Source organism: Odocoileus virginianus, chromosome 1, assembly GCF_023699985.2.
Source record: "Odocoileus virginianus isolate 20LAN1187 ecotype Illinois chromosome 1, Ovbor_1.2, whole genome shotgun sequence".
In the NCBI taxonomy this organism is placed as follows: domain Eukaryota; kingdom Metazoa; phylum Chordata; class Mammalia; order Artiodactyla; family Cervidae; genus Odocoileus; species Odocoileus virginianus.
Window position 1 is genome coordinate 338,569 of NC_069674.1, and position 1,128,542 is coordinate 1,467,110.

General features: G+C 52.9%; 6 protein-coding genes, 7 long non-coding RNA genes, 1 other non-coding gene and 1 pseudogene across 28 annotated transcripts; 6 read left to right on the forward strand and 9 right to left on the reverse strand.

The window, feature by feature from the left end:
* The first annotated feature begins 340 nt into the window (after positions 1–340).
* ESYT2 (extended synaptotagmin 2) lies at positions 341–80,168 on the forward strand. 4 transcript variants are annotated; one of them, XM_070478383.1, is made up of 25 exons: positions 20,849–21,047; positions 23,289–23,415; positions 32,928–32,969; positions 34,168–34,302; positions 36,566–36,642; positions 40,398–40,470; positions 40,688–40,777; positions 48,517–48,572; positions 52,581–52,701; positions 54,630–54,806; positions 55,668–55,750; positions 57,181–57,229; positions 58,275–58,364; positions 58,761–58,856; positions 60,333–60,434; positions 63,643–63,705; positions 67,287–67,361; positions 68,141–68,227; positions 71,657–71,806; positions 72,887–73,272; positions 74,192–74,290; positions 75,629–75,760; positions 76,707–76,812; positions 77,130–77,179; positions 77,273–80,168. In XM_070478383.1, the coding sequence occupies exons 4-25, from the start codon at positions 34,180–34,182 to the stop codon at positions 77,316–77,318; spliced, it is 2,331 nt and encodes a 776-aa protein (XP_070334484.1). In that variant the 5' UTR covers positions 20,849–21,047; positions 23,289–23,415; positions 32,928–32,969; positions 34,168–34,179; the 3' UTR covers positions 77,319–80,168. The 4 variants fall into 4 exon arrangements, with proteins under 4 accessions (XP_070334382.1, XP_070334430.1, XP_020741841.1 ...); XM_070478281.1 differs by lacking the exons at positions 20,849–21,047; positions 23,289–23,415 and adding an exon at positions 341–877; XM_070478329.1 differs by lacking the exons at positions 20,849–21,047; positions 23,289–23,415; positions 60,333–60,434 and adding an exon at positions 351–877.
* Positions 74,802–83,462, reverse strand: LOC139038917 (uncharacterized). Its single transcript, XR_011492042.1, has 2 exons — positions 82,878–83,462; positions 74,802–76,582 (listed from the first exon to the last, which is right to left on the reverse strand). It is a non-coding gene; the product is annotated as an uncharacterized lncRNA (long non-coding RNA).
* A 16,805-nt stretch (positions 83,463–100,267) lies between these two features.
* NCAPG2 (non-SMC condensin II complex subunit G2) lies at positions 100,268–166,391 on the forward strand. Of its 4 annotated transcripts, none has more exons than XM_020886176.2 (29): positions 100,268–100,349; positions 101,800–101,917; positions 102,402–102,521; positions 106,134–106,322; positions 106,672–106,786; positions 108,142–108,296; positions 109,613–109,747; positions 112,915–113,009; positions 114,218–114,287; positions 116,809–116,895; positions 119,594–119,689; positions 120,299–120,424; positions 132,505–132,684; positions 134,050–134,202; positions 137,775–137,997; positions 138,710–138,813; positions 144,500–144,673; positions 146,407–146,477; positions 147,333–147,486; positions 147,572–147,745; positions 148,398–148,514; positions 148,598–148,738; positions 149,147–149,246; positions 151,711–151,898; positions 152,770–152,910; positions 154,320–154,423; positions 155,176–155,276; positions 157,374–157,473; positions 166,024–166,391. In XM_020886176.2, exons 3-29 carry the CDS (start codon positions 102,444–102,446, stop codon positions 166,073–166,075), a joined length of 3,423 nt encoding a protein of 1,140 aa, XP_020741835.2. In that variant the 5' UTR covers positions 100,268–100,349; positions 101,800–101,917; positions 102,402–102,443; the 3' UTR covers positions 166,076–166,391. The 4 variants fall into 4 exon arrangements, with proteins under 4 accessions (XP_020741835.2, XP_020741837.2, XP_020741838.2 ...); XM_020886177.2 differs by lacking the exon at positions 100,268–100,349 and adding an exon at positions 100,735–101,556; XM_020886178.2 differs by lacking the exon at positions 152,770–152,910.
* On the reverse strand, positions 161,730–161,848 carry LOC139036658 (5S ribosomal RNA; annotated as a pseudogene).
* A 7,885-nt stretch (positions 166,392–174,276) lies between the features above and the next one.
* Positions 174,277–781,154, forward strand: PTPRN2 (protein tyrosine phosphatase receptor type N2). 6 transcript variants are annotated; one of them, XM_070478762.1, is made up of 23 exons: positions 174,277–174,362; positions 237,088–237,138; positions 316,393–316,506; positions 368,098–368,200; positions 377,613–377,772; positions 388,274–388,631; positions 402,296–402,493; positions 403,798–403,838; positions 404,921–405,300; positions 417,780–417,866; positions 420,776–420,855; positions 537,069–537,133; positions 668,801–669,013; positions 691,548–691,742; positions 719,220–719,367; positions 732,869–732,942; positions 741,674–741,751; positions 756,059–756,178; positions 757,228–757,394; positions 761,955–762,008; positions 764,862–764,926; positions 776,472–776,545; positions 779,447–781,154. In XM_070478762.1, the coding sequence occupies exons 3-23, from the start codon at positions 316,428–316,430 to the stop codon at positions 779,516–779,518; spliced, it is 2,811 nt and encodes a 936-aa protein (XP_070334863.1). In that variant the 5' UTR covers positions 174,277–174,362; positions 237,088–237,138; positions 316,393–316,427; the 3' UTR covers positions 779,519–781,154. The 6 variants fall into 6 exon arrangements, with proteins under 6 accessions (XP_070334863.1, XP_070334740.1, XP_070334793.1 ...); XM_070478639.1 differs by lacking the exon at positions 174,277–174,362 and adding an exon at positions 174,700–174,898; XM_070478692.1 differs by lacking the exon at positions 174,277–174,362 and adding an exon at positions 174,700–174,898 and having other exon boundaries at positions 402,299–402,493.
* LOC139034225 (uncharacterized) lies at positions 297,183–297,836 on the forward strand. Its single transcript, XR_011486705.1, has 2 exons — positions 297,183–297,244; positions 297,514–297,836. It is a non-coding gene; the product is annotated as an uncharacterized lncRNA (long non-coding RNA).
* LOC139038997 (uncharacterized) lies at positions 306,205–311,367 on the reverse strand. The gene is made up of 3 exons (XR_011492102.1): positions 310,077–311,367; positions 308,321–309,352; positions 306,205–308,176 (listed from the first exon to the last, which is right to left on the reverse strand). It is a non-coding gene; the product is annotated as an uncharacterized lncRNA (long non-coding RNA).
* Positions 665,682–668,778, reverse strand: LOC139039051 (uncharacterized). The gene is made up of 3 exons (XR_011492183.1): positions 668,518–668,778; positions 668,186–668,377; positions 665,682–667,645 (listed from the first exon to the last, which is right to left on the reverse strand). It is a non-coding gene; the product is annotated as an uncharacterized lncRNA (long non-coding RNA).
* Positions 781,155–830,683: 49,529 nt separating the features above from the next.
* On the reverse strand, positions 830,684–836,217 carry LOC139038957 (collagen alpha-1(III) chain-like). The gene is made up of 11 exons (XM_070478638.1): positions 836,043–836,217; positions 835,733–835,939; positions 835,127–835,268; positions 834,761–834,957; positions 834,105–834,329; positions 833,774–833,984; positions 832,807–832,972; positions 832,580–832,710; positions 832,385–832,468; positions 832,115–832,252; positions 830,684–831,983 (listed from the first exon to the last, which is right to left on the reverse strand). The coding sequence occupies exons 1-11, from the start codon at positions 836,215–836,217 to the stop codon at positions 830,684–830,686; spliced, it is 2,976 nt and encodes a 991-aa protein (XP_070334739.1).
* Positions 835,611–890,098, reverse strand: DNAJB6 (DnaJ heat shock protein family (Hsp40) member B6). 2 transcript variants are annotated; one of them, XM_070478964.1, is made up of 10 exons: positions 889,947–890,098; positions 868,580–868,670; positions 867,621–867,730; positions 865,899–865,958; positions 865,052–865,162; positions 856,199–856,327; positions 854,737–854,881; positions 854,242–854,312; positions 840,254–840,433; positions 835,611–836,705 (listed from the first exon to the last, which is right to left on the reverse strand). In XM_070478964.1, the coding sequence occupies exons 2-10, from the start codon at positions 868,642–868,644 to the stop codon at positions 836,623–836,625; spliced, it is 954 nt and encodes a 317-aa protein (XP_070335065.1). In that variant the 5' UTR covers positions 868,645–868,670; positions 889,947–890,098; the 3' UTR covers positions 835,611–836,622. The 2 variants fall into 2 exon arrangements, with proteins under 2 accessions (XP_070335065.1, XP_070335036.1); XM_070478935.1 differs by having other exon boundaries at positions 856,199–856,330; positions 889,947–890,097.
* A 6,787-nt stretch (positions 890,099–896,885) lies between these two features.
* Positions 896,886–897,008, forward strand: LOC139036653 (U6atac minor spliceosomal RNA). The gene has a single exon (XR_011489478.1). It is a non-coding gene; the product is annotated as a U6atac minor spliceosomal RNA (small nuclear RNA).
* Positions 897,009–909,370: 12,362 nt separating this feature from the next.
* Positions 909,371–911,081, reverse strand: LOC139034313 (uncharacterized). Its single transcript, XR_011486711.1, has 2 exons — positions 910,813–911,081; positions 909,371–910,588 (listed from the first exon to the last, which is right to left on the reverse strand). It is a non-coding gene; the product is annotated as an uncharacterized lncRNA (long non-coding RNA).
* Positions 911,082–936,850: 25,769 nt separating this feature from the next.
* On the reverse strand, positions 936,851–1,051,963 carry UBE3C (ubiquitin protein ligase E3C). 2 transcript variants are annotated; one of them, XM_020888733.2, is made up of 23 exons: positions 1,051,566–1,051,963; positions 1,026,626–1,026,679; positions 1,022,276–1,022,350; positions 1,021,699–1,021,845; positions 1,017,058–1,017,173; positions 1,009,988–1,010,145; positions 1,006,878–1,007,031; positions 1,006,241–1,006,461; positions 1,005,595–1,005,752; positions 1,001,550–1,001,737; positions 994,144–994,230; positions 989,797–989,954; positions 989,412–989,644; positions 979,440–979,544; positions 978,258–978,345; positions 977,977–978,071; positions 977,000–977,132; positions 968,589–968,836; positions 956,906–957,118; positions 949,923–950,111; positions 949,761–949,827; positions 943,999–944,129; positions 936,851–938,169 (listed from the first exon to the last, which is right to left on the reverse strand). In XM_020888733.2, the coding sequence occupies exons 1-23, from the start codon at positions 1,051,629–1,051,631 to the stop codon at positions 937,999–938,001; spliced, it is 3,255 nt and encodes a 1,084-aa protein (XP_020744392.2). In that variant the 5' UTR covers positions 1,051,632–1,051,963; the 3' UTR covers positions 936,851–937,998. The 2 variants fall into 2 exon arrangements, with proteins under 2 accessions (XP_020744392.2, XP_020744391.2); XM_020888732.2 differs by having other exon boundaries at positions 977,977–978,074.
* Positions 1,051,964–1,064,319: 12,356 nt separating this feature from the next.
* On the reverse strand, positions 1,064,320–1,067,292 carry LOC139034318 (uncharacterized). Of its 2 annotated transcripts, none has more exons than XR_011486733.1 (3): positions 1,067,183–1,067,292; positions 1,064,813–1,064,899; positions 1,064,320–1,064,715 (listed from the first exon to the last, which is right to left on the reverse strand). It is a non-coding gene; the product is annotated as an uncharacterized lncRNA (long non-coding RNA). The 2 variants fall into 2 exon arrangements; XR_011486724.1 differs by lacking the exon at positions 1,067,183–1,067,292 and adding an exon at positions 1,065,602–1,065,802.
* Positions 1,067,293–1,085,242: 17,950 nt separating this feature from the next.
* On the forward strand, positions 1,085,243–1,088,259 carry LOC110134333 (uncharacterized). The gene is made up of 3 exons (XR_002313017.2): positions 1,085,243–1,085,435; positions 1,085,656–1,085,767; positions 1,088,051–1,088,259. It is a non-coding gene; the product is annotated as an uncharacterized lncRNA (long non-coding RNA).
* The last annotated feature ends 40,283 nt before the right edge of the window (positions 1,088,260–1,128,542 follow it).

The window sequence follows — 1,128,542 nt, forward strand, 5'->3', positions numbered from 1 at the left end:
TCGCCTCGCCCGTCCGTGATGGCGTCACAAAGCACCGCCCACTCCACCTCAGTCGCATTCTCTCAAGCCTGTGAGGCGACACCCACGCCCGGCCCGGCCACACCGCGTCAGAGGCGCCCCGCCCGCCCGCGATGACGTCAGAAAGCACCGCCCACTCCGCCTCAGGGGCACTCTCTCAAGCCTGTGAGGTGACATCCACGCCGGGCCCGGCCACCCCGTGTTAGAGACGCCCCGCCCGCCCATGCGATGAAGCCACACCTCAGCCAGCCCCGCCCACCCCGCCTCCGCGGCGCTGGCGGGCCCTGTGGGATGACTTCCCACGCGGGCCGGGCCCACCACGCGTTGGGGCGCACCCAGGCCCGGGGACCACGCCCGGCTGCCGCAGTGGAACACCTCGGCTCCTCGCCGCCTCCGCCACCACCGCGCCCTGCGTGCTGACGTCACACGGCGCCGCGAGCGGAAGCGCGGGCGGGCTGGGCGGCTGCGCCGGCCCCTCAGAGGGGCGCTGCAGCGCGGGCTGAGGCGCCTCGGCCGGGAGCCGAGTGGATCGCTACGCGGCGGGGCCATGAGCGGCTCCAGGGCTCCGGGCCCCGAGGCGGGCGCCTCCGGGGCAGAGCCCCCAGGGGCGGCGCTGAGCGTGGACGTGGCAGGGCTGCTGGCACAGCTGGCGCGCAGCTTCGCGCTGTTGCTGCCGGTGTACGCGCTGGGCTACCTGGGCCTGAGCTTCAGCTGGGTGCTACTGGCTCTCGGGCTGCTCGTGTGGTGCCGCAGGAGCCGCGGCCTTAAGGCCACCCGCCTGTGCCGCGCGCTGGCGCTACTGGAGGACGAGGAGCGCGCCGTGCGCCTCGGGGTGCGCGCCTGCGACCTGCCGGCCTGGGTGAGTGGGCGCCGCAGACCCCTGCCCGCCCCCGGCCCTGACCCGCCCTCCCGCCTGTGCCGGTCAGGGTCAGGGGCCCCGGGCCCCCTCTGACCCCGCCTTCCCACTCGGTCTGGGAGGTCCTCGCTTACCTCGACTCTGGCCCAGGTCAGACCAGGGATGCCCGCCCGTCACGGTCCTGGCCCTGACCCCGCCTGCCCGCTCGGGAGTGCCGAACCGCCCCTACCTGGCCCGGGTCGGGTCCCCACCCTCCCTGACCCCGCCTGACCGCTGGGTCAGGGGTCCCCGCCCGTCACTACCCCGCCCGGGTCGGGGTTCCCACCCGCCCCGTCAGGGGTTCCTGCCTGTCCTCGCCCCGCCCGACTGGACCCCGCCCGAGTCGTGGTCCCTGCCCGCCGCGACCCCGGCCCTGACCCCGCCCGCCCGCCGGGTCAGGGGTTCCTACCTGTCCTCTTCCCGCCCGAGTCGGGGTACCTGCTCTTCGCGACCCCCGCCCTGATCCCGGTCGCCTGTTGGGTCAGAAGTCCGGGCTCGTCCCCGCCCCTCCCGGGTCTGGGGTCACCTCACTCCCCGACCCCGCCCACGTGGGGCGTTCTGAGCCCCGGGCTCCGGCGTCTGTCCGAGCCGTGTAAATCGGGGGTCTCCAACGCTGTCGCCGGGCCCCCACCCCTCCGGCCCACTGTCGGCCCGCAGACCCCGCGGGTGGGCGCCTTCACCTCTCCGCGCGGGCGGGTTCCGAGCACTGGTGAGGCGAGCCCCGCGCGCTCCTCCCGCGGCCACGTCTCCAGGCCTCCCCGCGCGGTGCCGCGACTCCCGCCGCTGGAATGTGAGCTCGGGGCGCCTGGTGCGCTCCGCGGGCCTGAACGCCGCTCCCTTCTCCGCTGCGGAGAAGGCGGCCAGCGGTGAGCGGGGAAGGGTGGTTTCCTCCTCCCCTGAGACGCCTCAGCCATTTCTTTTTTGTCTCTGACACAGTTGAGCAGTGGGGGTCCTCCAAAAGATCCTCTGATGTTAGGATAATTGAAGGTTTGTTTCACTTCTTTGGAATTAACGTTATAAGCTGAGTAACTTTTATGTAGGGTAGACTTGAATCCGAGGTGAATTTTAGGTGGGTGGGGGCAGGAAGTTTTGGAAGAGTTGCACTAATGGAAAGAGTCCTGGTACTGATTATTTTTACATCCAGCAATTCTCGTCATAATTTATGCAATGTGGAAACTAATGGGGTTGGCTCCCTCCTGCTTTCTTAACCATAAGTTGGTGTCACAGTTTCAGGTAACAGGAAATAGTGCTTATTTTAAGATAAATGATGTTCATGTTAGGCTTGATGTAAAACTTCATGGGGAAATGGCCAGCCAGTGACTTTGAAAAGGATCGTTTTCTCTGAGCGGAGAAAAGGACTTGGAGTGTGATCCCTGTTTCCAGTCATAAGACATTTGTCATAGAGTACATGACACAGGCAGACAGGTTGGAAAGCTGGAATGCCCAGGGTCGGGAGAAACCTAACCTAATGGCTACTACCTGTAACGACAAACAGCAATTGTAATAAGAATCTCACAGTCAGGGACTTTGGGAATTTAAAATTCTGTCAATACATGGTGGATGTGTGCACAGTAGTATTTGGAAGAATCAGAATAAGTAGTGTGGTGTAGCTTTTCGCCAGAAGCAGAAAAGAGGAGTGAAGTGTAGAAACCAGGCATGAAAAGCCAAGAACAGAGGTACACTTGTTGGCAAGGCAGAAGGACTTTCAAGTGGCATCTTGTGTCTTATGTTACACCGAATTAAATGATTACAGAAAGTAACCAAAAACAGTGAGTAGGGACATTACCCGAACAGCAGACATCGACATTACCCGAACAGCAGGGTCAAGAGTCACAGGAATTGGGGGTGTTGACATTCATAGATACTTGGTTATGGAGCAGTTGACTAACATAAAAATTTGCTTATGAAAGTTGTGAAATGCATGCTATTTTAACAGTTAACAGGTATGTTTGTTACCATATTGAAGGACATGACAATTTTTTTTTTTTCTATCAGAAGAAAAGGGTAATTAGCCAAAGATTCCTTTCTTGGATTTTCCTCTGTGTGACTTAAACTGATGAACCTTAGTGTTCATCTCATACAATATGGAATTTCTGTTTTTCACACAGCTTTTCACTTGTTCATCAAATTTGTATTTGTGCTCACATTACACATACATACACTTAAACACACTTGTATTGCTTAGAAAACTGCTGTGAGAATTCACACAGGACATGATCGTGATCATATCCAAGAAAAGCCTAGGAGTCCGAGGTTTGAGTAAGATGTTTTAATACCTTTTTTATTGTAATACCCGTGTGTTATTTTCCTAATAAAGCCAGTGAATTACACTGCCTAGAAGTGGACCTGCTGTTCTCTTATAGCTAGAGAACAAATCAGCAATAGAAATCGTTCATATGTAAGAAGAGTTACGGTTTCTGTATTAGTAGTTCTTTGATTTTTATTGTACAAACTTAGGTTCGGGTTGGTATTTTGCTTTGAACAAGATGTGTTTGTGCAGATTTCATAGTGTGTCATTGACAGCTGTGATTCACAGCAGGGTAGAAGCAGAGGAAAACATGAAGTAATGTGGTACTCACTTCTTAGCTTTACTTTTGAATATGTTTACTCACAATTTTTCTTCTTTTTATTTAGTAAAGTAAAAATTTATGCTGACTGTAAAATGAGATGATAAATATTAATACTTTAAGAAAAATATATATACTATTTCAAATCAAGGCTATTAGGAGGATATGAAAAATGGCTCTCATTTAACATGTGGCAATTCTGTAAGACTTTGATCTTAGAGCTTTAATGTGAACCACAGTACTATTCATTTCTTTACTCTTTTTTTTCCATCAACAGGGAAATCACCTGATAAGTCTGAGTTGACAGATTGAGGACTGGCCTTTTTGTTGTCCCTGTGGTCGTCCCTTGTTAATGAGCCCTGTAAAATTAGACTATGGGTGAAGAAAATTATTGAGGAGTTTTTTTTTTTCCCATTTATTTTTATTAGTTGGAGGCTAATTACTTTACAATATTGTAGTGGTTTTTGCCACACATTGACATGAATCAGCCATGGATTTACATGTGTTCCCCATCCCAATCCCCCCTCCCGCCTCCCTCTCCATCCCATCCCTCTGGGTCTTCCCAGTGCACCAGCCCCGAGCACTTGTCTCATGCATTCGACTTGGGCTGGTGATCTGTTTCACCCTTGATAGAATACTTGTTTGAATGCTGTTCTTTCTGAACATCCCACCCTCGCCTTCTCCCACAAAGTCTAAAAGTCTGTTCTGTACATCTGTGTCTCTTTTTCTGTTTTGCATATAGGGTTATCGTTACCATCTTTTTAAATTCCATATATATGCGTTAGTATACTGTATTGGTCTTTATCTTTCTGGCTTACTTCACTGTATAATGGGCTCCAGTTTAATCCATCTCATTAGAACTGATTCAAATGAATTCTTTTTAATGGCTGAGTAATATTCCATAGTGTATATGTACCACAGCTTCCTATCCAATTGTCTGCTGATGGGCATCTAGGTTGCTTCCATGTCCTGGCTATTATAAACAGTGCTGCGATGAACATTGGGGTGCACGTGTCTCTTTCAGATCTGGTTACCTCGGTGTGTATGCCCAGGAGTGGGATTGCTGGGTCATATGGCAGTTCTATCTTGAGGAGTTTTTAATAGAGATGCGTAAAGATGGTTTTCCACTACGATTTTTATTTGAAAAATTAGAACTTGGTGTGAAGTCTGCCCTTTTTCTGTTTTCACTGCTGCCAATTAATGTTGATTTTATGGCTGCAAATAAGTAGAAACCCAAACCTGCCATAAATGACAATTGGTCTTCTATTCCTCTTAAACCTTGATGATTGAGATTTAAAACATAGTCAGTGTATGTGTTCTGCTGTTTTTACTATATGCACTAGCTTCTCTTTAGGGAGAGCTTTCTTCCCGTGGTTCTTCTGGTAAGTTCAGGAGAATTTTAAGTCTAGCCAAAATTTATTATGTAGACTAAAAACCAGATAAGCAAAAGAAAAGAACACACTTTGGTCTTATGTAAAGGAAGGGGAAATACTTTTATTCTCAGTGTTAATCATTGGCTTATACTATTAAAACATTTTGTGAAGACTCGTAACAGACTTGTAGCTACATCAGGACCCAGAGTTGAGCTGTTTTAAACTGCAGTTGCAACTTTAGATCCTAGAGCAATCAAATGCTTGAAGAAATGTTAGAACCTCCTCAAAGCTGTGACAGAGACATGGTTACTCTTTGGGTTTCTTATATGCACCTGCTACTGCTATAGTCACCCTCACCTTGCTGTTATGCTATCTAAGTGCTTCACGAAGTTAGAGCAGAAGGCCCCACGGTTGCCGGACATAAAGTAGTAAATACCTGTTTTTTAGTTCAAGCTGACAGATGGATTTAAATTCAGGATCTATGCATACATCAGGCTGTGTGCTCTGGTTTTTCTGCTTCAGGTGAATATTAGCCTCACTTTATATTTCAAGATTGGAAAATGTAGAGCTAGGACTAAATTATAAATAATTAAAACAGATACAGGAATTGAAAATATATGTAATATATTTATATTAAATTATATTTAGTTAATATATGTTATGTTAAGTTATATTAAATATGTGTGTAAAATATAGATCTTGGTCCTGTGAAGAAACAATTATGAACAACTGGCTAGTGACTTAGTGTTCTACTTAGGCCTGGTGAACCTCTTAGTATATTCTTTGAGTTTTCATGATTTCTACATTGGTTGCAGCATTTAACTTTGAATGATATCACATATTGAAAATAGATTAAGAACAACTGAACGGTAGACGTTAAATGAGTGAATTTTATGGTATGCGAATTACTTGTCAATAGTGCTGCTGAAAAATATTATAGACATTAAATTTCTTTTAAAAATAAGTGAAACAGGTGATTAGTTATAGTACAGAGTAAGCCACACAAACCACCTTGCTTATGGAATTCCAGCTAAAGCTGTTACAACTTTCAAAAATTATTGTTTCAATGTAAATTTGGAGTAATTTATAAAGAATATTTAATGAAAGAGGAGGGCTTACGAATGAAAAAAGTAACTCCATAAATATTTTTACCTTAAACCTAATGTTACTTTCGACTCCTTATGGCTCAGTGGTAAAGAATCCTCCTGCCAATACAGGGATATGGGTTTGAGCCCTGGTTCTTAAAGATCCCCTGGAGAAGGAAATGGCAACCCACTCCAGTATTCTTGCCCATGGACAGAGAATCTGACACAACTGAACAACAGATGTTACTTTAAGCGTTGATGCTGCATTGACTAAACGATCAAATAAAGATTTCGCTTCAAAGGTATAAATAGCCTAAATGTGTGTGTTGTGTGTAGGAGGTTGTGTGTGAGTTATTCTAAACTCTTAACTTTAATTCAAGGTAATGATACGTAATTACAGTGTGTGTTTGGGAAATTTAGCTGATAAATTGGTTTGTTTTTTGTAAGATATATTCTATCACAGAGCTTCCCTGGTGGCTCAGACTGTAAAGAATTTGTCTGCAGTGCAGGAGACCCAGGTTCAATTCCTGGGTTGTGAAGATTCCCTGGGGAAGGAAATAGCAACCCACTCCCAGTATTCTTGCCTGGGAAATCCCATGGACGGAGGAGCCTGGCGGGGAACAGCCCATGGGATGGCAAAGAGTCAGACATGTCTGAGCAACTAACACTTATTCTATCATAGCATGATTTTATTTTTTTAAGGCCCACTATTTTTTTTAATTTTAATTAACTTATTTATTTGGGCCACCACCATGTGGCATGCAGTATCTTAGTTTCTCTACCAGTGGAAGTGAGAAGTTTTTGTATACATATAATTTTTTACGTTTATTTAATGTATTGTTTGGCCGTGTTGGGTCTTCACTGTTGCATGGGCTTTTCTCCTGTTGCAGCGAGCGAGGGCTGCTCTCTAGTTGCTGTGCTCTCCCTTCTTATCGTGGTGGCTTCTCTTGCTGATCATGTGTTCTAGGGCACTCGGGCTTTAGTAGTTGGCAGCGTGAGGGCTCAGCAGTTGCAGTTCACGGGCTCTAGAGCACAGGCTCAGTAGTTGGGGTACAGGGGCTTGGTTGCTCCACAGCATGTGGGATCTTCCTGGACCGGGGATCTAACCCCTGTGTCCTGCATTGGCAGGTGGATTCTTCACTACTGAGCCACTAGGGAAGTCCTGGAAATGTGAAGTCTTAACCACTGGACCACTAGGGAATTCCTCATAGCATGATTTTAGAGTGAACGTACTATTTGTAGACTCTTGCATTTTGTTATGTTTTATTAATTTATTATCTTTTTTGGTTTCCATGACAACACTGTCAGATGAAGTTTCCTTCTTCATTTAAAGATCTAAGCACCCACTATCTACAGTCGTGTTAGAGGTCACCTTCCCTTCCTGTGTGTACTTACTTCCAGGTAGCTACGAGGTGGGGTGTGATGGCTGAAGAGTGCCCTAGTGGGTCACAAAGTGGTTAGAAGTGGGGGATGTGCATATAGACACCCTAAAGGACGCTAAAGAATAAGTGGGAACAGCATAATCGGGTGTGTCTCAGGGTGGAGGTGCCAAGTGTCAGAGCCCAGTAGGACAGCACTGTGGATACCTGGGCTCTTCCTTGGTGGAGGCTGGGGGGGGAGTTGTAAGTAAGGTGGGAATTGTCAGATGGGCCCAGGGGTGAGGAGCGGAGGTGCTCAAACTGGGGCCTGGGCCACCTGTCAGGGCAGCACTCCCATGTCTCAGGGAGACTGGGCGATGTGTTCAGAGCCAGGCTTGTGAGGTCAGAACAGGGAACCCTGCGCCGTGCCGGAGATCGCCTGCCCTGGCTGCAGAATGCTTAGCGCTGCACTGCTGCTGGGTTGCTCAGCACTTGGAGGGCCCTGGAGGTGCCCGTCCACCTTCCCTCAAACACTGTTCTCTTTTACTCTTAAGGATCTTATTGTGCTGTAAACACTGAGTCACCTTGTGTTCTTCTGGAACTGGGAGGGGCATAGTTCTTGTATAAATAGTGTCCGTAGTTGTCTTGCATGGAATCATTTTTCCATTTAACATGTTTAATTCACAAGGTTTCTCATGGTCTTTCTCCCTGTCAGTAGTTTTGCTTCATTTTTTTCCCTACTTAACTGTTTTTTTAAAAAAGTCAAACTTTTTAAAAGGAAACCATCTATTTTGGTGAATTTTTCCTAGAGTAGATGATATTTTAAGTAACAAGCCTAGCTTAAGTACAGAAATCAAAAATGAGCTTTTATTGATTCATCTGTTGACTGAGCCAGTATTTATTAAACCTTTGCTATGTTCCATGCATTGTGCTAGGTGATAAGTAAGACAAGGCCTTAAACTCAGAAACTTATAGCTAGTAATAACACAAGTCTAGAAATAATCCTAATTTTAGTTATAGTATGCACTGGTAGTTTTTTTTTTTAATAAAAATAATACATATTTATTTTTTTATATCAAAAAAAGTGTATTAAAACATTATTCATATGGAAAAAGGCAAACCTGTATTAGGTCTTTCAGTTGTTGAAATGATATGTACATTTTTTAAAATGCTCTGCATTTTAGAGCATTTTTTCCTTTTGTTTAAGTAATAACCCATTTCTTTAAATCAGTGTATTGTATTGTAAAAAGATTTTATTGATAAGGATTAAACGCTTTTTTCTAGGGTTTGTAAAAGTAGCTCGCTGTGCATATAACTTCAATTTTATGTTGTCCTGCCTTTGCCTATTTTGGGAAAGGCCGTCTTGTGATTACTCATAGTGGACACCTGAGACCCGCAGTTCAATATCTGTGTGTATTGAATGGATTATAGCAGGATGTGCAGAGGAAGACATCAGAGTGATGGCACTGTCAGCAGCAGTGACTTCATTTTTTAAAGAACATCGTTGTACCTGGTGACTATACTTGAGAATTGGTGATAACCGCACAAATGGCAGATGTGGAAATACTAATATGAAAGTGTTTATTATGCTTTCTTTTTTATTATTTGCAAAAATGTCATTGAAGTTGAGCTTGAAGTTTGTTTCTTTGTTTAGTCACTTAGTGAGCTTTATTTTTCTACTTTTAATGAATATGCAGTCATGTATTTCTTATATTATGGCTGGGTGCTCAGTGGCTCAGTCATGTCTGACTCTTTGTGACCCCGTGGACGGTAGCCTGCCAGGCTTCTCTGTCCATGGGATTTCCCAGGCAAGAGTACTGAAGTGGGCTGCCCTTTCCTCCTCCAGGGGATCTTCCTGACCCAGGGATCAAACCTGTGTCTCTTGTGTCTCTTGCATTGGCAGGCAGATTCTTTACCACTAAGCCATCAAGGAAGCTCTTTATATTATGGCTGCTGCTGCTGCTAAGTCTCTTCAGTCGTGTCCGACTCTATGCAACCCCATAGACTACAGCCCACCAGGCTCCCCCGTCCCTGGGATTCTCCAGGCAAGAACACGAGTGGGTTGCCATTTCCTTCTCCAATGCATGAAAGTGAAAAGTGAAAGTGAAGTCACTCAGTTGTGTCCAACTCTTGGCGACCCCATGGACTGCAGCCTACCAGGCTTCTCCATCTATGAGATTTTCCAGGCAACAGTACTGGAGTGGGGTGCCATTGCTAGACAAGTTTTAAAAACATATTTTTCTGTATGAGAACGCATACTCATTGTAGAACATTTCAAACTTTGGAGAAGAATAAAAGGAAAAGAGTTACCTACCGTCCTACTAACCAGTGATAGCCATTATTAATGTTTTGGTGATTTTATGAATCTTTAGTATTGACATGATTGGAGGTACATGGATGTATGTGTGTGTTGTATTTGCCTTCATTAAGCATTATGCTGTGAACATGTCATTATTCTTCAGAAACATGACTGGTTTTTGCAGTAGTGTCTTGTTTATGGGAGTGCCATGCTTTATTTAAATTATGTCTGATGTACAGATTCCAAAAATGAGATTGTTACTGAAGGTTAAGAAAAGGTAAAACTAGAGTTTGAGATATTTAATTTTCTACCTTTTCAAGTTATGAAAGATGGTTTGCGTGAGCCATTCATCTAATCTGTCCAGGATATATGAACTATTTTTGAACTCCTAAGAGTAGCATAGTAATTTTATAAGCAGAAGTCTAGCTTTAGAGGGCAGTGTTTGTTTTTGAATGGTGTGATGTTAAAATAAGCACAGTAGATTTATCCAGATCCCCTCTTATGTAAATAACCTTTAGAAGAAGAGAGTGCTCCCACGCAGGCACTCTTCGAAGGGCTTTTCTTCCTCTGTGCTGTGTTGGCAAGTGAGAGTTGGGTAAGCCAAGTCATTGCTTTTTGTAGCACCATGTAGGGATGGTTGTTTGGAAATGGCTGAGAGGGCTCACTGCATTGTCCTTGATCTTGTCTGAAAATAACCAGCTGTGTGACTGGCGTCGTCAGTGTTACCTGGCAGCCCTTGGGCACTGAGTGTTGTGGGTCACCCTCAGGGACCTGTATCACATGTGATGGCGTTGCTGCTCGGGCACACACTCGAGAAGCAGGCTCGGTCTGACCCATGTGGGCTCCTGTCTGAGACCCACCCACTCCCAGCTCTGTGCTCTCTGACAAGTCAGCACACCTTTCAGAACCTTAGTTTCCTCATCATTAGGTGGGCACTGACACGAGCCCCGGCTTGTGTGTTGTGATCCTGAGGCTGGAATGAGGAAAGCCCAGGGCTGGCAGGATGGCTGGAGGTCCCCTGGGGTTAGGGATCCCGTGCTGATGCCTCCTTTGAACTGTCTGCTGTTAACCACCAGCTTTGTGCTGCCTGAGGTGCTTCTCTCACCTTGCTGGAGTAGGCAAATGACAGAGCTCCTCTCTGTTTCTGTTTCACTGTGGTTGTTTGTGTTGTTGCTAAGGGTTTATCTACCATAATGCTTTGTTGTCAGTCGCACTTGAACATATTCCTTGTATTTTCTTTCTCTTTTTTCTCTGAACGTCCTAAAGTAATATCCAAGGAGCCTGTGTTATTACCCCTCATCCTCACTGCCTCTTCCTTAAAACAAATTCTGTCCTACTGCTGTTCAGTCTCTCAGTCGTGTCCAGCTCTTTGCGACCCCATGAACACTGCAGGATGCCAGGCTTCCCTGTCCTTCACCATCTCCTGGAGTTTTCTCAGACTCATTCCACTGAGTTGGTGATGCCTCCAGCCATCTTGTCCTCTCTTGTCCCTGTCTCCTCCTGCCTGAGGTTGTGGTTACTTTCGCTTTGCTTGCAGCAGCTGCCCTGACATAGTAGATAACCTTAGCTAGTTCCATTAGGAGACTGTCATGTAAAATTTGTAAGTTCATGTACTCATTTCCTTCCTCTTGTGAATAAGTGTTGGTTGGGGACTAAAGTGGAGGTTTGAAACTGCATATCAATAACCTCAGATACGCAGATGACACCACCCTGATGGCAGAAAGTGAAGAGGAACTTGGTGAAGATGAAAGAGGAGAGTGATAAAACTGGCTTAAAACTCAACATTCAAAAAACTAAGATCATGACATCTGGTCCTGTCAGTTCGTGGCAAATAGATGGGGGAAAAATGAAAACAGTGACAGACTTTATTTTCTTGTGTTCCAAAATCACTATGGACAGTGACTGCAGCCATGAAATTAAAAGATGCTTGCTGTTTGGAAGAAAAGCTATGACAAACCTAGACAGTGTATTAAAAAGCAAAGAGACATCTGAGACCTTTGCTGACAAAGGTCCATCCAGTCAAAGCTATGGTTTTTCCAGTAGTCGTGTGTGGAGGTAAGAGTTTGGCCATAAAGAAGGCTGAGTGGCGAAGAATTGATGCTTTTGAACTGTGGTGTTGGAGAAGACTCTTGAGAGTCCCTTGGACTGCAAGGAGATCCAACCAATCCATCCTAAAGGAGATCAGTCCTGGGTGTTCATTGGAAAGACTGATGCTGAAGCTGAAACTCCAGTACTTAGACTACCTGATGCAAAGAGCCGACTCATTGGAAAAGACCCTGCTGCTCGGAAAGATTGAAGGCAGAAGGAGAAGGGGATGACAGAGGATGAGACGGTTGAATGGCATCACTGAGTCAGTGAATGAGTTTGAGCAAGTTCCAGGAGATGGTGAAAGACAGGAAGCCTGGCGTGTTGCAGTCCATGGGGTCCTAAAGAGTTGGACACGACTGAGCTGAACAACAACAACAAAGTTTTGGGTCAGCTGTAGTAGTTTTATTTAACCTGTGTTGAGTGTAGGGTTGCTTCCTTCTGCTTCCATCCGGTGGGTTATGTTTTGGGCTGCTTAGAGTATGGTGGATCTGCAGAAGATAAATCCAGTGATGTGGAAAAACAACATCTTCCAGCTTGCTTTGTGGCATAAATTCTACCCTGGAGCACATGTGAGATACTGGGTTTATGAGTCTGCCACTCATATTCTGAGATACCAGCATCAGATCAAAGCTACTCATCTGGGCGATGCTCTTACTTCCTGTTTTATCACAGAACTGCTTCATATTTGTTAAACCATTCAGTTAAGTGTGCTTGGTCTTGTAATTGTGTGTAGGATCAGGAGTTTGAAGACAGGGACTTTTTGTCTGCTGTAGCAGCCAACAGTTTGCAAGGAGTTTGCACAGAAAACCTAGTGAGTGGTTGAAACAGTGAACTATTGCTTGTTTTACAAGGACTCTCTACACTCAATTATAAATTGTCGTGTAATGCCTACGTTGCCAATATACGTATTTGCGGTGAGCTGCCTACTGAGATCATTAATTTATTTCATTTGTGCTATAAACATTTGAATGCATAGCAAGTGAACACATAAGATCTATTAATGCTAAATTAATGTGAGTACCAGATTTTTTATACCAAAAGGTCAAATATAATATGTAACAAAAATGAAAATAATTTTTAATTTTTTTTTTCACATACATAGATTTTGAAATCTATTTGGAGCTGTTAGAAAGTGTTGATTTTACTTAATAGCTTGAATCTGATTGTGGTTTTACACTGGGGGAATGAAAGTGTGACCACTGCTGTGTGTGTGTGAGGGATGGTCTTAGTGGGACTTACCTGGGGGCTGTTTCATCATGGATGGGCACGAGGGGAAGGGAGCAGTCCCGTTGGCTTGCTGCCGGGAGGAAAGCTCTGCAAACTGGTGGCTTAAAACAGCACAGATTTATCATTTACAGTTCTGGGGGCCAAAAGTCTGGAAGCAGTTCCTGACAGCTGAAACCAGGGAATCGACAGGGCCATGCTCCTTCTGCAGGCCCTTCCCAGCTTCTGGACCTGGTGTTCCTGGGTGTGTGGCTCCTCACCCTCACCGCCGGCCACTGCTCCAATCATCACATACTTTCTGTTTTCTGTCTGTGTCTGTTCCGCCTCTGCTCCCACCTGAGAGGACATGTGTGATTGCATCGTGACCCACACAGGATGCAGGACAGCTCCTCGACTCAAGAGCCTTAACTTATCACATCTGCTAAATCTTTTTTTTTGTCTCATGAGGAATCACGAGTTGCAGGAGTGAACTGTGGCCGTCTCCTGCGGGGCCACCAGCGCCCCTGTGTCTTGGACCCTCAGGAGGAGGGCAGCTGAGTGCAGTGGCGGTGGTTCAGCGTTGTCTCATCTGTTCCGAAAGGCCTTTCCCTCAGCTGGGCCTCTCGGTCCAGATTCATGTCGTGTCTTGGGTTCAGTGCTGTGACTGTTCTGTTAGCTGCCATTCCCCTGGTGCCTGAGAATTACATGTGGCCTTGTGGGGGCAGGCGAGGGAGAGGAGCTAAGTGCTTGGATGCAGCGCGGCCCAGGTGGCCACAGTGTTTGGGTCGGGAGCTGAGGAGCAGAGCAGGGCCTCCCGCTGCTGGCGTTTGGGCCAGATCTGAATGACGCCAGGAGAACACCGAAACATTTAAAGCAGTGGCATGTCCCAACTTGAAAACTGGATGTGTAGCAAGATAAACCTGGCAGTAATGTCCAAGGAGACTGAGGGGACAGAGTGGGGACCAGCTCCAAGCCTGAGGAAGGAAGGAGCACCTGGCCCTGATGGCTCACTGGAGGGAGGGATACAGGGCCGGGCTGGCGGAGGGAAGGCGGCTCCTGCTGAGCCTGTGGGGGAGGGCACGTGCTGACCCTCACCAGTAACCGTTCAGTAGGAACAGAAGTTTGGAGGCCTAGGGATAAGGCTTGGAGATGGTTAATCTTATAAACATCTAGTTTAAGAACCCTAAAGGAGTTCTTAGAAGAGTTGTCCAACAACAGCCAGTGGCTGGTAAGGGAAACCTGGGAGCATAGCCGGATACCTCAGTTTGCAGGCGCTGGGTGCTTGAGATCATGCTTGAAGTGGAGAAATGGAGGAAGTGAGTGTAGACAGTGTAAAAAGACCAGAGGGTCCAGGACAGGCCTTTGCGCCCCAGAGGAAATCGGGAGGTGAAAAGTGAGGAAAGGGAATTCCCTGGCTGTCCGGTCGTTAGGAGTCCGTGCTTTCACTGCCATGGCCCAGGCTCAGTCCCAGCTCAAGGAACTAAAATAGCACAAGCCACGCAGCATGGCCAGAAACAAGGAGGGACATGGTTCATCCATCAGTGCTCACTATGTGCAGCTTCTCTTCCAAGCACTCTGCATAGAGGAAGTCAGTTAAGGCCCACAGTGCACCTGTTTCCCCATCATAAGGATGAGGGGACAGGCCACACTGGCACTTATATTGGGTCTGCGACAGACTTTAAACTGGGAAGTCTGTGAGTTCTCTGCCCTCTCTTGATGGTGGTGAGGAAGAAATGGGATTAGACATCACATCATCTAGTCATTTACTAATGTGGGCAAGAATCCCTTGGAAGAAATGGAATAACCTTCATAGTCAACAAGAGTCCAAAGTGCAGTACTGGGTGCAGTCTCAAAAACAGAACGATCATGGTTCATTTCCAAGGCAAACCACTCAGCATCACAGTGATCCAAGTCTGTGCCCCGACCACCGATGCCAAAGAAGCTGAAGTTGATCAGTTCTAAGACCTTCTAGAACTGACAACAAAGAAAGAGGTCCTTTTCATCATAGGGGACTGGAATGCAAAGTAGGAAGTCAAGAGACACCTGGAGTAACAGGCTAAATTTGGTCTTAGAGTACAAAATGAAGCAGAGCAAAGGCTAACAGAGTTTTGCCAAGAGAACACACTGGTCATAGCAAACACCATTTTCCAACAACACAAGAGATGACTCTACACATGGACATCACCAGATGGTCAGTACCGAAATCAGACTGTATTTTTTGCAGCCGAAGATGGAGAAGCTCTATATAGTCAGCAAAAGCAAGACCTGGAACTGACTGTGGTTCAGATCATGAGCTCCTTATTGCAAAATTCAGGCTAAGATTGAAGACAGTAGGGAAAACCACTAGACCTAAATCAAATCCCTTGGAGTTGGTGGTGACAGTGGAGGTGACAAATAGATTCAAGGGATTAGGTCTGGTAAACAAGAGTGCCTGAAGAACCATGGACAGAGGTTCACAATGTTGTATAGGAGTCAGTGACCAAAACAATCCTGTTACTGATCCAGGCTCACTCTGCTCTGCCGGGGTCTAGCCCCAGCAGGATCCAAGGGAACCCTCAGGATGAACGGCGTCGGCGAATGAGAGAGAGTGAGACAAAGCTCGAGGGCTAAGTCTGAAGTTTATTTTTGCACGGCCCCTTTATACCCTTAACAACATCTTTTTGGGGAAGTGCATATTGCTTATACACAGGTCATCTCAAAACATTACAGCAACTTGACCTTCAACAGAAACTGGATGTCACCCATGTACTTTTTCGTTCACAAGAGTTATCATTTGGCCTTCAGGCCTGCTAACATTTTATGGCTTGCACCTGGTATGACTTAAGCAACTTCAGTAGCCAACCCTGTTTTTCTTATAATTAATCTATTTTCTTTCTAATAAGCGTCATCTCTTTGGGAACTAGATAGGATTACATTTTTACAGAACAGAAATGCGAAGGACTGCAGAAACAGCAGATATGGCACAAAACAGGCTCTTAGTCTAAAAGTTAACTACCTGCAAGAAGTCGCCAGCTAATCTCTATCTAAACTATTTTCTATTAGGCACATTTGTGGCTATCATATTTGTGAAGCTTTTCTCACCCCGCGAAGGGGCCTATGCTTAATAGTTTCTTTTGTTAGCGTACTGTGCTTAGGATGTTTAGAACAATCAAGAGCATTTTTTGCAATGAGAGCACATATTTATCACACAAGCCAGAATGCCAGCAAAAGGGTTTGAATTGAAGCGTTTCCTTCATCCCTGGCCCCTTCATAGGGTACCAGCGTCCAGGAGATTTATTAATTAGGGTTTTAAGTTGGTCTTTATTCAGTAAAAGAGGAGCAGGAGAGCTCTCAGCAGGCAACACAAGAACCCGCAGCAGGGCAAACAAGAACAACAGCAGAAAGGCGGGGAGGATACAGGGTGGGGTAGAGGCTGAGGCCAACCTGGAGGGTCCCTTATCCTAGACGGCCTTGCCTGTCAGGTTCTTTCCTCGTGACCTCATCATGGATGGGGTCCCGGACGGCCTTGCCTGCCCGGTATTTTCTTCATGACCTCGTCACGGGCGGGACCTCCCATAACAGCTCCCGGCACTGCTCACTGCATGACAGGCCAATGAATCTAAGAGACGAGGGATTGAGGCAAGGAAGAGACTTTATTCAGAGAGCCTGCTGACCAAGAAGATGACAGGCTAGCGCCTCAAAATAACCATCTTATCGGGTCTGGATGCCAGGTTCTACCATAGATCAGAGATGGGGGAAGGTAAGGAAGCAAAATAAAAAGGCCATTAATCTTGCAACCATCTTCTAGAATGGCACACCTTAGGCAAAGAATGTGTTAATTTCTTCCTTTGTGCCATCTGCAGGTGGACAGGGTTCTGAACAGAGGCGCTTCAGTTTAATAGGCAGAGGGGCAAGATTCTCTGAGGCAGGTCTTTCTGTATTATTATAGTAACAGAAGCTAACAGAAGGCAAGTCAAAGAAACAGTTCCAACATGGAGTCAGAATTGGCTGCTTCTCTGCAACTGTCCCGAAGAAAAAGAAATGCAAGAAGGCAAAGTGGTTGTCCGAGGAAGCTTTACAAATAGCTGAGGAAGGAAGAGAAGCAAAAAGCAAGGGAGAGAGGGAAAGAACACCTAACTGAATGCAGACTTCCAAAGAATAGCAAGAAGAGAGAAGAAATCCTTTTTAAGTAAGTAATGCAAAGAAATAGGATGGGAAAGACTAGAGATCTCTTCAAGAATATTGGAAATATCAAGGGAACATTTCATACAAGGGTGGGCGTGATCTGTAAGGACCTAATAGAAACAGAAGAGGTTAAAAGAGGTGGCGGGAATACACAGAACTATAAAAAAGAGGTCTTAATGACCTGGATAGCCACAATGGTGTGGTCACTCACCTAGAGCCAGACATCCTTGAGTATGAAGTCAAGTGTGTCTTAGGAAACATTACTACAAACAAGGCTAGTGGAGGTCATGGAATTTTAGCTGAGCTATTTCAAATCCTAAAAGATGATGCTGTTAAAGTTCTGTACTCAATATGTCAGCACATTTGAAAGACTCGCCAGTCGCCACAGGACTAGAAAAGGTCAGTTTTCATTCTAATCTCAAAGAAGGGCAGTACCCTACCGTACAGTTGTGCTCATTTCACATGCTGGTGAGGTTATGCTCAAAATCCTTCAAGCTAGACTTCAGCAGTGTGTGAACCAAGAACCCTCACATGTACAGGCTGGATTTAGAAAAGGCAAAGGAGCCAGAGATCAAATTGCCAACATTCTTTGGATCATAGAGTCCAAGAATACTGGAGTGGGTAGCCTTTCCCTTCTCCAGTGGATCTTCCCAACCCAGGAATCGAGCCAGGATCTCCTGAATTGCAGGCAGATTCTTTACCAATTGAGCCATGAGGGAAGCCCAGGTCATAGAGAAAGCATGGGAATTCCAGAAAAAACGTCTGATTCGTTGACTAAGCTGAAGCCTTTGACTGTGTGGATCATGATAAACTGGTAAACTCTTCAAGAGATGGGGATACCAGACCACCTGACCTGCCTCCTGAGAAACCTGTAGCAGCGGGTCAAGAAGCAACAGTTAGAACTGGACATGGAACAACAGACTGGTTCCAAATTGGGAAATGAGTACATCAAGGCTGTATGTTGTCACCTTGCTAATTTAATGTCTATGCAAAGTACATCATGGGAAATGAAAGCCTGGCTGAATCACAAGCTGGAGTCAAGATTGCCAGGAGAAATATCAAGTCTCAGTTATGCAGATGTTACCACTCTAAATGACAGAAAGGAAGAGGAACTGAAGAGCATCTTGAGGGTGAAAAAGGAGAGTGAAAAAGTTGGCTTAAAATTCAACGTTCAGAAAGGTAAGATCATGGCATCTGGTCCCATCACTTCATGGCAAATAGATGGGGAAAACGTGGAAGCAGTGACAGACCCATGAAGTTACTGCACCCATGAAATTAAAAGAAACTTGCTCCTTGGAAGAAAAGCTGTGACAAACCTAGACAGCACATTGAAAAGCAGAGACATCACTTTGCCAACAAAGGTCCATCTAGTCAAAGCAGTGGTTTTTCCAGTAGTCATGTATGGATGTGAGAGTTGGACAATAAGGAAGGTTGAGCACTGAAGAACTGATGCTTTCAAATTGTGATACTGGAGAAGACTCTTGAGAGTCCCTTGGGCTGCATTGATATCAAACCAGTCAATCCTAAAGGAAATCAGTCCTGAATATTCATTGGAAAGATTGATGCTGAAGCTCTGATACTTTGGCCACATAACGTGAAGAGCCGACTCGTTGGAAAAGACCCTGATGCTGAGAAAGATTGAAGGCAAAAGAAGAGGGCGACAGAGGATGAAACGGTTAGATAGCAACACTCACTCAATGGACATGAATCTGAGCAAACTCTAGGAGTTAGTGAAAGACAGGGAAGCCTGATGTAATGCAGTCCATGGAGTTGAAAAAGTCGGACAAGAGTTAGCAACTGAACAACAACAATCTAGTCATTTTGATGTTAAACATGTCTGCTTTTCAAAGAGGAGGAGACTCAGGCCTGGGGGTTCAGCTGTCACCACAGTCACAAGAATGAGAGGCTGTGTTCCTGCAACCACGCCTTCTGCACCCCCCCTGGGCCCGGAGAGCAGCCTCATTGCACTGGGGCCCGCTCACTGCTTATGCAGCGTTAGTCTCCTGAGGGTTGTCCTAAGTAGCAGGAGAGACTAGGAGCATTTTTAGTCTCTATAATTGTGACTTCTATAAATGGAAGAAGATACCTTCTTCCATTTCCACATTGTTGTGGGGGATCATTTTCTTTCTACCTGAAAAACTCACATTAATACTTCCTTTAATGCAAGTTGCACAGCAACAGGTTTTCTCAACTTACTTGAGAAAAATCAAGCGATACAGTTCCCATATCCCCCCTGCAGGCAGTTTCTTGAGTTAGCATCTTGTATGAGTGTGCTTACATTTGTTGCAATTATTGAAACAGTGTGATACATTATTAAGTAATGTATCCTAGTTTATATTAGGAGGCTCTACTCTAGTCTTCCTCCCTCCCCATCCCTGAACTTCTTGGTGGCCACTTATCTTTTTACCTTTTCCAGTACATCAGGGAGTTGGAATCATACACTGTGTAGTGTTTTCACTTTGGCGTCTCTCTCTCAGCGCGACATGTGTTTAAGATTTCTTCTCATTTTTTCCTTGATGGTTCATTTCTTTTATTCTTATTGCAGTAGGTTTCAAGTAACATAAAATTATTCAGGGTGATTAATATCTTCACAGTGTTGTGCAACCATCACCTCTATCTGGTTCCCCAAGTTTTCATCACCCCAGAAGAAAGCCTGTACCCCTTAGCAGTCATGCTGCATTTCACCCTCCCCGTGGCCGTTCCATCACATATATTTCTGTCTTTATAATTTTACCTTTTCTTAATGTTTCATATAAGTGGAATCATACAATATGTGAACTTTTGTATCTTTCACTTAGCATAACATTTTTAAGATCTTTCCCTATAGCATACTTCTTATTTTATGGCTGAATAATGTTCCACTGTACAGGTATGCCCCACTTTGTTTATCCTTTCATCCTTTGAAGAACTTTTTGGGTTGTTTCTGTCTTTTGGCTATTATGAGTTGTGTTCTGAACATTGATGTTCACATTTTTGTTTGAATACTTGTATTCAGTTTTAGAGGATATATACCTAGAAGTGGAATTGATGGGTTTAACTTTTGGAGGAACTGCTAAACTGCTTTCCATAATGATGGGAATATTTTATAGTCTCATCAGCAATGCAATAAGGTTCTAATTCCTGCACCTGCCTGCAAACACGTATTATTTTCTGTTTTTGATTGCAAGTCATCATAGTGTGTGAACTGGGGTGTCACTGTGGATAAATCCGCATTCTCTGGTGACTGATGTCACCTTCCCATGCGCACTTCCTCCCAGCTGCACGTGGTGAGATTGTCTCTCTCATAACATGAAATGGCCGTGGTGGGACAGTGTGCCCTGGCAGTCAGTAGTCCCAGGAACTGGCTATGAACCCATGCCGGCTCTGCCACTGCTCTGAGCAGTCTTCGTTCCCCTCCTCCGAAGATCTGCATCCCAACCGCTAAAGGCCAAGGGGACAGACCGCCTCAGCCCAGCAGGTTTGAGTTGGCCTGAGGGCGGGTGGCAGGGAAGAGTGTTCTCTGATCTGGACCCACCTGCACTCCGGGTTCCGTACAGTGGAGGTTGTACCGGAACCTGTAACAGAAGACCTGCCCTGCTGACCAGGTCCCTTCCAGTCCCTCTCAAGAGTCCAGGCTGTGCTTTCTCAGTGCAGGACACCTGCCAGAAGCTCTCGTTTGCTTTTTATAGGCTGGCTTCTTGCCCTCAGCAGCTCAGGAATTTGGCAGATGCCTGAAGGGAAACTTAGTTGGCCTCTCCTCCACCCGCCCCCCCGCCACCTCCCCACCGGGTCTGGGCCCTCAGAGTGTCGCTCAGCCGACCTGAACTCCAGTTCCTGTCTCCCTGGTCCCGTGAGGTTTCTGTCAGCTCCTCTGGCTTCCCAGCTGCCTTCCTCTGGGTCTGTCAACCTCTGGTACCACGGCGGCGGGGGACAGCCACCGCAGAGTGCCGCCTCACCGCCCTGCGGGCCTTCTGCCCGAGTTCCCAGCCTTCACACCTCGAGGGCCCTGTGTCCTCAGGTAGGTGTGAGTCGGGTCTCTTCTGGTTTTCTCATGTTCTCAGCAGATGGGTTGCTGCAAGGTGCTCTGATCATCATATCTGGAAGCCAGTGTTATTTTTAGGGAAGAAATAGATGTGAAGTCTAGTATATTTCCACGTGAAAGTTGGAAGAACAGACACTTTCTGTTGGGAGGTAGGTTTAGAAGAAAGAGGGCAGAGGTTGAGTTTTAAGTGTGTGATTTGTTTCAAAATATTTCTCTGGGTAATATTTTAAATTCAGGTGGGTTTCATGGTTTTGGGGGTTTGTTGTAATTGTTGTTTTCAGGAAAATACTGCACAAGGTGTGAGGTAAATTTTAAGCAGTGAGGCTTGACATAAACAGCTGTAGAGAAATTCCATTCAGAGCTTCACTTGTTTTACTTGTGAAATGCCACCCAGCAGGTCTGGGAAACTCTTGGAAATACCTGTTTAGCTTGACCATTTAGTGAACTTATATCTTTATGAGTGGTGAGTCCTGTCTCATGCATTTTATACTTTGTAGCTTCAGGACAAAGACAGCCTGAAAACACTGGGAGTATTCTAAATAGCGGAGAAAAGAGTTTTGAAAAATGGATTTTAGAACTTTTCACTACAGCCCCTCCTGTGTAAGGAGGGGCCGGGAACCTGGCCCCCTGGAACAGTTTGGCCCAGCACTGCCTTGGGGACCCCAGGACCCAGCCTGGCGCTGGAGCTGCGTCGGAGGCCAGCCTTGGCATGCCCACCTGTGCTCCGTGGCCTCTGGCTAGTGGCCACTTCTGGGACTCGGAGTCTTCACCTGTGGGGAGGAGGCACAGTGATTCATCTGTCAGGTTCCTTCACAGCCTTAGAGATACAACAGCAAACGAGCCAGGAGTCGGGCCTGCAGAGAGGGGCAGCGGCGAGCAGGGCAGTGCAGATGAGGGGAGAGGCTGCTCTCAGGTGGGCAGCGGGCGTTACCTGCTGAGGAGGCGGTGGCGAGAAGTGGTGAGGGACGGAGCAGCTGGCCATCAGGAAGTGCGAGAGTTGGTTGTTATGTACACAGTGAATCCTATGACAGGGCAATTTATTCTCATACTTTTATGGCCTCAGAAAGTATTTTGCTTCTGGTGTATATACAGGTTTTTAACTTCAGGAATCATCTGGGGGCCCCAGTGGCGGGACTCTGCTCTTCCTTCACCAGTGAGTGGACCAGGTGTCCTTTAAGGCCAAAACATCACCAGTGTGTCCTCATTTGTTGCTTAGTCCACTAACAGCTCTGAGTTAAGCTACTGGTTTGCCTTGGGACTCTGCAGTCACTTATTTGGTTTTGTTATCATTTGGGGAAATAGTTGATCCACATGAGTAATACTACGTGATCCACGGTCAGTTGGAACTGAGGATACTGTAAATTACTGACTGACGGTAAATTATATGCAGATTTTTGGCTGGGCAGAGGGTCAGCTCCTCTAACCCCTAAGTTGTTCAGGAGTCAGCTGTATGCGGTCCAGTTTTTTTTGTTATATTCACAAGATTGTGTAACCCTCATTAGAATCTACTTTTAGAAAGTTCTTGTCCACAAACACTGGCACTCACTCTCCATTCCCTCTGCATTCCTATGCCAGCCTCGGGCAGCCGCTCGTCTCCCTTCTGCCTCAAGGCTTCCCTTTTCTGAGGTCCCATGCACGTGGAATCAGACAGTGTGCGGTCTTCGTGGCCTTGACAGCCTGTGTGATAGATGATAGGGATTGGTAGATAGGTGATAGAAAATGAGAGAGGTGACGTGATTGATAGATACGATGCTGATGGGTTGATAGATAAACGGAGATTAACAGAGATACCCATCCATTCCCTCTTGTGGTGATGTACTCTACTTGTATAATATGTAACCACTGGGGAAGTCTGGGTGAAGTGCACGTAGGGGCTTTCTTTTGTAATGTTGCTCTTTGGCAATATCTGTAATTATTTCAAAAGAAAAAACTTTTGAGAGTGATCTTATGATCTAGTTATTGGTTTCTATATAATTATGCATTTATAGTGAACTAGTGGGTTTTTCTAGGAAAAATTGGAGAAAGTTTGGGATTTGATCAAGAGATATATAAAAATTTTTGTAGCTTTTTTCCCCTGAGATTTCTTGTTATTGTTATTTTTTTCCCTGAGATTCTTGTATGGAAAACAAAGAATGATAAGGTAAACTATAGTATTTCTCCCTGGGTTATCACTGTAACACCAAAACTGAAGGGTTTCTTTTTTATTTTTGTTTTCAGGTATTTCTGTATTGCATGATCACAGTGAATTACAGACAAGCACTGAGGGACGTCCTGGAACTTTGGTCTCAAACATCCAATAACGATTAATGATTATATTCAGGAAAAAGTCTCTGAGTGTTTTCAGGTGCCTGATTCTCTATTGTTTCTCCGTTGCATACAAATAAAGGAATAAAAGGAGAAAACAATAAGATTTTAGGTTCATAAATTTCTCTGACTTTATGATCATAACTTTTGAGATATTTGTGTCAGTGTGAGAGAATAAAATTAAGCTTTCAGAAATATCATATAAGTATATTTCTTTACTGTAAATCAAAAGATTTATTCATGGCTTTTCTGAATTTGCTTTTGAAAAAACAAAACCAAAACAAACACCTCTCCCCCCAAAAACTCCCACACATTTTTCCAGTATAATTTCTCACAGCTCTAAGATTTTGCTACACTTATTACAATGGTGGTTTTCCCCCAGGATAATTGTGTAAATATCTACAAAATTGGAATACTGCCGAAAGTCACTCTATGTTAATGTTTAATTACAGGGTTGCTTTTTCTCCTTAGAAGAGTATTTAAAAATTTAATAAATATTACATAGTACTAAGCCTGTTTCTTGAAAATGAAAAATTTATAGTAAAATTTCAAACATAAGGTGACTTATCTGATTCCATGTAGATGTTCAGTATACCCGTCTGTTCTGTAATCTGTAAATGTAACCCCAGCGTCACAGCATCACATTCTCATAGGTTCTTTCTTGCCTCCCTCCTTCCCTCCCTTCTTTGCCTTTTCCTCTCCTTTCCTTTCCTAACAGACAGCGCTGGGTTGGTCCCACGTGGTGCACAGAGTGTGTCAGTTAATACAGCACAGTGATCACCTCTCTGTCTGCTTGCCCACTCCAGTCAAGACGTAAGCTGGTGAATTTGAATGGTGGCTTTCGAGTTGAATTTAAAATAAAAAGCAACCATATCGTCTTATGTGTTTAGCAAAGGAGATGACAAGACATGTTTCCTGCTGTTGGACTCCTTCTAATTTGTGAGATATATCTCACTCCAAAACCTCAACTTTAAACCAAGGTTGTCAAGTCATTTCCTTGTGTAAGGTTTCTTTTTAGTTACAGAAAGAATATGTAAGTGACTTTAGAATTTTATTAAAATATGCTTCAAGTCTTTGAAAAATATCACAAACATGTATCTATATGTAAGGCATTAAACCTCTTGGCATTAGTATTTTGATGAAGGGGATGTCTGATTGTTCTCCTAGGTGGAAGTTACGATGCATCCCTGTTTTGTTTTATTTTGTTTTGTTTTGCTTTTGCTTGTTTTCTTGTATCCCTGTTTTGACTCAGCCATTGATTCTGAGTCCTGGTTTAAATCCTCTTAATCACTCTATGCATGCACTGAAACTTAAGTCCCCTTCAAAAATAAATGGATAGATAAATAGTGTATCTAACATAGCAGATACATGAAATTATAGGAAGCCTCATAGTAACATTCTCTTCAGTGAATTAGAAGAATTGGTTTTCACATAATTTGGACAGCTTTCTTAATTATAGAAACCATGCTAGGATAAACCTAGCTTTCTTTTTCTTTTGGCCATGCCATGTGGCACACAGGATTTTAGTTCCCTGACCAGGGATTGAACCCGTGGCCCCTGCAGTGGAAGCACAGAGTCCTAACCACTGGACCACTGGGAAATTCCCCAGGCCAAGCTTTTTAATTTTTATTTTACTGTTTACTGATCTACAAAAATAGGTAGTGGTCAGTAATCAAAGTTTACATAAGGCTCATCAAACCACCAAGAAAATTGTAATTGTGGATGTTGAAAAATATTAACTGCTGTATTTACTGTGTGACTGTGTGATTGATTGCCTACTTTTCTGTGCACTAGACATAGATGAACCGAATTATTTTTTTACCCTCCAAAGGAGTAATTTGGCCCTGCTGCTACCATTTGACAGAGGTTCTGAGAGACATTCCTCCCCCATGTTTTTAGCCTTGAATACTTTATTCTTTATGGAAGTAGCTATTAGGAGAAAGTGTCCTGGTATTTTAGAAAAAAATATTATTAAGACTTCTTGACCCTATTTTTCCAATTTCCATGCACACTGAATCTCTGGAGAAGATGGGAGGCAGCAGATTGGAACTGGGAGTTGTGAGGCTTTATAGACAGAGATGGTTTAATAACCCATGTGCGAGATGGATAAAGAAGTTTTAATATAAAAAAGTTAGAGGCCACACATTTAGCTGATGCCAATTTGTGTTTGAGCATGTCATTTTCTCCTGACATGCTCACCAGCCAGTCTTGAGGATGCTCAGAGTCCCCCTCGGCAGTACTGGGAAGAGCTGGCATGGGCCTGCAAGATGCCGATGCCGTTTAAACTTTGTTCAGACCCTCTTATTTGGAAGTTCTCTCCAGTGTCAGTATTTGTTAGTGTCTCTGATGCTTTTTTCACATCATAATTACATAGCATAAAGAGATTTTGAGGGACTTTTTTCCAGGCCGCATACAGATGCTCCCAGGGCATCGTCGCTGCAGGCCAGTCACATGTGGTTTTCTGAGTCTGTCCTGATTGGAAAGCACTGGTGTAGAGACCTGTAGGTGTCTGATTGACCCAGGGTCCAGAGAGGGAGAACAGTTTCTGACCTTCTCTTGGACTGGTGTTCATCTTTCCCCATCATTGATAACATCTCCCAGATCCTGGCTTCTCCAGGCAGTCCTGGCTTGATTGACCAGTTTACTGTTTGAAGTTTAATGACATTTCATTTCTAAATTGATCATTTTATCCATTATCTTTTGTATTTTACTTAAAGATGTTAAATCAGTAATGCTTTGGTGTAGTAGATATGCCGTCTTTACTTGGATTTCCCAGACATCGACTGCCTTCTTTTAGGTGTTTAAAATAAAGGCATGAGTTACTTTCCACCGCGGTTTCAGTGCTAATGGTGCTAGCCGGGTTTCAGCAGGGCTCCCTGCAGCCCCAGGAGGCGCCTGCTGCACTGTGTGTAGTTGTCTTGGGCTGAGCAGAGATGTCTCCATGAGTGCCGACCATCAGCAGGGTCACCCAGAAGAGAGTTCTCTGTTTAGCTTCCGTTCCAAACATTATCTCATATTCCGAAATGGGGGAAATATGATTTAAGTAGAAGATGTTAGCTGTGTGTAAATTGGTTCCATCCTTTCTGCCTCAGGGAGGACTTTACAGTCATCAAGGTCTGGGCCTCTTCCCTCTAACTCACTTGTTCCCCTGGGACTTTGAACAGCTTATACTTGGAGACTCTGTGTTTCCTCATCTGTTAGGTGGTGCATGGGCTGCTGGCAAAATTGTGAGGATTAAAAAAAGGCATTGTTTGTAGGGTTCTGGCATACAGTCAGTGCTGTGTCTTTGTGTTTTGGATTTATTTTTCCTAAGCAAGCAGCTTTGATAATATCAACATCATATTAGAATCAAAAATATGCCTTTGTTCTTTTTGAAGAAAAGACTAAAGAGATTTCTTAGTGTCAACTCCTAAGTAAAGTCAAAATTTCAGTGCTCCTACAATGGTTATTTCTAGTTTGTAAAGATACTATGAATAATAAATATGAAAACATGTTTCATAATTAGATGTATAGAGATTTGAGTGGATTTTTTTCTTGTTCTTTGGGTTTTCTTAAATGGTTTAGAACCAAATGACATGTGTTTCATTATTCCTCTAGGCTTTGGGGACACATTTTCTATTTTCCCTGTACATCTTTACCTATCTCTGTGAGGTTTTTGCTACTTTAAATTGTTCTGTGGAACATAAACAAATGTCTGTGAGTATGTATTAGTGAGAAGCAGATTTTTGACTTAGTAAACAGAATTAAAATGTGGTAACAGGTTTATTTTCTTCAATTTTGAAATATTCTTTTTCTTTGGCACTTTGAAACAATCTCTTATAAATTAAAAACCATAGAATTGTTGAGTGTCTTGGGATTCTCTACCAAGAGATGGCTTGATTTTCAAATTCTTCTTATATAAACTTTGGTGATGTAAGTCAGTTCTCTTGCCTTGAAAGCTTACTTGTGCAGATGGTTTCTCTGCCCTCTCCTCTGGTAGTGCCAGAATAGAGTTCCTCAAATATTAATCTTATGTAATTTTTCTCCTGAAAACTCCCAGGTTGACCCATTGCCAGTAGAACAAAATCCACACTCCTTTGTGTGGCACAGAAGGCACACTTGGCTGGTCCTGCCCTGATTTTCCAGCCTCAGCACCCACCGTTCTTTCCTTCTCTCGGTCCTGCCAGAGTAAATTATTTGCTCCATTATTTTTGCTTAGTATGTTCTTTCTTTTGCATGGCAGACCCCAGCTATTCCCATCAAACCCATGTCACACACTATCTTCCTAAATCTCTCATGGACTCTTAGAGGCAGCATCAAACTCTCCCCAGCCCCACACTGTCCTTCCCTCCTAGGCTGGTGGTCACACCTGTCCTCACCAATGTGAGCCTCCCAGGGACACGACCACACCCAATTCTGCATTATGTCCCTGGCCCTGGGCACAGCGCCAGATCCAACTAACTGAAAAGTAGCTTCTTCAGCCTGTTTTTCTAAAAGAACAGCCTGTATGTTTGCGGTAGATTAAGGAGTAGCACAGTGAGGAAATGCAGTAGCAGAGTGAGAACTTACACCAGGCGCCCTGTGCTCCCTGCTGTGCATGGTGGTGAGCAGAGAAGTTCTCTTGTTAGGTGACTCGGGACTGGTGTGTTTTGCCTGAGGTGTGTGATGGGATACATAGGAGCTGCTGGTTTGTTAGCAGGAAGGCTTGAGGCATATCAGTGAACTTGAAGAAATCACATTATGTTAGAGAAGGCAGATGTTTTATTTTTGAATAGTTTTGCAGGAGTTAGCGTATTTGATCATTAAGGTTTTTGTTTCAACAGAATTATACTTTAGCTTTAAAACTTGAGGATTCAGAAAATTTTTTTTTAAATCAGATTTAGAGTAGGTTACTTGTGTTATAAGAAAGTCTTGTTTCTACGTATTCTCGCTGATATAATCAATAAGTTCAAAATCAGTTTACAAAAACTCTTGTCACACAGTTTGAGTGTGTGACGCAGTTACTTATTACAGAAAGTACTACTTTCTGTGTTAGAAAATTCTTGGTTTTAACCTTGAGTTAAGCTAATAACTAGAAAAGTAGTTTATGCTTCTTACAAGCAGTTCAAATGTATAGAAATAGAGGAAAATGTGAAAGCCTCATTCTGCTCCTTGTTATACTAGTTTTGATGTGTATTTTTGCAAAATTTTTCTGTACACTTACAAACATGTGCAACATATATAAAAGTATATGTTTATATGTACACAGACAAACATACCAGTGTTTTTAAGAATATATGGCCTCTAGTTACTACATTTTCATTAACTGGAAAGTTTGGCAATACTTTATTACCAAACATAGTAAGTTCTTGTAATGCTTCCATTGAAAGTACAAGTTCACTGAATGATATGTGCACAGGTGAATTCGGTCCACTGTACTGACTTGCTCCTTGGAAGAAAAACTGACCAACCTAGACAGTGTCTTAAAAAGCAGAGACATGACTTTGCCAACAAAGGTCCATCTAGTCAAAGCTATGGTTTTTCCAGTAGTCATGTATGAATGTGAGAGTTGGACTATAAAAGAAAGCTGAACGCCGAAGAATTGATGCTTTTGAACTGTGGTGTTGGAGAAGACTCTTGAGAATCCCCTGGACAGCAAGGAGATCCAACCAGTCCATCCTAAAGGAGATCAGTCCTGACTATTCATTGAAAGGACTGATGCTGAAGCTGAAACTCCAATACTTTGGCCACCTGATGCGAAGAACTGACTCATTGGAAAAGACCCTGATGCTGGAAAAGATTGAAGGTGGAGGAGAAGGGGACGACAGAGGATGAGATGGTTGAATGGCATCCCCGACTCAATGTACATGGATTTGAGCAAGTTCCAGGAGTTGGTGATGAACAGGGAGGACTGGCGTGCTGCAGTCAACGGGGTGGCAAAGAGGCGGACACGACTGAGTGACTGAAGTGAACTGGCTGGCAGACAGAGGGGCTGACAAGGGCCCAGTTGGTAAATGAAGTCCCTCATTTGGTCTGTGAAGGAGTTCTCTGATGCTGGGAAAGTAGAAAGGAGCCATGTAAGTGTCTTGAGGATTTGAAGAGTTGGACGGGGAGGCAGGAGCTGTGGCTCTGCCCTGTCGTGCGGTGACTGTGGGACAGCTGGCCGTGCCCCAGACGGGAGCAGGGCCGGGTGGGCGCAGACGGGGCAGCTCACTTCCACCTTGGGCTCTTCTCCTGCGCTTGTCTATCCTCTCTTGTCCCCTTCCTTGGGAACAGTGTTTTTAAGTTTCTGTTGATTTTTATTTTAAGACTTTATACATTAAAACTTTATTATATACAACTCCCCCCTCCACCCCACCCCCCTGAATGAATGGTAGCCAGTTGTACCTGCTTTTCTGTGTATTTTCACTGAAAACAAAAGTTGGGAGTTACCCCACAGAGTTACTCCAGCAGCTCTGGCAGCCCCCACCTGCACCGCTCCTCGCTCCCGTAGCCCTGCAGCCCCCGTGTGTGGGCCCGTCTGTCCCAGCCGGCCGCTCGGGGCGGTGGTGGCTGCCCCCGGCATGCCGCACAAGCATTGTTTTTCTAGGCCAGATCCTGAGAAATGGGATTGCCAGTTCACAGGGTGGATGGATGCACACGGAATTTTGTCATTACTACTTCCTTATTATTTTGTGTTCATGGACACTAACTCTTTCCTGTGGCAAGCTTGAATGTTAAGTAAAACCAGTCTCAAATTGCTCTGTCTGAGTCTTGGGTGGAACACTAGGTCTGGTAATAGTATTTTATTGTGAACTGCTGTCTGGTTTTCTGAACTTTGCCATCAGCTGTTTCAAGATTTGTACAACCTCTGGTGTGTAGATTCTTGTTGTTTGGTCACTCAGTCATGTCTGACTCTTTGCCACTCCATGGACTGCAGCACGCCAGGCTTTCCTGTCCTTCACCATCTCTCAGAGTTTGCTCAAACTCAAGTCCATGGAGTCAGTGATGCCATCCAACCATCTCATCCTTTGCCAACCTCTTCTCCTCCAGCCTTCAGTCTTTCCCAGTGTCAAGGTCTTTTCCAATGAGTCACCTCTTTGCATCAGGTGGGCAAAATATTGGAGCTTCAGCTTCAGCATCAGTCTTTCGAATGAATATTCAGGATTGACCTCCTTTAGGATGGACTGATTGGATCTCCTTGCAGTCCAAGGGACTCTCAAGAGTCTTCTCCAACACTACAGTTTGAAAGCATCAGCTCTTCGGCACTCAGCCTTTATGGTCCAACTCTAGATAAATCGCCGTTAAACACATAGTTTCTACTTCTGGCTACCACTCAGGATCTCGTACATTTTAAGGCATGAAATCAGACTTTCAGGTTCTGCTCTTTGATGGGGGTGTGTTCTCCTGAGGGTTCGGCGGGCTCTATGAATGGTGATCTCTATGCACTTGCGACTTCCCTTGGTAGCAGAGTGGCCAAGAGCACAAGCAGACAATCTGGTTTTTCATCCCCATTCTGTCACTGGTAGCTGCCGTGTAAATTTGGGATAGTAATAGTCCCAGTTTATAGATGTATTGTAAGAATTAACTCAGGGAGTATGTCTGACTAACAGCGCAGCACCTGCTGCACAGATAGCAGTTTATAGTCAGTGGTAGTTCAGTCTGGTGCTCAGTAGCTCAGTTGTGTCCAACTCTCTGTGACCCATAGACTGTAGCCCGCTAGGCCTCTCTGTCCATGGGATTCTCCAGGCAAGAATACTGGATTGGGTTGCCATGCCTGCCTCCAGGGGATCTTCCCGACCCAGGGATCGAACCCCCAACTCTTCCATCACCTGCATTGGCAGGCAGATTCTTTACCACTGGCACCACCTGGGAAGCCCAAATGGTAGTTACTCGTATCATTTTATACAAAAATGGTTGGATCCCATCACTGACTCGATGGACATGAGTTTGAGCAAACTCCGGGAGATGGTAAAGGACAGGGAAGCCTGAATCTCTGCTGCAGCCCGTGAGGTCACAGAGCTGGACCTGACTGGGCGACTGAAGAGCAACAGCACACAAGAACAGTGTATGGTTGAGTCGCGTTGCCCTCCTCGGGCCTCCGGGACCTGGTTCAGGGGAGGTTTATGACACGTGCATCGGCCAGCCCTCAGCCTCTGCCTTTCCTCACTTTCTGCTCCTCCGGATCTTTCACCTGAGAGACCTGGAAGAGACCTTGCCCTCATCGCCCCCCCAAGCCCCCTCCCCTCATGCCAGATCTAAATCTCTTGCAACCTAGTCTGGCTGGTCTGGCGAGCCCTCAGCTCTCCCCAGCCCCCACGCCTCCTGCCTCTGGGGGCGTGCAGTCCTTCTGGTGCTCCGGTTCCCCTCAGGTAGAAATGGCTCCCCTGCACCAACAGGACCTCCAGATACGAGCAGCATTGCCAGCATCCTGTCCTAAATCTCTGCTTCTGAAGCATCATCTTTCTCAACTCTTGAGCCTCTTCCTTAATTCTGAAAGGTTGCCATCTTTTTGGTTTTGTTCCAGAATGGGTTCAAGCTAAAATTTAATTTAGAAAAACTTGTTGCAGGCACGCCAGCCCACCCTTGGGATTCACGCAGATTAAAGGCTTCCCATCCTGCAGCGTGAAGGGGCAAGTCTTCTTGGGCGTGTGGGCGCAGAGAAGGTGGAGCTGTGTGGCCGTGTCAGATGTGGAGACGGTGGTCTCACCAGCCAGAATCTGGCTGCTCACAGCCCCGTGCCCTGGTTTGTGCTCGGGGACCAAGCCTGAGAGGTGGAATTGGTCCTCAGGGAAGCATCTTCTTGGGCACACACCCCAGAGTCATGTTTCCTGAGCAGCTGCTCTCAGCCGGAGGAGGGATGGGGCTTCGCTCTTAGTGTGTTACTGAGAGAAGTTGGTGTGGCCGTGTGGGGCCCTCCCCCACCCCCACGCCCCCAGCCTCCAGGCCCCAGGACAAAACTGCCATGCTCCAGTCTGTACTTCAGTCTGTCTTTGGGCCCCAGAGCAGTTTTCAGAATGTTCATGTGACCAGTGTGTTCTTTCTTGGAGGGGCGTGGAAGCATTTCTCAGAGAACTCCCTGCTCAAAACTGCTTTAGCCTTTTTTCTGCAGGGGTTGTTTTAATGACAAAGAAAGCTCTTTCTCAGCTATTTCTCAGTAGGGTTTTTTTTTTTTCCTACCTCTCCACTTATTTTCTCCAGTATACAGGCCCCATCGTGGAGAACTGTAATTATAATCCTCCTTTGGGAGACTCTGTGGAGAGGGGCCAATTAAGGAACATTGTGTGCCGGCTCCTTTGGGCCAAAAGGGGAAGAGAAAGGTGGGCGTCTGAGGCTCTGAGCCTGGAGGCCTACGGAGGGTGAGGGCGCTAAGGGATGAGCTTGAGGTTTCGGGCTCTGTGGGCGCTCCTGAGGCCAGCGGGGAGGTGGGCAGGGGTTTCAGAGTGTCCTCAGGACGTGAGGGCTTGGGTCACACGCTTCCGTGGAAGGTTCCCCGGCACAGGGTGAAAGAGCCGCAGACAGAGTGGATATACAGTAAGAATACTAACTGGCTTTTGTGACATTTTACTTAGAGTTGTCAGGAGTCACTAAGTCGTGTGTGTGTTTTTCTCTTAGGTTCATTTTCCAGACACTGAGAGAGCAGAATGGCTAAATAAGGTAAGAGAAGAGTACACGAAACACCAGATGTCAGTGGGAATTGGCGGGTGAGACGCTGCCTCTCCATAGTTGGGGATTTGGGTGTGGGTGATATGTGAGCACGTCGGGGCCACGCAGGTGGCTTCTGCTCTCTAAACAGCTGGGACATTGCCGTGCAAACTGTGCCTTTGACACAGGAAGCTGGTGATGGTCTCACAGCTGGACATTCGGCCCTGTGTCTCCTCACTTTGATGATAGTCGTAAGTGAAAATTATAGAGCATTCTTATGAAGAAGGGAATAACTCCCAAGAAATCTAGCCTTTTTAAAAAGGTTATGTTTCTAAATCATACTTAGAAGTAGATCTCTTTTATCTCTGTATTTTATATACCCTTAGAATTGTATAGTAAAAACTAATGTAGGTAATGATTACCCATAATATAATCACTGGAAATTAGTCCATCCTTAAAGACACTCATTAATGTTTGTTAAGAACAACACAGTTTTAGAAAGTTTTTAGCACTGAGTTGAAACTACAGGATTATCTGACTGTTTGTACATACCAAGTTGCTTCAGTCATGTCCAACTCTTTGACCCTATGGACTGTAACCCACCAGGCTCCTCTGTCCATGGGATTCTCCAGGCAAGAATATTTGAGTGGGTCGCTGTGCCCTACTAAAGGGGATCTTCCTGACCGAAGGATCGAACCCTCGTCTCCTGTGGCTCCTGCATTGCAGGCAGATTGTTTACTGATGAGCCACTGGGGAAGCCCCTTTCTGACTTTTTAGTAATGATTAAATGTGATGATATGCATAAGCAAAATATTTAACTAGAATAACTAATTCCTGCAACATACTGGTTGGTTAATCAATAATTTATTGTTATAATACATTTTTAAATTTTAGATGCTGTTTTTGCATAACAAAAAAGGACACCCCCCTCCACTTTCGCCTTTCAAAAATTCTGGTAAACTGTATAAGCATGATTTTTCATGATGATTTAGGACTGTACTATTTGTTTGAGTGAGTAAAAGTCACTCAGTCATGTCCGAGTATTTGTGACCCCATAGACTACACAGTCCATGGCATTCTCCAGGCCAGAATACTGGAGTGGGTAGCCTTTCCCTTCTGCAGGGGATCTTCCCAACCCAGGTCTCCCGCATTGCAGGCAGATTCTTTACCAGCTGAGCCATGTTTAACCTGAGCTTCTTCTCTTTTCCAGACTGTAAAACACATGTGGCCTTTTATTTGCCAGTTTATAGAGAAGTTGTTTCGAGAAACCATAGAGCCAGCCGTGCGGGGCGCACACACCCACCTCAGCACCTTCAGCTTCACGAGGGTGGACATGGGGCAGCAGGTTTGTTTCTCCTCAAGCTTTCTTACCTGTGCACCGCTGGAGAGAACGTTAAGCTGCGTCACATTGTTTTCTAGCCAAGCTATGTTCTGGAAGGCTGGCTGTGTGCGCAGGCCCTCCCCGGGTCTCCTGTCTCGGGGTCTCTCCGCCTCTGTCCACTGTGGTGTCTCTGCCAGTCCAGGTCCATCTGTGGGCCCCTCAGCCGCACGTTCTCCCACCACAGTTACCTTTGTACAGTTCCCACCGTCTGTCGTGCTGGAGAGGGGGTTTGCTGTGGAACTCACTAACGATTGACATAAGCTGGAAGGCGCCCCCACCCCACCCGCATGTTTAAAAGCAGCACCTCGGGGCTCCAGCGCTGGGCTCGCAGCACCGCATTAGTGACACAGGTGGTGGGAAAGGTGGGCTTTGTTCTTGGCATCGAGTTATATACAGAGGACCGTCACTAATTCCAGCACTGCTGGAAGCCTCGGGGCCACCGTAACAGCAACTTTCCCTTTTTGTTTTTTTAAGTCAGTGTTTACAATAACTAGCAACAGTTGAAGGTAGCATTTTTTCTATTGAGGGATAATTGACACATGAGGTTATATTAATTTCAAGGTAACATTGTTTTTATGCCTAATAAGACTTCAGAGTTCAACAGGACTTTTCTTTAGTTTATTTTTTGGCCACACTGTGACCCTGCAGGATCCTAGCTCGCCAGCCAGGGGTCAGCGGCCGCAGAGCCGGACGACCACCTTCCCCACTCGCACGCCGAGTCCTAATGCCGGTGGTGCTTCAGGGGGCGGGGCCGAGGACCGTCATGCCGTCTGTGCCCCTGCCCCGGCTCTGACACTCCCAGGTGTCGATGCTGTTCCTCCTCCACGTCCGTCTTTGTGCAGAGACACAGGTGTGTGTGTCCTGCCCAGCTGTGTCATGCAGGCTGTTTGCTCTCTCGGCTGAGTGTCTGCAGCACGCTACCATTTTGGGTGCGGTCCCTGTTCAGCTCATGGGGCCAGTGCAGGACTCCGTGGGATACTGCCTCTCATTTCCACTTTACCTCAGTCTCCTAAAAGGAACACAGCAAGTGGGAATGCACACGTAGAAGCCAGAATGCCACATGAATATGAAGTGGGGGTTCCAAGGTTTTCTGTGAAGGGCGGATGGCGAATAACATGTGTATTGATGCCTACATACGGTTTTCAGAGGCATGTCCTCCTGCCCTGCCCCCTTCTTTTCCAGCCCTTTAAAAGAACAGTCTCTCTTAGCCCACAGGCCGTGTCCTACAGTCAGGTAAGCTCACATTCGTGCAAATTTGGAATTCTTGCTCCAGCCGAGTTTGTCTCGGGAAGAATTACTTTCATGTTTGTGTGTCTGCTTTGAGCTTGTAATGCTGACAATGGGTAGGAATGTTGAGAGCAGTGCAGGTTTGGTAAGAGAGCTCAGTGTCACAGGGCGCTTGGACTTCTCGTAGGAATAGGGGACCCAGGCGTCTGATGCAGGGGCCAGAGGGGCACGGGAGCCTGAGCGGAGACCCTGCGACCTGGGATGGTGGCAGCGTGGGCCCGGAGTCTGTCTGCTCCTGCGGCCAGCTGGGGGGTCAGACTTCAGGACAGCCGCAGCGTCAGAGTGAGCGTGGGGGCCCGGTGGTACTTCAGCCTGAGTGTTTCATGTCCAGCTGTCATGCTGAGAACTTTCTTAGAAGGGGTCTCAAATCAGTAAATTGGGAAAAGATTCTGAAATGATGTTGAAATATAGTATTTATTATTGTCTGCCTTTTCTTTTTATAGTCATTTGATTCTCACCTTGTTGCCTGTATTATCTGTTGAAAATATAGTTAATATTTTTGATTCACTCAAAAAGTCCCATTTTTATGAGAATATTAAAAAATAGAAAGTTGTGACGTAAAGATAAAACAAGAAGAACTTCTGTTTTAGAAAGGGCATTACGGGTGGACTAGAGGGAATGGGTCCGAGTCTGCTGGAGGAGACAAGGACTGAGGGCCCTTGGGCGGGAGGGAAGCCGGGTCCCAGCCCCGAGCCCCTGCTGAGCTAGGCAGTGCTCCGTGACCTGCTGGTCCCGCGTCCTGGGGGCCCTCCTGAGTGTCTTACAGATGAGGGCGCTCAGGGCCAGAGGCCAGCGGCACACGGCGGGTAAGACGACAACGAAATGAAGCGGAGTGTCCCCGCCCGGGCCTGGGACCCAGGCTCGTTTTCTCGGCTGCTGGGTCACAGGCTTGGTGTTCTTTACCCTTCCTGTGTTTTAAAGAAGCCAATTCTTATTTCAGCCCCTTAGGATCAATGGTGTTAAGGTGTATACTGAAAATGTCGACAAAAGGCAGATTATTTTGGACCTTCAGATTAGGTAAGTTTGTGTGTTTGTCATAGTTAATGATGTGTGATGTCACTTAGCTATGCCCATAAAGTAGAGAATATAATGAGCACATATCTTACTGCTATTTGATGGAATTGGACTAGCTTCTTGTTGAGGACCTAAACTTAGCTACTTCTGGTTTTAGTTCCTGATAGCTTAGATAACTGCCATTTGTAGAACATGTTTAAAGAAATTTAAGGCACTACAAGATAACTGCAGGCCCATATCACTTGTGAACATTGATGCCATAATCCTCAAGAAAATGCTCACAAACTGAATTCAGCAACATAGTGAAAGGATTATACATCATGACCAAGTAAGATTTATTTCCAGAATATAGGATGGTTCATTTTAAGTGATCAATGTAATACTCCAATGTTAACAAGAATGAAGGGGAAAATCACCTAATCATCTCAGTTGATGCCAAAAAAGCATTTGTTGAAATTCAGCACTTTCATGATAAAAACACTTAAGGCACAGACAGAAACAATGTCAGCATGATGGACTTGTTTATTGAACTTGGAATACTTGGCATGTATTCCCAGCAAGCAGCATGCTCAGTGGTGAAAAACTGAAACCTTTCCTCTGAGATCAGGAACTTGACAAGGACACCGCTTTCACCACTGTTGTTCAGCATGGTCCTGGAAGTTCTTTCAGAGCAATTAGGTATGAAAAAAACAAAATGCATACATTGTTGGAAAGGAAGTAGTAGTAAAGTAGAAGGATACAAAATCAATGCAAAAAAAAATGTATAGTTGCATTCTATACATTAACAATAAACAAGTCCAAAAAGGAAATTAAGAAAATTGCATTTAAAACAGAAGAATAAAATACTTAGAAATTAACTGAAGCAGTGAAAGACTTGTACAATGAACACTACATAACATTGATGTAAAAAATTAAAGAAGACGTAAATACATAGAGATGCAGCCCATGTTTGTGGTTTAGAAGACTTAATATTGTTAAAAGCCAACACTAAAAATAATCTATAGAATCAGTGCAATCATATATATGCATATAATCATATATATGGTGAAGGATTGAGATCCAGAATATATAAAGAACTGCTACAACTCAAAAACAACAACAAAAAACAAATAACCTGATTCAGAAATGAGCGAGGGACTTGAGTGGACATTTCTCCAGAGAAGACAGACTAGTGGACAAAGGCACATGAAAGGGTGCTCAGCGTCTCTGTTAAAACCACCGTGAGACATCGCCTCACACCCACCAGGGTAGCAGCCATCAAAACCAGAACGGATTAGTGAGAATGTGCAGAGATCGGAACCCCTGTACACTGATGGTGGGAATACAAAAGGTACGGTTGCTATAGAAACAGAACAGTACCTCCTTAAAAAAAAGAAATAACTGAATGACCCAGCACTTCTACTTCTGGGTACATGCCCAGAAGAACTGAAAACAAAATCCCAAAGGGATAATTGTATACTCCAGTTCATAGCAGCTTTCTTCACGATAGCTAAAACATGGAAGCAACCCAGGTGTTCACTGACTGTTGGACGGGTAAGAAGGCATATTATGTGCATACAGGGGAGCGTCCTTCAGGCTGTACAGAGAAGGAATCCCGCAGTGGGCAGTGTCCAGCAAGCTACGGTGTGATGGACGGACAGTACGGACATCATGCTAAATGAAGTAGGACAGTCACAAGGAGACAGACTGTGTGTGACTCCTCCCATGTGAGACCTCAAGGAGTAGATCCACAGAGACAGCGAGCAGGATGCAGGCTGCTGAGGAGGAGGGGAGGAGGATGGAAGTCCCTGAGTGATGGGCGTAGAGTTTCAGTTTTGCAGGATGAAGAGAGTTCTGGAAATGATGGTGGTGATGGTTGCACAGCAGTCTGAATGTGCTTAATGCCACCGCCATGCACTTCAGAATGAGTGAGATGGTTGCTATGTATATTTTACCACAATAAAAAATAATTGGGAAAAAATTGATTAGGGGTCTGCCAAGTGCTTTCCCTGGTGGTAACAGGCTTCTCTGGCTCTTGTCTTTGTCCTTCAAGAACCTGCTCACGGCTTCGTGAGGCCCCTTCCCAGCTGTGTGCCAGCTACTGACTGACACACCCAGCAGGGTTGGTTTTGTTTTGATTAAGGGTCATTTTTTTTTATCGTGTCATCTTTGAGTTTCTAAAGTGTATTAATGTAGTAAATGAACAGAGTCCGTACCAATTGCCTTTATTTTAGAAAGAAGCATAGAGTGTTATGATGATGTAATATGAGAAAACTCTGCATCTTCAACACATTTGGCACCACTGCAGATACTGCTGTCATGAGTGGAGCGAAAGAGGTGGCCCTGTGTTTGTCTTGGGGTCAGGGGGTCAGCTGTACCTGGCAAGGCTGTCCACAAGGCCGAGGGTGAGCTTCCACGGGTGGGAACATTGTTCTCTTATTCCAGCACTGAGGGAGCCCTTCATACACGTTTGTTAAACAAACACTGAAATGAATCTGTTACCTGATGCCATTTTGAAGACTGCAGTCTGGCACTTGTGGTTTCAGCAGACATAGCAGCATATGCAAGTTATGCAGCTCAGATATTTATGTCTCTGAAACAGTCTGCATTCTACTTTTTCCTATGTTCCAGACAAGAACTGTAACTAGATTACTGCCTGTAGAGTTGGGGAAGGAGTAATTGAGAGATAATAGAACATAAAATGATCACGTCTTAGGGTATGTGGAGAAAACTTGTCATTCGCCATCTGCCTCTACAAGGATGAGGTCACCAGCCACTGTGGTCGCTGCCCTTCCACACCCCTGAAAGGAGTTCAGGGCGGAGACCAGGAATGAGGCCCTCTGTGCTCTGGGAAAACTGGCAGAACTGTCTTTCAGGCAGTTCGATATTTTCAAGAGATGATTTTATGAGCCCAGTTTCTTTCATCTTCTCATAGCTAGAAAAGTTCTACAATCATTAACGAAGATGTCTGCTCCTTGTGACTACTAGCAACCTTCTGCCAAAATGTGTCCTTGATTGCATGCGCCTCCTTCACCAAAATATAGGTAGTGACTTTTATGGCAGGAGTGTGACTGTTGGCAGACTTTCATCCCAGATGCCTTCTGTTGATATTTTGCTCATGTGCTTGGACACTCTCTGTTGTGGTTATCAGATTCCTCCCGATGCTCCAGGGCAGGAGCAAGATGATCCGCTTCCAGAATCAAGGGTGGGCATCAAACCATTCAGGTTCCACAAAAACATCGTGAGCCTGCCACGTTTTTATAAAGATAGGTGAAGCCTTACATGCAATGTCACACAGTGTTCATGGGTGTTCACATTAACGATTGAAGTGACAGTCGCTGAGTAAAATTGATGCCTCAAACAGGTGTAACGTCTCTGAGGGCCTGAGCACTGCTAGTTTTTCACAGTGGGGGAGCATGGGCACATTTATTTATGGTGAAATATGATCTAAGCATTGTATATGTTTTAAACAAACAGTTATTTATGAGACAAATGAAAACTATACTCCATCACGAGACTGCTCCAGGAGCTGCCCTTTGAGAAGTGACATTTGTACCAAAACCACTGGCCAGGCGGCCAGCCTCACCCGCCATGTGGCGGTGCTGACTCTGGTGGCCGTGGCTGCTGTAGCCCAGGTCCTGGGACTCTGGCCCAGCCGGCCTGCAGGTCACAGCTTGCCTGCAGCCCAGTGTTGGTGACTTCACTAGCACTGTGTTCAGAATCCATAGCTTGGGTCTGTGGTGATGAAGAGAATGTAATCAGAACTTTTTCTTTGCTAGTTTTGTAGGGAATTGTGAGATCGATCTGGAGATCAAGCGATATTTTTGTAGAGCTGGTGTGCAGAGTATACAGGTAAGGTTTTTTTAAGTTTTATTTTCAGATTCTCTGCGCTCTATTCAGAAAGAAAATTGTGAAGTTCTCATTAACTCAGAATTTCTTTGAAGTTAAAGAGAGAAGCCTGAAGTCATATGCTCAGGAATCACTGTCAGGATCTTGCATCCTCCCTTTGAGTCAGTAAGAGCCTGTGAAATTATTTCCATTAATGTTTTGTTTTCCCATTTGAATTTAGATTCATGGTACAATGCGGGTGATCCTGGAACCATTGATTGGAGACATGCCCTTAGTAGGAGCTTTGTCTATCTTCTTCCTTAGGAAGCCAGTAAGTCAAGGTTTATTTCATTTTCTTCTTCCCATTCACTGACAAGAATGCATACATACCAAAGAACAGAGTGAAGAAAAAAAGCTTATCTCACTTTATTCCCTCTGAGGCATGAATCCTGTATGTTTTCATCTCTTATGCTTTAACATCTCTTGATAGACCACTTTTTCCTCATTATAAAACTAAATACATTTGGGAATTCCCTGGTGGTCCAGTGGTTAAGACTCAATACTTCCACTGCAGGGGATGAGGGTTTTATCCCTGTTCAGGGAGCTAGATCCTGCATGCCACACTGTCAAAAAATAAAAATAGTGTTATAATATTAATTGCCAAATGAGATTTCAGTACTCAGAAAAGCAGGATGTGGCTATGAGAGGTTGAGAGTCACTGGCACCCTTATATGGTAGATGACAGCCCCTACGCACACTCTTCAGAGAAAAGGGGCTTCTCGGTCACTTTCACCTGGAAGTATGAGAGCACAGTGCCCGGCCATCTGCCAAGTCCCTCCCCACCCCAGTGAAAAACAAAGGTCCTGGGATTTTGACTGGATGGTTTAGACGCGTGGAAATCTTCACAATGTGGAACTTTTGTACATTGTTTTGCTTGTTGGTTTGTTTAGATTAGTTTTGATAATGTGCTACTTGCTTTAAAAAAAACAAAACTGCAAGTTTCTGAAGTGCTGCCCTCGTGGAGCACATGGAGGCAGGACGGATGTACTGTCCCATTTCAGGTTCAGTGATGGACGCAGGCCTCCCAGCCTCACTGCCCACTCTCGGTTCCTCCTGTTCTCTGACCTGTGTTGTTTGATCAAACTGCCATCTCCCACCACCAGTCTCCACAGGGGATGGTCCCAGGACTCCCACAGCCAAGTTCCACAGATGCTCAGGTTCCTTAGTAAATGGCGCAGTGTTTGCTCCTAACCTCTGCACAGCCTCTAGCATCCTTTAAATCATCTCCACATCAGTAGTAACACCTAATACAGTGTAACTTCTGTGTAAATAGTTGCAATGTAAATGATATATAAATGGTTGCCTTAGTGCAGCAGATTCAAGTTTTGCTTTTTGGAACTTTCTGGAATATTCTTTCTTTCTGAATACTTTTGCTCCATGATTGGTTAAATCTGAGGAGATGGAGCTGGAACCCTTGGACACTGAGGCCCAACTGTTTTTGATTTCTGTAAGCCTCAGTTTCCCCATCAGTAACTTGAGTATGGTAATACCTCCCTTAAAAGATTAGATGTGACAACTAAATGTCAGTGGGTAGAAACACTCAGTATATTCCCTGGCGTACAGAAGTCTTCACGTGTTTCAAAGTAAAATATGTTCCTACATGGAGGCTTAGCATGCCGGCGGGGCCCTGACAGTGACAGCAGAGCTCGGGGTTTGGTGCGTCGGGATGAGGTTCTGGCAGGAGCCAGCGAGACCCCCAGTCTGCCCCCGGACGCGCCCCAGATGGGCGGCCGCCCCTCCTGCTGACTCGGTACTGTTGACATCGCCTCTGGGCTATATTCCTGAGGGTGTTTCAGCATCCTTAGGCCACATTTAGGTTCGTCTCAGGAGTGTGGATTAGACTAGACTGAAGCAGGAGGCCTTTTCTAGAACTTCTCCAGGAGGTGGTCTGGGCTCACTCTGCAAGTATTTTTCTCAGGGGTCCTCCCTGGTAGCAAAGCACATGTCTTCTGAGTCTGTAATCCACAGACTGAGTTTCTTCATCTATAAAATGGAATTAATATCTTCCTTTAAGAGTGATTGTGAAAAGAAATTGAATCCATCTAGCTAGGGCTCCAGCAGTTGAGGTTGTTATTGTTCAGTTGCTCAGTCAGGTCCGGCTCTTTGCGACCCCATGGACTGCAGCACATCATGCCTCCCTGTCCATCACCAACTCCCAGAGCTTACTCAAACTTGTGGCCATCGAGCCGGTGATGCCGTCCAACCATCTCGTCCTCTGTCGTCCCCTTCTCCTCCCACCTTCAATCTTTCCCAGCATCAGGGTCTTTTCAAATGAGTCAGCTCTTCGCATCAGGGGCTAAAGTATTGGAGCTTCAACTTCAGCATCAGTCCTTGCAATGAATATTCAGGACTAATTTCCTTTAGGATGGACTGGTTGGATCTCCTTGCAGTCCAAGGGACTCTCAAGAGTCTTCTCCAAACCACAGTTCAAAAGCTTCGGTGCTCTGCCTTCTTTATGGTCCAACTGACATGAATACATGACCACTGGAAAAACCATAGCTTTGACTAGATGGACCTTTGTCAGCAAAGTGATGTCTCTGCTTTTTAGTACACTGTCTACATTTGTCATAGCTTTTCTTCCAAGGAGCAAGCAGTTGAGGTACATTAAGCAAAGAAGGAGGAGGAAGGGGGGACTTTAAAAACAGAGTGAGCATGTCCTGCTGTCTCGTGGAACCCATGCAGGGGCTGCATCCGAGGACCAGGAACAGGATGACTGTGGCACGTGACCACTGTGGCTGCCGTCCTCTCTCAGGCCTATTCTGCCTGCTTCATTCTCTCTCCCCAAGACCGTGACCTCTGGTCCTTCAGGCCACAGGCCAGAGTCCCAGCTGCCATGGCCCCAAGGAGGAGCGAGCCTCCCCCCTCCCTTTGTCCTGGCCTGCCCCCTTCTAGCTGCATCAGGCACAGGTCCTTGGCCCTGAGACCAGGAGTGGAGAGGACACAGCGTTTGAAGGAGGGTCCGGTGGGCTGATCCTGCCGCCCTCTGCGGGAGGCAGCAGTGAGGTGATGAGGCAGAAACTGGCAGGCAGGTCCTCAGAGCCCACTGCACTGAGGAGGGCCCAGAATGGGGCCCCTGGGGAGTTTGGGGGTATTCATCCTGCCAGATGTTCTCTGAGTTTCTTGGAGGGGGGTTGATGTCCTGCATTATTTTGGAGCTACTTCCACACCTCCAGGGTGCTGGTGCTCTTGGCGGCCCCTCCCCGTGCCCCGGAAGGGTCTGACGCGCTCTCAGTGCCCTGCACCTGTGTGGTGCAGAGGGCGTTCTGTCCTGGCCTCTGCGTGGGGGCTGCCTTTCCTGTCCTTTTCTGTCTCCGGCTCTCACAGGTCTTGCTCTGGCTCTCCTGCCCAGGGTGGCCCTTGTCCCCTCAGCTGTCTGTGCATTCAGGAGTGACACTCTTCCCAGTGTGCTTCATCACAAGTGGCAGCTGGAAGTCTCAGGGCTCTTAAAGCATAAGAAAAACATTTCTTGACCTTTATCACCAGCCCAGATCAGCAAATTCAAAAGCTCTGGGGAAGGGCGGAGCCACCAGTCTGTCTGTAACAAACTTCCTGTGTAGGAGGCTGGCATGCAGTCAGCGCTGAAATGAGCAGTGTCTGTGGGTTCGAATTCTGCTGGACCCACAGGCCCTCAGAGGCTGCTCAGGGGAGGCCTGACTGAGGCTGCCCTGCTCCTGTACCTGCTCAGGCTGCTGGGTCTCCAGGTGCAGAGGGGTCTCCCTCCAAGCCCCGTCCCGCCGCCTCCCTCACTTCTACTTCTCAGCCCTCAGAAAGAGGTAGTTTCCTGTCTTTTGGAAACACTTCCCACTGGCTCTTCAGTTTCCCCAAAGGAGATCCATCCAGACTGGGGGCTGATGCGGAGGGCACTGATTTTCGTTGCTTTCCTCGACCTGCCCCTACGGCTGGCTGGACTTTGCCCTCTCGCATACCTGGACACCTGTTCACTCACACACTCAGTCTCGTCCTCAAGCGCAGAGTCACTCACACTCCTCTCCCTCCACAGCCGTCCAGCTTGGCTCTTGTGTCCTCTGGCCTCCCCTGTGCTCAGGGACAGGCCAGCTCCCCCTTCAGGGCCTCGAACAAGCGTGCCTAGAGCTTTCCTTCTTGCATTCATATCTCCTCAAACTCAGCTGAGTCTGTCCTTCTGTGAATTCTGTCCCCGTCCCCCTAGTATTACTCTGTTTCTGTGAACTTGGGTAGCATTCAGGTACATCACATCATCTTGACAAATGTCCTGCGAGTAGGTGCTCTGTTACTGCCGAGTTTACAATCTGGTTTTAGTCCCTTAAGGTGATTGCCCTTTGGGAGGGCCATTGAGAGTTTCTTTGACCTTCTGATTCAGCAAGATGCCCCACGTTCATGTTAACAGTTTTTGCCCCAGACCCAAAATCAGCCATTTCTTCAAAGTCTCCTGTTGCCTTTAGTGGAAGAAGCATCTAGAGATCACAGTCATGGTCTAGGGCATCCATGGGGCTTCCCTCTTAGCTCAGTCAGTAAAGAATCTGCTTGCAAGACAGGAGACCTGGGTTTGATTCCTGGGTTGGGAAGATCCCCTGGAGGAGGGCATGGCTACCCACTCCAGTATAATTGCCTGGAGAATCCCAAGGACAGAGGAGACTGGCGGGCTACAGTCTATGGTGTCGCAAGAGTCGGGCACGACTGAGCAACTAAACCACCAGGGAGTGTGATGGAGGTTAGTTTCTCAGGACTTTATTAAAGTCGTTGCTTTTGAGTTTGGGTTTGTCCAAAGGAATCTTGACCTTTCAGTTCATACGTAAAACTGCTCACTCCCGAGCTTTTTCACTCCAGTGTATGTAAGTAATAGAGGTCATAGAGTTTCACTTAGCATCTTCTACAGTATAAAGCACAAGTAATTGCATTATGTGCAGTATCCATCTTGACAGGAGAAGCAGTGTTTTAATCAGTACTTTTTACCTGTCCACATCTGTTTAATGGAATCTCAGCCAACTATATTGAAATTATTCTAAGATAAATACCCACTAGAAAAATGAGCAAAAAAATACAAAAGTCGACAAAATGGATGGAACATGTGCCACTAATATCAGGAAAAAAGTGAAAGTGAAAGTCGCATGGTCATGTCCAACTCTTTGCGACCCCATGGACTGTCCAGTCCAGGGAATGCTCCAGGCCAGAATACTGGTGTGGGTAGCCATTCCCTTCTCCAAAATCAGGAAAATGTTGTTTGAAATAGTGATAGAGTAACCATTCTTTAACTGCCAAATAGACTGATTTTTAACATCTGTGTTTGGTGTGGCTGTAAAGAACGTACATTTTATACAATTTTGATGGAAATGTAAATTGGCACAATATTAGAGCAATTAGGTAGTGACGTGACTTAGCAACTGAACACCAAGGTAGTATATATCAGCATAAAGAAGTGAACATATATTTTTGACAAGAGCTTCCCCTTTTTGAATGCTAGTCTCTGTAAGAACATGTGTGTAAAAAGATATTCACTGAATCATTTTGTTCTTGTTCTTCAGTTGCTGTCGTGTCTGACTCTGCAATCCTATGAACTGCAGCACAGCAGGCTTCCCTGTCCCTCACTATCTCCCTGAGCTGGCTCAAACTCATGTCCATTGAGTTGATGATGCCATCCAACATTTCATCCTCTGTCACCCCCTTCTCCTCCTGCCCTCTCAAACTTTTCCAGCATCAGGGTCTTTTTCAGTGAATCAGCTCTTCACAACACGTGGCCGAAGTATCGGAGCTTCAGCTTCAGCATCAGTCCTTCCAATGAATATTGAGAGTTGATTTCCTTTAGGATGGACTGGTTGGATCTCCTTGCAGTCCAAGGGACTCTCAAGAGTCTTCTCCAACACCGTAGTTCAAAAGCATCAATTCTTTGATCTTCAGCCTTCTTTATGGTCCAACTCTCACATCCATACATGACTACTGAAAAAACCATAGCTTTGCATATACAGACCATTGTTGGCAAAGTGATGTCTCTGCTTTTTAATATGCTGTCTAGGTTTGTCATAGCTATTCTTCCAAGGAGCAAGTGTCTTTTAATTTCATGGCCGCAGTCACTGTCCACATTGATTTTGGAACCCAAGAAAATGAAATCTGACACTGTTTCCACTTTTTCCCCATCTGTTTGCCATGAAGTATGGGACCGGATGCCATGATCTTAGTTTTCTGAATGTTGAGTTTTAAGTCAGCTTTTTCACTCTCCTCTTTCACCTTCACCAAGAGGCTCTTTAGTCCCCCTTTACGTTCTGCCATTAAGGTGGTGTCATCTGCATATCTGAGATTGTTGATATTTCTCCTTGCAATCTTGATTCCATCTTGTGATTCATCCAGCCTGGCATTTCCCATGATGTACTCTGTGTATAAGTTAAATAAGCAGGATGACAATATATAACTTTGACGTACTCTTATACAGGTTTCTCATGAGACAGGTGAGGTGGTCTGGTATTCACATCTCTTTAAGAATATTCCAGTTTGTTGTGATCCACACAGCCAAAGGCTTTAGTGTAGTCAATGAAGCAGAAGTAAATGTTTTTTTAGAATTCCTTTGCTTTTTGTATGATCCAGCATATATTGGTGATTTGATCTCTGGTTCCTCTTCCTTTTCTAAATCCATCTTGTACATCTGGAGGTTCTCGGTTCATGTACTGCTGAAACCTAGCTTGAAGGATTTTGTACATAATCATGCTAGCGTGTGAAATGAATGCAATTGTACAGTAACTTGAGCATTCTTTGGCATTGCCTTTCTTTGGAATTGGAGTGAAAACTGACCTTTTCGAGTCCTGTGGCCACTGCTGAGTGTTCCAAATTTGCTGGTATAATGAGTGCAGCATTTTAACAGCATCATCTTTTAGGATTTGAAATAGCTCAGCTGGAATTCCATCACCTCCACTAGCTTTTTTCATAGTAGTGCTTCCTAAGGCCCACTCAGGATGTCTGACTCTAGGTGAGTGATCACACCATCGTGGTTTTCTGAGCCATTTAGAGCTTTTTTGTATAGTTCTCCTGTGTATTCTTGCCACCTCTTCTTAATCTCTTCTGCTTCTGTTAGATCCTTGCCATTTTTGTCCTTTATTGTGCCCATCTTTGCATAAAATGTTCCCTTGGTATCCCCGATTTTATAGAGATCTCTAGCCTTTTCCATTCTATTGTTTTCCTCTATTTCTTTGCATTGATCACTTAAGAAGGCTTTCTTATCTCTCCTAGCTGTTCTCTGGAGCTGTGCATTCAGTTGGGTATATCTTTTCCTTTCTCCTTTGCCTTTTGTTTCTCTTCTTTTCTCAGCTATTTGTAAGGCCTGCTCAGACAACCACTCTGCCTTCTTGCCTTTCTTTTTCTTGGGGGTGGTTTTGGTTATAACCTCCTGTACAGTGTTACGAACCTCCGTCTATAGTTCTTCAGGCACTCTCTCTACCAGGTCTAGTCCCTTGAATCTATTTGTCACTTCCACTATATAATCATAAAGGATTTGATTTAGGCCATACCTGAATGGCCTAGTGGTTTTCCCTACTTTCTTCAGTTTGAGCCTGAATTTTGCAGTAAGGAGCTCATGATCTGAGCCACAGTCAGCTCCCAGTCTTGTTTTTGCTGACTGTTTAGAGCTGCTCCATCTTTGGCTGCAAAGAATATAATCAATCTGATTTTGGTGTTGACCATCTGGTTAGGTAGATGTGTAGAGTCATATCTTGTGTTGTTGGAAGAGGGTGTTTGCTATGACCATTACTTACAATAAAAGAGAAACTGCAAATATTCTAAGTGCTCATCAATAGGATGGTGGGTATATAAATAATTATGATTTTACTGGAGAAACTTATGACATCAAAAAACATAAGAACAGGCAAGCTATTGGTACCAATAAGGGACAACAACTTTGATATTTTATACAGTGAAAATCAAGGTATAGGACAGCATTGTGTACTGAGTAACCCATTTCATTTATAAAGAAACAGACTTGTATAATTTGATAATGATAATTAGAAGTAGTTTGCATACTTACCATCTTTGCCCTTTTTTTAAAAACAGCTTTTAGAAATTAACTGGACAGGACTGACTAATCTTCTCGACATTCCTGGATTGAAGTAAGTACTCTGTTGTGCCCTGTGGCCAGCTAGCTGATAGCATGTGCGTCGGCAGTGTCATGAGACAGCCCAGCGGCTGAGTGCCGTCTCCCAGGCAGCGTCCGTGCCTTCCAGGCAGGGCGCTCGGGCTGCAGCTGCACGCCAGCCCTGTCAGGACCAGATGGAGCTGTTTCATTTGTCAGAAGGTGTCTTTCCAGTTTTGGTGTTTTAATATCCCAGAAAAATAAAGAAAACTTTAAAAAGTTTTCAAACTGGTATGTTTCAAGACAAGCCCTTCCTGGCTGCGTTCAAGCTGTGCTGCCCTGTCCCTTTCTGCCTTCTCTGCCTTGATGCACTCCTCCTGGGGGGGTGGAGTCAGCCCGGACCTGAGGCTGCGGGTGCCACTGGGAGTCTCCACTGTTCCGTGTGCTCCAGTGTCTGAACCCTGAGGACTCCTTCCAGATGAGCTGTGGAGCCTTTGGTGCACGTCCCTCCTGTGAGGGCGGTTAGGCTTCCTAGTCAGGCTGCAGGTCGTCTGTCCTCCAAGATGGAAGGCAGCAGTGGCAGACCGTTAGTCACCACCAAGCAGGAAAGCTGCTTCTCCTGCTTTCACCACTGCATTTGAAGGTTAAAGTGCCTTAAGTGTTGGTTACAGTTACATGTGTTCCTAGTGGACACTTTGTTAATCTGTGGGGTTCTTTTCCCTAAAATAGCTTAGAAAATTGAATTATGAAAGCTTTGGTTTAGTCTGCTTTTTTTTTTTTCTATTCCTTTGTATTTATTATGTCCTTGAAGTGGCCATTAGAAAGAATTTTATTTTGTTTCATTATCAGGAAAAAATGAAGATTTTAATAAGCTAAGGCATAGTTGTAATAATAAGTCTCTTTTAGGCACTGTGGTTTATTGGATATAGAAAAGCACCATTACCTTTAAAAGATTCTTGGAAAGGACAGCTTTAAAAGAATTTGTGTAAAAGGCTTTGTTAGTATTCTTGCTTTCAAGAACAAACCCTGCTCACTTGGTCTTTATTAAGCGAGTAAAGTTTTTGAGAGACAGTCCATTCATCCAACAAGCGGGTGGGGAGCGCCTGCTCTGGGTGCTGGGTGTGGCCTGCAGCCCTGTCAGGCGGCCAGACAGGGCCAGGTGCTGATGTCCAAAGGACGGCTCCTGACCCGGCTTTGCTGTTTGGCTTTGTTGCTCGGCAGGCTCTTGCCATGAAGTAGCAGCTTCTGGCTTCTATTCTGCATGCATGCTTAGCAGCCCCAGTAGAAGATTCCAGCAAATGTCCCTCTAGTTCCAGCAGAAGTTCCAGAGTTGACCTCTGTTTGTCCACCTTTCCTTGCACAAATTCTTCTGGTTCTGATGATCAGGTCTGGGTCTCGTGCCCACCCTGAGAGGAGGCAGAGAATTGCTTGAAACAGTTGCAATGAAGGACAGGAAGTCCCCCAAAGGAGGGACTCCAGGAGTTGGACGAAAGGGTGCTGGTTAGTGGCGAAAACAGCAAGTCCCTGCTGTCCTTCAGTGCAGAACAGAATGTGCGTTCTGCTTCCCTCCCCTCAGCACCGTGACCCGTGCTGTCGGGCATCTCCTCTGCAGGTGGCGCTGTGGCAGAGAGCCGGCGGGCGCTGCTGGAGGCGTCCCAAAGCACTGGAAAGGGAGAGACACACGTACACAAGGGCACACAGATACACACGTGCAGATGCAGCTTCGTTTCATTTCGTGGTTTTATATGAGGACAGACTCTGTGTGGTATACCTTCTAGCTATTGTTTTATATATAGATTTTTATACACATATAAAACATAGTCATATATAGGTATGTATAGGATTGCATATATTGTTAAGAATATATATGTATATATATTAGAAATGCAGGTGGAAATAGACACCATGCAAAAATGAGGCCATGGTATAAAAGAAATATAGTAAAATACTCCTTTAAAATTACATATATTTATATGACATATAATTTATACATAATTATATGAATTTCATGTGATAAAATACATGTCTGTGTACTTAACATAAAACTTGGGCCACTGTTTTGTGAAGATTTTATCAAGTAACAGCTGTGGCAGACCTTATCTTATAAAAGTAAATATTTAGGGGGGATCGGGATGGGGAATACATGTAAAACCATAGCTGATTCTTGTCAATGTATGACAAAAACCACTACAATATTGTAAAGTAATTAGCCTCCAACTAATTAAAAAAAAAGTAAATATTTAATAACTTTGAACCCAGCATAATGAAATCTTGCCCCAAGCTTTACTAAATGAACATCTGCCTGCTCCCTGCATTGACTGCGGAACAGAAGCCAAGGTGTGAGAAGGTAGCAGGACGCCTGAGCCATTTCACCTTACCTCGCGTGTTCACGCTCCCTGCCACTGTTCAGTGACGAGCCCTAACCCAAGTGTGAGGGGTGAAGACTGTAGGTGATGCGCAGGGCTGGGTCAGGAAGACCGGGAGGGCGGAAGGCGAGAGGAAGCCGTGCTGTGTGCTGAGCCCTGCCGCAGTCAGGACGGGGGGAGCAGCAGCTCACGGATGTGCAGCCCCGCTCGGGAGCCGTCAGTGGAGGTGCCAGCTGGGCCTTCTGCTGGCGGCATAGGCATCAGCGGGAGGTGAGGCGCCGCCCACCACCGGGGTGGCTAACAGGTTCCTGAAGCACTTACGTCAGCAGTGAGGGGCCTTCTGTCTCAGGAGATTTTTCAATATAAACAAAACTCGTGCTTCTGCAGGGAATTGCCTGAAGCAAGGGTGTGCTGGGTGCTAAAGCTTTGAGGGGCCACTTTGTCATCAGCTTGGTGAGCACTGATCCAGTGTCTGCCAGCTTACGCCCTCCGAGTCCCTCTGGAGTGCAGACGCTGGTTAACTGGCCTCTTCAGAAGAGCAGAGTTATCTGGGGAGTGTGGTTCCCGTGTTGAACTGAGAGGGCTGGCACTGAGCCTCCACATCTTGGTTGGCATTTGGACCCCAGCCTGCAGCGAGGCTCAGTCATCTCTCAGGGTGTGGTAGGACTGTCCCTGTGTCCCAGGGGATGTTCCGGCTGTGGTTCGTTTACGTCTGTCATGTGTGTAATGCTGACATCTAAAAAGTACAGGCAGGAAGTAAGGTTCTTCTAGGACTCTGCGGTTCTGGCTAAAGGTGCTTGTGCATAGCCGTGCAGCTCAGGTTCTGTGCCCTCAGAAGTGGTGTTGCAGAGACTCTTGACTCTCCATTTACACACATTTGCAAAGAACAGACAAAAAGTATATTGAAAGTACATTAATCACCAGCTCAGGTTGGATGCATGAGACTAGTGCTCAGGGCTGGTGCACTGGGAAGACCCAGAGGGGTCGGGTGGAGAGGGAGGTGGGAGAGGGGATCGGGATGGGGAATACATGTAAATCCATGGCTGATTCATGTCAATGTATGGCAAAAACCACTATAATATTGTAAAGCAATTAGCCTCCAACTAATAAAAATAAATGAAAAAAAAAAAGAAAGTACCTTAGTTTCTTTAGCCCCCACAACTTTATTCCTGCTACTGAATTCTCTGTGCAGTGGCATATACTATTTCAAATTGATTACAGTATTCAGTACCTAATAAAGTGTAAAGAAGAATGAACTGTAAATTCTTTTATTTCATTGGGAGCTCTGCATATATAACAAGAAAGATGAATTTAATGTAATGTGAAATGAGTAAATGCTTGTTTTCATATTCTCTGCACTTTTATGTGTGTTTGAAATATTTTATGTTAAAATAAGAAATGTAATTAAGTGTATATTCAGTGTTAAATCAATGATAAAGGTATGTGGAAATGTATGAGGGTGATTTAGGACATTGAGAAGTGTAGTCAGAACATTGCCTTGTGTTCTCAGAATAAGTCCCACACAGTTGTCAGCACAGCAGCATAAGCACTGTGTTGGGGGAACCGGCTCTGACCTGTTGGTAGGATGTTGCATCGTGTTTGTGCCAAGTTCACTGTTACAGGTGGTGACTCACATGAAGTGTCTGATCATTCTTTTTTTTTAACCTCCCACCTAACAGTGGTTTATCAGATACTATCATTTTGGATATAATATCAAACTATCTGGTGCTTCCCAATCGAATCACAGTCCCTCTTGTCAGCGAAGTTCAAATCGCTCAGCTGCGGTTTCCTGTACCAAAGGTAAGCATGTGTTCATCAACACTTAAAACAGACTGAAGTAACTGGTCACCTGGGTAACAGAAGTAACGCCTGGGTGCTGTGACTTCCTGCGTTTCTCCTAACAACGACCTAGCCATGTGGATCTTGATGCTGTAAAAGCTGTCTGTCCTGCCTGTCCTTAGGAGGTTGGGTAAGGGCCGTCTGGCCTAAAGCTTTCAGGGACTTAGGGCAGTTCTTACACCCCAGAGGTACTCACAGGGATTTAATTCTGCAGATGTCACTGCAAGCTGCAAAGGGCCGTGGTGACAACTTGTTCACTGCCTCAGAAAGCATTTTCTGCTTGTGTGTACGAGGTACATTCTAGCCTGACCTGGGCACCTTGTGCCAGGCTCCCATCAGGTGTGAGGAGCAGTCGTCTGTGGAGTCCTCCAGGTGCGGATGCGCCAGGCGCACCGGGGATGTTACGCGCCCCCAGACGGAGTGAGCGGGCAGGGCTGGGCTGAGTCACGGCCTGAGGGTTGGCGGCAGCTTCACTCTGGGGGCGCATTCCTCAGTGTCTTCATTTGTAGGTTGGGGTGGCGCCTCACACACAGAGGTGGCCACACATCTTGGAGGCACCTTCATCTGAGTAAACTAAACAACTTCAGCCCGAAACCACAAGAGCCTGCCAGCCACGGGTGTGGAATCCTGTCCCAGGCCCAGAGCACGTTCTCGGAGGGCAGCTCCTACTGGTTTGCGTCCCGCCTGTGTGGTCTTACCGACCATGGGCTCCAGAGGTGGAGTGGGCAGCCTGTCACGTGGTGTCTGGTCTCAGTTCAGACTTTGTTTCATGAAGTAGAAGTAGCCAGCCTTTACCTCTGCCTGTTACCCTTCTAGGAAGCTCAATCTTAGTAAGAGTGCACAGACCAACAAGCATTCATGAGCAATCCTACTGTTCTCAAAGTAACAGCAGCCCAGTCCTCACATCCCAGTTAGTCATATTGCTGGCATTCAGCAGTTGTGATGGGACACAGCTGAGGTGGGGATGTCTTTCTTCCTTCACTTAGCATCCTCAGCTTGGGGAACACGGGCTGCCTTTGCACATAGGAATCCTTGTGCTCCTGGGCCCTGGGCTCTGTTCTCTGAGCACTGGGAACCGTCTGAGCCTGCCCGGGTCCACCCTCCATGCTGCTCAAATATGTGGCCACAGTGTCTAAGCATTAAATCTGTGAAAACGTAAACGGGAGGTTGGTGACATTTTTTTTCTGGTAATGATTTTTAAAAGTATATCTGTAAAAGTATGTCTTCCTATGCTAATTGGTTGAGGAACAGCACCTGGTAACTTTTTATAAAGTGTTTATGGTATAGAATGCTGCCTTCTCAAAAGGTAACTTTACCAGTTGTGTTTACCTTGAAAGAAATATGGGTGGATATTTTTTATCAATTAAGCAACATTTTAGGGAAAGAGAACTATGTTGTCTGTAAGTGTATGTATCTCAGAGTTTCAGTCTTCTATCCATAAAATAGGTTTATTGACAGTATTGCATAGGATTATTCTAAAAATGCAGCGCAGTCACTGGTGCGTGTGAAGGACTCAGGAAGAGTCTCCTGCATCCCAGGGTGCTGGTTTCCAGTGTAGGTACTGCCCTGGTCCTACCAGGACTCAGCGCTGTTCTGGCCATGAGGCCCTGTGTCGTCTGCCTGCCTCCTGCCCTCTGCCCTGCCCAAGCCGGGGCCCTGGGGCACAGAGTGGCTCTGGGCCTCCTCCCTCCCAGGAGGGTCGCAGCTCACACCAGCTCCTCCGTCTCTGGCCTCCGGTCGGACCCTTGGGGCCCGTGGTGTTGCCCCCGAGGCACTCGTGTTTACCTTCTTTGCTCAGGGGAGAGGATCTGTCTTGTCCCCAAGCCAGCCTTTGCTCCAGGTCTGCGGGTGAACCGGTGAATAGTCTGCTCTGTCTTCCTTCTTTCTAGGGTGTCCTGAGAATACACTTTATTGAAGCTCAGGATCTTCAGGGAAAAGACACTTACCTTAAGGGACTTGTCAAGGGGAAGTCAGACCCCTACGGAGTGATTCGAGTTGGCAACCAGATCTTCCAAAGCAAGGTCATCAAGGAGAACCTCAGTCCGAAGTGGAACGAGGTGTATGAGGTGAGGGGGTGGGTGCGGTGCATCTTTCCCCAGGTTCTGCTCCTGCTCCTGGTGAGTGCTTAGTGTGAGGTGAGGGGGTGGGTGCCGTCCTTCCCCAGGCTCTGCTCCCGCCCCTGCCCTGTGGCAAGTGCTTAGTTCAGTGCAAAGAGTTTCGCTTTGATTCTCGATCTTTAAAAATACTTCACTTTGTATCCCTTCCTCACACACAATTTTAAACCTTAATCACTTTAAGCTATCTCAGTAAATAAGCGGCCGCTAACACACAAGCGTACTTCACGATGAGGTTAGTTGTATACTGTATTTTAGTTTTCATTTAGTGCATCTGGACACTTCTTCATGTCCCAAGCACAGCCACTCAGGCGAGATGACGCCCTCATGTATACACGAGGGACCTGGCCTTTGGACTCAGCACTGTAACCAGTGCCTTTTGGGTATCGTGGGGCCATATTTAGTGAACTTGGCCAAGGTGCCCCCAGAGAATGCCCCTCAGAGTGAACAACTGCATCACAGGGCGTGCGGCTTGGAAAGAACTGGAAGGGGGTACGGCCTTTACCCCACCAGCTTCTGGTCCTCCCTGCCCTGTCTGTTGCCGGATCCCAACTTCTGAGTGGTGGTGAGGGGCCAGCCCTGACCGGGGCTGCTGCAGGAGTGGAGAGATGTCCGCGCCGGTAGCCCCGATAACTGGAAGCAAGCGCAGTGCCACGTGCAAGGGAGTTCCCAGGGGCTCCCAGCATCAGCCATGTATCGGGTCTGATGGTGGGGTCTGGATGTGGAGCAGCTGCTGGAGCCGGTGTCAGCTGCGATTACGACTCAGAACAGATGCTCATAAGGGTGAGACAGCCGTGCACTGGTACCTTCCAGGCTCTGGTCTATGAACATCCCGGACAGGAATTGGAGATCGAGCTCTTTGACGAAGACCCAGACAAGGATGACTTCCTCGGAAGGTAAGTCCTCCGTGACCAGGAGTGTGGACTTTTCCTCTTTGATCGTCACTCTTAAATGTGTAACATCAGAGCAGGTTTATTACACGTTACATGTGTATTAAAATGGCTTTTCGATGTTAGGTTTGTTTCACCTTAGACCTCTTAAAACACGTTTTGTTCCTAAAACAAATTTTACATTTAAGTAAGAAAAGGAAAGCTAAGTTAAACAGGACTTGAAATTCACGTTCTTGGCTGTGCTGCCTCATTTAAGCGTTCAGCTGCCAGCTGCAGCCTCCGCGCAGCCCAGCTTCCCAGCCTTGCGCCCGGCAGGCTGCTGGGCTCCTGGCTCTAGAAATGGGTTTGTGAACTTCCTATTTGTTATTGGCCTGTGGGGGTGGGGATAGGTTGTAATTTACATTGTGCCTATGTATTGGAAAAATACTGATTTGTTTACTTAAATTGAACAATGTGTACAGCTGAAAAAATATGAACTATCAAAAAAACACACTTTAGCCTAATCTTACTATATAACTGAATTTCTTGTTGCAAAAAAGATACAAGGGTAAATGACACTGAACAGGTCTGGTTTCATCAAGGATGGCCTGTGTGTTAGGCTGTGACCTCAGAATTCATTTGTGAGACCGTTTATCAAAGGGCAACCAAAAGGTTGTAAGCAAGCAACGAACAGATGAGATTTGCACTAAAGCCTCTGTTAGATTCGGGCATCAGTGGCTGAGACTGGGGGCTGGCTGGGCCCCGGGCGTCTGTAATGGAGCAGGGAACGCAGGGCAGCGCACAGGGACACAGAGGAGGACGGGCGTGCGATCATCCCGCCCTGCTCCACTCGTCTCTGGCTCTGGGCTGCCTTACGCTTCCCAACAGAGCAGGACTATTGAGGGAAATGGGACGGGCTGTCGGGATCATGCCAGGAACGAGGCAGAGGCCCTAGAGGTGCCGGTCGGAGCTGAGGAAGCAGGGCTAGAAAGGCAGTCAGCGCCTGATTTAGCTCACAGCGACGAAGCCCGAGCCGGAGTGGCGGGTCATTGCTCAGAGAGAGCACGTCCACCCACCCTGGTCGAATGCGCCCGCCCGCGTGCCCCAGGCTCCTCTGTAGACAACGCCCGCCCCCGGCTCTCCCCTGTAGACACGCCCCGCCACCCGGGTTTCCCAGTAGACATGCCCACATGCCCGGGGCTCCTCCAGACCACTGCCTGTGGGGAGACCCAGCGTTGCCAGCCCTAACTTCAGCCATGCCGCGCTGCGTGTTCCCTGCTCCCTTCACACCCGGGTGGAAGCTTGACGAAGCTTGGAGGATGAAGCTTGTTTCTTGATAAACTATAGCATTCTGTTGCTTTTCTGGAGTACTTTTTCATAGAGTAATACTTAAGTTTATTTCAATTTTCAGAAGTGGTTTTCTGTGTTCTAAAGTTGTTGTATTGTTATTTCTATAGTCTTATGATTGATCTTATTGAAGTTGAAAAGGAGCGCCTTTTAGATGAAGTAAGTTTCCTTTGAGTACTGTTCTGTTTCATGAGTGTTGATGCAGAGTGCCCGCTGCCGCCATCCCGGATGGTCTGAGAACTTAACAGCCGCTCACAGACGTTGAGAACTTAGGCCTTCCAGTACCAGCAAAGTGAAAATACATCAGCACCTACCAGAAACACAAAATTCCCAAGTATCCAAACACACACCCACTTTGTTTCAGGCAGGCATGGTCTGCTTCGGAGTCAGGGCAGAGTCTGGTAGAAGCTCCCGAGAATCGGGCATTAAAAGGTAGTTGGGACTCATAGCAGAGCGACGCAGTGCAGTTGGTGAGACATTGTCCCAGGAAAGACACCCACAAACGCATCATGAACTGGCAGACACAGACGCTGCTTCAAGCAAGATGCTGCTCTCAGAGTAAAGAGGAAGTTTGTGATGGCTGCTGAAAGATGGGTAAGATTTGGATGAGTAAGGCGCAGTTAGCCGAAGCTCTGCCGAGAGCTGTGTCAGCCGCACACGGCGCGCAGTGGACAGGCGTCTGCAGTCGGCCCTGCTGTCCTGTGCTCCTGTGCTGTGTGGCGCGGCGGGCCCAGCAGACACGCCCTGCACTCGGACGTCCCTTCTAACGCTGAGTGTTGGTGACCGTCCTCCATTAACAGTTTGATGGCTTTTAAGCTGAAACAAGTGTAAACTAATTATTGTTATATAGTCATGAGGAAAAGCACACTTGTTAGCATGGCTGATAATGAAATTCAGTACTTGGGATCCATGTTATATTTTTTCCTGGCCCCTAAATTCCATGGATATCCATACGTAGACTCCTGGTAGTGCTGGGTGGTACGAGAGGATGTTTGAATCCTTGCCTGTCAGACAGGGCTGGCACTGGGAGTCAGTGAGTTAACACACAGAGCGGCCCCCGCTGTCGGCCTGTGGGGCCAGCCGCTCGCTCTCAGGCCTGGAGCTAAAAGTGGCAGGACTCGGGCCTTTCAGGTTTGTAGAGGCTGCTCTGCTTGTGTGTCCGATCCGGGAGGGCTGTGGCTGACCGGTTTGACTTTCTCCACAGTGGTTCACCCTGGATGAGGTGCCCAGAGGGAAGCTGCACTTGAAGCTGGAGTGGCTCACGCTCATGCCTGACGCGTCGAACCTCGAGCAGGTGCTGGAGGGGCCCCACAGCAGCGCACAGTCCTGGGCACTGAGATCGGTGCCTGAAACTGCGCTGCTGCTCACTTTCCAAATTCACAGCAGCGCCCTGACCCTGTGCTGTGAGTCACTGCGGTGGCGTAGGCGCAGATGAGAGCCAGCGGGAGTGTGCAGGCGTCCGCAGACTCGCGGAGGTCTCGGGTCTTGTGCTCGGGCGCCCTTCAGGGACTTGGGGAGCCTCGGGTCACCTGAGCACTTTGGTCTGAGTGGAATCTCATGTTCATTCTCTATACTGTGTATACGGGGCGCCTGTTTCTCCATCTTTGTTTTCTTGAGCAGTATAGACATAACTAGACGGAAACAGGAAGCTTGGAAGCCCACCTGCTGAGGCTTTTCCCTTTGGCTGTAGGTGCTGACAGACATCAGAGCTGACAAAGACCAAGCCAATGACGGGCTGTCCTCCTCGCTGCTCATCTTGTACTTGGACTCGGCCCGGAACCTTCCGGTAGGTGCTGGTTTCCTGGCAGCAGCCCCTGCTGGGTTTAGCCGTGTGCTCTCTGCTCGTTGCTGTGTTAGCCTGTCCCCGTGGCCCAGGGGAGCAGCGGTGGAGAGGGGCACAGGTGCGTTCCCTTCATGGACGTAGTCTTACGTCTCCATCTTACTGGCTTACCCAGGGTGGTCAGAATTAGCTGACGTGTTTCAGCGCACAGGAAAAGAATACACTTAGTAGTCAGGAAAGAAAACACCCTGTGGAGAGGTGCTAATTACTGAAATTCGTGCCTGCAGATGAAAATCAAATCCCTTTGGCATCGCCCCGGCCGTGGCACGGCGGGGTGAGGGGCCGCATGGCGGCAGGGATGCCCTGCACACAGCTTCTAGCCCCAGGCACGCACTGCTCATTGTGGCTGGCAGCATTCAGCCCTTAGAAACACTGTGGAGAACAGTTTCATAGACGGTGACCCGCGCAAGGAGAGGAGGCGGCATGCCAGCCCTGCGGTGGCGCGGCCTCCACGCTGAGGGCACTGCCTTGTCATCGGAGCTCACCGTGTCGACAGCATGTTTTAGAGCCCGTCTGCCTGTTCAACAGATGGCCTGTCTGCTCCATTTCATCGTGTTGGAGGCAGTTTTGTTGAAAGAAAGACTGCTGTCTCCAGAGACAGGGTGTTTCCTCCTGAGATGTGATAATCAGTGCCCAGTCACCTGAGAGCCCCATGCGTGCCCCCGGGTGCATCCTTGGTGTGGGTGGGTGCCTAGGTATCCCACCTGACCATGCTCACACCACCCTGTTCCTTTACCTTGTGAAATGCACACCCTAATTCTGTTCAGCACCTCTCTAGGGTTTAAATGGTACATTACTTGGGCTTTGCTCAAAAGCAAACTCGATGTATTTTGTGCATCTCTGTTTTATTTAAAATTTTTAACAATTAAAATCTGATTGATCATCTGTTTTTTTCATTTTGCAAAGATGTTAACTGAACTGTGTTTATGAATGTATATAATTGTACCCTTTCTTTCAGTGAAGATTTAACCTTTCTGCAGAATTACTTGTACGGTAGAACTTTTTATTTTTAACCACAATTTAAGTTTTAAAGCCTTTTATAATGCCTGATGGGAGTGAATTTGTTGTATATTTTAGAATAGAGGAAAGTAGTGCTGAACTGGCTTCTCTTTAGAACTGTGTGTTTTGTCACATTAAATTAAAATGGAATAATGTCACATAAGCAAGAGACAGAAAAGTGAATGTATTAACCTGCTATTAAAAGGGCACTTTGTGCATGAAGTGTGCTCTGGCCATCAGAGGCAGAGGATCTTGAGCAGACCGCCGCCCTGTGGGCCTGTTTGTACGGGAGTGTGCGGCGTCCCCACGTCTCCGTGCGGTTCTCTGACTCTGCCTGTTGCATCCTGGGTTTAGTGCTTCTGTGCCTCCATTGACCACAATCCACCATTCTTTGCTTTCTCCTCCCATTTCCACTTTCCCAAGAGTATCTACGAGGGAAACTTTGGGTGTGGCTACTTAAAAGAGAGGCGAGCGTCGGGACTAGTGTTTTGTGAAAATACTGCCTCAGTCTATAGAGCACTATTTGTGAGTTCTCAGTGTTCTTCCTTCTTGTGTTTGGTGGAGACTGCTAGAATGTGGACTGGAGATTAATGCCGTCTGCTCAGTGCCGGAATGACGTGCATGCCTTTCAGTTTTGCATGATTTCAGTTCCTGTGAGTGTTGCTTTCGTGCCTGTTTTGTGAAACGTAACTCTGCTGTAACTGACGCTGGTGACTGCATCTGGTACCGAGGTGGGCCAACCCCATGAGCCATGGAGGAGCCTTGGGCTCTGACGCCGCTCCTGGCCCTGAAAATTTTTTTTTAAAAAATCATCTGAGGAAACAGTGAAGCCATAATGATTAAAATGGATTTTCTTACGGTTCATCTCAATGTGAGATATAAATATTTCTTTGCAAGCTTTCAGAAATCTTCCTTAAATCTGCTTTCTCCTCCTGACCAGACACAAGGGGTATCAGAGCTTGGCTTTCCGTAAAGTCCCCGTGGCCCTGGGAACAGTGGGTGAGACAGAAACTCACTGCTGCCTGAAGACGTGCCTTCTCCCCCGTGTACCCGGAGCTCCTGGGGGGAAGAAGTGTATATTGACTTTGCGATTCGCTGCTTTTAAGGAGCTTCAAGAATTCCTGGGGTGGGTAGTTGAGCATTCTGACCTTTATCTGGGAAGTGGTTTTCATCCCCTGTGTTTCCTGAGTCCGTGCTCTGGAGCCCAGGTTCCTGGCACTGTTCTGGTCCTTTTAGCAGAGTTATTTTCACTTGCTTTGGGCTCAGAGAAAGCTGATGGCTTAGTCCTTAGTCTAGAAACTAATTATTGATTTAACTCAATAACTAGTAAGATTCTTAAAGCTCATTTGTTTCATTTTCATTTGTTTTCATTTTTATTTCAGCATGCATACTCAGTTTATTCTTATTTTTAAAAAGAAGGGGCGGGGAGCAAAACTGAAAGAAGTGGCATTTTGTCCCATTTGATGGATGAAGACAGTCAAGCCAAACCCCTGAAGGGTGGGTGAGCTGCTGTCTCCTCGCAGCCCCCGGCCCCTGACCAGCTGCTGGGGGGTCAGGAGGAGGCGGTTGTGCCTCTGGCTGCTGCTTCCGGTCACTCCCAGGAGTGTCCTGGTGGGGGCCTGTGCTGGAAGCTGCCGCCCGTGCCAGCTGAGCTGGCTGCACAGTTACTGTTTTCTGTAACTGCTCCTTTTATAGGAAATGCTTCTGACCTTGTGTCGGGATTTTTTAAATTGCTTTGTTATACTTAGCTAAGGTGTTGATTTACCCAAACTAACTTTCCTCCTGAGTTATCAAAACCACATACTCTGCTTGATGATTCAAATATAGGTGTCACCAAAAAGTTCTGCAAAGCGAATCTGGATAGATTGATCACTTCCCCCCTCTGGTTTTCAGTATGTTGTAGATCTGTCCCTTTGTCAGCTGTCCCCAAAGGCTGAGCCTGTTGCTATTTCCAGTGGAGGTTTTGGGTGGCTGCCAGCCCCACACTCTGGTACCTTCTGCTGCTCGAAACGCTCCTCCTGTTCAGCCCCGTGAGTGTGCTTCCACCCTTGGTCCCGTCTGGAAACCTCAGCACACAGGCTTTCCTTCCGAGCTGGGAAGGGCCTCTTTATCCTGCGGCCCCAGCACTTGGACCTCCTCTGGCCAGAGGAACAAGAGGGTGTTTTCTGGCCCCCAGAGGCCTCCGTGACCACATGCATCTCCTGAGCACTTTCCAAGGGCTCTGCGTGCAGAGCTCATTGCGTCTCAGGCCAGCGGGATCCCTTCTCAGATGAGGTGCTGAGAGTAGAGACCAGGGTTGCCTCTAGGAAGCCACCGAGCCAGGATGATCTGAACTCAGCCGTGTGACCCAGAGCGCACATTCTCCACCCTCCTGTCTAGTCCATCCTCGTATAAAGTGAACTTGTTACCACTTCATTAAGTCTGAGTTCATAGTGCTGTACATGGAGTTTATCTGAGAGGGCAGTGTTTGTACTAATGTCCACTCCATCCATAGAGATGCTGGGTGTGGTGCTCCTCGGCACTCTGTTAAAAGTAATTTCAGCTCTCACTTGAAAACAGCGCAGGTGACTGTTTGTGGTGAGTCGCCCCAGTGCCAGCAGTGCAGTGATGTCCAGGGGCTTCACGTTGGGCCCCCACCGAGCTCTGTCCACCTGCTCTATCACACTCCAGGCCTGGGCAGCCTCCCATGCCCTCACGTGGCTCCTCTTGCTCACTTAACCCACACCACAGCCTCTCTCCTTGCATCACGTCAGCTGATGCACGCTGCAGTAACACGCATGCAGTAAGGTCATGTCCGTATAGAAGGAGCTAGCTGCAGGGCGGGTTCGTGATGTCTTCAGGCAGCTCTCCTCAACCTCAGGGCTGTAGTTCCCAGCCCGGCCCAGGGGATCTGCTGGACCCACTGTTCCAGGGTGCTTCATAAAGAATAACACTGAATTTGAAGTTAATTCCAACTCAGGTGATAAAATCTTTCATCTTAAATGTTAATCCTCAAAGGATCTTGCAAAACAACTCTATCTTGCCTTTTTGAGGGCAATAAAGTAATGAGTTTTTAAAATCAATAAAAGTAGGACATAAAACCCGTAATAATAATAATAATAGAATAGTAGAACTTTAAAGCGAGGGGGAGCTTTTGAGATGATCTGATCAGCTTCTGCATTGTATGCTTATAGAAGAGTGGGGAACGAGGTAGATCAGGTCCCATCTTTGCTGTGATTTTTTTTCCACGAGAAGATAAAGTTCAGAAGGAAGAAAGGTAGCATTTGCTGTTCCAGGATATGACTGGTTTGAGAGCAGTTGGGGCGTCTCTGGCCCATTGATTTGTACTTTAGATGAAACCTTAAGCTTAATTATGGTTGAAATTTTATGATTTTTTTTCAAGGGACAAATCCTAGGCTTTGTTCAAGCTAAGGATAGTAAACAGAACCCTTTCCTCAGGTGTCATTTTTGGATTTTTCAAATCCCAAAGACAAGAGGGATGGGAGTAAAAGAACAGTGATATAGAGGCTGATCTGTTGTGATATTTACAGAATAAAAAGGTTTAGTCTAAGAAAATCTTGGGCATAAAGAATACTTTTACAGCTAATATTTACTGTTTCTTTGTGTAATTCTTGGTGGGTTTTGTTTAAAAAAGTTTTTGTTCTCATAAGTTTTCATGTCATTAACCTTAACATAAACTCCTCATTGCATGTTTATTAACCCTTGGTATATTCATTTTCTTCTGACTTGAAAGAGTAACCCATTAGAATTTAACCCTGATGTCTTGAAGAAGGCTGCAATTCAGAAAGCTTTAAAGGTAAACTAATAGTTTTCCCTTCAAAAGTTGATGAAAACGTATTGAAAGAGATGATGCTTTAACCCGTATAGGTTTATTGACAGATTCTTCACAAAGTAATAGAGTCATAATTACTTGTTTAGTTGAAAAGAGGCTACTTTCATTGTTAAAGAATTTAGTAGTTAGAAGAATTTAGATCAACTTTGATGATAAATTTGTAAGGTATCAATGTGGTAAATTAGACTTCTGTACTGTTGGCCTTAGACAGCAGTATCTAAGGTGCTTTTAAATCATCTGTACTTTAATTCTATTTGAGTTTGTGAAATGGTGAAATAGAAGTTCTGTTCAAAATCATAACCAATTTCTAGATTATGATTAAAATGTGTGCTCAGTGCACTGTGACTTTCCATTTAAAAAATCACCTCTTCCAATATGCTGCATCAGGGCCATCTCTGAGTCGGTGACCTCGGGCTTTTGGTGCTGCTCGTTTGGGTGACAGATCTTTCGAGAAGCTTTAAATTTCATTAAATGAGGTATATTGAAAACTAAGCTCCACTTCTTAAAACAACATGAGCATGTATTTTCTGGCTAAATTAAAAATGTTTTATTATTTTTTTTCTGATTTCTTTGAGGCCTTATTGTAAGCTTAACTATTTAGGGGGATACGTGAGGAGTTCGGTGTTGTTGTTTTAATTCTGTGCAAAGGAATCAACAGTGGGTTTTGATCAGTTTCATCCAGAAGAATAAGTTAAACTTCAAAAGAGGAAGACTAGCATTCTGCTTTGATACAGGATTTAGAAAGCCCTTAGCACACCCCACTCTGAGGAGGGGAGGTGGATCTCCTTTGGAGTACTAGTCGGTTAATGGGGTAGTTCCTCAGAACGCTGGGAGGGAACATCTCCACAGCCTTGGCCCACCACTTCTTTGGTAAGGGAAGATTATTGACCCGCAGAGGGTGATGGCTAGAATGAAGGCTCTCCAGTTAGACTAGACTATCTGGGCTGCCCAGCCAGCCTCGCGTCAGTGGGCCCTGCAATAGGCAGCAGAGTCCTCCCGGCTTTGTTCCTCAGAGCAGAGGTGACGTTCTCGTCCCTGTGGGAGTGCTGAGTTTGTTAACTGAGATCGGTGCATTTAAAGTGCCCAGTGTAGCTAGCAGAATACGTATATTTTTAATTGCTATTGTGTTTTATCTTATTTAAGCCTAACAACTCGGTTCTGGAAATGGTTTTACGCCCATGAAAACTGAGGTTCAAATAAATGAAATACACGTAGATCTTAGTAATCAACCAGAGAAAAGCTAAGATTTAAATTCAAGACAGTCTGACCTTAAAAGCTCGTATTTTCATTATACCCCATGTGTCTGTCTTGTGCTCAAGCATTTTGAGTGTTGCGTCCTGATAGAAGACTTAGTCACTGATTTAACCTTGTTTCATAGCATCCAGAATATCATCCATTTCAGGACAGTCAGCCCTCGGTGTCCGCGGATTTTGTATCCATGAGTTCAACCAATCTAGGATCGAAAATACCCTGGAAAAATCTAGAGAAAGCTCCAAATAGCAGAATTTACATTGTGTTTAGAGCTATTTACATAGCATTTACACACTTTATTAGGTATTATATATAATCTGGAGATGACGTAAATTATACAGAGGATAATACTAGGTCATTTTATAAGTGAAATTTGAGCATCTTTGAATTTGGCATCCTGACAGGGTCTTGGAATCAACCCCCCAGCAGATACTGAAGAATGACTCTATACCATTATTTTATATACGACTGAGAAAGAAAACATGGACTTTCCTGCTGGCCCAGTGGTAAAAACCCACTTGCCAATACAGGAGACTGTAGTTTCATTCCCTGGGTCAGGAAGATCCCCTGGAGAAGGAAATGGCAGCCCATTCCTGTATTCCTGCCTGGAAAATCCCATGGACAGAGGAGACTGGCAGGCTACAGTCCATGGGGTTGCAAATGAGTCGGACACGACTTGATAACTAGATAACAACAACAGCAAAGAAAGAAAATAAGGTGCCAGTTAAGGTTTGATAGCATTTATTTTACACTTACTGAAAGAATTTTTAGACTTAAGATAAACATTTTTTAGGATGCCATTCACACACACACAAAAGGAAAATAAAAGCAAAATAAATTGGGGAAGGCAGTGATAGCTACCATTCTGCTATAGTCTGCCCCAAAGCAGGCACTTAAAGTCATCCATTGTAAATTTCATTTTGTTTTCAGAGATGTTAGAAAGTTTAGACAAGGGACTGGGGGTATGTATTTAAATTGATAAGCTACAGTAAATAGGAATGAATGGCTACTTTTTCAGAGAGTAAGTGTATAAAGTTAGCTTCTGTATCAAAAATGCCAAAGTAGCAGTAGCTTAAGTAAGACAGAAGTGTATTTCCCTTGGATGTCACAGAATGCTGACTTGTGGCTTTGTGGTGCTCCATACCTCCAGCCAAAAGGGGCACACAGCAAAAGCAAGACCCCTAGACCATTATGGGGCCACACCTACCCGAAAGGAGATTCAGAAACAGAATCCGTGTCACACAGGATGTGTGCTCAGCTACAGCCCCAGGGCTCTCATGTTAAGGGAAGAAGAAGTGGATTCAGGGGGAAATTAGTATTCTCCCGCAGTAGTCTGTCACCTTGGTTTTTTTTTTTTTTTAACAGTGTTTATTTCATTTTGCAGAATTAATTCACATCAAAAAGATGAACCAGAAACTAGATTATCACAGTAGGTTTGGGCTAGTGATATTTTATTCCAATAATCATAAATTTGACACCTCTGTCATTGCTGCAGTGTTGAGGATTGACTCTAAAATTATTTAACTTAAAAACATTTTGTGACTTTATTCTAATTAATTATCACTAACACAAATATTTAACTGCATCTTCTTGTGGGGCTAAGTTATAAATAAACCTCATATATGTTGCTTTTTACCGTGTATTCTTCTATCAGCTGTCTGTACTAAAGTATGCTTCTTACCATTTTAACTTACGCCTGAATTTTTCTCATTGCATTTGTATCTGCTTAAATGCAATTTAGATTGATAACTATTCTTCCAGTCAAAATTATTTAGCAGCTGGTAAGCAAGATTTGATGATTGCTACATGTTCAAACAGAAGATACTAAATTAAAAATGTAAAAACATGCCTCTGACACATTAGTATTTTTAAGATTCCAACCAAAAAAACTGTCCTGAATCACATGCTCTCACATTTGTCCTTCCTGTGCTGTTCTCTTTCCATTTGTTTCACTTTATTCACTTTGTTACCTGAGTTTTCAGAGCTGGAATTAACATGAAAGATTTTCAGAAGATTCCATTCTTCCAGGGTTGCTTGCTTTAAACATAAAAGACCTTAACATTTTAAAATTGTTTGCAAATACAAGTTTCATTGATTTATGTAGATACAATTATGGCTTTGGGGTGTGCTTAGCAATTAATTGTTTTCCACTTAAATTGTGTCTAGATACTCCCTGTAGCTGAAGTATCAGAAGTAAATAGAAATGACTGTTAATAGAAGCAGTAATTCCATTTTTAGTAATCCCTATTTCAAGACATGTTTATTGATTTTATCTATTTTTTCTTTTTGGATAGTCTGGGAAGAAAATAAACAGCAACCCAAATCCTCTTGTCCAAATGTCAGTTGGTCACAAGGCCCAGGAGAGCAAGGTAAGGTGGCGACTCTTGACTGGCCCCTGTGACCTTGTGGCCAGGAGGGGGAGGGTGCAGGTATGGAGACTGTTGACTTCCATGTTTTTGTTTTGTATTCTCAAATCAGTCATTTGATAATGAGCTACTTAATTTGGAATAAAATATATTCACTTAAAAATAACATGAAAAAGACATGAATATGTTAATTATGCTTTTGCTTGATTTCATGGGTAGATGACATGGGGCAAGTTTCTAAGTTTCTTTTGAATGCACTATTAATATTTTGTTTAAAATGCAACAGTGTACTTAAAATTCAAGAAATGTGAATTGAATAGAAGACATTGCTGTTGCTGTAACAAGTGCTGCTTTCAGGAAACATTTTGGGAATTCCTCCCTTTTTTTGACTGCTAACCATTAATTTAGGAAACTTCCTGACGAGCAGCACCCCACAGCCAGGGGAGTGGGGGCTGTCCGTGCAGGTGACACGCTGTGGTGGGGCCAGGGCCTGGGCTGGGGGCTGCTGGCAGTCCTCTCCCGACACACGGCAGCTGGCATAGTTGACGTCTAGTAGCACAGCCCAGCTCGAGAAGGGGTAGGCTGCCCACTCCAGTGTTCTTGCCTGAAGAATCCCAGGACAGAGGAGCCTGGCGGGCTACAGTCCATGGGGTCGCAGAGAGTCGGAGACGACCGAGCACAGCACAGCCCAGAAAACAGGTGTCATCTCCGCTTCCACACACCGTGCTGGCAGCACTTGTCCTCACAGACATCTTGGACCTGATTCAGGATATTGTTTTCAGATTCGGTACAAAACCAACGAACCTGTATGGGAGGAAAATTTCACCTTCTTCATTCACAATCCCAAGCGCCAGGAGCTCGAAGTAGAGGTAATTTATTTGCATGTTTACATAGATGTGTTTATATCTCCACATCACAGAGCACGCAGAGAACTGCCACCAGGGACCCACCAACGAGACATGTTGCTGTTGCAAGTGTTAGCAGCAGGGCAGGAGGAGTTAGTTCTTAATTCTCAGCTTTTGGCTGATTGTTCCTGGTGTCTAGAACTGCAGTTGGCATTCGTATGTCGGCGTCACTGTCAGCCTTGCTGTGCGTGCTTGCTCTGTAGCTTCTCTGTGGACATCCAGGGCACTGCTGCGTGCTGGCTGCTCCCAGCCAGGGCACTTCCCTCCTCCCTTGCCTCACTGCCCGCCCGGCCTCGGCCTTGGTGGGCACTTTTGCCTCCTTCAGGTCCTGAGGCACAGCCTTCATGTTTCTCTGTTGCTAAGTCTGATGCTGGAGGAAGTTTCTTTCTACTTCTGCTGGTTTGCTGTAGGTTTTTGTCATGAGTGGATGTTGAATATTGTCAAAGACTTTTCTATGATGTTTGAGATGATCTTGTGGTTTTTCCTTTTGAAGTTTGTAAATATGGTGAAACGCAGTACTGATTTTCAAATCTTAAATTTTGTAAACCTGTATTGATTTTCAAGATTTAATATTAGAAAGCCTTGCAAGCAAACTTTTTTTGGGGAATAACCCTGCTTACTTATGATGTAGTATCCTTAAACTCAATTTAACTTGCTAAAATTGTACTAAGAATTTTTGCATCATAAATAAGAATAAAGGTGTGTTGTGCAACACAGACAAATAGAGCCATTATTTTGTAATAACTTTAAATGGAGTCTAGTCTATAAAATTACTGAATCACTTTTGTACACCTGAAAATAATGTTATAAACTATACTTCAATTTTAAGAAAAGAATAAGATGGGATAATAATTTTAAAAGATAATTTTTGCACTACAACCCAGGGATTGAACCCTTGTCTCTTGCATTCCAGAAAGATTCTTTACCCACTGAGCCACATGGGAAGCCCACTCATAATCTTTAGTAACTGGACCTTGAATTTACAACAGTAACTTTTTTTTTAATAGTCTTTTTTTTTTCCATTTATTTTTATTAGTTGGAGGCTAATTACTTTACAACATTGCAGTGGTTTTTGTCATACATTGAAATGAATTAGCCATGGATTTACATGTATTCCCCATCCTGGTCCCCCCTCCCACCTCCCCTCTCCACCCGATCCCTCTGGGTCTTCCCAGTGCACCAGGCCCAAGCACTTGTCTCATGCATCCAACCTGGGCTGGTGATCTGTTTCACCCTAGATAATATACGTGTTTCGATGCTGTTCTCTTGAAACATCCCACCCTCGCCTCCTCCCACAGAGTCCACAAGTCTGTTCTATACATCTGAGTCTCTTTTTCTGTTTTGCATATAGGGTTATCATTACCATCTTTCTAAATTCCATATATATGTGTTAGTATACTGTAATGGTCTTTATCTTTCTGGCTTACTTCACTCTGTATAATGGGCTCCAGTTTCATCCATCTCATTAGAACTGATTCAAATGAATTCTTTTTAATGGCTGAGTAATATTCCATGGTGTATATGTACCACAGCTTCCTCATCCATTCGTCTGCTGATGGGCATCTGGGTTGCTTCCATGTCCTGGCTATTATAAACAGTGCTGCGATGAACATTGGGGATCACGTGTCTCTTTCAGATCTGGTTTCCTCGGTGTGTATGCCCAGAAGTGGGATTGCTGGGTCATATGGCAGTTCTATTTCCAGCTTTTTAAGAAATCTCCACACTGTTTTCCATAGTGGCTGTCCTAGTTTGCATTCCCACCAACAGTGTAAGAGGGTTCCCTTTTCTCCACACTCTCTCCAGCATTTATTGCTTGTAGACTTTTGGATAGCAGCCATCCTGACTGGTGTGTAATGGTACCTCATTGTGGTTTTGATTTGCATTTCTCTGATAATGAGTGATGTTGAGCATCTTTTCATGTGTTTTTTTGCCATCTGTATGTCTTCCTTGGAGAAATGTCTGTTTAGTTCTTTGGCCCATTTTTTTATTGGGTCATTTATTTTCATGGAGTTGAGCTGGAGGAGTTGCTTATATATTTTTGAGATTAATCCTTTGTCTGTTGCTTTGTTTGTTATTATTTTCTCCCAATCTGAGGGCTCTCTTTTCACCTTGCTTATAGTTTCCTTTGTTGTGCAAAAGCTTTTAAGTTTCATTAGGTCCCATTTGTTTATTTTTGCTTTTGTTTCTAAAATTCTGGGATGTGGGTCATAGAGGATCCTGCTGTGATTTATGTCGGAGAGTGTTTTGCCTATGTTCTCCTCTAGGAGTTTTATAGTTTCTGGTCTTACATTTAGATCTTTAATCCATTTTGAGTTTATTTTTGTGTATGGTGTTAGAAAGTGTTCTAGTTTCATTCTTTTACAAGTGGTTGACCAGTTTCCCAGCACCACTTGTTAAAGAGGTTGTCTTTTTTCCATTGTATATCCTTGCCTCCTTTGTCGAAGATAAGGTGACCATAGGTTCGTGGATTTATCTCTGGGCTTTCTATTCTGTTCCATTGATCTATATTTCTGTCTTTGTGCCAGTACCATACTCTCTTGATGACTGTGGCTTTGTAGTACAGTCTGAAGTCAGGCAGGTTGAGTCCTTCAGTTCCATTCTTCTTTCTCAAGGTTACTTTGGCTATTCGAGGTTTTTTGAATTTCCATACAAATTGTGAAATTATTTGTTCTAGTTCTGTGAAAAATACCACAACAGTAACTTTTAAAGTTCTGTAAACTTAGTTATTTCATTTAAAAATGCTTTTGTGTTTACCGTTTAAAAAATAAGCAATCAGGCTTTTAGGTTTTCATGTGTAGTTAACTTATTTGATCATTTTTTGTATAGTCTATGAAACCATACTCTTTTTGTTTAAACAATCTGTAGCATGACAATCTAACAGGAATAATTCCTGCTGTAGAGCTAGAGCTGAAAGTTATTATTCAGCAGCCAGATACTGCCATGCCTTTAGAGCAGGTATTGTAGATTTTGAATAGAAAGCTTAAAGGAAACTTAGAAGTGTGTCTCCTCCATAAGCGAATGTCTATGTTTGTCCAGCAGAAACTTGGCACGGCACCGGGAATGTGTATTGCCACCGTTTTCACAGGATTTAAGACATCTCTTTCTAATGTTCAGATTTGTGTGGACTGCTGCCTCTGGCTCAGGGTTCTTGTAGTGGATTCTTTGGACAAGACTTTCCACCTTTTATTCTCATTATGACTGTGATGAGGAGATGACCGGCCCTGTGACACCACTTGTTATAGTGTTGTATCTCCCTGAGGAGCTCTCCTCCTGCCTCATTTATGGACACATGACTGAGAAGGGGAAGGCTGAGATGTGTTTTTGACACCCGGGTTTTGGGCCTCCTGCATTTTCTGTCTCTGTCCCGCACTGAGCCGTCTGTGTGTTTGGCAGGTGAGAGATGAGCAGCACCAGTGTTCCCTGGGGAACCTCAGGATCCCTCTCAGCCAGCTGCTCGCCCGCGAGGACATGACCCTAAACCAGCGGTTCCAGCTCAGCAACTCAGGTCCCAACAGCTCGCTGAAGATGAAGCTCGCCCTCAGGGTACTGAGTCTCCAGAGTGGTTGGGGTGGGGGGGTCCCGGGTGGCTGTGTAGCTCAGGGGAGCAGTGAGCAAGGCTTGTGCTCAGACGCCAATGGCAGCAGTGTTTCCAGGCTGTTGAGCAGGCCGGAACTGTTCCTCACACTTTCAGATGAATCCAACCAGTCTTTTTTTGTTGTTTTTTTGATCCTTTGGCCCAGAAAGTATTGCTATCTGGATCAATAAAGTTTTCTGCTACTGTTAAATTTTCAAAAGTCATTCAGAAGGGAGAATTTAATAAAATTCTGCAAGATGGTAGAAATCACAGGAAAAATAAATTTTGTCCAAAATAGACAATGATTCATTTGTAAGTACCTAAGGAAATGCTGAAAATAAAACTGGCAAACATATGGGAAAGTGCTAAAACTCTCTAATTTTTAAAATGCAAATTAAAATGAAGAACCAGCTTCTTAAAAAATTCAGTAGTCTGTGGAGGGTGTGGTAGAAACAGTCTCCTTGGGCCTGGTCACAGCCTTTCCAGGTGGGACCACAGTGTCTCCAGGTGTAAATCATAGAGCTCTTCCTCTGGAAGCCCGACTCCTGGAGCAGCACAGCACTGGGGGTGTTGGCTGCAGCTTCACTTGGTAACGGTGGGGACCGGCTGTCGGTATGACCCCCGACATAGGCTGTGCAGCGGACGTGTGCACACACAGAGCAGGTGTGGAAGGAGCACGCGGGGCGGGGCTGCTTGCACGTAGACTCTCGGAGTCCAGCAGCCTCTCCTTCCGTGATCGCTGGTGAGATGGCAGGATGGGGGTCGGTGGAGGAGGAGTTTATGACCTGGCTCTTCCTCCACGAAGCTGCCCCCACCGTGCCAAGAGTGGCCACCAGCAGAGGCCAGAGCGTGTGGCCCTGTTGGGTGGCCTGCACACTCTTGTTTTACACTTCCTGTGACGTGGTAGGATACCTAAATAGGTAGACTGCTTTGAACGTCGTGTGCCAGGGTTTAAAGAAACTTTGCAAATGAGGATCCCTAAAGCTGTTCACACGTGAGCCTGTGACCAGCGTCAGCGGTTTTCATCCCGTGTCTGTTTTCACCCCAAGGTGCTCCACCTTGAGAAGCAGGAGAGGCCTCCAGACCACCAGCACTCGGCTCAAGTAAAACGGCCCTCTGTGTCCAAGGAAGGGAGGAAAGTCTCCGTCAGGCCTCAGATGTCTGCGTCGCCGGGCTCGGTTGACAGCGGCACGGCCCCATCCACGCCGGTTGCTGGGAGTGGCGAGAGGCCTGGCGTGGAGGAGCGAGGCCCGCCCGCGGAGGCCGGCCTGCAGGGCCCGAGGGACCTCGGCCGGAGCTCCTCCAGCCTCCAGGCGGGCCCCGCCGGCTCCCCCAGCCACATCTCCGTCAAGGAGCCCACCCCAAGCATCGCCTCAGACATCTCGCTGCCCATTGCCACGCAGGAGCTGCGGCAGAGGCTGCGCCAGCTTGAGAAGTAACTAGACGTGCCCGCGCTCTTGTGGAACCGGCACAGGGCCCACAGGCTGTGGGTGGGGAATGCAGTCTTAAGCAGACGGTTTCAGGCAGTCTGCCCCCTTCACTCCCTGAGCCTCTGGCTTTCAGAGTAAACCTGCTATTTTCTGGTGCCTAGTGTTTGGCTCACTTAAAGCTTAAGAACAGTGCGGTGATCCTCAGGTCATGAGGGAAGCGTCTAGAGTGAACCTGTTGGACCTTAGCCCAGGTCATGGAAAGGCCTGGTGGCAGTGGGGCGTGTTTGTTGTTTGAGGACAGCCCTGCTCTTTCATGCTGGGTCCACACCCACCACACCGCCCAGCACTTTGTCTGGGGATGTTTGTGTGGATTCCTCACTCACGCCAGTGCATCACAGGTGTGTCCATGGCTCCCTTAGATAAGGACAGGGTCTGCAGTTATCCTGAGCCTCAGATGTGAGCCTTTTCCTCTCGGCAGGAGGAGAGACTTGCCCTTTGAAGCAGCTTCCTCTGCTGCCCTGCCGTGCTCAGTGTGAGGTGGGCAGGCAGTGCAGAGAGCTCTCTGCTTCAGCCTGAGACGGGCCGGGGCTGTGACCTCATCAGACGACCCACGAGACTAGGGCCGGGGGCTCCGAGAAAGGAGCACAGATTCGGGCAGTGCCCGGGTAGACGAGGCCTCAGAAGGACAGTGTTGATGTCTGTACGGAGAGCCCCTGTCTTGATTTTACTTTGGGCCCCAGTTTTTAGAAGTTGGGCTATATTGAACCCTTGAGTGGAATGTGAACCCTGCTGGTCCATTTGTGCCCAGAAGTTCAGACAGGGTTCCCATTTGTGGGTTTTTTGCCGCCACCTCACGTGAGGGAAAGGACGTGCTCACAGGCTCTGAGCCGTCTGCAGAGCTCACTCTCCGCTGTGTTTCCCCAGTGGAACCACCCTGGGACAGTCCCCACTGGGGCAGATCCAGCTGACCATCCGGCACAGCTCGCAGAGGAACAAGCTGGTGGTGGTCGTGCACTCCTGCAGGTGAGCGTCCTCACGGAGCAGAGCAGGCAGGCGGGGCTCTGAGTAGGGACTGTGGTCCTGGTTTGTTTGCTCTAATACTCCCTTAAACTGCCATGTTGTAGTTTATAAAACGTTCCCTGTTACTGAGCCTTTAGAACATGATAACAGGCGTATTTTTCTGTTTTTGAAGTGTCTTTGGGGATTCAGTTTCCAGAGTAGGTGACAGTCCAGAAGACCCAGGCAGGTCTGTGGGATCCTGGCAGGAGCAGCCGCAGTCTCTCGGGAAGAGCAGAGCAGAGCAGGGCGGCGGGTCCTCACTCAGTGAGCACGGCACGGGGCAGCAGGGCTGCTGCAGCTTGTGTCTGGTTATCAGTGCGGATGGCGTAGAGCTGTCTGATACATGTGACTTGTCGGTCTCACTAGTAGCTCTGATGTAAATAGGTGGTACAAAACTTTGGATGTTCTAAAAAAGTGTCGGAAACAGGGAAGAAAAATTAGTAATGTTTAGAAACATGATTATGTGAACATGTAGGTCAGTTCAACATGTGTTTATTTACTGAGCACCGCCTGTGTTCCTGCTGCTGAGGCGCTTCCTGGGACAGCTTCCAGAGCAGCAGGCTGGCCAGAGGACCCTCCTCTGGGCTTCCGGGCTCCTCGAGATGAGTGAGCAGTTGGAAGTGGCTGCTGAGGGACACTTGAGCCTGGGACACTGTAGGTTTGAGCAGTGTGGCTACACCGACATGGAAGATTTTTTTTTCAGTGCTAAATATCACCACCCTACACCACTTGCCGTTGGCTGACTCCGCGGATACAGAACCACATAGGTCCTTAACCTCCGTGTAGTTCAAGATCAGCTGTAATTAAAAACTAGGTGTGTTTGGCCCAGTTGTTGGGACAAGAGCAGCGAGGAAGAGGTGGGCATGTGTCTGTGACGGAAGGGTTCAGTGGGGCAGAGGGCGGAGGAGGGCGTCTTCGGCCTGAGCAGAGGCCAGGGAGCGGTCCTGAGGACTGCAGCTGCACAGCCTCCCGGGAGGCTGACTGTTCCCCCCCTCTCCGGGGCCTCCCGGGAGGCCGGCTGCATCCCTCCCTGGGAGGGCCGGTGAAGCGGTGTGGAGGGCGATGCCGTGGTTTCCCTGTTGGCAGCAGAGCAGGGAGTCAGAGCGTCCCCCGGACTCTGGGCTGAGGAGGTGGGGTCGAGGCCACCTTCGCGGCCACTGGAAGCCGTGAGCACTGGAGAGGACGGTCGCCTCCCTGAGCTCTTGGCGCCAGGATAAATGCATAGTGGGGGAAGGTTCTCGTGTGGTGCTCACAGGCATAGTTCTAGACCCTAACCCAGTGGTCTCCGGTCTGTGTTACAAGAAATCTCATCGCCTTCTCTGAGGATGGCTCCGATCCCTACGTCCGCCTGTATTTGTTACCAGACAAGAGGAGGTCAGGAAGGAGGAAAACACACGTGTCAAAGAAAACGCTGAATCCTGTGTTTGATCAGAGGTACGGTCCACACCGCCCTTTGAGGAAGGCCTGGTGGCGCCTGTGGGGAGACTGTGAGCGAAAAACACCTTCCTGTGAGCAGTCGGGGGCTTGCTGATAGATTTGAGTATCACATGGATCCCCAGGCCACACCCAAGCAGTCTTGGCCTGCACATGTGTGGCTGGACCCCAGTCCTCGTGGCTCAGACACCACTGACATCTGGGGCAACGACAAGCTGAATGGTGTTGATGTCCACTGATTCAGTTTACATTCCATCGTTGAAGGTACTAGTTGCTTACTGTGCTTTCTGGCCAGTGACTTCATTTAAACTGAGGCCAGAAACCAATGAAGTAAGCACCAGTCTTGGTCAGCCACAGCCTCTACAAGTTTGGGGACCCACCTGCAAACCTGAGGTTCAGGCTGCTCACTCTGGGAAGACTGGCCTATCCACGTGTCCCTGCGAGGCCTCCGACCTTGTCCTCTGCTTTGCCAGCCTGCGAGCCTCCAGCAGCCTCTGGCCTCAGCCACCAGGAGCTGCCTGCAGATGCCTCCTCCACGAGGCTGCCTTGAGGATGCTGGTCTTCCTTCACTCAGGGCTGTGAGCTCTCACTCCTTGGTCTGCAGGTGACAGACTGGCCTGGACTGCCCAGGTGTCTCACACCACAGCCCAGGTTTTTCCCCAGGAATCAGGCGTTGTGTACACACCAGGGAGCCACAGAGTCAGCTTCACATGTTTAGGGTTCCAGTCTCCTGTTGTGTTTGGAAAATAATGGCGGGGGGGTGGGGGGGGACTGAGTCTTCCTGAAGGGCCAGGTCTAAACATGTAGCCGAAGAGATCACTTCTACAACAAAGAAACAAAGATCATGTTTGGAGTGGACTCATAAACAGAAATGTCATTTTTTAGTTACAGTAAAACAGCAAAATTATGGAGAAGTGTAGGATGATCCTCCTTTTTTCCACTTCAGCTTTGATTTCAGTGTCTCACTGCCAGACGTGCAGAGAAGAACCTTGGATGTGGCCGTGAAGAACAGTGGCGGCTTCCTGTCCAAAGACAAAGGGCTTCTTGGCAAAGTAGGTTAAAAAAGTTCTGCATTTTGTAAAAATTAAACACTTGACCCAGAGTGCACATTTTAGACTGGATTTATGTACGTGGATAGTCCACGTCAGCTAAGCTGCCGTGAGTGGCTTGTGAGTCGGTACCGATGTGAATTACCTCCACCGACACTGCATGATAAGCTGCTATCAAGGCTGCTGGCTACAGGAAGGGCCTCTGGGGTATAATCGACTACAGGTCATGGGTGGATCTTAAGGGGAGAAAAATTGAAAAGCCAGACACCCAAAATGCAAGTTGCCAGAACCCACTTCTAGAGGTGTTTTCTAACCCACAGGTACTGGTTGGCCTGGCATCTGAAGAGCTCGCCAAAGGCTGGACCCAGTGGTGAGTGTCCCCCACAGACAGACACAGAGCCCGTGAGTCCACTCAGGAGCACGGCCCCCGTGACCACTTGTCTGCTGTCTTCCTGTGTCTCAGGTACGACCTCACAGAAGATGGGACGAGGCCCCACGTGGTGACGTAGGCCGCACATCAGGAAGCCGTCGATGCAGCTGCCCGCCCTGCCCCAGCACCCTACACACACACCCCGCAGACACACCCAGCTGCCCCGCACCGACACACCCCTCCCCACCGCCCGCACCGCACCCATGCTCTTTTTATAACTTCACGTACTTGGTCACTGGCCCCCTGACGGTTTTATAAAATGTTGATATTTTAGGCGTATTTCGCCAATATTAGTATTAAGTTTTGTATGTTTAAATTTCCTCTAGTATTTCACCAGTTGTTACGGCGTGTGTAGCATATCAGCCAGCTGTTGTGTGTGTAAAGCTGTATGTCGGCTGTCTCTCCTAGGAAGCCGATGTATGGACCTGCTTATTATTGCCTTGTTTTGTATATCACTGAGGTGTACTATGCTATATAAAGAGACTATTTTTTATGATCTCTACATGCTGGTTTGAAATTCAGAGAAAATGGATCAAGGAAATATATATATTTTTTTCTTCTAAAACTTATTAAATTCTTATTACAAATAATCATTTTTGTCTTTGCAGGAAAAAGTTCTCAGTGACCTATTTTGTGGTGTTTCTTTTTAAAAAGAAAAGCTGAAAGATTAGTAAATGCTAGTATATTTCTGCTCATTATGAATGGTAAAAGAATGTATGCAAAATATTTACACTTTCATAAATATAAAGATGTATTATAAGGAGTCAGTTGTAGTGCTTATAAGGAAAAATGTTGTATAACTGAGCAATATAAAATATCACAAGAATTGTCACGGTTCATAGTGCACTAATCTGAAATTTCTCACATAAAGTAGAATGTCTTAAGTTTATTTTTAGTTGCTTGTTATAACTTATTCATGAAACAGTATAGATACATAATCCTTTTCCTGAAATATAATACTTCAATGTTAGCAGGTAGTCTGTTGTGGAATTTTCAGTGTTTTCTCAGCTGCAAAAGAAAGACTTAACTCAGGTTGTCTCTGCAGAGGCTGTGAGACAGGTCGGGGTGAGCAGATAGGACATGACGTGGGAAGCCGCCGCTGGCACACACGTGTCGGTGTGACGCACACGGGGCGGGGCTGGCGCGCGCGTGTTGGTGTGACACGCATGGGGCGAAGCCGGCGCCTCCACCGCGGGGACTCGGGGGTCTGGACACGGCGGCAGCAGGCTGTCAGTAACCTCCTACTGGGTTTCTTCACCTCATGCCGTGACTGACCTCAGTATTGGGATGTTGTTATACAACTTTTATTTGGGAGTATTGTTTCTTCTTAGATTAGGAAAAGCATGTTTTATATCCATGTATATAAAGGTCCCAAGCCTCTTGGGAGGTGAGATTCCATAGCCGTGCAGCAGCTATGCATGCCCTGAACACGGTGCACGTGTGCAGAAAGCTTTAAATATTCTAAGCTGCGGGATGCAGATGACTTCCTTAGCCATGAGGACATCCTCCAGCCCTGTGCAAATACCGGGGGAAAGGCGGCTCTGAGCTTAGAGACCTCACCGTGCGTCCCACGTGATTCCTGGACGCTCGCGCGGCCTGACTGCCCAAGTGCCTGTGGACGCTGCCTCTGCTCTGCCTCTCCTGCCCTCGGGGCTCAGCTCTGGCCGGTCATACTTTGACCCCGGGGGCGGGGGGGAGCCCGGAGCTTCGCGGCACGTTTCTCGCAGCCGTGCAGACCCAGTGCCCTCGCAGCTTCCTGGGCCGTAAAGCGGTGAAGCCCCAGCAGAGACCACCTCCTCCATCAGCGCGGGAGGCGTTGCGAACCTGGTGGCACGCACAGGAAACTGACTGGTGTTTCAGCAGCAGAAGAACAGGTCATCACTAAATCCACGGCCTGCCCATGGTTTTAGGTTTATTGGAGACTTTTTAAAAGTTGGGTTTGTTGTGGGAGTTCCCTGGCGGTCCAGTGGTAAGAGCCGGATGCTTTCACTGCCAGGGACCTGGGTTTAACCTCTGGTCAGGAACTGAGATCCCACACACCATGAGGTACCCGCTGCTCCCCCCAAAAATCAGGTTTTTTGAAGGGCTTCTGGCATAATTTGTAAAAGAAGGGAAACACTCACTGAAATTTAGCACACCTGTGATTCCTGCCAACATCCCCAGTATTTGGGTTTTGTAGCCATGTACTTCACCTATTCAACATGTTTTACTTGATGAAATGCTTTATGTAAGCAATTAGGCAAAATAAATGACACGAAAGGTGCAAAACCCAAAAAACGCCAGTTAGCAGCACGATGCCCACCTTTGTGTGGACAGTGGGGCCTGGACAGACCCAGCAGCCAGCACCATTCTCTGCAAAGGGAAGGGATGACTCTAAGGCCGGGACTCTGCCTTTATGGCCGACGGGTGTTCAGAGGAAAGCTCTTGTGTCCGGTGGGGCAGCTGAGAGTTGGCTTTAGGCCAGACCCCCAGCTCCATGATCCTGGCAATGGACAGTCTGTTCTCAGAACCTTCATTGCCAGTTTTGAATAACTGCTTCATTTGGGAAAAGGGAACTTCAACTTTTCTACCTTGACCCAAGCCAATGGAGGGAAAATTAACGTTGCTTATTTTGAATTGTTACTTCATTGCTTATCCTGTGCCTTAAAGTGTGAAGTGTGAGGCCTTGCTTCAGGTTAAAACAGAAGACGCCTCGCAGCCGAGTTCACCACAGTTTATTCCTCATCAAGGGTCAGCCCTCCTTTGTCAGGAACTGAAGCCAAATGCAAATAGTGGTTGTTGCTTTAACGCCATTCTAGCTGGACCAACCCCTGCAGACGGAACACAGCAGAGGGTTTTTTGGTTTTGTTTTTTATTGTAAAATGCCCTTTTTCCTCAGCTAATTTTACATGGCAGTGCGTGTGTTTATTCAATAAAACTGTCTGTGTCATCTCGCTTGTGATTTATCCTTCCTGTCTTTTGAAGTCAGATTCCCAGTGTGGAGCCAGGCGATCTGAAAGGTGTGTGCAGCATAGTACTTGCATTTGTTACTTGTGAATTCTTTTGTTTTCAAAACTATATCAGATCACTGATATTACTTCTTAGTTTCCATCTTAATTTGACTCTTCTCTGCCTCTCTAACTCTGAGTTTTGAAAACAGCTCTTCTGAAAGATAATCATGAATAGAAAAAAACAAGTCTTTAAAACCAGAGCGCTGAGGAGTTGTGAAGAGGGTCTGGTTTGAACAAAAGGGAAACCACTAGAGGCAGTGTGACTGAGTCCAGGCTCACTCTGCTCACCACTGGATGGGCCAGTAAATCCGGGAGATGACGCGTTGAGGCCAGTAATACGACTTCATCGACTTTATTCAGAGAGCTGGCTGACCTAAAGATGGCAGGCTAACGTCTCAAAATAATCATCTGGACCAGGCTTGGATGCCAGGTTCTGTTATGTATCAGACGTGGTGAGGTGAGAAACAAAGTAAAAAGACCATTTAATTTTTGCCAATAGCTCCTAGAACAGCAAGCCTCAGACGGGGGGGAAGGGTTAGTTTCATTTCCTTACAGCCATTTCACAGGTGGTGTGAAAAGGAGTATTTCCTGCCGTATCAATAAACAAGGATGAGCTAACAAGGGTTAGCAATCTGTCATTTCAGACCCCAAAGGTGAATTTTGAGCAGGTACCACTCCCTGGAATGTCACAGTCATTCACAGGTTGAGAGGGGTGGGGGGCAGTTTATCTCCCAGTGAGCTAAACAAAGTCACTTTAGCCCTGTTCCTGGCACACAGCTGATGAAAATATCTGTTGAATAAAGGATGTATAAACTTGGCAGACCTTAAATAACAATAACATGAACTTATCCTAACAAGTTTCCATGTAAAAAAAAGATAGCAATTGACAGTTCTCAATTATGGCTAAAGAGAAAGATAGGATGGACACAGTAAAGAATACTGTTGCGACAAAAGCCACTAGTATAATTATCTGAGAAGTAATTGAACCAGGAAGTCTGTTTTTGTGTTAATCAGGAAATCCTGGGCAATACAACAAGGACAGAAATAGGTTATAAATTTTGTCTTGGGAAAGAAGGTCGTTTTCAAATATGAGATTGTCAACGTGAAAAACCTAAGCAAGTCGTATGAAAACTCTTGAACAAGTATTTCATAAAGGACCAGTTATAAAAACATAGAAATGTCTGTGTCTTATACAAAAATAGGTACTAGAAAACAGCATGGAAAACATCCGACAGCAGGCCTGGCGCCACACTAGAGGTGAGACCTGCTCCAGATCAGGAGCGGGCGCAGTTGGGCTCCACTCCGCGGAACCCATCCCGGAGCACTGCCGCTCCGTGGTCCTGGGGGACCGTGTCGAAAACAGTCAGTGGCGGCTCTGTGACGCTGCAGCTCCCTGGGGTGGTGAGGCCAGTTGAGACCAACAGGAGACTGACCGAAAAATCTTAAAACCTGGGAGATAGATATAAAAGAGGGCTTCGGAAACCTCTCGCGTCCCTGGGCGTCTAGGAAGGCGTGCTCGTGCGCAGGCGCATGAGTGAGGCTAGGCCGGTCACCTCCAGCTGTGCTGAGGCTCCGTCAGCGGGGGTGAGGGCCGAGCAGGACCACGTGATGGGGCACACACCAGCTCTTACCAAGCACCCGGAAAGTGAACGTCGCTCAGTCGTGCCTCTGCGACCCCACGGACGACACAGTCTATGGGATTCTCCAGGCCAGAATACTCGAGTGGGTAGCCGTTCCCTTCTGCAGGGAATCCTCCCCACCCAGGGATCGAACACAGGTCTCCCGCATTGCGGGCGGATTCTCTACCAGCTGAGCTATCAGGGAACCCCAAGAATACTGGGCCAGGAGTCCGAAGTATTAAAGAAACCTGACCAAATTGGCTAACAGTGCAGACTTAAGAGGCAGAATGTGACAAAGAATATGGCTTCTAGAGAATTTATCCAAGAAGGCTACTAAGTGAAAAATACCTGAGTCTAGGGGAGGTCTCTTAACTTAAACAACGTGGCCACACTGTATTATTTCAAATTTTCAACAACAGCAGCAGACATACCGAGAAATATAAGCCACTATATATACTATAAGCCACACACAGAGGAAAAAACAGTCATCAAATGTGCCCCCCAGGAAGCCCAGGTGTAAGCAGACACAGAGCTTAAATCAGGTATTAGGTACGTATGTTCAAAGAAAACTATCCAAAGAATTCACAGAAAGTGAAGTGTGGTTTTCAGCAAAATAGAGAATAGCAGGAAAGAGAAATTATCAAAAGAATAAAATAAGAGTCCTGGAGTATAAAATACAGTACATGAAATGTAAATGTCACTGAAGTTCAACGACAGACTTGCGTTCTCAGGAGAGTCAGAAACTGGAGGCTGAGTCGCAGACCATGTCCTCTCCTCTGAGCACCAAAAGCAGGATGGAGCACGAACAGGCCACTCAGTGGAGCCCCAGAGGGGAGGGAGGAAGGGGACCGGGAAGAACACTGAGCGAGAAGATGGGAAACACGCCCGGGTTTGCTGGGCACGTCGCACATTGAAGAAGCTCAGCAAAGCCTCCCGCAGGAGGAAGCCAGAGGCCCCAGCAGGCGCGGCTCGGCCGAGCCGTAAGGAGGGGAGGGAGGGAGGGGGCCGGGCCCCAGCGTCTCTTCTCACCGTCACACTGCGCTGCGAGGGCCTCCCGGGCACGGACGTCGGCTTCCGCCATCGCCTCAGGAGTCGGCCCCCTGTTTCTACCGGAGTGGCCGGGCCGAGAGCGGAGACCCAGTTAGACCCGCCCGCGCGGCCCCGCACGCGTCTCGCCGTCGGCTGAGCGGACCCCGGGGCAGCAGCGACTGCAGCCGTGCCTGGCGAGCGAGCAGGACGCAGGGGCCGCGTCGCGGGGTCCGTGGGAAGGCGTCTGGCGTGCACGGGCCGGGGGGCAGCCGCCACGCACCCAGCTCTGCGCCGGCTGCAGGCCCCCGCGCAGCGGCCCGACGGGCGCCATCTGCTGCCCGCGGCCTGCCTAGGCCCGTGGGCCGGGACCTCCGAGGGCCGCGCCCCCGCGGCCCCGCCCGGCCTGGCTGAGAGGCGGAGAACTGCTCCCTGCGGCACAGACAGGCCATGGTTTGTAACTGCTGCTTTGGTTCATTGCGGTGTAAGATAGAGAGATGTGCAGAAGCCCTAATGGCTGTGCCCTGAATTTTCACAGACTGGCTGCCGTGAGCCCACATGTGGTGACCAACAGCACCCAGGTGCCCCCCCCCCGCCCCAGGTGCCCTTCGGCGCCCCCCACCCTCCCGCAGCGCCTCCCTACACTCGCCCTGCAGAGGGGCCTCGTCAGACCCTGCGCTCCACGTCTGTCTGGCTTCTTCCGGGCGACGTGTCGCTTGCAGCGGACAACGTGACGTCTCTCGCTCGAGTCAGTCGGGGGAGAGTAGGCGGCTGACAGCAGCGGCTGCAGCGGGGACTGCTGCTCCGTCGTCGCGGACTTTGTCACGGCCGCGCCAAGGAGCAGGGGTCACAGCCCCGCCACCGAGGCGCCCTAGGGCCAGGCCTGCAGCGGGGTGGGGGCACTCCAGGTCCCTTGCCCCCGGAAACCTCTGGTGACTTGGGATGCCTGGCCTGGCCCGCGGGCCCTCCACGAGCTCCCTGCATGCCCTGGGCCACACGCCCTGGGCAGTGCCTGCCTTCTGAGGCCTGGTGGATTCTACTTGAAGTAACTGCAGACGAGGATCTACGGACCAGGCCGGACAGCACCACGGCAACCCCAGGAGGGCTTCCTGCGCCAGCCAGGACGCAGTTGCAGGCCACACATCTCCGCGCTCAGGCTCCAGGCTGGTCCCGGTCCCCAGTCCCATGCGGGACAGTCGCACACAAGACACATGCTTTTCTAGAAGCTTCTCTACAATACAAAGTGTGGGGGAGGCTGGTCCTCACAGGTTCTGGGTCATTTCACTGCTGCCAACTGCAGGACTGGGTTTGTCCCGAAGGTAAAAAGCAAGCTGTTCACAGCAGTTTTCTAACTAAGCAGAGAAGTAAAGGCGCAGCCCTCTGTTCTGTGTGCAAGCCCGCCTCCATGTGATGGAGACGGGTTTTCTTTTGCTGGACTCTTCTTTTTCTTTTCACACTAAGATTTCATATCAAATAACCCAAGATTTCCTTTCACTTGTCTGCAATTTTGCAAGCTGCCTCAATTCAGCTTGAGAGGCTGAGCTCTTTATTGGTGAACACTTTAGCATAACTTAAATGAAACATAACACCAAGAGCTTCTTAGATCATTTTTTATGCAACAGTTTTCCCAAAATCTTGCCCGGATTGTCCCTCATGCCCTTCAAGTGTGTGAATGCCCCCAACACGAGGAGCCAGATCTATCTGTTCTTTAAAGAGTACAGAAAATGGCTTTGGGGAAATTTGGTTGTATACCCACATTGCCCTTCTTTGAAAGTGTAAACCTCTGAAGTGTCTCGTTGACTTTTTCCAAACGTAAAAGGCCAGCTGCTTGTAGTGCTACCCACCGCTTGGTAACGTTTAATCAGCCCACTGCACACAGGACAGCACGCGGGGCCTGAGGGAGCGGCCCGTGGCCACGGACCAGATGTGCATGTCTGCCTGTGTCTGCGTGCACGAGCACGTGGGGATTGCCAGTGCACGCACGAGTGGACACATGTGTGTTGTGTGTGCATGCTGACTGTGCACACACCTGCCTCGTATGTTTACACGTGTGTGCACGCAAGTATATGCATGTGTGCTTGTGTTGCATGTGTGTATGGTGTGTGCATATGTATGCACTTTGTATGCGTGTGTATAAGTATGCATGAGCATGTTTGGCTCTTCCAAGACATTCTCCTCAAACCCAGGGTTTCAGTCTGGATCCTCTTGAGAGTGGAGCCTAAGGCAAGACCTGTGTGCGTGTGGTTGTTTGGTAATGTGGGGCTGAGAGCGAGACTTCCCTTCTCTTCTGGTCTCTGAAAAGATAAGTTTGCATGAGAGAGTGATCACCTGTTTCTTAAAACTTTGGTGAAATTTGCCTATAAAAATTTCTGAGCCTGATGCCTTTCAGGAAGAATTGGATTACCATTCATTTTAACATTTGGTATTAGCTTATTTTCAATTTCTCATCAAATCAGTTTTGCAGACTATCTACCTCATGCTTCCCAATTTATTGGAAAACAATTTCTTTTGAATCTCTGTTGTGTTTGTAGTTGCAACTCCTTTTAATTTCCTAATTTCTGTGTACCTTCTACCTTTTTCTTGATTAGAATTGCTAGAAATCCATTTATCTTATTAGTTTTGTGAAGAAGAAAAAAAGAAAGTAAAAGTGTTAATCGCTCAGTTGTGTCTGACTCTTTGCAACCCCATGGACTATAGCCCACCCAGGCTCCCCGGTTCATGGGATTCTCCAGGCAAGGATACTGGAGTGTGTAGCATTCCTTTCTCCAGGGGGTCTTACTGACCCAGGGACTGAGCCTGGCTCTCCTGCATTACAGATGGATTCTTCACTATCTGAGCCACCAAGGAAGCAGATTAGTTTTGTAAAGATATTATTTTATTATGTCAATTGTTTTCTTTATATTAAATTCTGCTCTTGCCTCCCTTCTGTCTACCTTGGTTTACAGAGTTGAACATCAAACTTATTTTCCATCCTTCTTTTAGGACAATTAAATTCATCTAATGCTAGAAGTTTTACCCTACATACTGCTCTGCTTCCCCCCACCCCCAGTTTGGCTAAACACATGCTTTCATCTAGATCTAGATGTTTTCTAACTTCCATTGAGATTTACTCTTTATTCCTTGAGTTACACAGAACATTTTAAGTTTCCAAGCATGCTTCCCCCACCTTCTGGTTTTGGTTATGAATTTAATTGCACTGATGTCAGAGAAGATCCTCTTCATGAATCACTGCCTTGTCGTGGTAAACAGGCTTGGGTAACTCAATGACGCTATCAGCCATGCCGTGCAGGGCTACCCAAGATGGACGGGTCATAGTGAAGAGTTCTGACAAAACGTGCTCCACTGGAGGAGGTAATGGCGAACCACTCCAGTATTCTTGCCTCAAGAACCCCATGAACAGTATAAAAAGATGTAACACCGGAAGATAAGCCCCTCAGGTTGGAAGCTGTCCATATGCTACTGGGGAAGAGTGGAAGGTGGTTGCTAATAGCTCCAGAAATAATGAAGAGCCTGGGCCAAAGCAGAAATGACGCCCAGTCGTGGATGTGTCTGGTGGTGAAAGTACAGTCTGAAACTGTAAAGAACAATATTGCATAGGAACCTGGAATGTTAGACCCATGAATCAAGGTAAATAGGACATGGTCAAGCAGAAGATGGCAAGAGTGAATGAACATCAACATCTTAGGAATCAATGACCTACAATAGACAGGAATGGACAATTTTAATTAGGATGACCATTATAACTACTACTATGGGCAATAAACCTTAGAAGAAATGAAGTAGCCTTCATAGTCAACCAAAGAGTCTGAAATCTAGTACTTGGCTGCAAAAATGACAGAATGATCTTGATTGATTTCCAAAGCAAACCATTTAGCATCACAGAAATTCAAGTCTATGCCCCAACCACTAATACTGAAGAAGCTGAAATTGACCAGTTCTATGAAGACCTATAAGACCTTCTAGAATTGACACCAAAAAAAGATGTCCTTTTCATCACAGGGGACTGGAATGCAAAAGAAGAAAGTCAAGAGATACCTGGAATAACAGACAAGTTTGGCCTTGGAATACAAAATACAGCAGGGCAGAGGCTAACAGTTTTGTCAAGAGAACACACCAGTCATGGCAAACACCCTCTTCCAACGACACAAGAGATGACTCTACACATGGACATCACCAGATGGTCAATACCAAAATCAGATTGATTATATTCTTTGCAGTCAATGATGAAGAAACTCTATATAGTCAGCAGAAATAAGACCTGGAGCTGACTCTGACTCAGATTACCAGCTCCTTATTGCAAAATTCAGGCTTAAATTGAAGAAAGTAGGGGAAATCCCTAGACCATTCACATATGACCTAAATCAAATCGCTTATGATTATACAGTGGCGCTAACAAATAGATTCAAGGGATTAGATCTGGTAGACAGAGTGCCTGAAGAACTATGGACAGAGGTCTGTAACATTGTACGGGGGGTGGTGACCAAAGCCATCCCAAAGAAAAACAAATGCAAAAAGGCAAAGTGGTTGTCTGAGGAGGCCTTACAAATAGCTGAGAAAAGAAGAGAAGCAAAAGGCAAAGGAGAAAGGGAAAGATTTACCCATCTAAATGCAGAGGTCCAAAGAATAGCAAGGAGAGATAAGAAGGCCTTCTTAAATGAATGATGCAAAGAAATAGAGGAAAACATAGAATGGGAAAGACTAGAGATCTCTTCAAGAAAATTGGAGATATCAAGGGAAAATTTCATGCAAGGATGGGCACAATAAATAAAGAAACAGTATAGACATAACAGAAGTAGAAGAGATTAAGCAAAGATGGTGAGAATACACAGAAGAACTGTACAAAAAAGGTCTTAATGATCCAGATAACCACAATGGTATGATCACTCACCTAGAGCCGGACAGCCTGGAGTGTGAAGTTAAGTGGCCCTTAGGAAGCATCACTACAAACAAAGCTAGTGGAGGTGATGGAATTCCAGCTGAGCTATTTCAAATCCTAAAAGATGATGCTATGAAAGTGCTGCACTCAATATGCCAGCAAATTTGGAAAAGTCAGCAGTGGCCACAGGAGTGGAAAAGTTGAGTTTTCATTCCAATCCCAAAGAAAGGCAATGCCAAAGAATGTTCAGACTACTTGACAATTGCGCTCATTTCACATGCTAGCAAGGTAAGGCTCAAAATCCTTCAAGTCAGGTTTCAACAGTAGGTGAGCCAAGAACTTTCAGATGTATTAGCTAGATTTAGAAAAGACAGGGGAACCAAGGATCAGATTGCCAACATTTGTTGGATTTTAGAGAAAGCAAAGGAATTTCAGAAATATATCTATTTCTGCTTCATTGACTACACTAAAGCCTTTGACTGTGTGGATCACAACAAACTGTGGAAAATTCTTGAAGAGATGTGAATACCAGATCACCTTACCTGCCTCCTGAGAAACCTGTATGTGGGTCAAGAAGCAATAGTTAGAATCTTACATGAAACAACTGATTGGTTCAAAATTTGGAAAGAATTACAACAAGGCTGTATATTATCACCCTTTTTACTTAACTTCTATGCAGAGAACATCATGGGAAATGCTAGACTGGATGAATCACAAGGTGGAATCAAGACTGCAGAGAGAAATATCAACAACCTCAGATATGCAGATGATAACACTCTAATGGTGGAAAGTGAAGAGAAACTAAAGAGCCTCTTGAGAGGGAAAAAGGAGAGTGAAAAAGCTGGCTTGAAACTCAACATTCAAAAAACTAAGATCATGGTATCTGGTTCCATCACTTCAAGGCAAATAGGAGGGGAAAAAAGTGGAAACAGTGACATTTTATATCTTGGGCTCCAGAGTTACTGCAAATGGTGACTGCAGCCATGAAATTAAAAGATTATTGCTCCTTAGAAGAAAAGCTATGACAAACCTGGACAGCGTATTAAAAAGCAGAAACAAACTTTGCCAACAGAGGTCTGTATAGTGAAAGCTACAGTTTTTCTAGTAATCATGTGTGGATGTGAGTGTTGGACCATAAAGAAGGCTGAGCACTGAAGAACTGATGCTTTTGAACTGTGGTGTTGGAGAAGATGCTTGAGAGTCCCTTGGACAACAAGGGGATCAAACCAGTCAATCCTAAAGGAAATCAGTCCTGAATACTCATTGGAAGGACTGATGCTGAAGCTGAAACTCCAATACTTTGGCCACCTGATGTGAAGAGCTGAGATACTGGAAAAGACCCTGATGCTGAGAAAGACTGAGAGGAAGAGGAGAAGGGGATGACAGAGGATGAGGTGGTTAGAAAACATTACTGACTCAATGGACATTAATTTGAGGAAACTCCGGGAAGGACAGAGGAGTCAAGACTATTTAGAGAAATATCAACAACCTCAGATATACTGAAGCTGAAGCTCCAATATTTTGACCACCTGATGGGAAGACGCGACTCACTGGAAAAGACCCTGAGGCTGGGAAAGACTGAGGGCAAAAGGAGAAGGGGGAGGCAGAGGATGAGATGGTTGGATGGCATCACCGACTCAATGGACATGAATCTGAACAAACTTCAGGAGACAGTGAAGGACGTGCTGTGCTGCAGTCCATGGATCACAGGCAGACACGGCTTGGTGACTGAACAACAGCATAGATGTCTCCACGGTGTTGATTCTTGGAGGGAGTTGAGCTCATCTCCCCATCCTCATCTTTGCCTCCTGGCCCATGGTCCAGGGTGGAACTTAAAGGAGATTCTGAGACCCACTCCTTGAGGAGAACTAGGATCTTGAGATAACAGCTCCTGTGACCAAGTGAGAGGGGCCTTGAGGCGGCTGCTGGTCAGGGTCTGGGGCTGGGGCTGCTGCAGCAGAAGCACCAGCTTTTGAACCTTTTGGCTTCTTTTCCTGGGCAGGTGGGTCTGCCGGGCACTTGGCTGCAAGCAGAGGGCCCAGACCTGGTATCAGTCCTCCGTGGGGCACGCCCAGCCCACTTGATGGCAAATAGAAGGGGAAGAAAGTGGGAAGAGTGACAGATTTTATTTTCTTGGACTCCAAAATGACTGCGGACAGTGACTGCAGCCATGAAATTAAAAGACACTTGCTCCTTGGAAGGAAAGCTATGACCAACCCAGACAGCGTATGAAAAAGGAGGGCCTGCACTCCGGCTGTAGCTGCCTGTCTGTGGCCTGCACACCCGTGGCCCCGGGACCTCATTCTGCATTCCTGTTCCAATCTTGCTCCATGGGTGCAGGATGCATTTTTGGTCTCCTCTGTTTATGTCATCTCCTGCAGCGGCTGGGGCAGGAGTAGTGAGCAAAGCACGCATCCACGTCACCCTGGCCCAGAGTCCTCATGTCTGCGTCGTCCTGAGACAGTCGGGCGGCTGGTGACACCTCCTCACCGTCAGGAGCCGTGGTCACACCAGGTGGCGCTGTGGTCAGGGCGATACCTTGCAGCTTTCGAAGGTTCAGGAAGGAGCTGTTTCATTCATTTCTACGTGTGTTCTAGAGACAGAAGGAGCCGGTAATTGTGACAGCTCTGCCTTCCATTTTCCACGTGAAGAGACAGGCTCTCAAAGAAAATGATTTGCCCGAGATCTTGTTAATTACAAGAACCGAGTACGTCCAGCCAGCATTTTTACAGGTGTCTCGGGATGGCAAACTTGCCTGACAAGGAATCTCCTTCTAAAGTAGAGATCCTGCCAAATCTGAATACAACAAAATACTTATAATGAAGTCATTCTTATGAAATTAGATGAGTTGATGGTCAGTTATTATTTTACTCAACTATCTCAATATCACAAAAACCTTTGAATTTAATTATTCAGTAATTTAATTATTGAATTAAATTTAATTCATCTCTTGAATTTAATTATTCAGTAACAGCCAATAATTATAGTTTCCTTACTCTTTCACGAATGGAATTACAGGAAAATATCCACTACATGTAAGAAAAAGTTTATGGTGTAAAGTGACTTAACATGATAGACAGTTGATGTTAATTTGGACAAGACAAGACTAAAGTCTGAGCTGTGTACTGTAGGTACTCAGCATGTATGTTCCTGAAAAAGGCTGTGAAAGGCAAGCCTCACTTTCCTGCACACAGAACAGTGTTGAGGGCCCTGCTCTTGACTAGGAGGTCCAGACCGCATGTTTCATAGACACTGCTGGCCATGTGTGAGTGATGGCAGGAAGAAGGCCCTGCAGGGACCACTGTGCACAGGGGCCCCTTTCCTACATCCTGGGAACTGCCACTTGCTCTGTCTGCTGCCCTATTCGAGGAACAGACACTAAAGGCTGCGTTGCATGGGATTCCTAGGAAAGGTCCAGAACAGACAGATCCACAGTGGTGCTATGCCAGCTCCCGTTCCTGTCTTCCCAACAAGCTCCCCTAGGACCATGTGCACACAGGACCCCCAAGAGACCTGTTTCCACCTCCAAAGAGCCTGACCGGGCCAGTCTGAGGAGGCCCAGGCTGGGCGGTAAGGACTCCTGGGTGATCCTGGTGTGTCTCGAGGTGAGAGTTCCTGTTGCTGAGTGCAGCCGCTTTCCGGAAGCTTCCTGCGCATCCCACTGCCTCTGAGCACTGCCCAGGAGTGTGGGCCTGATAGATGCTTCCACACCAGCCCTGCGCTCCCACCCCACTTAACTCGGATATGAATCCCCAGCTAGGTATGTCTGTGTTGGTACTCAGCCTGCTGAGATTTGTTTATAACAGTTTGATTAACATATAATTCATAGCTGTAAAATTTACCCTTTTAAAGGATACAATTCAGTGGTTTTTAGTATGTTCACAAGGCTGTGAATACATTACAGCCTATTCCAGGTGGTTTTCATCACATGAAAGGCACCCTGCAGTCATTGTCTGCCTCTGCCATCCCCTAAGCTACCTTTGCCTGTGGATCTGCCTGTTGCCGACATTTCCTATCAGTGGAATCACACAGGGTGTGTCTCTTGTGTCTGCTTCTTTCACCGGGCATCGTGTCTTCAAGCTCGTGCACATTACAGCCTGAGTTGGAGCTCCGCTCCCTCTAGGGCTGAGGAATGTGCCGCCGCACGGACGGGCCACCGTGTTCGCCTGTTTGTCGCTGGAGGACGTCGGCTTGTGTCCGGTTTCGTCCTGCTGGTGCTCTCTGACAGGGCAGTGATCACGACAGGGATCGGAAGTCTGGTTTGGGAGGATTCGGACAGGGGGCAGTACCCCCTGGGCGATGCTCGCTCACAGTGGGCTCAGCACTATAGGTTCTACACTTGTGCCACTCAAGTTGCCTCTTTCCCCATCTTTTCTGCCAGCAACTTCTACCCATTAGGATCACCTGGGGATTCTGACACTAGTTAAACACACGAGTGCTCACTGGGCCTCCCTCCCATTGTCTGAGTTCATTGGTCTGTACAGGTATAGGTTCATGTTCTCATTAGCAGCTCAGGAAATTCTAACCTGCAGCGTGGCTAAGGGTGATTTGCTCTGGGCATATATCTCACACTCCTCGGAGCTCAGCGGGGCTCTCCTGGAAGGAGCTGCTCCGGCCCCAGGAGCCCTGAGGAAGATGAAGGCAGATCACTCCCCTTTCCCATCTTGTTCCAAGGTCATCATAGAAGGTTCAGTTCAGTTCAGTCACTCAGTCTTTTCTGACTCTTTTCGACCCCATGGACTGCAGCACGCCAGGCTTCCCTGTCCATCACCACCTCCTGGGCCTTGCTCAAACTCATGGCCATCGAGCTGGTGATGCCATCCAACCATCTCATCCTCTATCATCCCCTTCTCCTCTGCCTTCAATCTTTCCCAGAATCAGCAAGCTTTCTAATGTGTCAGTTCTTCCCATCAAGTGGCCAAAGTGTTGGACCTTCAGCTTCAGCATCATTTCTTCCAATAAATATTCAGGACTGATTTTCTTTAATAAGAAAAGATCTCTTTGCAGTCCAAGGGACGCTCAAGAGTTTTCTTCAACACCACAGCTGAAAAGCATCAATTCTTCAGTGTTCCGCTTTCTTTATGGTCCAACTCTCAACATCCACACATGACTACTGGAAAAACCATAGCTTTGACTACACAGACATTTGTCGGCAATTAATGTTTCTGCTTTTCAATATGCTGTCTAGGTTGGTCATAGTTTCTCTCCCAAGGAGCAAGTGTCTTTTAATTTCATGGCTGCAGTCAGCACGTGCAGTGATTTTGGAGCCCAAGAAAATAAAATCTGTCACTGTTTCCATTGTTTCCCCATCTATTTGCCATGAAGTGATGGGACCAGATGCCATGATCTTAGTTTTCTGAATGTTGAGTTTTAAGTCAACTTTTTCACTCTCCTCTATCACTTTGATCAAGAGGCTCTTCAGTTCCTCTTCGCTTTTTGCCACATGGGTGGTGTCATCTGCCTCTCTGAGGTTATTGATATTTATCTGAGGTTTCGTTCTAAACATGATTTTGCTCCTCTTACTGTCTTATTGGGGCTTCTCCTTTGCCCTTGACAGGGATATTTTTTCTTTTTTTTGGTGGGATCCAACATTCTCCTGTCAATGGTTGTTCAGTGATTAGTTTCAAATTTGGAGTTCTCATAGGAGAAGATGAGCCCACATCCTTCTACTCTGCCATCTTGAGAGGCAGATGCGTGTGCAGATACCTTTGGGGACCATCTGGAAGAGTCTTATGTCTAGGAGTGGTGGCACCTGCAGAAGGGCCCCTGTCTTCACACTGCCCCCCCCTCCCCGGTGTTGCCCTGAGGTCCTCCAGTCTTGGGTGCAGTCCCCAGGCAGAGCAAGGATGGTCCTTGAGCTTCCAGTTACTTCTGCTTTACCTTTCATTGTTGTTGAATCCACCCCCATGCACATTTCCCAAGTTCAGACTTTTACTGCCCAGAAAGTAGAGTGTCAGACCACAAAAAGGACAGGCTTCTGCAGGGCCTCCTCCCCAGGCAGTGGGCGTGGCTTCAGAACCACCTCCTTTGATCACTTTCTGCCCTAGGGATTGAGCACCCCCTACCAGGAGAGTGGACTGGGATGGAAAGAGGGAGGAAGCGGAGCAGGGTTCCACGTCGGGCAGAGAGGGGGGTATGGGGTGTGTGGGACTTGTGGGTGTGTGTGGGTATGTGTGTGGGGTTCGGTGTGTGGGTGTGGGGGGTATGGGGATGTGGAGTGTGTGGGGGTGTGTGTGCTGTTTGTGGGTGTGGGGTATGTGTGAGATGTGTGGGTGTGGGGTGTGTGGGGTGTGGGGTTTGGGGGATGTGGGGTGTGTTTGTGTGAGGTGTGGGTTTGTGTGGGTTGTGTGCATGTGTGTCTGGGGATGTGGAGTGTGTGGGGCTGTGTGTGGGATGTGTGTGTATGTGTCATGTGTGGGGGGGTGTGTGGGCATTTGTGGGTTTTGGGGGCGTGGGAGCTGGGTATGTGGGTGTGGGGTGTATGGGTGTGTGTGTGGGTGTGTGTGGGGATGTGTGGGGTTTGGGGCCTGGGGAGTATGTATGTGGGTGTGTGGAGGGGGTGTGGGTGTGGGGTGCGTGAGGTGTGTGGGGGTGTAGGAGTTGTGTGGGGGTGTGTGGGGAGATGTGAGGGATGTGTAGGGTATGTGTGGGTGTGTGTGTGGGGTGTGTGTGTGAGGCGTGTGGGTGTGTGTAGGGTGTGAGGTGTGTGAGTGTGGGGTGTGTGAGGTGTGTGGGGTTTGAGGTGTGTGGGTGTGGGGTGTGTGGGGTGTGAGGTGTGTGGATGTGGGTGTGTGGGAGTGTGGCTGTGGGGTGTGTGTGGGTGAGGTGTGTGGGGGTGTGTGGTGTGTGTGGGTTTCAGGTGTGTGGGGGTTGTGTGTGTGCAGGTGTTGTGTGGACGTGTGGGGGAGTGTGGGGTGTGTGGGTGTGGAGTGTGTGGGTGTGTGTAGGGTGTGAGGTGTGTGAGTGTGGGGTGTGTGAGTGTGAGGTGTTTGGGTGTGGGGTGTGAGGTGTGTGTGGGTGTCGGGTGTGTGAGGATTGTGTGTGTGCGGGTGTGGGCGTGGGTGGGGTGTGTGTGGGGTGAGGGGTGTGAGGTGTGTGTGCGTGTGGTGTATGTGGGGTGGGTGGGTGTGGGGGTTGTGTATGTGCGGGTGTTGTGTGGGGGTGTGGGGAGTGTGGGGTGTGGATATGGAAAGGCCTGGGGTGTGTGGGTGTGTGGAGCAGCGTGGCCCAAAGGGCCCACAGCCCCGAAGCTGCTGTGGTAGGAGGTGGGCGCGGCCCCGGGCAGGTGAGGAGCCTTGTGACAGGGGCGTGGCATCCGGGGACTTCAGGGGCGGGGGCTGAGCGGAAAGGGGGAGGCGGGGTGGGGCTGCTCCCGAGGAGAAGTGGGCGGGGCCGCGCCCACTCCTGGGGACCGCCCGGACGCCCCGGGCCTCCAGTGAGCCCCTCGCAAGCTTCTTGACAGACCAGGACCACCCGCTGCCTCCCCAGATGGCCAGTTAGTCCAGGGTCCGCTCTGGACAATTCAGCCTGAGGAGTGGCAGCTGCAGGCCTGTCCTCACAGGCGCAGTGAAAGGACTTCAGACGTCGGGGTGGGTGCTAGAAGGGCTAGTCCAGGGCCTCGCGGGACAGGGGCTGGCGTTTGGGGTGCCGCTTTGTGTGGTGACCGCTGGAACTGGGCAGGGGGCGCAGGGGGCTCAGAGCACCCGCACCACAGATGGGCCCTCGCAGCAACGCCCAAAGCCTCAGGACACAAAGGGTGGGCTAATGCTGGAGCCCCGGGGACGGTCCTCCTCCAGGTCTTGATTCCAGGTGGAGGACAGGCCTGGGGTGAGTCCAGGGGGTCTTTATTCCTTTGTCCTGGTGGTCTCAGTGGGCCCACGGCCAGGATCTTAGAGATGCATTCTTTGTTCCTCAGCAGTTTGAGAACAGTTCCTCAGACCTTCTCAGTGTTCAATCTGATCTGGCTGAGGAGTGAGTGAATGAAATCTGCAGATCCCCAAGGTGTGGGAAAAACATATAAAGCAAGCAAAAGAAGCTTTTATCTAAAAAACTGTAGTGGCAAAAGTGCCTTCAAACAGAGTAGCTGATATAATTAATAGTAATTCAATGTATCTGGGTTAACGTTTTTCGGAAACTGGTAAAGAAATAATTTCAAGTGACTGGGTTCAAATTCTTTTGAAATACAGATGGTTTCCAAGTCTTTACTTCCAACGAAAATTGAAGGAAAGTCCAATCAAATTGTTAGCTGATACAAGTTAAATTAAAAGAAATTGATCAGTATGTGATTTTTGGCATTTAAGTAAAATATGTTCATTGCTAGGGTATGAACATGTTTTAGTTAAATGCTATTGTATTTGACTATGGTACATTGCTATCCATTGGTGTTTCATTTCTGTTTTTTTTTTTAGTGTAAAAAAGTTTTCTCAGTATTTACAGCAATAAACATAAATAATCAGAATACAACTTATTAGAAAAGTCTTAACCATAGTATTTGATTTAGGTCATACCTGAATGATCTAATGGTTTTCCCTACTTTCTTCATTTTACGTCTGAATTTGGCAATAAGGAGTTCATGATGTGAGCCACAGTCAGCTCCCAGTCTTGTTTTTCCTGACTGTATAGAGCTTCTCCATCTTTGGCTGCAAAAATATAATCGATCTGATTTTGGTGTTGACCATCTGGTGATGTCCATGTGTAGAGTCTTCTCTTGTGTTGTTGGAAGAGGGTGTTTGCTATGATCAGTGCGTTCTCTTGGCAAAACTCTATTAGCCTTTGCCCTGCTTCATTCTGTACTCCCAGGCCAAATTTGCCTGTTACTCCAGATGTTTCCTGACTTCCTACTTTTGCATTCCAGTCCCCTATAATGAAAAGGACATCTTTTTTGGGTATTAGTTCTAAAAGGTCTTGTAGGTCTTCATAGAACCATTTGACTTCAGCTTCTTTGACATTAGTGGTTAGGACATAGACTTGGATTACTGTGATATTGAATGGTTTGCCTTGGAAACGAAGAGAGATCATTCTCTCATTTTTGAGATTGCATCCAAGTACTGCATTTCAGACTTTTTTGTTGACCATGATGGCTATCCATTACTTCTAAGGGATTCCTGCCCACATTAGTAGATATAATGGTCATCTGAGTTAAATTCACCCATTCCTGTCCATTTTAGTTCACTGATTCCTAGAATGTCGACATTCACTCTTGTCATCTCCTGTTTGACCATTTCCAATTTGCCTTGATTCATGGACCTAACATTCCAGGTTCCTATGCAATATTGCTCTTTACAGCATCGGACCTTGCTTCTTATCACCAGTCCCATCCACAACTGGGTATTGTTTTTTCTTTGGCTCCATCCCTTCATTCTTTCTGGAATTATTTCTCCACTGATCTCCAATAGCATATTGGGCACCTACCAACCTGGGGATTTCCTCTTTCAGTATCCTATCATTTTGCCTTTTCATACTGTTCATGGGGCTCCCAAGGCAAGAATACTGAAGTGGTGTGCCATTCCCATCATCCTGAAAGATGATGCTGTGAAAGTGCTGCACTCAATATGCCAGCAAATTTGGAAAACACAGCAGTGGCCACAGGACTGGAAAAGGTCAGGTTCCATTCCAATCCCAAAGAAAGGAAATGCCAAAAATGCTCAAACTACCGCACAATTGCACTCACCTCACATGCTAGTAAAGTAATGCTCAAAATTTTCCAAGCCAGGCTTCAGCAATACGTGAACTGTGAACTTCCAGATGTTCAAGCTGGTTTAATAAAAGGCAGAGGAATCAGAGATCAAATTGCCAACATCTGCTGGATCATCGAAAAAGCAAGAGAATTCCAGAAAAACATCTATTTCTGCTTTATTGACTATGCCAAAGCCTTTGACTGTGAGGATCACAATAAACTGTGGAAAATTCTGAAAGAGATGGGAATACCAGACCACCTGACCTGCCTCTTGAGAAACCTATATGCAGGTCAGGAAGCAACAGTTAGAACTGGACATGGACCAACAGACTGGTTCCAAATGTGAAAAGGCATACATCAAGGCTGTATATTGTCACCCTGCTTATTTAACTTATATGCAGAGTGCATCATGAGAAATGCTGGGCTGGAGGAAGCACAAGCTGGCATCAAGTTTGCCAGCAGAAATATCAATAACCTCAGATATGCAGACGACACCACCCTTATGGCAGAAAGTGAAGAGGAACTAAAAAGCCTCTTGATGAAAGTGAAAGAGGAGAGTGAAAAAGTTGGCTTAAAGCTCAACATTCAGAAAACTAAGATCATGGCATCTGGTCCCATCACTTCATGGGAAATAGATGGGGAAACAGTGGAAACAGTGTCAGAGTGATTGCAGCCATGAAATTAAAAGCCGCTAAGTCTTTGGAAGGAAAGTTATGACCAACCTAGATAACATATTAAAAAGCAGAGACATTACTTTGCCAACAAAGGTCTGTCTAGTCAAGGCTATGGTTTTTCCAATAGTCATGTATGGATGTGAGAGTTGGACTGTGAAGAAAGGTGAGTGCTGAAGAATTGATGCTTTTGAACTGTGGTGTTGGAGAAGACTCTTGAGAGTCCCTTGGACTGCAAGGAGATCCAACCAGTCCATCCTAAAGGAGATCAGTCATGGGTGTTCCCTGGAAGGACTGATGCTGAAGCTGAAACTCCAATACTTTGGCCACCTCATGTGAAGAGTTGACTGATTGGAAAAGACCCTGATGCTGGGAGGGATTGGGGGGCAGGAGGAGAAGGGGTCGACAGAGGATGAGATGGCTGGATGGCATCACTGACTCGATGGACATGAGTTGGGTAAACTCCGGGAGTAGGTGATGGACAGGGAGGCCTGGCGTGCTGCGATTCATGGGGTCGCAAAGAGTCGGACACGACTGAGCGACTAAACTGAACTGAAACATAGTATTAAGAAGTGTGTTTCAACAAAAGTTTAGTTTTATATGTAATACCACATTTACAATCAATTTATATATGACTTTGATACATTTGTAGGCTTCCCTGGTGGCTCAGATGATAAAGAATCTGCATACAATTCAGGAGACCCAGGTTCCATCCCTGGGTAGGGAAGACACCCTGGAGAAGGGCATGGCTACCCACTGCAGTATTCTTTTTTTTTTTTTTTCTGGAAATTATTCTTTTTTTTTTCTTTTTTTTTCCATTTATTTTTATTAGTTGGAGGCTAATTACTTTACATCATTACAGTAGTTTTTGTCATACATTGAAATGAATTAGCCATGGATTTACACGTATTCCCCATCCCGGTCCCCCCTCCCACCTCCCTCTCCACCCGATCCCTCTGGGTCTTCCCAGTGCACCAGGCCTGAGCACTTGTCTCATGCATCCAACCTGGGCTGGTGATCTGTTTCACCCTAGATAATATACATGTTTCGATGCTGTTCTCTTGAAACATCCCACCCTCACCTTCTCCCAGAGTCCACAAGTCTGTTCTATAACATCTGAGTCTCTTTTTCTGTTTTGCATACAGGGTTATCATTACCATCTTTCTAAATTCCATATATATGTGTTAGTATACTGTAATGGTCTTTATCTTTCTGGCTTACTTCACTCTGTATAATGGGCTTCAGTTTCATCCATCTCATTAGAACTGATTCAAATGAATTCTTCTTAATGGCTGAGTAATATTCCATGGTGTATATGTACCACAGCTTCCTCATCCATTCGTCTGCTGATGGGCATCTGGGTTGCTTCCATGTCCTGGCTATTATAAACAGTGCTGCGATGAACATTGGGGTGCACTGTCTCTTTCAGATCTGGTTTCCTCGGTGTGTATGCCCAGAAGTGGGATTGTTGGGTCATATGGCAGTTCTATTTCCAGCTTTTTAAGAAATCTCCACACTGTTTTCCATAGTGGCTGTACTAATTTGCATTCCCACCAACATCACTGCAGTATTCTTGCCTGAAGAATCCCACTGACAGAGGAGCCTGGCGGGCTACAGTCCATGGGGTCACAGAGAGTCGGACAGGACTGAACCACTAACACTTTCACTTTCATTCTTTGATATATTTGTATTCCAATTAATATGTTTGTAAATCTAGAGGATTTTGATCACAAGATAGTAAGTATATGTGTATACATTTATTTATAAATATATTTTCCTGGACACATGGTCCATAGAAATTGCATGGCACAAACAGATACTGCATTAAGGACACAATTATGTGGGAAACGTAGAGTTCACCCAGACCCGGAGTTCAGTTCCTAGTGTTCAGACGTCACTGGATGCATATAAAGGGTGATGTCACAGCTTTATTCTGAGTCAGTCTTTATGTCAGAAGTTGTATCTGTGTCAATCACTTAAGCCAAGACAAATTTTGATGTCAAGCTAAAAAACGTCACGATCCGAACTCTTGTGGAGAAGCGTGGCGGGCGCAGAGGCGCGAGCGACCTTGGAGGAGGTGCCATGGGGGCGGGGCCTGATGTGGGCGGGGCGGGGCGGGGCGGGCGCGCGCCCTCCGGCGGCCCCGCCCACGCCCAGTTATCGCGAGAGCGGCGAGTGCTGACGCGCGGGCGGGCGGGGCGCGTCGGGGGAGTCGGCGGGCGGGTTTGAATCTGGTCAGAACGCGGGAAACGGTGGGTCCCGGGGAAGAGGGGAGAGCTGCGGGGTCGGCGGGCGGAGGGCTGGGGGCGGGGGACCGGGAGACGGCGGGCTCGGTCGGGTCGGCTTCCTAGCACCGCAGCCTCCGCGTGGGCCGCGATCTGAGCCCGCGGCCCGGCCGGGGCTCTGAGGTGGCCGGGAAGGCGGGCGCCGGGCTTGGAGCTCGCCACACTCTGCGCCTGTTCCCCCGGGACTGAGTTCAGAGGTCCCGCAACCTGGGCTGGGCTGACCCCGGGCAGAAGCCTCTGAGCCCGGACCGGGGGCTGACACTGGGGAGGGTCCCCTGAGCCCGCACCGGGGGCTGATCCCGGGCAGGGTCCCCTGAGCCCCGGACCAGGGGCTGATCCCGGGCAGGGCCCCTGAGCCCTGGACCAGAGACTGATCTCAGAGATCAGTTCTCTGAGCCTTGTGACCTGGGAAAACTGTCCTCAGGTGTCTCTCCTAGTTCTGAGATGAATGGTTGGCTCGAGGTGACGGGTTTTCTGCGGTGACAACGTGACAGGAGCCTTTCTTAAATGCTCATCCTAATTCAGTGCCAGACCTCCTGTGCACAGAGCACCCTGCCATTGGGACGGTAGTTTCATGTCGAGGTGATCTCTCCTAGAAGTTAGCTCTGGTTGGAGGGGCGAGGCCTTGTGCACATAGTAGTGGTTGGTCTCTTTGAGAGAGACTGAGAGAAGTTGGAAAATTAATTACCCTTAAATAACTACAATGACAGTGCCAGAGAGCAAATGGGGGCTATGGCAGTGAATCTGGTCGTCTACTGGAAGTGGATTACTGTGGAAATTACATTTGGAAATAGAGCAAACCAGAAAAGCTACTGGAATCACAAATAAGCAAGGCCCCCATTTTAACCTTTTTTGGAATATTGTTCATTTAAACTCTTGAACTGAAACTAGTCATCATCATGCATCAAGCTTGTTGCTGGCGGCTCTCCTGCCTGCTTGGCAGGTCAGAAGTCAGGCCCATCTCTCAGCCATCTGAGTTCAGGGCTGAGGCGGCCACACTTTAGTGTTACTTATGTGGAGAAGTTATTTCCTGTTCTTGTTGTTTGATTTAAATGCTAAGATCTTGGGGTTCTGCATTTAAGATGACTCTGTCCTGGTAATTGTTGCCGTTGGTACCAGTAATTTTCCCTGTTGCTCTACTTGTGACTGCAGGAGGTTTTCATTTATTTTTAAGGTAAGTGTCCTGCTACATGTATGTTTCATCATTTTGCAGTTGCTTCATGATGTCTTTCCAATCAGGTGCTGCAAGCACTAGGCGGTGTAAATGGAAAATAGGATTTTTAGAGGAGACAGAGCGCCTGAGCTCTCGTCCCGCGAGGTTGGGAGGGCTGCACCTGCTGCGCACACTAACAAGCCCCCAGGGGCCCCACGGCCACACTGCAATGCAAGGCGGCTGACAGGGGTTCTCTTGATGCAGGACTGGTGCTTGAGGAAGGAGAGTCCTCAGGCGTTAGCAGCCGGGCTCAGTCTGATCTTCGCTGAGCTGCCTCAGACCTGAAGGAGCATCTTGTGAAGGTCCTAGAAAGGGAGAGAAGGTGAGCCTTCGAGAGCTGTTGGATTTCTCTTTCCTTAGTTGGTAGCTTCATTAACAATCAATGAAAACATGATGTTATATTGATACTGTTCTCAGTGACGAAAAGCAGAAGTTATTTTTATTTATTTTTAATATTATTTTTATTTATTTTTAATTATTTTTTATCGAAGTATAGTTGATTTACAATGTTGTGTTAGTTTCTGCTGCACAGAATCAATTGTACACTTATCCACTCTTAGTCTGTTTCCCATGTATGTCATTGCAGTGTTGAGTAGAGCCCCCAGTGCTATAATTAGGCTCTTACTAGTTGCCTTTTTATATACAGTAGTGTGTATATGTCAATCCCTTTCCTCCTTGGTAACAAAGTTATTTTTTAGATGTTATAGCTTGTTTACATCAGAATATTGTTAGAAACTGTCTATCACAGGTAGTGTATGGATTTTCTTGCAGTTTTGGATACTAACTATGATTGTGTGTTTTACTAGTGTTGCAGAATAAATGCCATATGAAAAACAGTTTGATCTGCTATGGAAAAACGTGAGACATTCATACAAGCAGTGTCTAAGGAGCTGATTGGAAAATTTTTGCAATTCATTCAACTTGATGTAAGTTTTATGTTTAGCTTTATTGTGATTTTGACTGTTAATATAAGACGTTTTGCTAAAATCATTATATCCACAAGTCAAATATAGTCATTTCAGTGAATCCGTACGGACCAAGGTGTATTTAAAAACGTAAAGCAAAACTATACACAAATAGATCTGCCTATGGGCAGCTACTCACAAACAATGTTTCCTGTTTGCTTTAAGAGGGTTGTTGTGAGGATGCTAAGTGGCGTAACACAAGATGTTTATAATTACTTACTTAAATATTTATTGATTTCTTGTTCTGTGCATGGCATTTTGAGGAAGATATCCTTTTTTATCCTTAGATTATTTACAGTGTTGTGATGAATCCAGGTGTGTAAATGCAGCAGGGTCAGGGAGGCCTGGCGTGCTGCGATTCATGGGGTCGCAAAGAGTTGGACATGATTAAGCGACTGAACTGAACTGAACTGAAGGGCTAAACTGGGGCAGAGGTGGAGAGGGACCCAAGTTTAGACATGGGATGTTCCCCATCCCAATGAAAAGGCTGTGGAGCCGAGGATCTAAAAGGTGAAATGAGTTAAGCAGTCAGACAGGGGTATGGAGAAGGACTGCTCTAACCAACAGGGTTAATTCTGAAGACTGGAGAAGCACCTTGTGCTTAAACTTAGAGATGCCTGGTGTGAAAACACCAGCTGAGGAAGAAGGCAAGAGGTGACACCTGGAATGAGGCCTCACCCACTCTGAGGGGTTGAGGCTGTCCTGAGAGGAACAGGGACTTCTAAGCAGAGAGTGACCTGTGTGCAAAAGGATGAAAGAGGGAGAGAAAGACAGAAAGAGGACTCGCCTTTTGGGAATATTCCTTTGAACACGAAGAATAGATTGAAGGGAGCTGGATGCTGGAGAGTGAGGGAGAGACACAGGTCGAGTCTGGGCATGGACGTGGGAGGGCGTCAGCCCGGGTGCGCTGCCAGTGACCGGCTGTGGGCCGGGAAGGAGCCCGGGTTCCTGAGTCCACGTCTGTTCAGCGAGGTCCTAAGTAGGAAGAGGGCAGGCTTGAGGGAGGAGATGGCTCATGTGGGACGTGCTGAGAGGCTCCAGGACGCACGCGTGAGAGGCGTGCAGGAGGAGGTGGAGAGGCAGGCCTGGAGCTAGGAGCAGCTCTGGGCTGGAGGCAGGCTTGGGGGCATCAGCTCCGGCTGGGATGCGTGGGATCATCTACGCAGTATAATAGGAGAAAGGCCTAGGACTGACTTTGGAAGACCCCAGCTTTAGGGCCCCGACTCTAAAGTACTGTGACCTCAGGGCACGTGACACATACCTCACTTGTTCTGATCATGCAGTGAAAATCAAAGTAGTGACAGCTAAGAATTGCATGGAGATTGCGGGAGAGAATTCTGGACAAAAGTAGTGGGAAAGACAAAGACCCCTGGACCACTCAGATGGGTCCCGCGGAGAGGAGGCTGGTGGGCTGGGGTGGAGAGGTGGCCTTGCTTGTCTGTCCTTCCTCGAGAGTCTCTTTGCTCCAGAGTTCTGTGGCGCCCCCCTGCCCCACCCCCACCTGCCGTGACTGACAGTCTGGAAGCTGCAGGCAGCTGCTATGCAGCCTGTCCTTCCCTTGCCCTAGTTTGTACGTATGGAGGGGCTACTTGTGTAAGCATGTCATGACCTCCTTGGTGAGGCACGTGGTGTTGATTTGTGTCATTGCTGGTTCATTGGTATTCCCACTTTTATAATTAACAAGTGGTCTGTAGGGAAATGGGCTTCCCAGGTGGCACAGCGGTAAAGAGCCCACCTGCCAGTGCAGGAGAGACAGGAGACGTGGGCTCGATCCCTGGGTCGGGAAGCTCCCCTGGAGGAGGAGATGACAACCCACTCCAGTGTTCTTGCCTGGGAAATCCCATGGACAGAGGAGCTTGGTGGGTTGCTGTCTATGGGGTCCCAAACACTAAGCGACCAACCATGCACGCATGCTGGGGAGAAGTAGATTGAGGCTAGGTAAATTTTCTCCTCATCCAACTTCTGCCCATTGGAAGAAAACAAAAAGATGAAATACCACTGTCTCCCACCAGACTGAAAATACTATGTGTTGGGGAGATGTGGAATATTTGAAAATTTCATCCCTGCTGGGGATGTGGAAACCGCTACACCATTTAGAGTAATAAATATATATTCAACTGATAATGTTGAATGTTTACAGACTCTTCAGTTGGCAATCCATTTTTTATTTAGTCCTTAAATAAGAGCCATGTGAAACAATGTTCTTGGCAGTGTTTTTGTGAAATAGCCAAAACCCAGAAACAACTAAATAGTGATCAACAGAAGAATGGATAAATGTATTTTGTTATGTTTATGCAATGGAAAACTCTACAGAAGTAAAAACAAAACTGTATGGAAATGAAATGAAACTAAACGAACTATCATGACATGCAGTGTATGGATGAGCATCACTAAATAATGTTGGGCAAGAGAAGCAAGATATGAAAGAGCGGACACCTTGTGACCCAATTCTCTACCAAGTGGAAAATAGATCTATTTACAGGGCATGGTTTAGGGATGCAGATGGTGGTGAAGTTATCAAGAAAAGCAAGGCAGTAATTACCATAAATGCTAAAGAAACTGGGGAGGGGAGGAGGCAGCCCTGGAGGGGTGGTGGAGACACGTGGCTTTGTTTATTTACCTGCAGTCACACTTAGTGTGCTTTTCCATATGTGTATGTCACAATATCTTTAAAATATATTGATAGTTGGTGTTTCTTGCCTGAATCAGTTATTACTCTCATCACTACAAAATTGTAATTTTCCAGTCCCAAATTGCTGCTGTATTTATTTACTGCTATTAATAGCATGCCAATGCCATTAGTTAATTATTGATTAGTTATTGGCTGTGTGTGCATGCGCAGTTGCTTCAGTTGTGTCTGACTTTTTGTGATGCTGTGAACTGTAGCCTGCCAGGCTCCTCTGTCCATGGGATTCTCCAGGCAAGAATACTGGAGTGGGTTGTAATGCCCTCCTCCAGGGAATCTTCCTGACCCTGGGATCGAACCCATGTCGCCTGCATCTCCTGCACTGTATGCGGATTCTTTACTGCTGAGCCGTTGGGGATGCCCAATTATTAGCTACTATTTATTATCAGTATGGTCTCATGGGTTTTTATTTTATTCAAAGAGTTATAATCCCTTACTGTGGCTGTTGTGGTGCTCAGGTTGTACCAGGTTGGATACAGGGACGAAGTCAGGGCCCAAAACTGGACGGAGACCAGAAGCTCAGCTTGCAGTCCTTGGCATGGCTGTATTATTACTGTTGTGGCTCTTTCTGTTACTTGAGCTCTGGCATGCACTTGTGACCAGATTTCAGGCCTGGAGATGGAGGATGTCGGGGGGGACTGATGTCGGGGGCAGTTTTGCTAGGGGGTGAAGAGGAGTATACCAGGACTGACTGGGGCAGAGGATCTGCTGCTTTCTGTCTGATCATTCCTGTCCTCTGCCTCTTAGGACTGGATTTCAAAAACTACAGCCCAACTCTTGAATTTGAAACTTAGCTATTAGCACTTAAACTTCTTCTGATGCCATTATAAAGAAGATAGAACTGTTTTCTTGTATTTGAAATGTGACAGTTGCTGTTTATTTTGCAGAAGGATACTTGTGACCCGTTCAACCTAAATGAGTTGATAGATGAATTATCAAGGAAGCAGAAAGAAGAACTATGGCAAAGGCTCAAGAATTTGCTAGTAGACGTGTTGCTGGAGAGCCCAGTGGAGGGGTGGCAGACAGCAAAAGCCTCCAGTGAAGACAGTATGAAAGTAGAGCAGGGTTCAAAGATGGTAACCCTCGTCCTTCAAAAATAAATTTCCTTTTTCTTATTAAAAAAGTAATTGTTTATTGTGTATAATTGAATTTTATATTGTTAAAATTAAAGTCAGAAACACTAGAGTACCAGAAGCCTATTTAATGTAGTTATACCTTTTTCAGTCCTACCGTTATTTACGTGGTATTCAGGGTTGCTCTTTTCAAACTGCTGACCTGTGTTCAGCTTTAATTAACTTTTTAGAATAAGTGTCAAATGTGGCTTTATTTTAATAAATTTAGTAAGTTTTACATTTAAAATTAAATTTTAAGTTGATTTTAACTTACTTGTGCTTTGATTTTTTTTTTTTTTTTTTTAATTTATAGCATGGAAACATAGAAATAATCCATGCAGTTACATCTGTGATTCTTGCTTCTGTGTCGGTAATAAATGAAAGAGAGAACTATGAAGCCTTATTGGAGTGTGCTGTTATATTAAATGGTAAGTTGACTTTGCAATAACGTGGGGATGTGAACAAGTGCTGTGTCTGAGTGACACTCAGTAAAAGGAAGCCCCCAGCAGTGGAGAAGCAGAGCTCTTGTACTTCAGCTGGAAAAAACGAGCAAAGGAGCACTCTTATGGGCTGTCCTGTGTAATTATTTCATGTGAGCCACATATAAATGTTTCAGATGGTGAAAATGTGCATTACTGGACAACTGATTGCTATTTAGAGGTTTTTTAGAAATGTCTTATTTGAACCTTCAGGACCAATAAGAGCTGATAAAGGGGAAGCAGTCATTGCAAGTTCCTCAGCTGGTGATTTACTGCCCGACAGTTCAAGGTTGCCCAGTACTGTGACACTGCATTTTTCTCTTTAATTGTATCATGAATGTGACCTGGGGAATAGTTGTTGACTCCTCCTACTCGAATATTCCTAAGTCGGTACTCTTCTAATTTTAACTAAACTGTGAAGTGATAGTTATTAATTTAGTAGGAACACTAGTCTGAATTTATGAGAAGATCTGATCATATAATATTTGAATGAAATTATAGCTATAAGAGATGCAAAGATAGCTTTGAGTGATTTTTTTTCAAGAAAAACCTCACAGGTCCCCTCACCTTCCACTGTGTGAATCTGATTAGTTCCCTAATCAGAGCCACTTGGCTTATGTATTGGTTTAGTATGCTCTTTTATTCAGAATTCTTATGTTGAATTACTGTCTTATTAAGATTACCCAGTCAGTATGAAAGGAGCTGCCAGATGCTTGTGGGTGCTACCACCAGTTCATTCTCAGTCTCCAAACATGCTTTATAAAATTCCCCATTAATTCAGGAATTTTACTTTAGAGTAATGGCTGTCAGATGTCTGGATTATAGTTACGAGCACACTGTCAGTATTTTAATTTAGTTCTTGAGCTCTTTTGTTAATAGCACTACAGCTTTTCTATTCATTATAATAGTTGCTTTTACTATTTTTCACCAATGAGCCAGAACTTGAGGCCAACAAGCTGAGGGGTAGTTGTGGGGTAGCTGGTCACTCGGCCTGCCCTGGCTCAGCTGTTTAGTGTTGCCACGGGTGTCCCTGCACTCGGGTTTGGAGCCTCTCGTCGTTCGGAGTTTGGACAATAGGACCTGTTGGTCTTCTAAAATTCCCTGTTCTATTGGGCCTGCTCTTACAATAGTGGTGGGACAGTTTTAGTTAACATTGCTTATATGGTATAAATGTGTGGACGTCTTGGTGAGTTAAACTGATGTCTGCTGGGCGCACCTTGTGAGTCACATGCTCTCCCAGGTTGGGTCTGGACTAGCCCCGTTTCACTGCATGCACTCACTGTGCAGTGCCTGCTCTGTTGCAGGAATTTTGTACGCGCTGCCAGAGGGTGAGCGAGCGCTGCAGGGCTCCATCCAGGACCTGTGCGTGAAGTGGTGGGAGAGAGGCCTGCTCGCCAAGGAGAACATGGGCAAGACTGCCTTCGTCATGCTGCTGAGGAGGAGTCTCAGGACGAAAACAGTGCGTTCCCTTTCTAAAGTACACACTGTGCTTTGCTGAGAAGTACACGCATTTATACCAGTTAGGAGTTATGTCTCCTTGCGAGAGGCCTGGCCCAGTGGCTCCCAGTCGGGGTTTTTCACAGGGTGGTTCTCAGAGGTGGGCGGTTAGGGTGGGCAGAACTCACGTGTGTGCATTGTGCACAGACTCTCTCCCTGTCTTCCTTGGTGTGTGACCTGTGGAAGGCTGTCCCCTCGACGGGAACTGCCCTAGGGAGAACCAAGGGGACGGGGTGTCAGGGAGAGCCTGCTGACCCGAGTTGGTGGGCAGGAGGGCGGCCCAGGCCTGTGGAAGCTTCGGCGGGCCAGCAGGAAGCAAGGTGAGCGCAGGATATAATGCATCTTTCAGTCTTTGGCATGCAACTCAGAGATCCAGAAAAAGAACAGCTTTCTCCTCTGATCAAACAACAGCAGATATTTATGTTCATCTTAGAAAACTGGGCAAATGAAGAAAAGGGAAAATGAAAAAAAAAAAAACAAAAGTCATCAGTAATTCCACTGCCAAGGTGACCCTTGTGAATTGAGGGATCTTTGGGGGTTTCTCTTTGCCCTCCCCCTACACCTTTGCTGACTTGTCGCAGATTCCTACAAGTGAAATTTGTAGGTCAGTGGATTTGAACTTGGAGCTCTCGGTACAGATTGCCAGCAGCTTTCGACGTACCTTGCAGCTGATCCCGTTCTTACCTCCTGTGGGACAGACTGTCCCGCGGTGGCCTCCAAGGAGCAGTCAATTTCACAGCATAAAAGAATCTTTTTGACTGCATCCTCAGCTCGCACTCTGACTCCCTGCTGGCCACAGGAGTGATTGAAAAATTGTTTGTGTCAGAACTCATCCAAAGCCTTGGTTTGCCTTTTTAAAATCCATTTTCCCTGCCATTCTTGTTCACCTTTAAAATCAAGACTTTATTTAGACGTCTGCACTTGTGCCGTTTACCACAGTAGCCACCAGCCACACGGCCGATTACATTTCCAGTTAAGAACGTTAAAAGTCTCTTTCCTGGCGGCACAGTCCTGTAGTGGTCGCCTCGTACCCTGCTGTGGCTCAGGCTCTGCACGTTCAGCACAGGTTCACCTCCTCGTTGTCAGCATCTCTGCTTGCTTTTGCCTAGGTTTTAGGATAATGCTCTCTGGAGCTTCATTTGCAAATTTTAAAATGTTTTCTTTTGTCATTTTTTTCTTTTTTGATGACATAAAATAGTCTCATAGTTAATTTGAAATGTGACCTTACCCATTATTTTAAAAAAAAATTAGTTGATTTTCTTTTCCTGTCATCCCCAGGGTGCAGACATATGTCGGCTGTGGCGTATCCATCAGGCTTTATATTGCTTTGATTATCATTTGGAAGAAAGTAGAGAAATTAAAGACATGCTGCTTGAGTGCTTCATAAATGTCAATTACATCAAAAAAGAAGAGGCAAGTGGTTTTTCATCTTGGTGTGTTTGTGAACTGCTTTTTAAAAAACTAATTTATTTTCTGACTGTTCTGAGTCTTCGTGGCTGCATGCAGGGGCTATTCTTTGTTGCAATGTGTGGGCTTCTCAGAGCTTCTCTTATTGTGGATCATGGTCTAAGTTGGTGTGCAGCATGTGGGGTTTTCCTGGACCAGGGATCGAACCCATGTTCCCTGTGTTGGTAGGCGGATTCTTAACCACTGGAGCACCAGGAAAGTCCTGTGAGCTGCTTTTTGATGGAAGTTTTTCCTAAATTCTTGAGTTTGCTATTTGCATCATGTTCAGTGTTTTAATAAAAGAATCAGCTTAACTGTCAAGTGCTATTATATTTATTGCAATTCATATTTACTGCATGGCAGTGTTAAGCAAACATTTTACAAGTCATTGTGTATTTCATCATTAAAGGAGATGGTAATAGGTGGCTGTGTGAATCCTGGGGGAATCATGATTGCATTTTAAATTAAAAATGACTAAAAATAAGGTTGAGAAGGCACTTCCCCATGGATCACATCTGACCCTCTGCCCTAATTCCAGGTTAATTGGCATATAACTCAGAGCTGTCATCACAGGATTCTTGGTTTTTTCATACCCATCCAGTAAATCCAAAGCGAGGCTCCTGGCCCAGTGCTCCACTGGCCGGCAGTCATTACTGCCACACTTGGCTACTGAGCACATGAAATGTGGCCAATCCAGCTGTGTTCTTAAATGTAAAATACATAGGCATTTGAAACTTGATATGGAAAAAGAATGTTAAATATCACATTAATAATTTTTGTGTATTTATTACATATTTAAATGACACTTTGGATATATTAGATTACTTAAATACATTATTAAAGTTAATTTAACCTTTTTTACTTTTATTAATATGGCTATTGGAGAATTAAAATTACAGAGTGGCTTGCCTAGCTCTCTTGGACATGCTCATCTGTTATCTTTAGAGTTTTCTGTACTTGTTTTATTTTTTTAAGAAGTGCTGAGAACATGAGCCTCTCAATAATTTGTTGTAATTTTGGGTAGAGTTTTAGATGTAGAAAATAATTATTATGTATTTGTTTTGGTTCCCCTGGCCCTGTTGCTGCTCGGACTCTCTCTGGTTGCGGTGGGTGGGGCTGCTCCCCAGTGTTGGCGCGCAGGACTGTCGCTTCGGCGGCTGCTGCTCCGGGGCAGCTCCGGGGCACAGGCTCAGAGGTTGTGGTGCACGGGCTTGGTTGCCCCATGGCATGGGGTCTTCCTGGACCAGGGATCAGGCTGTGTCTCCCACATTGACAGCCGGATTCGTTACCACTGAGCCTCCAGGGAATCCCCTCTGTGGTTTTTTTGTTCATTGTTTTGTCACTCAGACACGTCTGACCCCTTGTGACCCCACGGACTGCAGCACGCCAGGCTTCCGTGTCCTTCAGTGTCTCCCAGAGTTTGCTCAAACTTATGTCCATTGAGTCAGTGATACCATCTAACCGTCTTATCTCATCCTCTGTCACCCCCTTCTCCTCCTGCCTTCAATCTTTCCCAGCATCAGGGCCTTTTCCAGTGAGTTGGCTGTCCGCGTTAGGTGGCCAAATTATGGGATCTTCAGCATCAGTCCTCCCAATGAATATTCAGGGTTATTCCTTTAAGATTGACTGGTAGTCTTTTTAGATTGACTGTATTTCCATGTTGGAATGCAAAGCACATTGTTTTTGATATAGAATATAGCCCTGTTTCTGACTGCTTGTGGCCTGGCAGACATGATTTGAGGCAAAAGGGGGCAGCGGTCACCCGTCCCTGAAGGAGGTGTGGGGAAGGACTTCCCAGAGGAGGAGGGCCCCCTGAGGAACTTGCTCAGGCCTCACACTCACGGTGGGGCATGGCACGGTTTGACCCCAGCGTGCCTGCTCCCCATGCACCCTCTCACTGGTGACACCGAAGGGCTGGACCTGATTGCTGCCCACACTGGCTGAAACATGCAGCTCTGGGGGTCAGAAAGGCTGTGTTCAGACCCTGGTGTCCACTGAACAGGTGGCAGGTCGCCTTGATCATATGCCGTTCAGCCTTAGCTCCTTCTGTAGCGCAGGAGCAGCGGCCGCCGTCTCCCAGGGTCCCCTCGGGGGCACACGGGGCCTTTCACAGGGCCCTTGGCACCCGCCTGACAGGAGATACGCTGACTGCTGTTGCTGCTCTGACGTTGTCATTGTTGGAGGGTCCCTGGGCCTCTGCCCTGGGCGTCCAGGGTGGGTGTGAAGTTTGGGAGAGTAAAGTATAGAGTGGATTCAGACACCCTTTATATAGACTTACACATGTGTGTGTTAGTCGCTTAGTTGTGTCCAACTCCTTGCAACCCCATTGACTGTAGCCCGCTGGGCTCCTCTGTCCATGGAAATATACATAGCAGTGGGCAAATGGCACTTGTTTAACACACACACGCACACACATATATGCAAATATAGATGTAAGTGGTCTTTCCCAGGTGCCTCAAGTGGAAAAGAATCTGCCTGCTAGTGCAAGAGATGTGGGTTCTATCCCTGGGATGGAAAGATCTCCTGGAGGAGGAAATAGCAGCCATTCCAGTATTTTTCTGTGGGAAATCCCATGGACAGAGCAGCCTGGCGGACTGTAGTCTGTGGAGTTGCAAAGACTTGGACATGATTTAGCGAATGAGCACTTAGAGATAAATATATATGTGTGTTAAAGCTCCCTCTTTTTAGAATTTGTGTTCTCTTTTGAATTTAAGATAGCTGAACCTAGTTTCCTAATCAGTTATTAATTTGGTCGGGTCAGTTTCCAGTCATTCTAGGTAAATGATAAACCTCTTCTGGACTCTACTGGCAACTTATTTCCAGTAAACACTTTTTAAAAAACTTGCCTGTCAAAGCATGATGGCCCTGCCATTTGCCTCAGAGTGTGTGGCCCCCCGCCTGTCCTGCTGCCCAGCTTGGCCCCTCCCAGGCCCCAGTGCTGTCCCCACACAGGACTCCCCTTGACCTGCCGCGCCCGCCCGCAGTTCCGAGTTAGAAGTGTGGGCGCTTCCTTTGTCGGGAGTAGCGAACTTCGGTACTAGTTACTACACTTTCAAAGAACTGTTTGTTTTCAGTTACTGGGAACTTTTTATTTGGTTGCAATTTTAACATTACATCCTATTTTTTATTTATAGGGAAGAAGATTTCTTAGTTCTCTCTTCAATTGGAATATAAATTTCATTAAAATGATTCATGGGACCATTAAAAACCAGTTACAGGGATTACCAAAGTGAGTATTAAAAACAATTAATATTTTGTGCTTAGTCTGGTTTTGAAAGTTTCTATTTGGCCTGACTTTGATCAGGTCAACTTTTAGGGGCTTCCCTGGTGGCTCAGATGGTAAAGAATCTGCCTGCAGTGCAGGAGACCTGGGTTCGATCCCTGTGTCGGGAAGATCCCCTGGAGAAGGGAATGACTACCCTCTCCAGTATTCTTGCCTGGAGAGTCCCATGGACAGAGGAGCCTGCTGGGCTGTAGTCTGTGGGGTCACAGAGTCACACATGACTGAGTGACTAACATGACAATGATGATGATTAGAAGCTTTAGAAATTCTCTCTTATTATTTATTATGTACTGTTGTATTACTGAATACTTATTTTCCTTGCTACAGGAAACCATTCTTTTTCAGTAGTGACATTGAAATTACGACTTTACTTTGTGGTAGTTCTTTACATGGACTGTTCACCAGTTCCATCTCAGCCTCAGCCATAGTAAAGTTCATGTGGCTAGCACGTCTGATCCTTTGGGTGCGTGTACACACTGCAGTCTCCCGAAGGCGGAGCCCTTGAGGAGGCGCTCTCTGCCGATTCCCCAGCCTGGCAGCGTTCGGAGCTGTTTGCCGCATTCGAGGTCAAGTCCTTAACCTGCTCTGGAATTTTCAAATCTTCTATCCCGTCAGGCGGCTGTGTGAGAACTGAGTTGGGACTCCATGCTGGATCTCTGATTGTTCACTGGAATGCTGCCTCCTCTTCCCTCATTTGCACAATATTTGGGTTGAATCAGCAGATTTTCGTCATTATGAGTCTAAGTCATCCCTGGTATTTTAGGATTCCCTGTACCTGAGCTAATTAGTCTCGAATGACTCCAAGTTAAAGTGTATTTATATTTCAACTTTTTATATTTATAGTGTGTATTTGAAATAAATTTATCTCTAAAGTTTTTTACTTAAGAATTTGGTTCTGGGCATATGTGTCATAGTTTCGCAGAAAATAGTAAAGTTCTGGGGAAGCAGTGACTGAGAAGGAAGAAGTTGTTTGACATTTCAGTCCTTCTCCAGACTAGTTTCTGCTTGCTGCTCTAGGCAGACAACCTGTCTCTACTTTGCAAAGCACTATTGTAAAACAGTGTCTTCTTCCCTGGCAGAGGAGAGTACCTGAAATGATACATGTGAAATATATAACTCTTCAAACTTGTGTTAAATTTTTTTTTTTTTTTCAGATCTTTGATGGTACACATTGCGGAAATTTATTTCAGAGCTTGGAAAAAGGCTTCAGGGAAAATAATGGAGGTATTTCCTTTCTGTTTTATGAAATGTTAGCACATTTTTATTGTGTTCTGGTTTCTAAGTAAGTAGCCACAATAAGGCTGTTTGAAACCCTTGTTTGTGCCTGCCTGTCAAGCCAAAGCTCACAGTGAGCATCCCCATGACAGAGGCGTGGTGTCGTCCACACCTACTCAGGTCACGTCCACACCAGGCACCGCCTCACGATGTCCCTCACTCACCACGATGTGCGGTTTGAGTGGAACCAACGCTTTTGCCCATTTTGGCAGCTCTGGGCCTGTAGTGTCCGACCATGTATATCTGCCGGGCCTTTAGAACGTGGCCAGTCCAAACTGAGATAGGCTGTAAATGTAAGAAACTAGACAGTCTGGAAAAAGACGAATGCGAAACGTCTCATGGATATTTTAAAAAGAATACTGATTGCATGTTGTAATGATAGTGTATTGGGTAATTGGGCTAAACAAAATATTATTAAAGTAAGTTTGCCTTTTTTTCCTCGTTTTTAGTGTGACCACTGGAAAGTTTAAAATTGCATTTGTGGCTGATGTTGTGTTTCTGTTGGCCAGTGCTCCTTGGGAGACTCAGGCCATCTCTTCAGCAACATAATTTGAGAATTTAAAGACATTTGTTTGAATCAGGCTTGGAACCTTTAATGACTAGCACCTACCTTCTGGCTGTGTAATTCACAATTAAACATTCATAGGCTCTTTTGGAAAAAAAAGAAAGTGTTTGATATCCCTTATGTTTTTTTTCATACTAGGTTCTTAGATGTGTTTTTTTCCTTCTGAGAGCAAAATTTTTACTCTGAGTCATAAAGGGGTCTTTTCTCCTGGGGGAGCAGGCCCTGGATTGGTGTCAGGGCAGAGGGGAGGCTAACCACCTGATGTTTGTAGTTTATTTCTGTTCACTCTGCTCTCTTGCCCAGCTTGAGCTTCAGTTAAATATGCTGTGAGTTATCACTGATGTCTGCTTCTAGGAAACAAAAACTTACCATTCCTGTTCTCCTGTAGACAACTTCTACAATAGTTTTTCAATGTATAATTTTTGGGGAAGTGGCAGAACCAGGATGTTCTTATGCATTTTTTGCATTGCTCTGTACTCCTTGAAACTGTTCGTAGGAAGGAGTATTTGTTCCCCTTTTCTCTAGCAGTGATTTAAAACATAGGAGTTTGTGATTTAAAATGCAATTGTCTAGTTCTGGACCAAATTAGTATCAGAAATTTGTGCTTCTCAGTTTTACTCCCTTCCCTCTGTCCCTTCAAGTTTTTAAAGCAAATTCCAGATGTGACACCTCACTCTTGTGTACTTCAGGATGCATCATCTCTAAAAGGTCTGGTTATACAGTGCCATCATCATGCTTACTTTGTGACCCCTATGGGCCAGTAGTCCTCCAGGCTCCTCTGTCCATGGGATTCTCCAGGCAAGATTACTGGAGTGGGTTGCAATTTCCTTTTCCAGGGGATCTTCCTGACCCAGAGATCGAAGCCAGGTCTCCTGCATTGTGGGCAGATTCTTTACCATCTGAGCCACCAGGGAAGCCCAATACTAATATTTAAACTTCTCTGCTTTGTTTAAAAAATATCTTCATTTTGAAGCCAGGATCCAACAAGTCTCCCAGTGGCATTTGCTTGTTACGTCATTTAAAGCCTTCCTCTGAAATGACAACCCACTCCAATATTCTTGCCTGGAGACTCCCGTGGATGGAGGAGCCTCGTGGGCTACAGCCCACGGGGTTGCAAAGAGTCGGATACGACTGAACGACTTCACTTTCACTTTCTCTTTGAAAAAATCTCTGCTGTTGACATGTTGGCAAACCTGGTCAGTTGCAGAATGCCCGTGTTCTGGTGGTTAGCTCTCAAGGGTCAACTTCTGTGACCCAGACGCCTAGCTGGTGGTGGGGTGAACCTCCTGTGTGATCACAGGTTGGGCAGCGTCGTTCCCGCGGGAGTCACGCTGAGACCGAGGGGTAGCTTCAGGGAGCATTCTCAGTTAATGGAGATGAGGTGAATGTTAGTAACGAGTCTCCCTCATGTCTTTCCCTACTGCCGTGGAGTCCTGGGAACTGCCTGTACAGCCCCTCACTGGGGTACCTCCAAGACATCTGTTTCTGTCAGTTTGGAATCCTGGCCCCCATCCTAGAGGTAGTTCAGTGTGAGTTCTTGGGTGGGGGGTGGGGTAAGCTCTTGGAAGAGATTCAGTTTTCTGAGATTATCAGATGAGTCAGGAGGGGTACTCCCAGGCCCACCTTTGTCTCTGAGCCCTGTCTGGCTTGATCCAGGCTCGAGTGCCATGCAATTTGGCGCAAATGTGATATTTCTCCACATAAGATAAAAGAAAAGTTCTCTCTGTTATGTGCATTCTAAGAGGTGTAAACAAAATGGAAAAGCTCTGATGACAGGACCCTTTCCCCTCATGAATGGGAAGATGAGCTGATCAGACTGTCCTCTTGCGCTGTGACTTCTTCTCCACCTGTCCTGCTCTTCTGCTGGGATGCACTCACCCATGCTCTCCCGCCTGGCTGTTTCAGGCCATCGAGAACGACTGCATCCAGGACTTCATGTACCATGGCGTCCACCTTCCTCGGAGGTCTCCGGTGCACCCTAGAGTGCGCAAGGTGAGCCACACTCTTTCAGCACTTTTGAAAATTGTGTCTCATATTTTTGTTTTTAGAGAGTTGTTTCTGTGAAATTTTGTTAAGCTTTCACAGGCATCAGTTAAAGGAATTTTTCAGAATCTTGACATTTGGAATTCTGGGAGATCTACCTTGACACCAAAGTTTTGATTAGGAAAGCAAACATCTGTTGTTAAGACATCGGAACTTTATTCAGACAACCTTTAACTACATTCTTGGACATAAAAATGTCTAGAACCATCACTTTCTTACTGCCACTACTGCTGTTTTCAAAGAAGAGACTATTTGAGATTATTTTTATTGTTTACTTTCATATATTACATTTCCACTTTGTAGTCTGCAAACCATATTGAATAAATGTTTTGATAGTTTCTCTTGATACAATTTTGTTTTTAAAAGGTAGTCTCAGAATTTGGGTATGAGTTTTATCCTCATGTTGTAGATGATCTGACTGAATAAGTCTCTGCTGTTGGTGTGGTTGTTGTCCTGACAGGAGTCTGATAAGCAGAGTTCCTGCAGGAGGACTTGGAAGCTCTGGTCGGCTGTGTGGGGCTGTGTCTAACCCCGGGTGAGGCCTCTGTGCTCTCTGCTGGTTTGGGCAGCTGCATGTCAGGAAGCTAGAGGAATAAAGATGAGGTGCCTGCTACTGTTTGTATAGTGGAGTCATTATTTGTAGGTGTGAATATTCTAATTATATTAAGTTTGAATGGATAAAAGATGTTTCTTACTATTGGTGATTTAGTTTGCATTATCCAAAGATAAAGAACCAGAGATGAAAATACATCCATGTGCTTTCTCCACCCTCCACCCCACCCAGCACACACAGTTCCTGGCACTTCGTAAATTGTAGATAGTTTGGGTCATTTGTTTCCTATGTATGATTTAATGTTCAGATTCTGCTTGATTGCAAGGAATGGTGTCGTGTTAAGCTGTACATATTTGTGATGTGGTTGCTTCACTGTTGCTACCAAATAACTGAAGAGTTTCTCATGCCTGGTTTTCTGTTGTGTTAGCAAATAGTGAAGATAAGTATGGGTATCGCTGTTTTTTAGCTCTGTGGGAATGCACAGCAAGAGCTGAACGGTGGACGTTAGGTCTCACTGCTCAGGTGAGGTGTGCTCTTGGGCTCCGAGTCATTGTTCCTCCTGCTCATAACGTGTTATAGCTTTGTCCTTGAATCCTGTTTTTGATAAATAGAAAATTTACCTGATAAGTCACTTTATTGATATGTTGAAAGAAGCTTCAGAAAATACCTTAGAAGTCACTCGACAGTAAGAAATCCACATATTGTTGGTGAAGATCTTCTGAAATTAGATAGTAGTAATGGTTGCACAACTCTGTGTATACTAAAACCCACTGAATTACACACTTTGTAAGAGTGACTTATGGTCTATGAATTGTATCTCAATACAGTTGTTTAAAAACTTTCTATGAAGCAAGTATACCATTAATACCAAATTAACATTGTACACAGAAAACAAATGACAGATTGAAATCTCCTAAATGAAAAATTAACAGCCAGAAAAAGAAAATCCCTAGATTGTAGTTATATTGTTGTTGTTGTTGAGTCACTAAGTCGTGTCTGACTCTGCAACTCCATGAACTCCAGTTCTGCAGGCTTCCCTGCCCTTTATTACCTCCCGGAGTTTGCTCAAACTCATGTCCATCGAATTGGTGATTTGTAGTTCTTTTAGGGTAAAGTTGGTTGACATTCACTTAAAGTCTGTTGTTTTATAGCCTAATTTATAAAAAATTTCTGTTTTTCACTAACATAGCTTTGGCTCAGAGTTGTGAATTAAGGACAAAAGGCAACACTGATTGTTGTTGCGGACAAGAATCTGAAGAGCTGCAGGAAGGTCCTTGCTGGTTAAAGCAGTGTGTTTTCTGATTACCCATGACTCTGGGGGATGGACCTGACATCCAGGTTTCTCCTGGGAAGGATCACTGGGCAGTGACACCCCTTTGAGATGCAGTCGCCCCTCGCGGTCTGCAGGCAATCGGGCAGCAAACCCATGGATGCTCCAGAGCCTCTCTGAACACTTTCCATCATCTCTGAATCGCTTATACCCAGTGCAGTGTAAGTGCTTGTAAGAGGCTGTAAATCTGATGTGGTTATTACATACACAGTTGCCAGCAAGTGACAATTTCAAGCTTTGCTTTGAAACTTCAGGAATTTTTTTCCCTCAGATACTTTCTATCCACGCTTGGTGGAATCTGCAGATGCAGAACCCATGGATGTGAAGGGCTGACTCTACGTGCCATTCTGAATGCCCAAAAGAGGTTCTCAGAACAAGACAGTTGTAGCCAGTGCACTTTAGAGCCAGAATGGACTATAGGAGCAATCAGGCTGGCTCCTTTGCCATTTGACCCTGAAGATCAGAGGTGTGTCTTCTATGAGGTTTTCTGGCTACTGGTAGAAGAGTGGAAGTTGGAACCTGAACTTCTGTACGGCCCAAGGCCGTGGGTCTGTCTCTCCACCACAGGTGGCTTTGTGAGGTTGCCGTGTTCTGTGCTGTCAGCGTGTCTTTTTGTTGTGGTTCCCGTTAGGAAGAACTGTGCATCCAAGACTTGTGAATGGAGGGGCAGCCTGTGCTCCCTGTTGTTTCCTCAAAGTAGGATCGTAAGTGCTTTTTTGAAAACACCAATGTTACTGTTCTTTTCTTCTTTTCTTGGCCCTTAGGTGCTGAGTTACTTTCACCATCAAAAGGAAGTTCGGCAGGGAGTGGAAGAGATGCTTTACAAGCTGTACAAGCCCATCCTTTGGAGAGGATTAAAGGTGTGCCTCTAACTGTTCGTGTTCAGGATGCTGAGTATGCCGTGGGGCTTAGCATCTTCTGATTCAGAATTGCAGTAAAATAAGACTCGAGGCTGGGCCTGTGTGAGATTCTGAATGAATACTTGATGCTTTTATTGAAAGCATTTCCTAAACTGGGAATCTGAATGTATTTAGTGCCGGATGCACAGCTGGGAGGAGGGTCTTCGAGCTCAGGAAGCCAGCAGGGGTGGTGTGTGCAGAGCTGGGCGGAGCCCTCCTGGCCCTGAGGGCCTCCTGCAGCGCCTGGGGACCGCATGTGGGGGGTCGGACGAGCATGCGGGTCCTTTCAACGCAGGTGACTCTGCTCTGGGGGCAGGACAAGACGGCCACTGGTTCTTCATGACACAGTGGACTTAGGTAGGGAAACGCCTCTGTCGACATGGAGCTGGAAGTTTGGTTTCATTTAAGGAAGCTCTCACAAGTTCGATTAGTTTAAATGTCACAGTTATCTTTAGTATGTGAATAGGAATCTGTCTGTGTTGAGACACTAGAAGCATTGCTTGAGGGATTCTGTGCTGACGCCTCTGACCGTCAGCTCTTTGGATTCTGAAACTCCTCTCCCCATTCCAGGCCAGAAACTCGGAAGTCCGGTCCAATGCTGCACTGCTGTTTGTTGAAGCGTTTCCTATCCGGCATCCAGGATTTAATGCCATTGAGATGGACAGCGAGATTCAGAAACAGTTCGAAGAACTCTACGTATGTATTCTTGTGGCCGGGCTCCCAGCCTGCAGCCAAGCCTGGGCCTGGGTGTCCCTGTGACTGCCCCGTGCGGCCTCCAGAGGGCAGTCTTTCCAGATCCTGCCGTTTTTCCAGGAACCTGGCTTTTCCCCATGCCTCCTGTGGCAGCGAGGACTCGCAGGGTCTGTTTCCTCTTCCTCTCCGTCTCTTTTGGAACCTGCCGTTGTTTACTGTGTGTAGTTTGAAGTGTCTCATGTGTTGCCCCAGCAGAGAGGCCGTGTCACAGTGGTCGGGACGGAGCCCGGGGCTGGTCCCTCTGTCTGATAGCTCTGTACCTTGTGGCAAGTTGGGCACTGACTCTTCTGTCTTCATCTGGGTGGCGGGCGTGGTGGTAGCACCTGTGTAAAGTGGGGCAGTGTCATGAACACACACACTAGTTAGCTTTTAAGGCAAGTAATGCCTCTGGCAGTGGGTTTTTTCCGATCTAGTGAGACGTTAGGACATCAGGATGTGACATTTATTTCTGAGGGGTAATCTCCGATCTTTCACCTGGTAGGACAGTGTGAGCCTCTGCTGATTTCTCCACAGCCCCTGGCATTTGCAGGGTCTCCTGACACAAGCTAAGAGATACTACCTATTGGCCTAGTTAGTAGAATAACATTTTAGGAAGGGATAGCAAAAATGGCATGATAGTGAAGGTTACCCATAGCTGTCCTAAAATACTTGCTTTGGTTTGTTTGTTTTCTGACCCACTAAAAAACATATCAGACATGCAGAAAGTTGAAACAGTAGTATAATTATGATGTCCTGCTTAACCTCTTCACATTTACTCACTTGTGCATTCACATTTCACCCACGGATACCGCCCACACACGCAAAGACACTCACCCCCCTGAAGTGAACCAGCAGCAGTGTTTTGCCAGGTGTGCCTCATCCACACTTGTGTTTATTTAAAAGTCCCTTTGGGGATCATGGTTACTTTTGTGGACAAATGTTGCTGGGCAAACCACAACTAGATTTTGGAAGCTTTTAGCCATAAGACCATGAAAAACTTATGCTCTTTTTAGTTCAGGTGTCCAATCTGTGAAGCACTTGTGTCTACCTGAAGCATTGAAGATTCTACACTTGAATGCAGAGATGGAGTGTGTGCTGGAGGTCTAGCACCACCCCTCTTACATGGGATCTGCCACAGGTGCTTGGCCCCGGCGATGGGCCTGACCGTTGATGAGGAAGGTGTCGTCCCAGCCCACAGATGGGAAGGCAGTTTTCATGGTTGTTTAGAGTGTGGAGTCATGCAATTTGTTTGAATCGCAGTTCCCAATTAATGTCTGATTTTTCTCAAATTAACCTCTTTCAAGTCCTGTTTCTTCTTTAATACTGGAGAAAATATTTTATCAGATTGTGATAAGGTTCCAGTGAAAAATTGTATATAAAGCATTTAGCTCAATCCCTAGTGCTAAGGTGACAGTGGTTATAACTGTCCCAAAGGACATTACAGTCTGTAAAATGATGTAACCATCCCACAGAGTCCACTGTAACATCAGTTCAGTTCAGTTGCTCGGCAGTATCTGACTCTTTGTGACCCCATGGACTGCAGCACATCAGGTTTTCCTGTCCATCATCAACTCCCGGAGCTTAACATAGTGCCCCTGTATCATAGACAGTCTGTATTCAGGTTAATCATTATGAACTTTGTATTTGCTTTATTAACTATTTAAAAAGTAAAAATTAATACTTCCTATTTTCTTTGAATTTAAGGAATGAAAAACATTAAAGGAATTTCAAGTCAGTTAAATTTGTTTTTCAGAACTATAAGTATTAAATTCTAAATAACTCCTTTAAGTTTAAAAAAAAACTAGATTGTAGAGAACATTGATTTTTACATTTTTTTTTCTTTTCAGTTTAGTTCAGTTACTCAGTCGTGTCTGACTCTTTGTGACCCCATGGACTGCAGCTCGCCAGGCTACCCTGTCCATCAACATGTCCCAGAGCTTGCTCAGGGTGGATGGCTGGGGTTGATTGTCAACACCATTGAGTCAGTGATGCCATCCACCCATCTCATCCTCTGTTGGCCCCTTCTCCTCCTGCCTTCAACCTTTCCCAGCATCAGGTTCTTTTCCAGTGAGTCAGTTCTTCCCATCAGGTGGCCAAAGTATTGGAGCTTCCGCTTCAGCATCAGTTCTTCCAGTGAATATTCAGGACTGATCTCCTTTAGGATGGACTGGTTGGATCTCCTTGCAGTCCAAGGGACTCTCAAGAGTCTTCTCCAACACCACAGTTCAAAAGCATCAATTCTTCAGTGCTCAGCTTTCTTGATGGTCCAACTTTCACATCCATACATGACCACTGGAAAAACCATAGCTTTGACTGTGTGGACCTTTGTCAGCAAAGTAATGTCTCTGTTTTTTAATATGCTGTCTAGGTTGATCATAGCTTTTCTTCCAAGGAGGAAGCACTTTTTTTTTTTTTTAAACTTTCATGGCTGCAGTCACCATCTGCAGTAATTTTGGAGCCCAAGAAAATAAAGTCTGTCACTATTTCCCTTGTTTCCCCACCTATTTGCCATGAAGTGATGGGACTGAATGCCATGATCTTAATTTCTTGAATGTTGAGTTTTAAGCCAGCTTTTTTACTCTCTTCTTTCACTTTCATCAAGAGACTCTTTAGTTCTTCACTTTCTGCCATAGGGTAGTGTCAGCTGCATATCTGAGGTTATTGATATTTCTCCTAGCAATCTTGATTCCAGCTTGTACTTCAACCAGCCTGGCATTTCACATGATGTGATCTGCATGTAAATTAAATAAACAGGGTGACAAGATACAACCTTGAAGTACTCCTTTCCCACTTTGGAAACAGTCTGTTATTCCATGTCCAGTTTTAACTGTTGCTTCTTTGCCTGCATACAGATTTCTCAGGAGGCAGGTCAGGTGGTCTGGTATCCCCATCCCTTGAAGAATTTTCCACAGTTTGTTGTGCTCCACAGAGTCAGAGGCTTTAGTGTAGCCAATAAGAAAGAAGTAGATGTTTTTCTGGAACTCTCTTGCTTTTTCTGTGATCCAACAAATATTGGCAATTTGATGTCTGGTTCCTCTCCCTTTTCTAAATCCAGCTTGAACATCTGGAAGTTCTCGGTTCATGTACTGTTGAAGCCTGGCTTGGAGAATTTTGAGCATTACTTTGTTAGCACGTGAAAGGAATGCAATTGTGTGGTAGTTTGAGCATTCTTTGGCATTGCCTTTCTTTAGGATTGGAATGAAAACTAACCTTATCCAGTCCTGTGACCACTGCTGAGTTTTTCACATTTGCTGGCATATTGAGTGCAGCACTTTCACAGCATCATCTTTTAGGATTTGAAATAGCTCAGCTGGAATTCCATCACCTCCACTAGCTTTGTTGGTAGTGATGCTTCCTAAGGCCCACTTGACTTTGCACTCCAGGATGTCTGGTTCTAGGTGAGTGATCATAGCATTGTGATTATCTGGGTCGTGAAGATCTTTTTTCTAGAGTTCTTCTGTGTATTCTTGCCACCTCTTCTTAATATCTTCTGCTTCTGTTAGATCCATACCATTTCTGTCCTTTATTGTGCTCATCTTTGCATGAAACGTTCCCTTGGTATCTAATTTTCTTGATGATATATCTAATCATTCCCATTCTATTGTTTTCGTATATTTCTTTGCATTGTTCACTTAGGAAGGCTTTCTTATCTCTCCTTGCTATTCTCTGAAACTCTACATTCAGATGGATATATATTTCCTTTGCTCCTTTGCCTTTAGCTTCTCTTCTTTTCTCAGCTATTTGTAAGGCCTCCTCAGACAACCATTTTGCCTTTTTGCATTTCTTTTTCTTGGAAATGGTTTTGATCACAGCCTTCATACAATGTCACAAACCTCTGTCCATAGTTCTTCTGGCACTCTGTCTTATCAGATCCAATCCCTTGAATCTATTTGTCACTTCTACTGTAAAATCATAAGGGATTTGATTTAGGTCATACCTGAATAATCTAGTGGTTTTTCCCTACTGTCTTCAATTTAAGTGTGAATTTGGCAATAAGGAGTTCATGATCTGAGCCACAGTCAGCTCCAGGTCTTGTTTTTGCTGTCTGTATAGAGTTCTCCATCTTCTGCTGCAAAGAATATTATCAATCTGATTTTGGTATTGACTGACTAGTGATGTCCATGTGTAGAGCCATCTCTTATGTTGTTGGAAGAGAGTGTTTGCTATGACTAGTGCAATCTCTTGGCAAAACTCTGTTAGCCTTTGCCCTGCTTCATTTTGTACTCCAACACCAAACTTGCCTGTTACTCCAGGTATCTCTTGACTTCCTACTTTTGCATTCCAGTCACCTGTGAGGAAAAGGACATCTTTTTGGGGTGGTAGTTCTAGGAGGTCTTATAGGTCTTCATAGAACCATTCAACTTCAGCTTCTTTGACATTAGTGGTTAGGACATAGACTTGGATTACTGTGATATTGAATGGTTTGCCTTGGAAATGAACAGAGATCATTCTGTCGATTTTGAGTCTGCACCCAAGTACTGCATTTTGGACTCTTTTGTTGACTATGAAGGCTACTCCATTGCTTCTAAGGGATTCCTGCCCACAGTAGTAGATACAATGGTCATCTGAGTTAAATTCACCCATTCTGGTCCATGTTAGTTCATGATTCCTAAAATGTCGATGTTCAGTCTTGTCATCTCTTGTTGGACCACTTCCAGTTTACCTTGATTCATGGACCTAACATTCTAGGTTCCTATGCAGTATTGTTCTTTATAGCATCTAACTTTACTTCCATCACCAGTCACATCCACAACTGGGTGTTGTTTTTGCTTTGGCTCCGGCTCTGTTCTTTCTGGAGTTATTTCTCCACTCTTCTCCAGTAGCATATTGGGCACCTACCGACCTGGGGAGTCCATCTTTCAGTGTCCTATCTTTTTGCCTTTTCATACTGTTCATGGGGTTCTCAAGGCAAGAATGTTGAAGTGGTTTGCCATTCCCTTCTCCAGTGGACCACATTTTATCATAACTCTCTACCATGAGCCATCCATCTCGTGTGGCCCTACCTTGTATGGCTCATAGTTTCATTGAGTTAGACAAGGCTGTGATCCATGTGATCAGTTTGGTTAATTTTCTGTGATTGTGTTTTTCATTTTGTCTGCCCTTTAATGGATAAGTGTAAGAGGCTTTGAAAGCTTCCTGATGGGAGGGATTGGCTGTGGGCAATCTGGGTCTTACTCTTATGGCCATGCTCAGTAAGTCTTTAATCCAATTTTCTGTTGATGGGGGGGGGGGGGGGGGCTGTGTTCCCTCCCTGTAGTTTGTCCTGAGGCCAAACTATGGTAGGGGTAGTGGTGACCTCCTTCAAAAGGACTTATGCCAGCATGTCCTGGGGCTCCCAGGACGGTTGTGTTCAGTGCCCCTGTGGTGTTGGAAAAGACTCTTCAGAGTCCCTTGCACTGCAAGGAGATAAAACCTGTCAGTCCTAAAGGAAATCAGTCCTGAATATTTGTTGGAAGGACTGATGCTGCAGCTGAAGCTCCAATACTTTGGCTACCTGATAGGCAGAACTGACTCATTGGAAAAGACCCTGATCCTGGGAAAGACTGAAGGCAGGAGGAAAAGGAGACGACAGATGATGAGATGGTTGGATCGCATCACTGACTCGATGGACATGAGTTTATGCAAGCTCTGGGAGATGGTGATGGATAGGGAAGCCTGGTGTGCTGCAGTCCATGGGATCACAAAGAGTCGGACATGACTGAGCCACTGAACTAAACTGACCCCGTGGCAGGCCACTGTTGACCCAGGCCTCCGTCGGAGACTCCTGGACACTCACAGGCAAGTCTTGCTCATTCTCTTGTGGGGTCACCGCTCCGTTCTCCTGGGTCCTGATGCATACAAGGTTTTGTTTGTGCCCTCCAAGAGTCTGTTTCCCCAGTCCTGTGGAAGTTTCTGCAATCAAATCCCACTGGCCTTCCAAGTCAAATTCCCTGGGGGTTGTCAGTTCCTTTGCCCAATCCCCAGGTTGGGGAATCTGTTTGGGCCCTAGAACTTTTGTAGCAGTGCAAGAACTTCTTTGATATAATTGTTCTCCAGTTTGTGGGTCGTATGACCCCTGGCTCTGTGGTAGGGCTAATGGTGACCTCCTGCATGTGGGTTTATACCACACGCCGTGCCTCCCAGGCCTGCTGCAGTCAGAGCCCCTGACCCCTCAGCAGACCACTGCAGACCCGTGCCTCTGCAGGAAACACTCAGACACTCAAAGGCACTTCTGGCTTCATGGAAGCCCACGAATGCTGGAGTGGGTAGTGTATCCCTTCTTCAGTAGATCTTCCCGACCCAGGAATCAAATCGGGTCTCCTGCATTGCAGGTGGATTCTTTACCAGCTGAGCTACCAGGGAAGTCCTATGGTTTTTTCTTAGTGGAGATGGGTTTATGTTTTTCAAGAAGCAAAACTTGGTCAACAGTCTTATAGAAATGAGATGTCACTGTCAAAACAGATATTTTAGAGACCTTTGAAAATTAAAACTGGCAATAATGGAATCTTGTTTGGGATGAAAATGGATAGGGACAGGCTTTTGTGTGAGCAGAGTACCCTGTGATGGCCTCAGATCCCTTTTGGGAGTGAAGTGAGTGCATTGGGGGAGGTGGTGGTGAATAGCAGCCATGAGAGCTGAGTCTCCTTGGGCCTTGCTTTGCTGTGGATGTCCTTGGGGAGGCAGGTGCCTCTGACCAAATCCTAAAATATCCTTTATTTTTCTGTGACACTTTATAGTTCAGCCAGGTAGAGAATTTTGTATTCAGAATCATTTTATTCCAGGACTGCCAAAATATTTTGTATGTTTTCTAGCGTTGAGGGCTTCTGAAGTTTTAAGGAAGATTTTCTTTATCTTTTGATTTTTTTTTATACCACTATAACATGATATTCAGTGTGCTGGTTGCATGTTAGACAAAGGAAATTTTCTTAATAATCTTTTTCTTTTCTTCTTTCCAATGTCCATTTGTTCCTAACTCCTTTTAAGAAGTAGTGCAGTGTCATGGTTAAGTTAATAACAGAGCTGGTTAAGAGCAGGAGTTCTTTCTGTGGAGGACGAGACAATAGTGGTTTTAGGCTGGCCATGTGGTCCAGCCACTCCACCTGCTGCTTGGCAGGAAGGCAGCCGATTGGTTTATTCCAATGAAACTGACCTACAGATACCGAGATGTGAATTCAATGTGATATTTACATGTTGCAGAAAATTATTCATTTTTTCCAACCACTTGGAAGTAAAAAACCATTGTCATGTCCTGTGGGCCACGCAGAGACAGGCATGGGCCTCTCTGGCCTGTGGGTCAGCGGTGAGCTCATGACCCTCTGGGTCAGGGCCTGAGTCGGGGGGTGGGGGGTCTAGGAGGTGAGGGAGGGCTTGATGGAGATGACAGAGGAGGCCCCTGTGCGTGTCTGTGGTCCCTGAAGGGTAGTGGCTCTCTATGTAGAAGCCGCATTACATGTTAAGTGCTGTTGTCCTGGTGGTCGATTGAGTCCCTGATGTGGGCTGTGTGCCAGAAGGTGATTACCTGGAATTATTGTTGAAGAGTAATGCTGTTAGTAATCCATACAGAACAAAAGCTATGCAACTTGTGAGTTCCTGATGTTCCTGTTTTTTATTTTGTCTCCCTTGCTGTTTGTTTTTCTCAAGTGACCTATCATCTTCACTCTGCATCCTTGTTGTGGAGAAAGGGTTGGCTGGAGGAGGTGGCCGGCTCGGAGTTTCGCTGGTGGTGTGGTGCTGGCCTCCGTGGGCGTCTTCCCTGCCTGCTGCGCTGGTCGTGCTTTTGCGTCGGTGGATGGGCTGGGCGCTGGTGGAGTCCCCGCGGCCTCGGCGTGGGCAGCAGGCAGGCTGGCCCCCAGGGCAGGGATGGAGGGTGTCCTGCTGCACATGCTCCGCTCTTCCTGCCTGTGCTGCTTGCAGAGCTCCTGCCTGCTCTCTGTGTGCCTGCTCCCTCAGCGTCTGTCTCCACTCTTCCCAGCAGCTTGTTCACTCCCACGCCGCCTGCCCCGCAGTGTCTGCCAAGGCCTGGCCCGGCTCGGCTGGTCTGAGCTCTGTGGACACAGTGCTACCCGCTCACAGCCCTGCTCTGGGGGAGCGGACCCCCCCCCCCCCCCCAGACCAGTGTTTGCAGCACTGCCTGCTCTGGCTCTCGTCATCCGGGAGGAGAGGAGGAAGGAAGTGCTTACTCATCCTAGTTCAGCCTTTTTCTGGTCTGATTATGCAGTGAGCATCATTTTTGCTTTTAAACTTTGGAGTAGAAAGTTCCGCATATAGCAGTAGAGGGCCTTGTGCAGGGGACCCCTGTGCCCTCAGATGGTGCTGACCCGGCCCACTTGGTTTCTTCTCCCGTTTTAAGCGGATCTGAGCCACAAAGCATTTGTACTTCACAAAGCCACAAAGCATTAAGTACTTCAATGAATGTGTTTGCTGCTCAGTCATGTCCAACTTTTTGCAACTCTAATAGCTTCTGGTGAATCATGTCGGGTCGTGATCTCCAAAGATTTAACTTTGCGAACAGGGAGCAGACTTGATCACTCAAGAGCGTTTGTGTAGCAGAATTTTATTAGAGTGAAAGAGGGCAGAGAAAGCCTCTGACACAAATATCAGAAGGGGGATGGGAGAGTGCCCCTGGAGCTAGTCTAAACAAGGCCTCACATACTCTAACCAGACCCACTCCCATAACTACATCTTAAATTAACAAGATTAGAATTAACAATACAAAGGTCTTACCAGATCCACTCCCATAAGTCTTAAGATAACAAGATTAGTCAGAAGGTTCTTGTTAAAAAGGAGAAGCATGTCCTCAAACAAGATACATTGTTGTTACATAATCCTTAGTATATAAGGGCCTCATTACTTCATGGCAAATAGATGGGGAAACAATGGAAACAGTGGCTGACTTTATTTTTCTGGGCTCCCAAAATCACTGCAGATGGTGACTGCAGCCATAAAATTAAAAGACGCTTACTCTTTGGAAGGAAAGTTATGACCATCCTAGACAGCATATTAAAAAGCAGAGACATTACTTGCCCAACAAAGGTCCATCTAGTCAAGGCTATTGTTTTTCCAATAGTCATGTATGGATGTGAGAGTCAGACTATAAGGAAAGCTGAGCGCCGAAGAACTGATGCTTTTAAACTGTGGTGTTGGAGAAGACTCTTGAGAGTCCCTTGGACTGCATGGAGATCCAACCAGTCCATCCTAAAGGAGATCAGTCCTGGGTGTTCATTGGAAGGACTGATGTTGAAGCTGAAACTCCAGTACTTTGGCCACCTGATGTGAAGAACTGAGTCATCGGACAAGACCCTGATGCTGGGAAAGACTGAAGGCAGGAAAAGGGGATGACAGAGGATGATATGGTTGGATGGCATCACCGACTCGACGGACCTGAGTTTGAGCAAGCTCTGGGAGACAGTGAAGGACAGTGAAGCCTGGCATGCTGCAGTCCATGGGGTTGCAAAGAATCAGACACAACTGAACAACTGAACTGACCGCATCCTTAGTACAGAGCTTAAGATGAGTTGCTTTGTTGTGTGATCATTAGCTCTTATGTGACGGAGACAAAGCACAAAGACGAAGGTTTGTCCTTTTCTCCTTGAGAGCCCCAGATCCCTTTCTCCTCCTCCAGGGCCCTGGACCCCTTCCTCCGTGAGGGCCCTGGACTCCTTATCAACCTACCTAAGATTAGCTCTCTCGACCCCATGGACGGTAGCCCACCAGTGTCCTCTGCCCAGGAGAGTCCCCAGGCAAGAAGACTGGAGCGGGTGGCCGTCCCTTCTCCTGGGGACCTTCCCGACCCGGGGTGGAGCCCGGCCCTCCTGCAGGCGGACCCTTCGCCGCTGAGCCCAGGGAAGCCCCTTTACTGCGGCAGCTGTTCTTCAAAGTCAGGGGCGCTTTTCTTTAAAACACAACCCTGCCATTGGCACAATGCAAGCAAGGTGAATTGCGATTCCTTGATTTGATCAGATATTCAAGGTACTGTTTTTCAGCGACATTTCAGTGATTTTTTTCCCCCAGTTTTGTTTGAATCTGTGTCTGGGCGAGACCTACCTTGTGACTGGCTGGTGTGTTCATCTCTTGGACAACCAGCTTCTGCTCCAGCAGTCACGCCGTCTCCCTCTCTCTTTGTTTTTCTTCTTTTTTGCTGGCTTCTGTTGTTGAGGAAACACAGCTATTTTCTCATTTCCCATAGAACCTCTCCTACTTGTCATTCATATGTTCCTCTGCCCTTTAAATCTCCTGTAAGTTGGTTAAATATGGAGTAGGTTAGGGTCACGCCTCCTCTGTTAGGTGCTCGGTGGGATCCATGTATGTGGATCAGGGGTGCGTAACCTCCGGTCCCCACCTATGTTGTTGGCCGCCACCTTGCCCACTGCTTGGACAGTTGATCACAAGCGGGTTCACTGTATTCTGGGCTTAGTGTGTTATGGCATTTTGGAAGTTCATGAGAGTAGTCAATACTCTGTGTTTCACAAGAATAACCAAAGTCCCTGTGTCTCCCTCTGTGTGGCAGTGTGGTGTTGGAGACCCTGCAATCACAGAGTCACAGGCAGGGTCGGCAGGCAAGGCACCACGTGTGTCTCGATCAGTTCAGTTCAGTCACTTGGTCGTGTCCGACTGTTTGCCACCACATGGACTGCAGCACACACATCTCCCTGTCCATCACCAGCTCCCAGAGCTTGCTCAAACTCACATCCATTGAGTTGGTGATGCCGTCCAACCACCTCATCCTCTGTCATCCCCTTCTCCTCCTGCCCTCAATCTTTCCCAGCATCAGGGTCTTTCCCAGTGAATCAGTTCTTTGCATCAGGTGGCCACAGTATTGGAGCTTCAGCTTCACCATCAGTCCTTCCAATGAATATTCAGGACTGATTTCCTTAAGATGGACTGGTTGGATCTCCTTGCAGTCCAAGGGACTCTTAAGAGTCTCCTCCAACACCACAGTTCAGAAGCATCAATTCTTTGGTGCTCAGCTATTTTTATGGTCCAAATCTCACATCCATACATGACTACTTGAAAAACTATAGCTTTGACTAGATAGAACCTTATTGGTAAAGTAATGTCTTCGCTTTTTAATATTCTGTCTAGGTTTGTCATAACTTTTCTTTCAAGGAGCAAGTGTCTTAATTTCATGGCTGCAGTCACCATCTCCCATGATTTTGGAGCCTAAGAAAATAAAGTCTGTCACTGTTTCCGTTGTTTCCCCATCTATTTGCCGTTAAGTGATGGGACCGGATACCATGATGTTAATTTTTTGAATGTTGAGTTTTGAGCCAGCTTTTTCACTCTCCTGTTTCACTTTCACCTTCATCAAGAGGCTCTTTTGTTCCTCTTCACTTTCTGCCATAATGGTTGTGTCATCTGTATTTCTGAGTTTATGGATGTTTCTCCCGGCAATCTTGATTCCAGCTTGTGCTTCATCCAGTCCAGCATTTCTCATGATGTACTCTGCATATAAATTAAATAAGCAGGGTGACAATATACAGCCTTGATGTATTCCTGTCTAGATGGTTTTCTGTAAACACTCGACTATAGGAAGCACACGTGACTGGAGGTGTGCTGTGTGTGTGTGACTGTGCGAGAATGACATGTGACTGGAGGTCCCTGGGTTTGCCTGTATGACTGTGCAGGAATGGCATGTGACTGGAGGCCCCCAGGTGTGTGTGTGTGACTGTGGGAATGACACGTGACTGGAGGTCCCCAGGTGTGTGTGTGTGACTGCAGGAATGACACATGACGAGGTCCCTGGGTTTGCCTGTGTGACTGTGCGTGAATGGCACATGACTGGAGGTCCCTGGGTGTGTGTGTGTGTGACTGCAGGAACGACACGTGACTGGAGGTCCCTGGGTGTGTGTGTGTGTGACTGTGGGAATGACACGTGACTGGAGGTCCCCGGGTGTGTGTGTGTGACTGCAGGAACGACACGTGACTGGAGGTCCCCAGGTCTGCATGTCTCTGGACTTGAAATGGCTGTTGGGTTGTGACTGCCATTGTGCCCACGAGTAAAACCAATGTGGAAAACCGTGAACTAATTTAAGATAATTCAGCCTTTTTCCCTTTTGTACTTACAGAGCCTTTTAGAAGATCCTTACCCGATGGTCCGTTCTGCAGGGATCCTTGGTGTTTGTAAAATAACCTCCAAATACTGGGAGATGATGCCTCCGACCATTCTTATTGATCTCCTCAAGAAGGTAACCGAGGAGCTGGCATTTGATTTGAGCTCTGCTGATGTGCGCTGTTCTGTCTTTAAGGTAAGCTTTTAAATTATATAAGGAGTAACTGTTTATCATAGAATAGTTCTAACTTATAGAGAAAAAAAAATTTAAAAATCACCCAAGCCCTACTCCATAAGTATAGCATTATTCACATTTTTGTTGTATATCCAAAGTCACTTGTGAAGAAAACAGAATAAAAGGGTTACCCAAAAAAGAAGTCTACTTGAAATAATACTAGTTTGTCATGTATGTTAGCAGAGGGGGCATAGTGTTTTAGAACAGGAGCTGCATGTATTTAAAATTTTTTAATGTTATTATATATCAGAATGAATTTTTTGTATACTGTAGGTACTTTGCACAAGAACCTACAAGAACATTCTTTGTCCATCACCCATTTCAGCAGTTCTCAGAACACATCCACACTTGTTTCATTGTAGCTGCTTCTGTCATCTCTCACACACAGTTACTTTGAAGCAAACCTAGGACATTTATCAGCTCATCTGTAATCATTTCAGTGTGATGTTTAAAATACATAGTCTTTTAGTGATGTCCTTGGTAGGTCCTCCTGGAGAAGGAAATAGCAACCCACTCCAGTATTCTTGCCTGGAAAATCCCATGGACAGAGGATCCTGGCAGGCCACAGTCCATGGGATCACAAAGAGTCGGACATGACTGAGTGATGTCATTTTCACTTTGGTAGGTTCTGTGCTTAAGACTCTGTGCTTTCACTGGAGGGGGTGCGGGTTTCATCCCGGGTCCGGGAAGTAAGATCCCACATGCTGTGCAAACAGCCAAAAAAATAAATAAAAAATAAAGTCTCTTAAAAATACGCATCTTTTTCCTAAAAACTGGAAAGAGAACGTGGTGCAGCATGTCAGCTCTCCAGACACGTGTCTGGTCTGAGCCTGGGCCGCTCCCTCGGATGCCTGTCTGAGGTGAGGGGACGGCCGTGGGGGAGCACGGGTCTGAGACGTGGGGGGCGCTGTGCCCCCCGTTTCCGTGCAGCATTGAGTCAGGACATACAGGGGAGCAGTGGGCTGTGAGGAGGACTGGAAGGACTCAGACCCTGGCTTTGGGACCTCCCACCAGAGCCTCCTGTTTCTTTCAACTCCAGTAAAACCCTTTAACGTTTAGCTCGGAAAGCTCTGGAAATTATTTCATAACTGCTTCAGTCTTGGTTGAATGAAGCAATGGATGAATTCACCATCAAGCACTGAAACCAGATTAATTCATTCAATGAATGCTTTTCTATGAAATTGTGTTGGCAAAAGTATCATTTTCTGTGGATATATTTGTTTTACTGATGATTTTAGTAAAGAGAGAACTGAATTTTTCTTACCTGAACTTTTCCTTGTTTATGTTCCAATTTTGAACTGTTTTTGTCTTTCTTGTTTCCCGTAGTGTCTACCGATAATTTTGGATAATAAATTGAGCCACCCATTATTAGAACAGCTTTTGCCAGCATTAAAATACTGTCTCCATGACAATTCAGAGAAAGTGAGGGTGGCTTTTGTTGATATGCTGCTGAAAGTTAAGGCTGTGAGGGCTGCTAAGGTAAGGTGACTAGAGGTTTGTTATTTAGTACATGAAATAAACAAGTTTATTTATTTTTATCAACAAAAGGACAAAACAAAAGTTTTGGTTCCAAGAGTTTCAGTGACCACATTTTAAACTAACTGATGTCTGGGATATTCTACCAGTTGTGTCATAAAATATAATTTGTTTTGTCGCTGTGTGCTGTCTTTTTGAAACACATTAATATAAGCAGTCCCCACCTTAAATTATAGTTTTATCATATACCTGAAAATTTTTGTCGCAATATTTAAACGCTTGGCACACAGTAAGCACTTAAAATATTACTTGAGCATGTCGAATATGAGATCCCCATCCTACAACATCTTACAGAGGGAAGGAGGGTTTGTTGATTTGTGTGCATTTTGGTGTAAACCACTGAGGTGAGTGTTTTCTCTTAAGTCTTATTCTGTTCAGCTTTTGGCTACAAATGTCACTTATGAGGTTGCTAACTACATTATTATTTGGTAATAATAATAAGAGTTTTCTTCCCCTACACAAGAATTCTCTGATATGTGCTTTAAAGTGGTCTTTTGTCAGGGCTCAGGGTTTGGGAACAAGCTGACATGTCTGTCAGTGGGGGGTCAGTTCCCATCCCTGGGGTGTGTTCATGCTGTGAAATGCTGCCACGTGGCCATGACTAGGGGCACGCTTTCGTGGAAAGACCACTAAGTTAGACAGAGGGAGTGCAGATGAGTGGTGGGGTGCTGCCGGCTCTGAGAACAGGGACATACCTGTGTATTTGCTTAGAGCCGCTTCACATATATCCCTGGAGGAAAACAGGAAGTGGACACCAGTTTCTGAGGCAAGGGGAGGGGATTGGGTGTCTGGAGATGGGGTGCTGGGGAGGATTTGCCCCTCCCAAGGGTGCACATTATTTTATGCTTTTCGAATTTTGAACTGGATTTTTTTTAATGAGAAAGGGCTATTTTACTTGGCTTCCGTGGTCTCACTGCCTTGGTGTGTGGTCTGTTTCCGGACTGTGCCTGTCCATCCTCGGCCAGGGCCACAGCCCGAGCTCCTGCAGATCTGCGGACCGTCCTGGTGTGTGTGCCCTCCGGCTCTTCCTTCAGAGTTCATGGTGCTCTGGGCTTTTGTACTTGTGTATGGAGTCTAGGATCAGGTTGTTGCTTCAACAGAAAGGCTGGCTGCAGTGTCGACTGGATTGCTGTTAACAGCTTATTGAAAGTGTGGTTCTGAGCCTGAAGTGGGAGTTGTGGTGTAGTGTTTTGTTTGAAGTGCACATCCGTTTGCAGAGGACCACTGAGGGGATGGCTGGTGAGATGGCAGAGATGTCCTGAGTCCCCAGGAGAGCAGGGGAGGGGCCAGGTGAGACCTGGACAACATGTCTGTGCCCAGAGAGTCTGGGGCCTGGGGAAGGAGGAGGAACAGAGGAGGAAGCATAATGCTTTAGTGAGACGCTTCTTGTGCCTTAATGCTTAGCTTGCCCAGGCAAGGCGGAGAGTGATTTAGCTGTAAGATCTCTGGAAGGTTTTGTTACGGGCACACAAGTCAGTTCTCTGAAAATCCAGATCACAGATGGACAGGCCAGTGGAGAGGTATCTAGGAGGAGCGGGTGGGTGTCCACCGGCCCAGGTTGGAGCGCACGCGCACAGGCGACACAGGCAGAGCCCGTGCTGCCAGCCTGCCGTCCTGACTGCTGTGTACAGTGAGGGGCATCCTGCCTTCACGACCCGTGAGTCCTGGAGGCGCTGCCCCGGAGGGCCAGGCGAAGGCTCTGGGCACAGACGCCGAAAGGTGGTGAGTAATTAACGCTAATTAGACAGTCAGGTCCTGAGGCCCCAGGCAGTCACCGCTTCTTAATTAGGCTTCTGTCTGTGTTTTCCATCCTCAGGGCTGGTGATTTCAAGTTGTTTACTGTTTGTTTTGAAATTCTGCAGTTTTTATGTTGTATAGCTGAGATTTAGGCCAAATAAACAGTATACTAATATTGAAATATCTTTATTAAAAAACCAATCTGGGATTTCTTAATATGCAATTATTTTTAACTTTAGAAATGAAACACCGGTTAGCAATTTTGTTTATGGTCTTGTCTGCTGTTAATGTCACCTGTGGGTAATATGTTTGGACTAAAAATAAGATCTCAGGTAAGTGAAGAATCCTGAATTAATCCGAACTGTTCTATTTCAGGAAAAGTAAATCAAAGAAAAATAGGTTAATATGGGGCTTTTCTGGAAAGGCAGACTTGCAGGGAATGTTTGCTGCAAGAATCACCCAGCCCTGGAACCTTGGCATTCGGTGTTTGTGCCAGCTGCTTGTGTCCGTTCAAGGTGGTCTGGTCTCCATGAGTGTGCAGGAACCAGCCCTTTCAGTGTGAAAACCCTGTTTTCAGCGCTGCCCCGTGGTCAGGGTTTCCTGGGTGTCTTGGTTGGTTTCAGCAGGTTTGGGTGAACTCTGCGGTCCTGAGGCTGAAGGGCCCTGCTCTCCCGAGCACCCAGCTTCCCTCTTCACATCTGGTGCTGTGCCAGCTGCTCTGGATTGACACTCTGCTGATGGCGTGGCTGTCGGGCGGCTCCTGTCTTTCCTGCAGTAACTTTCAGAAATACCAAGTGTGTGCATGGAAGTGTCCCAGGGGCGTGTGGGGAGTGGTGGTAGGGTTGATGCTCAGACATCCCCTCCAGGGGAGGTGGAGTGTGTCCGTCTGGAAGTGCAGGGTCCTCAGGCCTGCAGGATGCACTGAGGTGTTGCGGGAGTGTGGAAGGCACTGGGCAGGCAGCGCATGGAAGCCTGTCCCTGGGGAGGGGCCTTTGTGTTTATGACTTGGAAACCTGAAGATACGTGCTGATGAGGAAGATCCACCAAAAGTCCTGGAAAGGGGACTGTCGTGGGAGCCAGTTCCTTGAGAAATGTTCGTGTCTCTATGCTGCTCCCGTTACACAGATGAGTGTGCCTGCACAAGTGACAGACAGGCTCTGACTGCCCCCATGCCCACTTCCCATAGAACTCTGTTTTATGTCTATTATTCTGTGGCGTTTCTCGTTGTTTTAAATGCTTGTCGAGGAGTTTGGCCCTTTTCTATGGGCGGTGGACAACTTTGATGCTTTTGAGCTGAGGGCAGCAGGCAGTTCTGTGTGCATGTGTGTGCAGCAGCTGTAGGTGGTGGAGGAGGCACGTGGGCACCCGGTCAGCACTCGGGAGACAGCAGGAGAGGTGCCCATGGGCTGCCTGTGTCTGAGGCGGGAGACCAGGTGCTCGCTTTAGCCTTCTGTGCCAAACCTGTTGCACATGTTTAAATCCACTTTTCACGTTGATGGCCTGAAAATTGTGTTGTTTCAGGAAACTTTAAAATTATTAGGCTGATAATCATAATTGTCATTTGGGCGTCCACTGCTGCCCTGTTGGATTATAATCAAGTCCGGCAGCCTCGTGCTTAGCTGCCATGCATGTCAGTCTCCTTCAAATATGGGCTTGATTTCTCTGCAGAAGAGTCCCAGGTCCTGGTGGAGTCATTTGAAATGAGTTTTCTAGAATATGAAAATTAGCTCCTTTTTGATTGTGCTCTTGGTTTTCTTTTGCACCTGTGCCGTGTACAGTTTTGGAAAATATGCCCCATGGAGCACATTCTGGCGCGTCTGGAGTCGGACTCCCGACCGGTGTGCCGGCGCCTGGTGGGGCTCATCTTCAACTCCTTCCTGCCGGTGAACCAGCCGGAGGCCGTGTGGTGTGAGCGCTGCGTGGCGCTGCTGCAGATGAACCACGCAGCCGCGCGCAGGTTCTACCAGTACGCGCACGAGCACACGGCCTGCACCAACATAGGTATGCGTGGCCCTGCCCTGCGCCCCGCCCCCACGCCCCAGGACCTCCACACCCTGCACCCTTGCCCCCACACCCCAGGCCGCACCCCATACCCCCACACCCTGCACCCCCACAGCCCTGCACCCCCAGGCCCCACCTCACATCGCCCCCTATGCCCCACCCCCACACCACATATACCCCACACCCCCAGGCCGCACCCCATGCCCCCACACCCTGCACCCCCACAGCCCTGCACCCCCAGGCCCCACCTCACATCGCCCCCTATGCCCCACCCCCACACCACATATACCCCACACCCCCAGGCCGCAACCCATGCCCCCACACCCTGCACCCCCAGGCCCCCCACACCCCACAACGTGTATACCCCATACTGTGTGCCCCAACACCCCCACACGCTGAACCCCTCCCCTACACCCCGCGCCCCTGCCCCTATGCCCCCAGGCTCCCCCACACACACACCCCACGGCCCCGTGCTCCCGCCCCGCCGTGCCCGGCCCCTCACCCCAGCGCCTAGTCTGGCTCCCGCCTGCCCCACACGTTCGCCTCGCGCCCAGCGCAGTTTGGGCCATGACTGAGAACGTACAGTGTACGTACACATACCAGTGCAGTTCTTAATGAGGTCCCATAAAATAACACTGTAATTATTTGGGGTTATAATTTCACTGTTAGAAAATTTTGTTGAAGAAACACATGATTGTCTTACGCGCTTTAGCAAAACTGATCCACGTGATCCGCCACTGCCTGAACGCCTGCATCGGGAGAGCCCTGAGCGCCTGCAGGGAGGACGCGGAGGAGCCGGGGAAGGAGAACACTAGCGTGAGTCTGAGGCGGGCGCCCAGCGCCTGCTCAGGGTGGAGCCTGGCGGGCGGCTCCCCATGCTTAGAGGGACGGGTGGCAAGGCAGAGGCTCTGCTTCCACGAAATGTTACCTTGGCAGTGTTTTATTTTTCATTTATTCCTTTAGTTCTTATACAGCAACTAATTATTTTGGAGAATCACAAGTAATTTTTTGGAGCAACCTCCTGTGTGATCTTTGTAGTTCACTGTGGAGTCTAAGTAGGATCTAATACAAAGGAAATGCTATTATTGGTCACACCCTTTTCCCAGGTTTCTTTACCTTAAGCGTCTGTGGGGTGGCACACCCGGATGGGCCTGTTGGCCACCGTGTTTTACGCTAGATGGCTGGTGGGGCCCCTAAGGATTTGTTTACTGCTCCTGCCCGAAGATTCTACTAGAAACGTCGTCAGCTTAAATCTCAGGATACAAGCTTTATTGAGAATTGTTTAAAGTAATTTATCCAGGAGACTGTATAACTGATATTTCTTCAGAATCTGAAGTTATTGATTATATTATTAAAAAAGGAACATTTAAGACTTAGATACTTATTACTTACAAACAGTATCTTAAGCTTATAAATAAACTGTCATGCTTATGTACCTCTAAAGCAGGGTCCCCAGCCGGACTGGCCTGTCTGTGGCGTGTAAGGAGCCAGGCTGCATGGCGGAAAGTGGGCATCGGGTACTTACAGATGCTCCCCATTGCTGGCATTACTGCCTGAGTGCCCCCTCCTGCAGCTCATCAGCGGCACTAGACTCTCATCAGAGTGCGAACCCGACTGTGACCTGTGCATGTGGGGGCTCCAGGTTGCCCACTCCTCATGAGAATCTCATGCCTGATGAGCTGTGGCTGAAGCAGTGATGCTAACGCTGGGGGGCAGCTGCAAATACAGTGTCAGTAGTTGAGGTTGTACTGCACAGAGACCATAGTGAACAGCTACTTGCAGATGCATATCAAAACCTTATCAAGTGAGTGGCAAGTGACAAGCTGCATCTGGTGGCAGGTTTTTAAGTCAGAATCCCACACTTATTTTAGTCCATGCCTGGCCTGCCCATTATTTTACTCACCACTTCTGTCCGTGCCTCTTTCTCGTTGTGCCCAGTTTTGGTAAGCCCATAAGCTTACTCCAGCCAAAATGAGTACAAAGCCAAATGTCACAGAGCTGCTGTGAAAATGGGGAAAGGCCGCACGGTGAGACAGCAGAAGCCTCTAAGACTGCCAACAAAAAGAAATGTGCATTTAAAAGAACATACCGAGTCCTAGTTAAGTCATGAGTTCATAGCAACAGGTGATTCACATTTTCCAAGCCTGGTTTGTATAACATGTGGCGACCAGCTATCCAATGAAGCCAGGAAACCATCAAAACTGCTTCACTACATGGAGAACAAGCACCCTGCATTAAAAGACAAGCCTTTGAAGTTTTTCAAAAGGAAAAAACGTGAACATGAAGAACAGAAGCCGTTACTGAAGGGCTACCACTTGATCAAATGTGTCTGCACTGAGAGTATCATTCTTACTGGCTAACTGCATTGCTAAACTTAAGATGCCCTTTACTATTGGTGAAGAGTTGATCTTGCCTGCTGCTAAGGCCATTTGTTGTGAACTTTTAGGAGACACTGTAGTTCAAAAGGTGGCACGTGGTCCTCTTTTGGCTAGCACCATAGCTAGATGAATTGATGAAACAGAGGGTAGTGAGGCACAGCGTTAGAGAGGACTGAATCACCGTAGTGTGCGGTCTAGGTTGATGAGCCTGCTGATGTTAGTAAGGCAGCAGTGCTTGTTTTCCATGACATATTTTTCAGGAGGATGTGCATGAGGCCATGTGCACTTTTGTTGCCAACCAACAGCGCAGCTGCAGAACTATTCAAGTCTTTGAATGACTACATGCCAGGGAAATTGAACTGGTCATTTTGTATCGGCGTATACACGAATGGAGCAGCTGCCAAGACTGGGCGGCCTTCTGGTTTCACTGCTCGGGTCAGAGAGGTCGCTTCTGAGTGTGTCTGTGCACGGTGTCATCTGTAGAGAAATGCTGGCCAGCTGAGAAATGGCACCTGAGCTTCACGTTGAGGGCATGATTAAAATTACCAACCACATTTAAGTGCATGCCTTTAACTCACATCTGCACAGGTTTGTGAGGAAACGGATGCAGAGCACACACGTCTTCTCTCATACACAAGCACTGCTACCTTTCGAGCTGGCTTTCGAAAGGTAGATCGCTGGCCAGAGTTTTCGAGTTATAAGAGCTGCTCCAGAGATTTCTTTTAGAAAAACAATCATGGCTGGCAGCACATTTTAGTGACACAGAATGGGTTGGGAAACTTGCTTCCTTCTGTGACGTGGTCAGCCTGCTCGGTGAGCTCCATCTGCCGCTTCAGGGAGACGGCAGCTGTGCTCCAGTCGGAAGGTGAAGTGGCGAGCGAGCTGTGAGGGCTGTGAGTGAGCACTGCGGTTCTTGACATTAGCAGAGATTCTGAAAGAGGCTGAGCTGGGCTGTCTTTCTTGGTTCACATACTGTTGAAGCCTCTCAGAGAATTTTGAGCATTACTTTGATAGTGTGTGAGAGGAGTGCAATTGTACAGTAGTTCGAACATGTCCAATCTACTCCGTAATCCCATTTTGGTTGCTGTCTCTGGAAAACCCTGCTTCATAAAGATAGGATGTTGGAAATGGAAGTGGGCCTTAGGAAGCGTCACTGCAAACAAAGCTAGTGGAGGTGATGGAATTCCAGTTGAGCTATTTCAGTTCCTAAAAGATGATGCTGTGAAAGTGCTGCACTCAATATGCCAGCAAATTTGGAAAACTCAGTGGCGGCCACAGGACTGGAAAAGGTCAGTTTTCATTCCAATCCCAAAGAAAGGCAATGCCAAAGAATGTTTAAACTACTACTGTACAATTGCACTCCTCTCACATGCTAGTAAAGTAATGCTCAAAATTCTCCAAGCGAGGCTTCAACAGTACGTGAACCGAAAACTTCCAGATGTTCAAGCTGCATTTAGAAAAGTCAGAGGAACCAGAGATCAAATTGCCGACCTCTTTGGATCATAGAAAAAGCAAGAGGGTTAAAGAAAGACAGCCCCTTTTGCTTTATTGACTACACCAAAGCCTTTGACTTTGTGGATCACAGCAAACTGGAAAATTTTTAGAGATGTGAATACCAGACCACCTTACCTGCCTCCTGAGAAATCTGTATCCAGGTCAAGAAGCAGCAGTTATAACCGAACAGGAAACAACAGACTGGTTCCAAATTGGGGAAAGGAGTACATCAGCACTGTATATTGTCACCCTGCTTATTTAGCTTATATGCAGAGTATATCATGTGAAATGCTGGGCTGGATGAAGCACAAGCTGGAATCAAGATTGCTGGGAGAAATATCAGTAACCTCAAATACACATATGACACCACCCTATGGCAGAAAGCGAAGAACTAAAGAGCCTCTTGATGAAAGTGAAAGAGGAGAGTGAAAAGCTGGCTTAAAACTCAGTATTCAGAAAACTAAGATCATGGCATCCGGTCCCCTCACTTCATGGCAAATAGATGGGGAAACAATGGAAACAGTGACTGACTTTATTTTCTTGGGCTCCAAAGTCACTGCAGATGGTGACTGCAGTCATGAATTAAAAGATGCTTGCTCCTTGGAAGGAAAGCTATGACCAACCTAGACAGCATATTAAAAATCAGAAACATTACTTTGCCAACAAAGGTCCGTCTAAGTCAAAGCTATGATTTTTCCAGTGGTCATGTATGTATGTGAGAGTTGGACCATAAAGAAAGCTGAGATACCATAAGTGCCGAAAAATTGATGCTTTTGAACTGTGGTGTTGGAGAAGACTCTTGAGAGTCCCTTGGACTGCAAGGAGATCCAACCAGTCCATCCTAAAGGAGATCAGTCCTGGGTGTTCATTGGAAGGACTGATGCTGAAGCTGAAGCTCAAGCTCCAATACTTTGGCACTTGATGTGAAGAACTGACTCACTGGAAAAGACCCTGATGCTGGGAAACATTGAAGGCAGGAGGAGAAGGAGACGACAGAGGATGAGATGGTTGGATGGCATCCCTGACTCGATGGCCATGAGTTTGAGCAAGCTCTGGGAGTTGGTGATGGACAGGGAGGCCTGGCATGCTGCAGTCCATGGGGTTGCAAAGAGTCGGACACGACTGAGTGACTGAACTGAACTGAACTGATTATAACTGGTAGTAGAAAAGAAATACAATTTGCCATCTGGATGTTGTCATTATAAGAATATATGATGGCTGAAAGCAAAAGTTTCTGAGTTTATTCTTTAATTTTTTTCCCATTACTGTCTACTGAAAATCTCTGCTAAATTTCTATTTAATGAAATCTTAGGAACTTAGCATATTTTTGTAAAGGATAAGTGGCGCCTTTCTCAAGGGACTTTAATGATAAGATTACTATGCCTAATGTTAGAATGTAAAAACTAAAATACAGATTGAAATTTTGTTAATTTGTTATTTTTGTCATTCACATAGTATTTTCTAACCCTTTAGTAGTTTTACTGTTTTTTTAAATTTAGCCATAAGTCGTTCCAAGTGTTAAGAGCCTATTGAAAAATCTCCTTTTGTATAGCAACTATTCTTGTTTTTTCTGTACACCCTCTTTTGTTGTTCAGTCACTCAGTCATGTCCGACTCTTTGTGACTCCATGGACTGCAGCATGCCAGGCTTTCCTGTCCTTCACCATCTCCTGGAGCTTACCCAGACTCACATCCTTTGAGTCAGTGATGCCATCCAACCTTCTCATCTTCTGCCGCTGCCTTCTCCTGCCTTCAATCTTTCCCAGCATCAGGGTCTTTTCCGATCAGTCAGCTCTTTGCATCAGGTGGCCAAAGTATTGGAGCTTCAGCTTTAGCATCAGTACTTCCAAGGAATATTCAGGACTGATCTCCTTTAGGATTGACTGGTTTGATCTCCTTGCAGCCCAAGGGACTCTCAAGAGTCTTCTCCAACACCACAGTTCAAAAGTATTAATTCTTTGGTGCTCAGCCTTCTTTATAGTCCAACTCTCACATCCGTATATGACTACTGGGAAAACCGTGGCTTTGACTAGATGGAGCTTTGTTGGCAAAGTAATGTCTCTGCGTTTTAATATACCGTCATGGTTTGTCATAGCATTTCTTCCAAGGAGCAAGCATCTTTTAATTTCATGGCTGACAAAGCATGGTCCACTGAAGACGGGAATGGCAATTCAGCATTCTTGCCTTGAGAACCCCATGAACAGTAATGAAAAGGCACCCTCTTTAGTTTATTTGCTCCCTGTGTCTTTTCCCATTCCATTTGCACAAAAATCCCAGCACTTGAAATGAATCATCCTTTGCAGTTCAAGGTGGTGATGGAGTGTGGGCCCCCACCCTGCACAGACACGAAGGATTCACTAGAAACCCTCAGGACATAGCAGTGCTGTCATCCCTGCCCACCGAGCTTGGAAGGTGCTTATACGTCTGCTACTTGAAACCAAGCTAGAGCAGCCCCTGGTTGAGGGGGGCGGGTCCCCTCAAACATCACACCGCAGTCTTGGGGATCCTGCCTGCCTGTCCTTTGCATTTCTGTTTTAGGGCTGGAATTCTGAGATGTGCTTTTGAAGACAGTGCTGTTCTTTAATAGTTGCTGTGGTTCATTATTTCACAGTGCAGTGATTTGTGTCTTAGGCTCTGGACCAGACGCTGTCAGTGAGCGATGCTGCGTCCATGGCGGGGCTGCTGGAGATCGTGGTGATTCTCTGGAGGAGCATTCACAGGAGCCTGGAGAATAACAAGGAGGCCCGAGTGTACACTGTCGACAAGTTTGCCTCAGTGCTGCCACAGTACATGCGCGTGTTCACGGTAAGACGGCCGCCCCGAGGAGCGGAGCAGCCCCGTGCGCAGGGCTGAGCCAGCTGCCCTGGGACCTGCGGCGCTCGCCCTGCGTGGCGGGGCCGGGCGGCCTCCAGCCTCTGCCCCGGTGTGTGTGCAGGCCGCTCTGGTCTTCTGTTGCTAATGGCCTGCGACCCGGTTTTAGAATCTAGTTTGATTTGCGGGGAACTGAGAGAGGAGTTGGTGGACATCCAGGATGCACAGCAGCCTGTTGTGGGGGCCTCTGACGGCACCCCGTAAGCACCTGTTTCTGAAGCCTCTGAGTTGTGTCTGTGTTACTGGGGCAGACGGACCATGTGTGTATCTTCTGCTTAAGTGAAGGAAACCTCCTCTGAACAAAGGCCGTATTTTGGAAGTAATGGAAATAAAACTACTCTATAAAAGTGCAGGTTTGTTTCCAATTACAGAGAAAGCATGACTTAAATATGGAGCGGTCATAGGTCTTAGGAATCATTCTTCTCTTGGTAAAGTTTACTTTTGGTTCTTCTACAACTGCTTGTGTGACCTTAGACCTTTTAGCTTTTGGAGCTGTATTTCTGTGACTGTTAGGTCTCCAAGCTCCATTCTGCCCCTGAAGTGCCAATGGGACCTGTCTGTGAAAGTGAAGGATGAAGGCTGCCCCATCGTTAGGACATTTAAAGGCTCAGACAGTCACACTGGGCTGAGAATGGAGGCGGTCGGATCCTGGATGAGATGATGGAAGATCAGTGTGCCCTGGGTATGTCTGGGAGAAGGCAGGTGGTTCATTAAGTGTTTTAGTCCCAAGTGATTCTGGCCAAAGAGTGTCTGTACCCCCAGCCCCTCCAAGATCCTTGAGGTCTTCCTGTCAGTGGGTAAACTGTCTGTGAGCCATGCATAGAATGGAATCGGGATCGCTAGTCTGTTGTGACATTAAGAAGACACTTTGTGTATTGGGAGTTGGGGGTGAGGGTGGGTTCCCTGTGCCTGAATGCAGATTAGTTACAGATGGGACTGTGAGTTTGCTCCTGTTTATTTTTCAGAAAAATTGTTGTTTCTCTTCCTTTTAGGATCCATCTTCTTTGGTTGTGTCGCCATCTAGGGGTATTTCTTACTAGTGATCTGGGTGGCGTCTGACCTGTCGGCCCTGTTACTGTGACAGGGACGGCTGTGGTGAGGTGGCTGCCGTGTGCAAAGTGCCGCCGGGGGGCCTGCGTGGTTTCCTCATGGGGTCCCTGCCAACCCCACCCAGCGAACAGCCCTTCTCCCTGCTGGCCCCTGCTGGGTGGGCCCTGCTGGGACTTGGCCCTGGCCGTTGCACTGCCCTGCCTTCCGAAGGTATTCTTATTAAGAACTTTTCTGACTAGCTTCATTTTCTTGAGTTTTATACTCAGGACACACCGAGCGCATAGGGTTGTTGTTTTTTTCCTTTTGTCAGTATTCTTTCTAGAATACAAATCAGTGCCTTGACAGCAAGGGGTGTTGTCTGTTCTGGCCACCACTGTGTCCCCAGGGTCTCCTGGTACACGGTGGGTGTTTAGTAAGTATTTGCCCAAATGACACGTCACAGAAAGTAATGAAGCCTCCTGTGAAAGTCTGAGAAGACCCAGCACATCTGGAGCCTCGCGGGGTTAGGTCCTGTTGTGTGCCGTTCCTACCCAGCAGCTCTGAAGCGGGTCCCTGAGGGCAGGGGGCCCTCAGGCCGCAGTGCTCACGTTCCCGTCTCTGTCTCTTCCTGCCCCCAGGACGACCGCTGCAGGACCCCTCTGTGCGTGCTGGCGTCCCTGATGCCTGCCCCGGCCGTGCCCGTCTTCAGGTGCTTCCCCCCCCGCCCTCTGGTCTCCCCAGCACTCCCCGCTGCCGCCCCCAGGAGGGAGGGCAGGGCAGGCTTCCAGGGCCCGGGGCGCTGAGCGCCAGGACTCATCCAAGTGCAGGTGAGGACGCGAGGTCTGAGCTGAGCCGCCGTGGAGCTGCGGCCACACGGGGCTCTGAGCGCCTGGGACGCAGCATTGAGCTGGGATGAGCTGTGAGCGCAGGGTGCACACTGACTCTGGGTCTGGTGTGGAAAGAGAGCTGTGATGTGTTCGCTCCGTGGTTTTCTACATTGCATCTCAGACAGTGTGTGGGTGGGCTGGGCTGATGTGTTATTGAAGTCAGTCCTCCTTTTAGATACGGCTGTTAGAGCCTTTAAGATGACATGCTGGCCTGTTGTTGCGGCTCAATGGCTGTTTTGGGCAGTGTTGCTTTAGAGTGTTCGTTAGTAACTCAGTAAAAATTACTCATTTTCAATTCATATGTATTCAAAAATGAATGTTTTGATGCTAAACAAATTATTTCCCCCAAATGAGAAATCTTTACAGTCTGGCAGAAGCAGCGCATGAACAAAAGACTAGGGTCTGTGTGTGTAGCGGGGGCCTGGCACCTCGCGTCATGGTGCATGGGCTTGAGTCCCCGACGCTGCTGGGGTCGCCGTTTTGTCCTGTAACTTTTACCCCAAGAGTGATGGTGGGAAACAGCGGGTTTTTCCTGCAGTGGAGGGTGTCTGCCTGCTCCCGTGATGGGAAGGGTTTGTGTCCCTCAGCTTTTAGCTTCTCCCTTTTCCCCACCTTTTAGGAAAGTGAACAGTTGTTACTGAGATACAGGTGTGATTTTGTCTATGTGGCCCTTTCAGCTGTGGTGTGATTTCCACACTGAGGAACCAAGAGGAGGGAACCGCTGACAGGACCTACTGCATCCTGCTGGACTGCCTCTGCTCCTGGGGCCACGTGGGGCACATCCTGGAGCTGGTCTGTGACTGGCTGCCCGAGGAGCCGCCTCAGAGCAAGGTATGGGTCTTCATGCTGCGCTCCGCCAGGGACGACTTGCCGGGGCTCATGGCTCTCCTCCCGCTTGTCTCTCCCTGCCCCTCAGGGTAACTTGGCCTCCAAGCGGAAAGTGCGGGTCCAGGACCCCTGTCCGGTCAAACCTGGGCTGGCACTGGTCTATGTGGAGTATTTGCTAACCCACCCCAAGAACCGCGAGTGCCTCCTCTCTGCGCCCCAGAAGAAGCTGAACTGTCTTTTGAAAGCACTTGAAGTATCCAAGGTAATTTTGTAGAACAAACACGGCACCGTGGAAGTTGACTGATGAACTCAGATGCAAGTTTTCCATGGTTACACTGTCATTTTTCACCTGGGGGCGGGAGGGAACCGGGTGCCCATTTCTGGGCCCTGCTTTTTCTACCAAGTGTGTTCAGAGCCCAGTGTCCCGTCTGCCTCCGCAGATGAGCCTTTCTGCCAGAACGGGCCATGGGCAGGAGGCTGCCTGCCACCCTGGTTCTCCTGCTCACGGCCGTGGGGGCTCCAGCCCCCCGAGTTTGGGGCAGGGTGTCCCAGGCTCTTTGGTGCAGTCCTGTGGGTTCTTTCCCCATCTCGGCTCTCTCCTGCAGCCAGCCCCAGCTGCTGCTGCCCGGTTCTGTCGTGCCAGAGGCCCCCACGTGCCAACAGCGGGCGGGGCGGGCAGGGGTGTGGGAGGCACGAGACGGCGGAGCTCTTTCTGGGGGTCCAGGGCTCCAGGGGCAGCGCCCTTGAAGAGCTGTCTCCTTGCTGCTTTGTGGGAGGCCTGGCAGAGGGAGGAGGCGCGGGCTTCTCAGGATGCCCCACGGCGTTGTACCTGCCCAGCGCTCCTTGCCACGGTGTCCTCACCTCCCGTGCGGGCTGCTCGGTTGGAGCCCGGCCTGAGGAGTCCTGTTCCGCAGGGGGATCTGGAGTCCATTCTGCAGTCGTCAGATGGCAGCCCTCCGCGCCTGAGTGAGGGTACCGCCCTGCGGGCCTTCAGCCTCTACTGTCGGCTGAGCATCCATCTTCAGCACAAGGTGTGTCTGCGGCTTGGGGTGGGACATGGGATGAGCGGGCCCGGGGCTCCACAGCTGACCTGTCTTCTCTTGTTTTTGGGCAGTTCTGCTCAGAAGGCAAACTTTACCTGTCCACTTTGGAAGACACCGGGTCATGGTTAGAAAGCAAAGTTTTATCTTTCATTCACGATCAAGACGAAGAATACCTGAAGCTTCACAGGGTGGTTTATCAGCAGATTATCCAGGTTAGGCGTCTGGGACGTGGAGACCCTGCTCCACTTTGTGAGGGCCTTCCGTATCTCATTTCCGATCTGAACTGTGACTTCAATCAGTAATGCTGCTTTCTTGAGCACCTACGCTAGCATCTGAGTGTCCAGAGTTTATCTTTTGCGAAGCACAAACTGTGTAATTTTGATGTAATTTTACACTGTACAGGTAACAGGTATTCAGTGCTGTTTTTGGAGTTACAGAAAATGTGTTTCTAGACTTCCTATGGAAAGAAAAATGAGAATTGATGTATCTTTATGGAAACCCCTCTGTGAACACCTCTGTGATTCACCTGGCAGCCCCTTAGGTATTAGGAGCTGTGCCAGCTGCGTGTGGCCCCTCTGACCTCTGTGAGGAGGTCACAGTAGCGCGTCTTTCTCTTCCAGACCTACCTGACTGTGTGTAAGGATGTCATCATGGTTGGCCTTGGCGACTGCAAGTTTCAGACACAGCTTCTACAGTGGAGCCTTGGACTCATGCAAACAGGTACCTGGTTTGTCAAAGGACTAGTTAAGAGCTACTCACAATAAGAAGCAGTCCCTCCCTTCGCTGGACTCTCGCTTTTAAGTGACAGACGTGTAACACCAACTAGTTTACGTCAGAAGAGGATTTAGCAGGCCGAGGCAACCAGAAAGTTCACGGTGCTTTTGGTACTGGACGTGACGAGTGCAGCATTTCTGGCGGGGTCTTAGGCTTCTCCTCTGGGGACTCTGTGGTTGTGAATGACTGCGCTGCGTGGTCACCCGTCAGGCATCCGTGGGCAGCGCTCACAGAAGAGTGCTCGCCGTCTGCCTGTGAGTCAGGAGTTGTTCAGTGGCCCCTCGCCCTGGGACCCCTGGGAGGTTGCCGTCACCCTGGGGATGGGCTGACAGTGTGGCCCTGGTGACTGACACCGTGGTGTCCACACCTGCCTTGGAGGAGGTGCCAGGTGGTGTGTGCTGAGAGAGTGCGTGGGGAGTTGGCTGCCCTCAGGCTGTTCGGGCGGAGGGTTATCTGGAGCCCCCCGGGATCCGAGCGGGTTCTTGCAGCCCCTCGTCCGGTGGCGGGAGGAGTGTGGGGCCCAGGCCGTCCCCTCGGCCTAGGGCCAGGCTCTGGCTGGGAGCTGCGCTGCTGTGAGCCCCGCCCTGCCGCCTCGCCAGCTGCTGCCACGTGGCCCTTACTTTTCAGCTGGGGCTGCTCATGCTCCTTCTGAGAGCCAGAGAGGCTTGGGAAGGAGGGGTTCAAACGGCTCTAACTCAGATATTTGCTAGAAGAGACTGAAAATGGTATTACCATTTAGCAAATCCAACAGTAAGTTTGCATTAGTCTTCTGGGGCCTTGTGTGGTCTTGAGCATCGCCGTGCAGACCTCAGAGATGGCTTGGCCTCAGACCCCACAGCTTCTTCCTCCCTATGCTGCTGTCCCTGCGGTTGGGGGCTGGCCTGCAGCGGAGCTGGGTGGCAGTAGCTTTGCTCTGCTCTCTTGATTATACATTTCTTTATCTGTAACTAAAGGGGCGTCAGCAGAATTAATACATTATTTGTTTAAAATACCCACAGAGGCTAAATATTAAATAGAAGAAACTTTTTTGTTTTAAGATCTAACTTTTTGCTTTGTTCAGTTCATTATAAGTCTCACTTTCATCTTAAATTTAGGGTCTTACCTGGTGGTCCAGTGGCTGACTCCATGCTGCCAATGTAGGAAGCCCAGGTTCAGTCCCTGGCCAGGGAACTGGATACCACATGCCACAGCAAAGACCCAGCACAGCCAAAAAACAAACAAATATTTTAAAATAAGTAAACCTAAGCCTAATTGTTGAAACATTAAAAATGATTTGCATTTGGGTAACTCAGTTTATCATCTAGTAATTATTTTCCCCTAAGGATTGAATCTGGGCTTCCCAGGTGGCACTAGTGGTAAGGAACCCTCCTGCCAGTACAGGAGATGTAAGAGATACGGGTTCGATCCCTGGGTCGGGAAGATCCCCTGGAGGAGGGCATGACAACCCACTTCAGTATTCTTGCCTAAAGAATCCCATGAACAGTTTATTATCTGGGGTGAAACAGATCACCAGCCCTGGTGGGATGCATGAGACAAGTGCTCGGGCCTGGTGCACTGGGAAGACCCAGAGGGATCGGGTGGAGAGGGAGGTGGGAGGGGGGACCGGGATGGGGAATACATGTAAATCCATGGCTAATTCATTTCAATGTATGACAAAAACCACTGCAATGTTGTAAAGTAATTAGCCTCCAACTAATAAAAATAAATGGAAAAAAAAGAATCCCATGAACAGAGAAGCCTGCAGGCTACAGTCCAGGGGGTCACAAAGAGTCAGACACAACTGACGTGACTTAGCAGCACACAAGGATTGAATCTATTTTTAACACTTCTGAAATTCTAATTAGCTCCTTGGAAATTTTTATATCTCCAATGTAGGTGGGTTTATTACATAGAGTTGTCTGTTCCCCTCGAGTATAAGGCCCTAAGCTGCTAACCTTACCTTTGGACCAAGCTAAAATGACTTTTGTATTTAGATATTTTAATAATCAGCATTTTCCAGGAGAGAATGTGCTGTGAGCTCATTTTTTTAGAGTTTTGTTACAAATAGAAATAGGTCTTTGGTCATGAAGCTCTTGGGCCTTGCCTGTCATACGCGTCATCAGTGTCACCGTCATGTGAGAATGCACACACGTCCTGCACCTGGTGCTGCGGGAAAGCACCCGGTGCTGCGGGAACCGCACTGTCCCTGGGAGCCGAGTGTGCACGCCCTATTTTTGAGGACAGTGGCTTTGTGTCTAATAAAAGGAGCAAGTTGTATGGATGTCAGATTTTATATTAATCTGATCAACTTGGTACTGGCTCACCAGTAACTCTCCTTTAAGTTACCGTAATATGTGTCTTAAGTGAAAAATGTGATAATTTCAACCAAATTTTGTGATTAAACAACAGATTTTCCCAACTTTGTTTCCAGTGAAGGGATTCTTTTATGTTTCATTGCTTCTCGGCATTCTGAAAGAGATAACTGGAAGTTCCTTGACACGGAAAACAGACTCGGAGGAAGAGGTCGCCGTGGTATTTGACATGGTCCAGAAAGTATTTCAGCGAATGCTGGAGTGCATGGCGTGGAGCTTCAAGAAGCAGCCTGAGGAGGGCTTGCAGGTGTGGGCGCCTCCCCCGGCAGGGTCAGAACAGGAGGGGCAGCACCCAGCTGGTGGCCCAGGGTATGGGGCCAGGCCGTTGGCCTTGCTGGGGAGGTGCCGCGCAGCAGGAGGCGGCTGCCACGGGCCCCTTCCCACTGGTGCTGCCCCTCTCCCTGGGGAGGCGTACTCCGGGGAGGGAGGCCAGGGGGCCAGGAGCCCGCCTCTGAGCCCTGGTTTGGGGAACGTGTTGGCGGTTCGGGTTAGCAGGCCACTGGCCCAAGAGCTCCTCTGCTCGGCAGGACAGAAGCAGAGAACTAATTGCAGTAGCTTGTGAGTACTCAGCTGCTAGGAGTGAAGATTTTAAAAATTTGCTTCATTGGGAGGATGTTTATGAATTATTGCAACTTTCCCTTTTATTCTACCTTTAGCTTGTAGAGGTAATTGACGGTCATTGGCCATATTTTCTGTAGCCTAGCTCATATTTGAGTTAATTTGAAAAAGTCCTGTTTTTGATGAGTCGGTTCAGGTGTCTGTGATCTATTCATGTAATTTGTGCCAGAATTTTTTTTCCTCACTATTGTCTGTGCAGCTTTGTTCGGAACACGTGGCCTCATAGTGGGTGTCTTCCCGTAATGTCAGTGATAGTTCTTCATCTTTATTAGTAATGTTATTGATGCTCCTGTTCTCAGGGTTTTTCTCTGCTCTGGGGTAGAGTGTGTTCAAAGTACTGCCCAGGGCCTTCGGGCTGTGTGTCGTCTTCAGCAGCAGAGAGGAGAGCGTGGGCAGCAGGGGCGTTAGGTGGGACGGGCCTTGGCCTGGGGAAACAGGAGGAGGCCTTGTTCCTGACGGTGAGTGTTAAGGACTAACGGTGACTGATGTGTTCCTCGTAGCTCCTTTACTCCGTTCAGACTCCTCTGCACGAATTCATCGGCACGGTGCAATGCTGGCACGTGGACACGCCTGTTCACCGCGGCGTGTTCTCCACCCTGATCGCTGCGTCTGTGGTTGAGATAAGCCACCAGCTCCGGAAGGTGCATTGTCCCGAAACTGCTGTGTCTCATTTTGACTACTGAAGAGGGTGTTTTCTGCTGGCAGCACATTTTTGCCTTTTTCTAGGTATTTTTCAGGGCTCAGGTACCATGGGAGATCCGCTTCTCCCATAGCTGCCCCTCACGGTTCCGTGGCTTCAGTCACGTGACCATGGGGGCGCAGAACATGCGAAGGACATTGTCAGTCTTTATTAAAACCACGCTGGTCCTTCCTTGTTTTTGCCGTGTGTTAGAGATTTCCATGAGTTGATCCGTTTCTTAGGATGCCCTCTCCTGACAGGCGGAATCGGCCGTGCTCAGCAGCGAGCAGGACGTGTGAGTGCCCTTGGGCTGTTTCTGGAGTAGCTCACGTCTCTGACTGCTGTGTGACACATAAGCCTGACTTTTTCTTTTAAGCACAGGAAGTTTGAACCTGTAGTATCAGTTTAGACAGATAGTTTGCTCCTAGTCCATAAAGGACTGGCTGTTTCCTGGCAGGAGCTTGTTTCATATGGGTGGTCTGCTTGGCTCAAGGCTGACATAATCAGGATGATAACTCAGGTCACAATGAGGAGCATGGAGTCCTGAAGCTAGTGTGTGAGGGTGTGCAACAGTGCCTCAAGGCAGTGAGCAGTGGTGTTTTCTCTCAGTTTGGAAAGGTGACATCTGACAGGAAATATCACTGAAATATATAAGTGCAAACATAAAATTTGTGCAAATTTTGTATTATGAAATCACAAATATAAAAGAAGTTGATAAAATTATAAGACATTAATAGAATTTCAGGCCCTCCTGAAAGCTTGAAGGGAGATCATTTAGGTTTAGGAGTGTGATTCCTGGCCTATACACAGCCTAAGAGCTGGAAGTTACTCAGGCCTATGAGTTACATAGCTGACAGCTGTGAGTCCATCAGTGGCTTGTGGGCCACTGTGGCCCATTTATTTTCATTTTTTTCCTGTGGCTGCTTTGTGCCTTAACAGCAGAATTGAGTAGTTGTGGCTGAGATCATTATGCCCACAAAGTTGAAAATGTTTACTATTTAATATTTACTATTTTACTGCTTTATAGGAAAAGTTTGAGTTGAGAAAACCTGATTTGGGCTAATAAGAATAACAGTTAAATTTGTTTAGTGTAGAAATACATTGTTGACAAAAGAAGATAATCAAAGGGTGTTTGACAGAGGGCTTGTCAAGTGACATGTGTCATTTTTCTTCTGTCCAATTGATTGACCCCACTGTGTACAGTAATAGGTGAATCATAATAATGATAGGCCTTGCAAAAGTTAACAGAAATCATTATTTTGAGTTTCTGGAAGGCCTTTCACAAGTTTGGAAGAAAGTTCAGAGAAGTATAAAATGAGCTATTAGCCCAGTCTCAGTCTTAATTCGTGTTACTAACTTGGCTTTTTTTAGGTTTCTGATATGGAAGAGCTTACCCCGCCAGAGGGTCTTTCAGCCCTTCCACCATTTTCAAGGTGTCTAATAGGAATAATAATAAAATCTCCGAATGTGGTCAGGTAATCCTTTTCTCTTTGCTGTCTTCTTACTCCTATGGCTGTAAGCTCTCAGTAGCTTTAGCTCTGTTCCTTTTACTCTCAGATATTAGCATTATACAAAGAGAAGTTGTAACTTCCTGAGAGATGCGTTCATCCAGATAGTCTCTGGTTATGCTTATTATAACTCCAGTTCATTTAGAGGGAAACATTTAAAGTGTTACTGTGCACTGCAGTGCTTCTGACAGTGGATACTTGTTTAAGCATCGTATGGTTTTCATTAGGCACACGCTCATTTCTCCACGCATGTATCACCTGACCTGATTCCAGGGTGTCTTGTACATGCAGCACTGATGCGCCACAGGAGGGAGAGTCCTCCAGACATCTGATACCTGTGGAACTTCAGTAGTAGATATGTTTGCTGCAGACTTCAAAAGCATCATTTCAACAGCTGTGAATTATCTTTCAATAGCACATTAAATCTTTTTTGTGATATTATGAGTATGCAGAGGCCTTCATTCACTTACCAGAACATCTCTGTTCTCTTTCTAGCAGCATCATCTGATTTTATTGTCTCACCTGTATGATTTGGCATGCTTACAGTGAAGAGTGTGGGAAGAGTTTAATCGATTTCCCATGTTACTGAAACATGGTATTTCCCATTCCCTGAAAACTGGAATTCATGGTGGTTGATGAATCTTGGCTATTATTTGTTTTTCTATAAAGTATTAAGATATATTATTGAGTAACTGCAGTTGTTTTTTACTTTTTTGCAGGTCATTTTTAGATGAATTGAAGGCATGTGTCATTTCTGAGGATATTGAAGGCATCGTTTGTCTCACAGCAGTTGTGCACCTTATCTTGGTTATTAATAAAGGTTGGTTAAGTTTCCTCTTGTATTGTTTGGGATACTGCTCAGTGTCTCTTACATAGATCCGTTTTGGAATGTTTGGGAACAAGTACCCTGCCGGTCAGGCTCTCAAGGTGCTTTCTCCCAGCTTTCCACATTCCACACGTGCTGTCTGCCTGGGCGTCTGCTGTGTAGCTGCCCTGTACCAGCATGAGTCACAGAGGTTTCCTAACTCAGCTCCTGTCCACTCTTCCCAGGACCCATTATGTCTCCCCTGTACCGAATTTCTATTGATTTGTCATTTATTGCCTTTGTCATGTATGTTTAAAAATCAGAATCATTTTGCCAATGATAGTGTGTTTTGGCATTAATATTTAACGTATCTGTGGTTTGCTTAGTTTTAACTGTGTGTATTCTGAGTATCTCAGCCAGCTGAAATAGTATTGGAAAAATAATCAGAGACACTTCTGAGATACTTACCAAAGTGTAAAATACAGTAATAACCTTGCAGTGTCTACTGTTCTGTTTCTACATTTTTTAACGAGTGTTACCAGACCACCTGACCTGCAAACCTGTATGCAGGTCAGGAAGCAACAGTAAGAACTGGACATGGAACAACAGACTGGTTCCAAATAGGAAAAGGAGTACGTCAAGGCTGTATATTGTCACCCTGCTTATTTAACTTATATGCAGAGTACATCATGAGAAACGCTGGGCTGGAGGAAGCACAAGCTGGAATCAAGGAGAAATATCAATAACCCCAGATATGCAGATGACACCACCCTTATGGCAGAAAGTGAAAAGGAACTAAAAAGCCTCTTGATGAAAGTGAAAGAGGAAAGTGAAAAAGTTGGCTTAAAGCTCAACATTCAGAAAACTAAGATCATGGCATCTTGTCCCCTCACTTCATGGCAAATAGATGGGGAAACAGTGGAAACAGTGGCTGTCTTTATTTTTTGGGGCTCCAAAATCACTGCAGATGGTGATTGCAGCCATGAAATTAAAAGACGCTTACTCTTTGGAAGGAAAGTTATGATCAACCTGACAGCATATTAAAAAACAGAGACATTACTTTGCCAACAAAGGTCTGTCTTAATCAAGGCTATGGTTTTTCCAGTAGTCATGTATGGATGTGAGAGTTGGACTATAAAGAAAACTGAGCGCCGAAGAATTGATGCTTTTGAACTGTGATGTTGGAGAAGACTCTTGAGAGTCCCTTGGACTGCAAGGAGATCCAACCAGTCCATCCTAAAGGAGATCAGTCCTGGGTGTTCATTGGAAGGACTGATGCTGAAGCTGTAACTCCAATACTCTGGCCATCTCTGATGCGAAGAGCTGAGTCATTTGAAAAGACCCTGATGTTGGGAAAGATTGAGGGCAGGAGGAGAAGGGGACAACAGAGGATGAGATGGTTGGATGGCATCACTGACTCGATGGACATGGGTTTGGGTAGACTCTGGGAGTTGGTGATGGACAGGGAGGCCTGGCGTGCTGTGGTTCATGGGGTTGCAAAGAGTCGGACACGACTGAGCAACTGAACTAACGTTGAAATTATTTTCTAAGGTATTATGCATAGGGGGCTCCTCGCAAAACAAGTTATCCCCATAAGCATGAATGCATAGTATGGCTGCAGATTTGTGGCAGGAATTTGTAGCTAGTGTGACCCCAGCCAGGCATCTGGAAAGACTTGCCTGAGGACATGTCTCCTGGGGGCCAATCAGCAAGGTGAGGGATGTTCTCCACGTGGAGGATGTGAGGATGGTGGTTGGCGAGTGAATGAGCACCTAGTACTTAATAGGTACTTAAACATTTGCCAAGCAGATGATAACCCTGCAATGTGTTAGTTTCATTGCTGTTGAAGGTGCTGATGATCAGGTTTGATGGCATGGGCAACAATATGGGATCATGCCTTTGGGAAATACCTCAGATGTGAGGAAGTGTTTTTGTAATCCCTCACTGGATCTTCTAACATCCCTTTAAAGGAATTATTTCTGTTCCATTGGTCAGTGATGCACTAACTTAGGCGAGGATAGGAGGCTTTGTCTTAACTAAAATTGTACCTGCATTGAAAAAGTACGTGTGCTTTTTGATTGGTTGTGTTCAATGTTTTTCTGTGTTTAACAGGTAAACATAAGAGTTCAAAAGTGAAGGATGTTGCAGCTACTATTGATAGAAAACTAAAGGCATTCATGGAAATTACTTTGGAGGAGGATAGCTTGGAAAGGTAAAGCACTGGATATACACCAACTGTGATTATATGAACTCTTACTAGGTATCCCTTAACATGTATTAGATCTCGCTTTCGTTTCTGCTAGTTGCAGCCAGGTAGAGAACTGGGATTGAAGGGACAGAAATGTTTCTGTTGGCAAGACCCCTTGAACATGTTTTAATTGCTTCCCCATTCTGTCTTTAAAAACAAAAACAAAACTGTTATTTGTGAGATTCTGCCCTAAAAAAGTAAGGGCATACAAACTCACTTTATATGGTTTTAAACCTAAGCAGATTATATTTGGTGGTTTGTTATATTTAAGAAACCATGGATATTCATAGTCTATAATTATCTGTTTACAAGTATACATGTTGGGAATGGGAAAGACCCCTCCAGAGACTGAAGAAATGTGCATTGTTTTCTGCTGTCTGGGTGGCCCATTGCTGCCACATGGACCACTGTCTAAGAACGTGTTCATTGCTCTGTTTCCCAGGTGTTTCTGTTGCTATTCACTGTTTTTGACATGCTATGCAGGTTCCTGTAGACTCTTTTCTGAATTGTGTCTGACTTTCAGACCAGCCACAGAAGCAGTGCTTTCCTTCTGTATTCCGAACACCATATGGTTAGGTGTTACAGGGCTTTGAACCAGGTAATTAGTTTTATATAAGCCTGGGAAATAAACCACTTTCCAGATCTACTTTCTCCTTAGAAGAAAGGCTTTCAAAATCCAAAACTGCTAACTCCTAACAAAGATAGTCTTTTCTTCTTCTTGCCAATCTGTAGATCTTTCTTTACTTTTCTTACCTTACAGCATTAGCTCAGGCTTCCAGTACATTATCGAAAGGGAGTGGTGAAAGGACCTACTTGTCTTATCCAAGGTCTTAGTGGGAAAGCTTCCTGTTTCTCACCATTAAGCACAATGTTAGCTGTAGACATTCTTTATCAAGTTGAGGATGTTCCTGTCTGTTCCCGATTTACAAATAGTTCTTATCATAGTGGGTGTTGGATCTTGTCAAAAACCTTTTCTGCATCTACTTACAGGATCATATCATTTTTCTTCTTGAGCCTGTTGATGTGACAGGTTACAGTAGTTGATTTCCAGATACTAAACCAGCTTTGCATACCTGGGATAAATCCCAGTTGGTTATGGTACATAATTTTTTTAATATACTGTTGAGTTTATGTTTTATTGAATGTTTTTGCATCTGTGGGGTTTCCCTGATAGCTCGGTAGGTAAAGAATCTACCTGCAATGCAGGAGACCCCAGTTCGATTCCTGGGTCGGGAAGGTCCCCTGGAGAAGGGGTAGGCTACCCACTCCAGTATTCTTGGGCTTCCCTTGTGGCTCACCTGGTAAAGAATCCACCCGCAATGCCTGAGACCTGGGTTTGATCCCTGAGTTGGGAAGATCCCCTGGAGAAGGAAAAGGCTACCCATTCCAGTATTCTGGCCTGGAGAATTCCATGGACTGTATAGTTAATGGGATTGCAAAGAGTCGGAAACGACTGAGCAACTTTCACTTTTTGCATCTATACTCATGAGAGAGATCATTTTGTAGTTATCTTTCCTTATCTTTGTCTGGCTTTGCTACTAGGGAAATGCTAGCCTCATAGAATGAGTTAGAAAGTATTCCTTCCCTTCTTTCTTCTGAAAGAGACTGTAAATAATTGGTAAAATTCTTCCTCAAACATTTGGTAGAATTAATTCATCAGTGAATCCATCTGGGTCTGATGCTTTGGAAGGTTATTAATTATTTATTCAATTTTTTAAGACCCTGGTCTGATTCCTGGGTCAGGAAGGTCCACTGGAGAAGGGATTGGCTACCCACTCCAGTATTCTTGGGTTTCCCTGATGACTCAGCTGGTAAAGAATCTGCCTGCAGTGTGGCAGCCCTAGGTTCAGTCCCTGGGCTGGAGAGATCCCTGGAGAAGGGAATGTCTACCCGCTCGAGTATTCTGGCCTGGAGAATTCCATGGACTGTACAGTCCATGGTGTCGCAAAGAGTCAGACACGACTGAGTGACTTTCACTTTCACTTTCTGTTCAGATTGTCTGTTTCTTCTTGAAATGGTTTTGGCAGACTGTGCCTTTCAGGAATTTGGTCCATCTCATCTAGGTTGTCAACTTTGTGGGCATAGTATTCCTTAATTGTCTTTTATAATGTCCATGGGATCTGTAGTGATGTCCCCTCTTTCATTTCTGATATTAGTAATTTGTATCCTCTTTTTTTTTTCCCCAACCTGACTAGAGGCTTGTTGGGCTTTCCAGGTGGCTCAGTGGTAAAGAATCTTTCTGCCAAGCAGGAGACCTGGGTTCCATTCTGGGTGGGGATAGTCCCCTGGGGAAGGGAATGGCCACCCACTCCAGTATTCTTGCCTGGGAAATCCCATGGACAGAGGAGCCTGGTGGGCTTCAGACCATTGGGTCACAAAAGAGTCAGACACAGCTTAGCCACTAAACAATAACAAAGAGGGTTATTGATTGTATTGAGCTTCAAAAGAACCAGATTTTAGTTTCTTTGATGTCCTCTATTGATTTCTTTTTTAAAATTTTTTTGCTTTCTGTCCTAATTTTTATTATTTCTTTTCTTTTGCCTGCTTTGGATTTAATTTGATCTTTTTTTTCTGGCTTCCTAAGGTAGAAGCCTAATTACTGATTTTGGATGTTCTTTCTTTTCTAATATATTCAGTCAGTGCTATAAATTATTACGCATTAAGCATTACTTTTGCTGCATGGCACAACTTTTTTTTTTCCCCCACAAATTTCTATGTTACATTTTCACTTAGTTAAAAATATTTTGAAATTTCTCTTGAAATTTCTTCTTTGCCCCATGTGTTCTTTAGAAGTGTATTATTTAATCTTTCAATTTTCCAGTTATTTTTCTGTTATTGATCTCTAGTTTAATTCCATGTTATCTGAGAGAAGACACTGTATGGATTTCTATTCTTTTAACTTTATTAAGGTGTGTTTCATGACCTAATATGTGATCTATCTTGGTGAATGTTCCATATGAACTTGAGAAGAATGCGTGTTTTACTGTTGTTGGGTGAAGGCATGTCTAAATGGCAGTTATATCCTGTTGGTTGATGGTGGTGAGTTCATCTCTGTCTTTACTGATATTCTGCTTGCTGGATCTGTCTGTCTGTTTTTGATAGAGGGGTTTTGCTTTATATATTTTGTTATCCTGATATTAGGAGCATATGAACTACTATATCTTCTTGATGAATTGACCCTTTTACTTCTAAGAGAGGTCCATCTGTTTCTCTAGCAATGCTTTTCTCCATAGAATCCATTTTGTTAGGTATTAAGACGGCTCCCCAGCCTCCTTTGGTGAGCATATTCAGTGTTAGTGGTGTTTTAGTCTGGAGGCAGAAACCCCAGTGACAGGACAGCCTGAGCACCAGGTCGAGTTCCTGTCAGGTGTTGGTATATGGGTGGGGGCTGGTGAGGGTTGTAGTGAACTCTGAGGTGTGAGTGCCGTGCTCCCACTGGGGAGGACTCACAGCCTGAGGCTGACCCTCACCCCCAGGAGGGAGTGGTCCTGAGGCCTCTTGGGGGGCTGCTGCCCACCTAGTCCCTGGGAGCTCAGGGGCCTCCTGCACACGGCGGTGCTGCGAGCTGCCAAGCCAAGCGAGCCTTGCTGCGTCTGTGTGCCCCAGGGGGTCAGCAGCTGCTGTGGAGGGCCGGGGCCTGCAGCGCTGCCTCTGCTGTCCTGTCCGGCCTCCCGGCGAAGGCGGGGCCTTGTGGGCAGCCCTCCAGTGGCCCTGCTGACCCGCCTGGCACCATGCCTCTGTGATGGCAGCCGGGCACTGGGGGAGGGGGGGGCTTCAGCATCCTTGGTCATGAGCCAAGCACACATGTTCAGCTACATGCTTTATGCTGGAGACTGTTGACTGTTTCCTGTGAAGTTTAAGAAGGATCTTGGAGGGAGAAACCAGCAGACTCTAGGTTTTATTAACCTGTTTTATTTCTGCATCTGTGGAGAAGAGGAACGTGAGCTTCTGATCTGGAGGAAACTGAGGAGTGTGTGTGTTTCTGAAAACACCGTCGCCATTTAGTTGCTAACTTGTGTCCGATTCCTTTGCGACCCCATGGACTGTGGCCCAGCAGGTGCCTCTGTCCATGGGATTTCCCGGGTAAGAACACTGGAGTGGGTTGCCGTTTCGTTCTCCAGGGGGTCTTGCTGACCCAGGGTTCACACCCATCTCTCTTGCATTGGCAGGCAGATTCTTTACCATTGAGCCGCCTGGGGAGCCAGGAGAGGGAGGCAAAAAGCCTGCAGCACCCAGTATTCCCAGCTGATCCCCCATCCAAGTGCTAAGCAGGCCCGAGCCTGCTTAGCTTCCGAGATCAGACAAGATCAGGCGCATTCAGGGTGGTATGGCTGTTGACAACTGGGCAGTGTGAATATCCAACGAGGTTGTCAGAATTACAAACCAGATAATAAGTAATTGTTGCGGCACATAGTCATAACCTCAGAAATGCGAGCACCTAACAGGGTTTCTTTGTTAGAAATGCCGTCTGTGAGGGGCGTTTTTGGAGTAGTGTGGCATGAACTGCTCTGGGGGACTTTTGCACTTGCACCGGGGCCCAAGGTGAGCTCTTGGGTTGTGTTACTGGTTATTACTGACAGAAGAAAGGCCCTGGAAGTTCAGAACTTGCTCTATGGAAAGGAAAGAATATTCATAGAATTTAAAAACAGCCATGTAATATTTGGAGGGCTAATGGCTGTGTCCTTGACAAGAATCATGAGTGTTAAGTCACGAATCGGTTGAACTCAGTGACTAAACAACACAGTGTAATGTTTTGTTTATTCATTGTTTCTAGAACTACATGCAGTTTCCTCTGCTGAGCTGATACACAGATGGAAAGAAAGAATTCTTCCCTTTAAGGAGGAAACATCCTAAAAAGGCAAATAGGTAGAGACTGAAATACTGGCTTCCTTCTTAAATGTTCAAGAAGCAGACTGTAGGAAAACCAGTGTTTGAGGGAAAAGAAGAACCTAAAAACCAAAACATAAAGATCAATCTAATGGAAGATATGCAATGAAGATTTAAGACTATATTTTAAAATATTATTTATTTTTGTCAGCATAGAGACATTACCTTCAAGGCTCTAGGAGCCCTTTGGTCCAGTTAGAATGTAAGGCAGTGGGTGTTGATTGGGAATGAGTGTTTCCTGAGCAGACACCCCGGCCATCTCTGCAGGAGGGTCAGTGTTTTGTCGGGCGCTGTCTCCTTGCACTTTCCAAGTCTCCGCTGCCGGGAGAGCCAGGCGGGAGGGACGCCCCAGGCGCCCGCGTGTCCTGGGAGCAGACGCCTGTGCGCTGCTGTGCTGGCAGTTTCCGCGGGCTCCGAGCTGCCCACCCCCTGCTGCCTCCACCCCCGCGGCATCCGCGGGCGCAGACGGCCGTGGCGGCGCGTGTGCGGGGGCGGAGCCATGAGAGAAGCGGGCAGGCAGCCATCGGTGGGGCAGCAGTGCCGGGCTGACGCCCGGACGCCCGTAGGAGCCTTTAGAGAGCAGGTCAGCGGCTGCCCGGACTAGAAGCCCTTCACTGGAGACACAGCTGATGGACCAGAGCCTCAGCTCCTCGGGGCCCAGATGGCCTCCGTGCAGGGCGACCCGGGGCAGCACAGACACTGCTGCGGAGGAGGGTCCCAGGCGAGGCAGCCGTGCAACCACCGTTGGGGGAGAATTTTCACGGCAGGCTAAAGACACATGCACTTGTAAAGATGCTTTTTTTGTTGTTTCTGTAACTAAACTTTAGGTGGGACTGGTGAAAAAAATGACCTTAACACAAGTCCACGTTCCCAATACACAGTGAGGCCAAGCAGTACTGAAATGTCAGAGTATAGAGCAGAGAAAGGATTACTGCAGGGCCACGCAAGGAGATGGGTGGCTCATGCCTTAAAAATCCCAAACTCCTCAAAACCTTTCAGGAAAGCCCTTTTCTAGAAAAGGTGACGGGGGGTGTGGTTGGTTGTGGCAGACCTCTTGGTGTCAGATCCTTTGTCCTTGAGGTCGGGTCATGGTCAGCTAACAAGATTCCTGTAAATCTCCACCACACAAATGTTCTTCTCTGCTCTGACAAGAAAGGGCACGGCCTCAGGACACACACGTCTCTCTCTGAGGTCGCAGTCCTGGCTGAGGAGCAGGCTCAGCTGGTGGCCCCCCCAGGGCCAGGCATCCCCAGACCCTGCTCAGCTCTCGTCCCCAAGAGAGCCAGGCTCCCGGGACCCCACTGACACTCGGACTCCTCAGGGGGCAGAAACGGGCGGCAGGGGTCAGTTCCTGCAGACTGCGTCCATGCAGACCACCACCGCCGTTGAGATGCAGACACAGGTGTGGGGTGAGGCTCACCACTGCATTAAGGTCTGGGCCACGGCCAGCGGGTGGCCTTGGCGAGGGCTCTGGAGCCCTGCAATAGCCCTGGGCCCCAGATAACCTGCTGGCCCAAGGCGGAGTGAGCTGGGGGCATCAGGGAGAAGGCCAGGGTCCACCGCTCACCTCACTTGCCTCCCGACAGCCACCATCAACAGCTGGTTGAATTGGTACTAATGGTCACTCACGGACAGGTGGTCCCTTAAGGGAATCACTGCGGTGCCAACCGGTGGCTGAGCAGGACCACCCACAGCTGGTCATTGACAGTTGATTGCTGTGGGCAAGCCACTGTGGCACTGACTAGTGGCTGAGTGGGACGACCAGTGGTCACGTGCTGAGTTGCCTGGTGATGGCGGTGGGTAATGACACACAGCAGTGACTTTGTGCCAAGGGCAGAGCTCCACCACAATATCACACCTAAGTATGAACAGAATTTCTGAATTTTGAGACAAAGAAACATCTTAAAAACTTTTCTGTGTTGGCCTCTGCGTGGCCCCCTCACGAAAACTGGGACATGGGAGTCTTACACGAGACGTGGCCCCGCTGTGGGAAGGCACAGGCTCCGCTGCTGGTGGGCAGGGGGCTCTGAGCTGTGTCAGTGACACCGTGTGTTGGCTACAGGTTGACTTCCTTCAGTGCGTGAAGTTAGATACACTGCACTGTAGGCTGTTGGACAGCACAGGTCTGAGCTATGTGAGTCCATGTGTGCGCAGGTATGTCCAGTGGTGAGTGCTCTGGGACTGCACTGTCCTAGCTGGCTGAATCTGTGGATGTGGGGAGCCACGTTCTCAGAGGGCTAAGTTATACTCAGACTTTCCACTTCGCCAAGGGTTGGCATCCTAAACCCCTGCGTTGTTCAAGGGCCACCTGATTTCTCTTGATCTCTCTGAACGTGGCTACTAGAAAGTGTCCAGTTACCCTGAGCATGTGTTGCTACTAGACAGGGCAGGACTCGGGCAGGCCCAAGTGCCTGTGACAGCTCTGGGCTGAAGATGGAATAAGCTGAGAGGCTGTGGTGGGGCCTGGATCACACCTTGTCTCAGTAGGAACGCAGAGGTTGGCTGGCCCACACCCTCTGAAGGAGCTTGGGGGAGGGAGAAGCAAGGGGAAGGGCTGACAAGCTGCCTCGCATCTGTGAGCCCCCAGCAAGCATCACTGGGGACGGGTTCAGGGGTGGGAAGTGAGGGGTGTGCAGGTCGTGAGCGATTGAGGACGTGGTGTGCGTCATGTGCTGTTGGGGAAGCGGGCCTCATTCACCGGCGCTCAGTGGGCCGCTGACCATGGCTGTGGGAGGGGCACACAGACCGCACCGCTCCGCGAGCCTGTGTTAATCGTGAGCAGGTCCTCCTGGGGCCAGGGCACGGCCTCGTGCGGGAAGGAGGCAGTGCACCGGCGAGCATGGGCCTGCGAGGGTGCTCTGTCTGTCTGTCCTGGGGCGAGTGTGGGCCCGCGAGGGTACTCTGTCTGTCCTGGGGCGAGTGCGCGCCCTGTGAAGGTATTCTGTCTGTCTGTCTGTCCTGGGGTGAGCACGGGCCCGCGAGGGTACTCTGTCTGTCTGTCTGTCCTGGGGTGAGCATGGGCCCATGAGGGTGCTCTGTCTGTCTGTCCTGGGGCAAGGGTGGGCCCCGTGAGGGTGCTCTTGTCTGTCTGTCCTGGGGCAAGTATGGGCCCCATGAGGGTATTCTGTCTGTCCGTCTGTCCTGGAGTGAGCACGGGCCCACGAGGGTACTCTGTCTGTCTGTCTTGGGGCGAGCATGGGCCCGTGAGGGTGCTCTGTCTGTCTGTCTGTCCTGGGGTGAGCATGGGCCCGTGAGGGTGCTCTCTCTGTCCGTCTCTCCTGGGGTGAGCGCGGGCCCGTGAGGGTGCTTTGTTTGTCTATCTGTCATGGGGCAAGCGCGGGCCCACGAGGGTACTCTCTCTGTCCTGGGGCGAGCGCGGGCCCTGTGAGGGTGCTCTCTCCGTCCGTCTGTCCTGGGGCGGGGCAGCTCCTGGCCGGCGGCCCTGTCCTGGTGCCACGTCGCCCTGAGTCTCTGTGACACGGCACTTACTCCACTTACATGAGGGACAGCAGCTACTTCAGTTCTCTCCTTGTTCTGTTGCAAAACATTTTTATAGTTATTTTGTGGAAGTGTAAGTTTGTGCAGTTTGGTCACTTTTCTGTAGCTAACTCTCTCTCTGTGTTTCAGGTTTCTCTACGAATCATCATCAAGAACTTTGGGAGCACTTTTGAATTCATAACCAAGCCAACGTCTTGATCATGTAAAAACAGAGGAAAAAGACTTTACAGAAAGTGAGATGAATGTGTATTTTTCTAGTTTTTTAATGTTAATAACCCATATAATAGAGAAGAGGTGGGGCTTCTTTTGGGGTGGGTGTGAGTAGAAAACTCAAAAATGCTTAACATTTTTGTGGCGTGCCTACACAAAGGATACATTTAATGTACCAGGCTCTAGGTGTCAATGGTGCAGAAACCCACAGTGCATGGAAAAAATGTTTTCTAGCAAACCTGATTGTTATAAAAATGACTTTTATATATAATATTGCTTGGAAACGATGAGTAGCAAAGTGGTGACAACACCTGTTTGTGTACTTGATTCATAAATACAAGTGCGCGTTTTCCCCTCCAGCGACAAGGACTGGGCCTGGGTCTCCGCCAGGGGCAGCTGTGAGACCCCCAGCGGGGCCGAGTGGGTGTGGGGAGAAGGCCACTTGGGGGCCTGCTGCAGCCGTGCCCCCTGCCCCCGGGCGTGGACTGGGTCATGAGGCTGTGCGCACAGCGCGCAGACCCGGTCATCCAGCCCAAGGCCGAGCCCCCTTTGCTTCCCGAGAGCCTCCCCACTGACTTCATCTCAGCACCCCTGTGACCAGGGCCTCCGTGCTCCGGTCCCAGCAGTGGTGGCTCCAGGCAAGGCCGGCGCCTTCATCCTGGGTGCTGCATTAAATGCACACACGTTTGGTCTCAGCCCCAGCAGGAAGGGAAGCAGTGCCGATTGCGCAGGGCCTCTGCCCCTCCAAGAACGCCCTGCGGTACAGCCACAGCGCTGAGGGGAGGCCTCATGGTGGGGCATCTGCGGCTGCGGCGGGCTGCTTGTCGCAGCTAACTCTGAACGTGAGACCCTACACGTAGTGAACACTACATTCATGTGTGACGACAGCGTGTGGGTGAGCAGGACGAGAACACTGAATACTACACTCACGTGTGATGACAGTGTGTGCGTGAACAGGACGAGAACACTGAATACTACACTCAACGTGTAACGACAGTGTGTGTGTGAACAAGACGAGAATACTGAACACTACACTCACGTGTGACGACAGTATGTGTATGAACAGGATGAGAACACTGAACACTACACTCAAGTGTGATGACAGTATGTGCGTGAACAGGACGAGAACACTGAACACCACACTCTTGTGACAACAGTATGTGCGTGAACAGGACGAGAACACTGAACACTACACTCATGTGTGACGACAGTATGTGCGTGAACAGGACGAGAACACTGAAGACTACACTCACGTATGACAACAGTATGTGCGTGAACAGGACGAGAACACTGAACACTCACGTGTGATGACAATATGTGGGTGAACAGGACAGGAACATTGAACACTCACGTGTGACGACAATATGTGGGTGAGCAGGACGAGAACACTGAACACTACACTCACGTGTGACGACAGCATGTTTGTGAACAGGATGAGAACACTGAACACTACACTCATGAGTGACAACAGTATGTGCATGAACAGGATGAGAACACTGAACACTATACTTAAGTGTGACGACAGTATGTTTGTGAACAGGATGAGAACACTGAACACTACACTCACGTGTGATGACAGTATGTGTGTGAACAGGACCAGAACACTGAACACTACACTCACGTGTGACAGTATGTGGGTGAACAGGATGAGAACACTGAACACTACACTCACGAGTGACAGTATGTGGGTGAACAGGATGAGAACACTGAACACTACACTCACGTGTGACGACAGTATGTACGTGAACAGGACGAGAACACTGAACACTACACTCACGTGTGACGACAGTATGTGCGTGAACAGGACGAGAACACTGAACACTACACTCACGTGTGACGACAGTATGTGTGTGAACAGGATGAGAACTCTGAACACTACACTCACATGTGACGACAGTATGTGCCTAAACAGGATGAGAACACTGAACACTCACGTGTGACGACAGTATGTGCGTGAACAGGATGAGAATACAACACTACACTCACGTTTGATGACAGTATGTGGGTGAACAGGATGAGAACACTGAACACTACACTCACCCGTTTGACGACAGTATGTGCGTGAACAGGATGAGAACACGTTCTGAACACTACACTCACGTGTGACAACAGTATGTGCGTGAACAGGATGAGAACACTGAACACTACACTCATGTGTGACAACATATGTGCATGAACAGGACGGGAACACTGAACACTACACTCATGTGTGACAACAGTATGTGCGTGAACAGGACGAGAACACTGAACACTACACTCACGTGTGATGACAGTATGTGTGTGAACAGGACCAGAACACTGAACACTACACTCATGTGTGACAGTATGTGGGTGAGCAGGACGGGAACACAACACTACACTCACGTGTGACAACAGTATGTGGGTGAACAGGACGAGAACCCTGAACACTACACTCACATGTGACAGTGTGTGGGTGAACAGGTTGGGATGAAGATACTTCCTGCTGGTCCACCCAGCTCGTTTCCTGCCCGCCCACTCACAGAAGGCTTCCGATGCGTCATCACAGTTGCAGTAAAGGTAGGTCCCTTAATGGGGGGTATCGCCACTACCAGTGAGGAAGCCCTTCTTCCTGCATCCATGTCCGGGTCTCCGGAATCCTCTGAGTGCCCAGCCCTCCCATGGTCACCCCAATTGCTCTGAGCCTTGGGGTGCAGCTCCTGCCTCCCCACTCTGGGCTGTTCCCTAGTGCCGGCAGCACTCTGGGACACAGCTGAACCCTAGGCAGGACGAGGGTGCACTCGGCGGCAGGCAGTGGTGGCCCGTCCTGAGCTGAACTGGGAAGCCTCTGCAGCAGTGGGATGGGGAGCGCTGCCCCCACCTCAAGGGGCTCTGAGGGTGTCACAGGCTGGCAGCTGTGGGCCCGTTGGAGGTGTCTCTCCTGGGGGTCTGGCAGCCCACCTTCCCTCCTGGTGGAACCAGGACCATCTGATGACTCACAGTTGGTTCATGGTTCAGACAGACCCAGGCTGTGTTTGTGCGATAAAAACAGGCCAGCTGAAAGTGGCCGATGGCAGTTCTGATGGAATCAGTCAACAGTTTGAATTTCATCATGGCTGAGGAGAGTGAGGGCCAAACTAAGACAAGTAACTTGGGTCGTCTGTCACTCCCGTTTCAGGAACCTACCAACACATGGGCTGTCTGCTCCCTGGAAGCCTGCTCTGCAGCTGTTGCTTTGGAGCGCGGGTCCTGGTTGAGTAGCAGCCCAGCGGGCGTGCCAGCCTAGTGCACTGGGCAGCTGCTGACATGAGGGAAGGCCCCGTCAGCTGAGGGCCTGGGGTCCATGAAGGAGCCTGCCTCCTGGAGGCTCCCACGCTACCATCCTGGTGCATCCCCTGCAGCGGCCATGCTTTCAGAACAGAGAACGGGAGGCCCAGCTCCCCATCCCGACAGCTTTCTGGACCCAGTGAGGTGTCATGGTTAGGCTGGTCAGCTCGAACAAGTTCAGAGTGCTGACTGACGGGCTTGCCAGCCGTCTCCTCTGTCTCCACGCATCAGTGCCAAGGCCGCAGAGCCAGGGTCTAAGCCCCACTCGTGGGGGGAGTCCCCCTCTGCTTCCTCCTCGGGTAGGCAGGAGACCCCGAAGGGACACCTGGCTCATGGGCCTTGAAAATGTTGGGAGAGTCATTCCTTGACCCGTGTCTGCAACTGTGTTCTAACTGTGCAGTGCGGGACTGGATCACACACAGGCCCCGGCAGGTGTGTCAGCGGGAAAGGCACAAGACTGGGTCCGCGCGGGAGACGCCCACCTCACCTGAGAGTGTGAAGCGAGCACACGTTTGGGTGTGCGCAGCACACACTGGACAGATCGCGCGTGTGTGCCGCTGGCAGCACTGACGTTTGTTCACACACACATGTCCTCGATGGCACCCACGTGTGTCCTTGCTCCTATGTGCACACTTGCCCCTATGTGTCAGGGCATGGGCTTCCTATCGTGACCACCTCCCCAGCGGCAACCCAGAAAGGGCTAGCGCAGCCATCCCGCTCGTGGGGAGTCGGGCTGCCTCGGAGCTGGCCCTGTTCCCTCACGAGGTTCCCTCTCCCCCTCCCTCCTCAGGGCCCGTCTGCCCCGGGAGTTTCCTCTGTCCTGCCCCCGGTGGCAGAGTGCAGCCGGGTGCCAGGAGAAGCAGGGCCCAGCACGGTCTACCCTGCTCGGACCCCCGCCCTCCTGTGGTTCCTAGCCTCTCCCCGTGGGCTGTGACTGCAGCTTCCCTGCGGTCCCTCCTGTGCCTCCGGTCCCCGCTCCATTTCGGGGGCCTTGCCCTCTGACTGTTGCTGGGACTGTCAGTCCTAGAGCTGGCCCCGGGATGAAGCAGGGCCTGTTTCTGGAAACCACCGTTCGCAGCACCCAGGCAAACAAGACAGGAAGGAACAGTTCCGGGCCCTCCCTGGAGCCCGTGTAGCCACACGGAGGGGAGTGCCACAGCCCCAGACGCCAACAGCTCCGCGGGGTGTGGGCTCAGAGCGCCAGGCTCCCCTGGGTCCTTCACCACGGCCTGCCGACGCGTGCCCTCGGATTTGCTGCTGACGGAGACCTGTCCATGGGACAGGTGGACCTAGGCCCCTTGGTGTCTCGAGGACGTCACTGGACAGTTTGAGTGGTAAAGACTCTGCCTGCAGTGCGGGAGGCCTGGGTTCAATCCCTGGGTTGGGAAGATCCCCTGGAGATGGGAAAGGCTACCCACTCCAGTGTTCCTGCCTGGAGAATCCCACAGTCCACGGGGCCGCAAAGAGTCGGACACGACAGCGTGGCTCTCTCGCTCATGCTTCAGAACCACTTACCACCTGTCACCAACACGCTCTACCTTCTACCCGCTCTGGTCTTGCTCTTGCCTTCTCCGTGTTTCTGTCAGCGAGTGTGTCACAGCCGGCTCTCCGGACGTCAGAACAGCTGTGCCCCTGGCCCCCGGCCCCCGGCGGTGCTGGGGTGCTCCGCGGGGCTGAGGGATGGCCCCCTGAGCCTTTAACACCAGGGGTGCGTCCAGCGGGGAAGGGTGCACAGGGCTGAAGCAGGCCCAGCTGCAGAGGATCGCGAGGGAACTGCCGCCCCGAGAAGCCCACTCTCCACGCTCTCTCCAGCTGCTGGGCTGCCTTTGGGGGACGCACGGGAGGAGGGAACGATGCTAGGACCATGGTGGACGCGTCCTGTGGGGGATGGGCACCCCGGCGGGCGGACGGTACCCTCGGGGGGCTGCCCCGAGGCCACCGGGTCAAAGACAGGATGGGACTTAGGCCCAGCCTGCTGGGCCTGGGGGACAGAGGCGCTGCCTCTGGGCACAGGAGTGGGGCTGCGGGAGGAGGCGGACGGGCCCTGCATTCAACCCCGTCCGCGGGGCCGGTCCAGCCGTCGGCCACCCCAGTGCCCGCACAGCCCCGCCTCGTCTGGGCCAGGAGGCTGGGGGGAGGGCCACGGGCACAGCAGACCCGGGGCCAAGCCAGGGAGCCTAGGACGCTGAGGGCCGAGGGGGCAGCATGTGAGGACACACAGCCACACGCATACACGCACACACCTCACCGATGACACAGACACACGCATACACCTCTGATGACACACACAGACACACATGCACACAACTCACTGATAACACAGACACATACGCACGCATACACCTCACTGATTACACAGACACACATGCACAACCTCTGATCACATGCACACACCTCACTGATTACACAGACACGCATGCACACACCTCTGATGACACACACAGACATGCACTCACACACCTCACTGATTACACAGACACATACGCACACATACACCTCACTGATTACACAGACACGCACGCACACACCTCACTGATTACAGACATGCACGCACACACCTCTGATGACACACACAGACATGCACGCACACACCTCACTGATTACACAGACACACATGCACACACCTCTGATCACACACACAGGCATGCATGCACACACCTCACTGATTACACACACATGCACACACCTCACTGATTACACAGATATGCATGCACACACCTCACTGATTACAGACACACATGCACACACCTCACTGATTACACAGACACGCACACACCTCACTGATTACACAGACATGCACGCACACACCTCTGATGACACACACATACATGCACGCACACACCTCACTGATTACACACACATGCACACACCTCACTGATAACACAGACACGCATGCACACACCTCACTGATTACAGACACATACACACGCACACACCTCACTGATTACAGACACATACACACGCACACACCTCACTGATTACACAGACACACATGCACACACCTCACTGATTACACAGACACGCATGCACACACCTCACTGATTACAGACACATACACACGCACACACCTCACTGATTACACAGACACACATGCACACACCTCTGATGACACACAGACATGCACGCATACACCTCACTGATTACACAGACATGCATGCACACACCTCACTGATTACACAGACATGCACGCACACACCTCTGATGACACACAGACATGCACGCATACACCTCACTGATTACACAGACATGCATGCACACACCTCACTGATTACACAGACATGCACGCACACACCTCTGATGACACACACAGACATGCACGCACACACCTCACTGATTACAGACACATACACACGCACACACCTCACTGATTACACAGACACACATGCACACACCTCACTGATTACACAGACACGCACGCACACACCTCACTGATTACAGACACATACACACGCACACACCTCACTGATTACACAGACATGCACGCACACACCTCACTGATTACAGACACATACACACGCACACACCTCACTGATTACACAGACACGCACGCACACACCTAACTGATTACACAGATATGCATGCACACACCTCACTGATTACAGACACACATGCACACACCTCACTGATTACACAGACACGCACACACCTCACTGATTACACAGACATGCACGCACACACCTCACTGATTACAGACACACATGCACACACCTCACTGATTACAGACACGTACACATGCACACAACTCACTGATTACACAGACACACATGCACACAGCCCACCTCTCTCTCACATACACACACATGCATGCACACAGCCTCTCACACACACAACCCACCTCTCTCTCACACACACACACATGCACACTTCTCTGACACACACACACGCTTGTACACAGCCCACCTGTCACACACACACACACACGCGCGCATGCACCAGCCCAACTCTCTCTCTCACACAGACACACATATGTACATACCTCACTTCTCACACACATATGCACACACCTCGCTTCTCTCTCAGATACACACATGCAGACACACAGAGCTCACTTTTGACACACACAGACACACACACACCTCATTTCTGACACATACAGACACGCATGTACACACACATTTCACTTCTGACACACAGACATGCACGTAATGCACACACCTCATTTCTGACACACACAGGCACATATGCGCACACACACCTCACTCCTGACACACAGACACACACATACACACACATCTCACTTCTAACACACAAAGACACGCACACAGCTCACCTCTTTCTCACACACACATACACACACGCACGCACCTCACTTCTCTCTGACACAGACACATATGCACTCACACAGCCCACTTCTCTCTTATACAAACACACACATGCATGCACACAGCCCACCTCTCTCACACACACACATGCACGCTCAAAGTCAACCTCTCTGACACACACACACAGTCCACCTTTCTCTCACACACACACAAAGATGCATACACACAGCCCACCTCTCTCTCACACAGAGACACACACACACACACCTTACCTCTCACACACACGCACGCACACAACTCACTTCTCTCTGACACGCACATACGCACACACACAGCCCACCTCTCTCTCATACACACAGGCAGACACACAACTCACTTCTCTCTGACGCACACACACTCTCACACACACCTCCCTTCTCTGTGACACACAAACACACACATACACACACAGCCCCCGTCCGCTGAAGGATCCCCACGTGCGGTGCCCAGGTCTTTAGAGAGAAAAAGTCTCCTGGGGAGGAACACACGGTCCCCAGCGCCCCGCCCGGACCCCGACAGCGGCCAATGGAGGGCAGGGTGCAGGGAGGAGGGAAGGGCCTCCGGAGGCTCCACCTCGGCCCGGGTTCCTGCCGTGGAATCCCGACCTGGCGTACCTGCGCTCAGGGCCGGAGTGGCTTCCGGGTCCGCGGGCCCGTCCCCGCTGACCGCCAGGTTAGGCTCCCATGGCCTCTCAGTCCCAGGCTGAGGACCCCCACAACCCCTACACGGCGCCCCTCCCCTTTCCAGGCAGGCCTGTGCTGCCCGCGCTGCAGGCGCCCCGACGCAGGCCCCGGCGTGGGGTATGAGGGGCACGGGGGCGCCTGCAGGCCCGGAGACGTAGCGAGGAGGCACAGGCGGCCCGGAGATCGGAGCTAGTCTCAGGGACCCCTTCTCTAGCGGGGGTCCGGGAGCGCTGGGGGCGGGCGGGCGCGGGGAGGGGCCGTGCGCGTCGGGGCGGGACCAGGCGTGTCGGGGGCGGGACCAAGCACGGAGGGGCGGGGCCGGGCGTGCCGGGGGCGGGGCCGGCGGCGCTGTCCGGTGCTGAAGCCGCGGCAGCGCCGGGAGCGCGGGGAGGAGCGGCCGCCATGGACTGAGCGCCGCCGACATGGGGCCGCCGCTCGCGCTCCTGCTGCTGCTGCTGCTGCCGCGCGCCCCGCCCGCCGCCCCCGCGCCCGCGCCCCGCGCCCGGCCGCTCCCGGGGCTGCTCGGTGAGTGGGGTCGGGGTCGGGGTCGCGGTGGGGGAGGGGCGCCGTGCGGCTGAGGGGAGCGGGGGAGGGGCGCCTGAGTGGGCGCGGGCGCGCTCTAGGGGGAGGGGGTGGGGAGGGGTGGAGAAGAGGTGTGGGGGCGAGGGGGCGCCCCCGCGTGTCCGTGTCGCGTGTCCCCCCCGCGCGGCCTCCCCCGCGCCTCGCGATCGCGCGGGCGTCCCCCCGCCCCGAGGGGAGTGGGGGGCGGCGGGGCGCGGGGAGGGCCGGGCCGCCGCCCCGCGGCCTGCGACGCGCGCCCGCCTTGCTGTTGAGGAGGGTCGGTAGAGGAGGGTCGGATGAAGAGGGTCGGTTGAGGCGGGTCCGCCGGCGCCGGCCCCCGGCCCCTGAGGAGCGCCTGCCGCGGGGCTGCGGGCTGAGCCGGCCGGGGCCTCGCCCTGCCGCCCCCCGGGAGCCGCTGTCCCAGAGACCAGGGACTGCCGACACAGGTGGGCACGGCCACCCCAGGTCCCGGGCCCCGAGAGCCGCCCTGGCTTTCCTGGGCGCACACGCAGCCCCGGCCTAAGGACAGCGAGCACCGGGAAGGCCAGAGCCACCCGAGCGGAGGTCCTCGCCTGCTCGGGGAGGTCCTGGGGGGAACAGCGCGTCTGGTCCCCGCACCTGGCGTCCCGTCGTCCAGCCACTTCCCCCCGAGCCACCCAGGGCCCTGCTGGGCCTGCCCCGCTGAGCCCCACCCGGGAGGCTCGGGGGCGGCTCACTCTCCCTTCACCTCCAGGACCTTGCCCCAGAGCTGCCACAGAGGCCTGGCTGTGTGCTGGTCAGCTTTCGCTGGCCTGTGCTCCTTCCTTCATCTGGCCGGAACTGGCATGTCACCTCCTGTGAGAGCTGTTTGCTCAGCTCTCCAGACACCGCCCTCCACACACACAGTCAGGGAGATCCAGGGTCAGCTGACACTGGCCACTTGGTGTTCCAGGCAGGGCAGTTTCCATGGGATGAAGGCGAGGCTGGTCCTCGACTATTCTCTTTCCATTGTAACTGCCCGATCAACGCAAGCTGAAAATCTCTACGACTTTCAGAAATGGTAGAGAAAGGAGGAAGGAGGGGGTGGCTCAGGGAGGGAGCAAAAGAAAAGCCAAGGCAGACGCAAGTGAAGAGAAGGGAATCTCTAAGCTGCCTGGGACAGTGCGGCCTGACACGGCAGTGGTGTTCTGGCTACCAGCAAAGTTGACTTGTATCATTAAGGGAAGCCTTTTTCCTCCTCTGTTCTTGATGTGGTTCTAGGGAGCCTCCCGAACGCAGTCTTGGTGTGGGTCAACCTTAGGGGCCCAGACCTTATTGAACTGTCTCAGGGACTCCAGCTGATAGGTGTAGCCTGCTGGATTCCGGGATGATTGGATGCTACCATGGCGGGGTGCACAGATAGCCAGATGGAAGTGTTGTCTAACCACTGGGGGACCCAGCCTGGGGCTGCATGTAGCCATAGCCTACCCACATCCACTCCCGAGGTCCTGTGCACTCAGCCTTCTATCCCTGCACCGTCCTCACCCAGGGGATGCTGCTGTGTCCTCAGGGTTCACATGCACAGTCTTCAGATGGTGCAGGGGGACCATGGTCACCCATGAAAGGCTTGTGCTGCCATTTTTCTCTTTCTCAGTCGTCTGGATCTTATAAATAATGGTCATAGCAACTGCAGTGTTCCAAATAATGATGGACAAGGAAAGATGTACCCAGAGACCATAGATCTGGTCCCAGCCATGTCACTTATACCTATTTATTTATTTAACTGTTAACACTCAACTTCAAGTTAAGGTCTATAGAACACATGGTTCAAGGTGATACACATTTTTCCTCATCAGTTGAGTCCTAGAGTTGCAGGTTAGAATCAGGGGTCAAATGTCACCAAGACCTGAGGCCAGCTGTTTCTGCACAGGATGCCTTGCCTTGAATTAGGGGCCTTTTCACATTTAGAGAGTGAAGGAGCGCTTGTTGAAACCCCAGATTGACAAAACTACCACATGTAAGTGTATGTTCATTGCTCTGAGCCACGTGCCACAGTCCACAGCAACTGCTGGCAGCATCTCAGTGACAGGGGGCATCTCACCTCGCCCTTTCCTCAAGGGTGCCCTCCCCCCCTTAATCACATTAGCCTCCTGACCTTCAGCACCTATTCTGCCCACGTCTTTCTGGTGCAGAAGACTCTCTTATGGCATATGGTGGCCTATTATTTACGACATGGTTATCAGAGGTGCATGGGGCAGGAATAAGGCACCCCTTCTCAAGGATCTGACTCAACTCTGCTTGTGGCCAGAACACCATTGCTGTCGGGTAGCTCTGTCCTGGGCAGCTTAGCAATTCTCTCCTGTCTTTGGGTTTTCTTTCTTCCTCTCTCTGCCGTTCTCTGTGATTTTAGGACATCCTTTTGTTTGGGTGCTCAGTACTTTTTCCATTACGCTACTGTGAACTTGAGCCTTTTGTCTTTAAATCATTCTTCAGTTATAGGGAAGCGAGTTTGTGAACCTGCTCTGGCAGCCCCCACATTTAAAGGCAGTTATACATATTAAAGATCTTCCTCTTTTGCTAAAGAAACACAAATTTCATTTGCTACAGGACAGAATCCACCTTTTGTGCAAATGTAGCTTGGAGAATCCCAAGTCAGACCTACCTGGCCTTGAAGATGGGCGCCTGTTTCTTTTTCTCCTTTGTTTTTGCCTCTCGATTTGCCCACACGTATTTTTCATTCACCAGTGAGCCCACACAGAGCTGAGGAGAGAGCTGCCAGGAGCAGTCGGCGTGCTTTGTCACCTAGATGGCATGATGTTTATTTTTAAATCAAAGCATTCTTCCTGCCACAAAAGCACAAATCCATCTTTGCTTCTTGGGGTCTGGAGCTGTTGGTTTTGCCTCTTGTTCGGTGGTGAGCAGCCTGCCCCTCCCCGAGCGAGAGCGCCGCTGCCCGCCGCCTTCTCTCCAGCTGTGAGCCTTTCTCTGCTGGTGGATTCCTCCTCCTGCTCTGGCCCTGCTCCCCCAGTGCTGATTGCTGTCCTTGTGCAGCAGGCCTGGGGCACAAGGAGAACCCCAGGCTTCTGGGAGAGGGAGGTGCCGACAATGGGCACCCCCACAGATGTAGGGGCGTTGGTGGGGTGGTGGTGTGGCTGTCTCCCGCATCCAGAGATGGCAGTTAAATGTATCAGGCTCAGGAGGAATGTGCAGGGAATGAAGGCAGTGCTCAGATGGCTTCCTCTCTGTGCGAACCTCAGCTGTGCATCTCGGCGTCTCGCATCTCTCCTTTTAAACGCTCATCTGGTTTCGCACCTGGTTACCAAGATCATCCTCTGTGAGTGCGCCAGGGAGGTGCGGGGGTGTGCTCAATTCGTCAGTCTTCCTTCTCCTTTCCTCGGTGGTGGTGCTGGTCCCCACTGACAATTCTGAATGCCGTGAAAAGTGCAGGCTTGCTGGAGCCCCGGCTTCCCCTGAAGAAGGGAGCAGGGGGGGCAGGGTGCAGCCCCAGGCTCATCGTCCCGGGGCACGTGGTTTGATGAGGTCTGTGGCAATCATTGGTTCTTTTACATGATAATAATTTCTGCATTCTGAGTTTATTTTGTTCTGTGTTTTACAAGTAGTAATACCTAACTTGCAAATGCAGTTATTCACCCCTTTTCTTAGAATTTTTGGAAGTTAGGAATATGGAGTGAGGTAGTGAAGTATGGAGAGATGGGGTCAGCTGAGCTGTCATTACACATGGTCTTATTAAGAAGGGTTTCTATTACCATACCTCTGTGAGCAATACCTTAGAATTTCAAGATTTTTAAATGAAAACATGTTTGTAATTAAATGGGACCCAAACTGAAAAGAACCCTCAGGCTTTGGGTGGCAGATATTTAAGATATGCCTGGGTATTATGCAAATATTGCTAGTTTAAGGATGTTTCATTTGTGGAGAGGCAGAAAAAAGCTTAAGGAGTGGGCAAGGATTTCATCTAGATGTGTGTTGGTAGATGCAGGCCTGGTGAGGCTCAGCTAGCTAAGAACCTATCTTATCTCTTCTGACTAGATGTTCCATTTCCCGAGAAAGCAAACAGTTGACTTCACGGCAGATAACCCTCTGTGCCATATAAAAGCACCTGGCAGCTGTTTTCACCTTAGTCTAAATTGACCTTCATAAATGTGGACCCAGCTGGACTTATTTTTCACATCTTGGCTGATAGGAGGCTAGAAAACCCGAGAAGCAGAAAACAGTCAATGCTCTTTTCTGCTGGCTGGAAACAGAGTTTGTAGAAGGATGAAGGAAATTTTTTCTTTTAACTCATGCCTTCTCTAACAGCTTGGCCACAACCACTATTTAAGTATCTAGGGCAGGAAGTGAAAAGAGGTGCGGTTCTCCTGGAAACACTTATGTTCACATATTAAGTAACATTTTTGTTTGTTAGCTTCCAAGCTGATAAGTGAGTGACTCCCACATTAGTCTAAGAAACTGGACTTTGGACTTGAAGTGCTGACGTGTGAAACATCAGGGTCCATCTGTCTCTAAAATGGCCTTCATGTGAAATGTGAAGAAAAGAAAGCCTTGAGGGTTTTCAGTGATTGCTTGGTGTCAACTCTCCTGTGTGGAGGTGGATAAGGGAGCGATTGGTTCACTTATTTTGCCAGAATATCGGCTGCAATTCAGAAAACGCAAGGACATACCCTCTTAACCTCATGTGACTAGTAATGGTTCCCGTGAGGGCAGTTCAAGAGCATGATGGGCTGGAGGAAATGAGCTAATAGTTATAAAACAGATTGGGGTGATTTCTCTCTCTATTCAATTAAAAATTATCACACGTGAAATCGAGTTTCTCTTTTGGTGTGTGTTCTGTGTACAGATTCCAGTGACAGGTGGTAGGACCGTCCCGTAACCCCGGCTCTGCCCCATGCCTTCCCTCGGCAGTGCCTGGAGCGCCCTGTGTGTGCTTACTTGCCACGTGTTTCTGTCTGCGTTCCACGGGTGGGAAGACTGAGGCCCAGAGTGGCTGAGAAGCACGCTGTAGGACACCCTGTGTTGGGATTGGGTCCTGGGGTCTGGCCTCCTCCAGCAGCTGACCCCAGGATGGGGCAGGGCCAGCCCTGAGGATGCAGGTCCCAGCAGATGATCCTGTGTGCCCGCAGAACCTGTCCCTCCAGTTCCCAAGAACAAGGACGTCTATAGCATGGCGGTGATGTTCCAAACTGGGGTTTGTTCTGGCTGTCGGATTCAATCATCTGGTTGGCCTCTCAGAGGGAATTTTGATGTTTAGAAATGGACAACTTGTTTTTGGACACCTAGCCTTCCCGAGATGGCAGGAGTGCAATGCCACCATAGCATTCACAGATTCCTGTGTTCACGCCCTCTGCTCAGATGCCTCTCTGCTTCGATCAGTTTTTTTGAATGTAGCAAATGCTACGTACAAATGCTGAAGAAGCTAGCTTTCACTTGAGACTTGTCACAGCAAATAGTCTGATTCAGAGTAAGGGAAGAAGGAGGGGTTACTTTCATAAGAAAAAGTTAAGAGTGGTTCCATCTAACTTGACATTTAGAGTAGCAGACAGGTAAGGAAGGGTGCCTTCTGAGCATCCCTTATTCTTGCCTGAGGAGGTGAAAGAATGACGTTTCCCTTGTGTGATGTGGGCAGTCTGTGTCCCAGGTGGTTCTCAAAACCCATTTTGCAGTATCCTAATGTACAGTACAAAGGATGTGTTTGGAAGTTTGTTCGGGGGAAGGAATTTGCAGGAGAAAAACTGACCTGGTTTCCAAAGGAGAAAGGACTTTACATTAATGGTGCAAGGCAATTCTGACTCCAACAGCGAAATATAGTCAACTCGTAAATGGACGGAGCAGCCCCTGAAGTTGGCCCTGGGAGGCTGATGCCTTTTCCATCTGGGGCTGTGGCTTTAATCCAGCTCAGAGCAGTAATTAACCTGAGGTACGGCTGGAAGCCAGTTGAGCGATGTGTGTGTTCTCTGAGATAGCTGGTATTTTAATGGCCCCGGGTGGCAGACGGGTGAGAGGAAGCACAGTCTCTACACGGCGGGTGGGAACGGGGACATGGGTGAAGAAGCAGCCTGAGCCACGGCCCGCCAGCCTTCCCGTCTCGAGGCGTCTTCCATCCCAGAAAGGCACGTTTGCTTTGTCAATACTTGGGGTCTTCTTGAATCACCTTTTCTGCTTTTGCTTGAAAATAGGCCGAGGTTCAGATCACCATACTTGCATCTGAGTTAAGTGTTGTCTGAGCAAAACATGAGGCAGTGCCAGGGTCCATTCTGGGAGACCAGGGCCCACCCTTGTGACTGAGCTTCCCTCCGCCTTGTACCTGCCTCACCAGGGTGTTCTGGTCCTTGACTCCAGGGCACGGTCACCGTGGAAACCAGGGAGGATTCTAACAGTTTCCAAACATGTGGTGGGGCTGAGTGGATATGGGCCCAGGACACAGATCACATGAGAAAGGTTGTCATTTCAGGATGGGGGGCATGTTGATAGACTAAGAAGCTGCCTCATCTTTCTGTCTGCACTCACAGTGGGAGTCAAGAGAAATGGAGGACTTCACCTGAATCTCTCTGAATTTATACTGTGAGCAAAACACCAATTTTTTTGTGTGTTTTTGAAAGAATTTTATGAGCTGGTGGGAGAATTGTTGATAATGGCAGTCCTAGTTGTAACCCTGGTTGTTTTTAGAAGCTGCAGGTTTCTCCAGCTTTGTGGCCTGACACAGTGGAATATTGTTATTATTGAAAACAGTGTTACTTTGCTGAGTCCAAGTCTCAGCTGAATTGACTACTGAGGGTTTTTTTTTAAAAAATTACCATTTAAAATAGTAATATCAGAAATTCCCTGGTTAGAATTCTGTGCGTTTGCTTCTAAGGGCCTGGGTTTGATCCCTGGTCGGGGAACTAAGATCCCACAAGCCATGTAGTGTAAGCAAAAAAAAAGCAATATTATTTATGTTTTCTAATAAACATATTTAAAAAATTGTCACTAGTTCAACTAAGTAGAATGCAGGCTTGATTATGTTGTAACAATGAGAACAAGTAGTGGTGATAACACGTCTGTAGCTTATGCCATCCCTTCAAAGAGCATGAGGCCTCCGAATAAAAGAAAGAGGGCTTAGATAATAGTCATACAGATTTTTACACATTTGAGTGTAAAGTGCACTAAAAAGAGATAGTACATTCTTTTTTTCAAACAGTCAACAGTTTCTTTTAAATAATATTTAACTATTTGACTGACATTTGATAAATTCAAAAATCAGAGCACCTTTGGGGGTATATTTGACATGTCTAGTTTGCACTGTTTTTAAGTGCCTGTATTTTTGTCTTGTCTCCAAAGCGTAAACAGTATTTGATGATAGAGACCAAAGCCCTCACGTGTCTTGTGGAAGCATTGGAGGGGTCACACCAGCACTTGGCACCCACATGGGGTTTCCGAGGCCACTGCGGTTTGCACCACTCTCCTGGGCAGGTGTGAGGACGCTCCCGTCCTACTGGCGAAGATGGTTGTGATGGTGGGTGCAGGGTGCAGAGGCTCCCTGCCCCCAGGCCTGAGGACCACAGCGCCTCTCCCTGGGCCCCGGGTTCACACCTTGATTTCCGGCCCAGGGTGCGTGGGCCCTGGCGCCAGCCCCCTCTGGGTCCAGTGGGCACTGCAGTCTGTCCCTCGGGCCTGTCTGTGTGGCTCCAGGAGGGAGCTAGCGACCATGGCCGGTTGCCTGCCCTTTACCTGCAGTTTGAGGGGCGATTCGTGCCCCGTGTTGACAGGCCTGCCCGCTCCTTGGGCCGCTGGGTTCCTGCTGGGAGCCCCACTGGGCTCTGGTCAGTGCCCCTTCCCTGTGGCATGTGCCCCGCATTCCCCCTCCTTCCCCGCAGCCTTCCTCGCTCCTGGTTTCCTCAGGTCCTCCCTCCGGAGGCGGGAGGCGGGAGGCGGGAGGCGGTGGGGGTTAGGAGCCGAGATGGTTTCCTTCCCCCTGCCCGCCTGTTTCTGTCAGGGCCGAGCTCCGGTGCTGTGTGGGTGAGCGCAAGTACATGAGGCTGTCCAACCCGTCCCCACCAGGGCGGCTCTGACTCTCGCTCGGCGGGTGGTCCCTCCCGCCTCACTGGCCACATCCCACCCCTGTGCTCGCAGGCGTCTGCAGCAGATGTTGGGGGGGCAGAGGTGCGGGGGCCGCCCCACAGGAGCGGACGGGAGCCTGGGGCCCTGTGCACGGCCTCCCTCCCATGGAGCACGCGCCGGGGCCTGAGCAGCAGGACTGCAAGCTCTCAGCCTCGCTGTCTGCTCTGCACCTGTGGCCCGGAATATGCTTTTAAAGGGCTTTAGGCAGAGTGCGGGTGGAAGGCAGAGACGGCGGCGTCAGAAGCCGAGGCGCCCGTTCCTTGCAGTGGCAGAGGTGGGCTGGGTGTCTCTGGCAGGGTGGCCTGGTGCCCGGCTGTGCACTGTCTCCCTGGAAGTAGCCCCGTCAGGCTAGGGTCTCCCGTTTGCTTTGGTCTTGTTTGGGGCAAGCACTCCAAAGGGCGCATCAGGTACAGATGCTGAAACCCCAGAGATCACTCTCTTACATGAGTTTGTCATTGCTGGGAGTTTAACCAGAAAAAAGTATTTTGACAACTTGGGTAAAGAAACCTTCTTTAAATGAAAATAATATTTTTCAGAATAAAAATTAGATTCTCACTCTGCTAAGAAGCAGTATTACTTATTTCCTGATATCTGTGAGCATTTCTAATGGTTCTGTATTCCTAACATCATAATGAACTTAAATTTTAATTTACCCTCAACATAGAGAATACAGGTGCATACATACAGATCTATAACCAGGACATGTAGAGGATATTGCCAGTGTGCTGAAAACCATTGTGTGGAATTCATCAGACAACTACATGTCTAGAGGAATGGACTGATGCGATGTCAAAGGAACAGCCTAGGAAGGGAAGCTTTATTAGTAAAGAATACTGCACGTGGGTACGGGATAAAGAACATCAGTGCTCAGCAGTGAGGCTAGGTTCTGCTTACTTATATTTGTTTTATCTGAGGAGAAGCAGTTCTCAAAGAATATCTTGATTTATCAATTCTAGGAAGATAAAAATGTGCAATCTGTTAAAGGCAGAAAACTTGGATATTTATATAGATGTGCCTATTCTTGTTCTCCATAGGTGGTTTTGTCTGTTTTTAATATGTACTTATTTATGTGGCTGCCTCGGGTCTTAGCTTTGGACCTTCACCGTGGATCTTCCGTTGCAGCGCGGACTCTGTGGCTCCCGGGCCCACAGGCTGCAGCACGTGGGCTTGTTAGTTGCTCCGCGTCACAGGGATCCCAGTTCCCTGACCAGGGATTGAACCCACGTCCCCTGCATTGCAAGGTGGATTCTTAACCCCTGGACCCTCAGGGAAGTCCTTCAGAAGATTCTGAGGGAGTGAAATACAGATGTCAAACTAATTTTAGGGTTCCAGGAGGCTACGTTATTGACATATCAACACGTTAACTAAGAAGTCTGTTGGTGATGTTAAAAAGTGATATATTTGATCTGAATTGATATTGTTGAAGAATATGTTGCATTTGTTTAATGATTAAATGTTTTCCTTAGGAACTCTGAAAGAACATCAGATATCCATGGTATGTTTAAAGTCAAACACTAGGAAAAAAGAGTGATCCAGATTGTTAGAGGAGATCTTACAGGAAATAAGATGTTACACAATGATTGTAGGAGATTAAATGGATACTAACTCCCAAATCAAAGCCTTAACTTGAAAGTTTCTATCTATGTATGGGTATATGTGTTTCAAGTGCTGTAATAGTTCCTCCAGGATATCACAAGATGCTGCTTTGCTGTGTAAAATAAATGAATAATGGAGGAGGAGGATGTCTTCTGAAAACAAGGTAGAGAATTGTTTTAAGTGTCCCCTTGCGAACGAGGTGTTTAGCTCCTTTACTAGCCCAGTGGTCCTCCACTGGGGTCTCGGCTGCCTTGGGGACATTTTTGGTTGTCTCAGCTCGGGTGGGACATGTGCTCATCCAGAGAAGGGGTTGGGATGTTGGATAGCCTACAGTGCACGGGGTGCCCCCACCTCAGAGAACTGGCCAGACCCCCTGAGGAGCCCTGATGCAGACGGGGCTTGGGAGGAGCCTTCTCCCCACGGCCCTCCAGTTCTGGTGGGGTGACCATGGACCACCCTCGAATCTGACTCTGTAACTGTTCTGCGGGAAACCTCACTTCATGAATGTGGCCCACGCCACGTGGATGTGTACACATATCAGTATACATATATGTGTCCACGTATTTGCAAATTAAATATGCTCTACTGAACTAATGCTTATTATAAAATTAAAAATACATTTAGAAAGAATGAGATAACGTTGTTGTTGTTCAGACACTAAGTTGTTTCTGACTCTGTGACTCTATGGACTGCAGCACATCTGGCTTCCCTGTCCTTCACCACCTCCTGGAGTTGGCTCAAACTCATGTCCATCGAGTCAGTGATGCCATCCAGCCATCTCATCCTCTGTCATCATCATCTCCTCCTGCCTTCTATCTTTCCCAGCATCAGGGTCTTTTCTAATGAGTCAACTCTTTGCATCAAGTGGCCAAAGTATTGGAACTTCAGCTTCAGCATCAGTCCTTCCAATGAATATTCAGGGTTGATTTCCTTTAGGATTGATTGGTTGGGTCTCCTTGCAGTCCAAGGGACTCTCAAGAGTCTTCTCCAAACCAGAGTTCAAAAGCATCTGTTTTCTGGCACTCAGCCTTCTTAATGGTCCAGCTCTCACATCCATACATGACCACTGGAAAAACCATAGCCTTGACTAGACAGACCTTTGTTGGCAAAGTGATGTCTCTGCTTTTTAATATGCTATCTAGGCTTGTCATAACTTTTTTCCCAAAGAGCAAGAGTCTTTTAATTTAATGGCTGCAGTCACCATCTGAAGTGATTTTGGAGTCCAAGGAAAGAAGTCTGTCACTGTTCCCATTGTTTCCCCATCTATTTGCCATGAAGTGATGGGACAAGATGCCATGATCTTAGTTTTTTGAATGTTGAATTTTGAGCCAGCTTTTTCACTCTCCTCTTTAACCTCCTTCAAGAGGTTCCTCTTCACTTTCTGCCATAAGGGTGGTGTTATCTGCATATCTGAAATTATTGATATTTCTCCTGGTGATCTTGATTCCAGCTTGTGCTTCATTTGCAACCTGATATTTTACATGATGTACTCTGTGTATAAGTTAAATAAATGGGGTAACAACATACAGACTTGATGTACTCCTTTCCCAGTTTGAACCAGTTCATTGTTTCATGTTTAGTTCTAACTTTTGCTTCTTGACCTGAATACAGGTTTCTCAGGAGGCAGGTAAGGTGGTCTGGTATTCCTTTAAGAATTTTCCTGTTTGTTGTGATCCACACAGTCAAAGGCTTTAGCATACTCAATGAAGCAGATGTTTTTCTGGAATTCTCTTGCTTTTTCTATGATCTAGTGGATGTTGGCATTTTGATCTCTGGTTCCTCTGCCTTTTCTAAATCCAGCTTGAACATCTGGAAGTTCTAAGTTCATGTACTATTGAAGCCTGGCTTGGAGAATTTTGAGCATTACTTTAATAGCGTGTGAGATGAGTGCAATTGTATGGCAGTTTGAACATCCTTTGGCATTGCCTTTCTTTGAGATTGGAATGAAAACTGACCTTTTCCAGACCTGTGGCCACTGCTGAGTTTTCCAAATTTGCTGGCATATTGAGTGCAGCACTTTCACAGCATCATCATTTAGGATTTGAAATAGCTCAACTGGAATTCCATCACCTCCACTAGCTTTGTTCGTAGTGATGCTTCCTAAGGCCCACTTGATTTTGCACTCCAAGATGTCTGGCTCTAAGTGAGTGATCACACCATTGTGGTTATCCGGGTCACTTAAGATCTTTTCTGCAGAGTTCTTCTGTGTATTCTTGCCACCTCTTCTTAGTATCTTCTGCTTCTGTTAGGTTCATACTGTTTCTGTCCTTTATTTTGCCCATCTTTGCACAATTTTCTTGAAGAGATCTCTAGTCTTTCCCATTCTATTGTTTTCCTCTATTTCTTTGCATTGATCACTGAGGAAGGCTTTCTTGTCTTTCCTTGCTATTCTTTGGAATTCTGCATTCAAATGGATTTATCTTTCCTTTTCTCCTTTGCCTTTCACCTCTCTTCTTTTCTCAGCTGTCTGTAAGGCCTCCTCAGACAACCATTTTTCCTTTTTGCATTTCTTTCCCTTGGAGATGGTTTTGATCACTGCCTCCTGCACAGTGTTATGAACTTCCATTCATAGTTCTTCAGGTACTCTTGTCTATCAAATCTAATCCCTTGAATCTATTTGTCACTTCCACTGTTTAATTGTAAGGGATTTGATTTAGGTCATACCTGAATGGGGTGGTGTCATCCAGCAGTCTTGCTTCCAGCTTGTGATTTATCCAGCCCAGCATCTCTTATGATGTATTCTGCATGAGGTACACCTGCTTCCCAGGTGGCACTAATGGTAAAGAACCCTCTTGCCAATAGAGAAGACATAAGAAATGTGGGTTCAGCCCCTGGGTCGGGATGATCGCCTGGAGGAGGGCATTGCAACCAGCTCCAATATTCTGCCTGGAGAGTCCCAGGCAGAGGAGTCTGGCGGGCTGTGGTCCATGGGGTCACAGATAGCTGGATGTGACTGAAGCAATTTAGCACGCACAGCATGCACTCTGCATATAAGTTAAATAAGCAGGGTGACAACATACGGCCTTGACGTTCTCCTTTCCCAGTTTGGAGCCAGTCCGTGGTTCCATGTCCAGTTCTAACTGTTGCTTCTTGACCTGCATACAGGTTTCTCACGAGGCAAGTAAGGTGGTATGGTAATTCTGTCTCTTTAAGATAACATTGCCAATTATTAATTATTGTTGTTGAAAGTAAAAAAAAACTTTTGTAATTATTAATATTAATATTGTTTCAGATGCTTAGTTTTTAAATGTTTTTTCAATCTCAGTGGTTTCAGGGTATAATCATCTACTGTATCGAGGCATAATATGCAGTTAGAACAATGTCTACTATTAATGATAATATATATAAATCCATATTTGAAAATGTCTGGAGGATGATTTTTAATCTTCTTGACTGCTTTCTTGTTGGGTCTGATTAAATTGCTATTCCTTTGGTCTGGTGTCTGAACAGTTCCCACTAGGACAAGTATCAGCTCATCCCATTTTCTATGTTAGTGTCATCATTAACAATCTATGATTTCTTTGCAAAAATCCTTCAAAGCTGACTCATTGTGTTTAGTTAAAATTGATCATAAATCGCATCCCTGGGCACACATGAGCAACAGCACGTTGAGAGAACCAGTGGGGGTAGAGGGTGGTCTACCCTTACCCCTTCCTTCACCGGGACTCAGGGGCCTATTTACCACAGACCTAGCAAGGCTGCAGAGTGAGCCCTTAGCTTGAGTTGGTGTAATGGTGAGTGGACAGAGGAGCCTGGCAGGTTACAGTCCATGGGCTTGGAAAGAGTCGGATATGACTTAGCAACTAAACTAAATAGTATATACATTCAACCATTTTTGCTGATGAATGGATGAGCCAGATATAGACTTTCAGGGCTGGAAGATTCCCTGGTCCAGTTTCATCAATTTTTGTTAGTGTTAGTCTCTCAGTTGTGTCTGACTCTTTGCAACCCCATGGACTGTAGCCTGCCAGGCTCCTTTGTCAATGAGATTCTCTAGACAAGAATACTGGGGTGACTTGCCATGCCCTCCTCCAGGGTATCTTCCCAACTCGGGGATTGAACCCAGGTCTCCCTTATTGCAGGCAGATTCTTTACTGTTTGAGGCACCAGGGAAGCCCAATTGATAACTCCTAAGTGAGGAGATTCAGACCTGAGGATGTAGTGCTCACAAAGCCTCCCAGACTGACCCCCAGAGACAGTGAGGAGAGGCACAGGGGTTCTTGGTCTGAAAGTCTTCAAGGAAGCTAATAACTATGGCCGTGTAGTGTGGGCGAGCCTTGCGCAAGTCGGGATGCGGGCCAGTTATTCCTCCAGAATCCTTCCAGTTATTCTGGATTTGGACTCCCTATTTTCAGAAGTGATAGTAAAGGATGATATTTTCCCACAAATATACATTGTCTCATTTTGAAAATTTCTTGACTATCTGAACATCTCTTCTGGCCTCACAGCATCCAAAGCTGATGCTCTGTGTGTCTCTAGGGAGCAGCGTCCCTTCTTATTCCCTGCCTCGTTTCTCTGGGCTGGTATAAAATGTCAGTGAGTTACAGAGGACCACTGATGACCAGATGATTAAGTCCTATCAAGTATTTTTATAAAAGTGGGATGAGGGAAGAATATCTGATATCAATCAGATTTTCTTGCTACTGTTCTTCATGCATCACTCCTCCAGAACACTTAATAAAATCTAGATTCTCATTCTAAGAACATTTCCAAATGAATGAATGGCTCGTCTTTTACCTTAGAAAATGTCAGGAAGTGAGATTTACTTATTCACTTAGAATAAAATGTAAACACTCAGAAAGTATAAACTCTATTTGGGACCTTACTCTATTGGCACCTGTCAGTGGGCTGAATGACCCATATCATGGTTTCATTTTCATTTAGAAACCACCATTTTTATGTCAGCTTAAGCGCTTTCTACTAAAGAACAAAATCTAAAGCTATTTCAATGCCAAGGATCCCAGAGGCAGTTCCGTTCCCATTAGTGGTGGGCAGAGGCATTTGACTAACCCACTAGAACACGAGAGAGTCTGGACCAGGGTGGGAGATAAGAAGAATCAGAGAGTTGGGGGGAACTGTAGGAGAAGGTGGATCAGAGCGTCAGCCAGTTCTGGGGAGGGCTCCCCACTTCCCAGGCAGGGGCCCTCAGAGTGCCTCGGAGGCGCTGTTTGGGACCCGAGTGGGCTGTGGGTGAGAAGTGGCTCAGGGCAGAGAGGACAGCCCTCGCAGGGTCAGGGGCCCAGCGCGAGCCGTCTCATCCCGGCTGGGTAAGGCTGCAGGGCCTTGCCTTGCAGGAGCCGGGCTACTCTGAGGAAGGTGACACTCCTAGAGCTTAGAGGGGGCTCCAAGTCCACGTCTGTGCCCAGGACACAACAGCCCACCCGTGAATGGCACAGCTTCGAACTGCACACATCCACTTACCTATCTGTGTTTTTGCATTAATACATTGCACTACAGTCTGAGGTTGGCTGAATCCATGGATGAAGAACCACAGAGAGGTCCCGATGTGGGACTGTAGCATCCATGGATCAGGTGTCTATGGTGGGTCCTGGGACTAATCCCATGTATACCAACGGACAACTGTACATCTTGAGGAAAATTCAGATATTTATCCTTCATCAGGTTTCTCTATTCTCATTATGAACAAAGCAGCGTCAATTTTCCCTTGAGCTGTGCAATAGTCACAACACGCTGATCACTCACTGAGTGCCAGGCCCTGCACCAGCACTGACATGCACACACGTCAGTGTCCCTGCCCTCAAGAACTCTCCCTGCTTTTGAGAAGTTTCCGGAATTTTCCCTGCCCTCCAGAAGTTCACCAGGGCCTCTTTGCCGTGCATTCCTAGTGCTTGTCGTACGATGAAATTTTCCCACGTGAGAAGACTTTCATGTGTAAGTACTGTGTTTTTCCTTCTGTGGATAGTTATTTTGTTGTGCTTCCTAATTCTTGCCAGGAAATGCAAGTAACGCTTGTAAAGTTGACTTTTACCTCTTGGGACCCTGAAGGAATAGATGTTTCTCATTAGCTGTGCTGATGAACATAGGCTTTATTAAAAAATAAAAGCATGATAAAACAAACAAAAATCCCAGACCCTGCAGAATAAAATAAAATATGGCCCCAGTTTGAACCTGGAGACTCAGCAGGCGGAGCTTCAGGTCCAGTTTGAGAGCACACCTTTCAAAACGCTTCTGTGTGAATGTGGTGGCCCTGGGGAAGCAGGCGTTGGGGAAGGCAGGCCTTGCTCCCCACCTCCTCCTCCACAGCCTCTGTTATTTGTTGTTTGGGTGCTTTGGGGCTTGGCATGGGGTAGCTGCTGGGGTGAGAGAAGAAAGCCCTTCTGTGAACCCCAATTGAGGCACTGTCCCTAAAAAGATAGAAACGTCTCAGCTCTGTGCTGTGAATTGTTTCTGTAGCCGGGGCTACCACCATTGACCTCGATCCAGCAGTTTATGACGTGCTCATGTATCAGCACTGAGTGGCTAAGAGGAGACCCACAGTCTGTAGGTGCCTTGCTGACTGCTCACGGGCCTGTAAGGGTGTTCTCTATTTCTCTGTTCTGTGCTCTGCGTGGCTGGTGTTTGGAATTGACCTTCGGCTTCTTCTCTGGGCTGTGTCCTAAATTAACAACTAGGAGAAACTGTAAGTGAAGTGTTTGTGGGAAGGAAACGGGAGTGAGAAGGAAGGACCCTTGCCTAGATTTGCATACTTGGTGGTGCAGGCAGGGGCGTGAGCGTGCAGACTGTGCGTGACACGGCCAGTCATGACCTTCCGGGCCCACGGCCCAGGCTGCGAGTGGACAGCATTGGAATCTTCGGTAGGTTTGTGTTCAGAGCTGCGAGTTTGCTCTCTCTGGCGGCTTCAGTTTGCCTCAGAACTCCCACGTTCATTGCCTCAGAGGCTCCCCCATTTCTGTATTGGGGTTCTAGGGGTTGGGGCAGCACCCCTGAGTAAGACCTGGCAGAACAGCTCCGGCCCTGAGATCTGGAGGTCCTGAAGCCAGAGAGGGCGGTGGGGCTTGGAGAAGAGGCAGCTTCCTGCTTTGTGCTGGGCGGAGGCCTGGGGGTTAGGCTTGGCACCCGGGCAGGAAGGAGACAGGACTGAGCAGGGGCCTCTGACCAACTGAGGTGAGCTTTCTGTCTGTGCCCATCCTGGGCTTCCTGCCTTTCCTGACAGGGTGAGTGCCTGGTGGTCCTGGCGGGTTAGAATTCAGAATGGCGAGCGTGCTTGCTGCTGGAAGGAAGGGGCCACGTGGTCGTGGCTGGTGGAAGGACAGGCGGCCCGCCGCGGCCTCCGTGGTCTCTCAGTCTCTTGAGAGGGCGGCTCCTCCACAGGAGAACGGGGTGCAGCTGCTTTGCGGCCCCTGCAGCCCTCCTGCCAACGCTGGCTCTCCTCCTGTTACTGTCGGTGGCCGGGTGCCCCCTCTGTGGGCGGTGCTGAGGTGGGTGCTCACCCCCGCTCCACCCAGCGCCCCTGACTCACCAGATTGCCCTCGCCCGGCACTCTGGCTTCTGTGGTCAGCGTTGCATCAGGTCACTGCGTGTCAGCACTGTGGGCTGGGGTGCGCCCTCTCTTTTGGGAAGGCCCAACTCGATTTCTTGCTAGGCTGCTCAGTGATGAGTCAACTCCAGGAACTCAGTCCACACTCCTTACAAAGCCTGGTTTGTAGCCCACAGGTAAGCGTAGCACCGGGAGGGGTGGGGAACATGTGCCCCAGGCAGTGACAGGCGTGGACGGTTTCCCCGGTTTCCCGGGGGCCGCCCCGGGGCGGGGCTGCTCCCCGGAGACAGCGCACAAACCTCACGGCCCGATGGCGAAGGGGCAAGTGACTGTTTGCATCAGTCAGATCTGTTCACCTTGAAAGACTTAAAAAGTATGTTCTCTCTTTTTAAATGTGTGATTTGATCAATGAATTTATGTCTGGCTGTGCTGGGTCTTCTTTGCTGCGTGGGTTTTTTCTTGCTGCTGCGAGCGCGGGTCGCTGCTCCGTGCAGTGCGGGGCCCCTGTCTGGCTGTGCTGGGTCTCCTTTGCTGCGTGGGTTTCTCTTGCTGCGGCGAGCGCGGGTCGCTGCTCCGTGCAGTGCGGGGCCCCTGTCTGGCTGTGCTGGGTCTCCTTTGCTGCGTGGGTTTCTCTTGCTGCGGCGAGCGCGGGTCGCTGCTCCGTGCAGTGCGGGGCCCCTGTCTGGCTGTGCTGGGTCTTCTTTGCTGCGTGGGTTTCTCTTGCTGCGGCGAGCGCGGGTCGCTGCTCCGTGCAGTGCGGGGCCCCTGTCTGGCTGTGCTGGGTCTTCTTTGCTGCGTGGGTTTCTCTTGCTGCGGCGAGCGCGGGTTGCTGCTCCGTGCAGTGCGGGGCCCCTGCTTCTGGTGGTGTCAGCCCATCGTGCAGCGAGGGCTGGGGAACTCCACAGCTGTGGGGCCCACGGGCCTCAGTGCTCCGTGCCTGTGGAGTCTTTCTGGATCAGGGCTCGAACCCGTGTTTCCTGCATTGATGGGCAGATTCTTTACCCCTGAGCTGAAAGGGAAGTCCTGTTCTCTCTTTTTTTGATGCTTGTGATTTTTCTAAGACCTGATTGTGATAGCAGCTGGTAGCGTTTTTTCTTTAAGCATTTTAAATTGGAAATGTAAAGATTTGGCAACTTTGTATTGGTTCTCCCAATTTGAAAAAAATGGTTACTAGTTTGTGGGATTAAAAAAATGCAGCCTGCTATTTTAAGGTATAGTTAGGTTTTAAATTTGTTTTATTGTGATACAGCAGATATACAGCACTGTGTAAGTTCGAGGTGTACAGCGTTATGACTTGACTTCCATTTATCGTGAAGTGATTACAGTAAGTTTAGTTAACTAACATCCACCATATAGATAACAAAGAAAAAGGAAACAAAGTTTTTATCTTGTGATGAGAACTTTTAAGATCTACTCTCTCAAGTACTTCCAAATGCACTGCATGCAGCACCGGCTGCAGTCAGCGTTGATGCAGTGTTTCAGTGAGTGTGACGGATGGATGGGCTGCCCCAGGAACTTCTCAGGGTATCTGTGGTAAGTAGCACAGTGGGTGTGGTGTGTACATCAGGTGTGTGACTGACAGCAATATTTTAAGACCTCCTTTCCCAGCAGATTCCGTTGTATGTCGGAAAAAGGAAATCTAGTCTAAAAGTTGTTGTTTTTCCTCCCAGGCCAAGGACTCCAGAAGGAATGATTTAATACCTCTATCATGGCTGTGAGTAACAGAAAAAAAGGAAGGGGTTTCATGATATCATGAGTGACCGAATTCTCTACTCTCTGGGGACCTCAGCTTCCCTGTCTGTCTAATAAGGAAGTTGAACTAGATGTATTGATAGGTATACAGTTTGTAAACACTTGTTCAGTTGCCCAGTTGTGTCCGACCATCTGTGACCCCTTGGATTGCAGCGCGCCAGGCCTCCCAGACCTCACCATCTCCTGGAGTTTGCCCAGTTTATGTCCATCGCAGCAGTGATGCCATCCGGCTGTCTCATCCTCCGACGCCCTTTTCTTCTGCTCTCAGTTTTTCCCAGCATCAGGGGCTTTTCCAATGAGCTGGCTCTTCACATCAGATGACCGAAATACTAGAGCTTCAGCTTGAGCATTCCAATGAGTGTCCAGGGTGATTCCCCTTAATATTGACTGATTTGACCTCCTTGCTGTCAAGGGACTCTCAGGAGTCTTCTCCAGCACTGCAGTTCGAAGGCATCAATTCTTTGGTGCTCTGCCTTTACGGTCCAGCTCTACCAACTGTACGTGACCACTGGGAAGACCATAGCCTTGACTAAACAGACCTTTGTTGGCAGAGTAATGTTTCTGCTTTTCAACACACCATCTAGGTATGTCGTAGCTTTCCTGCCAAGAAGCAGTTGTGTTCTGATTTCATGACTGCAGTCACCACCCACGGTGATTTTGGAACCCAAGAAGAGGAAATCTGTCACTACTTCCACCTTTTTCCCTTCTACTTGCCATGAAGTAATGAGGCCAGAGGCCATGATCTTAGTTTTTTTAATATTTAGTTTTAAACTGGCTCTTTCACTCTCCTCCTTCACCCTCAGCAAGAGTCTCTTTAGTCCCCTTCGCTTTCTGCCACTGGAGTGGCATCAGCCACACATCTGAGGTTGTTGATGTTTCCCCTGCCTATCGTGGTTCCTGCTTGGACTCATCCAGCCCGGCATTTCCCATGACATGCTCAGTGTATAGTTAAACAAATAGGATGACAGCAGGCAACCCTGTCGTACCCTTTGCTCAATCTTGAACCAATCAGTTCTGTACGGGGTTTTAACTGTTGCTTCTTGACCTGCTTACAGGTTTCTCAGGAGACAGGTAAGATGGTCTGGTATTCCCATCTCTTTAAGGGCTTTCCACAGTTTGTTATGATTCACAGTCAAAGGCTTTGATGTAGTTTGTGAAACAGAGGTAGATGTTTTTCTGGAATTCTCTTGCTTTCTTTATGATCCAGTGAATGTTGGCAATTTGATCTCTGGTTCCTCTGCCTTTTCTAAACCCACGTGGAACATCTGGAAGTTCCTGGTTTGCATACTGCCTAGCATGCAAGGTTTCAGCATGACGGTACTAGCATGGGAGATGGGTGCCACTGTCCGATGGATAGAACATTCTGTAGTACTACCCTTCTTGGGAGTTGGGATTAACCTTTTCCAGCCCTGTGGCCACTGTTGGGTCGTCCTGATTTGCTGACATAGTGAATGCAGCACCTTGATAGCATCATCCTTTAGGGCTTTCGGTATCTCTACTGGAATTCCGTCACACCCACTAGCTTTACTAATAGCGGTGCTCCCTAAGGCCTACTTAACATCACAGTCCAGAATGTCTGGCTCTGGGTGGCTGACCACAGCTTTGTAGCGATCCAGTTCATTAAGCTCTTTCTGGTGCAGTGCTTCCATGTATTCTTTCCATCTCTTCTTGATCTCTTTAGCATCTAACAGATCTCTACCATTTCTGTCCTTTATTATGCCCATCTTTGGGCGAAACGTTCCCTTGATATTTTCCATTTTCCTAAAGAGATCTCTACTCTTTCCACTTTTGTTGTTTTTTTTCCTTCTAGTTTTATGCACTGTTCATTGAAGAAGGCCTTCTTGTCTCTCCTTTTTATTCTCTGGAAATCTTCATTTATTTGGATGTACCTTTCCCTTTCTCCCTTGCTTTTCACTTGTCTTCATTCTTCAGCTATTTTTCAGATTAGTTCAGTCGCTCAGTCGTGTCTGACTATTTGTGACCCCATGCACTGCAGCACACCAGGCCTCCCTGTCCATCATCAACTCCTGGAGTCTACTCAAACTCATGTCCATGGAGTTGATGATGCCATCCAACCATCTCATCCTCTGTCGTCCCCTTCTCCTCCTGCCTTCAGTCTTTCCCAACATCAGGGTCTTTACCAATCAGTCTGTTCTTCATATCAGATGGCCAAAGTATTGGAGTTTCAGTTTCAACATCAGTCCTTCCAATGAATATTCAGGACTGATTTCTTTTAGGATGGACTGGTTGGATCTCCTTGCAGTCCAAGGGACTCTCAAGAGTCTTCTCCAACACCACAGTTCAAAAGCATCAATTCTTCGGTACTCAGCTTTCTTTAAAGTCCAACTCTCACATCCCTACATGACTACTAGAAAAACCATAGCTTTGACTAGACGGACCTTTGTTGGCCAAGTGATGTCGCTGCTTTTTAATACGCTGTCTAAGTTGGTCAGCTGTTTTTAAGTCTCCTCAGATAACCATTTTGCCTTCTTGTTTTTCTTTTTCTTTGGAATGGTTTTGTTCGCTGCCTCCTGTACAATATCATAGACTTCCATCCATAGTTCTTCAGGCATCCTGTTTACTAGATATAATCCCTTGAAACTATTCATTACCTCCACTGCATATTCATAGGGGATTTGATTTAAGTCGTTTCTGGCTGGCCTAGTGGTTTTCCCAGCTTTCTTTAGTTTAAGCCTGAATTTTGCCATGAGAAGCTGATGATCTGAGCCACAGTCAGCTCCAGGTCTTGTTTTTGCTGACTGTATACAGCTTTTCCACCTTTGGCTACAAAGAATGTAATCAGTTTGATTTTGGTGTTGGCCATTCGGCGATGTCCACGTGTAAGCACTAGTTTTCAATACATAAAGGAGTCGCCTCCCTTTGTGCTGTCTCAGCTGAAGTAGCCGGCAGTGTACTGGTCGTTGCTGTGTCCAGGACAGCCTGCTGTCCATCCTGCGCCTTGGGGCTGGGCACCTCCCCTCGCCGAGAGTCCTTCATCTCTGCTCCTCCTCCCTGGGCACTTGCCGGAGGAGGTGCCTGCCTCTCCCCTCCGTCCCGGAGGCCGTCCTTCCTCCAGCATTTCCAACCTTTAATTAACTTGAATGTTGGGTTGCCTGCCTTCAGGGGTGGGCCAGGCCACCCAGCACAGGTCAGGAATGTGTGTGTGTCAGATAACGAGTGAGCCTGGAGGTCTGGAGGGAGCCCACGGAGTCAGCCTTGACATTTTACATTGCCATAATGAAAAGCCTTCCTAAAATACACGCTGCCTGGGTAATGTCTGATCGTTTCTGTTCGGAGGGTGGAAGTGCAATCGCAGGCACTGCAACCTCAGCCAGCCTGGTTGCCACAGTGACAGGACAGCCTGTCAGGAGCCCAGAGAAGCTCAGAAGAAGCCCCACACACATCCAGAGGTGTGCAGTGGAAGACGTGTTTCATTCGTTCAGCTGGATGAAGGCCTTTTGGCCTCCGTTACCGCTGGATCACTTCTGCGGTTTTAGTGCTTGCTCACGGACCCACCAAGGACAGGACTGTTGGTCACCTGCAAGGACTGGGGAGCCGTGCCCCGCTCCCTGCGGGAGAGCACCGTGAACACAAAAATCCTTTTCTCTTCTGGAGATGTTCGAAGGGAGGAAGCCTGGAAGCCCAGAGAGAACCCTGATTTTGCCAGTCCAGGGCCCCGACCTTTGAAGTCACAAGCACAGGGACGTCAGCACCCTGGGTTGGATGCGGGCTGCCCTGCGGGTGACCATAGGGCGCGGGCAGGGAGGCAGGCCGTGGGGACGCGGGCTGGCCTGGAGGGTCTGCAGTGGGCGCTGAGCCTCTGTCTGATGGGCTTGGCGTGCTGTGTTCAGGAGCTAGCGGAACTTCCTGCCCGCTCTGGTTGGGCTTCAGTGTCTTCAGACCAGTTTGTAATTTCCAGGAGAGGTTTCCAGGAGGAGGAAATGGCTCGGACAGAGACCTCCTGGGGTGCTGCTGTGGTCGATGAGTGGGCTTGGGCGCAGATGAGGGGAGGCAGGCCCCTCCGTGCCTCACCCTGTGGTCCTGGAAGGGGCGCTTTGCACAGAGGCTGGAGTCGCATTGTTCCTGTTTGTCGTGCGGAGTCATGATGCAGCAGGGTGTGTCTGCTCCAGGGGTTCCACTTGGATGCTTGGCTGAGGCTGGGCAAGTCGCACATGCAGTCAGGGGCCCTCACCATCCTGGGTTTCCCAGGGAAGCTGCACTCCTGTGGGCACGGCCACTTAGGGCTGGGCGGGACAGAGCCTGGTCGCCCCTGGGCTGGAGGTGACCAGCCGGTGGAGGTGGCTCCCTCTCCTCCTCCAGGTGGGACTTTGCCAACCGCAAAGCTCCCCTTGTGGATGGCAGTGCTGGGAAGGTGCTTATTTAGCTCTGTTTTGACAGTCTGTGTCTTGTCATCACAAATACTGCGTATGTGCAGTTAAAAGGTAACCCTTGCTGCAAGTACACTCAGGTCCTGTCCCTTGGACCCGACGCAGTGTGGGGCACCTTCGCTCGTGGGCCCCTGACGGTTTAGAAGGGGGAAGCCTGCTGCCTGTTTGGTCTGCCCTCGCCTCTCTCCCTCTGTATGGCACACCCCAGGGCTGCTGCCTGTCCCAGGGCCTGGACCTGGTCTCCGGTGGCTTCTCCCAGAGGCAGACCCCGTAAAGAAGCGGGAGCTGGCATGGAGGGGCGGCATGGCCCTGCTGGCCCTGCGCATGGTTCTTCTTGGGCTTGAGTGTGCTTCTGTCTGCTCAGCAAGACGCTCACTCGTCCTCCTTTGTGTTCCTGACTGACTAGGTCACAGAGCCTGTTCTGGGGTTAGGGACTGATCTGCTGGATGGGCTGGGCCTCAGCTGCCCTGTAAGCAAACACGTGCAGGTGAAGGGGAAGCAGAATGGATCTAAACGGCGGTGGGGACACAGGCGGGGTGAGGGCAGCGGGGAGGTGCCCCCAAGGCGTCTGTCGCTGGGCCGGGGCAGCCGCTCCCAGGCTGGCTCCCTGCTTGCGTGTCATCCTGGGCTCGGGGGCCACTCACGTTCTTGCTCAGTCTCCATGCCTTGCAGAGCACGGGGGTGACCGGCGGGGGTGTGAGGGTGCCCCTCCCTCTTCACTCCTGGTGGGAGTGGGGTCGCCTCAGCTTCTGCACAGATCTTCACATGCACACATCTTCACAGCTGCATTTTTCTGTTACAAAATGGTCCTGGAAACAACTTCCTTTTTCATAATAAGAGCCTGGTTGAATGCGTGCTGTATTCATACCGCAGAATCTGCAGCTGTTGGAAAGAATGGGGTGGATGTGTCTTTGGAGGTGTGGTGAATGATCCTCGGAGAAAAGTTAGCCCGTGGAGAGCTTGCCGTGGGCCTGCACCACCCTGCCCGTTGTCCTCACGGCCTGCTGTAATCCTCGCCACCGCCCTGTGCCGGGGGCTCCTCTGATGGGTGCTCCATAGACACACTCAGCCTTCAGCTCTTAACTCAGACAGTAAATGTCAGGTGTGGAGAAGTACCCCACTGGCAGGTTCTAAATATACATACCTACTGCCTGTAAGTAGAAAAGACTGTTCATTAAAAGATGGGAATCTTTTCAAAGTTCACTGGGGAATGGGATGAAGCGAAGTGAGGCGGGCCTATGGAGCCCTCTGGGGTCTCGGGCCCCCTTCCCCTTTTCCTGCCAGGCTGGGCCTATTCCAGGCTGTAGGGCTCGCTGAAGGCTGTGGGCCCAAGCTGGCAAGGATGCCCGAACGCCAAAGGCAGTAACTCGTGTCCGGCGCTCCTGTTTGAGCTGCCGGGAGCAGCTGAATGCGGCATGATTAGCTCCATTTGGGAGAGGCGTTTGTTGTAATCAAGTCATATTTCCAAGGTTTTGCATCCCAGTTGTTTTTCCAGCTTGCACCAGCTGGGTGTTGGCACTGCCTCCCCCAGACTTCAAATTATGAAACATCATGGCCAATTTGCAAACTGCTCTATGAATATGACTTGCATGCATTATGCTTTGGGTTCTTCCTGAAGCACCCTGTGTCCATTACATTTGAATCCTTCCGGTGTCAAACTTCAAAGAAAGGGCATTGGTGAGTAGTTAATGCTGGATGATCCATTGGTGACTCAGCCTTTTTCAAGAAGCCACTTCAGGAAACACCGCTCCTGACCCCAAGACTTCAGCTGTGAGTCTGTGGTCCTCCCCCCCACCTCCCAGACTTCAGCTGTGAGTTTGTGGTCCTGCCTCCCCCTCCACCAGACTTCAACTGTGAGTCTGTGGTCCTCCCCACCCCAGACTTCAGCTGTGAGTCTGTGGTCCTGCCTCCCCCTCTACCAGACTTCAGCTGTGAGTCTGTGGTCCTCCCCCCCACCCCACCAGACATCAGCTATGAGTCTGTGGTCCTCCCCCCTACCTCCCAGACTTCAGCTGTGAGTCTGTGGTCCTCCCCCCTACCTCCCAGACTTCAGCTGTGAGTCTGTGGTCCTGCCCCCCACCCCACCAGACTTCAGCTGTGAGTCTGTGGTCCTGCCTCCCCCCCTACCAGACTTCAGCTGTGAGTCTGTGGTCCTGCCCCCCACCCCACCAGACATCAGCTGTGAGTCTGTGGTCCTGCCTCCCCCGCTACCAGACTTCAGCTGTGAGTCTGTGGTCCTGCCTCCCCCACTACCAGACTTCAGCTGTGAGTCTGTGGTCCTGCCTCCCCCCCTCCCAGACTTCAGCTGTGGGTCTGTGGTCCTGCCCCCACCTCCCAGACTTCAGCTGTGAGTCTGTGGTCCTCTCCACCCCAGACTTCAGCTGTGAGTCTGTGGTCCTGCCCCCCACCCCACCAGACATCAGCTGTGAGTCTGTGGTCCTGCCTCCCCCGCTACCAGACTTCAGCTGTGAGTCTGTGGTCCTGCCTCCCCCACTACCAGACTTCAGCTGTGAGTCTGTGGTCCTGCCTCCCCCCCTCCCAGACTTCAGCTGTGGGTCTGTGGTCCTGCCCCCACCTCCCAGACTTCAGCTGTGAGTCTGTGGTCCTCCCCACCCCAGACTTCAGCTGTGAGTCTGTGGTCCTGCCTCCCCCTCTACCAGACTTCAGCTGTGAGTCTGTGGTCCTCCCCCCCACCCCACCAGACTTCAGCTGTGAGTCTGTGGTCCTCCCCCCTACCTCCCAGACTTCAGCTGTGAGTCTGTGGTCCTGCCCCCCACCCCACCAGACTTCAGCTGTGAGTCTGTGGTCCTGCCTCCCCCCCTACCAGACTTCAGCTGTGAGTCTGTGGTCCTGCCTCCCCCACTACCAGACTTCAGCTGTGAGTCTGTGGTCCTGCCTCCCACCCCACCAGACATCAGCTGTGAGTCTGTGGTCCTGCCCCCGACCCCACCAGACTTCAGCTGTGAGTCTGTGGTCCTGCCGCCCCCCCTACCAGACTTCAGCTGTGAGTCTGTGGTCCTGCCCCCCACCCCACCAGACATCAGCTGTGAGTCTGTGGTCCTGCCTCCCCCCCTCCCAGACTTCAGCTGTGGGTCTGTGGTCCTGCCCCCACCTCCCAGACTTCAGCTGTGAGTCTGTGGTCCTCTCCACCCCAGACTTCAGCTGTGAGTCTGTGGTCCTGCCTCCCCCCCTACCAGACTTCAGCTGTGAGTCTGTGGTCCTGCCCCCACCTCCCAGACTTCAGCTGAGTCTGTGGTCCTCCCCCCACCTCCCAGACTTCAGCTGTGAGTCTGTGGTCCTCCCCCTGACCCCCCTAGACTTCAGCTGTGAGTCTGTGGTCCTGCCCCCCCCAGCCCCCCAAGACTTCAGCTGTGAGTCTGTGAGACGGTGCTCAGAGTGAGGACGGTGTTTACGTCTCTGGTTGGTGCTAACCTGCTCGGCCCACAGAACTGGCTCCCGTCACATCCTGGCGCGGCCCTGCACCCTCCTCACATGCTCCATCTTGGATCTGCTGCAGACCTTCCAGCCCCGTGGAAGAGGGGGTGACGGTGCAGCAGAGGACAGGCTCTGTGAATTACTGAGCCGCTGCGGACTGAAGTGCCCCCTGCTCATGGTGCTGCTCAGCCGTCGTGGTCCTTCCCCAGGCCTCCTGGGCAAGCGCCAGCATGTGCTGTCAGCCTTGAACGCCCGAGGGTGCCGGGAAATGCCCCTTGAGCGCTGTCTCTGTCTCTGGAAGGCAGAGGGGGGCCCTCACATAGACAGGTTCTGGGTGCAGCCATGTGGACTTGGACTTGTTTACGGGTCCCTTTTGAGTGAAGATAGGTGGAGACAGGCCTCATGGCCCTCTCTCCGTCTCAGAAGATGGGGATGGGGGTCAGGTGGTCTCAGGAGGACTCGTGTCCGTTGGCCTGCGTGCTGGCTCCCATGGCCCTGACCTACGCTTGCAGGTCTCACTGTTGAGATGTCCATAGACTTCCGTCTGTGCACAGCCTTCAAGTTGCTTTCTCAGTGCCCACACTCGCCCAAACCGTGGAGCCCCCGCTGAGGAATCCCGTGTGATCTCAGGAGTGGCACGTTCGCCACAGGGATACCCACCCGGCAAGCAGCCTCTGTCTCCACAGAGATTCTTCACCTGAGAGGTGATCGAGTTGTTGGGGGACGCCTTGGAATGTGGTTGCAGGTTTGGAGCCGCGGTTCTGCATTTCTAGGGCCACACTTGGAGAGTTTGTGCTGGTCAGCTTCTGTCCCAGGCAGGAAGAGCCTCTTTCTGGTGGCGTGTTGGGGTTTCCTGATGGCGGGGCGGGCGGCTGCAGCGCACCCACGGTCCCTCGGGACTCAGTGCGGTGCCTGGTCCCGGGTGCGCAGAGGGCAGACCCTGCTGTGTACTCACGGAGCACTCCGAGAGCTTGGCCCCTAGTTGGCGCTCAGTCAGCACCAGTTCCACTTTCCCTGATGACAAACTAAAAGCAACCCTGTATTTTTCCCCCGACTGGGTCAAAACATTTACTTATGACTGTCACCTCCTTAGAAATCATGTAATGTAAACGTGAACATATGCCCCCTTCTTATATCCAGAATAACCGAAAGCAGGGCTTCAGAGAGATCCTTGCATGTTCACACCAGCATTATTCACAAGAGGCAGACTGTAGAAGTGACCCAAGTACCCATCGAGGGATGAGTGGTCCATCCACACAGTGGAGTGTTAGTCAGCCTTGATCTGAACTTGGAGGACATTATGTGCAGGGATCTGAGCCAGTCCCGCAAGGACGAGTGCTATGACTCACTTGTATGAGGCCCCTGGAGCCTGTCAGACTTGTAGACAGAAAGCAGGATGGTGGGGCCAGGGACCAAGGTGGAGAGTTAGTGTTCCATGGGGACACAGTTTCAGATTTGTAAGATGAGAAAGCTGGAGAAGTCTGTTGCACAAAATGTACAAATACTTAACACTTAAAAATGATTAAGGTGGTAAATTATAGGAAATGTGCTTTTTATCACATTGAAAATGTTAAAATGGATAAATGGGAAGAGAAGAGCAAGGAGGGCTGGGTTTTGAAGCGGCTCGCCGCTTGGTGTCGTGTGGAGCCCTGCTCCCCCGGGGCCCTCGGGCCGCAGCCTCGGGCAGCAGCAGCTCGCGCCCCTCCCTGCCGTCCCCGGGGCGGTGGGGGTGGGGGTGGGGGCGGCGGGCTGCTCTGACAGGGTCGCCCGTTCACCTGGGGCCACAGCCGCCGCGTCACCCAAGCATTGTGTTGAGGCTGTTTTCCTCCTCCGCGTGACAGAACAGCCATCCTCACGAACCTTCGCGGGCGGTGACTGTTGGGGCCGAAGCGTGTCCCCGGGCGCCCAGGGGCCAGGCTGTCCGTGCAGCAGGCGCCCCCCTCGCCCCCGGGCCTCCCCGAGCGCTCGGGTCCTCTGCGTCTTCCTCCCAAGTTCCTTTCTCACCTACAAGACCGAGGCTTCTAGGCTTCCTCCTGGTGCCGACACACGCAGGGATGTTCCTGCCGGCTTTGCGGCGGCCGTCAGGCTGCAGGGCCGCCTCGGGCGGCTGGCAGACCGTGGGCAGCCTGGGCGGGCGCGCCGGGTGATAGCTCACCCCAGGCAGCGCCAGGCAGAGCAGCTCCGCTTCTGCCCTGCGTGTCCTTGAAAGGACTCAACCTCCACTTTACAGACAGCAGGCGAGGACCGGGGGCCCAGGGGCAAGCCCCGGTTCCCAAAGCCCGTGCCCAGGCTGGGGTCTCGGAGTAGTGTGTCTTCCAAATCAGGCGCGAGAGGCGCCGGCTGCAGGGATCTCAGCGCGGCTGCGCAGCTCCGCCCCGAGGGCAGGTCCGCTGCGGGCCGGCACAGGCGCCTGCTGCAGCGAGCATTTCCTTGACAAGAGTCGCGTCCTGGGAGCAACCCCGGGGACTTCCCGGCTCCTGTAGGAGGCCGCGCGGGCCCGAGAGGCAGGGCCGGCACGCCTGCTGGGGTGGGGTAGAGGGGTCAGGTCCCCGGGTGCCAGAGGGGCCTCGGGGGGGGGGGGGGGGGGGGCGGGGCGGGGTCCCTGCAGGGGGGCCGTGTCTGGGGCATAAGGAGGATGCCTCCTCCCTCACCACCGTGGCCCGTGCTCTCATCGGAATCCCGAAGCCGAGCTCCATGTGGCTTTGTGGGGCGCGGTGGCGGGCCCCCTGGGCCAGCACAGGGGCATCCAGCAGGGCTCCTCTGTGTGGCTGGCGGGACGGAGCCCGGCCCACCTGGGACTCGCCTTTGGCTCGGTGCTGCGTCTTAACTGCTATCAGGCCGTGTCTTGTGCCCTCTGGGTTCCTGCCCTGGACTCCAGGCCTGCTGGCCTTTGTGGATCCACTGCCCTTGCATCATTCAAGGAGGAACGGGACCCACACAGGAAACCCCAGGGGAGGAGCACAGCGGGGGTTGTCTCTGCCTTCCGAGGGTGCAGGGGTAAAATGAGGCTTGTAGTCAGGGACCACAGCGTTCCTGGGGGCTCGATGAGCCCTTATGTTTGTTGCCATAAACTGGTGCATGGAGCCAAGTGCAGCCCTGGCAAGTGTCTACAAAGCACCGTGGGCGGGGCGGGGCTGCGGTGGTCTTAGGTTGGCAGCTCCAAAGGCACTCAGGGAATGCTGGCTGCCGCCGTGAGCTCAGCGCTTCCAGGACTCTGCGTTAAGGGTCCTCCGTTTACAAGGGAAACTGGCTGGCTGACCCACCTGAAGACCATTCTGAGGGGGTTTGGGACTTCCAGAACAGGAAGCAAGAATAACCCAACATGAGGAAAGTCAGCTCTCCCTGCAGAGAAGTCAGTGCCATGGGGCCGCTGGTGTGCGCTGAGCGGGCTGGCGGAGGTCTCAGAGCGGAGCACAGGCCAGAGCGCAGCTCTGTGAGCTTCCGGCTGCTCGGCCGCCTGCCGGCTGCACCTGCTCCGGACCTTGCTCCGCGAGAGGGCACCGGACGCACGTGGCTGCCCTCCTGCCCAGCAGGTAGCCACTCGCCATGCACATGCCCCGGGGAGGGAAGGTGTGACCCGTGACCACTGTGCACGCTGGCGCCCCGGGGAGGGAAGGTGTGATCTGTGCCCACTGTGCACGCTGGCGCCCCGGGGAGGGAAGGTGTGACCCGTGACCACTGTGCACGCTGGCGCCCAGGGGAGGGACGGTGTGACCCGTGACCACTGTGCACGCTGGCGCCCCGGGGAGGGAAGGTTGACCCGTGCCCACTGTGCACGCTGGCACCCCGGGGAGGGAAGGTGTGACCTGTGCCCACTGTGCACGCTGGCGCCCCGGGGAGGGAAGGTGTCACCTCTGACCACTGTGCACGCTGGCGCCCCGGGGAGGGAAGGTGTGACCTCTGACCTCTGTGCACGCTGGCGCCCCGGGGAGGGAAGGTGTGACCTGTGCCCACTGTGCACGCTGGCGCCCCGGGGAGGGAAGGTGTGACCCGTGACCACTGTGCACGCTGGCGCCCCGGGGAGGGAAGGTGTGACCTGTGCCCACTGTGCACGCTGGCGCCCCGGGGAGGGAAGGTGTCACCTCTGACCACTGTGCACGCTGGCGCCCCGGGGAGGGAAGGTGTGACCTCTGACCACTGTGCACGCTGGCGCCCCGGGGAGGGAAGGTGTGATCTGTGCCCACTGTGCACGCTGGCGCCCCGGGGAGGGACGGTGTCACCTCTGACCACTGTGCACGCTGGCGCCCCGGGGAGGGAAGGTGTGACCTCTGACCACTGTGCACGCTGGCGCCCCGGGGAGGGAAGGTGTGATCTGTGCCCACTGTGCACGCTGGCGCCCCGGGGAGGGAAGGTGTCACCTCTGACCACTGTGCACGCTGGCGCCCCGGGGAGGGAAGGTGTGACCTCTGACCACTGTGCGCGCTGGCGCCCCGGGGAGGGAAGGTGTGACCCGTGACCACTGTGCACGCTGGCGCCCCGGGGAGGGAAGGTGTGACCTGTGCCCACTGTGCACGCTGGCGCCCCGGGGAGGGAAGGTGTGACCTGTGCCCACTGTGCACGCTGGCGCCCCGGGGAGGGAAGGTGTGACCTCTGACCACTGTGCACGCTGGCGCCCCGGGGAGGGAAGGTGTGACCCGTGACCACTGTGCACGCTGGCGCCCCGGGGAGGGACGGTGTGACCTCTGACCTCTGTGCACGCTGGCGCCCTGGGGAGGGAAGGTGTGACCCGTGACCACTGTGCACGCTGGCGCCCCGGGGAGGGACGGTGTGACCTCTGACCTCTGTGCACGCTGGCGCCCCGGGGAGGGAAGGTGTGACCCGTGCCCACTGTGCACGCTGGCGCCCCGGGGAGGGAAGGTGTGACCTCTGACCTCTGTGCACGCTGGTGCCCTGGGGAGGGACGGTGTGACCTCTGACCTCTGTGCACGCTGGCGCCCTGGGGAGGGACGGTGTGACCTCTGACCTCTGTGCACGCTGGCGCCCCGGGGAGGGAAGGTGTGACCTCTGACCTCTGTGCACGCTGGCGCCCCGGGGAGGGAAGGTGTGACCTCTGACCTCTGTGCACGCTGGCGCCCCGGGGAGGGACGGTGTGACCCGTGACCACTGTGCACGCTGGCGCCCCGGGGAGGGAAGGTGTGACCCGTGACCACTGTGCACGCTGGCGCCCCGGGGAGGGAAGGTGTGACCCGTGACCACTGTGCACGCTGGCGCCCTGGGGAGGGAAGGTGTGACCTCTGACCTCTGTGCACGCTGGCGCCCCGGGGAGGGAAGGTGTGACCCGTGACCACTGTGCACGCTGGCGCCCCGGGGAGGGAAGGTGTGACCTCTGACCTCTGTGCACGCTGGCGCCCCGGGGAGGGAAGGTGTGACCTCTGACCTCTGTGCACGCTGACGCCCCGGGGAGGGAAGGTGTGACCCGTGACCACTGTGCACGCTGGCGCCCAGGGGAGGGACGGTGTGACCCGTGACCACTGTGCACGCTGGCGCCCCGGGGAGGGAAGGTGTGACCTCTGACCTCTGTGCACGCTGGCGCCCCGGGGAGGGAAGGTGTGACCCGTGACCACTGTGCACGCTGGCGCCCCGGGGAGGGAAGGTGTGACCCGTGACCACTGTGCACGCTGGCGCCCCGGGGAGGGAAGGTGTGACCCGTGACCACTGTGCACGCTGGCGCCCCGGGGAGGGAAGGTGTGACCCGTGACCACTGTGCACGCTGGCGCCCCGGGGAGGGACGGTGTGACCCGTGACCACTGTGCACGCTGGCGCCCCGGGGAGGGAAGGTGTGACCTGTGCCCACTGTGCACGCTGGCGCCCCGGGGAGGGACGGTGTGACCCGTGACCACTGTGCACGCTGGCGCCTCGGGGAGGGACGGTGTGACCCGTGACCACTGTGCACGCTGGCGCACCGGGGAGGGAAGGTGTGACCTGTGCCCACTGTGCACGCTGGCGCCCCGGGGAGGGAAGGTGTGACCTCTGACCTGACGGTTGCAGATGCAGGCGCCCTTCTCGGCCCGCGCCCTCCTGGCTGCTGGCACACGCGGCACCGGTGGCGCTGACAGTCAGGCTCCCGTGGAAGGTCGTGCTGGCCAGTCTCCTTCCTCCGCATTGGCCCTCTGAGCACCTCAGATGTATTTCAGTTGTTTCTCAGGGGACAGAGGCTGCTTCTGTCCAGGGAGCACGTGCTTTCGGAGAGTGACCTTGGAGGGCAGCCAGTGGATGCCTTCAGGCTGTGTGCACATTGCCAGCAGCGACTCATGAAAGGCCCAAAGCTGTGCTCAGAGACTGTGGCTCAGGACCCCCCATCTCTGGGGTGAGTGGGAATCTCAAGATGCTGGCCCTGTTCTTGTACGTGGAGCTGAAGCTGAGTCCTCTGTGCCCCTGAGTCAGGAGAGTATGTCCATGGCCGTGATTCCTGCTGCTTTCTTGCTCGCTTCCAGGAGGACACACCCCGACCCCAGACTCCCCACTTACTGTTGGCATCCCAGAGTCCCCCAGACTGTGACGCAGGCTGGACTGAGTCTCTGGCTGTGTTGCTGTGTCGCTGTCCAGTTTGGGGAGGGCTCTCCCGGGTGGTGGTCAGGGGTCAGGCCTGGCTCTCCTTAGATCTACTGGACATTAGGGTAGGCCTAGGAATTCCTCCAAGAGTGAGGATGTCCTGCAGCCCCAGGAAAGTGACTTAAAGCTGGAGTCTTCTGTGGGGCTGAGGGCAGTGACTTAGGCGTCGGAGGCCCTCTGTAGGGAGATGGCAGTGACCCTGGAGTGGACCCCGCAGCATAATGGGCAGGAAACACAGACCTGGGTAGTGGGAGCGACGTGCATCGATCAGCAGCCGGGCAGAGCGCCTTCCTGACGGCGGCGGGCACGGCGCCGCGGGTGCAGCTCCACACGGTGAGGTCCCGCACTCCGGCTCCAACGGACGCTCCGCGGCCCGGGGCCCTAGTGCAGAGACGCCCTGCATAGGGCGGTGGAGGAGGCCTTCCCTGGCCAGCACTGCAGGCATCCCCCCATGGACAGCCCTTCAGACACCTTCTCCTCCCCGCCCAGGGGCGGGGGCCCAGCGCCCTTGGCCGTCAAGGTTTGCTCTGTGCACTCAGGTGGGGGCGGTGTCGGCCAGGTTCCGCCTTCACAGCTGCGGTGCTGAGCTGCTCACGGTTGCTTCTCTGTGGAAATGAAACACCTCTTGTGAAGGACCTAGGGTGTTTAAAAGGCAACCACCTTGCCAATTTTGGGGTAAATTTCTGTAAGTTAAATGCAGACAACCAATATTACTATTAGTTGTGGCTTAAAGCACAGAGCGTGTGAATAAGATAAATAGTAAATCCACATCTCAGTACATTTGAATATAAATTTCAAAAGATTCTCAGGCTCATTTGAATTCATAGTCATATTTTTAGATGCAATTTGGAGAAATATTTCGTGGAAAAATGTGCCAGTTTCCTAGTTTGTTATCAGTGTAAATCTTTGCAGTGTCTGACTGTGGAGAGTTACAGCTAACAGCCAGGAACACGATTTTCCTTGGATCTGTGCTTGCGTTCCCTCCAGAGCTTTTGGAAGGACAGGGGCCACCACCCCGCTGGGTCTGGAAAGAGTGAGGGCATGGGCTTGGCGGGGAGGCCTCAGGGTGCAGGGCAGCCAGCCTGCCACCCCTGTGTCTGCTCACCTCTAAGATGAGAGTAGGATGGCGAGTCTGTGATTGAATGACCAGGTGAGGGGGCAGAGCGCTGGGCCGGGTGCCCGCACGCGGCCTGTGTCCGCGGACATCAGCAGCCGTTCCTCTCAGGCCCAGCCGGCCGTCTCCGTGCACCCTCCTGTTGGGACAATGCAACACACATTTCTTTCGGGAGCACGGCGCGCCAGCAGGTTTGCAGCCGCAGAGGGACTGGCTCCGCCTCTGCCGCCGGGGTAGGGCCCTGCTCCCGGGGCTCAGGAGCACTGCGGAGCTCCGGGGTCGTCCCCTCTGTTACTGAAGCCGCTGTGTGAGCCACGTTGGACGCCTGGGACACGCGTGTCCTCTGGGAGCTCGAGCTGTGCCCTGGCTGGTGTGGGCATGCGGGGCACTCAGATGTGAGGCGTCCACTAGCGGGATTCCACGGATGCCTTCAATACCAGAGCAGGGTGAGTGGCTTGGAGGGAAACCACGGGAAATAACGGCTTATAAATGTGCTCATTAATTACGTGGCGAACAGGAGAGCCTTGGAAATGGTTTCAGAGTGAGAGTCGGGTCCCAGCCCTGGCCATTTGCTTTGTGAAGCGTGAGAATAAAGCAGCCCACGGGGCTCCCTAAAAGCTTGACACTGATCCAGAGCTGCCTGTGCCCTGGTGTTTAGTCACTGTCCAGAGCAGAGCTCCCGCACCACCCCAGGGGGAGCATGAAATTCCCTGGTGTTCTACTCACTGCAGCACTTGGAAAGCCAGCGTTTTGCTTCCAGAACTAGAAGAAATAAATTATGAGCAAACCCTCTAAAATGACAGCTTTCAGGCATTTAAAAAAGCAATTCTGCTGCTAGAATTTGAAACAACAAATTAAATTTATGAGGTCAAAGTGAAACTAGCAAATATAACAAGGAAACGAACATTCATAAATAAAAATGAAGAAGAGAAAGTCATTTATTAGAGAGCTAAATAACAAGCTGAGAGTGCTATCAAGCAAAACTGTTCGTATAAGGGAATTTAGCCCAACATTCAGATTTTTATGCAAGAAATAAGAGTTTGGCAGAGGAGGCCAGGGCACCCCTCTGGGGTGCTCCCCCTCCTGTCCCCTCGAGCCCCTCTGGGGTGCTCCCCCTCCTGTCCCCTCGAGCCCCTCTGGGGTGCTCCCCCTCCTGTCCCCTCGAGCCCCTCTGGGGTGCTCCCCCTCCTGTCCACACGAGTCCCTCTGGGGTGCTCCTGTCCCCTCGAGCCCCTCTGGGGTGCTCCCCCTCCTGTCCCCTCGAGCCCCTCTGGGGTGCTCCCCCTCCTGTCCACACGAGTCCCTCTGGGGTGCTCCTGTCCCCTCGAGCCCCTCTGGGGTGCTCCCCCTCCTGTCCACACGAGTCCCTCTGGGGTGCTCCTGTCCCCTCGAGCCCCTCTGGGGTGCTCCCCCTCCTGTCCCCTCGAGCCCCTCTGGGGTGCTCCCCCTCCTGTCCACACGAGCCCCTCTGGGGTGCTCCTGTCCACACGAGTCCCTCTGGGGTGCTCCCCCTCCTGTCCCCTCGAGCCCCTCTGGGGTGCTCCCCCTCCTGTCCCCTCGAGCCCCTCTGGGGTGCTCCCCCTCCTGTCCACATGAGTCCCTCTGGGGTGCTCCCCCTCCTGTCCCCTCGAGCCCCTCTGGGGTGCTCCCCCTCCTGTCCACACGAGTCCCTCTGGGGTGCTCCCCCTCCTGTCCACTCGAGCCTCTCTGGGGTGCTCCCCCTCCTATCCACTTGAGCCCCGGCTGGGGTGTGGTCCTGGTGACTCTGTTGACAGCAGCCCCGGGTCCCTGGGCAGCGGGACCCCGGCAGGCGCTGAGAGGAGCAGGGGTGTCCGGGGTCTCCTCCTCAGAGCCCTCCTCATCGGCCCTGTCCTGGGCCTCGGGTCACTGCCCCCACAGTGTCTTCCTCCCCGGGTGCCAGCCCGGAGCTCCTGCAGAGACCTCCATGCACCCTTGTAAGCGGTCCCTCTGTTAAGCCCAATCCCTGTGAGTGTAACTTAGCTGAGCCCTCTGTCTTAGCCCCTTTGGACTCCTGTGGTAAGATACCGTGGACTCGGCAGCTCACGCAGCAGATGTTTGTTCCTCGCTGCTCTGCAGGCTGGAGTCCACGTCAGGGTGCAGTACTGCGGAGCCCCGTGTGCCGAGCGCTCTCCCCGGGGCCCGCAGACGGCCGCCCTCCTGCCGTGTCATCAGGAGCGGGACCGAGCCGCAGGAAGTGCACTCACGTCTCCTCCTACCAGCGTACTGCTCCCCCACGAGGCCCTGCCCCGGGGACCCACCCGCAGCATCACCTTGGGGCCCAGGGTCTCAGTGTGAATCTGGGGAGGAGCCATACCGTCCACAGCTCGGCCTCCTCGCTGCCCCCCTGCCTCAGACGGCGTCCTCTCCAGCCTCTCCCGGGTTCTGGCTCAGCCGTGGTAGAGCTGCACGCCCACCAGCCCAGCCCAGCCCAGAGGGTCTCTTACGTACTGGGTACAGAATTCAGACGTCGCTCAAGCAGGCTCACTTACTTAGTTACTTCTTATTGTTTGTTTTTCTTGAAAGTGTCATCAACCTGTAAAGCCTCAAACCTAAAATCTTCAGTTTCACCTGGTAAGGTGTCCCATCCCTATCTGGACCCTGGACGGGAGTGAAGATTCAGCCAAGCTGAAAGAGCATTTCAGACCTTCCCGTTTTAATTTTTGCCTTGTCAAATGTATTATTCTAATTGATTGATCAATGACATTTGGGCACTGTATCACCAACAGCCACGATAAAAACTGATTGGGGACTGGACTGCGTGTACAGTTGCTTTAGGAGGTCTTAACCTTTGACTGTAAACCAAAATCTTATTTTCCCTGTGCATCTTATCTAGGACTTGGCCTTTTAGATGATTCATTTTTGAAGTATTTTTCTGAAATAAAAATAACACAGGCTCATGGTAGGAAATTTAGACATTCTGTAAAGAATGAAGAGAAAACTGATACTGCTAAGTATAGCCCCTGTATTAAGATTTGCTATACTTCTTTCCATTTGTTTTTTAATGAGTGGTTGAAAAAAATGCATGGTTGTGGACATACTTGATATACCATACTTTGTACCCTGTTTTTTTCACTTTGCATTGTGTAAGCGAGTTACCAAGTAACTGAAACCCTCTTTGTGACCTTTTTAATGATGGCCTGAGCGTTTTCATGTGTTTCGAATGAGGAACCACCTGAGCGCTGTGAGTGGGAGTCACCTAGGCCGTGATCTGGTCCCCAGGGAAGCCCTGATCGCCCCTCTGGCTTTTTCTCTGCCTCTTTTTTCAAATGTGCATCTGACAGCAGTTCAGTCGCTGATGGCAGGACTTCAGACACAGCCGTGTACACGGAGAGAGTGAAGCCGGCACGGCCTGCAGGCTCCCAGCCCCTGGTGCTCACGAGGTGGGGACCATCCAGTTCCCGTTGCACAGAAAGGAAAACACAGTCAGTGGAAACAGCCTGCCTGGGTCTCTCAGCTGGAAGGGATGCAGTGCGGATTTAAATCAGGTGCATTTGGCCGAAGCCCCTGGCTCCCCACTGCCCTGTGTTGCCAAGAGTATCAGAGACCAAAGCCGCTGTTTTCTTTGACAAGAAGGAAGGAACATAAGTTGCCTTTTCTAGAGGGTAGCTTGGAGCGTAAAGCCTTCCTCGGATTATGTAAGAGCCCCAGCCCCCTGGAGACTTGACCTTGGGGGTCAGGATCCACCCGTGTCTCAGGCCCTGGGCTGGTGTGTGGGGTGGGGCTCTGCAGCGGCTGCCGGTCCAGGCTGACGCCCCGCTTGCCGGCACTGCCGCCTACTGTGGCTCCCGTGCAGGCGTGCCTGAGTCGTGCCCGTCCGTCTCAGTGCAGAGCGGGGACGCTGGGCGCTGCCTCTGTGGTCTAGCAGCGTGTCTTCGTTGGGAAGCTTCCCGGGAGGGCCGCGCTGTCTCCAGAGCCGAGGTCAGACATGTGCTGGGGAGGCGACAGTGAGTGGCATCACTGAGCGTTGGCCTGCTTGGCAGACATGGCTGTGCAGGGAAGGGCTGGGTGGCCAGCCTGAGCTGCGACCCCCTGGGCCTCCTGGAGTGCCAGGAGCACTGGGGAGGCAGGACGGGCTGAGCCCCCTTTCAGAAGTCCAGTGGCGGGTCCGGGGTGCCCAGCGTAGCACAGAGCGGTCCCTGACCAGCGTCCGGGGCTAGGGCAGCTGTGACCCCATGCCAGGCACTAGGCACTTGGGTCAGGCTGGGGCGCAGCCTCCAGGTGTCTCTGGGTGAGGCATCCCTCCAGCAGGGCCGTCAGGGCAGGCGAGGGCAGGCCAGTCTGCAGTCAGGGGGTGAGCGTCACTGAGGGTGCTCACAGTCTGTTCTGTTCTCTCCGTCTGGGCGTCTTGAGAGGGGGTCCGTGGGACACTGTGGAGAGCCCACCAGTGCCCCTTGGAGAGCTTGGTCAGGCTTTGTGTGGGGAAAACGGCCCCCGCTGGAGCTGGGAGCATTTGTGGCCCATGGGCATTGGCTGGTTCCCCATGGCTCAAAGGCCTGTGAACCTCAGTGCCCCTGTGTGCCTGCAGGGTGGGGAGCAGCTGGACTGGGGTGAGCGCGTCCCTTTTTCTCTCTGCTTCTCTTGTTTGTAGTTTTAAGGCAGCAAACCCCGTTCTAAAAACAAAGTAAGCATGATTTATTATCGGTAGAGGAGCACGCAGACGGGCTGTTTGTGCCCGTGCTCCCGTGGACAGCTGGCCCGGGCACCTGGGCCCTCACCCCCAGGTGAGAGGATGCGCAGCAGTTTGCACGGAGCTCAGGCTTCCAGGTGGCTCTGCAGGGGTGGGGCTGGTGTTGCTCGGCGCCTGTGTGTGAGTGGGCATGTGTTGTAGAAGACTGGACAGACGGTCTCGTCTCCTCTCTACCCCAGGGCTGGGCGCCAGAGTGGGGGACCAGGGGCGGGGGTCAGAGCATCGTTTTCGTGGGATATACGTCTTTACATTATTTCTCCAGGGGTGGTGCTATAACAGCTCTATGGTTTTATTCTTTGCTGAACTCCCTGAAGGCTGTGCCCTTCTTGGCCAGGACAGGTCACTCTCACCTGCCCTTTCCAGGAGGCTGTCTGTGAAGCGCATGTCCACTCACCCACTGCAGCGCCCTGGGCCTTGGTGAGAGCCCCGTGCAGGCCTGTCACTGTCCCTGGGCCGAGCTTTGGCCTCGGTTCACGACCTGCGTCTGGATGGCCTCATGCCTGCTCCTGGCTCCCAGGACCATTCATGGGGTGGTCACAGCCCGTGGGTGTGCCGTGATCTGTGACTCCACGGGGTGACGTGGGGAAGGCAGCCGGGCTGGGCGGCAGGCAGCCTGGGGTGGGACCCGGGGCTGCTGCCTTGCTCGCCCCTGCCAGGGGCCCTGAGGCTCCACAGGGGCCCGCGCCGCCCCGTCCCCGGCCACGCCGCTGCCTGGCGTCTCTGGCTCGGAACAGCCTCGGTTTTGGTTTTGTTTTACTTTATTGTTGGCCTTCTGGTGGCGACTTGTGTTCGCGTGAGTTCCACAGTGGACTTTCACCAGGCAGTAATGCTGACTTTTCTTTGAGGAAAAATGGGCTCTGTCTGCAACTCTAAAGTTGCTTGTACGTTTTTCCTTGATTTTTTTCCCCCTTTTTAAATAAAAAATGTCCTGAAATATAGAACGTTCTTCCACTCCTGGGTTCTGGTTGTGTCCCTCAAGGAAACAGCGGTGCTTAAGCCACAGAGACGCGCGTGTGCACCTGAAGTCATGTTCCTTGTGCACTTCCCGTCCCCCAGCATGGTGGGAAATTCCAGCCCCATTCTGCTGTTCCATGCACTTGTGTAAGCCTGTGCACACACCCTCCCTGCACAGTGCACGCGCACGTTCACACAGCCATGCACACTCACTGCACACAGCCTGTGGCTGTGTCCCCATCTTTCTCTCCTGCTGGCCCAGGCCGGCCCTGCACCCTCGGCTCACACCCGTGTCTCACACCCCCTCACTGCGCAGGGAACCATGCGAGCGGTCCTGAGGGGAAGCAGTCAGACAGGAGGGATGCGGGCAGGGGATGAGTCAGGGCCGCGCTGGAGGACCCGGCCTCGCCCAGCAGGGTCCTGGGACCTCCGAATCGCCTCCAGGTCTGTGGCCCGTGCTCGCTTGGCTGGCTCCCGCAGGTCATTGAATCAGCACTCAGGATAAAAATTTACTGGGACTTCAGTTCGATTGTTTTTGGTTAATTATTGTTGCATAGAGCGTGTTTTCCATTACTTTTTATTGCAGATATGTAGTACTTAAAGTGTATTTTGTATTAAATAGGCTTTGTGGGCTGGCCAGGCCACCAAACCACTAATTCCAAGTTCCAAATATCTGACCCAACTTGACTGGGGGAGTCTGTACTCAGACTCAGTATGTCTGTGTTCTGCTTCTGTCTTGGTTGCAGCAGAAACCCAGGGCTGGAGTGTGAGTGCATGTGTGTGCATGTGCATACGTGTGTGCATGTGCATACATGTGTGCACATGTCTGTACAGGGGTGGAGGAATGACAGAGCTCATGCCACATTTCTGCTCAACTGCTTACCTGCCTCCTTGGTCCCCTCATGCCAAATGGTCTGGCCCATGGACACCCCGAGTGGGCAGGGGGGTGAGTCGGGGGCCCCCACGGCCCCGTCTCCTCACACTGTTCACCGTGAGCAGGGGGGTGAGTCGGGGCCCCCCACGGCCCTGTCTCCTCACACTGTTCACTGAGTACCACGAGTGGGCAGGGGGGCTGAATCGGGGGCCCCCCCACGGCCCCGTCTCCTCATATTGTTCACCGTGCACCCTGAGTGGGCGGAGGGGTGAGTCGGGGACCCCCCACGGCCCCGTCTCCTCACACTGCCCGCTGTGCGGCTTCCCACTCTCCTTCTGCCCGTCTGTCCTCTTTCATCCAAAACACACACAAGCCTGACCCGGAGGAGTCAGAGGGTGCAGAGGACCGTTGTCCCTTAGGAGATGTGAATTTGCAGTTGTGTCCGAGTGCACTCCTGGGAACACCATGCCTACCCCAGCGTCATCTCTGATCGTCTGTGCATTATCTGAGCCGGGCCCATGTTCGGGCCGGGCTTCCCCGGGGCCTTTTCCCTTGTCCTGCTCGCCTGCTGTGGGTGGGTCAAGGTGTGCGAAGGGCCGGCTCCCCTGAGGCCCGTGTCCTCACACAGTCCCCCTGTGTGTCTGTGTCCTGGTCTCCACGTGAGGACGCGGGTCACACGGGATCAGGACCTGCTCGTGACTGGGGGCTCTAACTCGACCATGTCTTCACAGCTCCCTGTCTCCAAATGTAGCCACACCCCAAGGTCCTGGGTCAGGACTTCCGTATGAATTTGGGGTGACCCAGCTCAACCCAGCGCACCTACACCCAGGTAACGAAGGTCCGCAGTGCAGGATGATGGAGTTAGCTTTCTGAGCCTCTGGAGGTGGAGAGCTGGGAGGCAGAGGAGAGGTGAGGCCAGAGCCCGGGGTTCACAGCCTGTCAGCTGCAGCAGGACGGGGACTCTTGTCTGGGCCCCGCAGGTGGGTTCAGGAGCACAGGTCTCACGGTTCACACCTGGGGTCTCTCGCGAAAGCCTCTCTGGGTCCCGTGAGTGCTGCCCGGGACCCCCACCCCCAACACACACACACGCACACACACACACACACACACACACAACACACACACACAGAGGCAACACACACTACACACACACACACACACACACACACACACACACACAGCAGGTTCTGTGCACCTGTGCTGGCAGAGCTGTGCTGACTTCTGTTCAAGGAAGTCATGTCTCTGCACCATGTGTCTGGGGCCCCTTTCAGAAGTTTCTGGAAGTTGTGACCCCCTCAGGGGTTCAAGGGCATGCTTGTTTCTGCAGAATCCCATGGCAGCTGGGTGCCCTGTGCATTTGCAGGGCGGTGGGTCCTGAACGGGCTGGGCTGGGGGCCTGCGGCTCACTCGGGAGCCTTGGGGGGCTCCTGCTGCCAGGCCCTGAGGCCGTGGCTTTCACGGTGGAGGGGTGTGCCCTGGCGTGAGCCCGGGTGTTGGGTGGGCTCTTAGGGAACCACGGCTCTGCCAGGCTCCCAGGAGGCCTTCGATGAGCTGTGGCCTCTCCCCCTCCAGACAGGGAGGCAGCAGCTAGCCTGGCGGGAGCGGTCAGCAGGGGTCCCCTGAGACTGAGGGGGAGGGAGGGCCAGCCTGCTCCCAGGGCACCTCAGACGAATCCGAGCTCATGAGCAAGGGGAGCGCTGAAATTCCTGTCATACATTTAATTACACCTAATAATAATTAAGTGATTCACCTGTTACACTCATGTCCCTGGGGAGCTGTAGCTGAGGCTTGTCTCAGGAGGGACAGGGGAGCGGGAAGTGTCACTTCTAGAGAACCTCGGCCTGGGCCCAGGGTGGCCGGGAGGTGGCCCGCGGCTGCTTCTGCAGAGATGCCCCCACCCCCGCCCAGTGGCTGCAAAGCTCGGCCAGGAGGAGGCTCAGCCTGCGCGCCTGAGATCCCTTTTCCTCTTTCTCTTCCAAACCCACAGGGGCTCAGGGGCCAAGCTCGCTGGGAGAGCGTGAGTGAGCTGAGGGCTCGAGGGGAGCTTTCCTTGGGGCCCACTCGGAAGAGGAGCAGCTCAGACGCCCAGAACAGCACGTGCAAAAGCAGGGTGGAGGCAGCTGCCGGGAGCTCAGGCGAGGGCTGGGCCACAGAAGAGTCCTGTGGCTTTCACACAGTGGCTGGGCGTCGTCGGGGGCTCCCGCTGAATGCGGTTCACCTGGCGGTGTGTTTGCATGTCGGTGGGCGATATGTCGGGAAAGCGTGCCTGGTTCTGACCTGTTGCCTTGACTGTGCTCTGGGCACAGAGGAGGGCTGGCTGACATGCACGTCTGAGCTCCTGCCACTGAAATGATGCCTCTTCTGCCAGTGGGGGCCGTCTTCTCGTCCTGGACTGTGGGGTATGTTATGCCCTCGGGCACACCCAAAGCTGGGTGTGTCCACCTCCAGCACACCCAAAGCTGAGATTGTCCTGTCTTGGGCCATGTGGGCTAAATTATTTCACTAGCTGTGAGCATTGCTTCTGATTGGCTCCTGCCTGTTATCACAGGCTCGTCCTCACCGGCTGTGTGTGTGCCTTCATCCCAGACCATTGGCGGGTGGTCAGGAGACCTCAGCCCAGAATCCCTGATATTCCTGGGTATGATGAGGAAGCCCTCAAAGACAAAAGACAAGGCTGAGACCTGTTGAATTACCCTTCTTGGAATCAGTCTCAGACAGAGCATCAGGAAGGTCATATGGTTACAGCTTCTCAGTTTGGGATCTGCTTTGTTCAGTTTAGGATTTGTCGATACAAGCTGCTGGGCATTTTAAACATCAAGCAGACCTCTTGGTTTTCTTGGGGTGATGGGTTGAGCAAGTGAACAGCCAAAACCACTTTCAAACTGAAGAAATAAAGACCCTGTCCTCAGCTTCTTTTATCCAATGAGTTATAAATCCAGTAACTGGTAACCTGTAGAATTTTTCATACTACAAAGACAATAGCATGTTTAAAAACACAGATTCACAAAAGAGGAAGAAAGTAAAATACTATATATTCCTACTGCTCTATATAGAAGGCCACTGCAGATTTCAGTGCTGCTTTTTATATTCTTGGTATTCTTAGCAAGCTTTTCAGAACTTAATGTAGCATAGGCTTATTACTGTATTATAGAAGCATTGACTTAGGGAATGTTTGGTTTCATGTATTCCATGGTGTGACTATACTATATATGAGTATGCATACTGGGCTGGCCAAAAAGTTCACTCAGGTGTGTCCATAGCGTCACATTGTGTGTGTGCATGTGTGCTCAGTTGCTTCAGCTGTGTCTGACTCTGTGACCCCATGGACTGTAGCCCCCCAGGCTCCTCTGTCCATGGGATTCTCCAGGCAAGAATACTGGAGTGGGTTGCCATTTCTTCCTCCAGGGCATCTTCCCAACCCAGGGATCAAACCTGTCTCCTGCATTGTAGGTGGATTCTTTACCACTGAGCCACAGGGGAAGCCCATATAAATGCATATATATTTATTTATTTAAAAACAACTATTTAAAGGAACAATTTAAGATTTCAAAAAATGGTGACGATAATACAGAGAATTCCCATATAACCCACACCTAGTTTCTTCTCTTATTAACATCTTACATTAGTACACATATTTGTTGTAATTAATGAACCAATGTTGGTACGTACGTGCGGGCATGTGTGGTCACTTCCGTCATGTCTGACTTTCTGTGACCCTGTGGACTGTAGCCCCCCAGGCTCCTCTGTCCCTGGGATTCTCCAGGCAAGAACACTGGAGTGCATTGCCGTGCCCTCCTCCAGCGGATCTTCCTGACCCAGGGATCAAACCTGCGTCTCTTGTGTCTCCTCCATTGGCAGGTGGGTTGTTCACCAATACTGCCAGCTGAGAAGCCCAGTACTGATACATTGCTGTTAGCGGAATTCCACATTTCATTTAGATTTCCTTAGTTTTTCTTGTGTCCTCTTTGTGCTCCAGGAGGCCGTCCAGGCTCCAGGCTCATCAGTCACCATGGCTCCTGAGGGTGTCTCGGCCATGACCTTTCCTGAGACCTCCTTGGTTTTTGGTGACCTTGACACTTTTGAGGAGTGCCGGTCAGGTATTTTGTAGAAGATCCCTCAGTTTGGCTTTGTTGTATTTTTTTCATGATTACACTGGGTTATGAGTGTCTGGAAGGAGGACCACAGAGGTAGACACTGTTCTTGTCTTGTCACATCGCATCAAGGGTGCACACGATCGAGATGACTTTTCCCTGTCGATGCTGACCTTGCTCTTCTGGCTGAGCTGTGTCTGCTAGGCGTCTGCGTGTAAAGTGACTCTTTCCTCGGCTTCTTCACTGTTCCCTTTGGAAGGAAGTCACTATGTACGGCTCACATCTAATGGCTGGGGTTATGTTGCAAATTATTTGGAATTCTGCAGAGGAGATTTGTCTCTTTTCATCATTTATTTACTCACTAATTCCTTTTATAGTTTGGTTAATAATCTTGTACTATATTTTTTCTGCTAAAAATTTCTAGTTTTGGTCATTGGGAGCTCTTTCTGTTGGCTCTATCTGAATACTCCCATCTACATGGCTTTTAAAAATAAATGTATTTATTTATGTATTAATTTCTGGCCGTGGTGGGTCTCTGTTGTTGTGCTGGGCGGGCGGGGCTGCTCTCTCATGGGGTGCAGGCGGCTCCTGCTGCAGACCAGGGCCCTGGACTCAGCCCTTTCTCCCTGGACCCCTGGCAACCCCTGATTTTTTTCCCTGTCTCTATAGTTTTGCCTTTTCCAGATGTCCCAGACTCTCTTCTTTACTCACGGATGATTTCTCTTTCACTGCTGCAGTGACAATGCTGGTCCACTCGGGGGCGCAGTGCAGGCGCTCCGGTCCACATGCTTGTGCGGGCCCTCTGGGGCCACAGGGACGCGATGCTTGAGCAGAAGCGTTCAGGGGAGTCCGTGTGTTCCCCGCAGGGCAGCGCTGTAGAAGTTTTCCCTTCTCTTCAGCAAGGCCTGTGGACTGTCTGCTGGGGTATGTCCAGGGGACAGGGGCACCCGCCCGTCTGGAGGGTCTTTCTTGTGGCTCCGAGGTGCGCACAGCCTAGAAGAACTGGAGGGAGACACAGTTCTGTGCTCCGTGGGACTCTTACCTTCTGACTGCCGCGTCAATTGATGTAATCGCCATGGATATGCCTCAGTGGGTCACCTGCATCCAGTCGCTTAAGTGGAAGCACAAACCCAGGGCTGCTCTCTAGGGACAGGGCGAGGCTGGGGACGCCACCCCTGGGGATGGGCCCCGCCATGGTCTTGCCAGCCCTCTCCAGACACATCCGTTCTCCCCACCGCCTCTCTGTTGAGGGAGGGGGAGAAGGAGGAGAAGACGTGGCTGGGGGGGGGGGGCGGGAGGGAGGCGGTTCCACAGCGATTTGCCCCTCGGAAGACGGTGGAGAGTTGTGACTGTCAGGAGGAAAGTTAACCTGGCATTTCTCCTGGCCCCGAGTCCCAGCCAGCTCTTCTCAGCCTTCTGATTCCAGAAAGAAAAAAAAAACACTGAAAATCGTGCATCAGTTGCAGACGTTGCACTTGGTGAGATTCTCTGCGAGCCACAGATGGTCACGCATCTGAGAGCGGAAGGCCCTGGGAGGGGCTGCCAGACGGCAGAGCCCGGGTTCTCAGGTCTCAAGGCCGCCTTGCGCCCCGAGCAGGACCGGCCCCCCTCGTCAGCTCGGCGCCTCTGGGGTTGCGCTTGCCCGCTCCGAGCCTTCTTCCTGCCCTTTCTGACGGCCCCTCTCACTCACCTCTGACCTCCTCACGGCTGCCTCTCCTTCTCCTCTCTCCTCATTTTCCAAAGAACATGGTTGCTTCTCCCACAGGGAATTCTGGTTTTTTGTCAAATGGGAGAATTTCTGAAGTCTGTGAGCTGCTTTACTGTCACAATAGGGAAGAGAGAGCCCGGGTTAGAAGGGGGTGGCAGTGAATGTGAAGAAGGGCAGAGCTTTCTTTTGTGATGAAATCTTTGAAAAGATAAAATAGGCTTATTCTGCACTTGCGAGGATGAGAACGGGGGTTGAGGGAGTGAGGTTTTCACCGGGTGAGAATCTGAGAAACGGCTCCCTCATTCACGTGTGCGTTTAGTTACTCGCTGCTGAGCCTCTGCTGCGGGTTAAGTGGGCCCCCGGGACGTCGAACTTATTCTGTCTTTGGGCCACGAGGGACCTGAGAGGGAGAGGCCAAAAGCTGCAGGGCCATAAAGCTGGGAACATCAAGTGTTCCCTCTGAGGACCAGGCCCAGAGGGATGTCCCCGAGTGTTCACAAGACACGGTGCATTTTCCAGCCTGTCCTCGACACTTTGGGGAACAGAGGCCCTGAAACATTCCCGGGGGGTCACCATCCCCGAAGCGAGGTTTGCAGCACGCTTCCCCCTGCGGCTTCTGGGGACTAGCCTCTGTATTTCACTCATGTTTGTCTGTGTTTTTTAATTTAAGGCCCATAAAGGACCTTGAATAAGTGCTTGCTGAGTGGAACTGCAGTTCGAGGCGGCCCAAGCTGCTCACGGCCCTCTGCGAGGCGTGGAGCAAAGCGGTTTTTCTGTCAGCCTGCGCTTCCCCCCTGCAGACCTGCAGGCAGAGGTGTTCTCACCGCCTGTGCCCACCGTGGCCTCCGGCCAGCCTGCCAGCGCCGGACAGAGGTGGGGCTCGGCACCCGGGCCCCGCCGCGCGCTGCCGGTGAGCTCGTGCCTGGGGGATGCCGGCTGGCGGCTTGCCCTCTCCTAGAGCGTGTTGTCAGCAGAACCCGTAACAGAGATGTCAGCGAGGCTGTGGGGAACGACACGGGGCAGAGAAGTCTTGAGAGTCGATTCCTCCTGATTCCCTGCGGGAAGGTGCGCAGTTCTGATCCTGCTCTCTGCGGTGACGCTCAACTCTGGTTCTGAGTCACCTCGACATTTTTTTGGCCGTGCCACGCAGCATGCGGGTTCTTCCCTGATGAGGGATCAAACCTGTGTCCCCCGCGTTGGGAGCGTGGAGGTTTAACCGCTGCACTGTCGGGGAAGCCCTCCTTGATCTGTTAACTCCGGTCGGTAGAAGCGGGAAATGGCGAGGATGCCGGGTCCTTGACCTGAATCACAGCACTGACTCTCGGTTCCTGCATCTCCCATGGGGCGGGGCTTGGGGCACAGTGGCTGTTGCCTGTGGTTGTCTCCCTCCTATGGAGGAAGAGTCTGTGGTCCTGCTCCCGGGGTCAAAGAGCTAAGGCAAGTGCAGAAGGCTTGGGGAGGGGGGCATTTGGGGCAGTTTTTTACCAAAGGCGCTGGTGGTTGGCCGGCTCTGGACACGGCCCCACATCCTGTGCAGGGCGTGGCTTCACCCTGTCTGTCTAAGGTGTAGATACAGCTGGGGAGGACCGGCCCTTACTAAATCTGTATAGGATTCCCAGCTGGGTGGGCTGGAGAAAGGCTGGAATTGCACAGGTAGACTCCAGACTTAACTGCAGCTTCACCAAGACTGAATTTCCACGGGAATGGGGACAGAATTGGTTCCTGGGGTCCGAGGCCAGTGGTGGGAACGGTACAGGATGGGCCAGGCTGGCTGGCTCAGCTGCGAACGTGAAAAGAAAATGGGTCGTGTTCTCAGCGAGCTTGGAGCCCACAGCGTCAGGGCCCCCAGAACGGCCCAGTGTTCCTGGGCGGCGGTGTCGAAGTTTGGGGGCTCGGGGCTGCCCGGTGCGGACTGTGCTGGGGACACAGGCCACTTGGCTTAGGTGAGGCCAAGGCGAGGCCAGCTGGTGCCCCCTCCCACCCTGAGCAGGGCGGTGGGAAGGGAGGCCCCAAGGAGCCCCCTGGGTTGGCTGCATCCCTGGGTGGGTCCTGGAGGTGTCTTGTCTTGGTTCCTGCCCATTCTTTTAAGCCCAACTTCTAACCTCCTTTTGGTCCTAGAGCAGCCTGCTTCCCTTCTAGGGGACTGGGCCACCTGAGTTTTCTGTAAATAACTGCATAGCTCAGTTGGTAAAGAATCCGCCTGCAATGCAGGAGACCCTGGTTTGATCATTGGGTTGGGAAGATCTGCTGAAGAAGGGAACAGCTACCCACCCAGTATTCTGGGCTGGAGAACTCCATGGACTATACAGTCCATGGGGTCGCAGAGTTGGACCCGACTGAGCGGCTTTTACGCGTTCAGGCTGCAGCGTCTGTCACAGGTGTTGCTCTTAGCTGCTGTGGGTGGCGCGGCCACAGGAGGTGGGAGCAGGCGGGTGGGCAGGTCCCAAGAGCATCTGGCCTGCAGTGGCCCTGGCCATGGCCTGCGCGCCCCGGGGAGCCTGCAGCGCTCTCTCTGGCCCCGGGCCCTGATGGGTGCGGGCAACAGGAGAGGCCAGTGCACAGTTGTCTTGTTTTAAGAGAGAAGCTTTGCTCTGCGTAATGCTCAGAGTCGCAATGTCAGTAAGGGAAGTACCCAGCAGATAAAATTACACTCCGCAGGACAGAATGCGGAAATAGTTGGAGGTGGCCCAACACGAGGTGCTCCTTATCATAAAAACATCCATCACCACGTGTAGTATAGGTAGCTGATGGGAAGTTGCTGTGTGGTCCAGGGAGCTCTGTGAGAAGCCTGGGGCTCTGGAAGGTGGGGTGGGGCGCCGGGGGAGGTTCCGGGTATGGGGACATGTAATGCCTGTGGCTGATTCATGCTGACGTATGGAAGAGACAAACACAACACTGTAAAGCCATTATCCTCGGATTAAAAATAGATAAGTTAAAAAAATAGTATCCTGATGCAAAATCTTAAATTAAAATCATTTGTACATGCGATGCCATTGCTTCTTGTTGGAAATGAAGAAGCTTGGGATCTGCCCCTGGCCTCTGAAGTCAACGTGACGTTTTACCAGGACCCTGGATGATTCACAGGCACCGAGGTTGAGAACCGTGTGTTTTATTATGTGACGATGACAAAAAAGATAGATTTCCTAGGGAGGGTCTTGGGGTTTTATAGGACTGCACGGGGTCCTGAACATGAGGAAGCGCTGAATCGATGGCCTGCTCTTTCCCCTCTCACCAGAGCTGGAGCATGACCGGCCTGCACCCCGCGGCCCTGCAGGGCCAGCCCTGCACCCGTGTGACGCTCCGCCCGCTGTCTGTCCCTGTCAGCTGCTCTCCCTTCCACGCTGCTGCTTCACGCAGAGCTGCTGCACTTGGCCTGGCTAATGATTGCGAGCCGGGGGTCTCTGGGTTCCAGTTCTTTCTCCTAACGCAGCGGCTATTTGTATCCTCAGCATCTGACATTCAAGGCTCCTTCTTAAATATTTTTTTTCAAAGCTTTGCTTTACTTTTGTATCTATGGAAACAAGCCTAGAAATGGTTTCTAAATCCAAAAGAACAACTCAGCAAATATCCATTTGTTGGAAGGGTCTACTGCGTTCCAAAGAACCTGTCTGTGGACAGAGAGCTAGGAGACACAGTACCAGTCAGAGCCCACCTCGTCCTGGTGAAGCGGGCGTGTGGGGCTGACCTTAGTGCCCCAGGTGTGCTTTGCCCGCCGTGCAGCCAGCCACCCAGGTCTGCCGCAAAGAGAGGCCCATGTGGGGCCACAGAGCCTGGCCCGAAGCCCCAGAGGGGGAGGAGTGGCTGGACAGGTGAGGGGGAGGGGCGTGCAGGCCGTGGGAGCAGGCCTGTCGCCGCCACTCCTCCTGGACCGTCGTGGGCAGCAGCCCGGCCCCCCCATCTCTCCTTCCCCTCCCACTCTCCCCCTGGTCTCTGAAGCTTCCTCTCTGGCTTTGATCTGAGGTCTGGGTGCCCTTGCCACCCAGGTGAACACCATTTGGGGGCTGTGCGCTCTGGGCCGCAGCTCTTTAATCTCTTGCTTGTTTTTCAGTCTTATTCCAAGACAAGGGGGTTCTTACATGGAAGCGGTTTTTTGTTCCCGCCTGGATACCCTGCCCTGAAACACACTTTTGCTTTTGATCTGACGGAAACATCCAGAAGCAGCGCAGTGGGTGCAGGGGCGCCTGTGTGGGGTCTGTGCCTGGGGTTGAGAGAGGGGAGGAGATGGGGCGGAGCTGGCCTCGCGCTTCCCCTTGAAATATCGCAGATGAAGACTGCTTTCGAGAGGGCTTTCTCTTCATCCTCACACCTCTTTCGATGGAGTTCCTAGAAAAGGATGCAGGGTGATTCACAGAACTTCAGGGCTTCAAGCCCTTAGTGTTTCCACGAGAGACATGGCGAGAACGTGGCGTTTAGGCTCTGGCGTTGAAGCCACATTGATAAGGAGGCTGATACCCAGGGTGTGTGGACTCCTGAGAGTTAGGGGGACGGGGCGGCCACAGCATCGCTGCCAGGGTGTGGCCTTGTGCCGGGGGGCGTGGCTGTGCCCTGGGGGCGGGACTGTGGGCAGGGGGCGTGGTGATGTGCCGGGGGCGTGACCGTGTGCCCGGGGGCGTGGCTGTGTCCTGAGGGCGGGGCCGTGGGCAAGGGGCGTGATGATATCCTGGGGGCGGGGCTGTGGGCAGGGGGCGTGGTGATGTGCTGGGGGGAGTGGCCATGTGCCGGAGGCGGGGCTGTGCCCTGAGGGCGGGGCTGTGGGCAGGGGGCTGGGACCGTGTTGGAGCAGGATCACTGTGCCCGGGCGTCTGCAAGTGAGGGACAGGCAGGTTTCTATCCTGCAGTCTTAGAGTGTGTAGGCTGTTGTGTCTGCCACATTCCCCCCGCCAGGGCCGCTACAGCCGTGGTGAGAGCACCTCCTCAGACGCTGTGACTGAGAGGGTTGGGTGTCTGTCCCGAGAGGCCGGCGTCCGCGCTCACAGGACTCTGCCCTTGCGCCCTGTGTGAGCACCGGGGCTGCACCGGCTCCTGTCCTCCACCTGGGGGCCGGGGGTAACTGCTCAGCGGAGGGCGGGAGCGTGAGTGCGGGCAGCTGCCGCGGGCCTCGAGGAAGGCAGGCCTGGGGCCGGTGTCCAGGTGACAGCTCTGATGCCGCCCGGCTGACGGCCGCTTCCTGTGTCAGCCGTGAGCTCCATTCCGCCGGGCTTGACAGGCGTCTACAAGGTGAGTTAGCACTGGTCCACAGCCGCCTGTGGTCCCTGCGGCTGTCTCTCGGGCCAGGAGTGAGGCTGGACCTCCCCTGCGGCGGTGAAGGACGCGCCCACCACGCAGGCCCAGCGCATCCGCCTCTGGGCTCTCCAGAGGCTCACCCGTCGGCGCCCGGCCCACCAGGCCCTGCCCTGGACCTCTGCCCCCCAGGAAGGGCCCCTCCCGCTGCCCAGTGGCTGGTCAGGCACCGGGCGTCCTGCCTCCGGAGCAGGGTGGACACTCATGGAAGGAGGGGGTCGTGCTGCACTGAATCTCTTGTGCCGCTGTGTTGGTGCCCCGTCTCTGAATAAAGGGAGTCACCGGGCCAGCTGAGCCTCGGGCCGAGTGTGCACACCTCGGGTCCAGGAGGAGGCCTTGGAGAGTTCTCGTCCAGCTCCTTCATGAGCCGGGGAGCGTTCCTCACACGCCAGCTCATCTGGTTTACCCAGCGCCTGCCCTGCCCCTGGGAAGGCCTGGACCACGGGCCACCTGTGGGCATCATGACGGTCTGGGGACCTATGCCCAGCTCTGCCCCAGGGGCTCCAGGGGAGCCCTCAGCACCCACCCTGAGGGTCCCCCAGCCTGCGAGCACTGTGCTGGGGGCACCTGCCCACTCCCCACTGGGGTTCAGTTGCTTGGTTTGGTTCAGGCAGCATCGTATGCAGAGGCCGCACTCGTGTTCAGCTTCTGGGTTGCTGCTGTTTAGATGTTTACAGTCAAGGAGCAGCTCTTGGAAAAGAGAAATGGCCCAGACGAGCGGAGAACAAGTGAAGGACTTGCCAGTCAACATCAACACCAAAACCTAAAAAACACAAACCAAACCCCCAGCCCAAGCAGCTGTCTGCCCACCGGCTGGGCATCCTGGTGCTCTGGGTGGCCCTGCTCCCGGCTGGTGTCCTCTTGTTCCCTGTGGTTTCCTCACATCCGCTCTGAGACGTGCCTCAGCCAGGCCTCCACGGGGCATGGGTGGGCTTTGCCATGCCTTCCCTGGTCTCCAGGGGGCTGGTGGCCCCGAATCCAGGCACACCAGCGGCCCTCTCTGAGTGACCTGCCTCCCCCCTGCCAGATCGGGAGCTGCTCCTGGGGCGCTGGGCCAGGGGCAGAGCCGCTGCAGGGGCGTCACCATGGGGGTGCGGCAGAGGGCCCTGGGGGTGTCAGTGCCCGCCCTCCCTCCGCGTCCCTCCCGCCCGCCCTCCGGCCCTCTGCCCCCTCAGGTGGCCGGTCACCGGTGGAATAACGTGCAGGCTGCTCTCCTCCCCCAGGTCTGCCCCTGCACACGGGAGAGAAGGGCCGCAGGGTGGGGGTGGCTTGAGGAGTCTGGCTGAGGTCTGGACCTGCCCACACCAGTGAAAGTCCCATGGCCTCGTTTGCTCCGGGAGCTGTGGTGAGCACACACCCTCTTCCCTGGAATGGCGTGGGGTCATGGGGAACAGCATGTTTGGGGCAGAGACAAACTGGGCTTCTGGACATGGGTGATTATTCTTTTTGAGTCCTGGTTTTCTCATCTGTAAAACGGGAACAGCGCAGCGCAGGGTTATTATAGGACCAGGTCATCAGTGTTTATCCGATGTGGGATTGGTCACAGTGTTCATCCGACGGGCTGGGTCACAGTGCTCATCTGACGCGGGGCTGGGTCGTGGCGCTCGTCGGACAGCAGCTGGGGAATACACTGTACAAGGTATTGGGAGGGCCGCATAATATATCGTTCACCCAGGAGAAGGGACAGGTGATGGAGAAATGAAAGACTCACGTGTGAGGAGATGTTCTGGGGAAAACTGCTGCTGGGAAACCATGACATACTTGTCAGCACGCACCACGTCGCCCTGTGCCAGGCGATGTCGCTGTAGTTTTCTTTGGCTCCGATAGAAACCGTTCTTGGCTAAGGAGCATGATCAGTTCTCAGCTTAACAAAATTGGGTGTGAATATCTTAGTTTCTGAGACTCTTCCTGTTGCCTGGTAGACGATCCATTATCACTGCTCCCATTCTTGTTCCGTGTGAGAGGGAAACTGTTTTCCTTCTGGTGAGATGATTTGCTTTACATTCATTTTTTTCTTACATTTTTCGGTCGTAAAGCCTCTGTGTTATGTCAGTGTGTGTTTATGCCCATCTCGGCACTTTTAGAAGCCCTGCGGGAGGTGAGTGAGCTGTTTTGATTCGGGCTGGGTGAGAAGGCCAGGTCTGGAGGTGACGGGTTGGAGCAGAGGTGCCGGGTTGGGGGCCGGGCCCACGGGCTCCCCCTAGCGGGGCCCGCTGGAGTGGGGGCACTGCAGTGGAGAGGACAGGTCGGGGCGGGTGGGGCTGAGTCTCCAGCCAGCCGAGCGATGGGGTCCAGCTCACACGAACTGTTTGCACCACACACAGGACAAAACCCTTCCCAAATGCCTTGTGGGAGTGAGGGGCTGTGAGAGGCAGGGCCAGGTGGGCCCCACCCGGGAGAGCGGGTCAACTGCAGTTCTGACGAGAGCAGGAGAAGGCACAGCAGGATGGTCACGAGACCCCGCTCAGAGTTGAGGGAGCGAAGGGAAGACGTCACACCGAAGCTCAGCCTATGTGCGCGCGTCTGTTGTGTTTGAGAGTGTGTCTCCTGCATACGCATCTGCGTGTGTGCTCTAAAGCCAAGGGAGACCTGCGGATGTCAGGGGTCAGGGGGCTGTGCACACACCGCCCGGCCTTCAGGGACAAGGTGGCCCACACCCTTCCAGTGAGCCAGCCTGGGCTTTCTTCCCATATTTAACTCTGCCTTCGGAGTGAGCCCTGGCCCCGAGGCCATCCTTGCACTGGACCCGAGGCTGCGGCTTGAACAGTGGTGAGTGAGGGCCGGGGGGTATGTGGACCTGGGCCAGGAGTGGGTCTGAACCAAGCTCCGGCAGACAAACATCTCTCTCTCTCCTGAAGATTTATGGCTTATATTTAAAATGAAGTTTGGTCTTTCTTAATTTTAGCCCAAGTAACAACACAAGCGAATTAGTGGTCAAATCAGCGAGTGTCCTGGCTGGGAGAGATGTGCTCTAGCTGTGAAAACCAGGAAATGTTGAGGTCTCTGCCACTTTCTCCAGTCCCCTGGGATGGACCAAGCCAGGTGAACACTGAGCAGGTCTTCATTCCGGGGCTGGCGATCAGGAGTGAATTGTGAGGCACGTCCTATTCAGAGTGTACCTGGCTGTCAGCAGGAGCCCAGCAGGAGGGGGAGTGAATAAAGCGTCTCCCTGCTGCCTTTTCCAGCAGCGTCACCTGCCACTCACCTGTGACACGCACTGAGTTCTCGCTGTGAGCGACTCCGTGGCCCAAGCGGGTGCCTGCCCTCGCCCCTGCATCCTGCCTTTCTTGAGGTCTTCTGTGGGCATGGGAAACGCACTGCCATCATCCCAGTCAGTAACGAAGAGGGGCTCCCCCAAAGGCTGGGCAGTGGGCACGGCGGCCTGAGCCCCAGGAAACTCGCAAGGCCCTTGGCAGCTGTGCCTGGATGTCAGCTGAGTTGTTCTCCCTCTGGGTGATTGAGCAAGCCTTTGCTGTTGTTCAGACACTAAGTCATGTCCGACTCTTTGTGACCCATGGACTGCAGCTCACCAGGCTTCCCTGTCCTTCACTATCTCCCAGATTTTGCTCAAACTCATGCCCATTGATTCAGTGATGCCATCCAACCATCTTATCTTCTGTTTTCCCCTTTTCGCCCTGCCCTCAATCTTTCCCAGCATCAGGGTCTTTTCCAAGGAGTCAGCACTTCGCATCAGGTGGCCAAAGTACTGGAGTTTCAGCTTCAACATCAGTCCTTCCAATGAATATTCAAGGTTGATTTCTTTTAGGATGGACTGGTTGGATCTCCTTGCAGTTCAAGGGACTCTCAAGAGTCTTCTCCAATACCACAAATCAAAAGCATCAGTTCTTCAGCACTCAACCTTCTTTATGGTCCAGCTCTCATATCCATACGTGACTACTGGAAAAACCATAGCTTTGACTCTATGGACATTTGTTGGCAAAATAACATCTCTGCTTTTTAACACACTGTGTATGTTTGTCATAGCTTTCCTTCCAAGGAGCAAGCGTCTTTTAATTTCATGGCTGCAGTCACCATCCGCAGTGATTTTGGAGCCCAAGAAAAGAAAATCTGTCACTGTTTCCATTGTTTCCCAATCTATTTGCCATGAAATGATGGGACTGGATGCCATGATCTTAGTTTTTTGAATGTTGAGTTTTAAGCTAGCTTTCTCACTCTCCTTTTTCACCATCTTCAAGAGGCTCTTTAATTCCTCTTCACTTTGTGCCGTTAGTGTGGTATCATCTGCATATCTGAGGTTGTTGATATTTCTCTCAGCAATCTTGATTCCAGCTTGTGGTTCATCCAGCCCAGCATTTTGCATGATGTACTCTGCATGTGAGTTAAGTAAGCAGGTTGACAATATACAGCCTTGTCTTGCTGTGCTAAGTTGCTTTAGTCGTGTCCACCTCTGTGACCGTCTGCGTGTAGCCCGCCAGGCTCCTCTGTCCCTGGAATTCTCCAGGCAAGAACACTGAGTGGGTTGCTGTGCTCTCCTCCAGGGGATCTTCCCGACCCAGGGGTCAAGCCCATGTCTCCTGCAGCTTCTGCGCTGTGGGCAGACTCTTTACTGCTGAGCCACCGGGGAAGCCCACAGCCTCGTCATGCCCCTTGGCCAGTGTGAACCAGTCTCTCGTTCCATGTCTGATTCTAACTGATGCTTCTTGACCTACATATAGATTTCTCAGGAGGCAGGTCAGGTGGTCTGGTATTCCCAACTCTTAAAAAAATTTTCAGTTTGTCGTGATCCACACAGTCAAAGGATTTAGCATAGTCAATGAAGCAGAAGTAGATGCTTTTTTGAAATTCCCTTGATTTTTCTATGATCCAATGGATGTTGGCAATTTGATCTCTGGTTCCTCTGCCTTTTCTAAATCCAGCTTGAACATCTGGAAGTTCTTGGTTTACATACTGTTGAAGCCTCGCTTGGAGAATTTTGAGCATTACTTTGCTAGTGTGTGAGAGGCGTGCAATTGTGCGGTAGTTTAAACATTCTTTGGCATTGTTTCTTGGGGATTAAAATGACCTTTTCCATTCCTGTGGCTACTGCTGAGGTTTCCAAATTTGCTGGCGTATTGAGTGCAGTACTTTCACAGCATCATCCTTTAGGATTTGGAATAGCTCAGTAGAATTCCATCACTTCGACTAGCTTTGTTTGTAGTGATGCTTCCTAAGGCCCACTTGACTTCACATTCCAGGATGTCCGGCTCTAGGTGAGTGATCACACCATCGTGATTATCTGGGTCATGAAGATCTTTTTTGTATAGTTTTTCTGTGTATTCTTGCCACCTCTTCTAAATATTTTCTACTTCTGTTAGGTTCATACCATTTCTGTCCTTTATTGTGCCCATCTTTGCATGAAATGTTCCCTTGGTATCTTTTCTTGAAGAGATCTCTAGTCTTTTCCATTCTATTATTTTCTATTTCTTTGCATTGTTCACTTAAGAAGACTTTCTTATCTCTCCTTGATATTCTCTGGAACTCTGCATTCAGTTGAGTGTATCTTTCCTTTTCTCCTTTGCCTTTCACTTTTCTTTTCTCAGCTATGTGTAAGGCCTCCTCAGACAACCACTTTGCCTTCTTGCATTTTTTTTCCTTTTGGGATGGTTTTGGTCACTGCCTTTCCAAAAATCACTGCAGATGGTGATTACAGCCATGAAATTAAAAGACGCTCACTCCTTGGAAGGAAAGTTATGACCAACCTAGACAGCATATTAAAAAGCAGAGACATTACTTTGCCAATAAAGGTCTGTCTAGTCAGGCTATGGTTTCTCCAGTGGTCATGTGTGGATGTGAGAGTTGGACTTTAAAGAAAGCTGAGCACAGAAGAATTGATGCTTTTGAACTGTGGTGTTGGAGAAGACGCTTGAGAGTCCCTTGGACTGCAAGGAGATCCAACCAGTCCATCCTAAAGGAGATCAATCCTGGGTGTTCATTGGAAGGACTGATGCTGAAGGTGAAACTTCAATACTTTGACCACCTGATGTGAAGAGCTGACTCATTGGAAAAGAACCCGATGCTGGGAGGGATTGGGGGGCAGGAGGAGAAGGGGACAGAGGATGAGATGGCTGGATGGCATCACCAACTCGATGGACATGAGTTTGAGTAAACTCCAGTAGTTGGGAGATGGACAGGGAGGCCTGGCATGCTGCAGTTCGTGGGGTCGCAAAGAGTGAGACACGACTGAGCAACTGAACTGAACTGAACTGAATATGTAGTGTTACAAATCTCTGCTCATAGTTCTTCAGGCACCTTGTCTACCAGATATAATCCCTTAAATCTATTTCTCATTTTCACTGTATAATGGTAAGGGATTTGATTTAGGTCATTCCTGAATGGCCTAGTGGTTTTCCCTACTTTCTTCAATTGTAGTCTGAATTTTGCAATAAGGAGCTGATGATCTGAGCCACAGTCAGCTCCTGGTCTTGTTTTTGCTGACTATATAGAGCTTCTCCATCTTCGGCTGCAAAGAATATAATCAGTCTGATTTTGGTATTGACCATCTTGTGATGTCCATGTGCAGTCTCTTGTGTTGTTGGAAAAGGGTGTGTGCCATGACCAGTGTGTTCTTGGCAAAACTGTTAGCCTTTGCCCTGCTGCATTCTGTACTCCAAGGCCAAAGTGAAGTCTCTCAGTCGTGTCCGACTCTTTGCAATCCCAGGGACTGCAGCCTGCCAGGCTCCTCCATCCATGGGATTCTCCAGGCAAGAATACTGGTTGGGTCGCTATTTCCTTCTCCAGGGGATCTTCCCAACCCGGGGATTGAGCCCGGGTCTCCCGCACTGCAGGCGGACTCTTGACTGTCTGAGCCACCAGGGCTTGCCTGTTACTCCAGCTCTCTCTGACTTCCTGCTTTTGCCTTCCAGTCCCCTGTGATGAAAAGGACCTCTTTTTTGTTAGTTCTAGAAAGTGTTGTAGGTCTTCATAAAACCGGTCAGCCTCAGCTTCTTTGACATCAGTGATTGGGGCATAGACTTGGATCACTGTGATGCTGAATGGTTTGCCTTGGAAATGAACAGAGATCATTCTGTTGTTTTTGAGATTCCGCCCAAATGCTGCATTTTGGACTCTCTTGTTGCCTATGAGGACTACTCCAAGGGATTCTTGCCCACAGTAGTAGATATAATGGTCATCTGAATTAAAATCGCTCATTCCCATCGATTTTAGTTCACTGATTCCTAAGATACTGATATTCACTCTTGTCATCTCCTGCTGGACCATGTCCAGTTTATCTTGGTTCATGATCCTAACATTCCAGGTTCCTGTGCAATATTGTTCTTTATAGCATTGGACTTTAACCACCAGACAACTGAGCATTGTTTCTGCTTTGGGCCAGCCTCTTCATTCTTTCTAGAGGTATTTCTCTGCTCTCCCTACCAGCCTATTGCACACCAACTGACCTGAGGGGCTCACCTCTGTTGTCCTGTCTTTCTGCCTCTTCATACTGTTCCTGGGGTTCTTGAGGCAGGAATACTGGGGTGGTTTGCATCCCCTCCTCCAGTGGACCACGTTTTATCGGAAACTCTCTGCCATGGCCCGTGTGTCTTGGGTGTCCCTGCACAGCGTGGCTCACAACCTCATTGAGTTACAAAGCTGTGTCCATGTGATCATTCTGGTTAGCTTTCTGATTGTGGTTTTCATTCTGGAGGCTGTGGGATTGTAGTTCTTGCTTCTTCTGTCTGCCCTCTGATGGATGAGGATTAATGGCTTATGCAAGTTTCCTGATGGGAGGGACTGGCTGTGGGGAAAACTCCATCTTATTCTGATTGGCAGGGCCATGCTCCGTAAATCTTTATTCCACGTGTCTGCTGATTGGTGGGGCTATCCCTGTTAGTTGTTTGGCTTGAGGCAACCCAGTCCTGGAGTCCACAGCTCTGTGGTAGGGCTCAATAGCAACCTCCTAAAGGACTTACGCCAGCACGCGCCTCCCAGGACGGATGCCGCCAGTGCCCCTGACCTGTGGCAGGCCACTGCCGACCTGCGCCTCTGCAGGAGACCCTCGCACACTCACAGGCAGGCCTGGATCAGCCTCTTGTGCGGTCACTGCTCTTTCCCCTGGGTCCTGGTGTGCATTTGGTTTTGTTTGTTCCCTCCAAGAGTCTCTGTTCCCCCAGTTCTGTGGAAGTTCTGTAATCAAATGCCACTATTCTTCCAAGTCAGATTCCCTGGGTCTTCCCAGTCCCTTGGCTGGATCTGCAGCTTGAGAAGTCTGATGTGGCGTGCAGACCCTTTGCAACAGTGTGAGAACTTCTTTGATATTACTTGGTCTTCAGTTTGTGGGTCGCCCACCCGGCGGGAATGAGATTTGACTTTTAATGTGATTGTGCCCCTCCTGCGGTCTCTTTGGGGCTCCTCCGGTGTCCTTGGACGTGGGGTGCAGGTCAGCTACCCTGGCCTGATTTCACTGCTCACAGTGTCAAGACCAGAGGAGCCGAGGGACCTCCTCAGGGTCACTACTTTGGGGGAAAGCAGAGCAGAGTCAGTCTCCTAGGCTTCCCCGTGCCTGCTGCCTCTGGGCAGGTGGAGGTGTTCACTGGCTTCCTCCCAGGGTATCCTCTCCTCCGCTTGGCTGGGCTCTGCAGGGAGAGCGGAGCGAGCAGGGAGCAGAACTCTTAGAAGAGGGGACTGGGCGCGGGGGTCTGTGCACGGATGAGGGAGGCGGTGAAGGCGTGTGCTGAGACTGGACTGACAAGGAAATGCTGTTTCTCACGAGGTTTGGTATTTCAGGAGGATGGAGCTCTGCTTGGAGCTGGGGCCCCGGGCAGCATCCGGCTCACTGTGGGTCTGTGCCCAGGGCCTCCCTCCGAGACGACCTCTGCGGCAGAGGGGCTGTAAGAGCGGACGTGTAAAGCTGTCGCAGGGCGGTGGGACTCCCTTATTCTTGTGAGTGTGGGCAGTTCTGCCCTCTCTGAGGCTCGCGCCCTTGGTCCTGGGACCATGCTTTGCCTCCTCTGCAGATCGGGGCCTTCCTCAGTCCACATCTGCCGGGGGAATGAGTTCTCCAGCTGTGGGATTTCAGAGCGATTCCCTTGTGAGGAAATTAATGACCGCAGACTTTACAGGGCTCCCGGGGGTGGATTTCCCTGTAGCTAGTAGCTTCCTTCTACTTGTCCTCCTCAGTCACCGTTCCGTTAACTCTTGAGCATCTGCTCTTCGCCAGACACAGGGGTAGCCGCTCCGGAAACGGTGAGGATAAGAAGATACATCTCTGCGGTTCCTCACCTTGAGTCTCATGTTCAGAGACGTTTTGCCCCTTGGGTTGACATCACAGCACAATGTGGAGAGTCCTGCAGTGGACACCCGGACTGAAACAACTGACCGGCCTAGTCAAGGGTGTCTCCCTGGGTGACTGTGGACTTGGGTCTTAGTGGCTGAATAGGAGTTTGTCAGCTGGAGACACAGGAGTACAGGCTTTGTGCTTCTGAAGGAATGTGTATACCCAGGAACCATCTGGCTTTTGTTGGCTCCTGCTGGAGCAGGTGTGACTACACCTGGGGCACCCTAAGGATCGCTTTGAGTGTTGTTCCCGTTGTTCACATCCTCCTGACTGGCCACAGCAGGCACCAAGGGTGCATTTTAGGTGTCCCTGGATGCAGGGCAGGACGACGCCTCCGTGCCCTTCCCCTGCACCGCTTGTGGGTAAGCGCTTTCCTCGCCTCCTGTCTGGTCTCTTCACGGAGCACGCGGGCCTCCCTCTGTCCGCCTCCGGTGTCCGTCTGCCCTGGCGACGCCTCGGTGCGTGCCATGGGCGTTAGGCACGGGGGTTTGACAGAGGACCCAGAGGTGCCACCTGAGTGATGTTGCATGCAGAGCAGCATGGGCCTGGCCCTGTGGGGAGCTTGCCATGGAGGTGCCCCCGACGGGCTCACCACTGCCTCCCAGCAGGAGGGGGATGGCCCCTCCCAGTGACGGAGGGACGGGATGACTGGTTGTCCTCCTGGGGAGAGCCAGCCCTGCTTCATTCCCTCCCCCCGACTCAAGCCAGGGGTGAGTGGCCGGGCTTCCGAATGCCCAGCATCCTCTCACCGAAGCAGGCCCCCAGCGTCGTGCGGCCCCTGGACTCCGGGGCCAGCAGGGCCGCGGCCCACGGCACACTGAGGCTCTGACTCTTTCTCCTCTGTTTTTCCTCCCAGGCTGCTTGTTTGAGGATGGCCTCTGCAGACCTGCTGAAACCTGTGTGAACGGTAAGTGCCAGCCCACGGTGACCCCAGGGCTGGCTCTACTATGTGGAGCGGGGTCCCGGGTGGGCTCATGTTTGAGTCTTCTGAGTGCGTGCATTGGCCTCAGCACCTCAGGCACTGACGGGGGTTAGGCCAGAGCACCCGCCAAGCCCTCTGCACGCGGGGCCCCAGGCCTGGTGTGAGGCGGAGTCGCCTCTCCCCCACCGTGAGTGTTTGCAGGGTGGGCTCTACCCTGCCTGCCTCCCGCCGTGTCCTCCCCACCTGGCGCAGACGTCCTGGCCCCACCCAGCTCTCTGCCACCAGGGGCCTGCGGGCGGAGCCCACAAGTGGGACGTGCCCCCAGGACCCTTTGGTCCAGTCCAGCCTCTGCTCTGCTGCCTCCGAGCTGGCTTGTCTCTGCTGGGCACCCGAGCATGCTGTTGAGGGCCTGCAGGCCTAGATCTAGGGGTGGCTAGGCCAGCGTCCTGGTGAGAAAGTCCTGCTCAGAGCCTGTGGATGTAGGGCTGGGACAGCTCTGTGTGCGTCCCCGTGGCGAACGTGTCCTGGGGACCATGCCAACATGCTGGATGGCTCTGTTTTGTGTTTGTTCTTTTTGGGGGTGACTCTGTGCAGTTTTAGGTCATACCTGAATGATCTAGTGGTTTTCCCTAATTTCTTCAATTTAAGTCTGAATTTGGCAATAAGGAGCAAATGATCTGAGCCACAGTCAGCTCCTGGTCTTGTTTTTGCTGACTGTATAGAGCTTCTCCGTCTTTGGCTGCAAACAGTATAATCAGTCTGATTTCAGTGTTGACCATCTGGTGATGTCCATGTGCAGAGTCTTCTCTTGTGTTGTTGGAAGAGGGTGTTTGCTATGACCAGTGCGTTCTCTTGGCAAAACTCTATTAGCCTCTGCCCTGCTTCATTCTGTACTCCAAGGCCACATTTGCCTGTTACTCCAGGTGCTTCTTGACTTCCTACTTTTGCCTTCCAGTCCCCTATAATGAAAAGGACATCTTTTTTGGGTGTTAGTTCTAAAAGGTCTTGTAGGTCTTCATAGAACCATTCAACTTCAGCTTCTTCAGCGTTATTGGTTGGGGCGTAGGCTTGGATTACTGTGATATTGAATGGTTTGCCTTGGAAACGAACAGAGATCATTCTGTCATTTTTGAGATTGCATCCAAGTACTGCATTTCAGACTCTTTTGTTGACCATGATGGCTACTCCGTTTCTTCTAAGGGATTCCTGCCCACAGTAGTAGATATAATGGTCATCTGAGTTAAATTCACCCATTCCAGTCCATTTTAGTTTGCTGATTCTAGAATGTCGACGTTCACTCTTGCCATCTCCTGTTTGACCACTTCTAATTTGCCTTGATTCATGGACCTAACATTCCAGGTTCCTATGCAATCTTTACATCATCAGACCTTGCTTCTATCACAGTCATCATCAAAACAAGAGAGTTCCAAAAAAACATCTATTTCTGCTTTATTGACTATGCCAAAGCCTTTGACTGTGAGGATCACAATAAACTGTGGAAAATTCTTAAAGAGATGGGAATACCAGACCACCTGACCTGCCTCTTGAGAAACCCACATACAGGTCAGGAAGAAACAGTTAGAACTGGACATGGAACAACAGAGTGGTTCCAAATAGGAAAAGGGGTACGTCAACGCTGTATGCTGTCACCCTGCTTATTTCATTTATATGCAGAGTACATCATGAGAAACGCTGGGCTGGAAGAAGCACAAGCTGGAATCAAGATTGCCAGGAGAAATATCAATAACCTCAGATATGCAGATGACACCACCCTTATGGCAGAAAGTGAAGAAGAACTGAAGAGCTTCTTGGTGAAAGTGAAAGAGGAGAGTGAAAAAGTTGGCTTAAAGCTTAACATTCAGAAAACTAAGATCATGGCCTCTGGTCCCATCACCTCATGGGAAATAGATGGGGCGGCAGTGGAAACTGTCAGACTTTTTTTTCGGGGGGGGGTCTCCAAAATCACTGCAGATGGTGACTGCAGCCATGAAATTAAAAGGCTCTTACTCCTTGGAAGGAAAGTTATGACCAACCTAGATAGCATATTAAAAAGCAGAGGCATTACTTTGCCAACAAAGTCTGTCTAGTTAAGGCTATGGTTTTTTCAGTAGTCATGTATGAATGTGAGAGTTGGACTGGGAAGAAGAGCGCCGAAGAATTGATGCTTTTGAACTGTGATGTTGGAGAAGACTCTTGAGAGTCCCTTGGACTGCAAGGAGATCCAACCAGTCCATCCTAAAGGAGATCAGTCCTGGATGTTCATTGGAGGGACTGATGCTGAAGCTGAAACTCCAGTACTTCGGCCACCTGATGCGAAGAGCTGACTCATTTGAAAAGACCCTGAGGCTGGGAAAGATTGAAGGCAGGACGAGAAGGGGATGACAGAGGGTGAGATGGCTGGATGGCATCACTGACTCGATGGACATGAGTTTGAGTAAACTCTGGGAGTTGGTGATGGACAGGGAGGCCTGGTGTGTTCCGATTCATGGGGTTGGTGAGAGTCGGACATGACTGAGTGACTGAACTGAACTGTGCAGATTGTGGCGAGCGGTGACCTGGGTTGGAGGAAGTGCTGCGGCAGCTGTGTGACTAGAGGTCTCCCGGGTCGGGCCATCATGCACTGGCCGACCTGAGCGCCTCCTCACCACAGCTGCGTGGGCGGGCCTGTCGCTGGGCCCCAGCGTGGCTCCTTGTGCTTATACCTCGTGAAGTTTTTATCTGTAGGCAGCTTTTGAAAAAATAATTTCTTTAAAAAAACGTGTCATCTGCCCTGACTTGGTGAAGTTGGATTCTAAAAGAAACAGGTGTGTGTGTTAATTTGATTGGAGGCTCGGGTGGACCGGCAGCATGAAAGCTGCAGCTCTGTGGCTCCCCTCTGTCCCCGACGGGGAGCAGGCCTGCAGCTGTCACTTTCCTTCCCCCGAACCTCCACTTGCCTCCCTGGCGTGAAGGACACTAACGATATGTAGTTATGTAACAGAATAGCTCTGAGTTATGTGGAAATGGAACGCAATTCAAGTGTAAACGCAGGCCTTGACTTATGGAGACAGCCGGTGTTTGATATCCCTCTGGTCCAGCTGAGGGCCCGCTGAGGCCTGGCCGAGTGAGGGGACAGCAGCAGGCCGGGATGGAAGGTGCTGGCCTGGCTCTCTGGCCCAGGCGAGGCTGCGGGGCTCAGCCTGGCTGGGGGTGTGTGTGGGGGGCGTCAACGGACATTGGAGTCCCTTGGCATCCCTTCGTTTATTAAAGCAGTCCTGTGTTACTTTTATAACAAGACTCATCTAATAAAGACGTTGTAGCATCTGCTGAGCTGATTCTGAGAGGCCCAGCCCCCAGCTCCCAGTCAGGACAGGCCTGGGGGAGCCACGGATCCTGTTCTGGCCGCAGGGAGGATCTTCTCGGCAGAAATGTGCTGGGTGTGTGAGGTGGGCGGGCAGGAGGACAGATTGTCTTCAGTTGGGGCTGGCACTGGGGTGGTAACGAGACAAGAACCTGGGCAGGGAAAAGCCCCCCAACTCCGGTTATGAGCTGCAGGGCCCAGGAGAGGAGCAGCAGAGGCCGGGACTGGGAGGCACCTCCTGGACAGCCGCCCGGCTCACGGAACAGCGTCCATCTCATGGCAGCCGTTCATGGGCCCGGCTGGCAGGGCCTCCAAGCCGGGGGGAGCCTGGGTCAGCTCTCAGGCCACCCGCCTTCTTCTCGAGTCAGCCTTTACAAGGTCTCGGATGCTCGGCCCCTGGTCCTCAGGGCACAGACCCCCAGGTCTGTGAAGGACCATTCTTCCTCCCTCTATCCCCGCTTTCTTCGTTTCCTGCTGAAGCTTTCTCAAAAGCAGCAGACTAAATCAGTAACTTTGTTGGAAGCTCTCAGAACACTTTTTTCCATGTTAATGTTCGGTGACTACAGGTGGAGTTTGTCAGCTGCTGCTGTGACCTGCTGTGCACCCAGCATGTCTCGGCAAGTTTGATGAACGGGGCTATTCTGTTCTATTGCACTGGAAAACCAGAATAGTAAGGAGCTTTAATTTGACAACTTGGAGACTATGAAAAAGTACAGACAGTCTGAAAAACAGATTAGGTTGGAGCAACAAAATCGATGTGGTCTGAATCATGGGCCACCTGGGAGCCTGGCGAGGCTGTGTGGTCCAGACACCCCAGGCTGCGGGCGGAGGCTCGGGACTCGGCCCTGGCGGCTGCCGGCTCTGGGCAGAGCAGCGTGCGGAGGGGTTGCCTGGTGTTCCCCACCCACCAGCTCTGAAGACTGACTTTGAAGCTTGATGGGGTTCCCATGGAATGGCTTCACAAAATCTGCTTTGTGAGAACCATTCCCGCCTTCTTTCAGGAAGGTCACGCTCCTGTTTTGGTTTCCACTGTTGAGGTAATAAAAGCAGTGCTGAGAAATGGTTGGCTTACAGGTTCTTCACTTGGTGATAATACCCTGACTGGGCTTCTGGACTCCAAGGAGGTAGAGTTTGATGATAACTTGCCTGGATACATCTCAAGTTCATGGTGCTGCAAGGCTTGGTTAGGAATGTTGAGGATGTGGCCTTTCAAGGACTGTTCTGTCAGCAGGATGTAGGGGCCAGCCTGTGGGTCTGACCCTCAGCAGTGGGCCATCCTCATGCTCTGCTCAGGTGGGTCCAGCTCCGGCAGCATCCTTTGTGAGATGCTGGGGTGCATCTGAGGAGACCCCTGTGCTGGGAGACCATGACTGGGGGCCAGCCCCCTCCTCCGCCCACCACCCCACAAAGCACTGACTGAGCTTACTGTGGGGGAGACGGCAGATGAGACCAGTCACGTGCCCCCAAGGACCAGGAGGAAGTGCAGGGTCTGACTATTCGGACGTCTGTCAGTTTGGGGCAGCCCGGTTGCTGTCTCTGGTCCATGCTGCTCTCGTCCTCTGAGAGGGGTTTTCCTTGAAAAGTTCCTGAATCATGGGAGAGAAGTTGTGTGCATCTGTCTGCAGTTTGCCCAGATGGAGGTGTGGCATTTGTAACCTGGGGGAGTTTCCAACCGTCCCACGAGTCCATCTGTCTGCGTCAGAGAAGCGATTCCTCTAAGGAAGCATGTTCTCCTGCCGTGTCCTCGGCCTTTCAGTCTCATCTCACTTCGCTGTGTCCTGGGTCCTCGATGGTGTCCTGCTCTTTCTGCAGAGGAGGGGCTCTGGGAAGAGGCTGTGTCCTGGCCAAGGAGAGCATCAGGTGGACAACGCCCCTCCTTGGCGGCGTGGGGTATGAGCCCTGAGTAGTGATGCGACTGCTTCTGCCTCAGCCGCCCGGGCCCAGAGGGAGAGCTCGGCCCCCACCGCAGGTTTGCAGAGAGCCTGAGCTGGCCCGGGGCACACTGTGGGAATGTTGGCACGCAGCCAGGCGCTTCCCCATGAGAAAGATCTAGCGCGGAGCACACGGACGGCCTCACCTGTTTCCTGCGGGGATGGTGTGGGTCCGCGGCTCTGCGGGCAGGACCTGGCCACAGCTGCCCAGAGGTGTGTGTCTGGGAGGCTCCTTCCCCTCCCGATCCCAGTTAATCACAACTCAGGGGAAATGAATGGGGATTAATTACTGAGTTAAACGGTGTGAAACAGAGTTTAATTTGGCATGTTAACAGGAAAAAAATGCGATTTTGAACCTCACATGAATGACTGGAGATGAGTCACAAGCGATACAGCTCCATTTGAGCAGCTGACACGCGCACGCGCTCGCGCAGGCGGCCCCGTGCCCACAGGTGGCCCCGGCTTCGAGGGGCCCTTTGCTGCTGTCCCTCAGGCTCGGCTCCTGCAGGGGAGCCAGGAGGCAGACCGGGCTTCTCACTCCTCCTTTCCTGGCTGCCCTCGCATCTCAGCTCAGGAGCCAGGAAGCTGCCCCTGGAAGTGCCCTGCTTTCCTCCGTCTCCGCCTCTGGGGTGGCTGTCGGGTCACCTTGCAGGAGGCAGGCTTGTGTTCCCCTCCCCTTAGCGGCCCCAGGCCCTGAATTCCCATGGAGCCCCTGGGCCGCCTCTTACTGCTCCTGGCGGGCGTTTCTGGGGGGCTAGAGATGTCCCTGTGTCAGAGGTTGAGGACTCGCTTCTCTGCGTCTCATGGGGCAGCTCACAGCACAGCTGGTGTGACCCTCGTGTCGGATCGGATGTGTTTGTCACCACAGTAACCAGTCCTGGAGGGGACGGGGGTGTTTGATTGTCCTGAGGAAACAGCGAGAGGACGCACATACTGTGCGTAAAAGTGTGGTCGGGGGTCTAAGGAGGCAAGCTCCTGAGGGTCCATGCTGCTCAGGGCGGTTGTGAGTGCCCCGATCCCAGACTCCCCAGCAAACTGCCAACCAGCCTCGCCTAGCCTGTGCTGCCACCACTGCTGGACTCCGTTGGCCCTGCTGAGTGCATCTGTGTGCTTGGAGATTTGGGGTGCTGTCCGAGGTCCCTGCTGCGTCCCTGCTCCCAGGGCACACAGGCGGCTTCTGCCGCTCCCGGCTATCCATCAGTGCTCGTCCCAGGGGGCAGTTAGATGGTCCCTCTGCGGCCTTCCCCTCCCCAGGCCTCCCCAGGAACACGCCCTCCAGCAGGACACACTCTCTTGTCAGGACACGCCCTCCTCCAGGACACGCCCCCTGGCTGGACACACTCCCCAGCCCAGCAGCCCACCCTTTCCCAGCGCCCACTGCCTGCCTGCCTACCCATCCTCAGCTGTCACCTGCTGGGGGTGTCCCCTACCCAGGGGTCCTCCCCACGGAGGATCAAAATGGGAAGATGGGAGGCGGCGTTGCCATTTCCCAGCTGGATGCCAACTTTGAGGGGAGCACCCTGCTTGGGGTGCGTGTGTGTCTTAAAATGCTCTCGAAATATTATTTCTTCCTTCTGTACCAGTTTCTAGATTGACTTACCAGTTAGTCCAATTAACTGTTCAAAGTCTTTAATTATAAAGACAGGAGACGATAATGAATTGTCTAGTAGGTGAAACCTACTTGCATGTTTTCCATTGTGTCCAAACCAGGGCCGTTTACAGCGTTCTGTGGGGAAAGTTAACTTGAAGTGCCAGTTATGGAAAGCGTCTCCTACGAGGTCCAGGGTCCATGGGTCCGCCTGTGATCTCAGCATGTGATGCTTCTTGGTGGATGCAGGCTGTGGAGTCCCGAGGCGCTGTGGATCTTCCCCTTGGGTCAGGGTTTGCTGTGGTGATGACCAGTCCAGTGGGCCATGGTGAGGAGCTCCGTGTAGGCGGGTGAGGGCGTGAGACACACCCCCACGCCCACCAGGGCTTCCTTTCTGGCACGAGTCTCTGCTCAGCGACCGTCTGGTTTTGGTTTTGGTCGTGTAAGTACTAGGTCTTGGTGTCTGCGTAAGAATGTCACCGATGCACAGCAGAGAGCTGTTATGCTAGGAAGGTGTGTCAGGGGCCTGGGTGGAGCTAGTTAAGCCCAGTAGACTTTGTCAGGGCCAAGACGCTGCCCTGTTTGAGCTGTTTATTGAAGTGGTACCTGCTTTGCAGTTTTTCTCTTTTCCTTTCAAATGCTTACAAATTTGGTTTTTAAGATACTTATGGCAACCTGTTTTTTTTTTTCCTGCATTAATATTTAAAATGACATTTTTTTTCAGTTTGTTATTGTCAACTGTTAGGTGGTTGGATAATCTGAGCTGTCTCTCAAAGCCAAGATTGGAGTTTTAATTAGCTCTTTTCAAACAAATCTAGATTTTCTGAGGCTGTGGCCATGCCTGTCTCAGGAGCCCCATGTCTGCGTTTCTGCACTTTAGGAAGCATCCACTGCTCAGAGTTGGGAGTCCTTTCCTCACCCCAGCCCCTGCCCATCCAGTTGCCATAGTGATTATAACACGTCGCGTTGGGTGCAGGACTGTGGCGTGGTCCAGGCTGCAGGTGCGTCCTCTCCCCTGCCGAGCGCAGAGGACACGGGCACGTTCGCCCTCTCAGCTCTGTGTGACGTCAGCCTGCCTCCTTGCAGCCATCGCAGGCGTGGGCGTCTGCGTACCCACCCTGCCCACACTCACACCCTGAAGCTGTTCCTTATGGAGACAGTTGCTTGTCGCTCTTGAGGCTGTGGGTTTGCAGCAGGGAGGGTGTTAAAGTTTTAACATATTTTCATGGCTGCTCCTTCTCCGCTCGTAGGACTTTGAGTCTAGAATTGCTGCAATCTTGAGAGAAATGTGCTAAATCCTCATTCAGTTTTGGTTTGTTTTGCCGGAGGTGTTGGAGGAGACCGGGAGCTGGCACTGGGGGCCATGAGCTATTGATGTTTTTAGCCGTGACCGGAGACTGGAATGTGCCCATAGTCGTGCCACTGTGAAAAGCACAGAAGTCTGTATGGTTAAAGCAAAGTTGTATACTAAACTGGAGCCCTAGAGCTTATATGTCGGTGTTTAAATGCTTTTTTGGTCTGTGGGTGGCCGCGTGGGGCCTGGCTTCAGTGCTTTGGCCAGTGCTATGTTGGTCAGTGGTCAGCAGCTAGCTCCGGGCGAGCTGTGTTGACTTGCAGTCACTTTCTGTGGCCTAAGCTTGGCCACTGAGCTGATTTCCAGTCAGCGCGGCTCCACCCTGGGGCAGCTGGGGAGACGCCGGCAGGAGCCGTGGCCGCCCCGGCAGAGCCTCTGCCCACCTGGGACACGGGATGCACGTCGCAGGGTGCGTCTGCACAGGGCCAGCTGGCAGCTGGGTAACGGCAGAGGGCCCTGCCACCCCCGATGCAGGAGTGACCCCCACAGCCGAGCTCGGCGGGGCTGTCCTGGAATGTGCGCTGGCCGGCTCCCTGGCTCAGAGCCTGTGAGGGAGTCCGAGGGGATTTGCGCCCCTCACATCGTTTCTGTGACTGAAACAGCCTTGCCTGGTAACGGTGCGCCGGCAGGAGGCGATGTGCTTTTCTGAGTGTTTTACATGCAGAGCCCCTTGGATTATTGCAACATCCCGGAGAGATTCTTTCCTCCTCAGATAGTTTTGTCCTCATTTTATGGATGGCAGACCTGATCTCTTCGATGTTGAGTTTGGGTGAACGGGTCAGAATCGCATCTAGAACCAGGGCCGACCCACTGTCCCTCCACCTGAGCTGTGCTTGCTTCTCACGGCAGCGCGGGGGTGTTGGGGTCAGTGTTGTGGGTTTGCCACTTGTGAATCTGCAGATGCTGCCGCGGCGAGGACATTGCCATCTGTGGGAGGTGGATGTGACGCAAGAATGACCGCGTTGCAAGCAGCTTCGCAAGGGTCTGGGGCCTGTCTGGAAGCACCAGCTGGGTGAGCTGCCAGCTGGCGTCATCTTTTTCCCTGAAAGCAGATTCCGGTGATGGAATGAGCCGAGAGCCTCACGCTCACCCAAATCCCGGAGAGATCCTGGGCCGGGGCACGCATCCCCCGGGGTTTCGCCTGCTTTTGCCCTCATAAATATTAATCAGAGGAAACTGCCTGTGGAAGGGCCTCCCCTTTATTCATTTGGCTTGAAATTGCTTTTGTTAATGGGTTTTAAACTTGTTGTCAGAATTGGAAGAAATCCCAGAGACTGGAAGCCAGGTGATCCTGTGGGTGGGAGAGGCCCTGTGGACACAGCCTGTGGCCAGCCTGGGGCTCTGTCAGGAGGGCCGGCACCGTGCAGGCCTCCTCCATCCTCGAGGGGAAGGCTCACTGGCTCCGTCATCTTCCAGGGAGGAGGCTCTTCCTCAGCTGCCCGCTGTGAGGTCTGACAGGGGACAGTTTACTTTCCTGTTGTTTCCTCATTTTTGGAAAAAAAATAACAGCTCTGATTTTTGCTTATAATAGAACTGATCCCCTGAGAATACTTGGAGAGAAAGAGGGGTAAGCATGATGGCCTGAAGGCCTCTCGGTGGTGGGGATGGTCTGCACAGACCCCAGGCTCCCCAGACCGCCTCCCCCCAACCTGCTCTGGGTCCGTGGAAGTTAGGCCAGCTCAAGGTCAAGTGTCCAAGCTTTTAAAACATTGTGATGCAGTGAAGAGATTGGAAATAGTACAAGATTAATGGATGCATTAAAATAGCGATTACCCAGGCTGTGGTCCAGACGTGGACTGGCTTTATCAAGACTGATGACCGGGGTTTTATGTCCTCGAGCAGCCAGTCCGACAGAGTGTGGGCAGTCTGGACACCTGGCGCGTCCCGGCCCCTTCCCACAGTATTGCCCGGTCTTCAGGGAGTCTCTGGCTGCCTGGGTGGGCTCGCCTGGGACAAGAGCAAACCCTTCCCACTCCCACACCTTCTCTGCTCACCCAGCAGCAGGCACCCAATTCCACCTGAGGTAAAAATCCACAGAGACTCACGCTCAGGGTTCTGTCTGTACGTGACCCTCCCCAGGTCCTGAGCTTCCTCCCCTCATGGTCATCGGCACCGGCCGTCACTTGGCCGTCCCCGGCCCGCGCCTCCTGCTGTCTTGCTGAGCCCTGTTCTGTGGGTGCGTGGGCCGTTTCTGGGTGGTTTTAAGTGTTTGGCTGCGGTAGGAGGGCCCCTGGGGATACCCTGCGTGGGCCTTTGGGGGCTTGCTGACCTCCTAGAGGAGAAGGCGGGGCTTCTCTGGGGCTGCCTACCTGGGAAGTTCCCTTGAGTCAGGTTACTGGAGATCTGCTAAGTAAGACACAGAAACGTCAGAAAGAAAAGGTGGATTATCCCACAGGCCGCTAGGGAAACACCCAGCTGGGAAACCCACCACAGATTTGCGTATTGGGCAGTCTTAGCTCTTCAGCAAAGCAGAAGACATTTTATGTTCCCAGCTGTTGGAATAGAACGCTGTGACCTTGCTTGATTATAACCTGTGTCCAGATGGAATTCTTCCGCGTCTGCTTCACCGTTTTACCAGCGTCAGACCTTGTTCGATGGGAGGAAACCCCACGCCTTTTGCTCTGCGCTGGCCAGGGCCTCGCCCTCACTTACCGAGCGCATCGAACAGATGCTGAGAAGACAGCTCTGCTGACTCGCAGGGCTTAGTGGTTCTCATCTGTTTCAGGGAACAGAAACGTGCTCAAGCGTTACCCAGACCTCTGAGGGTCCTGGGGACGGGGCAGTAGGTGTCAGTTCACACGCCTGAGCCCAGGTCGTCAGCCGCACCTCTGGTCTGACCAACGGGCCATCGGCCTCCACATCACGTGTCTCCTTCTGCCCAGTGGCTGGGGTCAGGGGCCCGGGCTGCCGACGGCCAGTGTCCGCAGGCTGGCCAGCTCTTCCCTGCCACAGACAGAGGTGCGTCAGCAACTTGCATTTGTTTCTCTACTCTTTGAAAGGAATCATAACCAAAACAGCTAGACCCACACTTTAAGAGCACTTTTTACTCTGCACTGGGGCATAGAGGCTGAGCACGCACACGTGCGGTGCGCATGCCGATTAGCAACCCGACTAACATCGTGGTGGTGGATTCAGCTGCGCAGTGCAGGGACTCAGCCACGCAGAGACATCACATATCCTCCTGGACCCCGATCTGCACGTGTTGGGGTCTGTTCGCTGTGGATTAATGTTTTTATCTTCTTAATCTGAAGGCCCAATGCAGTTAATTCATCTGTTGTGTGTGTGCATATGCACCTTCATGCACACACCACTGTCCTGACTTCTGAGGCAGAGACAGAGTGGACTGAAAGTCCACACTGAGGGCCAGGCTCTGCCGCCAAGCTTTCCTTGCTTTGCTATTCAAGTGAATTCTTCATGGAGGGAGCTTTCTCCTCCTTGGAAAGAAGCCCATTTTCTTACCTGTAAAATGAGGTGTTTGACTACGTCACAGTGTGTAGCTCCATCAGGGGTTGCCAACCATGGCTGTGCATTGAGGCTTTTAAACAACTGATGGCTAGGCATTGCCAGGGTGCGGGAGAGGGGATTGGCATCGGCTCTTTCCTTTCCTGTTTTAAAGCTCCCTGAAGTGGTTCTAATGCACAGCCATAGCTGAGAACCACTGGGCCAGATGATTCCTAAGAAAACCTTCCAACCCTGAAAATTCCTCAACATCTACACTGGAACGCCGGCTGTGCTTTGAGCAACAAAGCCAAACGCATGGAGGGGGAGTTCAGTCTCCTCAGTATTACTTGTATGATTTGTTAGCAAGAGCGTCATTAGCATAGAAGATAGTTCTCTGTGGACATGCAAATCAGCACACACGACGAGTCTGCCGTTTAAGAAACTGCAGATTTCAACGCAAAACTGTCTTAGGTCAATAACCCTAGTCCAAGTAGTTGACAGCATTCTATACTTCGTTATTTAGGATATTTGCCTAAAACACAGAAGACTGTAAATAGCTATAAATATTATTAATACCTGCACAGTGTTTTATAATTTATGGGAGATTTCATACACTTTATTTCACTTGGGGCTCACAATACCAGTCACACCCTAGACTGGCTGCTTGTCCGGCTCTTTGCGCAGTAGAGACGGGATGGGGTGCCTGGCAGAAGAGGGATGTAAACAGTTGGCACAGCTCAGTATAACCCCACCCACCCCAACAAGGCCAGACCTGGTGCGGGGCTAACAGGTCTTTGGCAGTAGAGTTACCTAAGTTCTGGAGGCCAGTGACTTAAACATGTGCCGTGGAAAGTGAGGGGGGGAGTGCCGTGCTAAGTGTATGTGTGTCCTTCCTGTCTCTGCACGAAGCCCCGTCCAACAGAGAGACCCCTGGGGAGAGGGCAGGGGACCTCGGTTCAAGGTCTGAAGCCCCATCCAACAGAGACCCCTGGGGGGGGCAGGGGGCCCATGTCAGGGTCCGAAGCCCCGTCCAACAGAGAGACCCCTGGGCAGGGGGCAGGGGGCCTGCATCAGGGTCTGACAGTAGGTCCCCAAGCGGGCAGCCTCACAGCGTGACCTGGGAGCTCCGTGTGGAAGCCTCAGGAGGTCAGAGGCCCTGTGCCCAACCCCCGGTGCCCACGTGTGGCAGATGCCGTGTGGGCCAGCCCTCAGTGGGCACCCGCTGGAGACCAGGTACTTAGGGCGGTGTCTGTGCAGGGTCTGTCACCAGTCTGGACTCGCTGTGTGTGTGGCTTCTGGTCTGTCTGCCCCTAGAGTGTGAGCCGCATGGGCGGGGTCTTGACTGTCCAGCTAATTGATCTTTCTGGGAGTCTATAGTAATGCCCGTGGCAGAGCTGCTCACAGCAGATGTCAGTTTATTTTTTGCTTATGGGACGTGGTGCTTTAAACTTTTCCTCAGTTAAGTTTATCAAAGTGATGCATATACATGGTTTTAAACAGTCAGTTGACATGAGGTTTGAATAAAATCAGAGCACTCTGCCTGCCTGCCCAGGCCGCCCACCCGCGAGCACCACCTGGCTGTCCAGTCTGCCTGGTGACCGCTGCGTATTCATGTTGTGCGCCTCCGCCCGTGGCCACTGGGGTCCCCTGGTCCTCTGCTTGCTCCTGATGTGACAGAGTAGGACCCTGTGGGGCCTTCCCAGAACAGACCCTGCACCCCCTGCCCCAGGCCTCTGCATTCTGTCTGTAGAAAAACTTTTAAGAATAAATTCAATCAGAGAAGTCAGAAAATGCAGAAACAAAGGGAAACAGTGAAAATGAAATAATAATGTTGTTCAGTCATTCAGTCATATCTGACTTTTTGCAACCCCATAGACTGTAGCACGCCAGGCTTCCCTGTCTTTTACTGTCTCCTGGAGTTTGCTCAGACTCACATCCATTGAGTCAGTGATGCCATCCAACCATCTCATCCTCTGTCGTCCCCTTCTCCTCCTGCCCTCAGTCTTTCCCAGCCTCAGGGTCTTTTCCAGTGAGTCGCGTCTTCCCATCAGGTGGTCAAAATATTGGAGCTTCAGCTTCAGTATATCTGAGGTTGTTGATATTTCTCTAAATAGTCTTGACTCCTCTGTCCTTCCTGGAGTTTCCTCAAATTCATGTCCATTGAGTCAGTAATGTTTTCTAACCACCTCATCCTCTGTCATCCCCTTCTCTTCCTCTCAGTCTTTCTCACCATCAGGGTCTTTTCCAGTGTCTCAGCTCTTCACATTAGGTGGCCAAAGTATTGGAGTTTCAGCTTTAGCATCAGTCCTTCCAATGAATATTCAGGACTGATTTCTTTTAGGATTGACTATTTGATCTCCTTGCAGTCCAAGGGACTCTCCAGAGTTTTTTCTAGCACCACAATTCAAAAGCATCCATTTTTCCATGCTCAACCTTCTTTATGGTCCAACTCTCACATCCATACATGACTACTGGAAAAACCATACCTTTGACTATATGGACCTTTGTCAGCAAAGTGATGTCCATGCCTTCTTTTTAAGATGTTGTGGAGGTTTGTCATAGCTTTTCTTCCATGGAGCAAGAGTCTTTTAATTTCCTGGTTGCAGTCACTGTTTGTGATGGTTTTAGAGCCCAAGAAAATAAAGTCTGTCACTGTTTCCATTGTTTCCCCATCTATTTGCCATGAAGTGATGGTACCAGGTGCCATGATCTTAGTGTCTTGAATGTTGAATTTTTGAATGCTGAAATAGTAATAGTTTAGCCATTAAAGAGTCAAGGAGCTTCAGTCCTCCTCATGGGCTATAGGTAGTGTTCTGAGCCATGTCCTTTGGGCTGATTTGTACATGCCAAACCCCCACAGGGCGGGAGTTAGCTGCTTGATGAGCAGACTGCAGCCGTGACATAAGCTGGCACAGTTTGGAGAGCTGGCCTCAAGGAAACAGGAGCAAACCAGCCCTGCAACTGGGGACTAACTGTACTTAAAACAATCAAGATGACGCCGGTCAGACCACCACCAATTGCAAGACAACCGTCAGAGCTGCATGTTTCCCAGCAGAGGTGTTGGGGTGGCGAGAGGGCTCGCAGGAGCACGGGATGAGACAGGCTGCAGGTGGTCCGGTTAGGTGGGGGTGAGCCGCAGAAGCGTCTCCCCCTGAGAAGGAGGGAGGCTCCTGTTTCCACTCCTCCCTGGTTCCTGGGGGCTGTGGCTGGGGCTCCTTGATGCCAGGCTCAGCGCTGTGGAGCTCAGGCCGTGTGGGAGTCTCCAGTGGTGCAGTGGCCGCTGCAGACTCCTGCCTCGGGCCTCCCCGAGCCCAGAGCAGCAGGCGGGCCAGACACACGTGGGCCCCTCGTTCTGCTCCCGGTGTGCACATGGCCCGTGGTGGGAAGTGCTTGGGGTCTGACAGTCTGCAAACTGTTTCTTGGGGTCCGAAGCAGGCAAGGGGCCTCATGCCCACTTTGCCCGCTGCCCGAGTTCCAGATGACAGAGTGTCCCCCAAACCCTCGGCCTGCCCCAGTGCTGGGTCTCAGAGACTCCTCCGCGGGTGGGCAGGGGGCAAGTACCAACCTCCATGCAGCCCATGGAGAAGGCCAGCTGCTGTGGGGACTGCTCGTGGGAGCCCTGAGTGTGACGGGGTGACCCTCCCTGCCCCCTGAGCTGAGCAGATGTGAGGTGTCCCTGCTCCGGACTGTGAGTGTCCCGGGGAGATACAGGGAGCTGAGCACTCTGACACCCACACACTAGTGCACCTAGTCCTGGTTTATCGGTCGTGGAGGACCCTGAGTGGGGGTGCAGCATCATCTGAGGTCTGAGCGCCTTATAGCTCCTCATTGTCTTCCAAACGTTGTCATCGACAGAGAGGGTAGCCTGGAAGAAGCCTGGGTACTTGACTGGAGATGAGATCCAATCAAACTATTGAAAATCCCCACAGATATTCTTTTGGGCAGAAGTAGGTAAAAATGCGTACCACAGATTAGTAGTTATTAAAAGTCATTCAAGAGTGATCTTTTTTCCTGTTCAATTCTGTTCTCAATTTTATCTGATTCCCTTAAGATCAAACTTTGGTTTTCTCATTTACTTCCTCTCTCCTGAGACAGGCTCCTCTCCAGCCGTGGGGAGAGGTGGTCAGTCTGCCCTGCGGGGTGAAAGGCCTTGCTCCCTGGGCACGAGCAGGCTGGGCAGGGGCGGTCTGAGTCCCAGGGGCCTGTGCATGTGTGCGCAGTTGCTTCAGTCATGTCTGATTCTTGGCAACCCATGGACTGTAGCCTGCCAGGCTCCTCTGTCCATGGGATTCTCCAGGCAAGAATACTGGGGTGGGCTGCCGTGCCCTCCTCCGGGGGTCTTCCTGACCCAGGGATCCAGCCTGCTTTTCTTGAGTCTCCTGTATTGGCAGGTGGTACCACTAGTGCCACATGGGAAGCCCCCAGTGGTCTGTAGGCAGTGCTTATTTTAAGCAAAAGGTGCTGACTTGTGTGGCCCAAAGCACAGAGTTTTATGGAGGCTTTATTTATTTTCCATTCTAAAAGCAGTATTCATCATTAAAGAAAAGTTAGGACATGCAGGAGAGCAGGGAAAAGATTAGCCCATGGTCCAGTCACCGGAGACAACTTTGTTTTGATCTCTTTTTTTCTGTGTCCTTCTTGCATTTGGACATGTTTTATGCATCTATAAACAGATATTATTATAATTCTCTTTTCAATTTATAAAATACATATTTTCCCATCTAATTCACTCTCTTCCTAAATATAACCTTTAAAAGAGTAATAGTTTGAGATAATAAAATTAATGTCAAATAATGATCCCTCTTTCTTGCCTAGAAAATCCGTTTGTTCCTTTCTTCATTCATTCACTCATTTTGTGAAGAGACTTCCGGTTGAGTGTCAGTGGCAAGCACTGGTTGGAGCTGGGGTTTAGCACTCCCACCCAGGACATAGGCGTGTGGGGAGGCAGACCGCTGAGCCATGATGATTGGGAAACCCTCCCCACCCAGGGGTGGTGCCTCTAACCCCACCCCGTGTGGGGAGGGGGTGGCCAAGGCCCAGAGGCTTAAGGAAGAGGAGCTTTGAGGACAGAGAGAAGCACTGTGGGCAGGAGTTACTAAATGTCCACCGCTGGTCTAAACGAGGCCTCTTCTCTGAATGCTCCCTGACCTTTGGTGATGGTTGCTTATATCTGTCCTCCTCCCAGGGGAGGGAAGTTTTGTGTCATCCGAGACCTTTGACCTGTGCGGGCGTCCATGTGTGGTCCCTTGGACTGCGCTGATCACCCTCGCTGATGCAACAGGGGAGCCGGGCGGCTCTCACGCGGACTCGGCTATTGTCCGGATAGACCTGAATGCCGGCAGGGCTGTGTGGGGCGCTGTGGCCACCCTGTGTGTGTGTGCGGGGGTGCTGTGCCTTAAGTCCATCTTAGAAGAAGTGAACTGCACAGAGCAACTTACTGCAGTGACAGTGTTTATTAAAATGCCATCTTTCTATCCAGCTTCCAAAGAATTGGTAAACCAGTGGTGACACGACACACGGAGATCCTTCAGATTCTCTGTTACAAACACAGCGCTGATTCAGAAACTGCGAGAGCTGCAGGACGGCCCTGGGGGCCAGTGCTGAGAGTCTGCGGCCAGTGCAGGGGGCACAGGTGCCAGCCCTTTTCCAGGAAGGGCCCACGCGCAGTGGGCAGCTGAGCCCGTGTGCCGCCACTGCTGAGACGGGGAGCTCTGGAGCCCCTGCTCCGCAGGAAGAGACGCCTCTGCCGTGAGCAGCCTGCAGGCCACGTCTGGAGAGGAGCCCCCTCCACAACCAGGGAGGACACCCAGTGTGGCCCAAAAGGAGACCGCCCCGTCAGCAAAGTCGCAGCACAGTCCCGCTCAAGCATTCGCAGACAAATCTGAAGTAGAACGTTACCAGCGTAATCCAGTAGCATGCTGAAGGAACGCTGTTCTGAGAGTAAGGAGTAGCCCAACAGTGAGGCGTTAATATGACTTACCACAGTGGCAGGTTAGAGCGGGACATGCATATATTTATTTGTAGAGTACCAAACAGACAAAATTCAGACTCTGTTCCTTAAGATGATGAGACACATAGGTGGATAGACTGAGTGTCGAAGCCCAGCTTCCTGGCGTGTATTCTTCTCTGCACGTGACTGACAGCCTGTCACTAAGCACAGCTTTGAGCCTCAGCCTGGGGTCCACAGCCTTGCCCTCCGTCGGGGTCACCTGGGGACATTCAGGAACTTCCTGTCTTCATTCTGCCCCAGGTCAATAGAATCAGGATTTCCAGGGTGAGACTGCTCTATCAGCTCATCAAACAAATGTGAAAAACATAAGAGGTATAAAACCAAAGGGAAGAGACATGATCTTAGTTTTCAGATGATGTGATTATTTACTTGGAAAACCTCAATGAACCCACTGAAGAACTACTGACAGTGTTAGTTACATGCTTAATGTAGAGATGAAGGGTTTTCCTAAATACCAACAACCAACAGAAGACACTGGAAGAAAATAGGACATAAGGAGTTTAAGCCATCCTGGAGTAATCTGAAGAATGTGCAGGTCATTTATGAAAACCTCCTTGAATTTTGCTGAGGACATTTCTGCTTCTGGGTGTGATGGCCAGTTTGTAGCAGAAAATTTTACCTTAAAGCAAATAGAAAAGCTGGATAAAGTACAGAAAACTTCCGCTAGAAGACGCATGGAACTCCGACGACAGCCAGGACCTGAAGTGCCAGGAGCGCGGGCGCGGGGCTGGTTCAGGCCAATCAGTCATCGAGGCCGTCTGAGGGAGGCTGAGAGAGGCAGGCTCAGAGCTGCTGCGGGCGTGCGCGCGGGGCCAGGGCCTGCCGAGGTGTGAGGCCTTCGGTCGGGCCCCGACAGGCTGCGAGTGCAGCAGCAGGAGGGCGCGTGGCCGTCGCCCTGCGCCTCTGGCTGTTGGGAGCTGAGGAGAAGCCCTGTGTGTGGTTGAGACCCCGGCTGGGTCCCGTCCCACTGGTCACACGCGTGTCAGCATGCAGTCAGGACCGCCTTGCGTGTCAGGTGACAGGGTGAGAGAGGAGACGGGTGGGTGGTAGAGGCAGGTGCAAGGTGGTGCTGGTGTTGAAGTCATCAGCCTCTGATGCCGAAACACCGATGGTTCAGCTGTTTGAAACACTAGTTGATAAGTGGAGAGTTTCAGAGAATTGTGAGATTTTCTACAGTCTGTAGAGAAAAACCACATAGCCCTGTAAAATGCACATACTGAATTTAGAAGTGCAGTCGATGGGTCTAGTAGCAGATGAGACAGTGGCAGTGGGGATGAGGGACGTAGGTCAGTAGACCATATCCAGGGACTTCCCTGGTGGTCCGGTGGTGAAGACTTCGCTTTCCAGGGCAGGGCGTGCAGGTTTCGTCCCTGGTCAGGGAGCTCAGATCCCACATGCCTCATGGCCAAAAAACCAAAACACAAAACAGAAGCGATATTGTAACAAATTCAATAAAGGCTTAAAAAATGGTTCACATCAAACAAGTCTTAAAAAGAAGACAATATCCAGAGAGAAAAAAGGAGGGAAAATATAGAGAGAGACCCATGAGCAAGGAGGGTGCTTACCGTGAATCACAGGCCACAGGGGAGGAGACGGAGAAGGGGCAGACCGTTTGAGGAGATGAAGACTAGCAGGTTTCTAAAACATGGGAGAGACATCAAGCAAAAGCTCCAGAAGCACCACGAACCCCAAGAATCGGCGCGCGCGTGCACACACACACCCCTGGGAGCAGTGTAGTGAAACTGTTGAAAATACAAGTTTTAAAAAGCCATCACAGCCAGAGAAAACACGTGTAACTTCAAAGGCTCTCAGAAGACCACGGGCAAGACGGCAGTAAGCCGCAGGCCCTCCCTCTTGCTGCGCGCATGCCCTCTGCCAGGCCAGCCTGGGCCACAGGTGGAGCGCCTCCCTGCTGCCTGATTCTGGCCTCAGCTGTGACTCGCTCGGCCGTCAGACGAGGACAGGAGGATGAAGTCCCGATCTGCTCCTCTGACGTGGTTACACCCAGACCCCCGGGAGGAGAGTCGCAGGACCACAGCCCCGCGCTGGCCCCCGCTCACTCGCAGGCTCATGCAGACCTGCACTGCTTGTTATTTTCAGCCATGGGTTTTGGGAGTGGTTTCTTATGCCATTGACAGCAGCTTCCGTGGAGTTGGGGGTGGCTAGAAGATAATGGAGTGATGTCTTTAAAGAACTGAAAGAAAACAGCCACCAAACTGAATGTCTATCCCAGAGAAATGATCTTTCTAAATGGAAAGGGAAATTATGACATTTTCAGGCCATCAAAAAAACAAAATTTATTGCTAGCTGCCCTGACTAGGAACAACCAGCAGGAAGTCTTCAGGCAGAAAGCAGCCGCGGGAGAAGGGCCTGGAGAGAACAGAAAGGCGTGCGCGCGCACACTCACACACACACATGTGAGCACACACACAGACACACACTCACACATGTGAGCACACACACAGACACACACACACTCACACACACACATGTGAGCACACACACAGACACACACTCACACACACACACGTGAGCGCACACACACGTGAGCACACACACGTGAGCACACACACATGTGAGAGCACACACACGTGAGCACACACATGTGAGCACACACACATGTGAGCACACACAGACACACACTCACACACATGTGAGCACACACACAGACACACACACATGTGAGCACACACAGAGACACACACATGTGAGCACACACAGAGACACACACACATGTGAGCACACACACAGACACACACTCACACACATGTGAGCACACACAGAGACATGTGACACACACATGTGAGCACACACATGTGAGCACACACACACATGTGAGCACACACACAGACACACACACACATGTGAGCACACACACAGACACACAGACACACACACACACACGGCGAGACGGGACCCGCTCTCAGACTTTGAAGGAGCGAGTTGTCCGCAGACAGTGCTTCGGGTGGGAAGCATCAACACAGTAGTACATCAGTGCCCTCTGAGTTAGCCTTGGTGTTTCACTGAGCACGACAAAACATTAACAGAATTTCTTTTGAAACCGAGAAAGCGAGTTTTAAAGTTCACACTGAGACATAATGGGAAGGTTGTGAAGCAGGGAGGCTATGTGGGGGCCACTGACTGTCCCACACCCAGTGCTCCGAGATGATGGAGTTCTTACACCCAAGTGGCGGTGATCGCAAACAGTCGGATTGAAGGGAGGGAACAGAAATCCTCGAAATAGACCCCGTGCGTATGAGTATTTAGTATATGATAATGATGACATTTAAAATCAGTGGGGAAAGATGTATTATTCAATAATGATTTGGGGACAACTGGCCAGACATTTGGAAAATATATAGCTGGATGCCTCCCAAACTTCTTACCCCAAAATAAAATCCAGATGGCTCAAAGGCTTAAGAGTATAACGGGACGTCATAAACACTAGAAGAAAACTTAGTGGAATTTTTAATAATTTTAACAGAATTAATTTTTTAAAGCAAGACAGAAAACCCAATATCTAAGAAAATGTAAAATTCCTTTGCTTTTAACTCCCCAGGCCTACGCCTGAGAAATCCATGATGAACATGCTTAAATATGTGTGTAAAAAATCAAATGTAAAATGAGTCTTTGAAACACTGGAATAGAAAACCACATGAATATCCTAATTACTCTTCAAATTATGGTTTATCCTCAAGATAGAACTCTGTATGTGCAGATACAGAAAGACCTCAAGATATCTTGAATGAAAAAACGAAGCTGTAGAACATCTGGGATCCGTATTAGAAAAAATGAAACTGGACCTAATTTCTTTATATGGATCAACTCCTATATACTTAAGTGAAAACTGTAAAGATTTTAGATGAGAACATACATTTTCATGACCTCAGAGTAGACAGAGATGTGTGAAAAAGGACTTAAAACACACTAACCACGAAGTTGTTGTTCAGTCGCTTACTCGTATCCATGAAGTGAAAGACTGGGAATTTCAGCTATGTTAAAATCAAGAACATCTCTTAATAGAGACAGTCTTAAGACAAGAGGCAGTCGTGGGAGAAGGTGAAGTACGTGCACCCAGGAAAGGCCTAATGGTCAGTGACATAGAGACTCCCCGTAAATCTTTAAGGAAAAGACAGACACCCAAGAAGAAATCGGTTAAACACTGACATAGGAATTTCTGAGGTGGAAGCACAAATGACTGAAATGAATAAGATGATGTTCAACCTAGTTGTTGAATCAGGGAAGTGAAACGGAAGCCACGTGACACGTGGCGGATCACCCACTAGACAGGTGGAAACTACAAGTCCGCCAGCTCCGGGTGCTGCTGAGAATGCAGAGCAGGAGAGTGTGGGCTGGTGGTGGAGTAAAGTCTGCCCGAACCCAGGCAGCCTGTGGACGGCAGCTGCAGCGCCCTGCGCGCCAAGGACACCCCCAGACGACGCTCACAAGTAGCCTTGTTCCTAAGCTTGCCAGTCAGGTAATCCCCAAATGCACTTAAGGGGCAGAAGACACAAAACGAATATTTCATATGATGGAATTTATGTATTTTGTATATTGTATGAATGTTCTTCACATTTATGAGTATAAACTGAATATATTGTGCATTCCTTACATTCACACAGTAGAAACATTCCAAGGTGGTGAAACTGAACAAACCATGGTGACTCAGATCACGTATAAAGCCGAGTGAAAGAAAGGAGGCACACGGGAGTCCAGGCCACGTGCGTCCAGTCCTACGAGGGGAAGGCTGGAGAACTAGACACAGCGGTGGCCTGCACGACGGGTGTGCTTGGCCTGGGGGCTTCCGGCTGCATTATATTTCTTGACCGGGGGAGGGAGTGAGTCTATGCACAGTTGTGTGTTATACTTGATAACTGTGTGTTATACTATGAAGTTTTGTGCACACTTCTCTGTGTTCATTACCTTTCACAAGAAGACTCAAAGAATGCAAGAATGAAGACCTATTGAGTTTAACCAATGCGGTTCTCTACAGTCGGCAAAAACAAGACTGGGAGTGGACTGTGGCTCAGACCATGAGCTCCTTATTGCCAAATTCAGACTTAAATTGAAGAAAGTAGGGAAATCCACTCAACCTTTCAGTTATGACCTAAATCAAATCCTTTACGATTATACAGTGGAAGTGACAAATAAATTCAAGGGATTAGATTTGATACAGTGCCTGAAAAACTATGGATGGAGGTTTGTGACATTGTACAGGAGGCAGTGAGCAAGACCATCCCCAAGAAAAAGAAATACAGAAGGGCAAATTGGTTGTCTTAGGAGGCCTTACAAATAGCTGAGAAAAGAAGTGAAAGACAAAGGAGAAAAGGAAAGATGTACCCATCTGAATGCAGAGTTCCAAAGAATAGCAAGGAGAGCTAAGAAAGCCTTCCTCAGCGATCAATGCAAAAAAAATAGAGGAAAACAACAGACTGGGAGAGACTAGAGATTTCAAGAAAATTAGAGATACCAAGGGAACACTTCATGCAAAGATGGGCTTAATAAAGGACAGAAACAGTTTGGACCTAGAGGAGCAGAAGATATTAAGAAGTGGCAGGAATACACAGAAGAACTATACAAAAAAGATCTATTGACCCGGATAACCATGAAGGTGTGATCACTCACCTAGAGCCAGACATCCTGGAGTGTGAAGTCAAGAGAGTCTTAGGAAGCATCACTACAAACAAAACTAGTGGAGGTGATGGAATTCCAGTTGAGCTATTTCAAATCCTAAAGATGATGCTGTGAAAGTGCTGCACTCAATATGCCAGTAAATTTGGAAAACTCAGCAGTGGCCACAGGATGGGAAAAGGTCAGTTTTCATTCCAATCCCAAAGAAAGACAATGCCAAAGAATGCTCAAACTACCGCACAATTGCACTCATCTCACACACTAGCAAAGTAATGCTCAAAATTCTCCAAGCCAGGCTTCAACCATCTGTGAACTGAGAACTTTCAGATGTTCAAGCTGGATTTAGAAAAGGCAGAAAACCAGAGATCAAATTGCCAAAATCTGTTGGATCATAGAAAGAGAAAGCAAGAGAGTTCCAGACAAAACAGCTGCTTCTGCTTTATTGACTATGCCAAAGCCTTTGACTGTGTGGATCAGAACAAACTGTGGAAAATTCTTAGAGATGGGACTACCAGACCACCTGACCTGTCTCCTGAGAAATCTGTATGCAGGTCAGGAAGCAACAGTTAGAACCAGACATGGAACAATGGACTGGTTCCAAATTGGAAAAGGAGTATGTCAGGGCTGTATATTGTCAACCTGCTTATTTAACTTATATGCAGACTACTTTATGGGAAACACTGGGCTGAAGGAAGCACAAGCTGGAATCAAGATTGCCGGGAGAAATATCAATAACCTCAGATAGGCAGATGACACCACCCTTATGGCAGGAAGTGAAGAACTAAAGAGCCTCTTGATGAAAGTGAAAGAGGAGAGTGAAAAAGTTGGCTTAAAACTCAAGATTCAAAAAACTAAGATCATGGCATCTGGTCCCATCACTTCATGGCAAATAGATGGAAAACAATGGAAACAGCAACAGACTTTATTTTCCTGGGCTCCAAAATCACTGCAGATGGTGATTGCAGCCATGAAATTAAAAGACACTTGCTCCTTGGAAGAAAAGCTATGACCAACCTAGACAACATATTAAAAAGCAGAGACATGACTTTGCTGACAAAGTCCCATCTATTCAAAACTATGCTTTTTCAATAGTCATGTATAGATATGAGAGTTGGACTATAAAGAAAGCTGAGCACCAAAGAATTGATGCTTTTTAACTCTGCTGCTGGAGAAGACTTGAGAGTCCCTTGGACTGCAAGGAGATCCAACCAGTCCATCCTAAAGGAGATCAGTCCTGGGTGTTCATTGGAAGGACTGATGCTGAAGCTGAAACTCCAGTACTTTGGCCACATGATGTGAAGTACTGATTCATTAGAAAAGACCCTGATGCTGGGAAAGATTGAAGGTAGGAGGAGAAGGGGATGACACAGGATGAGATGGTTGGATGGTTAGGCATCACCGACTCAATAGACATGAGTTTGAGCAAAGTCTGGGAGGTGATGAAGGACAGGGAAGCCTGGTGTGCTGCAGTCCATGGGGTCACAAAGAGTCAGACAGGACAGAGTGAGTGAATAGCAATGACAAGAACAACAGAAGGCCAGGAAGGGTAGGTGATCCCGAAGCAGGTGCAACATGAATGAATTGGCTCAAGTTTTCCTCTCACGCCCCTGAAGTCTATCGCAAGTAGAACCACAAGGCTGGCTTCCTGGTGCCACTGTCTCTTCAACCCCCTAGAGAAAACGTGCTTGGGTGTGAACTGCCTTTTTTCAGGTGATTATGTGGACAATGCACCTCCTCCACCCCCACCTGAGTCTGACTCCTGACAGATGTGTATCCAGGAACAATCTCCCCAGAGCCCAGCTCTAGGACTCTCCACGGGGCACAGCCACCCAAGGATGTCTCCCGGCTGGGGCACCCTGTGCCTTCTGCCTCCTCCCTGCCTCCACCTAGACATGTGAGTGTGTTTAAGACCAGGGCGCGTAGCAGCCAGCATCACTTCATCACACGGTGTCTTTCCTGTAGCAAGACGTGCGGGTCCAGTGCTGGATGGGGGAGACAGGGAGGGGAGACTGGAGTCCTGGGGGTTTGGGCTGCTCCCTTGGACCAGCAGCAGGCCCACTGGGTGAGCTCTTTCCCGGGTAAGGTCAGGTCGGATCCTCCCTGCTGTGTGAGCAGCGATTTTGCCTAACAAATGCTGAGTTTGTGCAGAGCGGCATGGACGAAGCTGATGAACGGGCCTGCAGTGAGTGAGCGGCAGGAGGAAGTGCAGACGCTGGCCGTGGTCTCCATGGAGGCGCAGGGAGAGTGTCTGTCTGTGCGTCTGTAGGGGCAGCGAGGGTGCGGGGTGTGCATGTGAGCACAGTGTCTGCGCTCAGTTTCCTGTGTCTATTAAGGCAAGGTTTGAGGTTGGACCTGGCTCCGCTGGCTTCATTTTAATACCAGTTATAATGTGATTGTGAGAAGCAAATATAGGAATAAAAAGAGGTTTAGGATTGATATTTCTGTTTGCTGGGAAGATCAGAAAGGGTTACTTGATTACAGAAATGAGTGAAAGGCCACAACCAGTTACATGGCTGCTGAAAACAGCATGACTTGTTAACAGTTTCATTAAGATGCTCCAGCTGCAGTCCTCAGGCTGCTGAACACAGGGGACAAAGCTTTCAGCTCCATCCTGGTCCCCTTTACCATGGAGCTGGGGATGTGTGTGACCTCAGGAAGGACCCAGCAAAAGTCTAAGCCCTCAGTGCTTTCACCGCCACCTCCTGAAACCCCTTGGTTCAGTCCTGCTTGACAGGCGGTGCCCCTGCCAGCCTCTGTCGCTGAGCACCGGCTCTATATGTGTGTCCCTGCGTCATGATCGAGGCGGCCTCCCATTCCCAGGGCCGGGGAAGCTGCGGGCCACTTTCTGTCCGAGGTGCAGGCAGCAGCGGTCAGCAGGCGCACTGACGCACATTTGTCCAGGGCGTGTGGCTGTCAAGCGGTCGCAGTCAGGCCCAGAGGAGGTCCCGTGCAGCAGTCAGACCTCCAGCGGGGCCGGCTCGGGTGGACGGGGGGCAACCACAGCCTGGGTCTCTCTAGGGAAGGGACGGCCAGTTAGAGGGGCAGGAGAGGCCCAGCGCGTCCTGCAGAGCTGGTGTGAAGCTTGGCCCCTGCACGGCACTCCTGGCCTTCGTACCCAGGCCCCCTGCCAGGCGGGGAGGGGGAGCCCGTTCTGCAGACTGCACTCTGCCCTGCCCCCATCGCGTCTCACCAGTCCGCATCAGCCCGCGCCCCGCACCGGCAGGCCCTCCCCTTATTACTACAGGCAGGGTGCCTTTCTCCTCTCCCTCACATTTAGTGAGAGAGCTTCTGCAGGCTGGGAGTCTGGGGAGCTCTCCATGGTCCTGCCCACAGTGATGGGGCAGGAGGGGTCCCGTGACCCCACTACCTAATCGGGGTGAATCCTAGGACTCCCCGCGGGTGCTCAGGTGGACAGACTGCAGGTGTGGGCCTGCAGCCGTTGTCACCCAGAGGCGGGAGCCCGCAGGTGAGCCTGAGCTGGGGGGCGATCAGAGAGGGGCACAGAGCGGCCAGGCCTGCCACTCCCCAAGATCGGCGCTGTCTTCTGGGTGCTTTAGTCACATGAACCAACACATTTTCTGATTTTAAGCCATTTTCAGTTATATTTTCTCTGATTCGCAATGAAAGTGCCTTAATTGATACAGAGACGGAAGGCTTCATTGCTTCTGATTTGTTCAAAATTTGTTCTGCTAACAAATTGTTGTTGTTGAATCTGTCAGTCATGTCTGACTCTTTGCGACCCCATGGACTGCAGTACGTCAGGCCTCCCTGTCCTTCACCATTTCCTGGAGTTTGCACAAACTCATGTCAATCGAGTCAGTGATGCCATCCAACCATCTCATCCTCTGTCATCCCCTTCTCCTGCCCTCAATCTTTCCCAGCATCAAGGTTTTTTCAAATGAGTCAGCTCTTCGCATCAGGTGGCCAAAGTATTGGAGTTTCAGCTTCAACATCAGTCCTTCCAATGAATATTGGGGATTGATTTCCTTTAGGATGGACTGGTTGGATCTCCTTGCAGTCCACAGGACTCTCCAGAGCCTGACACCTCTGCTAACAGAGAGCAGAGACCAGAATCTGAGCTTGTGTCTTCCCCGGCCCAAGGCCCCTTTCCCCGCACGGTGCCCGTCTCTGAGGCTCGAGGCGCAGGCCCTCCAGCGCGGGGGTCGCACTGTGTGGAGCTGCGTGCGGACAGCGCGGCCCCGTGGGCCTGCTTGCTGGAGCCATGCCACCAGGAGCGCAGGCGCAGACACTGCGCCTCCTGCTGTGGGAGCCCCCACTGTGCCTTCGCAGGCGCTGAGGAGCTGGCTCCTTGGGCAAGTACCATTCAGGTGGATTCTCTTGCCCTGACGGAGCCCTTACAAAGTGTTGTTTGCGAAAACTCTACGCTGCACAGTAGGGTTTGTGCCCCATGTGGTTTTCATGAGTGCGCCCCCCAGGGCTGGTTGGGGGCGTCCTTGGTCTCCGTGCCGGGTTCACCTGCTGCTGCTGCTCGGCCGCCCCTGGGGTTTCTGGTCTTCATGGATCTGGTGGAGTGTGCCATGGTTCTGATGGAAACGTGCTCTCCAGGGAGACTCCGAGGAGCCCTGCTGTTGAGAGGAGTTTGAAACCCAGGTCTGGGTGCTCTGGGTGCTCACGGTCCCTGGTGCCCGGGACCAGGGACAGCCACTCAGGCGTCCATTACCCGCAGACGGTGTTCTCCGGAGCAGAGCAGTTAGGAGACTGCTATGAGTTAGCAGCTGAAGTAGCCGCAACTGGGAGCCAAGACCCAGGCTTTGTTGCCAACCCGCTGAGTGCCTGGAGGGAGCTGGAGGCTTAGGGTTTGTTCTCCCGGCCTGCAGTGAGGGGGTGCTGACACCAGGGGGCGATGAGAGCAGGCCAGCTTGTTTTCCCGTAATGTTTAGTTGCTCAGTCGTGTCCGATTGTGACCCCGCGGACCGCAGCACAGCAGGCCTTCCTGTCCATCACCAACTCCCGGAGTTCACTCAAACTCGTGTCCATCAAGTCGGTGATGCCGTCCAGCCATCTCAGCCTCTGTCGTCCCCTTCTCCTCCTGCCCCTAGTCCCTCCCAGCATCAGGGTCTTTTCCAATGAGTTAGTTCTTCCCATCGGGTGGACAAACTATTGGAGTTTCAGCTTCAGCATCAGTCCTTCCAATGAATATTCAGGACTGATTTCCTTTGGGACTGACTTGTTTGATCAATCCTAATTTATCAAATTGATTATGGTTTCCCATAATAGTTTCTTTTTATTTTTTACTGTAAATTCCCATTGCTATAAAAAATGGCTGTCTTTATTGGAAATAATTCTGGAAGAAGTGACTAAATAAAATATAAATACATGGGTGGAACTTTCTGAGCAAAATCTGGGGTGATAACTGTAATCAAATTGTAACTCCCTCCCCGTTGGATTTTGTTTGTTGCTCAGCCCTGAGAATCTGCCGCAGTCCACTCAGAGGACATTTGCTGATTGGAAATGGCCTTCCTATGCAGAAGAGGGTACTAGTGGTGCGAACCCACCTGTCACTGCAGGAGACCCAAGAGATGCGGGTTAGATCCCGGGGTCGGGAAGACCCCCTGGAGGAGGGCATGGCCACCTGCTCCAGTATTCCTGCCTGGGGAAACCCATGGACAGAGGAGCCTGGCGGGCCGCAGACTATAGGGTCCCAGAGTCGGACACCACTGGGCACTCACAGCACACACACGTGCAGAAGGGAAGCATGGCAGAGCGGCCATGGCAGGCGATGGCTGCTAGTGCCATTCAAAGGAAGAACAAAGTGAACATTTTCTAAGGACAAAAAAGCTTCTTGAGGCACAATGTTAAATGCAAAAGGAAACCACAGTTGTGCAAATAGCATCACCTCCACTATGTGAAGAGAGCCTGAATGGAAAGGGAAGGAACTGTCCTAGATATTAACAGCAGTCCCTCAGATTGGTGGGTTGTGAGTGCTTTTGGTTTTCTTCTTTACAGTTTTCTGTGTGGGAACAAAAATTCTTTAAAAGGGCAGCCTTTGACAGGACTTTTAGAGACATCTTCCTGAAGGCTCTCGTCACCTGCCTGTTTCTGAGCCTCAGGGAACAGCCCCCTGTGTCAGGTGCTCTGTGAATTACCCTGAATCTTATGTGCACTCACCAGGCATGCTGCTTGTTGGAAAGATGACCTTCTTTCCTTTTGGCCGGAAGCAAAGTGCTCAGTGCTGCATTCCTCTCATAGGAGCCAGTTTCACATGCAGCCCAGGTTAGAGATGGGTTTGTTGGGTTTCATGACACCTTCTTTTAACACCTGGTTATAGGTTAACAGAACCACTAAATTTGGAGACTAAGCAGAATTTCAGGCCTGGGCAGAATTAGACATGAGGCATCAGCCTCGCTCCTGGTAGCCAATCAGGCAGCACTTCCAGCGTATCAGTCCCAGCTCTTGGCTGCAGGTTCCAGCGGATGGGAGCTGCCTTCCACAGTGCTTTCCCCTCTGCTTCCAGCAGCAGGGCAGCACGCCCCCAACCACCCCCCAGCCCCCCTCCCGGGCACCGTCTCTGCCTGCACCCGATCTGTGTGGACCTGCACCCCACCCCCTGCTGTGTGCACTTGGTTACCTATCCAGGTGGCGGTCCAGCCCACCTCCCACGAGCATCTCTCTGACCCCAGGTTCACACTGACCAAGCCTGGTGGTGGTCTCTGCACCCTGCATGCTTGTGCAAACCTCTAGGTCAATGCCTGTCTCATGACATCTGTTGTAAGGACGTATTTACACATTTTTCTCCCTCCTCATCCCCCACCCCTCCCCGACAGCATATTGTTGGGGTTTCCAGAGATGCAGAACCGACAGGGGTGTGTGTGTGTGTGTGTGTGTGTGCGCGCGCACACGCAGGGTCATCTTCAGGGGCTTGCTCCTGTGACCGTGGGGTAGGCCTGAGGTTGCAAGCTCCGGCAGGAGATGAGGCTGCGGCCCTGGGCAGAGCTCCTCCTCCGAGGGGGGCCTCAGTCTCTGCTCCTCAGGCTTCAGGTGAGTGGCTGAGGCGAGCCAGTGGAGGGCGCGCCCTTTACCTACAATCACCGATGATGGCTGGTAGCCCCGCCACAGGGCACCGTCACAGCCACGCCTGGACCCGTGTTTGAATAGCCGGGAAACCGCCTGACCACCCACAGGGCAGCATGGAGCCCCGCTGGCGCCCAGCTCTTCCTGACGAACAGGCCGGGCGCCCCGCCTGCTCTGAGAACGGCTCCGGCTGGAGGGCTCCCCTGGCGTCAGCCGCGCTGGGGGACGCATGCAGTCTGCTCTGTGCTCAGAATGTGCTTAAACTTGGCCAGAGGCCTGTCGTTAAAGGAGCCGGGAGGGTCACCACGTCCCCGTTCCCGTGAAGGGTGCATTCCCGGGCGCTCGGAGCTGAGTTCTCATCACAGACTCGGACAGCACGTGCTTTGTGGCCGGGGTGGGGAGGGGGTTCCTGATAGGGGTACCCCCCTCACCCCGGACCGTGGCCTTTACAGCCGAGCGGGGTTAGTGCGGCGGGGTTCACCCCTGTCCCTTGGGCTTCACCTAGCTGAGTGGAGAGTGGCCCCCGTGAGGAGGGGGGCGGGGCTGCTCACCCTGCTGCCCGGGCTGCAGGCTTCATGTGTGCGGGGGCGCCCTGCGGGGCGCCGGGACCCGTGGCCACTTGCATGGGTGCTCCTCAGCGCTCCCCCCCACCCAGAACACACTCGGCCGTGGGCCACGTGTATGCACGCGCTTCCCCCGGGAGTGTGCTTAGCCCGTGGGTCACATGCGTGTGTGCCTTCCCCCGGGAACTCGCTCGGCCGTGGACCACGTGCGTGTGCGCGCCTCCCCAGGGAACACGCTGGGCCCGCGGGCTGGGAGGGCTGCGCAGGGCTAGCTGGATACAGGGCGCAGGCTCCATGCCCCCAGCTGCCGTCTGCTGAAAGTCCCGTTGGCCCTGCTCCTCCGCTGGCTCTCTGCTTCCCTTTGTCTGCATCTGGAAGAGGAGGAACTGGTCAGGCCTGTCATAGGAGCCCTGGGAAGTCCTGGTCTCAGTGAAGGAAGACAGGCTGTGTGGGGCCATAGCTGGACGGCCGGGCCTTGAGGCTGCAGTGAGGCCCCCAGGACCGGGCTGCCTGATGCCGGCCGCCTGCGCTTTGCTGAGGTCCTGCCAGCCTGAAGCCCAGATGAGGAGGGTGGCCGAGGCTCCCTGCCCTCAGCCCCAGGCCTCTCTCCTGAGTGTTTCCCCGAAGGCTCACGTCATCCATCCGACACCGCCCGGCCTGTCCTCTGTTACCTTGAAAACGGATGGTTTTGAGACACGTTTTCACGCGAGGGGCCCTTGCCTCCTGTCTCCGCTCCTTGCTGCTTTGGGTGGATGAGCAGAGCTGGAGCCAGTGGCCTCAGATTCAGGCGGGATCCGTCCCCACCCGCATGGGGTGGGGGGTGTTCTGTGCTCCACCGTCTCACTCAGTTTTCTTTGGGGACTGTCAGGACCTGTCCTGTCTCTGTTGCCGCCGTGCAGTGAGTGTCGGATGGATTGGTCAGCCCTGCCGATCTCTGGAGCGCAGTGACTAGCCTGCAAGTGTCACCTGGAGCCTGAGTCTCCATCGGTCATGGCCTTTCACGGGGTATCTGCTGCTCCGGGTGCAGCGGGCAGTCGTTTTTCTTCTTTTTTTCCTATTTCCATTTACCTTTATTTTATCCTCTTTGAGATGTGCAAGAGTAGGTGTGTGTCTGTGACGTGGGACCTGCTGGCACTGGGAGTGGTCCTGCTCGCGCCCGCATCCAGATCTGTGTCTCAGGAGTCAGGGGGGTGCCCCCCGCCTGTGCCCTGAGTCTCCCTGAGCCCAGGGCCCCACCTCCACTTCCGGGGGTGTCTGTGCAGCCCAGAGTCCGCCTGGCCCTGGGCCCCTTCATGTTTCAATGTCGTGATTGGGTTTCTGTGGAACCTTAACCTCAACCCTGCCGGCCCCGTCACGGTTTCCATCTCGGAGGCGAGATTCAGTAACTTGTGAAGTAGGGATTCCAGCAAATTTGCGTTTTCATGACAAAAAAATTTTTGTAGGTATTCTTCGAACAGTGGCTTTTCACTGAAGGTTCTCAGTGATGAAGCTCGACTGCTAATGACAAACCTCCGCTTTAGCAGCAGTGTGGCCTCCGTCTCAACCCCTCTGGAGAGACTGCACAGATCTTACAGTGAAGGAAAGAGACCTAGCTGTTTAGAGCGAAGACAAACTTTATCTTTTATCCCCAATAGTAATTCTTTATTCCCTCACAGTCACTGCTGAATATGTGACATAAATGTTTGATCACTACTTCTAAATGTAAAAGGTTTAAATTTCAGCTATAGCCCATTTATATCAAACAGACCATATGGCTCTCAAAGCAGCACGGAGCATATTGGAGAGAAAAGCAGCGACTTGCTCCACATTCAGCTTCATTTTTCTTTCACTTTCATGGAAACCATAGATTGTTTCTGTGTTTCAGATCAAACATGTTGTTGAGCAAAGAGTACATTACCCAGCTGTCCTAAAAGTCATTACTCGTCGCTGTTCAGATTTAATCCAAGCCATCTGGTATGCTTCTTTCTCTGCATTTATTTTTGAGGCACATCGCAGGAAAGCTGCTTCTCGACATATCTCACTTGGAAAAGTTACAAAAAGGAAAATATGTCAGAAACTTTAGGTATCGTTTTATCAATGCATTTTTGCATAAATAATTCAGCTATAGTCTAGTTAGGGTTCAAAACCTCAGTGCTATTAGCTCAACTTAGAAATAAATTTGAAGTCTCAAGAAAACAAACACATCTTATATTTATGTTTCTAAATGGGGTGGGTCTCAATGATATGCAACAGGTTAAGTTCTTCCTCTTAAATGTGGTTCTGTTGAAATTTCTATTTGAAGACTTGAGACTACATGGGAGTTAGTGTGTAATGTCTAAGCTAATGTATCTGTAATTGGTCATGTACCCAGCAAACAGGTAGAACTGGACTATTTGTATTCTGAAGCCTGAAATGAAGATCTGGGTCCCAGGGGCTTCAGGAAGCATAAGAGTCATCTCTCCAGAACTGAGCTTGAGGCTTATTTGTGCCATCACACGGCCGTGGTGAGACAGGCCCAGGGCTGCTTTCTGCAAAGTGCATCGGCTGTAGAAACCGCAGGGGTGAGGGTGGGCTCTCTTCGAGGCTCTGCTGGGACCTGGGGCATCTTGTTCCCCTGGCTGCAGCCCCCGCGGTTTCCCGCTCTGTGACTTGCTAACAACGACAGGGAGGACGCAAGTCTTTGGCCACAGTGTCCATTCGGTGTTACAGGTTTTAGGACAGGAAGCGGGACAAGCGACAGAAAAGGTTTTTCTGGAAGCTGTTTGGTTTAGAGTGAAGACACTGCTTTCCTGATCTACATCTGTGACAGCCCCGTCTTTGGGGGAAGGAGAGCTCAGAAGTAACGCCTCCGCGTGTGGATGGTTATGTACCACTGGCGACGCCTCTGCTTCCTGGAAATGCCTCCTGAGTTGGGAGCAGAAGCCGCTTTGCAGCCGTGCTGCTCTCCTTTGCCGTGCAGGGGTTGCGGGCCCCTCTGCTGGGGGTGGTCCTGGGCTGCACCCTCAGGAGGGCGGCCCGAGGGCTGTGCTCAGAAAGGAGGTGGGGAGGTCTGGGGCGCCGTGGGAGGCGTGGTCCTGCTCCAACCCTTCCCAGAGGCCTCAGCAGCCTTGGCTCCTTTGGTGTCTGCGTCTGAGCCCCAGCCAGGCCATGGCTGTGGTGTGCGCCGCGGGCCTGCTCTGGGAAGGAAGGTGGACAGTAACTTGTCGGGAGAGAGGTGGCTCTCCGTGTCCTCTGCTCTCTTACCAAGTGTAGGATCCCACCTGGCAGAAATCACTGCCATGTGGCTTGTTCCCACTTGGGCTTGTTCAGGATGGGTGAAATCGTGTGCAGACAGCCCCTGCTTCTGGAGTGAATGACGGAGGTGGGCGACGTCTCACCACCGGGCAGGCTCTGCCTGGCGGCTTCTGGCTCAGTGCTGGTGGCCTCCCCCAGGCGCACCTTCGGGACAGAGACCTCCACCTGCCTCCGCAGTTAGAAGTGGGGAAGGATGGAATGCTGAGCATCCTGAGATGTTGAAGCATTCCTTCGCAGCAGCTTGAAGATCTGAAGACACTGAAGCATTCCTTCTCAGCAGCTGAGACATCTGAAGACATTGAAGCATTCCTTCTCAGCAGCTTGGGGATCTGAAGATGTTGAAGAATTCCTTCTCAGCAGCTTAGAGATCTGAAGACACTGAAGCATCCTTCTCAGCAGCTTGGAGATCTCTTGGTGGTGAGCGTTGGCGCGGGAAGGGAACCTGGGCTTGTTAACTGGGCTCTTTACCCTCATGCATTATTTTAATTCCAGCCAGCGGCACACTGCTGACTGGCCTGCTGGCGTGAAGTGGAAGAGGGTCTGCACAGATTGGTTTCAACCCTGGAGGACTCATGATTGGGATGCAAAGAGCTGATGCTCGTCTGACTTTCCACTTTAACAGTGTTTTTGTGAAGCTGTGCATTTTTGCGAGTCTCAAAAGCTCCCCAGTACACTTGACACAGACTCCCTAAGTCTATGATTAGTAGTTAAAGCAGCAAAGGGATCCTGTTGTACTGTGTGTAATGTCTGCCGAAACAGCCAGTTCCTAGAGCGGGGCCTTCTGAGCCAAAAGGACATCCTGTTCAGAAAAGCCTAGCAGGCCCGTGCCATCCTCCCAGAGTATCCTGGGGAGGTGGGGGTGCTCGTGCGGCCAGCCACGGGCCTGCAGGCTGCACGTCTCCCCCAATGCTTGGCGCGTGGCTGTGTGCCGAACAAGGTGTCTCTCTGCACACGGAGGGCCTTCACGGGGCTGATGCCTGAGGTCCTCGCCCTGAGGCCTGGCCCGGCCACCCCGAGACTCCGTGAGCTTCAACCATGCGTGGGGAAATTGTGGTAATCCCAGGGCCTTTAAAACAGTTTGTAAAAAAATTAAAAGTCTCTTAATGCTGGTTCTGTGTGTACAAGTGGAAACGGAAACCCTGATGTTGATTTAGTGCCTGTAACTTAAAGCGTCTGATGCCCTGAGGGCCAGTCGTCTGAAGTCCGGCCCCAGCGACGCCCACCCTCTTGGGTCACAGCCTGCGAGGAGGAGCCCCTCCCTGTGATTCGGGGCATCGTCCTGCACCTTTCTGCCTCTGGCCCAGCTTCCACCACGCTATCCTCTGCGCGATCTGTGTCCAGAGTTCCTGGCGCGAGTATTTCTGCTGACCTACCTCCTCTGCATCACTTTTTCCTCGAAACCGCGTCCCTTGTTGACGCGGTGAGTCGTCCTCATGGCCTTCCTGGGGCTGCGTGGCTAGAGTGTCTCGGAGGGCGGCCGTGGGCACGTTCCCCTGGTCAGCAGTCTGCTCCACCACTCAGGTTTCCCTGCGGCCTTATCACCTTTCATCTCTGTGCTGCGCTCCTCCGGGGTTAGCCTCTGTTCCGATGACCCGCTTCTGGGAGCTGTTCTGTGGTTTGTCCTGGGCGGCCGGGTGTCAGCACACACCCCGCTTCTCTGGCGGGCCCTGGAGAAGAACTGTGCGTGGTGCCCCGCACCGTGAGATCTGCTACAGACGCGGTGCTTCGTGGGTGGAGGGCCTGGCAGCACTCTGTCCTTCGGGCACCGCCATCGTCAGGGGAACCAGATGCGAATGTGTGCCCGGGGGCAGCGCCGTGTAACCTCACTGCCTGCCTGGGGTGGGCGGGGCCGGGCCGCCACCGTCACTGCGGACAGCAGGGCCGGACCTGAGACCTGAGTGACACCGGACTCCAGGTCCCGCAGCGCGTGTAGACGCTGTCAGGGCGGCTCCGATATAGTGCCGGGTGGGGTGCTCACAGATGGGGTCACTGTCCACAGCCAGGCGTGGCCAGATGCAGGCCAGGCTTGCTCTGGGGGTGCTGCGGGGCGACCTCACAGACAGGGGGCAGGGACAGGGTGTAGGGGAGGCCTGGGGCAGCCCCGGGGCCCTGCCTCACAGCTGCAGGGCTTCCGAGGGGACCATGCAGTCCCCTGACATGCTCCCACGAAAGATGCTGGCAGCCGTGACTTCAGGAAGGCCTCTGGAGGCTGTCCTGGTGACTGAGTCTCGGCTACGTCACCCTGAGTCATCAACTCTGCCTTAAGATGTTTCTCTTTTATCACACAGGCAGACACAGCTTGGCTGAGGAGCCTTGAAGGGGTCTCTGCTGACGGTCTCCTTGTGTGTGTGATGAGTCACGGCAGGAGGGTGGCCGGGGGCAGGGAGGAAGTTGGCAGACCCCATTCTGAGGGGCTGCCGTGGTGTCTGGTTGGTGGCTGTGGACTCAGCACGGGGTTCTAATGCTCGTAGAGTCCCCGGGGCATCTGTGCTAGAGTCAGCGAGGCTACCCCCTGTGCCCCCCAGTCCCAGCAGAGCCGGGCCCAGGCCCTGAATCCCCAGGGCCCAGGTGCCTGCCGGGTGCCGCCTGGGCGCGGAGGTTGGTGGGGCAGCGGGCAGGCCCAGTGACTGCGGGCCAGGAGGGGCCGGCCTCTGGCTCGAGCAGCTGGTGGAGGGGCCGCTTCGCACAGACAGCGATCTTGGGGTGGAGGCTGGAGAGGAGACGTGAGTCTGGAGGCGAGAAGCCGCAGGTGCAGCCTGTGGCCCGCCCGTCAGTCAGGACAGTGGGCGCCTGCGCTGCTGTTACAGGGCCTTGTGCGGGAGCAGCGGCTTCCTGTCCCGTCCAGCGCAGGTGTCTTCCCCACCCCGGAGCGTGGATAGCTCATACCTCCTCCTTCCAGCGCTGCAGCCTGGCTGTTAGTGAGAGGGGTTCTCAGAGGGTGGGGACCTGCAGCCCGTGCCCACGGCCGCGGGCATGAGTGGGGGCCGTGAGTCAGCCGTGTGGGTGTGGACCCTGAAGCGGCCGTGTCCGTGGGCTCGCTGCCCGGGAGCCGGCCTCTGATGGATGGCTCTGATACTTCGCTCGCTGCTGAGCCTGAGACGCCCGCTCCCCCCTGAGCCCGAGACGCCTGCTCCCCTCTGAGCCCGAGACGCCCACTCCCCTCTGAACCCGAGAGGAGACACCCGCTCCCCACTGAGCCCGAGACGAGACACCCGCTCCCCTGTGCCCCACTCTCACAGACGCACCTGCCGCAGGGAGATGCTCCTTGGGGGGACATGGTGAGCTTCTGTCTGGGGGGTGCCTTTCCTCTGGAGGGAAGCCTCTGAGCCATGGCTGACACCTGCTGCCCTCCCGGCCTGCCCTCGAGGCCCAGAGCCCCAGCTCCTGAGTCTGCCCTCAGCCGCCTGGCAGCCATTCTGGGCAGCGCCCCGTCTCAGTCCCTGCTTCAGCGCTCCCTCCGCGGGTGGGCTGGGAGCCCACCGTCCTTGGGGGTGGGATGAGGGGTGCTCACTCCACACCGCCCCGGGCATCTGGGAGCTCTCTGGTCCAGTCTGCTGGACTCATGGGTCCCTGGCTCCCCCCTGCCTGACTGGACCCGCTGGCGGGCCTGACCTCATTCAGGCTGGACGGGTCAGAAGTGGCTGTCCCCGTGTGCCGGGTGCCCCCCCAGAGCCTGCCAGCCACACAGGAAGACCCCCCGGCTCGGGGGGCAGGTGGCTGTGACTCAGGCTCAGGGACTGCAGGTGGTGCCTGGGCTGTGACCCATCCCTGACCGGAGGTGGCCTCCCCGGGTGCTTTCTCCGAGAGATGGCCGTCACTGCGGGGCAGCTGGGAGCCGCCCACTGTGCTGTGTCCGGGCCGGGCCCTGGACAGACGTGGGAAGGGCCAGGCCTGGGCCCTGCTGCCTGCCAGCTTCCAGTTGGGAAGGTGAGTGGGAGGGGCGGCAGCAGCCAATGCCAGAGGTCAGCGTGGTGCTTGCTAAAGGGAGTGTCTGACGGCGTCCTATCTGGGCCTCCGTTTGGGTTCAGGCACCAAGTGAACCGTACAGGAAATTTGCACATACACTAGAAATTGTTTTTTTTCATAACTCCCTTCAACTGGTTACAAATTCAATACAGAGGATCACTTTGCTCCTGAACTGAATCTGAGTTCAGATTTTGTTGTCGTGGGCCTTTAGCCAGTTGACCTCTGTTAGGTTGGAATTGAAAGGCTGAGGTCTGCACTGTGGAGAAAGGAACTGGGGGGTCATGGAGGGGAGGTGTGTGGGGCGTCAGCCAGCTGCGCCCCCGCCCCCACCCCATCTCACGGGATGGGGATGGGGTCCACCCTGGTCACAGACAGAGCCTGAGGGGGCAGCTCCCTGCTGCCCAGGGTCCACAGCCCTCCGGTTGGGGGTCTCACCTCAGGGGATGTCCGCTTACCACGGGTTGGGGGCTGCAACTCCGGGGAGCCCTGACTTCCATGGGGGGCTCCTGGCTGAGAACCCAAGTGGGCAACGTGAGCCTGGGTGGGGGGGCCCCTGCCCCGTGGGCTGCAGTGGGTCCACTGTTGGCCACACATCCCAGCCGAATGGAAGGTGCCTTGGATGCAGTGGGGAGGGGGCCTCAGTGTGGGTGGTCCTGACGGCCTCCGCCGTGTGCAGGGGACTTGCCACCCAGGGACCAGAGGGGCGCCTCCCGGGACAGACTAAGGGTGATGGTGGGGGCTCCTGGTGCCTGGCGGCGACAGTGGGAAGCTCCCGGGTGCTGAGCTCTGCCCATGTGGGGCTGCCTCCGCCCACCGCCCACCAGCCTGGGAGAGAAACAGACTCTGCAGTCGCCAAAGCAGCGAGCTTCCTGACTGCACAGGAGACCTTGCTGACGGGTGGACACTAGTGGGCGCCGAGGTCTGGCCTGAAGGCTGGACTTGATCTCAGAGGTGCTGGGCGGCCTCTCCTGCTGGTGCCTCCCTGAGGCTCAGCACAGGTCAGAGGTCAGAGACGGGACGGAAGTGCCACAGACGTGCAGGCTGAGGCCACGGGCGAGGGGGCAGGGAGCCAGTTCCTCCAAGGCTGTTGCTGAGCTGCGTCCCTCCCAGCTTGGGGAGACTGAACACATGTGACCTTCGAACCCAGGCCTGGAGGGGCTCTGAAGGACCCCAACTGAGCTAGTTTCTGCAGATGCTGAGGACTGTGGCGTGAAGTCTGCCCCCGACCCCCTGATGGCAGGACCAGTTGCTGGGACGTGGGACTTCCTGTGGCCCCGTGCGTGGGAGGGCGTAGAGACCCCTGTGGACTGAGTCGGGTGAGGAAGAGCCTCTTCAGGGAGGGGCACTCGGTGCCTCGGGGAGGAGGCCCAGAGCTGTGCACACCCACCCGTGGGGTCAGGAGGGCCAGGCCCCCCGAGCACGCTCACGGACGCAGGCGCTCAATCCCCAGGACCTGCTGTGTGCCCGCCAGGTGCCTGCTCCATGGGAGGATGAGCCCCAGGTGGGGATTGTCTCGTCTTGGGGAGCCCACCCCGAGGGGGAGACAGTGTCCGGAGACGCCCCACCCTGGCCTCCCCATGCTCCGTGTGCCTTCTTCTGGAAGGACCCAGTCAGTGGGTTCCCGTCCCAGCCTAAACCAGGACGGCCTCATCTGGAGATCCTCAGTCCTGCAGAGACCCCATTTCCAAGTATGGTTGCATTCCAGGTGGACGTGAATCTTGTGAGGACTCTTCAGCCCTTTGCAGGACCCTATTCTCAAAGGGGTGGAGAGCCACGGACATCTTTCCTCTTTCAGGCCCAGGAAACGGATACTCCGAGAGGCTGGTCTTGCTCAAAGGCTTCAGCTGGTTTGGGACACCTGGGAGCCTCTGCCTTCTGGTGCCCAGAGGGCCTCAGAGTCACTTGCTTTAGCAGGAAGGGACATTGGCTGGAGCTGGAGGTCAGCTCAGATAGTGCCTACTCCATGTCCTTCCTCCTGGAGAAGTTTGGGGTCAGCTGTAGCCTGGCAGGACAGCAGTGGACCCTACCGTCCTGACCATCAGCTCTCCTCCCAAGCTGCCCACCCCAGGGAGAGACATGCGTGTCCCCAGTGCCCCTGATGAGGCTGCCGCTCTGTGGGGGGAGGGGCTGCAGAAAGAACAGCTCTGGTGGGTGTATGCCCAGAGGTGGGCGTGTGCCCAGAGGTAGGTCTGTGCCCGGAGGTGGGCGTGTGCCGGGACGTGGGCGTGTGCCTGGAGGTGGGAGTGTACCTGGAGGTGGGCGTGTGCCCAGAGGTGGGTCTGTGCCCAGAGGTGGGCATGTGCCAGGATGTGGGCGTGTGCCAGAAGTGGGCGTGTGCCGGGACGTGGGTGTGTGCCGGGACGTGGGCGTGTGCCTGGAGGTGGGCGCTGTGGACGTGGCCTGCTTGTTTCTTAAGCAGCTGCATGGGGCATCCACTCCGGGAGGCACCGGCTTGCTCTCTGCTGCTGCGTCTCTGTGTGGGTGACGTCCGCGCACGTGTCTGAGCTCCGCACCTTGGTCCTGGAAGGCTCCTCAGCTCCTGCAGGAAGTGTCCTGAATGTCGGCACCTTTGCAAGAACCGCCCTTCCCAGCCTCGGCGGCTGAGGCTGGAGCCAGCCAGCGGCTCCGTGCCCTCGGGACCTCCAGGGACGCCCTTGCCATAGTCAGCTGCTCAGGGTTCGCTCCCTGAGCCTCCTCGGGGCCGGAGCCTCTGTCCACCCTGGGCGTGTCCCGTGTGTGATGGTGGTCAACTCGCTGGCGGACGAGCCTGGGTCCCGAGGAAGGAGGTCCCTGTCCGGTCAGCGTGCTGGCAGCGGCTGCAGCGCAGAGGCCGAGGGGACGCCCTGACCGGCCTCGCCCGTCCCCCCACGCTGGCCTGCCTGCAGCTGAGTCTTGGTGGAGCCAGCTCAGAAACAGAGCCCCACAGGCGGGGGGCGGGCAGGACCCCCCTGCAGACCTGCGACAGCTGTGTCCTGACCACCCAGAAGGGGCAGGCCCGGACCCCTCCTCAGACCTCATGGCTGTCCGGGTCAGGGGCTTTCCCTTCTCACCGTGTGGCCTGCTTGTCTCTTCAGAAACCTCCGCAGCGCGAACATCCAGGGCCTGGCTGCAGCCGCAGGGCGTCGGCCCAGCCCAGGGGTTCGGGTGGGCGGGAGAAGGGCCCGCTGGGACTCCTCCCTGTGGGAGTGGGTGTTGCCTGGGGGGAGGAGCAGTTGGAGGGTGGGCGAGAGACACGTGGGCCAGATCCCAGGCCACCCCCACCCCCCTGCATCCGGGGAGCCGAGAATGTCCCAGGCTGGAATGCAAGCCCGCGGTGGGTGCTGTCCACACCTGGAGACGCTGCTGGTTCATCTGTGAGACAGGAGTCGTTCATGAGAAGGTGTCACTCCTGGGTGCAACGAACATTAGATGAGACCCCGCTTGGTGAGGGAGGCATGGATGGTCAGCCTTTGATGATTTTTTTTTTAAATTAAAGAGGATAAAGTGATTGCTAGAATGGGTGGCAAGTGTGGGGATTAACTTTGTATCTTTCAAAGTAACATTTTCAGTGCAGACAAGCAAACAGACAGACACCACCAGGGACGCCCGGTGTCTGTGTTAGCAGTATGTTAGCAGTATTTACGGTAACGCGCTTGGCCTTTGGTTAAAGTTGGAATTTTGATCCGACCTCCCATCTTCTCCATGGTTCACAGTCACCACCACAGTCAGACTGAAAGGGTACATGAGTGTTTGAATGTATTTCCACAAACTCAGGGGAAACACATATACCATGAAAGTACCTCTTCCCATGATTGGGACTTTTCTGGGCCCTTTACATTACCCATTTTATTAGTTTGCTCTTGACACACGTGATAGTCAAGGTCACTTATGCAGAAATAAGTGGTGAATGTGCACTTTCTCCTAATTTTACAACAGAAGACTGTCAGGAACCTCTGTGAGATGCTCCTGGGTGTTCAGCGTCTGTGTTTGCAGCTCTCCCAGAGGAGAGAGGCCTCCTGGCTGGTGCCCACGGGCCTGATTTCCTCCTCTGCATCTTCTTGTTTAATTCTGTTTAAAAAATTCCGCTGAGCACAGAGCCACTCCAGTTTAGCTGTTAAGCTGTGGCCCAGGAACAGGTTTATTCAAATAAAAATGATATAACGATGTGTTCTTAATGATTTCTTCTTTATTTTATGAACATTTTCTGCTGCCTCTGGTGGTGTTTGTTTTCAATCACAGAGAAGGGGTGAAGGTGCGCTTTGATTATGTGCATGTTTAGGTTACAGAGTGAGACACCGTCAGTTGTCAGCGTAACTTAACGGGCAGAGTCTCAAGGCGGCCCTGGGGCTTCTGTCAGGGGGTATCCACTGACCTGAAATCGGGGAGCTTTGAGGAACCTGCCTGCAGCCCCACAAGGACGACTTGAGTAGTGAAGTATTGCTGTTGCCCCCGAAGAGTTTCCAGTTGGACTGCTCTGTCACAGCTGCACGGCTTTCCAGGCCACGAGAGGTGGTTCAGTCTGGGCTTGGAGGTCTTCGTCTGAACTCTGACCTCCTCAGAGGCAGACCCCCCCCCCCCAGGAGCTCTCGCTCCAAGGCCCTCGCTTACAGCCAGAGGGTGCACCGCTGTGGGAGGTGTGTCCCACGGGGCCAGTGGCTGGCGTTCACTGTGGCCGGCCCCTGTGTGGTGTGTGCTCTGCCCCCTGCACGTTTATGACTTTCTCTCCACGTTCCACAGTTGAGGGAGTGAAGTGATTTGCCTGAAGGCACTGGTCTGTCTGGTTCAGAGCCTTGGCTCTGTTTGATGTCAGGGAGAGAGACAAAACTAGCTGAAACGCAGACCTCAAAGACCCCCCAGGGCAGGGGCGTTTGAGTCCAGAAGGTTTTCACGGAAGCCGAGTGCAGAAGGTGGCGGCTGCTCGTTCAGCAGGACGGCGGGTGAGACAGTGGGCTTGTGATGCTGCGGCAGGACGGGAGCTGGGCGAGGAGTCCAGGCTCCCGTGGGAGGCATTCAGGTGACTGAGGGGTACAGACGGGGGTGGCAGCCCGGCCTCCATGGGGGCCGCCCTGGGGCTGAGAGGGGAGTCCAGACCTCAGGGTACCAGCCTCCCCCCGCCGTCAGGGGCCGCTCTCCCATCTCCGTTTCAGCTGAACGTCTCAGGAGCCTTGGCATCTGTGGCCGGAGGACATGGCCTCCCTGCTTTGCTATTGGAAAGGTTTCCAGGCTCTCCATGGCGAGGCCCCACAGAGGAGTTTCACTTTTTCAAGCATGGACAGAGTACAAGCTAGGTGGAGTTCAAAAAAGTGAATTCTGCACGTTCAGGAGAACACTGGCTACTGCACAGCGGGACAAGTCACGTTTTGCGGTCGGGAGAATTGTGCAGGGTAAACACTGTTTATTAGGGATTCTTGCAGCTTGTGGTTTGTTACCTGCCAATTCCCACAGGTCAGATGCCTGCAGCTCCTTTTGTGTCCCTGTTGAACAAGTGCTGAGCAAGCGTTTCCTCCAGAGCCCTGTGCTGGACAGGCCAGCTCTGCGGAGGTTTTAATTAGGACTTCAGAGTCGGGACTAAGCCGTGCTTCACAGCCAAAGCCTGAGAAACCTCCGCGGCCACACGCAGCCTTGGTTCTGGCATCCAGCGCTTGATGCCCACCGCCCTCCTTGCCGAGCATCGGGCACCACATTTGGATGCCTTTTAGCCTAGAAAGTTCGGAGGGCACAAGTGATCAGCAAGAAGGTCTGGGTCGCTGCAGTGTTCTGTCCCTGCATCTGTGTGTCCTATCTTCTCTGTGGGACGTGCCTGCGTGTTCCTAGAGATGAGGTCATCATGTAATTTGTGCCTGTTAATCTGCACTGAAAATTGGCTTCCCTCCTAGCTCGGCTGGTAAAGAATCTGCCTGCATTGCGGGAGACCTGGGCTTGATCCCTGGGTTGGGAAGGTCCCCTGGAGAAGGGAAAGGCTACCCGCTGCAATATTCTGGCCTGGATAATTCTATGGACTGTATAGTCTGTGGGGTCTTAAAGAGTCAGACACGACTGAGTCACTTGCACTGACCACTGTACATTTTATTACCTTGATTGGGTGAACTTTTACATTAACCTAAGAGGTAAAGCAAATATCCATTTCCTCCCTTTCCACAGCTGTTGATTTTTCCAAAGTGTGTTATCCTATAACCAGCTTCAGAACTCAGTGGAATCCAATGGAGTCAGATCTCAGGGCTGGTGGGTGGGTCTCCTCTGAGCAGTGGCGGCCAGCCTGACCCCAGCCTGCTGTGGCGCCCCCACCCAGCTGGTCCGTGAAAGTGGACTCTTGGTGGCACATGGATGCCCCTTCTGGAGTTGGGGCCTCACGTACACAGCTTTTACTATTGGCCCCTTGTTCTCAAACCTACTGCCTGGGTTCGGCGCCCGGGGCCTGGTCTCACCAGCCTGCACACCCCTACGGACATTCTTGGTGGATTCCCACGTCCCGTCAGGGTGGAGGAGGACCGCTCTAGGTCACAGCCCATCATCATTTTTTTAAAAATTATACAAGAAAGGAAACCCCTGGTTTTGTGTCATTGGCTTCTTTAGCTCAGAGGCCCTTTGCTGGATTTCTATCAATGGAGCCCCGTGAGCCCCAGTTCTGCCACCTGAGCCTTTGCTGGGGCAGGTCTGTCCCATGTGGCTGAACGAACATGCTTCGCCTCCTGTGGGCACATGGAGAAACGCACCGTGACGCCTTCCTGGGCCTCTCACCCAAGCTCCTGAGCCATCTTACCAGGAAGAGGCGGCACGTCCATCCCACGAGGTGGGCTGTGTGGGGACAGAGGGAGGTCTCCAGGGCCCCCACGCTTGGAGGGAAGCGTGGGGTCAGGAGACATTGAAGTCACACCAGCCACTCATCCCATCCCAGCTGAGCTGTGCCCTGAGTTCCCTGTTGACGCCCTAACCCTGGGCCCTGCAGAACGCGACTGTTACTTGGAAGGAGGGTTGTGGCAAGTGTGATGCGTTGAGGTGAGTCGTTGGAGTGGGCCTCCTCCCGTGTGACAGGGTGTGAGAGAGGAGGGCTGGCTGTCTGAGCACATGGGGAGGAGACCGCCAAGGGGAGAGGCCCCTGAAGGCAGGCCTCCAGGAGTGAGGACGTGCGACTCTGCTCTCTGAGCCGCCTGGTCTGTGGCCTCAGCTACGGCCGCTCCCCGCCTCCTCAGCTGGGACTCAGGTCCGTCCTGTTCTGGGGTGTCGTCTAGCTTCTCCAGGGCGCATAAGCCGCCCCAGTGGCCTTCACGTCTCTGACTCTGGACGCATATCTTTTCCTCTCACTCAGCTCTCAGCCTTCCTGCCCCTGAAACCAAAAATCTCAACTTCCCATTTGTGCACCAGATGGAAAAAAATGCTCATTTGATTCTTGCCCAAAAGTAGCCTCTTTTTTTCTCCTGAAAGTCAGTTCAGCCTCTCTTGAGTGACAGGAACAGGGAGAGCCTGTGAACTTTTCTTGGGAGTAAAAATAATGTCTTGACAAGGTTGCCATATCCATTCTGGTTTGATGGGAGCTGGTTTTCAGTCCAACCTCAGAGTATTTTTAAACACATGCAGATAGAGTCACGTGCTTTGGGAGGAAGGCATGCAGCAGATGAGCCAGCTGACTGGCCCTGGACTCTCCGTGGCTGAGGTCTCGTGGTCTCGGGAAGCGGGGTGGGGAAGGCTGGCTTGCATCTCAGGAGACGCCAGGACGAGCAGCCGCCACCTGTGTCCTCACTCACCCTCAGGTCTGTCCAGTGAAGCACTGAAGCCCCCACTGTGGGTGCCAGGGAGAAGGCCAGGGACCACCCCTGCAAGGCTGGGCCTTGGGAAGCGCTCCCTCCCTGTGACTGCTTCCTGTTTGCTGCAGGTTCCCAAGTCTCTCTTCTGCTCAATTGCTGCAAGCTCTGAAATTAGCCCAGGATGTGCCGCCATCAAGAGGAGATGCCAGTGGCCCACTGTAATTCACGAGAGAGCACTTCCAGCTGCACATGTCCAGGGGCCTGGGGTGCAGGTGGCGGCTGCGACAGAGTTCCGAGTTCCCTGGAGCTGTCTTTCTGCGTTGGACGGCGCCTCGTGCCAGCCGTGCACGTGGCATTTGGAGGGCTGAGGTGAACTGAAATGAACAGACACCGTCACATAACCCCTGGGAGGGCCAGTGGGGTGGAGGCCATGGCTCGGTGAACAGGCTGTGGAGGAGGGCCTGGTCCCTGCTTGTGATGGGAAAGGATGTGGAGGTGTAGACCTGCTCTCATGTGTGGAGTGGAGGGAGGAAGACAGGGACTCAGCGCCCGTCCACACAGCCAGCCTACGGGATGCTGGCCAGGCGTTGGGTGGAGGCCATCAGCTGGCTGCGCCTCAGGAGAGGCTTCAGGAGGGAAGCTTCTCTTCTGTTTTGCACAGGTTACCAGCTACCCTGACTTTGGCCTCAGGGACTAAGGTGTGTTGTAGGGAATGGTGCTAATGGCAGCAGGCTTTTGTGAAGGGCAACTACTTGCTATCTCAGGAAGTACCCTGTGCTTTAGTTATATCTGCAATTACGAGATGTGAAAATTCTGACAATGTTTGTGGACCTGTTTGCAAAATGTTGATGCAAAGGCACAAGTTCAGGAAAGCTCAGGCACGTTTTTATTTCCTGGGAGCCCATCGGCCATGCCGAGGGAGCTGTGGTTCAGTCAGAGTAGAGAGATTAGAGTTATTACAGGACTGACTGGGAGGTGCTAATGTGATGTTTCTGCCCAGAAGACCCCGCTGGAGGCTACTTAATCGCGTGCAGACGGTCTAGGGCAGTAACTCAGGCCCAGAATCTGTGGAGAGCTGCAAGTGCAAGTGAGGGATACGTTCACTGAGAAGGAGAAGCAACGCAGGAGGATTCGAGGAAGCGGTGAAGCAGGAGGCCGCGGAGTCCGTCTCCCACTGGACCACGCTGAGCCGGCAGAGCCTCCTGGATGGCACTGTCTGGGGACTCGGCAGTCTCAGGAAGGCTGGCGACCTCCGGGAGAAGCCCTGGATGAGTGGCACAGTAGCAGTTACCTGCTCCCCGCCCCCCCGCCCCGGGCCGGTGGTGCTCCCTGTGTGTGCTCCCGGAGCCGCCTGCATAGACTGTGGCAGGGAAACAGAGACCCGTCCTCCAGGTGCAGGGCCTGTGCTCTGCTCTGACCACACAGGTGCCCACATGGGTGCACCTCCCCTGTTGTCACACGGCCCTCGCCCTCTGGCTGAAGTGACTTCCCGGGCATTTCAAGAGTCAGCATCCTTTTATTCTTTTTCATTCCCCCCTTTGGGAGCTAGATGTTGACGACTAGGGCGTTAAAAACAACCACATATACAGGAAAACTAGGAAGTGACTATATATACCCAAAGAAAGGCTGCAGGAGACATTGAGATCACACCTCAGACTGACGCTCGGCGCAGAGCCAGCCTGACAGTCACAGGAACAGCAAACCTGGGAAGGGGGAGAATCTGGTTCCCAGACTTAGGACGTTACTAGAGCTCAACAACCCCAGCAAGTCACAGGGCACGCAGAGAAGCAGGAAATACGGCCTAGTCGAGGGAAAGACCCACAGAATCTTTCCTGAGAGCAAGCCTAACAGCAAAGGCTGTGAAACAGCTGTCTTAGAGATGGTTACCGAACTAAGGAATGATGTGGGGAAAGTCAAGAAAATAATATGTGAACAAAATGGGAATATTGATAAAGAGATAGAAACCTAAAAAGAAATCAAAAAGGAATTCTAGGACAAATATGACTATTGCTGTTTGCACCAGCATGAGGGCTTTAAGGGTGTTCTGCTAAGTGAGGCATCAGAAGGAGAAGGACTAGCACCACATGCTCTCAGCCACATGTGGGATAAAAATGCAGAAGTGAATGAACAAACCAGATCAAACAGGAATGAACGTGTAGACCCAAAGGAGAGAGGAGAGGGCACCAGAGGGGGAGGGGCGGGGACGGGACGGGAACGGTAAAGGGGGCGAGATGTATGCGTCAGACGTGAGGGTGAGCATGCAGAAGCAGAAATGCAGCGCTGTCCACGGAGCCTATATAATGTTATAAACCGCCGCTACCTCAGTTAAAAATAAACTCCGGAGCTGAAAAGTACAGTAACTCAAGTGAAAAATTAAGTAGAGGGATCCGAATGAAGATTTGAGTGGGCAGAAAAGAGGATCAGTGGATCTGGAGAAAGGACAATGGAAACTGGGTCTGAGGAACAAAAAGAAAAGTTGAAAAGAAGTGGACAGAGCCTGTGTCCCGGGGACACTGTCAGTTGTTAGATGAAGATGCATGGTGTGGCGTTCCCAGGAGGAGAGAGAGAGAGGGGTGTGGGGAGGATATGTGAAGAAACAGTGGCTGAAAACATCCCCAGTGTATGGAAAGACATGAGTCCAAGGAGTTCAGTGGACTCCAATAAGATCAACTCAAAGAGACCCACATCCAGACTCACTATAATCAGGCTTTCAGAAGCCAAAGACAAAGATTAAAACTTAAAAGCAGCAAGTGAGATGTGAATCACCACATATAATGGTCTGAATAAGATCATCACTAGATTTCTCATCAGAAATTCTGGAGGTCTGAAAGCAGGGGGCTGACATAGTAGAAGTGCTCAAAGAAAAAGTATTAACCAAGAATCCTGTATCTGCAAAAATGTGCTTAAAAAGTGAAGAATACATCAAGACATTCCCAGATAAACAAAGGCTGAGGGATCTCATGACCACTAGACCTGCTTTTCAAGAAATGCTCAGGAGAGCCCCGCAGGAGAGCCAAACAGCACCCACAGCACCTCTAAGCCGGGTGCGGAGTGAAGGTCTCAGCTGAGGCAGAGACACAGGCTGTTACAGAAGCAGGCTACTGTAACCTGGGGTGTAGCTGCACTCTTCATTTCGTCCCTGACTTAAGAGACTAGTGCATTTAAAGGAAAAAAAAGGTAGTGCCAAAGCCAGTATTACTGTAACTTTGGTTTGTAAATCTAAATCTATTTCCTACATAGTTTAGTGGACTGATGCATTTAAAATAATTATTAGTTTGTGTTTGGGGCACACAGTATATAAAGATGTAATTTTGCGACAATGAAAGGTGTGGAGATGGAACTGTAAAGGAGCAGGGTTTTTGTATGTTGTTCAAGTTACGTTGCTATACATTCAAATTACAGTGTTAAACCTGTAGGATGCTACATATAATCCACATAGTAAACACAAAAGAATTGCTATGAATGCACACCAAAGGAAATCAGGAAGGCATTGTAACATTTCACTGCAAAAAATCAGTTAAACACAGAAGAAGACGGGGATGCAGGAAATGAGAGACAAAAGCTATGTACGGGGCATATGGAAAGCAAAGAGCAAAAAGATAGAACTAAGTCTGTCCTTTAAATATAAACAGACTAAATGTTCCGATAGACATAGGTTGACCGAATGGATAAAAGTGCACCATCCCACTGTGTGCTGTCATCAAGAGACTCACTTGAGATCCAGAGACCCAAAGAGATGAGAGAATGAAAAGGCGCAAGGCCGAAAGCTGCTATAGAAAACAGGAAAGAGCAAGTGCTGGTGAGGATGTGAGGCGCCTGGAGCCCCGGTGCACTCGTGGTGGGGACGTAAACTGTGCCGCCATCGTGGGGCACGGTCTTGAGGTTCTCAAAAAACTAACGTAGAGCTACCAGTGACCCAGAAGCTCTCTGCATCCCTACGTTCATGCAGCTCTGACTTACGATAGCTAACTGTGGGGGCACCGATACAGTGGCCTGTTACTCAACCTTAAAAAGGAAGGAAATTCCATGATGTGATGCAACTCGGGTGAACCTTGAGGACACTGCGCTCAGTGAGCTAAACCAGTCCCAAAGGACGGACGCGGAGGGGTCCCTGGAGGAGCCCCATTCAGACGTGGAAAGCAGGATGGCCGGGGCAGTTAGTGTTCAGTGGGGATAGTTTCAGTTTCCGAAGGTGAAGAAGCTCTGGAGGTGATGGTGGTGAGGCTGCACGGCAGTGTGAGGGTCACCCTGAACCCACGCGTGGGTGGCCATGTGGGGGCGACAGCGGATCCTCAGCCGAGACCCCCCTTTCCCGGGAGGAGCAGCAGGGGCTGCCCGGGGTGTCAGCCTCGGGAGGGGCGCAGACGGTCCCCCGCAGTGGGGGCGGGTTCGCGTCCCTCCCGCAGCCGTGGGCTGAGCCCTGCACGCAGGTCAGGACGAGCGGTGCTGTGGCGTCACGTGTGTTCCGGCCAGGACGGGGTTCTCACTGGCGTGTGCTCGCCTGCATGGAGGACAGGGCTGTGTTAGCACAGACCCACGGCACCGCTGCCTGCGCCCGAGCGCCCAGGAGCCCTTCTGACTGTGGGGGCCACCCTCCCACCTGAACAGACGTGCGCGGCGGCACTGAGCTATGTGGCTCCCCGCACAGAAAACCGGGGAGCCAGGCCTGAGCCTGCGGTCATGGCCCCGCAGTGGGCACCGTCATCATGACCGCCCTGCCACGGGACTCGGTTCCCCAGCCGCGTGCGGACTGAGGCTGACGTGCCGCCCTTCCAGCGCCTCTGTCCCCAGCGCGGCGCTTCCCCAGGCCCTGCTGGACACCGGCCAGGTTCTCCTTCCCAAGTGTCTCGGCTTCCCTGCAGGCGGGGACCATGCTGGACAGCGCCCAAGACGGCTCCCCTGCCCCGTGCTCGGCCTCCCGTGTCCACCCTGCGCCTGCTGTGTGCAGGCTCCACCAGGGCCGCCCCTTGACCTCCCCGCGCCTGCCCCAGGCCCCCTCAGAGCTGGTCTTCAGGTGTTCTTTCTTTTCTTTTAAAAAATTATTTATTTTAATTGGAGACTAATTACTTTACAATATTGTAGTGGGTTTTGCCATACATTGAAGTGAATCAGTCACGGGTGTACATGTGTTCCCTAATTCTTTCATCCTCTAATACATCAAGGTGTTTGACTAACTATGCTTTTTACATGAGAATCTACTGTTGGCTGTTTTTATTTATTTTCCATGGCTGAGCGGAGTCTCCATGGCTGCACATGGGCTTTCTCTAGTTGCAGGGACCGGGGCTCCTCTCCAGGGGCGGTGCGTGGGCTCTCACTGCGGAGCTGGCTCTGGGCACGCAAGCTCCCATAGCAGACTCGGGTGTAGTTGCCCCGCAGCATATGGGGTCTTCCCGGGCCAGGGGTCAGGCCTGCAGCCCCTTCACGGGCAGAGATCCTAACCACTGAGGCAGCAGGGAAGGTGCACGGTTGGCTATGAGGCCAGCCCTTCTCCCCCTACTCGTGACCCTCCAGTGGAGTGACCCGGGACCCAGGGACCTGCCTGCTTCACACCCCAGGGTGCAGCCCCTTCGGTCGTTGCCTTCGCTCCCGGCCGTGCAGTCCCTCTGCTTCCGTTGCAGGTGCAGGGCAGGGCAGGAGCGCCTGGCTTGCTTGCTGCTCTGTGGGGGCTCTGAGAGACTTTTCCCTCTGGAAGAGCGCGGAGCAGCACGGTGGAGACCGCGGAGGAGGAACCGAGGCTCAGGTCCCAGGCCTCCCGCCACTGTGCAGGGAAGGGCCCTGCCCCTGCCCGTCCTTGGTCCACATTTCTGCACAACGTCAGAGCCTCAGGCATCTCAGCCATCCTGGGGCTCCTAAGGATCACGGTGTAAACTGCACCCCCGTCCCCAGCCTTCCCGTTTTCTTCCCTGTCTCCCAGCGATGCAGAGAGCCCCGGCACAGCGAGGGGCCTGCAGGTCAGCAGAGGTTGGAGGAAACCTAGGCTTCCTGCTTGCTCAGCTCTCCCCCACGAAGGGAGAAGACCCTAGAGCCTTGGTATTTTTCACGGGATCCGGGAAGGGAAGGTGAGGGATGGCGTCGTTGTCTGGTGTTTGAGGAGCCCCCTCAGAGCCAGCCTGCCTGGAGACCTGCCGGTCGGCGCAGCTCAGGCCCCGCCTGTGTGCCAGGCACTGTGGTGAGAAGCTCCGAGCTTCTGGTCAGGCCGCGGGGTTGGGAACATACGCATTCCACCAGCGCTCATGGCCGGATGGCTGGCCGCTGAGTCTCCTGCTCGCTGGTGGGTGTCAGCTTGCCCACAGTGCAGGCCCGGGGCTCACAGGGACCATGACTCTGGCCATTCCTCACTCTGGTCTTAATTGAAGCCAGAGGCCAGAGGTTAATGCAGTTCAGCTGTTTCTATCGGGTTTGCCGCGGACTGTGCTGCATTGCGATGTCAGGAGGCTTGTGTACCAGAGACGTGGACTTGACTGATTGCAGAGCGGTCCCACGGATTTCTGTGGCTGTTGTTTTGTTGTGGTGAAATGAAGAGGTTCCTCTGTCAGGTTTCTGAGGGGCTGTATATCTGATAAAACATACGGCAATAGCACGAGGCCCCTTTTCCCTCCGCAGCCCTCGGCCTCGGCCTTGCTGAGTGGCCGCCCAGTGCCCCGCCATGCACTCCACGAGCACCCACATTATGCTCGCAGGCACGCGCCACTCCGGGTTCCGGTTGGCACAGGCTGCAGTGAGTCTCCGAGGGCGCTTTGTTCCGTCTGCTTTGCGCGCGTGTCTATATAGTCCAGTAGCTGCTTTTACTCTGTGGTTATGCTTTTATTCTGTTTGTTCCTTGTTTCTTTTTGGTTGCAGATACCTTACAAGGCCTCAGGGAGCAGCCCGAGCAGAGCCTCAGAGAGGCGGCGACTGGCCTGTTAGTGGGAGGACTGGGCCCACGGGGAGCCCGGGACCAGCATGGGGATTTCCATCCTTCTCTTCCTGGAGCCTCCTCCTGGGAGGCCCAGCAAATCGCCAGGACATGAGGGGCTCGGGTGCGGGGGCCCCAGCCCCCAGCTCCCCGGTCTGCTTCCGTCCCATCAGAGGCGGGGGCACCGGGAACTGTTTCTCTGGGAGGGCAGGCGGGGTCCTAGGACATGAGAGACCTGGGCACCGGCCCTCGCGTTCCGCCCGGCTGCCCCAGCCGCGCTCCAAGGGCAGGTCCGCGGGGGCGTCCAGGCCCCCGTCAGCAGGATCCGTCAGAGTAGGCTGTGCTGCCCGCCTCCACGGGGGTCCCAAAGAGTCGGGCACGCCTGAAGCAGCTTAGCACACATGCTCACAGTGCCCTCACACGGTACTTTTATCCTGTTTCAAATAGCTGCTGCTGCTGCTTGCTTGCTTGTTTGCTTTTAGTAAAATGCTCAGAAGTTATCTGATACTGCAAGTGAAAGCAGCAGCCTTAGTGGGGAATAGTGTCTCCACTGGAAGAGGGGCCCTCGGTTCTATGTCCCGTGGCCCGGAGCTGTCCCAGAGCAGTCCGGGATCCGAATCCAGCCTCCTCTTCTGCTGAGAACTTGGGCAGCTTGGTCGCGGTGCAAGGAGGCTGGGGCCAGCCGCTTGGGAGGGAGTGGCCCACCCCCTCGCTCACCTTGGACTCGCCGGACCCGTCGGGGTAGCTTGAAACTGCCCTCTCCTGGGCCCTGCTCCAGGGGGTCTGGGTGGTCCGCGGGCCCTGCCTTCACCCTCTGAGAGCTGGGAGGGAGGAGCTGAAGCCCCCTCTCCCCGCAGCCGGGAACCAGCTCCCGTGAGGCCCCCAGCGCCTCCCGTAGCAGGGAGGCGGCTGTGCCTGGGATTCGGGGGAAGGCCTCTTCTGGGGGCCATCTTGTGGCCACTTCCTGGTATTGCAACCCTCTTGCCCAAGCCGGGCGCCCGTGCTAAGTCTCTCAGTCACGTCTGACTCTCAGGTCTGGACTGCAGCCCGCCAGGCTCCTCTGTCCGTGGGATTCTCCAGGCATGAATACCGCAGTGGGTTGCCATGCACTCCTCCAGGAGATCTGCCCGACCCCAGGACTGAACCCGAGTCTCTAATGTTTCCTGCATTGGCAGGTGGGTTCTTTACCACTAGCACCACCTGACCAAGCCAGAATCGCACAGATGGGTGGAATTAATTCCACACTGGCGGCCTCCCTGGGGGCTCAGATGGTAAAGAATATGCCCGCAGTGCGGGAGCCCTGGTGGCTGGGGGAGGTGGCAGGGGGCTGCAGTCAGGCGTCTGCTGTGCCGTAGGGGCGTCAGGGCTGCCCCCAGGGTCCCAGCTGCGTCCCCAGGTCTGTGCACCTGCCCGGGGGCTGCGCTTCCTGCCGAAGCTCCCCCAGCGCCTTCCGGCTGTGTCTGCAAACTACAACCTTTGCTGCCCGGCCCAGAGAATTCGAAGCTCTGATGTTTATTTTTCTCCCGCCAGAAGTTAAGTTCTCTGTCCGCTCAGCTCACCCTGTGTCTTACCTCCTCCCTTGCTTTGGGGGCCCCGCGGTGGGTGCTCAGCAGTGCCTCTGGGTGGGGGCGCAGGGGGCCAACAGGTCCTGGGCAGCCGTGCTCCCAGCCCAGCCTGTCCTGTGGGGAGCGGCCGCCACGTCAGCCCGCACACAAGCGCCTCTGCCTGCGGGGCTCTCCTGGCATCGGGAAGATTCTGGAATCTTGGAAGACTGCTCCAGGCCTTCTCTCACCTGCTCCTGTCTCCCTCTTCTGAATCCTGTGTCCCCGGGGCTCCCTCACTTAAGCGACTGTGTCTGTGCCCAGCAGGGTGGGACACCCCCGCCCCCGGCCAGCACTCCCAGAGCCGGCAGCACCCAGGCCCCGGGCACAGGCCACAGCCGGTGTCTGCCGGTGTTTGTGGTGGGCAGGGGGGCAGGCAGGTCGTGGAGGCACCTCATGCCTTTTCCGAGAAGCCGGTAAATGATATTCTGTCCTGAGGAGCTTCACTGCTGCACATCGCAATTACACTTCATAATTCCACCTTTTTCAGTGTTAGGTAATTAGGTTATAATGAACACCGTTAGAGTAATTACACCGTTTGGAAGGCTCACCCAGTAAGCCATGAGAAATTGCTTTGAAAAACAAGAAACTTTATCTGATGAAAATTACATTTGAAGAATTTCTATTCTAAGATGCCAATTCGCCAAAGAAAGAAATCCAGAGTGACGTTTACCCCAGCAGGCCCCAAACAGGGCGCCCTCGTGTAGTCTAGAGAAATGCTTCAGCCCTGACTGTTTCCCGCCGCGCCGGCCCCCCGGGGCTGAGCGCGGACCTAGCCCGGTGGTGCTCGTGGGCGGGTTGCCCCGGGCGCCCCAGTGGGCGTGTCTGAGAAGCCGGGCTGCCCCGCGGTCTCCGAGGTGGGACTTGGGGCGCCTGTGCCGTTCTGAATTTATAGCCAGCTGGGTGTCTCGAGTGTCTGCAGGGTTTTCGAAGCTGGGCGTCTGGCTGAAAGTAGACCCTGAGAGGGGGGTGGGCGTGGCTGCGGTCAGCCTCGTGTGCAGTCTCTGCCGCGCCCGGCCCTGCGCCCGCCTGCCCCTCTGCTTTCTGGCCACAGTCAGAGTCGGACCATGGCTCCTGCTGCGTACAGGGCCCTGCCAGGGGTGGTCCCCCCATCTTTTCAGGGAATCCTGGCGTGGAGAGAGGGAGGCGTTACTGTGGACGCTATCTGGTGACCCCGCCCTCCTGGAGGGCGGAGGCCTCTGCCCCACGTCAGGGGACAGGGGACGCTCAGAAAGGTGGACAGGCTGCCCTCTGTGCCCTGATCACCGCCCCCGCCCCACCCCAGCAAAGGAGTTACTTCCCAGTTGCACCCAGGGGCTGCATGGGGGCGACCTGGGCCTGAGCCGAGGCCTGGGAACTCGGTGGGAGACGGGCGTGGAGGCCAGCGTGCGGGTTCCTGCTGGAGGCGCTGGTGGGGGAGAGCGGCGTGAGTCAGGGGCGGGGTGGGGCTCAGGGCTCAGCTTCACATCCTGCAGGAATCCTCCATTTCCACGTCCTTGCCCTGTGGTGGCCTCCGGCGCCTGAGCTGGCTTGACCACAGGGCATGTGCTCCTGGGCTGCTGGGTGGGCACTGGGGCAGCCCTGCCCCATCCCGCGTAGGCTGTGCCCTGGGTCCCTGACCCGACAGCCCTGGCCCAGCAGCGGAAGGCCCTCCTCACATCGGGAGCGAGTCCAGTGGGGCGGGACACAGGGAGTGGGGTGGGGTGGGGCCTCTTCCTGCCGCCCGCGTCTGCCGGGCTGATGTGCAGGCAGACTCGCTCATTTGCCCAGTTCTCGTCTGCTCTTCCCAGGGCGAGCCTTGGTTCCTTCCTGCCTCCCGGGTCCAGCACCCTCGGTGGTGCCCTCAGGGTGCCCCCACGTAGCCCCCAGTGTCTGTCCTCCAGTTCTGACCCCTGTGGGTGCACCCGCCAGGCGGCCGCCCTTGGTCAGAAGCCCCTCCACACCAACCCCCTTCCCGGGGCGTGTCCCCTCCCTGGCCCCTCAGCAGCCCTCTGGTGGGACATTGTCCCCGAGACGCTATCCCACACCCACATGGCCCTGGGAATGTCCATCCTCTAAAACCCTCGTAACTGCCCAAGTGGGGTTTGCCGTCTGTCTGTGCGTCCAGGGTGGCGGGAAAGCACTGTCTCAGGATGTCCCTGTTCATGAGGCTGGCTTTGCCTGGGCTGAAGCTCCTCACCCTCGCTGGCCACTGGGGCTCCTGGCACAGCCCGGGGCAGCGCACCCCCACAGAGAGGCCTCCTTTCCACCCCAACCCTCTCGTCCACCCACAGCACCCCAGGGACTCTCTGCCCTCGTGGGGGGCCTCAGGAGCATCAGCACCAAGCGTGCATGTCAGAAGGCCCGTGTCCTGTGGGGGCTACAGGCTTCTTGTCATATGGTGAGCCAGTTTGTGCCCTGGTTTGGTGATGTCTGTTACAGGAAGGGCAGGGGGTGTCCTGCTCGGGTGGGGGCCCTTCCCAGAGCCGGGCCACCCCCTGGTGGGGCCCTGACAGCCAGCGTCCCAGAAGTGGGGGCCTTTGGCTTGGAGATGGGAGCAGGACCTGGCTTCCAGGAGCGGTGAGGGACAGCCGGGGAGGGGCGTCTCAGAAACCACAGGCCCTGGTGCACCAGTCCCAGCTGGTCTGTCCCGCACACAGCAGGCCACTGAGCCCGAGAGATGAGGGCTTTAGGCAACGCACACACTCTGGCCGACTGGGGAGATGGCAGACTAATGTCTCAAAATGACCATCTTACTGGGGCCTGGATGCCATGTTCTTTCATAGATCAGAGATGCGGGGAGCTGAGGAAACAGTGAAAGCACCACTAATCTTGCAAGCATCTGCTGGGATGGCAAGGCGCAGGCAGGGGCTGTGTTAATTTCTTCCTTCGCGCCATCGACAGGGGGACAGGGTTTGAACAGAGGTGCTGTAGTTTGTCAGTCAGGCCGAGGGCAGGATTCTCTGAGGCAGGCCGTTCGGTGTGATTGTGGTAACGGAAGCTACGAAAGGCAAGTCAGCGCAACAGCGCCGACACAGAGGCAGACCTGGCTTTCCTGCAGCGGCACCCCGCCCAGGAGCTTCTCAGGAGCAGGAGTTGACACCTGCGTGTGCCTCTGTTCTTCGAGGAGCAGCAGCGATGTGTCGGGCCCTTGGAATAAGAAGTGTTTGCTTCAGCTTGTAACTGGTGGTGTTGCATCTGAGCTTTAGAGCACCGCGGCTGCGCTCAAAGCCTTCTAATGTGGGAGTGGCAGCTAGTCTGCTGTTGGAGCATTTCACCCCCTGGCACTTCGTGCTTGAGATCAGTGGTCTGCACCACGCACGTGGAAGCCTGGGGAAGCGTGTGATGTAGGCAGCGCGGCGACACCACGGCTTTCCGGCTGCCTTCCTCTGGTTTCCACAGTCTCGCCTTCCTCGTGCAGGTCCCCTGTTGGCCCCGGTGCTGCGCTCCGTGAGGGTGTCTGAAACACAGCAGGTATGGGGTGGCGAGGGGGACAGGCCCTCCCGTGGAGAGAAGCAGGGCACGTCTGCAGCTGCAGAGACTGCCGGCTGCACCCGGCCAAGGGCGTGCTGGCCCCAAGGACACTCCTGCTCGGCGGAGTCCGGCCTCAGATGGGGCGGCTGGGCCACGGCTCCGAACACGGAGTCTCAGTTCATCTGAGTCATGTTGCGCAGGGCCAGGGAGGAAGGCCCAGCAGTCCAGGGTCCCCATCCCACTCCACAGGGAGGAGTTCCTCCTTGCTTTCACCCTCCAGCCCGTCCAGCTGTTGGTTCCACTTTGCACTTTTTTTTTAAGGCAAGTCCATTTTCCATAAAGCAGATTAGTTTGATTTGACTTTTCCTTGTTCCCTGCCTCCGAATAGCTTCTCAGGGAGGACATGTTCCTGCTTCTGCAGAGCTGCGAGCTCTCAGCGGGCTGAGCTGAGCCGTGGGGCCCGTCAGAGAAATGGGGAGAGCCTTGGGGTGAGCGATGCCCTGGTGTTCAGGTGGAACTGTGTTTGCACACTTCTCAGTGCGTCTGGCAGGTGGGTGACAGGTGGCTGCCAGGGTTGTGATGACAATGGGTCTGAGTGGAAGTGGCTGAGACTTGAATGGTTTAAGAGTTATGACCCTCTTAGGCTCCATCTGGTCTTGAGAAGGGACCGTGAGTGTAAATATGTGACATCGTTTCCCAGCCCCTGGAACGGCAAGCTGCGCTCCACACCTGCGGGAGGTGGGCTGGTCTCCAGGCTGCGCTGCTTTGACCAAAGTCCGGCACAGGTCCTCCTGTGTTTGGTCTGTATCTGTGAAAACTTGAACCTTGCCTGAAGACCCCGGATTTGTACCTGTTTTCTCCCCGGTGGCCCCCGTTTGTGAAAATGAGGAGGACATGGTGAGGAGGCAGGGGAGAAAGTGGGAAGGATGGGTTTCCACCCGGCGGTCTCTGCCTGAGGGGCTATAAGGCATCCGATGGAGGGACAGACCATCATGTCCTTCAGGCCCACGGGGAGGCCAGGGCCCTGCTCTGTAGCCAGACCAGAGTCGGGTTTGTGAAGACAGCATCTCTTCATTTCCAGTGTGTTTTCTCCTGTATTCGTGTCACAGGGCCTGTTATTTTAAACTTACTCACCAAGCGGAGTGTTTGTTCACCGGTTCAGAAGCAGCGCTGCGGTTGTTCACGTCTGCCCCCGCATTTGGCGGGGCCGTGGCCCGCCCTTCCCCGCTCAGTGACAGAGACTGCCCCCGGTCTGTGTCCTGATGGACTTGTGCTGAGGACCTTCAAGCCCAAGAAGCGGAATTCTGTAGCCAAGGACTCAGGTTTTACTTCTTGTGGTCAATGAATGCAGCCGTGTGTCATCCACAAGTTTCCTCGTGTGTGCACTGATTCTAGAAACAACTTCAGGAAAAGTCGTGTGTTGGGTTTTATTCGTTAGGAGTCGCTAGCTGAACGTGGGTGTGTCGGCGGGTCCTCACCGGCATTGCCTGCAGTCACCTTGTGTTCCTGTAGTCTCTGGCCCACATGCGGGCGGTGTCACTGTCAGCTGTTTCTTCTCATGTTGGATTGAGACCCTGCACTCAGGCTCTGTGTCCCCTGGGGCATCTCTCCGTGGGGACCCACCACGGCTGAGCCCAGCGCTGGGGGTTGGAGTGATGCTGAGTTTGGCAGGATCTTGCGAGCTGTAGTCTACTTTTACCAAAGCAAGTGTTAGGTCTCCTCTTCTGAGTTAGCAGACTGCTTTTCAGAGCAGTGTCGGGCCCACGGTACATGGAGTGGGCCACAGGAGTCCCCACGCCCACAGCCCCGCTGGCACTGCCGTCCTGTGTCTGCGTCCGTGTCTGTGCAGACACACACATCGTGGTTTGTCAGAACTGGAATGAAGAACAGGGTGAGACCCAGTGTGGGTCCCAGGCTGCAGGGTGTCTGTCTTTGCCCTGGTGCCCAGCTCGCGGCTCCTGAAACCCTGGAGTCTCCAAGGGACCAGTAAGAGCTCTTGTGCGCTGATGTGGCGACTGGTGTCTGGGGCCCGGGATGGGGGCAGGGTGGGGCTGCTACCCAGAAAGACCAAGCATGGTCTGAGGGCTGGGACTCGGCGCCCCCCACCTGCCGGGGCCTCCAGGGGGGAGAGGGCCTGCCAATGGCCGGTGAGTTGATCATAGTCATGCCTTTGTGATGGAACCTCCATAAACCACACAAAGGACTGCGACTCAGAGAACTTTAGGCCACGAGCACAAGCAGGGCTGGGAGCTGGGCACAGAGGGCGCGGACCTCCGCCCCTCCCCACACCTGGTGCGTCCCCCTCCCCCAGTGGTTTCCGAGTTGTATCCTTTATGATAAACCACTAACGTCCATGAGCAGAGTGCTCCTGAGTCCATGGGCCGTGTGGGCAAGTTACCAGCCCTGTGGCGGGGGTGGGGGTCAGAGGGGGTTGTGGGGACCCTGCTCTGTAGCTGGGACTGGGGCTGGCATCTGAAGCCGGGCGGCCTCGTGGGGCAGAGCTGGGACCTGGGGGTCTGCCCTGACTCCAGAGTGAGTGTCAGACATGGGTTACGTCCTAGGCCATCTGGTCTGTGTCGAGTGTTGGGGATCCGGGGAGCCTCAGGCCCTGCTTCCTGCCAGGAATGAAGACGTGGACTTGCTTATGTGTGTGAAGTGCAGACTGCTCACCGATGGACACGATCCTCACCTGCTTGGCTTGGGAGAGCATGACAAACACGTGGGAGCTGCGTTCTCGGTGCACACAGGCCGACACCAACACCCGGGAGGATGGCAGGGCCGGGGTGGAGGTGGCTGTCCCAGAAGAACCCATTATGGGATTTTTGTGATCAGTTTAGTACTGGCTATTGTTGGGGGGAAATAAAACACACTCGTAAAACCATAATGAAGTGTCAGCCAGCTGGGGGGAAGTAGGGGTTGCGAGTGAGGGAGCCCGGAACAGCACGTTGCGAGCATCTGGTCTCCAGGCCGGCCTCTGGCTCTAGCGGTTGCGTGTGTGTAATCCCCCTGAAACACACCCCCTGAAGCACACCCCCCTGAAGCACATCCTACTGTGGAGACCTGGCAGCGGCTGCACGTGTGGTTCCCACTGCCTGAGGCTCAGCCCCCGGGCTGGATGGGCACCACCTCCTGAATCCTGGGCAGGAGGTGATGGTAAGTCCTGAGCCCGAGGGAGTGTTTGCTCCAGGGCCCAGGCTGGATTGCATCTCAAGGACACATCTCAGCGGACTCTGGGCAGTGGACCCTGGGTGGTGGACCCTGATGGTGTCTGAGGGGCCCTGGGTGGTTGTCCCACCAGATGGGAAAGGATGAGCTGGAAGGAGGGGCTGCCCTGGGAACAGAGAGCTGTGCAGGCCCAGACCCCTCGGAGCAGGGCCCGCCGCCCCACCTGGCAAGTGCAGGCAGAGCCGCCGTCCAGTCTGGGGGCAGAGGCTCATGATCTGGACCGCTTAAAGCACACTTGACTTTGGGAACAGACTTTGACAGGAACAAGTGATTTGGGTTTTCAGGAGAACGGCCTCAAGTTTTCCTCAATTCAGAGGAGCTGTAACTCCGCGTCTGCCTGTCTTGGGCACAAGGACAAGGAAGGGGGGCAGGGTGAGAGGCCTCCAGGGGAGCTGGGGATCTCAGTGTCACCCCAGCACCGTGGGGACCACTCTTGGTTTGGTCAGCGTGGCCTGAATCAAAAAGAATGTTTTCCGAAACTTGGAATTTAAAGAGGAAGTGATTGGCATTCTAAACACTGAGAAAAATGATGTTATGGCCTCAATTATCTGACTTTCAGTTAACTAGAATGTTGTATGTTTGCCCAGGTGAATTTGGGTCTTTGAATTTGATTACTGCCAAACAGCTCTTGTTGGCTGTGATGCCACAAGAAATAAAAACAGAAGTCAATGCTACTTTAGTAGTTTTGTGTTAACTTTTAAATCCCTTCAAAGCTGAACTTCCATCAGAGCAAATTTTCATGATTGCAATTAAGAAAATTTCCCTGGGCCTCTTGTTTTAATTATAATGGATGAAACAGAATTGGCTGGAGTTGTAGTCTCCTGAGCTACTCCCAGGACCTCATATCAAAGCAACTTTGGTTACATGGGACTCAAAGAGTGGCGGCCTCCAAGAGGGAGTTCAGGTTCTTGTCCGTGTTGCCAGAAGGGATGAGTCATCTGCTCTTTACCATTCAGCGTGCCCAGGGCACTGGGATTGGGGACAGAAAGCTCGGAGGAGGTTCGCCCACACGGGCGACCGAGTCTGGTGGGGCCTTCCCGTGAGCTCTGCTCGGGCCTGCATGCGCGTCGCTTGTCCCCTGAGGACCATCGCTTCAGGGCTGTGCCTTTGATGCCTTATGCATGCAGGCACGTGCCAGAGCTGAATATCATCATTTCCCTAAATGAAGCGTATTTTGAACCTACAGAGTTTGCGGCGATTTTGGACGAGGTGAAGGTTGTTCTCTTTGCCCAGGAGCTTGGGGGCTGACGGCCCCTCAGGGGGGCCTCTGAGGCCCAGAGCCTGTGGGTGTGCTTCTCGGTCTCAGGGCAGAGACCTCCGCGTGCCAGAGCCCCCCCCCGCCGCAGACTACAGCGAGGGGGCAACCTTGAGGTGGCACTGCTGCTGCTGCTTCCGGAGTAGCGGTCTCTGCTGCCCGTGGGCCCTGCTGCCGGGCCCCTCCCAGCGCCATCTCAAGGACACATCTGAGCGGACTCTGGGCAGCGGACCCTGGGCAGCGGACCCTGATGGTGTCTGAGGGGCCCTGCTGCCGGGCCCCTCCCAGCGCCGTCTCCAGTGCGCGCGGCCGGGAGGCCCTTCCTGGTCCCCGTGGCCTGGGGCCCTCCGAAGCCACGGACTGCTCGCCGTGGAAGGCGTGATGGTGCAGACCTTAGTGGTCTTCCTCCTCCGCCTGCCACACTGCCCTGGGGGCAGTCAGTGGACACAGGCGTGTCCAGCCAGGGTGGGTGAGGAGGGCAGGCGGTGAGGCAGGCGGCCCCATGGTCACCGTGTGGGACATTTGAGGCTGGTCAGTGCTGGGACACAGGGTCCCGAGAGGGAGTGCTCAGAGCGCAGTGTCTACCGCAGCCTCTTATTGTAAGAGCACAGACATTCTCAATTCAAAACGTTCTTTTCTCCCAGAGTGTTCAAAGTGCTTAATGAAAAGGCACAGTGCAAAGTAGGGAGCCTTTGCAGATGAGGGCTTCTGGCCAGGACGGTTCCGTCTTTGTGCTCAGACCTTCTGGATCATAGTATCTCTCCTACGTCAAAGCACTGAAGAAGCGTTGCTGCCCACTCTCGTCAGGGCCTCTGCGTGTTCCCGGCAGAGGGGACCCGGGCTGGTGAGCCCTGTGCCCCCCTCGGCCTGGCCTGCCGCCCGGGCCCCTCACTGCCCCTTCCTCGGGCTCAGGCTCTGGCTTCTGACTGTCGATTCCGTCTTCCCTGCCACGTAAGCGCCTTCTCTTGCCTTATGCCTTGATGACTCTGTTTAGAGTGTTACCTTGGCTTTTGAACTTCAACTTATGTTTCTGACACTCTGACAGGTTTAAAGTCATCTCTTGGATCTCCTGCAGGATGGTCAGTGCCTGTAAGTCTGTGTAATTAGGAAGAACGAGAGCACGCACTGGGCCCAGACTCCCTGTGTCGTCCTGGCAGCTCTGCACGGCTGGGAGTGGGCTTCGCAAGATGCTTGTATTTAAACCTCAGGTTTCTGTTTTGTTGGTAGGAGTGATGTTATTTATATGCCTGCTGTGTCATAACTTTTCTTCCAAGAAGCAAGTGTCTTTTACATGGCTGCAAGTCACCATCCACAGTGATTGTGGAGCCCAAAAAAATAAAGTCTGTCACTGTTTCCACTTTTCCCCCATCTATTTGCCATGAAGTGATGGGATCAGATGCCATGATCTTAGTTTTCTGAATGTTGAGTTTTAACACAGCTTTTTCACTCTCCTCTTTCACCTTCATCAAGAGGCTCTTTAGTTCCTCTTCACTTTCTGCCAATAAAATGGTATCATCTGCATATCTGAGGTTGTTGATATTTTTCCCGGCAATCTTGATTCCAGCTTGTGATTCGCCAAGTCCAGCATTTCACATGATGTGCTCTGCATAGAAGTTAAATAAACAAGCAGCCTTGACATACTGCTTTCCCAGTTTTGAACCAGATAGTTGTCCCATGTCTGGTTCTAACTATTGCTTCTTGACCTGCATACAGGTTTCTCAGAGACAGGTACAGTATCTCCATATCTTGAGGAACTTCCCACAGCTCATTTTGATCCCCACAGCCAAAGGCTTCGGTGTGTGTTACTTGTTCAGGAGGGTCTGACTGTTTGCGACCCCACGAACTGCAGCCCGCCACGCTCCTCTGTCCATGGGATTCTCCAGGCAAGAAGACGGGTGAGTAGCCATTCCCTCCTCCAGGGGATCTTCCCGACTCAGGGATTGAACCCCAGTTCTCCTGCATTGCAGGCGGATTCTTTACCATCTGAGCCACCAAGGTGAAGGAATCAGAAGTAGATGTTTTTCTGGAATTCCCTTGCTTTTTTTCTGTGATCCAACAGATGTTGGCAATTTGATCTCTGGTCCCTCTGCCTTTTGTAAACCCAGCTGTACATTTTTTCCCTTGACATTTCTGAAATGGTAATTCCTTATATATTTTTAACTTAAAAAAATTTCTTCCATGCTTATATGTTTATTCAGGAATTTTTCAACTGCTTTCTGAGTCAAATCTGGTATTTGTTTACCAAGAAAATGATGATTTGCCCTGATTTTCATTTTTTAAGCATAGTTGCATATAGTGTATATTTTTAACTTTTGTCTTACAATGGCATGCTTTATCAAGACTATTTAATTTTAATAGTTCATTTGATTCTTTGTAATTCAAAAAAGTTGCATGTCAGGACTGTAATATGGTGTTTGGGAAACTCTTCCATCTTCAGACTAGAGCTCCGGTCCGGGAAGCTTCACTGGCCCAGGCCTTGATTCTGCTTCCTTTCCTCTCCGCCCCCGCCCCTTTTCTGGTGTATGTCCCGACACTGGCTCTCACTCTTAGTCTTGTCCGTGTGCCATCTCCTCCGCCACAGCTCCCAGCACTGTGGTTTGCATATCAACCAAGCTTTTCATGTTTCCAGGTCTGGCTTCCCTGTGTCTGCCTGGTTCTCCATGGGGCTGGCTCTGTCCTGTGAGTCTGTGGTCCAGCCTCCATCATCACTTCTTCCCTCTGTTTCTAATCAAACCTCCAGTTTCCTCGAGTCTTTCACTGAGCTCTCTACATCTGGCCTGTTGTCCTGTTACCCCCTTTTCTGTAGTTGCCATTTCCCTAAATTTTACTGAGAACAAAAATCAGATGCTTTTTAGAATGCATGTGGGCTTCTGATAGTAATTGTTAAAGGCATGTTTCTTGCACCACCCATGTGGGTTTACCTTTCACGTTACAGAATCATTTTTTGACCCTCACACTCTTGCTTTGGTGTCTGATGTTGATTGTAACTGTTCTTTATCCTCATGATGAGGAAGCATGTCTTCAGGCTGCTTCTGCCCGGAGCAGGACACATGGCTGTCTCGGATCCCATCCCGGGGGAGAGCAGTGTCCTCGCAGTTGGGCGGCGCCCTCCCCACGAATGCCCACCCTGGCCTGTTTCTTTCACGGCTTTGCCGGGCAGGGCTACCCTGCTCCTGCCCCCTGGCTGCTGGCCAGGTGTTGAGGGCTTGGCTCTCGGATGCTGGGTTGTAAAGTAGCGCTCACAACCCACGTCCTCTTTCTTCACCTTTGTCCCGTGCGTTTTTGTTCTAAAATCATCATTCTCACACGGACCCTGGGGCAGAGGAACCAGACCTGAGGCTCCCCACGGCCTCTGCACGGGCTCATCCCCACCTTCTGGGTGAGCTCGCCTTTCTGAGCGGAGTCAGTTCCCCGACCCCTGCGTGAACCTTTTCAAGTCCGAGGGGAAGAGGACAGGTCTTTGCAGCCTTGGAGGGTTTGCACCGCTGCAGCAGGAGCATCCACCAGAGGCTGGGAGAGGGATGACTTCACCCTCCTCTCTTTGCAAGTCCTTAGTTATCTTCAAGGTTTTTTCCACCTGCAAACCCTGAAGGCAGAAATTAGTTATGCAGCAGCAGGTTCAGATCTATGGCGAGGTAATGGGACAAACTTCGGAGCCGGCCACCCGCCCAGCTGGGAGTGATGATTGATTTAGCGGTAGCATTCCTTGAGCCAGGCCCCCAAACGGGGCAAGAAAGCTGCCCGTAACCGTGTGGCCTCCCGTCCTTCAAACAGCGTTGAGTGCCAGTCGCCAAGCCTCTGCTCTGGCTCTGGTGCTGCGCCGGAACGCCAGAGGTGCTGCTCCTGTTCAGGTTGCCATGGCGACCTCGCATTACCGCCGACCTGCCGGGAGAGCTGCATGCGTGGTGGTTCACGTGTGTCCTGCTGCTTCCTGTTGTGGTTGTGCTTGTGTGCATGTATGGTGCACGCCAGGGCACACGCCAGGGCACACGCCAGGGCCCTGGACGGGCACAGGCTTCTGGCGCCCCCCCTCCCCCCACTGCACGCGTCAGTATGCACCACTACCCTGGAGAATAAATACCGCACCGCTGTGGTCAGAGGAAGAAGACAGTCCACGGCTTTTTCATGCAAAAAAAACTGTGTAGACCCAGGCTATGGAAATTTATTCCTTTAATTTCTGTGAACATTTAAAAAAATATAAACACTTTCTGTAGAAAATTAGGGCAGGCATGCAAAAACATCTCACATTTTGCAAATGGGTATTATTTTTCTATAGAATTAAAAGGACTTTTTCTTAACCGACTGAATATTCTCTGCCCACTGAGCCCCTGAATATCTCATGCAGTCACAGTATGATAATTGAAATGGTCTTTTAGACTTCAGGAGTTTAGAACATTGATCAGAAGTGCCAGTCCTTGCCCTGTCGCTTCTGCCACGACACAGTGACAAGCAGGGGACAAGCTGGGGCTGGGTTGCCGACTCACCCGCGGGTTAGCTGCGGAGCCTGGCACGGCCACGCTGCCCTGGAGCCAGCAGGGGCTCCCCAGGCACAGCACGGGCCTGCGGGTGCTTGGCAAGATCAGCTCTCTGAGGACGCCAGGCGCCGTAGAGAGTGCTGTCAGTAGTTTATAACTTTTTGACAAAATTGTAATTCAAAACGGGTGTGTCCCATTTACACGCTTCCCAGATTATTTAGTTTTGAAATTGACAAACCTGTCACACTTACCACATGCCAGTCGCCAGACTGTCAGCCCTCAAAGCCTTTGCCAGCCCTTTGGGCAAAGCCTGTCTCTGCTGTCATTTGTGCCTTCTTCATGACAGGCCAAGAAAAAAGTTTCTGTGTGTGTGTGCAAGTGTGTGTGTGTGTATATGTCTGTGTGTATGTGTCAGTGTATCTGTATGTATGTATGTGTAACGTGAGTGTATGTGTGTGTATATGTGTTAGTGTGTGTATCTGGATGTGTGTGGATGTGTGTGAGTGTTTGTGTGAGTGTATATGTATGTAAATGTGTCTGTATGTGTGTATGTATGTGTGTGAGTGTACGTTTCTGTGTATGTATATGTGAGTGTGAATGTAAGTTTGTGTGAGTGTGAGTGAGTGTATATGTGTGAGAGTATGTATGTATGTGTGTCACTCTGTGTGAGTGTATGTGTGTACATGTGTTTGTGTGTGTATGTAGGTGTGTGTGTATATGTGTGAGTGTATGGGTGTATGTATGTGTTCTGTGTGAGTGTGTGTATGTGTGTGTGTGTGTATGTATGTGTGTGTATGTATATGTGAGTGTGTGTGAGTCTGTGTGTGTGTGTGAGTCTACATGTGAGTGTATATGTGTGTGTGTATGTATGAGTGTTTGTGTGTGAGTTGAGTGTGAGTGTATATGTATGTGTTTGTGTGTGGGTGTATATGTGTGTGTGTGTGAGTCTACATGTGAGTGTATGTGTGTGGGTGTATGTGTGCATGTGTGTATATATGTGAGTGTGTATGTGTGCATGTGTGCATGTATATGTGTGAGTGTGTGAGTCTACATGTGAGTGTATATGTGTGTATATGAGTGTGTGGGTGTATGTGTGTGTGTGCATATGTGTGCATGTGTGAGTGTGTGTGGGTATGTATGTGAGTGAATATGTAAGTGTGTGTGTGCATGTGTGTATGTGTGTGTGTGTGCATGTGTGTATGTATATGTGGGTGTATATGCGAGTGTGTGTGAGTTGAGTGTGTGTGTGCATGTGTGTATGTATGTGTGAGTGTATGTGTGTGTGGGTGTATATGTGAGTGTGTGTTGAGTGTGTGTGGACGCACATGTGTGCGTGTATATGTGTGAGTGTGAGTTGAGTGTGTGTGTGCACATGTGTGTATGTATATGTGAGTGCATGTGATTCTACGTGTGAGTGTATGTGTGTATATGTCTGTGTGCATGTGTGTGTATATGTGAATGTATATGTGAGTGTGAGTTGAGTGTGTGTGTGCTTGTATGTATATGTGAGTATATGTGAGTGTGTGTGAGTTGAGTATGTGTGTGCACATGTGTGTATGTATATGTGAATGTATATGTGTGTGAGTTGGGTGTGTGTGCATGTGTGTATGTATAAGTGTGTGTGGGTGTATATGTGTGTGTGCATGTGTGTGCATGTATGTGTGAGTTATATGTGTATGTGTGTGTGGGTGTATATGTGTGTGTGTATGTATATGTGACTGTATATGTGAGTGTGTGTGAGTTGAGTGTATGTGTGTGCACATGTGTGTATGTATATGTGAGTGTATATGTGTGTGTGGGTCTATGTGTGTGTGCATGTGTGTATGTTCATGTGAGTGTATATGCGAGTGTGTGTAAGTTGAGTGTGTGTGTGCATGTGTATATGTATATGTGAGTGTATATGTGTGTGTGGGTGTATGTGTGTGTATGTGAGTTTATATGTGAGCATGTGTGAGTTGAGTGTGTGTGTGCACATGTGTATGTATATGTGAGTGTATATGAGTGTGTGTGTATGTATATGTGAGTGTATATGCGAGTGTGTGTGAGTTGAGTGTGTGTGCGTGTGTGTATGTATATGTGAGTGTATATGAGTGTGTGTGTGTATGTATATGTGAGTGTATATGCGAGTGTGTGTGAGTTGAGTGTGTGTGTGCGTGTGTGTATGTATATGTGAGTGTATATGAGTGTGTGTATGTATATGTGAGTGTATATGCGAGTGTGTGTGAGTTGAGTGTGTGTGCGCGTGTGTGTATGTATATGTGAGTGTATGAGTGTGTGTGTGTATGTATATGTGAGTGTATATGTGAGTGTGTGTGAGTTGAGTGTGTGCGCGTGTATGTATATGTGTGTATATGTGTGTGCATGCATGTGTGTATGTATATGTGAGTGTATATGAGTGTGTGTGCATGTGTGTATGTATATGTGAGTGTATATGAGTGTGTGTGCATGTGTGTATGTATATGTGAGTGTATGTGCGAGTGTGTGTGAGTTGAGTGTGTGTGTGCTCTCTGTGCCAGCCCTCCTCTGGCCGTCTGGCTCCGCAGCCCGGCCGCACGGTGCTCTGACGCTTGGTGACGGCGGGTGGAGATGTTCTCAGCTCTCCACTTTGGTTGCGTCAGAGGAAAGGTCAGGCTCAGACGGCACACAGGACGCGCGAGGAGAGAAAGCAGCCGTGGGCGAGGGGGAGCCGGGAGTGGGGTCGGCATTCAGAGGGAAGTGAAGCTGACCGCGGGGCAACGCTCAGGAGGCCAGGAGGCTGCACACACCAGCCAGGAGTGCTCTGCACCTCCGCCTCCGCCACGCCGGGCACGGCCGTCAACACACCCCGGAGGCCTGAGCCTGCCCAGAGCCCTGAGTGACGCCGTGGGCAGGGCAGGCCTGGGCGCCACCTTCCCAAGGCCCGTGTGGGCTCATCCGTGGGGCCACTGGGGACACAGGGTCCTTCACATCCACGCCCACCGTGGGCCCCACCGGAAGGTCAGCTGGTCGACTCTCCTGGCCGGCTCCGGCTGGCGGCAGAGCCTGTGCTGAGATCCTGCGGCTCCATGTTGCAGCGTCTCAAGACCTGCTGTGTGTCCCCTGGGGCTCCCGTGGTCTCAGAAGCTGAAAACTGAGCCCACACTTAGTTAAGGCTCAGTCAGCGGTGCCCAGGGCGTCCTGGGTGTGGTGGACGCTGGGGCCCAGGCCCCGGTCTGGGCGACTGTGTTAGTGAGGCCCCGCCTCTGCATCTGCCCCAAGTCTCGGTTTCCAGAGGACACACGTCTGTGAGTGCGGGCCTTGGCATTAGAGCTGTCAGAGAGGAAAGTGGTTTCCTCCAGACCTGAGCTAATGAGGCTGGCTGCACACCCCTCTCCTCAGGCACCTGGGCTCTTGCAGGCACTGCCATTCTTAATCATATTTTAATTTTCAGATAAATTACTTTCATTATCCTTCTATTTGCCGTACATGTGTGCGCCCCTGCCTATTAGCGTTTGTCAGCTCCTCTGAGGGCTCGGTTCTCAGTGGCCATGGCGGCGGTGCAGTCAGTAAGGACCATGCGTGTTGGCTTACAGGGATTATTATTTTTTACTCTTTGAGAAAACATCATAGAGAGTTGCTAAAACCAGTCCTTCTGATGGAAACCGTGAAGGCCGTGTGAGGACAGTGACTGATATTGACTGTGTCGGGATGAGGCCCCTGCGTCTGGCTGGCTCTCCATCAGGTCCGTCCAGGGGCTGGCAGGGGCCAGACCGGCAGTCAGCCTCACTGGACATCTCTTTGCCAACAGGAAACCAAATGAAGTTGTTTTTGAAAATCTACAGTTTAAAAAAAAGCACCCCTCCCCCTCCCCGAAGCTGATTTTGTCCAAATTGAAACCAGGACAGCTTTGAGTTGAGTCCTGGGCTCCTGCACTGTTTTCTTGTCCCTATGAGGTCTTGGGTTTAGTTGACAAGTTCCGACCCACACATGGACGGCTCTGGGCCGTGGGTTCTGGCTTGTTGGCCCTGGGTCAGCGAGGCTTCTTCCTTATCTCCAGGCAGCTCTCCAGCCGTCACTTCTTGCCATCTGGAATTCACAGCCTGGTGAGTCTGCAGGCCCGTCTCCACGTGGAGAGCTTCTCTGTCCATTGCCCCTCATTCTTTGGCCAAGTATTTATCACTCTTTAAAAATCATTGTAAAATATACATGGCATAAAGTCTACCAGGATTCCCTCTTAGCCCAGTGGTTAAGACTCTGCATTTCCAGGGCTTCCAATGTGGGGGGCATGTGTTCAGTTCTCTGGTTGGGGAACTAAGATCCCGCGTGCCATGCAGCATGGCCGAAAGATTAAAAAAGAAAGCAGAATGTTTAGTGACAAAAGTGAGATGCACAGTACAATATCATTAACATAGCAAAAATCCATGCACATAAATAACACATGCACTTACAACTTACATTTATTTTAACCTGGGTGCACGGTTCTGTGGCTCTCAGCACGTTCGTACTATTGTGCAGCCGTCACCACCGTGGTCTCCAGAACACTTCACCTTCCCAAACAGCCTTTCTCCTTATCACAGAGACATCCACCCCAGCTGCTGGGAACCACATCTATGTTCGGCTTGTGTGAGTTTGATCATTGTAGGTGCTTCTCAGATGGCACAGTGGTAAACAATCCACCCGCCAACGCAGGAGATGCAGGAGACGTGGGGACATGAGTCTGAGCAAACTCTGGGAAGTAGTGGAGGGCAGAGGAGCCTGGCGTGCTGCAGGCCGTGGGGTCACAGAGAGTGAGACACGACTTAGCGATTGAGCCGCAGCAAGGTGCTGGCGGAAGAGGAGTCACGCAGTGCTCGTCCCTCCGCGTGTGGCTCAGGTCACTCAGCCCGAAGGCCTCGGGGCTCAGTCGTGTTGTAGCAGGGGTCGGGGTGTCCTCCCTTTTTCAGGCTGGATCGTGAGTGGACATCTTGTTTACATGCTTAGCCATCAGTGGACCCTGGAGTGGCCTCCTGGCTGCTGTGACCGTGGAGGTACGAACATCTCCTTAAGGCCTCGCGTTAGACCTTGGCGTGTTATCCTTACGTACCTTTCACGGGCCAAGCATCCTGGTGAGCAGGAGGCGCCTTCCGTGCTGCAGGGGGACAGATGGGTAAGGATGGTTCCGGAATGTAGGACTCACTGGGCACCGGGCGCGGCAGGAGAGGCGGTCCTGGGAGAGAGATCCGGGGGCCCAGACTGGGCTCCGGGGCAGAGAGGCCCTGGACTGCCGGGTGGACATGAGTGAGCAGGGGTGGGGCCTCCCACATGGCTGCCCGCTGAGCACACGGAGCGCTGGGGGGCCAGAGCAGAGGGCGGCGGAGCGCCCGACCCTGCACTTCACGGCAGGAGGCTCGGAGTCAGGTCATTGTCAGCTGGTCCACCTGGGCTCGAAGGCACAGCTGTGGGTGACTCAGCGGGTGGGGCCCGCCATTCTGAGGAGCTGCGCTCATCCTGTGAGAATGGAGGGGCCGGGCGGGGGGGAGCGGGGAGGGGGAGGAGAGAAGACAGGAGGGCTGGGGCCCTGACGATAAGGCTGGTGTGGATGAGTTTCCGCCCCTCCCCCTCCCCCTCCCCCCTCCTCTCCCCTTCCTCTCCTCCCGCCACCCCCCTCCAGCTGAGGGATCCTGACAACAAGCCTGGTTGTGGACAAGTCCCCACCCCCTCCCACTCCCGTCCACTCCCCGTCCCCCTCCCCTCCCCCCAACCGTTCTCCATCCCCTCTCCCCTCCCCCCCTCCCCTCCCCTCCCCACTCTCCCCTCCCCCCCTTCCCTCCCCACTCTCCCCTTCCCTCCCCCCTCCTAACCTCCCCCCTCTTCCTCTCCTGCCTCTGCCTCTCCTTCACTACCTCTCCCCTCCCCCTCTCCCCTCCCCCTCTCCCCTCCCTCTCCTTTCCCCTCCCCCCTCCCTTCCCCTCCCCCCTCTCCCCTCCCTCCCCCCTCCCTGGGAGGTGGAATAGGAGTGGGTGCAGGGCAGGTGATGGACGGCTGTTTCTGAGTGACTGTCAGCGTCCTGATAAGATGAGGCTGACAGCTGCTGCTCCCGGGATCCCACACGACGTGCAGTTCTCCTTCAGCTTCAGCGCTGCTGACGGCCCGCCGCGCCAGGCCTTTCTATTCTATTCTCGTCGGAATAGTCAATGGAAGGGTCCAGGCTGATAAGAGGAGCCCTGGTTACCTGGCAACGGGCTGGAGCGGAGGGCTGTGGATGGGAAGATCAGCTGCTGCGATAAACAGCCTTCCTTCCCCGCTGCTTCTCTGTGGTCCACGGCAGACAGCCGCAAACCCGGCAGCCCCAGAGCCTTGGGTGGGGCCTGAGCTCCCAAAGGAAGTTTGCTGCGTGCCCTTGAGCCAGCCTTTGGCAGGTGCCCCCGCCAGGAGGAGCCTGGCTTCCTGGGACCTGGGGACCTGCAGGGGAGGTCTCTAAAGAAGCAGGGGGAGCACCACTGAAATCCCACAGCCTGGCCACATATCAGCTAGGCCAGGTAGAGACAGCAGCAGGGCGGGCTGGGGATAGACTCAGCCCCATCAGGACCCTGAGAGCTGGCAGCGAGGCTTGACGATTGGGTGCGGTCGGTGGTTTGGTTCCCGCTTCTTCATCGTCCTTCTTCCAGTAAACACCTTTCATGTGGATGAGACCTGCCGGCTGGCCGCGTCAGGAAGCTGCCTCCCTGCCCACGGGGCCCGGGTCCACTCCACTCTCCTCTGCCCTTGAATCTTGCCTTTTGTCTGCTGGTCATTTGTACAAGATTGTGGAATTTTAGAAGTGGGAGAGGTTCAGATCATGTGGTTCTCTTCTGTTATTTTCAGAAACAAACGAAATCCAAACCCCAGGCCCCCAAGGACCGGTGATGCTCCTCCAGGCCAGGCCCCTGGCCGGCACTGCAAGCATGAATGACCACTGCATGTTTCCGCTGGTCCACGGGAATATTCTGTCCTGGTCATTCCATCGGATTCCACGTAGGAAAGGCAAAGGCAATTTGGCAGCGAGAAACTGTTTTTTAGCTTTCTTAGTATGATACCCGGCTGCTCAGACACAAGGTGAGCTCCGCCTCCATCGCTGTGTTTCCTTCTCTGCGCGGCTGGTGCAGGTTCAGAGTCTGACTTCTGACTCCGCTTCCTCGGAGGCCTGCCTGCCGGAACTGGAACTCTGGTCGCCTTTCAGATGGGAATTTCCTGTGATGGTGTTTGATTATGTTCTGCTTTGCTCTAACGACAACAGTGAAGGGGCAGCGCGGAGCTGCGGGAACCTGGTGCATCTGAGCTGAAAAGTGACATCCTTGCCGCGGAGCGGGGGAAGCAGGCGCTGCCAGCTGCTGGAGGGTGGCCCCGTACAGGCCTCGCTGTGCCGCCTTCGGCTCTCTGCGGGGCGAAAGGCCCGGTGCAGGATGAGTGGGTGCTGATCTGGCAGTTGTGTTTCAGGAACTGGCGCACAGAGAAGGGAGGCCGTGCACCCGGGGCTGCCTGGCAGGCTGGCGGAAAGGCCGGGCGGGGGCCTGGCTCCTGCCGCTGTCTCCTCGCCCTTTAGTGGGGCTCAGGACACGGCGTGGGGGGGCAGACACAGTTGTGCCACCCGGTGAGGGGGCCCGCAGCTCCAGTCAAAAATTCAGCAAAAAATTATCAATGTTTCCCTTTCCTGAGGATCAGGAAAGGGATCAGCCTCCCATTCTAGACAAGTGCTAGACAGACTCTCCAAACGAGCCCTGGCCCCTGAGAACCACCGGCAGCGTGCGTGGCCAGCTGGGAGGCAGCCGCCTCAGCGTCCCTCCTGGCCCTGTCTGTAGACCTGCCCGCTCTCGGCCCCCAGTCTTCTGCTCTGCCGAGAGAGCAGACTGGGGGCAGGGCCTCAGAGTTCTGCTGAGCTCATCAAGCTTTGCGGTCTGCAGTCCTTGCTCGCACCCGTGGTTACTGTGGTCACTCTGCAGGGAGGTCCCATTGGAAGGGTGCAGCCTTGCTCCCCTGGAGCCCCCGAGCAGTGCCTGTGTTCTGTGCTCTGCGATGCCTCCTCCCAGAAGATGCGCTGGCCCCCAGAGCCTCTCTGGGCTGCACGCCCCCCACCCTGTAGATGTGGGCTCACCTCTGAAGAGGCGGTGGGCCTGTCCAGCTCTTCCGTCTCCATGCCCCACCCTGGCTGAGCCCCCCACCCCCCGCGGGCAGCTCCCTTCGGCCCCAGGGCTCCTGGCATGAAACGGCCCCAGCTCAGGGCCTCCTGCGCCCCCGGAGGACAGCCGACCCCCGCTCCGCGTCCACCTGACCCGCCGCTCGCTCTGCCCTCGGAGCTCCTCTGCCCTCTTGGCCCCAGTGACCGTCCGTCCCACCCCCCGGCCTGCATGGCCCCAGCAGCCCCGTTCTGTAGATGCCATCCCCCGGTCCTCTGCCTCCTGTGGGTGGGGGAGCTGATGCCCCTCTGTGCTGTCCTCGAGGCTCGTCCCCCGTTGCCCACATCACAGTTAGAGGTGGATGCTTCTCATGGGAGTGGTGCCCCTGAGTCCAGAGGCCCCGAGAGCAGAGCCTGTGTCGTCCGTTTGCCCCGAGCGCCTGTCCTGTGGCTCTTCTGCCTATCTGTCCAGCGGGGCATTAGGGCAGGGCTGTGTCCCGGGGTCAGGGCAGCGCAGGGCAGTGTGAATGGGACGAGTCCACCGTGAGAGCAGGAGGGCCTCACAGACTCGCCGTGGACACAGGCCGGCCGTGCTCGGCCATGCTGCGCAGAGTGCAGCGCGCATGTCCGCAGAGCTGGGCGAGAGCATGCTGAGGCTCTTTGTTGAAGAATTAGCGGGGGCGGTCAGGGGTCTGGGACGGAGGTGTTCATGCCTTCTGTTTCTGGGATGAGTGTAGAGGTTGGAAAAGCAGCTTCCTTGTTCTGTTGCTGATTCTGGCAGACAAAAAGATGGAGGCTGTGTGTGTATATATGTACACATACACATTCACATGGAGACACATGCACACACATTATGTAGTTCAGTCACCAAGTCAAGTCTGACTGTTACCCCATGACCTGCAGCATGCCAGGCTTCCCTGTCCCTCACCATCTCCCAGAGTTTGTCCAAGTTAGTGTCCATTGACTTTGTGATGCCATTGATCTCATCCTCTGTCGTCCCCTTCTCTGGCCCTCAATCTTTCCCAGCACCAGGGTCTTTTCCAACGAGTCAGCCCTTCATATCAGGTGGCCAGAGTACTGGACGTTCAGCTACATCATCAGTGCTTCCAGTGAATTTTCAGCGTCAATTTCCTTTAGGATTGACCGGTTTGACCTCCTTGCAGTCCAAGGGACTGTCAAGAGTCTTCTCCAACACCACAGTTCAAAAGCATCAATTCTTTGGTGCTCAGCTTTCTTTATGGTCCAACTCTCACATCCATACATGACCACTGGAAAAACCATAGCCTTGACTAGACGGACCTTTGTTGGTAAACTAATGTCTCTGCTTTTTAATATGATGTCTAGGTTTGTCATAACTTTTCTTCCAAGGAGCAAGCATCTTTTAATTTCATGGCTACAGTCACCGTCTGCAGTGATTTTGGAGCCCCCCAAAATAAAGTCTGCCACTGTTTCCACTGTCTCCCCATCTATTTCCCATGAAGTGGTGGGACCAGATGCCATGATCTTAGTTTTCTGAATGTTAAGCTTTAAGCCAACTTTTTCACTCTCCTCTTTCACTTTCACCAAGAAGCTCTTCAGTTCTTCTTCACTTTCTGCCATAAGGGTGGTGTCATCTGCCTATCTGAGGTTATTGATATTTCTCCTGACAATCTTGATTCCAGCTTGTGCTTCTTCCAGCCCAGCATTTCTCATGATGTACTCTGCATATAAGTTAAATAAGTAGGGTGACAATATACAGCCTTGACGTACTCCTTTTCCTATTTGGAACCAGTCTGTTGTTCCATGTCCAGTTCTAACTGTTTCTTCCTGACCTGTATGTGGGTTTCTCAAGAGGCAGGTCAGGTGGTCTGGTATTCCCATCTCTTTAAGAATTTTCCACAGTTTATTGTGATCCACACAGTCAAAGGCTTTGGCATAGTCAATAAAGCAGAAATAGATGTTTTTTTGGAACTCTCTTGTTTTGATGATGACTGTGATAGAAGCAAGGTCTGATGATGTAAAGATTGCATAGGAACCTGGAATGTTAGGTCCATGAATCAAGGCAAATTAGAAGTGGTCAAACAGTCGAAGGCTTTGGTGTAGTCAATAAAATATAAATAGATGTTTTTCTGGAACTCCCTTGCTTTTTCAATGATCCAGCAGATGTTGGCAATTTGATCTTCGGTTCCTCTGCCTTTTCTAAAACCAGCTTGAACATCTGGAAGTTCACAGTTCACATATTGCTGAAGTCTGGCTTGGATAATTTTGAGTATTACTTTACTAGCGTGTGAGATGAGTGCAATCGTGCGGTAGTTTGAGCATTCTTTGGCATTGCCTTTCTTTGAGATTGGAATGAAAACTGACCTTTTCCAGTCCTGTGGCCACTGCTGAGTTTTCCAAATTTGCTGGCATATTGAGTGCAGCACTTTCACAGCGTCATCTTTTAGGGTTTGAAATAGCTCAACTGGAATTTCATCTCCTCCACTAGCTTTGTTCGTAGTGATGCTTTCTAAGGCTCACTTGACTTCACATTCCAGGATGTCTGGCTCTCGATTCTAAATATAAATTTAAAAGAAATGTTTTAAGGAAATCTAATTAATGTTTTTCTTAGAATATGTTTACAACACTGTCTGCCACAGACCAAATTTAAAGAATGGTTCCATTATACTGCAGACCGGAAGTGACTTACAAGGGTCGTTCCAAAGCATATGGGAAATGTCTTTGCGTGTTTTCCTCCTTGCCAGCCTGAGTGGTGGGGTGCTTCCTGTGGGTCTCAGGCAGGTCCCGGAGGCATGGCAACCCAGGGTCTTAGCTGCTGGCAGCTGACCTGCTGACCCCTCCCTGCAATGCAGGCCAACAGTTGCCTTTCTCCTCTGTAAGGTGTGGGGCCGATGCATCCTAATGCTCCCTCCGCTCCCTGCTTCAGGGTATTTGGGCTCAGAGAGTGAAACGGAAGTTGCGTGTGTTCTGGAGTTCTCACTTCTCCCCAGTGCCACCCCAGGCACTGAGTGGGGCTCTTTGCAGGAAACAGAGCAGAGAACGTGGATACGTGCTGATCTCCAGCCGTGCAGACTGTCCATGCCGCTGGGCGACGGTGGGGGTGCGGCCCTCCCTTGGGGACAGCAGGGCCCCCAGCCACTGGTGGCAGGCGGGCCGCTTTTAGCAGAGCTCGGAGGAGGGGCAGTGCCCCCGGTCCCAGGGTGGAGGCAGAAGGTTGAGCTCCGCGGCCCGTCGGGCAGCTGGGCAGGTTGCCACCTGGAGCCTCCGGGCTTCGTGGAGGCCCCAGAAATCCAGGGGACGCTTGCAGTACTTGAGATGACGTTCTGCTGCTCCTGTGGGCATCTCGGTGTGAGCACACAGAGCGCCTGGCCAGCAATCACGCGCCAGCCCGGCCCGGCGGCGCGCTCCTGATAATTAGGCGGGCTGCATGTGGAAGGCTGTCCTCTGCTGCGCCTGCAGTGAGACTGCGAACAGTGGAGGGGCCTTTGCCTGCAGCCGGCGCAGATGCACCCCGTGTGAGGCCCTGGGCCCTGAATTAGCCTTTTGTACCCAAGGCAGTGATTTGAATGTTTGAACCCCCACAGGAAGCTTGTCTCAAAGTGAACAATTCCCAAATAAGGGCTAATTAGGGCCTAAATTAATTAGAAGGTGCGGTTTGAAAAGATGTTGAGGAGCAGAGTCTGTCATTTGAGACAGATGGGACAGAGCAGGATAAATGGGGCCCCACTAACATCTCTTCCCGGAGCCACCCTTCCCCTCCGTGTTCTCAGGAGTCCCCCGAAGCAGCCCCACTGCCAGCACCTCCTGCAAACCAGCGCTTCTGCCCCCGGGTGTCCTGTTTCTCCCCTGGAAACCAGCCCCGAGCAATGTCAACTTTAAGGTCACCGGACGGTCAGAAGCAAAGCTTCACATCACAAGTGTGCCGGTCTCCGGCGCAAGATGACAGAAAGGCGGGGGGTGGGGGTCGGAGGGAGAGCTGGAAGGCAGACTGGAAACCACGCCGCACTGGACTCACCTTTGCGTTTGTGGTTTTCATGATGAACTGCTTTTTGTTTAAAGCCATCCTTTCCATTAGGCTTCCCTGGTGGCCCAGATGCTAAAGAATCCGCCTGCAGTGCAGGAGACCCAGGTTTGATCCCTGGGTCAGGAAGATCCCCTGGAGAAGGGAATAGCAATGCACTCCAGTATCCTTGCCCAGAAAATCACACGGATCGGAGGGGCCTGGTGGGAAACATCCCATGGGGTCACAAAGAGTTGGACATGACTGAGTGGCTAACACACCACACACTCATTCCATTCCAAGGGCTTCTGGTCCTGGCAGCTGCTCGGAGCTGTGCCTCGGGCTCGGCCAGGGCTGTCCGCCCGTCTGTCCTGTCTTCCCCCTCACCGTCTCTCTTCTCTGCCTCCCTTCTCGCAGACGGAGTGTTCGGACGGTGTCAGGAGTTTCCGGCCATGGATGTACTCCGCTATGAAGTGTCACCAGGGGTTCTGCAGCACCTGACGGCCACCCTGCAGAAGCTCTCCCGCACAGGTGGGCGGATCCAGTCAACCGCGTCCTCCCGGGTGCTGAGGCGGGAGGAAAAGGGCGGGTCCTCCAGCCAGGGGTGGGCAAGGAGCAGGTGGCCTGGGTCCCTCCTGGGCTGGAGGCCGTCCTGGCAGCTGTGGCCGGTGCTGCGGGTCAGTGAGGATGGACGGCTGGCTATGTGCCCCAGAAGATGACCGCACTGCTGAAACCCCCGTCCCAGTGTCCCAGCCCAGGCACCTGGCTCCTCGGGGCCAGGGGTCAGGTGCGTGTGGTCTCAGCTGAGGCCCAGGAGCAGGCCAAGAGCAGCTCCTACAGAGGACGGGAGTCTTCTCCAGAAGGTGTCGTGCGTCCACGCCCAGACCCCAAGGGTCTGCACCATAGGTTCACCTGCTGTGGCCGCCCAGGCTGTCTTGTCTCCTGCTGACCCTCTGGGCACAGGCTCCTTACCTGTGGGTGTGGGCCCAGGGCTGTGGACCATGCCCGTGTGCCCATGTAGATCTGTGGACATGGGCCCGCGGCTGCCTCCAGCCCCATGTCCTCGATGTCTCCATGTCCCCTGCATGAGTCTCGAAGGAGAAAGGGGGATGAGAGCACCTGAGCCCCAGAGGATGCCGGGGGCTGGAGTGCTGGCAGGAGGCAGTCGCTGGCCTGGCGAGGGGAGAGCGGGTCGCCTCTGGTCACTGCTCCTCTCGGCAGAGAAACCTCCAGGCGGCGGCAGCCGGGCCGCAGGTGGATCCTGTCCTGGAGCTCCAGCTGCTGACCTCCAGGGCCCGCCGTCTGCAGACGGCACTGTGCTAGAGGGTCATCAGCCCTCTGTGGTGGCAGTACCAGCCCCTGCCAACCCCCTTCAGTTTGGTGCTGCCTCTGGTCAGCGAGTTTGTCCGTGGAAGTCATGGCGGGTGGTGTTGAGTGGGGCAGTTTGGGTGCCCTTCCACCTCGACGACCCTCACCCCACAGGTCAGGGAACAGGGGGCGCCCTGGCAGCCTCTGAGCGCGAGCATTCTGGACCAGGGGCAAGCCCAGGATGGCCCTGACCACTGCCCCGTAAGCCCCAGGGCGTCTGGTGGACGCTGTGACGTCCGGGGTGCTCTGGCATCAGTGTCGGCTGAGGGCCGGAGCAGTGGTCACTGGAGTCTGCTGATGTCCTTTCCTGGTCGGAGGCCTCAGGTCCTTTGTGGGGCCTGGGGGCAGACGGAAGGATGAGCGTCGGCTTGTGTAGCAGGGCCTTTCCTCCAGGGCCCCCATCACCCACGCTGACCTGCCATTCCCGGGTCCCCACCCCCGCCCCACCATCTCAGGGCCCCCCCACACCCCGCCCCGCCATTCCCGGGCTCTGATGCATGAGGTGGAATTCCTCCATCTGGAAAGTGCAGGAGGGGCCGTGACTGTTCTGCTGACTCGGTGGACGCAGGGCTCTCCTGCCAGACAGGCCCTGGGCGCTGGCGGAAGGCTGTCCTGTCCACTCCGGGAACGCTGCCGCAGCTGTGAAGCCCCAGGTCTCCGTACCCCCTCTCGTGGTCAGTGCTCCGTGGCGGCCGCATGCCTTCCCCTCAGTGCTGAGTGGCCCCCCGCCCCGGCCATGCCCCCCCCAAGTGCACCCAGGGGGCCCGGATGGAGCACACCGCGCCCAGTGCCTCCCTGACATGCAGAGCCTCTCCTGAGCTCTCGCAGGAGGCTGCTCGTGACCTTGGGCCCCCGGGGTCCTTGGCAGGTCTACTGTGAGCCTGTCGCATGAGGAGGCTGCGGCGTGTCCACCTTACTTCACGGAGGCCCCGTGTCCCTCACTCTGTGGACCAGCGGCTGAGAGCGTCGGGGCTGCTGGCTGACGGCCGTGCTCTGGGCCCGGGTTGATAGGCCCAGCCTGGCCCCGTTCCATTCGTCCCCATTGTCTCACGCGCTGGTTCCGTGCCCACCAGTGTTCCTGCTGCTACAGAGCGGCCCGCACACGGTTCTTCTGCCTGCTCCGCTCTCACGGCCGCCGCGACCGTCCAGATGCGGGCGAGATGCTGTGTCCCCGGGAGGGTCCGAGGACCACCACCTGGGGGTCAGGGTTCCTCAGGAGAGGATGGGTGCCTTCCCTGCAGAGCAGGCTAGAGGGCTCCCTGTCTCAGCTGAGTCAGGATGTGTCCACACCCGCGTCCTTCCCGAGCACTAACCCAGGGCCCAGTGTGCATCGCAGTCTGATCACGGGCTCACACTCTGGGCTCCTTCCAGAGGGAATTTGAGACACATGGAGGGTGCTTCATGGAGGAGGCAGACAGACAGGGAAGTACGTGTTTAAATGCATAGCTGTCCTTGTTGAGAGCAGTTTTAGATTTACAGGAAGGTTGGGCAGAATGCGTAGAGTTTGCATACATGCCCCCCTGGAAAGGTTCTCTGGCTGTGGGGTGGCATCTGGATTGGTATTGCTGTGTTATGATCCATGAACACCCACAGCTCACTTTAGGGTTAACTTTGTCCTGCATGTTCTGTGCAGGACGCGTGACGTCCTGCAGCGCCGTAAGGGTCTGGGTGGGGAAAGCTCGCTGCCGTAAGGGGCCGAGTGCCCACCTGGTCGTCACCCCTCTGCACCCATCCCCCTATCCCCCCATCTGCCCCAACACCCCCGCCCCCCCGTCCTGGCAGACACTCCTCTTCCCTCTGCTGCTTCCAGAACGTCACATAGCTGGGATCAAGCAGTATGTAACCTTTTCAGACTGGCTTCTTTCACCTAGGCCTGTGCTCTGAAGTTCCTCCCATTACTTCTCATGGCTTGATAGCTCACTTATTTTTAGCACTGAATGACATTCAGTTGTCTGAATGGACCAGTTTTTCAGCTGACCCACTGAAAGACATCTTGATTGCTCGCAACCACTGGCAATGGTGAATAGAGCTGCTATAAATGTCTGTGTGCAGGGTTTTGTGCGGACAGGAGTTTTCAACTCCTCTGGGTAAATATCAGATCTTACAGTAAGAGGACATTTAGCTTTGTAATTGACTGTCCCCAGGCAGCAGGTATGGCCGGTGAGGGTAGGGTCGGTGGGGAGTTACTAAAGCTCTTAGAGGTGCAGATTCTTCATTGGGTGAATGTGGACATCAAACAGGGCCATCGTGATGGTCAAACCATGATGTCAAGTAAAGTATTTTAAACCAGTTTATAAATGTAAAAGTATTTCCAAATGTTAACTATTATTTATTTGATACTCTGCTGGAGAAGGGAAATGGCAACCCACTCCACCCAACTTTCTTGCCTAGAAAATCCCATGGACGGAGGAGCCTGGTGCAGGCTACTGTCCTTGGGGTCGCAAAGAGTGGGACACGACTGAGCGACTTCACTTCACTTTCCAATTTATGGAGCTCTTACCCAGTTCACCGGCCTCCCAGGTGGCGCTAGTGGTAAAGAGGGAGTGAGTGACAGTCGCCCAGCTGTGTCTGGCTGTGACCCTATGGACTAACCTGCCAGGCTCCTCTGTCCATGGAGTTTTCCAGGCAAGAATACTGGAGTGGGTCTGTTCCTTTCTCCAGGGGCTCTTCCCTTCCTAGGGATCAAACCCAGGTCTCCATATTGCAGGCAGATTCTTTACCATCACCAGGGAACCTAAGAATACTGGAGTGGGTAGCCTATCCCTTCTCCAGGGGATCCCCGCTGCCAGTGCAGGAGACGCAGGTTCAATCCCTAGGTCAGGAAGATAGCCTGGAGGAGGGCATGCCAACTCACTCCAGTATTCTTGCCTGGAAAATTCCATGGACAGAGGAGCCTGGTGGGCTACAGTCCATACTGTCACAAAGAGTTGGACACGGCTGAAGTGACTTAGCATGCATGAATCAACCAGTTCATACCCACCTTTTTTTTTCTAGTGGGGATTATTGCCAAGTTTCTGCTAAGTTGGTTAGCTCTGTGCATCAACTCTCATGGCAGAAGAGCAACCATTCTCACAGGGTACAGGCATGTTCTCGTTCTTTCCTCGCATCAGTGGCGGCGACGGCGATGATGCGGGCCGCCTCACTGACAGACGATGGCCGTGCCTCAGAGGAGCCAGTAAGAGGCTCCCCATGACCACCAGTGACGGGACAGGCAGGATGTACCCTCGGGGCCTGGAACAGAATTCCCCTCCTCCCCTGAGCCCAACTCAGCCCTCCTTGGACACCCATTCCTTCTGTGGAACTCCTCCCTCTCCCCCAGAACATACCTGTTTTTTTAAACTTTCTATTTTCTTGGGCTCCAAAATCACTGCAGACGGTGATTGCAGCCATGAAATTAAAAGACACTTGCTCCCTGGAAGAAAAGCTATGACAAACCTAGACAGCATATTAAAAAGCAGAGACATTACTTTGCCGACAAAGGTCCATCTAGTCAAAGCTATGGTTTTTCCAGTAGTCATGTATGGATGTGAGAGTTGGACCATAAAGAAAGCTGAGCCCTGAAGAATTGATGCTTTTGAACTGTGGTGTTGGAGAAGATGCTTGAGAGTCCCTTGGACTGCAAGGAGATCCAACCAGTCAGTCCTAAAGGAAATCAATCCTGAATAGTCTTTGGAAGGACTGATGTTGAAGCTGAAGCTCCAGTACTTTGGCCACCTGATGCGAAGAGCCGACGCATTGGAAAAGACCCTGGGAAAGACTGAAGTGGGGAGGAGAAGGGGACGACAGAGGCTGAGATGGTTGGATGGCATCACTGGCTCAATGGACATGAGTCTGAGCAAACTCTGGGAGATGATGAAGGACAGGGAAGCCTGGCGTGCTGCAGTCAATGGGGTCACAAAGAGTCAGACACGACTGAATGACTAAAGAACAACAATTTTGAGTTGAGGTATAGCCAATTACCAATGTTGTAACAATTTCAGGTAAATGGCAAAGGGACTGAGCCAGACATATACATGATCTGCTCTCCGTGAAGCCCTCCTTCCACCCAGGCTGACACGTACGTAACACTGAGCAGAGTCCCCTGTGCTTCATAGTAGGTCCTGGTGGTTGTGCATTTTCAGTGAAGCAGAGAGCTCCCTGTTTTTACGTTAGCTCCCACCTGCCAGTCCTGACCAGGGTGGTTCAGAGTCCTGGGAGCCACGTGGGCGCCTCCCACGGAAGCGGGAGCAGTTCTGGGCTTGGGGTCCTGGCGGGGACAGCATTTCGGCTTCTGCTGCTTGGCCACCAGAGGGCGTGCTGGAGTGCCTGGATGGGCCCCCTGCCGGACCTGGTGGCAAAGGCACTGGGGGACCTCCCGGGTGAGCCCGGCGGTGCAGGCGTGAAACATTTTATAGGCTCAGTTGAAAAGCAACATCGTGGGGACACTTATGGTCTCCTAAACTGCATATCCCGGCACGTTCTGGAAACGATCTTCTGTTTCTTCCTGGACCGGTCTGCCCGCTAAGGCTGCAGCTCTCTGCGCCCTCCCTGCCTCTCCCCTCCCGGGCCAGCCTGCTGGAGGCCTTAGGGGTAGACTCCTGTTCAGACGCCCATCGCCCTTGGGTGTGAGGCTTGGCTGCTGCAGGTCAGACCTGCAGTTCTTGTACTGCGCGTGCTGGTTCCTGGGGAAAGTCATCCTCCTCTTTGCCGGGGGTTGGTGGTGTCGTGTTTTCACCCTCTTGCGTGGAAAACCTCGGGATCCAACCTCCCTGCCATCCGGTGGGCTCGGCATTGTCGGGCAGAGTGGGCGGCGTGTCTCCCCTGCCCCGCCTCTTCACAGCCACGCCCAGAAACGCAGGCCTGGTCCCAGCGAAGGTGGCGGCTGTCAGGGCTGTCAGGAGCCTTCCTTTTGAAGAAGGGAAAATGGGGCTTAATTGTGTAACATAAATACATACATTAAAGAACAGAAGATGTTCACTTTTTATTTACTATTCTTGTCTCCTGCTGGCAACATTGTTTCATGAGTGGATACATTGTTCTCTCATGTATTAAATTTTTTAAAAATGCACTTCACTTCTGATACTTCATTAAAATTCAGCATGTAAATGTCACTCGTTGGCACGTAATTTGCTGTCATAAAAACAACTTTGAATTTACTTCCTGGCAAGAATCTCCTGATATATTGAGCTGTATGTCGAAAGCAAGAAACAAAAAAGCAAAAATTAAAAATCTAACACAATGTCACGTTTCCTTAAAAGAGAATGAGAAGAAATCCCCTAATGAAAGGCAGCGGAACGCAGGAAGCCAGCATGGGTGGCAGAGGTGGCCAGATGCGAGCGTGGCTCCCGCCCCGGTAGGCCGGACTGAACTTTGACCCCTGATTGGCAGCTCCCCAGCTGCTGGCGCCAAGAACAGGCCCACGTAGCCTTGGTCTCGCGCTCTGCACTTGTGCACGTGGCATCCCACTTCGTGCATGGTTGTGTCTATCGACCCGCCTGCCCGGTCTTCCGCTGAGTCTGAGCTGCAGCCTCCCCAGGACCCTCGCTGAATCCCGAGCCCGCAGGAGCCTTGTCGCTGCTCACTGTCGTTCTGGTGTGGCCTGCTTTCCCGGTCCTGGCAGTGACGTCACTGATTCTTCTTTTTTCTTGCCTCCTGGCAACTATTTATGGGATTTGATGCCTACCGTCTTTTTTAAAGAATGTGAACTTAGTTTCCCAGAACATGTAGAAAGAGGCTGGGCTCCTAAAGCGTTTCTAATTCTGTGGGGCTCTCCTTTCTGCGTTTTTTTTTTTCTTTTTTCTTTCTTTTGTGCAGTGTCAAAAAACATGTGGCAGGTTACTTCTTTTTATTATCATGATAGACTTGACATGCCACAAATGAACCCTTTGGAGGTGTATAGTTTAGTAGTTTTTAGTGTGTTCAGATGTTCATCACCACTGTCCAGTATCAGAAACTAAACCTCAGTGATGACTCAATCCTCACTCCATCTCCCTGCCCCGGTGCTCCTGTCTACCCTGACCTAGCTTCTCGCTTAACGGATTTGACTGTTTTGACATTTCATACATATGAATTCATACAAACATGGCTGTTTTATGCCTGGCTTCTTCCCCTTGTATCATGTCCTCAAGCTGTGTGCATTCTGTGGTATGTATCAGTTCTCTGCTCACTTTTAAGTCCAAATAATATTCTGTTGCCTGCATATACTGTATTTTGTTTATCCACTCATCAGCTGTGAAAGTGCTGCACTCAATACGCCAGCAAATTTGGAAAATTCAGCAGTGGCCACAGGACTGGAAAAGGTCAGTTTTCATTCCAATACCAAAGAACGGCAATGCCAAAGAAGCTTCAAACTACCACACAATTGCACTCATCTCGCACTAGCAAAGTAATGCTCAAAATTCTCCAAATGAGGCTTCAACAGTACGTGAACTGAGAACTTCCAAATGTAGAAGTTGGATTTAGAAAAGGCAGAGAAACCAAAGATCAATTTGCCAACATCCTTTGGATCATAGAAAAAGCAAGAAAATTCCAGGAAAACATCTACTTCTGCTTTATTGACTATGCCAAAGCCTTTGACTGTGTGGATCACAACAAACCATGGAAAATTCTTAAATAGACAGGAATACTACACCACCTTACCTGCCTCCTCAGAAATCTGTATGCTAATCAAGAAGCAACAGTTAGAACTGGAGATGGAACCACGGACTGGTTCCTAACTGAGAAAGGAGTACATTAAGGCTGTATATTGTCACCCTGATTATTTAACTTATATGCAGAGTACATCATGTGAAATGCTGGGCTGGATGAAGCACAAACTGGAATCAAGATTGTTGGGAGAAATAACAATAATTTCAGATACACAGACAACACTACCCTTATGGCAGAAACAAAGAAGAACTAAAGAGCCTCTTGATGAAAGTGAAACAGGAGAGTGAAAAAGTTGGCTTAAAACTCAGCATTCACAAAACTAAGATCATGGCATCCGGTCCTATCACTTCATGGCAAATAGATGGGGAAACAATGGAAACAGTGACAGACTTTATCTTCTTGGGCTCCAAAATCACTGCAGATGGTAACTGCAGCCATGAAATTAAAAGACACTTGCTCCTTGGAAGAAAAGCTATGACCAACCTAGACAGCATATTAAAAAGCAGAGACATTACTTTGCCAACAGAGGTCTGTCTAGACAAAGCTAGTTTTTCCAGTAGTCATGTACAGATGTGAGAGTTGGACTATAAAGAAAGCTGAGCACCAAAGAATTGATGCTTTTGAACTGTGGTGTTGGAGAAGACTCTTGAGAGTCCCTTGACTGCAAGGAGATCCAACCAGTCAATCCTAAAAGAAATCAGTCCTGAATATTCATTATTGGAAGCATGGATGCTGAAGCTGAAACCCCAATACTTTGGCCACTTGATGCAAAGAACTGACTCATTGGAAAAGACTCTGATGATGGGAAAGATTGAAGGCAGGAGGAGAAGGGGTGACTGAGGATGAGATAGTTGGATGGCATTACCGACTCCATGGACATGAGTTTGAGCAAGATTTGGGAGCTGGTGATGGACAGGGAAACCTTGAATGCTGCAGTCTGTGCCTTCGCAAAGAGTCAGACATGACTAAGCAACTGAACTGAACAGAACTGATATATCATTTGGCAGACTTTTGATTGTTCCACTTTTGGCTATGATGAACAATATTGTTATGAATCCTCAGTACACGTCTTTGTGACAACATAAGTTTTCAATTCTTTTGGGTATACCTGGCATGGGATTTCTAGGTCATATATAGTAGCTTTATACTTGTTTTATGGCCTAAAAGTTAGTCTGTCTGTGAGAATCTTCCTGGGCATTTGTAAAGAAAGTGTAATCTGCTCTGTTGTGTGGCATGTTCTGTAATGTCTGTTAGGTCTAGTTGGGTTGCAATATTGTCCAAGTTCTCTGTTTTCTTGTTCATCTTTTCTTTAGTTTTTCTATCCATTATTGAAAGTATAGTATTGAAATCTCCAACTATCATTGTCTATTCTTCCCTTCAATTCTGATAGTTCTTCTTTTTGTATATAGGAGCTTCATTTTTAGGTGCATATATATTTATAACTGTTGCACATTCTTGGTAGATTGCCCACTGGTCTCTAGTAACAGCTGTTGTCTTAAAGTTGATTGCATCTAATGTTAGTTACACATTCCTGTTCTTTTTTTTTTTTTTTGGTTACTATTTAATGACATTTCTCTTTTAAATCCTTTTAATTTTAGCTGTTTTTGCCTTTAAAGATAAAATATGTTTCCCATAGCATATTTTTGAATCATGCTTTTTAAATCTATTCTAAGAAGCTCTGACTTCTACTTGGAATATTTAGCTCATTTACATTAATGCAATTACTGATTATATAGGATATATGTCTTCTGTCTCCAGTTCCAAAGAAGGGCAATGTCCAAGAATGTTCAAACTGTCACACAGCTGCACTTATTTCACATGCTAGCAAAGTAATGCTCAAAGTTCCCCAGGCTAGGCTTCAACAGTATGTGAACCAAGAACTTACAGATGTTCAAGCTGGATTTAAAAAGGCAGAGGAACTAGAGATCAAATTGCCAACGTCCATTGGATCATAGAAAAAGCAACAGAATCCCAGAAAAAACATCTACTTCTGCTTCATTGATGATGCTAAAGCCTTTGACTGTGTGGATCACAACAAACCATGGAAAATTCTTAAAGAGATGGGAATACTAGTCCACCTTACCTGCCTCCTAAGAAATCTGTATGCTAATCAAGAAGCAACAGTTAGAACTAGACATGGAACAACAAACTGGTTCCAAACTAGGAAAGGAGTACTTCAAATCTCTATATTGTCAGCCTGCTTATCTAAGTTACATGCACAGTACATCATGTGAAATGCCAAGCTAGATGAAGCACAAGCTGAAATCGAGACTGCCAGGAGAAATATCAATAGCTTCAGATATGCAGATGATCCACCCTTTCTGGCAGAAAGTGAAGAGGAACTAAAGGGCCTCTTGATGAAATTGAAAGATGAGAGTGAAAAAGCTGGCTTAAAGCTCAACATTCAAAAAACTAAGATCATGGTAAAAAAACTTCATGGTAAATAAATGAGGAAACAATGGAAACAGTGACAGACTTTATCTTCTTGGGCTCCAAAATCACTGCAGATGGTGACTGCAGCCATGAAATTAAAAGACTCTTGCTGCTTGGAAGAAAAGATATGACCAACCTAGACAGCATATTAAAAAGCAGAGACATAAAGGTCCATCTAATTAAAGCTTTGGTTTTTCCAGTAGTCATGTGTGGATGTGAGAGTTGGACCATAAAGAAGGCTGAGCACCGAAGAATTGACGCTTTTGAACTGTGGTGTTGGAGAAGACTCTCGAAAGTCCCTTGGACTGCAAGGAGATCAAACCAGTCAATTCTAAAGGAAATCAATCCTAAATATTCTTTGGAAGGACTGATGTTGAAGGTGAAGCTTCAATACTTTGACCACCTGATGTGAAGAACTGACTCATTGGAAAAGACCCTGATGTTGAGAAAGATTGAAGGCAGGGAGAAGGGGGTGACCGAGGATGAGATGGTTGGATGGCATCACCAACTCAATGGACATGAGTTTGAGCAATCTCTGGGAAATGGTGAAGGACAGGGAAGCCTGGCGTGCTGCAGTCCATGGGGTCACAAAGAGTCGGACACGACTGAGTGAGTGAACAGCAATGTCTTCTGTTTTGCTATTTGTTTTCTACCTTTTTTTCATTTGGTTTTTATATCCATTACTTTCTTCATTTTTTAGTAGGCATTTTGTAGTGTGTCATTTAAAATTCCTTGTCATTATATTTTTTTGCAAGTTTTATAGTGCCTGCCCTAGGGATTAAAATTAGCATCTTAATTTATAACATCTAGTTTATATTAATACCAGCTTGATTTCAGTGGTACACAGCAACTTCATTCACATGTTGGTTCCTCCCATTTCCCCTCCTTTGTGATGCTATTGTCACACAAATTATATTTTTATACAATATCTATCTTTCAAAACAGGTTCATAATTATTGCCTTATGTAGTTGCTTTTAATTTGGGAGCAAAAAACGTTAGATACAGAAAATATACATATTCTGTCATTTGCATTGCTTTTACTGTGCTTGTGATTTCTTCACTGGGATGATTTAGCGTTTAGTTTCCTTTTTTTTTGTCTGAAGCACTCCCTTTAATATTTATTTTAGGGAACATCTAAAAGCAGTGGAGTCTCTGTTTTTGTTTGTCTTAATTTTGAAAGATAGTTTTGCTGGGTATAGAATTCTTGATTGACAGTCTTTCTTTCAGGACTTTGACTATGTCATCTCACTGCCTGTGTTCTCCAGTTTGATGAAAATTACTTGTTAAAAATATTATATGGAATAAATAGCTTCTCTCTTGTGCTTCCAGGATTCTCACTTTGGCTTTTGTCAGTTTGATACTGATGACGGCCTCTTTGAGTTTGTCCTACTTGGAATTTCTCAAGCTTATGGATGACTGGATTTATAGTTTTTATCAAATTTGGGGAGTTTGGGTCATTATTTGTTTAAATGTTCTTTCTCCCCCCACCCCCTCCTCCATCTGAGACTTCTGTTGTGCATATATTGGTATGTTTGATGATGCCTCACCGGCTCTGTTCATTTTTCATCATTCTCTTTTTCTTTCTGCTCCTTAAGCTGGATAATCTCAACTGACTATCCACAGTTCAGTTCGATTCAGTCTCTCGGTTGTGTCCGACTCTTTGCGACCCCATGGACTGCAGCACGCCAGGCTTCCCTGTCCATCACCAAATCCTGGAGCTTACCCAAACTCATGTCCATCGAGTTGGTGATGCCATCCAACCATCTCATCCTCTGTCGTCCCCTTCTCCTCCTGCCTTCAATCTTTCCCTGCATCGGGGTCTTTTCAAATGAGTCAGCTCTTTGCATCAGGTGGCCAAAGAATTGGAGTTTCAGCTTCAACATCAGTCCTTCCAATGACTGTCCTCAGGATTACTGATTCTTAATCTGCCTGCTCTGATCCACTGTTCAGCTCTTCTGGAGAACTTTTCATTTTTTATAATTTTTAACTGAAGAATTTTATTGTTTTTTAATATTATTTTTATCTCTTTATTGATATTTTCTATTTGATGAGTCATTCTTTTCATGAATTCTTTAGACATGGCATCTTTTGGTTTTTTGGACATATTTAAAATAACTCCTTTAAGCTCTCTGTCTAGTAAGCTCAGCGTCCAGTTCCTTAGGGGCAGTTTTTATTATTGTTTTCCCCCTCTATGTGTGAAGTATACTTTCTTATTTCTTTGCATGTCCCCCAAATTTTCATTAAACACTGGATATTTTAAATGATGCAGCCTGGTAACTCTTGAAATCAAATTTCCCCTACTCAAGGTTTGCTGTTGGTGTTCCATTTGTTTACTGACTGGTAAGCCAATGCCGTAAAGCCTGTACTCTGTCATGTGTGGCCACTGAAGTCTGCCCAGCTAGCTTAGTGATCAGAAATGATGGGACCAGTTCCCTTGAACACCTGAAAGCACTAAGTCTCTAGGCCTTGCAGGTCTGTGTGTCCTGGGCAGGCCCTCATTACTCAGCCATCTGCCTTAGCCTTCACTTCCTACTGGCTCAGAGCCTGAAGGTCATGCAGAGGTGACCTTCTCACGTCTTTCCTGAGCGCATGCCCAGTCCCGCACATGTGGTCAGCCCTGCACATGCTTGTGGCCATGCTGATTCCCAGGACTGTGGGAGAGCTCCACAAACCCCTGTGGGCGTCTCGTTCCTGAGTTTCTCCTTACAGCGTCTGCTTAGTCTGCTGTTTGCCCCAACTGTTACCCCTGCCCTCAGCTGCTGAGCAGTGCAGTACACCTCCACGTGTTTTCAGCAGCTGTCCTGGGGATGAGGCTTTCACGCGTGGTGCTGTGAGTCAGACTTAATAAAGACACATCGGGCCATCTAGGGAACCACAGGCAGGTCAAGTGGTGACAGTGTCCTGGCAGTGCGGCTGAGAAGGAGCTCCAGCCCAGCCTGCCCTGTCCCACGGCCGCCAGCCTCCTGTCTCTGCCGTGGTTGTGCTGCTCATTTCCCTGCTACGGTGGAGCTGGAGAAGGTGGTGGAAACAGGTTACAAAGCCAGTCAATTGACGACTTGTACGGAGAATCAGCCATATTTCCTGAGTAAATGCTGCCCCCCTACCGATTCCTGCCAGCCTTTGATTTCCAGAGTTTTGAAAAGGTTGATTCTGACCATCTTTGATGGTTTTCTCATCATTTTATTTTATGAAAGACTGCCATTTTTACTATGCCCAGAGCTGGCTTCTTGAGGTTTCTCATCTCCAGCCCTTTTTCTGGACATTGTCTTGGGGTTACCTGCCCTTGGAGATGACTTCACTTAGATTGATTTAAATATGCTCCTGGATTTTGCTCACTACCTAGTCCCTATCTCTACTTTTATGTGGCAATTGGGGATTATCTAAAACATTGCTGCCATGGCCACATTCATCTTCCCAGAATTAATTGATCACTGAACTGATTTCTATCCCCCCCCCCGCCATGTGTATGAGAGAATATGTGTCCTCTCTCGGTTGCCCAACATGGACACGAATGCCTGTTTATTCCATGGCCCTTTCCTTGGTGGGAGTACCCACTGCATCACTCTGCATGCAGGAAGTGAGCCAGTCTGTCTCCAGAGCGTGTCTCAGCCCAGGCCTCACACAGCATAACTCAGGAGGCCTCAAAAAAGAGGGTGTCTGGGCCTTACCCCAAAGAGCCTAACCTGAATACTTTCATAACGGGCCTACCTCCAGCAGCTCTTAAAAATTCCCCTGGTGATTCTGATGTCTTAATAACTCTTTTTTCATATAAAATGGGACTAACAGTCTCTGAATTACCTAGAACTTATTTAAATACAAACATACAAATCACTTTTTCCCTATTTGTGTCTTACATTTTTTATCTGAATGTTGTAAGATTTTCAAGTTGCATGTTTAATGACATTTTAATCCTATAAGGTACATTAATATGGTATGTTTTGTTATAATTTTCATAGAATAATGGAGAATAGCAATACTTAGTAGAGTATAATTTTTAGATAGTCACAACTTCAGTATTCAGCGCAAGCTTCCTTTTTGCTGTAACAAGAATATACCTTTTTATTTAGAAGATAAAAAAAAAAAAAAAAAAAGGCACAAAGTGATTAAAGGATGTTCCCAATGCCATATAGTTGGAGCATTGTTGGGGCTAGAACTCCCAACAGCAGGGTATAGAACAATAATTTTCAGAATTCTGACCTCAGGACACCTTCATACTATTAAAACTTATTGAAGACCCTAAAGAATTTCTGCTTTTTGTGGGTTAGTGCTATCTACATTTACTGTCTTAGAAATTTAAAAATTGAGAAAAATTAAAAAGCGACATTTTAATCCATTTTAAAATTAAAATAGTCATAATAAATTTGATACATAATAACCACAGTAGCTCTGTCTTCCAAAATATTAAAGTGGTGCGATGCTTTGTTACGCATTTTTGCATATTTCCTTATGGTTTGTCTTAAGAGGAAACAGCTGGGTCCCCCTGTCTGCTTCTGCGCTCATGCCAGGCAGTCTCCACCCACACAGCCCTGGAAAGCTCCAGTGTAACTGAAAATACAGCGAGGAGGAAGGCAGAGCCTTAGTATTTTATGAAAATAATTTTGACCTGTTTCCCACATTAGAGCCCCAGGGACCCACGGAGGCCCTCAGGTCGCACTTTGAGAACCGCTGTAGAGAAGAGAGTGTGGGTCTGGAGTCGGGAGGAAGCGTCCGCTCCAGCTGTGCCCCCAGTGGGCCCTGTCGGCTCGGCACACGTGTCCTCTCCTTATTTCTCTGCCTGTGAGACAGGGGCAGCCCCGCACCCCTCTGGTCTGACCCTGGACCCAAGGCTAAGATGGAGCGTACGGAGGGCGGGTCACTGGGCATGCTCGGGGCATCACGCCCGTGCAGGCAGCAGGAGTCAGACTGGGCAGAGGGGAAAGAGAAGGGCGTGCCCAGCAAGAGCTCCAGGTCTGGAGGCGACCCCGTGAGGGCACGGGGCTGGGCCTCTGTGCCCCAGGGGGCATCTGGACTGGACACGCTCTGCCCAGGAGGATGTGCGGGGTGGGACTTGGGGAGGGGCAGTTCCCGAGCCCGGGGCTGAGAGCTGCGGGCCGCTAGTGTCAGAGCTGGGTTTGGGGGGAGGGGGTTCCTGTGCAGCACGAACCCCACAGCCACCACAGGGTGATCCCGCCTTTCTCAGATGCACTTTCTGTCCCCACGTTAACACCTCTGAAATCAGCGTGCATCTTATATCAATAGCGCACCGTCGTTTAACTTGCAGCATTTTGGCTTTTTCATGGTAAGACTGAAATGATGGGCTGTCTCAAAACCGACGATTTCTTATCTTGGATGAAATGCAGTAATACCATCTCATGGGGTTGCTCCTTACATGAAGTCAGGCGGTGCCATTCTCTAAACATTCAGGAAGCGCCCTTCCACGCGGGCGTGAGCAGGGCGGCCTGGGCAACACTGCCTGTCCTCAGCTCAAGACTGCTGGCTGGCGTGACCATTTCGTGGGCCAGTTAATGAATCTAGAGCATTCTGCTAAGTGTCTCAGGAGCTAAAACGATAATCCAGAATTGGGAACTCTGGTTAGCTGCTTGTGATTCTGAATGAATACATTTGTTCAGTTTTTTATAATTGGGCGCAAACTAGCACAAGCAGATCATTAAAGGAAGGCAGGGGTGCGGGGCGTCTCCGCGCAGAGGATCTCAGCGCAGACCATCTCAACACACCCAGCCCAGAAGCAGCGCGGGGCAGGACTAAACTGCGCATGCTCGACCAGGGATGGACAGGGGAGTCTGCGCATGCTCGGCCTGCGCCTCGGAAGGCCCCGCGCCCGGGAAGGGCAGGGGAGTCTGCGCATGCTCGGTCCGTACCTCCGAAGGCCCGTTGTGCCCGGAGCAAGCTGGGGAGTCTGCGCATGCTCCGTCTGCGCCTCCGAAGGCCCCTAACCGCCCCCCCCCCCCCCCCCCCGCGCCGGGGACGGCAGGGGAGTCTGCGCATGCTCGGCCGGCACCAGCTCCGAAGGCCTAGCGCTGGGGCAAGCAGGCGAGTGTGCTCGTGCTCGGCTTGCGCCTCAGAAGGTCCGAGGAGGGGCCCCGCAGGAACGGAGGCGTCATGTGTCCCCTCCACAGTGCCCCTCCACCTGCTCTGGTGTTAATTCTTGCTCTTCAGCGTCATTCTGAGTCAAAAATTATTAACATAGATCTTTGTCATTCATCTTCCTATTGTGCAATTCTGGTTTTAAATGCACGTGGGTGGCAGACTGGGTAAGAATCTGCCTGCAGCGCGGGAGACGCAGGTTTGACCTCTGAGTCCGAAGACCTCCTGGAGGAAGGCGCGGGGACCCTCTCCAGGATTCCTGCCGGGAGAGTCCCGGGGACAGAGGGGCCTGGCGGGCTACCGTCTGTGGGGATGCAAAGAGTCGGACACGATTGAGCGAATGAGCACAAACACAATAGCATGTAATTCACACGCAAAATCACCACGATTATCTAACTCCAATTTACGGCTCGGGTGTGCGCGCATGCTCGGAGATGTTAGGTGGTAACGCTGCTCTGTATCACTTCCTGATTTGCCTACATACCACCAGGCTCGCCCTGGGCACCTGACGGGCGCGAGGGCGGCGGGACTGTGGGTCCCTCTGGCCCCTCCTTCCAGGTCCTCACTCAGCATCAAGGGCGGAAATCTGGGAAGTAGCAGGAATCAGAGATGGAGCCCTGGGTGGTCTGTGTTTCTCAGAACACCACTGCTTGCTTTACGTGTGGGAAGCGGTTATGGGTGGTAGAGAGCTGGTCTCTGGGAGCCCCCTGGGTTCTGAGTTGGGGGTGTCTCCGAGTCCACAGTGTGAGTGGACCGAGAAGGGCAGTGGGCACACAAATGGGGTATCCTCCCCCCAAGAAAAGTCACTGAGCGTGCGTCCCTAGGAACGCTTGCTTCTGCCCGGGCCCACCTTCTAATTTCAGAGGCAGCCTCTGTGGCTCAGAGGGACATCAGTTGCTTGCTGTGAAAGCGGCCCAGGTTTCTCTTAGAACATAGATCCCTTGACTCTCTGCCGCTGGGAAGATGTACTTCCCGGAGGAATGGGGCCTTGTGCCGTCCACCTGACCGCACAAGCCCCTGGGGGCTGACTCTGGGAACGGCGTCAGCAGAACTCGCGCGGTTCTAACTGGAGGAGGGGGCGTGAGGTGGGTGAGGCCGTGAGCGTGGGAGGGGATGCGCATCCCCCGGTGCGCTCACCACGAGCTCCATGCGGGTGGCGTGGGGGCGGGGTGCACCGCTGGGGCTGAGCGCGGGCAGCCTGGGGCACAGGTTGTGGGTGGGGGGCAGGACCAGGGCTGAGGGTGTCTGGTGCGGTGCATGGGTGGCCGTGGGCCAGAAGGGCCTTCTTTTCAGGGCTTTGCCCCTTGCCTATAAGAGCACCCTGGTCTGAAGCATGTGGGGAGGAGACTAAGTGCCCGGTCAAGGCCACTGCTGGAGGATGGGAGTGGGCACAGGCCCTTAGGCCCTCTGAGCTGGAAAGAGGTCCCCGGCTTGGTGAGTTTTCACACATGTGGCCAGCAGGAGTGGCGGCCACTGCAGAAGGCCCCCACGTGTAGGTGATGGGGCCCTGCCAGAGGGGTTGGTGGTCGGCCTGCCCGTGACACATCTGTTCCTGACCCTCTCCGGCATGGCTGAGAGCTTGGCCCAGAACCACTGTGAATGGCTTGAAGTCACACAGAGACCAGGGAAGCATTTCACAAATTAGCCAGTGGTCTATCAGGTATCCTTAGATTACATGGTTCACTCTAGATTAATGTGAGTTCTCTTGAAAATTTGACTTTCTACTAAATGAGTCAAGACAGAGCAGAACAACTCCGTGTTTTAGTCTGGCTTCTTCTGGAGATGGTGGTGAACATTAGTTTCCTCTATTAACGAGCCTTCCCACTTTGGTTTCAAAACCAGTGATGCCCTCGGACTGACCCAGATGTTGAACACTGGAGAATGGTCACCTCCAGGGCGGTTCCTGAGAGGCTATCTCATGCTTATTCCCAGCTAAGCTACCTCTGCTCATGGCACTGTGGAGGCTGTGCTTGAATATGTGACCAGAGACCAATCTGCCTACTTAATGTTCATTGAAGGCAGAACACTTTATGTGTGGAAAAATATATGGTGATTTTAAGACCTCTAAATGTGCCTTGGAGTTAAGTAAAATGATCAGGAAGCCTTTCGGTGAGAAACAACATTATACAATAAAGAATATGGACTATTTACATGTAATTATGAAGACAATTCATGAAGAAAGCCTCTGAAGTTACTCTGAAGGTTGGCATTTCTGCATACGTGTTTGTGTGCTCCTTCTCAGACGACTGTGTTTATTGGACAGTTTTCAAACTGCTGAGGTCTCAGAAGCAAGTGGAGGCCACACCTTCCTGACCTTGGGTCTGGGATGAGCTGGAAATCCTGATTTAAATGATCAGAAAGTAAAGATCACAGGGAGAAATAACCCAATAGGATGAGTCAGAAGCAGCAGCAGATAAAAGAATCAGATAGAACAGAAATCATGGAGTAGGCTGAAACAGACTGCCTATTCAGTGTTTGAAATAATTAAGGAAAATGCAAGCAATAATAAAAATGCAGTAAAATGAAAATGGAGTAAGAGTTTAAAACAAAATTACCAGAACTTATGAAAACATAAAATGTGGGCCTGGAAGCTAGAAACTGTGTGGATGGATCAGACAGCTGGTCAGATGCCCATAAAGAGGGGGTTATTGAGGTGCAGGGTGGGTCTGGAGAGATGATCCCAAGTGCAGCATCCGGAGCAACAGGAGTGGAGAAGGATGCTGGTCCTTCTCCATGTGCGGGGCTGGGGAAGGATGGACGGTCCAGGTGGCATCATGTGTGAGTTCCAGAAGGGGTGGAGGGTGCGGGGGAGGTAGAAATGGCGGCAGAGACCCCAGAAGGGCAAGGAGGTGCCAAGCTGTGTGTTGCTGGAAGTTATGGGTTCCCAGCAGGATGTTCCAGTCAAGGTTGGAGACGTCATAGTGGGCCAGGAGGAGACCAAGGTCCAAGAGAAGAGAGACCGTGTGGGAAAGGATGACATTCAGGCCGCGCCTTAATACCAGCAGCAAGGACGGCAGGAGCAGCGCGGAGTCCCTCCAGACTCTGAGAGCTGACTGTCGCTGGGAATTGTATGTCCTCTGAAGCTGTAGCGAAGGGCAGAGGGGGAAATGACAGATGGAAACTGAATTCCCCACTAACAAACCAGAGGCGCGTCTAAAGCGTTTATCTCAGGAGTGGCGCGGGCCCCAGAGAAGATGCTGAGGTTCAAACCAGGAGAAGCAAGGCTGGAAGAGACCGGAGCGTCGAGACAGCAGGTTTGTGGGGGCGCCGCAGGAGGGCAGCGTGGAGGAGAGTGTGGACGGACGCGCACCCCGTGACGTGCGCCCATCGAACGTCGACACCCAGCCCTGAAGAACACGCCGGCCAGGAGGAAACAGAGGCCGCGCAGGCTTGCCGGAGGTCCGGAAAGGTGAGGCTGAAATCACAAGGTACTATTTCAGTAACTGTTCAGATCCGCAAGTGAAAGACTGATGGCCTCAAGTGTGGGCCAGAATCTGGGGCAAGTTGGAAATTCTTAGACGCTGCTGATAAAACTGTTCGGATGATGTTTTGGCAACAACAAAAACAGTGATTGTGTGCAAGTCCGCCCTCACGCTCTCCATGCACAGGTGTTCCTAGCTGTGTTCTGGGCTCTAGGAGCAGCCTGTCCGTAACAGTCAGTGGCACGTCCGTCCAACAGCAGCCAAACAGGAGTGCCCTCGACACCCCTCAAGCGGAGAGGAGTTCAGCACCAGCGCCGCCGGAGGCCCTGCTGCCCGCGCGTCTCGTCCCAGGGCTGGGGAGACGCTCGCACAGAGCGGGAGTGTGTGAGGTCAAGGGCTGCCGCTCCGGGTGCTGTTTAGGACAGCTCGCCCACACAGGCAGTCACGGGCGTGGGGGACGTGGAGCGTGGGGGACGTGGAGCGTGGGAGCCGGACAGCGCCAGCTCCAGGGGAGGAGAAGAGACAGGCATCCTCAGCAGTGTTTCATTTCTTCCACAGGTCAGCGATGTGCTCGGGCTCTTCCATAGGTCACTGTATTCCTCTGTGACCCCTGAAATATTTCATAATAAAGAGAAAAATGTCAAAAGAGCACGCAAAAGACATTAGAAAGAGGGACATAAAGAAGAAAAGAGCAGAAAATGAGAAATAGATGGAAAGGCAAACATCAAGGAAACAGACAAACAGAAAACCTAGTTCTTTGAAGAAACACATAAAACAGACCTGTTTGACCAACAATAGTAACTAAAGGGCATACATACGCAATTATTGGGGGAAAGAGGGCATCACTCTAGGTGAGCTGAGTTTAAAAATCCCTAGAGGAAACTATGAAGAGTTGTTCTGAGAAATGTGAAAAAGTCATTTAAAAAACTGTAAACCAATAAAAGTGACTCAAAAAGGTCTCTTGAATAAGCTTATAATTGTTAAAAAATCACAAACCTAACTTTTCAGAAAGTCGTTTTTGAGGATTCCATGGGCGCTGTCTGCACTCCAGTGGGACAGGCACGCGGTCCCCAAACTGCGCTGTGGCGATGACGCCCCAGACCTGGGCCTGGCTCCCGGCGGTGATGCGCGGCCACTGCAGGCCGTTCCAGCCTAGCCATGGGGCACGCGGAAAGCTGAACTCTGCAGAAGCCTTCGTGGTACTGAGCAATGGCCATCCTCTCCTGTTTGGCAAGAAAGCCCTGGATCTCATATTTTTCTAGGTCTGTATTTACTTGTAACATATCCTTATTGGCTCTAAAGAACCCCTCCTTATTGGTGGGTTTTGCAACGAGAGCCTTAACTCAGTGAAGACCCTTCCAAGACAAACACCTCTCTGTCTCTAAAGAAGTAGAAAGAATGGTCGAAGGAGCTCGCTGTGTCCTGGGTGGAGGTTTGCTGAACTGAAAGGAAAGACAGTGTCCCAACCGAACACCTTGGTGACCTCATCGACGTAGCAAAGGGGGCTTCTCAAAGTATTCTCTGCAGGTTCCCTTTGAGCGACGCACCCTTGGAACATTTCAGATCCTGACCCCAGGGCAGACATGTGAACACCAGAGAGCTCACAGCTAAATGCTACCGGCCTGAAAAGAAGAGAGAGCAGCCCTGTGGTTAGAACAGAAAACATGATTGGTTTCTGAAGCTCCCTCCCCCGCCCCTTTGAGCCATGATTCCAGAAACGGTGCACGTTGCGCCCCTGCTCCTCTGGGGCGCGGTTCTGAGAGTCAGCTTGCTTTGCACGTTGCATTCTCAGCATTTCCCCTGAAGGAGCAGAGTAACCAGGAGGCCGTGTGTCTGTGGTGGGGAGCACGAGTTTTCTGTGACATTTGAGGACTCCCAGTGGGTTGCCGTCTGCATGGGCCTCGCCAGGGGCACTCAGCAGCACGTCTGTTGGGGGGCCACCAGGCCGGGGCACAGGGGCCACAGACCCAGGTTCTGCCCCATCAGATGCCGCAGAAAGATGGATATCGACCGTGAGGGGAGGGGCCAGGGGGGCTCGGGGTCATCAGCACAGACTCACCCTCTGACCCCCTGGTCCTGTATCTGGGAGTCGACAGTGTGACTTGTAACTGGCGCCAGCTGCCTGCGAACAAGCCCGTTACCATGGAAATACAGGAAGGTGCCGACAAGGCCAGTCGTGGACACCGCGCCTCAGGTCTCAGCCAGAGGGGGCACCCCACAGGCATGTGCCCTGGGGTCCCCCCCAGGATCTTCCTCCATCACCCGTCCTCACCAGGCTCTCTGCTCTGGCTCACCCCCCGTCCTGTCCTGCCACGGGCCCAGGGGTCCCTCGAACCATTGGAGGTGACGCGGACACATTTCTGAGGCCGCGGTGTGTCTCTCTGGGGCAGATGGCTAGGATCACATGATGTACCTTCATGGTGGAAAAGGTGCCTTGTCACCCAAGGTGACCCCTAGGCGAAGCTTGAGGTCACATGTAAGACTCGGAAATGCAGACGAAAGCCTCCCAGAAGTGTCACCACTCTGGGGGCAAACCAAAGTCATTCTTATTTATTAATATACGTATTTGAGAGGCAAATTTTTGTCTCTTAGGAGATGTCTAGGTATTCCAATAGGTTCAAGAAATATTGCCAAACTATACTGTTCTTATGATTAAAGCTAGATTTCTTAACTTTGAACACTGTAAAAGCTTGCATTTTCTTCTGAGGCAAGTTAGAGATTTTTGCTTTTAATTTTGTCGTATGGGGTCAGGTAGACTTCATCTGCACTAAGATTTAACAAGCTGAGTGAAGGCTTGGTTCAGGGTGTGGCTGAAGATTAATGGAAGTGACAAATGGGGAGGCAGGCAGGCGGCCATCTACCTTCGAACACCCTGGAGTGGGGTCTTTCTGTCTGACATAACAGAGTCTTCACCCTCTAGAGAACTGGATGTCACAGCAGAGGTGGAAGCGAGACCCCCAGAAACCTGGACGCTTCCCAGATGGTGCCGAAAACCCCACATTTCTGAGAGCGGTGACCCATTTATGGGCTGTATGGAATGTAATTTTGTCTTAAGCCTCACTAAAAGCAATATGGGTCATGGAGACAATCAGGCTTTTATTCTTTGAAATAATTTACATTACAGGCTTGTGTGTTACATGCCTTATCAAATGAAAGCCTTTAGACTTGCATGGGCAGATAATTGCAAATTGATTTCTGCACCTCTCATTTGCCTTCCTCTTCTTCCTCTCCCTCTCTTCTCCAGTTAAACTCTGTGGTCTCGTAGGGTTCTGGGGGTGTTAGCCGGCCACATGAGTGGATTCCAAAGCCGTATGAAGTCACTTTTATTTGAACGCGGGAACTGAATTACAAAGCACAGGAACAGGGGTGCAGGCAGAGACTTTCTTCTAACACTGGGTTCAGCCTCTAAAGGATCCTTACAGGCCAGAAGCAATAAGCCCAGCCGCAGAGGGGCTGGCAGGGCCCGTCACAGTGGTTCCGGGCTTAATTCCTGACACAGGACTCTCTTAGTCACCCCATCAGATCTCAAGTTTCAAGACAGAAAGAGGTGGACAAACTCCTTTTGTAAAACACTAGAAATCAACCAAAATCTAGTTTATTCACCAAAGCAAAGTGGGATCAATCGTGGGTGTTCATTGGAAGGACTGATGCTGAAGCTGAAACTCCAATACTTTGGCCACCTGATGCAAAGAGCTGACTCATTGGAAAAGACCCTGATGCTGAGAAAGATTGAGAGCAGGAGGAGAAGGGGACGACAGAGGATGAGATGGCTGGATGGCATCACTGACTCAATGGACATGGGTTTCGGTAGACTCCGAGAGTTGGAGAGTTGGTGATGGACAGGGAGGCCTGGCGTGCTGCAGTTCATGGGGTCGCAAAAAGACATAACTCAGCGACTGAACTGAACTGAACTGAAAGTGGGAGAGTTGGAGGGTCCCGGGCCTTAGACTGAAAAACAAAATAAAACAAAACGACAATAAACACTCATGTGAACGAAATCTCCATTCTCTCCCAGACCTACAGATGTGTCCAGTTCTGTCCCACGACTCTGTCTAGAACCATCAAAAGCGTCTGGATGGCCAGACGTGGTCAGTAGTGCAGAGTAACATGGCGGGACCCACAGCAGAGAGTCGTGAAGACCCCCGGGGGGAGTGGGTGCAGTCCTTGTGGGGGCACAGGGCGGGGGGCCTGTGGGGACAGTGGAGACCCCTCCCCGGCCGGGCTGGGCCGCAAGCCCCGGCTCTGCCGCCCCGCGTTCACGCTGAAGAGGCACGCTGCGTTCCCGGGCCATCTGCCTCGCCGTAGGTTTCAGAAGCAAAATGTGCTCTTCCGTCTGCTTTTGCTCAGTCACTTCCCCAGACGACAGGAAGAGGCAGGTGCCTCAGATGTCGTTTTTAGGGTTATGTGTGGCTTGCGCTGGTAGGCATCTGTGCAGAAACAGCAGAAAGGTGTCTGGAAGCTTTCCTGGGCAGGCACCTAGCGCCGTCTGACTCGCTGCTGCAAGAAGGAGCCGTGTGGGGGCAGCTGGATTGTGAACTGCCGGCCCTCTGTCCACAGGCACGACCTGACCACGTGAAAACCTTTCGGGGCAGGCTCTGGGGCCTTCACTAGGCCGAGGCCGGGGCCCGCCCACAGAAGGCAGCATCCACTCACTCTGGACGGCTGAGCGTGTCCACCAGGCCACGGAGCCTGGGAGGCAGTGGCCCGGAGGCAGTGGCCAGGCCCTGTGTCCTGTTAGCTGGGATGCGCTGAGTGGGGTCAGGCACCTCAGACCCTCGAACGATCGGGATTTCTCCTGGTTTATCTGTTACTGACTCACCACTTTGCACGGACGGCTGTGTTTGCCCTTGGCGGTGGCCCCGAAGCACTTGGATTCCCAGGCAGATTCCTGTGACCTTCGGGGGGCGTGTATGGAGGAGAGCCAGTCCTCTGGGGTCAGCACCTAGCTCCAGGCCGGCTCCCCCCACGCCACCCACGTGTGTCAGATCGGGGGCTTGGGCTCCCGTCTCGGTTGGCAGGGATGGTGCTTTGTGGTGATGGTCTCTGCCCAGCCTCAGGGTCGGCTGGTGACCCCGTTTCCTGGGGAGTCCAGTGAGCTGGAGCGCGTGCCCTCAGGTGGGAGCCGCGTGCCGCTCCAGCGTCGGGACCCCACGCGACCAGCGGCTCCGGGGCCCCTCCTGCCGCTGCCCCCGGCTTCATGCCCCTCCTCTCAGGCTTGGCTTTTCATTTCTTAAATGCTCTCTGCAGAAAACACGCCCATTGTTCCGTGTTTGGGAAAATTTAAAATCGCTAATGTGGCCCTCGAAGGAAAGAGGGCTGCACTGTCCTCTGCTTGAGTTAATGAAGTGGCTCTGAGATCCGGGCTGGAGAGCCCGGGGCCGCGTCTGGCCCGCGCCACGTCCTCACATGCCTGCTTTTGTCATCTGTTCCTCCTTTCATCTCCTGCTTCTCATTTTATCTGCGCTTTCCTCTCTCCATAAACCCCTGCTCTTTCGAGCTTTATCTCAGCACCACAATGAAACGTCTTCAAAGAGCTAGTTTCAAAAACATCCCCCAGAGAGAGCCAATTAAATACATGAAAATGGTTTGTGGTGGAGGCTGGAGTCTTTGGGGTCATGAGAGTGCCTGGAATTCGCAGGTGAAGCATGGAAGCCGGGGAGACTCCCCAACCCCCTGCCTCCCCCAGCAGCGTGCTGGAGCCCTGCAGGCCGGTGGGACCTGTTCTGTCCCTCACAGGGCCTCCCCAGGTGGGCAGGGTGTCTTCAGCTGCCACTTGGCACATTGAGGAGAAAGCACGGCTTCTCTGAGCTTCAGCTTCTGCTCAGGCCGCTGGCTGAGGAGGCTGTGAACCAGGGCCTGTGGATCCAGGGCCGTGGATCCAGGACTGTGAATCAGGAGTGGAAGAACCCAGAGGCCACGTCTGCACAGACACATCAGAGCCTCGTGTTCCCTGGGGCTGGAATCCCACCAGCTCCCCCCCTCCCCAGCTTCATGTACACAGCGGGGTCCTGCTGGCTCGAGTTTAGTCAGATCGGGAGGTGGTGGTCTCCTCAATCACAGCCACTGATTCAGTGGTGACCCTTGACCTTGAACCCCTCTCTTCTGGGGGGAGGCAACCTGTGGGAGGCAGCTGGTTCCTGCGGCTTCATCGGTGAACAGTTGCATGTGGGAAGGAGCCCTGTCCTGCTAGAGGCATCCATGGTGAGGCTGGAGGAGCAGGCTGGCTGCCCCGGGAGCTCCGAACCCTACATGTTTCTCTGGACAGGCAGCACCCTCATGGAGGGGGAGGCGGTGGCCACCTGGCCCTGCTGGCTGCCTTCTCTCCTGGGAGATCCGGCGTGGGGGCACCACCCATGGAGGTGCCTTGAGGGAGGCCGAGCCTGGCCAGGCAGCAGACACAGCACCTTGCCTCTCCCCGAAGAACAAAAATTACTCCTAATTACATGCAATTAGCTATTTTAAATTATTAATGGTGGTGAAAGAATGTGTCTATTCAACAAGTAATTTGTGGTAATTTTTAGTAATTGAAAGTGGTTTCTAGCAATTAAGTCCTAATTTAGTGCATTTTCGGGTGATGCTTTTTTCCAGGGGTGCCTCTGAGTTGCATTGCTGGGCCTTTTCTCTAGGCACTTTGTTCAGTAAATTTGTTGGGTTGGGCATTTGGGGTAGCTAAGTAACCGGGGTCTGGGAGAGGAAGTGGGAACAAAGGGTTGACCCTGGCCAATACAGGACAACAAAGGTCCACCTGGTCAAGGCTGTGGTTTTTTCCAGTGGTCACGTATGAATGTGAGAGTTGGACCATAAAGAAAGCTGAGTGCTGAAGAATTGATGGTTTTGAACTGTGGTGTTGGAGAGGACTCTTGAGACTCCCTTGGACTGCAAGGAGATCCAACCAGTCCATCCTATAGGAAATTAGTCCTGAATATTCATTGGAAGGACTGATGCTGAAGCTGAAGCTACAATACTTTGGCCACCTGATGCAAAGAGCTGACTCATTGGAAAGACCCTGATGGCTGGGAAAGATTGAAGGTAGGAGGAGAAGGGAAGACAGAGGATGAGATGGTTGGATGGCATCAGCGACTCATGGACATGGGTTTGGGTGGACTCCGGGAGCTGGTGATGGATAAGGAGGCCTCGCGTGCTGCGGCTCATGGGTTTGCAGAGAGTCGGACGCGACTGAGTGACGGAACTGAATTGAACACAGGATCCCCCATGGAGCCCCCCTCTTAGTTTGTGCAGAGTCACTTATGGTGCTTGGTCTACTGAGGAGCCCAGAGTGGCCCTTGGAGCACCTGCTCGCCGGGTCCCAGGATGCAGGCCAGGGTGGCCTCTGGCCCTCTGGATGGCAGACTGGAGCTGGGCAGCCCAAGGGGCCAGGTCTCCTTGCCGTCTTCGGCCTTCACTTTCCGAACCGAACCCCCTGCTCTGTGGTGTGGGGAGAGCTGGGCCAGTGAGGGCAGGAGGCTCCAGTTTCACCAAGTCAGCCTGCTTGAGGTGGTCTGCATGTGGACGGCAGGCAGGAGACCACCTCTGTCGACTGAGAGGGGACCTCATCCCCAGTGAACTCTGCCCCTCCTTTGTCATGTGGCAGATAAACATTCCGAGTAAAGTCTTCAGAAATGAAATGACTTGGGTTCCTCTGGAAACCTTGCAATCTGATCATTTTAACCGAGACGATGTCTGTGTCCTGGGTGGAGGTTGAAACATGAGTGTGGTTCCTGCCCACCCGGGTTTATTTTCTGTAGATGGGTGGGACCAGCCTCCAGAGACCAGAGATGAAGGGCACCCATGTTTACACACGTTTCTTTCTCCTAAGCTAACCCGGGGCCAGGGTGACCCTTGCTCTCCTGGACAGCCACTCTGTTCATGGGACCAGCGGTGCCCTGGGCTTGGGGCCACTGCCCCCCCCCCCACGCAGATGCCGGCACCCCCGCCACCCCAGCGTGTCCAGGCCTCCCACCGCGTCTTCCTCTGGTCTTTCAGATTCCTTTGCCAAACCCACAAGCCACCACTCCCTGGAGCCCCTCAAGTCCAAGTCCACAGCCGCTGCAGGAAGTCACGGCGGGTCTTACCTGGCTCAAGCAGTGGGGTTCAAGCTTCAACCAGATCCCGGCCCTCTTTATAACAAGTATTTTGTAATACTCCCTTTACTACCCTGAAATAAAATTAATAATAGCACCCCATCACACAAGAATTTAAAACTGAACTACTGTGATGTAGAGGACAGGCAGGGGAAAACCGAGTGACGGTGAAGCAACACGGGCTTGGATCTGTGCTCCTGCGCACAGTGGGGCCAGGGGTGGGGGAGGATGCCTGGCACCGACCTCTGGGCCAGCGTGCTCCTCTGGGGGCCGGGGGTGCAGCCCTGAGTCTGAGTTGTGACGGGGCCCCAAAGTGAGGAGCAGAGATCGACACTGCGTCCTGCAGGCTGCAATCCTGCCCGAATCTGCAGAGGGTGACCAGGACCCCAGGGAGCAGGTGGGGTGGGTCTGCCTCCTGGTGGCTCAGGGATGCCTGAGAGCTGAGGCAGGGTGTCCTGGGAGGGCCTCGGGGAGGCTGAGCTCCCTGTGGGGTGGAGGCCGGCCCTCAGGTCTTCTCCCACTGGCCGTCTGCCCTCGGGCCTGATGCCGGAGACACAGTGCCTGGCAGTGTGGGCGGTTACCTGGAGGCTGGCAGAGGCCGGGTTTACCAGCGAGGGCATCGTGTTCACACCAGCACGAGGCCTCCAGGACGTGGAGAGGCCCTGGCACCCGCCCGTTTCCTGGGTCGCTGAGAGCCGTGTCAGCGGTGTTTTCAGCTCATGTCAGCCAGTCTTTCCCAGGGGACACCTGCCTGCATGCATCGCCTCAGGCAGAGTGGCTGGCATGAGGGAAGCAAGGGTGGTGGGATCCCCTCCCTGCAACCGTGACTAGTGGGAGGGGAGGGCTGCAGGTGACAGCAGGGTGGGGGGCTCGGGGGTGACCAGCAGGCTGACAAGTGAGGTGACAGCGGGGTGGCCAGCAGAGTGACCAGTAGTGATGCATCGGGTCCTCTGTCACTCGTCCTGACTCTGCTCCACGCCTTTCCAGTTAGCGCTCGCCATCACACCCACCGGCTCCCAGGACGGCCTCCCTGGGCACTTGTGAGCGTCACGTCGCAGCTCGCGAAGGCAGGTCTCATTGCAAAGGGCCCCCTGGCCCACAGCAGCGACTCCAGGTTCCTAGCGCCCAGCAGTCAGAGCTCGGGTTTCACCCCTGGTGTCGCTATGCAAGCCTCGTGCGCCGTGTGTCATGTCCCCTGGATTCTGCCATGGAGGTGGGACCGTGTGCCAGAGTGGGGGGCACGGTGGGGGTGGGGAAGGATGGTCTGACCTGGGGAGCAGGGCTCTGTCTTCCAGCAAACCTGCTGAGTGTCTTGGTGACCAGGCCTGTACGCAGGATCTGTGACAGGGTCCCTCCACACTTCTGCCGAGTGACACTTCCAAAGTCAGTCAAATTGGATGCACTTGGTGTCCTGCCCCATAGACGTTTAAGGGTCCTGCTGGTGGAATCTGTTGCACCAGCTTTCCTGTGACTTTTCCGCAGAGGATGCGGCGGTCAGGAGCAGGAAGTAATTCTGCAGCAGGGGCCCCGCCAGCAGTGTGAACCAGAGCCCAAGGCTTGCTGCGGAGACGGCGGGTGCCTCGCCGGGCTTCCCTTGCTGCCCCGGGTCGTGTGCAGTGCTGAGCACCGAAAAATGCATGTGATGAAGTCGTTAGAGCTACAATATCAGTGCGACCTTAAGTTTTGGCAGGACAGAGAGCAAGGGGAGGGGGAAAGGACCGTGGGACCGGTGTCTGTGTCCAGGGAGGGCAGTGAGGGCCGCGCTCTGCCTGGAGCTGCCCCCAGTGCGCCGTCCTCCGCTCCGAGACGGGCTGCCCTCGGGGCTCCAGCCTCATGTGTACAGCCCGAGTGGTCCCGATGGAACCCCCCCCCCACCTCCTCTTAGACTCTCTGCGTCAGAGGGTGGGGCGCTCCTGGCACCTGGAGCTCTGTGACCCGGAGGCCGTGGCCTCTGTGCACACACCCACCGGCCTGCCTGAAGACGCGAGGGCGCGCGAGCCCTCCTGGGGTGTCGGGCGGGGCTGAGGTCCTGCTTCCAAGTGCCTCTGCCGCAGCGGGCCCGGAGCTCTGCAGTGCGGGCCCAGCCAGAGGCCGGCGCCACCCTCCCAGGTCCCCGTGGCTCCTGCCGGCGGAGCGTGGGGCGAGCTCGCGGCGAGGCGCCGGCATTTCTGAAGCTTGTCAGTGAAGGGGCTTCCTGGGTGAGGGCAGGCGGAGGCTGTGGCGGGTGGGGTGTGTCCCGTGTGAACCGTCGGAAGGAAGCGTGGGAGCGAGCGAGGCAGCTTTGCTGCCGCACTTCCACCCTCAGCAGCCGGGGAGACTGGAGGACGCAGGGTGCGGGCGGGCAGGCCAGTGCGGCGAGGGCAGGCCCACTCCTGGTTCACAGCGGGTTGCGGCCACCACTCCCTGTGACAATTGGGGCCTGTTTTCCTTCCCTTTGGTGTGGCCGATGAATGAGATCTTTTAAAATCTGACATCTTTGGCTCCACTTTTGAATGTTGCCGTTTACGATGACGCTTAGAGCCCCTGCGCTGTGAGTTCAACCTTCACAGATAACAGCGTCACCGCCGCTCTGACGAGAGGGCGCCGTCCCTGGCCGAAACTGCGAGGCCCCCTCGGAGCCCTTCACTGCGCAGTCAGGCACTGCCCACGCTTAACCCGACACCTGGTTCCCTCCTGCCAAACGCCGCTGAGCCAGGAAGGTGCCCGAGGCCCAGGACACGCCAGCTGCGTGCCTCCTGGAGACGTGTCTGAACCACCACCCGCTGTCCGTTCCCCTGACCGACAGAGCTCCTGGCACCCGCCGTGTGGGAGCGCCTGCCCGAGGCTGCCCGTGCCGCCTGTCCAAGGCCACGTGTGCCCATGTGACCCCCCCCACCCCACATGCCTGGCAGGACCCTGGGCCGCCCGGAGGGTGGGAAGCCTCAGCCAAGGCCAGAAGACAGTGCTCCATGCCCGCCCCGGGGCTGCAGGGAGTTTCCCCTGCAGAACAGCCAGTGGGGCCTGGAGCCGGGGCCCCAGGTCACAGCCAGGACCACCATCCACTGCCCTCTGAGGAGCCGCCACAGAGCGGCCCCTGCTGTCAGAGGGAGCACTCCGGGGCAGAGGGCTGCTCCGCTGGGAGGAGTGCTCTTGGCCCAGGGGCGTGCCGGGCAGAGAGCCTGAGGTTTGCCAGGGGGGCTGAAGCAGAGGCAGCCTCTCGTCTGCCCGCGGTAAGAGGGTGGGAGACGGGGCTGTCCACACAGGGAGAAGCAGGATGGAAGCAGGCGTGGGACCCACCGGTCCCCTAGCGCTGTGAGGGAAGCGCCCAGGGTGGACGGGGCCCTGGTTGGGCGGAGGTCAGGCTGCGGAGGGTGTGCTGGGCACCGTTCGAGGGCTGCCTACCCGGAAGGCTCGTGTGTGGCACAAGCCGCCTTCAGAAATCGGCAGTCTGCAGTTGAAGAAGGGGTTGGAGCTCTGGTGCAGGCAGGAGTCCTGGGGAGAGGCCTTCCCCCCACCCCCCGCCTGTCCCGATGGGATTTGGCACCGTGTCAAGTCTCCATCTGGAGGCGGCCTCTCATCTGGACTGTCGTCCCTGAACTCACCTCCTGCCGCCCTCGCCTGCCGGAGTCTGCACAGGACGTGCTGGGCAGCCTTCCTGCCCTGAGCAGGCCCAGGGAGGCCCTGGTGTCCCTGGGATCATGAGCATCCAGCGCCAGGTGTGGCCTCTGTGTGCACCATGTGCAGTAAGAGCCCAACAAGCGGGCACGCCTGGAGCGCAACGCGACTTCACACACGAGTGTCGGCAGCTCGTGCAGGAACTATGCACATCTGGCTTCTGCACCGTTTATTCATTTCCATCGAAATGCACATAAAATGCAATGTGTGCTTTACTTCCTCTGCTGAGTTGGGTGATTTTATTCCCCACGTGGGAGGTGGTGCCCTCTGAGAAGATGACTGTGCCTGTGCATGGTGACACGTTATTGATGGGGGCAGCGGTGGCAGGGGGCCAGAAATTGGGACAGAGTCACCTCTGCAGCGTCTAGCCTCCTTCCCCTTCTCCCTCCCCAGGATGTAAAACGTGAGGGTCGGAGGGTAAGTGTGCGGAGGCGAGACCTGGTCTGACTCCAGAGAGGGAACCCAGCGTCGGTCAGCTGGCCAGTGGGTTGCCAGTCCCTATTAGCCGAGTGAACAGCTGTAGGACCTGCTGGGGAACCTTGGCATCGGGTCAGCTGTACTCACACGTTTCTGAGCATTTGTGGAATCAGTGTGACCACACCTGGTGCGGGAGAGGCTCCCAGCTGGACGGCAGGGTCCCAGCCAGGGAAGGGGAGCCACGTGTGCTATGGCTGTGTGCACCAGTGTGTGCATCTCTGTGTGTGCCCCTGTGTTTGTGTGTGCCCGTGTCTGTGCACAGGTGTGTGTGCACAAGTGTGCATGCACCTGTGTCTGTGTACCTGTGTGTGTACAGCTGTGTGATTGTGTGTGCATCTGTATGTGCACCTTTGTATGTGCACTGGTGTGTGTGCACGCGGGTGTGTGTGCACCTGTGTGTCTGTGTGCCTGTGTGTGTACAGCTCTGTGCATCTGTGTGGTTGTGTGTGCATCTGTATGTGCACCTTTGTATGTTCACTGGTGTGTGTGCACTGGTGTGTGTGCACGCGGGTGTGTGTGCACCTGTGTGTGTGCATCTGTATGTGCACCTTTGTATGTGCACTGGTGTGTGTGCATGCGGGTGTGTGTGCACCTGTGTGTCTGTGTACATGTGTGTGCACAGGGGTGTGTGCACGCATGCGAGTGTGTCTGTAGGTCAGGAGAGCAGGGTGGGGAGGCGGGAGCCCGGGGGCCCTGCGGTGGTCACGTCAGCTGTCGGGCCTGAGGAGACAGCCCCCGCCCCATCAGCCTGCAGGTCTCGGGCTCTGAGATGCTGGGCCCTCAGTGCCACATGCCTGGGAGCAGTGAGCCTGGGACTCCTGGGGGTCGGGTGTGAACTGCGGTGGGTTTGGGTTTGAGGTGGTGTGTGCTGTGAAGGCCCTGAGTGCTGTGTGTGGAACAGGCTTTTCCTTAAACAGTGGAAAACCCACAGAATATTCAAAAGGCAGAGGACAGCCAGGAGGCCAGATCCGAAACCTTTCCTGTGTCCTGGTCTGTGGGAGCGCTGGGGAATGGCCTGAGTCCGGCCTGTTCCGCCATTCTGTCGGTCCCACCTCGGGCTCCGCTCGGCCAGGCTGCGGGGCCCCAGCCTCTCTGCCCTCCGCCCCTCGTCCCTGGCCTCAGCCCAGCACTCCACGAGTGTGCCCGGGCCTCCACAGGGACTCTCTGCGGGGTGGGAAGTGTCTCTCAGTTCTGCACACTGCTCCTCTTTGCTGGCTGACGTCTCCCTAGTCGCGGGGGCTCCCTCAGGCACTGCATGGGCCCCTGCAGCCAGCCTTCCGCCGCGGCTTGCTCACAGCCCTGCCCTCGCTGCATGGGCCCCCAGCAGCCAGCCTTCCGCCGCGGCTTGCTCACAGCCCTGCCCTCGCTGCATGGGCCCCCTGCAGCCAGCCTTCCACCACGGCTTGCTCACAGCCCTGCCCTTGCTGCATGGGCCCCCTGCAGCCAGCCTTCCGCCGCGGCTTGCTCACAGCCCTGCCCTCGCTGCATGGGCCCCCTGCAGCCAGCCTTCCGCCGCGGCTTGCTCACAGCCCTGCCCTTGCTGCATGGGCCCCTGCAGCCAGCCTTCCGCCGCGGCTTGCTCACCGGCCCTGCCCTCGCTGCATGGGCCCCCTGCAGCCAGCCTTCCGCCGCGGCTTGCTCACCGGCCCTGCCCTTGCTGCATGGGCCCCCAGCAGCCAGCCTTCCGCCGCGGCTTGCTCACAGCCCTGCCCTCGCTGCATGGGCCCCCTGCAGCCAGCCTTCCGCCGCGGCTTGCTCAGCGGCCCTGCCCTCGCTGCATGGGCCCCCTGCAGCCAGCCTTCCGCCGCGGCTTGCTCACCGGCCCTGCCCTCGCTGCATGGGCCCCTGCAGCCAGCCTTCCGCCGCGGCTTGCTCACAGCCCTGCCCTCGCTGCATGGGCCCCCAGCAGCCAGCCTTCCATCGCGGCTTGCTCACAGCCCTGCCCTCGCTGCATGGGCCCCTGCAGCCAGCCTTCCGCCGCGGCTTGCTCACGGCCCTGCCCTCGCTGCATGGGCCCCCAGCAGCCAGCCTTCCATCGCGGCTTGCTCACAGCCCTGCCCTCGCTGCATGGGCCCCCTGCAGCCAGCCTTCCGCCGCGGCTTGCTCACAGCCCTGCCCTCGCTGCATGGGCCCCCAGCAGCCAGCCTTCCATCGCGGCTTGCTCACAGCCCTGCCCTCGCTGCATGGGCCCCCTGCAGCCAGCCTTCCGCCGCGGCTTGCTCACAGCCCTGCCCTCGCTGCATGGGCCCCCAGCAGCCAGCCTTCCATCGCGGCTTGCTCACAGCCCTGCCCTCGCTGCATGGGCCCCCTGCAGCCAGCCTTCCGCCGCGGCTTGCTCACAGCCCTGCCCTCGCTGCATGGGCCCCCAGCAGCCAGCCTTCCATCGCGGCTTGCTCACAGCCCTGCCCTTGCTGCATGGGCCCCCTGCAGCCAGCCTTCCGCCGCGGCTTGCTCACAGCCCTGCCCTTGCTGCATGGGCCCCCTGCAGCCAGCCTTCCGCCGCGGCTTGCTCACAGCCCTGCCCTTGCTGCATGGGCCCCTGCAGGCAGCCTTCCGCCGCGGCTTGCTCACCGGCCCTGCCCTCGCTGCATGGGCCCCCTGCAGCCAGCCTTCCGCCGCGGCTTGCTCACCGGCCCTGCCCTTGCTGCATGGGCCCCCTGCAGCCAGCCTTCCGCCGCGGCTTGCTCACAGCCCTGCCCTCGCTGCATGGGCCCCCTGCAGCCAGCCTTCCGCCGCGGCTTGCTCACGGCCCTGCCCTTGCTGCATGGGCCCCCTGCAGCCAGCCTTCCGCCGCGGCTTGCTCACCGGCCCTGCCCTCGCTGCATGGGCCCCTGCAGCCAGCCTTCCGCCGCGGCTTGCTCACAGCCCTGCCCTCGCTGCATGGGCCCCCAGCAGCCAGCCTTCCATCGCGGCTTGCTCACAGCCCTGCCCTCGCTGCATGGGCCCCCAGCAGCCAGCCTTCCATCGCGGCTTGCTCACAGCCCTGCCCTCGCTGCATGGGCCCCCTGCAGCCAGCTTTCCGCCGCGGCTTGCTCACAGCCCTGCCCTCGCTGCATGGGCCCCCAGCAGCCAGCCTTCCATCGCGGCTTGCTCACAGCCCTGCCCTCGCTGCATGGGCCCCCTGCAGCCAGCCTTCCGCCGCGGCTTGCTCACAGCCCTGCCCTCGCTGCATGGGCCCCCAGCAGCCAGCCTTCCATCGCGGCTTGCTCACAGCCCTGCCCTCGCTGCATGGGCCCCCTGCAGCCAGCCTTCCGCCGCGGCTTGCTCACAGCCCTGCCCTCGCTGCATGGGCCCCCTGCAGCCAGCCTTCCGCCGCGGCTTGCTCACAGCCCTGCCCTCGCTGCCTGTCCTCCGGGCTGCTCAGCCCCTTGCACTGCGTCCTCCAGGCAGGGCCCACCTGTCCCTCTGGGCCACCCCCTCTGCAGCTTACAGAAGCGTGAGCTGTCTAGCTTGACCGGGGGCTCCCTGCCCAGATGCCCAGGTTCCCGCTGGAAGGAAGCGGCTCAGAGGACTTCCTCCCATTCACCCCGAGGGCGCTGGACCGCCCAGCTGACCCGGAGGAGCTGCGGTCTCGGCTCACGCAGTCAGAGCTGTGTTCCTGGCTCCCTGTCCCCTGCCCGAGCGTGCTGGCCCTTGGACTTCCTAGGCTGCTCCGCCCCCTCCTCCTCTGCCGAGGAGCGCAGGGCGGCCGGTCGGAGGCTTTGCTGTCGACAGGCCGGCCAGCAGCACAGCCGCAGCTGCAGTGCCTGCGGGTGAGAGTGCTTCTGGGCCACGGGCCGCTCGGTCGTGGCGAGGTGTTCCGGAGCCTGTGGGAGCACACCCTCTGGAGTTGCCACCTTCCTGGGCTCTGTCCACCCAGACGCTGGTCTCTCTGGTCCTCAGGAGAAGTCATACCCGGCTGGACGCACGGTTTCTCTACCACAATGTACGAGTGCTCGCATCACTATGTGTTACTGACAAAATATTTATAAAGCAAAATTTTGTGTATAAAATCTTATTTCCCTGTGGAATTATCTAATAAAATTTGAGCAGTGCTGAGGAGGCAGTCTTGCAGGCAGTGATACGGTGGACAGGGGAAGGCAGCATCCTGGCCCTGTTGGTATTTGCTCGACTTTGCTGGGTTTAGAATGTCTGGTGGATGCACACATGTGCGCCTCCAAGCCTCATGGATGGACAGACAGGCATCTTGTCCATCAGGCATATAGGTGTTCTGTTTCCACCTGCAGACTCTAATCCCCAACACATGTGTGCACATGCACACACACAAGCACAAATGTGCACACACGCTCACACGCAGACAAAAGTGAACACAAACACATGCAGGCACACACACGTACACACACACACATGCAAACACACACATGTGCACACACACGTGCAAACACACACGTGCAAACACACACGCAAATGCACACATATACACACGTGCAAACACACACGTGCAAATGCACGCATACACACACGTGCAAACACATGCATACATACGCGCAAACACACACGTGCAAACACACGCATACACACACGTGCAAACACACACACGTGCAAACACATGCATGCAGACACTCCCACACAGCCGTGTCTGCTGTCTGGCAGAGGTTGAAGGGGTGCATCATGCTCCTCCCAGTGAGGATCCCCCACCATCTGTGTTTAGAAGAGGGGCTGCGGGGAGGTGCTGGGCCATAACGGTGGGGGAGAGAGCCACTGGGTGGCGTTTCTGAAAGTCTGGGCTCGGGTGGGTTTGCGATCAGGCACTAAGGCAGAGAGAGTGGAGAAGATGCTGGGTGGGACATGTGGCAAAGTCGCACAAGGAACATCAAATGAGAAAGAATCAGGGCCAGTTCTTGATAAACCTACTTGAAGGCGAATTATATGTGGGGTCTCTCAACAGGTGGCTGGTTTCTGGAAGCAGGGTTAGTGGTCCACTTGGAAAGTAAAAGTTTCCACATAAATGACTCAGATGGGAAAGAGCAAGTGGAAAGTAGCCATAATAAAAACGCATGATGTTCAGCACTGCTGGCGTCTGGCTAAGGCAGCGCTCGGAGGAAGAGTCGTAGCCCTCACCGCCCACGGTGCTTTGCAGGCAGGGGCGCTTCCAGGTGAGCGGAAGGAAATCCAGTGGTGGGCTGCAGTGCAGGACGTTCTGCTCTCCCCTCACAAGGAGGCTGGGAGTAAACGTCTGTTAACCGGGCCACGATATTGATTCCAACCCAGACTCCTCATTCAGAACTCCTCCAGAGTTCTCAGCATATCAGCTCTTCTTTCCCCAACTTCTCACCCTATCCTTGTTACCTAACGACCTCAAATGCCTCCTGCAGTCCAGGCATCACATCTGTAATGAAAGAGGAGGACCAGAGACAAAAGGAATTTTCCTTGAGTGGCTCCTTCCTTTCACAGCCAAGGAACTAAGTTCCACCCCAGCCCAGCACACCCTCCCTGGGTGGACTCCCATCTTTTCCAGTGGTCAGAACTGGTCACCTCTGACCCCCAGGTGCGTGGTCAGTTCTTCTAGCCCTGATGGGAGTAGTAAGCAAGGCCCAGGTCGGCTGTGCACAAGTGTCCTCACGATGCCTGAAGCAGAAAGGCTGGGAAAATGAGTGAAGCACTTATTAAGAAGTTAGAGAAAGGAGACACACTCAGGAAAGATAAGAGGTAAACAAAGACAAAGGAGACAAAGCAGAAACTAATGGGTTAAATACAGAAAGCCAGTAAAAACTGACGAATAACATTAAGAGCCAGTTCTTTGGGGAAAAAGAACAAGAAAATAGGTGCTGGCTAATCAGGAAAAAAGAGAGAGAACACAGATAAACAGAATTAGATGCAAAAAGGTAGATGATTAGAACAAAAAGTGAGTGCTCTGTAGAAGCAAACAGATACATTTAACATCTGAGCAAAATAAAAACGTTATTAGATCTGATCACAGAAGGTGGGGGCTACCTGAACAGGGCACCGGTAGTGGGAGAACAGCCAGTCACACAGCCAGCCCCACCCCTCTCCATCAAGGGCCAGACTAGTTGGTTTCACAGGCAAATTACTTCAGATCTTCAAGAAATGGACAGTTTCACTGCTATGTGAACTATTCCAGAGTAACTTCTTAGAGAAACAGAGTCCAGAAATAGACTAAAATATGTATGGACTTTGAGTCTGATGAAGATAGGTTTTTAAAACAAGTCAGTTCAGTTCAGTCACTCAGTCGTGTCTAGCTCTTTGCGACCCCATGGACTGCAGCATGCCAGGCCTCCCGGTCCATCGCCAACTCCCGGAGCTTGCTCAAACTCATGTCCATCGAGTTGGTGATGCCATCCAACCGTCTCATCCTCTGTCGTCCCCTTCTCCTTCTGCCTTCAGTCTTTCCCAGCATCAGGGTCTTTCCTAATGAGTCGGTTCTTTGCATCAGGTAGCCAAAGTATTGGATAAAGATAGGTTTTTAAATCAACAGATAGATTGGACAAAGATTTTAAATCAACAAGAAGAAGACAAATTGTTCAATAAACTGTGTTCTAATTTTTGGGGAAAAAGTATTTGAATTCTTATTTCTTTCAATAAAAACAACTTTGGGAAGGATCAATAACTTAAATGAAAGTGATAAAAAATGCCATAGAAGAAAGCATGGTGAACTTGATTTGTATCATGAAGCCCCTTTTAAATTGTGATGCAAATCTTGCTGCTGCTGCTGCGGCTGCTAAGTTGCTTCAGTAGTGTCTGACTCCGTGCAACCCCTTAGATGCCAGCCCACCAAGCTCCTGTCCCTGGGATTCTCCAGGCAAGAACACTGGAGTGGGTTGCCATTTCCTTCTCCAATGCGTGAAAGTGAAAAGTGAAAGTGAAGTCGCTCAGTCGTGTCCGACTGTTAGCAGCCCCATGGACTGTAGCCCACCAGGCTCCTCCATCCATGTGATTTCCCAGGCAAGAGGACTGGAGCGGGTGCCTTCGCCTTCTCTGGATGCAAACCTTAAGCAGCCATAAATGGAAGGAGTAATAAATTTGACTTTATAAAACTTTTAAAAAATTGGATGGAAAAAATATCATAAGAAAAGTCTCAAGACACATGTGACTGGCAAGAGCTAAACTTCTGTGTATGTTACACCTCATATACGTGGGTGCAAAGGGCACAAACCAGCTGGCAGAATGGCCCTGGCCGTGAGCAGGAGGCCTGCAGAAGCAGGCGTGCGAGCCGGCTGCAGACATGAGCCCCCAGCCTCACCGTGATTAGAGAAATGGGCAAAGCGACGCCCAGAGTCCCCACTTAGTGAGGCTTTTGCTGGGGCCCAGTGCCCGGAGAGGTGGGGAGACGCGCCCTCACTCGAGGCTGGTGGGAATTTAAATCACAAGCTTTCTGGGAGGAGAGGCCGTCATTGTCACTTCTTTACAAGCTCATGTGCCTTTGGACCAGCGTCCCTGCGTGTCCTGCAGTGGGCCTGCGGGCGTGCAGTTCTGGGCGCGGTTGTGGCCGGAGCTGAGCCAAGGGTTTGTGGCAGCTGGCGCTCCTGCCGGGGTGCTGTTCAGAGGACCGCTGCATCCCTCAGCAGGCTACTCATCCCTCCTGCCCCCAGCAGGCTGGCGGGGCCCCTTTGCCCCCCTGCCCGCCCCTCCTCTGCAGGCAGCAGGCAGCCGTGCTGGGCCCGTCTCCCCCGACTCGGCCTCTGACAGCCTAACCCATGTGTTTCATTTAGGCTCATCCGAAGTACTTCTTCTGACCCCGAGTCTGGGCCAGGCTGCAGGGACAGCCTCTGCTGGAAGCGGGGCCTGCCCCTGCCGGTGACACACGCCTCTGTTCTGCCCTGGTGTCCACCGCAAACTCCCGGGTTCAGGGCTGGTGGAGCCACGATGGGTGGTCAGGGTTCGGATCCCAGATGGGCTGTGTGGGGCGTTGCTGGAGGAGGCCTGGGGCCGGCGTTTCTCCCAGCGGGTGGCTCTCTACGCACCCTGAGCAGGACAGCTTGGCGGGGCTTGTTCTGAAGGGTCAGCAGTGCCACACCCCCAGACAGAGGCTCCTGCACCCAGGGGGCAGCTTGGCCGTGTGTCCAGCGGGGCAACCTGGGGACCCTGTGGGGGGGACAGCCTGGTGACTGTGTAGGGGGGCAGCCTGGTGACCCTGCAGTCGGGGGGCGGCCTGGTGACCGCGTGGTCGGGGGCAGAGCACGCCTTGGACAGCCACGGCCTCTGGGAGGCAGGGAGGCTCTGCAGGACTCGCAGAGCTCAGCACTCGGGACCGAGGGCTGGCTCATCAGCGTCTGTGAGCGGAAGGTCCCAGAGGCCAGCTGCAGGGCCTGAGGCGCAGGGCTCCAGGGGCGTGGCCTGCCCCCTCCTCTGCCAGGCTCCCCAGCAGCCCCTGCCCCCTCACCCTGCCCTCACCACCCACCCAGAGCGGCTCAGGGCCCAGGGCCCTGGGTGAGAGGAGACACCGCCTTTGGGCCGCTCAGGACGGCCCTGCCGTGGCTGGTCCAGTGCGTCTGGGTGCAGGGGGTGACACGAGGCGGTGACTGAGGACTGCCTGGGGAGGAGACCAGGGCGGGGGCCGGGCAGGCCCGGGGCCACCGGGAGGACGGGCTGGACGTCCAGGCGGGGAGGGACGTGGGCCCACAGGCAGCGGCGGCTCGCCAGGCCCTGCGCACTCTCCCCTCTGCTGCCCCGAGTGGAGCCGGCTGAATTCGCCTGTCCGCAGCCCCTTGTGGTGCTGGTCGACGTGCTTCCGATCTGGGAGGACCTCCCTGCCCTGAGGCGGGCTCCTCTCGAGGCTGCCCTGAGTGTGGACCTTCTTTTTCTCCAGGAGCTCAGCCCCCCGGGTGCTGAGCACCTTCAAACAGGGCAGGTCCGCGTGTCTGTGCTCCTTCTGTGCTCTGACCTGTAGGACGCTGGGGGGGCGGGTCACACAGGCCCCAGTGTTTCTCCCAAACATGCTCCGGTGGAACCCCATTCATGGTGTTCTTCTGGTGGGGAAGTCACAGCCTTGAGCGAGTTCGCTGTGTGTGCATGCGTGTGCACGCTGAGCCTGCATGTAGCAGTGCTCATGTGTGCACACATGCTGTGTATATGCATGTGTGTGTTTTGTGCATGTATGCGGCATGTGCATGCGTCTCACATGTCGTGCATGTGTGCTGTATGTGTACATGCGTGTGCACATGTATGTCACATCAGGCATGTCTGGGCTCCCGTGTGAGGTGCTGGATACTCTGACACTGGGCGTCAGGAATGGACAGGGCCCTGTGGAAGGAGAGGCTGGAGGGTGGTGAGCAGGAACACGCAGGAAACAGCCTGAGCACTGGGTTTATATCCTCAGGTTATCCTAGCAGGAGCCCACATCTCAGGGGTTTCCCTGTCACTCAACAATTCTTGCTTCTTACTTGTTTTGGGATCTGTTTTGCTAGACAAAGTAGGTTTGTCTGTGAAATAAGTGTCGGGGCTCAATGAAGGTGAAATACTTGGTTTTCCAGGAGCAACGGTGACTGAGGTCGCCTCCTCTGCCCTTTGGGGAGCTAAACCCACACCCTCTCCTTCCCTAACGTGGGGTTTGGGCCGACCGTGCCTTTGGGCAGCGGTGAGTCTGTGCTCCTCTGAAGCCCCCTGTGGTGCTTGGCCTTGGGATGAGTCCTCCCCGGGGGGTGGGGGGGGGTGGGGGGGTGTGAACCAGCGGTGACGTGTTTGCAGCTGGCCCAGCCCCCTTTGAGCCGTTTTCTCGGTGTCTGCCTCCTTTTGCAGCTTCTTCAGCACTGAGCAGTGGTATTCGCAGATCCTACCCTTGGACCCGTCAGCCGCCGCGGGTGGGAGCAGGGCCAGCAGGCAAGCTGTGCTGTGCTGACCGGGCTGGACGCCACGCGCAGGGGGACAGCCTGCCCCAGGGGCGGTCTCAGGACATCCCGGTCTGTGCAGGGCTCTTTGTAGAAGCAACACATGTGCCTGGAATCATGGGAGCCGCCAGGGAGCGGGGCGGGTGCTGTGTGCGGCTCCTCCCTCCCTCCTTTCTAAGAGTCCTGTGAAGCAACAGCCTCACAACTGAGCAGCTAGCGAGCTCACTGGTGGCCGATGACCAGGCCCGCTCTGGGTACTGGCTCAGCCTGGGCGCCTGTGTACGCCCGGGTTCAGGTGCCTAGACATGACAGGCCTGACCGAGGAGGTCAGTTGATGGGAGCAAAGATCATAAGTTTATGCTAAATTCTCCCGGCATTAGCGCTCGATGTGTATTTGAAGGGCTTGGAATAAGGGGTAGGATGCTTCTGCACAAGTTCATTCCATGCAGGGGAGCTGTGCCCTCAGCTTCTCTCTGGTTCTTGGGTCATGAGGGGGAGATCAGGGATGCCGGGTCAAACGGACCCCTACCCAGCGCACCTCAGTTCAGGGAAGAAGGGCAGGCCTCCCTGAGGGGGCGGCGTCCATCCGGGCAGCGGGTTTGTCTGTCTCCTGTCTGGGCAGCGCCGTGGGAGGGCAGGTTTGGGGCAGGCAGAAGCCCGCCTTGGGTCTGCATCACCCACCTTGTTTAGGGAGCTTGTGCTGTTTTCCGGCCAGCGCTTCCCTGGATCAACTGCCCAGCATCCCTGGATTTCAGGCTCAGCTGTGACCACACCCTGATCCCTCCTGTCCTCTGTAGCCTGCCCAGGGCCCATGGCTGGGGCTGGGCTCAGGGCTTGCGTCCCTCGAGATGGTTGGGGGAGGGGAGCATCGTTTGCTGCTGTAACTTGTGTGGAGGTGAGGGTGGGGGGCAGCTCTGCCCTGCGGGGCTCCAGGAACTGTGCGCAAGTAAGTGAGGAACAACAAAGGCCAGTCCACCCGCGCGGAGCTGTCTGTTCCCACCGCCTGGCCCACCCGGAGACGTGGGGGTGGGGCTGTCATTGGGGCCAGGGGGCCAGCCCGGCCCCTGCCCTGGCCCAGATTTTGCAGTGGACGCGGCCGCGAGGCAGATGTGCTGGAGCTGGTGGGCTGTGGGGTCCAGGCTGCAGAGCCCCGCCTAGGGGCTAGGCTGCTGGGGTTGCCATGGCAACAGAGACGGCTCAGGCAGGTGACAGGACCTTGGACTCAAGCCTCCTCTCACGTGGGGCACAGGGGTCCTGCGAGGTGCCCGGGAGCCCAGACCACGGAGTCGTGGCCCTGGCGTGGATGTGACCCTCGGCCACCTGCCCCGGACCAGCGTCCGCAGCTCACACCATCCTTAGGTGTGTGATCAGGCCCGGGACCCACATGCTCACCTTGCTCACTGAACATATTCTGCCTCATTTCACTCTGGGCCCCAGATGGGGCGGAAGCTGCTCACAGTCTGGGGGCCAGAGATCCAAGGTCAGGGCGCCCCACTTCATCCCTGGCGCGGAGGCGTTTTGTTTTGCAGACCGCGCGTGCCCTCCCTCCTGATAAGCCGGCAGGGGGCGTGGTCCTCTGCTGCTAAGGGCGCCGGTCCCACCAGGCGGCCTCCACCGAGGCCTGGCAGAACCCTCAGCCCCTCCCCCAGGCCCCGCCCCCGGGACACCCCCCGGGGCTGGGCTTTAGCACGTGGACTTGGGGTCACAAGCCTGCAGCCCATGACTCCTGTTTCTCTTCATCGCTCACCCTAAGGAAGCTGCCTCCAGGTCACAGGAGACCCCCACTGCACTGGGCCTCCACACGGCCATCTCCAGAGCCCAGGCACACTGTCGTCTGCGCACGCTGGTGCCCTAACCCCTTCCCATAAGTGCGGACTTTAACTTCTGTGGGTGTCTGTATTGTGCTCCATGTACCAGTGCGGGAGCCCTGGGTTCGATCCCTGGGTCAGGAAGACGCCCTGGAGAAGGAAATGGCAACCCACTCCAGTGTTCTGGCCTGGAGAATCCCGTAGACAGAAGAGCGGGCTACAGTCCATGGGGTCACAAAGAGTCGGACACGACTGAGTGACTTTTGCTCACTCCATGTACAGAGGCAGGATGAGTGTGTTTTAAACAAGTCTAATAAAGCCGTCTGTCTGCGCCCGAGCCTCGCCCGCGTTGTCCACTTGTGCCGTGTCCTGACCCGGCACTGTCTGTGCACCGCAGAGGCAGCATTGTGCAGACTTAGGGCGCAGGGAGGCGGCATCCCGACCGTCTTCTGCCTCTGTCGCTGGACCTCGGCGTGGCTGAGATCGTGTTTCCCAGGCGGGCTCTCTGGGGGAGTCGGGTGGGGGCCTGCTCAGGGGGTACTCGCGGTGCCAGGCGGTGGTGACGGGAGCCCCGTCAGGCGCGAGTCCTGCGCCCACCCCTCCTGTGCAGCCTCCGGGTCCTGCTGGCAACCGGGCGGGTCCGTCCAGGTCTCAGGAGAACCGGAGGGGCTGCTGTGCGCTCGGCGGGCCCGCCCAGCAGGTCCAGTCTGGGGCTCCTCGGGTTGGCCGCAGGGGGCTCCCTTCAGAGGCTGCAGTTCTGTGTCGAGGGACCCGCTGGATCAGGCTTCTCGGATGAAGCTTCTCTGCTGGGGCTCAGGCTGGGGCTCTGACCCCCGAGGAGGACGTCGCCAGCACCCGTCTGGCCACACGCCCAGCCCATGACCGAGCGCGGCCTGGAACCTCGCGCCGCTAGGAGCTGCCTGTGGGCGCCCGACAGCGCGGCCCGCGGGCCGGGACGCGGGGGCGGGGGCTGGGGACGCCTTGGCGAGCTCACACTCCCCCACGTGGGTCCCCTCCACTCGCCGTTTCCATGGGTAGCTCAGTTACATGGCGGCCACGTGGGGGCATGAATGAAACACGTTTGGTCTGCTCGCTCGCTTGTGGCAAACATGAGACGGTCCTTTTACACGCGAGGAAGCCGCTCACCGGAAGGGCGGCGCCCCTGCTGGAGCCTGCAGCCCGAGGCGAGCAGCCTCCTTGCTCCTCCTGCCCCTCCGCCCCTTGGTCTCACTCGGGAGCTCCCCTCCCCCTCCCCCTCCTCCCCTCCCCCTTTGGTCTCCTCCCCCTCCCCCTCCTCCCCTCCCCCTTTGGTCTCCTCCCCCTCCCCCTCCTCCCCTCCCCCTTTGGTCTCCTCCCCCTCCCCCTCCTCCCCTCCCCCTTTGGTCTCCTCCCCCTTCTCCCCTCCCCTTCCTGGTCTCACTCCTCCCCTCCCCCTTTGGTCTCCTCCCCCTCCCCTCCCTCCCCTTCCTGGTCTCACTCCTCCCCCTCCCCCTCCCCGCCCCTCCTCCTCCTGGTCTCACTCCTCCCCCTCCTCCTCCCCGCCCCTCCTCCTCCTGGTCTCACTCCTCCCCTTCCTCCTCCCCGCCCCTCCCCCTCCTGGTCTCACTCCTACCCTCCCCCTCTGGTCTCCTCCCCCTCCCCTCCCTCCACTTCCTGGTCTCACTCCTCCCCCTCCTCCTCCCCGCCCCTCCCCCTCCTGGTCTCACTCCTCCCCTACACACATAGACGTCCTGCTCAGAATATTGTTATGGCTCTGTGCTGCGTGCAGAGACTGCCAGACGTCCTGGTGTGGTGTCCAGGCCCCCTGTGGCCTCACCCCGACCCTCCGGCCCCTCCTCTGCCCGGGCTGGACTTACATTCTTGCCCACCGCATCCCGCCCTGGCCCGGCTGTTCCATTTCTGCTCAGCCCCTCTCCGTCTGTTAAATTCTATGTATCCTTCCAACGTTGGCTCAAATAGCACTTTTCTCTGTGTAGTTTCTCCCAGTTCCCCATCCTAGTGAGTCTCTCCGTGTCTCTTATTTTCCATAGGTGTTTGCTGATAACTTTATTGTATAGCCATCACAGTTCATCTTGAATCCTCGCTGACTGTGTTCTCATCTGCATCAGTATTAGACTGTAAAGGGTCAGGGGTCAGGCGTCCTGGCTGGCCTCTGGAGCGCCTGCCTGCGGTGGACCACAGCGGAGGTTACGAACGTTACGTGAGTGAAGTCACGCGGTGTGTAGCTGTTTTGTATTGGCTTTTTTCACTCGGCAGAATGTTGTGGCTCTGGCTGTGGTTCCTCCCTTTTGCTCACTGGCTTGTTGTTATTGCTGAGAACTAACTAATCCACAGCGCGACAGACCTGCTTGATTCAGCCTCACTCCCCGGGCAGCATCTGGGCGATTTCCAGGTTGTTGTTCAGTCGCTCAGTCCCGTCTGACTCTTTGTGACCCCATGGACTGCAGCATGCCAGGCTCCCCCGTCCTTCACTACCTCCCAGAGCTTGCTCAAACTCATGTCCATCGAGTCCATCCAACCATCTCATCTTCTGTCGCCCCCTTCTCCTCCTGACCTCAATCTTTCCCAGCATCAGGATCTTTTCCAACGAGTCGGCTCTTCACATCAGGTGGCCAAAGTATGGAGCTTCAGCTTCACCATCAGTCATTCTTTCCAATGAATATTCAGGACTGATTTCCTTTAGGATGGACTGGTTGGATCTCCTTGCAGTCCAAGGGACTCTCAAGAGTCTTCTCCAGCACCACAGTTTGAAAGCATCAATTCTTCTAGGAGTTTTTTGTAGGTTCATTGGAATTCTCCATGTGGAAAATTACATTATCTGGAAATAGGTACAGTATTGTTTCTTTTTCACATGTGTGCCTTGTATTTCCTTGTCTTGCCCTATTGCACTGCTGAGAACTTTTAGCTCTGTTGCGATCAGTGCTGAGAGAGGCCGTCCTCGCCTCATTCCTGATCCGAGTAGGAAGGGTTCTAGTTTCTCACCATTAGGTACAATGGCAGCTGTAGGGCCTGTGTGGATAGATGTTCATTACCAAGTGGATAAATATTCATCATAAAAAGGTGTTGAAGTAATTGATTTACTTTGTATTAAACCAGTCTCGCACCCCTTTAATAAACCCCATGCTGTGTAATTATTTTCATATATTGCTGGATCTTGCATGTTAATATTATCTTATGGATCTTTATGTCAGTATTCATGAGGGATATTAGTCTTCAGTTTTCTTTTTCTTTTTTTCTTGTGGTACAGTGTTTGTCTGCTTTTGGTTCAGGTTAATATTAGCTACATAAAGTTAAATGGAAACTTTTTCCTCCTTTTCTATTTTCCAGAAGGGATTCTGTAGAATTCATATTGATTCTTCCTTAAATGTTTGGTAGGATTATCCAGGGAAATCATCTGGGTCAGGAGATTTCTTTGGGGGAGGTTTTAAATTAAGAATTCAATTTTTCTAACAATTATAGGGCTATCAAATTATCTGCTCCATACTGAATGAGTTGTGGTGGTTTGTGTGTTCACGGGATGGTCCGTTTCATCTCAGTTGCTTTGTTTGTCTGTGGGCTCATTTGTTCCATGTGAGTCTGCAGAGTCTATGCTGCTGTCCCTGTTTCACTGCTGATGACTCTTTGTGACTGCCCTCCCTTTTTCGTTGTCAGTCTTGCTAGAGGTTTGCCAATTTTACTGATCTTTTCAGGGAAGCAGCTTTTGTTTTCACTGATTTCTCTATTTTTAAATTTCAGTTTTATTGATTTCTTCTCTTTCCTTCTTTCTACTTATTTGGGCTTATTTTGCCCTCCTTTTTCTAGCTTCTTCATGGGGGAATTCAGATGATTGATTTGAGACTTTTTAATCTAAGTAGTGCTAAAAATTTCACTCAGTGCAACTTTAACCATGCAGCTTTAAACACAGATTTTGATATGTTGTATTTTCATGTTCACTCAGTTCAGTGTATTTTCCCCTTGGATTCTCTTTGACTTGTGGCTTAGTTAGAAGTGTTGTTAAAGTTGCAAGTGTTTGGAGACTTTTCTTGTTATGTTTATGTTATTGATTTCTAGTTTGCCTCCATTGTGATTTTGATTCTTTTCATTTTGCTGAGTTTTATTTGTGTTCCAGGACGTGGTCCACCTTAGTTGGATGAAGGTACTTGAAGGAAGAAGGGCACTTGAGACCATGAGAATGTGGAAACTTTTGTCAGTTTCTGCTGCTATTTGCAGCCCTGGTGTTCGGTGCATATGCGTTTAGAATTGACACATCTTCTTGGCAAATTTACCCTTTCATCCTTATATTATGTCTGTGTCCCTAGTAAGTTTGTTTGTTTTGAAGACTAGTTCATCTGCTATTATAATAACTACTGCTATTTTTCTTTGATTAATGATGTTTTTAAAATCCTTTTACTTCCACTCAAATACTGGAGTGAGTTTCTTATAAACAGAATATAGAATATGCCTTTTTAATCCACTCAGTGTCTATCTTCATTGGTATACTTAACCTATTTATATTTAATCTAATTATTGATTTATTAAGACTTAAACTCTTATTTTTTGTTTTCTACTTGTTCTATTTTATCTGTATTCTTTTTCCTACATTACTTTAGGTTAACAGTTTTTTACAAATCCATTTTAATGTATCTGTAGATTTACCTGTTGTTAACCTTTTTAGTGGTTGGTATAGATAGTACATTATATATACAAAACTCTCACAGTTTACTGGTGTCATAATTTTACCATTTTGAGTGGGGTATAGGACCGTTACCTCCCTTTATGATTCTTCCCCTTATTTTTTTATAATTATTTTAAATATTTCCTCTGCATATACTGAGGAGCTCATCATAAGTGTGACCGCATTGCTTCAACGGTCAAACATGCCTTAGAAAGCTCAGAAGAGGGAAGCTCATCACATTTACTCCTATTATCAGGCTTTTTTCCTCCTGGATGTTCCAAGGTCCCTTCTGTCATCACCTTATTTAGAGAAGCTCCTTCAGCAGGTCTGCTGGTAAAGTAGGCTCTCATTTTCACTTATCTGAGAATGTCTTCTTTGCCCTGTCATTCCTAAACGGTACTTTTGCCAGGCATCTGGATTGGCCGCCTGTCAGGATTCTGGATTGACAGCTTCTTCTTTTAGCTCTTGAAAAATGTCATGTGATTTTATGTGGCCTCTGTGGTTTCTGATGAGAAATCCTCTGTTGTTTGAATTATGTTCCCCTTGTAGGTAAGGCATCATTTCTCTGGCTATGTTCAATAATTTTTTTTTCTTTGCATTTAGGTCTCAGAAGTTTAATTATCATGTGTCTTGGAGGCGATTTGGGTTTATCCTATCTGGGCTGCTCAGCTTCTGGGATCTTTTGGTTTATGTTGTTGCTGTTGTTCAGTCAGTAAGTTGTGTCCAACTCTGTGACCCCATGGACTGCAGCACGCCAGGCTTCCTTGTCCTTCAGTGTCTCCCAGAATTTGCTCAAACTCATGTCCACTGAGTCGGTGATGCCATCCAAGCATCTCATCCTCTGTCGTCCCCTTTTCCTTCTGCCTTCAATCTTTCCCAGCATCAGAGCCTTTTCAAATGAGCTGGCTCTTTGCATCAGGTGGCCAAGATATTGGAGTTTTATCTTTTCCCAAAACTGAGAAATTTTCAGCCATTATTATTATTATTTTTTGAGTGCTTTTTCAGCCCTGCCTTCTTTCTCCTCTCTTTCTGGGACTCTGATGACATTACCTTAGGTCTTTTGTTATAGCCCCACAACCAGAGGCTCTGTCCTTTTTTTTCAGACTGTCTTCTCTCTGTTGCTGGAATTGGGTGATTTTTATTGTCCTCCCTTCCAGGTCCCTGATTCGCCTCTGTCCCCTCCATCCTTCTATAAAGTGCATCCAGTGCACTGTATATTTGGTTATTGTATTCTTAGTTATAACATTTTCACTTGGTCCTTTTTATATTTATTTCTTTACTGAGAATCCCCACTTTTCATTTGTTTTCTAGAATGTTCGTGATTGTTCCCTGAAGCATTTGTATCACGGCTGTGTTACATCTTTGTCAGATAAGACCAACATCTCAGTGTTGGTTTCTGCGGAATGTCTTTTTTTCAGTTTGAGGTTTCCTTGGTTTTGGCAAGCGTGGTTTTCTGTGGAAACCTGGGCATTTTGGTGTTACATTATGAGACTGCAGAATTCATTTAAACTTGTGCCTGGCTGCCTTTCCTGGCACTGCTCTGCCGAGGTGGGTGGGGGCTCTGTTGCTGACAGTGGAGGTAGAAGCCCAGGTGCCCCCCGGAGCTCTTCGGACCCCCGAGGGACGGCTCCTGTCCTCATTGCTGGGCAGTGGGGTCGGTGGGAGTCTGAGTCCCCGCTTGGTCTCCATGGGGCCCGCGGAGGTGCAACCCCCCAGCGGGGAGGGAAGACCCCTCCCCGTCAGCTGCTCTGTCGACACTGGCAGGGTCCCTGCGGCCTCAGGAGGAGGGCTGCAGCCCGCTGTGGGCTTCTGCGGTGCTTGGCGGGAGTGGAGCTCTTCTGTCTGCAGCTGCTCGGGCGCCCCTCTCCTGACCCTCTCACTGGAGCGAGGTGGCTTCGCTGGGGCCTGGCTGGTACCTGGGCTGCTGGTGACTCAGCTCCAAGTCTGAGGTCACAAGCCAGGGAGGCCCCGGGGGCCCAGCACCTGTCTCTTGGCCCTGGCCGTCTGCCTTCCGTGCTCTCAGCTGCCCACGTGTGCTTTCCAGGGACCGTCTCTCCTGGGGACTCATCTCCTCTCCTGGGGACACCCAGCCCCTGAAGCTGCACCTTCCTCTGACTTTCTACCCAAGCGCCATTTCTGCCCGCTCCGGGGACAGCTGAGCGGGCTGGCCTAGGGGTTCAGCGTTCTTCTCACGGCCCATACAGACCCCAGACTTGGCATGACTTAGGCTTTTGTGCTCTTCAGATGAAAATATTGTTGAAGTTCTGTTATTTAAATTTTAAAAATGAACTTTTTTCCACCGAAAGTTCTGTTTGTGCTCTTGACTCCTTCTGTTTCCTGGTGGATATTAACACGAAGACCAGACTCCGGGGAGTAAAACCAGGCCTGTTTTCTGGGTCTGAGGTGCTAGATATGACGCTCATGTTGCAAATGTGCTCCAACTGTGGGTCTTCTGGGAATGGGCCAGTGACAGCCACACGAGCACATTGCATGTGGGTGCTTTCTCGCCGTGTCTGTCACGTGGAGCATGCGTGCAGACAGTAAGCGTGACTGGAGCAAGGCCGGCGGTGCCTGTGGGGCTGCTGGTCTCCCTGCAGCGGCCTCCCCCGAGTCGTCAGGGTAGAAGCTGAGCCGCCCGCGGCTGCACTTCCTGCAGGTCCCGCTCAGGATAAGGCCACGGGCTTCTGAGGCTTAGACGTGATCCAGCTGTTTGAATCTTGCCATTCATAAATTTTAAAAAATGTTAGATTTGCATTTGAAAAATACTGAAGTGTGTTCATGAAGGCAGCTTATGTGCAGAACGTTCTAATTCTGCCCAGAATAAGTGTTCTCAGTGAGCTGTGGACCTTCTTGCTCCGCGCTCACGCACACACGCAAGCAAGCACAGCCATCCTGATGCGAAGATTTTTGGTAATGTGTTTTTGTACAGGGCATAAAAATATATCTCTGTAATTACATGATATTTAGTGATTAGATAATTATGGATAATTGCATGGGGTAGTTCTAAGTGCTAAAGTGTTACCATAAGATCTAAAATGTACAAATTGCATAATAATTATTCTTGGGAGTTATTTGGTAATTCTGAGCATAATTATCATGTGATCTGCAGTGCATGTAATTAATGCATAAGCACATGGATTTTGCCTTCACAACTACTTCGCCCTTGTTATAAAGCTCTTTGTCATAACATTTGAGTGTTAAATATAATGTAATTGGCTCCCAGATACAGTACATTAAGCCCCATGATAATTGCTTTCATAGTAACAATAACCCTTATTTCACTTCCAACGTGTGGCTCTTAAGCAGGTCAGGGTTGTGAGGAGCAAGCGGCCAGGACGTGGTGGCCGTGAGCAGGCAGAGTGGCGCTGAGCGCTGGCCACTGGCGCGCTGTTGGGTGAGGAGCCCTCCTGTGGCCAGGCCTCCCCGGGAGGAAGGGCCGCGCCTTCCCCGTGGCCAGAGTCTGTCTGCTGGCCACCGGCGTACCTGCTGTCCAGCCCGGCCCCGCCCCCCCATGTTCTTTATATAGCAAAGCGCCCACCAGTTTCTGGTCTAGGGCGGAGGGCTGGGGTTTGATCAGGAGAAGAGCTCGTAAGAAACCTCAGAGAGGGACTTGACTGATTGGTGAGGTTGCGGGAAAGCACCCAGAATAGCAGCAGGGGCTCGGGGACTCAAGCAGGGTCTCTGGCTCGGCCTCCACGCTAACGCAGTACCCACCACTCTCTCTCCAGGTCTCACGTGGCAGGATGACTACACCCAGCGCGTGATGGCCCGGGAACTCGCCAGCCTTCCCCAGACCTACCCGCGCCACCCCGAGGCGTCCAGCCCCGCCAGGTAAAGCGGACCTGTTCGTGTCTCGTCACTGGCCAGTGCCCACCAGCCCGCTCCTTGTTTCAGGGAGCGAAGAACCCCCTCTTTCTGGTGGAGATGGTCTGGGAAGTTGGGATGTGGGGAAGGGGCAGACGGGACTCACCCCGCCCCCAACCATGGGGTCCTGGCCCCGGGGAGGGTGTGAGGGGGACCCTCCCACAGGGGGCTGATCTCACCAATGGACGTGCCCAAGGGTCCCTCTCCCTTCCCGGGACCCTTGGAGAGTCTGCGTCTCCAGAGCCTTGGTTAGAAGCAGGAAAGTCCAGAATTCTCATTTCCCAGTAAGAAATATTCAGTTTAGAACAAAAAGCAAATTAAACCACAGAAGCTGCGTCGGGCCCCCAACATATCAGCCTGTGAGAGCCAGATTTGTTCCACCTTGTTGTCTCCGCACACGTGCGGAGGGTGTGGACCCTTTGCCCACTCATGCGGGAGGACCCAGGCCTGCGGAAGGGAGGCATGGCCCACAGGCCGCTGACCGTCCGCAGCCCCGGGTAGAGTCATCCCAGTGCAGAAGCGTCCAGCCTCCACCTTCCTGCTCGGTCCGTCCAGCAAAGGGGCAGCCAGGCCGCGGGGTCCTGCGCAGTAAACGCGCCAGACATGAGAGCACGCTCACCGAGCGGCCCTCCCTGGCCAGGCCGTGCGCTTCTTGAGGGTAGGAGCTCTGCCTTGTCATCCCTGCTGGCCTGGTGAGCTTCATCAGCGAGAACCTGCCTCTGGAGTCTGTTCTGGGAAAGTAACACTCAAAAACCAGTCAGGCTGTCCGTTTTCATCTGGGTGCGTTCACACTCTTGGCGCTGGTCTTTCAGCAACACGTAGGCGCTTCACACAGCCTGCGGCACCTTCCTGCAGGGTGACGAGGCTCCTGAGCGGGGTGCACCGTCCCAGGCAACCTCGGACTCCACCCAGAAGGTGTTTCCAGAGAGAATGGCCTGAGAAATCAGACAAGGACAACACCCAGGTCGCCACGTTCTCACCAGGGCTGATGCTGTCATTAAAAACAACTGCCCGTTTGCTATGAAAAATAACGCGGCTTTTTTAGATTACAAGTGAGATGAAAAGTTTAAAAATACACATATGGAGAGGTTGGGGTTTTCTATATGAACTTCCTGTACATGATCTCTGTCCATATAGAAGTGTTTCTATATGTTCCTGTGCTTGTTTCTCTCCGTATAGAACCTTCCGTGTAAGGTTGGTAGCTCTTCATGTGCCCCATTCTGGAGAAGCAGATTTGTGGTCTGTTCTGCGTGTGAACGAGGTGTGGTTGCCTGTGGAACTGGGCTTCTAGCCTCCTGGGCTGGATGGGTCATGTCTTTCTAGAGGGTGTTGAACTCGAATAAACCGATCATCTGGCTCTAAAGGCAGAGCCTTGTGCAGGGGGCACGCTGGGATGCTCCCCAGTAGCCGCCCCACCTTGTTCCACCCCAGGAGACGGGCTTCCTGGAAACACCAGCAGGTCATTGGCCTCAGGCTTGGCAGGTTTGGGCAGACTCACCCCTGGCTCGGGGGCAGGGCTGACAGCATACCCACCTTTCTGCCAAGGCCACGGCCACTGGGACCCCCACTCTGCCTCTTCAAGCCCTCCCTCCCTAGACCCAGCCGTTCTCTGCCGTAAGCTTGTGGTTCTCCTGGTCCTGCTGTGTCTTTGCAAGCAGCTTCCTTATTGGAGATGCCATGTGTCCCATCGGGTGTCTGCTGGTGAGTCAGCAGCCGGAACGGGAATCCTGGCTGCCCACACTCTTCTTCCTCAGTGTTTGTCAGGAAACAAACATACCCACGGAAAATGCACACGAATACACATGGAATAATGTTCCTTCTTTTCAAAAACCTTCTGCAAAATTTTCTTTAGTGCTGAATTGTCTGCTGCCCAGTATATATTTTAAATGATCTTTCTGTGTGGTTAAATCCCGTAGCACTTCCTTTGTCTTCTCAGATTATTGGTGAAATATGCTCGCAGTTCTTATTGTGTGATTTGGAGTGTTCACATTTCCGCAGAGCACTCTCATCCTTTTCACAGGGATTCCCAGATGTGTTGGCTTAGTGTGATCGCAGTGCTGTGTTACCACTTAAACGTGCTCATTGCGTGTGTGGTTATTACACCTTGCCATTGACATCTGTCTTTACCCTTTAACACAGTTTATAAAGAGAATTATCTCTTGGATTTTCCTCTTTCTACTATCATTAGATTTACTGTTTTTTTGTTTTTAATGAAACTCCTCGAGGTGAAGGTTTTGTTATTTTTTCGTCACTTAAGGCTATGCATCCGCCTCTGAGCGTGGTTTTGGCATCATCCTGTAATGTCGACAGGCCCGTTTGCTTTTGTGTCAATTGTCTGTCATTGTAGTTGTATTTCCTTTGGGAGCAGTAAGTGTAGGCTTTCATTTCATCCTAGTCATATATTCTTTATACTTCAAATTACTGTCTACTTTTACTGCATTTTCATCAGAGAATGTGACATGTTCAGCTTTCTCTTTTAAGAAATTTGAGATTTCTTTGTGGCCTAGTGTATACCACATGTTTATTAATTTTCAGCGGATACTTAAAAATCTTCTATCCACTATTTAAGAATATACTTTTTTATATATGGTTAAATTAGACATAAAATGTATAATTATGTATAAATTATTCAGAATCAAGTTCTTTATTTATATTTTGATTTATTGAAATGTCTCAGGCAAAAACCTTGTTTCCGTAGATTGCTTTCCATTTTTAGTGTCTTTTTCCTCACACACTTGGGGTTCTGACCTCCAGCCCGGCTCCTGGCATCTCCTCCTCACTGTGGACGTCATAGCTGCTGGTTTAGATGGAGTGTCTGTCGTCTTTATTGCTCTTTGTCTTGATCCCACTTTTCTACCATTGGCATTGCCACTCCTGTGCCCTCTGGGTTCTGCTGCCTAGTTAATCTGAAATCCTGCCCTTTGGATGCTCTGACTTGCGGTGGCTTTTACAAACAGTGCAGAGCCCCTGGGGCGTCTCCGTGAGGCCCCGAGCTTCTCTGCCCCTTCTCCCCCCGGGACCATGACTCTTTGACCCCATCACCTTTAGTGTCAGTGACCGGGTCTTTTACTTCACATTCAGTCTGTGGCCGTCACCTTTAGGCTCGCCAGGTAGTTTTTGAAGAGACAGGTCTGAGTCACTTTAATGGAGGAATCCACCTTTGGGTCCCCCGCCTCCTTCCCGGCGCACCCCTGGCACCTGGCGTGAGCTGTGTGGGCGTCCAGCCCAGAGCTGTGGACTCGAGAAGGAAGGAGCAGGTGAAAGACCTCGTGACACTTGGTTACTAAGGAGCCACCACAGTGACCAGGGATCCCGCTTGCCCTTCGTTCCACAGAGGACAAATAAAATGTAGAAATAACCATTTCCAAAAATTAATGATGGTTAGATGGGGTTAGGATTGTGGACAGAGGGAGTGAGAGCCAGGCCACTGTGTGCTCTTTGCAGTGATTCTATTCACAGTTCAGAGTTTCTCCGCAGCAGACGGGGGGACAGTATCGTTGGAGCCTGGAGGTCACTGCAGGGAGAGGAAAGTGACCCGTGGGGACGGCGCGCTGGGCCTTCCAGGCTAAGAAGACGGGCTCTTGCAAAGTTCCGACCCGCTTCAAGGGAAGGACACGGCAGCAGTCGGGCTGCAGGCTGGTTCCTGCAGCGTCTCACAGCGTGGTGATGGCCGTGCCCGCTGCCGTTACGTGTTACAGTCGCAAACGGTCCTCCAGCAGACACCGGGAAGATGAATAAGACAATTTAAAGGCACATTTATGAGGTGGTTCTATTTGCATTGATTAGCAATTAGTGAGAAAAATAGACAAAGTACCAGAAACGTAAATTGACTTCAGTTAAATTACTCTGACAACGCAGAGCATGAAATTTCATCCATTAAAAAATGGTCAGGTAAGCTATAGCCATGATTTGAGATGCAAAGAACCATGTGGCTCCTGATCACTTTCGTCCTATTAAGTATGAGCCAATGTAACTTGAAAAGTCTTCAGAAATAATGACAGGACAGTTTTATCAACTGTGATAATTAAGCTCGAATGTGAAGATTTTCTGTAAGTCCAGCTTGTATGAAATACATACAGATATCAAACCCCTAACGTTAGTGACCTGTCCTTGAGAACCAGCTTTCCGTGTGAAAACACCGGCTGGGAGCCTGCTCTCCGGTACCCCGAGTGGTAAATCAACAGTGAGGCCCACACCCACCTGGACCCCATACACTGCTAAAGGGTTAGTCATTCAGTCGTGTGTGACTCTTGCGACCCCGTGGGCTGTGGCCCGCCAGGCCCCTCTGTCCATGGGATTTTCAAGCCAAGAGTACTGGAGCGGGTAGCCATTCCTTTCTCCAGGGGATCTTCCCAACCCAGGGATGGAACCCAGGTCTCCTGCACTTCAGGCAGATTCTTTATCATCTCAGCCACCAGGGAACATTCCTAGAGTGTGTCTAAACCACAGTAAAGACCCACATGTCGGTAACAGATACGATTGCTACCACATATAGGTAACAGTCATGTTTGGAGTAAAGTACTTAAAACATTGTTCCCTGGTCACTGAAAGTGGATATGGTTATTAGTAACACAGCCTTACCCAACACCTACAAAACACACAGATACACAGACACACATACACACACATGCACACTTAGGAACACACAGACACGCATATACATACAGGTACATACTCGGGCACACACAGACTCACAGAGACACAGCCGTCCAGATACACACGTAGGACTCGAACTCATAGAGGAAGCTCGGCTTTGACTGCGGCTTCCAGGCACAACCAGAGCCGGCATCACTGTGAGACCCAGTGATACGCAGGCCTTGCCCTCTCACCTGGATGACAGCTAGAGGATCCCTCCTCTTCGGGTTGTTGTCTGAGAAGACACCAGGCCGGGGGGGGTGGGGGTGGGGGGCAGGGGGCTGGGCCCTCGAGCTCAGTGAGATCCTGCCCCAGGCTCTCAGGGAGCGCCCTTCGGTCGGGTCCGAGCTGTGCAGGCTCTGGTCCCAGGGAGCTCGCAGAAGGTTACAGCAGTGATAACAGAGGCTCCAGAGCCCCGACCCTCGGGGCTCCGGGGCTGGCGCGGGTCTCCCACAGGAGACCGAGCCAGGCAGGCCATCCCCTCTGCACACAGGCTGTGGGTGATTTCCAGACACACGGCGAAGCGCACAGGGGTAGCCTTCTCTGTCCCTCACTGTGCCCATGGCCTTCCCGCACGCTCTGCCGCCCTCCCCGCCTGGCTGGGAGTGCAGAAGTCCCGTTTCTGCCCGCCCTTCCCTGCAGGCATCACGACTTTTACCATTCAGTTCAGTTTAGCAATCTTGATTCCAGCTTGTGCTTCCTCCAGCCCAGCATTTCTCATGATGTACTCCCGCATATAAGATAAATAAGCAGGGTGACAATATACAGTCTTGATGTACTCCTTTTCCTATTTGGAACCAGTCTGTTGGTCCATGTCCAGTTCTAACTGTTGCTTCCTGACCTGCATACAGGTTTCTCAAGAGGCAGGTCAGGTGGTCTGGTATCCCCATCTCTTTCAGAATTTTCCACAATTTATTGTAATCCACACAGTCAAAGGCTTTGGCATAGTCAATAAAGCTGAAATAGATGTTCTTCTGGAACTCTCTTGCTTTTTCGATGATCCAGCGGATGTTGGCAATTTATCTCTGGTTCCTCTGCCTTTTCTAAAACCAGCTTGAACATCTGGAAGTTCTCAGTTCATGTATTGCTGAAGCCTGGCTTGGAGAATTTTGAGCATTGCTTTACTAGCGTGAGAGATGAGTGCAATTGTGCGGTAGTTTGAGCATTCTTTGGGATTGCCTTTCTTAGGGATTGGAATGAAAACTGACCTTTTCCAGTCCTGTGGCCACTGCTGAGGTTTCCAAATTTGCTGGCATATTGAGTGCAGCACTTTCACAGCATCATCCTTCAGGACTTGAAATAGCTCAACTGAAATTCCATCACATCCAGTAGCTTTCTTCATAGTGATGCTTTCTAAGGCCCACTTGACTTCACATTCCAGGATGTCTGGCTCTAGGTGAGGGATCACACCATCGTGATTATTTGGGTCGTGAAGATCTTTTTTGTTTAGTTCCTCTGTGTATTCTTGCCACCTCTTCTTAATATCTTCTGCTTCTGTTAGGTCCATACCATTTCTGTCCTTTATTGAGCCCATCTTTGCATGAAATGTTCCTTTGGTATCTCTAATTTTCTTGAAGAGATCTCTAGTCTTTCCCATTCTGTTGTTTTCCTCTATTTCTTTGCATTGATCGCTGAGGAAGGCTTTCTTATCTCTCCTTGCTATTCTTTAGAACTCTGCATTCAGATGGGAATATCTTTCCTTTTCCCCTTTGCTTTTCACTTCCCTTCTTTTTACAGCTATTTTTAAGGCCTTCTCAGACAACCATTTTGCTTTTTTGCATTTCTTTTCCATGGGGATGGTCTTGATCCCTGTCTCCTGTACAATGTCATGAACCTCCGCCATAGTTCATCAGGCTGTCTGTCTATCAGATCTAGTCCCTTCAATCTATTTCTCACTTCCACTGTGTAGTCATAAGGGATTTGATTTAGGTCATACCTGAATGGTCTAGTGGTTTTCCCTACTTTCTTCAGTTTAAGTCTGAATTTGGCAATAAGGAGTTCATGATCTGAGCCACAGTCAGCTCCTGGTCTTGTTTTTGCTGACTGTATAGAGCTTCTCCATCTTTGGCTGAAAAGAATGTAATCAATCTGATTTTGGTGTTGACCATCTGGTGATGTCCATGTGCAGAGTCTTCTCTTGTGTTGTTGGAAGAGGGTGTTTGCTATGACCAGTGCGTTCTCTTGGCAAAACTCTATTAGCCTTTGCCCTGCTTCATTCTGTACTCCAAGGCCAAATTTGCCTGTTACTCTAGGTGTTTCTTGACTTCCTACTTTTGCATTCCAGTCCCCTATGATGAAAAGGACATCTTTTTGGGTGTTAGTTCTAAAAGGTCTTGTAGGTCTTCATAGAACCGTTCAACTTCAGCTTCTTCAGCGTTATTGGTTGGAGCGTGGGCTTGGATTACTGTGATATTGAATGGTTTGCCTTGGAAACGAACAGAGATCATTCTGTCATTTTTGAGATTGCACCCAAGTACTGCATTTCAGAGTCTTTTGTTGACTGTGATGGCTACTCCATTTCTTCTAAGGGATTCCTGCCCACATAGTAGATATAATGGTCATCTGAGTTAAATTCACCCATTCCAGTCCATTTTAGTTTGCTGATTCCTAGAATGTCGACATTCACTCTTGCCATCTCCTGTTTGACCACTTCCAATTTGCCTTGATTCATGGACCTAACATTCCAGGTTCCTATGCAATATTGTTCTTTACAGCATCTGACCTTGCTTCTATCACCAGTCACATCCATAACTGGGTATTGTTTTTGCCTTGGCTCCATCCCTTGATTCTTTCTGAAGTTATTTCTCCACTGATCTCCAGTAGCATATTGGGCACCTACCGATCTGGGGAGTTCCTCTTTAAGTATCCTATCATTTTACCTTTCATACTGTTCATGGGGTTCTCAAGGCAAGAATACTGAAGTGGTTTGCCATTCCCTTCTCCAGTGGACCACATTCTGTCAGACCTGTCCACCATAACCTGTCCGTCTTGGGTGGCTCCACATGGCATGGCTTAGTTTCACTGAGTCAGACAAGGCTGTGGCCCTGTGATCAGATTGGCTAGTTTCTGTGATTATGGTTTCCGTGTGTCTGCCCTCTGATGCCCTCTCACACGCCTACCATCTTACTTGGGCTTCTCTTACCTTGGACGTGGGGTATCTCTTCACGGTTGCTCCAGCAAAGCACAGCCGCTGCTCCTTACCTTGGAAAAGAGGTATCTTCTCACAGCCGCCTCTCCTGACCTTGAACGTGGAGTAGTTCCTCTCAGCCCTCCTGTGCCCCGCAGCAGCCGCTCCTTAGAACTGGAGTTGCTCCTGTCGGCCGCAGCCCCTGTCCTTGATGCATTTGTAAGTAAACGTGAAAATCCAGCTGTTCCTGAAAAGCCACATCTCTGCAAACACAGACACCAGGGGAAGGACGGGAGCAACAAGGCAGCCAGCGGAGGCGCACTCACCCTGGGCCCGGCTGGGAGCGCTGCCTCTGCTGGGGGCCGGGCTAGCCTCCTCCAGCTTCTAGGGCACTTCTGACAACTCTTGTGAAACCACACACAGGTGAAACCCAGCGTTTAGTTGTGTGAGCGTCAAGCGCACTTAGTAGCTGAGAGAGAGACCGCCAGGGCCACTGTCTGCAGTTTGTGGCTCACGATCACAACCTGCCTGCCGAGTGCCCGGAGAGCATGCGGTGAGCAGTGTGTGGTCACCTCGGAGGCCTGTCCACTCCTTTGCCCACAGACAGCGTCTGCAGTTTCTGAGTCTGACAGGGATGGAGAACTGTGTTTTACATGATTTTAAAATGCATTTTCATTAAAGAAAAAGCAAACAGGACATTTTGTTCCAAGAAAGTTCATGACCTGTGTCACTGCCAATCACCGCAGGCAGTGGTTGTCCTAAACTCACCCCCCGGTGACAGCGGAGTCTGGTCACAGGGCCACCCTTCGTGATGTTGGAGAGGTGCCGTCTGCGAGGTCAGCGGTGGGGACACAGCTAACTCAGCATTACCTGTCTGCTGTGTGTTTCTAACCTCATTTGTTCAGAGGATGTTGTTTGCAGTGCTGACTGTGGCCGAGGCCCCATGCAGATTCTAGGGAGAGCGATGAGCAAAAAACCCCCACAAGAACAAGGTCCCTTCCTCCAGGCAGCTTCCCAGGATTGCTGCCTGCCTTTTTTTGTCACACTGGGGCGCCAGGAGGGCCCAGGGTCATGTCCCCACCTTAGGCTCAGCTGAGTAGCAAGCCGATGCCCGGCAGACCCGTGTGGTCACAGCTTCCAGGAGGTGGGACGTGCGGTCTGAGCACAACCCTCTCACCCTGTGTGCCTGCTCCTCGGCACCCAGTGGGGACAAGAGGGGAGGACGCTGACTGAGATGGGCTCCCAAAGCAGGTGGGCGGCGGACCCAGGGCTCGCCAGTCTCCCCTCCCCGCCCGGGAAACCTCTCTGCTGCTGAGGTTGTCTTTGGACTTAGTAAGTCCTGGCTGACTCCCACATTCTGGCTTGTCTCTGCCCCCAGTGCTGGGGCGGCTGTTGAGAATGTTAAGTTGGGGTTTGCTCACCAGGTCCCCCTGTGTCCTGGTGCCAGGCTCGGGGTGCAGAGAGGGCCCCGCTGTGGGCAGTGGGTCGGACCCTCGCCGCCTGGCCTGGGGCCTGCGTTCCCACACAGAGCCTGCTGCCCCCCTGCCCACCGTGGGCCCCGTGGTCAGAGCTGGTGCTGTGCCCAAGGACTGGCTGACGCCTCCCTCTCCTTCGCAGGAGCTCGAAGCAGAGCGTCCCGGATGAGCGGAGCCTCAGCCTGGAGGGCGGCGTACTGGCCGAGGCCCTGCAGCGCTACCTGCCCTACCTGGAGGCCCTGTCCCAGGCCGCCGCCGCCGATGCGCTCCCGGGGCCGGAGCCGGACAGGCCGCCCGCCCAGGTGATCCTCTCAGCCCTCAGGTGGGGCGGTGACCCTTGTGGCCCCCAGGTGGGGCGGTGACCCTCATGGCCCCCAAGGCGGGGGGTGGTGACCCTCACCACCCTGTGGTCGGGGTGTTTTCGTCCTCTGGGCACACACAGGGGGCGTTTCCCGTGCCTGTGGACCCTCTGGGCTCTCCCCTTGTGTCCTGGGCGAGTGGGGGGCGGGGTGGGGAATGGGGCACCTCCCCGCCCCCGGAGGACCTGTGTGCACCCCGTCCTCCTGCGTCCCCTGAGAGCTGTCGGTCTGCACCAGCTGTCAGGGCCTTGGGAGGGAGTTCCTTCCGCAATGGGGCCACTCTGCTCCAGAACCCTCCGGGACTCGAAGGCCACGGAAAAGAACAGTTTACAGAAGCCACGAGCAGTCTCGTAACCTTCTAGATGGGAAAGGAGGCGTGCTTTTATGACAGCTGGTGAAAGCGGTGTTGCTAGCTGTTGACTTGCCTGGGGGAGCAGGGCCTAGAGGTGGCGTCAGGGGCCCTCACGCGTCGCGAGGAGGGACTGCAGGGGGAGCACCCAGGTCCACGTGCTCGGGAGGCTGGGGTGTGTGACAGCCACACTCCCGCCGCCTGCAGAACTTGGCCTTGGGTTGGACCCAGAGGCTGCCCGGAAGGTGGGTGAACGCCCCGAGCTTTGGTCCCGTCAGTCCTCTGACCCCTCCCCACGCCTCGCGCCTGCGGGTTGGGCCACTCCCCCCACGCTGTGACCCTCTGACCAGCTCTGCTGGGTGTTGGTGGGAAACACGCCCCTTTCTGCAGCCTCAGGGTCAGCGGCTCTTCCCTGTTGGTAGCTCCGGAGGAGGGGCGCTGCCTCGGTTCCCCTGGGTACCGCAGCCCGAGCGGCCTACATCAGCCTGGTTCCCAGACGCCTCCCGGCTTGGGCTCCTGGCCGTGCGGGGTGGCCATGTGGGGTGCGGGGTGGCTGTGTGGGGTGGGGAGTGGGGCGGCCGTTCGGGATGCGGGGCTGCCGTGCGGGGTGCGGGAGGGGAATCGCACTACAAGGGAAGGCAGCACCCCCACTCCAGCCCGCGGCCGCTGCTTCCAGGGGAGCTGCCTGAGCGGGGTTTAAAGGCCCTCCCGCAGCCGCCTGCAGGCTCCTCGGTGCAGGCGCGGGCGTGGGCCATGAGCCCTGCTGACCCGGCCGCCCTGACACTGTCCCAGCGTACGTGCTGATGAAGCGGGCGCCACACTGTGCACTTTAATGTGAAACTCAGGTGATCCATCTTGCATTTTCTGTGAAGCAGACACCCGTCGATGAGGGGCTGCATCGACACATGACCCTGTTCTGGGGGCTGGCGGAGGGCAGCCTACGAGGTGGCCGAGGTTCTGATGCTGTGGGTCCTCCCCCGGCGCTGTGCGGCCTTGGGAGGCCGCTACCCTCTCTGCCCTCCAGGGTCCTGCCGTGACGTTGGGCAGTGATGGTTGGGACGTCAGCGGCAGGATGAAGCACAGAGACAGGAAGCTGTCAGCCCAGGGCTCAGTTCATCGTAGTTTCTAGAAGTAGTCATCCCTGCTTTAGAGGCAAAACGGAAGCCAGGTCAAGTCTGAAAGCCATCTGCTGGATGCTCAGAGGCGTGCTTGACTCCATGAGAGACTCACAGGGGTGCGGCCCACTCACAAAGAAAATCTGATCTGTGCCCGCCCAGCACCCAGAGGCGAGGCCACACCACCGGCCCGGGACGGACCCTGTCTACTGTCAGAGCAGAAAGCCAGCCTTGCTCCTCGGGCTCTCGATGCGGGGGATTTGAGAATGTAACAGAAATCGTTTGGGGCTCCCTCCAGTGGCCTGGCGAGTCTACCAGCCCGGCCTCGACTCCGTCGTGGGGACCCCCAGGGCGGGTGCTTGGGGCCCCAGGGCGCGAGCCGTCAGTAATGAGCACCCCGCGTGGAGCTCCCACAACGGGAGGGCGGGGACGCAGTGCTCCATCAGCAATAGGCACCGGAGAAGTCTGAGTGGAAGGCGTTACAGTGAAGTTTCCCCGCGAAGCGTTTTAACGGGTCTTCCTGCTGAGGTGGCGGTGGTGCTGAATGAAGTCTTCAGCCCAGGTCCTGGGCGAGCGCGGCAGCCCACTCATCTGGGCAGTGACGGCAGTCCGTGGCGGTCAGTCCCGAGCCCGTCGGTCCATTTCTCGTTCAGTTTTGGCCACTCTATGGCGTGAGCTCTGGCAGCAGAACTGGAAACACGTGGGCAGCCTTGCCTCCTGGGCCCCGGGTGGCTGGTCATCGCCTGGAGGGCACTGAGCCGTGGGTGCCTGGGAGACCGGGGGTTGGGGTGACGGTGGCCACAGTGGGGTGTGGGAGGTGGGGCCTTGGTCCTCTGCGAGGGGCCGTGGCGATGCCCAGGAGCGCGGGCGGGCTCAGCTCTGCCTACCTCTGGGGCCCAGGCTCTGACCCTGGGATTCCCGCAGAGCCTCAGTGCCCGCCCCACGCGTGGCGGCCCAGCCCCGGGCACGCTCCGGCACCTGCCGCATCGAGGGGGAGCCGCCGCTCTCTGCTGGGACCGGTTGTTCCTCCTGAGGCTGGGCCCTGGGCTGCACGTGAGAGGACGCCCGTGCCCCAGGCTGCTCTCCGTCTCAGGACACGGGGTGTGGACACACCGCGGTCCTGTCCAGCCGCCTTCAGCAGCTGCCACCAGCCAGCAGGTCTGGCTTCTACGGTCTTTGAAACTCCCACCCAGGGGTGACCGCACCTGGGGTCCTGCTCCTGTGGTCATGCTGCTGCTCCTTGCAGTGACCAGCGAGCCCTTCCCCTCTCAGAAACGCCCAGTTTGAATAACGGATTCCGTGGTCATCTCACCACACGGCTGTTTGAGCATGACGGTCACAAGGATGGCTCAGAAAATGAGCACTCGGCGGCTCAGGGCTCAGGAATTTTTATTCTGTGTTGAGATAGATGCTTCTCAATATGTAAAAAAGGTGCAAAAGTCTAGAAATTATCCTCTCTGTCCAAGGTTGAACTGAGGAGAAAGCTCTCATCATCTCTGATGAGCTGCCGTGGACTCGGGTGTGAGAAGCATTCATGCAGACCTGGCCAGGGTTTTGGGTGGTGCTGGCTGATCTCCCCTCCCCTGTCAGCTGATGACATATCTCAGTTGGAAGCGTTAGCTTTCTACACTGATGATGCAACCAATTTCCAGTGGATTACTTTGTGAATCATCTTTTCTGTGTATGTGTCATCAGATATCTAGCTGTCATGATTGTCAGAGAAGTGCTGTGAATTTATCGTGTTGTATTGTGTTGTTTAGTACTGATGACTGGCTGAACTTGAGCCGGATGGGCACGTGGGGTCAGGAGCTTCCCAGAGGATGGGTGTTGGACGAACAAATGGAAGTCAGCAGCTGAAGATGTTTGGATTATCTCAAAGGGCAGAATGTCAAGAGACCACCCCAGTCCACTCTGACAATAGGAATAAGCCAGGTGAGCTACTGAACCATAGCCTTAAAGGAAAAAACCCAGGGAGCTGAGAATACAAAGAGCCCTGAGTGAACTACATTCAGAAAGGGAGGCGATCCTTCCAGGGGAGAAGAGACGCAGAGACTTCCCTGGAGGCAGGGACCATGGGGGGACGCGGGGCAGAATGCAGCTGAGGTTTTTAAGGTGCTGTTTTCAGTGGAGGCTAGCATGAGGGTCGAGTCCAGAGTCAGGCTGCATGGAGCACCGGGTGCCCAAGATAGGAGCTGGGAGCTGGGAGAAGGGGCAGGCACTGAGAGACGTCCTTCCAAGAAGCGCCAGACTTGCTGAGCACACCTCAGCCCTTGAGGCTGGGGATGAGGCAGCGTAGTGGAGAAAGACTGATGTGTAGGGTGCAGAAAGCCAGGAAAAGAAGTTTCTTGCACATGTCGTGTGGGGCTGTGAATCAGAGAGAGCTCCAGGTTCAGAAAGCTGGCGGCTGTCTGCAAAGCACGAGGCAACGCTCCAGGCTGACTCCAGCTTGGAACCTGAGCCCTGAGCCTGCCCTCAGCATCTGACTGAATCTGACTGACTCTGCAACAAAATCCACGCCCATTTCAGTGACAGATTCCATGGACTCGGACGGAGAGAAGAAGGGTTAAATATCATCTGCTTTGGTCTCCACTGGTCATTCATGCAACAATCAGACATACAATCCCAATTATGTATCCAACATACAATCAAAAGTTGGGAGATGCGTGAAGGAACAACAAAACATTACTCTGGTCAAGAGAGTAAAGAATTGATAGGAAGAGACCCAGATATGACTCAGGTGTTGGAATTACTAGAAAAGGCCATCTTCATAAGTAAGGTAAGTATGTTAAAGGATTGAGTGGGAAAGGTGAAAAAGCATAAATGAACAAATGGAAAATTGCAGCAGAGAGATGGAAACAGTAAAAAAGAACCCAGTGGAAATGCTGGAAATTAAAGGAGGATCAGAAGTGAAGAACTCACTGGAGGAGCTTAATGGTAGACTGGCCACAGAAGAGAGAAGAATCAGTGAATGTCAAGTCAGGTCAGGAGACATGGGCAAAAATAAAACGAAAAGTACAGAGAAAGAGTGTGGAATGGAACATAGCACGCGAGACATAGGGCGCGACGTCATGCGCTCTGACATGTGTGATCAGAATCCTAGGTGGGAAAGACAGCAAGAGAAGGACGCAGAGGGATTAAAGAAACGGTGGCTGGTGTTTCTCCAAAAGTTGATAAAACTAATCAAAACATAGATGCAGGAAACTTACTGAGCCTCAAGCAGGATAAATACAGAGAAAACAAAATCATATTGGGGGAAAACTTAAGCTAAAGAGAAAATCTGAAAGGCATCCTCAGGTAAAAAGCTGCCTTGCATCTGGGGGGCTGCTTATGAGGACGATGTCTCCTGTCTCGTTAGCAGACGAGAAAGCAGTGGAACCACTAGAAAGGGGACGAAACCCTGTCAGCTTGAATTCTACACTGTTCGCAACTGCAGGGCGAGCAGGAAGGGTCTGTGTCTGGAAGACTCATGCCTCAGACATGCTGAAAGACATTCTTTAGCTTAAAGAAAATTGATATAGAGACGCCAATATCTACTAAGGGGAAGAAAAGAGCCAGAAATGGTAAACTGGGAAGTAACCACAAATGAGAAACCCACATAACATATGTAGTGTCTGGAGAAAAACAATTGGATATTTAAGGCAAAACAATTAAAACATACTGTGATGTTTTTAGCTCATGTGGAAGGAAAAGTACATGACGGGAAGAGCACCGGGCGTCGGGAGGAGAACTGTAATTAGGTGGAAAGCGCAGAAACTCGGCCCTGAAGGTATTGTTCTGCTTTCACATGTTTATGTTTTAAGCCAAGGCCAGGTCCCCAAGTTGCCTCCTCCAGACCCAGCTGAGCACACCAGGCAGCCTGCAGGTTGGGCCTGCTTCCCTGGGGCTCTGCCCGAAGCCAGGCCTGGGGCCGGATCCCAGCTCAGGCCCTCCTCCCCGGAGGGCTTGTCTCCTAATCCACGAAATGAAGGTAGTCGTGTGTCTATGCAAGGGTGGCTGAGAGGGTCAGAAAGAAGGGAAACACGTCAAGTCAAAGCCCAGCCTGGCCCTGGCTCTCGGAAAATGCCATCCACGCTGTGACCATCTTCCTGAGTCCTCCGGGCGGACCCTGCAGGCAGCGCGCCTGCCGCCTGCCTCGCGCTCCCTGCCTCGGAGCACCCCCTGGGCCTTCTGACCTGCAGGCATGAGGCTGTGGGTGCAGCTGCACTGGAGGATGGATCGGGAGGAGGGTGCGCTGGAGCGGAGGTGAGGGAGGGCAGGGGCGGGACACCGCACCTGCTTCCTGTCCTCCGTGGTCTCCGAGACCAGTTCCAAGCTACCTAATGGAGCATCACGGGCAGACGTCCGGAACTGAACACCCAGGCTTCGCGTTGCTGTAAACGTCCTGCGGAAATCATCGCCCCTATGGTTTGGAATTAACACCCCTTCAACCTCAGACTTCGTGAGCTCTGGAGACGGATAGCAGAGACCGCAGCAGAGGTCACAGGCCCTGTGGTCACAGCCCAGTGTGAGGCTGCTCTGAACGTAGGGACGCCCGTCCTGGCGACAGCGCTGCCAGTGAGAACGACACCTGCAAGCTTCCAGCGCGGGGAGCGGCGGGGCACTTGGAGCCTGAAGAGCGTGGAGCACCGACAGCCCTCCCGCTGTGTCAGAGGGAGGCTGGGGACGCCTGGCCAGCACCGCCTTCTATGGCCGCAGCACAAGCACAACGCACCCCAGCTGTCACGAATGCCCTGGAAGCGGGGTTTCCGAGGCCGCCGCCTGTGGCACTGTGGGGCCGCCTCGTTAGGCAGCCTGTGGACAGCCCCGCCGCTCCGCTCTCTGTCACGCCTGCAGCAAGTGTGTCTTGATCAGCGTGCTTGTCAACGCTGCCTTCAGGCTGTGAGACAAACTGGAGGAAATGTTTGTTATGTGGTCAAAAGATGGCCCAATTTGGGCTTCCTAATTTGTTTTGGATGCTTGGCACAAGAGAATATCTGACGAGAGTGAGTGACCAGCGTATACACAAAAATCTCCCTCGCTCAGCGTCTCCTGGCATGTGGCATCTCAGAGCCTGCAGGCTCTGGCAGGCTGAACTCGTAATTGAGTGATCTGGGACTGGGGCCGGCGGACTTCCATGGGAGGAAGGCGCCCGACTTTCGGGTCCAGGACCCCAGCCCCAGCACGGCTCGGGGCAAAGGGTAGACGTCCAGGCAGGGCTGCGATGCGCACTGTGGCTCCAGGAAGCAGCCCTGGTTCCCCCAGCTCAGGATGACTACTGCCTTCCAAACTGCCTGTCACCAAACCGCTTTGATACTCTTTCCACTATAGTTACTAAGGTCTGTGATTTGACTCCCATTGCAGTTGGCAAGCTATTTGAAAACAGGCCCGTGTTTGAGGCCTTCTTCCCCCAGAATGTAGAACGTGGTCCAGACCTCAGCGCACAGCAGCGGTGGTGATGCTGGAGATGCTGATGGCGGCCACCATCTATCTAGAGCCTCCTCTGAGCCATGTGCTGAGCTGGGCACCTACACTCTCCCTAATACACTGCTGTAAGAACAAAAGGATTCTGGGCCTCCCCTCCCCACAATGTTGCAAGTGGTAAAAGCAGGGCTCACAGAGGTTAGGAAGTTATGCAGACCATGCAGAACGGTGCTGACAGGACTGGGCTGGCTTCCCCAGCATGCCCCTGTCCCTGGGTCACTCCGCAGACCCTTGAGGGGTGTGTGGGGAGCTGTCTGCGTGTCTCGTGTGGACCACGGTGGGTTGAGTAGCGTCCCAGGCCCCTTTCAGCCATGCTGACTGCCTTTCCCAGCTGTAGCACACACAGCCTGCACCGCACCCGCGAGGCCCAGGTCAGACTGACCTGGCTCGTGGTGTGAAGGGTTCACGTGCCAGGTGCTGGAAGCTGGCCAGCTCTCACGCTTCTTGGTCACTAATCTCCAGGTTCGGGCAACTGCCGTCTTAGCAAGTCTTCAGCTTTACATTAGGGAACCTGAGGTCATAAAACACCTTCAGATCAGGGCTTTGCGAACGGTCCCAGGGTCTTATTGACGCAGAGCTTCGAGTGGACATAGTCCACGGTGGCTCCCCCAGGGCTGCGCCGGGGCCGAGTCTTACAGGAGGCGCAGGTGTGAGGTGGTGAACAGCGGCATCACTGGTGTGAGCGGGCTGGGAGCGAGCCACAAGGAAGCGGGAGCCCCTCCACGTCTGTGCGGGGTGCCGTGGCCGCCCCGCTGCACTTGGACTTAGATGGCCCATTAGGGCAAAGGTCACCGAGAGCAGAAGCGGGGTCTGAGCCAGGGGCCAGCACCCTCTGCTCCCTCGTCCGGACGTGAAGCCGCAGATGGGGTGACCGTGAGGATGCTGGCCTGGGCACCCGGGGGGCGGGGTGCACGGTCCCTGACACCAGGGCCCCTGCCTTCTCTCATGGGACCCGGCGTGACTTGGGAGAGCTGACGTTTCTGTGAAAGCCTCTCTCTCTTCACCTTAACTTGGCTCAGACCACACAGGGACCCCACAGGCTGTTCATCCTGGTCCGTCCGTCCAGAGCTCACGGGGCTGATGGTAACCTGTGTGGTGCGGGGCCTCCAGCGCCCTCTCCACCGACTGTAACGGAAGCCCTTCGAGCAGAAGCTGCCTTCGTACATAGAGGGCCGGTGCTTCTGGCAGGTTGATGAGCCTCTCAGAGGCCGTGCAGCCCCGCGCTGGGACCCCAGGTGCTCCTAGACAGCCTTGCTCAGTGGGAGTTTAGCTGAACTTGAGATTGAGCCTTGCACCCAGATTGTGCAGAAGTGCTGGAGGGCTGTTCGCTGTGGAGGCGTCTTGTCTCCTCCCTTCCTTCTCTCCCTTGTGAATCTTCTTCTTCTAAAGGGAAAGCAGTTGATTTCAGCCAGCACTTGGACGGAATTAAACATTTTGATGACAACTACAATTACACCCCTGGTGGCTCAGACAGTAAAGAATCCGCCTGCAATGCGGGAGACCTGGGCTAGATCCCTGAGTCAGGAAGGTCCCCTGGAGGAGGGCAACCCCCTCCAGTATTCCCGCCCGGAGAATCCCCATGGACAGAGGAGCCTGGCGGGCTACAGTCCACGGACTCACAAGGAGTCAGACACGACTGAATGACTAAGGACAGCACAGTTACATCATTTTAGACATAAAAGCAATGTTACAGATAATGGTCAGTCTCCTGTAGCGGAGGAGAATGAGCGTCAGAAGATCAAGCGATTGGCCCAAGTTCATGTGTGAGACAGGAAAGCAGGAGGCAGCGCTCCCAGGCTCCTGACCCAGGCTCGCCACCCCAATCTGTGCTGCAGGCTGAACCTGTGTCATTGATAGGAGCAGACAGCAGCCTTGGGAGTCTGAACCACCGTCGTAAGTTCAGTGGTGGCTGCACGTCTCAGCTAGGTCCCCAGGCACGTACCCCGGGCCCGATACTGTGCCTCAAGGGAGGGGCACGTAGAAAATGGGAACCCCGAGATTCTGAGAGCTTGCGGCCCCGGCACCGCACCCGGAGCACACTGTGAAGGCAGCTCCGAGTCAGGTCCTGGTGGCAAATTACTGTTTGTCCATGAAATTTTGATGGCGCCGTGTCAGAGGCAGAAACAGACTTCTAACGTTTTTACAGGCATCCCTGAGGTGAGGAAACTGGGCCTTGTTTTGTGGGCAAATCAGAGTGTGACAAGACCACATCCTCCTGGGAGAGTGTCCCGAGAGAGGAGGGAAGGCAGGGGAGGCCAGGGAAAGGCCTGGGTCCACGCTGTGTGTGAAACCAGGGGCCCCGGCAGCGTCGCCGGCTGGACAGCACTGTCAGAAGGATCAGATTCAAAAGGGGGTTCAGTGACCAGTGAAGGGAGCTGCGGGCAGACGGCAGACACAGGGCGCTGCAGCCCTGGGGAGCCCCTCTGCGGAGCTACAGCAAACGCCGGGGCAGGGAGAGGTGTAGGCAGACCTTCCCTGAGGAACACGGCGCCGGAGAAGGGGTCAGCATCACTCCGAGGCGGGAAACGCAGACCCGACCGGCAGGAGCCTCCTCACTGCTCAGGGCGGCACCAGAGGCAGACAGCGGTCACTACAGTAGAAGACGGTGAGTGCCGCCCGCGGCGGGGGCACGGTCCGTGGCTCCCGCACAGTTAGCGCAGGGCTGCCCACCAGCCAGCCCCACTCCCAGCCAGGAGGAAGGAAAGCCCACAGAGGCTTGTCCACGGCTGTTCGCAGCAGCGTTCCTCACAGCAGCCCCAAAGCAGAAAGAACCCAAAGGTTCCCCAGCTGATAAACGAAAACACAAGTGCGTCCTCTGTCCTTAGAGCGGACTTCACGGGTACAAGGGAGCGCGGCACCTACCGCTGCCTGGTGACACACCTTGGGGTCGGCATGCTCGGGGCGAGAAGTGAAGTGATAGTCGCTCAGTCATGTCCGGCTCTCTGCGACCCCACAGACTACACAGTTCATGAAATTCTCTAGGCCAGAGTACTGGAGTGGGTAGCCTTTGCCTTCTCCAGGGGATCTTCCCAACCCAGGGATGGAACCCAGGTCTCCCTCATTTCAGGCGGATTCTTTACCAGCTGAGCCACAAAGGAAGCCCGCTCCTTGCAAGAAGCAGACGCCCAATGCTGCGCGGGGCTGTGCTGCAGGAAGAGTCCGAGGGAACAGGCACAGCGGGAGAAGGACGCAGATGAGCCGCTGCCTGCGGGAGGGGAAGCGGAAGGGGTGCAGGTGTCCGGGCGGCAGACGGGTGGTGTCCGAGCACTCGGTGGGGGCACTGAGGACAGATGGGCCGAAGTTCGCAGCGTGCGGGCTATGCTTCAGTAAACCTGCTGTGGAAAGACTGCGGGAGGAACGCGGGCGCACCCACCCGTCGGTGGAGGCGAACCTGGGCGTGCTCCAGCTGCGCCTTCGGGGTGCCTGGTGTTGGAACGTGCCTTCGACCCAGACCCGGGGGCCACTTCGGGGCGTGGCTGACGATGGGCGCTCACCCGCTGTTTGTCCCCCGCCCCTGCAGGGTGAGGACCCTCTGGCCGACAGCGTGCTGACCTTCGTGGCCCAGAAGTCCGCTCTGACCTACGCTCCTGCGGCGCGCCCTGACTTCGCGGGGGTCCGCCCCCTGCGCACACTCCACCGGTTCCAGCCGGATGAGCTCAGCCCCAAAGTGGCCAGCGGGGTGGACAGGCAGCGTTTGGTGGCTGCTCTGGGCGCCTATGCAGCCAGGAAGGCCGCTGCGCCCGCCAGGGACGGCGACCCCGAGCCCCGCGGCCTTGTGCGCGCGCCTTGGAGAGCGGCCCGGGTCCTGTCGGCGCCGGCAGCCCCCCAGAGATGGCCTTCGCCTGCAGACCCCAGGGACGCCCAGGTCACAGACAATGGTAAGCACCCTGTGTCTTTTCGGAGGCTCCAGTCTTTCTCTGGCACCTGCCTGGGCTGGACCTTCGAGGGTCTCTTCCCCTTCCCCGGGCTCCCCCTTAGAGACCGGCGGGGTGTTGGGAAGTGGCCAGGGTGGTCCTGTGGGGAAGGGGTGTCGGACTTGGGTGGGGGGCTCTGTGTTTAGCTCCCCTGCCGGGACACCCTCAGTGTTTCCTGGCCTTGTTGATAAAGATGCTGTGGGGAGGGTCACAGGCCCATCGGGCCCACGTGGAGTCTGCAGGATGGACTATGAAGGGGCTTCACAGTTCCACACGCATCCCCACTCCCGTGGGCAAGCTCACGCCCAGCTCCTTGGTCTGTGAGAATTGCGGGTCCCCAGGAGACCCCAGCCTAAAATGAGTGCCCTCCTAGTTGCTGTGAAGGAACTTGGGCCTGTGAAGTGACCAACCCCCAAGCCACACCCCAGCACCCTGGTGTGAGTCAGCCCTGTGGTGGTCATCGCTCGGGGGACGGATGCCCGCTGGCCAGGCCTGGTCTCTATGATGCCCAGGGCCCTCATCTCTTCTAGCAGGCTTTCCCTGAGACTGTAAAATGTAAAGTGAGATTGTGATCAGTCTGACTTCTCCTTTGAAGATATGCAAATCATAACATCTAGCAGGTAGCAGATTAAAAAAAACGCAGACTGCCAACCTGTTCCGGTTGGCGCTCCCGTGAGCAGAGGCGTGACTGAAGCCGCTGTGCTTCCCCCATTGCCCACGTTGTGCCCTCCAGCTGGTGGCTCTCTCCTCAGCCCCCTTTGTCCAGCTGGAGGGGGTGCAGAGCTGTGACTGCGGGGAAGGGTGGATGGCCATGCGCTGCTCCCGTCTCGGGGAGGAGGGCGCACCGGGCTCAGGTGGCCCCGGCGGGCAGCCTGCGCGTTCCCCTCCCCGGGACTGCGCCCGCTCTAAACCGCAGGCTCCCCCAGAGCCCCTCTGGCCGGCCTTGCTGCCTCTCGCTGCCCGTCCCAGCCGTCGGCGGTCTCCGCGGCCGCTGTGCTTCCTGACCCGGCCCCGCTCAGCACCCATCACCGCAGTCCGCCCGCTGCCGACGCCCGCCCCGACCCCACGACGGGCAGGCAGAGGCCTGTGTGCGGAGCCCTGCCCCTCTCCATGGTGCTGACGCCACGTCCCTGCCGTGTGTGACCACCCCGCCACCGCGGGTGGCATCTGAGCGCCCCTTCTCTGGCTCCTCCCTCACCGCCCCCAGCTTAACGCAAACCCGGTTTGCCGACTGCGTCTGCCCCGGATGTGGGAAACGGGAAGAGGGAAACACCGCCTCAGGCGGCAGGTGGCCGGCTCCGGGTGTCTGTAGCGCCCCCCGCCCCGGGGTCAGCTCCGTCCCCCATCACCGGCCCCTCCCCGCTCCGCACACCGGGAGGTGCGGGGCTTGCGGAACACCCGCGGAGATGCTTCTCCTCTCTCCGGTGACCCTTATCGACTTTGGGTTGTGGTTTTTCCTGTGCTAAGCTGCAGTGTTGGTTATCTTTTTATATATGTTGTCTCCCCGGCTGCACCGTGCGCTTTAAAGGGAGTCACTAACATGTCAGTCACAGAACAAGCAGAGAGCCTTGTAGGACGGGCGCCCACACACGGGCCACTGGGCCCCGACAAGCAGCTCCCGGCTCCTCTCGCTGCTTCTGTGACCCCCCTCCCCTGCACGCCCGCGTCAGGTTTCATCTGTCACGCTCTGCACTGCATTGCCCAGAGACACGGCTCGAATAGACCTCACCGAGTAGCTTTATCACGTGCTAAAGATGATGCTGATGTCTTCATATCACCAAACAGCTAATCCGTGCTTAAATGTTTCAGTTGAAAATTTTCTTTACAGTTGGTTCTTTGAAGTCAGATCTGAAGAAGGCTCATTGAATAGGTGGATGTACCTGTTCAGCCCCTTTTCTCCCTCCTTTCTCCCCTTCCATCATTTTCTTTTAAATATCTGAAAGTTTCAGGCGCACAACATTTTAGTTTGAAACCTGTGTGCACTGCAGAGTCGTCGCCACCAGAGGCCTCATTGCCATCCATCGGCATGCAGCTCACCTCTAGACTCATTTGTGACCCCAACCCTTCTCTGGCAGTCACTGATCTGTTCAGTGTATCTACGAGTTTTTGTTTAATTTTGTTTGTTTTGGATTCCACATATGAGTGAAATCCTATTTCCGCCCGACTTGTTTTACCACCTTAATACCCTCTAGGTCCATACATGTTGCAGCAAATGGCAGAATTTCATTCTTTTTTCGTGACTGAGTAATATTCCATTATATAGGTAATTGATAAAGATGTGCTGTGGCATACACACATCACATCTTATCTTTATCCATTCATCTGTTGATAGACACTTTTGTTGCTTCCATATCTCGGCTGTTGTAAACAATGCTGAACATGGGCTGCATGTTATATATGGTTTTTGAATTAGTGTTTTTGCTTGCTGTGGGATAAATACCCAAGTGTGGAATTGCTGGATTATATGGTAGTCTTTTTCTTTAGTTTCTTGAGGAGCCTCCATACTCTTTACTAAAGTGGCTGCATTGATTGACATTCCCACCAGTAGCCCACGAGGGTTTCCTGCTCTCCACATTCTGCCCAGTCTTTATTTTTCTTTTCTTTTCAAAAACAGCTATTCTAACAGGCATGAGGTGACACTCCAGTCTGGCTTTGATTTCCATTTCTCTGATGATTAGTGATGCCAAGCTTCTTTTCATGTGCTTGTTGGTCATCTGTACATCTTCCTTGGAAAAATGCCTATTCAGATCCTCAACTCGTTTTTAAAAATCAGGTTGTTTGGAGTTTCTTGTTGTTGCTGTTGAGTTGTATGAGTTCTTTTTATATCTTGGGTATTAACCCTTTATTGTTATATGATTTTCAGATCTCTTTTCCCTTTCAGGAGGGTGCATTTGCATTTTCATAATGGTATTCTTTGTTGTGCAGAAGGTTTTTAGTTTGACATTGTTCTGTTTGTTTATTTTTTTGCATTTGTTTCCCTTGCCTTTGGTGTCAGATCCACGAAAATATCTCTAGGATGTCATGAAGTTACTGTGCATGTTTTCTTCTAGGACTTTCAGGGTTTCAGGTCTTACATTCAAGTCTTTAATCCATTTGAAGTTAATTTTTGTGTGTGGTGTAAGGCTGTAGTATAGTTTCATTCTTTTACATGTGGCTGTTCAGTTTTCCTGACACCATTTACTGAAGAGACTGTCTTTTCTCCATTATGTATTTTTAGCTCCTTTATTGTAGGTTAATTGACCGTACAAACTCTCAGTTTTGTCCCATTGATCTGTGTGTCTGTTTTTGTGCCAGTACCACGCCGTTTTATAACTATGCCTGCATGTGTGGTCAGTCGTGTCTGGGGACTGGGGCTCCTCTGCCGATGGAGTTCTCTGGGCAAGAATCCTGGAGTGGGTTGCCATTTCCTCCTCCCGGGGATCTTCCCATCCCAGGGATCAAACTGACATCTCCTGAGCCTCCTGCATTGGCAGGCAGTTTCTTTCACCACTAAGCCACCTTGGAAACCTGTTGGGGTGGTATGAACATTTTAACAAGATTAATTCTTCTGATGCACGCACAAGGAATGATAACCTTGCCTGCTAGAGAATCCTTGGTTGGAGGTTGTTTCCTTTCAGCACTTTGAATATGTCATGCCATTCCATTCTGGCCTGCAAAGTTTCTGCTAAAAAACCTGCAGACAACCTCATGGGGGTTCCCTTGCATATAAAAAGTTGTTTTTCTCTTGCTGCTTTTAGGATTTTCTCTGTATCCTTAACTTTTACTGTTTTAGTTATAATATGCGCTGGTGTTAGTAGAGGTGATGGAACAACGGACTGGTTCTAAATTGGGAAAGGAGTACATCAACGCTGTATGTTGTCACCCTGCTTGTTTAACTTATATGCAGAGTACATCATGCGAAATGCTGGGCTGGATGAAGCACAAGCTGAAATCAATATTGCTGGGAGAAATATCAATAACCTCAGATATGCAGATGACACCACCCTATGGCAGAAAGTGAAGAACTAAAGAGCCTCTTGATGAAAGTGAAAGAAGGGAGTGAAAAAGTTGGCTTAAAACTCAACATTCAGAAAACTAACATCATGGCATCTGGTCCCATCACTTCATGGCAAATAGATGGGGAAACAACGGAAACAGTGAGAAACTTTGTTTTCTTGGGCTCAAAAATCACTGCAGATGGTGATTGCAGCCATGAAATTAAAAGATGGTTACTCCTTGGAAGAAAAGTTATGACCAACCTAGACAGCATATTAAAAAGCAGAGACATTACTTTGCCAACAAAGGTCCGTCTAGTCAAGGCTATGGTTTTTCCAGTGGTCACGTATAGATATAAGAGTGGGACTATAAAGAAAGCTGGGCACCGAAGAATTGATGCTTTTGAACTGTGGTGTTGGAGAAGACTCTTGAGAGTCCCTTGGACTGCAAGGAGATCAATCCTAAAGGAAATCAGTCCATCACTTCTGAATATTCATTGGAAGGACTGATGCTGAAGCTGAAATTCTAATACTTTGGTTACTTGATGGGGAGAACTGACTCATTTGAAAAGACCCTGATGCTGGGAAAGATTGAAGGTGGGACGAGAAGGGGACAACAGAGGATGAGATTATTGGGTGGCATCACCGACTCAGTGGACATGAGTTTGAGTAAGCTCTGGGAGTTGGTGATGGACAGGGAGGCCTGGCGTGCTGCAGTCCATGGGGTCTCAAAGAGTCGGACACGACTGAGCGACTGAACTGATGTCTTGGTGTGTCTCTTTGGGTTCATCTTCTTCAGAACTCTAGGGGCTTACAGGACCTGCAGATCGTGTCCAACTCTTTGGGATCTCTGTGGACTGGGGCCCTCCAGGCTCCTCTGTCCATGGAATTCTCCAGGCAAGAGTCCTAGAGTGGGTTGCCATTTCCTCCTCCAGGGGATTTTCCTGACCCAGGGATCAAACTGATAACTCCAGAGCCTCCTGCATTGTTTCCTTGATATCTGTTTCCTTCCCCAGATTAGGGAAGTTTTTATCACCATTTCTTCTAATAATTTTTCTGGCCCTTTCTCTCTCTTGTCTCATCTCCTTCTGGAGTCACCATAAAGCAGACATTCTTTCACTGGATGTTCTCCCAAAGACCCTTTAGGGTATCTTCACTTTTTAGGTTCTCTTTCATTTTGCTGCTCTGTCTGGGTGAGTTCCACTGCTTTGTCTTCCAGCTGCTGATTCCTGTTCTGCCTCATCCAGTCTGCTGTTGAACCCTTCTAGCACATTTTTCTGTTCAATTATAGCTTCTATTTGGTACTTTCTTATAATTTCTCTCCCTTTGTTAATTTCTGGTTGTGTTCATCTGTTCTTCTGGGTTCAGTGAGTGTCTTTATTATTTCACACTCTTCCAGGTGAGTTGCTTATCTCTGCTTCACTGGGTTCTTCTTCAGAGGTTTTCTCTTGTTCTTTTCATTGGACATGTTCCTCTGTCTCCTCATTTTTTTGGCCTAATTTCTCTGTGCCTGTTTCTGTTTTGTTAGGCGTGTCAGCCACCTCCCCAGTCTTGAAGGAGTGGCTGTTTCTAAGAGGCGTCTTGGGGGCTCAGGGGTACAATCCTACTGGCTGCCAGAGCCAGGGCTCAAGGGGTGTTGTGTTGGAGTCAGGGTTGTGGCGGGACACTGGTGGGCAGCATTGCCTCCTGAGTGGCTGAGACCCCCGTGAGATGCTCGGGTGACCCTCCTCTCGGCACGGGGCCAAGGGTTTCAGTGGCAGATTTCCGCACGGGCACCCGCAGGGTCTCAGCCCCTGGGGAGCAGCCTGACTGGTCTTGGTCCTCCAGCAGGCGCTTCAGGATCAGTGAGTGGGCGCCCTCCCTCTGCGGCTGTGCTGGGCACCCAGAGGGCTGAGACGCAGATGAGAGATGTGGGTGACTCAGGGCAGGCCCCCTCCTGCAGGACGGTCGAGTCCGATTCGCGGCCGTCCTGGCTCAGGAGAACCCATCCCCGGTCCCAAATACGTCAGTCTGACTGCAGACTTCATGTGTGTGGGGGGTGTGCGCTTGGTGAAAACTTAGAAAAGAGGCCCTCTTCCTTTGTTTATTCACTGTTTACACCTTGTCCCTGTGAAAAAGCTTTGACATAACATTAAAAGCCCCGCGTGCAGTAGGACCCCGAGAAGGGCGTGTGCTGGGGCGCGGGGTGGGGTTCAGCCACCGGCCCCGCCTCTGCTGTTAGGACTGAGCCCCGGTCGGGCAGTCGGAACGCACCTCACTGAGCGCTGTTCCAATTCTGTCCTTGGCTCTGCACGGAACCAGAGCTTGTGAAGACTGTTTGCTGTGCTTTTAACCAGCTGTGAAAGTAGTGAATGGTTAGGGACAGACCCAGAGTTATCTGTGTGCAGAGGGCAGAGAGCAGGTCGCCTCTGAGCTCACCGCCCTGGGTCAGCACCGTGCGTGCTGTGTGTGCGCGTTGGTGCCCGGGCGTGTTTGCAAGGCCTCACTCCCCACCTGGGGCGGCGTGGCCCGCTGCTCCCCGGTCCCTCCAGCTCTAGGTGAAAATTCAGGCAAGGCTCACAGACCCCGGGCACCCTTAGGTGATGAAAACTGCCTGTCCACTCTCTGTCCGTAAAAGCCTAGGTGAGTCCACACCGGCTCTGGTTGCAGATGTGGCTCTCAGCTGCAGAACTGCTGTGTGGAGCGGCACGCCTGGGCGCCTGCCATCCAGCCTTCGCTGGGAGAGAGTTCACAGCTCTCACACCCAGAGCGGATCCTGTGAGTGGGATCCAGGTGCCTTGTGGGCTCAGCCCACTGAGCCGACAGACAGGTTTCAGGGCCTGGTCCCGAGCGACACTTCCCGCGGTGTCTTCTGCTCCAGGCTGTGTTTGCTACCCAGCACGTGTCTAGACTGTTCCCCTGAGGGCTCAGCCTCATGTGAATCTAAAGGAACCATCCCTTAGCAACACTTAGACTTCCAGCCCTACTACCAACTGAATCACGTGAGTAAGGCCAAAGCTGATTTGATTTTTTGTGCTTTGACTCAGTATTATGTGTAATAGAGAGAGATCGGTGTCTGCAGTCTGTGAGTGTGAACGCCATGGCCTGCGTGGGTGCTGGGCACTTTATCCCGGCTATAGGCCGGGGTTTTCATTCAGCTTGAGTGATTCGTGCCACAGGGCTGGGAAACCACAGGCCCCAGGTTGGGAGGAAACACAATTCACTTGTGCTGCTTTCAGTGAAAATAGATAGGCAGCCAATGCATGACGATTATGCCCGAATCTCCTGGGTGGAGGCCCAAGTGAGGTCAGAATAAAATAATAACCTCTCATGGAATCTGTCTAAATCCTTCGCAAAATATCAGAGATGGACTCTAGCAATTAAGTGAATTGTATACTTTCTAACCAAAAGGAGCCCAGGAAATTCCTCCTGATGATGATGGTGGTAGTGATGGTGATTCTGAGGGTGATGGTCTTTACGGTGATAATGGTGGTGGTGATGTGGATGATGGTGATGATGGCGGTAGTGGTGATGATGGTGTTAGTAATGATGGTGATGATGTGGTGCTGATAATCATGGTGATGCTGGTTGTGTAATGATGGTGATGATGGTGATGGTGATGATGGTGATGATGGTGATGGTGACTGGTGATGAAGGTGATGGTGTTGATGGTGATGATGGTGATGGTGACTGGTGATGAAGGTGATGGTGATGGTGATGATGGTGATGGTGATGATGGTGATGATGGTGATGGTGATGGGTGATGAAGGTGATGGTGATGATGGTGATGGTGATTGGTGATGAAGGTGATGGTCATGGTGATGATGGTGATGGTGGTGATGGTGACTGGTGATGAAGGTGATGATGGTGGTGGTAATGCTGGTGATGGTGACTGGTGATGAAGGTGATGATGGTGGTGGTGATGGTGACTGGTGATGAAGGTGATGGTCATGGTGATGGTGGTGATGGTGACAGGTGATAAAGGTGATAGTGGTGATGGTGATGATGGTGATGGTGACTGGTGATGAAGGTGATGGTGATGATGGTGATGATGGTGATGGTGATGGGTGATGAAGGTGATGGTGACTGGTGATGAAGGTGATGGTGATGATGGTGATGGTGACTGGTGATGAAGGTGATGGTGATGATGGTGATGGTGACTGGTGATGAAGGTGATGGTGATGATGGTGATGGTGACTGGTGATGAAGGTGATGGTGATGATGGTGATGGTGATGGGTGATGATGGTGATGGTGATGGGTGATGAAGGTGATGGTGACTGGTGATGAAGGTGATGGTCATGGTGATGGTGGTGATGGTGACAGGTCATGAAGGTGATGGTGATGATGGTGATGAAGGTGATGGTGATGATGGTGATGGTGATGGTGATGGTGGTGATGATGATGTTGTATGCGTGGACCTGCCTAAATGGTGAACTCTCGTGTAGAGTTCAGGAGTAGGTGCCCAGGAGTAGAATCTCTCGTGCCTGAGTCACACCCTCTGTGACAGTGGTCTTGTGGTGAGGTTAACTGCTCACTGCTGCTTATTCTCTGGAGCTGTGGTGTATGTCAGGGGACCCTATTCAGACATAATTCCCGTGGGTCAGGCCTGTAGCAGTTGTGCAGGGAGCTGATCTCCTACTCCAGGCCTCCCATATTTGATGTCCTGACATTTCATGTAATTGCTCTGCTAGAGCCCACTTGGCACATTGAAAGCTACTTAAAATGTCATTACAAGCCGGCCGGATCCCGGAATTACATGGTGCGGCTGACGGAACAGAGTGTTCCACTTTGATGCATGTGGCATTTGATTGCGCTGCGGTTCCTCCTCAGTCCACGGGACCGGCTGGACTCTTTAAAGAGGGTCTCCTCGCCGCTGCTCATCTTCAGAGGCTGACAGCAGACACCTTTGTGCTGACTCAGCGTGGTTGACAGCACTCCCATGGTGGGTGATCACTGATGCATTGATCATTCTCCTCCTAACGGTCAGCCGCTCAGCATCTCACATTGTATACCTAAGGGTTTCATGGCTGTTTTTCACTCATGGTAATCTGAAAAGTCTCCCTTTTGCGTGAGAAGAGACAGTGTTAGGGATTTATTTTATTATTCCACTTTGAAGGTGGGTGTTTCTTACTGTAGTCACAGAGGCCCATGGAAAGTCCCTCCCGTTCGCTAGTCTTTAACTTAGAGAACACGAGCTTTTTCATGCTGCGTTTCCCTCCAGATAAGGAGATGAGAGCTGAGGGACGTCAAAGGGAAGACATGTGGTGACCTTAGGAAGGGTTTTCCGAGCTGTTAGCCATCAGGACGGGTCGTTGGAGGAGGGCACCGCTTCCCCCTTCGCTCTTCTTGTTGGATATGGTCGACAGTCTGCACGTTTGATTTTGTTTTCTCAGTAGCCCCTTCCAGCGGGAACCCCTGCCTCATCTGCGCAGGCAGGCCCCGAGACTGGAGGGGCTCTCTGCGGAGCACTGTCTCCTCACGCGATCGCGGCCCTCGTCTGTGGTGGGTGTTCTAGGGCTTCTGGTCTCACTTGCCCTGCGTGGACTGCGTAAAACATAACACCACCCAGTGGGACTCTTTGAGGGGCTGTCGAGGGCCCCAGGTTCCCGGACGCTGGGAGCCGACCTCATAAGCCCCAGCCTCACCGTCGGTCACTGCCTGCTGGGCTTGGCGCCAACCCCTGTGCCCACGTCCGGTGCACCCAGCCCTGCCGTAGAAGCACGCGCAGACCCCCAGCAGCTCCGCCTGCCCCACGCCATCCTGCGGGTTCCTGTGGGAGCCCCGTGCGGCCGCGCTGCTCTGCCCTGCCTCAAGCCTGCGGGCCTCATGACGTTGTAAATCAGTTGATGGCTCACTGCTCAAACCCAGCAGGGGCTTCTCGTCCCACTCAGCAGAATCCCGGGGGCTTGTCGCGGTCTGAGAGCCTGTGAGCCCGCTGTGCTGCCCCTCCGCTGCTCCAGGTCACCCTCTGGCCGTCCCCCGTCCTTCCAGCCCCTCTGCCCAGGGCCTTGTGCTCATCTCCCCTGCCCGCAGAACATGTCCCCCGGGTGGTCCCTGGGCTCGGGACCCCCTCCCCGGGTCGCTGTGAGCTTTTCTCTGACAGTCCTGTCAACAGAGCATCTGCCCTTCCTATCGCCCTGGCTGCCAGCTCTGGCTTATCATTTCCACAGCCCCATCACCACCTGGGCCTCCCTGGCATCTCAGCTGGTAAAGAATCCCCCTGCAATGCCGGAGACCCTGGTTCAATTCCTGAGTTGGGAAGATCCCCTGGAGAAGGGACAGGCTGCCCACTTTCCAGTATTCTTGGGCTTCCCTGGTGGCTCAGATGGTGAAGAATCCGCCTGCAATGCTGGAGACCTGGGTATTTGATCCCTGGGTTGGGAAGGTCCCCTGGAGGAGGTCATGGCAACCCACTCTAGTATTCTTGCCTGGAGAATCCCATGGACAGAGGAGCCTGGTGAGCTGCAGTTTGTGGGGTCTCAGGGAGTCGGACATGCCTGAGCGACTGAGCGCTGCGTGGCGCAGCACCACGGGATGTGCGTGCTGATGTTTGCTTTCTCTCTCCTGCGATGGACGACGCTCCATGGAAGCAGGAGCTTTGCTGACAGTCTGCTGCTGCTTCCTGACAGACCGCTGGGCACAGAAAATGCACACAGGCATTTGTGGAGGGAAGGAGAAGAGGGGAGGGCAGATGGGGCCCTGCTCCTGAGCACCACGGTTCAGGTTGAGACCCCTGTGAGGCCTGGGTCTCGTGATCGCCAGCCTCCCCTGTGACCTGGCCTCTGGCACCCTGAGAGCCCGGTGGAGGGGCACGTGCAGGCAGAAGGGATGGAGGGTCTGCTGCACGGGAAGCTGGCAGACCCCGGCCACCTCCACGGAGGTGGGCACCAGGGAGACGGGACGTGGGCGTTGTCACCCGCCCGCCAGACATGCCTGCGAGACTGCGATGCCTCCGCTACGGTTTCCTCCGTGGCCAGTTTGCTGCAGCCCAGGGTCTGAGCTGTTGCCCTGACCTCGTGTGCTCCGTTCTCCTTACGGTTCTAGCACAGTCACCCCACCTGGCCGTGCCCCAGGTCTGGAGGTGGGGCGGGGATCCCCAGTCTCCGGGCCATGGATGGGGGCTGGTCCACAGTCCATCATGAGGGGAGCGGCGGGCAGTGGGCCCAGCTCCATCTATGGCTCCCCATCCCTCCCCGTCACTCACATCACTGCCTGAGCCATGCCCCTGCCCCATCCATGGAAAAACTCTCTGCATGAAACTGGCCCCTGGTGCCAAGAAGGCTGGGGACCGCTGAGGGTGGGGAGGCTGAGAGAAAGCTGAGAAGGAATTGTTCTAGACGCCTTGAAACCGGCCATCAGCATGGCTTGGGGGCATAACTTGGTTGTGAGACGTCTTCGCGGGGCACAGTTGGGGCGGGGGTCCGCCTTTTGTACCCTCACTAGGATGGACGCATCCCTGTGCCTCGGGTGGCCCTGTGGAGACCCAGAGCAGATCCCCGGTGAGCCCCGGGGCTCAGAGATAGAGCATCATCCTGGGCTGCCTTTTCTAGTTAAGTTTGTGCTCAGCAGAAACACATGTTGGATCCAGTACTTGTCAAGATCTCTTGTACATGGACTGATCCATTTCCTGCCGGGGTCAGTGTCCAGGATGCTGTGGTGGGTCTGGCGCACTCTGGCCCCCCGTGGGGACGGCACTGACCCCAGGCCGTGTGTCTCCTCCCCTCTTCACCCTGGCTGTGACCAGTGAAGGTTGATGTGTTTGTAAGGTAGGAGGCTTAAGAAACCGCTGAGTGTTGTTCTTGCTTTTCACTCTGCCTTAGTTTTTCTCTTTTCTATACAACCACACAGGCCCTTCGTCAGTCCAGAAGAGCAGGAATCCTGACACTGTTGTGTGCTGTGGGCGGGGTAGTGCAAACCTGAGCCTGCTGCGCTGGTGTGTCAGGCACGCTTTTCTGTATTTTTGCAGTGTTTGTGTTTGTGAGGAAGTGAGAACTGTTTTCCCGAGTTCACCGCTGAAAGTTATTTCTGAGCAAGGGTTTGGTCCCTGAACGTTCGGGGGTGTCTGTGGAGCTGTGGGGGGGGGGGCAGTGCCTCCCCGGGGTCTGGGGCCTGGCCCCTTGGGCAGCAGCACCCAGAAGGCGTCCAGCTCACTGCCCTCCAGGGGCAGCTGTCTCGAAGCGCAGGTTTTATTACTGTTAAGGCGTGGTGAGACCAGCAGGTCAGGAGAGGGTTCTGACGGAAAGATCGCTTCCCTAGAGGCAGGTGCTGGTGGGGTGGAGGCAGGGACCCGGGGCGGGGCCCTGCGGTGGTTTCGCAGGAAGTGGGTGAGGCAGGCAGAGTCGGGGGCGCGGGTCTGGCAGGTGAGAGTGAGGCCAGAGCTCTGGGGCAGAGGGCGGCCCAGCCCAGGGCGGGTGGGGCCCAAGTCTCTTTTTCAATAATGTGAAAGCAAATGTCTTTCTTCCACTCTTGCGTTAATATTTTCCCTGGGTAATCTTGACTTCTGAATTTAGACACCTTTCCTTTCAGTGCTTCAGATGCGTCCCTCATGTGTAAAAGGCCCAGTGTGTAATTGTGCATCACGTCACACGTGTCACAGTTACGTGTGTGCAGTTGTGCATCGCGTCACTTCCAGGGCAGGGACGTGTCCTGGCCCCGGGCTGGGCAGTGTCACGTCTCATCCTCCTGGTTTTCTGTGGGGGAGCCTGGCCGTGTGCTGCTGTTCGTTTCTCTTCCTGGGGCTGAGTGAGTGCCATGAGCCTCAGATTCAATGCTGGCCACTAGTCCTGGGGCTCTGTGGGGTTGATGTTGGTCCCAGGGGTCTGTGGGGTTGATGCTGGTCTCTGGTCCTGGGGGTCTGTGGGGTTAATGCTGGTCCTGGGGGTCTGTGGGGTTGATGCTGGTCCTGGGGGTCTGTGGGGTTGATGTTGGTCCCAGGGGTCTGTGGGGATGATGCTAGTCGCTGGTCCTGGGTGTCTGTGGGGTTGATGCTGGTCCTGGGGGTCTGTGGGGTTGAGGCTGGTCCTGGGGGTCTTTGGGGTTGATGCTGGTCCTGAGGGTCTGTGGGGTTGATGCCAGTCGCTGGTCCTGGGGGTCTGTGGGGATGACGCCGGTCGCTGGTCCCAGGGGTCTGTGGGGATGACGCTGGTCGCTGGTTCTGGGGGTCTGTGGGGATGACGCTGGTCACTGGTCCCGGGGGCCTGTGGTGTTGATGCTGGTCCTGGGGGCCTGTGGGGTTGACGCTGGTCCCGGGGGTCTGTGGGGATGATGCTGATTGCTGGTCCCGGGGGTCTGTGGGGTTGACGCTGGTCCTGGGGGTCTGTGGGGTTTCCCTTCCTCTGCCCCTCCCTCTCAGGTCCTGTCTCATCTCTGCTACCCGACGCTGTGCCCGGGCTCCAGGGATCTCTCTGTCCTGCCCATCCCAGTCCGTCCGGCGGTCTGCCCACAGACTCACCGGCCCTTGTTCCCCACCAGTCTGCAGGCGGGCCTGTCCAGGGAGCTCTGGGCTTCCACCGCCCTGCTCCGCCCCCGCAGAACTCCCGCTTGGGGGCTCCCGCTCCAGTCCGTGCGCGTTGTCCACCCGCCTGCCCCACGTGGGCATCTCGGCCGCCCTCGCCTTCCCGCCCTAATGCTGCGCTTGCCTCTTGTGTGTCTGTCGCTTTTGCGTGTCTGCCTAGAAGCTCATGTTCAGACGCTGCTGAAGGACCTGCGCAAGCGCCCGGCCGGCGTGGAGGGTCTGAGTGCCCTGGACGTGGACGAGGTGGCCCGCGCCCTGGCGAGTGCAGTGCCGAGCGGGGGCGCAGCCGGGAGGGGTGGCGGACTCGGAGCGGAGGCTGTCGGCGCGGAGGCCGCCCTCCACGGGGACCGCGGGCCAGGTGAGTTCACACGTGCGTGCAGCTGGGCACGCGGCCGCAGGCTCGCTGCGCGGTGCTGCCTGCTCGCTGCCGGGAGATGGGTCTGCCGTGACGACTTGGTTCGCCTGACTCTGCCTCTGGACGCTCTCCTAACGGGCTGAGCTTGCAGGGCGGGCGTGATGGGGGGTGGGCTGTGCTCTGAGGACGGAGGGGCAGGGGCAGGGCTGATGGAAGCGCTTTGTGTGGGGTTTGTGAGTGAGTGAGAGTCAGATAATCCAATGGTCAAGAGAGAGGGTCTGTGCTAGGCTCACACCGGCCTCCAGGGGGCTCCAGCGAGAGCGCAGAGACCCTCACACCCCAGCACACACACACTCATCCTTCTCACATGCTCACACAACCCATATCACACACACACAGAAACTCACCCCCACACACAGACACACTCACCCACAGTCTCACACCCACAGCCCACATCTCACACACACACACAGAAACTCACCCCCACACACAGACACACACACTCACCCACATACAGTCTCACATCCACAGCCCACATCACACACACACACGGAAACTCACCCCCACACACACACTCACCCACAGTCTCACACAATCCCACACACTCACACAGACACTCCCTTACTCACCCCAGCACACACACAGACACATACACACCAGGCAGCTCACGCACATGCACACACAGGCTCCCGCACTCACGCTCACTCACACACACTCACACACAGCAGCCGGGCCCTTGGGGGTGGAGGGCTGAGCCGGGCAGGCTCGTCTCCCTGTCTGGTCTGTTCCCAGGGTCAGGCAGTGGCCCTGACGCCTGGGCGGTGCCCTGCACACAGTGGGCCCCAGAAGGAGCCGGGGAGGGCACAGGCCCCCTTCTCGTGGGGGACGGGCTCGGCTGGTGCAGGAGACGGTGCCCTTCACCGTCTGGAGGAGGGGGTCTTGGGCAGCGTCCCTGTGCTGGGCTGGGGGTCTCGCTGCTGCTGTGTCCTTAGAGAAACGGCCACCGCAGAAAAGTAGCCCAGCTGAAGCGCCCCGAGCTGACACGCCTGAGCCCCTCCGCTTCCCTCCTGTGACTGCTCTCTGCCCCGGCCCGGCGGCTCTCCCCACGCTGAGCGGACGTGAAGGAGAAACGTGGTTTCCCTGGACCTGGTGTCCCGGCCCCTCAGGGGCCACCCCTGTGCCGTGGAGCTCTCAGAGGGCGCTCCATCCCTGGCCTGTCGGGGGCATCAGGCGGTGGTCCTCACGCTGCAGAAGGGCTCTGGTGTCCGCCCCAGCGTGGGGTGACTTTGTGCTTGTGTCTCCCACAGAGAGCAGAGTGCGAGGCCGTGACGGGGGACTGCACCAGGAGGTGAGCGTGTGTTCAGGCCCCGTGCAGCATGAGCTGTGTCACCTGTCTTCTCGTCCATGGTTTAGGAACAGAGGTGAAATATAACAACTTTTGGGAAAAAGAAAAACCCTCATCATCTCAAAATTGAGAAAAATCATGAAGAGTACACACAAAATTATGTATTTCAATATATACTGTTGTCTGCTTTCAGATTAGATCCTAATATGTATCCATGGTAAGAGTATGAAAAATGGTCAATACAGGGAACAGATGAGCATCTCTTAGAACTTCCCCAGGCAGGGAAACGGGGTGGTCACGTCACGTGACAGCACCACACGCCCACTTTGTGTCGGCAAGGCCGTCCCGCAGGTGCTGGTCACCGAGGCCCCGTTAGTGGACGTCAGCAGCCTCTGGATCCTTCAGACCTGTACTGTCCCCCTGGTGGCAGCCACCAGGCACATGGGGCTGCCTGGACTCGAATCCATTAAAATTAAGTAAATAAAAACTCAGTTCCCAGCAGTGTAGCTCCTGGTAGACGGGGTGGGGGAGCTTCCATCGTGTCCAGGTTTCCACGACAGTGCTGGTCAGGAGGGTCTGGAAGAGGCTGGACGGGGAGGACACCGGCCACTGAGGGGCCTGTCCTGCTGCAGAGCCTTTGCTGGCCTGTTGGCGTCTTAAGGACGTGGTAAAGCTGTGGATAAGCTGCGGTTCTAGACGTTCTGTTCTGTGGGTGGGAAAGAAGGCCGTCGGGTTAGCGCTTCTCTGCAGGTCGTGTTTGTGGTTCCCAGCTCAGGGCCTGAGAGCAAGGAGGAAGGAAACACCGATGATTGTTCTAAATGTCCATCAGAAATACAACGTGGGGGGTCAGCTGTCGGAGCTGTGGAGGGAGGTGTGGGGTCGGGGGACACAGTTCCTAATTCCAGAGGCAGGGGACTAGGCCAGCGGAGCTTGGGGTCTCCAGATGAGGTGCACATGGCCAGACCCTAATTCTGCCCCCGTGGCCCCCAGGCCCACATAAACCGGTGCCCCATCCCCGAGCATCCAAGACGGACGGTCTCTCTGTGGCTTAGGGCACGTCCTCAAGCTGGCTTCCTCTCTGCCAGGTGAACCATCTGGGTGTCCAACTGGGGGACCTCCTGCAGGGCCCCGGGTCTCCGTTCCTGCCTGGAGCCCCCCGTCACACCGAGTCCTTCAAGACAGAGAGCAAGAAGGGGGATGACCCTGAGGCCTCGCTGTCTTCCGAGGAGGAGCGCGCGGGCGTGGAGAATGTGCGGAGCCAGACCTACTCCAAGGAGCTGCTACAGAGGCCACCACACGCGAGGCCTGGGCTGGGCGGGCCGGGGGCCACACCGCTCTGGGCCCCTGCTGCCCCGCAGGGGGACCTGCATCTCGGGGCCAGTGCACGGGGACCCCCCGGCCCGGGCCTCCGCCTGCAAGTCCGGCCCCAAGAGGAGGAGTATGGCTACATCGTGATGGAAAATGAGTGAGTGGGCGGTTCCATCTCGTGGGCACGATCTGGCGCTGCAGGCCAGGGACATGCCTTCGCTTTTCCGTCCTCACCTGGAGGCAGCCCCGCCCCTGCAGTGCGGGAAAACAGTCGGCAGTCAGCCTGTCCCCCGGACCCGTGTTCTGGGCGGGGACCCCGAGCTTGAGGTCAGTCCTCCACTAACCAGCCCAGACAAAGCCCTGTGGCTCCTTGGTCCTGCCCGCCCCCCAACCCCCGTGGCTCAGAGCACGGGGCGCCCTTGGGGCCAGAAGCCCAGCAGGGTGGGTGGGCCTGGAGTGCCCAGGGCAGCGGGCAGGGTGGGGGCTGTGCGAACGCTGACTCCACACCCAGGAAGCTCCAGAAGCTTTACACCAACCACATCCCAGGGTATGCGGTGCCCTTTGGGAGAAAGACATGCCTCACAGCACTGATGTCCTGTCCTCACCTGAGTTCTGACGGGAGACTGACGTGGGACAGGGTACAGCATCGCGTGCCCAGTGAGCAGCGGGGTCGCTGATGAGTCTGACATGGACGCTGTGCTTTGTAACTGTGTGTTTTCTTCAAGGAACAGAGGCAGTGTGTCCAAGGGGAAGCATGTCTGTCTGCGTGCACAGGCGTGTGTGTGTGCAGGTGCATGTTGAGGTGTGTGTACAGGTGTGTGCAGTTACATGTGCAGGTGTGTGTACAGGTGCATGTGCTGATGTGTATACAGGTGTGTAGGTGTGTATACAGGTGTGTGTGCAGGTGTGTGTGCAGATGTGCGTGTAGGTGTGTATACAGGTGTGCGTACAGGTGTGTGTGCAGATGTGCATGTAGGTGTGTGTGCAGGTGTGCATGCAGGTGTGTATAGGTGTGTGCAGGTGTGCATGTAGGTGTGTATACAGTTGTGTGTAGGTGTGTATACAGGTGTGCATGTAGGTGTGTGTGCAGGTGTGCATGCAGGTGTGTATACAGGTGTGTGTAGGTGTGTATACAGGTGGAATACAGGTGTATATAGAGGTGTGCGTGTAGGTGTGTGTACAGGTGTGCGTGCAGGTGTGTGTACAGGTGTGTGTAGGTGTGTATACGGGTGTGTGTGCAAGTGTGCACGCAGCCCCACCTCATAGTTTTGATTCTGCACCATAGTGTGCATCGGGTCGGGGTCGAGCACCCTTCCATGCTGGCCCCTGTGGCAGGGGCTGTGTTGGAGCTGCGGCCCTCTCCTGATTCCGCGTGGCCTCTGCGCTCTCACCTGCATACGTGTCCGCTCTCACTGCACCATGCACAGCAGACCCGACCCGTGTCAGAGCCCAGCGGAGCTGCAGGTGCTGGCCTCACCTGGGTTTGGGGGCGTCCTCAGGCTGGCGTCCCTCCAGGCCTCTTCTGAAGATCCGCCTGCCCATTCCGGCCTCGTCACCTCCAGACCGAGGTCGCGCTCTCTCTGCCTCCAGTTTCTCTGTTCAGAACCGTTAGCTCCTGCTGAGTGTGTCAGAATCACGTGTGACCCAGACACACGGGGCCTGGATGGTGGTCCTGCCGAGGGTGCAGCTCTGGCTGTTGGGTCAGACCCTTCCTGCTGCCCGGTCGGACCTGTGCTGGGGGTTTTCCGCTTCATGGCAAACACCACTGCCATGTGTGTGTGTGGATACATATGTGTGTGTCCCTGTGTGTCTGTCACATGAGTGTTTCCATGTCTATATTTTTATGTGTGTGTGTGGTTACATGTGTGTGTGCTGTGTGTGACCCCGTGCTTCTGTGTCATATGCATGTTTCCAGGTTTGTATTTGTGTGTGTGTGTGTGTGGATACATGTGTGTGTGTGCTGTGTGTGTCCGTGTGTGCCTGTCACATGCATGTTTCCATGTCTGTATTTCTATGTGTGTGTGTGTGTGGTTACATGTGTGTGTGCTGTGTGTGTGTCCCCGTGTGTCTGTGTCATATGCATGTTTCCAGGTTTGTATTTGTGTGTGTGTGTGTGTGTGTGGATACATGTGTGTGTGTGCTGTGTGTGTGTCCGTGTGTGCCTGTCACATTCATGTTTCCATGTCTATATTTCTGTTTGTGTGGTTACATGTGTGTGTGTCCCCATGTGTGTGTCACATGCGTGTTTCCAGGTCTGTATTTGTGCGTGTGTGGATACATATGTGTGTGTGCTGTGTGTGTGTCGCATGCATGTTTCCAGGTCTGTATTTGTGCATGTGTATGGATACATGTGTGTGTGCTGTGTGTGTCACATGCGTGTTTCCGGGTCTGTATTTGTGCATGTGTGTGGATACATGTGTGTGTGCTGTGTCTGTGTCACATGTGTGTTTCCGTGTCTATATTTCTCTCTGTGTGTGGTTACGTGTGTGTGTGTCACATGTGTGTTTCCGGGTCTGTATTTGTGTGAGTGTGGATACACATGTATGTGTGCTGTGTGTGTCACATGCGTGTTTCCAGGTCTGTATTTGTGCATGTGTGTGGATACATATGTGTGTGTGCTGTGTCTGTGTCACATGTGTGTTTCCGTGTCTATATTTCTCTCTCTGTGTGCTTACATGTGTGTGTGTCACATGCGTGTTTCCAGGTCTGTATTTGTGCGTGTGTGTGGATACATGTGTGTGTGCTGTGTGTGTGTCACATGCGTGTTTCCAGGTCTGTATTTGTGCGTGTGTGTGGATACATGTGTGTGTGCTGTGTGTGTGTCACATGTGTGTTTCCAGGTCTGTATTTGTGCGTGTTTGTGGATACATATGTGTGTGTGCTGTGTCTGTGTCACATGTGTGTTTCCGTGTCTATATTTCTCTGTGTGTGGTTACGTGTGTGTGTGTCACATGCGTGTTTCCAGGTCTGTATTTGTGCGTGTGAGCATTTGTACATGGGCACATGGGTGTGCTGTGTGTGTCCCTGTTTGTGTGCATGTTTCTATGTGTATGTGAGTACGTGTGTTTGTGTACCTGGGTACATGTGTGTGTGTGTGCCTGGTGCGTGTGTGTAGTGTGTACGTGTCATGTGTGTGCACGGTCCCTGGGGGACCACTGCTCCACTGCTCTGAGCGCCTTTCCTCCCCCGGGATGTCCTGATGCTGGAGGACTAGTCCCCAGCATGGGTGCGGGGTTGCTCCTGTCTGGGGCACGAGTGTGAGTCGTGAAAGTGTTGGAGAGGATTCCAACCTCGGGAAGACTCTGAGTCTCTGTGAACCGTGGAGGACAGAGGACGGTGGACTTCAGGGTGGGACCCTCCAGGCCGAGCGTCCTTCACATCACAGGACGTCCAGCGTGAGCAGCCGGCACCTGGACACAGGGAGACCCTTGCATCGGGCTCACCTCTTGCTCTCACTGACTTTTCTGTAAGAGGGAGCCGCTGTCAGAGGGTCTCTTCTCTGCATCCCAAGTCCATTTCCTGGAGGGCTTTCCTTGGCTGCACCTCTGGGCCTGAGCACTTACCTGCTCTGAGCACAGGCTAAAGAGAAAGACCATTGTTTTATCTTGACTTCTGCCAGCTGGAAGGTCTGTGGTGCAGACGAGAGTTGTGTGTCCATAATTCTGTCTGCCCCGAGTGGGATGCTCACAGACACATGGAGTCTCCCCTCTGTTGTCAGATTAGTGGGGGTTCAAGGTTCTCTGGGGTGGGATTTCACCAGGTCTCAGCTTAAGCCTTAATGGACCAGCTATTAACTGACAAGAATCCGACACCATTCTTTTTTATTTTTTTAAGTAGAAAAGGACTTTGTAAGTTTGGTTTTCACAAAAGGAGAAGGAATGTGGCGGCGGCTTGACGTTCTCCCTGAGGTTTGCGGGGACCACGCAGCTGACCTCACTCTGCCTGCCCTGCCCTCACTCATACGTTTGCTGATAGGCAGGCAGGGGTCTGATCCTCCACCATTTACATTTTCATACTTTTCACGAACTGGATGGATTCAGGATGTGTCAAGGGCAGGGTAGCCATCCCTGGTCTTCCCAGGATGATTTAAAAGTTATTTCAAGTCAGCTTGACAGCAGAAGACCATGTGGACAGTGTCTGTAAGACAGAGAAGAGCCCACCTTTATAGCAGGTAAGCAGGTGCTGGGGGTGCTGGCTGGCTCGAGTCCTATAGGGACCCCTGATCCTGCACAGAGGTCATCCCAGCTGGGGGTGCCGGCCAGGTCAAGTCCTGCAGGGACCCCTGATCCTGCACAGGGGTCATCCCAGCTGTGGAGCCCGAGTTTGGGGAAGTGAACCCACGGCCGGGAGCATGTGCAGAGGTCCTGCCCACCTCGAGTGGTTTGTGGACAAGGAATCCGAGGTGTGGACCCTGTGAGCCCAGCAGCCCTCCCTTGGTTGCACTTCTGGGGCCCGGGAGGCATCCCCACAGCCTGGGCTCAAGGACATGGGGGCCCCAGGTAACGGGACAGAGTCATGGGTCCCTGTCCGACAGGCTAGAAGGGGAAGCAGGTTTGCGTTCCTCTTCCTCATGCAGAGTTGAAACATGTACATGAGGAGGATGTTGACCTAGGCCCAGGGGCCTGGCCGGTCACCCCACCCACTCCCCGCTCCCCTGCTGCTCTGACACAAACCCAGCTACGGTGTCTTAGAAGCGTGTCATGAAGTATCTCTAAAGTAGCAGGATTCTTTCTTTCCAGCATACCGTGATGCCACATCACACCTGGAGAGGAGCCCAGATCCCTTTCTATCATCACACGTATATCCGGTTCCCACGTCTGTGTCCGGAACCTGTGTGTCTGCCGGGCGGCCTGGGAGGCGGAGGAGGGGCCCCTTGTTGGTGACTCTTCACTCTGCGGTGTCCCAGGAGCCACAGGCTGATGTTCGCGGGGTTCTAGAGCCAGGCTGGGCTTTGCAGCCTGCCGTCAGCTGGAATTCTAGAAACAACTGGAGGATATTTCGCATTGTCTAGGCTCTAACCATGGTAGTCAGGGAAGTGAGAAAATGCCATTAAAGTGCAGATATGACAGTGTCCCTTGGGATGAAAGCTCCCAGGTCAGCTCGGTCACGTCTGGCTGCCAGAAGGTGCCAGAAGGAATGATGGTATCAGGGGCTCTTATGGTCTCTGACCATGGGCCCCCACCCCATGGGATCCTTCTGCTGCAGCAAAGGTCTGTCATTGGGGTGGGACGGGGAGGGGAAGGAAGCCCAGCCCGACGCGCCAACGGGCCTGAGCCTGGCCTCACCCTCTCTCTCTGCGTGGTCCCCAGGCTGACTCCTGCCAGCGGCTCTGCAGCTCAGCCTGGGAGTGTGAGACAGAGCAGGCTCTTAGAAGGTTCTCGCAAAGTGGAAACCTTGTTCTCTTCTAGCTGTGCTGACGTATGGTGGAAGAAAGGAGGTCACAGTAGATCCTTGTACCTCTATCTGTGTGTGTCCAGGGTACCTGCACTGGTACCCGTGTCTGTACACCCACATCTGTGTCGTCTGCTTAGCCTGTATCGTCTTACCTATGCGTCCACATCACTGATCTGTCTGTCTGTGCCTACATGTCTGCATCTACATCTGCACCTCCACTCATGCCTGTACTTGCGTCTACACCCGCGCCTGTATGTCTACATGCACACCTGTATGCCCACACACACCTGTATGCCCCAACACACTTGTATATTCACACACACATCTGTAAGTCTACATGCACACCTGTATGTCTACCCACACACCTGTATGTCTGCACACACACCTGTATGTCTGCATTCACATCTGTATGTCTACACACACATCTGTAAGTCTACATGCACATCTGTAAGTCTACATGCACATCTGTATGTTTATACATATCTATATGTCTACACACACATCTGTATGTCTGCATACATATCTGTATGTCTATATGCACATCTGTATGTCTATACACACATATGTGTCATCTGTGTCTATCTGCATATGCACCTGCACCTCAGTTTGTCTACACACACACCTGTATGTCCACACACACTTTTATGTCTACACGCACGTCTGTATGCATACACATCTGTATGTCTACACGCACATCTGTATGTCTACGCACACACCTGTATGTCCACACACACTTGTATGTCTACACGCACATCTGTAAGTCTACACGCACGTCTGTATGCATACACATCTGTAAGTCTACATGCACACCTGTATGTCTGCCCACACACCTGTATGTCTACCCACACACCTGTATGTCTGCACACACACCTGTATGTCTGCATTCACATCTGTATGTCTACACACACATCTGTAAGTCTACATGCACATCTGTAAGTCTACTTGCACATCTATATGTTTATACATACCTGTATGTCTACACACACACCTGTATGTCAGCATACATATCTGTATGTCTATATGCACATCTGTATGTCTATACATACATATGTGTCATCTGTGTCTATCTGCATATACACCTGCACCTCAGTTTGTCTACACACACACCTGTGTGTCCACACACACTTGTATGTCTACACACACACCTGTATGTCTGCATACACATCTGTATGTCTACACACACATCTGTATGTCTACACGCACACCTGTATGCATACACATCTGTATGTCTACATCACACCTGTAAGTCTGCACACACACCTGTATGTTTATACACATCTGTATGTCTGCACACACATCTGTATCATCTCTATCTGCATATACACCTGCACCTCAGTCTGTTTGTCTATACGCACATCTGTATGTCTACATGTATACCTGTATGACTGCACACACACCTGTTATGTCTGCAGACACATCTGTATCATCTCTGTCTGTATCCACACCGGCATATATATATACACCTACCTCTGTGTCATCTACATCCACATCCACATCTATTTACCCAGCCATTGACTTTGCTGTTGGATTTCCATAATCATCGGGGAAGTTTAGCTTTTCATCTTCAGCGGTGCCCTGAGAGTCCACAGTAATCCTCACAGACCCTCACCCTCTCACCCCTGCAATTGATTTTTTGCAAAGTGTCATCTGCATTATAAATGGACTGAGACTAAATCTGTCAAAGTTAAGAAGTTTAAATTCCACTTCTACATACAAAGGAGTAGGAAAGAGGGAGAAAATATGAAAAGATGAGATTTTCTTTGCTGTCAAAATAGTAGTAAGTCTGCAAATGAATAATGAAGCCAGAGGGAAAAGGAAAAATGGAAAAAACTGTGTCCTGAGGTGGCATATTAAAAAAAGCAGAGACATTACTTTGCCAAGGTCCGTCTGGTCAAGGCTATGGTTTTTCCAGTGGTCATGTATGGATGTGAGAGTTTGACTGTGAAGAAGGTTGAGCACTGAAAAATTGATGCTTTTGAACTGTGGTGTTGGAGAAAACTCTTGAGAGTCCCTTGGACTGCAAAGAGATCCAACCAGTTCATCCTAAAGGAGATCAGTCCTGAGTGTTCATTGGAAGGACTGATGCTGAAGCTGAAACTCTAGTACTTTGGCCACCTCATGCGAAGAGTTGACTCATTGGAAGAGACCCTGATGCTGGGAGGGATTGGGAGCAGGAGAAGGGGACAACAGAGGATGAGATAGTTGGATGGCATCACTGACTTGATGGGCATGAGTTTGAGTAAACTCCGGGAGTTGATGATGGACAGGGAGGCCTGGCGTGCTGTGATTCATGGAATCGCAGAGTCGGACACGACTGAGTGACTGAACTGAACTGAACTGAACTGACGTGGCAAGTGTTCCACTGGATGTGCTGGCCGATGATCACATCAGGATCGGTTCAAGCTTCCGATGCTGGTCAGGCCCCCTTGGGGTCGGGAGGCACAGGCGGGTGGAGAAGTGTACAGAGGCCCCGCGTGACCCCGACCGCCTCTGGTCAGGAGAAGGCTGGGAGGGACGGTGTTCCCTGATGTGGTCCACAGTCTGGGACACACGGTGTGTCTGTACCACATCGTGTCGTGGAAGCAGGTGAGAGTGACCCTCTCAATACGAAAGAGTTCAATTTCGTTTCGTGACACAAACTCCTAACAAAGCACATGTAGAGGGAACATCCCCAACACAGTAACGGCTGCGGACGTCAAGCCCACAGGAAGGACCACGCCCAGTGGGGAAAGGCTGGAAGCTTTCTAAGATTGTGCTGTTGACTTTGGCTCTGTGGTTACCATGAGGCTTACATAAAGCATCTTATAGTTACAGGTCTGTTTAGGTGGATAGCAACTTAACTCTGAATGCATACAAAAGCCTTACATTTTTACATTACTCCCTTTTATGTTTTTTATTTCCATGCACTTTTTATAACGGTGACTTGATAAGACATTTTGTACTTAGATTTGTATTAAGCTTTTGGCAGATTTTTTTCCCCTGGAGAGTAAAATTGTTATGGAGACTATATTTGTGGAGAATATGTTTATTCAAATGTCCTATGGAGAACATATTTACTAAAATTTTGAATAAATTTATGTTGAGAAGCACAGTCTCATCTCGATGTTAAAAAATGATGTTGGCAAACAGTTTTTTTCTTCCTTTTTTTTTTTTTTTTTTTAATCTCTGAAGGGTTGATGGTTGTTAGCGGTCTTTTAAGGCTAATTTACTGAGTCGTTCAGGACTGTTAAGAGACTCAGGTGGATCTGCCTGTGTCCAGCCCTCACAGGAGTTCAGTTCAGCACACACTTTATTGTGGGCTCACTCACCCCTGCTCTGAGAAGTGGGGTCTTTGTTAGACTTCTGCAGGAAAGGAAGTGGTGCACCCTAGAGCTGGAATTCTGAATTATCACAGTGGCCTCCGCCTGCATCCCTGTCCTCGTCAGAAGCATCACTCGTCTGCACTAGGGAGAATTCCTGTGGGTTAGCAAAGATGTTAACTACCTTCGAAGATTATTTTAAAAGATGAACATCATCATTTTTATAGAACAATTGGTGAATCCCGTGAAAGTCTCATTTTATTGACTGATTTCAAGTATCTCAGCAAATATATCATATCAAGGTCGACCCGTTTTCATTTTGTGATCCATCACTCAGTTGGTTCCTGACCTTTGGAGAATTTTCGAATAAACAGTGACATGTTCACAATTGGGAAGTGAGGTACCCGAAGCCCCACCAGCTCTGGGATGCAGCGCCCCTGAGGTGGACGTCTGCGGGCAGGAGTGACAGCCCGCTTGGCGCTGGATCTCATCTGTCTCAGAAGAGGCGGTGACACTAAGAAAAAAAGACCTGAGGGACCGCGGGAGCAGACGGCGTTCTGTCTGCTTGGGGTTAAACTCAGGCAGAGGTGCAGCGGTCGGGGATGGGGGAGCCATGGAGGTGGGGGCGTGGTCGGGTGAGGGCCTGCGGTCAGGGTGAGGGCGTGGTCAGGGTGAGGGCGTGGTCAGGGTGAGGGCGTGGTCGGGGTGAGGGCGTGGTCGGGTGAGGGCCTGCGGTCAGGGTGAGGGCGTGGTCGGGTGAGGGCCTGCGGTCAGGGTGAGGGCGTGGTCAGGGTGAGGGCGTGGTCAGGGTGAGGGCCTGCGGTCAGGGTGAGGGCGTGGTCAGGGTGAGGGCGTGGTCAAGGTGAGGGCGTGGTCAGGGTGAGGGCGTGGTCAGGTGAGGACGTGGTCAGGGTGAGGGCGTGGTCAGGGTGAGGGCGTGGTCGGGTGAGGGCCTGCGGTCAGGGTGAGGGCGTGGTCAGGTGAGGACGTGGTCAGGGTGAGGGCGTGGTCAGGTGAGGGCCTGCGGTCAGGGTGAGGGCGTGGTCAGGGTGAGGGCGTGGTCGGGTGAGGGCATGGTCAGGTGAGGGCCTGCGGTCAGGGTGAGGGCGTGGTCGGGTGAGGGCCTGCGGTCAGGGTGAGGGCGTGGTCAGGTGAGGACGTGGTCAGGGTGAGGGCGTGGTCAGGGTGAGGGCATGGTCAGATGAGGGCGTGGTCGGGTGAGGGTGTGGTCAAGTGAGGGCGTGGTCAGGGTGAGGGCGTGGTCAGGGTGAGGGCATGGTCAGATGAGGGCGTGGTCGGGTGAGGGTGTGGTCAAGTGAGGGCGTGGTCAGGGTGAGGACATGGTCAGGGTGAGGGTGTGTGCCGTCAGGGTGAGGGCTTGCCCCGCAGTCGTGAAGCTGCCACCCCAGGGTACACAGAAACCTTTCCGTTTGTCTTTCTTTGAGGATTTACTGGTAGTGTGATCTTCGGCACTGAATTTAATTTCTGGAGTTTCAGTTTCCACCTCTTTCAAGGGAGGTTAATACCTCCCCTGGAGGTTAAAACCTCCAGGTTTGTTGTGAGCAGCGAATGAGATAATTTCCATAGAATCACTTGTGGTTGAGGGCGAAGAGTTGCCTTTAAGTTCTGACTGTTCTTAATGTTTCTGAAAAGACCCTGATGCTGGCAAAGACTGAAGGCAGGAGGAGAAGGGGACAACAGAGGATGAGATGGTTGGATGGCATCACCGACTCAATGGACATGAGTTTGAGCAAGCTCTGGGGGTTGGTGATGGACAGGGAGGCCTGGCGTGCTGCAGTCCATGGGGTAACAAAGAGTCGGACACGACTGAGCGACTGAATTGAATGTTTCTGACCCTTAGGTTGTCCTAGTCTTTGTTTTGAGAATGGCCTCAACGCTCCCCTGACAGACTTGGATTTTTTCATTTTGACCCAGTGGTGAACCTAGGCTGTGCAGGGGTGGGGCGGCTGCCTTGAGAATGGGGTGTGGCCCCTCTCGGCAAGCTTCCTGACCTGGATTAATGGGGCCCTTTTCCCGTTTTGCTGATTTAGAGACTCCCCAGCACACATCTCGCTTAACGAGCAGTCTATCTCAGGAAGGAAGTGCCTTAGAGGGGAGGCCCTGCCAGCTCTTGACGGTGACCCTTCCTGCCCTGACGGCGAGGCAGGCAGAGCACCCGCCACCACTCCCGCTCTGACCTCTGGCTGCTAGAAGCATGCCATCTCTCTTCCTGGCGGTGGGTATCCAGGAGACCCGGAGGCAAGTGTCACAGTCGGCCCGTGAAATTGCAAGTGCTGCGTCCATCCAGTGATTTTTGAGATTAACTCCAACTGCTTTCTAAGGAAGTTCGGACCATGAAATGACAGCTGATGGCCACATAGTTTAAAAACAAAAGAGAAATAATTGAGTGCTGGGTTTGAGTACAGTCGACAGCCTCTCATTTGTCTGACTTCAGCAAGAATGGGGCCACCGTTGTCACGAGCCATTTGTCCTGCCTGCCCTGACAGCACAGCAGGAGGGGCCGAGGTGTCCCCCTGCAGCTCCTGGGGAGTGTCTGTGCCCACAGGCGTGTGTGTGCACACCTGGGGAGTGACTGCAGGGGTGTCTCTGCACACCTGGGCAGTGTCTGTCTGAAGGGGTGTGTGTGCACACCTGGAAAGTGTCTGTCTGCAGGGGTGTGTGTGTATTCCTGGGGAGTGTCTGTGTCCGCAGGGGTGTGTGTGTATTCCTGGGGAGTGTCTGTGTCTGCAGGGGTGTGTGTGTATTCCTGGGGAATGTCTGTGTCCTCAGGGGTGTTTGTGCACTCCTGGGGCATGTCTGTGCAGGGGTGTGTGTGTGTGTGTGTGTGTGTGTGTGTGTGTGTGTGTGTGTTCCTAGGGAGTGTCTGTGTCTGCAGGTGTGTGTGTGTGTGTGTGTGTGTGTGTTCCTAGGGAGTGTCTCTGTCCGCAGGGGTGTGTGTGTATTCCTGGGGAGTGTCTGTGTCCTCAGGGGTGTGTGTGCACTCCTGGGGCATGTCTGTGTCTGCAGGGGGGTGTGTGTGTGTGTGTTCCTAGGGAGTGTCTGTGTCCGCAGGGGTGTGTGTGTATTCCTGGGGAGTGTCTGTGTCCTCAGGGGTGTGTGTGCACTCCTGGGGTATGTCTGTGTCTGCCGGGGTGTGTGTGTGCACACCCAGGGCGTGTCTGTGTCCTCAGGGGTGTGTGTGCACTCCTGGGGCGTGTCTGTGTCTGGGGGCTGTGTGCACACCTGGTGCGTGCGTGGCTCTCCTCAATTGCCTTCTTCTGGGCTCAGCCCCACTGCAGGGCCAGGGCTGCAGCTGTGGTTCTGTCCCCAGGGCAGCAGGTGGGAGGACTCCAGGGTAGCCACACATGCAGATGCACCACTTTTAAAACATTCTTATTTTAAAACCTGGTGACATAAAAGTCTGTGGAGAGAGTCTCTGGGAGGTTTGGGGTCTCATTAAGCCTTGAGGCGTGGGTTCCCAGCCCTGAGGGCTTCTCACTGTCTCAGGAAGCAGGATGGTGGGGGTGGGGGGCAGCCCCCCATTGCAGAGCAGGGACCAGCCTGCTGCTCCCTGGGCCCATCTCGCTCCCCAGCGTGCCCATTTGCACCGTGTTGTTCCTCTTACTGGTTTAAAGTGGGGTGATTCATCACGGCTGGGGAGACACCTGCTCCCAGCCGCCCCCTGTCCCCTACCCAGGCCGCATAATGGAAATACAGGCAGGGCAGCTCTTGGATCAGGGCAGGGTGGGGGTGCGGGGTCCCAGGGGGCGCGGGGCCCCGTTCCTCATAGTGAGGGGGCGGAGGGGGGTGCTGGACCCCGTTCCTTGCAGTGAGGAGGTGGGGTCCGGGGTCCCCGTTCCTTGCAGTGAGGGGGCGTGGGGGGTCGCGGGCCCCATTTCTCGCAGTGAGAAGCCCGCCAGGTAACCCTGCCGTCTCCCCACAGCTCCCTGAGCCTGGACAAGGGCACGCAGGCGCTGGAGGACGTGGCGCGGCTCCTGGAGGTGCCGGCGGGCGTCTTCACGGACGTCGAGTGAGTGCGGGTGGGGCTCGGGCAGCTCCTCCTTCTGAGCGTCCCTCCAACAGGTTCCCCGTGGGGCGTGTTCACTGTGTCACAGAGGCTGGTGCGGGAGGAAGAGCGGGGGGCATCCAGGGGGTCCGGTTAGCTCTGTAAGCGCAGCTGAAACCCGAGGGTCAGCAGGACGGCAGCCCCGAGAGGGCCCCGCTGACCCGGAACCCCCGGGGTCTCTGGACGGTGGGGCGGCCCCACTGCAGGTGAACCAGGACCTGGGGCTGGCGCCTGCAGTGTGCACACCCCGAGGAGAGGCCTGAGGTCCCCAAGTGTCGCAGCCCGTCTCGTCCTCAGTGGGCTGGGTTTTAGAAAGAGCTGGTGACACGGAGTCCAGGGCTGGCACGTGGCAGGTGCATGGGTCTGGGACCCACCCTTGTTTTCTGATGGAGCCTTGAGGCTGGGAAGAGCATGAGGGGCCGTCGGAAACGCACTGGGGCCCCCGGCTTCCGGCGGGAGGGGCGGGGCCCGGGGCTCCGGTGGGAGGGGAGGGGCGGGGTCCCGGGGGTCTCCAGTGAGAAGGGGCGGGGTCTGGGGGTTTCCAGTGGGAGGGGCGGTGCCCGGGGGCTCTGGTGGGAGGGGAGGGGCGGGGTCCCGGGACTTAAGGAGATGCGGTCCTGACCTGGTGACCCCTCTCCAGCCCGTCACCTCGTTCTGCTCCTCACTCCTTGGCTCAGTCACTCCCAGACACACTATCTCCAGGTCTGGGGGTCCTGGGGGCTTTCCCACCTCCAGAGGTGGGCTGGTCGTGAGACCAGCTCCTTTGTAAATATCACTTGCTGCGATCTCTTTCCTGCTTGGTGAGCGGGGCCTCCTGCGTCCCCTGGGGGCCACAACGATGCCACCGCCGTCTTTCAGCCTCTGTCAGTCTTGGCCGTTGTTCTCGTGACCGAGTCCTACCCCAAGGCCTCGCCTGGCCCTGGAGCCTCGAACCAGCCCGCACATCTGTGCCTCGGGAGCCCGGGTCCTGCCCAGTCGATGCGGGGCTGGCAGCTCTGGGTCTTCAATGCTGCACCGGTGTGGGGTGCGTGTGGCATCCCAAGCGGTACAGACGAGTCCTGTGTGTCGCCGCCAGGACCCGGCATGTGCGGGTCCACAGTGCCTGCAGGCGTGACCCAGGCAGGGGTCTGGAGGGGACGACCGCGTGGCCGGTCTGGGCGTCCGGTGCTGGCACGTCAGATCATCGCTCCTGGAGAGGCATGGAGGCCGCCGCTCGGAGCGCACTTCCAGGGCGGTGTGTGTTTCTGTGGAGAGACTAGTTATGCTTAATATGTTTTGTTAATGGCTCTGTAGCTGTCAAATAAATTCCATTATTTCTTACTACATCATTAGAGGCCATTAAGACGGCATTGGCGTGCCGCTGTAATTGCGCCGACAGACGCCCGGCCAGCACGGTTATGGTTTTATAATCGAGTCCCGGCTGTCGGCGGTACTGATGCATGCGCTGCTCCCGGCTCTCGCCGGGAGGGCGGACGGGAGGCCGTCTGCGCTCTGGGCCCCCAGCCCGGGCCTTCAGCTGAGCCCGAGGCCAGCCCGGGCAGCCGGTGCTGCCTCAGCCCGAACCCCCTCCCCGAGTCCGCAGCCAGCAGCGTGCCCCCGAAGTAGTGTTTCAGTTTCCCCCAGCGGAGTTTGTTCTTGTTTGCCCCTTCTTGTCTCCATGGCGACTCGAACCACCTCCCATTTTATAGCTGAGCCGCCCAAGGCCTCAGAGCTTAAAAGGCTCAGCAGGGTGACAGGTGGTGACCTGGGACACAGACATGCAGAGATCTCTGTGCAGAGGCTCCGCGTGCCCACCTGAAAGAGCAGGTGCTGGGGAGACAGCCCCGAACTCACGCTGAGGTCAGCCGGATCTGCCTCGCGCGGCTGGTGACCCTTTCTCCCTGGCGCCAGAACAGAGCTTGGCCACGTGGGGCTGGGTGGTCAGAGACACGGAACCTCCGTTCACAGAGTGCTTTCCACACTGGGCCGTCCCAGGGTCACGTGTGCGTGTGTCCTAAGGTCACGTGTGCAGCATCCCAGGGTCACGTGTGTGCACGTCCCGGGACTTGCACGTGGTGTCCTGGAAGGAAGGAAGGAAGGAGGGCGGGCCGTGGTGCTGCAGGTGGGGACACGTGAATGAACCGCGCGCTCTGTCTTTCGGAAACCAGGAGCGTCCACGTGATCTTCAGAGAACACTCTCAGCACCCAAGGAAAGGTTAGGTTTGGGGGCCCTACTTACTGGGACTCTCCAGATTTGGTTAGAGTAGCGATGTCACCTCACTAGTCACCAGGAAGAGCGCTGTCCCACGGGCTCTCCTGGTGGGAAGGGCCACCCGCGGGGTTCCCGCTCCTGGGACACCAGCCCCAGGGGGGTGTCCAGGGGGTGACGGGCCAGGAGATGTGGAGCTTGGGGAGTCCTGATGGAAACAGCTCCCCGTCCCCCTCAGATGGATCAGTTGTTTAAAAACGGATGCACTTTTCAAAGTCATGTTCAACAAATTATTTAAAATGCTTTGAACAGTTTTGATAACTCCTGGCAAGCAGTCCCCTGCCAGTTATTTTTATACTGAGTAGTTCTTTAAGAACTAAAGATCTTAAAGATTTCAATAAGTTTTCGAGAGAATTTTAAAAATACTTGTCTCTTTCCCGTCTGTTCTTGGCTCCTGTGGCTCCCTGGGGAACTGACTACTAAAACCTGTTTCCATAACAATTTTCCTTTTCCATGCAGGAGTGTCTTCTGGTTCCTGTCGGTTTATTGGGGTTGATTTGAATTTTTTTGTAAGAGCCCTGCCACGTGTATTTTTAGAGTAGCAGAGTCCCTGGGACCCACGGTGGCCCTGGGGTGTGTGGGGCGTGCTGAGCAGTCCTGACGCCTCCTAAACGGTCTCTTCCAGGGTCGAGGGGCCAGCGGTGACCTTCAGGGTGCGCGCCAACGCCCAGAATGTGACGGCGGCAGCGGCGGCAAAGGCGGCAGGTAAGGCTGTTTCTGCGAGCGCTGTGCGGGGCACAGGATGCCCAGACGTAGCACAGAGTGACCGCCTCAGCCAACCTTAGCCAGTCCTGTACGTCACTAAGCATATGAACTGCTGTAACAGGATTGACACTTCCTCCCGGGGTGCAGTGCAGCGCGTGTCCTGGGTGCCTGAGAGACAGTTCTTGGCAGCTGAGGCGTATTGTGTCTGTTAACTTCAAGTTTGTTTATCCAGTGACAGTAAACAGGCACAGAAATAGCGGTAATGCTCCCTTTAGTGGAACAAACCTAGGTCTTCTTGATCTTGGTTGCTGTTGGCTTTTACTTGCAGTGGATTTTGGTGCCCTTACTGATGCTTATTTGTTCAAAGTAATGATTGTGGGGCCTCCCAGTTGGCGTTAGCGGTACACATCCCACCTGCCAATGCAGGAGACATAAGAGATGCGGGTTCGATCCCTGGGTCAGGATGATCCCTGGAGAAGGAAATGGTAGCCCACTCCAGTACTTTTGCCTGGAGAATCCCACAGACAGAGGAGCCTGGCAGGCTACAATCCACGGAGTTGCAAAGAGTCGGATGAGACTGAACCAACTTATTAGCACAATGGTTTTGAGGACAAGAACTGTTGGTTAAAGAAGAATGCCTTGCACAGTTGTACCAGTTCCCGTAAAACTCTGACAGATCTGCCTGTGAAGACTGAGCCTGCTTGCAGGCTTCATTCCACTGCAGGGTGGGGCTCGGGGTGGAGCCGACCCGGCCGGGCAGTCTCCCCGTCTGGCGGAGTGGCAGAGTGGGTCCTGGGGAAGGAGGCAGCAGACTCCGGTCTGAACTCTCTGCGCCCGAGTGGGACTGGCCCCCTCGCTGCATGGACTGGTTTCATGCTCCTCCTTCCTCAGCACAAGAGGTTACTGAATATACTGAAGACCAAAGCAGGTATCGGTGTTTTACCCAGATATGCACTAATCATTCCGTAAGTGGCAGTTCATCCCAGTACTGGGAAATAGCACTTTCAGGACTTGATTTGTTGGAACTTAAGGACAATATGAATGGAATGAAATGAAATGAAGCCTTATCATTTTAGACTTGTGACCACATACTTGTGACAGTGGTCTTTCATTTATTTTGTTGCTCTCTGGGGGAAGTGAGGTTGATTATTTGAAACCTGGTGTCTTGGTTTTTCTCTCATGTGTCCGTGTCATGCATGGAGGGGGAACAGCGCCCACAGCCTGAGCGTCAGGTCACAGCCTCTACACTCAGGTTTCTAGGTTGCCCCAGCGTGTCCGGGAACCAGCGTGGGGGCGCCAGCCGCCGTGCATCCTGCAGGTTGTGCTTGTGTAGAATGGGCAACGTTCGCCCACCGTTTAAAAACGTAGTTCCTTTTATAAGTACTTTCTTGATGTTTTCAATGTACGTGATGCTATAAGGGAGAGGACTACAGAGAATTAGTCTGTGACCACAGGACCATAGTGTTTGGTGCTGAAATACCAAACTGCAGAGTCAGCTCGACCCCCTCCACCCTGCGGGCATGTCTGTTGTCACGGGCAGGGGAGGCCTCCCACCAGGTGCAGGGTCCGCTTGGAGGTGGACTCGATGCCGTGCTGTCGGGGAGGTTAGATCCTGCTCAGGAGGTTCCCGTGATGACGTGTGGGGCTGCTCCCTGTTCACACTTACACGATGAAGAAATTTGCTTCTGTTTTGAAAGACTTGAAGGCGTTTTTGTAACGAACCTCCTCTCTCATCCTCGGCCCCAGGAAGGTACTTGGGACTTCTTGTTCATGTCTTCGCCCCTGCAGGAGCCCCCGCAGAGGGGATGGGAGGGGGACGGGGGCCTTCAGGGCTGGGGCTGCACTTTCCTCCTGGAATCCTGGTCAGGCGTTGGATGCTGTCAGGGCCGAGGGCTGTTCATGGGCCCCATCGCTCTGGAGCAGATGCCGACACAGGTGACTCTGTGCAGGGGGAGATCGAGTCGGGGACAGCAGTGGAGACCAGAGCCTGAGGTCCTGGAGGCCAGGCCCGCGCAGGTCCTGGGAGCTGCAGCGCCGCCAGCACGCAGAACCCGGCTGGCCCGCCCCGGCCCCAGTCACGTGTGAAGTGCAGAGCCAGGGCGTGGGGAGGGGCTGGCTGAGCTTCAGGGTGTCCACAGTGAGGACGCTGAGCCTGTGTCTCTGAGGACCCAGGTGTCTCCTGGAGATGCTTTCATTCAAGGCCAGCCCCCCTTAGTGGTCGTTGGTTGGTACCAGTGTGGTTCGGCCGCCCCAGGCCCCGTGCGGGCCGGGGGGCTCACCGTGCCGGGGGTTGGACCTCCAGGGATGCGCGACTGGGCGTCTGCATCGGTGGCCGGGCCTGGGTCTGGGAGCCAGCAGCGTGGCACCCAGCCCATCCCGGAGCCATCTGTGGTGTCCAGGTGGGTTTTGTAGTCTTGTCTTTATCGGCCCCTTACCTTCCTTCTCTTTCTGGCTCTGTGCTGAGTACCATGGGCCACAGAGAACCAGGCAGAACCACTCTCGTCCTCACTAGGCCTGGAAAGACACGTTTGGGCCCAGACATCCTGATGAGGCAGGGAGGGCTTCCTGGAGGAGGCAGCCCGAGGGGAGAGCGCTGGGGCTTCACGGGGAATGGTGGGGTGGGACCTGCAATGTTACCTGCGATATCCAAGGAGCTCCTGGCTTCCGCACGAGGGACATTTGGTAGGGTGGCCTGGCAGGGGGACGGGAAACACTTGCAAGGCATTTGGGTGATGGCACCACACATCACGGGTGGGACACGGTGGCATCATGGATGAGCTCAGTGCCGAGGAGCTGGCCGCGGGCCCTGGAGACGCAGCTGGTGTGTGCTGGCGTGTGGGAAGTGCCCAGGCCAAGGGCCCTGTTTCCGGCTGGCCCCGGTGGAAGGGAGCTTCTCAGGGAGGCAGGAGGTGCCATGTAGATGGGCACGTGTGGTCTGGCTATGTTCTCTGGGGCTTCGGCGCTCGGCAGGAGGCCCGCAGGAGCTAGTGGGGTGGTGGTCACAGCGGGTCTCGCTGCCAGGCTGCTGCGGCCAAGCCTGCTTCCCGGGGCTGGTTCCCACCACTCGCCCTCCTGCACGGGGGCCTGAGGCGCTGACGGCTATTCCTGAAGATGAACTTCTAATTCGCAAGACACGCTGTACACCAAGTTCACAGGACATGCTGTGAACATAGTTCACACAGTTCACAGGTCACGCTGTACCCCAAGCCCATGGAGTTCACAGGACCCGCTGCACCCCAAGTCCATGGAGCTCACAGGTCACGCTGCACCCCAAGCCCATGGAGTTCACAGGTCACACTGGTACCCCAAGCCCATGGAGTTCACAGGTCACGCTGCACCCCAAGTCCATGGAGTTCACAGGTCACGCTGCACCCCAAGCCCATGGAGCTCACAGGTCACGCTGCACCCCAAGCCCATGGAGTTCACAGGTCACGCTGCACCCCAAGCCCATGGGGCTCACAGGTCACGCTGCACCCCAAGCCCATGGAGTTCACAGGTCATGCTGCACCCCAAGCCCATGGAGTTCACAGGTCATGCTGCACCCCAAGCCCATGGGGCTCACAGGTCACGCTGCACCCCAAGCCCATGGAGCTCACAGGTCACGCTGCACCCCAAGCCCATGGAGTTCACAGGACCCGCTGCACCCCAAGCCCATGGAGCTCACAGGTCACGCTGCACCCCAAGCCCATGGAGCTCACAGGTCACGCTGCACCCCAAGCCCATGGAGCTCACAGGTCACGCTGCACCCCAAGCCCATGGGGCTCACAGGTCACGCTGCACCCCAAGCCCATGGAGCTCACAGGTCACGCTGCACCCCAAGCCCATGGAGCTCACAGGTCACGCTGCACCCCAAGCCCATGGAGCTCACAGGTCACGCTGCACCCCAAGCCCATGGAGCTCACAGGTCACGCTGCACCCCAAGCCCATGGAGCTCACAGGACCCGCTGCACCCCAAGCCCATGGAGCTCACAGGTCACGCTGCACCCCAAGCCCATGGAGTTCACAGGTCACGCTGCACCCCAAGCCCATGGAGCTCACAGGTCACGCTGCACCCCAAGTCCATGGAGCTCACAGGTCACGCTGCACCCCAAGTCCATGGACTTCACAGGTCACGCTGCACCCCAAGCCCATGGAGCTCACAGGTCACGCTGCACCCCAAGCCCATGGAGTTCACAGGTCGTGCTGCACCCCAAGCCCATGGAGCTCACAGGACATGCTGCACCCGAAGCCCATGGAGCTCACAGGTCACACTGCACCCCAAGCCCATGGAGCTCACAGGTCACACTGCACCCCAAGCCCATGGAGCTCACAGGTCACGCTGCACCCCAAGCCCATGGAGCTCACAGGACATGCTGCACCCCAAGCCCATGGAGCTCACAGGTCACGCTGCACCCCAAGCCCATGGGGCTCACAGGTCACGCTGCACCCCAAGCCCATGGGGCTCACAGGTCACGCTGCACCCCAAGCCCATGGAGTTCACAGGTCACGCTGCACCCCAAGCCCATGGAGTTCACAGGTCACGCTGCACCCCAAGCCCATGGAGCTCACAGGTCACGCTGCACCCCAAGCCCATGGAGCTCACAGGTCACGCTGCACCCCAAGCCCATGGAGTTCACAAGGCATTCTGGTACCCCAGTCCATCTAACTCACATTGGACATTGACACCCCCAAATCCATCTAACTCACAGGGGACGTTGAAACCCCAGTCCATCTGGCCCTGAGACACAACTGTGTGATAACTCAGTGTGTACCTCGTGCACGGAGGTGACACTGTGTGGCCGTGTAATGGGACCACACTCGTGGGTTGACTGCGTGAGAGGCAGATTTCACGAGTCGCCCGTGGTCCGCAGGGTGAGGGTGGCCGCCCACGGAAGTGCCAGGAAGCAGGCCCGCGGGGTTGGAGACCTGGTGCTGATCCAGGTGCTTGTATGCTGATGCTTTCTCCTTCAAAGATGGTTTGCTGTCTGTCAACACCTCGTCTTATTACAATTGCAGAATCAGAAAAAGCCAATTCAAAGTGAAAAGTCTTCAGCAAAAGCAGTGATAGGGTTCCCTCCCATGGGATGACACAGTATAGGTAAGCTCTCGCCAATGTCGCAACCTGATCCCTGTCCTCGGGGAGGTGGCTCAAGCCGCCCCTAGTCGGAGGGAGCTCGGTGGTGGCGAGCACGTGCGGCCGTCCCCGCCACCGGCCAGCCTCGTCCTGCAGGGGCTCGCCCAGGTGCGCTGACCCCCTGGACCCTGTGCCTGGAGGTGGGCAGCAGCGCCATCTGCGAGCCTTCCAGGGGGCGCTGGTTCCCTCTCTTGGCCGGAGAGCCTGGAGCAGGGCGCCGGTGCGGGCCCTTTGTGACCTTAGGGCCCTCGGCGGGGGAGCAGGCTGCGGGGCTGACACGCACAGCCAGTGTTCCCCGGCCTCCTTGTTTCCTTCCCCTGAACATCCCGGGTGAGAGGGAGGGTCAGGTGGGGCCCAGTGCCCCTGCCAGGGGGGCCGCCTGCTCTGGGCTCTGCCTGGGCAGGCGCCCACTGTCCTGCCCCCGTCCACTGGGACACCCCTGCCAGCCCTCCCCGTCCCGCCGGAGCCACTCGACCACGTCTGCGGCCTGTTCTGCCCGGGGCAGCCGGACATAGGGTGGGCAGCACAGAGCAGGCCCGTGCAGAGACGTGGCCCCGGCCGCAGGGGCCCGCGGAGGCGGGTGGCCGAAACGAGGCTGCCGGGGAGGCAGAGCTGGACGGGGCCTCCCCCCCGGGTCAGTTAGAGCGTCCCCCTGACCGCCGACCACCGTGGGCCCTCTGAGCAGACACAGGTGTGGACCTCAGGCCTCCGCCTGAACTGGCACCCGGGACACAGAGCACAGACACGGGCAGCTGGTGAGCCCGGGGGGCTGGCGGGCTAGATGGAGGTGCAGAAACGTCAGGGCGAATGGCCCGCAGGCTCCCAGCTTTGTCTGCGGGCGCATCCGGGGCGGGGTATCAGTCCGGGGCGCCGCCGCCGTGGGCCCCCGCGGTCTCTTGCTGTGGAGAGCTGGGCTGCCCGACGGGCCCCTCCCACCAGCTGCGGGAGGAGGCGGTGTTCAGAAACGTCTGTCAGCTCACGACTTCGTCTCAGAGTGATTCCACGTCAGTAAGACGGGACGCAGTGGGCGGGGCAGATGCGAGGCCCCGCCGCAGGGCCACTCCCCCGAGCCGTCCCTGCTTGGGTGGCGGGTTTCCTCCTGGTTCTCAGGGTGCGGACTGGCCGCAGTGGCACCGAGCACTTAAGTGGTCCCTTAAATCCTCCACTGGGCTCACACACCCCTTACATGAAGAAAACCTTCCTTACGGTGGCCTCCAGAACACACCTCCGTTCCGTATGAATGTTTTTCTTTGACCACATTAAACAGATTTAACCCCTTTGGTGGCGGTTTAGTCACTAAGTCGTGTCCAACTCTTGCAGGCTCCTCTGTCCTTGGGATTCTCCAGGCAAGAATCCTGGAGTGGGTTGCCATACCCTCCTCCAGGGGATCTTCCCCACCCAGGAATTGAGCCCGGGTCTCCTGCACTGCAGGCAGATTCTTTACCACTGAGCCGCCAGGGAAGCCCCTTTGGCAGTTGGGAAGGCAGCACATGGGGCAGTGTGTCCACCTGGGCGTGGTGCTCCTCGCCCTCTGAAAGCCCACTTGGGTAGAAGATGCGTTCTTTCCTCTCCCTTTCGAATGCTCTTTTCTCCTCTGTCCCACTCTCTAGCGACTTTCCCCCAGAAGCTATGCAGCGTCACAGGCCCCCTGCTGCCGCCTCTCCTGTGGGGACCCTCAGAGCCACCGCAGTGCTGGCCCTGAGCCCCGGGCCCACGGGCACTGCTCTGTCAGGTCCTGAGTGGGTGGGAACGGAGCGGGGTTAACAGCCCCCCACACCTCGCTCCCCATCCAGCAATAGCCGGGACCCTGGATGTAGGGGAAGACCAGGCCACCAGCTGGCTGTGCCTCTGCGGCAGGTCCCCGACAGAGACTGGAGCCCCTGGGGGGTGAGGACAGCCGCTCCCAGGTGGGCAGGACCAGCTTTCCCCCGGGTCTGTGTGGCGAAGGAATGGCTGAACCATTTCATCATTTTAAGAATCTCCCCCCAGATCACTCATAGACCCCTTGGTCATTGATTTTGGAGGAATCTAGTGAGGGCTGTCTGTTCCTCCTTAACTTTCAAAACCCAATTTCCAGACTCCGTTTTTGCTCCCTTCTGAAAAGAAAGTCGGAAACCAGGGGACAAGCGACCAAGAGGTCAGAGATCACTTACATTAGAAGACGCTGCCCATGATGAGCGTTAGCACCTGCCCGGCAAGGAGATCTGCTCCTCGGAGTCATTCCTGTGTTAATGCCGCTGTCTGCGAGAATGTCCCTCCTCTGAACCAGCCCCTTGATTTCTCTGCCCAGGACCCTCGGATCAGAGGCCGAGTGTCCACCCCCGCTGGGCCCGTCCAAGGCGACAGCCTCTGATGCAGGTGGGGACCCTCCTGTCAGAGATGGGGAGAGACTTGCGTGTGAGTTCACGGCTCCCCTTTGCACAAGCGATGCCAGCTCTGGGCCCTTTCTCGCGCCAGGCACTCCTAGCAGAAGCAAACTTCAGCCTTTGTGTTTGGAGCTGGCTGTGCCCCGGAGCTGTTTAGGGAGGCCTGGAAGCCGTGTCCAAGTTCAGTGTGTGCTTTGACATGTAAATTCACGTGAGGCATATTTAATCAGTCACAGTGACATGCTAATTGGATTCATCTGTGGACTGAATGAGACGTGCATTTGAAGAAAAATGAAGGGAACGCATCGCCAGCTGAGACACTTTGTAACCAGTGCGGTGCGTCATCAAAGTGCGAGAAGGCCAAGGCGCTGGTTCAGGCCTGTTCCTGCCTCAACACGCTGCGGGCCATCCTGGGGGGTGTGTCGCTGTCTGCGGTGCTGAGTTTAGGAGCCCTGGGGCGCCTGACACCCCAGAGACCCAGGAGTCCATGATGGAGTGCGTGTGTGAGCACAGCCTGAGACACCGTGCGGAGCGTGGGCATGAGCGTGCAAACACAAGTGCAGGCGTGTGCGAGCGTGCGAGCAGGGTGCAGGCCCGCGGAAGTGGACAGGAGGGCGTGTCCGCGCCTGTCCCAGAGTCCCCCTGGCTCAGATGGGGCTCCCGCCCTCACGCACGTAGCGTATTCAGGGGGCCGGGGCCCCCTCGGGGAGCCGCACAGGGGCCGCGGTGGTCTGCCTGCGTCCGGCTCGGGGTGACGGTGGCCGCCCTTGCCCTCCCGGACCACCAGGGGCACCCTGCTCGCCATCACATCTGGCTCGCGTCCCTTGGCGTGGGCAGAGGGAGGCTGGCGCTCTCAGGCGTGAGGGCCCCTGGGCCCAGGTGCCCCGCGGGGGCAGCGTCTCCGGGTCCCACCCTCCCGTCCTCACCAGCCGGCCGCACACCATCACAGGTGGGGGCTTCCCGCGCTGTCCCCTGCAGCAGCCGGCAGGGCGAAACCTACCCCGCGAAGCCGTGGCGCACAGCGCGGCTGGGTGGAGCCGGATCGGCGGGGCCTCTGCTGTGCTGAGTGTCTTTCCACAGGAGCAGCGGTGCGTGAGCGATGAGTAGGCCTTTCCTCTTTGGTAGGCAGGGACTTATCACACAGACTCACCAAGCCAGGAACAGGCAGGCAGGACGGTGGGCGGTCAGGATGGGGTGGGGCCCCGGCCATTCCCCCACCGGGGGTGCCGCTGAACCCTGTGAGGGAAGGAGCCCAGCAGGGTGTGCGGGGTGCGGAGAGCAGGAGGCCAGGATGCAGGTGCGTGGCCTGTGGGCGCTGGGGGCACCCGGGGAGAAGGCCTCGGGGCCAGTTCACTGTCCCCAGAGGACGCAGAGCGGCAGGAGCTTCCGGAGTGGTCAGCTCCAGGCCCCGCGGGGTGAGTCATGCAGGCAGGTCAGGGCTGCTGCCCGGTTCCTTTTGCTGGTTGAGCGGGAGGACACGTGTGTGCAGTGGTGCCCTGGGTGGTGACCGTGGGGTGTGGAGCAGGGCTCCGCTCCGTGACTTGTGGTTTTTCTTTCATTCGAAGACAACAGGAATAGAAGCATGGTTGCTGCAAAACACACGTGACTCATGAAAACCTGCCTTCTGGGAGGTTCCACTCTTCAGAACGATTCTGTGCAGTTTTCACCGTGACTCTTCTCAGGCCAGTTAAGCCGTGGTTTGCATGGACAGTCTTCCCAGGGATGCGCTTGCTCCAGGTCTGGGCACCCGCTGGGGCATTCACAGGGGCCCGTGTCCTCGGCGCGCTAACTCCTGGGCCCCAGTGGTGCCCAAGCACCAAGAGTCTGCCCGGAAGCCAGGAGCCGCCGGGCTGTGCGGGGAAGCCTGAGCCCGGGCGCTCAGGGCTCAGCTGCAGGTTGAGCACCAGGCCTGCCAGTGCAGCTGTCTGAGAGCCTCCGTGAGCAGGCACGGAGATGGGCCAGCGTCCACCAGGGAGGCCGAGGGCCGTGGCAGCTGAGACAGTGGCCGGGAGGTGGCGGGGGCAGCAGGCTGAGAATGAGGAGGTGGGCAGGCAGCACCAGTCCTGGGAGCGGCCGGGCCCTGGGTAGGGCGTTTTGGGGTGGGGGGCTGGTGGTGGGCTGGCAGGATGTTGGGGCCCTGGAAAGAGGGCGTGGTGGCTGGGCACCCACCCTGCCTGCTTCATCCACCCCGACCCCCAGCGCAGCCTCCCTTGTTTGCTCTGGCTCAGGGGCATCTAGGCGCCTGGTGTCCTCTGTAGCTTCGCCCCTCATCCCGCTCCCCTTCCGGCTCTGCCTCCACCCCCGGGGCCTCCCGGTGCTGCCGTCACAGCGGGCTGGGGTCCCCATGCTGGGCGCTGGCAGGCAGGACACTCCAGCCCCCTCCCTGGGGCTGCGGCGACGTGTCTGGTCATCGCCTGTATCCCTTGTCCTCCTCCCAGACGGAAGGCCTCCTGGGAGGGAAGGAAGCCGCCCGTCTGCCGCAGTCCACCAAGCAGGTTCTGGGGTGCGCGGCCCCCAGGCGCAGAGAGCTTGGCGGGCACGTGGAGCGTGGAGCGGGTGCAGAGCCCTTGTTCCGCATTGTCAGCGATGTGTCTGGGGGTCCCACCCCGGCCGGGGACCCCCGCCCTCCCCGGCCTGGCTGTAGGCGGATCACCCACCCCTCTGCTGACTCAGGAGGGTTGAGGTTAAGGTAGAACCACGCCTCGCTGAGTGGAGACCACCTTCCCCCACGCCCGAGGAGGACAGGGCACAGCGGTGACGGGGCGAGGAGTCCTCTCGGGGAAGCCCGCCCCCGTCCAGCAGGCGCAGGGGCCCTCGAGGTGGGCACTGCCACTCCCCGCCGTGTCCCGGTGCGCGGTGTCGGCGGGCTTGCTGTCGTTACTGCGGGGACAGTGTGGGGAGTGTGCCTCCCGGGGAGTTCCAGGTGGACTCAGCGACCAGGGCGGTCAGGAGGAGAGGCAGCGTCAGGACCGTGGGGTTGGGTTCTGCCCCGGGTCTGGACTTAACTGGCTGTGTCAGCATCGCCAACTAGTTGTGCAGTGATTAGGAGCTGCTTGCCCCACGGGTCGCTCCAGCCCCGAGTGACAGAATGGGGGGTGTCTGCTAGGCAACCCCTGGAACCCCTTCCGATGGCAGAAGGCTTGTGTCCCAGGCGTGTCCACAGTCTGCTCTGCCTCCCTGGCCTCCCTGGCGGTCCGCGCGCCTCGGGCCTCCCTCCCTCTCTCTTTCTCATGAGCGTCCGCACGACTGACCCAGGCTGGCCCCACTGGGGATTTGGGTTGCCTCCCCAGCATTTGTCTGCACAGCCACGGCCTTTCCCGCTGGAAGGTGGAAGAGTGGAAATTTGAAGAATGTAAACATCTTTCCAGTTTCCTTTTTTTAAAAATAAGAGCAATTATTTCTGCAGCCACTTGGAGCCGCCTGACACGGAGGCTGGCTCAGCTTCCCTTGTTCTCCGCATCTTCACTAGAAATAGACGCGGGTGCTGCAATCCAGGCTTCCAGAAAGCCTCTTGCCTAGGCGGATCTGCACCCGAAGCTATGCGTTAGGGTGGTTTCAGCGTGAGCCGCTGGTGGCTGTCGGGGTTGGTGCACGAGTGTGGGCCCGGCACCGGGGGTTCGACAGGAGGCCCTTTGGTTCTGAACATGGGCGGTGTGCTCGGAAGTCGCCCCGCAGGGCTCATCTCTCCTGCTTCTCCTCGCGGCTCCTGCCTGCGCTGCTGAGAGGGAAGGGCGGCCCCGGTCACCTCCTCGGGGCTTCCTCTACTTAAGCCGAACGTCTGGAGGCTTGTGTGCAGCACTGGACACCTTTCCTGGGCACCCAACACCCCACCTCCAGAGCCCAGGCCAGTCCCCTTGTGGTGGTCTGGGTTGGGGTGAGGATTAGGGTCATCTCAGCCTCTCTGCTGTGCCTTGCACTCCACTGATGAGTCTGATTTAATAGGCATCATTGCAATGATAGCTCAGCTGGTAAAGAATCAGCCTGCAGTGCAGGAGACCCTGGTTTCATTCCTGGGTCAGGAAGATCCGCTGGAGAAGGGATAGGCTACGCACTCCAGTATTCTGGGCTGGAGAATTCCCTGGACTGTATGGCCCTTGGGGTCGCAAAGAGTCGGACGTGACCGAGCGTCTGCCACTCACTCAGCCCCGAGTCCTGCCACAGGGTCATCCTCGGCACTGGCTGAGCCCTCCTCCCGGCCCCTGATGTCTGTTCTCCCCTTGGGGCTGCGAGTGATTTAAACCCGGCCCCTGGTTAGCGGGAACTGGAGAGACCCGGAGTTGGAGACCTCTTTGCTTTCTGTTTTCCGGTTTCTGCAGAGGTGCTGCATCTGGGGGGCGGGCTGAGGGCAGACACGGATGACAGGGTCACGGGAGCTCCCAGCCCCGCCCCCCATTCTGTGCTTCACGCTTCATCCTGCGAAGTGCTCCCTAGATGCATCAGCTTCATCACTCCTGTCCTGTTTCCTGTGCCACTCAATCACTTTTTATTTAACCGAAGACTGCTTTGGACATTTCACGAGCTGTTGGCTTATAAAACCTTGTAACAGAGATAAAGCGTTTCGAACATTTTCTGATCTTAAGGACCCCATAGGGTGCTTTGGGGTTAGTTAACTATGGAGGCTGTGTGCGTGGTGGTGCAGGCGCGGTGCTAGTGGCCGGTCTGTCCCCGTCCCGAGCCCTACCCCGCCGCCCAGCTCTGCCCCGATCCCTCGCCCCCAGGTGCTCGGCGAACCTTCCAGTGAAAGAAGTAAGGTGACCTCATAGGTTCCACGGAGGCTGTGCTGGCCTGCTGTGCGTTCTGCTGGGGGCACGTGTCTTCTCAGCTCACGTGCCCAGCTTCAGGATCTCTTGGCATCTTTCATTGCATCTTTCTTTCAGTTCAGTTCAGTCGCTCAGTCGTGTCCAACTCTTTGCGACTCCATGGACTGCAGCACGCCAGGCCTCCCTGTCCTTCGCCAACTCCTAGAGTTTACTCAAACTCATGTCCATCGAGTCAGTGATGCCATCCAACCATCTCATCCTCTGTCATCCCCTTCTCCTCCTGTCTTCAACCTTTCCCTGCATCAGGGTCTTTTTCAATGAGTCATCTATTCCCATCAGGTGGCCACAGTATTGGAGTTTCAGCTTCAGAATCAGTCCTTCCAATGAATATTCAGGACTGATTTCCTTTAGACTTGCTTCTGTTGACTTGACTTTCCAGGAGGCTTCTAACAAGTGCTATCTATACAGGAAGCCCCCAAACCGTGTGATGAGTGAGAGCTTTGCAAGATGGAAGCATTAATAAAGGAGCTAGTAGGAGTCTGTTAGTCGCTCAGTCGTGTCTGACTCTTTGTGACCCTGTGGACTGTAGCCCACCAGGCTCCTCTGTCCATGGGATTCTCCAGGCAAGAATGCTGGCGTGGGTAGCCATTTCCTTCTCCAGGGGATCTTCCCGACCCAGGGATCGAATACTTGTCTCCTGCACTGCAGGCATATTCTTTACTCTCTGAGCTACCTTCTCAAACACGAGCTTAGTCATCAGCAGGAAAGGGTGTCATTGGGAAAAGCCTCGTGACAAAGACTCAGGAAGGGCTGAGAGCTGACCCGACAAGAGCCAAATCCACAGAAGCTTGATTCCTTCTTCTGGACCCAAGTACTCAGGTCTCTGTCTGGCCAGAGGCTTTCCCAGAGGATAAGTATTGACTATTTGTAGCTTTTGATTGTCTCTTTATATTAATGGTGTTAAGAACTGCTTCAGGAAAAAGCAGTCAACAAATTTTAGGCGGGTAATGTATTTTCATCCTTACTTTCTTCATCCCTTAATGATGAGAAGGCGCATTGCAGCTTCCAGGTTCTCCGCGGACGTTCCTGGCAGGCTCCCTGGGCCCGTGCAGGCGCCTCCCTGATACTTGCATTTCTTTACGGAGATTCAAGCTTCTCACCTACTTCGCAGAGAGATGGGCTTCCCTGGTGGCTCAGATGGTAAAGTGTCTGCCTGCAGCACCGAAGACCTGGGTTCAGTCCCTGGGTCAGGAAGATCCCCTGGAAAAGGAAATGGCAACCCACTCCAGGATCCTTGTCTGGAGAATCCCACGGACAGAGGAGCCTGGTGGGCCACAGTCCATGGGGTTGCAGAGAGTCGGACAGGACTGAGTGACTTGACTTGACTTTGACTTTAAGTTTCTCATCTACAAGCTGTTGACAAGTTCGCTCATTTCTCACGTCTGAGTCTTCGTTTCTCCTTTGTTTCTGAAGGGTACAGAATTGCTTGGATGGTGCGGGTGCTTTTTCTTTAGCTCATTTAATGCTTAGCTCCGTTCTCTTCTTGCTCACGTGGTGCAGATCTTTCCCTGCTCCCCAGGCAGCTGCTTTTTTCCGTCTTGGATGTTGTGCAGTTTGAAAGTGACATGCGACTTTGAGGGATCGTGTCCTGCTGGGTGTTCCTGAGCCCCTGGGTGTGGTTCGGCGGGCTCGCTCACTGTGAACCTCTGCACCGTCCTGTCTGCTGCGGCGTCCTCTCCCCCTCTGAGGTGCACCTCTTGCAGCCGCCCCCAGGTCCTGGGCTCCTCTCTGTCTTTCTCTCTCTCTGCAGAGCAGTGTCTTCACGCAGCCCCGTCCAGCCCAGGCGTCTGCCGTCTCTACTACAGTGCTCCAGTTTCTAGCATTTCTTTTTGCTTCCTCTTGCTTTGTCCAGCGGTTGTTACGTGCTATCACTTTTTCCATTAGCAACCTCAGCAAATTGATGACAGTGATTTGAAATCTCTGACCTGGTCATCCCAGTCTCTGTCCTGTCTGAGTCCGGTTCTGATCTCACTTTGTCTTTTCAGACTGGGATTTTTTTGTTTCTGTTTTGTTTTGTTTGCCCTTTGATATGCTTTGTAATTTATATGTTGTTGTTGGAAGCCAGGTGTGCATGCGTGCGTGCATGCTAAGTCCCTTCAGTTGTGACTGGCTCTGTGCAACCCCATGGACTGTAGCCTGCCAGGCTCCTCTGTCCATGGGATTCTCCAGGCAAGAGTACCGGAGTGGATTGCCATGCCCTCCTCCAGGGGATCTTCTAGACCCAGGGATTGAACCTGTGCCTCTTACGTCTCCTGCATTGACAGCCAGGTTCTTCACCACTGGAGCCACCGGGGAAGCCCTGGAAGCCACACGATGGGGCAAAATATACCAGGGTAAATACGCCTTCTGCATGAGGCTTTGTCTCTCTGTGTGCACTTTAAGCTGAGTTTGCTATCGATGCGGCCACAGGTGTCATAGGCTGATCGTTTTCTAGTGTCTTCGTTTTGGCTCCTCTGTTTTCTTTGGGTTTCCCTACGGGATTCTTCTTAAACAGAGTCAGAGATGCACACTTGCTTACCTTAATTCCCTGTGATGCGGGCGGGGGGAGCCCAGGCCCTGGTCTGAGAGTGAGCCTCAGCCTTCAGTGAGCCTGGGCTGTGCGCCTCATGCACGCAGCTCACTGCCTCTGTCCCTGAAGGGAGGCACGGAGGCTGGAGGGGCTGGAAGTGGAGCACGTAGTCACACTCGATGTCTTACACATGGTGCACACGTAGTATTTGCAGCGTACTGCGCATTATACGATGTATGCATTATAAACACTACAGACATTTTACATAAACACACGCAGCTCACCCTTGAATAGTGTGGGAGTCATGGTGCCGGTGCTCCCACAGCGGAAGCTCCGCAGGTGGCTTCATAGTGAGTCCATCGTATCTGCAGGTCCCCTCCTATGACTGAGCCAACCACCGTCCTGTGGCAGTTACTACCGAAAACCCATGCAGTTCAAGTCTGTGTTGTTCAAGGGTCAGCCGTATTTTATTAAAATATGTAAATGCAAGGACTTATATACAAACGTTATGTACTTTTACATATACTATATATTGTATATAGTATAATACTTTGTTATATAACCATAACGAACTATCATATATGAATACTAATTCTTTGCAGTTCATTATATATGTTACAAAGATGAAGATATAGCTTAATTTTTATCTGTTTATATGGTATCTTCTTACTGGATAGAATTTAAAAGTTAATCTCATCAAGTCTATCAGTATTTTTCTTTATGATGTTTTACTTTATGTATATGCATGGAATATTATTCAGCCATAATAATAAGGAAACCCTACCATTGGCAACAATATAATGAAGTTCGAGGGTATTACAGTAAGTGAAATAGTCAGGCAGAAAAAATACAACTATAGCTCCTCCTTGTCGTTTCCAGAACACCAAACCTGCAGAAACTGAGCATTCAGTTCAGTTGCTCAGTTGTGTCTGACTCTTTGCGACCCTATGAATCGCCGCAGCCAGGCCTCCCTGTCCATCACCAACTCCCGGAGTTTACTCAAACTTATGCCCTTTGAGTCGGTGATGCCATCCAGTCATCTCATCCTCTGTCGTCCCCTTCTCCTCCTGCCCCCAATCCCTCCCAGCATCAGGGTCTTTCCCAATGAGTCAACTCTTCGCATGAGGTGGCCAAAGGATTGGAGTTTCACCTTCAGCATCAGTCCTTCCAATGAACACCCAGGACTGATTTCCTTTACGATGGACTGGTTGGATCTCCTTGCAGTCCAAAGGACTCTCAAGAGTCTTCTCCAACACCACACTTCAGAAGCATCAAATTTTCAGTGCTCAGCTTTCTTTACAGTCCAGTTCACATCCATACATGACCACTGGAAAAACCATAGCCTTGACTAGACGGACCTTTGTTGGCAAAGTAATGTCTCTGCTTTTTAATATGCTGTCTAGGTTGATTATAACTTTCCTTCCAAGGAGGAAGCATCTTTTAATTCCATGGCAGCAGTCACCAACTACAGTGATTTTGGAGCCCCCCAAAAATAAAGTCTGCCACTGTTTCCACTGTTTCCCCATCTACTTCCCATGAAGTGATGAGACCGGATGCCATGATCTTAGTTTTCTGAATGTTGAGCTTTAAGCCAACTTTTTCACTCTCCTCTTTCACTTTCATCAAGAGGCTTTTTAGTTCCTCTTCACTTTCTGCCATAAGGGTGGTATCATCTGCATATCTAAGGTTATTGATATTTCTCCTGGCAATCTTGATTCCAGCTTGTGCTTCTTCCAGTCCAGTGTTTCTCATGATGTACTCTGCATATAAGTTAAATAAGCAGGGTGACAATATACAGCCTTGATGTACTCCTTTTCCTATTTGGAACCAGTCTGTTGGTCCATGTCCAGTTCTAACTGTTGCTTCCTGACATGCATATAGGTTTCTCAAGAGGTGGGTCAGGTGGTCTGGTATTCCCATCTCTTTCAGAATTTTCCACAGTTTATTGTGATCCACACAGTCAAAGAAAGGCTTTGGCATAGTCAATAAAGCAGAAATAGATGTTTTTCTGGAACTCTCTTGCTTTTTCAATGATCCAGCAGATGTTGGCAATTTATCTCTGGTTCCTCTGCCTTTTCTAAAACCAGCTTGAACATCTGGAAATTCACAGTTCATGTATTGCTGAAGCCTGGCTTGGAGAATTTTGAGCATTACTTTACTAGCATGAGAGATGAGTGCAATTGTGCGGTAGTTTGAGCATTCTTTGGGATTGCCTTTCTTAGGGACTGGAATGAAAACTGACCTTTTCCAGTCCTGTGGCCACTGCTGAGTTTTCCACATTTGCTGGCTTATTGAGTGCAGCACTTTCACAGCGTCATCCTTCAGGACTTGAAATAGCTCAACTGGAATGCCATCACATCCAGTAGCTTTCTTCATAGTGATGCTTTCTAAGGCCCACTTGACTTCACATTCCAGGATGTCTGGCTCTAGGTGAGTGATCACAGCATCATGGTTATCTGCGTAGTTAAGATCTTTCTTGTTTAGTTCCTCTGTGTATTCTTGCCACCTCTTCTTAATATCTTCTGCTTCTGTTAGGTCCATACCATTTCTGTCCTTTACTGAGCCCATCTTTGCATGGAATGTTCCCTTGGTATCTCTAATTTTCCTGAAGAGATCTCTAGTCTTTCCCATTCTGTTGTTTTCCTCTATTTCTTTGCATTGATCGCTGAGGAAGGCTTTCTTATCTCTCCTTGCTATTCTTTGGAACTCTGCATTCAGATCTGAATATCTTTCCTTTTCTCCTTTGGTTTTCACTTCTCTTCTTTTCACAGCTATTTGTAAGGCCTCCTCAGACAGCCATTTTGCCTCTTTTCATTTCTTTTCCATGGGGATGGTCTTGATTCCTGTCTCCTGTACAACGTCACGAACCTCCGTCCATAGTTCATCAGGCACTCTGTCTATAAACCGAGTGTAGACTGGTGTTTGCCAGGGCAGGGGGGGCGGAACAGGGAGACAGTCAGAGGCTCAGGGTTTCAGCTGGAAGATGAGTAAGTGCTGGCGACCTTGAGTCAGCCTGGTGAGCATGGCTGCAGCATTGTGTTACAGACATGAGTGTGCTGACAGCAGGCCTCACGTGCTCCACACACACACACGCACACGCACACGCACAGTGACAATGTGAGGTGATGGCATGTTGACTAATCTTATTGTGGTCGCATTTCACAGTGTGATTGTGCATCACATCACCACATTGTACACCTCAAACTTACGCAATGTTACTTGTCAATTATATCTTAATAAAGCTGGGAAAATAGTAAACATTCAGTTCAGTTCAGTCACTCAGTTGTGTCTGACTCTTTGTGGCCCCATGGACCGCAGCACGCCAGGCCTCCCTGTCCATCACCAACTCCCGGAGCTTACTCAAACTCATGTCTATCGAGTCAGTGATGCCATCCAGCCATCTCGTCTTGTGTCGTCCCCTTCTCCTGCCTTCAATCTTTCCCGGCATAATAAACATGAGTTCACCTGGAAACAGGATACAGTTCTTTCATGGTTGGTTGCTGCTGGTACATAGGCACATGGTTTTTTATTTTGACCTTGTGTCTTTCATCCTTGAAAAAGACCTCTTAGTAGTTATACTTGTTTAATTACAGATTCTCTTAGTGTTTTCCATAGACAAACATATCATCTACAGCTGAGAATATTGGTTTTCTTCCTTTCTAATCCTACACATCTTGTTGTTGAGTCGATCAGTCGTGTCCAACCCTCTGTGACCCCATGGACTGCAGCACACCAGGCCTCCCTGTCCATCATCAGCTCCCAGAGTTTCCCCTCAGACTCATGTCCATTGAGTCAGTGATGCCATCCAACCACCTCATCCTCTGTCGTCCCCTTCTCCTCCTGCCTTCAAGCTTTCCCAGCATCAGGGTCTTTCCCAGGGAGTCAGCTCTTCATATCACGTGGCCAAAGTACTGGAGCTTCAGCTTCAGCATCAGCCCTTCCAATGAGTATTCAAGATTGATTTCCTTTAGGATCAAATGGTTTGGTCTTGTAATTTTTCTTACTTTAAGTCTTGTAGGATCCTCTGTTAAATAAAGACTCTACTCACCCATCTCTTTTTCAGTGTTTCATTTTGCAAAGGAATGAGGTTTGCTGAAAACCTTTATTGAATTAAGGAAGTCGTATTCCTAGTTTCTTAAAATTTTTAAAATTTTGAATGAATGAAATGCTTATTCTTGATCTCTGAAATGTTATTGGATCTTTCCTCTCTTCATCTCTTAATAAAACGAATGACATTGACAGATTTCCTGCTCTAGGAGCATTTTTGCCATTCTGGGTTAGACACTTTGGTTATGAACTTTTGTTGGATTCAGTCGCTAGTATTTTTCGAGGAGTGAGATTCACTTATTTCTCTTTCTCGTGTTTTTGTTGTCCAGTTTTACTATCAAGGTGTCTCCTGACTGTGGGACGACCTGAGACAGGCAGGGAACAGATGGTGCTGGGGTGCCGGGCCCCTGGGAGCTGTTCAGTGTGACATCGGTCAGGTTCTGGTCTCCTCACTTCAGCTTTGGAACTTTGTATTTTTTCCTGAAAGCGATTCATTCCCTTTATGTTTTCCAATTATGTTTATTTTGCATTATTTCCAATGTCCTCTTGTGATTTTGTGAATCTCTGCTGTGTCTGCTGCCACGTCCTTTCTTTGTTCCTGATGGTGCTTATTTTTGCTTTCTCTTCTCTCCTGATAATCTTGATTGGATGTCTTCTGAGTTTACTAGACTTTTCAGTCAACCAGCTTCTGGGTTTTTGTCAATGTTCTCTATCGTTTACCTTCTCATTAATTTCTACTGTTAGAGTCTCTTTCAGATGATGACGTTGTCTCAGTTTTATGGTGTTAATTGTCCTGTTTGCCTTTTCTTTTGAATTTGGCTGATATCTCCTCTTTATGGTTCATTTTCTATGTGGCTTATAATTTTCACTGTAAACTTACCTTCGATGTTTCCCTTCTTCTTGGGAGAATCATTTGGTAGCCCCCAAACCCCTCACTGTTGGAACTGTTCCTCCAAGTGGTTTTAAGGAGAGTGATTCCAGCTGGAGTGTCACGTACACGAGAGTCCTACTGTGCTAGGACTAGATAGCCTGTGTGGTGCATGCTCTGGGGCTCTTTCCCGCCTGAAAGATTCCTGCTTCCATCCAGAGCCTGAAGACAAGCTGCCCCCAGCCTGGCAAGGGCAGGCTGTTCTGAGCCACTTGTGTGGAGGTGCTGGTTCCACCCTTGCCCGGTGCCCCCGAGATCATCACCCAGCTTCATGTAGGTGTAAGGACCCACATCTGCACCCCCTGCTGTCAGAGCCCCGCTGTCGGCACCTGGAGTCTCTCGTGCCGACTTGTAAGTTGCTCCAGTGTTTGGCTGCATTTCTGGTGCTTCTGGGGAGCAGGGCCACAAGTTTGGCACCATCGTGAAGGGCAGCACAGGCCCTGCTTGTCCGAGACCCTTGTGTCTTGCTCTGTGATTATTCTGATAAATATTTAAGCCACAGACACTCAAGGACTTGTTTAAAAAGCACACTTTGGGGTGATTGATTCCTAGAGCTGTATTTTGTGTGCATTAAGTGAATGGTAAGCTCAAGCTTCTGCCTGGCACTGTGTCCTCCTGGGGCCGAGCTAGCTGCATGTTCCGTGGCCTCGTCATTTAATTTTAGGTAAGCTGGGACTTCATGCCTGAGTTTGGGGCATGTCTAGTGCAGCTAGCGGAGAGTAGGGTGGTGGCCGCACGCGTGTCCTGGGCTCCCTCCGGGCCCCTCTCAGCCCAAGGAGGACGTGTCCTCTTGGACATCACCCCACACTCCTGGCAGGATGCTCTCAGGGGCCGTGGACCTATATCGGAGCCCCCCACCACTGGCTCTGCCTTCCTGAACCAAGAGCATCTCATGCCCCAGGAGAGTGATTACAGAAAACGGAGACACCCGCCAGCTCAGATGCTCCAGATCATGAAGCAGAGGAAACCGAGGAGCCTGGAGGGTGTCTGTGGGCGGCGCTCCCAGCTCTCGGGGCCACGACAGTGCCTAACAGTGTCGGTGTCCTGCTGCGTGAAGACAGCCCGGCCCACACGAGCCAGCCCCGGTCTCTGCACGGTTTATGTAGCTCCTGTCGTCTTATTTGGTGACTCCTGACCTTGCTTCCTTTCCCTTTTTTAAAAAACGTGAATAGTAACAACCATGCAGGACTCAAGCACCTTTTGAAGGTGTGAGGATGCTGTTCCTACAAATAGCCTCTGCCTCCCCTTCACTTATTTTCTCTGAAGTCAGAGGAAGCATTAATTTCCCAATTCCTGAATGTGCCTTGCTAGTCTAACTTTTCATTTAAAAAATAAAACAGCTTTTTCACACTCTCATTTGTGGACAGCATTTTATTTCAAAGCAGTGGTATTTCATGCAAACACCCTGCTTATAGGTGAGTATCTTATTATAATTAAGGACAGTTCTGTGGCTTTACTGTCTGCTGTTGTACCCTTGGCAAGACCCATCCTTCCTCGAAAACAAAATATTTAATAAACCTCAGATGTCAGACATGGGAACCTCTGAGTGCAGAAATGCAAGAAAACTCAGGAAGGTGTGATATAAGATTTATTGTGCTGGCGTTGATGTTTGTGTCATTGCAGGATCAAGGCAGCTGTCAGATCAGAGAGTCTTCTAGAACAGATGTTTGGCTTTGCTTCTGAATTTTAGCAAATCCAGGCAGACAAGGGAAATATTAAAGAAAGCAGTGGTTCAGTAAGCAAGCCTTGTTGTTTTCCATTCTTCACCCACGGCTCACTGATTAAACGCGTTACCTCGGATATTGGGCGTATATTGCAAAATACTCAGTGACGTTATTTAATGTAATTCTGCTTCCAACTTGGAATTTCGCAGGCAAGAACACTGGAGTGGGTTACCATTTCCTTACCCAAGGGAATCTTCCTGAGCCTACCCAGGGACTGAACCTGGGTCTCCTGCATTTTAGGGGGTCTTCTGCATTGCAGGCCGATTCTTTACCTGCTGAGCCACGGGGAAATCCCTGACAACCACAGAGTGGAAAGTAAGGCAAGACCATGGAGGGGAGGAGCTGTGGGCCAGGAGGAGGCCCCAGGTGTGGGTGGGGTGGCTGGGCAGCCGCGTTGGTCCTCCCGCCTCTGTGTCTTTGGTTATATCTGAAATTGGTTCGTGAAGGATGGTGTATGCACATCACATCCTCCCAGTTCTGTCAGGTGCCTGACTGCTGATCTGGGGGCCGTGCCAGGCGGGCCGAGGTGCCCAGCGCTCCCCGCAGGTGTGGTTGGAGCTCACGGCCGGCCGGGCTGTGCTGGAGGCGGGTGCTGGTGGCTCACACAGGCTGTGTGCTTGGCCCCCTCCTCTTCTCGGGCCCACCGAGCTTTGTCCCCATTATATTCCATGTTCTAAAGGACACAACTCAGGGAAATGCAGATGGAGGGGCGGGGGCGGGGCAGGGACGGGGCTCCAGCCCCCATCCCCACCGCCCACCAGCTCGGAAGCTCGCCAGCCCTGCGGTTGGGGCGTCGTGGGCTCCCGTGCAGGGTCTGTGGTTGACCGGCTGCGTGGCGGCCGGCCCCTGGCTGTTGGTGCTGAGCTCGCTGTCCACCCTCTCCCCCACCCCCGGACGCGGAGGCTGCAGCTGAGAGCTCAGGTTTCCCATCAAGGTTTGCTCTCTCTGGTGACCAGCCTGTCCTGCAGCCCCCCGGGGCCCCGAGAGTCGCTGTCATTCTTGTCCCTCAGGAAACGTGGGGATGTTAGGAGCTTGTGTCTGGAGACAGCGGCATGGACCAGTATCCTCCCCTCAGGTAGCTTCAGGCTTCAGGAGGGTTGGTGCTGAGATGCACACAAGGCTGCTTCCCCCCAGGTCGGGGGCGGTGCTGGGGGAGGAAGGTCACAGGACCGCCTCTCTGTTGAGGGAGGCATCAGGCAGACAGGACACGGGGCCAGGGACTTGCCCTCCTAGAGGTGGAGGGAGGGCTGCAGGCAGGACGGACAGACAGACACATCTGCGGCTGGTCTGGAGCAATCTGGCCTTTCCACCCAGTTGCTGGGGCACTTTGCTCCCAGTGGATGACTGGTTTGAGCCCACAGCAGGATGTTCTGATCGGGTGTTAAGACAGCTGTTTTCACGGGGTTGATGGATCTTCACCCAGGTGGTCCTCACCTACTTTAGGGTCCTTTCTCCTGCTCGGGAAGGGGGTCTGGCTCCCTCCATGCTGCCGTGAGCTGCTCCCCTTCCGGGGATCGTGATTCCTTCCCGAGGGTGCTGATTTAGTCCCCGATCCCCGCTGCCCACCCGCCCCTCGAAAGTGGTGACCCTGGGGCAGGACACACAGGTCTGGGGGGAGAACAGCCCGTGGGTCAGTGTTGCAAAAAAAAAAAAAAAAAAAGCAGGGCCTTCTTCCTAAGCTTGCAGTTCAAAACTGTTGGTTTTTTTTTTTTCCAAAACTTTAGTTGAAGCTGACCCCAATTCCTTTTAAAGTTTAAAGAAAACTTAGCCACCTCCCTGGTAAGAGGATGTGGAACTTGTCACTGCCTAGGACCAGTGTTTGAACACAGAACAGAAGCTGAAGCAGAACACCAGAGTTAGAAGTCTGTCACCCGAGACAGGCAGTGTTGAGCGTGTTGGTTTCAAACCTCCAAAGACCCAACCCTGTACCACTGGGGGCAGGATCTGTGTTCCGTGTTCCATTACCGATATTTATCTTCCTATATGTTTTCCATAAAGACTTCCTAATGTTCTCTTTGTTAACATGTAGTTGTTTTGGGCCACATCACTAATTGAGATTCTTGTCATCTTGTCCTGAGTTAGGAAAGGTGTTGTCTGTTGGTCATTATTGTGATTTCTTTTTCTCTCCCTTTTACTTGGATTCATTCAAGGCTTTTGAACTTGGTTTCCTATGATTACTGTGGCTTGAATCTCATCCAGTTTCTTGCTAATACCTACTGTGTCCTAACAAGTAAATACAAGCATTTAAAACCTGAGAAAAGGGATGTCGGCGAAGTGGAGGGAATCGAGTAAAGCACAGAAATGGTAAGAGGTTGGAAGGTCGACCCCCGAGGAAGCTGTAAGGAGCCGACTGTGTCCGCCTTGGCAGCAGAAATGCCCCGGAGAGTGCCGAGTGTGACGGCACAGAGAGAGACGGCTGCTGGGGCTGCAGAGAGCTCTTCATGACCGAGAGAGGAGGGGCGCATGCAGGAAGGTCTGCGAAGGTGGGCCCGGCGGAGGGGAGGGGCGTGGGGCGAGTCCGGACGCAGCGGGAAGTGAAGTCGGGTCAGGGATGACGGCCTTACTGAGTGTGCCCACCCGCCCGGCTCCTCAGGGCAGAGGAGTCCTGTGCCTTCGCCTCCTGCAGAGCACACGCCTTGGGCGCCCCCGCCCCCCGGGCATGGCTTCTCCCTGCTCTGCCCTCGTTCCCTGTGAGGACCATTTAGGAGGACCCTGTGCCAGCCTCTCAGTGCCCGACCCAATACCGCGTGCACCACCCAGTTTTGGCCAGCTCGCAGCAGCTGAGAGCCCCCCAGGGGCCGCTGGACGCAGATGGAGCCCCAGGGTCCCTGCTGCCTCCCGCGTCCCTTTCCAAGCTCCCAGCAGCCCCACGTGCTACGTCGCTCCTCTAGGCTTCGACTCTGGGGGGTCTCCTGCCTGGAATCCACCCCCTACTCTCGCCCACCCCCGAGGGAGCCCGTGCTGGTGTCGGAAGCTCAGTGTGGGCAGGGCAGGAAGGCCTCCCAGACCCCGGGGTGCGTCAGAGGTGGCCGCCGTGGGCCCCTCGCTGTGCGGCATTACCCCCAAGGAGTCAGGATGTGGAAACAGGGTCGCACTGGCCGGTAGAGGTAACAGCAGGATGCCACGGGCAGGAGAGGGCGGTGCTGGGCTCTCAGGGACGCCACTCGGTCCACACAGCCCTGGGCCCTCTGGGAGGAAGGCTGTGACACTGAAGTCCCGGTCAGCACAGCGCTGGAATTCCTGGCGACCCTGGGCCATGGCCTGGACGTGAGGGTCAGGGTCTGACCTGCACAGCATGGTCTGGGGAGGCCGAAGGGACGGTGGGAGCAGCGGAGGTCCTGCACCAGACCAGCGTGACTCCTGGGGGCGCCTCGTCCGCGGTCAGCCTCCGCTGACCTGGCCAGGGAAGGTGTTTAATGGGACTCTGAGGGGAGCCGATGAGACCCCCTTCCAGTCAAATGTGTGTCATGCACTCCCCAGGGGGTCCGCGGCCTGCGAGTCTTTTGCATGCGCAGCTCTCAGGAGACTCTAGTTTCTCTGCTAATGTTATGTAAGCTCCCCATCTCATCCTTGGAATTCTTTACCGAAAAGAGAGCAAGGAAGAAAAGAAGCCTCAGAAACACGATCACTCAGCCACTAGATCCTGCAGGCTCACTGCTCTCTGGCATCCTGCCCTTCAGCAGGGCCCGTACGCCGCCGGGACCATCCCATCTTGCTGTGCCCACTCCCAGAGGAGCAGGGCTTCAGACGCTCACGTCTCCCTGCCCTCCTTAGCTGTGTCCAGTCCCTATGCTGTTTACTTACAGTGCTCGTTAATGTATAAATATTTGTACACGGAGAATACTCGACACAAAATAAGCGTTGTTACGACCACAGACACCACTGAAATCAGGAAGGCATGCCGAGTCTGGGATGCATGTGGCGTCTTGTCTGCAGGTTAGGATGACCTTTGCCCTTGAGGTCCTTCCTGGGAACCACTCGGTGGGTGGACACTGGCCCGAGGCCCTCTTGGTGTTTCTCCCCACAGCTCGGAAAGATCCAGAACCACTTCCATCACCCTGTCACAGGTGATCACACTCAGGTTGTAACATGTTATACTTCCTAATTTTAGTGAAGTAATTTAACTGGATTTATACATTTCTTATATTCTTTAAAACATTTAAAAAATTTTATATAACTTTATGAATTGAGGTATAGTTGGTGTACAATGTTTCAGATGTACAACACAGTGTTTCACAATTTTTAAAGATTACACTCCATTTATAGTTATTATCAAATATAGGCTATATTCCCTGTCCTATATGATATATCCTCATAGCTTATTTATTTTATACATAGCAGTTTGTGCCTCTTATTTCCTACTGCTGTCTGGCCCCGCCTCCTTCCCACCCCCACTGTTACCCACTAGTTTGTTCTCTGTGTCTGTGAGTCTGCTTCTGCCTTGTGATAGTTCAGTTCAGTCGCTCAGTCGTGTCCAACTCTTTGTGACTCATGGACTGCAGCACGCCAGGCCTCCCTGTCCATCACCAACTCCTGGAGCTTACTCAAACTCATGTCCATCAAGTCAGTGATGCCATCCAACCATCTCATCCTCTGTCATCCCCTTTTCCTCCCGCCTTCAATCTTTCCCAGCATCAGGGTATATTCCAGTGAGTCAGTTCTTCACATCAGGTGGCCGGAGTATTGGAGTTTCAGCTTCAGTATCTGTCCTTCCAATGAACATTCAGGACTGATTTCCTTTCAGATGGACTGGTTGGATCTCCTTGCAGTCCAAGGGACTCTCAAGAGTCTTCTCCAACACCACAGTTCAAAAGTATCATTTCTTTGGCACTCAACTTTCCTTATGGTCCAACTCTCAGACCCATACGGAACTATTGGAAAAACCATAGCATTGACTGGATGGACGTTGGTGGGTAAAGTAATGTCTTTGTTTTTTAATATGCTGTTTAGGTTGGTCATAGCTTTTTTCCCAAGGAGCAAGTGTCTTATAATTTCATGGCTATAGTCACCATCTGTAGTGATTTTGGAGCCCAAGAAGATAAAGTCTGTCACTGTTTGCACCGTTTCCCCATCTGTTTGCCATGAAGTGCTGGGACTGGATGCCATGATCTTAGTTTTTTGAATGTTGAGGTTTTAAGCCAACTTTTTCATCTCTTCTTTTCACTTTGATCAAGAGGCTCTTTAGTTCTTCACTTTCTGCCATAAGGCTGGTGTCATCTGAATATCTGAGGTTATTGATATTTCTCCCTGCAATCTTGATTCCAGCTTGTGCATCCTCCAGCCTGGCATTTTGCATGATATACTCTGCATATAAGTTAAATAAGCAGGGTGACAAAATACAGCCTTGACTTACCCCGTTTCACAATTTGGAACCAGTCCATTGTTCCATGTTGCGTTCTAACTGTTGCTTCTTGACCTGCATACAGATTTCTCAGGAGGCAGGTAGGCGGTCTGGTATTCCCATCTCTTTAAGAATTTTCCGCAGTTTGTTGTGATCCACACAGTCAAAGGTGTTGGCATAGTCAGTAAAGCAGAAATAGCTGCTTTCCTTGAACTCTTTTGCTTTTTCTATGATTCAGTGTATGTTGGCAATTTGATCTCTGGTTCTTCTGCTTTTTCTCAATCCAGCTTGAACATCTGGAAATTCACAGTTCATGCAGTGTTGAAGCCTGGCTTGGAGAATTTTGAGCATTACTTTGCTAGCATGTGAGATGAGTACAATTGTGTGGTAGTTAGAGCATTCTTTGGCATTGCCTTTCTTTGGGATTGGGATGAAGCCTGACCTTTTCCAGTCCTGTGGCTACTGCTGAGGTTTCCAAATTTGCTGGCATATTGAGTGCAGCAGTTAAACAGCATCATCTTGTAGGATCTGAAACAACTCAGCTGGAATTCCATCACCTCCACTAGTTTTGTTCATAGTGATGCTCCCTAAGGCTCACTTGACTTAGGACTCCAGGATGTCTGGTTCTAGGTGAGTGATCACAGCATCATGGTTATCTGCGTAGTTAAGATCTTTTTTGTTTAGTTCCTCTTGTGTATTCTTGCCACCTCTTCTTAATATCTTCTGCTTCTGTTAGGTCCATACCATTTCTGTCATTTATTGTGCCCATCTTTGCATTAAATATTCCCCTTGATATCTCTTAATTTCCTTGAAGAGATTTCTAGTCTTTCCCGTTCTATTGTTTTCCTCTATTTCTTTGCATTGATCACTGAGGAAGGCTTTCTTCTCTCTCCTTGCTGTTCTTTGGAACTCTGCGTTCTTCAGATAGGTATATCTTTCCTTTTCTCCATTGCCTTTCATGTCTCTTCTTTTCTCAGCTATTTGTAAGACCTCCTGAGACAACCATTTGCCTTTTTGCATTTCTTTTTCTTGGGGATGGTCTTGACCACTGCCTCCTGTATGGTGTCACGAACCTCTGTCCATACTTCTTCAGGCACTCTGTCTATCAGATCTAATCCCTTGAATTTATTTGTTACTTCCACAGTATAACTGTAAGGGATTTGATTTAGGTCATACCTGAATGGTCTAGTGGTTTTCCATACTTTCTTCAATTTAAGTCTGAAGTTTGCAATAAGGAGTTCGTGATCTGAGCCATAGTCAGCTCCTGGTCTTGTTTTTGCTGACTGTATAGAGCTTTTCCATCTTTGGCTGCAAAGAATATAATCAGTCTGATTTCAGTATTCACAATCTGGTGATGTCCATGTATAGAGTCTTCTCCTGTATTGTTGGAAGAGGTTATTTGCTATGACCAGTGAGTTCTCGTGGCAAAACTCTGTCAGCCTTTGCCCTGCTTCATTCTGTACTCCAAGGCCAAGCTTTGCTCCAGGTATCTCTTGAATTTCTACTTTTGCATTCCAATCCCCTGTGATGAAAGGACATCTTTTTTTGGTGTTAGTTCTAGAAGGTCTTGTAGGTCATCATAGAGCCATTCAACTTCAGCTTTGTTGACATTAGTGATTGGGGCATAGACTTAGATTATTGTGATACTAAATGGTTTGCCTTGGAAATGAACAGAGATCATTCTGTCACTTTTGAGATTGCACCCAAGTACTGCATTTCAGACTCTCTTGTTGACTGTGAGAGCTACTCCATTTCTTCTAAGGGATTCTTGCCCACAGTGGTAGATATAATGGTCATCTGAATTAAATTTGCCCATTTCCATTTTAGTTCACTGATTCCAAATGTTCATTCCTAAATGTCAGTGTTCACTCTGTTCATCTCCTGTTTGACCACTTCCAATTTACCTTGTTTCATGGACCTAACATCCCAGGTTCCTATGCAATACTGTTCTTTACAACATCAGACTTTCCTTCCGTCATCAGTCACATCCACAGCTGGGCGTTGTTTTCACTTTGGCTCCATCTCCCACAGGTTTGTTTTATTTTTTAGATTTCATATATAAGGGGTGCCATGTAGTGGTTGTCTTCTCTGATTTATTTCACTAGGCATTACGTTCTCCAAGTCCATCCATGTTGTTGTACATGGCAGAGTTTTATCCTTTCAGTATCTGGGTAATATTCCAGTCTTTGTATCGTACACACCCCACATCTTTATCCATTTCCCTGCCTGTGACAGTCAGTACACCTCTGCGTCTTGGCAGCTGTAAATAATGTTGCAGTGAATGTTGGGGTGCATGTGTCTTTTCTGAGTAGTGTTTTCATTTTCTTCTGGCAGATACCCAGAAGCAGAATTGCTGAATCATATATTAACTCTATTTTTATTTGTTTGAGAAACCTCTGTACTGTTTTCCACAGTGGCTGAACCAACTTCCAGTCCCACAGCAGAGTCCAGGGCTCCATTCTCCACACTCTCTCCCACATTTGATGCTTGTTGGCCTTTTTTTTTCAGACTGCCATTCTGACAGGGATGAGGTTGTATCTCATTGTGGTTTTGAATTGTTTTTCTCTGAATATGTTGGGCATCTTTGTGTGGCTTCTTTGGGAAAATGGCTATTCAGATCTTCTGCTCATTTTTTAATTGAGTTGCTTGCTATTTTGATACTAAGTTATGTGATTTGTTTATATATTTGGGATATTAGCCTGTTATTGGTTATATCATTTGCAAATGTTTCTCCCATTAAGTAGGTTGTCTTTTTGTTTTATTAATGATTTACTTTAACAGAAGCTTTTAAGTTTGATTAGATCCCATTTGTTTATTTTTGCTTTTATTTCCTTTGCCTTAGGAGACAGATCCAAAACATACTGCCATGGTTTATGTCAAAGAGTGTTGTGCCTATTTTCTTCTGAAGTCTTATGGCTTCTGGTCTCACACCTAAGTATTTGATCCATTTTGAGTTTCTCTTGTATATGGTATTAGACAGTGTTCTAATTTCATTCTTCTACATGAAGCTGTCCAGTGTTCCCGACCCCACTTGCAGAAGAGACTGTCATTTCTCCATCGTGGATTCTTGCCTCCTTGGTCATAGATTAACTGACCAAAGTATCTGAGTGTATTTCTGGGCTTTCTGTCCTGTCCCACTCATCTGTGTGTCTGGGCTGGGCCGGTACCACGCTGCTTTGATCACTGTAGCTTTGTGGTGTAGTCTGGAGTTACGGAGCATGGTACTGCCAGCTGTCTTCTTCCTTATCAAGGTTGCTTTGGCTATTCAGGGTCTTTTGTGTTTCTATATAAATTTTGGAATTTTTTGTACTAGTTTTGTGAAAAATTCTATTGGTATTTTGCTAGGGGTTGCATTGAATCTATAGATTGTCTTGGGTATTATGGTCATTTAGACAATATTAATTCTTCCAATTCATGAGCACGGCATATCTTTCCATCTGCTTCTGTTGTATTCAGCTTCTTTCATCAATGTCTTAAAAGTTTCCTGAGTAAGATTTTGTATATCCTTAGGTAAGTTTTCCCCCAGGTAATTTATTTTTTGGGTGTGGTTGTAAATGGGATGTTTCCTTAATTTCTCTTTCTGTTAGTTCATTGTGTACAGAAATGGAGCTGATTTCTGTATATTAATTTTGTATCCTGCAGCTTTACTTAATTCATTGATGAGCCCTAGTATTTTTTTTTTGTGGTGGCATCTTTAGAATTATCTGTGTACAGTATCATGTTATCTGCAAACACTGACAGTTTTACATCTTCCTTGCCAATTTGGATTTTTTAAAATTGTTAATGTTGTCTGATTGCTATGGCTAGGACTTCCAAAACTGTGTTGAATAAAAGTGGTGAGAGTGGGTATCCTTGTCTTGTTCCTGATCTTAGAGGAAATGCTTAGTTTTTCATCCTTGAGTATGATATTAGTGATTATCTTAAATGGCCTTGATTATGTGAGATATATTCCCTTTATGCTCACATTTGGGAAATTTTTTTGTCATAAATAGATGTAAATATTGAATTTTGTCAGAAGCTTTTTCTGCATCTGTTGAGATTATCATACAGTTTTAATCTTCAGTTTGTTAACATGGATTGATTTGGAGCTACTGAAAAATCCTTATATTTCTAGTATAAATCCCACTTGACCATGGTGTATGATTTTTTAAATGTATTGTTGGATTTGGTTTGCTAAGATTTTGTTGATGATATTTGCATCTGAATTCATCATTGATATGGGCCTATAATTTTCTTTTTTGTATATCTTTGTCTGGTTTTGATATCAGGTTGATGCTTATCTCAGAATGAGTTTGGGAACATTCTTCCCTCTGTAATTTTGTAGAATAGTTTAAGGAGAGGCATTAACTCATCTGTTGGGTAGAATTCACCTATGAAACTATCTGGTCCTGGATTTTTGTTTGTTGGGAGTTTTTACAATAACTGATTCAGTTTCATTACTGGTAATTGGTCCGTTCATACTTTCTATTCTTCCTGGTTCAGTTTTGGAAGATTGTTCATTTCTCAGAATTTTTCCATTTCTTCTAGACTGTTCCTTTTATTGGCATATAGTTGTTTGTAGTAGTCTCTTATGATCCTCTGTGTATCTATGGCGTAGATTGTAACTTCTGCTTTTCTATTTCTGATTTTATTATTCATTCTTCTTTTTCTAGTTCCTTTAGAAATAATGTTGTGTTGTTTATTTGAGATTTTTCTTGTTTCCTGAGACCAGCTTTATCACTATAAATTTCCCTTTTAGAATTGCTTTTACTACATCTCATAGATTTTGGATCATTATGTTTTTGTTTTCATTTGTCTCTAGGTATTTTTTATTTTCTCTATGATTTCTTCAGTGATTCATTGGGTTTTTTTTTTTCCATTGGTTGTTTCGTAGCACATTATTTAGTCCCCATGTTTTTGAGTTTTTTGAAGTCTTTTTCTTATAGTTGATTTCTAGTCTCACAGCATTGTGGTCAGAAAAGATGTCAGATATGATTTTAATCTCTTTAAATTTATGGAGACTTGTTTTATGGCCTAGCATGTTATCTATCCTGGAGAATGTTTCATATGCCATTGAAAAGGATATGGATTTGGCTGCTTTTGGATGTAATGTTCTTTATATATCAATTAATCTCCTTTGGTCTAACATGTCATTTAAGGGCTGTGTTTCCTTATTGATTTTCTGTCTGGATGTTCTGTCTTTGGATGTAAGTGGATGTTGAAGTCCCCTCCTACTATTGTGTTACTGTCCATTTTTGCCTTTATGTCAGTTAATTTTCCCTTTATGTATTTAGGCGCTCCTATGTTGGTTGCTTATATATTTACAGTTGTTATATCTTCTTGGATTTTGATCATTTGATCATTTTGTAGTGTCCTTCTTTGTCTCTTGGAACAGTCTGGTTTAAAGACCATTTTGTCAGATATAAATATTGTCAACCTGGTTTTCTTTTGATTTCTATTTACGTGTAATACCTTTCCCATCCCCTCACTTTCAGTTTCTGTGTGTCTTTAAATTTGAAGTGGTCTCTTGTTGACAGCTTATATATGGGTCATGCTTTTATAGCCATTCAGCCAGTCTGTGCTTTTGGTTGGAGCATTTAGTCCATTCTCATGTTAAGTAATTGTTAATATGTATGTTTTTATTGCCATGTTGATAATTGTTTTGGGGTGTTGTAGTTCATTTTTGTTCCTTTATTCTTCAGTTCTCTTCTCTTGTGATTTGATGATGATTTTTAGTATTATGTTTGGATTCCTTTCTCTTTTTGTATATATATGTACCTATTACAGATTTTTGGTTTGTGGCTACCACGAGGTTTATATATAGCCAGCTATTTACATATGTGATTGTTTCAAGTTGCCACTTCTTCATTTCAAATATGTGTAACAATCCTGCATTTGTGCTCCCTTCCCCTCATAATGACTGTTTTTGATATCATATTTTTCATCTATTTATTTTGTTTATCCCTTAACTACTTGTGGATATAATTGATTTTTCTACTTTTGTCATTAACCTTCCTACTAGCTTGTTGTGTGGATCATTTATTACCTTTACTGTATATTTGTCCTAATCAATGAACTTTTCCTTGCATCATTATTGTATTTCTAGTTATAACCTTTTCTTTTTCATTTAGATAAGTCCCTTTATCATTTATTATAAAGCTGGTTTAGTGATGCTGAATATTTTAGCTTTTTCTTGTCTATAAAATTTTTAATCTCTCCGTAAAATCTGAATGAGAACCTTGCCAAGTAGAGTATTGTTGATTGTAGATTTTTCCTTTTCATCATTTTAAATATATGTGCCACATGCTTCTGGTCTGCAGAGTTTCTGCTTCATAGTCAGCCGATAGTCAGTTGACTACAAGGCAGTTCCCTTGTATGTTATTGGTTGCTTTTCTCTTGCTCCTTTTTATCCTTAATTTTTTTCATTTAAAATACTGTGTTTCTTGGTGTATTCCTGTTTGGTCTAATCCTGTTTGGGACTCTCTCTGCTTCCTGGACTTGGGTGACTGTTTCCTTTCCCAGGTTGGGGAAGTTTTCCAGCTATTATGTCTTCAAATATGTTCACAGCCCTTTTCTATCTGTCTTCTCCTTCTGGGACCTCTATAATGTGAATATTAATATGCATGACGTTGCCCCAAAGTCTCTTAAATTGTCCTCATTTCTTTTCATTCTTTATCTTTTTTTCTCTTCAGCAGCAGTGATTTCCACTACTCTGTCTTCCAGTTCACTAATCCCTTCTTATAAATAACTTAGTCTACTACTGACTCCTTCTAGTGTATTTTTCATTTCGGTTATTGTATTCTTCATCTCTGTGCTTTATATTTTCTAACTCTTTGTTAAGAACATCTGACTTCTCACTTTGTGCATCCATTCTTCTCCTGAGTTCCTTGGTCATCTCGATTTTACCCTGAGCTCTTTATCAGGTGGGAGGCCTGTCTCCACTTCAGCTGGTCCTTTTCTCTGTGTATATGGCGTTATTTCTGTTTCTGACCTCCTGTCTTCACCGCCTGCTGTGAAAGTCTGGTGTGAAAGTCTCTGTCTTGACCAGATAATCGGAACTTTGCAGGAACCCCCCAAGAACTCTGGGCCAGTGATGGCCACACCTTCCATGGGCACCCAAGAGCCCACGTTGCAAGGATGCTGGGGAGGATGTGCCATCACTTGGGCTTGAGTCCACTTGACTCTTGTCTTCACAGTGCTGTTTCTGCAATGAGAGGAGACAGAGAGGAAAGCAACTTACTGAGAGATCATTTGTTGGCACAAATGAGTCATGTTTGTCTGCCGTCTCTGAGTCAGGTTGCCTGGCCAATCGGCTGCTTGTGTGCCAGTTAGGAAAGATGGTATGTTCGTACTTGGAGCTGACATCGTGCACACGTCTCTCAGGGGCCTTCTGTGTGAGGTCAGGTTGCTGACACTCGAGTTGGAGGGGCCATGGGGCTCCGTCCCTCCCAACTTGCTTCCCCATCCAGCTCCATGCCCTGCTTCTTCTTGGCTTTATTAGGAAATCATTGACAAACAACATTAAAATATATGCTGGTTTGACATATGTATACATTGTGAAACTGTTCTCCAAATGAAGTTAATTGGCACTTCCATCACCTCGCATCGTTACCTCCTACACTTTGCTTGGTGAGAATGCTTTGCAGGCTCCTCTCTTGTTACCCCATTTCAAGGACATGGCTCAGTGTGGTTAACCAGTCTGCACTGCGTCTGCAGAACGCCCAGCCACTCTCTGCTCGGATGGGGCCCCGCTGACCCCTGGGAGGGCCCCCCACAAGGACCTGGTGTCCAGATCCAGGAGCCAGGGTGACTGCCCACACCCTGCCCCTTTCTTGGTGCCTGACTGGTTCCTCAGTCACTGTACACTGTAGCATGAACTTAGGCAGAATTGGGGCAGGTAATGTGAGAAATGAGAAAAAGAGCATAAACCCTTCTGAGGCACTCCAAAGCCAACCCTAACCCAGATGTGGCCTCCCCTGCAGGATGGTCTCTCCTTGGACCTGGACTCGCCATTTGAAAGCCTGGGGCAGTGCCAGTGCGGCCAGCAGGACCTCTCTGTGTCCTGGGTCTGCGTCTCTACCCAGCCAGAGGTCCACCCCCTGCCCAGCCTGGCTGCTGGGTGCTGACTCAGCGGGCTCTTAGGACCTTCCCTCTCCCTGACTCAAGGATGGCCACTCTGTCTGATGTTCCTCGTTGGGAAAATCAACAGTGGATAATTATCATGACCTTTCTTCTCTAACAAGTTTAAGCCACACTTGTCAGGAGGCGCTGGCGTTCATCTGCAAATGCACCTTTCTGTAATTCTGAGGCGGAAAATGCATTTCAAGAGACACCATCCCGCCCTTTGTCTTGGTGTTTGTTAACATTATTAATCTGATTTAAGTGAAAATTACCCTTTATATTGCTTCCCACATATGCACATTTTTCCCTTTAAAATTGGGAGGTTATACCAAATGCTATGTTTACGGGGCTGTTTTAACACAGATTAGTCCAAGTGCAATAGCAAAGCTCTGTAGGTGGTGAAACTCACTTATCATTTGTATGATTAGTTTCACCTTGTAGCTGTGTCTCCGAAAATGCAATTAACAGTTTCATATTCAGCTTAGCCAGCTTTTATTTCTGCTGCGTGCTGTGCAACATTTGCATCATAAAAAAAACTAATTGGTAAACACAGTCTTGCCAGCTTCTCTGCAATCCACCCAATTCTCTTCACGTTAATTGGCTCAGCTTCAACACACACTGGATGGAATTTCAAAGGCTGCTGCAGATGAGAGAGCTCGCGAGCACTTGTGTTTCACAGAAGCGACTCCAAGGAGACTGGGGGAAAGTATTTTAAATTAATGCCAAATACAGGCAACTCTTGTCCAGCCGTTGCCATGGAGACCATTTTGTCTGCTAATGTGATGGGGGTGTGTGTGTTTACTGGGATTGGTCCCCAATGACCTTCAGAGAGGAAGTGGGCTCTGAAGGGCCCCCTGCCCTTGGCCACTGAGGGAGGACCCGGGACCCCTGTGTGCCCCTGCCCCAGCTCAGCCCGGGAGTGCACGGCCAATCAGCCCATGCATGACCCCAGAGAGCAGCGCTGCAGTGGAGACACATCCATCCACACAGAGACATGGTTCCCTCTGCAGGACCGTCGCTTGCTGTCCCCTCCTCTCCATGTCCCTCCTGTGAGCTTTCATGGCATCAGATGGCTCCGTAGAGATACGTTTGTGTTTTCTTCCTCACAGAGAAATGTCGATGGTTGGCCAGAATGGGCCAGGTCTTGAAAGCAGTTCTTAATTCCTCGAGTGGAGGCCGGCCTGTTGGACACGTGTGCTGTGTCTTCCGCGGAGGTTCACGGGGCCTGAGCGGCTGTGGTGAATGTCCACTCGGGATCCTTCCCTGCAGCCCCGAGGCATTCAGCAGTGCCTGGTGATGGGAGAATCCGTTGGCCTAAAATTAGACTCTTGTCTTCTCTGCTGTCCTACCCTCCTTCCGGCCCCATCCCTCCCCGTGGCTCCTCCCCCTCCCCCCTTGTAGACCCTAGACTCTGTGCTGCTCTGTCTTAATTGCCAGGATCTAAGGAATAGATGTTTTCCCTGACGGTTTACCGTGAGGACTGTCAGACAATTGTAATAGACATATTTGTTGTTTGCTTTGAATTCATATAAATAGCTCTTTTGCTTCATTGCAGAAAACAAGGAAGAAAGACCCCATATATTCAGCTTCCTTTGGAAGTGGATTCTAACATGTGGATGGGGAGTGAAGGGGGGATGGGTGGTGGAAGCCGAAGCTGTCTCTGCTGTGGGCAGGTGAGAGTGGAAGGAAGTGTGAGATGGGGTCACAGTGCAAGGAGGCAGAACCAGGAAGGACCCAGACCGAGCACACGGGGTCTCCAGCGCCCATGCTCCCCATCAGCGGTCGAAGGTCGTGCCTCACGCCATCTCTTCCAGAGATGCAGCTCATGCTCCAGGCCTGTCCTCTCTCTCATTTGTCACAACTTTTCTAAACTACTTTGAATGCTTCTTTATTAATAGCCTGGGAATTCACTCGTTTCAGTATTTTAGGTTACAAACCAAATGAGCAAATGAGGACAAATGGAGAAAAGGTAACTGAAGCTGTTATGGTTTAGAGAAGCTCGAAGATAGACAGGCCAGTCACTGGATCCAACACAAAGACAGATGGGGCCAGACTGGTGCTAGGCCCTGCTTGTACAAACAGTCCAGCTATGTGCCGGGCTCCCTGGGCGTTTGGAGCGAGAATATTTTGTTTTGCTCTGTCCAAACCTCCAATTTCAGCTATCCACTTTTCTCTGTGGAATTTGAAAGGTAAAAAGGGAAGAAAAAAAGATTAGAAGGGGAAAAATTTGAAAAGTTTTATTATATTAAAAATTAGGAAATGAAAATAAGTTTTTTAATTTAAAAAAGAGTTTTCATGAAAAACAGTAGCCTTAGCTTATCTTTTTCAGAACAAAGGGAAAGATAGATGAATATCATAGAAGTATACAGTGGATGGATCGATGGATAGATGGATGATGGGTGAATGAATGAGTGGGTGGGTGGATGCATTGATGGATGGATGCATTGATGGATGGATGGATTGATGAATGGATAGATGATGGATGGATGGGTAAGTGGATGGATAGATGATGGATGGATGATGGATGGGTGGATGGATGATGGATGGATGGGTGGATGGATGATGGATGGATGGATGGATTGTGGACAGGTGGATGGATGATGGATAGATGGATGGATGGTGGATGGGTGGATGGATGAATGATGGATGGATGGTGGATGGGTGGATGGGTGGTTGGATGAGTGAATGGATGCTAGGCGGATAGATGAATGGATGGAAGATGGCAGATGGAATGAGAGTATTCAACAGGGGCTAATCCCCCTGGAAACTGTGCCTAATGGATTGGTAGCTTGGCAACTTGCCTAATCTGCTCAGGAGCTGCCAGGCTGAGAGAGAAGGCACTGGGCTGTGATTCTGAAGTGGAATTCAGGGAAGACTTTTTCTTCTAGAAGCATGCCATTAAATGGTGGTGGGAACCTTAGTGAGCTGGAGCATGAGTGGTAATGTGAGTTTTTCTCTTTGGTTAAGTTTCTGGCAGCCCCGTGCATTTCCTCCTGGCCAGCAGAGCAGCTCTCCCTCGAGTGAGGACAGACCCAGGTCTCACTGTGAGCATCGTGGGCTGAACGTGCCGGTGGTTGTGAGCAGTACGCCCTCCAGGCGGGCGTTTCCTTCAGATCAGTGAAGGCGGGCCGCTTGACTAAGTCTTGCCCACATTCTCGTTCCTCCCTCACTTCCTCCGTCTCATTCCTGCTTCCAGAGTATAGATGCGATGGCCGGAACTGCTGCCACACCGTGGTCCATGAGGTGACTTGGGAGTTGAGGTGGCATAGCAGAGAGCGAGAGAGGGAAAGAGGACTCGCGAGGTCAAGTCCCCGTCTAAGCCCTGAATTGCCAAGTTCCCAGTTTACATGAGAGAGAAATCTGGGCCATCCTGGTCGCACACAGCCAAAGTCAACAGCGGCAGACCCTGACTGCACATGGAACCCCACCCACCCTGCCCCACACTGATCGCATGATCCATCTTTAAAAGTCTCCCTGCTACTCCTTGTGAATTCTGGTTTTTCTTCCATGGAGATTTGCTATTCCTCACTTCAGGACTTTTCCGCCCTGGTTTACTAAACACCGTAGGGCTTCTTCTTTGAAATGTTGCTGCCTGAGCTCTGCGACTTGCTTGCGTCTGCCTGGCCGTGCCTCACGTTACGTCCTCTGGGTGTGACACTCGGTCCAGGCCTTCCTCTCCTCTCCCGTCACTCATCCACTCACACCAGGCAGGTATTTTCAGACGTCCTCCCAGTAAACAGTGTGTGTCAAGCACTATGAAAAACACACAGATGGATGAGCTGTGGGCCCTGCCCCCTGGGCTCCTACGACCTGTTAGGAAAGATTCTAAAGGAAACAGGTATCTAATAATTATACAATAAATGACTTCTACAAAGCAGAAATTGGAGTGACTTTCATAACAGCCTTGAAGTCACCCACATGCAGTAAAAGGTTTCTATTCTTTGTCCTGGGTTGAGCCTGAAATTCTTGCCAAGTTACGAAGTGGTTATTTTGATATCTTATTGTTATAGTTTTCTGAAAAGAATGAAAGAAAGGAGGAAAATGAAAGGAAAAGAATTCTACACTATGAGTGGACTGAGAAAGAGCTGGAAAAGGTGCCTTGTTATAAAATATTAATAATTGCCTATGACCGACTAAGCCAGCTGGACTGAAAAACTAATGATATTATTCTTTCACCTAGTGTCCTAGTGTTGTGTCCTCCAAGTGCATCTATGTTCTCACAAGTGGCAGGATCTCTTTCTTTTTAAGGCTGAATAACATTCCACTGTACGGATACACGTAATTCCTTTATCTGTTCGTCCATTGACATACAGTTAGGTGGTGTCCACATCTTAGCTATTATGAACACTGCTGTGATGAGCAGGGCATGCAGAAGTCCCCTACAGATGTGATTGTTTCCTTAGGACGTTTACCCGGAAGAAGAACTGCTGGCAGTTCCATGCTTAATTGTCTGCAGAACCTTCGTACTGTTTTCCCCGGGGCTGCACCAGCTTACGTCTCTTTCACTGGTGCACAGCAGTTCCCTTCTCTCCACGTCCTTCTCACGATAAAACTGGAAGAAAAAGATCACCCTTGCTCTCCTGTTAAAAAGTGAGACCGGTCTCGCACACAGCGTCTTTCAGCTGTCGCTGGCCCGGTGTGTCGTCTCGTGGTGCGCTGGCCAGCTCGCACCGCCAGCCCCTGACCCCCTTTGTGTCGCGGTCACTGGTCTGTACCCCAGTGTCTGCAAACAGCAGGACGGACGGAATGCAGACCTGGGCTCCTACTTCCATCTTGGTTTGTGTTCTATTTTTATGGAATACAGTTGGCTTACAATGTTGCGTTAGTTTCTGGTGTGTAGTAAAGTGATTCAGTTGTACCTGTATATATTCTTTATCATGCCCTCCTCCGCTGTGGCTTACTACAGGGTACTGAGTGTGCCCCTGCCCGGGGGGTGGGCCTTGTCGTCTCTGTGTGGTCCCAGTTGCTCCCTCCCCACCCCCAGCCCCCTTTGGTAGCCATAAGCTTGTTTCCTATGTCTGTGAGTCTGTTTGTTTTGTATAATAAGTTCACTAATGTCAAATTTTAGATTCCACATATAAATATCATATGATACTTGCCTTTCTCTGTCTTCCTTACTTCACCTAGTATGATAATTTCTAGATCCATCTGTTTCTATAAATGGCATTTTTCATTCTTTTTCATGGCTAAGTAGGATTCCACTGTGTAAACGGATCACATCTCCCTTATCTGTTCCTCTGTCCATGGACATTAAGGTCGTTTCCAGTTCCTGGCTGTTGTAAACAGTGCTCCAGTGAACACAGGACTGCATGTATCTTTCAAATTAGAGTTTTCTCTGGATATATGCCCAGGAGTGGGACTGCTGGATCATATGAGAATTCTATTTTTAGCTTTTTAAGAAACCTCCATATGATTCTTCATATTGGTTGCACCAATTTACATCCCCACCAATAGTACAGGAACATTCTCCTTTCTCCAACCCTCTTTAGTATCTGGTATTTATAGATTTTTTTGATAATGGCCCTTCTGACCCACGTGAAATTGTAGTTTTGATTTGCTTTCTCTACTAATTAGCACCCCTTCGTGGACGACAGCTCTGTCACGGCAAAAGGGCTTGTGTGACTCGGTGGAGCTGTGACCGTGCCGTGCCGGGTCGCCCGGGACAGACGGGTCGTGAAGAGCTCTGACAAGTGTCCCCTGGAGGAGGGAACCGCACACCGCTCCAGCATTGCCCCGAGAACCCCAGCAAGCATGAGAAGGCAGAAAGACATGACACCGGAAGACGAGCCCCCCGCGGACGGTGTCCAGTGTGCTCCCGGGGGAGAGCAGAGAGCAGCTGTTAACAGTGCCAGGAAGAAAGAAGCAGCCGGGCCGAAGCGGGAGTGACGCTGCTGTGGATGTGTCTCATGGTGAAAGGACAGTCTGATGCTGTGAAGAGCAGCACTGCATAGGAACCTGGAACGTTAGGTCCGTGGATCAAGGGAAATTGGATGTGGTGAAGCAGGATATGGCAAGATTGAATATGAGCATCTTAGGAATCAGTGGACTAAGATGGATGGGAAGGGGCAAATTTAACTCAGATGACCATCATATCTGCTGCTGTGGGCAAGAATCCCTTACAGGAAAGGGAGTAGCCCTCAGTCAACAAGAGTCTGAAATGCAGTTGCTCTTGTTCAGACACTAAATTCGGCCTCACTCTTTGCAACTCTGTGGACTCCAGCACGCCAGGCTTCCCTGTCCTTCACTATCTCCTGGAATTTGCTGAAATGCAGTACTTGGGTGCAGTCTCATAAATGACAATGATCTCAGTTCGTTTCCAAGGCAAACCACTCAACATCACAGTAATTCAAGTCTATGCTGCAACCACTGATGCCAAAAAAGCTGAAGTTTATCAGCTCTATGAAGACCTACAAGACCTTCTAGAACTAGCACCAAAAAAAGATGTCCTTTTCATCATAGGAGATTGGAATGCAAAAGTAGGAAGTCAAGAGATACCCAGGATAACTGGCAAGTTTGACCTTGGAGTACGAAAGGGAGCAGGGCAAAGGCTAACAGAGTTTTGTCCAGAGAACACGCTGGTCACAGCAAACACCCTTTTCCAGCAGCATAAGAGATGACTCTACACATGGAAATCACCAGATGGTCAGTACTGAAAGCAGATTGGTTATGTTCTTTGCAGTCAAAGCTGGGGATGTTCTATACAGTTTGCAAGAACAAACTGGAGCCAACTGTGGCTCAGATCATCAGCTTCTTATTGAAAATTCAAGCTTAAATTGAAGGAAGCAGGGAAAACCACTAGGCCATTCAGGTATGACCTAAATCAAATCCCTTATGATTTGATGTCACCCTTATGGAGGTGACAAATAGATTCAAGGAATTAGATCTGATAGACAGAGTGCCTGAAGAACTATGGACAGAAATTCATAACATTGCACATGAGGCATTGACCAAAGCCATCCCAAAGAAAAAGAAATGCAGGAAGGCAAAATGGTTGCCTGAGGAGGCTTTACAAAAAGCTGAGAGATGAAGTGAACGGAAAAGGAGAAAGGGAAAGAAAAATCTGACAATGCAGATTTCCAAAGAATAGCAAGGAGAGATAGGAAGGCCTTCTTCAATGAACAATGCAAGGAAATAGAGGAAAACAGTAGAATGGGAAAGACTAGAGATCTCAAGAAAGATTGGTGAGATCAAGGGAACATTTCATGCAGGGATGAGCATGATAAAGGACAGAAACTGTAAGGACCTAACAGAAGCAGAGGAGATTAAGAAGAGGTGGCAAGACATGGATGGGCCTAGAGAGTGTCAGACTGAGTGAAGTAAGTCAGAGAAGGTAAAATATTGTATGACATCCCTTATATGTGGAATCTACAAAGAAATGATACAGTTGAACTTACTTGCAAAACAGAAAGGCATACTTAGAAAACAAATATATGGTTGCCAGTGGAAGGGATAGTGAGGGAGTTTGGGAAGGTCATGTACAAACTACTAAACTTAAACTGGATACTAACAAGGACCTGTTGCATAGCACATGGAACTCTGCTCAATGTAGCCAGCCTTGATGGGAGTGGGGTTTGGGGGGAACGGATACATGTATAGCTGACTCCCTTCACTGTTCACCCTAAACTACCAAAACATTGTTAATCAGTTATGCTCCAATACAAAATAAAACATTTAAAGCTTAAAAAAAAAGAAGAGGTGATACGGATACACAGAAGAACTGTACAAACAAGGTCTTGATGGCCCAGATAACTGCAGTGGTGTGGTCAGTCACCTAGAGACAGACATCCTGAAGTGTGAAGTCAGGTGGGCCTTAGGAAGCATTAGTGCAAACAGTGCTAGTGGGGGTGACAGAATTCCAGCTGAGCGATTTCAAATCCTAAAAGCTGATGCTATTAAAGTGCTGCACTCAGTGTGTCAACAAAGTTGGAAAACTCAGCAGTGGCCACAGACCGGAAAAGGTCAGTTTTCATTCCAACCCCAAATAAGGGCAATGCCCAAGAATGTTCAAACTGCTGTACAATTATGCTCATTACACATGCTAGCAAGGCAATGCTCAAAAATCCTTCAAGCTCAGCTTCAGCAGCCTATGAAGTGAAAATTTCCAGATGTACAAGCTGGGTTTAGAAAAAGGAGAGGAACCAGCGGTCAAATTGCCAACATTCATTGGATCGTGGAGAAAGCAAAGGAATTTCAGAAAAACATCTGCTTCTGCTTCATTGTTATGCTAAAGCATTTGACTCTGTGGATTGCAACAAACTGGAAAATTTGTAAAGAGATGGGAATACCAGACCACCTTACCTGTCTCCTGAGAACCTGTATGCAGGTCAAGAAGCAAGAACTGAATATAGAACAACTGGCTGCTTCAAAATTGGGAAAGGAGTACAACAAGGCTGTATATTGTCATTCTGATTATTTAACTTCTATGCAGACCACTCTAATGGCAGAAGGTAAAGAGGAACTAAAGAGCCTCTTGATAAAAGTGCAAGAGAAGAGTGAAAAAGCTGGCTTAAATCTCAACATTCAAAAAATGAAGATCATGGCATCTGGTCCCATCATTTCATGACAAATAGGTGGGGAAACGAAACAGTGACAGACTTTATTTTCTTGGGCTTCAATCGCTGAGGATAGTGACTTCAGCCATGATATTAAAAGATGCTTGCTCCTTGGAAGAAAAGCTATGACAAACCTAGACAGCATATTAATAAGCAGAGACATCACTTTGCTGACAAAGGTCCACACAGTCAAAACTGTGATTTTTTCATTAGTCATGTATGGATGTGAGAGTTGGACTATAAAGAAAGCTGAGTGCTGAAGAATTGATGCTATCAAACTGTGAGGCTGGAGAAGACTCCCGAGAGTCCCTTGGGCTTCACGGAGATCAAACCAGTCAGTCCTAAAGGAGATCAACCCTGAATGGTAACTCAGCTGGTAAAGAATCTGCCTGTATTGCAGAATACCCTGGTTTGATTCCTGAGTTGGGAAGATCCCATGGAGAAGGGATAGGTTACCCTCTCCAGTATTCTTGGGCTTCCCCGGAGGCTCAGATGATAAAGAAACAGCCTGCAATGCGGGAAAAACCTGAGTTTGATCCCTGGGTTGGAAAGATGCCCTGGAGGAGGGCATGGCAACCCACTCCAGTATTCTTGCCAAGAGAATCCGCATGGACAGAGGATCCTGGCAGACTGCAGTTTATGGGGTTGCAAAGAGTCAGACACGACTGAGCAACTAAGGACAGCACATTCATTGGAAGGACTGAAGCTAAAGCTCTAATACTTTGGCCGCCTGACGTGAGGAGTTGACTTACTGGAAAAGACCCTGATGCTGAGAAAGAATGGAGGCAGGAGGAGAAGGGGACAACAGAGGATGAGATGGTTGGATGGCTTCACCAGCTCAATGTATGTGAGTTTGAGCAAACTCTGGGAGATAGTGGAGGACAGAAGCCTGGCATGCTGCAGTCCACAGGGGTCACAAAGAGTCAGATATGCCTTAGCAACTGAGCAATAACGACAGTAATTAGTGATGTTGAGCATCTTTTCATGTGTCTGTTGACCATCTGTGTGACTTCTCTGGAGAAATATCTGTTTAGGTCTTCTGCCCATTTTTAAAATTGGGTTGTTTGTTTCATTGTTACTGAGGTGCAGATCCTGTTTGTATATTTTGGAAATTAAGCACTTGTTGGTCACATCATTTGCAAATATCTTCTCCTAGTCTGTAGGTTGACTGTTGGTTTTGTTTATGGTTTCCTTCACTGTGCAAAAGCTTATTAGTTTGATTAGTTACCCCTTGTTTATCTTGGCTTTTATTTCTGTTGCCTTGATAAACTGACCTAAGAAAACATTGGTATGATTTCTATCTGAGAATATTTTGCCCATGTTCTCTTCTAGGAGTTTCCTAGTGTCCTGTCTCATATTTAGGTACTTAAGCCATTTTGAGTTTATTCTTGTGTATAGTGTGAGGCAGTGTTCTACCTTCATTAGTTTACATGCAGTTGTCCAGTTTTCCCAGAACCACTTGCTGAAGAGACTGTTTTTCCCTATTGTGTATTCTTGTCTCCTTTGTTGAAGATGAGTTGACCGTAGCTGTGTGGGTTTATTTCTAGGCTCTCTGTTCTGTTTCATTGATCCATGTCTGTTTTTGTGCCAGTATCAGCTGTTCTGATCACTGTAGCTTTGTCATGTTGTCTGAAGTCTGGGATGGTTGTGCCTCTAGCTTTGTTCTCTTCCTTGACGATTGCTTTGGCGGTTCTGAGTCTTCTGTGGTTGCATATGAATTTTAGGGTTATTTGTTCTTATTGGTGAAAAATGTCATGGGTAATTTGATAGTTGTTGTTTGTTGTTGTTATTGAGTTGCCAAGTCATATCTTTTTTGTGACCCCATGGACTGTAGCCCCCCAGGCTCCTCTGTCCATGGAATTCTCCAGGCAAAAGACTGGAGTGGGTTGCCATTTCTTTGTCCAGGGGATCTTCCCAACTTGGAGATGGAATCCACACCTGTTGCATTGGCAGACGGGTTCTTTGCTCCCGAGCCACCAGGGAAACCCTGTGTGATAAGGATAACATTAGATCTGTATATTGCTTTGAGTAGTATGGCCATTTTGACAATATTAACAATGCAAGAGCATGGGATATTTTTCCAGTCTTTGAAACATCTTCAGTTTCCTTTATCAGTGTTTTTTATTTCTCAGCATTTAAGTCCTTTACCTCCTTGGTCAAGTTTATTCCTAAATATTTTTTTTTTTTGGATGCAATTTTAAAAGGCATTGTTCTTTTACTTTCCCTTTTTTATATTTCTTTTTTAGTGTAAAGAAATGCAACCAATTTCCGCATGTTAATCTTGTATCCTGCTACCTTGCAGAATTCTTTTATTAGTTCTAGTAGTTTTTTTGTGAAACCTTTAAGGTTTTCTATATATAGTATCATGTTGTCTGCATATGATGACAGTTTTACCTCTTCTCTTCCAATTTGGATAGTGTTTATTTCTTTTTCTTACCTGATTGCTGTGACTAGGATTTCCAATAGCATGGTGAATAGAAATGGTAAGAGTGGGCATCCTTGTCTTGTTTCAGATTTTAGAGACAAGTCTTTCTGCTTTTCACTATTATGTATTATATTGTCTGTGGGTTTGTCATAAATAGCTTTTATTATGTTGAAATCTGTTTCTTTTATACCCACTTTGGTCAGAGTTTTTTTTATCATGACTGGATGTTGAATTTTATCAAATGTTTTCCTCTGCATTTATTGAAACGATCATGTGATTTTTGTCTTTTCTTTTGTTCGTGTGGTGTATCACATTGATTGATTTGTGTATGTTGGACCGTCCTTGTGACTATGGAATGAATCCAACTTGATCATGGTGTATGATCTTTTATTGGATTTGGTTGGCTAATATTTTGTTGAGAATTTTTCCATCTATATTCATCAAAGATACTGGCCCATAATTTTCTTTATTGGTAGTGTCTTTGCTTTTGGTATCAGCGTGATGGTGGCTTTATTGAACGACTCTGGGAGTGTTCCTTCCTCTTCAGTCTCTTGGAAGAGTCTGAAAAGGATTTGTATGAATTATTCGTATATTTTATAGTTAATCTGTGAAGCCATCTTGTTCTGGACTTCTGTGTTCAGAGAGTTTTGGTGTTTTTTTTTTTTAATTACAGGTTGTGTTTCCCTTCTAGTGACCAGTCTGTTCAAATTATCTATTTTTTTCTTGATTCAGTTTTGGAGGGCTATATGTTTCTAGAAACTTTTATATTTCTTCTAGGTTGTCCAGTTTGTTGGCATATAATTGTCCATAGTATTTTCTTATGGTTTTTTTTGGGGGGGGCATATTTTTGCAGTACAGGTGTGATTTCTCCTCTTTTAGCTATTATTTTATTTATTTTGATGGTCTCTCTTTGCTTTTTAGGGAGCCTGGCCAGAAGTTTGTCGATTTTGTTTACCTTTTCAGTGAACTAGCTCTTGGTTTGATTGATTTTTACTTTTGTTTCTTAATCTCTGTTTTATTTATTTCATCTCTGATCTTTCTTATTTCCTTTCTTCTACTGACTTTAGGTTTTGTTTGTTCTTTTTTTCTGCTAATTCTTTTAGGTGTTATGTTAGGTTGTTTATTTCAGATTTTTCATATTTTTTTGAAGAAGACCTGTATTCCTATGAACTTTCCTCTAAAAACTGCTTTTGCTACATCCTGTAGATTCTGTGTGTTTGTGCTGTATTCTTATTTTACTTCTCTTGGCCCACATCTTCTTATGAACCCAAGCATCATAGTATGTGCTTAGCCTGATCTGTAGTTTTGTATTACCAGATGGCTGTTATTCTGGTTGTTATGATGACTGATTGTTCTGGGCTCTTTTAAGCACGTGCTCCCTCTTCCGGCTGGGTGGACACTTTGAACTGGAGGGGAGCCAAGCACATGTGCACCTGTGATTGAGGGTGTTGGTACTTTTAAAAGCCATTCAATAAAGGGTTTCAAAAACGAAGATAACAGAGAAGAGCTTCTACCAGCTCTTAATGTTAATTGGGAGATAGAGACTATGGTTCTGTTCTTTTTGTAAAACCCATCTGTAGGCATCACAAGGAAGCAGAGGCCACTGTGAGTAATTTTCAGTGTCACAGAGGCCATTCTGTCTTCTTTAGCAGTGGCATGCAGACAGGATCTTGTGTTGGTGAAGACACCGTGGAGATTCCATGATGAACATCTTCAGTCATTTTCAAAGATGACTTGACTGTCGCGTTCCATGAGCCCATCTGTGTTCATAAACTGGTGAACTTCTAAAATCTTCTGTGTGTAGAAGTGGGTTTTATTCAAAGCAGAAAGATGCTATTAAAGTGGGGATGTTCCTTCCCTTCCACAGCCAAACAGGACGATTGGAATGGAGGCAGCAGCCTCCTGTCCCACAGCATCTCAGGCCTTGGGTGTGACCAAAAGCCCTGTGCTGATATGTGAAATGAGGCCTCTGAGTTGTCAAGCGTGAATGAGTGTCTATTCATTCTGCCAGGCTCAAGGCATCAGAGAAATAAGCAATCCTTTCACAAAAGACTTTAATTTAAAGCCTCTCAAATGGGCTCTTATGTATGTATGCTTAAGTTACCCTGGAAATACATTTTTTGGAATAACTTTTACCTAATTTATGCTAAATGAATGAGATGCTACTGTACCATCTCTAAAACTGAACTTTCCTCTGAAAGTGAAAATTGCTCAGTCATGTCTGACTCTTTGTGACCCCATAGACTATACAGTCCATAGAATTCTCCAGGCCAGAATACTGGAGTTGGTAGCCTGTCCCTTCTCCAGGGGATCTTCCTGACCCAGGAATTGAACCAGGGTCTCCCGCATTGCAGGTGGATTCTTTACCAGCTGAGCCACCAGGGCTAGAACTTTTCTCTAGTTGTCAGTATTTGCAAGATTCTCCCATTGCCTGTTAACTGCATGCATGGGGCCACTGTGGAATGGAATTGGTTTCATTCCCCACTGTAACCACTAATCTTGGGATTCTTACTTTTTCAAGTTCAGAAGAGATGTGTGTGTAACTGACTGGATTTGCAAATGATGCCACTGACGTGGCCGTGTTAGCGGCTCCATGTTTCTGTCAGTGTTGGGTCAGTGGATTCCAGACAAGGTTTGGTGACCTTTCTCTCCTCTGCATTTTCTAGAAGAAATCAACAAAGACAACTATAGTAACCTTTCTATGCTCATTACTATAAGCTGTAGTGACCTTAAGAGGCCTGGCACTCATGGCAGCCTGCACACTGGGCGCCTCTCCTCGCCTCTCGAGCAGGTGATCCTGCAGCTTCAGGCAGAAGGGAAATTGATTGTCTCACATCTTGTTTACGAGGCTATTAGCATTTCTGTAGCATGTCTTATGCTCCTAGAGGCTCTAAAATCATCATCGTGGGTATCTCTATTGTTGTGTGAAAAACGGAAATAAGCATTTTAGACATAAAATTTGGTGAAGTGGATGTAACACTTCTCAAGCCATTTTTTGAAAATGAACTCAGAGTCAGAGTGAAATTTACATTTATTTGCTTGAAGGACATGGTTTATAAAACCTCCAGGAATAATATATTGTCACAAATTTTTAAAAATGGAAACAAAATTTAGGGAGTGTTGAAAACAAAGGGATAAACATTCTCACAAACACATTCATGTTACACAGTCCTGAAATTAAACTGTCGGCAGATGATACAATTTGCCCGATTCTATTACCTCAGAGAAATAGAACGTAAACAAGCTTCAAAACCGTAGTAGAACTCAGGCGTTACCTCTAATGCCTTCCTGTGTGAAAGGTGAGGCGCTGATGGGGGCAGAGGAGCGCGCCTGCGTTAAAGTGGCATCCGCTGGTGCGACGGCGGCCCTGCGGTGGGGGCCGAGGCGGGTCAGTGGGGGGCCGGATGAGGGTCTCTTGGTTGCGACCAGAGCTTGTCTCAAGGGCGTGGGCGTTCTCCTGGGGTGGGATGGGGCGAGCGGACGTGTCCAGGAGACACACAGAGATGGCCGAAACCCTGCATGCTTTTCCCAGGCTGACATCACATTGGTCTCTTTCAGGTGATAATATTCATTCTTTTCCCCAAAACTGGACGCTGGAAGCATTAACAGTGCGATTGTGTGCCTTTTCCACATCTCTGGGACACAAAGCATTTTAAGTGAGGAGCTAAAATACAGCTTCTCTTTGGACCAGTTTATTTTAGCTCAGTATAAATTTTCCGGAACTCAGGGAAATGAGAAACATCAGATGGGGAACAAGGTGCTGACAAGTTTGCCATAATACATGACAGTAGGTAGCAAATGAGTTTTGCAGTTTATAAAATTGTAAATGAAGTTTCTGATTAAGTCAGCAGCAGTGATGAAATTAATAGATACACTTGAAGTAATTAGACAAGCAGGCAAATCTTTAAACAGGAGAGAACCTGGAAAACTTTATTCCATTTTGTCAGTGACCTCAGACACCAGGGTAGGGAAGGGCTGCTGAGCCCAGAGGGGAGGCCGCTGCCTCCTGCAAGGGTTCCGAGCCATGCTTGGCCACGAAGAAATGCATCCTGTGTTGGTCAGCTGCCCCGATGGAGCCCACGGTCCCAAGAGGGCAGCCCGCTGGTCCCCAGGCACCTTCAGGCCGCTACCCCCATCCATGACCAGTGAAGGGAGGGTGCCCCGATCCGGCCCCACACCTGAGTGGGAGCATCGCTGCGGCCCAGCATCTGTCAGAGGCCTTCCGGGCCCCGCTCCAGCCAGCGCTGTCCCTCCCCATCCCTTCCCCCACCCCTTCCTCTCACTCCCTGCAGGCCAGACCCCACGGCCCAGGGGCATTTCTGTGAATGACCACCAGGCCTTGAGCACCTGGCCCTCTGCTCCTCAACAGGCTTGTGCTTCTGGAGGGGCTGGGCAAGGAGATCCCCTCCTACATCCTCCTCGGCTGTGCGCTTGGTCTAGGCCTCACTTACTGTGTGGGGACATGAGGGGCTCTTCATCCACCTCGTTCCTTTGGCACCCTTAAGCTTTCTGGGTACTGCCTGCTGCGCAAAGCATCAGGGCCCAGAGTGGTCAGCCAGCAAGAGACTGCAGCGTCCAGCATCCTCCTCACCATCTAACACAGCCTCTTAACCGGCACATGGATCCTGGTGCCCTCGCCCTCCCCAGGGGCACCTTCTATCCTCAACTGAGCCAGCACTGAGGACAGCTGCCCGTGAGTGAGTGAATGAGTCAATAAGTGAATGAATGACTGCGTGAGTGAGCAGGTGAAAATGAGTGAATGAGTAGTGAATAAGTGAATGAGTGATGAGTAAGCAATCAGTGAATGAATGAGTAATGGGTAAGTGACTGAATGAATGAGTGAATGAATGAGTGAAACAGTGAATGAATGAGTGATGAGTGAGCAATCAGTGAATGAATCAGTAATGAGTAAGTGAATGAATGCATGCATGAATGAGTAGTGAGTGAGTGGGTGAATCAGTAATGAGTGAGTGAGCAAGTGAAAGTGAGTGAATGAATAATGAGTGAGTGAATGAGTGAATGAAAGAATTGAGTAATGAGTGAGTGAGTGAATGAATGGTAGTGAATGAGTGAGTGAATAAGTGAGTGAGCAAGTGAAAGAGTGAGTGAATGAGTAATGGATGAATGAATGAGTGAGCAAGTGAAAGAGTGAGTAATGAATGAGCAAGTGAGAGTGAGTGAGTAATGAATGAGTGAATGAGCAAGTGAAAGAGTGAGTGAGTGAGTGATGAATGAGTGAGTGATGAGTGAGTGAGTGAGTGGATGAGTGAATGAGTGAGTGATGAGTGAGTGAGTGATGAGTGAGTGAGTGAGTGAATGAGTGAGTGATGAGTGAGTGAGCAAGTGAAAGAGTGAGTGAATGAGTAATAGATGAATGAATGAGTGAATGAGTGAGCAAGTGAAAGAGTGAGTGAGTGAGTGATGAATGAGTGAGTGATGAGTGAGTGAGTGAGTGAGTGAGTGAGTGAGTGGATGAGTGAGTGATGAGTGAGTGAGCAAGTGAAAGAGTGAGTGAGATGAGTAATGGATGAATGAATGAGTGAATGAGTGAGCAAGTGAAAGAGTGAGTGAGTGATGAATGAGTGAGTGAGTGACTAAGTGAGTGATGAGTGAGTGAGTGAGTGGATGAGTGAATGAGTGAGTGATGAGTGAGTGAGTGATGAGTGAGTGAGTGAATGCGTGACGGCACCAGCAGGGAGCTTGCAGGAGCCCGACGCTGCATCCCTGAATGGGGTCCCCTCGTGGTCACTGCTGGCCGGGACCACTCCTGCTTGGGTGGCCGGCAGCCTGGCCAGTTTCCAGGCTGCTTCTCACGAGGGCGTGTGAGAAGGCCGAGGCTCCCACCTCACCCCGTGGTGCTGGTGGGGCCGCTGCGTGTGCCCTGTGGCTACCGATCTTACTCAGAGAGAAACGGCATCGGATGTTTTCTTGGTGTGTATCTCAAGACAGCCCATGTCTTTATAAACCCCCATCCTGGTAATGGAGATAGTTTATCTCGTTTATAGTGCTCCTCTGTTTTCTGACTCTGAGGGGCCAGGATGTTTGTGTTCGGACTGTCTCAGAAGTGTTGCCATAACCCAGTGGTCTCCTTCAGACACATCTGGTTCTGGCTGAGACCCCACAGTGAACAAGACAGACCAGATCTCTAGACACGTGAACAGTCTTACCCGTGTTTTACGGCAGTGCTGCACCTTTAGAATCACTTGAGAATTGCATCACTGAAGTGGCTGAACTCACATTCGTGCTTTCACAGCTCGTGTTCCACCAGTTACAGCACCGCCTATGTCTCTTTGCAACGTCCAGCTCCCAGTAGGCATGGGGGTCAGCCCTGCCACCCTCGTCCCCTAGGAAAAGCCCTGGCTTTCGCTGCCAGGATTCCAAGTTCTGGCTCTGGTTGTAGCGAGAGCTGAGGCAAGTCCTGAAGGTGTCTGAGCTTCAGACCCTCACGCATCACCGACTGAGCGCAGACCCCCTCCCAGCCCACCCCTGCCATTGTCCCTGTGGTGGCGGAGCCTCCAGGCACCTGCTGCTCCAGAGTCTCCACTGCGGCTCCTCTGCGCTTGGCGGCCTTGGAGTTGTTGAGAAACCAGGGAACCAGCACTTGACATGGACCCAGTTCCATCTGGGAGACAAGCTGAGAAGATAGTTTGCTGTTTATCTGAAGGAGGAGGAAGATGGACAGACAGACTAAACCCCAAAGGCCAGAGCAACGTCGACTCGGGCGAACGGAGACCGCTGCCAGCGGCTGGAGCCTGGGCGATCCGACCCGCAGAGCGGGTGCTGCCATTCTGAGACAACCCCGAGGTCCTTTTCCTGTCCTGCAGAGGGGCACGAATGGACTGCTGGGCCAACAGGGAGAATGGAGGAGACGGGGCGGGAGGAGCCCGGCCCCCACAGCGGACACGCAGTGCTCAGTGCACGCATCACGCACTTCCTCCTCATCTGCCCCACTTTCTACCCCAGTCGTCTAACCGTGCCTGTGTCTCATCACCCCACTGCCTGAAAAGCCGAGCTTCCCACTGACCAGGGAGCTGCTGGGCGTCCTTGGCACTGTCCAGGAGAACTTCTGGCGGGCTGCACCCCCAGTGGACGCTTCTTGACACAGGTTGTCCGAGGCCCTGGCCATGTGGGTGGTCGAGTCAAGGGACTGAATTTTCACTTTACATTTAAATAGCCGCATGGGGGTTGTCACTCCTGATCGAATAGCACAGGCCCTGCATCTCTGGCCCCACGGGCTCAGCTTGATAGAGTGCAGTGTTTGGAGCCAAGACCATGGACAGAAAGCGTTAGAGCTTCAGTGTCCACCACCCTGCAGCCACGTCGACTTCCCTGTCTGCTCTCCCTGTCCTGCGGAAGGGGTGGGGGGAGGAGGGGCCCTGCACCAGGCCCTGTGCAGTGTGGGTGTCACGCCAGGCGCTCCACACACGGCCTACACCCAGGGAGTGAGTGGCCCACAGACGACGTGCAGGGCCCAGGACTCCCCAGGACCTCCTTGTCTCCATTGTTGTTGTTACTGTTCTGATGTTTGATGGTGAAGCTGCATGTCTTCCGAGGTCCAAGGGGAAAACCCTCATCTCAGAACTGGAAGCAGTTTCACCCAAGAAGAAGACGGGTTTTCTGAATTCAGTTCAGTTCAGTTCAGTTGCTCAGTTGTGTCCGACTCTTTGCAACCACATGAAGCACAGCACGCCAGGCCTCCCTGTCCATCACCAACTCCCAGAGTCCACCCAAACCCATGTCCATTGAGTCGGTGATGCCATCCAACCATCTCAACCTCTGTCGTCCCCTTCTCCTCCTGCCCCCAATCCCTCCCAGCATCAGGGTCTTTTCCAGTGAGTCAACTCTTCGCATGAGGTGGCCAAAGTATTGGCATTTCAGCTTCAACATCAGTCCTTCCAATGAACACCCAGGACTGATCTCCTTTAGGATGGACTGGTTAGATCCCCTTGCAGTCCAAAGGACTCTCAAGAGTCTTCTCCAACACCACACTTCAAAAGCATCAATTTTTCTGCATTCAGCTTTCTTTATAGTCCAACTGTCACATCCATACATGACCACTGGAAAAACCATAGCCTTGACTAGATGGACCTTTGTTGGCAAAGTAATGTCTCTGCTTTTTAATATGCTGTCTAGGTTGGTCATAACTTTCCTTCCAAGGAGTAAGCGTCTTTTAATTTCATGGCTGCAATCACCATCTCCAGTGATTCTGGAGACCAGAAAAATAAAGTCAGCCACCGATTCCACTGTTTCCCCATCTATTTGCCATGAAGTGATGGGACTGAATGCCATGATCTTAGTTTTCTGAATGTTGAGCTTTAAGTCAACTTTTTCACTCTCCTCTTTCACTTTCACCGAGAGGCTCTTTAGTTCTTCTTCACTTTCTGCCATAAGGGTGGTGTCATCTGCATATCTGAGGTTATTGATATTTCTCCCGGCAATCTTGATTCCAACTTGTGCTTCATCCAGCCCCGCATTACTCATGATGTATTCTGCATATAAGTTAAATAAGTAGGGTGACAATATACAGCCTTGACATACTCCTTTTCCTATTTGGAACTAGTCTGTTGTTCCATGTCCAGTTCTAACTGTTGCTTCCTGACCTACATACAGATTTCTCAGGAGGCAGGTCAGGTGGTCTGGTATTCCCATCACTTTCAGAATTTTCCACAGTTTATTGTGATCCACACAGTCAAAGGCTTTGGCATAGTCAAGAAAGCAGAAATAGATGTTTTTCTGGAATTCTCTTGCTTTTTCAATGATCCAGTGGACGTTGGCAATTTGATCTCTAGTTCCTCTGCCTTTTCTAAAAGCAGCTTGAACATCTGGAAGTTCACGGTTCACGTATTGCTGAAGCCTGGCTTGGAGAATTTTGAGCATTACTTTGCTAGCGTGTGAGATGAGTGCAATTGTGTGGTAGTTTGAGCATTCTTTGGGATTGCCTTTCTTTGGGATTGGAATGAAAACTGACCTTTTCCAGTCCTGCTGGGATCCTTTTTGGCAGATTCATCACCAGGCTCTCAATCAGATGAACAAATGATGAATCAAAACAGAAGCTGAAGTAGCCACTCCCCAGCCCCCACGGGTCATTCATCACCCCAAGCAGCACAGACTTGGATGGTTTCCGTCAGAACCCCTCATCCACTCGTGGGAGTGGAGCCTCGAAGATGCTGGGTCCTTGGGGTCGGGCACATTGTTGAAGCAGGTCAGAGACTTTGAGAGAAAAGATGTAATCATTTTTCTCTCCCAGTGGCCCATACTTTAATAATGTTGTCTAGTCAGTCCCTGTTAGGCACCCAGGTGGCCCCTTCCCTCAGCAGTGCTCAGCTTCACCTGAGACCAAGGACAAAGCATCTGATGGAAACGCTGGCCGCCTCACATGCGGATGGAGGCTGAGCGCCCTGCCTCCCCACGCTCAAGGCCGAGCACCAAGCCGTGGGACAGCTCTGCGAGCTGGAGCCCAGGCTCCCTCGGATAAGGGGCCTATGGCATGCTCTGACCGACCAGAGCCATGTGAGTGCCGCGGTCTCTGATGCCCTCGCTTCATTGGAGCATCTGCTCAGGCTGGGAAGCCAGTTGGAGTTTGTGACCAGCCCCTCAGCACACCAACACCCGGGCTGGCCGGGAATCACGGGGATTCCAGGCTGGGCTTTGGGAAGCTGTGACGTGGAGGGGGGAGCCCACGGGCCTACCGGCCCTGCCTTTGGCCAAGGAGGCAAGGGCCTCTCACGCCCACTCACCACCACCCCCGCCCCACAGACTGGCTGGCCCTCCTTCCAGCCTTTCTTGAGGGGGCCCCAGCTCCAGACAGCTCCTGACCGCCTGTCTCCCCTCTAAACAGTAGGGGGAGTCTCCCCCCACCCCCGGTCACTAGTTATTGAGGCAGGACAGTCAAGAGGGAGAGGGAGACATGTGGACGCTTTCCAGGGCCGCCGGCCTATCCTCACAGTGAGGACAAAAGCCCTGACTGCTGAGGCCAGTCCCTGGGGCGCTGGGGCTGAGAAGACCACGGTCGGGGCCCTCACACAGATGGCGGGTCCTTGTGGAGAGGCTGAGGTTCTTATCTGGGGCGGGACACTCCACTGATAGCCTTTCCCCTTGAATCTGATGGAACTGACTGTGGCTGACAGCCAGGCAGAGCCGCTCACCTCGAAGAGGGGCTGGAAGGCGTGGATATTTGGAATCACCCCCGCCCCCCAAACTGTGAGACTGTGTTTTGTGAGGAAAGAGCCTGGTCTGGGCCATGGAGGTCCTTCCTCAGAGCGGGAGGAGCTGCAGGGGCGTCCGCTGGCCCTTGGGCCTGAGCTGCCAGACCCTTCAGGAGAGCAGGGCAAGCCCCGGGGAGCGGGCTGAGTGGAGGGGCAGGTCCCGCCCAGGGACACGGGGGTGAGTGGGGCATCGGGGCTGCCGCAGGCACTGGGGACCTGGCGTGGAGCCTGAGGGCGTGGCGGGCACTGGAAGGTCAGGCCTCTCCTGTGGTTCTGTCTGGGGTTCAGGGTGGCCAGGGGAGGGGAGGACCCAGACAGAACACACATCTGTGCACACACAGCAGTATATGCATCAGCAATGGGGACCCTCACCAGAGCCATCTGATGGGGTCGTTATGAATCTTAACCATAAATGGGAGACTGTGACTCTGGGCAGTGAGGGTTGAGCAGGCAGACCCCCTCCTCCTCTCAGGTGTGGAGCCCTGTGCGCGGGGCGGACCCAAAGCCCGCGGGTCAGGGTCAGTGTCAGAGTCAGATCATGCCTCTGGACTCCTGGAACTTTGGAGTCCTTGCCCTACGGGGGTCATGGTTCCAGGCCATTGGGTGTGTTTAATAAGTGCTAGTTGAGATGGACAATTATCACTTTGCAGATTTGTGCCTTTATCTTCCAGATGAGGCCGGACTAGCCAAATAGCCTCCAAGTGACAGGCAGGCCCCAGGACAGTCGGACGGGAATAAAACGGGACCGAAACCATAGAGCATGACTAGGCGTTTCTCAGTGGGGAGCCTGACCTTTGGGGTTCGTGGCCACTGTGTGCAGAGAGGCCGGGCTGGCTCCCGTGCCCCGATCCCCCTCCTGGGCCTGGATGTTGTCTTCTGTTGGCTTGTTTATGTTTCGTCAGTTTTAAGGACAGACATCTTAGAAAACTCCATGATACTTACTGAAGTGAATGAGAAGGGAAAGCTGGGGAGGATGGCACTGCCCCCAGTGACGCTGGCTGTGTGGTCAGAGGGGTTGCTGCCTGAAGCTGTGTGACCACTTGGCCTCCAGGAGCAGAAGGCCACTGGTGGCCGGCAGGGCGCTGCTGTGCTGAAAATGTTTACAGAGGATTCTGTAAGAGGGGTAGGAGGGCTGCCCAGCTGGTTTCTGAGAAAGACCTGATGTGTCTCCAGCAGTAATATGACCCTGACAATGAACATTCAGGTCGTGTTTCTTGTGTGAATTGTAGCTGTGCAAGGGAACTTGAAGACGAGGTGTTTGGACGGCATCACCAACTCAAGGGACATGAGTTTGAGCAAGCTCCTGGAGAGTGTGAAGCCTGGTGCTGCAGTCCATGGGGTCGCAGAGTCGGACACGACTGAGCGACTGGGCAACAACGTGGACGTGGGGCAGTCACCACTTGTGCGTGTGGTGATGTGTGGCACGTCACCAAGACCACCTTGTTTTCGTGCCCTGATGGCCCTAGGTACCTTGGGGAATGGTACTCTGGCTCTAGAAAGCTATGCCCACTCCCACGTCCTTCCATTCCCTTAATGGACAGCGTTCGTCTGCCCTGGAAATGGGATTTCAGTCAGGGATGACCAACCCCCAGGTCCTGGGCTGGTGGTGGGTCCGCCTCCCATGACTCCCCGGTGCCTCCTCAGGCCCCGCCTCCCATGACTCCCCGGGGTCTCCTCAGGCCCCGCCTCCCAGGGCTCCCCGGGGCCTCCTCAGGCCCCGCCTCCCAGGGCTCCCTGGCGCCTCCTCAGGCCCCGCCTCCCATGACTCCCCGGGGTCTCCTCAGGCCCCGCCTCCCAGGGCTCCCCGGGGCCTCCTCAGGCCCCGCCTCCCAGGACTCCCCGGGGTCTCCTCAGGCCCCGCCTCCCAGGACTCCCCGGGGTCTCCTCAGGCCCCGCCTCCCAGGACTCCCCGGGGTCTCCTCAGGCCCCGCCTCCCAGGACTCCCCGGGGTCTCCTCAGGCCCCGCCTCCCATGACTCCTGGGGGCTCCTCAGGCCCGGCCTCCCAGGACTCCCTGGCGGCCCCTCCCCCTCATGTGTGCGGGTCGGGTTGGGAAGGGACCGCTCTTCTTGGCTGGAAGCTGTGAGCCTCTAGGCGGGCAGGTGATTGAAATGGCATCTGCCCTCTTTGTTGAGCATTTCCGGAGCCTGGAGGTTTCCTGCTGTGCTGTCTCTTTCGCAGTCCCGAGTCCTGGGTGGGTACAACATGGAAATTACTTTTCTGAAGGAAAAGAAAATTGACACCCGCAGTGAGCGACTGTCAGCTCTACCCGAGCGCCGGGCCGGCTTGTGGGTCTGGTGGCTGCTCAGATGCTAATATTTTTTAATGTCAAGTCGTACCACCTAGAAAAAAAATCTATTTTCCTCTACGTCCTTGGACTTAACCTGGACTGCTGCACTGATATGGGAAACCTGCTCTTCAGAGAAATCTGAATCTATTTAAGTGTGATGGAAAATCTTGCGAGCCTCCTGTAATACATTGTGGGAAAATGAGTGCGCTGGCCGTGGGAAAATGGTCCCTGTGATAAACGCGGCCCGTTGGAAGCGCATCGCGACGATCAGTGATCGGGGTCAGAGCGGGGAGCTGGAGAAGAGGGGCCGAGATCCGGCCCCGCCGCTCCTGGGAGGGCGCCCTGCCCTCCTGGGCGCTGCGGCTCCTCCACCAGGAGCTGCCAACTCCTGTCTGTTTATCTCCTTCAAGGAGCCTGTGTGGCAGATACAGAAAGGGCTTTCCAGTGCCTCCTAAATGAAGATGTCCTGGGGTTGTTTTATTTGGTGTTCATTCCTAACACTTAAGTGTTTGCAGTGATCAAGGCTAGACTCTGGAGACACCTGCACAATTGTTTGGAAGCCACAGGACACTGATCTGCCGTGACCCTGGGGTCCCCAGGCTCCTGGTGTAGCTTGGCCTCCGTCTCTGGCCTCTGCCCTGGGCCCACCCTCCCTCTCCCCCTCCCCCTCCCCTGAGCCCGGCTGGGATGAGAGCTGAGCCTGCCTCCACAGGTGTCTTCCAGGGGAAGTCAAGTCTGGCTTTTATTTTAGCTTCTCTGTGTTATTTAATGTGTGTGGAGAACCTCACAGTGTGAACCATGACTTCACCAGGACTGAGTGGACACGGGGTGGACCCGCATCCTGCCACTGCTGGACAGCTCAGCATCCCACCCAAACTGCCCCTGCAATTCCTGCCTCCACACCCAACGTGGGCCGGCATTCAGGATCAGCTCCCGACCCTGCTTACTCCTTAGCATAACCCGGTCTCTTCGTGTTGAAGGAGGGTCCTTCCCCAGGACTTTTCTGTTTTTCTTTAATGTAACATAACACTGTGTTTTATTTTCATTGTTCTCATCTTTAGGATTGCTTTCTTGCAGCAGTGATGCTGGTTTTCATGAATAGTGGTATGTACTTTTCCTATAGTACTAATTTATTCAATTAAAAAGAGACTTAGAAGACATCATGGACAGAGTAGCTTGCGGGTGGGCGAGAGACCTGAGGAGCAGGATCCACAGGTTTATTCTGTTTATTCTAAACACCCACCTGGAGTCTCCCGCATGCCGGGTCAGTGTGCTGTGACCACAGGCACCTCTGTGGGCTTCAGTCTCTGCGTTCGTAGAATGAAGGGATTGGATGCTGGCCGCTTGGGCCTTTATCTGCTCCAGAGTCCCATGATTTTAAAGACTCTAAAGCTAGTGATATTCCAGTTCTGCCCGAGGCCTCGTGGTAGAAGCTGCTCAACAGGTGATAACGAGTCAGGTGGCTCAGCCGCCCCAGCACGATGGCTCCCGGCTGTGTGTGAGGTCATCTCATAGCTCCTCATGCGCGCCTCTCTTGTGGTGCTGGAGTCCGTGGCCACATTTCTGGGAGGGGCCTCATCCACGGGGGCTCAGGAGCCGCCCTCACTGAGGGACCCGGTGGGACGGCCGGCTGGAGCTTCTGCTCCCAGTATCTGGGCTCAGGGCCTGTTACTTACATGTCTCCCAGGACTTTGCTCAGGAGGGAAGCTGACTTGCAACATGCAGAAGACATACTTGCTGTGTCCCACACAGAAGGAATGATTTAAAAGAGCAGAAGAAGGATGGAGCCTTCGAGACCACAGTGATGGCTCTGACGGTGATTGAGTCTTCAATACTATACATATTCCTCTCCGGCCAAGGCCTTCCATAGCATCACGGCATTTCTCGTCTCTAATCACTAGTGCTATATGTCAGTATCTTTTATTTCTTTCCCATTTTGAGTGACACAGTGTGATATGTCTAATGACAACTAGAACAAATTCTGGTAATGAGGTCACCTTGGGCCTGTATTACTGTCTGACTGCTGTTTTCCATAGAAATTATTTGTGAAGCACCCCACGTGCTCAGAATAACTTCCTCTACATAAGTGTGGGTGTCGACAGGCAGATATGGTAAAACTCGCAAGATACAAATGGCTTGCTTTGGCCTCTCCAGTTTAGAGTGTAAATTGGTCTGTAATGAGACAGCTTCTGCTTTCATCGAAAGGAAAGAGTGATTGGTTGTGATTAAGTTATTTAGTGTCCTTTAGACGCAGGCTTCTTATGCAGGATGTACTGAGTGGTTTAAATGTCAATTGGGCCCAGAACATCTTATTAATTTTTTAAGAGGGAGTTTTTAGTGAGCATATACCATGCTTCCAGAATTCTGGCAAGAACTGTAGTCGACATGGGGGTCTGGGAGGGACAGAAGGACGCCGTGGGGACCTGGGGAGGTGGGCAGGACTTGGGGAGGGAGCGGGGCGGGCCTTCCATCAGGGTGCAGGGCAGAGGGTGCTGTGGGCCAGGACCAAGCAGGACGCAGGACCGGGGGATGGGGACTGTGAGGAGCCACGGCAGGTCCCAGGTGCTCGAGCTGGGAAGGTGGAGTGTGCCTGGGGCCGAGCGTTGCCCAGGCGTGAGAGCTGCCTCGGCGGACATGAGTGTTGCACCTGCCACACTGTGCGCAGGCATGTGGGGCGTGCGACACCACTCGAGGGTGGGGGCGCCGGCCTCTGGAGGGGCTGCTCGGAGGCCAGAGTCACGGAGAAGGTGTCAGGGGGACCCCGCTGCTTCCTCCCTCACCTGGGCTCCGCGGCTCCCCTTGTTTGTGCTCGGCACGCAGGTGCCTGTAAACCAGAGCTGAGGTCTAATCCCGAGGGCCAGGCAGCACCTGCTGAGCTCCCGGCCACTCTCACAACCCGGGGCACGTCTCATCCGCACCGTGTAAATAGCCCCTGTCAGGGGCCAGGGGGGGCAGCGGCCAGCCAAGTCTGTCTGCAGACACTCACAAACATGGCCATCTCACCCCTGCACACACACATGTGCACACACATGCACGGACACACACATGCCCACCATGTACACGCGCACATGCGCACACACTGGCTGCTGTCCTTGCTGGACGCAGGCCCACCGGGGACCGCGTGGCCGTGACTGAAGGCCCTCTGCTAGGTGGAAGGTGGCGCATGCGTGAACGGGCACATCCTCTGAAACCATGTGTCAGGCTCTCCTGTGTCAGGTTCCTAAGGACAGCGCTTGCGCTCCTGCCTCCTGAGTGTGACTCGCAGGTCTGGGTGAGGCCGCAGTTTGTGTTTCTAACTGTTCCCAGGTGATGCCTGTTTAGAGGCTATACTCGGAATACCTCTGCTTTAAGAAACCTATGAAGAACTGCTTCACTTGATCAGGGAGCAACAATTACCTTAACTTGAGGTCTTCATGTCGTAACTGTGCCATTCTGAAAGTGTTGTCCATTAATCAGCTTGGCCTCGGGCCACTTGTGATACCCAAGGCAGTTCTGGAGCAAACCCTGCTGATGCAACGGGTATAGGTGCTGAGAAGTTACGCGCCAGAAGGACTTCAGAACACTGGATCGTTAAGTCCTTTGGTGTACTGATTTTGTCTAATTTTAAAACTGAATTATTAAAAAATAAATAGAAGGACTTCCTGGTTAAGTCAAAGGGAAAAACTCCTTTTAAAACAAAGAAAATGATTATTTTTTAGAAAGTAATTATTGTTTTTTAAAAATCTTCTCTTTTATCCATGATTGGAGTCAGATTTCTTTCTGTATTAAAGTTTGCAAGCTGAGTTTACTCCAGTGAGTCCCGTCTATGATGGAATAGAGTTCTGCCACCCACTTTCCACCAGCGCAGGGTGGCCTCAGAGGCGCCCGTCATACCTCTGTTTGCAGGCCTCCTTGGAATCTCTGTGGGGCTCTTGCAGGACGTGAGGTCACTCCTTGGGTAAAGTCTGTTTATACAGTGGACCTTGGCACGTGTTTTCTGCGTGTTCATAATCCAGACATTTTGCCTGAGGACTGTGCCGTGGGGAGGCTGGGGGTCAGGGGCGTGCATGGGGCCTGGGACTGAGTGGCCCTCCGTGACCCCCAGGACCTCAGCATATCTTTTCCCACCTCTTGGGTCAACTCTAGTCATTAGAACGTCTTCGTCTGTGTTATTTGTACAGACTCAGAGAGAAGAGAACACCTTCACTCTCTCATTTCAACCCAAAAGCCCAGGGTAGAAATTACTGTTTTTAAAAACATCTGCTGTTTTATCTATGACTGGAGTCAAAATTTTGTGTGTTTAAAATGTCTTAGCTAATTTGTTGATCTCAGGAGAGCAGATGCTGGCTGGTCGTGTCATTGCCTTGCTCTCAGCTCCTCCATAGAGGGAACCTCCCTGACTCCTGAGACCACTGCAGGCTCAGTGCTGACCCTGCATGGAACCAAAGATCTGCTAAGCCGGATGGTGCTAGCTCAGAGTTGCTTAGGAGTCAAGCTGCACCTGAGGGCTTGACTAGGGCTACTTCTGAAGTGACACCTTCACACTCCTGTTGGCTGAAGGCCTCAGCTCCTCACTGCACAAACCTCTCAGAGGGATGTCCATGGCAGGGCGCTGGCTGCCCCCATAGCAAGTGATCCCGGCATAAAGAGCCAGCAGGAAGCCACAGCACCTTGGAGACCTCGTCTTGTCCATTTTATTCTATTCATTGGACATGGATTTTAGGTCCAGGTCACATTCCACAAGAGGGGAGTTTGGCTCCCCCTCTTGAAGGGAGCAGCATTGAGCAATCTGTGGACATCATAGAAACACCACACATACTGATAATAAATCCAGGAACTGAAAACATAGCACTCCTCTGCAGGCAGCTACCTGGGAGAGGATGCCAGCTTTTCTATGTGGTGAGTGAGTAACCTTAGACAGGTTTCCTCAGTTTCTCCACCTACAGAACACAGTTATAATAGTACCTCCTTCACAGGATTCTGATGAGTGAAATATGATGTAAAAACTTAAAGTACTGACTAGTACATAGCAAACAGTCCACAGGACAGTGTTGCTACTGACATCGTCATCACCACCATCACCATGATCACATCACTGTCACCATCACAGTCATCATCACCATCATCACCATCATCAGTCACTGTCACCATCACCATCACAGTCATCATCACCATCATCACCATCATCAGTCACTGTCACCATCACCATCACAGTCATCATCACCATCATCACTACCATCATCATCACCATAATTATCATCACCACCATCACCATCATCAATCACTTTCACCATCACCATCAGTCATCATCACCATCATCACTGTCATAATCACCTATATCACCATCATAATCAACATCATCACCCCCACCACTCTCACCAGCATCAGCAGTACTATATCCTTTGTTATTACTGCTTCAGCCACAGTCATGCAAAGTGTTTTCTCTGATATTTAAAATTCTAGAGTGGTGGTTTTTCCAGAGAAATCCATGGAATAAGGATAGTATTTTTTAAACTATACTATATAGTTAACATATCTTCCTATTGGGAATTTTTTCCCTGCTAAATTCCCAATAGAAAGACATGTTAAAACAATAGCCCTTCATCTCCTTTGAGTATTTCAAATATTTAAATTTTTTTCTTTTTGTTATCCATTCAACACATATTCATTAACCACCTACTGTGTACGGAGTCCTCTGGTTGATTCTGAGTGTACAAAGGAAGAGAAATGGTTCTTCTGCCTGGGTCCTCCCAGGGCCACGGGGTGATAAACGCATAAGCCTGGCAGTGGGGCTGCACTCGGGGTGGGGTGGCCCCTGGCACAGGTGGTCCATTTTCTGGCTGTAGCAGCATCCTGGCTGAGTAAGCTTGAGCAAGCCACTGTGCCTCCCCAACGGCCAGGGCCCTGCCTGTAACAGAGCCGAAGCTTCCAGCTTCACAGGGCACTCGTGAAGATCGGGCCGTGGCTCAGGGCACGAGGGTCAGGCCCATGCTGGGCTCTGTCCGCGGTGGCCAGGCGGCAGGGGCCTGAAGGAAGCATGCAGACATCCTGTGGCGTGAGCACCGACCTCCCCGAGGATGAAACGCTGCTTCACACCCCGAGAGAAGCAGGAGGGAAGGACAGGAGGGCACATCTGAAAAAATCAAACCGTGTCTGGTTCCAAAGGGGATCTGGAGAGGCTGAAGAACCCTCTCTGGCCCCGTAAAGGGTCAGTCCTTGAAAATGTGGCTAGTGCAGCCAGCTCTCAGCCTCGAGAGAAGTTTAGCTCTGGTTTCTGTCTTCCTGGATTTGTGACTTTGAGGGGTTGGTTCAAGTTGCCAAAATTGATACCTTTCTGCTAGTCCCACAAACATTATCACTGTGGGAGGGCCGGCAGCCTGGCCAGAAACTGAGACGTGCTGGCACTCGGAGCCTTCTCGGGGGTGCAGTCGGCATTCCCATGGGCCTGACTCCCCTTTGCTGGGGGGGCATTTTGATCTGCATTGTCTGGGGGGAGAGGCTTGGCCCTGAACAGGAGGATCAAGCAAACGCGATGAGTATGACGAGTGACTGTATCCTGCACCCCTGACACGGACCGACCCCGCCAGCCTGTCCCAGCTGAGATGTTTGAGGAGCAGGAGGGAGAGGCACGGGGCCCTCGGCAGGGAGGCTCCGGGGCAGCCCGCCCGCCCCGTCATCCTCAACAGTGCGACCATAGTCACCTCTGCTTAAAAATCTGTCTGTGATTGAACCTGTGGGTGACCACGTGGGCCTCCCCGTGTCTGAGTTGCCCTGCTGGCCACCTGCTCATCACAGCTGCATCAGTGCTTCCGTGGTTGGCTGTTTCTGCTGCTCCCGTGGCCACCGTGTCACCCCGAGACGCGGCCTGGCCCCACCCCCAACACCCCACTCCTGCCTGCACCCCTCCCCTCCGCCCTCTCGTTGCCCCCAGGGCCCCGAACCCGGTCACTGATGGCTCAGCCGCAGCGCCCCTCGGCCGGCCTGTCCTGGTTCCTGTGTCTCAAACACACCTGCTCATCTACACTCTTACTCACCCCAGAACCATGTCACCGTCAGAAATAATCTTGTTCCGTTATTGCAGAGTTACTGCTCTGACGACCGGAGACGCCGCTGTGAGGAGCTCCGTGCCACCTGCCGCAGGGTCCATGCTGGGACCCGGCACCCAGAGCAGCATCCCTCCTGGGCTGTGCTTAATCGATGTGGCTGCGTTAATTAGTTCACTGATTAATTAGACACCAGGGCTGCTGCCTCTGGCTCATGTCCTGGAGTCCATTTCATTTTCCATAACCACTGATAGTTTTGATTGAAACCGTTACTGTTAGTCATCACATATACCTTTGAAATTTGGCGAAATCTGTAACAGTGTATGACATATCAGTGACCTTTGTCAATGACCTCTAATACGGGTCAACTCATTTATCTGAAATCTGGTTCTGGTGATTCTGGGGCTTCAACAAAGGCATTTATGTTGTCTAGTGACTTTGCAAAATGCTCCCCAACACCACGCGACTTAATATAAACTAGATAAAATGGGTTTGCTGCTGCTGCTGCTGCTAAGTCGCTTTAGTCGTGTCCTGACTCTGTGCGACCCCAGAGACGGCAGCCCACCAGGCTCCGCCATCCCTAGGATTCTGCAAGCAAGAACACTGGAGTGGGTTACCATTTCCTTCTCCAAAATGGGTTTAGATACCTCTAAAACAAAATATTAAGAGTTGTTATGAATTACGTCTTAAACATGCTGTCTTAATTATCTGGTGTAAGGGTATTTAGTTCAACTCAATACACTTTTATGAGGGACTTGAGTCATATATGGGCTTCCCGGGTGGCGCTAGTGTAAAGAACCCACAGGGACGTGTACAGGGCTTCACCCAGACGGTCTGGAAGACTCGGAGAGGAGGAAGCTGCCCACGACAGGGCTCCTCCAGCTCTGTAGGTGGCCGTGCATGGCGGAGCCAGGAGAGGGCAGGGTGTGTAGCGGTGCGAGGAGGGGCCCCCAGCACTGGACACAGACTCCCGGCCAGGACTGTCGGACCTGGGAGCAGAGAAGGAAGCCGCTGGGGAGGTGGCCTGCGTGCAGAGACACGGGACGAGGGAGGAGGCGGCAGGCTCAGGGACGGGAGGCCTCCCGCCAGGGCGGGGCGGGGGTGTGGGGGAGAGCGTGGGCACGCGCGCTGGCCTGCAGCTCTGCCCGTGGGCTCTGGGCTTAGCCTCTAAGAGCTGAGGCATGCTTGGCTTGGCCCCTGCGCCTCCAAGCGTACCTGTCAGCCCTAGAGAGACAGGCGTGTGAACCCGCAGGGAGAGTGGGAGATGGGCCTGACTTCCGACGCGGCTCTTATGAGGGCGGTGGTACCGTTTGCGGGACCCTCCCCTAGCCACACCTCTGCACCCGGCCGCGGCCTGTGAGAGCCTCTCCCACCACCCGACGGCCAGATGCCCATCACAGCGGAGAAAACCGTGCTCCCGCATGCGGCGGCCGCACTTTATCCCCTGGAAATTGAAAACCTAACCTGAAGTGGCAAAGAAGGTTTTTTTCTGTACCTCGATCTAAGTCTGCATGTAAATCTCTGCCTTCCCATATCTCATTGACGTATACTGTGTCTCTTTGCGAATCAAACTCTTGTATTTCACTGGAGTATTTAATGCACAGTTTAAAACCGCTTCCGTGCCTCGTAGGCAGTTAATACGTTAGAGTCCAGGAAGAGGTGTTTTGGTCTGCAGCCGCCGCCCCCGGGAGTTCGGTCCAGCGGTCAGCGTGGCTGCCGTGGTGAAGGCGGGGGGAGGGCTGTGCTTCTTTGCTCCCTGATTTCCTTCTCCACCGGCTCAGATCTGTGTCTGTGTGTGCGGGAAGCACGCTCGCTCTGGAGGCGCTGGGACAGTGACGAGCCGCTCCGGTTAATTGACGCGGGGTGGCGCGGGACGTGGCAGGAGTGCCTGTGAGCTTCCATTTACAGCAGGCGAGTCTGCTGTGATTAATGTTATCGTAGGAAATACCAAAGGAATTAATAATGATTAGGCCATTACTTCCGAGTGGTGCTGGAAACTCAGAGATCTTCACTCATTACCACAAGCACTTCTGGAAGACCCACCAGCCTGAGTGTCTGCTGAGTGCCCTCGCTGAGCGCCGGAGCTCGAGTGCAGCCAGCCCCCAGACCTGCCCGCCTCGTTCGCTGTTCCTGTTTCTTCCAGAAGGATTCAGATTTGAGGTCGTGATGGGTCAGATGAAGGACTTGAAATGTTTTGAGGGGTTAATGCTTCAAAAATTCGCTTACTCATTTCCAAACATATGAAGTACCAATATAAGCATTTACTGCGCACAAGGCCCCACGTTAGGTATTCGGGGGGAGGCAGAATTGAACGTGACGTGGCCCCTTTTCCTGGGGACCAGGGAGGAAACACTGCACACACAGATAATGGAGGACTGCGTGGTGCAGAGGCCGAGATGGATACGCCCAGGGAAGTGGGCCACAGTGACCCCCGGAGAGGGGGACCAGGGTGACCCCTGGGAGGGGGGCCACACTGACCCTTGGGGAGGTGGCCAGGGTGACCCCTGGGAGGGGGGCCGGGGTGACCCCCAGGGAGGGGGGCCACACTGACCCTTGCGGAGGGGGCTGGGGTGACCCCGGGGCCGTCTCCAGGGCCTCCAGGACAGAAGGAACTGCTCCGGACCCTAGGTGGCGGGGTCACCAGGTGGAGGAGCCCCGGGGCCTGCAGTCTGGTGCCTTCCGGCAGGAGGACTGAGTGAGGCCTGGGAAGGACCCGGCACAGCAGAGTGGCCGGGAGGGACACAGGGTCCTGGCGTGCGGAGGCGGCGTGGCCACCGCGGGCACTGAGCCACAGGCCCTGTAAGTTGGGGCGGAAACTGCGGGGCGAGCACTAGGAGCAGTGAGGGCTGCCCCACCGTGTGCTCCCGCCTCCCCCCCCCCCCGCCCCCGCCCCCCTCGGCCAGGCCTGGCGGCATGGGCGGGCCCCAAGGGGGCTGGCCTGGGATGCGAGCAGCGTCTGAACCCGCTGGGTGGGCGGAGGCAGGGGCAGCCCGGCCCCGGCCCGGGTGACGGGGCTCTGCCAGGAACAGGGGGCTGCAGGACAGTGACCCCACCGCTTGCTGGCCCAGCCCTCCCAGAGCTTGGCGCTCCTCCTCCTTCTCCTGACATCACGGCCTTGGACGGGACTGGAGACGGGACCCGCCCAGCCCGGGTGCCCTTCTCCTTCGGGTGGTTGGGTGGGACGCTGGCCCGAGGGCCCGGAGCTGGCCTTACGGGTGTCCCTGCTCTGCCGTTCCCGAGTGTGTTCAGCCCTCGGAGGCGGAGGGCGGAGCCGGTGAGCACACAGGAGCCTTCCGCTTGGAGACTGGATCCCCACTGAGCCGTCCTGCGTTCCCGCCCCGCCCGCGTCCTCCTCCTAGGCCTCTCCTGTGTCCCAACCCGGCCAGCTCCCTCCGGCCCCCCGCCCCTCCCAGGGCCGCAGTCACTGCCCTCCAGACCTGGGCCTCCAGCCCCTCGCTGCCTTCGAGCTCTGGGCCGTTTGTGACCCATTCCCTCGGGGCCTCCTTGCTGTCTGCTCCACCAGCCTGGACCCAGACCACCAGGGGCCGCTTCCGACCCCAACCCACCCCTCCCGTCCGCGCCCAGGACTCAGCCCACATTCTCAAAGCTTCCTTCCAGGCCTCTCGCCTCTGTTCAGGCTCCCTCGTTTCCATGGTGACCGCCGGGTCCCTGGGGTCCCTCTGATGAAGCCGCGGTCCTGTCCGCCCTGCTCAGGCAGGCCCTCCTGCTGCGACTCCACTTCGGCCCCAGACAGGCCCAGGCTGCAGAGTGGGACCTGGCGGGGTTGGGGGCGTGCAGCCCCCACGCACCTCTTCTTGGGGGAGGGGGGAGACTCGTCATTTAGCCTGGATTAAAAGATTAAACAGGAGCAGATTTAAAAGGGAAACTCCTGTGTGATTTGTGGGAGTGGGCAGCCTCTTGCTCTTCTCTGCAGCTTCCTCAAGGCCGGGAGGGCAGCTGTCTGCACAGGGCAGCCCCGCAGGGTGGGGGGCGGGGTGCGGGGGCGCCCCCACTGCTGGCTGCAGCCCTGGGGTGTGACGAGCATGCGCTGGGGGCCCTCCTCCCACTTCGCATGCTCCTTCTTCACAACGGTCGTGGAAACAAAATGAGTAAGGTCACATCAGAAATTCCCTTTCACAGAGCAATTCCTGACTATACTGGACGGCCCAGGTCCTCCATACTGCTCCCAGAGCTGGGAGCCCGTCGCGGGGCCTGGGCCAGCCTCCATGCTCCAGGAAAGGAGAAACGGAGGTTGAAAGTTGACCCCATTTTCTGAGCATGGGGTGCCTCCCGGGGCGCTGATTGCCTGACCCCCAAATCACGGTCAGCTTGGACAAGCCCTGGCTCTTGGCCTGGGGACACCCCAAAAAATGCAATGAGCTGGCCCCTGCCCCAGCCCTCCCGTGCAGCTGCCCTCCTGCTCGTCCACCCCAGAAGCCCCAGGAAGCCACGCGTTTTCTCAGGGCCCGCCTGGCAGCAAGCGCCCTGAACTGCTGTGAGTTCCGTGCTGACCACAGCCCCCAGCTGGGTCTGTTTCCCTGCAGGACAGTGGGCGCCAGTCTCTGGGGTGTGGCCGAGACCCTGGCCAGCCAGCTGGCCTGATCATGGGCAGAACCGTGCATCTCGGGACCCTCTGAGTCCCAGTGTTAGGAGCCGTGGAGATGAGGGCTGGGGCTGGAATGCCGGCCTCTCATGGCTAATTTGAGATCAGTGGTGTGAGTGAGCGGCCTCCCGGGGGCTCTGATGGTAAAGAATCTGCCTGCAGTGCAGGAGACTGGGGTCAGATCCCTGGGTCGGGAAGACCCTCTTGGAGAAGGGAGAGGTACTGGGGGAACCACGGCCGGTCAGGCAACTGGTGTCCATCCGCCCTGGATGGCACCGAACAGCCCAGCCGGCAGCTCAGGCCTGGACCCCGGGCGTCCGAGCCCCACCCTCCCCCTCCTCCTCCTCCTCCTGTTCAATCTCACTCCGCAGCTCCGCGTCATCTGTGGGAACTTGGAGAAGGGGCGAGTCTGAAGCTCAGTGCTTCCGTGGAGAAGGCAGTGTGCACCCATTCCTGTTTATGTTTGCCTTCATCTTTCCTGAGAATTCAGCCCAAGGGGAACTTGTCTTCCCCACAGGAGGCTGCCTGCTGCTGTTCTCCGCTTCTGTCCCCTTCCTTTCTGCTTGCTTCCTCTCTGTGCCCAGCAGCTTTGAGGCTGTAACCGACACAGTAGGAGGCGGGTGTCCCCTGGACCGTCTGCTCAGCTGGGAGCAGCCGGCACCCTGCCCCTTGTCCATCTCCGGTGCCTCGGCCCCCCTGCCCAGTGGCCAGTTCCAGCCGCTCCTCCGCCCTGTGAGGGTCCAACGGACGAGAGAGACTCGGACACCACCAAGGTTCCCGCTACAGGGGTGGGGGCAGTCCCGAACAGGCCCCCCGCCCCCTGTCTGGGGTGGCCGCCATGCCCGCCGTGGCCCTGAAGGTGCTTGGTGCGCCTGGAGACCATGGGGGAGAGAGCGCAGGCGCCTGGGGGTCGTCAGCCCGTGGGGCCGTGTGAGCCCGACCCCGTACTGTCTCATGGCCGGAGGAGCCGCCGCCCACGCAGTAGCAAGCCCCACGTGTGGTGACAGGCCACCAGGGGCGGGTGGGGTCGGGCGGCTGAAGGGGGTGGGACATGGGTCCTGAGGAGGAAAGGGCTGTGGGACTCAGCCAGCCTGGTGACCAAGTCTCAGGCTGGTCAGAACTGAAGCAGACTCCCATGGGGAAGGTGGTCAGCTCCGGACTCGGAGGGTGCGAGATGTCCCCAACACCACTGTCCTGCCCAGGGTCACTGACTGGACCATTTCACCAGCCAGCTGATCACCAGAGTGGAACACTTCAAACGCAGTCAGCTTAACTCTGAATTCTGTTCTGATCAGTCGCTCAGTCGTGTCCAACTCTTTGCGACCCCATGGACTGCAGCACGCCAGGCCTCCCTGTCCATCACCAATTCCCAGAGCTTGCTCAAACTCATATCCATCAAGTCGGTGATGCCATCCAAGCATCTCATCCTCTGTCGCCCCCTTCTCCTTCAGCCTTCAATCTTTCCCAGCATCAGGGTCTTTTCTAATGAGTCAGTTCTTTGCATCAGGTGGCCAAAGTATTGGCATTTCAGCTTCAACATCAGTCCTTCCAATGAACACCCAGGACTGGTCTCCTTTAGGATGGACTGGTTGGATCTCCTTGCAGCCCAAGGGACTCTCAAGTGTCTTCTCCAACACCACAGTTCAAAAGCATCAATTCTTCAGCTCTCAGTTTTCTTTATAGTCCAACTCTCACATCCACACATGACCACTGGAAAAACCATAGTTTTGACTAGAAGGACCTTTGTCGGCGAAGTAACTCAATTAATTCCTCTCAAATCCAAGCTGTCCTCAAGCTTTCCTGTCCTGAGTAGTTCCAGTGACCCTTTCGTTTTTGTAGTGGCCAGAACAAGCAATCACTGGCTGTCCCATCCAGAGTCCCACCTCTTGCTGCCCTTAGGAATCATCTTGGAAGATTTATAATTTTTTCATTTGTTTCTTTTTATTTGTTTACTTAATTGGAGTATAGTTGATTTACAATGCTGTGTTAATTTCTGCTATACAGAAAGTGATTCATCTATGCACATATCTATTCTTTTTCGTGTTATTTTCTATTATAGGTTTTTACAGAATATTGAATATAGTTCTTGGTGCTGTTTGTTGGTTGTCTGTTTTACATATAGTAGTGTGTTTATCTTAGTCCCAAACTCCTGATTTATCCCTCCCCCCTTTCCCTTCGCCTTCGGTAACTGTACATTTGTTTTCTATGTCTGTGAGCCTGTTTTTATTTTGTAAATAAGTTCATTTGTATCTTTTTTTTTAAAAATTTTTATTAGTTGGAGGCTAATTACTTTACATCATTACAGTAGTTTTTGTTATACATTGATATGAATTAGCCATGGATTTACATGTATTCCCCATCCCGGTCCCCCCTCCCACCTCCCTCTCCACCCGATCCCTCTGGGTCTTCCCAGTGCACCAGGCCCGAGCACTTGTCTCATGTACCCAACCTGAGCTGGTTATCCGTTTCACCCTAGATAATACACATGTTTCAATGCTGTTCTCCTGAAACATCCCACCCTCACCTTCTCCCAGAGTCCACAAGTCTGTTCCATACATCTGAGTCTCTTTTTCTGTTTTGCATATAGGGTTATCGTTACCATCTTTCTAAAGTCCATATATATGTGTTAGTATACTGTAATGGTCTTTATCTTTCTGGCTTACTTCGCTCTGTATAATGGGCTCCAGTTTCATCCATCTCATTAGAACTGATTCAAATGAATTCTTTTTAATGGCTGACATTTGTATCTTTTTTTTTCTGATTTCATTTGTAAGAGATAACGTAATGCTATTTGTCTGTGTCTGCCTGACTTCCTTCACTTGGTCTGATCATCTCTAGGCCCACCTATTTTGCTGCTGCAAGGGGCATTATTCCGTTCTTTTTCATGACTGAGTAATGTCCCATTGTGTGTATATGCCACAACCTTATCCATTCATCTGTTGATAGACATGCAAGTTGCTTCCATGTCTTGCTTATTGTGAATAGTGCTACACTGAACATAGGGGTGCACATATTTCTTCAAATTAGAGCTTTCTCTGGATATATGCTGAGGAGGGGGGTTGCAGGATCGTATGGCCGTTTTGTTTTCAGTATTTTAAGGAACTCCCATACAGTTCTCTATAGTGGCTGCATCAATTTACCTTCCCAACAATGCTAGAGGTTCCCTCTTCTCCACACTCTCTCCAGCATTTATTATTTGTTGACTTTTTAAAAAATGATGACCACTCTCCGTGATGTGAAGTGATACCTCGTTGTGGTTTTTGATTGCGTTTCTCTGATGATGAGTGGTGTTGAACATCTCTTCATGTCCCTGCTGGCCATCTGCATGCTTTCTTTGGAGAAGTGTCTCTTTAGGTCTTCTGCCTTTTTTTGTGATTGGGTTTTTTTTGTTGTTGTTGATTTGTTCTTTAGTTGTATGAGCTGTTTGTATATTTCGGACATTAACCCCTTGTTGGTCACATCTTTTGCAGATACTTTCTCCCAGTCTATAGGTTGTCTTTCCATTTTGTTTATGGTTTCCTCTGCTGTGCAAAAGCTGATAAGTGATCCGGTCCTGTTTGTTTACTTTTACTTTTATCTCGGCCACGCTGGGAGACTGAGCTAAGAAGACACTGGTGCAGTTAATGTCAAAGAGCGCTTTGCCTGTGCTCTCCTTCGGGAGTTTTATGGCGTCGCGTCTCGTATTTGGGTCTTTAAGCCAGTTGGAGTTTGTTTTCGTGTCTGGTGTCAGGGAGTGTTCTAACTTCATGGACTTACATGGGCTGTCCAGCTGGGGAAGGTTGTTTAAATGCTGACATCCAGACCCCAGACCCGTGAATCAGCTGCAGGCAGTGGGGCCCAACTTCTGCAACTTCCAGATCCCTCCTGAGGTCCCCTGTGCACACAGACCAGGGCCTGGGCTGGTCTGTGTCCTCACGGAACGAGGGTGCAGAGGACACTGGCCCTGAGTCTGGGGTGGGGATCCTAGCACAGTACCCGGTGCTCCCCACCCCGTGCTGGGGGGCAGGCAAGGGAAGGCCAGGGGAGGGTGGATTGCCCGCAAATGACAGTTCCCTAACTGCGCCTTACAGGCGCAGAGCAAAATCTCTTAGGAATAGTCCTCGTTAAAACGTATATATTGTTTGAACTTAACCAGGACAAACAGCATATAAATAGGATTCAATCATAGAAATCACATTTCATCGATGTAGCTGCCCCTGCTATCAAGCTGGAAATGTACATGGAATCCCTGAGTAACTAGAATTAATACCCATTTGTCCTCTTCTTCGTGGACTTTCTCTGCTGGTGCTAAGTGAGCTCAGCTGTCAAAGGCTTCGGTTGTGAGCATGAGAACCTGATCAAAGATCAGGCACCAGGACTGTGCCCCAGGACGGAGCTGTTCGCAGGCAAGGTGGTGAGGAGATTCTTTATGTTTATGGAGCACATTCCCAGAGAAAATGTGAAGTAATTAAATCCAAGCTAATGGGCTATTTAGCAGCTGAACTGATGTCTTTAACACGCATCCCGTGTAATTCTTTTTAAGAACTGAATCTTAACCACAGCCACAGTGCTTAAAGAGCAATAATAAAGCTGAATCAATTCTCAATTATTCTAGCCTGAGAACAGGAGGATGCTTTCAATAGGCGAGGTGCACAGGTCGCTCGGAGCCTTGTATCTGAGGGAGGTGGGTTCTGGGTCTCACGTCCACTTTTCTGGGTGTAGACCTGCCCGCTTCTGCTCTATCCACTGCCCCAGGCCCCTGGCCGCGGTGGAGACCACGCTCCCGTCTGTCATCCTGGGAGGGCGCGTCACCCTCACTTTGCAGACGGAGGCTGGAACCTGCCTGCCTGTCCACCTCACACCGCCTGGTGGTGCTGGGTCGCCATCACCGCAATGTTCACCGCCCCCATGGTCCAGGCAGCAGACGGTCCCCAGGCCGGACAACTACAACTCTCCTGAAACAGGGAGCCTCAGATGACCTCCATGAGTCCCCGGAGGCCAAAGCTGGGACAGCTGAACTCTCCCCTTGGCTCTGTAGCATTCACTGGAAGGACTGATGCTGAATATGAAGCTCCAGTACTTTGGCCACCTGAAGTGAAGAGCTGACTCATTTGAAAAGCCCCTGATGCTGGGAAAGATTGAGGGCAGGAGGAGAAGGGGACGACAGAGGGTGAGATGGTTGGATGGCATCACCGACGCATGGACATCAGTTTGAGCAAGCTCTGGGTGTTGGTGATGGACAGGGAAGCCTGGCGTGCTGCAGTCTGTGGGGTCGCAAAGAGTTGGACACGACTGAGCGACTGAACAGCTGTTGCAGGAGCAGAGATCAGGAACCATGCTTCTCTGGAGGCTGATCCGCATCTCCGCATCTCCTCCCGGAGGGTCCTCTTCCCATCACGGATGTCATCAAGCTCCTGCCCTGGGCGGGACTCCAGACAACACAGATGACAGAGGGCTTTCAGTTCTTCAGAACTGCGAACGCTGGGCCTTACGATGAGTCACTAACAGTGTTCAAGTGGCGATTCAGTAATTTCAACTATTTCAGTACTTTTTGAGGAACTATTTTACATTGTGGCTGCATGAGTTTATGTTCCCATGCGCACGGGCTTTAATTTTTCCACACCTTTCCCCACTCTGGGCTCCCCAGGTGGCTCAGATGGTAAAGAATCCACTAGCCATCTGGGAGACCCGGGTTTGCTCCCTGGGTCGGGAAGATCCCCTGGAGAAGGGAAAGGCTACCCGCTCCAGTATTCTGGCTTGGAGAATCCCAGGGACTGTACAGTCCATGGGGTCACAAAGAGCTGGACACAACTGAGTGACTTTCACTTTCCAGCATTCTTGCCTACAGAGTTCCCCGGACAGAGGAGCCTGGTGGGCGACAGTTCACGGGGGTGTAAAGAGCAAATACCACTTTCACTTTCAATGACTGGTGATGCTGAGCTTCTCTTCATGTTTAATGGCCTTTTTTCTTTTTGGCAACACCATGAGGCATGCGGGATCTAATTTCCCTGACCAAGGCTCGAAATACTCCCCTTGCAGTGGAAGCAATGACCATTTTTTATATTTTCTTGGGAGAAATATCTATTCAAATCTTCTTTCCATTTTTAAATTATTTGGTTTACTTTTAATTGGAGGATAATTGGTTTATAATATTGTGTTGGTTTCTACTGGAGAGGATGTGGAGAAAAGGGAAACTGCTTGCACTGTTGTGGGAATGGAAATTGATACAGCCACTAGGGAGAACACATGGAGATTCCTTTAAAAAAAAGAAAAAACTAGGAATAAAACCACCATATGACCAAACAATCCCACTACTGGGCACATACCCTGAGAAAAGCAGAATTGGAAAGACACATGAAGCCCAGTGTATATGTGTGCAGTGTACCCTAGATGTCCATCTACAGATGAATGGATAAAGAAGGTATGATACACATACACAATGGATTATTACTCAGCTATAAAAAGGAACGCATGTGACTCAGTTCCAATGAGATGGATGAACCTAGAGCCTATTATACAGAGTGAAGGAAGACAGGAAGAGAAAAACATGTATCATACATTAACGCATATAAGTGGAATCTAGAAAGATGGTACTGATGAATCTGTCTGCAGGGCAGCCGTGCAGACGCAGACAATGGACACGGGAGGAGGGAGAGGGTGGGGCCGATGGAGAGCGCAGCATTGGAGCACATACAATTGCCATGTGCAGACTAGGTGGCCAGTGGGAGCTTTCTGCATGATTCGGGGAGCTCAGATCTGGTGCAGTGTGACTCCTAGAGGGATGGGATGGGGTGGGAGATGGGAGGGAGGTTCTAGAGGGAGGGACCATGTGTGCCTGTGGACGATTCATGTTGGTATATAGAGATTATTTGTTGTTTTTAATTATTCTATATTGAGGCTGAGAGCTCTTTATATATTCCATATGGATTAATCCCTTACAAAATAGGTGATTTGGAATATTTCTCTCATTCTGTGGGTTGCCTTTTCACTTTCTTGATGATGTCCTTTGATGCACAAAAGAATTTAATTTTGGTGAAGTCCAGTTTACTCTTTTATTCTCTTGTTACCTATGCTTTTTGATGCATATCCAAGAAACCATTGCAAAGTCCAGTGTCAAGAAGATGTCCTCCTGTGTTTCCTTCTAAAAGCTTTGTGGATTTTCCTCTTGTAGCTGGGTCTCTGGCCTGTTTTGATCCCACTTTGTAGATTATGTGAGACACAGGTTCAGCTTTACCCTGTTGCATGGTGGATATCAAGTTGTCCCAGCACCATTTGTTGAAAAGACTGTTCTTTCTCCAATGAATGACGGTCTTGGTACACTTGTCAAAAGTTGTCTGATCCTACGTGAGAGAGTTTAATTCTGGGTTCTCTATTTTATTCCATTGTTCTGTGTTTCTGAATTTACTTCAGGATCACGTTGCTTTGATTACTGACTTTTGAAACCAGGAAGTCTGAGTCCTCCAGTTTGTTATTCTTTTCCAGGTTGGTTTTGGCTATCTGAGAGTTCTGAAAGTCCATATAAACCTTGGGATGGATTTTTCCTGAATGAAACACTGCAAAATGTGGGGGCACTGGAAAGATTGGGATTTCGACAGGGCATGTGTTGACTCTTGCTTTGGGAGTATTGACATCTTAACACCATTAAGTATCACAGCCCATGAACATTGAGTGGCTTTCCGTTTATCTGTGTCTTTTAAAATTTATTTCAGCAATGTTTTATAGTTTTCACTGTACAATCTTTCACCTCTTTAATTAAGTTTATTCTTAAGTATTTTATTTTTTGTTGCTGTTGTACAATCATTGGAATCATTTTTTAAATTAACTTTTCAGTTTTTTATTTTTAGTGTGTAGAAACACAACTGACTTTTGTATGTTGATTTTGTATCCTTCAACTTTGTCAAGTTTGTGTATTAGTTCTAACAACCTTTGTGGCGTTTTAAGGTTTCTCTATTTAGAGGATCCTATCACCTGCAAACACAGCTAATCTTACTTAATGCTTGTGGATTTATATGCCTTTGACTTCTTTTTCTTAGCTGATTGCTCTGGCCAGAACATCCAATACTATATTGAATAGAAGTGGTAAAAAAAAAAAAAAAAAGTGTTTGTATTTTTTTCTTGGTCCTGGGGAGAAGCTTTCAGTCTTTTATCGTTGAATATGATGTTTGCTGTGGGTTTTCATGTTTAGCATTTATTTTGTTGTTGTAATTTACTTCTAGTTTGTTGAGTGTTTGTTAATCATGGAAAGATGTTGAATTTTGTCAAATACTTTAATTTTTTTGCATTAACTGAGACAATCATGTGATTTTTTTTTTCCTCTTCATTTTCTCAAAGTGTATAACATTACTCTATTTTTGTATGTAGAATCATCCTTGCATTCCAGGAAGGAATCCCTCTTGGTCATAGTGTATAATTCTTTTAATATCCTGCTGAATTATATTTGCTAACATGTTGTTGAGGATTTGTACATCAATATTTTTAAGGGTCTGTATTTTTTTCTTGCAGTGTCATTATTTGGCTTTGGTATGAGGATAATGTTGATCTCATAGAATGAGTTAAGAGAGTGTTCCTTCCTTTCTAGTTTTTTGGAAGAGTTTGGAAGACTTTGCCGTTAATTCTTCTTTGGATGTTTAAATCTGATCCAGGGCTTTTATTTGTTGAGAGGTTTCAGATGACTGAATTAGTATTTTTACTAGCTGTGTATCTGTTCATTTTCTCTTCATGATTTAGTCTTGGTAGGTTGTTTGCCCAGGAATTTGTGCACTTCATTATCCAATCTGTTGGCAAATACTTGTTTGTAGTTGTCTCTTGTAATACTTTATATTTTAGAGCATACTTTGGAAGCGTCGAATGTTACTGTATAAAAGCATGACTTGACGTTTTCATCTTTTATCCATTTGTATTATAAATATTTTTCTCTAGAGGTCGTTTCACCACGCTCTGATTCTTACTTCGTTCTATAAATATACTTCCTTCCTGGTCACTTACCCTGATGAGTCTTTAGGGTGTGGGGCTCCTTCATATGGCCTAATGCTCAAGCCCCAAATTGGGACACGGGCATGCCACGCGTGCAAGCTGTGATGCGGTTATGCTGCGTGGAGGGAACGGGCCCTGGTGTGAGGGCACCGTGCCCCCGGGAGGGGGCGAAAGGCGTGAGTGTGGGTACCGCCACCCGGGACAGCAGTGAGCGTGGGCACCACCCCCCGGGAGGGGAGAGGCGTGAGCGTGGGCACCGCCTCCCGGGAGGGGAGAGGCGTGAGTGTGTGCACCGCCCCCCAGGAGGGGAGAGGACAGCAGTGAGCGCGGGCACCACCCCCCGGGAGGGGAAAGGCGTGAGTGTGTGCACCGCCCCCCGGGAGGGGAGAGGACAGCAGTGAGCGTGGGCACCGCCCCCCGGGAGGGGAGAGGCGTGAGCGTGCGCACCGCCCCCCGGGAGGGGAGAGGCGTGAGTGTGGGCACCGCCCCCCGGGAGGGGAGAGGCGTGAGTGTGCGCACCGCCCCCCGGGAGGGGAGAGGCGTGAGCGTGCGCACCGCCCCCCGGGAGGGGAGAGGCGTGAGCGTGCGCACCGCCCCCCGGGAGGGGAGAGGCGTGAGCGTGCGCACCGCCCCCCGGGAGGGGAGAGGCGTGAGTGTGGGCACCGCCCCCGGGAGGGGAGAGGCGTGAGTGTGCCCACTGCCCCCCGGGAGGGGAGAGGCGTGAGCGTGCGCACCGCCCCCCGGGAGGGGAGAGGCGTGAGTGTGCGCACCGCCCCCCGGGAAGGGAGAGGCGTGAGTGTGCGCACCGCCACCCCGGGAGAGGACAGCAGTGAGCTTGGGCCCCTGCGGCCGCGTGTGCTGGGAGGGGAGAGAGCGGAAGCCCGGACTGTTGGCCACCTCGGCCAGCCTCCCTGCCTCTCTGCCGTCAGCATAGACACGCGTGCTCTGGGGGGGCTGCCCTCCTCTCCCCTCAGGTCGGGTGCCCCCTGTCATCGTCCACCCTGTTCCTCTCGAGGGGCCTTGGTGGAAACCAGAAGGCGCTCAGGCACAGGTGTTAATGGCTCTGCTCAGGAGTTCTAGCCAGGATGCACATTGAAGTCCTCCCTTTTCTCTGTGGCAATGAACAAACTCTTCTTGTGAATTTCTAGTGAATAAGTCACTCGGATTAACTCCAACTCTCAGACCTAGCCCCCAAGACACAGCAGGCTCTGTAGTAAGAATGCATCCTCTGGGAAGGTAACATTTTTATGAAGAACTGAAGGAGTGACCGGGCCGGGCCCCTCTGTGGGCCTCCGGTCTGTGGTCTCCGCCCCGTGTGGGCGTTCCTCACCCCCGGGGTTCGGAGGAGCTGCACCATCTCCTACTTTATTCCTTTGTTTCTTGAAGGCTGAAGGCTGGCGCCCAGGGCGGGCAGAGCCCCGAGGGCCCAGTGTTCACACGGGTGCCCGTCTCACAGCTCCGCAGCCCAGCGGTGCCCGAGGATTGCCCGGTGCCTCTCAAGCCAGGGCCCCGCCTGTCCTAGCCTCGCTGGCCGACGTGGAGGATCAGCGTGTCCCTGCGGCTCACGCAGACTCTCTCGTGGGCACCGCGCTGACCCCCTGTGAGCCAAGCTGTGGTCGGAGCCTTAGCTGCCCCCCGCCCGCCGCCCACAGACCCCGCCGCGCCTCTTCCAGGTCACGTGTGTCCACGGGCGGGGGCCCCCGCTGCTCTGACGCCTCGCTGTCCCGCACCGCGAGACAGAGGCACCCCGGGGAAGCGTAAAGCCCGGCGGTTCCCTGGCGACTCACAAATCCGCCGTCCGTGGCCGCGTGCCAGCTGCCAGCGTGCGGGAGGGATAAGGCGTCCGCAAACCTCACCGGCGCTTCGTGGTGTCGGGCGCACGGCGTGCACGCGGCTGAGCCTGGGATGAGACCGAGGACAAGCCCGGCACCCTTTGCGTGTTTCCTCCCTGTCTTCCCGGGTCCCTGCTGACCCGACTCTCCTTAGAAATACGCAGAGGCCGCTTTTCGTTGCCGACAACGGCACTGCTTCGGGGGCTTTCTCGGCGCTGATGCTTGGGAGCCTCTAGCCTGTGTCTCGGGAGCCGAGAGCCAGCCACATGCTGGTGCTGACCGCGCCGGGGCGGCGCCTCCCTCGGGCCTCGGTCAGCCCCCTGCGCCGCGCCGCCGGGCAGACCTTACGCTTCCTGTCCCCTCCGCTGAGTTGCACCCTGACCCTGAAAAGCAGGACGGGGAGTGTCCGAAGCAGGGATGCGAACCGGGGACCCTGTCTCCCCTCCTGGGGTGCCAAGACGCAGACGCCGATGCAGAACTGGGGGGCGGTGAGGGGCGGGAGCTGCCTTCCTGAGGGACCAGAGATGGCTGCGATGCTTTCCGGGCTTTGCCTTCAGAGAAGTTGATGTGGTTTGAAGATTGCTGGCAGGGCCTCCCTGTCCACTGATTAGATCTAGAAATAGCCCCCCCGCAGGGAGGGCGTGAGCCTGTCTTGTCTCCGTGATGGGTTTCCAGCTGCAAGGAATTTCAACTATCACAAACATGACGGTTCTTTTGGCTACAGCACTTAGAATTACTTTTCTCCTCCAAAGTACTTATGATCTGGCATAAATTCAAGATATTTATTGCCCCAAAGAAGGCTACCTAATCGGCAGAGAAGGCCTACGCTGAAACAGAAAATTCCAAGCTTCACTCGAAACTCACGTATGGGTGTGCTGTTCCAAGGCCCAGGAGTGGCCTCAGAGAATCGATACTCCTGGAATACGGGTTGGAGGGGTGTTCCTCCCGCAGAAAAAAGAGATTTATTTACGCCCACCCAGCGGCACTCCGCTCTATCCCTGGGCAGAGTGTGAAATGAACAAAAGAAGCAGAGCTTTGTCAAGTTCAAGGAGAATGCCAGAAGCACCCCAGTTTTTATATTTAACATCTATTATTTTGATGTATTATTCTTATTTATTTTAAAAGACGGATTATTGGGAATAGACGTGATTACTGTGAATCATGTGGGATACTTAACCCCATCACCTGATTTGGTTCCTGAGATTCAGGAGGAAGTGGCCAAGTCTCCGCGGAGGCTCAGAGAGTGACTCTCACCCCCGGGGGGTGACCTGCCAGCCCCCGGGGACACTGAGAGCCCCCCTGCCCTCCCCAGGGCTCCTCACTTCTGAGTCTAGCATCACTGGCCTCCCCCTGCCCCCCACCATCTAAAGGTCCTTCAGGCAATTAGGAGCGAAATAACAATTTAAGATCAAATGCGTAGCATTCACTTTTTAGCGCAGAACCTGAAACTGGTTCGCTGTTGCTGGAACCTCCACTAATGTGACATTTTGAAAAACTATGAGCTCTTTGAACTGCCTTTTAAGCTCGTCCTCTGGGCCAAGCTGCTCCCGCGAGCAGGCGTCTTCAAAGGGGAGCGTCTTTGGCTCAGAAAGAGGAGGAGGCATCCGCAGTGTGCTTTCTCCTTCCTCTGCTGATGCTGTTTCCTAGCGTTGCTGCCGGTCACCCCCTCACAGCGCCCAGCCCCTCTGTCCCTCTGCAGGCGTCCTCTCTGGGGCGGCCCTGTGTCCGCGAGCCCCGTTCCCGCCTGGTCCCTGACCACAGCGCGGTGTGCAGCCCGCAGACCTCCCGAAGGCCGGCTGTGAACGGGGGCCGGACCACTGGCTCCTGCAGGAATGGATCAGGGCTGGTGGGGGAGAGCCGGAGCTCGGGCGCAGCCGGGCAAGTCCCACCAGTGAGAAGACATGGCTGTGGTGGGTGGTGTCACGGGGGAGCTGCGTCTTCAGACACTCAGATGCTCCTTCTGCTCGTGCCTTCGCCCTGTCGAGAGGCTGGACCCCGGGCCCCACAGCAGGGCCTGGGGCACCCTGAAGGGTCAATGGGGGGTGGTGATGGCGGACCCCATGGAAGCTCAGGTGCAGGGAGGGACACTCATGTCAGGGGTCTGGGAGCACAAAGGTGGACGGGCCCCTGAGCCCCCAGGCTGGCTCTCCAGCTGGGCCAGCAGGTGTGCGCCCCACACTGGCGCCCAGGGTCCCCACGCTGGCGCCCGGGGTCCCCACACTGCCTCCCCGTGCGCGGGAGTGGGTGGCCGGCTGGGAAGGAGGAAAGCCTTGAGGGGCTGGTGACCATGGACTCTCAGAGCCTTATTTAAACTGGACGGTCATCCCCTGGAGCAGACTCGCGATCCAGTGTCCGACATGGACGAGCAGGAAAGCACACGTCAAGCCTCCTCTCCTCCTGCAAATGCCGGCAGCTTCCCGGGCTGCGGAGAGAGGAGTTCTTGGCCGGATGGAGTGGCTGGCCGAGCAGGGGCAGGGGCCCCTGGCTCATGGACTGAGGCGCCCGTCTGCCTGGCTGCTCAGTGGGTCTGCCCCGGGCGCTGCACCTCCGAGGTTGCCGCCTGAGGGGAGAGGGGCCTGCCACACGTCCTTCACTTCCGTGCAGACCCTCTGTGCATCCTCTCAGACCCCCTCCGCCTCCCCAGCTGCCGTGGAAACAGCCAGCCCAGCGCCCGCCTTATGCTTGCCTGCTGGCCCCTCCTCTGGCAACTGCATGTTTGTGGGCTCCCCCCACCCCAGGGCCCATGGGGCCCATGCCTCACAGTCTCAGCCAGCCTCCCCGGACACCCGACCCGGGGCGGTGCCCCCTCCCCTGACCGCCTCCCTCACCTCCATCGTGAGTTTGTTGTTATTTTTCTCAGCCTCCCCTGCTAGGACAGCACCGCCGTGAGATCAGAGCTTTTGCCCATTTCTCCTGTGAAGCCAGCGGCTGAGGGTGCTGAGGGGCATGGACCTCGGGCAGGGGGCTCGGGGAGGGTGGACGTGGGCCCCCGTCTCGAGTAGCTGTGTATGCCCCGTGTAGCTGTAGGAACCGGGCCAGTCATCGTCTTATGCACACATGTAGGACTTCACAGGCTGTGCTGCGTCTTAGATATCTGCAAGGAAATATCTTTAGGAGAGAAACTGAGCGTTTTGAATATAACCCTCTTCCTCCGTCTCTGTAGCTTCCAAGCATGTTGACTTCTAGGGAAGGAAACCGTCAAAGGAACATGATTTACAGGAACTGGACAAATAGGACTTGGCTTCCAGGTTTCCTGAGTCCTCCCTGGCGTGAGGATGCATTTCTGAGAAGGGCCTGCCTGCCTTCAGGGATGGCAGAGCCGCTGATCTTTCACCAGCAGCGTCCGTCCCGAGGGCGGGAGATCCAGCGGCTGCTGCTCGGGGACAGGTGTGTGGACGGGGCTGCCCAGCACCTCTGTCCCTCGGCCCTGCGACAGGCGTCACCAGGGGCCCGAGGCCTGACCCATCTCGGGACGGTGCAGGCGGCAAAGCTTGTCGGAGTTGGGGTGTGTGTGAGGGCAGCCCTTCCAGAACCTCCTCACACGGTGAATGAACCTGCGCAGAGACGAGGCGGGGCCACTGCTCTCTGAGCTGGAGGGGCAGGCGGGGGCCACCACCCCTCCTGCAGCTGGAGGTGCCGCTGGAGGGCATGGCGTGGGCCTGCCTGGGTCACCAGTGAGGTCATTCTGCATGGCCACTCAGGGAGGTCACTGCTCGTGGTCACTCTGTGAGGTCGCTCTGTGAGGTCACTCCTGTGGTCACCCTGAGGTCACTCTGTGAGGTCGCTCTGTGAGGTCACTCCTGTGGTCACCCTGAGGTCACTCTGTGAGGTCGCTCTGTGAGGTCACTCCTGTGGTCACCCTGAGGTCACTCTGTGAGGTCGCTCTGTGAGGTCACTCCTGTGGTCACCCTGAGGTCACTCTGTGAGTTCATTCTGTGAGGTCACTCCTTTGGCCACCCTGAGGTCACTCTGTGAGGTCACTCTTGTGGTCACCCTGAGGTCACTCTGTGAGGTCGCTCTGTGAGGTCACTCCTGTGGTCACCCTGAGGTCACTCAGTGAAGTTGCTCTGTGAGGTCACTCCTCGTGGTCACCCTGAGGTCACTCTGTGAGGTCGCTCTGTGAGGTCACTCCTCGTGGTCACCCTGAGGTCACTCTGTGAGGTCGCTCTGTGAGGTCACTCCTGTGGTCACCCTGAGGTCACTCTGCGAGGTCACTCTGTGAGGTCACTCTGTGAGGTCACTCTGCGAGGTCACTCCTTGTGGTCACCCTGAGGTCACTCAGTGAGTTCACTCCATGAGGTCACTCCTCGTGGTCACCCTGAGGTCACTCAGTGAGGTCACTCTGTGAGGTCACTCTTGTGGTCACCCTGAGGTCACTCTGTGAGGTCGCTCTGTGAGGTCACTCCTCGTGGTCACCCTGAGGTCACTCAGTGAGGTCACTCTGTGAGGTCACTCTTGTGGTCACCCTGAGGTCACTCTGTGAGGTCGCTCTGTGAGGTCACTCCTGTGGTCACCCTGAGGTCACTTAGTGAGTTCACTCTGTGAGGTCACTCCTTTGGTCGCCCTGAGGTCACTCTGTGAGGTCACTCCTCGTGGTCACCCTGAGGTCACTCAGTGAGGTCGCTCTGTGAGGTCACTCCTCGTGGTCACCCTGAGGTCACTCAGTGAGGTCACTCTGTGAGGTCACTCCTGTGGTCACCCTGAGGTCGCTCTGTGAGGTCACTCCTGTGGTCACCCTGAGGTCACTCTGTGAGTTCACTCTGTGAGGTCACTCCTTTGGTCACCCTGAGGTCACTCTGTGAGGTCACTCTGTGAGGTCACTCCTTTGGTCACCCTGAGGTCACTCTGTGAGGTCACTCCTTGTGGTCACCCTGAGGTCGCTCTGTGAGGTCACTCCTGTGGTCACCCTGAGGTCACTCTGTGAGTTCACTCTGTGAGGTCACTCCTTTGGTCACCCTGAGGTCACTCTGTGAGGTCACTCTGTGAGGTCACTCCTTTGGTCACCCTGAGGTCACTCTGTGAGGTCACTCCTGTGGTCACCCTGAGGTCACTCAGTGAGGTCACTCTGTGAGGTCACTCCTGTGGTCACCCTGAGGTCGCTCTGTGAGGTCACTCCTGTGGTCACTCTGTGAGTTCACTCTGTGAGGTCACTCCTTTGGTCACCCTGAGGTCACTCTGTGAGGTCACTCCTTGTGGTCACCCTGAGGTCACTCTGTGAGTTTGCTCTGTGAGGTCACTCCTGTGGTCACCCTGAGATCACTCTGTGAGATCACCATGCTCGCTAGTGCTGCCAAAAGGCCTGGAGCTGGTGACATCATAGACGAGAAGCCGGCCCTGTCCACGCTCCTGACACACCCAGCACCCACAGCGTGAATAAATGGGAAGCAAATGAGGACAACACTGCTAAACTGATGGTGTCCTAAAATCTGAGCTTAACTTCACACGGCGTAAGTCAGCCCCTTCAAAGTGGACAGCTGAGTGGTGCCGGTGTCCTCTCTCCTCTCGCAGCCATACACCGCTGGGCATGGCATGTGCGTCAGCCAGGCCCCGCCGCAGCGCTGCGAGGCAGCCCCTACCTGCGGGCAGTGTGGGGCCCCAAGCCCTGCCTCCCTCCAGCGGGACAAGCACGTTTGGTCCAGGTCCGAGGTGGGTCAGGGCTGCTCGGAGGCTATTCCTCGGAGACCGTCAGGGGGTGAGGGTGGAGCTGAGGGGTCCACACCTGCTTCTCAGCCCCGCAGAGATGCTGGGGTGCATCCCACGGCCCCCAGACCCGCCTTCACCGCCCTCCTCCCCTCCTGGTCTCGCCGTCTCAGCTCTCTCCTGGGATCACCTCCGAGACGGTTACATGTTCCCGCGTCCTTACTCAGGGTCTGTTGTTGTGAAAGCAACAGCCTTTCACGTGTTTAACGCCATGGCCGTGCCCGCAGCTCGGGGTCAGCCTTAGCGCCCGCTCAGCAATGGAAACCGGCGGGGGGCAGGGGCACTGTGCCCGGGGGGCCATGTCCATCGCTCACGGGCATGACCCCCGCTGCTGGCTGTCCATCTGGGTCACACGTGAGTACTTAGAAGCGCCTCATTTGTGTACAGATGTGTCACCGTGGTGGAGTGCAGCACCCTTGCCTTGGGACAAGAATAGGCACATGTGAAACAGTGTGGAAAAAGTGGTTTGCAGCGTTTCTGGTCCCTGTGACCTCACTCAGCGCACGAGCGAGGTGTCCCAGCTGAATTTTCCAGACATGGAAACCTTTCTCTCTAAGGACTAACAGGATCCTACTTTTTTTTTTTAGTGTCTTCTTAGCAGAAAGATCTATAAAATCTCTCATGAGGCATGAGCTGGCAGATGAGGGTTCAGAAAGCTGGTTTGGTTATTTTACAAGAGCAAAAAGTTGGTGATTTTTTCTCCACTTTTCCTCAAGTGAGGTTAGGACGAGCTAACCGTTCAGTCTCTGGTTCTGAGAAACGGCTGAGCCATTTCTCTCTTATCTTCCCCTCCATCCCCTTGCTCAGAAGGCGGTGGCCAGCTCCAGCGGGGAGCGTGTCCTGGTTCTTCTGTCGCCCTGGGGCTGCACCCCGCCCTGGGCACTGTTAGCTTGCGCCCTGGGAGCGGGGAACGGCGGGTGTGGTCAGGGCCGAGGTCAGGAGGGGACACAGCCTGTCTGCAGTCATACCCTTTTCTGGTGCTCTTCCCAACTGCGGACACAGTGACCGCAACACGCGGGCCAAACAGAACGGTGCCTGGTGATGTGCCAGGTCGACCTGGGGTAGAACAGGGGGCTTAACCCACTCGGGGGCCCCGGGGCGCAGCCCCCACCTTGCTCTCTGCTCTGCTGATGGGTGTCCTGCGCCACACCCGCCACAGCCCCGGTCAGAGCCCTGGGCTGCGGGGAGCCCTCCGAAGGCTGGTTCTGGCTGGTTCTCCCCCAGCAGCTCGGGGCCATGGGCAGCTCAGCCATCATCTGACAGAGGCCGGTGGCTTGTGATGTATCTTCTCGATGGGAGCACCCAAGAGCTCAGAGATCACTGTGGCGCCTCCAAGAGTGTGAGGTCCCTGGGCAGCCCCTGGGAGCGCAGGGTCCAGGCAGGAGGCAGGGGGTGCTGAGGGTGCTGGGGCTCCTCCAGCCAGTCGTCTTCCAGCCCATGCTCGGCCGTCTGGGGCCACAGGCGAGGTGGGCGGAGCAGGCTGACATCAGGAGCAGCTCAATTTTCAGGAAGCAGTTTAGGAAGGTTACTCTCAATAAAGCAGCCCTCCAGAATGCTGCGCTCAATGTGTCAGCAATTTTGGAAAACTCAGCAGTGGCTACAGGACTGGAAAAGGTCAGTTTTCATTCCAATCCCAAAGACAGGCCGTGCCAAGGATGTTCAAACTACTGTACAGTTCCATTCCCCTCACACGCTAGCAAGGTGATGCTCAGAATCCTTCAACTGAGGCTTCAACAGTACGTGAGCCGAGAACTTTCAGATGTACAAGCTGGATTTAGAAAAGGCAGAGGAACAAGAGATCAAATTGCCAACATCTGCTGGATCATAGAGAAAATAAGAGAATTCCAGAAAAACATCTACTTCTGCTTCATTGACTATGCCAAAGCCTTTGACTGTGTGGCTCACAACAAACTGTGGAAAATTCTTAAAGAGATGAGACCACCAGACCACCTTACCTACCTCCTGAGAAATCTGTATGCAGGTCAGGAAGCAACAGTTAGAATCAGACATGGAACAACAGACTGATTCTAAATAGGGAAAGCAGTATATCCATTCTATATATTGTCACCCTGCTTATTTAACTTATATGCAGAGTACATTATGCGAAATGCTGGGCTGAATGAAGCACAAGCTGGAATTAAGATTGCTGGGAGAAATATCAACAACCTCAGATATGCAAATGACACCACCCTAATGGCAGAAAGTGAAGAGGAACTAAAGAGCCTCTTGATGAAAGTGAAAGAGGAGAGTGAAAAAGTTGGCTTAAAACTCAACATTCAAAAAACTAAAATCATGGTATCCGGTCCCATCACTTCATGGCAAATAGATGGGGAAACAATGGAAACAGTGACAGACTGTTATTTTCTTGGGCTCCAAAATCACTGCAGATGGCGAGTGCAGCCATGAAATTAAAAGACGCTTGCTCCTTGAAAGAAAAGCTATGACAAACCTGGACAGTGTCTTAAAAAGCAGAGACATTACTTTGCTGACAAAGGTCTGTCTAGTGAAGGCTATGGTTTTTCCAGTGGTCATGTATGGATGTTAGAGTTGGACTATAAAGAAAGCTGAGCACTGAAGAATTGACGCTTTTGAACTGTGGTGTTGGAGAAGACTCTTGAGAGTCCTTTGGGCTGCAAGGAGATCCAACCAGTCCATCCTGAGGGAAATCAGTCCTGAATATTCATTGGAAGGACTGATGCTGAAGCTGAAACTCCAATACTTTGGCCACCTGATGGGAAGAACTGACTTATTTGATGCTGGGAAAGAAGGAGTGCAGGAGGATGACCCACAGAGCCCCAGGGCTTCGGGGCCCCCCTCAGGCCTTGCTCAGGCCATCCTGTGGGTTCAGAGGGAGCTGGGCAGCAGGACCTGTAAGGCCATGAGCTCAACCTTCTGGCGACGGGCACCGAGGCCAGGCCGGGGGCTGGTTCTGCTGGCGTGCCCTCCCCGCAGAGAGGCATCTACCTGTTGGTGAGCTCCGCCCAGACACACGCACTTGCAGGGTGCAGTGGCCGGTCCCCAGGGCAGTGCTGGCCTGGAAGTCCCAGGATGCCGGGGATGTGGATTTGCTGTCGGGGAGGCGGTGCTGGCAAGGTGGCTGAGCACGTGGGGTGCTGCTGGTGTGACTGAGGACTTTAACTCTGCATCTCATTTGGTCCCAGGTGATTGCAGCCTGTGGCTCCTGGTTGTGCGGGGTGGGGGTGGGACTTTCATGGGCCTGGGGACCCAGCCCATTTGCTGTAGTGCCCACGTGACCATTGTGACAGGGACGTTGCTCCTTGTGGGCCAAACCAGTAGATTTTAAAACTCTCTGTCTCACTATTGCAGGACGTTATATTGTCCTGCATAAGTGCTGAGGCCTGCAAGGCATGGTTGTTTTCTTGAAGAGGTGACCATGTTCAGTGGATCAAGAAGATGATGTGTCTTTGACATGGAATAGATCTTTAGCATTTGACTTTGACACAACCTAGATATGTACTGCTTCATGTGCGGCAGTGGGAGGCCTTACTGGACACGCTGATGTGTGGTGCGGGCCAGATGGGGCCCGGGTCATGCCTTGGCATGGTGTGTGGCGAGCAGCCTCCGAGTCCCCCTCCTCCTGGTCCATCGGGAAGAGGCAGCCCTGGCTCGTGGTGGGCTGATGGGAGGGCAGGATCATGGCAGGGATAAGCCTGAGAGACTTGTCCATCGGGAAAGTGCTTCTGATGCTACCCAAGGACTCAGGAATTCTCAGAAGGGAGCAAGAGGCCTTTGATGAGCCCTGTGCCGGGTCTTTTGTGATCAGACTTGCAGCTTAGAGCTCCCACTCTGGCTTCAGAGCAGAAGAGGTGTTGGGAGTGAGAACTGCTGGTGTTGGAGCAGTAAGGAGTCTGTGTGACGATCCAGGAAGGCAGAGTCACCTTCCTGGTGACCAGAAGGTGGGAGCGATTAGCAGAAGCTCCACAGGACCTGGTAGTGTGAGCGGGTGTGCAAAGCAGGGCCAGGGACCAGCTCCAGAGGCTGCAGCTGGGCCGACACGTGGAGGCGGCTGTGCCCATGGAGCCTAGGATCTCGGTGTTATCTCCCGAGGAGCACAAGAGAGCTCAGCCCAGTGAATCGCAGGCTCTCTTTTTTTAAATAACTTGAGGTAGAATACCTTTTCAGACTTCCACGTAATAGTGTCATGGTAGTGGTAAAATTCAGTGGTAGTATTAAGCATCCTCGTACAAGAAATTGTGGTAATAAGTTAAAGTAAAGTGAATATATTTGTATTCACTGTAGTAATCAGTTCAGTTCAGTCACTCAGTCGTGTCCGACTCTTTGCGACCCCATGAATTGCAGCATGCCAGGCCTCCCTGTCCATCACCAACTCCCGGAGCTTACTCAAACTCATGTCCATTGAGTCGGTGATGCCATTCAACCATCTCATCCTCTGTCATCGTCCCCTTCTCCTCCTGCCCCCAATCCCTCCCAGCATCAGGGTCTTTTCCAATGAGTCAACTCTTCGCATGAGGTGGCCAAAGTACTGGAGTTTCAGCTTCAGCATCAGTCCTTCCAATGAACACCCAGGACTGATCTCCTTCAGGATGGACTGGTTGGATCTCCTTGCAGTCCAAGGGACTCTCAAGAGTCTTCTCCAGCACTGAAGTTCAAAAGCATCAATTCTATATAGATACGTGATTAGTTCACTTCGGGATTACAAAGTGTACATGTCAGAATACCACTGGTGCACATTCCAGGGATCACTGAGCAGCTCTACAGAGAGAAAAACATACACTGACAGATGTGATACTAGTAACTCACAGTTATTTCTGAAGCAGTTAATGAGGTGTAACTAGATTCCCATGATGTCCATTCACAATGTCCAGCATACAATCAATAATTACTAAACTGTGGCAAAGCAGGACACCGTGACCAGTAATGAAAGAAAAAAGTAGTCAGTAGACACAAACCCGAGATGAACTTTAAAACAACCATCACAAATACGTACAAAAACTTAAACCAAAACATGCTTATGGTGATTGGAGACATGGAGAAACTCAGCAGAAAAGTGAGGACCATACAGAACACCACACAGAAATTTCAGAAAAGTACATGAAAAAATTTGAAAAGTCACTGGATGGGCTGAACTGCAGATTTGAGACTGCACAATAAAGGATTGGCAAACATGAAGAAAGACCAATAGAAAGTATTCAATCTGAAGACAGAGAGACACAGTGAAAACAATACACAGAGCCAAGGTGATGTGTAGGACAACATCAAGTCGTCTAACGGGCACCGAAGCGGAATCCCAGAAGAAGAGCCAGAACGGCACGTGGAAAAAGAGCAGCGTACACTCCCCCCAGATCTGTGAAAAAGCAGCTCAGTGAGCTCCATGCAGAATCAGCAAAAACAGAAGCAACGTAAGAACAGCACACTCCAGCTGCTCAGACGTCAAAGCCAGGAAGTCTTAGAAACCCTGGGAAAAGAGCGACGCTGCTTTCTGAAGAGGGGTAACAGGGCTGACAGGTGACTTCACTTCACGCTGGAAACAAAGACACCAGGAGACAACTTAACATCTTAAAAGTTCTGCGAGGGGGATAAAAAGTCAGCCTGGAGTTATACATCCATCAAAAACATCCTCCCAAATAGGGTGAAATAAAGGCATTTTCGCATCAGCTCAGCACGAGAGAATCTGCAGGCATGGACTGTGACTCTCCAAATGCCGAAGGATGCTCTTCCACCAAGGGAGGAGTCAGCAGGTGGAGACTCACCTCTGCGGGAATGGGCAGCAGGAAATGGTGGGTTCTGTGACCCAGGGGCAGACCGGGGCCTGGGTCAAGGGGGCAGGAGAGCGATATGACCCTACAGTGGAGCCGGAGGGGTCCCACACTCGTCTGCTTTCCCGGGAAGAGGCCATGGGCCAAGGGAGGCTGTGCGGTGGGGCAGAGGACAGGAGATGGCAGGCAGACGTCTGTCCATCTGTCCTGTGCAGACAACAGGAGGTGCAGAGGGTTTGTCTGCTCAGACCCTCCTCCCTCGTTATTGCATGGAAGGAATGACCCCACATTCACCCTCAATAACATTAATGCTTAAAATCTCCTCCTTTAGTGCTTAAAAATGGATATTCTTTACAGTAAAATCAAATACATCTTGATAGTATTTGATTCACACCGGTATCACGAATTCCTGTGAAGATGACTGGGTACCATTCTGAGGGATAACAGGATGGACCTCATCACAGGAAATAACTCCAGCGGGAATGTGGTGACGTTTCCATGGAGACATCTGGCTGACAAGACCCTAGCACAGCACCCAAAGTGCTGGAGGCGGGCAACACCCCTGCCCCTTGACACATGCCCTTCCACGGTGCTCTTGCCGAAATGCAAGGCCTGCATCTCACACAGACTTGAATAGAGGGACACAGTGTAAAATAACTAACGGGCACACGGTAAAAATGCTAACATTATGAGAGATGAGGAAACCCGGAGAACTTGTTCTTAATTGGAGGTGGTTAAAGAGACACAACCACCTAATGTGATGTGTGATCTAGGCTTTATCTCATCATAAAAGAAAATGCTACTGGGATAGCTGGACAAATCTGAATAAATTCTATTGATTAGATATTGGTACCATATCAATGTCAGTTTCCTGATCTTGATAATTGTACTATGATTATGTGGGAGAATGCCTTTGCTTTTGGAAAATACACACCTATGCTTTTAGGGCTAAAGGGATATCGTGTCTGTCTCTCAATTGGTTAAGGATATTAAAATATAAATTTAGAGTTGGCAAGAGGGATACAGTGGGATAAAATATTGGAGGAATCTGGGTGAAGGACTTTCAGCATTCTAGCATGATATTCTTACAACTTTTCTGTAAAAATCTGACACCTGTCAAATAACAAGAAGCAACAGAAAACCAGGGCCGCCCTTACCAGTGCCCACCAGTGGAACTGGTGGCACTCCTGATTTAGGCACTGCTTCTACAGGTGGCCATCGGCATCCCCAGGGGGCTGGTTCCACCCCTGGCTGATTCCATAACCCACCGGTCTCCCGTCCCTGGTATAGATCCAGGTTTGTGTACAGCCTGGGCGTGTCCTCACACACACCTGAAATCCCCCCCAGGTCACTTTTAACACCTAGTAAATTGTAAGCCCTAGGTCACTAGTTGCTCATGCATGGCAAATTCAAGTTAGCTTTTTGGAAATTTCTGGAATTTTTTTTCAAGTATTTCTGATCCTCGGTTGGTTAAACCTGCAGATGTGGAGCCCACAGGTGCAGAGGGCAGACTGTATACAGCAGAAGCCCTGGCGGGTTGCCGAGCACAGTCAGAGTCAGTGACAAAAGTCCAGTCGTTCACTGAGGTTGGTTCACCAGGGCTAACCTAACAATGGACTGTAAAGAGCCCTTCCTGCCGCTGCTGCTAAGTCGCTTCAGTCGTGTCCAACTCTGTGCGACCCCATAGACGGCAGCCCACCAGGCTCCCTGGGATTCTCCAGGCAAGAACACTGAGGGGGTTGCTATTTCCTTCTCCCTTAGTCATATGTGAAAGTGAGATTATGTGGAATTAGCCATACATTTTGAAAATTATTTGCAGTTTTTGGTTCATTCATGACCCATTGAGATGCCCAAGAAGCTGCGCCTGGGGCAGTGGGTTCAGTGTTAAAATAAGTGCTTTCACCCCAAGCAGACGCCTAGGCCCCTGTGAACAGGGGGAGGAGCAGTGTAGCGCCTGTTTAACTGTGTTTCTCTAAGTGTCTGTTCTGCATGTATCTGGGAGACTGGGAGCAGAGGAGAGTCACCTGATCCCTGCTGCTTCCACTCAGGCCCCAAGCTTGCGCACCCTCCTCGGCATCACGGTTTCTCGCCTGGACCTGCCCTTTTCACCGGCTGGAGAACTCTGGGGGATCGTGGAGGACAGGGGAGCAGGGTGGGCTGCAGTCCATGGGGTCATGAAGGGTCGGGCATGACAGCAGTGGAACGACAGCAAGCCTCTGGAAACCCTGTCCTTCGCTCGCCCTCTGTATCTTGCAGCAGTCAGAATTCTTGCAATCAGCACAAGAGTCTGGTGTGAGCCGCTGAGTCCATTCTGAAAGGTGTCGGTCAGCCCAGAGACCCACCTGGAGAGCTGGAACCAGGCCCCACTGCCTGGAGGCACTGGGGCCATGTTCTGGTGCTGTGGGTGCTGACGTTCGCACCTGGGGATCTAGAGACCCCCTCTTGCAGGCCCCTAAGCCGCACAGGGTCCTGGTCCAGCAGGACAGAGGGCGGGGCCGTGGAGAGGGGGAGGAAGCCGAGGTCAGGGTTGGCATCCCGACTCGTGTGCAGGGAGCTGGTCTGCCTTTTGCCGGAAGAAGACTCCAGACACAGGGAGGCAGCAGAGATGTGGATGACAGAGCCTTCACGTTCCCACAAGCACAGACATTTCATCTACAAGGAACCCAGTCGGCATGCAGTCCCAGGAGACACACACTCCTTCTCCATCTCGCTCACTTCCGTGGATGTGGCCTCCCTGTGGATGCTCCGCCCCGGGGAGGTCTGGCCGTGAGGGGTGGCCGAGCAGGGCCCCTGCGGGAAAGCAACGACATCCTGAGAGCCCCTACGGCCCTGGATGCTGCTGCCTTGGTGATCAAATATTAATACTTCAGACCTGCTTTACCTGCTGCCATTTGCCACCCTGTACACCATGAATACTTTAGAATTGTGGTCAAGTGGGGTTTGTGGAAGTGTTTTCAAGGAAATGCAGACCCCACCATGTGGGCCACGGGGCAGGCCACGCATCCCTCTGCGGCCCCGGGGGCTCCCTCTGCGGGGTCGTCTGGATTCATCCAGGCTGAGCCAGGGTCTGCAACTCTAGTGTGAGTCCCTGATTCTCCCCCGGGGCTCCTGGAGGTGCGGGGCGTAGGAGCCGTGCGCATTAACCCTTGTTTGTGGCCGCGGCCCCTGGGCTGAGCCTCTGAGCCTGGACTCAGGCCTGGGCTGTGTGGGTGGGGGTGGGGTGCTCTTCACTGGCCCAGGTGGACAGGGGGGTGATGGTGGGCCCCTAGGACATGGGTCTGGGGGACGCCTGCATCCAGGCCCTCTGAGGAAGCTTGTGTCTGGTTTGTTTCTACACATGGGGCAAGGACAGCTCCTTGGGAAGAGGGGTCCAAGGGTTGTGAATAAATGTGTTTAATGAGGGTGGGGGACTACAGGTGGGGGGTGGGGGGAGGGGCGTGCCAGTGGAAAAGAGACGGACAGTGGCAGCTCCTTGCATTTGAGCTCAGGACACTCTCCAGGCCCTCGACATCAGAGAAGCTGGTGAGGCCCACAGCCATCAGGACATTTGTCCTCCGGGATTGGGGGTCCGCTCGGCTTGGCCTTTGGGTCTCCTGAACCCATCCAGGGTCCCCCCATGAGGGGGTCCCTGTCAGAGAAGCAGGAGTGAGTGGAGCCAAGGCGCCTGGCTGTGGGCTGTCGGGGTGCGGGAGGAGGCCTGGGCTAAAGAAGGCTCTTCCTCGCGGGGGATCTTCAGCCGGTCACTGCGTCCCGGGTCTCTGTTCTCCTGCCTCTAAGCGGCCATGGTGCATCACTTCCTCCTGCTTCACACGCTGGGATGCTCTGGGGAGGCTGACCTGAGAACACCTAGCGACGTCTTCCTCTGACCGTGAGGACTGGCAGGCCGATGGAGGGAGGGGTGCTGGGTAAATGGGCCCGTAGATGATAACAGTAGTCACGTAAGTGCAAAGATAGATACGGTAAATAAATATGTATCAAATCCACTCCTGTGTGTCACAGAGGTACTCAAGAGCTTAGCGAAGCCTATCTTGATATGCCTTAATTATTGTGCATATATTGAAAATTATGACAAAAGTGCAAAGTACGTTTTGTAGGGAAATAACTCTCTCATCTCTGGGAGAAGGGGTTTATAATTACTCAGAATAAGGGAAATCTGATGAAGAACCCTTCGAATAGCTGCCCATTTTCCTTCCCCTTTTCAAAAACATCACTTCATTTCGCCTGACTTTTTAGGCTCGGGCGGGGCGATTAGGCGCTCCTCTCCTCTCCCGGGGCTGCGACCTGGAGCTGCCAGGAATGCAGGCTCTCCTGCGTCAGAGTCTGCGTTCTGAGCAGATCGCAGCTCGAGAAGCCCTGTCCAGGGCGACCCGCCGCCCCAGGTGCCCCCAGGGGGCAGCACAGTGCCGGGTCCGTCCGGCAGCTCCAAGCCAAGCCCGGGCGGGCCTGGATGTGCAGGGACCACGGGGAGCGGAGCCCATCACGGAGCTCTGACAGCGGACACAGGCGTCTAGACGTGCCGTATCCGGAAGGTTCTGGAGGAGGTCTAACCACTGCAGTGAGGTCCGGCCCCCGACGGCTCACGAACGTCGGCGCGTGCCCTTTCGAGCCTCAGCTGCGGTGTCCTCGTCACCTGGAGAGGGTGAGGCCCACGGATCCTCGTGCGTTGCAGCTGGACTAGCCGGAGGGCGGGGAGTGCGGCTCGGTGTCCTGACGCGGGGCTTCTCACCCTGGTGCCACCCCGGTACAGCCAGGGCCCCTCTCCAAGCCTGGGAGCCACACTCGTCTTCTTTTGGGCTCAGGAACGGAAACGGCCATCACGGGGCAGGGACGCCTCTGTTGGCTGCGACTCGGGACCACACCCGGGGCCTCCACAAGCAGGCCCCTGAGTGGGGCCGGGGGGGCCCTCCTGGGATGGGGGTCCCGGGGTCAGAGCCACGGGCTGGGTGGAGCCGCTGCCCCTTTGGGGTCGCTCGCCTCACAGCTTCAGTCGAAGAGCACACCTCTGCTCCGAACCCGGGATTCATCCTTACGATGCTTCATTTGAGAGCTCCTCCTGTTGGGGAAAAGGAGCGATGGGAGGGTGGCCCCAGGAAGCTTCCCAGCTTCCCCAACCCTCTGTGCGCTCTGGTCCTGCCGCTGCTGAGGAGGGTCCCTGCTGAGACTGGGGATGCTCTGAGCCCCCCACCCCCTCTTTCCAACGTGAGCTTTATGACAGGGTTTCCCCCCACGGGCCACGGGGGCCTTAAGCTTTGCCGTTGGAACCAGAACCGTATTCAGATGATTCGCCTTAACCGAGAGGCGGTGGCCTCACCTGTCCTCTGACTTCCCTTCTCACTGGCCTGGAACCCAGCACGTCCACGTGTCAGGGCCCTGTGCAGAAGTGACCGCCTCTCCAAGTTTCTGCGTTTTGTCCGTGGTTGAGGGGCTGAGAGTCAGGCCCTCCGAGGTCTGGCTCTGCCCCAAACACTGGGCTCAGATGCTTCGGAGCTTGGTCATGGCCTCAGTCTGGCCCTCGGACCACGGGGAAGATGTGATGTTCTCGGCGGTTCCAGCTGGGTCGGGGGCAGGTCCCGCACCCCCAGCCTTCTGCAGAACCGCGGGCCTCCCCCAGGTCCAGCCCACATCTTGCCTTGCCCGCCCCCCCAACCCCGCCGGCTCCCAGCCCGGACACGCCCTGCTGCCCTTTCCTTGGTCTCAGGCAGTAAGGAAGCGCCAGCTGCTCCCGCTACACCCACGCCAGCTCGTAGGAAGGTTCCCGGTGGCTTATCTGATTTTTACAGCTTGGGGTTAAAGAATCTCCCAGTGGAACTGCTCTAATATTGAGCTCTGCAGCGTGTTGGAATAAAGATGAAAAACCCAGAATGATGTTTTATTTATAGACCCGCATTGAAACACACACCGTTTAGGCTACATTTCACGTGAGGCCTGGTGACAAATACGCGTGTCCATCTGAGTCAACAGTCTCCAGGGTCTTTATTAGCATCACTTTGTGGAGAGGGGTTTTAACTGCCAGTGATGGGAGACCCCAGGTCAGCTGGGCCCAGGGCACCAGTTCTGGTGGCATCACTTATAACGGGTATTTTCACTCTGCTCTGAAGCAGAGCAGACAGATGTTTGTGAGCGAGGGACCCGCAGATGAGCCGTGTTGTTTGGACTCGGGGAAGCAGTCAGCTGAAATATTGAAAATGTTTCCCCACTCAGCTGATGCCAGCACGGCACACAGGACGTCAGCCCCCTCGCATGGCCTCCCAGGTTTGGAGGGAAGGATGTAGCCTAATGCTGATGCTGCTCCCTGCCCAGAGAAGGGGGCGCCCGCGTGGGCATCTGGGCAACCATCTCCAGAAGAGGGTCACACTGAAGTCAGCACCTGGCTGTGCGCGAGGGTCTTCTTGGGCTCTGCTGGTAATTTCCTCTGCAACCTCCATTTCCCAGGGGCGACTGGACGCCGCCCACCCCTGGCCTCTCGCGGCAGGACCGCGGCCCAGAGGTCTGTTTGCGTCTTTGCTGCAGGTCAGCATGTGCAAGGGCTGGAGCTCAGCTGTAGCTCAACCTCTGCGGGGAGCCTCTCCCGGACCCATCACCTGGTTTTAAAAAATTAACAATCTTGTATTTGAGATGTTAGACACCAAACAGCAGTCAGTTGGGGTGGAAAAATAATAATCACTCTTCAAGATTCCCCCAAATGTTCCTCTGCGTTAATCATCTTTTTCTAAGAGGATGCCCTTTTCCTAAAGTCCTTAAGACCTTGGAGCGCTGCCCAGGGCTGTCTGCACTTCACACACCAACAGCTGACCCCACATTGTGCTTTCAGGCTGGTTGTCCCCGCTCCGTCAGCATCCCCGCTGTGAACACCCGGCTCTGGCTGGTACACGGTCGCCCCCGAGGAGCCGCTACTGACGCCTGATAACTGATTGAAGCCAGTTTGCAGCAGGGGTCACTCCTCGTGCCAGACGTTCTGTGTGTTTGAGAAGTGTCCGATGCCATGTCTCCCACGTTCTGGGGTCCGGTAGGGTAGGTTCACTGCCCTGTGGAGCCTCTGTGCTCTGCGGTTCATCCCCCACCCCAACCCAACAACCACTGGTCTTTTTGCTCCATAGTTTTGTCTTTTGTCTCCATAGTTTTATTTTTTCCAGAATGTCATATAGTTGGGATCATAGTGTGTAGCTTTTTCAGACTGGTTTCTTTCACTTAATAATAGGCATTTAAGTTTCCTCCATACCTTTTCATGGCTTGATAGCTCATTAGATTTTAGTGCTGCATAATATTCTGTTGTCTGGATGGACCACAGTTCATTCGTTCCTTCACCTTCTGAAGCACATCTTGGTTGCTTCCAAGTTTTAGCATCAGTTGTGACTAAAGCCACCATCAACATCCAGTGCAGTCCCTGCGTGGATATGGTGTTCAACTCCTTTGGGTGGATATCAAGGAGTGGGATTGCTGGATTATCTGATAAGATTTCGTTCAGTTTTGTAATTGACTGAAAAACTGTCTTCCAAAGTGGCTGTGCATTCATGCCAAGTCACTTCAGGCATGTCCGACTCTTTGCAAAACCACGGACTGTAGCCTGCCAGGCTCCTCTGTCCATGGATTCTCCAGGCAGGAATACTGGAGTGGGTTGCCATCTTCAAAAGTGGCTGTACTGTTTTGCATTTCCACCAGCAGTGAGAGCTCCTGTTACTCCACGTCCTTGTCAGTGTTTGCTGTTGCCAGGTTCACATTTGGCCTTTCTGATGGGTGTGTGGTGGTGTCTCACTGTTCTAGTTTGCATTTCCCTGATGACCTGTGACATGGAGCATCTTTTCATAGGTGCTTATTTACCATCTATCTGCTTTGTTGAGGTGTGTGTTCAGGTCATTGTACACTTTTAATTAGGCTGTCTCCTTACTATTGAGTTTTAAGAATTCTCTGCATACATTTTTAAGGTACTTGTATGTATTTTGTATATACATACATCCTTTGTCAGATATGACTTTTGAAATGTTTTCTAGCTTTTCTTTCCATTCTCTTCAGTGTCTCCTGCAGAAGTTTCTAATTGTAACAAAGTCCCACTTATAGATTATGCCGTTCCTGTTGTGTCTAAAAAGTCATCACTGAGCCCCAGGTCACCTAGGCCTTCTCCTCTGTTATCTTCTAGGAGTTATTTAGTTTTACAGTTTACATTTTCGTCTATCACTGGATTAACTTTTGTAAGAGGTGTGGGGCCCCTGCACCCCCAGCCAGGGCCGGCCCTCACCCATGAGCTGGCCTGGCCCCTTTGTCTTAGGTCAGTCATCCCCTCCTGTGCAGCTGGGACCTATCCGTGCAGAGATGAGAGGGACAGTCCTGGAGTGTCCGCACAGGCCCTGTCTGTGCGCAGGGTCACGCTGAAACCAGCAGAGGTCAGCTGGGCCGTCAGCCCACGGGCCGTGGGGCCAGGCCCCAGGCTGCCCTCGGCCGGCAGAGGCTCCAGCCCCGAGCGCTCGCTCGCGGGCTCCCGTGCCGGCTGCAGCCCAGAAGGGAGCTGAGCAGGGCCCTTCACTCCGAGGTGTCCAGAGCTGTTACTGACCCGGACCTGGGTCTGCTCACCCAGCCCAGTGAAGCCAACCTACGCCCCCGGGCGATGGTGAAGGAAAGGGCGGCGCTGTTGCAGGGCCCAGCAAGGAGCATGGGCAGCTTGTGCTTAAAAGGCCTGAAGGCTTCCGGGAAAGAGTCTTAAAAACAAGGTGTGGGAGAGGGTTGTGGGCATCCTTCTGACTGGTTGTGACGTAACCGGGGGTCAGCGCTCCCAAACCTCTGCTTCCATCCCGCCTGAGGTCTAGTGCTTATGGGCAGCATGTCGTTAACTTCTTCCACCTGGCGGGGATGTCAGCAGCTGCACAATAGCTCAGGACACGGCTGAGAATATTGTCTACAGCCCTTGAGGAGGAACTCAAGGTCCTTGGCTTTGCTCAGTGGCTGAACTACTAGTCTTTTGTCTTGTTTGATGTTTTCCTTTCTTTCTGCAGTTTCTCTCTTCCCTTAGGTTTATTCCTCGACTAAGGTTTTCCTGCAGACAGGGCGGATGGAGGACTTGGGGGGCGTCATCCGTCCTGGAAGACCCCATAGATAGGGTCCTGCTCAGCTCCCGAGCCACTGTGCTTCCTCAGTCTGGGCCTCATGCTCATCCTGGAGGGAATTTCTTTGACAGTCTTTTCTGTTTCTTCATAGTTTCTCTCTTCATACTTTACCAGCTTAGTAATTTATATTTTCTTTCTTCATAGTTCGATTCCTTATAAATTCTGATTTTTTTATACACTAAGTAATATCATTAGCTTACAACTCTCAAATTTCCACTGTATCTGTGGTTATGTTTTATTTTCATGATCAATTTTTAGTAATTTTGGGGTTAGGGATATCTTACACTGCCATATTAGACTTCTAGTGAGAGTTTTTGTGTTTTCCCCCCTAAAATCAAGTTCTTGGATTCATTCATCAATGCTGTTTCCCTTGTGTGATTTATTCATCTATAATTTTTTGCTTATTTCTGTTTCTGCCTCAAGTTTCAGTCGTTTCACTTTTGACTCTTTAATTCAGATGCCTGGTTTGTTGTGCTCTTTATTTCTTACGTGACAATGAAAGCGCGGGTGGTCCACGCCCACTGCGGCACCTCCGCAGTTCAGATTTGCAGGGATCTCACCATCACGGTTTTATGTGCGTCCAGTCATCACAGCTTTGATTTATTCTCTAGCCTAAGAGTTATTGAGGAGTGTACTTTTCAGTGCCCAACTGATTAGAGAGATTATTCCTGCTGTTGTTAATTTCTAATTTTATTAGGTTATGGTTAGGGATGCAAGTTGTATAATTTTTACTCTTTGGCACCATGAAGGCCTTCTCTGAGGCCCAATATCTGCTCAGTTATGACTTGTTTTTATTCAGGGAGTCTGCCCAACTGCTCCTGAGCTATCTTCATTCACTGGGTTACTAAGACTCTCTGTGCCCGCTGTGGGCTGGGGAGACCACTTTCGAGTCTGGCCACTCTTTGCCCAGGGCCAGCGGATGGCGCCCGCCCCAGGGGCGGCCTCCAGGAAGTGCGGCATGACCAGAGCTCTGGGCTCGGCTCCCAGGGCCTCATGAACCATCAATCAGAGCTTCCATCTCTGAGTCTGAGCGGCGAGTCTGTTGTTATTATTTCAGCACTTTGTTGTATTTCTTGGCACATGCTGGTTCATGAATACTATACCTTCATTCTGGACTTATTGGAACATTAACAGGAGATTACCTTATTTATTTCATGTAAAAAATTATACATGACCTTGATGTTAATGCCATGACCACTCCTTCATTTGTTTATATTTACCTCATTTTTCTTACTGTTTCTGAACTGCTGGGTTGTATATGGGTTTTCTGTAGATAACATATAGTTAGGCCTGAGTGACAGAATTTGTCCTTGTATAATTTAACCTATTTACATTGATTGTCATAATGAGATATATATATATATAATATATATATAAAATTTTGTTTTGTGCTTTCTACTTTCTATGCTTCCTTCCCGTCTCTTTTATTGTCTTCTGCCATGTAGATTGTATTGGTTTCATATTGTTCTCAAGTGAGTTGGAGATGATAGTCACTCTTATGTTTTCTAGACTTTTCAGAAACCATTTTTATCTGCATATTTCTAATTATCAACTTCAGGAATTTAGCTAATTCTCTCCTCTTAGGAAGGCACTTGAGGACCTCTGACTCCCACATTTTATGATGTGGAGGCCTGATTTAACTTCACGTTCACCTTATCAAAAGCTTGTCTTTACTAGTGTCTGTGCACCAGCAAACAAAAATACAATGAAAAGTATAAGAAAGCTCCAACAGTGTCTCTGGGGGGAAGGCTCTTGTGGGGGCAGGTTAAAGGCCTGATGGCTGAGAATCGATCAGAAAGATGTGTTGATGAGGGAATGTGGCTGTTTAGATACCTTTTAATAAAAACACCTTTGTCAGATTTCACTGAAATTTGCTTTGGGAAAGCCAATTACACAGTGAAATTGGTGGAAAATCTTATTATTATGAGCTTGTAGCCCTTGCGCTACCTGCTTTAATGTCTAGAGATGAACGGTAAGAAGGCAAACCTCCATCTCTCCTGAACACCAGGTCCCTCCTCCCTCGTCACTTTTATTGAACTCGCAGTTTGCCAGAACCCACGCATGGAAAATTGCTGAAGATAAACATTGTATTTTAAATTACTCCAGGCAACCAGGCAGACTGGAAAAAATCATTTGAACAAATTGAAAACTGAAATGTTGATATCAGATATTAAATTAATGTAAGTGAGATTGAAACAATATCTAATTAAAATAATTTGAAAAATGAGTTGGAAATTGAAGCTGACATAGCTTTTACCAGCTTGTCATTGTTGTCACCGTGCGATGAAGCTCTGTCCACCGAAGCCCAGCCTCTCCTGGGAGACCTCATGGGACACCCAGCAGATAAGAGCCTTTTTACTTATACAGTCAGGGCTGGAAGGCAGGCCAGGAGGACCTTCCATGGGACCCCACGGCAGGGTCTGACATCAGCCTCTTGACTCCAAGGGAGGACGGCTCTCGGAGGCGCACTTTGCACTTGAGACTGAATGTGCTCAGCGCTCTGCTTCCCGCGGGGCGGCAGGCAGAGGAGGGCAGGTCTGGACTGCGGACTTGAGCCTGAGCTCCGAGACACAGGGACCCAGTGAGCAGGCTCAGGGGTGCTCGGCACTCTGCTCCGGGAGCTGGGGGCGTCCCGTGGGCGGGGTGCCATGGCCGCTGTCTGCATGAGGACAGGGCAGCTCCTGGTGATATTCATGCCCCTCGAACAGCTGCTTGGGAAGCGTCTGCATGTCCATTTGTGAAAGAAAGGTGACGGCACGGGAGCCGTTTGCTGTGCTGGAGCACGTGCTTCCTCCTGCTCTCAGTCGTCCTGAGGCTAGAGATGCCCAGGTGTCAGGATGACCTGGCTGGGTGCCCCCGGCCTCACTGAGGGAAAGGGAGGGGGTGACGTCCAGGGGTCAGGATGGCCTGGCTGGGTGCCCGCGGCCTCACTGAGGGAAAGGGAGGGGGTGACGTCCAGGGGTCAGGACGGCCTGGCTGGGTGCCCGCGGCCTCACTGAGGGAAAGGGAGGGGTGACGTCCAGGGGTCAGGACGGCCTGGCTGAGTGCCCGCGGCCTCACTGAGGGAAAGGGAGGGGTGACGTCCAGGGGTCAGGACGGCCCGGCTGAGTGCCCGCGGCCTCACTGAGAGAAAGGGAGGGGGTGACGTCCAGGGGTCAGGACGGCCCGGCTGGGTGCCCGCGGCCTCACTGAGGGAAAGGGAGGGGGTGACGTCCAGGGGTCAGGACAGCTTGTCTGGGTGCCCGCAGACTCACTGAGAGCCTGGGACGGTGACGTCCAGGGGTCAGGACAGCCCGGCTGAGTGCCCGCGGCCTCACTGAGAGAAAGGGAGGGGGTGACGTCCAGGGGTCAGGACGGCCTGGCTGAGTGCCCGCGGCCTCACTGAGAGAAAGGGAGGGGGTGACGTCCAGGGGTCAGGACGGCCCGGCTGGGTGCCCGCGGCCTCACTGAGGGAAAGGGAGGGGTGACGTCCAGGGGTCAGGACAGCTTGTCTGGGTGCCCGCAGACTCACTGAGAGCCTGGGATGGTGACGTCCAGGGGTCAGGACGGCCCGGCTGAGTGCCCGCGGCCTCACTGAGAGCCTGGGATGGTGACATCCAGGGGTCAGGACGGCCCGGCTGAGTGCCCACGGCCTCACTGAGAGAAAGGGAGGGGTGACATCCAGGGGTCAGGACGGCCCGGCTGGGTGCCCGCGGCCTCACTGAGAGAAAGGGAGGGGGTGACGTCCAGGGGTCAGGACGGCCCGGCTGGGTGCCCGCGGCCTCACTGAGGGAAAGGGAGGGGTGACGTCCAGGGGTCAGGACAGCTTGTCTGGGTGCCCGCAGACTCACTGAGAGCCTGGGATGGTGACGTCCAGGGGTCAGGACGGCCCGGCTGAGTGCCCGCGGCCTCACTGAGAGCCTGGGATGGTGACATCCAGGGGTCAGGACGGCCCGGCTGAGTGCCCACGGCCTCACTGAGAGAAAGGGAGGGGTGACATCCAGGGGTCAGGACGGCCCGGCTGGGTGCCCGCGGCCTCACTGAGGGAAAGGGAGGGGTGACGTCCAGGGGTCAGGACAGCTTGTCTGGGTGCCCGCAGACTCACTGAGAGCCTGGGATGGTGACATCCAGGGGTCAGGACGGCCCAGCTGAGTGCCCACGGCCTCACTGAGAGAAAGGGAGGGGGTGACGTCCAGGGGTCAGGACGGCCTGGCTGGGTGCCCGCGGCCTCACTGAGGGAAAGGGAGGGGGTGACATCCAGGGGTCAGGATGGCCTGGCTGGGTGCCCGAGGCCTCACTGAGGGAAAGGGAGGGGTGACGTCCAGGGGTCAGGACGGCCCGGCTGGGTGCCCGCGGCCTCACTGAGGGAAAGGGAGGGGTGACGTCCAGGGGTCAGGACGGCCCGGCTGGGTGCCCGCGGCCTCACTGAGGGAAAGGGAGGGGTGACGTCCAGGGGTCAGGACGGCCCGGCTGGGTGCCCGCGGCCTCACTGAGGGAAAGGGAGGGGTGACATCCAGGGGTCAGGACAGCTTGTCTGGGTGCCCGCAGACTCACTGAGAGCCTGGGATGGTGACGTCCAGGGGTCAGGACGGCCTGGCTGAGTGCCCGCGGCCTCACTGAGAGAAAGGGAGGGGGTGACGTCCAGGGGTCAGGACGGCCTGGCTGGGTGCCCGCGGCCTCACTGAGGGAAAGGGAGGGGGTGACATCCAGGGGTCAGGATGGCCTGGCTGGGTGCCCGAGGCCTCACTGAGGGAAAGGGAGGGGGTGACGTCCAGGGGTCAGGATGGCCCGGCTGAGTGCCCACGGCCTCACTGAGGGAAAGGGAGGGGGTGACGTCCAGGGGTCAGGATGGCCCGGCTGAGTGCCCACGGCCTCACTGAGGGAAAGGGAGGGGTGACGTCCAGGGGTCAGGATGACCTGGCTGGGTGCCCGCGGCCTCACTGAGGGAAAGGGAGGGGTGACATCCAGGGGTCAGGATGGCCTGGCTGGGTGCCCGCGGCCTCACTGAGGGAAAGGGAGGGGTGACGTCCAGGGGTCAGGACGGCCTGGCTGGGTGCCCGCGGCCTCACTGAGGGAAAGGGAGGGGTGACGTCCAGGGGTCAGGACGGCCTGGCTGGGTGCCCGCGGCCTTAGTGAGAGAAAGGGAGGGGGTGATGTCCAGGGGTCAGGACAGCTTGTCTGCGTGCCCGCAGCCTCACTGAGAGCCTGGGATGGTGACGTCCAGGGGTCAGGACGGCCTGGCTGAGTGCCCACGGCCTCACTGAGAGCCTGGGATGACTCCGCCTATCTCTGCGCTGGCCGCTCTGGGGTTGCTCAGGCTCAGCCTGCTCCCCAAGATGTAGAAGGCAGAGACTCAGGAACCCGCCGGTTGGGTGGAAGGACCTTGTCCAGACTCTGTACATGACATGGAGCCCAGCGGCTACTGACGTCCCACCTCACAATCCACACAGGCGTTCCTACAGCAGGCCACACCCGACGTTGAAGAATCCGACCATCTTATACACATTTACCTGTAATTATGCTTAGCATAACATAACCTGGGTCGTGAAGATCCCTGGAGGATGAGAAGGCAACCTGCTCCGGTATTCTTGCCTGGAAAATTCCTTGGACAGAGGAGTCCGGCGGGCCCAGCATTGCTCGTTCCCTGCAGTGACACACCTCGTATCTCTCTGTCCCGCCACTTTGCTCAAAGCCCGTTCACCTGGAGCTGTCCGTGATGGGGTGACGTCCTCCCAGAGGGTGGTTCGAGTTTCTCTGCGTCATCGTTGCACCGGGAGAACCAGGTCCTGGGACTAATCCTCGTTCAGAAGGCAACCAAAAATGCCAACATATCAGTATACAAGGACGACTGCAAACACAGCGATCTGACAGTATTGAAATTCTTATAGATCCCAAACTGAGTGAGAGCAGGAACCTGCGGTGTGAGGGACTGCGATGCTGACCTTCATCTTGAGAGGAGTGTCCAGGCCAGGATGTGCTTGAACTTTAGCCTTCATGACCCTGGAGACTGTGGAGGGCAGGAGGAAGACCCAGGGTGGGACGAACCCAGAAGGGTGGCGAGGACCTATACAGGCAGCCGGGACCACCTCAACCACAGGAAAGACGGTGCCCCCATCTGCTTCGTTTGAGCTGAAGTGTGGACACTGCCTGTTCCCCGTGTCATCACCAGGTGTGAGGGCGGCACGGACCAGGCCCAGCCGTCCGCCTGCACACCCCCTGCTGGCCCCAAACCCAAAGCAGTCATCTCGGTTTACACTGGGGCCCCAACTGGATGGGCTTCCAGAAGCCTGGAAGAAGGAAGTGCAAATCCTCTCGAGGAACACTGCTTTTCCTCTGTCCTCAAAGCAGTCCCATATTTAAAGCCCCCAGAAATAGGAACTTCAGAACATGCTGGAGAATAAGACTCCACGAGAAAGGTTGCCTGCAAGCACAGTCAGAATGAAACCTCAGACGCTGACTAGGAGAATTCTTAGTGAACCTATGAATCTTAGTCTGTTTAGAGGAATACAAAAGGAAGTTAATACAATCTGAAGATCAAGAGTCTTAACAATGACCAAAGATACTTTTTTAAATGAAAAATACAATTACAGAAATTTTAAACACAGGAGATGAGTTTAATGACAGATTAAATCTAATTGAAGACGGCATTAGTAAACTAAAAGATAGAACTGACTGAATTATTCAGAATGCAGCCTAGAGAGAGGGAAAGAAATGGAAAACATGTAAAGAAAAGAAAAAGGTAAGTATTCTTAGAAGAAAATCTTTTATATACTTACCAGGAGTTCCAGAGAGAGGAGAAAGTGATCAAGCTTCAGTGTTTGAAGATATAATGGCTAAAGAATCTCATCACTGATGGAAGACACCAGTCCTCAGATTCAAGAAGTCTATTGGAGTGAAAAACAATTCCACGTGCAGATTCATAACAGAGAAGCTGCAGGACATCCGAGACAAAGAGAAAGTCTGATCAGGAGCCAGGAGAAAGGCAAGCAAAGCAGGGAGGAAAGAGAATTCAGTTTGTGGCTGATTTCTCAGCACCTGAAAGGAAACCGCATGACAAAAGTATAACAAAAGTGTAATGTCTTCATATTGCCGAAGGGAAATTGCTGTCCACCTAGAACTGCACCGGGCTTCTTTCTTGGCTCAGTTGGTAAAGAATCCGCCTGCAAGGTGGGAGACCTGGGTTCAATCCCTGGGTCGGGAAGGTCTTCTGGAGAAGGGAAAGGCTACCCACTCCAGTATTCTGGCCTGGAGAATTCTATGGACTGTATAGTCCATGGGGTTGCAAAAAGCCGGATACGACTGAGGGACTTTCACTTTTCACTTTCTTCACTGATAACAGGCTTCCCTGGTGGCTCAGTTGGTAAAGAATCTGCCTGCAACGCAGGAGACCTGGGTTCGATCCCTGGGTGGGGAAGATCCCCTGGAGAAGGGATAGGCTACCCACTCCAGTATTCTGGCCTGGAGAATTCCATGGACAGAGGAGCCTGGTGAGCCATGGGGTGACAAAGAGTCAGACATGTCTTAGCAACTAAATAACAACAGCAATAATAAATACAGCAAGAAAGAGAGAGAAATAATATATGTCAAAATACAAATTTTTACAAATTTTAAAGCTCTAATTCTTAATAATGCATAATAGAAATACCAAAGTATATTTTAATACCTGGGGGTTTGCATTTAAATCTGCAAGCTGAGGGAAGTTTATTGTTTTAACTGTGTTAGAAAAGAAAGAAGAATTAAATAACTGAAATTTTAATTTAAGAAGTTAGAAAAAAGAACAACAGAATAAACCCAAGTAAAGTGGAAGGAAGGAAATAATAAAGATAGAAGCAGAAATGACTGAAACAGAGCAAATATATAAACGGAGATATAAAATATAAAAAAAACTTATAAAAAGCAGAAGTATTTCTTTTTGAAAAGAAAAAAAACTGATAAAATCTCCATTGTAGATGGTCGAGATAAAAGAAAGCAAGCAAAAACTATATTGGGAGGCTTCCCTGGTGGCTCAGCTGGTAAAGAATCTGTCAGCAATGCGGGAGACCTGGGTTTGATCCCTGGGTTGGGAAAGGCTACCCACTCCAGTATTCTGGCCTGGAGACTTCCACGGACTGTTTAGTCCATGGGGTCACAAAGAGTCAGACACGACTGAGCGACTTTCACTTTCAACATTCAACTTCATATTGGGAGTCAGAAATGGAATGTAACTACAGATGCTTTACTGTATGAAAGGTTAGCAAGAGGGTGAACAGTGTTGTGACTGTTTATTCAAAAATTTAGATACCATGACCAACATGAATAAATAGAAAGGCTGTGTATTGTCACCCTGCTTATTTAACTTAATATGCAGAGTACACCATGCAAAATGCCCGTCTGGATGAATCACAAGTTGGAATCAAGATGTTTACCTACTAACTTAATTTCTTCTTTGGTTATAGGATTGTTCTTGTTCAGTTGCTAAGTCATGTCTGACTCTTAGTGACCCTGTGGACTGCAGCACACCAGGCTCCTCTGTCCTTTACTATCTCCTGAAGTTTGCTCAAATTCATGTTCGTTGAGTCAGTGATGCTATCTAACCATCTCATCCTCTGCCGTCCCTTTCTTCATTTGCTTTCAACCTTCCCCAGCATCAGGGTCTTTTCCAATGAGTCAGTTCTTGATATCAGGTGGCCCAAGTATTGGAGCTTCCGCATCAGCATCAGTCCTTCCAGTGAATATTCTGGGTTGATTTCCTTTAAGATTGACTGGTTTGATCTCCTTGCAGTGCAAGGGACTGTCAAGAGTCTTCTGCACCACAATTCAAAAGCATCAATTCTTTGGTGTTCAGCCTTCTTAATGGTTCAAATCTCACATACATACATGACCACTGGAAAAACCATAGCTTTGACTAGACAGAACTTTGTTGGCAATGTGATGTCTCTGCTTTTTAATATGCTATCTAGGTTTGTCATAGCTTTCCTTCCAAGGAGTCTTAACTTCATGACTGCAGTCACCATCCACAGTAATTTTGGAGCCCAAGAAAAGAAAATCTGTAACCAGTTTTTCCCTTTCCATTTGCCATGAGGTGATGGGATTATATGCCATGATCTTACTTTTTTGAATGTTGAGTTTCAAGCCAGCTTTTCCACTCTCCTCTTTCACCCTCCTCAAGAAACTCTTTAGTTCCTCTTCAATTTCTGCCATTAGGGTGGTGTCATCTGCATATCTGAGGTTGACATTTCTCCCAGCAATCTTGATTCCTCTGTCCTTCCTCTGTCTCCTGGAGTTTGCTCAAACTCATGTCCATTGAGTAAGTTATGCTTTCTAACCATCTCATCCTCTGTTGTCCCCTTCTCCTGCCTTCAACCTTTCCCAGCATCAGGGTCTTTTCCAGTGAGTCAGCTCTTCGCATCAGGTGGCCAAAGTATTGGTGCTTCAGCTTCAGGATCAGTCCTTCCAATGAATATTCAGGGTTGATTTCATTTAGGGTTGACTGCTTTGATCTTCCTGCTGCCCAAAGGACTCTCAAGAGTCTTCTCCAAACCACAGTTCGAAAACATCAGTTCTTTGGTGCTCAGCCTTCTTTATGGTCCAGCTCTCACATCTGTACTTGGCTACTGGAAAAGCCACAGCTTCAACTATACATGGCTTTGTGTGATGACTTAAAGACACACACTTCCTAAATTTTAGCATATTTATTTATGAATGTACTTTCTTCCCTTTGTTTCGCAAAATCACTGATAACATTGTTTTAAAAAGACTTTCACAAAATCTATGCACTTCCCAAGTGGTCCAGCGACTAAGACTCCATGCTCCCAGTGCAGGGGCCCTGGGTTCAATCCCTGCTCGGGGAACCAGATCTCGTGTGCCACAACTAAAGAGTTCCCGTGTCACAACTAAGACCTGGTGCAGCCAAATAAGTGAGAAATGGCAAAACTCATTTTTAAAAAAAATCTGTGCGTTTCGACAGAAATAATCCAGCTCGAATTGCACACATTGTATAAAATGTGAAACTATCTCTTCTCAGCCTTTTGGCTAAGATCAAGTGTAAAATGTGAAGCTATTTTCATGAAAAATATGTTACATGTGAAATTGCAAATTAAAATTATATCCCTTCAAAGACGTTTTAAAAAGTTAAAATGAACTATTAGTTATAAAATAAAATTAATAAGTAACAAAGCTTTAAATCTAAAGTGTTTAAATAAAGTTAAATGTTTATCCTGTTTTTGAAACTGTAATCACATTGTAGTCATTTTTATAAAAATAAAGTGTGTGCAGTTCAGCTTCAACATTCATCTAGTTGCCAGTATGATGAGCCAGGGGCATGATGTGTGACATTCCACCCAGACTGATCAACAGAGAAGCTGAAAGATGTCCTTCTGGTTGCAAAACGCTGCTCAGCCGCGCAGACTGCCCGGTGGTCTGCGGGGACCTGCAGAACTTGCGGAACCACAGACCATGGTGCCGGAAAACGGGAGAGCGGGCTCAGACCCCCAGGCAGGAGCCCTGTGCTTTCTGGCTGAGAGGCAGGCTGGACAAGGTAGTTAATTTGGGTCTTCTCCCCCCGGCTCTCCTTCTTGACATGCAGACCCTCCCCAGCTCAAAGGCTCGTGGGATTAGGATGAGCAGACAGGATGAGCAGGGCGTGGCTCCTCCCCGGGCCTGAGGCTTGGCCAGACCACCGCACCTGTGCTTGGGGCCTGCGGGGCCCCGCCCCTCACCCTGGGGTCTGCAGGTGGTCTCGCTGCCTACCAAGGGGGGGTCCCCCCAGGGCCGGGCCTCCACGCGGCCTCGGGCAGGGGAGACTCACAGCTCCCCTGGGGCCTGGGGGGGGACCACTACTCACCTGGGCCCCCTGCTCAGAGCGGAGGGGGTGCCAGGCTCCCAGAACTTTGGCATCAACTTTCCTTCCAACCCGCTTCCCTTCCCAGGCCTAGCTTCACCCGGCAAGTTCTGAGCAGCCGGCATCTCTGAGGAAAGGTCCAGCCCCTCCCTGGGCTGCTGACAGAGGCCCTGCCGATTTCAGCAAGGCTGGTCCCAGACCAACGGGTCCGGTCAGTGTCTCAGATGCTCTGGGCTGCTCACTTCTGCAGAGGTCGCTGGTGGGAGCTGGCGCAGAGTGGACGCATGTCTCCTCAGGCAGATGAACACAGGGGTGTGGACAGCAGCAGCACCTCTGTCTCTGCCAGAAGCCGGCTCCACGCCTTCCTGAAGTGGCAGGTCCCCGGTGTCCGCCCGCCGCCCAGCCCCGCTCCCGCCCTCCCGCTTTCTAATGGGCACGGCCATTAAGTTGTCCCTGTAGCAATTTAGATCACAGAAGAGACTTCTGCACATCCTTTCAGGTTAAAATCACGAGGATAAAGAAGGAGGCAAAATTATTCCACTGTAGCTACGTGCTTAATTATATGGAATGCTGCATAAATTGTCAAGTGCGAAGAATTATTCTGATAAATTAAAATACTAATTAAATAGGCTATTGCAGAGTTTTGAGAACATTGTGGGGTTCTGCTCCTCCAGGTAATTTGCATATCCTTCATCTAGCGAATTTAATTTTAAAGGACTTCTTTTTGTGTTTGGAAACCCTTTTTGTCTCCTGTGAAGATAAGAATGGGCTTTATGCATTGTTCTCGCCTTTATTAAAGCAGCTTCTCTCAGAGTCTCTGCGTCCTGGCCTGCTGGCGCTCACGCATGCCCACCAGCTCAGGGTCCACATTTGGCCATAAAAGTAACTGGGAGCTGACGTCCAGCAGAACATCCAGGCCCAGCAAGGCCCCTCTGTCCCCTCGAAAGGCTTCAGCCACGCCTGGGAGTGGAGATGAGCTCCACGCCCCGTGGAGGGTGAAGCTCGTCTCCCTTGTGTCTCCAGGGGGTGCTGGGCAGCGCGCACACCGGGGTCGGTGCCCAGGAGCCAGGTCTGGACGCCTGACGGAGCTCAGTGCACACGTCTGGGTGAGGGACACGATATATGAACACGCGAGATCCCCTCCACTCGGCAGAAGGGATGCGTGAGACGAAGTCCATGCAGCTGGGCCAGGAAGCCTCTGAGCAAATGGACACAGTGCTGACTGTCTAAGAACAACATGGGGAGGATTCGGAACGGCTGAGACTTACAGAGTGTGCTGAAGATTCGCAGGCTGCTGGTCCTTTTAGGTCAATGTGAGATAAAATAAGTGGATGTAAATAAACAACCACAAAAGGGCCCAGCTTAATATAAACTGTACCGTTCACACGGGCTGGAAGAAAGGTACCATCCCGGAGTGTATGTGCGGCTGCCATCCCCACCAGTGAGAAATTTCTAAAGGGAGACAGGCTTTGTTGAAAAGGACTTGATGCCCAAGACTGAGAAGGTCACAGAAGACCCTGAGACTTGGAGAGGAGCGTTTAGGTCCCATAGACGCACACGTTCCAGCTGCCGAGGGCACACGCGTGTGGCCGGAAGCCGCACTGACTGTCTCCTGGGAAGCTTCTCGGCTGAAAGTGGGAAGACAGCGGCCCTGGGGGGCTCTTGGAGGACCCCCGCTCCAGGCAGCGCCTCGGGGCGCTGTTGCTCTCTGACTGAGGATGAAGGTGGACAGGAGGTGGACCCAGAGTCAAACGCAAGGCAGCATGCTTTGTGACTCTAACTCAAGTTGTTAGGAGAAGGTGTCCGTGGCCTCCGGAGGCCCCCGTGAGCATCCCGGCAAAGGCGCCACATGTCCATCGAGAAAAAGCCTGTCTGGGTGGGCGGGCAGCCTCAGGGGGACACTGGCGGCTCGTGCTGTTCTTGGACAACATGACAAAAGTGGACAGTGTGGGGTGTTTGGGGCAGACTCAGCACTTGCTGAGCCACGGCGGCCACAGAACAGAGTCTGTGGATTAATGTGAAGCTGAGCAAAGGTGGCTGGTCCTCCCCGCAGGGTGCCACTCCAGGATATGCCCTGGTCCTGTGTGCACATGAGTGTGTGCGCGTGTGTGTGTGTGTGCACGTGCGCGCGTGCGGTTATTTGGACAAGGCCCACTTACGGAGGGGTGTTAACACCCTGCAGCATCTGAGGACCACAGTAGGATCAAAGGATGGAGCAGACTCTGCAAATCGGAAGAGAACAGGGGCAGACGTGCATCCTGACCCGGGAGGCAGGGACCAGCCCCCTGCCCTGCTGACCCATCAGCCCTGCAGAGTAGGGGATGCGCCTGGGGCTTCTGTGGGTGGTAATGGAATGTCTGGGGAGACAGGGATCCCTCTGGCTGATGCTGGTGGGACCAGGCCATGTCCAGCCCCTCCCAGCAGACCCTGGATGCTCCGATGGCCTGCAGGACGCACCAGCCCCAGCATTTTGTCTGTCACACCTGTTTGGTTTTTCAGGGACAGCCCCCTTGAGTGCTGTGTCAGTTCCCAGTGAAAATCCTTTAGCAGAAGCAGCCCCTTGTCAGCATGAGGCTGAGTCCCCAGGCTCCCTGGCTGGACCCCGGAGAGGCAGTCAGCTGGGGGAGCCCTCCGTGGGCACACTTGAGGATGGCAAGTGATCCCTGGCAGCTGAGCCTCAGGTGTCTCCGCCTAGCCCTTCCTGGCAGGTGTGCGGACCCCTGGCTGGGTACTTGCAGCCTTCCTGCCCGACTGGCTTTTCGCCCTGTGCCTGGAATGCCTGTCCCTTCTCTGCGGCGACAGTGGCGCACATTTAATTCCATCTTTAGTGCTTTGTGTCCTCAGCCTATTGAAGACTCACTATTATCCCCCCAAAGTAGCCTGTCATTCAATAAAATGCCTCCTTTGTTCGCAGGAGAACATTAAAATCAATTGCTTTATACCCTATCTCTTAAAGAATATCCTCCATTCACGGCTTACCTTTGAGCCGCTGCCCCCTCCCTGCCCTGCCGCCCTCTCCCCAGCTTAGAGCCTCTTAAAGTGCTGGTGCAGTAACCCCCGGGTTTGCATCTGCCTCCCCCAGTGCTCCCATAATTACCTAAATGTAAGAAATAACATTCATTTGTTCAAAGGAAAACTTTCTGCCAGACAAGGGGAGGGCCCCGGAGGCTGGGGAGGTGGCTGTGGCAGGCGCTGTGTGTATCCCTCCGAAAGACAGAATTCCATCACCTAAGATGTGTTTCACAATAAGACTGAAAGTAATTGCTGTTTTCTTGCTATCTCATTCTGCATTAATCACAATTGCAATGCACTCTTCCTTCTTAGGGCTTGCAATAAAATTCTATTTCTTCTGGTTTTCATTTCCAAAATGACATGGGCTTTATCCGAAAGAATATTCCCGCAGAATCGTAAGCCAAGGTCAATTGCCTTGTGACACACTTCCTCTCCAGGAGGTGGGGACCGCGCGCCTGCCGCGGGATTAACTGGGCTTCGTCTCCGGCGGCTAATTGTTTCCAGGGCCCACTCCACTTGGTCTGATACGGAGGGTAATTCATTCTCTGCGTCTTGCTCACTCTAAGTCAGCAGCAAACTAGGACGAGGGCAGTGCTGGAGGTGGCTCCTTAGAGGAGGTTCTGCCAGGGGCAGGAACCAGAGGGGGTGGACAGCTCCCGGAGCGGGTGAGGAAGGCAGAGCCAGGCCCCCCGGCTGGTGAGTCTGTCTGTGAACACAAGCCTCGTGACCAGAACCTACTTCCCAGTCATTACACACCTGCAACCAGCCTGTCGTTCAAACCAAGACTCCGGGCGGCAGGCCTGCCTCCCGTCTCGTCCAGGCTCCATAAGGATGCTGTGAATTTCCTACCACGACATTTTATGGGAGGGACCCACAGCCTGCCCTCAGTGGGGAACCCCCGGCCCGGTCTCCACCCCAGGCTCGTCCCCAGCTCACCTGGGCGGCAGTGACCATGGGGTTGGGCGGCGGGGGGTGGTGCTCAGGTGTCTGGAGAGCGCTCTCCTCTCCTCGCTGACCTCTCACCTCTCCATCTCTCCCGCAGCTGACAACAAAGACAAACTGCAGACCATGTCTGGGCTGCGAGTTCTTCAGGCCGGAGTCGGCACGGTGAGTGACTGCGTGGCCCGGCGCCTGGCAGGCTCGGGCGGGGTCAGCCCGCTGTGCGGGGCGCGGCGGAGGCCGGCGGGCCGGCGGGCTGGCACTCTGGTGGGGGCGGGTGCTTGCGCGTGGTGCCCGGCTCGTGTGACGCTGTTTGGTTGCCTTCGAAACTGTGCTCGATGTCTCGCTGAGAAAACACCAGAGCCTCTGGGAGCGCGACCTCCCTTCCTCGAGGGACTCAGGTGTGAGGTCTGCAGCGGGAAAGGTGTTCTCTTCCCGTGGGAGGGGCCCTTCCGGCTCCCTAGTTAGAGGCCCCGTGGGGCGGGGCGGAGAGAGCAGGGGGCCTGCGGGTCGCCGTAACGCCCGCCGTCGCCGCGCGGGCCTCAGAAGCAGGCACTCGACTGAGCCCTCCATCATCAAGCCCCGCGGCCGTGGCGCCGGCCGGACGGGTCGCCTGCAGTTAATGAAACGTGCGCTCTGCGCCGCGGATGCACCGCCCTGGGGTGGCTGCCCCCGCTCGTGAGTCAGCGGGCCCGGAGCCAGTCTGTGCGCGCGCATCTGAAATCCCTGATTTCACGCCCGCAGCGACAGTAATTAACCGTTAAGGGCGCTTATTTACGCGCTCCTGGCTCAGGGCAAGATGCCTCCACGTGGCCACTCCAAGGCCCATCGGAGCCCTGGCTCTTGAAATAAGAACGTATTTAGCGGCTGCTTCGGCACAGAGGCAGGCTCTGTGCTCCACAGACGGGGGGCCTGCCTCGAAGTCCCTGCGTCCCCAACCTTGGCGATCGGTGACGGGGAGGGGATGCCGGGGGTCTCTTGACCCCCACACCACCCGTAACCCTCGGGGGTGCAGTGACCACTGGCAGGAAGGCAGAGGGTTCGGAGGATCCGAGCCCAGATGGAAGGTTCTGATCCGCGGCTCCCAGCTTCTGCAGGGTGTCCTTCCTGCAGGACGTGCCTGGTGCCCAGTGGTGGAGCGGACCCAGACCGACTCGGGCGAGGGCCCTGGGCGTCGGCTGTCAGAGGGCGCTCAGGCGCTGGGCCCCTCCGTCCTGTGCGGTGGGCGGAGCGTGTTCCTTGGAGGTGGCAGACTGCCCTGGAAGGGGCAGGGGAAGCAGGGTCCAGGTGGGGGTGCGGAGCCGGGGCCGCTGTGTTTCCCAGCAGCGGGGAGCCGGGGGTGGGGGTGTTGCGACTTTGCAGACTACTGACTAGAGGTCGCAGGGACAGGTCTCGGAGGAGGGCGCTGACCGCCGCCCCCTGCTCCTGGTCTGGCCAGGCACACACCCAGCTTGCACGCAGGGCCACCTGTCTGTGATCTGACGCCCGTGTTACAGCTCGGAGACCCGCCCTGCCCCCTGGCCCCCGTCGCCCGTGAGCACCGGGACCCCATGCCCCGTCCTGCCCTCGCGCTCCCCCCCATGGTCATTGCTCCCTGTCTCCTCCTGTTGGCACAAGACGTGCACCGGCGTGTCCAGCTCGTACAATGAAAGCTCCCTGGACACCAGTCTCCCAGCACACTGGCCCTCTCGCCTCCCTGCCACTCGCTGCCTCCTCCTTCCCGAAACCACCCGCAAATGTGCAAAGGCGCCTGGACCCCTCGCACCAGCAGGTCAGCACCTGCTCACTCCTGACACCCAGCCTGGCCCGGCCCCCAGCGTCCCCTGGACGGTACCCGTCCATAGCCCCAGGAGCTCAGTGGTCAGCGGCAGTGGTCACTGTCCTGAGAGTGGCCTCTGGTCCTCCTGGCCTGGCTGCCTGGCCTCCTTCTGAAGCCAGCTTCGCTGAAGGGTCTTCGTATGGGGTCTGTGTGTCCCCGGGGGTCTTCCTGAGGCCACAGCCTCTACGTCGTCCAGTGATGATGACCCCGCCTGGCCCGTTCTCCACACTCCAGGTGCGCACAGACTCCAGCCCTGATTTTCTGTCCTTGGAAACTAGCAAGGGGTCTCCGAGCCTGGGTGAAGCAAGGACCCTAAAGCTCTCCCCACACACACGCCTGGCCCTGCCTCAGAACTGCTCACAGCAGAAATTGGTGACGCGCTGTCTGCGGCCTGGGGGACCCCACAAGGGGAGCCTGAGTTGCTGGCAGCTTGTCTGTGGAGATAACGACCTACACTCGGAGGGGGGTCCCTGCTCATTTCTGGGTGCCCTTCCCACTAGCCGGCAGGGCTCCCGCCTGGAAGGTGGGGGTGCAGGGCAGAGCAGACCCCAGTCCCCCTGCGCTGCTCCTGCAGTTTCATCGTTGCTTGCTTCCTTTCTGCTCCTCAAGTGGCCAGAAGCCTGATCTCACCCTCCGCAGGGGCAGAAAACGGCCGCATCCCAGGGCGTATTCCACCCAGGGACTGAAGCGTGGCCGCGGGTGGCTGTCCTCCCCTGGTTCTCCCCGAGCCCCCCGTGTCTCCTCAGGGCCCCAGGTTTCCGTGGCCCCCGGGGCACTCTGAGCCCAGCTCCCAGGCCCCGTCCTGTTTCATCTGCAGAGGCAGTGCTGCTGTCACCTCTGCGGTTGTCTGAGGTCGCTCTGATGGGTTCTCGGGCCCAGAACCCAGGGCCCAAGTAGCTGGGCCCAATAGAGGGAGGGGCGTGTGCACGCGTGGGTGGGCCCTGGATCGTGGAAACAGGTGCAGGAGGGGCAAGTGGAGATGTGTGTGAGAAGCTAGTGTTTCTTTTTCTAATTTTAATTGCCTTGTGCAGTGTTGAGCCTGATTTTGACGCTTCTGATTTTCCTTGAAATGTATTTGATGTGAAAGTCTCTGCTAATTCCTGACTCTGGAAAGTGGAGCAGAGTCTTGATTCCTAGAAATCTGCCAGCATTTACGGGATGTCTCCCCAGCGCTGCTGATTCAACGTGCGATGACAGATAGCGGAATTAAAGCCTTTTAAGCCAAATGGAAATATCTCAAAACAAAATTTAAAGGCAATGAACAGATTAGAGGGGATGCACACATTCCTGATAGATTGGTGGTATTTTGACATTTTTCAAAATCTAGTTTCTGATTTCTTGAACGTCTTCACATTTTTTCAAGTGAATAAAGTCATGTTTTTTTTTTTTTTTAAGGGAAAATTATGATATTACCAAGAAAAAAAAACTCAAACATTTGGAAGAAAAATCATCTAGATGATTGTCCCCAGGCCAGCATTTCATGAGAGTGGCTTCCGTGGTGTATCTGAAACAAACCGCAGCCTCCTAGTTCTCTAGAATGTCGTAAATGCAATACGATTAGCGATGTAGCTGCCTGCATTTCAGTGGGGCCCCGGCACAGACGCCCTGGCGTAGCCTCGGACGGCGGCCTCACGGCTGAGCCAGACAGGAGGGTGAGCTGCCTCCTCGCAGGTTGTAGGGAAAGGAGGAGGGGTTCTCCTGCACCCCCTGAGGGCCCCCCGCCCTGCAAGTTAAACCGACAAAGACAGGCACGCAGGAGCAAAGCTGCACGTTCACTGATCTGAGCCTCCCAGGGCACGTAGGGAGAGAAGCCCACATTCCTGGGGAGACCAGCTGCCTTCTGGGTCTGGGAGGGCGGGGGCACCGGGGGGCAGGGGGTCTCCGCCGAGGGCGTCTCTCTGGGAGTGGCTGGGCCCACCTCAGGGAGAAGGGTGGGCAGGGCTGGAGCCACCCTCGGCCCCGGGGGTGTGTCGGGGGGCGTGCCCTGGTCCCTGGGCTCGGGGAGCTCTGCCGTCCACCCCCGGTTCAGCCCAGCTGCGCTTCCCTCTCATCAGTCAGTGTTCCGGCTCCTGGGTACGATTTCTGTCCAGAGAAAGGACTTTGCGGCCAAACGCATGTGGGTCCACAGTCCCCGCGAGGCTGTGAACCTGTGATCTGCTCCTCCCTGATGCGTTACCGTGACTCAGCTGTGTGCGCTGCCCACCGTCGTCACGGGAGACCGAGCAGGCGGGAGGGGGCACTCCACGGTGCTTTGAGGAAGCGGCATAGTTTCCCCCAGAAGCGCCCCCAGCGTTGCCGTCTGTGGAAGGATGTGGCTGTTTCAGCGGCTGTTGTGAAAGCCCAGGGTTCAGGGAACCTCTGAGAGGAACTGGGCAGCGCTCACGGCCTGGACTGGTATCGCTCAGCAGCCAGAGAATTGCAGCCGGGCCAGCCCGGGTCACGGGGACTCTCGGGGGGAGGGGGGAGTGGTGAGCCAAGTCCCCAGGGACCCTGTGGCCAGTCCGCTTGGACTTGGGGATGGACTGATGTTGAGGCCCTTTGCCAAGGTGCGAAGAAGGCACGTGGTGCCAACCGCTGCCCTGAGAAGACGGTGGGGCAGAGCCCGTGTGGGCCTTAGGCCACGGGGAAGCTGTCACCCCCGGGGTCACTTCATGTGTGGATGGAGTGGCACCTGCCTTAATCATGCTTAGTAAACACCCAGAGATGAGTGGTCAGTACCCACGGGCATGCAATCGGTACCCACAGGCGTACAGTCAGTACCCACAGGTGTGCAGTCAGTACCCATGGGTGTGCAGTCAGTACCCACGGGTGTGCTGTCAGTACCCACGGGTGTGCAGTCAGTACCCACAGACGTGCAGTCAGTACCCACGGGTGTGCTGTCAGTACCCACGGGTGTGCAGTCAGTACCCACAGGTGTGCAGTCAGTACCCACAGGTGTGCAGTCAGTACCCACAGGTGTGCAGTCAGTACCCACAGGTGTGCAGTCAGTACCCACGGGTGTGCTGTCAGTACCCACGGGTGTGCAGTCAGTACCCACGGGCGTGCTGTCAGTACCCACGGGTGTGCTGTCAGTACCCACAGGCGTGCAATCGGTACCCACAGGCGTACAGTCGGTACCCACAGGCGTGCAGTCAGTACCCACAGGCATGCAGTCAGTACCCACGGGTGTGCAGTCAGTACCCACGGGTGTGCTGTCAGTACCCACGGGTGTGCAGTCAGTACCCACAGACGTGCAGTCAGTACCCACGGGTGTGCTGTCAGTACCCACAGGTGTGCAGTCAGTACCCACGGGTGTGCAGTGAGTACCCACGGGTGTGCAGTCAGTACCCACAGGTGTGCAGTCAGTATCCACAGGTGTGCAGTCAGTACCCACAGGCATGCAGTCGGTACCCACGGGTGTGCAGTCAGTACCCACAGGTGTGCAGTCAGTACCCACGGGTGTGCAGTCAGTACCCACGGGTGTGCTGTCAGTACCCACGGGTGTGCAGTCAGTACCCACAGGCGTGCAGTCAGTACCCACGGGTGTGCAGTCAGTACCCACGGGTGTGCTGTCAGTACCCACGGGTGTGCAGTTGGTACCCACAGGTGTGCAGTCAGTATCCACGGGTGTGCAGTCAGTACCCACGGGTGTGCAGTCAGTACCCACAGGCGTGCAGTCAGTACCCACGGGTGTGCAGTCAGTATCCACAGGTGTGCAGTCAGTACCCACAGGCATGCAGTCGGTACCCACGGGTGTGCAGTCAGTACCCACAGGTGTGCAGTCAGTACCCACGGGTGTGCAGTCAGTACCCACGGGTGTGCTGTCAGTACCCACGGGTGTGCAGTCAGTACCCACAGGCATGCAGTCGGTACCCACGGGTGTGCAGTCAGTACCCACAGGTGTGCAGTCAGTACCCACGGGTGTGCAGTCAGTACCCACGGGTGTGCTGTCAGTACCCACGGGTGTGCAGTCAGTACCCACAGGCGTGCAGTCAGTACCCACGGGTGTGCAGTCAGTACCCACGGGTGTGCTGTCAGTACCCACGGGTGTGCAGTCGGTACCCACAGGTGTGCAGTCAGTACCCACAGGCGTGCAGTCAGTATCCACAGGCGTGCAGTCAGTACCCTCACGTGTGCAGTCAGTACCCATGGTGTGCAGGCAGTACCCACAAGTGCATGGTCGGTACTCACAGTTGCAAGGTGCTCATCACAGAAATGCCTCGTGGCTGTGCTGCCTGGGGACCGGCTCTCCACGGGAGTACCTTCATGGTGATGCAGGAAGCCACGTGGCAGCAGGAGGAGTGGGGGACATGGCAGAGGACCCTGGAGTGCGGAACCCACAGATGCGCTGGGGCTGTCCCAGCACTGATCTGAAGCCTCGTCATTGGACGTGGTTACAGAGGTGGCTGGTGGGCCCTCGTCTCAGATCTCTAATAAAGATCAGAAGCGCCAACAGTCCCACTCGACTCAGGAAGCTGCAGGACGGTGGGGACCTGACAGTTTAAGAAGGTCCTCACTGTCAGTGCGTCCTCACACCCCCAGAAACTTGTCTTATGAGGATAACGCGCCAGGCAAGACAATGAAGGGCTTCCCTGGTGGCTCAGCTGGTAAAGGATCTGCCTGCAATGCGGGAGACCTGCGTTCAATCTCTCGGTCGGGAAGGTCCCCTGGAGAAGGGAAAGGCTACCCACTCCAGTATTCTGGCCTGGAGAATTCCATGGACTGTATAGTCCATAGGGTGGCAAAGAGTCAGACACAACTGAGCGACTTTCACTAAGAAAAATAAAAATGCAGAGCTTTGGAAATACCAAAACTGACCTAAGTATAAAACCCCAGGAAGGTCATTAATTATGTCATATTATTTCATGTAAATTGTCGCGACAGCTGTGAACGTCAGCTCGGCTGTGGAAACTGTGGAAACTGCCCACGGACTCGGGCTGGGGGAGCATGTGCAGATGTGACTTCACCCCAGAACGGTCGGATCATGGGCCAGTTCTCTCCTTTTCTAAAATCTCCATCAGTATCATTTGTGGCTTTTTATTCTTATTTTGCCATGATTGTAGATTCACAGGAGGTTGCGTGGAGGGCACAGAGATACCGTGTATACTTCCCGGGTGCCACACCGCGCTGGCTGCACCCATGTCATTACAGGATGAGAGTCGAACCAGGAGATGGGTATCGGTGCAATGTGTGTGTAGGTGTTTGTCGTTTTGTCTTTGATACCATTTCTTGAAGTTCTAGTAAAGGAAAAGCTCACAACGGAAGGAACTGAATACGTGTTTGCTTTTAAATAAGTGAGGACGCAAGAGGAAACACCGCGTGTGAGCTGGGCGTGGCTCCCAGGTTGCAAGGAGGGCATTCCAGGCAACTCGAGTCCTCGCACACTCGTATCTGTGGTACGGTATATTAATACAGACACTCGGGCAGGACGTGGTAAGTGGTCACAAATGTCCTGGGTTTAGACCGAGGCCCGTGTTTGCAAACTCAAGGGGAAGCACCCTGGGGGTGTGTGGACGGCAAAGGGCGGAGTGGCCTGCAGGGACCGCACCTAGGCCCAGGCAGGTGGGGAGCCGTGACAGGTGGCACTGGGGCGTGGGTCTTGTGAGACAGGAGGAGCTGCAGGCTCCAGAGTGCACATTTGAGGATGAGTGCTGACACGATAAATCAGACAGACGCGTAGGAGCCGGCAGGCTGCCTTGGGTAAAGACTGTGAGCTGAGTTTGAGACGATGCTGGGTGTTGGCAGGCTGCCGCTGGACCCTGAAGACTTCAGGGCTGCTTGGCGGGGCCGCTCTCACCCCCACGGCTCCCCCACCCTGTCCGGCTGCAACCAGAGGCTGGAAGGGGGACCCTGGCAGCCACCGGGGGCTCGGGTGTCCTGGGCTGCTGGGGGCCCTGCCCTGTGCCCGTCCTCGTGGGCTCTGGTTCCTCAGGTTATATTCTTGTGCCTGTCACTCAATTTTTATTCTAATCTGTGTTTCCGGGTGGAGAAAGTTGATTTTCTTTCTCTCAAAGTGTAGAATGTGTGTCATCCCAAGAAAGGCTTCTTTAGCTTTGTAAATATTCCTATTTATGTTTGAAAAAGAAAATCTGCATAAAGTTGCATTAAAACATTTGCCACGGTCTGTCCAGGCTGCCCTGAGAATTCCCGTGCTGGGCTGAGGGGTCGGTGTCAGAGGTCAGAGTTCAGGGGCGGCCGCGTGGTCCCCGCCGTGATGACGGGTCCCCAACTCTGCTGGCTGGGCCCCTCGGAGCTCAGCACAGCCTCCCGCACGCAGCCTTAACCAGGGCTCCTCACACTAATTTCTTATTTCTCAAAATTGACGAGAATCAGACGAAAATCTGTTCAATATGATTAACTGCATTTGATATGGTGGCAAATATGAGTTTAGTGTGAACCGGCATCCTTTCCCTCCGAGGTGCTGTATGAAGTCGCCGTCACGTGGGCCCACAGGGTCTTTTCAGTACTTTCTGGGGTTTAAAGCAGGCGAGGTGCCATGTGATGAGGCAGTTGCCGTGGTGACACATTCAGTTTTGATGCAGCGTCAGGGTAAGCAGTCACGTAAGATGGAGTGCGTAGGGTCTGCCAGTGGCACCCCCACCATCCTGGTCTGACATGTCAGCCGCGTTGCTGTAGAAAGTGCCTGGCGCGTGTCTCCCTGCCGGGCCGCGCTGGGGTCCAGCTGGGGCCGGGTGGCTGTCCCTCTGGGACGCGGGAACGGGCGTCTCTCTGCGGTCCATGAGCTGCTTCCAGTCTTCCTCCCCGGAGCCGGGCAGCCTGGCTCAGAAGGCAGTGCTCACGTCAAGCTGAGGTCTGCAGACCCTCAGAAGAGCCCCTGGAACGCAGTGCTCCAGAAGCCCGCTTTTGATCCTCAGCCCCAGGACTTGGAATTGCTGAGAGAGTGAAGACCACTGGAGGGGGGCGCACAGAGCACCCCAGCCTCGTTCAGGCCAGCGGCCGTGTGGCCGGGCTCAGCCCCCAGGAGACGAGTGTCCGTGGTGCCCAGACACCCACCCTGCCGGGCGGAGGCAGGCGACCCCCAGGTGGGAAGCCTGGCACGGGGGATTGAGGTTGGAAGCGCCATTCCAGGCATCACCTCCAGAGGCCGAGCCTCGGTCCCTGAATCCAGCCTTGCCTTGAAATTAGAAATGCCCTGAGCTCCGCCTTTTAGGTGAAGGGCCCCTGAGGCTCCCATCGCTTGGAAATGTGTCTGCTGAAGGGTCAGCCCCAGGCCTGGCTTCTGGTCTCCCGCCCACAGACACGGGTCCTCCAGGGGCCCCCACACCCGCTGCCCCCAGAGTCCCCACCCGAAACGCCGTGGGGGAGACGAGTCCTGAGGGCATCACTTGGTGGGGAACCTGGGCTCAGGCCGACCCTGGTGACCTCCCTGAACTGCACTCCTCTGTAAAGCTTGCGTCCCGAAGTCCTGGGAGTCAGGACCCCGCTCTGTCCGTCCTGGGCGGACATGGTTCCCCCGAGGCAGGCTGGTGGTGCTTGCCTTCTGCTGCCCCCACCCAGATCAGCGCTTTCACAGCCTCCCTCCCTCCCCAGGGATCCCAGGGCTGGGGGTGGCGGGGAGCTGCTCTGAGTGGATGGCTGCTCCGCCGTGAGGGACCCGTCCCCTGCCTCTGACCGTCCCCTCCAGGGTGCTCCCCAGGCTGTGCTGGGTCACGTGAGCTCAAGCCGGTCCCCCCACTTATGCGAGCTCACCGCCCGGTGCCTCCAGCTTGTGGTCTGACGCTCCGCGGCAGCTCAGTCACCCCTGGTCAGGGCAGAGTGACCGCGAGCTCCGGGCAGCAGGTGGACGCCCGCCTGGGCACGTTCGGTCTTTAACTGTGAATATCCCAGGCCGCGTCTCCATGGCGACGGGTGTGCAGCCCTTAATTGCTGATTTGAATACTTCCCCTCTGCTTTATCCGTGAGTTCAAAAAAAAAGGCTGTGTTCACCCATATGAAGTAATTAGTAATCAATGTAACACTAAATATAATCAAACACCAAATTTAAAACAATCTCACGTCAAAACAGAAATGCAGCCAGCGCCACACTGGCAACCACAGCGTGGGCCTGCTCTGTCGAGCTGGCCCACGGCTCCCCTGCAGTGAGGAAGGGACCCCCACGCGGGTGTCCGCCAGGGCCGGAACCCTTCCTCAGGGTGTCCGGGCCCAGCCAGGCTGTTTCCCAGCCATGTGTGGACCCACATCTGAGCAGAAGGGCAGCTGGTGCTGGAGCCGCAGTCCCGGACCAGGGCTCGGTCCTGAAAGCATCCAAGGAGGTCAGAAGTCCTGTGGCCCCAGCGGGACCACCCTCCCTTTACCTGGCCCCCCAGAGCCCCGGGTGCAGGGCTGCTCCCTGCGTGGCTCCACCCAGGCCCTGAGCTCATCCAAAACCCCGCCCTCGCTGGGGCCACAGGTCCTCTGACGTCCCTGCGCCCCCACGTGGGACGTTCATCCCTCTGCGGGACCAGCCTCCTGACCTGCCCCGTCCGGGGCCTCCCTGGCTGGCAGGTACCTCCTGCTGCCCGCAGTCTCTCTCCCAGACCGTGGGCACCTCTGACCCGGTGTCGGGTCCCAGGGCTGAAGTGGTAACAAAGCTCTGCAGGCCGGGGCTGCAGACACAGTGTCCTCTCCCGGCTCTGAGCCCAGAACTGAGCCCGGACGGTGCGGGGCTGCGTGACCTGGGGGCTCCCAGAGAGGCTGCTTCCCGCCTCGTCCCGCACCTGAGGCTGCCCCGTCCTCAGCCGCCTCCTCCAGCCTCTGCCCCACCGCCTCACCGCCTCCCCGGGGGTCTCCCCTTAGGAGGACTGGGCCACCCTGCCCCCGAGTGCCCTCGCTTCCCTGGATCACCCCCACAAAGACCCCACGGCCAGGGAGGCTCCCTCCCAGGACCAGGACGGAGGAGATGCACACAGCTTTCGGGGAGACAGTTTGCCCTCAACACCCGAAAATCACAGACGTCATCCAAGCGCCGGGAGCGACTGTCTGCTGACCCCACAACTGAATCTCTCTCCTTTCAGGGTTAAGGTGCCTTGCTCACCTGGCTGGTAAATGGAGTTCACCTCTCCAGCCGATTCAGGGTCAGGTGTGAGTGAATGGACCTCGGGCTACATGGGGTGCCCTGCTCCCCAGGCCCTGTGCACTCACACACAAGCACACGCGTGTGCACACACGCGTGTGTGTGAACACACACTCCCCAGCTCCCCGCCCCTCACCGCCCCGTCTGACTGGTGTGAACTACGGTGGAGGAACCGGGGCTGGAGAACTGGACTGAACGACTGTCTATACCCAGGGCTGGAGCTGTGATTGATCTCCCCTGTCCTGAGAAGCGCATGGAAATGTTCACTTGTAGACCTTTCTGATAATTGCACACTTCAGAGAAAACATGAAACGTAAAGAGTCTCATTTGTTATTTGTCATTAAATTAGTTAATTCTCGCTGTCTTGTCACGGTATATTTTTCTCAAGGTTCTTGAAAGTTGAAATCCCTGACGTACTTCTCGAGGCACAGGACACCCGCTGTGCTCCATAAATAGGATGTATTTTAAAGCGAGGTTAACTGCACGTATAAAATTTTTAGCTGCAGGGGTCATGAGACGAGCTGCTGTTGTTTAGTCGCTAAGTCGTGTCTGACTCGGTGACCCCATGGGCTGCAGTGCACCAGGATTCCCTGTCCTTCACCATCTCCCGGAATTTGCTCAGATCCGTGTCCACCGAGTCGGTGACGCCATCCAACCATCTCACCCTCTGTTGCCCCCTTCTCCTCCTGCCTTCAGTCTTTCCCGGCATCAGGGTCTTCTCCAGTGAGTCGGCTCTTCGCATCAGGGGCTAAAGTATTGGAGCTTAAGCTTCAGGATCAGTCCTTCCAGTGAATATTCAGGGTTGATTTCCTTCAGGATTGACGGGTTTGATCTCCTTGCTGTCCAAGGGAGACAAGTGTAAAACCTGAGCTTCCCAACTTCTGGATAAGCTGTGGGGTGGGGTGGGGTGGGCAGGGACCGAGCTTGGCTCCTAGAATGAGGCAGTGGTCCTGCCACCCCCAGGGCCCCCCGGATGCACCTGGACAGAGCCTAGGGGCTGTCCTGCTGACACTGGGACAGCCCTTCCTGTCTGCGTCTTACGTGTGGTCACTCTTCGGGGGTCCCCAGGACAGCAGGTGTAGGGAGAGCCCCTCCCTGGGATGATGGCACCCGGTCACTCGGGAGGGGGGCACCAGACTCTCAATCGGCAGTCTGCACAGACCTCACCTCTTGTTCGTGAGGAAGGAAGGATGTTTTCAGAGGTGAGTCAGGCTTCTGCGAGTGTAAACTGTGAGCCACAGCTCTGGTTTTGAGTGAGGCATAAAGCAAAAAGAAATTTTATAAGAGGTCTCCTTCCCTTGACAAGCACTGGACTTCACCCAGCAGTAAACACTTCTAACTCTTCTGTTCCTGGGGCGACACTGCCTGCAGTGGAAGGGAAGGGTGGCTGGGGTGAGTGTCTCCACGCTGATGCACTGGTTTCCTGGGGCTGCCTCGAGGGGTCCTGTGGTCAGGTGTCCTGGGAGCTGGGATCTGACACCCAGTCGTCCTTCCCAAGGCCTCTCTCCTTGACATGTGGACACTGCTGCCCCCATGTCCTCACATCATGCCCCATGCGTGGCTGAGTTGTGATCGCTTCCTCTTATAAGGACCCCAGTCACACTAGATCATAACCCACCCATAGGACCTCATTTTACCTTAATTATCTCCTCAAAGTCTCATCTCCAAATACGGTTAGACCCTCGGGTCCTGGGGTCAAGACTCAGCCCCCAACACTGACCCATAGTCAACTCTGTCCTGCTGGTGTCTCATTAAACTCAATATCGCCTGGACGAGTCGGCTTCTAAGAAATGTCCCTGTCTGATGCTCTACACCATGCCAGACAATAAATGAAAAAGTGAAGAAGTCTACGTGCCAATCATGGAGATAAGCACAGACAAATACAATGCACTGTGGATGACTGGAAGCATGTGAGATGGTCTTGCCCAGAGCTCCACCAGATCCGTGGTTTGACCTGGGACCCCAGTCGTCGCAACAAGGTAACAGCAAGCTACCTTGCAAGGTAGCTTGCGAGCTTTAGTTACTCAGCCCTGTACAACTCTTTGCGACCCCATGGAGTGGAATCCACCAGGCTCCTCCGTCCATCAGATTCTCCAGGCAAAAATACTGGAGTGGGTTGCCATTACCTTCTCCAGGGGATCTTCCTGGCCCAGGGATTGAACCTGGGTCTCCTGCATTGTAGGCAGATTCTTTACCTTCTGAGCCACCAGGGAAGCCCAACAGATACCTTATTGGAGTACAAAAATTAAGAGCAAAGACTAACAGAGTTTTGCCAAGAGACCTCACTGGTCATAGCAAACACCCTCTTCCAACAACACAAAAGATGACTTTACCCATGGACATCACCACACAGTCAATACCAAAATCAGATTGATTATATTCTTTGCAGCCACAAATGGAGAAGCTCTGTACAGTCAGCAAAAACAAGACCAGGAGTTGACGGTGGCTCAGATCATGAACTCCATATTGCAAAATTCAGACTTAAATTGAGAAAGTAGGGAAAAGCACTAGACCATTCAGGTATGACTTAAATCAAATCTGTTAACAATTATACAGTGGAGGTGACAAATAGATTCAAGGGATTAGATCTGATAAAGTGCCTGAAAGAACTATGGAAAGAAGTTTGTAACATTGTACAGGAGACGGTGATCAACACCATCCCCAAGAAAAAGAAACGCAAAAAGGCAAAAGGGTTGTCTGAGGAGGCCTTACAAATAGCTAAGAAGAGAAGCCAAAGGCAAAGGAGAAAAGAAAAGATATCCATCTGAATGCAGAGTTCCAAAGAATAGCAAGGAGAGATAAGAAAGCCTTCCTCAGTGATCAATGCAAAGAAATAGAGGAAAACAATAGAATGGGAAAGACTAGAGACCTCTTCAAGAAAGTTAGAGATACCAAGGGAACATCTCGTGCACAGGTGAGCACAATAAAGGACAGAAATGGTATGGACCTAACAGAAGCAGAAGATATTAAGAAGAGGTGGCAAGAATACACAGCTAGAAAAAAGATCTTCACGACCTGGATAACCATGATGGCGTGATCACTCACCTAGAGCCAGACATCCTGGAGTGCAAAGTCAAGTGAGCCTTAGGAAGCATCACTATGAACAAAGCTAGTGGAGGTGGTGGAATTCCAGTTGAGCTATTTCAAATCCTAAAAGATGATGCTGTCAAAGTGCTGCACTCAATATGCCAGCCAATTTTGAAAACAGCAGTGACCACAGAACTGGATAAGGTCAGTTTTCATTCCAATCCCAAAGAAAGGCAATGCCAAAGAATGCTCAAACTACTGCACAATTGCACTCATCTCACACACTAGTAAAGTAATGCTTCAAATTCTCCAAGCCAGGCTTCAACAGTATGTGAACCGAAAACTTCCAGATATTCAAGCTGGATTTAGAAAAGGCAGAGGAACAGAGATCAAATTGCCAACATCTGTTGGATCATAGAAAAAGCAAGAAAATTCCAGAAAAACATCTGCTTCTGCTTTATTGGCTACACCAAAGCCTTTGACTGTGTGGATCACAACAAACGGGAAAATTCTTCAAGAGATGGGAACACCAGACCACCTTACCTGCCTCCTGAGAAATCTGTATGCAGGTCAAGAAGCAACAGTTAGAACTGGACATGGAATAATGGATTGGTTCCAAATTGGGAAAGAAGTACATCAAGGCTGTGTATGGTCACCTTGCTTATTTAACTTATATCCAGAGTACATCATGCAGAATGCTGGGCTGGATGAAGCACAAGCTGGAATCAAGATTGCTGGGAGGAAGAACAATAACCTCAGATATGCAAGTGACACCACTCTTATGACAGAAAGCAAAGAGGAAGGAACTGAAAAGCCTCTTGATGAAAGTGAAAGAAGAGAGTGAAATGGCTGACTTATAACAGCATTCAAAAAATGAAGATCATGGCATCGGGTCCCATCACTTCATGGCAAATAGATGGGGAAACAATGGGAACAGTGACAGATTTTATTTTCTTGGGCTCCAAAATCACTGCACATGCTGACTGTAGCCATGAAATTAAAAAGATGCTTGTTCCTTGAAAGAAAAGTTATGACAAACCTAGACAGCATATTTAAAAGCAGAGACATTACTTTACTGGCAAAGGTCCAAATAGTCAGAGCTATGGTTTTTTCAGTGTTCATGTATGGATGTGAGAGTTGGACTATAAAGAAAGGTGAGTGCTGAAGAATTGATGCTTTTGAACTGTGGTGTTGGAGAAGACTCTTGAGAGTCCCTTGGACTGCAAGGAGATCCAACCAGTCAATCCTAAAGAAAATCGGTCCTGAATGTTCATTGGAAGGACTGATGTTGAAGCTGAAACTCCAATACTTTGGCCACCTGATGGAAAGAACTGGCTCATTTAAAAAGACCCTGATGCTGGGAAGGATTGAGAGCAGGAGGAGAAGGGGACGACAGAGGATGAGATGGTTGGATGGCATCACTGACTCAGTGGACGTGAGTTTGAGCAAGCTCCGGGAGTTGGTGATGGACAGGGAGGCCTGGTGTGCTGCAGTCCATGTGGTCACAAAGAGTTGAACACGACTGAGTGAGTGAACTGACTGAACCCTCTGGTGCAAATAAATGACCATCCCATGGGTGTTCAGTGGGGAGGACTGGCCATGCTCACCACTGACCGGGCGCCACCCCCCAATTTTGCAGGGCAGGCATGTCTCAGGATGTGAGGACCGGTGAGTGACGAAGACACAACACTCCCTTCCTGGGGAGGGGAGGGGGGCGGAGTGCTCCCTGACACTGAGACGGTTTCTGCTGTGCTGCCGTTCTGTTCCTCTGGCGAATGAGGGCCAGGGAGTGACGAAGACACAACACTCCCTTCTTGGGGAGGGGGGGGAGGCGGAGTGACCCCTGACACTGAGACGGTTTCTGCTGTGGTGCCGTTCTGTTCCTCTGGTGAATGAGGACCAGGGAGTGATGAAGACACAACACTCCCTTCCTGGGGAGGGGAGGGGGGTGGAGTGACCCCTGACACTGAGATGGTTTCTGCTGTGTTGTGTTCTATTCCTCTGGTGAAGGGCGTCTTTCTGTGACTTGCTGTCCTCTGGGCCTACAGCAGGTAGGCGACAATTTATTTTAGGATTTACTTAGAAATATCCGTGATGTTGCCTTCGGCAGCAACATTAAACGGCCTGCTTGTTAAACTGCTAATTTATGGATCTTCTCTAAGTAAATGCAAACAAAGCCCTGCTAATGTACAATGTTCAATTTTTAATTTCCAGTCCATCTTAGATTATAGGACTAAAAACAATATTTAATCCCTCGTTAACACATGAATAAGCGGAAGCTGTCATTTTCAACCAGACGATAACGGGATTATCTCAAGAACTGTCAGTTTATGTGAAAACATTATGTTGCCCAAATTTTCATAAAAATTAGTGGTGGATAATATTCAAGAACAGAGCAATGGAAGGAGGAAAGTCTGCATCCATGGTAATAAATATTCATATTTGTCTGCTCAGGAGATGAAAATCTAATCAAGGGACTATTGATGCACTGGCTTTTTTTTTTTTTAAACCAAGACTTTTCATCTAAATTGGGTTTGATATGGAAATTCCTCTCACTGGAGTCTCCCAGGCCATGAGCACTCGGGGCTCAGGGATGGGGTGTCCGCCGGGTCAGGTGTGGCCCCTGGAGACCAGCTCTCCCTGCGTGGCGGGCCTTAGCAGTGGGTCAGCTCACTGACCCGGCATCCTCTGCATTGTGTGTGTGTTGGGGGGGGGGGCGCCACACTGGGCCCTCCCTCCTTTTTTTTTTTAAGGAAAAACTACATAATCTCGTGCCAGTTAACTCTAAGCTTCTGCAGGGTTAAAATTGGGTCTTTGCTTTTTTGACAATTACCATAAATCAGAAGACACTCTGCATGAAGCTTAATGAAATATGTATGATTTTAAGAGAAAAGATGGTGACTGCAGGACACTGTGCGTGTGTGTTCCGGTGACCGTCGCGACCCGTCAGCAGCTGTGAGAACACCGCGTGGACCAGCCACTGGTCAGTGAGCGCCAACACGGCGGGCCACACGGGGGCGCTGGCCCCTCGACGTGCCTGGCCTCCCCACGTCGGGGCGTCCAGGCCTCTAAGGGTGGACCCCCGAGCTTGGGCCGCCCTTAGACTCAGGCCACCAGGAAAGCAGAGCCGTCGCTAGTTCACACTCATCAACCCAAGCAGGCCGGAAAAGGGCTGGTGGCTTCAGCCTCAGCCAAGCAGCAGACGCGGCCTGCAGCCGGTGATGGGACGGCCCGGAGCCTCGCGCCCGTCCGAGGCGGCCCCCACCCACCTGGACAGGACTCGCTCAGCTTCATGACTGATCTCAGTCGAAGCAGGATGTTGACATGGATGTGTGTTAAATTATGACCCGACGTGCGCTTCCCGTTGACTTTACCCCCTGACTCAAGTGGAGCGACCTCGGGGTGGTCTGGTCATCTGGAGAACACGTGGACATGTGACCCCTGAAGAGGTCCCCCCAGTGCTCCCCGCAGGGGCGGGCAGGGAGCTGCGGTTTCTGCGCTCAGACTGTATGACTCTGACACCCTATTTTCCTGTCCTGTCCCCTCCTGTTCCCCGCCCCCGCCGCACACCATCAGGACCTTGAGTTCCCTGTCCAGGGACGTCTCAGTCCCCAGCATGGGGTGGGGGGGCTGCGTGCTGAGAGGAGAGGCGCGTGATCCAGGACGGGGGTCTCACGGGCTGAGGTCTCTCAGCTGAGCTGCGCCCCGCCCCCGCCCGGCGCCCCGAGTCCCCCTCCTGTGCAGATGGAGTCGGGCCGTCTCGTGTTTTCAGGAGACCCTCCTCCTAGGTCAGGTTTGGGTGCACCCCTTCAGGCCACTAGCCTCCTCTGGGACCCTCGGGCCCCCCACAGCCTCACCCAACTCCTCCTGACACGTCTCCACGGGTGGCCCTGCGCCGTGCACCTCGGCCTGCCTCCACCTGCCGGCGGGAGCTGCCGCCAGCACAGCGGTCAGAGCCACGTCGTGTAGTCTGCGCACGTGGTGGGGGAGCGGCGAGAAGTACCCCCAAGTGCTGGGCCAGCAGTCACAACCCTGTGTCAGCCAGGGCTCCCAAGGGCAAGAGGAGCCCCCAGGGGTAAAGAAAGACGACCTGTGACAAGCAACTGGACGGCCATCCTGAGGCTGCAGTCTGCTGCCTGCAGGCCGGAGGCCCAGGGCAGTCAGTGCTGTAAGTTCAGGTTGATCCCGAAGGCCTGGGACCTGGGGGATCCACAGGGCACATCCCAACCCACGTCTGAGCCAAGACCCCGGATCACCAGTGTCCGTGGAAGGGAGAAAGTGGTCTCCACCCAGGCAGCCGGCAAAGCCTCCTTCCTCCGCCCCCTTGCTTCTCTCCAGGGCTTGCGGCTCGGGGGGCGGGGTTAGTATCGAGTCTCACGCTGAGCTTCCTCCAGGTGGGTTTCACTGCCGTGTGACCTGGAGCGTCATCCTCATGGATTAGGGGGGACAGTGTCCTGTGACTTCCAGGCTCATCCTTCCCCGGAGGTGAAGACTCACTGTCGCAGGTGCCCCGTGTCCCTGCTCCTGGTGGGCTGGGCAGATCCACACAACCCAGGGACCTGGACCAGGAGGCGCAGCAGCGGGGTGGGGGTGGGGGAGAAGGGGAAGCTCCAGTGCCTGTGGTCCTCCAAACGGGGCTTGTCCGTAACTGGGATCGTCTGTGGTGGTGCCAGGGTCGTCTGTTCTTTCAAGGGGATGTGTTTACCTAGTACGTGTGATGTGTGTACATGTGCGTGTGTGTGCATGTGTGTGAGCATGTGTATATGTGTGATGTGTGGGTTTATGTGCATGTTTGAGTATGTGAGCATGTGTGGTGTATGTACATGTGTGTGCATGTGTAAGCATTATGTGCACGTGTGATGTGTTACATGTGTGGTGTGTGGTATGTGTGTACACACGTGTGCACACATGTGTGAGCATTTTGTGTACACATGTGGTGTATATGTATATGCATGTCTGTGCGTGTGTGCACATGTGCATGTGTGTGGGTGTGTATGGCGTGTGAGAGGGATAATTTGCTGCAGTAAGAATTATAAATACAGTGTTAGGATTTAGATGCACTCTGGTGATCCAGCGCACCCGAGACTGTTGCGCCTCGGTTCCATCTCCGCAGCGCTGGGATGTCTGCGGGATTATGGCCCAGAGGACGCGCTGCGTCAGAGTCGGTCCCGGAGCCAGGGTGGGAGGGGGTGCAGAATAGTTAGCGAGTGTCTCCCGTGACAGGAGGGGCCCCAGGACTTCCTGGTGAAGTCACGGCACTTGCTCACTGGCTCCGTCATCCAGACTTCCCCGTGAAGGAAGCAGGCCCAGCCACGAGGCGCACACAGGAGGGAAGTCGGGTCTCGACCCTGACCTTGTGGGAAGCAGCCCTCGCAGACATCTCCCCAGACGAGGACCAGCTTCCTTCCCCGCAGCCGTGGCCAAGGCCCCGACCTCGGGCGGAGCAGGACTGGCCTCTCCTGGCCTCCCCTGTGTCAGCCACGGGCCCGAGCGGAGGGCGGCTCCAGGTGCCGAGCTGACACTGCAGGATCTCGGAGCGGGCAGGCGGGGGTGGGGGGGCAGCAGGGACAGGCAGGTGGACCCGTCCATGCTCTGGTCTCGGGGACAGCCCAGTGTCCAGGAACCCCTGGGTCCAGCCTGTGGGGGCGGGGCTGTGGGGCTCAGCCCTCGGGCTGGCGTCCCAATGGAAGGGCTGTGGTTGTCAGAAGCGGGCTGGAAGGCAGGGGCCTTGGGCTCCAGGCGAGGGGCTGCTGTGTTGGCAACGACGGGGAGGGTGGCGGGCACGGGGTGGGCAGCCTGTCCAGTGGGGCCTGGAGGGGGTGGAGGAACAGGAAGCCCGGGGGTATCTCGGGAACTGGGGGGTGCGGTGCAGGGCGGCCCTACCCCACCTGGCCAGATGCGCATGTGGTGGGTTGGTGGTGGGATGGCCTAGTTCTGCCCCCCAGCACCCCAGGGCTGGACCCAGGCTGCCAGGGACTCTCAGGTTCTGTGGAAGTCTGGATTTTGAGGTGGGTGGGTGACCAGGTGAGGAGGGGAGAACTGGTGTGAATCAGGGACGAATTTAGGAGCCGAGGAGAAGAGGCGGGCAGGCAGCCCTGTGGCCGGAAGGGCCTCCCCCTCAGTGGGTTTTCGACCCCATCTGAGCCTCCTGTACAGACCAGAATCACAGAGAAGATCACAGCTGGGAGCACGTGGCCCTTCCGGGGGCTGACTGAGCGCCTGGGCATAGGAAAGGGCCAGCAGCGCCTCCCATCCCCCCAGCCGCCTTCCCCGCTCCCGGCCACTCACGGGGAGCCAGCAGGACGCGGGCCTGGTGGCAGTTTGCTGGGGGCACTTGTCCCATCCTCAAGCCAACAGTCAGCCTGGCAGTGGGACGTGTGTCACCCGGGTCCAGCCTGAGACACACCACAGGACAGCGCGGTCCTCGTGTGTGTGTGTGTGTGTGTGTGTGTGTGTGTGTGTGTGCCTGCATGCATGTACATGGGTGCAGGCATGTGTTTGCAGGAACTTTAAGCCTGTGACATCCTTACTCCCTAGGAAAGCTTCCCTCGGTAAATAACAGAGAAGAGGAGGACTTCGTAGCCAGGACGGGTGGGCAGGGCCTGCGGGTGAAGCGGGGCTGCTGGCCGCGGGCTGGAGCGGACACTCAGGGTGCCTCCCGGCTGAGCGCCCCGGGGCCCCCAGAGGTGGTGCTCACCGTCAGGGGCGCTGGCTCAGCACGCTCACAATCCGCCTGGGGTCGGGGCCAGGCCCCCGGCAGTGTGCTCCTCCAAAGGCCGAAGGTCGGGAAGCAGGGCTCCCCAGAGGCCCAGGTCTCAGCAGGCAAGGCGAGAGGGGCATCGGGCCCCTAACAGTGACCCTCAGGGCTAGGAAGCCCAGCTTCCTCCCGAGGCACATCCTGTGCAGCCAAGTGGCCTGTAAGAGCCCCCCAACTCCATGCTTGCTGGGGGTCCCGGGTGGAGGACGTTCTGGGCACCGTGGAGCCCAGGTGAGCTGTCCCCATCACGTGACCTTTGCAGACCTCCTGGGCATCCACGGGCCGCCTCGATGTCCAGCAGGCCCACAAAGTGCTCATTCTGGCCCTGGCAAACTGGAGGCCCCTGGAAACGTTTGTAGAAACAACCTGGTATTTCAGTAAAACGAATGAATATTTTGGCATCAAGATGGGAATCACCGTGCTGACCTCTTTACCCTCGTCCTGAAGCCCTCATCCTGTGTGTGGTGCGGCTGTGAGGGTTTTGGGAAGTCCGTGACCTTGACTTCAAAGCCTGTGTGAATCCTGAGTCCTCCCAGAGCCTGCCCTGAAAGCAGACAGGTGGTGGCGAGCTTGCTGGCTGGGTCTCCCCTCGCTTCCTGGAACCCGGGAGTTGTGGACCCCCAGTCGCTGCCTGGCCACAGAGGCAGGAAGTGGGGGGACGGCCTTGGGGAGGCCGCCGTCTGGTGGACCAGCTCTGTGCCCGGCCCACGGGGATGGCCCGTCTATCTCCTGGGCTGCTGTACCAGCCCTCGGCTCCCTCCCAGCGGCTCCCGGCTGTTGTCCCAGCTGGTCCCAGGAGCCCGTGGCCTTGGTGTCCTTGAACTCTGCGTCCTCAGAGACTGGGCACCAGTCGGCTCCGTCCCTCACGGCCCTCGGCTCTGGCCACTGAGCTTCAAACTGAGACATGCACCACCCCTGGGGCGCAAGTGTGAAGAGGGGGACGGGGCTCCCGGGGGTCTGTGGGGCCGGCTCCCCTGGCCCGTCTTCTCGAGCCCCAGGCAGTGCACAGGCCTGGCCAGCCTTTCCTCCGCTTGTCTCTGAGGTCCGCCAAGGCTGATGGACGGGCATCCGTCCCGCCTTCTGGCCCCGGCGTCGGGCTCCCTAGTCTCAGTTTATCCGTCCACCCCGAGGACGGTCCAGCTGTCCCTCTGTGTCTCAACAGTGCACGTGCCAAATACCAGCTGTATGCGTCCTTCTCACACAGCATCTCATGTTGGATAAGAGGCCCTGGCTCTGTGTGTGTGTATTAAAGTTTCCTTGTTTCATTCCAGAAGCATTTTGTTAACCTCAGGGTCCACGCTCGGCTCTGGAACCACACACTCCAGAGGCTTCATTCTCAAGGCTTTCCAAGGCATCAGGGTGCTAATTTCTGGGCTGAAATCGAGGTGAATTTAAAGATGAAAATTCACAGATCCTGCCCTCCATTGCCTTATAATCTAGTGAGAGAAATGTGAAGACAGGTCAGCAGTGGGTGATCAATTAGCATATGGAAATAAACAAGAAACTCCCTGTATTCAGAAAAGACTCTGGTGGCCGAGGGCTCCAGTCCCCGGGGAGCGTGGGACAGGAAGGTGCTGAGGCTGCCGTGGACGTCCGGCCCCGTCCAGGGCCCTGCACGTCCCCTCGTTTGGAGCCAGGTGGCTCATGTCACTACTTTAGTTGAGATGAGGCCTTGCTGGGGCAGGTGGGCCCTTAACCCCCTGCAGCCGTGTCCTTAGAGAGGGGACAGCGTGGGACAGAGCAGAGGCCGTGGGGGGCTGGGCACCAAAGGCAGGGCGCCCGTCCCCGGGACCTGCGTGGGGGCCCCCACACCTGACCTCAGGCCTCGGCCTCCAGACTCTGGGAGACTCAGTGTCCGCTGTTCTGGGCACTTGGGGTGCGGTGACTAGTGGTGGGCACCTGGGGGACTGGAGCAGCTGGACATCAGTACAGTGTGAGCTGTCTGGGCAGATGGGACGGACAGCGGCCAGGGCTCAGAGAAGACGAGGTCCCCGGTGGGGAAGCCAGTGAGGAGCCACGCGCTGGTCCGGGGGGACGTGGGGGTGTGGCCGCTCAGACTGATCACTGGCCCGACCACTGGACGCACATGGGTGGGGAGGCCTGAGCCCCCGACGGCCACCAGCATACCCATGCCACTCCAGGCAGGATGCTGGGCTCCCGGCCGCCTGCAGACCCCCCGCCACACCCGACGGTATCCAGACCGTAGGCTAGTTTTACACATTTCCCACCTAAAGAACACAGGAACTCAGCACTCGGGCCTCACAGGGGCGAAGTGTCCACCAGGAAAACTGCCCGCTTCCTGTGGTGGCTCTCTCGGGCCCCTTTAAGAGAGAAAAGATACCCCCCTCCACCTCCAGGCTCCCTCGAAGGAGCCGCGTTTCATTTATCCTCCTCTTGATTTTTAATTAACTTTAGGCTGGTCCAGCTGTGCCTGTTCTGGACTCCAATTTTGACAACTATTGACTGAATTGCCTGGTCAGTCCCATGAAAAAATAAAAATAAAAATGAACCCAGCCAGCCAGTTGCTGATTGAATCGACCGTGCGATCAAACGGTTTCTCAAGTCGCCTGCTTTAGATGGGGCTCCGAATGCATTCAGTTGTTTTATTTAAAGCTAGTGCATTTATATAAATGTAAGGGACGGCCTCCTCTCTGCCCACTGAGTAATTGTCTGGCTCTATCACTTAATTATCTCCACACGGTTAGTGACCAAGATATCAAAACAGAAGATTAGATATTAAAAGCATCGTTAAAACACAGAAATGAGATTTGCATAGATGTCTAATTCCAAACCAGAAATGCATTTGCTGGGGATGCAGCCCCATCCTGGAAAATCCACATGGGAGAACAGATGAAAATTCATGACTGCATCCAAAACATTGATCTCTGCCATTTAAAAAATTTTTTTTATTCTTTTATTTTTATTTTATTAATACAAGACTGTCATACAACCTTTGTCATAAATTTTGTACTAAAATAGGGACACACCAGAAAATGTATTTCACACAGGGGTTGGCTGGTTATGTGGTGAAATATTTCAAAAGAACTGAAGGGCTGTGTGGACCCGTGTTCACAGCGTCCCGATGGATGGACGGACAGATGGATTGGAGGCTTCCCAGAAAATGTTTGCAGATAAAATGAACCTTCAAAGCAAAGGACACATTTGGAGATATTTCTCTTTCTGTGTGAGACCTTTTAGGATTTGAAATACCTCAGTGAAAGTGCTGCACTCAATATGCCAGCCAATTTGGAAAACTCAGCAGTGGCCACAGGACTGGAAGAGGTCAGTTTTCATTCCAATCCCAAAGAAAGGCAAAGCCAAAGAATGTTCCAACTACCACACAGTTGCACTCATCTCACATGTTAACAAAGTAATGCTCAAAATTCTCCAAGCTAGGCTCCAATAGTACATGAACCAAGAACTTCTGGATATTCAAGCTGGACTTAGAAAAGGCAGAGGAACCAGATATCAAATTGCTAACATCCATTGGATCATAGAAAAAGCAACAGAATTTCATAAAACATCTACTTCTGCTTCACTAACTATGCTAAAGCCTTTGAGATGGGAATACTAGACCACCTTATCTGCCTCCTGAGAAATCTGTATGCAGGTCAAGAAGCAACAGTTAGAATGAGAAATGGAGCAACTGGCTGGTTCCAAATTGAGAAAGGAGTACATCAAGGCTGTATGTTGTCACCTTGCTTATTTAACTTATATGCAGAGTACATCATGAGAAATGCCAGGCTGGATGAAGCACAAGCTGAAATCAAGATTTCTGGGAGAAATATCAATAACCTCAGATATGCAGAAGACACCGCCCTTATGGCAGAAAGTGAAGAGACAATGAAGAGCCTCTTGATGAAAGTGAAAGAGGAGAGTAAAAAAGCTTGCTTATAACTCAACATTCAAAAAACAAAGATCATGGCATCTGGTCCCATCACTTCATGGGAAATAGATGGGGAAACAATGGGAATAGTGACAGATTTTATTTTCTTGGGCTCCAAAATCACTGCAGGTGGTGACTGCAGTCATGAAATTAAGACACTTGCTCCTTGGAAGAAAAGCTATGACCAACCCAGACAGCATATTAAAAAGCAGAGACATTACTTTGCCAACAAATGTCCATCTAGTCAAAACTATGGTTTTTCCAGTATTCATGTATGGATGTGAGAGTTGGACCATAAAGAAGGCTGAGCGCTGAAGAACTGATGCTTTTGAACTGCGGTGTTGGAGAAGACTCTTAAGAGTCCCTTGAACTGCAAGGAGATCCATCCAGTCCATCCTAAAGGAGATCAGTCCTGAATATTCATTGGAAGGACTGACGCTGAAGCTGAAACTCCAATACTTTGGCCACCCGATGTGAAGAACTGGCTCATTGGAAAAGACCCCGATGCTGGGAAAGATTGAAGGCAGGAGGAGAAGGGGACGGAGGATGAGATGGTTGGATGGCATCACCAACTCAGTGGACATGAGTTTGAGCAAGCTCCGGGAGTTGGTGATGGACAGGGAGGCCTGGCGTGCTGCGGTCCATGGGGTCACAGAGAGTCGGACACACCTGAATGAATGAACTGAATAGCTGAATAGTGTGAGACCTTACAGCTTCAGGAGCCATTAGAACAAGGATCAGAATAACACGCGGCTCAGATTCAGACCTTCAGATGTCTTTAGGACAAGGTATAAATCCAATCTTAGCAAAAATAATGAAGCCTAGTCTATAGAGTTGCAAAGAGTCAGACGTGACTGAGCTACTGAACTGAACTGAACTGAACTGATGCAACCATATGTTTGAAAGTGGTTATCACTGAAGCACATTTGAGAGCAAAATGATCTTCATGTGATCATGTAATATAGGGAGTTACTTTTAAATGCTGTTTATTTATCTTTTTCTCATGCTTTAAAAGTTATTTCGTAGATGCTCTACAAAATACAGCTTCCCAGGTGGTACTAGTGGTAAATAACCCACCTGCCAATGCAGGTAGACGTAAGAGACCTAGGTTCAATCCCTGGGTCGGGAAGATCCCCTGCAGAAGGAAACGGCCACGCACTCTAGTGTTTTTGCCTAGAGCCCCATGCACAGAAGGGCCTGATGGGCTGCAGTCCATAGGGTCGCACAGAGTCGGACAGGACTGAAGTGACTCAGCACACACTACAGAATCCCCTGTGTATCGGGACAGCAGTAGACAGGTACATCGCCATAAATCAGTAACTACCAGCTGGTGCTCAAAAGCTACAGAAAGAGAACATTTTAGAGTGGAGCCCAATGACTGATGCTGATTTGGACGTTGACATTTTTTTCTCATTCATGTCTATATCTCTGCTGTTTCTCCCAAAATGCTGACCTTTGTGATCCTGACCTCCGATCTAGATCCCCAAGGACAAAGGTCGGCTTCTGCTGTGGTCCCGCTGGCCGGTCCCTCCGCCCGAGCTCCCCAGGCCAGGCGCCCTCTCTCCTCAGCGCAGCCCAGGGCCATCTGCATGGCATCCTGTGTCCCCAGCAGGGCCTCTCCTGTCCCCCAGCCTGGGGCGGCCACGCTTGGACCCTGGACAGACCGTATCGCTCAGTCCAGGTGGAGGGGCTTCAGGTCAAGTGCACCCGCAGGCCCCCGGCTCAGACCCGGAAGCAGCCAGACCTGGATGCTGGAGCCCCCTTCCCTCGTGCTCAGGAGACCCCCCGTCCTCCTGCGGGGCCCGAAGCTCAGGACATGAAGCAGGAGATGTGGCTGTGGCCGTGGTCTGGCTAAGGCAGGCATGGGGCGTGGGATCCCGGTTCTCTCCGGCTCAGACGTGTCCCGCATCCGGAGGCTAGAACCCCAGGTCCAGGGTTCCCAGGGCCGGGTCCTCCTGAGGCCTGTCTCCTCAGGTGCAGATGCTGTCGCCCCCTGAGTTCTCACACGGCCGTCCCTGTGTGCGTGTCTGTGTCCTGATCCCTTCTTACAGGACACAGTCCTGTGGGGTCAGGGTTAGGGCCACCCCCTTGCCTCTGTACAGACCTGCCCCAGGTCTGGGGGACCTGGGGTTGGCATTCGGCATGTGAGTTGGGGGCACAGCTCAGCCCTAACCTGCGGGAAGTGGTGTGTCCTCTCCCAGCCCAACTTCCCGCACACACCAGAGGATGGAACCCTCTCCCTGTCGATGGAAACGCCCGCTGGTCCCCTCGGGAAGAACTCCCTGGCAGAGGTCCCGCTCCGCCTCCTCTGTCTGATCTTCCAGGCCTTTCTGCTGAGGCGTCACCAAGGAGACGGGGCCGTGACAAAGGGCCGCCTGCCCCCGGGAGGAAGGGCTTAGGGTGTTGACCGCGAGGATTTCCACTTCACATTTACAGAGTCAGACACAAAGGAGCTGAGCGAGGTGCCGGGTGGGGGGGCACAGACAAAGCGCCGGCCCTGGATTAGGGGGTCCCCGCGCCCCTTCCTTCCTCGCAGATCTTACAGAAAACGTGCCTCCTTCCCGCCCGTGCTCGGCACCGGGGCCGCTGGGCCCGGGTCTGTGCCCACCCTGCCGCTTGCTGGGGAATTAACTACCCCCAGGAGAGCCAGGCTCCCCGCCCCGGTCAGCCCTCATCTCGATCTTTTGGACAAGCCCCTCTGTGAGCGCCCGGCAGGTGGGCGACAGGCTGTGGGTGGACCCTGGGCAGGAAGTCTGCTGCCCCCCCCCCAGAGGCCCCCAACCAGGGGGACCCCTTCCTTCCAATGTAAGGGCCCTTCCCATGGCCCGGACAGTGAGTGCCCTCCAGAACTGTGGGCTAGCGGGAGCCACTCTGAGCCTCACGCTCAGATGGTTTGCTGGGTCACTAACAAGATCCACGTCTCTCCCCGAGATCTGAAAAATTTGTCCATCCTTCGTGAGCTCTGACCCACCCCGCAGGCAGACTAGTTTTTCTAAGATGAAGTTATTTAGGCACCTAACTTTAAAACAACCGTTTTGGAGGGAAGGCGACCTGGTGTGGCAGTCATAAGATTAACATGTCTTGTTATGGCCTCATCACCTGAACGTTGTTAATAAATTCATCTCAGTGTGAGCGGACCTCCCTGCACTTTGTAAAGTAATGAGTTGCTTAATACTTGTTTTTCTAATTGTTTTCAACAGAGATGTACAAATTAACTTTTTAAAGAAATACATTGGTGTCTCTTATTGAAAGCATGTTTAATTGGGCAAAGAATGTGCTAACATTTGGACTTTTAAAAGAAAATAATCTCTATAGAAATACAATTTTCCTTGGTTCTATCACTGTGACACTGGGTTGTTTTTAGCATATTTAAAAAATCTAGATAAAAAGGTGGGCACCATTTTAGGCAAACTTGACCCTAAAGCCTGGTAACACTGTGGTATCGTTTTTAGCAGGAAAAAACTGCACACGGAGGTCATTGTTCTTGTCTTGTTTTCATGTTTGTCTTCACCAGGCAGGGAAGCATCACGTGTAGAATGTAATTCTGACCGTGCGTCCTCTTCCCGTCTCTGGGGGGATGTGTGCTGTGACTGAGGCTGTGGGCAGGTGTGAGCTGTCTCGAGCGAGTCAGGGGCAGGTGTGTGCTGCAGCAGCGCCAGGGGAGAAGACTTTGCTCAAACACATGCACAGGCCATGGGGCTTGCACACGCGTGTCTTGCTTCTCGTATGAAAGGGAGCCCCGTGTGTCAGAGGATCCGCGGACACATGGGTGCTTCCCGAGAGGTCCCGTGTGTCCCCGGGGCCTGGCTGCCCCCGGTTCTGGTCTGGTCCTTGTGGAGCGTGGCTGTGGTGGGTGGCAGTTCCCGCTGCTGCCCACAGCAGGCGGGAAGGTGCATGCCACCCAGTGTGACCCCGCGGGCCAGCCTGTCCTCAGGACGGGCTCGCGTTCTTGGCCCAGCCTAGCCGGAGCGACCCTGGACAAGAAGCCCCTGGACAGAGGAACTAGAAGAGCTGCTCTCAGGGCCCGGATCGGGGCCAAGGACGCCCAGAGGTGGGGTCTGGAAGCTCCTGTTCATGCAGATTTGTGGTCAGAAAACAGAAGCACATTTTTACTCATAAGCTGCATTTATGTGAATTTTCGAATGGGTGTTACGATCGATCTGAGAAGTTAAGGGACAGTTTAGGTCCTCGGCTGACACTATGACTTAACCAGCACACGTGCTTATTGAGCGTCACCTGCTACCCCATGAGGGCGAGGACCAAAACGGCCCTTTTAGAGGGAGGATTCCAAGGCCCTGCAGGGCTCATGGCCACGACCGCTGAGGCAGAAGGGCACCTGCGCCCTCAGTTGGTCCTCGTCCTTGGCTCTGGGGTCCAACCCCCCTCATCCCGCGTGAAGGCACTGTGCTCTGGGCAAATCAGGAAGAGTGAAGCTCTGAAAACCTGCATTCATAAAGCATTTCGGAGACTGTCATTCATTTTGCTAAAGAGAAGCATTTTCCACTTAGACATGACGCAGAATTGCACTCAGTCTCCACCTGCATGTACAGAGAGGTCCCACCGCCCGCAGACTGGTGTCTAGACCTTGTTGTCTCTGGAGACACTGGGGGTCTGGGCCTCCCCATCCCCACCGTGGCCCCCCTGAGGGGACTTAAAGCCAGAGCAGGCGGTTTGAGCAGGAGGCTCTGGACGCCGAGCAGGGCGGCCTGTCGTCCTCTCTCCGTCCTTCCCTCCCTCCCTCTGTGTCTCTCCCTCTCCCTCTCCTTCTCCCAACTTCCTCCAGAAGCACAGCTCCAAAAACCCTGCGTGTGGCTCAAGCTCCTGTGGAACACCAGGACCCCCGAGGCTGGATGCAGGCCCCCACACAGGAAATCTAGCCCCTGCTACGTCACCCCCCACAAAATATTTCCAAGCACATTTGATCCAAGTTGTGGTGCTGGAGAAGACTCTTAAGAGTCCCTTGGACTGCAAAGAGATCCAACCAGTCCATCCTAAAGGAAATCAGTCCTGAATATTCATTGGAAGGACCAATGCTAAAGCTGAAGCTCCAATATTTTGGCCACCTGATGCGAAGAACTGACTCATTGGAGAAGCCCCTAATCCGAGGAAAGACTGAAGGCAGGAGAAGGGCACGACAGAGGATGAGATGGTTGGATGGCATCACTGACTTCATGGACATGAGTTTGAGCAAGCTCCTTGAGATGGTGAAGGACAGGGAAGCCTGGCGTGTTGCAGTCCATGGTCGCAAATACATGACTTAGCTACTGAACAGCAACAATGGCGATGACAAGGGCGTTTGAGTAGAAGCCGGTGTAAACAAACAAGAGAGTTTAAACGCGTCAGTTCCTGGAGGACAGTCTGAGGTGCAGGGGAGCCCCCCCGCACATTCTGTCCTCCCTCCGTGAGAGACCCTGGTCTCATCCCAGCCCAGCATCACAGCCGCAGGCACGCACCCCTGCCTCCCGGGCCGGCCTGTGCTCTGCCATCACCAGGAGGCTGGTGGCCTGGGGGTGGCCGTGGGAGGGGACTGCAGGGGGACCCGAGAAATGCCATCTCCTGCTGTTTGGAGCTCCTGGAGGGTCAGGGCTATCTCCTCACCTGGACGTGGGTGATCGGATCTCACCCTCAGGGCAGGGCCCCAGTCACGGGAGCCACATGAACGTCCCCTCGGTCCTGGGGGCTGACCCATGGTGTCATTATGGTGACCATCTTGGCAGTGCTGGGCCCAGGCTGGCTCCTACATCTCACTGACCAGGGGAGGGGCTCCCCCACTGTTGGGGCCCCACCTGCTCACCCTGCCACCAGGGGGAGGCGAGGGCCTTGTGTCTTGGGAGCCCCCTGCTCTCTGCCCTTCAGCTTTCTCTTCAAGGCCCCCAGAGTACCTTCTGCACCCCCGCCAAAGGAGACATTGGTGTTTAGGGTCCATAAGAACCCGGCTGTCCTCACGGTCAAATTAAGTGGCTCTTGGTTTTCAGGGTCAGTTCCCTGGTTTGTGTTTCCATTTGTCTCCTGTGTCAGGGCTTAGTTGTGGCACACAGGATCCTTCTGTGCAACATGCGGGCTCTAGTTGTGCGTGGGCCCAGGTGTTGCAGCATCATTTGGGATCTTAGTTCCCTGACCAGGGATCGAACCTGTGCCCCCTGCATTACAAGGCGATCCTTAACCCTTCAGTTCAGTTCAGTCACTCAGTCGGGTCCGACTCTTTGCAACCCCATGGATGCCAGGCTTCCCTGTCCATCACCAACTCCTAGAATTTACTCAAACTTACGTCCATCAAGTTGGTGATGCCATCCAACCATCTCATCCTCTGTCATCTCCCTCCCCTCTTACCTTCAACCTCTCCCAGCATCAGGGTCTTTTCCAATCAGTCAGCTCTTCACATCAGGTGGCCAAAGTATTGGAGTTTCAGCTTCAACATCAGTCCTTCCAATGAACACCCAGGACTGATCTCCTTTAGGATGGACTGGTTCAATCTCCTTGCTGTCCAAGGGACTCTCAAGAGTCTTCTCCAACACCACAGTTCAAAAGCATCAATTCTTCGGTGCTCAGCTTTCTTTATAGTCCAACTCTCTTAACCCCTGGACAACCAGGAAGTCCCTAGGTCAGTGCCCACTTTTCTAATTTCCTCGGATGCAAACTGGAGTCACAGCCAGGAGCTTCTAAAGACCCAATTCTGTGATTTCAGCTTTGTCTTCTGAAGATACCAGCGGCCCCTCCTCTCTGGGCCCTGGCTGCCCAGGCACAGGTGACAGGACCGCTCTCTCTGCTGTGGCACCTCAGGTTTCTAGCTGCCCTGTCCCTGCTGCCCAGCAAGTCCTGAGAGGCCCGCGAGACTCTCCTTTGACTCTGACCACATTTTATCCTCTTTCCGTTGGTGACTCGCAGCCCCCTGCATTCAGAATTGTGTTTGGATATTTTCTTTCGAAGCGTTTACAATTCCGTGTTCACCCGCCCAGGGCTGGCTCTCACGTGTTGAGGAACATGGGTCCAGCCGAGCCTCCTTCCTTCCCGAGTGGCCCTGGTGCCACCGTGGCATCCTCACGTGCCTGGGCCCCCCCTCCGCCCCTCCCTGCGGCGCCCATGTGGGGTCCTATTGCTGGACACCGAGTCCCGGGCAGGAGGGCGGGTCCCCATCTTGGCCATCGGGTTGTCTCCGTGTCTGTGGCCTGTGACTGTGAGCACATGTGACATATAGTTGCATGCGTCTGGGGAGAGAAGCCTCAGAAACGTAGGGATTTCAGCAGTATCCTACCAGATCGGCCGTCTGTGCGGTGTGGGCCATGGGAGTCGCAGGCCGGGCCCAGCGCGTCTGCCTCCTTACCCTGCTGGCTGAGCACACTCTCCAGGTGGAGCAGCGTCCACTTGTGAAAGCAGAGAGCGAATTTTTTGGTCCTTTTCTGTCTTTCTTGATGTAGATGCCCTGGGCTCTGGGCCCCGCCTCTCGCATATCTGTCTGATCCTGTGGGCTCCCTGAAGGGCACCCAGTGTCACTCTCTGGTTGGGAAAGCAGGCTGCCAGACCTCCCACTGGGCCTCAGTTGGAGCCCACGAGAACACAGTAACAGTAGTGAAGCGGAACACGATCACAGTAGTGAAACAGAAGGAACATGTTCGGGGGGGGGCATGGCCACTGGCAGGAGTTTGGGGTGACCCATCCTGGCCCAGCCCTGCTCCCCACCCTGGGGGCCTGAGCTCAGCGTCTGCACTTGGGGCTCAAGGCTCTCCCCTCACCCCCTACCCCCGTCCCTCCACCCTTTGGCTGGCAGCCCTGCCCACGGCATCGAAGGGACCCAACGCGGAGACACTGTGACCCGGATCTGGGAGGTGGTGCACTGCCCGCCTCCCCGGCACCCCCCCTCCTCATCAGAAAACCCGCATCCGTGTGCAGACCTGGCAGTGGGCGAGCAGCAAGGAGGCAGGAAGTGAGGAGCTGGGTGCGAGCCTGTCGGGGCGCATCTAGGGATGAGCCCGAGGGCGCCCACTGTGTTAATACTCACCCAGCGAGCAGCCTCCGACACCTCGCTGCCCGCAGGGACTCAGCCTCCAGTGCCCGGGGAAGGTGGTGCTGCAGGAAGGTGACCAGGTAGAGGCAGGTGGACGCAAACCCAGGAAGCGGTGCGTGAACCAGGGCGGCACACCCACCCCTGGGGACGATTAATTCATTAGCGCCCGAGCCAGCCTGCATTGTTTCCTTGTAATTACACCCACCTCACACGCTTGCTTTTGAAGACATTAATTGCATGATTAGTTTTATGATTTCTTCTGATTACCAATTAAGTTACCTTTTTTTTGTATTTCATACATGCCATTAGGGTTTATAGTGCAGCTTTTTTAATTTCTCACCTAGCGGGGGATCTCACACGTTGGAAGGCTACATTATCCACTCAATAAACAGGGAGAGTTTAATTTTCTGTACAAAGTATTGGTGCAGACTTGGAAAGATGATGTTTCAGGTATTACGCTATCGGGAGTGACATTTAATTTTACAGGGGAGAAATCTTGTTTTTCACTGTCACAATGATGTTCACAGAGCGTGATTCAGGGCCATGCGGGGACCCAGCACGAGGCTCCCAAGTCTGCCACTGCGCCCCTTCCCTGACCGAGGCTTCGGTCACTGTTCCCCTGCCTCCTGCACCCGCACGGCTGGCTCCGCTGCTTCCAAAGGCCCCGGAGCCACGTGGTGGGCCGCCCCTGTCGGCACTGGGTGCCAGACCCGTCCCGGGCAGGCCCAGGGGCCACACCGAGCAGGGGCCCCGCAGAGGCACCCACGAGCGCGCTCCCATGAGGTCAAGGAGAAAGCAGACCAGCCAGGCTCCCGCAGCTGCTCGCAAGGTGGCCTTCGACCATCCATTCCGCTCCAAACTCTCCCCCTTCCCACAGGAAAATAAGTGCAAATAGATCTGTAATCAACAGCCGGTCACGGGAAGAGCCGCCTAATTGGACGCACTGAAATGACTCCGCGTGCGGGAGGGAGCCCAGCCCTGTGATTGAGCAGCATCGATTCACAGCCCAGCACAAAGGGCCGATGAATCACGCCCTTTACAATACCGTGTGTGGGCTGGGGGCCGGCGCCTCGGTAGAGAGTGTCTGTGTGGTTCCCGCCTCTGACAGCCAGGCCGCCCGGCAGGGAGGCTGCTGGAGGTCCAGGGACTTTTAATTGGATGCGGCTGCAGAGAGAGAAAGTTCCAATTTTGATGTTGATCCTTGAAGCATTAGCTGACAAAGCCCTGCACCGCGGTGGGGGAAGGGAGGGACCCCCACCCAGGGCCTCAAGCCCGCCAAGAGAGTGCAGGATGGAAGATGCCTGTCGGGGAGGGAGGCGCCAGAGCCTCCAGGCTGCCGTATGTCCTCAAATGTAGGGGAAATAGTTCAATTTCTTGAGTAACCTTTATTTACTTCCCGCTTCCCTTTTAAACCAAACTTTCTCTCTTTTGAACGCCAGCTTCATGTACGGTCCTGAATAATGTATGAGCCAGACTCGGTCAGCCCCAAGCCACAAAGTTTCCCTGGGCACGGGGTTCATGGCACAAGCCCCCCTCCCCGGTCACTTCCCCTGTATCTCAGACTTTCTCTCAGGATAATTCGGGGTTTCTTTAGGGCTTGAAGAAGCCTCCATGTGGAGTGTCATGGGAAGGGGGAGCCTTCCCCCAGGTTTCATTGAAACACAAATACAATATTACATTACACAGTTATGTACAGTATTATAAGTCAAGGAAAACCTACCAGGAAAGAGGACCGTCCTATCAGCTGGCCATACGCTGGGCCCTGTCCCGTGGTGGCACCTGCCGGGGCTTTGTCCTGAGTCGGCAGCTGTCTGCCCAGCTCCCCCAGGCCACGGGGGGCATGGGGAGGGTGAATGTGGCAAGATAAAAATGGTCCAGGCCAGTACATTGTGTCAGGACGTGGCTCATAGGCAGCGTTCCACCTTTTCAACGACAGGAAATGCATGTGCTTGTTAAAACACTTGTTTTATTTTATTGACTACTTGATGACTACTTCCCTTGTAGCTCAGTCAGTAAAGAATCTGCCTGCAGTGCAGGAAACCTGGGTTTGATTCCTGAGTTGGGAAGATTCCCTGGAGAAGGAAATGGCAACCCACTCCAGTATTCTTGCCTGGAGAATCCCATGGACAGAGGACAGTGGCAGGCAACAGTCCATGGGGTCGCAAGAGTCAGACACGATTTAGCAACTAAACCACCACCACCACTTGATGGAAAATTTTAAAAATGCAATTTGTTGTTCAGTCGCTCAGTCATGTCTGACTCTTTGTGACCCCATGGACTTCAGCATTACAGGCTTCACTGTCCTTCATCTCCCGGAACTTGCTCAAACTCATGTCCATTGAGTCGGTGATGCCATTCACCATCTCATCCTCTGTCGCCCCCTTCTCCTCCCACCTTCAATCTTTCCCAGCATCAGGGTCTTTTCCAATCAGTCAGCTCTTCGCATCAGATGACCAAATTATTGAAGCTTCAGCTTCAGCATTGGTCCTTCCAATTAATATTCAGGACGGATTTCCTTTAGGATTGACTGTTCTGATCTTCTCGCAGTCCAGGGGACTCTCAAGAGTCTTCTCCAGCACCACAATTCAAAAGCATCAGTTCTCCGGCACTCAGCCTTCTTTATGGTCCAACTCTCATATCCATACATGACTGCTGGAAAAATCATAGCTTTGACTATATGGACCTTTGTTGGCAAAGTAATGTCTCTGCTTTTTAATATGCTATCTAGGTTGGAGAAGGAAATGGCAGCCCACTCCAGTACTCTTGCCGGGAAAATCCCATGGACAGAGGAGTCTGGTAGGCTACAGTCCATGGGGACACAAAGAGCGGACACGACTGAGCAACTTTACTTTAGGTCTGTCATAGCTTTTCTTCCAAGGAGCAAGCATCTTTTAATTTCATGGCTACAGTCACCATCTGCAGTGATTTTGGAGCCCAAGAAAATAAAGTCAGTCACTGTTTCCGTTGTTTCCCCATCTATTTGCCATGAAGTGATGGGACCAGGTGCCATGATTTTAGTTTTCTGTATGTTGAGTTTTAAGCCAACTTTTTCACTCTCCTCTTTCACTTTCATCAAGAGGCTCTTCAGTTCCTCTTCGCTTTCTGCCATCAGAGTGGTGTCATCTGCATATCTGAGGTTGTTGATATTTCTCCTGGCAATCTTGATTCCAGCTTGTGAGTCATCCAGCCTGGCATTTTGCATGATGTACTCTGCATATAAGTTAAATAAGCAGGGTTACAATATACAGCCTTGACATACTCCTTTCCCAATTTTGAGCCAGAAAATGCAATAAAACAATAAAATTACAATAAAACAATAAAATCACGAGTAATTCTGCCACTCAAATTTTCTCATTCATTGGTATTTCTTTTAGACCATGTGCACGGTACACACTATACAGACTACATATATAATGTACAGTACATCGAGTTTCATCTAGCTTTTTACTTTGTGTGATTGGCCTTGCCGGATGGTCTTCAGAATGTTACTCTATTGTGGCTGCTGTTCAGTTGCTAAGTCTTGTCTGACTCTTTGTGACCCCATGGACTGCAGCACCCCAGGCTTCCCTGTCCTTCAGCATCTCCCAGAGTTTGCTCAGATGCATGTCCATTGAGTTGGGGATGCCATCTCACCATCTTATCCTCTGTTGTCCCCTTCTCTTTCTGCCCTCAGTCTTTCCCAGAATTAAGGTATCTTCCAATGAGGCTCTTTGCATCTGGTGTTACTTTAAGGAACCATAATTTGTCTATTAATAAATAACCAATGCTGAACATTTAGGCTGTTTCAAGGTCTTCACTTTTACAAATCTTGCAGCAATTAATGTCCATATATGTAGGTTTGGTCTTTGTGACTTTCTTCTCTAGGACACATCCCTAGAAGTATAACTCCTATGTCAAAAGGTGCAGACTCTTCTTGGTCTCTTGGTTCTTATTACCCAGGGAAGCCACTGTCTCCCCAGGTCCCAGAGGGTTCGGGAAGGAGGGGGCCTGACAGGCTCTTGGCAACAAGGAGATGTCCATTTGGCTTGTGTTTCGGCATTCTTTTTAAATATGCAGTTTTATTAATTTATTTATGGCTGTGCTGGGTCTTCCTTGCTGTGTGAGCTTGCTCTGGTTGTGGGGAGCAGGGGCTACTCTCCAGTTGAGGTGCACGGGCTTCTGGCTGTGGCGGCTTCTCTCACTGTGGCCCACGGCCCTAGAGCACACAGACTCCGTAGTTGTGGATCCTGGGCTCCAGAGCACAGGCTCAGTAAGTGCGGCATGGGAGCTTAGTCGCCCTCGGCATGTGGGATCTTCCCAGACCAGGGATTGAACCCATGTCTTGTCTTTAGCAGGCAAACTCTTTACCTCTGAGCCACTAGGGAAGCCCTGTTTGGGGCATTCGTTAAGGCAAATTATGGCATCTTTTCATGGCGTCACTCTGTGGGTTTGAAGTCTTGTGAAGCGGAGGTACTCTCTAAGGTGTGGTGGTGAATCGCTCCGCTCCTGGGAGTGCCCTGCTCAAGAACCTTTGTCTTCTCTCCTCCTGGTCTCTCGTCTCCCGTCCTGCAGTCCCTGCACCTCAGTGTCCCTGCCAGAAGAGTTTGGACTTCAGGGCGTATTTGGTGCATCAAGCACGTTGCCACTTCCTTTCAGGTTTCACCAGTTGCTCTCACACTCAGAGGGCCCCTGGTCATTCTGTGGTCAGTTCAATAGCAGTTTCTCTCTTTAGCTCTTCTTTGGTTCATGTTGTGCCACCTACGCTTTTAATTTACCTGGACCATTCTGGCCTACTGTTGTCTTGTGCTGTGCATCGAGGCGTGAACGTGGACTCGCCCCCAGGTACCACCCTCGTTTGTTGGGTAGCATCATGGGCAGCGTTTCCTTCAGCTGTGTCATCAGCTGCACCTGAGACAAGGCGGCACGTGGACAGATTTGTGTTGAATCCTCCTGTGAGTTCTTCTGTCCTCACCCCATCGTCCTCTCAGTCCTGGAGACTCTACCTCAAGCACGAGTCTGCTCTTGTTCCTGCCGGCGATCCTGGCTGCCCCTCTGGTCTCGTCCAGCGGGAAGTCCCTCGCTTCCAAGGCAGGTCTGGTCAGCTCTCCTGGGTGTGATTCACTTACGTTAAAACCCACCAGCCTGATGAGTTCTGACAGCGGTACAGCTTTGCAGCCACCCGACCCCAGTCCAGAACCTCCCCCAGCCCCTCCAGCTCCCTCCCCCACCCCCGGGCCCTTCTCGCCCCTCATCCTATTCCCCCACTCCCCAGGCTCTCCCCAGCGTCCCCATAACCCTGGGCCCATCCCGCCCTACCCCCCTCACCCCGACTCTGGCCAACACCCATTTGGTTTCTTTCACTCTGGCCCCGCCTGTTCTGGAATTTCATAAAGGTGGGAGAGTGCGGATCCGATCTTTGTTTCTGGGGTTTTCATGGGGCGGGTGCTGGCCACTCTCCTATACTCTTCAGGCCAGTGGGGAGAAGGGGGTGAGGGGGCAGGGCCACCCACCCGGGTCCTCTGAGAGCAGCCTCTCCCCGTGCGGCCAACTGACCCGCTCCCAGGCTGGGCTTCTGAGTCAAGGCCAGAGGAACATGCAGGAACCTCACCACCCCGACCCCCGGCTTCCACACAATACCCCGAGGCCCCAGCTCCCCCAGCCCAGGGAGATGAGACCCTGAATCTCCGGGGGCCAGCCCGCCCTTGGCTGGGGGGCGGCCAGCGAGGCCACGAGGCCTTATCTACACAGGACTCAGTGTCAGCGCCCCTCCTGGGCAGTTAACCAGGTTCGTGAAGTGTTTACAAGTAGCTCTGGATCAGGAGGGTGGGCCGGGCTCGTCTCAGTGGCTCTTGCCTCCCAGATGGGTCCTCGCCATCAGCTAGGGTCTCGTCTGCAGCTTCCCCACAGCGGGGTCTCCATCCTCCAGGGCGTCTACATCCTCAACCCCATCCCTCCGCACCCGACGTGGCTCGTGATGGCCCGCTACTTGATGGGGCTGGCAACTCCTTAGTCCTACCATTTCCTTAAGGAAGAGTTTGACCAGGAAAATGCAAAGTGCTGCTTTTTCTCTTGAACGAGGTCCGGGTGTGTCAGCTAAGAGCGCCTGCGGCTGGCGGGCTTCAGCCCTCACCCGGATCCTGGGCACCACCACGTTCAGGCCTCCGGACAGAGTCTCCGTCCGCCTTCCTCCTGGGGACTCTGGGAGCACTTCAGTGAATTTGCTCACTGCCGTGTCTGGATTCAACCCAGACATCCTGCTCTTGTTGGCTGCTTTCACCACAAGAAGGAGGGGAAAGGCTGGAAGAGCAGAAATACTGAGCTGGGCCTCCAGCGATGGAAGAGCCTCCTAAACAGCCCAGATTCCTGCTCAGGACATGCTTCTGAAAACTGCAGGAGATGGCGCGTGCTTCCTTCTCCCGCCTCCTTCCTCCACACTGCTCCTCTCCTTCGAGTTTGGTGGCTTTTGTTCCTTTCTCAGTGATGACTCTGGGTCTTGGGGGAGCTTGGGTGCATCCACCCGCCGCTGGGCACAGCTCAGGGTCAGACTGTCGTGGGGCGTGTCTGTCCCCTCAGCTGAGCTGCTGAACTGTCCTGCCTCCCACCTGCTCCTCAGATTCATATTTAAAACAAAAGCAAAAGTCTCCCATCTGAGTTTACACAAACGCAGCCATCCTTAACAGCCCAAATGGATTAGAGTCGCTGCCTCCGCGGAGCCCACTTAGCAAAGTGTGAGACAGTCGCCGCACAAGGTAATTTGCAAAAGGCAGTTGCCTCTGATCAATCTGAAATAATCCTCCTGTTTATAAAACAGAACATAGGATGCGGTGCTGAGCCCGACGCCAATTACACTGGTAACATGGTTTTCAAGTGGCACACAAGCTGGGGCACCTGGGGGCTGGCCAGGCATCGTGTCGCCTGGCAGCCTCAGCTGTTCCCTTTCTGGGGTGACTGGAGAGTTAATCCGGTGGCCGTGGGAGCGGTTTCCGTGCTCAGGAGTTAGCAGCAGCACTAGACACTGCGCATCACTGACATCCCGCTGGCCCACGAGTCCCCCAAAGATGGGAGCAGGATGGGGAACTTCTCCCCCTTGTCAGCAGGCCCAGCCGTCCAGAGGGCGCGCATCCACACCCCTTCAGGACTCCGCGGCATCGAACCTCCGGCCCGCGCTGTGTTTCAGGTTCGATGCCTGCTCTGCAAACGGCTCCCTTCAAGGAGCATCAGCAGCTGCCTTGGGGGACACCTGTATGGGGACTCTAGCCCGGGGGCTGCCTGCAAGGCCCCCAGGGTCTTGTCCCAGCCCCAAAGCCCAGAGGAACTCAGGAGAGCACCGAGTGTCCGCCCATGTCTGTTGGTGACAGCGGCTCCAACCCTTGGGGCCCCAGGGAGAGAAGGCTGGGCCTGCAGAGGAGGCCGGAGCAGGAGGCAGGGGGTCCGAGGGGAGTGAATCCAGCCGTGCTCCCCGTGGTGGCTTCTGTCCCAAGCTTGTCCCCGTGGTCATAGGATGCAAGGCCCTGCCCAGCACCTCCTCTCCCCACGGCTGGGCTTGTGGCAGAAAGGAGACTTTCTTCATGTCTCTCCTCTTACCCTCGATTTTCTTTTGCAAATTTCAAACTTGCAAGCAAGCTGAAAGAACAGTCAGTGCCCACGACCCTTCATCTGGATTCAGCAATGGCCAGCAGTGTCCCCTGTCACTCATCCACCACCTGATGAAGCCGCTGAAAGTAAGCTGCAGACAGGAGACTCCACATGAAGTGTGTTTTTAAACGTGTGTGTTCTCTGACACCATCCCCCGAGCACAGCTTGGATGTCATTTATCACAACTTGTGCTCAGATTTCCCCCTTGTCCCACCGACGCTCTTCACAGCTGCTATCTCATTTTTGATCCAGACTGCAGTCAGGGAGCGCTACTGCCCTTGTGGTCACATCTCCTTAACTGTCTTTATGCTGGAACTCTCTTCCTGCCTTTTCATTCTGGTTCATTACTGGCCTTCCCTAATACTGCAGTTTTAAAAGACTCTGGGCCAATCGTCCCATGGAATGCGTCTTGATCTGGGTTTGTCTGTTGTTCCCGCTGGGCCAGGTTCAGATGAAAATCTGGGGAGGAATACCGCACACACGGGGCTGTGTGCACCTCCCACATCAGGAGGTGCATAGTCCCCTGCTGGGGGTGAGGCTCCTGCTGAGGGTGAGGCCCCCCGCTGAGGTTGTGGGCCCCCCATGAGAGTGAGGTCTCCCCACTGAGAGTGAGGCCCCCTGCTGGGGGTGAGGCCCCCCCGCTGAGGGTGATGCCCCCTCCTAGGGGTGAGGCCTTCCTGCTGAGGATGAGGCCCCCATGCTGGGGGTGAGGCCCCCTGCTGAGGGTGAGGCCCCCTGCTGAGAGTGGGGCCCCCCATGAGGGTGAGGTCTCCCCACTGAGAGTGAGGCCCCCTGCTGGGGGTGAGGCCCCCCGCTGAGGGTGAGGCTTTCCTGCTGAGGATGAGGCCCCCATGCTGGGGGTGAGGCCCCCTGCTGAGAGTGGGGCCCCCGCTGAGGGTGGGGCCCAGCACGTGACTCCTCTAGAAAGGGGCCCTTTCTCCTGGTTGTTGTTCAGTCGCTCAGTCGTGTCCGACCCTTTGCGACCCCATGGACTGCAGCACGCCAGGCCTCCCTGTCCATCACCATCTCCCGGAGCTTGCTCAGACTCATGTCCCTTGAGTCAGTGATGCCATCCAACCATCTCACCCTCTGTCTCCCTCTCTCCTCTTGCCTTCAACCTTTCCGCAGAACAACGGAGCTCCCAGGCCGTTTGACAGACCTGCTGTGGGGACACCCCCAGGGGGCACAGCCCCAGCCGCAGGTGGTCCTCACTCCCCATCACGTGAGGTCTACAAAGGCACTCGTGGTCACGTGTGGCCTTAGAGCAGGGCAACCCCAGAAGGGCCCCCAGATCAAGGCCTGATTGATACAGAAAACCTCTGTTTGTCATTTTTACAGACGTCTGCTAACCAACCAACTTTGCAAATCGCCGTAAAATCTGGTGACTCTTTAGTGTATCGACAAATTTGGCATGTGGGTAGCACCTTTCTGGACAGTTGTTTTGGGAACGAGGCTTTGCATGTCTTCTTTTGACTTTAAATAGTTTCTCTTTAGAGACGGCAGTTTAAAATGCACTTGTAAGGTGACAAATTTAGCTGTCCTCTCTAAAAATCTATTACATTATTTCAAAACTAAGCAGCTCACTGGGATGCCAGGCTTGATTGTGCCTCACGCATCAGCAGAGCAGGAGAGGAAGTGCTCCAAGCGCGTGTGAAATTAAAATAGTGTTTACTTTTAAAGTGGGGACATAATCAATTTTCCTTGGAAAATTATGGAAACTGAGATGCAGAGAGAAACGTGGTTTGAAGAAATGGTGACGCTGTCTTGCTTGAATTCACGACTCCGGACACCTGCCCCGGAAATGACATTCACAGCGGCCTTGAGAGCCATGTCAGTGACCCGGGAGCTTCCCCCATCTCCTGCCAGCTGTTCTGCAGGAAGTGGTACTGGCCATCGATTGGAGTTTGCCTGGTTTTGTTTAAGTTCCTGTCGGCACACTGTTGACTTAGGTTTCACGTCTACAGTGATCAGAGGCCCCGTCCAGCCTCCCCCAACTGGCCCGTGTCTGCCCACTTCCCTCCGCTCCACCCTCTGGGCCTGCCAGGGCTGCCAGGTGAGGGGCGGTGGGCACAGACATCTCCTACCCGTGGCTCCCTCGCTTCACGCACCGGCTCCTTGAGCAGCTCGACCTCTGATGTGCACCACTGGGACACGGGTTGCGTCCACATGCAGACATAGTCCGAGGCAGAGAGAAGACCCCCAGGATCCAGACAGGTCACAAAGGGAGGCTGGCGTGGGGAGGGGTCTGTTAAGAGGCCTCCCTCAGCTCGGGGGAGTCAGCACTGGGGGTCCAGGGGAGCGGCGATGGTGCCCACGGCCTATCCAGGGCTCACGGCATGTCCCCTAGACGGCAGCTGCCCAGGTCAGGGCCCAGCCTCCTGGTCTGCACAGGGGGCCCTGAGATCAGAGCTTGAACTACGGCTGAGGAAGGAGAGTGAGGAGGACGGATGCGCGGGCTCTTCATAACGGCTTTATGTGCAGGGAAAGCCCTAAACAGGTTACCGACTTGTCCAAAGGTGTGCCGTCGGCCCCGAAGCCGTGGGGAGCAGCAGGCCCTCTGGGGCCGCGTCCTGCCCTCCCTCTGCTGGGATTCTCCACGACTCTCCCCCGCAGAGTCTGCCCTTCGCACCGCTCAGGGTCCGAACATCTGGCTGATGGTTCAGGAAACTTGCCAAAATCCTCTGGGTGAGGCAGCTGACCCCGGATCCTCCACCTCCATCTCTGACACCAAGGTCTCTGGCTCCGACCAGCTGCTGCTCTCTGGGCAGCTCACCCCGGGGGAACCCTTGGCAGCGCTCGGGTAGACAGTGAAGTCCATGAGCCTGTGCCCGCCTCTCGGACGCGGAGCCTGAGGCTTAGAGAAGCCGGCTGCCACTTCGGGTCCCTCAGTAGGGGAACGCTTCCGCCACCTTCACCCGGGGGCTCCTGGTGGCAGGAGCGGACCGGATCTGGTTTTCTTCGGCTGGATTACACCCCTGTGAGCCTGGCCCGTCTCCCCCATCAGCCCTGAGGGAGGCTGCAGGGCCACGTCCGGGGCGGGAGGCCCCTTCTCTCCTCCCCCCGCCCCCATCCTGCTGGGCCTGGAGCTCGCCAGCATTGCGCGCAGGAAGGATGGCCGCCGCCTCGGTTTGGGTGAGACGCTGTGATTAGTTGCTCCGTTTTTTCTGACTCAGAAAACCAGGCTGGTCCCAGCTCTTGTCTGAATCTGGGGGAAATTAATCCAGGGAAGGGAAGACACCAGCCCCACATGCTTGGAGGGGGCACCTGGCTGTGAGGAGTCACCCGATCTGATTCTACTTTCCTGGTGGTTTCTTTTCTCGCTTCCTGTCTGAATAATACGAACAGGGTCCTGCTATGGTCCCAAGTCTCACCCTGAAATGGGCTCAGCAGGAGAAGAAACAAGGTCTAGATGCTTCCTGGCCCAAACAGCAACTGTCAGCTCAACCCAGACAGTCTCTGCCAGTTCCTCCCAGAATGTCTTACCGCACTTCTTATCCCTGGGGCTATTGGTATCATGCTAAGTGGGTTCCTGAGCCATCCAAACATGGGGTGTCTCCCCCAGGGCCGTCTGAACATGGGGTTCTTCTGAAGTCATCCTGAGGAAGCAGTTAACCAGACCACAGTGGCAGGATGTGTGGCCTTGGCCCAGGTCCCACGTGTCAGGAGGAAGACCAATGAAAGTGAGAGTGCTGGTCGTTCAGCCACGTCCCACGCTTGCTGTCCCATGGACTAGCCCACCAGGCTCCTCTGTCCATGGAATTCTCCAGGCAAGAACACTGGAGTGGGTTGCCTTGCCCTTCTCCAGGAGATCTTCCCAACCCAAGAATTGAACCCACATCTCCTGCATTGCAGGCAGATTCTTTACCATCTGAGCCCCCATGTCAGGGGGAAGTTTGCCCTGGGATGCAGCATCATTCCCGCCCTACAAGTCCCAAGGACAACCTGACCTCTGTGGGGAAGGACTCGACCCCAGGCCTCATCAGAGCCCCCGGCCCACCCCGCGCTTGGCCCAGATCTGAGCTCCTTCCTGGTCCTGTGGAAAGTGAGCCCGGCTTCTCCTGCTTCATCCTCGGGGAGGCCCAGTCCCTCGGCACTGCAAGGCAGAATCAGGTTTAGGCAAGCACACAGAGGCATTCCTGACAGTCTCCTGGGAAAGGTGATTCCAGAAACCCGTGGGCTCCCTGAACGCTGCTGAGGGGAGGGGGGTTTTATATTTTAGACACGGTGGTGCAGGGATGATGTTTACAGATAAAAACTCAGAGCCAGCCTGCCTTCTCAGACGGCACCCTCAGACCAAGGGCAGCGCCGCTCTCAGACCACGCCGTCCATCTGGGGAGATGCCCGTTGGCAGAATCACTGAGACACGCACGTCTCTCTCAGACACTGGCGGCTCCCATGAGCAGAGCTGCCTGGGGTAACGCAGGTTCTAGAACAGGTGCAGTGACTCATCTGCAGGGCGCCGGGGCCGCCTGGCTCCCTGAACACCGGCCTCTGCTCCAAGGTCCACATCCAGGGGTGCTCCCACTGGGCGGGATACCCCATCACTGCCTGGCCGAGATCAGGCTCCATCCCCACGGCTCCTGGCTCCCCCCAGGGCCTTCCGCCTGGGGTCCTCACTTGGAAGAGGGGACAAGTGAGGCCTCCCCTTGTGGAAGGTGCCCGGCTCCAGGCCCGTCCCCCTCACCGCCCAGGGAGTCCTCGTCCCCAGCCTGCGTCCCCGAGGCTGGGCCACGTTCACCCTTGAACACACAGGCGAGGAAGCGGAAAGTGCGCAGCAAGGGGCGCTGAGCCCCTCCAAGGAAGGCTGTGCGCCGAGTGCACAGACGAGCCGCGGCTGCCGGCGTCCCCCCCTGCCCAGCCTCGGCCGAGGCAGGAGGGCAGAGGCCCGGGGACAGCCTTGCCTCCCCAGCGCTGCCCCGCGGCCTGGGCCCCAGCCCAGGGGGGTGTGGGGTCACATGGGCCCCCGGTGTCCTGTCTGCCTGCCCTCGCAGCCTTCCCTTGGCCTCCCAGGCTGGATGTGAAGCCTCCCTCATCCAAAAGTGTGATTCAGAGGCTGACTTGGCGTTCTCACACGTTCGAGAGGATAATCCGTTTACTGGCAAACGCATGTGCATTATTCAGGATTAGTGTGACTGACTGTGACAGAAAATCCAAAATAATAGCAGCTTAAACAACTAGAAACTTATTTTCATTTCTTGGAGAAGAAAAAGGCCAGAGTCAGGCAATCCAGGAACCACCTGACGTCTGAGGTGACAGAGGCGCTTCCCCTGTGTGGCTCCCACACCCTCAGCACAGGCCTCCCTCCTCATGGCCCAAGGTGGCTGCCCACCTCCTGCCATCAGCCCACATCCCAACACCAGTGACTGCGGAAAGCACACACCAGGGGACACCACCTGGAAGAAGCACTGGCCTCACCACGTGAGTGGCCAGCAGGTAGAAGCTTTATTCTGGCAGGTGTGGGTCCAGCTTTAAAGGCCAGGGTTCCAGGAAATCAAGGAGTAGTAACAAGCATAGCATGAAAATCTGGCTTCAGTGGTGCTCTGGTGACCCTGTCCAGGCCCCCTCAAGGTCCCAGGCCACGTTACCTACGCCGGTCACCTGTTGCTTTTCTGCGGCCTGGAATCTGCTCACTCGGGGAAAACTTTTCAGCCACTCCACCCTCCCACACCTGGGGAGACCGGAAATGCACTGGTTTCTCCCTGGGGCTAGCGAGCTGCCCGCCCAGGGCCGCCTCCGGGCTCCAGGCCCCACCCAGGCTCTGCCGAGGCCCCGCCCAGGCCCCAGGCCCCGCCCCGGAGGAGCTGAGGCGCACAGCCTGCGCCCAGACGGACTAGGAGCCACGCCCACCAGGTTTCTGAGTTATTGGGGCATCTTCATCCTCAAGGAAGAGTTTGACACGATGGGAATCAAGCCACAGGACCTGAGCTCCGCCTTTTAAGGGGACTGGACAGCAGGCTTTACAGGAAGCCGGCCAGTGACTGAAAGGGAGCCTGACCACCCACCCGGTGACCTTGGATGACGGCGCCTCGGAGACCCAGCTTCCAAACCGTGTCCCAGAGGATGCAGACGCCAGGGTGCCGGGGGTCCAGCTCCAGACGGGTCTCCCGTCAGGAGCGAAAGTGGGTGCGGCCCCCGGCACAAGGGAGCGCCTGACCTGCAGCAGGGGCTGGCGGGCCCAGCGCCGGGACCCACGCTCCATGTCAGGAGCCCGGACTCTGCGCCTGAGACGGGGAGTCTCTCGAGACTGACGATAACCTTGTAAATGTTAATTAAGAGTTCTCCATTTCATTCTGCTAATAATTTATTTTTGCAGGGTTTTATATTCTAAGTACTCATAATTTTTAGGTTTTATTAAGTATTTTATATAAACATTAAAAAGCAGAGACATTACTTTGCTGACAAAGGTCCATATAGTCAAAGCAATGGTTTTTCCAGTAGTCATGTATGGATGTGAGAGTTGGACTGTAAAGAAAGCTGAGCACCAAAAAACTGATGCTTTCAAACTGTGGTGCTGGAGAAGGTTCTTGAGAGACCCTTGGACAGCAAGGAGATCCAACCAGTCCATCCTAAAGGAAATCAGTCCTAAATATTCATTGGAAGGACTGATGCTGAAGCTCCAATACTTTGGCTGCCTGATGTGAAGAGCTGACTCATTTGAAAAGACCCTGATGCTGGGAAAGATTGAAGGCAGGAGGAGAATGGGACGACAGAGGGATAGATGGTTGGATGGCATCACCGACTCGATGGACATGAGTCTGAATAAGCTCCAGAGGTTGATGATGGACCGGAAAGGCTGACGTGCTGCAGTCCCTGGGGTCGCAAAGAGTCGGACACGACTGAGTGACTGAACTGACTGAACTGATATAGATATTAGCTATCTTTTGTGCAACATGTGTTCACAGTAGTTCAGAGGTGTGCATGCATGGGAAGGTGGATGGAGGGAAGGATGGATGGAAGGAAGATATATGCTGGATGGATGATGGACAGATGGACGGATGAAGAGGCACATGGATAACTAGGTTGGCAGGTGCATGAGAGAGGGGATGCGGGCCCCTGGTGTGGTTTTCCCAAGTAGAAGAAAGGATGGAAGGACAAGCGGGAAGGGGTGAGGTATGCAGTGGAGGAGGGGGGTCAGGGGCTGACTAGCCAGGGGCTGGAGTCTACCCTGGCAGCCGCAGCCCCAGAAGGAGGTGGCCGCCATGCGGGCAGCTGGCCCCCTGGAGCGCATGGTGGGTGGGGGAGCCTCACGGTGAGCAGGGTCGTGAAAGAACACGTGTGTGTCATACATGTGCACGTTGGACGATGCCGCCTCCCCGTGTCACACCATGTCCCTTGGCTTGCCATCTCTCTCCAGACTCCCTCATAACAAGGACCCTAGTGACGCTTGATGGGGCCCCCCGGGCGAGCCCGTCGTGACCCCATCATCTGCAGAGGCCCCCCTTCCCACAGTCACTGCGGGTTACAATGGCCACATCTCTCGAGGGGACACAGTATAGCCGACGACACCCACTGGTGATGGCCTCTGCACCTTGCTGACAGTTCCTCTCAAAGTTGTTCCACGAACACTAAGACAGCAATGGCGCCATCGCTGTGCCCTTCGATTTCCATGGACAGAGCTCACATCCCTGCCCAGGTCACAGCGGGCGATGGGCCAAGAGAATCGCAGCCTGAGGGTGGAAAGGGCCAGGCCCAGACCCACCCCGCATCCAGGACCTCAGAACCCAGCCTCACACCGAACACGCCTGTGGACGACCTCAGAGCAGAGGGGCTGGGGGCGAAACCAGGCTGCCAGACGCACAGGGGCCAGAGCTGGGGGTCTCATCTCCATCTTCCAGATCAGGAAGAGGGGCTCATCCCCCCCGGTTCTCCAGGGCCTGAGGGCACGCCAAGTATAGATGCTAATAGTGAGGATTTGCATGTGATCATTGATTTGCATGTGAACATTCAGGCCGAGTGAAAGAGATGTTTAAAGTTCAGGAAAGAGCTTTCTTTCTGCCAATTCTGCAGGGAATCAAGTGCCGCCTCGCACTGTTTTATGACCAAAGCCAGTTCAGAGACTGAAAGATGTTTGCACTCTTTTCATCCTTCAGTTTTTGAATAATGGAATTCCTGCTGGTGTGGGGCTGGGGGTCCTGGGGTGACGATGGTGATGGAGGCAGGGCCTCTGGACCGAGATCCGGACTTGGTCCGAGCCCCTGACCCTCCCCTCCCTGCCGGGGTCCTGTCTGCACCATCACCCCTCCATCCTCCCATCAAACCCTCAGGAGGTTGCCGCCGCACGTCCTGTAAGCTTGGTTAATTCAGGGCCATCAGCACCCCAGCTTCCTTCCCTTGGATGAATGCAATCTGAGCTGCATCAGGAGTTGCTCTGGGAGTAAGCAGAGGGCGAGGGGAGGAACAGGGCCCTGCTGGAAGGAGGGGAAGCCTGGTGGGGGAGGTTCCTGAGAAGGTCGCCGGGCAGGCAGCTCTCCAGCCACAGCTTTGGGGGCCAAGCCAACCCTGGGGGCCCGCCCGCTGTGTGCAGGGCCTCATCTGGGGACACAGGTGCGGCTGGTGGTCGGCCCACCTCGTTGGGCAGGACAGAACTGAGAGCCTCACCCACACAGAGGAGCGGCCTCTGGACGCTGTGGTCCATGGCAGTGTATCTCCAAGTAGGTCCTCAGAGAAGCAGGAACCTGGGAAATGCTGAGTGTCAGGCCCACGCCAGACCCAGGGACTCAGCACCTCTGAGGGCAGGAGTGGGGCAGGTCTCCAGTGATTGACTCATGATCAGGTTTGCAAACCACCAGATGAAGGGGCGCCCGCCATGTAGACAGCCACCCAGGAGACAGCTCCAGGGCAGGGGGAGGCCAGCAGGGAGCGCGGGAGGGGCTCGAGAGGACTATGAGACGCCGAGCCCCGGGTGGCCCCTGGGGAGCGGCCCCCCTGCAAGGGAGCCGAGCTCTGCCCCCTCCCACCTGCCGCCCCGTCCCCCCACGGCCATCTCCCCTATCCTGTGCCTGCCCAGGTGCCCCCCGACTTCCTCCGGACCCCCTCAGCTGTCCTGCCCCCAGGAGCCGCCTCTGTGGAGTCTCCTGGCTTAGCCTCCAGCCCCCCGGGGTGGTTTCACTCTCACTGTGGGGGCGGGAGAAATGCCCTTGGCTCTGCGCCGGGTCAGTTCTCTCCTTGAGAGGGGAGCCAGGCCTGAGCCACACGCTCCGTCCTGCTCTGCACCCTGAGTGTGTGATGTCGCCCCCACAGCCCCGAGACGCGTCCCATCACCTGCGCCCTGTGTCAGGAGACCACGGCCTGGCCCTGAGCCTGGCCTCAGGGCCCCATGCGCCTTGATTCTGAGCTGCGGCTCCTCGCTGCCTCATCCCTTCTTCACTGGAGTGAACCAAAACAAACAGTGCTGAGCTCGTTGTGGGGGCTCCTCTCTTTGCAAACGAGCACAGTGGACTTGTCCCGAGAGCGAGGACCAGCGCCTTTTAAAGCCGAGTCTGACTTGCTGGCCGCTGATTTGCACGTGTTGGTTGTAATTGCTCCAGAGTTGCTACCACAAGCTCTGCTCCTATACCCCCATGACAGAGGGGCCCCTGGAAATTCAGAGATGTTTGGTTGGAATTTTCACAGGACTACCCAATATTTACTAAGGTGCTGTTCCCAGTCCATCCCGAAGTGCCTACTACTCTGGCCCGATGGTCTCAGGTTCCCACTGCTTCCTGTCCCCAGCTCGCTCAGCGGTGCCTGGGGCGGGGAGGGGGACAGACGGCATGCGGTGTGGGCAGTGCCCGGGGCGGGGGAACGGACGGCGTGCGGTGTGCACAAGGGGGTGGGCTGAGCCACAGGCACCATCGCAAGCGGGCACCTCGGAAAGGCCGTGCGGTCCTCAGGTGAGAGCAGAGCCCCTGGGCCCCGCGCTGACACGTGCCGGGTCCGGACCCCATCCACTTTGTCCCAGGCCTGTGTTCAGGGCCCCTGAGTGGGAAGCCGCCATCTCCAGGCTCCTGCAGAGAGTGTCCTGCAGAGGCTGCTTGCCCGGCCTGAGCTTTTCCCGAAGAAGGAAATAAAACAGGTATCTGTGCAGGAGCGCTGGGTGGGCTGTGCTGAGCTGACCGCTCCCGGGGGGCCCCAAAGCTGGTGCTGAGACAGGGTGCAGACGCATGAAGAATGCGGACCCCTCCTCTGCCTCCTCACTCCTGGGCGCCCCACCTGCCCCACCTGCCCCCCACCTATACCCACCTGCCCCTGGAGCTGCCATCTAACCCTGTCTGACCACTAAGTAATGCAGGACCCCCATGGGATGTTCGGAAAGTCCTGTGGGCCACAGAGGACAAGGAAAGTCCCCTGTCCCCTGCCTCCTTCCCAGGGCATCTCGCTGGGCTTTTTTCTACAAGACTGAACTTCCTTTTGTGCAGAAGTGGGACCGGCAGGTTTTGTGTCCTGAGCTTTTAGATGTAGCAGACCGTTCCCATGTCCCGAGCTGTTACGTGGACCTGCTCTCGGACCCTCAGATTGTCCCCTCTGCTGGGCCCGGGCCACCCCCCTGACCCTGGTCGCCCTGGCAGGAGCCCCACTCCTTTCCAGCCAGCGAGTGACCGGGGCCCATCCCGCCTTGTAGGAGCCCCCTCGGGACCGAAGCATGTGTTTACAGGCTTGTTGCCTAGGTGGAGGGTTAATATCATGTATGTTATCTATATGTGTGTGTGTCACGTATGTGTGTATAGATCATGTATGTGGTGTGTCACCCGTGTAAACAAGGCTCTCGACACGTGCCTGGCACACAGTGGCGCCAGAGATGCTGCTAAAATCCCTCACGTCCCCTTCTGGCCCCAGTTCTCTCTGAAACCAGATGCCTGTTTAGAGGCGAGCCTGATTCACATGGTCAGCTGAGAGGAGGCTGGACCATGAACAGGAATGTGCGACTTCTGAGCGAAAGGCGAAGGTCTGCTGGATAGGGGCTGGGGGCAAATCTTCCACATTTTGCTGCCAATTTGCACAATATTGGTCCCCGACTGGAGTCTCAACACAGGGAGAAGATGACGGGAAAAGCCTTGGGTCCCTTCTCCACGAACTCAATCTCTGTTCCCACGTACCCCTGTCTCTCTCCGGTTGTAGGTCAGATGGATGAGATTACAAGCCTCTCTGGCTATAAATTAAATGGAAATTGGCTGAATACCTGGTCACCGTGGGGTGACCGTGGAGGACTGCAGGCATCTCTCGTCTCTTCTTGGGCCAGTTTCCCAGCAAAACACAGCCCCGTTTGCTCTGGCCGTTTCTCCTCTTAGAATTGAGAAAACGCCCTTCATTTCCATCGGCAGAGCCTCAGTGCAATGTGCGCAAGCGCAAGGAAGGCACTCTTCCCGCTGCTCGGGGTGCGCAAGGCCCCTGCACCGGGGCTCCTGTCTTGGGGGCATCTGCTCCCCACACACGGCTGCCTTGTGTGTACGGACCCCTGGGGGCGCGTGCCGCTGCTCCAGGAGCCAGGGGAGGTGCCGGGGTCTTCTTCCTTCACAGAGAAGTGCAGTGAAGCCGCCTGCGTCTGCCAGGGTCAGGGTTCGGGGAGGCTGGGGGAATGTCAGTTCACATCCTTCAGCACAGACCCCCACGTGTCCGCCTCCCGCGCCTGGGCCCCCGGGCCCTCATCCAGGCTCTACTCCCACATCTGGAGGCCCACGGCCCCGCCCGCCTGGGCTCTTGAGCAAAGCGCAGCTCGGCTCTGACAGATGCTGCGCCCAGAGCACCTGGCTCACCAGCCCAGGGGTCTCGCCCCGCCCCTCTGGATGCCCGATGGCACCACGGCCAGCCGACCCTCTAGATGAACTGCTTTTGAAAATCCCCGCCGCTTCGGGCTGTAGAACCTCTGCCCTGTAGGCCCTCCCAGCCGCCCACCGGCGTGGGTACTTCTGAGCACAGGAGCCAAGTTAGCCAGACGTGCACGTCCGCCCGCAGAGAAGCTCTGTTCCCAGCAAATTGAGGGGAAGGACGGTCCACCTGTCAGGGTCCCAGAGCGGTGTGGGGATGGAGGCCACTGGTCTCCATGGTAACCGGGAACCGCCCCTGCTCCCACGGCCCTGCGTTGGGGCCTGGATGAGCAGGCGAAGGGTCTAGGGACCAAGAGCGGGACGGGCCAGGCCAGGAGCAGAGGCTCAGCCAGGCTCACCCTGAGACATGGGTCAGCATCCATGGGGACCTGGTGTCCAGGCAGAGAGCCGGCAGGAGGCCTGGGGACAGGCCGCCGAGGAGACGGAGCCCCGAGGGGAAGAGCAGGCTCTGAGACCCAGGACCCAGGGTCTGAGGGTGCTGAAGCCTGGGCCGAGGGCAGGGGATGGAGTCTCAGGGCAGGTTTGCTGGTGCCTGATGAGGGCGGCTCTCTGAGTCTGCACTCTACAGGGTAGAGATAGCATTACGGTAATAGCATCCTGTCCTCATGCCGTTCTTCTGGGCCTGTGTCCTGGTCACCTCCTCTTATAAGGACACGGGTTACACTGGATCCGGGCCCACCCGTGACCTTATTTTACCTTAATCACCTCTTTAAAGACCCACCTCCAAGTGCGGTCACTTCCTGGGATCGCCTCTAACTGTTGCTGTTTCCCTTTTGATTTCATTGCTTCTGTTCCATTTTGCAAAATACGCTTTTTTTTTTTTTTTACTTAAGTTACATTGTCAAGCTAATTAATTAAGATTGTCCTCTTCCTTAAATATTAGCCAAGTCCTCGCCTGCCCTCTGCCCCATGAGTGATGCCAGGAACCGTCCGTTGACCATGTTAATCGTGTGTTGGATGCACGTTGCCTGCCTCCAATTTTTCTTCCTGCTGCCCATTGAAATTCTTCACATGTTTTAAAATCTTATTTCTTCTTTTCCCATCTCCCGGAATTTTACACTTGCCTAATTTATAAGAAAAATGTGCTTTGAACTTTTAACTAGGATGTAGGAGCAGAAGTCAGCTTTCCTTCTTAATAAGCTGACATCCTTTTCCTTTTCTTTAAGCCTTCAATTGCTGCTATTTTATATATTTTCTCTCCCTTTCTCAAGAAAACAACTAGTCTTTAAAAGATCATCCACAAGTGGGAAGGAAGTTAATAATCATCATTAGAGGAGAGAGCTGGTCCTGAATTCTTACTGGAATTTGCAGTTTTCTGGCTTTCTGGAGAAGGCATCTGAGCGTGTTGGCACGGTGGTGGCAGGAGCCTGTGGTTTTGTGGTGGTTTTCGAGAGCTGAAGGGAGGGGTCTTTGTCCCCTCGCACTGCGGTAAAATGAGGACAGGCTGCATGAACCACGATGACAGCAGGAGGAGGACACAAACCGTCACCTGGATGAGGCGCCCACTGGGGGCTGCAGGTGTGACTGGGGAGGGAGGTGACTTCAGAGCTCTTGACAAAATCACCCCCGCAAGGGTCTGGTCTCAAGTTCTGTCTGGAGGACAGGCGGTGGTCTCCTTAATCACCTGCTGGTCACCTGCTAGGGTCAGGAGGGCCAGAGGGGGGCGCAGGGAGGTGTGTGCGCGCGCGCTTGTGTGCACGCCTGGGTTCTCACCTGTACGTGCCGTGGTCTCGTCAAGAGCTGTTTAGCTGGAAACAGAAACTCCCTCTCAGAGCAACTCGCAAGCGAGTCAGCTTGTTTCCTGAACTAGGACATTCATCTTCCCAACCTGGGTAGCTGGGCACGGTTGAGCGATGACATTGCAGCACCTTCTAGTGGAGCCGTTCCGTGCACAGCCAAGATCCGTGTGCCGCTGGAAACGGAGGGTTTGCGCCTGCTTCTTAGGGAATCCTGGATGGTACAATTTCTAAATTCCACAGAATGAGGTCTTTTATTTCAACTCTTGGTCAGTTAAGGGTACATTACTATTACCCACTCTTCACCTATTTATTCCAGATATTTTCAGTAGCTCCTCTGAAGGGGCTCTTAGAAACTGTTTATTTCACTGTCAAAGGAAAATGTGAGTTGGCAATGAAAAAATTATGCCAAACGAAGCAGTTGGCATGCTGTGCTGTCATGATAAACCTGCCCAGAGGGCAACCAAAGATCCTGCAACGGCTCCTGATCTCAGAACGCGTCACAGAGCTCTGGCCGTTTGAACAGTGTAGCCCCGGCACCAAAACATACCCATAGGTCAATGGGCCATGAAATTACAAGACACCTGCTCCTTGGAAGGAAAGCTATGACAAACCTAGGCAGTGTATTCAAAAAGCAGAGCCATTGCTTTGCCGACAGGGGTCCGTCTAGTCAAAGCTATGGTTTGACAGTAAAGTTGTCATGTACGATGTGAGAGCTCGACCGTAAAGAAGGCTGAGAGCACCAAAGAATTGATGCTTTTCAACTGTGGTGTTGAAGAAGACTCTTGAGAGTCCCTTGGATTGCAGGGAGATCAAACCAGGCAATCCTAAAGGAAATCAATCCTGAATATTCATTGGAAGGACTGGTGCTGAAGCTGAAGCTCGGGTACTTTGGCCACAGGATGCAAAGAGCCGACTGGTTAGAAAAGACCCTGATGCTGGGAAAGATTGAAGGCAGGAGGAGAAGGGGGCAACAGAGGATGAGGTGGTTGGATGGCATCACTGACTCAATGGGCATGAATTTGACCAAACTCTGGGAGATGGTGGTGGACAGGGAGGCCTGGTGTGCTGTGGTCCATGGGGTCACAGAGTCGGACACGACTGGACGACAACAATGTGGGTCCGTGGAACAGAGAAGAGAGCCTGACGATGAATCCACACGTGTATGGGTGACTCAGCTGCTACAGGACCGCTAAGACTACACCAAGGGGAAAGGACAGGCTCTTCAATAAATGCTGTTGGGAAAACTGAACAACCACATACAAAATAATGAAACTGGACCCTTACATAAACATCAACTCAAGATGGGTTAAAGATTTCAGCATAAGACATAAAACTGTGAAACTCCTAGAAAAACAAGCAGAGAAGAGCTTCATGATATTTGGCTTGACAGTGATGTCCTGGATGTGACACCAAAAGCTGAAGTAACAAAAGCGAAAACCAGATGGGACTGCATCAGACTAAAGAGCATCTGCACAGCAAAGGAACAGTCGGCAGAGTGAAAAGGCAACCTACTGAGTGGCAGTAGATACTGTTATTTCTCTGATAAGAGGTTAATATCCAAAATGTGTAAGGAGCTCCTATAATTCAATGGAAAAATAGTAACATTAATCTGATTCTGAGGCGAGCAAAGGAGTTGAATAGATCTTTCTCCAAAGAAAACATAGAAATGGCCAACAGGAATGTGAAAAGATGGTCAACACTACTAATACTTAGGAAATGTAAATTAAATCACCTATTAGGGTGGCTCTCTTCAAAATGACAAGAGATGACAAGTGTTGGCAAGAATATGGAGGAACTGGAACTCTTATGCACTGTTGGTGGGAACTCAAAATGGTGTAAAATGTTGCAAAATGTGTAGCTTCTTCAGAAAGCTACAAAAGAGAACTGCCATAAGATTGAGCAGTCCTTGTCTGGGTATTTATCCACATCTGGGTATTTATCCAAAGGAAGTGAAATCTGGACCTTGTAGAGACATCTGCACCCCAGTGCATCATGTTCACAAAAGCCCAACTGTGGGAACAATCCAAGTGTCCCTCGCAGGTGAACAGGAAAGAGAACCTGGTTTGCCCACAGTGACTGTGATTCAGCCTTTGCAAGCAGGCCGTCCTGGGATGGGCGACCCCAGGGTGGACCTGGCGGGCGAGATGCTGAGTGAGTGAGGCAGTCATGGGACAGACACCCCTGATCCACTCCTGTGAAAAAGCTGAGCGGGCCAGACTCCCCGGAGCAGAGGGCAGACTGGCCGTGCTGGAGCCGGAGGAGACGCTGCAGTTCCCAGTCCGCTCCGTGAAGCCCCAGTTGTGGACACCCGCTGCCCACCTGCACCTGTGGCCAGCAGCCCTTGAGAGGTGCCCAGCGGACAGAGGTCGGCCTGGGAGAGGCGCCGGAAGGGGGCAGGGTCGGGTCAGAGGACAGCCAGGTGCCGGCTTTGAGGGGCTGAGGGGCAGGGAACTCAGAAACTGATACAGTGAGACCAGTCCATGATCCCAACCCCCTGAAGCCGTTTGGGACATCTGGCCTCCAAAGCAGGTGCGGGCAGAGAGTGAGGAAGCGTGCGAGTTTCCCTGAAGGCGGGGGGCTCTGGAGGAGACCCGTGGAGCCGAGGGTCAGACTGCAGCCTCTGTGCCTTTCTGTCCGGGTGACAGTGACGCGCCCACCATGCCCCGAGGCATCACCAGCCCTTCCTCCTCCTGAGCGTCTTCCTCAAGAAACCGTTTGCAGTCATAGCACCACGGCCACCCATCCTGCCTAGAGTACCCTCAGAACACTGGCTCCTTCCTTCTTCCAAGATAATATTTGCTTTCAAGCAGACTGAAAAATATGCGTTTTTTATTCCAGCCTGTCACCCACAGCCCTCTCAGCCCAGTGGGGCAGAAATGGGATCTGTGCTGTTTGCTGTGTGCGTGTGGGGTCTGACATGAAAACCCTGTGTGGCTGCCCCCCCCCCCACGACGCCCCTGCCCCGGGAGGCTAGCCTCACCCTCCAGTGGGTTCATGAGTCACGCTCTCAGCCCGCTCGTCCCCCGGAGCCTGGTGAGTGAGTCACCGCAGCCTTTTCTGGACACACGGAAGCAATGCTGACTCAGTGGCGGCATTTATTCTGATTTACTGTTGTTGCTCCAAATGAGGACCCAGGAGGCTGATGCCGGGAGGGTTCTGGGGGGCAGGGGGGGCCTGGCAGAAACGTGATGCTCCGGGCATCCTTCAGTCCCTGGTTCGAAGTCACCGCTGCCTGCACCAGACATGGTTCAGGGTGAACTGCGCCTTGGATATTCACATTTTAAAGTTTTTACAGGTCCTCTCTCTAATAGGGCCTTGATTCAATTGAAAGTGAGCCCAGGAAAGCAGGGACGTGGTTCTGCCTCAGGGAGGACCGTCCCGCCTGCCAGGCACCGACACCTTCGCGGGTCGGCAGGGACACCCCTAGAGAGGCCGCCGGGTCCTGGAGCCCAGGTTCTAAACCAGCAGGCGCACAGGGTTATCTCAGATGCTGAGCAATTCAAAGATGACAGACCAGGGAGGAGATGATGCTGCCGGCAGCAGGAGACCCTGAGCGGGGTGAGAAGCTGCCCCCAGGTCCAGAGGAGAGTGAGGATGGCACGTGCGGAGACCACGTGCCTCTGACCAGACGCAGCGGGGACCCAGAAAGCAGGCAGCCGGGGGAGGGGCAGCTGCAGTCGCCAGGCTTGCCCAGCAGCAATGGGCACCCTGTTTGGACTCCATCCCAACAGGACCAGAGCCAGGAGGAGGTCAGTTAGCAGAGGGATGTGGTTTAAATCTTACAGTTTCAGGAGATCGGTGCGATTCCCCCTTGGGGACGGAATGTAGGATATGCAGGGTCGCGGGCTGACCCTGTGACCAGCCTAGAGGGCAGGAGCGGCACGGCGGGTGGCCAGGCGACCACGCAGCAGGAGGGAGTGGCAGTGACCGTCTCGGAGGCCGGCACTGAAATTGAAAGGTGCTCACTTGGCCGTGTGGAGCCCAGGCCCCACCCCAACCCCTCAAGGGGCCTGCAAGAGCCAAGCAGAGAAGCATCTGTCATACCTCACAGCCTCAGAGTTCTTCGTATCAACAGGCAGAGAAGAGGTAATTAATAAAACGAACATGAAGTCCTAATTACAGGGTGTGAATTTCTCTCATCAGCATCATTAAGAGGAGAGATGGGCTTGTGATAAGCAGAAGGAAGTAACCTATTCAAGGAGTCGAAAGGGGGCAGAGATCCTCAAACACAATTGATGAGCGTGTGTGCGTCTCTGTGTGTGCACATGTATGTGCAGGTGTGTGGGCATGTGCGTGCATGCATGTGTGTGCGTGAGTGTGCACATGTATGCAGGCGACACCGCCAGGACTGCATGGGCACACAGAAGCTGCGGCTGCCCTGCTCCCCGTGGGGACGAGGGGCCCAGCCTGTTGACGCGGCATCCAGGCCCGGGGACGACAGGAAGGCACCCTGGCAGCTCAGGAGGTGACAGTCCCCGGGTCTGTCCCAGAGGCGTGTCCCACCCAGGAGGCAAGGTCGCTCTTGAGAGCGGGGCAGGGGGGCAGACTTCGGGCCCCCAGCGTGGACACCAAGGTGGCCCTGAAGGTCCGGCTGCTCTCAGAGCCGTGTCCTGAACAGGACGTCAGTGCAGCAGGGAGCAAGCAGGGCCCGAAGGAAGACGCGGGGGCAGTAGGAAGCTCTAGGCAGGGCTTGATGAGCCAGGCTGGTCGGCGCAGCCCCTCGGCCGTGGCCTCAGCGGCCGGAACACAGCCAAGTCCTCAGGCCTGCAGGCTCGGGCGGTTGGATGCGGTGTCATTTAAATCCAGGCCTTTTCACTCATGCGTCAGCCCCCGACACCCGCTCCGCTCCACGCGGTCGGGCGGGCTTATCTCCCTGAACCAGGAGGTAGACCCACTTTGGGTCCTGTCTTCCTGTCGTCAGTCTTGGGAGCGGGGAAGGTGGGCCTCACCCGAACCAGGTTGAGCCCCTTCACCTGCCCAAGAGCCCCCGCAGGGACACCCCACACTACTTTTGGAAACTCCTCTCAGCTGGGCACGGTGCAGGAGGAGCTGGGAGGTGAGCCCCAGGTGCCAGCCGGGCACCAAGGGGGAGGCAGGAGGGGCCGTGCGGCTCAGGAGAAGGGGGGACGGTGTCCAGCCCCGGCCCTGGATGGTCACCAGGCAGTTTGCAGGGAACCTGGCCCCGCGCTAACGGGGGCCTGGGTGGCCAGGGGTGGCCTGGTGAGCCTCAGCACCTCGGCCAAGGACGCACTGGCGTGTCCGGCCTGCAGACCTTCAGGGAGACGGTGGGCCTGGGTCTTGGCAGGACAGAGACCGGACAGGCAGGGCCGGTGCGTGCTGGCAAGGCAGGCTCTGTGCGCGTGTCTCAGAGGGGTTTCGGTGGGAGGCTCCTGGGAAGAAAGCAGGTGCTCTCTGACGGCGAGCGGCTCGCACACCCTCAGCAGGCGTGTTCCAGGTTTCCTGGGCTCCTTGGCAGGAAATGACAATCAAAGATGCCGAAATGCATCCGGGGCCAGTCTCCCCTTTTCTGGTTTCCCTGTGAGTTCACATGAATACCAGCCGTGGAGAAACGGAATCCCAGCACCTGCATGGAGCAGAGAGAGCTGGACAAGGGTCCTGTGGTGACCGCCCCTGCTCCATCCCTCATGGCGGGGAGGGGGGCGGGACCCTGTGTGCCTCATCACCCCAAGGTGAGGCAGCTCCGCGGGGACACAGCTCACCCCACTGACGCCTCGTGACCACCCCCTGCGGCCCAGGCCCCGTGTACAGCCTGAGAAGCTGGTGCCGGGCGGGGCCAGGCCAGAAGGAGAAGGGTCTGACAGCAGGGTGGTTCAAGCTGCTTTCATCATGGAAGCCGGGACCCAGAGACCCAGGACGGTCCTGAGACGCTGCCTGAGCTCCCCACAGCCAAGTCCTGGCCCCGAGTGTGGGGGCGCTGCGCCCGTGGGCCTGTTGCCACCTGTGACCCCTCCCTGTCTCTGTCCTGCCAGCTGTGGGGCCCCAGGCCTGGAGGACGTCAGGGAAAACCCAGAGCCTTGGCCGTGGGCCTGGTTCCGCGCAGCAAGGGCGCAGCTGACAGACCAACAGAGGCAGGCCAGCTCTCCCCTCTGCAGCAGGGGCGGAGGGCCCGCGTCCTCCCCCAGCAGGGAGGGGAGGGGAGATGAGGGACTGGAACCCCCCCCATGGCAGGGGCTTCACGGTGGTGCCACTCTGCGAATAGGTCCAGCCACCCTCAGGTCCAGGTGAGGACGCCCAGGGCCCAGAGATGACATAGGTGTCTAAAGATTAGACGGGGAGATGTGCTGACACCAGGTCTGTCCAACCCCGACGTCAGCCACCAGCCCCTCTGCCCGAGGCCTTCATGGGCCTTCGGAGACCAAGCCATTGCCAAAGCCCTGCCCTCCACAGCCCAGCTCGGGCGGAGGCCAGGGTACCACACTCGTCCCTGCCCCCACGGCGCTCCTGGCCCACCGGGGCCTCTCAGGGATCTGGAATGAACAGCACGCAAATCCACAAAGAGCCCAGAGAAGCCAGCGGGGCTGGCACGCCCAGCATAGGGCAGTGGGCAGGGGCATCTGTGGTCCTGTGTCCTCAGACACCAGGGTGGGCTCAGGCGTCCCACGGAGGCCGCCTCGTAGGGCGATGGGTGTCTGGCCTCCGTAGGGCAGTGGGAGGCCCACCTGCAGGCCAGGCTGGGCTCAGACACCAGGGCCTTGCAACCCCTCCGTGTGGGCACGTCCTCCAGGCTGGGGCGGCTGATGGCACGTGTCGCCCTCGGGAGCCCCAGTTCAGGCTCCGAGCGGGACAGCGGCCCCTTGCCCCCTCAGCTGGCCAGGCGGCTCGAGGGACTCTCAGGTGGACCCAACTCCACGCGCACCCCTCATCCCCCAGGAGAAACACGACACTGGGGTGGCAGACTGGAGCCCAAGCCCCTCCTGCCCCAGTTCCTGTGATTTTGTGATATTCACCCATCTGAACGATTCGAGAGTGAAATTCTACCCCTGGACACACTAGTGTCTGCAGGGCCAGTGCGACAGGGAGCCCCCACGTTAAAGCTTCACCCCATCGCCCTCTGAGGTCTGTAATGTCACATAAGGCACCAATTGAACGTCTCCAGCAAGCCTTGCGTTTTATTAATGTGTGACATTCACCTTCAGTAAACACAGCGCTTTGCTGTGCAAATGTAATGGCAGGCGTGCAGCTGGGCGCCATCCCCCGGCCTTGGAGGATGCTCCCGGGCACCCCACCCCCACCCTCGCGGCACACAGGGGCTCCATGAATTTGGGCAAAAGAAACCCTGCAAGATATATAGAAAATTCATCTCGTTTATTTAAGCTCATCACTGTTGATTAATCCCAAACCGAAGTCCCGAGGCTCCGCTTTAGAGAGAAGCAATGGGCTTTAAACCCGCGTCGGTGGCCGCGCGAGCATGACAGAGAAATTGATCCGCCCGGCGAGCTCTGCGGTCAAAGCGGAGTGCGCATTGATTTCTTGTGTTAAATCACCAGCGCCGCTTTCAAATGTAAAGCCCACGGATAAGAAGTTCCCGAGCTCCCGCAGTCACTGAGAAGCGCGGCCTCCCCAGGCCCCGGCCCCGGGCGAGAGTCTGACCCCTGCTCCCCACATCCTGGGATGTCGCACCCCCCAGTGCCCGCGCATCGGAGGCCTCGCGTCCCTGGGCCGGAGCAGGGCGCCTGGTGGCCCGGCGGGCAGAGGAGCGGGTTCTCTGTTCACTGAAACCCGGTTTTGCGAGCACCTGGGTCCTCCCTGGGGTCCAGAGGAGCTCAGTGACCGCACAGACCCTCTGCATGTGCTGGGCGCTGTGCCCCAGCCAGACCCTTCTCCAGACCCCGGAAACCCTGGGCTGAAGTTCAGGCCTGCCGGGCACCGAGCTCGAGGTCTTCTCCTGGTCAGCCTGCAGCTCTCTGTCCCTCCCCACCCACAGACACCCAGGAGAGGGGATGGCCTCTAGGGGAGGTCAGGGGACACTCTGCAAGGAGGTCAGGGGGCAATCTACAGGGAGGTCAGGGGACACTCTACAGGGGAGGTCAGGGGACAGTTTATGGGGGGGTCAGGGGACAGTCTATAGGAGGGTCAGGGGACAGTCTATAGGGGGGCCAGGGGACAGTCTATGGGGGGTCAGGGGACAGTCTACAGGGGGGCCAGGGGACAGTCTATGGGGGGTCAGGGGACAGTCTACAGGGGGGCCAGGGGACAGTCTATGGGGGGTCGGGGGACAGTCTGGGGGGTCAGGGGACAGTCTATGGGGGGGTCGGGGGACAGTCTATGGGGGGTCAGGGGACAGTCTATAGGGGGGCCAGGGGACAGTCTATGGGGGGTCAGGGGACAGTCTATGGGGGGTCGGGGGACAGTCTATGGGGGGGTCGGGGGACAGTCTATAGGAGGTCAGGAACAGTCTATGGGGGGTCGGGGGACAGTCTATAGGGGGGTCGGGGGACAGCCTATAGGAGGTCAGGAACAGTCTATGGGGGGGTCAGGGGACAGTCTATGGGGGGTCAGGGGACAGTCTATGGGGGGTCGGGGGACAGCCTATAGGAGGTCAGGAACAGTCTATGGGGGGTCGGGGGACAGTCTATGGGGGGTCGGGGGACAGTCTATGGGGGGGTCGGGGGACAGTCTATGGGGGTCGGGGGACAGTCTATGGGGGGGTCGGGGGACAGTTTATGGGGGGGTCAGGGGACAGTCTATAGGAGGTCAGGAACAGTCTATGGGGGCGTCAGGACAGTCTATGGGGGGTCAGGGGACAGTCTGTGGGGAGGTCGGGGGACAGTCTATAGGGGGGCCGGGGGACAGTCTATAGGGGGGCCGGGGGACAGTCTATGGGGGGTCGGGGGACAGTCTATGGGGGGTCGGGGGACAGTCTATGGGGGGCCGGGGGACAGTCTATGGGGGGCCGGGGGACAGTCTATAGGGGGGCCGGGGGACAGTATATGGGGGGTCGGGGGACAGTCTATGGGGGGTCGGGGGACAGTCTATGGGGGGTCGGGGGACAGTCTATAGGAGGTCAGGAACAGTCTATGGGGGGTCAGGGACAGTCTATGGGGGTCGGGGGACAGTCTATGGGGGGGGTCGGGGGACAGTCTATGGGGGGGTCGGGGGACAGTCTATGGGGGGTCGGGGGACAGTCTATAGGAGGTCAGGAACAGTCTATGGGGGGGGTCGGGGGACAGTCTATGGGGGGTCAGGGGACAGTCTATGGGGGGGTCGGGGGACAGTCTATGGGGGGGTCGGGGGACAGTCTATGGGGGGGTCTGGGGACAGTCTATAGGAGGTCAGGAACAGTCTATGGGGGGGTCAGGGGACAGTCTATGGGGGGTCAGGGGACAGTCTATGGGGGGTCGGGGGACAGTCTATGGGGGGTCAGGGGACAGTCTATGGGGGGGCCGGGGGACAGTCTATGGGGGGTCGGGGGACAGTCTATAGGAGGTCAGGAACAGTCTATGGGGGGTCGGGGGACAGTCTATGGGGGGTCGGGGGACAGTCTATGGGGGGCCGGGGGACAGTCTATGGGGGGCCGGGGGACAGTCTATAGGGGGGCCGGGGGACAGTCTATGGGGGGCCGGGGGACAGTCTATGGGGGGCCAGGGGACAGTCTATAGGGAGGCCGGGGGACAGTCTATGGGGGGTCGGGGGACAGTCTATGGGGGTCAGGGGACAGTCTATAGGGGTCGGGGGACAGTCTATGGGGGGTCAGGGGACAGTCTATGGGGGGTCGGGGGACAGTCTATGGGGGTCGGGGGACAGTCTATGGGGGTCGGGGGACAGCCTATAGGAGGTCAGGAACAGTCTATGGGGGGTCAGGGGACAGTCTATGGGGGGTCGGGGGACAGTCTATAGGGGGGGTCGGGGGACAGTCTATGGGGGGTCAGCGGACAGTCTATAGGAGGTCGGGGGACAGTCTATGGGGGGTCGGGGGACAGTCTATAGGGGGGTCGGGGGACAGTCTATAGGAGGTCAGGAACAGTCTATGGGGGGGTCAGGGGACAGTCTATGGAGGGTCAGGAGACAGTCTATAGGGGGGCCAGGGGACAGTCTATGGGGGGTCAGGGGACAGTCTATAGGGGGGTTGTGGGACAGTCTATAGGGGGTCGGGGGACAGTCTATAGGAGGTCAGGAACAGTCTATGGGGGGGTCAGGGGACAGTCAATGGGGGGTCAGGGGACAGTCTATAGGAGGTCAGGGGACAGTCTATGGGGGGTCAGGGGACAGTGTATAGGGGTGTTGGGGGACAGTCTATAGGGGGGTCGGGGGACAGTCTATAGGAGGTCAGGGGACAATCTATAGGAGGTCGCAGGACAGTCTATAGCAGGTCAGGGGACACCCTATAGGGTAGGTCAGGGGACTGCTTGGGGGCTGGCCTGGGATGGTGACCCAGTCCCCCCGCGAAGTACCCTGGAGCCTCCCGCTCCGCGCTTGTGCTCTACCATTAACCTCAGGAAAACAGCGGATGTAGGTCTTCTGCTGGTTGTGGCGTCGGGCGCGGTGGGGGGAGGGGGGCCGTGACATCGGGCGGGGGTGGGGGGCGCAGTGGAGGCGGGGGCCGTGGCGTCAGGCGGGTGGCCTGCAGGAGCCCCTCCCGGTGGGGCCTGGTGTGGGGCGGCCGGGAGCACTTGCCTGCTTTGACCATAGAGCATGGAGTGAGGCGGGGGGCGGCCGGGGATGGGGACTCTTGGGGGCCCAGCGTGTTCAAAGGGCAGGTCTCTGGGAAAGACAACCTGGCAACAGAAAGCTCTGAGACTAACAATCTGGGTGTTCAGCAGAAGTGGGGATCCTTGAGGTTCTGAGCAGGGATACAGCTGGGACTCTGTTGCCAAATTAACCTAAAAGCCAGAGGTCTTGGCTGAAAGGCTGTTGTAGGAAAGTAGATAAAGCCCGGGGGCTGTGAGTTGGGGCCAGTGTGAGACTCAGGTTTGCAGGGAGGAGAAAGTGGTGTCGGTGGAGACTCAGGCCCTGAGCCCAGGTGGACGCCTGGGTCCCGAGGTTGGGGCTGTCTGCCCCAGGACAGACCCAGCACGCACTTGGGGCCAGCATCCCGCAGACCACCGCGTCCATCCACGTGAAACCTGGCCTCAAAGCCACGCTCGGTGCCACCTGCGTCTTCCGTGAAGACGGGCGGTGTCTCTCCACACATTGCCACCCCCACAGAGGGACCCGCCATCAACACTGTCCCAGCCACCCATTTGCCTGGGCTGGGTGGGCAGTCGTCCTTGTAAGCTTTTCCCTTGCCCAAAGAATAGCAAAAAGCACAAGCAGCAGGAGAAAACAAACACAGCCTCCACTCGCCTCAGGGTCACGTCCGAGGAGAGGGTGAGCACTGCGGGCCTCAGCTCACGGCCCACCTGCCGGCCCCAGAAATGAGCCCGTGAGGCGCCTGGGTTCCCTAGGCACACAGCACTCAGACACGCAGGCCAGGGCCACTGTTTCTTGTTAGCTTTTTATTGTTTTATTTTCAAAAGTAAAACTGGATGTTGGCTATTGTTGCATGATTTGCTTAAAAGATGTAACAGCAAGCTATGGATATCTTTCCCAGGGAGAACCTAGAGGTATATTCTTTTTAAGAACAAAATAGTTAAAGATCCTCACTGATGGCTCGTCTCCTATTTGTTTATTTGCTATTTGCAGGCAATGCTGGCGTTACTATTCTTGTACAAGTATATGCATTTATGCTATAATTTTTGTAAATCAGATTACAAGAAATGGGATTTTTTTTTTGCTCATAGAGTATGTGCATTTTTATTGCCAAATTACCCTCCAAAAGGGCTTTACCAATTTATACATATAATAGAAGTATACAGGGAAAAGATATTATCAAGCTTTTTAACTTTTGCCAGTGCAATAGGCAAAATATGGTTTAGTTTTTATTTTGTAATTATTACAAAGGTGAACATCCCCTTCACGTCCTCTGCGACTTACTTGATCATAGTCTATGCTTGTTTTTTCTCTTATTGTTTTCTATACTGGTTGGTAGGAGCCATTTACACATTGGAAATATTAATCTTTTAAGATGGACGGATTTTTAAAAACAGCTTAGGTTTTGTGACAATCGAGTATTTTACACTTTGTTTCTAATTGCTTTGTAGTTCATTGTTTTTTTTAATGTGTGGATTTAAGCCATCTAATTTTCTGTGTGGAATGTGGTAGGAACCTCATTTGATTTTCTTACGAACAGATATGTATTTCTTGGATAGCTCCTTCATTACCCTTGGTGCGAAATGCTACTTTCATCACTAGAGTCCCAGGTGTCACCTGCTCTGCTTCCAGATGATCCATTTTGTTCCAGATGCTGGTTTCCGTGCCCACATGATGCCTCCTTGGTGTTTGATGATGTATCTTAATGTCTGCAAAGCCAGCTATTTGTTCTCTGCCCCAGTTTCTTGGCTGCTCCTGAATATTTATTCTTCTGGGACCTGAACCCCAGTGACCTTCAGAGCCAGGTCATCAGGTCGCACTCAACCCGCGAGACTCACCTGGTCGGGGTTCTCATCACAAATGTGCAGATCACACATGACTTTAACGACTGGCTCCTCACCTCTGAGAGCCTTTCCGGCCAAAAGTGTAATTAATTTCTGTTTCTGAAGGACTTGCTTCAAGTGTTTGGGCGGCGCTCTGTGTCTCCTCCACAGACCCCCCACCTCTCCAGTCGAGTGTGCTCACGGCTGTCCCTGCTCCGAGGCCTCCCGAGCAGAGCAGAGAGGCTCTGGATGGCACGTCCCCCCGCACGCCCGCCCTGCTGGTTCCCGCCAGCACCGGCATGGCTGGTGGAGCCTTTGGGGCTCCCCGGATGCAGAGTGGGGCTCCCCTGGTGGCTTCATGGGAAAGCATCCACCTGCAAAGCAGGAGATGCACAGGAGATGAGGGTTCCATCCCTAGGTGGGAAAGATCCCCTGGAGGGGGAAACGGCAACCCCCTCCAGCATTCTTGCCTGGGATGCACAGTCTCCCCAGATAGTCACTTCGTAGCTTTCGATGTTCACGTGAGTGTCGCCACGCAGCAGGGGCCCAACCCGTGAGTGGCCGGGTCCTGCTGGTTCCATGATCTCCGCTGCAGTCTGTCATCCCAGAGTACCCAGGTCCTGAATTCTGCCACCAGTGCGCCAGCCGTCCTGACGGCAGAAGGCAACCCAGATGGCACGATCGCCTCGTGCAGCCTCCTTGGGCCAAGGCGGGGGCCAGAGGAGCAGACCCTCCCGCCTCAGCGCCGTCCGCCAGCCTCCCTCCCCGCTGCCAGTGGAGCCTGGTGGCTGTGGCCTTGGGGGAACTTCGGTGGCTCGCTTCCCAGGAGAGCAGCGCGCCTGGAGCTGTGGACAGCTAGGCCTGGTGGCTGCTCCTGTCATGGCAAAGGGGTCATTTGGAGGTGATAAAATTAGTCCCAGGACATCTGACGTAATGATCTCACCAAAAAGGATCAGTTAGTCAGAAAATAGTGCTGACCTAGAATCTTTATCACACTTGGCAGGTTCAACAATTTCCCTAAATCCCACGACTTCCACACACGTGTTGGCTCTTGCTGTGACTCCTTTGGGTGAGAAAGCTGGGGAAACAGGCGGGAACGCAGAGGGCCTCGCATGACGTGTCGCCATCGGCTGTGCATCTCTGAGAAGGGAGAGGGTTCTTCTCTTGTGAGTGAGGGCAGGTGCAGCAGCAGCCCCTGTGGGAAGGTCCATGGCAGGACCGCCAGAGCTTCAGCAGCTCCGGGGCCAGGCCCGCTAGGCTCCTTTCTGAACCAGAGCCAGTTCTGGAGGACGGAGCGGACGGAGCCCTCCTCCAGGCCGGGCGCTGGGAGGTTACAGCGCCAGCCCGCCTCTGCGTCGCCTTTCTGCTCCTGCCTGAACTTGGTTTGCATTTGGTAGAGAGGAAGGCGCTCGGGGTGCTCCCCGCAGTACCGTCCCGGGGCCCATCAGAGAAACCTGGGCGCCTCCTGTGTCCACCGCCGGAACAGGCAGGGGCCGCCCCCAGGACCTCAGGACCCCAGCGCAGCTCCCTCGGAGAGAGGTGCGTCCCCCTGGGGTGTGCCGCCCCTGCTCTGCCTCCGCACCTGCTGTGGGTCCAAAAGGGTGGACAGTCAGGTCAGGGTGCAGGGCGGGAGGGGTCGGGAGGTAATTCAAAACTGGCGGTGAGGAAGAACCCATCACAACTCTGCCGGATTTCAGATTGATCAGACGCCTGAGTCCAGAGGAAACGACTCGGGCGCTGGAAGAGGGACTGAGACGTGGGGCGGGAGGGGGCGTGGATGCAGCTGATGTCACAGCCTTCTGACCGGGGCTGTGTGCAGAATCGCTGTAACAACACAGAACCAGCGGTGTCCCAGGTGCCAAGGTGTTCCCCTGCGCCTGGGTCATGCTCCGAGGTGGCCAGCATCACGCTGACAGGGCTCCCACCCCAGTGCCCCCCACGGCAGCATTCCGCCCAAGCCGACATCCCCCCCACGCCAGTGCCCCCCACGTCAGCGTCCCCCCCAGGCCAGCATCTCCCCCCACCCTAGTGCCCCCCATGTCAGCGTCCCCCCAGGCCGGAGTCCCCCCATGCCAGTGCCCCCCACGTCAGCGTCCCCCCCAGGCCAGCATCTCCCCCCACCCTAGTGCCCCCCATGTCAGCATCCCCCCAGGCCGGAGTCCCCCCACCCCAGTGCCCCCCACGTCAGCGTCCCCCCCAGGTCGGCATCCCCCCCACGCCAGTGCTCCCCACGTCAGCATTCCCCCCAGGCCGGCATCCCCCCCACGCCAGTGCTCCCCACGTCAGCATTCCCCCCAGGCCAGCATCCCCCCCACGCCAGTGCCCCCCATGTCAGCGTCCCCCCCAGGCCAGAGTACCCCCACGCCAGTGCCCCCCACATCAGCATCCCCCCAGGCCGGAGTCCCCCATGCCAGTGCCCCCCACGTCAGCATCCCCCCAGGCCGGTGTCTCCCCCCACCCCAGTGCCCCCCACGTCAGGTCCCCCCCAGGTCAGCATACCCCCACGCCTGTGCCCCCCACGTCAGCGTTCCCCCCAGGCCGGCATCCCCCCCACGCCAGTGCTCCCCACGTCAGCATTCCGCCCAGGCCGGCATCCCCCCCACGCCAGTGCCCCCCATGTCAGCATTCCCCCCAGGCCGGCATCCCCCCCACGCCAGTGCCCCCCACGCCAGGCCCCGGGTGCTGGTGTCTCTGGGCTGTGAGTCATGTCCTGCGGTCTCAGCCGATCTCGCCCGTCAAGCCGTCCCAGGGCTCCAGTCTTGGCCTCGCGGGCTGGAGCCGGGCCTGAGGGAGAGAGGCGCGCACCAGGGCCCACCCACTGACCACAGGGTCTGGAGCGGGACGCGGCCCTCCCGGAGCCCAGACCCGGCCCTGCGACCTGCTCTCTGAGCTGCTCACGTTCCTGCTCCCGCTCCTCAGGCGGTGGGGGTGCTGGGTCTCAGCCCATACCCGCCTCCAGGGTGCAGGGTTTGGCTCCCAGAGGAGAAGCAGACCCTCATGTGGGGTCACCGCTGTCCCCAGAGCTCTCCCACCCTAGTTGAGCTTCCTTATTAAAGTTATATTGTCCTATTAAAAACAAACAAACAAAACAAGAAACCCAGCGGGCACCTGGGCATGTATCTCTTAGGCTCCGAGGAAGGAGAGGGTTCTCACATCTCTGGACCTGACCCCCTGGCCCCGGACTCCGGGGGCTGCTCCGTCCACGTCTGCTGGGAAGCTGGCTGCAGGATGCCTCTCTCATCCATGGCAGTATGGAGGATTCTCTTCCCTCCAGAGGCGGGACTCCCCTGCAGAGGCTCTGAAGCTCCACCTCTGCTCGGGAAGGGCTCCCCCACACCAAGGATGTGCCCGGGGCAGGGACAGAGGGACGGATGTGCCCGCAGTTCTGCCCGGCGGCAGCTCCCTGTGAGCCTGCGCGCCCTGCTGTCGCCTTGAGACTCACGAAAGGACCCACCGGCAGGGACCCCAGCGGGCTGCTGGACGGGGCAGCCCACACGTCAGGGGCCAGGCGTCCAGGAGTGACACCACCTCCTCCAGCCCCATACAGTGGACGGCAGACAGCAGGCGGGAGGTGGCAGCCACCTCAGCTCCTCGGGGCAGCTGACGGCAGTTCCCAGGGAAACCGGCAGCCACTCCAGCCCTCCAGTTAGCCGTCACCCCTGGGCGATATTCCTCTTTAATAATGAGCAGCAGGACCGTTCAGGCCCGGGGACTAGGGCAAGCATTAGCCCTGGGGGTGGGCACCGTCAAGAGTGGGGTGCCGGTGAGGTGGAGGGCCCAGAGAGTGAGGCAGCAGCCGCCCCAGCTGCCTGACCTCACGCCTGCCCACGGCACCCCCCGCCCCGGGAGACGCTTCTCTCCTTGCCTCCACTTCCTGCTGGGCCTGGAGCCAGGACTAGATGTCAGCAGACCCCAAGGACCATCGCCCAAAAGCAGAACCTCCCAGCGTCGTCCGGGAACTGCGAGAAAGCTGGTCCAGGTGGGAAGTGGGGTGGAAGCCGCAGTCTGAGCCAAGGCTGCACGCGCAGTGTGAGCATCGAGCCGCGAGGTCGTCCTGCGCGTCCTGGAATCTCACTGAGGGCGGTGACTCATCACGGGTCGGGCCAGTCAGCCCCACTGTGGACCTGGTGGGTCCTGGAAGCTCTGAATGAGCGCAGTTCCTGCTCACAAGACTACTCTGTCACATGAACACGGTGAGGTATTCAGAGGTGAAACACCCAGCTCCGAGGCACGTGACGATCCTCTTCGTGGAGTGTGCTGGGAGGGTTTCCTGGGTCTTGGGAGCTCCTGTCACTGCTCATCATAGCAACCTATTCAGGGAACCACACGCTCCCACGGCCCCATCGCAGGCGGACAGCGCCGGGCGCAGAGCCGTACCTCAGGGCTGGAGCCGACTGGTTCCCCTACCCGATGCCTCTTCTCTTTAAGGACAGGAGACAAGCCTCTGTCATCCGCTCTCCTGATTCCTCACTCTGCACCGGACACTTGTGAGGGGAAGTCGTGTGATCATCATTGTCCATTTCATCTTCAAGGGCACATGCTGGCTTCCTCTGGGAGGGACCCCGGAGCAGGGGGTCCTTGCACACACACGAGTGTGTAGCTGGTCTTTGCTGGGTCTGTCAAGACCACAGACAACACCCCTGGATGGGGCAGCCCTGGCAGACCTGCACATGGGCGCCCGCATTCCTGCAGAGCATGTGCTGCGGCTGTTCCCGCTTCCTCCTGATTCACTCCGTCTTTCCCATTCCAGGCTCCAGACACACCCGGGGTGCGTCCTGCGCTCAGCAGCTCACCAATGAGCCTACAAACCCCGCTCCCTGTGGGCATCGCGAGCCGCTGGCCACTGACGCACACAGCAGCCGGAGAACGACTTTGTCCCTTGAAAGCTACCATTAGGCATGATATTGATCATTTTAATTAATAATAATTTCAGCAAAGCTGCTCTTCACTAATCACTCGGCCTCCCTCTGTTCTCAGTGGGCAAGAGGCACGGTGACTATTAATAGCATTTGCCCGAGGAGAATTTCTGGGACCAGGGAACCCGGATCCATCTGCTGCCTCTGCCCCACACCTCTCCTCTCACTGAGAAGCTCAGGAAGCAGACACAGAGCCCAGCCTCCGACTCAGCACCCTGGCCACCGTGCCAGGCGGGGACCAGAGTGACCGGAGCCGGACCCCCATCACCTGGGCGCACACTCCTGCTCTCACCCCCAGGCCCTTCGCTGGGGCGGGTCAGAGTGACCACGTCAGGATGCGTACCGGTAACCTTCAAGAGCCTCGCTTAAGAGACACCCTGCTCACTTCTAACAGCCACGAAGAATTAGAGCAGCAGGTTAACAGCCCACAGGCTGGTCCATCTCAGTCGTGCATTCAGGCGGCCCAGTGGCTCAGATGGTGAGGCCGAGGCCGTCAACTGCTGTGATCCAGGAAATACTGCGCATCAGGACCACTTGTGCTGCCCTGCATTCAGGACATACACCTGGCCAGCTTCCTGACCCCCAACTCCTCCGTTCAGTGTCAAAGGCTCGTCTTTGGACCCTGAGACCCAGGAGCAGAACTGCGAGCACGCGAGGGCTGTTGGAGGAGCAGGTTTCCAGACAGTCTCCTGCCCACCCCATCCCCGGGCCTGGGGGAGAGGACTCCCGGGACAGTCTCCTGCCCACCCCCACCTCCAGGGCCTGAGGGAACAGACCCCCTGGACAGTCTTGTGCCCCCCAACCCCCTGGCCTGGGGGAGAAGACCCCTGGAACATTCTCGTGCCCCCACCCCCTGGGCCTGGGGGAGAAGACCCTTGAGACATCTTGTGCCCCCAACCCCAGCCTAGTGGCAGTGAAGGCGGGTCCTCGTCAGGGTGGTCCCCCTGCCTGGTCGGGGGGGCCATGCCACGGCACATGGCAGGGCAGTGAGGAGGGTTATTCGGGCAGCCTACAGGCCCCCGAGGAAAGCTGGTCCCCCTAGGCTGGGCCAATGAGGACCAGCGTTTTGCGCGGACACTAAGGCTGCCGCCGAGCACATGGACCCACTGAATGCCCCGCAGGCCCTGGTCAGCAGGAGCTAGGCCCCAGGGCTCAACTTCCCTCATCACCAATCTCCTGAGAACAGTATTCTGGCATTTTCAATATAGTGTGGCCACCTAAACTCGAGAGGTGTCCTACTCAAGTTGGAGCCAAGGTTACATTTAAGGCTTGCATCCTGGTGACCAGCAAGAGTGTTCCATTCAAGTGCCGTTTGCTTGAGGGGCCCCAGACCCCAGGGAGGGATCATCCGAGGCCCCGGTGAGGCAGATGAAGGTTTTCCTTGAGCGTCACTTAAGCCAGAGCTTTGTGTGAGCGATTCTGTTTCTGGCGAGGTGCGAGTTATGCGGAGCAGGCTGAATGGAAGCTGGTCAGTGGCTGTTTTCATGATGATGGTTTAGAGACAAGCAGCAGTAGAAGGATGGAGGCCTGAATACAGGGTCTTGTGGGGAGTCTGAGCCCATGTTCCAGCCCAGGATGCAGGCCTGAGCCCTGGCTCTGGGGGGTGTCTGAGCCTGTGTTCCAGCCCAGGATGAAGGCCTGAGCCCTGGCTCCTGGGGGGTGTCTGAGCCCGCATTCCAGCCCAGGATGCAGGCCTGAGCCCTGGCTCCGGGGGCCATCTGAGCCCACCTTCCAGCCCAGGTCCTGACTGCCATCCTTGAGCCCCGTCCTCCACAGGGTCCTCAGGACACAGTCACCCCTGGACGCTCCGGTTTTCACCAGAGTTTGCTCTGTTCACTTTAAGCTTCTGTTCTGTGACTTGATTCCTTTGGAGGTTCTTGTCTGAGCTGATTTTTACGCTAATTTGCTTTGAATTTGGGCATTTTGTGCTGTGCTGATTCGTCTAAAGGTGCTTTAACACTGTCATCAATCGTATATCAGTATTATTGATCAGGGCGCTTCCTCGGTGGTTGAGAAGAACTAACTTTCAGGTAGACATACTGTTCTGTTTTTCCTTTACATCCACGGTTAAAGGGAAAGTAAAGAACAATAAGCATATTTCCACATATGTTTCAAGGTCTGATTCTGGGTGTCACGTCCAGATTATCAGAGATTACCGTCCCTTGTAAGTGAGGCTCCATCCACACTGGGTGGGAAGCGCAGGCAGTCGTGTCCTGGGAAGAGGCAGACTTGCCACTCGCTGGGGCAGGAATGCAGGGCAGGATGCTGTTTTCATTCCAGAGGTGTGGGCCATGACCTGGTCACTGAGGGAGGCGCCTGCCAGGGCTTCCTGGGAGACAGGGCCAGCTGGGCGCCCAGCCTCACTGTCCCGAAGTGTCTGTTTGGGGTGTGACTTCCCTGGGAGCCCTGAGAAGGAAACCCCACGCTTCCCACCGTGTCTGTGATGTGCTGTCTGCAAAGAGGACCTGTGTATCTGCTTGCTCTTGGAAGAAGGCAGACGGCGGGTCCTCCGGGTGCCAGGAGGGAGGTGGCCCTCATCCCTTCCTCTGCGTCCAAGGAGCAGACTGTCAGATCCCCAGGGAGCCATGCACCCTCCCCCACTTCCGCCCTGGGCCTGAGAGTCCCCTCAAAGTCCGTCCACACAGCCCCTCTCCCGCCTTTCTCTTGAACGTTTTTGGTGATGAGGAAACTTGTAGGCAAACCCTAGTGACTGATCTCACAGGACAGTATATGGAGACTTTCCTAGGTGCCCTGGGGCAGACGGCAGAGGTGGGGTGGGGGTCCTGGACCCCTTCCGGCTTCCTTTCCACAGGACAAGAAGGACCAGCTCAGGAAGCTCATTAAAAAATTCCAGAAGCAGGAGAGTGAAGACTCCAAATGACCGCTAACAATCTTCACAAACATCCTTGAAGTGGTCCCCCTCTATTCAGGGGGGATGTATGTGTGTGTAAATAGAAAAAAATACCTAGAAAGAAATACACAAAAGTTAGTATTTTTTCAGTTTTTCTTTTTCAATCAGAAAGAAAGAGCTGATTTTTAGAGCCATGTTCAGTTCTTCCTTCCTTGTGTGTGGATCCCAGCACCTGGGCAAGCACAGATCCCATCTGCCGAGCCCTGTGCGGGTCCTCCCGCATCCCACCTCCTCCCCTCGAGGTTGCCCCTTCCTGGGAAAGCTCTGCCTTTGTTCAGGCTCTTCCAGCAAAACCGTCCCCAGGCCCTCCGTCCCTCCAAGCGCCAGCAAGCGGTCAGCACTCGGCTCGTGGAGAGGCATCTCTGCTTACACACTGCTAGAGCAAACGTGCAAGCGTATGCGCTCTGGGCATTGACCAGGTCGGTCCTGTGTCCTGAGGGGGCGGAGACGGGCGGGAGCTGCCACTGAGATGCCCAGGAGTGGTTGCTAAATGGTAGCCCGGCTGACCTAGACGGGGAAGGATGCTCCGTGGTGAGAAGTGAAGGAAATGGACTGTGGCTGAAATAAAGTTCAAGCCAAACTATGCAGACGCCTGCTCACCTATGACCCCGACCTGGCGGGGTCTCCCACACTGCCCCCCCTCATCTCTGAGACCTCCACCCACCACTGCTGCACAGGGGTCTGTCTCCAGCTTCACGTGGGGGATCGGGCCCTCTCAGGGTGGGAGATGCCCAGGAAGACAGGTTGCTATGTGGCCCCCAAGCCCAGGCTGCCCCCCGCTCCAACCAGGAGCTGCTCTGCCAACAGTCCTGGAGGCTCCCTCGTGGGCTTGGAGAAATAGTAACAAGACGAACCCCCTCCCCCCTTGCTTGTAATCAGTCCCCTTCAGCCCACAGTGTGCAGAGGGCAGGGGTGCTGGTGGCGGTGGGCGTCCTCGGTGACGCTGGAGAAGCACCTCGACCAGGGCGGAGCCGCCGGCAGGCGATTTGGGGGTGCGGCCAGCCTCCTGCCGGCCGTCCCGCACTTAGATCCCGGGAGGCAAGCGGCCTCTGTCTCATCTCAGTAAAGGGAGCTGATGCCAGGAGACTCAGAATTCTGGGCCTTGAGGCTGCCCTGGTGCGAAGGGGCCGGGTCCCCAGGGGCTCAGAGACCCGGCATCTCATCGCCCCCCTCGCCCCGCCCCCATGGAGGGTGTGCCAGGGACGGGGCCGAGCCGGATAGACCAGGCGGCCCGGCCTCCAGGGCTCCCTCCTGGACAGTGTGGGGCCAGCAGGCTGGTCACTTCGTGCCAGGGGGCCATTTCCCAGAGCACTTCAGGAGCGAGCCTCGACCCTGGGCAGACTTGCAAAAGCAGGGCTCATGCTCCGAAGCCATGACCCTCCCCGACCACCGTCACCACTTCCGCCTGCCTTCTTCTGTGGGGAGTTTTTGTGAGCGTGCAGTTTAAATGTGGGGCGGGCCTCCTGTGGTTAGCGTCACATTGGCCTGACCTGCCGATCCCGACAAAAAGGGCTTCTCAGTCCACATGAGCAGCGTTCCCCTCGAAGCCCTGGAAGCAGGCTCCGCTGACCACAGCGCCTCCCGACTGAGGCCGCGGGGACAGTGTCCTGACCGAGGCGGTGGGAGCCTTGGGCGGAAAGGGCTGGTTTGGGACAGGAGATGGAGGTCCCACGGGAAAGCCCAGAACGAGAGGGGCTTCAGCTCTGCAGAGGGGGAGCCAGGCCCAGGAAACACCCACCAAGAACACCAGCCTCTCTTCACTGTAGAAAAGTCTGTTTAGCCCGATGAGCAGGCTTCACTGCAGACTAGGCCTGGAATTGGAAACCTAGCTGTCGGCCAAGGAAACAGGACAAAGCTTTGTTAAGGACCACAGCAGCAGAAGGGCGGGGGCAGGCAGTGGCCGCCCCACCTGATACCTGGGAGCCCAGGTCCGAGGCTTGGCCCGGCCGGACTCTCAGGGCACCAGGCCCCGTGGCCCTGGGACCCACCCCGACCTTTGGTTTCACCCCTGGAAGTGGCGTCAGCACTCTCCCCTGCAGTTCCTTTCTACAGGCGAGGGTGAATCAGGCGCTGTGGGCCGTGTGGGACAGGCGCCATGGGAGGCCCGGAGGCCTCGCGTGGCCCACGTTCCAGCCGGCGGGAGAGACGTCGCCCCACTGAGAGCCGCGCAGGGCCGAGTCCTGATGGCTGCCCCTGGGGGAGGGGCGTCTAGGGGCTCGGGACTGCAGAGACAGTCCAGCCTCAGCCTCCCCAGCCATCGGGTCTGTGAGAATTCTGCTTAAACACAAGGAGGCATCGCCACCCTCCGGGTGGAGCGGAGGGTGCCCGGCCTGGCCTCTGGGGAGCCTTCCTCGGGGGTCATGCCCTGGCCTCGGGTCCCCTTCAGTCCACGGCTTGGCCGCCCTGCGAGGGCCAGGAACCAGGAAGCCACCCATCCATGGCCGTGGTCTTTGCCCCCAGCCTCGCCCCCTCCTGCCCCGGGCGCCCCGGCCCCTGCGCCTCTGGTTCATCGGGGCGGTCGCCTCGCCTCCGCAGGGCAGGCCATGGAAGGCAGCAGCTGCGACAGGTTATAAACTAGAACCACTCGAATGCTCCAGGAGGTGCAGCTCAGTAGCCTCAGGTCGTGCCGGGGACCGGAGTGCCTTGGCGAAGTACAGCTGGGGGGCCGGTGCGCCGGCCCGGGCCTGTCGGAAGGACAGCAGGCCCCCCGGCCCAGCCCAGGGCCCTGGGGGGCCGGCGCGCCGGCCCGGGCCTGTCGGAAGGACAGCAGGCCCCCCGGCCCAGCCCCGGACCCACAGGCTCTGTTCCCTGCTGTGGACACCAGGCACTACGGGGACGCCCCCTGGGCGCCGGGCCCCCCAGCCCCATCCTCCTCCCGGGTGCCCCCAGCCAGGGATGGAGGGGTCACTCCCAAGACGGTGTGATCACATGGCTGGCAGGTGGGGGCTGACGGTCAGCCAGGAGCGGTACCAGGCCGCCGCCCAGGGGGCCTGGGCTTCCCCCCAGAATGGTGGGGAGGGTCCCGGGGGATGGGCCTCAAGCCTGGGCGGGGAGGCCAGGCACTGGGGTGTCACTGCTGCCGCGTCTGCTGACCCTGCAGCTGCAGGGCCACTCAGGGACACAGAGGCCCCTCTGCTGGGTCAGGTGTCAAGGTTCGGGCCGCCTTCGTCCCCCAGCGAGTGCCCCATGGCTGTGCTCGGGCTGAGGTGGCCCTGCGCCTCTGCCCTGAGGGGCGGATCGGGTGACCAGTGTCTGGGAGAAGGCTCTCCTGGGTCCGTCCCCCCCGCCTCCCACCCCCATGGCTGCGGAGCGCTCCTGGAGCACCCCTCCCCCGGGGCAAGTGCCTGGGGAGGTGCACAGACCCCCAGAGGGAAGCGAACAACCAGCCCGGTGGCCACGGGAGCCCCCACATGAAGCCTGAAGGCAGGAAGGCCGCTCCGGCCTCCCGCACGGAAGCGCCTCATTGAAAACGCGGTTGGTTCCTCTCCGGGTCCTGTTAGGAATACTTAATTAGCGTCATCATGAAGCAGGGTCGTTTGTCGCGGTGACATCACGGGCTCTGTGACAGACGCGTGTAAACCAGTTACGTTCTGTCTCCATGAACCCTGCTCTGGAGCTGAGCTCCATCCTGACATGTTGCTGAAATTAAATCACTGGATTAAAGAACGGAAGTGAGGGCAGCAGGATTTTGTGTCTCAGCCGCACCTTGTGCGGGGAAGCTAACGAGAGGCCTCGCTCCTGGGTGGCTGCGCCCGCCCCCGCCCCAGATGAAGCCGTGAGCTGCATGGCACCGTCGCTGGCAGCAGTGTCTTCGCTGGGGAGCTCTGAGGGGAGCCAGGCCCCTGGTCGGGGTGTCAGGTCAGATAGCACGAGAACCTCCCCCGGGCTTCCTTGACGCTTGAGGGGCCTTCGGGATCAACCTACAGCACCGGCCTGCGTCATCAGCACCGGCCTTCGCCGTGGAACCGCCTCGCCTCGCGGGGGTTGTCCTTGCAGACGCTGCGGGGCGCGGGGCTGACTCTGGTTTCGCGCTGGCCTCTGAGAAACTCAGGGGTCGACTCCGTGGCTCAGAGCGGGCGTGCCGCCTGCAGGCCTGATACCCAGCCTCGCACCGGGATTTGCTCTTTTCTTGTCTCTGTCAGTGTTTGCCCTGGACCTGGTTTCTTTCTTTTTTTTTTTTTTTTAGTATTTATTTATTTGGCTGCGCGAGGTCTTAATTGAGGCATGTGAACTCTTAGTTGCAGCAGGTGGGATCTAGTTCCCTGATCAGGGATGGAACCCAGGCCCCTTGTTTCAGAAGTGCAGAGTCTAAAACATTGGACCATCAGATTGTTTTTATTCACATATTTTCCATTTTATTGTATGTATTTTTGTCTCTTGTGGAATAGAAGAGATATAAATAAATTTTAGTGTGCAAATAGATAAATAAGTTAAAATATTAAATGCTGGTATATCAGATACACATTTTAGTGAAGTCAAGATTCATGTCTGACTCTTTTTGACCCCATGAACTATACAGTCCATGGAATTCTCCAGGCCACAATACTGGAGTGGGTAGCCTTTCCTTTCTCCAGGGGATCTTCCCAACCCAGGGATCAAACCCAGGTCTCCCGAATTGCAGGTGGATTCTTTACCAACTGAGCTATGAGGGAAGCCCAGGTATACGTTATACCTTTAATATTCTGTTATGTGGAGGTGAAATGAATGCCTTGTGCAGAGCATACTCTCTACTTACTCATTCAACAAATAATTACTGTGTGTCGACGCCACGTGGGTGACGATGGCCTGGTCCCAGTTCAGCATCTAGCGGAGGGGACAGTCTTCACTGTCGGACCAGGTGCCCCCGCCCAGACGCATGGAAAGCAGGGGGAAGGAGGAGTGGGGAAGGGGCGCGGGGCGCGGAGATGGCAGAGGCCCCGGCAGAGGGACACAAGCCCTTCCCGGTGTGGGGCCGGGGTCAAAGCCCCGACACCGTGGGGCGCGGAGCCGCGAGAGCCCTCGCAGGTCCAGTGTGGACTCTGCCGGGCGAGCGGAGGACTCGGGGTCTGCACCTAAAAGCAGCGGTCAGTTTCTGAAAGCTTAAGCCGGAGGGATGGGCAGCGCAATCTGGGGTGGGTCGTGGGAAGAACAGACTGGGGCGGAAGGGGAGCTGTGGGGGTCCCCGCGGGCGGCTGGGTTGGCTTGGGGGTTCCCTGTTTAGGAAGGAAGGCGGGAGTCTGGGAGATCCTGGGGGGCCCCACGTGGAGGTGGCCCTGGGGTCCGCTCTGCTGGTCGGAATCCGGGGCCCCTGTGTAGCGTCGGGGTGAGCCCTCGGACCCCAGGGACCCCGGGACGCAGCGAGCCCACGTCCACGAAGCCCGGGGTCGGGCAGGGACCTACCCCCTCGCCGCCTGCGGGGGCGCGGCCCCCAGGGGTGTGCCGCTGGCTCTCAGGGCGCACAGGGGCGGGGGCGCGGGGCCGCCGGCAGCTCGTTAGCACGCCCCCCTCAGATTAGCAGTAATTAAACTGTGAAATCAGCCCCGGCCGCGAGCCCAGACACCATGCCAGGCTGTCAAGAGCGGCCGCGGGAATAAATCAGCGGCGCGCGCCGCGTCCCCCGGCACGGGCGGGGCAGCATAATGAGGACGTTGAGCGGCTCCCCTCGAGTGGATGCCGCGCGGGGCTCGCCAGGCGTTGCCATGACGATGGCGGCGGCTGCCTCCCGCTCGCAGGGCCTGGGGGCCGAGCGCCCTCCCCCCGGAGCCCGCCTTCTTCTCCGGCCCTCCCCGTGGCCTTGGCTTCCAAAAAACGCCTCTAATCACTTTCCGTTGTTTACGAAAGAAAAGGCAGAGTGATTAAAGCGAAAACTGCTCCCCTCAGCAGAACCTAGGAGGCCAAGATAAATTAAAATGTTTTTTAAAAATTCTATGGAAATCAGTATTGTTTTCCAATTGCTTTTCCTGTGGGGTGACGTTGCTTTTTTGTTTTTATTAAAGTACTTTTCTCTGGACGGAAGCCTTTGGGCTGGACTGCTGCGGGCTGTGGCGGCGTTGTCAGCCTCCATCCTCAGCCCCGCATCCCGCGGGCCATGCTGTGCCCGGGAGTGGCTCACTTCCTGCCCTGCACTGCCTGCTTCCTAGATGGGTTCAGAGGGCACCAACGCGTGCAGAAGAGCCACTCAGAGGAGCGGAGGGTCATTCACCCACTGCGAGGTGGACCTGCAGGACGGCGCTCTGAGCATCTCCTGGGAGGGCCTGAAGTCCTGCCCGTGTAGGGATTTCCCGGAGATGCACAACCAGAGGCTGTGCCTTGTTCACCGCGGCCCCTGCTTGTGGCTCGTAGCTGAGCCCCCAAGGGTGGGGGGTTGGCGTCTGCTGTGGGAGTATCTGGGGGCACCCCGGGGGTGGGGGGTGGCGTCTGCAATGGGAGTGTCTGGGAGCCCCCAGGGTGGTGGGAGGCATCTGCGGTGGGAGTGTTTGGGAGCACGGTGCCCGGCCCGCACTGGCCTCTGTGACTCGCTGGAGCACCTCTCTGTCCACGGCTCACCTTGAGCGGCGGGGCTGCAGGGAGACCACGCTCCCATCACGGCGCCGTCGAGTCCTGGATGCCCCAGCCGAGCCCCATCAGGTCCTCCTGCCTCTCCTCCTGCGGCCCTCACTGCGCCTGGCGCTGCCAAGTCCTGACCGCCGGTCGCTTCCCGGCTGTGTTTACAAACGTGCGAGAACCGCCATGGACTCCAGGCCTGCATGTCCGGCCTGGGCGCCATGGACGGTCAGGCTAACGATACAAAGAGAACTCCAGGAAGGCGGGGGCTCTCCCTGCTTGCCCCGCCCTTGGCGTCCCTGTTGTGGGTGTGAGGTCAGAGGGTGAGCGTTTGTGCCAGCGATGTGTAAGCTGACAGTGGGGATGCTCACCGCACCACCTTGGGCTCCTGGCGTTGGAATCGCCGAGCAGGCAGAGCCCCGTGTCCCTGTTCTGTAGACAGGGGAGGTGCACCCCTGACCCGAAGCACTCGTCTCCCAGGGAAGCGGGGTTCTCACCACCTACACCACCCTGCGCCTCACCACGCCCCCCAGAACCACACGTCTGCACTCACATCGGGGCTGCTGCTGGGGGGAGCCCCGAAAACCCGGAAGGGCAGCTCTCATGCCTCGAGCCCCTGCGCAGGTTGAGAGGTGAGTCGGAGGCACGGAGCGACTCTGCATCACTGCGGCGGCCAGGGAGGGTCTTGGTGAAGAGGCGGACGAGGCTGGTGGACCTGGGGGCGTTGGGAGGTCCAGAGGCAAAGCCCTGTGTGTCGCTGGCCCCCAAGCACGCAGCGCTCAGCTCGGCCTGCCCTGTGGACTGGGGTGGGAGAACAGCGCAGGGTCTCAGTGAGGAGCCCCAACTGCCCAGGGGGCCCTTGGGACAGAGCCTGGCACACAAGTTCTAGGGACAGCAAGTCTTCCCCAGCAGACGCTCCCCCGAGCACGGGCTTTGTTCTGCTCTTGTATGTGCGGTGGACGTTTGCTGACTGGATGGATGGATGGATGGGTGGGTACACGGAGGATAAGTGACCCGTCTGTGCCAAATGGTGCTGCCTCTGGGGCATTGCCCGGCCTCCTGGACTGCAGAGCCGCAGTCTGGGGTGGGCTTTCCGCAACTGGGAGTATGGACGGCCTCCCCTTCCTACACTGGTTCAGAACAGCCCACCTTCTCCCCCGTGGTTGAGGGAACCCTGGAGGCCTGTGTCCACTCCTTGGTGAGGAGAGGGCTGTCAGGACCCTGTTCTGGGAGCAGGGAGGCCCAGGGGCAGCCTGAGCCCCGAGGAGGGCAGGGGGCCAGGGCCCCCAGCACAGCCTCCCCACATACAGCACCGGGGGACCCCAGGGCTGGGCCGGCCCGCTACCCTGGGGCCACTCCTGGGCGTTTCGGGCCCCGCGAGCCTGCCCCAGCCAGGACCCCAGGTGCGGCCGGTTTGTTCCTCCGACAGGTGTCTGACTGGTCCTCTGACGCGTCCCAAAGCCCTCCTACGTGGGCTGGAAGGGGGGTCCTCATCTCTCATTAAAGACCAGTGGGTGGAACCTGCCGGGTCTCAGGGCAGCTCCGCATGCGGGGTCTGTGCTGGGAGCGGGGTGGCGGGGTCAGGAGCTGGGCGCGCGGGAGTCCGACCTCGTGCCCCCTGCCCCGCCCCGTCCCTGCCGTCTGCCGCCGCAGTGTGTAACGCTGTCCCCAGGAAGTGCGGCCTCCCCGTCCACTGCCCCGCCCCGTCCCTGCCGTCTGCCGCCACAGTGTGTAACGCTGTCCCCAGGAAGTGCGGCCTCCCCGTCCACTGCCCCGGCCCGGTCCCTGTTCTCTCCTGTCTGTGAGGCTGGCTCCTCCGGGGCGCTGGCAGCCCTGGGGGCACACAGGTCTCGTCCTTTGGTGCCGCCCCCCCACTCAGCATGACACCCTCCAGGTGGGCGAGCACACAGCCTCCCAACCTGCGCTGTGTCTTCTGGGGGTCGTGACTCAGGCGGCCCGGGGCTTAGGGCACATGGGAGCTCCGCTGAGTGCGACGGGGCCCAGGGGCAGGGGCCGCAGCTCGGGTGGGACGGCAGGTGCTATGGTTTCTCCGAGACGGGGTGCTGGTGGCAGCCGGGCTGCACCAGGTGAAATCAGCCCCCGGCGAGCACAGCCGGGGGAGAGACGCCGGCAGGGCAGGGAGCCGGGGAGCAGCCCGCCCCGTGCCCCCCACAGCCCCCACTAAGCAGCGCCTCTGTCCTGCCCCAAGGAGACCGAACGCCCACCCGGGCTGGCCGCCCAGGGCGAGGCCCTGCCCAGCGGGCAGTGTGTCCCAAGGCCGGTCTGCCTGTCCCTCAGGGATGCCCCACCTCTCCGCTCTACACGGCCCCACGCGTCAGGAGAGGATGCGCCCCCAGCCCACGCCATCCCAGTGAGAAATTAGCTCCTAGTGAGGGAGGAGTCTGCCGGTGAAGCGCTCGGCCCTGAAGTGAACTTTCATCTGCAGCACAGCGCCTTCGCCAGGGGCGGGCGCTGGTCTGAGGGCCAGGCCGCGGGGCCCCTGCCCCCGCTCAGGGCAGCCCGCCGGTCCTGCAGGGAGGCCTGGGCCTGCCGGCCCAGCCGACCCGTGCTCTCCGGGGCCACCGCCACAAGGACTGACTGCTGCTCGCCTCCTTTCCAGCCACGAGAGCCCAGCTCCGGGCGTCACGGCGACCCTGTGCCCGCGGCGGGGGCCCCTTTGTTGGGAAACCGGAGGGAGGGACAGAGGAGGAGGGATGGCCCCTTCAGCTTCTCCCCTGGCATGCTGTCCACTGCCCCGGTCCCTGAGGAGGGGCGGTCACCCCGTCCACTGTGCCCCATGCCCTGGGCCCCGAGGAGGGGTGGGCACCCCACCCACTGTGCCCTGGGCCCTGAGGAGGGGTGGGCACCCTACCCACTGTGCCCCGGGCCCCGAGGAAGGGCAGGCACCCCATCCACTGTGCCCCAGGCCCCAAGGAGAAGTGGGCACCCTGTCCACTGTGCCCCAGGCCCTGGGCCCCAAGGAGGGCTGGCCCCAGAGCAGCAGGACAGCGTAGGGTCCCCCCTCAGAGGGGCTCTGCCCCGTCCCTTCTGTCCACTTCTGGCCCTCACCCTTCACTTTGGCTCATAAGTTTTTTCCCTAGTTCCAGACACCTTGATAAAAAGCTGGTATCCCAGGATGCCCCGGGGCCAGACTGCCCGCCGGAGCGGCCATAAGGGGAGGCTGGCCAGGGTCCGAGGAGGACGCGGCGGGCCAGTCATCACTCGTTTTCCCCTTCACAGCTGTGTCGCGCGTCTGCCCGGGGCCGGATGACGGTCAGTTCAGAGCCAGCCTTGCGGTGACTTTGTCTACATCCTGAGCAAAGGGAAGTTTGGGGTCGTGTGTGTCGAGTAGGATCGCAGCTGGTAAGGCCGCCCCCTGACCATGCAGAGTCCGTTCCGTGCAGACACTGACCGCCTGCTCCGTGTGGGCCAGGCAGGGGCCCCCTGTGCCCACGGCTGTGGTGTGGTCCTCACCAGCATCACGAGTCTGCTCCCTGCATCGGGCAGGCGCGGCCAGGTTTGGGGGTCTGTTGTGTCTGGGCTGCTTTCTTGAAGGGCTGGAGTCAGTTCTCCACCAAGAGCTGAATGTGTCCACGAATTAAAGAGACAGCTGCAGAAGGAAGTTCCCTCTGACCTAGATTCACCCAGAGCAGTCGCCGCACCGGTCTCTGAGAGGTGGACCAGAGAAAGCAGGCCTCACCGAAGTGCAGCAGAGAGCATGCGGCGCCCACACCGGGCCCGAGACCCCCGTCCACTCCAGTTGTTCTCAAGGCTTCCGGGTGCCTGATTTTTCAGGCCCAAGGGGGTCGTCAAAATCAGTCTAGGTGTGACTTGGGTAGCTTTGATGTGCGACGTGAATTCTAAGTGTAGAAATTCCAGAACTATTCCTTCCTTCACTTTCTCCACCAGGCCCTCTCTCTGTGAGTCAGGGGACCTGGCGGGAAGCGGGACGTTCAGTGGCTGGAGCAGAGCCGCTGACCAGTCGTCAGGGTCCAGGCAGGGTGGGCAGCTGCTGCAGCCTGGCAATCTCAAGCCCCTGCGGGTCCATGGGGCAGGCGGCCAGCAGGAAGTGCTGGAGGCAGGAGTGGCCCGCCTCCTCTCCCTGTCTGACCTGAGGACAGTGACAGTTTCGTTTGTTTATGTAACATAATATAGAGATGAGGGAGGTTCTTTGAAAAAAACACACACTTATTTAGGAAACAATCTAATGAATGAGTGAAATACCCAGTGTCTGGACTTTCCTCAGTGGAAAAAAGCAGGCTAAGTCACTCAGTCATGTCCGACACTTTGTGACCCCATGAACCATAGCCCGCCAGGCTCCTTCATGGGATTCCCCAGGCAAGAACACTGGAGTGAGCTGCCATTCCCTTCTCCAGGGGATCTTCCCGACCCAGGGATGGAACCCGCATCTCTTACATTTCCTGCATTGGCAGGCGGGTTCTTTACTGCTAACTAGTGGACAAATGAAACCAGCTTAAGGAGATGTTGGAGAAGGAAATGGCAACCCACTCCAGTATTCTTGTCTGGAGAATCCCACGGATGGAGGAGCCTGGTGGGCTACAGTCCACAGGGTTGCAAAGAGTCAGACGAGACTGAGCGATTTCACTTTAAGAAGACGTGGACAACACCTGCCCTGAAGCAGGACGGGTCCCAGAACCAGCCGGCACCCGGAAGTCGCAGCTTTGCGTCTGCCCATCCCTCTCCCGGTCGCCAGGTGGCCTGGAGCTTGTGGGGAGCTCAGCCTGCCCCTCGTTGGTGCCAGTGGTCACCTGGGGACGCTAAGCACTTCTGCCTGGGGCCTGGGGGGAGTGGGGGTCCCTCATAGCAAGGCTGCTTCTGCTGTGGGTGTCCACACAGTCCCCGGGAGCGGGAAGCTTGCATCTAGCAGCCCTTGGGGTCTCTTGCCTGCGCTCCCTGGCGCCTCCCCACTTCCTGCCGGGAGCCCGTGGCCCGCCTGCCTGCTGGGGTCCCGCCCCGTCCCTCCCTGGACCGTCTGACGGCCTTGGAGCGGCGTCGCCCACGCGGGCTCCCAGGCCTCTCAGAGGCTGTCTCCTCCTCCCGGATTATCGACTGGCGGCTCAATCCATTCCACATTGGCAGGAGAATAATGGAGTGGAAAAGCTATTTCTTCTTTCTCTTGAGCGGGTTCTCATCCGTCAGGAGCAGGCTGGTCTCCCTCCCTTCTCCTGACCCCCCCGAGCCTGCTGTAAACCAAAGCGTGGCCGGCTGTGCTCACCACTTCCCAGGCTTTTCTGGACTCCTTGCTGAGGAGGCTTTGTGGTCTTCACGTGACAGCGATGTTGTCACTGTTCCTGCCTTCGCCGCAAACAGGACAGAACCGAGACCCTAACCAGAGCCCAGCCAACCACCGAGGCCAATATTGTACCCATTGAGAAAAACTCCTTTCTGGATATACCACTTTTTCAGGGAATTTCACCTCCACACATGCACCCACATACATGCACATACACGCACACACACACACACACACACACACACACACGAAACCACATATACGTGCATACACACATACACAAACACATGCGTGTGCGCCTACACATACATGTGCACATGCATACACATGCGTGCACCTGCATATACACACAACACACGTGCACACAGAGACGTACATGCACAAAAACCACATATACGCACATATGTGCGCATATATAAACATGTGTGTACATATACACACATGTATACACAAGTGCATATACGTGCACAGAAACACACAACACACACACATGCACACAGAGATACACACACCAAAAACCACATACACACACACACACACATACAAACACAACCACACACATGCGTACATATACACACATACACAGGCATATATACATGCATGCATGCACTTACACATACATGCACACAAACATAACACATCCATGCACATACACACGCATGTACCTGCACACACACACACACAGTGCTACTTTATAATTAAGACCTATCCTGTCACTACACTCTGTACCATTTTCACATGTGTATTTTGCTTAAAACTATTCTCCTGTGGTTGCACAAATCCTGCCCATAAACTGTCAGAACAGTCAGCCACCAAGTGCCACTCAGTCTTCTGCCCATGAAGTTCATGCCTGTACTGTCCTGGGGTCCAGGACACAACCGTGGGAAGAACATTTGACAGTAGAAAGTTGTCCCATTTTTATGCCAAATGGAGATGATTCAACTGTACAAAACTCACCCACTCACCCAAAGACATAAATACAAAGCTCTCAAGTTTGATGAACCTTTGAAAGAAATATCCTCTGTAATCCTCATTGGCACCCTAGTACCACATGATTACTTAAAAATAACAAAATTCATTAGAAGCCCATGCTTTAAATTACAATGTCTCTGGTTTTCTCAACATTTAGAAGGTATCCGTTTCCTGGGTGTCTTTCCAGCATGCTTAATCTAAAGTTTCCATGTTTGTGTTTTCCACAAAGAGTAATTTAAAGTAAAACTTCATATTAAACCTAATTTTCACTGAAGCAGACCATACCACAGTCTTTCCATCACAGACCTTAATTTCAGCACAGCCTCAGTGTTCCCTCCAGCTTCTACCTGCAGTGGTCCATGTTGTACGGCTGTTTTCCGCCCCCCGCAACCTGGGCAGGGGTCCTCAGGCAGACGGCAGCAGCGTGTCTGGGACGGGCCTGACCTCAGGGGGCTGGAGAACGGGCCGCTCACCAGGCTTCACTCTTCCCGCCTGGAGGGTGTCGACTGAGCGGGCCGGTGTGGTCCTCCCTGTCTGCCCGACCCCCGGATGTCAGGTCCCCCTGGCATGGCCATCATCCCCTCGCCCAGCACCCACTCACAGACGTGGTGGGCGTGGGGCCTGAAGGACGGGGCTTTCCAAGGGTTGGGGTTCACTGGTGATGAGCCCTCGGTTGGGGGCCCAGCTGGCCGGAGCAAGTGCTCAGCCACAGTGGATGTGTGAGTGCGGGGATGGGGAGGGCAGGGAGGGCAGAGCCACGTGCCCGGGGTGGCATCCACCTGACTTCTGATGGAGCAGGGAGAGCTGGGGCGCTGGTCACGTCTGCAGGGGCGTCTTCTGGGGCCATGTGCTGACGGCCGGGGAGACACGGGCAGAGAAACAAATGGCTCTGCAGTGAGCAGCGCTTCACAGTTGTCTGCGGAAGCGTCCCAGAGCAAAGGGCCTCTGAAGACGCGTGTCTACAGCGCTTTTATCACGAGGGTCCACGCAGCATCAGCTCACCTGAAGGTCGTGGCTGCAGCTCCCATGGTAGCGCCTCCGGGAGCCTGTGTCCCGAGGGCCCCGCGTGTCCCCGCCGGCAGGGCTGGGACCCTGCGGGGTTAGGGTCAGCCTCGCCCTGACTGGGCCGTCTCCTCCTGGAACCAGAGAACCACACCACAGCCGGCACCCCACCCTGGCCGCCTCTGTTTCCAACCTCGCCGACCCCTCGGAAGCCATCTGGGGCCGTGTCCCCAGCTGGACTTCCTCCACGATGGTCAGGGTACAAGCCGGGGCCCAGGCCTCCTGAGTGATGGCCAGCCCTCTCCCCGGCCGGGCCTGGAGGGGCAGGAGCAGCCGGCTGCAGGGTTAGACTTACCGGAGCACCCGTGGTGCTGGAGCAGGGCTTGGGGTCCCTCCAGCACCGCCCCCTTGCTGGGAACACCCAGCTTCTCCTTGTCCCTCTGGACCTACCATTTTGGGGTGTCTGCCCCAGAAATGAGGTGGCCTCGCAGAGCAGGTGCTTCACAGAAGCCGTGCAGGGACCCAGGCTCTGAGGCTCAGGCCCCGGAAGCCGGATGTAGTCCTAGCACCCCTGACCCTCGAGGATCAGGAAACCTCCCAGGCCACCTTCTCCAAGGCAGGTTCAGGCCCCGTGGCTGCCCAGGCCGAGGCCGTCCACGTCAAGAAGCAGAGGCGTGGGGGGCGGGGCGCTCCCTTCACCTGGACCCCCAGCCCCTCCTCCCTGCTCCTTCTGGTTCTCTCGCCCTCCTCCTCCTCCCGCTTCCTTCGGGGCAGGAAGCTGTTAGAGGGGCGTTTTCCCCACAGGAAGGGGTCCCCTCGTTTTGGGGGTGTACAGAGAACAGAGGGTCGTTACCATGAGACTCAGCTCCACCCGCCTTGACAGCCGCGCCCCCAGGGCGATGGGGCAGAAAGAGGGCAGGGCCCTCCAGACCCGGCCTCACCTGTTCCAGCGGCTGCGGCTCGTCTGCACCTTGGCAGAGGCCCTCCCCCGAAAGGAGAGGGGAAGCTCGCCCCCACCCGAGGTCTCGCAGAGGGCGCGAGAGGAGGTGCGGCAATTAACCACTCGGGAGAACTGTCGGCCCGCGCACGCCCGCGGCCGGTGACGCCTCCCTGCGAAATTATATCTGACATTTAATTTAAACGCACGGAGCTCTCATTCAGAAGTAAAGCCCGCTGCCGAAGACGGGCTGCTCCTGGGATGGATCCCTTTCTCTCCGCCGCCGTCCTCGCTGACCCGGCCTCACCGTGTCGGGCACGCACACCGCAGTCAGCAGCCTCTACTCCGGACGTGGCCCCCGCACCCCCCGCCCCGGGCTTCCCTTCGCCTGGCAGGATGTCTCCATTTGCAATTTGTAACCGAGAAAGAAATCAATTCCCCAGATGGGCCCTGCGTGTAACCCCCGGGCCATTAGTGGGCGTCTGGAAGGCCGTCCCCCTCGCACCTTCATGATGAGACGGCCGCTGCCAGGCTGACACAGGAGGGGGAGGGCGCTCACTGGTAGCCGTGTCTGCAGGGAGCTCCCGTCCAGTAACCTGTTCCATGCAGACACTAGGGCTCCTGCTCAGCAGGACAAGCCGATGCCTGCACCCCCAGAGGCCATGCCCGGGCCACTAGCAAGCAGAATCTCTGCAGGTCAGCTCCCGCTCGCTCTGGTGGTCTCAGGATCCTGGCATCCTGGCCGCTTCTAAGCTAACTGAGGAGTCTCCCGCCCCCGGCAGTTATGCAGGCCCCTCTTAGCAGGTGGGGAGTGTCTTGGTCATGGAGCCTGGGAGGGGACACGCTCAAGGCCAGAGACATTTGTTTGGCTGCCAAGACCTGTTTTCAAAAGAACTGGAGACACGCCCCAATCATTGCTGGGGAGGGGACGGGGCCCAGGGCCTGCCCCCGCTCCCTCTTAGCCCCTCACCCTCCCCTTGTTGGTGGGGGCAGGGCTCGAGGAGACCATGGTCAGCAGTTGGGAGGGGCCCACACCTGGGAGCTGGGCTCCCGAGGCAATCCCGGGATTGCCTGGACAAGAGGCTGGGGGCGGCGTGGCTCACGGTGCATCCTTGGGGACCAGACACATGGGGAGTCCCCACAGGGATGGCATGGCCTGAGTGGGGGCAGAGCTCTGCCAGGCTCATCCCAGGACGCCCCCCCAGAGTCCGTGCAGTCCGGGCCAGCCCGCCGCATCTCCTCTCCCCTGGACCACGTGCTCAGGTGCCTCACACATTGGCACATGCAGAGAGCAGACGTCAGTATTTCCTGAAGTTCAAAAGCAGACCAGCCTCATATCCATTAACTGCAGTATCACAGGCCCACTTGTTTTAAATAGAGAGTGTCTTGTAATATTTTAATACTAAACGGGATTCTGGGCGTGTTTGCAGGAGAGCCTTTCACTATCCCAGGGTGGGCCCTGCTGCTGCCGTAGCCCCCACCTCAGGGCCTGGATGTAAAAGTGGGGGTCAGGTGCCATGGAACACCAGACTGGGGACCCCAGTCACCTGCATGTAGCTGGATGCTCCCGTATCTTCCATTTCTTTGAATTCTAAACTTTTTGATTCAACTCAGTGTCTGGGAACCCCCGTGCTAGGGGGGTTCATGAGCCCCCACGCCAGGGGATGCCCCACCCAGCCTCTGTCACCTCGCCGTCTGTCTGCCTGTCCGCCTGGGCTGCCCGTCTCCCAGTCACTCGTGGGTGCTCATGCCTCCACCACACTCTCACTGACACGCAGCAGCTGTGCAGTGAACACGTGCTGAATTAAAGACTCTGCTCAAAATAGAAAACAGAAAGTATCGGACAGTGTCAGATACCAGCTCTCCCAGCAGTCGAGTCGTAGCGCAGAAAACGACCATGCGGAGCCACTGCCTGACTTGCCAATCGATGACCCTCCAGGGCACGTGGACACGCAGTGTGGCCAGAGCTCACGGCCCCTGCGGGTGCAGGAAGGCGGGTCAGCATCTCCTTAGCATCCTTGCCGGGGCCTTGCTGGAAACTCACTCGGCCAACCAGGAAACAGTCATTTCATCTCAGCATGAGAAGGGCAGGCGATGGAGGCAGAGCAGTGTGGACCGTCCCCTCCCGATGCCCGGGGGCTGGGAGGCACAGGCTTCAATCACGCTCCAGGCCCCATCGGCCTCTCTGGAGACAGCACCTCCTCAGCAGAATAGAACGAGGGTGAGATTTTGGTTGACTTGCATTTTTCGTGTTCCCCAGGCATCCTGCCCACCCCCAACTTGGTGGCCACGGGGCAGATTGCTGGGCTGAGACCCTCACCACATTGTGGGCAGCGGGAGGGGTTTAGGAATGCCTGGCGCCCCGGCTGCAGGAGCGGCTCTGACGGCCGCCCGGCGGCCTGCCTGTGGCCAGGTCCCTGACGGTGAGCCTGCAGGTCTGTGTCTCGTGCACCAAGAGAACCCGCTGTCTTAGCGCAGATGTCAGATGAGGACATGTGTCAGCTGCAGTAGCCCTGCTCCCAGGAGGGGCACTAGGGTAGCTCACACGGGAAGAAAAGTGAGTCTGTCTGTAACATGGTTAAACTGAAGGGTTAGGGCTAGAATGTCTGTGGAAGAAGGGGGGCGCTGTGGGCCAGCAGAAAAGCACATGTGTCTGAACAGATCAGAGCTAAGAAGTCGACAGAGGAAACCCCAGCTGTGCAAGATGCAGGCATGCAGGCAGGTGGGCACAGGGCCCAGCTCCACCCCGCTCTAGAGGAGGAGGGCGTCGCTGGGAGCACTGCGGTCTCTGGCTGGAGTCTGCCGGCGGGCACCCCTCCCCAGTGGGCAGCGCCACAGACCAGTGTGCAGAGACGGGCTGTGTGTGAATGAGCTCGGGCCCCACGTCAGCACCTCTGAGCTGCCCCCGCCCTCCAGCGACAGAGCTGGGCAGACAGAGGCCAGGGTGCCTCCGGGGAGGGCCGGCACAGACTAGAGTGAGCCTCTTCGCTAATCGCTGTCAGACTCGACAGCAGCCATGTGGGTGGGCACGCGGGGGAGAGGCCGCGCCGGCCGAGGCCCGGGGTGGGCACTGAGCCCGCTGCAGCGACGCTGGGACACGGAGGGGCCGTCCCCGCTTTGAATGTGCCCCGAAGCTTCCAGCCGCTGGTGTGGCCCTTTAGCAGGAGCTAGTGTCTCCCCCTCTACGGAGAGAGAAGGGTGGGGTGCAGGCCCCCTGGGGGTGACGTGAGGACCCCCCCCCCGGATGAAGGACTCGGCTCAGACCCCTCCCCAGAGGCCTCCAGGTCTCAGGCGGCAGGAAGTCAGGACAGGCCAGGAGGCGGGGCCCGATGCCACGCGCATAGGCTGTGACCGTCCCTGGCCCCACGCTGTGACCACCCCTGGGGCCGCAGGCGGCATCCCAGCCACTGCGATTCTGGCAAGGGAGGAGAGGGAGGCCAGGCTGACCCCAGGATCGCGGGTCGCCTGTGACCCCAGCAGGTCGCATCCCTCACTGGGCTTCACGGCTTCTTCACCACGCTCTATAAAGCGAGACATTCCCCCACACCACAGGGACCTGGGGACAAGAAGCGAACACTGGCGTTCAAAGTGCTCAGCACTCCCTGGAAGGAGGACTCTGTCTTAGTTGGAGGCGCCGATGAAAGATAACTTGATACAGAATTAATGTTACGCTCACGGTTGAAGGGCATCTGTCCTCTGCTTGTAACTCCTCATGACCTTCCTTCAGCGCTGTTGGTGGCTGGTGGCTGGACCGGCCTGTTGTAACTCAGGAACATCGGGAACTCTGGTCCCCCTTCCTCTTTGTGTTGTTAGAGTGACAGCACGGAGCCATGAAACAGGGTCTAGAAGCGGGAAAGAGTTCTCCTTCCTGTGAGGACGACTCTGACTCTTAAAGCATCAGCCCCCCGGTGACTTCACTTAAAATGACCACGTGCGCGCCAGGCGCGCTGGGGCTGCCTGCAGGAAGGGGGCGGCCACAGTGGGAACAAGCTGGGGGCTGCGGCCCCAGGGGCCCTTCCACCCAGCTCTGCGTGTCCCCTGGGTTGGACTCAGCAGAGGCCGTGCCCCCGGGGCCCCGAGGGCTTCCAGACCACAGGACGTCTGGGCCCCCAGACCCACGTCTGCATGGCCTATGCTGGCAAAGCTGCAGCCCCGACCCCCCCTCCTGCTCCGGGTGGTCCCTTCCCACCTGAGGGGCTGCAGGCGGTGACCGCGTGGCATTTGCCCCCCAAGGCCAGGCAGGGGCTGTCTGTGGCTGATGTGTGGGTTACTGGTTCCTGACGAGCTGCATGTGACAGACTTACTCTAATCAATAAACAATCAACAAATGGATATTTTAAAGAAATATAGTGCCGAGAGGACTTGTTGTCGCTGTTCAGTCGCTCCGCCGTGTCTGACTCTCTGCGACCCCATGGACCACAGCACGCCAGGCTTCCCTGTCCATCACCAGCTCCCGGGGCCTACTCAGACTCATGTCCATTGAGTCAGTGATGCCATCCAACCCTCTCATCATCTACCTGCCTCTTGACCCCATGGACTGTAGCCCGTCAGGCTCCCCTGTCCTTGGGATTCTCCAGGCAGGAACTCTGGAGTGGGTTGCCATGCCCTCCTCCAGGAGATCTTCCCCACCCAGGGATCAAACCCGGGTCTTCTTCACTGTTAGGCAGGTTCTTTGCCACTAGCGCCACCTGGGAAGCCCCCAGGAGGACTTAATATTGTTTACAAGTGAAAGTGCTCGGGACAAAGTAAAAGCTTTAGATGGCAGTCCCGAGCAGAGGCCCTTCGGGAACTTGGGGAGGAAAGTCAGAGATGGGGTCTCTGCAGCCGCCTCCCAGAGGCCCCTGTGAGCAGGCCCGAGGGCCCGGGGGAGGACGGTGCTGGCGGAGCCTCTCCTCTGGCCAGCATGTCCACTTGCGCCCCGGCCCTGAGCCCGCCAGGCCAGCGGGAGCCTCCGCGTCACGAGCCCTGGACGCGGACGCGCCCCGTCGGTGGGGGTGCATGTGGTCTAACACGAGGCATCCTGAGTCATGAGTGGGTCTCTCCAGACTTTGCAGCAGGAGACGCAGGGCCCATGTGTTCTGTCCTGGAGACTGCGGGCACTCCTTCAGCCAGGACATCGACTGTGTTGATGTCGACGAGCACTCCGGTCTTGCTGGGGAAACCCTGGCTCCTTCCCGTCATCTCTGACCCAGGACCACGGAACCGGAATGGGAACACCAACCCTGGGAGGGGGCCAGGGGCCTGGAACCTCCCTTTGGGGCTCCTGCTTCACAGCAGCTGGTGGCCCAGGGCCCCTGGAGCCAGAGCCTCTCAGAGTCAGGGCTTGGGGGACAGAGCATCCTCTGTGGGCTGGTGCCGGGGCATGCGTGCTGAGTGCAGGAGCTGTGGCCACCGGTTCATGGGCTGGTTCCGTGGGGACCCTGGCCCGGCTGCAGCTGGGAGAAGCCTTGCCCGGCATCCGACGAAGGGCAGACAGGCCACGGTGAGACCATGGGCCGCTTCAGAGAGTGCCAAGGCTGCACGAGGTACCTGCGCAGTTACCCTGTAACGAGAGTGGTTCGCGCACACCCGGGCCCCGGCGATGCATGTCTCTCCACGGGCCTGTGGGCATCCTCTGGGCTCCCCCTCACGAGGACACGCCTCCCCCGGGGACTCCAGCGCCTTTGGAAAGGGCAGCCAAAGCTGGAGCAGATTTATTCTCCCCTTTAGAAATGTCACACGCACGCACACACACACACACACCGCCAGCACGGAGCAGGGGAGGGCAGAGCTGCCCCTCGACTCCAAGGCCGGCGTGTGTGCAGCCTGGCCCGGGAGCAACGGTGCCCTTTTTGACCTTTGTCTCTCAAAGTGGCGGCAGCTGCACAGAACCTGGGTGAACAGCACGCTCTGCGTGAAAGCGGGAAACAGGAGGTGCTGTGGGGCGAGGCTCTGGTGGCCCCCAGGAGGCTGCCGGACGCCCGTTTCACCCAGAGACGGGCCCTGCCTTCCCAGGGCTGCCCTCGGCCTCGCGCCCTCAGCCTGCGTCAGCCTGGGCTTCTGAGTAACGACTGCCACAGGCACGGCCATTGTGCCGTCCTGAGGCTGGACGTCCCGGGTCCCGGGGTGCATGCCTCTGTATTCGAGCCCCCGCCGCTTCTGCACTTTGAGCTCACTTCCGAGGGGCAGGTTCAAACTGCTTCTCAGAGCCAATCCACAGGCCCCGTGCCTTGGACTCCTGCTCGGGTGGGAGGGGCCCAGGTAGGAGGCATGTCGCCGGCAAAAGTGGACCCACTCCAACCTCTCGGACACGCGAGGCCCTGGACCAGCAGCACAGAGAGCCTGCCTGCCCCCCGCCCAACGGCCAAAGGGATGCTCTTTCCCAGCGACTTGGCCACCCAGTAGCCACGGCTCGGGGCGTGGGGCCAGGGGGGGTCCTCAGCCAAACCACTCCAGGCTCATCCAGCTTGTCTGTTTGGTCAAACCTGCCCATCCGGGCATGCGGGTGAACGGCGGTTGGTGGGAGATTCTGTGATATGGGGATGCGTTCTGTGCACATAGCCCCGTCCCAGCCCAGGGAGGTGGACTCACCTGAGACTCGCCTGAGATAGGTGGGCCCACCCACACGTGTCGGAACCACTGCTGGTCGGGCAGCAGGAGCCCCCACGGTGGCTGTCGGTGGCCGATCCTGGGTCTCACACATTCATCTCCTGCCGTGAGGGCAGTCCTGGTCAGAGCCCGGGGGACCCGACGTGGCTTTGCCTCACCCTGGCCAACCCCACCTCCTGCATCTCCATCCGTGACGCGTGGGTGGGACTGAGCGACTGGTGGGGTGGCCCTGGTGGTTCCCGGCGATCGTGAGGCTTTGGCCATGTCATTGCCAAGCTACGTGAGAGCGGCCGTGTCCCAGGTGTAAGCCCGGTGACTGTCGGGGAGATGGTGCTGATGAGAGCGGAGAGCTGTTTACTCAGGCCGTGTTGGCTGAGTCACAGCTTAGTCATCAGATGTTGCTAAAATATTTGTACGTCTCTGGGCCTGGAAGATGCTGAAATGTCATCTCTGCCTTCCTCTTTGCTGCAAACCCAAGGAGCCGAGAGTCACTGCAAGGGGAACCACTCTCCCTGCAGTGCACCCGTTACTCAGGCTGGCTGTGGATCCTCGTTAAGGACTGTGTTGTGTTTTCCTGGAACAGATGTTTATGGCGCGTTCCCCGTACACCCGTGGCATACCGCGCCGAGTGCCTGAGACATAGAGGTGAGCGGCAGCGCCCCAGTGCCCAAGGAGCTAACTCACTGTTCCCCAGGGAGTCTTCCCGGGCTTCTGTTCCATGCCAGACACCACCCGCAGCTGCACGGCTCACGATACGGAAAAGCCTGGGGGCCCCGACCTGGGCTTGGCGGGCGGGCGTCCGCCTCTGGGCAGCGCTGGCTTCCAGGCCAGGTGGTGCACACATGCTCGGACTCAGAGACCCCCAATCATGTCCCCACCCAAAACGGGCACACCCTTCACCCCGGAGGGACCTCAATGTCTCAGAGGAGGCGGCAAGGGGCTAAAGCCCCAGGAAGGGGGTCACTGTGGGTGGGGTGGGGGATGGATGTTGTCTTCAGCTCGCTGTCCCCAGAACACGGCTGTGGCCTCGGCCGGGCTCAGCTTGGCTCGGTCACGCGCTCCACATGCAGCCAGTTCAGTTTGCCATCTGCGACAGTCCTGGCAGTTCACGGGAGCTGTCCTGAGCTGGCTCTGGGAGAGGAGGTAAGCCCTGCTGCAGCGACGATGTGGGTGACCGGGGCCCAGGGTGAGGCCTCCGTGGGGGCCACAGCCCCTGATCATGGCTGGAAGGTGGGGGCGCAGGGCGGGGCTCGGGCCCGAGAAGGTTGTGGACAAGGACCCGGGGCTGCGGGACGCCGCCCTGGCCTGGCAGGGGTGCCGTGTAGACTGCGTGCTCCCTGCACGCTGCGGCCTCTGTGCTTGTGAAGATAACTTCCCCCAATCTTCCAGGAAGACTGACCCTCGAGGGGGATGCACATGCGTGTCTTAAAGCTGCAAATGCCTCTGGGAGACACACGGTCCCTGTAACGTGGATATTTTGTTTTCTCCTGAAAGACAAAGGGGGAGAGATGGAGACAGACAGGAGGGAGCCTGTGACCCCTGAGGCCTCGGCCCTCCCGGCACATCCCCCGGGGCCCTTGGACCCCCTTGGGCCCGGCTGAGCACAGGGAGGCCCTGGCCCGCCCTCCTGGGGTGGTGCCACCCTGCTGTTGCAGCCCATGGCCACGTCCATCCTCACCCCTCGTGGTCCCTGGGGACCCAGGTGACGCGGTCACATCTGCTCTCATGTCGCCCACACCCACCGTTTAAGCCAACAGCAGCATTCACACAAGTTTCAGCAGCGGAAACCTTTCTTCAGAGAGATGTTTTCTAGGAATTCCAGTGCACAACAGAGCTCAAGATGGAGTGAGGGTCCAGGCAGGCTTCCAGCCCCCGAGCCCTGGGCAGCGTGCACTCTGCATTCATGGATCCAGAAGACGGTGCACCTAAACCAGTCTGCACCAGGAGCCTAGCACCTTCAACTTCTTCCTGCAATGTGTGGAAATTCAAAGATGGATAGAGGGGAAGATGAAAAATACAGTACTCTATATTATATATTTAAAGTTAGAGCAATGACTTTTTATATTACTTTTAAATCATTTTGATAATACAGGTAAATTAGGAACCCATTCTACTTAAAACTCATTGGAAAAGACCCTGATACTGGGAAAGATTGAAGGCAGGAGGAGAAGGGGACTACAGAAGATGAGATGGTTGGATGGCATCACTGACTCAGTGGACATGAGTTTGAGTAAACTCTGGGAGTTGGTGATGGACAGGGAGGCCTGGCGTGCTGCAGTCCATGGGGTCGCTGAGAGTTGGACATGACTGAGGGACTGAACAACAACAAGTATTATATTTAATGAAGCTTCTACGCGAAAGCCTTGAGAATCCCGGTGATTATGATCGCCCACCTTTGGGGTCGCCTCCTCCTTGTTTATTTTCCGCCCGGATCTCCAAGGCTGGAGGCCGCCCAGAGTCTCCATCCGCGTGCCGGGGCAGCTCTGGACGCGGCGCCCGCGTCGGAGCCCAGACCCCAGAGGCGGCTGTGCTGGCTGCCCGGCCCCCGCCAGGCCGAGCTGACCTCCTGAGAAAGCCCCCGGGGCAGAGCAGCGACCCAGACTGCACAGCTCCCAGATCCAGGGAAGGAGGTCTCTGCGCTGGGGTCCCAGGCTTCGGGACTTCATCCCCCTTTGTTCGCATTTCATTAACCGCATATGAGAAGCAGGTGAAAGCAATTTATGCAAATCCTCTTTTCAATAGTGTCAGGCTTTTTACCTTTTGATAACAGGCAGCCTGCCCGAGGGGGGACCGCAGACCAGAACATTTTGGGGCCCAGTTTAAAATCTGAGCTCCCTTCCCCCACGACGTCTTCAAAGGCTTCTCTGAGGATAAGATAAGAGTGTAATCCCTTAGTTTGGTACAAATGTTTAAGACTCTGTGTTTCTAAAATCCAATTTGAGTTAGCCTTGAACCTTAAAGTCGTTTTGCCGGCTGAACCGAGGGACCCCTTGTGACGGCACAGCACGGCCTCCGTCCCCCGCTGACTCCGCCAGGACACACCAGGAAGACCGACCAGAGGCAAGTGTCATGACTTCAGAAAGCGGCAGCCCTTGTCTCTTTTCAGCAGAGACTTCGCTAAGCGTCCCTCCCTGGGGCTTGAGGACTCTGATAACATCATAGCCGCCTGACTCAGACACGCCTGGGCCGACCTTGGCATCGTCAGAAGGTCACTGGACACAGACTGGTGGGTGCAGACGTGCACCCTCCTCCTCGGGGAGGTTGACTCTGCGCATCCTCGCCTGGGCCCCAGGGGCCCCGGCCACCGGTCCCTCACAGGACTTCACCAGGGTTCACTCCCGGGCACCTGGTGGGAGCCGCTGTGAGGCTCAGGCGTGCAGAGTGAGGCCCACGGGGCAAGACGGGCCAGAGCTCAGCTGGGCAGAGGCCCCGGCTCTGGCAGCAAGACGGTCCTGCGGGCACAGCCGCTCCCAGAAACCCAGGACGCAGCCCAAGGGTGCGGGCTCTGACCCAGCGCTGTGCTGGGCTGGATGAGGCAGAGGCCAGGCACTGAGCCCACCCTGAGGGCCCCAGCACAGCACCCCCAGCTTCACGCTTGTTCACCCGCCCCTCGAGACATCTTCAGGAGTGCAGCATTCCTAGAAGCTCAGTAGGTTAGATTTTGTTTCCCAGTATCAAGGAAAGTTATGACCAACTTAGCATATTAAAAAGCAGAGACATTACTTTGCCAACAAAGGTCCACCTGGTCAAGGCTATGGTGTTTCCAGTGGTCATGTATGGATGTGAGAGTTGGACTGTGAAGAAAGCTGAGTGCCGAAAAATTGATACTTTTGAACTGTGGTGTTGGGGAAGACTCTTGAGAGTCCCTTGGACTGCAAGGAGATCAAACAAGTCCATCCTGAAGGAGATCAGTCCTGGGTGTTCATTGGAAGGACTGATGCTGAAGCTGAAACTCCAGTACTTTGGCCACCTCATGCAAAGAACTGACTCACTGGAAAAGACCCTGATGCTGGGAAAGATTGAGGGCAGGAGGAGAAGGGGATGACAGACGATGAGATGGCTGGATGGCATCACCGACTCCATGGACATGAATTTGAGTAAACTCCGGGAGTTGGTGATGGACAGGGAGACCTGGCGTGCTGTGATTCGTGGGGTTGCAGAGAGTCGGACATGACTGAGCGACTCAACTGAACTGAACTGATCATGTCCTTTTTCTCTAAATTGTAACAAAATATATATAACCTAAAAGTTACCATTTTTACCATTTTCAGCTACAGCTCAGTGGTGTCAAGGACATTCACATTGCTGGGCCACCATCACTGGCATCACTTCCAGAATTCTCCACCTTTCAGAACTGTAGCTCTGTTCCATGGGTCACTGACTCTCCATGATCTCCCCAGTCCCTGGCCCCCACCCTTCCAAAGCTCCGCCTATGAGTAAATCGTTCAATATCTGTCCTTTTGTGATGGGCTCATTTCACTGAGCATAATGTCCTCAAGGTTCATCCATGGTGTGGCAGGTGACAGAATTGCCTTCGTTTTTAAGACTCAGTAGTATTCCATGAAGCTGACTCATTGGAAAAGACCCTGATGCTGGGAAAGATTGAAGGTGGGAGGAGAAGAGGGCAGCAGAGGGTGAGATGGTTGGATGGCATCACTGACTCAATGGACATGAATCTGAGCAAACTCGAAGAGATGGTGAAGGACAGGGAAGCCTGGTGTGCTGTAGTCCATGGGGTCAAAAATAGTCAGACACGATTCAGTGACTGAACCGCAGCAACAGCAAATATCCTGTGGTCTGTCTCCATCCTCTGCAGATGGACCCTTGGCCTGCTTCCGTCTTCCCGTTGCTGTGAACACAGGTCCTTGGGTCTGTCTGGGCCCTTGTTTTCAGTTGTCCATGGTATATAATGGGGGTGGAATTGCTGGAACATATGATAATTCCACGGCTTCCTTGGTGGCTCAGATGGTAAAGAATTTGCCTGCAATGCAGGAGACTTGGTTTTGATCCCTGGGTCAGGAAGATCCCCTGGAGAAGGGCATGGCTTCCCGCTCCAGTGTTCTTGCCTGGAGAAGCCCATGGACAGAGGGGCCTGGTGGGCCACAGTCCGCGGAGCTGCAAAGAGTCAGGCACGACTGAGCAACGAACACACAAACACGGTCATTCCGTGTTTGGCTTCCTGGAGAATCACCAAACTGTTTTCCACAGTGGTTGCACCAGTTTGCATTTCTACTAGGAATGCATGGAGATTCTAATTTCTCCGCATCCTCCCTGCATTTTATTATGTTTTGTTTTGCTTTCTAGTAGCCGTTCTAACAGGTGAGACAGTGTCTCCTTGTGGCTTTGGTTTGCATTTTCCTGAGGATCACTGACCGCAGCGCACCTTTGCATGTGCTTATTGGCCATCCGTGCGTCTTTCTGGAGAAAGGCCTCTTCAGCTGTCTACTCTGGAACAGAGTTCTTTGTTTTACATTGTAGTTGAGTTGTGGTTCTTCATTCTGGATACTAACTCCTGTTAGATGCGTGACTTGCAGTTATGTTCACCCGTTCCCTGGGGTGTCTTCACTCTTGTAAGGGTGTTCTTTGACGCACTGAAGTTTTTGTTTGATGAAGTCAGATTTATCCATTTTTATCCTTGGTTGCCTCGGCTTTTGGTGTCATATGCAGGAAATCCAGTGTTGTGAAGAGTCTTCCTCGTGTTTTCTTCTGTTTTGTAGTTTTTCCTCTTACCTTACTTAACTGTTGTATCTGGTACAACATGAGAGTCCAGCCTTGTTCTTTTGCATGTAGGTGTCCAGCTTTCTAACACACTTTCTAGAGAAGACTATTTTTTCCCTCAGAGGATTTTTATGGAGAAGGAAATGGCAACCCACTTCAGTATTGTTGCGGGAAAATCCCATGGACAGAGCCTGGTGGGCCACAGTCCACAGGGCTGCAAAGAGTTGGACGTGATTGAGCAACGAAATAGCAACAGCAGTAAAACCTGATTTTCTCTGGAATTGTCACTCTGATTGGGCTTCCCTGGTAGCTCACTGGTAAAGAATCCGACTGCAATGCAGGAGACTCAGGTTCCATCCCTACGTCAAGAAGATCTCCTGGAGAAGGAAATGGCAACCCACTCCAGTATCATTGCCTGGGAAATTTCATGGACTGAGGAGCCTGGCAGGCTACAATCCATGGGGTCGCAGAGTCAGACATCACTTAGTGACTAAACAGCAATAAAACATTGTTTTGTTTGGAATCCTAGAAAAAAAAAGAAAAAAGGGTTTTGAAAAGTCAGTTTGTTTCTGTGTAATATATGGAAAAAACAAGTAACTTTTAGGTAAAAGAGTTTGTTACAGTTCAGGTTGGTACATGTTTAAAAAATTATATTATAAGATTTATTTACTATTATCCTTTGAATATTGATAATATATATGAAACTAAACTTTGACTACCCTACTTAACACATGCTGCATACTTTTAAATTGGCTTTAAATTAATTATGTAAAAATGCACAATTTGTGAAAGTAAACTTAATAATATATCATGCTTAGTTTGGGAAACAAATACATACTTAAAATGTAAATTAAAATTTAAATAAGTGTTATGATGATAATAGACAAAATAATGCTTTAATGACCTAACATTTGACCATTCCTTTTCAGTTAAAAATGGTTTATTTTTATAATTTCAGTTTTTAAAATGAAGTTTCAGGCCACTATTGGTAAGCAAGCCTTTGCAAATAAACACATTTCAGTTGTGAATGGTCTAAATTCTTTCCCTCCCCGGGAGCCTCAGCTCTGATCCTGACTCCGGAGTGCGGGGTGCGACAGGAGGGGGGCCCTCAGGAGCTGGCCAACCCCCGGCTGGCTCAGAACTGTCTCCCCAGGGCCTGCCCTTGGCCAGCCCTGCAGGCCCCTCAGCAGGCAAGCCGAAAGCTTAGAGCGCGTACCACATGGACCTTCCACGCTGCTGCAGCGGTCAAGGCTGAGATGGGCTATCCGAGCCAGGATGCCCGGGGCAGGATGGCGTCTGCCGGGGCCAGAGCCAGGGAGCCAGGCAGCAGCAGAGGACGGATGGAGGGTTTGGGCACGTGAGTGGCAGGATGGATGCGGGCTAGGAGGGCAGAGTCAGGGTGCCGTCTGGGACTCGTGCCGTGGACCTGGGGCCTGGGTGGGGGCACCTGAGCTCCTCAGGGCCCGGCCCAGGACTCCAGGGGAGACGTTGGCCAGCATAGACCGAGGCCAGAGCCGGAGGCAGTGCTCCGGGTGCTTAGCTCCTGGAGGTCAGGGGTGGAGCCCAGGCTCTGCCCGCTAACGGGGGCCCAGTCCAGGCACCGCACGGCGCCCCCTCCCCAGCCGGATCCAGTGAGCCCTCCGTCAGGGAGTGTCCCTGAGCCCTGCCCACTCCCTCCTGAACTTCTCCCCCCATTAACACGACTCAGGGACCGTCTGCCTCACACAGCAGCTCGAGGCAGCACTCCCTGCCGTGTAGACAGAGTGTGACTCCCCGTGTCCGGCGATGCGGCTGACGGGTGGGACGCAGAGGCCGTGCGTGTTTGCGGCTGCTCCCCGAGCACTGGCCCCACACAGGAGCCCCTGCCCACTGCCGGGTTCCTGCCTCTCCTCATGGGACAAGGACACAGACTCCTGGGGGTGACCCCCAGCAGAAGCAGCCGACCCCAAAGGCCCCCTCACAAGGTCGCAAGCATACGTCCTGCAAAAAGCTGGACCCAGTAATCCGCACAACCAGTCATTGGAGCCGACACGCCCCCGGCTTCCCCTCTCAGCCCCCGGGGTCCCTGGGCTGCCCCTCTGTGTGTGATGGGAGGGCCAGGGGTTCCCCCGCGTCCCCTCCTGCAGAGCCAGCGTCCATGTCTCTGCTCCCACATCTCGTCCAGTCTGACCCATCCCTTCCCACGGCCGTGTCCTGGGCCCCCAGACACCAGAGGCCGGGGGGCTCCGCACACTAGCTCCCTGGACCCCCCTGGTGAGGGACGCCTTCCCGTTCCTCCACTGAGGGCCCGACCGGGGGTCACTCCAAGCTCAGAGGCCACAGCCGCTGCCCGTCTCAGCCTCCTTGAGGACCCCATGCTGGCGGCCCCCCAAGGTCAGGCGGAGCGGGGCCCTGGTGCCCAGAGCCCCTCAGCTCACGGCCTCGCTGAGCCGACCCTCCCTGGACTTCAGGAAGAAGGGGGTTGGTGTGCGCACGTGCGACCCAGGAGGGGTGGGAGGAGTAGCCGCAGGCGGGTCCTCTGGGGCCCTTGGACCCGCGGGCAGGACGGCGCCCTCCGCGGCCGGCACGAAGCTGGGGGCGAGGCCGACCCTGTGGTGGGGTCCTCCTGCCCGGGGTCTCCCCCTGCTCTCCTGGGCCTTGGGGCTGAGCTGTTCTACGTGTGCATGGACCTGACAGGGGTGAGGGCCCCCCCCCCCCAGAGACCTCCCTGCGGCCGTGAGGCCCGAGACGCGGGCCTGGGGGCTGTGGCCGGTGGAGACCAGCCCACAGGGGGCCCTGGCAGGAGTGGGGGGCCTGTGATATGAGCCCCCAGCACGGGCCGGCCTCTTGAGAGACATCAGAGCTGTGGGGGTCAGCCCAGACTCAGGATGGTGCAGATGGCCACGGTCCCGGGCATCTGCTCCAGAAAGCTTGTCCTCGCCTGGGATGCAGCCCTGGGGAGGGGGGCCCGGTGGGACCCAGACCCCAGTGGATGGCTGTGCCCCGAGGGCCTTGGGGAATCCTGGCACATCGCCCCGCAAAGCTGAGTCTGGGCCACCTTCACCCATGTTCTCTGATCCCAGCACCTTGTCCCTGAGAGTCACACTGGGTTCATGCACCATGAGTCATGGGAGCTGGTATTCTGAAAATGTCCAAAAGAATAGTTCCTGGTTTGGGTCATCTTTTCTTACATAATTTTCTTCTGTGGGCTTTTCAAACCAAGGACACTTCTTGGGGTGAGAGGGCGTTGCATATTAGAAGGTTTAAATTTTAAATAACTAAGTAAACCATTTTCATTTAGGAATCCCAACACTAACGTCACTTTAGGAATTCTGGTTGACTGACTGTGGATTTTCAGCTGGCTGTATGCATTACAAAATCACTCAGTAAACAGCCATGTGCTAGAGAAGTTTCTTTTTCTGCCTGTTTCCCAGAGATCCTGTAACAAAGTGCACAGACCAGGTGACTTAAACAAAAGCAGATCCTGCTTCTCTCACAGTCCTGGGGGCGGTTTGCAGGGCAGGCGTCAGCTGGGCCAGGCTGGTGCTGAAAGCTCTAAAGATGACCGACTGGGGCTGTTTGTTTGTTTTCATGGTGAGAACACTTAAGTCCTACTCTCTTGGCAAATTTCAGGTTTTTAATTGTGTTATTAACTTTACCAGGCTGTATGTTAATTCTCAGAACTTAATCATCTGGTAACTCAAATTCATCCCCACTGACAGGTAGCTGCCACTCCCCTCCCCTACCTTCAACAGCCACAGTACTGTTCCTCTGAGGTTTTTTTTTTTATTTTTTAGATTCTGCACATAAAAGTGATCCTATGGTAGCTGTCTTTGACTTATTTCACTTCCAGTAATGCCCTCAAAGTCTATCTGTGTTGTTGCCAATGGCATTATTTCATTTTTTTTTATGGCTGAGTAATATTCCAGTGTGTGTGTGTGTGTGTGTGTGTGTGTGTGTGTGTGTGTGCGCGCGCGCGCGCCCGCGCATCTTCTTGATTCGTTCCTCTGTGGATGGACACTTAAGTTGCCTCCATATCCTGGCTATGGTGAATAGTGCTACAGTGAATATAGGGATGTGTGTGTGTGTGCGCGCGTGCACACGCTCGGCCCCTTCAGTCGTGCCCGACTGTGTGACCCTTTGGACCAGGTTCCTCTGTCCATGAGGTCTCCAGGCAAGACTGCTGGAGTGGGTTCTCATGCCCTCCTTCAGGGGATCTTCCCGACCCAGAGATCGAACATGCCTCTCCCGTGTTGCAGGCACATTCTTTACCACTGAGGCCCCAGGGAAGCCCAGGGGTGTATGCATCTTTTCAAATTAGTTTTTCCTTTCCCTCGGATGTGTACCGTGAGTGGAGTTGCTGGCTCACACGTGGCCCTGTTTCTCGCTCCTTACGGAATCTATCCTGTCCTCCACAGAGGCTGCGCCTCCTCACGTCCCCACAGCCGTGCGGGAGGCTCCGTTTTCCCCACATCCTCGCCGGCACTTGCTACTTCATATCATTAGGATAACAGCCATTCTGACAGGCGGAGGTGCTTCCTCCTGGCGGTTTGATCTGCATTTCCCTGATGACTGGCGGTGGGGAGCATCCTGTGGGCCATCTGTGCGTCTCCTTTGGAGCCGTGTCTGTTCAGCAGGCTCCTTGCTCATCTCTGCGGTTTTAGGTGCTCCTGACCATCCGTGGTGCCTGACTGCATCCTCTGCCTCCGTCAACACTGTGTCTGTCTTCAAAGGTGCACCTTCTTGTAAGAACAGCAGTCATACTGGATTAGGGCCACCGTTTGACCTGACCCTATGTAGGTACGTTTGCAATAATCTCAGTTCCAAAAAGGCCACATTCTAAGGCGCTGGTAGGTCTTGGCCCATCCAGGTTGCTGCAACAACAATGACAAAATAGACTACGTGGTTTAAACATCAAACGTTCATTTCTCACAGTTCTGGAGGCCGGAAGTCTGAGATCTAGTTGCTAACCGATTTGATGGCTGGCCGGGGCTGGCTTCACGGTTCACAGCCGGCTGCCTTCTTGCGGTCTCCTCAGCGGGGAACAGTGAGGGAGCTCTCGGGGTCTCCTCAGCGGGGAACGGTGAGGGGACTCTCGGGGTCTCCTTCAGGGCACTTTCCCCATCGCCTCCCAGAGGCACCACCTGCAAACATCTTTGCAGGAGGGGGATTTCACTAGACGCATGTGGGGGGACACAGACTCGGTCCGTAACTTGGGGGCTGGGGCGCCAGCATCTCTTGTTCTGGAGGCGACAGAGCTGAGCCCTGACTCTGCCTGGGGTGCCGTGTGCTTCCCCATGAGACAGACCTTCACTCGTGCACACTGGTATTTGTGCATTGTTCTCAGACGGGCAGGAAGGGGAGCTGCCAGCCACGCACCAGCCCTGCCCTCCCCACACCCCGAACCTCACTCTGGTCTAAGGAGACCCAGCTGGGAGGTAGGCAAGGGCACAGGAAGGTGACGTGTGTGGCCCACTGGATGGTGGCCGCGTCTGGAGCCACCTGTGACGGGAAAGGCGTCTGCAGTGGCGAGGGGCTGGTGAGCAATGAGTGCTGTGGATGAGTCTGAGCCCAGACAGACACTGTCCTCGCCGCTGAGCCCCTGGAACCCAGTTCACTTGTTACAGCGCTGCCTGCGTGTTCCCCTGCCACGGTCATTCGTGTGGACGGCTGCCTGCCTGCCTCCCTTCAAAAGGGAACCGCATCTGTTGTGTTCACGGCCCGGCGGCTCCAAGGGGCGCGCTGGACTCATAAGGACACAAAGACACTTGACGACAGACACCAGTGGGTTAATTGGCTGACGTGCGGCCTTTGGTAGCAGGTCTAACGTATCTCTTGGTCCAGGTAGACAGTAGATTAGCAAGGCCTCTGAGATGTGCAGGGATGGATGGGAGGTTCCCAGAGGCAAGAGGTTGAAGAAGAATTCCTCAGGAGAGGAGGTTCTGGAGCAGGATCCCCGGCTCCCTGCCCATGCCACTGACACGCAAAGCCCCGTCAGCAGAGGAGCCGGGAGGAGGCTGCCTCCCGTGTCAGCATGCACTCACACCTCGGCACGTCTGCCTCTCAGACTGGAGGAGAGGTTCGTGCCGGCGGTCCCACCGCTGTCCAGCATGACAGAGAGGGACAAAAATAGAGAATAAGCCTGAATGGTTGATGAGCGTCCTGAATTCTCATTCTGAAGACGGCCTCACTAACCCTCCGGGAGCCCTGCCGGCCCTGGTCCCATGCAGATGGTCAGCTCCCTCTGTGCTCTGCCCTGCCCGGGGTCTCACCCTGCTCTCCTGGGGAGACTCATCCCAGTGGCCTCCAGGCTTCCGTGTGCTCTGGGTTCCGCGTCATTCCCCTGAGGCTCCCCAGCACTGAGAAGCTCATGGGAAGGGAGCCGTGAGCCCACGTCTGGGGCTGGGGCAGGTCGGCACCCGGGGGCTTCCGGGGGGTGGTCGGGGCATGGGGGCTGCGGGAGACGGGGAAGCCCCTTTCCGGGGCCCAGGGAGGAAGGGGCTGGCGTTTTCCTTACCCTCCTTTGGTGAGGCCCCCCTGTCCCCAAAACTAAAGGGGGCCCTGGGGTTCCCCAGAGGGCCTGCCCCGCAAGCTGGAGCGGAGACTGGGGGACATGGGCCTGCAGAGAACTGGCCTGGACCGCTTGGAGCCAGTGGGCAAGGGATCAGAGCGCTCCCTGCGAACCCAGGGGACCCAGGACCCAGGCCTACAGGAGTCTACTTGGTGGGGGGGTTCCTGCTTGAGGAGCACCTCCATCAGAAAGGATTTGGGGCTTGGACTTGGCTGCAGAACCAAGCGGGTGGGTTCAGAGGTGGACAGCCATCAGAGGAGAGGAACCACGTAAGCGTGCTGGGGACCCCTCCTTGGGACCCCGAGAGTCAGGACATCCCACGGGAGGCCAGGGAGCCCCACCAGGGGTCAGAGCCGGCAGAGGGAGGAGGGCTGCCTGCCTGGAGGAGGAAGCTGGAGGGCTGGGTGGGCACAGAGAGCACACGTCGGGGACCACTGACCACGCTGAGACAGGACAGACCACGTTTCACTGTCCCCGAGAACTGCGACGGTGTTCTGCCGCCCAGGAGGTGCCCAGGATGGAGCAACAGAGCCCCCGAGGAGGTCCTGAGGTGCGGGGAGAGCTCGCGCCCTGCACAGTACCTTGAGTGACCGTGAGGTTTCCAGCCCGGCCTGTTCCCTCGCTCAGGGAGGTCAGCGCAGGAGGGGTGCTCTCAGCCCCGCTGTCTGCAGCACACGTGAAGGTGGAGAGAACACATTGTTTGTAAAAACAATCTCCTTTCCTAGTGAGCTGATAGCTCAAAACCCTACAGGTTCTTGACGCGTTCATTCAAATCGTTCTGATCTTTACCGTTGGTCCCACACCCCATGTTTATGGCAGGTTTATTTCCTCTTGGCTGCCGGCTCCCTCTGTGTGACAGCCCAGGAGCAATTACAAAGGTCGTTTATTAGGGGTTAAGAAAGAGCAGTCACCCCACAAGGCTCAGGGAGGGAGGCCCCTCTCCAGAGGTGGGCGTGGGTTTGGGGGAGGTGAGTGCAGACGTGGAGATGGAAGAGCCTGGCATGTGTGTCTCGGTCACTGATGGATGCATCCCGTCAGCTCCTTGAAGCCACATGGAGGTCAGAGCCCCTAGTTCTCCAGCCGCTCTGGCGCCTGGGGGCTTGCCGGCATTACAGTGAGAGATACGGGTCCGGGTGAGGGGCCGGGGCGGTGCCCGCAGGAAGGCCTGGCTGCTCTGAGCACATGGAGTGACTGGGTCCTCCAGGGCTGAGCAGAGAGGCCAGTCCCCATGGACACTCATGGCCAAGGACCCGGGCCAGGCCGCCACTGCTCCGCGGCCCCCGAGGCCAGGACGGGGGTGCAGGCTGTGCCCACGCGGGTGACTCCCCAGGAGCAGCTCCGCACTGCTCATGGGCAGGGACCCTGACGCTGCGCTCCCACACACGCGTGCACACACACACGTGCACATATGAATATGCATGCATGCATGCCCTGCACAGACACGTCATCTCTGCCGACACCGAGGGGGACCTGGGCTGCATTCGGGTGGGTGAGTGGTGTTGAGAGCTGGGCAGGGCGGCCCATGCCTCCTCCATCAAGTGCTTCCTCGTGAAGGGTCTCAGGTGCCCCCTGGGGTCTCTGCCGGTCACCCCAGCCCAGGGGACCCACCTTTACTGGGCTGTTCAGTCTCTTCTGGCTCCTGGGGTTGTGGTCTTCGTCCCTTGTTTTGCAGGCAGTTGGAGTCTCAGATAGGTTTGGGTTGAAACAAAAATCTTAGCTAATCTGAGATTTGACCCCAGAGTCCTCAAATCCTCTGCGTGTCACCATGTGTGACTCGCTGCTTCACCCACGGGGGTCCTTACACAGGGCCCCCTCGGTCCAGGAGTTGCTGGGAAGGTAGGACCCCCGCCCAAGACGGCAGGGCCATGCCCTCCGAGCCCACGCCCCCCTCGGTGGTCCCAGCTCCGGGCGGGTTTACTGGGAGTCTCTGTTGTCACGGGTTGATGGTTCCTGGAGTGGCTGAGAGTCAGGACGGCCAAGAGGAAGTGGGGGTCAGCGTTCAGGTCACAGCCGGGGTCGGCAGAGCCCAGAGCCAGTGAGTGGAAGGCTGCGCATCACTGAATCCTGGGCCCCCACCCCATCCCTTCTCCCATCCTGACCCCTCCTCGGCCTGTCTGGGGTCACCACAGGAGGAGGACCCGTGTCCCGAGGGCCTCATCTGGGTGCCAGCCTGTGCACCCCTGTCCTCACCAGGCTCCAGCCCTGACCCACCCCAGCGCCCACAGGCGTCTGCGTCCCCAATAGAGCACCCCTGCGGGCCCGCCACCCTGCCCCTGGCGTCACCAGATGTGTCTCCCAACCTGCAGAAGACGGCTCTTGGCAGAGACCCTCATGAGCAGGCTCACTCATCAGGATGAAGGTGACACAAAAGGCCCCAGACGGGCATTTGGAAGTAGGAGCTGTGGTGTGTCCCGGGCCAGGTGGTGTGTTCCCACAGGACGCAGGTTCCATGTCCCCCCACCCACCCCACCTGACCCCATGATGGCAAATACTGGCTTTTCTGAGGCATCAGCATGTTGATTTTCTGAGGAGGAAATTAGTTTGAACACTACACAGTAACAGTCAGTCAGTTCAGTCGTGTCCGACTCTTTGCGACTCCATGAACTGCAGCACACCAGGCCTCCCTGTCCATCACCAACTCCCAAAGCTTGCTCAAACCCATGTCCATCGAGTCGGTGATGCCATCCAATCATCTCATCCTCTGTTGTCCCCTTCTCCTCCCGCCTTCAATCTTTCCCAGCATCAGGGTCTTTTCCAATGAGTCAGCTCTCCGCATCAGGTGGCCAAAGGATTGGAGTTTCAGCTTCATCATCAGTTCTTCCAATGAATATTCAGGACTGATCTCCTTTAGGATGGACTGGTTGGATCTCCTTGCTGTCCAAGGAACAATCAAGAGTCTTCTCCAACACCACAGTTCAAAAGCACCAATTCTTTGGCGCTCAGCTTTCTTTATGGTCCGACTCTCACATCCATACATGACCACTAGAAAAGCCATAGCTTTGACTAGAGAGACCTTTGTTGACAAAGTAGTGTCTCTGCTTTTTAATATGCTGTCTAGGTTGGTCATAATCACTCATGGAATCTCTCTAAGATACAGTCACCATGTCGGTAGCCAGGGGTAACGATGCGTCTTTGAGTGATGAGTGCTTGGCAGCTCCTTCACGGGGGACGGAGCCCCGTGGCCTGGGGGACTTGCCCCGTCCATCCTGGTCTGCGTGTCACTGAGCGAGTCCTGTCTCAGGGATCAGAGGGAGCTGGGTCAGGCTCCGAGTCGACCGTGAAAAGTCCTCAGGGAGCGGGGCCGGCAGGTGGCAGAATCGGGTGCGAGATCATGAGGGCTCAGGGCAGGCTCAGGGAACACTGGCCAAGGTGCCCACCCTGGTCTTGTAAAATCCTGGACCTACCATGAACCAGTGGCTCCCGGCACTTCGGGGGGTCAGGGGTTGCTGGTCTCTTCCTTGAAGGTGTCTCTCTGGGGAGTCAAGGAACTGCTGTTGACCAAGAATATAGATTCCAGGGATTTCTTTTAAACAGAATCTTCAAAAGCAAACCTAGGGAGGGAGAATGAAAAAGCCTTCAGATAAACGTCTCGCTGAGTAAGGCAGCCTCTTCTCACGGGCTGCTGGATAAACACAGTGAGGAAAGCTGGGAACACGAGAGGGGGCCCTGGGGGGCCGCGCGGGGTGTCCCTGAGCTGGTTCAGAGCTTCGTCAGGAACCTCGCTGAAGGACATCTGTGTGTGCATGCACACTCCGTCGCTCGCCGTGTCTGACTCTGCGACCCCATGGACTGCAGCCCACCCGACGCCTCTGTCCGTGGGATTCTCCAGGCAAGAAGACTGGAGTGGGCTGCTGCCCTCCTCCAGGGGATCTTCCTGGCCCAAGGATCAAACCCACACCTCTTACGTCTCCTGCACTGGCAGGCGGGTTCTTTACCAGTGCGCCGTCTGAGAAGCCTGATAAAGATGTCCAGTTGGGTTTATTAAAGGTGTGAATGACCCAGGGCAGGAAGGCAGTAGGAACAAAGAAGGTGAGTGGGATTCCGTCTCACGCTGGAATCTGAGGTGGGGACCCCCTCCCTCCAGCGAGCCGGGGGCACCTCCCCTCCCGCTGTGCAGCCAAAACTGCCTTCACGCGGCAGATGCCACGTCCCTGGACAGGACGGAGGTGCGCAAATCACACATGCGATCACACGTGTGCACACACGACCCACGGCTCTGCCCATGCTGGCTTGAGAGGACCCGGCCCTCCCCCGGGGTAAGTGCAGCGCTGGGATCTGGATGAAAGGACTCGGGGACCCAGGGGTCAAGCCAGGCCATGTTCAGACCCCAGGCCCTGCCCACGATGTGGCCTCACTGGGGTGTCTGACCTGGGGCCCCCGCATTTCATCGGGAGGGAGACAGACGGAAAGCGCTCAGTGCTGGCGCTGCTGGCTGTGCCCAAGACACCTGCGCGTTTTTCTTGCCCGAGACAAACGCTGAAGAAAGTGTCAGCGCACAGCTCAGACTCAAGGTGGGGCCGAGCAGCGTAGAGCACCTCGGGTCTACCTTCCAGGGGCTGTGGATGGACCGCCCCACTGCTCCTGAAGCAGGCTTCACCTTGAGCCCCATCTTGCCAGCTGCATCATGCTGCCGGAAATGGGAGCCCCTCCCTGCCCCCCACTTAGAAATGGGAGCCCCTCCCTGCCCCCAGGCTAAGCAGTTCAGCCTCAGGGCAGGGCTTGGTTCTCCTGGGGGGTCAGCGGTCTCCTCTTGGCTGGGAACCTGACTTCCCAGAGGCTTGGGAGTGTCTGCTGGAGGCTCAGGCTCTGGCCCGACTGGGCCTGACGTGGGCTCCTCCGAGGGCTGGACTCCGTGCTCACCCCAGGCCTCCTCCTCGAGCGTTTGTGTGTCTTACGCCCGGTCTGCCCTCACCTCCTCGTGGCCCCCCAGACCCTACACCCCCAGGCTCCATGACCCGCCTCTCACGGAGGAAGTGCCCTTCCCAACGCCGTGTGTGTGTGTGTGTGTGTGTGTGTGTGAGAGAGTCGCTCGGTTGTGTCTGACTCTTTGCGAGCCCGTGGATTGTAGCCCGCCAGGCTCCTCTGTCCATGGGATTCTCCAGGCAAGAATACTGGAGTGGGTTGCCACCCCCTTCTCCAGGGGATCTTCCTGACCCAGGGATCGAACTTGGGTCTTCCACACTGCAGGCGGATTCTTTACCATCTGAACCACCAGGGAAGCCCCAAAGAAATGAGCTTGTTGTCCCGTGAGGGACCCCGAAGTTCTCCTCAGGGGGTTGGGCAGTGGCTAGAAAGGGGCTGGAGGAGGACCCTGAGGCCCTCTGGGGCTGTGGGGTTGAGAAACGTAAGGAAGCCTCCTGGGAGAGCGGCCGTGCGGGCAGGGACACCCCGCCCCACCACTGCCTGCGTGCCCCTGACACCGCTGGGAGGAAGCTGGTCTTCCTGGGCCAAGTGCAGAGGTCCGACGGTGCTGCGCGTTCGTCTCCTTTCACTAGTCTCTCTCAAGCCGGAAACTGGAAACGTCTCGCCTCTGACATATCATTTCTGTAACAGGTCCATTTGGGTGCCTAAATCTGTTTCTTCTCTTCCTCACTGTCCCTTTGGCCACTGCCTTAATTCAGGTGCTCATATTCTGGCATCAGAATTTTGGGGAAAACTAAGTTTTGATGAGCACATAAGCATGTCTTCACATGTTTGAAAGGCCAGACAGGGAGAGACGGGGGTTATGTTTGTTCCGAACGTTCCAGAAAGCACGGCTAGAACCGATGTCTGGGGAGGTCAGAGGGAGGGCGCCTCACCCAGCCTCCTTTTGCCAGGGGTTCAGCCTGGACTCCCCGCTGGAGAGGTCGCCTGGAGCCCTGGCCCTCGGCGTGCCTCCCGGTGAGCGGGCCCTTCCGGGCGTCTTTCTGTTCACTCCACGTGGTTTCCTCTTCTGAGTTTTCATGGCCCCCACTTGAACTCTAACTCCCAGGAGGCCCCCGCCTAATCAGGGGCCGGCCTGCGTTCTGCCACCTGGGACCTCTGGAGCCCGAGCAGTCAGGGGCCATCTGAACAGAGGAGGTGCCTCTGAGCTCCAGGAGCAGGTTGTGAACCCCTAAGCTCCGTATCCTTGTGGCTGACCCGCCGTGGGTGAGGCCCCGAAGGACGCAGAGGCTGGACGCTGGGGGAGAGGGTCCAGGCCCCCCACGTCTCCTAGACCTAGGAAATCCAGCCAGCAAGTCTGTGCGAGGGTTTTCATACCCAGCACACTTGCCTTCCATGCCTCACAGGCGCTTTCAGTTCCTTGAAGAAGGGAGGAGCTAAAACAGTAGTCAGAGGTCAAAATCATCATCGTCATCTTCTGGGAAATAAAATTCAGCATCTCCGTCCGGACCTGAGTGGTTAGGAGCTTTTGTACAGATGTGTGCCCACTTCTCCCACGCAGAGCGCCGGGTCGCATCAGGCAGCCCCAGCAGACAGGCCTGGCTCCGTCCCCAGCCCAGCTCTGCCCCGGGCAGCATCTCCCTGTGGCTCGTGGCCTCCCTCCATCAGAGGATGGGGGCTGCAGGGACCCTCCCAGGCTCACTCAGCATCGGCCCTGGGTAGCCTCTCATCATCCTGGAAGTGGTGCCCGCTCTCAGGTGACGATTGATCTCTGCTCAGGACCCTGTGCGAGAGCCAGACTCGGCAGAGAAAATTAATGGAAGAATGTTTCCAGTTCTTTGTGATAATCTTTATTGGGCCCCACTTGATTTGCTATTAAATTGTGCCTATGACCCATCATATGTCTGATAGAAAGGATAAAGATATTATGTACCTCTGGGTGATTACATTGCATTCGTTGGTTTATGAACCTCTCAGTTCCACAGAGAGAATTCCCCATCACAAGGCACCTTCTTGGCTAACATGAAGCGTCAAGTCGTGCGTGGCTTTAGAGCTTGTACAGGCAGGGCGCTCACTTCCGGCCGCGCTGCCGCAGTCTCGCGGGAGAGGCCCCCCGAGGTCGGGCATTTCAGATGGAACCAGAGACAGCGACTGTCTGGGCCCCGCTGGGAGCGCCCCCTGGGGCTTGAGGGCTGACCCTGATGAGCCGTCCAGATGACCCTCGTGGGCAGGCAGGAGGGGCACGGCAAGGGTGGACAGGGCGCTCAGCACCTAGACGGCGCTCTCAACAGGAAGGGCAGGGAGTCCTGCATGATGGAGAAGGGAGGCGTGAGCGGAAGGGAAGCCACGGCCATGATTGAGCACGGCCCTGGAGAGGAAGGCCTGGCTTTTGGGGACGAGTGCCTGTGGACGACCACGGTCCCCCCCACCCCGGCCGCAGAGACCCAGGACAGGTCACCCACTTTTCCCCTTGGCGTCTGCAGCGTGAACGTCAGAGTGCTCGGGACTGTCGAACCCCCGCGGTTTTGGTGCTGTTTGCTGAAATCAGATAACCACGGGGATTTTCCTTTGAGGATGAAAACCAGAAGCACCAGATCTCTCAGGGCACTCTGTCCTGAAGTCGCGTGAGGAGCGCTGGGTTAGATGATGTCGGAAGGAAGACCCCTTCGGCCTTCACCGACACGGAGGGGCTGGCGCCCCTAAATTGAATAGAATTTAGGGGATTCTATTCAAGCACGATTGTTAACCATCATCGCTGCCACCGCAGGGGGCCCAGCGGGGCGGGTCAGACGTGCTCCCACCATGACCTGCCCTGGGCCTGCAGCCCGGCCCCGGATCTGGGGAGACCCGAGTTTCTGCTCAAGGTCCCGCCTCCAGCCACAAGTGACCCCGAGAAGCACTAGCGCCCAAGCCCTCCCCTGGATCCTGCCCCCGGCACTTGCATGAGTCCGAGGTGCCCTTCCTTGTCCTCATCTGGAAAACAGAGGTGGTAACGGTTCCAACCCCACAGGATCGTCGTCGGTTTTAGGGAAGGTGCCTTGAGTGACTCCCACGAGCTGGGACATCAGCACAGAGCTCGTGGCTCACAGGCAGTGCTGGCGGGAGAGGGCTGCCCTCAGGTGGCAGGTATTTAGGTCTGAATGTGACGAGGGCGATGAGCACTCCGTAGGTGCACCCTCTCTGGGCCCAAGCCTCCAAGGTCTGCCATCCGCGTGCTCCCCCAGGAGGAGCAAGCGGACCGACCTAAGACCCCCACCCTCCCTCTGATGGCCCTGCAGAGAAGCTGCAGACCACGAGGGGTCAGGGCTGGGGGCCTGCTCTCAGATGCTCGAGGCCTGCTCCCTCGGTTGCAGACACTTCTTCCTCTTTGCGCTTCCGTTGCTGAGCTGTGTCACCTTAAGTCACAGCATCAGCATTTGTCTGGACGCAGGATCTCCGTGTGCCTCCATGGAAATGATGGCAGTGCCCACCATGCGGAGAAAACGCTATCAACGGGCAGCAAGAGCCCCCAGCACTGCCCTCCACCCTCCTCCGAGGCCGGACCTCTGTTGTGACCCTTCCAACACGCCCACCGGGCCATCCCCCCTCATGTCCGTTTCCAGAGGCACAGAGAGTGGAGCGCCCCACTCAGGCCAGAGTCAGGAAGTGGCAGAAGCCGGGTGGGAATCCTTTCTCTAAACCCCTTCACTGGGTTGCCCCTGTGTGGGCGTGCTAAGTCACTTCAGTCATGTCTGACTCTCTCTGACCCCATGGACGTAACCCTCCAGGCGCCTCTGTCCATAGGATTCTCCAGGCAAGACTGCTGGGGAGGGTGCCATTCCCTTCTCCAGGGGGGGTCTTCCCAACCCAGGGATTGAACCTGGATCTCTTATGTCTCCTGCATTGGCAGGTGGATTCTTTACCACTAGCGCCACCTGGGAAGTCTGGGTGGCCCCTGGGCCCCCCAGTAATGTGAGCAGAACAGGAGTTTCTCAGTAGGTGCATTAATCCCAAGCAGGAAGTCTGATTGGAAAGTAATCGCAGCTATTTAGCTGGACACCAGTTTTGAGAGCTTCAGAGGAACCTGGCCCTGTTGTGATGCTGAGTCGGGAACGGTTGCTGCACTCGACTGCACCAGTATTACAGAGTGTATGAGAGGATGCATGTTCACAAGGGAGGTGATGAGTGCACATGCGTGTGAGAGGGTTGTATGTGTGTGACATGGCTGATGCATGTTGTAGATGGTGTGTGACCTGCTGAGTTAGAATGTGTGCCTGTAGATGAGTGACGTGTGCACATGCGTGTGAGAGGGTTGTACATGTGTGACATGGCTGATGCATGTAGATGGTGTGTGACCTGCTGAGACTCTGTGTGTGCCTGTAGGTGAGTGACATGTGCACATGCGTGTGAGAGGGTTGTACATGTGTGACATGGCTGACGCATGTTGTAGATGGTGTGTGACCTGGTGAAGCGGAATGTGTGCCTGTAGCTTGGGTGGTGGGAGGAGAGGGTCTCATGACCAGGGGACGAGCTGGCGCAGGTCACAACGAGAAGGGAAGGGGTCAGATGGAGGGGGGAGGACCCTGAGGCCCGAGGGCAGTGCCCTGCAGACACGGGACACGGCCGACCTGCGCTGGCTCGGGCGGGGACCACAGTAGGAGGTCAGAGCCTGCCGTGGTCTGCAGGAAGGAACACACCTGACCTCAGGGGGATGGAGGATGAGAAAGCCTCAAGTCTCACCCTCAGAAGGACGTTGAGGACAGAGAGGCCGTTGTCATGGAAACTGGGACACCCAACAGAAGAGAAGGAAGCACATCTGCTCTGGCCACACTGAGCCCTCAGGGGCCTTACCCGCGAAGCCCCACGCCCCAGCACACTAGTGGCTGCCACATTTGGGTACTGCCCGTGTAAATGGCCTTTTAAAAAGTATTCTTAACGGTCAAAAGTAATCTTTCTTTAAAGGTTTATTTTATTTTTGAAAATACTCAAGAAGCCATTTGGCGATAAGGAGAGTGAAGTAGACAGTGATCAGGGTAAATTATAGGGTCTTGGGGGAATGAGAAATCCAAAATGTTTAGAAAACATAAAACCAGATTCCAAGTTTTGTTTGAGCACATCCCCAGGTAATTCTGAACGGGAATTTCAAACATGACGGAGAAAGGTCAAAGGAAGTATGTAATTTCCTGAAGTGTTTGAATCGAAAGACCTCGGGGATCGTATGTACATGCGTACATGGGGCGGGTGTCTCCATCCACCGCAGCCCCTGTGCACGCCCGCACGCTGGTTGACCTGGTCCCCGACTTGCTAAATGTGAACGTGCATTGTGCGCATCCACAGAGAAGACTCCGCTCTTCTTTATTCACTCGGCTATCTGGCAGCTCCGGGTGGATTCGTACAGGAATCCTGGAGGGCCATTACTGGATTTCTCAGAGTGACAACTAGCCCTGAGTCCTCTGGGACTGCTCCGTGTTGTGTCAGAATGACAAGCCACTGGCTGCTTCCAGGAGCTCTGTGCCCATTAGGTCTCAACCCTTGTACACATGTTTGCCACGTAAAACCAGAAAAGACCACTTTATACCGAGTCCTCTTCTGCGGACTCCAGGTACTAAGCCCGCTTGTCAGGCTGTGACGGTTTTACAGTTAATGGGAACCATACACCCATCCGTGCTTTCCTAAAAAAGTATATGCGGACAGTAGGAAGCTGAAATGCACAATTATGAAATAAACATATATGTGAATTACAGTTCTTCCTTTAATTCCAAAGCAATTTCAGGAAAAAAAGAAAACTACTTCCAAACAACTGTAGTGGACGTGCATATGTAATGTACGTGTGACACGTATGACAAAGCATGTGGAGGCGCTTCTGGCCTCAAAGGAGAGAGAAGCCACACAGTCTTCACGGCACTTCTGTGTGTCATGTGAACACAGCGGGCTGACGCACACACTCTCACCAATCTCAGGTGCTCGGTCAATGGTAATGAGTCTTTCTTGCCAGTGTTCGCTGCACTTCACAGAATGTCAGGTCAGTTTTATGAAGAAGAATAAAATCTAGTGTGAGCATACAGTATATTTACTATACTGGACGTCAATTGTTAAATATGTATTTTACAGCATTGTTTTGTAAATAGTAAAGATCTCTACAAAGAGGTAACTTGAAAACAATATATCTTCTAGGCTAGCAGCTAGTGAATAAAAACCAAATCAACCTGTAGCTAGACTGCTCTATTTATAAACCTCTGTCCCTAGGAAGTTTTTCAGAATGCTACTTTTAATGGACAGATTGATAATAATAATAGTCAGGCTTTGAAACTTTTCCTGTCCTTACAGGAACTGTAATTTCAAAGTTTGAAAAAGTCTAAAATTCCTACATATTTGTTAATCAGTCCTTCAAGCACAGATTCTCACTGAAATACACTTTTTGGTTTTAATATGATGCTTTTGTGTGATCATGTTAAGCTATTGGAGGGAATAGTGACTCTGCTTCATAATAGAGTTCTTATTTTTGTATTTCAAAAATTCTAGATCAGTCTGTGTGTGTGTGTGTGTGGGAGTGTGCACTCGGTCATATCTGACTCTTTGCGACCCCATGGACTGTAGCCCACCTGGCTCCTCTGTCCATGGGATTCTCCAGGCAAGGATACTGCAATGGTTTCCATTTTCTCCTCCAGGAATCTTCCCGACTCAGGAATCAAACCGAAGTCTCCTGCCTTGGCAGGCAGGTTCTTTACCACTGAGCCCCCAGGGAAACTCTAGATCAATCTGAATATGAGCCAAATGAGAATTAATAATAAAAGCTGAATTATGTTGGTAATTTTTTAAAAACCAAAACAAAAGACTTTCTTTGAGTAAAGAATTTACATTTTTATGGAAATAAAGTAAAATATCTGAACCAATAATTTTATTGTTTTCCCATTCCTCTCAGTTTTAAAGGTTTTGCAGCAATGTGTTCAAGTTGCTGAAGAATCGCCCTTGTTTGTAAATTTGATAGTCCTGCTCTGGTATGCAAAGGAGACTGATGAGAACTGTACTCAGACATTGCAATGGACTTGTCCTCTGTCTCCATGAGGAAGGACTCGTCATTAGTGTCTAAAGCTCTTCCAAATGTTGTCCTTGAAAATACTGCCATTTACAACTAACGCAGTTCAATTTTGAGTTGTCTGTACTGACCTGTACAAGCATCCTTTTTAGAAAATTATCTGTGCCAGTTACTGTTTCACTAGAAGGCTGACCAATTAAAGCATCCTACTTTCCAAAATTCATTCACTGATATAAAATGTTATGTTATTTAACATTATATATGTATGAAAATACAATATATACATAGCTACAATATTCAAAAGAATCACATTTCATTTTTATAAAGTCATCTGTATAGATTTACAAATCAAAAGTATTTTAAATATAATTATGTGCCATTATTCTATATTTTAAACAAAACTGAGTCAGATTTTGTGAAATCAGGTAAGTATTTCAGAGGGTGATTTTGCCATTTTCTATCTTATAATATTGAAATTTTCTGAAATAGGTATTGTTTTGCTTTATAATAATGTTTCCCATGATTGTCTTTCTCTATATTGTTTTAAAATACATTTTCTTTGATAATTTAGTTCATTGGAACTTTATTCTAATCAGTTAAATATGTGATCTATAACAGTTTGGTGTTCCCTAAATTGAAAATGAGGTTTTTAACACAGAACATTAGGTTTTACACTTAACAAATGTGAACTTCACTTTAAAAGAAGTCTTAGCAAAATCAACATGTCATTTTAAACTATTTATATGATTTAGATACTTAGTAGAATTTCACATATGCTATTCTTTTTATTCATCACCTAAACAATCCTAACTTTTATATGAATAATATACTCATCATATATAAATAATTTCAGTCAACATGCCTCTCAAAACAGTCTGCATCATGTTTAAAGCCTTTCTCTGAAAATGTCATTGAAATTGTAAATTGGAATTTATTATTAAATGAAGTCTAACCTCTCAGGACAAAAACCAAAATCCTAACATTCTCCAAGTTATAAGCTGAACCTAGTCTTACGTTATTGTCAAAACACTTTCCTACTAAAGTATTTTCAAGAATTAAAAGATGGATACATTTTTCCTTGCCCTGGATATAAGAAAGGATTTTAAAATAAAGGGAAATAGAATGAAAATCTGGTGGATTAATTTATCAGCTTCTGAAACAGACTAAAAGGATCAGAACCTAAAATACAAATACCTTCTTTAATGAATTCCCTAGGCAATCCGTTTATCTTTAAGCTCTGAGAGGGAGTGTTGGAGTCAGGGCTGGTGTCCTGGGGTGGGGTTGGAGGGTGTGGGGGGGGATGTCGGAGAGGGGGGCCGGTGTCTGAGAGGAAGGGGTAGGAGAACTTGACAAGTCAGGACCCCACAAAGAACATACCATGTGGTGTGGGGTGAGAAAAGACTTTTCTGCTTGTGAAAACCTGCATTCAGAGTTTAAGGCCCCTCTAACTATACAATAAAGTGACCACGAGCAAACCAACTGTGCCTCCATGGCGCCTCCCACCCTTTCTGAAAGCACTAAAAAGATGCGGTTTTCAATTCAGAGGAAACCCGGTGTGTGCGGCTTTGATGTCGGAACTGAAACCCTTGGGACAATGGGAGAACTAGCAGAATAAAATGAATGTGTCGACGTATTATTTACTTAACATTTTGTATGGTGTCTGTGGAAAGCAGGACAGTATCTGGCTCTGAGCTGCACGTCCTCTCCGGGGTCGCCGACCCTCTGACCCCCACCCCACCCCAGGGGCCCTGGACCACGCCGCCACGGTCCTGCTCGCGCATCCGTAGGGCCGGAGGCCGCGCCACCTTGGTGACCGAGGCACAGGATCGGGCCTCCCCAGGGCCACTCCCCAGACCGCTCGAGGGGGTCCTCACACCTGGTGGTGGCTCCCCGCCATCGAGTGGAGCGCGAGGAAAGCCAGAGGGATGCGCCGCTGCGCCGGCGAGGAGGGTGCAGCCAAACCCCTCGCGCATCGCTGGGGGCCCGGGCAGGGCCCCCTCCGTGCGCTTCTCAGCCACGCGAGCCCCGCCGCCACGAGCGCCGATCGCAGGTGCGCCGGGCGGACCCCGCGCGGGCCGGGAGGCAGGCGCGGCCACCGCGGCCGCGGGGCCTCCGCCCTCCCCGCCGCGCCTCGCGCCGTACCGCGCTGGGTCTAGGTGAAGACCACCGCCTGCGCTCAGCCCGCCAAGCCCCAGGCCCCCGTGACCGCGACAGGTGACCGGACAGCCGGGGCCGGGCGCCTCAGTGCCCCTACGGCCCAGTGCGGGGCCCGGGCTCATCCCCGCTGCTCGGCCGGTGCCTCCGCCGCGTGCCCAGATCCCAGAGTCCCCAGCACCTCCGAAAAGGCCGGCCCCCTGTTCCAGAGAGAACTTCCCTGTGCCTCGCCCCCAGAGCTCGGAGATCCCCGCACCCGGCGGAGGAGGCCCGCGAGCCCACTCCCCCGCACACAAACGAGCGCGCACACAGACATTCGCGCGGGCGCGCGCGCAGGCGGTTGCTATGGAGAGGCCGGTTCCCAGCCAGGCTGAGGGCCGCAGGTCCCCTCTCGCAGGCCTCCCCGGCTCTCTAGGGCCCTCCCGCCTCCCCCCCTTCCCTTCCTCTTTCCAGGAGGTACCCGGGCCCCGCGGAGGGCGGCCGGGAGGGGGTCTGCACGCCGTACCCCCGCGCGGGGTTCGGGGTGGCCCCCCTCCTGTCCTGCCGGCTGTCTGGGGCTGGGGTGCGCCGCTGGAGCCGGGCCTGGTTCCCCTTTGCCCCCCACCCCGAACCGAGTTTCCGCTCGAGCTTCTGGCATCTGGGCGAAGCGGCCCGCAGACCTCCAGCCCCCACGAACTGGGGCCTTCCCAGGCCTAGCGAGCCCGGGTTCGCTGAAGCGCTCCACTCTCGGCCCCTCGAGTGTTAGTCGCTCAGTCCTGTCCGAAGCTTTGCGACCCCGTGGACTGTAGCCCACCAGGCTCTTCTGTCCACAAAACTCTCCAGGCGAGAATACTGGAGCGGGTTGCTATTCCGGTTATCCAGGGGATCTTCCCGACTCAGGGTTCGAACCTGGGTCTCCTGCACTGCAGGCAGAGTCTTCACTATCCAAGCCATCAGGGAAGCCCCAAACACAGGTAGTTCTCTGCTTAAACCTTCCGTCAGAGGAAGGCGTCCTTGGGACACTTCAGCCGGAGGCGGGCCCTTCGCAGGCCCTCGAGCCCTGAGCCCTGGGCAGAGGGTTGAGGCATTTCTGTGTCCCTGAGGGGGCCCTCGGCGCGGGCCGGGTCTGGGGACAGCGCGCCAGGGGGTCGGGCGGTGGGGGGAGGGCTGGCCAGCGAGGAGCGTGGGGGCTTCGGCCGGGCCGCCGGGAGCGGGCAGGAGGGGCGTCGGTGAGGAGGGGCCGCCCTGCTGGCGCGGGCCGCCGTCTCCAGCTGTCCTGAGCGCGGGAACAATGGGGAGGCGGCGGGAGAGGGGGCCGGGGAGGAGGGCGCCGGGGTCTCCAGAAAAGGAGACACGAAAGAGCCCTCCGCAGGCTGTCATCGCCTGTGACAAGGTCTCCCCCCTCCTTCCTGCCTTTCTTCCCCCTGTGCCTGCAGCTGTGGGCCCGAGAGCGCATTGTACACACAGATGTTGGGTTTCTTCTCGCTCCCGGCTGCTCGGCCGGGGCGCCGCGCACCGGGCGGCCCCGACCTGTGGCTGCGACCAGGCGTTCAGGGCGCGGAGGCAGAGAATGTGGGAGAGGGGCCTGGGGAGCCCTGGAGAGGCCGCTCGCGGGCCCGAGCGGATCTGGCCTCCCCCCAGGCCCCTGTTTGATCGGGGCGCCGCTGCCTCGCGCCCTGGGCCCTATGACCCGCTCTGCCCCTCCCGCCGGCTGGCGGGCCAGGCCGAGCCTGTGACCCGGGCGCCTCGACGCCTTCGTCTCCCCGCCATCTCGGCCAGACGTCTTGGGCAGACGGCCGCACGGCCCGCCTGGACCAAACGACGGCAAAAGTTCTCGGTAGTTCCTGCGTCCGCCCAGGCGAAGGCGGGAGTCGGGGGTGGGGGCGGGGGCGGTATTTACGCGCCGATAGGCAGGTGGTCCTGAGCCGGCTTCTTTTCGGAAAGGGAGTGGAAGGCCCCCGGGGCAAAAGTGTTCAAACTACCTCGGAAGAAGGACTTGTCCTGAGATTTTTCTCCTGCCAAGAGTTTGGACGCCCGCCCCCTCCCCCTCACCCCCCCCCCCCCTTGGCAGAGGTCACAGTAGAGCCGCGCAGGTTGACATTTCTAGCCGAGTGCCCTCTCCCCCGGGTGCCACCCTGAACTTGCCCAGTCTGAAGTGCGACTCGGCCGATGAAAGGGAGAAAGGCTGAAAAGAAAGAAAAGGCGAGGGCCCGGGCTGCCGCGCTGTACAAATGACTGACAAAGCCGATGTCCATTCATAGTCTCGGGCGGGAGAGGGTGCGCGGAGAGCCGCGGCCCCTTAGCCAATTGCTGTCAGCAACATGTGGGGGGTGGGGGGGACATCGCTATAGCAACCGGTGGCTGGGCCGCGAGCCGCGCCGCCGCCGGCCGGGTGCGCGCCGGGCCGGATATAAGGCGGGGCGCGGCGGCCGCGCTGGATGGAGCTGCGCGCGCGGCCAGGGGCCCTGCGGGGACCGTCCCGCGCCCAGGCGGGCGCCCGCCCTCGTCGCACCCTGACCCGAGCTCCTTGCCTCGGGCCCGGGCCCTGGCGGAGCCCACAGAGCCCGGCTGAGCGACCGAGCGGAGCGGCGGGCTCCCGCGGGCTCTGAGCTGGTACCGCCGCTGCCACGGCCGGGGGAGCTGCGGCGCGCGGCACCTTTGTCTCCGCCGGCTGCCCGAGAAGTTTGTGGTCAGGAGCAGGATGGCCCCGCTTGTCTGTGGCTCCGGCGCCGGGAGAAGCCTGGCAGTGGTGATGGCGCCGCGGCTACCCGCGGCCGCCGCGCCCCGAGGCCGTTTGGCCGGGCACACGTCCCCCTTCTCCTCCGGCTTTGGGCGCCCGCGCCCGCCCCGCTGCAGGTAACCAGGGACGCCGGGCCGGGGCGTGGGCACTGGTGGGGCCATTGGAGAAGGCACAGGGGCTGGGTCGGGGGCGAAAGGGAGCGGGCGAGACCCACTGGAGGAGGCACCTGCCAGGCGTGTAGGTGGTGCGGAGAGGAACCCGGGCCGGGGAAGGATGGAGACTGCACGGGGCGGGGGAGGAGGGGGTAGGGTGGGCGACCCGGGCTTTGGAGAGCCCAGTCCAGGGGCTAACTCTGACTCGCAGCAGGCTGCCTGCCAAAGGCTCTGTTTGGCTGAGGAGGTCTGCTTCTGAGGTCATCCCCCGAGTGGACCAGGGGTGGACATCCCCTGGTGACCCGCCTGGGGGCAGCTCGTCCTGAGCGCGAAGACTGAGAGGGGGTGACCGCCGTCCCGCCGCACGGCACCGGCGGAGACCCCCGGGCCGGGCTGCGGCCGCAGCTTCTCGGACTCTCCCTTCGCATCGCCAGCCCCTCCGGGCAGTTCAGACCCGCAGGAGAGCGGGGGGGAGGGGGCGCCGCGGGGCGCAGACAGGCAGGGCGGTGGGAAAAGGTGAAGGACATGATGCGCAGCCAGGGTGAAAGGAACCAGTGTGCGGGCATTTTCCTCCCAGCCCATTTTGGGGCGCTCTTCGCCCTCCTCCTTGGGGCCGGAGCGCGCCTCTGAGCCGTCCTGCGCCGGAGAGGAGAGCGCGGGGGGCGGGGGGGGGGGGCGTGGAGGGCGGCCTGAGAGAGGGCAGGGGCCCCTGGACCTCCCGGCCGGGTGGAGAAAAGCCTCGGCGCTGCCGCCTCCCCTCCCCCGAAAGGAACCTGCGCCTTCTCGGCCCCCTCCCCGGCGGGGCGGGCGCGCGCTTGCCAGAGAAACTTCTGACGCGGAGCTGTTTGAATGAGGGACTTAATTTCCTTCCTTCAGCACTCCCGGTGTGGTTCTGAGCTGGGACTTGCTTCGGGTTTTCCAGCAGCGTCGCTCGGGGCAGTCGGGCAGACGCCGACCTAGGGGTGGGAACCTCAGCCGAAGAGGGCTTTCTGAGCCGGAGATGGAGTCCCGCTCTTTGGCGTTATCAGTGCTCGGAGGTTGCTCCACGTTGGACGGCTGTGGCTGTCGTCACCATCACCACTGCCCATGCACCCCAAAAAACGCACAGCCGGGGAGTGAGGGGCCGGGAGCCCCCGCCTCTTGGGCCGCAATGCTCACCGCGCTCCGGCCGGCTGCCCAGCGTCACGGGCCGGCCCTGCCCCAGCCCTGGCCCCGCGCGCTTCGGCCCTGCGACCCGGTGGCTGAGCGAAGTGCGCAGACAGCGGCCCCAGGCCTGCTCCAGGGAGCCTCCCCGCCTGGGGTCAAGCGCGCTGCAGGGCAAACCCACCTTCTCTGAATTTAACTCGAACCGAACTGTGAGAAGGTGGAGGTCTGTGTGCAGGAGGCATCGGAACCCCTGTCTCTTTATCACTCCCTCGCACCCCACGCAGCCTAGGGTCCCCTGCTTGGCTCTCCAGAGGGGTGGCGAGGTGAGGCGGGGGAGCCTGGAGTGGGCATCAATCCGTGCTCCGCGGCCCGCGCGCTTTGTGGAGGGGGAGGTTAGGCCCCCCCATTGTCCCCGGGAAACGTGCTGAGGCCGCCTGGGGACCCCTCGGTGCCTTGAATACCGGCGGCGCCCAGGAACCCTGAACCCTTTGTGTCCAGCGCCGCGGTCTGATCTTTCTGACCTCGGTGCGGATCGCCTAAATAGGAAGGGGGGAGGGACTGGGAAGGAGGAGGGAGAAAGCCCGGGCCTGTCGAAAGGGGAGGGGCCGAAAACGGCCGTGCGCCCCCTGGAACCCCGCTCCGAGCGGCGCCGCAGCCGGGGCCTGACCCGCGCGATTCCAGGCGAGTCTCCAGGCGGCGGCTTCTCAGGCTCCGCGAAGGAGCCGAAGCGGAAAGACCAGTGCTGAGAAGGGCTGGGTCCTTGCCGAGGGAAAGCTCCTTGGAGATCAGGGGCGAGCCAGCGGACCGCTGACCTCGGGGGCGCGCCCGGGCCCAGGCAGGCCGCGGGCAGACGGTGCGCGCCGGCCGCGCGGGCCCCCGGCCGCGCTCCGAGTTGATTGGCGGAGCCGGAGTTCGAGTGCAGTAAACCTGCCGCGGAGTCTGAGCGATGGCCGGGCCGAGGCGCGCCCGTCCCTTCGCCGAGCGCTGCCGTCCATGCCCCCACCCCCACCCCCGCCCCGGGCCCCACTCCCCCGACCCCCAGACAATTCGGTGCTTATGAAGCTCTGCTAAAAATTAGTTCACAGGGGAGTGTTTTTCCCACTTTAAACATAAATGTCGTAAATCTTCCCCGACACCTGAAAACAAAGTGTTTCCCCAAAACTGATCTTCCAGGAGTGCTTAAAGATGCAAATAGACAATTTATCATCTTTTATGTATTTATCTTTATGCCTATGCCTGAAAAATACCTCACAAATAGCCGATTTTAAAACAGCGTATCCCCACTTTATTTTCATTAAAGTTTATATTTAACAATAATTGTTTCTTGGAGATTGTTTTCTTTTGCCCTTATAGGCTTTTTTTTTTTTTTTTTTTTTTTTGGCTACTTGAATGGCAGATTTGCAAGTACAATTTCATCTGCACAGACGAACAATAGCCTTCAGCTGCACAAAGGATTTCTCCCACCCTGAATTCAGACCGCAATGCCTCTTGCTCTGATAATAGCTTCTGAAAAGATTTTGTAATGCAGAGAATTAATACATGATTATTTCCGCCTGACTTCTCTCATTTATTAGAATTCTGTGGCAGGGTCCAAATTAAAAATAGTTCAGTTAACAGCTTTTAAAAATACTTTTAAAATATTTTAAGACACCTCCCTCCTATATTTTTAAGTTTGGTCATTTCCATGACCTGAAAAATGTTAAAATTTTTTGATCAGCTTTAAGGTGATAGTTACTGTATCTTAGCAAATATATTTTAGTAAACTTAGCATGAAATTCCCAAGTAATTCTAAGATGACAGACTTGTTTTAGCAGCTCATTAGTAGTCCCTAAAATTAATTTCTAAATTTTACAGAGAAAAATATCTTTACCATTATAGTAACATAAAAGTACAGAGGAACACAGGATAAGGCTGGGTTTCCAAATCAAATTCTTTAGAAATGATACAAGTGAAAACACAGTATTAGAACTTTAGTATCAATGAAATTGCTACATGCCAGTGCCCTAAGTTTTTGGGTACAAGTGTGTTTTAAAACTGAAGTCAATGACTTAGGTAATGAATTAGTCTAACTGGTTACATAGCTCAGTCTTAGAAAACTAAATTTTTCTACCTCTCAACAAATATTTTTACCATAAAGTTTTATATTTGTGTGCCTGCCTCTATTCCCAACCAAGTTTGGGTATAGACAGTTCTTTTTTCTCCTCTCTTCTTTTAAGATTACCACATGGACTGCTAAAAAAAATGTTCTGAAGATATTTTGCCAGAAATGGCTCAGAAGATAACATAAAGGAAGCCCCATGCACCTCCACTTGTAAGCACAGATCAAAATAGTTTAACTGGGTCAGGACCAGATCTGTGGGTGCTGAGGGCAGTTCCGCTGATTGCCTCTGTGGTCACATGTGTATTTCAAATTACGGCTTCTGAAATATTGTATATTATAAACTCAAGGAGCTGCAGGTGGAGATGGTTGAGTGGGGAAAATATGAACTACTGTACTTCAGTGCAGTACTCTCAAGATGCACCTAACCTGATATAAAGTTGACTTAACTCTTCCTGAATATTTCTAAATATCACACTTTTTCTACTTCTGAAACTCAGTGATGAGTGCTAGTTGTATATGTGTCCCCTACATCCTAGGGTACACGACGCGCCACGCTCCCTGTGCGCCCAGGCTGCTGGAGACTGCTTCTGCCAACCCCCCTCCTTCCTGCTCCAAACTTTCCAGGAGGGAAGAGAACTGCCACTGTACAGAAGGAGGCGGTCCGCTTCTAAAAGACGCCTGACTGTAAATGTCAAAGTCATAAATATTTAAACATTATTTTCTTTCAATTCCAAGTCAAGACTGACAAGATGCCTCTAATTAGTGGAGGGCTCTCGGCAGGGCTCAGCCCCAGGTTGAGTTGGCAGGAAAGCACCTGTAGTCGCAGGCGCTCCGCAGGGGGACCCGGGTCCCCGGTTACTCCCGGAAGGAGGGACGGTCAGACTCGCCTTTAAGCGAAAGCACACGTGTCCTTCTCTCACCTCTCCTGGTTAGCAGGGCTCCTGAGATTTTTTTTAACTCTACAAAAAGTAAAGGAGATAAAATAATCCTAAATTATTTCAACACAATCACTGTGACAAGGAGTGAGTTTATGCTCTTTAATTTTTTTTCAAATGAATATAAATTTTTGTTTCTTCCAAGATTCCTAAGACCGGACTCGCAGTCTGCAGTCCCCGCCTCCGCACCCTCCCGGCGGGACTCAGTGGGCCGTTAGTCACTGAGGACCTCCAGGAGCGGGGCTTGTTAGATGCCGGCTGAGGTGCCCCGGCGCCAGCGAGGCAGGCTGCCCAGTAGGCCGCTAAGCTCCTGCGGCCTCACACCACAGTGGTCGGAACCGGGTCTCCGGCCTCTCTGAGCCCCGCATCCCGGCAGCTGCGTCGGATCCTCAGCCTCACCACACCTCTCCCGGTCCGCCCAGCCTGCCGACCCCGGCCATCCCTCCCCCAGGGTGGGGGGGGGGGGGCAGCTCCGGCCCGGGGAAGCGGGGAGCCGGGCAGGAACGTAGAAGAGGGGACTCCGTGGGCGTGGGTCCAGTCCTACACCGTCCGGAGGCACCTGGGCCCCCGCGGGAACTGGGCAGCCGGCCCAGGAAGAGGGACCCGCAGTCCCGCTCCTGGACGCTGTTCTTTGACCTCTGAGCCAATTCCAAGCGCGGTGCCAGGGGCAGCTGGCAGGCTCCTTTCCGCTCCCCAGGCCAAGCGCATTGCTGGTCCCGGCGACCGTCGGGTTCTGGGATCAAGGATGCTTAGGCCGCCTGGCCTCCCCGGGAAGAGCCTCCGGGGGTGGGGGTCGCGCCCCGCCGGGACCGCTCCTGCCGCCCCAGGCCTGGGCCAGCGTAACGTATAGGCCGCCGCCGGTCTCCTCCGGGGGCTCCTGCGCGCTCACGGCCTCCCTCCTGGAACCGAGAGGCCAGCGAGCAGCGTTGGCGCCCCTTACGTCCGGCCGTCAGGCGTGCGCCGCCCGGGAGGAGCCCCGCGCAGGCCTCTGTCCCCAGCGCGCTGCGACCGCCCGTCGCTGTGGGCCACCCGCCGAGGCGCCGCGCGTCCCCTCGGAGCCAGGCTGGTAACTGCGCGCGTGTGCGCGTCCCGTCGCGGGCCGAGAAGCTTCGGGAAGCCCCCGTTCCGGGGCGCGGTCAGTCACGTGGGCGCGGGGTCTTCCCGAGGCCCGGGCAGGAGCCCCTAGGTGGGCCGCGGGGACCGCCGGTCGTCTGTGCCTGGGCGGGGTGCGGACGCCGTGATGCCGGGAGGGCCGAGGTGGGGGGGGCAGCGGGACGCCCCCTCCTCCGGCCGCGCCCCCTTCTTTGTTGTTGTCCCAACTGGTCTGCGAAGACTCTGCGCGGCGCGTGGCCGGGTGTGGAGGACCCGGGCCTTTCCGGGAGCAGGCGGACGGCACTTGAGGGGGTAGGGGCGCAGCGGCGAAGCGGGAACCGGCGCGGCCGAGCCCCGCCGGCTTCTCAGAGGAGCGTCCCAGGCCGGAGCGCGTGGAAAGGGGCGCACCTCCCAGTTAACCGGCCGCGGCCCGACGGGCGCCAACCACGGGCACCGCGCGCGGGCGAGGAACTGGGCTCAGGTGGGAGGCGCAGGGGTGTCGGGCGCCCTCCGGGCCAGCCCGGGGGTCCGGCGCCGCGGATGGGCACCCCCACCCCGATGTGTTTCTGGGCGCGGGGCTGGGGGAGAGGGGGAGGCAGCCTGCGGCCTCGGGGGTGACTGTTCTGGAAGCAGCAGGGTGGGCCAGGGGAGGAGCGAGCGGAGGGGCGGGAGGGGCGGGAGGGGCGGGGAGGGTCTCCCGCCCGGCGCTCGGTCCACGCGGAGGGCCCGGCTGGGCCGCCGCCCCGGCCCGGGCCCCCGCGCCCGCTCCCCGCGCCGCCGGGCTCCCGGGTCCCTCCCCCGACCCCTCCCTCCGCACCTACCCCCGCCGCGTCCTCGCGCCTCCGTCCCTCCCGCCGCGGGCGGACCTGCCGTTCTCCTCGGAGCCGAGCATCCAGGCAAGAAAATCCGGCGTCTTTTCTCATTTCGCCCGCGTTTCCATTAACCTAGTCCTGGCATCAGCTAATCCGCCGCACGGAAGGCAAAGGAGGCTAATTAATGACCAGCTTTTCCAGTCAAGACCGGCGATAATTGCTTTGGTGGCCTTTATGATTACAAGATAAAAACGGCCCGGCCTGACATAAGAGGCCCTGTGTACACGGGGAGCCGGAGGAAGTGAGGAGCTGGAGGCCGAACGCGGCGCAGAAAATCACTAATAGAAGGGAGATAATGAATAGGCCGGCCAGGCATTCATGGGGAAAAATCCATTTTGTTACCACGCGAAATTAGGTGGTGGAAAGGAGTTTGCTAATTGTGCTCATCCCGTAGCGACCCGCACTGAGGCGGGCGCGTCTCTATTCATTTCCCGGGTAATTGTGGACGGCGTGCTGGCCGGAGCCGGTGCATCGTCCCCCTGGCGTTTTTAATTGTTGCTAATATTCCTTATAACGAAGCTAATGAGGGCGAGCATTGTACAACTTCGGGCGCACGGAGACAGTGAGACGCACCGCCCCCCCCCCCCCCCATCAAGCCTGAGACGCTGATGGGCCTGCGCTCTCTTACCTTTCACCGACCGAGAAGTGAATTCCTGGACCATGGCGAGACCCTGTCTTGCAGCTGCTTTCAAGGAAAAGTGCCCAAGTGCGCGACGTGGGGGTCTGTGTGGGTGCAAGCGCCCCACCCCCACCCCGTTGGAGGTCTGTACCTGGGGGTGCGCCTCCAGGAGAACAGAAGGGCTTCTGAACTGGCCTCCGCCTGCAGTGGAGCCGGGAGTAGCCGTGTGCCTTCACAGCTCAGCCACTGGTCTGACCTGTGCTGCGGCTTCTCCCCACCCCCCAACCCCACCGGCCCGTCCACCCAGATACCTCGGTGGTGGCCCTAGGTGCCTCTCTTACCCGCTGAGAAGGCAGAAAGGCTTCGTTTTACTTAAGGCAGTGAGTTAGCTGCCAGATAGTTTCTGTTGTTGAGTCTGAGCGATGCTGCTGCTGACCTGCCTGGTGAAAACTCTGCTGACCCAGGCGCGCTGTGTCCAGAGGACCCTGGCCGCCTGGCTGGGGCTGCACTGCTGGACGCCCTTGGGTCGGTCGGTGCCAGCCTGGAGCTTTACACTTGAGGGTGTGTGTGGAAAAGATGGTCTTCGGGAGCTGGGTACTCACCTGCCCCCTCTCCTGTTTGCAGAGAAGCAGAGCCAAGCCTCTGCCTCACCAGGCAGCGCGGGACGACTCCACCAAGTTCGTGGTGCTCACCCTGGTCTCCGTCGTGGCCATCGTGGGGGTCTTGCTGGCGTCCGGCGTCATCTACTGCCTGCGACACAGCTCTCACCACAGGCTGAAGGAGAAGCTCTCGGGACTGGTGGGGGACCCAGGCCCAGACGCCACCAACGCCTACCAGGTAAAGAGACACTCTTCTCAGTGCCGTGTCCATTCTGCTAACCCTTAGAACAGGCCCTCCCCCCTGCCCAGCAGTTGTTCGTAGTTTGGGTTCTTCTGTGATGACGATTTGAAACTTCGCATTAGCATTCATGTAAATACCTTGCAACCCTGGTTTTCCTGCTCTAAATTAATCTTACGCTGTTCTGGGATGGTCTCACGTTAGCTGTGAAAGCAGGCTGCTAATTAGAAATGTGGAGAATGTACAATACATGAATTATGCATTATCTGTTATCTTTCTTAGTTTGGCCACTAGTAATAAAAAAAAAAAAACACCAGCGTTGCAAGATAAATTGGTTGTATAGATGTATGAAGATGTCTCTTAAACCATTGACTTCCTCGGGGTCTCAGATGAAAAGACCCTCTCTGACCCTGCCTGTTGCCACCTTCGCTGTGACTTGGATGATGTGGAATCTCAGGCTGATGGCTGGAAAGCATAGCAAACCGTCTTCAGGAGAACCATGGGGGGCGGGGTGTGCGTGGGGAGGGGGTCGCCGGAACAGCCCCATCATACCTGGAAACAAATGGGGGCCAATGAGAGTGGGGGGAGGCAGGTTCAGACCAAATTGGCCAGGAAAAATTTCACAGAATGTCTGGGGGTTCTGGAGCACACACTCCAGATTTAATGGTGCTCTGTAAGGAAAACACACCTCCAGTTTTAACAGCCGTGCAAGCCCGGAATATATGCCAGTCAGGGCACTTGATTGCTTTTAACAGAAAATATAATGGAACTCTAAGTATGTTTTCCACCTGGGAAAGTAATTTACTCAGTCATCTTATTTAAGGTTCAATCAGTCTATTTTGTAAAAGACTTTCTCCCATTGGATTGGAGCAGAGTCTTTGTTTTCTCAGGTCACATGACTGTGGTATGGAATATGTCATGTAAATAATGCATCCTATTTTACAGTCACATCTATAAATATTATCATTCTGTCATCACAGTTGCACTGTTGGAGTCTGCTCAAGCTCTTTCCAGAACCACCCACCCCCAGGAGCTTGTCTGAGAGACACCCTGACCCTATCTCACATAAGGCACTGGGATGAGTTTATAAAATCGCTCTGCTTAAAAGAGACCAGAAGACAGCCTTCTTCCCCATTTCAAAACTCTTGGTGGTGTTGTTGAATGAAGAGAACCTCTGGTTTTCTGGAGGGGGTCAGAAGCCTGGTCGGTGCAGTCTTTTCTTATTAAAGAAACAGCAACTTCAGATGTGTGGGAGATGGCATTTCAAGAGCAGAGCTAGCTTTGCTTCAAAGCAAAAGAAAAAGCACGTTTGAAGGAGAAGCTTGGGGAAAAATGTCACACCAACTAGTAAGACTTTATCCAGAAATTCTATTGAGCAAGGCCAGTATAGGCAGTCAGGTCTGCTGGGCCAGGCCTGTGCCAGGACATAAATAAATTATCACACCGGTTCTGTTCCGTGTGTGAGAGACGGGAGATCACACGGGCGGAGGGTTTTAGAAAGCATGGCATCCTTTGATACGCTTTGAAATTCGAATATGAAATATTGATAGAATGGAAAGGTTGGGCTTGCATGCAGAAGTGACTCATTCTGACAAAAGTGCAGGTTGCAAATGCATACTTAGGACTGAGTTTGTGATAATTAACAGGGAAAAAAGCTTCCCAGTGACAGCCCTAATTAATAGTATCTGTAATTAAAATCATGCCCTTCCAGCAGGAAAATTGTTTGAATTTCTTGGAGTGACCTTTATGTGGTTCCTCCTGGGGGCATGGTGGTTAAGTTGATATTGATTTTATAATGAGCTCTGGTTTGTTTAATAAGAATCTGTAATCCAGACAATAAATGAAATGTGTGCTTTTCTTCAATCCAGATTAATAAAAAAAAAAAAAAGGAAATAACACAGAAAAAACTTTAAAAATAGGGTCTAGGAAAATTTGGAAATGAAAGTATTGTGGAGATTTTCTGGCGGGCTTGGTTTTGAGATTGCTACAGAACACCCTTGCGGGAGCTACTTTGATTAAATGTGGAGGTTTGCCCCCTCGAAGTGGCCTGTTCACTGCTCAGAAGGGGCTGGCACTGGGCTGTCCTGTTGTTTTTATCAGAGCACACTCAGCAAAGGGGGTGAGGCTGTCCCGGTTCTTAGCTCTGCATTTGCTGAGTCATGTATTAAGGACTGGTGGGGGGGCAGTTATACACAGAGGAGTTTGTATCTGTAAACAGGGCCGGTATTCATCCTTTCATGGATCCATACTTCATTAGGGTTTTCTGTAACTGCCATGGAGACCCCTTCGAGTTTAAAAATCCGCCTGAAAAAGTTTTTTAAAGTATTTCTAACCCAATACAGTCATTTTCAGACGGTATCTTGTTGGCTTCCGTGCTTCGTCTTCAAATCATTGGACTTCCGCACTTTGCTAGTTCTACCCTACACTCGAGGTTACGGGTACCGTCCGGGTAACCCTCATCCTGAGGTTACAAAGAAGACGGAATGACTTAATATGGAGCTTTCTTTCATGGGGTGTCTGGGAATGCCCCATTCCTTTTATGAAGTTTCTGCAGGAGAAAATGAGCACCGTGCAGGTTGGGGGAGAAGCCGCTGGCCTGGGAGTGGGGGAGTGGTAGGCAGCAGTGTGGCCTCAGAGTAGGAGGGGGTCACCCTGTAAAGGAGCGCGGGAGTCTCCTGCAGGCCTTGGGGGTGGGGAGTGGAGGCTCTGCAGGAGGGCCTGGGGCACCTGGGCATCTGCCTCCTCCCCGAGCAGAGAGGCCAGGCGGCAGGGGGCCGCTGTCAGAGCCTTCCGGAGGGATGGCCCTCGTGTGGTCGACCCTTCATGAAGCGCTGCTCTTCCTCTGCTGAAGTCTGTCCCTGGACCTCCCTGGTGCTCTGTGCCAGCCCCCGCCGGCTCGGAATCCATGCTTTGGGGTTCGGGCTTCCGGCTTCCAGAGTGTCCCTGAGTTCTGAGTGGGTTTTTTTTTTAAACTTGTTTCCAAACAGCGAGTAATTTGCATTATTAGCTTCCAGTGCAAATACGTTTAAACATGTGTTTCTCTTGTCTCTTAAAATAGAACTATTTTATAAGCAAGAGTCAGCATTTTAAAGACTCTTACGTATGTGTGAGAGTGTGGTATTTTCATTTGCTTTTCCTATTGGAAAAAATCATGTCTTTCTCGATAGACTCATATTCTAACACGTAACAAGATATCAATTTCACCAGGTAATCCGTTGAAGTTTAATTTGCTTGGACTTGAAAGAATTGGGTGTATTAACTTTTAGAAGAACTGAAATCCATCTTTAAAGGTCATGTTTTAATGGGATTCTGCAATTAAACTTTCCTCATTGTTTTAGTAAATGTTATTTTTGTCCTCTAAGTAGATAAGCATAAGATACTTGGATTAAATCTGTATTTTTGATCTAAAAGGCCAATTTCTTTGCTTTTATTCCTATTTTCCCCCAATTGGCACATCACATGACACGCTCATTATATGCATACGCGAGCGTGTATTTGCACACTTGTGCTCACTGAGGGCAACCCCGGGGCTGCGGGACGAAGTCACAGCCCATCAGTGAGTTTTGTCACGTCGGTGTCCTACTTCCGTGGAAGGGGATTGGGCAAGACTGGGCAGAAACAAGCGGCTGGATGATCATAGGTGTCCCCGCCTCCCTCCCCTCCTCCTGCCCCGAGTCTCTTTGAATGCTGCTCTGCGTCTTCCAGGCTTTGATCATCTCAGAGCAGCGGCCGCTCCCCTTCCCCTTTCGAGGGCGCAGCTCTGCAGACTCTCCGGCGAGGAGGCCTCTTCTGATGGTCTGTCTCCCGGTGCCCACGGGCCCCAGGGTGTTTGGGGCCTTGGAGCCAGACCCAGAGGAGAGGCGGGGTCGGGCTGGGGGAAACAGCGGCTCCAGGAGCCCAGAGGCCCCCTGCCCTCCGCCCTGGGATGAGGAGAGCCTGGTTCAGGGAGAGGGAGGCCCCAAGCTGGCTCTTCTCCTGGCCTTTGACTCAGGGGCCTTCTCCCCAGTGGCCTCCCCTTCTCACTTGGTATAGCTCTCAACACAGAAACCGTCCCCCCTCGAGGTGGAAAACAGTGAATTCCTGGGGTTTACTTGATCCAGGTTCTAAACTAGCCCTTCCCACTTCAGTCCACTGAGTATCTTTTAGCAGTTTGGCGTGGCTTTATGTTTAAATTCTCAGGTTGAAATAATTCTGTGTGAAAATTCCAATAAGCAAAATCTATTCTACTTTAAAACGGGAAGGGTGCCCTGAAATACTATTAAAAGAACATTTCTTTCTGTGACGACCTAGTCAAGCCTGAGACCTGGAGTCTTTCGGGCTTTGCCTCTGCAGAAGTGGCCGTCAGTACCAACCACCGCAGGCAGAATTCCGTCAAAACTTCCCGAATTCAGGTCATGTGGCAAGGGCGTGGGTTGTCAGGCGGCAGCCAGGATGCTGAGGGCAAGGCCGGTGACCCCCAGGCAGGCCTGGGCCCCGCTGTGAGTCAGCGCAGCTTCCCTGCCTGCAGCCTTGTGAGAACCCCAGGAAAACGTGCTCACTTTTTGGGAGAGAAAAGGGGCCCGTTTCCAGGACCTACTTTTTGCCTATGTTTTTGATGTCAGGGGATCCGTCTCAGGGCCAACGAGCTCTGACCTACATGCTCCGTCAGACCTTCCCAATACCTCTCCACTCCGGGTCTGAACGTGTCTCTGGAAGACCTGAATTGGTAGCATGTTTTTTTCATAAATCTTAAATTTTCAAACGTGCTGTTTCCAAAAGCAGCGACTGCACGCGCATTCCCTGGTTTCTGTGTAACGCGTTCCCTCGGAAATAGCCCCTGAGGTTTGGAAATGTCTTCTTGGGGAGGCTGGAGTCTGGAAAGATGGCCAAAGAGACAGCTACGCGTGCCCGGAAAGCATGCTGCCATCCCTATATAGTAGCCGCTGCCCTGATCAGACAGCGACTGTTAGACCAGACTTACTAAACCGCGAAGAGCCCTCAGTGTGGTGTCTGGGAAGTGGCCGATCGGGACGTCTAATACGAAGGATGCTGGGGCCTGGCCGCTGCGGCTCCCCCGGGATCCCATGTTACGTGCTGCGGTCAGTTCTCTTGGCAGTTTTTCTCTGGACCTGGGGTTTACCCCAGGCCGCCCGGGGTATGGGGGCGGGAGGGGGCTCACCGTGCCTCCTCTGGTTCAGGCCGCTTTCCCAGGTCTCGGGTTGTCCTGTGACAACCGAGGGCAGAAATTGTTCCCGAGAGGGAGGTCCAGGCGGCGCAGTTTGGGGCAGGAGGGGAGGGAAGGTGCGTCACTTTAATTGACTGATTCTGGTGGGGGCGTTTGCCTGCTGTTAGCAAGGGCACTCACTTGCACCTCCCAGAGGCCCGAGCCGTGCCCCATCGGAGCCCAGAGCCTGGAAGACCCTCCGAGAGCCCCGCCCTCTGCCCCCAGCTTCTGGCTCCCATGAGCGGTGCCCGTAGACACGCTGGGAAAGCGTGCTCTGACCCTGGTCCTTGCCGCGGGGCCACTCCAGGCGGCAGAGCCCATCGTGTGCATGCGGGAAGCAGGTGTGGGGTGGGCATGACTGGTCCCAGACCCCAGGTGGCGGGCAGCGGAGCTGAACTGGCCACAGGGGACAGGCAGGCGGCAGGGACGCGCGCTGGACAGGGCTCCCCACCCCCAGGTCTGACGGCCCCTGCACCGCCTTCCTCCTCGAGGTGGGGGCACCCGGGAGACACCGGGAGGCGGGCGTCGCACTCCTCACCCACAACATGGGAAGGGACACGCGTCGAGCTGGCCCCTGGGCTCTGGAAGGTCCAAGAAGGTCACAGAGGCGCCCGGGCACCTCGCCTCTATGTTCTGTCCAGGGAGCGGCTGTGTGTGCATGCTGACCACGGTGTGTGTGTGCTGACCGTGGCGTGTGTGTGTGCTGACTGTGGCGTGTGTGCTGACCGTGGTGCTTGGGTGTTGGTGGGTGTGGGTTCCTCTGGAGGCGCAGCTCGAGCCCCCCCAGCCCAGGTGAACATTTCTGACTTCTCGCCCTGCGAGGGCTGTTCTCTCTCCTTTAGACCCTGATCCAGAGATGCAGGCACATTTCCTGGACCACAGCTTAGCACATATGGTCTGCATGGATAGCAGTGTGCTTCTGGGAGAAGCAAGAGAGAAACCCAAGGCCTGACTGTCCTGGGGAGCCCAGGACGCTGTGGGGAGGGCGCTGAGTGAGGCGAGCTGAGGGGACAGCGGCCGTGGTATCCGTGGGGCTCTGCTCCCCGTCTGTCCAGGCCGAGAAGTCAGCGCAGCCGTCCTCCACCATCTGGAGGGAGGTGGACTCATGCATGGGTCAGGGGCACCCTCGGTCCAGTGGGTTTGCTCCCCGGACCTGCTGGGGGGTCCCCCTGCCCGGCCATGGGCGCCCCTCAGCAGGCAGCGGAGCCCGTGTGCGGCCCTGTGTCCCAGGAGACCCTCCATGGGCTTCTGAGGCGATGCCGAGCTGTCCTGAAAGGTGGGTGCTGGGAGGAGAAGCCTGCGAGAGTGCAGGGAAGTGTGAAAATGGATTCAACGGGGATTTAGACCCAGACGGCAGGAGGGCGGGAGGGAATGCCAAAAGGCAGGTAATTAGAGTCCGAGGGTCCTCGTGAGTGAGCAAGGCGGTCCCGCAAAGCCCAGCAACAGGCCCGCGACCCGCCTCCCCTTCCAGGGCCTGTCACGCGCTCTCCGGCTCCTGCTGGCCCAGCCCCGGGGGGCCTGCGTCCCTGTGAAGGTGCAGGGGGCTCTACACAGGCCTGTGCCCGCAGAGCCCGCTGTCTGTCCCCTGGATCTGCAGGGACGGCCTGGCATGGGCGGCTATAAGCAGAGCCCACTGTCTGTCCCCCGGGCTTGCAGGGACGGCCTGGCGCAGGCGGCTATAAGCAGAGCCCACTGTCTGCCCCCCAGATCTGCAGGGACGGCCTGGCATGGGCGGCTATAAGCAGAGCCCACTGTCTGCCCCCCGGATCTGCAGGGACGGCCTGGCGCAGGCGGCTATAAGCAGAGCCCGCTGTCTGTCCCCCAGATCTGCAGGGATGGCCTGGCGCAGGCGGCTATAAGCAGAGCCCACTGTCTGTCCCCCGGGCTTGCAGGGATGGCCTGGCGCGGGCAGCTGTGGGCAGAGCCCCTTAGCACTGCCCGGCCCGCTCCCGAGCCCCTGATGACTTGACGGGCACCTGTGCACCTGGGGAGCCCCCCATGCCACGCACGGTGACACACGCCCGCCCGTCAAAGGCGGCCAAGCCCAGCTTTTAATTTGACATAGGCCTGGCACAACAGAGGGCAGAGCTCACGTAGGGGAAAACCGAGGGCTGTCGCTCAGACCGTCAGAGGCCAGAGTGTATGTTTACGAGGGGAGAATGCTTCTGAAAGAGCAGCTGTACAACCCAACCCAGGGTCTCGGGCAGGGCACAGCGGTTTCCAAACGTCAGAGGCCTGTGCGGGGAAGACGCCCTGTGCGGGCCCCGATGCAGGGCGGCCCGCTGACCCACCCGGGGCAGCTGAACGTCCACACCGCTGTCTCCTGAGGCCCCTTTGGCTTGGAGTCTGTGCATCTCAGTGCTGGGACCCTGTCCCCACCCCTGGCCAGCGGCTGCATGGCCTGTGTGTCTGGGTCCCTGCAGACCTGCAGGTCACCCTGGGGAAGGGACACCTCAGGGAGCCTTGGGAAGACCGCGTGCCTCAAGCAAAATAGGACTCTTCCAGAAAGTCTTTTCCAGAATCCACTTCTTCCAATGATGAAGTCATGGTTTCTAAAGTGGCAGGAGCAGAAGAGAACTCTGTTCCGAAACAGAGTTTACAGGGAGGACCTGTTCACGCTGCGTTAGGCACGTGCCTGAGACAAGCAGCTCTGAGAGGGGCCCCTGGGAGCCTGGGGTGGTGGGGGACTTCCCAGAGGAGGTGAGTGAGAGGGCTCGGACGGAGAGACAAGAGGCAAGGTACCTGGGAGAAGAGGGAGCCGAAGTCTGGGCAGTGGACAGAGGCATCTCCTTGGAGCTGATGCTTACACTGAGGAGAGAGAGGCCTTTGGAGGCGGTCGAGCCTAGATCTGGGAGAGTCTTGGACAGTCGGAGGCGGGAGTTCCAGGAGCCAGGAATGGTGTGTCTGTGCTGCAGCTGAGTCCCTTCCTCGGGAGACGTCACCGGAGGGATGCCTGTGACGGGGGAGAAGCTCCATAAGTGTTTCTCTTCTCCATCTAATCAACTGCTCTTAAACTCTGTGGCTCAAAATATTTGAGTCTCCATTGGGGTTTTCTGCTTTGGAAGTGAAAGTTGCTCAGTCATGTCTGACTCTTTGCGACCCTATGGATGGAATTCTCCAGGCCAGAATACTGGAGTGGGTAGCCTTTCCCTTCTCCAGGGGCTCTTCCCAACCCAGGGATTGAACCCAGGTCTCCCACATTGTGGGCGGATTCTTTACCAGCTGAGCCACAAGGGAAGTCCAAGAATACTGGAGTGGGTAGACTATCCCTTCCCCACCCAGGAATCAAACCAGGGTATGCACTGCAGATGGATTCTTCACCAACTGAGCTGTGAAGGAAGCCCTCCAAAGCCCTGCTGCTTTAGCAGACTTGCTGATAGTTAAGAACGGAATTGTGGTGGGTTATTTATTGGCAAGGGCGAGGTATTCACAAAGGTGACTTCTGGTTAGGAAGGCTACAGTCGTGAGGAAGTATTGTTTCAAGGTTCTTTAATATAAAAAATAATGCAACCGGCAAAGTTAGGTGTCTGGGTGTGTGTTTGCATGTGTCTGTCACTATTTGGAGAACGAAAAAAGGAAGACTCACAAATGATTGTATCAGCAAGGAAGGCCAGATGCTTTAAGACGCTCGATTGTGTACGGTGTGTGAGGGTTATGGATAGGAAGCACAGGTTTGTGATGTTTCATCGCAAATAAGCTAGAAGAGTCTATGTGACAGACGCTGGGGTTATTAACACTGCCCAGGGCGTTAGTGTCAATATGGAACTAGATGTATATCCTCTGAAGTTAAAATTTTTGGATTTCTTTTATACGCAAGCATTTTATCATTTTCATGTTTTATAGACAGTGAAGCAGAAGAATAACCAGTGAAAGGAATGTTCTTTAGATTACATCCTTCATAGTCCTGAACACCGTGCTCTTTAAGTAGAGTCCACAGTGGTCATGGGTGGGAGGAAAGCGTTGTTTGTGCAGCAGCTGTCAGCTGGGAGGGCGGTTTCAGCTGGTTTACCTGCCCCCAGTCATCCCCACCCCGGCTTCCCCTTCCTCTCCCACATCCGAGGAGAAGGGAAGTACTCAGTTCAGCGACCGCAGAATTTGACATTGAAACGTGAAGGGGAAAACCAAGGGGAAAAAAAATCTCAGTTCTCCTGTTGTTTGCTTTCGAACTTTCTTCTCTGGCTTCAGGCCCTGTGTTTCCTCGATGATAGCTGTGAAGTGGTGCGTTTTAACTCTGATCCCCCCATCCTTGTGGCCCCCCGCTTCCAGAGACAGATCCCTGGGGCAGGTCTGGGGTGCGCAGACCTCACGCTGGCTCCAGCACCCTGCGACTCACGGCCGCATGCCCAGGCCAGCAGGGCCCCACGCATCTGCTTGCTCTCGGGCCCTCTCCCAGCGGCCCCTCCTGAGCCGTGGGCCGCCCTTCCTGGGGCTTTCCTCCAGGGCCGTGGCCCGCTCGGACCTGCTGTGGAAGCTGGGCACCTGTGCCTTCCTGGCGCTGACAGCCTGAGATGTTCCTGCTGGCCTCAGAGGTCAGCACCCTCATCTCACAGCTGGGAGAACCAAGACCAAACGGACTGATGGTGACGTGCCCCCATCACCCCGCTCGTCAGCGTTGGGGGGCCACGTAGCCATTCACAGCAGCTTTGGCGGCCTAACTGGGTCCCCGAAGGATGCTGTGAGTTTGTCTCTGAGGCGAAGGCAGCTGCCTGTCCACGCGGCCCTGCCCTCTGCCTTAATGAGGCTGCGGGCGGGATGGGGAGCCTGCAGGCCTTTTGTGCCCCTGCCTGGCTCCATTTTGGCCTTGGACCCTCCCTCGCGCTCCTCTGTCCTGGAACCTTTGTGCGGGCTGCGGCGCTCACTCTGAAAGGCGTCCCCCAGCTCTACCCCGCCCCGAGCATCCCATCTGTCCCCCAATCGGACCACACACCCCCTGCCCACCCAGCACGGCCCCCTCTGAGGACCCTTCCTGGTACCTTGGAAGGCCCTTCACTTCCGGAGGGGCTTTGGCCCCAGGCTGAGCCAGACCAGAGCTCGGCTTGTTCCTTCCCCAGCGTGTCCTCTGAAAAGAAGGTGAGGATCCGTGGAAGGACGCTCGGCCCCAGCAGGGACCTCTCTGCCAGTAAATCCTGATCGGCAGGCGGGTCTCAGGCATCATTGTGACACGAGCTGGTCGGAGGTGTGTTTAGGACTTTCGCAAAGACATCACCCTTGACCTCCAGTGTCCAGAGCAGTGCCCAGCACACAGCGCCGGGTGCATGTTGAGCTCCACATGTGGACGGACATGACGGCGGTGGTGACAGACCATGGGGATTCAGTATCTGCTGAGCAAGGAGAAAATTAGGAAGGTGCGAAAGTTTCTGGTAGGAAACGACTGCTTGTCCCCATCCACGTCAGGACCAGAGTTCCCTGAAGAGGTGGGCAGTTTGTTTCCACTTGACTTGGCTGTTTTTTATTGTCCAAATATGAAATATGAACCTGAAACACCCGTGCACTCAGGTGGGGCCACCCCAGACCACCTTTGCTCGCAGAGGCCGAGGTGAACGTGAGCGATGAGGTGTCTCTGACATTGAGGACCCAGTGAGCTGTCAGCTGCAGGACTCCAGGAAGTTCAGGGTGTGTGTTTACTGTTTTATTTGTCTTAACGATGGTGGCCCCACTGGGGGCCTTCTAGCTGGACTGGAACCCTCCTGTGAGGGTTTCTGGGTCTTGCCAGGGTTATGGGTCAGACACACTCTCTCCTGCATCTCCATGAATTCCAGCTTTCAGTCGAAGCATCAGAGATCATAGCGGAAACCATGGTAACTGTGGGTTAGGAGAGAAAGAAGATGCTCCATGGCGTTACGTGCTTCCTTCCTGTGTTTTCCTTGTCGCGGCTCTTCCCCGATTTCACCCTGATGGCGACTGGAAACAGAGCAGGTGGAGTGTGTCCCAGGTCTGAGAGGACACTCATTCCTGGGGCAGGGCCCTGTGGACGGTGGACAAGTCAGATACACCAGGGAGGAACTCAGTAACGTGTCTTCTGGGCCCTTTAAGCAGCAGACCAGCCATAATTTTGTGATTTCATCTCCTGCACCGTAGACCTATGGAAAATGAGAACGGTCTTGAGCTGTCACCTGCGGCTCACCAGCCCCACCCGAGGATCTGAGTCCAGCCCAGGCAGCCCCGCCCCCCACGGCCTCTCATGGGGGCGGCCCTGCCCCGAGTGTCTCGGCCACTGCCTGGTGTGGAGGGCCTGGGCCCTAGGGGCTGCTGGCTGCAGGCGGTTCCCACTGATGAGCAGGCATCCGGAGAGCCTCGCTGATCTGTGCTGGACACCGAGGGGGACAGAGAGCAGGAAGTGACGCCGCCTTCAGTTTGGCAGGCAAGGACCGCCCACGTGGCAGGAGCTGGCCAGCAGACAGGGCCACTGTCCCGGCCGCGCGTCTCTGACTGTAGGCCGCTCCAGGCGGAGAGACGAGCGGGGCGCCCTTCTCGCCTCTGTCGGCTGAGATGTGTCTGTGTCTTTACCTTTCATTTAGAGAAAGCATTTACAAAATGGGAGCCGTGACTCAGTATTGCTCCATAAACACAGCCGACCGGGGGCTGTCCTGGACAGTGACTGATGCCACGGGAGCCGGCACTTAAGGCGGCTGCAGTCTGGCCAGAGGAGCCCGGGTCTGCAGCCACAGATGTTCTCAGGGTGTTGGGGTGCTGGTGGGGCACGGGTTAAAGGTCAGAATGAGCACCGCCTTGTGGAGACGCTCGGGCCAGCTCAGGATTCACTCGGAGACGCGCTTCTCCTCTGCATGGGCATGCGTGGATTGTGAGCATGGGCATGTGCACGGAGTGTGTGTGCATGTGTGTGCATTCGTGTGTGCGTGTGTGTACACGTGTGCATGTGTGTACATGCGTGCGCTCCTATGTGTGCACATTCGTGTGTGCATGCATGTCTGCACGAGTGTGTACACGGTGTGTGCGTGTGTGCATGTGTGTGTGTGCGTGTGTGCGTGTGTGTACATGCGTGCACTCCTGTGTGTGCACATTCGTGTGTGCATGCATGTGTGCATGAGTGTGTACACGGTGTGTGTGCTGTGTCTGCATGTGTGCACACATGAGGGCACATGGTGTGTGAACGTGTGAGCATGCTCTTCTGCCAAGGGAAGGTAAACGTGATCTGGGCATCATGAGCAGCTGGTGGATGCAGTGAAGAGGGTCCAGGATGAGTGGTGGGGACCCCGTGACACACGCCAGGGCTGGAGAGACAGGCTGAGCCCCAGCTCTTGTCCAGGAAGTAGGAGGCGGCCTGGATTGGGGACCCCGCCCAGTGAACCTGCTGAGGCTCTAACCTCCCCGGGGTCCTCTGCTTCCTACCCGGAAACAGCCGGGGCACCCGATCCCTTACGAGGACCCTGGGGAGAGCCCTCCTGCTGTGCACGGAGCACACGCCTGTGTCCACATCCCCGGGCGACGCTGAGCAGATGAGCTACTTTCAGTGAGAGGGCTCCCGTCAAACCCCGCCCTCACTTATGTGAGTCTGTGCTCACGGCCACCCCCGGCCTCGAGGCTGCCCCTCCCAGGCCACACTCTTCACGCATCACAGCTGCTGGGGGACAGCCTGGCTCCAGGCGAGGCTTCACTTTGCTTCCTGTGCTCTTTCTTGGTGGGACATTCCTGGACCCGGAGTGTCCAGGTCAGACATCTCACTCGTTTGTTCATTTTGAATGTAGAAGTTGATGTGTGTTAGACATACGTTGTGTGGGTTTTTATTGGAAAAGTGAAGCCTGATCAGCCAACTACGAATGAGCAAAGTAAGCGGGAAGAGAAGACCTGCGTGGGCCTCACCCTGAGGGCCCGACCCAGGGCTCCCCTGCTGCCTGTGGGCCGTGTGCCGTGGGGCTTGTGGTCACGCCACCTCCGAGCGTGTTCGTGGCGCCCTCCCTGTCGTCGCGTCTCCATGGCCTCTTGCACGTGACCCCCCCGAACACCACTCTGGGGTCCCCTGTGCCCCTTGTTCTCACCGTGCTGTGGGGTCCGCAGTGCCTTCCGAGCTGGGCTGAGGCCCTCCCAGGGCAGCCGCTCCTTTTCAGCGTTTTCATCCTCCCGGAGAGTAATTGCTCCCCCACCCATCCCCCCCCCACCGGGCACCTAATGAACCCCTTTCGCTTTCTCCCAGCTTTGTGCATCCCTCCTCAGCTCTGCCCTGCTACACTAATTACGATCCCAAGTAGCCCCACAAACGCGGCGCCTTTGTGTGCACACTCGGCGTCCGCTGCTTTGTTCCCGCTGCCCCGTGAAAGGTACAAAGGGGCTGTTCTCAAGCCCGGGGAGTCCTGTCTTTCCTGGGGCAGAATCTGGGGATGGCAGGCCTTTTCTCTCAGAGCAAGCCCCACTCGGCCCAGGTTCCCCATCAGATAAGATCCCAGAGAGGACACGGTTCCGTGTGAGGGTGGCCTTCTGCCGCCAGAGTCCTGTTCAGCTCACTTTGCAGATGGTGCTACAGTGCAAGGACGCTGGACGCTCTGCAAACGCATCCCAGGGCTGCGGCCATAGGTCACAGGGAAGCAGGGGGCTTCACAGACAACGATCCGGACATTCTGTGTGCTTCTGAGCCTGAATCCCTGCACCCCCGCACCCCCATGCCCCCACACTCCCGCACCCTGAGGACCCCTGGAGTGGGAGGCTTCAGAGCTTCAGCGGATGCTGTGCTGACTCTTCTCTGGACCTGCCCACTCAGGTGGCCAGCAGGGCTGGATGGACTGAGGGGCGCCTTGCATGGCGCCAAGAGGGGGGACCTGCGTTGGCTCGATGGGAAGTTCATGCCCCCATCCCGCCTCTCTTGACCAACGAGGACGCGTTCGGATGCTTTAAAGTGTTGGGACACGTGTGTCACGTGTTTGATGATGCTGTGATGGAGTACTTGATTTAGGGGGACTGAAAATGTTGTTCTTTTCTCTTTAGAAACTGCTGAACTCTGGTTTCCCCAGGAAGGGAGGGGAGAGATCCTTCCCGCTGCAGACAGTGGTTGGTTGGCAAACTGGGTTCCACATGGCCCGTGCCCTCCCCAGCAGGGGCACAGTGCGTGTGGAACCCCGCCTTTCAGTTGCGGTGTCCTGGGAGCAGGACCTGACCGGGCGTCCTGACACCCTCCCGCACACCCATGTGTGATCCAGGAAGCTGGTCGTGGCGCCCGTGTCCGGCAGAAGGAAGGCGTGGACGGCGGCTGCACACTCGCCTCACGCCCCAGCCCTGTGTTAACTCTTTACCCCTTCGCTCTTGGAATGCCCCCTGCGGCCCTGTGCAGCCCTCCTACTACCATCCCCACCTCCACAGGCCAGGAGGCTGACGTCCAGACAGAGGTCGCTTGTCCAAAGCCTCACAGCTGCTGAGCGGCTGAGCTGACTCAGGCCCGAGGTTTCTGGGTGGGAGTCATTGCCTGGACACCCTCAACCCGAAATGCCTGGCGTGGATGGGGTCTGTCTCCAGCCGAGCTCTGTCCCGCAACCCCCTTGACCCAAGGATGGGGTCTGTCTCGGGCCGAGCTCTCTGCCCTGCTGGGTCCTTCTTCTCCCTGGGCTGGCTCCTGAGGTGCCGATGGCTCAGGGGCCCCTCCTTCCCAAGAGGAGAGGCCCCATTGACGCTGGTGGTGCTGCTGCGGACTCGCCGGCCAAACAGCCCCATCTCCGCGTGACTGTGTGTGCCACTGCCCACCCCAAGGAGCTCGGGACACTGCATCTGGCCTCTCCGTGACTGTCCCCAGATCTGCGAGGGTCTGGAAACCGAAGACACACAGCCGTGCAGAGAAGCGTCCGCTCCCCAGAGACAGCGTCCTGGAAACTACAGCAGCTTGGCTCCAAACAGGCGGTTTCCTCTTCGCTGTCGGAAAAGTGCATCTTTTCCTTCACACGCACCGTCTTTTCTCCAGCTAGAGCGCAGGCACTGTGAGGAGAAACAGATCCAGCCAGACTCCTAATGGGAGTGTCCACTGAGCCGGGGCTCTGGTCACAGCCACAGAGAGCGCTCGGGGGGAAGGGAGCCCCCCGTCTGAGGGTGCAGTCCTGGGGGCTCCAGCTCTATGCGGGTGCCCCCTCTGCAGGAATGGACAAGGGGCACCCCGAGCCCAGAGCCGATGGAGGGAGCCCGTGGACGGCTGGTAGACCCCGTGTGTAGGTCTGCGACCAAGAGGCGCCTGTGGCTGAATCTGCCCATCTTTCTCTTCATAATGGATTGCCTCTTGGTTGTTGAGTCACGTGAATCGGGACCCTGAGGATGGTAATTGCCTTTATCCACTCAAGGGCATCGTGCTAAATGCTCAGGATCATTCTTATGAGAGTAGCATGTCCTAGATCATGAACAGAGTCCATTTTTAATCAAAAGAGAGTTAGTCTGGATCTTAAACTTCTTAAAGATCTCTTGTTCGGTGGAGGGGCTGGAAGGTGCCGTCAGCCGAGCAAAGGCTATTTGCCAGACCCTCGTCTGTGCTCAGGACGTGGCCACATCTGCAAAGGACTGTGATTTGCTACAAGTCTGCGGGCTTCCCTGTGGCTCAGTGGTGAAGAACACCAGTGCAGGAGATGCGAGTTCCCTGAGTCGGGAAGATCCCCCGAGAAGAAAACGGAACCCACTGCAGTATTCCTGCCTGGGAAATGCCATGGGCAGAGGAGCCGGGCGGGCTACAGTCCATGGGGTCACAGAGAGTTGGACACGACCGAGTGACTGATAAACACTCACACGCGGTAGTTCGTACCTTGATGGGCTGCGTCCCACAGTTTTCATCTTGGGGTTTCCATGACCTCAGCCAGGGACTCAGCGCTCTGTGTGGACTCTGCCCCGTCTGCTGGCTGCCAGAGTTACGAATGAGGAAAAGTCCCGAACGTGAGTGGTCTTGTCTCTGGGTTTCTTTCAGAGCCGGCTGTGGGGTTCGTTCAGGGTGGTCAGTTACCGTTCGCTCAAGTGGGGCACCTTCCCCGGCTGACCGTAGCTCATAGCTCTGCACGCTAACCCCCGTCACAGGCTGTTACCTACAGGAGATTAGTCTCGGCGACTGCAGGGTTGGTCACTCGATGGTGCGAGTGTCCTGGGTGATGCCGCGTGGCCCTTCCTGGTCGTAAACGCAGGCAGTGAACTCGGGGACGCGCGCTTGCCTGGTCGCAGCTCCATGTAATGGGAGCTCACGTACATTTAAAACCAGTGGTTAAGCCCAGCTGGTGCGCTCTGTTGTGGCCTGAGGGGTCAGCGGGTTCATGCCTTCACTGTTGCCATGTGGACTGCGGATGCCTTTTTAGGGAGACGTGGTCCTTTTAAATGAAGAATGAGGCTCCGTCTGCAGGCTCCCCGTCTGTCGGGGGCAGGCAGCCTGGTGAACCCACCACACCAGGCGGCCTTGCTGCAAGACCCACAGAGCACAGACTGGCACCTTCCCGCAGAACCATACACCTGGGCGATGAAACGCCACCCAGTTAGTCTCCTGGCCAGACCATTACTAAGGCAGGTAGTAATGTTCTAAAAAGTTCATTTTTCCTTAGAAATGTTTAATTTTCAAGCAATAGCTCAGAGCATGAACAAAATATAGAGTTCCTGTTATTAACTTCCAAGCTATAATCAACGTAAAGGACTAACTTACGTTACGTAAAGGCTGCATGATGATCCCCAGGGATTTCCGCATCTTTCTGTGACTGCCTCTCTGGGTTCACCCGGAGCATCCTGCGACAGCGCGGGGGGTGACGTGGTCGCCGGTCAGGGAGGTGGCAACAGTGACTGTGCGGGATTCTGCCTGGCACCGGGTGGAAGGAGCCAGGACCGAAGGTTCACTCGGGCCCCTTCCTCGGACACTGGGACCCGCGTGTCCCCTGCAGGGGGTGTGGTCATTGTCAGACTGAACCACTTTGGGGTGAGCCCCCCCTTTTCTGTGGATGGACCTGTCTGGCCCTCTTGGGTCAGGTCAGGAGCCGCAGCAGCGGCGGTGGGACTTGCCTGCTTGCAGGCCTGGCGTGTGCGTGGCACTCAGCTCTGTCGTCCTGCAGCAAGCACGGCTCCGGCCCCACAGCCTCTGACGGCACCACGGCCTGCTAATCTGAGCCGGACCCAGCTCGTCCCCATGTCTCGGGTCCACAGGGCGAGGCTGGGACCCCAGCCTTGAGGACTGCAGCAGGCAGACCCCCAGGGGAGCCAAGCTGCAGGTTGGGGGGACCCAGGGAGCTCGGCCCTGACCCTCACTGCCCCAGCCACGCCGGGTGCAGAGACCTCCCCACTTCTTGCTTCCAGACCCAGGTCCCCCAACGGGGGCCAAGCGAGGGTGTGTGATGGGAGCCCAGCATTGCTCTCCCCAGGGGTGACGCGGCAGTCCTGGCCCCCTGCTCCCCCACCTGCAGGCCCCCTCCTGGGGAGCTCTTCCAGCCACATGGGCCTCCTGCCCTCTCGCCCTCGCTGCCTGCCTCCTGGCCTCCACATCTGCCTTCGTCTGCCCGTGGGGCTCCTGTCCTGACCCCTCAAGGCCCCTTGTCGCTGCTCAGCTCCACCAGCCTGCCAGCCAGAACATGGGGGCCTGGCTGCACCGCCCTCCCAGGGTTCCCGGCGTCCAGTGTCGGGTGGGTAGCTTGCTGGGAAGGTTCGTGATGACGCTGATGGTCACCCAGGAGCTCAGGCCTGTTCCCGAACGTTCCACCTGAGTCCAGTCTCCCACGCGGGCCTCCAGGGAGCTTTGCCCGTGTCCCCATTTCAGAGGAGGAGGTGGGGGCGCAGAGAGGCTCACCGGTTTGCTCAAGGTCACACAGCCAGCGACTGCTGCCCCTGGGACTCAGCATCAGCACCACAACTCCAAATGCAAGTGGATGGACGCTTCCCGGAGCCAGGAGAGACTCAGCGTGGGGGATGCTGCTGTTGCCATCACAGCCCCTAGAGCAGCAGGTTCAGGGCCCTGGGCTCCAGGGGGTTGGTGCTCAGCCAGGGCGGCCTGGCCTGCTGTCTGGAGGGGCGGCTTTGCAGAGGCGGGGCCCAGTGTCTGCTTGGAACCCTCGGAACGTGCCTCCTCTGGTGACTTGCGGGAGCTGGGGCGAGGCAGCTGCTGGGCCCTGGGCGTTTCACCTCCCCCCAACCTGTCTATTGGCGCCAAGCCAGGCCCTCCCAGGGCCCCAGGAGCAGTGGCTCCGGCCCCCGGGCATCTCATCTCTGCCTGACCCTTCCCTGGCTCCACTTCTCAGGTCCTCCTGCCTCCTCATTTATTACATAGAAGCTGGTCTGTGGTCACTTTGAGGTCAAGCGTCCCCCCTTAGCGGGTGCACCCACTTTTATTTGCAGGTGAAAGAGGCCTGACCCCAGGTGGGTCCCCCAGCAGTGGGCCTGTGCGGCCTGGAGCCCCCCTCTGTGCAGGCGAGGGGCCTTCTCTCCAGCCTAGGGCCCCTGTGGTCAGTGTTGGTGCTCTTGGATGTGGGGTGATGGCTTTTCTTGGATCTTTGCTGTAGCTTTTATTTAAAACACAAAGACCCACAAGGAGAATCTACTCTCAGTAGCAGCCTGGCAAGTGCTGGGCCTGAGATGCAGGGCCAGTCCCGGGGGGCCGCAGGCACCTGTGTGGGCGTGGCCGGCTCTCCAAGTCGGTCCTAATCACCAGTGACTCATAAGGAGGCCATGGGGTGATCCGGGGCACCCCTACTTCTAAAATTCCTGCTTCCCTGAGAAGTGTCTGACTCGCCAGGCCACCAAGAGCTGATCTGGTTTAGAGAACTGTTCTGTCTTCATTGTACCAACACCCACTCCTGCCCAGGTCAGTGACAGGACCCCCTCCACTCCTGCACTGGTGACGGGACGCCCTCCACTCCTGCACTGTCAGTGACGGGACGCCCTCCACTCCTGCACTGGTGACGGGACGCCCTCCACTCCTGCACCCACATTGATGGGACGCCCTCCACTCCTGCACTGTCAGTGACGGGACGCCCTCCACTCCTGCACCCACAGTGACGGGACGCCCTCCACTCCTGCACCCACACTGACGGGACGCCCTCCACTCCTGCACTGTCAGTGACGGGACGCCCTCCACTCCTGCACCCACACTGACGGGACGCCCCCCACTCCTGCACCCACAGTGACGGGACGCCCCCCACTCCTGCACCCACAGTGACGGGACGCCCTCCACTCCTGCACCCACACTGACGGGACGCCCTCCACTCCTGCACCCACACTGACGGGACGCCCTCCACTCCTGCCCTGGTGACGGGACGCCCTCCACTCCTGCACCCACACTGACGGGACGCCCTCCACTCCTGCCCTGGTGACGGGACGCCCTCCACTCCTGCACCCACACTGATGGGACGCCCTCCACTCCTGCACCCACACTGATGGGACGCCCTCCACTCCTGCACTGTCAGTGACAGGACGCCCTCCACTCCTGCCCTGGTGATGGGACACCCTCCACTCCTGCACCCACACTGATGGGACGCCCTCCACTCCTGCACCCACACTGATGGGATGCCCTTCACTCCTGCACTGGTGACGGGACGCCCTCCACTCCTGCACCCACACTGACGGGACGCCCTCCACTCCTGCCCTGGTGACGGGACGCCCTCCACTCCTGCACCCATACTGACGGGACGCCCTCCACTCCTGCACCCATACTGACGGGACGCCCTCCACTCCTGCCCTGGTGACGGGACGCCCTCCACTCCTGCACCCACACTGATGGGACGCCCTCCACTCCTGCCCTGGTGACGGGACGCCCTCCACTCCTGCACTGTCAGTGACAGGACGCCCTCCACTCCTGCACTGTCAGTGACAGGACGCCCTCCACTCCTGCCCTGGTGACGGGACGCCCTCCACTCCTGCACCCACACTGATGGGACGCCCTCCACTCCTGCACCCACACTGATGGGACGCCCTCCACTCCTGCACCCACACTGATGGGACGCCCTCCACTCCTGCACCCACACTGATGGGACGCCCTCCACTCCTGCACCCACACTGATGGGACGCCCTCCACTCCTGCCCTGGTGATGGGACACCCTCCACTCCTGTACCCAGAGTAATGGGACGCCTCCACTCCTGCACTGGTGATGGGACGCCCTCCACTCCTGCACCCACACTGACGGGACACCCTCCACTCCTGCACCCACACTGATGGGATGCCCTTCACTCCTGCACTGGTGACGGGACGCCCTCCACTCCTGCACTGTCAGTGACGGGACGCCCTCCACTCCTGCACCCACAGTGACGGGACGCCCTCCACTCCTGCACCCACACTGATGGGACGCCCTCCACTCCTGCACTGGTGACGGGACGCCCTCCACTCCTGCACCCACACTGACGGGATGCCCTCCACTCCTGCGCTCACAGTGACCCGACTGCCTGCACTGACCGCTGGTCTGTGATGGGACCTCGTGGCCGGGGCCATGCTGGCATGTCACACACTGGAACCCTTCAATCTTCTCTGCTGTCCTGTTCCTTCCGTCCCAGGGTGAAAGCACTTGGACCGGGGGCCTGAATGCCTCGCCCGAGGTCCCTCAGGGAGTCTGGCCAGGCAGGGGCCCTTCCAGGGAGCGCCCTCTCCACAGGGACGAGGAGGGATGGAACCCGGAGTGGCCGTCGCCCTTCATGCCGGCGCCTCCAGGGCAGACAGCAGCTGCCCTGATGTCCTACTGTTCGGGGGGTGAACCGCCAGCTTCTCAGATCCTCTTCCCCCAAGGAGCTGTTCTTGGAGGACGTTTTCTGTTCTTCTGGGTGAATGATGAGAAACCTCAGAAGCTGCTGCAGAAAGTTCTTGGTGTGCTCTTCTCAAAATCAGAAAAGCCTTCGCCCTGCCTCGGTGGGAACCAGTGGGACGTGGACTTGGCTCCCGGAGTCATCTTCCTCAGTATCGGCAGTCGCCTGCCGTGCGGGCTTCCCTGGTGGCGCAGTGGTAAAGAACCCGCCCACAGTGCAGGAGACGCAGCAGGTGCGGGTTCAGTCCCCGACTCGGGAAGACACCCTGGAGGAGGGCGTGGCAACCCCCTCCGGTATGCGTGCCTGGAGACTCCCGTGGACAGAGGGGCCTGGCCGGCGGCCCACAGGTAGCCTGTGGACCTGACTGAGCCCACCCGCCGTGCCCGGGCTCCTCGTTACTTCTAAGATTCCATGAAAAGACGAGGGGGAGTTTTGAGCAGATTTGTTGTCTGGGAGCCGTGGGTAATTTCTGAACCCGGGGGAGAGCGGCAGGGCCCCTGCCCCTCACCACCGCCCTTCCTTCCCGCTCGTCCCTTCCGCCGGCTTCTGCAGGGCCCAGCCCACTCCCCGCAGATGCTCTGATAGGGCTGGGGGCTCTCGGCCAGGCAGCCCCCCTCATAGCACCCCGAGCCATCCTCGGACCCCAGGAAGGGTCAGCACAGCATCCCTGGGGAGAGCGAGCCCTCAGTGGCTCAGGACGAGCTTCAGTCCCAGAGACGGGCAGCCGGGCGAGAGGATGGCGCGGGGACCTCCTTGCCCACAGCCGGACGTGCGGGGTGCCGCCCCAGCGCGCACCAGTGAAGGGGAGGGCCCTGGGGTCTCCACACTGCCCCTTTGCCCCGAGCAGTCTTCAGTGCGGGCCCAGATCCTCTTGTAAACTTTCTCTTCACGTCCTTTTGCTGGACGGCTCTGCTGACAGTGTTTGCCGGGCAGGGCTGGGAGTCACCGTAGCCTGGCTGATGGGATCCCCTCAAAGGCACTTCTGTGGGTCAGAAGGGGGGAGCATCTGGCTGGGTCTCCTAGGGGCCGGGTGACCACCGAGCCCTGAGTCTGGCAGCCGCGGGCACAGCCGGGCCGCCCCCGCCAGGCTGGTCACACACCCCTGTGCCGGGGCCCTGAGGCTCCACGGTGACCGAGCCGGGCTCTGCCGGGCCCAGGGAGTGTGTCCGGCAGGCCCAGGCCTGCGCCTGTGGTGCCCGGCAGGCCCGTCCCGTCCACCCTGCACGTTCCCCCACGTGCGCTTCTGCCGATTCTGTCCCGCGGGCGCTTCACCCTGTGAGTGATGCTTTGGGAACAAGAACCAAAAAGAGTGTTTTTTCCTGTAAATACCGTGACGGTGCTACAAGTGTCTGTATTTCAGCTCACAGGGTCACCCTCGCCCCCCACCAGAGCCCACATTCTGAGGAGGGGGGCGGCGCCTGGACTCTGTCCACACCGGGTCCTGGGTGGCCCCTCTAGAGCCTCTGCCTGTCTGTCTGTGTGTCTGTGTGTGCGTCTCTGTGTCTGTGTGTGTCCGTGTCTGTGTCAGTATGCCTGTCTCTCTGTAGTGTGTCTGTGTACATACCTGTAGCGTGTGCATGTTCACGGGTAAGCCCTGTCCCCCCACCCCCCACCCCCCGGCCCAGGATGCAGGTGGCATGCTCTGACCCGCCCGCTGTCTTGCAGGAGCTGTGCCGTCAGCGCATGGCCGTGCGCACGACAGAGCGCCCCGAGGCCACGCACACATCCCGCGTCAGCAGTGTGTCCTCCCAGTTCAGTGACGGGCCCATGCCAAGCCCCTCCGCGCGGAGCAGCACTTCGTCCTGGTCAGAGGAGCCCGTGCAGCCCAACATGGACATCTCCACCGGCCACATGGTCCTGGTAAGGCCCGGGCCCTGCCACATGGAGTGGCCGGGAGAGGCTGGGGGGCAGTCCCAGACTGCCCAGCCAGAGCCTGCCCTCCGGGGAGCGACTGGGAGAGACGGGGTGGGGCAACTGCCCAGCCTGTGCCCCGCCCACCAGGGGAGCACCTGGGATAGGTGGGGTTGGGGGGGAGGGTCCCCAACTGCCCAGCCTGCGACCTGCCCACCAGGTTAGTGGCTGGGAGAGACGGGGTGTGGGGCAACTGCCCAGCCTGCAGCCTGCCCACTCAGGGAGCCTGGGAAAGGTGGGGTTGGTGGGAGAGGGTCCCCAACAGCCCAGCACACTGGCGAGGCGGCGAGGGGAGGGCACCCCGACGTCCAGCCTCCGCTTGAGGCCTCCCTAAGGGAGGGTTGTCCCCACTCTACACAGAACGCTGGCCCCACTGAGCAGCTGTGGGGTTTGCCCTGGGAATGCGCACAGGTGAGCGCCAACTGAATGCGTGCAGTTGAGTGCTGACTGTATGCGAGGCTTTCCGAGCAGCAGCGTCTGGGTGAATAAATATCCCCCCACCCCGTGCTGCTTCTCGTGGGAAGGGTCAGCTGCCCGCCCAGCACAGAAGCCTCCCCATAGGAATGCCCGTCCTGGAGCCCACGGTACTTGATGCATAATTGCTGTCCAGGTTTTATAAGAGGCACCCGTTCATAGCTCAGCCCTTTGCGCCGTGTGGACGGGTCCTGACGGCCGTGGCCCCTGCCCTCCGGGGCGTTCCCTGATCAGTACCGTCTCGCTGGCCGGTCGCTCCTTCTGGGGACGGGCTTCAGATGACCCTGGGCAGAGCCTGGGCGTGGAGGCCAGCACAGACGGGTGGCTTAGCAGGCGCTGGAGTCCCTCAGTCTGGAGGCAGGGGCTGAGACGAGGCCGCAGACGTGGGGCTCGGTGGGAGCGCGCGTCCCGGCTCTCAGATGGCAGCCTCTGGTGTGTCCTCCATGGGGAGGGGGCAGGGAGCTCTGGGGTCTCGTGAGGGTCCTGATCCCGGTGCAAGGGCCCCACCTCTGACCTCGTCACCTTGGGGGCCAGGATTCCAGCGAATGTGGGGGACACAGACGTTCGCCCCAGAGCAGCCCAGAGACCACGTGTTCACTGAAGAGCTTCGGTGGGCAGCTGGAGGAGAGGCCTGGGGTCGCCCCCGGTGACCTTAGTGGGCAGAGGCCTCGCTCCCAGACGTGCGGGTCCCAGGGCAGGAGACACGGGTGCCTCATGGGCTGACAGATGCAGCTGAGACCACGGGACGGGAGGAAGCCGAAGTCCGGGAGCTCAGCTGTGCTCCGGCCCCGCAGGCGGAGGGCCCGGGGCTCAGGCCGCATGACACTCCCAGAGTATCCTGAGTCCCAGGTCTGCAGTTTCCTGGGAAGACGGCTCACCCTCGGGTCTCAGACTGCCGCCCTGCTGCACCCACAGCCAGCACCTGGGGAGCGCCTATCCTGTGTGTTGCGGCTCAGGCGCTCCGTCATCTCTGACGCTGTGACCCCGTGGACTGCAGCCTCCAGGCTCCTCTGTCCAGGGGATCCCCCAGGCAAGGATACTGGAGCGGGGTGCCATTTGCTTCTCCAGGGATCTTCCCCACCCAGGGATCGAACCCGGGTCACCTGCATTGCAGGTGGATTCTTTACAGACTGAGCCGCCGGGGAAGTTCTCTGTGGATAAATAACTGTGGTTATATTACTGCAGAGCTGATTTTTTAGAGAACGTGTCCCTTTTAGAAAAGGAAATTTATCCAAAAGTCCAGATTTCTAATGAGATTCTGTATTGGGGTCAGCATGCCAGCAAGGAGTGTCTATCTGGCAAGTTCCCCCCGGGAGACGCGTCTTGAGAGTCTTCGTCACATTGTGATGTTTCCATATTTCAGGACCTTCAAGTTATAACTTGATGTATCTCACCTCCAAATGGGAGGTGAGTGTATTGTGTTTTCCATAGAAAATTGTGTCTCTCAGTTCCCGTGTGTGACGGCAGGTGTGAGAGGGAGCCTGGTAGTAGTCTCTGGGTGAGTCCCTACCCCAGAGAGCTGACCTGCCATCCCCTGACCTCCTGCGGCCTCCCTAATGTGGGGCGACCCCCGGTGATGGCAGCGACCCCCATCCACCACCATGCAACCCAGACACCTGCGTACCCTGGGCCGGCCCCTGGACTCAAGTCTCCCTCTCATTAACTGACTTTGTTTGAACGGGGGTCACCAGCTGCTCTTCCTGACTCGGAGCGGAGAACAAACCCCACGGAGAGAGGCCGATGAGGCCACGAGGACACCACTGGGCCTGGCCCAAGCCGCACCCTGACCCTGACCCTGACCTGACCCTGACCCTGACCCGCGCACAGAGGGGCCTCCCAGTCCGCCATGGTCGTCGTCCCCCACACGGGGCGCCAAGACGTGGAGACAGGCAGAAGCGAGTCCCTGTGGCCTTTGACACCTTCTCACCCACGATGGCAAGCGACGCAGCTCGTCTCTTTGGCTCTGGAACCATGGCCCTGTCTCACGGGGCCACCTCCCTGGGCTGGGTGGTCTTGTCAGCGGTGCGTGGACACTGGCCCCGTGTCCTCATGGGCTGTGGAGCAGCTGAACCTCAGGACCTGACCCCCCGACCTGCTGACCCGTCAAGGTCGCCGGGAGACGCGCGTGTGGTGCCTGGGCCTCCCGGCCCTCTGTCAGTACTGCTCCCGGCATCAGACAGCCGGCCCCCAGGACCACAGGCTGACGGTGCAGAGGCCACGAGGGCGGCCGTGCCAAGGTCCAAGCAGACCCCAGGAGCCAACTGGGAACCTGCTGGGGGGCGCCCTCGCCCCCAGGGTGCAGTACGGAACGTGCCCCTCGGCAGAGGCCGAGCCTCTGAAGGACTGAGGAGCAGACCGCAGCTGAGCCAGCTTGCTGTCGCTGGAGGGCGGCCGGGGGCCAACCTGGGGGGAGCCCTCTACCTGAGCCCCACACCCCGGCCACCCCGGCCATGCGGCATGTCGTCGGTTCTGCACCGAGGCCCCACACTAGGGGCTGCTGTGCAGAGCTCTCAACACCAGTCCTCCTGGGGGTGAGAAGGGGCCATCAGCCCTTCCCCCAGAGGAGGCAGGCGGCCCCACGAGGCCTTCGCGGGAGAAGTGCACGCGGTCACAGGCTGCCATGCTGACAGCGCACCCACTGCCGGTGACCCTCGTGATTGCCCTGGGCAATCTCCGTGACGGAGGAGGCCAAGCCAGCTCAACTACAGGGACAGCCTTCCCACCGCACTGGGGGTCCCGGGCAGGGGGACAAGACCCAGAGAAGTGGGCCAGGGAGGCGGCTGTTGGTGCAGGCTCAGAGGGCGAGGTCCCAGGCAGCAGGGAGCAGGAGGGGAGTCCTGGCGGCCGCCCCGTGGGCACGGGGGCAGGGCAGGCCGGCCATCAGGAGCCTGCTGCCCCCAGAGTCACCTCCCCCACAGGGCCCGGCACAGCCTCGGGGCTGCCGAGCCCGGGGCTCGACCTGGAGACGGACACCCTGCAGGTGGCGGGGGCGCCAGGCCCCCAAAAGTGGGAGAACCTAGGAAGCTTCTGGCGCCGAGTCCCTGATGAACCCACTGACTCTGCTTCCCCATACCCAACACGGGCTCAGTGGTAGCACCCCCTGCAAGATCCCCGTGAGGGTTAAACCAGGGAAGGAGAGATGCTGGGCCTGTGGGCCTGCAGCTGTGACAAGTAAGCCAGGAAGGATTAAGGCCAAAATGGGAATAATGTTCCTCCGATGAAGCTGAGGAAACAAGGGCCTTCTCCGCAGGGAGACGTCCGGTACCCGGGACACCAAAGCCCCGGGTGCAAGTGATGGTGCTTTGGGGGCCTTTGTGAGCACAGGAAGGGGCGCCCGGGAGGCTGGGCCTGACCACACGGCACACAGGCCTGGGCCGAGGTGGGGGCCCCAGCGTCACCACGAGGGGAGATGGGGAGGAAACGCCCTCGGCGGTGAACCGGGCTGGCTTCTGAAGACGCGTTTCCAAGGCAACGTGACCAGGTCTGATCCAGCTCAGGACAGCGCTCCGGAGATGGAGGCTTCGGGCCAGGGACTGCACGGGGCTGCCGTCAGCGTCGCCGTTTACACACATGACAGGCACGGCTTCTTCAGACCCCCATCCACCCTTTGGAAAGCTAAAGGGTCACCTTTGAATTTACCCTTCCAAACGGCCTGTTTGTAGACCATGCTCATCTTCAGAGGCTGACTTGTCAGCATGCGGCTTTGGGGCGGTGCTGAGAGCAGGTGGGGGTCCCCAGGGCCTGGAGTCGGAGGAGCTCACACGCAGGGCCGTGTAGACGGAGCGGCCATGTCTTCAAGTTGAAGGTTGGGGTCTGGACTGGATCTTTGCATCCGCTTCACTCCTGGAAAATACAGCAGGTGTGAGCACCCCGAGCGTGTGCGTAGCAGCCCTGTCCCGAGAAACCGTGACGTAGGACCTGGGTTCAGCCCATTTCACAGATGAAGACCATAAAACCGAGGGCAGTAAAGTAAGCCCCTGGAAACTGGGAGGCTACCACACTGCAAACGGTGACCGAGGCCGCCCCTCATCGGTGAAGGGAGGACCCTTACGGACGGAGCCGGGGTGTTTGGTGACGGGCTACACGGGCGGAGGACGTGCTGTGTCCACGGAGAGATTGGCCACTTGGCCCTCACGGCCGGCCGTGCGGCGGGGCTCCCCGGACCTCCTTTGCACCCTGACCGCAGGGCCTGCGCGTGCTGGTGTGGTCTCCTCCCCCCGAGGCTTCTCAGCTCGTGTTCACACTTCTGTGCCCCCCTGACGGCAGAAGTCAGAGGCTCAAGCCAGATGCCGCGTCTCCTCCCCAAGGCCTGGTCTGTCAGAGGAGGGGGTGGGCAGCCCCAGCTTCTTGGTCTTTAAATTTGGCTCCTGTGTTCCTAGCCCCGGAGGCATGAGTGTCCAGTTGCTGTGGGTCTGTGGCCCTCACATGGCCTGTCTTAGTCAGCTCGACCGTCAGCACCCTAGACGGGGTATCTCAGACAACAGAATCTGACCGTCTCTAGTCCTGGAGGCTGGAAGCCCAAGGTCAGGGTGTGGGAAGTTTTCATTTATCAGGCCTCTCTCTGCCACGTGGACGCGGTCTTACCCCCGCATCCTCACACGATCATCCCTTTGTTTGTGGGTCCAGATCTCCTCTTATAAGGACCCCAGTCATGGTGGATCATGGCCCACCCACCACGTAATCACCTCTCTCGAGGCTCCACCTCCAGGCAAACTCACACCCAAGGTCTCGGGGGCCAGACGTCCTGTGGGTTTGGGGCACACGGTTAGCATGTGACGAGGCCTGAGGCCTGAACCGTGTGTGTCTGCTATTCATGTGAAGGCCGGGAGAGGCCCGACTCCTTTCTGCCCCAGCCCTCTGGCGCGCACTGTGCTGGAGGCAATGGGCTGATGCTGCCAGGAGGTGGCCAGCTGCCCAGGCTCTGGGGGTGTCTGCTCTGTAGCCCCCACCTATGGCGAGGGGGCTGGGGGGGAGGCTGGTGGACGGAGGCTGTCTCCCCCACTCTGGGTGCAGTGACCCCACCCCTTCCCCTCTGGGCACAGTGACCCCCCTCCCCCTAAGGTGCAGTGACCCCACCCCTCCCCCTCTGAGTGCAGTGACACCCCCCCCCGGGGCATAGTGACCCCACCCCTTCCCCTCTGGGCACAGTGACCCCCCTCCCCCTAAGGTGCAGTGACCCCACCCCTCCCCCTCTGAGTGCAGTGACCCCCCCCCTGGGGCATAGTGACCCCACCCCTTCCCCTCTGGGCACAGTGACCCCCCTCCCCCTAAGGTGCAGTGACCCCACCCCTCCCCCTCTGAGTGCAGTGAACCCCCCCAAGTGCAGTGACCCCACCCCTCCTGCTCTGGGCACAGTGACCCCCCCCCAAGGTGCAGTGACCCCCACCCCTCCCCACCAAGATGCAGTGACCCCACCCCTGCCCCCCTGGGCACAGTGACCCCACCCCGCCCCTCCTCTGGGAGAAGGTGTGCCTCCAGGAGGGTCCTCAGGAAAGGAAGGTGTTAGCACAGGAAACAGCATGTGGCAGGAACCATTTCAGGCCCCTCAGCTTCTCACCAGGAGCTGGGCGGGGACCACCTCTCAGAGGGGCATTGAAGGCGCGGGAAGGCGGGGCCAACACTCAGACACACGGGCCTGGGCCCCAAAATTCTGCAGAGCCGACCTGCGCCCCTGCTGGCCGTGCCGCCCACTCGGTCAGCCCTCCACATGGGGCTTCTCTGGCGCTTCGAGGTCAATGCCTTCTCTTTTTGGCCGCGCCTCGAAGCATGTGGAATCTTAGTTCCCCAACCAGGAGTTGAAGCTGCACCCCCTGCACTAGAAGCACGAAGTCTTAAGCACTGGACCGCCGGGGAGGTCCTGTGATGTCGATGGCTCCTCACCATTTGGTGCTGATGCCGTTTGACCTCAGGGTGCCGTCTCCCCTGCCCAGTACTGGGGGGCACTGAACTACCGTTACATGTTTGGTGGGGGTGCAACTCGTCTTGTGATTATTAAACATCTGATTTATTGTTTAAGGTGCTAGGATGCTGCCAGAATGACTTCCTTGCTTGTCATGCCTTCTTGTTGAGAGTGAGTTGTGTAAGATAGAGTGGGATCAAGCACTCAGTATTTATTGAATTGGATTGAATGCTCAAACACAATCTGGTAGTAAGTCCGTGAGTTAACGTTTCCAAGGGGTAAAAATGGAAACTGGTGTCCAGATAACACTTGGAAAGTGTCGGTTTACACGCACAGACACGAAACGATCCCGTGCGCCTGACCACCTCCCTCTGCGAAACCTGACGTGTTGCCCAGAAAAGAGGCCGCGTTCTTCCAGCCCAAAGGGCGCCTCTGGGGTCTGGCAGGTTTAGAAACGTTCAGCAGACTGAGTGATGGCAGTGTGAGTCCGGGCCCAGGGCGGAGCTGTGTGTACAATCAGAAGTGTGTAACGTGTTGTTACTGTTAAGTCTCCGAGTCGTGTCTGACTTTGTGACCCCATGGGCTGCAGCACACCAGGCTTCCTGTCCTTCACTATCTCCTGGAGCTTGCTCAAACTCATGTCCCTTGAATTGGTGATGCCATCCAACCATCTCATCCTCTGTCATCCGTTTCTCCTCTTGCCTTCGATCTTTCCCAGCATCAGGATCTTTTCCAGTGAGTCAGCTCTTTGCATCAGGTGGCCAAAGTACTGGAGTTTCAGCTCCAACATCAGTCCTTCCAGTGACCACCCAGGACTGATCTCCTTTAGGATGGACTGGTTGGATCTCCTTGCAGTCCAAGGGACTCTCAAGAGTCTTCTCCAAAACACAATTCAAAAGCATCAAGTCTTCGGCACTCAGCTTTCTTCACAGTCCAACTCTCACATCCATACGTGACTGCTGGAAAAACCGTAGCTTTGACTATGCAGACTTTTGTGGGGAAAGTAATGTCTCTGCTTCTTAATGTGCTGTCCAGGCTTGTCGCCGCTTTTCTATGTGACGTGTACTTTCTGAAATTGCGCCCCACCAGTAGCTCATTGGTGAACCACGTTTGCTCATCCTTCCATCCCTGCATGTGGCACAGCTTCAGGGCAGAGCAGCGCTCCCCAGTGCCTGAGTGAAGTAGTCGGTCAGTGTTGCCCCGAGGAGGTTCCAGTCCGCTTGCGGTGAGAAGGGTGCGGCTGGGCAGGTTGGATGCAGCCAAGTTCCAGGCATGGTCCTTTGCTGGGAGACGCTCTGTCCTGGAAGGCCTGGGCAGGGAGGGGCCGCTGTCCAGGTGGGCAGGAGACGGCAGGAAAGGTCGCAGCTCCTGCGGGAACCCCGCTCCCGCTCCCAGGGCGAGCGTGCTCGGGAGAGGCGGGACGTGCACACAGCCGTGAACAGCCGTGACCCTGGCCAGAGTGAGGGGCTGTGCTCCGTCCGCACGTGGCCCCTGCGGCTCCCTGAGCAGGGAGAGTCCAGCTCTCCTGTTGCTCGTCCAGCACGTCTGCCGGAGGTGAGGGCGTGACCAGCAAGTGGGACCCGAGGGGTCACGACCTCTGCCCTCTGATGGTTTCTCTTCCGGAGTCAGAGGGCAGACGCGCTGATGAATGGTGGTCCCAAATCCAGAGGCTGCCTGCCAGGGTGACCCCTGGGGCCGCTCAAGAATATCGGCTCAGTCTCCGCGCCCGCGGAGCAGGGTGGCTTATGAAGCCCCGTGAGGGTGCCCGCGTCGCTCAGCCTGTGCAGGGCTGCCCAGGCCTCCGTGCACAGAGGTGTGGGGCGGGCCGCCCGCACCCCGCATGCCGGGGTGTCGTCCCCTCGTTCCCTCTGGGTGGCCTGGATTCAGTGAGTCCCTCTCCCCACCGCCCACAGGCTCAGCAGTTGTAATTTAATTATTGTCCGGGTGATTTTACCAAGCACTTCTCTGCCCCCTCCCAGATAACCTCGGGGATGCTGACTCTGACCCTGATATCTCCCTCTGAGACATGTATTGTCATTATCCAGTATTTTAGTTTCACTGTATGGTTATACCCTTAAACTAACCATTTTTTAGTTACTGATTTCATAGTCAGCCCTTATTCAGATTGACTCATTTTTTCCCCCATCAACGTCACTCTTTCTCAGTTCTTTGTTTTGGGTAAAATCTCCTCTTGTCCTAAAGCATATTCTTCTTTCAGTCATCTAATAGGAAAGTCTTCCCATTTTTGTCTGAAAATGTCTTCAGTGAATCCTCACACTTGCATGATAGATTAGACAAGGATCAAATTCTAGTTACTTTCCCCCCATTACTTTAGCAGCACTGTTTTCTTGCCTTCGATGCTGTTGCCAGGCTGTCTGTTGCGGGTGTGGAGGCTGTACTTCCGTGACGTATCTTACTTTCTTCCTGAAGTCTGCAGCTCTGTGTCAGGAACTTCCTTGTGCCCTGTCTTCGTATGGACCTACTTTATTATATATTTTTCTTCTGCTCCAGACTTACTACGATTCCCGAAATCAGAATTCCTATCTTCAACCAATTTTAGAAGATGAAAACCATTTACAGTTCACATCTGACTGCAGGGTGTTCTTACGCCCCGTCTGTGTTTCCTCTCTTTGTCCCTCTGCCTTTCATTCCAGGGAACCTCCGCAGCCTCCCCTCCAGTGTGCCTTGGGTGTGCCCTCAGCAGGCTCTAATTTTCCATGTAGCACATCCTTTGCGTCTCTGGTCTCCGCGAGTGTATTTTTCATTTGCAGTTGTTCTGTTACTCTTTTCCAAGTCTGCCTGCTGTATTGTACTTGTCCTATATTGTTGAACTTCCTTTGACAGTTATTTTAAATGTAGCATTTGACTGGTTCCATGTAATATTAATACTTCTATTATCTAGGTTCCTATAAACTAAACTCACTCTTGGATATGTTTGCCATCTGTTGGATTCTGGAATTTCAGATTATAAGCTCCTCATCGGTGGGGCTTTATCTCTCAGAATTTTGTGTAGCCCATGCTGACAGTGTTGACCTCAAAGGACAGGTTTTGAGATTGATATTCCAGCCACTACTGGCTTTCATGAAACTAGGACCATCTTTACATCAGCTCCCCACCCAGAGATTCCCAGGTGAAGTACGTGTTGTGAATTTGACCCTCAATCCTAGATGAGTCCCCAGGTCCAAATGTTTTCCCGTTTTGAGTCTGTAGGGAGACAGGTAAGCTCCTTGTGGCCTGAGCAAATGCTTTCACTGACGCTGTGGTCTCTGAGAGCGTCCTGGTTTCGGGGAGGAGGTGTCACACCCAGCACCCTGCCTCCTACATGTCTGGGTGCCCAAAGGTCTCATGTGGACAGTGGAAGCCCAGCGCCCGGGACTTCCCTTTATGTTGTGAAAGGCAGCCTGTGCCATCCACCCAGCATCTCCAGGTTCTCATAGAGGAGGACTTTCAGGTTATTTGTTGTCGTCTTCAGGAACTTGAGACTCATTGCAAGTTAAACAGTGTAGATGGCCACTGCCAGTTGATTTCATGTCACCTTCAGAATCACATCTAAGGCCCAACTTTACATTCTACATAATAAATGAGACACCTCAAGGTGCTCCCATATTCTGAGAGACTGACCAGACACCTCATTCAGGCCAGTTCCCACACTTCCTTTTTGTACACGGGCAAAGGGGTCACCAGTCCCAAAGAGGGGCAATGCCAAAGAATGTTCAAACTACAGCACAATTGCACTCATCTCACATGCTAGCAAAGTAATGCTCAAAATTCTCCAAGCCAGGCTTCGACAGTATGTGAACTGTGAACTTCCAGATATTCAAGCTGGATTTAGAAAAGGCAGAGGAACCAGAGATCAAATTGCCAACATCTGTTGGATCATAGAAAAAGCAAGAGAATTCCAGAAAAACATCTCCTTCTGCTTTATTGACTATGCCAAAGCCTTTGACTGTGTAGATCACAATAAACTGTGGAAAATTCTTCAAGAGATGGGAATACTAAACCACCTTACCTGCCTCCTGAGAAATCCGTATGCAGGTCAAGAAGCAACAGTTCGACCCAGACATGGAACAACAGACTGGTTTCAAATTGGGAAAGGAGTACGTCAAGACTGTATATTGTCACCCTGCTTGTTTAACTTATATACAGTGTACATCACGTGAAATGCCAGGCTGGATGAAGCACAAGCTGGAATCAAGATTTCTGGGAGAAATATCAATAACTTCAGATACACAGAGGACACCACCCTTATGGCAGAAAGTGAAGAGGAACTAAAGAGCCTCTTGATAAAAGGGAAAGAGGAGAGTGAAAAAGCTGACTTAAAACTCAACATTCAAAAAACTAAGATCATGGCATTCGGTCCCATCACTTCATGGCAAATAGATGGGGAAACAATGGAAACAGTGACAGACTTTCTTTTCGGGCTCCAAAATCACTGCAGATGGTGACTGAAGCCATGAAGTTAAAAGACACTTGCTCCTTGAAAAAAAGCTATGACCAACCTAAACAGCATTTTAAAAAGCAGAGACATTACTTTGCTGACAAAGGTCTGTCTAGTCAAAGCTGTGGTTTTTGCAGTAGTCAGGTATGGATGTGAGAGTTGGACTACAAAGAAAGCTGAGCACCAAAGAATTGATGCTTTTGAACTGTGGTGTTGGAGAAGACTCTTGAGAGTCCCTTGGACTACAGGGAGATCCAACCAGTCCATCCTAAAGGAAATCAGGCCTGAATATTCATTGGAAGGACTGATGCTGAAGCTGAAACTCCAACACTTTGGCCACCTGATTCAAAGAACTGACTCATTGGAAAAGACCTCGATTCTGGGAAAGATGGAAGGCAGGAGGAGAAGGGGACAACAGAGGATGAGATGGTTGGATGGCATCACTGACACGATGGACATGAGTTTGAGCAAGCTCTGGGAGTTGGTGATGGACAGGGAGGCCTGGCATGCTGCAGTCCATGGGGTCGCAAAGAGTCGGACACGACTGAGGGACTGAACTGAAAAGGGTCACCTCACTTCAGGAAGTGCCTGCATAGCTGTGTGTGCAGCGTAGGTTGGCTGTCAACGTGCGTGGACAGATGCCTTGGTCAGCAGGCAGCTGGGCAGGTGAGTGGACCCTGGATGCTCACGTCTGGTGGCCACGGGGAAATGCCAGTGTGTTGCCATGACAGTCGAGGCAGCTGTTGGGAGGGGCCTAGACTGGTTCCCAGTCGGGTTGTGCAGGAGGAGCAGGAAGACTGACACCTGATAGTCCTCCGCTTCACCCATCAAACCTTGAGAGCGCGTGGGCGTGTCATTCAGGCAGCACATGGTATGATGGCCGCTGAGCTGGGGAAAGATGAAAAATGCATGGGGTAGTCCTCTCTCCAACTTTTCACCCTAAAAAGTGAAAATGATTTTTGATAGACCAGCTGTCTTCTCTCTTCCACCTTGAACTCCCCATTTGAAAGCAACTGAACAATGAACACTTGTCAACCAACTCTTGGTTATTGTGGCTCACGATTAAATCTTCATTTTTCCTTTTTTCTTTGCTGTATTTTAGCAATTTCACTGCTGGTTGGAAGGTCTTGGGGAAGACAGGAGACAGATGTCTAGGCTTCATTCCCTCTCAGCAAGTTTGGTTGGTGAAAAGATGAGGATAAATATTTGTGTCTTATATTAGCTTTTCCTGTCTCGGTGTCACTTCTGTTCCCCTGTTCTCATATTATTGCCAATGAGCGTGTGGCCTGTTGGTTTCAGAAAATTAAAAACCAGACACTGTACTTCCAAATGGCACTTTTAGATCGTCTGCAAATATCCCCTAATAATATTCTGTAGAGTCCAGCCTTTCCCATCTGGATATGGGAGAGGAAATACATGTGTATGTTGCTCTCCTAGCTAACCTTTACTGCACCCACTGGAATTCTTTATTCTTCCTAAAAACTTCATCAGAAAAATTGTAATGAGTACATCACTGGTACAGAACAGAAAAGACTGCTGCTAAGAAAAGCCCTGCTGCTTGGTGATGCGCGGGATGCTGTCTCTGTGTTGCTAGGCAACCATCCCCCCCTTCCTCTTCCTGAGAGGTTTCCCTGTTAAGCGGTTGCCGTCATCTTTCGAGTGAAAATTGCCTCCTCTCAGCTTTTTCGTGTCAGCTAGGTGATGGTGAAGGTGTTGGGTCTCAGAATCTTCTCTTACCATTGTGATTTGAGATTGGCCACTTGAATTTTGTAGGTGACCATCTGGTTGGAGAGGTGTGGCTGGGTAGCCCTTTAAACATATGGACCTGCTGGTACACACACAGAAACATTATTCCCAACTGCTTCTCAAGACGATCTTAAGGCGGCACTGCCTGAGTCGCCGAGTGACAGTGAAAACGCAGTGATTTCTTCATCACTCACCTTCCTGTCTGACGTCACCCGTCAGGCGCCCCCCACCCCACCACATGCTGTAGATGGCAGGGGTGTGCTTTGGGAGAGTGTTGTCTCCCAGAATTAGTTTCTTCATTAGAAGATCTCTGAAGGTTGGTTATCTTAAAACTGCATTGTCATGATTCTTTTTTTCCTCTTATTGCCCATCAGCTCTGGAATCCAAGGTTGGTTTCCAACTGCATTTTGAACATTAATGGAATTTCTGAATAACTCATGGTTGAAAGTATTTTTCATATATCCAAAAGACATGACTGAGGCTGAAATCAAATGCTTATTATCTCATTTAATAAAGACTTTATTGATCTATATCAATAAAAACTTGTTTGAGACTAATATTAACAAATGCATTCTTTCCTATTGTCCAAGTAATTTATAAAAAGTAATCAGAGAGGTAGCTACAGCTAGCCAGTTTACTTTTCTAGTTAAACCATTCTGATTTCTCTTCCACATCAAAGCCTCAGAAACATTAACTGTCTTTTAAAGGTTAACATTGGCTTCTGCACTAAACCATCTACAGACAAACTCTGAATATCCAAAGAATGAGAGGATTTAATTATTGTTGAACACAGGGGTTTGCAATGGATAAGAAAGATTTCGGAGAGTTTAGTCTGTTCAGGATGGTTGGGGCTTCTGTCTTCATCTTTCTTGCAGTTTCTGCCCAGTTTTCCAGGGCTTTCCATTCATCTATGAAGATGAGTATATCATCGGTAGAAATAAGACAGCTAAATGTAATTTTTTTTGTTTGATAAACAGCTGTTTCAGGCATTTAAAATGCCATGGGTAGACATCATAAGCTTTTAAAAGGCAGAAATTAGTAGAAATATAATAAACTTGAATTAATTTTTCTTTAGACTTGTGTTAATGGAAGTAGCTTCAGCCTGGGAGACTGGTGTTTAAAATCACCACATTGTCAATTGTGAGGTCTTTTTTTTTTTTCACTGTCTGTAGACCAAAAGTACAAAAAGAAGAGAAGCTCACAAAAGATATTTGGTGAAGGCAGGTGGTCCGGATGAATAATGTTTCTTTCATTAACATATTTCCCTTATTAACTGTATAATTAATTGTACATAGCCAAGGGAAGCTATGGAAATTGCATTTTGAGATGTATCAAAGCCGCCTTATGCTTCAGACTTCCATGCAATTTACCATTAATGAATCCAGAGATGGGAGCCTCCAGTCTATAATTATTACTTACTATTTGAATGACAAGCAAAGAATTTTATCAGCAGAGTTTTAAATGAAAGGGGATTAGCCGCTAATGTTGAAATTGTTCATCTTATGAAAATAATTTTGAAGAAAATGTTTTAGTGGAAAGAGAGGTTTGAGGAAAGCATTTGCCATTAAAATAGCCATTTTCCGATACTCTGTATGAATCTGTCCACGTTTGACAGCAGGGTGCAAATACTTTTGAAAGTGAATGAATATTTTATAAGCTCCAGAGCTGCTCATGCATCCCAGGAATAGATTATGCAATATTCCCAAATATCCCAATGAAGGTGAGAGCGTTGGTAAGCTAGGCAGAGAAAAAAGCAAGGTGTAAAAAAAAAATGAAATATATGAGAATATTCTGCAATAAATTAAAATTTGTTTCATAGCATAGAAGTCTGTCCTTCCCTCTGCTGAGTGCTCATTTAAGACAATAAATATTGTGGAGAAAACTGAAAAATGAAGCGCTGAGACCCATTCTTCCAAAAGGCTTTCTTTGTCGAGGCCAGCACAGCTCACTGTCTCTCAGGGTGACCCCCGTGTCCACCGCGTGGCTCTGGCCTTGGGGCCGAGGCTGCGTCAGAGGCCGTGGGGCTGGGGCGCCTGCTGCAGATGGGGCTCGGCGGGTGGGTGCACCCCCCTCGTTCATCAAGTGTTTACTGACCACCTAGGCCGTGCTGGGCTCCACGCCAGGCACTGGGGCGGTGAGGAGTAAAGTGACCGGCCTGAAAACGCATCTTTCATTTCTCTGTGCTGGTTCCTCCCACTGAATCGATAGCCAGTTTATGGCATCACCTGGTTAGAGCCTGGTGTCCTGCAAACAGGAGGACGGCCGCGCTGGGATTTCCTGGAGCGTGGGAAGGTTGGTCTGGGCGGGGGCCGTGGCTTCTAGGGCCTGTGGCAGACCCCACGAGTGTTCTGGCGCTCAGGGATGGTCCTGGAGCCCCACAGGCTGGAGGAGGCAGCTGGGCCCGGGCTCTGGGTGGTTCCCTGGGAGTCCTGACCCCCTTCCCACGTGGGGCCCGAAAATGGCGAGCCGGCAAGGACACCTGGTGCTGGTGGGTGCTCTGGTCCTTTCTTAGAAGCTCTCGCTCTCTCAAAGCCTGGGATCACCTTGGTTTCACGCAAGTGTGTTCGAGCGCGCTGGGCCTGTTGGCTACTCCAGGGTGCGAATCTCTCAGAGGATGTTTTTGTGTTATCTGGGAACCAATCCACGATCAGCTTGGGGATTGAACTGCTGGACCCAGGTGACCTGAGGAGCCGATCAGTATTTCTGTGCCACCAGGAGAATTTGCTCCCTGGGACCGTGACCGGCTACCACGTGCTTCCTCAGGGCTGTTCTTGTGTTTGGAGATGCACGCATGCTCGCACACCCTTGTCTGTATTTCAGGAGTTGCCTTATTTGTGTAAGTATATGAGGGTATCCCATGGACAGAGGAGCCTGGCAGGCTACAGTTCCTAGGGTCCCACAGAGCTGGACCCAACTAAAGCAGCTTAGCACGGCACATCCAAGTGTATCAAGTTGGTTTAGCTATTAGATTGATTTCGCATATTAAGTTTGGGTTAAGTACTGACTGTTTGTTTTCTGTTGGGGAAACTGACCTTCAATGAGATGTTGTAGAACAAAGCTAAGATAAAAATTAGTGTCATCAAATATCTGAAGATTCTTTCTAGGTAACAAAGCATGAAGGTTGCTAGAAGTGTCAGGGTTGTTGAGGTAGAAATTCAGATTTCTACCCAGGTTTTTGACTTCAAGTGGATCTAGGCCGCAGCTTTGATTCTGAGACCAGACCTGTCCTCACGGGTCGTTTGAGGGGTCGGGGTTTGCAGACATTTAGGAGGGTGAGGAAGAGCAGGCAGGAGAATGAAATGAGCAGAATCTGTATTAACTCGACCCAAAGCCTTACTTAGTTCTGTCAGCAAATCCTGGCAGCTCTGCCTGCACTGCCACTCCCAGTCCAGTCCCTGACTCCTCTCGGGACGCCTGGCTGGTGTCCTCGGCCCTGCCCGGGGCCGGCACAGAGCGGGGCGTCTTTGTCATCTTGTGCCTCTCTGCGTAAGGCTCCCGGCTGGCCCTCGTCGCTCTCAAATAAGCCTCGTCTCCCGCTCCCCACCTGCAGCTTTCAAGCCCCCGGCCCTGGGCCCTGATGCCCCCCTCCTGGGCCCTGCCCCAGCCTCCTCCCTGGTTCTGGAACTACGGGGCCCATTCCCACCCGGGACGTCCTCCCTCCAGTGGCGCCCCGCCATCTTCTGCAGCCTCGCCATCTCTCAGGAGAGGCCTCCCCTCCTGGGCTCCTCGCCGCCCAGTTGCCCGTCTTAGTCCCCTCAGCCCCTGCTGTTGTCTGGAGCTATCTTCTAAACGGTGCTGACCTACTGTGTGTGGTCTTTCTCCAGCTAAAACCCCAGCACCCTGAGGACAGAGTCTGACCTGCTGGGTCCCCGGGATACGACACCCCGGCTCCTACAATGCTTTTAATAAAGCTAGTTGAATGAACAAATAAATGGCTAAACCCACCAACACATGAGCAAGAATCTGAAATAATACTGCAATTCTTAGCTTCCTCTTCCACAATTAGAGGCAGAATCCACGTTTCACTCATAATGCCAAGCAAAGCTTTTTTGCCTTCAGTTTAGATATAAATAGCTGTACATTTATGGAAATATGGTATAATTCTCTTAATTATTTTCCACTGCTTATAAGTATTCACCTTTGTATTTTGCCTATGTTCATATAACCTTAATTGTTAAGATGTTAAATAAGATAATAAGGTTCAAACAATTGTTCATTTAAAATTCCTTGAGCTTCTTGAACCTGTCAGCCCTGAAATGCAGGTGAAGTTATTGTTGTTACTGTTACCACATGGTTCTCGCTAAGCCTCACTGCAGAAGACCTTTGTCACTCTCTCCTACGCACACACCCAAAATTATATGTCACTAAAGTGCCCAGCATGAAACACACTCAGTTGTGTAAAAGAGAAAGACTTACTGCTGTTTATTAAGAGGAAGTGGTGAGGACACAATATTTATTTTTTAAAGTTTACTGATTAGAACATTTCTGGAACAGAGTGTGTCCCTTATTAACATTTTCCACCAGGGTTTCGGTTTAAGTCTTCATAAAATTGTGATTTTCCTTTTCCGTAAATCTATAAAGCGAGGTGAGCGCAGGTCACAGCAGGTTTGATGGGCACATCAGTTAGCGTGAGAGGGTCTCTGAGGGCATCTCCCACCCGCTCAGCCCTCCATGGGGATGACCCGGCTATGAAGCTGGAGGTTTCCTGAGCCTGACCCTGCAAAATTCCTGTTATCAGTAAGTGACAGTGAAGGTCGCTCAGTCATGTCCGACTCTTTGCGACCCCATAGACTATACAGTCCATGGAATTCTCCAGGCCAGAATACTGGAGTAGGTAGCCTATCCCTTCTCTAGGGGATCTTCCCGACCCAGGGATTGAACCCAGGTCTCCCACATTGCAGGCGGATTCTTTACCAGCTGAGCTATGAGGGAATCCTAGGTTATCAGTAAGCCTCCCCGCAACTAAGGACTCTTCTAGAGTTAGAATACCAAAACTCAGAATTATAATAAAAATATATTCATTAAAGCTTCCAATCAGTTAAGCTCTACAAAATCGAGATTTAACTAGTTTTCGTGTGCTCTCAACCCCCTGTTTTGCGAGCGGTTGCCTTTTCCTTCTCTTCCAAAAGCACAGCCCTTCTCGGGGCCACGTAGGGGCAAAGAACTCATCCCGGGGAGGCTCTCCCAGCAGCACTTTGAAAAACCACGTGGTTTTCTTTAAAGCTTTTGTTTCTTTGTTTTCTTGTTCTTCCATGTAGTTTGTTTTTTCAAGTACAAAAAGAACTTTAGACGAAACAGGTAGTCCAGGGCTCACAGCCCGCAGCCCAGCGCAGCGTCTTCCGTTTCTCCTTTGCTGCCTCTCTGCCCCGGACTGCCACTTACTCACCGTCTCCGCCTGTATGAGCGTCAGCTGGGACTCCCTCTTAAAGGTTTTGCATTTGGAAGCATGTGAGCTTTTCAGCACTGTTTTAACAGTTTAGCGTCTCTAACACCGCACAGTCAGGTCGGTCACCACATCAGAAAGGGGGGCTCAATCCTAACTCTCGCCGAGACAGCCTGAAAACAGCTTTCAGGGGTCACTGGGCCTGCCGAGATTCCATTCCGTCTTCAAAACAGCTCAACCTGAGAAACAGAGCCTCCAGGGGAGGACGGGGGGAAACGGCCTTGATTCACACGTATTGGTGAGGCCACCCCTGCTGGTCATGCCCGATGCTTTTGCTGGTCCATGTCAGGCTTTCGTCCTCTTCCCAACTCGCCGGGATAAGAGAGGTGAACTGCCCTCTGCGAGTTCACGTGCAAACGTCCCCTCCTCAAAAACGGGTTTCCTCGGCAGCGATACTGAAAATGTAATAGAAAGAGGGAAGGCCGCGTGAACGGGCTTTTGTTACTTCTTCCTAATTCCTCTCTCCCGATTGGGCTCCCTCAGGCCTTGCACACGCAGCCCAGGCATGCTGGGCATTCCAAGGCATGCTGACTTTTCCCAGGCGAGTGCCTGCTGCCAACACAGGGCCACGCGCTGAGCCGCCTGGTCTGGGCCCCCGCATGTTCCTTTTCTCTAACGTGATGCGTGTGTAGCTACTCTGCACTCTAAGTTTACGGTTTGAAGGAGATAAAACGGCACATGTTTAACTATCGGGTGAGACCCTTCGTCCCTCGGCAGGTGAGACTGGGCAGGCGGGGCAGGTGTGAGAACTTGCTGGAAGGAGGGTGCTGGCCGTGTCCAGAGGTTCCAGTGCAGTTATTGTCACTGGAGTCAGATGGCAATTTGAATATGCTTGATTGTATGGTTTGTGATTCCCATTTCAAGCAAACCTTTCCTAAGCTAAGAAACAACAAAACTACCCTCTGATCACCTAATCATATCTGCCCTTCCTTGAGTTTGAACACACTACTTTGAATTTCTAATTCCAAATATCTTAGCCTGCCTGATGCATAATATTAACAAATATCATTTAAAATATACCAGATGCATAAATCTATGACAGACAAAATACCCTCCTAATCCAGCAGTTTACTGTGCCCGCATCTGTGTCTATATGGGCTGAGCCCAGACAATTGACCCCACCTCGTTTCTCCTTTCATCTTTCCATGTTTTTTGGCTCATAACTTAAATGTCTTACTTTTGGAATTCAAACGTTTAGCATACACATCTTCCTTTAATGCATTAATAAAGACAGGTGACCATGTTTATTTTTAAGGGAGAAAGGTCATCATCTCCCCAAACGGCAGCAGAAGCAACTCCCTTCTTGCTGTTAAAAGCCTGCATCTGATTCCATCTGATTTTAAAGCACAACCTTCGGGTCCTCTCACAAGGAAAGAAAGCGTAAAGGATGTATTCTTATCAGCAAACAGTCTGACTGCTGTCATGGGCACCCATACCAGCTTCCCAGGTGGCCCCGTGGTAAAGAGTCCGCCTGCCAGTGCAGGAGATGTGGGTTCAGTCCCTGGGTCGGGAAGATCCCTAAGGAAGGAGATGGCAACCCACTCCAGTATTCTTGCCTGGAGAATCCCAAGGACAGAGAAGCCTGGTGGGCTACAGTCCAGGGGGTCACAGAGAGTCGGGCATGACTGAGCGTGCATGCATGCATGCAGAACAGCTTAAGTGCCCATATAGAGCAGAGAATAGAGACAAAGCTTTCCTAGTAATAACTGGATCTTCCAAAACCCGGCCTCCTTTATGACACCCTCTCCTCAGTGACAGAAGCTTGTTTCTGGCAATGTCACTGTGAAATGGACATTCACTGGGACAGTCTGTACTGGTTTCATGTCTGAAGACCCACAGAGCCACAGAAGTCTCCAGAGATCTGTGCAGACATGGTTCTGTGCTGACATGAGTGGTTTCCGTCTGTACTGGTCATTGTGACATAAAGCCAACCGGATCTTAGAGTTTGCTAGGTTTTAGCAATGGTCTGCCCTCCTTATGAGTTCCACATTTTGTGTTAGAAGCTTAGTTTCATTACTCCCTTTATCAAGTCCTCTTGCCCCTCTTAGGATGTTACCCTCTGTTGCTGGTGGTGAAAGCATGCATGCTCAGTTGCTCAGTCGTGTCTGACTCTTTGCGGCCCCATGGACTGTCGCCTGCCAGGTTCCCCTGTCCGTGGGATTCTCCAGGCAAGAACGCTGGAGTGGGTCGCCATCCCCTTCTCCAGGGGACCTTCTCAACCCAGGATCAAAGCCATGCCTCCTGCAGCCTCTGCGTTGGCAAATGGATTCTTTACCACTGGACCACCTGGGAAGCCCCATTGCTAGCAGTAAGAAATGCCGAAATAACATCATTTCTGTGACTTTTAACAGAACTAAAACTGCACTGTTCACCCAAGCTCTTGTGACCACTCCACGTGAGTTTGGTCAAGCACTTTGGCAGCAGGATCTGCCAGGATCCCAGCTCTGTGGGCTGGATTCAGACCAACTCACACAGGTCTCCAGACCCATCCTCCCAGCATTCACAGGTGGGCAGCAACACTCCTGCAGCAGACAGGACAACCTGGGGGCCAGGGATCCGGGTGCCCTGGGCTCTCCTGGGAGCAGTCACAGCCCAAAGCCCTTGAGGCCACAGATGCTGGCTTGTTCTGTTGTTGTTCAGTTGCTAAGCCATGCCCAAATCTTTGTGACCCATGGACAGAAGCACACCAGCCTTCCCTGTCCTTCACTCTCCCAGAGCCTGCTCAAACTCATGTCCATTGAATCGGTGATGCCATCCAACCATCTCATCCTCTGTCGTCCCCTTCTCCTCCTGCCTTCAATCTTTCCCAGCATCAGGGTCTTTTCCAGTGAGTTGGCCCTTTGCATCAGCTGGCCAAAATATTGCAGCTTCAGCTTCAGCATCAGTCCTTCCAATGGATATTCTGTTTCATGAGGAAAGTGCTGGCTTGTTGCACGTGGTGAAGTAGATGATTTTAGTAACTGGGATTCTTTCCTTGTGACCCTGGACACTGATCCTTGATGTCGACGCTGGTAAAACACTGCCAGTGAAACAGTTCAGATCCTGACATGATCTGAGGTGCCAGGTCACAGCCCCACACGGCATCACCAGCTCTTTCCACCCAGAAATCAGCAGCTCAGCTTCATGTCTCTAATCTGGCATTTCCAGTGGCACCTCAAGACTGGCTCACAACACCTCCGTCTGAAACCAGTGATAAGAAGCACATAGTGGGGAGGAGCTCTAGGATCCACCCTGATCCATGCAGTGAGGAGGCGGTGGGTTTGTTAGAAGGACCACCATCCCTGGTGAATGGGAGGCAGCGTTGAAACCATGAACATCGTACTTAGTGATGCTGCTTCTCTCTCTTTAATGCTGTCAGGGAGGGTTGACCACAGACAAGTCGGGTTCATAGTAACAACTCTACTGTGATCCCCACTCCTATGCTCAGGCCACAGTTGGCAGCTGCTGTCTGTGGAGACTTAACATATTGTATTTCATTAGGTAATGGTACTGTCCCCAGCACACTGTAATCACAGAATATGGAAGACACACTAAGAGATTCTCTAATGAGAGATACCATCTTTTCCATCTGTATATAGTTTATAGTCACAGAGTATAATTCATATATTAAGTCAGTCAAGCCCCAGAACTACCTTAGAAATATGTACTAGAATTCCCATTCTTGTGTAGTATATTAAGGGTAAGTAAAATTAGATGGTTTGCCCAAAAAGTCTCTGTGTAGGGATGAAATCTTTTTGTTGATTACATCATTAAGAAATTTTTTGAAATCAAGTTCAGTGCCTTCTCCATTTTATTAAAGTTGCCTTCCTATTGGAAAACTCCCTTAGGCATTCACAAAGGCTCTGAGAGTGATGTAAAATTAACTTCCCAAAGATACAAAAATGTGCCTGTGATTATTTTTTTAATATGTGCCTGTGATTATTAACAAAACTCTTTTATACTCCAGAGCATCCCAAACACTCGATATTCCTAGGAATCACTTTCTTGACCTGAAGGTGTTGACAATTTGATCAGAAAACCATGCAAAAAACACTGGGGCAATATTAACAAATTGTGGCCTTATGTCTCCATGTTATAATGCAGTAACACTTTTGTCCCAAAGATTCAGGATTCTGTGTAGATTGATTCTATTAAATGTGGAAGCCAGTTGGTTTGTCCAACAAATGGAGAGCATTTCCTGAAAAGCCATCTTGTGGAGTGTGGTCCTTGTGGCCCAGAAACTGTTGGTCATTTCCTACCCAAACAGTCTAATCATGTGGGCCAGAAAAGGGCATGCGAGCTCAGGACCTGGAAGGTTAAAAGTCAGAAATACGAGAGAGATTAAAGAGGAACACCTTAGACTGAGTCAGTATCTCATGAACTAGGTCCTGTGAAAGCTGATGCCATCCTCATGGTAATGTCATGTGGTCAAGGCTCAAGGTCAGTGTCAGCCAGGTTGATTGCAAATGTAGAAAACCCATATTCTGAAAGCTCAAAACTTTTTTCCATGAATGGTTTGGTCTGGGGATTATCTTCTATGCAAGTACATCAAACCTAAGCTCTTGGAAAGTACCGCAATTCAAGAAGATTTTCGAAACATTCACACTCAGGACTTAACCTAAAATCAGCCCAAGTGAAGTTCCGCTGATGGACCCCAGGCTTACGGAAACACAATGCCCGTAAGCCCAGAGCCCTCCAGAACCCATGTCCAGGGGAGCATACTGAGCAACTCTTCAGGATTGAAGACTTGCTTCCAAAGGTCCCTTAGAACCACGGTAGCTGTCTTCACCATCTCAGCCCTTCACGCTGTGCCCTCGCTGCACTTGGGGCCTTCCGGGCGGGGCGGGGGTCTCCCTCCCTCGGCCGGCCCCCTCCAGTGCTGGTGAGTCCTGCTCTGTCCCGTGCGCCCCGCGCTTCCTCCGTGCGGCTGGCGGCGCTGGTGCAGGACCGGTCCCTCCACCCCGGGAGCTCACAGCCCGTGGGGAAGATGAGCTCCTTACACCGGGACAGCGCACAGCGTATCCCGAACGCGGCTGCTCACCCAGGACACGGGGTCCACAGAAGTGACCCACAGAGACAACACAGACCTGGATGCTGAAGGGCGTTAAGATCAGACAGTGGGGGAGACTCGGAGAAGAGCTTTCTGAACTCTGGCCGCGCCTCCAAACTGTGAGACCTTGAGACTGTCATAGGAACATTCGACATGAATTGTATGGATATTCCTTGGGTAACTCAGAAAGGAAGAAGGCAGCAGGAAATACTCAATGAAACATTCCATAGTCCTCATGGTACTTTTGGGGGCAGTTCTTCCAAGTTTTAGATTTGATGGCAAAAATTTTGGAATGCCAGTTATCAATAAGCAATAGACAATTGAGGTAATACAGATTACTTCAATTTGTGGTGCTGGAGAAGACTCTTGAGGGTCCATTGCACCAGTTCGTGGATTGGTGCAGAGAGATCAAACCAATCAGTCCTAAAGGAAAGCAGCCCTGCATGTTCATTGGAAGGACTTATGCTGAACCTAAAGCTCCAATACTTTGGCCACCTGATGCAAAGAGCTGACTCGTTGGAAAAGACTCTGATTTGAGGAAAGGTTGAAGGCGGGAGGAGAAGAGGAAGGCAGAAGATGAGACAGTTGGATAGTATCACTGACTCAATGGACATGAATGAGCAAACTCTGGAAGATGGTGATGCACAGGAAAGCCTGACGTGCTGCAGTCCATGGGGTCGCAAAAAGTTGGACGTGACTTAGCAACTGAAAAACAAAATACAGGTTTCCAGATTATGTCAGTCATTCAACAAATATCGACTGTGCTAAGTGCATGCAACATTAGCTCCAGCCTGGAACACGTGACCTCACGAGAGGATGGAGGGCCTGGCACCCACAAAGCAGAAAGGGATTCATGTCACAGAGACGCAGGTTTTACAATAGTGAGTATCTGATGTGGGGAGTGGGTTGTGGGAAAGGAAGATCAGGGCGGAGACGGGCCTGAAGGAGGAGGTGGCATCTGCACTGACCTGGGCGTCTGGGTGGATTCATGGCAGAAGAATCAGCATGAAGTGTTGAGAATGATGGTGACGGGGGAAGAGTTCAAACAGGGAAGTGTTCTTACTGGGTCAGTGTGGCAGGTTGGTAACATGAAGTCTGGACAAAGCACATGCTGTCAGGGTACCAGTGGCGGCGTTTGGAGCAGGTGGTATTGTGACCACAGTCCCGGCCCGTGAAGGAACCGGAGGGGGCCTGAAGAAGGAAGCAGAGAGGAGGCAGCAGGATGGTGCATCTGGAAGACCCTCGTCTCAGCATCTTTTCGGCTTAAGTGAGAAAACCCTGTAGTATTGGCGTCATCCAAAGAAGGCCTGGGCAGCAGCTGTCAGGACAGAAAAACAAGAGCAACAACAAAGAGCAGCCCATTCATGTGCCAAGAACGGTGGTGTTTACCGCAGCCTTACGGCTTCCCTCCGGATGGGGGAGTTATCAGCGGCTTCTGTTTTCACTCTGCTTCCCTTCATTTTCTGTCCTTTTCTACTTGTGCTGTTTATGGAAATAAATAGGTACCTTTTTTTTAAACTAAGCCCTCCTGCCATTCCCACTACCCCCCCCCACACACACACACATGCATGCACACACACACAGACACATACATGAAATGAACGTATTTTAAGCGTCAGCTTTTAGAACACCTACGGTCTGGGGGAGGAGCATGCAGAGTGTTTAAATTTCATGTTCACTTACCTAGTTATTCCAGGAGGCAACTGTGTCTGGGGAGGATCCCTCCACCTGTCCTCACATCCTTTAAAAGAAGGGGCCTCGTGGTATTAAGTCATGGTGGCAGGTTTTGTTTTTGTATAAAACTTATTCTTTTACGACCAAAGCCTAGCTTCCCCACAGACAATGTGAAACCCACTCCCATGTCTCAGAAGGAAAGCAGCTAATCCACAGGTGTAAGGAGGAAAGGCTCCTCAGATGTGGATGGGAATTATATGCATTTATTACGGCAAACGACGCTTTGTAAAGATGCTAACAGAGAAGCACAGAACAGCTCACACTGAGACGACTGGCACAGGACAGACACAGAGGACTGTGGCAGTGCACGTCGCGAGGACAGACACTTTACCTCAGTGTTTGCTTTTCTTTTACTTATTTTATTTCTGGCTGCGCTCGAGCTCCCTCCAGTTGCTCGAGTCGGGGCCCCTGACCACGGTGGCTCCTGTGGCAGAGCTCGGGCTCGAGGGCGCACGGCGCAGTAGTCGCAGCTCGCAGGCTCCAGAGTATGAGGCCCCTTTTGCAGACAACATTTGAGATTGGATTAAACCTTCCAAGGCTCATCATTTTAGAATCCATCATGTTTTATTGAAAGCAATCGGGGCTGCCCCGATTGCTCAAGCAGTGAAGAATCTGCGTGCAATGCAGGAGAGTCTGGTTGGATCCCGGGTCAGGAAGATCCCCCAGAGAAGGAAATGGCAACCCATTCCACTATTGTTGCCCGGAGAATCCCATGGCCAGAGGAGCCTGGTGGGCTACATACAGTCCATGGGGTCACAAAGAGTCAGACACAACTGAGACTTACTGTTATATGAGAGATCCAACAGCTCTCCATATAGCTTACTTCTAGAAAACAGCAGTTCTCAGAAAGAAGCTCATTCTTCCTTGATGGATTTTGTGAACCGAGCATTTTCCAAAGAAAAGTGAGGATCCCGAATCATTTTGCCAGGAACCGTTTTATGTCCATGTGTAAGACTGTACATTAACCGGTCTTGGGAAAAGTAACCCCAGAAGAACGGAGACTACACTTACCCGGAACTACCCCTCCTTCCTGGAACCTCTGTACACACCATATTTTAGGCTAGATAATAAGCTGGTCAGTATTTCCACAGATTTAAGTACTGTATCATGCAAAACATGTCATCCTTATTAGAGTAACTTTGGAACAAAAAATATGTATGTGATGTTCCATGGTGATTGTCCCAAAAGAAAGCAGTCTGTGGTTTACATTTTCTGGACTGTGCCCTAAAGTTCCTTCTTTAAAGATGTTTCATTTTGCTGTGTGGTCATATTTGAAAACCCACAAGCAAGATGTTGGAAGATGAGACTATTTACTTTGGGCCCAATAACACCACCTGGGTTGGTCCTTTGAAATTCTTTTCCTGAAACCCAAGGGCTATGTCAGGGGGTGGGCTTAGAACTGCTGTGACGTTTCTCTTCCTCACGAGGGTGAGCTACTGAGGTTCACGGTCTGTCCCTGAAAAGGGGCTCATAGTCACAGTTCTTGGTCATCGGCACTCAAGGCCATCCGCTGGTCCCCTAAGCGGCTGTAGCAGGGGATTAAGGGACATGTGATAATCCCCTGGGGCCTTGTCAATGGCCCTCCCGGGGCCACAGGTCAGGGGCACCTCGGCTGGGCCAGGCAACCTGGAGCGTGACCCCTCCCCTGGAGCAGCGCCCTCAGGCACCCGGCTTCCATGCCCTGGTTCAGCGCATGCGCACTGATACACACACCCGTGGCCCGACGTGGACAGAGTCGGTGTTTGTTCAGATCAGCTGTACTCTGCTTTTTACTGGGAGATGTGAGATCGGCACGACCATCTGGTGGGCTTCCTTCCATTTCACGTGCCCATCTGCCCCCTGGGGTGGGTGCCAAAGAGCCGGGGCAGCCAAGGGCAGTGGTGGTCGCTGAACTGAGCAGAGGAAGGGGACGACAGAGGGGTCAGGGTGGGCGTGGAAGAGGTGGAAACCTTGGCAGGACACTGGAGTGCCTGACCGCTGGAGACCTGCGTCCGTGTGTGTGTGCACATGTGTATGTACGCGCGTGTGTGTTTCATTTTGCTGTGTGGACATATTTGAGGAAACCCACAAGCAAGACATTAGAAGATGAGACTATTTCCTTTGGGCCCAATAACACCACCTGGGTCGGTCCTTTGAAATTCTTTTCCTTAAAACCGCTGTCATCTCAGCTAAACAGATCAGCAAGGCAAGTGAACAAGACTGGCTCCAGTCTGTGGAGGGAATGTTCCTGAGGCCAGTTTCCCGGTCCACCTCTCCTGTGTCACTGCCCACAGGCAGGTGCCTGGAAAAATTAAGATCAGAGCAGAAGAGGGTCAGATATTTGGTTTGTGTTTGGGGTTTTGTTTTTTTAACACTGCGCCCATCAGAGCAAACTACATCCCCCTGGTGGGTTCAGAGAAGCCGGCCAGTTCTAAGGAAAACGACTTCTGTGCCAACAGAGGTGGGAGCGGGGTCAGCAGCCCCAGCGCGGGCTTGGCGCGGGCTCCCCTGCCCTGGGACGTGGGACACACGCCCCCCACGTCTGCTTCGTGCCCAGCCCCGCTCCCAGCCGCGGTGCCAGCCCGCCCCACCCCGCGCGCGCAGGTGAAGCGTGGGCTCCGCCCGGGGCCGCCCCGGGCCCACGCCCCCGAGGTGGCCCTGCCGACGCTCGCTGTCTGTTGCAGGCCTACATGGAGGACCATCTGAAAAACAAGAACCGCCTGGAGAAGGAGTGGGAGGCGCTGTGTGCCTACCAGGCCGAGCCCAACAGCTCGCTCGTGGCCCAGAGGGAGGAGAACCTGCCGAAGAACCGCTGCCCGGCGGTGCTCACCTGTACGTACCGCCCGGCGCCGGGGTCGGGGTGGCGGGGGCCGGGGAGGGGCTGCTCCGGCCGGCCCGGGGTCTCCTCTCGGCTCCTCCCGCCACAGGGCACTCCCTCCTCCGCATCTACCCCTCTGCAGACAAACGGCCGTTTCTCTTGGTTCCTTTTTTGACGTAGAATGATTTACGATGTTGTGTTACTTCCGGGTGCATGGCGCAGTGATTCAGTGACACACGCATGTTCTTTTTCAGATTCTTTCCACTCGCAGGTTATTGCAGAATACCGAGTATAGTTCCCCGTGCAGCGCGGCAGGTCCTTGTTGCGTGTGTTTTATGTGCAGAAGCGTGTGTGTGTTGGTCCCAAACTCCTGTCATTCCTTCCCCGCCTCCCCTTTGTTAACAGTTTGTTTTCTGTGTCTCTGTGTCCCTCCCTGTTTTGTAAATAAGTTCATTTGTGTCGATTTTAGATTCCGAGCCCTGCAAGCCCCACCCGGTCCTGGTGGCGCGGCGGTGGGGGTGGGCACACGTAGATTCCAGCAAGCTCAGGCTCTCACGCTGCTATTGCTCTGGGCTCAGGTTCCGAACGCCTGGAGCCTCGTCCTCCCTTGTCCTGAGGGTCACACCGTCGCCCTTGGACTCTCAGGGCTGTGGGGTCAGCGAGGCAGTCCTGCAGGCCGGGCAGGCTATGGGAGGAGCAGACGGGTGTCCCCAGCATCGCTGGGCACCTGCTGCCTGGCCAGGAGTCGCTGCCAAGAGAGGGGACACGGGGAGATGCCAGCCCTCTGTCTCCCTTACGTTGTGTGGGCCGACAGGCGACTGCAGGGGCAGAGGCCCCTGGGGGCGTGAAGGGATGCGTGGGCTGAATGTGCGTCTTCCCACTCCGTTCCTGCCTTCCGTCAGTATCTGGAGATGCTCCAGCCTCCCATGTTCCAGCAGATTCCAGGCTGGGGTTGGAGGGGCGGGGCTGTGGTCTGTGATTAATACACACCCCCTGTGGGGGCAGGAATCTGACGTGTGTTTGTGAGCAAAGTGTCTGATGTAAGCGCCAGCTTCACGTGATGCGTGACTTTTGCGCGTGGAGTGAGTTTATGGCAGAGGGTGGGAGGGATTCAGGCAGACGTCAGACGTGACAACACATATTTTGTGGGCTGACGTGTCCGAGGGCTCAGCAAAGCCACTCAGGTCTCAGAGGGAAGGCCAGCACCCTCGCGGGGACACAGCCTCCATCCTGCACTGGGAGCCAGGGGGCCAGGCGGCGCTACCCAAAGGCCGGAGCCCAGCTCGTGCTGCCCGTCTGCCCGGAGGAAGCAGCGGCCGACACTGTGGCTCGTGGGCCACGGCAGCGACTCACTCCCTGCTCACAGGACAGGAAGAGCCAAGACACACGCCCGTGTGGCTTTGGACCCGAGCCCGGGAACGACACACTGCTGTGAAAATCTGAACACGCTTCTAGGTGTAAGGTTTTTCTAACAGTTTAGTTGGTGTTCAGACCAGTTCTGTGATGTCTGAAGGGCTTTTCCCTAAAGAGCTCCAAAAATAGGAGCCGTTGCAATTTATGTTTTATATTTAGAAAGCAAATAACAAACAGATAAAAATTTAAGTACCTGCTGTGCGCCAAGAAATATCAATATATCAGTAACCTCAGACATGCAGATGACACCACCCTAATGGCAGAAAGCGAAGAGGAACTAAAGAACCTCTTGATGAAAGTGAAGGAGGAGAGTGAAAAATTTGGCTTAAAGCTCAACATTCAGAAAACTAAGATCATAGCATCCGGTCCTATCACTTCATGGCAAATAGATGGGGAAACAGTGGAAACAGTGACAGACTTTATCTTTTTGGGCTCCAAAATCACTGCAGATGGTGACTGTAGCCATGAAATTAAAAGATGCTTGCTCCTTAAAAGAGAAGTTATGACCAACCCAGACAGCATATTAAAAAGCAGAGACATTAGTCCGGGAGTTGGTGATGGACAGGGAGTCTTGGCGTGCTGAAGTACCTGGGGTCACAGAGTCAGACACAACTGAGCAACTGAACTGAACTGAGCACCAAGGACTGCTGACCGACACGGGGACGTCCAGTCAACGAGCTCGGCCCGTGTCTTCAGAGAGGATCTGGGTGAGGGATTCCAATTGCACCCCAAATGAGTAGCCGTATGGGGCAGTCGGTCAGCCTGTGTGGAAACCTCTGGTTTGCTTGGTTGTCGGGCACAATAAACACTCAAGTTCAAAGGCTCTTCCGCAAGTGCTGTCCTGCAGCGCCAACCAGAACGAGACACGTTCCAGGCCACACGCCCTGCAGCCCGCGGGTCCACAGCCCAGGGCCTCAGGGACGTAGAACAGCCTGTCTTCAGCCTCCAGCGGGGGCGGGGGTCCAGCCCCGAGGGGACCAGGACCCTGAGAGCCCTCAGACCAGAGCCTCGAGCCTGCCACCCGCTCGTGGGCTGGAGCCAGCGCTCCACACGGAAGTGCTTTCTCGGCTGGACTCTGGCGCGGGGCGTGAGACAGAAGCTGCAATTTCTGACCGTGTGGCCGTCCCAGAGCCCGGCCTGCAGACAGGCGGGAGGACGGAGCCTCCCCGGGTGCGTGGGTCTGGTCCTGCACACACATCCCTGGCCTGGTCCTCCACACTCCCGCCTTCTCAGCTTGCAGAAAGAGACCCTGTGGTCAGGTCTTGGCCTGCACCCTCCCTGAGCAGGACCCTAGGGTGATGGCATGGCTTTAACTCCTGGTGGTCTCACCAGACTCCACCAGGAAGAACAGCCGCTTCCCAAGACCTGCCTCATATTGTCATGCTGTTCCCTCTGCACATGCAGCGATGTCCGTGATGGAGCAGAGCATGTAGACAGGGTGGGCCTCCGAACCCTGGTCCCTGAAGTCGATGTTGACGCCACGTGGGTGTTGGGGCACTCACTACAGTGTCATGTGTCAGACACGCTCCCCCAGGGCCCACGTCAGCCCTATGCCCTAGAGACAGGAGTGCTGCTGGGCATCCGCCATGCTCCCTGATGGGCATGGCCAGGACACCCACCTGGACCCCCCAGGGCAGCGTGCAGGCTCCGCCCCTCCACCCGTCCAGTCTCTGCTGGTCCGCCACCCGCCTGAAACATCTCCCTGCGCCCCACGCCCCGCCCACACTGGGGCCGGTCCAGCTGAGGCAGGGACACCCCCTGTGTCCCCATCAGCAGGTTGGGGGGAGGTTCAAAGTGGCCGGACCAGCGACTTTCCCATCCCTGACAGCCCGGAGGTTCTAGCTGCAAACAAATTGTCTTTCAAAGAAGAAGGCCGATTTACAAGATGTTGGCTGGTGCTGTGCTGGGTCTAGTTATATAGCTCAGAAGTTTAAAGAATTTAAAATGCTTTCTAATTTTTTTTTTGCATTTTTAAAAGAATTATGCAATATTCCCTCATATTCCTGTTCTTTACAAGCTAAGGACAGGAATATGATGCTATGGTAGTGTGCCATCTTAAACAAATTCTGTGATTCTGACTTACAATAGCAAGAGAGAGACACAGAGGTACGGGGTACTTAGCGATGAAACTGGAGAGAAGGTCAAGTCGAGGATGCACACACAGAGGATGGACAGAAGGATCCTTGAAGCCGGGTCTCGAGGTGTGGCCCTTAGGGTGTTGCTGCTGACACCTCATAGCCGCGTCTTGGCCTTACCTGGCAGTCGGGGCAGGGGAAGCTCTGAGCGACTCCCACCCGGCTTTTCCCGGGAGCCGCATCACCTGTGGCACCAGCTTCTGCCGCATGTGACGAGAAGGACAGTGGCTGGCTGAGCATGTCACGTGCCACCCCCAAGCTCCCGGGCCTGCCCCCCGCCCCTCCCGGGCCTCCTCCCCCTGACAGATGAAGGGGCTGGGATTTGAATCTGTCTGTATGCCCTGTGATGACGGAACACCCAGCGTGTTTCTGTGGACTCACCTGAGACTCTCGTGTCGGGAAAGTGAGCAAAGACTTCACACTTCCACGGACTGAACGTCTAAAATACACCCACAGCCGCCGTCCTTGACAAAGCACCACTGCCCTCAAAACACATAGAAAATTTCTTTCCAAGCAAACCTTTGGTTGACACTTTCCCCACTCTGAGCAGTATCTCGGCAGTAAATATCCTGGTGTGGTCACATCTGAGTGACCGGCTTTGCCTGTAGCGATCAGGCGTGGGAAATTCTCCTGAATCTGACAGCGAGCCAGATTTCTTCTCATCTCGTGTGAGGCAGCTGCCCCAGAAAGAGACACGTCCAGAGAAGTTCCTGACCTGCTGTCTTTTCCTCACCCACCTTGCATGGCCTCAGAACGAGCTGAGTAACTGCCTCCAGACGGGGGAGGCCGTGGATATGTTGGTGCCAAAAAGGAAATCCTGTGGCAGCATGCGTGCGGGCTTATTCCTTCACAGAGGCTGGGCTGCCTGGGGCTGAAGAGTTTCTAAGGGAAGCAGAGAAGAGGCCAAGGCCATGTTCCAGATGCTCCCGGGCCTCCTCATGGGGCTGAGCCCTGCAGGGCCAGAGCCTCTGGGATTGGAGCCCGAGGCTGTGGGCACAACACCCCAGAGCCCCCCAGAGCGGAGAGGCTGCCTGGTGGGCTGGGGGCTGCACCAACGGTCTACACAGTTCAGCCACTGGGGTCCAGCTTCTGCCTCCGGTTCACTCCCTTCCTGGAAGCTGGACCACTGGACACGTAAGACGTCCAACCTCCTGTGGCCTGGTGTCTGCACATCTCACCTCACAGTGAGGCTGCACAGGGCCTCAGCTTCGGGGGAACTCGGGGGTGGGGGCCAGGGCTGGGCCCCTCTCCTGGACCCGTGCTGGCTCCCACGCCCCGAGCAGCCGCTCACAGGCTTCAGAGGGCCTCGCCGGGCTGTGTTGGCCCTGTGCAGATGTTCCCAGTGTCTGTTCATCATGTGATGGGCTCCTCACAGGGCCCAGCCCCCATCCATTCATCCTAACTTGGCTCTGGACTCTGCATTCACCTGCGACAAATGCATCCTTGTTCAAAGTCTAGGGGAGTTCGACACCTGCTCCCCACAGTGCCTCCTTGGCAGCATTTGCCATCCGCACAGTTTATAAACGTGTTTCAGATGCTTTCGAGTCACTGATGAGGTTGTATTCAAGGAGATGAATGCAGGGTGCTGCCTCCCAAGGCACGGACCCGGAAGGGGCATGCCCACGGCTGCTCCCTGCCTGACCCCGGCCCGCCTGCTGCCGCCCCTGCGGCCCGGACACGCCTGCGCAGCGGAAAGGCCACGTGTGCAACGTCCGCCCGAGAACCTGGAGCCAGAGGTGAGCCAGGGCGTCAGGGGGTGACGAGGGTTGTCCCCCGTCCTCCTAACCCCGGGGGCTCCTGGCTGCCCAGTCCCGGGGGTGCTTTGCAAAGAAAGCCGGCTGGGCACCATTTCTCCCACACTTTTTATTGCACAAGTTTTCAGACCCTCAGGTTGAAGTGATAATTTGACGATTGCCTGCATCCACACGGGCCAGACTCCACATGGCTGCCACTCACTATTTTGCCTTTTTTGTGTGATCCGTCTGCTTTACCTCATTGTTGGCTGAACTATTTCAAAGTGGTTTTTAAGTGTCTAAATGGCTTAGCCTGTGTCTCTTAAAAGTAAAGAGCTTCTCCTACGTAACTGTGACCCCATCATTACAACTGGCAATAGTGGTTACCTGCAGATGGTGACTGCAGCCATGAAATTAAAAGACGCTCACTCCTTGGAAGGAAAGTTATGACCAACCTAGACAGCATATTAAAAAGCAGAGACATTACTTTGTCCACAAAGGTCTATCTAGTCAAGGCTATGGTTTTTCCAGTGGTCATGTATGGATGTGAGAGTTGGACTGTGAAGAAAGCTGAGTGCCGAATAATTGATGCTTTTGAACTGTGGTGTTGGAGAAGATGCTTGAGAGTCCCTTGGACTGCAAGGAGATCCAGTCCATTCTAAAGGAGATCATTCCTGGGTGTTCATTGAAAGGACTGATGCTGAAGCTGAAACTCCAATACTTTGGCCACCTGATGGGAAGAACTGACTTGTTGGAAAAGACCCTGATGCTGGGAAAGATTGAAGGCAGGAGGAGAAGGGGCTGACAGAGGATGAGATGGCTGGATGGCATCACCGACTCAATGGACATGAGTCTGCGTAGACTCCGAGAGTTGGTGAGGGACAGGGAGGCCTGGCGTGCTGCGATTCATGGGGTCACAATCGGACACAACCGAGCGACTGAACTGAACTGAGTGGTCACCTGCTTGGACTTCCAGGAAGCCAGTGTTTGGCGGGAGGGTCAGACCCTGCCGGCCGCACTCCCGTCTCTGGCCTTCCTCCCCTCCCCTCCCTTCTCCTTGCCCCCTCTTCCCGCTGCTCACTGCAGTCAGACTTCCTAGCGGACTGAGGCCTCGGGAGCCGTCAGGTTGACTGCAGTCTCCGTCAGCCTCGGGGCTGATCTCAGCCCTGGGTGAGGGGCGCACCACCCGCAAGGCCCCGGGCCTGTGACAGGCAGCAGACACCCCGGATCACAGAGTCGCTTTGCTCTTGAGAGGGAGCCTGAGTCTGACGGGTCCCGCTCGGCCCCCTGCCCGTGCGGCAGCAGACGACCAGCCCCAGGACCCACGTCCTGCCCCTGGGAGACAGGCAGGTGCCGCCTTGGCGACAGTGTGAAGGGGTAGTTGCAGGTGAGACTGAGGTTTGCTCATCAGCTGACCTTGACTTAGGGAGAGGGGCCTGGGTTTTCCAGACAGGCCCAGGGTCATCACCAGGGTCCTTGGTGTGGAGAAGGGAGGCCGGGCCGGGAGGAGGTTGGGGTGACGTGGTGAAGAGGTACGGTCCTGGCCAGGATCCTGGACGCAGCTGGAGGCTGGACCCCAGAGAATGACCTTGATTCAGACTCACCCCAGGCTCTGGGCGGAAGGAGTATCGAGCATAGACGGGCGGCATTGAAACGCTAGGTCTGTGGATCAGGTTCTGCTGGTCCCGCCGCCTCACTCCGCTGAATTCTGCCCCCCACCCCGCCCTCTGCCGGAGCTCGCCCAGAGCCTCACAAAAATGTTTCTGTGTGAAAAGCCACACTGTAAATAAGGTCAGCTGCTTTTCTGGTGGAAATGAAGAAGCAAAGCAGCAGAACTGCCTCCTCACTACTTACACCTGTGTTGGTGGACCTCACGGTCTAAAAGCACAACTAACCAGACTGTTTCTTTAGGCTTTGGAATCTGCTGGGTCGGGAAGACCCCCTGGAGAAGGGAATGCAACCCACTCCAGTGTTCTTGCCTGGAGAATCCCATGGATGGAGGAGCCTGGAGGGCTACAGTCCACGGGGCCGCAGAGTTGGACGCGACTGAGCGACTCGCACACCCAGGAGGACAGATTATCTGCTGCAGCAGCGTCAAGCACTGGGGGCCTCGGAGGCTTCTGGGCCATGTCCCCTCCATGCCCGATCTCCTTCAAGTCTTGACCTAAGCCCCAGCCCCGCGCTCCCCCGGCTGTGCTGGGCCCTGGCCCCCTCCCCTCTGAGGGCTCTTCTCTCCTATAAGATCCACCCTCCCATGCTGTCCCCTCCTGTGCCGCACACAAAGGCCAGGGTTCCGTGTGGGGCGGGGGTGCGGGCGGCCGCCCCCTGCCAGGTCACAGGTGCAGCGGAGCCAGACGTGCTGCTCCACCCCGTGTCCCTGTGACTCCGTCCCCAGACCCCGCGGGCCTCCCCCGCCCCGGCCCCCTTCTGGCCACGTCAGCCTCGGTCCTGAGTGTCCTCTGGGCCCCTCTCCCCGCCTGCCGTCACAGTTGCATCTCCGTTAAGGTGACTTCTGCTGCTGCTAAGTTGCTTCAGTCGTGTCCGACTCTGTGCGACCCCATGGACGGCCCCCCAGGCTCCCGCGTCCCTGGGATTCTCCAGGCAAGAACACGAGTGGGTTGCCATTGCCTTCTCCAGTTAAAGTCACTGAGTCCCTGCCAAACTTGCTCCCCTTCCTTCCCCAGGCGTCCTCATTGGCAAGGCCTGGGGGTGGGGGGTTTCATCTTGTTCTCAGACCCGGTCCCAAAGGCTCGGGTCACATCTCCTCCCGGGGCCCTGTTGATGCTCAGGCTGTCAGCTAAAGGTGACCCCGGGGTCACCCTCCGGCGACCCTCAGTCAGCCTAGAGCAGGCTGCTTGCTTCCTGCTGACCGCCCTGTGCTCAGCAGACCAGGGTTTCCCATTTCGTGTAAGCATGGCTGAGCTGCCCCCCACCCAGGCCCTTGGAGGCCACACCCCTCGCTGTCTGACTGCAGCCTCCACTCAGCCGGGGCGGGGTGCCTCACTCGGACAAGCGGGTGACCGGGGCGCGCGGACTGACGGTCTCCGGGTGGGACGGTGCGGATGGCGCAGATGGTGTGGACGGCGCGGACGGTGCGGTTTCCTTGGTCGGGGCCTGTGCTCTTGTTTCTGCAGTTGTTCTTGTGTGTGTGCCACACGACTGCTACGGCAAATGCGCTCACCGTGCTCCCCACCACCCTGCCTCCGAGCACGAGGACGGGGCCCTGGTGTCTGCACTGCGCCCGCCCAGGGCCGGTCCCACAGCCTCCCGCGGTCCCGGGGCTGCTGGGGCCCCCGGGCAGAGCTCCCGTCCCCTTCCTGCAGGCTCCTGAGGACCCACCTCGCACCTGCCCCCTGCTTCCCTCATAGGAAACTCACTTTTTTCAGCTGGTAGGAAACTGCTGCTCTTGGTCACTGAAGGTGTGGGACCCGGAAGAGCTGAGACGTAGGAGCAGGGCACACAGGTGGGTGCATCCTGAGGAAGCCAGGCCCAGACACAGGCCAGCTCCGGGGGCGGGCGTGCCCGGGCCGCGGAGCTGTGTCCTCACGGGCTGGAGGCCGGGCCCAGGGTGAAGCTGCCCGCTCGGGGCTCTGGAGGGCGTCTGTCCCAGGCCGTCTCCTCGGTCTTCACATCTGCATGCCCGCTTCTGTCTGCCTGGGTCTGAGTTCAGACCCCCACCCCCGCTTCTCTCCGGGCCCCAGACGCGTGGGGTGAGGCCCACCCGCGCCTGTGAGCTCACTGTGCCCACCCGCTCTGCACAGACCCAGCTCCCTGTCAAGGCCACAGCCCAAGGTCCTGGGGGGCACAGTTCAACCTTTGACCCCTGGAGCCCCGGGACAGCGTGGGCCACAACCTGAAGCCTGTGGAGTCCGTTCCTGCCCGGCACACAGGCCGAGCCCTGAGGGGCCTTCCGCTCGTAGACACTGAGTGCGAGGTCCATGCCTAGTTAGAACAGGGGGTCTCCGTGCTCTGGCCCCTGTGACCCACCTTCATGGCCACTCATCTGCTCAGCTGGACGGCCATCCTGCAGGAAGCCCCGGTGATGCTTGCGGTTTGCTCACCCATCAGGAGACCCACAAAATTCAGGAAGGAACTGGTGACCGCTGGGTCACTCCGCAGCTCGGCCCGACGTGGGGTCTCTGTGGAGGACTCGGAGCCCTCTGGACAGTGCTGGCCCATCTCAGACAGCCCTGCCACGCCCTCCAAGTGGAGAAACTGCTGTCAGCCAGCGTGATGGTCCCCTCTCAGTCTTAACAGCAAATTGAGAAGCTCAAGGGCCCTGAGGCAACACTGGCAGACCATCCAGAGACAGCAGTTCGCTCGGCTGGAGCCCCTGTCAACCAGCAAGTTCTACAGACCCCCGGCTCACATTACCATCAGCAGCATCGATGATTCACGTCCTCGAGGGAAGTGAAGACTGTTGACTCGCCCACGTATCCACATACTCGGCAGTGTCAGTGACATGACCGGGGAGCCCAGGAAAGCCCCGTCCTGAGGGGTCCTTGTGAGGAGATCACAGTGGAGGTGGCCTCCGCGCTGTCCGTAGCTGGGTCCCAGCCATGCGGGTGAGGGTCTACACCGTGGTCCAGGCTGGAAGGAAGCCTGGATGGCGAAGCTCAGTGACCTCCAGAGTCTGCCGCTTCAAGGCTCCTCTGCCCTCGTAGCCAAGCAGTTCGAGAACCTGTTCCTCCCTGGCGTTTGTGAAAACCTTCCTGAGGTCACTGATGACTCGTCACAGCCACACAGCGAGCTTCGCCAGCCCAGCCGACCCTTCATCCGTCAGGTGTGCGTCCGTCTGTCATCCTGACCTTGTTTCTAAATCCCTTCCCTCTGCCAGGCCTCACGTGGCACCTTTTACGGAAGCCGTTCAGCACAACAGCCCTGTGAGTTGGACATCATTGCCCTACACTTCAGCTGATAAATCTGACACTTTAAGATGCTGAACTGTTTACTCAGATATCACGTGGCTAGCAGGAGGCAGGGCTGGGTCGAGCCCTTAGCTCTGTGGCCTTCACCACATCAGTTACTTGATCTTTTGGAGCCTTAGTTTCTTCAGCCTAAAGATCTTTAGTTTCTTTAGCCTTCAGCCTAAAGTTGGAAAATGGTCCTGGCTCTGTCTGGTATGGTGTTCCAGGAAGAAGGAGGTGATGAGTGTGAAACCCTAGGATAGGTAGTGGATAGAACACGAGAGGAATTCAAAGCGCTGCTCTTGAACATGGGAGTAGCACCAATAATTCTTCAGGGGTTCAGGAAAGGGACACCCGCAGAGGACTAGTTCAGCCAGCCTCTTCTTGAGAGGGGTTCTTCTCCTTCCCTTCTTGACTGAAGTTACCACTGCGGATCTCGTGAGAGGAGAATGGCCCAGTGATGGAGCCAGGTGCAGCAGGGAGATGCGACCCAAATTTCCTCCTGTCCTGGCTTCCAAGGGCATCTCAGACGAACACCTTGAGGACACACCCACCTCTTCATTCAGACACCAGCGCTGCGGCTGTGAAATGTCTTGCTTTGAGGTTGGGGTCGTTGTGTTGACTTTGCTCCTGAGAAAGGCATGTGTGCTTGTCCGAGGAAGATGAAGGAATCATTCTGGGGAGGGGGGGGACTTGCTCACCCCGGCCCTGGCGTCAGCTCCACCGCCCCTGTCAACCGGGAGTGAACCTGTGAACCTCCAGGCACTCTCTGCCTTTCACATCATGAAGAAAACTTGCGGCCGCCCTCAAAACAGGAACTGCGAGCCACAAAATATAAGGTGTGCCCAGCCAAGTGAAACATCCCCTGGACCATCCCTGCTACACGCAACCGCCCTTCGCTGGACTCTGGCCCTTCCAGGGTGGCCCTCAGTGTCTCCGAGGGAGGTCAAGATGGTGCCACGCTAAAAAAATCAAGTTCACTCTCAATTTTAAAATGAGCATGTTGCGTCAAGTCAGATACATGATGGGAAGGAAGCGGAACTCTGAGCTTTGGAAGCCTTTGCCCCAGACTCAGGGGCGTCTGGGAAAGGGTGCCTTGCAGGGACAAAGGCGGCTGGGCCAGTGCCCGCAGGAGGCTGGTGCAGGTGCGGAGGCTGCAAGCTGTCCTCACAGACACGCTCGGGCTCTGGCCCTGCTCATTCTGTCCTGTCAACCGTGAAAGAGCCAGGCTCACCAGGACGCCCGAACTTAGGACGCGCTTTCTACATCCTCCTGCTAGAAAATCCAGCTGGTGCTTGTTCACTGGGCCTGGTTGCTCGTGGGGCTCCGTGGAGATGAAGGGGGCCCAACAGCCCCCCAAGGCTGTGCCAGTTTAGTGCTACACGGGGGCCACTCTGCTCCGGGTGGGACGGGCGCCCTCTGAAGCTCCAGGCCCCGCTCCCTTGCGATCGCCAGCAGCCCTGCCCTGAGTCCTGGGTTATCAGACCCTGGGAGCAGCTGACTGCCACTATCAGCAGAGCCCACAGTGGACTCGTGGAGAGTGCATGCAGTGAGGCCCTCAGGAACCCTCTGGAAGGTGCTGGGAGCCCTGCCCTGTGCGTCCAGACCTCTGTGTGGCTGCAGCAGGCACGGCCTCCATTCAGAGAGGGGCCCGGCTTCTGAGCGGCTCACCCAGTCTCTGGCTTTGAGGTGTCTGAACGCCCCCCTCCCCCAACACACCGAGAAACTGGGCTCTTGAAGTGCATTTAAGGGTTAGTGTTTGTAGTGCGTTGGAATGTCAGAGTTGACAGACTTTTCTGGTAAGTTTTGTTTCAACTTCCTGCTGCAGCCATTTCTCAGTCTCTCAGGAAAAATCTGTGCAGGACCCAAAGTCATTGGGTCCAGGGGACTTCAGAATTGGTGGCATCTTAGCAGGAGGCTTGGCAGCTGCTGTCATAAACACCTTCAGAACATTCCGCAGGGTGTGCTCAGGTAAACGTACCAAGTGTGAACTCCTTCCTGATATCTAGATGGTTCTTACCTGTCTTATCTCTGCTGGGAAACAGCCAACATTAATACCTCAGTAAGATGCACTGGAGGGTATCCGGTCTCCAGTAGATGGTACCTTCCAAGTTCAGTCAGCTATAGGCCTCGCCAAGTTTCCTGACCCCCAGAACTGTCTAAAACAAGAAATAAGTGAATAAAGTCTCCCAGAGAAATGAGAGAAGGCCCCACAGCAAAGCTCCCGAGCTCTCCTGCCCCCACTGCCCAAGCTGCTCCCAGGCCTGGGGGCAGGAAGTGGGGAGACAAGGCTGAAGGACCAGGAGTGCGGCCTCGGACTTGGGGTGACATGCTTGCCGCCATGGAAATGCAGGCCTCTGGGGCTGCAGTGGGGCTCTGTCTGCTCGGCAGAAGCAGGGGTGTGGGGCCCCCGGGCCCCGCTGTAGCACGGGCTGACAGCGGAGCTCAGCACCTTCCGCTCTCACAGCCGCACCTTGCTGAGGGAGAGGAGGAAGGTGGGAGGCCCGGGGCCCCTCAGGGTGCCCTGCTCGCTACGAAGTGCCTGCAAATGGGCAGAGAGAGTCATCACTGAAAGCAGGGGAGTGCTTGTTCCAGAACCAAAATCAGGGATGATTCACAGATCAGACACATCAAGCTATGATGGAGCATGTCCTTACTCCCCACCCAAGTGTCTGATTTCGGCATCAGTCCAGTTATTGTGCCCATGAAAGCACATTCCATGTCGATGAGTCTCCATGTGGCTCCTGGCTCCCTCCTCAACCTCATTTTCTTTTGCCCTTCTTCCCCTTTTAAGTCTACATTCTTCTAAACACGAGTATCTTGTCATTTCTAGACCACAAAACTGGGTGTATGAATGGTGGGCTAATAGCTTAGTATCTATGTTGGCATTTGTTTCCTCTGTGTCGCTGAATATGTGTCATTAAAAGCAAACACTGCATGAGCTATTGCCATGGACTTGATCATCTTTAGCTCAGAAGATAAAGAATCTGCCTGCAATGCAAGAGACCCAGGTTCAAACCCTGGGCCAGGAAGACTCCGTAGAGGAGGAAATGGCGACCGAAGATTCCATGAACACAGGATCCTGGTGGGCTACAATCCATGGGGTCGCAGAGAGTCAGACACGACTGAGCGATAGCCAGCTTTGGCACTGAACTTGACACAAGAGCAATGCTGGGTGCCCGTACACCCTGATGCTCTGCTGGTGGACTGAAGGACCCCAGTGGGGGATGACGGGAGGAGGCACGGACTGGGAGCAGTGGGCCGGGGGCAAGCGGTGGCCCTGGAAGGTGCACCACGTGGGTTAACGCTCTGCCCTTGGGCTTGCAGATGACCACTCCCGGATCCGGCTGAAATCAGAGAACAGCCACAGCAGCTCCGACTATATCAACGCCAGCCCCATCGTGAGTACCAACCCTGCCACCTGCCAAGGCTGGGGGGAGGAGTAGGCCAGCCCGGCCCTGGGTCAAGAGCTGATAGCCAATCTCCACCAGGTAACTACTTCCATCTGGTAATTAGTCTCCACCAGGTAACTCTCCACCCGGTAATTAGCCTTCACCCGGTAACTAGTCTCCACCAGGTAACTCTGAACCCACTAACTAGCCTCCACCCAGTAACTCTTCCCACCGGGTAACTAGCCTCCACCCAAGAACTAGTCTCTCCCTGGGTAAATAGCCTCCAGTCTGAAACTAGTTTCCACCTGCTAACTAACCTCCTCCAGGTTACTAGCCTCCACAATATAACTAGCCTCCACCTGGTAACATCCACTCTGTAACTAGTCTCCACCTGGTAACTACCATCCACCTTGTAACTAGCCTCCTCCAGGTTACCAGCCCCCACTCTGTAACTAGTCTCCACCTGATAACTAACATCCACCCTGTAACTAGTCTCCACCCAGCAGCTAACATCTACTCTGTAACTAGTCTCTACCTGGTAACTAGCCTCCACCCCATAACTAGCCTCCACACTGTAACTAGCCTCCACCCAAGAACTAGTACCCACCCTGTAACTAGTCTCTACCTGGTAACTAGCCTCCACCTGGTAACTAGCATCCACCCTGAAACTAGCCTCTACCTGATAACTAGCCTCCACCTGGTAACTAGTCTCCCCTCGGTAAATAGCCTCCAGTCTGTAACTAGTCTCCACCTGGTAACTAGCCTCCGTCAGATAACTGGCCTCCACTTGGTAACTAACATCTACCTTGTAACTAGCCTCCACCCTGCAACTAGCCTCCACTGGGTTACCAGCCTCCACACTGTAACTAGTCTCTGCCTGGTAACTAGCCTCCACCTTGTAACTAGTCTCCCCCTGGTAACTAGCCTGCATAAAGTTACCAGACTCCACACTATAACTAGCCTCCACTCAGTAACTAGCATCCACCCTGTAACTAGCCTCTACCAGGTAACTAGCCTCCACCTGGTAACTAGCATCCACCCTGAAACTAGTCTCTACCTAATAACTATCCTCTGCCTGGTAACTAGTCTCCACCTGATAACTAGTCTCCACCAGGTAACTAACCTCCACCAGGTAACCTCTACCTGGTAACTAACATCCACCTTGTAACTAGCCTCCACCAGGTTACCAGCCTCCACACTGTAACTAGTCTCCACCTGGTAACTAGCCTACATCTTGTTACTAGTCTCCCCCCAATAATGCCTCCACCAAGTTACCAGACTCCACACTATACCTAGCCTCCACTCAGTAACTAGCATCCACCCTGTAACTAGTCTCTACCTGGTAACTAGCATCCACCCTGAAATTAGCCTCCACCCTGTAACTAACCTCCACCAGGTTACTGGCCCCTATAAGGTACCAAGGCTGGTGCACTGCCTCTGCCTGCTCTCAATGGCCCTTGTCCCCAGCATCCGGGGCGGAGGGGACACAATGCAGGGTGCAGGGCCTGGTCACCCCATAGCAACAGCGTCCTGAGAAGTTGCTGCTGGAACCCATGACTTTGGGGAAATCTTTATTCCCTACTTGGGGGAAACGGGAAAAAACAGACCCAAACCTGGTGCGTGTTGAAGTGATGGATGGCCTGGAGGTGGGTGGAAACTAGGTTGGTTTCTTCTGGTTTTTCCAGCAGGCAGGGTCTTCACTTCCTGGGGTGGAGGGGCTGCAGCCATGCCTCCCAGGGTAGCCGGTATCAGTTGGGGGGCTGGGGGAGGGTCTCTGTCCTGGAGACCCTGTGGCCAACAGGCATTCCTGGCTTCTGGAGAGTCCCCCCGACCCCGGCCATAGCCACTATTCCCACTGCTTCCTGCCCTGCACCCGGTGGGGAGGGGCTTAGGAGGAAACCCTGGAGCGGCCCCCCGACACAGCGGGATGAGGGGCTGGAAGGTGGGCCAGAGGGCTGGAGTGAGTGCAGGTGGCAAGTGGTGAGATGAACCTGCTGTCTACACTCAGAGTGCCGGGTTGGCACCACCTGGACCTGCAGCAGAACATGGGGAGTGGGTGTGGGCGGTGTCCCCTTGGTCTCGGCGCTGGTCTTCGGGGAGGGTCAGGCCACCTCACTAAGTTCTCAAGTTGGCTTCAAAGACAGGCGTGCCGGATGCAGCACGTCCTGGGGCTCTGATGACTGAGGTTATGAGAGTGTCAGTGGCCGAGAGGGCGGGACTGTCTCTGATTCCTGACAGAGCCTTGTGCGAGCCACAAGCCACAGTCCCTGCTGTCCTCGGTGGTGAACCTGGTGAGACAGCTCACCGTCTGCCACGAGCAGGACCGCCGACCGCAAACCACTGTCCTCGTGGTGGTTTATTTCAGTGCAGCTGTTGTATAAACCTTATCATCATGACGCCGGTGCAGCGCGGGTCAGTGCCACTTCCTGACACTTCACAACCACATGGCGGGAGCTCCATGTAACACAGTCGCTGTGAGAAGGGGATTTGCAGTGAGCACCCCCTCTACACCTGCCCAAGCCCAGGCCCGTGTTTCTGGGGCTGTTTTTAAGGAGTCACCCCTTTGTTTCCGGCAGCGTAGACATCAAATGCTGGCTCCATGTGTGCAGAGGCCTCACTGGAGCCCTTCAGTCAGTCTTCTCAGTAAACACTCTTGGTGAGTTTGGTATTTTTCCATCAATTCTAATTCAAAAAGCCAAGCGAAAGCCCCATTGATTTCCCCACATCTCCTCCAATGAGGCTGGGGTTTGTGCCTGCCGGGTCTTGGTGATGGGCTGCAGAAGCGGGGAGCAGCCTTTGTCCTGTTGGGCTCCTTCCCTGGAATGAACACGTGACAGACCAGAGAAATCCCTTCAAGTCTGAGAGACGGGAGTTCAGTGTGGGGGGTGCCCGACTCTCCCCTTTGAATGGCTTCCGGCTTCCAGACGTCTGGGCCACTTCAGGCTAGTTAGGACCAGGGGAGGACAAGGGGCTGGAGGCCACATCACCGGCCCCTCCTCGCCGAGCTGCCCAACTCCCCACTCCTGCACCCTCCCCATTTCTCTCCTGTTGGCAGAGATCTAGAACAGCCTCCCAGACCCAACGACAGGGCAGGGGCATGGGTCAGAAGGTGAGGCCAGGAGAGAGACATGATTTTTCAGTGTCTTTTTATGTTTTCCTTTTATTTCGTCCCACAATTCTTTTTGTTCAAATTTGGGGTGTACATATGAATTAGAAGAACTCCTCGACTCCTCTTCTCCCTGAAATGACTGACGGTCCTGTGACAACAAGCTTCCTGGCAGAGCTGAATGAGAAGCTTACGATTAGAGCCCAAGAAGCCCCAGCTGTGCAGAACAATACTACAATAATTACACCCATCATATTTGTACTTAGTCCTCATTAAAGTTCAGGGAAGCCATCAGTCCTTAATAATGTGCCATCTCTGCTTTGAAATCAGAGGTGACCAAAGTCTGCAGGAATTCTGTGAGAGAAACCATCAGCCATGCGGGAGCTTGGTCATCAGAGTCTATGGGAATTCTGTGAGAAAAAAACCCGTTAGCCACGTGGGAGCTTGGTCACCAGAGTCTATGGGAATTCTGTGAGAGAAACCCGCCAGCCGCGCAGGAGCTTGGTCACCAGAGTCTATGGGAATTCTGTAAGAGAAACCTGTCAGCTACATGGAAGCTTGGTCACCAGAGTCTATGGGAATTCTGTGAGAGAAACCCATCAGCCATGCGGGAGTTTGGTCACCAGGGTCTATGGGAATTCTGTGAGAGAAACCCATCAGCCATGCGGGAGTTTGGTCACCAGAGTCTATGGGAATTCTGTGAGAGAAACCCGTCAGCCACGCAGGAGCTTGGTCACCAGAGTCTATGGGAATTCTGTAAGAGAAACCTGTCAGCTACATGGAAGCTTGGTCGCCAGAGTCTATGGGAATTCTGTGAGAGAAACCCACCAGCCACGCAGGAGCTTGGTCACCAGAGTCTATGAGAATTCTGTGAGAAAAACTGGTCAGCCACGTAGGAGCTTGGTCACCAGAGTCTATGGGAATTCTTTGAGAAAAAACCCGTCAGCCATGTGGGAGCTTGGTCACCGAAGTCTATGGGAATTCTTTGAGAGAAACCCGTCAGCCACATGGAAGCTTGGTCACCAGACCCTATGGGAATTCTGTGAGAGAAACCGTCAGCCACGTGGGAGCTTGGTCGCCAGAATCTATGGGAATTCTGAGAGAAACCCGTCAGCCACACCGGAGCTTGGTCGCCAGAGTCTGTGGGAATTCTGTGAGAGAAACCATCAGCCACGCAGGAGCTTGGTCACTGCTGGGCGTGGACTAGGGGTAGTATTACCACAACAGCACACAAGTTCCCCCCCAGGGGCAAGTCTGAACATCTGTGACACTTGAAATTAAACTTACTCTTCACTCCTCTGTTTATTAATAAAGGGGGAGAATTGTTTAATTTTTAAACTCAGTGCATTTAACAAATTTAAGTAGTACAAATTGACTCTTCAGAAAATGATAACTGCTCAGATGCACTGAACATCACAAGAAATTGTCCAAATAGGGGGAACAGTTCCTTGGTTTTCAGATTTATAAGCAAATATCCATGTATTTATAATTATAGTTGGCATGCGTACATGCTAAGTTACTTCAGTCGTGTCCAACTCTTTGCGACCCTATGGACTATAGCCCAGCAGACTCCTCTGTCCATGGGATTCTCCAGGCAAGAATACTGGAGCAGGTTGCCATGCCCTCCTCCAGGGGAGCTTCCCGACCCAGGGATCAAACACACATCTCTTACATCTCCTGCATTGGCAGGTGGGTTCTTTACCACTAGCGCCACCTGGGAAGCCCAATTATAGTTTATATTCAATATTTTTCTTAAATCTCAACTCATAAGAATATGAAAATAATTTAAGTTCATAAGCCACACTCTCTCCCACTGATTTTACTACAGTTTCCCAGCAAACTCTCACAGTAAGACTGTGTCTGGAAAAGTGACTTGAAAACTCTGCTTGATAGGGTCTTGTTTTTAAAAACCATGTGTGAAATTTGCTTTGCATATTATGAAAAGCAAGTGTAAGTGGTCCAAGGGCAGAACCAACCTTGCCTTCACCTGCACACCAGCCCGCAGCCTCCCCCAAGTCACTCTTCAAGGCTTCAGAACATGGGCGCCCTGGTCTTAATATGCAGAAGTCTTAACTTTTAAGATGAGTTTTGTTTGGAACATCGGGAAAGTATTGGTACATTTTCTGGTGCAGATTAGAGCTCGTCACTCTATTCCAACTCTCCTTCTACAGCTTGAACCAAATCTCTAGGGATACACCTTGCAGGCACCCTGGTTCAGGTTGTGTCTTTTATTCACATAGTTGATTAATAATGCTGTGACAGTTTAAGGTGTATGGCAAAGTGATTCAGTTAAGCATATACATGTATCTCAGTTCAGTTCAGTCGCGCAGTCGTGTCCGACTCTTTGCGACCCCATGAACCGCAGCACACCAGGCCTCCCTGTCCATCACCAGCTCCTGGAGCTTACTGAAACTCATGTCCATCGCATTGGTGATGACATCCAACTTTCTCATCCTCAGTCGTCCCCTTCTCCTCTCGCATTCAATCTTCCCCAATATCAGGGTCTTTTCCAGTGAGTCGGTTCTTCGCATGAGGTGGCCAAAGCATTGGAGTTTCAGCTTCAGCATCAGTCCTTCCAATGAACACCCAGGACTGATCTCCTTTAGAATGGACTGGTTGGATCTCCTTGCAGTCCAAGGTACTCTCAAGAGTCTTCTCCAACACCACAGTTCAAAAGCATCAATTCTTCAACACTGAGCTTTCTTTATAGTCCAACTTTCACATCCATACTTGACTACTGAAAAAACTATAGCTTTGACTAGATGGACCTTTGTCACCAAAGTAATGTCTCTATCTATTCTGTTTCAAATTCTTTTCCCATTTAGGTTATTACAGAGTACTGAGCAGAGTTCCTTGTGCTACACAGTAGGTCCTTGTTGGTTATCCAAGCGGTGTCTTCATGAGAGTCAGTCAGCCACATGGACAGTAGACTCAACACAAACTTTGGGAGTCTACTTTTCCTGAAAAAAAATCCCAGAATCCCAAAGCTGAAGGACCCGTAGAGACCACATCCCTCTTCTCCAGCCCCTCCCACCCCGTTTCACAGACACTGAGACGGAAGCCAGAGAGCCTGACTGTGCCCACGATCCTGGGGCTTTGTGCGACCACAATAGTCACACAGATGCAAGTACACTATAAAGAAGTGAGGAAGAAGGGGGACGATCAGCCTTGACATCAGCGGAAGCCGACGCTCATCTCACCAGACGTGCCGGCGGAGACATCCTCACCCACCCGCCGGGGCGGCAGCTAGCATGGCTGCGCGAGGAGTCGTGTTCGCAGAAACTGACAATTTCCTCTAATAACCACGCCTATCCTGGCCTGCAAGTCTTAAGTGTGCTGAGACTTCTGTTGTTCAGTTAAATGTTTGCTTCAGTCACAGATGCACAAAACTGGGCAGAGGCTGCCGTGTATGAGCAAGGCCTCATCTTTGCTACACGCACAGAACGTGAGCGGGCGAGGTGATGGTGCTTGTCTTCTGAGTGACTGTTAAGCTGGTGGCACAGGTCGCCGCTCTGTGATCATTTGCTGCCTTCCAAGCAGCAGCCACGTGATACAGTCAAGGGGGAGGGGAGTGACACAGGCCATCACACACCCCCTACCCCCAACCCCACGTCCTCCCATCTCCAACTCAGGTTGACGGAAACGCAGTGACATGGAGCCCTCTCCCCTCAGGGGGCCTTATTTACCTCCAGAAACCCTGATCCAGTTTTTGCTTTCAATCACATATTTCTCACTGTGAAAGCAGCTAAATGTGCTGGGCTGTACATATGAAGGATTTTAAAATGCGTTGCTCTCTGAATTGCTTTGGGCAGAAAAGCACATTTGAAAAGGAGGTGGGGTTATACTTTTCATGCAGAACTATTTGCAAGAATGAGACAGGGTCCCTGTAAATAGCTGTCACCCCCAACAAATGCATATTTTAAACATCAAAACTCCTTATTTTTGCCAAGCACGTTCCCACTGAAACATTTTAATTGGGGCTTTCAGCAAGAGTAACGTAATTTTACCTGTATTGTGTGTTGTTGTGAATTTCCAGTTTTAATTACGAATCACTGAATTAGATGCACAGAAAGCGTTTTTTTCTGCCCCCCTCTCCCCACCCGTTAGCATCACATTGCTGTGCTGATGGAGTGACTTACATCTGTTCTCCTGTGCTCTTTCCCGCTCTCTCAGTGCACATAATTATAAGGTGCACTGGGGGCGTCCTTTCAGGCTGACAGCCGTGGGCTCTGAGAGTGCTGATGGGCAGGCGACACCGGATTCATGTTAAAGGGGACACGAGCCCTTCTCAAACCCAAACTCGGAGGGGGCCTTCAGGTGACCTGGGGCTTCCAGCCGACATCCTCACGTGTCACCATTCAATCATGCGTGGTTGCACCTTTCTTGTTTTTCACCATGTTGGGAAATGAGTTCTTAACAAGTACCTTTAAATTCAGAGCATTTTAAATCTTTCGTCAAACCCTGGTGTCAAATGAGTAGAAACCAGTGCTGGATGGAAGGAGTAAAGGAGGCTGTATGTCTGATAAGTGAGCGGTTGCCTGACACCCAGGGGAGACCCGCCTGATCTTTTCTGGGGGGGGGTCTCTGTGGTCCCCAAGGGGGGACAGCAAGGACGCCCAGATGACACCTCACCCGGTCCCTCCCATGTCCTCTTGGGACACCAGCGTGAGAGGCAGAACACCGTCTGATTTAATCCGATTTGCTGCTCCAGGCTTTGTTCTCATGTTTTTTTTCTGCTTAGTCAGTCTTGGAATTAGCTGTTCTAATGAAGGTCTTTTAAGCCAGACTTCCTCTCTCGGAGCCAGCAGGCCGCGTTCAGGCAGACCGACAGCCAGGAAGCTCAGCGCTGCATTCTCCTTTGTTTGTTTGTTTTCAGTCCTTGTCTGGCGAGGTGGAAAGAGAATGTGAAATGAGCTGCTGGAAGCCTGGGCCCGTCCCCGGCCAGTGCCTGCCGGGCTGGCTCTGGGACCCCAGGGCTCGGCTGGGCCCTTTCGGGGTGCAGAGAAACACAGCAGCACAGGAGGGGATTTACCGCATCCTGGGAGGCAGGAGGCACTGTTGCTGGGCCCCTCCAGGTCCGCGCGCTGCCCGCCCTCTGCCCAGCCCAGCGCCCGCAATGCCAACCTCAGCCGCATTAATTTTGAGCCCTGTGTGTGGCCAGTGGCGGCCGTGGAGGCCACGCACACCAGCTGAACAGCTCCGCGGCCCCGCTCGTCCGTGGACCTGTCACCATGTGGGTGACCCGGGCGCCTTCCCTTCCTCCCCATGGCCCCGCTTCACGCGGCCCCTACGTGGTTGGTGCTCTGGCATCCAGTATCTGACTCACTCGCCTCCATTGCTACTGATGATGCTCAGTTACCGCCATTCCAGGTGTCAGAAGAATGTTCAGCCCCATCGCCAGGCTCCAGGCACGGGGTCCCCAGGCCCCCTGAAATCCAGGCACCAGGCCCCAGGCCCCCCCTAAAATCCAGCGGGGTAGGTCAGGAGGGGTCTGGCACGGGCGCGGGGTTTCCGCCTCCACAGAGGTGCTGCATGTCGGGCCTGGGGGCGGTCAGCGCAGGACTCACGGCCCTAGGCCCTCAACCGCCCTGTGCTTCCCGAGCTCATCTTCCTCCCCTGGTCTTGTCTCCACAGATGGACCACGACCCCAGGAAGCCCGCGTACATCGCCACCCAAGGACCCCTGCCCTCGACTGTGGCTGACTTCTGGCAGGTGACTCTTTTTAAATTAAATTTTGTTCTGAGTCTAACAGCTTAATAAATTGATCATGAGTAATGCCTTGGATTCAATTAAGCCAATTCAGGTTTGTTTACAGGTGTTCATCACGTGTTTCTTGATTTCAGAATTTGCATGAGCTCGTTCATATTTTTTATGATCAACCATCTTTTCCAAAACTTGAGTATGAAAAATTCCCTTTGAGATATTAAACCTTTAAAGACTTTTACTTTTTAAGCTGCTTCAGTCACTTTATCTTATGAAATATAATGAAATAATGCATGCGTAAATTATTGTGTTTTAGTCAGATGTCTCTTATCGATAGTTTTAATCTTATGAAGGTTAAAAAATGGTGCTCAGATTATAGCCTCTCTCCTTGTGGATTCTCTGTAATAATGCATTTGAGAAGCCAGGCTGGTCTCTTTTCATCCAGCAAATACTGCACACTCGGATCAGGCTCAGGCGCTGGGGACACTGGCCAATAAGAGGAGAGCCAGGAAGCCAGCAAGGCCTCCCCTCCCTGCCCCGTCTCCCTGCCCACTGTCCACCAAGTGGCAGAGCTCCGGGGGCCTGGCCTTGGGAAGGCGGCACCGAGGGGTGTGCACACGGGGTCACGCCACTGCTTGGCGGTTGAAGCAAAGCCCTCCTGTGTGTCGGGCCCCGGGTGTCCCAGGAATGGCAGAGTGCACCCTGAGGACGCAATGAGGGAGACGCGGCCTCTGGGTCCGCAGGTGGTAGGCGGGAGCAGTGTGTGGACCACAGGGCAGGCTGTCGGGGTCCGGTGGCCGCACCATCTCTAACCCAGAGGGACCCGCTGAAGTTGGCAGAGTCCACGTTCCCTGCTCCCTGTGCCCCATCTCCAGCTCTCTAGACAGCCCTGTCCTGGCTCCGCCCCAGGAGGCCCGCGCTCCTACCCACCTTGAGTCTCTGCGGGCTTCAGGGAATCAGGAAGGGACCTGGGATCCGCTCTTGCCTTGTAAGCATGTTCATGCATCGGCATCAACACCCGGGTTCTTCACAGGCAAGATGGGCGCGCGTCGGTGAAACCACGTGGCTCACCCGAGCCTGCAGGCAGGAGCCCAGATGGGACACTTCCGCATGCCCCTGCCCTTGCGTGCTGCTTCACACTCTTGGCGGAAGAGACCAGGATGAGCCCCGCGATCACGGCCTCAAGCCGTCAGGCTGGACCAGCGGGTCCCGCCACCCCGAGGGCTGAGTCTCCTCCTCGTTACACCTGCCGAGAGGTCGTGCAGCCTGGGAGGACCAGGCGCCCCATGCAGAGCTGTCCCCCTAGCCGTGAGCCCGCCGTCCCGGCTTGCCTACGGAGGCTGCTGGAATTCCATGGAGGGTTTGCTCGGTCACCTGCCTGCTGCCCCCAGGCTCCTCGTGCTCAGACAGATAGAATACAGAAAACCCCGAGTCGTGTGGCGGAATAAGGGACCAGCAGAATTCCACGGTCACCGCGTCTTCCGGTCAGCCTCAACCCGTCATACCACGTGCACGTTTATGTCGGAGTACCTCAAAGAGGGGTGGTTTCATTTTTACCAGCTTCAGGTCCCGCTCGTAACTGCCTGTGGGCAAAGCATCTCTTGCCAACAGAAGCACAAGTTCCTGAGGTCGTGTCGACACACACAGTCGTCGCTTACATCCATGGACCGCATACCCTGTGGCCGGCCCTGTGTTGGGGTTTGTATGTTTTGACCCCTAGACTTTGTGTTCTACAAGACTCGCAGTTCATAGTCTGCCCCAGTTCACGTGGTTAGTACATGGGGCCGCTGGTATATTTTTCTTACTGCTTGTTCTGAGTAATTGCCATTGTTAGGGGCAATTCTTTGTGCCAGCGTTTGTAAACCATAGGATGTCCTAGAGCATTTATGGAGGTCTGATATCAAGGAGCATTCTTGAAATGGAAAAACATCTCTAAATGACACCACTAGAGAAAAATATTCAAGTGAGATGAAGTGCGAGATACTTTGAGAGACACCTCTGTCAGCACTTACCAAACCTCCGGGAAACACTGGCGTCCCTCGAGGTGGGAGTGGACACTCTGGCCAGTAGCCCGCCCTCCCAGGCCATCTCAGGCTCATCAGCTCATCACAGCCTCTGAGACCCCCTGCAGCAAAAAGAGTTGCCTGACTGTGTCTCCCCAGGTGCCCTTGAGCCAGATGCATGGTCTCCACACCAAGCCTCTGGGTCCAGTTGCAGGAAGAACACAGTGGAGGTGTGCTGGCCTTGGACAGAGGGTGTCTTAGCATCTGCTCCTTAGCACAGACACACTGGCTGGATTGGCCTCTAGATTATATATTCTAGAAATGGCATCTAGCAAGCATGGCTCCTTATTAACCACCCAAGGTCACAGGCTCAAAATTCCAGGTTCCCTTCACTGCCTTGGGCTCTACAAAAAGTGCGTGGGGGAAACAACGCCGGCCTTTAAACTTCTTGCAGAAGACAGAGCCTCTCAAAAACCACGGTGAAGTGGAAGTTCCTTTAAGAATAAAACCTGCTTTGAAGCATAAGAAGTTTTCTGTTGAAAAGACAATACGTTCTGAGTGAGAGTTCATGTCTGGATTTATGGCTTCCCCAATAGTTCAGCAGGTAAAGAGTCTGCCTACAACGCATGAGACACAGGAGACATGGTTTGATCCATGGTCGGGAAGATCCCATGGAGAAGGAAGTACACCCAGTCCGGATTCTTGCCTGGAGAATCCCAGGGACAGAGGAGCCTGGTGGGCTAGAGTCCAGTGTGTTGCCAATTATTGGACTTGACTGAGCACCTAAGCGCAGTGCAGATGGCCTCTGACAAGGTTGGACACAGGAACCCAGCACACATAACAGAAAATATCGAAGTGTCTTCCTTTCACTTGAGCCCTGGGGGCTGCCCTGGGTGCCTCCCCGGAGGAGCTCATGGGGCTTGTCCACGGTGAGCAGGGTCCCGCAGGAGAGGCCCTGGTGAGTGGGTGGTGTGGGCAGCACAGAGCCCAGGCCGGGAGGGAAGCACAGCGGGGAGCTCCTCCACCAGCTTCCAAACAAGTCCGCGTTCACAGGCGCCGTGGACCTGAATCTGGGGGACATTATTCCACACAATAGGATGCCAAGGAGGAAAACAGACCCGGAGCCCCAGGGTGGCGCCATTGTGACTAGGAGACCTGAGACAGACGGCAGGGTGGGCGGGCGGACGGAGGAGGCTGGCAAAGCAGAGACGCCCAAGGCCGTCGGCAGGGGGCACACGAGGTGGGCCCCACAGGCTCAGGATGAGGGGCGACACTCAGAGGCAGGGCTGGGGGAGGCTCTGTCTCCACGCAAGTGTGGCGCTTCCAGAACATTCCATCGTGGGTGTGACCCAGCGGCAGTCCGCACCGCGGTCACCTCAAGCCGGGGTCTCCTGCCCCAGCCAGGCCCCTCCCTCCCGACCCTGCACCCCTCGGGCTCTGCGATTAGAATTCTTTCTCTGAATTCACACCTCATGTTCTAAGAATGTGATTCCAAAACCAAATGCACATAAGACCCACAACCTTCCTGTAAAAATGTGTTCTGACCTGTGAGGACGGCTCAGGTATTCCTGGGCCTGACTTGCCTGCTCTAAGAGAAGTCAGCCAGCATCCAAGTCCACAGAGGGGAGGCAACAGTTATTGAGCACTTACTGTATGCTGGGCCCTGGGCAGGCACGGGGGGATGTGACCTCACCTGATGACCTGGGATGAAGCTATCACGAGTGCGTGATCCCCAGACGCAGTCCTGTAAGACGGGAAGTGGCTGGGGGTCTGGGGGGTTCAGGGAGCAGTGTTTGATGGTGCAGAGGCTCAGTCTGGGGAGATGGGAATGCTCTGGGGGGATTGGTGAATGTCCTTAATGCCCCTGAACTCAAAACCCATGCAGCTCAGTTCACTCAGTCATGTCTGATTCTTTGCGACCCCATGAACCGCAGCACACCAGGCCTCCCTGTCCATCACCATCTCCTGAAGTCCACCCAAACTCATGTCCATTGAGTCAGTGATGCCATCCAACCAGCTCATCCTCTATCGTCCCCTTCTCCTCCTGCCTTCAATCTTTCCCAGCATCAGGGTCTTTTCCAATGAGTCAGCTCTTCACATCAGGTGGCCAAAGTATTGGAGTTTCAGCTTCAACATCAGTCCTTCTAATGAACACCCAGGACTGATCTCCTTTAGGATGGACTGGATCTCCTTGCAGTCCAAGGGACTCTCCAGAGTCTTCTTCAACACCACAGTTCAAAAGCATCAATTCTTCGGTGCTCAGCTTTCTTTATAGTCCAACTCGCACATCCATACATGACCACTGGAAAAACCATAGCCTTGATTAGACAGACCTTTGTGGACAAAGTAATGTCTCTGCTTTTTAATATGCTGTATAGATTGGTCATAACTTTCCTTCCAAGGAATAAGCATCTTTTAATTTCATGACTGCAATCACCATCTGCAGTGATTTTGGAGCCCAGAAAAATAGTCAGCCACCATTTCCACGGTTTCCCCATCTATTTGCCATGAAGTGATGGGACCAGATGCCATGACCTTAGTTTTCTGAATGTTGAGCTTTAAGTGAACTTTTTCACTCTCCTCTTTCACTTTCATCAAGAGGCTTTTTAGTTCCTCTTCACTTTCTGCCATAAGGGTGGTGTCATCTGCATATCTGAGGTTGTTGATATTCCTCCCGGCAATCTTGATTCCAGCTTGTGCTTCCTCCAGCCCAGCATTTCTCATTATGTATTCTGCATATAAGTTAAATAAGTAGGGTGACAATATACAGCCTTGACGTACTCCTTTTCCTATTTGGAACCAGTCTGTTGTTCCATGTCGAGTTCTAACTGTTGCTTCCTTACCTGCATACAGGTTTCTCAAGAGGCAGGTCAGGTGGTCTGGTATTCCCATCTCCTTCAGAAGTTTCCACAACTTATTGTGATCCACACAGTCAAAGGATTTGGCATAGTCAATAAAGCAGAAATAGATGTTTTTCTCAAACTCTCTTGCTTTTTCGATGATCCAGCAGACGTTGGCAATTTGATCTCTGGTTCCTCTGCCTTTTCTAAAACTAGCTTGAACATCTGGTAGTTCATGGTTCATGTACTATTGAAGCCTGGCTTGGAGAATTTTGAGCATTACTTTGCTAGCATGTGGGATGAGTGTAGTTGTGTGGTAGTTTGAGCATTCTTTGGCATTTCCTTTCTTTGGGGTTGGAATGAAAACTGACTTTTCCAGTCCTGTGGCACTGCTGAGTTTTCCAAATTTGCTGACATATTAAGTGCAGCACTTTCACAGCATCAAAACCCATTAGGAAGGTATTTTTACATTACGTATACTTTACTACAATAAAAGAAAGTCAGGACCCCGATCCAGCAGAGCACTGAGGCCCAGGGCTCCACACAACCCCCCTGATCCCCACAGCAGCTGCACAGGTGTCAGACCTGACCCCGTGATCAGACCCAACCCCCGAGATCAGACCCCACCCCCATGATCAGTTCTGACCCTGTGATCAGACCTGACCCCGTGATCAGACCCAACCCCCGAGATCAGACCCCACCCCCATGATCAGACCCGACCCCTGAGATCAGACCCCACCCCCATGATCAGTTCTGACCCTGTGATCAGACCTGACCCCGTGATCAGACCCAACCCCCGAGATCAGACCCAACCCCTGAGATCAGACCCCACCCCCATGATCAGGCCTGACCCTGTGATCAGACTTGACCCCATGATCAGACCCGACCCCTGAGATCAGACCCCACCCCCATGATCAGGCCTGACCCCGTGATCAGACTTGACCCCATGATCAGACCCGACCCCTGAGATCAGACCCCACCCCCATGATGAGACCCAACCCCGTGATCAGCCCCCACCGTGTGGCCCGCAGCGCTTCTTGCTGCCCACAGGCTGTGAAGTGAGGGGGCGGTGAGTGGGCAGGCGTGTCTCTGTAAAGAGGAGAGAGAGGCCATTGGCGGTGGGGACATTGTGTTCGGGCCCAGCTGCCCGCTGTGAGGACCTCGGGGTGCCTCCTCTCCAGGCACAGAGGCTGTGTGCCACGCCCTCCAGGTGTGCCTGTGTGCACGTGTGCAAGGCTAGAGCCAGGCTAGATCGGGGTGAAGACTTCTCAGGAGGCCGTGGTTTCCGCACGGGGAGGGGGGAAGGTCTGTCACCTGCCAGGGGCCAGGCTCACACGTGAGCACCAGGCAACTCGGGAGCACGGGGACAGCTTTCTCAGAGAACAGCGGGGCTGTGAGCAGGGAAGACGAGTCCCGGCCTGGCGCTGAGCCACCCGGTCAGGCTTCACCCACCCATCCTAGAGCTGCTCCGGCCCCCAGTCCACCAGCCCCCTCGCTACCATCCAAGGAGCCCTCTCTGCACGGGCAGAGGCTGTCTGCCGTCCCCCCTGTATTTTCAGACCAAGCAGAAGTGCAGGCAGCGCAGTCAGCTGGTTCAGCATGTGAGTACTGTCTGCGGACGTGGCCCCTGCAGTCGGCCGAGCAGTACCTGAGCTCAGCCCGGGGCCGGGACTGGTGGCCGGCCCTGCTCAATGGGAGCTGAGGGGCAGGGAAGACACTCTAGAATTTCCAGCCTTGCGCTCTCTGCTTGACAGACTTTTTGGTAACTTTCAGATGATGCAATCAGAGGCTGGGGAGCTGGGCCTCGACCCCCAGGTAGAGGCGCTGAAGGCACCTGGAATTCAGCTGATGCCCAATTAGTACGGACACTTATTATTAACATTTTACTGAGAAAAAAGCCTACGTTGCTTTCTATTTCCCACTTTCTGAAAGTATATTCTGCTATGAAGTCTTCACTGGGGCAATGTACTTTCTTTTCCAAGCAGTGGGGCTTGGTTTAACTAAAGAACTTTAGCTCCTCAGCACCCATCAGTCACCGCTCTTAGGATGGACAAGGAGAGACCCAAGTGGAGAGCTGTAGGAGGTCCAAGGAACCTAAGGGTTTTCCTCCAGGAACTTATGATGAGAATGGCAGTGATGAGCTCCACGATTGAGCGGTGCACCCGGGCGGTGGTGGGTCCAGCAGACGGGGAGCCGGAAGGCGGCAGCCCCCACTCCCACCTCTGGCAGGTCAGCTAAGGGCAACCCCTTTATAGCTAGTACCACCAAGGCCCATGGAGCTGAGCCTGGAGCAGCCAGAGGTGACCCTTGCAGACACCCAGCACCCCCCAGTCTGCAGGACGCCCAGTCAAGTCATACCCACTGGCTCAGAGGCCACGTCACATCAGGGCTCACGGTTTCTGGAGGTCCTAAGAGGCAGACCACAGAGCAGGAGGAGGCCCCCAGTCCCTGTCCCCCCATGATGCCCACAGCCACTTCCACTGTTTATCCTGCACAAGCCCTGGGCAGCGGGTGATGGGAGAGGAGGGCTTGCAGAGGTACCGGTTCTGGAATGTTAAGAGGCTGTGGATGGAACAGTGTACTCAGGGGCCCTGTTAACTTACAGATTGATTGTTTCTAGAGCACGTTATCTGATTGGTTGTCCAGTTGCTCAGTGATGTCTGAATCTCTGCAACCCCATGGACTACAGCACGACAGGCTTCCGTGTCCTTCACCCTCTCCCAGAGTTTGTTCAAACTCATGTCCATTGAGTCAGTGATGCCATCCAACCGTCTCATCCTCTGTCATCCCCTTCTCCTCCTGCCTTCAATCTTTCCCAGCATCAAGGTCTTTTCCAGTGAGTCAGCTCTTTGCATCAGGTGGCCACAGTATTGGAGCTTCAGCTTTAACCTCAGTCCGTCCAATGAATATTCAGGACTGACTTCCTTTAGGATTGACTGGTTGGATCTCCTTGTAGTCCAAGGGACTCTCAAGAGTCTTCTTGAGCACCACAGTTTGAAAGCATCCATTCTTTGAGTTCCAACCTTCTTTATGGTCCAGGTCTCACATCCATACACAAAAACCATAGCTTTGACTATACAGACTTTTGTCAGCAAAGTAATGTCTCTGCTTTTTAATATGCTGTTTAGATTTGTTATAGGTTTTCTTCCAAGGAGCAAGCATCTTTTAATTTCATGGCTGCAGTCACCATCTGCAGTAATTTTGGAGCCCAAGAACAGAAAATCTGTCACTGTTTCCATTGTTTCCCCATCTATTTGCCATGAAGTGATGATACCAGATGCCGTGATCTTTGTTTTCTGAATGTTGAGCTTTAAGCCAAATTTTTCACTCTCCTCTTTCACTTTCATTAAGAGGCTCTATAGTTCTTCACTTTCTGCCATAAGGGTGGTGTCATCTGTGTATCCAAGGTTATTGATATTTCTCCCAGCTATCTTGATTCCAGCTTGTGCTTCATCCAGCCCGGCATTTCAAATGATGTGCTCTGCATATAAGTTAAATAAGCAGGGTTATCTGATTAAATTAAAGGAATACAGGAATTGAGGACAGTGAGTTTCCTAAGAAAAACCTGATCTTTTGTTTCTGTGAGTTTAGAAGCATTTTAACCACAGGCCCTTGATTTTCCAGGACGTTTTTCTTCAAACATTTATTCTGATTGAATTTTCTGCACATGAATTCACAAATCTTTACAGATAAAAGGAAACTTTTGTCAGATCATCTCATGTTAAGGTGGGATTTGGGACGTGCCCTGTGTGTGGCCGGGCGTGGCGAGCCTGATGCCGGATATGCGTGTGTCCACCACCAGGCACGCGGGTCAGAGCTCAGGCTCGGGTGAGAAACACAGACTGGGTTTCCTTCTTAACTGATTTTTATGGCCCTCAGCCGAAAACACCCTGCTTTCATGTGAGATGTTGGTTCCCTCGTCTGCCTTTCCTTTCTTCTTTCTTTCACTCTTTTTTCATTCATTCTTTGACTTTTTCTTCTTTTTTCTCCTCCTTCTTCTCTTGGGTCACAAGTGGGTCTGATGCATCTGTGTCAGGTCCTGGTTTTGAAACGATGACAGCCTGAGTGGCGCTTTACCTAAAGAAGTCGATGTGTGTGTTAAATGTGAAACGTGAACACAGCCCAGCAGCTTTAAGTGCTTCTAAGTGACAACACGGCCCGGCTCAGGGACTTCCCACACAGAAATACCTCCGCGGCAGCTGCATGTCGTTCGGGTGAACAGGCAGCTTGGTTTGTGTGTGGACTCGCTGTGGAAATGCCTGAATGCCACACACGAGCCACCTCACCTCTGCCCAAAGAGAAGCAGGCCGCTCTGTCTTTGCAAAAGGATGCTTGCCAGATTCCACTGAACGGGCAAGTGTTTCTATGTAGGTGGCTCTCCTTCCTGGCTGGGCACAGACACTGCTGGTGGGAAAACACCCAGAGGGGCCTACTACGGTTTGTCAGCATCGGGGCTGACTTGAGCTCAGGTCAGATTCTTTTTTGAGATTCATTTGCTTATCTGTTTCTGGATGCTGCGGGTCTTTGTTGCCTCACTCAGGCTTTCTCTGGTTCAGACGAGCAAGGACTCCTCTAGTTCCGGTGCACGGGCTCATCACCGTGGAGACCTCCCTTGTCGCAGAGCACAGGCTCACTAGCTGTGGTGCCCGAGCTTACTGGCTCCGTGGTATGTGGGATCCTCTGGAGCAGGGGTTGAACCCGCATCCCCTGGATTGGCAGGCCGACTGTTAACCCCTGGACCACCAGGGAGGCCCTGGGTCCAATCTTAATATCTGCAAGACTCCTTCCTCCCTGCTCAGCTCTTCCTGGAGGTCAGGATTAAGTATTGACTTTGCTCCCGTTACTTCAGGGTTTTATCTGCGAAGGAGGCCCATGCTGACGGCTTTGTTTACAGAGAAACAAACCAGGTGGGTTTGTGTTATGAGTCCTGCATCAAGACATAATGAAGATTTCATCACCTCCATTCACATTTAGCCAGATCAACACCCACCTCAGTCACAGCTTGACTCAGGGCCAGTGACTATGTGGCCGAAACAGACAAGAAGGTGGGGAGACCTCAGGGCGCGCTGCTGAGGACCGCCCTCTGGACAGGGCAGAAAGGGGGCTGGGGGCTGCTCTGCAGAAGGTGCTCGGACACTGCTCTGCTTTCATCGACCTCAGAGTGCGTGGTTCCAGCTGGTTGACATAAAATGTGTTCTCACACCTCTTTGTCAGCATCCTCACTGCCAGGCTTAAGCTGATCTCTCCTCCACCTATGAAAAGGAATTGGCGGCGGAAATGAATCACGCGTCAGGGATGGAGGGGCGCGCTCGGCCTGCTCTGAAGAAAAGCTGTCTCCACTTCACGTAGCGACCGCTGTAGCGGGCGTGCAATAGCACATGGGCTTTCAAGGGGCACGTGTCTCTGCACCGAACGGGTCCTGGGAGGACTCCTGCCAGGCGAGCCTTTGATAGCGTTTTCTTTGAGTTCTGTTTTCAGAGAGGCAGTCAAATGGTCTCTTTTTAAAATAGGTATTGTTTTCAACTAAGCATCAACTATAATAAAGCCTGGCGCCAGATGCCTTGGAGGTAGAGCTGGCAGCCAGACGGTCTGCCGTCTTCAAGGAGCTGACAGTCTGGTGGAAGAAAGCAGTGCCCACACAGACGAGAGCAGAACAAGGTGGAGGGGGGCTTCACAGCAGATGCGGGGAAGGAGAGGGGACGCGTCTCCCCGGAGGGACCAGAGCACCTTGCTGAGCAGGCGGCCCGGACTTGACCTGTCCACATGGACCATCTGCCTGGAATCAGGCCTCAGTGCGCTCCGGAGGAGTTTTTTCACTGAACACTTAGTACTCAAGAAAGACTTCGGGTGAAGAGAGTCTACAGTTTCCTTCCATCTGGTTTAGTTCGATGAATAAAAGAAGCCTCGAACGGACATGTCCCAACTCCTGTGGATGATTCGGGGGCTGGCACAGAGGCTGGGCCTTGGTGAGTGTGTTCGTTTCCTGTGCTGCCGTAACGGATGTGCACAGACGGGGCGGCCGAAAGCCGCAGAAGCGTGCTGCCTCTCAGCTCCAGAGGCCGAGTCCAGCCCTGCTGCTGGCAGGGCCATTCCCCCGCCTCCAAAGCGTGGAGCTGAGGCTCCTTCCTGCTCGCAGGGTCCCCGTGTTACGGCAGCATCTCCGCAGCACCGTCCTTGCGTTCACCTGGCATCTCCCTTCTTTGTGTTCAATCAGGCCCCACCCTGATGCATCGGAACCTCGTCTTGTCTCGGCGACATCTGCAGAGACCCTCTTTGCAAATCAGGTGGCAGTCATCGGTGGCAGGGATTAAGACGTCAGCATGTCATTTCAGGGACAAAGTCCAGCCCATAGCCCAGAGCAGCATGGTGTTTCTTTTTTAACCAACAGTTGGTAAACTTGCTGTTATTGTTTAGTCGCTCAGTCGTGTCTGACTCTGTGACCCCATGGACTGTGGCTCACCAGGCCCCTCTGTCCATGGGAGTCACCAGGCAAGAATCCTGGAGTGGGTCACCATTTCCTCCTTCAGGGGGCCTTCCCAACCCAGGAGTTGAACCCACCTGTCCTGCGTCTCCTGCAGTGCCGGCAGACTCTTTACCACTGATCCACCTGGGAAACTTACTCGTTTGGCTCACCAGCCACCAAAGTATGTGTTCCGCGTCACTCGAGCCCACGGTCTGAACTGCTACATGTTAGCCTTTCCGCCTGCCCAGGTCTGATGAGCATGCACGGGCCCCATGCTCAGCTGTGTCCACCGTGTCGTCCTCACGTGTCCCTTCCCTGGGTGGCCTCCGAGTGCCACAGAGGGGCTGGGGCTGTAGGTTGTCACTGGTATGCTTTATGACAGCCCAGGACCCCTGAGGTTAGAATCTGCCTGCAAGTGCAGGAGACGTAAGAGCTGTGGGTTCAATCCCTGGGTCAGGAAGATCCCCCGGAGGAGGGCATGGCAACCCACTCCAGTATTCTTGCCTGGAGAATCCCACAGACAGAGGAGCCTGGGGGGCTACAGTCCCTGGAGTCGCACAGTCGGACACAACCGAGCATCTGAGCACGGCCCAGGACCCCTAAGCAGCCGCCCCGACTCCCACGACACACCCCCTGGTGAAGCAGTGACTGTCACCACTGGGGCCCCGTCGTGCCCCGCCTCCGTGTGCCAGGTGATGGCGTGCGTTCACGGTGGCCTCCCACGGTTGGTGCTGTGCATCTGAAGACACACTCGGGAGAAGGGGGCGTTTCTGGTTGCTCTCCAAGCGCAGCACCGGGACCTGTCCATGGGATCCCCGCCCGAGATCATGTTCCGTCCAACCCAGGACCAGCAGCGCCTGCTCCTGTTAGGGAGAAGGAGCCCACTTTTTGCCAGTGAAAGACGTTCTGGCCTGACCACCCTTTCCCCCGCCGTGGCCTGTGGTGTCCTGACCTGTGTTAGGTGCCCAGTAAACGTGCCGCGTGCTCCGGGACATGACACTGCTCTCTGAGCCCCAACCAAACGGGAAGTGTAGAAGGTGCCGTTTCTGGTATCAACCATCCACTCTTGGGCTCAGCAAAGCCGCTGCTCCAGGGGACCACAGCAGGATCAGGGTGGACTCCAGGCTGCTGTCTGCTTCCTTGGAGAGCTTTCTGGAGGTATCTCAAAGACTGGGCATAGAAGTTGTGCCCTTCTTGTGCCAGGCACGACCCTGTGAAACTGAACGAGGAAAGAGTGCGCTCTCCTGTTCAGAAACGGACCCGACTTGGCCGGGACTTTCACCAGACCCTATATTCCCTCCAAAACCCACCGTGGATTTCCTGCTGTGCCCTCGAGTCCAGCCCTGCAAGCAGGGCACCGCGGTGGGAGGTGGTCAGGGAGTGGGTGCCCAAGTGGGTGAGAAAGCTTCAATTTAGTCAGCCCCTCTCTGCTTCCACACAGTGACCTAAAAAGAAGTATTATCCCCTGGGGTGCTTTTGGAGTTGTTGGTCTAAATTGTTTCATTTGGATTCACTCTCAGCCACACCTTCAGAGAGCCCCGAGGGTCCCCAGACGGAAGGAACCTCGGTGGGGAGGGCTTCCTGATGCCACACTCGGGGGTACAGCGGAGCCTCGGTGATTAGTTTATGGCCCGGATCATTGTATTTTTATTACACTCATAAAACCTGTGTTTCTCCTCATTTTCCTAATGGCTTCAATGAGCTTCTGTACCTTCTCCAGGCACATTAAACCACGGCATGCGAGAAGGACCGATTAGGGCCAGCCTGGGAGCCAGCAAAGCTTAGAGCAGGGCGCCTGCCTTGAATTGTTGCCTTTGCACTAAAGAAGAGAGAAGCGTGTGGGCTTGAGTGTAATTCATATTTGTGTGGGCTTTTCTGTAAACATTGCAGCAAGTCGCATTAAATTCCACCGCAAATGATACACCATGAGGGGCCTTAAGATCATTAGCTGTTTCTATCACAGGGGTGGGGGGGTGAACCAATATTAAAAGAGAAGATACCGTGCACACATCTGATTTTCAGAATATAATTTAAAGGGGAACTTAGTAACAAGAACGTGAAGAGAAAGCATTTTCTATCTGAGTTATGAGGACTTTATAAACTACAAGATCTTAATCAGATTATTAAATCTACATTTTAAAGAAACGGAAGCTGTGATACAAAATTCACATCTAGATGCAGTTGTTTGTAAAGACTTCTGAGGAGTTAACGTAACCCAATGCAGGGAATGCAGAGACGTCGTCAGTGTATTTACGGTGCCAGCGAGTGTCCAGTCCACTCAGCAGTCCCTTAGAATCAGTGAGTTGAGCGACTGGGCTCCAAGTCCACGGCAGCCGGCTGTGACATGTGTCTGTAGAGGAGCTGAGTCCGAGGGCCTTTGTGTCTTCGCCGGTTCTGGGGTTCAAGTGTGGGTCCGTTTGCTTGCGTGTCCCAGAGCGGGTTTAGGGGCTGCGGTAGATGGCTGTCAGTTCAGGGTGCCCCCTTCTTTGGGCAGAGCTGCTGTGTTTTGGTAGAAGTGGGCATTCACTCCCTGTAATGCACATGGGGAGGAACCTTCCAGAGTCGCCTTCGGGTGGGATGGCAGCTCCACAAAGGAAACTGCTTCTCTGGTCCCACAATGGTGACGAGCCCTGGAACACAAACATGCCCGTGATTTCCGCCCATGTCCCTCGGAACAGCGGCGTGTCCGAGCTTGCAGGCTGCCCGCCCGGGGCCAAGCACCCGGCGCCCGGTCACCTGTTTGTGGCGCGTCAGAGACCAGCAGTGAGGAGCCGAGGCTGAGCGGAGCAGAGAACCCAGTGGGTGCAAGGCGTGGAGTGGGTTTACTGGCTTCTGTTTGTAATGTCTCCTGGAACGTGCAGACTCTGGGCCCGAGTACTCAGCTGCAAAGGCAGACCTCACCGCCTGAGGAACCAGTGTCCAGGGAACGGAGCCCACGTGAGCCGTGTGCCCGGGGCGCTAACCCCGCACGCCGCGGGGCTCCGCGCCTCACCCGCCTCTCGGTCCGCAGATGGTGTGGGAGAGCGGCTGCGTGGTCATCGTCATGCTGACCCCCCTCTCGGAGAACGGCGTCCGGCAGTGCTACCACTACTGGCCCGACGAGGGCTCCAACCTCTACCACATCTATGAGGTACTCCCAGGGCGCCCGCCGGGCCGTGGGCAGGGGGCCGTGGCAGCTGCGGGCGGAGGGCCCGTCCTGGGCAGACACTGGGCCACTGTCCCTGCGAGCCCCCAGCAGGTCTGCCCAGCCCTGCGGTCAGCAGGGCTCCAGACAGCCCTCCAGACAGCCGTGCCGCAGGAACTCTGCCAGAAATGGCGTGGTTTCCATTTTTAAATCCTATGAATCCAAATTTGGAGAGAAAGCACCCAAGAAAGGACCTCCCTGGGTGGTCTGTTTTCAGGAAGAAGCCCCCGTTGACCCTAACTCTTCAGGGCCCACCTGCGCCCGGCTCCCGCTGCTTTCCGGGCTCCGTGTCCGTAGCCCCCACTCAGCCTTTTGATTCCGGGGTCCCCTGCTGGCAAGCTCATTTGCTTGGCTGTACTTTTGCCCACGTCAAGAAGGAAGTAAATAACCTTGGGCAGTTAAACCGATACCAGAGTGTACCCTATGACTTTGCTTCCCATTAAAATTCGTCACAACACCAGAGTCTCTCAGGAGGGCTCGCCTCAGATGCCTGGACGCTCCCCTCTAAGCTGGTCATGGTTTTGGGGTCCCTGCCCTGGGCTTCCAGCGCTCAGGGCCTGGCAGCGTCTATACAGACCTTTCAGTTTCATCTTTCTGAAGCTGGGTGGGGCCTCTCTTATGAAATACCAGTGCGAATAGAACCCCGTTTGAGTTTTTGTCCAAAAGTATAATTTTTTTCTGGAGATTTTTCCTGGAGGTTTATATGGCTTAGAAAAGACCTAAACAGGACTCGTTTCGATTGTGACACATTTTTTCCAATAATTTGACTATTTTTCCCGAGTGACATATTAAAAAAAAAGCACAAAGTGAACTTTTATGTAAACCGTGTTGAACCTGGAAAGCCGGACAGGCCACCTGCCTGCCACGCGCAGTCGGCCCTCAGGGTGCCCAGCCCTCTCTCCCCAAAGTGGCTCCATGTTCAGGGAGCCGGGCCCCCAGCCAGCGCTCTCTCTGCCCCGCCCCGCCCTGTCCACCGCCCCGCCCCCCCCCCCCAGGTACATCTGGTCTCTGAGCACATCTGGTGTGAGGATTTCCTCGTGAGGAGCTTCTACCTGAAGAACCTGCAGACCAACGAGACGCGCACGGTGACACAGTTCCACTTCCTGAGCTGGTATGACCAGGGCGTGCCTTCCTCCACCAGGTCCCTCCTGGACTTCCGCAGGTAAGACCCCAGCGGGGTAACGCACTCCACTTGCCATCAGAGAGAGGGGACATCTGGGTCCAAGGGGCTGTTTGCTATAAGACGTGCCGTCTCTCTTATACTGTACATCCCAGGTACACCCGTGTTATCTACAGTGGAAAGGCGGGAGATTGTGGTAACTCACATGTTGGTTGTAAGACGTCTTTAGCTTTAGAGGTGTTGGACGTGACGGGGGCTGGGTATCTTAGAATTGTGGAAGTGTGATCATGGTTATCAATAAGATTCTTCACGTGCGGGAGAATTCCTGGGGTTTGTATTTTATGGGTATGGATGAATACAGCCCAGAGTTTTGGCTATTCAGCTGGTTAGAGATGGTGGTGAGAATGAGGCCCAGATGACTAGCTAGTGGGTGACCTTGGATAAACGCCTGGCTTGGGGTCGCACATAACCCTCTATCTGTGGTACAGCTTCGAAACTGACCGCTTTAAACATCTAGAAAGAAAACGAAGGTGTTGAGGGCTACCCAGAGCCATGCTCTATGCTTCCGGAACCTCCCTTACATGTAACTGGTTGGAAGCCCAGTAAATCTCCAAAACAAGGAGATGGAGAGTGAAGACAAAACAGGCTTTAACACACTTGAACTGCACGTGATCAGAGACTCACTGTGTCTGAACCGTTCACAGACACGTAACTCCTGGGAAGTCAGAATGGCAAGCGTTGTTGTCATAAAGGTGGGGTTTTGAGCATAAAGCTGGGTTTCTTGAATTTGGGGTACAGATTCTGAAGGTTATTTTGATACTACTTCTTTTCCTTTTAGTCCACTTTGGAAAAACAAATCCAGGTTTGTTTTCTTTTTTTACTGGATAATCCTTTGTATCAAATAGCACGTGAACAGCTCCAGGAGAGACACTTGCTTGGCATCACACCCGTCACCCTCAGTCTATCCCCAGAGAGGCAGGGGGCGCAGACACACCCCGATGTGCCCCCCGCGCCCACCCATCCCAACTGCCTAGTCATTTTTTACATTTTCTTAATACAAGTTTATTTCTAAAAAGCTTGCTTAGGGCCTGTTTCCTGATAGAATCTTCAACAAGCAGTCATTACTGGCAGCATGGGTGCAGCTGCCACACGGCCATCCCCGGGCTCCGGCCGGCGTTCTTGCTCATGTGTGCACACAGGCGTGTTTCTAGCTCCACATCCGTGTATGGAATCGGACAGTCCATAACCCACCCTCTGTGCGTGCAGTCCGTCAGGAAGACAGATGGGATTCCCCCGCTTCCCTCTCTCCAGAGTCCCAGGAGACAGGGCCCGAGGAGGTTTCGGGAAATGAGATGCGCACAGCCTGCGGGCCCATCTCGCTGGAGAAGGCCGTCCCGCCCTCAGCGACTGTCGGGGCTGCTCATGCGGCCCCGGGCCTTGGTCCTGTCACATCCTCGGGGCGCATGGTGCTCAGACACAGCCGGTCGCTGCTCTGTGACTCTGTCGGGCAGAGGAGACGGCTGGGAAGACGCTGGTCACTGCAGGGCAGCGGGCCGTGCGGCCCCCTCTGAACAATAGACCCAGCTCCTTCCCTCTCTGGCCCAGCGCGTTCGTCAGAGACCGAGATGTGTAATTAAATATTTCTGGCGCCCAGAGGGAGCACATTTACACTTCTAAGAGAAACTGCTAAGCTAAGAGATAATTAGCATCACATGCGAGGGCTTGCTCTAGAGGAACTCTCTGTCTCTGTCTCTGTCTCTCTCTCGTGGCTGTGTGCAGTGACATACACTAACGCTGCTCTCTGTAAAAACGGACAACCCTTACTTTGCCAGCTAATTAGCGGTGGCCAGTGTCATTTTTGTGATGTTGCAGCTAGTAATATGAGCCCAGTTGCATAGTCACAAAAGTGATCATTGGAAACTGTGACTGTGCTGCAGGGACAGTGTGGGAAGCCCCCTTTCTGAGCCTCTCACGACCTCTGACCTTTGCTTGCTGTCGGTTGCATGGCGGTTGGTTTGTATCACTAACCGTTCTCTCTCGGCGAATTCCTCCTGTTGCAATATGCGCGGTAGCCACTTTTCTCAATGTTTGGCCTCTTGCTGACTGACGATTTGTTCCAGTAAAGTAAACCAGACAGCCGTGCGTTTCCTCTCCATGAATAACCCGCGTCTCTGTCTCGGGTCGACCAGATGGACGCTGTGTGGACTCTATGCCGCTTCTGCTTTGCCCTTTGCAATGTTCTGTGTGGCAACAACACAAGTGCCCGGTTCTCTGGGATAAACTTCTCCACCGCAGCAGCGCCCCGGACCTCACTGCCCGCCTCCTCGGTTGCTCATGGCTGCCAACAAGTAGGGTTAGCACAGGGCAGGGCTGGTGTGGATGTCAAGTTGCAGCGAGACCTCCCTGGGCACCCACACCCCCGCCCCAGGCAGCCGGTCACAACACGCGTGCAAGAATAACACTTTAGACAGGTCCCACAGGAGAGACCGGCACGAGGAAGCCCGTGCAGGCAGGAACCCGCTTCTCAGTGACGTTCTTAGGCAGGGAGGTGATGCTCACGGTGATCTGCCAAAGGGCAGCCTGACCAGCCGTACAGGGGGCTCCGCTGGTCTGCCGATCCCTTACAGTGTTCTTGGCCGGACCCGCACAGTTTAGAGAACACCCTCTGGTTGTTACATTTATTTCTTTTTCAATGGACCCATTTGTGCTTGGTCCCATCAGAAAAAAAAAAAAATGAGCAAAACTGGGTGACTGACCAAAAGTTGGCTTTAGCCTTTAGAAACATGGGCAGGACCTTCAGGCAGGAAATAGAACTGGAGGGGCCAAGCCGAGGTGGTCCACACATTAAAGGTGCAGAGACGGAGAAGTGTCCAGCATGACTTGCCCTCTAAAGGCGCCGGGCCTGTAGCAGCAAGCCGCCCCAGCTCCCGGCTCTGCACACACACACACACAGTGCGTGCATCATGCCTGTGCACACGCACACACACGGCCTGTATGGGCCTGGCGGGCTCCCCGCCACTCACACTTGAGGCACGTCCTCAGGGTCTGGCATCTGTTTTGTCAGAGCTGAAGTTCCCGTTGCCTTGACAACCTGAGTAGGGGAAAGGGAGGTTTAGAAGGAGGAGTGGGCGGGTCTATTTTCCAATCTCTTTCATCCTCAGAAGGCAGAGCACTTTCCAGGGACCCCATGCCCCTGCACCCTCAGCTCTGAGCCATCCGCATTCCCTCTGCCCCAAGCCTTGGCCCAGCTGCCAGCCGGAGCAGCGATGACACGTCCTCGGGGAGCAGCCTATGGGCCCAGGTCCTCACCCCCAGCTGGAGGGCTGGGCCCAGGCGTGGCCACCCCGAGCCCGTCTTAGCGGGACTGCACGGCCAGGCCCGCGGCCCTCGTGCTGGTCAGGAGGGCGGAGTCTCCCTTAGAGGCACCTGTTCTGTTCAGTCCACAGCAGGAGTGGGAGCTCAGCCCGGCTCCGATATCTGGGTATTAGCGTCATTGTACATGATGCTGGGATACCCCTCAGCTCCTCCGTCAGACTCCACCCTGGGCTTCCTCCCAGCCCCTCACCCTCTCAGGCTTTCCTGGCAAAAGGACCCGCTGACTGAATGTCCACGTTCAGCTATCTCCACGCTGAGCGGGCAAGCCTTAGCAGAGAAACGTGACATTTTCCCATTTCCGGCATGAAGTAAGAGGTTTTTCTCCACCGTCATCCTTTTCAAAATTTTATTTTCTGTCTTAAATTGTGTAGATTCACACTCACAGCCCATCTTACACACCCACTCACACACTTTTCCTTCCAATTAACCAAAACTCCGTGTTTGCTTTTCTTCATTTAGGAAGAGTTTCCTGAGAACTTGGATGTACTTTGTAAACATGTTTACTTCTTTCATTGAATTACAAAAAATTTTGAGCTTACACAGTGAATTTTAAACCATGCTCTGTTTTGATTTAGGACTTGGGTACAAAATCCTAATCTATGCTTCTTGTTAATTTTCGTAAACTGATCTAAAATCTGCACAACAGAGTTGTTTTACATAAAATCAGGTTCATAAACATGGAAAAATTTGTCTTGGACATAGTTGAGATTTCTCCAAAATTTACATGTCCTTACAAAACTGACAGATCAAGAAATGTCTTTAAGATGCTATTTTGAGATGTCACGGTAATAATACATTCTAGTATGATGTCTAGACTGTAAGAAATTCAGAGCATAAAGTGCGAAACTCAAAAATTTCAGTGAGGAGTCTAGACATGCCACAACAAAAGTCAAATTAACTAGAGCAACAGGAGGAAAGGGCAGGGGGGACCAGAGGGGTGGCCCAAGCCAGTGGACCGGCTGACCCGAGGCCAGAGTTCATACTTATTAAGGGATAAAGCAAACTGCACACATGTAAGAATTGTTCTCAAAGCTCTGTCTAATAATGTAATATTGGAAAGAAAAATAAACCTTGGAAAATGTGTGTGTAATTTTGATTTTCTTTGTCGAAACAGGCCATTACAGAACAATGTCCACGAGACGGTCTGTTTGCTTTGGCTGCGGGTGTTTGGTGACTGCTGCGGAGCCTAGCACACAGTCATAACTTCTGTGTCTCTCTTTATTTCAGAAAAGTAAACAAGTGCTACAGGGGCCGTTCTTGTCCAATAATTGTCCACTGCAGGCAAGTACAGCTTCACCCTGGATTAACACGTGTCCGCTGCCTCAAAAGTAAACGCTGTTAAATATAGGAGCTCAGCTTCCTAATTGCTTAATAACATATCTAACTGGTGCTTCTTAAGGAAACAGAGGATAAGAGCTTATTTTGTGTTAAACCTCCCGGGGCCGCTACGCGAGCACCTTGAGATGGTGTGTGTGTTGTGGGTTGGGGTCTCAGCCCAACACCCTTTGCAGACATGTGGAACTGTGCCAAGCACTCAGGGCTACTGGTGGACGGGACAGAACCTGGAATCAAAGGAGTGGCCGTTCGGTGAAGGTTCAGTGGCTCATGTCCTTGAAAAGGTTACACCCAGCCTGGAAGAGAGATCCCCTGGAAGACGCTCCCTCCGAGGGTGGGCTCCACACCTGCCTGCGTCAGTGACGAAGTGTGCTCTGTCTTCTAGAACGTGTCACAGACTGTTCCCTCTGTCTGGGATAAAGAAGAACTAGGTCTCCAAAGACCAAACACCTAGTCTGCCCATTCCATCAAGAGTGCGTGCATGTGTGTGAGTGCGTGCACTAGGTTGGGTGTGTTCTAAGTGTGTGTGTCTGGGTGTGCATGTGTCTGGAGGTGTGTCTGTGTATGCACCTGCGTGAGTGTATGTGAGTGTATGTCTGCATGCATGTGTGTGCATGCACAATCTGCATGTGTTCTATGTGTGCCTGAGTGTGCGTGTGAGTGCATGCACCCAAGTGTGTGTGTCTGTGTATGCATCTGCATGAGTGTGCATGTGAGTGCACACACCCATGAATGCAGTGTGTGTCTGCATGTGTCTGGGTGTGCATTTCTGAGTGTGTGCACCCATCTGAGCATGTGTCTCAGTGTGTCTGTGCATCTGCACGTGTGTGAGAATGTGCCTGAGTGTGTATGTAAGTGTGTACACACACCTGAGTGTGCATCTGTGTGGGTGTGTATGTGAGTGTGTGTGTGTGAGTATGTGTTCTGCATGTGTATGTGAGTGCATGCCCCTGTCTGTGTGCATGTGTGTGAGAATGTGTCTGAGTGTGTATGTAAGTGCGTACACACACCTGAGTGTGCATCTGTGTGGGTGTGTATGTGAGTGTGTGTTCTGAGTGTGTATGTGAGTGCATGCCCCTGTCTGTGAGCATGTGTGTGAGAATGTGTCTGAGTGTGTATGTGAGTGTGTGTGTGTGAGTATGTGTTCTGCATGTGTATGTGAGTGCATGCCCCTGTCTGTGTGCATGTGTGTGAGAATGTGTCTGAGTGTGTATGTAAGTGCGTACACACACCTGAGTGTGCATCTGTGTGGGTGTGTATGTGAGTGTGTGTGTGTGAGTATGTGTTCTGCATGTGTATGTGAGTGCATGCACCTGTCTGTGTGCATGTGTGTGAGAATGTGTCTGAGTGTGTATGTAAGTGCATGCACACACCTGAGTGTGCATCTGTGTGGGTGTGTATGTGAGTGTGTGTTCTGAGTGTGTATGTGAGTGCATGCCCCTGTCTGTGTGCATGTGTGTGAGACTGCATGTGTCTGAACACGTGTGTTGTGTGTGTCCCTGAGGGAGGAGGAGTACAGAGTATGATTTGGGTCCCCAGGAAGTGGACCAGAACACCCTTGACCCACCTGAGGAGCAGCTCCGGTCGGCGTTGGTTCCAAGGCAGGTCTGAGAGGAGACTCCGGGGGCCGGCACGTCACTGGGGCCCCAGTGACCTCGGTGTGACTGTGTCCCCACCCCGCTGTGCTACGCAGGGTGGTTCTCTTTCTACCTGAGGCTTTTTCTGCTCTTTGAGAAATACGTTGACACCAAAACCAGTGACCCTTTGCTGTGAAAGGACAACCGACAGACTTCTGGGTTACCAGCCGGCCGGCAGGTCTGAGACAGAGCAGACTCGGCGACCACGCAGGTCCCCGGGGCTTGAAACAGAGACGCTTCCCTCCCAAGTCAGCGGGTTCTACCAGGAGCGAGCGTGTCGGTGCCTCCACCTGCTGCAGGTGCTGGTGGGCTGGGGTCTGCCTGTTGGACTAACAGCCTGCTCAGGGCACCACACGAGGGAGCAGAGACACCAGGCCGCCCCCCAAAAGGCCACCTTCCTTTCCCCTTGCCACCTGCTGCTGAGCCACGACTTGGAACACTCTCACAACCCTCCTCCCGAGGAAGACTTTGCGCTGGGGCCGAGGGAGGCTGCAAGGAGGCTGGAGGAGGAGATGGAGGCCGACGGGGCGGAGGACCAGCCTCCACGGGGTGGGACTGCCGAGGCCTGCACGCAGCCTTCCTCCCCTGCAGCCAGCCCCCTGCAAACTCTGAATACAAGTGCCATCAGCTCCGACACTGCCAGCCAGTTCTTTATTTCCTTTTTCCCTAACAAAATTTGCTGAATCTTTGACCAAAGAGGGGAGAAAAAGGGAAGAAAGGAACAAATCAACACAGGCACAATAGCTAATCTGAACTGCATTTAGCACAGGCCAAAAGAAAGCTTCGCCTCCTCCTCCTCTCTCTCTTCCTCCCCTCCCCCTCCTCCCTCCTCCTCACCTCCCTCCTCTTCCTCCCCTCCCCCTCCCTTTCCTCCCTCCCCTTCCCCTTCTCCCTTCCCCCTCCCCTCCCCTCCCCTTCTCCCCTCCCCTCCCCTTCTCCCCTCCCCCTCCCCTCCCCTTCCCCTTCTCCCCTCCCCTCCCCACCCTCCCCCTCCTCCCCTCCCACCCCCCATGGCCCACTCTGTGCCTCTTCTTCTCCAGTCCCCCACCCTCCCCTCCTCCCGTGGGCCCCCTAATCGCAGAGGGCGCAAGCTGTCGTGGGCACGTGGGGAGTGGGGGCAGCACAGCCTGTCGCGTCCTCATCTCTCTCCTTCTGTTGGCAGCGACGGTGCGGGCAGGAGTGGCACCTACGTCCTGATCGACATGGTCCTCAATAAGATGGCCAAAGGTAAGACCCGGAGCTGGCTGCTCTGCGAGGCGCCAGCCGCTGGCGTTGCCATGGCAACCTCAGTGCGGCAGTCACAGAGAGCCGTGGGGAAATTAGCCTGTTGTCCCTTTTCTGAATCGCAGGGAAGCTGTTTGCAGCAAGCACGTTCATTTCTGAGGGTCCTCCTTTGTCGCTACCTCCGCCCGGGGTTGCACGGCGGGCTCAGGGCTCAGTGGGCCATCCGCGTCCTGTGTCAACATCACACGTGGGGAGAAGGCCATCTTGATCTTCCAGGGCTGCAGTGGCTCAGAAGAGCCTTAAACAAACCCTCCCTGTTGTTAGAACTGTATTTGCAAAATTCAGAGCCTAGACTCTCTGGTGGAGTCTGTCTCTGCAGTAGCCCCCCTTTATCTCTGGTGGAGACTGTCTCTGCAGTAGCCCCCCTTTATCTCTGGTGGAGACTGTCTCTGCAGTAGCCCCCCCTTTATCTCTGGTGGAGACTGTCTCTGCAGTAGCCCCCCTTTATCTCTGGTGGAGACTGTCTCTGCAGTAGCCCCCCTTTATCTCTGGCGGAGACTGTCTCTGCAGTAGCCCCCTTCAGACGCCCCGCGTGTAACAGTGTCTGGGCACTTGAGCTTGGAGCACTGTGATCTGAGCGCGGACCCTGGGTGAGCTCATGGCTTGGGTGGGGTTTAGTCCCTGAGAGCGCGGGGACTGAGGGGGCTGGCAACTCCCCAGTGTGCTCCCCACACCAGACCTGGGAGGTGTCCCCTGAGAAGCCGGTGCTCTCCAGAGCCAAGTGGGAGATTCCCTCGGACCCACCTCTAGGGGAACCAGGCACATGTCAGCGGGGGACCCCAGCGGAGGCCCCTCCTTGTCCTCAGCCTCTGGGGACTTGGGAAGGAAGCCCTGGATGGTGCCGTCTCACAGTCTCCTTCCTGCCAGAGGAAATACCATCTCCTCTACATGGACACACACCCGGGCACACACGCACACGTGTGTCCTTAGCTAGGGTGCCTAGCTTCCAGGAGCCCACCCGTCACCCTTTGCCTGGCAATAAGCGCAGACACCTGTTGCAGAAGTGGGTTTCTATACATCGTCAGACAAGTGCCAGCAACTCTGAAATAGGCGTCTTTCTTACTCCATCTTCTCCCGGTTAAAAGAAAAGCAGAAAGCAGAACACACCTCTAGCCCAAGGATATGGTTGCGTGAAGATGAAACGATGGCCATCGTGTTACACTCAGGAGTAGAGAGCATGGGCAGGTTCCGAGCCCTACCCTGGGAACCAGAGGACCAGCCAGGACCCAGGCAGCCCCCCACCCCGTGGGTGCCACAGGCTCCCTGCCGGCTGCGGGGGGCGGGGACAGTGAGCCAGCACACACACCAGAGGCCCGTCTCTCACACCCTGAGGTAGCGCGGTGCTGAGACGTGCAGACAAAGCAGCAGCAAGCCCGATGCAAACGCACCGTTCAGATGATGCTCTTAATTACATGACTTAGTCTTAGATCCGCAAAGCTAACTCTAGTGGGAAGGTCGTTTGTGCCTCTGTATCTCGTCAACTGGGTCTGGCTCTTCATTTGCAAGCGCACGGTTTCTGCAAACCCAGAGTCTCCATGGGACTCCTGCCTCCTCCCCACCCTTGTCCCCCCACCCCCTACCGTCAGGCCCAGAGTGCTTTCACCTGCTAAACCAAACACCTTTCGGGAATGTGGGTCGTCTCACACATTTGAGGAGAGGTCTGTGTGTGCAGGCAGGTGGTACGTGGCCTCACGGGCACATACCACCACGTGGAATCCGGCTCCCCCCAAGGAGCGGGCCCCAGCAGCGTTGGAGGGAATCGGTGTCCAGCTCGCCGGCGTGATGTCACCGGGCGCTGAGCAGAACCACAGCCCAGGGCAGGGGCGGCGACTCCCCTTCCCAGCTGGCCCCAACCCCCGACCCCGCATTCACCGGCCGGTCCTGCCTGCCACGTCCTGTCAGATTTCACTGGAAGTGCAGGCTGGCGGCAACAATGTGAGCCCAGCCATGTGGAACCGGCCCGGGAGGGCGGGCGCTGGGCCCTTTCTGAGATCAGTCACCCCTCACTCTGCTCCTGACCTGCTCCCCTCTGCCCTAGGGGCCCACGCTGAGCCATCCCCTGACCCGGGGCCTGGTCGCAGTCCCGGGCAGATCAAAGGGCAGGGCGGCCCCTCAGCCAGCGAGGGGCCCTTTCCTGGGCCGCCCCAGCGAGCGGCCACCAGGGTTTTGTCCTGGGCCCGGCCACGGGGCCCGGGCGGTGGGGGCGCCTTTGTCTGGCCTGAGAAGCCGGAGGCCCAACTGCCCGCCTGTGTTCATCAAATGATCAAAGGCCGCAGGCCTGGACATGAAGGCTTTCTTCCCATCTCCTTTTCTTAAAAGGAATGAATTGCAGGAGGACCAGAGAAGGCCTCTCCTGCAGCCGGGCCCCTGCGTCAGCCCTGGGCCCTGAGGCCCGCGGAGGACGCTCAACGGCCGGGCTGGGCCACCACCCAGGGCCTGGGCTGTTAGCACGTGGACTGGGAGGCGATTCGGCATCTGAATGGGGAGCTGCTGCTCCGCCAGGTGGTGGGAAAGCAGGAGACCCTGGAAAATCCTTCTGCATGTTTTCCTGTGGCCATAAATACAGGCCACAAATTTCTAACTCAGGGTTAACATTTTTGGTAGAATCAGGGTTTGGTAACGTTCCTCTCTCATGGACGAAAATGCAGCAACACTGGTTTTGCAGCCAAGGTACTTTCCAAGCCATGCCTTTCACATTTTTGTCCAAGATTTCTGTTTGCCCAGGGTGTTTCATATTTCACCACAATTTTCTAAATGAATGGAGAGCACCAGACAGAGGGAGGGGCTTCCCAAGGATCGCGTTGGCTGGGTTGTTGGGAGGCGGCAGCCTCGCTGGCTGGGGGCCGCTCGGCAGGAGCCCCGCCTCTGGGAAGCCGGCCATGCCGCCTGAGCCCCAGCCACTGGGGTGTCCGCGGGCCCGGGCCAGCCTGGGAACCCGTCCCTTTTGTTTGGCGGGAGCTGCAGGACTGGGATTTCATAGCACGATGCAGAGCGTGGGCCCGAGTCTGCAGGTGTGCCCGGAGACGCCCTGGAAGCTCGCATCGGCAAGGAGTTGGTTCTAGATGGTCTCAGCACGGAGCGTGAATGGCGGATGTCCAGCGCCTGTGTGGCCGTCTGTCCAGCCCCCGGTCTCCATCCTCAGCAAGCTCACCTACTTCCTGTTTCCCTGTCACACTGTGGCTTCGGTGAACATCTCTGCAAGGGGGTATATCCCCTCCCCTGTGCCTCCTGTGTCTGTGGCTCCGACGTCTCCAGGGACCTCGAGTGGTGGAAGCACACAGGGGTGCCCCTTTGAGTCTGGCTTCTCTCTGAGCATCACGTCCTGGGTTCAGCCGTGCTGCAGCAGGTGTCGGGATCGCCTCCCTGGTTGGGGTGGAGTAGCACCCCCTCCTGGGATGGACCACGCTTACCTTGTTCACCATCCCTCTGGGGACACGGGTTCCCTGCACCTTTCAGCTGTTGAGTCAATACTACTCCAGTCATGGTGTGCAAATATCTGTTTGGCTTCTGCTCTCAGTTCTTTGGGGTTAAATACCGAGAATGGAATTGCTGGGTCATGTGACCTTGTTACTTGATTTCTTGAGGGGCTTCGTTACTGTTTCCCGCAGCAGCTGCACCGTTGTCCAGTCCCAGCGGCAGCGCACGAGGAAGGACTGTGGTTGGTTTCCCCACACCCGCGTGAACACTGTCGTTTTCTGGGGCTTTGACAGTAGCCATCCTTGTGGCCGAGAGGTCTCGCTGCGGTTTTGCTTTGCATTTTCCTGAAGACGAGAGATGTCAAGCATCTTTTCATGTGTCTGTCGATGCTTTGGATATTTTCTTTGAGGAAATGACATTCAAATTCTTTTTTTCCATCTTTTAACTGGGCTGTTTGGTTGTTATTGCATTGTGGGTGTTCTTTATATATTGAGGATATCAACCCCTTACCAGATATGTGGTGGTGCAAATACTTCCTCCCATTCTGGGAGAAATATCATTTCTCCTTGAATTTTAAAACCCAGCGCTCCTCCAGAGCTCCACTGCTGAGTCAGCAGCCGCCAGCCACATGCGGCAGCTTACATGGTGAAATTAAAACATGGACCACGTGCTGAGCGCCCCAATAGCACCGGTGCCCAGGGCCTGCCACACGGACAGTGCAGAGAAGGCCTCCTAGGCAGGAAGCCCCGTTCAGTGGCTCTGCTCCTGGGAACATGCCGAGGGTGGTCGTGTGTGCACACGTGTCCAGACCGCCGTCTCTCTGTCTCCCTGGGCTCCTGGCCCTGCGTCTCCCCTTCTGTGACCCCCTTGACTGGTCTCTTCTGCTCACGGTGGTCGGTGGGATGTAAGACCCCAAGAGAGGGGTCTTCTGGGGCCATGCCAGCTCTTTCCTGCAGGACCTGGGTCCCGGCCCCGGACTGTGGGGTAGTCGCCCTCCCCAGCCCCTTTGCCCTCTCATGGGTCCTTCTGCCCCTCGCGGACACAACCATCCTCTTCCATACCGTCCCGGCAAATACTGAGCTGAACCACGGAAGTGCCATTCCAACCTGCTATTAACTGAGCACCAGGACTCTACGGCGAGCAAGACGGGAGGCGAGCCCATCCTCCTGGGGCTGCACTCAGCGGAGAGAAACGGGCGGCGTCCGCAGCTCAGAGGGCTGCTGAGCACCGTCGAGGCCCCGGGGTGCAGGGCTGGGGTCTACTTTCCCCCCGCCCCCATCACAGAGCACTGCATGCGTATGTAGCCCATCCTCACAGCATCGAGGGCCCTGAGGGCTCACCGATTCTGACACCTGGTTGCAAACTGAGAAAGCATATCTCCAAGGTTTGGGGACTTGCTGGGAAGCACCCAGCTGGCCGGGCAATGCAGAGCCCCGGCCTTGCTGCAAACTGGCCGAACCCCAGCGGCTGAGGGGGGTGTGGTCAGCACAGCAGAGATGCCACCAGACTGCATGGGTCAGGGACAGGGTGGAGCGGGCAGCTGGTCCGTTACAGCCACAGTGGAAACTCCGCCAGGGAGGGGAGACGGAGATAGGACGATGGGGCCCTGGAACTGCCAGCTCGCGGATTCAGGTCCGCCTGGCGCCGCGGATAAGGAGCACGTAGAGCTGGTCCCGGCAGGACTGACTTGGCGCTGCTGGCCAAGAGGGCTGAGGGGGAAGGACCCCAGGGTCTGTGCCCACGGGGCTCTGCAGGGAGGGCTGAGCTGACCCCGGCTGTGGACGCACACATGGACGACCCTTTCATGGGCAGGACTGATTGGGAGAGGCAGGCTGCAAAGAACAGGGTACGTCGGGGGAAACGGCTCACTTATATGTTTGGCTGAAGCACAAAGACCCAGCAGAAAACGGATTCTATAGACCAGTCTGCCTTCTGCGTGGCTTCAAGGTGGTAAGGCCCTGTCTTCAGCTCGTTGGAGTTTCAGGCTGAGAGGAGTGTTCAGAGCCGGGGAGAAGAGAGGCTTCCTTTTGCTTGGAGAACTTGTCCCGGGAGGTGACATGTGCCCACCTCTTCCCTTGTCCTTCTCTCCATTTGGAGCTGAGACTCAGCTGGGGGTAGAGGTCCAGGAGCAGCATGGCTGGGGGTGTGACCCAGGTCTGGGTGACATGATACACAAAGTGAATTAATTGGAGAGAAATGAGACGAAATGGAACCAGCTGTTCCTGGAAAACTTCCTGACAAGCCCATCATCTGATCTGGATAAGTTTGTGAACTGTATCCCATAATTTGCCTCCTAAATGGTCTCCAGCCTGTGGATCATGCCTGGGCAGGTACAGCTGACAGTTCTTCCCTCTCTCCCACCTGCCGACAGGTGGAGAGGGGCCCTGTGCACCTCGGACCACAGCAGGGGCTCCTGGCCAGTGCGGCCACCCCCGCCCCATGCCTCTCGGGGGCCAGACCCGCTCACACAGCCCCCAGGCTTCTCCTCCCTCCTCACTCACCCAAGAGAAACCAGGAGACCTGGCTGGACCCCCTCTGCCGCCGGTTCAGGGCCGTCCCTCCCAGAGCACCTCCTTCTCCTGGACAGGTAGCAGCCAGCCTGTCCTCTGGGTTCTTCTCTCAGTCGTCCCCAAACCCAGACTGTCCCCGTCCCCGTGAGTGTCATCCCTGTCTGTCCTGCTGGCCCTGGCAGGCCTGGCTCTCCATGTTCAGTGGCATCACTTCAGCTCAGAGGCCGCGAGAGTCCTCCTGCCACACAGGTGCCCTGCAGAGCCGCGTGGCCACTCTGCTCCCGGCTGCCTCCCCAACCCCATGCACCATCTCTCTGGAGGCCTCTGAGGCCCAGAAAGGCTGCCGTGCCCCAGGTCCTTTCAGCAATAGTTCACAGTGCCTCACCAGGCGGTGAGGGTCTATCTCTGCTCCTACCAAAGACCTCTTGTCCCTTGCGGGTGATGGGAAGTCCAGAGCACAACCACCCAGTCACTGGGGAGAGGTGGTCCAAACGCTCTGTTAAGAAGGACTCTGAGGCCTGTGCTCTGGGCAGGCAGTGGGGTCAGGGACCAGGCCTCTGTCACTTTGCATTAGTGACCCCCCAAAAAAACTCCTGTAGAACATTCTGTGACAAGTGCTGACATCCGTGCTGCCCTCAGGAGCTCACAGTGTCCCTGGGGCCTCCCTGGGCCGTGTGTCTCCTTTCACCAGGAGAGGAGGCAGGCGGCAGGGTTAGGGTGGTCTAGGGTGGTCAGGGGCGGGGTTAGGGGTTATCTGGGGGTGGGGTTAGGGGGCTTGTCAGGGGGTGGGGCTAGGGTGATCGGGGGCGGAGTTAGGAGGTGATCAGGGGGTGGGGTTAGGGGGGCTTATCAGGGGGCAGGGTTGAGGTGTGATCAGGGGGCAGGGTTGTTGGTGTGATTAGGGAGCGGGGCTAGGGCGATCAGAGGGCGGGGTTGGGGTGGTCAGGGGGCGGGGTTAGGATTGTGATTGGGGCGGGGCTAGGGTGATCCGGGGGCGGGGTTAGGAGGTGATCAGGGGGCGGGGTAGGGGTGATCAGGGGGTGGGGTTGGGGGGCTTATCAGGGGGCGGGGTTGAGGTGTGATCAGGGGCAGGGTTGGGGGTGTGATCAGGGAGCCGGGCTAGTGATCAGGGGGCGGAGTTGGGGTGGTCAGGGTGCGGAGTTAGGGTTGTGTTTGGGGCGGGGTAGGGGTGATCAGGAGATGGGGTTAGGGGGCTGATCGGGGGCAGGGTTAGGGTTGTGATCAGGGGACAGGGTTGGGGTGATCCAAACAGGGAGTGAGCGTCTGACAACTCGGGCCTCTCAGCTTCTCCTGGCCGTCCCGCCCACCTTTCCTCTACCAGTTTAACCGTCTCCCCTTCCTGATGCCCTGCGTCTGCAGCAGCCGAGTGCTCGCGGGCCCGTGGGCTCCAGGTCTGGGTGTTGATCCCGGGGGTGCGCACCGCTCAGGGGTGGCCCTGACGGAGCATCGCCCGACACGTCACGAGGTTCCAGTGCCTCCTGGCATGTTACATGGTGGTGACCTTACTGGGGCGATACACACACAGTCCTACTTGTGTTTTTTATGAAGATTTGGAGGCATCCCAATTTCTCCTGAAAAAATGTTTTCGAGTTAGTTTCTAAAAGCTTGAGAAGTACCTGGGCTATTTGGGTTCTGAGGTCCCCAATTATCAGTGAACAAGATGCTCATTTGTCTCCTTCATCCCAGCGAAACCTCATGAAAGGGAGATTACAGTTAATCTAGAGAGCCTGCAAAAAATCGTCCTAGTTGTAATTTTAACAAATCTTCCATCGATTCAGAGTATCCAGAAACGTGAAGTAGAAACTACTTGGCACAGAAGACCCAGGACAGAGCATGCGCGCGCGCGCGCGCGCACGCGTGTGTGTGTGTGTGTGTGTGTGTGTGTGTGCGCGCGCGCGCACCCCTGGGGAGCGTGTGGGAGCCGCCTCCTGTGTGCACAGTGGGGAGCTGAGGTCTGGAGGGGCACCCCCACCTGGAGGCACCCGGCATGGGAGGAAGGCTGCCCTCTGGATGCGGTGACAGCCACTCGGCAGACGCCGGGTGGGGACTCGCACAGTCCCTGCCCGTCACTGCCCAGCCCGTCTTTCCAAAACAGAGGTCAGCCAGCGAGCACAGACCCTGGGGCCCAGCTCAGCACACAGACAGCTCCGCCCTGGCCCTGGTCCCTTCAGGTGTATCTGGCGTTTCCTGGGCCCTCCCAGAGGGTTGGGTTGAGACAGTTTTCTCCTTGCAAAATTCAGACCTTTCTCTCTTGCGCACTCGACACGTAATGTCTTTTATGCTGAAGAGGGAAGGATGCATCGCATCCCTGCCGTGCGGTTCGCAAAGCCTTCTGGGTAAAAGTCGGACCAAAAGGTATTTCTGTGTCTGACATGATGTCACCGAGGACGCCGTGGACGCGCTGCCGAAGGGAGAGACGAGGGTGCCTCCAGACCGCGCGCCGCGGTCCCCCGGTCCCGTGGGAGGAGGTGGCGCGGCCAGGATCGCAAGTCCCACGCCTCCCTCCGCCCGCTGGCCAGCTCCGGGAGAAATCAACGCAGGCCTGGGAACCAGGCGCCGGTGGCCTATGCGCTCGGTTTTCTCCCACTTGGAATTGATCCTCTCGTCATAAAAACCCAGTGGTTTTAATATCTTTAGTACTAGTGCTCTTTTAATGTCTCTTGTACAATGGCTACTACTTCTATCTAAAGCTCAAAAGACCTGTTGTCCTAAAAACGCATTTAACCAACGTATGAGCTCCAGAGCCGACGGCCCGGGTACGATAGGAAGCCGTAGCCCCAGCTGTTGTACGGAGCGGTGCCTGGGATGGCAGCAGGCCAGCCTCTCTCAGGACCCAGCCTGCCAGCCCGTGTGCCTGCAGCCTGCAGCGTGCCCATGGGATCGTGGGCACCGGGAGAGATGGGTCAGGCTGGACACCCACCTCCTATGTTGCTGGGTCCACGTCCACAGGCTGCCTCCACCTCAGTTGCACGTTCGTGGAGTCATCAGCTTAAACTGACCACAGAACGACTTACATATATTCCTCTCATGTCTGAACAGTGGTGACGCCTCTCCAGTAGAAGATACTGGAAGTCTGTCCCCTGAACCACAGCGACGCTCCCCTGTATTGGTTGTTAGCCCATCTTTTGTCAGAGTTTTATTTGCATCTGTGAATGCTGAGCCCTGAAGAGTTGATGCTTTCAAACTGTGGTGCTGGAGAAAACTTTTGAGAGTCCCTTGGACTGCAAGGAAGTCAAACCAGTGAATACTAAAGGAAATCAACCTGAATATTCATCAGAAGGACTGATGCTGAAGCTCTAATAATTTGGCCACCTGATACAAAGAGCCAACTCATTGGAAAATATCCTGATGCTGGGAAAGATTGAAGGCAGGAGGAGAAGGGGACGACAGAGGATGAGATGAAACCGACAGAGGATGAGATGGTTGGACGGCATCACTGAGTCAATGGACATGAGTTTGAGCAAGCTCCGGGAGTTGGTGAAGGACAGAGGAGTTTGGAGTGCTGCAGTCCGTGGGGTCGCAAAGAGTCACTCTTCACCTGCCTTTCGACCTGGGCAGCGCACCGCATGGATCTGTTAGCCTAGACTCTAATATGTGGTCAGTAGAATGGGATTCGTGGAGATAACTCCATCTAAATGCACTCAAAGGAGCTTCCTATATGCTTGAGGGATTTAAGTAAATCCTTTTACCTTCGGTGAAGCCTGCTAGAAGGACACACACCCCTACCCTGCCTGCCCCACGGCAGCCTGTGCCACTCCCGCACCACAGATCACCAGGATGCTCAGGGCCATGCCTCCCCACCCCTCAGAAGAGGTCCTGCATGGGTGCGCTCTTAAAACGTCTCCCTGCATGCCTCAGGTGACTAATCACTCCAGTCTAACGTGCAGGGAGACAGCGCTGACCCACCTGAAAAATCCATTCCATCTCTATTTCCAGCTGCACATTTCTAAGCATTCCTTTTATTTCCTCCACTGCTGAGTTTTGGGTTCAGTCCAAGCGTGATTCTGAGACATCGTGCCCTGGCGTTTCATATTTTAAAGACCCTGTCCAGGAAAACCCTAATGACACGTTCTCTGTCCGCTTTGTCGCTTTCTCGCCCAGCATCACTGCAGTAAATTCAGAGAGATTTTGTCCATGGAAGCTGATTGGAGGGTCACGCAGACGCTGCCTGGGGAGGGGAACTCCCGTGGCCCCATGTGGAGCCCTGCAGGGAGCCGTCTCAGGGCGACCGAGTGACAGGGGTCCGAGACTGCATGCCGGCTCTCCTGCTCAGACTAGCTTTTCGGGGACGAACGGCTGTTGGAAGAGTCTTTCAAACCAGTTTCAGGGCACAAAGATGCACCTGAGCAAACTTAAGAGAGAAGAGAGGGGTTAGGTCTGGACCCCCTGGACCCCCGAGGTGGTCATTGTAAAGGGCTAGGCTCGTCTCCGTCTGATGAATCCACACCGCACGCACGCAGGTGTGATGGAGGTGGGGCTGGGCTGCCCCGGGGGGCGGCCGGCCCGGGGTCTCTTCCACGTCTGGGTCCGACGATCACCAGCTCTGCGACCCGAACAAGCCTTGATTTCCTCTGAATGGGGGGTGGTAACCGGCCTGATGCATGAGAGGCAGTGTTGACAGGACACCTACCCACCGAGGGGCTGGTGGGTGGGTCCCAGCCACCCCACTGTGCCGTCCGCCCAGCCCCCGCGTTTCGCAAGATCGCACTGCAGATGCTCACCTCTGACCTGTAAGAGGCTCGGGCGCTGGGGACCCGGCCCGATTCACTGTTCACCTCCCAGAGGTCCTGGCAAGACAGGAAAGTGAGAGGATATGTGGAATTCATAATTCATGAGATTGCATCTTTAACTCGAATAGTGTTGTTTCTGCGGCCCCCGAGGCACCTGAGCCGGGGGGGCGGGCGTGTCTGAGGGGCGCTGGGCCACAGCGCCAACCCACCCGTGAGTGCACGGGTGCCTCACCCTTCCTTAGCTTTCGGAACACTCGCTCCTTAAGGCAGCTCTTCAGAAGCCAGCGCTAGGGGTATAAGGTGGACAAGGTTAGTCTACCTTTCCATTTCTCTAAGTGAAAACCCTATGCAAGAGAAGGTAAGGCTTATGTGCTCCGTTCTCTGACTGAACACTTCCTGGGGACTTCCTGCTGGCCCCGTGGTTGGGACTCAGAGCATTCACTGCCCTGGCCAGGGTCCAGTCCCTGATCGGGGAACAGAGATCTGGAAGTGTCAGAGCCAAAAACATACAAAAGTCTTAAAATGCCACCAGATAAAGCCGAGCCAAGCCCTAGTCTGTCCTGGCCGTGGCTCGCCGTGGGTGTGTGTATCTGCCTCTGATAGCAAGCTTCAGCCCAGCTTTCTTGAGCCAACACAAATGAAAGCCGCCTTGCCCTGTGTGCCTGTGTGAACCCGAAATGCCCCTCCCGGCCAAGCGGCCACAGGATGACGGTCACCGTCATCTGGCCACTGAGCCCAGAGGCCCTGGCAGCGGGTGAGGCTCACCAGCATGCGCTGCGCCTGTCTGAGCCCGGTGTGTGTCTGTTGCAGGCGCCAAGGAGATTGACATCGCCGCCACCCTGGAGCACCTGAGGGACCAGCGGCCGGGCATGGTCCAGACCAAGGTACACGCAGCCGGGCCTGGGGCTCGGGGCTCATGGGGGGCGGTTTTCTCAAGAGGAGCGAGGGGCAGGCCGGCCAGCTGCCTCCCACGCCAGCTCCGCTCGGGCCTGGACGTGGGCTGTCCATCCCAGGAGGCCGGGGCGGCTCCAGCCACAGCCCCCACGTTCTAGCCTGAGCAGATGCAGTCAGACCTCAGGGCCCGGGACCCTCCATGCGCCGGACAGGGGAGCGGGAGAGCAGCGCGCGCTCCCCATCAGAGGCCAGAGGTGTGGGTGGAATGTTCTGCCCGCCCCAGCCCACAGCCACAGCTCTGCTGTGAGGTTATCAGGACAGCGGTCACCAGAGTGTCCCCGGGCCGTGCTGGGCCCCTGAGCACCCTGAGTAGCTTGTTGAAAAGGCCAAGTTTGCAGCAAAAGGAGCAGAGACGGAAGATCCCTGGACAGCCTTGGGTTCACTGGAGCTGGAGCCAAGGTCCACATGATGGCCTGTCCCCTTAGTGTTGGAGAAGTGTCCGTGTCCACCCACAGACACCCCACACACACGTCCTGCAGTCATAGACACAGGACCCTCTCCCTGGTGTGGCCCGGACTCTCCGGGTGCTGTTAGTGCCTCCACTAAAGCCGCCCTCGCAGAGGACTTCAGTCATAAAGGTTATAAAAGCTCTCCCGGGAGACCAGCCCGCGCTGTGCTCTGGAGCCGAGCAGTGAGGGTCCGGGACCCCCGTCGTCCCAGCTCAGGGTCTTACTGTCCCCACAGGGTGTGAGCAGCTCTCGGGCCCTGCTCCGTGCCACAGATGGGACGGGCAGCATCTGAGCCTCGAGGGAGAAAAGCACAGTCCTCACTCTGCCCGCTCTGTTGGGAGGGAAGGAGCCCAGAGCCCCGTAAGCTCCGGCGAGCACACTTTGACCCCAAAGGTCATTTCTCAGAACACCTTCAAGGGCCCCTTTGGCTGGCTCCACGTTGTCAAAGTCAGCCCCAAGCGTGGAGGCAAAACCAACTCAGTTTCTCCATGTAGAGCCGGGGAACTGTTCCGGGCAGAACCAGAGGACCCACCTGGCGGTTGGATCTCTGCAGCCGCCACCGTTCTCCGCTGGCGGTTTGCGGGGCCCTGGGGAGAGCTGGACCCTGCCCACACCATCTGCCATCCCAGTGACAGGCAGCCCACGGGTCCAGTGCCCCTGGCGGGGCCGTCCTGCTGGACTGCCCATGCCACGGGTGGTGGCCTGCTCATCCAGAAGTCCAGGGTCGGCTTGCCGTCCGGGAGGGTCTGGCCCTGCGTCCACCAGCAGCCTCACAGCTCCACGCAGCCCAGAACCGGGGCTGAGGGCAGGGACAGCTCTTGCCCAGGAAGGAGAAGCAGGTTGTCTCTGGCTGACCTGCTGCCTCGTGCACCGCCTCCCGGTCCCGCGAGCCCCGGGCTGTGAGGCCCGCGGCCTGCCCTCCAGGCCGGCCGGCACCTCGGCAGTGCTGTGAATGGCCCTACTTGGCCCCAGGCCCCGTCCACCACGCGGTCAGTGAGCAGAGAGGGTTTAATGATCGCGGTCGGGGCACAGGGCAGGTCTGCCCCGCCTTTGTCACTTTACTAAGCAGCAGGACCCAAAGAGCCGCCCTGCGTCCTGTCCCATTTCTGCGTCATCGCAAGACTGCAGTCTGCTGTCAGCAGACCGCCATGCCGGAGGAGGCATCCAGGGAGGCTGCGCCCATGTCTGGGGCGGTGTCCTGCACACACCATGCCCTCTGGCTGACCGCTGGCTTGAGAGACGGTGACAGGAGGCGGCTTCCCTGGGCCTGGCAGTCCAGGTTTGATTCCTGGATCAGGAAGATCCCCTGGAGAAGGGACTGTTTACCCACTCCAGTATCCTTCCCTGGAGAATCCCATGGACAGAGGAGCCTGGCAGTCTACAGTCCGTGGGGTCGCAAAGAGTCGGACACGACTGAGCGACAAAGCACAGAACAGCGCATACGTTTCTGTCATATACCGGTCGTTCGAAGTGGAAACTTATCAGTCTTTTTGGCATTGGACTCAAGTCTGTCGATGACTGGAGTTATCAAGTATCTAAGCCATTGATAGGGCTCTCCTCCATCAAAAGTCCTTAACTGCTGTTCAGGGAGCGTTTGCATAGTTTATTCTTTTGTCATTTCTTTGGTGTGATGGGGAAGTACTGGGTACACTGCTCTGAGTGTTTCATGCCAAGCTGGGAGCAGGTTGTGGACCCAGGGAGCCTGCAGGACAGGTGGGCTTATCCTCTATCTGCCAAGGCCCGTTTCTGGAGGAGCAGACGGTTCCGACACCCGGGACTCGGCCCCAGTTACTACTCAGCAGTCCTGCAGGTTCCGCCTGCACGAGAAGCATGTCCCATCCTGGGTGCACTGGTGTCTGTGGGCACACGTGTGCTTAAGCTGGCACGGTTGAGGGTGAGACGAGTTTTCTTGGCAAACAGAAGTGAGTCGGATTGAGCCGGATGGTGGGTGGATTTTCAAAGAGCACAAGCACCATCCTTTCCATTCTGAGGCCAGGGAACCCCAAGGGGTTGTGACTGTGACCGTTTCCAGTGAGTCTCAGAAGGACGGGAGGCTGCGTCCAGCCCCGCCCCTCGGGGGCCCCCGCTGGGGCTGGGGTCAGAAGGAGCTGGGGGAGGGGGCACACGGAGCCTGTGGCAGCCGCTGTCCCACGCACACATCCACCCCAGCTTCTCCAGCGACAGACGCGGAGATGAACACGAGACGCGCAGCCTGTCTGCACCGGTTCTCGTCCCGCAAACCCGCACCCTGCCCGCCTCCCTCGGAAATCTGCAGCTCGTCCCTTTCCTCCCTAAACAGCTTCTCTCTGCAGGATGGCACACGGGCGCCCATGGCTGGAGCAGAAGGGGCCCCGCTCACGTCTGCCTCCTCTGTCCCTCCAGGAGCAGTTCGAGTTTGCCCTGACAGCCGTGGCCGAGGAGGTGAACGCCATCCTCAAAGCCTTTCCCCAGTGAAGCCGGAGGCGCCCGCGACTGGGGGCCCTGTCGGCGACCACCAACGACTTGACTGCATCTCTAGTCAAATGCCTGGTGATCTAGTCCTTAGGACTCTCCTACAGTCAATGCAGCTTAGCAGTGGAAATGTGTGTTTTTGTTCAGCCAAATAATGATAAAGGGAGATCTATGGGCAAATGCAATGATGGGGGGCAATCAGTTCTTCTATTTTCGATTTCTTGAAAAAACTTTATTTTTCCTTAACACACACATCCATGTTCTTAATTGCCAATCATGTGGTACGGACGGCACCGTCAGTGAGGTCCCCAGAAGAGGGTTGGTTTGTGATCTGTCACTTTCTGAAGGAGGGTCAGCCATGTGGGGTGGAGCCCAGAGGGGCCACCAGGCCACCCCCAGTAGAAGACACATTTGTCTGTGTACCACCAGGAGAAACCGCCGGCTTCTCCAGGAGTTAGGTGGACGTGATGGTGGCATTCTGCAGCTTTGGGGTAGATCATAAAAGACAATTGTGCCAGCTCCTCGTCCGATCTAGGCTGCTGCACACCCTCCCCCAAGCACTGTTAGGGGTCAGTGACAGCCCCTCCCAAACTTCCACTCCCCCAGGACAGCCAGGGGCCCAGGGGCAAACACTTTCCCACCTAGAGTACCTCCTCCCAGGCCAGCAGCCCAGGGACACTTGGCAAGGCTCTGGCAGAGCCCCAACCTCCAGACATGGTTTTTAACTACAAAGAGGGGCTTATACGTGTGTGCTAGTCACTTCAGTCGTGTCTGACTTTATGATCCCATGGACTGTAGCCCGCCAGTCTCCTCTGTCCATGGGATTGCCCAGGCAAGAATACGGGAGTTCATCCAGATGCAGCTAAACACTTCCCTGAGGGGTAATGAAAATGGGGGGCAGGCCTATGTGGTCCCCTCCCCAGGAAGGCGTGGGGCCTGCTGGCCTCCAGAGAGGACCAGGAGTGCCCTCACCATGGGGGATGTGCCAGGAGACCCGCGGCTTTTTGCTTCTTGCCTGCGTGGGATCCAGGCATCTGGGACACAGTGGCAGCCAGGCCCCTCCCAGGGCTCAGGTTCCTGGCACCTCAGGCGGATCCCGTCTGATGTCACACAGACACGCATCAAGCGATCCTTCACATTTGCCAAAATAGCACTTGGGCACCAAAGTTACCACCCACACCCCAAAACACAAGAATGCACTTCACTGAACCGAGGACAGTTAAATGCCTAGGGAGGTGTGCAGACTGTTCTGTGTGTCCTTGGCCTCGCTTTCGGGAGTAAAATGCTCCCAGTGACCCTGGGCCCTCTGTTTCCTGTGTGGGACACCGTTCTTTCATCTTAAATAGATGCCACATTTCAAAAAAAGGGAATAGGGAAGGTGGCCGACCGAATGGGGAGAAAGATGCCAAAATACTGTTTGTGTCTTTAAACGATGTTGTTGTGTGTATCTGCTTTAATATATCTATCATTTCCTTCCCAAAGCTGTTTCTCTCTACCTGGAATCCAAACAATTAATGGAAACGAGTTTATCTGAACATAGGAAGCATATACCTACTTGTAATTTCTAACATTGTATGTTTCTTCAGTGTGAGATATACAAATATATTTAATTGTGTCTGATTAAACTTCTGATTTCACATTTGAATGGTCTTTATTTGGATGAGAGAGCAGTTTTGTTTTGTTTCTTTGTCCCATCCATCCTGTTTCCTGAAGGTGTGGGCGTTTAGATGCCGGAACAAAGTGTGTGCATCCATGGAGCTCCATACTGAGTTTCAGTTTTATTCACAGAGAGGGGTGTGTATAGGGCGCCAAAGTGTCGAGTGTGGCTGCGTATATTCACTAAAAAGTGATGGAACAGTCTCGGGCGAAAGTTGGGGCGCGCTGCGCCTCCGGTGTCCCTGCCACCTCTTGGCTGCGTGCGTCTGCCCAGGGAGCGCCCGGGAGCGGTGGCCCGTCCTTGCCGCCCACAGGGGTGGGGGTCTCCTGCATCTCACAGAGACGTGAGCCGCCCCGGGAGCCTGTCAGCCCGGGGGCCCCGCTCTCCTCTGTGCGGTCTGTCTCCGCCGGCGGTGGTGAGACGGGGGCCTGCGGCGCGCGCCGGAGCAGACGCGGGTGTTCGTTTCTGGGAAGTCAGCCCCGCCCCCGCCCCGTCTCTGCTGCGCGGCGTCCGCCTCCACTCCGTTGGCTCCGCCCCGAGGGCCCTCCTTCCCCGAGCTTGCTTCTCATCAGGGTCCCACCCCGGGTCCAGCTCACTTCTGCTGTCCGTGTGCTGGGAGTCGCTGTCATTCATACCCGCGCACTTGACAACGGGTGACACGTCTCGAGACACTCGCGTGTGAGAGTCTGCGTGGGCCTCAAGAGGCCCCTCCGACCAGGGTGCTCAGGGGTGCTGAGCGAAATGAACTTTGGAAGTGTCCTGCGGAGCCAGCTCTGAAGACAGACGGGATGCGGAGGGAGGGCGGACCCTCGGGCTGGGGGGCCGCGTCCACGTGTCCACGCAGGGCCAGCACAGGAGCGGGCTGGGGCTGCACACAGCCAGCCTCCTGCCGTCGGCACCCCCGAGCCGACGGGCTTGCAGGAGCCGGCTTCTGTGCCCGGGGAGTCCCGCTTCGGCGGCGCCGCCGTGCACACTGGCGGCCGCTCACCAGCCCGGCAGGGCAGCGGGGACATGTTCATCCGCGGGCCGGCGACTCCTCTGTGGAGCTGGGTCATGGTCTCGGGGCCTGGAGGGCCATGTCCACGTGTCCGCGTGCTCTTCAGACTCTGGCTTGCAGACGCCACACGCGTTTACGTTTACCCGCGTTAGCAGTGTCTTCCCTGCCCGTGCTTAAAGTCTAGGCAATCCCCCAAACAGTAAAGCCTTGATTGGCCAGACTTGCTGATTTCTGGGCCACAAACACACCCGCCAGGAATGGTGTTAATGCCGGCTCACTCAGTAAGCTGCGAAGACAGCTCCTGGAGTCACGAGAGGGAACTGCCTTCCAAACAGGAAGGGACAAGTTTTGAGTGTTTATTACCTATGTCTTCATCTAATGTGTCAGTTAACATAATTTGATTTTAATCGTGGCTATATTTAACAACAAGCTTGTAGCACTCCCAAAAATTTAACAGTCTGCTCCTGCAAGTCCACACGCGCCAGCTGTGGTACGCCTCTGCCTCGAGACCATGGAGAAGTCTGGAGAAAGTTCGGCCCCACCATTCAGCCCGAAGAAGGTGGGCACCCTGTCTGAGAGGCTGGAGCTTGTTCCCCACGCCCACAGGGCTCAGGGAGTACTTGACGTGAACAGGATGAAAATCCGATGAGACGCGGACGAAGCCCTGAGGTCTCCACCTCATGGAGGGACAAAGACTCAGATGGACCACGTGCAAGCCCCAGAGGAGACGTCCCTGTGGTGCTCAGCTCCGGATGAACCATCACCAAGCCCGGGAGGCCAAGGTCACCGCTGTGATGATGCGCGACGACGCAACCCGGGAAGACAGTCGTAGGTTGAAACACCGTAAACGGCAGTGAGGAAGACCAGAACAAAGCAAAGAGCAAGGGGCTCTGAGAAAGAACCAACAAACCAACGAGGCAGAAGCAGCGTCCGAGAAACAGGACAGGCTGCCAGAGGGGGAGACAGCGATGCGTGCAGGAGGCTGGGAGGGGCGGCTGCCAGGTACGAAGGACGAGTCTCCGGATGAAGTGAAGTCAGCAACTACCTACCATCTTCGCACAGAGCCACGTGGTAGCCAGACATCCCGGCGACGGTTCTGAAATGTGCAGAAATATTGAACCACTATGTTGTGTAAGAAGATCTTACATAGCGTTGAAGGTAAATGCTACTTCAAAAACCAACAAACTTGTGGAAAAAGAAATGAGGTTTGTGGTTACCAGAGGCGGGAGGTGGGAGGAAGCAGAAGTGGATGAAGGCCGTCAAAGGTACAAGCTTCCAGTTGTAAGATAAGTAAGTGAGCGATGTGATTTACAATGTGATTGATATAATCAACACTGTGTTATATAGGAAAGTTGTTAAATTCTAAGAGTTCTCATCAGAAGGAAAAAATTCTGTTTCTTTAATTTTGTATCTGTTTGAAATGGCAGGTGTTCACCATAATTACTGTGGTCATCATTTCATGATGTATGTGTCCGGTCATTCCGCTACATGCCTTACTTACCCCGTGTGTATGTAAATTATAGCTTATGAGACTGGAAGGAGAAAGGAAAAGAACCCAACCAAGCTCTGAAAGGAAACCCAAGGGGAGCAGTTGTTCAGAAACCAGAGAGGGCCGGCTCTCATTTTACAGGCAGTCCAGACGAGACAGAAGGGAGGCAAGAGCTGAAGCCAGAGCTGTGGACTGGAGGATGGAGCTGGAAACACACAGTGAGCGTGCGACAACGTGACCGCATGCAGGTCCCAGCGGGCAGGACGCATGCCCTGAACCAGGGCCCGGAAGAGGGTGCCGAGGCTTGCAGGAGTGGCAGCCTCCTCCAGGGCGGACGCCGAGGCTGCATCAGAGTCCACATTCCATCCCCCGTCTCAGCCAGGAGAGCCAGGCCCTCAGCACCCTGCCCATGCCCGGCTCCAGCTCAGAGCCGGCAGAGGCACTGTGTGAAGCTTTATTATCAAGGTGGAGAAGACTCTTGAGAGTCCCTTGGACAGCAAGGAGATCCAACCAGTCCATCCTAAAGAAAATCAGTCCTGAATATTCATCGGAAGGACTGATGCTGAAGCTGAAACTCCAATACTTTGGCCACCTGATGCGAAGAACTGACTCATTTGAAAAGACCCTGATGCTGGGAAAGATTGAAGACAGGAGAAGGGGACAAAAGAGGAGGAGGTGGTTGGATGGCATCACCCACTCAATGGACATGAGTTTGCGCAAGCTCCTGGAGTTGGTGATGGACAGGGAGGCCTGGCGTGCTGCAGTCAATGGGGTCACAAAAAGTTGGACATGACTAAGTGACTGAACTGAACTGAGCCTTCCTTCTTTATTGGCGCCAGGGAGCCAGACTATGCGTCTCCCAACCATGAGGAGGGTGCTCTTCCCCGACAATACCCAGCAATTAGTGTGTGCCATGTGCATACCCTGCTGGGGGTGGGCCATGCGGTGGGAGGTTCGGTCCCTGGTCTTCAGGACCCACCAGGACACACGGGGTCCTGGGGGGCCACAGAGCAACACGCAATGCTGCCTTGGGCCCCAGTGCTCCCAAGGGGCCCATGAAGAGGGTCCTGGGGGGTGAGCCAGCCCTCCTCACGGGCTCGGCGGCTCTCAGAGCACGCCTGGGACAACACAGGCTCCGAGTGCGTCCTGACACTCGCCAACGCCCCCACATCTCCCTGGGCACAGAGCATGCTGGAGCAGGCGTCTCACTGCTCACCTCTGCGACACCTCGGGGCTGAACCGTCACTGCTGCCTGAGATGATGGTGCCTTTCACAAGCTGTTAGATGCAATCTGGCAAAGAGAAAGCGAACAGCCCGCCTATCAAGTGCCGTAAACTAGGCCACCCACGGGGTGCCCAGCTCTTCTCCAGACCCCGGGGTCTGTGTCAGGGGCGGGGGCGGGCTCGCTGGAATTTCCGGAAGATGGGAGGGGGTGGGGGGACAGCCACACACCAGCTAGCAGATCCAGCCTTGTTAACAACGCCCACCTCCCCTGGGAGCCCTGAGCCCTCACGTGAGGATGTGGGGTCCCTGGAGCAGCCCACAGCCTGACTCTAAGAGTCTGCCCCTCCCCTGGTATCACTCTCCAGCCCCGCCCCCCAAAAACTAACCACAATGTCTTCAGGCACCCCAACCTGCTCTCGCGGTCAGTGCTTGGCGAGAATTCTCCATCCTCCCCTGAGACACCCAGGTCACGGGGGTCAGCATCCCCCTCTCCGCCCACACCAAGTCCATTCGCCGCCTCTGCCTGGCACCGCTGAGATCCTGCAGCTGGATCACCCAGGTCCACCCCATGTCCAGGCTGCTCTGTCTCCATGGCTGGGAGCAGCCTTTCCTCTGCAGGGTTGTGGCTGAAAATGGTCCCCGCAAACCTCTGCCCAGCCCTGGCCAGGACAGGCCCCGAGAGTCGGTGCTGTTGATCTGATTTATTGGGCTGGGCACGCAGAGAGGGCACGTTCAGGAAGCTTTACTTTTTTCTTACAAAAATGACACCCGCGCCTTTCAAAGCTCACCTCTGCTCCCAGCTGCCTCCCCGCTCTCATCCCGCCGGCGAGTGACAGCAGTATTATGTGTCGGCTATGTTGTGTGTTTATTAATCAAGTAGAACACTAATAAAAAACCTTCATAATTAGCGGTACAGGCATTAATTCAAAGATGTTTATTGGAATAGAAAATTAGAATTTGATTACACCTTTGTTCCTCGACAATGACTGGTTTTCATTTTGTTCGGGGTATTTGTTTAGAGACTGGTCTTCGCCGTCTAGGCCGCTCCGTTTCTTAGACGAACCATATGGTGCGTGTCGTCTGTCTGCGTGGCTGAGCGCCGCCGATGGATGCCGCAGCCGGCGCGAACAGCGCTCTCAGAAGCCGGGACTGTGCGCTTCCGCCGGGCCGTGACCGCCGGGGCCCGCGGGCCCCTCTTATCCGGAACCCAGACTTCCAGAATCCATTCCGCACACATCGGGGCGCCGCGGGCTGGCGGGTTTGCTTCCCCCTCAGAGAGAAGCCGAGTCCCCAGAGAGGCAGCCTGCAAGGGGGCCGGTTCTCAGGACGAAAGGAGGCGAGAGGCGCCTCCGCGGCCGAACCTGACTTCCACGCCGCCCTGGGCTCGCCCTCCTCCGCTCACCCTGCCTCGTGTCCAGCCCGGCTGCCGACTCTCTCTCTCTCTGCTTGTCTGTCCTCTGCCTGTCCGTCTGTCTCTCCTCCCTGCTGAGGCGTCTGCTTTGAAAGAGCAGCTTACACACACGTCTCGGGGTTTGGACTGGCTCAATGTCTAAGTCAAACCCATCTTTCTTGAACATTTCCTCCCGTCTCTACTTTATTTCCTGACACAATCATAGTTACAATATAGTGATAATTTATCAGGTCATTGAAAATAGCTTCTCCCATCCACAGACGCTGTTTCATCAGGCCCCGAGTCCGTCAGACCGACTTTGTCATATGCCTGGTGGCAGGATGTTTGGGGTTCTTTCTCTTGACTCCTGTAAACGATCCCAGGAGAGGAAGCGCCCTCGCGAGGCCACAGCCTCTGGTGTGCTCACGCCCGGCCTCTGCCCTGAGCTGAGCCCCTGGTTTGTCCCCAGGTTTAGAAGAAGAGGGACACGGTCCCCCCCCAGCATGGACGGGGGCCCAGCCACGTCTCCTGCCCAGCCCCGGGCAGGCCAACCCTCACCCGCCTCGGCCACACGAGCTTGGGATCAGCCCCGGCTGCTTCCTCCGGGGCCACTGGGCCCCGCCTGCCACGCAGCCACCTTGAGAAGCCCCCCTCTGCTTGTCTGCGGCCAGCCTGCTTCCCTCTGGTGCTCTGAGGGCTTCACACACTCTCATTTTCTTTCCCTTTTCATGGAAATTAGAAAAATCGATCCACAAGCAGTCAGACTGGTCAGTCCCAGCAGAGGAGGAACAGGCCACCCCTGAGCAGGGTCCCCGGGGGCCTTTCCAGGGCTCCCCTGCGCCCTCCCGCCTCCTGCAGGCAGACAGTGCCCCCACCATGCCCACCATGTGCCGGGCCCTGAGCGGGAGCCGCAGCCAGAAGGGCGGGTGGCAGATGTGGTCCCTTCCCTCTCACCACGTCGGCAGCCAATGCCTTGTTTAATCTCATTTGATAATTAGTTTTGTATGTTCAAATGTGTATTTATTATCAGAACACATTCTCACTAAGAAACAATGAAAATTTTCAGAATACCAAGAAACAAGGCTGTTTCGGTCAACTCCAAAATCCTAAAGTCAAGATTTACAGAGAATTCCCGCGGTCTCATAGCAAGTGGGACCCAGTGGGAGGCCGAGGATCCTGGACCCTCCAGGCTCAGGGGGCTTAGCATCTGGAAGGCCCAGGACTGAAGGCTGGCCCTGCAGAGGTGAGGACATCCCAACGAGGGCTGCCGGAGGGGCTGCAAGACCCCTGTTAAGAGGTTGACCTCACAGAAGACCTTCTGCTGGGGACAGGGGGACACAGAGAGACAGTGTTGGCAGGTGGGAGGGGGCGGGCATGCAGTCAGCAGATGGGGGTGCACATGTGTGTGCGTGTGTGCGTTTGTGTGTGCCCATGGGTGTGCTCATGTGTGCATGTATGCTTGAGTGTGTGCCCGTGTACACACATGTGTGTGTGCGTGTGTGTGCCCATGGGCGTGCTCATGTGTGCATGTATGCTTGAGTGTGTGCCCGTGTACACGCATGTGTGCGTGTGTGTGTGCCCATGGGTGTGCTCATGTGTACGTGTATGTTTGAGTGTGTGCCCGTGCACACACGTGTGTGTGCGCGTGTGTGTGCCCATGGGCATGCTCATGTGTGCGTGTATGCTTGAGTGTGTGCCCGTGTACATGTATGTGTGCGTGTGTGTGTGCCCATGGGTGTGCTCATGTGTGTGTGTATGCTTGCGTGTGTGCCCGTGTACACACATGTGTGTGTGCGCCCATGGGTGTGCTCATGTGTGCATGTATGCTTGAGTGTGTGCCCGTGTGCACACATGTGTGCGTGTGTGTGCATGCCCATGGGTGTGCTCATGTGTGCATGTATGCTTGAGTGTGTGCCCGTGTACACACATGTGTGCGTGTGTGTGTGTGCCCATGGGTGTGCTCATGTGTGCGTGTATGCTTGAGTGTGTGCCCGTGTACACGCATGTGTGCGTGTGTGTGCCCATGGGTGTGCTCATGTGTGCGTGTATGTTTGAGTGTGTGCCCGTGCACACACATGTGTGTGTGTGTGTGCTCATGGGCATGCTCATGTGTGCGTGTATGCTTGCGTGTGTGCCCATGTACACACGTGTGTGCGTGCGTGTGCATGCCCATGGGTGTGCTCATGTGTGCGTGTATGTTTGAGTATGTGCCCGTGTACACACGTATGTGCGTGCGTGCTCCTGTATGTGTGCATGTGTGTACCTTGTGTGATTCCTCATGTGTGTGCTCATATACATGAGCGTGTGTGCTCGAGTGTGTGCACATGTGTGCTCGTGTGTGTGCCCGTGTGTCAGCATGAGGAGGTGGAGAAGCAGCAGGAGAGGCGGGTGGAGAGGCCGTGGGGCAGGGATGGGGAGGGAGGGTGGGGGAGGCGCCAGAGAAAGTCGGAGCGCAGAGCTGAGGGGTGAGTCACAGAGCAGGTGGGATTGGCCCTGTGGACCCCAGCCGGGGCTGCCTGTGCTTAGGGCTGGCAAGGCTGCGTGGTCAGTCAGTCCCCGGCGGCGTGGTCGCCCGGGAGGAGGTGTCACTGGAGGCCTGGACGGCTCGTGGGCACCAGAGCAGCTGCTGGCCCTGCGTCCGTGTGTGCTGCTTTGGCCCACAGGCCAGAGATGGGTTTCAGCCCCCGCTGGTCCCCTCAGCCGAGGGTCTTGGTGCAGTGCACAACATACCCAACTGCACTCGGGTGGCGGAAGGCCAGGGTAGCTGGCCTGCTGCACATGAGGCTGAGCAGCAGGTGGATGGGCCCCGCCAGCCGCCCAGGCTCAGGACACGGGGTCCCATCTAGCCGTGGGGGCTGTGGGGAAGCCTAGGGCAGAGTCCAGGGCCCAGCTTACTGAGAGAAGCTGGGTATCTGGGTTTGTAACAAGCATTGCAGAAGCGTCAGGGTCCACGTCCAGAGAGACACCTGACCTCAGGCTTGGCAGGAACATGGGGTAGACAGCGAGAGAGACGGGGCACACCCCTGGGCTGCACTCTGCTCCCCGTCATCCCCTCCACCTGCTCATCTTTGCAAACCACTCCTGGTTCTATTGTGGAACAAGACAGAAGACAGAAATGACACATAGCGGCAACCCCCGTCACCTGGAGAGCTTCTGTCCAGAGGACACCTGGTCTGCCCGCCCCACGCCAAATCCGCTGATAGTCCTAAAGTGGCTTCTTTGCCCAGAGTCAACCCTGCATCCCAGTCCTGTCCCCAAACCAGGGCCGAGAAGTGGAGGGTAAATGTCAGACAGACGCAGGTCTTTTTAAATTCAGTTCAGTTCAGTCGCTCATTAGTGTCCGACTCTTTGCGACCCCATGGACTGCAGCACGCCAGGTTTCCCCCTGTCCGTCATCAGCTCCCGGAGCTTGCCCAAACTCATGTCCATTGAGTCGGTGATGCCATCCAACCATCTCATCCTCTACCATCCCCTTCTCCTCCTGCCTTCAATCTTTCCCAGCATCAGGGTTTTTTCCAGTGAGTCAGTATTTCACATCACGTGGCCAAAGTAAGGTTTCCAAGCTCCCATAAGCATAGGGAAGCCATTATCATGGGCCCTGAAAGACTCGAAACCAAGCAAAGGGAAATCAAGTTTGGCAGTAAGAGAAGCTTTGCCTGCCTAGTGAGTGTTCAGCCAAAGCCAGAAATGATTGTGTCCTTCCACGCGGCTTACTAAACTTCGATTTCAGCCACAGCATATTTGCAGCAGGAGACAGAAGTAGCTTCAAATTTAGTTTTACCAAAAATATGAAATCAGAAGCATATTCTTTGATCTGAAACAAAGGCCAAGTCCACAAGCTTTAGCAAGGTTGGGAGACGCCCATCTTCCACTGGCCACTCGGCCTCCCGGTCCGCACACCCGTCCCGCCCAGGGAGATGCGGGCCGCAGCTCAGCCACCAGCAGGGAGGAGCCGGTGGGTACCCGGGGCCACACAGACCGTCCCACAGGAGGCTGCAGCTCCCGCCAGCACGGGCCAGCACTGCTGACGCTGGACGGTCAGAGAGGCGGGGGAGCTTCACGGAGGTGTTACACTTTGAGGCGTCAAAAAATACATATACCAATGTGACTGATAGCATGAGGCAGAAAACTTGAGACCACGTTATGTCATGTTTACAAACTATAAAATCATTTGGTGTACAAGCATAAAATGAAACCAAATCATGCTTGAGAATTTTCAGTGATTTGCCTATATTTAGAAAGTAAAGAACAGTTCTAACTTGAGAATACTTTTCCACTTTTGAGAATGAATGAAAAGCTCAATGTTAACTTTGCAATTTCACAAATAGGAAAAAAGTCCACATGGACATCCACTTATTTCACAAATAGGAAAAAGTCCATCCGTGGACACATCACTTTGGTTCAAGTGTGAAAACAGCGCGTATGAGGACAAGAAGAGTATGTAAGGGACCCAATGTGTCCTGCGTCCCACCAACCGCGTCAGAGGCATCCTCTCATCACAGACGCAATGCGGGATGCGGGGTTAGCCGCTGGCGTGCTTAGAAGTATGAGCTTTGCTACACAAACTCCTTAAACTTTAATTTGCTTTCTAATAATAAAATTGTGTCTGTGCAATTACTGGTCAGAAGCACTTCCTGTGAGGGAGACATTTGGCTTCTGTCCCAGGGTGGACTGGCTTTTATTTTAACATTTGGTCAGAAGCTGCACCTGTGGTCAGAGCCTTGCTGGACTGAGACAGCGACCAGCTCCACCCCGCCCTCCTCCCTTCATCCCTGCCAGTCCCAGGATGACCAGCAGGTCAAGTGTGCCCGGGACACACACAGAACACGCGTGTGGCTACAACGCAGCGTGTGCAGCCTGCAGCAGGGCCCTGGGCCTGGAGACGGCCAAGGAGGGTATGGGGATGACGGGGATGGAGGGAGGGCCCGTGTGTGTGAAGACGCTCGGGTCTGTGGTCTGCAGCCCCTACCCTGAGGCTTGCCCTGGCCTCGCCAGGAGGGAGAGGGGCCCTGCAGGTGGTCCCAGAGTCTGGGGTCCAGACAGAGAAGCGAGAGGGCTCCCCAGCTGGGCCGGGAGGGCTGGGAGGGACAGTGAGCAGAAGAAGGTGGAGTGACCAAGCTCCGGGCCACGGGCCAAGCCCGCCTCCCAGACCTGCCCGTGGGCTTCTTCCCACCAGCACCTCTGCACCCGTCAGGCACCACTGTGTAACAGGCGTCCCTGGCTCCCTGGCTTCAGACGACTGCCACTTGATTATTTGTCATGATTCTGGTGCTGAGCAGACTGGGGTCTCTCATGGGGCCGTGGTCAGGTGACTGCTGTGCTGGGATGCCCATGATGCCTCTGTCACCCACCAGGGCCCCACGGGGGTCAGACCAGGGCCTCTGTGTGTGTCTCTGTCTCACACACACACACACACACACACACACGCATGCACGCACACGCACGCGCACTTCTGGTTTTCTCCCCAGAACTCCCAGTGGCCCGTGTGCCCCAGGGCCCCATGGGCAGCAAGCTGAAGCATCGGTGGCCCGAACGGTGAAGGGCACTGGCTCCCCGCCTGGCCTGGGGATGCGCAGGGACGCCGCTGGTGAACCTCCAACCAGGAGGCGGTCGGCTCTGGAATCATCAGTCCAGGGCAATCTCTCTTTTTATCTGAAAGAGAAGGTGTCCTCTTGGCTTGGGAACAAGTTGCCTTTCCTAAGTGGTTTAGAGCTGTCGGCTAAAATTACAGCCTGCCCAGCAGACATTTTTGGACTCAGTGGCTTTCCACGCGGGCCATGCGGTAGGTGTTCCGCTTTATGAGAAGAAAACACTTGTCCTGCTTCTGCAAGGCTCCGTGAGGCTTTGCCCATGTGTCGCCGGCTCTCTGGGACTCGTGGGAAGGGCCTCTGTGTGTCCAGGCTGGGCCCTCAGACAGCAGCAGGAGGTCCAGCTCCTTCCCGGCCCCAGGCCCCTCAAGGGCATGGACAGCGAGCGGCCCGGGGGCCTGGGCAGCGCCCCCAGCTCACATCCTCCTCGGCTGGGTCAGGGCAGCTGCAGGCCCTGGAGACACGGATGCTGTGTGGGAGGAGGCCTGGCTCTCAGGGGGATGATGGCCGGGGGGAGGGGTCGGGGAGGAGGTCAGGGCGGGAACAGGAACCGTGGGCACCGGGCGCAGGTGGCGGGGGGCCACTGTGCGGGGGGCCCCACATGACCGGCCCCCAGGCAGGTCACGGATGGGGACCCGCAGACAGGGCGCCTGCCCGAGGGCACACGGCCAGCTGGTGGGGCAGGTGTGCAGGCCGCCAGCGCTGCTGCTGGGTGGTCAGACAGTGGGCACTTCTAGAGGAGTAAGGACGGGGTGAGGGGTTTAAAGCTGTGTGAGAGGCCCCAGCCCAGAAGCGGAGACAGAGGAGACCCCTAGCTGGCCAGAAGTCCGTGTCGGCCTCAGAGGGAAAGGAGGCAGGAGGGAGTTTCGGGAGGCCGACAGCACAGGGCAGGGCCGCCCAGACGGCGGTGCGGGTCGTGCACTGCACAATCTCTGAGCTGGGCGGCTGGGCGGCCCTGCGTGTGACCAGGCCTCGGGACTCGGGAGCCTGCAGGGAGGCGTGGCTGCGAGGGGGCCTGGGGAGGGAGCCAGGGCTCCAGGGGCCTCATCTTCAGACAACGACTCTGGACTCTGCCTCTGTTGAGGCCACACGAGTCCCCACCACATAGACGCTTCTGTAGACGTGACTGCAGACGCTGGGGGCGATCAGATCTACCCCATCGCAGGGAGAGTGAAGCACAGCAGGCAGAACTCTGGAGAGGCGGACCCCGAGCAGAAGCACAGCACAGGGGAGTGCCTGGTGTCACCGTCAAGCGGCCTGGAGCTGGGGCCGCAGCGCAGCCGGCGCTACCGAAGGGCAGTCCCTGGCATCCAGGGCACCCACAGCCTCTGAGAAGCGTGGGAGGAATCCCAACGGGGGCCTTCAACCTCTGCCCCAACCCCTGCCAGCCCTGCAGAAGCAGGCTCCAAGGGACCACCTGAACTGGGGCGGAGCCCCCCTCCCCCAGGATGAACCTGGACTGGGGCGGAGCCCCCATCCCCCAGGATGAACCTGGACTGGGGCGGAGCCCCCCTCCCCCAGGATGAACCTGGACTGGGGCGGAGCCCCCCTCCCCCAGGATGAACCTGAACTGGGGCTGGCCCATCCCTCGAGGACGGTTTGCTTTCTGAGGTCAGCCCTGGGCTGCTACTGAAACAAACGCACAGGGACATGCCCTCCAGAGTCTCATCTGGACTGGCGGGTCCTCCACCAAGAGGAAGCAGCAGGGGTCACACTGCACGACCCTGCTCCTCTGCGTCACGTGGTCACCCACAGACCCAGCTGCCTTGTGCAGGCTGCGGGAGCCCGTATGTGCATGACCTGCCTCGCCCCACTGGGCCCCGGCCCGCAGCCCTCACTGCCTGCCAGACATGTGGGGAAGGCATCTCAGGTGCAGACGGACGCCGTCCTCCTGGTGAAGCGCCAGACACCACGAGACAGACAAGGCTTCCCTGCTTGCCTGGGGTAAACTGCTCACCCACAGACACTGTAGGAACAATAGCTCACTATTATTGTGGTTTTTTAAATTGTATAGTTGATTTAGGGCTTCCCTGGTGACTGAGGGGTAAAGAATCTGCCTGCAATGCAGGAGATGCCGGCTTAATCCCTGAGTCAGGACAATCCCTGGAGAAGGGAATGGCAACCCGCTGCAGTATTCCTGCCTGGAGAATCCCATGGACAGAGTAGCCGGGCATGTACCGTCCGTGGGGTCACAGAGTTGGACATGACTGAGCGACTGAGCAACTGAGCAGTGAGCACGTGCAGGCACACACACCCACACACACACCACAATGCCTGTGCACACACGTCACACACCCGAGGACGCAGGGCCCAAAGCCACGGCCTGACTTCCTGAATCAGAATACAGGCAGCATCTGGGCAGAGAGGGAGGGAGTTTCTAGAAACACATTAGAACCCGTACGTGGGGACTACGTATGACGACTTCCTACTTGTCCTCAGGCCCCTCTCCCAGAGCAGAGGCTCCCCGGGGGGAGGGTGGCCTGTCGTCGGCATGGCCGTAGAGAAGAGTCAGCTGCCAACCCCGCAGCGAGAGCAGCCACATGGGCGAGCCAGCAGGGGGGACTCGGCCCCACGGCTTCCCCATCCACGGTCCCCCACAGCCCCGGGGCCGGCCGTGCTCAGGAGAGGCCAGGCCGTCCGCCAGATGCCAGGAGGCCGCCCTAGTCTGCACGCATGGGGCCCGCCATGCAGGAGGCCCTGAGCTTCTCCCAGGCTGCACCGGATGGGGGCTCAGACAGGCAGGCGCACACTTGCCGCGTCACGGAGGCGGCCAAGCCCGGCCCCCAAGCCGGGCCCAGATGCGTCCACGCCAGAGACTGAGCCGGCCGCCCTCGGGTGCCCTGATGCTGGAGGCACAGGCGTCAAGGAGGGCAGCGATCTGGTGGCTCGCTGGCCACCCCAGCACCTCTGCACGAGCCACGCTCACAGCTGGCGCCACACATGTGTGCTGGCGCGGCAGAAGCGATCTTACTCAGCTCACTCCCAGACTTTGCCGACAGAACCGGAGACGACAGCTGCATAGGCCGACCTGGGCAGGCTGCGGCCCCAGCCCAGCTCCCAGGGAAGCTCACACATGCTCCTGTCCTCACGGGGCCCGGTCTGCTCTTGTGCAGAATGAAACCTGCGAGGGCCTGAGGCTTCTGCTGTCCCGGGACACGGGGAGTCCGACCGGCAGGCTGACCACACCTGATCCTCTGCTGAAAAGAAAACTGGGAACCGCAGCACCACGAGCCGCGCCCCCGTTTCCAGACGCACCAAGGCCGTGTCTTCCCTCTGCCCGGCACGGACTCTGACCTGCTGAGCCTCACCACTGCCGGGCGCCCCCGTGGGCTCTGGGGGTGCCTCCAGCTGACCCCAGGACCCCCGCAACTGCTCATGCTCCAGGCGGGTTGTTTCGTTCCTGCTGCAGCTCTGCTCGGATGCTGGTCAGGGCAGGGCTGGGGGCCGAGCCGAGGCGGGCACGACTGCAAGGGGGGCCTGTGCATTCCCTGGGTCTCGGTCCCCCGCAGGGGAACCAGAGGGGATGGGGTTCAGCGATGGCTGGTCTGTCCCATCTCCATGATCTGTCCCATCTCACTGGTCACATGGGCGCTGACCACTCACAGGTCAAGATGGTGAGTTGATACCGGATGAGGGCTCCCCACTTCCACTCCAGCCGCCCCCCACCCCCTGCTGGACAGCCCTGGATTTCTGCAAGAGTGTAAAGAGAGCCTTGGTGGTGGGATTAACAGTGAGTGGGGACTGGATGCTGGCGTGTTCTGAGCAGCAAAGCTGCTTTCCAAGCAGGAGCCTGGAAGCCGGGTCTCTGGAGAGGCAGGAACCCCTGGCTCGCTCAAGCTGCACTGAGGGGTGCAGACAGCGGGGGTGGGGCTCTCCCAGCTGGAGGACCCCCTCCCCAGCCCCGCCCCCCGCCCGCCGGGGGCCTCCAGCCAGCACTCATTAGCCTTCCCATCTCTCATCCAGCTTCTGGGTGTGATCAAGAATTAGGTTTAGCAAATTAGATGAGGAGAGGGCGTTTGGAAGTGACACCTCAGTGATTGATGCTGCTAATAAGCCTTCAGCCGGGAGTTCCCACCCCCGCCCCGCGGGGGTCAGCCCCTGGGCTCCCTCCCCGGCCCGGCCTGTGTCCTGAGCACCCTGTGTCTCCCGGGGTGGTGCAGGCCTGCCTTCCCAGACCGGGTCCTTCTCCTTCCATACTCCTCCCCTCCCATGGCCCCTCAGATACTCACACCGCCCTAAACCCAAGGACAGGGTGCACCGGCCCCTCACACGTCGCCCTCGAGCTCGGCCCATCTGCCTCCATCTGGGGGTCTCTCTCCATGTTCCTCCCCTCTGGGAGCCACAGGAGGCGCACGCATCACCGCGATGGCCCAGCGGCAGGGGAGCCCACTGAGGCTGCCCTGGGACAAACCTGCCGGCCACTCTCCAGTGACCACAGCCCACTGAGCACACGCCAGCAGCCCTGCTGCTGGTGACCATCCGCGTTCCTCCTGGTGAGACTGTCTGTAGAAGCAAGCCCGCCCTCAGGCCGGTTCCCCTTAAGACATATCTCATTCCAACAGAGAAAAGCGTCCAGGCAACGAAAGCGTCTTTCCTTTTCCACTCTCAGCAGGTGAGAGGCTTCTCGGAGCAGTGTGCTCTCCGGGTGGAGTAAGAACACAGCACCCGCCCTTCAGCAGCTGACAGCAAAGACCAAAGGTGCCCTGAAAACCAAGGCGGGGGGTTGGCAGGAAACGGCCAGAGGCGCAGGAGCCCAGCCACAGGGCTGGCCCCTGGGCAGAGAGACCTGTGCCGCCGTTCCAGCGGCGCAGACCCCCGGAACATGGGCAGACCCTCAGGTCAGGGCAGGGTGCCAGCTCCAATAGGCGGCAGGCCCGGATGGGAGCTTGAACCCTCTCGCAGGGTTGGCGTCAGGCTGACAACTTAGAAATTCTCCTGGAGCTATCGGGAGCTGTTAAGGTGTCTAACCAGAGACGCGGAAAGAGGCCTCACTGGGCTGAGCCATCCTGCAAAGAAGAGGCAACACGGGTGCCCACAGCAGCAGGGCTGGTGTGTCCCTCCCGAGAGCCGGAGCCCCCCACCCAGGCAGGGCGGTCCCCTCCTCGCTGTCTTCCTTCTGAGCCACTGATGCCCCAAGGCCATGGCATGTACCGCCCCACCTGGGACCCCCTTGATGGCGACTGAGTCAGCCCCTCCGCTGCAGTACTGGCCGGGCCGGCACAGATTCAATTACTTCACTGACAAACGCTGCTCCCAGACTCACAGCAGTGTCCACCCCTAGCTCCCAGAAGGGTGGTCCCGTCTCGGGAAAGCTCCCGGGGGTCAGGTGGGGAGACCCACCTTCCTCTTTCTCGTGAGGAGTCTTGTCGAGCATGGCCCTTTCACAGCAGAGGGGCTGGTGGGAGGTGGGCGGGTCCCACTCTGGGAAAGACATCTAACATCTCCTGCCCATGTCACCAGGACAAATAAAACAACGTGTGCGGGAGCCCATGAGGCTGAACAGGGGTACCTGCATCTGTGGGGTGCTGGGACATGGATGGAGGGTCTGGGAACGGCGGCAGGCATCCCCTGCAGCCCCGTTTCCAAATCGGCTGCGTTTCCCAGGAAGGAGTCCTCGTCAGCCACCAACCCTGCACACACGAGGTCCGAGTCTGCCCCCCCCCCCCCGCCCCCGACCTTCTCCACCGGAAACTACCACACCCCGGATGTGCGTGGCAAAACTGAGTGCCTCCCCCCAAGCCTCCGCCCCACGTGCCTCCAAAGCACCCCCAAGCCCAGGGAGGGGCTTCCTGAAGCTTCCTCTCTGTCCCTCCTCCCCCATTCCTCCAGACCCCTCCCTCCGTCTGCACCATCCCCGGGGCCACCTTTGCGCAGCTTTTCCTGTGCTTGCCAGACCCCTCCCTGCCACTGTCTCCCTCTGGGCTGGCCCCTAAACCATGCCCACCTCCAGGGCTTCATCCTTCCGACAGCAAATCTGATGGCATCACTCCAGATGTCAGCAGCTCTCCATCCCCAGATAAGATGCTTCCAAGGCCCTTCACAACCTCCCACCTGCCCCCACCCCCCAGTGCACACTGCACTCTGGTCACGCTCCACTCCTGCAGCCCAGGGTCCCACCTTCTTCCAGGGCCGTTCCCATGACAGCAGCATCCTCTCTGGTCCCTCCAGGAAACCCTTGCTGGTCCTTAAAGATGGGCCAGGTTTGGGGACATCGCAGCAGATGTGCTGTGACTCTCCCCAGCAGACCACTCATGCCTCCCTCACCGCAGCACTGTCCCGGGGTCTCCTTACGCTGCCCACCCCATGAGCCCTCTCCTGGAAGGGTTCTCTGTTCTTCCTGGCACCCTCGGAGCCTTGCACAGGTCAGGCAGCCAGTGGATGTCTGCTGGACATGGAAACCACGAACTCCTTCCCTCCCCCAGCGCTGACATCCACCATCTTCACAGGTATTATTTCTGTCCTGCCTCGTTCCAAAGGGATTGAAGGATGCTTTGATCAAAATTTCACAAAGACTGGTTTCCTGGGATCCTAATGATAAATCTATTCTTTCGACCCAGAAGTACGTGTTCAGCTCAAAGTGCGGCAGTGATTCAGTCCCAGGTCCAAGTCCACCCTGGACATTCTCAGAAGCCAGATTTTCCTCTTGATTCTGGAGGTTTGGATAGAAACCAAATCTGCCTGTGGTTTGTACATGATCCTGGGGGAAGACAGTGAGAAGTCGCTCATCCATTCTTTGAAAAAGAGCTGCAGAAGACACTAGTTCTGGGCCCCCCACCTTGAGTGTGAGCACGTTTCCAATGAGCTGGTCCACCCAAGCGGCTGGCTTCCACAGAGGGGTCAGGAACGCCAGCTGGGCAGGAGGGATGCAGGGTCCTGGGAACCATGCCCAGCCACATCCAGGCTCAGGTTCACCCCCGTAAACGGGGGCTAGACGGGGTCCCTCAGAGCCCTTCCGTGTAGGGAACTCAGAGGTTCTGATTCTCTGCTCCACTGGAGGGGGCCTGTCTGAAGGAAAACCCACTGAGAGAGAGGGACATGGCCTCTCCAAAGAGATCTGCGTGCGGGGGGCTCCAGGGCGGGGGCTGAGGCAGGCTGCAGGCAGACTTTGCTCCATCCACTCATCCAGCGTGTACTGGATACTCACCCGCAAGATGCCGTCTGCACCGGGGGTGAGCACGGCGGGCAAAACCCCGCCACGTGACACTCGGGGGCGGGCAGTGGACAGTCACAGCGCGACTCCAGCGAGGCCGAGGGGGCACGAAGCCCGTGGGGAGGTCGGAGCCACGGAGGGCAAGGAAAGCTGCGGCCCAGCCCGCCTGGGAGACGGACAGCCGTGCAGACCGAGGACACGCGCGTGCTCACACCCAGCGCTGCGATGGGGCCGGGAGCGGGGGGCGGCCCCAGAGGGCACGGCACAGGAGCTGGGACCTGGGACCACCCTGACCGAGGAGCTGCCGGTGGGCGGGCAAGGGTGCTGGCCCGAAGCTGGCCCAGAGCAGCCTCTCGGCTGCTCTTCTCAGAGGCGGAGGGCCTCCCAGGCTCTTTCTCCCACTGCAATCTACTCAGCCCGTGTTCCCCATTTCTCCGCTCTCTGCAGGACCTGCCCTGGAGAAGAAATCAGGCAACAGTGGTGTTGGGAGGCCTCATCCTCCCACTGCGGCCGGTGAGCAGAGCACGGGGGGCAGCGGATGAGACGCCAAGGTCAGGGGGGACCAGCCAGCCAGTCCTTCCTGTCCCCCATCTGAGGTCAGAGGGGACCAGTTGGCCGGGCCTTCCGTCCCCATCCAAGGTCAGGGGGGACCAGTTGGCCAGTCCTGCCTGCCCCCATCCAAGGTCAGGGGGACCAGTTGGCCGGGCCTTCCGTCCCCATCCAAGGTCAGGGGGGACCAGCCAGCCAGTCCTTCCTGTCCCCCATCTGAGGTCAGAGGGGACCAGTTGGCCGGGCCTTCCGTCCCCATCCAAGGTCAGGAGGGACCAGTTGGCCAGTCCTGCCTGCCCCCATCCAAGGTCAGGGGGAATGAGTTGTTCCTTCCTGCCCCCATCTGAGGTCGGGGGAACCATTCGGCTTTGTCCCCACTCCTATAGCTCCTCCTCATCTGCCATCAGGATCCCTGAGGCTCTGACCCCAAGTGCCCCTGCAGCCTCTCCGCCTCCTCCAAACAGTGATGTGCTGGCATCTGGAAGGGAACCCACATGGGACCAGCCCTGACAGGACAGAAACAGGGGAGCTGTGGACATGAGCGCCGTGCGGGACAGCACCCGACCCCGCGGACCCAGGGCCACCTCGAGAGCAGAGGCTAGGGGGTGCCCATGGTCCAATGAGATCCCAGCTGAGTGGTGTCTAACACAACTCAAGGGCACGTTTTGGCACATCTCCTGCCTCTGGTCCCAGGACTGGAGATTTAACAATAGCAATACCAGCAAATTTCAAGTCGACCATTAGCAAACTCCTAAAGCACTTTGGACCTCAGCTACTTGATGCAAAGAGCTGACTCATTAGAAAAGACCCTGTTGCGGGGAAAGATTGAAGGCAGGAGGAGAAGGGGATGACAGAGGATGAGATGGTTGGATGGCATCACCGACTCGATGGATGTGAGTTTGGGTGGACTCTGGGAAACAGTGAAGGACAGGGAAGCCTGGTGTGCTGCGGTCCTTGGGGTCAGAAAGAGTCAGACACGACTGAGCGGCTGAATGACTGAAAAGCACTTTATCGCAGGGCAGTTTGGGAGTTTCTGTCCTCAAAGACCACGAAGCATTTCATGAGCCCAGGGCTGCCTGATACCAAAACCAGACAAAGACACTACAGGACAAGAAAACTGCAGAGCAATGGTGCATGTGAATGACAGATGCGCAAGCCCTGAACCACAGAGGACGAGATGGCTGGATGGCATCACCCACTCAATGGACATGAGTTTGAGCAAGCTCCGGGAGTTGGTGATGGACAGGGAGGCCTGGTGTGCTGCAGTCCATGGGGTCGCAAAGACTCGGACACAACTGAGCAACTGAACTGAACTGAAACCCTGAACAAACCCCAGCATACTGAATCCAGCAACGTGCAAGAGTGATACATGAGGACTGGGTGGGATTTATCGCAGGAACACAAGCCATTTAAATCTGAAGATCAATAAAGGGATATATCAAATCGATACAATAAAAAAAAAACAAAAAAAACACATGACCGTTTCAACACACACAGAAGAAGCATTTGACAAACCCATGATCTTTTCATGATAACAACACTCAGCAAACTAGGAAAAGAAGGGAAATTTCTCAACCTGACAAAGGGCAGCTGAAGGAAAACCCACAGCCAATGTCACACTTCACTGTGAAAGTCTGATGACTTATTTCCCTGTAGGATCATGAAGACAGATGTCCAGTCTCACCCAGCCATCCATAAACCTGCTGCGGGCTCTCCCCGGGCAGCGAGGCAGGAACAGGAAATAAAAGACATTCAAGTGGGAAAGGAATAAGCAGAACTGTCCTCAGTTACAGGTGACATGATGCAGTGTGTGCCAAATCCTAAGGGAGCTGCTGAAAAACTGTCACAACTAATAAACCAGTTCAGCAAAATAGTATAATCGGGTCAGGATATAAAAGCAATTATATTTCTATCCTCTTGCAATGAACAAACTAAAACGTGAAATTATGGAAACAGTTACATTCAAGATAATATCTAAAAGAATGAACTGCTTAGGAATAAACTTAACAAGTGAAATGTAAAATGTACACTCTGAAAACTACAAAGTGTTGTTGTGAGAAATGAAGATCTGAAAGAATGGAAGGACATCCCATGTTCATGGAAGATGGAGCATTCCCCAGGCTGAGGACAGATCACCTCGGTTCACATCGGAATACCAGCCCTCTTCCTCGTAGAAGTTAAGAAGCTGCTGTAACAGGGGTCGTATTGGGGCGTGCTGAACCCCACACGGCTCTGGAGCCCAGAAGTCTGCCTCCGGGTGGGTGGGCTGGGCTCCCTCTGTGGCCCCCCGGAGGGGAGGCTCTTACACCCCCAGCCCATGTGTCTATGGCTCTCCGCTGGTCTCCCAGGCTCTCAGAGCATCAGCCCAGCCCCCATCTCCATTGCCAGGGCCTTCCCTCCGTGCCTGCGCCTCCCTCTCCCCTCTGGACACCTGTGCTGGGCTGGCCACCTCCTCCAGGGTGCCCTGCTCTCAGTGATAACTGCAGAGACCCAGTTCCAAGTACAGGGTCAGGACTTAACATAGCTTAGTGGGAGGGAAGCACGACATTCTACCCTCAACTAGCCACAGGGACTTGCCTCTAGCACATGCTTTATTGACCTCTCTTCCTTGGGCCTGGGGGACACCAGAGGGCAGGAGGCTGCGTTACCAAGAAGCTCCCGTCCATCCACTGGCCTGTGGTCCTACCGTGTCCTGGCTCATTCGCTTTGCCTGCGTGGATTTCTTTGTGTTTGATTTTTTGAGTTTTTCTTTTTTTGTTAAACAATGTTCACTGTACAAGCATCGAGCATCACCCACAGTCTTGACGGATCTACTCCCTACTTTCTGTCATCAGAACTTGGGCCGGGAATGCACCCTAGGAAAGGTGTTTCAAGAGTTAAGCACCATCCTAAGATCCAACCAGTCAATCCTAAAGGAAATCAATCCTAAATATTCATTGGAAGGACTGATGCTGAAGCTGAAGCCCCATCACTTTGGCCACCTGATGCAAAGAGCATCAGGAAAAAAGAGCATCACTGGAAAAGACCTTGATGCTGGGAAAGATTGAAGGCAGGAGGAGAAGGGGAAGACAGAGGATGAGATGGTTGGATGGCATCCCTGATTCGATAGACATGAGTTTGAGCAAGCTCCAGGAGACGGTGAAGGACAGGGAGACCTGGCGTGCTGCAGTCCATGGGGTTGCAAAGATTCAGACATGACTGAGCAACTGACCAACAGCAAATGTGGAGGGAAGACTCCGTTCCTCCCGCAGCAGCCAGAGCCGCATGACATCAGGATCTCCGCTGTTTGGACAGAAGCGGCACTGCCAGGACTTGCAGGTCAGAACAAAGAGAGGCAGCCCCGCCCCCGCCCTGCTCCACCAACCCTCTGGGAAGGGCTTCAGTAGAGGCGGCGCCTCCCCAGCCCTCACCTCGCTTTGCTGCCTTTGTTGGTCCTCCTGTGCTGTGCTGGAGGGGGGCGGGGGGCGGGGGCTGCCTGACTCATCTTCACCCTTGCGCCCCCAGCACACACTGGGAACATTTTTAGAGGCTCCATGAGGACATCTGTGGACTAAAAGCTCACAAGCATGGAGTGATGATAACAGAGCGCCTGGCCTGTAACCACGGAAATGCTCTGATTGACAGCTCCCACCGGCTTCCCTCCCCCAGGACCCGGGCTTCTCCAGCCCTGGCCCTCTGGGCGGTCACCTTGCCCAGGCAGCTGCCGGCTCGGGGTTGCCCCCGGGAGAGTCCAGGGTGGGCCTCCCTCCCATGGTGTCCCAAGGCGCCCTGAGAGCAGCTGGCCCCAGGGGACAGGAGGAGACGGCCGCCGAGGCCATCCACCCTGGAGCCCAGGCGGGAGAGTGCGGCGGGGAAAATGGGGAAGAGGGACTCGTGACAAAGGCTAGGATGTTGCCCCAAACGCGAGGGGAAGACAGACCCCAGCTCGACTCCAGAATCACGAACAACAGGGGCTTTAACGGTGAAAGGGTTTTAAAGGTCATTATGCATTTATCAGTAAAAAAGCAATAGGAATTTCTAACAGCGACAGCTGGAAGGAGCAGAAGACACCCTCCTTCAATCACCATGGAAATCTCTGCTCATCACGCACAATCATATTTAGTTATTAATAGACGTCGGCGAGACTGACATTTTGCACATTTCATCCCAAGACGCGTCGGGGACACTTCTGGCATTTACTTTATCATTTTCATCAGTGTCTTCCACGGATTGACCGGCCCGACCCCAAAATCTCACACTGTCACTCATCATAAGTGAATTTATCAACATGTATGGAATCGGAATACACATGAGAGTTTTAACTGTTTGCATACGAAATTACTTCATTCTCCACGCTTCAAAAAAATTCAATTTTGCATAATAAATGATGATAAGGGCCAGTTGACAATTACATAGGTGGGAAGAGTGGGAGGGAGTGATTGGAATTTCAATAGGCCCGTGACTGTGTCTGGGGGTTGCCTAAGTAATCAGCGTGCGGGCTGATTCGCCCCATTGTCGGGGGTTAATACAAAGCCCTTCAGCTCCTATTAGAGGCGGCCCTACTTCAGCTGCAAATTGGCACATTCCTATTAGTATTTTCCTCCTGTGACACATCCTGCAACTGACTTAGATGCACAGTCAGGCGAATATTAAAATTAATTAGGCTATTATTTGAATTCAGAGAAACAGCAGCTTGCCTCAAAAAAATCTTACAGGAGGACACACGCGCACGCACACACACCACAGCCAACCTTGCACAAAACACAAAAGCCTGCCATCACCTGCCGACAGACCCACCCAGAACGCCCCGAGTGCCGCGGGCGTGCAACCGTCACAGCAAAGAAGAGGGAGCAGAGCTCGCTCTGGGCTTTTCCGCCGGCGGCCGCCCTCCCACCAGGACGAGGTTGTGCACAGACGGAAGTGTGATTTTACGTCCGATCGCACCCGTTTCGGGCCAGGGCTAAAATTTGCTTCATTAGGCAGACGTGTCCCCCGTGTTCTAACCCCGTTATCGCATCCGCTGTCCACCTGCCGCTCTGCACCCGCTCCGACCACATCAGGCTGAGACACGAACACGGCTGCGGGAGGCTCCCATCCTGCCCGCGGGCGACCGCCTGCTAGTCGCTCGGCCCCCGGGGCACGCGTGACACCCACTGCTGTTGTTCAGAGAGTGCTTTGGGGAACCCTGACTTCACCTGCGATTAACGAGTGAATCCATACAGCCGTGGAAGCCCAAGCTCTCCCTCCTTTTGAAGGTGTGTGCGTGTGTGCTCCGTCGCTTCCGTTCTGTCTGACTCTCCTTGCTCCCATGGACTGTAGCCCACCAGGCTCCTCTGTCCATGAAATTCCCCAGGGAAGAATACTGGAGTGGGTTGCCATTTCCTCCTGCAGAGGATCTTCCTGACCCAGGGATCGAACCCAGGTCTCCCACATTGCAGGCAGATTTTTCACCATCTGAACCACCAGGGAAGCCCAAGGTGTGTTGTCTGCAAAACTGAGTTGTACATTCTCACCTAAAAAATTCCTTTTTTTTTTTTCCATTGTGTGTCTGCCCATTGCAGCCCCTGAAACTGTGTGGGACTTTCTCAGCCGTGATGTTGCAGAGAGTACTGGGGTCCACATGGTGTGTGACCTCAACGCCCACACCCCCATCTGAGGGGCTGTGCACTCCGGGCTCCGTGTTTGGCGCCTGCCCTCCTGATTCCACCCAGACCCAGTGTGGAGTGGTGGCCACAGTCACTCTCCGAGGAGGGAAGTAGGAGATGAGAAGCCGAGGAGAGAAGGCCCCTGAGCAGGCCCGGATGGTGACTCTGCTGCCCGGGCACACAGGGGACTCCGTCCCGAAGGGCGCCCACCTGGGACACCCGCAACCTTGGCTTAAAAGGGAGTGAAGTCGGGTCCACCCGCATCTCCTAGGATGTGGGCCAATCATCTGTCATCAGACTCACCTGATCTGAAAATCTGCCCAAAGGGACACACCAGCCTCCCGGACTTGGCTCTAGATTCATGAAAAAGAAAACACTGCCATTTAAACCCTAAAGAACAGGACAGAATGTAGTGGAAATGTGGATGCCTTCTTAAAAGCTGACCGCTAAGTCCAAGAGCGCGTGACAGGGTGCGGCGGTGCGAATGTGAGAGCTCGGGTCTGGTCTGGCCCGAGGAAGCGGTCACGCCCCCCACACCTCAACCCCGGGCTGACGTGGTACTGCAGCAGCAGCCGTCCCGCCCACATGCATGCCAGCCTGAGGAAGGGCAGGCCTGCCTCCACTGCTGGGTGGCAGAGGGCCCAGGAGAGTCCTGGTTCCAGCTCGGGCTGGGCCATCCAGAGACGCTGGACTCCACTGTGCCCCCTGTGACCCCTCGTGACCCGGGTAAGCCTCTCCCTAGCACTCCTCTCTGACCCCATGGGACCCCTTCCCCTCCAGCCCCTCACGTGGCCCCCTCCCCAGGCCCCCCTCGGGTATGAGCCCGGATCTAGTGCTGTGTCTCCGGGGTGGAAGCCACTATTCCTCTCCCATCCATGTTCAGCTGTGCTGTGGGTTGCTTAGTCGCTCAGTCGTGTCCAACTAGTTGTGACCTCAAAGACTGTATCTGGCCAGGTTGCTCTGTCCATGGAATTCTCCAAGCCAGGATACTGGAATAGGTTGCCATCCCCTCCTCCAGGAGGTCTTCCCAACCCAGGGATCAAACTCAGGTCTCCCGCATTGCAGGTGGATTGTTTACCAGCTTAGTCACCAGGGAAGCCCAATGCTGGAGTGGGTAGCCTATCCCTTCTTGAACCAGCAGGTCTTCCCGACCCAGGAATGAAACCAGGGTCTCCTGCATTGCAGGCAGATTCTTTACCAGCTGAGCTAACATTGCAATGATGCCTATTAAATCAGACTCATCAGTGGAGTGCAAGGCGCAGCAGAGAGGCTGAGATGACCCTAATCCTCACCCCAACCCAGACCACCACAAGGGGACTGGCCTGGGCGCTGGAGGTGGGGTGTTGGGTGCCCAGGAAAGGTGCCCTCTGCTGCACACAAGCCTCCAGACGTTCAGCTTAAGTAGAGGAAGCCCCGAGGAGGTGACCGGGGCCGCCCTTCCCTCTCAGCAGGGCAGCGGGAGCTGACAGGAGAAGCAGGAGCAGGGGAGATGAGCCCCGCGGGGCGACTTCCGAGCACACCGTCCATGTTCAGAACCAAAGGGCCTCCTGTCGAACCCCCGGTGCCGGGCCCACACTCGTGCACCAACCCCGACAGCCACCAGCATCTCACGCTGAAACCACCCTAACGCATAGCTCAGGGTGTGGTGTCATGGTCTGCAGTGGGGTGCTGTGGCCTGTAGTGGGGTGCCATGGTCTGTAGTGGGGTGCCATGGTCTACAGTGGGGTGCCATGGTCTGTAGTGGGGTGCCATGGTTCTATAGTGGGGTGCCATGGTCTATAGTGGGGTGCCATGGTCTGTAGTGGGGTGCCATGGTTCTATAGTGGGGTGTCATGGTCTATAGTGGGGTGTCATGGTCTGTAGTGGGGTGCCATGGTCTATAGTGGGGTGTCATGGGCTATAGTGGGGTGTCATGGTTTTAGTGGGGTGCTGTGGTCAATAGTGGGTGTTATCTATAGTGAGGTGTTGTGGTCTACAAGGGGTGCTGTGGTCTGTCTATATGGGGACCTATGGTCTATACTGGGGTGCCAGGGTCTACAGTGGGTGCATGGGTGTGGTGGGTGCACTGTGGTTGTTTTCAAACCACAGACCCTGGACATCTCGAGATGGAAGGCTGGGGGAAGGGCTGGATAGTGGGGTGGGAGTGTGGGAGAGCTGCCCACTGGATTACCCGGGGAGCCAACTCTGAGATGGAGCTGAGCCAGCAGGACATGCATTGGGGTGACCATGGGACCAGTGACTCTGGGGGCAACAGGGGTGGTCGCATGTGGTCTCACTGGAGCCCCTGCCAGCCCAGCAGTGCACGGTGGAGCTGAAGCGCCCAACTGACAGGCTGAACCCGAGGGTGGGGCTGCATACCCATGTACACACACGTGCACACACACACGCACACATCTCACACATGTGCACACGCACATGCTTGCACATGCACATGCTCACACACATGGACACACATAGACACGCGCACATGCTCACATGCACCTGCACAAATGTGCACATGCTCACACGTGCACATGCTCACACGTGCACATGCTCACATGTGCACATGTTCATACATGTGCAGAGACATGCACACATGCTCACACACTGCAGAGACACACGTGCACACATGCTCACACGTGCTCACGCACATGCACATGCTCACGTATTCACATGCTCACACACGTGCACACACAGACACACATGCTCACATGCTCACGCACGTGCACAGACACACACATGCACATGCTCACACATGTGCACACGCACACATGCACACGCACAGCTGTGGCCCCGAGGAGCCTCCCTCTCAGCTGGGACTGTTCCAGAAGGGCTGGTAGAGGCCTGCCTCCCCCAGCCCTTCCAACCGCTTGCAGCAGGCCCTCCACTCGGAAGGGGTTCCCTGCACCCCCCACCCCTGCTGCCCAGCTAAGAGGCCACTCTGGCCCACCCAGCTCAAGACAGCCTCACCCTAGGGAGGGCAACAGGGGAGGTCTCTGGACTGAGACCCCAGGACCAACTGAGGGCAGGGGCCAGCCGCACTGACGGGGGGCATCTGCCAAAGTCTGAACATGCAGACACCCAGACAATGGGCACACAGAGACACCCAGACAACGGGCACACGGGGACACCTGGACAGTGGGCACATGGGGATATCCTAACACTGGGTATACAGGGACACCCAGCCAGTGGGCACACGGGGACACCCAGCCAGTGGGCACAGGGGGACACCCGGACAGCAAGAACATGGGGATATCCTAACACTGAGTGCACAGGGACACCCGGACAACGGGTGCATGGGGACACACAGACACCAGCAGCAAGGCTCACATGCTGAGCAAGGCTGTGGCCTCCTGAGGAGGCAGCAGTGGACGGGCCCCGTGGGGAGAGGGCCGCCGGCCACTGAGCCAGCTGCGAGAGCCTGACTCAGATCCCTGCACACCCGGAGACGCCCACGCCCAAGGGCTTTATTTATGGAACAAAAGCTACAGGGAGAGGAAAACTTCATAGAAAATATAATTAGAATGTTCAGAGAGCTGAGAGAAGATATTGCAGCCACGGGGGGGAAAGCAAGATGCTATTTAAAACAGAACAGAACAAAGAATCTAAAAGAACTCCTGTGACAGGAGAAATAAAAATTTTAATAGAATGTTTGGAAGAAACAGCTGAGGGAAGGGCCCTAAAAGTGAAACTAAGGCTGAACCAAGGGGAAAGGGTATGCGGAGCACTGTCTCCGTCGGGGAGCCTGGCATGAGGCGGGAAGGGCTGCAGACAGCAAGGCCGGGGAGGCCACTGGGCCCATGCGGGTCCCACACTGCCCCCAATGGGGCTGACTCCTGCTGCACCGGGTGCCGCCTGGCAAGGGAAGGGGTGGGGGCCCTGAGCACGACCCGGGACGATTTCCTGCCAGAGCCTCCCTTCAAGACAGCAGGGGTGTGCTAGTCTCGGAGGAGGTTTCCAGCAGACCCTCAGTCTTGCTCTTGCCCTTTCTGCTCCAGTCTGCGGTTGCAGAGGGCATGACATATGAACCCTGAGCTGGTGTATGCAGTGGTTGTGTGCAGCCGCTGAGGACGCATGTGATACCAATTCACTCAGCTTTGCACGTGTACAGCTCTGGACCTACTGCATGTGAACTGCCAGATCCCTCATGCTGGTAACAGACTGCTGTTGGGCAGGAACCAAGAGTAGCTGTGTCTTTCCAACATATGAGGGCTTCCCTGCTTCCCAGGTGGCACTTGGGGTAAAGAATCTGCCTGCAATGCAGGAGATGCAGGAGATATGAGTTCGATCCCTGGGTTGGAAAGATCCCCTGGAGGAGGGCATAGCAACCCACTCCAATATTCTGGCCTGGAGAATCCCACAGACAGAGGAGCCTGGTGGGCTACAGTCCGTGGGGTCACACAGAGTCGGGCATGACTGAATGACTAATAACTGGTTCACTCAGGCGTACAGCAGAAACTAACACATTTTAAATCAACTATACTCCAATAAAAATATTTTAAAATAAAGATAAATGAGAGTTGAACATAAAAATAATAAAGTGCATCATTTACAATGTTTAAAAAACTGTGCCCCTGTGAGTCAACACACACACTAGGAAGAGAGAGAACAGAGAGACGTGAACCCGAAGGAGTGGGTCAGGGGGAGGTCATGTGGGTGGTCGCAGTGCTACTGGGCACCATCCCGGGGGGTTTGCAGTGTTTCCAGATTTAAAAACTGAAAGAAAGAAGACAAGCAAATAAGCACAATCTAACGTGGGGGAAACACAAAGGAAAGACGCATGTTGGTAGGAGATGGTGAAAAGCCGAAGCCAAAGCCATGGGAACCGTCGTAAAGGCCTGAGTGTGTCTCAGAGAGACTTGGCTATAAAAAGCGATGATCACAGTCACTCGTCTGGGGGACTTCTCTGGTGGTCCAGTGGCTGAGAATCACCTGCCGAGGCAGGAAACACGGCTCAATTCCTGGTCTAGGAAGATGCCACATGCCTCGGGCAATGAAGCCCATGCTCCACGGCAAAGAGAAGCCAGAGCAGTGAGAAGCCCGCGGACTGCAGCTGGAAAGCAGCCCCCTCCCCCAACTAGAGAAAGCCCGCGCGCAGCTACGAATACCCAGCACGGCCAAAAATAAATGATACTTTTTTTAAAAAATAGCTAATTGTTAGGGTAGGATTGTAAATAAAATGGAGTTAAAATGCCAGATGAAAATCACATGGGAGAAGGGCGGAGCCATCAGGTGAAGCCACCCAAGGTCTGTGTGTTCAGAGGACGCCTGCTCATGTGGGGATCGGGTGTCCTATTTCCGTGAAGGTGGCCCCACGAGAACGGGATCCTGGAGGGATGAAGAGAAGAAGGGAACCCGATGGATCCAACAGCAAACCATGCAGGAGGGGGAGGAGCAACGACAGGAACCTGAGAAATAACACAAAATGGGATTGCAGCAAGAAATCCCAAGTCATCCACTTTCACCAGAAATGCAACTGAATTTAATTATCGGTTAAAATAGAATCTCCAGTTGGAGCTTAAAAAATATATACAGTTTAGAAGAACATGTCTAAAATGAAATGGTTTGAAAAAAAAAACAAAAGAAATGCAAAAACTAAACCAGGCGCGTGCCGAATAGCGAAGACCGACATAAGAACTCCAAGTTTAGGACATGTGTTTTCTAGTCCCCCAAAAAGTGCAGAAGCAGAGGGGAAGCAGGGAAGTTCCCAGGAGAGAGTAAGACAGTGACACACCTGAGACCAGAGACAGGGAGCGGGTCTTAAAGGGGCAGGAGAGGCCGACCACATCCGCTCTCCACTGGGGGGAAAGGACACAGGAGGGACCCTGTCTGCCCAGACACGCACTCTCACCCCTCCGTCCGAACCGCACCCCTCTACTGGCTTGTCCAGTGTGGACTCTGCAGGCTGGGCGCCCTCGCCTGCTCCAGCAGCAGGGCCGCCCCTGCCCCCGGCGGGGTGCCCCCCGCGCCATCAGTAGGGGCCTGTCTTCAGCACTCGCAGGACTGGCCCATGTGGCCCCTTGTGCGGACCCCCACGGTTCCTGTGACCCTGACCCGTGTCTTGGGGCCCATACCCCCAGAGCACTGGGCTGGGCCCACCACAGTCAGACAGCAGCCCACATCCTGTAGGACACCCACAGCATCTCAGGACCTTCACCCACTGGGTCCAATGCGGGCTCCTGAAGCCACGTGGAGAGGCGTCGGCCACCTGTGGGCGCTCGGGCAAGAACTGTCCTCCCCACTCTCCGTGCTCCTCACTCTCCGCCTCACCTCCGGCCTGGAGCCCGTGCTCTGTGCGGCCGGAGGCGGCCAAGTGAGCTTCTTCTCCAGGTGCAAAGCACAGGTGTCAACTACACAGGCCCCCACCTGGTCTCCCTGGACAAGACCGGCCACTGCTCAGGCACCGTGACCTCCCCCAACACCCTCCACCCTGAGACCCTACTTCCTCGACGTGAAACACCCGTACAGGCTCGGGCACCGCACATCCCCAGCTGGGCAGGGGTCCCCGTGAACCACGTGGGGGTAGCTGGCAGGTCCCTGGGTCGTCACCAGGAGGTTTAGCTTCCTCAGTTCAACCAGGAGTGGCCCGGACACAGGCTCCCCTGGGCTGGCCAGCATCACCTCCCTTTCTGACCCGCATCTCATCCGCTCTGCTAAAGCCACACTCTGCCGTCTGGTCCACGGCCCAAGCCCGCCGTTCCCAGCCTGTCCTCGTGCTCCATGCGTCTCCCGTGGGCGGTGACGTGGGATGCGATGCTCATCCTGACCCATCTGTCCTCCCAGCAGTTACCCTGCTGCTTGCGCCTGACACGTCAGAGGGCCCACAGAACTAACCGTGAGCCAGAAGTCACTCTGAGCTGGTCAACCAGACAGGCCGTGTTTCAATAACAGTCACTAGTCCTGGAACTGGCGTAGATTTTGCCTAGCACAGAAACGGAAGGACGCCCCGTTTTGTTCTATTTCAGCTGAGGTGTCACCTCTTGGCTCGCAGACTGAATCCTGGGTGGATTCTCCTCGGTGTTGGTTTATCTCACTGTTTTCATGACAAGAAACTGAATAAAACCAAACATCCCTTTCAGACACCATTTTCCTCCGAGCCCGTCTGCACGGCGTCCGTGCTCGGCCGCCCTAGGCGTGTCTGACCCTTTTTGACCCTGCCTCAGAAGCTCCCAAACGGAGCCCTTCATGGGCCTCCAGCGTGGGTGCCGTCAGCCTGTCACCCGAGTTCCACCAGCTATAGGAGCCCTGGTGGCTGTCCAGGTGCCCCCTGTCTTCACCTCCCCGCAGGGTGCCAAGGCCGGCCGCATACGGGCTGGGAAGTGACGAGACTGGAGGCCTCAGGCAGGAAGGACTGAGGCACTTCCACGCTTGCGTCCAGCACCCAGACCCTGCCGCCTTCCTCCAACTGACTGCCTTTGTCTGCCCGCCACCTCTGCAGGTGGATGCAGGAGAGAGCCAGGGACTCCCAGCTCTTCTGTTTGGCTGCTTTTAAATTCTTACACAATCGATGATTCTTAGACAGTGACTGTCTCCCGGTGACCCTGGAAAGAGTGGGTAACCCATGGCTCTTCATGAAAACTGTCCCTGCGATTCTGAAAACAACACACCCCCACCATCCCTGCAACAAAAAGATGGAAAGGCTCAGACTTCAGACACAGACTCAATGTCCTGGAAGGAAGTTCGGTCGATTGTTCCTCTCATCTTTGGGGTCTTGTGATGCTTAGAAATTCCTGGGCTGAACCGGGCATCACTCAATAAACGCTGTGATGCGGGGGTGACAAATGTAATTTTCACCTAAACCGCTTCTCCGTCCCTCTGGAATAAAGCCTCTGCCTCTTTGAAATAAAGTTCTCTCTCTCCTCTTTCTTCCGCGTAGGAGTCGTGGGGCTCTGGGTGGTGAGAGACGGCCTGCTGGTCTGGGCAGGTAATGACAGGTATTTTCGCGGCTTTTCCAGAGAATCGGCTTCTTGTGTTGAGTGCTAGGCATAGGTCACCTCCTCCTTCGCGGAGGCCACATCTGTGAGTCCGTCTGTCCTCAGGAGCCTCACGTCCTGCCTCCAGGGCAAGGTCTGGGCTTAGGGGAGCCGCGGGAACGTGGGAGGAATGGGGGAGCCCAAAGCCAGGGGCGCACAGCCGACTCCCCTCCCCGGGCAGGACGGGCCCTGAAGGGGGGCTCTAAGCCCCAGGCCTTCCCTGCGAACGAGCTCCTGCGCTGCTAACCGAGCTCTGGGCCCTCAGACGCTGCCCAGCCGGCCTGCTCCGAGCCCAGTGCGGGGGCAGCGACAAGGTGGGCCGGGGGTGCCTGGCGCTCTGTCCCCGCCGCGCCCCTCTGCCTGCCGCGAGCCGGGCAGAGGGCAGCAGACACCACCGTGTGGAGGCCGGCCCAGAAACACAAGCCGCCGTGGGCGGGAGGGCCCCGGAAAGGCGGCCAGGCCGCTCTCCCCCATCAGGGAGGGAGGGCGCCGTTACCGCGGCCTCGGCGGTCCACGCTCCGGGGACGGAAGAAAGGCGAGGGAGCCAGTCGGTAATCGTTTCTTTGCCTCTGGGGTGGAGGCTGAGGGAGCCCAAGCGGCAGGTGGGAGACGGGTCCTCGCTGATCCGCCAGCCAAGGACCCGACCCCGCCCGGCCCCCGGCCCCGCGGGCCCGTAGGAAGTGTCTCAGATGCAGAAAATGCCACGTCTAGTGTTTCTATCCCATTTTGTCTCTGATCACACACACACAAAAAGGATGCCCCCAAAGGGTCACAGGGTTCAGTGAAAAATCCTACAAGCTTTTCCAGAACAAATAACAGACACTGACCCCTGGCCCTCTCTTTGCATAAGAATTAACGCCGGCGGCCCAGCCCCTCTAGTGGCAACTGGGACTTCGTAAATGCCAGCTTCTGATTTAAAACTCTGATTTTTTTTCCCCCCTTAAGAAGCCAGAAGAAAGGGGGTAACTCGGAGCTCATCTGCATCACAGATCAGGCCTCTCCGAGAAAATCAAGCATCCATAATTCATGGCATGTTTCCTGCCGGGGCTGGAGGCAGCGAGATCCTAGCAACGGAGTCCTGGCAACGAGGCGCAGCCAATGGGGCGGGCTCGCCGCCCGCGGGAGGAGGGGACGCGTGCCTGTGGCGGCCTCACGCCTGCACCCGCTTCAGGGGCTCTTGCTCGGGAGGGAGCGGCTGGGCTCGGCTCGGTTCGGCTGGGCTCGGCGCGACTCGGCTCGGCTCGGCTCAGCTCGGCTCCGTTCGGCTACGCTCGGCTCGACTCGGCTCGTCTCGGGCGGGAGGACTAGAGCCGCTTAAAATCCGACAAGGCCTGCGTTTTCTGAAGCCGCGGTAGCCGCCACGCCCGCTGGCAGACGCGAGAGCCCGCGTTACTAAATTTAAAACAACACCTTCCCTCACCAGCCAGCAGTCTTCACAAAAATAATGCGACACAGGCCCCGACTGCCGGTGTGAGAGGAGCCCTGTTGGCGCTCGAGGGAACGTCGTGTGAGAACAGCTTAGTTGAAGCTCCCGTTTCTCTTCCAGTCACGAGCTGGGTTTGCGTTCCTCGGAGACGTGCTCTCGCGCCTCAACTGCTGGAAACCCACACGCAAGCCAGAGCCTTCCTGCCGCAGCAGGCCGTGAGGGTGCGGCTCTCCCCCGGGCTCCGGGGCCCCCACCGCCCCGGGACCGGCGGCTGAGGAGCCCCCGCAACCCGCGGAGGTGGGCATCTGCCCGCCGACCAGGCCGCGGGCGCGTTTGTCTCTCAGGACGACGCCCTCACGGCAGCAGCGACTGCCTCACCCCGAGCCATCTCTCGATGGAGTAACAGCGAAGCTCACACCGCGTAGCCCGGTGGTTCTCTGGAAGGATTCTGTTCAAGTCACCCCACCACCGGCGAACCCCGCACCCACCAAAAGCACAGGCCGAGCCTGGTGTCTGCTCTGGGCCCTGCAGCGGAATCTGGGCGTCGGGCCCTGCGAATCTCAGCTTCCACTTCGCACACACAGACACCCTCTCCTTCTACTCGGAGGTGTTACCGGGCGGTGTTGTCTACGCGGGCAGAGCCTTCAGCGTGCCCGTCCCACGAGGAGACACCAGAGAAGCCTCGGGTGCTGGCAGCAACGAAAACATTTCTTATGGATGCTTCAAGCTGTGTCTGGGGACTCGCTGCCCTGCCTTGAACTCCGGTGAATTGAATAAATTAGCAAGAGTCTGGGCAAGCTGCCAAGAGCAAAGCGGAATCTGCAGGATCCCCACCGAGCCCAGGTCCAGCCGGGGGAGCCCCTCCGGAAAGCGGGAGGGGCTCACCTTCAAAACCTCTCTGGAAGAAGATCTCCAGAGAGGTGGTGATTCCCTGGCTCTGTTCATACTGATGGCTCTTCAAACGTTACTGCAAAAAATATTCATCTCTGAAAAATCAGTGGCTTTTTTCTTTGTTGAAATGGGTGTTTTCCATCAAGTCAAATGAGAACATCACCTTTGCCGATGGTTTAGATTTAAAACCAGACTGATATCTCTGCAGACTCAAATGGGCTCTGCAAAGCTCATCAGACTTTAAGGAAGAAATGCACAGGTCTTCCCTGGTGGTCGAGGGGGTTAGGACTCAGCACTTCCAACGCAGGGTGTGTCGGTCCAATCTCTGGTCGGGGAACTAGTCGCTCAGTTGTGTCTTTGTGACCCTGTGGACTGTAGCCCACCGGGCTCCTCTTTCCATGGGATTCCCCAGGCAAGAATACTGGAATGGGTAGTCTTTCCTTTCTCCAGGGGATCTTCCCCACCCAGGGACTGAACCCAGGTCTCCCACATTGCAGGCAGTTTCTTTACAGACTGAGCCACCAGGGAAGCCCCAGATCCCACATACCATGGGACCAAAAAAAAAAACAAACTTTTTAATTTGAAAAAGAAAAGGCAGATAGACAAGCACAGCCAGAGGCAGTCACTGCAGTGGAAACACAGAGGCTGCGGGGGTGTCGATAATGGGACACATCACTATCCTTTCTGCCCTGCGTTTAGTCACAGGAAGGAAGACTGTGCAGCAGATCTGACCTTTTATTAAAATCACCCTAGGATCTTCTGGTGCATGCGGCTGAAAGACACACCAGCTAGGAAGGGTGCTCCTGGCCACCCCTGCTTCCTTCAGGGGCACACACTCCCTGCAGACATCCTCTGAGGAAAGCAAGCTTTTAGAGCTGCTGGGAGCACAGAATTCCAGTGAAGACATTTCTTTTTCTCTCATACTGGTAAAAGCTTGCAGTAGGAATCAAAAAAGATGCCTGCTATTTTAAATACCTTTGCACACTCTCCTTTATCACAATGTATTCCCTAAAAAAGAAAAAAGACCCTGGTGATCTGGCAGCAACCTAAGTCCCTGGTGGCCCCCCCCCCATCATCATCAGAGGCCCGTGGGGAGCAGAGAGCTTGCACACACTCAGTAGTGACAGATGTGGGGAAGGCCCGGCTCCGGAAGAGCAAGCCTCTCCCTGAGAATGGCTCATGGCCGAAGTCACCACTGCTTCCTCCCACCGGGTGACAGCAAATGGAAACCCACTGGGCATCGATGGCATAGTTCATGGTGCTCATCCACAGTCTTCAGGCCCCGTGACCACAGCACGGCCCCGCCTGGCTACACCCGCGCCCGGCAGTCCCAACCCAAGAGGACTCTGGGCCCCACTTGGGTCACCTCTGTGGGCTTTGTGTGACTGTGACATATGGTGATGTCAGGGTTCCCGGACCCCTGTCCAGCCCAGACAAACCTGGACCCCCCGCCCCCAGAGAGGAGCAGGCAAAGACCTCCATGTTGCCAGTTCTGTGCCTGGGTCTGACCTCAGGCACACATGTGTGCACCCATGCGTGCACACACACATTCACATGCAGGTTTACTTCTTTACCTGCTGGCTTTGTTGTGCCTCGAGATGGTCACCCCCTGGGCTGGCGAGCGAGCAGCAGGGCGTGTGTCCACTGCTCAGCTCCTGTCTTGGAAGTGCGTCTCTATGAGAGCCAACCGGATTCGGAAGTGTTTCCATGTTGAGCTTTAACAAGAACCAAGCACAAGTGAACTCACATACAAAAGAGAAACACTCAGGAAACACACTGGTGGTCACCAAAGGGAAAGGGGTGGGGATACACGAGGCGTTTGGGATTAACGCGTATACACCGCTGTGTAAGATAGGTAACCAACTAGGAACTGCTGTACAGTGCAGGGAACTCGACTCCACATTTTGTAATAACCTGGAAGGGAAAGGAATCTGAAAAAAATAGAGACAGCAGTAGTAACAGAGTCACTGCCGCCGCATACCTGAAACTAACACAACATTGTAAATCAAGTGTGTGTGTGTGTATGTGTGTGTGTGTGTGTGTTAGTCCGTCAGTCGTGTCCAACTCTGTGTGACCCCACGGACCACAGCCCATCAGGCTCCTCTGTCCATGGGATTCTCCAGGCAAGAAGACTGGAGTGGGTAGCCATCCCTTTCTCCAGGGGATCTTCCCAACCCAGGGATCAAATCTGGGCCTCCCAATTAAAAAATAAAATTAAAAAAGAAACAAGAATAAGCACACTGCAACACCTCTGAAGGGTGTTGCTCCATAGCTATTTCAATGATGTCCTGGAAAGGGTTGATGACATGAGAAATGTCCAGGACACATACTGTTAAGTGGGAAGGCAGGATTCACAACTGTGTCTATATGAGGATGCACTTTGTAACGAAACGTGTACACAAATCTGCTCCCTAGTCGGAGGAGGACGGAAGGAGTGTTCTGACGCTTTCACAACAGCGCTCTCCGTGACGGGCTATTAACGCTGCTCACGGCCTTCATCCACTTCCCTTGCTCTCCGGCTTCTCATGAGCCAGGGTCTGTGACAGGGGTGTGCCGTTAGCCAAGGGTTCTGGAGCCTGTGGCCTGGTGGCAGGGCCAACAGCTGCCTCTGGCCCTGCTGGGACTTTTCAAAGGACCAGGAAGCCGTGAGGGTTGAAGAGGGGGGCTGCCACGAGGGTGGGAGATGGGGGCTGCAGTGAGGGCGGGAGAGAGGCTGTAGCAGGAGTCCCGTGGCCCGAGGGCAGGACGGGGAAGGATGCAGGCCCGCGAGGACCTTCGACCTCAGCACCAGCCCCCACACGGCCTTCCATCCCCTCGGCTTCCACTTTCTGAGGAGCAAGAGGTTGGTGGTAACTCCCCCAGCTCCTCCCCCAGGAGGGGAGGAAGAGGAGGTCAGACGGCGTGGTCCCCCCTCCTGGAGGGACGTGCCCTTGCTGACCCCACTCATGGGCCGTGGTGTACCCAGTGATGCAGACTCTGCTTTCCTCCTCCAAAGACACAGAGGGGGACGCGCCGCCCCGCCCAGGACAGGCCTGGGTCTTGTCTTCCCTCTTTCCCCTTTCTCAGCGCCCACCCTGGGCACGGGGGGAGCCTTCCTGCATCAAGATCCGGAGCCTGTCCTCCCGAGACAAGCTGATGCCCGGAGCCTTGGCCCCCTTCCCACGGCCGCCCAGGACAGCCTCCAGGGTGAGCCCCACCAGGGAAGCTGAGAACGTGACCTTTAGCCCTTGGCTCAGCAGGGGTTAGGGTTCAAGAGAGGTCAAGGATGAAGGTGATCAGGCCCCTCACTGCACTGTGGGGGCCCCAACTGCCCCTCCGGACGCACCATCCCTCACGCCAGGAGGAAGCTCCGAGCCCATTTGAAGCAAGAATGAGTCAAAGTATCTGACCCAGAAATCTGAAGAGTGGGAAAAAATTAAAAAATCAGGGACAAGGCAGGGAGTCAGGGGGGCCCCCGCTAGAGGGACCTAATCAAGACAGAGTCACAAGCTGTGATGTTTTGATTAAAGAGCAAGTTGCCAAGGAGGCCTGAGATGTGTCCACACCTCTTCTTCCTCCTGAAGGCGCAGAGCCCCAAGCAGGGCAGGGGGACACCAGGGGCAGCTTCGGGCCAGACGTGCTTAAGTGTGGACAGTCGAGCAGGTCACCCAACGGCTCCAGTTTCCTCGTCTCTGAAACAAAGGTGGTGAAAGTACCCCCCACAGAGGGTTTTGTGAAGATCACACGAGGCTCCACATGCGGGGGCTTACAGACAGCAAGTGCTTACTGACTGCGGGGCATCAGTAAGCACTAACTGTGAAAAACAGACATCTAGAAGATGGAGAATTTCAGTTTGGGGGAAGTCTCCAAAAGGTGAGGGGGGTGAACAGAGTTCTGACCACCCTGGAATTTGCAAAAGCGGGTGTGGTGATAATTAGGAATCCATTTAACCAATAAAAGCAAAACCTACACCCTGAAGCCTACAGAACATTGTTGAAGGAAGTTAAAGGTCTAAATAAATGACAAGTATCCCATGATCACAGGTCAGAAGACACGGCATTGCTACGATGACGATTCTCTCCAAACTCAGCTACAGATCTGATATTCAGTCCTGGTCAGAATCCCAGCTGATTGATAGAGTTTAAAAAATGAGAAAGTGATTTAATATTCACATGTAACTTCAAGGGACCCAAAAAGAGCCAAGGCAGTGTCATCCCCGCCACTAGAATGCAAGCTGCAGGAGATAAGCTTTCCCTGTGTGCCTAGCGAGAGCCGTGTCTGAACACAGCCGGGAAGCCTCAGGCTTAGTGGGACTCACCGCTGCCCTCCTGTGAGGTGGTGCCCAGTGGGATTGATGGGTTTACGGGCAGGGACAACGTGCCATGCCACTGACATCCTGCTCACCTACAGTCAGGGGCGCGGGAGTAGGAACGAGGTGTGCAGACGTGGACACACAAGGCCCCAGCAGGACAGAGGGCGGCTCAGCATGAAGGCTGGGCACCAGGACCAAGAGGCCGGCCTCCGTCTGGACGCACCAAGGTTGGACTGAGTGGCCGTTGAGATTCCACCTGCTTTTGCCTCCAGTGTGAACACAGTGGCAGGTGGCCAAATACTTGATGAAACCCCTGTCTGGGCCAGACTCTGAAATGAATGGTCAGCCGTCAGCAGGGCCCTGCCCACCTGGGAGCAGCCAGTACCCATCCCCCGGAGGGGGCCTTTTCTGCTTTCCCAGGGGGTCCCCACCCAGCTGGAGCCCCTCAAGCCAAGATGTGGGTGTGAAGGCAAAAGATCCAGGCAGTGCGGCCTGGACATAGCATGTCCAGGGCAAGTGCCCGCCCTCCGGGATGCAGGGGGACCCGGGGCTGGGACGCGATGGGAAGCCTGACTCGGGCCCCCTGGAGGGGGCTCACTCGATGAGTCACTGAAAATTCACTCTTGCTGAATTTACTTTCTTTCCGACACTTCCTTTGGCCTGTAAGTTTCTGTGTGGGAAACAGCGAGATCTAGAGGAAGTTAATTATTGAACAGCATCCGCTTTTAAAAAGAAAATTTTAAATAATTAAAAAATACTCAGATCTCTCCTTCCACCCACCCCGGGAGCGGGGACCTGAGCATAAGAAGCAGGAAGAACCCAGATGGAGTCAGAGCTTGAAGTGGGTCCTCCCCATACCATTTGCCCCAGCCCTCAGCCGCAGCCCCCAGTCCCGTCTCAGCCGGCGAGGAGCCCACAACCGCCGTGGGCAGGCGGCTGGGAGGACAGGACCCACCACTCCCGGCCAGGGTGCTCGTGTGCTCACAGCCCCCAGGCCTCTGCCCGGCCAGCCAGCCCTCCCAACCGCACCTGGGTGCCCGCCCCTGCACGCCCTGGAATCTCTCTCCCCTCAAGAGGACGCTAATCTTGTGGGCCCGGGCCCCATCCACCCCATGACTCCTCTTCACCTTCATCACCTCCTCGCCGCCCGGTGGGGGGGTCAGGGCCCCAACACAGGAGGCGGGGGACCCTCCAGGCCCCTGTCTTCAAACCCGCCCAGGGGATGGCCGTGCCTGCCTGTGTCCTCAGGAGGCTCCAGTCTGGCTATCGCCACAGACCCGCCCTGAGGCCCCGGGTCACCTGCATTTAACACTCAGGACAGCCTCCTTCAAGCTCTGCCCCTGTGTGCAGGGTCAGGGGGCCCATGTTGGGGGGCAGCACCCCGGGAAAGGGGGCGGCCAGCGGGCGGGGGCGGGGGAGGCAAGGGGACAGCCCCTCCAGGACAGGAAGTCCCTGCTGGCTGGTGACACCCCTCCTGGAAATGAATGTGCCCAAGCAGGCGTCTCTGCCCTGGGGACGCCGGGAACCCACGGCTTGAGCTCCGAGCACAGGCACCCTATCCATGCAGGGAGGCTGCCCACAGGTGCTGCCCTCGAGGAGACGTCCACAGCCCATCAGCAAAGTGGGTAGCAGAGGCTTCTTCCCACCCCATCTGACTCTCCTACATCTCATCGCCACGTCCTCCATCACCTGTTGCACTGGGGGTCCCCCGTCCGACTTGTTGGCTCAGCTGCACCCCCAGGCACTCACACCACTTCTGTCGGCCACGTCCTCTGTCACGTGGTGACCCCACAACTGCCCTTGGAGGGGCGACTCATGTGCGCAGAGTCGGGGCCACCCCCGCCCACCATCTGCCCGTTGGGGGTCTCTGCATCTGAGCCACTGAGCAGGCCCCTACCCAGGGTCTCACTCTCTCCATCTCTCAGTCTCTCTCTCATCATGATTTCCAAGCTGGCAGAAGGAGAGTACTCCCAGCCTGATGACCACAGCAAGGCCGGCGCTCCTGGGCCAGTGGTAGTGTCACCCCCCTGCCACCCAGCTGATGGCGGCCACACTTGGTCCCTTGGGAACTGGAGGGGCCGAATGGTGGTCGTGAGGGGCAGAGGCCAGCCTTCTCTGCCCCCACTCCCCTCCGGCCCCCTGCTTCCCCACACAGTGACGGCCCAGAGCAGGGGTTACCTAAACTGCCTGGCCCCTAGCAGCTCCGTGAAGCTCAGCAATAACCTCCCCAGGGCTGGGTGCCTACACCAGGCGATGCCCAGAGTCCTGACTCCCCCGAATGACCCCGGGGACGTTTGCAGCTGCACGCTGGCAGTGGCTGAACACGGGAAAACAGCGGTGGGGATGGAGTAACACTCCCAGAGACGTCCAGCACTGACCACTGGAGCTGAGGGTACCCTCGACGGTGGGCAAAGGGGCTCGGCAGACGGCAGGGGCTACGGGTGCACCCCGCTGACCGCAGCTCCCCTCAAAGGCCGAGGGGCTTGTGGGACTGGCGTTGGGGAGCAGACACAGGAGGAGAGGTCAGGCAGTGGGGCCACTTGCTGGGCCCAGGGGAGCCCTGGGAGGAGCCGGCGGCCTCAGGGGGCAAAGATGCCCCCATCAAGGAGGAAGTGACCCCTGTGCTACGGCCCCCAGACCAGGACCACACAATGCCATGGTCTCCTCCTGGAACCCACAGACCAGCCCAGCCCCGATGCCTCCCTCACCCACAGGCCTGTGAGGGCACCAGACGTGTGAGTGTGAGCACACGCTCACAATGGAAGACGTGGGCAGATGTCATCGTGATGGGGACAAGGCCGCATCGCTTCATGAGGGCAAGACGCTGTTGAAGTCAGGACAGAAAGCTGGCCAGATGGACACACGCTGCCCTGTCAGGATGGCAGTACCGTGGACGCCAGCTGGGCCGTCCCAACGGCCCCACCACACGCTCGGTGAGCGCGTCCCTCCTCAGCAGAAAGCTTTTTAAACCCACCCCCAGGCCAGGACCCACCCCAAGACCGGCGGTGGCCCCCAGGTTCCTAGCCGCCCGGGGTGCTCAGGAGCTGGACGCCGCCACGGCCCCTCACCTGTTCCGCCGCCGGGTCCGGAGCCCTGGCCAGAGCCAGCCCTGCGGTCGCGCCCCTGGGGCCCTGCCCGGGGCTCTCCTCCTCACTCTGGCCCTGACTTTCACGAAGGTAACAGAGGGTTCAGGAAGGCTGGAGCGCACGGGGCCGCGCCGGCCCCTCGGTGGGATGACGGACGGGGGCTGATTGCCTGTGCACACACGTGTGGCAGAACATCTGAGCCACGACTGGGACACGTGGAGCTAACGTCTGACTCCTCCTGCACAAGCGGGCCCGCGTGGAGGCTGGTGTGACACCTGTAGGTGGCCCCTCGGGAACCGCCTCGGAGTGTTGGTGTTGACCGGCTCAGGTTAAATCTCTGCTTCCCTCTCACGGAGCCCCCTCACCGCACCCTCACCGCGCTCCCCCACCGTGCTCCGCCACCACACCACGCCCCCACCACGCCCCCACCACGCCCACCATGCCCCCACTGCGCCCCCACCACGCCCACCATGCCCACTAACAGGCCCCACCACGCCCACCACGCCCCACAGCGCCCCACCGCGCTGGGCGGCCCACCTTGCCGCGCCCTCCCCTCCACTCCCCTGGCTGTTCCCAGGATCAAACGCTCTCAGCCGAGCGTAGCAAGCCCTCCAGCCCGCTGTCCTCCCAGGTGTCCGCTGCGCGGCCGTGCAGCTGGACCCGCCACGCGCTGTGACCGTGTGCTTGTGACACCCGCGGACATGGACTGGAACACGCGCCCCGTGGCACCTCGGGGCCTGCAGGCGACGGTGCCAGGAGAGACCTCGCGGAAAGCCTGTGGGGCAGCGAGTCCCGCCGCTTCGTCTCGAGAGGCCCTGCTGCACCGTCCAGCAAGGACCGCACTTCCCCCGGACGATGGCGCATCGCCCGTGGAGAGCTTCCCCTGACCGCTCCTTCACGCAGCCGGACTCCGGTCACCCCTGAGGAGCGCGAGGGCTTCAGACAAACCTGGACTCTGCCCTGGTTTCAGCCGCTGCCCAGCTTCTCCAGACAGACCCTGCTTGGACCGCCCTACCAGTTCCTTTCACCCTGAAAAAGAAGGGTTTCAACAAAAACCACTGAAAAAAAGAAAAGAAAAATTGTGAGCGCTCCCCACAGACTCATTTGTCACAGTTTGTTTGCTGTGATCAACATCAACGCATCGAAAGAGGAAGCGTTTCTGTGTCATCAGAACCACATTTAGGAAGGAGACAGGATGCTCAATTCAGGGAAATCTCCAGTCATTTGTACCCACTGTGACAGGGGTGAGGCAGCGTGTGTCCAGGCTGCGTCCCCGCCGCTGGCCGCCCCGAGTCACCTCACATATGTATGTACACGTATGTGTCAGTCGCTCAGTCGTGTCTGACTCTGCGACCCCATGGACTGCAGCCCGCCAGGCTCCTCTGTCCACGGGATTCTCCAGGCAAGGATGCTGGAGTGGGCTGCTGTTTCCCTGTATTTGTTTACTTCAGCTCTCAGTATTTTCCACATTATCTATCATCCTGAACACTTCATAAATGGTTTTTAAAATGTGAAGAACACCTGAGAGGTGCCACACACACCCTTACCTACACAAACACACACACACACACACACCCTTACCTACACACACACACACACCCTTATCTACACACACACACACACACACACCCTTACCTACACACACACACACACCCACACACCCTTACCTACACACAGACACACAGACACACACACACACCCTTTCCTACACACACACACACACACACCCTTACCTACACACACACACACACACACACCCTTACCTACACACACACACACACCCTTACCTACACACACACACACACACACACACACCCTTACCTACACACACACACACACACACCCTTACCTACACACACACACACACACACCCCCTTACCTACACACACACACACACCTCCTTACCTACACACACACACACACACACACACACACACCCTTACCTACACACACACACACCCTTACCTACACACACACACACACACACACCCTTACCTACACACACACACACCCTTACCTACACACACACACACACACACACACCCTTACCTACACACACACACACACACACCCTTACCTACACACACACACACACACACACACACACCCTTACCTACACACACACACACACACACACACCCTTACCTACACACACACACACACACACACACACACACCCTTACCTACACACACACACCCACCCCCACACACACACCCTTACCTACACACACACACACACACCCTTACCTACACACACACACACACCCTTACCTACACACACACACACACACACCCTTACCTATACACACACACACACACACACCCTTACCTACACACACACACACACACCCTTACCTACACACACACACACACCCTTACCTACACACACACACACACACACACACCCTTACCTACACACACACACACACACACACACACACACACCCTTACACTACACACACACACACACACACACACACACACCCTTACCTACACACACACACACACACACACCCTTACCTACACACACACACACACACACCCTTACCTACACACACACACACCCTTACCTACACACACACACACACACACACCCTTACCTACACACACACACACCCTTACCTACACACACACACACACACACACCCTTACCTACACACACACACACACACACCCTTACCTACACACACACACACACACCCTTACCTACACACACACACACACCCACACACACACACCCTTACCTACACACACACACACACACCCTTACCTACACACACACACACACACACCCTTACCTACACACACACACACACACCCTTACCTACACACACACACCCACCCACACACACACACCCTTACCTACACACACACACACACACCCTTACCTACACACACACACACACACACACACACACCCTTACCTACACACACACACACACACACACACACACCCTTACCTACACACACACACACACCCTTACCTACACACACACACACACACACCCTTACCTACACACACACACACACACACACACACACCCTTACCTACACACACACACACACACACACACACCCTTACCTACACACACACACACACACCCTTACCTACACACACACACACCCCTAACTACACCATGTTTTGACTGACAAACATGTTTTGATGACTACTCCATCTCTGGTGATGTCTCGGACATGGAATTCCTTGGGGAATTTCCTGGAGCAGCTATAATAACCACTATTTCTATCAAATTTAGAACTTACAGATTGTTAATCCATGTCCCTGAAAGTAGTAATAAAAGTATATATTTCAGAGCAATGACCATTTCATCCCAGGGATCTTATTTTATGAAATGCTTGCTTGCCAAAGACCACAATTTACTTTTTACAGTTTCATTGAACGACTGACATTTGAGACATCCCCTAATTAATTCCAGCTCTTTCTAAGCCGGCTGTGATAAACATAACCTGTGCCAAGATCAGAGCGTCAGTTCTGGCAAGTTCACAGCTGGGATGAAGGGGAGACACACATGTGCGGGGAGTTCGGTTCTGCCAGGGAACCCACTGGGGGGCGGAGCCTGGGCTTCTGATTGGACGAGAGACATTGCATCGAAGTCTGTAAACCGTAGAGACTGTTTATAAGGAAGAGAACTCCTGAGATGTGCAGACAGCCTCTGAGCCCGAAATGAAGCTGGCTGCCTGGCTCCAATGACATGTATTTAGCTGGCAGATAACACTGTATTTATAGTCTCGCAAGACAGCTGGGACTCACAGAGAAGTACCCGTCAATGCAGCCGAAGATTAGAAGAAAGTAGATTTAAGAGCACAGGGGCGGAGGGAAAAGTTTCCAGCCCACCCTCTATCTCCTCGTCTGGAATCTGGATGACAGGGCGCTGTGACTGCCCGGCCCCCTCCTGCCAACCCGCCGGGATCAGATTGGTCTGGCTGGAGTCTCAGAAGGGAGGGTGGTGTCAGGAGATTCTCGAGCCCCCAGATGAAGAACGCCGCTACATAAGGATGCTTGAATCCCATCCTCACTGCCACACACTGTGCTTTCAATGCAGACAGTAAGCCCTTTGAGCATCAGACTGAAGGTCACAGGCGAGTCACATAAATCAGTCGACTGGCATCGAAACAGAAGCCCAGGGACGTCGCTGGTGGTCCAGGGGTTAAGAATCCACCTTCCATCACAGGGTGTTGACCTCCCCTGTGCCACGGAGCAACCAAGCCCGTGTGCTGCAACCGGAGAAAGCTGAGCACCGCAGTGAAGACCCCACACAGCCATCAAAACAAAACCGGAAGCCGATCTCATAGACGGATGTTTCCCTGGACTGACTGGTGCCACCGGAGGGTCTTCTCCGTCTGAGTTTGGATCAGGGAATTGTTTTGAGCACGAGGCCACGGCAGGCACAGCAGAGCGCCGCACGCATTTCCCAGTCCTCCCGGGCGTTTACATGGGGACGGCGGGTGGGGGCGATGGCTCCCTGGGGCGTCCTAGGTAGGCCTGGGGCAGCTCGGGCCTGGCCTCTGCCTGTTTCCCCTTTGCTTTATTTCTTCCGAAGCTTGAGTTTTTCATCTCGGTGTCAAGAACAGCCTGGCAAGGAGCCAAGGACCGGGCCACCAGGTGTCACCCTCGCTGATGTCACCAAGTGTCAGGAGCCAGACGCACCACGCACTGAGATGACAAGACACACATAACCGAGGGGCTGGTTATTCAGATGTTACACCACGCCCTGCAGAAACAGCTCATCAATCGTAAAAGTTCGGAGTAATGAAACAGCTGCGTGTTTGCACCAAAGGCTTCAGAAACAGTTCAAGACAGGTGTTGACAAGTGCAGAGACACACGCCTCCCGTTTGCTCCCAGCCCGCAGGAATCTGGGGGGCCTGGTCACGTGAACAGCCCCGGCAGTCGCGATGGCAGGGCTCTCGGGCAGGCTTGGGCAGACTCGCCATTTTCTCCTTGTTGCCCCCTAATAGGGGACAGGTGTGGGGTTCAGAGGGTCACGGGATTATTTTAGCTGGAAGGTGCTAGAAATATTAACAACCGATTTTATTTTTTTCCCATTAGCCCAGAAAACTAAAAATTATCATTTTTCAGATGTTATTTAAGTAAAAGATGTAGAAATGTTCTTGGCCTGTGAGCCTAAGGAAAAAAATCTGGAACTTTCAGTAGAGCCAAATTTTACCTTTGGAAGTGTCCTTGTGAGCCCTTTGATGTGTTATTTATAACACAATGAGACTAGATGGTAAATGTTGAACGAGAAAATCTCCTTGCTTGCCAGTAAAACTATTTTATTCCACCAGGGGGACAGGAAACCCTGTGGTCCCCCCACTTGGACTCACTTTAGCTTTGATTAACATTATTAAAATCTAAAGCCAACTGATTGACTCTACCGTGTGTGCCTGTGTGCGTGTGTGTGCATATGTGTGCATGTGTGTATGTGCAGGCATATGTGTGCATGTGTATGCATGTGTGCATGTGTGTGCAGGCATTGTGTCTGTCTGCATTGTGTGCATACTTTGTGCATGTGCACATGTGTGCAAGCATGTGCATGTGTGCGTGTATATGTGTGCATTCCTGTGTGTGTGTGTGCAGGCATGCGCGTGTGTGGGTGTGTGTGCATGTGTGAAGGTGTGCATGTGTGTGCATGCGTGTGCAGCCTGCGCTGGTTGGGGCAGAGTTGGGGGCTCCTGCCCACAGTCGTTTTCCTTTATGGAGGCGCCCTCTTGTGGCCACAGAAAATATTGCGCCATAGCCGTCTTGCACACACTTTTCTCCGCGATGACCTTGGATAAGGAAAAATTCCCTCTAAGCTGCACAGACACATGGGAATTTTCAGGAAATACTTGATGTGGGGCTTTTTAAGTGGAGAGGCTGAAGTGCTACAGCATGGAAACGGCATTCTAAGCTAGGATCGCCCTAATCAGGGCCCGCAGGCAATCAATGGATGGACGGATGGATGATGGATGATGGGGCCAGGGTGTGACTCAGGGCATGGCAGCCGTGCCCCAGCTCCCTCCAGGCTCCTCTCAGCGTCCCCCTCCTCCCTCAGGACGCCAGTCACTGAGCTGGGGCTGCCCTCGCTCACACCACCAGGCCCTTTGCTGGGTGGACAGCACCTACAAAGATCCTTTTTGCTCGCAGTTCGGGCCTGGGATGTGGACCCCCATTCTGGGGCCATCGCTGACTCCTGCAGAGGACATGGGGTCCAGGGGCGTGGCAGGCGGGCAGCTGCGGCCCATGGGCAGCAGGATGCCTGTGGCCTGGCGCTGCGCCCAGGCTGCTCGGCCCGAACCCCCCTCCAGGCTCCTCTCCCGTGCAGGCGTCCACCAGGCCTGCTTGGTGCTGCCCGAGGGTGGATGAGACGGTGGGGGAGCAGCCCCTCACGGGCCCTGAGGGATGAGCACGCAGGAGGAGGGGGCAGAGCCCATGATGCGTCAGGGGACGGGGACACCTCAAGGCCACCGGAGGACGCGGCGTCACTGCCTTTGGAGCAGCGGGCGTTCACGGTGAGAGTGTGAGCACCGAGGAATCGCCCCGACCTGGCTCGCTCTGTCCAGCTCGGGCCTGAGCTCAGGGGAGCGGCCCTCATGGGTGAGCCCGCCCTGCCCTCCGCGGGCGGACATGGCCCCCAGGGCTGGCCCACCAGCATGGAGCGTGGGCTGCGGGAGGGGGCAGAAGCCCCCGGGCCCGCTCTCCTGCCTGCCGTGTCCAGGCCAGGCTGGCTCTGCTGGGCGCAGCACCACGCCCGAGCTCTGCTTGTCCCGGAAGCTGCCCTCCCCTGGCCCCCAGCCCACAGCCCCCATCCTCTCGCCCAGACCCTCCTCCCCACGAGTTCTCCTCACCGCCTGCCTCCACCCACCCTCCCCCACTGGGCCCGACTCCGCTGGCCGGGGGCAGCGAGGCCTGCACTCCCCCGCACCTGGGCCGCGGCGGAGCCAGGTGGGCCGCGGGGCCTGCTTGTCCCACCGTGAGCGTCAGCCGTGAGCGCTTCCCGAAGGGCTGCAGCCTCACCCGGCACAGACACCCCGCCCCTCTGCTCACAGGCCAGAGCCTCTGCTGCTGAGTCCTGGGAGGACCTCCGCTAGATGCGCACCTCCCTCAGTCGCCCAGAGCGCCCTGGGGTGTCAGGGAACCTGAGACTAAACAGAGAAAGGAACTCTTTTCCGTTTGTAGCTGTCACCTTGGGTGTCCTTGGAGGAAGTATTCTGAGGACTGGTATTAATACGTCGGAAAACGCACAGCACGTACCAGGCCTTTGCTGGGCCCGCTGCACTTCAGGGAAAACCCGCCTCTGTAGAACCCAGCTGAGGAGGCGGAGGGAGAACGTGGCGGATACTCAGAGGTGAGAGGAGACGGCAGGCAGGCATCGGAGGGCCAGACGGACCGACAGGGCCTCGGACTCGGTCCACGCGCGCACACGATGGGCCCGTGATGAAGAGGAAAGGCTAAGAAGGCAGTCAGGCGATGTGGCCACAAAGGAGGGCGGGGTCTTAAGTGAACCGTGGCTTTAAAACATTTTTAAAAAAACGTCATTTTGAAAATGTTAGGGAGTTCAATGGCCTTGGGGAATTACTGTGAATTTTCTCAAGTGCTACAATGTTATTGAGGTTGTGTGAAGAATGCTATTTTTGGAAATGCATAAGAAGTATTTAGGAACAAAGTGATTTACTTTTAAGTGGTCTGCAAATCACACACCCACACATGACTGTCAAATCCAGCTGCTTATCTGTACACACATCTCCCTACATCCGAGTTATGTAGTTGAAAACCGAACAGAACTCAGGGTGCTCGGCTCCCTGGGGCCCGGCGTGTGAGTTCCCAGACCTGGGCTCGCACCCTGTCGTCCTGATCAAGTTTGTTCAGAGCCCCTTTCGACCCTCAAAGCACCCAGGTTGGGTTGATGAACGCCCAGGCTGCCTATCCGGGGGGCCCCAGGGGGAGGCCCAAGTGACCTCACGGGGGGTGTGCACGGTTGGAGGCCCCCAGGACCACGCCCCCCGAAAGGGGACAGACGGGCGCTGACGCCTCTTCCCCCGGGCAGATGCTGAGGCTGACACTCGCCACTGCAGCTCTGTCCACGTGAGGCCTGAGTCCCCTCGGCGGGCAGCCCGGCCGCCCTCGGGCCTCGCCACTGCAGCTCTGTCCACGTGAGGCCTGAGCCCCCTCGGCGGGCAGCCCGGCCGCCCTCGGGCCTCGCCACTGCAGCTCTGTCCACGTGAGGCCTGAGCCCCCTCGGCGGGCAGCCCGGCCGCCCTCGGGCCTCGCCACTGCAGCTCTGTCCACGTGAGGCCTGAGCCCCTCGGCGGGCAGCCCGGCCGCCCTCGGGCCTCGCCACTGCAGCTCTGTCCACGTGAGGCCTGAGCCCCTCGGCGGGCAGCCCGGCCGCCCTCGGGCCTCGCCACTGCAGCTCTGTCCACGTGAGGCCTGTGTCCCCTCGGTGGGCAGCCCGGCCGCCCTCGGGCCTCGCCACTGCAGCTCTGTCCAAGTGAGGCCAGAGTCCCCTCGGCGGGCAGCCCGGCCGCCCTCGGGCCTCGCCACTGCAGCTCTGTCCACGTGAGGCCTGAGTCGCCTCGGCGGGCAGCCCGGCCGCCCTCGGGCCTCGCCACTGCAGCTCTGTCCACGTGAGGCCTGAGTCCCCTCGGCGGGCAGCCCGGCCGCCCTCGGGCCTCGCCACTGCAGCTCTGTCCACGTGAGGCCTGAGCCCCTCGGTGGGCAGCCCGGCCGCCCTCGGGCCGTCACTGGGGACGAGCTCGGCTCTTGCGTCAGGACATGCCCTGCTCAGGCCAGCCAGCGGACTGCACCTCCCAGCACAGGACGGGCGGGGGGCCCCGTCTCCCCAGCCACCCTGAAAAGCGGCGCGGGGCCCAGCCTCTCGCAAAACAGCTCCGGTCTTGGCTGAGCATAACCAGGTGGTCAGAGGAGGAACCTCAGGTCGGATGCAGCCTAGACCCGCTGGCAGCGCTCTGCGGGCGCGGGGAGCCACCGGACTCCTGGAGACTGTGGTCTCCTCTGTGAAAGGACGGCGGCCCAGCTGGGCTCCTGACGCCTCTGCGAGGGGCCACAGTGCTGGCGTGGAAGCCGCGCGCTCCCCGCTGGGCAGGGAGACCCTGTCCTTCTCCACGGCCCCCAAGGGCCTGCTGCCCCCAGTCCTGGGGAGCACAGGACATAGGCGGGGGCCCGGGGCGGGCTGCGTTTTGGAGGCCTGGCCAGTGGACACAGGGTCTCCCTGAGGCCCACCCTCTCCCGCCTGGGCCCCATCGTGCAGGAAGGAGCTCCCCACCCAGAACCAGGCCTCTGGGCCAGGACGGCCAGCATTCCGGCCAGCCCCAGCCCTTCCTCCAGGCCGGACCCACACATCACGTTCCCTTTCCCGGGAACGGAAGACCCATCGCCCTTGTCGTCCGGGGCCGCCCGGTCCCTGTGTGAACAGCTACTCAGCCAGAGAAACAGTCATTTCTATGCCATAAAATGGAATTCCACGTGTTCACTAAAAAGGAATGCTGTTGATCAAGCGAAGCGTATGAAACACAGAGGCGAAGGGTCGCCTGACGCACTGGGGCCCTGGTGAGCCGCGTCCGCTGGGCTGGGCCGGGCAGAGAGGGACGCGGGGTCTCCGCCAGAAGCCGGGCACCACCTGCGTCCACACGGGACACTGAGGGAGCACGGCTGCATCGTCACGCTGCCCCGCTCCGGGCCGCAGTCAGAGCTGCTGGGCCGGGGTGTGAATGGGGTCCGTCCGCTTCACCTGGAATAGAAGCCGGCGGTGCTGACGGAACAGCTGAGCGGTGTTCTGACGAGCATCAGCGGGGCGGGGGTCCACCTGAGACCCAGGCGCCCACCCGCTGACCGGCCCACGTGACCTCTGCCGAGGGTGGCCTTGAGCCAAGCGGGAACCCCGACTGTGAGACGGTGCTTCCACACCTGGCCCTGACCCCCACCCCAACACAGGAGGGCTGCTGACCCCATCCTCACCCCGCAGACTCGGCCGTGACCCTCGTGGATGCAGCCGGCAGGGATGCGGCCAGGTGCCCCGGGCACAGGGAGAGAGAACAGAGAACTGGGGGCCTCCCAGCGTGGCAGCGGGGTCTGGGCGAGCCGTGGGGGCAGCGAGAGGTCGGGGGCCCACTCTGAGGGCTGGCTGCGAGTGGGAGGAGGGCAGCCTCACGGGCCGGGCCCGGAACCCCTGACTCCCAGACGGCAGGACAGCCCTGCCAGCCGCCACGCGGGGCGGGAGTGGACACAGCGCCGCCCCCGAGCACAGACGCCCTGCTGCTCGGACGTTGGGACGCAGGTGGCTCGCAGCTCAGCATCCAGCCCTCCTGGGACCGATGGACAGGCCAGCGGCGGTCCCCTGACATGGACGCCCCGCAGCCCCCTGGATGGGCTGGCTTGGGGACACAAGCCAGTCACAGGAGCACGTACCCTACGGGCCTCTCCTCACAGGAGGCCCTGGAGGCCCTGAATCAGAGACAGAGAGGAGGACAGGGCGGGGTCGTGTTGACGAGGACAGTTTGGGAAGATGAGAAAGTTCTGGGAACAATGGTGCAATGTCTGCCCAGCTGTGTGAAGGTGCTGAACACCCCTGAGTTGCACAGTGAAAAATGGTTAATAGGGTACATTCACGTTATCAGTACTGGAAGGTCTGATGCCAAGAAGCTCCAGTACTTCACCCACCTGATGGGAAGAGCTGATTCATTGGAAAAGACCCTGATGCTGGGAAAGATTGAAGGTGGGAGAAGGGGACGACAGAGGATGAGATGGTTGGATGGCATCACCGACTTGATGGACATGAGTTTGAGTAAACTTTGGGAGTTGGGGATGGACAGGGAGGCCTGGCGTGCTGCAGTTCATGGGGTCGCAGAGTCGGACACGACTGAGCGACTGAACATCAGTATTTCACCAGGACTAAAAAAAACAAAACTCCAGCAGCTCACGGCACCGTTTTGAAATAGGTGCTGGTGTGGCTGCCACCGCCCCCGTCAGCTCCTCCGCAGGCCGGGAGCCGGGCCCCTCAGCTTGGCCTCCCAAACGCGGCCATTTATTCATTCGCTCATTCAGTTCTTCAAGATACATGGATTGAGCAGCCCCCTGCGAAGCCCTGGGCTGGACGCTGGTGGTCGGGCAGGGTCCCAGGCCAGGCCCCTCTGATTCTGCCACAGAGGCAGGGCTGTCAGGGTCTCCGGTTGTTGGCCGAGGCCTCTGGCTCCGTCACTGCCTGGGGGTGCACAGCCTCTGGGCAGACCCTATGGGCAGGGGGTGACAGACCCAACCTCCGGGTGGGATGTGGGCCCCCTGCTCTCGACGGGGGTGACAGGCTTGCACGTCCCAGAAGGGTGGGGAGATCAGAGGAGTTGCCTGGCTGAGAAGGTGGCGAGGGCACCTGGCCACCTCACTGGACAGCCTGCAGTCCCCGGGGCCTGTCCCCAGGTGCCCCCGGCCAGGCGGGCACAGCGGAGGGCCAGCGGGGGCCAGCCCCGGGAAGCTCCGAGGGGGCTCTTTAGGCAGGGGGGCGGTGTGGGGCAAGGGAGGGACCCGGCCCCTGCCAGCTCGGCGGGGGCCATCGGCTTCTGTCCTCAAGGTCGGGAAGGGGGACACACGGAGCTCAAGCCCCAAGGGCCCTGCCTGCTCCCCCACCCGCTAACGTCTGGGCTGGGGGCCGCCCAGTCACCCGGGGCTGGACAGAGGGGTCAGGGCCGCAGGGACCAGGCCCCAGCCCCAGGGGTCCTCGTCCACCTCAAGGACAAGGCAGTCCCCAGGTCCCCAGGACGACACCCACAGGGGCCGGATGCGTCACGGACTGGGAGGTGCCAGGTGGGCCCCAGGCGGGCAGAGACGTGGACTGGACCTGAGCCCGGGGGGTCCTAGGTGCCCCTCTGATCTACAAAATAAAACCTCTTTCTGGCAAAACATCAGGCATGACTAATACCATCACTGGGGCCCACGTCCTTGAGGCGCCAGCAGTAGTCTGGAAGCTTCCCCAGGAACGGGTCCTGGTTCCATGCTGCCAGGACGGACTGGGGACGGGACACAGGGGCCCAACGGTGCCTCTCCCGTGAGAGCGCACTGCTTTCAAAACGGCCGTTTCCCAGCGTCTGCTGCAGCGAGGTCCTCAGCCCCCTATCACTGGAGAAGGGGTGGTGCCTGGAGGGCGTCCTGGGGGCTGAACCCGGACCCGGCACCCGCCGAGCCCCGCCCTGGATCGGGGCCCACCCGGCCCAGGACTGACGCCTCCCTCCCGGCACAGGCCACCGGCCGGCTGGCTCCGCCCCGCCCTCGCCTGGGAGGCGGGCACCCGCACTCGGCCTCCCCGTCACTCGGGGGCCGCGTGAAGACGGACGTGGGGGCGCCGCAGCTTGCTGACCCGTCGCAGATGACCGGCCCGAGGCGGGCACCTCCCTGGGTCCCCACAGTAGGACGCTCCGGTGTGTGGTTCGCTGAGCTGGACCCCAGTCAGAGGCCATGAGGGGAGGTGGTCCTCCCTCAGAGAGGCGGCTCTGAGCCGTGTCCCCCTCCCACGGCCTGGGACGCAGCAGCGGTCCTCCAGGACGGACTCCTACCGCCGGCGCCTATCCGGCTCCCATCCGGCTCCCCACGCGTCCGCAAGGCCACTGTCTCACCATCCAGTGCTCGCGGGATGGGGGAGGAACGTGTCCCCCGCAGTCGCACATTTCAGGGTCTAGACCCCAAAACCTCACTGGACCCCTCATGATTGAGATGACGGAGAAGAGTTGCTCTGTTTAATTACTAGTAACGGGTTCACAAAGGATGCTGAGTGATGTCAGTCAGTAACAGTTTATTCACGTGGGTAGCACTTAAAATCCGGTACGCTTTCATAGTTACATTTTCCACACTAAGCAGCAAACACCGTCCACTCTACCCCCCAAGGGCCCCGCACTACCTCCCCCCACGGTCCCCCGAAAACCACCGGCGTCACGCTCGCTCCCGGTGCCCACGCTCACGGAGCTGCCCCGCACGCCCGGGCTCCCGGGGCAAGGGCCGCTGGCGTGTGAAAACCCCGCGGAAGCTTCTCGCGGAGGCCTCGGTGCCCGGGGGGAGGGCGAGGGGCTGCTGTTGAGGAAGGCCCTGCCGGGGCGGCTGCGGAAAGCTGGGGACCCCCGCCCAAGGGGGGAGCTCTTTGGAGGAGTGGAGCCGAAGCTCTAGTTCTCAGCTCAGCGCACGGGCTCGGCTCCTTAGGAGCCCGGACCCACACAGAGGGCCGGAGGAGGCCCCACGGGCAGAAGCTTGTAGACTCCCGCCTTCCTGCCAGAACAGCTCCGGGTCCAGGAGGAGATGGGCGAGCGGAGGTGGAACGCGGGCTGCTTTCAGAGGAAAGGGGCGAAAACCGTCAACGTGAGGGCGACTCCAGCCCTCGAGCGGCCGCATCTTGAGGAAGGTCTGGCTCCCTGAAGCTGCGGGAGGGGTCGCCCGGAGTCGGGGGTCACCTTCACGCCGCCCTGCGCTTAACTGGAGCCTAGATTCACACACGCAGCGGCAGGAGGAAAGGGCGTGTCAGAGCATGCACACGCACCCGGGCCGCGCACAGCCGAGGCGGCGGGACCCCGCGTGTGTGCCGGGCAGCGGGGGGCCGCGGCCACGGGAGGGGACGCGCGGGCGCGGCGGGAGGGGCAGGGTCGGCCGGCGGCTCCACCCCCCGACCTCCGCACCTGTGCGCCCCAGCGCGGCTCCGCCCCCGACCCCCGTGCGCCCCCGCGCCCCGCCCCCGGCCCCAGTGCGCCCCCCGCAGGAGGCGGGCCGCACGCGAGCGCACACGGCTGCTCCGCCCGGCGTCTAGAGGGGGCCCTTGGTCGGCTTCTTCTTCTTCGACTCCTCCCTGTGCTTCGGTTTCTTCCTCTTGCCGCCTTCTTTGAATCCTAAGGAGACAGGCGTGTGAGACGCTGCAGGGCGGCAGCGTGTGTCTCTAAACGTCCCCTCCCCTGCTGACGAGACACACCGCGCGGCAGACTCCCGCCTGCTCCGTATCTGAGGCCCAATGGGAACATGAGCTGACTCAACACCTGACGATGAAAGCCTCTCACACCAGCTCCCCGGGTGCCCGCCTGCCCGCTGGGAGGCCCCTGCCCCACACCCGCCCGGCCCCACGACCCACCCCGAGGCACCCGGGGGCCCCTCTGCAGGCAGAAGCCCAGGGAGCCCCGTGTCCCGCCTTCCTGCCTGCCAGAGGCTGGGGAGGAGGACGCGGGCCTGACCCGCTTGCCCTTCTGGGGTTCCACCAGGAGCCAGGCGCCGGGGTCCACTCTGCACGAACGGCTCAGAACCTGTGTGCGTGTCCACACGGGCGCGGGGGACGGGGACGCTGAGTGTGGGGGCCAAACGACCACTGTGAACGTCCTGCCCAGAACCGGACCAGGGTCACTGCGGGTCTGTAAGCTGGCACACGTGGGCCCCTCAGCCCGAGAAGGCCACCTGAGTTTCACATTCCTTGGGTTTCACATTACACAGCAGGTGCATCTCAGAGCGTGACCGCTGGGGCCCCAGTCTGTTCACTGCTCCTGCACTCGGGGACCCCTTCTCATAGGACCAACACCCGGTGGGCGGGCCCTGGGCTAGTCACATGGGCGCCGACAGCAGCCCGAGACCCAATCACGATGCCCGTTTCCGGGCAGGGGTGGGGAGTGAGGACACAGGCGCCTCCTGGAACTGAGGCTGCAGGCCCTGGAACCCGTGGGCCGGTGGGGGCGGGCGCCAAGGCTCAGGTGCAGCCCGTGTCCTGCCCCCTCCCTGCAGAGGGCCCACAGTGCCCCGCGCAGGTCACCCGGGGTGACAGCACCCCACAGAGGGCCCGTGGCAGGGGACCTGAGGCTCTCGCGCAGGGAGGTGGGGCCTCATCGACGCCCAGACCCAGCTGCCTGCACAAAACACCCGGAGGAGACACCTGCCAAGCCCTGCCCACACAGATCTCCGGGAGCCGCCCGTCCACTGGCGGCCGCGGCATCCTATCTCCACACCCAAGAGGCTGGACCCGCTCCTGCCCACTCGGGCCTCGCGGGCCATGAAACCCCGACCCTGACAGCCCGCAGCGCCCCAGCCAGGTCTGGGAAGGTGAAGGACCAGTGCTGTTCTTCACTCAGGAGTTTGTTTCATGCTGAATAACTTCAATTCTCATTTTTAACAGCTCCACATTCTGGACAGACCCCCGGTGTGTGTGGAATCCACAAATGGACAACACTAATCCTTTCTGCACATCTCGCTGCCCAGTTTACGGTCCCGAGAGGCGTGCGATGCGCCCTCTGAATAAAGCTGGTCACCACACTTCACAGAAGCACCAGCAAGAAGGGCCCATTGGCATGAACAAAGCTGTCCACTGTTCAGAGCTGCCCGTGGCTGCCCCACGCCCACCGCGGACCGGCCCGACCCTGAACCACACAGGCCAGGCAGTCCACACAGGAGGCCCTCCCGGGCCGCAAGTCCACAGCCTGAGGGCTGAGCGCACACCCACAATCAGAACCCACCCGCCAGCCCCTCAGGCACCTCATTCAGGTGGGGACACACCGGGAAGAGACACCAGACATGCTGTGGGGGCCACACTCCTCCCCACACACTAAGACGACGACCCAGGATGCGGCAACCTGGCCAAAGTCATCGTGGGACCCTCCCCACCACACGGGAGCACGCCCCCCAGGGGCAGCTTAAGTTGGGGACGGGGGCGCCCAGCGGGTTCCATCACTGCGCCGGAGGTCACTGACCTGCTGGGGACACCTAGCTCGCCCTGCGACCCCAGCCACCTTTTCCACTGTTTCTGGAACCTTCCTTTGGAGCAAGCAGCTCTGTCATCTCCCAGTAAGACGTTGAAGAGCTCACTACAGTCACACCACAGTCAAATAGACGTATCTTGAACCTTTTGGTGGCTTCACGCTGGCACGCTGCTGAAGTCCTCAGCGCTCGGTACAGGAGGTGGACATAAACAGCAAGAGGCAGGCTGGTAGCACCAGCCTCCACCAGGCCCCCTGGCTACCCGAGGCCACCCCAGGACACACGTGGGAGCAGCACCTGGTAGAGATGGAGCCCCCCGCGGGCCGCATGCATGAGGATGTGCTGGTGTCGACAGCCTCCCACCTGCAGGCACCTGGGCGGAAACTGACCAAGCGCGAGATCTCAGTCACTTTGCTTTTCCTGCCGAATCCTCCTCTCCCGAGACCCCCTGCAGCGGCCAGTGTCCTCCCCACCACGGGCCGGCCTCCGCGACCCACAGGCAGCACGGGTCTCGCTGTGGCCCCCCGTTTCACCTCCTGACCAGACGTCTAGACAAGCGCCTGGAGGCAGGCCTGAGCCCCACATCGGAGGCAGGTCCTTCCAAGCAGAGGGACCCCTTCCAGCCACGAGACCCCTACTCAAGTCCTGCGTGTCCGGGAAGCTGGACTCGCAGCCCTGCCCCTCCCCGCCCCCATCCAGCCTGCGTGCCATCAGGGCCAGGAGGTGGCGATGAACCCGGGGAGGACGCCCGCAGGCCCACGCAAGGCACAAGCAGCCTGTTCCGAGCTCACCCAGCCCTTCCGTCTGCCTCTGCTTCTCACTCGACCACCCAGGAGAGGCTACGGCTCCCACGTGGACCATCTCCCTGGAGCTGGGTCCCCGCGGACCTGGCTCGGGGCCCAGCACACGCACCATCCGGCAGGCGGACGGGACAAGCCCTGCCCTCAGGGGCAGACCCGGACCTGCTCCGCGTGAGGGCACCAGGGGGGCTGCAGGCACTGAGCTCCCAGCAGGAAGTTCTGGGAGAAGAAAGCCGCGGACCTCGGCCTTCGGGTCCCTGCCTTGCCCCAGGTGCAGTCAACCTCACTGAGATGTCACCCTGACTCAGGGGATGAGGGCCACCTGTCCCTCCACCCCATGGCCAGCTATGGTCAACCTGGCGACTTCCAGTGCTGAAAACCAAGACGAACGCTTGGAACAGAGGAGCCACCCGAACCACAGATTTCCGTCTCCCGGCTTCAGACTCAGCCTGCAACGCAGCCATGTCATCAGACTTGACCCAGAACCTTCTCCAGGGACCGCAGTTCACAGCCCTCCCCCCCCAGCTCCCCCAAGATAACGGCGGGTCAAGAAGCTGCAAGAGGGCGCAGCAGGGCCCGTGTGTCCCGGGCGGACACCTCCCCTGGGGGAGGGGGGGGACAGGTCGAAACCCTGTGAGAGGACCCCTGGGGGCAGGGGCCCCAAGGCTGCGCCGGTGACCAGCATGAGGGCGGGGAGCGGGGCTCAGGCCGCAGACGGAGGGCTCCCGGGGGCAGGCCGGGCCTGGCCGAGACAACACACACATGCGGTGCTGGGAGCCTGGCGCCCGGTTTAATGTGGCCGCGCCCGCCGCCCCCACCCACCCGTCAGGCCAGCACGCAGCAGCACAGAAGGCTTCTCGGTCCTCGGGGGCCCCGCGGCGGCCGGGGTGCAGGGTCCCGGTGCACACCTGCGCAGAAGGCGCCCGGCGCGTCCTCGTCCTCCCCCGCGGCGTGCGCCGACGGCCGGGGCGGGGGCCCGGACCGCGGCGGCCGCAGCGAGCGGGCGCTGGAGCTGGCGGGCTGGGCAGGCAGCGCGCTCTGGCCTCGTCGCAGGCACTCCTCCGCGAAGGCGTCCTCATCGGCCACACCTGAAAGCACACAGGACGAGACGCGCGTGAGCCGGGCCGGGGCCGCGTCCTCGCACCTGCGGGGCCGGAGCTGAGCCTCGCAGAGAGAAAGAGGGAACCAGGCTGGGCCTCGCTGGGCCCGGGCTCAAGGATCCCGAAAGCCCCCCGCCGGCCCCAGGGCAGGGCCAGCCATAACCACAGGCCCTGCCGCGATGAAGGCGGTAGACACCCCGCGTCCCCCGCTCGGGCCGGAGCAGAGCAGGAGCTCTGAGCCGAGGACCCGCACACACGGTCACCTGTCACAGCAGACACACGGCCGAGCGCGTGCTTCCGCGCTCAGGGTTGTGCTTCTACCAGTCTTTTCGAAGACGGGAGAGAGTTCTGCATGTGATGGGAACACCAGGAACAATAGGAAACAAGTGACCACTGTCACCGAGCGACTTCCGGCTTCCTTCTCTGCAGTCACAGCGCCCTCCGTGAGGGCACGGCTGCCAGCAGCCCAGTGACGGTGGGAAATGGGGACCCCGGGTGGTGGTGGCACCCCTGTGCCCCCGGGGGGCTAGCGTGGAGCCCTGAGCCCGGCCAGCGTGCCCTGCGGGGTCTTCCACGCGAGTGCCCCCTTGGGTCACCCAGGTCCTGCCCCCCCCCCCCACCGCAGACCACCCTCCACTCCTGCTCCCCCTGGGGAGGAAAAGACGACCGGGATGCTCCCGAAATGAAACATGTAACCAGAGCCCTGCTCTTTCATGAGGCTGCAAAATCACAGCTGCTTCGCCCTGGTAACTGGTCGCCAAGCACCAGGCTCCGTGCTGGGCAGGGGCTCGGGGCCTGGCTTCTGTCTTCTCCAGATGCTGCCTCCTCCCCAAACCTCATACCTGCCCCGGCTGAGAAATAATCCTCCAGCAGCACAGACGCTCACCCTGGAGATGCAGGCCGAACGCCGGGGGCCCAGACCCAGGGCCTGTGCTTCCAGGGTGCCCTGTGAAGCCTCTGCCCACCCCGCAGGCCTGGCGGGCACCCTGGGGATGGCCTCAACCAGCCTCCCGATCCCCCCACGACGCACACTCAGGCCTGGCGGGCACCCTGGGGATGGCCTCCACCAGCCTCCCGATCCCCCCACGATGCACACGCAAGCCTGGTGGCAGGGAGGGGCGCCTGGCGGTCAGCACAGGGGCCTGGCCGCTCTCACACCAGATGCCCACCCCGAGGGGCACTGGCTGAGGAAGCAGGCCCGGCTGCGGCCCTCACCCCCGCCCCCCACCTGCACACAGCTGCCTCACCACCCCCAAGGGTCACCAGCACCTCTGGGACACGGGCTGTGTGCGTGAACAGAGCGCCTCTGGGACACAACTGTCTGTAGGAAGAAAGCGCCCGAGTGCAGGGGCCCGGGGCAGGGCAGGGCAGGGAGGCTGGGGGCCATGGGGTCCAGCACACAGACACAGGCACGGGACCCCCAAATACGAGGAGCCCTCCAGGGGAGGGGGCCCCAGAGGCACAGCTGATACACCACTGTGATGGTGACGCGACCTCCAATCCACGCGGGGCGTGGCGAGTGGGGGAAGGTGGGCGGCCCCACCCTGCAGCTGAGCTGCCCCCAGGCCCACACTTGGCTCCCGTCCACCCGGGAGCAAGCAGCAGGCCATCCGTTCCAGGTGACTTCAATGTGCTTTTGCGGGGACACCACGCCGCCAGGTGGGGCCTGAGCGCCCAGGTGCTCAACAGGCTCACTCTGGAGAAGGCGGGGTGGGCGTCCTGGGGGCTACCCGCCTCGGATCACCTCGGACCCCCAGGGTCCGTCAGCTGTCCAGGAAGAGGCGGGGCTCCCCCAGCCCCGTCCCGCCCAGGGAAACCCACCGCGCGTCCTTGTGAGGGCGAGGCCGGCCCGCCTGCTCTGGACGGGCTCCCAGGGCGCCAGCGCACAGGCAGGGGGACCCTGCAGGACCCGCGGAACCCTCCCGGCCCCAGCACCTCCCCCGTGCTCTGGGCAGCACCTGCCGTCGGTCGGAAGCACGAAGCTGTCACTGAGACGCCAGGCCTGCCGCTCGGAGCATGCAGGGCGCCCCCTCATCCAGTGGTCAGGACGCCATGCTTCTACTGCTGGGGGAGAGGGTTCGGTCCCTGGTCAGGGAATAGGATCCCGTGTGCCCCGGGGCATGAATAAAATGAAAAACATGTTTAAATTTGACAGCTGCTCTTATTTTTACAAAAGTGCACAGAACATACTCCAGGGCTCAGGGTCTGGCGATCCCCACTATGGGAGAAGGGCGACCCCTCCTGGGTCCCAGGGTCCTCTCGGCATCCAGATGGCTGTCGGGCCCCTAATGATGATGCACACGCACCCTTGAGGCTGGTGCCCAGGGCAGCACGTGCACTCACTCACGCGGGGTGGCCCCTCCCCGGGCATACCCAGCTCGGAGAGGGACCCGTGCTATGCTGACCGGTGGCCCCTGGCTCCGGGCACCCTCCCGCCTCCTGCCCGCCACCATGAAGCCCTCTCTCTCAGGAGCACCAGGCCACAGGGTCTCTGAACCGGGGACCGTCCAGGATGACTGAAGGGCCGTGGCTGAGGCCCACGCTCTCGGGCGTGGCGTCTGGGAGCCCCCGAGAAGGGGTGGTACCTGCACGGCTGGGCTTCTCACCAGCCCATGGGCCGGCCCCCCGGAGCACCAGCAGTCCCCAAGGCCCTGGGCCTGGAGCAGGACAATCAGGTCACTGACCCCACAAGGCTCCCCTAAAATCCCACCTGTGTCATGTGCCAGGAGAGGGTCCTCAGCAGGGCGGGAGGGGGCAGCGGGGCTTGAGAGAAAGAAGCGTGGATACTGAGAGCTTCTCCCAGTAGCTCCGCTGGGTGCCTTCTGAAAGAGATCCTTCCATGTGTATCCACACAAGCGCTCATTATGAACCGTTACACGCAGAGCAACAATGGACAAGGGCAGGTTTACAAAACGTGAGGCCACCATCCTTTCAGACGCAGAGGCATCACGCGAAACGCCCGGCTGCAGGAGGCGCACGCTGAAGTCAGGATTGCCGGCTGTGTGCTTGCTTAGTCGCTCAGGCGTGTCCGACTTTTCCTGACCCCGTGGACTGTGGCCCACCAACCAGGATCCTCGTCCACGGGGAGTCTCCAGCGCAGAATACTGGAGAGGGTTGCCATGCTCTCTTCCCAGGGGATCTTCCCAACCCAAGGGTCGAACCCAGGTCTCCTGCATTGCAGGTGGATTCTTTACCAGCTGATAACCGGGGAATAACCTCGGATATGCAGGGGACACCACCCTAATGGCAGAAAGGGAAGAGGAACTAAAGAGCCTCTTGATGAAAGTGAAAGAGGAGAGTGAAAAAACTGGCTTAAAACTCAACATTCAGAAAACCAAGATCATGGCATCCAGTCCCATCACTTCATGGCAAACAGATGCAGAAACAGTGGAGACAGTGAGAGACTATTTTCTTGCTCTCCAAAATCACTACAGGCAGTGAATGCAGCCATGAAATTAAAAGATGCTGTTCCTTGGAAGAAAAGCTATGACAAACCTAGACAATGTAGCAGAGACTGGGATGGGGAATACATGTAAATCCATGGCTAATTCATTTCAATGTATGACAAAAACTACTGTAATGATGTAAAGTAATTAGCCTCCAACTAATAAAAATAAATGGAAAAAAAAAATTAAAAAAATAAATAAATAAACACCAGAGACATCACTTTGCTGACAGAGGTCCAAATAATCAAAGTATGGTTTTTCCAAGTACAGATGTGACAGTTGGACTATAAAGAAAGCTGAGCACCCAAGAATTGATGCTTTTGAACTGTGGTGTTGGAGAAGACTCTTGAGAGTCCCTTGGACTGCAAGGAGATCCAACCAGTCCATCCTAAAGGAGGTCAGTCCTGGGTGTTCATTGGAAGGACTGATGCTGAAGCTGAAACTCCAATATTTTGGCCACCTGATGGGAAGAGCTGACTCATTTGAAAAGACCCTGATGCTGGGAAAGATTGAGGGCAGGAGGAGAAGGGGATGGCATCATGGATCTGATGGACATGAGTTTAAGCAAACTCCAGAATGGTGAAAGACAGGGAGGCCTGGCGTGCTGCAATCCACGGGGTCGCAGAGTCAGACACGACTGAGCGACTGAATCACCACCATCCTCAAAAGCGTGCCCAGCGGCAGGTGACGCAGACCGCTGCTGGAACACGGTGCTCCCCACAGTGAGCGCACGTCACACCCTGGGCACTGGCAAGCCGGGCCCCGTGAGGGCCCCCAGGCCGTGACTGCAGCTGGGACCAGGCCTGGATGGGGCAGAAGAATTGGCGGACGTGGGTCCCACTGGCATCTCAGAGCCAAGGCCAGCCTGTCGGGTCTCCACGTGCCATAGCCAGGCCCAGCCCGGGAGCTGCCCTGACGGCCACAGAACGCACACGGCAGGGGTCTGCAAGGTCCCCAGCAAAGGATGTGCGCGCCCCCAACCTAGGTTCTGAGCCGATGCCCCAGATGTCTCCAGCCTCTCCCAGGGCAGTGGCGTCTGGAGCAAAGACGGCTCTGCCCTTAGGGCGGCTGGGGCCGCGGATGCCAGTGCCCCCCCTCCCCACCCGGGAGCCAGACACCCCATCCCGAGGGGGCGCGTGACACTCCAGGCAGAGGCAAGGCCAGCACTGAAGACAGAGGCGCTGCAGACAGCTGGGGCGGCCTTGCCCGCATCCGCTCCAGGGCTCCTGGTCACGCTGCCCTGGTCCTGGAGCACACTGCCTCCCCAGCACCCACGTCCTCCTGCAAGACCTGCCCCCACCCCCAGGGCTGAGTGCATCCCCTTTGGAGCGGGAGGCCCAGGGCCCCGTGGAACAGGACGTGCCGGTCTCTGCTGGAAGGTGGAGGTCTGGGCCCAGCCAGCCTGCAGGCGCAGACACCGGCCCAGCCCCAACCCCTTTCACCCACCAGGAAGCAAGGCATCCCCGGCTGAGGACAGACCCTGCTCCTTCCCGGGAAAGCCCAGGGCAGCAGAGGTACCCCGAGCCCCAAGGAGATGGGCCTCGCGAGGTCTGGGAAGACCGTTCGCCCCACAGCACTCAGCCCACGGGGGCCTGGCGCCTGGAGAGACTGTGGGGCATGCCTGCACGGCTGAGACGCCGGGTCCGCGGGACCGTCACTGAGTCTGGCATTCAGCCGTGCTTCGGGTCTCCGAGCCCATCCTCGGTTTTGGGCTGGAGAGCGTGTTTCCCACAGGGGCGACCAGTCCTCTGAGGCCTGGTAGCTCTGCGGAAGCACTTAGGGTCCCGATTTCAGGCAGCAGTAAGGCGGGACTCACGCACCAGCCGTGAGTCCAGTGCGAGAGGACACACGCTGCCCAAGACCCCCGCCACCGAGACGGCACCTGGGCCGTGGCTCCCAACAGCGGACGCTGCCCGGGAGGCAGACAGAGGCTCTTCCCTAAGGACAGGGTGGCCCCGAACCCCAGACCTGTCCCACCCCAGGAAACGCCTGCAGCCAGCACTCTTGCACTTTAAGTCATAGCCTTGGGCCCCGCGATGCTCAGCTGCTACACTCGGGGCCAGGGCCCCACACAGCGGCATCCATCTCTCCTTCTGTCGGGTCCCCTCCGTACTCACAACCCCGGCCCCGGGATGACCCCCAGGCCCACCCCCGGCCCCGCTGTGGACAGTTCAACAATGGTCCAGGGCTGCTCCTTGCCAAACAGAAACCTTCTCCAGAAAAAGCACGCTGTCTGCCAAGGGTCACGGAATGCAGAGTGCCACCACTGACCTTTGCGTCACTGTTTAGTGCCTGTATCATGCCCCCAACCCCAACCTCTAACATTGAAGTCTCCCGCTGCAGGCCACCCCACACCCTGCAGGGGACAGCCCCCCACCAACCCACCTACCACAGCACGGCACCAACATCCTCACGAGTGCAGGCGCCGCCCCGTGCCATGACCTGAAATCCCAGGAGTTAAAACCAGCATGTGAGGACGGCCACTGCCATCCCACCCCCACACCTAACATCACACCTGCTGAAAAACATTTTGGGCTTCTTTCTACAGCTTCTTCCGAGCTTTCCACACAATCCCATCAATTACAAGACATTTCTCTCCTGTGAGAATTCACCGTGCCTTTTGTTTCAACAACTTACTAGGTAAACGCAAAGCACGCACTCGAAGGAAAGTCAGTCACATCCAATTCAACAACCCAAACAGAACTGACTGTTTTGGTGTCATTCTTGCTAGCCTTTTTCCTGTGCAGGAACTAAGCGCTAACACACCTGTGGGCTACCACTCACGCATCCTCTTCACTTGGGAAACTATACACAGCAGAAACATCCTGCCCTGTGGCGCCAAGTGAGAGAAACTTTCAGCACAAACTGCGCTAACCCACTGCCCCCCGTGCGGAAGCTCAGCGAAGCCAGCGAGAAGCGGAGGGGCATGGCCCAGCAGCGGCCACGCACAAAGCCGGGACCCCCCCACGCTTCGCTCCTTTCCCCAGATGGAGTCCCAGCACACGCAGGAATCTGGCTGATAACATGCAAATGAAAGCAAACCTCCTCATGTAAAAACAGTCACTTTTTCCAAGTATGTACAACCCCCCAGGCCTCGGTGGAGGCGGTGGGGCGGGGTTAATCCCACGCTTCCACACAGGAGGAATCCCACGGACACACACTGGGATCACTCAGACACCCCAAAATGCACCACTGGCCCGAGAGGGGATCCCAGGGCGCAGGGCCTGGCATGCGCCGGCATGCAGGACGCTGCCTGTTCTCACGGGGCTCAGCTGGCCCCGCGGCGTGAGCGCACACACGGGCCCGGGCCGGGGACGCAGACCCACGGGAGCGGGCGGGAGCGGTCCCCAGGAGGAGATGGAGGGGCACACAGTACAGGCCTCAACCACAGGCGGGCCGAGGGGGCAGGCGGCGGCAGGCAGGAGTCAGGAGGGCGCCCGCGTGGGGCGGGAGGGACGCGGCTGGGTGCGGAGCCCAAGGCAAAGGCCTCCTGTCCCGGCAAGAGGCGGCCGCCAGAACCCACGCCCTGCAGGGCACCCATGCCGCTGACGCCCAGGGGGCCGGCCGCCCCAGCAGTGACCCTGTGCCCCTCACCTGCCCTGAGGCAGCCCCCCATGGGCGCCCCCTCTCCCGACAGCCTGCGAGGCTCATCATAAGGGGCGTCGGTGAGCTGCGGGCTGCTCCAGACACAGGCCCACCGCTCACACACCAGGGGTGGATGGCTGGAGAAGGCCCGTGGGACGGCCACCAGGAAGGCAGGGCCCAGCCACTCCCGATGGACACTGGGGCCGCCCAAGGGCCCCCGGCCCCCGTCCAGGCCCCCTGTCTGCTCTCAAGGAGGCCTTGGGGAACCCGCATCTGCCCTCAGGAGCGGCTGGGCTGAGCACCCGGCAAGAGGGGATGCGGCCCCGGGCAGGAGTCCAGCAGCTCGCCCAGGGCCCCTCCCCTCCCCCCAGAGCCCCCCTCCCCCCTGAGGCCCCTCCCCCCTGAGGCCCCTCCCCTTCCCCGCAGAGGCCCCAGCCCACAGAGGCCCTCCCGTGCCCACCCCGGTTGCAGAGCCCCAGGTCCGCAGGCCAGCAGGCCCAGGCTGCCTCCCACAGAGACTGCTGGCTGGCGCCTGGGGCCATGCGGCTGGAAGAGGCCCCAGAAGCTGGGTCAGGGCCAGGCGGGAGCGGAGGAGGGAGGCGGGCACACCCCTCAGCACCTGAGGGGCGGCCTGGGCCCTCCGGGGCTCATCTGCTCTCAGGCAGCAGAAGCAGGATGACCAGAGGCCGTCCCCACAGACTCTGACCGACATAAACCATCAGGACAGACTGATTTCTGCAGGGCCCCACGGTCACAAAACCTGACTTTTCTCAAGACACCATTGAAGCCACATAAAAATCTCAGAATGAGCGAGTCTAGTCTCTTCTCAGTATTGATATCCATTAAAAACATTTTTTAAAACCCATATTATATAGGCTAGCAGGCATGCACCAAGGAACTCGCAGGCATTTCATCAAAACACCCCACCAGCGAGCACCAATGACAGTGCAACCCGGCTGGAAAGAAGACCCAGAGGACAAGAGGACCAAGTCCCCAGCTGGGGTTCGTCGGACGAGATTTCGGAGACACTACCGCTGGCAAGGGATCTGAAAGCAAGCTGGGCGACTTCAACACACACCAATGTTCCAAGTCATCAAAGCCACACATGGACAAATACAAGTGAAAATACATGAAGGAAAAATAAAAAACGTTCAGATGCGCAACATGTACGCCATTCAACCAAAGGCTACCCCCAAACACAACACAGTTCTAAGTCAAATGAACATGTGACAACTGAAAAGGGAAATCACTTTATCAGGGCAAGCAAACAGCAGACGACGGTGGAACAAGACGCCTGTGAAATCTGGGGACGACTGCAGGAAAACCAGGACGCCTGACGCTCCCCCTCCAGCAGAGGCTCCACGTCATCTAAGAACCACGAAAGGCACAGGAGGATCTGCTCTGCTCCCTGGGGGAGGTAACTAATGACTACCAGCTTTCAAGGCACACGCTTCCGCACCCGATTATTCCACACTGTCCAGGCAGCGAGTTCAGCAGGACCACGCCTACGGGAACAGCACCCCATGCAGACACCCGGACAGTCAGAACAAGTGAACGTGCACGCTTCACCCGCGGCACAAGCGCTGGCGCAGGGGCCGCGAAGGGCACCCACAGCCACCAGCAGACCACGGCTCGACGGCTGCCCCGGCCACACCTGCGGGGCCACGGCCGTCCCAGAAGCAACAGGAACCCGGACCCCGCGTGCCAGGATGCCAGCAGCCAGGCCCCAGACTCCACAGGAGCCTTCCCTGCCGCTCCTCAGACTCGAGCCCAGGTCAGCCACACTCGGCCGCTCCCAGCCCCCCGAGAAGGCAGGCAGAGGCGGGTTTTGGAGGGACCACCTCTCCCCCCGCCCAGCTCTGGGCTCCCTGTCGCCTCCACACGCGGCAGGGCCTCGGGCTGCCGGCTCCGGGGAGGGGAAGGCTCCTCAGCGTGGGCAGACAGCAGCAGGAAAGGCCAGCAGGGCCTGCCTGCACTGGCCCTCAAGCGGAACGGTCACGCCAACAGGGAGGTCCCGGCAATCTCAGGGGTGTGCTGTCAACCCCTCAGTTAAGTGCACCATCTTTCTAGGAGCTCCAGGAGCATTTTTAAATATAAGGCAATTCCACCTCATTCTGCTTTTAAGTGTAAATGCTCTCAAAGAGGTCAAATCATGTGGGGTGTTTTTTTCGTGCAAGCAAAAAGAGTGCTTTTTGAATGTCAACAAACATTACAAAGGTGGTGGGACCACAGCTTGCCAGGCTCCACTGTCCATGGAACGCCCCTCCAGGCAAGAGTACTGACGTGGGTTCCTTCTCCAGGGGGTCTTCCCGACCCAGGGATCGGAGTCCCGTGTCGCAGGGGGACTCTTGAGCGCTGGGCCACCTGGGAAGCCAGTGCCTGGCATATCACACATCACACAGCTCCTGGGTCTGGACTATTTTCAGTAACTTCTACCCCCGCCTCCCCCCCTGCCTCAGTGCTGACCTCCGCCCCACGGGGCTGGGCTGTCCATCCAGGGGTCAACCGACGTGTACATGTGAGTCGCACAGCGCGTGTGAAAGCAAACTGGGCAGCCGCTGGACTCAGGCCGTAACAGCCTGGCCACTTCTCAAGGTGCTGGTACTTGACATCCTTTTAAGGAAATGATGTCCCAATTTTAAGCTGGAAAGTCGCTTGCAATTACTGCTTAAAAAAGAATCACAGGTACACGACTTTTTAGACTTCGGATACATAGTAACAACCATGTGCAAACTAAAACGTCTCCTGTGTACTGATCCTCAAAACCACCAATATACCTCAATTATTGGGGGAAAAAAAAAAAGGAGAAGCCTACCTAAGACGTCTCTCAAGACCACGTGCTCTGGCGTGGAAGGGTGGTTAGGGGACAAGGGTGGCCCCAAAAGGCCGAGGGCTGACCACCCCCCACTGAGGGAGGCCGCCCCGGGGCTCTCCCGGGCATCCCGCCCTGCCCGGACTGTGGGTGCCCACTGCTGACCGCCCGCCTGTGGGGGGCTCCGTGGGGGCGGGGCGCCCCACACCCCCAGGAGGCAGCTTGGCCTCTGCAATCCGCTCCAGCACCCCTAGATCCAAGGGCCTGCAACCCTGGGCTCACCCCTCGCTCATGGGTCCCCCATGAGGACCATAACCTCACTGCGGTATCCGCTGTGAGACCCCGCCACCGGCATCCACGATGCAGTGTCCAAAGAACTAGAACAGCACACCGGGAGGGGCCCCGCGGCCTCCCGTGCCGGACACGGTGGTCACGGCGGGCAGCAGGCCTGGGGGACAAGGCGCCCAGCTCACAGGGCAGCTCTGGAGGGGCTGCTGGAGTGAGCCCTGCAGGGGGGCAGAGCAGGAACAGACGGCCCGTCCTCGTGGGTTCTGTCCTCCCACAGCGGCTGGGATGCAGAGGCGACTCTGTTCTCCTAGTACTGCGTCAGAGGGAAAGGGGAAGACGTCCAGCCATGGTTTCCACGAGGCACACACCTCGCCCACTGCAAACTTCAGTCAAGGCCCGGGGGGGCAGTCTGGTGAGACGGGTGAGACGGGTGGACGGAGCGTGAGCAGAGAGCAAGCAACGGGCCTTCTGAGGCCAGTCCCCCTGCTCACCGACAGGACGACTCTGCAGAGTCCCAGCGAGGCCTAATCCCGCACCCCCCTCATCACCGTGATGCAGAGATCCCTGATCACAGAGAAAGAGCTACTGTGACCTCCCTTCCTGTGACCTTGCTAAGTAGCAAGACAGTATGACTAGTACCAAAAAAAAAAGTCTTACCACATTTTAATTGCTGGTCACACACGGTACTAAATCTCCATCTAGCTAACCCAATTCATTATGACCGCAAGGTCTAGCAGATTCAAAGGTGCGAAACAAGGATGGAAAGTCACCACATGACCAGTTCTAGAAGCAGAAGCCTCAGACTTAAAGGATGCAGCCAAGGATGACAGAGGAAGAAACTGATAATTCACGTCAACGCCTTCACACCTGTGTCACTAACCACCCACTCTGAAAGCAGCAACTACCTCAGGAATCACTCAAGGGGGGCAGGATCCGGGGTTTAAACTAAAAGGCCACTGGTCACATACATGCAGTGCACCCCAACCAAAGCACACAGCAGCAAGGGAGCAAATTCACTCAACAATCCTGCTCGAAAGCCCCCTGAAACCGTAGAGATCACCTCTGTCTTGTCTGTGAACTTCCTGACGACGAATCACTGAGAAGACCAGAAGCAACTGATCACAAAACTACTGCTGGATTCTCTGCTGGATTCTGGTTACATGACACCGTCCCTGCAGAGGCCGAGGACAGCTGGTGGGTGACCAGACAGGCAGGGTGAGGCTTTAGCAGACGATGAAGTGAAAACCAACTGAACGATGCCGTCCCACTGAACAATGCCGTCCCACAGAACGGTGGCCGAGACCCCGGCAGACCAGGGACACGGGGTCCCGGGGCTAGATGCTGGGACTCTACAGCTCTCACGGCAAGCCTCCACAACGTGCCTTGCATGGACCATCGGGAGGAAGAAAGGGGAGCAGCGTGAGCACCAGGATCGCCTGTATCACAAAGAAACCCGGACTGGGCTTCAGAACGCAAACCCGAAAACTTTGAAGCCCAGAAAAAACAGGGAGGAGGCACCAGCCATCACTGAACTACCTCGGCCGGCAGAGGGGCCAAGACGAGAAAGGAGAAACAGCGTGAGCATGAGAACTATGGCACCACTGTCCTGTTGAGACTGGACTCCAAGGACTAAACGAAGGCTTCCATCCTGACGGTAGAGGACGCCCTGAACGTGGACAGAGCACACGGGTGACCAGACAGACTGGAGCATGGCCCCCAGCAGTCTTGGGGGAAGAGGGGCTCAGTCTCCTCCTGCAAAGACCCCCGGGCTCCAGGAAGACTTTTACCTGGTCAGTACACGGACTAACAGCGCAGACCCGTGAGGACAGTGAGACGCCGCTGCTCGCAGGGCCGGGCCCGGGGATGCTGGCGGTGCCACGCCCAGCAGCCTGCCCGTGCATAGCCGCCGCCTGGCACAGGGACCCGAGGCTGCAGGCGCCAACCTGACCGCATCCCAGGGCTCCGGGAAGAAGGCCGAGCTCTCCGCCTGCGTCACTGATAGGCCCATCCACAGTCGTGCCAACACCGGTGACTCCCCGAGCGGGGACGGTGGCGCCCCCAGAACACCATCACTGGAAGACGGCCCTCTTCTCCCGCGCTCGGCCAGCCCAGGACGTGCCGAGGGCGGACGCCATGCCCAGCGATGCGCTCTCAGGCACACAGGCCGCTGAGGGGTGCACCAGACTCCTCCTCACTGACCTGGTGTCCCAGGGCGGCCTTGAACCTGTTCTCCCCAGCAGTTCATCCCACCCGTCAGACACCAATTTCAAGTCCTGGGACCCTCTCCCCGAGTGACTGAGGCCAGCCAGGCTGAGAGCACAGACGCAGCACGCCCCCCAGGGTCAGGCCGTCGGCAGCGTGGCCTTCCAGCGTGACTGCCCACACCTGGCTCCTAGCCGGCCCCGTGTGCTAAGACGGAGCCGCACAGCCGCCCTTCCCATGTCTTGCTAGGTCCAGCTGTCTTCCCATACTTACATTCAAGTATGCAATGCTTCTTTAAATAGCTTCTTCTAGCAGTTTCACACTGTTTAGATTCAAAACAAATTTGAGTAGGGTAGTAAAAAGACCATCTAGCTCTCGTGTAATATCCCTCTGGCTGGAATTCAGTTATCAGTGGTCATCATGACAGATCACACTGATAGAAAAACAAAAGAAAACACCTGTGTGTCTGCCCATGCCAGCATCATTACATGACTGTCCCAGGCACGTTATCTTTAAATAAGCTGGCATTAAACACAGCCTGGAGAACTAGAACATACTCTGAACGATGGAAAGGTGGACAGCTGTTTCTTCCCTCCCTGAAGACATGTTCAATAAATTGCTAATCATTATTCCACATCAACAGGGAATTTTCATACACTCTCCAAATCCAACAAAGAACACATGTCAATGAGGTCCAGCGTCAGCCTCAGAGTCCAGACGCAGCAGAACGAAGGGCTCCAGGAGCCCAGGCACGGAGTCACACACAGGAGGACAGGTCCCACTCAGGAAAGAATGCACCGAACACATTTGCATTTATTTTCTTTTTTTTTTTTAAAAGCAAATGACAAAGACCCAGTTTACCAGCTTAACTTTTTTAAACCTAAGCTTAACATTACATATTTAAACAATTGTCAAAACTTACTAAGTTGCCAGCATTCATGCACAACTGGAAAACATCCTCAATGCACATTAAACCAGAAATGTATTACCATTAATGTATTAATATCATCACTACTAAATACTGAAAAAACTGAGATTATTCTGTGGAAGAGTCATCCTGGCAATGTTAACTTCACAGCAGGCTGAGACTACTCGGCTCACGTTTCAAACACAATGGAAAAGCAGTCCGTGCTGGTGTTAGTGTACGAAAGAGTCACGGCCACCTTGGATTACGTTTAATAAAAAGCAAAGTGCATACAGAGATTTACAACAATTTTAAAGACAAATAAAATGGTCCTATTACGTGGTCCCAACAGTAAACTCAACAGTCTATGACAAACAGGGCTCCGACGAGCTGTGTATAAATACTTTAGATTAGGTACAGTTATACTGAAAGTCGAGTTCGTTTGAAATCTTCAAAAAAATGTTCCTGTTAATCCTCGCATGGCGCGTGCCAGAGTTAGGGTTCTGCTACGCGCGTGCGGTCAGCTACTTGTTATCCAAGCGCAGCAGCTGCTCCTTACCATTTATCGTCAAGGACTTTAACTGGCCGTCTTCTTCAACTTCCACCCTCTCTTGACCATTCTCGACAATCCTGCGGGAGGGGAGGCAAGGGGGTAAAACGCATCTTAAAATCGCAGTACCGAATAAGCAGCCATGTATGTGAACCTGAGCGCTTATCTTTAGGACTTGCCACGGGCACACCCGCAGTCACTAACCCTGGAGCTGAAGCCAACGTCCCGAGCACGGACGCTTCTTAAAGTGGATGGCTCTGACATGAACCAATGGGCACCAGCCGTCAAGACGGTCAAGGTGCCACAACGGATGTGTCTCCATCCCAACGCATCACTGCACACTACACGGGATGGTGTCCAACGTGTCACGTGAAGCCAACACTTCAAAGGCAAAGCTCTGATCGGAGACTGGGCAGCCGTCCCAGACACCCTGCCCTTCCCGGGGGTGACACTGGTGACGCCCCCCCCCATGCCTAAACCTGAGAATAGACGCCAGGCCCGCACCTCTTGGTGGTGATCTTCCTGCCGTTCACCACCTTTGTTGACGTCGATATGGACTTGTAGTTGCCCATCCCGCTCCCGCCGAAGGCCGAGGAGGAGGAAAACGCCGTGAGGCCCCCGTGGCCTAGCGAGCCGAAGGAACTGAATCCTGTAAGGAGACAGCAGAGGGGTCAGGGACGCACACAGCACGCGCAGCCAGCCCGGGAATGCAGACGCGTCCCTGTGGAGCCAGGCCCTGCACAGACTGCGGGGCGGCCCAGGCACCTCCCCTACCGACAGGCCGGCACCGTGCCCCCCACGCGTCTCCCAGGATGGAGCAAACCCCGCCACAGACTGGCACACCCAACAAGCTTCTAATGGCTCCTTGTAACTGTGACCACAGGGGATACAAACCTGAATTACCAAGAATCTGAAATAATTTTAGCAAGAATACCACAACAGTTATCAGCAGGAGTATGGGTCTGGAGTTCATGGACTAATTCTCGGCTATGAGGTGCTCAACTGGCACACGAAACCCTGACTTTCAGAAGTCACGACAGCACGTCCACTCTGGGCTGGGGCTGAGGCCGCTCTGCCTACTGGAGAGCCCGCTGCCTGGCCCACCCTGAATGCGCCCTCACAGCAGAAACACGGCCTCCCCACAGCCCTTCCCATGGCTCCCTAAGGGGGGGACTGCGTGCCACACACACTGCTGAAGTGAAGTGTGTTTGACAGGTTTGCCCAGCTTTCTCTTTGACCCTCCCTTAAGTTCCGGCATGCTACACGGTATCTGAGGAGAGGACCTGCCGGGGGAAAGCACGCTGCAGCTGCCCTGGGTGACGCAGCCCCTGGCTTCAGAGGGGCAGAGTCTGGGAGCTGCATCCCTGTGCTGCCCACAGACCATGTGACACCCACACAAGGGCGGCCCAGAACAGACAGAAGAACTGGGCAGGCATCAGGGCAGAGCGGAGATGCTAACTCTTCACGTGGCCGCGTGCCCGACTTCAGCTGACGCATGGCGTCCAGTCGCCAGTCACCAAACCTCACCAGTAGACTCCGCATGGCTCGCGATACACGCAGGCCCTACCACAGCCTCAGCTCCTGATCCCATCAACTTGGACTCCCCTAGGACACTTCTTTTGGTTTTTTTTTTTTAAACTGCCAAGGAGGTTAGATTAAAAAGGATTTAATGAGATTATCTGAGTTATTTCAGTTATTTATCCCAAAACCTCAAGACTTTTAACCAAGAATTTCATTAAATACTGGCCTTTAGTAGTTAAGATTAGAAGCAGGCTCTCAAGTATAACATTCTTGGGAAAATTAGGGGGGAATACGTGGGTTACTAAGCAAAGATTTGTATACACACAAACAATGGTGAATCTAAGCTGTTCCACAAGAGGCATGTGCACAATGCAAAGTGCCCTACATTAAAGCAGCCTGCGCCGGCGTCTGCTCGGACACCAGGGAAAGTCTGAGGGTGCAGTACCTGTATCAAAGGAAGGAAATGCCCCTCCAAAGGAGGGGAATCCGCCGAAAGCAGAGAAGAACGGGCCCGTGCCTCGGCTCCGGCTTCCACGGGGGCCCCTTCGACTCCCAAAGAAGTCCTCAAACGGGTCTTCTAAAAAGAAACAGAAGTGCTTAGTGAAACCTGGACCCCAGGGTGCTTCTTCACAGGAGAGCTGCAAAGGGCATGTGGGCGATGTCTCCTGACACTGTTCCAGCAGGAGCCAAGCTTCTCCACAGTGCAGCTCACCTTCAGAGCACCAGTCCGTCTAACCTGCGGCTTTCTGCGGCTTCTGAGACTCATCTAAAAACAGAACACAACGGGTCCCAACATAAAGCTCAAGGTCATCAATACGCACCGCAGACCTGGGCAGAGGGCTGTGAACAGACCTCTTCACACAGAGCTCTTTTTGGTTGTTGTTATCAATCAATGAGCACTTACTGGAAACATGAATTATACAGACTTAAAAAAACTCACTGAGGTTCACTATTAAATTCACTATGAAATCAATCAGTGCTGCATTTTTTCTAGGAAATGGGAATTCTCTGAGAAATAAAAGCAAGGACTCCTGACGAATGATGAGAGAAAAGCACCCACAACACAGAGACAAGATAAGCAGCGTGGCATGCTTCTAAACCAAGGCACGCGTGACCCAAGCAGGAGAGTAGCACGTTTGAGCAGTGAAAGGAGCAGAAGTAAACTGACCAAGCTGGTGAGCACAAAACCAAGCAGAAACTGAGGCTCATGGTGCGCCAGTGCTTACAGACAGACGTGAGGCAAGAACCCCCAGGGAACCGGCAGTGACCGGAGGCAGACTGGGGCTTGAGAAGCGCTCCGAGGGGGGACGGGGAAGCAGGTGGAAAAACTACGAGCCTTTCTTAAGAGAGCCTTTAAAAACGCAGGAAAGCAGGCCTGGAGAAGCAGGTATATAGAAAGCATGGTCACTGGTGGCTTCTTCAGAGATCTAGAAGGAAGGCAGGAGAGGTGGCGGAGCGAAGAACAACAAGCCCAGCGCAGACACTGCTCCACCAGCCCCATGGGGAGCCGGGGTCCCAGGCAGCGCTGGGAGGGAAGCGCTGCTGTCAGCAGGATGGAGCCCAGAGGTCGCTGCCTCTGAACCCAGATCCCGCACCCCACAGTGCGTGCCACCGTGTGAGACAGAAAGTGAAGAAAGTCACTCACGTCAGCTACTTTGTGAGCAGGGCTGACAGTCCCTTACCACATTTAGAAGTACCACAAAGTTTAATCATAAACTTGAGTTAAAACATTTTATAAATCTCTAGAGACTTCATCCTGTTCAAACAAAACCCAAGCGTTACCTTTCACCTTATCCTTGTCAGGGGTCTACACAGTGACACTGCTTTCCACTCATCCAATCTCAGGACAGCAGGTCATCACTCATGTTACAACTGCCCAGGTCAAGGCACAGAGTGCAGTTTAAACTCCGTGTGATCACCTCCTCAGGAAGCAGACATCAAGAACCAACAGGAGCAGCTTCAGATGCCCACTGCCCTCAAGCAAGCTCCTACACCACAGTCTTCCGCAGGCTCCCAAGTTCACTTTATAAACACAGTCGTGTCCGCCTGCAACGTTCCTCTTATTACTGCTCTAAGAATTTGTTTACTTATAATTTAAGGTTCACACAGCAACTGAAATCTTCAAAGACTCTTCACAAAACTCCTGGGACCAACTTAAACCAGTGTTCATTTGATACCACCATTAAATGGGTTTGTTTACATGAAGCTAAATGAACTTTCATAATTATAAAACCACCTAGGTTCACAAGTTACTTCATAAGATGGTTGAGTAATATTATAAGAGTAAGGCCAGTTCAGTTTTATTTTTTTGTTTTCTTGTATTCCTGCATTTTTGAAGTCTTTTTTACCTTGCACGTTTTCTATTATACAGCCTAAATACGGATTTTTTACAATTCCAGTAGCCACCGAATTTTAACATTTAATTTCAGACAGTAAAGTCACAACAGTTAAACCTAAAAATGAAAAGTCTCATCTGTAAGTCATGCTGACACTAAACAACAAATAAAAAGTCATGATTATGGTGATGTGTTAACAGGAGCCACTCTGAGAGCAGCACTCCGATCCCCCATCACAGGCTGCTGCGGATGTGGAGAAGAGGTGGCATTGAGCTTCTGAGCTTCCCAGGCGGCTCAGTGGTAAAGAACCTGCCTGCCAATGCAGGAGACATGGGTTTCATCCCTGGGTCAGGAAGATCCCCTGGAGAAAATGGAAACCCACTCCGGTATTCCTGGCCATGGGAATTCCCGTGGACAGAGGAGCCTGGCGGACTACAGTTCATGGGGTCACAGAAGAATCAGACGTGACTCAGCATGTCATAAGCTTTCACAACCTTCAGCCTCCAAGCTAAATAAAATAGTTAAAAACCTTCTCATCCAGCAATTCAATCTACTTCAGGGACATCAACTCATCAAACATGGAAACAACTTACTAAAGGACCCCCAGGCATTTATAGTGAAAACTAAAAATTACCTAATTACGTAATTTTTCAATATACAAATGGAGAGCATGTTAAATGAAGGTTTTTAAAGGGTCATCAAGTTTAAGCTTTAGAAACAGTATACATCACAACTCTAACATCTGAAAAACGTTCAGTGGGCTTGCAACTGGTGACAAGACAAAGGCTGGTTCCCCGCTCTGTCCTTTTATCTCATTTATGTTTTCCAAATTCTTATGTTCAGTCTGTATGGTTATTATCTTTGAGGTTAAAAGGAGTAAAAACTGCATTTAACTTGTAAATAAATTTGAATCAGACATAACATAACCGAACATATTGCCAAGGATGTGTTTGATGTCACTCCACCAAGCGCCCAGAACCACCCCGCCAGCCGAGGGGGAGGTGCTGCTGAGGGCGAGGGCACGGGGATGCGGCGGGGGCAGAGGCACAGGTCCTGTCCAGAACAGGCCCCAGCTACCCGGAGCTACAGCCTGCCGCTGCGTTCTGAGCCCGCTGTGCACGTGTTCACACCACTGCACACAGCTGTGTCTTCCTGCCTCTCTATACCCTGCCATAGCACAGCAGACACATCTCTGGGTCAGCATTTCAGCAGAGGCCCCTCCAGGAGAGGTCGGCACCCGGACCTCACCTCCTACTTGGGAGGTCAACGTGTTCTCAACGACACGCACGTTCCTTATCAAGTTCGGCTCAGTTACGACCTTGCTATGGTTTGCTGGAGATGAATTACGGTTGAAGGAGATAGCACGTGTGGATGTCAAGGAGTGGACAAATTCTGTGTCCACGTGAAGGAGCCGCCTCGAGGGTGTTCTCGGATGAGAGGAACTTGTGGATCAGATGGCCTCATGGAGAAGACTGGCCTCCCAGGGGATGGGCCCCTCCCATTGCACGTGGGCTGAAGAGACCACAAGGCCGATGCTTCCCACAAACACAAGAGCCTTCTCCCGTTCGACGGCCTCTGACCTGGAACACTGCTGGTTCTTCAGCCTGATGGCCTTCGGAGTCAAACTGGGACATCGGCCCGCAGATCTGGAAGGTGTGTGTTCTCATAATCAAACAAGTTCATGATTATGCTAAACTTCTGACAGAGAGAGAGGGGCACACGCTGCTGGGTCTGTCTCTCGGGAGAACCTAAACACAGGATTTACCAGTCTGTCAGCCAACACCTCCCCGGTCACGGCACATGTGTGTTCAGCCAGGTCCTTTCCTGCAACAACGCTGCATCATGGGATACAGACACACAGAAACAGGCCCGTGTCCAGCCTGTTAAGTTAATGAAGACTTAACTCTTCCGGCTCCCTGTTCCAGGTGTCCTGGATAAACACTCCTCTGCAATCCTACACGGTCCTGCTCTTCTCAGAAATACCAAGCCAAGTCCACTAAGGTGATGCTTGCTAAATACCTAAGTAATGGTGTCAAACTTACGACAAAAAATACATTAACTGAATGCTGTGAAAAAACAACAGAAAACATGTCACAAATGTTTACAAGAGTACATACGTGTAAGAAGGCTTAAGGGAAGAACTAAGTGAAGGGTATTTAGAGCCATACATGCCCCCAGGAGCAGAGCTAAGGGCCTGACTGAGGCGCTCAGCAAACTGAGCCCGCAGTGTTTTCACGGAGCTCACCACCCAGTCCCCAGGCCATACACACACACACACACACACACCCCCAACTGCACAACAAAGGAAAACACCACAAACTCTTAACAAGCATCCTGAACACTTCAAACAAAGAAAACAGGCCACTCCACTACAGTCTCAACGCTAAGCCACAGCAACCCTGAGGAAAGAGCGACACATGAAACTCAAAACTCAAAAGCCAAGACAGCAGACAAGACTCCAATGCGATCACCCCACCGTCATTAACCCCAACGCCACAAGCTAAAATCAAAACACTCCTTCACAACAACTCTAAGTTTATAACATTTTCTTCTCACATGTTCAGAAGCAGAAAACAACATATTTGAAAAGAATGTGAAATAAACAAACCTAAGTGACTCAGAAACAGCCGTGGGTGACACAGGCTGGAACCCGGGGGAGGAAGGCTTTGAGGCACCTCTGCAGGGCTGACCCAGCATCTGGGTGGTGCCTGGCACTGAACGGCAACCCTGGGATGAATACTTGCCAAAGGAGCATCATACTTTCAACTGTGCACACAGCTTCATTACAAAATGCCATTTCCAGTCACACCACAGGCCTAATTGGAACACTGTTATTTTCTAAGTTACAAAAATCTATCTAAGTCAAGGATGCCAAGCACACACAAGGGATCCAAACCCCCTACTTCAGTCGCGACGGAGGCTGGGGTCCCTGCAACTCTACCCCTTGCCAAGGAGCTGTGAGGGAGCCGCCCTCCACCTGACCTGCGGCCAGGACAGCCCACCGCCCTCAGCCACAGGGACCACCGCGCCAGGAGGAAGGAGTCCAGCCTGGACTCCTGCATGGACTCGGAAAGCTCCGCCATGGGGGAGCTGGGAAGGCCATTAAAGTCTCAAAACCAACTCTGGATTCCCAGGGAGATCACACAAAGCCTGGGGCCCGGCCACTGCTCTCGTGACCCAGAAAACAACTCTGAGAGTGACCTTCTCAAGAAGCCTTTTTCCTCTCCCTGTCGAGGGCGGAGGTGGTAGGACCACAAGGCCCATCTGCCCAGCACCCACCCACAGGGAACTGTCCTGAAACGCCAGCTCCACCCTTAACAGGAGGAGGTCCCAGCCACTGATGGGCCGGGCCAACCCAGCACCCCTCCCCCAAGGGGGACAGGGGCTCAGCAGGGCCTTCACAGTGGCTGAGCCACAGGGGCCTGCCCCCCAGGAGGGGCCACCACACCTGCCCTGCCTCCACAGCCACAGCCCAGCTTCACCAGTGCCTTCTTCCAAGCCACGCTGCCTCCAAGCTGAGCAGACGACTGTCTACACGCCACAGGATGCACGGGGCCCCCAACAACGGCCCGCGACCCTGACCCTGGGGGGGAGGCAGGGCCACTGCAGACAGGCAGGCGGCTCCGTCCCGTCACTCCTGTCCATGTAAGAGGGGACACGCGGACGTGCAGAGGAGACACCGTGTGAAGACAAAGGCCGTCCGAGGCGGCCAGAGCAGCGGGCGAGTGCCGGGGGAGGGGCCCAGGCCCAGGCACCCACTCAGATGGTCGGCCTCGGGTCTGCGGCTGCCGTGTACGGCGCTGCCCTTCCCAAGCCCCCAGTCCCCTCCGGGGCCGCAGCGAGCCTTCAGGCGCGAGTCGTGCAAACTCTTTATTCTAGAGGCTCTGCTCAGGGGGCCGCCCGCGGGGCCTCGGGCTCACTGTCCTCACTCAGCAGCTCCTCACACTCCTCGATGAGCTCCTCTGGGTCCCCCGGGCTGGCCTCGTCCTCACTGGAGATGAACTCCAAGTCCTCACTGGGGAGCTCGCCCCTGCCCAGGCTAGCGCCCTCGCTGGGATCATCATCACTAAAGAGGTCGAGCTCCTCGCTGGACACCACGTCCAGCACCTCACTGTCCTCCTCACTCGTGCTCTCCGCCACCGCCTCCTCTTCAGGCTCCAACTCCTCGCTGGCCACCTCCTCGAACCCTGGGGGGAGAACGACCTGCTCACTACCCTCCAGCGCGGCGCCGGGCAGGCCTGCCTGGCTCGTCCCTTCCTCTCCCATCACCCCAGCACCGGCCAACGTGAACACGCTCCCGGGGAAGCTCCCAGCTTCAGAGCTGGGTCACAAAAATGCCTCCCACACGGTGGCTCCTGCTAGGACTCTAGGGCTCAGTGGCTCTCCCATCTGAGAACACCATCTCACTAGCACCATCCTTCAATGACAAGCCAAGGGAGGGATCACCGCAATTTAAAGTAACACGATCCCTACACTTGAGTGTTTCCAAAGGAAACTCCGAGGGCTGTGGGGAAGTCAGCTAACCTGGACAGCCCCGCCGGCCCCTCTTGTCTCAAAATTGGCTTCTCCCCCACTCCTGGGCCCACAGCCTCTGCCCACAGGGGGCATGCCTCACAACGAACGCGGTCCTCGGGCATAGGACTCAGTCCTTCCCACCAGCTTCTTCAAGGTCCCTCCCCTTTCATCTGGGCCGTCTGAAATCAGACATGGGGTTTTACATTCTGATAAATGCAAACTGAAGCTCAGAATGTCTTTTAACAGACTTTGAGCTACTCTTTTTTTGGAAAAGGGGAGAGGAAAAAAGTTGGTCGTGTGGAAAATTAAGACAAAAAAGAACACACTCCTCTAAATGTACCCTGTAACAGGGCTGAAGTGGCTGCCGAGAAACATCAACCCCGAGCCTGCTGAAGCAGAGCGCCCTCGGCCCCACGGCCGCCGAGCCCTGCTCTGAACGTACCGCCTGCGGGCTGCACTGTCACTTCATACATGTAGTAGCCGTGGAGCAGCTTCTCTTCCCGCGTGCAAATCCTGAGAGCCTGAAAATGGAAGTCACCTAGAACACCTACAAGAATGGATTGGAGAAGTATCACTGCCACGGGGACCACGAGAAACGGGAAACTGCTAGCATAGACCGAGCGCGACTCCGAGTCCCAGGCAGAGGCTGAGGGGCTCGTCCCCCAACGGACTCTGAACCCAGGAGAAGAAAACTCCACCCAGCGTCCTGCAAACCATTAACTCTTCTGACTCAAGTTCACATGCACATCAAGATTCCCTCGAGTGCACAAACCTCACCTCAGAAGACGTGAAGGTCAGTGCTCACAAGGGTAAAACCGCATTACTCCCTCTTCCACCCCCAATTACCCTCTCTACCTCTCTTCACTCCAGAAAGAGCTGCTCAAGGAAAACCATTCTTAGTGAGAAAGCTTAACCTGTCAGATTTTCTTCCCCAAGAAAAACACAGTTTGGCTACCATTACACACTGAGGACCCTGTCCTGACCCTCTTTTTAAAGAAAACCACCCTGTGCCAGAGCTGGCGTGAGCGGGCCGGCCTCAGGCGTGGTGAGGTGGCCTGCCCTGCCCTCCTCAGGCCTGAGGGACCCTCCATGCCCGGCTCAAGCAGGCAGACTCCCGGCCAGTTTCACCAGACACTACCCTGCTCCCCCAAAACACATCGGGAGCTTGCTAAAGGTTGTAATGAAACACAAAGGTAATTTTAAGGCAGAAAAGTCATTAAAACTCTTCTCTGTTTTTCTTATAGTAATATTTCCTACAATTATAAAGGACCATCAATAAAGAACATAATTACACTTCATATGACCCTTACAGGGAGCCTTCCCAATATGTATCTGTTTACTGCAGCCCTAACTAATGCAAAAAAGCCTTCAAAACAGATGAGCCTCTCCCACCCCAACACTCCCCTGCTCAGCTTTCGCTGGTACAGTTTATACACACATCCCTCCTCCACACGCCAGTCTCCCAAAGAGCACGCTGCACCACAGTGAACCGTCAGCACGGCCTCTCCAACCCCCACATGGAGTGACGAAGGACTGCATCCTGTGACGGGCCCACACCTACCGGACACGGCAGGGCCTGACTCCTCGCCACGCCCGCGACGTGCAGGTCCACGGCTCCCCTGTGACCTGCAGACACAACTGCTCTTCCTGTTGCCCTCCAGGCATCTTTGTCTTTTCAACCAGGCTCCAGGCAGTGAAGGAGCAGACACAGAGCGCTGTCTCCCCATCCAGGGGCCAGAGACAACAGACGTCGCGGTGTGCACGGCGAGCGGCCCAGCTCCACACCACTGCCAACCCCAGAGCCTGCCACGCGTCCCTGCCACGGCACCTCGCGTCGGGCGCCAGGATGCGGAGGCCGGCGGCTGGGAGCCCTCTCCTACAGCAACGAGCAGCCAGAGCAGCAAGGTCTCCCGGCAAAGCTATTCTCAAAGACGAATACTCATGGTGCCTTGCTCTAGAGGTGTCCTTTCTTTCCAAGAACTGCAAACTCAACAGTCCTAACATCACAATCAGAAAAACAAAGACAAGTTTATGGATCAAACGTCTTCCGAGCAACATCTTACTTGATGCTTAGTGTTTTCTATCATTCGGACTCCTACATGGGAAATTCAGAGAATTCCCTGTCCGACCAAGAGCAACCCACCTCCTTCCCACTGCAGAAGCTGCTGAGTGAAACACACAGCCAGGGACACAACTCATTCAAACCTTTATTATGCTTGTGTGCAAGGTGTAAATTCCACATTCAAACCCTTAGTATGTTAACGTGCAAGGTATAAATTCCGAAACATCTTCCAAAGGAAGAAGGGAAAAGGATTTAGTTAAACTCATGTACTGCTCAGATAGCAAGTTTAAGGACAAGCTACAACAGTGGTGAAACGGAAAGCGTATGTCCGTCTTCGTGAGTCATGAACATGTTACGTAAACGACGACCCAGATGATGAACTTACCGAAGAAGTCGAATGAAAATGGGTCCCTTCCACCAAAAAATTCCCTGAAGACGTCCTCTGGGTTTCGGAATGTGAAGCCAAACTCAAACGGACCGTCGAAGTGACTTCCACCTACAGAAGCAATCACAGCTCAGTCAGGGACTCCCACGCAGCAGGCACATAACCACTGTCTACAAAACATTACTACATGCCTCCTGACCCAAAGAAGGAGAAAAGTTTCATAAACCCGAAGCTCACTCAAGTCCTGTTGAAAGCAAAGCCTCCTGCACCGGGAGCTGGGAAGCGCATGCAGGTCAACATCCCCGAGCCACACAAGTGCCAAGGACTCCCACCGACTCTGGATGTGTCACCAACACACAGCATTTCAGGCTCAGGAACAGGTGCTCAGGCATGTGTACAGGAGGTCTGAAGCGTGCGTGTCCCAACGCCCCCAGTGGAGCTCACAGGACAACAGGTTACTGCGTAACTTTTCATCAAAAACACACGCATCTAAGCCTCACCACCAGCGGTAGTTACTTTGGTGGTTATTTAGTTTTTTGATAGAACATCCAGTAAGGATGTTTTTGACACAACATCCAGTGTTGATCCCAGGGTACAAACTCACAGTGTTATAGTAAGCTTTTACATTATTTCCTATCTACAAAACGTACACCAGTATGTACTTTCTAGTACAACAAGATTTTTAACAGGCCTTTACCAGGCTATCAATTTCTCCTTCCTCTCCCCAGTTCAGCCTACTCTCCAAACTGCATCCGTGTTTACTGACAGACTGAGTCCCCATGAGACTGTGTCATCAGACCACCTCCTTTCATCACAAGGCAGGAAAAGACCAGTGTCGACCACGTACCTCCACCACCACCGTTTAATCCTTCTTTGCCGTATCTGTCATAGATGTCCCGTTTTTTAGCTATAAATTTAAAAAGACAAGTCAGTAACAACCAAGTTCTCTTCCCTCAAATCCAATAAAACGTTCCTGAAGCTGTAAACCAAAGACCCACCACAGCTCTCAATGACCACACTTCCTTTTGAAGAGCTAGGACTCCCTTACTGTAAATGAAAATAGGAAGCAGGGACACTTAAGACCATCAAAGTCTGGCGGGCTGCAGTCCCCGGGGTGGCAAAGAGTCGGCTGCAACTTAGGGACTGACCAACAACAACTCCCTTAAAAACACCTCAGAATATTTTTAAGTTAAATTTAAAACTTATTAAAAAAAAAAAAAAACTTAATTTCACTCTACTGCTCAACGTGTGCCCATGCACTCCATCAAAACCCCACTACAAAGATGCAAAGCGACTCCACCCCTATACACAGACCTCACTACAAAGTCCAACTTGGGGCACAAAGTCCAACCCATGGCACGACCAGGAACGGGACAGAGCCTTGGTGAGAGCAGAAAGGAGCCACACTGGGAGCCGGCCCGCAGCCTGGCTTGACCCTGGGTGAGGCAGCAGCCCGCCCAAGCCCGGACGACGGCCGTCTCACCACTCAGGCTCTAGAATAGGAGCAGTCACAGTGCAGTCCTGCTCAGACACACAGCTTCTGCAGACACACCTGTGTGTGGCAAGTAACGGGGTAATGGGGAAACGAGTGTGGTCATCAGAGCCATAAGAACAGTGCCTGTGGGTCTGTGCGGTGACTCCTGGAACTGAAGGCTTCTTCCTAAGGACGCATGAAGAATATACTCCCCCTTACAAAAACACACAAAAAGCAGCATTTTCATGGGAGTTTAAAGCTTCTGCTGCTGCCAAAAATCACGTTTGACGTTTGAATTTACTTCTCAAATTCTCTAATGTTCTTGGTCTGTGAATCCACAAATCTGGGAGTGCTGGATCAGGCACACAAACAGGACAATGACAGTCAACGACAAAAGATACTCATGAAGTAAGATGACTAAGCCTTCTTTTAAAATAAAGCAGGTGTCCACTTCCTCTGGTCAGTGAACCCACCTCTAGCCTTTTAAATGCCTTGGCCTTGATTCACACCAGGTCATTCAGAACTGCTTCTTGCCAAGGTGGTGTCAGTACTTTTCCAGTTTTCTTACAAAGTTCCACAATCTGCTCCCTGCCCCAAGGCTGTTCTTACTGAGAACCCAAGGTCTGGCTAACACTCTCTGTACGACCCCTGAAACTAAACCAACAGACCTGAGCTTCCAGTGCCCTTCAATTCCTAACTCCAACGAGGCAGGGAAACCTATAAGCTGTGGAGTCCAAACCTCAGCTGTGTGCGCAACACCTGACTTCCCAAAATCAGGAGGGCCTTCCAAGGAGGAGGTCAGCACCTCAGCACCGGGTGCTCAGGAGGGGACGGGGGCGAGAGGCCACGACACCCCAACCCAGGAGGCCTCCAGCGCCAGGCAGCGTCCGGGTCTGCCTGTCCTCTCACAGAACCACCCAGGAGACTCCTAGAGGCCAGGGCGCCCGCAGCACGCACAGGGCCTTATCGGGAGGCTGGCAGGAACAGGACGCCCAGTCTGCCCAGAAAACCCCCCTCAGGGCCCCAAACCCCCTCAGCCATGTCTCCCTCTGCAGGCCCCGCCCGGGGGGTGCAGCCCCCACACTCCCCACTCACCGTCTGACAACACCTCATACGCCTCAGCTACTTGCTTGAATTTTCTCTCCGCTTCTTCTTTGTTCTCAGGATTTTTATCTGGATGCCACTTCAGTGCCAGTTTTCGATATCTTAAAAAGGAGTTAAGGGTACCGATCACATCCAACATCCAGGGTGGTGTCTAATATGTCACATGAAGCAAACATTTTCAAAGCAAAAGCTCTTATCGGAGACCAGACGTGGCACACACCCTGCCCTTCCCCCAGGGGCAGCAGCAGTGACGCCCCCCCACAGGCCCACCCCTCTGGGCGGTGATCTCCATGCCACTCACACCTTATTTAAGAAGAGTGCTACACCACGGCGTTCCTGGGTGTGACCATGCACAGCCTGAGAAATCCCACAGCCCACTGTGACACAGCTGAAACACCATCCATTTTCTGCTATACATTAATACCAAGGGAATCAAATAGATCCCACTTTACCCTGAGAGCTGCCTGTGACCTCAGACTTGCCTCAGGTGCGTCCCTGGGGCCAGGCCCTGGTCACAAAGCTGCAGCAAGGACACAGGGGTGCAGGGCTCAAACGCCACACGGACCGGAACCAGTCACACGGCAGGGGCTGGAAGCAAGCCCACGAGGATGTCACGGCGGTGCCCCATGAGCGCCAAGGCAGTTTCTAAGTCCAACATCGAAGTTCTTTGGGCTGATCTCATACCCTCAGTGCGTTTCTGATCTAATTCCAGCAGAAATGGAGTCCATGTCCCAAGATACAGTACCAGAGGAAACCAAGTGGCCTTCTCCCCTAATGACAGGTGGGCCTAGGTCTAAAGAGGCACAAGCTAACTTGTTAACTGCTATCTAACATTCAAACTAGACCGCAGCAGAAACTCTCAGCATGCAAACTATCATTTGGTTTCCACAGGCCGTGAAAAGTCACACCACAGGTGCACAGAGGCGCTCTTTCAGAACATGATTACTTACGCCTTTTTAATATCCTCGGCCGAGGCGTGTCTCTGCACGCCTAGAACTTCATAGTAATCCACCATGTTTTAACAGGCTGCTGGAACGAGTCCTGCAATCAGAAATCCACGGTCAGTGACGAAGACGGTCCAGGCTGGGCTGGTAGCGGGGGTACGGGGTGGGGGGACGGAGCAGGAGGTGGAAGATGTCACCTCACCTGGGCACTAACCACCAGCCTGTCAAGCCAGAGTCTCATCTGGGAGCCGCTTCCAAGTCTCACACCCTAAGACCCTTCCTGATGTAGGAAAAAACGCTTTGAAATAGGCTAATAATAGCCTCAACTAAATAAAACTGACAGGTGACTCTGCAGCAGCCTTGGGGCCCGCTGCCCACCAGCTGCCAGGCCCCTGGTCCAGACCGACTGGAGCGTCGTCCCCTCCTCACGCCCTATGCCAGGCGCTGGGCAAGACTGCAGCCACCTGACCAACACCCTGTCCCCAGCCTGGGGACGCCACAGGGAACCGCAGACACCCTCCACGGCAGGCTGCCCCGCCTGACTTGGGGCTCTTACTCGGGGCTGCTCCTGTGACTGCCTCCCGGGCCTCCAGCATCATCCTGCCAGCAGTGCAGGGAGACGGCAGCCTCGGAGCGGGCCTGCACGGACTCACGGGTCAGGAACCCCCGCATTCACCTCCTCTACGAGGATGGGGCCTCGAGTCACATGCCAATCACGACTGACACACCTGCCGCTTCTCAAGATGTGAAGTCCAGCAAAGTTCGTCGTTAATCTGACTGGCTAAGTCACCTCATTAAACCAATGACCAACAACTGACATGAAACAGACCTACACCACACAAGCATACAAAATTATTTCAGCCAATACATCAAGGTTTTCTGTCTGGCAACTGAGCCCTGAACTGAAGCCAGGCTTTCAGTAGCCTTCCCCCAAATTCTAAGACCAGGCTTTGAGAAGAAACATTCTGACTGTAAACAAATTTACGAGACCATAATCTCCCTGAGACCACTCTGCTGAGGTTGGATATAAATATGGCCCCAACCGGAACACACTGTCTCTCAACACCAGGCGCACAGCTGTATTGTGTTTCCACTTTTCCAAACTGGGGAGCAACTCATGGTAAAAAAACAAGTCTGCTGCATCGTGACTCAGCACGCAGGTATGCACACCCGGCGGCACAGCCCTCCTTGACTTTACAGAAGGCTGGCTGCATCTATCTGAGCGTCAGAAAGACACAGGGAAAAGCCCTCCTTACCAGTCCAACAACTTCATGCAGAAAATAATAGATATCAAAGCAGAATCAAAACTAGAAACCCCTCTGACCAACTCAAACTCCCTAGAAGTGTTAGGTAAAAACCCAACACACACACTGAAGAGCCAGCTGAGCACCCAGGAAAGCAGGACCTCAAGTGCCAGAACCAGAGCTAATTACACCAAGAATGGTGATCCCGAGACTGGGGGGCGGTTTTGTTGTTGCTGTGTTTTCAAGATGGGACTTGTTTTGCTGGACAGGAAACTAATAGCTGCGATGAGGATCCACAAAATACAGGTTCCTCTAAAGGTTGTAACATTTCTTGGCACACCACCTTCAGGACTGGAATGAAAACTGACCTTTTCCAGTCCTGTGGCCACTGCTGAATTTTCCAAATTTGCTGTCATATTGAGTGCAGCACTTTCCCAGCATCATCTTTTAGGGCTTGAAATAGCTCAACTGGAATTCCACTACCTCCACTAGCTTTGTTCATAGTGATGCTTCCTAAGGCCCGCTTGACTTCACATTCCAGGATGTCTGGCTCTAGGTGAGTGATCACACCATCATGACTGACTGGGTCGTAAAGATCTTTTATATAGTTCTGTTTATTCTTGCCACCTCTTCTTAATATCTTCTGCTTCTGTTAGGTCCATACCATTTCTGTCCTTTATTGAGCCCATCTTTGCATGGAATGTTCCCTTGGTTTCTCTAATTTTCTTGAAGAGATCTCTAGTCTTCCCCATTCTACTGTTTCTCCTCTATTTATCTTGCACTGATTGCTGAGGAAGGCTTTCTTATCTCTCCTTGTTATTCTTTGGAACTCTGCATTCAAATGGGAATATCTTTCCTTTTCTCCTTTGCCTTTAGCTTCTCTTCTTTTCACAGCTATTTGTTTTTAAGGCCACCTCAGACAGCTATTTTGCCTTTTTGCATTTCTTTTTCTTGGGGATAGTCTTACTCACTGCCTCCTGAACAATGTCACGAACCTCTGTCCAACCTCTTCAGGCACTCTATCAGATCTAATACCATGAATTTATTTGTCACTTCCACTGTATAATCGTAAGGGATTTGCTTTAGGTCATACCTGAATGGTCTACTGGTTTTCCCTACTTTCTTCAATTAAAGTCTGAATTTGGCAATAAGGAATTCATGATCTGAGCCACAGTCAGCTCCCGGTCTTGTTTTTGCTGACTGTATAGAGCTTCTCCATGCTGTGGCTGCAAAGAATATGATCAATCTGATTTTGGTATTGACCATCTGGTGACGTCCATGTGTAGAGTCTTCTCTTGTGCTGTTGGAAGAGGGTGTTTGCTATGACCAGTGTGTTCTCTTGGCAAAACTGTTAGCCTTTGCCCTGCTTCATTCTGTACTCCAAGGCCAAATTTGCCTGTTATTCCACATATCTCTTGACATCCTACTTTTGCATTCCAGTCCCTATGATGAAAACGACATCTTTTTTGGGTGTTAGTTCTAGCACTCATCTCACACGCTAGCAAAGTAATGCTCAAAATTCTCCAAGCCGGGCTTCAACAGTATGTGAAGCATGAACTTCCAGATATTCAAGCTGGTTTTAGAAAAGGCAGAGGAACCAGAGCTCAAACTGCCAACATCAGCTGGATCATTGAAGAAGCAAGAGAAATCAAGAAAAGCATCTCCTTTTGCTTCACTAACTACGCCAAAACCTTTGACTGTGTGGATCACAACAAACTGTGGAAAATTCTTTAAGAGATGGGAATACCAGACCACCTGACCTGCCTCCTGAGAAATCTATATGCCAGTCAAAAAGCAACAGTTAAAACTGGACATGGAACAACAGACTGGTTCCAAATTGGGAAAGGAGTTATGTTAAGACTGTATATTGTCACCCTGTTTATTTAACTTCTATGCAGAGTACATCATGTGAAACACTGGGCTGGAGGAAGCACAAGCTGGAATCAAGATAGCCAGGAGAATTATCAATAACCTCAGATATGCAGATAACACCAGCCTTATGGCAGAAAGCGAAGAACTAAAGAGCCTCTTGATGAAAGTCAAAGAGAAGAGTGAAAAACCTGGCTTAGACTCAACATTCAGAAAACTAATAAGATCATGGCATCTGGTCCCATCACTTCATGGCAAATAAATGGGGAAACAGTGGAAACAGTGACACACTTTATCTTTTTAGGCTCCAAAATCACTGCAGATGGTTGACTGCAGCCATGAAATTAAAAGAAATTTAAAAAACTCCTTGGAAGAAGTTATGACTGACCTAGACAGCATATTAAAAAGCAGAAACGTTTACTTTGCCAACAAATGTCCCGATAGTCAAAGCTATGGTTTTTCCAGTAGTCATGTATGGATGTGAGAGCTGGACTATATAGAAAGCTGAGCACCCAAGAATTGATGCTTTTGAACTGTGGTGTTGGAGAAGACTCTTGAGAGTCCCTTGGACTGCAAGGAGATCCAACCAGTCCATCCTAAAGGAGGTCAGTCCTGAACAGTCACTGGAAGGACTGATGCTGAAGCGCCAATACTTTGGCCACCTGATGCAAAGAACTGACTCCGAGACCCTGATGCTGGGAAAGATTGAAGGTGGGAGAAGGGGCTGACAGAGGATGAGATGGCTGCATGGCAGCACCGATTCCATGGACATGAGTTTGAGTAGGCTCTGGGAATTGGTGATGGACAAGGAAGCCTGGTGTGCTGCAGTTCATGGGGTTGCAAAGAGTTGGACACGACTAAGCGAGAGAACTGAAAGGCTGTAACTGCAGGAAAGGGGGACGAGAAAAACTCCCCAGCAAACTGGGAAACGGCACCACTGAGAATCGAAGCATTAAGCCTCAGAACCGCGGAGGCAATCCCACTGCCTCCACTAACCCACAATGCTCCCAGCACCCAAAGCCACCAAATACAATCCCAGGATGGGGAGACAAGAGAAAGCTGTGTTGGAGAAGTTTGTTGCTTAGCTGATCAGTCGTATCTGACTCTTTGCAACTCCATGGACTGTAGCCCACCAGGCTCTCTGTCCCTGGGATTCTCCAGGCAAGAACACTGGAGTGGGTTGCCACTGCCTCCTCCAGGGGATCCTCTGACCCCAGGATCAAACCTCCATCTCCTGCACTGCTGGCGCTTCTTCACCGCTGATCCCCAGGAGCGCAGTTAACTCTACCACCAGGCTGTACACACCTCAGGGTGTGGGGAGTTTTCAGTGAGCTACGGAGATCTAATGCCCACATGGTCACCGCTGCCAACAAGACTGTGTCATTCACTCAGAGTCGCTAAGAAACCAGATCTTAAATGTTATCCCTCCAAGGAATGGTCACTTCATAATGAAAGGGGTGTAGGCTAACTCAGGTGGCAATCACAGCAATATAGAAACGATTCAAATAAGCAAGTCTCCAGTCAATTGTACCTCATTTTTTAAAATAAAATGTAACTTTATTTATGAGAGAAAGGTGCACACAGGAAACTCTGTGAAAAAGCACAAAGCAGGACTTTAATATTTCTTATTTTAACAAAACATGTTTAGTGAGAATAATTCTAAGTGTTCTGTAAACAGTACCTCATTTAATTCCAACAGTAACAAAATTAACATCAGTGACTTCCTAACGGTGCCTTAGGCGGTTTCTCCAGCTTTATGCAGACACAACCGACATTCAACTGGTCTAAGTTTAAGCTGTGCACTGTGCACCTTATTTTCATTACAACTGCATTTTTAAAAAACTACAAATGACCTTTGAATAAGGTAGGTTTGGCTGCACATGTCTACTTGCATGCATATTTTTCTCAGTATTTCTCAATACTGGTAAAAATTTTTTGGAGACTTACAACTTAAAAGAGCTCACAGAAGAACCATGTAGCCTAGAAATACTGAAAAAAAATGTAAAAAGTGTGTCAAGAATGCAAAGGCATAAGGGAGCAACACTTTAGTTTTCTGTTCTGTAACTTTGCTTTCAAAGGATTACATATTCACACAGTACGTCTTTCCCCTCAGTATCAGTTCATCATCATAGGTAGGTGGGTTTTTTTTTAATGTGTTTCTAATACCGTATTATGAATGAGTACAACACTGTATGTCACAATGGATTCACTAGCGTATAGGCTAGGCGACCATAAAGAAACCATACTGCTCCCACTTCATTATAATGGATGCATTATACTTAAAAACCACCATGGATTTCTTCTTTACACCGTCTTTTCATTTTTCTTGGCCCATGTTACTAACACATCTACAGGATTTGGTATCATGTAAGATAATATTGACGTAGACACTGACAGACAATCCATCTTGTAAAAATATAAACTTAGGGTATCAATAAATAAATGCAGTTAATACAATTTCTCTTAAAGAAATTTTTTAAATATTTTCTCTAGCTTACTTTAAGACTACAGCAACATAACACACAAAGCATGTGCTAATCAATGTTGCATTACTGGCAAGGCTTCAGTCAGCAGCAGGCTACTAGGTATGTTTTGGGGGAGTCGAGAGTCATGCGCAGCTTTTCAACTGCAGGGGGTCTGCACCTCTAAGTCCCACATTGTTCGAGTCAACTGTACACTCAAGAGACAGAAAAAAATCCAAAGTCGTGGTGCAGAAAGACGCACAAGGCCACACCAAGGAGGTGAGTATCAGCAAAGGAGTCTATGGAAGGAGGCATGTGTCAGCAACAGGCGTCTATGGAAGGAAGCAGTGGAACACGGCCTGTTGGGGAACCACAGATTCACGCGGATAAACTCACAAGGCCTCCATGACTTCCAACCAGGAAGCGCATTACAAGGGGGAAAAGGAAACATTCCCACAGGGCTGGATGGGAGGGGGAGTGGGGAGTTACTGTTTAGTGGGTATAGAGTTTCAAGGTGGGAGGACAGAAATGTTCTGGAGATGACGGTGCTGATAAAACACACAACAATGTGAATGTAATACCCCTGAAGCATTCACTTAAAACAAGGTGCATTTTCTGTCAGGTAAAAAATAAGCTATGCTGAAATTCATAAATAAAAACATTTTTTAAAAGACACACCCACAATCATATGATTAATCGGACAGAGAGTTAACTTGTAAGATTTGAGCACATTTAACAGACCTGATGTAATGGGACATAGAACAGGGACCTGGAACTAACAACTATAAAATACCAAGCATACACCCACAAGATGGAGTATACTTAAACAACATCTGAGACCACAAAGAAATAGCTGTGGTAACAAATGTTTTTTAAGAACGCTTTTGGGTCAAAAAAATTATAAGGATGTTAGGATATTCAGACGTACATGAACTACATATCAATTTCATCAACTGGCCAAAGTGAAATTAAGGACCCCAAATACATTACTAAAAGCTACAGACGTTAGAAGGTTAAGAACTCAAAACAGACATTTGCTCTTCTTTAGAATATAAAAATATTAATAGATATCTTTATCAAATAAAATCCCAGTTTTTTAAAATTACAAATTAGAAATAACTATATGGTTACTATTTTCTTGTAATTTATCCAATCATTTTAATGTTAAAATCAGCTGTGACAGATACATAACAGAGATTAACAAAATACTAACTGGAGAATGTACTTTTGAGTACATGGTTTTTCAATGTACAGTTTTTTTCAATTGTGTCTGCGTACGCTCAACAAAAAGTATTGGGTATCTTGTTTTAAATGCAGTCAGATATGGGAGTGAGCACCCAATTATAATATAAAAGTGTTTCTCACTGGTAGTTCCACAATCTAAAGCACACTGCTCAGAAGACACGGCTGGTAGGCGCCCAGCAACCGCACACCTTCGGGGATGAGATACCTGCCCACAGCCAAGGGCAGCTAGAGCGCAGCAGGAACCAGCAGGCAGCCACCTGTACTTCAATCTGCTAACAACTGACTCAGCTAACATGAGACGACTAACTGACCCTCTGCTGACAAGTGACTCCCCCAGCGGTTACTCTGACTTCTGAGCTCCAGCTGCTGCTGCTACGAGGGGACATCTCAGCGCCCAGGAGAAACATGTGGGGAGACCCTACGAGACCACAGTCACCAAAGGGATGAAGGGAGAAGCCTCAGGACGGAGCTTCCCTCTCCTAACAGTAAGCCACTGCCTGAACCACTCTGAAACACAGAGCCGCAGTGTACCAGATGCCACCGCTTCGACACTTCAGAACCTCCACGGGCTGGGGGAGACAGACTCCTGCAGAGCACACAGACCAGCATGTGCACACCAGGACCCAAGGAAAGGAGCAGTGACCCCACAGGAGACTGAATCAGACGTGCCTGGGAGTGTGCGAGGGTCTCCACCAGAGCAAGACTCAGTTTTCCCCACAGCCAGTCCCTCCCATCAGGAAACCTGCATAAGCCATTAATCCTCATCCATCAGAGGGCAGACAGAAGAAGCAAGAACTACAATTCCACAGCCTCCAGAAGCAAAAACACAACCACAGAAAGCTAACCAGAATGATCACATGGATCACAGTCACGTGTAACTCAATGAAGCTATGAACCATGTCGTACCCAGCCACCCAACACGGACGGGTCGTGGCAGACAGTTCTAACAAAATGTGCTCCACTGGAGGAGAGAATGGAAAACCACTCCAATATTCTTGCCTCAAGAACCCCATTAACTGTACGAAAAGGCAAAAAGATATGATGCTAGAGATGAGTCCCCCAGGTCAGCAGATGTCTAAAATGCTACTGGAAAAGAGCAGCGAAATAGTTCCAGAAAGAATGAAGAGGCTGGGCCAAAGCTAAAGTGATGCTGAGTTTTGGATGTGTCTGGTGGTGAAAGTAAAGTTCGATGCTGTAAAGAACAATTCTGTATATAAACCTGGAATGTTAGGTCCATGAATCAAGGTAAATTGGACATTGTCAAGATGGCAAGAATGAACACTGACACCTTTAGGAATCAGTGAACTAAAATGGATGGGAATGGGCAAATGTAACTCAGATGACAATTAAAACTACTAATGTGGGCAAGAATCCCTTAGAAGAAATGGAGTAGCCCTCACAGTCAACAAAAGGGTCCAAAATGCAGTACTGGGGTGCAAACTAAAAAACGACAGAATCATCTCAGTTCACTTCCAAAGCAAACCACTCAACATCCCGGTAATCCAAGTCTACGCCCAACCACTAATGTCGAAAAAGCTACAGTTGAACGGTTCCGTGAAAACTTACGAGACCTTTTGGAACTAACACCAAAAAAAAAAAAAAAAGATGTCTTTTTCATCATTGGGGATTGGAATGCGAAAAGTAGGAAGTCGAGAGATACCCGGAGTAACAGGCAAGTTTGGCTTTGGAGTGCAAAATGAAGCACGGCAAAGGCTAACAGAGCTCTGTCAAGAGAATGCATCAGTCATAGCAAACACCTTCCAACAACACGAGACGACTCTACAAACGGACATCACCAGATGGCCAACATCAAAATCTTTGCAGTCAAAGATGGAGAAGCTCTGTACAGTCAGCAAAACAAGACCTGGAGTCAACTGTGGCTCAGATCAATCATCAGCTCCTTATTGCAAAACTTAAACTGAAAAAAGGAGGGAAAACCACGAGGCTATTCAGGTATGACCTAAATCAAATCCATTCTGATTATGCAGTGGAGGTGACGAATAAATTCAAGGGATTAGATCTGATAAGACAGAATGCCTGAAGAACTATGGACGGAGGTCTATAACACTGCACAAGAGGTGGTGACCAAATCCATCCCTAAGAAAAAGAAATGCAAAAAGGCTAAGTGGTTTTCTGAGGACTTAAAAAGCTGAGAAAAGAAAAGGAACAGAAGGCAAAGGTAAAAGGAAAAAATATACCTAACTGAATGCAGAGTTTCAGAGAATATCAAGGAGACAGAAAAGCCTTAAGTGAACAATGCAAAGAAATAGAGGAAAACAATAGAATGGGAAAGACAGAGATTTCTTCAAGAAAACTGGAGATACCAAGGAAACATTTCATGCAAAGATGGGTACAATAAAGGACAGAAATGACAATGACATAACAGAAGCAGAAGAGATTAAGAAGAGGTGGCAGGAATATACAGAAAAACTATTTATAAAAAGGTCTTATTGACTCAGATAACCATGACGGTGTGGTCACTCAATCTAGAGAGAGCCTGACATCTTGGAGTGCGAAGTCAAGCGGGCCTTGGGAAGCATCACTATGAACAAAGCTACTGGAGGTGATGAAATTTCAGCTGAGCTATTTCAAATCCTAAAAGAAGATGCACTGTTAAAGTGCTGCACTCAATATGCCAGCAAATTTGGAAAACTCAGCAGGGGCCACAGGACAGGAAAAGGTCAGTTTTCATTCCAAACCCAAAGAAACGCAATGCCAAAGAATGCTCAAACTACCGCACAACTGCACTCATTTCACAGGCGAGCAAGATAAATCTCAAAATTCTTCAAGCCAGGCTTCAACAGTATGTGAACCAAGAACTTCCAGATATATAAGTTGGGTTTAGAAAAGGCAGAGGAACCAGAGATCAAATTACCAACATCCGCTGGATCCTAGAAAAAGCAAGGGAATCCAAAAAAAATCTACTTATGCTTCACTGACTATGCTAAAGCCTTTGACTGTGTGGATCACAATAAACTGTGGAAAATTCTTCAAGAGATGGGAATACCAGACCACCTGACCTGCCTCCTGAGAAATCTGTATGCAGGTCAAGAAGCAACAGTTAGAACCGGACATGGAACAACCGACTGGTTCAAAACTGGGAAAGGAGTTATGTCAAGGCTGTATACTGTCACCCTGCTTATTTAACTTATACGTACAGTAGTACATCATGCAAAATGCCATACTGGATGAATCACAAGCTAAAATCAAGACTGCCAGGAGAAACATCAACAACCGCAGATGATACCACTCTGATGGCAGAAAGCAAAGAGGAGAGTGAAAAAGCTGGCTTAAAACTCAAAATTCAAAAAACGAAGATCATGGCATCTGGCCCCATCACTTCATGGCAAATATATGGGGAAACAATCGAAACAGTGACAGATTTTACTTTCCTGGGCTCCAGAATCATTGTGGACGGTGACTGCAGCCATGAAATTACGACACTTGCTCCTTGGAAGAAAAGCTGTGACAAACCTAGACAGCGTATTAAAAAGCAGAGACATCACTTTGCCAACAAAGGTCCATTTAGTCAAAGCAGTGGTTTTTCCAGTTGTCATGTACGGATGTGAGAGTTGGACCATAAAGGCTAAAAATGTTAGTCACTCAGTTGCGTCCAACTCTTTTCAACCCCATGGACTGTAGCCCAACAGGTTATTCTGTCCACAAAATTCTCCAGGTAAAAATACTGGAGGGGGTTGCCATTCCCTTCTCCAGGGGATCTTCCCAACCCAGGGACTGAACCCAGGTCTATCTGCATTGCAGGCAGATTCTTTTACCATCTGAGCCACCAGGTAAGGTTAAGTGTCAAAGAATCGGTGCTTTTGAACTGCGTTGCCGGAGAAGACTCTTGAGGACTTCAAGGAGATGAAATCAGTTGATCCTAAAGGAAATCAACCCTGAATATTCACTGGAAGGACTGACACTAAAGTTGAAGTTCCAATACTCTGGCCACCTGATGTGAAGAGCTGACTCACTGGAAAAGACCCTGATGCTGTGTAAGATTGAGGTCAGGAGAAAAAAGGGGGTGACAGGATAAGACGGCTGGATGGCACCACTGACTCAATGGACATGAGTTTGAGCCCACTTCAGGAGACAGAGGACGGGGAAGCTTGGCGTGCTGCAGTCCATGGTCACACACAGTTAAACACAACTTGGCGAGTGAACAAGAGACACCTCTGTTCCTAGTTCAAAGCTCACGATTCCCTAAGTCCAATTGCTTTGCCCTGCACTGGCAACAATGTGCCCGTGTCTGTGCTGACGATGGTGGGAGGAGCAAGACCCTCGAGGCAGGTAGCACAGACATGGCAGGATGGGCCTCAACTCAGGCCATGCCTGCCAAAGGTGACAGGCACCTGCTAGCACCTACTGCGCCCCCGGGAAGTCGTCCATCCCCAGGACCAGCACCAGCACCGGGGACAGAGGCGCTAGGTCATGGGGGCTGTTTCTTTCTCAGTGGAGACAGCACAGGAAGGAAGTGCCTTCACCACAGTCCTGGCCAGCACCAGGCAGCCCACCGCTTGAACCTCACTAATTTACGGTCACGAGGAAGCGCTTCCCCCATTAAAACCCAGGGAACAGTCTCAGGGCTCAGGCTGGCGGACTTGGCAACCCCAAGCACACATGGGCTTTCTTCTCGGAGGCCCCCAATTTGCCTCCCACCTGCCCGCCTGCTCCCCTCAGTCAGCAGTGGGAACGCCGGGGGCTCAGAGGCCTCCCCCCCTACTCCCGCATTTTCATCGGCTCCGTTATTAAAATACCATTTATGGAGCAATGGTTCCCTCATGTTAGCCCCAATCATAGGCCTCACTTTGGCATTTCAGACACAAATAGACAGATGGCTCTCAACACAGCCACTTGGACGTCTCACAAGACACCCCAAATAGAACATGACCACATCTCATGCTCTTTCCTCCCCACTCCCACCTGGCCTTTTCCTATAATTCTACTCCATGCTGGAAACCCTCATCACATTCTACACTGCTCCACCCACACACAGCAAACCAATGCACAGTTCTGTGTGGTTCACTCACTGCAGACCCCTCAAACCCGTCACTTTTTTCTGTCTTTGGTGGCACCACATACCCTTTCTGAAATCCTGTGGGAGCCTCTTTTCTCACAGCCAAGATGAGCTATAAATATGCAAACACTATCACAACAGATACAACATGCTGTCCAGACCAGAAAAAACCAGCTCTGAAGGACACGGTCAGCTCCACTGGGGATTCATGGAATGACGCTTTACTGCCCTAGCTAATGCTAGGTCTGGAACAGGAAAGGTACAAGACAAGCCTAGCAGATGCTGTCAATCAAGAAAGTAAAGATGCTACTAGCAAAAACTGCAGGCCTGGTCAGGAAAAAAACAAGGAAAGACTGCGGGACAGTGCCAGCTTGGAAGTGACTAAGAATAAATGATAACTAAGTGCCGTCTGAGCTCCTGGACTGGTATCTGGGGCAGGAAGAGAATGTTGGGGGATGGGGGCGGGGCGGGAAACTGGTGTGATGTGAATGAAGTCTGTAGTTTACAGTACTATACCAACCTTATTTTTTATTTTTCATAAACACACCATGGTTACATGTTATACTAAGGAAAGCTGGGTAAGAGGCATACAGAAAAACTCTTGTATTATCTCTGCAACTCTTCTATAAATACAAAATGGTTTTAAAATAAAAAGTTAAAAAATAAGTCAAAAAGAAAAAAAAGTACAACTATGTCAAAATGACAGCAGAACAAAACTGACGAAACATCCACAGATCAGAAGGGATTCTGAACATCAAAAGAATGGCTGATGTGTATTTTTTCCTTCCAGTTTCATTGAGACCTAACTGGCATATACCACTATGCACATTTAAGGTGTACAGAATCACGATCTGACTTGCATCATGACAGGATTACCACAATCAGTTTAGTGAACATCTATCATCCCATATGGGGCCTTCCCTGGGGGCTCAGCGGTAAAGAACCTGCCTGCCAATGCAGGAGACTTAGGTTTGATCCCTGGGTCAGAAGATCTCCTAGAGAAGGAACTGGCAACCCACTCCAGTATTCTTACCTGGGAAATCCCATGGACAGAGGAGCCTATAGCCTGGCAGGCTACAGTTCATGGTGTCACAAGAGAGTTAGACATGACTTAGCAACTAAACAACCACCACCATCTCATATAAACACAAAATGAAAGAAATAGAAAAGCATTTTTCCTTGTGATGAGAACTCTTTGGGTTTACTCTTAACTTTTCTATATAACATATAGCAGTGTTAATTATGTTTCTTATGGTATACCCTAAATCGCTAGTATTTCTCTCTCTGGTAACTGGAGTGACTGCCATGCACCTCAAGTACAGACACCAGGGATGCTCTGGCAGTCCAGGGCCAGCACCCCGCCCCCCCCTGCAGGAGGCACCGCGGGTCCCACTGCTCTTCTTCCCAAGTTGTGAGCGCTGGGTCAGCCCCTCTGGGAAACCTTGGAGCTTGGTGGGCGACACAAACCGGGCTGAGCCGTGGTCCTTTCAGGCCTGCAGCCATGCCCTCTCTCCTGCTGTTCCCTTTGGGCGACTGTAGCTCTCCAGATAAGTGAAGTCCATGGCTTGCCTGATACATTCCACCTTGGGTATCTTGATCCACTGACAACAGATCAAAACCTTTTGGGTATCAATTATACCATCAACACATTCATTCTCGGGGAAAAACTAAAGTAATTCTGAGCAAATTTATGTATATTTACTATGCAAAAACAATCGTGACACTTTTGGGACCAAGTTACCAAGTTCAGAAGACAGACATGTAAAAAAACAGCTTAGACATACACAATAAGAAAGTATGAACAATGTTGGGGAGAGGTTACAGTGGGGCAAGAGATAAGTTTATGGAGCCAGCCTATGCCATCTTTCAAGCTTCTTTCAAAATTGGACTCAATCCTCAAATATTGCCACTGCTTTTTCAACTAAGTTTATGTAATATTCTCAATCTGTTGTTAGGTAAACAATCTTCAGAACATCTTCACCAGGAGTAGATTCCATCTGAAGAAACCACTTTGTGCATTCTTTTAAAGAAGCAGCTCCTCTACCACTCACACGTTCTTACAAGACTGCAAGAGTTCAGTCCCATCTTCAGGCTCCACTTCAACATCTAGTTCTCCAGCTGTCTCCACCACATCTGCCGTTACTTCCTCCACTGAGTCTTGAACCCCTGAGTCATCCATGAGGGTCAGAACCAACTTATCCCAAATTCTCGTTAATTATAATTAGTTGGTGTTTTGACCTCTTCCCATGAATTGCAAATATTCTTAATGGCATCTAGAATGGTGAGTCCTCAGAGAGTTTTCAATTGACTTTGCCCAGATCATCAGAGGAATCCCTGTCTATGGCAGCAATAGCCTTACAAAATGTATTTCTTAAATAACAAGACTGGAAAGTCTAAAATTACTCCTTGACCCATGGGCTGCAGAATAGAGGTTGTGTCAGCTGGAATAAAAACAACATGAATTTCACTATACATCTCCAGAGTTCTCGGGTTATTGTCAATGAGCAGTAATTTTTGAAAGAACTTTTTAATCTGAGCAGTAGGTCTCAACAGTGGGTGTAAAATATTCAGGAAACGGCCCTGTCAATAGATGTGCTGTCATCCAGGCTTTGCTCCGTTTACATAGCACAGGCAGGGTAGGTTTAGCATAATTGACAAGGGCTCCAGGATTCCCAGATGGTCAACGAGCACTGGCTTCAACTTCAGGCCCCAGCCACATCAGCCTCTCACAGAGAGCCAGCCTGTCCTAAGAAGCTCTGAAGTCAGGCACTGACTTCTCCTCTCTAGTATGAACGTCCCGACAGAGTCTTCTTCCAACATCAGGCTGATTCATCTACGCTGAAAACCTGCTGTTCAGTGCAGCCACCTTCTCCAATGATCTGAGCTGGATCTTCTGGATAACTTGCTGTGGCTTCCACATCAGCACTTGCTGCTGCTTCCACATCAGCACTTGCTGCTTCACCTTGCACATGATGTTAGAGACAGCTTCTTCGCTCAAACTTCATGAGCCAGCTTCTGCCAGCTTCAGACTTTCCCCAGCAGCTTCCTCATCTCTGTCAGCCTTCACAGAACTGAAGAGTTAGGGCCCTGCCTGGGCCTTGGCTTAAGGCAACACTGTGGCTGGTTTAGTGATCTCTCCAGACCACGAAACTTGCTCCACAACAGCAGTAAGGTGATTCTGATTTCTCACCACTCATGTGTTCACTGGAGTAGCACTTTTTCAAGAATCTTCTCTTTGCATTCAGAACCTGGCTGTTGCGTACAAGAGGCCTAGCTCCCAGCCTATCAGCTTTCCACAAGCCTTCATCACTAAGTATTTTCATTCCTGGCTTCTAATTTAAAATGAGACGGGAGACTCTTCCTTTCACTTGAAGAGCCCCCTGCAGAGATATAACTGGCCTAATTTAAGTATTGTTGTGTCTCAAGGAACAGGGAGGCCTGAGGAGGGGGAGAAAGATGGTGGGTTGGTGAAGCAGTCAGAACACAGGGTCTTAGATGGTCTTAGAAGGGCCTAAAACAATTACAACATCAGAGATCACTGATCACAGATCATTAATCTAATAATAACCTTGAAAATATCATGAGAATTACAAACTGTGACAGTCACGAAGTCAGCAAACGCTGTGAGAAAGACGGGGCCAATAGACTTGATCGACGCAAGACTGTCACAAACCATCAGTTGGGGGCGGGGGGAGCAACACCTGCACTAAAACCCGCTATAAAACGGGGTCTGCCTGAGCCTGAACTACTGCGCACATCAAAACCAAAATTATAAATGCTGAAACAAGGAATGCTTGTCTGTACTTACCACCAAACATGGTTTCACATGGTAATTAGGTACTATCTCAAGGTTCCCTGGAAGGAGAGACGCACAGCTGACAAAGAGGTGGTCGTCAGTATGAAGATCCAGTTGCTGCAGTCTTTCACCCCTTGACCAGTTCAGTAACACAGATGTGCCCTGCTTTTCCAGAGCTCTCGTCACAACACTTCACCTTTAAGGAAGACCCACATGGAATTTCCCCGGTGGCCCAGTGACTGGGACTCCACGCTCGCAATGCAGGGCCCGGGCTAGGGAACTGGACCCCATGTGTTACAGCTGGGAGCTGGCATGCCACCACTAAGGACCCCCATGCCACATCTGAGACCTGGTGCAGCCAAATATATAATTAAAAAAAATAATAATAATTGCGTTAAAAAAAAAAAAACCCACATTTAGTACCTGTTTTTGACAATCACAAGAAATTTGAAGAGGATTTTCAATTTTACAAGAAAAGGAAACATTAGCGGCAGTGCCCACTCCAGCAGTGAGCGGCCACGCTCCTTCCCAGGGACCAAACACAGCTCCTCAGCCTGGAGCAGCAACAGCTGTGAGGACCTGGGCTTCCCCTCCATTTATTTTGTGCATTGGTGAGCAAGATGGGTCCTCAGCTAACTGCTTCTTCCCTTGAGGCCTTTGTGGCTCAGGAAGGGTTTCCCAGGACGCCCCTCCTTCTGAGAGTGAGTGTGACTGTACAGGTCTCACAGGGCACACACCACGAACACTTGAGACAGGCCAAAGTGCAGGCCTCTCCTTCCTCAGCCTGGCTTGCTCATCTCAATGGTTATGGGGGGGGGGGGGGGGTGCCAGGGTGGATGTGTAGAATTTAACTTACAATGGCCCACTCAGAGGAGCATTTCCTTTCCCTCTTCAACTATTCATATGCAAGACTCTAAACAAACACCTCAGGTGACAGTCACAAAAATCCATCCAGAAGAGGTGCCCTGTGAGTCAGCTCTGAAAAGCCAAGTTTCTTGCAGCGTAACTAGTCCCTTTTAAGTTATAACAGTGTCTCTACTGAATTTCTAAAGGAGAATTTCCAAGTCATTATACATGCCCCATGGTCTCATCGACACTAAAGAACTTTTGTGCCCAACACGACTGTTACCAACACACCAGCCTTCCTGCCTCTACACGACGACCCTCAAGTCATGTCCCTCAAGCTCGGGGTGTGACAAAGACATCTCTGCACTGAGTCCTTTGGCTTTTTGTCCCAAATTTTGCCTGTCCACACTAAATTAAAAGTGTGTAACTGGGCCAACCTGAAAACCCTGAGAATTCCCTGGCAGCCCAGTGGTTTGGGCTCCTCAATCCCCCTGCAGGAGGCATGGGTCTGATCCCTGGCTGGGGAACTAAGATCCCACATGCCACACAGCACAGCAAAAAAAATTTTTAAATAACCATCTTTCCACCCAAGAGACTGTTCTCAAGTATCTCTCCATCTAACATCTAAGAAACCTTGCTCTGCTTGTAATAAAAATGCTCCTTATTCCTCTCCAATCCAAGAGACTCCATGTTGAAAATGGAGCTGAAGGGGGAAAAAAATTCCTCCTTCCAGATAGCTTTGCCCCCACAGATTGGTACATATTACACAATGTTTTACATGATGCAATTTGTCTCTTGAAGACGTTCTCTATTCTTCAGCTTAAAAAATCAGCAGATCAAGATACTTGTTACTTCTAACTTACAAGTGGAGAAACTTTAAACACCTTGTTTAAATGTTGAATTCATGTTGTAACATGGAACTAATTTTGTGTAACACTACTGCTTAATGGAAAGGAAGGAGGCAACTTTAAAAAGAAATAGATGGCAAAAATAGTGGACAAGTTCCTCCACATCATCTCATTATCTGATGAATGAGATGTAGCACAGAGAGTAAGGGGCAAAGACAGAGGTCAAGTGTCACTCCTTATCACAAATCATCTTACATATCTTGTTCTTACTCAACATGCCTTAAAGTATTCCACAAACAATCAAGCGAATTTATTTCCTCTATAACTCAAGATCCAAGACCATTCTCTCATCTGGCAATCATCTGGCAATCATCACCCATTAGACACTTATAGGTATGACCAACTTCCTTTCATTAAAATAATAGCAAATAATGGTGTTTCATCAGTTCTGGTGCTTCTGAACTGAATTTGTACGCTAGCCATATTGTTCTCTAAACTCCCCTAAGCTCTGGATTCCATTATTTACCACAGAAGGGGCACAGATAAACCAGGAAAAAAGGATCCAATTCAACCAATATTTTCCAAGCACTCTGGGTCCAGGACAACACTACAGTCACAGAAGCACACGGTGGAAAATTCCAGGTTTGCCCAAAGGCCCTCACAGGAGGGCCCAGGGCGCCAGCACACACAGTGGAACAATGAACTATAGTCACTCAATCTGGTCCGACTCTGCAACCCCATGGACTAGCCTGCCAGGCTCCGCTGTCCAAGGGCTTCTCCAGAGGAGAACCCTGGAGTGGGCTGCCATTTCCCCACCTCTCTTGGTGACAAAGATAGGATGAAAATTTCAAAGGACACAAAATCACATGCTGCCGTAAAAAAAATCACCATTCCAAAGACATGTGATCTTTGCACCTGAGTTTAAGAAACCTAAAATACCTGGAGTATTCTGACATACAAATAGAGCCACTGCCTCACAGCCAAATGCAATGATTGCTGCTTTTTATTTAGAATAGTCAAGAAGTCCTTACAAATAGGTTAACAATTTTTAGAGAAAACCAAACTATGCCTAAATAAGGAATAGATTTTGAAGTAAGGTTTAGAATATAAATTAGACAAAACCTTCTCTACTTTGATATATACTGCAACACTTATAAATTTAATTTTAGTCTTTTTTCCAGAAACTCCCCTCACTTTAAAAATGAAGTATTTTTAAAATTTACTTTTTTCAGTTCAGAAATAAAGTAAAAATTTTACTCTGATAAAAGAATGGATAGGCACAAGCTTGCCTTCTACAGCACTCTCCAACATTTACTTAAGTAGGATATTGAAACAAAAATAGTCAACTGTTTTTTGTTTGTCTCCCTAAAAATAAACGTTTGAAAAACACTTTATAATCTATAATAGAAGCACCAACTTTTTCAACTTTTTTTTCTTGTTGACAAATCCAGTAAGCCACTTTCTTCAATCAGGCTTTAAAACTGTCTTTCTATGCACTATTCTTACCTTCAACAACTTCTATTTTCTTCATTTATCTCACTTTTTTTAATTTTGAAGTTCTCTTAAATTCTATTCACCAAGAGAAACCACAGCACTTCTTAAATCTTGCCACTGATCCCACCCTAATTCACAAATAAGCCTGCAGTTAACCTGCTCTTGCCACTGGGTGGCACCCTGGACGAATTTTAAGCAGACCAGGTTTATAACACAGAACACCGGCCTACATTCTAGATCATTTCCAAGGAAGTGAAAAGGCAAAAACAAAAAACACGCTTTCTAAAAATTCTGTTAAGATATCAAACAACTGACTACGTTCACTTACTTCTTACTAACAGACACCAAGAGTGACATTTAATCATCTTTAAGCGTTAACCAAGGTAGCAGCAGCTGACCTTGAACATGCAGTCACATAGACTGCACCCCAGTGGAAGGTGAGGTGACCTCTACATCACTAAGCTGACACGCTGAGGATTACACTGCGATGCTGAAAAACCAAACTGAAAATAACTGTGTCTTCTTTAAAAGTATGAAAGGTACAGACGCATTCCACCCCAAACCTGAGTTCAGGTGGAAAATGTCACTGCTGGTGAGGAGCACAATTCTGTTTGGAGATGTCCAAAACAGAGTCAATACAAGGGGAAAAGGTCCTACCCTGAGATCAAACACCTAAAAATTCAATGGGTTTGCCTTAAGAGTAAGGCTATTGTTTGCACTCACTGCAGGCAGGCACACCACAATTCCCTATTCTCTACAAAGTATCCAGAGTATTACTCAAACCGTACTCTCCACCCAGCCCTCCAGATAAGTCTCTCTCCTGCAGCCAGAAGTAATTCTCAAACCTACCACTTACAGGTCAAGAAAATATGAATTTAAAACAAAGATATTTTTTAAAGGGCGCTGAACACATGTCAAATTTTTGGAAAAATCCTTAAATTCCGAACTTTCTCTTATTGTACAGCACTACACACCAAGCCTGCTTAAGCCAATTTCTAAAACCAACATCTCATCCCCTTTTGTTCTCCTCCCACTTCAAGTCATCCACACCTACAAACGACTAACCCAGCCAATTTACTCCCCAAGTTCATACTCTGCATAACCCCCCAAATTCCACAGTTCCTTAGCACGCAAAAGGACACTCATAATGGTTCAGCTGGTAAAGAAACTGCCTGCAATGCAGGAGACTTGGGTTCGATCCCTGGGTTGGGAAGATCCCCTGGAGAAGGGAAGGGCTACCCCCTCCAAGTATTCTTGCCTGGAGAATTCCATGACAGAAAAAACTAGCCGACTAGAGTCCATAGCGTAGCAGAGTCGGACACGAAAGAGGGACTAACACACACAAACACACCCATAAGGTCTAAGGTCTCTGACTGGAAACAAGAGAAGTGTGAATTAAACTTCCCAGACAGAATCAGGGGGAGGGGTGGTCTAGAAATAGGTTGAGGAAAGAAGTACAAAATGCCTTTTACAAATCAAGATAACATTGATTCGCTTAACTACTAGGAAAAAAGCGACTAAAACATGAACAAGCAAGTTCAAATGATAAGAGTTTCTCTTTCCTTTTTTGGTCATTCAGCCTAACTTTTCCACTAAATCAATTAGTCGCCTTAAAATATTCTAGTCATAAAGTCTTAGTACGAATCCACAACTGCAATAAAAACGCTGAGAATACAAAGGGCGCCGCCCCGCTCATGCTTGCCAGTCAGCCCCCTCGGGTTGGTACGGAGACCTTTCCACAAAGGCCGTGTCCTTTCCGTGGTTCGTGAGTTAGCAGTGAGATTTAAACGTCTTGACTGGCGACCCACACACACTCTGAAAACGATTCGCGAGACAACACAAGTTTGCAATTTCCACTTCTTGCGTCAATTCTTTCCTTACTTGGGCAAAACTTGACAGAAACTTCAGTTATATAAACCGCCATACAACCTGAACAGAAACCAAGCGAACCGATTTTTTCGGTGAGCTGAAAGCCAAACACTTCATTTTGACCGTCCATCCACACGCTTCGGAGGAGCCGGCGGGGAGTTCCGGACAGGCGGCCCCCGCCCGCGGCCCCCCACTCCTCCCGCAAACCCACCTCCCTCCTGGGCTCAGGGACGTCCCCGCCGGGCTTTCAACACTTAGACCCTCAGCCTCCCACGCGGCAGCTCCCTCGCCCCCTTCCCTGGCCGCTGCTCGGCTACTCCAGCCCGAGCCCGCCGCTCGGGCCAGGCACCCGCCCGGCCCCAACCGCCGGCGCGGGGCCCCCAGGGCGCCCGGAGGAGGGGGCCGCCGGGACAGGCGGCGGCGGCCGGGAGGAGGAGGGGGAGGAGCGGTGAGCGGTGAAGGGGACGAGGGGACAGGCCGGAGCCCACCCCGACACGCGACCCCCAAGCCGGGCCCGCGGCCTGCCGCCGTCCCCGGCGCGCCCGGCCCGGCCCCACACCAAACCCCGTCTCCAGCCCTCAGGCCCCTTCCCCGAGTCCTCTGCCCCCGGCCCCACACGCCGCAGTCGAGGCCCGGGTCAGGTGGGCCGCTGGGCCCTCCCCCCGGCCGCTGGCGGCCCTCACCGAGGACGCGGGAGCCGGCGGCGGAAGGCGAGCTGGGGCTACGGCCGGGGCTCCTCGGATCCGGCACGGCGGCGCGGTGGCGGAGGCGGCGACGGTCCTCGCGCTTTCCTTTCTCTCCTTTCTCCAACAACAAACAGGAAGTGCGTCAGGCGGCGGCGGCGCGGCGGCGGGACTTCCGCCCGGCCCTGAGGCCGCGCGTGCGCAAAGCACCGACCGCCCCGACCCCCCTCCTCCCCCGCCTTCCCGAAAATTCTGCGCGGCCCGGGACGCAGCAGGAAGCGCGCATGCGTAGCCGAGGCCCCGTCGCCGGCAGCAGCGCGGCTCGGCTTGTGGGTTCCTGGCGCGGGGTCAGGGTCCGTTGGGACCTGAGGCGTGGGCGCTGTGGGTTTTGGTCTTCCCGCCCCGGATTCGGCGGAGTCATTTCTTGTGTTTCTTCAGCCCTCCCTGTCTTACATACCTGGCTCTGGGCAGGTGACCAGTTAGCAAAAGAAAATGTGTTTACTCTGAGTCAGTTCTCGGTCCCTTCCTTTAGAAGGTTACAGAAGCCTCGCCGGGCGGGGCGGCTCAGCGGTGTTGGGTTTTCGCGTCTCCTGATGAAGCGGAGATGACCTCGGCGGGGCTGGAATTTCCCTCAGTACCGGCGCCGCACGCAACCCTATCTGCCTGCAGGCCCGCCGGTTTCTTTCCCTCCGGGGTGACAGTGCTATCGAGCGACGAGCGACGTCTCACATTTAATGAGACCCCACCTGAGGCGAGCGGGAGCTAACCTGGACATGCAGGCAGCAAGAGACGTGGAGTCTAGTGGGCTAGCCACAAGTAACTTGGTCTTCCTTCAAAAATACGTATTAAAACATCTGTCCATGCAGTGAACTGTGTCAGGAGGAAACCAAACGGTACCAACAAAGCGCCTCCCGGCATCCCAGGGGGACAAACACCCTGAATGTTAGCCAATACTCCATATGTAAAGAGCGGTCTGTGAAACAACAGGGAAGATCTTCAGAGATGAAAGACATTGTACACTAAGTGTTAGCTCAGATGGCGGTGCTGCCGGACAGACTTTACTGGAAGAAGATTCTGAGAGGGAACCGCGAGGACTTGCATTTGCAGGCGCGTTGGGGGAAGGGCCTCGGGCTGTTAGCCTGGTGGAGCCGGGCCAGGACCAGTCTGCAGTTTGTAGGCTGGAAGGAAGAGCGGGGAGACTCGCTCCCCCTCTGTAGAACGGGGACATGGACTTCCTGGGAAGGTTCGTGGTCTGCGCTGAGCTCTGCCTATCACATAGCGATAGTCAGGAAATCGTAGCTCTTCTGTGTCGAGAAACTTGTGCCTCTTCGAGAAACTGCTAAAAGGCAGGGACTTCTCCCCAGCCAAACGTGCAAGTGATAGGAGAAAATTTGTAGACCCGGCACACACGCACACAGGCAGCCTGCCGAGTCCAGGAACCAAAGGTGAAGTTCCTCAGTGACAGCTTGGCAATTTTTACTATACTGAAAAACTCATCTCTGATGGAAGAAAAATAGTTGTAAATAATTTTCCCTGAGGCAATAAATGCAAGAACAGAAAATGAAAGAAAAAAGAACATGCAAGTTTGCTGATACCGACTTTGGAGATAATCTGTTCCTCCTTATCAGGAATACTTTGCAAGTCATAAAAGTAATAATGTAATTATGCTTACTAACATCAAATATATCCAACTTGCATTATTGCTCTCCTTCTTGTAAAATTGTATTTGCGGGGACGGGGGTTGGGGAATGGGGATGGGGCGGTGCACATATAATTTTCTGTCTTTGCTTTTGAGTTCTTGGCTATAATGAAACTCCCTATAATGAAATACAAAAGAGAAAAACAAATACAGGTTTTATTAACATGTATGTTCTCAGTTGTGTCCCTCTCTTTGTGACCCCATGGACTGTAGCCTGCCAGTCTCCTCTGTCAATGAGATTTCAGGCAAGAATAAGTGGAGTGGGTTGCCATTTCCATCTCCAGGGATCTTCCCAACCCTGAGGTGGAACTGGAGTTTCCAGCACTGCAGCCTGTCTTTACCACTGCCGCCTGGGAAGCCCCTCAGAGGGAGGAAGATGCATATACAAATGGAAATTTCCCTTACAAATGCAAATTTCCCCCACAAAAGGGTAGAGTTTAATTCTGTTCTCAATTTCTCTTGCTCATGCAATTTCTCAAAAATAAAGGATGTTGCCAAATAATCTTTATGCCCAAGAGTCATACCTAGGATGGCATACTCTACGAGTTCAATACACTCACGGAAAGCTGGAAGAATGTTCAGTAAAGAGTATTTCACATAATTTCTCACTTACTTTTCTGTTTTCTTTTTTTAAAAAAAAATTTTATTTATTTGACTGTGCCAGGCCTTACTTGTGACACGCCAGATCTTTAGTTGCAGCATGCGGGATCTCGTTCCTTGACCAGGGATCGAACCCTGGCCCTATGCACTGGGAGCTTGGAGTCTTAGCCACCAGGGAAGTCCCCTCACTTTCTTTTTCCTGATTTGAAGTATTGTTTGAACTTTTGTGTTGTGTGTAAAATATTTTTATTTTACTATTACTTTTCAAAACTAATAAAATCATGTTTATGAAGTTGAAATCATGTGTCTTCCATAACTGCATAGTACAGTGGTGTGAAGTGGTGAGAGATTGAACACAGCTGTGGGATAAACATGAGTCTGTTTTCGTTTATCCATCTCATGAGCATATGTTGAGCACCTACTGTACACCAGGACTCAAAGAAGGCAGGACTCTTCCTCTGGAGGACCTTTGCATCCATTGAGGAAGGCAGCTCCAAGAGCCAGAGCTTGGAGGGTGGAAGGCTACAGGCTGCAGGTCCCTGAGGAGAGACATGCAAACCAGGACGGGGGTGGGGGTGGGAGCGGGTGGGGCAGGGCACAGATGAAGAGAAGCTCCTCAGGAGAAGCCAGTCCCTTTTTGTTTGCTTTGTCTTTTTTAATTTTTACAATGTTGTGCTGGTTTCTGCCCTCGCCCTCTGCGATGGCCCACACTCTGTGGAGAGTGCTTCTCTCTGAATCTGAATAAATACACTTCTTACCTATCAGAAACACAAAATGCAAAAGGAAAATGAAAAGTCTTCATCATTCAGTCGTGTCTGACTCTTTGTGACTCCAAGGACTGTAACCCACAAGGCTCCTCTGTCCACGGGATTCTCCAGGCAAGAATACTGGAGTGGATAGCCATTCCCTCCTCCAGGGGATCTTCCCCATCCAGGGATGGAACCCCGGTCTCCTGCATTGCAGGCAAATTCTAATCAACCATAATTATACACATAGCCCCCCCCTCTCGAGCTCCCCGTCTTCCCCCCACCCCACCCCTCTAGGTCGTCACAGAGCGCCAGCCTGGGCTCCCATCAATGACCCACTTTACACAGGCTAGTGTATGTATGCTGATGCTATGTGCCCCCCACCTCCCTCCGCCGTCTGGGTCAGCTCTCTACATCTGCGTCTCCATTCAGAAGCGGCCGTCTTGAGTGAATTCTGAAAGACCAGGAGGAGTTAATGTTTGAAGCCCTGTGTGGGTGGAGAGAACTCCAGACAGAGGAAATCCTTTCCAAGGGTGACCAAGAAGCTGATTGAATGACTGACGAGTACTCTTTCTAAAACTAAAGCTGTCCCACACTGGAGGAAGGGTGGCAGGCCTCTCATTTCAGAAGGAAACCTCCTTTGTGTCTCTGCAAAGGTACGGATGTCAACAAGGCCTAGCAGAGAGAGGCCAACTGGAGGGCTGCGTGACGTGGTGCCACTGTGGAGAAGAGCATCTTTGCAAAAGCTGTGACTGTTTCAACTGCAGAAGGTGGACAGGAAGGGAGGGCTGGGGTGGGGGTAGAGGCCTGGTTGGGAGGGTGGCTGGAAGGGGCCACCTCGGAGGAACGACACCGCAGGGAGCCGGGCACCTGTGATCATGAAGAGCTGCTTCCCAGCGTTTCGTTCCTTCTGTGACGTCTCGGGGTTCCAGAGCCGTGTGTCAGCCTTTGCAGCCTGCTGTTCTTTCTGTGTGAGAAAGGTCCTCTTGAGGAATGAAGCAGAGGCTGGGCCTGTGTTCAGAAGACAGTGACCACGGGGCGGATCCCAGCCGGGCGGGAGACCCTAGAAGAGGAGCCCAGTGAGGGGACAGGTTCGGAATTTCTTGCAGTCGTGTTATTATTTTTTAATAGATGTACTCTCTTTTTTTAACCATGTTTTCAGAATGATTGGTTGAGTGTAGCCGGCCTAGGTCTCCGTTGCTGCTTGGGGGCTTTCTCTAGCCTCTGTGAGCGGGACTACTCTCCAGTTGTGATGCGAGGGCTTCTCACGGTGGTGGTTTCCCTTGTTCCGGAGCACGGGCTCTAGGACTGCAGGCTCAGTAGTTGCGGCCCTTGGGCTTTGTTGTGGGATCTTCCCGGACCAGGCATCGAACTGAGTCCCCTGCATTGGCAGGTGGGTTCTTATCCACTGGACACCAGGGAAGTCCTTGCAGTCACTTTAGAAGGAGACTCAAATTATTTCACTGGACAATGGAAGGAAACGGTGATCGTGAAACCTTGGAAATGCTTTTCGGTTATAGAAGAAAAAGAAAAATCTCGAGCACCTGTGCCTGCTGAGGTGTGGGGATGAGGGAAAGGAAAACTCGATTCCACACGTGAAGGTTCTGACCAGGAGGAAGAGCTGGTGTGGGTGAAGAAGACAGAGTGCAGATGTTGGCTGTGGGGAGAAAGGGGACCATGGGGTCCACTGAAAACCCCCAGCAGGTGATGTCACCAGTTACCCAGGCCTTCCAAGACTTGTCAGAGCTGCTCATCAAGGTGTAAGAGCCTCATTGCCATGGGAAGCGAAAGAGCCGCTGGCCAAAAAGCTGGCGGTGGGGTGAACCTAGGAAACAGTTAACATCGTCAAGGAAGAAAAGAGGGGTGGGAGCTGAGACACGTTCATGGTTCGCAGGTCGGTGGCCTTTTCTGGAGTAATTGCAGGAGACTGGATTACAGCCCGGTGCTTGCTGGGAAACCCTGGCAACATTTGTCCCCAGGAGAGAAGGAAGGAAAGAAGATACCCAGAAAGAAAAGGTCACGGGAAGGCCTGGTGCTTACCTGGCTGTGTTGTGTTTGTTTCAGCAAAGACAGACATTCCTGCATGTTTCTAATTAAAGAGGCCATGGACAGAAAAGGAACTGAAGATGCTGGAGAGAAAGCGAAGGTTAAAGTCATTCTCAAGGAGTCTGGATGCTTGGAATCCAGGTGTAAAAGTCGAGAAACTCACCTTCTTTTAAAACAGATGGGAAATCAAGGGGGTAGTGACAGAGAGGTCAGAGGTGGGACACCCCTGTCTGATGCAGGACCCCCCCAGGGGAGGAGGCAAGGAGGACACAGATGGACTGCAGAGAGCTGTGAGGAGCTTTGGGATTCCAGAACATATTCAGCACGCATAAAGAGCAAGCAATAGAGTAGGTCTTCCATCTCAACAGACAACGAACATGTAGGAGCTTGTAACTGAAAACCGTCACACTGCAGACCCCTGGACAGTGTGGTCTTGGGTGGGCGGGAAGGGACAGAGCGCCAGCGCCGGGCCGAGAAGGAGAAAGGCTGCTTTTCCGTTGGGACCACCAGGACTTGCGCATGAGCTCAGCTTTGTGCACCGCACCCCCGGGAGGCCCAGTGAAGCGTCAGTGTTGATGATGCTGTGACGTTGACTCTGCCACGAGCCCCGGTTCCCTGTCGGTGAAATAGGAATGACGGTGACTGCTGTGCCGCGTATGTGCGCTGGAACTTTGAAGATTAGTTCTTTGAGAGTCGTAGATAAAGGATATGGTGAAAGCTCCAGGCGTTGAGTGAGACATGGGCAGTTTCACATATATATTTAGCGTATATGTTTCTCTACTCAGAACACCGCCTTCAACGGCCAACAGGAACATGTCAATCAAAAGTCTCCACACAGGTCAGAACGCTCAAAGAGTCTACAAACAAGGGCTGGAGAGGGTGTGGGGAAAGGGAGCCCTCCTACGCTGTCAGTGGGAATGTAAATTGGAGCACCCACCATGGACAACAGTACAGAGGGTCCTTAGAAAACTAAAAATAGGAACTGGCCTGGTGGTCCAGTGGTTAAAACTCCAGGCTTCCACTGCAGGGAGTTCGATCCCTGGTAAGAGCTAAGATCCCGAATGCCCCTCCCGCCCACACACACACACACACACACACAGTAGAGCCACCTTATGATCCAGCAATCCAATTCCTAGGAACATGTCCGACTCTGTGTGACCCCATGGACTGCAGCCCGCCAGGCTCCTCTGTCCATGGGATTCTCCAGGCAGGAACACTGGAGCAGGTTGCCTGCCCTCCTCCAGGGGTCTTCCCGACCCAGGGTCAAACCTGCCTCCCTTGGGTGTCTGCGTTGGTAGGTGGGTTCTTACCACTAGTACCACCTGCCACCAGTTCCCTTGTTGTTCCCAAACAAAGATGTATTTAATATCTTGTGATAAACTATAATGGAAAATAACTTTTAAAAGGAATGTAGTTATATACCTATATGTATAACCGAATCACTTACTATGTACCTGGAACATTGTAAATTAGCTGTGCTTCAGTTTTTTAAAAAAAAGATAAAAGAAAAAACAGTGGCTTTTCCTTGGTGCCTGACTGGCTAGCCAATATCATGGCAGTGACAAATGATGCATTAGTGTAATTTAAGTGATGAAAAAGCTAGAGAGTAGTCCCGCTCTCTGCAACTAGAGAAAACTCGCACAGCGGCGAAGACTCAGTTCAGTCAAAAATAAATTAATTTTTAAAAAGACATCATAGACCCAAATGTCGATCCAAGACTATAAAACTTCTAGAAGAAAGCACAGGTGAAAATATTTGTGCAGGCACAAAAAAGCATTTCCTATAAAAGAAAAGAAAATGAAAAATGGACTCATTAAAAGCAAAAACTTTTGTTCATCAAAAAGCACAGTGTTGTATGGAAGGAAAGAAGAGTGGCACTCCCCTTGACGAGGATGGAGGAGACTCTCGGCCTGACGACACGCATGTGGTTAAGGCATGCCACCGCTTCGTGGCATCTAACCACTGTTTTTAGAAGATATGCAGACGGCTAACAAACACATGAAAAGATGCTCAACATCGCTCATTATTAGAGAAATACAAATCAAAATCACAATGAGATATCACCTCACACCGGTCAGAATGGCCCTCATCAAAAAGTCTACAAACAATAAATGCTGGAGAGGATGTGGAGAAAAGGGAACACTCTTGCACTGTTGGTTGGGAATGTAAATTGATACAACCACTATAGAAGATGGTATGGAGATTCCTTAAAAAACTAGGAATAAAACCACTAATGACCCAGCAATCCCACTCCCGGGCATATACCCTGAGGAAAGCATAACTGAAAAAGACACATGTATCCCACTGTTCACTGCAGCACTATTTACAATGGCTAGAACATGGAAGCAACCTAGATGTCCATTGACAGATGAATGGATAAAGAAGCTCTGGTACATATACGTAATGGAATATTACTCAGCCATAAAAAGGAACACATTTGAGTCAGTTCTAATGAGGTGGATGAACCTAGAACCTGTTATACAGAGTGAAGCGAGTCAGAAAGAGAAAGATAAATATCTTATTCTAGTGCATTTATACAGAACCTAGAAAAATGGTACTGAAGAATTTACTTACAGGGCAACAATGGAGAAACAGGCATAGAGAATAGACTTATGGACATGGGGAGAGTGGAGGAGAGGGCGAGATGTGTGAGATGTGTGGAGAGAGTAACATGGAAACTTACATCACCATATGTAAGATAGACAGCCAGCGGGAATTTGCTGTGTGGCTCAGGAAACCCAAACAGGGGCTCTGTATCAACCTAGAAGGGTGGGGTGGGAGGGAGATGGGAGGGAGGCCAGAGGTGGATCACTCAGGTGGGTCATAAGTGAGCACAGGCTTTGTCCGAGGCTCAGCCCCACTCCCTGTCCCCCTCACTAGACTTCAACCCTCACTCCAGAACAGTCACCACCAGCCACTCGCCAATCCCTGCCAGCCCCGGGGCAGCCTGGACTGGACTCGGGCAGCAGGCAGTGAGCCTGAAACAAAGCCAGCAGAGCTTCCCCCAGAGGACCGGGCTCCTGCAGGGTCCCCAGACCGTGATCCTGGAGGCACTCAGACTGCAAACCAGTATTATCAGGCTATCCGGGAGGAGTGCACATGATGAGGTTTCTCTGGAGGAGGATCGGGCACCTGGGAGACTCAGAACTCTGGGCGACAGGACGGGGCGGGGTCCCACGGCTGAGTGTGCAGCCTGTCGGGTCCCTTTCCCTTTTAGTCACATGGCCTCGTCTTTATTTAACCAAAACATACAGAACATTTATTATTTCCCATGTGAGCCAAGAAATGCAGAGCGGATGAACCGCAGGCCAGCCAGGTGCCAGGATGTGCCCACAGTTCATTCCCCCATGGCTTCTGGAAAGCGGCCTCTGGCTTTGGTTCGTAGAGAATCTCATGGTTCAGACTGAGCGCCTGGCTAAGTTTAAGAGCCACCTCCATCACCAAGGAAGTGCTCCGAGTTCTGCCCACTGGATGGGGTGCGTCACCACTTTGAAAGAATCTCCTGGAGGAAATGTGAAGCCACAAACCAGACACCCTTAGGCAGCGGGGGCCTTCGTACCAGTGCGAGCAGCATGCAAAGGCCCTGCTCAGAGCCCTTGGCTTTTCCTCTCCATGGCTACTCTGCCCAGAACCAGGTCCCTTGGATCTCCAGAGGGGGGAAACTGAGGCTCAGAGACAAGGCAGACGGGTGCCTGAGGCAGCCTCTGGGGCCTGGGAACAGGAAAGGAGTGGTTCCTGGAGGTGAGGCCTCCTCCAGTGGATCACCACTTGCTCCGCAAAGAAGCGAGAGCAGCTTGGCTCCTTTCCCTTAGAGCTCAGACCCACTGCCTGGACACACAGCACCCAGCTGAGAAGAGGAGGAAGCGGAAACCTGCCGGTCCCAGAAATCTGCCGCCGTCACCGTCCTTCCTGCACTCCGAGAAGGACGAGCAGAGAGAAGGAGCACAGGTTCTGTAACTGGAGCCAACGTGGGTCCTCGCTTGCTCTGGGAAGCTTCTCCAAAGGACGACCTCTCCTCTCCGGCAGCATCCCTGCAGGATGACGTGTCCTGGTTCCCAGTAAGCTGACGTGTTCCCCTCACTTCCCCCCACTATTTTTTTACTTTATTTATTTTATCTCTTAACATTTTTGACTTTTTAAAAACAATGTTTACTTTTAATTGAAGGATAATTGCTTTGCAGGATTGTGTTCGTTTCTGCCAAACATCCACATGAATCAGCCGTAGGTAGACAGATGTCCCCCTCCCCCCTCACCCCGAGCCTCCCTCACACACCCTACTGTTCTGAAGCCCAGATGAACCTGCAAAGGGCTGTCTGGGGTTGAAATGGAACCTGTGGCCTCAGGACAGAGCTTCCCCGGCACGCAGCCACCAGCAAACGGAGGCCCCCTGGACGGAGCCAGGGCTCCCAGGCCTGCCACGGTTCGGGCAGACAAACCAGGGCAGCCCCCGGCCCCCGGGCTCTAACGGACTTCCTTTCAACACAGACCCTGCCCCCCCCACCCTGAGTTCTTCATTTTCCAGAACTCCGGGAAAATTGAAAAACAAGTTGAACAAACAGGTATCTTCACCTCCATTCGCCAACAGCTGCTGCCTCCCCACAGCTCAGGTCTTTCTCCCTTTTCCAGTTTTTGCTGAACCATCTGAACGCAGGTTACAGACATCCTGACATTTTGCCTCCAGCTATCTCAGCATGTATGATCTCATGAGGAAAGCTTCCTATATAACCTGAATACTGTCATCACTCGTAAGAAAAGAGACATTCATTCAAGAACATGATCTAATGTGTAATTGAAGGGGGCCAGAGTAACCCTGGGCTTCCCAGGTGGCGCTAGTGGTAAAGAACCCACTGTCGATGCCGTGGGTGAAGAGTAAGAAGAATGAGAGTCAGAGGTTCGATCCCGGGGTCGGGAAGATCCCCGGGAGGAGGGCGTGGCAACTCACTCCAGCATTCTTGCCTGGAGACTCCGCAGGACAGGGGAGCCTGGAGGGCTGCAGTCCATGGGGTCACAGAGTTAGAGATGACCAAGCACGCATGTACCTAACGTAAGCCACCCCAAAACGTACCACTTCACATGTGGATTGTTTGAGCCAAAGGCAATTAAGAGGCTCAGATGCAAGAAAACTTTCTTACTGCTCCCTTAACTGCCTGAAAGAATCTAGACAAGTGCCTGGCCTAGGAAAACAGCTATTTCTGGAGATAAATTTTCACATCAGAAATCTGCACAGCAGGGCGGAGCCCTGGAAGAGATGGGCCTTGGACCCACACAGTCGTCCCTCTCACCCTCTGTGAAACGTGCCCCTCCCCACTTTGAACCCAGACTCCTGCCCTTCGCTTGGGAGGGCTTAGATGTCTCAGCTCCCTGCCTGCCGTGGAGTCTTGTGCCTTTATGGGACCCCCACATCGATAGAAGGAGCTTTTTTCCTGTTAACCTGTCTTATGTCAGTTTAACTCTTAGACTGGACAAAGAACCTAGAAGAGCAAGGACAAATTTTTCTCCCCAACAGAATCTGTTTTTAAACATCCCCAACTGCGTCCACAGCGTCTTCACTTTGTTCTGACGTCGAGGAGGAGGAAGATACTCCCAGTCTGCCCGAGGAAGGCCTGGTGTGGAGTGGAGCAGACGTGGGGGAACAGGGGCGTCCCAGGACTGCTGCCCACGTGGGGGTCACCTCGGGTCAGCTCCCCAGTCTGGAGAGAAGGCCTGCTCCCCATCGTTCCCAAGTCCCCTGGCTGCGAGGGGCCTGTTCTGTGCAGCTGCGCCCAGCACCTGGGTCTTCTGTACCCCGTGCCCTGGAAATCAGGCCCTGTGGAAGTAGACCCTCCCCGGCCTCTCCTCCCTGGGGACCCCCATCAGCAATCCTGTGGCCTGAACCCTGTCAATGCTGGCTACCCCTCCAGCCAGCACCCGCAGCCCCGTGCCCAACCCCCAGCGCCTTCCAGGGTCTGAGGCACGGAGTAGGTCTCCGCAAATGTTTATGGACTAGATGGGTGAATGCGTGCTGACACCTTCCTGCACCCAGAGTCTGGAGATGCTGGTCCAGGAGAACCTTGGTCCAGAGGGCTCATTCCAGCCCGAGGGATGCTGACGACCAGCCTGGGGCCCAAAGAGCAACCTAGGGAGCCGGGGGCGGTTAGCCGGAGGGCAGCCTGCCGACTGGGGTGGGGGAGCTCCCGGGGTTCCAGGCTCAGAGTCCTGCCAGCTGTGGGGGCGTCAGGCTCGGAGGGCTGAGCCCAGTGAGGAATGCAGGCGCTGGGGGGGCTGCCTTCCCGCAACCCTGCCCCCCACAGCCCCCGGTGCTGTGCAGGCGGAGGAGGGCCACACAGACGTGCTCCGTGCCCGGGTCCCCACCGGCTCCTCTCCGGTGTCCAGCTCACCCCCTGATGGACTCAGGGGCCACTGGCTCAGCAGCCGGCTCGGCCAGCAGTCACCGTCCTGGAAGGAGAGGCCTCCCTGTGCTGCGGGGTGGGGGGCACAGGCAGACCACCAGCTACTCAGAGGTGTTCAGAGATAGGGTCGCAGGAGCCCCCAGGGCTCTGAGAGCTGGGCCCCAAAGGCCCGGCAAAGGGACTCCACCGGGCGCACGTCGGCACGCCTGACGACATCTTGCACACCCGCTGAGCATCAGCGGCACGGGCCTGTGTTTTCCAGAAAGAAGGCAGGCCTGGGAGCCCGCCCGCCGCCCCCACGTAGACACCGTCCAGCTCTCAGACCCACGGCCGTCACCAGGATGACCCCAGGAAATCTCACGCCACTCAACAGATGAGGACAGCGTAGGATAGCCACACGCGAGGGCTGAAAGTAAGGCGGGCTCTTGTCTGTCCTAACCGCACTCTTTTTACGCAGAGTGAAAGCAGTCACAAAGCTGGAACACCAGGACGGCTGCGTGGTTCGCCCGCTGGAGTCCCGCTGCTCCCCCGGTGGCTCCCCGGGGGGTGGGCGGCTCACCGCCCAGCTCCAGGCCCCTTTCTCCAGGCATCAGGTGACAGAAGTTTTTCTTACCTGACCTGACAGGCGAGCAAGCCCGTGTCCGAGCCCAGCTTCCCGGGTGCCCGGTGCCCGCTGGCTGCGGCCCACATTCCTTTCCTTTCTGTCTGCACCCACGTGGCTCTCGGCGCCCTGACAGCAGCTGGACACCCCTGTCTTTCTAGCCCCTCATCACTTGGCAAACAGTCATGGTATTAGCAGGATTTGCGGGTCAGAACGATAGAGGCAGAGGAACCAGATCCAACTGGACGGGATTTAAATCCTTTTGGAGCCAAAGAGCTGCAGCTGTGTCTGGAGGGGGAATGTTAGCCAGTGTCCCCGTGGGGCTGCGGGGCACGATCCAGCCACCCCGGGAGAGCCGAGATCCTCCATCAGCTGGTGGGCCCCCCTGTCCTGACGGGGGCGGCTCCTGGTCCTGAGGGAACTCAGGGCTCTGGGGGGTCGGAGCGGGGGGGCGGCTCCTGGTCCTGAGGGAACTCAGGGATCTGGGGTGACGGGGGGGGGGCGGGGGCCGGCTCCTGGTCCTGAGGGAACTCAGGGCTCTGGGGTGACGGGGGGTGGGGGGGCGGCTCCTGGTCCTGAGGGAACTCAGGGCTCTGGGGTGACGGGGGGCGGGGTGGCGGCTCCTGGTCCTGAGGGAACTCAGGGCTCTGGGGTGACGGGTGGGGGCGGCGGCTCCTGGTCCTGAGGGAACTCAGGGCTCTGGGGTGACTGGGGGGGGTGGGGGGGGCGGCTCCTGGTCCTGAGGGAACTCAGGGCTCTGGGGTGACTGGGGGGCGGGGGGCAGGGGGCGGCTCCTGGTCCTGAGGGAACTCAGGGCTCTGGGGTGACTGGGGGGGGGGGGGCAGGGGGCGGCTCCTGGTCCTGAGGGAACTCAGGGCTCTGGGGTGACTGGGGGGCGGGGGGCGGGGGGCGGCTCCTGGTCCTGAGGGAACTCAGGGCTCTGGGGTGACGGGTGGGGGGGGCAGGGGGCGGCTCCTGGTCCTGAGGGAACTCAGGGCCCTGGGGTGACGGGGGGCGGGGGGCGGCTCCTGGTCCTGAGGGAACTCAGGGCTCTGGGGTGACGGGTGGGGGGGGCAGGGGGCGGCTCCTGGTCCTGAGGGAACTCAGGGCCCTGGGGTGACGGGGGGCGGGGGGCGGCTCCTGGTCCTGAGGGAACTCAGGGCTCTGGGGTGACTGGGGGGCGGGGCAGGGGTCGGCTCCTGGTCCTGAGGCAACTCAGGGCTCTGGGGTGGAAGCCTCAGTCCCGCTGGGTCAGCAGATGATTGTTTCCAGGGAGGATTTGGTAGAAACTGCGCTGCCTACACTTTCCCCACTTTGTTCTCTAGAATTAAGCCTGAGGTTCTAGGTTCTTGGCCAGTTAGAACTGTACACTGATCTCAACAAAGTAAAATAAATATAACTTCTTAAGTCTATTAAGATCAGAGAAGATTTTGGAGTGATGGGAAATTAATTCTTTTTTCCCCGAAAGTTGTTTTAATTATACTACTCATTTGAAAAGACCCTCCTGCCCCGTCCTGGACTCCCCCCTTCCGCCCCCTGCCCCGTTCCCCCAGCCTGCCCCATCCTGGACTCCCCACCACCACCCCTGCCCCGTCCCCCCGCCTGTCCTGGGCCTGGACTCTGCCCACCACCCTCCCGCTAAGGGCCACATCCTGGGCCGGCGCCGGGTCCCTCCTCTCTGCCCACGCATCCTGATGAACACAGCAGGAAGTACTCCGGAATCCCAAGAAAGTTAGGATTGGGACTTCCCTGGCGGTGCAGTGGTTAAGAGTCCAGGCCTTCAATGCCGGGACGAGGGTTCAATCTGGTCAAGGAGCTGGGAGCCCGCATGCTGTGCGGCTGAAGGAAAGCTGGGGCCAAGCTTAGGAATGGCAGAGGGACACCGACTCCGCCGGCCAGCCGGCGCCAGGTCCGGCCCAGACCGCTGAGACCCTGGGGCTTTCCTGAGCCATAACTGGAGATTCATAAGAAGCCCCTTTCAACCACACCTGGGCTCCTGTGAATGGGGTGACTTTTGGGAACCCCCAGGGGGATCGCCAGGGGAACGACCCGTGATTAGGAGTTGGACTGTCAGCCCCACCCTGGTGACCTCTGGGCGGGGGAGGCGCTGGGGTTGAGCTCATCTCTGATAGGGACAGAGCAAAGGGGAATAGCAGGCGATTAAACCGCTCGTCCCGCTGCGGGATTGTAAGCAGGAAAATATGGGAGACCCTAGGAGCTAATGACCACTCGAGAAAGCAGGTTTGCTTAACCACAAAACCAAGCAGGCTAGCTTGTCAACAAAACCAGGCAACAGAAGCACAGCCTGATAGACCGTGAAACCATAGGGGCAGGAGACCCGCCCGCTGCCCAGCGAGCTCAGGGACTGATGATCCCTAGGACGTGTCCTCTGCACACGGGAAGATCAATGATGTGTGGACCCAGCTTGACCATGCAGGGACCAGAAAACTCCCCTGCTCAACCTGGAGGAGGAACTGATGATGGGAGCATGCGGTCTGCTCAGGAAAGACAGAGAAGGTCTCTCCCTGCCCCTTTCTCCTTTGATTCCAGTAAGTGCTCAGGGCACCGCACCCCCTCACCAGCCCGCTTGTGAACCTCACTAGCGTCCTTTTCTAATAAATCACCTTCCCTCTCGCTGAATTCTTTTCTACATCAAGACATAAAGGGCCATGGTATGGGAGCTCTTCGGGGCCCCCCTGAGACGACACCAGTTTCATCACCAGCAGGCATTCGTTTAACCCAGCACGCCTGTACAGTGAAGCTATAAGTACATGAAAACCACTACCTGAAGGGAGTCCGAGAGCTTCCAAGTCAGAGACTACATGGGGGCTCTGGGAGGATGGGGCACTCCAGGAGAAAAGGAGGTTCAATGCCCCCCAAAATCTGGCCTGGGGGTCTCTCCCAGCTGGCTGGTCCTGACCTGCATCCTTTATGGGAAGCAGGTCATCTAGTGAATGAACGGCTGCCCAGCGTCCTGCAAGCAGCTCTGGAAGGGGCTGGACTGGAGGAGGGGGTCTTGGGCTCTGCTGTGGAGCGGGCTGGGCAGAGGCACAGGTGATGGTCTGGGCTTGGGGCCGGCTTCTGGGAGGGGGCCAGGTAGATCATCACGTCAGAGCTGAGCTAAACTGCAGGCTCCCCAGCTGGGTTCCCGGGTTGCTTGGTGAGTGCAGCTCCCCCTCATTTGGAGAGCAGCAGTAAGTGCATGGAGGAGCGCACGGCAGCCCACTCCAGTGTTCGTGCCTGGAGAACGCCATGGGCAGAGGAGCCGGGCCAGTCCTTGCAGTGGCAAAGATTCGGATAGGACTGACTGACCAACAGTGTTGTCCAGTGCAGTAATGAGAAGGACCAATGGTGTGATGTGAGTGCAAATGATCGCTTTCCTCCATTTTCAATCACAGCGCTAGTCACTGGTTTTGGGGTCACCACCCCCACCCCGTAAGACCTCACCTTCACTAAGGACACCTGCAGAGACGCTTCTCCATATAAGGCCCCATCCTGAAGCTCTGCATGGACATGAAAACCAGGAACACTGTTCAGTCCAGTGCAACGTCTTATGAAGTCAGCATCCGGCCGGACCCATGCAGACAGAGTGCTCTGGGCAGGTCACTTCCAGCCACTCAGAGCCTCACGTGCCACACCTGTTACACGCAATACACACGGGTGGGTCGGCAAGCCCTTCTGAATTCTCCCTGACTTGGAGAGGTGATTCAGTGAGAGGACTGTATATTCCCTCGTATCTGTGGACAGAAGCGTGTTACCCACCATCCAGCCATCAGCCACTGCGGGCCCCCCCACCCCACGCCTGGACAGTGCATGCTGAATTCAGGATGTGGAGAAACAGCTCGCAGGCCCTCTGCAGCTGAGACATGTGTATGATTAATTTGAATCACCCCAGACTCTTGCATCTCCCCCCACACAGCACAGCACTGAAATCACTAACTTGAATGGCTGGTTTATGTGATTAGCAGGAATATTCTGATGTTCAACTTTTTTTTTCACCAGAACTTCTCCTCCCTGGCCTCTTTGGAGCAGTTCCCCAGAGACATCGGAGAGGACGGCTTCCCAGCTATAGTCCTCAGTAAGTTCCCCCAATAAAGCCAAACTCAAAACTTCTGTGTGTGTTTTTTCAGTTGCCACATTCTGGAATTCCTTGCCATAAAATGAATGAATGTTCACACTGACAATTATAAATGGCCTCAGGTCAGTTTACATCAGGTTTCACACCCAGTGACCTGTGGGGGAAAAATGTGCTTTGTAAAGATTTTTGTGTTTCCAAATTGTGAATACAGAGATACACACGCAGATTGAACTCAAAGGGTGGTTAGGTGGTAGAGCCCGCCCAGCCCGCCCTGGAAGGAACACAGGCGTTGCTGTGCTGTCATCTGTGGTCAAGGGACTGCCTTCAATCAACAGCTTCTTGTTGATGGACACTTCAGTCATTTCTAAGCTTCCCCCCTTATAATCTGATCTGTATCCATCTTTCTAAATTGGTGACATCCTAGCTGTCAGAAAGGGGCTTCACTGGTGGCTGGGCAGTAAAGTATCCACTTACCAACGCAGGAGATGCAGGTTCAATCCCGGGTCAGAAAGATCCCCTGGAGAGGGAAATGGCAACCCACTCCATTATTCTTGCCTGGGACATCCACAGACAGAGGAACTTGGTGCGCTACAGTCCATGGGGTGGCAAAAGAGTAGGACACGACTTAGCGACTAAACCACAAGAACAAGCTGTCGGAAAACACAGTAAAAAATTTCTACACGAGTAAAAAAGTGGTTACAGGGTATGCTGTGTGCAATAGCTTAGCCATCAGTTATTTACGCCTTTCATTGTCCTGGAGATACTTTATGACTCTGTAATTGTAGAAAACATAATACAAGGGTTCTGCGTCCGTGAAGGTGAAAGCGTTAAAGTAAAAGTGTTAGTCGCTCAGGCGTGTCCGACTCTTTTCAAAACTAATAATTACTTTTGTTTTTGGTGTTATGATTATTTTACTCTAAAAATAAAGAATATTTTCTTGGCCTAAGTTTCCAGGCGGTTTTCCCACATTCTGTTGGTGGTTCTCAAATTCTAACACCAGTTGGAATTACCTGGAGAGTTGTGAACACCCAGCTTTCCGGGCCCCTCCCCCGGAGTTTGCTCAAGCAGGTCTGGGTGGGGCCTGAGAACAGACACTTCTGGCACATTTCCAGGAACCCCACGTTGAGAACCACTGCTTGAAGCACTCTGCAGGATGAGTAACTGTGAGGGGAGGTGACCTCCGCAGAGGTGAGTCAGCAGGCCCGTCAGGCCCCAGGTCAGTTAGGATTGCGGCAGAGACTGGAGGGGATGAAGGTGTACAGTCAGCAGAGAGCGCATCTGAAGCTCAGGACACCCGAGTCTGCAGACGAGGGACAAGGCCTGCCCCTCCCCTTCCTAGCTGACTGAGACAGTGACTTGCTGGGAAGTGAGGCCACCAGGAACCCTCTCCTGAGCAGAAGGGAGAAGAAAAGACACCCAGCTCCTTTCCCAGGGCAGGTGTGTGGCCTTGGAGGGGAAGGGAAGGCTGCTCGCCCCTGTGCAGGCGAGCAGGACCCCAAGCTTTATCTCCTGTCTGCTCTCCTGAAAACCACTTACCTTCTCCAAGAGTCATCTGTTTTCCCACAAGCGCCTTCCCTTCCGCCTCACATATTAACGTGGTATTTAAACCCCAATTTGAACCACCCTTTTGAGTTACTCATCACTGAGTTCTCCTGCATCTAAGTGTGTTACATGTGGAAGTCAACTCTGGGTTTTTCCCCTCCTGTTAATCTGGCTCTTTGTTAGTTTAATTTGCAGTGCCTCATGGACAGAACATAACAGGGTAGAGAAAAAAGTTTTTCCTCCCCTACAAGATAAACTTGAACTCATGGACTTCATTTTCATATTCACGAATGCCAGTGTAAAATCATACCCAGAAAAGAGCTGACATGCCAAGAAGAAGTGTCACAATGCCTACCTACCCTTAAAGAACTGACATGTCAAAAAAAAAAGAAAGAACTGGCATCTCGTACCTCGTAAACGCAAAAATGCAGTTCCTGGTGGAAGGTCTGTCCAAAGAGTGTTTTGGCAACATCTTTATTTCATTTTATTTTATTTGGGCAACATCTTTAGAGGCAGCTGTTCGTGCCTAGACCCACTAGGGAAACTGCCTTCCAGTTTCTAGATTTTAACCCCTGCAGAGACTTGAAAATGGCCATACTTGGCCTGGCATTTCTGGATTCTGTGGAGGATGGAAGACACGGATGTGGAGCTGCCGGAAGGACTCTTCCCTTTGTTTCAGGGGAGCTGTGGTGCTGTCAGTCTGAGCCCAAAGACAAAGGACCTCAGGGTGAAATTCTCGCCAGTTTTATGAAGGCTTAACGGAGCATCTCTGTAGCGATTCCGCAGCTTGAGCAGCCGGCCCTCCAGCCAGAGGGGCGGTACCTGACTCACAGCAGCAGCAGCGTTTGAGCGCTCAGCTCCACCACACTTGGGTTTTGCAGAGGGCCAGAGGGAAGGCAGCCTCAGGGCCGGGGGACGGAGCGCCCGGGTCGCTGCCCTGAGCAGTTGGGCCCAAGGCAGGGGCGGCCCCGGGGCGGCTGTCCTGCTCTGACACTTTCCGCCTGGTGCCAGAGACTTCTGGAAGGTACTGGCTGTGCCCTGCTCTGCCCTGAGGACGGCCTGCCCTCCCACACCCCAGCCTGCAGAGGCCGTTCCCGTCAACTCCCACCAGCCCAGAGGACTGCAGACATTCACCCCTTGACCACGTCCTCTTGCTCTCAGAGTCTTCACTCGCCCCTCCAAATTCCATATTACCCATATTAAATCTTTTCCAGAAATCTCACAACTTAAATGATTTCTATTTTTACACATCATTGCCAAGAATAACAGTGAGCATTCTGTGAAAGTCTGAAGCTCTTTTTTGAAAAGTCTCTTCTTGTACAGAAAGGCTCGAAGATACTCAAATGCATTCTGGAACACACCAGAACAAGGTGAGGGGGCCAAGGAAATCCTTAAACCACGAATGCTGTCACAGCCCCATCTTCCAGGGCCGGGGGCAGGCGTCTCAGGAAAGCAGGCCTGGGAACAAGGTGGGTTCCAGACACAGGATGAAGGACAGGGCCTGGGGCAGTGCCCGCCAGCTAGGTGGCCAGAGCAGAACACTGGCCCCAGGTGGTGGAAGCCAGGTTCCCCACCTGAGCCCCACGGGCAGGAGTCCAGTGAGTTACAGAAGAAATGCAAGTGACTGGAAATGATAGCATACAGGGAACGGAGTCAGATTCGTGATCTCTGAAGAGGAAGATTTAGCTGCAGGACAAGGGACCAGGCTTGATCACTCAAGAGCTTTTGTGTAGCAGAGTTTTATTAAAGTATAAAAAGGGACTGGGAAAGCTTCTGACATAGACGTCAGAAGGGGGACGAAGCGAGCCCCCCGTGCTAGTTCTGTCTGTTGGAAAGCTATTGATCAGGTAAAGAGAGCCACCTCAAGGCTGAGGGGGTTCGGCAGGCCCCTCGCCCACAATGTGCATTTTTGAGACAGGATAGCACGAGGTGTGTCATCCCCCAGCCACAAAACAACCGATATGAATACTGGTTTGTTGAGCTATTATCAGTCAAAAGTTAGCCTTAAGTGGAGCCATTTTGAAGAAAGCCAAATTCCAAAGCAAACACATCGTTTCATTAACATAGTTTAGGGAAAATATTTCCATGAGAAAAACCGCATTGGTTAGCCCAAGGTGTGAGAAAAGCTAAGTTCAGGTGGAGCCAGGTGTTGTCATAGCAACACAGAATTTGAAGAGACACTTGCAGCCTATTTCCTCCGCTTGGAGACCCCCTGGCCCTCCTGCCTGTGACCCTCTCATAAACATAAGCACGAACCTCCCGTAGTAATCAGAGGCGGGCCACCACCCCCGAGAGCAGGACACAGCCGCTGAGCAGCGAGGCAGTAGTGCTGAATGTGGCGGGAACGGGCGGGCCCCGGGGTTCCGAGCACTCTGGGGACCGCTGCAGCCTTTCTGGGGGGACGGTATTTGGACATCGAACACGCATCACCTTCTCAAGTTCGGTTCAGTTTTAGATCTTCCATCAAGACCCGGTTCACATACATAAAATTCACCCTCTTCACGGTCTGAATGTTCTCTGGCTCCACGGCTTTCTGGCAGCGACGCCGGGACGTCTGCGGCGCTCTCAGCCCAGAACCCTGTGTCTCTCTGCCTCTGCCAGCCCGGGGTGGTCCACGCAAAAGGAGTCTCTTCCGTCCTTTTCCTTTAAAGTAATCTGTGTTTCACGTGACACAGCAGCAGCGATGTGCTAGAACCAGGAGCCCTTCAGCGTGCGCTCATGACCTAGTCAGGATCAGACAAGACGTACATGACCTTTGTCCCCAGCTCTGCTACGAGGACACCGTTGTACAGGTCAGGCACGTGCTCATGTCGGAGCCGCAAAAACAGAATTAGCCCCGACGCCCGCAGCTCGAGCGTGAAACTCCGGCATCTTCATGTGCTGGAGCCGTATCCTGGCCTGGCGCAGAAGGTCGTCCACTTTTCATAATGAACGTGCATTTCTGTATTACAGGAAATAGATTAAAATCCAGAAATACAAACCGAAGTTGGGACTTCCCCTGGGGCCCAGGGGTTAGGGTTCCATGCTTTCATAGAGGTGGCGGGGAACTGGGACCCCATAAGCTGTGTGTGTGCAGTGTGGCCAGAAAAAAAATAGAAATCAATTCACCCCGAGGAGACAAAACCCAGCAAGCAGGCGAGTCAGGAAACCACTGAGGATGCTCACCCGTGCACCAGGCGCCCACGTGGTCAGCGGAGCTGCCGGAACTTGGCTCAGACCCTCCGGGTACCAGGCTTCTGAGAATCTAACCTTGTCATCCCCGTCGCTGGGTGAGCACACCCCATGCAAACAGAAGCGTGTGGTTTGTCGGTTGTTACGCTTGAGTTTGTTTGGTTTCCAGAACAGCGATTATCTCTCCAGGCTGCGGGGGAGGCTGGCATCCCGGGTGGGGGAGGGGCAGGGAGCAGGGAAGTTGGGGGTTGGGGTAACGGGGAGCCGGCTCCCCTGCCCTTAATCCTCTCCTCCATCCCCACCCCTCAATTCCCCCTCCATCCCCGCCCCCCACCAGGGGACCGGTCAGCCCGACCTCCTCAGATGCAGTCCCATCAGCTCCCACTAAGCTGCTTTCTCTGACTTCCCCTTTCCTGGCTGAAAGGGGATCTCCCCAAAGATCTCCCCACTTTCCCTCAGAGGCAAAGACCGAGCATTTCCACTGAGGCTGTATGTTAGGGCTGAACTGCGTCCCCAAGGGTCACATGCTGGAGTCCTGACCCCCAGACCCCTCAGGGACCGCATCTGGAGACAGGGTGAGCAGGGCGAGCAGGCGGCCTGAGACCTCAGAATCCCTTGTTTGCTTCAGTTGCCAAGTCAAGTCTGACTCTTTGCAACCCCTTTGCACCTCTGTAGCCCACCAGGCTCCTCTGTCCGTGGGATTCTCCAGGCAAGAATACTGGAGTGGGCTGCCGTTTCCTCCTCCAGGGGAGCTTCCGACCTGGGGAATGTCTCCTGCACTGCAGGCGGGGTCTTTACTGTTGAGCCCCCAGGGAAGCGTCCTGGGGGGCTTGGGTGACCCTACTCAGCAAGGCTGGCGTCCCTTCACAGAGGGGAAATCTGAACACAGGTCCGGGGGCAGGGGTGAGCAGGCTGCAGGGAGGAGACGGCTGCACACACGCCAAGGAGAGGGGCTCAGAGCGGCCCTTCAAGCCTCCGCTGGAAGCAGCCCTGCTGACGCCGGGACCTGGGCTTGGGGGACAACCGCCCTCTGTGGTGTTCGCGGCCGGGCGTGGGGAGGCTCTCACAACGGCCCTGTTCCGCCAGCAGAGAGGACAGAGGCTCGCGGCCCACGCGGCCCGCCGAGTTCACGCGGCCTGCGCGCGGCTCCAGCCCCTCCAGCTCTGCGGTTTTAAATGAATCACTCACCAGCTTGACTTCTTGCTGTCCGCCCCGTGGTTTGGCTCACCCCTCCAAACATCTCCCAGAGCTGTGAGGGGCGTTGTTTCAGACACACATCTCTCTGTTACAGACTCACTTTCTAGGATGTGGGCGTTTCCCACGCCAGCTGATTCCAGACCCCTCACGGCGTATTCACCCTTTGCTGGTCCGCGGTCTAAGGGACCACCCTTGTCTCCACGACAGTGTCCTGCCTCCATGAGCAGGAGGCGGGGGTCCAACCCCCAGACTGTCCGTGAAGGGGGTCTAGTCCCGTGTCTCGTGAAGGGGGTCCAACCCAGTGTCCCATGAAGAGTGTCTGTGAAGGGGGTCTAGCGCCAGGAGGCAGGCAGGACGCAGCCAAGGTCTTCTCCACAGGTGGAGGTCGGGGGGCACAGGGAGGGCTGTGTCAAGTATGAACGAGCCGCATTCTGGCTGCTGCAGACAGAGCCTGCGTGGGTTCCCCCTTCCCACTCGGTTTGTCCGAGCCCTGTTCCAAGCAGCTCCCGATCCACCCCCAGCAGCCCCGGCCTTTGTCAGGGTCAGGGGTCCATCCACACGACAGCCAAAGCGGGGTAAAGCAGAGGACAGCAGGGCCAATGCGCGCGGCAGGGGCGGTTGGCACGGCGCCTGTATTTGTGACAGCCCATCATTGAGTGATTTCCTGCTTCTCTAAGAAATAAATACCAGTGCTCTCGGTGATTACAAAACCAAGCTGTCCTGGAGTTTGTTTGGGAGAAGGGCTAACTGTTCACCAGGAAACGTGTACACAGAGGCTCACGCAGCTTGACTCATCAGAAGTAAATGCGGTGAACTGGAACAGCACAGCCCTTCAGCAGGTCACGGGCACATGAGCCTTGGGCACTGCCCAGCAGAAAAAAGAAACAAACCACCATCCCACAGCACCTGGCTGGCTCCGGGGAGGTGGGCTGAGTGGCCACGACTGTGGAGCAGCCGTCCACACCGTCCACGGCTCCCAAGCCCTCAGAATTTCCTGAGGGATGGGATAAGGTCTGTCTCTTGTCCTCAATTCTGGACAACGCATCGGGCAAGGGAACTTTTGGATGCCACCCAGAGGTGGGGGCTGGTTACTGGGAGAAGCCCCTCTGTGATTAGAGGGTTGGAATTTTCCACCCCGCCCCCGCCACCCGAGCTAAGAGTGGGTGATGGTGAACCCATCACAGAGGCTGAGGAGCAAGTCAGTCATCCTGGGAGGCGAGGCTCCATAAAAACCCAGAAGCCCCAGGCAGGGGCAGGTGTGTTGGCGAGCAAGGGGGCGAGGAACGTGCGTCTCGGGGGCAGGAAAGCCTGTGCCCGCTCCCCGTCGGGGGCCTCACCTGACTGCATCCTTTTTGGGAAGCTGGGGATCCAGGAAGTTAAGCAAGTCTTCCTCAGCCCTGTGAGCTGAATTAGCAGACGTACTGAATCCAAGGAGGGCATCTTGGGGCCCTCCGATCTGAGCCAGTTGGACAACCACCATGGAGGTTCCTTTAAAAGAATAATCAGAGCTAAAAATGATCCAGCAATCCCTGGATCCTGGGCATATATCCAGATAAAGCCATGATTCAAAAAGGTACACGTACCCCAGTGGTCATTGCAGCAGTGTTTACAATAGCTAGAACGTGGAAGCCATGGAGACGTCCACCAGCAGTGGGCTGGATGAGGAAGATGTGGTACGCATATACAATGGAATATTACTCAGCCATTCAAAGAATGAAATAAGGCCACTTGCAGCAACATGGATAGACCTAGAGAGTGTCATACTGACTGAAGGCAGATAGAGAAGAAATATTGTATGACTTCCCCTATATGTGGCATCTAAAAAAAAAGCGATACAAATGAACTTGGGTTTCCCAGATGGTGCCAGGGGTAAAGAAGTCACCTGCCAATGCAGGAGACAAAAGAGACTTGGGTTCCATCTCTGGGTCAGGAAGATCCCCTGGAGAGGGGCATGGCACCCCACTCCAGTATTCTTGTCTAGGAAATCTGATGGACGGAGGAGCCTGGTGGGCTACAGTCCATGGGATGGAAATGGGCCAGACACGATAGAAGCATGCATGCACACACTCACAAATGAACTTATAAAAGAAAAACAGACTCACAGACTTAGAGAACTAAGTTACGGTTGCTGGGGGGAAGGATAGGGAGATGGGATGGTTAGGGAGTTTGGGATGAGCAGGTACACACTGCTGTATTTAAAATAGATAACCAACATGGACCTATTGTATCACACAGGGAGCTCTGCTCAATGTTATGTGGCAGCTTATTTAACTTATATGCAGAGTACCCCATGAGAAACGCTGGGCTGGAGGAAGCACAAGCTGGAATAAGATTGCTGGGAGAAATATCGATAACCTCAGGTATGCAGGCAGCACCCTTATGGCAGAAAGTGAAGAATGAAAGAGCCTCTTGATGAAAGTGAAAGAGGAGAGTGAAAAAGCTAGCTTAAAGCTCAACATTCAGAAAACTAAGATCATGGCATCTGGTCCCATCACTTCATGGCAAATAGATGGGGAAACACTGGAAACAATGGCTGACTTTATTTTTCTGGGCTTCAAAATCACTGCAGATGGTGATTGCAGCCATGAAATTAAAAGACACTTACTACTTGGAAGGAAAGTTACGACCAACCTAGGCAGCATATTAAAAAGCAGAGACATTACTTTGTCCACAAAAGTCCATCTAGTCAAGGCTATGTTTTTCCAGTGGTCATGTATGGATGTGAGAGCTGGACTAAAAAGAAAGCTGATCGCCAAAGAATTGAAGCTTTTGAACTGTGGTGCTGGAGATGACTCATGAGAGTCCCTTGGACTGCAAGGAGATCCAGTCCATTCTAAAGGAGATCAGTCCTGGGTGTTCATTGGAAGAACTGATGCTGAAGCTGAAACTCCAATACTTTGGCCACCTCATGTGAAGAGTTGACTCATTGGAAAAGACCCTGATGCTGGGAGAGATTGAGGGCAGGAGGAGAAGGGGACGACGACAGAGGATGAGATGGTTGGATGGTATCACCAACTCAATGGACATGGTTTGGGTGGACTCCGGGAGTTGGTGACAGACAGGGAGGCCTGGCATGCTGCGGACACGACTGAGAGACTGAACTGAACTGAACTGAACTGGATGGGTGGGAGGTTTAGGGGAAAATGGATAGATGAATATGTATGGCTGAGTCTCTTCACTGTTCACCTGAAACTTAATAACATTGTTTGTTAATCGGCTATACCCCAATAAAAAATTAAAAGTTTTTTTTTTAAAGATATTTTAAAATCAGAATGGAAAAAAAACCCAGAATGGGTTAATATATGATGGTGGGACTTGGCTATTAATTTTTTAAAATGCTAGAGTTCTACTGCATTCCATTTATAAATATGAATTCAAGAAATATTAGAAGTGTAAACATTAGAAGTGTACATGCTTTTTTTTTTATAAATTTGAGTTAGGCATGACATTCTTACGAAAGAAGTGAAATCCAAAAACAATAAAGTGCTGATATATTTTGCTATATAAAAATGTTTTAATTTTTTTGAATTAAAAATAAAATATCAAAAAAAAAAAGATGTGGTACATATATACAATGGAGTATTTATTCAGTCATAGAAAAAGAATGAAATAATGCCATTTGCAGAAACAAGGACGGACCCAGAGATTATGATACTAAGTGGAATAAGCCAGACAAAGACAAATATCATAGGATATCACTTATATGTGGAATCTAAAAAAAAAAGTGCAAATGAACATACCTACAGAACAGAAATAAAGCCACAGATGTAAAAAGCAAATTTATGGTTACCAGCGCAGCAAAGAGGGGAAGCGACAGAGACTGGGATTGACATGCACAGCCAAATGGAAGTGTTAGTCGCTCAGTGATGTCCAACTCTTTACAACCCCATGGACTGTAGACCTCTAGGCTCTTCTGGCCATGAGATTCTCCAGAAAAGAATACTGGAGTGGTTGCCATTTCCTCCTTCGGGGGATCTTCCCGACCCAGGGATTGAATCATGTCTCCTGTGTTGCAGGCAGATTCCTTACCATCTGAGCCGTCAGGGAAGCCCACATACACACTGCTATATACAGATAATAATATAGATAACTAATAATCTCCTCCACAGCACAGGGGCCTCTACTCAATACTCTGTAATGACCTATATGAGAAAAGAATCTAAAAGAGAGTGGGTATGTGTATATATATAACTGAGTCACTTTATTGTACAGGAGAAACTAATACAACATTGGAAATCAACTATACCCCAATAAAATTTATTAGAATGCATGCATATATGTAGACAGCTAGTCAGAAGTACAGGTTACGACAAGACTTCCTTCGCGGCTCAGCTGGTAAAGAATCGGCCTGCAATTCAGGAGACCTGGGTTCGATCCCTGGGCTGGGAAAGATTGAAGGTGGGAAGGGAAGGGGGCGACAGAGGATGAGATGGCTGGATGGCATCACCGACTCCATGGACATGAGTTTGAATGAACTCAGGGAGTTGGTGATGGACAGGGAGGCCTGGTGTGCTGCAGTCCATGGGGTCGCAAAAAGTCGGACACGACTGAGCGACTGAACTAAACAGATGGCAACAGACTTGCAGCTGGGTGTCTGACAGGGAGAGGTGTCCCACGGGGCTGAGCCCTTCAGGGTCGGGTCTGACTCCATGTCCACGCTGAGCTGGATTCTCAGACAGCCACTGGTGTCCGGGAATCGCCTGTTGACATGGGGAAACCACCTGATGCTAAGAGCTGACTCACTGGAAAAGACCCTGATGCTGGGAAAGATTGAAGGTGGAAGGAGAAGGGGACGATGGAAAATGAGATGGTTGGAGGGCATCACCCACTTGATGGACATGAGTTTGAGCAAGCTCTGGGAGTTGGTGACGGACAGGGAGGCCTGGTGTGCTGCAGTCCACGGGGTCGCAAAGAGTCGTACATGACTTAGCAGCTAAACAACAACAACATCAACAAATAGGGAAGCCACACATACACACAGACACAGACAGACATACAGAGACACACACACACACACACAGAGACACGCACACACAGAGACACACAGACATGCACACACAGACACACACCTATGTACACACACGTGTACACACATGTACACACACGCACACACATGTACACAGACGCACACAGACACACAGATGCACACAGACACACACGCACAGACACACAGAAAGACACACATGCAGACACATGTACACACATACAGACACACACATGCACACACATATACACACACGCACGCACACACAGAGAGAGACACACATGCACACACATATACACACACGCACGCACACACAGAGAGAGACACACATGCACGTGCATGCACACACACAGACACACACACACATGTGCACAGACTGGAATGGGTCTGGGAACCCAAGGGAAGGAAGTGGTGGCCCCTGCCTTCCCTGGTTTCTGGGTGGCTGGCGATCCTTGCGGTCTCTGCCTCTCTCGGGGCCTTCTCCCTGTGGCTCTAAATCCCCCTCCTTACACGGCCACCCTGTTCCAGGAGGACCTCACCTTGATCACATCTGCAAGGATTCAGAAGTCCGGGGCCGTCAACACGTCTTTCTGGAAACACAGTTCAGTTCCCCAGCATGCAGACCTGTAAAGACGGCTTTTCTGCTTCAGAGACTGCACCTCCCAGGTCGGGGCTCCTCCTGGTGGGCTGCCGCCCCAGGCGTCGTGCACACAGCAGACCCGGACGGATGGACACGATGGAAAGCACGGCTGCTAGAAAAGTGAGACAAAACACACGTGTGCAACTCTAACGGACTAGAACCCACGGTCAGTGCTCCTGAATTTCCTCCTGTCGATAAAGAAGCAAACTATAATTGCTGCTGCTGGAGGGGCCCCGGTCAGGTTTTGGAGTCAAACGTGGTCCCCGCACTCAGAATATGGAAGAGCCACGCCTGTTGTGTTCAGTTTCAAAGACCAATATTGTTAAAACATTTATTGTTCAACCCAGTACTTTTGAAGATCTTTCATTTTTTTCTGTGGAGGTGGGAGATGTCCTCTTTTGAGGGGGGTCCTAGTTCCCCGACCAAGGATGGAGCCTGGGCCCCCAGCAGTGGAAGCATGGAGTACTAACCACTGGAGCGCCAGGGACGTCCCGGAAGCTTCCAGATCTAATGGGCTCCGTGAAGTGCTTCACGGATGGGCCGCGTCCCATCTGGTGAAGAGGAGGTTCTGCAGGAGGCCGCGCAAAGTGGATCGTTTTCTTAGGCAGAAGGAAGGCAGAGCATGGAGTTGTGAGCGAGAGAAAGGCAGGACTGTCTTCCTCGGGGATGGAGCAGCCTCAGGACAGATGATCCTGCTGGGCCACCGGGATTACAGGCTGGTGGACGCGGGGACGTCCCTGGGGAGGCCGAGCCTCTGGTGAGGTCAGGTGTCCTGGGCCTCAGTGTGGGTGACAGCTCGGGGCCTGGTTTTCACTGTGAGCAGACGCTCCCCTGTAACGGCCTTAGCAGGATGACAATGTTTTGCTGTGGGTCCCAGGGGCCCGAGACGTGACCGAGGGCAGACCCCACGTGGCCCTTGCTCAGCAGGTGGTAACTCGAGGGGTCAACAGGAAACAAACCCTAGTCGTGAGGGAGTCTCTCCCTCCCTGGGTGCCAGCCCAGGAGAAGGACCTCTGGCCCAGGGCAAACGGCCCCAGGGCGTTCTCAGCAGTCTGCGCCTCCGCAGGGTTTTTGCTGCTGGAGCTTCCTTTTCAGCTTTGCTTTCTGCTCTCACAGAAACTTCACCTGCGATCTCTGGGGAATTCCCAGTTCACCAACAGGGGGGATGGAGCAATAGTGCCCTCAGGGACTTCCCTGTCGGTCCTGTGGTTAAGACCCTGCACTCCCAGTACCGGGGGCGCAGGAGAACCCTGGTCAGGGAGCTTAAAGGCCACACGCAGCAGAACGAAACAATGCCTTCAGAGCAGGTGTGGGTGTCGGGTGTCGATGGCTCCCCACCACGGGTGATTAGGCAGCTCGATCAGTGGGAACTGCAAGGTGATCGCAGATCCTCTTGTGCTGTTAGGAGAATCCTGTGGAAGGGGTGAGAGAAAGGCAGGGCTGGGGGCAGCGGGGTGGAGCAGGGGGTCACAAGCGTGGGCCCACCGACTCTGCACACCTGTGCTGCCTGTGAACGCAGAGGCGCCCACCTTGCACACCCACCTGGCCTCTGGTCAGGGACGAGCCCTTCTGGGATCAAGGAAGCTAAAGCCAGTGAACACCCTTGCAGGCCCCGGGGCCACCGACTGCTTTAACCCGGGGATTTAATGCTCTCTCGTGGGGTGGGTGGGCCTGGCTGTCTTCTGAGGGCTCGGTGGGCCGGATGTCACACTGGGTCAGGTCCCAGGGCCTCCCCGTGTGATGTGGACTCTCCCAGCCCGGCGGCCGTGCCCCAAGCCGGGGGGACAGGTCAGCTGGGCCCCGAGCGGGGCTGGGGGTGGGCCAGCGCCGCTCAGCACCTGAAGCCCAAGTCCACTCTGCCAGTGGGCCCTGCTCACCCCCGGGCTCCCCCGAGGTCAAGGTCCGGCCAGGGTCAGGGAGCGCCGCCCGGCGTCCTCTCCCGGCCTCGCCCCTCCCTTGAGCGTCTCCGCGCCTGCAGCCGTCCTCCCCGCCCCCTCCTCCCACTCCCTGGCCAGGTCCTCACTTCTCAGGGTCCAAATTGCCAGCACTTCTACAGGCTTCCACAAAGCCAGGCGCCCTGAAACCGAGCTCCTCTGCCGCACTCTGAGTGCCGTCCCACCCTTTATTCCCGGTGTCCCTGGGGGTTAAGGAGCATCGGGAAAAGCCGGCCCTGAAACCAGGCAGGACCCTCTGGGGCCCTCCTGGGTGCAGAAGCCCCTCGGCTCCTGTTTGTCCTGTTTCTTGTTTGTGGAGAAAGGCTTTGGGCTCCGAGGCCCTCCCTGAGTTCCAGAGAGTGCACTCATGCAGTGACTAACCAGGGACGTGAGAGAACGGAACGGGGACAAAGGAGACACAGTAGAGCAAGGAAAGCAAGGACGGTTCCACACAGATGCGTCCCAGCTCCTCCTCAGGGAACCTGCGTGACAGCCCGAGGCACGCCTCTGGGACCACCGTGACCAGCGCTGACCACAAGCACCAGACCCCAGAAGGCTGATGACCGAGGTTCCTGGAGCACCAAACTGTCCCCTCACCCCAGCCAGGCAGAAGGAAGTGCGTGAGCTACAACCCTCACCCCAAACTTCGCCTTCAAAGCCCCTCCCCCGAGGGCTTTCGGGGAGTTTGGGTCCTTTGAGCGCGAATGGCCGGTTCTCCTTGGTAGGCCCTGCAGCAAACACTGCAGCTTTCTGCACTGCGGCCCGGGGTCAGGGGCAGGCTCTGCTGCTCACCAGGTGAGTGGACTCAGCCTCTGTCCAGTCCAGCTGGGCTGGGCCCATGGGCTTCCTTCACAGCACTTTTCAGAGCTTTAGCTGAAACCCTGCTTGTGGAACGCAGACTCAGGGTCCACAGGTAAGGTCAGGGGCTTCGTCTGCCCCGTGTCCTGCAGCCTGTGAGGGGCCGCCCGCACCCAGACATCCAAGAGGCAGCCTTCGAATGAACAGGTGATGAATGACCCTGGGATGCAAGGATGGGGGCTGGGAGGAGAAGAGGGCTGATGGACTCACACGGCAGCGGAGACAGTTTTTAGGCTGGTGATTGAGTGGGATAGGGCTTCCCTGGTAAAAGAATGGTAAAGATGGTAAAGAATCTGCCTGCCATGAAGGATACCCGGGTTCGATCGCTGGGTTGGGAAGATTCCCTGGAGGAGGAAATGGCACCCCACTCCAGTACTCTTGCCTGGAGAATCCCATGGACAGAGAAGCCTGGTGGGTTACAGTCCATGGAGTCTCAAAGAGTCGGACCCGACTGAGTGTCTAATAGCTTCAGGTCCGGGTAGGATGCTTGCGTTGGGATCCGTGACTCACCTTTGCTTCTCTGACATTTCTGCCTTTTGCACTTAAACCCCTGCAGACCTGGAGAGGTGACCCTGACAGAAGGGCCAGGCCGGGACACCCCTCGGGAAATGGACTCCTGTCACTTCTGCGTCAGTGGCGGTTGAGATGAAGGTCCTGCCCCGAGAAGGACTCGCTTGCCCTCAGAGCCCAGGCAGCAGTGCATTCACCTGGCCCAGCTCCACCGGGGATCAGAACGTTTCCAGAAGATTCCAGCGGGCGCTCGAGTGGAGGTCAAGGCCGACTGTGCCCAGGTGCTTCCGGGGGCAGATGGCCCAAGGCAGGCTCAGGGGAGGCTAGGCCAGGCAGTCCTGATAAGATAGGTGCCCCTTCCTGCCTTCCTTCGGGTTCACTTGCTGACGGCAGGCACGGCCACGCCGTGGGCACAGGCTGACCCGCCCGCCCGCGGGGACCTGGGCCACCGTCCAACGCAGGCCTGGGGCTTTCTGGGGCCTGCCCTGGGGTTGGCCACCAGGCAGCCCCACCCTGCCGTCCGCACCCAGGGCTGTGCCCGCAGATCCTGGCCTCGCCCAGTGCTCACCGGGGCCAGAGCTGCGGCAGGGCCTCCGTCACCTTGACCACGGGCCTCCCAGCCCCTCCTGCCTGCGGCCCGGTGCCCCTCAGCCAAGGCCCAGGCCGCTGCAGAGCTGGCGTGGAGGGTCTGGGCTCTGGTGCCGCAGCGAGGGGACGCTGCCCGACTCACAGGCGTGTGAGCGCCCCGGGCCCCATGGTGGCTCTCCAGGCCTGCTGGGGCCAGCGGTGCCACAGGAGGCACACACGCACACTGGCACACACATGGGCACTGTCCCAGTCCTGCACACGCATGTTCACACGCACACTGGCACACACATGGGCATGCTCCCGGTGCTGCACACGCATGCTCACACGCACACTGGCACACACATGGGCATGCTCCCGGTGCTGCACATGCATGCTCACACGCACACTGGCACACACATGGGCATGCTCCCGGTGCTGCACACGCATGCTCACACGCACACTGGCACACACATGGGCATGCTCCCGGTGCTGCACACACATGCTCACACGCACACTGGCACACACATCGGGATGCTCCCAGTCCTGCACACGCATGCTGACACGCACACTGGCACACACATGGGCACGCTCCCGGTCCTGCACACGCATGCTCCCTGCAGGCTCACACTGGGCCACGCGAGCTCCCATCGCCCTGCACTGAAGGTCTGGGGACAAAGAAGAGGTGTGCCCTGTAACAACGGGCACCTTGACCCTTACCCTTAGGTGTGTCTTTGGTTTGAAAGTGAAAGTGGACGTGTCAGTCGCTCAGTCGTGTCTGACTCTGTGACCCCACGGACTGTAGCCCTCCAGGCTCCACTGTCCATGGGATTCTCCAGGCAAGAATACTGGAGTGGGTAGCCACGCCCTCCTCCAGGGGATCTTTCCAACCCAGGGATTGAACCCAGGTCTCCTGCGTTGCAGGCTGATTCTTTACCAGCTGAGCCACCTGGGAAGCCCTTTTCATTTACTTAGCCACATGGACCGTGACTAGTTAGCTCCCTGACCAGGGAGTAAACCTGCGCCCCCTACCTTGGCAGTGTGGTGTTTTAACCTCTGGACTACCTGGGGATGCTTTGTGAAAGTGAAAGTGAAGTCACTCAGTCGCGTCCGACTCTTTGCCACCCCATGGACTGTAGCCTACCAGGTTCCTCCATCCATGGGATTTTCCAGGCAAGGGTACTGGAGTGGGGTGCCATTTCCTTCTTAAAACCAATGTTTTAAATTGCGATGTTAGCACTGGCCCAAGTAAATATTCAAACAGCACAAATGAGTCCTCCACCCTGAGGCAGTGACTGTCTGTCCCTTACCTACGGGCCATGCCAACCTCAGACACCTGCCTGTGGAGCCTCCTGGAAGGGGCAGACCTGCTCCGGCCGGTTCCCAGAGTGCTGCTTCCTGCCCCCCAGCCCTGCCCCTATCTCTGCTCTTACCTTCTCTTGCCTGCTGATCTGTCCTTTACCTTCACTTCTGGATTTCTTTTCTTTTTTGGATTGCAGTAAAAATACTCTCAACATAAAATTTACCACTGTCACCAGTTTTAAGTGCACAGTTTAGGTTCACATTATTTATCTGTACTGGGTCTTAGTTGAGTCATGTGGGATCTTGTTCCCTGACCAGGGATCGAACCCCGGGCCCCCTGCCTAGGGGCATGGAGTCTTAGCCACTGGAGCCCCAGGAAAGTCGCTGGGTCACGTGGTTGTGCAACCACCATATCTGCATAATTTCCGGAACCTTCTGCATCAAACACGTCACCCCTCCCCCCACCCCATCCTCAGGCCCCGCCTTCTGTCTCTGTATCTAGGAATCTGACGATCCCAGGATCCCACATGCGTGGAACCAGTGTTTTCCTTGCCTCTGGCTTCTCTCACTGAGCGTCTGTCCCCAGGGTTCACCCCAGAGGCAGAGTCAGGCAGGATTCCCTCCCCCACTGAGGCTGAACACCCCGGGAATCTGTTTAGACTGTCCCCCTGGGCTGTCTCCACCCAGGACAGGCCCTGCCGGCAGCCCTTCTCCTCCAGCCCAGCACCCGGGGCAGGGGGCCTCCCCCAGATGCTGCAGAGGTTGCCCTGCTGGGCTCCAAGCAGGCGTCGGGTGACAGCGAGGGACGACACAACAGGTGACTGTCACCGGCCGCTCTGAGCGCCTGGCAGCGGCACCCATGGCTCCTCTCGCATCGCATCCCAGAGCAGACGGACAGGTGGACAGACGCACGGACAGACAGACGGACGGGTGGACGCAGGGTCCTCAGGCTTCAGCCCTGGTGCCAGGGGCCCCGCGCCCGCTGGGAAACAGAGGTCGGACCTGGCCTTTCTCCTGCACCTTCCAGGCTACTCCTCATGCAGGGCGCTCCTGGCCCCGACCTCCGGCCGCCCTCCAGGCCGCAGGCGTCCCAGGTGACCGACCGGTTGCCCTGGATGCTCGCCCTGGTTCCGGAAACATTTGCATTTCCTCCGGGAGCCTTGGCGGCCTCAGGTGGATGAGGGCTGTGGGCAGGGAGCCCGGTCAGCCTGCCGTGGACTCGAGGCCGGTTCTGCAGGGGGCACGCCCCAAATATCCCTGGCCTGCCCAGCTGTGTGCCTGCCGGCCTCCCGCCCCGACTCCGGGCCGCCTGGGGCCCCGCCCCGCAGGCAGACGGCCCCTCACCTTTCTCAGCGCCCCCCAGCGGGCAGACGGCCCGTCACCTTTCTCGGCGCCCCGCCCCCCAGCGAGCAGACGGCCCCTCACCTTTCTCGGCGCCCCCCTCAGCGGGCAGACGGCCTCTCACCTTTCTCAGCGCCCCCCAGGGGGCAGACGGCCTCTCACCTTTCTCGGCGCCCCGCCCCCCAGCGAGCAGACGGCCCCTCACCTTTCTCGGCGCCCCCCTCAGCGGGCAGACGGCCTCTCACCTTTCTCAGCGCCCCCCAGCGGGCAGACGGCCTCTCACCTTTCTCAGCGCCCCCCAGCGGGCAGACGGCCCCTCACCTTTCTCGGCGCCCCGCCCCCCAGCGAGCAGACGGCCCCTCACCTTTCTCAGCGCCCCCCAGCGGGCAGACGGCCCGTCACCTCGGCGCCCCCCTCAGCGGGCAGACGGCCTCTCACCTTTCTCAGCGCCCCCCAGCGGGCAGACGGCCCCTCACCTTTCTCAGCGCCCCCCAGGGGGCAGATGGCCTCTCACCTTTCTCGGCCCCCCCCCCAGCGGGCAGACGGCCCGTCACCTTTCTCGGCGCCCCCCCCAGCGGGCAGACGGCCTCTCACCTTTCTCAGCGCCCCACAGCGGGCAGACAGCCCCTCACCTTTCTCAGCGCCCCCCAGGGGGCAGACGGTCTCTCACCTTTCTCGGCGCCCCCCGCAGCGGGCAGACGGCCTCTCACCTTTCTCAGCGCCCCCCAGCGGGCAGACGGCCCGTCACCTTTCTCGGCGCCCCGCCCCCCAGCGGGCAGACGGCCCCTCACCTTTCTCAGCGCCCCCCAGCGGGCAGACGGCCCCTCACCTTTCTCGGCGCCCCGCCCCGCCCCTCCTGCAGACCCCGCCTCCACCACGCTCCCGCCGCGGCTGCCGTCCAGGCGCTGACTCTGCCTCGGGAGACAGAGGGCCATTCAGGGCCGGGGTAGGTCTGGGAGCGGCAGGGGCGGGGCGGGAGGGGTCTGGCCGGAGGCCCCGGGTCCCCAGAGAAAGGCCTGCGTGTGAGGAGCCTCGGGCAGGACAAGCGGGCCTCTAAGGATGCCTGTCCCGCGCCCTGGGGCTGGGACGGGCCTGCGTCCTTGGGTGGCATCCGGGCGTCCTGGGGCCCGGGATCGCGTCCTCTCTGGGTCTCCGTGCGGCCAGGGGGAGGCCGGCACTGACCGCTCCGCGGGCCGGGCTCCCGGACGTCCCCTCCAGGCGGTGGCCCAACAAAAATCTACAGTTCTCCTGAGTGTACCGCTGGGTCCCCGGGCGAGTCGGGGGCGGGCTCCAGCCTGTTTCTGTCTCGAGGAGGGCCGCGGGTGCTTGGCCAGCCCCCGCCTTGGTGACACATAGGGACTCACTGGGGGCAAAGCTCAGACGAGCCCTCCGGCCCCACCGCCGGCCCCGCGCCTGCCCTGGCCACCTGGGCGAGCTCTGTCCTCTCCTACAGTGGGCGTGTGGGGGAGGAGGCCGCAAACAAGAAGCCCTTTCTCCGCCTCAGGGAAATGAAATCCCTCTGACGCTGGGTCTTATCGCAGGCTTCTTTCCTCTTTGTCAGCCCTGCCTGAGCCCCTGCCTGCTTCAGTTGGTGACCCCACCCGGGGAGACGGTGATGGACACGGAGGCCTGGCGGGCTGCAGTCCACGGGGTCGCCAAGAGTCGGACACGACTGAGCGATGGAACAACCGCCCGGGGCCCCACACCAGAGCCGGCCAGGCCAGGCACAAGGCCCCAGCACCAGGCGCGGCAGGGCCTCGTGGGCCTGGGGTCCCCTTGGCCCGGCGGGAGGCACCCCCCAGCCCTGGCTCTCTCAGGGATCCTCGGGGGCCGGCTCTGCTGCTCCTGGTCTGGCTGGTGGCCTTTAGGCCTCTACGACTGGACACCCTGATGGATAAATGTGTGTGTGGGCCGTGATGTGTGTCTAAAACCTCCGCCTCCTGAGGCCCCATCAAGCTTGTAACAGGTTGGCCTCCCTTGCTGTCAACTTTGAAAGTTAAGTGTTGTCCCCAGATTGAGACCTAACATGCTGGACACCCCTGGTCCAGTGGTTGAGAATCTGCCTTCCAGGGCAGGGACTCAGGTTTGACCCTTGACCTGGGAACTAGAGCCCACATGCATAGGGGCTCTGGAGCCCTGGTGTCTCAACGAGAGAAAAAAAAAAAAGGCTTAAGGCGAGTGAAAGGCCTTACAAATGGCTGAGAAAAGAAGAAAAGCAAAAGGCAAGGGAGAAAGGGAAAGATCCGCCCAACTGAATGCAGAGCTCGAGAATAAAAAGGAGGGACAGGAAAAACTTCCTCAGCAATCAGTGCAAAGAAATAGAGGAAAACAGCAGAATGGGAAAGACCAGAGACTTCAAGAGAATCAGAGATACCAAGGGAACATTTCATGCAAAGATCGGTTCAATAAAGGACAGGAAGGGTATGAACCTAACAAAAGCAGAAGATATTAAGAAGAAGTGTTGGTCCTTCAGTGGACCAGAACCTGGTGGCCCGGAGTCGACGATAAGAAAGTAAGAGAGAGAAAGAGGCTGATAGCGCTTGTTGGTCCTTTAATGGGCCAGAACCTGGTGGTCCGGAGAGTAAGAGAGAGAAAGAGGCTGACATCCCCTGGTTTACGCGGAAAGCCAATAGAGCCCTGTTCTCAGGGCTCGCGCTGCTGCGTGAGGCACCGGGCGCCCTCTCGAGTGGGTGAAGGCACAGTGCGCCTTCTCGAGAGGGGCTTAGAAGCCGGAGCAAGAAAGTGAGCTCAGCGGGCCTCCGCGCTCCAAGGAATTAGCCAAAATAGAGAGAGAGACAGAAAGAGAGAGAGAGAGAAGGAATAGAAAGAAAGAAAGAAAGACACAGGGACCCAAGCTCTGATGGAGCAAAGGTGTTTTAATCAACATGGTGTGGGCGTATATACTGTCTTACAAGGTGGTTATCCTCAGCAAAGACAAAGATTAAAATTCCAGAGTTACAAAACATAATCCCTATCAAAGAGAGAGTTGCAAACAATCACCTTTTACCATTTGGCTCATAAAAAGGAAGAGGTTACTTATCACTGTAATGAGAAATGCAGGGAAAGGCAGGCCTCTCCTCTTAATTCCTGAATATTCAGGAATCAATGAGGGCCAGAGGGTTCCTGACAGATCCAAAACAGCACACAGGAAGCCTCTTGTTAAATGCTTCCTGACAAACAAAAAGTGGCAACAATACACAGAAAAACTACAAAAAGGGTCTTAATGACCCGGATAACCATGATGGTGTGATCACTCACCTAGAGCCAGACATCCTGGACTGCAAAGTCAAGCGGGCCTTAGGAAGCGTTACTAAGAACAAAGGTAGTGAAGGTGACGGAATTTCATCTGAGCTGTTTCAAATCCTAAAAGACGATGCTGTTAAAGTGCTGCACTCAATACAGCAGCAGATTAGGAAAATTCAGCAGTGGCCACATGACTGGGAAAGGGCAGCTTTTATTTCAATACCAAAGAAGGACAAGGCCCAAGAATGTTCAAATTATCACACAATTGCACTCATTTCACATGCTAGCAAAGAAAAGTGCAAAATCCTTCAACCTAGGCCTCAACAGTACATGAACTAAGAACTTCCAGATCTACAAGTAGGATTTAGGAAAGGCAGAGGAACCAGAGGTCAAATTCCCAACATCTGTTGGATCATAGAAAAAGCAAGAGAATTCCAGAAAAAATCTTCTTCATTGACTACATTAAAGCTTTTGACTGTGTGGATCACAACAAACTGTGAAAAATTCTTAAAGAGATGGGAATACCAGACCACCTTACTTGCCTCCTGAGAAATCTGTATGTAGGTCAAGAAGCAACAGAACCGAACATGGAAAAATTGACTGGTTCAAAATGGGGAAAAGAGTATGTCAAAGCTGTATATTGTTACCCTGCTTATTTAACTTATATGTAGAACATATCATGTGAAATGCTGGGCTGAATCACAAGCTGGAATCAAGATTGCTGGGAGAAATATCAACAACCTCAGATGTGCAAATGATACTACTCTAATGGCAAAAAGTGAAGAGGAGCTAAAGAGCCTCTTGATGAGGGTGAATGAGGAGAGTGAAAAAGTTGGCTTAAAACTCAACATTCAAAAAACGAACATCATGGCATCTGGTCCCATCACTTCATGACAAATAGATGAGGAAACAATCAAAACAATGACAGTGTTTTCTTGGTCTCTAAAAGTCACTGTGGATGGTGACTGCAGCCACGAAATCAAGATTCTTGCTCCTTGGAAGAAAAGCTATGACCAATCTAGACAGCATAATAAAAAGCAGAGACATCACTTTGCTGACAAAGGTCCATCTAGTCAAAGCTATGGTTTTTCCAGTGGTCATGTATGGATGTGAGAGCTGGACTATAAAGAAAGCTGAGCGCTGAAGAATTGATACTTTTGAATTGTGGTGTTGGAGAAGACTCTTGAGAGTCCCTTGGACTGCAAGGAGATCCAACCAGTCCATCCAAAAGGAAATCTGTCCTGAGTATTCATTGGAAGGACTGAGGCTGAAGCTGAAGCTTCAATACTTTGGCCACCTGATGTGAAGAACTGACTCATTGGAAAAGACCCTGATGCTGGGAAAGACTGAAGGTGGGAGGAGAAGGGGACAACAGAGGATGAGATGGTTGGATGGCATCACCCACTCGAGGGACAGGAGTTTGAGCAAGCTCTGGGAGATGGTGATGGACAGGGAGGCCTGCCATGCTACAACCCATGGGGTTGCAATGAGTCAGACACAGCTTAGTGACTGAGTAACAAAAATGAAAAGCCAAATTTCTTTTTTGAAAGTGGATCTATATATGAAATATCAATAAAGCCCAAATTTTTTATATTTTTTAACAAAAATTAAATCGAAATAGAACTTCTCTTTTCTCCCTGTGCCAAATAGATGTCTCAATGCCCACTTGTTTGATTACTCCCGAGAGAAGTACTGCTAGCCCCAGCCAGGAGGAACCTAAAGGCCAGTCTAGAGTCCTTTGCAGCCCCCACCCCGCCCCCTGAGGCCGCCCGGGCTGTGCCCAAGCTGCTCCGCCCACAGGGTGCTGGCCTCAGAGACCCACTCACCGACTTGCGGCTGGCCAGCCAATGGCCAAGCCTGACTGAGTCCTGTTTCCCCACAGAACTTCCTTCCAGTTCTCAGGAAATTCATATGTATTTTTGAATCCCAAGAGGAATCAGTAAGACGGGAAAACAGATGATCATTCTCCCGGAAGAATTAGAGCTTGCTAATCAACACAGAGACACTGCCAGCTGGGGAAGCCCCTGGAGTCACGTCAGAGCTGGGAATGGGGATGGCGGTGTGGGCAGGTTCAGGAACCGGGCTGTGCCCCATGTGGGAGAGGTCCACGCAGCCTCCCTGAGAGCTGCTGGCAGAATGTGCCTGAGGGCCCGTGAGTCATTCCTGCCCACAAACTGCAGCGCAGTCGGCACATAGGCCCAACGCTCTGTTCAAACCCTGCGGGATGCGCTGAGAAGCAGCGTCCTCGGGGGGTCCGGGTCTTCATCATGTCATCCCGGACCTAATGTTCCTCCTTAAACAGAACTCTCTAAACATCCACGGTGATGAAGAGGGTCTGAGAAATGCTGCAAGTATTTTAAGAACAATAAAGGTAGTCTACCAAGTTGTGGCCAGAGCTGTTTTAAATCATAGAGAATGGTGCATTTATTATCATATCTTTCTAAAATAGAAAAGGGAACTTCCTGGTGCTTTCACTGCTGGGGACCCGGGTTCAATCCCTGGTTGGGGAACTGAGATTCCACAAGCTGCCTAGGGCAGCCAAAAATGTAAATACATAAAAATAAAGGAAACAGAAAAGCCACCAAACTTTTTTTTTTGGGGGGGGCGGGTACCGAGTGGCATGTGGGATCTTAGTCCCCTTACCAGGGGTGGAACACCGAGCTCCCTGCCTTTGAAGCCGGGAGTCTTAACCACCGGACCACTGGGAAGTCCCAGGCCCTCAAGCTTTCAACACAACCTGTCATAGGAAAATGATTCAGTCATTTTAAGCAATCAGCATTAGAGTGGTGGAAATTCTCAGGTGTTCTGACTTCCCGCCCTGGATTCTCAAGGATGAAGACCCATCAGGAATTCAGGATGCCAGACGCCCCACCCAGGAATGGTCCCTTCCCCCTGGTCACCGCTCCCTGCCCTTCGCAGCTGTATCAGGCCCTTGTTCATCCAACGCTTTGAGAACTCTGACCACACCCGGGGCGAGGCCCTGGGATGCAGAGTGACTGGCTGAGGGCCTTGCCTGCCAGGAGGTCATCAGGGAGATGGAGGCGGCTGTGAACAGGTGGCTAGAACTCCAGGCCCAGGGGGGGCCTGCAGCCAACAGTCTGGGCACAACACCCCCCACCCCCTGGGCCAGGCGGGGCTCCAACACCCGCCTGTGTGCCAGCAGACCTGCAGCCACAATTAGAGACAACGCCATTAGGTCATGGAGTCTGGGGCCCCACCCAGCCGGGCAGCCCTGATTCACGCGGGGCGCGGCCGCCGGGAGCCCAAAGGGCACACCTGGGGAGTGGACCTCCCAGGGCGGCCGCCATGGGGGCGCCCCGCGGGGCAGGCCCAAGTGCGCCATGCCCCCTCCGCCCCGGGGCCTGCTCTTCCCCTCTCCCGGTCTCCCGGTACACGTTTACCCCCTGACACGTGGATGGACTGGGAGGGCAGCGACCCCGAGCAGGCTTGCTCCCAGCGGCCCAGAGCAGACTGGCCTCGCACCCCTCAGGAGGGCCAGGAAAACAGCTCTGGATGGTCTCCAGTGCTCACGTGGGCTGTGGGCAAGTGTGATTTCACTTCACCGAGGCGGGAAGCCTGGGGTGACATTCGAGGAGCACTGACAGGCCAGGCATCAGGACGCCGGTAGGGGCAGGACGAGGGTCGCTCCAGGCGAGCGGCCCTAGACGTCACGGCAGTCCCAGAGCGGGCACAGCGTGCTCTGGGGCAGGGAAGGCTGCCCGGCCTCCCCGAGGCGCCTCAAAGGGCGGCGTTCAGCTCCCACCGGAGTCCCCGGGACAACGGGGTGCACCACGGCGGGGTGCAGCCCCGTTGGTGGCCCCCATGCTACTGAGGGGGTGTCCACCCTGCTTCTTGTCTGCAGACTCTCTGGCCCTTTGCCCCCAGGGCTGGGCTGGGCTGGGCAGAGTCCACCTGACCCGAACGCCCTGTTCTGACCTCCAACCTCAGACTTGGGCTGTTCCAGCATCTGGACCTGGATCCAGCTGCCCTCTGCCCTCTGCCCCAGCAGGCCCGCCTCCTTCCCCTGGCCCTGGAGTGACGGGAAGAGGATCTGAAGGTGCCCGGTGACCTGGGGGGCCGGCAGTGCAGCTGGTCACCCTGCTGCACCTCTGCCCACTATCTGCCCGTGCCGACCTGTGGACCCACTGTGCTCCCTGGGCAGGCTGCCAGAGCACACACGGGACTCCCAGGAGGTGGGAATTCCACCCGTGCTGCGGGCCACTGTCCACTGTCGGCCTGAGACCCCTTCCCGCTGGACATCAGCTCACAGGCCTGGGGACAGCCGTGACCTCCCTAGGGGGCCCATGACCTCTGGGGGCAGCTGTGACCTCCCTGAGGGGCAGTGACCTCTGGGGGCTGTGACCTCCCTGGGGGGCTGTGACCTCTGGGGGCTATGACTTTCCTGGGGGGCCATGACCTCTTGGGGTGGCTGTGACCTCCCTGAGGGGCAGTGACCTCTGGGGGCTGTGACCTCCCTGGAGGACCGTGACCTCAGGGGGTAGCTGTGACCTCTCATGGGGGCCGTGACCTCCCTGGGGGGCTGTGACCTCCCTGGGGGGCCATGACCTCTGGGGGTAGCTGTGACCTCTCATGGGGGCCGTGACCTCCCTGGGGGGCCGTGACCTCTCAAGGCGGCCATGACCTCCCCTTGGGGCTGGTGCCTGGGGACCTGGCACCCCGGTGCCCCATGCTGCCCACTCGCCCTGGTAGCTGAGCCCTGGGGGGTGGCGTCGGGCACTGCATGGCCTGGAAGCCCCCGCAGAGGGTGCAAGAAGCCACGTTCCCCACCCCGTGGGCCACCTGCACGTCCCTATGGGTTGGGCATTGGCACAGATGGCGGCGCCTCATGCGACTGATGCTTCTGCCGACGCCGTGAATAATTGAAGCTCTGTCTTCAGTTACTGGAGACTGAATTGCTCTGCAAACCCCTCAGCACAGCCTGGCGCCTCCCGCTCGTGGAAACTGAGGGTGGACGCCTCTGGGGAGGGTGTGAGCTGGCGGATGAGAGCAGAGGCCGAGATCAGGTGCCCGGGAACTCGACCGGCCGCTCCTCACAGGGGACTGGGCGGGCGGGGCACAGCCACCGAGCCTCCCACCTGCCTCCTGCCAGGGTCTCCAGGCCCCCACCAGCTGTGACGCCCCAGAATGTGCCCAGAGGGTGGCTGATGTCTCCTGGCGGGGTGCAGCAGCGGAGACAGGCGAGGGGGCAGCAGGTTGTAACACAAGGCGCTCAGCGCCAGAGACGGCAGAGACCCCGCGGCTCGTGGGGGTCTGGGGAGGCCGCTTCCGCTGGGCCTTGAAGCAGCGCCGCCTCCGAGCGCCACCCCCAGGGGCAGCCAGGTTGGAAACGTGTTCTTCAAGCCCCGCAGCGCTGAGGAGGCCCGGTCACCAGGCTGGCACGGGTGTTGCCCGAGTGACCCAGGCAGCAGCCCCGGGCCAGGGTCGGCAGCCGTGCTGACCTTGGTGTCCCTGCCCAGCGTGCTCACCAAACGGCTCTGCACTCCAGAGAGACCCTGGACGGCCAGCAGCCGCTCTCCGTGCTGGGCTTTGCCCCTGCCCCCAGACGTGCGGCATTCTCAGAACAGCGCCTGCGGGCAGGGACACCGCCCCGCAGGCCCCGCCCCGCCGCGGCCTCGCAGCCCCGACACCTCTGTCCCCGGCGGTCTCTGCACCGCCGCCTCCTGGTCCTTCCTGGTCCTTGGGTTTCACGCTTCAGCCCAGCCGACCCCGGGGAAGATGCCTGACCCGAGAGGGGCCCGGGGTCTCCTCCTCCATCCACACCTGCGCCGCGGTCCTGCAGGGGACCCGCCCGCCACGATGACGGCGGGATGCAGATGCCCCAGGAGTCCAGGAGCGGCTCAGAAGGCAGGCCCCCAGCTGAGACGGCGGCTGCCCAGGCCACCCGGAGCCCCAGACGGGCGACAAGGCCTTCCGGGCCTGTGTGCCACGCAGTTGCACACGGCGCTTGTCCTTCTCGCTGCTCAGCTGAACGTCAGACCTCAGCAAGTCCTGCGCGTCCACCTCTGTGCCACACAGCACGCAGTGCGGGGTTCAGGCAGCCGTGGGTGGGGGTCGGGGAGTTCTTTTTGTGTTTTTATCAAATTAAAGAATCAACGGACTCTGTACCGCGTGCATGTGCAGCTCTGAACAAAAGCAGCAGCTAAAATCACCACGGACAACGGAGGGAGGGGACGTGAGGTCGGGTGGGAAGGTGGGGTCCCTGAAGAGCCCGCCCTGAGCGCTGGGCCCTGGGACTCGCAGGCAGGGAGGGCCCGCGGCCGGGGAAATACGCCCAGCAGAGGGAGGGGCTGAGAAAAGACTTAAACCCGAAAACCAGTAGCAGGCCGAGCAGGAAAGGAGGCCAAATACACCAGGGCGGGGCTTCCCCGCGGGCCAGGGACTGACACCCCGCGCTTCCGCTGCAGCGGGTTCCATCCCGGGATGGGGAACCAAGACCCCACGAGTTCAGGGCTGCCTGCCGTGGGCTGGGCGGCCACAGAGGGCATCGCGTCCCGAAGGTGGTGCAGTGGCGGCGGGGGCAGGGCCAGCGCGCGCAGCGGGGCGCGTCCACAGGGCGGGGAGGCCAGATCATGTCCCCTGGTCCGTCCCGTCAGTCCTCCGTGCTTCCACACCGGGCTGAGGCCCTTCCCTTGGGAACCCTCCCCTTCTGTGTGTGTGTGTGTGTGTGTACAAGCGTGCGCATACACGTCTGGGCCTGGGTGTGCTGTGTGCAGCCCCAGCGCCCCCTGCCGGCCGCATTGGGAGAGGGCTCGGCGGGTGTGGGGTCCCAGGGAAAGGAGGGCCGAGGGGTGGAGGCGGCTCGGCCGGTGCCGCAGCAACAGGGCACACCCGGGGTGCCCGGGATCATCCCCAAAGCGCGGCACGTGTGGGGCTCCTACCCCGGCACTCAGCAGCCCCAGCTCTGGGCCAGCCCTGCCCACACTGTGGGCTTCGCTCTCCCAGGGGACACAGGTGCAACATAGACACATGTGTGCACGCGTGCTAGGTCGCTCAGCCACGCCCGACTCTGTAACCCCATGGACTGCGGCCCGCCATCTCCTCCTCCAGGGGATCTTCCCAACCCACGGATCGAACACATCTCTCGTCTCCTGCAGTGGGAGGTGGGTTCGTTACCTCTGGTGCCACCTGGGAAGCCCACGGGACGCCCCCCAAACCCTGGCCACTGGGCCTCGGTGAGCTTCCTCCGGCGGCATGCCCAAGCCGCACAGCCTCTGGCAGGGACCCCGAAGGCTGGCCCTGTCCTGCCGCACACCACCCGCCATGCCCCGGGCCCTAACCTGCACGGTCCCCTCCATGGCCCAACCTCCTGAGGGTTCGGGGGGGGGGGTTCAGGCCTGGGGGGCCCCGAGTAGTGGGCAGGCACGGGGGAGGGGGGGGGAGGGGGCGGGAAGGGGAAGGGAAGGTGGGGCCTCAGACACTCATGTCGGGACAGGCTGGCCTCTTCTCCAGGTGCCACGTCACAAGTGTCTTTTCATCTGACCCATGAAAGGTAATAAAGCATCAATGTCTCGGCACACTCATTTCACAGGCGCTGGCCCCCGTGTTCCTCACTTCTGCCTGCCTGCATGGGCGCAGCGCCCAGGGCTGGGGTCCAGCCACCCGCCATCCCGAGGGTGCTGCCAGCAGCCGCACGTGCTCCCAGAGGTGGGGTCACCCGGAGAAACAGGCGTTGAAGCCTGACTTTTCTGCTCATGGCCTCAGAGGAAAAGGGAACAGTGTTGCCTAAGGGTGACAATGTTACAATCAAGGTGCAAACGTCAAAAGGTGACATCTGCTACCTGAGACATCAAACTGCTTAAGTTAAAACAAGGTTCTATAATTATGCTCATAAACGTTGACATCACAAGCTTATTTACAGCCCTCATCTAAGCTGTGTAACCCTCCTGTGAAGCCAAAGCCCAGGGTCCCCCACTCTCCAACGGAGACCCTTCCTGAGTCGCAGAGGCCTAAAGGAAAGCAGCAGTCACTGGAGGAGCCGTCTTGCTCACAGATGCACAAGATAAACCGAAGAAGCCCAGATGCTCACAGACATAGTTCACACCGTGGCAGCTCAATGCTGAGATGCTTCGTGTGGTCCCTGGGAAGGAAGGAGCTGGGCAGGGCTGCTCCCTGTGGGGTGGACACCGCCTCTGAAACGCTCTCTGCAAGGCAGGCTGAGCAAACTCAATCTTCACCTTTCACCCTTTTTTCTTGGTAAAAGCACAAATCCTTGTTGAATTTCTTTTGGTTACCAAAAACAGGTGCTGAAGTGGGTCTGTCTTAGTGAGGGGAGACCAGTATTTAATTTTCCCCATTTCACAGATAGGTAAGCTGAGGTATGAAGTACTCAGGCCTAAGAACTCGCCGAGTTTTCTGGAAGCAGAGGCCTCTAGTGGTCCACGGCTCTCCAGGGCACCAGGGGCTCCCAGCAGGCCCCGCCTCCATCCTCTCAGCCCTCTCCCGACTGCCCACCTGCACCTGCTGGTCATCAGCCTCGGCTGTGCACTCTGGCCACCACCGCGACGCCGGGAAAGAAACTTCGGAAGCCCAGAGCGGGCTCAGCAACTCACCCTGTTTGGGGAGTGGACGTTAACTCCTCCCAGGACAAACTCCGGGGGCGTCTGCTGCTCTCTGTGGCAGAGAGGCTGTGTGATCTGGGGCACCCTTCACTTTGCTCCTGAAAGCCTTTCAGACCTGGAGCAGAGGAACTCGGGACAGGTGACTAAGACACCAGCGGAAGACCAGCGTGGCTCTGGTTCCAGGCCTTCAGCTTCTAGTTTTCTGCGTCACAGTGCTCCTCCAGCGGTTCTCCCTGGCATGAGCACCAAGACAGGAGCACGAAGCAGGATGCCGGGACGGACCAGGAAGTGGCAGGCCGGATGACTGGAGAAGGGCGAGCCTTACTTGAGTGCTTCTCGGTAATCTAACACCAGGGCCCTCGGGGACCCGGCGAGCTGGCTCTCCCCAAGGCCTGAGCTGGGGGTGCTGCTTCCAGTCAGTCTTCTCGAAGCCTCGCCTGGGGCATTTCACAGATGCCAGTCTGGTATACCAGATTCTGAACCAGAGCCTGTTACTGCCCTGTCTCAACTGTTGACATTTAAACGTGATAAACTGACGTTTAGAAGCTGTGGCTTTACTAGGGCAGAACAGAACCAATCACAATGATTTGGGGTATGACTCCAACACAAACTTGGGAAAAAAATTTAATGCAAATATTTAGCCATTGGAACATACAAATAAATAAATAAGCTCAGAATAGCCAAGGAAGAAAATCCAAGTTAAGAGTAACAGCCCATTTCTCTTCAGTCCCAGATATTCCATTTCCAAAACACTGCTAATATACAAATCAATTAATAAGTAAAGAAGATATAGACCATCCAACATAAAACGACCTAAAATAAAAAAATAAAACCAAGGACAAACCCTAATTATTTTATTTCTGTATATCAAGACTACAAATAGCATTTAAACACTTAATTTATTCTTCAAATTAAGAAATTATACATTTTGTTTTGATAATGGTCATTGTTTCAGAAGTGTCACTTGGCTCCCCCACATTTAAAAGGATATTGCTAATTGTGGCCCGTCCCCCACGCCAGCCCAGCGCTCCAGTGACAGCGAACACCGGCCAGCACCTGCGTCCTCCGGCGAGTTCTCAGACGCTCCCCTCGCCAGGTCCTGATAAAGTGCCGAATCCCGAGAGGACCGCCCCGCCCCGCCCCGCCCCGGGCGCCCGCCCCGCCCCGGGCGCCCGCCCCCCGCACCGCAGCACCCGGCGAGGGGGCGCGGCCCGGGCCGCAGTGCAAAGGCGCAGCGCCACTTTGGTTCAAGTGACTCGGGAGGGGCTGCGGGCCTCCTCCCCCAGCATCGCTCACGCGGGTCGCACACGCGCAGGAGCAGGACGGAGGCCCCCTCCCCACCCCGAAAGCTCTCCAGGCACGAGGTGGAGACAGAAAGGAAGAGAGGGAAGGACCCGCCTCACACACACCCACACACAGGAATGTCCAAACCATCACGATGCAGGTCAGCGGCAGACCGGAAACAAGCATGCTAGTCCCGTTCTGGGGAGATGGCTTAAAAAACACAAATAAAATATTACCATTGTTATCTATTTTCCAACCTAACCACTTTGGGAGAAGGCAGCAGGAAAAAAAAAAAAAAGCCTTTAGTTTTAACAATGAGGCTTGTAAACAATTCAACCACACGAGAAGCAGTGGCCCCCAGAGGCCCGTGTCTCTGCAGACCGGAGCCAGGTCCGAGCAGCGCCCCCGCCAGGCACCGGGTCGCCAGCTTGGGGGGGCTCGTCCGCAGCAGAGCCAAAGCTTCATCTTTGGTTAATTTCACTGAGTTGCCACCAGTCTTAAAACTGTGCTCTTCTTGGCAAAATTGCTATGTTAGCCATGTGGCATGTAACATCTGTTATTTTAAGTTATTTGAAAAGCAACGTCCATCTAAATACGTGAGCACAACTTAATAAATCACTTAAAAATGCAGGAAGGGGTGGCGGGGAGGGACCCAGGAGAGCTGGGAGGCCGGCGCGCGTGCCCTGCTAGCCGGGGGCGCACACAGGCCCGCCGTCTCCGCAGAGGGTGGGCTGCCGCCACGGGTCAGCTCAGCTCGAAGCCCGCGGCGCACTCGATGGCGTACAGGAGCTTGCTCCGCAGCAGCGCCTCGTCCTGGAACTCGGGGAGCTTCAGCAGGTTCATGCAGGTGCTGGCTGTGGGCAGCCGCTCCAGGTCGGAGCCCCCGTTGTGGATGCAGAACGCGGGGTACAGCTCCTGCAAGACAGCGGGCGCATGGCGCGGTCACCAAGCACGGCCTGCAGGGAGCCTTTCAGACTCACGCAGGAAGTGACGGCTGTTCTCACCTGTCCCCAGGGGGACACCCGCTTTTTCACTGCCCTCAAACTTGGCTCCAAGTTTCTACCCGATACTGTGCATGGGCTAAGGGACAGAGAACAGCGTGAATGCATGGGAGTGAATACAGAGTCTTTTTGGTGAAAAGGCCTCTAAAGTTTTTATTTTTTAGTCTTTTAAAAATTAGTTTAAAATTTTAAAAGGTACAGGGTAAAGAGCTGAATGTATAAATAAACCTCTTTGCTGAAAACATGGGAAAAGCAGACGGGCCTCTTCTCCAAGTGAACCACAAAGGGGCCCGGGAGCAGGGGGAGGTGGCGGTCTCAGTCAAGGAGAGAAGGCGGCCCCTCTAAACACGGGAGGTTGGGTTGCCCGTGTCCTAGAACCATAGGGACTTTCCTGGCGGGCAGTGGTTAAGGCACGAGCTCCCAATGGAGGGGATGGGGGTTCAAACTCTGGTTGGGGAACCAAGATCCCACATGCCATGTGGCGTGGCCAAAAAAAAAAGGGGGGGGCCGGAATCTTAAATGGTTTTCAGAAATGTCACCGTAAATTACTGGTACTGTTGTTCTAAAATCACTGTAGTGTTACATGCAACTATTATGTGAAAATTATATATAACTTATTGTAGGATCCTAGAATTTACCAGAGCAAGCAAATGAACTATTAATAATAGGAGCCAAGATTAATCACTGGTAGAGAGATCCAAATATACAATCAAAGAAATAAAAACCTTACACACCTGAATGTCAGTTGGAAAAAGCAGTGTGAACTTTGATGAATTTTTCTCTCAAGAAGACAGCGCCCATGTCCCAGCTCTGTGCCCTGGAAAGACCTGAACACAGTGACCTCTGGTGACAATGAGCAGGCCAAGGGCCCAGCCCTGCTCTCTACCAGCTTGGTCTCCAGGAAAGGAATCAGGGCTTCCTGGAAAACATGTGACCCCGACATGGGCCAGGAGATGCACACAGCAAGTGTCACTACCCCATCACATCAGAAAGCAAGAAACCACCCACGGCTGCTTGGGACTTATTTACAGACCCTGAGCCCACTGCCCTCCCGCAGATGGGACATGGAAGATCAAAGGGAGGGGGTGCCATGGACTGAAAAAAGCAAACGCTAAAGGTTCAGAATGATAGTAAAACTAAAATGTACTGGCTGTCCTTAAAACGCTAGTTATCCCCCTCAATAACTGGTAAATGAAGAATAGTCAAGATTTACTCCATCTTTTCTGTACCAGCAGTCCTCACGGTAACCTAAGAGCTGGTGAGAAAAAATAGCTTTTCTTTATAGAAAAATCAGCTAGAAAGGAAGAAACGATACATCGGAACATGGCGTTCTCGGGCCAGTGCAGAATGGTCTGGGCGCAGGGACGGCCCGGCTCCTCGCTGCCAGGACGCCCTCAGCAGCACCGGCAGAGCAGTTACGGGCGCTGTTTTCTCTCCTAACTAACCACAGCTCTCGACCTTCTATAATGAAAACATTAACCCCGTTACAAGGAAAAACAGGAATAGCGTAAGAAATAATTACTAACCACTGTCGAGGAAAACAGAACGAGGCTGGAGGGCTGCTCCCGCCTGGCAGGGACCCAGAGCACCCGTCACCCACGGCTGCCTGACCAGCGAAACCACGTTTCACCTGGACTCTGTCACCTACATGTTGAATTTAGCACACACTTTACAACGTGGGCGTGAGCGTGAGCACAGCCCACACACTACCTGCTCCATTTCTGTGCGCTTCTCCACTGCTGAGCATAAGCCTCGTCTCAGCAGTCTCTGTGGCAGGCAACACTGCTAAAACCGCTGTCTTTCCCCTAATTATAATTTATGTGACACTTTAAATGCCGCTTAAGATGTTTCAATAGAAACCAAAAGAGGAACAGAAAGAATATTTGTTGCATTTATTACTTAGCACTTTGAAGATGTTGAGGGAAACAACTTTCTCAGATGCTTGAATATATTAAAAACACATTTTTGAAACAGAAGGATCGCTGCACACGCAGTCAGTCAGGGCTCAATGGAAAGTCTGAAATACATTTTGCAGATATATGCCACATTTTACTGTTTCTTTCATAATGCTAATTGAATTTCCTACTTGGGAGTCTCAAAACTTAAAAATGAAGTTCTTCATTGAAATCTGAGTCAAGGGCACCATTCTGTGCATAACTAAGCAGAGTACAACGGGAATTTACATTAATTCAGAGTGAGAAAAATCATCAATTTATTATGAGGCCTGATGGCAATTTAACAATTTTCTACAGCACTTTAATGATTTCTGCGTCTGTAACAGTCACATTCGTTAAGCATATTAAGCTTTAATTAGCTTCAGCAGATGCTGCTCTTCTCAGCAAACTGGCCATGAGCAGAGGCCTAACTTCCAGATTACGTGCGACCACCCTGGCTGCTGAGGGTGCTTCAGCCAAGAGCCACTCTCTGCTTTCAAGTCTGAGTCTGCCACCCCGCCAGCAGGCACCCTGAGCAAACTGGGGAGCACACACATCACAGTGGTTTCCCCAAACCTGGAGTCTAAGAATGACGTCAAAAGCACCGGAAAACGCTTAATTAACCTCACATTTAGTATGATTTCAATCACTGAAAAAAACCCTGAAATAGGATGACTATTTCATGGTTTCCAAAAAATTATTTTTCATGGTATAATTATAACTCAATTATGATTATACGGGATCATCAACAGGCGACCAGAGAATTTTAACTGCAATTCTACTAGGGACTTGAAACAAGTCCCTCAGCTTTCCCACCCAAACCTGTGACACACAACTGGCTCTTCCACTGGCCAGAGCATCTGGACTCCTCAAGCCAGATTCCTCACTTCTACTAAAGGGAATGCCTTCCACTCAGCTCTCTGATCAGGTCCTCCAAACTTCCCTTCTTGAAACCACACACTCAGTTTTCTTCCAGGTTTAGTGTGGTTTTGAAACTGGAAGACACTATAAGCTTTGTCTCTCATTATAAATGTTACTGACAAAATTTCCTAATCACACTAAAATCTTAATATATAAGGATTTAACTCATGTGACTGTTTATACCACTAGACAATAAAAACTTCTGATCGATGGGAAAGCCTTTTATATTAACTCCGTTTACATGAGCCACTGGGCACATCTCATCTCATCTGCACTCTTCCTGCTCTTTAAATCCTCCTACACAGCAAGATTTCCAGACTTCACTGCAAGCCTCAGAGGAACCAAAAAGCAGAGATGTGCTCCTTTCAGGTTGCTGCCCAATTCTGACACCTGGTTCTGCAGATCAGGGCTTAAACCCATCAAGTCGATCCATCCATTTCTTTTGAGAAGAGGGGGGCTTATATCCCAAGCCAGAAGCATCACTAAGTCTCCCTGCCATTCTACTTGAGACTTCAAACGCTAACACAGGTCCCTCAGCTTTCCCACCCCCCAGGCCTGTGACACCTGTCTGGTGTCTGCCTTGTACACAGCTATTTTTCTCCAACTCAGTCCCAGGGTTTTCCTTCTAATACCTGCATTTCCTCTTTGCACGTTCACTGCTCTGACACTTCAGCCTGCTCTCATTTCTATGTTTTCTGCTTTATGAATGTCCACATTAACTTTGTGTTCTATTATTTGGTAAACACAGTTGGTTCTGGCTGTCCCGTTTTGCAGGCTTTATTTTCTCCCTCTGAAAATTTGGAAGACAGAGAAGAGACTTCAGTTCTGCTAGTATCATTGAGCAAATATTATTCACTAATTGCTCACACTCACTTATTATTCACTGCTCCCCCACATCCTGTGGAAACAGCATCACTGCACTTACGCCACAGCTCACGCCCCATGTCTTTACTGCACTGTCCACTCCTTTATTTTATTTGGCTTAGTCGGGTCTTAAGTCTTAGCAGCACATGGGAGCCTTTGTTGCGGCACACGGGCTTAGCTGCCTTCCGGCATGTGGGGGTCTTAGTTCCCCAACCAGGGATCGAACCCTTGGCCCCTGCATTGCAAGGCGGATTCTCAACCACTGGACGACCAGGGACATTCCCACTGCTCTATTTCTGGGACACTTTTTGGGACACTGTATTAAGCTATTAATGTCAATTAAAAAAAAAACATTTTAAAGTGTAATTCACATGCTATATATTTAGTCATTTAAATGTAGTTTAAATTCAACTTCAGAATGCTGCCATTTCTCTGCCAAAGTTCTCCATTATCCACCCCCCCTTTTTTTTTATCCACCCCTTTAAAGACATTTTGTGTAAAAGGAACCACACCTCCAGTGTCTCACTCCCTTCACTGAGCACGTTCTCAATGTTCAAACACAGGGCATCTGTATCAGCAATCCATTCCGTTTAATTTCCTAACACACCCCACTGCCTGGACAGACCACATTCCCTTTCTCCACGACCAGCTGTGGGCTGCTGCAGTTCTGTGAGCACTGCGTGAATGTGTGAGGGGGTCTGCCTTGAGTACCCGTGTCCTGAGGGTGGAACTGCTCCAGTGCACTGAGGTGCATTCTCAGAAAATGTGACTGGACCGCTGAAGACGGCACAGACTGGAGGGAACCGGCCACTAATGTGCAGCCTCAGGCTGGACTCCAGACTGGGAAGCGCAAGGTCCACAGAGGACGCCGTGGGGCTGGAGCCACTGCAGGCGCCCCGACACCTGAGGGAAGGTGGAAACAGGTGGCTGGCCCCCTCCCTGAGCTGATTTGGGGGGGTCTGGGTGAGCCCTGACAATGTTTACCTGTAACGACTTCTCAGGTGATGCTGAAGCTGCTGGTCTCAGGATCATACTTGTGAACCAGAGGATTAGATAATCTATCATTGCACACTCCTTATTTTTGATAATTTAATTGTGGTTTTTAAGAGAGATTGGTGTTGCAAGAAAAATGTGCAAGTAACATGATATTTTCAACTTACTCCCAAATGATTTCAAAAAGAAATACATGAATACAGAATGACAAAACAAATGTGACACGATTTAAACTGGTCAACCCGGGCTGATAAGTTCTCTGTTCAATTCTTACAACTTTTCTACACATTGTAAGTAATTTCAAAGTAAAATAACTGACATATAACTCATCAATGAAAGGTTACTGGAAGGCGAATGTCAATCTGTGAGCTTCACAAGCACACCCAATGTACATGCTCCCCTAACCCGGCATTACTTCATGTTATATACAACCGCTGTCTTTCTCTTTATTAAACCTAACTTCACTTCTTTTATATGAGTAAGGAAAACCCAAGCTGTCCCATGACCAATTTCAACTGATAAAAATATTCAGCCAACTTATGAGATCAACATGAACTATCAGAAAGGACACCCTAAGGCCAAGTAACGTGAAGTAACAGAGAAGCACTAAGAGAAGATCAACTCCTGCTCTTGTATCACTCCTGGAAACAGACACGAGCATGTGGGGCCCACGCTCTCTCCAGCTGGGAAGGGAGGCCAGTCTGAGCTGCACAGACCCCAGGACTGGTGACGGACGCCAGTGTCAGCCCACCCGGCTGCATCTGCTCACGTTTAAGGCTCATCACAGCGATACCCCAGCGATGGGTCAGGACTGTGAACGCAGGAAAAAACCCAAACAAAACCAACAGCCAATCCTTCAGTGAACAAGTTGAAACACTGGGTGAATGAGGCTACAGACACAGTAAAAACTAACAGCCTGGGCGCTGCGGCCACCGCAGTAAACACTGCTCTCTGAACACGCCGTGTGCACACTGGCTCACCTGGTCCCTGCTGCCCCGCCCCCAACACTGCTGAGCCCCGAGCCTGCGCACCTTAAACCCCAAGAGGGGGGGCCGGGAACAGCTGGTCACAAATTTGAGCAGTTTGCGCTTCTCCTCGTCTGTGAAGCCCTCCACGACTCTCCAGAAGACCTTGATCACGGGGTGCTCGGCAGAGTAGCCTCCTAGGACAAAGAGGAAGACATCTTCAGGAATAACAAGGTGAGTGCAGAATTGGGGTTCTCCCAAAGGCACCAGAGCAGCTCCTCTCCATCGTGCCAGGCCAGGGTGGGGCAGCGGCTTGTGGCTTAAAGCCGACCCTGTCCTGGGGGACGATGGGCAAGGATGCAGGGGACAGAAGGATAAAGCACCAGAGGCCACAGTGAGGAACAAACAAGATGGACTCTGGCAGAGAAACATGCTGCCAAGGCTCTGAGCTTCCAGAGCTCTGCGAGGAGCTGAGACTCGGCTTTGGCTGGGGAGCAAACTCTACATAACACAGGACTAGCATGACGGTCACGCACCTACAAACAGCAGACACACTGGGATTTTTAACAGAGCAAGTTATTTCACCAACACATCTTAGTATGTAAATTTATCACCCATCCTTCTGACAAGGTACAGACCATGGATAATAACCAACCGCAGCACTCGATTAGACCAATGCTCTGAAGAGTAATATCTGCTACTTACAACTTTTAATCTAGTTAAGTGCTTCCTAAAACTAAAATAATTGCTATATATTGTTCCCTCACTGTTAATATACTACAGAAATATCATCAATAAAGTATCTTAAGTGTATTAATTGGCACCAAAATGAATATGGTAATATTTTAAACCTATTTACTGGAATAGGAACAGTTGAGATCGTTAAAGGTAAATGCTATCAGTGCAGACAGGATAATGCAAACAGGCCAAGACCACTTCTGGGCCAGGAAAGGCTGGACTGATGGGGAGGACAATGTGACCTTAGGTATTATCTCCCTGGACACAAACATCAGAGCTCAATTTAGAGAAATACAAAAGAGTAATTACCGAAAGGGGAGATGCAAGCACATGGTTACATACACATCCGTTTCCAAAACCTTCTCAAAAGTGACCCTGGAGGAAAGGCGGGTGATAGCACTCAACACAACAGAGGGCTCTGGGTAGACGAGTCTGGATGGGCTTTTTTAGCTGTGGTAAAAGACACGCGATAAAATCTACCATCTCAGCCACTTTCAGGTGTGCAGTCCCAGGGCACGGATTACACGCACACTGGCGTGCAGCCACTGCCGCCCTCTCAGCCCAGCACTCCCATCACCGCAGGCAGACGCCGCCACGACCAGGAGGCAGGGCTGCCCGCGCCCTTCCCAGCCCTGGTGGCTCTAGTCCCGTCTAGGAACCTGCCTCTTCTAGGTGTTTCATGTAAGGTGAATCCTACAACGTACATCCTCTGTGTCTGTCATTACTTCACTTATCACAGTGCTTTCAAGAGTTCATCCACATTGAAGCATGTACTTGAACATCATTCCTTCAAGACTTAACGACAGTCCCACCGTACATCTATAGCACACTTACTTATCCATCATCTCGGTGGATACTGGGGTTATTTCCAGCTTCTGGCTCCTGTGAACGTCTCGTGAACACAGATGCTTCGGCCCCTGCCTCCAATCCCCTTGGGTACAGAGCAGAGTTGTTGGTTCACAGAGTAAGTCCACGCCGAGCTTTCTGGGAACCACTGTTTCCCACAGTCGCTACTTCACTTTTCCACCAGCAACGAATGAGGGCTGCGGTCTCACCACACCCTCACTAACACTTGTCTTCTGTCTGTGTGCCTCTCCCTTAGGCTCTGGTTTCCATTTCCCGAGTGGTTAGTGATGCTGAACATCTTCTGGAGCATACCGGCCTTCGGTAGCATTTTCTCTGGCAAAGGTCTACTCAAGTCCTTTGCCTGTTGTTGAACCAGCCTGTCTGCCTGTTGAGCTGTAAGGGTTCCTTAGGCATTTTGGGTACCAGACCCTCACCAGATACATGATTTCCAAGTGTTTTCTCCAATTCTGAAGGCTGTCTTTTCACTTTCTTCATAATGTTCTTTGATGCAAAAACCTAATTTTGATGAAGTTCTATTTATTTACCTTTCCTTTTTCTGGTTGTGCTTTTGGTGTCATATCTAAGAACTTACTGCCAAACCCAAGGTCATGAGGTGTTGTCCCTGCGTTCTCCTAAGACTTTTACGGGTTTAGGTACTGAGGTTCTTGAGCCATTGTGAGTTAATTTTTGTATATGGTGTGACTTGTGGGTACAGCTTCATTCTTATGCAAAAATCCAGTTGTTCTACAATTAACTTTTTATATAACTGTAAACTTTCCCAAAGAAGTTCTAAATTTTACATTGCTACCAGTCAAGAGAGCTCAAATTTCTTCACATATTAACACTAAGTGTTAAGTTACTCTAGTGGGTATGTAGTAGTATCACAGTACAATTTAATTTGCATTTCTTTAATGATTAATAGTGTTCATGTGCTTATTTGCTTACCAGATATTTGTATATATCTTAAGTGAAACACTTTTTTGGTTTTTTTTGCCCATGTTTTAAAAATCAATGATCTTTTTATTGAGTTGCAGAAGTTCTTGATCTATAATGTGTACACAGGGACAGAAGCCATTATTAGATACATTACTGGAAAATATTTTCTCTTAACCTGTGGCTTGTTTTTTCACTTTTTTGATGGTATTTTTTTGAAGCACAAAATCTTTAATTTTTAGGATGTCCAAATTTTTATCCATTTCTTTTTTCTAGACCATGCTTTTGGTGTACAACTAAAAACTCTGCCTAGTCCAAAAGTCATGAGAACTTTCTCCTATGTTCTCCCAGAAGTTTTACAGCTCTGGCTTTTAACTACAGGCCTCGGATCCTGTTGCACTCACTTCTGCACACTGTGTGAGGTCAGGTCTAAGTGCCTCTCTTCCCAGTGCTCACCACTGCAGCCCCACCGAGCTGCTGCAAGTCACTGGCTGTAACCCTAAGGGTTTGTCGCTGTCGCCCCGTGACTTCCCATCGGCCAGTATGCCTGTCATTGTGACAATGCCACGGTATCTTTTTTAAATACTCTTACGTGTTTCTGTCTATGCGGGGTCTTTGCTGCTGCACTCAGGCTTCCTCCAGCTGCAGAGCGTGGGCTCCAGGGTGTGGAGGCTTTAGCACTTGTGCTGCACAGGCTTCGTTGCTGCACGGCATGTCAAACCTTCCTGGACCAGGGACGGAACTGGATGCCTGCTGTACCGGCAGGCGAACTGTTTACTACTGAGCCACCAGGGAAGCCCCCATCAGCTCAGTTCAGTCACTCAGTCGTGTCCGACTCTTTGCGACCCCACGGACTGCAGCACGCCAGGCCTCCCTGTCCATCACCAACTCCCAGAGCTTGCTCAAAGTCATGTCCATTGAGTCGCTGATGCCATCCAACCGTCTCATCCTCTGTCGTCCCCTTCTCCTCCCGCCTTCAATCTTTCCCAGCATCAGGGTCTTTTCCAATGAGTCAGTTCCTTGCATGAGGTGGCCAAAGTATTGGAGTTTCAGCTTCAGCATCAGTCCTTCCAATGAATATTCAGGACTGATTTCCTTTTGGATGGACTGGTTGGACCTCCCTGCAGTCCAAGGGATTCTCAAGAGTCTTCTCCAACACCACAGTTCAAAAGCATCAATTCTTCGGCACTTTCTTTATAGTCCAGCTCTCACATTCATACATGACTACTGAAAAACCATAGCTTTGACTAGACAGACCTGTGTTCACAAAGTAATGTCTCTGCTTTTTAATATTCTGTCTAGGTTGATCATAGCTTTTCTTCCAAGGAGCAAGTGTCTTTTAATTTCATGCCTGCAGCCACCATCCGTAGTGATTTTGGAGACCAAAAAAATAAAGTCTGTCACTGTTTCCATTGTTTCCCCACCTATTTGCCATGAAGTGATGGGACCGGATGCCATGATTTTAGTTTTCTGAATGCTGAGTTTTAGGCCAACCTTTTCACTCTTCTCTTTCACTTTCATTAAGACGATCTTTAGCTCTTTGCTTTCTGCCATAAGGGTGGTTTCATCGGCATATCTGAGATTATTGATATTTCTCCCGGCAATCTTGATTCCAGCTTGTGCTTCTTCCAGCCCAGCATTTCTCATGATGTACTCTGCATATAAGTTAAATAAGCAGGGTGACAATATACAGCCTTGACGTACTCCTTTCCTGATTTGGAACCCGTCTGTTTTTCCATGTCCAGTTCTAACTGCTGCTTCTTGACCTGCATACAGTTTTCTCAGGAGGCAGGCAAGGTGGGCAGGTATTCCTATCTCTTTAAGAATTCTCCACAGTTTGTTGTGCTCCACACAGTTAAAGGCTTTGGCGTAATCAATAAAGCAGAAATAGATGTTTTTCTGGAACTCTCTTGCTTTTTCTATGATCTAACGGATGTTGACAATTTGATCTCTGTCTTTTCTAAATCCAGCTTGAACATCTGGAAGTTCATGGTTCATGTACTCTTGGAAGACTGGCTTGAAGAATTTTAAGCATTACTTTGCTAGTGTATGAGATGAGTGCAATTGTGCAGTACTTTGAACATCCTTTGGAAAGCCCTGTAGTAAGTTTTAAATCAGAGTGTTTAGTCCTTCAACTTTGTTCCTACAAAATGTTTTGACTATTTTAGGTCCTTTACATTTCCACATAAATTAAAAAATCAGTCTGTTGGCTTTTACCAAAAAACCCTGAAAATACTAGAATAACAGACTATGATTAAGGAAAAGACATCAAAATAACAGTGCTTGTTTGAGGCAGAATTTTTTCTTTTTCACTGCCCTCAAATATGTAGAATAGAGCTAATGGGACTTTGCTGGTGGTCCAGAGGTTGAGACTCCACGAGGCCACTGCAGACAGCACTACTGTGTGTTGATCTCTGATCAGCGAGGGCTGCTCTCTGTTGTGGGGCATGGGCTTCTCACTGCTGTGGCTTCTCCTGCTGTGGTGTGTGGCCTTCAGTGGTTGTGGAGCACGGGCTAAGTTGCTCCACAGCATGTGGGCCCTTCCCAGCTCAGGGACTGAACCCATGTCCCCTGCAGTGGCAGGCAGATTGTTATCTACCTCACCACCAGGGAAGTAAAACTTTAATCAGAAGTAAATGTCTTGACAAGACTCAATTCTTATTTTCTTTTATTGTTAGTGGTCTTATTTTTTTGGGGGAGAGAGGGGGGTTTGGCACTGTTTTTCAAAGGAGAAGACTGGACACAGCCCAACGGCCATAAGTAGAGGCTTAAGAGGGCTTCCCAGGTGGCACTGGTGGTAAAGAACCTGCCTGCCAGTGCCAGGAGACATCAAGAAAATGAGGTTCGATCCCTGGCGTCGAGAAGATCTCCTAGAGGAGGAAATGGCAATCTACTCCACTATTCTTGCCTGGAGAATCCCATGGACAGAGGAGCCTTGTGGACTATGGTCCACATGGTCACAAAGAGACCAGACTGAAGTGACTTAGCACAGCACGCAGTGGCTTGAGGATAAGCTATGAAGAGAAAAGAACCGGATGCGGGAGAGTGTGCACAAAGAAAACAAGAACGGAGTTTGCACTTGTGTGTGAGCATGTGAAGACGCCAAGCACGGTGGTCACTCATAATGGGCACAGGCAGGGGAGGAATGGACAGGGGAGGAAGCAGGAAGTGGGTTTCACTGTAACCTCGTATTGCCTGAGTGTTAAACCATGTGAACAAACTGCCCATATAAAGAAGCGCGTTAGAATTACTTTGGAAATATGACCATCGATAACATATTCAGGAATAATAAACAAGTAGTGATAACATACCTGAATAGTTTGTAAAGGATTTTAGGTCCTCCAGACTTATGGGAACTTGTGCACCAGAAATCAACACCTAAAAAAAAAGTTCACGATATAAAACTTGAGGTGGATTTTAAGAAAGATTTTCATGTCAGGAAAAAACTGTGTCCCCAAGCACAAGAAGTGAACCTGGATCTCCTGCTGGTCGAACATCCGCAGCCACTCCAGGCTCACCACGTTGGCCAGGCCCTGCCGGAACGCCAGGCAGTGCGGGCGGATCTGCCGGTTCAGCCGGTAGTCAGCTACCAGGTGGATGTATGCAATGCGATTGGCACTGGTCACTGGGATGTCCTTCCCACCAGATTTCAGTTCAACGACCTGTGGATTTAAAACAAGAGTTGGAAAAAAAAAACCAACAAAACCAAGAGTTGGAAATGTCTCTGAGTACGGCCACAGGGCAAAACAAGAGCAAGAGACACTTATTTCAAGGGAACCTGACTGTGTTGCTCCACACACGAACATCTCAGTGAAAGGTGTGCAACTGGCACACACGACTCACAGACAGGAAGACTCCCGTGAGGGGCTCTCCAGAGCTCGGCACCCTACTCTGCACCCAGCTCACTGACCAGCCCTGCTTTCTGCAAGGTCCTGAGGGGCGATGTTACAGTGCAGTCACGGCATCTCATTACAAAAGAAATTAGAGATCACAAGGGCAAAGATACGAACCGAATGATCAGCAAGGATCAGAAGGGCTTCACTGTGGAGAAAAGGCAATGTTAAGGAATTAATGCCATAGAGACGGGGGACTCGTGTGTGCACAGGCAGCATACATCCCCTCTGGATTTCTATGACTGCTGTTCAGTCCGGTTCAGTCGCTCAGTCGTGTCCAACTCTTTGCGACCCCATGAACAGCAGCACGCCAGGCCTCCCCGTCCATCACCAACTTTCGGAGTTCACCCAAACCATGCCCATCGAGTCAGTGATGCCATCCAGCCATCTCCTCCTCTGTCGCCCCCTTCTCCTCCTGCCCTCAATCTTTCCCAGCATCAAGGTCTTTTCAAATGAGTCAGCTCTTCACATCAGGTGGCTGTAGATATGATACAGAGGGCAGTGGTCATCAGCAGGCACAACTGGTTAGTCCATTTCTGATGCACCTGCAGGCATTTGGCAGAACTTCTGCATCGCTGCACAGGGACACACACTCTGGGTCGAGTGCAGGGTCAGGACTCCGCAGAGCGTCCCTGGGGTACAGTGGGGAGGAGGAGCCGGACTCGGGCGCCCTGCCCCACTTCAGTACATGCCCCCGAGGAGCCCCTCGGCCCCCAAAGCCCGCTGTCGTCATTGAGGTGGTGCCGAGTCCATCTTGGGGCTGCGATTATGTGAACGCACACAAGCAAAGCTGTCTGACGAAACTCCACAGACACTACAGACACGTGCGCCTGACTTCCAACGGTAGACTTGTAGAACCCGGGTCTGCGGGTGCTCACTCTCGGGGACGAGGACGAGGCAGTCTCCGCCAAGGACAAAGAAACACAGGCACACCTGAAACCCTGAACACTGCCAGGGCGTGGACAGGGCACAGGGGCGGCTGCCAGCGGTGGTACTGAGCAGGGCTCAGGTACCTGGTGAGCCGGGGGCGCCTGGGGTAAGAGCAGAGGAGCGCTCGACACCTTCCCACACCACGGTTTCCCTCTCTGCCTTGGGCCTCTGGGGAGCTGTTGTATTCCAGGGCCAGCCCAAACACGCCTGCTCCCTCTGAGGGACGGCATTTCACATTTTTTTTTTAAATTGTCACTTTACAGAAATAGTACTCTAGAACCTGCTGAAAGCTCTACCTAAATGGTCCTGTGGGAAGGTTACACAGCCACGTGTGGTGAAAGCCGCCCGCAGGGTCTGACAACACCTCACCGCTCCAGATTCGCGCTCTCAGCGCCGGAAGCGCGAGGTCTGACAAGGCGCCGGGTGGGGTGGGGGGCCGCCTCTCACAGCCCGCTGTCACTCGAGCCGTGGCGCTGGCTGCTCTGGGTCACAGCTGAGACAGCCTGGATCACAGGCAGGCAGCTGCTGAAGGGGGTGGTGCCCGCGGTCTGGAACACAGAGGCCCCCAGCCCCGTCACCAGCAGCATTTCCGACAACCTTAAAGTGGTGACTGGTGGTTCAAACTTGCCTCTCACGCTGCACCTGAAAGGCATCATGTCACAGCTCTCCTTGGGAGCTCCGTTCTGAGGAGCACCTGCTTCCTTCAGGATGCGCAGGGGCCGTCACCGTCACGCACACACAGCCGCCGTCACGCAATGCAGGGGCAGTCACGCACGCACAGGGGCCACCGCGTGCGCATCGTCGCCATCGTGCAGGCGCAGGCGCTTGCCCCACCCTCCCGGCACCCCGTCCCTGCGGGAAGAGCTAGGGGCAACGACTCGCCCAAGGGCACACAGCAAAGCAGCAAAACCCGAGCTTTAACCAAGGTCTCGTGACTCAAGTTCGATGCTTTTCCACAGAACAGATGATGATTTATGGATCCATCTTAAACCCTGAGCATTCTCCTCAAGGGAGATATGTGTATAAATCAGTGATCTGAAATTTCATGTTCGTTTTTAAGTAGGCTAACAAGCAGCCATATTGATTAAAGAAAAAAAAAATGAGCGCAACATCATTATTCTAAAAGGGAAGATTCATTAACATAAGCTGCTAACATAATGAAGTATTTGCATACCACCAATCTTTAAATCACGTCATTTTATAAACCTAAACCTCTATCAGAGAACTAGGTTTTTATATATGTTTCTACAGAAATCCATATGATCTCTCCCCAAATTAGGTACTTTACCAGTGACTCTAATTTTTCCAATTAGACTCTTTAGTATAATTATTCTTATGCATTATCATCTATAATCTCTACTCAGTGGGAATTTCTATGAATAATTGGAACATCTTCACACTTTCACTTTTAACAGATTACAGTATTATCAGTGGCACTTTAATGGAACACTTACATATGCGACATTCCACCATTACCATCTATTTCAGAAGGGAAATGGGAAACACCCCATTAGCAAAGGCTTCAGACAGGTCCTTAATACAGCCCAGGGCCCAGAGCTTTTGTGCCCAAGACATCCACTAGGTGGGGCCAGGGGGCAGCAACACTGCACGCTGACATTTCCTACTGATGGTGATCAACCCTGTCTTCAGAAACCTCTCACTTTGCAGTGCTGAGATTTCAGCTCCATGAGAGGGAAGAAGATAAGCAACCAAAGGACACCCGGCTCTGAGCCCTCACCCCGCGTCTCACAGCATCCCTGCAGCTCGCAGAGCCGCCTGGACCTCAGCAGTCTGGAGGAAGCATTACCTCCTTGTTACCGGTTAGGATTCAGTCCCACCTATTTCTGAAACAGAGAACTTTACAGATGAAGAGAGATGGAAAAATCAAAAACCCACAAAGATGGTCATTTAAAAAATATCAAGAAGGTTTAGACAGGAGGATGTATGAATCTTTATGAATGGTTTTTGCTTTGCTTTTTAGAAGACATCATGATGGTGCATAAGCTACAGAACACTTCTGAGCCCAGGGAGGAGGAAATAACAAGACACAAAACCGCTCCCATTCTCCTGAGGGGCCCCTGGTACCACACAGAGCACTGTGTACTGTGCGTAACACCCCAGAGAGACAGCACTGCACACCTGCTATGAGGGCTATAGTTTAAGAAACAGAGGGAAAGAAGGCAGAAAATAACAAGTGTAGAAGAGCATGTGGGAAACTCAGAATCTTCGTGTGACCCAACGATTCCACTTTTAGGTACGCACCCAAAATACCTGAAAACAGGACCCTCAAAGATACTTATGCAGCAATGGCCGTGGCCTCCATGTGCCCGACAGTTACAATGGTCGTGTCCATCAACAGATGGATAAACAAACGTAACACGGCCAACAACGGCAGACTCATCAGCTTGAGAAGAAGGAACTCTGACACCTGCTGTACATCACTGTGACCCTGGAAGGCACGATGCTCAGTGAGGTAAACCACTCACTTAAGGACAAGTACTGTCTGACTCCACTCACAGGAGGGGCCTGAGGCTGTCAGTCCTAGAGACAGAAAGCAGAAAGGTGGGAGCTGGTGGATGGTAGTTTAGTATCAGAATGTCCCACCCAGCACACCCCTTCTCCAACTCAAAGAAAATCTTAGTTCCAGACACTGATCTACAGAATGTAATTTGAAAGATGAACATTACGGTTGAATTCCTCTCATTAGAACTTTCATTGCTTAACCAAGTTGTAGTTTCCGTGAATTCTGGAACTGCCTGACCCAGAGATACCTGGGCTCACAGAACCAGAACCTCCACTTCTGCTGACAGCAGACCCAGATGCTTTCTCATCTTTCCCTTTCCTGAAAGTGAAAGTGTCAGCCGCTCAGTCATGTCTTTGGGGGCCCCACAGACTGTAGCCCACCAGCCTCTTCCCTCTGTAGGATTCTCCAGGCAAGTATACTGGAATGGCTTGCCACTTCATTCTCCAGGGGATCTTCCTGACCTAGGGATTGAACCCAGGTCTCCTGCACTGCAGATGGATTCTTTACCATCTGAGCCACAGGGTAACCCTATTCTAGTAGCTCTGAAACACATCTGTTAGGCTCTTACCCTAACAGGTGTAGGTTCAGCGTTCCTGAAGCCTGAGGCCTCGAAAGGTTCTCCACAGCATCTCTACCTACTCTCCTCCACGACTGCTAAACTCCAGCCTCACCCAAATCTGTTCACTGACCTGGTGACCCCTTATCACCCGTCACGGGCCTCCTTCAGGCAGCTCTCCAGGAGCACTCCTTCTGAGCTTCTATTGCGCTAACAGCACAGGTCTCACAACACGGACCGTACCTGCCTCTTGTGAGGATGAGTGTGCTCTTACTAACACACACCTCCTCTGCTGGGATCAAGGCCAGTGCACAGTCACCAGTATCTCCTGAGTGATGGAGGAAGGGAGAGCAGCGTGGAGGTAAGCGAGGAACGAGAGAAAAAACATCCAAACAGGCTCAGTGTACGTGTTCGCCAAAATCAACAGTCAGCGCTGTGCCCCGGGGGTCAGGCACTATGGGGGTGAGCTTACATGCAGTGCCGCCTGGACTGAACACTAGGACCTATTTAATATGCAGTTATTTTTAAGCTGGCAAAGCTGATCACTTTTGAAAACCTGGACTAGAAATCAAGTAATAATAAAAAGTTAGAGAAGCAATTATGAAGTCTAAAGCAAACACTATTTTCACAGCTAAAATCCAACCACGAGCTGCAAAAAAGACTATCAGTCTAACCTATCTGCGTAAGGACAACAGGAAAGATGCAGTTTCCCTGCAAAAGAGATGTGTTTGTCTGGAATCAAGTGTGAATGAGAAAAACACAGCTGGTTACTTTCCAAGAGTTAGAATTCTTTTATTACAAGTATATACATACTAAGATAATTTTAGAATTCCAAATAGACACCAGGTCACAATTACTCTTAAACATTTGATTTTTATTCTGTCATTTCTCCTGGTATGTTATTGCATAGTTAAATTCATCAGAATCCATCCTCATCAGAATGTTGACTGAAACGATAATGTAGTTACGTTTTATGTACACAGTTTGCTTCACCTCTCACTAAATAAAGTGTTAATATTAAATGGAAGAATGCAGAAAACATTTCTGAAAATGAGAATACTGGTGATGGAGTATAACAAATAGGAAAAGAGAAAGTGATACTGAGAAAATGCTAAATGAGATTATTTTAATCAGGGAAGAAAAAATTATGCTTTATGCTACGGTTAGTCGAATTTGCTCTGTAGTCTTAAATTTGAAGTGAATTAACGCTTCTCCTCCAGAGTCACTTGTTATCTTCCTTATTCTCTCCAGAATTAACTGCATATTGCACAGGGAAGCAAGAGGCATTTAAAAACAACTAGAAACAAAGTGATCCAATGAGGATTATCGTACAAGCTGGTTACTTCAAAAATCCAACAAGATGTTAACAAACAATCTGATTTGCCTGTATGCACTTTGAGAAGTTCTGCAAATCACGGGAACATCTAGCACCTGCTCTAGTAGATGGAACGGCATGATGGGCCCCTCTGTCCCGCCCCCACCTTCTGCAAGCATCTCCACGCGGCCAACCTAGGCCCCCTCTGCCTATACCCACTGGCCCTGTTCTCACGGGACTAGAATAGTTCAGTATGTATGTAGTGCATGCATGTACATGGCAGTATTATTCATAAGAGCCAAAAAAGTGGAAATAACTTAGACGTCCATCAGCTGGTAAAGAAAATGTGGTCTATCCATACACCATTTCTGGACGTTACTAGGCTGAAAAAGGGAGGGAAGTACCAGCACTTGTAGCCCCCAGTAAGTGAAGTGCCACAGGCCACATGCCCTGAGATTACAGGTGTGAAAACTGTCCAGAGGACAGGGCCCAGGGACGGGAGGAGCAGAGTGCGGCAGAAGCAGGGGCAGGTGTGACCTGCTAACGGGCACACAGTCTCCTCTGTATGGCCAATGTGTCCTAAAATTTGGATGCTGGGGCTGGTTGCACTAACCCTCATGCACATGGTACAGGGTGGAATTTATGGTACCTAGATTATACCTCCATAAAGCAGCTATTCCAAAACTTAGTTTGAATCTCTATTATATTTCTTTTTAAGGATAAAAATAGCGAGAGCACCCAGATGGACTGGTTCAGCAGCTGAGGGCCACTCTGCAGGGCGAGGAGCCAAGAAGCACCACGGAGCCCCAGGCTCCAGAAACGAGGCAGAAAGGCAGGGTGCCTTGCAGCCGCATGCAGAACAGGGAGGTGAGGCGGCACTCGGCCGGCTCCCTGAGCCCTGGCTCTCTGTACTGCGATTCTCTAACTGAAATGTGCACAAGCTCCCACAGCATGAAGCCAGAGCGTGCATGCAGAAGGGCATGCCCAGGTGTGACGGCTCCACCTGACTGCGCCTCGCCCAGGTCGCGCCAGCGTGCGCACGGAGGAGGACACGGGCGGGTGCGGGAGCCTCAGCCCCAGCTGCCTGCGCCTCTCCGAGGTCGCGCCAGCGTGCGCACGCAGCAGGACACGGGCGGGTGCGGGAGCCCCAGCCCCAGCTGCCTGCGCCCCGCCGAGGTCGCGCCAGCGTGCGCACGCAGCAGGACACGGGCGGGTGCGGGAGCCCCAGCTCCACTTGCCTGCGCCTCGCCGAGGTCGTTGTTCACCACCGTGAAGTTCAGCCCCAGCTCCTCCACGTCGCCCTCGTAGCTCTTGAGGAAAAGCAGGTTTCTGTACACCTCGGGGTCTAAGGACGCCAGGTGGTGGATGTCCACATCCGCGCTGGTCCCCAGCAGCTTGGACAGGAAGAAGCCGGCGAAGGGCAGCTCCACCAGCATATTCTCATAGAGAGCCTTTGAACGAAGCAGGGACCACTGGTTAGCATTTCACAGGGCCGTCTCTCATCCTTCCTACAAGCAAGAGACCGTATTTTCAGCCTGGTCCCCACAGACCCCTGAGACAGCAGACCCCTCTGCCCCACGCGGACGAGGATGACAAGCTTCACCATGTGCCAGCCCAAGGTGCAGGCATTCATACACACAGCACGCAGAGAGCCCTACACCGGACGGCGGAGGACCTGAGGGCCCAAGTGTTGCGGCGGCCTTTAAGGGCCACCTCCTCACGTGACAAGACCCTGCCAAGCGTGTCTGTGAAGCGCTCTGCAGGTGGATCAGTCTCCCGGGGCTGCTGTAATAAGCGCACCGACCAGTGGCTTCAAACAACAGTCTGGAAAGGTCTGAACCCAGGTGTCAGCAGCAGGTCACGCTCTCTGGGAAGGTCCTGCCAGCTGCGGGGCTGCCGGCTCCCCAGCCTCTGCGGGCTGCTCCCCCTCAATCTGCTCTGTGCCTCCATCCTGCCCTCCTGCCTCTGATGCAGACGCCAGTCACTGGATCCTGGGACTCACTCCACCCAGGATGACCTCCGCTGAGCTTGCTTACATATGCAAAGATGTCTTTCTAAATAAGGTCACACTCACAGGGACAGGAAGCCCTGGTGGCTCAGCAGTAAAGAATCTGCCTGCGATGCAGGAGACCCAGGGTTCAATCCCTGCGCTGGGAAGATCCCCGGGAGAAGGTGCAGCTGCCCACTCCAGTATTCTTACCAGAATTCCACGGACAGAGAAGCCAGGCGGGCTACAGTCCACGGGGTCACAGACAGTGACTAAGCGACTATCACTTTCACTTTCTCTCACAGGTACAGGACAATAGGACTCAGAGCGAATCTTCCTGGGGTCGCAGTTCTGCCCACAGTGGCAGGTGGGCAGGCGCCTGGGTGGCCGCCCCTCCCCTCTGGGTGGAGCCAAACAGCGAGGGTGTGGGCACTATGTGCCAGAGTCGGGTTTCGTTAATTTTCGATGTCAAGGAAGATGATTCTTCTTTAGATTTTTTTTCAACCATCAAACGGGGAGAAGGCAGCATTCTTAGCTCAGTGACCACAGCCGCTCTTCCCGCAGAGAGGTCGCCTGCCTGGCCACACCCACGCCCGCCAAATGCTAAGCCCAAGGCTCAAGAGATGGACGTGTGACGTCATTTCCGCCCTGCCCCCCCCTCCCCACGATGGCAGCCTTGCGCCACAGCCCACGCGGGAGGGGCCCTTTGGTGCGCACGCGGCCAGCACTGCTGCACCCCTGGACAACCGTCTCACACGCGGGGCAGTCTACAATCATGACCCTTAAATGCACCAACCTTACACACTCATGTTAGGCTCAGATACCCTCTGAAACCCACGTTAACTCTCACCCACTGATGTGACTGGAGCAGACAACAAAACAGCCATGGAATGTCCCCCAGAAGAGAAAGTCCTCCTGGAGGCGACCGTCCAGAGGGCACTGCATGGGCTCCCGGGCACCACCTCCCCGCAGGTGGTCACCGCACTTGGAGTTCAGGCTCACCCGCTCCCCCTCCAGCTATGTCCCTGCACTTCTCTTTCTGATTTGAAGACTGATGATTACTCAATTAGTTCTGAAAAGAAGGCAAAAAAGGCTTTCTTAATGAGAGAATGAGTAATAAAATGGCACTGGCACTTAGGTCCTCTCCTGATGATGTAAAGAAGGTTTGTTTTGAGAAGCCAGGCTTTGCCTCAAGTTAAGAATGGCCAATACTATTAACCTGGCCCACTTAGGAACCCCATTACTTCTAATGAATGATGCCGTCAAAGCTAAGGAGCATTCTGCAGAGACGACAAGACTGATCCCAGGTGTCGAGAAAAGCCTCATTTGTATGGTGGTCTGTGAGTAAACTCAGAGAGTAAATCACTGGGTATGTTGAGTATGGAAGGTCATTGTTTGCCATTCCTGCATTAGTAACAATAAACTTGTGAAGTCCACTCAATCCATCAGAGCTACCTGAATTTTAAACAGAAACTCCACTGTGACTCATAAAATGTAAATGCACAGGTATAATTTTTTACACGAGGCAGGTTTAAACCTTTAGAGCATTTAATATACAAGCACTAATAAATGATAGCACTAAAAACTGTGACTGCATCAGCTAAATGGATTATAAATTAAATTTCCATAATGTATGCAACTGAGATACAAATGTAAGCATAAATCAAGGTATTTCCTAAACACAGGTTAATTATACAACTTCAAAAACTGCCAATTTTTTATGCAAAATAATCCACTTAGCATTTTTCGTATTGGCCTCAATCCTCGGTCCACTGCACACTTGTTCCTAGAAGCGTATCAATAACCGCTTGTCATGAAAACATAGCAATAGGTATATGGAGAAAACCTGTACCGTATTTTTCAACTGTCTGTCTTTTATGAGTGTTTATAGCTAGAAATTGTGCCAAAATGATCTGAAATAAAAAGGATTAATTATGGTAGAAGCCTTTTAATATAAGTGAGTGCAGTCACCATGCAATTAATGCAAACTGTGGCCCTGCCTGGACGGGCGGTGTGAGCTGCATCTCAGGTTGGTTCTGTTTGCTGCCAAATAACTTCAGTAATTTACTACATTAAGAATCAATAAAAAAAATAATGCTTTTCAAATGCATCTCTATCAATCTTCAGGTAGTTCTAAAGTGAACATTTATAACTTAATCTAAAAACTATATCAGAGATGTCCTGTTTCCAGGCCACTCTAATTGAACAAGGAGATAATAATTTTAATTATTTCAGATCAAGCTAACCTTGGAGTCTACAAAATTAAAGGTATGTAAAATAAGGACGTAAGTGGATACTAATATGCTACTTAATTTAGCAGTTTTGTCTCAGAAGAAATAACGGTGAGTTGAAAGCCGTGCTCTCTGACTGGGCTACTGTGGACTCTCAGGATGAGGCTCTTTCAGGGCGGGGGGTGCTCCTGGCCGTGAGCAAGCACACCGCAAACGCACGAGCAAGCGCACCGCAAATGCACCAATGGTGCCCAGTCACTGAGCGCAGAGAGTGAGTGCCCGCTGTGTGTGGGGACCTCTATTGGCAGGATGGAATTCTGCATTCACAGACTGATTTGCAAAAAACCATTTATTCTCTTTTGAGACATTTCAGGTTGTCAAAATTACACACGTGGAGATTCGCTTCAAATCCTAACTGCTTACTCCTTTAGCTCTGTCCACATGGCTGCCTGACGCTCAGTGACGAGGGCGTGTATGTGTTGGGTCTTCCCTGCCCCCTCACCACCTAGGAGGACGAGGCGTCCCACCAGCCCTGGAAGCCAAGGAGAGACTTACTCAGTCATTGCAACTGGTAATCTGCACCGAGTATTTGACAGCTTTATTTCTGAAAACAGCCCGTTCACTTCTGAAAACCTCTGAGGATGCTGGGTGGGTGGGAGATGAGAGGTCACGCCTCCAAGCCGGTTCTCTCACTGGGCATTGGGAAACCCACTTGGGTGCACAGCCACTGCCCAGCAAGTGCCCACTCCCGGCCGCTCCTCCTGGCTCAGGCTCCTCCGAGGCTGCTATGCCCACCAGGTGATAGAAAAGTCACGTCCCATTTCCACTCACGAGAAGTCAGTACTGGTGTATTCACAGAGCTGTGCGGCCGTCACCCTCCAACTGAGTTTGGAACATTTCACCCACGCCCCTGCCCCCCACCAGCAGAAACCTTGAGCTCTGGGCTGTCACTTCCCCACCTCCTGCACCTCCAGCCCAGAATTCTTGGGAGGCCTTTTCTGTGGCCACACACACCTCTGGGTGAGCCACCCAGACCCGGGGCACCTCTGACGGTGTTCTGCCTGAGTTCCTGCTGCCTGTGGCCACCTACACCAGCAGAGGCCAGGAGGCCTGCTGACCTCGTCTCTCTGACCCCGGCGGTGGAGCCAGGAGACCCCGCCTGGTCTGTCTCACTCACAGAGGAGCTCAGCAGCCCCCTGCCGCCTCCCAGAGAAGTTACCCCGATGTGAGGAACAGCAGCAGCAATACACATCTTCACCTGGCTCGCTTTTCACAATGACTATTCATTTATCTTTAAAGTGTATTTATTTGGCTGTGCTGGGTCTTTGCTGTGGCACGTGGGGTCTAGTCTCCTGACCAGGGATCGAACCCAAGACGCCTGCATTGGGAACAGGGAGTCTTAACACACTGGACCACCAGGGAAGTCCCAAAAGTGACTGCTGAAATGTGTAGAAGGGGTTAAATGGGCTGGTTCTATTTATTTTTTAGATAATTACTGTCCTTATTGCACAATTAAAGACCAAGGAAAGACACGCAGTACACGTTAAGCAGCACCAGCAGAAGCCTGTGTTCCTAATCTTCCCGGTGAGAATCTAGCATGACTTAGAAAAACAGCCCCAGTGTAACACTGACCCATGTTAAATTAGTGTATGGGAGGGCTTAAAAGTGTGAGAAGGGAGTCCACGCACCGCAACCACTCAGCCTGTGCCCCGGAGCCAGGACACTGCTGACGCCCTAGAGCCTGTCCACAACCAAGAAGCCACTGCAGGGAGAAGCCCGCACAGCGCAGCCGGAGGGCAGCCCCCGCCCGTCCCAGCTGGGGAGGTCCTTGCAGACCAGCACAGCCAAAAGAAGTATTTCTTTTTTAAATAAAGAAAATTTTTAACAAATGTGACAAGGGACATCTCAAATGGAAAGCAAGATCTACTTGTGCAGGGGCAGAAAGAATTCTGGTGAATATCTCAGAATAGCTAAAACTTCAATAATACTTTTAGGTACTGAAGTCAACTGAATTCTGGCATACACTGGCCATTTTTACTGTACAATGAGACCATTTTAACTTCATGTTTAATTTTGAAGAAACAAACTTACACAGAAAACTACGACCTTAACTAGAAAGAGAGATAATCTCCAGATTTGGGAACACGTTGCTTTTAATGGAAAAGAATATAAATTGTGAGTCGAATGCTATAATAGCAGTACAGTTCTCTGAAGGGATAAGGGTCAAATAAGTAATCACTTTTAAATTATAAGTTTTACATATTTGTTAATTATGATCTTTGATTTTTCTGTTTCTCAAAAAAGTTGAATGTCAACAACAGGAAATGCATGGTGAATCATCCCTGTGGTTAATTAACTGGGAGATTCAGAGAAAGCCTGCTTCTCAAATCCGCTGACCTGTAAATAAAAAGAGGTCTCTTAACATTAGAGAGTCTCAGCATGCAAGTCTTGATTGGAAGACTTGTGCTTAGCACAGAATGATCAACTATTTGCTGAATGATATGTTAAGGACCAAAGTCACTTAAATGCTAGTAAGTATTCACCTCAGCCGACAGTTTCAAAGCCTCAGCAAATTCAGTGAGCATTCTATAAAAGGATTCTAATGAATACAAAAATAAATTTTCCCAACTCTCAAAAATCTCAGGATAAACTGTTAACTGCCAATACTACACTCTATGATTCATTAAATGTAGACTGAATTCCACTCAAATACAAAATTATAAACTATGTTGAAGTTTTACCATCTGTTAATTAAAAATTTGAAATATATGACCAAGATATTATCAAACAACCTGATTTATAGGCATTCTGTTCCAATAATATCAATATTCCAAAGCAAGGAAAAAAAATTTTCCAAGTAGAATACAAATATGATAAAAGATTTCCTCCAATAAATATTCTGAACTTAATTGGCTTAAATGGACATAGGTGCTTCTATCTGTTTAAAAAAGTTCAAGATGACATTACCACATCCTTGAACTGTTTATTTATTCCCTGTCCAGAGTCTGATTTACAGGCAATAAAATGCAATCACAATCCACACCAGAGCAGGAATCATCTGCTAATGGAACTTTTAGCGAGAAGTGACCAGTGACATGAGGTAATTCTTCCTATGCAGGAGTGCTCCTGAGGACCTCACTGCACTTCATCACAGTAAACAATCACTAACATATGCATTAAAGAAAATTTAAATACATTATGACCCAATAAATATCATAATCAATCAATAGACAATTTTCTTCTCTTAAAGATTTAATGTTCAGATACCACACTATTAGTGCTACACTATTACACTCACTCAGATCTGGACAATTTTTAACATGTTGGTACAAAGTTTAACCATTTACAGTCAGATATGTTTAGAAACTAGTGCTCCCTCAGCAGTTCCCTTGCAGAAAATTATACAAGTAAAATCTTTAAAATGAGGAACTAAATTAAGTACCATTCTCAAACGACTATAGTTTCGTTGTTGCTTTTGTCTAAACTTTATTATTTCAAGATCTTTATTAAGACAGAACTTATACACACTTCATTTTTAGGACCTGAATCTGGTTTACAGAGCTGATAATTCCAGAACATAGGAGTAAGAGGGTCTGCTCCCCTTTGGATCTGCAGCTTCACAGCAGATGTGTCCTCAGGGCGGCTCCCACACAAGTAGCACCACTATGCCTGTGCGCGCGCGCGAGCAACATCACTATGCAGATACACACATGCGAGCAGCATCACTATGCACGCACGCACACACACGTGAGTAGTGCCACTATGCACGTGTGCACACAGACACGGACACGTGAGCAGCATCACTATGCAGACATACACACACACGAGCAGCATCACTATGCAGACACACACACACGTGAGCAGCGTCACTTTGCAGACACACACACGAGCAGCGTCACTATGCAGACACACGCGTGAGCAGCGTCACTATGCAGACACACACACATGTGAGCGTCACTATGCAGACACACACACACACACGAGCAGCATCACTATGCAGACACACACGCATGAGCAGTGTCACTATGCAGACACACACACGCGTGAGCAGTGTCACTATGCAGACATACACACACACATGAGCAGCGTCACTATGCAGACACACACACATGAGCGTCACTATGCAGACACACACACACGTGAGCAGCGTCACTTTGCAGACACACACACGAGCAGCATCACTATGCAGACACACACACACACGTGTGAGCAGCATCACTATGCAGACACACACACACACACACACGAGCAGTGTCACTATGCAGACACACACACACGTGAGCAGCGTCACTATGCAGACACACACACGCGTGAGCAGCGTCACTATGCAGACACACAGACACGCGTGAGCAGCGTCACTATGCAGACACAGAGTGGTCGAGTGCTGGACCTCAAAGCTCCAGCCAGCCAGGACCGCCTGTTGATCAAGACTGGACAAGTCTCACATTCAGGAAGGAAAATATACAGGATTGTAGTAAGACTTAATTCATGCACATGAAATCACTCTGCTGTCTGGCATTGCACGGTATGAGAACCATTGCATTTAGGGTGCTTTTCAGGTTAGCCTAGTAAAATCAAGGCTCATCTTCATAGAAACAGTGACAGCACATCACTTCAGATTTTTTGGGCAATGAGTTATGAAACCATCCCCGGGAGGGAGCTGAGGTGGGGCGGAGAGGGGCTGTGGCCAGAGGAGGTGGTCTGTGCACTGATCCCAGGACCACTCATGGCTCCAGGTGGGAGCAATACACTGTGCCTTAAATGAACTACAGTAGGAAAGTGATCTATCTGAAACTCATGCTAAGGAACCTAAACATCAGGTCACTGCCTGAAACCTGCCACTGAAATGGGTGAGCCTGAGGAAAACTTCCTGTCCAAACGGTCAAGTGGAAGCCCATCACTAACGCTGAAGAACACTTAAAGTCAGTTATTAAAACAGCAACGTTTGGAATCTGAACTAATAAATCATAACCGAGCCTGTAATGATGCATCTCAAAGAGATGTGACTAAGGGGCATGGTTTTATAACTAGGACTCAGTCTCTGCTTTGTTAGGTCTGAGGTCTGGGGCTCCATCACCACTGTCGTCAGCGTGCACACACAAACCCCCCCCACACAATCACAAGAGGGCCACACTGGCAGAAGGCTGGACACAGCGAGGAATGGAACAGAATAGAAACAAACCCTCACAGATGTGGTCAACTGACTGTCAGCAAGAGTGCCAGGATGGTCAGACATCCACACACAAACACACTGTCCACACAAAACCTTGTACATGAATGTTCACAGCAGAATTACTCATAAGAGCCAACAGTGGAAACAACCTGAACCTCCATGAAATAATGAACTGATAAACTGTGGTATTTCATCACACGATGACATACTACTCAGACAAGAAAGGAATGAAGCACTGATAATCTGCTACCACGTGGAGGAGCCCTGAAAACATTACGCCAAGGCAAATAAGCCAGTCCTGAATCGCCACGTGTCATGTGACTATGACAAGTCTAGAACAGGCAAACTGCAGAGACAAAACGTAGGTTAGTGGTGGCCCAGGACTGGTAGGACTGGAGCAGAAGGAGAATAATTCTTAATGAACATGAGGTTTCCTTTTTCACTATGTTGTTCTGAAATCTTAGTGGTGATGGCTGCACAACTCAGTGAACATACTAGAAATCACTGAACTGTACTCATTAAAAAGGCAGAATGTCATGGAATGTGAACTATACTTCAAAAACAGTTATTTCAAATAAGTCACAAGAGCATGGTCTGCTCTGCAGGCCCTGATTTTTAGTTAGGGTGCTTCTCAAATGGGCCACTCCGTCCACGGAGCTCTAGGGGGAGAGCGGAGGTCTGCTGAAGACAACATGGACCGCACGGAAGAGACCACCGATGCGCTCCACACAGGAACTGAATGATAAAGTTGAAATTTACTATAGTTCTAACTTTTATAGAAAATTATATTGCAACACTAGTCTCTAAACTACTTAAGGATGACAAAGCTACTGGGTCACCACCCCTGGACACGGATCCTCGCACGGGGCTCCCGTTTGGTCTGTCCCCCAGGCTGTGTGTCCTGCCGCCAGGAGAACCGTGCCCTCCCTGCGCCCACCCCCCTAACCCCACAGCTGCCTTGCACGCACCGCTCAGCCTCCTCTGGGCTACGCTCTCCTCCAGATGGAGACCCCTCCTCCGTGCCCTTCCCCGGTGCACCCCGCCCCTCACCTCATCTAACAGCACAGCACCCGGCCCAGCCCAGGGCAGCCCACCGCTCGTCCCCGGAGGGCACGGCTTCTGCTCCTCAGCTCTCTGCAGCATCTCCCAGGATCCCAAACCACCACCCCTCCATCTGGTTTTGCATCCACGGTCACTTCACCAAAAACGGCCATCCCACCTGGGAACACCAACCCCCCCACCCCCCACCCATCATTCTTCCCCAGAACCTCTCTCATCCCTTGAGGGCCAGGCCTGCTGAGAGGCTGACAAGATCCACCTTAACCCTCCCACCCCCTCCCCCGTAAGCACCTGAAGAACTCATTTCTATCATGCTGCCCCCTAAAAACATCACCCAGAACAACCCTCAGGTCCCCAACTGAGGGACGGTTACATAACGTGGTTGTCACAGGACCGAGGACCACTTGGCAATAACAGGAACACAGTACTGACACATCACAACATGAACGGCCCTTGAAAATGGGGAAAGGAGCCAATCATAGAGGCATACACTCCACAGGACACGTGCAGAAGAACACAAACAGGAGACAAATGGTACACTTATTGAGAGCTGAAAAAGGACAGAAAGTCGACCGGCGTCTGCCTAGATTTTCTTTGGAGGGGAGGGGGAGGAGTTAATATAGGTGATGAAAATGTCCTAAACTCGTGATGGCCGTGCAACTCTGTGAATGCACTGAAGCTGCTCATCTGTGTTTTTCAACTGGGTGAGCTGCATGGCTGGCAAATTCTATCTCAATAAAAACATGACCAGTAAAAAAAACCAAAAAACACCCAGGACACAAAAGCGTGCTCACGAATCCAGTGTTGCTTTTCCGTCCTCACACGCGTCTCCAGGAACCCGGGCACCAGTGCCGGGGCTGGGCTGCTGTCCTGGCCTCTGGAGACCTCTGTCCTCAGGCTTCCAGGGGCCTCCCTAAAACCAGCACACCTGTCCTCAGCATTTGCTGAGGACAGAGACTGCACAGCCAGGGCACGGGGAGACAGCTTCCTGCCACGGAGACCCAAGCCCTTCTGTCTGGGCTGCTGGCTGCCCCCACTGCAAGGCTGATGGACCGGTGAGGGAAAGGGCCCCAGAGCACAGACCCCAGGGAAACTGCCCACCTTCTCCCACCACGGGGAAAGCAGCCAGTTCAGCCACATCGCAGGAGAGCCTTGTTCGTTTCATAAACAATGAAACAGGGCAGGCTTGGTCAGGGGCTATATATAGTCTGCTGCCCTGAGTTTCAGAGTTGCCTCTGGTCACTCCTTTGACCTTCAGAAGATGAACTGATTCCTGTCCCTGTGTTACAATCCAGTCTGTCTCTAAAAAGGTGGTGGACAGCGATTAAACATTAGGCATTCCTCTCTGCTATCTCAGACAGGAGAAATAAAAGAACCACACAGAAACTGCACACCTGTGGGCTAGGCCTGGCACATCTGCGGGCTACGCTGCGGTCTGATTTCCCCCAACCCCACCACGTGACAGTGCTGGGCGATGCGGCTGCTGGTGCTTAGGTCACGAGGGTGCAGCTCTCATGAACACTGTCAGTGCCCTCACAGAGAAGCCCCGCGGGGCTCCCCGGGCCCTTGCCCCGTGTGAGGACACAGGCTCCGGTTACGGCCCAGGATGGGGGCTGCACCAAACAGGACGCTGGTGCCCTGACCCAGAGGCCAGCCGGGGCTGTGAGAAGTCAACCTGTGTGCGGTATAAGCTGCCCGGATTGCGGCACCCTGCTGCAGCAGCGTGGACAGACTGAGGCCAGGGCTGGGCTCGTTCAGCGCTAACGACTGTCCTGCTCCTGACTTCAGTGGGAACGTGTGCTTTCAAAGTTGCATCGCTGAATAGGAAGCCTCCACCTGGTTACACAATTAAACTCCCTTTCATCTACAAGAAAGGGTAAGTAAGCTTTGTCTGCCAAGACGGTGCAGTCCATTACACTCTGGCCACTGCACGTCACCGCAGCATCCTGAAGGGGCCAGATGCCAAAAGGGCGGGCATAGGGCACAGACACTTACGTGTGCTGAGTAACCGCGGCCTTCTGTCTCACGGCGCTCTGAACGCGGCACGGGACTCCACAAGGGTCACGTTTAATGCTAGCTGTCAACAAGAGCAACTGCCAAGACTTGAAGTATCTATACTACCTGTGCAGGCAGGTAATTACGGTGTATAAAATTCCGTCAGAATTTTATAGCCGTGTTCTCTGTTTTCTACACGTGTAAATTTTTTTTTTTAATTTTTCGCCGCTGCCACTGTAGTTGCTCGTGTTAACCTCCTCCTCCTCCGGCCCCCTCACCCTTCTCCTACACAAATAATTTTTAATGTATGTATGCACGTAATGTAGTTATAAAAGAAAACACTATTCAAGGTTCATCAAAATTACGTAAGCAATTCTGAATAAAGATCCTCAAGGAAACAGACAGTAACCACACAGAAACACACAAAGTCAGCACCCCACAGTCAGAGACCCACGTTCACGTCGAGTTTACATTACCTTTCCAAGCATCCTGCCCAGGAAGTAGTAATGTCTGGCAAAGGCATCGCCCACAAGCATCTGAGCGGCTGGGTTGGGGTACAGAAGCCCTTCGTTAGTGGTCTTAAAGAACCCCTGGTTGGGGTTAAACCCTGACTTCAGTAGTTCATTTAGAAACTCTCTGAAAATACCACCACCGTCAATGCCGGCTTCGTCCAGGCCGTGAGCATTCAGTAAGTGCACACGGATCCGCTTTTTCAAGTCAGGCTCTGTTAAAAAAGGGGGGTGGGGCAAGGAGAAAATATCTTTTTAAAAAGCAGTAAAATAAGTTGGTATTACAGGAAGTTAGGGAAGGGGAGCAAGAATATTAAAACTATTTTAACGCAAGGCTTAAAAAAACCCAACAACATTGAGACAATGAGCTAGGCTGACCAGGGCTTCCCTCCAGACTCCTCCACTCTGACCAAGAATGGAGCGGGCAGGGGCAGGAGGGGGTGTTCAGGAGAATATATGAAACCCCCCACACAGTAACAAACTCAAACACTAGGAGGGGAGCGGGCAGAGTTAGGACTTAAGGATAACACGGGAACAGAAAGTCACCAAGGAAGGCAAAGAGACAGACAAAGAAGTCACTGAAGTTAGCATCACACAGACATTCTGAAAGAAGTGAGTGACAGAGTCAGAACGCCAGAAGCTACATCATCATTTAAAACAATATTTGGCTGGAAAATGGGGAAAATTTTTGGTTATATAATGTGCCACAAGATTAAATTTTTTTAAAAAGCTGCAAAGCTGAAGTCTGCCTGACATGTGAGACACACCTGTACACAGTCCTCATAAGGACAGCTCGCAGAAGTAAGAACACCAGGCCCCAGACTCACTTGCAACGAATGCAACAGTTTTCAGTATGGGCTTCAAGACATGGGCCATGAAAGACAACTCCACAAGTCAGAAAGATCCCGCCCGGCTTAACCCCTGAGGAGGCAGGTCCAACCGCGTAACTGAGGAGTCCTGCATCGTTTCCTGCTGGCATCCCCCAGGCGGCACAGAAGGGGTGGGTGCGGAAGCCCGGCTGCAGGTCTGCGCCACGGCCACCTCTCAGGCAGTGTGCAGTTGCTCACACGCGTCCGACCCGAAGCCTCTCAGGGCGCCCGGGGACCTCCAGGAGAGAGCCTGGAAAGGGGTTCCACCAGCGCAGGGTCCACTGAACCCCAACAGCGCGATGCACAAGTGTCAGCGTCAAGGCCTCAGGACGTGGGGTGTGAGCCTGTGCCCGACTGCGCCTGCGTGAGGGCCACCCGCCCCGCCAGGCGGGACGAGCGCTGCGCCTGGCACATGCACAGCAGCGCCACGCCTGCACCCAGCCAGGGGGCGGCGCCCTCTCACGTCCTCTCGTGCCCTCTAAGGGGCAGCCACCTGATTCCCGCCCTGGGCAGGAGCCCATGCCAGGGACCGCACACACACAGTAACCATTCCAACGCTCCAACAGTCTCCGGTAAGAACAGCCCATTCTCCTGTGGCGAAACCACGGACAGGGACGGTGAATTACTTATCCAAGGACGCGGAGCAAACAGTGTCAAGGGCAGGGCTGTAATTTAACACATACTATTTAAAATCTAACTATACTCAAATGAAGAACTTTTCACTAATGACTGAATTCCACAGACATGCTATTTGCATCTATTTTGAGCAATACAATTACCAAACACATTCATTCTCAGAGAGAATTCTAAGCAGGTAACTATGGATGCAACACAACCTTTACATCTATCCTCTCAACACTCAGCTTTAAGGATGAACTATAAGCATTCATCATACACAGTATTTCTCAAATTGAATGTCAACAGCTAGCAGCATTAGATTTTGAAAGTTCTAAGTGTAAATAAACGTTTTGTAACTGGGAAACGCTCCACCAAGGTACACACGTTAACTGCTGGCTCAAATCTTGGCAATGACATTCCAGGCGGGGGAGGAGAGGTCTATCTCAGAGAGTTCAGAGAAGCCACCTCGCAGTTCTGGCTAGAACTAAGGGTCTATGGCTCCCTGAACCTCATCTCTGTTAACAAGACACAACAACACAATATTTATAGAATCAAATCTAGTCTTCTTGCCACTTCTTGATTCAACTTGCCACTTCTTGATTCAAAAGACAAATTAAAAGCACCCACGTATGGAGTTAAGACTGGGGGGGGCCCTAGTAAATTGACCCTTGAACAGTTCAGGAGTCAGGGGTCCACACAGTTGAGAATCCAAGTGTAACTTTTGCCTCTCTTACTGATTAACACAAACAGTCAATCAGCATGTTTCGTATGGTATACGAGTTACATACTGTACTCTTACAAGGAAGTAAGCGAGGAAAAGGAAAAATGTTATTACAAAAGTCAAAAGCAAGAGAGAATACATTCACAGTACTGTACTTATTTACTGCCACCTCAAGTGTACACCATCTGCTTTCAAGAACCACCACCGGGCTGTCAGTATCCGCGACAACACGGTCTTACACGATACACAACACGGAAGATGCTGTATGTATTGCTAACACCTGATATCAAGCAATGGAAAAACGCGAAGGAGTGTTAGTTGCTCAGTCATGTCCAGCTCTTTGTGACCCTACGGGCTGTAGTGTCCTAGCTCCTCGTCCATGGAATTCTCCAGGCAAGTACTAGAGTGGGTTGCCCTCCTCCAGGGGATCGTCCTGACCCAGGCATCAAACCCTGGGTAAAAAAACCACTGCAGGCAGATTCTTTGGTATCATCTGAGCCGCCAGGGAAGAGCAAATTCTAGGAGATGCTGAGGGACAGGGCAGCCTGGCGTGCTGCAGTCCATGGGGTCACAGAGTCAGACACGACTTAGTGACTGAGCAACAAAGGGTATGATGACTCGGGCACTGCTGATGAAGCATCAGGAATATGCTATACAGCATAGTCCAGCCTGTACACTAAGGAGCGAATGCCGAGGAATGTTTACAGCACACACTGTTACAGTCCTGTTCATCTTTCAGGGCTGGTACCACTGTTCCATGTTTTAAACATCCCTTACCTGTGATGGTAAGGTGATGAGCAGTTTCCTCAATCATGAGAGAGAGAGGCACAGTGCTTGGTAATATAACTCTTTGAAGGCCAAGTCATAAAACAGGAAGAAAGCTAACACGGTATTAATTTTATGGTCAGCATCACTCACTCTATGCTTCTGAAAGCACAGGCTGTCCACCTCCCTGCAAGTCCTGCTCACGGTGGTCTGCAGGATGAATACGCAGGTGACGAGGAGGAGGGCGATGAAGACACTGAAGTCTGTGTGTCTTCATAGACACAGACACCAGGTTTTCACAGGAAGATGCTCACATTCACAGCAGCGAACGTGTGACTGGGTGGCGTGACGGTTCTTCACCATGAAGTGGAGGTGGGTCATTACAGAAGCCTGCCCCCTCCGGTCTTCAGGCTCATTAGGCTGGGGGCGGGGGAGGAACAGGCAGAGGGGTGGTCTTGCTGCCCAGGGTGGCAGAGGCGGGGGGTGGAGGGGCAGGCCCATGTGGCCTCACTTGATGGAGACACATCCCAGCTCCTGCCCCGGCGCCTGTGTTCTTCTCTGAACACATGTCTGTACAGCACCAACCCTGCTCCCACTGTTCACTGTAGTCTCGGCGCCCGTATCCCGGAAGACCCACGGAGTGACTCAAGTCAGCAGTCGTCCTCAATGATCACAGCGCCCTGCCTGGGGGTCTGCCGCATGTCTCCCGGCTCTGCCGCCTGCCTGGCGCCTCTTCGATGTTGTCGGGCCTGGGCCGGAGGCTGCGGTCCCCACCCAGTCATCCCCCAGTAGCTCCCCTCATGTGGCGTCCTCTGGCTGCCCAGGTCCTGCTCCAAGGCCCCCTACGCCTGTCCCCACCCCCCCACCATGCCTTCCCTGACTGGCTCAGCCACAAGTCCTGTGAAATCACATGACACATCGGGACATCTCCCCAGCGGGAATGTGTCACCCCCGACTCGGGAGCGTTCTCAGCTCTCTCTCCAGCAAGGATGGCATCTTCAAGGCTGTGGTCCTCCCAAGCTCACGTGATGCTCTGTCGGGGTCTCTGACACGTTGCTGATGAGCCTTTCCTTGGAAAACCGTGTGTACAGAGCCTGGAAGGTCCCCGTGGCCCCAGCCTAGAGGTTCCATTAGAGACGTGCTCTATGAGCCAGCAGACCTTCCTGTCCTTTCATGGGGTCTGGTGGCCACGGGCACCGCCGGAGGTCAGAGCCCCCATGAAGGCCGTTCTGAACCACCAGGTGCTTCCTGATGGTAAGGACCAGGCAGTGGCAGAACAATCCAGAAACAGGGCTCTCAGGTCCTGGCCCCCCCCACCACCCTACCAAAGGGTGGACTGCTGGGGGTGAGCAGCTTCACAGACAAGGGCAGTGCTGACCACAACAAGCCCGAGCGCTCGCGCACGGGGCCTGCCGTAGTACCTGTCCTTTCTGGCGGTCTCTCCCGGAACAGGCACCGCTGCCCGCTGGAAACCTGTCCAGACGGCGGTCCCTTCTGCTCAGTGCCGTCCTGACGGCACGGGGAGCGCTCTGCTGCCCGTGGGGGCCAAGCGCTGCTTCTCCTTGTCCTCACGGCAGCTGAAAAGCCAGACTGCTTTCTACACTCACAAAGCCATGCTTCCCCGGCACACAGCTCTTCCGCTCTGGCTCTGTCACCTTCCTTTTGCTGCATGCTGCCATATAAGGTATGAAATAGCGGCATAAGATGCCATTTTGAACAAACTGGAAACAAATTTTAGGGTTCTCTTCACAATTTTAAGGCTCTCTTGAAAACTCTTGACAATTTTTAAAGCAACATGGTTACTAAATTTTTTTTTCCTTCTTTACGACTAATAAGAGAAAGTAAATTTTAAGGTACGTAAGATAAACGTTGCAGAAGGAAATGGCAACCCACTCCAGTATTCTTGCCTGGAGAATCCCACAGACAGAGGAGCCTGGCAGGCTACAGTCCACGGGATCGCAAGAGTTGGACACGACTTAGCAACTAAACCAAGATAAACGTAAAGCTTTAACATAACATATGGATATACTTTGCGCTTGAAAATTTTCCAGAAAAAGTAAATTAACTGAAAACATATCTGAATTTTGTATAAATAAAATATGTAAACTTAAAAATATTATGAAAATAACACATCACAATTGCTTAGTAATTTTTAATTACATCAATGTCACTGGAAATTAAACAGAATTAGTAAAAGCACGCATAGAAGAAAGAACGTTATTATACATACGGACTTCACTTTCTCTCAAGTTGTGTCTGCAGAAATGCCCTTCTTATGGCGACCCTGAACACACTTTCAATACGAGATACAAAGGGATGCCACAAGCAGTGCACAGCCCGTGTGCCTGTGTGCAGCTGCCGCCACGCCTTCACAAGCTTCCTCCCCTGGACAGCGGCCCTCACGCTGCGCTCCCGTCTTGCAGGGGTGCTCCCCGCCGCTGAGGGCACAGACAGGCAGCTGCACATTCTCCAGCAGCATCCTGCCTCTTCCCGTGCCCCAGGAGCGCGCCCAGCGCCGTGAGCAACGCCCACAGGACTGCACTCGCCATGACGGAAAACACAGGGAAGCGCGACAGGCACTGCTCCCTGGATCCCGCTGCCGCAGGGGGCGTGCTCAGGCGGAGGTGAGGGGTCAGCTTGTGACCACACTGAGCTCCGGGCAGGAGCAACCAGAGGTGGCCCCGGGATCGTCAGAGCGGACTGCAGACAGACAGGGGTTCCCACGGCTCCAATTCCCCACCACCGCCTGCAGACTTTCTCCCAGCTGCTGGGGGCCCCACACAGGTTCTGAGTGTTTCCCTCAGTTTTGATACATTTTAACTTCTTATAATAGATTTGTGCATAATTTTGGCAACAAATGATATAACAGACTAGCATCTACATATATTTCATGCATTCATACAAATAGTTCTTAATTTTTTCAGTGTTCTAGACTGAGTAGTTTTATCTGCCAGTGTTTTGAAACTGTCACAAATCTCCAAAAAGTTTGCCAATCTATTTCTTGAAAAAAAAAAAAAAAAATCTGCCTAAGTGGACCTGCAAAGTTCAAACCTGCATTGTTCAAGGGTCAACTGGACTTTGATTTTACCCTGTTATCATTTCTTCTTCAGAGAAACAAGGTAACAAATCTTGCCTGCTAAACAAAGCAAAACCAACACGCAGGGGAGCATGAGCGGGGCTCTCAGGAACGGAGCCCAGCACCGCTGCAGCCGCCTTGCCCTGCACAGCGGAACACACGGAGCTCGCCAAGATGGGAGGCACCAGCTCCACCGCCCTCTCAGAGCCATGGGACTCCCAGGGCAGGCACGCTCCCTGCCCACAGTCCACACGGACAAAAGTTCGTGTCACCCTGCTCACCAAGCTCCCAACTGCGAGAGAGACCATGCAGCTGCTCTGAGTTCCACCACGTCAGCTCGCTTGTCAAAGGAGGCGAGACCCACAACTCAGAAGACTGTTCTGAGATGATATGAGATACGAGAGCCCATAAGAAATGGCCACTATTTGCTTCAGTGACTAGATGATATATGGGAAAATCATATTAATTGATTAGATGTAAATAACCAGGCAACAAAGCACTTCAATTTTCCGTAAGTAAATTAAACATACTGAGATGATATTTAATTTTACAATCTGCATAGCAAAATATGAAAAATTTTAATATATGGTTGAAAACTTATTAATAAGGTCAGACTTAAAGAATACTTTAAAGATTTAAAGCATTATAATATAGATATTATATGATTTTTCCAAATTCTTTAAACTCAGTGAGACTGTCAGCATGCACAACTGAGGAGCTGGAATATGACCAACTTCCGAGTCATTCCGAGTCATTCTCAGTCCTAACGAAGGGCTCATCAGAAACCCGGGGCTTGTGTCACTGAGCAGTAACATCGCACTCTCCATGAGACGGTTTTAGAGCCAACTGAAAGGTGTTGCTAAGCGCGGGTTCTCATTTTGGCGGAAGAGCTCAGAGACATCCGCGCCCCTGCCGGAAGCCCAGGCTCACCAAGCGCAGAGGCGGGTCTGCCGTGAACAGCCACGCCCCCCCCTGGGGCCCCTCACGGGGCACTGGGCTCCCGGTTCCCAGGTCCCGCCTCACGTGGTGCGTCTCAGGAAGCCTCCAGCATCAAGCACACCCCGCTCTTCCCTGAACCCTCTGCCAATCGTGGCCAATTTAACACTCTGTTACAGCTTGTTTTTCTTGTACTTGTTTTTCAAGTACAAATTCAACAAACACCTACTGAGTGCTAGCTGTGGGGACCCAGGCTCAGAGCACAAGGCCCTCAGTGAAGCGGGAGACACAGAGACAGGACTGCCAGCACAGCGACACGTACCGAGACGACGACTACGTGACTCATCTGTAGGGGACTGCAGACCCCAAAGGTGGGAGAACTTTTCCTTCTTCCCCAAAATATGTTAGACTAGCAATCAGGGTATCTGACTGTTGCCTCACTTACACAAAAAGCTTTGAAGACATGACCTCCCAGGTGAGGGTAACCTGTGCAGTGGAGCACTCAGTCTGCGGTACTTGACCTTAGAGGGCCACGGCACAGACTATGTAGCAAAACTAAGTTACTTGGAAAACAAAAATTTTGCACACAAAATTGAGAACAGAGTAAGGGAACCAGTGATGGCAGCCTTCCTCTGCTGTTCCTACAAAATGACAAAAGTAGCTTTTTATCTGAGAAAAGAGGAAGTATTCAAAATGAGAGGCTCTGCTTTTCTGGAAGAAAATTAAACTGCTGCCCCAGAAGAACAGGCAGTTGCTATCCCACATTTGGCAGCCTCCCGTCACCTGCACTGATGTAACACTGATTTCATGTGATAGCATGGATACCAAATTCTGAAGTTAGAATTATTAATAAGTAAATTAGTAACACTCAAAGACAAAAATGTGTCATTCACCTCTAAATGCTGTCCAAATTAACATTATAATTCTCTTTTATCTAACAGAAGTGTCACTGAAGCACACTCACCTTTTTATCAAGAATTTTGGATTGCAATGGTATTTACTTTAGTATATTTAACTTGGCTTACATTTTATGATATTTACATAGACTGTTATAAACAAAATACAGTCTGTATGTGTTTCTCCAACATTTTTATAATTAAAGCTTGTCAACTAAATTTTAAAGACAGATATTTGGGGGCAGGAAGAGTTTCTTAAGAAAAGAAACAACAAAAACAATATCTGAAAGGCTTCTGTAGCAATAAGTATTTGCCAGTCTTAGAATTATTATTTGATAATAGATATACATTCCCCCAAATCTGATGTACTAGATTTGTTTTAAACAGTCATCACAGAATAAGACGACCAACACTAATTTTTGTAATGATCACCCTTTCCTATAACCCCCCCAGCCTCCCCCTGCCATATGAACACATACAGAGAGAATGATACATACCATTTTCGGGGGAAAGTTTGTCATAAGCATCTTCATAAATGTAATTTCTTCTTATTGTGACATTAATTCCATCCAGAAATGGACCATCTCCTTGAACTTCCTGCTTATCTGCATAAATCAACCTTTGAAAGATCTAACAGAGGAGAAACTATAAGGTTACTTGAAAACAACAGACATTTTGTCATAAACACAAGCAACCAAAAGGAAAACTATTAAATAAACCTTAACTTCTTTATATGCATAAATCCTGAGACAAATTTTAAAGGCCAAGATACCAAATACTGATGTTATGCCTTAACAATAAATGTGCAGTATTTACGTAATATTGCTCCTTTTCCCCACTTCACAACGAATTTCTTAAATCCCTTGCTATGGCACATTTTCGTTACTTCCTTCTGGAGACTTTCACACAACTCCAGGTGGAGCATGAGGAAGAGCAGCTGTGAGAAGCGCGCACTGATGCTGGTGCATCAGCAGGGCGACCCCCGGGGTGAGGAAACCCCAGCAGCAGGTTTTACGCTGAAAGCCCAGCAGAGGGCGCTCAGGAGTTACGGAACACCACGTGTGTGAGTTTGCAGGCGTGTGTGGGGTTTCTTTTCTTTTTGTGCTTTTTACTGGAATATAGTTGATTTACAATGTTGTGTTAATGTGTGTGTTTAATGAAGAAATGTCAACAGTGTTAAATGTTCACCCTGTGAGAAGAGTGGGCAGGCCTAAAAACACCCTCTTGAAGCTGTTTCGTAAGCAGTGAAGTGTGGCAGTTTTCAGAAATTTGATAAGTTGGTGAATACAAACAAAACATCCTTCAACAGGTATTTAGTTGGGTTATGCTTTTATAAACCATGGTCAACTACTACATCTAGTGAGAAAACATACTATTTAATCACAGGCACTAGCCAGCTTTAGAAAATTTCCCACTGGTGTCACTTTTAAAGACTGAGCCCGCTGAATCAATCGGCAAAGAACCAACTGCATACCTTCACCCGCTCCTCAAATGGAACCACAAAGGGCAGCTGGGTCAGGATGGCAAGCTGCCTCTCCTCGGACACAGACAGCGGCGGAGACTCCAGACCTACTGCAAGCAGAGAGCGCCCTGTGAGGCCGCCCGTCCCCTCCAGACTCGGGGCTGCGCTCTGTGAGGCAGGGGGTACTACTGGGGCTGCCAGGGGCGGGGTGGGGCTGGCCACCTGGGCACGAGGCGCTTTCCCGCGACGACCGAGGTCAGAAACCACAGGCCGGGAGCCCGCAGAGCACTCACCGTCCAGCGTGGACCGCAGGGGCCCGATCCTCCCCATCCGCCGGAACCGCCACGCGTTCCTGGACGCCGGGACGTAGAGCTGGGTGACCTGTGGGGCCACAGGCTGCTCAGCGCCTGCCCCTGACTTCAGTCCCACCCGCACCTTCCCGGAAGACTTTCCCATACTCTCTCCCCTACGTGGGCCACCCTTTACACTTTCACACTGCAGTTACGGTTCCTAAATACACCCCAGGGAAATCTCTACTTGCTCTAATCAATAACATATAATATCTGGACACAGTGAATCACCACACAATGACTGCTTCACAAAGAAGCCATATCACCCTTAAAAACTAGCAGTTTATTACTATTACCAAATATTCATGTTCTCATGATTAAAAGAAGTTGTGTAAATGAGCAGCCAAATAAGGCTGGTAGAGTATTGACCCACTGTCTCGCAGACCCCCTCCACCTGACCCCGTCAGAAACGCCCACAGGCCCGAGGCCCTCACTGCCACGGGACCAGCCGCAGCTCCTCAGCCTGGGCCGTGGGCAGGGCTGGGTGCCACACGCTTAATGCAAAGATGCAGCATGCGTGCAGACAAAGCAATGCTTCTAAAACACTCCTGATGTTTCTTTTCTTTAACATTTCTGTAGTTATGCTGCTTCTATACCCAGTCACTCTCTGCTCCCAGCCCCAAGATTCTAAGATGAATCCAGTCATGTGTTTTCCTGAGAAACAAAAATGAAAACACCCCAAGTCCTCTGGTAATGTTTATTTCACTATTTCAGAATATGTCACACTACTGAATTTACTTTACATCTAGATCTTAGTAATATTCAACATTTGTCTCCGTCCCTTTAGAAAATCATAAATAAGTTCCATCTCTTTTAAGTTATTAATACTAAAAATATATTGATACAATAAAAGAAAAAGTTTTTCAACTCCCCCTCAAAAAAACCATTACACGTCAATACACTTTGTGGTTTAGAGCAAATTAGGATTAACAACAGATGCAGGATGCATGTGTAAGCCAGTGATACTGTCATGCGTTCTCTTATGTGATCTGAGAGTCAGCAACAAGTTTACTGTTAATATTAATTACAAAATAAACAACTTCAAAAGATTTATTCTTCTCAGAAAATATACAAGCTGAAAAAGTAAGTTTAATGAAGAATATGTAAAAGATCTTCCAGGAATACCTTATCTGCTTTAATATCCTCTTGCTCTGACAGCCAGTGATTGGGGGGGCAGAAGTTCCTCCGTGTGTCCCTGGACTTCAGCATCTTCACCAGGTTGGTGATGACCTGAGGGGGGAGCAGGACCAGGTCACGCAGGCAGCCCGGGGACGCCCGCACACCACGGAGGCAGAGGCGCGCACAGCTTCCCTCACCGCCCGGGACGGGGGCCCTCTGTGAGGGGCCGCTAGACCAACAGCAAACCCACTCACGGGAGAGCGTCTCACTGTGACCACAGGAGGAAACTTATGTACAAAGTGGTCAAGTACTCACCAACAAAGAGAGAAAATGACACAAACCTGTGCAAGGGTTGACTTTTTAAAAACTACAAGGGAGGCAGTAATTTTTTCTGAAAAACACTCTGTTTGAGGGTGCTGGTGGGAAGAGGGGGGCAGTGTCCTAGATGCACCTTGTACATCTTCCAGAGACATTTTCAGTATCTACCAAACGGAAGCCTCTGGAGCTCGTCTATGTCCCCCCGAATTCCACACAACCCCAGCCGATCCTCCTTCAGAAAGCCTTCCTGCACGCTCTGGTTACCCAACGCCACCCACTATCCCAGCCCAGACCCGCATTGCTGGGGACATCAGCCCCTCGGTAAACAGAACCCTGCCATGAGCCCCCTGAAACAGAATGCGACTGCCTACCTAGAAAGGCAGTTGGCACCCAATGATTGACAGTGGTAAATCCTGTGATGGATGATTAAAGACATCTAACAGTACTGTCGGGCTTCAAAAGACACGAAGTTACACACTAAACAGAAATGTGTTTTGCAGTAAACAAAGATAAACCAACACAAAACTGGGAGACCAAAGTGTCTTTACAAGACCAAGGCCTTTACAAGCAGAAGCTGGTCCTGTAACCACTATGTACTTAGTGACTCTGACTGCGTTTTCTGATAGTCAGCCAGGCTTCTGTACACACTGCCTCTAACTCAGTAAAATACAGTTTGAACAAAGAATTAGGAAATGTCATTCTGCATCCAACCAAAGTGGGTGAGAGGGCGTTGCTATCTTGGGCCTCCATGACACAGACTCCAGCTGGATCATATAACCAGGAAAAAGTAACACCTGAGCAGCTTGGCCATCCGGACAGAACGACACCAGTGAAAACCGCTCAAGATCTAGAACACAGCTCTTACACTGGTGGGCGTATGCTGCCAAGTTCGCTGTGACGCCCACCGCACGGCATCTTAAAGCCTACTGAGACGCTACGGCAAGGAGCCAGCACAGGTGAGCAGTGAGAGCTGGTTATCCTCCACCCACAGCCACGGCGCCTGCGCGGGGGTCAGGCCACACACGTGCAGTGCTTGATGACTGGTATTAAGCGCGGTTGAAGTGGACTGGGAAGAGCCGAGCACCTGGTTCCACCTGGCTAACTGCTGGCCCCAAGCAAAGCATGGCCACTGACCTAACAGACCTGACTTCTGGGTGTCTCTGTTTTGCTCTTCAGCAGAAAGGATAACATCTCAGTGAGGTACGTTCTGTGTGCTCTTCCAACAGTGGGACAGAAGCAGGATCCCTGGGTACGATGAACGTGACACCATCTCTCTCCTTTTATATACCCACACTGGTCTATTTTAAGTAAATTCAGGTTTAACTGCTATTGTGCTGAAACTTACCCACCACCCACCACTGTCGACAAAAGCCGTGTCTTCTGACAGCTAATGTGTTTATTCACAGGCACCGGTTCACCTGTGGCTCCCACGCACTCCGCCCTGCACCTGCCCCACGTCCTGACTCCTCCGCACAGCACAGCTGGAGACGGCGCTCTGCAGAGTGGTCACAGCTGCCTGACCCCAGGAGATGAGCTGTCCTCCACCTCCTGATGTTCAACACCAGCCAACCCCTCCTGCCGAGGATGTTTCTGTTCCAGAGGTGGCAAACACGATTCGACTCTTCAGAGCTAATTAATGCCATAATTTACTTTAAATTACTGTGAAACTGAACATACACTTTCAGTATAGGTATTCCCTTCCGTACTTTCATATACTAAAGATGAAAAAGAAGTGACATAAAATGTCCTATCCTGGTATCACTGATCCGCTTTCAAAAATAAAGGAAAGAAGGCTTGCCTGGAGGCTCAGTGGTCAAGAATCTGCCTGCCAGTGCAGGAGACCTGGGCTTGATCCCTCATACAGGAAGATCCCATGTGCTCTGGAGCAGCTAGCTCTGGGAGCTGCAGCCCCGGAGCCCGAGAGCCCGTGCTGCACTGGAGAAGCCACCGCCACGAGGAGCGTGTCGCGGCCACTGGTGAGCAGCCCCGCTCCCACGGCTCGAGAACAGCCCTGCGGCAACGAAGACGAGCACAGCCCAAAGAAAATACACACCTCAAGCCTTTTAAAAACTACAGGAAAGGGAAAGGTGGGCATGGCAGAGGGGATAAAGGAGGAAGGACAAGGCACAGGGTGAGCTGGGCCTGAGCGCCAGCGAGGAAGGGGTGGCAGAAGCCACTGGGAAAAGCGCATCTGAAAGGGCTCAGGAAACAAGACTTGAAGACGCCAGGGAGAACAGAGCACAGCTGGTAAAACTCTCAGATAAACATCAAATAAAGTTCTTAGTGTAACTCTCTTCTAAATAGTGCTCTATTCAAAGGGTATCTCAAATACAGGTTTCTAAAAAGTATAAATGTACCCCAAATATCACACAGGATATACTTGTATCTAAAATGCATTTGCTGTTTATCTGAAATCCAAATTTAACTGGTGACACGTATTTTTATGTGTTATATCTGGCAACATGAGCCCTGGACTAATTCCCAAAATATTTTAGAGATGTCATATCTCCTAAGAACATTTTTGTCCTTTATTTAAACTATTTTTTCTAAGCTGTAGAGAAAAATACAAATTTTAAGAAACCGTGAAAATTTAACTGGATCCAGAGGGTCAATACCAAAATCAGACTGATTATAGTCTTCACAGACACAAATGGAAAAGCTAAAAAAAAAAAAAAAAAAAAAAAAAAATGGAGACGCTCTATACAGTCAGCAAAAACAAGACCTGGAGCTGACTGTGGCTCAGATCATCAGCTCCTTATGGCAAAATTCAGACTTAAATTGAAAAAGTAGGGAAAACCACTAATCATTACAGTATGACCTAAATTAAATCCCCTATGATTATACAGCGTAGGTGACAAACAGATTCAAATGACTAGATCTGGTAGACAGAGTGCCTGAGGAACTATGGACAGAAGTCTGTGACACTATATAGGAAGCGCTGACCAAAACCACCCCCAAGAAAAACAAACCAAGAAGGCAATGCAGTTGTCTGAGGAGGCCTTACAAACAGCTGAGGAAAGAGCAGTGAAAGGCAAAGGAGAAAGAGAAACCCACCTGAATGCAGAGTTCCAAACAGCAAGAGGACAGAAAGCCTTCTGAAGTTAACAATGTAAAGAAACAGAGGAGAACAACAGAATGGGAAAGACTAGAGATCTCTTCAAGAAAATGAGAGATACCAAGGGAACATTTCATGCAAAGATGGGCACAATAAAGGACAGAAACAGAAAGGATCTAATAGAAGCAGAAGATATTAAGAAGAGGTGTCAAGAATACACAGAAGAACTACACAAAAAAGATCTCATTGACCCGGATAACCACGACGGTGTGTGTGTGATCACTCACCTAGAGCCAGACATCCTGGAGTGCGAAGTCAAGTGGGCATTAGGAAGCATCACTACGAACAAAGCTAGTGGAGGTGATGGAATTTCAGGTGAGCTATCTGAAATCCTAAAAGATGATGCTCTGAAAGTGCTGCACTCAATATGCCAGCAAATTTGGAAAACATCACAGTGGCCACAGGATAGGAAAAGGTCAGTTTTCATTCCAATCCCAAAGAAAGGCAATGCCAAAGAATGTTCAAACTACCGGACAATTGCACTCATTTCACGTGACAGCAAAGTGCTAGTCACTCAATGCTGTCCGACTCTTTGTTACCCCATGGACTGTAGCCTGCGAGGCTCTTCTGTCCACGGAACTCTCCAGGCAAGAATACTGGAGTGGTTACCATTCTCTTCTCCAGGGGATCCATCCAACCCAGGGGCTGAATTCAGGTCTCCTGCACTGCAGGTGGATTCTTTACCACTGAGCCACCAAGGAAGCCCATATGCTAGCAAAGTAAAGCTCAAAATCCTTTAAACTAGGCCTCAACAGTACATGAACTGAGAAATTCCAGATGTACAAGCTGGATTTTAAAAAGGCAGAGGAACTAGAGTTCAAATTGCCAACATCTGTTGGATCAGATAAAGCAAGAGAATCCAGAAAAACATCTGCATCTGCTTCAATGAGTACGCTAAAGCCTCTGACTGTGTGGATCACAACTATGGAATATTCTTAGGAGATGAGAATACCAGACCACCTTACCTGCCTCCTAAGAAACCTGTAAGCAAGTCAAGAAGCAACAGTTAGAACTGAACATGGAACAATGGACTTGTTCAAAACTGGGAAACAAGTACATCAAGGATGTATATTGTCACCCTGCTTATTTAGCTTATATGCAGAGTACATCATGTGAAATGCCGGGCTGGAAGACTGCCGGGAAAAATAACAACTTTAGATATGCAGATGATATCACTCTAATGACAAAAAGCAAAGAGGAACTCCCTCTTGAAGAGGGAGAAAGAGGAGAGTGAAAAGCTGGCTTAAAACTCAACATTCAACAACGAAGATCATGGCATCTGGTCCCATCACTTCATGGCAAATAGATGGGGGAAAAAGTGGAAACAGCAATGCATTTTATTTTCCTGGCCTCCAAAATCACTGTGGAGGGTGACTGCAGCCATGAAATTAAAAGATGCTTGCCCCTTAGAGAAAAGCTATGACAAACCTAGAGAGCGTATTAAAAAGCAGAGACATGACTTTGCCAACAAAGCCATACAGTCAAAGCAACGATTCTTCTAGTGGTCATGCATGGATGTGAGAGTTGGACCATAATGAAAGCTGAGGGCTGAAGAACTGATGCTTTCGAATTGTGCTGGAGAAGACTCTTGAGAATACCTTGGACTGCAAGGAGATCCAACCAGTCCATCCGAAATGAAACCAACCCTGAATATTCATTGGGAGGACTAATGCTAAAGCTGAAGCTCCAATACTCTGGCCACCTGATGCGAACAGCCAACTCACTGAAAAAGACCCTGATGCTGGGAAAGATTGAGGGCAGGAGGAGAAGGGGACGACAGAGGATGAGATGGTTGGATGGCATCACAGACTCAATGGACATGAGTTTGAGCGAGATGGTGATGAACAGGGAGGCCTGGTGTGGTGCAGTCCATGGGGTCGCAAGGAGTCAGACATGACTCAAATTCTGTGATTTCAAAACACCTTTAAACATACTCCCTTTCTGTACATTCATTTTTAGTACCACAAGCTGCTAGAAATGTTTAGTACTGGAAAACCAAAGCTCACAGAAGTAACCATCAAAAAACCACAGGAGTAACAGTTTTAAACTGGATCAACACACACCCAGTGCTGAGATCAAAAAGACAGTTTTCCTCTCAGTTAATTTTATCAGACTTCCTGGCGCAGATAAGCCTACTACACAAGACAGTATGGACACCGAGATACTGGCAAGGTTTTAGATTTAAACAGGGCTTCAGTCACTGGGGTGCAAGTCTGCACACTGAGACACGAGGTCACTGACGCCTGCCCCATGGGGACTGACCGCACCCCGGCCTGGAGCCTCCGGCTGACAAGCACCTGCAAAAGGCACCACCAGCAGCAACTCTAACTCCAGTCAACAGCTGTCAAGCGATCCTGAGGAGATCCTGAGACAGTAAGACCCAAGAACCAGTGTGTTACGAAATATGAACAAAGATAACAAACAAGCAAACACCAGGATGACTAAGATGTACCAGCTCAATACAGTTTTAGCAGACTTTTAGCAGTTATAAATGTGTCTTTTCGTGTTTATGCCATGCGTTTTACTCAGCTCCCACATCGTACTCTTCCGCGCTGGAGCTAAACCTTAAATAAACACTTGAGAACTACCAAGACTATTTAAGCAGATATTCAGAAATGCACTAAACTGTTACATGTCTGATTACATGCCGCTGAAATTAAAAACAAAGGTACTCCCTGGTGGTCTGGGGGCCAGGACTCTGTGCTGTCACTGCTGAGGGCCCTGGGTCCACTCCCTTGTTAGGAAGCTGGGAAACCAAACAGTGACACCCAGGAGCAGGTTTCCCTTAAACCCAGTGTTAAAAGACCAAGCAGAGAACTGGTTAGAGACACACAGATGTCTCATAAAAGTCACACCTGACTACTGTCCAAGCTCACGGTTTTAATCTGACAAGCACTGTTTCACAAGATTACTGTATGTTTCAAAGTCCACTGGCTATCAAGATCACAAGAAAATCTTGTCTAATGACCTTAGGGAAATAGCCTTAAGCATTACATATTTTACATCATATAAGAAAATTCACACACATAAATAATGTATCTGATGAGAACTTAAAGCTATGAATGCTCAACTATGATATTTCTGAGTGGAGACCACTGACATATAACTTTATTAGTGCAACCCAAGAAAAGCATATATATTCCAAAATTGTAAAGGTACCTGTAATAATCTTTTATCTTAAATGTAGTAGGCAAAATCAAATTATCTTAGGTAATTGCCTTAAAACTTTAAAACAAACATCAGGACAAGGCACATAATTTACGGGTACCTAACTGTGGTAAATGTGTGATGTGATTAATATACAATAGAGTTTTTTAGATTTCGATTTCCCAATGAAGAGTATGTGAAAAGGAAGTACAAGAAAACCAGTAAAGTACCAGCTCTAAGATTATTCTCTCACAGAAGGCCAGAATGATTTCCCCCTTGTAATCCTAAGCTCAGAATGACTTCAGCAGTTCTGTGCCTGTCCTGCATGCTCTTAGCTGTGCTGCTGAGTCTCTTTCCTTTTGTAGTGATGCTCAAAGAACAGGGACTCTGTTCGATCTCATTCATGGTTCCCCAGCACAGGGCAGAGCCAGGGTTCCTGGGATAAACACCGTGGGTGTTTAAAATAATTGACAGTAATGATACCCCAGTCTATAAAAGTCCTTAAGTATTTGATATGGATTCCTGCTGTCGATGGCTAACCTAATTTCATAGAGCCGTTAGTTATCAGTATTCTCCAGCATGTTTAAAACACTACAAAATTACTTCATAAGGTATCCACTTTATTGAGGAGGCAAAACCAAAGCCAAAAAAAACTTTGAAAGATACATGGCAGGCAGCTTGGCCACCTTAGAGGAAGCCTGGACCTGCCTCACTGGTCAACACTGATGGATAATGGTAGCGCGGTTCAATCACAGCTAGGGCACTGCTGTGGTTTTCTGTTTTTACTTTTTAAGGAGTGTTTTTGACACTGAAAAATCCAAATCAACCACCAGGGAGGAGAAAGCTCCTCCTCTCCCACCCTCTGCGCACAGACAAGCGCAGTAAGCAAGCAGGTTCCTGCACACCTTCCCCGCAAGGAGTAACCCCAGCGCAGCCCGGCAGCTGCTCACAAAGGCACATCAAACAGGAGTTCCTGTCGCCTCCCAGGGCTAACGCAGTTACAGCTGTAAATTACACTCTGAGAGGAGCGGATAAATTTGATAAATGCACAAACTGTTTTAGCAGTGTCAGTGTGGGGCTCAGAACTGACCTCAGTTCCTACAGTGACAAAGAAGGATGACTCCATCCACTTAGAAGCCTGTTCTGTGACCAGCCCAGAGAGACCCTCTTGGAAACTGGTCTGGGAGGACCATCAGGAGCTAAAAAATGAAAATGGCTGGTGGCTGGAAGAGCCAGGTCTCCTCATGTGCAGCTGTCAAAATCAGCAGAATGCAGGCAATCACTGCAAAATGCTACTGCTTTCTTTGGTGGATTCTATTCCTTGAATTCTTCACCTCAATGCGACACTGAAACATACAGAAAACACTAAACTGTCATCTGCACTCTTCCCAGGGGGCGGTGGAGAGGAGCAGCACAGTGCTCATGCTGGCTCCGCCAGCCCCAGGCTGTGTGTCCCCGGCTGTAAGACGGGACCCCTGCAGCGCCCTCCTCACAGAACTACCGCTCGCGTGGACTGGTCCCTGTAAAGTCCTCAGAATGCTGTCTGAGACAGCAACCACTGAGACTTAAATTCTTAAAAGAAAATAACTAATATCAGCTGAATCTGTTCAAAGACCGTGTCTTGAGTTTTTTCTCTTTTTGCGGGGGGTGGGCTTAGTTCAACAGCAGGCAGAACAACAACAAAATCTTTACAAAGAAGAGGAATCTTATTCAAAAACTTGTCTTCAAACAAGTCTGCTCTAAATTCAGATCTTCATAACTCAATTTGAAACCTAAAGACAACCCTGTTTCAGAAAAGGTGAACGTTCACGCTAATTTTTAAAACAAACAAAAACCCTTCAATCCTTACTAAAGTAGTAATGAACCATTCTGAGGCGTAAGAACAAATTCACTACAAAATTTTCACTTAATGCTTATGCAAAATAAAGCAAGACCGGGGAAAAACATCTTAATACAGCATAATTAAATCCAGAAGGTTCTGGGTGATAAGATAAGCCTGGTTCATGAAAATTACAAAACTGTAAATAGGTGCTATAAAAGAATGAACTTATCTGATACTGTACACAAAACCTGGTAACATGCATAATGGAAAGTTTTACTAACAAAGATCCCAGAGTTTAATTAGATCCTTCAAAGAAAAACATATGCTACCATTAACAGCCACATCCAGGAAAAGCTTACACAAGAATTACAAGTTTTAAATGGGTGACACAGCTTATTTTTAACTCAGAAAAGATGCAAAAGTGTTAGTCTTTAAGCAAGGATATATTAAGGGCTCAACATGTGACCTTAAAAGTTTACTTAGGAATATAGAGACAGGTAATTAAAATAAATTGTGCAAATATATATCACATCAATCCGCACATATTATAAATTCAATGACGCATCAGCGCAGTATTCAGTGCAATCAAAACATTACCAGTTACTCTCACTGCTACTAATGCTTGTGCTCAGAAGGGAAATGTGTTGTAAAACCAGGCAGAACGGGCTGCACAGAGCCCATCGTGGGCTCGCAGGATGAATAAGCAGTCCTTAATTAGCCCATCAGGTTAAGTGCAAGCATTAATGGGCCTTTCCTAAAGTCTAGCTTGACATCTTTCTCCAAACATGGCCAAGAAGAAAGTTCCATTAGCAATATTAATACAAGCTTAGTTGATCATTTTCATTCAATTAACTTCTTTCAATTAAATAGATAGCTTGACAAAAGCAGTGATAAAAGACCTGAAGGGACAGCTGATGACTCCAACTGAACATTAGTGTGCGAGAGGTCGCTGGTACTAAACGGACTGTAAATCTAGCATTCAATTTGGAAAATGCATTTCTTCTGCTCTCACTCCTTTAATGAGCGATTTTAGCTGACGAGATGTGTTTGCTGCAGAAATTTCATGGGAAGTCAAGCACCCTTTTTCTTTTCTTTTTTTCTACCCCAGTAGTTGTATTCTCTCAGTGGTGGTGGTTTCTTGCCAACAATTCGGCCACAGTAACTCATAACTTCTCTTTCTGCACGGTTAAAAATGAAGGTATTTTAAAATAACTTATATTCAACTTGCATTAAGTTAATGATCTTATTCCACCTTTGTTAATCAATTTCTTCAGATTAAATAAATAAAACTCATAAGAGATCTTTTAGTGAAAAATAAAAAAAAATTTTAATTATACATCACCTTGTCATTGAAAGTACTTGGGGCAAGCTATAAAAGATATATTTAACAATGTAAAAACAAGACTTTAAAAGGAGACAAATATAAAATGAAGAAGACTTTTCTTACAAGTTTTGCAAATTAACAATCAAGCCGGAAACAAACCTGTAACTCTAGTCTTCTAAAAGGAGTCATCAAAAAAAAAAAATCTGTATGTTATTTTACCTCAGTAAACAAAAAGATTCATACACTCATTACCTTAAATAACTGAATCCATCGCTTCTGCTCCATCTGTATACACTGCTGCATTTCAGAACTGGTAGTTGCTCCAATACTTTGAAAGGCGGTGATATATTCTTCTCGAACTTCTGGCTTTGTCTCTGGGTATGCCAGTTTGATGATCCCTAAGCACGCGTCTCGAAGGCATCGAGACAACACTACCAGCTCTTCTAAAGTAAAAGGCATCATTGATGATTGTCTTTGACCTACAACTGAAAAACATAATCCAATTTCCTATTATATTTGGGCTCCCCTTCCCATCTCTTACACACGCAAAGACTTAAAAGGCTTAAAACTTTCCTATCGTCTATGGAAATGGACACAGCATGAGGTCAGCAACAAGTGGATTGCTCAGAATTCTCACCTTCTATGGGGTCTCCGAAGAATTCATTGTCATGTATGGAAATCAGTGAGTGACTGAACAAGGAGCTGAACAGGTAAAAGAGTGGGATGATTCTACTGGAATCTTCAAAAGACATAGGTGAGCCCCTTGATATCACCTGAAGCAATGGTACCATAGACCTTGAATTGGGAGAAAGGAGAAAAAAACACAACGGCTGAGTTTGGGAACAAATTAAGACATGACATCAGACAAATATAATCAGGGAAAATAACCTTTGCATTAGCAATTCAAAGACCGAGAGGGGAGGCAAAGTCACTCTAACAACACAGGTTAATAAATAACGTAAATTAAAGAACAGGACACCAAGCCCCCACTCTTTACTAATGTCCCTCCTGTGATTCTCCACCGGATAGAGCTAGCTGTTTGAGAGTGAGCTGAGGCCCCAAGGGTTCCTGGAAGGGCAGTCAGCGTCTGCGGTAGCACTCCTCAGGACACACACTCTACTTCTTATGCTGAACCCCGTTCTGTCTACAAAGGCAGATGGCTCTGCTCTCAGGAAAAGTTTGTCCAGGCGCTTAGACTGAGAACACTGGAGGCAGTTCCCAGAGACAAAGCTGCAGACCATCACCCCGTCAGTCCTGGGCCGTGCCTCCACTCACCAGACCTGCAACTGCGCTCCCTAGTAGGAGACCCGTGGCCCGGGGCAGCTCTAGGTGGGCTGGCCCCCTTTGAGAGCTGGGGCGCTCACCCTTACCCCCACGGAACACTGGCTCACACAGCTTCCCCGGTCTTCAGTGCACACCCATCCAGTCCCGGGCCAGCCGGCTGTCACCTGCTGCATCCCGCCTCTCCTCCGGCCTCAGTCCCACACAGCCACTCCCGTCTAGGAGGCGAGGCGCGGCTCTCCAGGGGCTGGCCCGCCGCCAGCGCTGCCACCATCCCCAGGTCTCCAGCAGGCCCGCTCCAGCGCTCACACAGGGGCCCAGCTGGGCGGAAACACAGCCCAGACATGCAGCGGCGCTCAGCGCAGAGCAACCCGCCGAGGGAAGCCACCCGCCCACAATGAAAGCGCAGCGAGAGCACACGCACAGAGGGACCAGCACAGCCACCCTGTCACCTGCCCCAGGCCTCCTCGCCTCAGGCCTCAGTCCCAGGAGGAAAAGGCTGTGCGCCCTGAGCAAGGCCAGGCCCCGAGAGCGAGGGGCCCCCGCCCCGCCGCCGAGTCACCCACCCAGCCCAGTCCTGTGCCGCCTGCAGAGCAGAGGAAGAAAGGCGTCATGCCGTTTGTTTTGCTGAGTGAGTGAAGCCAACGGTTTCTATCTTTTAGCTCCCTCGTCACTAACTGCAGAAGCACAGAAACTGTAAATGCTGACAGACGATACTGAGGGGAACACGGGACAAGTCGGGCTGACCGGCTGTCAGTGGACAGAGCATTTCCTGAATCTAAACACATGATTAACTGCGCAGCTGTGCCCCTGTTGACAACACTTGTACTTGAAATCCTCATCGCCCGCCACGTACTCATGTGCCAGGATGCACAAAACTCGTACACTGCTTCCCGAAAACAAGATGGGGGGCAAGCATTCAACGTTAGTTCACCTGTTCTCTTTAACCCCCATGAGGTCAGTTCACCTGAACAGAAAGGTGACTGGCAAGAAGGGTCAGTTATGTGCCTGTGGTCTTAACCAACCAGGACGGACATGAATATTGTCTCTCGACTCTCTGCTGACCATTCTTTCTGCCATTAACACCGACTCAAATATTTCTCTGAAAACAGGTCCATCTCAAAGACTTGTTGCTCAGTCATGTCCAACTCTTTTCAAACCCATGGACTGCAGCACACCAGGCTTCCCTGTCCTTCACTATCTCCTGGAGCTTGGCAAACTCATGTCCATTGAGTTGGGGATGCCATCCAATCATCTCATCCTCTGTCATCCCCTTCTGCTCCTGCCCTCAAATGTTCCCAGCATCAGGGTCTATTACAATGAGTCAGCTCTTCGCATCAGGTGGCCAAAGTACTGGAGCTTCAGCTTCAGCATCCGTCCTTCCAATGAATATTCAGGGTTGATTTCTTCTAGGACTGACTGGTTTGATCTCCTTGAGCAAATAAAAAGTCCATAATTTACTACAATGAAAGGAAAAGACACTGCCTCATGACTGGGAGAGCTGGTTGGACCAGCAGCATCAATGAGACGTCAGACAAGCCCTCCCTTCTGCAGGCACCCCCAGAATAAGGGTCTCCACAGGGGAAACTCTTTGGCAACTGCCCCCACCCCCTGAACTGACAGAGCTTCTCGTCTTCTCTAGAAGCTTTCAGAGAATGCGTTCTTGTCTTGAAAAGCTTTTTAAGAGGACTAATGTAGTACTACTAGCAGTTGCAGTCAATGAGAAAAGACACGGGCAGGATGTAATCAAAACAGTCCCCGTTGAGTTAAAGACAATGATGAAGCAGGCCAGCCTTGACGCACAGGCCCATGACAGGCTGGGTTCTGGCCCCATCAGCTGCACCTGCACCCCAACCACCGAGGAGCCGGTGCGCTCCAAGACCAAGGCAGGTGGGGACCAGGAGTTCACACCTGGACAGGCTCCCGATTAGCCTCGTGCTTGCCAAAGCTCAGGAGTCCCAGCTGTGTAAGCCCTGCTGCCAAACTACTTTCAAAATACCCTTCGTGCTGTTTTCAGGGGAATAAGGCACTTTACCTTCATTTATTCTGACAATAAACATGATGAGACACACACTAGGAAGGTGTTAAAATACACTGTAAGTTTCTCGTGGGATTTGAATAAATCATACGAGTAAAAAGAAACATTCTCAAACGGGCTTTCTAAGAAATAATGAGTTTTTTAAAATGTGTTTAACTTCGCTGACTCATAACGCTAATAATTTAACACAATCAACACTGCCTTGACGGGAACACCTGCACACAGTGTGGCTGCCTCCCCCGTGGGAGACCAGTGCCGGGAACAAACAGGCAACAAACAGGCAGGCACGGCGGGCATGGGGCTTCTGTTGCTAAGCTGAGACACCTACAGGGTGATGATAACTTATGCCCCAGTGAGCCCCAGGCTCTCTTACCTAAACAAATCTGTCGCTCACCAACGCCAAGGTGGGCACAGCCACCAGCGGCTGAAACACACACACGCAAAGAAACCAGAGGCCGCTCGCTGTAATTTGAAAATGAACGGACACAGAAGACGTGCTCTGGACTGGCACCCATTTCTCCCACGCCCCTGCTGCTGCTCTGGGGTGCAGGGCCTCGCCGCTCCGAGTTCCACCAGCTGCAGCGCGGCCACTCAGAGCCCCCCACTCACAAAGATGTGCTGAAATCACATGGAAGCACCTCAGCCTCTGCTACGAGCGCCTGCCAGCCCCTCTCGGAGGCTTCCTGGCACAGGGCTGGCGGGGGCCCACCCACAGGCACTCTTCCACCCTCCACACCGACAAGCTCCAACCCAGAGAGCATGGTGTGGGCGGCGGTCACAGAGCGCAGTGCCGGGCACCCCAGACTCCAACACGGCTTCCTGTCTCGGGTCCCCTCCCGCCAAAGGCCTGTCCTGCGGCTGGGGGAGGCAGGCTGGCGGCTGCAGGCGGGACCTCCGGCAGTGACCACCACAGGCAAGTGCGTCTGGGAAGCCGAGTCTCCGAAAGCTGAGCTCACACTTGTTCTCACACTACCCCACAGAGGACGGAGCCCTGACAGAGAAATTCAGCATGGCAATGGCTTCCGTCTGCTTACCATGAAGGGTTTCTGAGAATCAAGTGAATTCTTGACATATTACACACATTCAGTAAATACGTACTTTAAAGATTCTAGCCTGCAAGTTACACAAGGCTTCATGTATAAAAATCAAATTATTTCAACAAAGAGGTTTAGAAACCAATTTTTATAATATTTTATATGTTTTAATGTTTGTAATGCTGGTAAATTTGCTTCAGGTCTGTATCTTCACAACCAAAAGCATAGAAAAGACACATGGAGCAAAGAAATGTCGAGTTTCTCGTTTACAAAAAATGACTAGGATTTTTTTTGTGGCCACACCATGCAGCATCAGGGTCTTAGTTCCCTGACCAGGGATCCCACCTGCACCACCTACAGTGGAAGCTCAGAGTCTTGACCACCAGACCCCAGGGAAGTTCCAACTTATGATTTTTAAAACAAATTTACCCTCAGATAAAGCCATACACTTAATAATATACACAGATTAGGCATTAATTTTTCCGTTTTGTGAAACTGAGACCATCTAGACTTTTCTCCTAATGAAATAAGGTGGAATAAGCAGTACTTAAAACGCCTCCTTGCAGTGCTTTTTACTTGGTGGCCGCGCCCCACGTCCTTAAGCTCAACGTGCCAGCCTGGTAACACCTACCCTGTGATCATCTGCGTCGTCATAGAGGAGATGAGAGACCAGAGGTGTCTCAGAAACCTGGCGTTGAAGGCTAAGCTGTAGAGAAGCCTAAAGAGGAATGGGGAAAACAAGTAAGAGTTAGCAAACGGTCATTCAATGTATTTCTTCAAAAAGAGAAAAGTGACAAACAGAAGACAATGCACAGCTGAGAAAGTAACTGCACTGACACCTCCCACGGCGGGCTGCCCCAAACAGCTGAGAACACCCCGAGTATCCCGACTGCTGGGGCCCTGTCTTCACTGCTACAGCGCTAAGCCAGCCCCAAGCTGCGCCCATGAGACCGACCCCAGAGAGAGCTGGGCGTGCCCTTGAAATGCACACCTGAGTGTGCCGCCCCTCAGGACATATTACAATACAGTAATATACTGCAGTACTATCTATCATTAATATTACTAATGCACATTAACATTTAGCAACTGATTTTAATGCCCTACCTTTAAAACAAGCACACAAAAATGAGCAAACGTGTTTTTTTAATGCTAACATGTCAAAATTAATTTAAATGTAAAAATATATTTTAAAGGCTTTAAAAACCCCTCCTGTAGCATATCAAAAGACTAAGGAGCTTTGTGGGTAACCATGTTTAATTTTAAATCAGCTTAACTTAGTATACTGCATTTTTGTAATAGGATTTAATTTCCGGTCACATTTTTAGACAGGCAGGACTCAGAAATTAAATTTCAAACTTAAGAGACTGATCACACTAAGAAAAGGTTTCAGAGAGCAGGGAAACATGATTTTAAGAAAGGGATGTGATCTGCCTTTAGAATCATCTCAGAAGAACAATGAAGTCGAAGAGCAAAGACTAAGCTGGCTCAGTGAGCAGAACGAAAGAGGATAAAGCCTTCACGGTGGAGTTAGAGAACGCACGACGAACGAGCCTGGTACCAAAACATAAGGATGAAAACAGTGAAAATTCTGTATTTTGAAAACGTACATATCATCTAGTCTTAAATGGATTTTCAGGGTGGAAAAGACCTCTGAGATGGTGTTGGACCCAAGTTGTCAAGCAAGCTTGTGACAGAGCAAGCAGCATCCCGAAGGCTCCTGAGGAGCCAGCAGAGGCTGCCCTAACTCCTCAACGGTGAGGCCACCGGCTCTGGGGTTTCCTCAGGCCAGCCATGAAGAGTAACGGGACGATCTAAACAAAAGCAACACGTAATGTGTACCCACAATTCTCCACCGAGTTCATTACCAGTTGCTGTAAATATTGTTCTGAGTGTAATAAAAAGTATTTTAACAGACTGAACTTTGCCAAGAGTGTATTAGTTTAAATGCCCAGAGCAGAAGAGAAATGAATGGGGTTTAGATAAATAAATCACTCTTCAAGTCTTAAGTTGGTTATTTTCCTGCATTCAATCAAAAACATCAGATATACTCCTCAGCAGTAGCACTTCCTAAGTATACAATAGGGGTTACAGAGTACCGGTTTTTAAAAATCCAATCCTGTTTTAGCATGGTGCCTTTTGAGATGTCCAAATGACATTAAAAGTGTAATTGCTGAGTGTCCCTGGTGGTCCAGTGGATAAGAATTCACCCACCAACGCAGGGGACGCAGGTTCGAGCCCTGGTCCGGAAGATCCCGTAACAAAGCCCGAGGGCCACAAGTCCTGAGCCTGCAGGCCGACAGCCCGGGCTCCGTGACGAGAGAAGCCGCCACAGTGAGAAGCCCAGCACCACAACCAAGATCACAAGAGAGAGGAAGCCCTCTCACAGCAGCGAAGACCCAGGACTGCCAAAAGTAAGTGCATCTAAAAAAAAGATAATCATTTAAAATCTACTGCAAGCATTTAAGACTATGTGAAATGCACCTAGAATCGTGAGTCTCAGGCTAGAAAGGTCGTTCAGCCCAACCACTCTTCAAGTGTCATGTGGCCAGAGCAATGTTTTCATCAGAGAATGAGGGGACCCGACCACACCAAGGATAAGGTCTCTTCCAGCTTAAAACTATAATGAGTCTACAAAAGTGAGTTATACCTGCCCTGAGCACATACTTACAAATGGTATTGGCACTACACTACTTTATTCAGTTGAGAAATTAAAAAATAAGAATTACTGGAATAATGAAAAATGCAAAGAACACAATAGGAGATCAATTAAACAAACCATGGAAAACAAGAGAAACAAAGCTATGAAAACCATGAACTTTCAACATAAAAGAATTCAAGGTGGTCCTGCTTGCCTTATTTGTCTTTAATCAAGAAACTGAGGTCTCTGTGAAAGAATGTACTATCTAGTATAACTTCACTGATATGATGTCTGAGCTCCTCAGAGATCCCAGGAATGACTGCTGTAAGGAGGCACGTCCTCTATTCTTTCTTCTTAACAGCGGCAACACGAGAGACAAGGTCTTCGCAGCCTTTCACCCATCTTCCCAGAAGTAGTCAGAGTTAGTATCTCGGAGTCAATCGCCCAGACATACGGACAGAAGCAGACAAAAGTGGGTCCCCCCAACACACCCTCCCCTAACACAGCCTTTCACCCAGGGCTGTATTAACACCTTTCCACATGAGTACACACATGCATTTCCAAAGTTATACCTAAGTCAACATTCTGAAACAGTTTCTAAATTAATCTCTCAATAGGCAATAAAAACACAAATTATTAAACCTTTTTCTGTAAGTTAATGTTACTTGGGACTTGACTGCCAAAAGGTGAGGAAGTGACATATGCTTTACATACACTGGGATATAGTTAAAACTACGCATTAAGCTTTATTTAGCCGAGACAATGCTATGAGTTAATTAGTAAAGGGCAACATTTCCAACCCAGGTCATATATTCAGAGCGGCCTGTCTGCAAGGACAATTTAAGTTATGAAAGAGAACACAGTGGAAGACTCCTGCTCACACACAGGCAGTAAAGGTCACGACAGCAAGGCGTTCTCAGAGACCTCCCGTGTGTGAGGGCGTCACAGGTGAGAGAAGCATGGCAGGCCAGCTGCCCAAGGACCAGCCCCCTCCTGCAGCCACAGGCGCTAACGTGACCTTTGTGTCTTCCTGCTCAAACGATCGCTTTTTTGGCAAAATCAATACGAAAATACATATATAAATTTCATCTGTGAGATAATGCAAGATAAAAATAAACTCCAATTTCCTGAATGATAATAAAAGTTTTAAGATGAATTTCAGTTTGAGGCAACCTGATAAGACATCTTTCCTTCACAGACAAACCGGGAACTAAGGACAGAAAATCAGCTTCGACATAGAGCTGTGCTCCGTTAACGTCCCAGCACCAACACACAACAGTCTAAACAGACAGCTCCCTCTCCCTGACGACAAGTCTCCTTCAAAGTTTCCACTCAAGATAAACAGACTGAAGAAATGTACCTTCACTTGTACTGCAGTTTAAAGAGAGACAGCAGAAGCGCCACTGTTACCTTTTACATAACTTCTTGGATAATCCCCTCCCTTGCTTTTCTTACAAGGAAACTTGAAACAAAAAAACTTTTAAATAGGCTTTGTGTATGCTTTTCCAAGTTTACTTGTATTTCCTGTGAAATGTCAGTCAAAATCATTTAGAAAATTATAAGATGTTTCAAAACTCACATAAATTATATTCCTAAATTTGACTAAAGCAGGCCTAGTTTATTAATTTGATATTTCCAACAGTAACTGCTGCCAATTCATTTATAATCTAAATATGAGTTCAAGATAGACAATAAAATCATTCTGTACTGAAATGTTAAAAAGCTCACAAATTTTATGTGATCTTTGTAACAAGTTATAACAATAATCAAACAGCTCCTTAAATCTATCATTTATATTGAAAATACCATTGATAATAAAAGTAAACATGAAATCACAGCCACCCCCCAAAAAATTGTTTCCCTCTGTAGGTATATTCTCAGTATTGGTTCTAAATCCTATAAAAATTTGTTTACAAACACATGAACAGTGTAGACTACTTCTGGAACATACACGAAACACAAATTTGTATTCTTCTCCTCTGAAGTCATTTGCATAATCATTCTATCTCAAATTATTAAAAATATGATTCTATAATCAAGAGCTAATCTATAAATCAAGAGCTAAAGAGTGTCCACATTAGTGACAAAGAGTGACCACATTAGTAGTGTTTAGAGAACAGACAAGGAAATAGTGCACACAACTGCTTAAATCAGTGATTAATAACGTAAGACACAATTAGGCTGGCTCGTTCTGATTTCTGGTAGAAAAACTAAGCACAGGATACAATAAAACTAATTCTAATGGCTTATGATTTATGAACAAGAAAACCAGAGGAGAATGGTCACATCAACCTCTCTGATCCTTAAAGTGTTGGTCGCTCAGTTGTGTCCGACCCTTTGCGACCCCATGGACTGTAGTCTACCAGGCTCCTCCATCCATGGGATTCTCCAGGCAAGAGTACTGGAGCGGGTTGCCATTTCCTTGTCCAGGGGATCTTCCCAACCCAGGGATCGAACCCAAGTCTCCCAAATTGCAGGCAGATATCCTTACCATCTGAGCTACCAGGGAGGCCATGACCCTTAAAACATTATCTTTAAAATTCCATTTCAAAGTCTTTAGATGTTAATGAAACAAAAGAGCCCCCAAGAATATGCTCTTCTGCCCACCTTAAGTATAAACCCAAACTCCTTAAAATCAGCTCTCTAAAAGGGAGACCCTACGGTAAAATGAAGATTTCACTGGGAGCTGTAATCACAGGTGAAATCTCAGGACATAAACCAGGAGGGTCTCTGAAAGGTGACAACCTCTGCAGGGCTCTGACGGACAAGGCAGCAGGAAGACGCAGGGAGGCGGCAAGCGCTCTTTGGACAGACGCTAGCGTGGGCCAAGGGGAGAGGTGTGAAACACCTGCGAGGCACAGAGGAGAGCGACCAAACGGAAGTAATGAAGCCTGGCTGAGGCAGGGACAGAGTCTCCCACAGCGAGGAACACAGCTGGAGAGGTAAGCCACACCGGCTTAGGGAAGGACACCGCGCCACAGTCAGCAAAGGAATGGGGAGTTTTCCCCAACAAAAGGATTCACCAGTAGATGTTTAAGCAAGACAACGGGAATAGCGAGGGTCATATTCTGACGATTCAGTCTGGTAACACATGACATGAAGTTGGCAGCCCTCACACACCACGGGGACTGAATGCACACATGGAATCACGGAGACAGGTGCGACTCTCAGCCTGAATGCCCGGGCAGCACTGCCCGCCCAGCGTCTGTGATGGGGAGCCGGTCCACGTGGGGCTGCCCGAAATGGCAGCTGCCCGCTGCACACGACCAGTGAGCACCTGCAACTCGGCTGGTGTGCCCGGGGATGCGGAGGGGCCACGCTTCACTAGTGGCCACCCTCGGGACACTGCAGCCCCAGCGTGACCCCCAGGTTTTACGAAAGATGCTGAGCTCCACCTCAGGCACTGTGAAAGGAGACAACGGCCCCAGGGAAGGGCCTGAAGTCGAGTCTGGGGCTTGGGAAAGCATAGACGAGACCCCCAGAGAGCCCACCCCGAGCAGCAGAAAGGAACTAAGAAAATGAACATGAGGAGAGGGTGAAGGCTGAAGAAACACAGAAACAGACAAAGAGGAACCTGCAGAAGGCAGTGAGCAGGAGCAGCCCAGGAGCAAAGGGGAACTCAGGCGAGCCCTGCGTCTGTCAGGCAATGCACACACCAGCTCCAAGGACGGGGGCGTGGTGGAGAGGGAGACAGGGCTCAGAGTCCCACCACCGCGCGGGGTGCCCTCGTGCACCATGGACGGCCCCCAGCAGCACGAACCCACCGCTAAAACACCAGACCCCTGCCCGTGAAGCCAGAGGAGAGTCGGCCAGGGCAAGGCTGAACGCCTGCCAGCCGCTATCCTCCGTGGCTGCGAGGAACCCATGTACGAGGCTCAGTTCTCGAGACACTGGGAGAGAGCCGGCCTTCTCCCCACCCCCAGCACAACAAGTGAATGCCCATTCACATTTAAAGTCAGTGAATATGTTTTTCAAAAGAAAAACAATTTTTAAATTAAAAAATATATTCACATTTCCAAGTTCAATGGTAAGATCGACAGACTTTCATAAAAGGAGATTGAGGTTCATTAACTACCTCATCTTTAAAAACTAAAATAATACACATAATTCAAAACCCAAAACCCTGTTAAAAAGTATACAGTTCAAAATCCACTCTCCTAGCCCCGACCCCGACCCCCACAAAACCAGACATATGACTAATCGCATCTATGAATTTCTTGTGAATGCTTCCAGGTTTCTTTATGCAAATACACATTCTACCTTTTCCCACCTTTAAGACACAAAACATTAATACTCCTTGTTCTGAAACTTTTTTTCACCTAAACATGTATCTTAGAAAGCTTCCCATATCAATGTAGAAAGGGCCTCCAAATTCCTTCAGACTCCTGACGATCAATGTTAAACAGAAGCCAAAGCCACAAACGGCAGCCCTGAAGCGGAGGGACCACTGAGCCCGGGAGGCGCTGAGAGTGAGCATTAGCCCAGACCTCACTGATCGCCTTTTACACGCCTTCGTGAAAAGCTGAGAGCAGCTACATCTACAACAGCCAAAATAAGCCTATCTGCTCTTTTACGAGCTATGAAAAACACTAAATACTCAGAACCTAATATATTTAAACCACAAATAAAATTCCTAGAGTACTTTCTTAGAGGAAACAGGTGCTGTACTAAGCGGTTCCCTAGTAAACCTCAGGCCAGGGCAGTGAAACATTAAGTTCAGTCATTACTGCCCAGAGCAATGGACTTTGAGCTCCAATAAAAGCAGCGGCCTGCTTAGGCTGCAGGTCCTCAGATCTCACATCTGCTCTGAGGCAATTAGCCCACAGTGAGCTCATCAGCTCAGCCAGGGCTCACCGCCTCACCATGCCTCACTTCCCCAGACAGTATTAAACACCAGCGAGCAAAGACGGCACCTAATGAGCTGGCTGCACGACTGTTTACAAGGCGGGCGGCCGAGTGTTCCCTGCACGCCGTTCATGTCAAAGAATGCTTTCCTAGCCAAAGCGGCAGCACTTCCCAAGAGGAGGGGGCTCTCCGGGCCGCCAGGGACGCACGCCCCATGCGCCTGCAGCTGCTGGTGGCCCCGCCACATCCGCGTCCACTCTCACGTCCTGCCCTGAGCACGTGTCTGCTGCAGTCTAGGCAACTGCTCAGCTACCACTCAGAGCGCAGGGAGAGGGGAGCCGAAAGTCACCGTCACATCCACCGGCCACATTTAAACTTCCATGTTCACTCCATCCCTCAGGTACCACAGTCAACCGTCACAGGCAATCCGACAGACCGAACCATGACACAGCCCGCAGAGAAAAGCGGGCTCCCTCATACCGGCCTGGGGCAGGCCTGCACCCCCCACAGGGAAGGGAGCCCGAGGCCCCTGAGGCCAAGGCCGCAGCACTCGCCTGGCCCGGGGCACCATGACACGGTGCTGCACCATGAGCGTGTGGCAGATGGCCGCCATCAGCGTGAAGGCCTCCTCGCTGGCCGAGTCCCTCCACACCAGGCTCAGCAGGGTGTTGGTCTGCTGCTTCGTGTCCAGCTTCTTCAGACACTCCTCGGCGACGTAGAGCACCGACAGCCGCCCGTCCTCCTGAAAGGCAGAGGGGCCCCTCCGTTAGCCACGTCCTGGCAGAGCTCAGCTCGACGCTCAGAGAGGTGTCATCTAAAGGTCATCCGCATCGCAACCAACAACATCAGCGGCTCTAAGTCGGGCACCGAGGGCCTCCCCTGTCCCCTGCAGACCCGAAGGCACCCTCTGCGGCGGGCCCCTCTGCCTGTGGAGCGGGGACACGGTCACGCAGCTGCTGCCGGGGCAATGACGGAGCTCGCAGTCCTCACGCTGACCGCAGGCTCACCCCACAGTGTTCAGACTGCTCTAGACTAAGCACACCTGCGCGAACACGGATTATCATCCGGCAAAATTTCCACTTTAAATTACTTGAGATATCACCGTTTAAGCAAATATTTAAAAACTTAAAAAAAAACCAAAAGAAATACATACACCTGTCATTTTGTATCTTCTCTAGAATATCTGATACACTGACTAAAATCTGAGCTAATGCTCCATGAAGTTTACCTGTTAACGAAAGATATGCTTTTCTCATATGTGTATGCACATATACATACATATACATGAGTAAATAATATATGGCTATATACACAGTTTTGGGTATTGCTAACCGACTCTTTGGAAACCTAGATGAACGTAATTCATGTAATCTGTAAAAATGTACCAAATAAAACCCTGTATGAAGGATGTATCTCATACACATGTATCTTCACTTTGCTGTTGCTGTTCACTCAGTCATGTCTGACTCTGCGACCCCGTGGACTGCAGCACGTCAGGCTTCCCTGTCCTTCACCATCTCCCAGAGTTTTCTCAGACTCATGTCCATTCAGTCGGTGATGCCATCCAACCATCTCATCATTGTCGTCCCCTTCTCCTTTTGCCTTCAATCCTTCCTAGCATCAGGGTCTTTTCCAATGACTCAGCTCTTCCAAAGTGTTGGAGCTTCAGCTTCAGCATCACTCCTTTAATGAATATTCAGAACTGATTTCCTTTAGGAATAACTGGTTTCATCTTCTTGCTGTCCAAGGAACTCTCAAGAGTCTTTTCCAACATCACAGTTCAAAAGCATCAATTCTTTAGCACTCAGCCTACTTTATGGCCCAACTCTCACATCTGTATATGACTACTTGAAAAACCAGTAGCTTTGACTAGCAGACCCTTGTCAACAAACTGGTATCTCTGCTCTTCAATATGCTATGTTTGTCACAGCTTTTCTTCCAAGGAGCAAGTGTCTTAATTTCATGGCTGCAGTCACTGTCTGCAGTGATTTTGGAGCCCAAGAAAATAAAATCTGTCACTATTTCCACTTTTCCCCCATGTATTTGCCATGAAGTGATGGGACCGGGTGCTATGATCTTTGTTTTTTGAATGTTTTAAGCCAGCTTTCTCATTCTCCTTTTTCACCACTTAGGGACAAATTATATTGTGTAGCGGCACACAGTGGAGATAGTTCAGGGGTGGCTCCAGATCACCACAACAAAGCGAACATCGAAATAAAGTGAGTCATATGAACTTCCTGGTTTACCAGTGCCTGTGAAAATTGTGTTTATTCTCTATTGTAGCCTATTAAGTGCATAATGTGATGGCAATGTCTAATAAAACAATGCACCTATCTTAATTAAAAAATGTTTTATTGCTAAAAATGCTCACCATCATCTGACAACACAGACTTGCCAAAAACCTTTAACATATAAAAACCAGAGTATCTGAGAAGTATAATAAAATGAGGTATGCCTACACAGATAACATTTAAATGTCACAGAGTCTCTAGAAGTAAAGTATGAACAAACTGTCTTCTGAAAACAAAGGCTTTATCTACTGTTCATTTATCAAATCTTACTTTTTTTTTTTGACCATACAATCCACTCTTTTTTTGCATCTGAGTTTTAACAAGATGTGGCAAGAGTTCCAGCACCCACCAAAACCCTCTGTTTTGCCCTTTGTAACAAGCCGTGGCCTGGCCTAAGCCCTGGCCACACCAGCTGTCCCCCATCCTCCTGCTGGGCAGGCTTCCTCTCTGCTAAGGGAGCCCTGAGCCCTTCAACTCCACGCCCCGAGCCCCCACCCCCCGGCATATTCTCAAGTGTATTCTCCTGGGACTAGACTTGGCACCAATGAAGGAGACATGTTCTAATTAAAAAACCCTTAAACCTAGTATAGCCACACCTCAAGGCATTGTAATCATGTAATTAAGAGAAAAAGACATCAGTAGCAGACTATACCACCTAGGTAAGACAAACAGCGTGTGTGTGACATAAAGCTTTTTATTCCTTGAAAACACACAGAAAACAGTGCTAGGTGAGAAGTGGGAGAAGGGGAAGTTGGAGATAAAATGTGACAGTGTACATAAAATGAATTTTAAAGTAAATCATAATGTTTATCATCTATAAAATCTGTGAAAATAGACAAAAGATGTTCTGCAGTGTTCAAGAGATAGTTAAAAGGAAACTTGACCTTGCTTTTCTTTTAGGGGCTGGGGAGAAGAAGGAAAGGGCCTGATTGGGGCTTCTCTGTGGAATGATAAAAATGTTCTAGACTTAGTGGCAACAGATGCCTAGTTATGTTCATAACACTGAAAAGTCACTGAATAGTGTTATTACTTTAAATGGGCTCATTCTAGGACTTTCCTGGTGATCCAGTGGTTAGAACTCTGTACTTCCACTGCAGAAGACACAGGTTCAGTTCCTGGTCGGGGAACTAAGATCCCACAAGATCCACAAGCTGTGAGGCAAACAAACAAATAGATAAGAATTTATTTAAAAAAATAAAAATAAAAGGGTGAATTTTATGGTAAAATGTTTCTCAATCAAGCTGTTATTTTTAAAAATTCTTTTTTTTCCCACAGTATTTGTTAACTGTTTATTTATTGAGAGACTATTTCTCACCCCAGATAGTCAGTTTCATAGTTCAGGAACACAGGAAAGTGACAAACTCCCATGGAACTCAGCCCAAAGAAATTCTTTATATTCCAAATCACTTTGCACTCTGAAAGATACCAGCCTTCCTCAGCTCCTCAAAATCTTTCATGGAATCATAATTTCTGTAGAAATCTACATATGCGTTCTTTCTTTGTTCAGCCACAGCAAACTTATAGAAAGTTGCAAACCCCAGGGAGACCGTGAATGCTCCAACAATATGAAATCGCAGATGTTTGGCCAGGAGGCCACGCATCTGAGGTTTTGCCAAAGCAGTGGACACGGCAGTTTCTCTTCTCGTCAGCTCGACCGCGACGCCCTTCCAGGCTGATGGAGAAATGCTAAAAATTCTTACAAATAAGAGTGGAATGATGCCTGGCACACAGTAAGTGTTATTCCTGTAAACCTTAACCTTCTAACCCAATGGCTTCACTCGAAGAGTGGTGTCCTGAGTAATAAACTGATACACAGAGCAGCCCTACTTTGCAATGAACGACCAAACATAAAACTGCATCTCTCTATGTTGGAAAAGACCCTGATGCTGGGAAAGACTGAAGGCAAAGGGAGAAGGGGACAACAGAGGATGAGATGGTTGGATGGCATCACCGACCCGATGGACATGAGTTTGGGTAGACTCTGGGAGCTGGTGATGGACAGGGAGGCCGGGCGTGCTGCGGTTCACGGGGTCACAAAGAGTCTGACACGACTTAGCGACTGAAGAGCAAACTAAACTGATATACACTGTGATCCTACTTTATACTGAAAAACCAAATGCAAATCCGCGTGTGCCCACACATCTGTGTGTGGCTGCAAGGAAAAGGCATGGAGAGCGCAGGCCGGTCATGAGAATGCCTGATGTGCTCATCTCACTGGAAATAGGGTGGACGCAGAGCTGAGGTGACTGCCGACACCAGAGGACCGTGCAGAACGCGGTGCAGGCCAGACGCACGGCTGGGAGCTTACCGGAGTGCTTGTCTGCCTGTCAGTCTCCTCCCCCTCCTCGTCGTCGGAGTCGCTGGCCACATCCTGGCAGCTGGCGCTGGCGGGTGAGACGGGCAGCTGGGAAAGGAAGGCCTGGAGAACTCGCAGGTACACCAGCAGCCCGTCCTCGGAGAGAGTGCCTTGGTGAGACAGTCACAGCCGTTAGTTAGGAGGGGTGAGAAGCTGGAAACCTCAGGGGGTCATTTCTCCAGAACTCCAAGAGGCATTTCTGACCGGGACATACATTACATTTCTAATATTTCACGTGCAGATGTGTGTGTTCAAATACATTAGCAAAAGATACCAAAATGCCACACCAGGCAACCCAGAAGTTTAGCATAAACGGGGGAAAAGAACCTGCACTCACAGAAATTGGCCCATTCAACTCAAATTCTTTTTAATCTGAGTGGCCCTGCTAAATCAGACTTTTTATCCTGCCTGGACACTATGACCGGGGACACCAGCCAGGCTACGGTCTTAAGCGAACGCACTCTTCCAAGGAGCCCCTCCCCCAGAGGCCATGCTGTGCTGACAAGGGGACAGCCGGCCTTGCACCCTGCCCCGCCCCGCCCCGCTATCTACTCACGCTGCCTCTGCGTGAGCTCACAGGACATCCTACGTTTCATACCCAGATAACTGTCACCAACAGTTAGAACGAAGTAGAAGAGCCAGGGTGCCCCCCCGCTGGTGGTGGAGCGTCCGCCCTCCAGGGACAGCAGCGCAGCCAGGAAGGGCTCGTAGGGGAAGACGGTCCGTGCGTCCGCCAGGGCAGGGATGACGAAGTGGAAGATCTGCTCTGTGAAGGGGGCCGCCAGGACCTCCTTCGTGAAGGCTGTAAAAACCTGTTGCCTAATGAAGAAAAACGGAAGCTCGTAATCAAATCAAAACACGCTGTTCACAAAACCACTGATTAAAATCACTGTTCACAAAATAACCTTTTCGTCAATGTTAAGTTTCCCAGATTAACTAGAGCACTCTGAACTTAATGCTGTATCATTCCTATGGAAAAAAAAAAAAAACAGAAAACTTTGCTATGTTTTTCTATCTTCTGATAGATACTAGAAAGCAAGAAAATAATCAGGTCATCAGAATTATAAATTTATGTTGGGTGCAGGCCAGATAGAAAAAGTACATTTTTCTTTAAACTGAATCACACTAATAAAGCAAAACTGACTTTCAAGTCTATATTTAAGATAGCATCCTGTGTCAAAGTTAGATACAGATCTTGCGAAATTACAAAATCAATAAATTGATTCTATTCTCACCTTGCACCTTCTGGACAGGAGTTGTAAGTAAAGTGCAATGGTTTTAAAACATTCTCTAGCAAAATTTTTGCTATAGGAACTCGAGATAAATCAGAATATTCAATACTTGATGGAAGCTTGCTGTTTATTAACAAATAGAGAGATCTATAATACCCTAAAAGAAAAGAAAAACATATTTATAAGTTGTATCACTTTGTATTAAGATATAAGTAGCCCCCCCACTTTTTTTTACAACAAGAGGAAAAAAACTTGGCAATTTTTAACTGCTCTTTATAAATCTCCATAGGTCCAAATTCAAGTTAGTTTTTCCTTCAAGTTTTTATCAAGTAAACCTTGTGGTTCCTAAGTAGTTTGAAGTGATGTGTAAAGTCCAGGAATCCACTGCTCAGCACCAACAATGATCAACTCCAGCCAGTCACCAGCACCACCTCTCATCTGGGGCCAGCCAAGACAGAATTACTTCAGCACATCATCAGAGAACACTATTTTCTTAAAATAAATTAACAGCAATGCCTTAATACCACAAATACCTATCAGTGATCAAGTGTCCAACTGTCTTATGAAGTTTTTTAAACTAGCTTGCCTGAATCAGGATCCAAGTAAAAATCCCACAAGGGGATTCTCAAAAGCTGTCTCCTCAGCATCCTCCAGGCAACCACGCCGCTGTGTGCTGCCCCAGGACTGCAGGCCCTGAGCAGACGCCAGCCACCGCGCTGTGCTCCCGGCTGTCACCCCGTGCCCGGGCTCTGGTCAACGGGCTCGGGCAGGTGAGTGCCCCTGCCTTCTGACTGGACGAGATATCCGGGTCCCGCCTGCTCATCTCCCAGCCATTCCTCAGGGGACTCAAGTTCCTTTTAAAGGAAAGGCTCCCTCTGGAGGCCACAGTGTGGGCACCGAGGGACTCAGGTGTTTTACAGGGGACCTGTGTGAAGCAGACACACGGGCAGGGCCCGCCTAAGCCGTGGAAGGGCTCCTCTGCCACCTCTATCAGCCCAGGCCACCAGCCCCTGCGGGGCCGCGTCCTCTCCTGCGGCAGGACCCGCATCTCCAGCTGCAGTCTGTGAGTACCTTGCCACTGTAAACATGCACGAACACACTCCCCACCCACTGGGGGCTCTCCACTCTGCACCCGAGGTTCAGCTGCTGAACAGGGCGTCCCCGCAGGGGACCACTAGACCTGCTCTGTAACCACCCCAACCCTAACCTCACAAACTCTGCTTAACCAGCAACACTCAACAAGACAGGGAAAGCTCTTCTGCTATAAAACTGAAAACGCAGGGACCTCCCTGGTGGTCCAGTAGTTAAGGATCCACCTGCCAATGCAAGAGACACAGGTTTGATCCCTGGTCCACACAGACCCCACAGGCCAGAGAGCAACTAAGCCCATGAGCCACAGCTACCAAGCCTGTGCTCTAGAACCGGGAGCTTTAACCAAACCACTGCAATGAGAAGCCCAAGGACCCAAGTAACTAGAGTAGCCCCTACTCGTTGCAACCAGAGAAAGCCACTCAGCAATGAAAATCCACCACAGTCAAAAAACACTAAAATTTTTTTTAAAAAAACCTGAAAAAACAAATACATCAAAAAAATGTTGAACATACCAAGAAGAATTCTGGAGTATCACATTATTATACCAACATCACATGTGTGTATACTGGACAGACTGACAGCATGAACAGCTTACTAAGTAGTTTAGCTGCAACTGTGAAAAGCTTCAGGTTAAGTCAATACGGTGTACGACAACAACACAAACTTACGAATAAACAAGATGTTAAAATGGTATAGACTAGTAGTGTCAGGACGTAATTTATCAAAAAAGATGAAACACAGCTATGCCACAGAAGATGCTGGAAGCAGCACTTTCTGTGTAAGATTTTGAAGCATTTCCTAGTTCAAGACATATTCTAAAAAGTGCATATTCCTTAGTAATCTTCTTCACACTTTTAGAAAGCAAAAGGAAAAACTTGTATCAAATGCTTAGCCTTAATATCAATATATACAATAATACATCAATACACAGGGGACTTTAAAATTTGTTTTTTAAAGATCAAATTCCAAATTTTCCAATTTATTTTTAATTAACTCAGTAATTTCCCTAATTTTTCAATAAACTAAGTAAGGTTTCTTTCTTTTTTTTAACCTAAGCCAATCAGTAAGGCTGGATGTATAAGAATTTAATTTCTACAGTTTTAATGTTGAGGATTAAATTAGCTAGATTTAACCTATAGTAGCCCATCAAGAAAACAAAAGCAAAATTATGTTTTTATCAGTAACTGTTGCTTCCTGGAATGTCTTTTGATAGCTCCTTTTATGACCAGTAACACACCCATTTTAACGTTAACGCTCCTGGAGTCCAGGAACCCTGCAGCATCCGATACCCGCCCTGTGAGAACAAAGTCAGAGATTCCCTGCTATTGCTGACCACATCACACGGCCTGTGGGATCTCAGTTCCCAGTGAGGGGCTGAACCAGGGTCCCTGGCACTGAGAGCGCCGAGTCCTGACCACAAGGCCACCAGGAACTCCCTGGAATCAAACTCTTGAGAAGGTTTATTTTACAGTACTCAACTGTCACAAAAGTCTAAAGAACCGTGTGCACTTCCTCGTCTTTCTGCCTGCGTCGCTAAGGCGTCCTCAGGGGACTTTCAGATGGAGGTTATTACCCCGACAGTGCAGTCACTTGAAGACAGGTGTCACTGACTTAACGAGAAACTTCAAACACACTGAGCATCTCCCTCTCCTCTACTGAACCACTTGATTCCTGGGACAAGCTCTTTTCAGGTCGGTCAGCACGCTGCCGTGCTGGAGGCTGACTGTGCCCAGCACCCAGGCCAAGTTTAGCCATGGCAGCATGGCCCAGCCCCACCCGGCCCATGTTTATCTGCACCTGGGATGACCTAGTTTCCTTCACTTTCAAGCAACAGGGAGAGTTAGAGATTAGATGCATTTCCAAATTCTGAGGGGGGTAGAGAAGAGGAGAGATGCTAGAATCTGTGACCCACAAAGATCCCATCCTAGCCGCAGACTCGCGGTCCCCGCCCTGAAAAGTGCCCTGGCCACTGCCGACCGCTCACAACAGCACCACCCTCAGTTCTGACACCGCCAACTCACCATTCTGAATCATGTAGTGCAAAATTTGTTCAATGACGGACACCACGTAGCTAGCATCTTGTAAAACAGGCAAGTAAGTGTCCTCGGAGGAGAACACCTCCAGCATCCGCATGGGAAGCGCAACATTCAGACTGTCATCGTTACAGCTCTGCAGCAACCTGTAAAAGTGGAAAAGGTGTCCCAGAGGCACGAGACGGCAAGTGCCACCAGGAGGTCCTCACACTCTCCTCGCTCGAGCACGGGAGGTGCTCGGGCCCCTCTGCTCTAGTCCTACAATGTCCCCGAAAACAGGCAGGCCTCAGGAAACAGCCAAGCACCATGTCACTCGCACTTTGAGTCCTCATTATGAGCCACACAGGATGCTGGCTCCAGGCTGAGAGAGGAAAAATGTGCAATCAAGGAGGGAGGGAGAAGCAGACAAGGAAACTCAGTGTGGGGAAGGTCAGCCGGGGAGCGCCCCTAACTTACCCACGCTCCATCTAACCCAGCTCAGCTGTGGAGCTCCTTAAAAGTGCCCACGAGCCTCTTCGAACATGCCTCCTTCAAGATTTCCCTTGCCCAAAACATCCCCCAAGAAGACAGTTTAATCTACTTCTGGTCCTAAGTCACCCAGCATTTTAACTAAAGACTCTCATCTCACTATGAGAATTACAGGCAGAAAGGAAGGCTTAGCTGTTACAAAACTAAGTTTTATGTGAAAACAGAGAAAGTCTTTTTTAAAAATCAACTTTATGGAGACATAATTTACACGCAATAATTTGTACTCATTTAAAGCAGGCAATTGGAGAAGGCAACGGCAACCCACTCCAGTACTCTTGCCTGGAAAATCCCATGGACGGAGGACCCTGGTAGGCTCTAGGCCATGGAATCGCAAAGAGTCAGACATGACTGAGGGACTTCACTTTCACTTTTCACTTTCATGCATTGGAGAAGGAAATGGCAACCCACTCCAGTGTTCTTGCCTGGAGAATCCCAGGGACGGCAGAGCCTGGTGGGCTGCCGTCTATGGGGTCTCACAGAGTTTGATATGACTACAGCGACTTAGCAGCAGCAAAGCAGGCAATACAGTGAGTTCATTCAAAAAACTAAGATCGTGGCATCCAGTCCCATCACTTTGAGGCAAATAGATAGGAGAAAAGTGGCCAACAGTGGCAAATTTTATTTTCTTGGGCTCAAATATCACCAGAGACAGTAATTGCAGCTACAAAATTAAGACACTTGCTCCTTAGAAGGAAAGTTGTAACAAACATAGACAGCATAATAAAAAGCAGAGACATTGCTTTTTAGTCTGACATTGTCAGACTTTGCTGACAAAGCTCCGAAGAATCAAAGTCCCAAGTCCCTATAGTTTTGCCAGTAGTCGTGTACAGATATGAGAGTTGGACCATAAAGAACACCAAAGAACCGATGCTTTCAAATTGTGTGGTGCTGGAGAAGACTCTTGAGAGTCCCTTGGAATGCCAGGAGATCAAGCCAGTCAATCCTAAATGAAATCAACCTTGAATACTCACTGGAAGGACTGATGCTAAAGCTGACGCTCCAACACTTTGGCCACCTGATGGGAAGGGCTAACTCATTAGAAATGACTCTGATGGTGGGAAAGATTGAGGAGAGGGGGACAAGAGAGGACGAGATGGTTGGATGGCATCACTGACTCAATGGACATCAGTCTGAGCAGGCTCTGGGAGGCCTGGCATGCTGCGGTCCATGGGGCCGCAAAGAGTCGGACACGCCTGAGCAACTGAACAGCAGCAGCGACAGTGAGTTCTGACACCACAGCCAGCGCAGACACGGAGCACATCTCCGCTCCACCTCTCGGCCCTCCAGTAAATCCTCCCCCCACTCTCCCCCAGCCCCACCCCCGCCGCAGCAACGCTGTCACTACAGACTCTGCTCTAAACAGAAGCAATCACAGAGAACGCACACATCAATGTCCAGAGCCTTCCCTCAGCAACTTTCTGAGACTCAGCCGGCATATGTTAACAATGTGGTCCCTTCATAGCGAGCACTAGTCCACGGCATGCAAACACCATGTTTCTGTTATCTATTCACATGCTGACAGGGACCTGGGTCATTGCCAGTCTTTTCTTGTTATATATAAAGCTGTCTGAACATTCAAAGCAGCCTTGTGGACCTGCCTCACTTCTCCTGGGTCAGCTCCTGGGCGAGGAACTACAGGTCACACGGCAGCCAGACATCACAAGGAACCATCAAGCTGAGAGGCAGGGCTGAGCGACCCAGCTGTTCCGCGGACACCACACACAGTCCTGACACTGTCAAGCCGCAGCTGTTCTGGCAGCCGGACCAGCACACTTCACCAGGGGCTGACACTGGGCTTCCGGTGCTCAGGGGGCATTTGCACGTCTCCTCTGCCATGGGCTGTCTCTTGAGAAAACGAGTAACCCATCCTGGCTGCACCCTGGCCCGACCCCAGGCCCTCCAGCCGCACAGCCTCTGCCCACTTCAGGCCGGGCTCCCCAGGCCTGTCTCCCTGTCCCTGGATCCTCGCCAACCAGGCTGCCAGGTCCCCATGCCACTCTCCAGACGCCACCACCTCTCCCACCCCGGCCCGCGTTGGTGCCCGTGCAGAGCTCTTCTCCCTTCTCAATTCCTCTTACAGCCGCGCCAACCAGACCCCCGTGCCCACCCTCCATCACAGCTGTCATCACAGGCACCAACGGCCTTACTGCAGGGAAAAATCGCCATTCTGTGAAATGGGGGGAGGAGGGAGGAGGGAGACTGGTGGCTGGCCCAGCTCAGTCACTGGGTTCCCTCCATCCCCGCCTTCCACAGGCTGGCCCCCAACTCTGCAGACAGGCGTGAGCCTGGAGAACACTGACGGCAATGCAAATGTTTCCCACACTAAGCTACACAAATTATTCCTGTTCCTGGCAATGCAAAGGGCTCTGTCAGACAGGGAATACAAATTCCCTGAGGCAGGTTCATCTGAATAAGCTGGAACATCTTACTGGTTCCCTCCTTGGGTAACCAGTTAAGTGACGTCACTGACACGTGCTCACACGCGAGTCCTGACTTAACACTGAGCATTACCAACTCAACGATCAATTCCGACTGCACCCCCCCCCATGATGTGCCTGGACTCTCCAGCTCCATCCTGGGCTCCACCTCCTCTCACAGCAGGGACCAGCCTCTGGTTCACTATCTACACTTTTCTTGCTCTAGACAGTTGACCTGAACTCCCATGGAGACTAAAAGAGAAGGCGGCATATGCCCCTTCTCTGGTAACTTGCCTACACACCTAAAATTCAGCGCCTGGCACGTGGCAAGTAACATAAAACAACTGAAGTTTCTAACAGATTACTGTTTTAATTTTACTTTGTTAAAATTTCTTTTTTTTTAAACCTTGTTAAAATTTCATTCCTCATCTAAGAGAACCAGATTCCCCAGAGAAAAGAGCCCCAACTTGGGCTTGCAGGGGTGGTATTAAGTGAGCCCAAAGTAGCATGGTCCCAGGAGACACTGAGGCTCGAAAGACGGGGCGGGGATGGAGGGCTTCTGAGAAGAGCTCCCTCCATCAAGCGCTAAAAGACAACACAAGGCCGAATGAGCCAAAAGGGAAAAGAGGCAGGGTCCTCTTCACAAACAAGCCAACTAACCAGCACTAAAAGAGACACCTCCGTTAGAAAAATCAGCACTGAATGAGCCATGGACATAACAACAGTATCAAGCCCAGATCACCAGATGTGAAAAGCCCTGGGGGAAGGCCAGCCCTGGGGGCAGGCGGCAGAGGAGAACGTGGGCCTGCACAACATGAAGCGGAGTCTCCACCTGCACCTGGCCTCACTGAGCACAGACTCGCCTCAGGATGCGTCTGTGGGCTGAGGTGCCAGGGCTCTCACATGCCCTGCTCTGAGGAAGTCTGCTCACACATGTTTAGGCTGAATCAAGTGTGCCCCACACCAGCAGCTCTCATCGGGTGCCACTGGGCAGTGTCTGGAGACCTATAGGCTCAAGTGCCTGCAGGCCAAGATCCTGGTGAGCAAACACCGCCCAGAAATTTTCCAAGACAGAAAGTTGGGGAAAACAAGCAGAAATTGCATTTGGATCTATCATCTATTAAAATTACTTGCTGGGATATAAAATTAACACACAGAAATCTCTTGCATTCCTATACACTAACAATGAGAAAACAGAAAGAGAAATTAAGGAAACGATACCTTTCACCATTGCAACAAAAAGAATAAAATACTTAGGAGTATATCTACCTAAAGAAACAAAAGACCTATACATAGAAAACTATAAAACACTGATGAAAGAAATCAAAGAGGACACAAACAGATGGAGAAATATACCGTGTTCATGGATTGGAAGAATCAATATTGTCAAAATGGCTATACTACACAAAGCAATCTATAGATTCAATGCAATCCCTATCAAACTACCAACGGTATTTTTCACAGAACTAGAACAAATAATTTCACAATTTGTATGGAAATACAAAACACCTCGAATAGCCAAAGTAACCTTGAGAAAGAAGAATGGAACTGGAGGAATCAACCTGCCTGACTTCAGACTATACTACAAAGCCACAGTCATCAAGACAGTATGGTACTGGCAGAAAGACAGAAATATAGATCAATGGAACAGAATAGAAAGCCCAGAGATAAACCCACGAACCTATGGTCACCTTATCTTCGACAAAGGAGGCAAGGATATACAATGGAAAAAAGACAACCTCTTTAACAAGTGGTGCTGGGAAAACTGGTCAACCACCTGTAAAAGAATGAAACTAGAACACTTTCTAACACCACATACAAAAATAAACTCAAAATGGATTAAAGATCTAAATGTAAGACCAGAAACTATAAAACTCCTAGAGGAGAACATAGGCAAAACACTCTCCGACATAAATCACAGCAGGATCCTCTATGACCCACATCCCAGAATTTTAGAAACAAAAGCAAAAATAAACAAATGGGACCTAATGAAACTTAAAAGCTTTTGCACAACAAAGGAAACTATAAGCAAGGTGAAAAGACAGCCCTCAGATTGGGAGAAAATAATAGCAAACGAAGCAACAAAGGATTAATCTCAAAAATATACAAGCAACTCCTCCAGCTCAACTCCAGAAAAATAAATGACCCAATCAAAAAATGGGCCAAAGAACTAAACAGACATTTCTCCAAGGAAGACATACAGATGGCAAAAAAACACATGAAAAGATGCTCAACATCACTATCAGAGAAATGCAAATCAAAACCACAATGAGGTACCATTACACGCCAGTCAGGATGGCTGCTATCCAAAAGTCTACAAGCAATAAATGCTGGAGAGGGTGTGGAGAAAAGGGAACCCTCTTACACTGTTGGTGGAAATGAAAATTAGTACAGCCACTATGGAAAACAGTGTGGAGATTCCTTAAAAAGCTGGAAATAGAACTGCCATATGACCCAGCAATCCCACTTCTGGGCATACACACCGAGGAAACCAGATCTGAAAGAGACACGTGCACCCCAATGTTCATTGCAGCACTGTTTATAATAGCCAGGACATGGAAGCAACCTAGATGCCCATCAGCAGACGAATGGATGAGGAAGCTGTGGTACATATACACCATGGAATATTACTCAGCCATTAAAAAGAATTCATTTGAATCAGTTCTAATGAGATGGATGAAACTGGAGCCCATTATACAGAGCAAAGTAAGCCAGAAAGACAAAGACCATTACAGTATACTAACACATATATATGGAATTTAGAAAGATGGTAACGATAACCCTATATGCAAAACAGAAAAAGAGACTCAGATGTATAGAACAGACTTGTGGACTCTGTGGGAGAAGGCGAGGGTGGGATGTTTCAAGAGAACAGCATCGAAACATGTATATTATCTAGGGTGAAACAGATCACCAGCCCAGGTTGGATGCATGAGACAAGTGCTCGGGCCTGGTGCACTGGGAAGACCCAGAGGGATCAGGTGGAGAGGGAGGTGGGAGGGGGGACCGGGATGGGGAATACATGTAAATCCATGGCTGATTCATTTCAATGTATGACAAAAACTACTGTAATGATGTAAAGTAATTAGCCTCCAACTAATAAAAATAAATGGAAAAAAAAAAAAAGAAAAAAAAAAAGGAAATAAAATTACTTGCTGGATGAATACCTTCAAAAGCACATTAAGTGCCACAAACTACAACCCCCAGACTATGCTGCTCTGGGGTAGGGCACGCCTGACACCTCTGAGGGCCTGTGAGGAAAAGCCGTGTGTGTAACAGAGGCCACGGTGCCCAGACCTCACTGTGCTGTGCAGGCGTCTACAGAGAAGGTCCATGAACTCCTGCTCCAGCGAATCAACGCATACGATGTGTTTTTCAAAGGACATTTTTCGAGAAATAAAAGGGGTTTGGGGGAAAAAAAAGATTTACTGGGGCTCTCGATCATCCACATTCTCTCTTTGGGGGTTTTCCACTTTCTTTCTAGTGCAGCTCAGGCTCTCGAGAAGATCAGGATCTGAGCTAACAGGCCTCATTCTGATAGGAACCCTAAATAAACCTTACTACACGCACCTTCCAGAAAATTAGCTGAAAGTGTACTAAAGGCTCAGAATCATTTGAAAGTTGGCTACGGTGCAGACATCACCAAATTTTAGAAAAATGGTGAAGATGTTAATTTGCTTTTTCATTCAAGTGCTACTACTCACATCACCTCAGTATGCTCTGAACTGAGTCCAGGACACAGGTCAGGATAGCCTGATGAAAGGCCTGACCCATCACCTGCAGGCAGCGACCCTGGGGCCTGGGATCAGTGACCATCAGCACAGAGACGGGTCTTTCACCTGGCCTGTCCACTCGCCAAGCAACCAGATGCCTGACGTCCCACAGGGCGATTCCAGGCCACACCGGGAAGAAAACAACCCTTGGAAGGTATGCTTAACTACATTTTAATTTCTAAAGGGAGGATCACAGGAGTAAAAACTGAAAACAGTAACATTTCAGTCTCAAAAAAACCAACAACAAAGGGAAAACCACTAAGACACTGAAACTCAAACAGTATTTTTCTAGACAACGAGATCACCACATCACCCAAGCTGGGGACGACAATGGGTTTACCTGCAACAGAGGCTCATCAACCTCTTTATTTGAAACAAGCATGTGAGTCTCTCAGATCCTTCCAACTGCTGGACAAACAGAGCGCTGTGTTTAATCAGGTTCTGATACATCCATATCTGAAAGAGCAAAACATACAACTCGTTAGTCTGTAAAAAGTTAACTGTTTTCTAATTACATAACATGCCAAATTTCCTTAACTGGCAGACACAATCAAAATAATCAAAACATGGCTGAGAAATCAATCTTCTAAGTCAAAGTTTTAGTGAGAAGGATACACACATCCTGACTTTTCCATCCTAAAAAAGCACATCAGCATGAAGTTAAATTACTTAAGAGTAGGTATTAGAAAACTCACATAAAAGTGAGAGAAACAGTTCATTTACAAAATCTAGCAGTCCACAATAAAAAGTGAGAATCACAGTCTTAATCCTAAATTACAAAGGACAGCGGCTCCTTCTCACCTGTCTTCTCTAGCTTCCAGCACCGTTCCTGTGGATGCTCTCCTCCCCAATCCATGAAATGCTGGTGGAAAAAGCGATCTTACAGCCCCACCACCCCCGATAAAAGGCCAGGCGTGTAACACGTCAGGTGAGAGTTATATCACAGCTAGATGGAGGAATCCCATCACAGTGTTTATACAAACCATCACAGTGCGCACTAAAATATTACAGCTTTATTTGTCAATTATACTGCAGTATGCTTGAGGGGAGCAAAGGTCACAGCTGTGGGGGGGATGGCCTGAACTCCCACCATCCTGGACACAACCACTGATGGGGCCCCAAGCTCAGCAAGCGGGGCCTCAGACCTCCATCCAGCTCCACCCAGCAGGTGTGGACACCGCTCTTCTGAGTGACTGAAAACACCACCCCTGACAAGGAGCCTGCTGGACTCACTTTCTCTACGATATGCTTTTTGCTACCTGTTCATTTATCAACAGAAACAGTTACAAATGAGAGAGCCTCTCACGTGTGCCTGTCATGTTGTGTCTCCTTTGACAGTAAAGCTTACCTGATATGAGATGTTATCAAAGCCTGAGCACAAATGTTCTGCCTGGTAAATCCTAGTGGGTCCAAAGTAGGTGGAAAGGAACTCTGAGACCCCACCCAACTGTTCATCTGCCTACACAAAAGCTCAACTTGAGGCATTTGGAGCTGCTTGTCCCTATTTCCTCAGGAACCAATGTGACACACACGTTTTCTGCACTATCTGACAAGCAGTGCATTCTAAAATTGATACACCCATTCAGTTCAGTTTGGTTCAGCCACTCATCATCGTGTCCAATTCTCTGCGACCCCATGGACCGCGCAGCACGCCAGGCCTCCTTGTCCATCACCAAATCCCAGAGTTTGCTCAAACTCAAGTCCATCGAGTTGGTGATGCCATCCAACCATCTCATCCTCTGTCGCCCCCTTCTCCTTCTGCCTATAATCTTTCCCAGCATCAGGGTCTTTTCAAATGAGTCAGTTCTTCACATCAGGGGGCCAAAGGACTGGTGCTTCAGCTTCAGCATCAGTCCTTCCAATGAATACTCAGGACTGGTTTCCTTTAGGATACACTGGTTGGATCTCCTTGTCAGTCCAAGGGACCCTCAAGAGTCTTCTCCAACACCACAGTTCAAAAGCATCAGTTCTTCAGCACTCAGCTTTCTTTATAGTCCAACTCTCACATCCATACATGATTACTGGAAAAACCATTGCTTTGACTAGATGGACCTCTGTTGGAAAAGTAATGTCTCTGCTTTTCAATATGCTGTCTAGGCTGGTTATAGCTTTTCTTCCAAGGAACAAGCATCTTTTAATTTCATGGCTGCAATCACCATCTGCAGTAATTTTAGAGCCCAAAAAAATAAAGTCTCTCACTGTTTCCATTGTTTCCCCACCTATTTGCCATGAAGTGATGGGACCAGAGGCCATGATCTTAGTTAGCTGAACGCTGAGTTTTAAGCCAACTTTTTCACTCTTCTCTTTCACTTTCATCAAGAGGCTCTTTAATTCCTCGCTTTCTACCATAAGGGTGGTATCATTTGGTATCAATATCTGAGGTTACTGATATTTCTCCCCACAATCTTAATTCCAGCTTGTGCTTCTTCCAGTCCAGTGTTTCTCATGATGTACTCTGCATATCAGTTAAATAAGCAGAGTGACAATATACCGTTCTGACGTACTCCTTCCCGATTTGGAACCAGCCTGTTGCTCCATGTCCAGTGCTGTTGCTTCCTGACCTGTTACAGATTTCTCAGGAGGCAGGTCAGGTGGTTTGGCATTCCTATCTCTTAACCCATTAACAAATAACAGTAGAAGGTGCAGTAAACACTGTAACAATCTAATGGGCAACTGTAGGAACTATAAGAATAAGGCGTTAATACACTAATCAAGTAATTATGGTTCAACCCCATAAAGAAACCCTCAAAGCACTTTCTTTAACACTTCTTGGACTGGGTTTGTTTTCTTTTTAATTAAGGCACAACTGATGTCCCTGGAGGAGGAAATGGCAACTCACTCCAGTATCCTTGCCTGGAACATCCCACAGACAGAGGAGCCTGGAGGGCTATGGTCCCTGGGGTCTCAAGAGTCAGATGTGACTGAGCATACATGCACACATAACTGATGGACAGTATTATATAAGCTTCATGGATACAACATAACGATTAAAATGTTCAAAGGTTATACGCCACTTGTAGTTATTATAAAATACTGGTTTTATTCCCTGTGCTGTATAATATATCTCTGGAGTGGACTGGACTTTGACACTGCTTTTAAATTTCTTGACAAATGCACCAACATCATCATTCCCAAAGTTCTAAGTACATTAAATACCTGCTTTGCTTCATTTTTCCTACTCAACTCTCTTGTTTGTTGTTGTTGTTTTTTTTTCACTAAATTCAGATATATAAACTTTCCCTCTTATGCATCCTTTCTCAGGAAGTCAACTGAAGGTGTATATCAATAAAACGAGGGAGCAAATCAAGCAAGCAAAAAGGAATGGACTCAGGAGAGAGGATCTGAAACTGAAGAGAAACAGAGCAAGGGTTTTCCCAGGATAACAGCGCAGCGCGCCCCCGGGGTGCAGCAGGTGGCTCGGGGCAGGGGCAGGGGCACGCACCAGGGGCCTGGCTGAGCAGGGGTAGAAGAGGACCTGGCCCTCAAGAGGCGCAAAAATGAGATAACAGTGACCTGGTGCTAACGCCAGAGGAATTCAGGAAGACTATACAAAGCATCACTTTAGCAGCGAGCATATTTAGTCATAACAATAAAAAATAAGTCAAGGGAGTAGGTGAGGAAGGGAAAGCCATATATGCTGTTTTGTACAAAGCATATTAAATAAATAAACTCCCAACAGTGGTGTCACGCGTGCTCTTAAGACAGGAAGCAGGGAACCTGAAGATGGGGCAGGAGACCTACCCTCCACATATTATGTGACTGGTTCATTGTTCTTGCATTTTTGTTTGCAAACTGAATAAACCATCTGGTTCGTTTTTGTCGTATAAGCCAGGTTTGAGGAGCTGGCCAATTCTACGTTCATGTAGGGCCATGGGGCCAGGCCGCTGCCCGCCTAAAAACCACGCAGGACTGCTGACCGGACCTCGGGGCAGCCAGGGGCAGCTCTCCAAAGGCAAGGGCGCTCTGGACAGACGCTCGACCCTCCTGACCCTCTCGCCCCCCGGCTGTGCTCCACAGCTGACCTTCAGTCCGTGAGCTCAGAGCAGGGGAAGGAGGGACAGTCTAATCCAGACGGAGCGCCGAGCCCTGCTGCTGTGCATGTGTTATTCCTTTCCTCATCGGCTTCAGACAGAGCCAAGAAAAGGTGCGTTTAAGGCAGCCACCTTCACCACTCTCGAGATCTATGGATCGTTCCTCCCACGGCCATCCCGGCTCAGAACAGGAAGCAGAGTGGGTGTCAGAGCCAGAGCTCACCAGGGCAGTGCAGCACCCTCCATCTCCTGTACTTGAGTTTCACACAAGGGTGCTGCCAGTCGCACGGCTGGACCACAGAAGGCTTACCTTTTACTGTAAACTCATCCTTTAATTTTAAATTTTTATTACAAGTAAAGATTTCTAAGAATAAGTATGTGATTTAACCTAATAATTACACACGAATCTCATTTTCTGGGAGACTGGACACAGTGGCAAGTTCTACTTTTTAAAAAGACTGACAGTCATGGATGTCCCCCATTAACACACACCATTCCTCATCACTGGTAACATCACAAGCCTATAAAATGTTTTAAGTTATGCAATTATGTTTCGATGTTTCAGCGCAAGACCCTGGAGGTCAGAGCCTTACCCTGAAGCACCCCCGGGTTAACGCTGTGACACTGAGGACCGCATCCCAGAGACAAAGGCGGGCTCCGTGCTGAACAAGGGTGGACCGCGCACCCCGGTAACGCTGCGCAGTGCATGCACCACACAGCACCCCACTGCTTCTTATATTTGAAATTTTCCATAAAAAAAAAAAAAATGAAAAAGCCTACTGATCATCTATCAACTTTAAGAGGGAAAACACATGATCAGAAAGACAACCCACCGCCGCTGACTGCGGAAGTTCACAAGGAGAGCCTTGCTGGGGGGTGGTCTGACCACAGGAAACCAAAAGCTGGAAAACACGCACACAAGGGTTAGTGGAAGCAGAGTCAACACTCACCAAACGTTTTGAGTCTTCACTCTGTCTATAAAAAAACAGAAGCTGCCTCACCAGGAGGGTAAGGTTGGGGCCGTTGGCAAGGGGAAAAGTGCCGCCAGACTGGGCCAGGCTGGCACAGCGGTCGAACGCAGTCCTCTGGATGGAACACTGGAAACAGACGGAGACACAGAACAGCATCAGTGCTCGCGCGGCCTGAGGCAGCCCGTGGTCAGCAGAGCGCAGACCGCCCGCTAGGGTTACGTCACTGGGAAGTCACGGCTGGAGAGCCTGGGGTGTACCTGTTACAGACCCTCCACAGGGGCTACCACCACCTCTATTTACTGTGATCTGTAGCGCAGTTTGGCCTAGGCTTCTATTTCATAACTTAAAAACCACCAAAAACCTCATCTATCCATATACTTTTATATAAACTAGCAAATTAATCATTGGGGAACATATTATCCACATTAATTTTCGTTAAACAAGTACACATAAAAATGCACACAAAATGAATTCCACCTCTAAGAATCCAATGCTATATTCAAAATAAGTTTTCTCATGCCTTTTTAATTCCTTCTCAATTTAAAAGCAAACTTACTTGCTGTTTTCTGTCTCTATAGCCTCGAATAAATGACTGGATAATTATTGCATTTTTCAATCTTCGCCTTTCTTCCTGAATAACATTGGGAGGAAAAACAATTGGTCAGAATCAGTGAAAATGACATATACTCGTTAAGACTACACATCACAACATTCACTCTTTGAAACATACCATTCACCAATTTCTAATATATTCAAAGTTGTGCAGTCATGCCCGCTGTCTACTTTCAGAACATTTTCATCACTCGGCCCCATAAAACTCCTGACCCGGTGGCCGTCAGTCACCCCTCACACTCTGTCCCACTCAACCTGTCCACCCTGCCCTGGCAATCACTAATCAACTTTCTATCTCCATGGAACTCCCCATTCTGGACGCTACACACAAGGGAACCATAATATGCAGCCTCTGAGCCTGACCGTTCACTCGGCACTGTGTCCTCAAGTCACCCACGGCACATCCTGTGTGAGTACCTCACCCCTTTCTACGGCCGCTTCACTGTCCAACTGTCTTCTTTGCTTATCCGCTTACTAGCTGGTGAACACTGGGCTCTTTCCACTCTAGGCTATTATGAATAATGCTGATGTGGACACTCATGTACCAACTTTTGTGGGGACACAGATTTTCAATTCTCTCGGGTGTATACCCAGGCATAGAATTAATATTTGAGGAACTACTGGACTGTTTTCCAAAACAGCTAACCATTTTACAATTCTGCCAGCACAGTCAGACTTTTAAAAAAAAGCTTTTAACTGGGATGACCCTGAGGGATGGGATGGGGAGGGAGGTGGGAGGGGGGTTCAAGATAGGGAACACATGTACACCCCTGGCTGATTCATGTCAATGTATGGCAAAAACCAGTACAATACTGTATAGTAATTAGAGTCCAACTAAAAATTTTTTTTAATTTAAAAGCTTTTAAGTATTAAAAAAAAAACACAAGCATTTTAATTTTTCATTTATTTTTATTAGTTGGAGGCTAATTACTTTACACCATTGTAGTGGTTTTTGCCATACACTGACATGAATCAGCCATGAATTTACATGTGTTCCCCATCCTGAACCCCCCTTCCCACCTCCCTCCCCATCCCATCCCTCTGGGTCATCCCACTGCACCAGCCCCGAGCACTTGTCTCATGCATCCAACCTGGACTGGCGATCTGTTTCACACTTGATAATATACATGTTTCGATGCTGTTCTCTCAGATCATCCCATCCCTGCCTTCTCCCATAGAGTCCAAAAGTCTGTTCTATACATCTGTGTCTCTTTTTGTGTCTTGCAAATGGGGTTATCGTTACCATCTTTCTAAATTCCATATATATGCGTTAGTATACTGTATTGGTCTTTATCTTTCTGGCTTACTTCACTCTGTATAATGGGCTCCAGTTTCATCCATCTCATTAGAACTGATTCAAATGAATTCTTTTTTAATGGCTGAGTAATATTCCATGGTGTATATGTACCACAGCTTTCTTATCCATTCGTCTACTGATGGGCATCTAGGTTGCTTCCATGTCCTGGCTATTAGAAGCAGCGTTGCGATGAACACTGGGGTGCACGTGTCTCTTTCAGATCTGGTTTCCTCGGTGTGTATGCCCAGGAGTGGGATTGCTGGGTCATATGGCAATTCTATTTCCAGTTTTTTAAGGAATCTCCACACTGTTCTCCATAGTGGCTGTACTAGTTTGCATTCCCACCAACAGTGTAAGAGGGTTCCCTTTTCTCCACACCCTCTCCAGCATTTATAGAAGCATTTATTTCAAAGGTCACTCTATTTCTAAGCAGAAAACTCCAATTATGAACCACCTGAGACTGCCTTTAAAACTTTCAGTGACTGAGCAAGAACAATAGTCATCACTGTTCTAATCTCTGCAGCTGCCGCACCCTGAGGGCCCACCGCGTGCCCGCCCGGAGACAATCCACAGGCATCCACACAGTACCCTGACGGGTGAGCACCACTCCTGTTTTACAGACACAGAGCCTGAGCTCTCCATAAAGACTGAGGATGCCAAACGCCATGAGTCAGAAAGCAAACTCAGGTGTGACACGAAACCTGCGCTCTGTCCTAGCACGCGATGTTTCACAGCCCCTCTGAGTGCCACCTACAGGCGTGAACGGTGCACACACTCATGCAGTCTTGGGATTAGAGAGCACACCGTCAGGTCACAGAGGTGCACTCTCTGAGCTTGAGATGGTTACGAGGGAACCCCTGAGCCGGAACCAAGTTTGGGCATCAATTCATAACTATGATTCTAAGGGTACTTGATGATAAACTCATAAATCATCCCAGGCATTTTCAACACATTCATTTTTGTTCATTCAGTGGTTAACTAGGGAGGAAGTCTAGGTAACACTCCAGTTCTCTGGCAGGTGTACCGGAAATAGGTCAACCCTCACAAGGCCTGAAAGTCAGCCTCAAGTCAGCTCATCCTTACAACAGTTAAAGGGGATTAATTGTTCCTCTCCCTATTGCCTGCCAGAAATGAATGCAATGCTCTCCAAAAAGAAGAGGTCATATTCTAGAACCTGAAGGCATCATTCTGTTTAGGACATACGAAGTCCAGTATTCAACCAAAATAACCAGGCAAAAGACAAGAATTTAAAATCAAGAGGACAAACAACACAAACAAACCCATAGGAATTCCAAATACTGGAGTTTAAACATTATGCTTAAAAATCTACAATTATGTTCAAGAAATTAAAAGACAAGAGAACTGGTAAATAAAATAATCAAACAAAATTCTAGAACTGAAATAAAAACCAGAATTCAGAACTCAGTGGATGTATTTAATAATCAGACATCACTAAAAGAGATAATCTGTAAATCAGAAGTTAGACAAGAAGAGACTAGCCAAATCAAAGCACAGATATTGAAAAGGATAAACAGAGAGAGGAGAGCAGACACACGGGGTAGAACGTGAAGGCTGGACGCATCCGCAGCGTGAGCCCAAGAGGAGTAGGGGAGGGGGAATGGAGCAGAAGCACCACGGGGAGAGAGGGCTGGCTGAGGACGCTCCAGGAAAGACAAAACACAGCAACCCGTACACGGGCTTCCCGGCAGCTCAGCCGGTAAAGAATCAACCTGCAATGCAGGAGACCCAGGTTTGAGCGCTGGGTCACGGAGATTCTCTGCAGAAGGGAATGGCTACCCACTACAGGATCATTCTCTTGCTTTTCAGTATACTTTTCTTGTTTGAGCAGTGACTTTCAAGTGAGGGCTATTTCACCACCCAGGAAACATTCGGTGATTTCTGGAGACATCTGCGGTTGTCTCAGTGTGGGGAGGGAGGGTCGCGGCCTCTGCTGGAGAGGCCCTATGTGTGTATATGTGACATAACATGTATTTGTATGTATCTTAAACTTCAGAAACCATTCTGGATTTGTTGATTTTATGGTGGGTCATCTGGAACCAATGTAGAGGCCAGGAGATGGGCTAACCCTGCAGTGTGTGGGCAGGCACCCAACAAGGCACCGCCTGGCCCAGGTCATACGTCAGCTGCCTGGAGGCCGGGAGATCCTGCCCCAGAGTCCTTGCACCTGCGGCTCCCTAGCCCAGAAGGTGTTCCAGCTTCCCACGGCGTTTCTGCTCCGTCCGGGAATTCACTCAGCTCTGACAAGCTCAGAGACTCCGTCCCTCAACACCGGCCCACAGCAGGCCCTCCGGGTCCCCGCTGCAGGACCCTGGCTCACACCAGCGGTCCACGCCCAGCAGGAACACTGTTCTGTCTCATTCCCTACTCACACCCAGCCGGTACAGCACTACCGAGAACACGATGAGTTCTCAGTATGTGTGTGTGAAAGGAATGGACGACTTATCAAAAAACAGAACAAGAAACTGATCACCACGACTGCTGATCAGTCAACACAGCAAAGCCATTTTAAGAAATTATCTCCGAAGATGAAACGTGAAAGAGACTGGAACAAAAGGGGTCCCTAGCCCCTTTCGCGTATTCAGCTTCTTCACAAACACACAAATAGTGCAGACAACCTGCCTTCACAGGGAGTCTTCTCCTCCTACTTGGTAAAATACGAACATTATACTCTAAGACTTTCTATACCTTCTGGAAGCTACACCATAAGCAACTACGTGAACTGAAAGTCTATGTTCTCCCCTTATTCTGCAAACTGCTCTTTTAGTCCATCATTTCTACATTCTTTTAGCCCATCTACATTAGATGAGTCACCATAAAATCAACAAATCCAGAATGGTTTCAGAAGTTTAACAAACATGCAAATACACGTTATGTCATATATACATACATATATCTGTGTATGTAAAACAGTAAAAGCAGGGCTTAGCTAAATGCTATGGAAACTGCTTATCGACGGGGACTGTTACAAACACTTACCTCTCTCTTTTTTCTTTCTTCCTGAGTACGATGTAAAAGAGAAGCCTTTTCTTCCTAAACACAAGAAGAGAGAAAAGACAAAAGGTGTAATTTCAAATTCTAAAATGCTCTCATACAAAAATTACAGAATGCTGTGACCCAAAAGAATTCTAGAGATCATCCAATCGAACTGTCTGACAACAAGAAATCCCAGGCACGACGGGTTAAATGGCCCCCCGCCCCCCCCCAACCCCCCCCACCCCACCCCCAGGTCACAAATCAAGTTAATGTTAATAACATTAGCAGTTTTCTAAGAATAGAATCTGATTTCTTTACACATACACACACAGTTAGTTCAAGTAAAACTGGGGTCTGAGTGCCAGCACCCTGCCTGTGAGCTCACACCCCAGCTCTGCAAGAGCACCCCAGGGAAGAGGCCAGGCCAACACAAGGCCTCCCTGTGGTGTTTCCACAGCTCTGCATGTGACTGTACAACTGTCTCAATAAAAATGTCAATGAAAAACTCAACTTTTCATTGTTACCAGAGTTTTAGAAAATTATTTTCATCATAAGTAAAACTGCATTTTGACCAAAACTACTTGATATGCAGAAGGAACTGAAATAACAAGTGGGAAAGTTAAATGTTCCAAATAAAAATACTTACAGACAATCCCCTCCCCTAGAATAGCTTCAGTCCATACTGCAAGGGCATTTTAGTTTTGTGAATTTAATCCAAAATAAAATTAAAGGGCCAAGATCTTAACATACAAATCATTAGAAAAACTAATAAAATTAAATCTGTTAACACATATAGCTCATCAGAATAGTGTTAGTAAGCAATGAGCCAAATTAAAATCAACTTTGATATGTGAAAGAATACACAATGTGTAGAACAAGTTTCTCACTGACAAAATTTACAGCCAAAGAAATAAATCCTCCAGATATTTTCCACTATAGAAAATTTCATTTCTTGGATTCAAATAAAAAAACCTTTAAAGTTACCACACATTAAAGGTCAGAAAAAATTTTATTTTTAACTGATTAATTAAAAGAGGTGGGGGAATAGAAAAACCTAAAGCAAAAAGTGCAGTTACAATGCTCAGAATTATGGAAAGGTTCTAGATAAAAATACAGCCATACTTCTAGTTATTCTCTTTATTTATGAATAGGAGTGGTACGTATACATCTATAATTTCTTTTTCTGCTCCCTTTGCCCAGATTTAATGTACATTCATTACTTGGGTACAACTAAAGAGCCAAGATTTCTTAAAATGCTGTTACAACTACAAGAAAATATATTTAAAGCCATGTTTTACCTTTTAAAAAAGGTACATGTCAGCAAAGGAAAGCAAAGTGAAGTCTCTCAGCTGTGTCCGACTCTTTGCGGCCCCATGGACTGTAGCCCACCATGCTCCCCTGTCCATGGGATTTTCCAGGCAAGAGTACTGGAGTGGGCTACCATTTCCTTCTCCAGAGGATCTTCCCGACCCAGGGATCGAACCTGGGTCTCCCAAATTGTAGGCAGACACTTTACCATCTAAGCCACCAGGGAGTCAGCAAAACAGTCACCAAATTGACTTTATGAGTAAGTTGCAGCATCACTAACCTAAATGACCCGGGGGTGAGGGTTATAGGGCTGGGCCTGTCTCTTACCACCAGTTCACTACCATTGGCTTCAACGTCCAGCACATGCAAGGATTTAATAAATCCTTACAAGATGAATGAACGAACATTTAAGTGAAGCAAAGGTGTCTAAAGGGAGGAGTAACCATTAACAGCTGAAAAGCACTTCTAAGCACCTGCAGCACTGCACATAGGCTGCGATATCCTGAAAGTCGCAACGGGCACTAGTCATCAAAAAGCGTACCCGGGTGCTGAGTGAATGCTAGCATTTCTTAGAAATTCTGTTAGGTCTGAAGCACAGGATTCGAGAGGGTGACAGACACCCAGAGGCACGCTGAGAGCGAACGTCCTTCCCTCTGAAGACCTGCACGTGAAAACCCCTGGGCGCAGGACACCTTGTACACGGGGCGGGCGCTTCCTCGCGCCTGTGCTGAAGAGCTACGAAGTGAGGTGAGGCTTGCTCAGGCGTGTCCGACTCTGGGATCTCATGGACTGCAGATGGCCAGGCTTTTCTGTCCACGGAATTCTCCAAGCAAGAACACTGGAGTGGGTTGCCATTCCCTTCTCCAAGAGCTACAAAGATTCCTACTTAAAACAGCTCATTTCAAACACTGTAAAATAAGCATAGCCAGCAAACCCACAGTCCTGGACACACACACAAAGACCCTGACATGTGACTTCAACCGTAGAATTGTAGTTTAAAAAATGTGAGGCCTTTCAAAGAGCACTCGCACTCCCTTAATGCTTTACAGAGGAGAGAACGGCCTGCCAAGCCCACAGGGCACATCAGCCACACGGGCGTGCCAGCCACCACCAACACCGAGCTCTCCGCCCGCCACGGGCCCCGGGCGAGGGCGCTCAGCAACCTTCCGCACCCTGGTTCTGGGCGACCCAGGTGTCCCTCAGAACCACCAGCGTGCTTTAAGGACTATCATTTTCCCTGTTTACGGACAACAAAAGTGAGGTTCAGAGAAGCAGAGCCAAGATCTGGACTCGGGAAGGGTCTGGAGCCTCAGCCATTCAGCCATGGACTACTTAACTCTGAAAAAAAAAATTAAGTATGATCATATTATTTTACATTTTGAGAAAATTAAAAAAATCTTTTGTCTTTGTAACAGATACATCATTTGGAAGATCTATCATAAAGGAGCCGGCGGAGGACGAGGCCACAGAAAAAAATGAGGGTCGCCAAAACTGGGCCTGGGTTCAGAAGGGATGGGGTGGGAGGGCAGGAGGGCTCAAGAAAGGCCCAGAGAAGGGGAGACAGGCAGTGGGAGGCCGGGGGGGTGGGGGGGGGGGAGGCTGCCCTGAGCGCAGTCAGCGCACAGAGAGAAGTGCAACGGGAGGCGACATCCAGAAACCAGGCCCACCACCAGACTGCACGTCTCGGCGGGTCCCAATCTTACAGCGGAACCAGAGCCACCACCTGCCGGCTCAGACACGGTCTGCGTTCAGAGGATGTTCAAATGAGGCACAAGAGAGGAATCCGCTTACTCAACAGATACTCGCTGAGTCCCAGGTCATGCGAGGCAGTGGCTATTTTAAAGCGATACAGGAGCACACAGTTTGCGGGACGCAGGAGTGGCCTGTCCACTGCACACCCACTGCGGCTGGACTCACTCCTGCATACCAGCGATGAAGAGAGCAGGCGTCGGCTCCCCAGGGGCACACATCTCAACACACATGGGTGCCCCCGACGGCTCAGAGACCATGCAGATTCCAGAGGAGCCCTGAGAGGATGTGCTCCGGAGGGTAAGGAGATGGACCGCGTCACAGCAGAGGCGGCGTGGTCAAACAGTGGCTGCTCGTCCACCCTGCCCCGTGTCTCCCAACCACCTCTGGGGGCCGCCTCCCGCACGGCGAGCCCCTCAAGCCTCTATCGCCCTGCCCTCCCACCTGGCCTTCTCTCCTGACACTGACACGCACGCCTCTTCCAGAAGGAGTGCTGGCGGTGTGCACCCCCCAACCCCCGCTCTGCCACATGTCGACGGGGAGCTCCCTCAAGCCAAGACGGCGGGCACACACGACACTCACGGACGCGTACCCAGCACACAGGGCACACTACTCAGCACGCAGACGACGCCTGTATCTGCAGTCAGAGCCCCGAGGCCACATGGGCGTCACCCACAAAGACGTGGCCACCAGATGCCGAGGACGGTCACTCTTCAGCAGGTAAAGCCAACAGGGCCAGCGGGGGCGTGGCCTTTCCAGAGAAGAGCAGAGAATAGGAAATCAAGATGAGTCCCATCACCTGAAGGCATAAGCAATGATCACAGCGTGTCAAGGGGCTTCCCTGGTGGCTCAGGTGATAAAGAATCAGCTTGCAATGCAGGAGACCCTGGTTCGATCTCGGGGTTGGGATGATCCCCTGGAGAGGGGAAAGGCTACCCAGTTCAGTATCCTTGGGCTTCCCTTGTCTCAGTTGGTAAAGAATCTGCCTGCAATGCAGGAGACCTGGGTTCAATCCCTAGGTGGGGAACATCCCCTGGAGAAGGGAACGGCTACCCACTCCAGTATTCTGGCCTGGAGAATTCCATGTACTGTAGAGACACAAAGAGTCGGACATGACCAAGCAACTTTCACTTTCACAGTATGTCAGGCCCTGCGGTCAGGCAGGGGAAAATAAAGCCACAAGCCAGACCCTAACTCGTAATTCTGAGTGCCTGCATGTGGCCCAGAACAGTAAACAGCCATCAGCTTCTGAAAGTGAAATTTCACCACACTGCTAAGAGAGTAACCCAGCAAGCCTGCTACCATGCACAGGAAGTCGGGGTCGAGGACCCACACCAGCGACATGGGCCTCGGCAGGAGAGGCAGTCCGCCCCAGGCGCACACTCAGAAGGTGGGCCTGCTCCACACCCGAACAGACACGGCATCCTAGCTCAGCTTCTCTACTGGGTGTTGAATAAACACGATTACAGTTTTAAATGTTCTCTCCTGTCCCATCGGAAACGCCAGACTCCAGACCCCGGGACAAACACTGAGCTACACCCAGAGGCTGAGGCAGGAACAGACAGGGCGCGCACAGCAGGTCTCCAGGGAGACAGCGATGAAGACGGAGAGGCAGCCGGGGAGAAAGCGAAGTGTGCTGGTCAGTAAACAGCAGTGTGACAGCTAACTAACACAGGGGCGCTACATCCCTGAGTCCTCCCATCAGCACAGGCTCCTGACGGGCCTGAGTCCTCCCATCAGCACAGGCTCCTGACGGGCCTGAGTCCTCCCATCAGCACAGACTCCTGACGGGCCTGAGTCCTCCCATCAGCACAGGCTCCCAACGGGCCTGAGATCTGCGCACACACACAGAGCACTAGAAAATACGTGAGGACAACACGAGGATGGCTTTCAAATGCTCAGTGTGGAGGAAGACTCTCTCTACGAAAGAAACACCACTCCACACATTACATTTATGTTAGTTTGTCATTAACTTATTTAAGAATTATAAGTTTGATCCCATAAAAATTAAAACTTTATACACAGAAAAATATTATATCCAAGGTTTAAAAAGGTGACAGTGGGAATTATCTGTAACACTGCAAAACCAGCTATTTGTAAAAGCTCTCAAGAATAATTTTAAAATATCAACAAATAGAAAAATCAGGAAATAAAAACATATTTTAAACATAACTTCATTTTTACTCATTTTTAGGGAAAAAAAGCAATAAAAATGCAATGATAGGTTTTAACCTAACTGGCAAATTTAAACCTCAGATAACAGGCTGAGATGAAGATGGGCAGCAGCTACTTTCATGCACTGATATGATCCCCTTAGAGGGAAATTTGTAAATAACTATAAAAATTCACAATGTATATAGACTTTGATCAACCCTCCTAAAACTTAATCTGCAAATGTTACTGGCACATATATAAGTATACGCACTCAATGCTGCTTAAATTAGCAAAAAAAAGTCAAAAAAACCTAAATGGCCATTAAACTACATGACAGCTAGATAACTTCAGAACACTCATCACAGGGGGGATTACAGAGAACTGCTTTAAAGTGCAGGAGATCCATCTGTACAGACCTGAACTACCTCCAGACACAGTGCTGGGTGGGTCCGGGGTGCAGCAGCGGGTTCAGAGCACCCCAGCATGCATTCAAACAGAGTGCACACACCTCTGTGACTCACACAGAACACGGCTCTGCAAGGCCACTCAGAAGGATCAGACTGGGGGGTGAGCAGCAGGGCTGAAAGGCCGGAGACGCTTCTTTTATCTGAATCTTTATCTTCTTCTGTTTGAATTATTATCCAAGTACAACAAACACCCTCTCACTCTTTTAGACCAAGAAGCTAACAAACCTACTCCATAACATAAGTTTTTAAATGCAGCTCAACAAAGCCAAGAATAAGTTCATGACATGTGTGACTGGGAGGAAGACAGCAGTTAAGATGCCAGTCAAAAGCACATTCAGACTTTGATTTTTAACATGTTGCTGGTTTCAATTTACTACACTCGAAAGTATCTTTTCCCTTTTAGCATCTACAGGCCTAGACAAGTTAGGGATTCCCAGCGGCAGTTACACACTAGATTTATAAAAAGCACTGAGACAGGGCTTTGGGAATGACTAACTCTGTTATCCTGTCGCAGACCTGCTGCTTTCAGTGCCACTCGCTCACCTCCACAGCTGGGACACTGGCCCTATTCATCAATAAGTAAGCAACAGCAAACCACAGCAGGTTTCTCTGTTTGACCTTTGACCTTCAGGCACATTATCTTATCTTCTCTGAAGATTAAACATGGCCAGACTTAACAAATACCATTAATAAAGATGTTTTTTCAAGGGGAAAAAAATGGTTTATTCATGCAAATGAATTTAGTGTTAACAAAATGAACTTTTTTAAAAGTCATATAGAGTTTAAAGTAGATTTCATTAACCATCAGAATTTTTAAAAAATTCAGTCAAAAATTTGACTATAGGTTAAACTAAGTTTATATAACATGACAATTTCCATAAAGACAAACACTCTGACTGCGAACCACTTAAAAGAACTTCAGCATGTTTATTAATACCTTTATTTTAAAAAATAATGTGAGATTTTCTGTTTTATCTATATGGGCTATTTTCCACTAACAATTTACTCCATTTAACAATATAAACAGAACACTCAGTCTCACATCTGTTCCAAGTTATGCACGAACAATACTAATACTTTTACATAATTTGAAGAATATTCAAGTAAAATACTTTGAGTTAATTAAAATTAGCAGATGTTTTCTGAATAATGTACAACCTATAATCTCTGGATTTTCCCTTCTTTTATAGGCCTATAAGAAAGAATCTTTATGAAAATACAATGGCAACCAACTTCACATACAGGCAAAAAATATTTAAAGGTGCATCAAAATACAGTAATAACTGCTCACTTTGGCAGCACATATCTTAAACCTGGAGACTTCCCTGGTGGCTCAGATGGTAAAGAATCTGCCTGCAATGCAGGAGACTGGGTTTGATCCCCGGGTCAGGAAGATCCCCTGGAGAAGGAAATGGCAACCCACTCCAGTATTCTTGACTGGAGAATCCCATGGACAGAGGAGCCTGGTGGGCTGCAGTCCATGAGGTTGCATAGAGTCAAGCATGACTGAGCAACTAATGCTTTCACATCCTAAAACTGGAACAAAATAGAGTGACAAATTACAAAAATCATATTTATAAAACAATGTAATATGATTCCCAATCCAAAATCTACATAGAAAACTGCATTTATGCTGATTTAAAAATAAAATTTATGCTCATTTAAAGTATCACAATAAAATGTAATAGTGTTCATTACATTAGAGTAAATTCCAAAAGACCTTCTGTTCTTACACCAGAATTGTGTGGTAAGTACGACAGTTGTACTAGCAAGACCTTAGAAACAAACTGCACGTTCATCCACCAACAGAAAGGTGGTCGAGGAACATGCATCCACAGAAAGAAGCTACACGTCAAGGTGCTGGTGTGGAATCACTACCTAGACACTGTGCTGAGGAAGAACAGCAGCTCTTGCGGTGACTTAAAATGTCAGTGTTTATATTTATTCTAGTTTTGGAAACCCTGAGGAAGCTGGTAATAATTTTGGAAACCTTGAGGAAGCCAGTAATAGTGGGCAAGTTTGGGATCTTAGTGAGAGGAAGGCTTCATTATATATGCCCTTTAGAATAATCTGTTTTTAAAACTTTCCAATTTAAAAAAAGAAACTTTTTTTGACAGCCAAAGACTGGAGATTAGAAATTGAAACATTACCAGACTTAAGGAAGATTAGTGATAATCTAATCATCTCATTATCAAAAATTATGACTTTCTCATTACAAAGTTTGAGAAACAGAAGCCCAGAAAAAATGAGTATGTTACAGATAACTGGTTACGGAGATGAGCATTTTGTCAAGTCCCCATTATACTTTTTACAATTTCACCTTTCACAGTAAAGACTTGCTATGAACTGTGCTGCCTGCTAACCCACTAGGGTTACTAACATTCCCCCTAAAGTTAAAGGGAACATTAAGGCTGCATTCTAAGAAAATCAACTCAAAAAGACACAGGACTGCTAAAGCCGTCCTTCCAGTGACTGCAGGACAGGGTCCTCAACTTGCCAAACAGTGAAAGGAAAGCTTACGAAAGCTTTAGACACAACACAAGACATGCAGGCTACACAACGTTCACACCAGGGCTCACACACTTGAGCTTCATGCTTTTCACTCAGTGATCTGAGTCTCTGAGCCCTGATCTCTACCTCCACAGGCTGCTAGCGTCTCTGCTTCACGGAGGGAGTCAGGAAGAGCCAAGGGCACACGCAAGCAGGCAGACAAACCCTGGGGGACAGCCCAGCTCACGGCCACAAGGAAGTGGAAAAACAGAGATCCCCTGGAGAGAAAGTGCCCACGGAGGCTGAGGCTGCTTGCCGTGGCCTCTGTGACCAGCGCAATCAGCTGCTTAGGCAGCAGGACTGCTCAGCCCAGGGGACACGCCAAAATGGATGTGCACATGGTGACCGAGCAATTCAGCTTCTTTCTGCAATCTATCCTAAAAATAATTATAAACCACTGGCTATAAAGATGGTGTTCACAATAGGAGAGAAATGATGTACAAGCCCAATAGTAAAGCATGAACACATACACTTCAGACACAGCTCATACAAAGAACATGCACAGTAAGTTTTTTCCAGGATCTCTTTTTTTAATTAAACAAACTCTTAATTTATGTTTGCCCGTGGGGCCCTTCGCGGCCGCACGGGCTTTTCCCTAGCGGCGCTCTGCAGGCTCAGCAGTCGTGGCTCCCAGGACAGAGGCTCAGGCGTTGGGGCGCACGGGCTTAGTTGCTCTGCAGCATTTAATTTCACAAAACAGACTAAACAACTGGACCCTCAGCTTTGGGATAACCTGGAATATATATAAATGCCTCATGGTCAGTCCACAGGATAGAGTCTCAGCTACAACAAATAAAACCACAAAACCAGTACCAAAGGTGCAAGGTCCTCCAACAAGCCTCACTCCTTCAAGGAGCTCTGCACTGCTATCGCCTCTGTGTCAGAACTACTGTCTGCAGCTGCAGACACACCCGCTGGCTGGCCATGCCCGGGGCCCTGGCAAGCGTCTCTCTGTTGTTCCTGTGAATGCTGGCCTCCCTTGGAGTTTTGTCCCGAGCTCACGCGTCTTCTCAGAACACTTTCCAGAGCATGGCACAGTTTCAACTACCTCCTGATAGACCAACAGAACGGACTCCCGGTTTCTCCCTGAAGCTGCTCCCGCCGACTGCACATCCCCAAGCATTTCACACTGAACACATCTTAGGGATTCCTCAGCGTCTCGGATCATGGTCCACTGTCCACTCCCATCACCCCAGACTGACACCTGATGTGTAGCTGGTCCCCGCAGATCTCATCAACTCTAGTTCCTTACCAGCACTGGAGCCCTCCCCGCGGGGCCAGCAACCTGCCTCAGGCCCCCACTACTCTGCACAACTACAGCGGCCTCTCGCCTGGGGTCCGGCCCCGCACCGCCCCCGAGGACGAGCTGGCCTGACTGTCGTCCCCCCGCCGCACGGTCTGTAAGTGACGGCCGCTTTCCCATGGTCAGACAGCTCTGCCCAAGGCTTCTCAGTGGCGGCAACAATGCTCCATCAGAGACCGGGCGAGCATGGAGCCCAGCACACGGAGCTGCAGGCACCAGCGCGGGGCTCAAGGGCCGGCACTCTAAGAGGGGGAGCGAACTTCCACCGCGCGTCCCAGCACCAGGCTGCCCAGGGCAGAAACACACTTCAGTCCTCTCTGACCTCACCATCTCCCCCAGTCTGCCCTGTGACCGTCAGGCTGACAATCCAAACCCCTTCATTCCCAAATCCTTTCAGTTCAATTCAGTTGCTAGTCGTATTCGACTCCTTGCGACCCCATGAACCGCAGCACACCAGGCCTCCCTGTCCAACACCAACTCCTGGAGTTTACTCAAACTCATGTCCATTGAGTCGGTGATGCCATCCAGCCATCTCATCCTCTGTCGTCCTCTTCTCCTCCTGCCCCCAACCCCTCCCAGCATCAGGGTCTTTTCCAATGAGTCAACTCTTCGCATGAGGTGGCCAAAGTATTGGAGTTTCAGCTTCAGCATCAGTCCTTCCAATGAACACCCAGGACTTACCTCCTTCAGGATGGACTGGTTGGATCTCCTTGCAGTCCAAGGGACTCTCAAGAGTCTTCTCCAACACCACAGTTCAAAAGCATCAATTTTTCGGCGCTCAGCTTTCTTCACAGTTCAAATCTCATATCCATACATGACCACTGGAAAAACCATAGCCTTGATCAGACTAGACCTTTGTTGGCAAAGTAATATCTCTGCTTTTTAATATGCTATCTAGGTTGGTCATAACTATCCTTCCAAGGAGTTAAGCGTCTTTTAATTTCATGGCTGCAGTCACCATCTGCAGTGATTTTGGAGCCCCCCCCCCAAAAAAGTCTGACAGTTTCCACTGTCACCCCATCTATTTCCCATGAGGTGATGGGACCAGATGCCATGATCTTAGTTTTCTGAATGTTGAGCTTTAAGCGAACTTTTTCACTCTCCTCTTTCACTTTCATCAAGAGGCTTTTTAGTTCCTCTTCACTTTCTGCCATAAGGGTGGTGTCATGTGCATATCTGAGGTTGTTGATATTCCTCCCGGCAATCTTGATTCCAGCTTGTGCTTCTTCCAGCCCAGCGTTTCTCATGATGTACTCTGCATATAAGTTAAATAAGCAGGGTGACAATATACAGCCTTGAAGTACTCCTTTTCCTATTGGGGACCAGTCTGTTGTTCCATGTCAAATTCTAACTGTTGCTTCCTGACCTGCATACAGGTTTCTGAAGAGGCAGGTCAGGTGGTCTAGTATTCCCATCTCCTTTAGAATTTTCCACAGTTTATTGTGATCCACATAGTCGAAGGCTTTGGCATAGTCAATGAAGCAGAAATAGATGTTTTTCTGGAACTCTCTTGCTTTTTCGATGATCCAGCAGATATTGGCAATTTGATCTCTGGTGCCTCTGCCTTTTCTAAAACCAGCTTGAACATCTGGAAGTTCACGGTTCACGTATTGCTGAAGCCTGGCTTGGAGAATTTTGAGCATTACCTCACTAGCGTGTGAGATGAGTGCAATTGTGCGGTAGTTTGAGCATTCTTTGGGGTTGCCTTTCTTAGGGACTGGAATGAAAACTGACCTTTTCCTGTCCTGTGGCCAACTGCTGAGTTTTCCAAATTTGTTGGCATGTTGAGTGCAGCATTTTCACAGCATCATCTTTCAGGATTTGAAATAGCTCAACTGGAATTCCATCACATCCACTAGCATTGCTCGCAGTGATGCTTTCTAAGGCCCACTTGACTTCACATTCCAGGATGTCTGGCTCTAGGTGAGTGATCACTAACAATTCAGGTAATACTCTGCAGGTAAGTCTTTTTTGAGCAGCAAAAGGTAACAGCTCCGTCAGAAAGCCTTGCCTGGGGAAAGGGAATTTTAAGTCAGTTCCCTAATTGGCCAGTTTGCTCCGCTGTTCCTAGTTCACTGGTTTCTTCCCTTGTTATATCTCCACACTGGTGAGCTTCACCTGAAGAGTGGACTGGACCATCAAACAGGACAAAAGGGGCAATGCCTGACCTTCAGGACGCCCCCCAACAGGCACTGCCACATTCTCCCTGCTCTCCTGCGTCACCAGCTCTGGGGGAGCCAGCTGCTGCATCAGGAGGATGCCCAAGCAGCCCTAGAGTGCTGTCCAAGGGGAGGGAGCAGACATCTCCCTCCAAGACCCAGCTCTAACCTCCAGGCACAAGCATGAGCCAGCCCCAGAAAGAAGCCCCCAGCACCACACAATGGATTCCTGGTTTCCAATGCCTAGGCCTCCAAGAGACCACCGCACCAGCCCTCAGATAACTGGCCCCACAGAGAGCGAAAATATACTGCTTTAAGCCACTAGGATGCAGAAATAAGACAACCAGACCTTTATTCACTGGAAATAAAGAGACTGGTAAAGTAAGAGATCATGACTGTTCAGATGAACATAATTTAAATGGAGTAATGTTTTGCAATCTAATTTCCATTAACAATGACATTCTAGTACATATGAGGAACAGACATCAATAAATTATAAGTATTCAAAAATATAGATCATGACCACTTTAAACAGCTGTATAGCACCCCACTGTACTGTTATATTACCACTTGTTTAACAAATCTTCTATTGTTAGACATTTAGGCTGTTTTGCACTTTTCAGTAACACAAGCAATGCCACAACCATCATCTTTTCTTTCCCAGGCATCTAGGCCAGGCACCTGTTCAATCAGTTTATTAGAATAAATTTCTAAAAACAGAATTGCTGGATTTAGAAGGGTCGCACCTGTTTGTGACTCTGGGTACTTGCTGTTAAATGGTCCCCCAGGGAGACTGTGCCAACTCATGCTGCCACCCACACCTCCATAGGTACTCCCGTCTTTAGCGTGGTCGGCACTGAAGGTGATGGACTCTGGGGACGCTGGACAGAAATGCCTGCTCCTGCCTTCAGGCTCACAGATGGCAGAGGAGACGGAAAGCGTGAAGAGGCCATGGTTGGAGAACAAGTTGTGGGCAAAGAATAACACACTTAATTTCCAAACTCCTAGGTGCCCGCATTCTTTGAAGTTATAAGAAAAAGGGAAAGTCACAGAGGAAAACTCTTCACTGCTTTTGCAATAACCTCTTTTGAGGGCTCTTCTATAGTCCTATGAGATGACTTGTTTATTACCTTAATTAAGAGACCTAGTTGGCAACTAACTCTGTAACTCCAGAAAATCAGGGCACACAAGTGTGCAAAGTCAGACAGGACAAGGAAAGGCAAGCGAGGCTGGCGCCGGCCACGCTGAAGGAGGCGCTCACTCTCAGGACCAAGCACCCCCTGGAGTCCACCTTAAGCCCTGCACCTGTGCACCCCCAGTCAGCGCCTCCCTGGACGCTGTGCCCTAAGACTGCTGCTCGCCTCACCCTCTGAAGTCCAGAGACAATTAAACAAAGTCTCAGCTCTTCCATTCTGTTTACTTTCGCTGAGAACTAGATCAAGAACTTCTGACTTTATCTGTGACAGGGAACTCAGATTTCTGGTCTCATACGTGAAGGCTACAGATAATCATATCCAAGAGGACAGACTGGGGCCACTGGGAAAAACGGTAAGGTAATAACACCAGTCCTGACAGTGAACTTTAAAATCTGATCTTAGAAAAAACATTCTGCTTCCCTTGATGTCAGACCTCTAAGAGACAGCTTATGCTGCACTGCAGTGTACACAAAGTACAGACCACCACCACACGTACTGAGTGTCATCTTTTCAAAGTGAAACAGCATATTTTCTTAAGTTAAAATATTTAAGGTAAGACCTTCAATTGTACAACAGAGGGCAGCTGTATAAAGCTAAGCACTCAGAGAGCTTGCAATCTTAAGAGCAGTCTACACTTAGGAAAAGGCGGAGTGAAAATCCCAGTAATGGGCTTCGGGGAGCTCTAGAATAAAACTGCTCTGTGAACCCGCGGCACCCTAACACCCAAACCAGAAAAAGACAGCACAGGAGGTGAGACCTACGGACAGCTCTCCCCTGAACACAGGCGCAAGAACCCCCAAATAAAACCCTACAAACTAAAAAAAAAAAAACAAAAAACACTACAAACAATGTGTAAAAAGAATTATATATCACAACCAAGTGAGACTTATGCTAGGTATGCAGGGCGGGTTCGGCATTTATTAGGTTGGTGAAAAAGTAATTGCAGTTTCGGGCCATAAATTTTACATTGTTATAACTAGGCTCAAACACATCTTTATTAATCAAAACAGGAACCATTACAATCAACACATTTTTGCCAAAAAGAAATAACTGTTTATTTCTGTAGCAAAGAAATCCATGCTTGGGGATTTGATGAACTCTTGGTAGCCATTTTCTGCATCCTGCTGGTTGTGGAAGCATTTTTGCTGCAAAAAGTTGAGATGTTTGAAAAAGTGGTAGTAGGTTGGCGAGAGGTCAGGTGAATATGGAGGCTGAGGCAAAGTTTTGCAGCCCAATTCGTTTGAAGTGTTGGTTGTGCGACGGGCGGTCAGGCATTGTTGAGAAGAACCAGACCCTTTCTGTTGACCAGTGCCAGCTGCAGTTTTCAGTGCATCTCTTCCACTTGCTGAGCATACTTCTCAGATGTAATGGTTTTGCCAGGATTCAGATTCCAGCAAATCCATTACAGGGGCAGTCAATCAGACAAGGAGCAGACCACCCAACAGTGACCATGACCTTTTCGTGGTGCAAGTTTGGCTTTGGGAAGTGTTTTGGAGCTTCTTCTCGGTCCAACTACTGAGCTGGCCATCACTAGTTAGTCGTATAAAATCCACTTTTCATGGCAAGCCAAAATTCAATCAAGAAATGGTTACTTGTTGCACAGAATAAGAGAAGATGACATTTCAAAACAACAATTTTTCTGATTTGCAGCCAGCTCATGAGGGGCTTCCCTGGTGGTTCAGACAATAAAGAATCAGTCTGCAATGCAGGAGACCTGGGTTCAATCCCTTGGTTGGAGGGCATGGCAACCCACTCCAGTATTCTTGCCTGGAGAATCCCATGGACACAGGAGCCTGGCGGGACTGCAGTCCATGGGGTTGCAAAGAGTCAGACACAACTGAACGACTAAGCATACACACAGCTCATGAGGCACTCACTTATTGAGCTTTTTCAACTTTGAGGATCCTCTCAACTGGTCATTGTCAACTTCTGATGACTGGCCACAGGGCTCCTCATCTTCAAGGCTCCGGGCTCTTTTGCAGAACTTCTAAAACCACCACTGCACTGTACATTTGTTAGCAGTTCCTGGGCCAAATGCATTGTTGATGTTTTGAGTTGTCTCTGCAGCTTTATGAAGCATTTTGAACTCTAATTAGAAGAAAATAGCTCAAATTTGCTTTTTGTCTAACATCATTTCCCTAAAATAAATATAAAACTGCAAGTAATGAGTAGTTACTGAAAAAACGTAAGACTTAAATGATGCATAACATAGACACATTTAAGAATGCATTCCAATACCAAATGACAAAGTTCAACAATGCAAAACTGCAATTACTTTTGCACCAACCTAATAAAACACTTGGTATAATTCATTATAACAACAAACTAAAGAAAAAGCATATAATCACATCAGTGCTCAGCTCCTCAGTCATATCCAACTCTGTAACCCCATGGCTGGCAGCCCGCCAGGCTCTCTGTCCATGGTATTTCCTAAGCAAGAATACTGCAGTGGGTTACCATTTCCTACTTCAGGGGACCTTCCTGATCCAGGGAATGAACCCATGTCTTGTGTCTCCTGCACTGACAGGCAGAATCGTTCCCACTAGCATCTCCTGGGAAGCAACCCCTCCAGGGGCTGCTCTTTTGATTTACACATTCAACACAATCCCAATCGAAATCCCAGTAAGTCCATACAACACAGAGAACACAGCCAATATTGTATATAACCATGGTAGTGGTGGTTTAGTTGCTAAGTCATATCTGACTCTCGAGACCCCTTGGACTATAGCCTGCCAGGCTCCTCTATTCATGGGATTCTCCAGGCAAGAATACTGGAGTGGGCTGCCATTTCCTTCTCCAATAACAGCCATAAATGGAGCATAACCTTTAACAACTGTGAATCACTGCACACCTGCACTCTGTCATGTTGCACATTAACTGCACTTAAAAACCTGATGCAACAAACACACTGAAAACACAACGGGTTTTTTTTTTTTTTTTAAAAAGCACAGTAAGTTATTTTGTGATTATCAACAAAGTGACTCTAAGGTTGCTATGAAAGGGCAAAAGATTCAAAAAAGCCAATACGATGCTGAAGAAAAATGTGAACAAAGTCAGAGCACTGACACTACCCAACTCTGAGACTTACTATAAAGCTCCGGAAATCAAGACAATATGGCACTGGAAGAACAGAGCAAAACGAACCAAAAAATCCAAAACAGACAAATGGATCCATGGACCAGAATACCAAGCCCAGAAACACACACACAATTGAGCCAACTGATATTTGACGAGAGCAAAAGCAATCCAATGGAGAAAGAGCAGCTTTTCAACAAACGTGTTCAAACTGGATATTCACATGCCAAAACAGGAAGGAAAAAAAAAAAATCTAGACACAGACCTTAACACAGTTCACAAAAATTAACCCAAAATGGATCACAGATGAAAAGGTGAAATACAAAATTATAAAACTACTAGAAGGTAACACAGGAGAAAAGCCAGGTGACATTCTGTCTGGCATGACTGTTTTTTTTTAAGAATTTTATTTATTTTTTGGCCTTGCTGGCTCTTTGCTGCTTCACAAGCTTTTCTCTAGTTTCGGCAAGTGGGGGCCACTCTCTAGCTGCCTTGAGTGGGTTGATCATTGCAGTGGCTTCTCCTGTTGTGGAGCACAGGGCTCTAGGGTGCTCAGGCTTCAGCAGCTGCAGCACGAAGGCTCAGCAGCTGTTCCCGGGCCACAGAGCACAGGCTCAATAGTTGTGGCTCACGGGCTTAGTTGTGCCGAGGCACATGGGATCCTCCCAGACCAGGGATCCAACCCATGTCTCTGCACTGGCAGGCAGATTCTTTACCACTGAGCCACCATGGAAGCCCTGGCGTGACTTTTTATATGCAACATGAGACACTTCATGCAAGAAAAAAACTGATAAAACTGGACTTCACTACAATTAAAAACTTCTGCTCTGCAAAAGACAGTTATTAAGAAAACAAGAAGACAAGTTGAAGACTGGGGCAAGATATATGCAAAAAACATATCTGGAAAAAGCAATTTACATATACAGAATATATAAAAGTACATTAAAAATGTATGTAAGAAACTCTTAAAACTTAACAGTAAGAAAACAACCTGATTAAAATATAGAATAAAGACCTGAACAGACACCTCAACAAAGCAGATAGATGGTAAATAAGCACCTATGAAAAGATGCTCCATGTCACAGGTCATCAGGGAAATGCAAACTAGAACAGTGAGACACCACCACACACCCATCAGAAAGGCCAAATGTGAACCTGGCAACAGCAAACGCTGACAAGGACGTGGAGTAACAGGAGCTCTCACTGCTGGTGGAAATGCAAAACAGTACAGCCACTTTTGAAGATGGCAACCCACTCCAGTATTCTTGCCTGGAGAATCCATGGACAGAGGAGCCTGGCAGGCTACAGTCCATGGTTTCAAAGAGTCGGACATGCCTGAAGTGACTTGGCACGAACGCACAGCCACTTTGGAAGACAGTTTTTCAGTCAATTACAAAACTGAATGTAATCTTATCAGACAATCCGGCAATCTCACTCCTTGATATCCACCCAAAGGAGCTGAACACTATATCCACGCAGGGACTGCACTGGATGTTGATGGTGGCTTTAGTCACAACTGATGCTAAAACTTGCAAGCAACCAAGATGTGCTTCAGAAGGTGAAGGAACGAATGAACTGTGGTCCACCCAGACAACGGAATATTATTCAACAACTGGGGAGTGGGGGATGCTATCAGGCCACCAAAGGGACTTCCCTGGTGGCCCAGGGGTTAAGCCTCCACCTTCCAATGCAGGTGTGAGGGTCTGATCCCTGGTTGGGGGACCAAGGTCCCACATGATGTGGGGTGCATCCAGAAAAAAAAAATTAAGACCACAAAAGACATGGTACAACTGTAGAAGAAAATTCCTAAATTCAAGAAGCCCGGCTTCAAAGATCAACCCACAGAATGCACAACGCCGGGAGTGAACTCTGACATAACCTGACTTAATAGTAATGTACCAATACTAATCCACCAATTGTAGCAAATGTACCACATAACAGCAAGACGGAAATGAGACAGGAAACAACAGGCTGCAGAGAGGGAGTGTGTGAGAACTCCCTGTACTTTCCCAGCAGTTTTTTCTGCAAGCATACAACTGCTCTAATAAAATAGTTTGCTAATAAGGTTAAATAAAAAAAAATAAGGTTAAAAATAAGGTTAAATAAGGTTTAAAAAAACCAAGCTATCAAGCTTACAAAAAGGCAAGGGAGAACCTTAAATGCATGCTCTAAGTGAAAGAAGCCAACTGAAAAGACTACGCACTGTATGATTCCAACTACATGACATTCTAGACGTGCAAAACTACGGTGACAGTAAAAAGATCAGTGGAGGCCAGAGACTGGGGGGTGAGGGGGCAGCGGCGGGGAAGCATGGGATAAGGGAGATGGACAGGGAAAACAGGGTATTAAGGGCAACAAACTATGCTCTGTGACACTGCAATGGAGGATACACGTCATTATACACATGTCAGAACCCACTTAATGCAAGACAAAGAATGAATTTTAATGTAGTGATACTGGTTTATCAATGCAACAAATGAACCACACTAGGGCAAGATGTACTGAACTTTCAGATGTACAAGCTGGATTTAGAAAGGGTATAGGAACCAGATATCCAATTGCCAACACCTGTTGGATCATATAGAAAGCAAGGGCATCCCAGAACAACAACTACATCTGCTTCAATGACAAAACTAAGGCCTTTGACTGTGTGGATCACAACAAACTGGAAAATTCTTAAAGAGATGGGAATAGCAGACCACCTGCCCTGCCTCCTGAGAAATCTGTATGCAGGTCAAGAAGCAACAGTTAGAACTAGAAATGTAACAGACTGGTCCAAAATTGAGAAAGGAGTTTGCCAAGGCTGCAATATTGTCACCCTGCTTATTTAACTGCTATGCAGAGGACATCATGAGAAATCCTGGGCTGGATGAATCACAAGCAGGAACTGAGATTGCCAGGAGAAACATCAACAACCTCAGACATGCAGATGACGCCACTCTAATGGCAGAAAGCGAAGAGGAGCTAAAGGGCCTCTTTTATCAACAAGGTAAAAGAGGAGAGTGAAAAACCTGGCTAGAAACTCAACATTCAAAAAACTAAGATTATGGCATCTGGTCCCATCACTTCATGGCAAATAGAAGGGGAAAAAGTGTAAACAGTGACAGATTTTATTTTCCCAGACTACAAAATCACTGCAGGCAGTTAGTGCAGCCATGAAATTAAAAGATGCTTGCTCCTTGGAAGAAAAGCTATGACAAACTTAGACAATATATTAAAAAGCAGAGACATCCCTTTGCAGACAAAGGTCCATCTAGCCAAAGACATGGTTTTTCCATGAGTCATGTACAAATGTGAGAATTGGACCATAATGGCTGAGCACTGAAGAATTGATGCTTTTGAACTGTGGTGTTGGAGAAGACTCGAGAGTCCCTTGGACTGCAAGGAGATCCAACCAGTCCATCCGAAAGGAAATCAACCTTGAATATCACTGGGAGGACTGATGCTGAAGCGCCAATCCTCCGGCCATCTGATGGCAAGAGCCAACACACTGGAAAAGACCCTGATGCTGGGAAACACCTGAGGGCAGGAGGAGAAGGGGACGACAGAGGGCGAGATGGGTGGACGGCATCACTGACTCGATGGACACGAGTTTGAGCAAACTCTGGGAGACGGTGAAGGACAAGGAAGCCTGGCGTGCTGCAGTCCATGGGGTCGCAAAGAGTTGGACAGGACAGAGTGACTGAACAACAAGGCAAGGTGCTGACAACAGATTTCTAAACCTATAATCAAATGACCTCTAAGATATTCTTCTATGCACGACTGAGAAAAAAAAATACTGCCAATAAACTGTGTCATGTTATCAAGATATACTCTGACTTCAGAAATACTAAGTAGAAACCATAGTGACTTAGCATCAGAGGAATCCAGTATACACCGACACACACACACCCTCCCACCCACCTGGAATGCTTGCTTCCCACCCACATTTGTTCAACCCACCCTTCAAGATCAAGCCCACCAACTCTGTCCATTCCTGACTCAGCCCCAAGGGAAATACAGAATGTGGTACTTACTCCCTCTACGGTTATTTAAGGTTTAACTATGTAAGTCTTACCTCCCCAACAAGATTACAAGGAGGGCATGAACTTCTCCTTACAATGTTTCAGATCCTTCAAAGAACCTTCACAAATAAATATATTAAATATTTATTTAACTTGAAAGAAAAATTTTATATTCATTGAAAAAGTGGCAACTATTCAGTTTCCACTAAGCTTAAGAAATAAGAGAAAGGACTTAAGTTGCAAAGAAAGAGAATTAAAGAAAATAAGCAAATGTGGGTGCTCAAATACCATTTAGCTGTTAGGAAACAAAATCAAAACAACAATGAAACTACATGCCCACCAGAACAATAGAAGAACTTTCAAATTAAAAGGACTGACACTACTAAGTGCTGGCAAGAAGTGGAGCCCCTGAAACCCTCAGACACTGCAAGTCTGCCTCCAAGGGGACGGGGCAGAGCACACTAGAGCTAAACCCATGTGCGACGTGTGGCCAGCACATGAGAGCAGGTGTCCACCCAGAGACTCACTGCACACGGGTCAACTGTACTACGTTCAGCCAATGCATCAAAATAAGACGATGGGCTCCACCTCTCAGATGGATCGCTGAGCCACAAGAAGCCAGCTCCAAAAAGAGGGGGTTCCCAGCACAGGAAGCGCAACAGGCGGAACTACCCTGTGGTGATAAAGGTGGGAACAGGGGACATCTCTGGGTTGTTGTTCAGTCACATGCCTGCAGCATGCCAGGCTTTCCAGTTTTTCACTATCTTTCAGAGTTTGCTCAAAGTCATGTCCATTGAGTTGGTGATGCCATCCAACCATGTCATCCTCTGTCGCCCCCTTCTCCTCCTGCCCTCAATCTTTCCCAGCATCAGGGTCTTTTCCAGTGAGTCAGCTCTTGGCATCAGGTGGCCAAAGTACTGGAGTTTCAGCTTCAGCATCAGTCCTCCCAGTGAATGTTCAGGGTTGATTTCCTTTAGGATGGACTGGTTTGATCTCCTTGATGTCCAAGGGACTCTCAAGAGTCTTCTCCAACACCACAGTTCAAAAGCATCAATTCTTCAGCACTCAGCCTTCTTTATGGTCCAATTCTCACATTTCTACATGACTACTGGAGAAACCATAGCTTTGGCTAGATGGACATTTATCAGCAAAGTGAAGTTTCTGCTTTTTAACATGCTTTCTAGGTTTGTCATAGCTTTTCTTTCAAGAAGCAAGTGTCTTTTAATTTCATGGCTGCACTGACCGTCCACAGTGATTCTGGAGCCTAGAAAATAAAATCTGTCACTGTTTCCACTTTTTCCCCTTTTATTTGCCATGAAATGATGGGACCGGATGCCATGATCTTAAGTTTTTTGAATGCTGAGTTTCAAGTCAGCTTTTTCATTCTCCTCTTTTACCCTCTTGATAAAAGAGGCCCTTTAGTTCCTCTTCACTTTCTGCCACTAGAGTGGTATTATCTGCATATCTGAGGTTGTTGATGTTTCTCCTGGTAATCTTGATTCCAACTTGTAACTCATTTAGTCTGACATTTTACATGATGCACTCTGCACACAAGTTAAGTAAGAAGGGTGACAATATACAGCCTTGATGAACGCCTTTCTCAATTTCTGAAGCAGTCCATTGATCCATGTCTGGTTCTCAACTGTTGCTTCTTGACCTGCATACTGGTTTCTCAGGAAGCAGGTAAGAAGGTCTGGTATTATCATCTATTTAACAATTTTCCAGTTTGTTGTGATCCACACAATCAAAGGCTTTAGCTGAGTCAGTAAAGCAGATGTTTTTCCGGAATCTGCTTGCTTTTTTTAATGATGCAACAGATGCTGGCGATTTGATCTCTGGTTCCTCTGCCTTTTCTAAATCCAACTTGTACATCTGGAATTTCTTGGTTCACATACTGTTGAAGCCTGTGATGTGCTTAGTCCCTCAGTCGTGTCTGACTCTTCGTGACCCTATGGACTGTAGCCTGCCAGGCACCTCTGTCTATGGTGATTCTCCAGGCAGGAATACTGGAGTAGGTTGCCATGCCTTCCTCCAGGGGATCTTCCCAACCCAGGGATCAAACCCAGACCTCCCGAATTGCAGGCAGATTCTTTTCTGCCTGAGCTCAACTTGAAGGATTTTGAGCATTACCTTGCTAGCATGTAAAATGAGGACAATTGTATGACAGCTTGAACACTCTTTGGCATTGCTTTTCTTTGGAATTAGAAGGAAAACTGATCTTTTCCAGTCCCGTGGCCACTGCTGAGTTTTCCAAATAGCATGTTAGCAGCATCTTTTAGGATATGAAATAGCTCAGCTGGAATTCCATCACTTCCACTAGCTTTGTTTGTAGTAATGCTTCCTAAGTTCCACTTGACTTCACACTCCGGGATCTGGGTTTAGGGCAGTGATCACACCATCACTGCTCATCCAGGTCATTAAGACCTTTTTAAAATACTGTTCTCTGTATTCATGCCACCTCTTCTTTAATCTCTTCTGCTTCAGTTAGCTCCTTGCCACCTGTCCTTTAATGTGCCCATCCTTGAATGAAATGTTCCCTATCTCTGGATAGGAGGGCTCAGAATGGAAGGGTGCAGAAAGGAGCCTCTGGAATGCTGGGTACGTGACCTGATGGGAATGGTGGGCCCCGAGGTATGTTCACATGTAAAAATCCTTCCAGCAGAACTTACAGTTAATTCCCTGCCCAGATGCCATCACCCAACCACCTGAGAGTAACTGCTACCTCTCAGGAGAACTGCACTCTCACCCACGCCGGGGGCGGCCTGCAGACAATGACTAAGTGATACAAGAAGGGACAAGTCTGTGATGCCAGCCACGCTCCAAAGCTACCGGCGGGATTGGCTAAAGCTGGACTGTAACCCTGGTCTCCTGACCTCTCCTCTTCCTTCAACTTCACTCGCACAAGGATTTCCTCCTCAGGCTTCTAGAGGACATGGCCTAAGATACAGACACTTAATGTTTGTGCCTTGACTATATGTTAAGTCTAAACGTCAATGAAAAGGGGAATAAAAGGGGAAAGAAAAAAAAAAAAAATGGTTTCACACAGTTGAAAAGCCAGATACACAATCTCTTCTTGAGCTTCTGATCGATGGATCACTATTTTCCTCAGAGACGAGACGTGGTACCCGGCAAGAGAACAGGATCAGCACCTGAGCAGGAGCTGCGGGGCATGTGTCGGTACCCAGCTCACAAGGTCAGACAGAACTGGAGGGACATGGGCTCTCAGCGGTGACCTAGAGCCAGGCCACATGGCCGTGCAGTCACCCAATGGCTCTTTATCCCACCTGAAAACTAACTGTGGCCCACAGTCTTCAAGGCCCGTTCCAAGGGCAGAAATCCTTTGATCTCACCTGGAATTTTCATGATTAGCCAAGCCCAAATATGGCCCATGCCAGCGCTGCCACACTTCAACAGGTACCCTGTTCTGCAGCCAGCTACATTCAACCAATCACCATCTTGCAAAACCCAAAGCTTGAAAACTACCAGCACACTTCTCTCCCAACTCCCTGCTGGGATCCCACCCTCTACCCTCAGAAACGATCACATACATACCCCCATGTGTGCTCAGTCTTGTCTGACTCTTTTTTTTTCTATTTCTTTTTTGTCTGACTCTTTTATGACTCCATGGATTGGAGCCCACCAGGCTTCCTCTGGCTGTGGAATTTTCTAGGCAAGAATACTGGAATGTGTAGCCATTCCCTTTTCCAGGGGATGTTCTTGACCCAGGCACTGAACCCAAGTCTCTTGCATCTCCTGCATTAGCAGGTGGATTCTTTACCACTATGCCACCTGGGAAGCCCACATACGCTCACAGTACAATTTAAAATGGATAGCCTTACATTGAGCAATCACTTTAGAGTCACAAGCCAACCCAATCGTTAAATGTAACAAACAATACACTAAAATAGAAGAAAAAATACACGAAGCACTTAAAGAACATTTTAGAAAACTAATATTTAGTAAACAGCTAATTATACTCACTTGAACTTTCCAAACACCCTAAGTAGGCGGGACCACACTTTATTTTCATCCTGATAAAACTAAAACAGGCAGAAAAGGGATTGAGCGAGAGGTAGTGGAAAGCAAGCAAATGAAACAACACTGACGCTGAGCTACTTACCAGCAATTCCAGCCAATCAGCAGATGCCAGTCATCAGACAGGACAGCAGAGTAACTAGTCTGTCCACTCTTACTCTCAACTGTTATCCCAAGAATAACTGTCAATCCTAAAAGAAATCAACCCTGAACGTTCACTGGAAAGACTGATGCTGAAGCTGAACCTCAATACCTTGGCCACCTGATGCGAAGAGCTGACTCATTAGAAAAGACCCTGATGCTGGGAAAGACTGAAGGCAGGAGAAGGGGACGACGGAGGATGTGATGGTTGGATGGCATCACCGACTCAAATGGACACGAATCTGAGCAAACTCGGGGAGACTGTGAAAGACAGGGAAGCCTGGCCTGTGGCAGTCCCTCGGATCACAAAGAGTTGGACAAGACTAACAACAACAAAAACAACTATCATAACAGAAAAAAAGTTCTAGAGTCTCTCCAGAAATGTTTCCAAAGGGTTACTAAAGAATAATTTTCATGCTCTTGGATTCAAACATACGGCTAAAGACAAGGAGTACGGCTCAATTTCAGAGATTGTCGTCAAGAACGAATACATCCTGCTCACCTCTTACAACAGAGAAGTCCAGAAAAGCAGTCACCATCAGATGTCAAGGCTTACAAAGTATCCAAAGCTCATTTCGGAAAGAAACACTGTGTCCCTGGCCCTGAAATTTTCACCGTCTAAATGTGAAGGGCCGTCCACCCTCAGCATCCTCGCAGCTCCTGGGCGACGTCGGTGCACACGGCCCCGGCCCCCATCAGCCTTCCTCCCGAACCCGGTGTGACCCTGCCGCCCGACCGGCGGGACGGACGTGCCCCGCCCCCGCCCGGCCCCGAGGCGCCGCCGCTCGCAGGCCGCTCTTACCTTCCGGCTCGCGCCTCCCAGGGACACCTTGGGCCTGGTTTTGAAGTCCCCCTCAAAACTAAACATCTTTACAGCCTATCCCATCTGGGGGGCCCGACCCAGAGAGCGCGGGCAGCTGGCGGGCGCCGGGGAAGCGCCCTGGCAGGGAGGCCGCGCCAGGCAGTGACCCGGCGCCCGCGCCCGCCGGCGTGCTGCCGGCTCGGCCTGCCCTGGGTGGCGGGAGGGGGGTGGCAACACAGGGGGCGGCCCTCGGCTACCGCCGCTCCCCTCATCCACGCCTCGCCGCCACTCCGGCCGAGCCCGAGCGCCGATGGGGGCCGCGAACCCTTCACTCGCACCCAGAGCGGCCGCTGTGAGGAAAGATGGCCGCCGCCGCCGCTGCCGTGCTCCGCCCCGCCGGCGTGCGCGCTCCCGGCACGGACGCCGCCGCGCCTCTTTCGGCTCCCGGCTCGCGTGCGCGCGCCCGTGTCGACGGCGCTGCGGAGCGTGGGAAGAAACCGCGGGGCCCGGAGCTGTGGCCGGGGGGCGAGGGGCGGGGCCGGGGCAGTGAGGGGCGGGGCTATGCCTTCGGTGGGCGGGACCAGGGCCGGACGGGGGCGGGGGGCGGGGTTTGGGCCGGGGCGCGTCGCTGCGGCGCAGGTGTGGGGGCAGGGAGCGCCCCCAGCAGGTGCCGCCGGGCAGAGGGCGCTGTCCAAGGGGTGCTGAAGCGTCCCGCGTGCACAGTGCTTCGGGGCCGGCTGCATGGGCGCCTGCGTCCCGAAGCTGGACTCGGATCCCGTGTGTGCACTTTTCTGGGAAACCGGCTCCAGGCTTTCCGTAAGATACCAGGCTTGGCTGATACGATAGGAGAAAGATCAGCTTTATTACTTAACGCCCTTAGAGAGTGCATCATTAAACGTTGTGACCTAGTTATGTGCGAACTTGCAACACATATACACGTATATATCATACGCACAGATAGAAGCATGTAGCACATGCACAGCTTAAACGTATATCATGCACACATACATACTCTTGCGTAAATGTCGAAAGCACGTCAATATATACACAAGTACATATATGCACATCTATATATATACATAGAAAAGTATAATATACACGCAGAAATAGACATCGCATACACACATATATATCAGATACATGTATACATTTCATATACACACGAGTAAAATAAAAATCGTAAAATCTAATACTTCCATTTCTATGCGAGATGCACCGTTTTCTTTTACTCTGTTGTCTTTTTTTAATACTAGCTGCAAACCACTAAGTACATTTCGCAACCCTCTAATGGATTTCAATATTAGTTTGAAAAATTCTGCCATGTACACAGACAGACAGACATACACACATATATATATATAAAATGAGAATTAGGTCGCAATAGGATCAAAAAACTTTGAAAGTCAACGATAGTGTGGCTTCCCAGTTAAATATAACCTATTCATATGTCAAGAAATCCTTGATTCATTAAGTATGTCCAAATTGTATCAATTTTTAAATTTTACAGATTTTGTAAATAAATCGTCACTTTTTTTTGACCTGTCAGATGACAAAAATTTAAAATATTGATAATATCCATTCTGTGTCCTCAGTGAGTCTGCTCTGAGGTCTCAGGTTCTGCCCCAAATGAACTCTTCCAAGGTCCAAGCCACAAATGAGGAGCAGGGGCCCATTTAACCAGGACACCAAACAGTTCTCCACTTCAGCTTTGTTTGTAATTAAGGGTATTTTTCAAATTTTCTGAATTGTCTATCTTAGTTTCCTATCATTGTTGTAACAAATTACCATAAACTTAGTGGCTTAAACAACATGAACATACTGTCTTATTGTTCTGGAGGTCCAAAGTCTCTCTGGGCTAAAATCAAGGGGTCTACAGGGTTGTGCCCCTCCTGGGGATGGGATGGGCTATAATTTATTATCTCACCATTTTCCTGTTGTTGGCACTTAGGCTGACTCCTTTTTGTCATTGTTACAAATTGTACTTCAGGAACATGCTTGCATACAGGACTGAGTTCTCTCTGCAGGAAAGACACCCTAAAGTGTTGCGGCTGGGTTGTAGGGCCTCAGGCTTACCTCTGATGGGATCTGTTCCCTGCTGTCCCCAGAGGATACACAGCCTCTCCTCCAGCTATATAGGTGCTGGCTCCAGAGACCCTGGAGTGGGTCCAAGAGAACATCTGTTAAATTAACACCAAGGCCACTGTAGACCTGAGGCTGGAAATTCACTACTTTTACCATCCCACACTATCCAGTACAATTCCTCAGATCTCATGCAATGAGGTTAAGTGATCACAATCAGAATCTCCGATAGTAAAATACCAAGATAATTCCAATGAATAAAGCGATGAAGAAATATACAGAAAATTTTGTCCCAAAGTGGAGATGGTAGTTACTGATGGGAGGAGACCTGAGGTGGAAGGAGGTGACTGGCAGCATTGTTTCTCAATCTGCATAGTCTCTCCAGGCTTGTCTTTAAAGTGTTGATAGATGTTTAATATGCTTTCCATGTTTATAATAATTTTAATGATGAATTTCTTTCAGAAAAAGAAGTTTAATTATCTTTGTTCAAGATTCTTTGATAGAATGCCACAGACTGGGTGGCTTATAAAAAACGGAAATTTATTCCCCACAGTTCAGAGGCTGGAAGTTCCGGATCAGGCCTGGCAGACTCTGTGTCAAGTGAGGACTCACTTCCTGGTTGATCGCTAGTGCCTTCCCTCTGTGTCCTTATGTCAGGGAGGGGACAAGGGACCTCTGAGGTGGGGGGGTTGCTTTTACAAGGACCCTCATCCCCATTCAGGAGGGCTCTACACTTGTGACCTCATCACCTCTCAACACCATCACACTGGAGGTTACGACTCAACACATGAATTTAGGGTGAGGGGGACGCAGTCCGTAACATTCATTAATAAATTGGCAACAGTAAAATGCCCTAAATTTAAACATATACTCCTCTTCCATTATAATATTTCAGGAAACATTAGAAGACAAAAAATAAATCTCTTTGCAAGATTAAATCCAGAGGTGAAAAAGTCCAAAAGAATCAAAATGTGAAAAAATGGACAGAAATGAAGGGAGAAATTGACAATTTGAGAATATTAGTTGTAGGCTTCAGACACCCACTTTGAATGCTGGCCAGAACATCTAGACAAAAGATCAACAAGGAATGAAGATTCTAAAGCCATTCTTAGCAACCTGACCCCCAGACTGTGGGGCACATCCGCTTCCCACAGCAGAGCACCTGCTCCGCCCAGGGGTACCCGGAGCATACGCTGGGCCCTTCGGCAAAAAGACAGGACTACAAACGGTGTCCTCCGACCACAGTGGGATGAAATCAAGGACAAGGAAACAACAGGAAACTCACCAATGTGGAAATTAGCTTCTAAGTAGCCCCAGCATCAAAGAAGAAATCAGAAGGGAAACCAGAAGTGAGTGCAAATCGTCATGAGAGACGTGGCCCACAGCAGGCGCTCAAGGGCATTGAAGAGGTGGGTGGAAAATTCTTGAAGTTCACAGATCTGCTGCATCCAGAGTCGATGCCGTGAGCTCTCAGTTCCTATGAGGCATGTAATCATTGCACCATTGAAGCAATGGGACGCTTGGGCAAACACCTGGGCAAATGCTGCTTTTTGCAAAGTGGTACCCACACTGCTGCCTTCTGCCTTGTCACACTTCGCCATGACCAGGCTGGCTGGAGGGCCTTTCTCTCCCAGTTCACGGATCCAAGACCCCAAATCTCTCCCTGCTCCCCCAAGCCCTGTATCCCTGGTGCTGGATGCCCAGCTCTGCCTGTGACATTGGCTGGCAGGGGCTCCGAAGCTGTTCTGAGGCGTGGCAGCCCTCCGCCTGTGGCCCTTCACTGCAGAAGTTTCCTGCTCCTCCACTTTGGATCCAGCTGAGAGTCCCGAGCTGAAGCCTCTATAGGAGTTGCCGTGGGGTCACCAGGAACCTGTCCCTCTGTCTGTCCTCCACTCAACACAGTCCACGCCATGAGCTGAAGTCCAGGCCAGCTGCTGGCCAGCCCTCCTTCCAAGAGCCCTGGTGGGGTGGCTGAGATGCCCTTCCAGCCGGGCCCGAGTGAACAGTCTCACATATTAAAGGCCCAGACATATGGCATTCACATGTGCGCAAACCCACCATCATCTGTCGCCACCCGCACGGGTCAACACTGCACGTGGCCCACAGCGAGCATTCTCTTCCCCCGAGGCAATGAGGAGCCAGCTGCCGCGCAGGCTGTGAGCAGTGCCACCCTGGTGGGCCCCGGCTCAGTGTGGTGCCCCAAACCCCGGGGAGCCCAGGCCCATGCCCTGCCAGGGCCCCACACTGGCATGCCCCTGTACCCAAGGCCTGAGGCATGTTTGCAGGCCTCAGAGGCGCATTGCAGCCGAATGTAGAGACCAGGGATTCCTGCAGAGAGGAGGCCAGGCCGGTGTGAACCTGGAGTGACGGGGGTGTAGGTCAAGCCAAGGCCGGCAGGAGTCAAGGGGTGGGAGGCAAGTGCTGGGTAGAGAGCTCAGGAAGGTTGATTCCACACTCTCAGACTGGCATTTGTCAGCGGTGAACCTTTTTCTTTTTATCATAAAGCTCCTTTTAAAAATACATATATTTATTTATGTATTTCCAGCCACAGAACTGGAAAAGGTCAGTTTTCATTACAATCCCAAAGAAAGGCAATACCAAAGAATGCTCAAACTATGCACAGTTGCATTCATCTCACACGCTAGTGCAGTAATGCTCAAAATTCTCCAAGCCAGGCTTCAACAGTACAAGAAACGTGAACTTCCAGATGTTCAAGCTGGATTTAGAAAAGGCAGAGGAACCAGAGATCTAATTGCCGATATCCATTTGATCATCAAAAAAGCAAGAGAGTCCCAAAAACATATCTGCTTCTGCTTTATTGAGTATGCCAAAGACTTTGACTGTGTGGATCACAATAAACTGTGGAAAATTCTGAAAGAGATGGGAATACCAGACCACCTGACTTGCCTCTTGAGAAGCCTGTATGCAGGTCAGGAAGCAACAGTTAGAACTGGACATGGAACAACAGACTGGTTCCAAATAGGGAAAGGAGTACGTCAAGGCTGTATGTTGTCACCCTGCTTATTTAACTTATATGCAGAGTACATCATGAGAAACGCTGGGCTGGAAGAAGCACAAGCTGGAATCAAGATTGCAGGGAGAAATTTCAGTAACCTCAGATATTGATACCAGATGACACCACCCTTATGGTAGAAAGCGAGGAACTAAAGAGCCTCTTGATGAAAGTGAAAGAGGAGAGTGAAAAAGTTGGCTTAAAACTCACCATTCAGAAAACTAAGATCATGGCATCTGGTCCCATCACTTCATGGCAAATAGATGGGGAAACAGTGGAAACAGGGACAAACTTTATTTTTTTGGGCTCCAAAATCACTGCAGATGGTGATTGCAGCCATGAGATTAAAAGACACTTTCTCCTTGAAAGAAAAGTTATGACCAACCTAGACAGCATATTAAAAAGCAAAGACATTACTTTGCCAACAAAGGTCCATCTAGCCAAAGCTATGGTTTTTCCAGTAGTCACATATGGATGTGAGAGTGAGTGCCGAAGAATTAATGCTTTTGAACTGTGGTGTTGGAGAAGACTCTTGAGAGTCCCTTGGACTGCAAGGAGATCCACCAGTCCATCCTAAAAGAAATCAGTCCTGAATATTCTTTGGAAGGACTGATGCTGAAGCTGAAACTCCAATACTTTGGCCTCCTGATGCAAAGAACTGACTTACCAGAAAAGACCCTGATGCTGGGGAAGATTGTAGGCAGGAGGAGAAGGGGGCGACAGAGGATGAGATAGTTGGATGGCATCACTGACTCACTGACATGAGTTTGAGTAAGCTCTGGGAGTTGGTGATGGACAAGGAGGCCTGGCGTGCTGCAGCCCATGGGGTCGCAAAGAGTCGGATCTGACCGAGCAACGGAACTGAACTGATGTTTATTGATTTCGCTGTGCTGGGCCTTCGTTGCCGTGCAAGGGCTTTCTCTAGTGGCGGCGAGCGGGGGCACTCTTCCCTGTGGTGCACACGCTTCTCACTGCGGTGGCTTCTTCTGTTGTGGGGCACAGGCTCTAGGCACACGGACATCAGTAGCTGCGGCACTCGGGCTTGGCAGCTGCAGTCTGTGGGCCCGGTAGTTAGCTGTGGCACACAGGCTTAGCTGCCCCACGCCATGTGGAATCTTCCCAGACAAGATGAATTATTCTGATTCTTTTCTTTACTAAAAACTAGACTACGTCCAAAACAAAATGGCCCGTGCCTTCATCATTTCCAAGTATGCTGCAGAGATGCTATGTTATTCTTGAGTGAAACCAGGTTCATGCTGTCTATGACAGGTTAAGCACTATTCATAGATATCCATGCTCGCTGTCAACGTACAAAGGAATTTTAAGATATGTGCTCATGGAAGACAGATACCACAGGATATCACTTACAGGTGGAGTCTAAAATACGACACAAGTGAATAGACTCATAGACATAGACAGCAGACTCATGGTTGCCGGAGGAGGGAAGGGAAGGACTGGGAGGCTGGGATTAGCAGATGCAGACTAATACATATGGGGTGGATAAGTAACAGGGGCCCAGTGTTTAGCACAGGGAACCATGTTCGCTATCCCGTGATAAACCGTAATAGAAAAGAATGTGAAAAAGATTGTGTATGTGTGTACATGTATAGTCGAATGTTTGCATACAGCAGAAATTATCACAACCTTGTAAATCAACTATACTTCAATAAAAAAAATTTTTAAGGTTTTTTTTTTTTTTCATGGTCAAGCACTACTGAGACACATTTGAGCCCAGCCCTCTCTAACTGCATGACTTTGGGTCAGCCATTGACCCACACCGACTTTATTTGCCACGTGGACCAAATGCTCCCTGGGTTGAAGGCAAGGCCTGGTCCACGTGGCTCTTGAGGCCTGTACTTTGGTGACACAAGCCCACTGAATGAAGCCGAGTTGTTTCCAACTATTGTCATTAGCCTGAAACATCTGTAGCATTTTGCTAAGTTCATAGGCCAAAAAAAAAATTTTTTTTAACAACAAACAATATTGAAAGAGCAGGTATTAATATGCTGTTAACATTCTACTGATACTATTTTTATGCATTATCATCATCATCATTTTAATCATTTAAAAAGGTTAGACATTTAAGAGTGTGCTTGGCAGTCAGTCTGCGTTCGGGAAGTAGGAAGCCAAATTGCAAAAGCTCCAGACGGCCTTACACAGACACGAGCTGCCAGCATCACCAAGGAGAGGGCCTCTTCCCGAAGCTCAGCTCAAGTATTAAATCTCCGAGCGAACTGGGGTTTGGAAAGCTAGCTAGACTTATACTTCTGTTCAAAGTCACCTAAAATAATTGAGTGCAGGAGTATATCAACACAGCAGTGGAAAATAAAAGCTGCTATTTACTGGGCATTCACTCTCTATGAGACGTTACACTCTATGCGACATAGACTGTTACTCAGATACTTCTCACGGCAGCCCTGTGACCTAAATGTCATTCTCCATATTTGACCAGTGCAGAGACTGGACATAGGAGGGGGGTTAGCGACTTGACAGCCGCTCAGCACACAGCTGATGCTCCAAAGCCTTTGTTGTTCAGTCACTCAGTGGTGTCCGACTCTTTGTGATCCCATGGACCGCAGCATGCCAGGCTTCCCTGTCCTTCACTATCTCCCAGTTTGCTCAAACTCATGTCCATCGAGTTGGTGATGCCATCCAACCATCTCGCCCTCTGTCGTCCCCTTCTCCTCCTGCCTTCAATCTTTCCCAGCATCAGGGTCTTTACAGTGAATCAGTTCTTCGCATCAGGTGGCCAAAGTATTGGAGTTTCAGCTTCAGCATCAGTCCTTCCAATGAATATTCAGAGTTGAGCAATTTGACAGCCTGTCAGTGCATAGCTAATGCTCCAAAGTCTGGTGTTTCCCTTCAAACATATCACCTTATAATCTACAGTCAGCCTGGGTTCAATTTCTAGCAATATAATTGAGGCTTTGCCTCAAAGATTTCCATGAAACTTTTTTTGTTTACTCTGGGGGGAAAAAAAAAACAGTGCTGTAAAACAAGCCAGTGTTGTAAAGACAATATTGTAGCGAGCACTCCACTTAAGTGCCTCCCGACAGTTAAACATCAGGGCCGCATGTGCTGCCAAAGAATGAAGACATTTTATTTAAAATTACACTGGCGCAAGACCATCAAAGTATCCTTAACATTTTCATTAAATCGAGATACAGATATACTTAGGGTAGTAAATCTCTTGTGATACAAAGAGCTTATTTGAGAGCCAAGCTTCTGGGCAGAGATGAGCCTGGAAGGAAACCCAGAGACAACGACACCTTGTTCAGAGCTCTCCCCATGACACCCAGCCACACAGTCCACTGTCCCCTCAACAAGATCCCAGAGGGGTGGCCTCCAATGATGCCCTCACCCAGGTCTGCAACAGTGTTTGGTGGGTGTCTGCGAGGGATGCAGAGAGCCAGCTGTTACTCACAGATCCTAGGAGGAGGGGTGTGCCACCGCGCCAGGGGCCCAGCGCAAGGCAGGAGGTGAAGGGGTTTGGGAGCTAGAGCGGCAGTCCCAGCCTTTTTGGCACCAGGCACGGTTGCATGTAAGACAGTTTTTCCACGGATGGGGCGAGGGTGGGCCTGGTTCTGGGATGATTCAAGTGCAGTACATTTACTGTACATTTTATTTCTATTATTTTTCCATCAGCTCCACGTCAGATCATCGAGCATTAGATCCCAGAGGTCGGAGTTCCCTGGACTAGAGCATTTACCGTGGTTTCTGCAGAAAGAGACGGGTGTGGCCACAGACACCGGACTGGCAGGTGAGTCTGGGGCAGAGGGGTGGCCGCTCGTTGTTGGGACTGGCCCCGAGCTGGTTTGCGCAGGTGGACGGTGGCCCAGCCTGGGAGAGCCTGATGCAGGAGGGGATGATGGGGTGCGGGCACCGTAGGCAGGCTTGCTTTCATGAAGCGCACTCGCTGGTGGCCACGTGGCCACGTTCTTCAGGAACTGGCTGACCCTGGGGCAGGCAGTTCCTCCAGGGTCATCAAGGCCCCCCACGGCAGAGCACAGGTTACAGAGGCCCGACGCCTCCCGCGGACAAGCAGGACGGGCGCCATCTTGAAAGCGGAGCCTTGGATGAGGCGGCCTCATCTTTTCGTTCCCCACAAGTTTATTTTTTAATTGAAGTAGACCTGATTTACAACGCTGTGTTAATTACTGCTGTCCAGGGAAGTGATTCAGTTACGCACACACACACATTCCTTTTTTTACATTTATTTGGCTGCCTTGGTGTTGGGTGCAGCAGTGGGCTCTTTCATCATGCACGTGAGCTCCTATCTAGCCTTGGTCCTTGGGTCCCGGAGCACACAGGCTCGGCAGCTGTGGCCCGAGGGCTCGGTTGCTCTGCGGCACGTGGGATCTTAGACCCCTGACCAGGATTGAACCTGCATCCCTACACTGGAAGGCGGAGTCTTAACCACTGGACCACCAGGGACGTCCCCTCATTCTTTTTTTTTTTTAATATTCTTTTCCATTATCGGTTTATCACAGGCTATTGAATACTGTTCACTGTGCTGTACAGTGGGAGCTTGTTGCTTATCCATCATGTATATCACCTAAACTAACATGCTGATCCCAAACTCCAAACCTTCCCTCCCTCAACCCCATCTTGAGTGCAAGCTCCCAGGAGTATAATTGTCCTTTTGTGTCTGGCACATTTCACTGAGCATGATGTCCTCAAGGCTCATCCACATTGTCGCAGGGGTCAGGGTTTCTTTCCTTTTTAAGGCTGATACTCTTCTGTGTGGAAGGACCTCAGTGAGTTTGTTCATTCATCTGTTGGTGGAAACTTGAGTTGTTTCCATGTTCTGGATACTGTGAATAATGCTCTGATCATTGGTGTACAAGCACGTTTGAGTCCCTATTTTTAATTCCCTTGGGCACACAACTAGATTCCAAATTGGTAAAGGAGTCATTTATTTATACTTAAAATTTAACTTATATGCAGAGTACATCATATGAAATGCTAAACTGAATGAAGCACAAGCTGGAATCAAGATTGATGGGGAAAATATCAATAACCTCAGATGTGGAGATGACACCACTGTTATGGCAGAAAGTGAAGAAGAACTAAAGAGCCTCTTGATGAAAGTGAAAGGGCAGAGTGAAAGAGCTGGCTTAAAACTCAACATTCAGAAAACAAAAATCATGGCATCCAGTCCCATCACTTCATGGCAAATAGGTGGGGAAACAGTGGAAACAGTGGCTGACTTTATTTTGGGGGGGGCTCCAAAATCACTGCAGATGGTGACTGCAGCCATGAAATTAAAAGACGCTTGCTCCTTAGAAGAAAAGCTATAACAAACTTTGACAGCATTTTAAAAAGCAGAGAAATTACTTTACTGACAAAGGTCTAACAAGTCAAAGCAATGGTTTTTCTAATAGTCATGTATGGATGTGAGAGTTAGCCTATAAAGAAAGCTGAGTGCCAAAGAATTGATGCTTTTGAACTATGGTGTTGGAGAAGACTTGAGAGTCCCTTGGACTGCAAGGAGATACAACCAGTCCATCCTAAAGGAAATCAGTCCTGAATATTCATAGGAGGGACTAATGCTAAAGCTGAAACTCCAATACTTTGGTCACCTGATGTGAAGAACTGTCTCATTGGAAAAGATCTTGATGCTGAGAAAGATTGAAGGTGGGAGGAGAAGGGGATGACAGAGGATGAGATGGTTGGATGGCATCTGACTCGATGGACATGAGTTTGAGTGAACTCCGGGAGTTGGTGATGGACAGGGAGGCCTGGTGTGCTGCGGTCCATGGGGTCACAAAGAGTCAGACACGACTGAGCGACTGAGCTGAACTGACACAGCTAGGTGCTGAAAAAACCTGAAATGTGAAGGCAAACTTCTCCCTTATGGCAAAATCAGAGCAGCAAAAAGAAAACATGAAATACGGCATGCATGAGAAAGGGGCTTCCTAGGTGGCGCTAATGGTAAAGAAACCGCTTGCCAATGCAGGAGATGCGGGTTCAATCCCTGGGTTGGGACGACCCCCTGGAGGAAGGAATGGCACCCACTCCAGCATTCTTGCCTGGAGAATCCCATGGACAGAGGAGCTTCGCAGGCTACAATCCATAGGATTGCACAGAGTCGGACATGGCTGAAGTCACTTAGCACACGCAGCCGTGAGAAAGCAAAGTGTGACTCAGATGCTTTTCCACCCAGGACAGTTGCTCAGAGAGTAGTTGCAAGGCTGTGATTCAGCAGAGAAGCACAATGCCAGGCCCCAGAGGCACAGAGGTTTTCCTCTTGAAACTGAAAATGTGACTGATTCATAGTCTATTTAAGAGCATAAGTCCTGAGACTTTGTAATAAAAATATATATAGAATTGATGTGCAACAGAGATTTAAAATTAAAAATTTGTGATAACAAGTTAGTTATATCCTGGAATCTGGGTTTCACAGTCACTTCTACACAAAATACAGACTATAATAATAAATGAACAGAGCCACAAATATTGCACTAGAAAGCAAGTGCCTTAATCCACCTGTGGCTCGTCTTTCAAATTAAATTTGGTAAGTAGGTTTATGATTGTATTTTTCCTGAGGAAATGTGATCACTTTAAAATATTTTATGTTTTTTTTGAGGTGCAACGACTGACATACAGATATTAAATAGATCAACATTAAATAGAACAGAGATTGATGGCCATGGATCTTGTCCAACCCCCTCATTTTACAGATTAGAAAATTTGAACTCTGAGAAATCAAGAAAATTACCCAAATGGATGCAAATTCCAACTCCCATTCTTTATATTAATATCACGATGCCTTTGCTTATTATTCTAAAATTATCTCAATCGTGTTTCAAAGCGAGCCTTTTTCCTTGCGTTTCAGGACTGGAAGGATGTTTAGCAAAACTCCCTGAGGACTAGCTGAGCAGGCTGCCTGGCCAGGGCCCCAGACTGCATCGCCCGGACCAGGGATCTGCTTCTCTGCAGACACCATGGGTAAGTCCTCTTGATCAAGGGTATCCATCCTGTATCCTGATGTCCTAGATCCCTAGTCTTAGCTACTGACCTGGAAATAGGTGGCAATGTTGTTGTTGTTGAGTCACTCAGTCATGTCCAACTCTTTGCTACCCCATGGACTGCAGCATGCCAGGCTTCTCTGTGACCCAATACAGTTGACACGGGAAAGGAAGGCAAATGCTTGACTGGTTTTTCCCCTTCTCTACCAGTTCTGAAGATTTCGTCCTGGTTCCTGGGTAACCTCCGTGTTTTGCCAGCTGTCTCATTAGGAGCTTGGCTGGTCTTTCCCACCCCTTGGAGGGACGCTCTAGGCCCTCCTGAGTGATGGAGGGCCCTCCTGAAGTACCTGACCACCTGCCCACTTATGGCAATGAGGGGGCGGGCCCCAGGAAAGGCCCACACAGCCTCAGGGGGTGAGGACCAGTGAGCAGCGGGCTGGAGACCCAGGAGGAGCCCTCCTCTGGAAGCTCAGTCCCACGCGGGCGCTGGGGGCTCGGGAGGCCCTGGAGACCGGGACACGCCCGTCCCACCTCCGCCTCTCCCTTCCGCTGGCTCTGCTTTGTATTCTCTGCCACAGTGAAGCTGGAATCATCAGCGCTTGCAGAGGTTTTTCCTTCTTTGTTTAAAATATATTGTTACTTATTTACTTATTAGGTTACTCTGGGTCCTAGGTGCGGCATACAGGATCCAGTTCCCTGAACATGGATTGAACTCGGGCCCACTGCACTGGAAGCTCAGGGTTGTGGCTACTGGACCACCAGGAAATTTCTTTAAGAATAAGAAAAAAACACCACAGGCGGTATGTCTTAGCCTGCTATAATTAGTGTTCTTACTGGTGCTTCTATCACCCCATCTTTGGCTGGGGGAGACTGGTAGACTCAGCTCCCGACCCCATCGGGCAGGACTCTTGCCATCTTTGATAGCTTCCTTGATGTGGGATGACGAGGTATACCAGGCTCCACGTACACGACGCTGGCTCCACTTTTGATGGAGCCCATCGTAAGGCTTTCTGGCAGAAACACGGCAGATGACAGTGCCATGGGCAGAGGAGTCATCGTCGTGGGGGAGTGCTCACTCATCTTTCTCCTGAAATGTTTCAAACACAAGCACATGGAGTATAGCGAGTGCACCCTCTGTCCTCCTCACCTAGATTTAGGAAAGATTTCCCGCTTTTGCTCCACACCTTTTTTCCCGTTTTTGGCGGGTGGAGGGGGGCGCTGCACCATGCACCGTATGGAACTTCCCAGACCAGGAACTGAACCCGCAGCCCCTGCAGTGGAAGCACAGGGTCTTAACCACCAGGCGGCTAGGGAAGCTCACACATTCTTTTTCCTTAAAGAAATAAAACATCAGCGATTGTTGGAGCCCTCAGGTCGCCTCCCAGTTACCCTGTCCACCCCCAACCCCGAGGTGGTTTGCTAAGGAAGCTGTGTGTTCCCCCAGCCACTCAGCCCTTCCGCCGGTCCTGTGTGTCCACATATAGTACGGCTTGGAGTGTTCTTAGATTTAATCTTTATCAAAGTAATACACAGACATCGTTTTCAAAATCAAGCAGTACTACATGGCTGTAAACAAAAGCAGGTCTCTCCAGTAACAACTCAATAACAAACAAGCAAATAATTCAATTGAAAAATAGGCAAAGGAAATGAATAGTCATTTCTCCAAAGACATACAAGTGGCCTACAGATCTGTGGAAAGGTGCTTAATGTCACTTCATCACCAGGGAAATGCAAATCAAAACCACAATGAGATCTGATTTCTTACTGTTAAACCCACTACTACCAAAACAAACAAACCAGAAAAAGATAACCAGTGCGGGTAGGGATGTAAAGAATAGGGAAGCCTTGTGCGCTGTCGGCAGGAATGTAAATTGGTGCAGCCACTATGGAAAGCAGTAAGGAGGTTCCTCAGAAAATTAAAAATAGAACTACCAGATGATTCAGCAATTCTACGTCTGGATATTAATAGTTACCCAAAGGTCATGAAATCAGGCCCTCCAGGAGCTGTCTGCACTCCCAAGTTCATTGAGGCATTATTCACGTTCCTTTATTTTTTTGAAAGTAAACACTTATTCTGATTGATTTCTCAATGTATAGTTCAATATAAGGCCAGTTTTTGATGGCAGAGATTTGGTTCCACTCAAACTGTTAGGAGAAACACGCTGACTGAAACCGCCCACCCTGGCCAGGTACCATAGTAACCCTTTCCGTGAGTTGTTTTATGACGGGAGGTCCTGGTAAGGAACACGGAACTAATAACCCTCCCCCCACCGGAAGAGTGCGGGAAAGGTCAAAAGGAGACGCCACGTGTCCGAACACCTCCCAGAATCCTCCTCTCTGGCTTCCATCTTAGCTAAACAAGGTGTGCACCGCCAGGAAGGACTCTGAGTCAGAACAATTGGCCAAAGACAACCCGGAAACTAATCCCATCACCATCAAACCGAGACGCGAGCCACGCGGCAGAGCAGTTCTCCTGGGTTCCCTGACCCTCCTGCTCTCCGCCTGGGCGCCCCTTCCCAGTAAAATCTCTGGCTTTGTCAGACATGTGTCTCCTCGGGCAATTCATTTCCGAGTGTTAGACAAGAGTCCACTCTTGGGCTGTGGAAGGGGTCCCACTTCCTGCAGCAAAATTCCACGATGCTACAGAGAGCTACTACTTTTTCCAGGAAGTAGGTGAACAGCTTTTTCATACAGTTCATGAAGATGGTCAGTACCAAAATCAGACTGATTAAATTCTTTGCAGCCAAAGATGGAGAAGCTCTATACAGTCAGCAAAAACAAGACTGGGAGCTGACTGTGGCTCAGATCATGAACTCCTTATTGCACAATTCAGGCTCAAATTGAAGAAAGTAGGGAAAACCACTACTCCATTCATGTATGACCTAAATCAAATCCCTTATGATTATACAGTAGAGGTGACGAATAGATTCAAGGGACTAGATCTGGTTGACAGAGTGCCTGAAGAACTATGGATGGAGTTTCATTAACACTACAAGAGACGGTGACCAAAACCATCCCCCAGCAAAAGGAATGCAGAAAGGCAAAGTGGTTGTCTGAGGAGGCCTTACCAACAGCTGAGAAAAGAAGAGAAGTGAAAAGCAAAGGAGAAAGGGAAAGATATACCCGAACTGTTTGCAGAGTTCTCGAGAAAAGCAAGGAGAGATAAGAAAGTCTTCTTCAGTGATCAGTGCAAAGAAATAGAGGAAAACAATAGAATGGGAAAGACTAGAGACCTCTTCAAGAAAATTAGAGATACCAAGGGAAAATTTCATGCAAAGATGAGCACAATAGAGGACAGAAATGGTGTGGACCTAACAGAAGGAAAAAATATTAAGAAGAGGTGGCAACAATACACAGAAGAACTATACAAAAAAGATCTTCACGAACTAGATAACCATGATGATGTGATCACTCACCTAGAGCCAGACATCCTGGAATTCAAAGTCAAATGGGTTTTAGGAAGCATCATTACAAACAAAGCTAGTGGAAGTGATAGAATTCCCTTTGACTATTTAAAATCCTAAAAGATGATGCTGTTAAAGTGCTGCACTCACTATGCTGGCAAATTTGGAAAAGTCAGCAGTGGCCACAGGACTGGAAAAGGTCAGTTTTCATTCTAATCCCAAAGAAAGGCAGTGTCAAAGAATGTTCAAACTACCTCACAGTTGCACTCATTGTGATCTACCCAGTCAAAGGCTTTAGCCTAGTCCAAAAAGCAGAAATAAATGATTTTCTGGAATTCCCTTGCTTTTTCTATGATCCAACAGATGTTGGCAATTTGATCTCTGGTTCTTCTGCCTTTTCTAAATCCAGCTTGTACAACTGGAAGTTCTCAGCTCAGGTGCTGTTGAAGCCTGGCTTGAAGGACTTGCTAGCGTGTGAAATGAGCACAGTTGTGCAGTGGTTTGAACATTTCTTTGGCATTGCCCTTTTTTGGGATTGGAATGAAAACTGACCTTTTCCACTCATGCAAAGATGACGAAAACCCAAATAGAGCTGTAAAGATTTCAAGGGATAATTATAGAAAAGAGAGTGAGTGAATACATTTTAAAAACTTAGCTATAGATATCATATATATGTGGGCTTCCCTTGTGGCTCATTTGGTAAAGAATCTGCCTGCAATGTGGGAGCCCTGCGTTCGATCCCTGGGTTGGGAAGATCATCTGGAGAAGGGAAAGGCTACCCATTCTAGTATTCTGGCCTGGAGAATTCCACAGACTGTATAGTACATGGGGTTGCAAAGAGTCGGACGTGACTGAGTGACTTTCACTTTTATCATATATGTAGTTTTACACATATGCATATATGATGGAATGCTTCTCAGCCTTTAAAGAAATAAGGAATTCCTGTCATTTGTGACATCACAGATGAAATCGGAGGACATTATGCATTAAATATGCACAGTTTTTTGGTATATTTCTAAACTTTAAAATAAAAATTTAGGTCTCTACCCCCAATCCCCTGGATGGCCACGTTCAAGTTTTTTATTCTGGTTCTTTCTGTATAAGGAACATATGTAGCAAACTCTGGATTCAGTCTTCACCACGCTGACGTCATGACGTCATGATGACGTGACCTCATAGAAGAGGATTTAAACTCTCTAATACCCCTCCCCACCAGCTTCCCCAGAGAGATGCATCACAGTTTCATATTACATCGATGTTTAGTGTTTTCATCATTATGATGATGTAAATATTTGTCTCTGCTGACCCAAAGCTCCATGCTAGCAGGCGCTGTCCAACAGAACTTCCTGAGATGATGAAAATGTTTTACATCTGAGCTGCCGGTACGTGGTGATGAGCTTTGTAACTAATGCAGCTAAGGAGCTGAATTTTGTTTCTTTCTGGTTAATTACAATTTCAGTGGCCACTCCCATCTCAGGGTTGTCATTTGGCAACACATTGACTCTGTACTATGATTGTATTTCCTTCCTTGTGTGACTTTTTTCCTAAGTTAATAACTGTCTATGTTTTTTTTTCATTTATTTTTATTAGTTGGAGGCTAATTACAATATTGTAGTGGTTTTTGTCATACATTGACATGAATCAGCCATGGATTTACATGTATTCCCCATCCCGATCCCCCCTCCCACCTCCCTCTCTACCCGATCCCTCTGGGTCTTCCCAGTGCACGAGGCCCGAGCACTTGTCTCATGCATCCAACCTGGGCTGGTGATCTGTTTCCTGTCTATGTTTTTATACATTCTTTTCTCTTTGCAATGTGTCCCCATCTCCAAGGGCCATATAAAATGTGCCCCATTGTTCCCAGTGAGCTGTTGATGTGGGTACCCCCATTAGCCATGCCATTTCTCTGGAAATGCTGTGATCCCCTTCCACCTGGCTCACCCGTCACTGGGTGGGACGCATCTGCCAGTAGCTTGCTAAGGATGAATATGAGTCAAGTAGACTTTGTGAGGTCCTCGATGTCTGTGAATTCTTTTTCCACACTCGTGTGGGACTAACATTTTGGTTGCATATAGGGCGCTGGATTCCACGGCGTCTTTGAGGATGCGAGGAGGCTCCGACCTCGATCCCTTGCACAGGACTTTGGGATTGTTTTCTCTCTGGAATCGTTTAGGATCTCACCCATCGTATTTTGAACTTCACACTTTTTACATTCTTGATTCTGGGGTGTGGAAAGGGCCCCTTTCAGTCTCAAAACTTCCTGAGACAGTCACAGTTTCAGATCGGGCTCCCACGTGCCCCTCTGGTCTCATGAGTCTCTCTGAGCATCCCTTTGTCTGCAGACTCTCTGAGCGAATTCTTTCAACTCTTATCTGCTTGTTCATTATTCTCTTTCCTGTTCTCTGACTTTTATTTATTGGAGCGTTCCTAGTGACTCAGATGGTAAAAGAATCTGCCTGTGATGTGGGAGACCCAGATTCAATCCCTGGGTGGGGAAGATCCCCTGGAGAAGGGAATGGCAACCCACTCCATTATTATTGCCTGGAGAATACCATGGACAGGGGCTGCAGTCCTGGGGTGAATTCCTTCAACTTTTGTCTGCTTGTTCACTATTCTCTTTCCTGTACTCTGACTTTCATTTGTAGTTTTCCTGTGCCTTAAAGCTACAGTTTTCTACTTTCCTCTTGTTAGTCTGAAGAGCTTGGCAATTATTTGGTAATTTTCTTCCACTCCTTCCATGGTCTCTGCTTCTTCTGAGGTCCTTTCATCATTTCACTTGTTTTTCTCTCTTTTTTTATGGGATGTTGGAAGCATCCCATAATGTTCTTCGTTGTCCATTCAACTGATTACAGCACTAAAAAAGAAACCTTTGGAAGTTGTGTGAATGGAGAAAAGATGGCATGTCAAATGCGGGCTTGTCCCTTGGAAAACACTTCCATATTTGGTGGCATCTGTGCTCTGACTGGAAACCCCGAAGTTCAATAACTGCATATCCTGCTGCATGTAGCTCAGTGCCTCCAGGACAGGATGCTCAGGGCCGCCCCAAGGCTGCCCCCAGGCTACAGAGCAGAACTCCTCCCTGGAGCTGGGGCGGGGAGGCCTGCGGGCTGGGCCTGACTGCATGGCCCGCGGCTGCATCTCCCCTCCTCCCTCCATGTGCCTGGCGACCAATCTGGGGTCTGCCTCCAGTTTCTCCAAATAATACAACCGTAACCCCCGGATGGAGGGGGAAGCTGCCTGACTGTGGGGCTGGGTAGTCCTCGTGCAGACCCCGAGTCCCCAGGCGCCTCCCCGTCCTCCCTGCCCTTGTGCTGTTAGTCCTCGTGCAGACCCCAAGTCCCTGGGCGCCTCCCCATCCTCCCTGCCCTTGTGCTGGGTAGTCTTCGTGCAGACCCCGAGTCCCCGGGCGCCTCCCCGTCCTCCCTGCCCTTGTGCTGGGTAGTCCTCGTGCAGACCCCGAGTCCCTGGGCGACTCTGCATCCTCCCTGCCCTTGTGCTGGTAGTCTTCGTGCAGACCCCGAGTCCCTGGGCGACTCCCCGTCCTCCCTGCCCTTGTGCTGGGTAGTCCTCGTGCAGACCCCGAGTCCCCGGGCGCCTCCCCGTCCTCCCTGCCCTTGTGCTGGGTAGTCCTCGTGCAGACCCCGAGTCCCCGGGCGCCTCCCCGTCCTCCCTGCCCTTGTGCTGGGTAGTCCTCGTGCAGACCCCGAGTCCCCGGGCGACTCCCCGTCCTCCCTGCCCTTGTGCTGGGTAGTCCTCGTGCAGACCCCGAGTCCCCGGGCGACTTCCCGTCCTCCCTGCCCTTGTGCTGGGTAGTCCTCGTGCAGACCCCGAGTACCCGGGCGACTCCCCGTCCTCCCTGCCCTTGTGCTGGGTAGTCTTTGCGCAGACCCCAAGTCCCCAGGCGACTCCCCGTCCTCCCTGCCCTTGTGCTGGGTAGTCTTTGTGCAGACCCCGAGTCCCCGGGCGCCTCCCCGTCCTCCCTGCCCTTGTGCTGGGTAGTCTTCATGCAGACCCCGAGTCCCCGGGCGACTCCCCGTCCTCCCTGCCCTTGTGCTGGGTAGTCTTCGTGCAGACCCCGAGTCCCCGGGCGCCTCCCCGTCCTCCCTGCCCTTGTGCTGGGTAGTCTTCGTGCAGACCCCGAGTCCCCGGGCGACTCCCCGTCCTCCCTGCCCTTGTGCTGGGTAGTCCTCGTGCAGACCCCGAGTCCCCAGGCGCCTCCCCGTCCTCCCTGCCCTCGTGCTGGGTAGTCCTCGTGCAGACCCCGAGTCCCCGGGCGCCTCCCCGTCCTCCCTGCCCTTGTGCTGGGTAGTCTTTGTGCAGACCCCTAGTCCCCGGGCGCCTCCCCGTCCTCCCTGCCCTTGTGCTGGGTAGTCCTCGTGCAGACCCCGACTCCCCGTCCTCCCTGCCCTTGTGCTGGGTAGTCTTCGTGCAGACCCCGAGTCCCTGGGCGACACCCGTCCTCCCTGCCCTTGTGCTGTTAGTCCTCGTGCAGACCCCGAGTCCCCAGGCGACTCCCCGTCCTCCCTGCCCTTGTGCTGGGTAGTCTTCGTGCAGACCCCGAGTCCCCGGGTGACTCCCCGTCCTCCCTGCCCTTGTATTCCCTCCTCTCCTCCCTCCTACCCTGGGGCCGGCACAAAGCAAGGTTGACGGCATTCTGAGCTGAAGAGGGTGTTGACCACGCATCCTCCTAGACTGCTGCTAGGGAGGAAGGGGTCCTTTCAAAGAGAGGAGTGGACACAGTGAAAGTGGAGCCCAGCCGCTTCAGGAGACCCTCAGGAATCCTGATGAGTGGGTGTGAGCTGAGGGGTGAGGGTGGGTGGGCAGACTAGGCCAGCGGTCGGCATCAGCCTGAGAGTCTCGTGCAGAACTAAGGAAACCGCCAGCGCAATGAATGGCAACCTCCAGCCTGGGAGTAAGACATGCCAACCACAGAGCTGATGAGGGGCTGTTGCTGTTCAGTCGCTCAGTCGTGTCCGTCTCTGCGACCCCACGGACGGCAGCACGCCAGACCTCCCTGTCCTTCCCCATCTCTCTGAGCTTGCTCAGACTCATGTCCACAGAGTCAGTGATGCCATCCAACCATCTCATCCTCTGTCACCCCCTTCTCTTCCTACTCTCAATCTTTCCTAGCATCAGGGTCTTTTCCAGTGAGTCAGCTCTTTCCATCATGTGGCCTCTCCAAAGTCCACAAGGAACCCGTACAACTCAGTAACAACAGATAAACAACAAGGCTGAAGCAGAGACACAGGACCTGAACAGACATTTTTCTAAAGAAGGAATAGAGATGGCCAACAAATGCGTAAAAAGATGCTCAACATCGCTAAACATCAGGGAAATGCAAATCAAAACCACAATGAGACATCACCTTGCACCTGCCAGAATGGCTATTATCAAAAAAAGCAAAAGCTTGTGAATGTTTGCAAGGATGTCAGGAAAAGGGAACCCTTGTACACTGTTGAAACATAAGCTGGTGCAGCCGTAATGGAAAACAGCATGGAGGTTCCTCAAAAAATTAAAAATGGAACTGCCTTTCAATTCAGCAAATCCCACTTGTGGGTTTTTATCCAGACGATTTAAAATCAGAATCTCAAGGAGACACTTGCATCTTCGGGTTCACTGCAGCATCGTTCGTGATGGCCAAGACATGAGAACAAACTAAATGTCCTTCTCTGGGTGAGTGGATAAAGATGATGTGGTAAATGTCACAATACAACACTAGTGAAGTCACTCAGTTGTGTCCGGCTGAGCGACCCATGGACTGCAGCCTACCAGGCTCCTCCGTCCATGGGATTTCCCAGGCAAGAGTACTGGAGTGGGTTGCCATCGCCTTCTCCAGACAATACAATACTAGCCAGCCTCAAAAAAGAAAGATGTCATTTGCAGTGACATGGACAGAGCTGTAGGACATTATGCTAAAAAAAAAAAAAAAAAGACCAGATCTAGTCTCAGAAGGACAGGTATTGCATGATCTCACTTAGATGTGGAATCTAAAACCGTCAAACTGAGGACCTCCTTAGCCATCCAGTGGTTAAGACTCCACGCTTCCAACACAGGCGACACAGGTTCGAACCCTGGTCAGGGAACTGAGATACGTGTGGCGAGGCCAATGAGTAAAACACAGAGAAGTCAAACTCAGAGAAGCAGAGAGTGGCGTGGTGAGTGCCCGGGGCTGGGGGCTGGGCTTGGAGGGGTGTTTGTCGATGGTTCCCAGTTTCAGTTACAGAAGAAGGATAGGTTGTGGAGACCCAAGACATGGCCATGTGACTCCAGTTAACAGTGTGATCTGTATACTTGAAATTCTCAGGGAGACTATTAGATCCCAACACGACAGTTCCCACGACTCAGCGACTATGGAAGATGATGGGTGGGTGGATTTTTCATGACATGGAGGGATGTAAAACACCCATGAGGCCTTGCAGCTGGCTCTTCAGCCCAGCCTGCTGTTTTTACGTCGGGAAGTGTTTGCAGGGGCCCTGAGATGCAGTCAGACCAGCGAAGGTGCTAAGGTAACGCTGGGCAAAGGGACTACAAATACCCAATGTGCCAATGATACACAAAGGTGCGTGTGTTCCGTGGCTAATAGGTTCCTGAAGATTTCAGAAGATCATATGCATCCTGAAGGAAGAGGAAAGCATCTAAACCATTGCTGCTGGTAAGCCCTGTGTCTTCCTGAGCTACATGTCGAAGTCGCTGACCCTAAAAAGAAATTCATTTTCAGAAATTATTTTTAAAAGCCACAAGCTCTTCCAGGAGTCTCAAAACATAAATCATGTCTTTCACGAAAACCCATAAAATATACTCGTCCTGTGCAATGAAATGAAGCCAGGACAGACCTAGCGTTTACAGTTTCTTGGTCTGTGCCGGGCCCAGGCAGAAGGCCACCACTGGGGGTCTCTGCCTCCGGACAAGCAATTCATAAACCAAAACAAGAACCGCTTGGAGCTTTTCGCTCTAGAAATTGCCATCCGGACACATTTTGACAAGTCCCTGGTCTCCGGAATGGGAACGTGCCTCCTGCTAAAGTGATTTTAAACTCATTTCTTTTTTGGACGCTGCTTGGAATTTTTTCGACCTATCTTAGAACAACTTGGACAGGATTTTGTCACCGAAGCAGCACATTTTGGAGATTTTTTTCATAATATCTTGATGAGGAGCAGCCCAGCCTCGTGTGGGCGCTGCTCTCACGTCCCCAGCGAGAGGCACGTTGCAGCCAATAAATCAGGCACGTGGCGACGGTCGGTGTGTACAATAGCCGTCTGTCTGTTGTACCTGACAGGGATCTAAGCCCGAGCTTGTGAAATCCTGGAACCTTCCCAAGGAATTCAGAGCCTTAAAACACAAGTTGGGGAAAAAAAAACCTTCAAGATGAAAATACATTTTTAACTCTCTTTGACTTGAAGTATGAACATCAGATGACCTGGTCTCTGCTGTGAGGAAAAATACATTGGAAGGGTATTTTGAAATGAAAATAAAAAGTCTAGAATTTCAAAATCCAAAAGCAGAGGCTGTCCCACTGAGGCTGCCGAAATGACTCAGTTATTTTGAATACGTGATGGATAGTTCACACATTGGGCAACTCAGACTGGCTTGCTCCTTGCGTCAGACAGTCTTAGGGTAATAACTGAGTAACCGGCAGAAGTCAGCTGGGGCCTCCTGGGGACCTTGGTGCTGTGACAGCAGGCTGAACAAACCCTAGCAAGAGGGTCTGGCCTCGAGCATCGAGGTGGTCATTTCCCAGAGATTCTGGGCAGACCATTAAAAAAAAAATGTTGTGTATTCATGCACATATTTGCTTTTCTGGCTGTTCGGGGCCTTCACCGTGTGAGCGGGCCTGTCATCGCGGTGGCTTGCCTCTTGGGGCACAGGCTCTTGGGCTCGGTGGCTGTGTCGCTCGGCCTCAGGTGCCCCGAGGCACACGGAATCTTCTCGGCCCAGGGATCGAACCTGTGTCCCCTCCCTTGGCAGGTGGACTCCCAACCACTGGACCACCAGGGGAGTCCTGGGCAGAGCTTCTTGATTCTATTAAACTTTGCTCTTACGAAGCAAGCAAGGCTTATGTTTCCCATCGTAGGAGGTGACCATGTCACACTGCATTCCTTTCCGTGGTGGCCGTGACGGAAGACCACAGACTCAGATGCTTATAACAGCTGTGTGTTCTGGGTCCTTCTGTGACTTAGGGGAGCATCTGTCTTCTCATCTTTCTGGCTTCTGGAGACAGTCATGCCAGACTCATGGCTCCTCCCAGCCATCACTTCACTCCCCCTCTGCCTCCCCAGCACATCTCCTCCTGGCTCTCTCTTGTTGAGGACCCACCCAGATAATACAGGACAATCTGTCAAGTCTGTATCCTTTAACATCATCATGCCTGCAGAAGGGCCCTGTGCCCAGCAAGGTGAGGTGCCCAGAGGCTCCAGAGATCATACTGTGGACATCTCCACGGGGTCTTGAGCCCACCAGCTATGAGTGTGTTTCTTATTTAAAATACTCTTGCCTGGAGAGTTCCATGGACAGAGGAGCCTGGCAGGCTGCAGTCCATGGGATCGCGAGGAGTCAGACACGACTCAGCTACTAACTTTTCCCTTTCACACTGAAGGAGGAGAAGCTTTTTTGAGAGGACCAGAGGCAGCATTCAGGGTTATCAGAGCAGCAGAGCTACCTCGTGACACCTGGGCCAGGGGCGGGGGGCAGCCTCTCGCCTTGGTGGGGAGCCAGAGAGTGACCCCGGCCGCGACTCCCAGCGGCCGCGTCACAGCGGCCTTTGTCCACAGAACCCGAAGGGTCTCTGAGACCAGGAACGGTGCCACTCAGCTGAGTTCCCCGAGCAGAGCGCTTTTTGAACGCCTGCTGTGAGCTGTGACTGAGGGACGGCCTGTCCTGAGGATGTCGTTGTCTAGCTCAAGGACACACAAGCACCGAGAAAGCCCAGGCTGGGAGGGGAGGTGGGGCAGGGCCGCGCGAGGGCCCTGGGGCAGCGAGCAGGGGCCTCGGGAGCAGGGACAGAAGAGACTGGCCCTCACCCGCCGCTCACCCTGCCTGTCACAGCCTCGGAGTGCCATCCACCCCCTGGCATCTGTCTGCCTCCGCTCTAGGCTCCAGACCTGGCTGCCCACCCACCGGCCCCACGGGTGCCTTTCTGCCCCCGAACCCGTGGACGGTCCAGGGCACCCTCGGGACACCGTCGTCTCGGCCTCAGCCAGGGGCTGGCTCCCCTGGACTCCGCTCTCCTGTCCCTCCCCTTCCTGTCTGCATGCCGGCCCCCGGCCGCTGGCCGCCCTCGGCCTCTCACAGGCTGTTCTCGCCTCTCCGGGTGAGCGGTCAGCGTCCCCACATTACATGTCTCCCTAAGCAGGTCTGGAGGAGCGTCGGGCACTGAGCTCTCGGGCAGCACCTCTGTGTTCCCCGTTGTTATCCAAAGCCTGTCGGCACCTGGGTGTCCGCTGTCCTGTCGCCCACCTGTGTGGGGTGCCCTGCACTCCTGGTCTCGGGAGGGAGGGCTTGTCAGCCCTGGACCCAGCCCCTCCTTCCCGCTGGCCTCCCCCGAGAAATGGCCAGCGCCAGGGCCCGTGGATGCCACTCCCTGCTGCTCCTGTTCTCCTCCCACCAGAGGAGGAAGGGTCACCTGCACCCAGAGATGCCCGCCCGGCTAACGGCAGCCCTGGGGGGCCAGTCCCCGAGGTGCCCGCCTGGCTTGGGGGCCAGTCTCCGAGGTGCCTGCCCGGCTAATGGCAGGCCTGCGGGGCCAGTTGCCAAGGTGCCTGCCTGGTTGGGGGGCCAGTCGCCGAGGGGCCTGCCAGGCTGGTGGTCGCCCTGGGGGGTGCCAGTCCCTCGGCCCTGAGTTCCTCCTCCGACAGACCCACCTGGCCCGTGGGAAGCCCATCTTTCCTCCTCTCCCAACAGCCTCCCCGGGTCTGTGTCAAAACTGATGAATCACAAAGCCTACCACCTGAAACAGTCAGCAAACCTGCCAAGCACCATATAAAAACTTATACTTTAGAATAAATTTTCGTGGAGCGGGCACGAGGGAAAAACCAGCCTCTGCCCTGGTGGGAATGCGGATGGCTGGTCCATGTTGAACCTGCCACCCGTATGTCTGGCTCTGGTCAGGTTCGATCCAGGTTCTGGAGATATAATTCATGGTGAGTCCTAGCCTGTCTGGAGCGCAGTGTCTAACGACCCTCTATCAGTGATTTGGAGCACACGTGCGGCCCTCCCTGTGTGGGATAAATCAAGATCCTTAATGAACAGGATGGGTGTGACTGCCAAGGCAGTGAATCAGCTTGTGTGTTACCTGCGGGATCACAAGGCACCGTAGTTACAATTAATGGCTTTAATTTTAAATGCAAGGGCCTCCATACCAAAGCCCTAAAGAAGTCCATTTTGGCATTCTTATGACTCTTTAATTGTAATTGATGTACCTGGGAAAGATGTCAGCGGCCCGGGTTCCCACACAGGTGTGAGGCCCCCCTGACGCTCCCCCGCCCCCAGCCTCGCTGGTGATCACCGCTTATCAGCAACATGGTTTTGATGAAACCTAAATTTATTAGGGTTATTAAAAGTCATTAATTATTTGGCACCATCTAGATTTCATTTGCTTCATCCTTAATGAAAATTGACATCTTTACATTTTTGGGTGTAGAAGCTGGGACTGCATTTTAAATGCTTCCGGTACTGTGCCCTCGGCCGAGCCTCCCCGTCTCTCCCCGCTTCTCTCTCGTCCCCGACCTCTGCTCCCCGCTTCCCCCTCGCCCCCCAGTATTGATCTGTAGCGCCTTTCCTTTCAAACAAATGGGTCATTTGTCTTCCCCTGGGTTCCTTTTCACAGGGCCTTCCTTGGAAACCGCCCCCAAAGCCAAGGACAATGATTTCAGTTCACAAGTGGGCCACGAGGGCGTGAATCCAATCACCCCGCCTGGGGAGGAGCCCTGGGTCTGGGGAGCAGCCCTCGACTGGGGAGAAACCCTCCGTCTGAAAAGGAGCCGCGCCTCTCCGTCTGACACTCCCTCTCCTGCTCATGTAACGGATCTGGGTGTGAAACAGCTTAGCTGGTGTCTGTGGAAGAAAAGGCAGCCATCTGTGGGGTCATGTCTCACACTGGAGGCCGGGCCAGCCATCTGTCCCCGCTCCCGGGGGCTCCTGACCGCAAGCGCTGTGCCCCGGACAAGGGGCTGTGGCTGGGAACCCGAGGGTGCAGGCCGAGCCTCCGAGCTAAGGTCTCCTGGCTTTTCTCCAAAGCCAGCAGGGCCGCCCTGCTGGACGGTGGTGGCGTCCAGGCTGTGACCTGCTGGAGGCAGGCACTGCGGGGCCATTCAGGGCGTCACAGAGAGCAGGCGCCCCCACTCTGAGAAGCCGGATCCCAGAGGGAGGAGCGAGCAAGGGAAACAGAAATCTTGGCAGAGGTCCATCTGTGCACGTTCGTCTTTTTGCTCTGGAACTGGAAAGCCACCTGCTGGAAGGGCAGATGTAGTCAACACCATTTACTGTTTATTATCTCCTCTGCATGTAGGTAGGCAGAGTCGAGAGAGAGGGTGAAAGAATGCTTTCAAAGAAAATGAAACTTCTCTGATTGTCTTCGCAGAAAAGGAGGAAGGAGTTATTTGCATCCTTCAGACAGAAGATGCCGTGACTCAGGGAGAAGAGTTCGCACCTGGACCCCCGAGGTCCTCCGCGGTGCCTGCTGAGCCCAGGCCCAGGGGCCACCTCTCTGTCCCCTCCTTCCCCTCCCTCTGTCCCCGGCCACACAAAGCCACCTGGAGGTCTGTGCTGCCCTTGGTTAGAGGGACAGGCCTGGAATCCAGGCAGGAGTCTCTCCGAGGTCTTAGTTAAGGCACGGATGGGGTCACGTTGGATTCCACAGGACATGAGACTCCCCGACCCCGGCACTAGAGCAGTGGTCACTGGCCCCCGGGGGGGGACCCCGGTGCTCCTGGATGCTGGGCAGCCTCTCGGGTCGGGGGGCAGCTGGAGTGTTGCATGGGAACCGGACACCTGTGAACACCCTGTGCAGGGCCCGCTCTCTTCTCCTTCCCACCACTTTCCAGCACATAAGCGGCAGGAAACAAAGCCCAGGGAAGCCAGACTTGCAGGGGGTGGGGAGCATGGGCCCCATCAGGGTCCCCGGCCAGGCACAGCCACCCACATCTCCCCTCCCTCCCCTTCCCGGGGTGGCTTCTGTGACTCCACACTCCTCCGCACTCAGGCTCCGCCGTTGGCCTTGCTGAGGTTTTTTGTACTTTGCATTTTGCTCCTGACACTGCAGGTCAGGAGCCCACGCATGCGTGTGCACTCTGAGACTGGTAGGGTTGTCTCAGACGGGGTGCAGCTGCGTCCCCCCACTCTCTCAGCTGGGTTGCCGGCATCCCCCCACCCCGGGGCTGGGTCTGGAGGGGACGCAACAAGGCTGGTTTCACAGGCTCCGTCCGGGAGGAGGTCGGGCGGCAGAGAGACCACGACCTGGCTTTTCCCGTCTGTAACGGGCTGGTGGGCACCGAGGCCTGAGCTCTGCTTCCCCCCGACAGGCTGACTCACAGCCTGGACTCTGGGCCCCCTTGACCCGCCCTCTATAGGGTCCGAAGGTGGAGAAGCAACAGTAAGTTCCCCCGAAGGCCCGCGCAGTGCCAGCTACCAAACCAGGGGCCCGAAGAGAAACAGTGCAGGCGATCCAGACGGAGGAGCTGGCCTCCGGCCACAGACGCCTGTGCTCTGAAGTGTCTGGGGTCTGCTCCAGCCAGGCCCCACCTCCATCTTCTCACCCGGTGAGGTGAGCACACAGCTGCACCCATTACTACCTCAGCAAGGAGAGCAATTTAAAGACCAGGCCCCTGAGCGTTAAAAGACGCTTACTTCTTGGCAGGAAAGTTAGGACCAACCTAGACAGCATATTAAAAAACAGAGACATTACTTTGCAACAAAGGTCCATCTAGTCAAGGCTATGGTTTTTCCAGTAGTCATGTATGGATGTGAGAGTTGGACTGTAAAGAAAGCTGAGCGCCGAAGAATTGATGCTTTTGAATTGTGGTGTTGGAGAAGACTCTTGAGAGTTCCTTGGACTGCAAGGAGATCCAACCAGTCCATCCTAAAGGAGATCAGTACTGGGTGTTCATTGGAAGGACTGACTCTGAAGTTGAAACTCCAATACTTTGGCCACCTGATGTGGGGAGTTGACTCATTTGAAAAGACCCTGATGCTGAGAAAGATTGAGGGCAGGAGGAGAAGGGGACGACAGAGGATGAGATGGCTGGATGGCATCACCGACTCAATGGACATGGGTTTGGGTGGACTCTGAGAGTTGGTGATGGATAGGGAGGCCTGGCGTGCTGTGGTTCATGGGGTCGCAAAGAGTCAGACACGACTGAGCGACTGAACTGAACTGAACTGAACCTGGGCATTACCAGGAATAGACATGCTTCTTCTTTCTAATCAGTGTAAAGATAAGCAGCCTCTCACATACCAAGGGAAGCATCGAACTGAAAGTTCCAGAGTGTTCTGGGACATTCTTCAGTCTTGTTTCACACTGGACACAGAAGAACATCTCTGGGAGGGGGAGAGCCCAGGAGAGGACTTAACCCATGAAAATTAGGATCCAAACACTGCCCCCCATGGTCTCTGACACCAGCCAACACTCAACCCCTGGGAGTGATGGGGAGAAACAACCCCACTTCCCTTCCTCACCACACCCAGGAACCAATCACTCACGGTCATTGGAGCAGGCTCCCAGAAAGCAGGGGATTAGCAAGCTCTGTCCTTGTGAAGCTACAGTCTCTGGGCGATTATGAGAATCCAGAGTGATTTCCTTATCTGTGGCTACAGCTCAGTTCTCTGGTCTATTCAGCTCCATAAGTTTAGAAAGTATTTTACATACTTAGCAAGACCTTTCTCCCTGCAATTTAAGGTCCCTCTGGGAATCTGAAAAAAGAAGGAAAAGGCTAGAGCAATTTGCAAGTGCCGTTTCTCCCCTTATTCTCAAATATGTATATGTTTAAGCTACAGCAGCTTAAAAGATGCAAGAAAATTGGAATATAAATTTAAGTGAATTTCTGGTATGCTCTAGAACCCGTGCTCCGCAACAAGACAAGCACTGCAATGAGGAGCCTGTGCGCCTCAACTAAAAGTAGTCCCCACTCACAGCAGCAGCCAAAAAGAAGTGAATAAATAAAATTTTAAAAGCCCCATAGGTTTCCACCTTAAAAAAAAATTTTTTTAGGTAACTTCCAGCTCCAAAATTTATTACAGACAAATAGTTGGTTAAATCCAGGCCACAGATGTGTTTTATTCAGTCTCTAGTGTTTTATCACTCTCTTTCTTGAACCCTGAGAGGCCACTGTAGGGTTATTATTTGTCCTCATTTCGATACTGTTGTCTCAGGGGACAGGGTGGCCGAGGAGAGGGGGAGTGATGGGAAACAGCTGGTTAATGGAGCAGTCAGAACACATGACACTGAGAAAGTTTGCCATCCTGTACAGGGTCAGTGTGTGGAGTCCCAAAACAATCATAGCGAATATCACTGACCACGGATATCAAAACTAATATAACAATAATGAACAGATTCAAACATTGTGGGAATCACCAAAATAGGACAGAGACATGAAGTGGGCAAAATGTGGAAAAATGTGTCTGCAGATTTGCTGGACTCGGGGTTGCCACAGACCTTCAGTCTGTATAAAATGCAGTATCTGTGAAGCACAGTAAAGCAAAGTGCGACAAAAGGAGGTGTGCCTGCCTGTGTCCATGTGGGTATAGGTGCGCGTATGTGGGTGTGTGTATACACACTTTTAGCTGAAACATTTGAAAGCAAGTAGCAAACATGAAAAAGTTGACTTAAAACTCACCATTCAGAAAACTAAGATCATAGCATTGGGTCCCATCACTTCATGGCAAATAGATGGCTGGAAACGGTGATAGACTTTATTTTCTTGGGCTCCAAAATCACTGCAGATGGTGACTGCAGCCATGAAATTAAAAGACGCTTACTCGTTGGAAATAAAGTTATGACAAACCTTGACAGCATATTAAAAAGCAGAGACATTACTTTGCCAACAAAGGTCCGTCAAGCTATGGATTTTCCATTAGTCATGTATGGATGTGAGAGTTGGACTATAAAGAAAGCTGAGCACTGAAGACTTGATGCTTTTGAACTGTGGTGATGGAGAAGACTCTTGAGAGTCCCTTGGACTGCAAGGAGATTCAACGAGTCCATCCTAAAGGAGATCAGTCCTGGGTGTTCATTGGTAGGATTGATGCAGAAGCTGAAGCTCCAATAGTTTGGCCACCTGATGGGAAGAACTGACTCTTTGGTAAAGACCCTGATGCTGGGAAAGATTGAGGGCAGGAGGAGAAGGGGACAACAGAGTATGAGATGGTTGGATGCCATCACCAGCTCAATGGACATGAGTTTGGGTAAACTCCAGGAGTTGGTGAAGGACAGAGAGGCCTGGCGTGCTGCAGTCCTTGGGGTCGCAAAGAGTTGGACACAACTGAGTGACTGAACTGAACTGAGCAAGCATGACTTTTCACTCCTAAATACTCCATCTCCTAAAGCAACTTATCCTTAAAGCAACTTATCCTAAAGCAACCACACTATCCTTACCATACCAAACAGAGCAGACAACTCGGCCACATCATGTAATGTTCACATTTCCCCAGTGGCCCCCTGTGGTTGTTATTTAGTCACTCAGTCATGTCCAACTCTTTGGACCCCATGGACTGCAGCATGCCAGGCTCCTCTGTCCTTCAGTGTTTCCCGGTGTTTGCTCAGATTCATGTCCATTGAGTCAGTGATGCCATCCAACCATCTCATCCTCTGTTGTCCCCTTCTATTCCTGCCCTTAATCTTTCCCAGCATCAGAGTCTTCTTCAGTGAGTCAGCTCTTCACATCAGGTGGCCAAAGTATTGGAGCTTCAGTGTTAGCATCAGTCCTTCCAATGAATGTTCAGGATTGATGCCCCTTAGGATTGAATGGTTTAAAGCTGAATTGTGGAAGTTCAGATCCACGCAAGTTTCACACACAGCTTGGGAAGGGACCCACAAACAGCCTGATGGTTTGTGTGTGGGGTCTGGCTGCGTCCACACCACCCCGCTGACTGTGAAGACTTGCTGTGTTAGCCCCAGGACACCCCCAGGCCTGATGGACTTGTGGTTTGGGGTTCTCAGAAAAGCCATGAATTCTGCCAGAACTCTTAGAAATGTCAAAAAAGAAAAAGAAAAAAAAGTAACAACACTGCCTAATTTATATATACAACAACTACATTTCCTAAACATTTTTTCATGTAGTAATTTTCACAGCTATCTGGTGAGGTCAGCAACATTCATCTCATTTTACTGATGCAAGTGGCTTCCCAGAGACAGATAGACAGTGGCCAGCACAAGGCAGCGTGTGGACATTGGGCAGTGTTCGTGCACCGGAGTCCCACGATCACTAAGAGGCTAGAGAAAGAACTTTCCAGATGGGGCCTTGGCCTGCTGTGCCTGGGTCACCCAGACAGCCCACGAACAAGCACCCAAGGAAGACAGTGCTCAGAGGGGCCAGGAGTGCCCACCGGGCCCCAGGGCGTCAAGGGAAGGACGTGAGTGCTTCAGGAGGATGGTTAATCCTTACGTAGCCCTGACGGTTGGCAGGTCCACACTTCTCTGCTGCATCAGAGTGGAGGCCAAAGGGAGGGCTGGAGAGAGACTGGAAAAAAAAAAGGAAAAGAAAGAGAGAACGGAATAGCCAGAAGCAAGTGACCTCCCACCTGCTCCACAGCTTCACCTTGATTCCGGACAGACAGCCAAGTCTAGGTTCAGAAAGAAAATTCAAAGGCACTCTTCCCAAAGCTCTCCAGATTACAAAAACATTAACCTTTACAAGCCATTTGGGGTCAGGCTCAGTGCATTTAATTAAAGACATATTGCTTTGCTCAAGGAGAATGTAGGATTTGTAACATGAAACTAAAACACGGGAAAATCAGGTTTAAAAAAAAAAAGAAATAGCCACTGCCCTGGTGGCTCAGTGGTAAAGAATCTACCTGTGGAGGCAGGAGACAGAGGTTCAATACCTGGTTCAGGAATATCTCACACGCCGCAGAGCAACCAAGACTGCGGTCCCGCAGCTACTGAACCTGAGTTCTATGGCCCGTGCTCCACGGGAAAGTCACCCCAGTGAGAAGCCTGCACATCACAGCCAGAGAGAAGCCAGCGCAGCAACAAAGACCCCCACAGCCAAAAGTAAATACATAAATATAAACAAACAAACCACACAAAAAGCCCCCAGCAGAAATCAGTAAAGACTTACTCTGTTCTCTGTCCCATAAATGAAAAAAAAAAGAGAGAGAGAGTGAGAGAAAAGAGCAACTTTCCCAGTGGTTTAGCTATAAATTTTGTGGTAAATAGGGCAACTATTAAATTAATTCTGTGTGATAGTAAAGTGATTAGCTTTGCAAAAAATCCTCGCCTGCAGTGTCCTCCCCGTTCCAGCCCTCGGTGGCCCAGTTTCCAGCCGTTTCCACCTGATGTCTGGGCACGGCTGGGCGCGCTCCGGCAAAGTTGGCTGGCAGACACGCCTGTGAGTCTCAATTAGGCAGGAATTTTAGGAGCAACAAAAATTATGGGAGGAACGTGGCTTCATCAGTCATTTTCCTGCAGGAACAGTGGCAATTTGAAGAGTTTTAGCACTTTGAAGGTCAAGATTAAAAACCAAGTAATTTATTACCACTGATTTAGAGATTAACATTGTGCCAATTAATCAATTACTCAATGTGACGAATTGACAATTAATTGACATTTCAGTTCCAATCTGGCAAAGCTTTCTGATTTCCTTAGTGAATAATACGAAATCGCTAAATTGAAAGGTTATGAGGATTTCTTCCAAGAGCAAAATGAAAAGGAATTAAAAAAAGGATACATAAGAGTAATCGTTCACAAAATTTTAATATAGGAAATATAGGCCATTGTTTCACCAGTGAGCAAACCGAAATCACTGAGTGAGCGGGTTTAGGCAAAACCAGGCCTTTTATTGTTGATTCAGGAAGGTTTGCCCTAGGCGTTTTGTTCTCCTGCTTTTGCAAAAACTCCTATTGCCTTGAGCACTGAAGCTTGAAGCTTTGCCGGCCTCAAAGCCTTCAACAGCAGTGCAGTTCACAAACAAAGGGTGTTGTAAGCGGCCGGCTGGGTCGGTTTTAGGTCACCCCTCTGAACAGCCCTCACCGTGTTCCCTGCAGTCAGGGCCAGATCCAAGGTCAGGACAACCACACACCAGCTGTCCAGCCAAGACCACACCGCTCCCTCTGGGGCGGAGGGCAACGTGGCCTGTGCTGGCCTGGGAAGTCAGCCGGTCACAGTGAGGGGTCAGACCGGAGGACGGCTCTGAATGCCAGGAGCAAGAGACACCCGGATGCCCAGCACACAGGCGGGCCCGTCCGAGAAGGTCAGGTGAGGAAGCAGGGGCAGGGACGCGCTTGAAGTTGGAAAAGCCTGCCATCTTCCAGGCTCCCAGGCCCCTCCTGCCCCTGGCTGCACTTGTCCCCGGGCCTGCCTGGCAGGGACTGGCTGACCTCTTGGGCTCTGACCTTGACCTCTTCCCGGAGCCTCTCCCACAGCTTCTCCGTCCTGTGTTCCCAGCGCAGCCCAGACCCGTTTCACTCTCTCGCAGGAAGACGACTCCCTGAGGGGCATCGTCCTCCGCAACCGAAGGGGAAGCGTGGCTGCCTCTGTGGAAGCAAGCCGGCCGGACAAGCAGCGGCCCAGACCCAAAGCTTAATTAGGTAAAGGGACCTCTGCAGTGAAAACGACGTTCCTGATAGAAACAGCTGGAAAATAAAGTGACGAGAGACCTGTTTTAGTGTGTGCTTCAGTTAAGAGAGACCCTCCCATCCTCACAGCGATTGTCTGAGACCCCAAGTGAAGCCCCAGCTGTCAGGGTCCAGCGAGCCATCCCCACCCCCACCCCTCACTCCCCGGGCACTCTGACTTTTTAAGGCTCTCGCCTTTCCTTTGATTCGCTCAGAAAAGCCAGTCAGGTTGCTGGACTGAGGGCTCAGAGAGGGAAGGATGATGCTTGGAGGTTGCAGAATGTGCTTCGTGGTGGGTGGACACAGCCTGGGCATAAGGACACCCACAGCGTGTTGTCTGAGGTCTCCTGCTCTTTCTCTCACTGTCTGCTGGATCCACAGACTGCCCTCAGGCCAGGCAGCTTCCGGTGAAGGCAGAGGTGTGGGGGGCGGGGCCTGTATCCCCCTTAACGCGACGATCAGGACTGGAAACTGAGGCTGAGTCTGGGGTGAAAGATGCTGGGAAAGGAGAGAAGCCCCAGCAGAAGTGATGGTCAAGGACTCAGGAGGTCAGTGGTTGCCAGGCAAGCTCAGGATCAAGAGCAGTCAACACAGGGGGCCATGAGAGTGTTAAGTGTTAGTTGCTAAGTCGTGTCCGACTCTTTGTGACCCCATGGACTACAGCCCACCAGGATCCTCTGTCCACGGGATACTCCAGGCAAGAGTACTGGAGTGGGTTGCCATTCCCATCTCCAGCAGATCTTCCTGACCCAGGGGCTAAATCCAGGTGTCCCGCATGTCAGATGGATTCTTTACCGTCTGAGACACCAGAGCCTGTGAGAGTCAAGTTTATAGCAGAGAGAGGAGGCTGGCCCCTGGCAGATACTCATCCATATCCAAGCCTACAGGGTGACCACGGCTCACCCTGCCCAAGTCACCCTGATGAGGTCCTGTATCGCTGGGAAGGCAACCAGCTGCAAGTATGAAACCAGTCCGACAGTGGCCCCCATGTCTGGGGACTCGGCCTCACATTGTAAGAAGTCCCAAGGTGGGTGATCCACATAGGTGCAGCAGCTCAAAAACACTGCCAGAGACTCCATCTCTCTCTGCTCCATCCTGCCTGGTATGTGAGCTTCCAGACTCAGACTTATCACCCAATGGTTTCGAGGTGCAGGCTGCCTATGTGTCTGCCCTCCTGTCAGGCAGGGAAAAGGGAAGGGAAGAGAAGAAAAGTGAAAGAAAGAGAAGGAAGGAGTGCTTCCTGTGTCTGGTTAGCTGAACTTTCCCAGAAATCGTGCTCATACATCTCACTGATTAGAACTGTGTCACATGGTCACCTGTACTTTCCCAGAAGTCACACGCACACATCTCCTTACATCTCATTGGTCAGAACTGTGTCACATGGTCACCTGTACTTTCCCAGAAGTCACATGCACACATCTCCTTACATCTCATTGGTCAGAACTGTGTCACATGGTCACCTGTACTTTCCCAGAAGTCACACACACACATCTCCTTACATCTCATTGGTCAGAACTGTGTCACATGGTCACCTGCACTTTCCCAGAAGTCACACCCACACAGCTCCTTACATCTCATTGGTTAGAACTATGTCACATGGCCACATAAACTTTCCCAGCAGCCTCCTCCATACCTCTACTCACATCCCATTGGTCAGAACTGTATCACATGGCCACCACAGTTTCAAGAGAGGTTTTGGAGCACTAGTGTTTTTGTTGGACACATTTCCCCTCCTCTGAATACGGAGTTCTTTTTTAAAAAATTAATTAATTAATTTGGCTGCATCAGGTCTTGGGTATGGTATTTGGGCCTATCTCTAGTTGTGGTGTGGACTCAGTTGTCCTGAGACAAATGGAATCTCAGTTCCCCGACCAGGGATCGAACCTGTGTCGCTTGCATTGGAAGGTGGATTTTTCACCACTGGACCACCAGGGAAGTCCTTCAGAGTTCTTTTGTGAGTAAAGACCCCGGCCTTAAGTGGACGTGTCCGACTGGTATTAAAGAGTCTGGTAAAAACCTGGGGAAGGAGAAGGTCAGTTGGGTAGAGAAGAGGCACGCACACACAGCATGTGGTATGTCACCACAGGGCCTCTGTTCAGGGTATGAAAGATCTCAGTCATGCCCACCACGGACCGTGACCTGGAAATTATGTCTCCACGGGGACACTTAGCTTCTGGACCAAATTGTTCTTTAAGCAAATTAGAGATTGAGGCCAATTGCATCATTTCTCTTAATTAGCAAACCAATCTCTTTCAGAGGCTGAGAGTCCAAAAATGAAATCCGTCATCCCAAGTTCTCTGTCAGCTCACTCGCCAAGCAAAAAGGGAGAGGTATGGATGTGTTGCACCCTCCCAGCCCACCAGCGAAGACGGAGAGCAGAGGAGAGCATTAGCATTTAAGTGGCCTGTTAATGTCTGGAAGCCTAAACAGTCACAGAACAGCAATAAAGGAGCTCTTCAAATGTTGCTGGAGAATGTCCATAAAGAGGATATAATGAAAAGGACTGCCCAAATGTGCAAGGATAATATAGTTAATGTATTACTTCTTTTATTATTTTATCATCTTTCATTAATTGCTGGCAGCATGCCTGCAGAAGTTGGTTCCATGGAAAGGGCTTTTAGTTAAATGTCTTAAATGAAACGACCACTTAGAACCTGCGAACAAGGTTGAACCAAGGTTCACTTGACTTCAGTAAATCTTGTCTGAAGGGTGCAGGGGAGGGAGGAAAGGGATTCATTCTGGGACAACCTTACAGTGCTCGTCTTTAGCTGCCCCACAGCTGCTTGGAGCTGACTGTCTCAAATTTGGAAGCACGAAGGTGTGATTTTATTTTTGGAAGAAGGCCTTGTCTACCATCTGCTGCCACTAATCTGCTGTGTGACCCTGAAGAAGTGACTTGCAGTCTCTCAACCTCAATTTCCTCACTCTGCAAAAACTTTCCCTGACTCCAAGTTTATTACCTAGATATTTCAGGGTAACCCGGTCATATATTGGGTTTCTCAGGTGGCACTAGTGGTAAAGAACCTGCCTGCCAACTCAGGAGTCTCAGGAGGTACGAATTTGATCCCTGGGTCAGGAAGATCCCCTGGAGGAGGGCATGGCAACCCTCCCTAGTATTCTTGCCTAGAGAATCCCATGGACAGAGGAGCCTGGTGGACTTCAGTCCATAGGGTCCCAAAGAGTTGGACACAACAGAAGTGACTTAGCACCAGGTCATATATTAATTAGTGGAGAGGGTGGTGAGGTTGAGGAGAGGAGTGTAACCCAAAATCAAAAGATGGCCCCAGAAAGGGATGCCCGCTGCTCAGGACTGCTCTGCAGCCCCCAGACACGTGAGTGCGCACCCCTCCTTAAAGCCCCAGCTTCCTTCATGGTGCCAGGTGCCCCACCACCTCCCTGCAGACAGCAGAGCACCGAGGGATGAGGCGTCCCCAGGGCCAAGGTGCTCCTGCCCGATAGGCCTCCTTTTCCTGACCATCTGGGGGAAAAAGTATGAAAATGCCACCAACTCCTGATTTCAGCAGCTTAGCTCTCCCGTCTTCTTGCGCATCTCAGATACAGCTGCCCCTCACTCGAAGCTAGCATTTCTGAAGCCCGGCCTGAGTGCCTCGCACCACGAGGGCAATCACACAAGCCGTGGCTGCCCAGATGCGGCCTCAGGAGGCGAAGGGAGGGGCAGGGCTGGGCTGCTTCTGGGACTGACTTTCCCAGGCTTGACCTCAGGTCAGCTGACCATTTCCACTCAAGGGTCCCATTTGTACCCCCAAACCACCAGGTCCCAAGCTGAATAAATCAACTTTCTGGTAAAGGACCCCTTCTGCAGACATTCCAGCCTCTTTTCAGTGGCTCTGTAGCTTTCCTCTCTAGCCCTTTGTGTGGCCCCAACCTCTGGCCTGTGATCAACCCCAGTCCCATCTGGGCGCAAAGCTACCCGACTGTAAGCTAGTATAGACATGGCCAAGTTTTGATGACAATAGGTGCATAACAATTCATGAAATTTAACTGGAATGAATGACTCCCTCCTGGGTTAGACTCTGCCCTTGTACCACTTCCATCCCCTCACACTAAGTCAAGGTCTTGGTAAAAGAGACTGCATCCTTCCCAGTCACTGTTTATCTTTTTGTCTCATTTTATTCCGTTAATAACAGTTTTGCTATCTGAAATCATCTTGTGTATTTATCGACTTGCACACCACGTGTCTTCCCCAAGTAGAGTATAAATTTCATGACAGCAGAGACCTTGTCTGTCCTGTCCCTCGCTGTGTTCGCAGGGCCAAGCGTGGGGCCAGGAGGATCACAGGAGCTCGATAAGCACTTGCTGAGTTAATGGACTCATCCCGTATCCTTTAATATTCCTCCTCAATCTGCACTGCTCACCACTGCCAAGTCTGACTTCCCACTTGTCGCCCGCTGCTTAGACGCCTGCGGTGTCCCCCCACGGCCAGGGGACAGGGGCTCCAGCTCAGCCTTCCTCACCACCCACGTGACCCCTCCAAGCTGACTTTCCACCTAAGCTTCTCACGCACACGGCCAAACCCTCCAGGAAGTACACATGCCTGGCCCAGTCCCACGTGTCCTGGTTAGAACTCTTAGTGGCAAGTAATAGAAACCACCTGGAGCTGATTCAGAAGGTGATAGAGTTTCAGTTGTGTCAGATGAAAGGAGTCAGGGAGATGGAAGGGGTGATGGATGCACAGCAATGTGAAGGGACAGACTGTCACTGAACTGTCACTTACAAATGCTTAAGATGGTCAGTTTTATGTTACGCATACTCTGGCCACCTGATGCAAAGAATCGACCCACTGGAGAAGACCCTGATGCTGGAAAAGATTGAGGGCAGGAGGAGAAGGGGACGACAGAGGACGAGATGACTGGATGGGATCTCTGACTCAATGGACTTGAGTCTGAACAAACTCCAATACTGAAGAACGGGGAGGCCTGGCGTGCTGCGGTCCAGGAGGTCACAAAGAGCTGGACGTGATTTAGCAACTGAGCAACAACAATCTAAAAACAAAGCAGGGTAGGATTTAATATGATGATAATAAAGTTGTAGTGGTGCCTGAGTTAACTGTGGAGAGAGAAGCCTGTCCTGGCAGGAATGAAACACCTGGGCCTCCACACACCCCTCTTCTGCTCCCTTCTCTGGGTTGGTTTCGGTCACTCAGTTCCCGTAACAGCACCGAGACAGCCCAGGCTCAAGGCTCAACCTGTGAGGACTGACAGCTGCTGAGTCTCGATCCCCTGTCTCTGGAGCAGAGAACCTGCATGGCCCAGGCTGGGTGAAGGTTCAGCTGCCCCGAAGTCAGCAGTGGTACACAGAGGTAGCTCTGGGGTCCTCCTCTGGGACCTTGCTTTTAGAGAGATGACCATTCTCCACGAGTGGAGATCATTACGAAAAGGGAGAACACCCCACAGGGGCTCATGCCTCACCTTAGATTCAACTCAGGGAAGATTTTCTGGAGGAAGCAGAATTTAATCTAAAATCTTAAAAATAAAAAGGCAGGATTTGAGCAGAAACAGAACAGAGAGAGGAATTCTATGCTGGGACTGGTGTGCAGAAGCCTTGAGATGGTGAATCAGTGAGTTTGACCGCAAAGGATAGACAGTCCAGAATAATGGTGCCCTCTACCTCTTGATTCAAGAGGATGCTTGAGTTCCAGCCATCGTGTCTATATTCCAGGAAGAAGGATGAGGCAAGGGTCCCGTCTCTTGCATTAAGTGTCCACTCCAGACACCTCTTCTGCTTATAAAGCACTGACTAGAACCTAGTCACACAACCACTAGATGTAGGGAAGGCTGAAAAAGGCCATCTTTATTCTGGGTGGATATATATTAATAGGGAGCTAAGAGTCAGGGATTCTATTGTCAGAGAAGAGACACAGATCCTGGGGGTAGTCTAGCAGCCTCCACTGAAGATGGGCTAGAGCATCACTCTTTCCAGGAAATGGGAAAGCATGGCATGAGGAATATAAAGATTGAGGAGGGGAGTCTGATTGACTTCAGAAGGTTGTCCACAGCTTTTAGTTCCTGCTTATTTATTACTGTCCATGTGTGTCCTTGCATGCTCAGTTGTGTCCAAGTCTCTGCGACCACATGACTGTGGCCCTCCAGGTTTCTCTGTCCGTGGGATTCTCCAGGCAAGAATACTGGAGTGGGTTGCATTCCCTCTTCCAGGGAATCTTCCAGACCCAAGGATTGAACCTTCATCTCCTGCATCTCCTGCATTGGTGGCAGATTCTATACCACTGTACCACCTTGGAAACCCCTCTTTGTCCATGGTTCCAGCCTATTTTTTAAAAATTACTTATTTATTTGGCTGTGCTGAGTCTTAGTTTCAGCATATGGGATCCAGCTCCCTGATCGGGGATCGAACCCAGGACCCCTGCATTGGGAGCTCAGAGTCTCAGCCACTGGAACACCAGGGAAGTCCCAGGCCCAGCCTATCTTTTGAAAACCCTTAATTTATCAATAATTGTAGAGTCACAGGAAGTTTCAAAGAAATGTCCAGGAAGGTCCCATGCACCCTTCACTATCATCCCCCACCCCCTATGAGCATCATCTGTCACTGTGGTACACTGTCAAAGCCAGAAACAAAAACTCATGTGTGTGTCTCTTCTGTGTGATTTATCACATGTGTAGCCTCAAGCAGTCACCACAATCAAGCTACTGAACTGAATCATCACCACAGACCCCTTTATCGTCTCCTCCTTGTCCCTAACTCCCGGCAACAACTAATCTGATAATTACATTATCTTACTCAAGCCGCATGCCTCCTTACAGGCAGAATAATTTCCCTGAGGCTCATCCAAGTTGTTGTGTGTATTAGTGCTGTTCCAATTTGTGGCTGAATCCCGTGGCCTAGGATGGCTATGCCCGTCAGTTTAGCCATTCACCTTCTGAAGGGCACGCAGGAAGTTTCCAGTTTGGGGCTAATACAAATAAAGTTGCTATGAATATTTGTGTACAGGTTTCTATGTGAAAATAGATTTTCATTTCTCTGGAATATATGGATTATTGCTGGGTTGCAGGAGAAGTCCATTTCTAATTTTTAAAGAAATCGCCAAACTATGTTCACAGTGGCTGGACCATTGTGCATCCCCATCAGAAACGTACAAATGACCTAGTTTCTCTGCATCTCTGGCAGCATTTGGTTTTATCACAACTCTTAATTTTGACGGATGTGTAGTGACATCTCGTGTGGTTTCCATTTCCATGTCTCTGATGACCAACTTTTCATGTACTTGTTCGCTGCCTCTACGTCAAATATCACCATGAAACATGCATGTCCCCTTCCTTCAGGAGACTGACGATTTCTTCTTTGGAATGACTGAATGAAAGAGGCTTCTTATATAAGGACGCGGGTGCAGGCAGACGGGGGAGGGGGTGGGCTCTGGTGGAGCTCCCACGCTGGCTCCAGGCGGAAGGTGGCCACATCTTGTCTATGGTCAAGTACCCAGGGGTTCACCAAACTAGAGGCCAGTTTGCCACCTGACCACCCCCGAGTGAGCACTCAGCTGAAACCCCCCACCTAGCTGCAGAAGTGGTTGTCTATGCTGGGTACCAAATCACCCCAAAGTGTAGTGCCTTAAAACAATGGCAATCATTTGCACGCAAGCCCAGTTTGGCAGAACTCGGTGTGGACAGCTCGTTTCTCCTCCATACGATGGGCTGGCGTGACTGGGGCTGGAGGATCAGCTTCTAGAACGGCACAGCCCCAGGGCTGTCAGCGGGGGGGGGGGCTCAGACCAGGCTGCTGATCCTCTCCACGTGGGCCTCTCCGAGGGCTGCTTGCGCTTCCCCATAACATGGCAGCTGAACTGCATCGGCAAGAACTCCAAGAGGCTGGGGCAGCAAACGCAAGGCTGTTTATGATCTGACCTTAGAACTCTCAGGATGTAACTCAACGGGAGGAATAGAAGGAATTTATGGCTATATTTAAGCCACATGCCCAGAGCTCTGAACAGTTTTTCAATGACTTATCAAATGTGAGCTGATAGGCACATATTAGAAGACATTTGGAGAAAGCCTCCAATATGAAGACAAAGATAAAGAAAAGTAAAAGAAACTATAAAAAGCACAGATAATACAGGAAAATAAGAAAACAAAACAACAACAACAGCAAACCCACCAAACCTACTATAATTAATACCTGCAGAGAAATAAGAGAAGATATCGGATTCATGCAGCAATAGAACAGAATGTTATTTTAACAGGGGAACAACTTATAAGTAAGAAAGTTCTCTCATACTGAAAGTATAAGAAATATTTAAAAATTTAGAAAGTTTGGTAAAGGAAGTTGAAGAAATCTCCCAGAAAAAAAAAAATACAAGAAGACAAAGAGATGGAGTAGCATAAAAAATAAGGAAACTTGAGGATCAACCCCCAAAAGTCACACATTCCACTAACAGGAATTCCAGAAAAGGAGAGGAGATACAACAAAAAAGAGGAAATTAACAAAAAAGTAATGCCAGAACTTTCCCCAGAACTGAAGGACATGGACCTCTAGATTGGGTTTGATAAGCATATAGCCCATTATCTTTTTTTTTTAGCCCATTGTCTTTCAAAGAAAACTTTTAACGGAAGTACATTTGAGATACTGTTGGACTATAAAGATGGCTGAGTGCCAAAGAATTGATGCTTTTGAATTGTGGTGCTGGAGAAGACTCTTGAGAGTCCCTTGGACAGCAGGGAGATCATACCAGTCAATCCTAAAGGAAATCAACCCTGAATATTCATTGGAAGGACTGATGATGAAGCTGAAGCGCCAATATTTTGGCCACCTGATGCGAAGAGCTGACTCATTGGAAAAGACCCTGATGCTGGGAAAGACTCAGGGCAGGAGGAGAAGGGGATGACAGAGGATAAGAGGGTTGGATGGCGTCACTGACTCAATAGATATAAATTTGAGCAAACTCGCTGAGATAGTGGAGAGCAAAGGAGCCTGGCCTGCTGCAGTCCATGGGGTCGTGAAGAGTCAGACACGATTTAGTGACTGAACAACAATAATCTATATTGTTATCTACAGCAACAGTTTGATTTTCATTACCATCAAGTGTTTCATTGAATGAATATACCACCAATTATTTATCCACTCTGTTGTTGATGAATTTGGGTTATTTCCAGTTGGGGGTTATAACAACTTTTGTTGCTATGAACATTGCTGTTTGCGTCTTTTGGTTGACTGGGTTTGCATTTTGGGTTCATAGGGAGATGTAGAATCAGTGGGTCATAGGTTGTATGATTGGCTGTATAGATACTGTTGAACAGTTTCCCGAAGTGGTTGAACCAACTTATGTTGCCAGCAACAGTACGGGAGAGTTCCAGCCATCTCTGCAACCTCTTTGACAGCTGATAGTGTCTTTTTCACCTGCTCCCATCAGGTCATCATGATAAGTTGTGACAGGACGTTCAGTAACGTACAGCATGTTGTCAGATCTTCCAGTCTTGTGCTGGGGAGAATCTGAGTAAGAAGGTGGCTCGAGAGAGGCCAGCGGAGCAGCCAAGCCCTGCAGGACTCGCGGCCCTGACCGGGGCCAGGCTTCATCCCACGCACGTGTTGTCCAAAACGCCATTTTGGCTTCACTGTGGAACACGGGTTCAAGGAAGGCAACATAAATGCAGAAGGAGCTGTGAGCTATTGCAGAATTGAGGCCGGTACTGATGAAGCTTCGGACGAGGATGAGAGGGCTGGAAAGAAGTCGATTCAGGAGCGGTTCAGGTGGGAGACTCCAGCTGTCCTGGTGGCGGGTCCGCAGTGTCAGCGGAGGGCAGGGAGGACCACGGGGACCCCAAGTGCTTGGCTCAGCCCCCGGGACTGACGCTGCAGATGTGGGGTGAGGAGGAGAGTCTGGTCCTGGGCTGCCCACGAGACACCTGAGTGAAGACCTGATACAGGTGCGGACTGTTTCGGCCTGGGGCTCTAAACAGAGGCGGTGGGCAAAGACGTTGATCGGGAGTCAGAATCGCGAAACGAGGTCAAGAGCACAGGAAGATCGCCTGCAGTGAGAAGAGGCGCAGGCCTGAACCCTGAGAAAACGCAACGCTTCCCAGATGCAGGGAGCTCGGCCAGGTGCTGTGGGGTGGAGGCGGCGACTAGGGAGGGCGTGGTCCTGCAACTGCTTGGGCGGAAAGCCCTGCAGCTTGGGACCAGTCTCTGAGGGTGTTCTTGTCGGCGGGGGATTTGAACTTGCAAGGGAGTTGGAGCAGGAACAGTCAGACAGGGCAGAGGAGTAGGCCACTGGTAAATCTTTCTTAAAAAAAAAAAAAAAATGAAGGTCTGAGGCTAGATAACTTTTTCCGTGGCCGGATGACTTCCCTCTAAACCCCTCCCACCAACCACAGTCTGCCCGAGGCCCCCTCGGAGGAGACAGAGGTGAGGATGGGATGCTTACTCCAGACTGAATGTTGTGGACATCACGGACGTCCCAAGGTCAAGTTCATCCAGGGCACGAACTGCAGGCCCGCGGGAGGGGGTTTCTCCAGACAAGTGCCCCTGAGTTTGGGCTGCAGACTGAGGAAGGGGAGGGTCTCGCCCTGAGACACGAGGAGCTACTGGGGGGCGTCTCCAGGAGGCCCAGGACCCGAGACACCCAGAGGGAGAGTGTCCTGATGGCGTCGGGGGCCAGCGAGGGGCAGGGGCTGCCACAGTGGCCAGTGAGCTCCCCTCTGGGGGAGGCATCCTGACCCCAGAATAAATGCCCACATGACCCCACAGCCTCTTTGCCCACATCGGCGCTGCCAGCTATGTCCTTCGCAGCATGTCCTTCACAGAAGGCATGAGGCAGCGCTGCCCACTGGAGAGGGCCCCCTCGGACTTGAGAGGAAGAGACTGCGGCAGGAAGAGCCCAGACCCGGGCTCAAGGTGAAGCACCTGCTCTTTCCCGGGCCTGCCCACTCCTGACCCAGAAGCCGCAGCTGTGACATTTCCGAAGGGGCCAGCCGCTGGAGCCGAAACTGGGGCAGGCGCATTTGTGTGCGTGGTGTTGATTGCCAGCGGTTAATCACCAAGGGTAAGTGGAAGAAATCATTCCTGTTCATTTGCAAATGGAAATCAGACGAGGGCTGTGCTGAAATGCATCAGCGTTTTCCCTTCCAAATGAAAGGATTTCAGAAAGACAGCTGACCTTGGGGCTCTGAGTGTCTTGTGTCTTTTCCAGACGTTCCCGGCCCGCCAGGCCCACGGGTCCCCAGCAGACCTACTTAGTTGAGAAAGTAGGAGCATCTCGGATGCCATGAAGTCACAGGCACACAAACAGCCAGGCTCCCTCTTTTATTACCTTGCAAAGCCCTGGAGACACTTTCACCTCACTTAAGGAGCCCCAGCAAATTATGCTGAAATCCTTCCAAGGGTTGAAATGATATGTTTATAAATCCTCCTTGCTGAACTGTTGGCCCCAAGAAATCTTACAATAATAAAGACGTATGTGTTGGGAGCAGGAGGGGGATTCTTTCCTCTCTATCCACACCCCCCCCCCCAACCAAATGTGCAGCTTTTTCTGCCTAGGGGCGGTGTGTTGATACTGCATTTTCATCCGGCATTATCACCCTCCAAGGCACATGATGTAGCCCCCTGATCAGACATGTAATGAATGTCTCTCCAGGCTGGTGGATTCATTACTGTGATTTATAGCTGTTTTAATGTACACAAGCTTCTTAAACAACTTAGAGTTGATTGTTCTGGAACTAGACCTGGGTCCCCGGGAACTCTTGGAGCTGAGCCACGGTTCAGGGAGTTATTGGTGTCCCTGGGCAGGTAAACAACCTTGGATCAAAGGTGCTAGGTTACCTGCAAACAGTGTCGATTGGAACAGGAAGCGCCTTATAATGGGGAGTGGGGGCAGTCTAATAAACCTCCTGAGCCTGGGCCAGCCCGCCCGGGCATGGCTGCACTTTGTCTGTAGCATGCAGGAAGGACAGGCTGGGGCCCAGGAGGGTGAGTGCTCTCACTGGCATGCCTAGGCTGGCCGGGCACCTTCACGGAACTTCCCCAGGAGGCCTGCACGGGGACAGGCAAAGAGGCTGACACATGCCGGCGGAGAGAAACAATCCGGGTTACTCAGTGCACAGAGATCCCTCTTTTTTAAAATACATTTTAACTTAGTCATCTCAAGAATGGCTCTAACCCTGTCCAGAACATCAACCTAAACCAAGCGCCTGCTGGAACATTCTAGAACTGGGGGGGCTGTGGGACTTCCCTGGTGGTGCAATAGATAAGAACCCGCCTGCTGATGTGGGGAACACGGGTTCCGCCCCTGGTCCTGGAGTATCCCATGTTTGTCGGGGCAACTAAGCCCACACGCCACGACTCCTGAGCCCACGAGCCCTAAAGCCCGCGCTCTGCATCAGGAGAAGACACCGCCCTAGTGAGAAGCCTGTGCAACATAGCTGGAGGAGAGCCCCTGCTCGCCTCAACCGGAGGAAGTGCGCCTGCAGCAAGGAAGACCCAGCGCAGCCAAAAATAAATACATAAATAAATTAAAAAAAAAAAAGAATGGGGGCTTGTACTCAGAGGGGAGGGAGGGGAACCCTGTAGCGACTGCGATCAGGAATGGGGTGTGGAAAGCTTCAGCCGGACTGGGAGAGCTTGGGGAAAGAAGGAAGGCTCCAGAAGGAGGGGGCGGGCCAGGGGAGAGGGTGCTTTGCAGACAGAGGGCGGGCAGCATTCTGGAAGTTACTGCCTAGAATGAGGGCTCTCCTGGGCCAGGGGGAGGCAGTGGTGGTGAAGGTGCCCAGGAGAGACTGCCCACCTGTGCCCAGGTGAGAACCCTTGAAAGCAGCCGATGCCCACAGAGTTTCAGGGACACGTCCCTGGTGCAGAAGGTGCTTTCGTTCCACCTACTGGAGGACTGCCTGGCGAAGGTCAGTTAGTCCATCAGCAGCCTTGGTGTCCCGAGAGCAAACGTGACTTGGCTCATCTCTGTGGACCCGAGTTGTTTGACCAAGAGGGTTGGGTTTAGAGAAAAAAATCACTGTCTGAGGCTCAATGACTTATTTCATGGCCTCTCCTCTCTAACCCCTGTGTACCCCAGCTAGGGTGAGGGGTGACTGCTCCATGCAGCCAGACACCCCTTGCTAAGGCCGATGTGGCAGGAGTCCTGGGCTGGACCGACCCCCTCTGGACCTCCAGGTGGAAGATCCAGAGGAGCCGTGAGGATGCCTGCCCAGGGGGCAGGGCCCCCTGCCCCAGAGGGGGACAGTGGGGCTGAGGTGGGCAAGGGGCCGGCCACGGTCACCGGGGCAGAGCTGAGCCCGGGACACTTCCAGTTTCCTGTGTTCTCCCAGCTCCATCCTGCTCCCACTTCCATGGGAACACCGCCCAAAATTCACAGTGAGAGGCATGAGCCTCCCCCGCCCACCTCTCCTACACCCCCACCTAAGGGCCACTGACCTCTGTCCCGCAGCAGAGGAGACCCCAAGTCCCAGGTGGGCCCCTTTCCATCTGGGAGTAGGAACCACTGCTATTCAGTCATCAGCACAGTTCTGTGTACAGCGGGTGACAGGTATTAATCAGCCAGACGGGGTGACAGTGTGCCCCACTGGCCGGCAACTTCAAGCCCAGCCGCGGCGGAGAGGACGCCCACAGGGAGGACAGCAGTGGGCACGAGCCCACGAAGACCTCTCTCCGGTTGCACCACTTCTGTAGGCTCCACTTTTCCAACCCTGGGCTGGTCTGAGTGTGGGCTCACCTGATGTTAGTGATGCCTCCGCGTTTGAGAGATGAGACGGAAGTGGGACCTAGCTCCTGCTTTGAGAAGCTCCCAATTTCATAAGATATCATGTGCTTCATCAGCTGGATTACATTCTCCCCGCCCCGATTCACACATTGGAGTCCTAACCCCGAACCTCAGAAGGGGCCTCACTTGCAAATCAGGTCTTTGCCGATGTGAGCAAGTTAAGATGAGGTCATTAGGGTGGGTCCTGATCCCATAGGACTGTCCTCCACAAGGAGGGGATCTGGACACAGAGACAGATGCCCACCCAGAAGACCCCATGTGAAGACGGAGGCAGGCCTGGGGGTGATGCTCCTGCAAGCCCAGGGACCCCAAGGACAGCAGAGGCCACTGGAATTGGGGGAAGGCCTAGGACCGAGGTGCTCTCGTGGCCCCAGCAGGACCCCACCCTGCCCACACCTTGGTCTTGGGCCTCCAGCCTCCAGGACGCTGATATAATACATTTCCACTGCAAAGGATATGAATTTGAGCAAACTCTGGGAGAGAGTAAGGTCAGGGGAGCCTGGTGTGCTGCGGTCCATGGGGTTGCAAAGAGTTGGACACGACTGAGCGGCTGAGCAACAAGGAAGCTGCCCTAGTGGCACTTTGCTCCGGCAGCCCCAGGACTCTAATAACACAATGTGTGTAGTGAGTTACCTCCTACAGGGACCCATGACCCCATGAGTCATGGGGAAGGCGGGATCCACACACACAAGTCACACGGATCATTTTTTACCCGACCAGCCAATTTAATTAAAGGGAGGAGAAAAAACAATTTAGTTGAACAGCTGGTTTCAGTGATATTTTTTTCTGGCTTTCACCAGCAATTTGCCTGAATTTATATGGTCTTTCCATGGGGGAGCATTCCAGCCCCTTGACCCTAGGATGTGGTCTCTGGCTCTGTGCTGGAGCCCTGGTCTCAGGCCTGGCCTTGACCCCGGGATGCCTGGGAAAGCACCAGACTGATCCACTTGGGGACACCGCTGAGGCCAGAGATGCATGCATGTGACTCCATCAGGAAGGAAGGTTGCTCCAGCCACCAACAATGAATGGCTTGCTTGGGGCCAGGAAACTGTCTCCCCTGAGAAGATACATTCTCCTATAATTTCCATAAAATATTACAAGTGGAGTTCGGCTGTGAGAGCCACACCTGCTGGTTCCCTCTCCTGAAGAGGAGATGGCTGAAGGGCTCTGGAGTGAAGTCAGGCTTCTTAACCTGAAAGCAGTCTTGGGAAGGTGGGTTTCTGCTGTGCCCGCCGAGAGCACCCAGCTTCAGAGACCAGCAAACTTCCCCCCACTCTGAGGTCACAGCAGGGTGAAGGCAGCCATGTGGCCAGATGTCTGGGGGGCAGGGAAAGCAGTGGTCACTCAGAAACCTGGGTGACAGTGAGCTGGCCAGTGGGAGAAGGGCAGTGAGTCTCCAGCTGAACTCCAAGGACAGTGCGTCTCATCCACGTGGGGCTGTGAGCTGAGGTGTCCCAGGGACCCTCCCCCGGGAGGTCTGCGGACCGTGTGCAGCAGCGTGGATGGACCTAGAGACTCCCACTGAATGAAGTAATCCAGAGAAGGATGAATATCCCATGATGTCACTTACATGTGGAATCATGAAAAGTAGTGCAAATGAACAGAAATAGTCAGAGATACAGAAAACAAACTTATTTACAAAACAGAAATAGAGTCACAGATGTAGAAAGCAAGCTTATGGTTACCAAGGGCGGGGGAAGGGGATACAAATAAATTGGGAGACTGGGACTGACATATACATGCTACTATATATAAAAATGTGAAGGGAAGTGAAAGTCACTCAGTTGTATCCGACTCTTTGTGACCCTGTGGACCATACAGTCCATGGGTTTCTGCAGGCCAGGATACTGGAGTGGGTAGCCTTTCCCTTCTCCAGGGGATCTTCCCAACCCAGGGATCAAACCCAGGTCTCCTGCATTGTATATATATAAATAGACAAATGATAAGAACCTACTGTATGGTGCAGGGGACTGCTAATACTCTGTAATGACCTGTATGGGAAAAGAATCCAAAAAAAAGTGGGTATATGTCTATGTATAACTGATTCACTTTGCTTCACACCTGAAACTAACGCAACATTGTAAATCAACAGGACTCCAATAAAAAGTTTAAAAAAATATATTAAGAGTTCTGTGGATAAAATTCAGCAGTCCCTATACCTGGATAGGAAATAATATCTTTGTTTTCACTAACCTGCAAGCAGAATTTCACAGGCCTTTAATTACGAATGGCAGCAACCCACCATCAGCAGCATGAAGCAGACACACGTACTATCACGTGACTGCAGACTTCTATCACGTGATTGCAGACTTGGGCTGCCCCACACTTGTGCACAGATCTCACAGGTGTCTTACACATGTCCGTCCTTCAGAGGCATCTGTGCCAGGGACCTTGTGGTTTAAGTCACTGGTTAAGAGGCAAGCATGTTACTCTCACACATTTGTTCAAATGTTCTGATAAATATGTTACAGAACAACTGTTCTCCTTTATAAGCCCCCATATGCCTGTAATGCAGGAGACGTGGGTTCGATCCCTGGGTAGGGAAGATCCCCGGGAGGAGGGAATGGTTACCCGCTCCAGCCTTCTTGCCTGGAGAATCCCATGGACAGAGGAGCCTGGCGGGCTGCAGCCCAGGGGGGTCACACAGAGTCGGACACGATGGAGTGACTAACTCGTTCCTTTCACATGTTGTATCACACCCCGAAATACTTTCCTCTGAGAAGCGAGTCCCTGGGCTTTACCAAGGGGCCAAAGTGCCTGTGACTCACAAGGTCAGCTTGTGATCCTCTAAGAGGGGACAGGAGCCGGGTTCGAACCAGGAAAATGGTCAAGGACTAAAGGGAGGCGACTCGGGGTGGAGGGGGTCTCAGGAGTGGGGGGCCAGGCTGCTGAGCAGGGGCGGAAGGACTCTCAGAAACTGTGACAGCAGAACGACTGCTATCCCTCAAACAGAAGACAGAAGGGGGACAGGGTCCTAGACTCCAGAGGCAGCTGGGCCTGTGGCAGAGACGCCCACTGCCAAGACCCTCTGAGAGGGAGGCTACCCATCCCTCCCTTCCCCCAGCTTCCAGAGAGCCACCTGTACTTCCTCTGGCTGAGTCCCCAGTCCTGCAGGGGCTGGGCCGGCATCGTGAAGGGTCATCGCCCGGGCCATCACCTGGCTCCCGGGGCTGCAGTGGCCCCGGCAGGACAGCGGGAGGGGTCTGGCCAGGCCGGGCAGCCCCGCACACAAGAGCCCCCAAATGACCACATGCAGGAAACACGGAATCACAGATCCTCCACTCTGAACTTGGGACTCCTGCCGATGCGCCTTTTCCGACCTCCCGCCAGATTGTCATCTTGTGCATTGACATGTTGTTGAGGGAGAAGAAATGAAATTATGATGGGTTCTTATTGATTCACTCATCAGCAGGCAGGCCTGATCCGGAGGAGACAATAAATATGGGTGGTACCTGTGTGAATTCGAACAATCACTGGCTTATTAGCATTTGGCACCATGAACACAGCTGGGATTAATGCCCCGGGATCCCTGGTGCTGCCTCCAATCTTATCTATTTTACGAGCCAGCGCTTTGCTTTCTGAGTCACTGGGAGAATCGCACTTGTACATCAATTACATTTCCATTAGTACTGAGATCTCTCTCTTCCTAGAGCAGGATCAGGTTGCAGATACACAAAATATCAATACTCATTCTCCCTTCATTATGCTAATCCCTGCCTCGCCCAGGGCCTGGAGGGTCTTCATGCTGATGCAGTGTTTACAGCAGCTGGGTTTCCTGGACGGTGTGGTCCCCACTTCTGTGGGGGCTCAGCCCAGGGCTGGAGACTGGGGTGGAGACCCCACACGTCTGCCCAGGTGACCTCCTGGTGGTCCGGGCACGGTTGCTCCGTCAGAAATGCTGGGGTTGTGCTGCTGCTGCCGTCGGCTCACTCATCAGCCGCCTCTCCACACGGCGGTCAGAGCATCCTTACATAAATGAGTAAAGAGGACACGATGGAGATGTTAGGTCACCTCCAGGAGCTTGCTCTTGGCTTGGTTTTCCGTCACTGACCTGACCCCCACCCAGAGTCGGACACGGCTGAGCCCACATGCACAAGTATGTTCTTTGGAAGGGTGACCATTCTGCCTGCCACATTCATTCATTCAAATGAAGACAGCTATTATTTTATTCAGCCAATATTTATTGACCTTTACTGTGGATATTGAAAGCCACGAGACTGAAGGAAGTCACCGGAGGAAAGACTTGACCTAAGGAAGAAAAAAAGTCAAGGGCAGAGCCTGGCGCATTCCAGTGTCTAGAGCTTGGAGAAACAGGAGGAATCTGAGAAAATGATGGAAAAGCAGCATCAGGTGAAGCACAGAAACCACTAGAGAGGGTATCCTGGATCCCAAAGACAGCGCCGCAAGGAAGATGCAGGAACCCTTGCATCCACTGGGCAGGGACCCAGACAGGTGGGCTGCACTCAGCACACGGGCTCCCTCCCACACATCCCAGCAAGAGGAGACAGGCTGCAGGGGAGCCTGAGCGGAGGGCCCAGGAGATGCCCCCCCTGACCAAAACAGCCTGGAAGGAGAGGAGCAACAGTGCTGGAGGACTCAGTGTGCCGATGGACAAGCGTTCCACAAAGCAGGGCGATCAAGAGAGTGAGGCACAGGAAAAGCTCGGTGTCGACGGACGGGAAAGAACTGTGGATCCAGGCCTGAGCCCTCACACATGCAGTCAGCTGGTTTCCCACTCGCTTCCCACGACAGCGCGGTGGGGGAGATATTAATGGCCGCCTTTGCAGCAGGTGGTCCTAGGATGACAGGATATATCCACAGCAAAATGATGAATCTGGACCCTCACACCGTGCAAAAGGTAGTTCACTCATAATAGATCATGGACCTATATTTTAAAATATTCATTAATTTGGCTGCACCTGGTCTTGTTGTGGCATCTTAGTCGCAGCATGTGCGGTCTTAGCCTCCTGACTGAGGATTGAACCTGGGCACCCCATGTTGGGAGCCCCAAGTCTTAGCCACTGGCCCACCAGGGAAGTCCCCTTAGATCTAAATTTAAGAGGTCAAACTATCAAGTTCTTAGAAGAGAACACAGTAGCAAATCTTCATAACCTGGGTTAGGTAAAGACTTCTTAGTGTAAAGTAATTAGCCTCCAACTAATAAAAATAAATGGGGGGAAAAAAGACTTCTTAGGCTTTTAGGACGTTAAAAGCACAAATAACAAAAGAAAAATAAGTAATCTTGACTTTGTCAAAATGAAACACTTTGGTTCTTCCAAGAACACCATCCAGAGACAAGGTGGAAGAAAATTCTTGCAAATCATACATCAGAAAAAGAACTTCTATCAGGAATATATGAAGAACTCTTAACAACTGGATAATAAAAAGACAAATAACCCATTAAAAACAAGCAAAGGATCTGAACAGATGATTCTCCAGTGAAGATATTCAAGTGACCACTAAGCACATGAAAAGATGTTGAACTTCACTAGACATTAGGAAGTGAAAGTGAAGTCGCTCAGTCTTGTCCAACTCTTTGTGACCCCATGGACTGTAGCCTGCCAGGCTCCTTTGTCCACGGGGTTCTGCAGGCCTGAATACTGGAGTGGGTAGCCTTTCCCTTCTCCACGGGATCTTCCCAAAGCAGTGATCGAACCCAGGTCTTCCACATTGCAGGCGGATTCTTTACCAGCTGAGCCACCAGGGAAGCCCCAAGGGAAGTCAAAATCACAATGACATTCCACATCGCACAGACGAGGGTGGCTGCAGTAAAATGGCAGGTGATAGAAGCGTTGTAAGGATGCAGAGGACCTTGTACGTTACCATGCTCAACAACGGGGGTGCTAACACACACCACCATGATGGGGTGGTATGAAGAGTAGAATTTCCTTCTCACAGTTCTGGAGGATGGCAAGTCTCTGATCAAGGTGCTGCAGATCTGGAGGAGGGCTCCCCTCCTGGCTGGAGACGCACATCCTCTCTCCATGTCCTAACGTGGTAGGGAGAGTGGGGGAGAGGGCCACAGAGGGAGAGAGGCTCTGGAGTCTTGTTATTGCTGCTGAGTCGCTCAGTTGTGTCCGACTCTTTGTGACCCCATGGACTTTAGCCCACCAGGCTCCTCTGTCCATGGGATTTTCCGGGCAAGAATACTGGAGTGGGTAGCCATTTCCTTCTCCAGGGGAGCTTCCTGACTCAGGGATCAAACCCAAGTCTCCTGTGTCTCCTACATTGCAGGTGGATTCTTTACCCTCTGAGCCATCAGGGAATCCCCTTAAGAACAAGTGCAAAGGTTGGAAAAGACTAGCTTTCCAGCTAGTCTCATCAGGCAGCAGGGTCCCTTTACTCAGCGCTTCCTTCCAGCTAGGCCTCCTGGTGACTGATGAGGCCCAGCCCTGGGGAGCATCAGCCTTAGTCTATAGTTTCAAACCTTCATCTCATCCAGAAACACCCTCATAGACATGCCCAGAGCAGCATCAGACCAAACCTCCGGGCACCTGTGGGGCAGCCAAGTTGACATATAAATGATGCATCACACATTTCTCAAAATGTTCTGTATTGTGTTAACAGATGACTCAGCCATTCCACTGCTAAGTATAAGTGAGGGGAAATGAAAACGTGCATCCACACAAAAGCTTGCCCACGAAATGTCAAAGCGACATTTCTCGTAACAGCCAAAAGACAAGAACAACCTAAATGCCCACCAGCTGATGAAAGAATAGATGTAGCCTGGTCCATCCACACAAGGAGACAGTGTTTGGCAAGAAGAAAGGAGGCCCTGACGGAGGCTGCAACGTGTGATCCTCGAATACGCTCAGTGAGAGACGCCGGACACAGAAGTTCACATGACGTGTGAGCCCGCTTATACAGTGTCCAGAAGAGGCTAGTCCATCAGGACAGGAAGTAGATGAGCAGTCACCAGAGGCTGGGAGAGGCAGATGGGAGCTGGTGAGGGGGTGCGGTTCGAGGACCATGACCACCCACTGGAGCTGAGACAGTCGGCGTGGGTGTCTGCTCAGCTGCAGACCTGAGGACAGAACGTGTTCCTGTAATCCACTTGGAGATTTGCAGGACCAGGGTCAGACCGGGGGTGGCACGCAGGTGCAAAGGAGTTTCGGACGTCGAACATGTGCCGTGCAGACCTGGGAATCTGGACGAAACAGCCCGCCGCTGGACTACCTGAAGGGTCCGCTCTCCCCAGAGCGCACTCACCGCTGCTCCTGGCGGGCTGCCCCGCCCCGCCGCATCGCATTGGCCGCGCTGGGCTGTGATCTCCCGAGACGACGCAGGCCGTCTCAGACAGCCCGGAACTGGTGCCTTGTCTCTTTGCTACGAGGACCAGTCTGTAAGACTGTTCTTAAATATTGACGTATATTTTTAAAATAGCAACAATTAAGTTATAAAGTAAAATCTGGGGAAAATATTTGCAATGAATGTGATAACTAAAGGGTAAAGGCCTTCGGTACGTACCTACAGAACTTTGATAAGTCAATAAGAAAAGGCTGAGCACCTCATGGGGGAAATGGCAGAAGATATTACTCAAGAATGGGCTTTTTACCACAATGTTTTAAAAAGAAGGGCTTCCCTCATGGCTCAGAGAGTAAAGAATCCTCCTGCAACGTGGGAGACCTGGGTTCAACCCCTGGGTTGGGAAGATCCCCTGGAGAAGGGAACAGCTACCTACACCACTTTCTGGCCTGGAGAGTTCCACGGACTGTATAGTTCATGGGGTCGCAAAGAGTCGGACACAACTGAGCTACTTTCAGTTTCACCTTAAAAAGAATGTTAAAAAGGGGGAGTGAACTAGTGATACATGATACAGTGTGGCTGAATCTCAAAATAATCACGCTGAGTGAGAGTCAGGCCAAAAAGAGTCCAGAGTCCACACTCTGAAGTGTATCTGTAACCTACAGCCAGCCAGCCAGTGCCTGTTCAGTCGTGTCCGACTCTCTGCAGCCCCGTGGACTGTAGCCCGCCAGGCTCCTCAGTCCATGGGATTCTCCAGGCCAGAAAACTGGAATGGGTTACCATGCCCTCCTCCAGGGGATCTTCCCAACCCAGGAATCGAACTCTGATCTCCGGGACAAGGTCCCAGCTTGACTGAGTGATTCTTCAAGGACCAGCACACACCCCAGGTCAGGAGAGCTGACTCCGCTGGGGGTGGGCGTGGGGGGCAGGGCCAAGTCCTGCTGGACGACCAGCCCACCAGCCTGGCTGGTGAGGTGCCCGTGAGCCCGCCGCTGGCAGGATCAAGAAGAAGCCTGACCCACGCAAGGGCAGGGATGGCCTGCCAACTCGGCCATCGACCGGCGTAATGGAGAAATGACGAAAGGAAGGCTGGCAGCCTCACTCCTCGTGATAAATACATCGGTGGCCCTCCTGATAAATGCTCACGGCATAGCGGAGCGGATGAAGCTGTACCCAGTAATGATCCTCATTCGTTCTTAGACCTCTCTGCTGAAATTGCCAATTAAGATAGTGCTTTAAGAGGGATGTGGGTTCCCACCGGCTCCGAGATGGCTTGAAACCAGCACGTCTCACCAGATGCCAGGAGGCTTTTGGGTGGCTCTGCTGATGAGCAGCCACTGACCTCCTTCTGACCCCAGGTGACCAGTCGGGGGGGGGAATGCTCACCGTCCTTGAGGCAGCCTTGGCGCTCCATGCCCCTGCCAGGCCCTCCCCTGTCCCTGCCAGCATGCTGGTCCCGCTCCAGAGAGGGCCCCTCTCTGCCCCCCGCCCCCTGCCTGCATCCCGCAGCCTCAGCACCTGGTACCGTGTTACCCGGGCCACCTCGGGTGGGGTAGCGGTTAAAGGAAGAAGGCCCGGGCAGCCACACTTGTTCAGGAGGTGCCACGGAGGCAGGACCACATGAAGGACTTGGCTGGAGGCGCCCTGAGCAGCGGCTGACCACACTGTGGTCCAGCCTCCACCAGCTTCAGTCTCCCCCACCTCTGATCTGAGAGCTGGCCCGGACCGGTTCCTGAGCATTCCATCCCTCCCACACCCCCACCCGTATTTAACCGTCATCTAAGCCCACATAAGGGGAACCACCCAGATCCTTCCTGGGGTTCTCTGGTGGCTCAGTGGTAAAGAGTCTGCCTGCACTGCAGGAGAGGCAGGAGATGTGGGTTCGATCCCTGGTTTGGGAAGATCTCCTGGAGAAAGGAACAAACCCAGCCCAGTATTCATGCCTGGAGAATCCCAGGGACCGAGGAGCCTGATGGGCTACAGTCCGTGGGATCACAGAGAGTCAGACATGACTTAGCAACGGCACCACCACCCCAGTCCTGGGAGACCAGGCTCCACAGCAAAGCCTGAACAGCAGACCCTTGGCGCGGCCCTGGCTCTGGGGTCTCTGCATGCCCAGAGAACAGCGAAGGTCCTCACAGTTTGGAAGCTGCACGAGGTGGTCGCCTAGGCTGCCAGAGCAGACCAGAGAAAGCGCGCAGCAGAAAAACGGGGGTCACGGCCCCCAGCCTGGAGGCCGGAGTCCCTGGGCGTCTGAGGAGGGTCTGCTCTGGGCGCCTCTCCTGGCTTCTGTGGGTCCTTGACTCGGGGCCACAGAGCTCCAGGCTTTGTCTGACCTCCCCGTGCTCGCGGGCGGGGCCAAAGTTTCCCTTTCTGTGCGGACACCGGGGCGACTGGGCTAGGACCCTGCCTGATGACCTCACCTCGTGATCACCAGTAAAGTCCCGCTTCTCTAAATAGGGCACGTCCTGAGTCAATTCAGAGCATCAGCACGAGCATTTATGGGTGTGGGGGACACCATTCAACCCATGAGCGGGGGCAAAGCAAACGTGGGCCTGTAAGAGCTGTGACTGCAGACTGTTATGAAAGGAAAGCAACATTATATCATCCAGATAAGCACGGCAGGAGTGAACACGCTCTGGTATTCATCCAAAAGCTTCACCAAAGTCTGCGCGAGATGCAGTGATGCTGCGTGCACACCCCCCTCCCCCGCGCGGATCTGCGGAGAACACGCGGAGCAGACAGACAGATTTACCTGGTTCTTACCCCGATGGGCTCGTTCGCAGAATGAGGCAATTGATTAGATATACAGCTTGAGGAAAGCTCAGTATTAAACTGTCATTTTGTCAATAAAACGTCATTTCATCAATATAATGTCGGCACGCCTGAATGTTTCTGCATAATTAATTCTGCGGATGCATTAAGGAATGTTATACACAATATTAATCAAAAGGTAGTGTCAATAGAGGGCCATATATAAACCCAGATATCAAGACTGCAAACCTCTCTGAGAACCCTGTTCCCACTGAGACACTGCTCATCTAGAAACACTTGGATTTTTTTTTCATAAAACTGCTATTTAAAAAATTAGTCAGTCAAGGAAAAGCAATTAGAGTAATATACAGAAATCTCCTGGGAAATTAATTTTTTACAAAACATTTTTTAATAAATTGCATTTGCTGTTGTTGTTCAGTCCCTCAGCCAAGTCCAACTTTTTGTGACCCCGTGGACTGCAGCATGGCCTCCCTGTCCCCCACTATCCCCCGGAGTTTGCTCAAACTCATGTCCATTGAGTCGGTGATGCCATCCAACCATCTCATCCTCTGTTGCCCCCTTCTCCTCCTGCCCTCAATCTTTCCCAGCATCAGGGTATTCTCCAGTGAGTCAGCTCTTCACATCAGGTGGCCAAAGGATTGGAATTTTAGCTTCAGCCTCAGTCCTTGTAGTGAATATTCAGGACTGATTTCCTTTAGGGTGGACTGGTGTAATCTCTTTAGTCCAAGGGCCTCTCAAGAGTCTTCTCCAACACCACAGTTCAAAAGCATTTAGCTGCATTCAGTGTTCAGAGAGTGGCCCTGAGTCACGGGGCTACGGGGCCATGGAAACCCAGCAGTGTCCTCACAGACACTTTGACTCGGGGACAGCTCTTTGCCGGCTGTTTGTAAACAGATGCAGCTTTGTCGTCCTGGGAAGAGGGGCTCTTGACCACGCACAAACACGCGGTCAAGGCCAGGCCGAACGCTGAGCCCTGGGCCTCTCTGCAGAGCCCAGGAAAGGCTCCACTGGCTCCCAGCTGTTTCAGAAGCACCCAGGGGCAGGCAGGGGGCAGGCGGCTGCTGGGAAGAACCGCCCATGCCTGCCCGCGACCAGCTGCCGCCCCGGGCCTCCTGTTACCCCCCATCAGCCCCTCTCCCCTGACCCCCGTCTCTCCCTCTCTGTGGCCACAGGCCTGTGAGCCCCTGTCCTCTGCCGGGGCTCTAAACCCCACATCCGCTCGTGGGAAGCTGGACCCTCTTTGGGCGAGAGAGGCCCCCGACCAGCAGAGGGGGTGCTCAGATCTCCCGAGCTGCCTGTCCTGGCTCGCCATATCGTGAGCCTAGGGCACTGAAGCCTGGCTCCCCCCAGGCCTTGAGGCCAAGGTGACCCCATCGAGAGGACACCTGTCCCCCCGTCTTGGCCACTATGTCCCAGAAGCAGTCTGGCTGCCCCAAGCCCAGCACCCACCTGGACGCCACAGCATCACCTTAAGCCCCCTTCATGGGTCCCCAGCCTGACTGGTGGAGTTCCGCCTGTCCCGATGGGGATTAGACTCAAAGACCCCCGTCAGGGTGTGACGACCGACTCCCCAGGCTTGAGCCCCAGCTGTGCCACTTCAAATGCTGCCGCTCTGGGCAAGTTCCTGGGTTTAGTTTGCAATTCCGGGAAACAGGGATGATATTAACAGTAAGTCCACGTGGTGTGAGCAACACATGAGACCAGACATCGTCACGTTACCGCCTCAAATGGAGCTTGGCCCGTAGAAGGTGTGGGGAGACTTTGGCTGTCCCCAGGCGGGGCCCGGACCCTGGTCTCCATACCCAGGAGGCAGAACGCAGACACTCACAAGTGAATCAGACGTGTGGCACCTACCGCGTGGCTGAGCCACCCCCAGCTCTGGGGCCCGGACACGCCCCTCCAAGGAGGGGCCATGGCTGTCCATGCTCCGCGCCTTCTGAGCCCGGGAAAGTTCAGAGATCGGGATGGGTGAGAAGCAGAAATGGCAGGGAGGTTTTCTGAAGGTCCGTGGCCGGCCCCGGCGTCCAGCTCTCTGGTGGCAGAAGCCGCTCACTCACTAGGGAAGACCCAGAGAGACTGATCAGCAGGGAGGCCTGCATCACCGCCTGCCACCTGCGGGGTGGTCAGGGCCACACACGGTGAGGCCTGCGAGCCGGACTCCCCGGGCCCTCCGGGGCGTCTCCAGAGCGGCCCTGGGCTCGCCGCCATGAGGCTCCAGAGGGAACCACGGATGAAGCCAGATGCACGGCCTTCAGACTAACTGCAACTGCGAACCAACTTATCAGCTGCTGCGCCTCTCTGAGCCTCGATCTGTTGACCCGTCAGACGGGCAGTGATAGAACCCACCTCACAGAAACACGAGGCTTGCAGGCTCGAGTCTAGGATCAAAGCGCTGACCAGTTCCATCCTTGCTGAGCCCCCCTTCCTGGCCTGCCAGCTCCCCGGGTCCTCATGTGATGGGGGGTGGGCTCTGACCTCGTCTCAGGAAGACCTCAGTGCCGTCATGAGGGCCCTCCCAGGGAGACCCCTAAACCCGAGCCCCCCACCCTAAAGGCTCACCTCCATATACAGTCACACCGGGGGTCGGGGCTTCGACAGATGAATCCTGGGGACACAAAAGTTCAGTCCACCGCAGACACACACCCCCATGACTCCAGCTGACACCACCGTCACAATGAGCCGATTCCAAACATCCCACAGAGAGACGGGGGTCTACGCGTATCGGGCCCTTACTGTATGCCGGATGCTCCGTGCGTGTGCTTTCATCCTGCCCCGACATCCTCATTAGGATCGACGGAGGTTATTGTCCCATTTTACAGATGAGACAAGGAAACCGAGGCTGAGAAGACCACAGCCACTCACCCGGGTCCCATCACAGTCCCCAGGATGGGTGGGCTCCAAAGTCCAGTTCCTACCCAGGAACGTGGCTGCCTGCCCCTGCTCCCCACCATGCACCAGCTCCCAAGAGCACTTGGCACCTGCGAAGTACAGGTCTTTGTGTTCTGAGCTGTTCTGAGCTTCGCCTTACATGTCGCTGTCTTGGGAGCTCCTATTCAGAGATGCTTTAACAGGGATTTGGGATTTTTACCTCTATTTTGCAATGGATTCCTAAAACTTAAAAGGTACAGCCACTATGGAAAACAGTGTGGAGATTTCTTAGAAAGCTGGAAATAGAACTGCCATATGACCCAGCAATCCCACTTCTGGGCATACACACCAAGGAAACCAGATCTGAAAGAGACACATGCACCCCAATGTTCATCGCAGCACTGTTTATAATAGCCAGGACATGGAAGCAACCCAGATGCCCATCAGCAGACGAATGGATGAGGAAGCTGTGGTACATATACACCATGGAATATTACTCAGCCATTAAAAATAATTCATTTGAATCAGTTCTAATGAGATGGATGAAACTGGAGCCCATTATACAGAGTGAAGTAAGCCAGAAAGATAAAGACCATTACAGTATACTAACACATATATATGGACTTTAGAAAGATGGTAACGACAACCCTATATGCAAAACAGAAAAAGAGACTCAGATGTATGGAACAGACTTGTGGACTCTGGGAGAAGGCGAGGGTGGGATGTTTCAGGAGAACAGCATTGAAACATGTATATTATCTAGGGTGAAACGGATAACCAGCTCAGGTTGGGTACATAAGACAAGTGCTCGGGCCTGGTGCACTGGGAAGACCCAGAGGGATCAGGTGGAGAGGGAGGTGGGAGGGGGGACTGGGATGGGGAGTACATGTAAATCCATGGCTAATTCATATCAATGTATAACAAAAACTACTGTAATGATGTAAAGTAATTAGCCTCCAACTAATAAAAATTTAAAAAAAAAAAAAGGCCATCTTTTACGGAAAATTTTATAATTATAAAAATGATTTTTTCATTCACAGGAATAAAATAAGAATGTTGTTGTGAACTATTTTTTTTTCTTTACTATTTCCTGAGACTGTATTTAACTGCATTTTAATAGAAAGGTGACTGGTGGGTTAATAAAGGGCCAAGGGTGGTCTGCCCGCAGAGGCCAGGATGGTCTTTTAAAACCTCTTTAGCTGGCAAGACCGATACTATTAGCTCTGCACATCATCAAAAGGCCCATGTTTGAATCAAGTAGTTCTTATTAATTTAATTATTTAGCCAAATTTGCAATCATTACAATCCCCTTCAAAAGAAAAATTGTATTATCAATATATTTCCCATCAAGGATTCTGAGGAGCTTACAATTATCTGCAGATATATCCGTGCTCTGAATGAGGTCCTCCATGTGAAACATTTTATCTTCTTCATCTGATATCCTTTATCACCTAAAAATGCTTTATAATAGGTTGGGAAAACCAAACTCTCTTCATCTCTTAAGTTATAGGGCATCAGTTCAAAGGAAGGTCATTTTGCTGTATTTAAGGCACGCACTGACTCCTAGGCATATTTTTTTGTCTGTGTGGGAGCCAAGCAAGCATCTTCCCTTGTGGTGATAAAAGTGGGAAGATTCACGAACTGAAAATAAGTGCGGCTTGGTGATCACGTAGAGCGATACGGTGAAGACTGAAAAGGTTAGGGTGACGGGGAGGTTGATGATGAGAGTATTAATAAAATTGTCCTAAATTGCTCTTTAAGTAAATCAATAAGCCCTAGAATCCTAGAATCCCTAGGTCTCCAGGTGTGGGGGAGGCAGCCGTGGGGTGGGCATGTCTTTTGGATGACTTCAGTGTAGTGGAAGCTTCACAGAAGTCTTGCCTTTTCTCTCCACGAGGCTGCCTTGACTGAAGTTGTCAGAGTCTCTGGCTGGAAGTGGAACTACCTCAGCTCAGCGCTGCTCGCGCGTTCTCTCTCTCATGAGCACCAGAAGCTCAGCATGTCTTAAACTGATTTTTTAAAAAAGAAATGCATTATTTTAAATTCAGCTTGGTATGCAAGAATAAGGTCTATAGAGAAAAATGAGAGAGGTCTTTCATGTTGCAAAGTTTTCTACTTTTTTTTTTTAACATTTATTTATTTGGATGCATCAGGTCTTAGTTGCAGCACGTGGGATCTAGCTTCCTGATCAGGGGTCAAACTCTGGGAGTGCAGAGTCTCAGCCACTGGACCATCAGGGAAGTCCCACAAAGTTTTCTTAAACAGACTAAGTCAGAGAATGTTTATATATAAAGATAAATCTATTAAAGTAGATCTATAATGAACACCAAAATGCTTGGATGACAAATTCTCATTACTGGATATTACTAGATATATTTTGGGAGTCAGTGATGCTATCTAACCTTTTCACATGAACCTGAGCAAACTCCGGGAGACAGTGGAGGACAGAAGCCTGCTGCAGTCCATGGGGTCGCAAAGAGCTGGGCACGACTTAGTGACTGATCAGCAACAACAGCATCTTGGGACTCAGAGGAAAAGCACAGATAAACTCAGAAAGATCAAATTAGATGGACCACTAATAGTCCATTCTCACATTCCCCATTCTAACAACTCACCACTCACTGTTTGGAAAATGCTGGCCTGCATTATGACAGAAGAAGACTATTACTCTATTCAATTTTATTCTAGAAGAATGGATCCTTGTTATTTGAGAACTAATGTGACTTGCAACCCCAACTCCCAATACACTAAGTACCCTCGAAGGCAAACCGACTGAAATCTGCCTCCTGACATCGAAAGCCTTAAAAGTGTATCCCTCCTCCCCTAAAACAGGAGGTGAGCATTCCTGGGGGCAAGGGGGATCCTGGCTTTAAGAATACCCTGTGCACGTGACCAGCGAAGGGGACAGGGTCACGACACCTGGCACCTCGGCTCCCTTACCAGATCCTTCTGCTTCAACCAGAAAACCCAGGAGAACACACGTGTCAGGAAGTGGCACGGACTGTCACATGACTCAGTGGGTTTCATAGAAACCTGGACTTCTGAGCCCCTGGAGCTAAAGGCAAAGCCCAAAGTGGCCCCTAGCTTCCTTCCCTGGGGCGGTTCTCCTGGCTCTGAAAATGCTTGGTGCCAGGTTCCTGAGGCCTGGCGGCTTTAGGTGAAATGCAAGGTCGGGCTGGGTTGATTTAGTGCTTTATTAGCTGTTTATACAGTACTGAAGCGGCACAGGACGTATGAAAAATGACTTTCCGATCTCAGGGAGTAAATCAGGGCTGCGCACGATTCCACTTAATGCTTAACTTGGGCCGGTAAAATATTACACCTGTTATTATTCAAGGCAAACACAGCCCTTCCATTTGCTTATTGAGGAAACAATTTATTTGAGGACATTTAATTGCAATAGTGAAGCCTGCCTTGGGGGGTTAATCCCAGTTTATCGATGCAATTAAAAGCAGTGTGTGCTAGGTCTCATATTTATTATCTAGAGGGACAATGTTGACACAAGCCGGTGTTGAGCCCGGCCGCCCCAGAGCATCTGGGCTGCGTGAGGTGTAAGTTGCGGGCTGCCGGCATGTGTTCGGGAACATCACTGTTTGTGTTCCGCGTAATCTGAGTTTGCATAATCTAATTGGGGAAAGGCTTCTAATTTGATTTTACTTGGAACAATATAGGTCCAAATGGTCATATAGATCCAGCGGTGTTTGGTTTCTTGTCAATGATTCATGGCATCTTAATGCCCCCCAGACAAACACTAAAGCTCGTCACCTCACGTTTGGCAGCAGGCCTCGGTCACCTTGGCCTGCAGTCCACCCCTGAGTCCTTCTCCAGGCTCTGGACGTCTGTCCTTCTCCACCTCAGATTTTATTAGGTCTTGCCTAAGTCAGTTCCTGGGTGCCTGCCCTCTTGAGGGGTGACAACCTCCCCACAGCTTGAGGGACCTGTCTCCCGGCGAGCTGTTCTGAGATGGGGTTGGGGGGGGGACCATCAGGAAGCCACCTGCTGGCCCCATGGGCACCCCCTTCCCAGGGTCACCATGAGACGTGCCAATTCCGAAGATCTTGAACATCTCTCTCTTTTCCCCCTTTTGGTTACGATCTTCATTTTCTTGATCGTATTTCTGGGGCTTTTCTTCGGGCTTCAACATTTTTCTCTTGAACTGTTTAATACTTGCCTCCCAGTCTTGGGAACCACCTCCTGATGTAACTCTGCCGCACTAATGCGTGGAATGGGCACCGGCCTGAGGTTCCTCCGCTGCCCGCCCTTCCCTTCCTGTCCGCCTCCTTCTCAGCACAGCTCTGGAGCCCGCTCGGCCCCCTGGGCTGGCCCTGGCGGCTGCGGCTTCTCTCGGCAGGGCGCTGGCTGGCAGCAGTGGTCGTCTCTGTGCGTCCTGACTGTCCCCCCGGCTCCGTGCCTGGGCTGCTCCCGGGCTGCTGGCGGCTGGACTCCAGCACTCCAGAGGCAGACCGAGCAGTGGCGCTTGGCTTTCCAACAGAAACGTGAAGCTTCATCCTGCTGACAGGTCACCCTGTCCCTATGCATGGTGGCATATTCTCCGCTGTGAGGTGCTAGGACAGGGGACAGATGTCTGATGTGAAGGCCTTTTTGCCGAGGGCCGCCAGGCTGTGGGAGGAACAAAGGTGAGCGTGGCAATGCGGGGCTTTGGTCCATGCAGGTCTCGGTTCAGATCCTGCCTCCGCCACTTGCTGGATGCGTGATTTGGGGGCAAAGCAGCCAAAGTCCCCAGGTTCCACCCCCTCCCCTGTAAAATGGCCTGAAGACCATAAATGGCAGCTGGACTAGATTCTCCAACAGCATAAATGACCACTTCTCCACTGGGCTTCCACCATACTAAAATACCACAAATGCTAAAACATTCCCTTCTGTTTGATGACTTTATGAGCCTCCTAATAACTTGGGCTATGGGCTTCCCTGGTGACTCAGAGAGTAAAGAATCTGCTTGCAATGCAGGAGACCCCGGTTCGATCCCTGGGTCGGGAAGATCCCCTGGAGAAGGAAACGGCAACCCACTCCAGTATTCTGGCCTGGAGAATCCTGTGGACAGACAAGTCTGGCGGGCTACAGTCCATGGGGTCACAAAGAGTCAGACACGACTGACAGACTGATACATTCACTTTCAATAACTCTTTAAGGACGGATGGCAAAAGACATTTTTCACGGATGGTGAAATTGAGACCCAAGGAAGTTAAGCAAAATGCCGAGATGATGGGTAATAGAATGAGAGCCCAGAGCTGGAGCAGAAGTCATGCTTCCGTTGTGAGACGCAGAGAAAACAAGCTTTCCACACCGTTCACTGTGCAGCCGGGGTTCTTCCCTTAGAAGGACCCTGGAGAGATAGACCTGGGGTCCATTCCATCACAGGTGACCCGGCGGCAGGTCCGCCTCCACCAAGCGCTATCCCCGCCACAGGGCAGGATTCCGACATGTTTCTGACTGTTTCACCTGTGCACACTTTTTCCTCCCCTCAGAAGGAATTAAGTTCCTGAGCACAGAAAGGTATTTTAAGCAACTGCTTTATCCTGCAATATCAAGCTGGTTGTGCAAGAGGCTTGATGAGTACTTGCTGACTTGGTTCATGTTAAACAGACTTGGGGCCGAAACACCAGAAATGTGAGTGTCACCTGGGGCAGGGGAACGAGGCTGGATCCTCGCCCCCCTCCAGCCACAGCGGGAGATGTTTGCCGGCGGTAGGGGTGTTCCAGACTACAGTTTCAGGGAGTGCGTCCTCACACACTTGTCCAGAAGAAAGTTCACTTGGGGAGGTTACATGTGCTCCTGGGCCCCCCGGCTGGCCTGTCTCCAGCCCCTGCTCTGACCATGTTCAGGCTAAGCAGTGGAGACGAAAATAAAGTCCATTTGTTTTGCTCCAGGCATGGCTGTGACCCCAGGGTGGACAGGGAGCCAGGCAGACATCTGCAGTGTTTGCCATCTAGTGTTCTCCTGCGGTCAAGGGCTCTTCCCACCAACCTGTTGGTGCACAATCCAGCTAATAAGCAGAAAGACGAGCTGACCACAGTTTGATCTTCCCCAGCAGAAGGATTCAGAGTGAATTAAAGGAGACGGCCTGCCCTGTCCACGCTCTGGGAAAGGCTGGTCTACTGTGGTGCTTGGTACTGGAGATTTTCCAGTAGCATCCAGACCGAAGGGTTCCCGCTTCCCATCTTAGGCAGAGCAGCTGAAGGAATGGGCACCTCCTCTCCCCTCAAAACAGCCACTGCAGGAAAGACCCCAGGTGCCAGCTCCTGCTTTTCCCTGGGAGCAGTGTCTCGCCAGAGGGGCGACTCATGGAAAGGTGGCTAGCTGGGGGTCAGGAGGCAGGCAGGACCCTGGCAAGGCCCTAACTTCTCTGGCCTGGCTTCTCATGGCCTCAGAGGCCCAGACTTACAAAGTTCATTCTTTAGTTCCCTCTCCAGCTCTCCCCGACCACCAGCATTCAGCGAGCAGACCCAAGAGCAGGACTCCTCTGGGCCTGGAGGAGAGGGTTTGAGGTTTCTGCGGAAGGGGGTCCCCAACAGAGGCTGTGGCAGGAGGCTGCCCCAGGGCTGCTGTGCAGAGTGGCGTCATGTTCCCACCTTTAGGACACGGACCCTGAAGAGGAAACCACAATCTCTGCTCCCTCCGGGGAAGAAACCCGAGGTGCCTAGAGATCTCAGTCCAGAAAGTTGTGGGAGGGGAGACTCAGCTGGCTAGAAATGTGCAAAATCGGTTTCTATCTGCAATGGCCAGAGAGGGGAGGGCAAAGAGGATGAGGGGCTCCCAGGACTCTGGCTGGAGGAAATCACCCCCACCCCCAGCCCAGCCTTAAAACCAGGGAGGTTTCTATCAATGGAAGAGGCCTGGGGAGCCCCAGCCGGCAGGGAGGTCTCTGGAGAGGCTCAGGCAGGAATGGGGCAGGGGTTCGGGGAAGCTTGCCATTAACCCTGGGTCCGGGATGCGGCTGTGACTGCCACCCAGGTCCCGCTCGGCAGGGACTCCAGGGAGCCAAGAAGCCAACCCTGGGGCACGAGCATGGACACCAAGTGGGGAAAGACAGAGCCGGGGCTGGTGCAGCGGTGTGGGCTCTGCCCCGCCCTCCTCTTCCGCGGCTGGGCAGGTCAGGCCCCCTCGCATCAGTTCCCGGCGTTTGAGGCTGGGAGGCGGAAGCAGGGGTGGGGATGCGATGGGGGTGAGCAGAGGTGAGGGCTGGGTCGGGGTGGGAGCAAGGCGGGGGCCAGCTGGTCCCTAGCCACCGCCCGGGTCGGGGGGAGGGGACGCGGGGGCAGGGGCGCCGGCGGGACACCCTCCTCTTCCCGGGAGAAATGTGTTAATTCATCAGTTAATTAAGGAGAGGCGGACCCCCTCCGCGGTCAAGCTGAACTTTTGCGCCATCGGATGGTTGTGGGGAAGAAACGCCGCTGTCCGGGCGGCGGCATCGCTCCCTCGAAGAGCCCAAGAGACTGGACAGTCAGACTCAGCCACGCCGTTTTCTGAAAACGATGTTCAGGCCTTTCAAGGCCGCGAGGAGCGAGAGGGCGGTGGACAGGGGACCCCAGGAGCCGTCCGGCGCACCCAGAGCCTGCGGGGTGGCCGCGGCCCAAGCCGCCCAGAGGTGCGCCGGGCTCCTCCCCGCAGCGCTGCCCGAGGCGGCAGAGTTAAAATCGAGAGCACGCAAAGGCCCCGGGCGCGGAGGTGGCCGCGGAGCCCAGCCCGGGCAGACCGCGGTGCCCACCGACCCGGGCGCTGCCGGGAGGGCCGGCAGCCCATTTCGGCCAGATGTTCAAGACAGATGAGGGACCAGTAGTTAAAACCCGCATTATATAGTTCTGTCGGGTATAAAATTGCATGTGCTGACCCATATATTCTAACTGGAAACGGACTCGAGTCACTTAAAATATTGCAACGTCGATAGGACTAATTAATTGGAAATAAGAAACGAAAGAATACAATTAAACGAGAAGAGAATCATTTTCTAATTTAATAGAGGGACATTTATAAAGATCACAAGCTAAAAGGCATCGAATGATTCTATCGACATTCTATTAAATCAGCCCCCGCGCCGGGGCTGGGAGGAGGAGGGCCGGCGAGCGCAGCGTCCTCCCGGGTTTGGTGCCTGGGGTCTGCGCCCCACACCCGCACGTTCCCGTCTGACCCGCCGGCCGGCCTCCCCGTGGAATCGCTCCTGTCTCTGCCCGCAGCAGCTCGGACCGCCGCTTAGGTCCGCCCAGGCCAGCAGAGCCCTGCCTCTGCGAGAGTCCCCGGTTCGCAGATAGATTACAACAAAATTACTAATTGGAAAATGAAATTGTCAATAAAGCATCTCCCCACCCCCGCGTATACAATATCCTTAAATATTAGGATATTTTATTAGACCCATTTCCTAACAATAATTTATTGCAATAAAACAGACACCGCAGGTCCCCCTAAATTGTCTTTTCATAATGAATAAATTTAAGCAGGCTAATTAATATATAAACTAGCCCGATTTGTCAAGTTGATTTGTATTTCAGTTAATTGTGAAAGTAATTACCACATGGTCAAATTAACAGCTTTCTGGAAATGACCAAGCCTGAGGTTTTATTTCCTTCCTGGGTGAAGAAAATTCATTTTTCCAAGCTCTTGATGTGATGAATAAAAGTCATAAATCTGGGTGATTGGTGCAGGCAGAGTCTAAATGGCTTCATATTTCATTTTAGGTTTAATAGAAATATTCATGCTCTGTTTTAATGAAATTAAATTGAAGGGGGATGGGGCTGGGAGGTGGCGGCTGCTGGGGGCTTAAAGCGACAGCGCAGGTTTTCCTCCCCCACCTGCAAGCAGGGGCGCTGAGGTCACGTCCAGCAGGAAGCCCCTCTGCCTCTCCTTTCCATGGGAGCCCAAGGCCTGGAGGGCCTCTTCTGCAGCCGGCTCACCTGGGGCACAGGCGGAGGCAGCAAGCCTGAGCCCCACCCCAGGTGCACTCTCAGGCAGCTGGCGCCCTCTCCCACGGGGCTGAGGTCAGGGGCAGCCCTGCCCCAAACACCTTTCTGCCTCCAGTGGGCCTCCAGTGGGCTCAGGCCTGCGCGGACCCTGCAGAATCCAGGGTCCCCTGGTGGGCACACGCAGGAAGGATGTGTGGCAGAGAGCCCCTCACTCACGCCCTCTGCCCTGCGCCCCTTGTGACATCCCTCTCCCGCCCCCAACGTGACCCGCTCCAAACCTGGAGCACCAGAACCCAGAAGGGTGGATGGAAGGCAGGCGCTGGGCCGCAGGCCTCTCCCTGGCCCTCAGGGGAAGTGGAGGCGCATCTTCAGGTCAGGCGCCTTTGCTGTATTCCTCCAGGCCCGCTGTTCAGACTTTAGGGGAGTCCCGCTCTGGACAGCGGGGGTGGGTGCAAGGTCCTCAGGGGTAGCCCTGGGCCCCAGGACGGTCCTGGATCTGCAGCCCCCTGAATGGGGCTGATCTGTGACTTGTTGATTTCCCCTGAGCAAACAAGGCTTTGATGCAGTTCCGGCAAGAGTGGTTAGCTGATGAATTGACAAAAACTAATCAGCTTTATTGGGAAACAGGTTAAGGGCACGGGCGTGTCAATAATTCTCAGCCTGACCCCCTCATCCATTAACCAAGGCAGGCTGATTAGAGTAAGAAGACCCTCTCGCATTTTGCTCTGAAATTGCTTTCATAAACTCACCATTATTAGCAGTCGATGCGAGCAGCTAATTTAGAGAAGACATCCCAGGCACGTCACATCTATCATCCGGGTTTATGTATCATTATCTCATTTACAGAATGTCGCAGTGTAATATGTGTTTTTGGCAATAGGCTTGGCCCCGCGCCTGGGCTGCGCCGCTCTTTTTAGCAGCACAGTGGGGACCTCCTCGCCTCCTGCCCAGCCACCCCGCCTGGAAACCCGCACCTGTCGGGGCCGGAGGCGCACGGAGAGCCGCCCCCTCCGCCCGCGAGCCTCCGGGCCGGTACTCGCCGCCCCGGCTGCGCCCTGGCTAGCGGCCGGGCCGGCGTCCCCGCCCGGGCGCTCTCGCGGCGGCCGCTCCCCTGCGCCTGGGGGGGCGCGGTCCCCGGCCTCCCGGCTCAGGCCTCGGCCGACTGGGTCGCTGAGGGCCAGGAAGGCCCCTCTCCGCCGCTCCCCACCCCCGGCAGCAGCCCCGCGGCCCAGATGCGCCCGGGGGAGAGGGCCACCTGTCCCTGCGGGTAATTATTTTAATGCAGGGGCGCAGCGTCGCCGAGTGCGCGCCTCTTACAGCGACAGACGGCGCGGAGTAGGACCCTCCGCAGCCTTTCAGTGGAATTTCCCAGATGGGCCGAGGGGAGGCCAGGCGGGTCACGAGGGGCCGTTTAACGAGTTCATTAGCCAAATTATCTTGCCCGCCGCACAGGGCCCCGGAGACTGCGGGAAGGCCGCGAGCGCGCCGGCCGTCCTGCCCCTGATCTCGGCGGTGTGGGTGGTGCAGCGCTCGCGCAAAGCCCCAGGCCAGCCGGGTCAGGGAGAGGGGGGCTGCGGGTCCTCTGTTGTTTAGCAGCAAACATGCCACCTCCCTGCCATTGTCAGGTCCCACAGGTAGGAGCCTGGCCGGGTCAAAGGTCGGTGGGAAAAGGGGTTATTAGATGCGTGGAGTGACTGACCAGGCTGTGGTGTGAGGCCCGGACTGCAGGGCTGGAAGCAGAGCCTAGCCTCTCTGCTGTGGGCCCTGGAGCAAAGTTTTCTGTTTTCTCAGAGCCTTAGTTTGCCCGTCTGTAAGATGGGGGCATGGGTACACGTTTCACAGTGACAATATTTGAAGGTGCCCTGAAGCACTCAGGACGGAGCACTTGGACATCCTGGCAGGCGGAGGAGGCGCTGGAGAACCTGCCCCCACCACACTTATTACCAGCCCTTCTGGGGCCTCAGATTCCTCTCGGGGGACACATTCCCTGTTCACCTGGGGGGAAGGCAGGGAGTTGCCTGCTGACCACAGCCCATGGACCCCTGTTTAGGAAACCTGGATGGGGCTGTGATGGATCAGGGAAGCCCAGGGACAGTGTCCTTGGCAGACCAACCGCCTCCTGTTTGCAAATACATCTCCCAAGTCCACCGCAAGCCTGAGAGCCATCCTGGGGCTCTGAGTGGGCACCGGGCAGGAGATGCTGGGGCCGGGCTGAAAGAGCTGAACTTGACCGGACAGCTTTGCCCGTGCTGGGGAAGATCCCCCAGCTCTGGGCGGGTGCAGCAGGAGGTCTAGCTTCCCTCCACACCCACCTCTCTCCGCCTTCCCGCACCCCCAGCGGCAGTGGCCTCAGCTTCTGCCACCTCAGCAGCTTCTAAATAGACCAATTAGCAGCGACTTCCTGCCATTACCCACCGTGGATCTGGACATTAGCGCACTACTATTTAGCCATAATTTGGAGTCAGACCGCACTAAAAAGTACATGCACTGAAGCGTTAAAACGCCCCCAGGCAACGTCTTCCATGTGTTTGTACTTCTTCCCTGCATTGTGGTCCCTGCCTGGGGCTCGGCAGTCAGGGTCCAGGCTGGGGTGGACGCCAGCCTGTGCCGCCTGACCTCCCGGGGCCAGCCTCTCCGCCCTGGGGGTGGCGGGGTGCTGAGGGTGGAGAGGTGTGTCAGCACTGCCCGAACACCTTAGCAAGGTGCTCCTCAGGGCCCAGACACGTCCCCTGGGAGACCGGAGAGCTGGGCTCTCCCAGTGCAGATAAGCCTTGTTCTCAGTTTTAAAATAAGAAATCACCCAGATTCAGGACTCACTCACGAGAGCTGCAGGTCTGGAGGGGTTCTGTGGGCGTCTGCACTCTGAAAAAGCTGGCTTCGCAGGTGTGCCTGCCACGTACCTTGTTTCTGCCAACAGTACGAGGTAGAGGCTGCTGCGTGAACCTGCAGTTAAATTACATTGAATTTAAATCCTCTGGCCAAAATGTGGTCTTCTTGGGGAAGCTACTCATCTCAGTTGAGGGTTGTTTACCCACTCAAGGGTCTCCAATGAGCTTCCTCCCTGCTCCTGAATTTTGGGGGAAATATTGTTTCTCTTTGTAACCTGGGAGCTTCGAATTTGTGCAACAGAAAGACTGGATCTCTCTCTCCTTTCCTGGTGGGAGGAGACCTGCAGGGCCTGGGAATACTCTAAGGATACCCCACGTCTATCCCTTCTCCCTGGTATCCCAGGAAGCTGGAAGGCTGCCCAAAGTCCCAGAGTAAGGCAGATATTTTTGTGTTTGGAGGAAATTTCCAAAAATAGAAGGCTGGTAGCTTGCTGGGTTGTTCCAATGATGGGAATTTAAACCCTGCAGCATCTTCTGGACTTCTTAGGAAGCCCTCAGCAATGAGCCCCTGGTTTGAGGCTGAGTCAGCTGGAAAGGGACAGACCGAGACCCCAGGGACGCCCGGAGGTGGGCTGGGCTCCAGCCCAGGCACTGGGCTACATGCAGCATGGAGTGGGGAACGGCCAGCGTGTCCTGCGGGCCCTTCCCAGTCCCTTTAGCAGGCTAGGAGGAGGTCGGCGAATCAAAGGGCGTGCTAACTGTGAGACACCTTTGCCCCCCTTCTCCGGCTCTGCTTCTGGGGGGTCGGGGACACCTGCACGGCCCGCCCCACCCCCAGCTCGCCCTCTGGTGACCCCGGCCCCTCCCATGCCCGGTACCCAGGCCCCCCGCGCGTGGTCCCCAAGTGTCTCACGAGGTTCCTGCCTCGCCCTCCTGCCCCTCTGCCCTGACAGAGCTACGGGGATTCCTCATCAGCACCTTCGCAGGGTAACCTGACTGCCCCGGTTCAAGTCCCATCGCCACTGAAGGCCTAGGTCCTGACCCCGGCAGGTGACACAGCATCCTGGTGCTTGTTTCCTGAAGGACACCCAGCATGGTGGTTCGACTGAAGTTCAGCAGAGTTAGTCCCAGAGCAGCGCATGGTTTGGGCGGGTCAGGCTGAATCACCTGCACCCGCCCTGGTCTCAGCTCTGGAAACCTCAAGCTCTGGGAGGTGTGGGGGGAGCTGGGCAGCGCGGTTCCCAGGAAAAGTCATTTCTCCTCCTGTGTCCCAGGGCCAGCGGGATAGAGTCGCCCTCACGTTCCTGCTCTGTTGTGCCTGCCCCCTTCACGTGGAAGGAGGCAAAATGTAACTGATGAAGAAAGATGCCTGCCTTCCATCATCTGAACACGTGAATATACAGGTTTTATCCCACCTCCACATATACCGTTCCAGACGTGAATAGACATGGATGACAACAGCTCTTTCTTTCACAATGGTTTGTAAACCTCTCCAGTTCTCCTTTTTTCGCCAGGAAGGTGGGTGCAGGCAGTGTTCGGTGTTAAAGGGGCGCCTGGAGGGAGGGGCAGGGTCGGGAGGCAGCTTGATGGGAAGTGCAGCAGGCCTTGGACACTGCTTCTCCTGGGAAATGGAGCGTTCTCCCGTGGCCCCAGCACCACCGGAGACAGAGGCTGAGGCCGGGGGTACCGCTCAGACCAGACCTTTGATCTCTCGCTGAGGCCCTTCCCCAGACTGAGCTGCTCCTGTCTGCCCCAAACCTTCAAAGCCGGCTGGGCTGGGTCAATACAGATGCTGGAAACAGGAAGGGCCCGTGTGCTCAGCTTCACACATCGTAAACCACACAAAGACCCCAAACCTCCCAGACCTCTTCATCTCTCTGCCTCTCTCTTCCCATACAACTTCACAGAGACCTCCCATATGTATTACCTAATTCTTAACATAAACAGTGTGTGTGACCATTTTAGAGGCCTTTAGCATGTAGAGTCCATTTTGCTAACCCTGACTTTTCGAGACAAAGAAAAACTCATCAAGATAAAGAAGCTTCTACATCTGCAATCACACTGCATTTAGAGAGGCCCCCAGGGCAACCTGGGCCGTTCAGGTGGTGTGGACTCAGGGTAACCAGGTGACCCGGTTCAAGCCGGGTCCCACATACAGTATCCACTCTGTCTGTTCAGGCAGTGTTACCAGCCAGTCCAGGCACAGGAGAAGCCCAGCGGAGGTGAAGGTTCTGCGAGTTCGGAAGCATAATTACTGTAGAACAAAAAAATGGTAATGTGAAGTCCTCTAGGAGTTATATTTTTTAAAAAAGAATGATTTTACTGCTAAAGATGGGGTGATTTATGAAGTCTAGCCCGCATACCCCATCACCAACTAAGATAGCCCTGGCAGTGGTTATTTCAGGTTGCAGAGAGGCGGTCTACTTTGGGACGTTTACCTTGCAGTCATGCCCCTGCCACAACCTCCTAAATCGCTGCTCTCAGGACCAGCCGACCTGCAGCGCAGGTGGAGGAGGGGAAGGTGATGAGATGGGGAAAGGCAGCCAGCCCCGGGGCTAAATGCCCCCATCAGATGGGTGGCCACGTTCGTTCTTTGCTCACTCTATCTTGTAAAGAGTGATCGAGAGTGTTGCAGAGTGGCAACAAAGGCACTGTCACCCTCCCTCGAAGGGTGAAGATCTCTTGTCCAGAACTGCTGGCTACTCTCAGGTCTCCTTGTAAAACCCTCCTTCCCCTAGACAGAACACACAGGATGGGGAACAGGGGATGGGGATGCTGGGAGAGCTGGGGACAGCAGGTGGGAATGCGAAGCTCCTGAAGTCAGATCCGTCTCATTTCAAACTCCGAGGCTTAACAAGTTTGCTGGGATGAAAGCTTCAACCTCTTTGAATCTGCCCTCTGTGAAACAGATGAGAAATCCTTCATCAGGCATCAAAGTGAGGATGAAGTAAGATAATTCTAGAAAGCCTGTGGCACACAGTAGGTGTTCGAGGGATATGAATCCACCCCTCTCTCCACTCAGAGGAAGGACGACTGCACTTTTACCACCATAGAGACATGATCTAGAGAAGATAAACACCATGTCAAAGCTGCCGCTTCTACTGACAAGTTAAGACTGTTTCTTGCAAAACTGTGTAACATTTATTCCAGTTGCTGTCACTTATCTGCCCCTATCCTCCTAATCTTCCTACTAGTCCTGTGGGTCTCGGATCTACCCTGTTACAGTGAAAAGGAAACACTGTTCACCCCTGGAGCCAGGAGTCACTGTGATCCACTCTCACCTGGGTAAAAAGCCTTTGAAGGGAAACGACTTGGTCCCTGCATTTACCACTAATAATCTCTCTGTAGCAACCTGACCTGCTAATTGTAAAGTTTATCTGGCCCTGTGTTTTATTTTCCCTTGGTCCTCGGCCCCTCCCACAGCCCCTTCCTGTCCTTTAGTCACCTCTCACCTGCAGGGGAAGCCAGGTTTCCAGAACCTCAGCTCCTTCCCTCCGAATTCTCACCTCGGTCTGGAGAAGATAACTAGGTCTAGTGGAGCTGTTGACAAAGCCTGGCGTTGGTGGCCGCTGGGCTTCTGGACGGTCATTCTTTCTGCTTCGAAAAGCCCTTGGAAGTGTTTTTTACTGTAAATATGTGAAGTGCGAATGGGGGACGGAGGTGATGGCTGGACTCTCTCCCCAGTGCCCTGCTCCGGATGAGGGAATCCCTTTCCTCCAATTTCCCAGAGCTGCAGGCAGGAGAAAGCCTGCATCGTCCGGCTCAGGGCCTCGGGGCAGCAGGATCAGAGTGACCAGCCTCATAGGCCTGCGGCCCTGCTGGGTTCTCCAGGGCCGGGGTGGGCGCCTCGTGCTGCGTTCGCACGGCCGGGTGTCCCTGGCCGAGAGGAAGACCTGTGTAGTCGAGGGCCTGCCCCAGGGCAGGTGGGCGATGCCTGCAAGCCCACCTGGGTCTTGCAGATTTTCACCAGGACCCTAGAGGGCTGAGGGAGAGGGTATGTGTGTGCGCCCCCCGCCCCACCACACACACAACACCTGAGCCGCACAGAAGTTCCAGAGAAGGTGCGAGCCTGGCGGCAGGGACACAGCCGCTCCCCCCCTCATCCCAACCCCGCGGCCGGGGACCCTCTGCAAGCAGAGCCGCCAGATGTGGAAGCCGCGTGGGCTCTCCCGGCAGAAGTGAACACCCTCAAGTGCTGGCGGGGAGGAGGGACAGGACGCACGCTGGACTCGAGTAGGGCGGCCAGCACCCGCCGGCCCGCTCCGCAGCCGCAGGAGCGCGAGCAGGCACCCTAGGGGCGCGCCCCCCACACCCCCGAGCCGCCCCGCCCCGCCCCCGCGGCCCGGCAGCCCGCGCCCTTTAGGACCCAGCGACGCAAAGGCGGG

What these genes read in the sequence shown, in the direction of transcription:
- ESYT2 (XM_070478281.1), top strand. Translation starts at nt 566, where the DNA reads ATGAGCGGCTCCAGGGCTCCGGGCCCCGAGGCGGGCGCCTCCGGGGCA. An exon ending in CAGTCTATAGAGCACTATTT is followed by an intron (nt 60,435 to 63,642) that starts GTGAGTTCTCAG and finishes CTGACTTGAAAG; the next exon opens with AGTAACCCATTAGAATTTAA. An exon ending in ACAAGGCCCAGGAGAGCAAG is followed by an intron (nt 67,362 to 68,140) that starts GTAAGGTGGCGA and finishes TATTGTTTTCAG; the next exon opens with ATTCGGTACAAAACCAACGA.
- NCAPG2 (XM_020886176.2), top strand. Translation starts at nt 102,444, where the DNA reads ATGGAAAAACGTGAGACATTCATACAAGCAGTGTCTAAGGAGCTGATT. An exon ending in GTGTGCTGTTATATTAAATG is followed by an intron (nt 106,787 to 108,141) that starts GTAAGTTGACTT and finishes GCTCTGTTGCAG; the next exon opens with GAATTTTGTACGCGCTGCCA. An exon ending in AGGCTGTGAGGGCTGCTAAG is followed by an intron (nt 134,203 to 137,774) that starts GTAAGGTGACTA and finishes TGCCGTGTACAG; the next exon opens with TTTTGGAAAATATGCCCCAT.
- PTPRN2 (XM_070478639.1), top strand. Translation starts at nt 174,796, where the DNA reads ATGGGGCCGCCGCTCGCGCTCCTGCTGCTGCTGCTGCTGCCGCGCGCC. An exon ending in TACATCGTGATGGAAAATGA is followed by an intron (nt 405,301 to 417,779) that starts GTGAGTGGGCGG and finishes GTCTCCCCACAG; the next exon opens with CTCCCTGAGCCTGGACAAGG. An exon ending in CCACCGGCCACATGGTCCTG is followed by an intron (nt 691,743 to 719,219) that starts GTAAGGCCCGGG and finishes TGTCTGTTGCAG; the next exon opens with GCCTACATGGAGGACCATCT.
- LOC139038957 (XM_070478638.1), bottom strand. Translation starts at nt 836,217, where the DNA reads ATGCGGCCGCTCGAGGGCTGGAGTCGCCCTCACGTTGACGGTTTTCGC. An exon ending in GGACGTGGGCCCCAGTGATG is followed by an intron (nt 834,330 to 834,760) that starts GTATTAGTCATG and finishes CCCTGCCTAAAG; the next exon opens with AGCCCCCTCGGAGCTTCCCG. An exon ending in GCTCACCAGGGCCCCAGTGC is followed by an intron (nt 832,253 to 832,384) that starts GTCAGGCGACCC and finishes CTGTTCACACAG; the next exon opens with GGACCGGGCGGCCCCGGACG.
- DNAJB6 (XM_070478935.1), bottom strand. Translation starts at nt 868,644, where the DNA reads ATGGTGGATTACTATGAAGTTCTAGGCGTGCAGAGACACGCCTCGGCC. An exon ending in ATTTCCTTCCTTTGATACAG is followed by an intron (nt 854,882 to 856,198) that starts GTACTGCACCCT and finishes GTCTCCTTACAG; the next exon opens with GATTCAGTTCCTTCGGCTCG. An exon ending in GCCGGGCGCCTTCTGCGCAG is followed by an intron (nt 836,706 to 840,253) that starts GTGTGCACCGGG and finishes CTGTCTCCTTAG; the next exon opens with GATTCAAAGAAGGCGGCAAG.
- UBE3C (XM_020888732.2), bottom strand. Translation starts at nt 1,051,631, where the DNA reads ATGTTTAGTTTTGAGGGGGACTTCAAAACCAGGCCCAAGGTGTCCCTG. An exon ending in ATAGAGACAGAAAACAGCAA is followed by an intron (nt 1,021,846 to 1,022,275) that starts GTAAGTTTGCTT and finishes GTCTGTTTCCAG; the next exon opens with TGTTCCATCCAGAGGACTGC. An exon ending in TTGATGAGCCTCTGTTGCAG is followed by an intron (nt 1,010,146 to 1,017,057) that starts GTAAACCCATTG and finishes CCACTTTTACAG; the next exon opens with GTTGCTGCAGAGCTGTAACG.